The 1,153,433-nt window shown below is 44.7% G+C and overlaps 7 protein-coding genes, 2 long non-coding RNA genes and 3 pseudogenes across 50 annotated transcripts; 8 read left to right on the top strand and 4 right to left on the bottom strand.

Annotated features, from left to right (window-relative positions):
• Positions 1-17,361: 17,361 nt before the first annotated feature.
• SLC6A11 (solute carrier family 6 member 11) lies at positions 17,362-139,569 on the top strand. Of its 3 annotated transcripts, none has more exons than XR_014232335.1 (15): positions 17,362-17,863; positions 20,782-20,916; positions 21,033-21,173; positions 24,465-24,555; positions 40,271-40,403; positions 71,155-71,289; positions 107,305-107,408; positions 113,170-113,294; positions 125,200-125,312; positions 128,064-128,201; positions 131,920-132,022; positions 133,183-133,283; positions 134,077-134,247; positions 136,596-136,731; positions 137,180-137,294. XR_014232335.1 is itself a non-coding variant. In XM_082345570.1 (14 exons), the coding sequence occupies exons 1-14, from the start codon at positions 17,608-17,610 to the stop codon at positions 137,330-137,332; spliced, it is 1,899 nt and encodes a 632-aa protein (XP_082201696.1). In that variant the 5' UTR covers positions 17,363-17,607; the 3' UTR covers positions 137,333-139,569. The 3 variants fall into 3 exon arrangements, 1 of the variants encoding a protein (XP_082201696.1); XR_014232336.1 differs by lacking the exon at positions 136,596-136,731 and adding an exon at positions 135,251-135,397 and having other exon boundaries at positions 137,180-137,291; XM_082345570.1 differs by lacking the exon at positions 136,596-136,731 and having other exon boundaries at positions 17,363-17,863; positions 137,180-139,569.
• A 34,335-nt stretch (positions 139,570-173,904) lies between these two features.
• Positions 173,905-223,694, top strand: SLC6A1 (solute carrier family 6 member 1). 6 transcript variants are annotated; one of them, XM_082345589.1, is made up of 17 exons: positions 173,905-174,048; positions 178,423-178,653; positions 205,914-205,976; positions 207,186-207,515; positions 207,939-208,070; positions 208,538-208,638; positions 209,410-209,519; positions 209,921-210,053; positions 213,056-213,190; positions 213,431-213,534; positions 213,787-213,911; positions 215,164-215,276; positions 215,631-215,762; positions 216,611-216,713; positions 217,867-217,967; positions 218,843-219,010; positions 221,337-223,694. In XM_082345589.1, the coding sequence occupies exons 4-17, from the start codon at positions 207,278-207,280 to the stop codon at positions 221,439-221,441; spliced, it is 1,800 nt and encodes a 599-aa protein (XP_082201715.1). In that variant the 5' UTR covers positions 173,905-174,048; positions 178,423-178,653; positions 205,914-205,976; positions 207,186-207,277; the 3' UTR covers positions 221,442-223,694. The 6 variants fall into 6 exon arrangements, with proteins under 6 accessions (XP_082201715.1, XP_082201716.1, XP_082201717.1 ...); XM_082345590.1 differs by lacking the exons at positions 173,905-174,048; positions 178,423-178,653 and adding an exon at positions 184,376-184,559 and having other exon boundaries at positions 221,346-223,694; XM_082345588.1 differs by lacking the exons at positions 173,905-174,048; positions 178,423-178,653 and adding an exon at positions 184,377-184,559.
• Positions 223,695-278,563: 54,869 nt separating this feature from the next.
• On the bottom strand, positions 278,564-311,020 carry LOC309607266 (store-operated calcium entry-associated regulatory factor pseudogene; annotated as a pseudogene). Its single transcript has one exon. The product of its transcript is annotated as a store-operated calcium entry-associated regulatory factor pseudogene (transcript).
• A 23,727-nt stretch (positions 311,021-334,747) lies between these two features.
• HRH1 (histamine receptor H1) lies at positions 334,748-424,230 on the top strand. Of its 6 annotated transcripts, none has more exons than XM_082345599.1 (3): positions 334,755-334,857; positions 371,493-371,760; positions 415,057-424,230. In XM_082345599.1, the coding sequence occupies exon 3, from the start codon at positions 415,092-415,094 to the stop codon at positions 416,553-416,555; it is 1,464 nt and encodes a 487-aa protein (XP_082201725.1). In that variant the 5' UTR covers positions 334,755-334,857; positions 371,493-371,760; positions 415,057-415,091; the 3' UTR covers positions 416,556-424,230. The 6 variants fall into 6 exon arrangements, with proteins under 6 accessions (XP_082201720.1, XP_082201725.1, XP_082201721.1 ...); XM_082345595.1 differs by lacking the exon at positions 371,493-371,760 and adding an exon at positions 400,381-400,456 and having other exon boundaries at positions 334,789-334,857; XM_082345597.1 differs by lacking the exons at positions 334,755-334,857; positions 371,493-371,760 and adding exons at positions 379,976-380,043; positions 400,381-400,456.
• On the top strand, positions 398,616-401,091 carry LOC309607267 (serine/threonine/tyrosine-interacting protein pseudogene; annotated as a pseudogene). Its single transcript has one exon. The product of its transcript is annotated as a serine/threonine/tyrosine-interacting protein pseudogene (transcript).
• Positions 424,231-424,671: 441 nt separating the features above from the next.
• On the top strand, positions 424,672-662,520 carry ATG7 (autophagy related 7). Of its 10 annotated transcripts, none has more exons than XM_082345564.1 (20): positions 424,672-424,722; positions 442,609-442,781; positions 443,258-443,312; positions 449,731-449,848; positions 451,683-451,760; positions 455,135-455,251; positions 456,541-456,690; positions 462,269-462,364; positions 467,343-467,431; positions 469,105-469,226; positions 473,200-473,290; positions 474,048-474,192; positions 479,215-479,373; positions 482,969-483,163; positions 486,052-486,255; positions 487,972-488,087; positions 492,637-492,712; positions 506,611-506,691; positions 544,693-544,815; positions 662,173-662,356. In XM_082345564.1, the coding sequence occupies exons 2-20, from the start codon at positions 442,622-442,624 to the stop codon at positions 662,215-662,217; spliced, it is 2,220 nt and encodes a 739-aa protein (XP_082201690.1). In that variant the 5' UTR covers positions 424,672-424,722; positions 442,609-442,621; the 3' UTR covers positions 662,218-662,356. The 10 variants fall into 10 exon arrangements, 8 of the variants coding, with proteins under 8 accessions (XP_082201690.1, XP_082201691.1, XP_082201688.1 ...); XM_082345565.1 differs by having other exon boundaries at positions 424,673-424,722; positions 442,612-442,781; positions 662,249-662,520; XM_082345562.1 differs by having other exon boundaries at positions 424,673-424,722; positions 442,612-442,781.
• Positions 662,521-663,606: 1,086 nt separating this feature from the next.
• Positions 663,607-936,375, bottom strand: LOC309607261 (phosphatidate cytidylyltransferase, mitochondrial). Of its 17 annotated transcripts, none has more exons than XM_082345579.1 (12): positions 936,358-936,375; positions 929,754-929,936; positions 927,264-927,356; positions 919,804-919,954; positions 903,083-903,228; positions 887,536-887,701; positions 886,193-886,255; positions 805,060-805,125; positions 702,551-702,740; positions 670,137-670,359; positions 666,748-666,868; positions 663,607-666,389 (listed from the first exon to the last, which is right to left on the bottom strand). In XM_082345579.1, the coding sequence occupies exons 2-12, from the start codon at positions 929,928-929,930 to the stop codon at positions 666,118-666,120; spliced, it is 1,668 nt and encodes a 555-aa protein (XP_082201705.1). In that variant the 5' UTR covers positions 929,931-929,936; positions 936,358-936,375; the 3' UTR covers positions 663,607-666,117. The 17 variants fall into 17 exon arrangements, 15 of the variants coding, with proteins under 15 accessions (XP_082201705.1, XP_082201697.1, XP_082201706.1 ...); XM_082345571.1 differs by lacking the exon at positions 936,358-936,375 and adding an exon at positions 932,403-932,786; XM_082345580.1 differs by lacking the exons at positions 929,754-929,936; positions 936,358-936,375 and adding an exon at positions 932,403-932,785.
• On the top strand, positions 750,912-751,487 carry LOC309607268 (small ribosomal subunit protein eS24 pseudogene; annotated as a pseudogene). The gene has a single exon. The product of its transcript is annotated as a small ribosomal subunit protein eS24 pseudogene (transcript).
• On the top strand, positions 759,338-787,794 carry LOC309607269. The gene is made up of 2 exons (XR_014232339.1): positions 759,338-780,528; positions 785,774-787,794. It is a non-coding gene; the product is annotated as an uncharacterized lncRNA (long non-coding RNA).
• A 56,170-nt stretch (positions 936,376-992,545) lies between the features above and the next one.
• Positions 992,546-1,153,091, top strand: SYN2 (synapsin II). The gene is made up of 13 exons (XM_082347928.1): positions 992,546-993,147; positions 1,106,048-1,106,105; positions 1,107,372-1,107,463; positions 1,109,669-1,109,825; positions 1,114,567-1,114,656; positions 1,124,861-1,124,923; positions 1,125,332-1,125,474; positions 1,130,828-1,130,902; positions 1,131,332-1,131,434; positions 1,132,604-1,132,753; positions 1,145,490-1,145,550; positions 1,149,375-1,149,624; positions 1,152,186-1,153,091. Exons 1-13 carry the CDS (start codon positions 992,768-992,770, stop codon positions 1,152,319-1,152,321), a joined length of 1,758 nt encoding a protein of 585 aa, XP_082204054.1. The 5' UTR covers positions 992,546-992,767; the 3' UTR covers positions 1,152,322-1,153,091.
• On the bottom strand, positions 1,021,542-1,034,958 carry LOC309608297. The gene is made up of 2 exons (XR_014232786.1): positions 1,034,911-1,034,958; positions 1,021,542-1,034,598 (listed from the first exon to the last, which is right to left on the bottom strand). It is a non-coding gene; the product is annotated as an uncharacterized lncRNA (long non-coding RNA).
• TIMP4 (TIMP metallopeptidase inhibitor 4) lies at positions 1,112,090-1,122,839 on the bottom strand. 2 transcript variants are annotated; one of them, XM_082347963.1, is made up of 5 exons: positions 1,122,575-1,122,839; positions 1,121,294-1,121,391; positions 1,120,767-1,120,881; positions 1,117,716-1,117,840; positions 1,112,090-1,117,033 (listed from the first exon to the last, which is right to left on the bottom strand). In XM_082347963.1, the coding sequence occupies exons 1-5, from the start codon at positions 1,122,711-1,122,713 to the stop codon at positions 1,116,935-1,116,937; spliced, it is 576 nt and encodes a 191-aa protein (XP_082204089.1). In that variant the 5' UTR covers positions 1,122,714-1,122,839; the 3' UTR covers positions 1,112,090-1,116,934. The 2 variants fall into 2 exon arrangements, with proteins under 2 accessions (XP_082204089.1, XP_082204088.1); XM_082347962.1 differs by having other exon boundaries at positions 1,112,090-1,117,052; positions 1,122,575-1,122,813.
• Positions 1,153,092-1,153,433: the final 342 nt, after the last annotated feature.

Genomic DNA, 1,153,433 nt, shown 5'->3' with positions numbered 1-1,153,433 from the left:
GAAAGTTTTATTTGTTTACATATTGTCTACTGCTGCTTTGTGCCACAACAGGATAGTTGAGTGTTGCAACAGACTGCATAGGCTGCAAAGTCTAAAATATTTGCTATCTGGCCCTTTAAGGAAAAAAGTCTACAGACTCTGGGTATAGAGCTTCAGGGGTGCTTGGACATGGTCATCAACCCCGTTTATCCCACAGTTTCCTCTATCCATTTCAATTACCCAATGCACCACGCCTGCTAGTGCATTTCCTTCCACAGAGCCACCCTCTGATTCCCCACTTGTGAAAGTTATAACTTTATAAGTGGGCTGTCTCTGCTCTGTCAGCCACCGGTGATGGGGCCCTCTTACCACCCAGGCAGTAAGTGATCTAGCTCCAAAAGCCCATCTTATCACCTGCCTTCTCAGACCAGCCCTGGTACCAAATGTTGGAGGTTGAGTTCTCCAAAAGTAGATGCCCAGATGGAGTCTGGGGTGCAAGATGTTTACTAGGGATCAATACCTGTGAAGGAAGAAGGAGAAAGCAGGGTTGGGCAGAGGTGAAGTGGAGGTCTGACAAAAGCTTGAGGAAGTCTTGGCTGATCGGGGGAGAGCTGGTGCCTTTCTGACCACCAGAGCGTCCTGCGCCAGCAGAAATGGCTGGACCTTTATACCCCTGCCTCACTTACTTAGTAGATGAGACTGCCCAGGGAAGGGCATGACCTTGGCAAGGGGGTTCTCTCCAGCTAAAGCAGACCCTAAAAGAGGTGACAGCTGGAGGCTGCTTGCTGGTCACATTCCTTGTTTCTGGACAGCAAGACCCCCTTGAAGGGGAGATCAAGGCCCTGCAGGGTAGACTGAACTGCCCAGGGTCACGCGGCTAGGGAGAGGCAGGGCTGGTACTCAGCTTTAGTCTGCTGGCTCTAAATCCCATGTTTTCTCCACTGTTGCCCACCACCTCTGGTAAAGCAATTACTGTGTGCTATAATATTTTATTAATCAAAGACAAAAATAATGGGCTGTCAGCTCTTCTGATGAGCTTGAGCTTGCCAGAATCACTCTCACACCTACAAACTGACATGCTTAATTGTGTACTGACTGTATAGTGCTGGGCTAAGCACTCAACCTGGATAATCACCACAGCAGCCCCTGAAGTAAAGTGCTACTATTATCCCATTTCACAGACAGGGAAACCGAGGCTTAGGACAGGCAAAGTGACTTGTAGAAAGCAAACTGCCACACACAGGTCTGCTTACTGCACAGACTTCCTCCTGCTACCCTCAACAAAGGCAATTACCGTGTGAGTTTTCTGGTATCTTCCTAATGTAGGGAAGTGTGCAATCTGAAATGTTGCTGAAATGTTTAAACTAGCCCAATCTCATCACTGTCTTCACAGATTCCCAGGGGTCCAGGAACACAGAAAGGGACCCACTTGCCTACAGTAGTGATAGGGCCTGGGAAAGGTGGGCTGGAGCATGTCTGAGTATGTGAAAGGGTGTGTGGATGACACCCAAGTGATTTGGGGATCCCTTTTGCTGTCCACGTTTTTTTTTGGTCTATTGATTTACCCCTGAAGACCCTGCATTAGAAAAGGCAGCATTTACTTTGTTTTGTTTTGCTCTGTAAAACAGCATGGGCTTTGGAATCAGGCAGACAAGTATTCAAACCTGGGTTCTGCTCCTTACTAGCTGTGTGACCTCCACTAAATAGCTTTACCTCTCTGAGCCTGTTTACCCATCTGTAAGATCTGGCTTACGACATCCCTATTCCCTGGCACTCCTGTGAGTGATGCTTGTAAAGCTAAAAATGGAGCATAGCTCGCAGTGACATTCAACAAACAGTACCTGAGATCTGGTCACTACAGGACCACACAGGTAGATGCCCCCTGTTTTCAGCCCAGGATCATCCTCTCAGCACAGAAGCTCTGCCTCAGTTTACATGCAAGGTCTCTCTTCCCCTCCTTGATTACCAGAGAACACCTACTTCCCTGACTCCTGACCAAGTATGGATTCTTCCTATCACCTCTGAAGAACTACATCTTGAAGAGGTAGGAAGAAGTTGGCCCTGGAGCCAGACTGGTTTGAATTTCATCTGAGTCACTCGTTAGCTGTGTTATCCTGGACAAGTTTCATAACTTCTCTGAGCTTCCAATTTCTTATCTGCCTGATGGGGATAACAACCCTACCCACTTCCTGGGATTGTGGTGAGGGGTTAATGGGCACTGGATGTACAGGCTCCTTGCACACTGACTGGCATACTGGAGGTGCTCAATAGATGTCTGTTCTCTTTTCCTCTTGCTATTCCCATGTACTCTATGCAAACACTTTCACTAGAGACCCCTAAAAAGTCCTATCTTACCCCAGGCCTTTCTATAATCTTGGTAGCAGATTGGCATAGCTATTTAAAAGGACAAAAATCAACAATAACTTTCTCAACAGTAATAAAAGAAAATAATGGCTAACTGTATTGTATGTAAAATCAGTCCCAGTTCACGCCCCCATGCCGCTTACAGTCTAGCAGGAAAGGAGGACATTGATCCACAGACCACAGATCTGGGCATGAGAGGTGCCTGTGAAGGCTCATTTACTTCTCAAAAGGGCCCCACGAGATGGATGCTATTATTATACTGACTTTTCAGATGAAGAAATTGAGACTCAGAGAAGTTACAATTCTTGTTCAGGGTCACCTGACGAATAAGAGGCAGACTAGGATTTGAGCCTAGATCCTTCTTCCCAACCTCCAGTTGTGAAACAAATATAGGGATGGTAGATGGACCTCAACAAACTTCTAAAAGATAGAATCCCTGCTGGGCAGAGGCTGACCATTTAAAATTTTAAAATAGGAGTCAGCTTCAGTTATTAAGACTGTTGTTGAGATGTATCTGAGAAGGCAGGAGGGAGGACAGACCCCCAAAGAAGCCAGCATTGTGATACTTTGTTTCAAAAAGCAGGATCTGTCAGAATTGCAAGTTAGAGGTTGCAGAGGCTGAAGTGGCATGTGGTCTAACCCTTCTATTTCACAGATGAGTAAAATGAGGCACAGAGAAGGGAAGAGACTTGTTGAAGGTCACAAAGAAATCTCCTTAGCAACTGGTTTCTCCCCATGTCTATATATCAACCCCAGGAAAGACTCTTATTGGCTCTTTTGGGATCATATGCTCATCCTTGTACCAAGCACTGTCGCCAGAGGGCAGCTCTGGAGCCTTGAGTGACAGCCCCACCAAAACCAACCAACTGCTCTTCCTTGAGATGTCAAAGGACTGGCTCCTTCTCAGGTCCTGGGTGGGAATGTTACGTCTTCAGAGAGGCCTTCTTCTACCATTCTACCCAAAGAACACTCCTCCCTGACCCTGTTGTCACTTTGATTTTTCTCCAGAATACTTATTACTCTTTGATATTATTTATTTTTCATTCTTTATTAGAATATAAAGAAGCTCCTTGAAAAGAGGGGCTTTGTCTGATTTCTTGACCACTGTATCAAGTGTTTAGAACAGGACTTGGCATATAAAGGTGCTCAATAAATATTTTTGAATTTAAAAAAAAATAAGTAGGGGAGGAGTTTCCAAATGATCTGGAAGAAGACAAAAGGCAAAGCATGCTGGACGGACATACACCACCCACAGAGGCCACCACTGAATTCTTAGCGATTCATCTTTAGGGAAATCAATAAAGCAACTACTGTTTCAGCGAGCAGTAAATAAATAAATAAAAGTCAGTGGTAGGTCTGTGATCTCTGGTTTCTCATCTGTCTCACTAACTGGCCTGGGACCCTCTGCTTGCTTAGCACTTATGAGAGCCTGGCAGATAGTAGGTGCTGAAATAAGGGTTTTGGATGAATAAACCCAACAGTAGTATCTTAGTCCGTGTTTCTGAAACATTGATGTGCATTCAAATTACCTGGGGATTTGTTAAAATGCAGATTCTGATTCAGTAGGTCTGGGTGGAGCTCGAGAGTCTGCATTTCTAATAAGCTCCCAGGTGCTGTTGCTGCTGCTGGCATGAACCACACTGTGAGTAGCAAAGCTCAGTCTATTAGCAAAAAATCTGTGGGCATCTCACTATACAAACAGGTGAAATAAAGAGCCAAGAAGAGCTTTCCAGAAACAATAATGGTAGGGGGATCGGGAGACCCGGATTCTAGTCCCAGGTCTCCTGTCTATAAGCCCATGAACTTGGACAAGTTTCTGCACCCTCTGAACCTCAGTCCCAGCTGCCAGGTCAGGACTCCCCGACCAGCCCTGCCCTCCTCACACAAGGCGTCTGAACTGCAGCATTGGGGGCAGGGCAGGGTATCTAAGGCTGAATCAGACCCAGCGCTGTCCCCTCACCATCCATGAGCTCTATGAATATATACTTTAGCCTGCCTTGCAAGGATGCGAGAGAGAGTTAAGATCAACAGACACTGGAGAAAAGAATCCCTGAGCTCTCACCTCTGCCATCCAGCAGATTTTATACTTAACACTACTTCATAAATTCTCGCCATCCACATTCTGGTTGTTTTCAGTTTTCTAAGGCTGCTCCCTTGCTCTAGCCAGACCTCCCTCTTTAATACAGATCTTCTGAATCTCACCCCACCCTCTTCCTGGAAAAACAAACAAACAAACAAAACACAACAAAAGACCCTCTTCTGCCTTTGCCTGTGACTCACAAACAATAATAAAATGATAGCTTCACATTTATACATATACATAGACTATATTGGTATTTCCCAAAATACAGTAAACATCAATTACAGCATGCGATACACAGACAAGTGCCATTCTGATAGTTACATTATTAGCAGGTTACCAACTATTTGTGGTAAATGATACTGTCTTTCCACTTAGGGTAGCAATGTGAAGTCTCCTTTAAATATAAACAAAATGAGTCTATAATAAGGAAAAGCAAATCAAAACCACAATGAGCTACCACTTCACACCAAGTAGAATGGCTACAATAAAAAAAAATAATAGTAAGAGTTGGAGAAATTGTAACCCTTGTACAACAGTCTAACAGTTCCTCAAAAGGTTAAACATAGATTTATCATACGACCGGGTAATTCCACTCCTAGGTATACCCAAGAGAACTGAACACATATGTCCATGCAAAAACTTGTACACGAATGTTCACAGCATTAGTCATAATAGTGAAAAACTGAAAACAATCCTGATGTTCATCAACAGACAAATGGATAAATAAAATGTGGCATATCCACACAATGGATTATCCAGCTATAAAATATAAAGTGCTGATAAATGCTACAATGTGGATGAATCCTGAAAACATTATGCTAAATGAAAAAAGCCGGACAAAGAAGGCCACATATTTTTATGATTTCACTTATATGAAATATCCATAATGGGAAAATCCATAGAGATAGAAAGTAGATCAGTGGTTTCCTAGGGCTGGAGGAGGGGTGAGCTGGGGAAAAGTGGGGAGTGACTGCTAAAGTGTACAGGGTTTCTTTCTAGGGTGATGAAAATTGGGGTGTTCAAAAACTGATTATGGTAATACTTACACAGCTGTGAATATATTAAAACCACTGAATTGTATACTTTAAATGGGTGAGTTGTATTGTGTGAATTATATATCAATAAAGATGTTATAAAATATATAAAAATATTAGGTAACACTATAGGTGGCATACAAATATGAAAAAAGCATTAAGGACACAGATAAAACAAAGTTTAGGAAACACTGGATTAGATCAGCAATCCTAATAATCCTATGAGGTAAATGTTGTTTTTTCCTGTTATACAGGAAACTGGACTCTTGAGAGGTGAGTGTTCATCCAAGAACGAAGAATTTTAAGTGGATTTTGAACCCAGGCTACTGACTCCAAAACCAGTGCTCTTATCTGACATGCTCTACTGCTTCCCAGACTCCCAATCCTTGAATTTAGCCCCATGCATACTTTTCCTGGTGATGCCTCTCCCCTAATGGTGTCTCTCTGAGACTTGGGCCTGAACTACACCAGTGAGCTCTGACCTATGTAACCAGCAGAATATCACAGAAATGATGGTGTATAATTTCTGAGGCTAGTTTGGATCCCTTACTTTGGAGAATACCAGCTGACACATTCTGAAGACAATCAGCCCTGTGGAAAGATCTACATGGCAAACAACTGAGGCCTTTTGCCAACAGCCATGTGAGTGCATCATGTTGGAAGCAGGTCCTCTAGCCCCGTCAAGCCTTCTGACGACTGCGGCCCCAGCCCATCTCTTGACTGCAGCCTCATGAGAAGCCCCGAGCCAGAACTACTCAGTGAATCTGCTCCTTATTTCCTGACCCACAGAAACCATAAGGTACTGTGTATTTATTGTTTTAAGCTATTAAGTTTTGGGGTAATTTGTTATGTAGCAATAGATAACTAGTACACCCTATGACTAGTTCCTGCCAATGATATGTGAGCTGGAAAGTTACACACTACTTCGAGGTCCAAGATATGAATGTGCCTTTTCTACTTTCTCTTCCCCTTCCCACAGAGATCTTTTCCCTCCTCCCAGATATTTGCACACCCATGTTCATAGCAGCATTACTCACTATAGCCAAAAGGTGGAAGCAACCCAAGTGTCCATCAACAAATGAATGGATAAACAAAATATGATCCATCCATATAATAGAATAGTATTCAGTCTTAAAAAAGGGAAATTCTGGCTCGTGGATGAACCTTGAGGACATTGTGCTAAGTGAAATAAGCTAGTCACAAAAGGACAAAGACTACGTGATTCCAGTTACATGAGGTCCCTAGAGCAGTCAAAGTCACAGAAACAGAAAGTAGAATAGTGGTTGCCAGGGGGTTGAGGGAGGGAGAAGGGGGAGTTAGTGTTTAATGGGTACAGAGTTTTAGTTTGGAAAGATGAAAAGTGTTCTGGAGATGGATGGTGGTGATGGTTGCACAACAGTGTGAATATCCTTAATGCCTCTGAACTGTTCACTTAAAAACAGTTAGAATGGTAAATTTATGTTATACCTATTTTATCATAATAAAAAATGTCATGATATGCCCAAAAGGTTGTTACTCCCTCTGCTGACTCCCTAAGCACCTGTGGTAAGGGCTGTGGCTTGTGGGCTGACTAACCCTTTTTCCAGCCACTGTTTGTGAGAGTCCTACTGTGGACAAAAAGAGTGGGCACCCTGTATTTAGGATACAGGTTCAGCTGCATGGGACAGGAACCCAGAACAACAGTGGCTTCAATGAGACGGAAATCCCTTTCTCCTGCATACAGCCTGGAGGCGGGTAGCGCACAGCTGGCATGGTGACTCAGCTCCGTGTAGTCATGCAGGGACCCAGCCTCTGCTCTTGCGCTCTGCCATCCCTAGGGCGTTTTTCTCAACCATGTGGCTCAAGGTGGCTTACCACCACGTGTATGTCCTAAGCAGCTGGGTGAAGAAGGCAGGGAAGAAGGGGCAGGCCTCCTCTCTTTAAGACACTGTCATTTGGGGGTCTCTGTCCTAGAAGTGGAATGCCATTGCTGCCTAATGTATTTTCCTGGAAGTGGAATGCCACTGCTGCCTGATGTATTTTCCATCCCCAGCATCCCCCAACAGGATGTCAGCGGTATTCTGTCTTGTCATGGCAGCCGTGGAGGTGACCGGCAGAGATCTTGGGAGCCCCATGCTGAAATTAATAGAGCCCCAACGTGGGTGGAACCTGGGTCCCTGTATCACTGCATGGAAGGCTGCCTGTCAAACATCTGATAGAGCTTTGCATACTGAGAGTAAACCTCAAATGTGTGAAAGCACTGGGATTTCAGTGTTTATGTGTTACAGCCTCCAGCATTCTCTTAACTAACACAGAGCTTCATGACTGGAGCTTGGGAAGTCAGATAACACAACAAGGCTGAGGCCAGGTCAGGCAATGGGAAGATGACTTTGGAGCCAGGAGACCCAAATCCAAGCTCCCGCAACCCCACTTACAAGCTACGTGGGCCATTCAAACTCTTTCAGCCTGGTTTGCTCAAATATAAATTGGAGATGATGATAATACAAACCACACACTATTTGTGGTGTGAACTGAATGAGGGAATCTGCAAGAAAGACAGTTGAGAAAACTCTACTTGGGGCAGTGACAGACACCTGTCCCCTTGCCATTCTCTAAAGAGGAGAACAGATGGGCATTTAGAAATGGGCACAGCACTCCGTAACTCACAGCTTGATGAGAAGCAAATGGCCCACAGGAGGGGCCTGATCTCTAAGTCATGGCTGAATATTCAGCCTCGGGCAGGAAGCTGTCTGTCTTGGGTTTGGCAATAGCTTTGATTCAAGACCTCAGATAGGCCCCTGAGAGCTTACTTGGTTGGGACTCAGATTGGGTTTACAGCATGGACCAACTTTTTCCCCAGGCAGCCCAAGAATGAGAGTCTGGACCTCTTCTCGTTATATCTCAACAGGACAGCACTGGTGCAGAAAAGCTGGGGCATTCACGCTCTGGCTGCCACTCTGGGGGGTATGGCCCCCACGGGTGCTCACAGCGGCATCTAAAGCACAGATGCTTCAGGGACTGGGCAGAGAACGTAACAGCGTGAAGAGGCTGGCTGCCATATAACAGTGAGTGGCTGGTACTCTGAGCTATGTAGCAAATCGGGCGTGCTTACAGGCTCATTTCAGCCCACAGCTGAACTAAAGGCTCGAATCTGAATTTATGGCCTCTATGGCTCCAGATTTTCTAGCCCAGTGCTAACAGAAATATGTCACATAAATAATTTAAAATATTCCAGTAGCCACATTTAAAAACTATAAGGAGAAAGATGAGATTAACTTTAATATTATATTATACTTAACCCAATAGATGATTCTGATCACCAATTCCAATTGTGTGGCGTTTTTCCACCCCACCAAGCAATTCTCAGACACCAGCTGGGTGTCCTACCATTCAGCTCAATTCAACACTATCTGATGCGATAGCATCAGATTCCATAGGTTAAGGGCTCTGTCCCATAAGACTGCACCCTCCCCCATTTCAGACGCCCATCACAAGTCCAGGCTGTCACCTGTGTTTCTGACCAACAGGCTATAAATCGCAGGATCCCATGTCCCCCTCCTTGTGTTTGATTACTTTGCTAGAGTGGCTCACAGAACTCAGAGAAACAGTTTACTTACTAGATTATTGGTTTATTACAAAGGGATATAACTAAGGAACAGCCAGATAGAAGAGATGCACAGGGCAAGGTATGGGGAAGGATGTCTCCCTGTGTTCACTGATTCAGAAGTTCTCCCAACCCCGTCCACTTGGGTTTTTATGGAGGCTTCATTATATACACACACTTCATTGGCCATTAGTGATTAATTCAACCTCCAACCCCTCTCCCCTCCCTGGGATCAGGGAGTGGGAGTGAAAGTTCCACACCTCCGTTAGTGGTTGGTTCCCTGGCAACCAGCCATCATTTTTAGGTGTTTTCCAAAAGTCACAACCCAGTTGTGGTGGAAGGAGACTTGTTACGAATAACAAGAACCCGTATCTGATACATTATGGCTCTCAAGGATTTCAGGGACTGAGGACAAGAGGCCAAATATGACAAAAGATGTTTCTGTTGCCCTTTTCATTCAGGAAATTCCAAGGGTTTTGAGTGCTGTGAGCCAGGAACTGTGGATGAAGACCATATATATATGAGAACTATATTTTGGTCATCTGAATGATCAAATACATATTTCTTATAAATCACAATATCACACCCACAAATCCAAAAAATTATCATTTCAACATGTAATCAATATTAAAAATATTGGTGAGCTATCTTACATTCTTCTTTTTTACACTAAGTCTTCAAAATCTGGAATGTGTTTTACATCTCCAGTAGGACCAGCTACATTTAAAGTACTTGGTAACCACGTGCAGCCGGCGGCTGCTCTGTTGGACACTTCTGTTTTAGGTAGCTGGCATCCCCCAAACCCACCGAGCATCTCCACACCTCCGTGCCTTTGCCTACACTGTTCCTTCTGCTTGACACAGCCTCCTCTCCTTTGCCCACCTGAACGCCTACTCATACTTCAAGGGCTTAGTGCAAATGTCACCTCCTCCCTGAAGTCTTATGCAACCCCCTAGGATGCTCCCATAAGACCTTGTTTCCACCTCCATTCGAGTGCCCACCATGCTGGATTATGTTTAACTTGTTGAAAGGCCAAGACCACTTCTGAGCCATCACCAGCACTCAGCACCTTGCTTAGCGCATGGCAGACCATAGGGGCCACTGTGGGCTCTCTCTGGGATGAGGGTGTTAGGGCACAAGGAAAATTTCTTTAAAAGTTCCCCAGGGCTTCCCTGGTGGCGCAGTGGTTGAGAATCTGCCTGCCAATGCAGGGGACACGGGTTCGAGCCCTGGTCTGGGAAGATCCCACATGCCGCGGAGCAACTAGACCCATGAGCCACACCTACTGAGCCTGCGCGTCTGGAGCCTGTGCTCCGCAACAAGAGAGGCCGCGACAGTGAGAGGCCCGCGCACCATGATGAAGAGTGGGCCCCGCTCGCCGCAACTAGAGAAAGCCCTCGCACAGAAATGAAGACCCAACACAGCCAAAAATAATAAATAAATAAATAATTTTAAAAAAAGAACCCTCCTTTAAAAAAAAAAAAGTTCCCCAATAATTTTTTTTTTTTTTTGGTAATGGATCACAATAAAGAAAGTGGTGTAGAAAATGTTGCTTGGGATATCATCGTTACCAGAGAAACAGACCCAGAGAGCTATGATTTGGGGCTGGACATATCGTTAATAGTCATTCAGTTCTTAGTTTATGGTCGTCACAGGAAATATTTGAGGAACCTTGATATACAGCTATAAGGCATGTATATCTGGGGCCCATGGGGAGCGTAGCAGTCTCCCAGCTGGGTAACCCAGGGTCAGGGTTGACATGTGTCATAACAGGATCAGGGCCACCATGTTGCACAATTCTCGAGTGACAATGTGAATGGTGCCGCTGGAGCTGAGCACACACAGCCTGTTGCCGGACGCAGTGGTTCTGGAAGCCCCACCTGTAGGTAAATGTAAACATCTTGATATGCCACTGGCTTTAGACATCTGAGGCAGGATAACGGGGAGATTAGGTACAAGTACAGGGAAACTCAGAAGTGAGGAACTACTTGCGTTCACAACACAGATGCTGCCCAATTCCAGAAGGGCTGCAGCTCAGAGTCCAAGTGTAAAATCAGGGTTTGGAAACTTAGAAAGAGTCTCCTCCAGAAATGGCCCAGATGGGGGCTCCTCTTCCCAGGCTGGCATCCAGGATATAATGACTAAGTTTTGAACTAATGTTCTCAGGCTTAGGTGAGGAAGAGGACGTGGACTTCCTCCTCTGTCCCCTCCTTTTTCTCTTAGATCAAACAGGGAAAGACAAAGTTCATATGGGTGAAATCACTGGCTAGAAGAGGACCGCAATCACACCTGGCAGGTCAAAGAGTATAATCAAAAAACTGAAATCGAATTCTGGCTCCACTGTGTGAGTTTGGACAAGGTGCTCAACGTCTCTGAGCTTCAGTTTTGTTATCTGTAGAACAAAGATATTACCATCCCTACCCCACAGTGGTGTCACGCAGCATGACAGAGAAGGGGTGCGTGAGGGCCCAAGCACAGCCTGTGATAAGCATATCGGTCAGCTTTGGCTGTGGAACAAGCCCCACTGTCTCCTTCTGGGGCTGAGGCTGGGGGGGCAGCAGCCACGTGGGCTGTGTTCTCACAGCAGTGTCAGCAGGTAAGAGGGCAAACCCAACTGTGCAAGCACGTGTCAAACCGCCAGCGTGAATCACGTGGCCCCGGCCAAAACCAAGGCAAGGAGCAGGACAGTGTGTCCATCAGGGGGCCACGGCAAGAATGAGGACGTAAACACAGTTACGGGGTCATGACCAATCATTCAGTGAAGAGTGAAGAGTCATGACCAATCATTCAATCTACTACAGTATACAGACAGAGTCATCACCTACTCATGCTCAGTCATCCAAACATTTCAGTTCTTTCAGCATTTCCTTCCGATAAAAGAGACATCGTGGCAGAAGATACGCAGACGGAGCTAAGACTTAGAGATTGCTAGAAGTCAAGGGGAGGGCAGCATTACCAGCAGGCCTCCCCCATCCTTCCATCTGAATTCTGGCCTTACCAGTAACGACCTTGCCCGAAGCCAGCCCTGAGGGCATTTAGGGAAGAATGTTTCTACAGGGACCTTCCCCGGGGGCATGTCCTAGATCTGGTGTGGAAGGGTGGCGAAACGATGCCTCATGCTGGAAGGTTCAGTCATCAAGGAGCCCTGAGAGTTTAGAGGTGGAGAAAGCACTTTAGAATTCATGAAGAAGGTGAGCATTAATCTGGGCTTGAGGGAATGAGCTCTGTCAGATGAGCAAACGGGGCTGTTCAAGAAAGGGAAGGACTTGAACAAAAGTGTGTAAGCGTCCCCCATACTCAGTGGCTCAAAACAATAGGCACTGACTATTACAGCTTTTAAGTCAGGAGGCAGAAGATGGGCTGGCCTGGGCTGGGTTTGCTTATCCCTCTGTGGGGTGCTGCAGGCTCTGCTTCAGTCTGGGTTTGTCTGGGGGCACCTCAGCTGGGGCAGTTCTGCTCTGTGTGTACCTTGTTTTCCTCCTGGACCAGCACACTGACCAGAAACATCCTTTCGAAGAAGCAGGTGAACAGAAACACTGTCTCTCGAGGCTTGGAACTCACACGTCATCTCTTCTTCCTCGCTCTAGTGGCCAAAGCAAGTCAGATGGCCAAACTCCAGTGCTGGGAGGGTCCTGCAGAAGTGTGTGGCTAATGGCACGGTCCAACAAAAGGTGAAGAATTGAGATTCTTGAGGCAGACTTATTAAAAAAAGGATGGTGGTAATAATGAGGCAAGGTTTTTCTGGGAACCTGTGCTGTCTCTGACTCTCATGATTGGGAAATCCCATTCCTAAGTCCCCCCCACGGTGTCTCTGCCGTGTGCTGCATCCAGCTTCCACTTTGACATCTCCAGCTCTGAGGAGCTCACCGCCTCCTGGAGCAGACTATTCAGAATGGACAATCTGCAGGAAGTTCTTTCTGGTACCGAACGCCTTTTTTGCTTCCTCTCTTTGATCCTGGTTCTGCCATGTAGGTTTTTGGTCCAGCAGCCGTTCACATGATTGAGGACAGTGCTCTGGTCCCCAAACGAGCCAGCAGTGGGCACACCTGCACAGAGTGGAGCAGGACCATCACCCCACGGTGGGGTGCTAGAGCTCCACCAACCAGGAGACGTACCTGACAGCTTCCCTTCCCTTGCCCTCCACATCCAGTCCCAGGCTGAGTCCTCTGGATTTCACCCCTCCCCAGCCCCCCGCCCCCCCCCCCATATCACTCTACTCCACTTTCTTCTGTCGCTCTCCACTGTCCCCTCCCTCCTCTAAGCTGCCATCATCTCTGGCTGGGACCACTGCAGTAGCTTCTTCACTGCCCCCACCCTGCCCCATAATCCACTGTTCACACTGCAGTCACAGTAATCTCATTATAATGCAAATCTGCTCATGTTGCCCACTGCTAAAAACTCTTCCTTTTTAGGCACATCCTGTTGCACACTCTGTGCTCCAGCCCCAGCCCTCGAGATCACTACTCAGGACCCCCAAACCCCTCCTCATCCAGGTCACTGCTCCTGTCCCTTCAGGCTGCGGCTCACCTGTCACTTGCTCAGGGAGCTCTCCCTGACCTCCTGGACAAGGTCCAACCTCTCGGTTACAAGGTCTCTCAACACCGCAGACCTCTCCTCCGTGATACATAGCACCAACTTCCCAGTCATTGCTGTGACTACTCGACTAGCAGCTGTCTCCTCCCATAACAGTGGGTGGTACACTGGCTGGGTGGGGTGGAGCTGATTGGTAGTGTCTGTAGTGTCGGCAGATTCCCGTGGTGTAAATACAACCACCACGACAGAGTTCAAGCTACCAACAACTGTGGCTTGCAAAATCCCTGAAAACTTAATCATCAGCTTTCACCAGGTGGTCTGAGCTGGTTCCAGCATCCCACTGGGGCAGGCCTTGTGCCTGTCCCCTCATGACCAATACGGTATCTGAAAAACAACTGAAGAGCCATAGGTATTTGGTGAATGAATGAATGAGCAATCCTGAAGTTTAAACAGCCTTCAGGACAGCAACTGCTGTTTCTAGAAGATAAAAGACTTTGAATGCTTGGCCCAAGAAGGGAATAGGGAGTCATGACATTTCTGTTCTCTGAAGACTATTTCTATATTTATTTAACAAAATGTCTATATCAGGCACAAATCCAAGTACTTTGCAAATGCTGACCCATTCAATCCTCGTAGCAATTAAAAGGCAGATACTATTAGGACCCTCATTTTACAGACAAGGAAACTGAGGCTGAGAGTAGTTTGCCAAGGTGGTGGAGCTGGGCTTTGAACCCAGGAAGTATGACTGCAGAGCCCACGTTCCTAACCACTATGCTATGCTGCATCAGGACCAGCTCTGGAAATGAGACTTGGCTCATACCCCATCTGTGCTCCAACCTAAGCACATCTACCCCATGGACATGGTGTGTGCTCGTCAGGTCACTGAACCTAAACAAAGAAATAACCAAACAGAAAAGGTCCAGAGTTGAGGCTGTGAAATGATAAGGGAGATGTGGTCTCTTTTGGATAAAGACAGAGAAAAAGACGAAGCCTTTTCAAGAGCCATGAAATAATCATGGGGATGGACTTTAAATATTTATTTACTAAATTCTAACAGGAGGACACTGACCTGTTTAACTTTCATAAAGGGAAATGTTAAAACGTGAGAGGTGAGTTTGGGACATTAGTATTTGTACAAGGCTCTCCACATATGGTCTTGCTTCATCTTTAAGACCACCATGGGAGATGACGACAATCAGGCTCATTTTATGAATTGACACCGAAGCTCAGAGGCTAGGGGACGTACCCAAGGCCACAGAACTCGTCAGCAGAACTGAGCTGGGGTCCCCGCCCTCTTGGGCTGCTGGTTCACGTTACTTCCCAAGCAGGCCTTGTAAAATCATAGCTGCTCAGAGGAAGTCAATTCCTGTAGCTAATTTTGCTGACCAGCTGTACAAAGTGAAAATGTAATTAGATTCAAAGGAGGTTTACACAGATTCTGGGGTATAGCCTAATATTGCAATAATAAAATCCAGGAATATAACTCTAATTTCTGATGTAGCTGTTCATTTAACAAATGAACTCCTAGGTGCCTATTATGCGCAGGGACCACCAAGATCGAAGATGATCTTGATTGCCCATTCTATATGCAGCACTGAGGATCACTACAAAGAAAATGAAAATACTGATGTGGACTTTTAGCATGGGAGAAGATGGAATTAATTTAGAAGGAAAGTCTGGGACAATCAGATTGTGGTGGTAATTCAAAATGCCAGGGTCCGCAATTTGATATCATCCTGTAGGAAAAGAAGGCCCAATGAAGACTTCTAAGCAAGGGAATGACATCATCATCACCAACATCACCATCATCACCATCATCATCATCATGATCACAATAAGAATAATAAATACTATTCACAGGGCACCTACTGTGCTCAAGGCTTCTATCCCTCACACCCACCCCATGAGGTCAGAATTAATATTAACCCCACTTTACAGAGGAGGAGCCTGAGGCAGAGGTAACACAGCTAATAAGGGGCAGAGCCTGCATCTACCTGAGTTCAGTTCACTCTCACCCTAACACTCTGCAGGATCTCTGCTTTTGAGTATATGCTGGACAGCACCTGGGAGTGGAGGTTTGGGAGCTGTCAGCATTTAGTTGGATGGCTAACGGCGTGAGAAAGATCCAATTTAAGTGGAAAGAGAGGAAGACTAGAGAAGCAGAGAGAGAAACAGTAACAGAGGCAGGCAGTACCAAGGAAACCAAGCAGGTGTGAATTTTAAGAGGGAAAGATGGGAATAATGTTGCAGAAAATTACCTAGAGGTCAGGCAGGATGGCGATGGACAAGGAACTGTAGGATTTGCCACTTTAAGAGTGCTTCCAGGACTTCACAGACAGCATTTTCAGGGGAGTGGCGGGGGTGGGCGCCAGATTGCTGTGGGCTGAGGAATGAGTGGGAGGTGAAGATAGGGCAGGCAGCATGTAAACTCACTCTTTCAAGAAATATGATAGTGAGGGGGAGGGGAGGAAGGCAGCTTGAAAGGGGAAGATGGTGGCTGGAAGGGTTTTCTGGGGGGCATGGAGGTGGGGAGAGATTTGAGCAGTTGTTAGTTAGAATGAAGGAGAAGCTGAGGCCACAAGACAAGGAGGCTCTTCCTCAGAGCTTCGGGGGAGCTCCAAGGGATGGATGGAGAGCTCAGTGGGTGGTGTTAGCGACAGTTCATGTGGCTGGGCTTCTTCAGGGCTGTGAAATGAGAGGTGGGTCTGATTATCTCTGTGGCCCCTTGCAGACCTAATCTTCTTTTGCTTTTCTTCTTCTTTCCTCCCTTCCTTCCTCTGGCCTTTCCTTCTTCTCTCCACAAATATTTAGTAAGCATCTACTATGTGCTAGGTCTTGTGCTAGCTTCTGTGCCTGTTATAATAAACAAGACAGTGTACATCATCCTTTCAATTGAGTGGAAAGACAGATATTAAACAAGAATATGCACAAATATATTTGTGAGTGACTACACATTGTATAGAGCACTTCGAATACACTAAATACTTTATAAGCATTTTCTTATTAACTCACACACACACACACACACACACACACACACACACACACACACACAAACTCATAAGAAAAGCACTGTTGGGATTCCTTTTTGCCAATCAGTAAACTGAGGCACAGAGAGGTCAGATGACTTCTTCACAAGACTAAGAAGACTAAGATAGGTGGAGCATAAGATTCAAATTAGATTTGCCCGTCTGGACAGGAGCGCTTAACTGCCACACTGTCCTGAGTCACTGTGTTTAGAGCAGTGGGCGCCAGGATGGACAAGATCTGGAGGTGTCCCTTCCCTAGGGGAGCTCACATTCTGAGCACTGGGAAGAAACCCAGAGTTCATTTACTCCGTTCTTCCTCCAGGTGTGGTCCCTGTCAACAACATTAGCATCACCTGGGCACATGTTCCAAACGCCAAAGCTCCAGCCCAGCCCCACCCACTAGATCAGGATCTGCAGTTTAACAAGATCCGCAGGTGCTTGGTGTTCACGTTAAAGTCGGAGAAGCCTGTTGTACAGCCACTTCTCTTATTAGAGTTGAGAAACTGAGGCGCAGGAGGTTGGAGGTTACAGAGCAGGGGAACTTCAGGGCTTGGTGCCTGGAGCCCAGCCTAGGCCTGAATGGACCCTTCCACTCTTAAGAGGCCATGTGGGTAGGACATGAGGAGGAAGGGGTGGCGCGCGCAAGGTGCTCGGCGCGCGCAAGGTGCTCGGCGCGCGCAAGGTGCTCGGCGCGCGCAAGGTGCTCGGCGCGCGCAAGGTGCTCGGCGCGCGCAAGGTGCTCGGCGCGCGCAAGGTGCTCGGCGCGCGCAAGGTGCTCGCGAGGCTCCCGGGCCGGGCCTAGCCGGGCTGAGGCGACGCGGGCGCCGGGCGGGCCGGGCCGCCGGGCCGCCGCGCAGCGTCCCCGTCCCTGCGCTGGCCCGGCCCGGCCCCTCAGCTCCACCCCCTGCCTCCCCCTCCCTCCTGCTCGCGCCTCCTGAAAAGCCAGCCCGCCCGGGGCGGCGGCGCAGAGCCGGCCCGGCGCACGAGGCAGCCAGCGCGGCCATGACGGCGGAGAAGGCGCTGCCTCTGGGCAACGGGAAGGCTGCCGAGGAGGCGAGGGAGTCCGAGGTGCTGGGTGGCGGCAGCGGCAGCGGGGGCGCGGCGTCCGCCCGCGACCCGCGCGACAAGCGCGACAAGGCAGTCCACGAGCGCGGCCACTGGAATAACAAGGTGGAGTTCGTGCTGAGCGTGGCAGGGGAAATCATCGGGCTGGGCAACGTGTGGCGCTTCCCTTACCTGTGCTACAAGAACGGCGGAGGTGAGGCGGCGCGCGGCCCTGAGGAGAATGGGTTGGGGGAAGCCAGCCCTGTGGGGGCGGGGAGCTCGGGGTGAGCGCGAGACCCCTCCCGCGCCTGCGTGTAGCGGGACCCTCGCGGAGAACGGCGGCCCGGGCCACCTGACGAGCGAGCTTACCCCCGGGTAAGGCGCGCCGTCCCAGTGCGCATGCGCGCTTCGCACCTGCGTGTACCACCTGCTAGCACGCGGGGACTTGTCCGCCAGGTGTGTTCTGACCCAGCGTGAGGTGCAGACCGAGACCAGGAGCCCTTCACGTTTGGGGCAGGAGACAGCGCCTTTGAGCCTCAGCTTTCCTGACTGGAAACCTGCATGAAGGAAAGGGACTCAATCTGAGTAGGCTCGGGTTTTGAGCGCTTGTTGAAATGCCAGCCTCCGTACTAAACTTTACTTACATCATCTCGTTTCATCCTACAGTCATCTTTGTAGGTAGTGGTATACCCGTTTTGCAGATGAGGAAACTAAGGGCCAGAGAAGTCACTCACTTAATAAGGGGTAAAGATGGGATTCTGACACCAAAGGCCTGGTTTTAAAGTGGGATTGGATGACAACAGGGAGAACTTTTAGGTGAGACATTGCTGTTTGATTCCCTGCCTTTCATTTGCCCGTAAGGCCTTTTCTAGGGCCTCTTTTCAGGACTGTCTGGTGGGAAAGTGGGCACCAGTTTCTTTTACTGGTCTCAGAGTCACTCATGACAAATAGCAACAATAATAATTGGATGTTTAGAAGTTGCTTAAAGCTTGCAGGGGTCAGGGAAAGGAAGGTGATGAGAGAGTCGTTTCTAGAGACAACGTGTCCGAGTCAGTTTGGTGGAGATGCAGCAGTGAGTCCTCAAATCTCCCAGCCCAAGGAAGGGGCTCCAGACTTTAGGAGCCCCCGACCTGTCATATCAGCAGGACAGCTGGCAGTTCCATGGCAAAGGACTTTGTGAAACCTTGAGTGACACAGTTTCTGCAAGGAGAAGCCTGTGTCTATGTATTCCTCCCTCTCTTTGCTGTGTCCCTCCAGCAGATCCCCAGACCCCAATGAAGGTGGCTCAGAGGTTGGCAGGGACCACACTGTTAGGCTTCGTGGAGCAGGACTTCCTGTGAGGGCAGCTGCAGGGAGAGTGAAAAGGGTACTGCTTGGCCAGGGCCCTTTCTTTGGAGACATTCATCCTGAAGGCACAGGCTGCTCCAAGCCTGCCCTGCACTGGTAATGAAGTGGCCGCCGGTGTTGGTGGCTTGGCAAGGGGGAGAGAGGGAGCCGACTCAGAGACCCCGAACGTGCCCTGCGCCCTCAGCTGGGACTCCGCCTCTCTTTGCACATTCAGCCTGTGTAAGCTGCCATGTCCACTTAGATGCCTGTGGAAACCCTTTAGGATAGTCCCAGGCAAGAGCTGTTTTAACATCTTTTTTCTTTTTTTTTTTTTAAATACGGGAAATTCTTATGCCAAAACAACAACAAAAAATGCATTCCTAAAATCAGAAAATAGTGTAAGTTGCATTAATTACAAACTCTGCCTCAGATGAAAAAAAGGTTGTAGTGAGTCAAGATTAAAAATGAGTCATTTTCTTTTTACTCTAATGAGACAAGAGTCTCCGTTGGGTGCACAGATATCCTGGTTTAATTGAGCTAGTTATCTTAAGGATTACTAGCTTTGTGAACAGAGAGGCCACAAGGCTTTCAGAAAGTGTCATCTGTTAGGTTCTAGAGGATTCACAGGTAAATTACAGCATATTCGGGAAACTTCTGTGGCTTGTTTTAATCACTTAGATTTATATTCAGCAAACAGACCCTCTTATCTTCTTTTACACACTTTTTGCCTTCTAATATAGTTGGGGTATCTGCTTATCAACTGTTTACCTTTTTTAAAAAATCTACACAGCTCTACTCATAAGTTGCAACAATAGTTTAGTATTTCTTTCCCAATGTGAAACTTTGTAAAAATAGAAAACTAAGACCTTTTCAAAACCTGGTAAATATTGTCCTATTATCAGGATTGATCAAAATCGTTGCTATTAATCCTGTGGTTAAAGGGACTTCATTTAGCCAAAAGCAATTTGAGTGAAAGCCTTCATTTGTGAGCTCAGATGGTGGGGAATAGTGTGTGTTTTCATGCTTTGTTATTAGATGAGAGAGAGAGAGAATGAGGGATTTGGAAAAATCCCTTTCTTCTTGTAATGGCTCATGTTCACCTCAGTTATTTAATTTGTTTCACAGAAAGGCCCAGGCAGTGGGTATTGTGTTTCAAGATGGGAGCACTAAAGCTTACGGTGGTCTTTTCTCAGATTGACTCAAAGCCAGCCTCTCTGGACAGATTCTTGCTACGAACTGCTCATAACTCAGCTTCATACCTAGGGCTCATGTACAAGGGCCTGTTACTGCTCATTGTATATCTCCTTGAGAATGCCTTTCTTTATGAAGACTTTTTGCAGGTCACTTCCCAAGTAAGAAGAAGAGGTCCCCCTCCCCTGGCCTGTTGAGGTTACTTTAGAATAAAAAAGAAGGATGTAGCGTTCAGGGAGGGAATGAATTTGACCTGCGCTGGAGGGTAGAATGCATAAATAAAAGAATCAAGCATATAACACAATTTCTTTTACATTATCATCTTAGCTGCACAACAATTCTGTGAGATAAGTGGTGCAGATATTAAGTATTAAAGCCCTACTTTACAGTTGAGGAAGTTGAGGCTGGGAGATGTGACATAAACTTACTCAAGGGAGTAGGTGGCAGAGAGCACAAACCCAGGCTCACATTTTCTGACTCTGGTCCTCATAGGAAGAACTTGAACTCAAGCTCAGAGCACATGATGTCTTGCCTCTAGTAGGTGCTTATTAAAGGGCTGAACGTGAAGTGGTAGAGGCAATTTTAACCTCATTCACTTACTTTGCATCCTTGCAGGGGCATTCCTGATTCCCTATGTGGTGTTTTTTATATGCTGTGGGATTCCTGTTTTTTTCCTGGAAACAGCTCTGGGACAATTTACTAGTGAAGGTGGCATTACGTGTTGGAGGAAAGTGTGCCCTTTATTTGAAGGTAAGTGCGAAGTTAATAAGAAAGTATAAAGGGTTCCTGGGTGATGTCAGGTTGTGAAGGGCAGCTTTTAACAAGGCGGAGAGAGACAAATCACTGCCTTTCCTTTGTTCTTTCAGGCATTGGCTATGCAACACAGGTGATTGAGGCCCATCTAAACGTGTACTACATCATCATCCTGGCGTGGGCCATTTTCTACCTGAGCAACTGCTTCACCACCGAGCTCCCCTGGGCCACCTGTGGGCACGAATGGAACACAGGTATGGCCTCCAGGGAGGGTCTCTCTGATGGTCCTGCTGGGGACCTGGGATTGGTGGTATGTCATGTCTCTTGCCATGAGTCCAGATTCCACTGCAAGTGTACCTGGTCTGTACACTCTTCAGCTCTGAACCTGAGCTGAGCACTGGCCCAGGGATTGGCACAGGGAGAAGAATTGTGATGCTCTTTCCTCGCTATGCCAAATACAGAGACTGAACCCTTCCTGCACAGAGTAGGGATGCAAGGAAGAAGTACTAAACTGAGATTCAGGGGTTTGGGCTGCAATTCCAGCCCTGCCTCTGAGTGTCAGGTTCTCCTCTGTAAAATGAAGGGGTTAGACTAGATCAAGGGTTGCAGACAGGGGGTCTGTCAGCCAGTTAGGCTTTAGATCAGTGACCAGCAAATTTCAAAAATGTATTTGGTTGTCAAAATTGAAAAATCAGAAGGCTTGACATGAAAATCCAGATTTTCAGCTTCTCTTGAAAAATTTAAAAGATCTGGCAAAACCAGAGCCACATTCCCACATTCTTACTTGGCAGCAATGGCTGCAGCTGAGAACCGTCTGTTGCCTTTGCTTGAAGCTTCTGTCCTCAAGCTGGCCACAGTCCCCACCCAGCTCACATTGCTCATTTACTCTACCTGTCCTACCCAGGTAGATACTTGAATTCACCACCCTCCTCCTGCCTTGAATGGGTAACTTTTTACATTACTTTGGATTCTAATATACTGTTTACTTATCAATTTGTCATCCTGTCAGGATTGAATCTTACAATCTAGGGAAGGCAAATACTTCTCAACCCCTGTCTTTGGAGGCTGTGCTCAGTGCAGACATCACTAGTCGATTGTAGAATGCTTTCCTTTTGAGTCTAGTCTTGGCCTCAGAACTCTGCTCAGAAGTCTAGGCAGCCACCACCTTTTGACTGGAATCAACACGCATGCTTTAACCTATTCGCCATCTGTGTTGTAACCTGTGGTTAGGTTGTCTCTGGAAGTGGCCAGTCATCCTGAAAGCTGAGACACAGTAAGACTGGGTAGGATGTTGGTCACCAGCAGAAGGAACAGTGGGCATTAGACCAAGAAAATGCTGTGAACTAGCTTCTATCCCTGCATGACTTTGCCTTGCTTCCCCCCATCCACCACATTTTGTGGGGTCTTGTTTATCAAACTAAAATTCAAGGACATATTCTTGGAGGGCTGTGAGTCCTCCATGATAATTTAATTGTGCATATTTATTTTGAGGATACTCTAAAAAATTGTGCATGTTCTGGATCATCTGCCCAGCCACCTCATAAATGAGGATGGTTGGGGGATCTCAGTGCCTGACTTTGTCCATGTTTACCATTTAAGATGCATTCTTGGTGAACAGGATGATGGTGGCCAAGGGAAAAAGAGCAGAGAGATTTAATTCATAAATGGTCATTGATACTAAGTCCAGCCAAGAATGCAACAAACTGTAGGAACAAAGGTTTTGCAAATGTGTGACCGGAGAAAAATGGTGGTAGAATTGAATCTCAAATAGTGCATGGAAAAATACGCAAGCTTAATTCCATAGACCCTGCCTCCTACCTGTCAGTTCTGTTTTTCTGTTGGGAAATCGATTTAGTTTCACAAGATGGCATTATCATACACATCCATTTTATGCTATCAATTTGAATTGTGTTGGTTCCATAGTATAGTTGGTATTTAACTTGTAAATTCTGGTTTTATAGGTGTTTGAATACTATAATCACAAAGACTTTATAATTCATTATTTATTTGTAAAAGATTAAATGTCATTTTAATAAAAAATACCATGTCAACCTTGGGTGTCTGAGACATTTTTTTACTCTAGAAAAAAAATTTGAGAAACACTGTTTTAGAGAATCTGATCAAAGCTAAGGGCTCCTCTCCAGAAAAAGGCACAAGTGTACATTCAGGCATTTTGCCTATAATATTAGGTTCCCAGACCTCTCTTAGGACTGTCTGTGGACCCCACAGACCATCTCCTTTCCTAATATGGTTAGCACTTGCCCAGAGAAGTGGGAAGGGCGCAGACACTTGGGGAACTTTTCCCCAGTGGGCTGCAAAGCTTTCTTCCACTGATTGCATTCCCTTTTCTCTGAAGGCGTGTGAACACTTGTGTGAAACATCACATATAGGAAGGCTTCCTGTTCTGGAGATTATAGATGGAGTTGGAGGGCTCGTGCACACATGAGGAGAGCGAAGGGCCAGAGTGAGGCTGAACACGGGCTCCGTGCTGGCCACTGTGCTGGGTGCACGGGCTTTGAAGCGCATGGGTGCAGGAGGCCCTGTCCTCTGGGAACTCACAGTCTGGTGACTGAGGTGGCTCTGTGAACAGGGAGGTGCAGGAAGGAGACCCAGATCCCATGGTGGCAGACAGAACCAGGCGATAACCATGGCAAAGGAGGTGGAGCCTTGGCTGGAGTTGATTCCGTTTTCTTCCCCTAACTGGCTGGTGACTTGTGAGGGAGGAACGGGTGTGGTTGAGGTCCCTTGACTTCTTCTGAACCCTGATTCCTCCTCTTCAAAATAAAGGGCGTGGAGAAGGAGGTTCCTTGGAGGACCTTTAAATTCTAACTTTCTTAGAATTCAGGAGACGGAGATCAAGGAAGGCTTCTTGGAGGAGAGGTTAATGGGCTGATCTGGGCCTTAAAGGATGAACACTCAGATGTTTTAAACTTGAGATTCAAATCTCTCTTGGTCATCAAGTTTCATGAAATGAGAAGACATATTCAATAAATCCTTTCCTGGATTGAGGGAATGATGAAGGAATTAGGGATTCTTTACACATTTGGATGTTATTTCATCCAGTCATCAGGTCTTTATGAGGCAGCTGTGCCATTAGCCTCTTCTTCCATGAAGAAAAACTGAGTCTCACCTGCATTACTGGCCCGGGGACACCATGGCTGACGCCCCCCTTTAGCCCCCTTGTTCCTGCTGGGGCCACTGAGCAGAACAGGTAAATGCTATGGACAGGCCTTAGGTAGGGAAGTGGAAAAGGTGAAAGATTCAAGAACAAGGCCAGAGGAAAGAATTGGAAAGGCCGTGTTCATGGGAATAGGGGAGAGGAGGTACCCTGCCCCCAAAACTTCTCCTCCTGTTTGAATCAAGCCAAGCCTCCCTCTTAAACTGTTTGTAAGTGATTGATTTTCCCCACAGTGCTCTCTGAGGCATGTTTACCTGGGGTGGCTGGGTGAAACCACCTGGTTGCACCATCGGCCCTGAAGGTTTTCCAAGATCCAGCCCTCGCGGAGGGTAATTTTCCTGTGTTTCTTGTCTTGTTTCTGCTATAGAGAACTGCGTGGAGTTCCAGAAACTGAACGCAACCAACCACAGCCACGTGTCCCTACAGAATGCCACCTCTCCCGTCATGGAGTTTTGGGAGTAAGTGGAAATACCTTGTCTCCTTTGGCCCGGGGGGGCTCTGTCCTGGTGCTGCTCAGTTAACGTAGCCCCCACCCTTGGAAAAAGCCTGACCCTGCCTCCAGCCTTGTACTTCCTGGCTTCTGTGGGCATCTGGCTGCTTTGGAAGCCAGAATGGAGATCTTGAGAGGTTTCCCAAAGGGGCAGCTGAGAGAAATGCTTTCTTGTTCTTTGACGACATGTCAGCATGCCTGTTTACTTACTGGGGCAAGAAGTGCTTGGTAAAATGATGGGCAGTTTAAAAATTCATTTTTAACAAAAGAGAAGATTTGGCGTGTTTGCAATAAACTAAGTCAAGAATATATTTAGCCTGGAAAGCGGAAGTCTCCGGGGGGACAGGTTAGCTTTCTTTCAGTAGCAGCAATGTCATGTCGAAAGGAAGTACATCAACATTAACGGGTAGAGGTTGTAAAGAGGCAGGTTTTCAACGTACTTAGGAAGAGCTTTAGTCTCACAGAGTTGTCTGCAAGTACTTCCGAAGGTTGTGAGCCCTTGTTCCTGGAAGAGTTTGACCAATGTAGGGCTGCTGATGGTTGCTGGGAAGGTGCCCGAATTCACAGACATTATAGGCAGTAGTTGTGTGGGTGGGCATTTTCCCAGAGACGGGCATTTTTCATCAGTGTTCCAAAGGGGTCTGTGGCCCTGGAGTTACAAGAGCTGCCACGTACGGTTGTATAAGTTGTTCACTGCACAACCCTAGAGGACATCATTTACATTGTGAATGTGCAGAATTGTGCAGTGCCCAGGAATTGAAGAGAAGTTTCCTCTGTGGGTTGAAGGATGGCTAAAGGCTTTCTGAGGCTTTTTAATCTGGAAAGGTCTGGCTTCATTGAAGACCCTCCCCTACTTTAATGATAGTGTAGAGGGACAGTGGTTTTATGAGTGATTTTTATTCTATTCCCAGATACCATTCTTCTCCTTCCCTCTCTAGAGGTCATTATGCTGAATTTAGATTTATCATTCTATAAAATGAATGTAAAGGACATGAGTTTATAATTATAAATATAACTTATTTATATAAATATTAATGTAAATAAAATACTGCCCTCTATACATACACACATATTATGTGTATATATACATATATATACATATTATGTATATCTCCCAAATAATAGCTAAGTCTTTCTTGCATGTTTTAAAATTTTATATTAATGGTATCCATTACTCACTTTTTTCTTATAGCTTTGTTTCTTTGCTCAGTATTGGTTTTGAGATGGTCTCCATACTGATACATGTAGCTTCGGTTCATTCATTCTGTTCCTGCTGTATAGTATTTCCATATATAAAGAGACTACATTGTGTTTACCTGGCTCCTCTTGATGGGCATTTAGACTGTCTCCCATTTCCCACTATGATTAAGCACGCTGAGTGAATGTCTTGTTTGTGTTTCTCTGCACAAATGAAGTTTTCTAGACAATATACCTAAGAGTGGAATTACTGGGAGGTAGGGTCCATGCATTGTCAGTTTTATCAGATTATGTCAAATTGCTTTTTAAAGGAATTGTTCTAATTTACTCTCCAAATAAGAGTAGAATGAGAATTTCTACTACTCCCCATTCTAGACCTAGGCACTTGTTCTGTTTTTAAGTTCTGCCGGTGTAATGGATATGAAATTGTATCCCACTGTTTTAAATTTGCATTTCTCTAATTACTTTATGAGGTTGAGCATCTTTTCATGTTTTTTTTTTGCTCCATTTGGGTTTCCTCATCCATTAACTTCCTGCTCATATCCTTTTCTCTTTTCTCATAGGTAGGAGTTCTTGATACATTGTAGGTATTTGTACCCATGCTACAAATAACTTTTCTTAGTGTGTGGCTTTTCTTTCTTGTTTATGTATGGCATAAATTGTATTGAATTTAAATTTGCCAATATTTTTCTTTTTGGTTTGCACAGTTGGTGTGTTATTTAAGATATAGTTCCGTACCCCAAAGTTGTAAAAAAAAATTTTTTTTCTGGGTTTTCTTTTTTTTGGGGGGGGGTTCTTTTAAGAGTTTTAAAGTTTTGTTTTTTCACATTCAGGAATATAATCTACCTGGAATTTTCTTTTTGCATATGGTACAAGGTAGGAATCCAGCCATATATATATATGTATTTGCTGAATTGTTCATCCTTTCCTTACTGATTTGTAATGCCATCTTCCATATAAAGTTTTCCTACAAGCACATGTCTGTTTAGGGGCTCTCTGTTCTGCTCATCTCTTTTGCTAACTGTGCGTCAATACTATACCTATAGTTTAATTTTAAGCCTTGACCTCGTAAGGCAAGTCCCTCACTTTGCTCTTTTCCAAACTTGTTTTAGTCTTCCAAATGAATTTTAGAATCAGCTTGTCAAGTTAAAAAACAATAATAAAGAACAGAACAACTCTGGGGGGATTTTGGTTGGGAGAATATTGAACTTATAGGTTAATTTGAGGAAAACTGACATCTTTGTGATTCAGCCTCTCTGTCCATGAACATGGTATAGCCCGCCATTTATTTAGGTCTTTTAAAATGCCTGATGAAGTAGTGCTGCCTGATGTGGTTGTCAGAGAAGAAGCATTAGAATCACCTGGTTAGAAATGCAAACTCTCTAGCTCTCTCCAGGCCTACTGAGTCATAGTCCCAAATAGAGCATCCATATGACATTATGCTAGAGCAGAGGCTGCTCTTGCGGGGTGGGAGGTGGTGCTGTGTGACCTTTTCCAGCCTCACTGGGCTATGGTTTTCCAGTGGAATGTTTAGGACCTGCACATTTGAGTGTCTGCAAAACCTGGTCTCTGTGCTCCCTTAGGGAATGCAACCTCAAATCCTACACTGGATAAGTTCTCTGTGTAACTTACGTTGCTTTGTACCATTCATTTCCTTTGTAACATGTATGGAAAACCTCGATTAAATTATTATTTGTGCAATATGTTTGTTTATTGTCTGAATTCCCCAGGAGGCAGTCATGAAGCAGTACCTTTTCTGGTTTTGCTCACTACTGCCGGTCAATGGAAGGCCCCCAGTGAATATTTACAGAATGTACAGGTACATGGGAGGAAGGTGGCAGGCAATATTTTCTAGAAAATACTACGTGAGGAGAGTCAAAGTGGGCTCTGGCAAGAATTCATCTTGTCCCTAAGCTCCCCAGAACAGCACTGATGGCTTTGAGGATCCCTTTGTCATATCCATGTCACCCACTCATTTGGACACCAAGTGGTAGGAGGGGATGGTGAGTCTGTGTCCTCACTTGTAACTGGGCCTTTTTGTCTGCTACTTGGTCATTCAAAATGAAAGTCACTGTGAGAATGAACCCATGATTCTAGTTTTCTACTCTGATTGCATTTGTATCATCTATGCAATGTTGAATTCTGCATCCTAAAACTACTCAAATGCTGGTGTGACACTCCTTCCTTAATAAGGTATTTTTATCAGACAGCTCTAATTCATCTTCTCCTCAGGGGTGAACTTGGAATGTAGAGACTCTGTGAGATGTTTGTAGCATCCTATGCAAAGCTATTTGGGGCCACATAAATTTGAGAAGGGCTGAAAACCATGCCCTTCAGTAAGAATATCCATTACCTTTGATTAACTCAAACTCAACATATTTTCCTGTGCAATCATTTGGACTCTTTCCCCTCATCCCCCACCCATCCCCCACCCCCGAATGCTAGCATTCCACTAAACACAGCCTGGCAAACGCTCTGCTAGGAGAAAGTTCTTCCTTGAATTCAGTCATAGTTTGGCTTCTGGGGCTTTGGATAGAAAGTGCCTAATTCCTTTCCCATGTGACAGTCCTTCAAGTATTGGATCAAGTGTCCTTAAAAATGTTTCTTTCCTAGTTCTCTTTGCTGTTTCCTTGTGTGGCTGGTTCCCATCTATAGTGTGCTCTTTTTGTCTTCTCACTGCCTCTAACTCCAGGGACCTTATTCAGGGCCACGTTGCTTGGTCAGAATGGACTGCCTCAGTTGTGTGCTTGTTCATTCATTCAACAAATGTCTGAGCTCCTTGTGTGCATAAGAAGGACACTTGGCGTAATTGGGAGTGGTGGGAATGTAAGACGCGGTTCTAGCCCTCTAGAAGCGGAGGAGAGACAAGCCCGTAGATTCCCATAAAGTCAGTTACAAGGTGCTGTTTCCCTGCGCAGGGCTGCCGATGGCTTTATCCTGACCTTGGGCATCTGGCATCTTGAAAGTTCATTTTCCTTTTCAGGGAATAATTAATGTTACTGGCTTAGCCAGTGAGAACAGCTCAGGCTCTGGGTCAGTCCTGGGTTCTGGCTCAGGCAGGGGGCCTGTGGGGCAGGGGCGGCTTGTCTTCCTCATGTCAGATTTCAAAATCAGGCCACCCTGGTTTCCCTTAGTATCTCATTATGCATCTGGCACCCGTGAGTTTATCTCAATATGTTTGCGGTTCTCCATTTTGAGCCTGTGTCCTCTGGAGGGATTGAGTGCTATAAGAGTGTAACCGGCATTGTAGCATCAGATGGGCTGTGGTCTATTTTCACTTCCCTTTCTCGGTCCTCTCATCCCTCTCGTCCAGGGTTTTGCAAGCAACCGCATGCTTGCCATGTATACGGTTGAAATTGCTTTTGCGTGGTATCCATTCAGCACACATTTGTTGAGAGCATATTGTGTGCTGAGCCTGCATTAAGCTCTAAGGGTATTCAGTTCTCTGTCTTTATTCAGAAGGATGTAGTCTTGTCTTTCTGGTTTATCTTTCCTGGAGGAGGTTTTAAAAAATTGTTTATTTCTAAATCATGTGGCCACTTGAATTGATTTTAATTTGGACACAAAATTTGGGCTCCAAGTTGCTGAAGTGAAACTCTAATTCTTGCTGTGGGCCCAGGGCCGCCCCTGCTTTCTTCGTCTTCCCCTCTGCCCTCCTCCGCACCGGCCTTCTTTCTGTCTTTCGTATGTCCTGGGCTTGTCCTAGGCTCAGTGTCCAGCTTTTGTATAGAAGAGTCCCTTTGCTTAGAAGTTTCCTCACCAAGTCCTTGTGTGTCTGGCTCTTTCTTATCATTGAGTCTTAATTCACGTGTCATTTGGGAAGCCCTCTCTACCCATCCTGTTGCTTCCACTTATCAGCTGAATCAGCACCCCAGTCCCTCTCAACCCCATCTGTCTGTTTTATTGCCTGCATAGGACTTAATCCTTGTGTCTTTTTTACTAGTTTATTCTGTCTCTCCCTCCATTAGACTATAAGCCCTATGCCAGCAAGGACTGTCCTGTTTTGTTCCCTGTTGTCTTGCCAGCACATTCTAAGTGCCCAAAAAATATTTATTCAAACACATGGATGGAAGATTGAATGAATGAATGAATGAATGTTTTTTAACCTCGTGGAGTTGCGTCCTCTTACTTTGCTTTTGCCCTGTCTGTTGAAGAGTGTAAGTTCCCAGGCTCAGAAACGTAATTCATCTCTTAGATCAGCTCCCTTTTATAGAACTCCTATTATTATCCAATCTTGATCATTAGAGTAAAGATACTTGTATATAAAATCAGCTACGAGGGCATTTGTTTTCATAAATAGTGGATGTCTTACACCGAGTAATGGGAAGCAGTGACTTACTGAACCACAAGAGTTCTGCCTGAGGTTCCTTTTACATCCTGATGGATGAAGTAAAGGAAGGGAAGTCGCAGTTAGTTGCTAAGCAGCTACTGTGTACCCTGGCCCTGAGCATGGCCCTCCAGGCCTGTTGCTTCATTTAATCCACCCACCCAGGGGATACATGGTACAGCATCACTGAACAGATTCCCATCTCACTCAGGGGATTCTGCGGCAGGGAGAGGTTAAGGGACTTATCCAAAGTGCCCCTCTTGGCTAGCAAGAGCTGGAGCTGGGCTGAGAGCCGGCGCCCTCTGATCCCACCTGCATCCCTCCACCCTTCCGTACATGCTCCTCCCGCCCGTGTCTGAAATACCATCAGCTCCCTGTTTTATCACGGGGCAGCATCCGACTGGTGTATCCCTTCTATCTGCAGCCCTGTGGCCCTAGGTTCTTGAAGAGAGAGTTTTGCTGTAGATGGAGATGTATAATTGATGGAGGGAGGGAGGAACGAATGAGGAATGACTTGTCTCCAGCGCCCAGCACAAACAAAACACAAAAAACCTGTTGGCTTTTGTCTTGTTGGATTTCAAGAGGTACCTTTAGGAAATGACCTGAACCTTGCTTTTAACAGAATACTGTGGTTTCCAGCTGAGCCAGGCGTTGAGTGTGAGGCAAGCAGACTCTGATCTGCTGTGATGACAGCTGGAAATTGATGCTGGCCTCCTGGAGTATGTTGTGGCCCTGCAGCTGGTGGCACAAGAGGTTAATGAATGCCTTGAATTCAGGCTCAGGCAGAGAGTAACTCAGAAGGGGCTGTTCCCAAATTTTAGCGTGTTATCTTGATTCCTTATTACTTCTAATCAAACCAGGAGAACATGTTTGAAACTCTCCAGATTTACACACACACACACACACACTCTGCTCCGTGCTTTCCCTGGAAGACCTCTAGGATGAGGAAGAAGCACCAGAGCTGGGACCTGACTCTCCCACCCACTCATGGGGGCCCTGGGCAGGTGATTCTGAGCCTCAGTTTCCTCCCTGGCAAATGGGTGCACCTCACCACCCTTCCAGGTGCAGTCAGCATAAAGTGACGGAAGCAGGGGGGCAGTGACCAGTCGATGGTGGCTCTTCTCACCCCTGCATCTTGCCCTTTCTCAGCCTGTCCCCACCTCCCGCCCCACAGCTCAGGTGGATGAGGTGTCATTCAAAAACCAGAGGCCTCCTGGTGGGATACCCTGGACCTGGGGGCAGATGCCCGTTCCCGCTCTGGATCTCTCGTCCAGGGCTTTTCCTGATGTCATGTGTGCCTCTCCTGCCCGCAGTCCCTCTGTAGCAGACAGTGGCTCTCTGCCAGGCTTAACACAGAGTGTCTTGGAGGGGCCGACCCCGCCAGGTGTCAGACCCTCCCCGAGCTTTCAGCCACTCCTAACGCAGAGCTACTGTACCAGGGGAACCCGGGGGTCTGGGAAGGCTGTGCTGAGTCCTGGTAAGGAGGAGAAGGGCAGGAACCCGAGGGCGCTGGGATTCCAGCCACGGGGCAGTGAGGCCCTTTCTGTGGCGTGGGATCCCTACTTATAGACACCTCTCCTTACTGCTTCCTATCTTGCTGGATCTTACCCTCCAGCCATGCAGGACCAGAACAGGCATTGAACTTGGGGTCAGGAGACTGATGTGCAAGGCCAGGCTCTGCCACTTTCCAGTTTGTGATCTATGGCAAGGTCCATATCTACTTGGAGCCTCAGTCTGCTCTGGGCAGTGGGTGTAAAACAAGTTAACATATGTGAGACTGCCCGGTGCTCTGTGCCAAAGTGTGTTCTGCACAAAGTTAGGAGGTATCGCTTTGGAAAGGCAGAAACGTGGTGGGGCACTTCCTTCTTAACAACTTTTTAATAGCTTTGTGGTATAATTTACATGCCATAAACTGCACGCTGTTTAGGTGTACAAGTAGGTGATTTTCGAGCAAACTTGCCACGTGTGAAATTGTCACCGCAAGATAGGTTTGGACTATTTCCATTGCCCTAGCAAGATCTCTCATGCCATTTATAGTTAATCTCACTCTCACCGCCAGGCAACCATTCACCTTCTGTCTGTTGCTGTGGATTTGTGTAGTCTGGACATTGCATATTCAGTGGAATCATACAATGTGTGGTCTTTGTCACTTCCTCATTAAACTTAGCGTAATGTTTCCAGGGTTCATCCATATTCTAGCATGTATCACTGCTTTATTCCTTTTTGTGGCTGAATAATATTCCATTGTATGGATAGACCACAATTGGTCTATTGGTTGATGGACATTTGGGTGGTTTTCAGTCTTTGGCTATTTTTGAATAACCTAGGAGTGGAATGGCTGAGTTTTATGTTTAAATTTTTAACAAACTGCCAGACTTTTCCAGTGTGACTAGAACATTTTATATTCCTACCAGAAATATGTGAGGGTTCCATTTCTCTGTATTCTTGAGGACACTTATTATTGTCTTTTTGATTACAGCCGTCCTCTTGCGTGCACCCTAGTGGGCGTGAAGTGGTATCTCATAGTGGTTTTAATTTGCACTTTAATGGGCAATAGTTCTAAATAAGATTGGGAAACATTGGGTTAGACAGAGCTATAGAAGTGTCTTTATTGCAGGACTTCTCAGAGGCTTTAATAGTCTAATGAGCATTGGGACTCTCTAAGGAGGGCTATAATGTGCAGCCATTTCTCAGTGAGGTCCCAGTGTGACCTCAGGGTGTCTTAAAGGATTAGTGTTCTTTGGGAAGCATTAGCCTAGGACAGAGGTCAGGAAACTATGGGCCAAATCCCATCTGCTGCCTGTTTTTGTAAATAAAGTTTTATTGGAAGACAGCCATAGTGTTCATTTACATATTGTCTCTGGCTGCTTTCACACTGCAAGGATAGAGTTGAATAGTTGGGACAGAGACCATATGCCTTGCGAAACCTAAATCTGTACTATCTGGCCTTTTACAAAAACAGTTTGTTGACCCCTGACCTAGGAGGGCCTGGTGCGTGTAGATGCTCACTGCACCTTCATGGGGAAGGAGGGACCGGTCCTCAGGGTACAGGTGGGGACCAAGGAAGCACTTGGTGAGGCTTTGTATTATTTGAGCTGGTGCTTGAAGGACAGGCAGAATTTTTAAGGCATGTGAGAATTTGGAGGGACATTCTTGGCAGAGAGAACCGTGGAATGAATCCTGGAAAGCGGAGGGGACTGGAGGGGACTTCCACGCGACCGGGGAGGAGGATTTCTGCAGTGACAGAAGAAGTTGGCATGGGAGCTCCAGACCCCACAGACCAGCTTCGTTGCCTAGTTGTCTTCCCTGGGTGACACATTTCTAGTCCATCTTCCCCAAGATGGGGCCGTGGGTCTGAGCACTGTCTCTGAAGTTGGATAGATGTGGCTTCAGGTTCTGCCTCTGCCTTTCTGGGCATGTTGCTGCCCTAAGATACAGTTTTCCCATCAGTAAAGTAGGAATCGTGGTTGCACTGGCTTCAGTAAGCATGAAGGAAGTGCAAGCTGTCACTGACCTTGCCATCACCTTTCTCCTCCCTGAGGGCAGGACTCACCTGCCGTCCTCATCCCTGCAGGCCCTGCTCTTAGGGCCCTCAGCAACACACAGGTGGCATCCAGTCACTCTCCTGAGCGAATGCATGATGCAGAGGCCTAGGAGGGCCCTTGCCCTGAGTCCTCAGCTCGGTTTAGGGCCTCGGCCGAGGGCTCTGCAGGAGCAGACCCCATACACGGGGAGAGTTGGGGGCCTGCACTGGGCCGGGGAAGTGAGAGCAGGACCCCGAAGGTGGAGGGATTATGGAGGGGGCAAGGAAGGCACATTTGTTTGGGTGATGGGCTGTCTTTTGTTTGTTTGTTGCTTTGGGAGACCAGAAAGGAGGCCTGAGCAAGGCTATTTATAGCGCAGGCCCTCAGCGCCAGCTTTTAGGGCGGTCTCTGCATCCCTGGGAGTGCTTTCCTCCACGGCAGGTTAAAGAAAGGTGATGCGTTTGCCGGCTCCATGCTGGACATTAAGATGAGGCCTCCCCGGTCGGCTTGGGACCTGTATCCACACCGCCTCTCCTGGGCCCTCTGCGGTGGTGGGAGAGAGGGGTCTACTCCATCTCTGCTTTCTCCGGTCAAACCACTCTCGGCTCTGGAAGCTAGTGTTTGGAAGGGAAGCGCCAGGTATGAGGCTGTTTCCTTCCCTCTGGACTCAGCCCCTCTGTGTATGTGAGACACAGAGAGGACAGTGAGGGTGTTACAGGATCGGATTCCAGCCACTTCCCTCAGACTGCGGAGGACATAGCAGAAGCCTTGAGCAGGAGGCATCCTCTCTCTGGGGTCAGCGTCTGCCGAGACAGAAGGATGTGTGGGCATCAGAAGAACCTGGTTTCAGGTCCCAATCTGGGCCAGTTGCTTCACCATTCTGGACCTCAGTTTCCCCACCTGTAAAATGGGTATAAGAATGCCCTCACGGTAGTTATGTTGCTGTGAGGACTGAATGCAGTGAGATGTGAGGGCTCTTGGGTGGCACCTGCCAAAGTCCCCTCTGCTACCAGCGCCTTCTTGTTCCTTACTCTGAGAGTCTCCTAATGAGGATAGTTTGCTTTTCAACTCACCTCTTGGATTCCCCAATTCCTTCCCTCTTCTTCCTGTAGAAATGACGTCTCTACCCATGGATTCTTTCCCTGCTGCCCGTCTCAGAGACTTCTACCTGCTTCTTTCCTCCCTCGCCCCCCATTCCCTCCTGCATTTGAAACTTCCCCTCCCTCCTGGCTCTTTCCCATTAAGTATCCCAGTCATGCCAACCTGAAAATAAAACAAATGTAGGTAAGACAGCTCTGGTGCCCTGTGGCCAAGAACTCCTAGCTCCCATCCTCATCAGAGCAACTTCCCCAAAGAGCCGCCTCACCAAGTCTCACCTCCCCTCTGCTCCCTGCGTGCCGCTGTCTGAAGTCTGCCCCGCCAGAGCTGAGCAGCTCTCCTTGCTACACCTGCCACTCTGGTCCCGAATCCCGCAACACTCTCCCTCTCACCAGGCTGCTTGGAGGCAGTTGGCAGATGGGTTGCTTCCCCTGCAGGAACGCCCTCTCCCTCTGCCTCTGGGGATGCCACCTTCTTCAGGGATGCCTAACCCTCCTCTGTCTCCTCAAAGGGCTCCTCCCATCCTCCATCTGCCCTGTAAATGATGGGGTTCCGGGGGCTCTGTGGCCAGCCCTCTCCCTCCCGTTTCTCCAGCTCTCCCCAGGCGGCCTCATGCTCTCCCAAGACACTTGATGGCCAAGGGCTCAGGTCTGAATCTCCTCCCTGCATCTCTGTTGTGAGCTTTGTACCCAGACACCCAGCTGCCTCTGGGCCTTGCAGCCACCTGGGTGCTCCACAAGCATCTCAAAATCACCTTATCTAAAAGATTGACTCTCCACCTCCTCCTCTTCTACCCCGACTGACAATTCACTCCTGCTCAGCTAATGCCCCCCCATCCATGAAGGTACAAACCTGGCGTCAGTCTGGACCTCCAACTTCCCTGCCACCCCCAGGCAGCCACCTTGCACCCCAGCCCATCTGTTCCCCTCCAGGGCCATTTCCCTACCTCAGTCCAGCCCCTCCCTCTTGATTGTCCAAATTAAGGCAAAAGTCTCCACACTGGGCACCTTGCTCCATTCCACCCTTACCGTCCAGTCTTTCCAGTGCAGCCAAAGAGAGCTTTCGGAAACATGCACCTGATGGAGTCTTCCTCTTTTTTAAGATTCTTCTCGGCTTCCATCACCCTCAGGATGAAGCCCCAGCTCCTCAGCAAGGCTCAGAGTCCGGCTCTTGCCCATCACTGCAGCCTCATCCTCGCCCCCACTTCTCACCCCGCTTCCTGCTGCACATCGAGCCCTTGTCTGGCCTTCCCGAGCCCTTGTTCCAGCCTCCTGGCTTTTGCCTTTGGTGGACTTACTGCCCCAAATGCCTCCCTCTTCTTTGTTAACCCTCCAGGGCCTCCCCAGCCCCACTCCCACGTCCGGATACCGGCCAGATCTGTAGTGAGGGTCCCCTGCTTTTCCCTGTCCTGGCCCTCTCCACACTCTGCTCTGTTCACTTGTCTGTCTTCCCCCGTGGACCACGAGCTCTTGAAGGACCCCAAGTGTAGCACAGTACCTGACACACTGAAAACACCTTAATAAGTATCACTTGAATAAATTAATAAATGCGTGAAGGATGTGTGCTGTGTACTCCTTTTGCCCAGCGCACAAAGTCACGTGAGGTAGCTTTGGGGGTTGCATTCACCATGGTTTTAATTTGTAAAGAAGGAAGGAAGGGGTGCTTTTAGTGTCATGGGGGAGTCTAGGAGCTAGCACTGCAGCTGAAAGTCTGGGCCCTGGAGCCAGGATCCCTGGGTTCAGATCCCGCCCGTCACTTGCTCTCGGCATGACTCTGGGCAAGTTACCTAACCGCCTGGCACCTCGGTTTCCCCATCTTTGAAATGATGATAACAATTGCATCTACATTGAGGATTGTTGGGAGGCTGAGATGAGTTCCTGCTTGAAAACCTATGGAAAGGAGGTGATGTCCCTTCCCCAAGGTCACACAGCTTGTCAGGAGCAGAGCTGGCTTTTGAGCCCAGCCATCTCTGTGTGTGCCCAGGGCTGGAGAAGCAGAGGCATTACACCTCCAAGTGCTGGGTGGAAATCTCCAGAAATAGTCCTATGGCCTGAAAAAAATGCTTCATGAAGAACCTGCTTTCATGCCTGGCTCGTAGTAGGTGCACAATATTACTCGGGTAAATGAATCCCTCCGAAGGGCCCCATCCAGTCTTCAACATTTCCCGCCCCCTGAACGGTGTCGAGAGGTCTGTTCCTGGGTCCTTTTTTGCCAGGGTGTTGGCAGCAAACTCTTCCTTATTCAGACCTTTCTTCTGTCCCAGCACTTCACGGGGGAGGGTCATTAAGAAAGTTTTTTCCCAGGAAGAGCTGTGCTTTCTCCAAGTCTCCAGAGTTGAGTGTCCCAGCCCCCATGCTCTCAAAGGTTGCCCTTGTAGATTTGAAAACAACCCCGCAGTCCTGCAGGCTGAGAACCTGGTCCCCGAGCCTCTTTTCTTCAGAAACTCTATGTCCCTTGCTAGTTAGAGTCAGTGCTGGTAAAACCTAAAGAAAATAGTTTGAGGATGTTTTCAAATAATGTCTGGTGGAACAAAAGAGCAATTCATCCTGCATAGCTTTTAGTAATCTGCTTCCCATTTTGGGAATTAGATTGTTCAATTAAGCAAGAGGGTGCCGAAGCCAGCTGCATGACTCAAAAGTTTGCAGCATCCAAAAATGTGGAAGAGGGGGGCCTGCACCAGCTCTCTCCTGGCGGGTCTGCCCCCTTCTTTCTCCCTCTGTCCCTGTGCTGTTTCCAGTTTTCAGATTGTCTGTTCAGGAAACAACAACATCAGCAAGAGGGCACGGGTATGCATGCAGCCCTGCTAGACCTGTCTCAGTGTTTCTTAAATGGAGATTTCGAGGCTGCAGTGACAGGCACAGAGAGTACCTGGGCATTTCCGTCTGCCAAAGCCGCTTTCTTTCCTGCTCCGGGTTGTCCTTTCCCATTCGCCACCCGATGGGTGTTTGGGAAGCCTCGGGGGGCGGTTTGTAAGGTGGTACTTATGCGTCCTCGGCTACGAGGCTCTAAGTCTGGAGACAGGGGAGTTGGTGAGCACCCTGAAGTTCCTGCAGAATTTGGGGAGTGAATGGGCACATCAGGGTATTTCTCTGGGGAGAAAGTACATCCCTTCCGTACCCTCTCAGAGGATCCCTAAGTCCCTCTCCACGTCCTCTCAGAAACAAACAAACAAAACAAAACCCTTGGAGTCTGTACATCATTCCTCCAACACCAGGAAATTCTCCTTCTGCGGTGTTGCTCAAGCCTTGCTGTGCATGAGCAATCCTCCGGGAAACAAAGGAAAATGCAGCTTCCCGGGAACCATTTTGTAAGGATTCAGACTCAGTGGGTCCAGGATGGGCCCACAGGAATTTTTGTATTTTTGGCAAGCACCCCACAAGGACCATGCTCTGGGTCCTGCTGCTCTGTTTTAATGATAGATACTCTTAAAGGTTTCATTTAATACAGCCTGTTGTTTTAAAACGAATTAAAGCCGAAGACCGCTAAGACATAAGAAGCAAATAAAGTAACCGTTATAGCTAAGCAGCTGTCTCCTTTCTTTCTCAGATAACTTGGACTTCTTTTTTGCCCAACTTATCCTAGTACAGGGCAAGGACCATACCATGCGTGCCTTTTTATCCTCAGTATTAATATAGTGCCTGGTACCTAGTACATGCTCAATAAATGTATATTTAGTAGATGTTCCCCCTTCTGCCTATAGGTGTGAGAGCTGCCTTCCTTTCGAGTAAACCCCCGGCTGCACACAGCCCAATTTTATTTGGGGGCCTGCCTGATTTCTCCGGCAGGGGCTGGGGCTGGAGGGAGCCTGCAGACCAGCGCTAATTGGTGTCATTGAGTAATTAATGCAAAATCAGGCCCCAAGTGGATTCCCAGGGAGACAGACACTGAGGGAGGCTTTCATGCTTGGTGGGATGGGAGCTGCTTTCTCAAAGGACGTTCCCAGAGCGCCCAGGCGACTGGCGTGGTCCGGTGGGGGTGGCTTGGCAGCCGGCACGGGGTTCGTGGAGCGAGTGTGGAGGGGGTTTGTGTTGGTGCCATGGTTCTGCACAATATGGAGCGTGGCGAGTCTGACTTTAGAGAAACACAAACCCCAGGCTGGGCTGTAGGAGCCAGGCCTGTGTCAGCCCTGAAGGACTGGGGGATTCTGAGGGAGGGCCATGGCTGGTCACGTTGGCTCAGCGCACCCAGGGTCCCCCTCTCCTGTGGCCTGGGCCCTCTGGGACACCCCTGCCCCTTGGCACACTATTCAAGGCTCCCGAGGATGCCTCCTCTGTTTATCTGTCCTGTTTTTCGCCTGGTCTCTGGGCTTCCTCGTTCCCCAAGTATCCCATGCTCCGTTTTCTGGCCTTTGCTCGTGTGAGTCCCTGGGCCTAAAACAATCTTTACCCCCTCCTTCTCCTGGCTATACTCTATCATCCTTCAAAATCTGGCTCAAATATCATTTCTTCCAGAAAGCTTTCTCTGACGCCTGTGGCAGTCAGGAGAGTTTGGGTTATGCTGCAGTAACAAAGATCTTAGTAGCTTGAAGCAACAGAATTGGGTTTTTTTTGTTTTTGTGGCTTTTTTTTTTTGAATGAAAGGTTATTTAAATTCTACAGTACTTTGCAATTTTCAAAATTTTCACACCCATGACTTTATATAATCCCATAATAAGCCCTTTAAAAAAAAAAAAAAAACCCTACCCCTGTCTTGCCCCTCCCCCTTCCCTCTCCCCACTGGTAGCCACTAGTTTGTTCTCTGTATCTGTAAGCCGGCTTCTTTTCTGTTTTATTCACTAGTTGGTTGCATTTTTTAGATTCCACATACGAGTGATATCATCCAGCATTTGTCTTTTAGCAGAGTTTGCTTCTTGCTCACACAGCAGCTCTCACGTGGGGTGGCAGCAGAGAGTGACGTGGTCAGGGTGACACAGGCATTTAAAACAAGCCACCCCGCTCATGTGGGGTGGCAGGAGGGCTCATGTACTCACTTAGGAACTTGGGCTTCTAGAGGTCCACCTTGACACATGCTTCTGTTATGAGAGCAGCACTAGGGCACAGAGCCCATGGCAGACCATACCGCCTGCCTCTGAACGCCTCCGTCTGAGGGAAGTGTGTGCCACTGGCCAAAGCAAGTCTCCTCTGGCCACCGTTGAGTTCAGCAGGGTTGTGTAGTCTCCCCTGAGGGAGGGACCTGGAATGTCTATGGACCGTCCTGCCGTCTTCCAGCACCCCTGAGGTGGGCTAGGTGCTTCTCGGTCTTCCCAAAGTCCCTGTGCTTCTTCCCACTGCAGCTCTTACCATACTGTTTCCGTAAACCATCCGCTAACCCGCATCCTATCCCCCATGCAGTGAATCCATGAAGGCTGCGGGTGCGTCTTGCTCCTTTCTGAGGCTCCCACACCCAGTCCTGAGTCTGGCTCAGAGAAGACGCTTGGTGAATGGTGGGCGAATGAGTGCGTGGGCCGTCCTTGCCCCTCTGCAGCACTAGCTTGGCCTATGGTGGGGTCATTGTGGGCCATCTCCAACCCCCGTGACTCTCTGCCCTCCCTTCTGCAGGCGCCGGGTCCTGGCCATCTCAGATGGGATCGAGCACATCGGGAACCTTCGCTGGGAGCTGGCCTTGTGCCTGCTGGCAGCCTGGACCATCTGTTACTTCTGCATCTGGAAGGGGACCAAGTCCACAGGAAAAGTAAGAGGTGGATCTTTAGCTAGCCGCGGGCAGGGGAGGGGCGAGTTGTCCTTGTACAAGCCACAGGTGACGCAGAGAATGCCAGGGGGCTCACGTTGCAAAGGCCAGCTCCTGAGTTGGGGGCTAGGAGGAGCGCTAGACAAGGAGTTCAGAGCTGGAATCCCAGTCCCCCATCTGTTTGCCACACACCTCGGGGCTGTTGGGTTCTACCTTCTGAGCCTCAGTTTGCTCACCTGTGAAGTAATAAAACCTTGTCCTGTTTTCCAACTGGGTTGAGAGTCATATAAGGAAAGTAGAGTTAAGGTGCTTTGGAAACCAGGAAATGCTAAACTACTACCATGGGGTTTTTGTAATGAAGACCTGCACTCCAGGTGTGCGCTAGGGCAGGTGTTGCTGGGTGCCTACGCTGACGGACCCCGAGATCTCACCCGCCTCCATCTTGTAGCCTTGCGGTGCTGGCGGCAGCAGGTGGCCTCCAGGGCCAGTGCCTCACAGGGGAGGAGAAATGGGGGGAGACAGCCAGCTCTGAACTGCCTTAGCCTGGAAGTTACTGTGGCTCTTCTACTCACAGGCCACTGGCCTGAGCCTAAGGCACAGGCTTACCAACCGCCAGGGAGGCTTAGAAGTGAGGGGAGCAAAGGGCCGTCTGATGAGTACAGCCATCTGTGCCACAGGGCTCACTAGAGGTTATAAATGTGTAGCTCATGGCCAAGTCCAGCCCACTCATGTATCATATTAAAAAGAAAAGAGGTGGGGGAGAATTAGTTACCAACATTCAGAAATAAGAAAGTTTCATGTGAAATATGTGAAAAAAGAAATAGGACTCTGTCGTCCCTCGGAAAGTTGGAAGATTGGGTCATGCTGGGATTGATTACCTCCCCGGTGGCATTGGGCTGAGTTGGAAGATTGGGCCACGCTGGGCTTGCACGCCTACCTGGTGGCATTGGGCCGAGTTGGAAGATTGGGCCACGCTGGGCTTGCACGCCTACCCGGTGGCATTGGGCCGAGTCGGAAGATTGGGCCACGCTGGGCTTGCACGCCTACCCGGTGGCATTGGGCCGAGTTGGAAGATTGGGCCACGCTGGGCTTGCACGCCTACCCGGTGGCATTGGGCCGAGTTGGAAGATTGGGCCACGCTGGGCTTGCACGCCTACCTGGTGGCATTGGGCCGAGTTGGAAGATTGGGCCACGCTGGGCTTGCACGCCTACCCGGTGGCATTGGGCCGAGTCGGAAGATTGGGCCACGCTGGGCTTGCACGCCTACCCGGTGGCATTGGGCCGAGTCGGAAGATTGGGCCACGCTGGGCTTGCACGCCTACCCGGTGGCATTGGGCCGAGTCGGAAGATTGGGCCACGCTGGGCTTGCACGCCTACCCGGTGGCATTGGGCCGAGTTGAGCAGCAGCCACCTGCTTCTAGGGATACTACGTTGACCACAGTCCCCACCATTTCCATCACCCCTGGTCCTGTGGCTGAGTGTCAGTGCCATTAGTTTCCTCATTTGTGGAAAAGAGGAAAATCAGGCTTTTTTTAAATGCCTGCGTCACCCTGACCATGTCACTCCCCGCCTGCCTGCTTCTGGTAAGCAGTTGCTCATAAACTTTATTCTAAGTTATTGGCTGGGGCAGTGGGTGAAGACAAAACGTCCAAGGAAATAGGAACTTAATAACTCCGGGACCTTTTGCAAAAGATGGTCCCCTTGGCTCCCACAGTGGTAGGTGAGATGAAGAGGAAACTGCTAGAATGTGGGAGGTGGGCAGACCTGCAGGACGGGGCTTAGGAGAACACAGAAGAGATACCAACAAGCCCCGTGCTGTGGGCTATAAGGAGGCCAAGGATGGACTAGAAAGTCATCATAAACGTGCCTCAGGGACCAGAGAGTAGAACAGAGACTCTCATGTCCCCTCAGCCAAGATGATTTTGCTGATCTTTGCTTTCTCTGGTTTGTATCTTAAAGACAATAGGGTTTTTTTTGTTTTTCCAAACATAAAATTCACTGCATTATCGATCTAGTACTTCAGACTACATGCATCCTGCCCCCATGCCCCCCTTGCTGCCTCTTCTGGCTAAAGAAAAGGAGAAAGACTGGAGGGGGTGAGAACCAGGGTCTGGAACCAGGGTCCACATCTCAGGTCTCTCTCTCACTGGCTGAGACCTTGGGTGCATCATTTAACTTCTCTGAGCCTGTTTCCTCTTCTGCAAAACAGGGATTGATGAGTGAGCTCGTCTCAGGGATGGTTGTAGGAATGAAATGCAAGGCTGCACATTTCAGCACTCAGCAGAATGGGGAACTGATCCTACGTGCTGAGTAGATGGTGATTTAAAAACATCTTGTTATAAAACTTATTCATTCAAGAAGTAGTTTCTGAGTGTCTGCTTCATACCTAGCATTATTCAGTGGGTATGTAAAGATGAATAGAACACAGCCTCTACCCTACCCAGGTGACATATGTGAAAGTGCTTTGTGAACCATAGAAAAAAGGGAGGCGGTATCATGGGTGGTGCTCTTATTACTGTGATGACCACCTTTCCGGGAGTCCACGCTGGGCCAGTGAGGGCTGCAGGGCTGAGGTCTTGGTGCGTGCGCACGCATGGGCTGTCCACGTGCACGTGTGGCTTTGAGCTCTTGGGCGTGGACCTGGACCATGGCAGAATTTCATTCCACTCAGCCCTCAGGAGGAAGCTCAGTCCCCAAGTGGGGCCACTTGCCATTGGCTGGGACATCGAGCCTGTGTGTCAGGGAATCCTAAGGCAGGGACCAGGTACCAAGGAAGAACTGGCAGACTACATTCCGAGAGATTTCAGAAGAGATTTAGGGAAGGCAAGATGACGGTTATTGAGTGCTTCACATGCCCCTTCCATTCAGACCTTGAAACAACCCCATGAGACACAGGGGCTAGCATTATCTCCATTTTACAGATGAGGAAACTGAGGCTTCGTGGGGTTACGTAACTTGCTCAAGGACACTCAGGTAGGGAGGGGAGGGCTGGGATTAACCCTAAGCCTTAGTGACCACATAGCCCATGCCTCTGGGTGAGTGTACCATCATTCCTGTCATCTGTGACCTGAGGACAATGACAATTTCCTTACAGATTGGTTATGAAGAGGCCGTTAATGAGACTGTCTAGAACATCGTAGGTGCTCCATGATTGTTGGTTGCAGCTGGATCTAAATGGTGCTATTAAGGGAAATGCTGAAGTCACATGAACAATTAAGTATTTTCCTCCAGACTGGGTTTCATGGGCTCTTCCCCATGTTTCATGCCCAAGACCAGGGTAAACGTCCAGGATGAGATGTGGTTTGCTGGACCTGCGAGGTTCCTTAGAGATTATCTGGTCCATCTGCACCCGTATTTTATGCATGAGGAAACTGAGGCTCAGAGAGCAGAAGGGACTTGTCCACGGTCTCACAGTGAGTAAGTGTCAGGTTAGGACCTGGTCTGGTGGCCCAGCTCCCTGGCTGTTTATAAATGACAAGGTTCTGGAGGTCACATCTGACAGTTTGGGGAGACCAGGAGAGCCCGGATCAGCATGTGGGCTCCTCAGGGCAGGGTCTGATGCTTTTGTTGCTGTTTATCATTCATCTCACCTTGAACATGAGCCCAGTGTCCAAAGGCTTTTCGGATTTTGTACAAAAACAGCTAAAAATAAACACAGGGTCATCTGAGTCTTCCTGAGTGGGCAGGGGTTGCCCCTGCCACCTGCCTGCGGGACCCTGGCCAGAGCCGCTGTCAAGGGTCAGTTAAAGGAAGCAGCAAGGACTCCGTCCTCCTGCTATTGTCCAGCCCATGCCCGAGTTGCCTCTTCCTCTTCATCCCAAGTACCAGCGTGCTGTCCATACCTGGGCTTCACCAGAAATTTCTGAAATTTCATTAACTTGAGAAGAAGTTCCCGGCCCCATCCTGTCTCCAAGGCAAAAACTATAACCCCAACCTTAACTCAATTGAGAGCCCATCCCCTGCTCAGGAGTTCACGCAGACGCTGCAGGCTCAGCCTCTTGGCAGGTGGCTCTGTGAGCGGGGATTTCGGATCACGTCACAGATAAGTAGATCACAGATGAGGCCGTGGCAAGGCGACAGGTGACGGTGTAGCAGTGCTCTCCAGCGGCCCGAGGGGCGGTGTGTGGGCCCCGACGCTGTGCTGGCATCATTACTCCCACCGAGGACAATCGCTGTATGTGACCTTCACTCCATCTCCTCCTGCGCCTTCCTCAGTGCTTTTCATCCTTCTGACATCACAGAGGCCCACATGCAGGGTCTCCCGGTGTCAGGGCGAGCAGCATGAACTCTCAGAAAAAGCTGCTCTGGCTGGAGAGAGAGTAGCTGGGTTCCAGCTTCAGTACATAGCAAGTGGCACGTGACTGTTGCTTAGTAAACAGTTGAGGAACGGATGAATCCTGCCTGTGCAGGGGCTCCCTGCGAGGTGCTGGGACACACTGGGGAACAGTTAGAGAATCAGGTCCTGTGAACTTGGGGGTTCTAATGGCGGAGAACTGGCTCTGGAATGTTAGAATATAGCTTGTCCGAGCTGGGAGGGTTTAAGTTCAAACCCTATTATACAAATAAGGAAGTGGAGGCCCAGAGAGGCCACAAGATTTGCCTAAGACCACCCCGCTTGGAAAGAGCAGAGCTGAGATCCAAATCCAGATCTGTCTGCCTTCCCTAGGCCTGGTCCTCATCTGTTCTAATACCTCCAGCTGTGGGTTCATGTCCAGGTTCAAAGAGAACACATGGATCCGATTTCTGAGCGCGTGGCAGGGGCTTAGTAAGCCATTTATTTTCTTGCCCTGGTTTTAGTTCTACAAGGTTATTTTTCTTCTCTCTCTGGACAATATTGGAAATTCTCAGAAGTGTGGATTAACAAAATAAATAAGAACGTTTCTCAATTGTATCTTAAGTCCTGAGAAAATATAGGATTCTGAAACACTTGCTTTCTTCAGGAGGAAACTTCCAGGCTATGTATAACTGGTCATCTTCTGGATGATAATCACTTTCAATTGACAATTGAAATCAAGTGGCTAAGACATGGAGACATCTTTGTGATTCTCTTGTGTCCTTGTTTTTTTGTTTTTAAAGATTTTATTTTTTAGAGTAGTTTTAGGTTCACAGCAAAATGAAGCAGAAAGTACAGGGATTTCTCATACACTCCCTGCCCCCAACACTGTCTAACCTCCCCCATAATCAATATCCCCCGCCAGAGTGGTACATTTGTTACAACTCATGAACCTACTTAAACACATCATAATCTCCCAAAGTCCATAATTTACATTAGGGTTCACTTTTGGTGTTGTACATTCCATGGGTTTGGACAAACGTATAATGACATGGATCTACCATTATAGTATCATATAGAATAGTCCCATTGCCCTAAAAACCCTCTGGGCACTACCTGTTCATCTCCCCCCTTCCCCATCCCTGGCAACCACAAAAAAAAACAGTCTTTTGCTGTCTCCATAGTTTTGACTTTTCCAGAATGCCATATCATTGGAATTATACTGTATGTAGCTTTTTTAGGTTGACTTCTTTCACTTAGTAATGTGCATTTAAGTTTCCTCCATGTCTTTTCATGGCTTTATAGCTCATTTCTTTTTTTTTTTTTTTTTTAATTATTAGCACCTTTAATTATTATTTATTTATTTATTTTTGGCTGTGTTGGGTCTTCGTTTCTGTGCGAGGGCTTCCTCTAGCTGCGGCAAGCGGGGGCCACTCCTCATCGCGGTGCGCGGGCCTCTCACTATCGTGGCCTCTCTTGTTGCGGAGCACAGGCTCCAGATGCGCAGGCTCAGTAGTTGTGGCTCACGGGCCTAGTTGCTCCGCGGCATGTGGGATCTTCCTAGACCAGGGCTCGAACCCGTGTCCCCTGCATTGGCAGGCAGATTCTCAACCACTGCGCCACCAGGGAAGCCCTGCTCATTTCTTTTTACCACTGAGTAATGTTCCATTGTCTGAATGTACCACAGTTTGTTGATCCATTCACCTATGGATGGACGTCTTGGGTACTTCCAAGTTTGACAATTAGGAGTAAAGCTGCTATGAACATTCGCGTACAAGCATTTGTATGGGCATATGTTTTCAACTCCTTTGTATTAATACCAAGGAGCATGACCGCTGGTTCTTATGGTAAGAGCATGTTTAGTTTTGTATGAAACCACTGAACTATCTTCCAAACTGGCTGTACCATCTTGCATTCCCACCAGCAGTATGAGAGAACGCCTGTTGTCTGCATCCTTGCCAGCATTTGGCATCGTTGGTGTTTTGGATTTGGGCCATCCTAATAGATATGTAGTGGTATCTCTTTATTGTTTTAATTTGCATTTCCCTGATGACAGGTGATGTGGAGTATCTTTTCATAAGCTTATTTACTGTCTATATCTCTTTGGTGAGGTGTCTGTTAAGTTCTTTGACCCATTTTGTAATCGGTTGTTTGTTTTCTTATTGTTGAGTTTTAAGAGCTCTTTGTGTACTTTGGATAACAGTCCTTTATCAGATGGATCTTTTGAAAATATTTTCTCCTGGTCTGTGGCTTGTTTTCACATTTTTTTGGCATTGTCTTTTGCAGAACAGAAGTTTTTAATTCAATGAAGTCCAGCCTATCAACTAGCTCTTTCATAGATTGTGCTTTTGGTGTTGTATCTAAAAGTCTTTGCCATACCCAAAGTCATCTAGGTTTTCCCTTATGTTATCTTCTAGGAGTTTTATAGTTGTGCATTTAGATCTATGACCCGTTTTGAGTTAATTTTTGTGAAGGGTGTAAGGTGTGTGTCTCGATTCATTTTTGCATGTGGATGTCCATTTGTTGAAAAGACTGTCTTTGCTCTTTCCTTGTTTTTTTTATTTGTCCACGAAATCCATCTTGCCCATCGCCGCCACCAGGTCCTCCCTCTGGTCTCATAGGCCTCAAACCACTAACTTGTTTTGACAACTTCTCACCTAACCTCTCCAGTTGTTGACCAAGTCTACTTTGTAATCACCCTAGAAAATATCCTGTCTTCTCCATTTTTATTGTCCATCCATCCACTCACCCACCCACCCACCTAGACATTCAACAATAGCTCCCCAGGACCTCCAGAGTGAAAATTGCTCTTAGAATTTCCCATTTGCACAAACATATTGCTGACATGCAGAATGACACAACTGAGATCCTTTATATTCTATGAAACAATAATTTCAAATAAATTCAAGGTGCTCCTGTCTTTATTCTATGTTGTCATACTACAGCGTGGAAGCAACGTTAGGGAATGGTGATCTCCTAGTACCTGCTATGCATATTCATTGAAGACTGAAAAAACCGGTCCTTACTATGTGTCCTTCTCTTGTGGCTTTGCTAGGCCTTAGTCTGACCCAGGGATCGGTCAGCATTGGCCTTTGGCCAGATTTCACTTATGGCCTGCTTTTGTAAATAAAGTTTTGTTGGAACACAGCCACATCCATATCTTTCTGTGTTGCCTTCAGCTGCTTTTGTGCTACTACAATGGCAGAGCTGAGTAGTTGCAACAGAGTTGGTGTGACCCACAAAGGCTAAAATATTCACTATCTGGCCCTTCACAGAAAATGTTCATGGATCTCTCATCTATTAAATTAATTAATGCAAACTATTTGCCATGTAACAAGAAACTAACACCTAAATTGCTGTCACCCAAAACGTGGACCACTTCAGATACTGAAAAGCTACAGTGATGGTTTGCAATGGAGAGCTTTTCTGAAGGATTCTTAAAATCTCACCCCGGCCTTTCCAGCTCCTAAATGTTCTGGTTCTTGTATCCAAATGCTCACTTGCTATGGATGTTACTCATTGATTCTTCTATTCATTCATTAAATGTTTATTGCTCACCTACTGTGTGCCAGGTACCAGGCTGGGGGCTCTTTTCGGTGGTGAGCGAGTCAGACTGTGAAGCTGACCGTTGGTGGGGGAGATGGAGAACGAGCAGCTATAGAAACGCTGTGGGCGGAGGACGGGGGCCTTGAGGGGGAAAAATTAGGGCAGGAGACCCTCTCAGGGGGGGTCAGGAAAGCCTCCCTGAGAGAGGCCCCCATCTGTGATGGGAAGGATGGGAAGGGATTGGCCTGGTGAGCAACACAGATGATATTCTCAAGTGGGAAGGACTTGGTGAATTTGAGAGGCAAAGTAAAGGTGGGGGCCAGATGGAGTCGATGTTAGCATGTGATGGGGCAGGGGACAGACTAACAGCCACGGTGAAGTGTCGGGGATTTTATTCTAAGGGCAGTGGAGAGCCACTGAAAATTTTTAAGCAGGGGTAGCATGATCTGACTTTCATCCTTAAAAGCTGGCTCTGGCTACTCGTTGACGATGGACGGGTGGGAGTGGAGAGGCTGGGGAGCTCTGGTAGCGGGTGACCAGGGGGAAGGTGCAGCAGGATGGAGAGAAGTGTCCGATCAGAGACACCTTTTGGTGTGGCATCCTCCTTCTGTGGGACCTGATGCTGCACAGGAGTTTAAGACCTTTCTCTTTTTTGAGTTTTGAATGGGGTGACTTGCCCAGCTCTTGCCTAGATGCTCTGCCCTCTGCAGGCAGCCCTCCCTGCCCACCAGATAGTCAGGTGCCCCCTCATGCCGCCCGCACTCCCTGCCCAGCTGGCTCCTGTTCTTTGCTCTGTCCCCCTGCCGGTTCCTTCTTCTGTCCTCCTCTCAGAGGATGATTTATGGATTTTTCCCCCTCGTTTCCTGGTCTCCAGGAGCAGTGGTTGGGAGGGGAGGGTGCTACAAAAAGTTCTGGCCCCTTCCCTGCCTCCTCCTAGTGCCACTTTAAAGGAAGCTGCAGGATTAGCTGGGATTTTAAGAAGAATCCTGCCTTTTCACTGCTTTAGGCCACTGTTTTTATTCTTTTCAGAGCTCCAGGACACCAAGGCAGGAAAAAAGAAAACACACACAGACAGACACACTCACACAGAAACAGCTGCAAATAGCCTTGAATTGATTTTTTTTTTCTTTTCCTTCCTTCATTCACCAACAAGTAGAGGAGTTGGAGGTAGTACAAGGACTCTTTCTTTTATTAAAGTGTAGTTGACTTACAATATTAGTTTCAGGTGTACAACATAGTGATTCAATATTTTTATAGATTATACTCCATATAAAGTTATTGGGAAATATTGGCTATATTCCCTGTGCTGTACTTACATCCTTGTAACTTATTTATTTTATACCTAGTAGTTTGTACCTCTTAATCCCCTTCACCTGTCTTCCCACTGATAACCACAGTCTGTTTCTGTTATATTTGTGCAAGGGCTCTTAAACAGCTCGCGTCCTCTGCATGATGGTAATGGTAAAGCAGATGTTTCAGTGGCTCTTTGATCCAGGCCCTGTTCTAAGGCGCTTGCTACATTAACCCACTGAGCCCTTACAACAACCCTATGAGAAAGGTACGATTGCTATCCCCATTTTACAGATGAGAAGACAAAGGCTCACAGGGCTTAAGCTGCTTGCCCTAAGACCATGAGGGATCACACCCCTTCGGGAGCAGGGAGGAGCAGGGTGGGGCCTCTTGGCAGGTGAGGGTGCCTGCTCCAGCCAGCTTATCCTGCCAGATGGAGATGCAGCCTGGAGGGGCCATCAGTGGCTCCTCCCTCGAGTGTGTGCCTTTTTCTCCCTCCCTCCCACTACCACCAAGGGGATTTGGAGCTGCCAGCAGGGAAACCATCAGGAGCCCCCCACAGAAAATTTATTCTTCAGGAGCACCCTGTAAAGTGGCTAATGGATTCAATGAGCCATAAAGCAGGAGTAAAGGGGGCAGGGGGGAATAAAAGGGAAAGATGTGTGAAAGGGGAGAGAACAGGCCCAGGAAAGGAACTGGGCAGTGCTGTCTCTCGGCCCTCAAGTGGCCTTTGTTGCAGCCCGAAGCAAGCGGGGACGGCGTTGGTGGTGGGGCTCTTCCAGCGCCCGGCTGCTGTCTGCATTCAGAGAGGAAACTAGAGCGTTCATGAGATGCATGCAGAGAGCCCCACAGGGAGATCCCCTGCCCTCCGCCCCCAGAGCCCGAGGACACCCCAAGCCACTGCTGAGGGGCCTTTGTGCAAAGTTGGGAGCACTTCTCACACAACTGGTCCGGGGAGAGCCGTAGATTGTAACATTAAGTCAAAAGAGTTTAGCGTCTTGATTCAGCCCTTTCTTTGGCCTTGAATGACAGCGCTTCACCTTTAGCGGGAACCCTGGCAGCGAGGAGGGTTGGAAAGGAGGGAAGCTTTGCGACTCAGTAATACCGTCTTTATTAAAGCACAAAGGCCCCCCAAAGTCTGAGTGGTTTCTGGGTGGGAGGGGTCCCGCGGGGCTGGCCGCCTCCTGAGAAAACCCTCGGAGCACAGAGGGGGGCCCAAGGGGAGTGGGTGCTGTTAACCCTTCCGGAGCACCCCGGGGAGCCCGGGCCTGCCCGCAGCCCATCCACGTGCGCCCGTCTCCCTGGGAAACGAGCCGCCCTCCCGCATGGCAGCGTCACGGAGTCAAGCCGGCTTTGCATTCCACATGAGACCAAGTGAGGTGTCATGGACTGAACCAGAAACGGGCAGAAGTATTTATGTTGTGCCTCCTGAATATCAGCACCAGGCTGAGCACTGCAAGGGGGCGTTTAAAAGAATTGCTAGCTGTGTACCCTGCCCTCCAGAATTGGGCAAAGAAGCTGAAGACAGAGCTAGTGATGAAGAATGGAATGAGCCGATGTTTGGTGTCCAGAGTCCTGCCCCGCAACTCGCCAGCTGCGTGAGTTAGTGCGGCCACCACCGCCCTCTCTGGCTGTTCACGTTACTCCATTTCCCTGGGCCTCAGTTTCCCCTTCTTTCAACGGTAGCGTGACAGGTGCAGTGACAGTTGGGGGCTGCGCTGGTGTCACTAGGGAGAGAACCTTTGAGTCCTGGGGGCCTGGCAGCTAGAGCATGCCGGGGGTTGGGTGGGAGGGGTCAGCATGTCCAGGAGGCTCCGGGCAGGTGACGTGTGGGCTGGCTCTGACAGATGTGGTGGGAACAGTGACAGGCAAAGGCCCAAAGAGGCATCTGGGGGAGCAGTGAGGGATGGTGTGAGCCTGTGCAGAATGCAGGCCGGGGGCTAAGCAGGGGACTGGTGTGTTGTGGAGGCGTCCGTCACTCCACTGCGCTTGTCTCCCACCAGGGTGTCTGCAGATCCCCCCTACTCCCCACCGCTGTGGCCATCTTTGTCTGTCAGCATTCAACCAGAGCAGCAGAACCAGGAGATACGTATTCAGAGATTCCGTTGAGGAACTGGTGGTTGTGAGGGCTGCCTGGGCAAGTCTGGTGTCCAGAGGGTGGGCTGCAGCTCTCTGCAGGAAACGATGGCGCTGCCCACAGGCGGGAGTTCTCCATTAGGGAAACCTTGGTTCTGCTCTTAAGGCCTTTGAACCGATTGAATCAGCCTACCCAGATCATCTAGAATAATCTCCCTTACTTAAAGTCAACTGATTATGGACTTTAATCACATCTATAAAACACCTTCACAGCAACACCCAGATGAGTGTTTGCTTGAATAACTGGGACTGTAGCCTAGCCACCTAGCAGAGCCTTCCCAGCACCTTCATCCACGTGCCCCCCACCTCACCCCTGGATGTTGGCACAGCAGGCCACCCAGACCCAGGCCGCGTGTTGACCACTGCCAGACTCTGCTTTCTTAACCATGGCTTTTGTTGTGCACCTGTTCCCTCAGAACTCTACCATAGCTTCCCAGCATCTATAGCACCTACTCTGAGTCTTAAAAATTGCTCAAACAATATTGTAACAATAGCTATTTCAAAGTGAAAAACGGTCCCCCCAAATCGCTTCCCTGCTGCCCTCCAATCCTTATACACGTTTCGTATAACCATAGTTTGTACCTCATTTAATCATAACATGATAGAATTGAATGTTTTGCCTTTTTCGTCACAAAGTATTCCCGCTGCCCCCATTTTGCCAAAAGACGATTTTTAAATTCCATTGAATAAATCTTTCATGACCTCGTAAACTCTTCCATGACTTATTGGATTCAAGATATTTAGTTATTCCAGTCATTGAAAATGCTAATGGAAGCGCTTGATTCATGGGGCTTTCCTTCCCTATGGGAGATCATTTTGTTAGGAAGGTGACAGGGTGTGAAACCTCTGCCAGAATCACCAGTCTTATCTGCCCCAAAAATCTTTGTCTACTTTCCCTTCCCACTCCCTGCTTCCAGCCAAGCTGGGCCCCCCACCGTCTCTCTCCTCAGGCCCAGATGCTCATGGTTGAAGGTCCAGCTCAAGTCTGGTCCTGGCATTTGGGAAGTGTTAGGATTGGATGAAAGAGGTAAGTCTCCTTCACCCCAAACACCCGTTCCCTCAGACCCTCCTCCCTGTCCCCACTTTCCACCAGCGCTCCCTCCTCCATGTTCACTCGCCAGATGAGCAGGGTGACCGGGGGCACTTTGCCCCCTTCAAGCTCTTGCTTCGTCACCCTCCTGCTGTCTCTTCTCCTCCAGGAAGCCTTCAGGGGCCCCTCCCACCCTCATCCTTCTCGGCCTTCTCTTCACTCCCCTGACGGCTCTCGCCTTGGCAGCGTCCAGCTGTCCTGAGTTTACCTCTCGTTGTCTCATGACTGCTGGGCTTGTGGGCCCAGAGTGATTTCTTACCCTGTAGGGCAAATATTTATTAAACATGTCCTGTGTACCATGTCCTGTGCCCAGGACCACAGATATCAACTCTAAACAAGTTTAGAGGCTAGAGTTTAGAAGACAAGTAAACAGGCAGTTACAAAATATCCCTGTGCTGGGGATAAATGCGGCCCCAGGAAGCAGTGGGATCCACGCTGGCTGGGGAGGTGCAGATGGTTATTAATTACCCAAAGGCAGAGGAGAAAGGAGATTCCAGGTAAAAGGAACCATGTACAAAGGCCAGAAAGCTAGCTTACATCCTTTTTCCTCCCTCCTCTCTTTTTCCTTCCCTCTTTCTTCCTCTTTGTATATGTTGACAGAGCATCCATGGCTTGTCGGGGGCCCTTGTGCATTTCTCTGTCCCCAGGGTAACCCACGTGGTAGGTGCTGGGAACTATCGCTTGTTGATTCAATCAGCCAACAAGTGTGTGATGCCTGTCACATGCTAGGACCTGTTTGATTGATTGAGGTGAAAGTTCTAAAGCATTTCCTGGCAGTCACACAACCAAGCTCTCTTCGCCCCCCCCCCCCCCGCCCTCCCTGTGGCTAAAGAAACAGCAGAGGGAAAACCCTTCTCGGGGGAGAGAAGTGGAAAACGAGGCAGGGTGGATGGCAATTGAGTGTGATCTGTGTGCAGCTGTAGGTGCACGACCCTCTCTGGGGATGAGGAGCAAATGGAGGGTGACTGCAGGTCGAGGGGGTGCAGGGAGATGAGCAGGGGGCACAGAAGCTAAGGAGTCGGGCTGCCCAGGTTCAAAGCTCGGGTCCTCCCCCAGGCGAAGGAAATGCCTTTTACAGAGCACCTACTGTGTGCCTGACATTGGGCTCGGCCCTCTCTGTTCATTGTCTAATTTAACTTTACACAGACGGTCAGGTGGGGGTCAGCACGCCCACTTTATAAGTGAAGTCCCGGAGGCGTAGGTGATGGGCATGGGTCACGTGGCTAGCAGAGGCAGGATTCGAACCCAGGTCCGCCAGGGTGGATCCCGATCCCCAACCACTGTTCTTCCCACTGGTGAATGCAGAGCCCTCAGTAAGGGAACCGTCAGCCGCCCACCGGCCCGAGTGCTCACCACGGGCCCGCCGGTGGTGCTGGGAGGGTGGGAGAGAGCAGAGCCCGGCGGACAGGGGTTTGCATCACAGCTCTGCCTCCAGCATGACCCTGGGAGTGGGCCTTTCTTTGCCTCTGAGCTGTTTCCTCGGCCTTCCCTGGGGGCAGTAAGAGCACCCATCTCGTCGGGTGGCTGTGAAGCTTAAGTGAGGTGATGCCTTTAAATTATCTGCTTATCACACAGTAAACACACAAATCGCTATTGTTTTTATGGCTTGTAATTTCTATAAACCCATTCTCCAGCTTAAAAGAGTTTTCAGCCTAGTGGGGCAGTAAGACTGGATTCACTCACTTGAAGATAATTAATAGCATTTTGTAGTATAGATGAACCATCAAATGATGGCTCGGTCAGTGCTGGTACAGAGTTTGGATAAAGAAGTTGCTGTGGCCCAGAGCGGTCTGGAAAGTCCTCCTGGGAGAGGTGGGATGTGAGCTTCACGCTGAAGGATGGCCATGTGGAGGAGGAGGGGTAAGGAAAGGGACCACCAAGCGTGGCTGTGGAGGTTGGAAGCGATAGGCTGGGCCAGACTCCAGGGTCGGGCTAGACTAGGTCCCGTGGGCAGGTGGGCAATCGGGAGCCATTGAGAGTTCTTGAGCAGGGGTGTATCTGAGGAGAGTGGAGGGGTCCCCGACAGGCCTCACATTGCACTCTGTGCTGGGCAGCAGCTGCCTTCCTTCCTGTTTGACAGCCCCCCGTGGGTAATAAACGAGACCCCTCCAGTGAGAACATTGGAGCAGATGGTAACTCACTCTGCAGAAGCCAGACACTGCTGTGGTCCTGAATCACAAGTATGTTGTGTCACAGTTATGACTGGCCCGGTGCTCTGACAGTTACCGTATTGACACCAGGAAACCGGTGCTGACTGTGTGCCAGCACTGGCACCACAGCCTTTACGAGCCTCGTTTATAGACCCAGCACCCCTGTTGATGATGAGGATTGTAAAACTGCCTTTACCACCTGGAAATGCAAGTCATAAATAATCTAGCAGCACAGGTAAGTCTGAGAAAATCTATATAATACCCCAGCTGTATTTTAAAGGAAAAGCAGAAAGGAAGCAACTTTAAATAAAACAACATGTGTTTCAACATGTAAAGGCTCAGACACAAACATAGTCGAGTCGACGGGTACCAGCACCACCCTGGAGTGATTGCATTTGGCTGCGAGATGGGAGAGCCAAATGTTGTCCGTACTTTTCCTCTACGTTTTACATCTTGAAATAAGAGCTAGCACCTACATTATTATAGAATCTCCGTGAATGCCATGGCTACGAACATGGACTGATAGAAGGGAATGGCACTGGCTACTCAGGTTCCACTGGTGGCATTGCCGGTAGTGACATGATTTTCTGAAATGATGGATACCATTTGGTAAAGCACTGAATAAAAGATAGTACCATCCACCTTCAATTTATATGGTAATTGCATTTCTGGAAAATTCAGTTTATATTAAAATGAGGTGAAATATACTTTGAGGTTATATGTAAAGCAGAATCAGATTCTAGGCTTAAGAATTATAAGCAACCCACACACACGAGTGTCTGGTGGCACGTTTAGAAATCATGAAAAACAGGGCAGTATTGTTGTGCGGGACTGTCCCCGTGCATGCAGGATTGCCAGCTTTCCTAGGCCTCAGTCATTAAATGCTGACCTTCCGTCTTTGTGGTCACCTAAAATAGCCCTGTGTGTCTCCAGGTTGCCCTTTAGATGACAATACTCCTTTTGCAGCAACTGCCAACTTACATTAAATTGTTTAACCTTTGCAACAACCCTTTGAAGTAGATGTTTTCATTCCCATTTTCTGGATGTGCACACTGAGGCTTGGAGAGGTGCCGTAACCTGCTCAAGGCCCCAGAGCTGGGACCAGAACCCTCTCTGTTTTTCTGCCTCACCAGAGCATTTAGTACTGCATTAGTGTTTTATGGAACCATGTGCCTTAAGGTTACTTCAACATGCATTTATTAAACACCTACTGGATTACAGACACCCTGGTAAGTCCTGGAGACACAAAGGCAAATATCTAAGATGTGGTCCCTGTGCAACGTGTGGGCTGGTACACAGAGAGGGTGGAGTGGGGGGTCATGGCTCAGGAAAGGAACAGAAAGAAGTTCAGGGTGGCCAGTGCACAGTCCTTGAGAGGGAAGAGAGGGAGATGGGTTGGACTGGCAGGCAGTGGTGGCTTAGGAAGGCATCCTAGTGAGATGAAAGTGGTGGAGAGCCACAAAGGGCTTAAAGCAGAGGGGTGTCGTGACCGGGCTTTCTTTAGAGAAAGGCCACTGTGCTTGTGGCATGGGGAATGGGTACATGGGACCCGAGGCTGCATTCCACATAGTAGTCGTTCGGTAGGAGGTGGTGGCAGCTTTCGGAGAGAAGAGGACGGTTTGAGAAATACGCAAGGGTGAGAATCCACCATCGGTGACTGAACGCAGAGGGTGTCGGGGGCAGAGAAGTCCAAGCAGCTTCCTGGTTTGAGTGCCCATGCTTGGTGGAGCTGTTGGGTGAGACGGGGTGGTGTCAGGGGAGGGAGAGGTTGGGCCGGAACTGAGGGAGATATGCCTCTCTTTGGGGACCCGTTACGTGTGCAGTGCCTCTGAGACTGCAAGTGGAGATGTCCGGGTGGTGGACGGGAAGCCTGGAGCTCGGACAGAGGGATGTGGAGTAGAGTCATCAGTTTGTGTGTTAGGGTTTCTTTACCTGGGGCCCAGGGATGCTTCAGGGGGGCCCCTGAAACCCCTTGGAAGTGTATAAAAATGATGGGATCAGGGGACTTCCCTGGCAGTCCAGTGGTTAAGACTTCGCCTTTCAATGCAGGGGGTGCGGGTTCGATCCCTGGTTGGGGAGCTAAGATCCCATGTGCCTCGCGGCCAGAAAACCAAAACATAAAAAAACAGAAGCAATATTGTAACAAATTCAATAAAGACTTTAAAATTGGTCCACATCAAAAAAAAAAAAAAAAGAAATCTTAAAAAAAAATGATGGGATCATGTGAATAAGTACATTTTTCTAGGGTATGAGTCCATAGCTATCATCTGATTTTCAAAAGGACCTGTGTCCCCCAAAAGATGAGAAACCTCTGACATGCCATATTTTACCTGTTCTAAGTTACACTGTTATTTTATATACCAGAAGGTACATAATACGTCCAATTAAGAAGGATGTACATTAGAAGCAGAAATACTACTAGTTAATCTGCTCTACATTACCTTAACAGTGGTTATTCCTTTGTGACACGTGAAATAACCACACCGGACTCTTGTTGCTTTGAAGATTATTTATCTCTCCCAAAGGAATTGGCAGGTTCTCCTGTCTGCAGGTGTATTGTTTGAGGTACGACAGCAATCAGTTTGCACGTACTGCGGTAACAGCAGAATCCAGCTTCGTCTACTGGTGTGTATCTTCTCAGATCCATAAAGTACTTGGTCGTTTCTTTGCAAGAAAATACAGGATCGTGATCATTTCTCTAATGATTTATATTTGCTTTACAGTATCAACTTTAACCCTCTGTCTGTGAAACACAGTGTAATCTTCTAAAAAGACGTTCTAAACATCAAACAGCAATTGATTTAAAAATATTTTAACCAGCAGAGCCCGTAACTCAGCCGAAGTGATGATAAAAGGATCAGCTCTGAGCCAGGTCCCTTACACTCAGAGAGTGGTAACTACATGCCAGCTGGGGGGGCATCCTGATTTCGGAGATAACAAGATAAATAGTGCTAAAAGCATGCATTTTAGAGTTGATGGAATTAAAGCTCTGGGAACGGGTGGGATACCCAGGGAGGGAATTCAAGAGAAGGACGGAGGGGTAAAGGCAGGGGACTTGGGGAGATGAGCGGTGGAGGAAGCTGAGTTCTCTGGGAAGTAGAGAAAGGCTGGTGGGGGGGGGACCTGGAGGAGAGCAGGAGAGGGCGGGCCCCCTGCAGCTGGCCACGCCCGGGGAGGGCAGCATTGGGGCTGCAGGGCAATGGATCCCGACTGTGCGTCTCTCCCTTTCAAAGGCTTTATTCATTTGAGTTCAGAAGTTGAACTCAAAGAGGACACAGTGAGGTTGTCGTGTAGGTGACACTATTATCCAAGAAAGAGACACAGAAGGAGGAACAGATTGGGGGACAAAGTAACCGTTTTTTGTTTTGAGCATGCGGTTGTAGGTGGGAAATCCAGGTGGATGTACACAAAAGGGTGTTGAAAGTATGGGTCTTAAACTCAAGAGATACCACTGGGCTGGTGAGAGACATTGAAGATCATTGGCACATCAGTGGCCCCAAGAACCGTAGGAGTAGGTAAGAAAAGCCACGGGAGTGTGTGGAGAAAGAACAGATGTGGGAGGAGGCCGGACTTCGGGGAAACAGCTTAGAAATCTGCAGACCCGGCAAGTAGCCACCACGACAGCCAGAGGGCAGGGCTCGCTCCTGATCTACCTTTGCATCCTCTATGCCTACTGCAGTATCTGGCACATAACAGATGCTAATCAGAGTTGGCTGACTGGTTGATTAATTGATGGAAAGAATGTGTGAAAAAATGAATTGGTAAAAGACTTAAAAAAAAACATGAGGAAAGGAAGCAGGAAAGCAGAAGCATCTAACGGGGGAAAGTTTTTAAGCTGGGAACTGGGAGAAAGACAAGGTGTCCCTTAATGAGGTGCCCTGGTGTCCTTGGGGAGTGGCCCTTGCGTGGAGAGTTGGGAAACAAAACAGATGGCCATCCCCTGAGGCAAGAACAGGAGGCAAGCATGGATTCTTCTTTCAACCAATGAAGCTGTTTTGGAAGGAGCGTGTTGCAGCTAGCACAGGTAGTCTGGGAGGGACCCGTGTTGCTCAGGACGCCTGAGAAAGGGCCCAGGAGAGCCCCCCAGTCGTTGCCCTGTGGGACGGATGGGAGGCAGTCTGTCTTAGGGAACAGGTGATGCTTACAGGATCCAGGCAGCACCTTGCCCTTTCTGGCTGCAGACACAGCCCCTGAGCATGGACGCTCTCCTCTCCCCTCCATCACTAAGAGTGTGTTGAAGACTAAAGTAAGAGGACATGGAGTGGTGTTTCTTGTTCGACAGCCTCCCTGCGCCAGTAAACCCCTGCCCGGGATTTAAAGGTGTGCTTTCATGGTGCCCTTGGTTGCTATGGTGACGGCAGCCTTCTAGTCCAAGAGAGATGGATGGTGTTTAAATCACTATAAGCCAAGGTACCAGTGTGTTTTCCAGGCAGTAAATAATAACTCCTAATGCTGGTGGAAGCTTGGCTGGGCACTGCATGGAATATTTATGTTGCTTGGGCTATTCTGGGGATTCGTTTTCATTTTTGTGGTCTTCGTGGTGGAGCTGTGTAAAAATCAGTAACATTGACTCTCTCACTAATCTTAATTCACCATGAAATAGGCTTAAACACCAGACTCCCCCTTCCAGTGACTTTTTTTTTAGGTATCCTGTGGACCAGGACTTGAATTGGGCTCAGCAATCTTTGTGCATGTGGTGGTTCTTTAAGTCTCTTGTCCCCTCCGGACACAGCTGTCCTGCCACCATGCAGATCTTGTTTCTTTACTAGAGGTGAGGTTCCTAGGCTGAAGCGCCCTGTGTGCTGACCCTTCTTGTTCTAAAGAATTTATTCACACAGCACATTCTAGATCAGGACTCCTTGGAGCAACAGGACAGCCTGTTCCCCTTCAAAGCCCAGCTCCAGGAGGACCTCTCTAGTGACAGATTGCCACCTGAGCTGCCTCTGTGTCCCTGAGCTCCCACTGCTGCTGTCCCCCGAATGGTCCTTCGTCATGACTGTCACTGTCTGGGTCTGGCTCATTCATCAGCATGATCTCTAAGACCAGCACAGGACCTGGCACCCAGTGGGCTTAGTAAATGGCTGGTGAATTGAATTGGACAGAAAGTCCTTTACTTTCAGATGGAGAGGCTCGAGTGAGAGCAGAGACTGTTTGCACCAAAAGCCCATTGTAGACACATGGGTTTATGTCCTGTTTTGTCCCATTCATTCTCACTGGGTTATTGGGGTCAGAATGAGCTCATTCACCAAGTGTTTACAGCCTTCATAGGCCTCAGCGAGAAGCACGCAGAGCACGCAAAGATAAGGCCCTTACCCTCAGTAAGGGAGAGGCAGGTGCACGAGAGTGTAGAATGCAAAAGGGCTCAGGAGGAAGGAGAGCTGTTGAGTAAGGGCTGCTGTGCCTGGTGCTGTGTATACACTGGCTCGTGTAATTCACCCCTGCCTTGAGAGGTGGGAACTGTTATCCACATTCCATGGACTTAAGAACCCACAGCTCAGGGACTTCCCTGTTGGTGCAGTGGTTAAGAATCCGCCTGCCAATGCAGGGGACACGGGTTCGAGCCATGGCCTGGGAAGATCCCACATGCCGCGGAGCAACTAAGCCCGTGCGCCAGAACTACTGAGCCTGCACTCTAGAGCCCGCAAGCCACAACTACTGAAGCCTGAGCACCTAGAGCCTGTGCTCCGCAACAAGAGAAGCCACTGCAATGAGAAGCCCACGCACCACAACGAAGAGTAGCCCATGCTCGTCGCAACTAGAGAAAGCCCGCGTGTAGCAACGAAGACCCAACGCAGCCAAAAATAAATTAATTAATTAATTGAAAAACAAAACAAAACCCACGGCTCAGAGGGATTGAGTCAATCTGCTGCATTATTGTCCCCACTTTACAGAAAAGAATATCAAGACCTAGGAAGACAACTTGCCAAAAATCAGCCACATACATAGAAAGCACCAGAGGCTGGGTTTTGAACTTGGATTTTCTGGAGTCAAGGCCTATCCCGTATCTGTGTGCTGTATTGCCCAGTGTGCTGTAGGCTATGGAAGGAGCATTCTGTCCTTCCTGGATGGCCTCATGCTGAGACCTGGAAGACATAGTAACTGAACTGGTCTTGAAGATTGGCAAGATTGTGGTAAGTAGAGAAGGTGGAAAGGAGCTTCTGGGTGAATGGGATGACAGAAGCAAAGGCTTGCACGTGGGGAAGTGCAGGGTTTGTTCAGGGAACGCAGGGAGCTGTGGTGTGAGATGAAGCTGCACTTGAATTCCCTGTGGGGCTGGGTAGTAGTTGAGTGTCGGCTTTGGAGTTGGATGGATCTGAGCTTGAATCCTACCTTTTTCTAGCTGGGCAACCGTGGGCCAAATACTCTAATTCTGGGTGCCTCCATTTCCACCTCTGTGCAATGGTAATGATAATACTAGTTTCTATCTTTTAGAATTGGATAGCATGAGAGTAAAGCATGTAGAGCCAACAATAAATATTAATCCCATCATTATATCATTACTGAGTATCTCCTGATCTTCCATTTCTCCCAAACTGAGCACTTTCCCTCTTGAGCCCTCTGCTTTCAACCAGGAGGTCCCTGACTACTAAATAATAAAGCCATGGGATCTCAAGTTTGGAATAGGCCATGGGTGTGGATGATCTTTTTGGTGCCAACCATCAGCAAGAAGAAAGAGTAACACCATTCCCTGGCCTCCTAAGATGTTGGGTTTCTTGCCCACAATGCCCCAACCCGGATGATGAGATTAGGTGCTGAGTGACTCCTTCCCTCCTGACTTACCAGGGCTGGGAGTGGCATTTGGGGGTCAATGTCTGAGAAGTCTCTGCAAGTTCCTCTCCATGAGCTGCACCTGAGCCCCCAGCAACCACGTACCCCTCAGTGGGGAGCCCCTGAGCCCTTTCCTCGCTGGGTTCCTGGAGCCCCACAGAGGCTGGTGATGCTCATTGACCTCAGCTTCTCCAGAAGTCTGGCTTCCCCCTTTGCAGGGCAGGCTTCATCCCTGATATAAATATGTCTGTGATGACACATCTGGGACCCATCCTTCCCTTCAGCTCAGCTTTTGAATCCCTTCTATTCTTTTAAATTGGAATTCTGTCTTAACTGGTCCAGCCTGATAGAATGTCTTCCATTCCATCTAAGCACGCTCTGCACCCTGGCCCCTCAGCTGCTGCTGGAGCTAGGACTCCAGAGGATTCCGTCCATAATGGCCACTGTGGCTCACTCCCACTGCCTTCCATCCTTTATCCCGGAGTCTGGCTGCTACACAACTCCTCAGGATGGCTGTGTACAATTCTCTCTGTCCTGATGATTTTTTTTTAAAATCTCTGAGTCCTGTTCACCCAGTTCACCCAGATTTTCCAGCCAATGAATAAGCACCTCTTAACACCAGCCTTCCACTGCCACCACATTGCCAGTCACTCCCTTTGTCAGTAAGGGGATCCCATAGGGATTTTCGGGAGACACCACTCTGTCCCTCCCCATATAGCTAAAGACAGCCTCTCTGTTTGCATTTTTGAGCCCCCAGATATGTTGTTCTTTGCCAGCCAAGGCCACTGGGCTGGAGGGCATTGCGTCTTGCCCCAGTGATACCAGCAAAGGCAGTCAGAATCCTTTCAGTTATTGAGCGGTCGGTGTCTGTGTCATGTGCTTGGCGTGGTGATCTCTAATCTTCACATCGACCTTGGAAACAGGTGTTATCCTCATTTTACATTGAGGAAGATGGAGGCCCTGGAAGGCTACAGAGACCTTCTAACCCAGGCACTCACCTTTGTACTTGGTGATGGGGTCCACACTGTCAGGTCAGTCTAAACTGTGACAGAGAAGGTTGGAACTGTGGATTACCAAGAAATGGTGATCTCTGGCAGGTCTGTTCTAACTTCTCTTTTAATATGATGGACTGGACCTTTCTGCAGGCTTCCTGACTCTATTTATTCCTATTCCTGGTTGACCCCAGGTGTAGGATGGTTGCTCTCAAGAGTCCACGTTCAGATCCTCAGGTTGTCCTCAGCATCTTCGCTTCATTCTGAGTAGAAAGGAATAGTGTGGATCATCTGGGCGGGTGCATTCACTTAAGGAAAGATGGCATAGACTAAGATTGGGAGCAGGCCCTACCCACAGTCACAGAGGTAGTCCGGGGTTAGATTCAAGGGCTAGATATTTAGGTTACGTGTTTGACTCCTTGTCATGAAGACCTCAAAGAGCAATAGCAGGAAGAAGATGGTTCACTTCTCTCTCCTGTAACAGTCCAGGCATAAGCTGCCTGCTTGTGGGGACCCAGGCTCCTTCTGTTTTGTCCCTCTGCCTTCCCATGGGTGTTGTCCCTATTTCCATGGTCTAAGATGACTCACTATCTGGTCTTCATTCCAGCCCCTGGGAAGGGCAAGAAGGAAAGGAAAGGGTACAGCCCTTCCCTTTAAGGATACAACCTGGAAGTCGTACGTGGCACCTTTGTTTGTATCTGATTGGCCAGAACGTAGTCACATGGTCACACCTAGCTGCAAGAGAGGCTGGGAAATGTCTGTATTCTAGGCAGCCATGGATCCGGTCGAAACTTAGGGGTTTTGTTACTGCTGAAGAAGGGAGAGTGGATCTTTGGTGGGGGACAGCTCAGTGTCTCTACCGTTGTGGTGGGATGGGGACTTAGAACCCAGGTATCCCTCCCTACCTTGTTGCCTCTCAGTTCTAATCCTGTCCCTTGTCACTTTCCCTCACTTACTCCTCAGCCCAGCTCAGGGCTGATGCCATGTTACCTGGATCCCAAGGCAAGCCAATGTTTTGGCATATTCTTTTAGGCTCCACACATGTGCTAATGACAAACCACTGTCATTGCACAAAAATTAAAACTTTAGCTCCTCATGGAAATATTGCTGCATTGCTAAAGTACTGTTACCTCCTTGAATAGTGAATACCTTAACTATTTTCTTTTGAAAACATGATTTCCTCCACCTATTTAGAATTTGGTTACTTGAAACAGACAGAATGTTTTTTCTTCGTTTACTGTTTCTGCTACAGTGGTCTAAGAACACCTCTAAAAATGATGAAGAGGCCAGATGTGTCCATGGTGACTTCACTTTTCAGATTCTCATTCTCCTGGCAACTTGTTCCTAGAGATCAATAACATCTTAATGGAAGCTATGCCAGACTATTTGGTGCCTGCTGTAGCGTTCTTTCCTAGGAGTCCAGGTAGTGCTCTCTCAAAATCCAAAGCTGGGAAAAATCTGTTGGTGTTCAAAACAATGATTCTCTAAGGATTGGATGTTCAGTACCCTGCTTTCCAGCCATATGGGATGAGCAGATGTACCCCAGACACAGAGGCAAACATGGCTGGGGTAGCAGGCAATGATGAGTTGCTGCCAAAAGTCAGGCAAGCTGGGCCCCTGAGGTTAAGGACAGACAGAGGAGCGAACAGGAGTTGAAAACAGGAAGGTATTGTGTCGCCAAGGTTTGCAGCAGAGAGCCCAGCACATGTGGTGGAGAGGGCAAACCCCTGATCACTGACAGCTCTGTGACCTGGAACATGCCACTTCTCTCTCAAGCCTCAGTTTCTTCTTTGTCTGCAGAGTGGGGATAGAACTTATTCAAGTGGTATTAAGATCAGTTAGAGATACTCTGTGACACATCTCAGGCACCCAGTAGGTGCTCAGTTAACCTCAGTGTCTTCCAAGCTCCAGGTAGCTGGCTCGCGGAAGGTTCAGCTGAGGTCAGGATCAGGACCCGGGAGAGCTCCAGGGAGTCCTGGACCTTTGAAAAGGGTTGTGCTCTAGACAGGGGTCCCCAAACCCGGGGCCACGAACCACGACCGGTCCGCGGCCTGTTAGGAACCGGTCTGCACAGCAGGAGGTGAGCAGTGGGCGAGCGAGTGAGCTAAGCTTCATCTGCCGCTCCTCATCGCTTGCATTTACCACCTGAACCACCTCCACGCACCCCCCCCGCCCCCCAACCCCCCCCCCCCACAACCCCCACCTCGGCCATCTGTGAAAAAATTGTCTTCCATGAAACCGGTCCCTGGTGCCAAAAAGGTTGGGGACCGTTGCTCTAGGAAACACTGCAGTTGCTGGGATGGACCTCAGCTTCATCCATCCTGTCTTTCTCACAAATAGGGGAAGTGTTCTTTCTCCTGGCGGTCCACAGGGTAATTTTAGTGATATATGAACCCAGATTAAAGAACATCCTGTCACATAATGAGACAGTATTCCCTTTTCATGTGTCTTAAGGCAAAAGGTGCAGTAAGCTGGCTTATTTTTTAGCACCTCTCTGACACTTGCTACTCTTGATTTTGAACTAAGAGAGAACACAGCTCAGACTCAGAACCTTTGGCTAGAATTTAATCACATTTTATCTTAATTGCATTTATTTTTGCATTTATCTTCTATTTGTGGTAAGAGATAATGGTTTTCAGTTTATCGTGGCAATTTACAGTTTTCTTATTACATAATATTTAATGTAAAAGAGCATATTGATTTATAGAAAATATTAAGTAAATAATGCAAAGATGATACATGTATATGGCAAAAAAAATTGGGAAGATGGTAAGAGTGATTACAGTTTGGATTAGTTTACCCCGCCTCATTGTTGATGGTAAAATGCCAGCCAGGGAGAGTACGGAACTTGCCCAAACTGCTCAGCAAACTGTACCTTCTGACCCTGCAGTCTTGGGTTCTTGCCCCAACACCACCCTGCTAGCTCATTGCCTTTTGAACAATGCTCAGCTTTCCAATTGACTCCATTATCCTAGAAAACTTGGGGAGGGGCAGCCCTTCTGCAACTTTCGTGGCATTCTCAGTGATCCGACCGTCCCCTCCCCTCCCCGTGAAATAAATAGCTTTGTCCTGGAAGTAGGGAGAAAACACCCCACAATTCCAGTATTGGAATGCAAATGAGCAATTAGAGTCAATTAAAACAGGATACAGTATAATTACCACCAATTGTGCTAACCTTTATATTCAGTAGGACTTGACCTGCTAAAAGGAAATTAAACAATAGTAAAAAAACAAAAAAAAACAAAAACCAACACAACCTCTTTCTGAACCAAAGGGTGTGCTTTGGTCAGGAGTCTCCTTTCAGAGGCCTGAGAGGTCTGACAGCTGAGACCCTCCTTCCCCCACACCCACCTCTCTGGGTCCAAACCACCACTGGCAGTGGCCAGGAACAGCCAGGCTTGATGGTACCTTGTCAGTGACCTTATTATGCCCGTAACCAGACCCTGCATAATTTAGCATAATGCCTGAGCCCTGCTTGGCTCTCTTCCAGACAGATCCTAGGGCCTCAGACATCTTGAAACTGAACTTTGCACCTGAACTTCCTTGCCCTCCATCATTGGACTGGTCTGTCTTTTAAAGCCACATCTCCTGTGGTTTCCTTATTTATGAACACTCCCTAACATCTGATGCAATTTTCTGAACCCCATTTTATGTGGTTCTAGCATTTCAAATGGACAAAGCACAAGAGCTATTCTGAAGACCTGCATTCTAACCTCGGGGTCCAGATGTCAGACTACTGATTTGTTTCTCTAACAAATATTTATTGAGCACATTATATGTACCTTATGCCAGTCTGGGCACTGTGGATACAGCAGGGAATGTAAAAGGCCCAACTCCCTTTTTCTGTGGAACTTACATTTTAGAAATCATAAACTTGCAAGACAATAAAAGAGCTGACAGAGAACAGCTACAGTGCTGGGCAGATGCTGGTGTGACTGGGGGATGGATGTGGGGTGAGGGTCAGGGAGGACGTGGCAGACAGGAGTGGTTTATAGTGAAGAGGTCAGCTCCTGACATAAGACTGAGGTACTTCAAACCCACCACCGGGGGCCTCCCTGCCTGACGTGGACAGTAGATTGGACGATATCGCAGCTGGAAGGCAGGGCCCCTGACTTTGAGGAGTCCTCAGCCCTGTGAGGATTCAGGCGTACCCAGGACTAACGCCTTGGGTGGCCCAGGAGCTGGGGATGGACGTTCGGACAAAGGGAGGCATGAAAAGGCAGGGAGGCCTGAAGGAGGCCTGGCATGCGCCCCAGCGGCGAGGAACCTGGCACAGCCGAGTGCGGAGTGGTTGGGGGAGGGGTGGAGACTGATGGAGTTGCACAGCAAGTGGGGGCAGCGCCAGGGTTGGAGCACAGGGTCCCTGACGTGAAGCCCAGCCCTTCGCTCTGTATCCCACAACCCTGAGTGAGAGACTGGGAGGTGGGCTCAGAGGAGCAGGAAGACACAGGCCAGATTCTTATTTTTAAAACCTGGGCTCCGGAATGGGGCTGTCACATGACTCAGAAGAAAGGTGATGAAGGGCCCTGACGATGAGGATGAAGGCAGGGTGTAATTTCAGCATATAGTTGGAGATCAAGTTGGCAGGACTTGACGCTACTGCTGGGATGTGAGGGCAGCCTCGGTGAGGCTGACTGCAGCCTGAGCACCCGCAGGACAACCTGGAGGTGCCTAGACATCCCAGGGGGCCAGATCTGTGCTCATTTCCACATCTTTGGCTGGTTCCATACCTTCCCCGCCTGACTCACCTCTCCTGTTCCTGCTTAGCCTTGGAGACCCAGCTCCAACCCCGCTGTCACGGCCAGGAGAAGGCCAGAGCCCTCTTGGAGACCCTCCAACCTGTCTCTCTAGACTCCTTTCCTGGTTTCATGCTACTGTGGTGGGTTCATGACCCTAGGCACCTCATCCGTGTGCACACATCCAGCAGTTCTTTCCTTGAGCACAACACCTGGTCTCACCCTTCTGAGGGCCGGGACTAAGGACCTGCAGCGGATGGTGAAGGCATGAGTGAAAAATGGACTAGAGCAAGGGGAGCAGATAGCGGGTTCTTCCCAGCTGATGATGGGGCTGCCTGGAGTCCCATGCGGAGGGTTCTGGGGCCACATCCAGGCTTCGCTGCAGGGTATCATGATCAATTAGTGATGTCTGGCATGGGCACAGGAGGGATGTGGCAGCAGGTGTACCATTTACGTGCAAGTTCTCGATAACAAGATCTGTATTGTTTGGACAGTCTACAGCTGCCCTCGGGAAAAATCAAAGGTGATATGCACGTGTCTGGGATGGCTGAGGGTAGAGACAGATTGCAAGGGGCTTTTAGGAGAGCTTGGGCCAGCAATGCATCTCAATTTTCATACTGCTGTCCACTTGCGTGCATTACATAATGATCCTCCTGAACCACCTTTTGTACCCTGGCTCCAGGCTCTCAAACATCAGCTTACAAAGGGATTGTTCTAGCTAACGCCTGACAGCCAGTGGTTTCATTTTGGCAGCCTGACTCGTTGTCCGCACTGTGGCCTTTGGGCAATTTACCTGAATATTTTATTTCCCTTAGGGTTTTACAAAACGAGTGTAAAAAAGAGGGTGTGGGTGCCAGTGGAGAGAGTGGAGTTCTCCTAAATGTCAGATAGAAGCAGAGCATCCATTTAGAACTCTGAACATTGGAATTGCTTCAGAATAATCATCAGCCACTTAATAAATCCTGCCCATGTGCTGACTGAGGAGCAGTCTGCTTTATGTACTGCCAGGGGCACGGCAGGGTGCGTGTGGCCAGGTTATAAATGACCCCTAATGACACACCGGTGGCCCAGTCCACTCACCACAGACCAGACAGAGCACAGCCAGCACGTTTAGTCACATCAAGATGGTCCCACAGATGAAGGCCAAATGTCTGTGATTTTCGTTTGTTCTTATGTTTTACAGGATAACATCCTTTTCCCTAAATTTTGTGAGCATTGGGGGTTAAGCTCCAGAAATATCATTAATCAGGTCCTGGGCATTTTGGATAATTAATCTCCTGCCGTACAACAGAGACAAAAGTGGAAATTATACGATGAAAGCAATAGATTTTAGCCTTCCCAGCTTCATAGACATAAGCTGGTTGATTAGGGGGGTTCATTTTGAAGGAGGAGAATCAAGCATTTGTGTGAAATGCTGAAGATGTATGATAGATTGTGCCTACAAAGCTAAGGGAAGTGGAGATTTTATAGCACTCTTAATTAGCTCTCTGGGCAGGAACCATCGACATTTACTGCTTACTGGTCTCTAATTTATTATTATTATTATTATTATTATTATTACTAGTATCCTCTACTGGTCTGTCGTTATATATTTGACTTGCTTTCAACTTCTTTGGATTACAATATATGTGACAGCAAGAAATTGTTTGTATTGATTATATGCCTTGTCGATTGAGCCAGTGGTTGATCTGGGAACATGGACATCGAAATTTGTGGGGCAGAGTTGTGGGTGGCCTGAGGTGGGTGCCATCATGGTAGGTGAGGGACAGTGTCTGGATGAGATCATCCAGCTTTCCAGGTTGTGTTGGCAGGACCCATGGACACCACCCCCTGCTTGTTCTTATTTCCTGTTGTTCAGGACTGAGTTTAAATTCCTGCTTTGTCACTTACCAACCAAATGACTTAACTTCTCTGAGAGTCACATCTCTAAAAATGGGGAAAATAACACTGAATTTGCATTGCTGTCGTGGGAGTCACATATACAGCGTCATGGTTGATTGCATGACCTTGAAGTCAGACAGTCCTCCTTGTGAATCCCACATCTGCCATTCCTGAGCTGGGCCATCTTAGGTGAGTTAGCAGTGACCTCTCTGACATTCCTCATATCTAAAAAGACGATAATCATAACTATCTGAAGAATGAATGCCTGGTGTGTGGAAGTGATGAATAAAACATAGCAATTTCTATTGTCATGTGTAAAGTACGCAGCATATAGTAGGATTTTATTTGTTCCTTCTTCCTTCTGTCTCCATTTCCCATGTCCTGAACTCCTGTTCATCCTTTATGGGACAACACCTGGATCACCTCCTTGGAGAAGCCCTCTCTGACTACCCCTGAGATCAGCTACTCCCTTCTCTGTGCTCCACCATCCTTTGCGTTCCCCCGATTACACAGTGCATTAGTTATCTACCTACATACACGCCTGTCTTTTCTGTCAGTGGGGAAGCCTCTTGAAACAGAAACTGTCATCCTGTGACTCCCATTCATTCAGGAGTCTAGCTCAGTGCTCGGTACATAGGAGTGCTTAGGGTGTGTGAGTGAATGAGTGAGTAAATAAATAAATGAGTGGAGTGAAGGCCTGAGCCACCAGTGAAAGAAACGGTGCATTGCAAAGGGGTGAGAGGCTCCAGAGTGATGGAGGGATTAAGATCTTAGGTCCTAGAGCACAGGTTCTTTACTTGAGGAATCTGAGCCTCTGGACCATCCAAAAGCTGGTGCACATATCTGTGAAAGTGCACATTTGGGGGAAAGGGGGAGAGGGTCCATAACTGTCATCAGATCCTCAGAAGTTGTCTGTGGCCCCCAAATATTAACAAGTTGCTGCTCTAAATAGATGGAGGAATGAAGTGATTGGAGGAGAGGATGTGACGAGGGAGAAAAAATAAGACCAGGAGGGGACACTGAGTCCTGAGGGCACCTCAGGTAGAACAGGAACTCCTGTGGTCTGTCAAGGTGTTGCTGTTTCCTTCTATGCAGCTCTTGTTCAAGGAAGCTTAGGGAAGATTTCGTTTCTTTCACTGCCTTGATTCTTGCACAGAATCCATGGGCTGCAAGGGTCTCTCAGGTTCATTGGGTCCAATCGCTTGCTTCCAAGCAGACCAAGCCGAAATGATTCCAGGAAAACACTGGGTCTTTCCCACCCTAAACAGCTCCCCACCCTCCTCTCCCCCTCCCATCCCCTTTTCTGTTTTATCCTCTCCTCTCCTCTCCTCTCCTCTCCTCTCCCCTCCCCTCCCCTCCCCTCCTCTCCTCTCCTCTCCTCTCCCCTCCCCTCCCCTCCCCTCCTCTCCTCTCCTCTCCATCTTTGGCTATGAAAACTTGATTTTCATTAAGAGCAGTGATGTTCAAAAATGTGGGTCTTGACCCATTAGTGAATTGTGACATGAATTTAAAGGGTCATGACCAGTTTTTAAAAAATGACACAGTATGATAGAAAATATTAGAGTGCATCACACATGTGAGATGAACATGAGTTTGTGAGACTTCCTGTTTCAGCTCTATGTGTGTATGAGTTGTGATATCGTATGTATTTCTTTCTTCCGTTCTGGTCAAAAAGAGATTGGAAAGCACTGATACAGCACCGCTGTGGGCTCTCAGTAGATGCTCACTGCAAGACCCAGCCTCGAGGGGGTGGGTGCGAGAACAGGCTGTGTCAGGGCTCACTTCTTACCGCTGCGCTGGGTGGCCCTTTGCTGCCAGCCAGAAGCTAGGGGCCTGCCACGTTGCCTGCCACCGTCACTCCTTCTTGATTCTCTCCTCTCCTCTCCTGGCAGGTGGTGTATGTCACCGCGACGTTCCCCTACGTCATGCTTCTGATCCTGCTAATCCGGGGGGTCACGCTGCCCGGGGCCTCCGAAGGCATCAAGTTCTACCTATACCCCGACCTCTCCCGGCTCTCCGACCCACAGGTAAGAGTCGCTGGCTCCGTGCACAGCCGCCCTCCACCTCCGGGAAGCCTTCTACACCGAGACTACACAGACGACCCATTGAGGGAAGTCTGTGGCCCCTTCTCAGAATAATACTTTTCAATGCATAAATTACATGCACAGGGAATCAAGTACATTGAAATACAATCACCAAAACATGAAAAAAAAAAGGAAGATTTATGACATGGTAATGTAGCAAGATCCAGCATGAGGTGAATAATTTCCATGATTTCAAAGCAGTGGTGAGCATACGTGATATTTGGAGAACTCTGTACCGTGATATGAAAATATCTGGGATTTCTACCCATTACAGTACTGTGGTCTGTTGCCTGCCTTTGTAATTGAAGGAAATGCTAAATTTCAGTTAGAGGTCATTTAAAATAAAAATACACAATTTTCTCCACCTAAGAACACAGATCTCTGCAGGCGTGCTTCTCTGAGAGAAACTGGGTCTTTGTTGCTGATTTTCTTTGCGGGGGTAGGTCACAGAAACAAAATAACTGGTGACCTGGCTAAGCTGTTAGTTGTCTTTGGAAAGGCGTCAGCCGTTCTGAATTCGGGGTAGAACTGTTTATGCCGAAGCCTCTCCAGGTGGGTAGGGGTGGTGTGCCTGGGGGGCGTGTTAGACAAGAGATGAACGCATCATCTTAGGGGCCCATGTCTTCTCAACCTCCACTACTTGTTAGAAACTCCTGGGGAGCTTTTGAAAATCCTGATTCCCACCCAGAGCACAACCCAAACCATTTAAAACAAACTCTCTGGGGGTGGGTCTGAGGTCTCAGTATCTTTTAAAGGCCCCCTGGCATTTCCAATGTGTGAAATAACATACTCAACAGATATCTTAGTGGGTGAAGAGGCGCTCGTTTTTCTATGAAAACAAACACAGATCGTGCAGTAGAGCGTGGAATCTGCCTTCAGCTGATCACGAGGCTTGCAAGAGATGTCAAGTCTTCCGTCTCTGGCTTGTGGCTGACCCCTGTTAGGAGAATGGGGGTGTGAGGAGTGCTGGTTCGCGCAGCTCAGGTGTAGCTCATTACGGTGGGTTAAAGTGGACGGTGGCTGGGCCCGTGTGCTCGTTTCTGTCTCAGTTTGCCCCGCCGTGAGGGCCCCGAGGCTTAGGCCCCAACAGCAGCAGCCTGAGTTGCAAGCAGAATTCCTAGGAAGAAGGAAATTAGCTCCTGATGGTTGGCTTCACTGACTCCAACCTCTGATGCCAAAGGCTCAGTTGAAGAAGCAGTTTTGGAAAACAGATTTCCAAAATCACCAGTCTGTACATTTTTTTTTTTTTTCCTGGACCAGGGCTTGAACCCGTGTCCCCTGCATTGAAAGGTGGATTCTTTTAAAATTTTATTTATTTATTTATTTATTTATGGCTGTGTTGGGTCTTCGTTTCTGTGCGAGGGCTTTCTCCAGTTGCGGCAAGCGGGGGCCACTTTTCATCGCGGTGCGCGGGCCTCTCACTATCGCAGCCTCTCTTGTTGCGGAGCACAGGCTCCAGACGCGCAGGCTCAGTAATTGTGGCTCACGGGCCTAGTTGCTCTGCGGCATGTGGGATCTTCCCAGACCAGGGCTCGAACCCGTGTCCCCTGCACTGGCAGGCAGATTCTCAACCACTGCGCCACCAGGGAAGCCCACCGGTCTGTACATTTTTGTTAGGTCCACAAATTCTGCCTTGATCCAGGATGGCCATCCTGTTCTCTGCTCTGCCCACCGGCTTCCTTCTCCTGGTCCTCAGGGCTGGCCAGTCCGAGCATCTCCCAGAGTTTCCAAATCTGGCTGATCCTCAGAACACCTTGGCACATGCTGAAATGCATTTTCTCAGGGGGCTGAGATGGCACCTGGGCATCTGTATTATTAAGAAGCTTCAGAGGCCATTCTGATGATCAGAAAGGTTTGCAAAAACCCAACTGATACCTACAACGTTGGAGCCCTACACATAGACACGTGTGCACACACAGACACACCTACCTCCACACGCAGAACAGAAGTGAGGCCAGGCGGTTCACCATTCAGACCACCTGCCCTAATCATCCCAGTTTTCCTACCGGATCTTTCCTTTAGGCCTCTGGGTCCCAGGCCAGGACGTATCTGCAAGGCTGTTCTAGGGAGCGGCTGCTTGGAGGGGTGGAAAGCACACAGGGCTGGGAGTCAGGACATGGATTCTTCCTCTGGTTCTGCCACTGGTCCTGAGTGACCTTCGACAAGTTCCTTCTCTCTTTCTCCTTCTGGGCCTCAGTTCCCCGCTGATGACATGAAAGGGTGAATTCAGTCAATGGTTTTCAAAGTAGATATGGAGAGCCCTGAGTTTTCCATGAGCATGAGTCGGCAAACTATGACCTGCACGCCAAACTCAGCCCTCTGCCCATTTTTTTTTTTAATTAATTAATTTATTTATGGCTGTGTTGGGTCTTCGTTTCCGTACGAGGGCTTTTTCTAGTTGCGGCAAGCGGGGGCCACTCACTGTCGTGGCCTCTCTTGTTGCGGAGCACAGGCTCCAGACACGCAGGCTCAGCAATTGTGACTCATGGGCCTAGTCGCTCTGCGGCATGTGGGATCTTCCCAGACCAGGGCTCGAACCCGTGTCCCCTGCATTGGCAGGCAAATTCTCAACCACTGCGCCACCAGGGAAGCCCTCTCTGCTCATTTTTATAAATAAGGTCCTATTGGAACATGGCCATGGTATTTTTTTTTTTTTAACATATTGTCTGTGGCTCTTCAAAGGCATAACTCAAAGGCAGAACTGGGTAGTTGAGGCAGAAACCATATGACCCCCTGTATCAAGGGTTCCAAGACCTCCCCCCATCACCACCCCACATTCGGTGATTTATTAGAAGGGCTTGCAAGACGTAGAAGAAGTTATTCTCTTGGATTTGGTTTATTTCCATCATCAGTGGGAGAAAAAGACACATCAGGCAGAGCCTGGAGGAACCCACACCAGGCGTAGAGCGGTCTCTCCCCTTCCTGCCGGGGGAGGCTGCACAGGGCGTCCTCCTTCTTCCGGTATCGAAATGGGGCAGCACGTGCGCAGCACTTCTGCCCAGAGGAGACTGCTCCGGACTTGGAGTCCGGGTTTTTAATGGGGGCATTTTATTAAGTGCATGATCGATCACAGTCCTCTGGATTCCAGACCCCCAGCAGGAAAGCAGGCATTCACTGCAAATGGCATTGCTTGTATGGACAGTCCAGGCAGGCTGGTCCAGCAGAATCGAGTGCCCCAGGCATATGGACAACCGCATCACTTGGCATCATAGGGAATGTCGTAGCGGAGCTCCCCGACACCAGGGCAAGCCATGCCTCCTGGAGAGCAGCATCAGGCCTGCTATGGTAACGCTTTCCTGCACACCTGCAAAACATTAAATATTTACTGTTTGGCCTTTTCTAGAGAAAGTCTGCTGACCACTGAGTTGAAGAACCTTCAGATACCTGTGAGGGGAGGGTTGATGGGCTCCGACCCCGACCTGATCCCCTCACTCCATCCTTGTTGCCCTCTGCCTCTACTGCCACCAGCCTCATTCAGGCCACCACCATCTCCCATTTGACAACTACAGAAGCCTCCTAACTGGTCTTCCAGAAGTGGCTCTTAACCCCTCTAGGCTACTCCCTACCCAGCAGCAGAGTGATCTTTTTGAAATATAAATCTGATGGGCACCTCTCTGTTTAAATCCATTCTGAGGTTCCCTGTGGTCTTTGGAATAAGATCCAAGTGGAGGGGCCTCTAAGGTCCTCTGTGAGCTGCCTCCTTGCTGCATCCCCCATCACTCTCCTCCTCTATCATTCCAGACCTTAGAATTCCAGATTTTGGGCTCCTTTCTGCCCCAGGACCTTCGCACATGCTGTTTCTCCACTGGGAACACTCTTTCTCCCCGAGACCCTCCTTCCCCACCTTGCCTGAACAATATGCAGTCACCCTTTAGGATTCAGTTTAAACATTATTTGGTCAGGCAAGTCTGTCCCAACTGCCAACCATGCACCCCTGGACTGACTTTCCAAAGCACTTATCATGTTTGCAGTGAAATAATCACATATATATGTCATATATATGTATGACCTGTATGATTTATTTATTTTCCATTTATTTGCAACAGATATTTACTGAGTGCCTACTTTGTGTCAGAGATTATTATAGGTATTAGGCATATGGAATTAGACAGTGGACAAAACAGTGATCCCCGCCCCATGGAATTTATATTCTGGTTGGGGAAGAAAGCAGTAAACAAAATCAAGTAAAAGATGCCATCCATTAGATGGTGGCAAGAACCATGGAGACAAAGTATGGACGTGGGGAAAGAGTGCTGGGGAAAAGGGCTGTGATTCCCAACAGGTGGCCAGGAAGGGCGTCTCTAAGAAGGCACCTTGGAAGCTGGGTCTGTATCTGCCTTGCCCACCACTGTGTCCCTAGGCCCTGGATAGCTCAGTGCCTGGTACATAATAGCTCAGTAAATGTTTGCTGAATGAATATAAGAGCCAGAGCTATTTTGGTTTTTAAAGAAAGATTTTGTTGCTTTAGCAAGAAGTCTAAAAACCTCCAGCTCACCAGATCTGTGAGCTGTAATGTTTTTTGTTTCTCTCTCAGTAATGGCCAGAAAATGGATACGTTTGTGTGTGTCTCCACCAAAAAGCAATAGTCATAGCTGATTGTCTGGGACAGAGATGCGAATAGTGACCCCAAAGGGAAAGGAAAACAAAACTCCAGGTAGCTAGTGTTTTTTGGAAGCTGGGGTGTGTTGCAGGAAGGGCTCAGCGTGGCTGGAAGGGGAGGTGGGAGCAGCCCTGAATCTGCTCTTGATCTGCTCTTGGGGCTGAAAGGCAGGCAGAGGAGTGTACAGTCATGATGAGTCTGCATAAGGGTTTTGATGGCTCCTCAAACTTTGGAGGCTGGTGCATCGCGCAAAGCTTGTCTCCTTGTGGGGAGGGAGGGCAGCATGTGAGCAGGTCAGTAGAATCGCAATGCCCCAGCTGGAATGTCTACTCGACAGATAGAGAGATCCAAGTCAGAGAGGCTGAGCCACTTGCCTGTGGCCACACAGCAGCTTAGCAACCCAGTGAAGACTTAGAGCCCAGGGTTCCTGGGTTCTGGGAAGGACAACTCCTAAATGAAGGGAGGTGACGTCTTAAGAAGAAAACAGGTCCACACCACCCAGTTACAACTGTTCCCATTTGTACATATTCCAGACCATGAAGAAGCAGAGGCCACTGGTTTTGATTCCTACTCTCCCGTTATTGGAGATGTGGCCTCAAGCAAGGTTCCTCCCCTCTCTGGGTGAGTCCCCTCTTCTCTAGAATGAGGATCCCAGGCTGTACTTGCCTGCCCCATCAGATGACCATGAAGGTCTAGGATGATGACCCAGCCGTGGAGGAATATTCTTTTCCTTTTATAGTTATGTACTTATTTTAATGTGCATTAGAAAAAAATCTGGGATATCAACCAAATCAAAATACACACACACACACACAGAGTTGACCCTTGAACAACACGGGTTTGAACTGTGTGGGTCCACTTATACATGGATTTTTTTTTTTTTTTTTTTCAGTAAATGCTACAGTACAATGTGTGGTTGGTTGAATCCCCGGATGCAGAGCCCCCGATACAGAGGGCCGACTACAGGACTTGAGCATCTGCAGATTTTGGTTTCTGTGTCAAGTCCTAGAGCCAGTCTTCTGAAGATACTAAAATCCAAAAATCCTCAAGTCCCTTACTGTTGGCCCTCCATATCCACAGGTTCTGCATCTGCAGATTGAACCAACCACAGACCATGTAGTATTTTCCATCTGCAGTTGGTTGAATCCGAGGATGTGGAACCCGTGAATACAGAGGCCCGACAGTGTACACACTCACATGTATATATGTGACACCCCTCCCCACAACCTCACACACATACTCTGAAGGGTAATTTGGCAAGAACTTTGAAAACCAGAAGTGAGCATAGGTTGCCGCCCAGAACATCCCTTATGCGTGTGCATAAGGAGGCATGCACATAGAGGTTTGCTTAAAAAAAAAAAAAAAAGAGTTTATCATAGGAAACATTGGAAATAAATATCCATCAAATAATGACTGGTAAAAATATATATATATATATATGTGTGTGTGTGTGTATATATATGCATGATAAAATAAACAAGGTTAATTTTTTTTATTTTGCAAATTATGTTTATTATCTTATATTCTTTTTTTTTAACATCTTTATTGGAGCATAATTGCTTTACAGTGTTGTGTTAGTAAGGCAGTATTAAATAAATATTAGAACAAACATGGACATGGCAAAAATAGTGCAAATGAAAGATGGTTGGCTGAAGTCTGGGCCACAACCGGGGCTGGAGGGACATCTGGGTAGCATTAGGACTTTAGGTGGCCACATGCTCCCACTCAACACAAGAGGCCAGCTCTCACAGTTAGAGAAAGTTGGTCGGAGAGCTGCTGGCTGGAAATATTTTATCAGGAGGTCAGTAAAAGCCTCGGTCTTGTGTCTCTTGGTAGTGCTCGCCTTTTAGCAAGTCCTGATTTTTTTTTTTCTGAATAATCATCTTAAGTTAGTTTCCCATTTGTACTTCAAATTGCACCAAGAAGGAAAGTTCCTGGAAAGTGTCACTCGGTCTAGTTGTTTGGCTGCTCTCGGAGTGTGAACACACTTGTTTCGTGGGGATGATCTAGAAGTTGCAGTGTTCAGGCTGTGAGGGACTCAAGGGTTGATTCTGGAGCCACCTGGGTGGAGAGCAGGGAAGGAGAGGTGATGGGGGCAGGTGAGCCACAGGGAGGTCATTGGTCCCCTGGGCTGCTCCATCCGGTCCCTGGGGAGTGGGGGGTGGTCAGTGACCTCAGGTGCACTGAGGGGTCAGCAGGGGGTGAAGTGAGCGCTTGGTTGGGGGTCCTTCCTGATCTGCAGACCCCACGAGGACAGGCATCCCGATAGTCCTGTGTACCACTCATCTGTCACCAGAGCCTGGCAAAGCTGCACCTTACGTTATTCCAGGTGCTCGTTGCATGAATCTATGTGCCGGACATCAGTGTGTAGAATGAGTAAGACCCCCCCTTCCCCGCAGGGGGCCCACAGTCTGGCGTAAGAGGGCAGAGTCACCCCTCCTCGCCTGAGTTCCTCTCCCTGTAAGAAGAGGGGAGAGGGACTGGGCGAGATCACAGCTTCCCGTCCTTCCTTCCAGTCAGTTGAGAAGAATGTGGCAGCGTGTTACTGACAACCATCCTTGCGCCAAAGCCAGCGAATGATTCAGCCTTTTATACATACATCCAAGGGGGTGGGAAGCGGCTGCACTCTTGCCATGGCTTTCCCTCTCATGCCTTCCAGAGGCTTACTTGGTGGGGGCCTCGGGGGCGGGGGGTGCTGATGGCTGAGGCTGCACGCGTTAGAACCCCCAAGTCTCCTGGTCTCTCCTGCAGCCTGAGGCACCGGCCCTGTCCTGGGGCTCCAGTGATAACTGGGGGGGCTGCACATTACCATCAGAGCTTCACTTCTCTGCAGACATGTTGGGGGTTCCCTGAAGTCTGGGGCCTGAGGTGGGAGGGGTGGTGCCCATGCAGGTCATCATGGGGAGGGGAGGCAGTGACCCACAGGAGAAAGATGGTCCCCAGGGTGCCTTCCCGCCCCGTAGGATGCTCTTCTCCCGGCATCCCGACCAGAATGATGAGGAGCTCAGATACAGCCCTGCAACCTCCCCAGGATCCAGCATCTCCATTAATTCCAGGTCCGGGCCCAGCTCCCCTTCCCTCCTGCTTACAAGGGGCTCAGACACGCCTATTTGCTGTGTCATTTACATTTACAAAGGGACACAGGGGGCCTGACCGGTGCAAAGCTCTGGACCCCTGCTCCGCGGGGCCTTGGACAAGGGAAAATTCCCTTTGAGGGACGCTTCTGGCCCCTCTGGGCTCGTGTGGCAGGGATTCTCCATCAAAACTGATTGTCGGGCCGGGTCAGGGAGCGTTCACAACAGCCGCCTCTTCCTGTCTCCCAGTTAGTGAAGCAGGAGAGAGAACTCCAGAAAGCGAAAGTAGGTAAAGAGCTAAGTGGTGGGAGCCTGGGAGCTGGGAGAACACCTTCCTCACAGGAAAACGCAGGGTCGAGAGAGCCATGGAAGTTGTTTCCAGGTCTAAAAGGCAGTAGTGTCCATGAGGGCTTCCCGACCACCTGGTTTAAAACCGCAGCCCCCTGCCACCCTCCACGCATTCTGCCCACCTTCCCGGCTTTGGTTTCTCCTTGACACTCACCAGCATTCAGACGTCGTTCATTGTGTATCACTGTCCTCTACACGCTACAGTGTAGGCTCTGTGAGCGAGCACAGGTGACTGATCTGTTTCGTTCGCTGTAGAACTCCAGCCCCCAGAACTGTGCCTGCCCCACAGTACGCACTCAATAAATAGTTTTTGAATGAGTGAAGGAAGGACGATTCCTGCCAGAGCCTGTGTGACTTTGCATTACGGTGACATAGCATACATTGTGGTTGGGGGTCTGCTTTCCAGAGAGAGGGGTTTTCAGTGCAGTGGAATCTGGTGTCGAGGGAAGGAAATTTGAGACACTACTGCCCTTGAGCTGCTGGGCGGCCTTCAGCCCATCCCTTTACTTCTCTGGGCTCAAGGCGCTCACCTGTCCGTCCAGGTATGAATATCTACTGCATAGAGTAGCCGTGAAGCCAGTGTGCCTGGGAATGCAAACACACTTCTAGTTTTCAGTTTGGGTGCCCGGCACATAGGAGGGCGCCGGGAAGTCGGCGGTGTTCCTCGTTCTGTGGCCACGCCACTGGCGCTGGCCAGGGCAAGCCTAGGCCTCACAGCCCAAAGGGGAGGCCTTGAACTCAGAACCGAGAGCTTTTATCATGGGTCCAGTAAATTAAGTTTCTCGTCAAGCCCTTGAAGCTACACAGCAACTCGCCGCCTTTGTCCCCTGGCAATTTGCATTCCGTGGTCTGTTATAACTTTCTAAACATCTATTTGTCTTCTCTGTGAGTTCTGTGTTCTCTCTGAAGTGTGAAGTGCTTCCACTCCATTTTTTTTTCCCTCAAATTTTTATTTTCTGCCTTTTCAGTCTTTGAGGAGCGGAGGGGCTCCTGCAGGAAATCACATTTTCCCTGCCCCAGATTCCTGCCACTCTCACTCTTCATTGTGTTTCAAGTGTGTGTTTTCAGGGCAAGAATAGAAAAGCCTGTCACAGATCCAAGTCGTGGGGTCTACTTTCCCAGGGCGTGTACAAGTTCCCCAAGTCAGCCTCCTCTCTGGAGGGAACTGGAGCCTGCAGCTAAGGTGTCAGATCCTGGGGATGGGGTCCAAGGATGCCCACACAGTGAGAGCTCGTAGAACACCAAATCTATCCCCCTCCCCACCACAAAGGAGGACAAATCAGGGGAAACAAGACCCCGGTTTAAAACCCTACCTGCTTACCCAGCTGGGACGAAGTGAGAGAGTGGCATGGACTTATATATACTCCCAAATGTAAAATAGATAACTAGTGGGAAGCAGCCGCATAGCATAGGGAGATCAGCTTGGTGCTTTGTGACCACCTAGAGGGGTGGGATAGGGAGGGTGGGAGGAAGACGCAAGAGGGAGGGGATATGGGGATATATGTAAATGTATAGCTGATTCACTATGTTATAAAGCAGAAACTAACACACCATTGTAAAGCAATTATACTCCAATAAAGATGATAAAAATAAATAAATAAATAAATAAATAAAAGAAAACCCTACCTGATGAACCTCAGGGATGGGACCATGGAATTGCTGCCACCTGTTGGCAGTGTACTCTGATTCCAGGCAGGGACCCAAGGGAAAATGGGCCTCTTGGCTGTTGGACGTTCAAACCAATATTTACAAAATTGATATAGACTTAGAGACATTGGATGTGTTTTGGAAAAGATTACAAACCTCACTGACATGGGGGTTGCAAACCTCACGCCATGGGACTGAAAATCCCCCAAGGTCTCCTTTCGGTACATTTGATTCTGGGTTAGGGTCACTGCTCCACCATGCTGGTTTGTTTTCCTCTCAGTACCAAGCAGGGGGATGCAGAATCAGATCACACGTTGTTCTTAGCTTCAAGGAGATGGCAGTCTCTTAGGAAAGACACACAATAACAATAAAGTCAGTGGTGAAGGGCTGTGCAGTGGTCGGAATTCACCTGACACAGGTGTGCTCCTCCAGTCATCAGGGAAACGCCTCTGGAATTAGAGATGTGTTATTGATCTAACATCATGTACACTTAAAGACAGTGAATGTTTCTTTCTTTACTGCTTGAAATTCCTTAAGAATTGCCTGCTGTTAGAATCAGAATTCCTGTACACGCCAGTGAGATTCTGTACATCGCTGGGCGCCCACTAAATTCTTCCAGCCACAGGTTTGCTCAAGGTGAAGGTTTGTGCTTTTTAGTTTTCAGCAGTTTTAGCGGCACCTTATTAATCTGCAGTCGTGGTGGTTGAAGAGCTGCTCAGGTATCCATAAGAGTAGTGATACTGGTTACTGCTTATCATTTCTTGATGGCTGACTCTATGTCAGTTACTGTGCTTTACAAACTTGTCATTTAATTTATCCGATTCACTCAATCAGCAAATAGTCAGATGTTGAAAATTATTCTGTTCCAGACTCAGGAGCTAAGTGCTATATATAAGTACCTTAAATTCTGATGACCAATAAGATAAGTCCTTAGATTCTGTGCCTGAGGAATAGTCCTATCTTACAGGAACTGAGAATTTTAAAACCCATGACCTAAAGGTTTTCAGATGAGGAGTCAGGGCTCCAAGAGGTTAAAGCACTAGCGTCTTGCTTACACAGCTAGCACTTGAACCCAGGTGAGTCTGACTCAGCCATGTAAAGGATTCAATGCTGAAACTTTCTGTCATATCTGATTTTCCTGGGCTCACTCTCTCTCTGCCCAGCACTGGGCTGACAGTCCTGCCCAGTCCTGGTTGTGGGGTCTTTGAGCATCCCAGACCTATGTGACTATTTTGCAGGAATCCTAGAATCTCAGCATTGGGTGAGATTCCCACCCGAGGTACCCAGTGCAGGAATCCCCTCTGTAGTAACCTGGTCAGCCACTGATTGGCCCCTCCTGTGACATGGAAGCCCCTCACCTCTACTTTGGGACAGTTTTCTACTCACCTGGGTCCCAGTGTTGAGATATTCATTTATTCTTTCACTTGCTTATTCTTTCTTGACTCATCTGCTCTAAGTTGTCAGTCCCCCACCTTGAGAGTACCCACCAGGGTTGAACACACTAATTTAAATGGAGCCGAAACTACTGAGGCACAAGCCAGCCTCCTCTGGGCTAATAGAATAGCCTCCAAGATGGGCCCCATCCTCCAAGGTGGGCCTCTTACTCACTTACTCACTCTCTTCCTCACACAGCAGACCCAGGGAGCTCTGAAAAAGGAATCCTGGATCATGCAACTTCCTGATGTTGTTCTTCAAATGTATTTTCCTTTAATGCTTTGAATATATCTATAGTAACTACTTTACAGTCTTTGCTAAATCTGACATTTTTTAGGATATAGATCATGTTTTTCTGGTTTTTTGTTTTGTTTTGTTTTTTTGCATGTCTGGTAGTTTTTGACTGAATATTGTGAATAATATGTTGTACACACTCTGGATTTTGTTATCTTCCTCTGCAGAGTGTTGTTTTTTTTATTTTAATAAGTAGTTCCGTTACTGGCTGATCACCTTAAACTTATATAGGTTCAACTTTGTTTTTTAGTGTGGATCTGTGGACATCCCAAGCTGTTTCCCAGGCTCCTCTAATTTAATAGGACTGGATAGGACTTAATGGGATTCTGAACTCTGTCTCCCCTATAGATCTTGCCAGGGCTTGGCTTTAGGCTTTATTAGGATGGAGCTAGAGTAGTGATTACTCTAGAGTGATGGTTCTCAACCAGGGAAATTTTGCCTCCCAGGAGACACTTGGAAATGTCTGCAAATAGTATTGATTGTTACAACTTGGGGGGTTACTGGCATCTAGTGAGTAGAGGCCAGGGAGGCTGTTAAACATTCTACAATGCACAGGACAGCCCCTGCAACAAAGAATTACGGGTCCCAAATGTCCATAGTGCCACAGTGTAGAAACCCTGCTTTAGGACATGGTTCTTCCCACTAATGGAAGGTCTTCCTGTGTCTCAGCCAGGTACCAAGGGTGAGTACTTGGTGTTGACCAGATCTGTCTCCTCGGGCAGGGAGGGAGCCCCGATCCCCTGGCGCTGCTCTTTTCCCCGGCAGCGTCTGGCCTCTAGTGTCTCTGTTGCATTTTCACCCCCAAGCGGTGCTATCTGGGAAGTCTTGTTGGTCTCACCCTGGATGTTTACATCAGCCACGGCCTCGTGGGAACCTCCACATGGACACCTGGGGCATCCGCTCTGCGCGGTTCCCCCTTTCCTGTGCCCCACACTGTAGATTCCAGCTATCTCAGCTGCCCTGCTCTCTGGCCCTGCCTGTTCAGCTTGACGGGACTGTGTGTTCTGCTTGGCTCTAGTTCTTGTCCCCAGGCAGAGGGCTCAGCACACCGCTCTTGGATCTTCCCATCTCTCAGGGGTAGCAGTCTTGCCCTGCATGTTATCTACTGCCTGAAAATGGTTATATTTTTGTCTGCTCTGATAGTTGCTTATGGCAGGAGGGCCATTCCTTACCAGTCACTCAGTCAGGACCAGAAGCAGAAGTCTGACTCTCCTGCTTACAAGCCCTAGCAGCTTCCCCTTGCACTAGGATTAAAATCCGGACTACTCACCATGGCCGAGGCTGAGGAGCCCTCCGTGGCCTGGTCCCGTGTCCCACATGGTCCTGGGCATCCCAGGCTCTTTGCTACCACAGACCCTGTCTGTCTGGACCACTGCCCCATCAGATATTCCCACGTCCAGCTCCCTCTCACCCTACAGGTCTCCGCTCCAAAGTCATCTCTGATCAGCTGAGCTCAAACATCCCCACTAAACCCCGTGACTTTAACCAAGCCCCTGTTTTATTTTATTCATGGGGCTGATGGCTCTCTGAAGCAATCGCGTGTTCATTTGTTGAAGCCTCACTGTTAGCCTTCCTCAATTAGAATGTGGACTCCCAGGCACCTGGCACAGAGTCTAGCATATGTTAGGCTCCCAGTCGATACTGGATGAGTAGGTGGGTGGATGGGTGAGTGGGTGGGTGGATGTCATATGGTGGTTTAGATGAAGGACTGCTAACAGAGGAGAACAAAATTATTTCCGATTATATGTCCCAGAGAAGATTTTATGAAAAAGGTAGCCTTTCATTTCATCCTTGAAGGATGGGGAAGGGAAGGCTATCTGGAGATAAGCAAAGACCAGAAAGTCTACATATATGAAGGAAATGGTAAGTAGTTCAGTGTGGCTACAGGATAGGTTTTGTGACAGGGAATCACAGGAAATAAGGTTGAGACAGTAGACTGAGACCCCTCCATTTGGGAACATCATGTGTCAAGCCCAGAGAGCTGAAGATTTCATCCAGTGGTCGGTAGGGAGCTGTTGAGCATTTCGGGGCAAGAGGTTGACTGGCATGAACAAAGCTGTAACGTCAGAAGATTATGCAGACAAGAGAGGCTCAGCAGAGCTTGCCATCAGAGAGCTTTAGAGTCAAACGGAGCTGCATTTGAGTGTCTGCCTCTCCCTCACCCACTGTGTGACCTTGAGCAAGTGACTCACTCTCTCTGAGACTCAGTTTCCTCTCTTGTAAGCCTCTAGCAGGCAGGGTCCCATCTTTTACTCGCCTCCTGCCCCCTCGTAGATGTGGTAAGATTAGATGAAACAGCACAGGGGAGCTTCTTCAGGTGCATAGAAAGAGCGAGAAAATAGAGTATGTTTGGAGGTGAAGAAGGAAGAAGCAGAGATACGTACCAGATGACCTTGATCTGGGGGAGAGGGGAAGCTTTGCCATGTCCTAGAGGATATGAGAAGCAGCCCTCCAGCTGTGATGTCACAGGTGTATGGGCAGGTGTGGCTGGAGTTAGTGCCATTGTGTGATTTTGTCTAGCTACTTGCAGAAGCCCGAGAGGCACTATAGAGAAAAGAGACCGATGTCAGCAAACATTCAGGATGCACCTACTGTGTGCAAGTCCTGCCCATGGGGTGGAAGTATGAGGGATGAATCAGGCACTGGTTTTACCCTTGAGATGTCACCGGGAGTGGCCACAGCTGGGGCTGGTGAGAGCCACAGAGAGTGAGGACTCCAGCTCTACAGCACAGGAGAGGAACAGCTGCAAGCCCGTCTCCAGGGGTTCTTAGGCCAATGTTTTAGAATTCCAGTCTTATGTTTATTCATCCGGCAAGTATCACTGAACACATACTGTATGCCAGGTGTTGCGCCTGGTCTTTGCTTTGAAAATGAATCAACAGAAATGTACAAAGTGTCCACTCTTGCCAGACATTTGCTGGGCTCTGTGGGAGTGGGGTGGAGGGGGTGGATGAGCGATATATTCTAGGACAGGAGTTTTTTCATTGGGGGAGGGTCTTTGGCCACCCCTCCCCAAAGTTAGACATAAAATATTGTATATTAAGCATGTTCTTTTTCAATTAATAAACTTTTTTAAAGCAGGTTTAGCTTTACAGAAAAATTAAGCAGAAAATACAGAGTTCCCATATATCTCCTCTCCTCTGGTCCCACTTTTCCCTATTATTAACATCCTATATTTCTGTGGTACATTTGTTAAAATTGTTGAGGCAGTATTGACACATTATTATTGCAGTATTTACTAAATAAGTCCATTGTTTACATTAGGGCGCACTGTTTGTGTTGCGCAGGCTGTGGGTTTTGACAAATGCATCATGTCATGTATCCAGCATTAGGGTATCAAACAGGAAGGACAGTTTCATTGCCTTAAACTTGCTCTACCTAGTCAGCCCTCCTCCTTCCTCACCAAACCCCTGCCAACCACTGATCTTTACTGTCTCCATAGTTTTACCTTTTCCAGAATGCCGTACATTATGTAACCTTTTCAGATTGGCTTCTTTCACTTAATAATATGCATTGAAGGTTCCTGCAGGTCTTTTTGTGTCGTGATAGCTCTTTTCTTTTTATCCCTGAATAATATTCTGTTGTCTGGATGAAGCACAATTTGTTTATCCTTTCACCTATTGATGGACATCTTGGGTACTTCCAAGTTTGATCATTGTGAATAAAGCTGCTATGAATATCTGTGGGCAGGTATTTCGTTAGCATCTTTTTCTTAAAAAGAGTCCATTCACCCCCAACAGAGATCCCTGTTCTTGAGCTTTCAACCAAAGCTGCAGGTACAGTATGGGGGTCCCATCAGACTGCTTGGATTTCATGGCTCACCTGCTTACTAACTGTAACCGTGAGCACATTACTTAGTCTCTCTGTGCCTTGATTTCCTCATCTGTAAAAAGGGTTGTTGTGAGGATTAAATGAGATAATGCTCATTCATTGTGTGCATAGCATTGTGTCCACATAGTAAATGCTCAATAAACGTTAGCTGTTATTTTCTTTAAGAGATGAATGTGCCTTTAATTTTATTTTCTTGACCAAAACTTCAGGCATTTTTGTGGTGCTGCATCGTATGAACTTGTTAACCCATCTTGTTCTCACAGAATATGCTTTTAAACGCCTTTAGAGAACAGATACAGATGTTAATGTAAGCTATTATGCTAGCTGTCATCGTACATGTAGGCAGAGCTAACTGACATTTCAAGAAGTCTAAAACCTTATGACTCCAAGTGTGGTCCCAATATCAGACAGTTGAAGTCTGACATTCAACTGTCTAAAACCTTATGACACCAAGTGTGGTCCCCAGACCAGCAGTAGCATCAGCCTTATTTGGGAGGTTTTTAGAAATGCAGATTCTCAGGCCCCATCCCCAACCTGCCCCATCAGAGTCTGCATCTCAGCAGCATCTTCACTGGTTTTACGATGTGGGAGTTTGAGGAGCACTGGTCTAAGAGCATTCAGGGCTGGCTGAGACGTATCAGACACATCAGTGAAAGCTGTGGTCGGGGAGGAAGAGGTCCTGGGGCCAAGTAAGGTGAGCAAGGTTTTCCTGGGTGTTGGGGCCACCTACCTGCTCTCGCTCATGTTCCAGGGCAGAGGGTTGGGAGAGATCACTCTGGGAATTCCTGTACCCATCTCTCTCAGGATCATTTGAGAATGGAATGGATCCCTTCAGGGATCGCCCACCCTCTAAAACTACAGTGTCCAGCACAGGAGCCACAAGCCATATCTAACCATTTAAATATAAAGTCATTGAAATTAAAGTCAATGTTCTGTTCCTCAGGTTCAAGAGTCAGATTTCAGATGCTCAATAGCCACATGTGGCTGGTTCCTCCCATATCGGACAGAGCAGATATAGAATGTTTCTATCATTGCAGACCATTCTATTGTACTTTCGTGCTCTAGAGGGATAAAGCCTCAAGAGGCAGAAGAGTCTGTGGAAACTCAGACTCCAATTGCACCGGGTGCCAAGTGAGCCCTGGCTCTCTGAAGGCATGCTGTTGGCGTTGTGGGTTTCTTTCCTCTACCCCTTAGGGGCCTGGTTATTTCCAGAAGAGTTCGAAGAATGCACATTGAAGAATCAGGACCAGAACTGTGGCCACAGCTGTCTTGGGCAGAGTGGACTGCAGTGGAGTTCCACCCAGTGACATGCCAAGGAGGCTGTGCTAGCTGCATTTGCAGTGGCCCCAGGATGGGAGGAAAGGGTCTCCCCCCAGAGCAGTGGGAAGACAGAAGACGCGGGTGCCCAGTTAGTCAGAGTGGCTCTTAACTAGCTTCTTCCTCTTTCTGAGCAAGAAATACCATAGGACACAAATTTCCCTCCAGCTTCCACGCTCTCCCCATCCTTGTTACTGTTTTCCACCCCTTTTTAAATTCTGCTTTCTTACTGTATAGAGTTGATACTTATTTGGATTTTACAATGTGTTTACTGATTTCTTTGCTTCCTGTTATTTTTACTCTTTTCTAATGGATTAAACTTCCTTCTTGTTGGAGTACATCCTTTAGTAGTTCTTTCAGCATTGGCCTTTGGGAACTGAGCTCTCTTAGTTCATATCTGAAAAGGTATTTATTTCACTGTCACCCTGGAATGGGAGTTTAGCTGGGTATGCAACTCTAGGACAGTAGTTTTAAAGTGTCAGTTTAAACTTGGATGCCCACTTTGCAGGAGCACAGTGTGATCATACCCATACCTGATATTTCCATATTGAGTCCTGGGCTGAGGGGCAGAGTTTTCTGACACCTCATTCACTATAAGACAATCCCTTTCTGGCTCCTTGGTTTTTGCAGTAATCCCACTCAGTTTCTGGTCATGCCCAGGGCCTGGAATCTTTTTTTTTAAATAATTTGTTTTATTGAAGTATAGTTGACGTACGGTATTATGTAAGTTACAGGTGTACAATATAGTGATTCACAATATAGTGATTTTTAAAGTTTATACTCCACTTATAAAATACTGGCTACATTCCCTGTGATGTATAATATATCCTTGTAGTTTATTTTATATATGATAGTTTGTACCTCTTAATCTCCTACCCCTATGTTGCCTCCCTTCCCTCTCCCCACTGGTAACCACTAGTTGGTTCTCTATATCTGTTAGTCTGTTTCTTTTTTGCTATATTCATTAGTTTGTTATATTTTTTAGATTCCACATATAAGTGCTATCATACAATATTTGTCTCTGTATCATATTTTAGATTCCACATATAAGTGATATCATGGAATTGTCTTTCTCTGTCTGACTTACTTCACTTCGTATGATCATCTCTAGGTCCGTCCATGTTGCTGCAAATGGCATTATTTCATTCTCTTTATGGCTGAGTAGTATTCCATTGTATAAACGTACCACATCCTCTTTATCCATTCATCTGTTGATGGACACAGGTTGCTTCCATATCTTGGCAATTGTAAATAATGCTGGTATGAACATTGGGGTGCATGTATCTCTTCGAATTAGTGTTTTTGTCTTTTTCAGATATATACTCAGGAGTGGAATTGCTGGGTCATATGGTAGTTCTATTTTTAGTTTTTTGAGAAACCTCCATACCGTTTTCCACACTGGCTGCATCAATTTACATTCCCGCCAACAGTGTACAAGGGTTCTCTTTTCTCCGCATCCTCGCCAACATTTGTTATTTGTGTTTCTTTTGGTGGTAGCCATTCCAACCGGTGTGAAGTTATATCTCATCGTGGTTTTGATTTGCGTTTCCCTGATGATTAGTGGTGTTGAGCATCTTTTCATGTGCATGTTGGCCAGCTGCATGTCCTCTTTGGAAAAATGTCTATTCTGCCCATTTTTTAATTGGGTTGTTTGGTTTTTTTGATGTTGAGTTGTATGAGCTGTTTGTGTATGTTGAATACGAAGCCCTTCTTGGTCATATAATTTGCAAATATTTTCTCCCATTCAGTAGGTTGTCTTTTCATTTTGTCGATGGTTTCCTTTGCTTTAAAGCTTTTACGTTTAATTAGGTCCCATTTATTTATTTTTGCTTTTATTTCCTTTACTTTAGGAGACAAATCCAAAAAAAATATTGCTGTGATTCATGTCGAGCAATGATCTACCTATGTTTTCCTCTAGGAATTTTATGGTTTCCAGTCTTAAATTTAGATCCTTAATCCATTTTGAGTTTATTTTTGTACATGGTATTAGAGAATATACTAATTTCATTCTTTTATGTGTAGCTGTCCAGTTTTCCCAGCACAAGTTATTCAGGAGACTGTCTTTTCTCCATTGTGTATTCTTGCCAGGGCCTGAAATCTTAATTCTGTCCTTGGGAAGGAATTTAAATTCTAGATCCTCAGGTGTCTCTCTACTTGGATATCCCCATGGGTTGCTGGGTCTATTCCTAGTCCTCATCTTTTAGCTTTGACTCTCATTTCTGGCATCTGGAAGAATTTTCTATCTCCCTTTCCAGACAGGTTATGAATTTTCAATATCTATTATATTTCATAATTATTTGTTTTCTGTATCTCTCATAAAAATATGTTGGACCCTTGGTATTTGCTTTTCTTCATCTGCTGGTCTTGAACATGACATACTGAATGTTTAAGCAGGAAATTAATATTGAAGGAAGTAGCCCTGAGTGCTTAATTCAACAGTTCAGTTTTGTTCATAAAGTCATATGTTTGTGGTGATGATTTCATATTTCATACTATCCATGATTATGTTTTCTGACAGTGAATTTGTCTCTAGCACATGGAGTAAAATCATATTCGTCAAGGTTTTTGACAAAAAGCCCCATGGGCTCCATTTATTTGCTGTTTTAACAAATTTGAGAGTCAGTTTCTAGATTCACCTTCTTCGATTGTGGACAAGTTGCTGAGTCCCAGAGAGAGGACGTGATTTACCCATGGCCACAGCTGGGGGAGAACAGGACGAGGACATAGAACCTCGAGTTTGAAACATCTATTATCTTTCCACCCTTTGAGCCTGTTTCCCCAACTATGAAATCAAGAGGTTAGAGCAGACATGGAATAAGGTCCTGACTCACTAGCTTTGTAACCTTGAGCATGTCACTTAACTTCTCTGGGCTTCTATCTTTATAAGCCCGACCCTGTCCACCTCACGTGTCTGCTGAGACAATGGGGCTGACCTGTACGACAGAGCTCTGAGGAACACAGGGCTGCCAAGAGGTGTACGCCGTTCTCTTCTGGAAGATGCTAAGACTGCCTCCCGAGATACCTCCTTAGTGAGGAAGGCGCATGCTTTGCAAACACAACATACTCTGATGATTTCTGACCCAGCACAAATGGGAGCAAGGAGAGCAAGGCTTTCCTCTGTCTGCGAGCAGCAAGGTGACAGGGCTTTGATACATCTGAGTTTGCTGGGGATTGGGACTTTTGATGCTGAAAACTCACTGGTGTGTGAATCTCATGTTCTGCCTGCCTCACTTCCCGTGTGCAAGCGAGAGCTGAAAAGACCCGCAGGGCCAGTACTGAGTCCTGCATGACATTCACAAAGAGGGTGGAAGCTGTTCCGCCTCCTTGATTAGCGCCGAGAGACAACCCACTTGGCTCAGCTGCTCCCTCCGCGCCATTCCCACCCTCTCCTGCCTGCAGGAGGTACTGTTGCCCAGCGGGAAACTCCTAGGCTCAGGATCAGGGGACCCAGCTCCATCACTGACCTTAAAGGGTCATTGTCCCTCCTTCTGCTGTGTTCCCTCAGCCATAATGAGGGCATCAAGTAAAATCACTGGTTTTCAGTCTTTTCACGATCAATGACCCTTGACTTTTCTTTCTCCCCTTATGACCCATTCTGGGCTATTTCATGCTGACAGGAAGTTCCTGTTAGCGGTTGTATGTGTATGATTAATAAAAGTGCCAGAGCCCAGGAATTAGTCTTTAAAATGTCCTTCTATGAAAGTTAGACCCAGAGATTGGAGATGATTTATCTGTGAGCATGTGAATGTTTTTATGTTATAAATCACCCACTTGTCTCCAAGGTTACAGATGATAGCACATTAAGAGTTCTCAAGGCCATGTGAGTAAGTGGGGGAAGAGGGTTGGATGAACGCGATTCTAAGCAAATGTGTGATTAACATCCTTGGGGGCTTAATCCAAACTACACGGGCTCACCACCCAAGACTACCCTTCCAGAGCATAGACAGCATCTCTTTCAGCCATGCCTCCCCCATGGGGGCTTCCATGCTGCCCAGCACCCAGTACGTGCTCACTAAACACCTGTTGTAGAATGCCATCATCTCAGCACTAGGCTCCTGCCCGGAAAGGGGCTGCCATGATCATTGTTTATACCTCGAAATAGGTGACAGAGTAGAGAAGACACAAAGGGAGGAAGAAAGTAAAGGTTCTCTAAGAGAGACAGATGAGGAAAACACGTTACAGACATGGGCATCTTAGTGAATGCCTCAGAGACAGAGCATCAGATAGATCCGTGAAACCGTGCAGAGGGCGACGGTGGGGGGGTGTGCCCTTGTGCCTTCTTGGTCACCACTCCTGCTCCTCTTTTGAACCCTGGAAGGTTGTTCCACCTCAGCCTGAAAGGAAATGTGGCTGACAGTGAGGTTTAAGCCCTGCTCAGATAAATCCACAAATCGCAGTTGGAGCATTTAAAGAATTCAGATGTGTTTTTAATCTTTGAGGTGAGGTCAAGGAGACTTGTGAATCCCAGAAGACTCCTAGATTTCTGGTCGCTGACTGAACACTGGGTTTGGCTCCTGACTGTCACCTGGGCAGAGCTAGGATTTCCTCAGTTTAGTCCCCACCGACGTGCTCGTGAGGTACTGGCCACAAAATACACGTCTTCTCCCGGACGTGTCCCTGGGAAGCGTGTCCCTCCCTCTTGGCAGTTATGGACCCATCTCCCCAGTGAGTCCACCGTTCCCACTGCTGGATGGGAGCACTCTCTCCGGCCTCCTGTTGGCTCTACCTGCCCAGGGAACACTCACATATGACCCGCCACCTAGATTCTGCCATCGACATTTTGCTGTGTTGGCTTCATCACAGACCTTCCCAAGACTTGTATCCATCCATCCATTTTATTCCTTTGGATACATTTCAGAGTAAGTTGCAGACATTGGCACGCTTCACTCCCCAAAGACTTCAACATTCATGTCTTGATTTATTTTTAAACTGGTCATTCTGTCATTCTTGGTTTTGTTGCTCAAGCAGATGCCCGGGGACGTCACTGAGAGAGGCGTGAGGAGTGAGGACAGTCCCTCTGTCAGGTGGCTTTGCCCAGAGCTGAGGCCACCCTCCTGTAGCATCACTTGGGAGGGAGTGTTGTGGCGGCCTGCCTTGTCTCCTGTGAGTCCTCACGCGAGGTTAGCCGTCCCTCCTGTTTTCTCACCCTCCACGACCTTGACTTGCGCGGTCAGGAAGACGGGCTCGCAGCTTATGGGTGGGGGTCGGCCTGCCATATCGTGACGGTCGTGCACTCACACAGTCTCTGGACCTGCTTCTGCCCTCTTCCTGGGCGCTCTGGGCTTGCTGCTCTGTTAGTCAGCCTCCCGAGCATCTGGTGTCGTTTAAGGCTGTCACCTCTCCGTTCAGATGAGCAGAGGAGAGGCGGTGTGGAGCAGATGGCTATGTGACCGTGAAGGCTGGCAAGGACGTGGGGTGGGGGTGGGCGGTGGAGGGGGAATTTGTGAGCGGACACAGGCAGGTCCGCGGATGTCAAGCACCACATCCACTGGGACGTGGGCCTGGGAGGAGCAGAGACTCGGGTGATAGGCTGGTCGCCCGGGGCTCTCTCCTCTTGGTTGAGATGGCGGAAGTCTATTGGGGAGATTAAAGGGAGGGCTTTGGGGTCAACAAGTCTGGGTTTGGGTCTTCCCCCTACTGGCTGGCTGATCCAGGACCACTTCTGTAGCCTCTCTGGGCCTCTGTTTCCTGGTCTGTAAGTGGAGATAATAACAGCACCTGACTTGAGGTGTGGCGAGGACCACATGAGATGAACAGTCAGCTTCATAAACCCCCAGCAGAGAGGGAGTCTGCAAGGGCTTGGGATCCTGGATTTCTGTGGCTGAGATGATCAAGAGACCCCACCCGCCTTCTTTTTTCAGGAGCAAAGGGTGTCTTTGCATCCCCAGGCGATGCTCACACAGGCAGCCATGAAGGCCCACACAGCCTCAGTGGGTCTCCCCTTTGTTCTCACTCCTAATGCCACCTGGAGGCGATGGCCCCAAGGAGACAGAGAGGCGCCCTGAGGCCTTCAGAGCCCCGCTCCCTGGGGTTTGTCTGTGGACCTGGGGGAGGAAGGAGGTGTGACTAAGAAGGAGGCTTGTTGGGCAGCTGTCGGGGCAGTTCTGAGCCTCTGCAAGGGGGCCAGGGTCCTGCCCCTGGTGGAGCTTTCATACCAGGTGGGGAGGTGGCGGGGCTCTGGGACCAGCCCCTGACTGTGCCGAGAAGAGCTGACTTTTCTTCTGCTTACCCTCCTGGGACAGATCTACTCAGGCCCCAGACCCTTCAGAGATGCTTCTCAAGCCAGAAGTCATGAGCCATCTGTGGCCACTCAGCCCCTCCCACTGGATGAGCATTTACTGTGAGCCAGGTGCCAGCACGTGCTCTACACACGCTGACTTATGTCTCCAGAGCCCCCTGGAGCTGTTGTTGTTCCCATTGTGCCCACAAGAAACTGAGGCTCGAGGAGTGACCTCCTTGAAGTTGCCCAGTGGAGCTGGCACTCAGCCAGATCTGCCTGAATCTGTGTGACCAGGGAAGGCACTTGGCTGACTTCCTTTTCCCACATACACTTGCTAGATTGCTAGCCTCTGAGCAGGGGATCGGCGTTCCGAATTATCTCCGTATTGGCCATGCCTGGCAGATATATATGGTGCTCAGAAAACGTTGTTGAGGGGAATTGACCCACTGACCATCAAGTTTCTTACCAGCAGAAAACCTCAGAGATCTTCTGCCCTAACTTCCAAGGCAATGCAAGAATTGCATCCCCAACTCTGCTTGGTTACCTCTACTAACAGGGAACTCATCCCAGGGCTGGGGATCTCAGCCAGGGAGGAAGCTCTTCCACTGTTGACTGTGACTGACCTCCCCACCCCTCCCCTGCCACCATGGATCCCCTCTGGGAGGCTGCTCAGGGCAGAAATTTGAGCACTTTCCCTTGCCCCGTCAGAATTCTTTTCAGTAGAATTGAGTAGCATCTTCTGCATCCACCCTGTGGCTACCGTAGGCGTTTTCCCACTTCAGCCAAAGACAAAGTGATGAATGAAATACCAGCTCTATGAATCCATGGGATTCAGGAAGGGGCATTCCATCCCCTCTCTCAGTCCTTAGCATTCCCACTAGGAAACTCCAGACAGTCCTTTCTTTTCCCTACCTCCAGGCCTTTGCTTATGCCACTTACCTCCAGCCTTCCAGGCCAGGACAAGTACCAAAAATCCATTGAAAATGTGAATCTCCATGAGCATGGTGTTGTTCTCCTTCTTGCTTTTATAAAGACTCTCTGCCCTGTGCATTTGACTTGAAGTTTGTTCCTAATGTGGGGTAGGAGCTTAAACCCCGTGGTGTTACAGTGTCTTCCTAGGCTTTCAAGACTGTAGGATTGAAACACCCCAAGGAAAATGAGTCACAGCTGACCCCCAAACATATCCTTGCTATGTAGGTCTGCGGTGTACATCACTGTCAGGTTTTAACTCGCTTACCAGCTCTGACTGGTGGTGGACTTTTTCCACCATAGCTGGGGGCAAAAGAACTGTGTGATTGATTAGCAATGTCTGCCATGGGCAGGAATGATAGGTGGGATTGATCAGTAATGTCTGCCATGGACAGGAATAGGGATGGGATGTGCATGCCATATATTTGTCATCTCACTGCATTCCAGTTTCCTTATTTTGAAGACTAGAAAACTGAGGCCAGGAGGAAAGAAAGAACTTTAGGGAAAACACATAGGAACTTTCAGGACAACCTGGAATTGGAACCAGGTGTCCTGACCCTCTCAGTCTAACACACTCTCCACTTGGCCTGGTAGCTAGGATTCTGCATAAGCCTTGAATTCCCCATTCCTATGTACTTGAGACTCTAAGCAGCTGTGGCATTCAATACATATTTTTTGAGTGCTGACAATGTGCAAAGTGCTGGGGAATGCATCAGTGAAAAAACAGAACTTCCTGCTCTCCTGGCACTTCTGTTCTAGTTGGGGGGAGACAGACAAAAATCAACAAATATAATGATGTCATTAAATGTATTGACTTCTCTGTCTCTGGGCAGACGCAGAGGCGGCTGCCTTCACCAACCGTGGCTGCTTGCTGTTTTGTTTTCCTCTTGAGGAAGTCCCTTCTCTAGACTGGAGTATACACCACTGCTTGGCTCTCCCAGGGCCTGGAGCCTCCTTGTGTGCCCTTTCTTTCCCTGGCTCTCTGCCTCTGTACCAGCTCCATGGTTCTTAGGAGAGAAGTGGTTAAGGCGGGAGATGACAAGGTTTCATTTCCATCTCAGTGCTTGCTCGGATGACACAGGAGAACGCACCTGCCTGGGGCTCGGTTTGGCCCAGAAGACCCTGGCCTTGTGTTCCCAGAAATGCCAGCTGGGTTCTGCAGTCCCACCGCTGATGCCAGCTCAGACTCCCCTGCCTCACTGGTTCTCCCAGGGGGAGAGGTGGGACCACTGCCCAGGGGTCATTTAGTAAAACGTCGGGGAGTAATTCTGGTTTCCTCTATGACGGGGGCACCTCTGGCATTTAGAGAGTGGGACTGGGTGATGCTAAACGTCCTACAACGAACAGGACCGTCCTGCACAATGAATGTCCTGTCCAGAAGGCCAGGAGCACCCTCTTAGAGGAACACTTTAGGGGGAAGACCTTGCCCTAAAACGTAGCCCCCAAGGCCGTGTGGACAGTCCTGGGAACAGCGCAGCACCAAGAACGTTCTGCCTTCGGGCCTTGCTCATGCTCTCCATTGCTCCAAACCTCCTCTCTTTAGCCCTTTAGTAAAATGGGGCTCCACCGTCTCATGCGATGGCCTAAGGGGTAGACGTGCATGGCCCCAGGATTCTACCACATAAGGCACGGAGGTCATTGCCATCAGCCCAGTGCCAGCAACTGCTCGTCCACTCCCTCCACACTCTGTGACCAGGACACAGCCGTCCAGCCTCCGGGCAAAGGCCCAGCACAGTGACCCCGCTCCCTGCTCCACACAAAGGGGCCACCAGGGTCAGCCGACACACCCAGGCTCCCCTCACCGCCCACGGTGCCACCCTTCAGCCCAGTGACACTTTGCTGGCAGGGCCTCTGGGCAAGGCTGGCTGCCCGGGGAAGGGCTGGCACCAGAGCCAGAGGCTGCAGAACATATTTCCAGTGGAGCTTCCAGGCCAAGAGCTTCTGCCCCTTCCCACCACTGTTCCTGCTGGCCCTGCCCGGCGGCCCAGCACATTAGCATTTAAATATATCCAGAGTCATCTCCCCCGAAGCCCTGTCCCCTCCCTGAATCCACCAGGGAGGGAGCACTTGAATCCTCCTGCCTCGACTCCCTTCCTCATAATGGCCATACTGTATTCATCAGCGTCTGTATGTGGCATTAGCTGAGCGGAGAAGAGAGGGCGCCTAGCAACCCAGAGGGGGCTGCGAAAGAGGTGGGAAGGAAGTGATATTCACGTAATTATTCACTTCTACAAAAGCCGTTGTCAGGTACACACTGGAAACACAGCTGTTGTATTATTCTCCTAACCTACTTTTAATCTTCTGAGACTATTTGCCAATATAAATGGCCAAAAGAAAGAGCTTAATTCAGCTATTTTCTGCCGGGCCATATACGTTATGTTTTCACCTCAGTGGAAGGCTCTGCTTACAAAAGTGGTGTTGTGTGTGTGTTTGTGTGTCTGTGTGTGGCTGTCTGTCTGAAAAGAAAATGTTAAAGAAAGAAAAGGCTGTGGGTCATGAGCCCAGGACGGCCACCAAGCCCTGTCCTGGCTACTTGGATCCGAGAGCCAGATGCCGCATGTGCTGTTGGGTCTGGAGGTTTTAGCATCTTCTTGGCAGGGCAAGGAGCACGGGAGCAGTGGGCTGCTGGCTCCTTCCGCCCCTCCCTGTTGTACCCTAGCTCACGGCCCTAAGGGCAGGTGACTCTGCTTTAGTGATGGACGGTGGCAGCATTTGGTACTGCTCGGAAATCTGATTAGTTCACCTGGTAGAGAGGGGGCTGGGATGGTGGGAAAGACCTGGGAGCCTGTTTTCATAACATGTACAGTGGAGAAGCTACTATACATGCTGTGTATAGCATTAGCCACATTAGAAGTGGAAAACCATTAGCCACCAAATAAGGGAGCTGTACCAGGTACCCCATTACGTACTTTACGTTCATTGTATCTTTCTTTTGTGAACAAGGAAGTTGGGGCTCAGAGAAGTAAAGTAACTTGACCAGAGTTGCACAGCAGGTAAATGGCAGTGTGGGGCTTCAGCCTGGGTCTACCTGACCCCGAAGCTCATGCCCTTTCCATTAAGCCCCAGTGAGGTGCGGAACCAGGCACCGGGGAAAAGCCCAGGTTTGAATTAGTCCCCTTCACATGATGTTCCAGTGCCTTCTCCCCAAGGCGGGCCAGGTTCCGGAGGTTTTGTCCCTAAGCCCAAGGGGACTCCTCACACAGTGGCCAGTGTGTACATCTCTCCAAAGCTAAATAGACGACAAACTCCCCCTCTCTGGGTGTTAGTTTTTTATCCATAAAAGGGAGATAATAATTGCACTGCCCTCAACAGTGAGTCAAGTACTTGTGAAGTGTGTAGAACAGCCCCTGGTGTGTCATCGGTGCTTCCAAAGGTGAGCAGGAGCTCTGATGACTGGCTTCTCTCACTGGTGCTTTCCGGGCAGGATGGGTTAACGCTGCGTTTGTCAGGGACCTCAGAGCATCAGTGCAGCGAACACCATCTCCTCCAGGGCACAGGGACAGATGGACCAGGCCCACCTGCTGGCGCCAGCTTCGATCCCTGGCAGAGGTACTGCCCTTCTGCTCTGACTGGCGGCTGTTTGTAGACATGAAAGCACATTTCTGGGGGATCTTCTTTCTGTAGCCCGTGCTGCCTTAGACACTGCAGCAGGTCACATCTGCAGCTGCCCCTTCACAGAGCAGGGCCCTGGCCCCGCCGCCCCACGCCCCTGCCTCTCACCGTCCGCCCACGTGCTCGTCTCCACCAGATGCCGTGTTCCAGCGTATCTGCCTGTGTTTGTGGTCTGTCTCTCCTGCTAGAAGGTAAGCTCCCTGAGGGCAGGAGCTCCTGGAACTTCGCCTGGCACATAGTGGACACTCGGTGCTTGTGCATTGTGGGGAGAAAAGGGAAAAGAGGCTTTTTTCTTCTTCTCCAGATCTGTGAAGACCGGTAGATCCTGAGAAGGGATTAACATTGACTAAGTGCCTACTGTTGGAGCTTACGGCTGGGTTTCTGAGCACTTCCTCAGTGCTCTCCAAGAGCTGGGCTCTGTGCTGAGTATTTGTTTCACACACATCATCTTATTTAATCTTCTGTGCGCAAGAGGAGGGAGGGACTCACCACTACGCACACTGACCCTCTCCCAGGTCTCCCCAATCAGGGTAGTCTCTTCTCTCTAAGGGGTGAGAAAAAGACGTGATGCTTTTGCCCTCAAGCTTCTAGGAGATAGACATTCTACATATAAGGTCAAAGTGGGAAGAGGGAGAGAGGGCAGGCGTTTTCCGCGTGCCCCCCCGCCCCCGCCAACAGCTGTCTCTAACCTGGGCGTGATGACGCCCACCCCAGGGCAGTGGGCAGGTCACAGGATGTAGGACGATGCCTTGTACACTGTAAAGTGCTGTCCGTGTGGACAGGGGCAGCGGGTACTAAGCATCCCTCTTGACAGTGTAGCTCCTGAGCTTGGTAGGGAAGAGTGAGTCCTTGTCCGTCCATCCTTCCTTGCTTCTCCCAGCTGGGCCCCACTGATCCAGTTGGGAAGGAGGGTTACACCCTGATCCATTGCTTTCTGCACCTACTGTGCACCAGGGCTCATCGGAACAAGTTGCTCTGAAAGAGGTGAAGTTGCCCCAGAGCTAGGAGGGCGGGACCACTTCTCTTCCAAAGGGGCTCTGCTCCCTGGTTCCCATGCAAATCTGTCCTCCAAACCTCTGAATGTGGACCGCCCCTGCCGCGCGGCCAGAACGCCCCCCATTCATTGCTGCAGAACATGGGGAGCGATCCGTTTCTCAGCTACTGACCCAGCTTCCTTAGGGTTTGTTCTGTGGAGACTATTTTCTCTTCAAATTGTGTTGAGAACTAGGAAGCCCTTTCTCCACTGAGCTGCCCCCTTTGTGGCGTCCTGGGAGATGCTGGTCAGTGGGGCTCAGTTGCCTGGTCTTCCTTTCACGGAGGTGGGGTTGCCTTTGTCCTGTTGACCTCGCAGCCACAGAGCTGCTTAAACCCCTGCCGAGAGTCCGGGCCTGCTCAGTGCACCAGGAGGCCCCAGCTTTTCTCTTTAAAATGTGGAGCCAGAACGCCTGGGCTTCAAACCTGACTCTGTCCCTTATTAGCTGTTTGACCATCTATGGATCCGTTTCCTCTTCTCTAAAGATGGAGGTGACAGTACTGCCTAGTGAGATGGTTATGTAAATTATGAGATTGTTCCGTGAGAGCCTTGCGTACACAGTAGGTTTTCAACAAATGGTGACTCAAGATTCCCACTTCCTAAGGCATCACCAAACTGGTAGAAGGTTCATGAATGTCCTGTTGGCCTGTTTTATTAGCCTCTCTTTGCAAATCATTCTGTCAGATCATTCCAGTGGCCACCATGATCTAGTTTGATCTCTGGGTGTTTGTGGAATTCCTAGTTGAAGAAAGAAATCACCTTAGATGAAAAAGACTTGGGATAATGCCTGTAGCAGAGACAATGCTTTGTGTTCACTAACCATCTATTTTTTCTCTTCCTGAGTGAAATGGGAAGAGACTTTCCCAGACTTCCTTGTCTTTAAGTTGGGATCACGGGACTTGGTTCTGGTCAGTGGTGTGTGGGCAGAGTAGTATTAGTAATTCCCAAGTCTGGTTCTAAAAACTTCCCAAGCATGGGACTTCCCTGGTGGTGCAGTAGTTAAGAATCCGCCTGCCAATGGAGGGGACATGGGTTCGAGCCCTGGTCCGGGAAGATCCCACATGCCGTGGAGCAACTAAGCCCGTGCGCCAAAACTACTGAGCCTGTGCTCTAGAGCCTGCGAGCCACAACTACTGAAGCCCACGTGCCTAGAGCTGGTGCTCCACAACAAGAGAAACCACTGCAATGAGAAGCCCACGCATCGCAATGAAGAGTAGCCCCCACTCGCCACAACTAGAGAAAGCCCGCGCGCAGCAGCAAAGACCCAACGCAGCAAAAAATAAATTAATTAATTTAAAAAAAAAAAAAAAAAACACCTTCCCAAGCAAAGCTCCAGTAGTCTGTTCCTCTGCGTCAGAGGCTGTGCTGACCTGGGGGTATCATGATAAGGTAGGAGGGCTTGCTCGCTGTCATTGGGTGGAAGAGAGCCAGCCCCTCCACAATCTGCCATGTGCTTTGTGTAGGCGGGAAATAAACTTCCGTTGTGCTAAGCCATTGAGACTCGGGGTGTTATTGTTTATTTCAGCGTAGCCTTAACAAATACAGCTCCCCCAGTGAGTTCATTCGTTTCTTCCTAAACAAAGGTTGTAGGGAGGCTAACAGTTGGAACCCTGTGGCATTTTTGCAGCCACAGGTGTGTTTAAGAATACAGACGTGCATCAGGTATGCCTGTCTGCTAAGGAGTCCTATGGTGTAGAGTCCACATGAAGACATATCATGCTTCTTTGTGAGACTTTTTCAAGAAATCTAATCCTGAAGGTTCTCGGGCTCTGCAGGCCCAATAAGCATGTATCTCAGCAGAAAAGTTGAATCAACACTGTTTTATCAAATGTGGAAAATAGAAAAGGCCAGTGGAGAAAGCTTTGGATCTGGAGTCAAGGAGATGTTAAGTTAGTACTAAAATCCTGATGACTTGCAAATCTGTGTCTCAAGCCCAGACTGCAATATTTAGCCCTAGACGTTCTGCCTATCTCCTGAACAGCTCATTTGGTGCCTTGTCTAGACTATACTCGTACCCATGTCCCCCACATTGTACCTCAAACCTCCCTTTAAAAAACTGGCTCATGCTCTATTGTTACACCGCCATCCACCACATCCCTCAGTTCTGGGGCTCCGTCTCTCACCTCCAGTCAAGACCAGTCTTCTTTAATCTGCCCTTTGAAAATGTCTTGAGAACCAAGGAGACAAGACGGCAACAAAAAAAAATTTTTTTAATTTTCCAGAATCTCCACACCTAAACAGAGAAACTAGGATAGTAAACAAAAAAGCCTATGGATGGTATCTTCAGCATAACTAGGGGGCTCCATGAACCACAAAAGGTGAACAGGTAGGGTCAAACACCAACAGCAATAACATCTGCATGGTATCCACTCTATGGGATGAGATGAAGAGGAAGAGGAAGAGGAAGGCAAAGGGATACAGAAGGCTGAGAGACAGGAAACCCATAAATCTCTAACGTATTCACCCATAGAAGGAGAGGGATCTGGGAGTAGAAGGTTGGTGCACCCATCTGAGAATGTCAGCTGAAACTTAGGAGGGATGTATTCAGGCTGCAAGTCACAGGTGAGTGTGAGAGGACTGTGGGAAGTTCAGGCAGGGGTCTGGGACCTGGGAACGCTACAGACTGACCAGCTGAGGCTCTGTGGTCAGAGAGGAACCCCACATTGAGGAGAAACCACTGGAAGCAGAATCCAAATTGAGCAGGACAAAGACAGTAGAGGAAACAAAAAGAAATTCTGCATAAGAGTGGAGAACAGTAATTTCAGAAAGTACTCTCTGCGTGGCTGTAGTTTTAAAGACTTTTTGGTACTGTCGGAAGAGGCAACCCTAGACCTGTGAGGCCAGAAAATCTCCCTGGATCCTCTACACAAGAAAACCTCCTACTAAGAGTACCAAAAAAAAAAAAAAAAAAGCATGTCACCTACATGTGAGCACCAGAAAAGGATTGCGATCAAGTCTCATACAAAGCTATTATAAGAAAAAGAATTAGGAGCCGAATAGTGTTCCTACAGATAATGAACACATTCCACAAAGACCCAGCAACTTAATATTTCACAACAAGCTAAAAGAAATGAAGAAACAAGAGATGCTATGAAACGCTAGCATAAATGAAATTGTTAGGCAAAAAGAAAATTTGAAAGGAGAGCTGACAGGAAGGACAGCTTATGAAAGCAAAAAAAAAAAAAAAAAAGAAAGTTGTTAAAGAATGTAAGAAAAAGTGATAGGTATAGAAATAAAGAAGATCCAACATACAAACAAGTCCCCAAAGGAGAAATCCAAGGTAATGGAAGAGAACACATACTAAAAACAATTATTCAGGAAATTTTTCCCCTCAAATAAAAGAGGAGACTTGAATTTGTATCTTGAAGAAGTATATCACAAGCCCGGGAAAAATAACCCAGAATAACCAACATTAAGACATGTTTTTATTAGAATAATATTAGAATTATTGGACTTCCAAGAGAAAGCAACAAACCTGTTGATAATTCAGACAAAAGGAGTAAATGCTTTTATAAGGGGAAACAAATTAGAGTGGCGTCAGACTTTTCTACAGCATCACTTTGTGCCAGGAGACAACTAAGCAACATCAAAGTCCTCAGGAAGAGAAAAAGAGAACCAAGGATTTTATATACAGCCAAACCGACTTTCAGGTACAAAAGCCACAGATCGACTGTTAGGAACATGAAGGAACCCAGGAAATATATTTCCCACAAGCCTTTCCAGAGGAATTTACTAGAGAACAAGCTACAACAAAACTGACTGGAGAGGTATTAACATAATGGCTGGGGGTGAGCATTAAATTTATAATCACCTGTAGAACTCACACTAAATAATGGCAAAAGGGGGACAATATAATATGAAATGTTATCAGAACATTATCATATGTTCTGATAATGCAGATACAGTACAAGTATTAAAAATTGGGATAGAAGGGAGTGTGTATATGAAAAGTAAAGTAAATTCACATAATGCCTTTAGGTATTAACTGGAAACAAATGAATATTTCTTCAAATTAGATTCTAGAGGAAAGGGAAGAAAGAAAAGATGTGGCTAATTTCAATATTCCTCATAGTAGCGAACCAGCAGGAGGAGGGCTAAGGGTATTATATGAGGGTGTTGATTTAATGGTAAGCATCAGAATAAAAATGACAGCCTTTTTCCTACAGAGGTAGGGGAGCAAGAAAAAAAAAAATCATTGAAAACACATTCCTCTCTCACGTGAACCTCCATATCCAATGTGTCCTCTTTCATCACTTCTCTAGTCTTTAAAGGTGTACCTCCTCCAGACAGCCTTCTCTGATTGCCCTAGCACATGTTAATCTTTCCCCTCCTCTACCACTCCCAGGTACTGGGTATCTTGTTCTCTGAATGTTTCATTTTATCTCACCTGCAGACAGAGATGGAGTGCTATAAATAATTGTGCAGTACCTCTTTCAGAGCCTGGCACAGGGTTCTGCATACAGAAGGCACTCAATAAGTGCTGGGTCATTGGTAATTCAGGATTGATTGAAGAATTTGGGCTTAGAGCCCCTGGGTTTTTCTAAGATCTTAATGTTGCTATTAGTCAGAATTCTTTCTGCTTGAAGTGACAGCAGTCCCATTCAAACTGACTTAAGAAAAAGAGGAATTACAGGCCTCTGAAACGGAAATACTCTCAGGTAGGCCTGATTTCAGGTGTGGCTGGATCCAGGAACTTGAGTCATATCTCCAATATTAGTCTTTCTTTGCTCTAAACTCTGCTTTCCTCTGCATTGGCTTTATTCTCAGGCAGGCTCTTCACTCATGGTCAGCGATGACCCCCAGCAGTTAGAAGCTTAATATCTCTAAGAGAAAAGAATGTGTCCCATTTGCAGTAGCTCCACTAAAAGTCCCAGGGTTGAGATTCATTGGCTTGGTTTGCATCATATGCTCATCCCCGAACCAGTCACTGTGGCCAAGAGAAATGCTTTGATTGGCCTGGGTGGGGAAGAGGTGGTTTCTCAAAGTAAAATTGGGGTGCTGTTACCTGAAAAGGGGAGATGGATGCCGGGTGAGCAAAAACAGCAGATGCCTGTTTTAGTGCTGGGTGCAATGAGCAAACTGCAAGAAAAATCCCCTGCAGGTGGAAAGCATGGTTTGAGGCCCCATCTTTGGGACGTGTGGATGGAAAGCTCTCTTGGGTGTTTTTGAGCTCACGGAGGGTTTATTTACCATGTGGGGAGGGTGGGACCATGAGCCATGGGGCCCAGTTGTGATGAAGCCCCCAGGTTTCCCACAGGTCTGGAGGCTTCTCTCACTCTGGTCTGTGCACTCAGTGAAGGTTCTGGGGAGAGGGACACCCCGTTTGCAGAGGCTTTAGAAACCACACGTGTTCAACTGCTGAGCATTCCAGCACCTTGCTCCTGGGATCTGGCTTTGCTTTCCGGGTTAGGAGCTGACCTGTGTTTTGCTTCTCCATATGGTTTACTGGCCTTACCGAGGAGAAAAGGGAGTGCACTGAGGTGGCAAATGGTGAGACTGAGGCAGAGCAGGAGCACATTAAGATACATCCATTTCTCTCCCAAATCTTCAACATTTTTTTTTTTTTTTTGCATTGGGCCCTTCCTGTCAACATTTAAGCATCTTCAAGTTTCTCTGCTATTTTTTAAAAATCCTCCCTAAATTATTTTCTCTCTCACGACCACCCTGTCTCCCAATTCCCCTTTCTTTTTTTTTTTTTTATTAATTTATTTATTTTTGGCTGTGTTGGGTCTTCGTTTCTGTGCGAGGGCTTTCTCTAGTTACGGCGAGCGGGTGCCGCTCTTCATCGCGGTGTGCGGGCCTCTCACTATCGCGGCCTCTCTTGTTGCGGAGCACAAGCTCCAGACGCGCAGGCTCAGTAGTTGTGGCTCACGGGCCTAGTTGCTCCGCGGCATGTGGGATCTTCCCAGACCAGGGCTCGAACCCGTGTGCCCTGCATTGGCAGGCAGATTCTCAACCACTGCGCCACCAGGGAAGCCCCAACTCCCCTTTCTTGAAAAAGTTTTTTAATATTCCCTCTTCCCATTTCCTTCTCACCGTGTCTCAGCCCGCTCTGATCTGCTGGCACCCCCTCCACACACGCACATACACACACTTCATTGAAAGAGCTTTCCCTATGTTCCTCATTTAGCGCTGAGACACTAAACCCGAAGGCTCTTTGTTAGAGGAAGACAATGTACCACTTTTCAGGTTGAGAAGCAGCATTGAGATCTTCACTTTTAATAAGTATTTCTTGAATGATTTAACAAGCAAGCAAATCCAAGGTAGAGTGACTGGTACTGTGTAATCAAATCCCCAAGAGAGAGGAAGTTAAGATAATTTGCCTGGAAAAGGCTGTGTTCTAGAGGGTTCTTGAAATCTGTAAAGTGCTGCCACATGGGAGAGGGAGATGTGGCCTGGGTGGCCCCAGATCTAGGAAAACAGGAAGGGAGATTTTCTCTCATTTTAAGAAATGCTCTAATAGAGTTCTCTAAAGAAAAAGAAAGGGGTTGTGTCAAAAGGTAGTGAGCTCCCCATCACTGGTGGTAGTCAAGCAGAGACTATTCTGTCAGAAGTACTCAGAAAACAGTCCTGTGTTGGGTGGGGGGTTACACCAGAGGTTTTTTGAAATTCTGGGGTTGGTTACACATGTTTCTCTAGAGGTGTGTCTCCTTGGACTTGCATCTGCCACTCCCAGCTGTGTGGTCTTGAGCAAGTTGCCCCGTTCTCTAGATGGCACTCGCTTCTCAAGCTTCAGTCTCATCAGCTGCATTTGGGTTTTAGCTGTGGTTTTTCCTTGGTAGCTTCTAGGAGCAGGGCTCAAAGAGAGCCCAGGGGAGTGTTAGAGAAACCACCATAATTCCTGTTGTGCGTGTCAGGCCTTCCACGGCAGGTTTTGTTGGAGGGAAGCTTGGAGACTAAGAAAGTAGTCTCCACATGTATCACACAGGAAGCCCAAATGCACCTCTTTGGAAAGGTGGTAAAGATTTGGTGGGAGGGCCTCCCCCATCTCACTTCCCTGTCCTCTGGCCGAGCGCATGGGGCAGAGTGAGAGAAGCCTCCAGACCTGTAGGAAAAATGAGGTTTCATTGTAACTGGGCCCCATGGTGAATGGTCCCCTGGTATACATGGTAAATAAGCTCTGTGAGTTCAAAAACACCGGAGAGAGCTTTTCTCGTGGTGGTCTTAATCACAAAGCAGAAAAATCACTTGTTTTGGCTTCAGCAATCCTGAGAGGGAAGTTTATTCCCCACTTTGCAGTTCAGGAGACTAAGCCTCAGAGAGGTTAAGTAACTTTTCCAAGGTCACACAGCTGGAGCAGAGTCCTAAAACCCAAATTCTTGCTATTTGGTGAACTACTGTCAATAAAGTCCAGAAAATTCTGGTTTTAACTAAGGCCGTTTATATTTAATCACCCCAAGAATAGAACTTCTAAAAAAACACATTCCTGAGATGAGGACATTTGATTGTCCCTTTGTGGAGTCTTTTTGGAGGTTGGGTGTGGGTGGGGGCTTTCAGAGAACAGGGCCATCCCACACACCCACCCCCTTGCCGCACATCTGATTTCTCTTTCTGCCAACTTCTTTGTGCCTTCCTACAGGTCTGGGTAGATGCTGGGACGCAGATCTTTTTCTCCTATGCCATCTGCCTGGGTTGTCTGACTGCTCTGGGAAGTTATAACAATTATAACAACAACTGCTACAGGTGAGCATTTCCCCAGGCCCTGCCAGCTCTCCACCAAACCCGAGAGCCCTCCATGCTGCCCGGCTAGTTCACGGTCATCTTCCCACCTTGCAGGTCTGGGTGAGGGAAAGAGGCCTGTCAAGAGAGGGGCGGCAGGGCACCAGCCATTCCAGGTGGAACTGGAGAGGACCCTGGGCTATTTGTCAGCCTCTCCCCACCCCAGGGTCAAAGAATGGTCCAACAGAGGAGCTAGGAGAATAACTAGCTCTGAATGATCAGAGTGCGTTCCAGGCTGCAAAGTGAGTCTACTCCGGGAATGGTATTCAGGCCTCCATCCTACCCTATACAACAGAGCTTTATCCCAGGGTAAATGATCGGCCCAAGGTTACACGGCTAGTAAGTGGCAATGCTGGGACTTGAACCCAGATCTTCTGACACCAAGGGCCTTGTTCTTCTGCCTTCTCTTCAGGAATTTCTTTCCTGCTTCTTCTCACTTGACTGTAGGGTCCTGTCCAGTCCCACTTGCCCTGCTGCCCCTCTCTTGACAGGCCTCCCTCCCTCCCTGGCCGCCTGCAGCTGGCCGCACCCAGCGTGGGGAAGGGGCCCACGTGAGGAGGTGAGCCTGAGGCTGTGTGACCCTGGCTGCCTGGTCCTCATGCCTGCAGCCTGGTTTCTACCCTGAGGCTGAGTCCACAGAGGCCCAGGGACTTGGCCAAGGTCACCCAGCAGTGCCTGGCGGAAGTGAACTTTGCACCCTGGTCTCTAACTCTAGGCCAGTGGCCTGTTTGCTGAGGTCGCTGCACCCATGAATCAGTGCCTGGTCACAGATGGTGAATACGCAGAGATGGCTGGACAGCACATCTCTGCCCCCGAGTTCCAGAGCTCCTTATTCTAATGTAGAAACTCGTGGGCTAATGGCAATGAAGCCGTCCCTGAACACAGATTCATTGGAAAAGGAAGGGTTTTTCAGCAAATGATTCTGAGATAGGATAAGTATTTTGGTGGAAGTAATTAGGGTAGATCCTCACCTTGCCCCACATATGCACCATAATAAGTGTCAGACTGATTCAACAGTTAAATATTTTTTAAAAGAAAACCATCCTAAAATGAGGAGTAAAATATTGTTTTCATAATGGGAAAGATATGGAAACATCAAAATAATTAAATCAGGAAGGAAGTGACAGATTGATTCACATAAATATCTAGAACTTCTAAATTTCTGGAAAGGTACACAGGAAACTGTTAAAAAGAACCACCTCTGAAGAGAGACACTGAGAAGTTAGAGATAGGGAGACAGGCTTTTTCTACCTATACCTTCCTGTACAATTTAAATGTTTTGTTTTGCCTTGTCTTTACTCTTGAGTACATATTGCTTTTATAATTTTAAAAAAGTCACATTAATACAAATGTTATCTATATACCTTCTGCATTACATCTCCAAACAAAACATTATGAAAATCATCTACAAAATTAAAGGGCATACTAACGACATATAATATGATACTCAAAGGGTTGGCACCCCTAATATGTAAAGATTACAAACAGGCCCGTATGAAAAACCCTAAAACACCAAGAGAAGAATCAGCAACACACTCTTAAAATAATGAGCTTATTTTCCTTAACTAGCAAATGAGCTGTGGTCTAAAAATGACCCCTGTTTGATGCAGGTGAGGGTACAGTGAGAGGGGCCATGTCACAGTCTGTTGGTGGGATGGGAACTTGGACGTGACAGCTACATCACTTGGTTGTTGTGTGGCTCAAGTGGGAGCATCATTTCAGAGAACTTTCGTCAGTGATGAAGTCCCTCCCATGTTATCCCCATCTTCGAGGGAGGGAAATTGAGGCTCATGGATGTCATCCCCCCAGCTAGGTGTGGTAGACCTGGACTCTGGCCACGGTCTTCTAATCTCCATCCTACCACCCCGCTGCATCCTCCCTGAAAGCTGGCTTTGTGATCGCTTTACCAACCCATTTGTTAAGTCAGCCGTATGCTGTATGTGTCACTAAGTGTGAGGTGCCCAAATCGCTACCTTGGGAGATAACACACAGCTCCAGTCTGTAGAGACTGCCACTTGGGGAAACCAAGGCAATGAAAGGGGGCAGATCCAACATGCTGGAGGAAAGGCCACAGGGGAAGCCAGCGAGCTCTGCTGTCCCTGGGCCGTTAGGCAGAGAAGTCATTGGGTACTGTTGGACAGAGGGATGTTAGAGAGGTGGGAGGTCAGACCAGGTTGTCCAGAAGAGCCTCTCATCCTTCAAGGCATTCACGGGAGGTGGGTCTGGGGGATGAGGTGTAGCACACTGTCAGCCATGATACAAAATAGAACCACGGGTAAGAAGAGAAGGGCGCAGGCACAGGGAGGGCAGCGGGCAGACCTCTGGTCCGGGTCGAGTGTGACACCCTCCGGATGCTGGAGGGGGGTGCTGTCTGCATACAGCTGTCAGCACATCAGCAGCCAGCGTCCAGTGCGGGCCCTCTGTGCTGGGCGTTGCGGAAATTTCTAGGTCACTGTCCATCACCCCCAGCTCGGCCGTCAGCTCCATGAGGACACAGTCTGGGTCCTCTTGTTCACCACCATTCCTCAAGCCTAGGAGAGCGCTGGCTGAAGTGTAAGGAAGCAAGGAAGGAGCCACACCATTATACAGATGAGGAAACTGAGGCCGGGGTAGGCCACTTGCTCGATGGAACGTGGCTTTGAACCTGGGCCTTTCTGGCTCCTGCACCCCTATCCCTCACTCCCAGGCCTGGCCAGTTCTTCCCCAACTACTACAGTCAACAAGGATTTGGCCGAGAATGCCTCGTTATCAGGCTGTGTCTCAGGGCAGTGGCAATAGCAACTTTCTTCCTCGCCAAGCACGTGGGTGAAATATGCTGACTGCCCCAGATCCCTTCTGCTTTCCCCTCCAACAGGCAGGTTTTTTCCCCTCCTGTCAGCAGCAGGAAGCAAATCCCCTAGGTGACATTACAAAATCTGAGGGCTCCTTTTATTTCTGTTTCCAAATTGTTCTGTGAGCACATCTTCCCAACTCAGAGGGAGTAAATTAATACCCTCTCTTCCGACAGCATAATAGCTTCTGGAGGTCTTCAAAGCCCAGCTCAGCTCCTGCCAACTTCAAAGCGCTTCTTACGTAGCTTTTCACCTAGAAGGTGCCCCGTGGGGAAGGAATTAGAGGGATGGAGATGGAGCAAACCAGGCGGGGAAAATCCTCACTTGAGAACACAGGCCGCTAAGCTCTCTCTGCTTGGAGGTTGGGGTGCTCCAAGGAAGGGGGTGCAGGGCACAGGACTGGAAGCACCTCGGGTCTGCTCAGAGCTTCTGTTCCTCTGTGATATGAGGACATCACTCAGGGTGGGGGGGGGGGCAGGGAACCTTGCAATAAGGGACATTTGTTTTCAACAGCCACATGGACGCCCAAAGATTGTTTTCCAAAAGTCAGGATTTAGAAGTCTGAATTCTTAGGGAGCATTGTTACTATGTAGCTCCTAGAAAAAGAGTGGGCTTTGGTGTTTGAGACAGCTAGATTCACATTCCAGCTTCCCCGGCAGATGACAAAAAAGTTTGAGTGTGTGACTCTCCTCCCTGGGCCTCGGGATTCAGTGACAATGTTCAACACTGCAGGTCCAAAAAACACAGGAGAATTCCAGAATGGAGAGGCTATGGAGAAAACACTTTGCTCACCAGTGCTGCACTGGTGAGATAAGTCAGGGGCCAGAAACAGGCATGCAGGGCAGATTTACCCCAGCCTTAGGAATAACTTTGCCCTCCTGGGCTGAGCTGAATTTCCCTTAGAGAGGAGGTGATCAGTCTTGCAGATAAAGTCTCCAGGCCTGCCAGCCCAGCCTCTGTCCACAGTGCCTGAAGAGTTCTGTAAAGGGACCTGTATCAGTCACTCACTGCCACAAAAATGCTGTGTAACAAGCAGCCCCAGAACTCAGTAGCTCACCACAACAAGCATTCGCTTTTATTGCTCACCAGTCTGCTGGTCAGTTGGGGACTCTCTCCTTCAGGCTGTGGGTTGGGCAGGTTTAGCTCCAGGGTCCAGGCCAGCTCCATGTGTACATTCTGGGGTCCAGGCTGCAGGGACAGCAGCTCCCCTGGAAAAGTCCTTCTCATGGCAGCTCACAGAAGGGATAAAGGACAAGACCAATTGCACAAGCACATCTCAAGCCTCCGCTTGTGTCACACTTGCTGATAGCTCATTGGCCAAAGCAAGTCACGTGGCTAAGCCCAAAGTCATTGGGGCAGGGAAATATACTCTACCCCAAGGAAGAAGGTATGGAAGTGACCACTTGCTGAAAAATGACTTAATCAATCACAAGGCCCAAGAGACCCTCTTATCCAAGCCACCTTGTCATATAGCTGGTCAGGTCAGGCCCAGAGAGAAGGTATTACAAGGGGAGTTGGAACCCAAGGCTCCTGACCCCCAGTCTAATGCTCTTTCCACCATGCCCTTGATTCCCAGGGTCAGTGCAATGCAACTGGGGGTCACAGTCACCAACATCAGTGTAACCTTTGGTTGCATTACACAAAGTATGGTGTCAGGAGAAGAGGAGGTGAGAGTCCTGCTCTGTTCTTGAGTCGAGTGCTCAGTCCTGGATGTGACATTGGAAGAGGGTCTGGACAAGCTGGAGTGAATTTCAGATCGCGAGCAGGATGAGGAACACTGATAAGGGAACTGGGAGGTCTAAATGAGAGAGCTAAAACCTCAAGGGCATCTGAAGGGGATATCTTCAGATCTTTAGACTGTTAGGGAGGGTAGAACTAAAACTCCCCAGAGGAGGTGGATTTGGGTCGAACACAGCATGGGGAAGTTCTTACACTGTGAGCGGCAAGAGCGGTCGGGGAAGCAAAGCGCCACGGAGCAAGGTGACTGGTCCTGCTTGCGAGGGCGGGAGCCGAGGCCAGCTCGCCACCATTGCAGGGATGCTCCAGGCTGGTCATGCTTCAGGGAGGAGATTGGACAGAACACCCAGAGCCCCTCCCTTTGAAGTGGAGCATCTCGGGTGTTGTAAGCCCGATTCCTACGTGCACGCTCTGTGGCGTCTGAGATCCTGAGAGGCTGATTCCCTGACCCATCTGCATGAGGATGCACAGCCCGAGGTTGAAGGGACCCGGATGTGAGGGTTCCATCTTCTGCATCTTGGCAAAGCCCTGTCATTTGTAGTCTGAAATCTCCTGGGTCACGGCTTTATGCTGCTGCTTCTTTGCTGTGAGCCCTTCCCAAGAGCAGGGAACAGTCACTGCTCTGGTGAAGCCCCCATGAGGAGTCTGGCCTGGGAGGGGCTGCCCCTCGCAGCAGAAGAGCAGAGGCTTGCAGTGAGGTCTGGGAGATGCCACTCCGGTAAAGAGCTGGGCCAGGAGGGGTGTCTCTCCCAAGGCTGCTCCACTGTCGGGGAAGCAGTCCTTTCTCTCAGAGGCTTATATCCTCATGTTTTGAGCTCCTAGAAAATCAATCCTCTCTTGCTTCCCTTGGTTTTCTCTCCTACCAGGAATTTGGAGGAGCGATGGTTTGTCTCCAAGTCTTTCCTCACCGGTTGTGCATTTTCCCACTTGCCAGCTTCCCTTCCTTCCCACCCCCTCTCCATGCTTCTGGTCTGTGACCTACCTTACCTTCTAGAAATGCAGGAGAAGCTGTGTGATCATGGGCCAGCCACCTACCCTCTCTGAACCACGAGGGCTTCCTCAGGCAGCAGGACAGCCATGGTGCTCAGACAGAATGTTCCAGTACTGCACCGGTTCCACCCGCCATGACCCGAGCTTCTCTCGCTGCTTCCCCACAGGGACTGCATCATGCTCTGTTGCCTGAACAGCGGCACCAGCTTCATGGCCGGGTTTGCCATCTTCTCGGTCCTGGGCTTCATGGCATATGAGCAAGGGGTGCCCATCGCCGAGGTAGCAGAGTCAGGTAAGTTTGCCAGAGAGAAACTATGATCTTCCTCCTCAACTTGGTCTTCTCCTGGGCTCAGGTCGGGCTCAGGTCTCAGGAGGGGGCCCACTGTCCATCCACAAACCAGGCTCCTGGGAGGGAGCCACCAGCCCAGAGAACCGTCACCTGGTCGACCACAGGAGCTTTCACTGGCCTCCCTGCCTCCCCTATTGTCCCCTCTGTTCCATGCACCTCTGACCCTGCAGAATGATTTCTTTTTTCAAAATGCAAACCTGGACATGTCCTTCCCTGACGAAGAGCCTGTTTTGGCTTCTCCTAGGGCTGACCTCTCAGTGTGGCCCCCAAGGCCCTGCACTGCCCAGCTCCTGCGGTCTCACCCTCCACCTCACTCCCCTGTGCTCACTCTGCCCCACCACACTGTGGTCTGCTTTCACTTCTGCAACATCGCTCTCTCCCTCCCTGCCACTCCAGGACCTTTGCACACGCTGTTCCCTCTGCTTGGAGGACTTCTTTCCCTTTCCTTGTTCTAGATGTAGAATCACCATGAGTGCGACATTCCTAGTGTAAGATGACATGTGTTTGTATCAAACACACCACAGGTAGGGTTATTGCTGCTAAGGTAATTGTGCAAAATGGTGAATAACTCTCCCCTTGATTTACATTTTTTTGAATTCTGGGAAAATTCAGTGTATAGTTAAAAGTACAAAAATAGTTTGCATTTACATAACAGAGTTAGCCTCTCACTTCCAATACATCTAAATAGGTTTTTCACCTGCAAGAATGTGTGGTAGGACAGTTAGTCAGGAGCGTCACAGGGGGCCCAGCCTCCCTGGCCTCCATCTACTCAATGCCGGTCATGCCGTCCATTTGTTACGACACACCCCTGGGGCTGCGTTCCCTACACTGAGTACCCTAGTCTGGGGTGTGGCTGCTTTTGCCTGACGCGCACAGAGAGGGAAGCACCCCTCTGACCCACCAAACTGGGCAGGGTGGTAGATGTGGACACTGGAGCAGGAAGCTGGTTGCCAAGCTCTGCTTCATGACCACTCGGGCTCCACCTTCCTCTGCATGGACAGACAGTCCCTGCTGAAATCAGGGGGCCAGAGCTGGACCAGAGGATATTAATATGATCGAAGCTCTCAATCATCGAGCGCCTGCTCTGGGCAGGAACCGTCTCATATGATCCTCGACTCAGCCCTCCAAGGTGGCAGTTTTGCTACCGCCATTTTACAGATGAGAAAGGTGAGGCTCAGAGACGTGCCATCACTTATCCAAGGTCACACAGACTGGAAAGAACAGGGCTAGATTTAATCCAGGCCATGCTCTCACCACTCCATCCCGTCGCCCACTGGGGGCAGGCACCTGGCACTTCACGAAACATTCATGTTCCTCCCTCGCTTTAAACCATGGGGCAGCCCTGTGAGGAGGCAGCATTACCTTCTCTGTGGGACTTTTGCCCTCTCTGAGGGACCTTTGCCCTCTCTGAGAATCTGCTTCCTCCTCTGTAAAATGAGCAAACTAATTCCCACCTCAGGTGTTGAGTGCTATAGGATATCTACAGCACTGTGTCACTCCTGGTGCCAAGCAGGTAAGCCTGCTCTATGGTTAGGGGTGTGAATCAGACCAAGATCCCCTTTAGGAGTTCCGGCCATTTGGATAAATTGCATGTTGCAAGTTTGTAGCCCAGTCACCCTTCTCAGCATGTTCTTGCAGGGAAATTTACAACTTTAAATACCTAATTAGAAGGAAGGTGTTTTTTTTTTTTAACATCTTTATTGCAGTATAATTGCTTTACAATGGTGTGTTAGTTTCTGCTGTATAACAAAGTGAATCAGCTATACATATACATATATCCCCATATCCCCTCCCTGTTGCCTCTCCCTCCCACCTTCCCTATCCCACCCCTCTAGGTGGTCACAAAGCACTGAGCTGATCTCCCTGTGCTATGCGGCTGCTTCCCACTAGCTATCTATTTTACATTTGGTAGTGTGTATATGTCAATGCTACTCTCTCACTAGAAAGAAGGGTTTAAAGTAAAAAATTAAAGTTTTTATCGGAAGAAGCTGAAAAAAAAGTACAAATTAAACCCAGAGTAAGTAGAAGCAAAGAGATAATAAAGGTGTGCTCGCTTTGGCAGCACATATACTAAAATTGAAGCAATACAGAGAAGATTAGAATGGCCCCTGTGCAAGGATGACACGCAAATTCGTGAAGCGTTCCATATTTTAAAAATAAATAAATAATAAAGTTAAGACATATAAACAATAGAGAAAATTTTCAAAGCCAAAATTTGGTATTAGAAAAGATAGCAAAATTTATAACACCCTGGCAAGGCTAATCATGGAAAAAAACGGGAGAAAACACAAATTACTGATATCAGGAATGAAAGAGGAGATATGGCTACAGATACTCTAGACATTAAAAATGAGAATAAGGAAATATCATGAACAACTTCAAGCAAATATACTTGATAATGTAAATTAAATGGACAGATTCCTAAAAATACATAATTTACTTAAACTGACCCAAGAAGAAATAGAAAAACTAAATGGCTCTATATTTTGAAAAGAAACTGAATTCATTGTCAAAAATCTTTCTACCAAGAAGACTCCAAGCCCTGCTGGTTTCACTGGCAAGTTCTACCAACTGTTTAAAGAATAAATAATATCACTCTTACACAAACTCTTTTAAAAATTAGAGGAAGTAAGAGTATCTGAGGACGACAGCTATATAGCTACATATTTCCCCATTTTCCCCAAAAAAAAGAAAAAAACAAGAAGGGAAAAGTATGTTCTGTAGAAAACTATGCCCCCTGCATAACCTGAAGTAGAAAATGTTGAAGCTGCAGATAACTGTAGCAGAAAGAAAAATCACCAATCCCAGTTCACAGTCTCCACCGCAAAGGCAAACCGAGAAAAACTGTGGACAGACAGAAGATAGAGGCTAGTGAAAGGACCTAAGAGTGATTTGGAGCAACCACCAGAAAGATTAAATCTACTCTAAACCTGAATGTACTGGAAAGGATCCAGACAGATCCCTTAGCAGGGACTACAGAGAAGGGATTCAAGGTAGGTGTGATTTCAAGGGGCATGGGCCATTTAAAGGGACAGGCACATTTTAAAGGAGGTACCATTTGAAACACAAGGCTTCTTGGGGAGAAAAAAGGCAAAAAGAAAGGGAAAACACCCTTTTACAATGAGATGGTGAAGGGAAACCAAGAAAAGGGGATTAAATGTAAATACCTGCAAAACAAAAGAGAACCATAAAGTCAGGGTGTGAAAATTGGAGCTCACCCTTCCCCCATCACCAGAACAAAAGGCTGCTAATGTGCCTGGACTTTGCAGTACTGGCAGAAGAGGGCACTGTTAAGCTGGGACTATTGTAAAATACCCAAGAACACGAACAAGAGAAAAGTCAAGTCCCTGCAGAACTACTATAGCGAATCAGGAGTAGAAAGTTCCCACGTATCTATGAAGAACCACACTGTGCCTCTGAAAACCAACCATGAAATAGAAGAAAATTGTAAGTCAACACTCCAAACAGAATTAAATATACTCAAACAAGCATCTGAGGATGTGAAAAAACTCTTTGAACCAGAAATTTTAACAAATGCATGAGGAAGAGAACAGGAATGAATGAAAAGGGAGTTGATTGAAATCAGGGAAAAAATGAGAAAAAAGGAAAGATATTGTTATCTCAGAAATGAAGAATAAATTGCAAAGTATCAAATGGAGAATAGTCTCAATAAAAGGCATTTTTAAAAGGAAGGAAAACAACCAAGTGAATGAAAATGACATAAAGAAGTAAAAATGATCCCTCCAAAAAAGTAGAGGGAAGACCAGCAAAGAAGAAAATATTCATATTATCAGAGCCCCTAAAGAAAAATAAATAAATAAAACAATGGAACAGAGGTAATATTTAAAACTATAATCCAAGAAAACTTTTTAGAAACAGGAAAAGAGCTGAATATACACATTGAAAGGACTCCTTGGGTACTAGGGAAAATTAACCCAGAGTGATCAACTCCAAGACATCTTAGTAAAGATACTAGATTTCAAAGATAAAGATAAAATCCTCAAGCCTTCCAGGCAAAAAAACACCAAATAACTTATAACAGCAAAAGTATTAAACTGGCATCATACTTTTCAAAACTAACATACAAGACAACTATGGGGCAGCGTTTTTTTTAAATTCACACAAATAAGTGTGAACCAAAGATTTGATATCCGACCATGTCTTCAAATGTTAAAGCCATAGAAAAAACATTTTCAATATACAAGAACTCAGAGACTTATACAATCTTCAGCCCTTTGGAAGAATCTGCCAGAGGGTGAACTTCATCCAACCCATTAACGACTGGGAAAACTTCAGAAAAAGGACTGATGGTAAGCACTTAAAATATATATAAGTATACATATAAGACCAAAACAAAGGTGGGGAAAAAGATGGAGGACTAATGTAGAAATATGCTATATACTATGCTATATACTACTGTTACAAAGTAGAAATCATTAACCAAAAAATAGAGGAGGCAAGAGAAAATATCAATAGAAAAAGCTCACTGATGTACGAGCAATAGGTGATAGTAAAGGATACATACTGAGGGTGAAACCTGGAAAGCCAGATAGTAAAGATTTACATAAGAGAACAAGGGCCTAAGAGCATTTAAAAAGGTACAAGTATAAAAGTAACCACTAGAATAAAAACATAAACCTTCCTAAATACCAAAATAATAATAATAGTAAAATTATAAAAAAAGAACAAAGAAGACACAACTCATAGAGATACATATAAAAATATACATAATTATAAAATATATTGTCAGTTAAGACCAAATATATCAATCATATCAATAAATGTGAATGACCTTAATTATTAAAAGAAAAAGATTTTCAATTTGGCTCACAAAATAAGACCTATGCACAGGCATACTTTGTTTTATTGTGCTTCACTTTGTTGTGCTTCGCAGATACTGCATTTTTTACAAATTAATGCTTTGTGGCAACCCTGCATACCCCGTTTACTGCGGATAAAATGCTATCAAATAGCACGGAATGCTACAGAGAAATCGCTCTGGAAAAGAAGAGTCAACCGATGCCGCAGACTTCACTGTCATCTTATTTTAAGACATTGCCACGGCGACCCCAACCTTCAGCATCAACCACCTGATCGGTCAGCAGCCATCCACATTGCGGCAAGACCCTTCACCAGCCAAAAAATTATGACTCACTGAAGGCTCGGATGATGGTTAGCATTTTTAGTAATAACGTATTTTTTAATTAAGGTATTGTTTTTTTAGACATAATGGTATTGTACACTTAGACTACAGTATAATGTAAACATAACTTTTATATTTGCTGGGAAACCAAAAAAATTCATGTGACTCACTCTGTTGTGATATTCACTTTGTTGTGGTGGTCTGGAACTGAGCCTGCAGCATCTCTTGAGGTGTGCCTGTGTGTGCAGTATAGAAGAGACACATCTAAAACAAAATGATTCACAAAGCCTAAAAATAAAGGGATAGATGATGATAACAATTCTGATATCAGACAAAGTAGCATTCAAGCCCAAATGCATTAAGCATGACAAAGGATGCTTTTTAATGTTAAAAGCCACAATTCACAATGAAGATATAACACACACAAAAATGTATGTACTAAATAACACAGCAATAATCTTTATGAAGCAAAAACTGCAGGAGATGGAAGGAGACAAAGATAGAAATAAACTAACAATAAAAGAAAACTTTACTAAACACATTTATCAATAAAAGTGAAAGAATGAAAATAAATTAATTACATCCCCTGTTTAGAAAAATAAGAAAAACAACAACAAAATGAACTAACAGAAAACACAAGGAAGGAAATAATAAAGATAAAAGCAGAAAGTAATGAAGTAGAAAATAGAAAAATAGTAGATCTGGTTTTTTAAAAATAATAAATTAAGCAACCTAAATGTCCACCAACAGAGGAATGGATAAAGAAGATGTGGTACATATATACAATGGAATATTACTAAGCCATAAAAAAGAATGAAATAATGCCATTTGCAGCTACATGGATGGACCTAGAGATTGTCATACTGAGTGAAGTAAGTCAGACCGAGAAAGACAAATATATGATATTGCTTATATGTGAAATCTGAAAAAAGGGTACAAGTGAACTTGCCTACAAAAGAGAAATTGAGTTACAGGTATAGAAAACAAACTTATGGTTACCAGGGAATCAGGGGGTAGGGATAAATTGGGATATTGAGATTGACATATACACACTATTATATATAAAATAGATACCTAATAAGGACCAACTGTATAGCACGGGGAACTCTACTCAATACTCTGTAATGGCCTATTTGGGAGAAGAATCAAAAAAGAGTGGATTTATGTATCAATATATGTATAACTGATTCACTTTGTTGTACACCTGAAACTAACACAACATTGTAAATCAACTATGCTCTAATAAAAGTTAAAATAATAATAATAATAATAAATTAAAATTCTAGGTTTTTAGAAATAAAAATAGGCAAATCACCAGATGATCAAGAAAAAAAAAGGGGGGGAGAACATGCAAATAGCAAAATTAGAAATGACAAAGGGGAAATAAGCATTGAAGCAGAAGACATTTTTAAAAATCATAAGAGATTATTTTGCAATCCTCTTTGCATATAAATTTGAAGACCTATATGAAATGAATATTTTCCTAGGGAAATAGAGATTGCTAAAATTGACCCCATTTGATTTAGAAAGCTTAAACAGGCCAATTTCCATAGAAAAAAATAGAGAAAGTTATTGAGGAACTACCCCACAAAAAAACAACAGGCCCAGATGGTTTCTCAGAAGAATTCTACCAAACCTTTGGAACCAGCTAGGCCCAGTGCTCTATAAATTATTCCAGAGCATTGAAAGGGGAGGAAACTTTCCTAACTCATTATATGAAAAGTATGATATTGATACCTAAACCAAATAGAAAATGCAAAGATAGAAAACTACAGATTAATATCACTCATGCGTATTGATGCAGAAATACTAGATAAAATATTAGCAAACTCAAATCCAAACTATTAGAATCCAAAATCACATTAAGAAGGTAATATACCATGTCCAAGTAGGATTTATTATAGGAGTAATGTAGGGTTGATTTAACACTAAGAAAGCCATTAATATCACACACTATATTAATAGCCCAAATAAAATAAATCATAAAATTATCTCCATAGATACTGAAAAAGTCTTTGAAAAAGTCAACATTTATTCACTATTAAAAAAATCAAGTAAATGGAAATTGAAGCATATTTTTTTAAATAGGTATGCATATCAAAGTTTAAAAAGCAAGTATCTATTATAGTCCACCCATCATGTAAGAAAGAAGGAGATAAAAGAAAATATGTCTGCGTGTTTGTGTAAAAATAAATAAATAGAAAACTTATTAAGTTTTATTAATAATTAATTTTTTCTTATTTATTAATAATTATTAAATATTATTAATAAATAATAATATTAAGTATCGATATTTAAATATTAATAATTAATATTTTAATCATTGATGGTTAATTAATTATTAAATATTAGTAATTACTAAATAATATTAAATATTAATTATTAATAATAAACTTATTGTTTATTTATTTAAAAATAAATAGGAGAAACTAGAAAAGAAAGAGCATGGTTACTTGAAGGGGTGGGTAGAAAAGGGATAGAAAAGCGGGAAGAATAAGAAGTAAGGACAAGAAGGAAGCACCCCTTCTCTGAGTATATATCTTTATTAGTTCTGACTCTTAGAGTCACAGTATTATTTCACATACCACCCAAAATTAATAGTTGCCTTTTGTGGGTGGAACCAAAATGTAACGAAAATAGTAACAAACGAACTTAACTATATTACAAACAAACAATGCAACCATACTTAAGAGAATGGGGAAGAAGAGAGCTAACATAAGTGAATTTCAGGAAGCAGTATGTTGTCTGGAAACTGTAAGGCTAAAAAAAATTACTGTACCCTTGTTGGTAAAAGGAAATGGGTTAGCAATTCTAAACTATTACATGGGTATGTTAGGATTGAACAAACAAGTCAATATAGATAATTCGAGGAAGATTTTTCACTGCCTGAAAAAGAAGTTACAAATAAGGAAAGTAAAGAAGCTAGAATGAACTGTATTAGAATTGGAGGTATAAGTATGGACTTATGGTTTTAATATTTATACAGGTAGATATAGGCACATAAGCATGTATGTTTGTGTGGGTAAATACACATATACGTGTTTCCTAGCTTTGTGTGCTGAGAGGGTCTGTGAACAAAGATACTCCAGTAGCAATGAGCATACCTAGTGGTCAGATCTTGGTTTCTAAATGCTATTTAGAAAGGAACCAGAGCCCCTTGGAGAAGCAATTGATTTGAGTGCTGGGGAAGGACAAGATGAAGTCGGAACATATTATGGTGCCCCTAAAATAAGAAAGTACTCAGAAAAATGTTGGAGGTATGTCAGAAAGACACAGGAATCAATCTGAAGAAGTTCCCAATGGCCAAACCAGGGATAATTTGAATAGCAAAATAAATAATGAATAATGGATTATGACCCCTAGAATAAACTAAGTACCCAGGAGTCCATACCTGAAATTAATAAAAATTGAATAAATAAGCGGATGTGACAGGGCAGCTCTTTCTTACAGAAAAATTCTAATTAGTAAATATAGAAGGAATGAAGAAAATATAAACCCATTAGGCAAACACCATAGAGATAATTGTTGCAGGCAAGGTCCACCAATGGATGATAAAATCAATGGGTAAAGGTTTGACTTGAAAGAGGATATTTTCATGATCTCAAAGTATCCTCCCCAAAATGGTTACCAATTACAAAGGGAAACATGGTAACTTTATAGTGGAGAAAACTGGCATTCACCAACTTACCCAAATGATCAAGGTAAACATCTCCTGTACTAAGTTTTATTGACATCCTGTGTCCCCTTATATGATAAACTGAGAAAGACACAATATCACTTCTATAGTTTTCTTGCCAAAAATATGCATAATCTCAGTTTAGTAATGAGAACATCAGACAAACTCACATTGAGGAGCATTCTGCAAAATAATGACCAGTACTCATCAAAAGGTCATGAAAGACAGGAAAGGGCTGAGGAACTGTCACAGGATGGAGGAGACTAAAGACAGACAGCCGTGAAGTGCAAACTGGAATCCTGAATTGGATACTGGGACAGAATAAAGGACATAAGGAGAAAAACTGATGGAATATGAGTAAAGTCTGTAGCTTAATTAATAGTATTATACCAGTTTCCTAGCTATTAAATATTAAATGCTTTACCCTAAAATCTGAAACAAAGCAAAGATGTATGCTGTCTCCACTTCTATTCCATATAATACTGGAATTCCTAGAGAGTGTGATAAGGCAAGAAAAATAAATAAAAAAGATTAAGATTGGAAAGGAAGAATAAAAACTGTCTTCATTCATAAACATCATGATTGACCCCATAGAGAAGGCCTAAGAAACCTACAGAAAAAAATTACTAAGTAATTTAGTAAGGTCACAGGATAAAAAGATAATAAACAAAAATCTATTGTATTGTGTATATGCTAACAACAAACAATTGGAAAATTTTAAACCTCTGATTTTCACAAGACACAACTAAAAAAATGAAAAGGCAAGCCACAGACTTGGAGAAAATATTTATAATACTTCTCTCTCATAAAGGATTTATATCCCAGGGACTTCCCTGGTGGTCCAGTGGATAAAACTCCGAGCTCCCAATGCAGGGGGCCCAGGTTCGATTCCTGGTCAGGGAACTAGATCCTGCATGCATGCCACAACTAAGAGCCTGCATGCTGCAACTAAAGATCCCGCATGCCACACTAAGACCCAGTGCAGACTAAATAAATAAATACCAAAAAAAAAATGTTTAGAAAGGATTTATATCCCAAATATGTTATAAAGAAGCCTCACAACTCAATAAAAAGGAGACAACCCAACCAAAATTGGCAAAGGCTCAAGAGGCATTTCACAAAAGGCGATATATGAATGGGCAATAAAGATATGTGAAGATACTCCACATCGTTAGTCATCAGGGAAATAGAAATTAAAAACAGAATGATAAAATAATACTTCAGGCCTGCTATGTTTAAATTTAAAAGACTGACAACATCAGGGACTTTCCTGGTGGTCCAGTGGGTAAGACTCCGCATTCCCAATGCAGGGGGCCCGGTTTGATCCCTGGTCGGGGAACTAGATCCTGTGTGCATGCCACAACTAAGAGTTCGCACGCCACAACTAAGAAGCCTGTATGCCACAACTAAGAAGTCCACATGCCGCAACTAAGAAGTCTGCATGCTGCAACTAAAAGATCCCGCATGCCGCAATGTAAATCCTGCGTGCCACAACTAAGACCCAGCGCAGCCTAAATAAATAAATAAATAAATAAATAAATGACAACATCAAGTGTTGACAAGGATGTGGAGCCACTGGAACTCTCAAACATTGCTGGTAGGAATGTAAAATGGCACAGTTAACTTCGGAAGTCAGTTGGACATTTCTTAGAAAGTTAAACGTATAATTACCATATGACCTGGTAACTCCAGGTAGGATGGATAAAGCTAATCTAAGGTGAAAAAATATCAGATCAGTGGTTGACCAGGGCAAAGACAGAGAATGAGGGTGGAGAGACTGCAGAGGGGCCCCAGGGGATGATGGAAGTATTCTATATCTTTTTTTTTTTTTTTTTTTTTGGCTGTGTTGAGTCTTCGTTTCTGTGCGAGGGCTTTCTCTAGTTGTGGCGAGCGGGGGCCACTCTTCATCACGGTGCACAGGCCTCTCACTGTCGCAGCCTCTCTTGTAGCAGAGCACAGGCTCCAGATGCACAGGCTCAGTAGTTGTGGCTTACGGGCCTAGTTGCTCCACGGCATGTGGGATCTTCCCAGACCAGGGCTCGAACCCATATCCCCTGCATTGGCAGACAGATTCTCAACTAGTGCGCCACCAGGGAAGCCCCAATGTTCTATATCTTGATTGCAGTGGTGGTTATCTGGGTGTATCCACTTTTCAAAACTCATTGAACTGTACACTTAAAATGAATGCTTATTATAGGTAAATTAGACTTTAACAAGGCTGTTTTTAAGGTAGAAAACAATCAGAATGAATGTTTTTTGAACATTTACCTTTTTAAGTGCTTTCCATATTCTGTATCATCCCACTGAATTCCCCAAACCACCCTATTAGGTAGGACTACATTGTTCCCATTTTCTAGCTGAGGAGACAGAGGTACATCTCACAGTAAAGAATGAGGATCTGAACCCTTGACCACTGTGCTACAGGGCTAGAACGTCACAATCTCGCCCTTGACATTAATAAAGCTCATCCTGAGGATGTGCTAACAAGCCCTCCACTGGGAGCAGCCAAGAGAAGTGAGTGTGGATCTGGGAAATGAGAGGAGACACCCAAAGGAAGAGGTGGCCTGGGGGGACCAGCATTTGTCCAAGCCTGGACTTCTAACTACTTACATAGGAATCATCGGGTGCCTGGTCCTTGCCTCACCCTAGACCGACTGAATTAGAATCCCTGGGATGGGCCTGAGAGCCTGCATTTTAATAAGAATGTCCCCCTCCTACCCCCACCTACCCCAGTAGGAAGAGTAGAGACAGGTCTGTGCAGAGGAAGGTCTGGGTGTCAGACCAACCTGGGCTTGAATCTGACCCTTCCAGACCCTTGCTTCCCTCTCTCTGCCTCAGCTTGCTCATCTGTACAATGGGCATCATAATAGTACCAATAGCATGAGGTGGCTGGGAGATTTACGTGATTTGAGTGAGAATTAGTCACAGCGCCTGGCACAAAGGAAGCACTCAATACATGTTGGATTAAAATAACAATTGAATGCGGCATTGAACTCCACTCAGCATCTTTCTCTCTCCTTCCTCTCCAGGCCCCGGCCTGGCCTTTATCGCCTACCCCAAGGCCGTCACCATGATTCCCCTCTCCCCACTGTGGGCCACCTTGTTCTTCATGATGCTCATCTTCCTGGGCCTGGACAGCCAGGTAAGAGGGGAGCCCAGGCTGGAAGGGCAGGGAGCCAGGTATATTGCTCTCCAGAACAGCTCTGAGACCTACACACCACGTCCTGGTCCTTGTCGTCAGAACCACCCAGACCCTAAAGGACACGGGGATGTGGAAGAGCATCTTCTTCTTCCTTTCTTTATCTCTGGATTGGGGCCCCGGTGTCATGCCGCTGGCAGCCACATAGGTCCTTGGTACCACCACCAGCTACCGCTGCCCCGACATTCCACCTACCTGCCTCTCTTCTTACTGTGGGCTTCTCCCAACCCACCCTCCACTTGGCAGCCCGCCTTCCTCCGTGAAGGCTGTAGAGTTAGAACTAGCAATTTATCTGTGCACATTTTCCTTTCTCTCCACACGAACACGTGCACTTACACCTTCTCACACTGTAAAACCCACCCAGCCCGCCCTCCCACCCTCCTCCAATCCTCTCCTTGGTTTTCCTGCCGGAAACCTGTGGCCTCCAGTCTCTCTTCTGTCCCGGATATCTGCCCCTTGCCCTGCTGCTCCATCGTGGCTGGGTTTCCTAAGAGCCCCAGAGAAGGTTTTCCAGCCAAAGCCAGGTGCTCTGCTCTCAGACAGGGCTCTCTTGGCGAGGTGCTTCCCACCCCCCTACCTGTGACCTTGTGCGAGTCACTTAGCACCCAAGCCCGGTGGCTGGTGTGTCTGTCTATTCAGCCAAGTCCTATTTCTTCCCCTGGATGGTTTCTCAGAAACTGCTAAGCCGAGCTGCGGAAGCACCGGGTGTTTTTGCTGATAATCATCCCATCCATTGTTGGGGGCAGAGGCCTCAGGAGGGATTGGCAGCTTGTGTGACAGTGACAGGCCTGCCTCCGCAAGGGGTGTGGGGTCTGGGCCTCGGCTCTGTGAGTCCCTGGGCTGAGCCAGGCCAGCATTAGGACAGAGACACTTGGTTTGCAAAGGGGAACTGGGGGCCCAGAGGTCTGGCCTGGATGGCTGCTCTGCCCACCCCCAGGTGTATATGGCATGGGCTTTGTGCCTGGGCTGTGTCCTCAGTTCTCAATCATGATAAAGACATGGGCTGGGGGTCCCCTTTTGTTATCCTCATTTTGCAGAGGAAGAAACTGAGGCTCAGAAATGCTGAGTGACTTGCTGGGACATGCACCCAGGTCTGTGTGCTTCTTAGCCCACCTGCTCTGATGTCACTTCAGTTTAGGTGCTGGATCAACAGGCTCCCTGGCATCTCCTTCCTTCCCTGGGGACCCTGGAGAAAGGATGAGCACGGCCAGCCTTGCTGCAGAGGCAGGGCAGCCTGGAGGCTAAGAGTCCAAGTGTTGAAGCCAGACAGGGCTGGGTTTGAGTCCCAGCTGCACGACTCTGGCCAGCTGTGTGACTCTGGGCTAGTCACTTCACCTCTCTGTGCTACAGTCCCTTTGCACAATAAGGATAGAAATCCGTACCCTAAGGAGGTGGACATGAACCAGAAAGGATTTGGAGCCAAAGAATGGCTCCAGGGAAGGGGGGTAGTGCCCCACAGTGGTGACAGCCAGCCTCTGGAACAAGATTGCCTGGTTAAATTCTGGCCCTAATATGTTATACCTCTGATCTCAGGGAAAGTTGCTTACACCCCTGTGCTTCCGTGTCTTCATTTACAAAACGGGTAATAATAGGACCTAACACCTAGAGATTAAATAAATTAATATCTGTTAACTGCTTAGAACTGAGCCTGACACATGACAAGCACCATGTGTTTGCCATTGTTGTTATTATTCATTTATTAAACATTTTCTGAGCATCTCCTCTGTGCCACTGGAAATAGACGAAAACAATGTGGCCTCTGCCCTCCAGGGTCTCACCTTCTTGCTAGGAGACAGATCAAGGGCAATCACGGGCCCCACGAGATGAGGGATATGGACTAGGCAGGGAAGAGAGGGGAGGTCTGTTCTGCCCAAGTAGGAGGCAAGGAGGAGCAGTCAGGAAAAGGCTCATGCAGGAGGTCTGCCCACAGCGCTGGGAGAACCCAGGCAAGGGGGGTAGGGGTGTGCTGGGATATTTGGGCTGGGTGTTGATGGGTGAGTAGGAGTGTAACTTATCCCGTACCCAGCCCTGTCTCAGCATGGCGGGACACAGATGCTTAGTGGCTCAGGCTCTGCCGTTGAAGCCTGCCCAGCCCAAACACAAGAGCTGGGTGTTAGCTCACCTGACTGCCCTCCCCCCAGCAGAGGGTCACTTGCCCACCAGAAGCAAAGGGCAGGGGAAATGTCACAGGCCTGGAGGACAAAGCAAGTCAAGTCCCACCCACAGACCAGAGCCTGCCAGCAGCAGAGCCCTCAGCTCTCAGGACAGTTACAGGGACTCCCATCTTGCTTCCCAGGCAGAGGCTGAGTCTCATTTAAGTCATTGACCCCAGAACAGGGCCCAGCACATAGGCACGTGACAGGCAGCATGGGGGGAGAAGGAATTCTAGAGTCAGGAGACCTCATTTCAAGTCCTGACCCTGCCACTTCCTTGCTGAGAGACTTTGGGCAGGTCACTTTCCCTCTCTGAGCCTCAGGGTCCTCATGTGTTAAATGGGCCTGCCGGAGTTCTGTAAACGCCGGGATTATTGTTTTTATTCCTGGGTCCTCCATCAGGGTGAGTAAGTGTGGGAATGAAGGTGAGACCCAGTGGAAAGGAAGCCCAGGGTTTAAGGCTGCTGTGCTTGCCTGGAGCCAGGGCCACTAAGAACGGCCTTTCTCTTGGGTTTCACACCATCATTTCTACCCTGTCCAGTTTGTGTGTGTGGAAAGCCTGGTGACCGCTGTGGTGGACATGTACCCCAAGGTCTTCCGGAGGGGCTATCGGCGGGAGCTGCTCATCCTGGCCCTGTCGGTCACCTCCTATTTTCTGGGCCTCGTGATGTTAACGGAGGTGAGTGATAAGGATACAGGTAAGTGATGTGAACAGGGTAGCACAGGGGTTAAGTGCCTGGGCTTTGGGTTAGCGGGTCTGACATTGACTAGCTGTGTGACCCTGGCTCCAGGTCCAGCACTTCTCGGGGACTCCGTGTTCTTACGTTTGTAATGGGTTGCTGTGAGACTCCATGGAAGTTCTCATTAAGGCCTTAGCTCAGTGTCCTGCGTGTGTAAGTGCTCAGCGCAAGGTCTCCACTTCACCGCCAGAGGGAATAAAACTCCCAGAGGGAAAGGCTGGGTTTACCTGGTCATCATGAACGTCTGGATGCCGGGGCCACCCCTTTTAGTAACTTCTGGGTGAAGGGGACAGTGTCAGCTACGGAACCCTCAACTAGTTACTATTATCGACCTCAAGTTCAGAGGAGGCTCTTCTGGGGCATCACTGAGATTAGGCGTGAGGAATTGGGCACCTTCAGGCGCTGTGTGTTCCCGCCCCAGCCCTTCATGTGTACCCTCTTGTCTCTGCCTGGGGTCAGGAGGGGCTCATCATGACCCTAAATTAAGACTGTCTCAGAAAGCCATGATTCTCTTCCCTCCTGCAGCCATCCTGTCTAATAAATACTTTCTTAAGTACCTTGGGAAGGTGAGATTAGATATCTTTTTATCCACACTCACAAAATTAATTAATTTTAAAAGCCAAACCACCCCCCACCAAAAAGCCTAAAAACTGTTGTCTAGAGACAAGAAGAGGTTTTGTAAGAAACGTGGAAAGAAATGAGGGAATTCAGAATCTGTCAAAGCAGCTGATATGGTACTGAAGTCCGTCTGTTGATCGTCGTGCTCCACTTCTCAGTTCAAATGCCACCTCCTCCTGGAAGCCTCCTCTGCTTTCCTTCCCACTCAGGACTTCATTCTAAGCTCAGCTCAGCCTCCCTCTGGCCATTACAATGAACTGTCTGTTCACCTGCTGCCCCCACCAGGCCCCGAGGTCCTCAAGAACAAGAGCTGGCTTTGACCTGCTCTGCACCCTTGGGGCCTGGCACGGGGTGGGCTCTGGGGCGTGGTGGCTGGTGTTATTATTGCTCCTAGTCATTGTCACATTAATGGGAGTGATAATCAGCATTTGAGCAAATGAATGGTGCAGCACTTCTCGTTTCCTCCTCTGCTCTCCCCACACGGAGAACCAGCGAGGCAGTGAGCAGGGCCTCATTAAGTGCTGATTAATTATGCAAAGTAGAGTCTTTTGTCACGCACAAATTGGGGGGTTAACCTGATGCCTTAAAAAGGCTGGTGGCTCTACAAGAAGAGCAGGCATTGGAGGGCATCCCCGGCTTGCAGCAGGCAGGTGGAGGGCCCTCCTGGACACCGGCCCTGGTGTCACAGAGCCTTCCAGCCCACCCTCCTCCAGGCCTCGGGTCTGTCCCGGGGCACCTGGGGCCCCAGCCCATCAGGGAGCCAGTGCTGCGTGCGTCTGCCCAGGACCAGCGTGTCCTTGAGTGATCACACCGGGAAGTTCAAACTGCCAAATGGGCCCTGTCGGCCTCAGTAATTGCTGGCAGGATCTTCTCCCTCATTTAAACACATTTAAAGCTCTGCTCTAGGGAAAAAATAGTCCGCAAATATCTGATCTTCCACTGAGGCAGTGTGGTGGGTGGTGAAGGGCACGGGCTCTGCAGCCGGACACTTGGGCTCAGTCCTCAGCCCCACGGCTGGGCAGCTGGTGGCCTGTGGTGCGTATTCTCACTGGCCCGACCCACGTGAGCACTGAGGATAACTGTAGCACCTGCCCTGTGGTCACACTGTGCAGGATCAGCTAGACTGAGACCTGGGGACCAGTTACAACAGAGCTGGCACTTGGAGAGCACTGCATTAAGGCTTCCTTCTGGGTTTTTTTAATGTATGATGTTTGTGGAAGGAGACCCTCAGGAGAGCAATTAGGAGGGCAGTCCTGGGTTTAACTCAGAAAGCTCCTTACCCTCAGAGACTTGAACGCCTACCATATCTGTCACAGACAGGAGGCCCCAGACCAGATACGGCCCAGCCATCCATGTTGTTTCCCCCTCACTGTGATTTTTTAAGACTAAGAGGTTACCAAAATTAAAGAGAAAGATTTCTCAAGAAAATTTGGATTTTTGGCATCTTCCAGAAAATCTGTAGACGTGGCTGCCCAGGCCTACGTCCCCCAGCAGCAATCGACCGGAGTTGTGTGGCCACGTGGGGCCTTTGCTCTCCAGTTAGCCACAGTCCCCACCACTCCCTGCTGTCACACACTAGGACCACTTGGACTCAGCACTGAGATGTTGCCCCTGATCTAGTTGAGGAGATGAATGAGGAAACAAATAGTCCCAGGGTGTGTGGTCTTTCACATGACAGAAGGAGGCCCGGGGGCTTTGGGAACACAGAGAAGAAGCTTAGTCCCAAGAGGTCCCCGTGGCAGACACATAAGGAGGCTGTCCAGGCTTCATCCTGGCCTCTTAACCCCCGTCCTGGCATTTGGAACACCTCCCCCAACCCGACCCTCCCTCCCTTTTGTACTTTTATTTCTGCTGCTTTTGATTGTCCCGCTAAGGACTCTCATTGTGTTGTAGGATTTTCTTTACGGATCCCAAGCCTTCCCACACCTGCATCTGGCCTCCCCTCCTCTGCCCACCCAGACACCTCCCCTGCCTCCCAGAGATCCTCCCAGATCACCTTGGCCAGCCAAGCTTGCACCTCCCTGGCCTTCCACTGAACTTAATCATCAGAGATTTGCATATCACAGAGCTGGCCCACTTTGTTCCTGCATCCCACAAAGATTGCGCACCTACTGTGTGCCGAGTCTTTGTCCAGAAGCAGGGACACAGCTGTGGACAAGCCATTCAGAGTCCCTCCCCAATGGGGCACTCACTCCATATGATTCAACTTGCACTTACGGGGACATACTGCAAGCTGGGCCCTGCGCTGAGGGTGGGAGACACACAGAGGACCAGTGGGGCGGCCTTCCCAGCGGGAGCTCAGAGCTAACAGAGTAGCCAATGGCGGAACACTTTTTTTTTTAAACTATGAATCCTTAAAATGTGCTATGGAGGCCCAAAGAAAGAATGAGGCTGTCAGGGAGGGCTTCTTGGAGGAGGTGACATTTGAGATGAGCTTTGAAGGAACTTACCCAGTGAAAGGGAATAGCATGTGCAAAGGCACAGAAGTGAGACAGTCCCTTGGTGTGTCCAGGAGGGAGCACGTTGAGGGGGACTGTGGGAAGGGGAGCTGAGGCCCAGTGAGGAGGGCGGCCCTGGCTGGCAGGCTGAAGGAAGCCAAGGGGTAATTGTAAACTGTAGGGTGACATGGTTGGATTTGCAGGTTGGAAAGGTCCCTGTGAAAGCTGGTGTGTGGAAGGGTAGGAGAGGGAGGCTGGAGGCAGGGAGGCCAGTGGGGAGGCTGTCACAGCCACCTGGAGAGAGGTGCTGAGCCTGTCCAACCTCCAGTCTCTGGTCTTCTGTGTTGTCTCTGACGTTTGGGGAGCAGGGACAAGACAAACCATCGCAATCCCAGCAACCCCCAGAGGGTGGTCTTAGGGGGCGCCCAGGTGTGGTGGGCGCAGTGTTCCAGGACCCTGGGGAGACCAGTCTGTCCGGGTGGAAGTGAGTCCCGGCTGGTGGTAGCCGCAGGGCAGAGGGCCCTTCCCAAGGCCAGCTGGCTGACCCTGCTCTCCAGTGTGTCTGTCACTCTGTCCATATTTCTGTCCTCTCACTTCCCAGGGCGGCATGTACATCTTCCAGCTCTTTGACTCCTACGCCGCCAGTGGGATGTGCCTTCTCTTTGTGGCCATCTTTGAGTGCATCTGCATCGGCTGGGTGTACGGTGAGTAGAGGCCGAGGCCTCCCACACCCCAGAGGCCACCATGGTGCCCAGCACACAGGCACCCGGGACCCGGCTGGGCCTGGTTTCCCTGTGGCTGGTCTCCATCTGCATCAACCTCTTCGTCCTCCCCTCAGGGACTTCTTGTCCTTTCCCACTTGTCGGGAGACCCTCCTGCTTTTATATCCCTGCAGCAGAGGGAGGGGTTCCCGGCTCAGACACTGTGACCTTGATTCTGTCCTTCTGCTCAGTTTTCCCATCTGCAAAATGGAGTAGTATAAAAAGTCACCATGGGGCTTCCCTGGTGGCGCAGTGGTTGAGAATCCGCCTGCCAGTGCAGGGGACACGGGTTCGAGCCCTGGTCTGGGAAGATCCCACATGCCGCGGAGCAACTAGGCCCGTGAGCCACAATTGCTGAGCCTGCGCGTCTGGAGCCTGTGCTCCGCAACAAGAGAGGCCGCGACAGTGAGAGGCCCGCGCACCGCGATGAAGAGTGGCCCCTGCTTGCCGCAACTAGAGAAAGCCCTCACACAGAAACGAAGACCCAACACAGCCAAAAATAAAATAAATAAAATTAAAAAAAAAAAAAACCAAACTGCTAAAAAAATAAAAAATAAAAAAATAAAAGTCACCATGTCTCCGAGCAGGAGGTAATGTAGGCAAAGCAGCCAGCCCAGTGCCTGGCCCTCAGTCAGCACATGCCTTCTGGTCCTCCAGTTCCCCAAACCGTATGATGAGTGCGTCAGGGTTGCTGGGCTGGTTGATGCACACTCCCAAGTGTGGTTCGGGAACAGACACCCCACAGGCCACCCCTCCGGCCCTCACCTTCAGAGCCCTGACCCCACCCCCGTGCAGGTCAGCCAGCCCCTGGCCCTGCCTCAGAGGGACCACCTTCCTCCTTTCCCCCAGAAACTCCTGCCCGTTTCCTGGACCTCACTGCCCAAGGTCAGAAGGGGTCTTCCCAGTATTGAACCAGAGTCCCTTCTACTGCAGTTTATCCTGACACCTCACATATGTAACACCTTGGTAGTTTTTAAGCGGTAAATAGGGTTCCTGCCGCAATTTGTCTTGGGCTGGGGAAACCAGACACTCGTAGCCTTCCCTCTGAGTGTTGTACAGAAATCTTCTGGGGTGTGTGTGCCCATCTTCTTTATTCTGGACAGGAAGCAACCGCTTCTATGATAACATCGAAGACATGATTGGCTACCGGCCGTTGTCGCTCATCAAATGGTGCTGGAAAGTCGTGACCCCCGGGATCTGTGCGGTAAGGGCCCTGCCAGGAGCCGCCTGCAGCCCACCCACCCACCCACGTACTTCTCCACCCCAGAGCCCAGACCTGGTTGAGGCCGAGACTGAGGAGGTGATGTCCCCCTGGGGACCCTCTGTGCCCTCAGAAAGTCCTAGGCACCTGACACCTTTCAAAGCTGGCATTGTGGGGACAGTCTCTGGGCTTGGCCAGGGGGCCTCACTAGGACCCCAGCCCTGCAACCAGCTTGCTGTGTGATTGTGAGCAAATCACCTCCCTTCTTGGGACCTCAGGTTCTATGCCTGCATATGTATAGAAGGCGACTGGGACCTGCTTCTGTGGGGCCGAGGGTCCCATGAAAGGCATTTGTCTCTGCTGTTCACAGTGAAGCAACAGCGTGAGGGTAAAGAGGGCTCACGCTCTGCCCCTCAGATCAGACCGGGAGAGGCCTTTGTGAGAAGATGTTTAATTAAAAAAACAAAACCCCCTGCTCTTCACCCGTTCTTGGCACTGGAAGTATCTCAGAGCATCTTCACAAACCATCTTAGTTCTGAAAGGCAGCTTTGAAACCAGCCCTGAGAAGTAGCTAGGAAAAATAAAAATTCCTGACTGGGCAGAGGCTGGAGATGAGGCTCCTGGGGGTCGGGGAGGGTCTCCTGGGATCTGTGGGGGTCAGTTCCCCGTGTTTCTCGCTGTGGACCCAGCAGGGCCTCACCTCTCCGAGGCCACCACATGGGGTTGACTCTCCCCTGCTGGCTGCCTGCACGCAGGCTGAGGGCCGCCCCAGGGACCTTTCCCCGTCTCCCCGCAGGGCATCTTCATCTTCTTCCTGGTCAAGTACAAGCCCCTCAAGTACAACAACATCTACACCTACCCCGCCTGGGGCTATGGCATTGGCTGGCTCATGGCCCTGTCCTCCATGCTCTGCATCCCACTCTGGGTCTTCATCAAGGTGTGGAAGACGGAGGGGACGCTGCCGGAGGTGAGCAGCCTGGGAGTAGGGGTCAGCAAGGGCGGGTCAGAGGTGGGGGGTATGGCCAGGGTGGGGCTGGCTGTGCTGGGAGGGCTGGTGAGTGTGGGCACGGCCATGGGCACGTCTGGGTCCCCGCTTCCTCATCTGAGCAATGGGTGTGATGAGAACATGCCCGTGTGTGTCTCCCGGGGAAGCCTGGCCAGCTCCTCCCTGGCGGGTATTCGTCAGTACTGCTGTGCTGAGGCCTCGGGGTTGAGACGTTTTCCCTGAGCTCAGCCTCAGTTTCCTCATCTGTAGAATGGGTCAACAGCAGTCCCTCACTTACAGAGGTTGTTTGAGGACTCAGTGAGTATGCAGAGGGAAAGCACTTAGACCAGGACCTGGGAGAGAGAGAGAGACCAAGTGTTAGCTCTTACTGCTCTGTTGATTCTGTTCATTAAGGACCCCATTCCCAGGGCACAGGGAGAGGGTCTGACATTTGCAGAACACCTATCCTGTGTCGTCACTGTGCCAAGCTCTCTCCGTGCTGCATCTCCTCTAGTCCTCAGAGAAATTAAGTCATTCGCCTAGGATCACACAGCCAAAAATTGGCAAACCAAAATGTTTTAACAATTTTATTGAGGTATGTTTTCTATATCATATCATAAAATTCACCCATTTCAGGTACACAATTCAGTGGGGTTTTTTTAGTAACTTTCTGTGTAGTGCAGTCATCACCATAAATCAGTTTGCAAATATTTTTATTTATTTATTTATTTATTTATTTATTTATTTATTTATTTATTTATTTATTTATTTATTTTTAAGATCCCTGGTGCCCATTCCCAGTAAGCCCTGTTCCCAACCCCAGAAACACACAAATCTGTCTCTGTGTGTGTGCCTCTTATGGGCGTTTCCTGCCAGTGGAATCCTGCAGTATGTGGTCTCTTGGTAGCAGAGTGAATTCGGACCCCAACCCGTCATACCCCCCGCACCCACTCTCTCTTCACTCTCCTTTCCCACCCGCTGGCAGATCAGAAGGTCTGAGTCAGCTTCTCGCCCATTTTGCAAACTGTCTGCTGTGTGCCTGACGCTGCTCTAAGCCATCTACAAGCACTAGGCCACTGAATCCTCACAGCAGTCCTGTGAGGTGGAGGAGCTTCCTGTCCCCATGTCACAGGTGAGGAAGCTGAGCACAGAGAAGTGAAGCAAGTTACCCAAGGGCACACAGCCTCTGAGTGATGGAGCAGGTACCCTGTGCCCCCCCCGCCGCCTCATTCCTGCCCCAACTCTCGGGGCTCTCGGGGCTGACCTGTGCCTCACAAGCATGGGGCATGTGTGCAGACACCCACGGGTGAGAGCCAGCTCAGAGTCGGCTCCAGCCAGCCCTCCTGCCCACCCAGGGGCCTGAGCTCCAGAAAAGCCAACATCCAGCCAGGAGGGGCAAGCTGAGAGGGAAGGTCCATTTCTCCAGCCTGCTCGTGCCCTCGGAGCAAGTCAGGGTCCTCCGCTTCTGCAGGGAATGTAGGTCAAGGGCAGTTGTTAATTCTGGTTTGGGACCAGACGTGTCCAGAGGAGAGCAGCCCTGGAGCTAGGCCTAACACCTTGGCCATGGCAGGACCCTGCCAGTTAGTTCACCTCCCTCCATTTCCAGAAGGTTCTGCCCGCTGATGGGAAGGATCTGGAAGGAAAAATGGGGTCAGAGAATTGCTGTGAGGGTGGGTAGTCTGTGCTAAGAGCTGTGGATGGGTCAACAAATCTGAGGCCGCCTCATGACAACGCTAGAGGCAGGTGCCACTGTGACCCCCTTTGACAGATGAGGGAATGAGACACAGAGGGTTAAGTTCTTGCCCCAGTTAAGTGGTGGGACTGGGAGTCAAGGCCAGGTGTCTGGTTCCAGAACCCGTGCTCCCAGCTCCTGTCCTGTGTCAGGAGCCTAGCACCGTGCCTGGCACCCAGGAGGTGCTCGGCATTGCCGAGGGGTGGGCAGGGGTGCGGGATCTGCCTGTTAATCCCACCCGGGCAGGATAGGTCCAGCCTCTCTCAGGCACGGCAGGATCTGAAAGAGAAAACAGAACCTTGATCATAAGAAACCAGCCACCCCAAAGTCTTCCCAGCCTTCCTGGGGAGAAGGTTTATGCCCAGGAAAGGCCTCCCAAATCCTGGCCTGATGTCTTCTGGAGGTGCACATGAGGCTGAGGTGTGGGACCCGAGGCCGGGCCGAGGGGGCAGGAGCGTGTGTCCAGGGTCTGCCCGTGGCCTCCACTCCCTCATTGGTAGAGTAGACGATGGCCACCCTGTCTGCGCCCAGCCCAGAGCCGGCCACTCTGCCAGGCGGCGTGAGGCTGTGGCCTTAGGGATAACGTTTCCGTCTTCAGACACACGCCGCCTGTTCCCCTGGATGGGGAGCGTGATGACAGCCTTTTGTGGGAAACGTACCTGTTTATCCAGCGATCATTATATGAACGGCTCTGGAGGTGCCGTAGCTCATCCTCACAGCAGCCCTTCGGGCAGGTACTCCTATCCCATTTCACAGATGGGAAAACACAGCTCAGAGATGTTAGGTGACTTGCCCCACACGTAGTGAGGCTGAGCAGCGGCTCACACCCCAGCTTCCCTGTCTCCACGGGAGGAGGGATGCAGCAAGCAGCCCTGGGTACAGCTCTCACGTCCTGGCCACCTGCAGCGGGCCAGGTACAGGGTGGGCACTTCCGCTCGCTGTCTCCTTACTCCTCATCCAGTGATAGCAGTGGGTACCCTGGTGTCCCCATGTCCGGGGGTGGGGGCGGGAAACTGAGACCCGGAGGTCCACACGTCGTCCAGGACAGAGCTCTGCGTGGCAGGGCTGGGGCTGGTGGCTCCACTGCCCCGAGGTGTCCACCGTGCCGTTGGGAGGCGCCAAGGCAGGCCCAGGACCCTGGCAGCCACTCTCAGACAGCTCTTTTCCTCTCCAACCATGTAGAAATTCCGGAAGTTGACGACCCCCAGCGCCGATCTGAACACGCGGGGCAAGCTTGGGGCAGCCCCACGGACGGTGACGGTAAATGACTGTGACGCCAAACTCAAGGGTGACGGGACCATTGCAGCTATCACAGAGAAGGAGACGCACTTCTGAGCGCCCCTGCCACCTTGATGCCTCTCCTCCTCCTCGTCCCCGCCGTCCCCGCCGTCCCCGCCCTGTGTACAAATGAATACCTGAACCACGTACTTCACCTTATGGTAGAGGCTTGCTCGTTTTGCACAGGATTTATTAACAAGTTAATTTTAAGGTGGCCGCACCCACTCTGGTTTCAAGTCACATCCCCTCCTCGCCCCCCAGTTGCCATGTGAGTAACAACACGAAGAGATAATCCTGTACAGGGACTAGTATCATCCTCTTGTGCTAGGACGGTTTTAACCAGCATTTTCTAGGGGTTAAGAAGTTGTATCATAGGGTCAGACTTTTATACTCGGGCTGTGGGGCAGGTGGGCGGGAGCAATGCCTGTCCCCCTCCATCAGCCTTTGAACCGACCGGTTCGTGTCCCACCTTTGACCCTGACCGCGCGCGTGCAGCTGCCCTTCCTCCGCGCTGCCATACTTCCCCTTCAGCCCCTCCCTTTCCCATCCCCAGCTTCCTAGAGGTGGGTTTGCAGACAGCAAGGCTGTGTCCGAGAAGAAGTCCCAGCAGACTCAGGACTCCTGGGTGGCAGGCCCTCCTCTTCCCTGGCCCCACCGAGTGATCTGGGGCACTTCCCTCCCCTCTCGGGCCTCAGCTTCTGCGTGTCCCCAGTGGGGAGGGCTGGATCAGGTGACCTCTGAGGCTCTGCCCACCCGGCTACATCTCTTGGGGATATTCTGCGGGCCTCCTTGGCTTGCAGACCTGCTGTTGATCTTGGGTTCTTCTGAAGACTCGCAGGTGGGCAGTCCCTTGCCCCTCACCCCCTTATTTAAAATCAAGTTTATCATGGAAACTATGTGGTTTGATTTCATCCATGAGCATTCCCATCCTCAAGACCAGCCAGGTCCTCGGCCCTGTGGCGGGGCTCCTCCTGGCCGTCTGCTCGCACCCTCGGCTCTGCCTCTCTGTCCTCCTCAGCAGGGCTGGCTGGAGTTGCCTGCGCGCTGGTTCTCGGGCCCAGGCAGCAGCCTGTATTCTGCTTGCGGCTGTCTGTCCTGCCACTGCCCCCGCCGGGATCTGCATTGTAGGACCTTCCACCAGCCTCCCGGGAGGGAGCTATGGTTGGGCCTGGAGCCTGGTTTCCTCCGCCAGCCCCTTCTTTGTCCCCCTGCCTCGTTTCCTCCCTCTCGCTGTCACCGCTGCCCTCCTCCCTCTCCTGCCATCCTGTGACCTCCAATCCCCACCCCCATCCTTCCTGTCACCAGCAGAACCCTGGAATTTTCACAAGGCTTCTTCCCTACCTTTTTCCCAGGAGCCAACCCACCTGCCTCTCTGGCCAGGGAGCTGAGAAGCCTCAGCCTCACTGCTGGGGAGATGGGGGCTCCCACCCCTCCCTCGGTACAGCCCTGGCATCTGGGGGTGGTGTTTGGTGCTGCTGCAGGCCTCCCTGGCTGACCCCTCTCTTCTTTGAATGGATTTGACGTCAAGCCTCTGCCTTGGATCCTGAGTTATTTGGGGACAGGGAGGAAGGTGCATTCTTTATCCTTTTCCTTTATGTTCCCCATCTTATTCGGTGGAAATGCGAGTTTTCTCCAAACAGGGGATTTAGTTTCCTGTAATAAACCTGCGTGTTTGGTTGGCCCAAATGCCCAGCTTCTCTGCCCCGGCCAGCCCCCATCTGAAGCCCGCGTTTGCTAAGGGGGATGCCAAGTGCCCCCCAGGGAAGTCGGATGAGCTGTCTGCTCCGGTGGACCCAGGAAATGGATGCAGGAAGAGCGGGGCTCCGCCTGAGCCCCCACCTGTGTCCATCCTCGTCTGCTCTTCTCCCAACAGGTCGGGGAGGGGGTCTCCCCACTGCTCCTGCTACCGGTTCTCCACCAGCCACTGTCACCAGCGCACAGCCCCACGGCCTAGCTGGGGACGTGCCGCATTGTACTTGTGGCACTTAGCACTTCACTTACTTCACGGGACTCATGGTGCAGGGCGGAGGGGGGGGTTTTGTTCTTTGCTTTTTGTAATTTCCTACTAGTATTTGGGTAACTTTGGGGAGGGAAATGCGGGGGCAGGCGAAACGTCGTTGCAGTGACTTTTTTGATATTCATTAGAAACAATACATCCTTTCTGAAATATTTACAGTATTATTAAAAAATGAAAAAGGTTGTACTGTTTTGCATAATGAACGTTTTTATTGGGTATTCAAAGGGTACACGATTGTCAGCTTACTCATTTTTAAAAATTAAAGAAGTGAACAAACTCTCTGTGGCTGTTCCTGGCAGAGTGGTATTCATCGGGTGCTTCTTCCTGTTTTATTACTTCCGTGATATTGCTGCCAAACCATCTTGGCATTTGGAGGTTGCTGTTTCAACTGGGGATTACAAGTTAGAAACACCCAGGGCTGTTTCAGGAGCCCACACTGCCTTTCATGTGATCCCCATGCACTGAATGTCTACTGTGTGCTAAGTGCTTTACAAAATTTCTCTCTTTAATCCTACCACAGTACCACTTTATTTGTCTATTACTTCCCCTACTTTACAGACAGGGGAAATTGAGGCACAGAGAAGTCAAGCCATTTGCCCAGAGCCTCACAGCTAGTAAATAGCTGGACCAGAAAGAGAAGTCAGCTCTGTCTGAACCCAAAGCCCAGTCCCCTTATCACTACGCCTTACTCTCCTTCAGGCTGCAAGACCCAGAGAAGGCGAGAGCCACCTCGTGATGGCAGCAATGATTGCCACAAAGCTCATGCACCTGTCCTAGGGGGCAGCCCTGCGTGTCTGAGGCAGGCAACAGGGGGTGGAAGGAGACAAGGATTTGGAGCATGCAGCTCTGCTTTGGGCTCTGGGATCCACCTTTGGCAGCCTCAATTTTCTCATCTCTAAAATGGGGATAATACCTCCTGCTTCAAACTTGGGTTGACTGTGAGATCCTATGAACTCTGGGTGTGAATGGTAAAAGCTTTGTATTCACACTGGTTATCATTATCCTGGAAGAATTGTGCCTAAGCTCTCAAAGTGTGTTGTTGCTCAGAACTTAGACAAAAATCTCTAAATCTGTGTCTGAGATTTCCAAACAGTGGCTCAGGACCATGGAGTGTGCTTTGTCCTGCTAGCACATGGCACAGCAAGGTCGTCTACACATAGGGTCTGCTCATTCCTGTCTGGTTGGCTCTTTTGCTTAAAATCCAGGTCCACCTGAACCTGTCTTGGTCTCTTGCCATCTGTGAGGTGGTAACATCTGCTCACAGGGAAAGCATCCCACAAAGATCCAGAATTCAGAAAATCCCTGTGACTCCCCAGAGGGTCCCTGAGTACCTTATAACTTCACAGAGCCACGGGGATCGGTTCAGTCACCTGTCCCCTGCCCACGTGCCCTCCTCGTGTCTGAAAGTATATTGTGTTAGGCAGTGATCAGCAGCAAGACACAAAGAGGCTGCGTCATGGAAATGTGGGTCTCCCTCATTCCCAGAAAGTCTGATTTGCAGACTCTCGAGCTTACCGAATTGGTAACTTGTGGCATTAATTCACCCAGTAGACCTTGCAGGCTGCAGTGTGTCTAGCAACCCCTGCTGGCCAAGTGTGACTCTGCAGCCTAGCTCTATTAGGTGCTGCAATTAACCAGAGGAGAGGGGAGGCCTAAGATATTTTTCTCTGGGGTGAGGGAGGGGATCAGGCAGCAAATAGCTGGCACTTTTGGCTGAGAACTGCAAATTCTGGAAAATAGGGTCATGTATTCGGTAGGTTTTACTGAGCATGCACCGTGTTCCTTGCCTGGACCCAGGACTAGGGGTATTGAGAAAAGTGGAACAGCCCCTTGTCTTGAGTGTTCCTGCCCTTCCTAGTCAATAGGAGAGGTGCCCACACTCCTCTGGACAGGGGCAAGTGCATGGGGAGAAGCTGCTGTGTCTTCCCTAGTTTTCTCCAGCCAGTTTGAGCTCTGCAGTGTGGCCCCGGGCAAGTGTGCCCACTTCTCTGGGCCTTGGATTGGCCATTAGTAGAATGATGAAGAAAATGTGACCCAGAGAGGAAATATAGCTGGCTCAAGATGCCCCTAGAAGTCCTCTGCCCTCCCGTCTCATACTCAGCCCCCTGCACCCTCTCAGGCTGTGAAAAATCAAATGAGCCCTTGGCCTGGGCACCTCATGACCGGCTAGGGAGCAGAGTCAGTCTTTGTTGCCAACTCTTGGCCTTCTCTGTCTCTCACTTTTGAATAAGGTCCACTTCGCGAAGGATACTGAGAGGAGCCACACAGGCACTGCCCTCAGAGCTTCAGGCTAGCTGGACTGTCAGAACCACCCCACGAGAAACTCCAGGGCAGAATGTGCCAGGGACAAGTGCTCAGGGAGTGCCAAGGGCAGGATCAGAGCAGTTTATTGAGCACCTACTATGTTCCAGGTGTCATGCCTACATTACCTCATCAGAGCCTGACGACAAACCGAACAGGTAAGTGTTATTCATCCCATTTTTTTATATAAAAGACTAATGTTTAGAGACCATAAATAATTTGCCAAAAAATGATACCGGATACACCTCCTGGAAAGTGGAGGAGCTGAGTAGGATTGAGGTTTGCAGGGTCTGCCTAGAGCCCACATACCAAAGCACTTAACCAAGGACTGGAGACTTGAGTTGCACCTTGAGGGATGGGAAGACTTTGCCAGGCAGGGAAGCGCATTTGAGATGGGGGAACAGCCTGAGCAAAGGCAGAGGCAGAAAAATGTCTTTGGGGAAATATGGTGAAAACCAGAGTCCCCCCCCACCCAGCCCTGGTTTACTCTTATAACACATCGTGCAACTTCACCTGCTGTGTGGCTGTGGTGAGCCCTCCCCAGTTTCTCAGAGTAAGGGGTTTGGGTAACACCAGCATCAGTGCAGGTCCTGGCACAGAGCAGATGCTTCCTGGGGCAGGGGCTTCGATGAATAAACACCCAGCTTGCCTGAGAGTGGGGAGCTATGGGAAAGGGAATGAATAGGCACTGAAGACCTACCTGGTGCTGGAAACCATGCTGGCCCCCCCAACGGTAGGACCTTGCCCTCATTCCCTGTGCGGGTTGGCATGGTGGTCACATTCTACCAATGAGCAAATGGGCCCAGAGAAGTCGATTTGGCTGCCCCAGGTCCCAGAACTGGATAGCTGCAGAGCTATGATAACAGGCCTGGGGTCTCTGGCTCCAAGGCCCATGCACTTTCCATAGACCACCTTTGGAAGGCACTGAGTGCCACCATGAGCACTGATGGATCATTCAAGGCCATGGGGAACCGGATGGTGGTGGAGGCCATGTGGGAAAGATCTGAGGGTCTTCAGGAGCCTTGAAACACCTCTGGTGACACTAGGGACCTCTAGAAGTCTCCATAGTTTCCCAGAAATGATATCCTGCCACTGGGGTTCCCTGAGAGGGACAAGGGAACGTTTGGGGCGAGTGAGGTGTTGATAGTGGAAGGGACCACTGGGACCCCTGGAGACCTAAAAGACAAGTTAGGGGGTACTAGGAATCCAGTAGAATTATGTGGAGCCATCAGCAAGTGATGGAGCCCTTTGGGAGTTAGGAGGGGTTGAGGGTACTGGATGGTACCCATACTCCCGTATATAGGGGACCACTGGGGAACATGGAGGATCATCGGAGAGTATGTCAGATTTACTGAGGGCCATCAAGAGTTGTAAAAATATCAGGGCCCCTGATCATTACTGCAGGGCTACGGAGCCATCCAGAGTTCTAGGGGGCACTTGGGGTCACCTTGTGGTAAGCATGTTTCTGGAGAGCACCCTGCAGGATGCAGCCTTGAGGAAAGGGGAGGAGGGGAGCTCAGAAATGCTTTCCGGGGGGCGGGGGAAGGCAGTGAATCTGACATGAATGTGAATGAAGGCAGGGGGCAGCCCGGCAGTGATGGGGAGGCCCAGCCTGAACTGCAAACCACGGGAGGCGGTGGGCCAGGTGGGCCTGGGCTAAGGACTCCACGACCTTGACCTTGAGAGAGTGGCGCAGGCTTTGCTCTTCCAGAGAGACTCCCCCACCCCCCACCTAGGTGTGTCAGACTAATTCTAGCCAACCCTTGGCTTTTCTTGTTCTCCCAGGAATCTTCTCTGCCTTCCTTTTGAGTATCTTCCCAAAGCGAACCATTTCTAGAGTGAAAAGACACTCGTAGCCTGGTCTGAACAGGAGCGTGGGCCCAACCAAAGAAGGGTGACTTAGGAGAAGCCCAGCAGAGGGTCTGGGGCTCATCTGTGGGTCCCCGTGAACAGACAGTGGGGAGAGGGGTCAGAGGAAACAGCAGAGCAAAGGCAAGTGTCATTTACTGATCGCTGAGAGTATCATTTATTCAGCACCTCCCATGCACCTGGGATAGGGTCAGTATTTTCCATTAGCCTCAAAACTACCCTGCAACTGCGATTCATTCCAACTTTACAGATGTGGAAACAAACTCAAGAGAAGTAAGTGGGGGAACTTGCCCAGCATCACACAGACTGAGCTGGAATTCAAAGCCAAGTCTATCAAACCCAGAGTCCTTGGTTTTTTTTCTCTATACCAGGCGGCTATTGGGTGACCTGTGGCTCCTACAAGGAAGAACGAGCTGGGGGACCTCCCTCCCCTGATCACTGCCCTACCACCCGGAATCCTGGGGTCAGATGGGCTCTGGTGGCAGCAAATCAGCCACCAGGTGGCGCTGCTGCTAAACCCAATCCCCGTCCCTGGGATCCAGGCTCTGACCAGTGAGGTCAGAACTGGAGCAGAGACTGGAACTTGAGACTAGGGGTTCCAGAGGCTCCAGATGAGGGACCAAGAGGCTGCCCTTGACAGAAGGGCACGATTCACCCTTCTCACCCCGCCCCATCCTGAGCTGTGTCTGCAGTGCTACCGCAACACCCAGATGCCCCTGCCTTCAATTCTCAACAGCCTCACTCACTGGCTGTGTGGCCTTAGGCAAATGACTTCACCTCTCTGATGTCAGTTTCCTCATCTGTGCAACTGGACAGAATAAGCCCCTCTGTCAGGGACATTGAGGGGCTTAAAGGAGACAATGGTGTGCGCCTAAAGTGTCTGGCACATGGAGAGAATGAGCTTCTTGTTACATGTAACTCTACTCAGGATGCTGGAGTCAGGAGACCTGCATCCTGGTTCTGAACTTGCTCTGTGCCTTGGACAAAGTCATTTTGCCTCCCTGGGCCTCAGTTTCCTCATCTGTAAAATGGGGCTAATCACAGGAATGTTCTCTTTTGGTTATTCTAAGGATTAAATGAGATAGCGGCTATATGGCATTTGTTTTATAGAGCTCCCAATAAACAGGAAAGGTGTTAAAAATAGGAAAATTTCCAGGGGAGTGTGGATAGGTGAATATGCAAATGATGATAAAATATGAGTAGCACAGGGAAGCTTCTCAGGGATGGACCTGACGTGGGACAGACTGTGAGTTTGCTCTGACCATGTACTAGCAATTACAGAGGCCCCGTCACTAGGCCCTGCCTTCGTACCTGCCCGGCCTCCCCCTAGTCCCTACCTTGCTCCATCTGCCCTGGTGTCCTGCCCCAAACCCATTTGGACACAAAAATATAGCACACAGACGAGAAGGCCAGACAGTGAGATGTAGCTGATGATTATCTCTGGGTGATACGGTTTGGGCTGATTTTAATTTTCTCCTTTTTTTCTATACCATCTAATTTTTTCTTTAACAAAGAACATCTATTGCTTTTATATTCCAAAAAATAAAATCAATAAAGCTATTTTTAAAAATCCTCTCCTCACCACTGGGAGGTTGGCTACAAACGCAGGCCCGCAGGGAATGGAAAATGATTCTCATATGGTTGGAAGAAATGGCAAGAGAGAGAAGGGGAGGATGTTGCCACTGCATACGTTCCTCAACCTCGGCTCCAGCCTCTGCTGAGGTCTCTGGGCAACCAGTGAGCTAAGCCTCAGGAGGAGGGAGAAGCAAACGGGGCAAGACCCCTCCTCTGGGCCACATAATTCTCCAAACATTTATGGACATGCCAGCGGCTTCAAGCTTGTCACAGGGAACTTGTCTATAGCGAGCTTCTCACAGCTGTTTGAGCGGAGAAGGAAACACACAAGCAAGGAAGCCACTCTTTGTTGAGGGCTGACTGTGTGCTAATTACTGCCGCCCTTTTATCTCAGCAGACCTGCCCTCCCCACACACACCCACTGAGGGAGCTGGGATTATTAGCCCAATTTACAGATGAAGAAACCAAGGTCCGTGCTTGTATATTTGCTTTCTGAACAGCTCCTTTTGGGAGTCCACTGGGGCATCTCAAACTCAAGTTTCCCAGTTGAATTCATCTCCCCTAACCCCACACCCACCAGTCTGTTCCTCCTGTCTCAATAAATGACACCACCATCCAACCACTTCCTTCATTCAGCAAATATTGGTTGAGGACCCACAATGACTCTGCCCTCACGGAGCTTACATTCTAGTGGGAGGACAAGACAATGAATATTTTTTAATTGAAGTGTGGTTGATTTACAATGTTTCAAGTGTATAGCAAAGAGATTCAATTTTATATATATTTATAAAACTGAATCATATATATATGATTCATATATACATTTTTTTCAGATTCTTTTCCATTATAGGTTATTACAAGATGACTGAATATTTTAAAGAGTAAAAATATACAGTATAGAAGATGATAAATAATGGGGCTAGAAATAAAGTGGGGAAGAGGTATAGGGAGGGCCAGGGAGTACGGAGTTGTGTTGGAATTTTAAATAGGATGGTCAGGGAATGGGGGAGGGAGAAGGGCAGGGGAGCCTGTGGCTGTCTGGGGAAGAGCATTCCAGGCAGAGGAAACAGCATGTGCAACGGCCCTGGGGTGAGGGCTTATCTGCACTGTTCCCAGAGCAGCTAGGAGGCCAGGATGGCTGAAGCAAGGGGAACAAGGGGAGCATGTAGAAGGGAGGTGAGAGAGGTGGTGGGCAGATCACCAGCTGGGAGGCTGGTGTAGATGTGAGATAAGGAGCTACAGGAGGGTTTTGAGCAGAAGAGGCACATAACCTGATTTCTGCTTTAATAGGCTGCTGTGGGGGGCTTGGGTGGAGGCAGGGAGACCAGTGAGAAGCTGTTGTCATCCAGGCAAGAGATCTTGGGGCTTGGACTGGAGAGGGAGGGCAGATGTTGTCAGATTGTGGCCATATTTTGAAGGTAGGATTTCCTGGGGGGTTAGAAGTGGGTGTGAGGGGAGTCAAGGATGCCCGGCGTGTGGGTCCAGCTGGTCACCCGAGAATCCTCCTCACTCCCCACATTCCACCAGTCAGCCAGCCTCCCCGTTCCTCCTCCTCGGTACCTCTCAAACTCACTCACTCCTCCACTCCAGCCACTGCTGGACTAACCGCCATCACCTGGGCCGCTGCTGTGGCTTCCTGCCTGGCCTGCACCGCCCCTCCCCGGTGCATTCCCTCCTTGTCATCAGGCCCTTCACACCTGTTAGTGCCCCTGACTGACTGGAGCACTTCCCACCTCACTCAGCACCGGCTGTCAGGGAGCTTTCCTTCTGCCTGAGAGTTACTACCCCAAAGGGAAATCAGGGGGTGCCAGCACCAACAGAGGGGGGGGATGATGCTGGGTCCCCAAAAGCCCCAAAAGTGCATCCCCCAGCTACACCTAACCACCAGGCCAGTTCCATAACCAAGCGTCATTCAGAGGGGTAGAGAATGGCAGCCCCAGAGCTGTAGGGAAGGCTTCCTGGAGGCGGTGGTGGGGACTGGGCCCTTGAAGAAGTCCAGAGCTTAGTGATTTCAACTGGGGGCTCTGGCATCTCACAGATGTGGTTTGAATGCTGGCTCCACCACTTACACCATCTGGTGACCTCAAGCAAGTCTCTTTGCCTCTCTGAGCCTCAATTTGCCTCATCTGCAAATTGGAACCAATAATCCCCAGGCTTTGTGATTTTTGCAAGACCTGAGAGTTCCATTAGGGTGTTCGCTTAACTTAGGATAAGGTCTCCTAGGGTCTGATGGTCCCCCATAAAAGGAATAGGCTCAAGCTCTGGAGTCAGACAGACTGGATTCCCATCCCAGCTCAGCCACTTACTAGCCCAGTGACCCACAGTGAAGCTACCACCTCTCTGAGCCTCCACCCCCTCTCCTGCAAAAGGGAGCCCACCTCTCACCAAAAAAGCAGCTGTCCGTGCACCCAGCACATAGTAGGTGCCCAGCCACAGTGCTAGAGAGTTTGGACTTCACCCTGGAGGCAGCTGGACCCACTGCCTGAACGCCCCCCCCTTCCTGGGCGGGGGCAGCTGCAGCCCCCACTGGAGTGTTTTTATCCCCAAACCGCAGTGGGCTCCGCAGAGCTCGGCAGAGTCCCTGCGCACGGACAAAGAGCTGTTGTTCCCGCAGATCTAAAATTGCCTCCCTCTGATTGCCGCTATACAAACCCAGGCGGCTGCTCGCTTCCCCCATCCAGTTGGGTCTATTTCAAGAACACGCTGATTAGCGTTGATTGCGCCTTGATTATGGCGAATGCATAGCCCAACCTCCTCCCCAGGCTCCGCGGGGAGTCCGTGCTCCTGCTCCGACCGTGGCCCCGCGGCACCCAGGGGCCCTGGACCCATGAGGGGTGCAGCATAGCCAGGCTGGGGTCCTCACTCTGCCTCCACCGCCTGTGGGACTTGCGGAGGTCACCTCCCCCCTCTCCAGCCTCTATTCCCTCCACTGCAAAATTCTGTGCTCAAGAAGGCAAGGAAAAAAATAGTGCCTAGGGAAGTGTGGCTTTAACGGTGGGCTTTCAGACATGGCGATTGTGATTGTCATGAGGAGAAGGAACATAGTTTTGGCCAGGGGAAGACTTCAAAACACCCCATCTCTCTCTGTCTCTGTCTCTGTCTGTCTCTCTCTCTTTCTGTCTCACACACACACACACACACACACACACACACACACACACACACAAACTCACTCCCACCTGTACTTGAGGCTGCCCTTGGTGCAGTGGGATGAACTTTAATAACCAGAGCTTCCCTGAACTGAGCACGTGCTAGGCACCTAGGGCACACTATCTCGTGTGCAAACGCCTCAGTCATCTTTTGAGGCACCTATTTCATGTCCTGTGCAGATGAGGTTCCTGAGGCTCCCAGAGGTGATGTGACTTGCTCACACCACCCAACCAGGGAATGGTGAAATCTGGATTTGAACCCAAGGTCGTTGTGAGGGCGAAGCCTGTGCTTCCCAGCACCCCAGAGCCTGCCCAGGGCTCTTGGCCAGGGTTAAGGGAAACCATGAAGAAGAATAATAGATCAGACATCTAATGCTAGTTGTTTCTGCTATACTAGTCCTGTGTGATCCTGGAAAAGCATTTTTCCCCTTCAGGGGCCTGTTTCTTCCTCCTTAAAATGGGGAATCAACTCAGGGCATCCCAAATTCTAGCCATTGCCCATGATGAATGGACTGATTCTTGGAATAATCTGAAAGTACCTTTTAAAAATGTAGATTCTGGACCCAGTCATTAGAGATCTGAAATCAATAGGCCTGGATGGGCCCAGGAAGCAGTGTTTTAAGACACTACAGGTGTGGGTTAGTTGTTCTGTCTGACAGCAGTCAGCTCTGCCCCAGACTCCTCATGCCCCCGCCCCAGCCCCATCCATCCACAGGACCTATCTGTTCTCCCAAATGGGCCTCCAATCCATCTGGTTCTCTGCGCCCCCAGTACTCCCTGCCCCCACCCAAGCTCCCATCACCATGTGCACAAAGCACTGCAGCAGCCTCTTCCCTGGACTCCCTGCTGCCACTCTGGCCCCTCTCACCCATCTTCTACACTGCAGGTTGAAGGATCTTCTTAAAATGCAAATCCAAACACCAGCACCTCCTCCTAGCCTAAACCATCAATGGCTCCTCATTGCTCCAGGCGCAAAGACTGAAGCCCACGCTTTGGTCTACACGTCCCTCCAGGGACTGGCACCTGCTCCCTCTCCAGCCTCATTTTATACCACCCCCCAGCCCCTCCCTGCAGTGCCCAGGTCTTCTTTCAGATTTCAGACTTTGACCCACTGTGTGAGTCAAAGGTCCACCAGAGGGCCTTTGCATCGCTGTTTCTTCTTCTTAGAGCACCTCCTCTCCCTTGTTTTTCCAGTTAACTCCTGCCCATTCATTAGATGGAACTAAGCCTCACTTCCTGGGACTATCCTGGGAGAGACTGGGCTGCCCCGGGGATAGTAAACTCCCCGTGCAGGGAAGAGTGCAAGAAGATTCTGAGTATCCACTTGGAAGGAGGTCATAGAGGGGATGTCTGCTTTGGGTCTGAGCCCTAGATCCCTCTCCCTACCTGGGAGAGCCTGTGGGCCTCTAGGACAAGGCAGCCCTGCCCTCCTGGGGTGTGGGGAGCGAGGGGGCAGTGGAGACCTGGCCCTGGTCCTCAGAATCCCAGGCAACCTAAGCAAAGGCCTGTTGGCAGTAGCGGGGGCTCCAGAGCTCTGGCAAAGAGACTGGAATTATCATTCTATTTCCCACTTGGTCACTGGGTCCTGGGCAGCTCTGGGGAGTGGAACACTCGGACTCCTGGTTGGCAGCCCTTCCAGCCCCGAGAGGTTTCCGAGGAGTGTGCAGATCAGCTCGCCCCTCTCCTCTCTACTACCCTGAGGCCCCTTCTCTCTCCAGCATCCCCCAGCCTTTCACCTACCCCCTTCTTCTTCTTCTCTTCGGTATCTCTGCTCCCTCCCCCTCTCCCATAGGCTTTTGCCTCTCCTGCTGCCTCCTCTCCCCTCCCCATCATTTTACACCCCTCTTTGTCTGAAGACCTCGTCCCCGGTTATCTCTCTGCAGATCCCCTCCCCCGACCCTGCTCCCATCTGTGTATGAAACCAAGGACCTCTGTCCATCCTGCCTAGGGTCCTAGGGAGTGCTGCAAGTGCCAGGCCAGGCCAGGCTGGACCCCAATGTCACAAACCTGAGGAGGGAGACACGAGTCCCAAGTCTTCCCCTGATGTCCTAAGCACCCGCCTGACACACAGTGGTGCTTGTGAACTGTAATAGATGGCTAGAGACTGACCTTGGTCCCAGGCATGACCTCTGGGCAGGGGAATGAACATCTGAGCCACTCTCTGAGTTTCTAGATAGGTCCTCAGAGGGAGAAGGGTCTGGAGGGTTAAGAATCATAAAGCACCTTCACATCCATCATCTTTGTAACCCTCCCTGTGCCTCGGCCAGGTTGGGATGAGTCACCCCAATGTTATACATGAAGAAACCCATCTCAGGAAGGTGAGGCCACAAGCCCCAGATCTACAGTTGGTCTAGCAAGGCCAGGGCTTGAGCTCAGCTGCATGGCCCCTGGAGAACTGTCTCCCTCCATTACCTGGTCCTGGGCCCCAGCTCTGGGGACCATCACGGGGCTACTTTGGGGTCTCCAAGGCCCATGCCTGGGATGTGGGAGATAGGCAGAATGTTTGCCCAGATTCCAGGATTCTGCAAACCCCTCCAAGTTTCCCACCCCCTGTTGCTAGGCAACAGCTGCTCAAGGCTGAGGGTACAAGCAGAGGTTGGGTAGAGGGAGGCTGAGCAGCTGGCTCTGTCCTTCACAAAGGGGCTGGTGGAAGCCGTTCCCAGGCCAGACCCAGTGAGAACCCGAGCCCCAGACGTGTGCAGGGACTTACCCGAGACCACTAGAGATGAGGGTTAGCTCATCCTAGCACCAAAACGCCAGAGCTGGCAGGACCCTTAGAAAGTCGGCTCTTAAAGAACATGCTTGCTATAACCCTCAATTCCTGAGCCAGGGCAGACATTGCTAGTGGATGACCGTACTCCTTCCCACCGAGCCCAGCCTTAGCTCAGAATTCTCAGAACAGTGGTCAGGCAGTTCTAACAGTGGACCAGAGTTGGCATGAAAGATAAACCAATTTATTACCTCTTACCTGCTCCGACCCTCTCATTTACAGATGGATAAACTGAGGCCCAGAGAAATGTGGCAGAATGAAACATGCATGGGGCCTGGGAGTCAGATAAGCTCAGGTGTAAGCTGTGTGCTGTCTTGCTGTGTGACCGTAGGCAAGCCCCTTTACCTCTCTGAACCTCAGGCTCTCGGTTGTAGAATGGGTTTGATGATAGCAAGTCCCCGCCTGTGAAAATTAAACCAAGGAGTGGGTGCAAGCACTCCCCAGGCCCTGGGCACAGAGATGGTGTTTGAGAAATTTTTGACCCCTTCTTTCCTTTCTTGTTTGTCTCCTCCAGGGCTTGGCAGGAGCCGGGCTGAAACCCAGGCATCCCCTTCCCCGGGACACACGTCCCTCAGTCCCAGCTCTGCCAGCTGCTCCGTCCCTGGGGCAGATGTTTGCCCAGCAAGTGGGGTTAAGTGTGAGGAGAGAGGGAGGGGCCAGAACTGAGCGCCTGGGTCTTGGTGTCCCTGGAGGAGGAAAGAAAAGATGGGACTGGGGGACAGGTATCGGCTGGGGAGGGGGAAGGTTGCCTGGCCGCTGGGGTCCTTGAGTGTCTGGCTGGTTGCTCAGGTTTGGAGTCAGCAACTTCCCTCCCTCAACTTCTTTTTCTCTCCGTCCCCCAGACTCAGACTCCACCGCTGCTCTGCCTCGTCATGGCTGCTGGGGGAGAAACCAGCAAGGACTCCCCCTTCAAACACACACACACACACACACACACACACATACACAACACATACACACACACATGCATATATACACACACCACAACACACACACACACACACACAACACACATACCATATACACATACCGCACACACACACACACCCCCCACGTGCATACATCTCAAATGAGCTTATTCAACCCTATGACACAGGAAGAGTCACTGGCCCCAGAACCAGGAACTTTCCACTGGACCGCCCCATCTTGGCTCCTCTAATCCATGCAGGACACACTAGGCGCCAGCACACCACCAATCCCACCCGCCTGCGAGCCCCTCCCCCATCTGCCCTCAGCGTGGAAGGTGAGGGTGCTCAACAAACCCACCGTTGGTCCTGTCTCCACAGCCAGGCAGGGCCCCCTGAAGGCAGCTCTCGGCTTAGCCAGCGCGATACACCCAGAGCACACAGTCGGTGCTTTTGCACACAGTAAGCTCACGTAGCGGTCCTCTGTGAGGATGGGCTGAATGTGCACACGCGTGCATGAATGAATGAATCGATGCACGAATGAACGCACGCATGGATGAATGAACGAACACAGCTCCGTGCCTGCTGGATTGTAACCTTCCTGAAAGCAGGGCTGTGTGTTGGCTCAGGCACTAAGCTGAGAGTCAGGGGACTGGGTTCTGCCCCTGGGTGTGCCCGTCGCTGTCTGTATGACCTTGGGCAAGTGCCTCCCCTCCCTGATCCCAGTTTCTCATCTGTCAAATAAGGATCCAGAATAGATGCTTGGGTTCTGCAGTTCAGAGCATCCTTGAACGTGATTTATAACTCCCGAGACCTGCCCTCTGCGTGCAGCTGGATTAGGAAGCAGCTGCTGTGGGAAAGGGGAGGGAGAGAGTCACCCCACCCCAGTGCTGTGGTGTGTGGGTCCACCTGGTCCATCCTTTGCTAGGGACAGGCCCTCTGCCTGAGTGAGGAAGGACGTCGTGGCATTGTTTGCCCCGTGGACCAGGAGGTGAGCGTTGAGAGAGGTGTTCAGAGGAGAATCATGCTGGAAGGAGATTCTTGTAAAGATTTTCTAAGCAGGAGCGGGGGGACTTGAAATGAGAAGGTCTGGGAGAAATGTGCCTGCATGTGAGCATGTACACACAAACCACACACCAAACCACACACACAGACACACACCACACCACACACACATACCACATCATGCACACACACACATGCTGACTTTTCCTGCAGAGCTGTTCGGGTTTTTTCTCCCCCTGAGATGTTTCCATTGTCTTCTTGATCGTCTCATCTCGAATATGATCATTCTGACTCGGCCAAGGAACACAGGGGCTCGGCTCCCACATTGGGCAGCAACCACCAGGGCCTCCAGCAGTGGGCTGAGGCTGGCAGCACAGGTCCTGTGGATGTGGGGGTGCTGAGAGCAGGTGAGTGACCACAGGGAGCAGGCACTAGGGCCCCTGGTGGTCAGCTCTGCTGGGACCCAGGGCTTGGTGAGCTTGGCCTATTTGCAGGGAGGGACCCAAGTCCTTCCTGGGGGACGGAGGGGCTCCCCTGAGTGTGGTCTGGCTGGTCTGGTCTCTGCCCAGCCTCTTGCTCCAACTGCACTGGTTCCCATCGCTCCTAATTTAGAGGGAGGGGACTTTGTCACAGCCTTGGTGTGTCTGTTCTGCTGGGCTTGGGGACTCTCACCAGCACCACCCTTGCCCAGATTTCTCTTTACATTTTGTTTAAGTCATCTTTTCACTATGATTTTGTCAGTGCCTTTCATCTTCCATTTTCAAAAGATCCAGAAGTGACAGGGAGCCAGGAACAGGAGTGAAGACATTCAGCTAGAAGCACGGGTTGGAGACCATTCATTAATTATTCATTAACTCACTAAATAAAACCTTCTTGAGCACCTACTATGAGCCAACCACCACTCTAGATGCATGTTCTTGCTGCGTGGAGTATATGCCTTAATATATCGATCTGTAAGTAAACAAAACAATGACAATGATGTGCGCTAGGAAGGGGTCAATGGCCTGAGACAGTGAGTCTTAAGGCTGGGGTTGGGTTGCTCCTGACGGTGGTCAGGAAATACTGCTCTGAAGGAGACACCAGCGGGAGAAGGAGCTGGCCAGGCAGAGTGGAGAGAACAGCATGATCGATCGGGAAAGGAAAGAGCAAAATGCCCAGGTGTGTGTGAATTACAGAGAGGAGGCTGGTGGTGCGTGAGGTGAGGAGGCATGACGTAGGCGGGACAGGTGGGCAGGCCCTGGTGAGGGTACAGGTGTGGCGGCCAGGAGCCAGGGGTGTTGGGGAGAAAATGGAATCAGGGACCAGTCGATTTCTGCCTTGGGCAAGTGGAGACCACTGCTGTGTTTTTTTGAGGGTCTACTGTGCCCCAGACCCAGATGCCTCGTCAAGTTGGTGGTGGTCAGGGGTGGTCCATGGCTGCCCCCCAGCCGGGAGACTGTGTCCACAGGCCCGATGGGGCCCCAGGCGGCTGTTCAGGGCAGCAGCTGCAAAAATATCCCCTCCTTGCTGCCTTCACCTGACCCTCAGCCGCTCCAGGCATGCAGGCCCCAGGCAGAGACGCTCCTCTGAGGCCCACCTGCTGGGGTTGAAACAAGAGCTTTTAAGAGGTCTGGTGCTCAGACAACAAAGTCCCTCACATTCCAGGAGTTCCGCCATTTGATCCCCTGGACTCCCAATCCAGTTGAATCAAACAAGGTGAAGGCAGCCGGAAACCCAGTCCCCAGTTACTGGGACCACCCCCTAGAACTCAACTTCCACATCCAGATCAATGCCTCCTTAAAATGGGGCTCCCAACCCCACCAGAAACTTCTAAGAAATCCAGCTTCCCAGGGCCCATCCCTGACTTGCCAGTTCAGAATTTTCTAGGGAATCCTGTATTTTTAACAAGTTTCTTTGTGACTGGGAACCACTGCTCTGGAGTAGAGACCTGGCAAGTCTCAGGACAGAGGGGAAAGCTGGGGGCCCTGGAGGCAGAAAGGCCGGGGAAACGTCCTAGCAGACCTATTGTGGGATCCTGGGCACATTGCTGAACCTCTCTGAGCCTTGCTTTCCTCATCTATAACGGGAAAATTGAATATAACTCTGGTCCCTCCACCCACTGCAGTTTCTTTATGAGGTACGTCATGTTCCCGGCACATAGCGGTGCTTAATCAAGGGGAGGAGTTTTCACCGTTTTCTTTGAGGTATGTCCTTCTTGTGGATGTTCAGAGAGAAACCACTAGCTTGTAATGGCTGCCCGAATGATTCCCAGGGCCCGCCGAGCCAGCCCCTTGTTCCTGCTCAGATGGGCGTGCTGAAATCTCTCAGGCAGGTCTCCTTGGCACTGAGGGTACCAGGCACATGATTTCCCCAACAGAGGCAAAGAGGGAAGGATCTTCCCAATGTCGCTGGCTCCCCTGTGGGTAGGGCCAGCCCACTCACCCAGTCCCAATGGGCAGGGGAGGAGGGGCCTGAGCAAGGCTTAGAGAGAGGAAATGAGCCCCAAAGTGGGTCAGTGCTGCCCTGGACACTGACCCGTTTCCACTCCCTCCTGCCCGCAGGCCCGCCGGCCACGGGGCTGTCATCTTGCATTTGCTCCTCTTCTGCCAGAGACTTTGACCCCGTTTTCTACTTCTTGCCAGTGGAGGGGGACGCAGGCTTGAACAACTCGAGCATAGCCCATGGGGGTTGCAGGGATGGCCTTATGGTTTATGCTGGGTATTCTAGAAGGGCTTGTCACCCACGTGTCCCAACTTTATTTGGAGTGGGGGTTACGGGGGGCAGTATGGTAGTCAAAATAATACAGGATTTAGGGCAGCCAGATGTGGGCTCTAAACCCAATTCCCCCACTTCCAGGCCCTCTGTGCTCCTGTGCAATTGGCTTTGTTTCTTCCGAGCCTCTGTTTCCTCATCCATAAAATGGGCTGTTGCAAAGGTTAAATGAGATGGTATCTATACACATCCTTACTTGGGGACTTGCTGAGAAGCCTGATCCACAAACAGCAGCTGTGATTCTTACTCTAGTATAACAGAGGCTGGGGACCAGGCTTGGGAGCTGGCCAGACCTAGGCTGGACTCATGGCTCTGGCCCTTGGAGCAGTGTGAGACTTGAGACAAGTGACTTCAACTTCTCTCACCCTCCATTTCTTTATCTGTAAAATGGAGACCCTCCCCTCCCAGATCTGTGAGGATCACATGCAGCGATGTTGTAACGGAGCCTCGTGCAGAGTAAACTCTCAGCCAGCGATAGCTATTAGTAATGATAATCAGGAACTGCATGTGAATCTATTCACTGCACATTTATGGAGCACTTACCTGCGTGCACGGCACTGGGATCTAGGAGGGAAGAAGACATCTGGCTCTGGGTCCAGAGGCAGAGCTTGCTGACAAGTGGATGAACAATCCCAGCGCAAGTTATTACCTTGCTCCATTCTCTGGGACCCCGAGCGGGGAGACCTGTAGCAGCCCAATCTCTTTTCTCTCCAGAGAGGTCCAAGGGAGGATGATGGACCCCAAGTCAGTCAGCCAGCCGGGGTGGGGGGCCAGGTAACCCAGGATACCACACTGCCTCCCACACCACCCCTGCTCCCCTTGATAAGCTGTGGCCCCTCCTCGGGTGGGCAGAGGGGAGCTGGCCTCGAGCGGTGCATTCAGAAGCGATCAGTAGGCACTTGTGGCTTGGAGAGATTCCCAGCTGTCAATGACCCAGCAGCTGTCCTGCCACAGCTGCTGGGAGTCAAGCTGTGGAGGCCACTGGATCTGGGTGGCTATTGATTGGCAGCTCTGTGCCCACACCTCCAGGATGTGAGATGAGGTTCTGTTGAGACCCAGGCCCAGGTTAATGGCTAGAGACAGAGGAAAGGGCTGGGCAAGGTCTGCAAAAGCAGTCCCAGGGGAGGCCTGCAGGGGTTAAAAAAAATACCCTTCCCCAGGCTTTGAGCCCCATTCTCCCCAGCACCCCTGGGAACTTGCTCTGCCCAAAAGCCCTCCCCAGGAGGTGACCTGAGCCAGTGGATAGCCACGTGCTGCTGAGGTAGAAATATCCCAGATATCCTCCTGGTGGGTCAGGCAACTTGGAATTTGGGGTATCATTGGAGAATACTTAGAGACAGATTTCAGGGCCAAATTTATATCCAACTTACACCACTTACTACCTGGACCTCAGTTTTCTCATCTGTAAAATGGAAACAACAACAATAACAGTACTGAGCTTGCAGGATGGTCGGGAAGTTTAAAAGAGTTCACAGATGTAAAGCAATGAGAACAGGGCTTGCACATAGCAACGCTTAGTGAGTGTTATCTGGTATATTGTCAGAGTGACCAGTCCTGCTAGGGAAGGGAGCACAGACAGGGAATTATCAAGGACCTACCTAAAGGAAGCCAATGTAAATGGCAGATGCATTTTGGTGCCTGGAATGATTCTGACTCACACGCTCTCCACCCCTCACTGCCCCCCCAACCCCGGCCCCGATCTCAGCCATGGCTGTCTGTGCAGGCTCCTTTTCACTTTGCTCAAGGACATGCCAGAGTCTTTGCCTAAATGAGGGGGTGCCCATGGAGCTCACGGGGACCTCATGCACACGCAGCTCAGAGATTCTGGGGAATCAGCACCCCATCCCAGGCAACCCTTGACACATGGGGGACCAGAGTCAATGGGCAATTCTGGGAAGACACAGTTCTTTTATTTTTTTTCTGGCCGTGCCGTGCAGCTTGCGGGGTCTCAGTTCTCCGACCAGGGATTGAACCTGGGCCACAGCAGTAAAAAGTCCAGAATCCTAACCACTAGGCCACCAGGGAACTCCAGTGGGAGGACACAGTTCTGACGGACAACTGCTTGGAAGATGCTGGCAGATTTGACTCCTATTTTCTGCTGAAGGCCTCCTTCTCCCTCATTCCTGTCCCTTTGGTGGCACTGGTCAGACTTTTGCCCTCGGATCCCTAAGTCGGAAGTCAGCGTTCCTCGAGGCCTCATCCTCGCCCTCCCCCAGGTGCACCCACTGCTCAAAAGCAGAACCTCAGGGAAGGCAGCTAAGGTCACACGAGCTCCCCTCCCAGCCTCTCAGGGACAAAAATAAAGTGTGTAACTGTCAGAAGCATTATGGAACTGTCAAAGGTATATGAAATCACTCCCGTGAATTATTAATAAGTCACGGGCCTAACTAATCGGTGACAGTATAAAAAAAAGACAAAAAAATGTTTATCAAGAGGTAAAGAGTTTTAAAAAGAAAAGAAAATATATGAGCTGTGGGAATAGTAGTCCATGAGTTTCCAGAATCAGGAGCGAAGAGTTAGGAGAAACCAGGAACCCCAGTGCAGAGTGTTTCAGGACCATGGAAAGCGACGTTGCTGAGGGAAAGTGGATCTCCTGTCACCATGGCTCCTCTGATCCTAGAGCAGCCACCACAGCTGTCTGGACCACCACTCTAGTGGCCTCCTGCTCCAAACTCATTGCCTTTGCCTAAACCGCGATTAGAGCTGGTGACCATGCCGGCTGTGGCCTCATCTCCCTAGACTGTTGAAATCATTGAGCCCGGCGCCCCCATAATGCAGGAGACGCTGGGGGTGCACCCTGTTGAGAATTGTCTGTCTCCAAGCAATTCAAGGTAACTAATCAGCACCATGATGTTGGCAGCTGTGACTGCTAATGCAGTTAGAAGCTGTCAAACTGAAAGTAATAACTGTCTCCTTTATTAAAAAAAAAAAACAGTTAATTAGCATAATCAGGGCATAAATGGCCAATATTCCTAACCCAACATGGGAGATGAATATGAATTATGGTGCCTTCAGGGTCTCTGGTAGAGTTATCAAAACCAGCTAGGGGTTGGGGTCACCAGTTCAGAAGGTAGAGGAGAAGAGGGCAAGTGTGTGGTTAGGAGAGATGCTGTGTGACTGTCCCCAGGAGATGTTGTTTTATGTAAAACGCACCCCTGTCTTCAAGGCAGTGATGTTCATCTTAGCATTTTTCCAATTCATCCTTTCATGTGTATTTACTGAGAACCTGCTGGGAAGGCAGCCAGGATTCATTCTTGGCAAAAAAAAAAAATTTTGAAGTTCACAGGGTGTGCTCCCCATCCCCCAAGCCCCTCATCTCCCCTCCCACTCCCAAAGAGCTTTGTTCTCTGTGTTGTCAGGGTAAGGTGAGAGCTCATTCTAAGTTATACATGTCTGGTAAGGGTCCCCAAGGGGCTCTGGGAATTGAAAGAAATCAGCTCTCATGTCTCTCAAAGTCATTTCCCAAATCAATTGCTGCCTGAGTTGTGTGCCCTTCAGGTGAGAGAGTGGGGACAGGCATGAAATGATCCTAGTTACACAAACGCTTATACAACACTTCCCAAGTGCTTGGCATTGACCAATACTATATACACATTTATTTAGGTATGTACTGTCCTATCAGTGAGTTAGGTACCGTTATCACCCCATTTTATAGAGGAAGAAACTGAGGCTCAAAATGATTAAATAACCTGCCCAAAGTTACCCTGCTAGTGAGTTCCAGAGTCAGAATTTGAACACAGACGGCCTAAATCCAGGGTTCAGGTACTTAAATATCAGTCTAAACTGGAAAGTTATGTTCTGAAGTCAAACATCCATAATAAAGGGCAACGCAGGGAGCAGAAGGGAAGTAACATATACTGAGCACTTAGTATGTGGAAGGCTCTGAGCTGGGTATGGAGACCACCAAGGGAGCCAAGACCTGGTCTCTATAACCAAGGTGCTTGCAGGCTGCAGCCAAGGGTGACCGACACATATAGCACTGAACTCTTGAGCAGCCGCTTCATATACTGTGGGTTTGAATCCTGGCTCCTCCACTTACCAGGCAGATGCCCTTGGGTAAAGGTCTGAGTTTGGGTTCCTCTTGAAGCTGAGCCTGAAATGAAGATTCAAGTTTAAATAGTTCATTTGGGAGGTGAACCCAGGAAATCTTGATAGTGGAGTAAGAAAGTGTATCAATTAACTATCACCGTAACAAATTACCCCAAAACTTAGCTGCATAAAACAACAAGTTTCTATTATCTAATAGTTTCTGAGGGTCAGGAATCTGAAAGTTGCTCAGCTGAATGGTTCAGGCTCAGAGTCTCTTATGAGGTTTCAGTCAAGCTGTCAGCCAGGGCTGACGATTTGAAGGATTGACTGAGGCTGAAGGATTCACTCCAGAGCTGCCTCTCATCGTTGTTGACAGCCCAGATTCCTTGCTGGCTGCTGGCTGGGGACCTCAGTGCCTCACAGTGTGGGCCTCTCCATACTGCTTCCCATGACATGGAAGCAGGCTCTCCCCAGAGTGAGTGATGGGGGAGAGAGACAGAGACAGAGACAGAGATCTCCAGACAGGAGCCACAGTGTCTTTCATAACCTAATATCAGAAGTGACATTCCATCACTTTTGTCATATTTTATTGGTCACACAGACCAACCCTGATACAGCGTGGGAGGGGCTACAAGGGTGTGAATACCAGGAGGTGAGGATCATATGGGTCATCTTAGAGGTTGACTGTGACAGAAAGTGAAACAGGGAAAGCAAAGGAAGCCAGTAGAGGGTGTGTTATCAAGCCAGATCCCACTGTGGGCAGCTAGAGCTTAACCCCACAGGGGACTCTGGAAGACAGTGTAGAACATGCCTCAGTGTCATCCCAACCTTGAGGTGAAGATGCAAGGGTATTTCTCCATCCAACCCTTGCCCATCATTGGTTGAGAGATGTTTCCATGGGCATCAACTCCAGTGTTTTCAGCTTACCCTGTGCACAGGGCAAGCACAATGGGTGATGCCCTAATGGAATCTACTGCAGTGGTGACTCTCTCTTGCCCTAAGATTCCTGATCTGTAAGTGAGGCTGACGACACTTACATGACAGAGTAATTGTGCAGTGGTTGTGCCTGGCAAATAGTAGGTGTTCAGTAAAGCCTGTGATGTGGCTACAGTGGTCATGCTGAGGGGTGGTCGTGAGGATGAAATGAGATGGTGTCAACACTGCCCTTGTTAAATCCCCATTTCCTGACTCCGATTCCTATGCTGTTTCCAGCTCACCACATCACAAACTCCAGACAATAACATTTCAGATCTCTGTGCTCTGACACTTAGAGGAGCCCAGAGACAGATTGAGAGTAGAAATGGGTTATTTCAAAAGCTGTTGCTGACCTAAGCATCCAAGGGCCGTGCGGGGCCCAGGGAGCCCAATGCCGTATCAGCACCTCGGACAGCTCCCAAAGGCTTGGCCTGCCTCGCCTGGTTTCATCCCCCTCCTTGTTAGCAACACTGCCACAGCAGTTAGATAGATGTCTTGAGACCCTCCTGTAGGTCAGTAAAGTGGTTTGTCTGAAGCGCTGCAGCTAGAAGGGCAGAGCCAGACTCAAAGCCCGGGTATAACTGCCTTAGATAAGGTGCTTATCTCTGCGCCTCAGTTTCCTCATGTGTAACAAGGGGCCAAGGTTGGTTTCATGGGCATGTCATGTGGTTTAATTTTCTTCTGTCACTGTCGTGAAATTCTTAATAATTGTTTAACAGGGGGATCGGCATTTTCATTTTGCACTGAGCCCTGAAACTCACTTAGCTCCTTAGTCCTGCATGGGAATGATAATCATAGCACCTCCCTCTACTGGACAAGTTCTGTTTTCCACTCTGGGCCTACTCTCCAGCCTTCTCCCCCTGCCCTGTGGCCCAGAAGGTTGGCTTATAAGGACTAACCCTTAGACTCCCTTGTCCTCTGATGAACAGTTGGGTTAAGCCAATGGGACACCCTGGCAGGAGATGAGAGGGCAGGAGGAGAATGGGTGCTCAGGTTCAAGGGCATGCTACCCATCCCTCAGTGGGGTGTTTCTCCTGGCTCCCTCCCTGTTGGGTCACTGCAGTTTGCCTACGTTCCTCTATCGAAGGCACATCCCCTGGCAGGCAGCCTGCTCCTGAAGCCATGGCCACTCTCTCTGTGTTCCAGTAACACCTCCTTCCCTTGGTCCACTTAGGCCCCTAGTTGCTGACGTCAGATGCACCATCATCCTTTGTTGGTTTTCCTGAACCTTTTGTTAAACTCTCCTGAATTTCTCCCTATGTATGTACCTTCTCTTTCCTGTCAGGACCCCACCTGATACACTCTCCCATGGAGTTACTGGGAAAGCTAAGAAAAACCCCACATGTAACACATCCAGCATGGTCCAGGTACACAGTACACACTGAACGAAGATTCACTATTACTATTGGTTATCTAGCTCCAAAGGCCTAAAGCTCTTAGCCATTATCCTACCCAGCCACAACCCTCCCAACACACACACACACACACACATGCACATGCACAAGCCACTCTACTGAAAACAGTTCATTTGGTGGAGTGTAGACAACCAGAGAGAGCTGTGTCTAGAGGTTTCCGGCTTTGGGAGTGAAGTTTGGAATGTAAATTGCTCCCAAGGACCTCTCGTTTCCAGCTCATGGGCTCTAGGCTACTCTTTGATTCTCATCTTGGAAGGCAGCTATGCTCACCACTATACCACCAACACACATTAATTCTCATTTTGGGAATCTCTCTCTCTCTCTTTCTCTCTCTGTCTCTGTCTCTGTCTCTCTCCCTTTCTCTTCCCTCCTCCCTCTAAGAAGATCCAGCCAGCTAGCTGGCCTGTGGAGGCCTCACTACCATTCAAGACTTGGGTGTCTGCAGCCTTGATCCTCCTCTGGGACACATGGGCTCTACGTCAAAAGAAGCCAGGGCTTGGTTTGTCTCTCTATTTGGGTGAGCAGACCACCTCACAGCTCTACTGCCCCTTCCCAGGCGTAATCAGGAGACCATAGAAGACCAGGGAGTGTAAAAAGACCAGCGTGGCCAGGATGGAGCCAGCACCATCAGCAAGGATGCCAACTGAGCGCTGCACAGAAGTGCAGGGACCCTCAAAGGGCAGGTTCCGCTCCCTTCACTGGGGCCCAAATCCACTTGATTCCCAACTGCATAGACACCCCCCCCCCCAAGCCGTGGAGCCATCACAGACTTGGGATGGCCTCGTTGGGTTAGGGTTCAGTTAGGGTTGGGGTTGGGGCCATATCTGTCTTGTTCTCCACTGCATCCTTGGGTCCTGACAGATGGAGCAGGGACTCCTTAAATGTGTGTTGAGTGAATAAATGGGTGAACAGATGAATGAACACTTGAGTCCATAAGCTAGTACAAGAGCCAGCTGAGCTCTTCCTGTATTTTAGACCCAATTTATTTCAGACAAAGTCCCCCCTCCACGTTTGGCCTGAGGATGTTGTGGAAGAATCTCCCACACGTACAAGGCATCTTCCTCCCAGTCACCTTCTGACTCAGCTGAATACACACTCCCCTGACCTGTGACAACACTAGTTGGAGGGAAGATTTCTTCTTCCACCACTCTGATTAGTTCTTCCTCTCCCATGCAGCCCAGGTCCTGACCAGGAGCCCCTTTGCAGGGGCAGGTGGAATTTCAAAGGAAAACACCAAGGACACTTTTTTGTTTTTTTGTCTGTGCCAGATCTTAGTTGCAGCATGTGGGACCTTCATTTCTACGTGCAAGATCTTCGTTGCAGCATGCGGGATCTTTTTTTTTTTTTTTTTACTTGCAGCATGTGGAATCGTTAGTTGTAGCACGCAGGCTCTTAGTTGTGGCATGAGGGATCTAATTCCCTGAACAGGGATCAAACCCAGACCCCCTGCATTGGGAGCACGGAGTCTTAACCACTGGACCACCGGGGAAGTCCCCAAGGACACTCTGAGGAAAACCACAGAGACAACTGTTGGGATGGAAAGGCTTGGCTGGGCTGGTAAAGGAGGGATATGGAGGTGCCCCATGAAGACCTCTCCAAGAATCCACCTGTCTCAGGATGGACTCCCCAAAAAGAGACCTTGAGACAAGGATCTGAATGGAAGCAGCTTATTAGGTGGTGACCCCAGGGAGCCCTAGTCAAGGAAGCTGGGAAGGGAAGGGAGAAAAGAAACAGCTCACTGCTGAGTAGGTTCCCACTGTGGGCAGCTGGGGCTTAGTGTTCACCCCGAGCCATCCCTGGAGGGGCAACAAGCTGGGGTCCATCCTCCCACTCTTGTCCGTCTTTGGCCAGGGCTGCTTCCAGGAGCACACCTGGCCCGCCCTGCACAGCCAAGAGAAAGCAGTCGGGTGGAGAGTGACAGGACCCACAGTGGGAATTACCTGCACCCCCTCCACCTGAAATGCACCCTCGGTTACCCCCATGAGAGGGCGGAGCCCCCTGTGATGTGGGTCCTGGTCATGACTGTGTCCATGGGTTTGCAAGGCCACCATCTGGGCCAGGATCTGTCCCTTACATATCCTGTCTCGGAGTCCTCACACAGCCCTGTGAGGTTGTGCGGTTGTGCAAACAGTCGCCTGCACTTGACAGACGAGGAAACCTAGGCATAGAGATTACATGGCTTTTGTAAGGTTGGACAGCTAGAAAGTGAACAAAATCAATGAGAATTCCTGCCCTGATGTCCCGTAAATTCTCAGAGATGTAGATAGACAAGCAAATGTATAGGGCTTTGAAAGGCAACAAGTGCTGTGGAGAAAACTTGAGAGAGATATATATACATGTAGAATAAAGAGGATTGGGCGTGCTGGGGGAGGGGTATGAAATGAAATAAAGTGATGAGAGAAAGATTCCAGAGACAGCAGCATTTAAGGACTTACAGGAGGTGAGGGCAGGAAGGATTCGCGTGACGGAACAACGTTCCAGGCAGAGGTAATGGTAGATATAAACTGCTGAGGCAAGAGCCTGCCAGTGTGTGAACAGAAGCAGCCAGGAGGCCAGTGTGGCTGAGACGAGGGGTGGGCTTCCCAGAGGAGGGGACCCCTTTGAGATCATGCCTCAAAGGCCATTGCAGGGACTTTGATTTCTACTCTGAGAGAGGTGGCTTCCGAGCAGAGGAGGGGTCTGGTCTCTTAACAGAATCCCTCTGGCTACTAGGTTGAGAAGAGAATTTAGTAATGAGTGAATGAATGAATGAGTGAATGAGTGAGCATCCTTGTACCTCTTCACAGATTAACCGCTTACTTTATGGAGAGACAGGAGGCAGGAGAGGATGAGGAGCTGGTGGAGACCACAGCGCACACAGAGTCTGGAATTCAGGCCCGGCAGACAGGCAGCTGGGCCTGGCAGGAGGCTGATGGTCTTTGCTGTGGTCCAGCTGCCCCACCATCCCTGTGTTCCCACCGCCAGCAGAGCCTCAGGGGACTGGTGTGATCATAGACATTAAAGGGAGCCCCACGCAGGGGGTATGATCAGAAGCCTTGCGACAACTGTTTTCCCTCAGAACACCGCTTTTGAGAGGCCCCAGGCCATCTGGGCAGCCCTTTTCATCCTCCTCAAGCCCCCTGGGCTGCCTACTGGCCCCCTAAGCAGCAGGCTGAGGCCGTGACCCTTCTACCCAACAGGAGAAACAGTCCGCAGTTGCTGAAATACTAACACTGTGATGAAGGGAGCCCTGCTCTGAAGGGAGGAGGCCCATAGCTGCAGGAGAGGCTGGTCAGAGTGTGGCCGCAGACGCCTGACCCCCACAGGGCATCCATCCTTTGAACCATCACTGTGTCCTCTCTCTCTCGTTCTCTCTCTCTCTCTCTCTTTCTCTCTCTCTCTCTCTTTCTCTTTCGACCTTTGGACCGTAAATTGGGAAAGTTGACAGAGAGGAGGGAAGAGATGGAGCTGAAAGGGGAGGAACAAGAAGGAAGGCAGAGAGGAAGAACAGGAAAGAAGAAAAGGAATGGCAGACCCTGTGTGAACATCAACCCTGGGCTTTCTAGTCACTATTTCACTTAATCAACACAACAGCCCTATGAAGCAGATCCTATTAATATGCCCATTCTGCAGAGGTGCAAATGTGGCTCAGAGAGGTTAAATCACCTGCCCAAGGACACAGAGTGGGGAAGTGGCAGAGCTGGGGTTCTGTATCCTAATGCTGACGCTACCTGCGTACGACAATCTGATGAGTGGCCCATTCTGTGCCTGGTCCTTGTGTAGGGTCGGGACTGGGCAGCCTGAGATCCCTGGAGCCCGGGCTCCAGGCCCAGGTGAGTCATGGAGCCAGGGACAGGGAAGGAGGCGGGGTAGAGGAGTAGGGTCCAGCCGCCAGGCCTCATTCAGCTCCAAGCACCCTTGTTTTTCCACTCGGCCACCACCCATGGACAAGGCCATGCTGGGGAATCCGAGAGGAATCAGACTTCAGCCCTGCCCTCATGAGGCTACCAATCCAGGGGGCACACATGACCAAAAACCAAGGTAGAAGCTTTCAACTCCTCCCAAAGGGCCTTCTTCCATCAATGGGGATTTGACTAATTCTATCCGTTCCCTATCATGGCCTGAGCTCCTCCCTATGACAGGCTCCGTGCCTGCCCCTGGGGCTACAGTGATGAATAAGACAAGGTCCCTGCCCTCAAGGAGCTCTCAGCCAGGCTACCAGCGGTGGCAGATGGGTACACACATACATCCAGAGCAGGCTTATAAATGCCTCTGAGGCAATCTTTTTAAAAAAATTTTATTAGAGTATAGTTGATTTACAAAGTTGTGTTAGTTTCAGGTGTACAGCAAAGTGATTCAGTTATACATATACATATATTCATTCTTTTTTAGATTCTTTACCCATATAGATTATTACAGAATACTGAGTAGAGTTCCCTGTGCTATACAGTAGGTCCTTGTTGGTTATCTATTTTGTATATAGTAGTGTGTGTATGTTAATTCCAAGCTCCTAATTTATCCCTCCCCTCACCCTTTCCCCTTTGGTAACCATAAGTTTGTTTTCGAAATCTGTGAGTCTGCTTCTGTTTTATAAATAAGTTCATTTGTACCATTTTTAAATTAGATTCCACATATGAGTGATATCATATGGTATTTGTCTTTCTCTGTCTGACTTACTTCGCTTAGTATGATAATCTCTAGGCCCAACCATGTTGCTGCAAATGGCATTATTTTGTTCTTTTTTTATGGCTGAGTAATATTCCGTTGTATATATGTACCACAACTTCTTTATCCATTCCTCTGTCGATGGACATTTAGGTTGCTTCCATGTCTTGGCTATTGTAAATAGTGCTGCAATGAACATTGGAGTCATGTATATTTTTGGATTTTGTTTTCTACAGATGTATACCCGGGAGTGTGATCGCTGAATCATATGGTAGTTCTGTTTTTAGTTTTTTAAGGAACCTCCATGCTGTTCTCCATAATGGTTATACCAATTTCCATTCTTACCAACAGTGTAGGAAGTTTTCCTTTTCTCCACACCCTCGCCAGCATTTATTGTTTGTAGACTTTTTGATGATGGCCATTCTGACCCATGTGAGGTGATACCTCATTGTAGTTTTAACTTGCATTTCTCTGATAATTAGTGATTTTGAGTAACTTTTCATGTGCTTTTTGGCCATTTGTATGTCTTCTTTGGAGACATACCTATTTAGATATTCTGCCTATTTTTTGATTTGATTGTTTGGTTTTTTGACATAGAGCTGTGTGAGCTATTTGTATATTTGGGGGATTAATCCCTTGTCGGTCACTTTGTTTGCAAATATTTTCTTCCATTCTATGGGTTGTCTTTTCATCTTGTTTATGGTTTCCTTTGCTGTGAAAATGCTTTTAAGTTTAATTAGGTTCCATTTGTTTATTTTTGGTTTTATTTTCATTACTCTAGGAGGTGGATCAAAAAAGATATTGCTACAATTTATGTCAAAGAGTGTTCTGCCTATGTTTTCCTCTAAGAGTTTTATAGTGTCCAGCCTTACATTTAGGTCTTTGGTCCATTTTGAGTTTATTTTTGTGTATGGTGTTAGATAATGTCCTAATTTCATTCTTTTACATGTAGCTGTCCAGTTTTCCCAGCACCACTTATTGAAGAGACTGTCTTTTCTCCATTGTATATTCTTGCCTCCTTTGTCATAGATTAGTTGACCATAGGTGCGTGGGTTTATGTCTGGGCTTTCTATCCTGTTCCATTGATCTATATTTCTGTTTTTGCACCAGTACCATACTGTTTTGATTACTGTAGCTTTGTAGTATAGTCTGAAGTCAGGGAGCCTGATTCCTCCAGCTCTGTTTTTCTTTCTCAGGATTGCTTTTGCTATTCAGTGTCTTTTGTGTTTCCATACAAATTTTTAAAATTTTCATTCTAGTTCTGTGAAAAATGCCATTGGTAATTTGATAGGGATTGCATTAAATCTGTAGATTGCCTTGGGTAGTATAGTCACCTTGACAATATTGACTCTTCATCCAAGAACACGGTATGTCTTTCCATCTGTTTGTGTCACCTTCAATTTCTTTCATCAGTGTTTTGTAGTTTTCAGAGTATAGGTCTTTTGCCTCCATAGGTAGGTTTATTCCTAGGTGTTTTATTCTTTTTGATGCAATGGTAAGTGGGATTGTTTCCTTAATTTCACCTGTGAGGCAATCTTTTCAGAGTTGAGTGGAAACCCAGAAAGGGTTGATTGAAGAAGGTAGAGAGGGCTTTGAAGCATGATTAGGAGTTGTGTCGAACCAAGAAGAGAGACCTGGGCATTCCAAGTGGAGGGAACAGCTCAAGCAAAGGCCAAGGGGTATGAAAGGTCATGGAGTGGCCAGGAAATTGCCAAAAGGTCAAGGCAGAAGGAGCAACCAAAGCGTGTCTGCATCTCTTCCTTTCTCTTCTCCCCACATAGTCTCTAAAAATCCCCTTTACTGCTGGAGCAATTCTGCTCTGCCCTCAATTTGCATTCCTGTTGGAGACCTCACCCCCAACCCCCCAAAAGTATACAAGTATTCATCCAAATAAAACACCTCTCTTCCTAGGGAGAAAATGAGCTTCTGAGAGCATATGATTTTCAGCACATTGTTACCCAAGAGATGAGAGTGTTTTTTCATGCAGTGGGAGGACAGGAGTCAAAGAGGCCACCCACTGTTCTAGCTGGGGAGGCTGAATGATTTGGCCTGGATGGGACTGGATTAGGAATCAGGGAAAAGTGATGGATAGAAAGGAAAGAGGCTGGATTCAGATTAAGAAGCCAAGACCCCAAGCTGAACTATTGAAATGCTGCTGGGGGCAGGGGGTGGCAAGGGCAGCTCAGCCAACCTGGGCCCTGGGTGGCTCAGCCAGTGGCCACCCCAGGCTTGCTGGGGGTAAGCACGGAGTTGGCGTTCGGAGCTGTCAGAAGTGATTAATTCATCAACAACACGGTGCACTGGAGAACTGCCTCTGACTCAATGGCTCATTAATACCCGGACTCTGATAGGCCTGCAGATGCTAATTCAAGCCACTCCAAATAAAGGGCGGCCTCCTGAGAGCTCGGCCTTAACCCTCCCTTGCTTCCCCTGCAGGATGCACTTGGGGCCTGGAGGGGGTGAGCCTGGGGTTGGCTCTGGGCCACCCACCATACTCCCATGCGAGGACAAGCTCATGCTCAGTAACTCTGCAGGGCCAGCGCCCAGGGGCACTTAGAGACAATCAGGCCCAGTCGCTACCATTTCACAGACGGAGACACTAAGCCTCAGGGAGGTGCAGGGACTTGCCCACGGTCACAGAGCAAGAAAGAAACAGAGCTTGGACTTGACTCCAGGCCTGAGCCCTTCCCACCCCACTCTTCTGTCTTCTGTCTCCCGGCCCCTGATGCAGACCTGTGTGCCAGTCACTGAGCTCCACAAGCAGTGGGAAACGACACAGCAGGGCCACGGCCCTAAGCCTGACTACAGGCACATGGGTGGGGCATTTGGGGAGGGCAGCATCTCTTATTCAACTCCACACCCTAGCCCCCAGCCCTAGTCCTGATACAGGGAGACGTGCTTGATAAAATGTGGAACAAATTCATGACTCAGTGAACTCTAATTCATGTCCAGTGGGAACAGGTGTTTTAATCAGGTACAAACTGCTCCATGAGCTCGGAGGAAAAAGAGATCGAGGAAGGCTTCCTGGAGGAAGGAACATCAGAAATGGGCCTTTATGCAAAGAGGCACAGACTGGTCCTGCCTGGGGCTGCTCTGAGCATCTTCTCATTTCATCCTCATGATAGCAACCCAGCGATGATTATAGCAATGATTGTATCTACTTCACAGATGAGGAAACTGAGGCCCAGTCAGGCTAAGTCCTTTACCCAAGGTTCCACGGCCAGGAAGCAAAGGAGTTGAGACTTGAATACAGGTCTTTCTGTCACCAAAACTCATGTTCTCACCAGCATCTGAAGGCCCTGCTCAATTAGCCCTGCCAGAGCTCCCCAAGATGTGGCCACTCGCCCCTGGGGACCCCCACATCACTCCATCCCAACATCATGCCTGACTCTCCTGCCGTGGGCTGCGATCAGCTGTGTCTATGGGCAGGGGGTCATCATGGCATCACCCACACCCACACCCAGCACTGGGCTTTGCAGGCTGGGAGCCACCCACAGATGTTTGTCAAGGGGACTTTAATCCATGGAACCTGAGATCTCAGAGGGCTGCTGTGAGGATTCCAAGAGTGGACAGTCAGGAAGAGTCTGGCTTAGTGCCGGGGGAAGGCTGCTGTTGGGCTGTTTATTATTATTTGGATTCAACCAGCCTCCCTTCCTGGATTCAAAGCAATTCCTGTCCCCAGGGAGGTGCAGACCAGAGAAGGTCACATGGCCACATGAGGCCCAAAGCCAAGTTTCCTGACTCCGGACTCCCCAGGAAGTGCTCCCTGACCCTCAGAAACTTGCCCACTCAGCCTCACTTGAGTTCTGCATCTTTTGACAACAGAAAATCCCCTAAGGAAATAATTCAACCCCAGCTCCATCACCGAACCACACATCTGTTCCCACCTCACCCTGTTCCCGCTGCTTTCCCTGTTACTGACCAGAGGTTGGACGCCCTGCTTGTCAGACTAGCCTGGAGTGTGCTGTGGAGAGTGTGTGAGCTCAGGGAGTGTGGTGTGTGTGTGTGTGTGTGTGTGTGTGTGTGTGTGTGTGTGTGAACCCTGCAGGAATGTGAGTGTGTGCGTACATAAGAAAAGATGCTGCCCCTTGTGTTTCTCCTTTGCTCTCACACTACGACCACACGCACACTTTTGACACCAGACATGTGGGTTTTCCACACATCAAGCAATTCTGTGACCCCAGCTGGGTGTCCTACAATTCAACTTAGTTCTGACGCTGTCTCCCTGGAGTTAGCGTCAGATTCCACATGCTGAGGGCTCAGTCCCACAAGATTTCCCCCACTTCAGACATCAGTCACATGTCCGGAGTTATCGCCTGCACTTCTGACCAACCAGATATAAGTCAGGGTCCCCATAACCCCCTCGTTGGTTTTGATAATTTGCTAGAATGGCTCATAGAACTCAGGGAAACACTTGCTTAGGTTACCAGTTTATTGCATAACAACGGATGCGGGTGAACAGCCAGATGAAGAAGTATGTACGGAATGGTCCAGAAGTGTCTCAAGTAGAGGAGCTTCTATCTCTGTGGAGTTGGAGTGCACCATCAACATGTGGATACGTTCACCAACCAGAAGCTCTAGGAACCCCATACTTTGAGGTTTTTATGGAGCCTTCATCATAGAGGCACGGCCAATCATTAACTCAATCTCCAGCCCCTCTTCTCTTCCAGGAGGATGAGGGGCGAGGCTGAAAGTTCCAAGCTTCTAATCATGGCTGGGTCTTTCTGGGGACCAGCCCCCATCCTGAAGCCATCCAGGAGCCCACCAAGTGTCACGTCATTAGAAAAAATCACTCCTATTATTCAGGAAATTCTAAGGGTTTCAGGAGCACTGTGCCAGGAACTGGGGGCAGAGATCAGTATATATATTTTTTATATGATCTCACAGTGGGTGTGTATGTATGTGTGTGTGTTGTCTCTCTCAGCCAAGGCTGTGCCATGCTGCAGTAACAAGTGGTCCCCAGAGCACAATAGCTCACAGCAATGTAGATTTACTTCTCAGCATCTACATTACTTCGAGGGTCACCTATGGCTCTGCTCCCTGTCAGCAACACCCTGGGACCCAGAGTAAATGGGCAGCCTCTACCCGGAGTGCCACAGGTCACCACAGCAGAGGGAAAAGAGAGCCTGGAGGACCTGGAAGCTGGCTCTGGAGGCTCCCACCCAGAGGGACACACAGCTCTTCCCCTCCAATTTCAGGGGCTGGAGCTGGTCATGTGACTGAGTCTGTCCTCATGGGAAGTGGCCCCTCCCTCAGGGAGAGCCAGGAGGCACCCCTGAACTGGAGCCAGCGTACCCCACTCTGATTCAGCAGTGTGAGAAACTGTGCGTCTCAGTGGGTCTTGGTTAGTGTGAGAAAGTGCAGCTGCACAAATCTACCTTTTGGGATACCTTGTGCTCTGGGTGTGGACAGGTGTAGGTAGGTGTTTCTGGATGTAAAACAAGTGTGTAAGTGGTGTGCACAGGAGCCTGTAGGTGAATGGACAAATGGGAGTGCACATGTGATGGGAAGAATGTGAGTCGGGGGTGTGAGCATGTGTGTGCAAATTATGCATGTGCATATGTGTGTGTGTGCAAGCATGTGTGCAAGCATGTGTACACATGTGTGCACGTGTATGCCACACGCCCTAGCCATGGCACTGAGTCCATCTGTATGGACAGCAAACGCCCCCCACACTCACACCCGAACATACGCTCCCTTCTACAGGGAAGAAGCTCTCACAGATGGGAGGTGAGATGCTCAATTTCCCAGCTGATGATTTAGCAGGTTCATTCACCCCTCATTTGTGGCCATCTGTCACCCTCCACACGGCAGCTGGGCTATCTCCACCTGGCCTGCGCACTGTGGCTGCAGAGGAATGATGACAGGACAGCAGGCAGGGATTCTGTCCTCAGCTACCAGCTCCAGAGACTGAGGTCCCCTTCCAGTCCCAGGACTGACTCTCTCAGAGCTGCCCTGGGGGATGGGGGCCCAGGTGGGACAGACCCAGCCCTGAGCGATCCCCAAAGATAAGGCTCTTCCAGAAGGGATTTGGGGGTCTCCAAAATGCCTTAGACACCCCCAAACCTCCAGCAACCCTCCCGTACTCCCAGCTCGCCCCTCCTCCCGCTACGGGAACCTCCAGCCAGAACAAGCCAGCCCCTAATAGTCACCTTCTCCGGGTGCTGATCCTGTGTGAGGCTCTGTGCTAAGCGCTTGACATGCGCTATCTCATTTAGACCCAAAATGTTGGGGCTGCTCTTCTCCCTGATCGACAGATAAGGAAACTGAGGCACAGAGAGGTGCACACGTTCACACAGCCCACTGGTAGTAAAACCAAGTCTTGAGCTAAAGTCTCCCTGTTCGAATGGGCCCAGGGCTGCTCCAGGTTACCTCTTCCAGGAAGCTGCCCAACTAGCAGCCTGGAGGGGCCAGGCCTGGGCTGTGGCAGGACAGCAGCCCTGGATGTGGATGCTGGGGGAGGCGGTGGAACAGAGGGTCCAGGTCACCCCATCTTCTTCTCTGGTGACCACCCTACCCCTTCCCAGGAGAGAGACCTTCCCCCCTTGATCCTGCCTTCTGATTCCAACACTTCCTTGAAATGAGCCTCTCAAGCCAGGGCTGCTTTTGTCATGTCCCTGCTCAACCACCGTCCTGGCTTGGAATGAAGTCCAGCCTCCCTAACGCGCCGCACCTGGCCCTGGCCTTGGGCCTCGCCCCCCTGTCCGGCCTCACAGCCCCACCTCCCCTCCGCTCTTGCGTTGAGTTCCTCACCCACGCTCCTTCACCTCTGATGCTTTGCTTTCCCTCCACCAGTCTCCTTCACACTTTCCCAGCTCACTTCTGCCCACCCTGCCCTCCTCGCGGAAGTCTTCCCTGCCCCGCAAGGCCACGGCAGATCCCGTCTCCAAGCTGCCCTCCCCTCCCCTTCCCTTCGTGGAGCCTCTCACACCACAGGGGATTTGTGTCTCCCCCACTGAACTGTAAGTACCCGGGGCACATGGTGCTTCCCTGGTCACTCACTTAACAGACGTTATTGATCTCCCCCTGCCCTGGCTTACACTAAACATTGTCTAGGGGAGGGGGCTTATTGGGTCATATAAAAAAAAAGTCCCAATGGGGCTTCAGGCGTTGCTGGATCCAGGGGCTCAGATGATATCAATAGGACTCATTATGACTGAGTTTCACTCTCACTACTCCTTGACTACATTTGCCTCTATTTTGGCCTTGATTTTAGGCAGGCACTCTTCATCAACAGAGGTCTGGGATTCATTCTGATTGGGCCAGCTTTGGTCATGTGCTCCTCCCTGAACCAATCACTCAAGTGAGGATGATGAATTTACCCTGATTGGCCAGGCCTGGGTCACGTGCCCATCTCTAGAGCCAAAGGTGAGTCCAACTCCACGATATGACATGCACCATAGTATATGGAGTGGCCTTGGGAGTGGACACCAAGAGACGTCCATGTGGCCCTCCCAGTGGACAGTTGGGGGTTCTTTGTGCAGGGATTGTCCTTAGGCTTTCTCCTCATGGTGTCATCATTCCTCCCTGGATAACTGCAGCCACCTCCTAAATGCCTCTTGGTCCCCCCGACTCTCCATCCAACCCACACCACACACCATCACCAGATTAATCTTCCCAAGGCTTCCCAGTAAGTCCCCTGCTCAAGAACTTTCCTTGGCTCCCCAATGCCATCAGGACAAGGTCCTCGTGCCTCAGTCTGGTGCTCAAGGCCCCCTGTGATCTCACTTTAGTTGTTTTTCTCAGCCTTGTCTCCTCCACTCTTCTATGCTGGACTAGGAGTCCAAGACTTGAGTTGCCATCACTGTTCACTAGCTGTATGACCTTGAACACAATTCAGTATTGAAGAAGAGCAAAGTTGGAGGACAGACACTACTTGACTTCAAGACTTCCTGTAAAGTTAGAGTAATCAAGACAGTGTGCTATTGGTGAAAGAACAGACAGATAGGTCAATGGAACAGAATGGAGAGCCCAGAAATAGATCCTGATAAATAGAATCAACTGATCCTTGATAAAGGAGCAAAGGAAATGAAATGGAGCAATGATAGTCTCTTCAACAAATGGTGCTGGGACAGCTATACGTCCACATGCGAAAACATGAATCCAGACACAGACATTATACCCGTCACAAAAATTAACTCACAATGGATCATAGATCCTAAATATACCTAAATATAAAATGCAAAATGAGAAAACTTGTAGAAGATAACGTAGGAGAAAATCTATATAACTTTAGGTATGGTGATGACTTTTTAAATAACACCAAAGGAACAATTCAAGAAAGAAATAATTGATAGGCTGGACTTCATTAAAATTAAAAACTTCTGCAGAAGACGATGTCAAAAGAATGAGAAGGCAAGCCACAGACTGGGAGAAAATATTTGCAAAAGACATATCCAAAATACACAAAGAACTCTTAAAACTCAACAATAAGAAAACAAACAACCCAATTTGAAACTCAAAAGATCTTACCAGACACCTCACCTAAGAAGATATGCAGATCAAAACTAAGCATATGAAAAGATGTCCCACATCATATGTCATCAGGGAAATGCAAATTAAAACAACAATGTGATACCACTACACAAATACACACTACCACAAATCTGGAACACTGACAACTTCAAATGCTGGTAAGGATTTAGAGCAATGGGAGCTTTCATTCATTGCTGGTGGGATTGCAAAATGGTGCAGCCACTTTGGAAGACATTTTGTTGGTTTCTTACAAAACCATACTCTTACAATGCTATGCAGCAACACCACTCATTGTTATTTATCTAAAGGAATTGAAAACTTACCTCCACAAAAAAACCAAACATAGATATTTACAGCAGCTTTATTCATAACTGCCAAAACTTGGAAGCAACCAAGATGTCCATTCAGTAGGTGAATGGAAACATAAATTGTGGTACATCCAGACAATGGAACATTATTCAGCACTGAAAAGAAATAAGCTATCAAGCCATAAAAAGACATATTAAATGCGTATTACTAAGTGAAAGAAGACAATCTGAAAAGGCTACATATTGTGTGATTTTGACTATATGACATTGTGGAAAAGGCAAAACTATGGAGACAGTAAAAAATTACTGGTTGCCCAAGAGTGGGGCTAGGGGAGGGCTGAATAGGTGGAGGACTGAGAATTTTTAGGGCAGTGGGTACCATAATAATGGTACATGTCATTATACGTTTGTCCAAACCCACGGAACATATATAATAACACCAAGAGTGAACCCTAAGGTAAACTGTGGACTTAGGGTGATAATGTTGTGTCAATGTAAGTTAGTTCATCGGTCGTAACAAATGTACCAATTTGCGGGGTGGTGTTGATCATGGGGGAAGCTGTGCATGTGCGGGGGCAGGAGGTATATGAGAAATGTCTGTCCCTTCCTCTTAATTTTGCATGAACTGAAAACATTTTTAAAAAAGGTTTTGTTGTCGTTGTTGTTGTTTTAAAGCAAGTGGCAGAATGACAACCAGAGTACAATGCTATTTTTATAATATAAACACACAAACAAACAAAAAGATGTTTACTAGGTATATATAGATGTACCCAAATGGGAAGAAAAAAATGTCTGGAAGGACATGCAGCAAACTGTTCCTATTATATCTGCAAAGTGGAGGAGGAGTAAATGAGGATTAAATGGGAAGATCAAAGGGAACTTTTGTCTTAAATATTGTGATCGTTTATAGGGTGGAAATACCAGAAGTACTCGGCTAATTAATAGTATTTTTTAAAGAGGAAAAAAGAAGGAAAACAAAATAAGGAAAGAAAGAAGAGAGGGAGGGAGAGAAAAGGAAGGTAAAAAGAGAAGTAAGAGAGGGTCAGAGAGAAAGGGAGGGAGGGGGAGGGCAACGGGGGAAGCAGAAGAGAGCAGAAAGGCCCTGTGACCCCCACTTTACCCACCTGCCAAGATGTCTCCGGCCCACATCAGCCTGGGCAGGCAAGCTGCAATCCCAGGCCTCTGCCATATTCTCTCCCATTAAGATGTCAGCCCTCTCCTGGCTGCTGCCCGCCCCTAGCCCTGGCCTCCGGTGGAGTGCTTTATTCTCCTTATCAGTCAGTGAGAACCAGCAAGGACCACATCTCTGGACCCATGCCTGGGCCACTGATTGCAAATTGTTTCTGAAGGAGCATTTTGCAATGGGCTTTCCCTCTCCCGGGACTATTCTAGGAATGTCAATAGCTTCTGTTTGGAATAAAAATGCTGAATCCATTTCTCTCATAAATAACAATATTGTGATTAGCTGCCATTTGGATGGCAGATAATGAAAGTGGAGCAGGCATTTGCTGCTTCTGGATTTCCTAAGATAGAGATAGATGTATGGATGCCAAAGCCCTGATGGGGCATCCACTCCATGCCAGGGTTTGAGTGCCATGAACTCCTTCTGCCTCTCAACAGCTCTCCTAGGTAATCACGGCTGCGCCTGTGTAATGGAGGAAGAAACTGTGGCCCAGGTATGTCACTCAGCTATGAGGTCCTAGAACGAGCCAGGAACTCCTGAGTCTAAGATCAGGATTCACACGTCTACCCCAGCTGCCCCTCACTCTTGGAAGGCGAAAGTTCCAGAAAGTGAATAAGGTTGAGCAGACTCTGGATAATGCTCCATGCCTCAGCCCCATCAGGCAACAGCTACCTTTGCAGTGTCCACCCCTTCCCCACTGGAGGATACACAGTGTGTCACCCATAACCCTGGACCTGACCTTTCCCAGGGGCTCTGGCCAACCTCCCACTCTCTTTCCTGTAATGCTGTGCCTGGGGGCTTCCCCGCACCCCCAGAAGGCTGCTCGGCCAAGTGCCTCCTAGTGCAGAAGTGCCAGGAAATTAGTACCCTTGGAGCAGTCTTCAACCAAAGGCTGGCAAGAACTGGTGTATCAATACCCCAGCTCCCTTTCCCCTCAGGTAGGGTAACTCTGAGATGCATGTGCTACCGTGTTTCCTAGAGTTTCGTCCCTGGAATTAAGTGCCAGCTTCCCACCTGGTAGCTGGCTGGATCAAACACCCTATGCCGGCTGCCTGCCCTTCTCACATCCCTCTTCCCTACTGTGTTAGCTCTGCCTCCCAAATAACCCACTTGCACTCAAGTCCTTGTCCTCAGCTTGGCCTCTGGGGAACCCAGAAAATATACAGACACCCTCTGTATCTTAGTTTAAGCTGTAAAATTGGTATAACACCTCCCATCCTGTGGGGTCACTGGGAGGGTGATTGCAATGATTTGTGCGAAGGGCTCTGGCACTAAGTAGAAGCTCAATAAATACGTAGTTACAGTACTTAGAATTATAAAGGCATGAACTTGCCCATGGTAATGCAGCTCCTGGGATGTGAATTAGTCTCCCCACCCTGAGGCCCATGTTCTTTCCGCAGCACCAATTGCCTCTTGGTGCCTTTCTCCCAGGCCTCTGGTTTCCCTCCAGCACAGTCACCACACTCCCCCCATCTCCTCTTGGAGGTCCTCAGTGCCCTACACATGGGAACCAGCCTGGGCTGGTTGTCAGATGCCCGCAGGTGACAGTGACATTCAGTTCCGTCCTGAGAGTGACTGAGATGCTGGCCAGCAGGCAGGGTTTTCACTTCCAGGAGGCTGGCAGTGCTCAGGGGAGAAAAAGTCAGAATTCTCAGAACTCCGAGCCCTTCTCACACCCTGTCTATCCGAGGGGCCAATGGGCAGGTCCTCAAGAACCTGCCACATGAGTGAGACGTGAGCCCATGGTTTTCAAGTGTGCATTTCTCTCTTCAACAGATATTTAGTGAGCACTTCCTGTGTGCCAAGCACTGGGCTGTGTACCCATTCCTGACCTCGCAGAGCTTACAGTCCAGAGAGAGAGAGAGGATGAAACCAGGAGTTAAACAACTCAGTGTGTGCATTTCTATGATGGGGAAACGTGCAGATGAATCCAACCAGGGAACGGGGCCGGGCCATGAGGGCAGGAGTCATCCCACTGGCATCCAAGCCAAAACCTGCAGAGTAAAGGTAAGTCCACTAGAGAAGAGGATAAGGGAACAGTGTTCCTGGCAGAGGGAACAGCATATGTAAAGGCCCAGAGGTTGGGACCCTTGAGGAGCACTGAAAGTAGCCTCATATATCTGGATGTTGGCAATGAGTGTGGAAGGAACCCAATAGCCCTGGGCTCTCTGCCCTGGGAGCAGATACAAAGTGTCAATGAATATTGAGCCCCTATTGTGTGCAGGGCTCCAAGGAACAGCAGTCTGTGCCCCCATTGAAGGGAGAGTGGTGAGTACCTTTAAAGGGAAGCAGGAACGAGATCTGTGTGGGAATTGGAGGCATGAAGAAATCATATGCAGTTGGGCAAAAGCCAGACAAGATTCTTGGAGGTGGTGGCATTTGAGATTGCCTTCAATCCTCAATTAGAATCTTATTGACTCGGGGGTAGAGCAGATTGCAAATGGCCCCTGAATAATAAGAGTATTTGAGCATTTACCACGCACCAGAACATGAGCTGGCTTTCTCCCAGCAATGCTGTCAGGTAGAAGCTATAACTATTATTATTATTCCCATCCTATAGATGAGGAAACTGAGGCCCAGGAAGGTGAGGTCACTTGGCTAAGGTCTGTCTAGCTCCAAAGCCTACACATTACCCACAAACTGTACGCTGTGGAGAAATGTTTATCGGGCTATCTCCTTGGGACAGGCCCTGTCTGCACTGAGAACAGCCTGCTCCCCATCTTGTGGGGGGTTGCCTCTTTGGAAGTGGCAGTCTATCAGGGTGTTGCAGTATTGAGCCCAGCATGGTATGACATGCACAAATATTTGAACATTCAGCAACAAGGCCGCTGCCAAGGATCTGCCCCAGCGTGACTCATGGACAGGATAACAAAATGATATTATGTCCTATTATCCCCCGCGAGGTTTATTGTAGTTTTTCAAGTGGTTACACACATTAATGTGGTGGCTCTTTTGCTAATGGGGGAATTTCTGGTATGGAGGGGGTGCGGTTAAGGTAATAGCATCCCTTCTGAAAACAAAACACCAAGTCCTGTTTCCCTACAGGGGATATTTTCTTAGGTGGAAGGGAGGCTTGTCAGTGTTACTAGAATTTTGGACAAGCTGGATGATGGAATTGTGTTGTCTGTGGAAACAGAGTCTGCTAGGAGCAGCTGAAGGGTTCAGCACAGGAGGCCTGGGCAAGGTGTGGGGAGCAGACTCAGGTGTGGCCTTCCCCCTGAGCCCCTCACCCAGCAGCCTGAGGACTTGGGATGTCAGAAGGGAAGTGAAATCTCTTTAATTTGAAAGTGAGGAAACTGGGCCTCAGAGAGGGAAAGGGACTTGCCCAAGGACACACAGAGGACTGATGACAGATCTGGACATCCCGAACCCCCCCTGCCCCTCGCAAAATCAGGTCTCTTCCCACAGCATCACCTGTGGCCTGATGAGAGGTTGCCTGGGGGTGCAGGGACGAGATTAATGAACTTCATGGCCCAGGGTGCCACCTTTGGAGATGGCCAGGCTTCATTTGGGATCCCAGCTCTGCTCCTCTTCTACTGTGTGACTTTGGGCCAGTGACTCTCTGTTTCCCCATGGGTCAGTGATTAGCACGCAGCAGTGCTCCAAAATACAGCTGGCAGTCATCACCTTCCTGGCTCTGCTATCAGGTAGCCAGGTGCTTGCAGGCAACTCACTGTGTCTCTCCAGGCCTCAGTTTACGCATTTCTAAAATAAAGGTACTCGACTAGGTAATATCTCAGGGCCATCTCCAGTCTGATGCCCTGTAAGTCTATGACTCATTGAACTACCCCAAGTCAAGGGAAGGGAGGGGACTACAGCAATAATATTAACAATAATAGTTTCAACCATTTATTGAGTGCCCACTGTTAGGTGCCAGTCCCCCTCCTGTCACGCCTCCAATATTACAGCAGCCCCCTACTGGTCTCCCGGCTTCCAATCTTCTCCCCTTCAATCCACCTTGCATACCTGGCCAGTCTCAACAATCTTAAATCCTGTCTTACTGTTTCTGCTCCAGCACATTCAATGGCTCCCCAGTGCCCCACAAGGTCAAATCCAGTTCTTCCATGTGGTGATTAAACCTTCCATGGTCAGGCCTTGCCCTCTTTAATGGAATCTCCTATCAGCTGTGTTGTCTCTTTGTCGAGTCCTCCCCCGTATCTCGTCTCAGAGGTGCTCAATGAACATTTGTTGAGTGAACGAACACATGGGTGAAATGTTTCTCTAAATTAGGCTACGCAAACTTTAGTCACTTGCAAACCAGCTACGAGAGTTTTGCAAAAATCTGTGCATTGTGTCTATTTTTATTTACTTAAGTATTTTCCTTTTTTAGATTAAATAAATGTATCTGAAAAGGAAACTGTACATCACACTGTAACTAGAAGATCAGTATCTCTTGCCAGAAATAGGTCTCCACTAAAATAGATACAAGGACAGATGAGCAATGTGTTCAATTCTAACTAGATATTGGTGTCTACCAGGGCTACAGTCCTAGGGCTTATCGCTCTTAGTTAAAATGGGATGGCTCAGTACTGTGAGAGGTGTTAAAGACAAATTACCCCAACCTGAGACTTGCCCATGGGCAGAAATCACAAGGATGTTACAGGGAGATGAATATGGAAGAGCTTTTGTGCACCAAGTTATTCCACCTCACTGAAAATTATCCTAGCTACCACCAATGGTTGCCAGCCCGCATTTTGGGAACTCTGCTAACAGAACCCATCTCTCTAGCCCACGAGGGATGCATGTGAGTTCTCTGGAAGACTTTAACCGGGCTTTTAGGAAGGGCATGGGGACGGTGCATCAGACATCTCAACTTTATAGTATAGGGTCCCTTATCTGAAGTTCCCCCGCTTCACAGGAGACAGTCCTTGGAACACCAGTGAGATAAGAGTTTGTTGTTTGAAACCATCCGCGTGGTGGAATAATGAGTTTCCCATCACTGGAGATGTGCAGACAGATGCTAGACAGTCATGGGCAGGCGGGGAGGGGAGCGGGGAGCAGGGGATGTTATGGAGATAATTCAAGCAGTAGATGGTCGGTCTATGAAACTGACCTGACAGCCAGACTTTGCTTTCGTATGTAGGCAAAACACATTTTTTAAAAAATTTATTTATTTAATTTATTTTTAGGTGCGTTGGGTCTTCGTTGCTGCACGCGGGCTTTCTCTGGTTGCGGCGAGCGGGGGCTACTCTTTGTTGCCATGCGCGGGCTTCCAATTGCAGTGGCCTCTCTTGTTGCAGAGCATGGGCTCTAGGCGCACGGGCTTCAGTAGTTGTGGCTTGCAGGCTCTAGAGCGCAGGCTCAGTAGTTGCGGCGCACGGGCTTAGTTGCTCTGCAGCATGTGGGATCTTCCCAGACCAGGGCTTGAACCCGTGTCCCCTGCGTTGGCAGGCAGATTCTTAACCACTGCGCCACCAGGGAAGCTCCTGCAAAACACATTTAGAGCAATGAAAATAGAGGGGAATTAACTTCTGAATAGGAATACAGAAAAAAGAGAGATGATTGTAAGTGAGATTATCGAGGAGACTTGAAGGAAGAAAGGGGAGTTGAAATGGTTACTATAATTTGTTTACATCAGTAATGCTTCCTATTTCTCAATCCAAAACTGGATTCATTGCACTATTTTGGTTTTAATCAACATAAACTGAACTCAAACTTGCGTAAGTGACAAAAAAGGAACTTAATGAGATTGAAATAATGAAACTGCCTTCAGGCACGGCTGAGTCCAGGGACTCAAACAATACTCATCAGGACTCTGTCCATTCTCCGTCTCTCAGTTCCGCCTTCCTCTGTGTCGGCTTCATTTTCAGATATGATCTGTTCATGGAGTGACAAAGCCGGCTGCCAGCAGTTCCAGGCTTAGGAACCGTGGTGGAGATCAAACTTGTGTTTGACAGTAGTTTTAGCAAAAGTCCCAGGAAGAGTTCTCATCAATGCAGTATATGTCACACGTTCTTTCCATTGAGATCAGGGTGATGTGCTCTGGCTGTGCCTGGGTCACATGTCCACCCCTGAAAGGAGGGAACTCCACCCAACCATATGAATGTGAGTGGAGAAGGGGAAGTTCCCCAAATCAAAACTGAGGTGCTATCGCCTGAACAAGCTGAAATGAATGTCAGGCAAGAAAAAATAGCTTCCATATTTGCTACCCTCATACCCTTGCTCAAATCTGTGCCCCGCATCTCCATCCAGATAGCATCTATTCATCCTTTGGCCATCAGCTCAAATGGCACTTCCTTGAGGAAACCTTTCCCAACCATCCCAAGCTAGACTGGATCGCCTGAAATGTGTGCTCCTGGCAGAGCTTGTCACTCTGGGCCTGTGTGGTTATTTGACAGAAGCCTGTCTCCCACACCGGACCAGGACCACCTTGGGGTCTGTGGCCTGTCTTGTTCACCATGGTGTCTCCAGGTGGTGACCAGTAGAGGGGAGGAATAGATGGGTCAAGGAAGATATCAAGATTCCATGCTTGTGGGTGAGAGTGTGGGAAAGAGACAGGAGCAGTCAGGGTCACCTTGGGGAGCACTGTGTGTTGTGGGACCCAGGATGGATGATGGGCGGGCAATGTGGGGTGGGGGATGGCAAGTCTATCGGCAAATGCCAGCCCTGGGGACAGAGAGAGGAGGCAAAGAGTAGGTCAAGGGTAGAGAGAAGGGATCCTTTCTGTGAGTCCTTGGGGAACCCAGATGGAAGGGCAGTCATGGCCCCATTACCAGGAGTCTTTGTGAAAGGAGTCAGGGGTCAGGACTTGGCAAGGGATAGGGAGGGAGTCCTCTGGTACTGGGTGAGCATTGGCTGGGAGAGAGCCTTCTCTGGGACAATCCCTCAAATCTCAAGAACTGGAAGGAGGAGGGTACCTGGGGGATGGGGCGGGGGGGGGGAGGGGGAGGGGGTGTTCTGCTGCCATCCCTAGGGGTTGTTGCAGGCTGTGTTTCTCTTTTTAATCATCTGTTTATCCATCTGTCCATCCACACGCATAGCCACTTGTGTCTCCACCACCACCCCCTGGCAGCAGACAGGGAGTCCTCACCAACCCGCCCCTCCCCGCCATATGCACACATCCTGCCTGGGATCAAAAGCCTTGTTGCTTCAGCTCAGAAACTGTTCCCTGTGTAACAGGCAGGGGAGCAGAGAGGGGGCAGGAGCCCACACCCCACCCACACTGAGGGGGCCTTGTGACCTACAGAGAGAGAAGAGGGTGAAACAGAGAAAGAGAAACAAAAAAGACCAACAGAAGCAGACCGGCAAGGCTGGAGAGAGAAAAGCCAAGAGGGAAATCCATGTTGAAAAGGACTGAGACGCAGAGACCCAGACAGACGGGCCAAGGCAGGGAAGAGGCCACCAGACGAAAGGCGAAGGAAGGAGAGAGTGAGAGGAGAAAGGGGAGAGGGGAGCGGGCGAGGCGGATGGGGCGGGGAAGAGAAGAGAGAGAAGAAAAGGAGAGAAAAGGGGGGAGGGAGGGGAGATGGAGAGCGAAGAACTGGAAGCGGGAAACGGGAGAGACAAGGAGAGAAGACGAGGAGTGGAAGGAAGGGAGTGGGGTGAAGGGACGCCGAAGAAGCCGCGGGAACGGGGCGCGCGGCTGGCGGGGGCTCGCGGCAGCCCCCCTCCCCGGGCTGGGCGGGCTCCGGAGCCCCGGCCCCGCCCCCGCCCCCGCCGCGCGCCCTCCGCCCCGCCCCCCGCCGCGCCCCGCCCCCCGCACTCCCCGCCCCTCTCTTCCCCGTGTCTCTCCGCCCGCCCTTGGAAGACTGAACGAGCGGCGAGATAGCGGGCGAGAAACGCGGAGCTGAGGCACCGAGGAGCCGGGGAGCGCAGCGCGGCCGGAGGCGGGAGCGGCCCTGCGTCCGGAGCGCGCCGGAGCGGCCGAGCTGCCCGCGCAGCGCCCGCCGCGGGCAGCGCAGCCCCGGCCGCAGGTAGGAAGGGGCTGCCGGCTTCGGGACGCGGGGCGCAGAGTCCGGGACGGCTGGACAGAGCGGACGGTCGCCCAGAGCCGCCGCCGCGGGCCGGGCGGGATGGGGTCGGCCACGCCGAGTTTCCAGCCCCGGCGCCTCGTCCGGCCTCGGGCCACAGGAAGGAGCGTGAGGTGCCGCTCCGACAGTCGAGGCGCACCCCGGCCATCCCCATGGGACGCGTAGGGGACCGGGGGAACTCGCACGAGGGTCGCTAGAATCTCCTGCTTTTTCCTGGTCGCGGGCCCCTTGGACCCCCAGCTGGTGTTGAATTCTGCTGGAGCCGTCGAAGCGCCGCGTTCATCCCCAGGGGATGGCGGGGGACCCGGGAAAGAATGATAACGTTTGGCTAGTCGTGCGCCACTTCTCCGTCTGGGGTCAGCTGCGCCGAGGTCGAGCTGTGCCCCTCTTCTGTTCTCTTCGGGCTCTGGGGACCAGGCGACTTGAGAATGGGACACCTCCTTTCTGTCCTAGGGCAGCTTAAGCTGTCAAGAAATGTTGGCTAGAAAGCACACCACAGCTTGGGCTTGAGCTTTCGCACTGAAGCCCACGACGCGCTCTCCCCACTCCTTTCCCCGAGGAATGTGGGGTGAGGGGGGTCCCTCCGAGGGTTTGAGGACTGTGTCCCCTTGCTACCGCAGGGACCATTCTCAGCTTCTTGCCTTACATCCTGGCATTTACTTTCCGAGGATTGGAAGAAGGGACGACCCTGCTCCCCGAGGTTGCCCGGGGGCAGTGACCAGTGGGTCTTCATGCGTGGTCCCTTTGTACCCACACGTCCCCACGGCTGGCACCCACAGATGCCGTGTTCTAGCGTAGCCTGCTTTTTGGACAAGGAACTTAGACTTGGCTGCCTGGCCCTGAGGCTCTGAGCTAATCTACTCCCCAAATAGATGTGAACCCCAAGGAGAAGATGGGGTGTTTAAAGGCCCAGTGATGATGCTTAGTGTCTTCCCGATGTGGGGCTTGAGCTATCTCTCCCTCTCCCAGGAAGCTCAGCCTCATCTTCGTGAAGAACTGGGGGCTCTGAATAAAATGGCTCCTGAGCTTCGGTGACACCCCCAAATCAGAGACTGTGTCAGACTAAGTGAGTGGACTTTGGGGTCAACCTTTATCTGTGACAGGCAAGGTGGGTGTTTGGCAAGAGAGGGGGTGTTGGGTGCTGGGTATTGCTTAGATTCTCTCTTTGGGAACTTTGGGGGAAATGCATTCATAAGGGAGTGTGAAAAGGTACCCCAACTCCCAAATTCTAGAACAAAGGAGGCCAGTGGGAACAACAGGCATCTGTACTCTCTCTTTCTCCTTGGAATGCTCTCTCTGGGAAGCGTTGACCCAGCCCCTGCTCTGGTCCTGGTCAGAGCAGCCTCAGACCCTCCCGCCCCCCCTCCCCGCACACAGAGGATGATACAAGTCCCTGGAGAAGTGAGAGGGACCCCCCCCACCCCAGCAATGGGGCAAAATGGCTGAGCCTCCCTTGAGCCTCAGAAAGAAATTGTCAGGCAGGCGGCAAACAAAGAAAGCGCTCTCTCTCTAGCCAAGCGCTGGCTCAGTGGCCAGTCCTCAGAGGACAAACAGTGAGTCCCAGGCAGTGGGACGCAGCCCGGCTTGTCTGCCAGAGCATCCAGAGAGTGGGGCGATCCCTAAGAATTACAGTAGAGAGGCGGCCGCTGTGGGAGAGAAGAGGGAACCATCTCTGCTGATGTTCTACCCTTTAGTCCAGGCTGGAGACTCAGTGAGAACTGGGTCCCCTAGGAACTCAGGATGGGGCTGGGAGGGGCGTCTAGAGGCCAAGGAGGAGGCAACTCAGAGGGTAAAGGAAAGAGCAAGTCCCTCAAAGCTGAAAGAAGCACAATAGATCTGTCTCTCCCTGGATTTCATATGCATGGCAACCAGGAGCTCCAAGTGCTATGAATGTGTTTGCGCGTGGCCCAGCACCCAGCAGGCACTCAGTAAATGTCTTGCAATAAAGCCTACATAGATGGAAGGTGAGGACAGCCTAGCATGGACCTCCCTGTGTCATCGAGCAGGAAGGCTACAAAATACAGCCTCTGAGACCTTGGCCAGGAATGAGCCCTAGAAGGATTGGCTTGGAGCTGGGCTGCTGCCATTTTCTGCAGGTGACCTTGGGCAAGTTCTCATCCGCATGGGAAGGTAGGAATGCAGTATTGAAAGCTGCCAATGTATCCAGCTTATAATTCCTACAGTAACCTTGTGCAGCAGGTACTATTCTAATCCCCCCCTTCAGAGGTGCGGAAACTGCAATACAGAGAGGCAAAGTGACTTGCCCAAGGTCACACAGCCAGGAGGAGGCAGGGCTTGAGATTTGAACCCCACTCTTCTGACTTCCAGGCCAACGCTTTGCCCCCTTGATGGGTCTCTGGGCCTTGGTTTTCACCTCCATAAAGTGAGGTGGTGGGGCGATGGTCAGGATTTGATGACTGACAGTGAGACCCCTCCGGACTGCCGTCTGAGCAGTGGCTGCTCCCTTGCCTTCCCAGCATATGCTAAGAGCAACCTTAAATAAAGCACAGTGTCAGGCGGCTTCTTGCCTTCACATAAAGATGCTGTTCCTACGCTTGGCTGTGAGCTCAGTAGCTGAGGTAGAGACATCCCAAGCCGCTTGGAATTTGGAGATGTCGTTTTGTCCCTCTCATGTGGGGTGTGGATCACAGGCTGAGCATCACCCCCGGTTGATTAAGCCTTGCTGTCGCCTCCAGGCCCCTGCATCCTAAAGTCCATCCCCTTTGTCCTTGGGAGCAGGTGGGGTGCCTGAGTCACCTGGCCTGAGGCGTGCCTAGCACCTCCTTCCCTTTGATCACCTAAGCCCTCTCCAGCTCAGCCACACCTCAAAGCCAAACCCACTTAGAGACTCTTAATCCCCCTGCTCCCCAGATGGAAACAGAGATGTATCAACCGGCCTGACTTTGCCCGTGTCAGAACCGCCCCTTCCACTCAGCCGGGCCAAGTTGCCTGGACGGCGGGCAGAGCACACCTGCCACGATAAAAACAACCTTGAATCGACAACAATTGCAAAGAGCTGCAGCCACAACCTACCGCCGCCCCCCCCACCCCCCACCCCCGCCCTCAGCGAGGAGATCATCAGCTGTTCATCCACTGCTCTGTGGCATTCCTCGGCACCAGCTCCCCCAATGGCCCCAGCACCGAGGGGCCTTTCTGCCACCTTTACCCCATTCTCTGCAGGTCGCTGGAAGGTGGTGGGAAACAGGGTGGTACTTGAGACGGTGAAAGGCTGGGAGGCCCGATGTGGACCCCAAAATAGGGCTTCCCAGAAAACGTGCCTCTGTGAGCTTTACGAATGTCCAGCATCTTCACTCCGAGCTCACCTGAGCGCCTCCAGAGCAGGGGAAGGGGGTGAGAGTCAGCGGCAAGCTGGCTAATAGCGGAGATAGGGTTGCCTGGCGTAGACCGTAGCTGTGAATGCAAGCTGTGATATTTCAGCACAGACTTGGATTCAGTCATAAACAGGAAAGAAAAACCCACTAAATGTTGTTCCAATGATAATATCATCAATAACAGTTATAACTAAGAGTTATTGCAAGTTGGTGATCTGCCAGGGAGTGTGCTGTGTGCCTTCCTGCTAGTATTGCATTTAATTTTCACAAAACCCCGTGAGCTACGTAGTGGAGTTGTCCCTGTACAGATGAGGAAACTGAGGAAGAGAGAGGTTTAGGCACCTGCTGCAAGATCGCTGGCCTAGGAAATGGCCCTGGAGCCCAGCGGCGGTCACATCGTGCTGACACCCCTGCCACGGAAAAGGCCCTGGCCTTGCTCACTTGGCAAGGACCACGATGCCCTGTTTAAGGAGCTGTGCAATAGAAAGCACTTCCCAGTTCGTTCCATCAATTGAACTTTGCCACAGCTCAGGAGGCCAGTAGCGTGATAGCTGCTGTTTGCTAGCTGGGGAGGTTGAGGCAGAGAGATGAATTTGTACCCAGTGTCCCTCAGTTGCTAATCCCTCTGCTGGATTTGCACTCAGGTGCCCCCCTGTACAGCACATTCATGACCTATGCTTTAGATTCATTTAAAGCGGGTGTTGATGTTGTGCACCCAGCCACCTTGCCCTAACTCTCGGTGCCCTCCAGTTTGTCACCACCCTCTTGCTGCTCTGGAAGCCATTGAGAGCAGCCGAGGAAGCCATCAGCTCTGTGTACCATGATCTGACATGACACGAAAGTGGCATCCGATTTGATGAGAGCTGCCTGCAGCGAATGGCCTTCTATTTTTACATTTTTCACAAATTGGAAATTACAAGGAGGCCAGGCCTTGCGGAGCGATTGGCTGGAGCCCTGTGCAAGCAGGGGGTGTGCAGCTAGGTGGAACGGGCCACATTAGGGTGCCAGGGGCCCTCTTGGCTACAAAAGGGGCTCCCAGCTTCCGGGGCTGGATGGGATCTTGGCATGCAGGTCAGCCTGGAGGATGCAGGATTTAGTGGCTGCTTCGGACAGTGACCTGCAGCTCTGCCCACCTGTCAGCTGCCCAGTGTCTGCAAGATTGGTGTCGCATGCCAACTCTGGAGATAACTGAGTTCTGACCAGAGGGACATTCAAGGTCAAAGATGCCCCGAAAGACATTGACAGCAGGTTGCTTTCATGGCCTTATTGTTTGGTAAGGAGGTTCTGTGCAGGAAGAAGGCAGCAGTCACAAGAAGGTGAGAAATGACATTTGGTATCAGTATTGCAGTTTTCTGGAACTTAGTGCTGATAACAATTCTCCCAGTCATCAGAACAACACAGTTTACAAAAAAAAAAAAAAAAAAAAAAAGCTCTTGTGGCTGTTCTTTCTTTTGCTCCTGTATGAAGTATGCCAGGGGAAGAAAATATGGTCCCTGATATCCTGGAGAAGAGTCCTCTGTCAAACAAAAAGAGACATCTTCTGTAAGTGACTTTTCTCAAAAAGCCCAAATCAGAATGACCTTGACTCAAATGAGGCCTCTTTGCACACACGTGAAATACACACACACTTAACACTTAAGGAGAATTTCACAAAATGCTTTCCATTGAAGTTTGCATTAGCCCTGGGAGCTCCAGGTGAAAGCAATATTATTATTATTATTACTACTATTATTATCTCCACCTTTTGGGTGGGGAAACAGGGGCTCTGCAAGCCCTGAACACCCTCACCCCTGACCTCTGGTTTCCCAGTTGAGGGGAATCACCTTTCCTAAGCCCGAATCCGAATTCACCAGGTAGCCCCTTGGAAGGAACCCAGAGGAACCTCGATTTGTAGGAGGCAGAACACAGCACCGGGGTCAAGACTGCCAGATAGTGTGGAAAGGCACAGCGTGAGGTTTGAAGGACAGGGTCCCTGATCTTAGTCTAGCCTCCCCTGAGCTCTGGCCAGCAGCTCACATGTCCTCCGTCGCATCCAGTTTGGGGTCTGAAGTGTGCTCATCTGGCCAGGGCACCCTAGCGGTCGCAGCGCCAGGGGAAAGGAAGGATGGTTGCTTTCAGATGCTCGGGCACACGCACACGTGTGCGTATCTAGATGGATTTAGATGAAAATGAACACCAGGGGTCCTGTGAGATCATCTAGAAAGATCAAGGGCCTTGGTAACCAGGAAAGGTGTGGGCAAGTGTTTGTATGTGAGCCTTGGGTGGTTTGGGACCCGCTTTGTGGCTTGGAGTCTTGCCCACCCAAGAGGGAGGGGAAGGGATGGGGGCATGGGATGCAAACCACTCACCCTGGCCCATGCCCCCTTCCCGTCTGCCCGTGGACTGCTGCCCATGCTGAGGACTGTGGAATATCACGAGGTCTGGGGGCTTCCTTCTGGGGGTGGCAGGGACACTTGAGGGTCTGACATGTCCCCTGGCTGCGTGGCCAGCCCAGCCCTGACCACTGGGGCAGGAGCACCTCCCAGGCATCAGTCGTGGGCCGCCCGAGGCTGGTGAGGACAGTGCTAGGGGATCAGTGTTGCTGTCCCCATAGGCCGGAGGAGGACCCTGAGGCTGAGGGAGGTGGAATCACTCTCCCCGGGTTACACAGCAGAGTTCAAACCCAGGACTTGCTGATGCCAGCCCCCTGTGCCTTCTCACGCCACCCGCTGCCTCTGGAGAGTACCTGAGTGAGAGCGTAGTCAAAAGTGACCACAGCCAGAGGCCGCCGCTTCCCGTGTGCTGTGTGCTCTCCAACCTGCGTCCAGCCCTCGCCGCCGCCCGAGCCTCTCAGCGCTCATGTTGGCTGTTTCCAGAGCTTGAGGTCAAGGACCCACCTATGATTTTTTTTTTTTTTTAAAGTGGGCTTGGGGATGGAGAAGAAGCAGTCTTACCGAAGGAATTTATTTATTTATTTATTTATTTATTACTGAAGGAATTTAAATGCACTCATTGTATTGCATGTACGCTCCTAACAGGTCGTTTCAGCACTGTGATACCAAGTCATCAGATGCGTACAAGCCCCAGTTTTGAGTTCTGACTTTGATGCAGGCACTGAGCCCAGCACTTTACAAGCCATGTCCCAGGATCCTCAGTAGGACACTGAGCCCAGGGCACTCTTGTGGTTGCCTGGGTTGCCCCCCCTGACTGACAGGTGCTGGGAGACCTGAGGCCTGGGCTTGCAGACCCCAGGAAGTGGTGGGATAGCTGCCTCCTATGCGGGCTGCCCATTAGCCTGGGGGACAGTGGGCCGGGTCCTTCCCTAATCTGGGCGTCACTTTCTCAGTCCATAAAGCCAAGGGGTTTGGACTGGACACGTCGATTGGCTGCTCCCTGCGCCCGGCGCCAGCTCTCCAAGCGGGTAAAGGGGGTGCATGCCCCACTTCCTCCTCCATTTCCCCATAATAGCGTCCCTGAGACTAATGACTGGGAAACTAAGAGCCCTTTCTCCAAATGGCAGTGAATGCCACTAATGACAGAGCAGATGCAGCACTGTTAATTATGCTGCGGGTATTAAACGAAAACGCCAGCCCGAGAGGAGTTAAATAGTGCCACTGGGCTGGCCACGGCTGTGCCTAAAAGCGGTGCCATCAGCCTGCGCCAAGGCAGAACCGCCCCCTCCCCAACCCGGGAGCCAGCCAGGAGTCACAAAGCCTCGTTCGCACTGGCCCCCTCCCCAGCATGGGGTCCGCAGCCGCTCCTTGGAGCTGGGACATCGGTAGCTGCTCTGGGAGATTTTCTTAGAGGCCTCTGGGGGGTCAGAGGCAGATGTGGGCCAACAACTGGACCAAATAAAACTTTGAGCACCTACTGTGTGCTGGGCCCTACTGTGGGTCATGGAGATAGACCAGGAGCAGGAATGCCGTGTCTTCTGGTGTCTCTGGTGCCCAGAATAGTTGGGGACGCATAGCAGGTGCTTAGCTCTTGCTTGTGATTGTCTACGTGGCTCCTGAAGTGGCCTCCTTAAGAGGCCACACAAGTGGGGGCCAGAGCAAAACCAGCCGTGGGCTGAATGGAGCAGAGGGACAGGCAGGGGACTGTCTCACTTCCCTAGGCACCACCCTTCTTGCCTTTCCGGGAGCTGGACTTTTTAGTTGCTGGTGCCTGTGGACCCCTTTGCCCTCCCTGAGCCTCAGTTTGCACATCTGCAAGTTGGGTGCAGCGAGGGCTGTGATGGCTGTAGTCAAAACTTCGTCGCTGAACCAACCCTAGCTCTGATCGTGGCAGGTCACAGAGATCGCAGGAATGTCTGAAAAGTGACATTTTAGAGGCAACTCAGCAGGAGAGAGCGTGGTCACCAAAGGCAGCTTCTGGTTCTTCTTGTGGATTTAAAATGTCACTCAAACCTTCAATCCTCTTCAGTAACTCTGGTTCCCTGCCTCCTGCTTCCTGGACCTCGAAATCTGTTTCTCAGGTTTTTCTAGGCCAGAGAAAGTCACAAAAGCCACCCATTTCAGACACCTCTGTTACAGATGGGTAAACTGAGGCCTAGAGAGGAGGGGATCTAAGGCCTGCAGGTGCTGGGACCCAGAGCTCCTAACCCCTAACCCCGTACTCTTTCCCCTGCCCCAAGCCAGCCCAGCTCTGCTGCTGAGAAATCATTAAATAGAGTTGTTGGAAGGACTCTGGTTGCCATGGCAACGGAGCCTGTGTCCTCAGGAGATAATGGCGTTGCACAAGGCAGAGTGATGTGTGTTGAATGCTGATTCAGGAGCTGCTAGAGCGAGCGAGTGAGTGGAGGGGACTGTGTCTAGGGCTTGAGCTTCCCCAAGAAAGAGGCTGGTAGTGAGGGCAGCTGCGGGGAAACTTGCTTTGTCTGGAAGCATCCTTGCTACAACCTCGCAGAAAGGGATAATTTCCTTCACTTCATAGAGGTGCACAGTGAGGTGCAGAGGGGGGAAGTGACTTCACCCAGGTCACATACCCGGGCAAGAGATAGAGCTGGGGTTCAAACCTCCAATGGCTGCAGGGAGTCTAGGCTACGGAGGGCCCGTAAGGGGGCACAGCGAGGAGGAGGGCAGTTGGGGACACAGTGTACTCGGAGCACGTGGACCTCTCGAAAGACTGTTGAGAAGAGTCTCAAACATGAAGATTCTGGTGGGCCAGGAGCAACAATTCCAGCCCAAGAGGAATGGGAAACAGTAAGTCCAAAGTCGAAGCCCGCCCTCCCGTATCCTAGCTGTGTGACCCAGGGCAAGTCACTTCACTTCTCTGGGCCTCAGTGTCCTCATCTGTAAAATGGGTAATAACAGACCTACTTCTTATGATTGTTATGAGAACAAATAAGGTAAGGTAGGAAGAGCATCAAGCCCCACTGCTGAGCACCAACAGTCACTGTTATTAACCAAAGAGAAGAGGCTTGGAGAAGGGTCTGCTCCCAACCATGTATCAGCTTGTAAGATGTGGTGTTGGAAGAGTAAAATTGGCTAAAACAAGTGCAAGAGCAATAAATAACAGGGATCCTCATTCCAGGCTAGTGAATATCAGCAGAACAAATGAACAGTCCCCATCACCAAAAATATAAATAAATATTTTGTCTTTGTAAGGCATGATTGGTGTACCTCACTTTAAATGTACTGTCCCTAAAAGCCTATTTGCAAACCACATCGGGGGAAACCGTGTTTGCTCTATGCCAGCTATCCAAATGACCCTGCGCTGCAGCCCTGTGGAAAATAAATACTCTCACCCACACTCTTCATTTCTCTATCCCAAACTGCTGGTGCAATATATTCGCTTCCCTAGTTGGGGGTTGGGGATCATGGGGTTAACACCCCAAGAAACCCCAAAGTACATCATTTGCATGCTGGCAAAGATGGGATGCAAGCTGGCAGACAACCCCACTCCATTTTGGAAGCAGAAAGGGGGTGCTGGACTCAGGCGTTTGGCTGTTTCAAAAGCAGTGGTGAGAGCTGGGATCCTGCTTACTTAGAGGCAAGCAACCATTTTGTTTGTTACCACAAACCTGTCTGAGCAGATCCACCCCCAGAGTAGCAACCTGTTCCTGGATTCCTGGAGAGGGAACGTCACAAACCTGTCTGAGCAAATCCACCCCCAGAGTAGCAACCTGTTCCTGGATTCCTGGAGAGGGAGCGTCGTTTGTTCGCTGCTGCTCCTGAGGCTGGATGGCAGGGTGCATGGAAAGGAGTGAGCCCAAGCCCCCCAGATTCTGACCCCTCCACCGTCGGCCGGCGGGAGAGAGTCGGGGAGATTCATTCTGTGGACAGATGAAGACGGTTGACATTTAACGAGGTTTGAGCAAACGTGCTAATTACAGGGATAGGTACCCATGACCACTTCAGGGACCGTGTTTAATGAGCAGTTTGCTCTGAGAATTTGATGTGATTGGCATCTGCCAGTGGCTCAACCATTCCCTTTTATCGGTTGCCTGTGCGTTAAGATAAGTGTGGCATTCTGCCCAGGACTTTTTTCCCATAGCTATCTTAAAAAATAATAATACTAGCCCTAATCAGGTGATTTATTACAATTTCTGCCAGGTAACAAGCAATTACTATGTACCAGGCTCTGTATGAACCACTTTACACAGTCTCCCATGTAATTCTCACAGTGGCCGTGAAAGTAGATATCATCACCTCTGTCTTAGAGAGGTTTTGTAGTCACGCAGCATCCGAACTGAGACTCAAAACCACGTTTTCTTGACCTCAGGGCCAGTGCCGTTAACCACTGCCCTATTCTGTCTTGGCTCATGACAAATAAGCCTCTGAGTACCCTTGACTTCTCAAGTGGAAGTTACTCATGAATTTCTTCATTGTTCGTGGGACTTAAGAACATTTACTTAATAAAAATCTCACTTTCCCAAATGGATTGGTGCTTCTCACTACATGGGATTTTTCGCTTGACAAAGAAGTGGGGATTCATGCTATAAAGATTCCTTTAGAAAGCTTGGTGAATGAATCAAGAACAGATGTGTTGGCTAAAGTGAGCATTCACTTGAGTCTTTTAAAAACAAAATTAGCTTTCTCTTGTAGGAAGTGTTTGAGACCCAGGAATCTGACCCTTATTCGACTCTGAAAATACACACCCTCCTTATTCTTGCAAAATATTCTGAAGCAATGTCTCTCAACATTTTTTTAAATCTAACTGAGCTGTATTAAAAGAACAATAGGATTTGTTGTTTCCCAAATATAAACTCATATTGCTGACCTCGCTTTTTTAACCACCCCCCAAATGTTGCATATTTCCTAGGGAAGGGGCAACAGTAACCCCTTCTTCTACCACTTTGAGAAAAGAGCTCTCTGGAGTGACTGGACTGCTCGCTATATATTAGGATTGCAAACTCAAAGGCCATGGAGGGCCATGCAGGTCAAAGAAATGAGTAAAGAGGTCAGGAACAAGGTGACAGTCATGGTGGGACTTGTAGTACACTGGAAAACACATACCTACTCCCCCTCCCCAAAGCACGCCACCACACACACGTGTGGGACCCATTCAGCCCGCAGGCCATCAGTCTGACATCCCTGGTGGTTCTTATTGTGACTTTGTGTGATCTTAGTCCGGACAGTTTGTCTTTGGGGCTTCAGTGTGTGCACCTCCAGAATGCGGCCGATAAAGGCTGCGGAGCTGTCGAGAGGAGAAAAGGGAGTCCCGGGTGTGGACGCTTGGTAAGGGACCGTGGAGCTGCCCAGGGCCACCGTCACCAAAGTACCGTTCCGTGACACGGACTCAGCTCTCCATTCCAGCTGCGCGTCTGCCCATGGCTTGTTACGGATCACCATTTAGTTCAGCCAGTCCCTGCAGTATTATGTTTTTCTTTTTCCCAAATCTGAGTTCTTAAAGGGCCTTAATCCTAATGCCCTTCAGAGTCCTTGAAGAACATCTTGAACAGGAGAGAATGGTTATTTAACCCCCTGGTTTTCTTACAAGTGTGTCTTAAAAGGCAAAGAGCAATGTGAAAGAATGCTGGGTGGGTATCCTGTCACTCTTATTTCCTGATCTGAATTAATCCTTTCTGGCTGGTGGAGCAGGGTCTTTTCAGAGGCGTCCCCTGGAGCAGAATTCTCCAGAATTCCCCACACCGGGCAGAGGAAGGGAGGAAGAGAGACTCCCTCGCAGACCGCCGGCAAGCCGGCAGCCTTGGCTCTTCCACTGCAGGTCCCCTTGTGCCCCTGGGTGGTTCTCAGGGGTGCTGGAGCCTGCCCTGGCACAGCCAGTTAGGAAGGCTGGAGGGAGCTGGGGGGAGGGGAGGCCTTGGGCTCTGCCGGGGGTTTCTGAGACATAGGCTCCCTCTGTCCTTGGGGTCTTGGGCAGGTTCTGTGAGATCACAGAGCAGAGCCTAGTGCAGCACAGAGGAAATCAACAGCACACCTGCGTCTCCTTCCTTCTCTCCTTCCTCCCTCCCTCCCTTCCTTCCTTCTTTTCTTCCTTTCTTCCTTTTTCTCTTTCCTCCCCTCTACCTCCTGCCCCTTCTCACCATCACTCTGCTGCTCCCCGCCAGTCTCCCTCTCTCCTTCTGTCTCTCATTTTTGATGTCCAGGGCTTTCCTTACAGGAAGCAGTCAAGAGCCTGGGAGGCTTGCTGAGTTTGCTCATCTCTTTCTGACCCTGTGACCTCATGGTGGACCCTGACCAGGCTTTGGTGGGAACAGGAATCAGTAGACGCCCCCAATCGGGCCTGTCGCTTGCTTTCTGGAGAGACCTTTGTTAAAGCTTACCGGCACACCACTGCTTTGGAGGTGCCACCTCCTCCGAAGGAGACATTTCTCGAGGACTTGTAATAACAACGTCCCCTGCCACCATGGTAGGACTCGGGAGAGCACATGTGAGTCTGGCACCGTGTGAGCTGCCGTGGGGGAAGCAGAGCAAGTTGAAGACCCAGGTCCCATTGGTACAGAGGGGACAGGGGAGCTGGGGAGATAGGACAGAAGAATTAGTTACGCGTCAGGATAGGAGCCAAGTTGTGTAGAGGGACTGGGCCTTCCCCATGCCCCCCACCCCCGCCCACAGTCCCAGCTCAGGCACTGTCCTTCCATCCCTGTCCCCGCCACATACACAGCTGACGGGTTCTTGCCAAATCACCATCAGATCAAATCTCTCCACCTTCAAAGGCTCCAAGGTCCCCAAACTCCCCCCTTCCCAGTGCTCACCGTGGGGAGGGGCAATTAAAAGTATCGGCTTCGGAGTTGAGCTGTTATCTCCAGATCTGAGACCGTGGGCAAGGTGCTGTCTTCCTCTGAGCCTCATTCTCCGTATCTGTGAGAATTAAATACGAGCATCTGTGAGATGCACTGAACAGAGTAAGCACTGAATAAACCTTTGGCATGATCACTCTTCTTATTACAGGACACAGTGCACCCCCTTTTCCTGCATTCGGAGCCCTTTGCTGCTACTGCCACCTCCCCAGCCATGCTCCCTAAATGACCCCAGATTCTATCCAACCAAGCCAGCCTCCTCACTGTCTCTAAAATCATTATGCTTTTCCCCCGTCCTCTCTGCCTGAGATGGACCAGAAGCAGTTAGGCTTGTGGTTAGGAGCAAGGATTCTAGTCCTGCTTCTCTAGCTGTGATTATGAAGAGAATGTCCCCATTTCTGTCCCCTTTCCACCAGCCCAAATGCCATCATCTCCCAGCGTCTTGCCTGAACCCAGGCCCCCTTTATCTGGGCCATGGAAGAACTTGCCGCGTGGATGTTGGTTATCCACGCGGCCCATCACCCAGCTGTCCCCAGCGCTCAGTGGCGGCAGACTCAGACGATCCCTCTGCACCCAGCGTGGGACCTGGCTCCCTGGAGGTGCGAGGCGGATGCAGGTCGGGTCGGATTGAAAATCACCTCGACAAAGCGAGGCGCTCGGTCGGGCACTGTGGACAATTAGGGGCCAGGCAGATGTTAGCAAACCGCTGATTGTGTGAGCGAGGCAGCGGGGCTGAGATGAGAATGAGGATGGGAGTCAGGAGGATGCTGCCGGCCGGAGTCTGACTCCTCTCCTCTCACACGGAAGGGAACCCAGGCACAGAGAGGGAAAGGGCCTGGCTCAAGATCACACAGCTGGTAGTGTGTGGAGTGAGGATTCAGACCGGGGTCTGCAGACTCCAGAGTCTCAAGCTAACTGTGCTTCCTCCTCTCCTGGGTCCTAGAAAGGCCCTCTCCCTGCTGCAAGCACAGGCCGTGTCTGCAGGTGGAGGACAGCTGGGGACTCCCGGAGGGGATCGCCACCCCTGGGGCTGGCTGTCTCCTGGGGGACTCTCATTAGGGCCCCAGCCCCAGGGGCCTGGTGAGAGCTGCTCAGCCTGGATCCCACATGACGTCTTGTTGGCTCCCAGGACCCCTGCAGGGTTTGCCCAGTATGACCATGGGGACCAGTTAGCCTTTCACGAAGCCAGACCTCAGACGATGTAGTGTCAGCAGCCTCTCTTGGGTTTCCTATAAAGAACAGCAGGCCTTGTCCTTGGGGGTTTGCCCTGGAGGGAATTACCATTCTCCCACGCCCTAAAGATGGGGCTCAGGGGTTCCGCAGGCACCCCTCTAGAGACAGTGGTTGAGTGTGGACACAGGAGCCCAGCTGCCTGGGTTCCAGTCCTGGCCCCGCATGTTCCTAGCTGGGAGACCTTTGGCAATTCCCTTTCCCTCCCTCTGCCTTGGTTTACCCATCAGTAAAATGTGGGAGAGGGGTGAGAATGGCCGTTTACTATCCATAAAGCATTTAGAGCAGGCCCTGGCATTGTTAGTTAAGCACTCAGCTGACTTCTTTCTCGTACTCTGAGCTCTCCTTTCTCTTTCCTTTTTCTTAATGAAAAGTTGGGCACTTTTTCCTGTGTGCAGCCGCAGAGGAAAGAGCAGCATGACTTATTTCACCTTTGAATGAGTCCAGGAAGCCTCCAGCTGTTATAAAGCTGATTTTTTTCTCACTCTGGTTGTTGGTGTGGGGTGCCCTCTAACCTTCTCGTACATTCTGGTTTGGGGGGCACCGTAGAAAACCAGACTTCCAGGCTCTCCAAGGCTGCAGGCCGAGGGGAAGGGCTTGCATCTTGGTTTCATTGTCTGTCGAGGGCTGTGGGACCAGGCAAACCCCTTTCCATGCTGTCACTTCTCTTCCTCCCCAGAACCCAGCAGGCAGACGCTTCAGAGAGTTTCACCCAGGCCAGTGTCTGGGAGGCAGGTGGTAGGTGAGCAGAGGGCCTGGGCTAAATCCTGTGTGACCTTGGGCAGGTTATTTGACCTCTCTGAGCCCCAGTACCATTATCTGCAAAATGGGATGAACAATCATTTTAGCTTCACTGTATTTAGCACTTGCTGGGCCAGGCCAAGGGCTAGAAAATCTAAATCTAGCCCTGGGCCTGTGTAAAGTGGTGACCATTGGCCACATTTCCTGTTAAAACAAACAGTTGGAGAAAATATGTAATTGACATGAAAGTCACACTGGGATGTTGTAGAGAAGAGGCATTCAACACTTAATACTGGGAAATGCGCCTGGGGCTGCAGATGACCTCTCAGGTTTGTTGAAGCAGCGGAGGGGTTTGCACCTAGATGTGAAGCTTCTTTCCTTCATATCTTAAGTAAGAGTGTGCAGGGGGCTGAGATTTGGGGTGGTGGGGGTCTGTAAGGGTCATATGACTCATGTGCTATGTGACCTTGGACCAGCCACCAGCCCTTTCTGGGCCTTTTTTTCCATCTGTAGACTGTTGCTATAGGCCAGGTGTACCCATGTGGCATGGAACAGACTTGAACCAGGAACGAGGCTGCCTTGGTCCTGGCCCCAAGCCCCACTGGTCCAAGGATGAGAGCCTAACTCCTGGACCTGCAGCCATCCGTTTTGCCTGCAGCTTGCACCCTGGCAAAGGTTGACTCCTCACCCCAAGACTGGGCTCAGGCCTCTGAGGCCTAAGCCCTGAGGCCTTGGAGATCCTCTCCAGCTGCCCCTTCTCCATCAGAGCACCTTCTCCAGGGAGCCGTCGCTGACCTCCAGGGCAATCCGTGGCAAGGGCTGCCCACAGCACCTGCCCTCCACCTGCACAATCCACCCTCCCTCTACCCTTCTGCACCGGATCATCAGCTATTAATTGGTCCTCACATTTGTATGGCGTTTTTCGATTACAAAGCACTTCCGTGGCCATTCATCTCTTTGAATGGCAATCTGAGCTGCTATTTATTGAGTGCTTCCTGTGTGCCAGGCCCTCTGCTTTCCCTGGCCTCATTCCATGCATTATCTCACTTCAGAGTTTCACAACAATCCTATGAAGTATAAGGGTCCATATTTGCAGGCAAGAAAACTGAGGCTCAAGCGAGCTAAATATCTAGCCCCTGGTCACGCAGGGATTTGAATCAAGCTCCATGAAATAATCAGGGTCACCCATAACCTACAGCCTCTGAAGCTGCCGTGTGCGCCTGAATCCCTGGGACCTTGTTAAAGTGCAGCTTCTGATTCTGTGGGTCTGGAGTGGGGCCTAGGACTCTGCATTTCTAACAGGCTGCCAGTGATGCTGTTGCTGCCCACGGAGAACCACACTTTGAGTAGCAAGGCTCTGAATCACTGAGCCGCGTGAGACTCCTTTACAGCAGCCTCAGGCTGGCAAGCCTTAGTTTCCTCATCTGTCAGATGGGTGAAATAGCCCTTGGCTTCTAGAGGTGGGAGGAGGACTGGATGACGTAGCACCTGTGAAGTGCCTGGCACACAACAGGCGCTCAATAAATGCTGCCTCTTCTCCCTTGGCGGGAGCTGGCGTGGGTCTGGGTGCACAACAGACGCTCAATAAAGCCTTGTCCAATGGACTGAGCCTAGCGTTTCTCCCTAAAGGAGAGAATAAACTGTATTATGTTTCCGCTTGGCATGCTGCCAAACCCAATATTAATTTTTTTTCTTGAACCGCAGAGTTTCAAAAAGAAATAAAAGGGAGTAGAGTGATTGCAGTCTGAAGCAAGGCTCTGTAATTTCTGTAATTACAGAACGGGAGCCAAACAAAGCAGGAGTGTGCACAGCGTCACGGGAGGGAGCGGCCCCCTCCCGGCCCGCAGCTCCCCCTCCCCGCCTCTGGCTCTTCCCGGTGCCCCACTCGCTCCCAGTGGGTTCTGGGCCCAGCCCTGGCCCTAGACAATGACAGCCTGAGACTTGGCCTTGGCCTTTCCGCCTCTGCCCAGGTCCCTACCCCACGCAGCCACCCATCCCTCTGATGCAGTAGGACAGAGGGGGATTGTCCAAGGCAGCTGCCACATGCTCCCCTCCCCCAGCCTGCCATCTGGCCTAGGGCTGGGCTGCTGACAGCCAATCCTCCAGCAAGGCTTGCGGGGCCCCACCTCCAAAATAGATCCCCGTCCACTCCTCACCATCTCTGGCCTAGCTGCCACCGTTCAAGCCACCATCATCCCTCGCGTGGACTCTCAGCTCTTAAGGAGCCTCCCTGCTCCCACCCTTGCTCTTGGGCAGCCTCTCCTGGGCAGCCAGGGTGAGACTCATAAATGTAAGTCAGGCCACCACCACCACTTAAACCCTCCACTTTCTCCCTTCCCCTTTAGAATAAAATCTGAGCTCCTTGCCGTGGTCTCTGAGACTTTGCACGATCTAGCCCCTGCCTGCCTCTAACTAGATCTGTCCCCTCCTGCCCTGGGACTCCCGCGACCCTGGCCTCCATGCCGTCTCTCAAACATGCCAAACTTATTCCTGTCTCAGGGCCTTTGCACTTGCTGCTATTCCCTCTCGTTAAAATGCTGTATCCTAGAGCATCACATTTCAAACTGAAAAAAAATTTTGTTCAGGCCAAATAAAACAAGCCCAAGGGCCAATTTTGACCCATTTTGCCACTCCTGATCTAGAGCTTCCAGACTCCACATGTTTTCTTTTCCTTACAAAGCATTTCCTCATTCAGGGATTGGCAGACATATTCTTCCTGCTTGGTTTGGCCCCATTTTTATCGATGGTGCTCATTGAGGAAGGATGGGGCATCATGGGAACATCTTTAGCACCTTCCTGTCTCAAATCTCTTTCTCTAACTCCAATCTCCCCAGAGCCTCCCTGAGTGAGTCTTCTTCTATAATATGAACTTGATCACATTGTCACCCCTGTCCCATCCCTGCAGTTGGTCCCTGAGTTCCCTAGCCTGGCTTTTGAGTCCCTTCACAAACTAAACTTCCTAGCTTCAAACCTCCCTACCTTTGTTCATGTGTTTCCCTCTACTTGGGATGCCCTTTCCCTCTTTTTGAGCCTGTGAACACCTATACAACCTTCAAAACCCAGCTCAAATGTCCCTTCATCTGGAATACCTTCTTTGGCTGAATTAAATCATTCCTTCTAGGCCTGTCTGGTTCATACAGTCTTGCAGCACTTATCACAGAGTATTATGAATAACTGTAGCAGAGTTATTTCTTTTTAAAGGCTGTGACCTTGTCAAGGTCAGGAACCTTGTCTTATTAATCCTTGCCACCTGACCATCCAGCCCAGCTCCGTGCACACATTAGGCTCTCAGTATGTAGTTACAAAATAGAATCTTTCTGCTGGCACCTGTTAGATCACTGGTTCAAACTCTGGTGACCAGTGTGTAGTTCAGGATGCAAAACGCTTGGAACAACTGTCCCATCGCCAGTTCAGCTCTTGGAACGAGCTCAGTAAATGCTTGTTGAATGAATGAAGGTGTGAAGGTGAGTGAATACAGAGGACTTGTCACTTGTGGTCTCACGTTAACTGTACCATTCAGAACGTTGCTTTGGTGGAGTTCAGTGAATGGTGGCACGTGAACGACTGGATTCTTGGTCTGCAGAATATTGCCATCTCACGAGGAAGAATGGGGAGACTCTAGAAGAAGTCCTTGGAAACATGCTTCAAATCATGAGGTGGTGAGGCCTCTCCTTCCACCAGCTCCGCCAGCAGTTAAAGGAGGAAGAGGAAAGAGAGGTGGGGCCTCCCTGCCTCCGACCCGCAGAACCATCCTCCGACCCCAAGCCGTACCAGCACTGCAGAGCACGGGTGCCAGTTTCAGGAAAGAGAGAGTAACACCGGTGAAAAGGTTGCTTCTGCTTCAGAGATCATTAATTGTCTAGGAAGACAGTGGGTTCCCTTGCCATGAACATGCATGTGCCTGTGCTTTCTGTGTGCTGTTCTTCATGGGGGAGGGGGCGACAGGTGAACCAGCCGGGTCAGGAATTAAAGTTCCCTGAGCAGTGCGTGAATGAGGCCGCTTCCTGGAGCCGCTCTGGGTTAGCACTGGGTCCCAGGCTTTTTCACTAATGGGGGCCCTTTATCATTTTCCTCCCATCGCTGAGATGTTTTGGAATTTCTTTTCTTACCAGATTTTATTTACTACAGAATAATACTTTTTCTTATTAACCAAACACACAAAGGTACCACTGCTGGCTTCTGACTGGCCCAAGGTGATCAGCTAGACCACTCTGAGCTGGTATAAAGACAGCCCAAAGCAAAGGGCTTGACATTTTTATTAGCTAGTATTCCCCATGACGACTAAAAGATTGATTTATATCTGGCTTCTGAAAATGCTGAAAGTCTCTCCAGGGCCTGAATAATAAGCCCTCAATAAATGTTAGCTGCTATTCTTATTACGGTTATTGTTGTTACATCATCATCATCTCTGTGGCCTTCTGGGAAACTGAGAACACGAGATTAAGAGCCACGATCCGTACACAGATGGCAGCAATCACAATGATGATAATGGCTGAGATTCCCTGCACCCTCGCTGTGAGCCGGGTGTTCTTTCCCATGCTTTACGGGCATGTCTCATTTAATCTTCCCACAACCCTTGGAGGGAGGCATTATTTTCCCCCCACTTTACAGATGAGGATCAAAGAGGTGACATAACTCGCCCAATGTTAAGTGTCGGAGGGAGCGAAGGTCTGTCTGATTTAGGCCTGGGCTGGTCCTTGCAAGAAGGGCCTTCTCAGTCTGATTCCTCAAAGAAGCATCAGTTATATTAACTCCTGGCTTTACATTCTTGATCCTGGAAAACTCCACATATGGTTGTGTGGCTCCTCATAGGGAAGTTACAGACATTTGGCTGAATCTGAATACTTTCCCTAGTTCTGGAAATTGCACATATGTCTTCCTCGTGGTGAGTTCTTTGGAGCAGCTACCCTCTTTGATCTCTCCGGAGGGCTTCAATATACTCATGGAGAAGACGACGGAATAAACTTCCTGGTGAGCCGGAGCTCTCCTCCCTCAGCCTTGAATGGTTCCCTCAAAGGATATACACAGCCCGTTCCACCTGGCTCAACACGCCCTGCCATCTTTCTACCTCTCTCTCTGAATGGTGTCAGATGATCCTGTGGCCCAGTGCACACACCAGTTTCCAAAGCCCAGTAGATTTTAGAGTTTGGTTTGATTTGAGTCTCCCTGAGAATCAACAAGTAAACCCAGAATGAAGGCCAGAAGTTGCTGTTGCTGCAGAACACAGGGGTGTGTGCAGAGATTCAGGATTGTAGCAGGAACCCTGGACCCAACCTGCAAAAATGGGGAATTTGTTTTACAACCATGGGGATGCTTTGTAAACTCTGAGAGCAGGAACGTAGCCAGTCTTAAGAAAGCCTGGAACCGCAGAGTAGAATGCCTTGAAGACCCTCTCTTTGTCATTTGATCTCTGCTTTCCTACATCCTCAGCAGACCAACTCTCTCTGCTGCTCTGCGGACAAGGTGGGCAAAAGGTGGCTGCCTCAGAGTTTCCAAGTCGCTGGAGAGACTGCCTTCTTTCTCGGCCCTGCACCAGATTCCCAGGGAAGGAGGCTTGATTGACTTGCCGGGGTCAGGTGACCAGCCCTGGTGCAAAGTGGTTGGATCATTTTGAACAGATATGAAGGCTGGTACCCATAAGGTTAAATCGTGGAGACAGTTAAGGGCATCATTGTCTTAACAGTTGATGGTTGACCCTTCCTCCCCAAAAGAGGGTCTGCTTTAGCCTCTCCCCGCTTTCCTGAGGCTGCTCTGTCCCCAAGATTCCCTGGTGGACATAGAATCGGCTGCCTCCTGCCATTCCTGATGTCAGGAGGCAGTCACCCTACCCGGGTCTGGAGTTCCCTGTGATGTTCCCCTGCTCAGGCCAGGATCTAGATGGGCATCTGAGACCATCCTTGAGAACAAGAAGCAGGGTTGGCGGTAAAGTTTGGATTATTCGAAGGTGGTCTGGTCCTCTGTGAACTCTAGGAAGAGACAGTGGAGTTTGGTAACGGGGACTGCATGTGGTGGGGGGATGAGTGCACAGCAAACAGGGTGCCCCCAGGTGGGGCAGAGCTGAGGGGAGGGGCCACTGGGACAGGGCCAGGCCCACGCCACACGTTGCTTTGCCTCAGCTCCTACACCTGAGAGCCCACTGAACAGTGCTCACGTGCTCCGTTTGTTCTGAGGGTTCCATAAGTTTATTCTGGTATTTTAATTTTTTTTTTAATGTGGAACATTATAGAAATCCAGAAAAGCACAAAGAAGAAAATACAACTCACTTAGAAACTATTCACTGTGAACGTCTTAGGGTATATCCTTCTGGTATTTTAGGTTTTGATTTTTTTTTTTAATGAACAGTTTTGGGGGGATGGAGCAAAAATGGGGTCACACTAAATGAACTGTTTTGAAACCTACTTTCTTCACTCTCTCCCATATTCGTACATGGTCTTTGACAACACTTCTGCAAGTTTGCATGGAGGATGGAGAAAAATATCTGCTGCATTCATTGGCTCCCCACAGGGCCCTGAGGAGCTGCAGCCCCTCTCTTGATTTCTCTTTTCCTTCTGGTAAAATTATGGAACGTCTTCCTCACGTCACCCTCATGCCCACCCCCACTACTGTCCCGAGGGCAGCAAGCCCACTCCTGCATGTTCCCAGCGCCGGGCACTGGCACCTTGCTGTGTGCACTTGCTGTGGTCACCCCTGCTGGGTGGCCCATCCACAGCTCAGATGCTGGCAGGCTTCCTGCACCCCTGCTGCTCTCAGCCCAGGGCTGCCATCAGCCCGTCTGTCCGTTCAACGTCCCTCCTGTCCTCTGTTTTGCAGGCTCTCACCCAGGGGTTGCAGAGGGAGCTGCTCTGGAGCTGACCCAGCACAGAAAACCATCAGGTAACATCAACAACCAAAATCAAAATAACCATCTATGGAGTTCCTTTCTGAACCATTTGGGTGAAAAGCACCCTCACAGCCATTAAAGTTTATTTTGGCCATAATTCTACAAGCCAGATAGGATTCCCCCCATTTTATAGGTGGAAAAACTGAGGCCAGAGAAATCAAGAGTAGTACTTAGGGTCACTCTGCTGGTAAAAGGTGGACTGGAGATTTGAATCCAGGACAGGTCTGATCCAATGTCATATGCTGTCTTCTACCCCATGCTGCCTCTGCAACTAAAGAGTTAAGAAGGGTGCAGAATGTAGGTAGAACATCTCGGGGAGACCGAGGGTCAGAGAGGTCATCCAAGCTGGTAGTCCTTCCTTGCCTGAGGGCTGGGCTGGGCTCCCGGCCTAAGAATCTCCTTTATCGGGATTTGTTAAAAGTATAGATCCGGGGCTGTCTCCTAGAGATTCTGATGTGGCACATCTGGGGAGGGACCTGGGAACCTGTGTCTTTGTAGAGCTTCCTAAATGACTTGGAAACACAGCCAGGCTTGGGGACTGCTGGTGAAATAGTAGCAGATCCTCACTGTTTGCAGCCACTGGGTGCTCACTGAGTGAAGAACAACAGCCCGATAAGGGGTCTACTACGATCATCCTCAAATTAGAAGATAGGGAGAGTGAGGCCCAGAGAGGTTAAGAAGCTTACTCAAAGTCACACAGCTCCAAAGTGGCAAAGAGGACTTTGATCACGATCAGAGTCTGTGCTCACATACCGCCTTCACCTACCCCTGCAGCCAGGACACCTCCCTATTCAGCCTCACAGGAAAATCCTGCATTGCTTACCCTGCCTCGGCTATTATGGCCTCAGGGAATGGAAAATCTCCCAATTGCATCCTGGGAGGCAAAGATGAAGTGCACATAATATTTCTGTTTGGAATTTTGGTTGCCTGGGGCTACTCTCTGACCTGGACACATAACGGAGGGCACGTGACACAGATGGCCAGCGTTGATGCTAGCCCAGGAGACGTCAAGACCACATTCTCACACGCTCACCTCGGAAACAACAGGCATCTTCCTTCCTCCTGGAGCAGGAGCTGGCAGGAAAAAGAGGGAGAGCCCTCTTTGTCCCTTGGTTTGTGGGTTATTTTGTTTTGTTATTTTGGGGTGATTCCAGGATCTTAACACCTTCAGTGCCTGTCACACTATCCCTCTGTTCTCCTAGGGTGACCTTGAGCCGCAAAACTGCTGTCCACGTGGACCAGGGCTGACATCGCACGTCCGTCTGCCAGGACCCCTGCGTCCAAACTCCGAGACATGGCGACCAATGGCAGCAAGGTGGCCGATGGGCAGATCTCCACGGAGGTCAGCGAGGTCCCCGTGGCCAATGACAAGCCCAAAACCCTGGTGGTCAAGGTGCAGAAAAAGACGGCGGACCTTCCAGACCGGGACACATGGAAGGGCCGCTTCGACTTCCTCATGTCCTGCGTGGGCTACGCCATCGGGCTGGGCAACGTCTGGAGGTTCCCATATCTCTGCGGGAAGAACGGTGGCGGTAGGTGCTGGCCTGGCGACCTCCTGCTGGGTCTGCAACCCCCCCTCCCGACACACACACACGGAGAGTGTCCTGCTTAGGCATTTTCTGGGGTGACCTTGGGGAAATGGGTCCCCTAAAGACTCCAATGGGAGTGCCAGGCCCCACGTCCTGCTGCTTGTCCTTTTCCAAAGGATTCCCAAAGGGCAGTAGTCCTCTGTTAATGATGCCAAAACGTTCCCGTCTTCATTCTGCAAAGTGCAGGGCATGGGTCTTGAGCAAAGGACGTCCTCGGGCCTCACTTTGGCTTTGGGTGCTGCTTTTCAGGCAGAATATAATGAAATCGTGGCAGGGGCCCCAGAACGCCCCGCTGTGATGCTCTCTCTGACCGACCGGGTTTCTCAAAGCCCAAGGCCACGAGCATCTCTCTTCTCGACCCCGCAGGGGCCTTCCTGATCCCCTACTTCCTGACGCTCATCTTTGCGGGGGTCCCGCTCTTCCTGCTGGAGTGCTCCCTGGGCCAGTACACGTCCATCGGGGGCCTGGGGGTGTGGAAGCTGGCCCCCATGTTCAAGGGTGAGTGTGCAGAGTGGAGCTGTTGGGTCCCGTCTGAGCAGCGGGGAGCCCTTGCAGGGGCCAGGTGACCCATGGCAATGCTGGTCAGAGGAGGACCCGGTCCAGAGGCCCCGCACGCACGTCAGCCCGCCCTGTCCTGTGAGCTCACTTCCCCAGCAGGGGCTGGGCGCGACTTTCTTTGCTTCCTTGCTCAGTGCCTGACGGACACTCGGGTGGACACGTGGAGGGCCGTGCTTGCCTGGCAAGCCAAGGCCCCAGCCCGCCCTGCAACCAGCCTGTGCTGGGCCCCAGACCAAGTCCTGGCTCCCTCACTTGCCATGTGTGTGTGACCTTAGCCAAGTCCCTGCTTCTCTCCAAGGTCCAGTGACACTGTAGATGTCCTGGAAAATGACAACAATGACAGGAGCTGGGATGGTTATTATTATCACTGTATTAAATGAAGGTCATGATGATGTGTCTGGTCCCAGGTGTGGGCCTGGCCGCTGCTGTGCTGTCGTTCTGGCTGAACATCTACTACATTGTCATCATCTCTTGGGCCATCTACTACCTGTACAATTCCTTCACCACAGTGAGTGGCCCCTTGGACCGCCCGCCCCCCCAGAAGGAGCCAGACCCAGACCCCACCCTCCCTCCACTGGGACCACCGTTCTGCCGACAGGGCCATTCCTCCGGGTGGCGGGCGTGGTTTGTCTTCAGCAGCCCTTGTGTCCTCGTCATAGCACCATTCGCCCATATTACATGGACCCAGACAGCCTGGGTTCAAATCCTGACCCTAGTCTATACCAACTGTGCCGCTTCAGGAAAGAGACTTAACCTCTCTGAGCCACAGTGCCCTCATTTATAAGATGAGGCTTAAGGTAAAACTCACCTCACCTCATACGGTTGTGTGAGGATTAAGGAGTAATATGTGTAAAGTGCTTAGAACCATACCCAGAAAAGAACAAGCACTGTAAGTGTTTGCTGTTAACTTCATCGTGCACGGGCTCAGACGGGCACGGTCACTTAGCCAAGGTCACGTAGCTGGGAAGTGGCCCCAGGGTGGACACAGGAGACCTTATGGTACAGCTCGGAGAGCTGGCTTTCAGAGTGAGAAGGCTGAGGTTCAAATTTCAGCCCTGACACGTAGGAGCTGTGTGATCTTGAGCAAGTTGCTGCCCCTCTCTGATCTCTAAAATGGGGATCACAACATGACCTGCATCTGGAGCTGTTGGGAATGGGAGGTGAGATAATGGCTGTGAGGAGGCTCAGAGGACCGTGAGGATGCACGGGATGTGCTGGGACCACTGTTGCCAGCTCTTGGGGGCTTATGTGGTTTATCTGTGCCGCTGTGTCTTTGCAGACGCTGCCGTGGAAACAGTGTGACAACCCCTGGAACACAGACCGCTGCTTCTCCAACTACAGCATCGTCAACACCACCACCATGACCAGCGCCGTGGTGGAGTTCTGGGAGTGAGTGCAGGGCCATCCCCAGGGGTGGTGGTGTATCACTCAGGGCCAGTGAGAACAACAGCGAGCTATTCACTGCAAGATTTTAAGCAGGAAAGTGACATGATCAGACATTAGAAGGGGCTGGAGTGGGGACAGAGCAGAAGTGAAGGGGGGTGGGGGTCCTGCTGGGAGGCCACTGCAGACATCCAGGTGAGCAGCCATGGTGGCAGAACTAAGTCACTGGCAGGTCCCTTGAGCAAACAGCACTTTCTCCCGATTAGTGTAACAGGCCCATGGTCCCCACCCAGCTCTTGGAGCCCCGTGATCACAGCTATCAGCACCATCACGCCCTGGGCACCCCCGGGTCACTCCAGCCCCCGCCAGCCCCACGTAACTTTGTCCTCCCTCCGATGTTCCACCAGGCGCAACATGCATCAGATGACAGACGGGCTGGATAAGCCAGGTCAGATCCGCTGGCCTCTGGCCATCACCCTGGCCATCGCGTGGATCCTTGTGTATTTCTGTATCTGGAAGGGTGTTGGCTGGACTGGAAAGGTAAGAGGTGTGCACAGTGGGGACCCAAGGGGGACGGGTCTACAAAGGGATCTCTGCTCTGGGTGAGGAGTCCATAGCTCCCAGGAACCCCATCCAACTTTGACTTAAGCAGGTGCCTTCATCTCTCTGTGCCTCGGTTTCCTTTCCTGTAAAATAGGAATAATATCATTACCTACCTTCTGGGCAGTTTTAAGGATTAAAGGAAACACTGCAAGTCATGCTCTTAGTGCAGTGCCAGGCTCATGGTGAGTCCCTTGAGAGCGAGATTCCCCTGGGCCGGGCAGAGCCATCGCAAAGCGGAGGGCAAATGTGGCTCCTGGACCATTTGACAAACCATCCCTGAGATCTACTCTGTTCCAAGCTTTGTTCTAGGTGCAGGTGATCCAGAGGTGAGCACAGTTACATCCCGGCCTTTGAGGAGGTAATAGAGATGGATTGGTTAATGGTTAAATACTCAGGCCCTGTGTTCAAACAGTTCTGGCCCATCTTGGCCATTTATGTGGCTGTGTGACCTGGAACAAATCACTTTGCCTCTCTGAAGCTCAGTTTCCTCTCCTGTTAATTGGGATCAATAACTGCTTATCCATTGGTTTGTTATGTGAATCAAATGAGCTGGTGATTTTGTAAAGAAATCAGAAGCTAGCAAAAGGAGTTGTTATTGTTTTTGTTTTTGTTTTTGGCAAAGGCAGAGCTGTGCCAAGCTGGGATGTCCAGCCTGGGGACACCTGGGGATCAAATTGCCAATCAGATCGGGGGTGAGGTGGGGACTGGCCTCACCCCCACCTCTTTCTGTCTTCAAGCCCCACCCCAGGAGTCTGGGGACAGAAGATGGCCAAGTCTCTCACTGGCCTGGACCGGAAGGAAACTCAGAGGGCAAGGGTATTGTCTGAGGTCTTAGAGCAAGTAAGGGAAAGAAAGGAATTGAACTGAGTCAGGATCAGACAGGGAGGTCTAGACTGCCCAAGAAGCTGAAATGAGCAAAACAGAACCTTAGTGAATTACACACTTGGGCACGGACCCAGCTAATGAAAAGCTGCCCAGTTGCAGTCAGGTGGGACCTTTGGACCCACCGGGTTCTCAGAACCAAGGCCGCTGTCAAATATCTCTGTTTTGTCCCTAGGCTAGGTGAGCAGGAGGAGGGCACAGGTGTCTCCCAGCCCAACTTCAGGTAGCAGAAGAATGTAGGGCCCAAGGGCTTTGGAGGAGACAGAGCTGAACTTGAATGTCAGTCCCCTGGGCCCTAGCTGTGTGCACTTGGGCAAGTCACTTCACTTTTCCGAGCCTCAGTTTCCTCATCTGCTAAATGGTCACAATAATAGTGCCTTACAGGGTTGTCTCAAAGACTAAGTGAGATAATCAGTCTGTATAGAATGTAGAGCGTATGCCTACCACACAGTCGGCACTCAATACATTGTGTCTATTATAATTATTTGAGGGTGGTACCTAAAGTTCCTGCTACCTTAGGAGACTGACTACTTCTTGGGGACAGAGAGTAGAGCCCCTCTCACTGCATCTTTTGAGTGAGTCAACCAGTCTATCAATGAGCATTTACTGAGCTCCTACTGTATACCTGGCTCCATGCCAAAGACCCAGTGAAGAGCAAGACATAGATGACATGGATTAAGCATGTTGTATGTCCTCATACACCCAACCTTTCTGAGCAAAAAGGTTGATTGTACCCAGACAAGAAAAAGCTAGGTTCAGAGAGGATAAGAAATTGACCCAGTGTCACACAGCTTGTAGGTGACACAGGTGGTTTTAAATCCCCTTTTCCTAATTCCAAGTACAGTGGTTTTTCTGCTGGATCGTGGCTGCCTTTCCTAAGCCTGAAGAGTCTCAGAGTTGTCAGGGAGATGAGACTAACCCAGAGAACAATTCACGCTGACCGGGAAGTAGGGGCACATCAGACTTGGAGGTACAGAGGTCATTGAACTTGAAAGTTGCTCTTTCACACTGGTGAGCAAAGAAATGCCATTTCAGACAGTGACGTCAGTCTCTTGCTTATCAATTTAAAATAATTTGTAAGGTGATTATCCTCAGTGCTGGCCCCTTTGTGGGAAAGGCACTCTCTGTAGTACTGGACGAAGTTCAGTTTCTGGGAGGTAATTAGGCAATGTGGATCAAAAAGCCTTGAGAAGTTTATTCCTTTTTACTCAGTAGTTCCACTTCTAAGAATTTTTCTCGAGAATAGTATAATAATTTTGTAGGCAAAGTTTTATCTACAGGGTGTCCGGTGTAGTAATATTGAGACTCACATAAAATTGGAAATAACCTGAATGGATAACAGTAGGGGAAATTTTTAAAAGGGTGGTGGGACCTCCTGAGGGACTGTTTTGTATAATTAAAAATCACAGTGTTATGAGACAGTAAAACAGCATTCCGTAAACTAAACAAGAAACAAGCTGTATGTACTGTGTTTTTTAACTTTAAACATGTTAAATGAAAAGGCAAGTATATAATTTGCACCTCATTTGTAAGAAAATGTAATCATATATGCAAAGGAAAGTCTCAAAAGAGAACATTAAAATATTAACATCCATTCACTTATGTATTTGTCAGGCAGTTACTGAGTGTCTACTATATACCATGGACTGTTCTAGGCACTGGGAAAACAGAGAAGTGAACATGACAAGCCCTGTCCCTCATGTAACTTGTATTCTACGGGCTGTTGAAAGGAACTTTAATTTGTGTGTGTATTCATGTGTTATTTAAAAATTTCCTTGTCACCACATATATTATTTGAATACTTTAAATAAAAATTAAAAAATAGGAAGGGTAGGGAAAGGGGAAAAAATGGGTGCTGAGCTGGTTGATTCAGACACCAAGGAGCAGCTTCAGAAAAGTGGCAAAGAGGAGCAGGTTAGGAATCCAGGAAGGCTTCCTGGAGGAAGATGAATTGGAACCAAGCCCAGAGCCACAACAGGTAGGGATGTAGGTAAAGTGGTTAAGGAAAGCATGGGTGCGCTGGAAGGGGCGTAACCCTTCGCCCCCTTTTCTCCCAGGTGGTCTACTTCTCTGCCACGTATCCCTACATCATGCTGATCATCCTGTTCTTCCGCGGAGTGACGCTCCCCGGGGCCAAGGAGGGCATCCTCTTCTACATCACGCCCAACTTCCGCAAGCTGTCGGACTCTGAGGTGAGCGACCTCCCGACCTGGTCCTGGAGCGCCCCGCGCTGGGTTAAGAGCACATCTGAGTCCTGAGGCATCGTTTACCACTTTTAGGATAAGTTATCACACCTCTCGGACCCCGTTATGTAAACTGGGGTTGCTGCCTGGTAGAGCTGGTTAGCACGTGTAAAAGGCCCTGGGGCGTTCCGGGCTATGATTATGATTTTGACTTTTTTTTTTTTTTTTTTTTAATCATTCTGCCTATAGGTGTGGCTGGATGCGGCTACCCAGATCTTTTTCTCCTATGGGCTGGGCCTGGGATCCCTGATCGCTCTCGGCAGCTACAACTCTTTCCACAACAACGTCTACAGGTGCTTCCCCGCGGCCACGCCCCTCCGAGACCACGCCCCTCCCCTGGCCAGTCAACTCCACCCATCTCTGAGCCAAAACCTTCTGGCCACTTCTTCCGGTTCCGCCCCTTCCCTGGGGGGGGGCGGGGGGGGGCACACCAGTAGCTCGGCTCACAGGTACCCTCTTCCGCCTGGCCCCTTGATAACCACAGCCCACTAGCTCACCTTCCCGCCAGCCCCACCCTTCCTGACCCCACCCCTCCCTCTCTGCAGGGACTCCATCATCGTCTGCTGCATCAATTCCTGCACCAGCATGTTTGCAGGATTTGTTATCTTCTCCATCGTGGGCTTCATGGCCCATGTCACCAAGAGGTCCATTGCTGATGTGGCGGCCTCAGGTCAGCATCACACTGGGGAGGGCTGGGGGGAGGGGTTAACCCCGCGCGGGCTTTGCGATCTTCATCGCTGTCACCGTCATCACCACCGTGGCTCGCTGGCGTTGAGTGTCCCTACCTGCCAGCAGTGCCCTGAGCATTTACATGGACAGTGTCCCTGAATCTTCCCAACACTATGGGGTCAGTGCTCTTGTTATCCTCATCTCATAGGTGAGGAAACCGAGACTCACCAAGGTCACCTACCCAAATTAACAGAGCTGGCACCTCCAGCACGAACCTGGACATCTGCGGGGAGCAGACCTACTCTTGCCCCCTGGGATATCAACTTCGGTCCAACCCAGACACCTTCACCATCGTGACTCAAAGCACCCCCATCAGTGCTTTTGTCCCATTTCCAAAAAGTTTCTCACCGAGTGGGCTGTGCCCACTCTGCTCTCCACAGTTATCCATGCCACAGGGTCCAAGGACAGCCCCGGGCACACCCACTTCCCTGCTCAAACGCGGGGGACCCACTGTGTGCTCAGCAGAGGCTCAGGGAGGCAATGTGACCTGTCCCTTCTCTGTCGTGGGGAGCTGGGCGTGTCGTGCAGAAAGGAACATTCCCCTCCAAGGGCTTGCTCTCCCCTGCACGGGCAGCGTACCATCTCATTTCTCTGGAACTTCCCAGCCAACCCCCTTTCCAGAGCCAGACCCCAGAGAGGTTACAGTCTCTTTCCTACTTCCACGGTTTTCCCTGATCTCCTGAATACCCGCCCCCAGACACTCAAACACAGTGTCCCAAACTCCTCAAGCCTTCTCGTACCCTGTTCTCCCATCGTAGCAGAGGGTTCCAGTGTCTAGTGCCCAGGCCAGACCCCCAGCATCATCCTGGACCCTTCCTTCGTCTTCCCTCACCTTCCCTCGCAAACCAGCCAAAACCAGGGCCTGCCCACTCTGCCTTCTGAGTATCTCTCCATCCGGCCCCCTGTCTGCGCCTGCACTGTCCCCAGTCCCCACCGCTGGCCAGGCCACTGCAATCCCTCCTCTTATCTCACTGGTCCCCTTGCCTCTGAACCCAACTCTGTAGCCTCCTGCTTCCCCCTTCCTCAGCCCCTCCCCCCAGCTGTTTCCTTGTCTGGAAAAGGAGGCTGATAACACTCACCGAAACGTTTACTCTGAAGATGAGATGAAATAAAGCTTAGGAAGTGGGTGCGCTGGGGATGCCGCAGGTGCTCGGCGCCTTGTATTTTTTCCTCTTCTGCCCTTCCTGCCACAGGCCCTGGGCTGGCGTTCCTGGCATATCCGGAGGCGGTGACACAGCTGCCCATCTCTCCCCTCTGGGCCATCCTCTTCTTCTCCATGCTGCTCATGCTGGGCATTGACAGCCAGGTGAGGATGCCCTCCCTGGCACCTTGAGGAGCCCCCACCCAGCCTCACTGGTCCAGGACCAAGCAGGGAGAGGAACCCATTGTCTTAGGCCCCCTAGAAACTGGCCAAGAGTTTCAAACCCCTAGGATGTTCTACCACATGAGACTTCAGGGATCAGCTCAGCTACCTTCCCCATTTTCCAGATGGGGAAATGGATGCCCAGGGGGAAGGGATTCTCCCGAGGTCACAGAGGGAGGCAGAGGGAGAGTCAGGCCTGGAACCCAGGTTTCCCCTGGCCCTGCCGTCCCCACAGGGTGAGGCTTTGGGTGGGTGGGGCTGGGGCTGCCTGGGGTGGCTGACCTCCACCCCCCACAGTTCTGCACAGTGGAAGGCTTCATCACTGCCCTGGTGGACGAGTACCCCAGGCTGCTCCGCAACCGCAGGGAGCTCTTCATCGCCGCCGTCTGCATCGTCTCCTACCTGATCGGCCTGTCTAACATCACCCAGGTGAGCGCGTCAGCACCTGGCACATCTCTGCTGCTGCCTGCCCGGGGCCACTCCCAGGCCCTCTGTGCCCCAGCCTTGTCCCATCCCACCTTTCATTTTGGTGGACAAGACTGACATGCAAATTAGATCATTAAATGTCACAAAGAACAGAGGATAGTGGGATAGAGCATGACTAGCAGGGGTGGGAAGGACAGTGCCTTGGACAGAGTAGTCAGGGCAGTCCCTCTGAGGAAGTGACATTTGAGCTGGAACTCACATGGCGAGGAAGAGCCAGCCAGGGGAAGATCTAGCTAGGGGAGGAAAGCACAGCAGGTGCAAAGGCCCTGGGGTGGGAATGGGCTTGGCAAGCTTGAGGGACAGAAACAAGGCCAGCGTGGTAGCAACAGAGGGAGTGGGAGAGTAAGTAGTGGATGCAGAACCAGATCATGCAGGACCTTCCAGGGCGGGCATTTGGATTTTATTTTATTTTATTTTACTTTATATCTCTTTACATTTTATATATTACATTACAGTCTTATTTAAGCTATGGAAGAGCTTATGGAGAGAGACATGACTGGTTTAACATTGTGAACAGATGGCTCGGATGACCAGCTCCTCTTTCTACCCTCCAGCCCTCCCAGAAATGGGGCATTTCCCTCCGCCACCTGGGCATTTTCTTCCCAGTCCCCAGAGTCCATGCCCACATCCTTGCAGGGTCACAAAGACCTCTGTGCTTCCTCTAATCTACCCTCAAGCCTTCTTGCTGCAGTGTAGCCTAATCCCAACCTACACAGCCTGTGTTGACCGTGAACTGAATGCCCTGGTCCCCAGGGGAAGTGGACCCTCTCTCACCTCTTTTGCTTTCGCAGGGGGGCATTTATGTCTTCAAACTCTTTGATTACTACTCCGCCAGCGGCATGAGCCTGCTGTTCCTCGTGTTCTTTGAATGTGTCTCCATTTCCTGGTTTTATGGTAAGCACCAACCCCTCCTCCCTCCCTCCCTCGTTCATTTGTTCATTCATTCATTCATCCCTTTCTTCAGTCATCATTCAGCAAATATGACTTGAACACCAGGCCCTCTCCATACATTAATTTATTTGGTCCTCACTGCAGTTCGATGAAGTCAGCACAGGACGTCCCGTGTTTAGAAGATACCGTAAGAAGAAGAGTTAAATAAACTCATTTAAAATGGGAGTCAAAACTTCTTCATAAATTTTGCCATAAAAGAGTTGTTTGAGATTTTATCTAGAAAAAGGAAACTGAAACTATAAAAAAGTTCTAAAGTTAAATATTTTTTAAAAGCTAGGCTATAATTAAAAGTATGCACTATCTTAGAATGTAGGACATGATGATTTTTATTTGTTGATTTTGTGGCCTAAGTTTCCAGACCCAACTGCGTGATAGTGAAAAGGCTGTCCTTCCGGGCACTTTGGTTGTCACAGCAAGATGGTGTTTTTGGAAGAAGTGTTCTCCAGGGTCCCTCTGGGTCCTTGGTATTCTGTGTATGTTGTTTGCAGTCCTGCCACCTCACCCTCCTCATCATTTTCTTCTTGCTTTCTAACTGGTCTAGTGCTGTCAGGTCCTCACTGTCAGTGACTTTGCTGATAATCTGAGCAGTGCCCAGTGCCCAGTGTCACTCTCATGAACTTTAGGACATCTGCAGTGTTGTTTTTTTTTTTTTTTTTTTGCAAGATTGGCAGTTCTTCTTTGCAATTTGCAATCTATCACCAGTTGCTTATGCATCAGATCAGCAGGGAAAACCGCCCCTGCCCAGCAAAGCTTTGAAGGAATGGCTGGGAGAGATGTTGGGTGGGAGGGACACTGAGAGTGACGGGGGTGCTTTTTGTAAGTACATCTTTTTGTTGGTGGATGTTTTCACATTCAGGTGACTTGCTTTCCCATACGACTCGTTTGCTGGGGGATTTGGTTATTGAATACTTAGCTAATAAGGACCCCCACCCCCACCCCAGAGCATTAGCCCCATGTTACAGATGAGGAAACTGAGGCTCAGAGAGGTTAGGTGACTCGCCCGTGGTCACACTGTGAGAAAACAGCAGGTCGGGGCCTTGAGCCTGCAGCCCCCACAGCTCGCTCATCCCTCCTGCTCTTGCTCCAATTGTCACAGGTGTCAACCGATTCTATGACAACATCCAAGAGATGGTTGGCTCCAGGCCCTGTATCTGGTGGAAGCTCTGCTGGTCCTTCTTCACCCCCATCATTGTGGCGGTAAGGGCAGGGCCAGACCGGGCCCTGGGGTGACTCAGGTCCAGAGAGAAACTTCTGGAGCCAAAGGCAGGTGGAAGAAGCCCACAGACCTCTGTTCCCTAGTAATACTATTCTCTCATTTGTGCTGAGCATCTACTCTGTGCCCTGCATGGTACCAGACATGCTGCAGCATCCTCAAACATCAGCACAATAGGCATTATTGCCCCACTTTACTGCTGTCGGACCGGGGCTCACCAGCCAGCATCACCCAGTGGGCTGGTGCTGCGCTCAAACCTGATTCTGAAGCCAAACCAGTCACACGGAGAGGCCTCTTATCCTCAGCATCCCCCATTCCCTCCTGCAAGGGGAAGCCGAGGCACGAGCAGGCCTGGGAGGGGCTGCCCAGGTCTTTGCAGTGGGGCTGGGCCACTGCATATGTTGTGTCCTGCACAGGGACACTCAGCCAATGGCCGACTGGGGGCGACCTCCCACCCTTGTTCTGCTTGACAAACTGGTTAACCTGGAGGAGGGGATGCCTTTTTCTATTGGTCCTCCCGGAGAAGCTACCTTTTGCTATTGGTCCTTCCAGAGAGGGCACCTTCTTCATATTGGCTCTCCCAGAAGGGATGCCCTTTTCTATTGGTTGCCACAGAGAAGGCACCTTTTTCTGTTGGTCCTCCCAGAAACAGTGGCTTCTTCTGTTATACACAAAGGCGCCTTATGTCCTAGCAGTGGCCTTGGGTGCAGGATTCCCAAGATGCTGGGCCCCTGTGAGGGTCAGCCCCAGGGCAGGGGTGGAGGGCAGTGGACCTATCAGCTGCAGGGTCTAGGGAGGGGCCTTGGGAGTCCAGTCTGGGTGACTGCCTGCCCCGCTCCTCTCTCCTGTCCCTCCCCAGGGTGTGTTCATTTTCAGTGCTGTGCAGATGACCCCTCTCACCATGGGAAGCTACGTTTTTCCCAAGTGGGGCCAGGGTGTGGGCTGGCTCATGGCCCTGTCTTCCATGGTCCTCATCCCCGGGTACATGGCCTACATGTTCCTCACCTTAAAGGGCTCCCTGAAGCAGGTAAGTCCCTTCTTCACCCTTCTTGTCGCTGGGCCCCTTCCCCGCTGTGTTGGGCACCACGCCTACCCTCGTGGAGCACAGTCTATTTGGGGAGACAGACAAGTTGATAGCCAGTGAAAGTAGAGTGTCAGAGGTCACGGTTGGGGTGGACCAGGGAGACATTCTCCTGCATTGTGGAGGGTTAGAGAAGGCTTCCTAAAGAGGGGACAGCAAAGAAGAGGACTAAGGACCAGCCAGACTTAAAAGTAGAAGCAGGGGAAAAAAAAAGATACAAATGAAGTTATTTACAAGACAGAAGTAGACTTACAGACATAGAAAACAAACTTATGGTTACCAAAGGGAGGTAAATTAAGAGGTTGAGATTAACATATACACACTACTATATATAAAATAGATAAACAACAAGGACATACTATAACACAGGGAACTATACTCAATATTTTGTAATAACCTATACGGGAAAAGAATTTGAAAAAGAATGTGTGTATATATATATATATAAGAATATATATATACACACATATATATAAATAAAACCGAATCACTGTGCTGTACACATAAAATCAACTCTACTTCAATTAAAAAATAAATAAATAAATAATAAAAGTAGAAGCAGAGAGAATGTTCCTGGAAGGGGATGGGAAGCATGTGCAAAGTCCCAGGGGTATAAAATGATCAGTGTGGCTGGAGGGTAGAGTGGGGAAGGGTGCAGGGAGGTGATAAGACATGAGGCTGGGAATGTAAGAAGGCTGGACCAGATCATGAAGGGCTTTGAAAATCAGGACAAGAACTTTGGACTTTATCCTGAGTTTATCCAACGGCAAATGGGGAGCCGTTGTGGCTTCAGAGCAGATGAAGGGTGGGATCAGATGTGTTAAGAGCTTAACTCTAGACCTCATGTAAGGCACGCTGCCCCCAGCAGGGACCCACTGGCACAGAGGTCCACGTCAGCTCTTGGTTAAATTATATTGAATTCTTGAGTGAAACAAGGCAGTGCTGGAGGTCCAGGTGGTGAGATTTTGATGAAGTAAGTGTAGCCTGGGGAGATTTCACTGAGGAGGGGTGGAAGGCCACAGCTGGGAGGACCTAGATCTGTGCCTCTCAGCCTTATTCCCCACCAAGATGTCCCTGCCAGACACACTCCGAGCCAGAAGGAGGGTCTGTAAGGTCTGCATCATAGGGGTGGTGTGTTGTGCGCAGGCCCCGACTTGCTGGGCCAGCCTCCTCCCTTCACAGAAAGAGCACGTGAGGCGCCGGCTGGGGAAGCTGCTTCCCCATCCCTTGCAGTCAGGTGTTAGCAGAGCTGGGGCCTTACAGCCCTTTCTTCCAACTCCAGGTCCAACACTTTTGTTTACCATGATTCGCTGCTGTGTCTCAAAAGGTAGTCAGGTCTTAGAGTGGCAGAGAGGCAGAAAGGGTGCATTTGTGGAAGGGAGCAGAGCCTGTGCAAAGGCCCAGAGGTGGGAAAGGGAAGACTCGTCTGAGGACAGTGCGCTGATGGGGCAGGATGGCAGGGGGTGTGTGCAGAGAAGGTGGGGGGGTTGCACCCCTTCAGCAAACATGCATTGAACACCTGCTATGTGCCAGACACTATTGTCAGTGCTGGGGACACAGCCATGAGCAAAAGTCCCACCCTCATGGACCTTACATTCTGAGAGGGGAAGACCAGCAATTAACAAAATAAAGTCACATTTGATGGGGATGAGGACTATGGAGAAAGAGGGTGTAGGGGGTGCTGGGCAAGCCCTCGCTGAGGAGATAACGCTGAGCCAAGACCTAAGGAGATAGAGACCGAGCTGTGTCACTGTCTGGAAGGAGGGATGTCCCTGGAGGAGGGTACGGCAAGTGCAAAGGCCCTGGGACAGGTGCTTGCTTGGTGCTTGTGAGGGGCAGTGAGGAGGGCAGTGTGGCTGCAGGGTAGTGAGCAAGGGGGTGAGGGGAGAACACTGAGGTCTGCGGTGATGGGCGCCGGATCCTGTGGGGCCTTGTAGGACTTTGGTGAAATGGGAGCCATTGTGGGGTCCTGAGGAACAGAGGGATGTGATCTGACTTCTGTTTTCACATAACCCCTCTGGCTGGGGTGTTGAGAATAGAATGAAGGGGATGAGGGGCTAGAATGGAAGTGGAGGGCCGGGGGCAGTTACTGCAATGACCCAAGTGAGAGGGAGTGGGTGTGGCCCAGGGGAGCTTTGGAAGGTGTGCAGGAGGGGGCTGGCACCTGGGAGCACCTCGCAGGCAGAACAAACAGGGGAGACTTGAGAAGAGGGTGGGCCAACGAGAGGCCAGCCTCCTTCCATCCCAGCCTGAATCCTCCCGCTGTCCACAGCGCATCCAGGTCATGATCCAGCCCAGCGAAGACATCGTCCGCCCCGAGAATGGTCCAGAGCAGCCCCAGGCCAGCAGCTCAGCCAGCAAAGAGGCCTACATCTAGGGGTGCAGGGCGGCTCGCCCACCCACACTCTCACCCCACCCTGGCTGCACACGACCACCACTTGATGTCTGAAGATACCGTTTATCTCAACCTACCTCGAGTGGCGAGTCCAGACACCATCACCATGCAAAGAGAGGGAGGTGGGGACAGTCACACCCCCGTGGGCCCCGCCGTGGGCAAAGAAGATGCCCGATGGCTCCAGCACCTGTGGGCTGGTGACCTTTTTAATCTGGGCCCCATCAGCATCAAGCAGTCGGCCTGTGTGACCGCTGTGATAGATCATTTTTATCCCGCCAGCGAGTGTGATGCGGAGAGGCCGCACACTCCTGGCTTTTAGTTGTATTCCTGACTGTTCTCTTACTGCCGAAACCCATGACTGTTATCTCGGACTTGGCAGGAGTTCGGTTCCGTCGGAACACTGCTCTGTGCACATGAAAAGGGCATTTTGTATAACGGACATTTCCAGGGAGAGCTCACTCTTAAGAGCAGAGAGCCAGCAGAGCTCTTTCATTTTTTGGTTTTCTCCTTCCCGAGGCAGCTTGACAACCCCCAGCCCCTTCGGTATTCCCAGAACTGCTTTCTCAAGCACTCCGCCCCGTGTCCTGTTTCCCTGCCGCCCGGCGGAATGAGCATCTCTGCACTAAGCTTCCCTGCCCCACCCCCCGCTCCGCACCAGGCCATTCTGATTGCGCCTGGCCCAACAGCGATCATTCCCGATGGGCGCTGCTCCTCGGAAAACTGCCACAAGCACAATTGATTTTTTTATCACCATTCCGGGGACCTCAGATCCCGCTGGGGAAATTCCCTAATCAGGAGCCCCAGTTTCTCTTAGGCCGCCCGGCTTTGCAGAGCACAGAACAGTTGCAGAGGAAATCAAAGTGAGGCTCTGTCCTTGAGGCAAAGTGGATCCAGTGATCTTTCTGTCTCCTTCTTAAAATGTCTCCCTCACTGCAACCCCAGTCAAGGCTGCTGCTCTCTCCCCTTCTCTGAAGTTCCCCAGTGAGAACCTCCTCACTGCCGCTAAAATCTACCAGCCCAGTAACTGAGGAGCTAGTGTTAATCCAGACCTGCCCCGCCAAGTGCTTCCGAGATGAAAGCTGCTTCGTCGGGAAGTAGTATTTGTTCCGTTCCAGAACTGGGCTCCACAGTGGTGGCAGCAAATCGGGTGAAGACAGTTTCTTGCAACTCAGCGCTTCTCATTTGCCAGGAACATGGGTTCCCATGTAGCAAATCGTATGTTGTGCCCTGTACTCCTTAGCTAGTTAACTCACGAGTTGTGTTTTACGACTAATCCTTAATAACTATGGTAAATAACTGTGACTGTGGGTTTTTTAATCTGTCATCCGCGTCCAAAAGTCATCCGCGACCAGCATACGAGTTCTTGCAATAAGGTATTACCCTCAGAATATTAAGCACATTCTTGTAGAGAAAAAACAAAAAGTCTGCGTACACATATAAATGCACACATATGTACATTCATCCTCATGCGTGGTACATAGGGTCTCATTTGATATTGTGTAGGAAATCTAAAAGCTTTTCCTGAAGTCATCTGTAAAATAGTCTCATTACTAAGGCATCCCAAATGCCAACTGGTGAATCCAGGATCAAAATGCATATGTATTGTTAAATTATAGGGTTTAGAACAAAAGGAACCCTTCACTGTGTCTCATGGTCCCACCCCGCATCCTTTGTGTGAATTCCTTTAGAATAAGGGCAGGAAGACTTTGAACTTTCTCTTTGTTCTTCATTCTGAAACTAAGAACAAGTCTTTCGAAGACAAATGCAGCGTATTTAATGTTTGTAATCAAATCTAAGTGAGATGTTTGGCAAGAAATCCCTTAACTGATTTCCATCCAAACCTACTTACATAGCACAATATTATGTGTCGTACAGTTACTGTGAGAACTGTGAATATGTGTAACTTTTTTTAGTATTTGCCCTGGGGAGGGAAAGATATTGTATTATCATATATGCTTTTTTTTGCAATAAGGATTTATTCTCAGAACACCAAGTAAATCTATCTCTATATTAAAAAAATATATGTAATATATACATATTCAAACTATATACAGAGCCTGTTTTAAAAAAAAATTACAGTATTATTTAGTAAAATTATCTGTTCTATGGACCAAATGTAAAATATTTATACATGAAGATGCATTTTAAATGTCTATAAATGGTGTTATAACTAGAGCACGGGCGTTATGTACGTTTCTAAGAATATAGAGGAAAAATAATAAAGGTTCTATGATATACAGTGGCAGACCTTCAATTCTTTGGGGTGGGGGTCACAATAGCCTCTTTCATCAAAACAACGATAGATACACACAAAACATTTTTCCCCAACAGAGAGAGATTTGGGCTCAAAATCCAGGGACATGGAACTGGACTTCCCCAGAAGTCTTGGAATGAGTGGATAGAAAATGATTCTGAGCCACAGAAGAGAGGTGCTTTCACTGTTGTAAGAAACTTAAATGTGGTCAACTAAATGGAGGTCTAAAACTAGGATAACAGAAGCACATTGAGTTAACAACATTTGCTCCCTCGTGACTCATTCCTCAAAATATTTAATTTTAAAATCTTATTTAAAATTTGAATTCTACAGAGAAGTTGTAAGAAAAGTTCAACAGTCACCCAGGTTCACCAGTTTTTGACATGTTGCCACCTTAAGTCTGTCCGTCAAGGTTCAGTCTGGGAAGCAGAACCACTATGAGTATTATGGAATAAGGGGTTTATTAGAGGAACAAGCCTTATACAGTTGTGGGAGAAGGTAGGAAGTAAGGGTCTGAAAGAGAGAGTCGGGAGATCAGGGGAAAGTCACTAACCAGGTGGGCAGAAGAGGTAGGAGCGGGCCTGGTACACATCAATGCTCAGATGGGGCCGTTCTGATGACCGGCTTTGTGAGCGCCCACGATAGTGCCAGCAGATTACTCCCCTCTCGGTCCTGGCAAACCATCCCTTTTGTGGTCCTCATAGACCCTCCCCCGGGACGCGCCTCAGGCTCACTGAGCTGTTGTGGGGCTGCTTGGGAGAGCTGCCCTGTGGGCGGTTGGCCGTGGGGATGGTCACAACAGTGATGATGATAACAGATCCATTGTGGTTTCACTAAGCAGCAGGCCCTGCACCAACTCCTCCCAAGCATTTTCTCATCTGACCGTCAAGACACCCGCATGACGTGTCGACGCCCTCACGCTCATGCCCTGGCCTCACCCCTGCTCTGGCTCCCTTCCCGTTTCCGTTTTTTGTGTGCACCGGCTCCAATATCCACCACCTCCTGTCTGTGCCACAAATGTGGCTATTACCTTTCATAATGGGAAATACATAACAAACGGTATTTTTAAAAAAACCACAAAGCCACGTGGGCTTGCCAGTGTGGAGGAGGACAATTTACTGACAACATCTCATCATGATGCACATACAGTTAAGGACTGTGAACATTTTGCTCTTGAAGGAAAGTCTTCTTGTGCTAAACAAAATGCTAATGGGGACACGGAGTGGGGAGCCCAGCCACGATGAAGACAATAACATCATAACACAGACTAAGGAGAGATCAGGGGCTCCGGAGACCTGCTTGCTGGAGGTGTCGCCTGATGTTTTCAAGGGGATTTGTTGGTGTTTTCCTTGAGGTTTGGGTCCGCTCAGGTCTGAAAGAAGAAGACACCAAAGACGGAGCTAGAAGTGCAAGAGATCTGAGGGGGGAGGTAAATGTCTTTAAATGGTACAGAGGAGAAAGGGCAGGAGCCAGCAGGGAAACACTCGGGCACCTGTGCCAGGAGAGAGGAACGGAAGGAGGCTTGAGTAGGAAGAGCCTCAGGCTATGGGGCAGGGCTGGGATGGTGTCAGCCAGACCAAAGGACAGCCCCAGTGCCACGGCTGTCATGAAAGGAGCCCCACATGGAGAAGTGCCCAGGCCACAGCACCTCCACCATGCTGGGTCCTGACCGGGCTGCCAGGGGAAGGTGGACTTGTGCAAATGCTACAGCTGCAGCTGGAGACCGCTAGCCAGCTGCACTCCCCTCAGCGGTTCTCCAGCAGTGCAGGGACAAGGAAAGGATGTCTACATTTCTGAAGGCCTTCTACCTGCCCAGCACTTTCTCCTGGAATGCTGTTAACTCCCCACCACCAACCTGCAAAAAGGTGCAGGCTATTATTTCCATTTATAGATGAGTATGCTAAGGCTCAGAGAGGGACAGCAACTCCCCCAAGGCCACACAGCTCTAAGTCACAGGACTGGACACCACAGCAGTCTACCTGGGCAGAGAAATGCACAAGGCACCAGCCCCATCTCAAACATTCTGATGCAGGAAGTCTGGGCCGGGGCTCAGGAATTGCCTTCTAAAAAGCACTCCAAGCCTTTCTGATGGAGAAAGTTGGTAGCTAATCACATCAAGAAACACTGTTGAAAAGAATCCAGGAACCCAAATTGAGGGACATTTTACAAAACAACCGACCTATGCTCTTAAAAAATGTCAAGGTCATAAAAGACAAAGTGGAAGAGTTTCAGATGAAGGAGATATGACAACTGAATGCAATGCCTGATCCTGAATTAGACACTGGGCCAGAGGAAAAAAAATTTTTTTCTTTTGTTATAAAGGGCATTAGTGGGACACTAGGTGAGATTTGAATAAGATATGTAGATTAGATAATAATATTTTATCAGTGTTAATTTCCTGATTTTGATCAATGCATTGTGGATACGTAAGAGAATGTCCTTGCTTTTAGGAAATATTCAGGGGTGAAGGAATATCTTGTCTACAATTTATTCTGAAATGATTGAGGAAAAATAACTTACTCATATGTGGTATGCGTATGTGTGTGCTGTATGTGTCGAGTGGGAGAGTGATGAAACAGGCAAATGTGGAGAAATAACACCTGAGGAATCTGCGTGAAGGTTGTGCAGAAACTCTTTAGACTAGTTTTGCAACTTCTAAGTGTGAAATTATTCAAACAACCAATCTAGGAAGGGCCTGGGTGTCACCTTCATTTGATTAGCGCTGTACAGGGCTGTGGGGATGGGGTTTCCTGCCGGGGTGAGGGGGGCGGAGAAAAGGACACAGTCTTTGGTTTGGACCAGGACCACTCCTCACGCATGCACTCCCACGGCTGTAATTGCCCCTCTTCTTCTGGAAAGCCTTCAGGTCTCAGCCCAGAAGTCACCTCCTTGGATCCTACCAGGCTCACCACCTCCTAGGCTGCGTGGGGGGCCCCTCGCTTCTGTCAGAGCTGCGGGGCAGGGTCCTCCCCTCGCTGCTCACGCACTGTCTCCCCACCGGCCCACGAACCTCTGGGGGCCGGAGGGGGATGGCTGTGTCTCATGGGTCTTTGGGGTCCCTAGTCCTGGCATGAAGTTTATCACACGCCAGTGCTCAAACGAGATCCACTTTTGGTTGCTGATTCCTGAAATCCAGCATTTCACAATACACACTAGCTAAGCCCTGCCTAGCCTCTATCTCATTAATACCCACAAAACCTATAAGGTGCCGACCCTTTCGAGTCGGGCCCCAACAAGGGTCCTCCTGCCTGGTGTTGTTCAAGCCAATAGAACAAGACCCAGTTCAGCTCATAAGCAGAAGAAAGCTTTCTTCTTTGACCAAAGCGTGGCGAGGTGCGAACTCGCTCTAGTGAGAGTGCTCTTCCCGACAGACCGTGGGCGGGGCTGCTTCACAGGGATCTCCTGGGCGGGGGAGGGGAGGAGGCGGAGTTCTCGCGGGCTCTCGGCTCCAGGTCGCAGTGCGGGGCGCAGCGCCTCTGCACACAGCCCGCAAGCGGAGGTGTCGGCGTCGCCATTTTGTACCAGTAACTCTGCTCTGACGAGCCGGGTGTGAAGCGTCTGCATGCGGCGCCCTCTGAGCAGGTGAAGCTAGACAAAGCGCAAAGGAAAAAAAAAAGAAAAACGGTTAGACTTGATTTTATTACCCAGATTCTATTTTTATTTCCCGGGAATTGTTAATGGGCTTTGCTGGTGACAAATCCCTCCTGTGTCTTGTGTCCTGCTCCTCACTGTCGAGGGGCGCCGAGGGGCCCTGGTTCATCTTCTGTGGCTGCTTCCTGCTGGTTTGGGGCATCACCATCGCCCCGGTGGAGGCGCGGAACTGCTTGGTACGTTTGGTTGCCCGCAGGCCTCAGCCCTGACTGTTCGCATCCCTGAGCGACCCCCATTTGTCTAACCTTTTGGAGACAAAGGACACCAGACAATTTAAGATCCGTGGCCCAAATATTAGCAAGAGAATAATGGTCACATGTCAAGTTTTTCCTGAAAATGCGGGTCTCTCAGTCTTCGGCCCGTGGGCGAGCGTGCCCTGACGTCGAGGCTCTGCTGGCGCTGAATCTCCCTGGTCACACTTTGGTCGTTTTTCGGAAGAGAAGCTTCAGGTCAGAGAGAGGTTCCCCCAGGTAGTCGAGGGGCCGTTGCTCCAGGTCGTCTCTGTGGAGGTTGGGGGGTCTCTTCCCTCGAGTGTGAGGCACCCATGGAGTGATCCCTGTGACTTCCGGTGTGACGGGTTGTTAGGGTCACCGAGTGGGGTCCATCTGCTCAGGGGCGAGCTGGGCCGGCGGGCCGCCGGTTTTCCAGGGCTTTAGGTGCACTTGGTCTCCTGGCCGGGTGGGCTGGGGGCCTGGTGGGTGGGTGCGGGCAGCACCTGGTCACCATATGCCGTGAGAGCTTCCTGGTTTCTCCTACCTGGAGGGCACACTTGGGTTGTTCGATTGCAAGGAGGTTAAGATGCCCCATCTCTCGGGCTTGGGGAATGGGTCTACCGTACATGAGTTCAAATGCACTTAACTTTAACTCATCCCTTGGGGCTGATTGCACAAGGCGCAGGGCAATCAGAAGCAACTTAATCCAGTTTTCTTGAGTTTCCTGACATAGCTTGGCTAAGGCCCATTTCAGGGTCTGATGGGATCTCTCGCCGTTCCCCAGTGACTGAATGAAAGGTCCATCCTTTGCCCAGGGCACTCATTATCCCCTTTGTCACTTCAGACACAAATGCTGGGCCATTATCACTTTGTAGGGATCCTGGGAGCCCAGACCTGGGGATTATTTCTTTTAATAATGCCTTAACCACTTCAGTTGCCGTTTCAGTTCTAACGGGGAATGCTTCTATCCACCCAGAAAATGTGTCTACTAGCACCGAGAGATACCTGAAATTGCCCAGTGCCCTCGGCCTGACGGTGCAGTCAATCTGCCAGTCTTCTCCAGGATATGTTCCTCTGGTCTGAATGGGCCTTATCTGGGGGCCTCTTGGGGGTCTTGTGTTGGGGGTGTTACCTTTCATGCCAGGAGTTACCATGACCTCAACTAAGCAATTATAACGGGCTTTCCTCCCATAGTGCGTTCCTTGATGAGCCTCCCTGATGGCTTGACAAGCTGCAGTTTGGGGAAAGAAGGATTGCCCATGTTCTTTAACTAGCCACCCCTAGATCTCTATTGAAGTCCCATTTGGGGGCTGTGTCTAATTCTTCCTTTGTGTAGCCTGGGGAATAATTGGATGGATCTGGCTTTCGGGGTATGAGGAGCGGTCGCCAAGTTACTGGTTCTAGGGCCACACTTTTGGCAGTTCCGTCCACCTTGTTGTTTCCCTTTATTAATTCTGCATCCCCCTGTGACCCCTGCAATGAATCACTGCCACGTGATTTTTGGAAGCTGTACTAGTGCTAAGAGCTTCAATATGCTTAAGCCAGGTTTCACTGTTTCTTCTCTGTAGTAAGCATACCTCTTTCCTTACAAATAGCCCCGTGTGTATGTAGGTTGGCATACGCGTACCGGGAATCTGTGTAAACATTTAAGATCACCGAGCTCTAAAGCTCGGGTGAGGGCTATCAGCGCAGTTTTTGGGCAAAATCCCTGGAGGTAAGCTTCTTGCTTCTATGACTTGGGTCTGGGAGGTCACTGCGTGTCCCACCAGCCTTTTTCCCTGCTCGTAAAGCTTCTCCCATCTGTGAATCATTCCTCTTTGGGGTTTGGGAGAGGCTCACTTCCTAGGTTGGGGTGGCTGGAATAGGTCGTGTCTATGGTTTCCATACTTTCATGCTCCAGGGGCTGCGTTTCTGTGGGTAGCAGGGTGGCAGGATTTAGCTTGTGACAAGTTTTTGTGGTCGCTATTGGGTTGTCTAAAAGCATAGCCTGTATCTGAACTGGCCTTCTGGGGGATAGCCATTCTGTTCTCTTGGAACTAACTAAAGCCTGAACTTGGTGTGTGGTCCATATAGTGATTGGCTGGCCAAACATTAATTTTTAACTAAAGCCTCCTTGAGCAGGGTTGTAGTAACTGCTACTGCCCATAGGCAAGGAGGCCACCCCTTAGTGGTTTTTTTGGTTTTGTTTTGTTTTTTAAATTAATTAATTAATTTATTTATTTATTTTTGGCTGTGTTGGGTCCTCGTTTCTGTGTGAGGGCTTTCTCTAGTTGCGGCAAGCGGGGGCCACTCTTCATTGCGGTGCGCGGGCCTCTTACTGTCGCGGCCTCTCTTGTTGCAGAGCACAGGCTACAGACGCGCAGACTCAGTAGTTGTGGCTCACGGGCCTAGTTGCTCCGCAGCATGTGGGATCTTCCCAGACCAGGGCTCGAACCCATGTGCCCTGCATTGGCAGGCAGATTCTCAACCACTGCGCCACCAGGGAAGCCCCCCCCCCCCCCGCCCCTAGTGGTTTGATCTGATTGTTTAGAGAAAAAAGCAACCACCTGAGTAAGGGATCCCAGTTTTTGAGCTAACACTCCAAGGGGTTTCCCCTTCTCTCTTGAACGTAAAGGTTAAAGGGTTTAGTTAAATCTGGGAGGGCCAGGGCCAGGGCCTGATGTAATTGCTTTTTCAATTCTTAAAAGGTCCCTTTGCATTCTGAATTCCATTCAAAAGAGTCATCATCCTCTCCTTTAAACTTTTCATATACAGGCCTAGCTATTAGATCGTAGTTAGGGATCCAGATGCGGCAAAACCCAGCCATCCCCAGGAAACCTGTAAGCTGTCTTCTAGTTTTAGGAGGGGTGACGCTGCAAATGGCTTCTTTTTGTTCCTGGGGTGGCTCCTCTGACCTGTGAGAATGAAGCCCAGGTAGGTCACCCTAGTTTGTGACATTTGAGCCTTTTTCTTGGACACATTATATCCTTTATCAGCTAGGTGGTTCAGGGTGGTTACAGTATTTTTGTTGGAGTGTATCTTTTAGGTCTTTAGCTAAAGTCTCCCCAAAGATGGTGGGGGAGTTTTCGAACGCTTGGGGCAGGACTGTCCAGCAGTATTGTTGTTTTTGTTGCGTTTTTGGGTCCTGCCACGCAAAAATTTCTCATGACTCTGGTGCTAATGGGTAACAGAAGGCAGCATCTTTTAAATCTAATAAAGAATATCAGGTCCTGGTGGACCGTAGAGTGACCAGCAGTGTGTAGGGATTAAGGACTACTGGATGTGTATTCTCAGTGGTTTCATTGACTACCCGGAGGTCCTCTACCATCAGATATTCCACCCTGGGTTTCTTTATGGGGAGATTGAGGGTATTACAGGCTGATTGGCCTGGCCTAAAAAGGCCCTGGTTGATTAGGCCCTGTATCACAGGGGCGATGCCCAACAAGGCCTCCCAACAGAGGGTACTGTTTTCTACTGGGTTTTAGATGGACTATCATGGGACTGGCTCCTACAGTTCATCCCACCCATCCCTGGGCCCAGACCTCAGGATTTACTCCAGGGAGGTTGACTTGCTCTGTCCGGGATGGTTTGTCCTCAGTCATTAACATTATCATCCTGTGCCCCTTGTCTAAGGGGACAACAGTCTCCAGTTTGTCTCCCGTTAGGTGGATAGTAGCCCCCAATTTATGTAAGATATCGCTTCCTAGCAGGGGGTATAGGGCATTTGGGGACATATAGGAAGAAATGGTTGAGAGTGTGTTCATCCATTTTACATTCTAATGGCTCTGTGCACGCCTGTTCTTGGGCCTTTTCTGCTACCCAATAATTTTACAACTCTTGTGACCGAGTTTGCCTGATCTGGTGTTCAGAACCGAGTAAGTGGCGCCAGCGTTGACTCTTTGTGAGACAGTGGGCAAGGCTGCCGTGGCGCCCTCTCATCCACAGGCCCCGCCTTCCCGGGGCGTTTGGTGCCACTGGAAGGCCATCCAGAGGCAGGAGGCAGACACGCCTGAGTTTCACTCTGATCCCAGTGATGCCACAGTGTGATCCTCAAGGGGGCACAGTCCAGATGACGCTGGGGCTATACTGTGTGCGCGCCACACCTGGGTATTGGGTTGCTGGGCAGAGTTGCTCTGTATTCAGCAGAAGGCTACTGCCATCCGACCCCATCAGTGTCCTCAAGTCAGAGGCGATCATTCCCATGTGAACCTCCCAAAGCCTCTGCTGTCCTTCTGCTGGAGTCGGGGCAAGCCCGGAGCCTAGTGGATAGGTGCAGGCAAAAGGCCATGGTCCAGCCCATCTGGGTCACCAAAACTTATTACCAGCCCTTCTGAGTCAGGCCCCAACAAGGGTCCTCCTGCCCAGAGTCACTTGCGTCAATAGAACGAGACTGAGTTTGGTTCAGGACCAAAGGAAAGTTTTATTCTTTGATCAAAGAATGGAGAGGTGTGAGCTCGGGATCTAGAGCACACGCTCTCCCCAAAAGGCCATCTGTGGGGCTGCTTTATAGGGTTCTCCCCAGCAGAGAGGGGGCGGAGTTCTTACTGGTTGGGCGCAGTTGTGCTGCTCACGGCTTCAGATCCAGGTGCCAGGCGTAGCATCTCTGCACACAGCCTGACATCACCATCTTGAATGCAGTGTCGTGTGCAGAAGTGTCAGGTGCAGCCTTGTCGCAGTAGGAGCTCTGGTCTGAGGAACTGGGTGCAAGATCTCTGCATGCAACACTCTATGAGCAAGTGAAACTAAACTAAGGGCAAAGGAAAATTTTTAAAAAGGTTAGACTTTTTCATTACCCAGATTCCATTTATATTCCCCAGGAATTGTTCACAGGTTTTGCTGGTGACAGTAGGCCTGATTACTCCCATTTGATGGATGAAAAAATAATGCTTAGAAAAATGAAGTGATTTGCTTTAAAGAAAACGTTTATTGAATAAATGAATAAGCAAATAAGGTAGAAGGTCAGAGTGTTCTGTGACCCCAGAGGGGCCAAAGGTGTGTGTATTAGGGGTGGGTGGGTGACAGACTCCAGTTCAACTGAAGGAAGCACATTCCCCTGGTCAGGACTCTCCAACAATAGAACAAGCTGCCTTGGTAGTGAGTGAGCTCCCCATTCCTGGAGGTGTGCAAGCAGAGGGCTCCACTTGATAGGGATGAAAGGAAGATGAGAGTTGGTTGCACACCTGGGCGGGGCTGATTCTATGATTCTCCCGGCAGAGATGATTTCTGAAATGGTCCAGTAGGAAAAGGAACTTGGGACACCAGATTCCTGAAGATAAGCATTTACTCTCTTTCCTCATCCCGCTACCCCCACTCGAAGAATAACACTCCCCCAAGGGCTTGTTGCCAAGTCCTGGCCCATTAAAACATTAATTTGAAAAATTGGCCCTTGCACTAAGAATATTTTCAAGCTGAAGCCTTTTAATAAAACGATGGCCTCATTAGACTTCGTTTGAAGCAAGGGAGCCAACCCCCAGTGAGACTAATAGGGTCACATGGGGCCCGCAGCTGGTCCCATCTGGGGCTTGAGAGCCAACTGGGACATTGAAAATTGCATCTTCTGAGCCTCAGGCAGGATCGGGCTCTCAACCTCCACCCCACCCAGCTCTCCCACCCCAGACCCCCACCAGCCCTTGATCTGGGAGTTCCCCTCTCCAAATATAGCTCAGCTCAGACCTCTCCTTTCCCCCATCTCACGATTCACCTGGTGGCTGCAATGGCCACCTCACTGGTCTGTGGCTTCCACTCTTGACTCTCTAACCCACTGTCCACACATTGTCAGCTCTTTCTAAAGCTTACACAAGTCATGAGACTCACCTGCTGAAAACCCTCCAACAGCCTCCTGCTGTGCTGAGAATTAAGTTCAAGCTCCTGGCTGTACCCCGCAAGGCCCTGTCTGACCTGGTCTCCCACCTTTGGCCACATCCAGCTGCTCCTGGTCCTCTGCACACTCATATGGCCTTGCACGTGCCTGTCCTTTGCCAGGTATGTCCTGTGCCTCACTGTGCTCTGCTTTGTAAACTCCTGCTTATACTTCAAGAGCCCTCTGGGGCGTCCTCTTCCCCCAGAACCCTTTTCTGAGCCACACCCCTTGCATGCATGCCCTGGGGGCCTCCAGACCTGCCTGGCTGTGCACAAATGAACTGTATTGATATGTCCCCTCCCATTCTCATTCCCCAGAGACACTGTCAGTCCCACGAGGACAGGAACTGTTCCGCTACTGTTTCCCCAGCACCAAGCACATGCCTGTCAGGTTGTAAAGTTCAGTAACCATGTGGTGATTGAAATGGGGGGATGGATGAACCAGTGAGAATACAGGAAGAGAGATTAAACAGTATTCCTGGCAGAAACAAACCAGCAAATATAAACACAAAGGAATGATTAAATAGATGAATACATAAATGAAAGTAAATAAGTGACAGAACATTCCCCCAAATCGTTTAAAGCAATGGTTCTCAACCCTGGCTACATGTTGGAATCACCTGGGGAGCTTTTAAAATATCCTGGCAGGCCCCATCTCGGATCAATTAACTCAGAATCTCTAGTGGGGAGGCTGAGGCTTCAGACTTTTTAAAGCCCCTGGCGATTCTAACATGCAGCCAGGGCTGAGTGGTTGTCAGAATGCGGTCCCTGGACCAGCAGCATCCGCTTTACCTGGGAAATCGGTGTTTCTCCAACATGAGCATGATAATCACCTGATTTCGGAAGCCTGGGGTGGGTCCCAGATGCTGCTGGTGCTAGTGGCTGGGGTGCCCTTGGAGGCCCAGGGTTCTAGAAGCCCTTTCTCTCCAGTCCTTTATAGAGAAAGAAGGATGGGAGGGGGTGACAAGTAATGCGTGCAGGCCTGGGGCAGGAAGCTACGTAAGGGGGGGACAGGGATTGCTCTATCAATTTTTCTCCTTTTTCTTTACTTTCCCATTTTCATGATGAGGAAGCTGAGGCCTGTGGAGGATTTGTAATTTGCCCAAAGCCTAGAATCAAATCTTTTTAAAAATTGATTTAATGGCATATTTATTGAGTACTTACTATGTGCCAGGCATGGTTCTGAACTGGGGGCAGGCCTCTTAACCCAGACCTGCCCTCTTCCAGGTTGACACAGGCACCCCAAGGTTGTAACTGTGGACAAAGAATGTCACCTGCCATTTCAGTAAACAAAGGATGTTGTGGCCATCAAGCTTTCAGCCACTGCAGCCACCCCGATGGTGCACCCTGATGGGATTCAGAAGGGAGAAAAACAGGATACTGGGCCTGTCTAGTTAAGGTTCATATCAAAGGAATAATTTCAGTAGGTCCAGACTCTTGCATCTTCCCATTGATAGAAAAGCGCTAAATTCATTAACTTGAGATGTCTGGTTTTTCTTTAATTAGCAGTAATCTTTTGATGTTTAACTACCTGGTTTTTTTGGGGGTTTTTTTTGTTTTTTTTTTTTAAACTTCTATATATCCTGACTTCTCACTTAACTCTTCGGAACAGTCCCCGAGAACTATCTGAGAGGCTATCTCAGGCTTAAGTCCTCAGTAATGCCCCAAATGAAACAGAATCCTCAACTTTTAGGTTGTGCTTTTTTTTTTTTTCAGTCAACAGAACCTAGGGATGGGAGGTCCCTGATGGCAGCTCAGCTCCAACTCAGCTAGACCAGTATTCCTGCTTCTCCCATACCCTGATGGAAGAAGCAGATCTATCCCCTGCTTCCAGGGCCCCCAAGGCCTGCCAACACCCAAGGGGGTCACAACTAGGAGTAAATGAGGCAAGGCGGCCAACTGGAGGCACCCAGCTCTCAGCCATATGGGATGCTCCCTTCCTTGGGGGATGCTCAGCTTCCACACAGCCCATTTTTCTGTCTGCAAAGGTGGTGTCTGGAGACAGTGAACCAACAGCCATTTCCCTGCTTCTTCCTCAGTACCAAACCCTGATCCTATTCCCCAGCTCCAGAGGGTAAATCTTGATTTGTCTGTGTCAATCATGTGATTCTCTTCTCCTGGGTAGTGATTGGTAGAGTCATAGGCATGGGAGCAGTTATGGCCAATGAGGTGTGAGGAGCCAGATGGTGAGAGGGGTAGGGGAGTTTTTTGGTTCTTGAAAATATATAGATGCTGGGAAAAAAAAAAAGGTTGGATGAATGGATGGAAGATGGATGGATTGATGGAGATATGATAAAACAAGTATAATAAAATGTTAATGATAGAATCTAGGTGGTGGTATGTAGGTGCTCACTATACTATCAGCTTTTCTGTATGTTTGAAATTTTTCACAGCAAAATGTTTTAAAAAATGAAGCCTGAGTATCAACTAAAGCTGAATATATGCATACTCTATGACCCAACCATTTTTATCCTAGGTAGAACAGAAATGCATGCTCATGTTCACCCAAAGGTGTGTATAAGAATGTTCATAGAAGCACTGTTTGTAACAGCCCAAGACTGAAATGATCAAATGTTCAGTCACAAGTCGCATTTTCAGGCTCCCATCCTCTCTCTCAACATCTGCTTCCCCCAACTCCTGAGGCTCTTCTAACCTTCGACCTTTGCACATGCTGTTTGCTCTGCCTGGAGCTCCCTCCTCCTTATGTCCAGCTGGCTGACTCCAACTTCTCTTTCAAGTCTTGGCTTTGGTGCCCTTCCTCCAGGCAGACTTCCTGGACTGTCTGCACCTCTTTTTGGAATATGAGGCCCATAAAGCAAGAAGAGAGGCCATAAACCCTCACATGTGCCCAGCCCTCTGAGAGGGAAACCCTCATTGATTTCTTCCAACAACCATCCAAGATGGACAAGGCAGGCATTCTCAGCCCCACTTGACAGATCGAGAAACTGAGGACCAGAGAGGACATGAGACCTACACAAAATCACACAGTCTTCTTTCCTTTAGCAGACAGGCCCTGAATTATGCCTGTGAAATTTGGCAGCAACAGCAACAAAGATAATGATACTTGCTGAGGTTTATTTGACATTTATCAAGAAGAACTCTAGCAGGTTTATATGTATTAACTCATTTTATCTTCACAACAACCCTATGAAATAGACATTATTATTATCCCCAGTTTACAGTTAAGGGACCAGAAGCGCAGACAGATGAGACACTTGCTCTGTTAGCTACCAAACACTCAACACCAAATACCAAGATACTCATCTTTTCCCCTAGTAACTGAAAAAGCTTCTATAGGGAATCTTCCTCATCCATTAAATCTGCAAAATTAAAAAAAAATCATAAATGGCAGTATCAGCAAGGATGCAGGGAAATGAACACATTTATAGATGTAGGACAGATACCTAAATTGATTTTTTTAAAGTTTCTGAACATAATTTGGCAATATAGTAAGAATATTCATTCTTTTTGACTCAGCAATTCCACTTCTAGGAATCTCTTAGAAAATACTCAGAAATGCTGGGCAAAATTTGCATTAAAAGTTTTTCATTACAGTATTATATATAACAACAACAAAAGAAAGGAATTCACCCATAAGTTCAGCAATAGCGTTGGTGGGTTAAATGATGGCACACCCAGCCCATGAAATATGACCCAGCCATTAAAAGTGATGTGGTAAAAGAAAAGTCAGTGTCACTTTTCTGAAAGTGTCGAAAATTCAATGATGAGTAAAAATAAATAGGATACAAAATTATATATACATAGTGTCATTCACATTGTATTCATTTGGGCTGGGTTGGGTTGTATTGTATTGTATTGTATGCCTGGAAGGAAATCTCCCCAAAGGTTAACACTGTATGCAGCAATACTGGCTAAATTTACTGAGCAGGGCAAGGCAGGATATGCATTGATCTCATTCCTCTTCATAACAACCCCTGAGATGGCCACTTTTATGATTCCTATTCCACAGATGGGACCATTGAGGCACAAGAAACTAAGTTTCTCATCAAGGCCAAGACTGTCCGACTCCAGAGCCCACATTTTCTACACTCTTCTCTATACACAGTCTCTTGGTGTGCCTTTATGGGTAGGTGGTTAAAACTTTTTGTATGCTTTTAAAACTTATTTTCTAAGCTGTTTACTATGAGCATCTATCACTTATATAATCAAGAGGGGGAAGGCAATAAAATGATTTGTTTAGACAAAGTGTCCAGAAAGTTCTGGAAGGCTGTACATACCCAGGTGTTGGCAACAATTATCTCCAGCTGGTGGGAGAACTAGAGCATTCTGGTCTCTTTATCTTGCTCTGTTTTGTCATTTTCTCTGTAGAAAGTGAGCACAGGCATTATTTAGAGTTGGGATATGTTTGGTGTCTGGGGCTTCCACAGGGTCTGCAGCAGCTGGAGGGGGCCTGCTCTGAGGGGGGGCGGGGTTGGTGCCTCCAGCCCCCTGCTCGCCTTCTGCCCCCCAGCCCGGGCTATGGCCCGCTCCTCCCTGCAGGAAAAATGCCAACACCAGCTTGTGTCTCTCCTCCTTCCCTCCCAAGAGGGCTGTGTCCTTGCTCATCTGTAACTTTCAATTAACCAGGCACCAGGCTCCGGCTCAGAGGCTGAGCCAGTGTGCCAAGGAGGAGAAGAAAAACCAGCCCAGCAACTCCGGGGAGGACATTTCCTTTTAACTAAAGTGAGGATCAGGGTGGCTCTGAAACCCCTGTCTGCTGAACGGTGAAGTTGGCCAGGGAGGGCAGGGCAGGCAGGGGTGGAGGTCGGAGGGAGCAGGGGTGTGGGGAGGGAGCCGCTTCCTATCCCTGCAGCTCCCTCCTGAGGTCCCTGCAGGACTGGGATCTTCTTTTTTTTTTAAATCGCTTTTATATTTATTTATTTATTTATTTATGGCTGTGTTGGGTCTTCGTTTCTGTGCGAGGGCTTTCTCCAGCTGCGGCAAGTGGGGGCCACTCTTCATCGCGGTGCGCGGGCCTCTCACTATCGCGGCCTCTCCTGTTATGGAGCACAGGCTCCAGACGCGCAGGCTCAGTAGTTGTGGCTCATGGGCCCAGTTGCTCCGCGGCATGTGGGATCTTCCCAGACCGGGGCACGAACCCGTGTCCCCTGCATTGGCAGGCAGATTCTCAACCGCTGTGCCACCAGGGAAGACCGTGGACTGGGATCTTCTAATTGCAGTGAGGAAGCGTGGCTGATCTCAGAACCCAGGACCCCCCGAGAGGGCCCCTCCCCAGAGATGAGATTACTGTGAATACTAGCTGTTAGTAGTGTAGGGGAGGCAGGAGAATGTGGTGTGGGCCACACCGGCGAACAGGGGCTCTGGGTCTCCAGGCCTCCTTGCTCTTTCTCCTGCTCCCTCTTGCCCCACTTGCTGGCCAGCCTGGCTTCTCGGGTTGTTTACTAAGACAAGATGAAGGGGAGGAAGGACCCTCCCTGCTCATGTTTGTCCCTTCTCTTGAGCCATCTTCCCAGAGGCCTGGCAGCAGGGCTGGAGGTTCAGGTGATGGTAGGTGATGATGGTGCTGGTGGTGGTGATGGGTGCAGTCATTGTGGCCAACAATTATTGAACATGGTTGTCCCTCAGGGTGCACCAGTGAGAGAACGCACTGAAGAGCTCAGCCTCTGCTCTCCCTAGCTGTATGACCGAGGGCAATGTGATCCACCTCTCTGAGCCTCTGTTTCCTCATCTGTAAAATAGGGTTAATAGTGAGTCCTGTCTCATAAGGCTGTTGTGAGAATTAAATTAATAAATATGTGTGAACTGTAAGAACAGTGCCTGGTACATGACCTGCACTCAATAAATGTTAACTGTTATTAGAACATTTATACAAGTTAATTCATTGGTCCATCCCAGTATCTCACCTGGTAGTCACTTTCATTATCCCGTTTGGCAAATGAATACACAGAGGCACAGGGAGGCTAGGTAACCTGCCCAAGGTCACACAGCTCTTCTAGTAAGGAGAGGAGCAGGATTCAGGGCCAGGCCCTAGGGCTCCTGGCCTGCACGCTTGGTCCTCAGTTTATTCTGCTTCTCAGTGTGGACATGTGGGTGTGGAAATGTAGGTATGGATTGTACTTTGTTGCAGTTTTTTTAAGATGACAAATATTAAGGGAGTGGCTATACGAGTTGAAAGGGCGGAGGCTCGGGTCAGGCAAGTGTGTTCAAGCCTCCATGGGGCTGCTTTCTCGGTGTGTGCCTTTGGGCAAGTCACTTGGCCTCTCTGTGCCTCCATTTCCTTGTCTGTGAAATGGGATCCCTGCCCCTTCTCAAGGAGGCAATAGAGTAAGAGGCATTGCAGGAACAGCCCCTGTGCAGGGTTGTGACATGGGGTGGGGAGGGTATGGCACCAGAAGAAGGGCCTGTCCCCTGTGGATCCTGGACCCCTGCCCCTGGAAGGGGATCCTCCTCCCTCCTCCACTCTCTGCCCCTCTCTGTGGTCCCGAGTCCACAGAACAGCCAGAGGCAAAACCCTGGACCCCGTAGCCACCACTTCATGCAAAGTGATGAAGCATGAGGCTCCCATCACTTGAGATCTCAGCAGGGGCCCAGTCAGCTGGGCTTAGAGGAGGGAAGGGGGGCCTGCTGAGGGCAGCTGGGGCTGGGAGGCAGCGAGTGAGAACCCCACCACACCGGCCACTGCAGTCCTGTCACTTCCACAGACAACTAGGCAGCCCAAGACCCCCTCGTCTGGCTCTTCCCCGCCTTCCTCCTCGAGTCCTGCTCCCTCCAACCCAGCCTCCAGCTGCAGCAGAGGGATCTGTCTAGGATGCAGATCTGATTTAATCTTGTCACTCTCTTGCCTAAAACCCTCCAAGGCTCCCCATCCCCCTCCCTCCCTCCGTATGAAGCCCAGACTCTTTGCCTTGACCCGGGAAGCCCGCATCCACCTGGTCTGGGGCTGTGGTCCCTCTTCTGTCCTTTCTGGTCACTGCCCTCCCTCACGTCAACTGTTAACTAACTCCGACCTCACTGAACGTTTCTTTGCCGTGCTGTCTCACCTCCACACTTGACTGTGCAGTTCCCTCTGCAAGAAGCTCCCTTCCTGCTCCTCCTCCACCCCACCCCACCTGAAAACTGCACTTGGAGAACCCTCCCTAACACTCCCCTAACTCCAAGCTGAGTTAGCTGCTCCTGCTCCGGGTTTCCACAACTTCTAAGCTTCCCTGCTTGAGCGTTTATCATACTCTGTTGTAATTGCTTAAAAATGTGTCTCATCCATTGGGCTTAGGGAACTCCTTGAGGATAGGGACTAAATTGGGGCTGCTTATCATTAAAATAATGGTGCCTGGAACTGAGAAGGTGCTTAAGGTCTGATGGATGGGCGAATGAGTGGATGGATGGATGGATGGATGAATAGGCGGTTGGTGAATGAGTGGGTAGATGGGTTGCTGAGTGGATGAATGGGTGGTTGGTGGATGAGTGGGGTAGATGGATTGCTGAGTGGATGAATGGGTGGATGGATGGATTGATGCGTGGATGGATGGATGGATGGATGGGTAGGTGGATGAACAGACAAGTAGCTGAGTGGCAAGAGGGAGTGATATATTGGTGGATGAATAATAAGAGTATAGATAGATTAATTGTAAATTGTGGATGAGTAGGTGACTGGGTGGATAGATGAATGATTGGAAGGCTAGTGGACACATAGACAGATGAATGGATGCTGGTCCTTCCTCAATTATTAGAGGGAGTAAAGCTCTAGTCTTGGATTTCAAGGTTTGGAAGGCCACTGCGCCTGTCCACCAGCCTTATCTCTGATAGTCACAATAACAGTAACATATTCTTAAATCAGACTTCTTTTTTTTTAAATTGAGGTGAAATTACCAAAAAATCAACCATTTTATAGAGAACAATTCAGTGTTGTTTAGTCCATTCACAACATTATACAACCACCTGTATCTTGTTCCAAAACATTTCATCACTCCAAAATAAAACCCCACTAAACAGTTTCTCCTCATCCTCCCCTCCCCCAGGCCCTGGTAACCACTAACCTACTTTCTGTCTCTATGGATGTACCATCTCTGGACATTTCATATAAATGGAATCATACCATATGTGAGTTTGTGTGTCTGGTTCTTAAATCAGGCTTCTTGTGGGCAATAAAAACTAGTTTCTGAGATTAGCAAGGAATCTGTAAAATGGGGATATGAGCACTTCTGCCTGGTAGCTCTTGCTTGGAAAGAAAAAGAGCTTTTTTCTTTCTGAGCAAGAGCGACCACGCAGGAGTGGTCATATCCCCATTTTACAGGAGTGGTCATATCCCCATTTTACAAAAGGCAGCTCTCCTGCCTGAGAAGCAGGCAGGAGAGCCTCCAGAGCCACAGGCTATAAAGTAGTTTGGAGAACTGCTGACCTCCTAGGGCGGCCAAGCACCGGGCTCAGGGGCTGGTGGGCAGTGAGAACTTAGTAAGTAGGGACCAGGGTGACCTTTAGTGAACGGCAGCAAGAGGTATAAAGATTCCCCTCACCTCCTGGCTCTGCGATGGTCACAGAGAGAAACTTTCTCTCCTCCACATCAGTAAACACAAATAAATGCCAATAAACAAGTAACACTTGCTGTGTTTTCACTTTTCCTGACCACCCTGCAGAGGGTCTATCAGGAGACCTATTTTACAGATGCTGAAGTGGAGGCTCAAAGAGGTGAAGAGACTCACCTAACACCACACAGCAGAAAAGTGGCTGAGCTGGGCTTGAGCCCACATGTGTCCCGTGCCAGCCCGTGCACTTTCCCCTACAACATGCTGCCCCTTCCTCTCTTCTCCTCCGCCTGCTCCTTGTTGGGGCCTTGCCACCTGTCTGCATTGGGTTCAAACCCTGAAGGACATAGGGCCCTGTATCCCACCCCCTGGAATCTTCTTCTTAACCACTTCCTGCTGCCCCTGGAGCCCAGACAGGCCCCCTCTTCTGCCAGCATCTCTGCTCCCCTAAAGGCAGCAACCAAAGGCCTCTTCATGGCGAGAGGCTGCCACCTGGTGTCTGTGCTGAGTATAGCAGCCACAGAGAAAAATAGAGACAGGAGTCTGAGAATTAATTCTCTGCCCAGGCTGCAGCACCTCACAGCTCCTGTGACGGGCCCTGTTCCAGGTGGTTTACCTGCATTGATCTCATCTAACCCTCACTGTAACATTACAAGAACCACTTCCTGTGTATGTAGTAGGGACTCAGAAATACATGTGACAAAAAGATAAAATGGTGATTCCTCTTGTATGAGGTCCCTAGAGTATCCAAAATCATAGAGACAGAAGGTAAAATGGTGGTTTCCAGGGCCTGGGGGTGGGCGGTGGGGAGTTAGTGTTCAGTGGGGACAGAGTTTCAGTTTGGGAAGATGAGAAAGTTCTGGAGATGATGGTGGTGCTGGCTGCACGACAGTGTGAACATACTTAATGCACTTGAACTGCACACTTAAAAAATTACAGAATAAAAACCATATGATCATCTCAGATGCACAAAAAGCTTTTGACAAAATTCAACGCCCACTCTCCAGAAAGTAGGCATAGAGGGAACCTACCTCAACATGATAAAGGCCGTATATGACAAACCGACAGCAAACATCGCTCTCAATGGTGAAAAACTGAACGTATTTCCTCTAAGGTCAGGAACAAGACAAGGATGTCCACTCTCACCACTCTTATTCAACATAGTTTTGGAAGTCCTAGCCACGGCAATCAGAGAAGAAGAAGAAATAAAAGGAATCCAAATTGGAAAAGAAGAAGTAAAACTGTAACTGTTTGCAGATGGCATGGTACTGTACATAGAAAATCCTAAAGATGCCACCAGAAAACTACTAGAGCTAATCAATGAATTTGGTAAAGTGGCAGGATACGAAATTAATGCACAGAAATCTCTTGCATTCCTATACACTAACAACGAAAGATCAGAAAGAGAAATTAAGAAAACAATCACATTTACCATTGCAACAAAAAGAATAAAATACCTAGGAATAAACCTACCTAGGGAGACAAAAGACCTGTACTCAGAAAACTATAAAACACTGATGAAAGAAATCAAAGATGACACAAACAGATGGAGAGATATACCATGTTCTTGGATTAGAAGGATCAATATTGTGAAAATGACAATACTACGCAAAGCAATCTACAGATTCAATGCAATCCCTACCAAATTACCAATGGCATTTTTCAGAGAATTAGACAAAAAATTTTACAATTTGTATGGAAACACAAAAGACCCTGAATAGCCAAAGCAATCTTGAGGGAAAAAAATGGAGCTGGAGGAATCATGCTCCCCGACTTCAGACTATACTACAAAGCTACAGCAATCAAGACAGTATGGTACTGGCACAAACAACAGAAATACAGATCAATGGAACAGGATAGAAAGCCCAGAGATAAACCCACACACTTGTGGTCAACTAATCTATGACAAAGGAGGCAAGGATATACAATGGAGAAAAGACAGTCTCTTCAGTAAGTGGTGCTGGGAAGACCGGACAGCTCCATGTAAAAGAATGAAATTAGAACACTCCCTAACACCATAGACAAAAATAAACTCAAAATGGATTAAAGACCTAAATGTAAGACCAGCCACTGTAAAACTCTTAGAGGAAAACATAGGAAAAACGCTCTCTGACATAAATCACATGAAGATCTTTTTTGACCCACCTCCTAGAGTAATGAAAATTAAAACAAAAATAAGCAAATGGGACTTAATTAAACTTCAAAGCTTTTGCACATCAAAGGAAACCATAAACAAGACGAAAAGATAACCATCATAATGGGAGAAAATATTGGGTTGGTCAAAAGATTTGTTTGTTTTTTTCCGTAATATGGCTCTAGTAATACTTAGTTGTCTTTAACTTCATTTGAAACAATTTTGTTAGATTGTGACAGCTGTCATATCAGCATGCATTTAAACAAAGACTTATCAAAATTGGTGAATTTTTGTGTAGCCATTTTAATATTGAAAATGGAAGAAAAAAAGCAATATTTCCAACATATTATGTTTGATTATTTCGGGAAAGGTAAAAACACAACCGAGATTTGTGCAGTGTATGGAGAAGGTGCTGTGACTGATCAGACGTGTCAAAAGTGGTTTGCAAAGTTTCATGCTGGAGATTTCTTGCTGGATGATGCTCCACAGTCGGGTAGACCAGTTGAAGTTGATAGCGATCAAATTGAGACATTGAGAACAATCAACGTTATACCACGTGCGAGATAGCCGACATACTCAAAATATACAAATCAAGTGTTGAAAATCGTTTGCACCAGCTTGGTTATGTTCATCGCTTTGATGTTTAGGTTAAGTGAAAAAAACCTTCTTGGCCTTATTTCTACATGCGATTCTTTATTTAAACGTAATGAAAACATTTCATTTTTAAGACAAATTGTGACAGGCGATGAAAAGTGGATACTGTACAATAATGAGGAACGAAAGAGATCGTGGGGCAAGTGAAATGAACCACCACCAACCACACCAAATGCTGGTCTTCATCCAAAGAAGGTGATGTTGTGTAAGTGGTGGGATTGGAAGGGAGTCCTCTATTATGAGCTCCTTCCAGAAAACCAAACGATTAATTCCAACAAGTACTGCTCCCAATTAGACCAAATGAAAGCAGCACTCGACGAAAAGTGTCCGGAATTTATCAACAGAAAACACATAATCTTCCATCAGGATAATGCAAGACCGTGTGTTTCTTTGATGACCAGGCAAAGTCTGTTACAGTTTGGCTGGGAAGTTCTGATTCATCCATCTTACTCACCAAACATTGCACCTTTGGATTTCCATTTATTTTGGTCTTTACCAAATTCTCTTAATGGAAAAAATTTCAATTCACTGGAAGACTATAAAAGGCACCTGGAACAGTTCTTTGCTCAAAAAGATAAAAATTTTGGGAAGATCGAATTATGAAGTTGCCTGAAAGATGACAGAAGGTAGTGGAACAAAAGGGTGAATACGTTATTCAATAAACTTCTTGGTGAAAATTAAAAATGTGTCTTTTATTTTTACTTAAAAACCAAAGGCACTTTTTGGCCACCCCAATATTTGCAAATAAAGCAATGGACAAAGGATTAATCTCCAAAATGTACAAACAACTTATGCAGTTCAATATCAAAACAACAAAAAATCCAATAAAAAAAATGGGCAGAAGACCTAAATAGACATTTCTCCAAAGAAGACATACAGATGGCCAAGAGGCACATGAAAAGATGTTAAACATCACTAATTATTAGAGAAATGCAAATCACAACTACAGTGAGGTGTCACCTCACAGGTCAGAATGGCCATCACCAAAAAATCTACAAACAATAAATGCTGGAGAGGGTGTGGAGAAAAGGGAACCCTCTTGCAATGTTGGTGGGAATGTAAATTGATAAATCCACTGTGGAGAACAGTATGGAGGTTCCTTAAAAAACTAAAAATAGAACTACCATATGACCCAGCAATCCCACTACTGGGCATATACCCTGAGAAACCATAATTCAAAAAGAGTCATGTACCACAATGTTCATTGCAGCACTATTTACAATGGCCAGGACATGGAGACAACCTAAATGTCCACTGACAGATGAATGGATAAAGAAGATGTGGTACATGTATATAATGGAATATTACTCAGCCATAAAAAGGAACGAAATTGGGTCATTTGTAGAGATGTGGATGGACCTAGAGACTGTCATACAGAGTGAAGTAAGTCAGAAAGAGAAAAACAAATATCGTATATTAACACATATATGTGGAACCTAGAAAAATGGTACAGATGAACCTATTTACAGGCGGGAATAGAGACGCAGGCGTAGAGAATGGACGTGTGGACACAGGGCGGGGAAGGGGAAGGTGGGACGAATTGGGAGATTAGGTTTGACATAAATACACTGCCATGTGTAAAATAGATAGCTAGTGGGAACTTGCTGTATAGCACAGGGAGCTCAGCTCTGTGCTCTGTGATGACCTAGATGGGTGGGATGGGGGCGTGGAGGGAGGTCCAAGAGGGAGGGGAGATATGTATACATATAGCTGATTCACTTCATTGTACAGCAGAAACTAACACAACAATGTAAAGTAATTATACTCCAATAAAAAAAATAGAAAAAAATGGTTAAAATGGTAAGTTTTGTGTTACATATGTTTTACCATGATTAAAAAAAAATATGTGTGAGTGAGTGAATCAACTAAGAGATGAGCAAACGAATAAATGCATAAATGCATAAATGAATGCATGATCACAGTAATAGTAATGTTTACTGAATACTTAGTGTTAAAATACAAAGTATGTTTCAACACATAAATATTTTTGTTTAGCTGTACGACATACCCAGCCCTGCAGGAGGCTCTTGGGATACAGCAGTGAATGAAGTCTTTACCATGACAGATGTGCCATTTTGTGGGAAAGATAGTGAACAAGGAATATTAAAATGTCAGATGGTGGTACGTGCTATATATATAGAATGAAAAAAACAAGGCAAAGTAAAAGGATAAAAATGGCTTGGAGGGAGATGGGGGAACCCTCAGGAGGGCAGAGTCTGGGAAGGCCTTTCTGAGGCGTGTTATGTGGGCATTACCAGGTTGACCCTCACCACACCCATGAGGTAGGTGTTATGATCACACTCGTTTTACACATGAGGCACCTGAGGCTCGGGGGTCGCTCAGGGTTCCACAGCTAGAAAATGGTCCAGCTAGGAACTGAACCCAGGTCTGTCAGAGCCCAGCTCTGGAGCTCTTAACCATGCTGTGAATAAATGTGGGAATGATGGGGTCTCTCCGCTCATGCCCTGTAGGCACATACTTCAAATCTTTGAGGGCCTCAGGGCTAAGTCCCAGAGCTTGCCTGGCCCCTTCCCTCCCCACCACCAGGCAGCAAGAGATGCAGAGGGATTCATATGTCCAGCAGGTGGCACTGCTGCCTGACTCAGAAGCCCCAGAAGCGACAGTCCAGAGCCCTCCACCCCGCAGATCAGTCTTTGCCAGGCTGGGAAGGGGGACCTGGGCAGTAGGACCAGTCTGAAGTGACAGCCCTCCAGACACTCCAGATAAAGATGAGAATCCTCACACAGTATTGCTATCACCTTTTGTGTGAGACAGACAGGCCAGCTTTAGAACATCAGCCCTGTGAGTCATACAGCTGAGTGACCTTGGGCAGATGCCGAGTCTCTGCTTCCCCTCTGAAGATGGAACTAAAAATCCCTTCCTCACAGATTGTTGGGAAGATGTGAGGAGCTCATGCATTCATTCATTCAAATGAAATTTCTTGAGAACCTCCTATGTGCCAGGCCTTGGGGATTCAGCAGGCATCAAAGCCAACAAAAATCCCTGCCCCAGGGAGACCCCATTCCAGTGGTGAGAGAGAGAGTAAACAAGAGAAATAAGGTACGTGTTAAATCAGGGGAAGGTGATAAGGAAAAACAATAAAGAAGAGAAAGCAGTTGCAAAGTGTGTAGTCAGTGGGTTAAGCATTTAGCCCACGAACACCTCGCTGAGAAAGTGACGTTTGGGCAAAGGAGGTGAGATGGCAAACTGTGAGGGTATGCAAAAGAACAGCATTCCAGGTGGAAGGAATAGCAAAGGCAAAGGCCTGAGGTGGGAGCGTGCTTGGCGTGCTGGAGGAATAGCAAAGAGGCTGGCAGGGCTAGGAGGAGGGGAGGGCAGAGCAGGCACCAGACGATGAAGGGCTTTCTAGGTCCTGGTGGAAAGGATCAGGCTTTCCCTCTAAATGAGATGGGAGGCCAAGAAGGCTTTCAACATGGAGTGCCAGGACTCTTAAATAGTAATAGGGTCCTTCTAACTATTTGATAAGGAAAGAGCCTGGCACATAGTAGATACTCAATAAATGGTGGCTTTTTATACCAGTCAGGACAGCCTGTGTTATGCTGGGTAACAAATAACCCCACATCTCAGCAGCTTAAAGCAACAGAGATGTATTTCTTGCTCACACTACATGTCCAGCAAAGGGTTGGCCCAGGTGGTTGGGGGGGGGCCCTTCACTTAGGGATCCAACTGACTGAGGGGCCAACCATTTATGACACTGATGTTTCAACATAGGACTTCAGGGTTACTGAGCCAGGGGAAGCGAGTAGTGCAAAGCTGAGCAGCAGCAGTAGCAACTAGATGCTTCTGGATAGAAATGACACAACACTGCCTCTCACTGCCTAAATCATTGATCAGAATGAGTCATAGGCCCATGCCCCACTTTAAGGGTGCATTGGTCAGGGTTCTCTAGACAAACAGAACCCATAGGAGATATATAGATAACTATCTGCATCTATATCTATTTATCTATCTGTCTAAAGAGGTTTATTATAATAATTGGTTCGTGCTATTATGGAAGCTGAGAAGTTCCACAATTTTCTGTCTGCAAGCTGGAGCCCCAGGAAAGCTGATGGTATATTTCTAGTCTGAGTCCAGAGTCCTAAGAACCAGGAGAGCCAATGATGTGAGCCCCAGTCTGAAGGCAGGAGAAGAACAAGGTCCCAGCTCCAGCAATCAGGCAGAGGGAGAAAATACTCTCTTTCTCTTACTTTTTGTTCTATTCAAGCCCTTCACAGGTTGGGTGAAGCCCACCAACACAAATGTGAATCTCTTCTGGAAACACCCTTACAAACATACCCAGAAATAATGTTTGGCCAGATATCTGGGCACCCCCATGGCCCAGTCAAGTTAATATATAAAATTAGCCATCCCAAGGGTGAGGGGAAGTGTAATCCTCCAGATGCTCAGAGTAGGGGAAGTAGGGTTAGCAATGGACACCACACTGCTCTTATGATTCCTATAATGAGCCTCTATTGCCAACTTAATTTTTTTAATTATGAGGCTATAAAACCTTCTCTCCCGATTGGAGGACTGAGCGACTACCTCCATTTCCCGGGGAGAGTGTCTGTGCTGAGATCACGTGGGGACACTTAAGAGGAGGAGAATCAGCGGTTTCTCCATCCACCCAGCTTCCCACAACAGGAACCCAGGCATCACTGCAGACTCTTCCGAATGCTCTCTCCACCTGGCCAGTCATCACGTCCTTCTCATCCTTACCTCCCAACCCCAAGCACAGACCACTGCCTGGCTCTTAATATCACCACCTCACACCACTTAACAGCCTCAGTTGTCCGCTGGCCTCCCTGCCCCAGCCTTGCTGGTATGGTCTCTCCAGATGGCCGCTCTGACCACGTCACTTCCTGGCTCTCTCCCCAGGGGGTCTGATGGTATCATACTAAAACCCAAGCGCTTTCCCTGGCATTCAGGTCCTTTGGGATCCAGTCTTCTCTTACTCTCCAGCCTCCACTCACTCCATTTCCACCTACACCTTCCACACTGCAGGCCCACTGGTCACCTGGCTCTTCTCTCTGCTTTTCCATGCCTCTGTGCTTTTGCACATCCTGTTCCCTCCACCTGCAACCCCCTTCCTCCTTCTTCAGTGGAAAAACTCCTGCTCATGGTTCAAGACCCAGCTCAAATGTCACCTTCTGTGTGAAGCCTCCCAGTGCCACCCTGGCAGAGAGATTGAGCTGTGCTGCCCCCCAGCACACCCCCCATAGCAACCAGCATGCAGCATTGACATTTATTTCCATGACACCAGCCCCCCCAGCGGAAAATACATTTCACACTAAAATCCAGTACCCACACCCACATGTACACTGGATGCAAAAGTTTCCCAAACACTATTTTCCCTTGCTAACTGCTATGCACACTAATATTTTGTATTATAGCCTATTCTGTTTCACTTTTTAAAATATGCTAGTGGATCCATTAAATTCATTTTGCTGCAGTCTGAAAAACACTGCCTGGAACCTCCTGCAGGGTTGCAGGGGTTGCAACCTTAATTCTCTCCTCATCTCCCAGAGCTTAAGACATTAATAAATGTCTTTAAATAAGTAAGAAAACAAGTGAGGGAATGATTATTTACATGTGAGTGGATGAATGAATAATTGAATGATTAAGCAAATAAACTGATGAGTGAATAAGTGGATGAAAGAGTGAATGAATAATGCAGTGACTGACCATGTTGTGGAGACTAGCAATATAAGCCAGTGGGTTGCCTCACTGTGCAGGGTTTTTGCAGGTATGGCTCCAGGGGAGCATAGTAAGAATGCAGGTGCCCAGTACCCTCTCACACCTGTTGAATCAGACTTTCTGGAGTGAGGCACAGGAGTCTGCATTTTTGAAAGCTGCCCAGTTGATTTTGAAGTGTGCTAAAGTTTGAAGATATTGCTCCAGCACCAAACCGAGCTGCTGTTGGAGGGGGCAGAGCAGAAGGAGCAGAGCAGACAAAGATAGATACGAGTCTCCCTGAACCTTTCCCTGACCACCTCGGAAGGGAAGGAAGGGAGGCCTTCCCGTGAGCCTGCTCCTCTGCCACGCCCAGGCCCAGCAGTGATGGGGTGACAGAACCCCATCCTGCACTGTTGACATACGAGCAGGAGGCAGTGGTTGCCATGGCTGCACATTCAGAGATGCAGAGCCACCTCCAGTTGCAGCATCTGGAAAGGGTCAAGCCTTTGGGACATGGAGGAGGGAGGGAAATCACTCCCCCAGCATCCTTGTAACTAACAAAGCCATAGCACAGTGACTGTTACAAAGCCCTTTCACAAGCATTACCTCACGGGGTACTCACAAGGAAGCTGGGAAGTGGTGTCCCCATTTTACAGATCAGAAAACTGGGGCTGGAGTCACTTGCTAAGCCAGTCAGTGAGTGGCAGGATTGGCATTTGGTTTCAAAGCCTGTGCTCTTGTTCCTCTAATAGTTGCCCATCTTGGGGAACTGACAGGCAAGGACACAGAGACTCCAGAATCCCCATGGGGATTGGGGTTGGGGGGCACATGCATTGACTTGACACTATCTGTGGCCCACTATACCTGGCACTTATCTAGGAAAGTTCACACTTGCACAGACCAACAAGCAGAAAAGCTTCCAGAATGTGTCCATACATACATGCATGTAGCACATGTATACACAGTCAAAGAAAATGTAACGTACAGAAGCAGGTTCACATGGACATATACCTGCAAATGCATAAGCAGGCACATACCTGTATATACATAGAAGCACACATAGAATTGATTGCCTTAATGGTCCTGAGTTACCATCCCTCCGTGTATCCACTTTTTCTGACCTGGGGCTTTGAGTTCCTCTCCTCTAAGAGGGGGATCTGTTTCCCTACCCATTGAATTTGGGCTCAGCCGTGGGGCTTGCTTTAGCCATTGGAATGGCAGCAGACACAATTCAAGTAGACCCTTGAAAAAGTGCTTGTGTGGTTCTTCTTGCTCTTGCTCTTTGCCTTCACTCTGAAAACATGCCTAGAATGTTAGAAGACAAGACACATGGTGCAGAACCAGGTCACCCCAGTGGTTCCAGCTGAATCCAACCTAGATCAGCCAGCCCGTGGCCAGCCATCACAAGTGGGACACTAGCTAAATAAAACCAGAAGAACCACCCAGCGGAGCACAGACGACTCATGAGCCAAATAAATATTTATTGTTAGGTGCCACTGAGGTTTTGCGGTTGTTTGTTACACAGCATTACTGTACCAGTAGATAACGGATACGTATATATACCAAAGGAGAATTTATGGTGATGTGCATTGGCCTTTTAAGAGAGCTGGGAGGGCACCCTAGCAATGTGTTCACCTGATGATATGGTTTCATAAAATTTGCAAAAGTGATCTTCTTTTTTAAATAACAGCTTGAGATTAAATTCACATACCATTAGACTCAGCTAAAGTGTACAATTCAGTATTTTTTTTAGCATATTCAGAGTTGTACAACCATCACTACTATCTTACTCCAGAACTTTTTTATCACCCCAAAAGAAACCCCATACCTATTAGCTGTCACTCTCCATTCCTCTCCTTCCAGCCCCTGGCAACCACTAATCTACCTTCTGACTCGACGGGTTTGCCTCTTCTGGACATTTCGTATCAATGGAATTATGCAATATGTGGTTTTTTGTGTTGGGCTCCTTTCACTGAGCATAATGTTTTCAAGGTTCATCCATGTTGAACATGTATCAGTACTTCATTCTTTTTTTTTTTTTCTGAGAATTTCACTTTATTGTGATTTTAAAAACATTCACGTGATGTTTAGATTACATTGTAAAGATGTGTGGGTGTTCATTTAGTTCTGTCACGTTCCTTGGTCCTATAACTTTTCCTAAATATTCTGCTCTGCCATTAAAATAACTTTTTTTTTTTTCACACACACACACTGTATTTTATTTTTACAAGAGATAAATAGACTGACACCAAGCATTGTACATGGATGACCACAACAAAAGCAACAATGATTGCAATTACCAAACATGAAACACACTCATACTGTGTCATAATATTGACATTCAGTCCAGTAATCCTCCACTGTAACAGCTCCTTTACTTTGCAGTGAAAATTGATTTGTATATTCTTTGCCTCTGAGTCCTTGTTGGATTTTTTTTTTTTAAATTCAGACAAAGTCACAAAAATTATACTCATCCTCATCAGTTCACTCAGTCCCATGTAATTAATTTTTTTTTTCATCTTGATCTTTTGTTAGCACTTTTATGAGTTCATCAGTTTTTCATTAGAGTTCTGAAAATGCTTATTCATTCAGTTCAGCAGTACAGTCAGTTACCAGAAACCTGTACTTGTCAGAGTCTTTTCCATGAATTTCTTAAAGATGAAACCCTTTTATAGGAACATATTTGCAAAAGCATCATAGTACACACAGAACTGTCTGTAAATGACAAAAGACTTAAAAATGACCACAGTTAAAAATTTGATGAAAGTTCATAATAATGCAGTTGACAAGAAAATTAGTTATTTCTGAGATATACAATTTAAGGTAATAACTAGGATTATGACTTATAACATTATACCAGAACATATAAGATTTTTAGAAATTTCAGGTAATGTCTGAAACATTTATATTAACATATTTCCATACAAATAACCCAATGAAAGTTTAGTATTAGTTGTTTTGTTTGTTTGTTTTTTTATACTGCAGGTTCTTATTAGGCATCAATTTTATACACATCAGTGTATACATGTCAATCCCAATCGCCCAGTTCAGCACAACACCATCCCCACCCCACCGCAGTTTTCCCCCCTTGGTGTCCATATGTCCGTTCTCTACATCTGTGTCTCAACCTCTGCCCTGCAAGCTGGCTCATCTGTACCATTTTTCTAGGTTCCACATATATGTGTTAATATACGATATTTGTTTTTCTCTTTCTGACTTACTTCACTCTGTATGACAGTCTCTAGATCCATCCACGTCTCAACAAATGACTCAATTTCGTTCCTTTTTATGGCTGAGTAATATTCCATTGTATATATGTACCACAACTTCTTTATCCATTCGTCTGTTGATGGGCATTTAGGTTGCTTCCATGACCTGGCTATTGTAAATAGTGCTGCAATGAACATTTGGGTGCATGTGTCTTTTTGAATTACGGTTTTCTCTGGGTATATGCCCAGTAGTGGGATTGCTGGGTCATATGGTAATTCTATTTTTAGTTTTTTAAGGAACCTCCATATTGTTCTCCATAGTGGCTGTATCCATTTACATTCCCACCAACAGTGCAAGAGGGTTCCCTTTTCTCCACACCCTCTCCAGCATTTGTTGTTTGTAGATTTTCTGATGATGCCCATTCTAACTGGTGTGAGGTGATACCTCATTGTAGTTTTGATTTGCATTTCTCTAATAATTAGTGATGTTGAGCATCTTTTCATGTGCTTCGTGGCCGTCTGTATGTCTTCTTTGGAGAAATGTCTATTTAGGTCTTCTGCCCATTTTTGGATTGGGGTGTTTGTTTCTTTAATATTGAGCTGAATGAGCTGTTTATATATTTTGGAGATTAATCCTTTGTCCGTTGATTCGTTTGCAAATATTTTCTCCCATTCTGAGGGTTGTCTTTTCGTCTTGTTTATGGTTTCCTTTGCTGTGCAAAAGCTTTGAAGTTTCATTAGGTCCCATTTGTTTATTTTTGTTTTTATTTCCATTACTCTAGGAGGTGGATCAAAAAAGATCTTGCTGTGATTTATGTCAAAGAGTGTTCTTCCTATGTTTTCCTCTAAGAGTTTTATAGTGTCCAGTCTTACATTTAGGTCTCTAATCCATTTTGAGTTTATTTTTGTGTATGGTGTTAGGGAGTATTCTAATTTCATTCTTTTACATGTAGCTGTCCAGTTTTCCCAGCACCACTTATTGAAGAGACTGTCTTTTCTCCATTGTATATCTTTGCCTCCTTTGTCATAGATTAGTTGACCATAGGTGCGTGGGTTTATCTCTGGGCTTTCTATCTTGTTCCATTGATCTATGTTTCTGTTTTTGTGCCAGTACCATATTGTCTTGATTACTGTAGCTATGTAGTATAGTCTGAAGTCAGGGAGTCTGATTCCTCCAGCTCCGTTTTTTTCCCTCAAGACTGCTTTGGCTGTTCGGGGTCTTTTGTGTCTCCATACAAATTTTAAGATGATTTGTTCTAGCTCCGTGAAAAATGCCATTGGTAATTTGATAGGGATTGCATTGAATCTGTAGATTGCTTTGGGTAGTATAGTCATTTTCACAATGTTGATTCTTCCAATCCAAGAACATGGTATATCTCTCCATCTGTTGGTATCATCTTTAATTTCTTTCATCAGTGTCTTATAGTTTTCTGCATACAGGTCTTTTGTCTCCCTAGGTAGGTTTATTCCTAGGTATTTTATTCTTTTTGTTGCAATGGTAAATGGGGGTGTTTCCATAATTTCTCTTTCAGATTTTTCGTCATTAGTGTATAGGAATGCAAGAGATTTCTGTGCATTAATTTTGTATCCTGCAACTTTACCAAATTCATTAATTAGCTCTAGCAGTTTTCTGGTGGCAGTTTTAGGATTCTCTATGTATAATATCATGTCATCCGCAAACAGTGACAGTTTTACTTCTTCTTTTCCAATTTGTATTCCTTTTATTTCTTTTTCTTCTCTGATTGCCGTGGCTAAGACTTCCAGAACTATGTTGAATAATAGTGGTGAGAGTGGACATCCTTGTCTCGTTCCTGATCTTAGAGGAAATGCTTTCAGTTTTTCACCATTGAGAATGATGTTTGCTGTGGGTTTGTCATATATGGCCTTTATTATGTTGAGGTAGGTTCCCTCTATGCCCACTTTCTGGAGAGTTTTTATCATAAATGGGTGTTGAATTTTGTCAAAAGTCTTTTCTGCATCTATTGAGATGATCATATGGTTTTTCTTCTTCAATTTGTTAATATGGTGTATCACATTGATTGATTTGCGTGTATTGAAGAATCCTCGCATCCCTGGGATAAATCCCACTTGATCATGGTGTATGATCCTTTTAATGTGTTGTTGGTTTCTGTTTGCTAGTATTTTGTTGAGGATTTTTGCATCTATATTCATCAGTGATATTGGTCTGTAATTTTCTTTCTTTGTAGTGTCTTTGTCTGGTTTTGGTATCAGGGTGATGGTGGCCTCATAGAATGAGTTTGGGAGGGTTCCTTCCTCTGCAATTTTTTGGAAGAGTTTGAGAAGGATAGGTGTTAGCTCTTCTCTAAATGTTTGATAGAATTCACCTGTGAAGCCATCTGGTCCTGGACTTTTGTTTGTTGGAAGATTTTTAATCACAGTTTCAATTTCATTACTTGTGATTGGTCTGTTCATATTTTCTGTTTCTTCCTGGTTCAGTCTTGGAAGGTTATACCTTTCTAAGAATTTGTCCATTTCTTCCAGGTTGTCCATTTTATTGGCATAAAGTTGCTTGTCGTAGTCTCTTAGGATGCTTTGTATTTCTGCAGTGTCTGTTGTAACTTCTCCTTTTTCATTTCTGATTTTGTTGATTTGAGTCCTCTCCCTCTTTTTCTTGATGAGTCTGGCTAATGGCTTATCAATTTTGTTTATCTCTCCCTCTTTTTCTTGATGAGTCTGGCTAATGGCTTATCAATTTTGTTTATCTTCTCAAAGAACCAGCTTTTAGTTTTATTGATCTTTGCTATTGTTTTCTTTGTTTCTATTTCATTTATTTCTGCTCTGATCTTTATGATTTCTTTCCTTCTGCTAACTTTGGGTTTTGTTTGTTCTTCTTTCTCTAGTTTCTTTAGGTGTAAGGTTAGATTGTTTACTTGAGATTTTTCTTGTTTCTTTAGGTAGGCTTGTATAGCTATAAACTTCCCTCTTAGAACTGCTTTTGCTGCATCCCATAGGTTTTGGGTTGTCGTGTTTTCATTGTCATTTGTCTCTAGGTATTTTTTGATTTCTTCTTTGATTTCTTCAGTGATCTCTTGGTTATTTAGTAACGTATTGTTTAGCCTCCATGTGTTTGTCTTTTTTACGTTTTTTTCCCTGTAATTCATTTCTAATCTCATAGCATTGTAGTCAGAAAAGATGCTTGATATGATTTCAATTTTCTTAAATTTACTGAGGCTTGATTTGTGACCCAAGATGTGATCTATCCTGGAGAATGTTCCGTGCGCACTTGAGAAGAACGTGTAATCTGCTGTTTTTGGATGGAATGTCCTATAAATATCAATTAAATCTATCTGGTCTATTGTGTCATTTAAAGCTTCTGTTTCCTTATTTATTTTCATTTTGGATGATCTGTCCATTGGTGTAAGTGAGGTGTTAAAGTCCTCCACTATTATTGTGTTACTGTCAATTTCCTCTTTTATGGCTGTTAGCAGTTGCCTTATGTATTGAGGTGCTCCTATGTTGGGTGCATATATATTTATAATTGTTATATCTTCTTCTTGGATTGATCCCTTGATCATTATGTAGTGTCCTTCTTTGTCTCTTGTAACATTCTTTACTTTAAAGTCTATTTTATCTGATATGAGTATAGCTACTCCAGCTTTCTTTTGATTTCCATTTGCATGGAATATCTTTTTCCATCCCCTCACTTTCAGTCTGTATGTGTCCCTAGGTCTAAAGTGGGTCTCTTGTAGACAGCATATATATGGGTTTTGTTTTTGTATCCATTCAGCAAGCCTGTGTCTTTTGGTTGGAGCATTTAATCCATTCACGTTTAAGGTAATTATCGATATGTATGTTCCTATGACCATTTTCTTAAAATTGTTTTGGGTTTGTTTTTGTAGGTCCTTTTCTTCTCTTGTGTTCCCCACTTAGATAAGTTCCTTTAACATTTGTTGTAGAGCTGGTTTGGTGGTGCTGAATTCTCTTAGCTTTTGCTTGTCTGTAAAGCTTTTGATTTCTCCATCAAATCTAAATGAGATCCTTGCCGGGTAGAGTAATCTTGGTTGTAGGTTCTTCCCTTTCATCACTTTAAGTATATCATGCCACTCCCTTCTGGCTTGTAGAGTTTCTGCTGAGAAATCAGCTGTTAACCTTATGGGAGTTCCCTTGTATGTTATTTGTCGTTTTTCCCTTGCTGCTTTCAATAATTTTTCTTTGTCTTTAATTTTTGCCAATTTGATTACTATGTGTCTCGGCGTGTTTCTCCTTGGGTTTATCCTGTATGGGACTCTCTGCGCTTCCTGGACTTGGGTGGCTATTTCCTTTCCCATGTTAGGGAAGTTTTCGACTATAATCTCTTCAAATATTTTCTCGGGCCCTTTCTCTCTCTCTTCTCCTTCTGGGACCCCTATAATGCAAATGTTGTTGCGTTTAATGTTGTCCCAGAGGTCTCTTAGGCTGTCTTCATTTCTTTTCATTCTTTTTTCTTTAGTCTGTTCCGCAGCAGTGAATTCCACCATTCTGTCTTCCAGGTCACTTATCCGTTCTTCTGCCTCAGTTATTCTGCTATTGATTCCTTCTAGTGTAGTTTTCATTTCAGTTATTGTATTGGTCATCTCTGTTTGTTTGTTCTTTAATTCTTCTAGGTCTTTGTTAATCATTTCTTGCATCTTCTCAATCTTTGCCTCCATTCTTATTCCGAGGTCCTGGATCATCTTCACTATCATTATTCTGAATTCTTTTTCTGGAAGGTTGCCTGTCTCCACTTCATTTAGTTGTTTTTCTGGGGTTTTTTCTTGTTCCTTCATCTGATATATAGCCCTCTGCCTTTTCATCTTGTCTATCTTTCTGTAACTGTGGGTTTTGGCCCACAGGCTGCAGGATTGTAGTTTTTCTTGCTTCTGCTGTCTGCCCTCTGGTGGTTGAGGCTATCTAAGAGGCTTGATGGGAGGCTCTGGTGGTGGGTAGAGCTGACTGTTGCTGTGGCGGTCAGAGCTCAGTAAAACTTTAATCCACTTGACTGTTGATGGGTGGGGCTGGGTTCCCTCCCTGTTGGTTGTTTTGCCTGAGGCAACCCAACACTGGAGCCTACCTGGGCTCTTTGATGGGGTTAATGGCAGACTCTGGGAGGGCTCACGCCAAGGAGTACTTCCCAGAACCTCCGCTGCCAGTGTCCTTGTCCCCACGGTGAAACAGAGCCACCTCCCGCCTCTGCAGGAGACCCCACAACACCAGCAGGTAGGTCTGGTTCAGTCTCCCCCAGGGTCACTGCTCCTTCCCCTGGGTCCCGATGCGCACACTACTTTGTGTGTGCCCTCCAAGAGTGGGGTCTCTGTTTCCCCCAGTCCTGTCAAAGTCCTGCAATCAATTCCCACTAGGCTTCAAAGTCTGATTCTCTAGGAATTCCTCCTCCCGTTGCCGGACCCCCAGGTTGGGAAGCCTGACGTGGGGCTCAGAAGCTTCACTCCAGTGGATGGACTTCTGTGGTATAAGTGTTCGCCAGTCTGTGAGTCACCCACCCAGCAGTTATGGGATTTGATTTTACTCTGATTGCGCCCCTCCTACCATCTCACTGTGGCTTCTCCTCTGTCCTTGGACATGGGGTATCCTCCTTGGTGAGTTCCAGTGTCTTCCTGTCGATGATTGTCCAGCAGCCAGTTGTGATTCTGGTGCTCTCGCAAGAGGGAGTGAGAGCACGTCCTTCTACTCCGCCATCTTGGTTAATCCTCAGTACTTCATTCTTTTTATGACTGAATAATATCCTGTTGTATGGATAGACCACGTTTTCTTTATGCATTCATCAGTTGATGAACATTCGGGAAAAGTAACACATCCCACAGTTGGTTAAGACTGCTCTGCCTTCCCCTCGGCTATACTTCCGTCATGACAGCAGCATTTGGGGGAAGCTGAGTTGAGGGTACATGGGACTGTGTGGTGTATGTGTGGGGTTCATTGTCTACCCTATAGACAGTTTATCATTAGCCATCCTGGCATAGCAGTGGCCTCCAGGCATAGCTCTGCTGCTCGGTGCCAACTCCCACTGCATCAGGACATGGAGGAGTGAGGCCTGAGGTTGGGCTGAGCTATCTCAGTATGTGCTCTGGTGCCTCACATGCCAGGAATACGTGGGTAAAGGAAGCAAGGTTGGAAAGGTACAGAGCCAGAAGTTAGTCTTGGAAATGGAAGTGAAAGATTCTTCTAATCATCAGACATGTAGTATTATAGTTGGATTCAGTTCTCATTGACACCTAGTCAAAAATTTTTTGGGTGTATGTTTGATAATGCAGCATATGCCCAAATATGCAACATATATCACTCCAAGTATACATCCAAGTATGTGATAGGAAACATACAAAATAAAGTTGATCAGAATCCCTGTGTCTATAGGGCCCAAATGAAAAGCCACGCTAAGCAGCAAATACCTGAACGAAGTCCTGTTTTAGGCATTCTAATTCTTTATAAAATTTTTTTTAGTTGAAGTATAGTTGATTTACAGTGTTGTGTTAGTTTCTGCTATACAGCAAAGTGATTCAGTTATACATATGTATATATTCTTTTTAAAAATTCTTTTCCATAATGGTTTATCACTGGATATTGAATATAGTTCCCTGTGTTATACAGTAGGACCTTGTTGTTCATCCATTCTATTTACAAAAACTTACATCTGCTAACACCAATCTCCCACTTCATCCCTCCCCCACCCCTCCTCCCCCTTGGCAACCACAAGTCTGTTCTCTATGTATGTGAGTCTATTAGATATGTTCATTTCTGTCATATTTTAGATTCCACATATAAGTGATATCATATGGTATTTGTCTTTTTCTTTCTGACTTACTTCACTCAGTATGATAATCTGTAGGTCCATCCATGTTGCTGCAAATGGCATGATTTCATTCTTTTTATGGCTGAGTAGTATTCCATTGTATATATGTACCACATCTTCTTTACCCATTCCTCTGTCAGTGGACATTTAGGTTGCTTCCATGTCTTGGCTATTGTGAATAGTGCTGCTGTTATGAACATAGGGGTGCATGTGTCTTTTTGAATTCTGGTTTTGTCTGGATATATGCCCAGGAGTGGGATTGCTGGATCATATGGAAACTCTATTTTAAGTTTTTTGAGGAACCTCCATACTATTTTCCATAGTGGCTGTACCAATTTACATTCTGTTAATAAAAGTAAATTGCAACCACCATGCCAGACAAAAGACTGGGTTATCTTTCTTTTCTCTCTATAGAAAATATAAAAATATAAAAATCCTGCACATATGAAGAGGCTGTCAAAGAGTTTACAGCCCCCCCAAAAAAGAGTAGAAAATGCATTTCCAATGGTATCAGGGAGTTAAGATATATGTGAATTTTCTAGCTTTTGTGATGTTTCTGGTATTTGTCAGTTTTTTTAAAATGTGATCTTTAAAAATTCTAAATACGTATGTACATGTGTACCTAAATTTGTATTGACAGTTTTGAAATCTTTGTCTTAATGAAGATCTCCCAAATTGTATAAACTTTAACCCCCCCCCCCAAAAAAAAACAGAATGTGGGCACATCCGTAGCCCACACTAGTGTACAGGTTGTATGCGTGCCTGCACGTGTGTGCAGATCTTGGCATCCACATGCCTGCAAGCACCCCAGGCAGGCTCTCTCCAAGGTCAGGGAGGGGAGGAGGAATTGCAGCTCTGCTTTTAGGAGGCAAGTGACCCCTAAGTCACAAATGCAGTCCCACCTTTCAGAAACCCCAGGGTGGCTTAGAGACGCTCCAGCACTGGCTCATCTCTGATCAACACAGTTGCTTTTGCTTACAGTGCTGCTGGCTTTCCCTCTCCCTTCTTCCAGTCTTCTGGAAACCTCTGGCAGCCTTGTCTCCACCTGCAAGATCTCGTCCGCTAACCCACAATCAGGGTGTAAGGTGAGAGTGAACGACCCTCCCCAGGGGGATATTTGAAAGCATTGCTCATCCCAAAGGAGCAGCCTCCAGATGGTGGAGTTTTGTCCTGGCAAGTGGAATATTTGGGGAACTGCTGTCCTCCCGCATCACGTCACATGGGCAGGTGTCTCCTGTTCTCTCCCAGTTTTCTGGCTGTGTGTACTTTCACTTCCCTCACTCTTCTCTCTGCTTCTCTTTATGATTGCGTGTTTGCTTGGGCTCTACACCAGGGTCTGGAAGGCTTTTTCTGTGGAGGGCCAGACTGTCAGTCTTCTGGTTTGGTGGGCCACACACAGTCCCTGCTGCAAATACTCAGTGCTGTCACTGGATGAAAGCAGTCATAAACAGTACTCGAATGAACATGGCTGTGTTTCAATAGAACTTAATCTATAAGAACAATCTGTGGGCCAGAGTTGGACCACTGGTTGGAGATTGCCAGCCTCTGCTCTAGACTCCAAGCTCTATTAAGGCAGGGCCTGATTATTTTTTACCAACAGACCTCTAGGTCCTCCCAGCATGACTGACATGGAGTGAGATCTCAGCTGGTATTAGTTGGCTCTGACTCTGTCTCTCAATCTGCCCTTGCTTTTCCTTTTCCTCTGTCTCCCTCTATCCATGAAACCTCACCAGCCCTCGGCTTTTCAGAGTCCCAGGGGAGTCAGACGAGGAAAACTGCCTCTCGCTCTGGCCATCAGCTAATTGTCATAGCTCTTCCAGGGCACTCAGTGAAGGAAGCTTCACACTTAATTCTACCTCTCTCTCAAGGCTTAACCCAACCTGGGAGAAGCATTAAGACAGAGGGGCCAAGGAAACCTCATAGAGAGGCAGGGGTGGCAGCAGCTTGCACCCACACCTCTGCTCCCCTCATCCACAGCCCTTTCTCCTATTCTGCCATTCATTCACGCTCTAGTTCGATATTTCCTGAGCGCCGGCACTGTACTAGGCACAGAGGGTGCAGCATATGGTCTAGCAGGGGAGACAGAAAATTAACACCAGCACAGTCACTGGCACATGGAAAATAACCCCCCAAATTATTAATGAACAAATGATTCGTTGAACAAGAGTGTTGGAGGTAAGGCTTGGTTCTTCCAGCAGCCATCAGGCACATTTTCCTAAGGATGAGCACTCTGGGATGGAAGCCTCTGGATGACCAACTATGACCTCTGACAAAGGGAGGCCCAACTGGCTGGCAGGACTGCTGTTCCAAAACGAAAGGTGTTAACAAAGAATCTGACTTAAAAATGGGCAGAGGGGGCTTCCCTGGTGGTGCAGTGGTTAAGAATCCGCCTGCCAATGCAGGGGACATGGGTTCAAGCCCTGGTCTGGGAAGATCCCACATGCTGCAGAGCAACTAAGCCTGTGTGCCACAGCTACTGAGTCTGAGGTCTAGAGCCCGCAAGCCATAACTACTGAGCCACGTGCCACAACTACTGAAGCATGTGCGCCTAGAGCCCGTGCTCCACAACAAGAGAAGCCACAGCAATGAGAAACCCATGCACCGCAACAAAGAGTAGCCCCCACTCACCACAACTAGAGAAAGCCCGTGCACAGCAACAAAGACCCAATGCAGCCAAAAATAAATTAATTAATTAATTTTAAAAAAAATGGGCAGAGGATCTGAATAGACAGTTTCCCAAAGAAGACCTACAGATGGCCAACAGGTACATGAAAAGGTGCTCAACATCATTGATCATCAGGAAAATGCAAATCAAAACCACAATGAGATATCACCTCACACCTGTTAGAATGGCTATCACACAAAAGACAAGAAACTACAAGTGTTTGTGAGGATGTGGAAAAAAGGGAACCCTCGTGCACTGTTGGTGGGAATATAATTTGGTGTAGCATCTATGGAAAACAGTATGGAGGCCCTCAAAAAATAAAAAAAGAACTACCAAACGACCCAGCAATTCCATGTTTGGGTATTTATCTGAAGGAAACAAAAACATTAATTCAAAAAGATATCTGCACCCCTATGTTCCTTACAGCATTACTTACAATAGCCAAGATTTAGAAACAATCTAAGTATCCATCAATGAGTGAATGGATAAAGAAAATGTGATGTTGATATGTGATATATACATATGTCACATTTTATTTTTTGACATATATAATACACGCACAATGAAATATTATTCAGCCATAAAAACGAAGGAAATCTTGCCATTCGCTACAGCATGGATGGGTCTTAAGGTCATTATGCTAAGTGAAATAAGTCAGAGAAAGACAAATACTGTATGATCTCACTTATATGTGGAATCTAAACAAACAAAACCAAGCTCACGGATACAGAGAACAAATCGATTGTTGCCAGAGGTGGGTGAGGTGAGAGGTGGGAGAAATGAGTAAAGGGAATCAAAAAGGACAGACCTCCAGTTTGTAAATTAAGTAAGTCATGGGATGTAATGTACAGCATGGTGACTATAGTTAACAATACTGTGTTGGATATTTGAAAGTTGCTAAGAGAGTGTTAAAAGTTCTCATCACAAGAAAAAAAATTCTAACTGGTGATGGATGTTAACTAGACTTACTGTGGTGATCATTTCAAAATATATACAAATATTGAATCATTATGTGGTACACTTGAAACTAATAAAATGTTATACATCAATGATATCTCAGAAAGAGAGGGAAGGAGGGAGGGAAGAAGGAAGGAAGGAAGGGAGGGAGGGAGGGAAGGAAGGGAAGAAGGAAGAAAGGTAGGTGTTGAAAAATGCCCAGGCTTGTGCACAGGGAGCCTGGAACCAGCCTTGCCCAAAGCTCTGCCTTAGAGATGGGGACTTTGAGGCCCACTGGGGGAGCTGACTGTCAGAAGTTTACCACCATGATGTCAGATGTCAAGTCTAAAACACTTCAGAGAAGATAATGTGATATGAACATGTGTTTGTGTTCAAGCTACAGCTCCAGAGGAGTTTTCAGTTGCTTATTCCGGAATTCACAGTCCAGCTGGCATCCTCTCCAGCAAAGCCTTGCTGGCTCCAGAAGCCACTCGGACAAGAGCTTTACCTTCAGTGTTGATCAACACCAGAGACTTTGCTGATTAGCATAATGACTGTTAAAAATAAATGAGTTTTCCAGATGGTGAGATATACCATGTTCTTGGATTGGAAGAATCAATATTGTGAAAATGACTACACTACCCAAAGCAATCTACAGATTCAGTGCAATCCCTATCAAATTGCCAATGGTATTTTTTACAGAACTAGAACAAAAAAATCTTAAAATTTGTATGCAGACACCAAAGACCCCAAATAGCCAAAGCAATCTTGAGGGAAGAAAATGGAGCTGGAGGAATCAGACTCCCTGACTTCAGACTATACTACACAGCTACAGTAATCAAGACAATATGGTACTGGCACAAAAACAGAAATATAGATCAATGGAACAAGATAGAAAGCCCAGAGATAAACCCACACACCTGTGGTCAACTAATCTATGACAAAGGAGGCAAGGGTATACAATGGAGAAAAGACAGTCTCTTCAATAAGTGGTGCTGGGAACACTGGACAGCTACATTAGAACACTCCCTAACACCATACACAAAAATAAATTCAAAATGGATTAAAGACCTAAATGTAAGACTAGGCACTATAAAACTCTTAGAGCAAAACATAGGAAGAACACTCTTTGACATAAACCACAGCAAGATCTTTTTTGACCCACCTCCTAGAGTAATGGAAATAAAAACAAAAATAAATAAATGGGACCTAATGACACTTCAAAGCTTTTGCACAGCAAAGGAAGCCATAAACAAGATGAAAAGACAACCCTCAGAGTGGGAGAAACTATTTGCAAATGAATCAATGGACAAAGGATTAATCTCCAAAATATATAAACAGCTCATACAGCTTAATATTAAAAAAACAAACAACCCGGAGGGTGGAGTCAAAATGGCACAGAGTTTGCATCTCCCCACAACTAGGGTGCCTGCCGGATGCTGGCGGGAGACCCCTATGACCAGGGAGATGGGAAGAACCCCCAAGCAAACCAGTAGGATGTGGGGAACTGAGGGGGGAGGAGAAATGGAAGGACCAGCACCCCTGAGGGGTGGCTGAGAGGGGGGAGGGGTTCCCACGCCTGGAGGGACCCTTGGGGGCTCAGCTCAGGGTGGAGTGGGCCCAGTGTTTCCCCTGCCCAATTGGATGGGGAAGTCTGCCCAGCTCTCGGGCTGGGTCCTACACCCTCAGAGGTCCTCTCCCGGCCGGGTTGGTCCTGGGGGCATAGGAGGGAGGCCAGGAGAGAACAGGAGAGGCAGGCAGGAGGGGGACTCCAGGACCAGAGGAGCAGGAAAGGAGCAGAGGGTGTTTGCCCCGCCCACTCAAGCCCAGGAAGCCTGCTGGGCTCCCAGGTGGGGTCTCCCGCCCTCTGAGACCAGAAGCGGGAGGCTCACCTGGGCCCCTTCTGTTCTGTTGAGTGTAAGCCCCCCACACACACACACCCACCTCTGGGCCTTTTCTCTCCCTGTGGGTCCTAAGCATAAGCCCTGCCCACTGCCCAAACCACACCCCTGCTTAGGCCCCGCCCTCCACAGCCAAGACCTTTTCCACCTTTTTTTTTCTTTTTCCTCCTCTTTTTCACTATTGTGGTTCTGTTTTACCTTCCGGTTGTTGTTTCGTATGTATTTTTATTTTTATATTTTTTCTAACATAGCTGTTAGTTTCCTAGTCTAATCTTATTTTTTACTTTGTTATTGTTCTTTTTTTTTTTTTTTCCTTTTGCCACCCCATATGGCTTGCAGGATCTTGGTTCACAAACCAGGGGTCGGGTCATAGTTCCTGCAGTGGGAGCTCCGAGTCCGAACAACTGGACTAACAGAGAACCTCAGACCCTGAGGAATATTCATTGGAGTGAGGTTTCCCAGAGGTCTTCATCTCAGCACCAAGACCCAGCTCTAACCAACAGCCTACGAACTCCACTGTTGGAAGCCTCAGGCCAAACAATCAGTAAGACAGGAACACAATCCCACTCATTAAAAAATGGGGAAAAAAAAGTGAGATGGCAAAAATATATGTCACAGATGAAGGAGCGAGGTAAAAACCTGTAAAACCAAATAAATGCAGAGGAAATAGGCAACTTACCTGAAAAAGAATTCAGAATAATGTTAGTAAAGATGAACCAGAATCTCAGAAATAGAATGCAGGGCCGGATTGAGAAAATACAAGAAATGTTTAACAGAGATGTAGAAGAACTAAAGAACAAACAAACAGAGGTGAACAACACAATAACTGAAATGGAAAATACACTAGAAGGAATCAATAACAGAATAACTTGAGGCAGAAGAATGAATAAGTGAGCTGGAAGACAAAATGGTGGAAATAACTGCCGAGGAGCAGAATAAAGAAAAAAGAATGAAGAGAATTGAAGACAATCTCAGAGACCTCTGGGACAACACTGAACGCACCAACATTTGAATTGGGGTCCCAGAAAAAGAGGAGAAAAAGAAAGGATCTAACAAAATATTTGAAGAGATTATAGTGGAAAATTTCCCTAACGTGGGAAAGGGAATAGTCACCCAAATCCAGGAAGCACAGAGAGTCCCATGCAGGGTAAACCCTAGGAGAAACACACCAAGACATATATTAATCAAACTAACAAAAATTAAATTCAAAGAAAAAATATTAAAAGCAGCAAGGGAAAAACAAAAAATAACGTACAAAGGAATCCCCATAAGGTTATCAGCTGATTTTTCAGCAGAAACTCTACAAGCCAGAAGGGAGTGGCAGGATATACTTAAAGTGATGAAAGAGAAAAACCTACAACCAAGATTACTCTACCCAATAAGGATCTCATTCAGATTCGACAGAGAAATCAGAAGCTTTTCAGACAAGCAAAAGCTAGAGAATTCAGCTCCACCACACCACCTTTACAAAAATACTAAAGAAACTGCTGTAGGCGGGAAACACAAGAGAAGAAGAAGACCCACAAAAACAAACCCAAAACAATTCAGAAAATGGTAATAGGAACATACATATCGATAATAACCTTGAATGTAAATGGATTACATGCCCCAACCAAAAGACACAGACTGGCTGAATGCATACAAAAACAAAACCCATATATATGCTGTCTACGAGAGACCCACTTCAGACCTAGGGACACATACAGACTGAAAGTGAAGGGATGGAAAAAGATATTCCACGCAAATGGAAATCAAAAGAAAGCTGGAGTAGCAATACTCATATCAGATAAAATAGACTTTAAAATAAAGACTGTTACAAGAGATAAGGAAGGACACTAGATAATGATCAAGGGATCAATCCAAGAAGAAGATGTAACAATTATAAATGTTTATGCACCCAACATAGGAGCACCTCAATACATAAGGAAAATGCTAACAACCATGAAAGGGGAAATGGACAGTAACACAATAATAGGGGACTTTAACACCCCACTTACACCAATGGACAGATCATCCAAACAGAAAATAAATAAGGAAACAAAGCTTTAAATGACACAATAGACCAGATAGATTTAATTGATATTTATAGAACATTCCACCTGAAAGCGGCAGAATACACTTTCTTCTCAAGTGCACACGGAACATTCTCCAGGATAGATCACATCTTGGGTCACAATCAAGCCTCGGAAATTTTAAGAAAATTGAAGTCATATCAAGCATCTTTTCTGACCACAACAGTATGAGATTGGAAATCAATTACAGGAAAAGAACTGTAAAAACCACAAATACATGGAGGCTAAACAGTATGCTACTAAATAACCAAGAGATCACTGAAGAAATCAAAGAAGAAATCAAAAAATACATAGAAACAAATGACAATGAAAACACAACGATCCAAAACCTATGGGACACAGCAAAAGCAGTTCTAAGAGGGAAGTTTCTAGCAATTCAGTCTCACCTCAAGAAACAAGAAAAATCTCAAATAAACAATCTAACCCTACACCTAAAGCAAATAGAGAAAGAACAAAGAAAACCCAAAGTCAGTAGAAGGAAAGAAATCATAAAGATCAGAGAAGAAGAAGATGAAATAGAAACAAAAAAAAAATCGCAAAGATCAATAAAACTAAAAGTTGGTTCTTTGAGAAGATAAACAAAATTGATAAACCCTTAGCCAGACTCATCAAGAAAAAAAGGGAGAGGACACAAATCAATAAAATTAGAAATGAAAATGGAGAAATCACAACTGACACTGCAGAAATACAAAGGATTGTAAGAGACTACTACAAACAACTATATGCCAATAAAATGGACAACCACGAAGAAATGGACAAATTCTTGGAAGGGTACAATTTTCCAAGACTGAACCAGGAAGAATTAGAAAATATAAACAGACCTATCACAAGTAATAAAATTGAAACTGTAATTAAGAATCTTCCAAAAAACAAAAGTCCAGGACCAGATGGCTTCACAGGCAAATTCTATCAAACATTTAGAGAAAAGCTAACACTGATCCTTCTCAAACTTTTCCAAAAAATTGCAGAGGGAGTAACACTCCCAAATTCATTCTACGAAGCCACCATCACCCTGATACCAAAACCAGAAAAAGATATCACAAAAAAACAAAATTATAGACCAATATCACTGATGAACATAGATGCAAAAATCCTGAACAAAATACTAGCAGACAGAATCAAACATATTAAAAGGATCATTCACCATGATCCAGTGGGATTTATCCCAGGGATGCAAGGATTCTTCAGTATATGCAAATTAATCAATGTGATACACCACATTAACAAATTAAGGGGAAAAAAACATGTGATCATCTCAATAGATGCACGAAAAGCTTTTGACAAAATTCAACACCAATTTATGATAAAAACTCTCCAGAAAATGGGCATAGAGGGAACCTACCTCAACATAATAAAGGCTTTATATGACAAACCCACAGCAAACATCATACTCAGTGGTGAAAAACTGAAAGCATTTCCTCTAAGATCAGGAACAAGACAAGGATGTCCACTCTCACCACTCTTATTCAACATAGTTTTGCAAATCCTAGCCATGGCAATCAGGGAAGAAAAAGAAGAGGAATCCAAATTGGAAAAGAAGTAAAACTGGCACTGTTTGCAGATGACATGATACTATACATAGAAAATCCTAAAGAAGCCACCAGAAAACTACTAGAACTAATCAGTGAATTTGGTAAGATTGCATGATACAAAATTAATGCACAGAAATCTCTGGCATTCCTATATACCAACAACGAAAAATCAGAAAGAGAAATTAAGGAAACAATCCCATTTACCATCACAACAAAAAGAATAAAACACCTAGGAATAAAGCTACCTAAGGAGGGAAAAGAACTGTAGTCAGAAAACTATAAAACACTGATGAAAGAAATCAAAGATCATAAACAGAGGGAGAAATATACCATTTTCTTGGATTGGAAGAATCAATATTGTGAAATGACTATACTACCCAAAGCAATCCACAGATTCAATGCAATCCCTATCAAACTATCAACGGCATTCTTCACAGAATTAGAACAAAAAATTTTACAATTCGTATGGAAACACAAAAGACCGTCAATAGCCAAAGCAATCTTGAGGGAAGAAAATGGAGCTGACGGAATCAGACTCCCTGACTTCAGACTATACTACAAAGCTACAGTAATCAAGACAATATGGTACTGGCACAAAAACAGAAATATAGATCAATGGTACAGGATAGAAAGCCCAGAGATAAACCCATGCACCTATGGTCAACTAATCTATGACAAAAGAGGCAAGGATATACAATGGAGAAAAGATAGTCTCTTCAATAAGTGGTGCTAGGAAAAATGGACAGCTACATGTAAAAGAATGACATTAGAACACTCCCTAACACCATGCACAAAAATAAAAATAAACTCCAAATGTTAAAGATCTAAATGTAAGACTGGACACTATAAAACTCTTAGAGGAAAAACACTTTGACATAAACCACAGAAAGATCTTCTTTGACTCACCTCCTAGAGTAATGGAAATAAAAACAAACAAACAAACAAAAAAATGGGACCTAAATAAACTTCAAAGCTTTTGCACAGCAAAGGAAACCATAAACAAGACGAAAAGACAGTCCTCAGAATGGGAGAAAATATTTGCAAATGAAACAATGGACAAAGGATTAATCTCCAAAATATACAAACAGTGCATGGAGCTAAATATCAAAAAAACAAACAATTCAATTAAAAAATGGGCAGAAGACCTAAATAGACATTTCACCAAAGAAGACATACAGATGGCCAAGAGGCACATGAAAAGATGCTCAACATCACTGATTATTAGAGAAATGCAAATCACAACTATAATGAGGTATCACCTCACATGGGTCAGAATGGCCATTCTCAAAAAATCTAGAAAAAATAATTGCTGGAAAGGGTGTGGTGAAAAGGGAACCCTCCTGCACTGTTGGTGGGAATGTAAGTTGATACAATCACTATGGAGAATTGTGTGGAGGTTCCTTAAAAAACTAAAAATAGAACTACCATATGACCCAGCAATCCCACTACTGGGCCTATACCCTGAGAAAAGCATAATTCAAAAAGAGACATGTACCACAGTGTTCACTGCAACACTATTTACAATAGCCAAGACATGGAACCAACCTAAATGTCCATCGACAGATGAATGGATGTGGCACATACATACAATGGAATGTTAGCCTTAAAAAGAAATAAAATTAAGTTAGTTGTAGTGAGGTGGATGGACCTAGAGTCTGTCATCAGATTGAAGTAAGTCAGAAAGAGAAAAACAAATAGCATATGCTAACACATATATATGGAATCTTAAAAAAAGAAATGGTATTGATGAATCTAGTGGCAGGGCAGGAATAAACACATAGACATATATAATGGACTTGAGGACACGGGGTGGGGAGGGGGAAGCTGGGGCAAAGTGAGAGTAGCATCGACATATATACACTACTGAATGTAAAATAGTTAACTAGTGGGAAGCAGCAACATAGCACAGGGTGATCAGCTCGGTGCTTTGCGATGAACTAGAGAGGTGAGATAGGGAGGGTGGGAGGGAGGCTCAAGAGGGAGGGGATATGGGGATATATGTATATATATGGGGATATATGTATGCATATGGCTGATTCACTTTGTTGTACAACAGAAACTAACACAGTATTGTGAAGTAGTTATACTCCAATAAAGATCTATTTAAAAAAAGAAACCAATCATAAAAAGGGCAGAAGACCTAAATAGACATTTCTCCAAAGAAGACATACAGATGGCCAAGAGGCACATGAGAAGCTGCTCAACATCACTAACTGTTAGAGAAATGCAAATCAAAACTACAGTGAGGTATCACCTCACACCGGTTAGAATGGGTATCATCAGAAGATCTACAAACAACAAATGCTGGAGAGGGTGTGGAGAAAAGGGAACCCTCTTGCACTATTGGTGGGAATGTAAATTAATACAGCCACTGTGGAGAACAGTATGGAGGTTCCTTAAAAAACTAGAAATAGAATTACCATACGACCCAGCAATCCCTCTACTGGGCATATACCCAGAGAAAACCATAATTCAAAAAGACACATGCACCCCAATGTTCACTGCAGCACTATTTACAAAATAGCCAGGTCATGGAAGCAACCTAAATGCCCATTGACAGATGAATGGATAAAGAAGATGTGGCACATATATACAATGGAATATTACTCAGCCATAAAAAGGAATGAAATTGGGTCATTTGTAGAGATGTGGATGGACCTAGAGACTGTCATACAGAGTGAAGGAAGCCAGAAAGAGAAAAACAAATATTGTATATTAACACACATATGTGGAATCTAGAAAAATGGTACAGATGAACTGGTTTGCAAGGCAGAAATAGAGACACAGATGTATAGAACAACCGTGTGGACACCAAGGGGGGAAAGGGGGGTGGGTGTTGGGATGAGTTGGGAGATTGGGATTGACATATATACACAAATATGTATAAAATAGGTAACTAATAAGAACCTGCTGTATAAAAAATAAGTAAAATTCAAAAAATAAAAATAAAAACATAAATGGGTTTTCATAGGTGAAATCAGTGGCTTGTTAGCCAGCTTAATGAATGCTAGAAACAGGCACTTGTTGATGAAATTGATGGCATTGAGAGTATGTAGCTTGGCTAAAGCATTTTAGAGACACTCCCTCCCCTGGCATGAAGAGGGTGTAAGACTCCATGAGCTCTCGGGATGGCAGTCCAGGCTGCTTCCTCTGCATCTGCATCTGGCCACCGATGCAGGGCAATTCTGGTTGCCTGAAGGGGATTCTAACTGTCACAGAATGTGGCTCTGGAATATTCTTATCTCTGTCTAAGATTTATTGAATTTAATTTGGGGACTTCCCTGGTAACGCAGTGGTTAAGAATCCGCCTGCCAATTCAGGGGACATGAGTTCGAGCCCTGGTTTGGGAAGATCCCACATCCCGCAGAGCAACAAAGCCCATGTGCCACAACTACTGAGCCGCGTGCCACAGCTACTGAAGATCCCGTGCTCCACAACAAGAGAAGCCTCCACGATGAGAAGCCCGCGCACCACAACAAAGAGTAGCCCCCGCTTGCCGCAACTAGAGAAAGCCCACGCGCAGCAACGAAGACCCAACGCAGCCAAAAATAAATAAATAAAATACATAAATTTATTTAAAAAAAACCAAAACACATCAGTCACCTACTTGGGGCCTTTCTCTTCCTTTTTTCCTGCTGCTTGACCCTCACCAGGCTCAGTGCCAGGTGAGGGCTGTACACCAAGGCTGTCTTTGCCCGGCCGTATGCCCTCCCGACAACGGGAACCTTGCCCTTTTTCCAGCCTCCCTTTCTAGATGGAACCCTGGGGAGAGCAAAGCAGATAGACAAAGCCAGGCACCAGAGGCTTGAAAGGCTTGCAGCTCTTGCCAAGGAAAATGTCAAACTTTATAGGGAGAAAATTGTGTTTCACACACTCCAGACCAAATTCCCATTTTTTTGCCATTACATGCCTAAAAGATGTGTCCATTTAGGATGTAAAAGATTGATTTTTTCACATTTGTTTAAGAGATATGGTGAGATATGGAGTTGAATAAAAAAAAGAGCCTCTATTGGCCAGAGAAGAAGACTTGGTTTGGATGTTATTTGTGCCTTGACAAAGCTGTGGGGCCTTGGGCTAGTCATCTTCCTTCACTGGGCCTCATGTGCAAAATAAGAAAGTAGAAACAGATGATCTCTGTGGTTCCCTCTACTCAGCCCTGACATTTTGTTCATTGAAATTCAACATGACCTATGTCTGTTTTGTTCAAAATAAGTTGGCCCTTGTCCATCAGCTGGAGACTGGGTAAATGCATTGAGGTCCAGTCATATAATGGTATGTTATTCAGCAATAAAAAAGAATGGCTGCCGGTAAATGCAACATCATAGATGAACCTCAAAAATATTATATCAAGTGAAAGAAGCTAGACACAAAAGACTACAGATTGTAAGAGTCCATTATACAAAGTTAAAAACAGATGAAACTTAATTGTAGTGATAATAGAGGGGTTGCTTTGTGTGTGTGGAGGGGTGGTGGTTATTGACTATGAAGGAGCATGGGGAACTTTTGAGGGGGATGAAGGTGTTCAACACCTTGATCTGGGTGGGGGTTACAGCAGTATAAACAGGTGAAAGTTCATCAAGCTGTACACCTAAGATTTATGCATTTTTCTGTACTTCAATAACAACTCAATAAAACACTATTAATATATAATTATATAAATCTTAATACACAAATATTATGTATGTGTATATATACATATATATAATCATACATGTGTGTATTTTGCTTCTAGAACTGTCCACAATAAAAACCACTAGAAGTGTCCAAATGCCAAGTTTTCACAAAACAATTAACAAAGTATACCCCTGGGTGTGCTCATGCTCTAAAAGGAAGAAAAACAATCTGATGTTTTTTGATAAGAACTTGGTCATATTCTCGGTATGACCAAGCTTTGGAAAATGCCACTTTGTCCAAGAGACGAGAGAAGAGGAAGCTTCAGGTTTGAGGAAGTCTGCTTAAGGCTCAGGGGAGCCCACTCAGCAAGTCATGGTGGGACTGGGGCTGGGAGACTTGTTTTCCAGATGTGGCCGAATCACCACCAAACTCCGCCTTTCTCAAATCCTTTAAGGGAAAGCCACGTGATTGGTCCAGGCCCTGCCCAGCTGCAGGCCTCTGAGCACCTCCAAGGACCATCTGCTCATCACCCCCAGGCCGAGCCCCACCCTGAGTCACAGTCAGTTCTCATCTGAGAAACCACAGCAGCTGCCTCGGTGGTGTCCTGGCGGCTGCTCTTGCCCCAGTGTATGAATCAGCTCAGGCTGCCGTGACAAAGGGCCACAGACCGGAGGGCTTAATCTGCGGAAATGTATCTCTTCACAGTTCTGCAGATTGGAAGTCCAAGATCAAGGTGCTGAGGCCTCTCTCCTTCCTTGTACGTGACTGTCTTCTCCATGTGTGTGTGTCCAAATTTCCTCTTCTTATAAGGACACCAGAAATCTTAGATTAGGGCCCACCCACGTGAGCTGATTTTGACTAAATCACTTCTTTAAAAGCCCTATCTCCAAATGCAGTCCCATTAAGAGGTACTGGGGTTAGGACTTCAGCCCACGGGTTTTTTTATTTTTTGGTTGCACCAGGTCTTAGTTGTGGCTTGCCAGCTCCTTAGTTGCGGCAGGCGGGCTCCTTAGTTGTAGCAGGCGGGCTCCTTAGTTGTGGCTCGCCGGCTCCTTAGTTGCGGTATGCAGGCTCCTTAGTTGTGGCATGTGAACTCTTAGTTGTGGCATGCATGTGAGATCTAGTTCCCTGACCAGGGGTTGAACCCGGGCTCCCTGCATTGGGAGCGTGGAGTCTTAACCACTGCACCACCAGGGAAGTCCCCAGCATGTGGGTTTTAAGGGGACACGATTCAGCCCATAACACCCATCAAGGACACTTTCTGTCCAGTTGCCAAAGGGAGATTTCCAAAGCACAAATGTTAATTGTGTTGCTTCCCACTCAGAAATATTCCATGTCTCCCCTCAATCCTCAGGATACATTTCAAATTTCTCACCCTGGCTCAAGGCCCAACAGTGGTCCGTCCCTGCCTCCTGCACCCTCCTCATCTCTTAACCATTCTCCCTCGTTCTCTACTCCCGCCTCCTTGCTGCCCCGCCCCTGCCCTGGGGCCTTTGCACAAGCAGTCCTTTTGTCTGATGTCCCCATGTGTCTTGAGGAACTCATCTCTGACTGATTCTCACCCCTGCACATGGCTCAAAAAATGAGAAGCCTTTATTAATTCCTCCTCTCTCCCCCAAACCCCTTTATAATTCTCAATGTGGATTCTGATACCTCCAGGAACTCTTGTGTTTCAGTGCCTCAGAACTTTCCAGGCCTATGGAAGGGCCCTCACCTGTGCCAGACTTCAAATGTGGGGGTGGGAGGGGGTCCATGGAGAGAGGTGGTGGCAGAGGCAGAGATCTGACTGGGGAGGAAGGGGCTGGAAGGGAAGGGAGGGTTTCTCAGCGTTGTTGGTTTTGCAAAGCAGGAAGACAGGGAGTGTCTTTGTGGTTCCAGAATGCTTGGGGAGGCTGGAGAGACTGCCCAGAGAGCTTGAGGCAGGTGGGTTTCCACGGCCAGGTATGTGGCTGGTGGTGAGGGAAACTTTTGGAGTCAACAGGGGCTGGTCAGTGGAGCACAGAGAAGCAGGCTAAACAGCTGCTAAGGGGAGCAGAAGAATAAATGACCACAGTAGCCTCTCAGTGGGCTGGAGAACAGGTCCCATCCCTGTTTCCCATCCCTGTTTTCCCATTGTCACAGAAAGCCCCCATCCTTGATTCTTATTTGAGCCTAAAACAGAGTAGCCCACAAAACCATGCCTGAGACTGAGTGCTTGCCAATCTGGTGAGTGTGGGCAGAGGGACACCCTTACGCGATTGAGACAAATAAGATAATGTGGTGTTTTGTGTGTCCATATGTTGTGGAGCAAATTGGTGCCTACCTGTGATGGTCAGTTTTATATGTAAGTTTGGCTGGGCTACAGATATTTGGTTGAACATTATTCTGGATGTTTGCATTTTTTTGGATGAAATCAACATTTAAATTGGTCGACTCTGGGTAAAGCAGATTGCTCTCCATAGTGGGGGTGGGCCTCATCCAATCAGTTGAAGGCCTTCATAAAATAAAGACTGACCTCCACCAAGCAAGAAGGAATTCTGCCAGCAGTTGGCCCTTGGACTCAAACTGCAGTTCTTCCCTGGGCCTCTAGCCCACAGGCCTACTTTGCAGATTGTAGAATTATCAAGCCTGCACAATTATGTGAGCCAATTCCTTAAAATAAACCTCTCTATATACATATGTACACATTCTGTTTCTCTGGAGAACCATAACTAATACACCACCATACAGCATGCCCCAGGCCACACTGCTCATATTCTGGTTGATTCTGCTCATCCTTTTAGGTCTCTGCTTAAATGGCATTTCCTACAGGAAGTCTTCCCTGACCACCATCAGCCCCACTCCCAAGCTGTGTTAGGTGCCTCCTCTGTGTTGCCATAGAAATCTGTCTGCCCTTTGTTGTAGTGCTCATCAAACTGAGCTTTAATTTTTCCATTACAGAGATTTTCAAAGTGGGTATTAATTATCTGTGTCCCCACGTAGATTATGAGCAGAAATTATGTTTTACTAATAGGGCCTGGCACATAGTTGTTGAATGATGAATGAATGAATGAATGAAAGAAAAGAATAAGAATATATGTGAATGCTTATATGAGTTCCTGTTGCTGCTGTAACAAATGTTAAAAAGCAAAATTCAACTGAGTAAATTTTAAAGATTTTACTTGCTTTATTCAATAATTCATGAATTGGGCAGCATCCCATCTAGCAGATAAAAGGGAGATCCAAGGAGCTGTATGAAATGAAAGATTTTATAGGCAGAAAGGGATTGGACAAGGAAGTTATACTAACAACAAGTGGACTGGTTATGGCAAGGTCATCTTCCTAGAGAGGATGGCAGTTGTCTGTCAAGTAGATGACCTCACTAGTGCTGACCAGGTAATTCCTGATTGACTGGTTTAAGTTTCCATTCCTGGGAAAGGCTGAAACTATAATAAAGTTAGGTATTAAGTCTCAATTTGGTTATGTGGTGCTTAGTATAAGTGACTCCATTTGGGGCCTGTTGTCTCTTTTTTAACAATATCCCCCTTTTGGTCAAGCTCTCAGTCTAACAGAGATGCTATCAAAATTTAAGCCATTAGCACTACTCCCAGCTACCTCTCTGGAGTTCTCACAGTTTTTCCTGACCCTCTGTGTGGTATTTACAGGTCATGACATCTTTTTGCTGGATCTCTGTGGTATTCACAGGTCACAACTTCAGTCATTCTCTTCATTTCTTCATTCCTTTGGGTGGTCATTCTCTTCATTCCTTTTCTGACATTCTAGTCTTAGGGAGATCATTTGCTTGGTGACTGGCAGTTGCAAACCTGAATTTAAAGCTTCTGAGAGAATACAGTACACCAGGGGAACTACTATGATTATAAGCAGGATAATTCTCAATGTCTGGCGTGCACTTTAGAGCCGTGTTCCCCGAGACCCAAACCAATCAGAATCAAATAAGTCAAAGAAAGGAGTCAATTTCTTAAGCCAAGTGCCTTGTTCAGTGATTTTATGTAGCTGAGTTTCAATTTCTCCAGAAGTATTAATCCAGTTTCAGCAAGTGGTGTTGGCCATTGCACAAGCACCTCCTTGCTCAGCTAGAAGATAATCAAGGGCTAGCCTGTTAGCAAGAACAGCTGTGGCCAGAGAATTTAAGAATTTTTGTGGGGCAGCTATTGCTTTAGCAGCAGATTCTACAATATCTTCAAAAGTTAAGGAGAGGTTTCTGATCATAGCTTCGTTTGCATTTACTCTGAGCAGGGGGAGGTGTGATCTACCAAAGGAAGCTAATTTTGAATCACGAATGCCCCCTGGTAATTCCTGTTTGAGTCTGTGGCTCAGGCCTAGAAAGCGACAGCCAGGTCAGTAAAATTTACGAGTCGGTAGACTACACAGGAGGTTTTATTCTACTTACCTTTGCCTTGGGTTCCTTTCCTTATACACAGCCTGGATGCGAGGTTCTCTGGGTTTGGGGTTGTTGACCAGAGACAAGGAAATGGACTCCCAAGGTCAGAGAGTCTGACACAATAGAGACGGGGATGAGTTTTGCTTTTTGTTTTTTGTGTGTTTTTTTTTTTTTTTTTTTGAGAAACTGAGGTGTTGGAAATCAGGAAGACATTTGTGACAGGCAGAAAGAACTACAGGATCACCAGCATCAAAGCAAATCCAACAGTCAGTTTATCCTCATTTACAGTGGCCTGAGATATGTGAACAGTAAACTTTTCAGGCCAGAGCAAGGAAAAAGGTGGACAAAAGAATCATAAAGCACTTCATGGTGTAAGAATTAAGAAAAGAATGGTCAGAAAAGGAAGGAGGAATGGAAGGAAACGTGCTTGATCCCCTTGATCTGACGTTTTGGGAGGAAGCAGTCTACCTCAATGTTGACTACTTCTCTTCCTAGTCAATTTGATTTTGAGGTCTCTGGCATTTACACAAGACCAGATGTCAGATGGGGTCTTCTTCAGCTGTGAAATATGTCCCAAAGTTTCAAAACCTCGTAATTTGGCTGTAGTGTCAGTGGTCAAGAATACTTGGTAGGGTCCTTTCCATGAATCTCACTTTTACAAAAGCATCAGAGTAGAGCAATAACTGCCTGTAAATGACAGAAGATTTTAATAATGGCGATAGTTAAAGATCTGATTAGAGTTCATTATAATGCAATTGATATAGAAATTTGGTTATTTCTGAGACATATAATATTTTAAAATAATAACTAGAATTATGACTGATAACATTATTCCAGGACACATCAGAATTTTAGGAATTTCATATAATTTCTGGAACACTTATAACTTATACCTTTATGAGTACAACATAAAGAAGGCTTGGTATTACTTTTTATTTAACAATGCTTCCCATATAATTTAACATATTAAATAAGCCTAATTAGCTCAACATCTTCTTTTTTATCAATATAAGGAGAGAGAACACATCTTCTGAGATGTTCCAGGGATCCTCTGGAAAAATCCCAAAGTTACTTCTAAGTCAAAAAGACTTCATTTGGAATTTGGCGAAGTTTGTAAATAAATATAGAAAGTTTTTGACCCTTGACTAAATAAAGATCACAGATCGTCATGAAACAATGCTTAGATATTTAACCAAAGTGACAGTAAAAGATTTCCAAGGCATATACAAAAGGTTACACAGTTGTAAGCAAAACTAAGCTCTTTTACAATTGAGAAAACTCAGTTTTCTTAAATATTCAAAGAGCTAAGACAACGTGAAGCACAGGAAATTATTTTGGTAAGACATAAAATCTTTGCTTTCTAGGCAGATTACTCAAAAGGTAAAGAAAAACCTTTCACAATATCATTCTTATCAAAAGCAGACCAAAAGTCAAAAAAAAAAAAAAACACAACTTTGAAAGAGAAAACCAAATTCTGATTTTGTACCAGTATACTTTTGATATAAAAACTCCCTTTTTAAATTAATTCATTCCAGTCTTAGCTTGACCATGCATAAAATTCCTAAGATTCCTTTTCCACAAAACTTCCACAAGTGTTTTTTTTAATATCCCTTCAGATTTTGTCCTATGTTTTTCCTCTTTCTCATCCTGGATCAATTATTTTTCTTTCTTTACCTAATTTTTAATATCCCTTCAGATTTTGTCCTATGTTTTTCCTCTTTCTCATCCTGGATCAATCATTTTGCTTTCTTTACCTAATTTTGCTTTCTTACCTAACCATAAACACTTGTTTCCTTTCATCCTTATTATTTCTAAGTAGTTTTAAGTACATATATTGATTACAATTCTTAACTCTAAGAACCTTTAATTTCTAGGGAAAACTAAGAAGTAAGCAATTGTAGATTGTCTCTTACACTAGCGTTCTTTAGATTGGCAAATTGATGAATACATGAATAACCTCTAGAAGCATATGCTTTCTCACAGTACAATTTTTTAAATGTGGAAGAAGACATGTTTACTGGTAGACCCAAATATCTTTAGTTCCTCTGATAAAAAGCTAAAAGTGGATAAATCTGTATTCAGTAATGAATGTTTCTGTATTTGGAAATGATCTAGATTTTCAATGAATTTCCATCATTTAAGTTAACTTATCAAAACTTAAAGTTTCAGTTTATAAAACTATTTGGCAAACTATTTTTTAGTAGACATACTTTTACACATAGTTACTGCTGAAAGTTCACCTAAAAACTTTTATCTCATTTATATCTGTCTACATCAGTTGTTCTTAAGAATCATGTTTTAACTATCCACGAAAACTTCTCGGGACATTGGACAAGGTCTGCTGTCATCCCAAGCTATTTTTCTTGCTGACAAATTCTGTAACAAAGATAACATGAGCTTATTTGACTTTAGTAAACTTAAGTAGAATAAAAGCTTTATATTTAATGCTGATAAGTCTAAAGACAGGCCTCTTTTAATTAAACCAAAAAATTTAAACTAGCTTTTATTTACTAAAGATTTATCCTAAATCATGTTAAGTTGAAAAACATTTGGGTTAATTTCTATATTTTTGAGAGTCTAGAAGCATTTATTTTCCTTTAAGTGAATTAAATAAAGTTCTTTTACAAATTGCTCTTAGCAATGCCACCCAAAGGTAGAAAAATATCACACAGCTACAACATACATTCATAGACATACATAAACATTTAGACAAATGCAAGCAGAGATCTTATAGCTTTAACTTAACATTTTTAGCTGTGAAATGGGTATGATAATGCAAAACTCGCTAGCTTATAAAAGAACAGTTGGATTCAAACTTTTTTTTCTTTTTGGGCGGTAGGAATAAGTTAAGTGTACCTGCTAGGATGGCTAAAGTTTTTTTTATTAATATTTTTAGAGAAGACACTTAAGATTTGTATTCATCCTTGGCAAGTAATCTTATGGAAGCTGTGGACTAGATTTTGGGCAAGGGAGCTTCTCTGGCAGTTTGTATTTGTATTTTTATTTTTTTAAAAAAAGATTTATTTATTCATTTATTTTTGGCTGCATTGGGTTTTAGTTGTGGCATGCGGGATCTTTATTGAGGCATGTGGGATCTTTTGTTGTGGTGCGTGGGCTCTTTGTTGCGGCGCACAGGCTGCTCTCTAGTTGTGGCGTGTGGGTTTTCTCTTCTCTAGTTGTGGTGCACAGACTCCAGGGCACGTGGGCTCTGTAGTTTGCAGCCCACAGGCTCTAGTTGAGGTGCGCGAACTCAGTAGCTGTGGTGTGCAGGCTCAGTAGTTGTGGCACGTGAGCTTAGTTGCCCTGCGGCATGTGGGATGTTAGTTCCTTGACCAGGGATCGAACCTGCATTCCCTGCATTGGTAGGTGGATTCTTTACCACTGGACCACCAGGGAAGTCCCTGGCAGTTTGTATTTTTAAAAAGTCTCTTTCTCTCTTTTTTTCAATCTTAGGAATTGGAGATGGTAAGGATAAGTGGACTTTGAATTGTTTCTAGAGCTGGGTTTCTGGTTTTGCAAAAATTTGAAAGCCAAGGACTTTTAATTCTTCAAAGAATGGGCTGTAACCTAAATGATATCTAGGGGCTGATCTGCCCTTCCAACTACATTATCTTCAATTTGCTTCTTTATATCAGGGAGAACTAAGATGGAAATTAAATGAGTTCTATGTTCTGGGTATAGGGCTGTTTGTCTTTGGAATGTTTTAGTAAATTTTTCCATAAGGGCTTCAGAAGGTTTTACTTTCTCTCTAGATACATTTAGCTTAAGGGAAGAGGCCTAAAAAAAGTTCCTGTCAGGCTCTGAATATTAGCTTCCAATTTGGCCAACTTCTGACAATAGAGCTACATTAAAAATCTTTTCAAATATCTTGCCAGGTTTCAGCTGGGACAAACAGTAAATATTTCTGGCAGTATTGAACAATCCCATGGATACAAGAGGCATCCTCAAAGAGGGTGCAAAATATAATACTCTCCCAAGATCTAGAGCCACTCCCAAAGATAGCCAAAAGAAAGAAGGACCTAGACAATTCCCTGGAGGGCTGGCAATGGACCCTAGCCACAAATGTTCAACCCACATTTCTGTCTGGCCATATTTTTGAGGCCCCCAGCCTGGCAGTTACCAAGCCAAGCTGACAGGACACAAAAGAAGACAAACAAGGTTACAGCTGTCCCTGGGAGAGAAAGGACCAATAACCAATGGGTCTGGATTTGGAAAGGGACAGTGTGAAATTGTATTTTCCTCTTTCCACCAGGCACTACAGGCAGAGATTCAGGAGAGCTGTTTTTGGTAAGAATTCTCACCCTTCACTGGTTTCTGCGAGTTTTCCCTGGATCCCATCTGCAGGCTCCAGTATCTACCAGAATTTGGCATGGTTTTCCATTAATTTTAATTATAGTTTCCCTAGGCTATTTAAGGGAATAGCATAGCAGTTTATCAGAAAATCCTTCAGAGACCCATCAACCCTGGGAGTGACCCATTTGGGAGTCCTCCTTCAATGGTAGGTATGTGGGGGCATTCAACGTGATGTGGAAGGATTTGCATAAAACCTTTGAGGAAAATATTTTCCCACTGTCCCAGGTGTTTACAAATGAGACATTGACCCATGGGCCAGCATTTTGATGATGGACCCCTAGCAGATTACAATGGAGGAGGCCTGGGTATTATTTTAGGTTTCTGGCCTTGGGGTGATTGCAGCTTGATGGACTTTTGTTTACAATCCTTTCAAAGTGCTCAGCTATAGTCACAAGTCCAGTCAGGCCAAGGGCCTCCCATCCTTCTTTCTGCCTTTTATCAAACCACTAACCTCAAGAGATAATCCATTTACAAATAAGGCAGCTAGAGCAGGTTGGTTGACATCATTTATTGTATGGAACCCAGAACGCCATAGGAAGAGATCTTCCAGATGGGCTTTAAAGTCCGCTACAGATTTATCTTCCTTTTGTTTGCATGTTTGACCAATCAGTGCAGGCAGGGAAGACTCTAGAAATAGCTTTTAAAAGATCAGTTGCTATTTTGCAAGCTTTTCCTGGTCCATAAGGAGACCGTGTTGAAGACTGAGGATCTCAAATGTCATCCTTGGGTCGTGCCGTTCTGCTTCCCGCATCCATTTTTGGGCTTCATCAGGTCCTACCAGCATGTGCACAAGCTGATAAAGACCTGGCAGCCTGGGGTCATAGGCCTCAATAAGGGCTCTAAATTTTTCAGAAAACTTTTGGGAATCCTCCCTTGGTTTAGAAAATTCTTTAATCCTTAGTTCGGTCCTTGACCAAGAAGTGAAGAGGATCACCTGCAGCCACAGGTGGTCTTATTTTATTTTATTTTTCTGTCATTTTAATGTAAGATTGAACAGACTGCTACAACAACACTTGAGATTCCACAGAGAACTGCATGATTTTGCTATTAGAAGACATTTGTTGAAGTATTTGAACTTTACCTCTTTAAAAAAATGAATATGGTCCATCAACAACAGATGAATGAATAAAGAAGATGTGGTGTGTGTGTGTGTGTGTGTGTGTGTGTGTGTATATATATATATATATATATACATATATATATATACATATATAAATAAAATGTCTACAACAGAGTAGCCATAAAAAAGAATGAAATTCTCCCATTTGCAACAATGTGGATGGACCTAGAGAGTATTATACTTAGTGAAATAAGTCAGACAGAGAAAGACAAATACTGTATGTTACCACGTATATGTGGAATCTAAAAAATAAAACAAATGAATGAATATAACAAAAAACTCACAGGTATAGAGAACAAGCTAGTGGTTACCAGTGGGGAGAGGGAAGGTGAGAGGGACAAAACAGGGTTAGGAGATTAAGAGGCACAAAATCCTATCTATAAAATAAATAAGCTAGGGAATTCATTGGCAGTCCAGAGGTTAGGACTCTGTGCTCTCACTGCCGAGGGCCTGGGTTCAGTCCCTGATCAGGGAGTTAAGATCCCACAAGCCATGCTGCGTGGCCATAAATTAATTAATTAATTAATTAAGCTAAAAGGATATATTGTACAGCACTGGGAATATAGCCAATAATTTATAATAACTTGAAATGGAGTATAATATATAAAAATATTGAATCACTATGTTGTATATCTGGAACTAATATAATATTGTAAATCAATATTGTAAAAATTGAAATATTTCGATTTTTAAAATGAAATGGAAGTTTCAGGTGTTTTTTTCAGCACACAAACATTCACAACAACCTTCTAGATACTTGTTTTCTACTTTTCCAAAAAAGGTAATTCTCATTTACTAGAATCTCACCCACCACTGAAGAATTCAAAGCTCCTGAGCTCAAAAGTGATCAAAACACACAGATAGGTATAATTAGTAGTCCAAAGCTTGGTTTAAATATTTGAAGAACAGGAAACATCCAGTAATAAATACCAAGTATATTATCATTGTTTCTATGAGGTAATGACTCATAAACTAAAACCACCTAAGTCTGAAATTTTCTGTACTCAGTGTCTATTAGTATAAAGACTTCATTCTTAATGCTTCTTATGGCATCACAGGTTTTATAAATTAAACAATACATTTTTAGCATTCCACAGTAATCATCACTTTCAAAAACTGTAATATACATCTGCATGTTACACAAACATATAATTCTCTACATAAGCATTTTGTCATATATCACTTCTTAGCCTCAAATAATACAAAAATCTATACAGAACAAAACACCACAGAACTTTTGTATATTCCCTTTCCCCAGTTGTTAGCAGGTAGCACTGCTTTAAAAAGAATGTGATGAAAAATCAGAAATTTTGCAACCAGTGTTTGACTTCAACTTTTTACTTTATCATCTTCTAGTACCACCATATCCTGCTGCTGTTCTGGGTCTGGTCTCTGAGCTTGAACATGCCAAAGAGCTACCTGTGCCTCCAAGAAGTGGTAAGCAGGGCTCTTCCACGTGCTGGAGTATGAGGGAGGGTGAGATGGGTGGTACCATGAGTCTGAGAAGGGTGTTGCTGCTCTATTGCTGCCAAATATTCTAATATTCCTCCAGTTCCCAAGCCAGTCCAGAACCCTGGTCCTGAATGTTCATTTCCTTGCTGTCCATGCAAGCACTGCCAAAACCAGAGGTTGCACCATGTTGACCTGTGAACTCAGCCTTAAAGCCCACAGGAGGGGCTCCTGCTGAGTTGGTGAATCTCTGATAATGATGGGAATGTGGAGTATACTCAGAATATGGTAGAGGAGAATCTTGGCCATCACTAAGGAACAATATATAAACTCCAAAGTCAATAGCAAGTAGCACCACGATGGAAATCACTCCACTGATGCCACATGAATCTGGGGAGTACAACTTATTATAATAATCAGAGAAAGAGTTAAAGCCATGGTTTTCCCTAGACTCTCTCAATTTCTTCAGGCCAAGTTCCATGTGATCTAAGTTATACTCCAAGCTATAGGAGCCTCTTAGTATATACCTTCAGAGGATTCATAGCTTTTACAGCCTGGCAGTTTTTCCAAATTTGTACTTGATATCTAAATCAGTCTTACATTCCCACTGTACATCATAACCATCCCACCCTTTGTTCTGACACTGTATGAATTTGGGGGTATAAGCATCCCATCCAGCTATGCCTCCAATACATTTCACTGTGGGATTGGAGCCAACCCACGAGAAGTGGTATAGCGGTCCTAGTGGAGGGTAAGAGCTTTTACATCCCACAACAATATTCTGTCTAAGTCGTTCCAGCCCTGGGCAGGGCCCATGGTCAGCAGAAGTGAAAGGAAGCTGAGGAGAGGGCAGCGTCTGGCCACTTCCAGCCCGCCAGCCTTGGCCAGGGTGCTTGGTGAAGACGGCAAATAAAGAGGGATGGAGGGGAGTGGCATGAGTTATGTCATAGTCTCTTATTTTATGTGCATCTTATATCTTTAATTTTTCATTAGCTTTTGGCAATGACTCTTTTAATGAAACTATTTTGTGGTTTTGAAGCCCTCTGGAGGCTTCTGCATGACAAGTAAATTAGGTAACCTATTCTGCTTGTTTGATTTGGGAGCCCTTGTTTTAAAGTGCATTTCTTAATTGATCTTGTCTTGGAACATTCCTCATAAAGACTATTATAATTCTAGGTTGTCTTGGTAAGATTCTGCCATTTTTGTGGATATCCACAGCTCCTGGGACCACAGTTCTTAGACATAAACAAGCGGGTGTGCCAGAAGGTGTGCTCGGTTCTTGGGAATTTCAGGATCCTATTTCTTCAGCTAAGCCTTGGGTCTCTTGGAGCCAAATTAATACCTAAGAAGCATGTGCCACTGGGTTGGGGATTGTGTGGTGTTTTACAGTGTATCTCGCTGCACGGAAATTTTCTTGAGGATGTTGAGTGACCTAGTGTTAATCTAACCTATTCTGTGATCAACGTATTTTAACACAGGAGTCTTGGAGTTAGGTGGTGAGTCTTGGAGTTAGGTGGTGAGTGCTCTAACAGCTTTGAAGTACTCAATCCATGTCCACCAGTGTTGCAGCTTTTGGCTTCTGAGGTTCCCATTAGAAATAGCCTTTCCCTCCTGTGCGTGTTAACACACCAGCAGTAACCAAAGAGCTGTTACTGTGGACTGGCCAACAGAAGGCCTTGTGTGCACCACCAGCAATTCCGGTATAGAACTTGGGAAAGGACTGAACCAGCACATCCCCAACAAATGGGGACTGTGGACTGGGATTCCAGTCAAATGGGGCACTGCGGACTAAACCACCAGCATGTCCCAAAGTGGAACCAGGGACTGGGCCAAGAGCTTGGGACTTGGATTCTAGTAGAACTGTCTGCTAACTCAAGCTGACCTGCCCTGGGCTAGAAGGCCAATTACATCAGTGGCTCAATGCAAAGGGAACATAGCTGTGAACCAAGGAGAACCCTTGGAAATGGCAAGAAAGACAGAGAACTAAAAGCATTTGTGGGTACCACTGCCTGTGTTTCTTGTTGCCCCCAAAGTTGTTGGGAGTTTCCTCCAGATCCCATTGCTGCTACAAAATTAAAAAACAAAATTCGCCTGAGTAAACTTTAAAGATCTTATTGCCTTTATTCAGTGATTCATGAACCAGGTAGTATCCCATCCAGCAGACAGAAAGGGGCTCTGAGGAGCTGCACAAAATGAAAGGCTTTTATGAAGGGAGCAGGACAAGGAAGTATACTAGCACAAAACAATTGGATATGCAAGGTCACCTTCCTTTAGCGGGGGCACAGGCTTCTATCAGGCAGGTTCAGTAGTGCTGACCGGGTCATTCCTGACTGGTTTAAGATTCTATTCCTGGGAGAGTCTGAAATTATAATTAAATTAGGTAGTAAGTCTCAGTTTGGTGACATGGAACTTAGTATAAGTGACTCCATTTTGGGCCTGTTATCTCTTTTTTAACACAAATTACCATAAACTCAGTGGCTAAAAACAACACAAATGGATTATCTGACAGTTCTGGAGGTTAGGAGTCTGACGCCATTCTCCCTGGACTAAAATCAGTGTGTTGGCAGGGCTGCATGTTTTCCTGGAGGATGTAGTGGGAGTTCATCCCCTTACATTTTCCAGCTTCTAGAGGCTGCCCACATTCGTTGCTTCAAGGCCCCTTTCCTCTATCTTCAAGGTCAGCAATGTTGCATCTCTCTGACCTAATTCTTACGTTCTTTTAAGAACTCATGTGATTAGGTTGGACCCACCCAGATAATCTAGAAGAATCTCTTCATCTCAAAATCCTTAATTAAGTCACATCTACAAAAGCCCTTTTGCCACATAACATAACTTACTCTCAGGTACAGGGTTTAGGATGTGGACATTGTGTGGGACCATTGCTCTTCCTACCACAGTGCTTCATTGTTACTTTAAAAGAACTGCCCAGACTTCTCCTTCAGGGTCTCCACCTCCACTGACAAGTGATAGGATATAGTTTAATGCACCCATCTGACAGATGAGAAAACTGAAGCCCTGGGAGAAAGGGGCATTTATTAAGTGCCTGCTGCATGCCAGGCCCTGTGCTAAGAGCCTCACATGGCTTGTCTCCCTTAATTCTCCAAACAACCAGAGAGGGATGTACAATACTATTGTATATACAATACGGCTGAAGGACTCTGCAGTTGCAAGGGACAGAAAACCCAGCATAAACTGGCTTTAGCAAAAAACAGTGATTAAAAACCCTGAGGTTGATCTTCAGGCCCAGCTGGATCCAGGCGTTCAATGGATGTTATCAAGAACCTTTGTCTCAGGACTTCCCTGATGGCGCGGTGGTTAAGAATCCACCTGCCAATGCAAGGGACATGGGTTCGAGCCCTGGTCTGGGAAGATCTCATATGCCGCAGAGCAGCTGAGCCCGTGCACCACAACTACTGAGCCTGTGCTCTAGAGCCCGCAAGCCACAACTACTGAGCCCATGTACCACAACTACGGAAGCCCGCGTGCCTAAAGCCCGTGCTCCGCAACAAGGGAAGCACCACAATGAGAAGCCTGTGCACCACAATGAAGAGTAGCCCCCGCTCACCGCAGCAAGAGAAAGCCCGTGTGCAGCAATGAAGACCCAACACAGCCAAAAATAAATAAATAAATAAATTAATTAATTAATTTTTTAAAATGCCTTAAAAAAAAGAAGAACCTTTGTCTCTTCATCTCCTGGCTTTGTGTTGGCTTCTTTCTCAATCATGTTCTCCTTTTGTGGAGGCAAAATGACCATGAGCAGCTCCGAGCAGAAACCCTGATCTCTCTGAAATCCCTGGGGAAAGAGACCTTCCGTTTTTCAACTTCCAACAGAAGCCCTGGAGTCTCATTGAGCCCCCAGGGGTCTAGCATCCATATCTGAACTATCAAGGAGGGTGTGAGGGTGGAATGTACTCATAGGCTAGGGCTGAAATACATGCCCAACTTGAAGCCTGGAGGTTAAGGCCAATCTTTCCCAACACAGGGCCTGGGTGTGCAGGGGCTTTTCCCCAGGGAGAGCAGGTGCTATTGTAGAGGTGATGATGCACATGTGTAAAGGAGTTAAAAACCCAGTGTTGGGGGAAAATGCTCACTGTCATTATCATACCCATTTTATAGGATTAGAAACTGAGGCACAAAGTGGTTCAATAAAATGCCCTACATCACATAGCTGGTAAGTGGCCATGTCAGAACTTGAACCCAGATCCCCTCCCCCTGCATGTGATAGTCCCAGAACTCAGGGCAGGGCCCCTCCATGCTTGGGCCTCTCTCCCACTTTCTCTGAACCCCCAGACTGTGTCAAAAGACACATTTTAGTTGTTAGCTACCCCAAGGTCAGGCTGGGATATTGCTGTCTGTGCCCTGACATTTTAGACCTAGAAGTCCCTCCTCGCCTGCAGAGGCACCTCTAATACAGGGAGGAAACAGGTGCTCAGGCACCCGACCACTGGCGCCTTTCAAGTCCTCATCTGTGATGGCAAATTCCACTAGGGCTCCATACCATCTTACCAGGATTCCAAACAAAAGACACAGCTTACTGGCAAAGGCACCACCTTGGCCAAACGATCTTTACAAGGAAAGGGCGGCTGGATGAGGGAACAAAGAGGATGCTTGTAAAAGAGATAGTCTTCTGGGAGATGCAAGAAACAGCTGAGAGGAAATAATTGAGGCTTTGTGGGGCAGTTCCTGGAACTGGGGCCAGAAACCGACAGGATGAGGGCCTCTTCCCAGAGGGTAAAGAAGTTCATTAGGCTAAACAAGCCAGACCCCCTAGTGCAGGTGATTAACCTAGGAAAGCTGCTCCCCCAGGGGTGACAGGACCGAACACATAACATCATTCCAGAGGAGACAAGGGGCAAAGAGTCAGTATTTATCAAGGGCTTACTATGTGCTGAGCACCTCACGTGATGAGGCTCTTAATCTTCCTAATCACCGTTCTGAGCAAGAACATTAATTTATACATTTTTACAGAGGGAGAATCCGAGGCTCAGAGAGGTAAAGCAACTTGATCAAGAGCACACAGCCATCAAATGGCAGAGCTGGATTGAAACCCACGTGTGTCTGACTCTAAAGTGAGTGTTCTTTCCTCCCATGACGTACATTATTAGAGGAAATGTGGACATCCCAGGAACATTTCCAACTCACTGTTTCTGGAAAGCCCCGTCAAAAGCAGAGTCTTGGGTTGGATGGACCAGGTGATGGTACCTAGTGGTCAATTCGCAAGTTCTTAGAAGCACAAAATAGAGAAATGTTAAGGGGAGGAGTTGATACAGATGACCAGAGGCTCAGGTAGGTGTGCATGAAGATCTTCCAGGTATGTGGAAGGAAGGCAGAATTATGTGGCAAGGCAGTAAGACCAGATGGTAGGCAGCCACTGCCCCAGGTCCCTAAATGGTCCCCCGCACTGCTCCAGCTACCTTCCTTGGGAACCCCAAACTTTCCTGTGATCCAGGAATAAAAGGGGGTCTTCAGGACACAGCTGCTCTGCCAACTTCTGGCTGTTGTGTTTCTTTTTTTTTTTTTTTTAATTTATTGTACTGAAGTGTAGTTGATATACAATGTTGTGTTAATTTCTGCTGTACAGCAAAGTAATTCGTGTATATATATATATATATATATATATATATATATATATATACACACACACACGCACACACACACACACACACACATTCTTTTTCATATTCTTTTCCATTATGGTTTATCAGAGGATACTGAATATAGTTCCCTGTGCTATACAGTATGACCTTGTTGTTTATCCATTCTATATACAATAGTTCGCATCTGCTTAGTGTTTCTTTATATTGCTCATGCTTAGATACATAGATATTGGGTTCTCACTCTGCCCTGATCCCTAAAAAATGTTGAATCTGCAGTAGGCAGAGCATACACATTTATGCTACTAGGTACACTTTCTCACGCAGCTAAGAAATAGTTACTGTTTCTTCACTGCCTATTGTGTGAACTCACAAAAGCCCTGGGCGACGGGTATTTTACCCCTAGAGTAGTTGCTGTTGGGGTCCCAGCACCAGTAGGTCTCCGTCGCCAGGCCAGCATGCCCACTCTCCAGCACGTTGGCTGCCAAGAGCTCACAGCCACCCCCCTTCTCCAGAGAATTGCCGTCTGTTGACAGGAACCTCACCAGGTGGTTGTGTCCTTTCAAGAGCACCCCACAGTCAATGCTGACATGGGGATGCATCTGGAGTGGGTAACAACTTTGTGACATGATCAGTCCCACAGCCCACAGTGGATCAGGCTAAGGCTGGACCTTATCTGTGGCCACTTCCCCGCTTGGCTCCCCGCTTCCCTATCCTGTTTCCCTCACCCCTTAAAGGTTTTTCTTAAGTGCTCTTCCTCAATAAATCACCCGATTTCCTAAGATATCCCCACCCTATTTTACAGAACAGGAAACTGAGGCTTAAATAGGATGCCCCCCCCAGCTTAGTCTGTCCCCAAAGTTCAAGCCCTTTCTGTTCCTTCATCCTGCCTGGACAGAATGGACAGCAGACAGATCAGGAGGGGAAACCACAAGTCCTGGCAGGGATGGGCAGCTTCTCCTCCCCCAGCTGCAGCCCAGGCTTCCTCGGGCAGAGCGCGGGTCCTGTTTCCCTCCCCCGCACTGAGTCATCACCCATGCAGGGCGGTGAGAAATCATGGAGCAGGACTGGGCGGGCAGCAGGCACTTGAAATGAGATTTCTCAGAAGCCTCCATCCAGCTCTGCTCAGGAAAGCAGGGGCTGTGCAGGATGCTCCTCCCACGCTTGGTTGCTTCAGGATCGGAGGCAGGGAGACCCAGAGGCTGCTCTGCCTCCACCTGAGCCTCTCCTCAGAGACAGACTATCCAAGGTGTTTCAGGGAGGATGGGGCAAATGGCAAAGCCCAGATACCAGGAGCTCGGTTGACTCAGCCACCAAAGCTGCACAGCAGGGTGACAGGAGACAATGTCCCCAGAACATGCAGCAAAGGCTGAGCCACACACCCCTGCATGTCCCCAGGGCCCAGAACATCAGAGGCAAACTCTTGAGCCCTGAATCCCTGCTTCATCCGATTTGGCTCCAGACACCCTCCCTCCAGTCACAACTTCTGGCTCTCAACTTTTTCATTCTTTTAATTGAAGTCAAATTTACATACACTGAAATGTACCAGTCGTGGGTGTGCCAGTAAGTGAATTTGGATAAATGTGTGCCTGTGTAATGAACACACTTCTCAGCATATAGAACATTTCCATCACTCCAGAAGGTTTTTCGTGTTCCTTTCTGATTAACCCCTGTAGGCAATCACTGTTCTGATTTCTATCACCATGAATTCGACGTACCTGTTCTTGAACATCTTATAAATGGAACCACACAGTATGTACTTTTGGGGGTCTGGCATCTTTCACTCAACATCTTTTCTGTGAAATTCGTCCATGCTGGGCAGGCAGCAGTCGTGACTCCTGTCTTTTACTGAGTGGTATTCCATTGTGTGAATACACTGCAATTATTCCTCCATTGTCCTGTTGAGGGACGTTTGGGTTGTTTCTACTTTTTGGCTATTAAGAATAAAACTGCTATGAACATTCTTGAATAACTCTGTGGACATATGTTTTCATTTCCCATGGATTAATAACTAGGAGAAGAATTGGTGGGTCATGGAAGTGGTATTGCTAACTTTACAGGAAACTAACAAACTGTTCTCTAAAGTGGACATATCATTCTACACTCCCACCAGCAATGTTTGACATTTTTGAGCTGCTTTATAGCCTCACAAACATTTGGCTTTTCAGTGCTTTTAATTTTAGAAATGGCGTTTCCCTGTTGACGTATGAAGTCAAGCACTTCTGCACATGCTCATTGGCCATTGGTATATATTATTCTGTGAAGCGTCTATTCAAGTCTTTTGCCTATTTTTATTTATTTATTTATTTATTTTAAAAATAAATTTATTTATTTATTTTTGGCTGTGTTGGGTCGTTGGGTCTTCGTTGCTGCACGCGGGCTTTCTCTAGTTGCAGTGAGCAGGGGCTACTCTTCGTTGCGGTGCGCAGGCTTCTCATTGTGGTGGCTTCTCTTGTTGCGGAGCATGGGCTCTAGGTACATGGGCTTCAGTAGTTGTGGCACGTGGGCTCAGTAATTGTGGCTCACGGGCTCTAGAGCACAGGCTCAGTAGTTGTGGCTCATGGGCTTAGTTGCTCTGCAGCATGTGGGATCTTCCTGGACCAGGACTTGAACCTGTGTCCCCTGCGTTGGCAGGCGGATTCTTAACCACTGCACCACCAGGGAAGTCCCTTGCCTACTTTTAAAAAATGTGTTTATTTTTATTTTTGTTAACTATTTTTCCATTTATAAATAGGAGAGAAATATTCTGCAAATCACCCTTTCTTAGAGAGGAATGATTAGAAATTAACTCATCTGTGCTGTTGAGACACACGTAGGTAGTTCCAAAGGGTTCCTCTTATTCTGTAGCTAAGGTCTCTTGCTAGGGGATTTCCAGCTATTGGGAGATGGAACCTCTCAGGAGATTCTCTGGCAGTGAGGATGGAGGTCATGATGCATCCTTGGTTGGTACTATTACATCTTAAATCTCTGTAGAGAATACTGGATTCCACATTGTCCATGCACTTCTTTCTAGCTCATTGATTGAATATATTAATATTAGGTTAATCAAGTTTATAAAAATTGAATCAATCATATTCTGTTGAGATAACTTAATTAAGCTCTTGGCTTCCTATCAAGCATCCATTTTCCCCTTCCTTCCTAATTCTTACTATGTTCGGTATCCACTCCTTCCCCACCCAGCCAACTGCTGCACCCCAAGATCCAGAGTGAACCTCAGTGGTCTGAAAGTAATCCTCTTCCTGTTTGCAGTGATTGCCTTAGGATGAGCACACGAGCCAATTCTGACTGTGAGCCGTGAGGGCCTGTCTGCTGGGGGCTTTGGGGGAAGTTTCCTCTTTCTTAAGAGAAAACTTTTAAGAAGATGAGCTCTCTTTTTTGCCTTGGATGGTGCTTTGTGAGGTGCTGCCCGGAGTAACTTGAGATATCTTCCTACCAGCCTGAAGGAAATCTGACACTGATGACTACGAGCAGAGAGATTTAAGAAGTCAGGACTCATGAAACCAACATGCAGTTACTGGATCAGTGAATCCGGAAGGCTCCTTCTGCCTCTGGACTCCAAGTTTCACGAGCCAGTGAACTTTCTGATTAGATTAGTGGAGGTTGTATTTCTGTTATCCGCAGCTAAAAGGGTCCTAATACAAGTGCTGGGTATGCATGCTATTCTTTTAATTGTTTTTATTAAACTATATAACATTTAAAGTACACAATCAATGTTTTCAGTATATTCACAAGGTTGTACAACTATCCCCAATATTTAATTCCGGAACATTTTCATCCTCCAAAAGGAAACCTGTACCCATTAGCAGTCATTCCAAATTCCCCTCTCCCCACAGCTCCTGGCAACTGTTAATCTACTTTTGGAATCTGAATTTGTGTATTCTGACATATATATGTATGTGTATATATATATATATAAAATCATACAATAAGTGACATTTTCTATCTGGCTTCTTTTACTTGGCATAATATTTTCAAGGTTCATCCATGTTGAGCATGTGTAAGTACTTCATTCCTTTTTATGACTGAATAATATTCTTTTGTATGGATATACCACATTTTGTTTATCAGTTCATCAGTTGCTGAACATTTGGGTTGTTTCTACTCTTTGGCTTTTTTGAATAATGCTGTTATGAACATTTGTGTAAAGGTTTTCTTGTGAACATATGTCTTCAGTTGTCTTGGGCATATACCTAGGAGTGAAATCTTTGGGTTTTGTGGTAATTCTGTGTTTAACTTTTGGAGGAATTGCCACTCTGTTTTCTACAGCAGCTGCACCATTTCCATTCCAACTAGAAACGTATAAGAGTTCCAGGTTCCCCACATCCTTGCCAACACTTGCTGTTGCTGGTTTTTCCTCTTTTATTATAGTCGTCATAATTGATGTGGAATGGTATCTCATTGTAGTTTTGATTTGCATTTCCCAAATGTTGAGCATTGTTTCATGTGCTTATTGATCGTTTTTATATTTTCTTTGGAGAAATGTCTATTCAATCCTTTGTCCATTTTTAAATTGGATTATTTGTCTTTTATTGTTGAGTTCTAAGAGTTTTTATGTATTTTGAACATTAGACCCTTTATTAGATATACGATTTGCAAATATTTTGTCCCTTTCTGTGCATTGTCTCTTCACTTCCTTGATGGTGTCCTTTGAAGCACAAAAGGGTTTAATTTTGATAAAGTCCAATTTTTTTTTTCTTTTTTTGCTTGTGCTTTTTGTATCATATCTAAGAAACTGTTGTCTAATCCAAGGTCACTAAAATTAACACCTATGTTCCCTCTAAGAGTTTTCCAGTTTTAGCTCTTACACGTGGGTCTATGATTCATTTTGCATGTGGATATCCAGTTCTCTTAGTACCTTTTGTTGAAAAGACTGTTCTTTTCCTGTTGAATTGTCTTGGCACCCTGTCAGAAATCAATTGATCATAAAGACAGAGGTTTATTTTTGGACTGTCAATTCTATTCCAAATGTATGTCTACCCTTATGCCAGCATCACAGTCTTGATTGCTTGATAGGTTTGAATTAAGTTTTGAAGTTAGGAAGTTTGATTCTTCCCAACTTTGTTATTCTTTTTCAAGATTGTTTTGACTATTCTGGGTCTCTTGCATTTCCATATGAATTTTAGGACCAGCTTGTTATTTTCTGCAAAAAAAAAAAAAAAAAAAAAGGCAACTATAATTTTGATAGGGAATGCAATGAATCTATAGATAAATTTGGGCAGTATTGCCATCATAAGAGTATTAAATCTTCCAGTCCATGAACACAAATGTCTTTCCATTTATTTACATCTTTGGTCACTTTCAAAGGTGCTTTGTAGTTTTCAGTGTAAAAGAAGTCTTTCACCTCTTTTGTTAAATTTATTTCTAAGTATTTTAATCTTTTGGTTGTAAATGGAATTGTTTTCTTAATTTCACTTCTGGACCATTCATTGCTAGTCCATAGAAATACAGCTGATTTTCAGATACAGATCTTGTGTCCTGCAACCTTCCTGAATTTAATTATTAGCTCTAATAATTCCTTCCTTCTTTCCTTCCCTCCTCTTTCCTTCTGCTTGCTTTTGGTTCAGTTGGCTCTTCTTTTTCTAGTTTCTTAAGGTGTAAAGTTAGGTTATTGATTTGAGATCTTTCTCCTTTTTTGTAGGCATTTACAGCTATGATGATTTCTAATATTATTCCACTGTGGTCAGAGGACATGTTTTATATGATTTTCAATCTTTTAAAAGTGTATAAAGACTTGTTTTAAGGCCTACTATGGTCCAACTTTGTGCTGTTTTTTGAGATTCAAAGAAAAAAAATATGTTGAAAATAAAAAGATGGGAAAGGCTCTATCATGCAAACCATAATCAAAACAGAGCTTGAGTGGCTATACTAATATGAGAAAAAAATAGACTTTAAGAAAAAACCTGTTAGTAGAGGCAAAGAAGGACATTTTATAATAATAAAAGGGTCAATGCATCAAGAAGATGTAATGATTATAAACATATATGTACCTAACAAGAGAGTCCTAAAATACATGAAGCAAAAACTGACGGGATTGAAGGAAGAAACAGAAAACTCAATAATGTCAGAGACTTCAATACCACACTTTGAATAACTTATATTTACCTAACAACAAATGATGTGGAGCATCTTTTCACATGCTGGTTTAACATCTGTCTTGGAGCTTTGAGCTGGCTCTTGCCTCTCCTTGGGGAACTCTTCCTAGGTATCTTCATAGCTCACTCCATCACTTCCTCAGGACTTCATTTCGATGGATCTTCTCTGTAAGGCCTCCTCTAGAAACAGTCTAAATTTCAACACCCTTTCCAAATCATTCCTGTTTCCTTCCTTTTTTTTCTTAAATCCCTATCACCTCTCACAAACATACAATGCCCTGGAATTGCATTATTCCTCTTGAGTTTCTGTTATCTCACTAGCCAGCTCTGAAAACAATCCCAATACAGTGTGTTATTATTACCATCATCGTCATCACCACCCGCTGTTCAGACCTGGTTTATAACCTGGGCACGTGGTGCTGTCGTTATTCCCATGTCTGTCTCCTTCATGAGACTGGGTGCTCTTCAAGGGCTGGGTGTGCCCAGGGCTGTCCGAGCTAAGTGCCCCCCAGTGCCCAGGACAGGGTGTGACACGGCCAAGGACCCTCTGAGTGTTTGCTTCGTGAAGCCAGGAGGCCCTGTTCTGGCCCCAGATAGGGACCGTGAATCAGACAGCCAGACCAAAATGAAACTGGGAGGTGAAAGCTTTCTGTGAACCTCTGGACTTGACATGGCTGCACTCAGGGCAGAGAGAGGAAGTCTCTGATGGTTCCCCAGGCTCACTGCTCAGGCCCCGAACAGAGAGGTCAGGACTGCCGGGAAGTGCAGGAGAAAGACACAGGGTCTGGGACCCAAGCAGAGCTGGATTTGAGTCCAGCTCTGACACCATTTATGTGACTTTCGACAAGTCCCTTCATCTCCATGAGCCTTGTTGCCTCATCTGTAAAGTGAGCACAACAGCACTTACCTCAGAGAGTGGTCGTGTGCATTGGGGTACCTCTAAGGCACCTGACACAAAATAGATGCTGAACACATGACTATAATAATAGGTAAAGTTTACTGAGCACTTCCTGCGTGCTAGGCATTACACACAGCTGTGTACAAGCACAATCTCATTTAACCGTCACAATGTACTCCATCAGGGAGTATCATCCCCATTTTATAGATGAGGAAACTAAGGCTTAGGGAAGCAACGAGATTTTGCCCAAAGTGACCCAGCTAATTAGTTACAGAGCAGACTTGAAACACAAACCTGTCCGGCTCAGAATTTGTGCTCTTAGCTGATGCTACATTGTTCACCTGGGCTCTCCTCACTCTCCCCCTTTCCCCTTTCTCAGGGATCCCTTCTCCCCTCCTTCCCCTCAAGGAGTAGGAGGCAGCATTACGTAGAGGTCAGGAACCTGGGAACTGAAGATAAGCAACTCTGTGTCCACGTCCCAGCTCTGTCATTTATTGGCTGTGTGGCGTCGAGCAAGTCACTGGCGCATTTCGAGCCTTAGTTTCTGTGCTAGTTTCCTAGGGCTGCTGTAACAAATTCCTACAAACTCGGTGGCTTAAAACAACATAAATTTGTTATCTCGCAGTCTGTAGGTCAGAAGTCCAGGGGGCTCAGCTGGCTATTCTGCTTAGAGTCTCACAGGCTGAAATAGAGGTGTCGGCCAGCCCAGGCCCTTACCTGGAGGCTCTGGGAAAGAACACGCTTCCAAGTAGAGTCAGGTTGTAGGCAGAATCCAGATCCTGTGACTGTAGGACTGAGGCCCTGTTTCCTTGCCAGTGGTCACCTGGGAGCTAGTCTCTGCTCCTGGGGCCACCCACATTCCTTCTCATGCAGGTCAAGTCTTTCTCATGCTTTGAAACTCTCCAGCTTCTCCTGTGGTTCCTTTCCTACTCCAACCAGGGAAAGTCTGCTTTTAACGGTTCATGTAATCAGATTGAGTCCACCAGGATAATCTCCCTATTTTAGGATCTGTAAATTTAATTACATCTACAAAGTCCCTTTGCCATGTAACATAACATATTCACATATTCATGATGGGATTAGACCACTGACATCTTTGGATGGGGCTGGGGTGGTACATTCTGGCGACCGACCGACTGCAGTTTCCTTTCCTTTGTTCATTCATTCGACAAGTGTTTATTAGCTTTGTAGCAGACACCATTGGTGCCTTCAGTACATGCCCACCCCAGCTTCCTGCTGCCACCACCTGCATCACCTGGTTGGAGGCTTTCTCCAGCTGTCAGAGTAACTTTGCAGAGCCCATAGAGAAGGACAGAAGTGCTGGGGAATTCATACCCACCCAGGAGCAATCCTCAACCTATAGCTGACGGGAGCTGGTGGATAAATATCCCAAGTCCATCACTCTTGAGATGCTGCAACTCCATGTGTGTCTTCGCTTGCTCCCAGCAGGCTTCATCTCCAGTTGTCCACAGCGGTCACTTAATTAATAAAGCACACTTTCTGGGCTGCTTTCCTTTCCCTGCCTCATTCCCTACTCCCGGTCTCAGATCTCTCCCAAACTATACTTCTGCTGGTATCCTTGTCTCAGGAAATGCTTCTGGGATAACCAAGACAAGCCCTTGCTATATGACAGGCACTACTCCAGGCACCATTATTATCTCTATTTTACAGAAGGGTTAACTGAGGCAGGGAGCAGATATGTAATTTGCCCTCACAGCTAGCATCTAGCAGAGTTAGGATTTGAACCTGGGCAGTCAGGTACAGGGCCCCTGCTGTTATAAACTAGACCATACCGACTTTCTCCTTAGCCATAAATTGGGAGCAGTATTCCCTGACTCATAGTGTCACTGTGCAGATTAAATGAGCTAGTGCTTGTGAAGGCTTAGTTATCATCCTGAGCTCGTCATAGTGAGCTTATGCTGAGTCATCATAGTGAGCTCTCAGTAAATGGCAGCTCCAAACCAACAATAACAATAACACGACTGACAGTAATAATAATAATTGCTCAAACCCAGCTCTGAGGCCAAAGGGAGACTGGTCACTGCAGGCAGATCCATTATCTGAGAGGGAATAAACAGCCTGGCTAAGTGCAGAGGAAGTTGGTGGGTGTTGTTATAGCAACTGATGAGCCTTCTTGTGTCCTCACAGCCAAGTGGGCAGCCAAGCAGGGGAGGAAGAAGCTCCTCAAAGGAAGCCAGCAGGAAGCAAATGGGGGCAGACCAAGGGAAGACCCCCTCCCTGCCCCATCCTGGCCCAGCCGCTGTGACTTCCATTCCTTGGGCTGAGACTGGTGGGGGCCAGGTAGGCTGCTTCCCTCCTGGGGCTGGGGGCAGAGAGATACTCAGAGGCCAGGCAAAGCGGGAAAGCACAGGAAGCCATAGCCCTCGGGCCCTCAGACCTGAGTAACCAGACAGTAAGCTTTGTGGACCAAGGAATGCAGTCCCTCACCGAGGGCGGAGTGAGTGCTCAGAAGCACTATTCCAAGAACAGAATCTGGCAGCTCCGCATAGGGGTGGGTGTGACTCTCGTGGACCCCAACACAAGAGTCTGCTAATGGCTAATGGCATGAGTTTGGTTTCCTAAGGTGCAAGCAACAGAAACAGACTCAGGCTAACGTTAAGGCAGAGGGAATTTGGTGAATTCATATCAGAGGCTCAGAACTTCGTGAAGGCTGGAGGACCTGCCTGGGACCCATGCAGGATCCAAAGCAATGTCAGAGGGCTGGATGCCGGGACCTTGGGAGTGAGACCAGAGCAAGGGCATTCTGGTCAGTACACCATCCCCGATGAGTAAAATCCAACCACTTTCATCTCTTTGTCCCTCTGTTAGAGTCTCAAATTCCAAAGGGGTGTGACCAGTGGGCTAGTTGATGGGCCATGGGTCAACCCCCTTTAGCTAGGAGTCCGTGACTTCACTCCCATTAGCTGTAGCCAAAGAGTAGAGATAAATCCTCGAAAGGAAATTGTCAGGATTGAAGTTGAGCTCCTTTGTGCCTTCCTTTGTAGATTTGACTTGGGAAACATTCAAATATTTTACGCAATTATGAAACAAAGTTAAAAAAAATCACTAAGTAAAAAATAAAATGTAACAAATAAACCTTTGCAAAAGTTGGTGATATAACTGCATAGAGAAGAATTATTTCTTAAAAACAGAGTAATTTGTACATCTCTGGTGGGATATACCCAAAGAGGCCTAAGGACAAAAATAACTGCAAAAAAGAAAAATAATGTGCTAAGTATCTACCATGTGTCATGTCTGTGTGAGTTGCTATGAAACACTGATGGATAAGGCAGACATCCCTGCCCTCATGGAATTGGTTGTTTTGTGGCCTCCACTATCCTTATTCCTTTCCAATATCATCCCAGTTTCCTTAAAATTTTTTCACTATGGAAAATTTTAAACATACACAAAAGTAGACAGGATAGTACAATAAAATCCATGTATCCATCACCTAGCATCACCCATTATCAAGCTTGTTTCATTTTACCCCCACCTCCGTTCTTCTCCCTCGTCCTGTATTATTCTGAAGCAAATTCCAGACTTCATATTATTTTCAGTATGCCTTCATAAATATTTCAGTATATCTCTCTAAAAGACAATGACTCTCTCAAAAAAATAAATAACCACAATATCATTATCACACCTACAACAAATAACTACCGTTTAATAGCATCAAACATTCAGTGTTCAGATATCCAATTATTTCATAAACACTATAAAATGTTTTATGTATTGTTTGGAATTGGTTACACATTGTGACTGGTTGATATGTATGTCTCTGAAGACTGTTAATTTATGGATTATCTCTCCGTTATTTTTCCCACTTACAATGCATTTCTTCTTTTTTTTAAATTTTTTTTTTATTTTTGGCTGTGTTGGGTCTTCGTTTCTGTGCGAGGGCTTTCTCCAGTTGCGGCAAGCGGGGACCATTCCTCGTCGCGGTGCGTGGGCCTCTCACTATCACGGCCTCTCTCGTTGCGGAGCACAGGCTCCAGACGCGCAGGCTCAGCAGTTGTGGCACACGGGCCCAGCCGCTCCGTGGCATGTGGGATCCTCCCAGACCAGGGCTCGAACCCGTGTCCCCCGCACCGGCAGGCAGACTCTCAACCACTGCGCCACCAGGGAAGCCCCTGCATTTCTTTAAAGAAAAAAAAAAAAGCTGGGTTGCTTTTTCTGTAGTTTTCCAGAAATCCGGAGTATCTGGATTTTGCTGATTGCATCAGCATGGTGTTGTTTCACATATTCCTTTGTCCTCTGAATTTCCTGGAAACTGATAGCTGACTTAGAGCTGTGCTGTCCGGGACAGCTGTCACCAGCCACTTGTGGCTACTGAGCACTTGAAATGTGGCCCGTCCAAACTGAGACGTGCTGTGTCAAATACACACCATATTTCAAAAATTAACCCTGAAAAAAGCATGGAAACTATTTCACTGATCATTTTTCATATTGATTATATATTGAAATGATAATATTTTGGATAGATTGGGTTAAATAAGGCATACTATTAAAATTAAGTCCACCGGTTTCTTTTTACTTTTTTTTCAATGGGCTTCCTAGAAAATTTTAACTTACATATGTGATAAGTTGATTCGTCTCCGTGTGTATTTCACTGGATAGTGCTGGGCTAGGGACTTGATCAGATTCCGTTTAATTTTATGGCAATTTCAGAGCCCTGTGGTGTTCTTCCATCACGAGGCACTTAGTGTCTGCTGGCCTCCCTTCTTGTGATGTTTGCAACCACTGGTGCCCAAAGCCTGGATCCACTAATAGGGGTTGCAAAATTATGATTTTCTTGTTCTATTGTTTCATCTGTGTATTCACTGCCATTCTATGACGAAAATTCTTAAGTGAATAGTCAGCCCCTCAGAGAGGTCTTCCCCGATGTCCCTGTGTAAGGCGATCCATGGTAGATTCTTTCACTGTGCTGTTGTCTCCTCCACGGCCTTTTCGCCATTTGTCATTATCAATGTATTAGCTTGCTTGCCTGTTGATTGGCGGGGGCTTCCACTGCTGTGTAAGCCTGGGACGGGAGGGCTACTCTGGCTTAGTCAGCCATGAAATCCCAGCGTCCCAGCCTGCGGAGGTTCTGCGGAAGAATTTGGGGAAGGGATGGAGGGATTCAGAAGTGCACAAGACCCCAGACCATAACACAGGAAGCCTGAGCTCTCATCTGGCTCTGCTCTGTGCTGAGGGTCACTCCCACCTCCGGAGGCCTCCATTTCCTCAAGTGGGGTGAGCAGGTGGGCATGGCTTCAGCTCTGAGGGGCTCTCCCTCCGCAAGAATGGCCTCCCATCAGCTCATGCTTCTAGAGGCCTCTCTCCCGCGGGGGCTGAGCTGGGGCCAGGTGGCAGATGATTAAAGAGACACCCCACAGCTAAGAAATCCAAAAACTAATTAACCTCAGCCCGGCAGACTCAAGGGAAGCCAGTCTGGCCGGCGCACTGATGGCAGGTGGCATTAATACCTAATGGTACATTCTAATTGCTGTCTTTCCCCGAGTCCCTCCTGGTTCCCGAAGCACTTTCAATCAGGCAGAGAGCATCCACATAGAGCTTCTGAGCCCTAGCCCCTGGGGGGAAGAGGCCATGAGACAAAGCCACCCTACCAGGAGCTAACAAGTAAGTTGCCCAGACGAGATTTACCATTCAGAGAGGAGGGAAGAGCGGAGCAGGCCAGGGTGATGGAGTCTGCTGCACCCGCCTCCCAAAGTTGTCGGAGAAATTCGGGGATGTGACTTTCTCGGCACTCTGCTGGTGTGTCTAAATGCTCCCAACAAGCGTTGGTCCCTCACAGTTCTGTAGGGTCATCTCGGTGAATAGGATTATCTCCACCAGGCCTTTTGGGAAACTGAGGCTCAGGATCAAGAATGACTCAGGAAGGTTATAGAGCTGGAAAGCCAACCCATACTGCTTTATTCATTCACTCAGAAATGTTTACCAGTCCTGCTGTGCACTGCACAGTGTGCCAGGCATGGAGGGTGCACAGGTGTCCTAGGGCAGGTTCCCGGGAAGGGGAGCCCGAGTCAGGGTGCTTATGCCTGTGGGGTGGGTACTAAGTGAGGATGCCTGGCCCTGTAGGGCGGCACCACCGAGTCGGTCTCACCTTGAGGCAAGCAGGCAGGATTTTGTACCTGTGTCCGTCATTGGCCATGGGCTATCCTAGGTGTGGAAGGCAAGGGGGCTCCTCCTTGGCCAAGGGCAGCTCTCGGGAGAACTGAGAAGGGCAGTAAGAGCACACATTACAGCAGGTATACAGTAGGTGAGGAAAACAGTCAGGGCCTTACAGTCCAGGGGTAAATAGCAAGGGAAACCCTCCCAAAACTCACTAAGACCTCCTGACACCACCCTATAAGGATACTTACACTTCTCATGGGAAGTAAGAAAGGATGAATTGTCATTAAAGACAATGTTGTGGGAACTGCTATGTGCTAAGCACTGTTCTAAGCACTTGAGATACAGTAGTGGAAAAAAGAAAAAGGCAGAGCTTATATTCCAGTGGGTAGCAGGGCCACCCAGTTGTGCATCTCCAGGAGGTGACGTTGCCCTATCACACTGTAGTCTGTGTAAATGGTGACCTCAGGAACCGTGTAGTGCACAGCCTGTGCAACAGGACACAGCTGACCCAGTTGGGGGAGACAGACAATAAACATAGGTGAGTAGAGTGTGTACCACGTTAGATGGTGAGAAATGCCGAGGAACACAAGGCAGAGAATACAGGGAGGGTGTGGTCCTGGAGGCTGGCATAGCCAGGGACAGGCTCACTGAGAAAATGACTACATCAGTCAGCATCCCGGCAGGGAACAGCTGGCACGACAAGGGGGTCACAGGAGGAGAGTTAGCAGAGGGACTACTTACAACAATATGGGCAGGATGGAGGAAAACCACGGGGATAGTGGCGTGGGGCTACCGTCCCCCTGAGGGTGGGAGAAGAGGAGACAGGACAGAGGACAAAGAGGAGGAAGGCTGTGTGCACACGGCCTGCAACAGTCATCTGGGAAGGGAGCCTGGGGAATAAATACCCGACCTCACTCTATTCTCCCCTCATCAACCTTCTCACGGTCCCCGCCACGGGCCAAACCCAGTGGGAGCCAGAGGACGAAGGAGTCTGTGGGTTTAGTCCCTATAGTCAGCACCTGGGGGACAGAGCAGGGTAGAAATAGGTGTTGAGCAGATCCAGGTGTGCAAATAGAAGATACTCGCACAGTGATATTTGAGCAGAGACCTGAAGGAAGCAAGGTCAAATGGATATCTGGAGTAGAGTATTCCAGGTAGAGGACAGAGCGTGGGCAAAGACCCTGTGGTGGGAGAGTGGTTGGCATGTCTACGCGGCAGCAAAGAGAGAGAGAGGAGTGCGTGAAATCCCAAGATGGCAGGGGTGCTGGGAAGAGACTGATTGTCTAGGCTCTTGATGTGATGAGCAGCCCTGGAGGGTGCGGAGCAGAGGAGGGCGTGCTCTGGCTTCGGTTTTGACAGCATCCCTGTGGCTCAGTGCAGAGACCAGGCGGAGTGGAGCAGAGGTGGCGGCAGGGAGAGCAGGGAGGAGGCTGGGCAGCAGCCCAGGTGAGAGACATGGTTGCTGGGACGGGGGTGATGGGAGCAGAGGTGGTGACACAGCATTGGATGCTGATTCTGTTTTGCAGGTGGTGGAATGGAGTTTTCTGATGGATTGGCTGTGGGAGGTGGGAGAAAAAGAACTTGTTACTCTTGTCTATTATCCTTCAGCAACTTATTTACAGCCCACGAGCGCCCTTTCTAGGAAGTCGCTTGGGGAAGGAGAACCTAGGATATCTGCAAATTCTCTGTGAAGCCTCTGGGGATTACTGTTGGCTGTGGGGAGGGGATAGAGCATAATGATAGTGTTATGGTTCTGCTTAAAAGTGATGAGTCTCTTAGAGTTGCAGTCTGAAATGCTTAGTTACAATGAAATGATAAGAAGGCTGAGATTTACTGCGTAGTAACATGGGAGTGGGTGAGGCTATAGAGGAAACGAAATCGGCCATAAATTGAGAGCTGCTGGAGTTGGGCAATGGTACATGGGTGTTCGTTACACTCCACTCTCTACTCCGGTGTAGCTTTAGTTTTTCCAAAATAAAAGATTTTTAAAATCCTTTTTGTGGATCCTTGTGGTGGAACTGTTCTGTGTCTTGACTGTGGCAGTGGTCACATGAATCCATGCATGGGATACATTTGCAAAAAACTGATTCTACACACACACACGCACACAAACGAGTACATGTAAAAGTGGTGACATCTGAATAAGGTCAGTGGGTTGTGTCACTGTTGATATCCTAGTCATGATATTATGCTAAAGTTATGAAGGATGTCACCACTGGGGGGAAATGGTGAAGAGTACGTGGGACCTCCCCACAGTACTTCTTACAATTGCATGTGAATCAACAGTTATCTCAAAATTTAAAAAAATTCAAATCCCTGTAAAAGATTAGAGGAGAAAATAAGTGTTGGTAAGGATGTGGAGAAATCGGAACCCTGTTGCATTGTTGGTGGGAATGTGAAATGGTGAGGACACTGTTAAAAACAGTAAGGCAATTCCTCAACAGCTTAAACACAGCATTACCGTATGATCCAACATTTCCACTTCTGCGTATATCCAGGTGTACTGAAAGTGGGAACTCGAAGAGGTGTTTGTACACCCATACTCATAGCAGCATTATTCACAATAACCAAAGGGTGGAAATGATCCAAATGTCCACAGACAGGTGAACGGATAAATAAAATGTGGTAAATATGCTAAGTGAAATAAGCCAGACATGATAGGACAAATATCATATGATTCCACTTATGTGAGGTCCCTAGTGTGGTTAAATTCATAGAGACAGAGAGTAGAGTGGTGGGTGCTGGGGGCTGGGAGAGGGTATAATGGGGACTCAGTCTTTAATGGGTACCGAGTTTCAGGTTGGGGAAGATGAAAATGTTCTGGAGGTGGATGGTGGTGATGGTTGCACAACAGTGTGAATGCATTTAGTGTCACTTAACTGTACACTTAAAAATGACTAAGGTGGTAAATTTTATGTTATGTGTTTTACAACAGTAAAAGACATTAGGGAGAAGCAGGTCCACCCATGTCTCGAAAAAGGTAAAAGTGGGTAATAATCCATGTTATCAGGTTTCCATATTCTCTGTCCAGAATGACATCATCCAAGGCAGAGGGAAAGCCATGGACAGACTCTCTCTCAGTGCCTGCATTTCCTTTTTGGTGCCATCAGAAGAATCCCAGGCAGGGCTTTTTCAGACAACAGTGATATCCCCAATATGGGAGTCCCTGAGACAGTGAGAAATTAACCATCAAATGGTCAATGAACACCTGTGGTGACAGCCATCTAGGAGCGATCAACAGGTTCTGATAACATATAATGGGATCTGAGCAACTAGTTAACTCCTACACACCCTTCAGATCCGAGCTCCAACATCCCTTTCTCAAGGAAGTCTTCCCTGATTTCCTGGACTAGATCATGTTTCTCTATTTCAGAATCACCATATATCCCAGTTTGCCCAGGATAGTCCCAGTTTATGCCATTTGTCCAGGCATAGTTATTAGTAGCACTCACTTTCATCTCAAAGGGTTCCAGGTTTCAAAGTTAAACCATATGTTCATCCCACCTATTACAGATTCTCTGAGCGTCTCTTAATTGTGACTAAGATATCATATAATGTCTGTCTCCCAGCTGTGGTGTGAAAGCTCCCGAGGGCAGGGACATGCCTGTCAAGTGCACTGTTATATCCACAGTGCCTAGCACAGTGCTTTATGTTTAATGTGAGCTCAACAAATATTGGTTAGATAATGAATATTTTCATTACTTTGTAAGTGTCTATGGTGGCAGTGGAGCTGCCCCTTGAAGATTCCCTCCTGGGAAGAGTGTATTTGGCCAATAGCCTCCAGCTGCTGCCCCAGCTGCTCCCAGACCATGACTGCGTATGGGGGGCGGGTACCAGAGCTGGGCCTTCCCCTCCCAGTGAGGGCTCCTCTAACAGCCAGTCTTTTCTTCGGGGCCCCCACCCCCGATGGCCCAGCCAGTGTTTTCTCAATGCCACACGGCAGCCTGAGGCTCCTTCTCCCCAAGCCTCTTCTTCCCTCTCTCCTTTCACAGGTGTCCAACCACCACTGCAACCTGAGGCTCTCCTGTCTACTTTGTGCTCTCTTTCTGCTTTATTCCTCACGAGGAGCTCCCCAATAAATCCCTTGCATGCCTCTTGTCTTGAGGTCTGCTTCTTGGAGGACCTGAACAGGTGTTCCATCAAAGTAAGACTGTGAAGTGGGAACCAGGGTCCACTGTTCTGTCCCCACCAAGACACACCCCTTCCCTTGGAAGGAGGTGAGCCCCAGCCCAGCCTGCTCTCCCATTGCTCATAGTCAGCAGCTGGAGAACATGACCTCGGGCCAGTTCTCTTGTGCTTTCACAGATTTTTCTTTGCCCTTTCTCTACTTACTCTTGCCCAATTAGCTCAGGAAAATTTCTTCCTCAACTTCTCTCCTCTCTCTCTGTGTCTCTGTCTCTGTTTCTCTCACTTTATCTTCTTCCCCATGGGCTCAACCACTGATAGTTTCCAACTCTTTCTGTAACTGCTCCCTCCAAAAATTAGCCTTATGAACATGAGATTTTCCCGTGACGTAACCTAAATCTGAAACAACTAAGAGTAAAATAACAAGCAACATACAACTTGGGAAGCCCTTGAAAATGTCCAGACATTGTCATCAGCATCTTCACAAATGTCGCGCCTCCTCTAATTAAATCTGCTTTTCTCCAGCTGCAATATTCAAGATCAATTAAATAGATAAAGGGCATTGATTAAACAGCTCTAGCTCTGGTGGTACAGAAGCCTGGCTGCACATTAGAATCCCCTGGAAACTTCCTAAAAACAGCAATCAATGCCCAGGCCCCACAGCTGAACAATTAAAACGCTGATGCCCAGGCCCCATTCCAAGATTTTTAGATTTCATTGTTTGGAAAGGGGGCCTGGGCATCTGCTTCCTGTGGGATTAGAATGTGCAACCAGGGTTAAGATCCAGTGATACAAGAAGTTTCACACATGCTTTGGTTAATTTGGTCAGATGAGCAATACTATTTCATTTTGCAAATGAGGAACCTGGGGCTCAGGGACCTGGAGAAAGTAGAACCCAGATGTCCCAGGTCTGTGTCTGGTACTGGGCAGGGGCAGCCTGGAGCAGAGACAGAGGAGGAGGCAAACTTCCTCTCCCTCCCCCAGTCCACCTCCACCCAAGCAATTCACAGCTGGCACTTATGGTGCCATTCTTTACATTAAGGCTGGAGGGCCTGTTTTGTTCCATTTTGTTTAACATATGCAGACATCCTGGAGCAGTTATTTACAGCAGCCATCTCAGGGGTCAGAATGTTATTGTCATGGATTTGAGTGCAGAGCCCAGCACAGGGCTGGCCGAAATTCGATGCTTTAGAAATGTTTGTTGAAGGATTGTTTAGATACATACCAGACAGGACGAATGATTAGATGGATACACAGAGAGACAGACATAAATGGATGATGATAAGCGGATAAATGGATACAAATGAATGGATGGGCAGTCGATTGAATGGTTGGATGGATGGGTGGATGGATGGATGGGTGGATGGATAGATGAGTGAATGCAAGAATAAATGTGTCTACACCCTGCCTTGTGTCACAAAGGATTTGACATACTTAAAAGGACTTGAGATACTTATAGTAAAATTAAAAAATAAAATTTTAGCACCCTCTCGGTACTTGGCTCTGCTCTAGGCATTAGAACACATCCATGAACAAGAGGCAAAGGTGTGTCCCCTTGTGAACCTTACATATGAGCAGTATGAGACAGACAATAAGCAATAAAGATAAAAATGAGTAAATTATAGAGTATGTTAGAAGGCTAAGAGCTATTGGTGAGAGAAGAGGACAGGGAAAGGGAGACTGGAAAAGCCAGAGAGGCAGGGTTGGGATGCAGTTCTAAATGGAGAGATCAAGGAAGGCCTCATGGAGGAGGTGACCTCTGAGCAAAGACTTGAAGGAGGCGAAGGAGGGAGCCCTGCAGAGGTCTAGGGGGAGAGCATCCCAGCTGGGGGAAGGGCCTGTGCAAAGGCTCTGGGTGACGGTGTGCCAGCTGAGTTTGAAGGATAGTATCAGAGGCTAAGCAGCTGGAGCAGAGGGAGTGAAGGGGAGAGTAGAAGGGGGTCAGAGGTCACGGGGTGGCCACAAAGGGTCTTGTAAGTGATGGTGAGGACTGCGGCATTTTTGCTGAGTAACAAGGGAGTCCTAGTAGGGTGTAGGGCAGGGGAGGGCTGTGATCTGGCTTAGATTTTAAAAGGTTCCCTCTGGCCACTCTGTTATAAATCAGCAGGCTTTAGGAGGTTAGGGTGGAAATAGAAAGAGCAATGAGAAGTCATCCAGCTAAGCGGGGATGCGAGCTCACACCGGGGTGGTGGCAGCCAAAGAGATGGGAAGTGGTTGGAGTCTGGATATATTCTGAAGGTAGATCCAATAGGATTTCATGGCACTGAGGAGATAATAAAATGGTGATTGTTTGAAAGCCATTAAGTTTAGGTTGGATCATTACACAGCAATAACTAACCCAAACAGGGAGACGTAAAGGGGTAGCCAGAAGGGAAAGAGGAGTCAAGAAGATTGTTATGTTGTTGTTGTTATTGTTTTATTTTATTTATTTATTTTTTTTTTAAACATCTTTATTGAAGTATAATTGCCTTACAATAGTGTGTTAGCTTCTGCTTTATAACAAAGTGAATCAGTTATACATATACAATATGTTCCCATTTCTCTTCCCTCTTGCATCTCCCTCCCTCCCACCCTCCCCATCCCACCCCTCTAGGTGGTCACAAAGCACCGAGCTGATCTCCCTGTGCTATGCGGCTGCTTCCCACTAGCTATCTATTTTACATTTGGTAGTGTATATATGTCCATGACACTCTCTTACCCTGTCACATCTCACCCCACCCCCTCCCCATATCCTCAAGTCCATTCTCTAGTAGGTCTGTGTCTTTATTCCCGTCTTGCCACTAGGTTCTTCATGGCCTTTTTTTTTTTTTTTTTTTTTTTTTCCTTAGATTCCGTATATATGTGTTAGCATACTGTATTTTAAAGATGGGAAAAATAATGGTGTGTTTGTATGCTGATGAGAATGATCCACAGGAGGTTAAAAATGATGCTGGGGAAGAAGAGAGAGGGTTGCTGGAGAGATGTCCTTGAGCAGAGGAAGGGGGATGGGGTCCAGTGCACAGAACAGATGCATAAGAGAGTGACCAGCTCACCCGTGGCAACAGGTAGGAAGCCTGAGTAGTGGGTGGAGATGCTGGTGGGAGGGTCGGTGTATGGTCTGTGGATGTTCCGATGGGTTTGGGTTTTTTTGTTTGTTTTTAATTAATTTTTATTGGAGTATAATTGCTTTACAGTGTTGTGTTAGTTTCTGCTGTACAGCAAAGGGAATCAGCTATACATATACACATATCCCCCTCTTTTTTGGATTTCCTTCCCATTTAGGTCACCACAGAGCAGTGAGTAGAGTTTCCTGTGCTATACAGTAAGTTCTCATTAGTTAGCTATTTTATACATAGTAGTGTATATATGTCAATCCCAATCTCCCAATTCATCCCACCCCTCCTTCCCCCTTGGTACCCATGTTTGTTCTCTATGTCTGTGTCACTATTTCTGCTTTGCAAATAAGATCATCTATACTATTTTTCTAGATTCTACATATATGCGTTAATATACGATATTTGTTTTTCTCTTTCTGACTTACTTCACTCTGTATGACAGTCTCTAAGTCCATCCACATCTCTGCAAATGACACAATTTCGTTCCTTTTTCTGGCTGAGTAATATTCCATTGTATATATGTACCATATCTTCTTTATCCATTCCTCTGTTGTTGGACACTTAGGTTGCTTCCACGTCCTGGCTATCGTAAATAGTGCTGCAATGAACATTGGGGTGCATATATCTTTTTGAATTATGGTTTTCTCTGGGTATATGCCCAGTAGTGGGATTGCTGGGACATATGATAGCTCTATTTTTAGTTTTTTAAGGAACCTCCATACTGCTCTCCATAGTGGCTGTATCCATTTACATTCCCACCAACAGTGCAGGAGGGTTTCCTTTTCTCCACACCCTCTCCAGCATTTGTTGTTTGTAGATTTTTTGATGATGGCCATTCTGATAGGTGTGAGGTGATACCTCATTATAGTTTTGATTTGCATTTCTCTAATAATTAGCGATGTTGAGCATCTTTTCACGTGTTTGTTGGCCATCTGTATGTCTTCTTTGGAGAAATGTCTATTTCCGTCTTCTGTTCTGATTGCTTTGATTTTCTCAGTGGACAGGAAGCCAAGAGTGAGGACGGGGGAGGAGGCCCTGAGGGTTCAGGGAGCGGAGGAGTGAGAACAGCCGTGGAGCAGAGCTGCAGAGTGAATGAATAGGGAGGTAGAGTCCAATTGCCAGACGGCACGGAGGGCTCTCTTAACACTCGAGGTCACAAATTTAAAGCGAGCGCAGCCAGGGTGGTTGTGAGCTCTTCTCCAGCCTCACCCAGCAGTAGCTGTGCGGGGGTGGGGCAGGGGTGGCTGAGAGTGCACGTGACCAGAGTTGTGGTTTTGCCAAGTGAGTGTGGAAAACACAAATAATGAAGAAATAAAGACCTGAGGAAATGCAACTCAGATTAAAAGCTCAAGACCAGGGACAAAATGCGAAAGCAGCTCGTGGAGGGGGAGGGAGGGAAGAAGGGAAGAGAGAGAAGAAAAGAAAGAGGGGAATATGGTCATGTTTTGGATTAGCGTTATTAGGCAATTGCACTGAAGTGTGGATGTGTTTCAGCTCCTGCGCAGGGAACACGTTGTGATGGGAAGGGCGGGCAGGGAGCAAGGAGGGTGCTGGGAGCCTGGGGCAGGAGTGGAGCTGGCAGCTGACTCACCTGCCTGCACCACCTCCTCTCACGTCCCCACCCCGCCAGGTGACAAACAGGCTCCTTTTTAATTTCGGTTCAGTACTACTTGCCCTGGGGTGGAGTTTCTGTTTCTCTCTCACTTATCCCTCAGGCCCCCAAATCTCCCCTTCTCAGGTTTCCGAGGAGAAAGCTCCTCAGAGGAGCCGGGCTTCCTCCCAGGAGACTTCTCTCCACAGAACATCCGTAACAAAAGTCCAGAGCACAGAGGCGAGAAGCATTCCCAGCAAATTCGGTCCAGCCATGCACACCCCAGGCTTAGTGACCCCTCACCAGAAGCACACCTCGGCGTTCTGGGAAGAGAGCCAGATGCCGTCAGGAGATGGGGCCCCCCCCCAAGATCCCACAGTTTTCTGTGTGTCCGCCACTCAGCTGCTCCCGCGTTCCCAGCAGAATCACCTGTTAAAAAATGCAGATGACAGGGCCCCTACCCCAAGCTGGCAGTAGGATCTAGGGAAGCTTATTTCCCTCAAATTCCCCTGGTGATCCTAAGACACAGCCAAGGTTGGAAACTGCCTATTCCTCTCTTTGAGCCTCGGTTTCCCCATTTGATATCAAAGTTAGTGCAAGAGGCTAGATGGAGGTTTATGGAGGCAAAGCGATGAAGAGGTGGCCTGACAGCTTCTCCAGTCCTTGGTCTGAGGAGTCTAAGAGGACCCAAGTGGGCCAGAGGACTCTGCCTCCTGATGCTTGGGGCTGACTTAGGCTCTCACACCCCCAGGAGCCTCTCAGGTGACTGGATTGAGTCCCCGGCGGGCCGGGTGTCCAAGGGTGTCACTGCACACACTCAGGGAGGTTCCCTCCCCTCACGGGCACGCTTCCCCTTCCCCACACAAACCCCCGCTTCTCCCTGACCAGTTGTTGCCCATCCTGTGATTTCTTTTGGAAATCTCCACTGCCATCTCTTTACTGTCCCCTATTTCAGAGGGGATGGTTTCTGTACAGCATGGTGGTGGGGTGAATTGGCAAACTGGGAGAAGACTCGACCTGGCTAAGTCACTTCAAGAGGGGGGTGGGGAGAGCAGTCCCAGCCAAAGGTTGCTTCCTGTGCGTCTTTTGTCCTGACAATAGCCGTGGCGAAGTTGTCGGCCAGGGGAACCCCAGGACGGATTTTTACTTAAGAAAAGTCACTCTGCTCCTGCGTCGATGGAGGGGGGATGGACTGGAAGAAGCCAGCCTTGAGGTCTGCACACGACTGTGAAGCCTGAGACCATTCAGGTAACCGCGGCGTAGGCTGGGGTGTGGGGAGGAGGAGGAAGAAGAGGTGACAGCTGCGGTAGCTGATTGGCTGGTGACGCGAGGGGGCGGAATCAAGGGCGTCCGAGTATCTGGCTTGAGAGCCTGGGTGATTGATTGTAGATTCTGTTTGAGGAGATGGGAAAGCGGAGGAAAGGGACCATGTTATCTCCATATTTAAGCCCCTAGTGCCAAGCACGTGGCAGACCGGTTGTAAAGGTGCTGAGGTGCTTCCATGTCCTCTTGGTGAGACCTCGGAGAGACTGTTTCTGTTTTCATGGCAGGAGAGTGACCAGGGCTGTGGCACCAGGGTTAAGGTCCCCATCAGACCCACAGGAACCCTGGTATGAATTAGAAAAAGGTGACCCCCAGAGAATGTGAGAAAATATTTGCAAATCAAATGTCTGATATGGGTCTAGTATCTAGAATATGTTAAAAATTCTTAAAATTAATGCTAAAAAGCAAACAACCCAACTTTAAAAAAAAAGATGGACAAAAGATCTGAGTAGACATTTCTCCAAAGAAGATATACAAACGGCCAATAAGCACTTGCAAAGATGCTCAGCATCATTAGTCATTAGGGAAATGCAAATCAAAACCAATGAGATATCACTTCACACCCACTAGGATGGATATGTAAAAGGAAAAACAAAACAAAACAAAACAAAAAACAGATAAGTTGGCAAAGATGTGGAGACTTTGGAACCCTTGAACATTGCTGATGGAAATGTAGAATGGTGCAGCTGCCCTGGAAAGCAGTTTGGTGATTCCTCGAAAAATTAAGCCTAGAATCACCATATGATCCAGCAATTCCATTCCCAGGTATACATCTAAGAGAATAAAAAACATAGGTTCATATAGAAACTCATACAAGCATACAAGAACATTCATAGCAGCATTTTGCATGACAGCCAAAAAGAGGTAACAACTTGTGTGTCCCTCAACTGATGAATGAATACACAAAATGTGGAATATCCACACAATGGAATATTATACAGCCATAAAAAGGAATGAGGTGCCTATATATGCTGCAACATAGATAAACCTCGAAAACGTTATGCTAAATAAAAGAAGACCGTCACATCAGACAACATTGTGGAGTTGATTCCATTTATATGAAAGTGCAGAATAGGGAAATCTGTAGAGACAGAAAGTAGATTAGTGGTTGTGAAGGAATGGGGGAAGAGGGGAATTGGGAGATACGGAGTTATTTGGGGGGGGTGATGGAAATGTTCTGGAAATGGATAGTGGAGATGGTTGCACAAAATTGTGAATGTACTAAAGCCACCCAAGGAGCAAAAGAAGCCCTTCTTCCCCTTTAGGCACATGGTTGACTTTGGCGCCAGCTCCAAGATCTCTCTGCACAGTCCTCCAGCTGAAATTCCACCAACACAAATTCCCTAACCAAGCCTCTTCCACACACCCAGACTTGCTCATTCTTGTCACTCCAGCTATGCTCCTTTTTTGACTTCACATACCCTGGGAACCTCCCGGGGACTCACTCTGCCCCTTCAGACCCTCCCATGCCCCCACCCTTTCCACTAAACCACCTCCCCATTTTAAAACCCTGCTGCCTGCTCACCTCTTCCTGGAACCTCTCTTACAGGAAACCCACTGACCTCCCATCAACCGTTTGCACTTGTAAAAACACCCAATTGCCAGGTTTTACCCTGGGCTCTGCCACTTAAAGCCTGTGTGACTTTGTGAGAATCATATAACTTCTCTGGGTCTCAGTGTCCTCATCTATAAAACGCACATTGCCATGTGTCTTAGTCTGCTCGTGCTGCCACAAAATACCAAAGCCTGGGTGGCTTAAACAACATATACTTACCTTTTCTCAGTTCTGGAGGCTGGAATCTGAGATCAGGGTGCAAGCATGGTTGGGTTCTGGTGAGAACTCTCTTCCTGGCTTGTGGCAGATAGCTGTCTTCCCACTGTGTCCTCACATGGCCTTCTCTCTGTGTATGTGCATGGAGAGAGAGAAAACAAGCTCTCTGCTGTCTCTTATAAGGCCGCTAATCCCATGATGAGGCCCCACCCTCATGACCTCATCTAACCCTAATTACCTCCCAAAAGCCCCACATCCATATACCATCATATTGGGGGTTAGGACTTCGACATATAAAACTGGGGGGGGGGGGGAGGCACAAACATTCAGTCCATAATGCTATGCTTATCTGCCAGATGGGATTCCATGGAATTATGGATGTGTAAAGCTTTGTAAGTGCAAAGTGCCAGACCCCTATGAAGGCTTATTATTTTTCATCATTAATGTATAGACATGCACGTGTTTCCCTTCAGGGAATTACCGAACACTCTTTGCAAGCATCTGACGTCTACTAGTCTGGTGCTCAAGGGCAGGGGATGTGTCTGCTGCTTTTGGAGTGTTCTCTCAACCTATGAGGCTTGACTACCAGAAGACAGAATCCAAAATTCTCTCCCTCCTGGGATCCTAGAGCCGTGTTTTGCCTTGGATCATAGGTATTTGAGTTTCTGACTCTCAGGCCTGAGCATAAAGTCCTTAAGGTCAGGGGTTCTGCAGGGAGAGACTTCACAGTTCTAAACCTCAGTTTTCTTGTCTATAAATGGGGATAATAAGAGTACCTATCTCATAGCATTATTGGAGGGAGGGGTTAAATGAAAAACCACATGGTAAGCTCGCAATAAATGTTGGTGATGAAGATAAAGATGAAAAAAGAAAAAGATACAGTTGATGAATTAGTTGTCTCTTGCTACCTAACAAATCACTCTGACATGTAGTAACTCAAAACATTAATAATCACTTTTTCTCTCTCATGGTTTTCATGGGTGAAGAATTCAGGAGCACCTGGGCTGGGCAGTTCTATCCCACGTTCTCTCACGAGGCTGAGTGTTAGTCATCTGAAGGCTTTTTTTTTTTTTTTTTTTAATGGTACAGCCACTTTTTAAAAAAAATTAATTTATTAATTTATTTATTTTTTGGCTGCATTGGGTCTTCGTTGCTGTGCACGGGCTTTCTCTAGTTGCGGTGAGCGGGGGCTACTCTTCATTGCGGTGCGTGGGCTTCTCATTGTGGTGGCTTCTCTTGATGCGCAGCATGGGCTCTAGGCGCATAGGCTTCAGTAGTTGTGGCACGCGGGCTCAGTAGTTGTGGTACGCGGGCTTTAGAGCGCAGGCTTAGTAGTTGTGGCACACAGGCTTCGTTGCTCCACGGCATGTGGGATCTTCCCAGACCAGGGTTCAAACCTGTGTCCCCGGCATTGGCAGGTGGATTCTTAACCACTGCGCCACCAGGGAAGTCCAATCTGAAGGTTTGACTTGGTGGAAGGATTCATTTCCAAGTGGCTCACTCATATGTCCCCAGATTCGTGCTGGAGGCTTGGTTCCTCTCCAGGTGGGCTTCTCCACGGAGCTGTTTGAGTGTCCTTACAACATGGCTTCTGGCTTACCCAGCGAACGATCTGAGTCCAAGGGGGAAGCTGCAATACTTTTTATGATCTAGATTCAGAAGTCGCACACTGTCACTTCTGCAGTATTCTGTTGGTCACACAGGTCAGCCCTAATTTAATGTGGGCTATACATGAACGTAAATACCAGCAGGTGAGGGTCATTGAGGCCCATCTTGGGACTAGCTACCACAGTATATTCTTCACGGGAGACCAAGTGTCCAGCCACTAGAAAGTGGCACATCCAGGATTTGAATTCAAGTGTGTCTAGCTCAGACTCCAAGATCTTAACCATTACCCTATGCTCACACCCATGATCTCCATGTAAGCAATCACTTACTCATTCAACAACCCTTGTCTAAGCACCTGCTGTACTATGAGTGTGCTAGATGCTGGTGATGCCTTTGCCCTCAAGGAGACTCACAGTCTGGAAGGTGTGTGGGTGGCAGAGCTAGATCTAGCTCCAAAGCATCCTGGCTTCTAGTTCACTACCTTTTCTGTTCTGGGATGCTTGCATCACAGGGGGAAATCACTGAAGCTTGGCAACTCTTTTAACAAAAGGAGGTGGAGGGGAATTACAGAAAATGAACTGAACTTGCAGCCAGAAATCCTGGGTCAAGATCTATCTCTGACACTGATTTGCAGAATGCCTTTGATAAGTCCCTCTTCCTCTCTGGGCTCAACTTCCCCATTTGCAGAATTGCCTGTAAGGACCTTGACTGTGTGAATAGTTCATTCATTCAGTTATCATTTATTGAGTACCTACTATGGGCCCGGCACTGTGCTAAGTGCTGGAGACAGAGCTAGAACATGACAGAATCCCTACCTTCCAGCTGTTCACGTCCAAATGGAGGCTGAGAGACAATAAACGAACCAGGAAAAAGATCACTACAGACAGCCTGTGAACTATGAAGGGTGAAGCGATTTGTGGAGCATGACTTTATCCAGGGAAGCCTTCTCCAAAGAGCAACAACTGAGCACAGACTGAATGATGATGAGGTGTCTCTCTGGGGAGATGGGAGTACAAGCATCCCAGGCAGAGGGAACAGAAGGCAAAGGCCCCAAGTCAGGACAAAAGTTTGCTGTGTTTGCTTACAACAGGGATGCCAGGTTGGTTGGAGGGAGTAAGTCCAGGCACAAGGGTGAGAGATGAGGACAGAGGGGTGTAGGAGGTATGTGGGCTGAATTCTAAGTGGGTTGGGAATCCTTTGGAGGGTTTTCAATAAGAGCGGCTTGCTGTGTGTCAAAAGGGCCCTCTTCCTGTTGTGTGGGGAGTGGGTTGCAGAGGGCAAGGGTCTGGGTAATTTTTGGCCAAGACCTCCAGACAACCCAGAGTGGGACGTGGAAGGCAGGGACACCCTGTATCACCAGTCCCTGAGCTCACCAGCCATCTATCTTGCAGGGCCAGTGGGACATGGAAGTTGGCTCCAGGGGAGCCGGTTGCCAGGAAAGGCAACCTGGAGCTTGGGCCCCAGAAGCCATTCCTTAAATTCTCCATGAAGTTTTCCCAAACAGCCTTGGAACTTCCAATGCCTTTTCTAGACAATGGGAATTGACCTCTGGTTGGGTTAACATAAACTCCCTCACCCTGGCATTCAAGGCCCTCCCAATCTGGGCCCCAGTCTACCTTCCAGACCCATCTCCCAAGATCTCCAGCTTGCTCAGGACATCTCAGCTTCTCACCATCCCTGAATGTTCTCTTTACTTTCCTCCCTCCAAGGGTTTGTTCACCCTGTTCCTTCACCTGAAATACTTTGCCTCTCTGAACCAAATCTTGTTCAGTTATCTTTCAAGCTCCATCTCAAAATGCATAGCTTTCATAATGACATTGCCTGTCTCTCTATTTGCATATTTTTAAAGGTTTTTATTACCATTTTTTATTATGGTAAAATATACATAACATTAAATTTATCATTTATCCATTTTTAAGTGTACAATTCACTGGCATTAAGTACATTCACAATTCATATCCCCACTATCCATTTCCATAAATTTAAATCATCCCAAATAGATGCTCTGTATCCATATAAAAGCTTTTTAGTGAAGCCTGTATTCATTAGAACTCTTTCAGTTACAAGTGGCAAAAAGCCAACTCAAACAATTATTCTAGGAATAGAATCCACTGGCTCACATAGATGAAAAGTCCAGGTTAGTCTTCAGGCGTGGCTGGATCTAGGAACCCAAGCAATATCATCAGGCACACACATCTCTTTCTTTTTGTGTGGTTACTGCCTCTCCTGGGCTTTCAAAGAGTGCTGTGGGCTTACCTCTTTGTGGCACCAGCGTAGCATATTATTTTTGAAATGTTAGCCTCTGTGTTTTAAAGGAAAATTTGATTTCTTAAAACTGAGGTATAATTTACATATGGTAAAATGCACAAATATTAAAAATTTTACCTATCTATATACCTGTGTTACCATCCCAAAGATCAAAGTTTAGAACTTTTCCAGCACTCACTTCCAGTGCCCCTCCTAGGTCAATAACAGTCACCCTCCTTCTCCCCAAGAGGTAACCACTTCTAAAACTATAGACTAGTTCTGCCAGTTACTGGACTTCATATAAGTATTGATAGAATTATATAATATTTACTATTTTGTGTTTGGTTTCTTTTATTCAGAATGATGATTTTGACTTTTGTGTTTTGTGGACAGCAATAGTTCATCTACTTTTATGGTTGTGTGGTATCCCATAGTATGAACTTACCAAAACTTGGTTTTTCAAACTCCTGTTGATGGATATTTGGGTGGTTTCTAGTTTGGGCTATTATGAATAAAGTTGTTATGATTTATGCACTGTCTTTTGTAGACATATGTTTTCATTTCTCTTGGAGATATACCTAGGAGTGGAATTTCTGGATCATAAGGTAGATCTATGTTTATTAAAGTTGCCAAGTGGTGTTCCAAAGTGCCTATACCGTTTCGCATTCCCAGAGTTCCAGTGGCTCCACATCCTGGCCAACACTTGATGTTGTCAGTCTTCTTACTTCCAGCTATTCTGGGGGCAGGGGGAAATGGAGGGAGCTCATTGGGTTGTTTTTCATTCTTGCTAATTTCTGTTACCCAGAAGCCTTACATGTAACCCCCTGCTGCCACCATTACAACAAAAAAATAGTAAGCTATTGTTTCAAGGCTACTGTCCTTTTCTGGCCCTGCAGAAAAAGAGAAACCGGAATCTTTTCCTGGTTTTTGAGTTTCAAAAATCTAGGGTCTCAGGGCAACAGGAAAAGGCTTTTGTGCATTGATGACATGATTGATATGGGAAAATGCAGGGGGTTTAAGATGAGGTTCTGCCGCCCTGAAACTAGACAAAAGTTTCTAGAGAAGAGTGAGGAGAGGGCTGGAGCATCAGCAAAGGGGGATATGGATGGTGTAACCCCTGAGGAAAGTAAGAGTAGAATCTGCCTCTTCTAGGGGCACAGCCCTAAACTTGGAGAGACCACAGAATCCCCAGATAAGTTCAAGGAAATTAAATGTGGAAAGGACCTGTGCTCTTCTCCTAGGCAGACTCTTTAGTAGAAAAATGGCTGTGTGTGGCTGGGCAGAAGAATCTTCGTATGTCTAACAGAGTTCCCTGTGCCCTGGGGGCCATGGGAGCTGAGCAATGGTTCCCATGCACTTGGAAGGGCCCTGGAAGCAGCTGAGAGAGGGGATGAGACTTCAGAACAAGGGACAACTTAGCAGTGGCCTGCGTGGGTGGGTGACCCCTTCTCAGATAGGAATAAAGATGTCTCAACAGATGTCAGCGTGGATAAGTGACGATGCACCCCAGATGCTCCCCACAAGATCCCTAGAACAGAGACACCACCCCCAGAGAAATAGGAAAATCTCAACTCTCCTGAGATTAAGGTTTCCCACCCAGTATGGGAGATCATAGCAGAGACTGAGCTCGTTTAACCAAAATAAAGTTAACTTTCTTGCTCACCTGAGCTCATGGACTGAACTTGGACCACTGTTGCACTTTCCACATGGTATTATGCTTGTCTCTTTATATTCCTTTCCTCTCCTTGAGACTGTGAGTAACTGGAGGTCAGGGATAAGGTCTGATTCATCCTGGAATCAGCGACCTCCTGGCCCAGAGTAGGGGCTTGGTGAAAATTTGTTAAATATTGATTGTAAGCTCCCTGAGGGCAAGGAAAGAAAGAGGGCTACGCGGCTGAGCACCTACTATGGGTAAAGCCCTGTGCTATGTTATCCACGTTGGCTGCCATAAGAGGTCAGACTATGATTATCCCATTTTGCAGATAAGCGCATTAACAGCCAGAATTTACTGAGCACTCACCAGGCACCAGGCACCAGGCACTTTACAGATATTAACTCATGTAATCCTCACTACAAGCCGATGAGGCTGACACTATTATTACCCCCATTTTACAGATGGGGAAACTGAGGCATAGAGCACTGACGTGATTGTGATGGGATTTGAATCCAGGCTGCATGATTCCAACACCCCTGTGCCCATTCCCAGCCCTGTGCCCGTGCTCCCTGCATGGTCCACTCTTCCTCTTTAATCCCTGCCCATCTCACTGGTGAACTCTTCACAACCTCCACACCTACCCTGACTTCCTTGATGCTCAAGAATGGAAATATTCATTCTTCCCTCCTTCACTCCTTTGCTCCCATAACACTTTATTTTTAGGATTTGTATAAGTAAGGATTTTGTTTATCTGCATGTAAGAGAAAATCCTAAATGATAGTGGCATAAGAAATAAGAAGTTTGTTTCTTTCTTATGTAAAATAAGCATAAAGATATATTATCCAGGGCTGATAGAGCAGCTCCATTGTGTTGGTGACTAAGGCTATTTTATCTGTTCCATCATCCTAGTATTGGGATCCCTTCACAAGGTGACAGTGTAGGTCAAAAGGGTTACTAAAGCTCCAGCCATTGCATCTACATTCCAAGTAGCAGAGAAAAGAAAAGGAGATTGGCTGTTACCTTTAAAAAGACTTCCCAGAAACCCCCACAACATTTCCCCTTACATCTCATGGACCAAAATTTTGTCACATGACCACAACTCACTACAAGGGAGGCTGGGAAATACAGTGTTTTAGTTGGATGTTGAGAGAATGGCTATTAAGAAGAAAATCAGTCTTTGCCATATCATCAGTTTAGCATTTATCACATCATATCTGGGATGGTTTATTTGAATATCTATCTCCACAGCTAGAATTTCTTGAGGGCAGATTCTTGTCATCTGCATCCTCATATCCCAAAGTCTAGCACACATTGGAGACACTTCTAATGGAGGAATAGGTAACTAGGTATTACATTTTTTTGGAAGTCCTGATTCCCCTTGTATGGTTCTCTGCCCACAACAAGCCTCCAGTAATTGTTAAAATGAAATAAATTTAAATGTTCTTGTCCTCAATTTCCTCATTTTCAAAATGGGTATAAATGACCTCAAAAGTCAATCCCAGTTTGGACATACTCAGTGTTCGTTATATAAAATTGGAAATATTTATGTTAAAAAATGAAAACCTTGCCAGTTAGGTACTGTGTATAGCTTTTGTTCTTTCTCTGATTCTTCTGTATAAACACATATATATACTTTGCATATAAATAGAACCCACTGTACATACCATTCTATAAACAGCTGTTTCACTTACTAACATATGAAGTGATTTGTGCTTCCGTCCATGACATACTAGCTTGTAGAGATCAATCCTCTCAATAAACAACTAGAAAACCTAGATAAAATTGTTGAAAAGAAAAATAAAATCTGTTAGAAGGCTTCAAAGAGCTATCCAGGAAGCCAGGACTTGAGGGATCAAGATCCTAGAGTAAGAGAAACACGTGGAGGTGAACCCGATATTCTAGGTGCTTTTCCATGAATTTGCCAATTTCAAAGTAGCTGGATGGAGAGACTGAGCAGAAAGCAGATGCTAAGCCACAGAGAGGCCAAGCAGAGTTTTCCACAGTCTCACAGGGCTGGAGAGACAAAAATAATTTATGCTGAACACATTTCTGGGCCATTACATGTTCCCCTGGAGCATATATGAACGTTCACTGGAGGTCACAGAACTTATCCATACTAGAATTTCCGCATTGGAAAGCACTCCAGAGATAATGTAACCAAACACTTCATTTTGTGGAGGTAGCAACTGAGGCCCAGAGATGTTGAGTGACTTGCCCAGGGTCATACAGCAAATGGGTACAGCCTCCTGGTGCAACCCCTTCTTGCACTGTATCGCTCCGTAGCTGTTGCTGCTCTTCCAGCCTTCAGTTCCCCATTCCTCTCCACACGTCTTAGCCAGAGATAGAGAAACAGAGGGGGGGGGGGAGAGATATCAATCTAACCTCACTTCTGATTGTGATCTTTTAATAAGTGAAAGTGCTTTTTAAAAAGGAAACCAACACAAACCCTTTTATAAAAATTACTGGGCATTTTTCCTAATTAACAAAGTAATACAAATTTATTAATGAAATGTTAGAAAATATACAGATAAGTGAAAACCGAAAGCACCCACAAATTTTTCTCTCCTTCCCATCTATCCCTGATACGGCACTTTAAGCTCTTTAATACATAAATATGTATATTTTTTCACAAAATGAGTTTATGCATACCTAGTCACTTATAACTTGCTCCTTTAACATTCATATTATAATCAGTTTTCACATAATTCTGTATTCTCTAATATGATCTTATCTGTGTAATAGCTCACTCTATCGATGTACCATAATTTATTTGACCAATCCCCTATGGTTAGACATCTGGATTCTTTTCAGTCTTTTACTATTATATGCAATCCTGCGATGAACATCTTTATGCATATCTTGGTGATAGCCATGATTATTTTCTCAGGAAACATGCTTAGACTATGGAATAATAGTCTGAACATTTTTAAAGCTCTCAACATCTGGCTCCAAATTACCCTCCAGGAAGCCTGTAGCAAGGTACACTCCCGCAGCAGTGTGTACACAAAACCGATGTGCTTTACTTGAGGGGGGATGGAGGGAGCGGTCTTGTCATTCCAGCTTGATGTGTGCCATTCTTGCTCACATTCCTTGACACAGAGAGCTTCACAGCATGCCAGTCTAATTAATTTAGAGTGGAGACGTTAGACTACCTGCCCAAGGCCAGAAACTCTAGAACTGAGTCAAGGGTCAAGTTGAAAGGATCAATTTTGACAACTCTAAATCACATGCTTGCTACTTGGTCCACTTTAGCCCTGAAGGAGGCACAGCTGCTCTCACAAACTAACCAGGAAAGTAAACAAGGGAAGGGCCATCTTGCCTACTTTGGGCAGGTGTATGAAAAATGCCCACTTGGGTCTCTCAGCCTCCAGAGCGCAGTCTCCTGAGGAAGTGGCCAGATTCCTAATGTGATGGGTGGGGAGCTGGACTGGCACTCTGCCAGATCTGCCAGTCCACAGCGTGGTGCACAGTTGGAGCCCAGTGTGAGTGGCATCATTTCCTCTGGGCCTTAAGCGCTTTGCAGTTTTCCAGTCTCCCCTGTGCAAATGAGAAGACAGCTCCCTTGGTTAGTAGGGGTTCTCAGTGTTCTCAGCTAAGACTTTAACTGAGATTTGTTTCAGGTCAAAAGACACAGATTCTATGACTGATCAGCTGGGTTCTGTGGCTGGTTGCTGGGTCACCTTGGGCAAGTCCCCTCCCTTCTCTGGACCTTCTTAGTTTCCCCACGTGAACAAGGAAGCAGTTGGCCTAGATTTGGTGGGATGTGTATACTGTTTCTTAGAGGAGAGGAAAGAATGGAGGGACTCAGTTCCTGAGCACCCACCAGAGCCAAATACTTTGCACACATAAGAGAATTTAACACACAATGGCTCTGTGAGGAAGTAGACATCTGTGCCTGTCCAGCACCGATGCCCTGTTGTTTTGCTAATAGCACCCTGATTTTCTTTTACAAAACCATCCCTTACCCACTTCTAGTCCTTGTGACTTGGGAGGGGCTGACCCCCCCCCCTCCAGTTGTAAGCATGTGACTCAGGTTTGGCCAATCAGAGCAACCATGACGGTTTCAGGGCTGGGCATGTGACCCAAGCCAGGCCAATGGGAGTCAACCCTAGGATTTTTGCTGGAGGTTTGGGGAAGGAAGTGATCTCTTGGCTTGCGATTGCTTAACTGGCCATTTCTGCGTCCCTGTGGAGAGACCCAGCCTGCTAATAAAACTGATACAAAAGCAAACAGTCAAGAGATAGAGGGATACAGATTTATGACAACTTCCCTTAAGCTTCTGACATGGACTGTGTCTGAATCCAGAATGACTTCCTGCAGTTTTCAGTTTAAAGCCCCTTTTGGCTAAAGCTAGTTATAAGTGGGTTTAATGTACCCTGCAACCAAAAGATCATCACTAAAATCCTGGACGTGGCATAGGCGTTATTATTCTCATTTACAGGTGAGGAAACTGAGGCTCAGAGAAGCAAAGTAAGCAGAGAACTAACAAGTAGCGGAGTAGATATTTTTAATCTACTTCTTTTTTAAATTAAAGTATAATTAACTTACAATGTTGTGTTAGTTTCAAGTGTAGAGCAAAGTGATTCATTATACATATATTCTTTTTCAGATTCTTTTCCATTAGAAGTTATTACAGGATATTGCGTATAGTTCCCTGTGCTATACAGTAGGTCCTTGTTTTTTACCTATTTTATATATAATGGTGTGTATATGTTAATCCCAAACTTGTAATTTATCTCTACTTCTTTTTAATCCATACCTCTAGTCTCTACGCAGGGGCTCAAGTGGTTCCCCCTTTTTAGTTTTCTTTCACAAACCACAGAAGTAGGAATAGGCTTATGGAGCCAGACTGATCCAGGTTCCAGACCCGGTTCAGCTGCTTCCTACCTGTCTGATCTTGAAGTGACTCACTGGCTGTATTCTCTGAACAAGTCTCCTCATCTCTTTGTGCCTCAGTTTTCTCATCTGCAAAATAGGATGATAATAATACCTACCTCATGGGATTGTTGTGAGCAGATAAATTAGATTATGTAACACTCTTAGAATAGCCTGACACAGAGTAAGTCTGACAAAAGGGCTAACCATTCTTCTTCTGCTGTCTGTATATTCTTAGTAAGTTGGCTACACCCTCTCCACCCCACACACCCAGGATATGGCCTGAGTTATCTCATGATACATCAGTTTCAAATGGCACAAGAAAACAACACATACCCTGGTCACCAGGGGCTTCAAATAATGTCTGACATACTGTTTCTCAAATGCTGATGTTTCTAAAAATGCTGATCACTATGGACTTAGCGGGCCTAAAACCAGCCCAGGAAGTGAAACTCTGGAGAGGAATTCCAAATAATCAAGCCTTTGCTGAGTCGCAGAAAGGAGAGAGGGGATGGATATAGACCCAGCCATTTCCGAGGTATTTTTCCCCCTTCACTCCTATCAGATGTAGAGAGCAGAAATGCATTTCCTCAAGAGTTTATAGAACAGTTGTGATTGGTTCAAGATGGCGGAGTAGAAGGATGTGCTCTCACTCCTTCTTGCAAGAGCACTGGAATCGCAACTACCTGCTGAACAATCATTGACAGGAAGACACTGGAACTCACCAAAAAAGATGCCCCACATCCAAAGACAAAGGAGAAGCCACAGTGAGACAGTAGGAGGGGTGCAATCACAATACAATCAAATCCCGTAACTGCTGGGTGGGTGACACAAACTGGAGAACACTTATACCACAGAAGTCCACCCACTGGAGTGAAGGTTCTGAGCCCCACGTCAGGCTTCCCAACCTGAGGGTCCGGCAACAGGCGGAGGAATTCCTAGAGAATCAGACTTTGAAGGCTAGCGGGATTTGATTGCAGGACTTTATGATAGGACTGGGGGAAACAGAGATTCCACTCTTAGAGGGCACACACAAAGGAGTGTGTGCATCAGGACCCAGGGGAAGGAGCAGTGATACCACAGGAGACTGAACCAGACCTACCTGCTAGTGTTGGAGGGTCTCCTGCAGAGGCAGGGGGTGGCTTTGTCTCACCGTGAGGATAAGGACACTGGCAGCAGAAGTCTGGGAAGTACTCCTTGGTGTGAGCCTTCCCAGAGTCCACCATTAGCCCCACCAAAGAGCCTGGGTAGGCTCCAGTGTTGGGTCGCCTCAGGCCAAACAACCAACAGGGAGGGAACCCAGCCCCACCCATCAGCAGACAAACGGATTAAAGTTTTATTGAGCTCTGCCTACCAGAGCAACACCCCTCTCTACCCACCACCAGTCCCTCCCATCAGGAAACTTGCACAAACCTCTTAGATAGCCTCATCCACCAGAGGGCAGACAGCAGAAGCAAGAAGAACTACAATCCTGCAGCCTGTGGAACAAAAACCACATTCACAGAAAGACAAGATGAAAAGGCAGAGGGCTATGTACCAGATGAAGGAACAAGATAAAACCCCAGAAAAACAACTAAATGAAGTGGAGATAGGCAACCTTCCAGAAAAAGAATTCAGAATAATGATAGTGAAGATGATCCAGGACCTCGGAAAAAGAATGGAGGCAAAGATCAAGAAGATGCAAGAAATGTTTAACAAAGACCTAGAAGAACTAAAGAACAAACAAACAGAGATGAACAATACAATAACTGAAATGAAAAATCCACTAGAAGGAATCAATAGCAGAATAACTGAGGCAGAAGAACGAATAAGTGACCTGGAAGACAGAATGGTGGAATTCACTGCTGTGGAACGGAATAAAGAAAAAAGAATGAAAAGAAGTGAAGACAGCCTAAGGGACCTCTGGGACAACATTAAATGCAACAACATTCACATTGTAGGGGTCCCAGAAGGAGAAGAGAGAGAGAAAGGACCCGAGAAAATATTTGAAGAGATTATAGTCGAAAACTTCCCTAACATGGGAAAGGAGATAGCCACTCAAGTCCAGGAAGCGCAGAGAGTCCCATACAGGATAAACCCAAGGAGAAACACGCCGAGACACATAGTAATCAAATTGGCAGAAATTAAAGACAAAGAAAAATTATTGAAAGCAGCAAGGGAAAAACAACAAATAACATACAAGCGAACTCCCATAAGGTTAACAGCTGATTTCTCAGCAGAAACTCTACAAGCCAGAAGGGAGTGGCATGACATATTTAAAGTGATGAAAGGGAAGAACCTACAACCAAGATTACTCTACTGGGCAAGGATCTCATTCAGATTCGATGGAGAAATCAAAAGCTTTACAGACAAGCAAAAGCTAAGAGAATTCAGCACCACCAAACCAGCTCTACAACAAATGCTAAAGGAATTTCTCAAAGTGGGAAACACAAGAGAAGAAAAGGACCTACAAAAACAAACCGGAAACAATTAAGAAAATGGTCATAGGAACATACATATCAATAATTACCTTAAACGTGAATGGATTAAATGCTCCAACCAAAAGACACAGGCTCGGTGAATGGATACAAAAACAAGACCCATATATATGCTGTCTACATACAAGAGACCCAATTCAGACCTAGGGACACATACAGACTGAAAGTGAGGGGATGGAAAAAGATATTCCATGCAAATGGAAATCAAAAGAAAGCTGGAGTAGCAATACTCATATCAGATAAAATAGACTTTAAAATAAAGAATGTTACAAGAGACAAGGAAGGACACTATGTAATGATCAAGGGATCGATCCAAGAAGAAGATACAACAATTATAAATATATATGCACCCAAAATAGGAGCACCTCAATACATAAGGCAACTGCTAACAGCTATAAAAGAGGAAATCGACAATAACACAATAATAGTGGGGGACTTTGACTCCTCACTTACGCCAATGGACAGATCATCCAAACAGAAAATTAATAAGGAAACACAAGCTTTAAATGACATAGATAGACCAGATAGATTTAATTGATATTTATAGGACATTCCATCCAAAAACAGCAGATTACACTTTCTTCTCAAGTGCGCACAGAACATTCTCCAGGATAGATCACATCTTGGGTCACAAATCAAGCCTCAGTAAATTTAAGAAAATTGAAATCATATCAAGCATCTTTTCTGACCATAACACTATGAGATTAGAAATCAGTTACAGGGAAAAAAACGTAAAAAACACAAATACATGGAAGCTAAACAATATGTTACTAAATAACCAAGAGATCGCTGAAGAAATCAAAGAGGAAATCAGAAAATACCTAGAGACAAATGACAATGAAAATATGATGATCCAAAACCTATGGGATGCAGCAAAAACTGTTCTAAGAGGGACGTTTGTAGCAATACAAGCCTACCTCAATAAACAAGAAAAATCTCAAATAAACAATCTCACCTTACACCTAAAGGAACTAGAGAAAGAAGAAGATACAAAACCCAAAGATAGTAGAAGGAAAGAAATCGTAAAGATCAGAGCAGAAATAAATGAAATAGAAACAAAGAAAACAATAGCAAAGATCAATAAAACTAAAAGCTGGTTCTTTGAGAAGATAAACAAAATTGATAAATGATTAGACTCATCAAGAAAAAGAGGGAGAGGACTCAAATCAATAAAATTAGAAATGAAAAAGGAGAAGTTACGACAGACACTGCAGAAATACAAAGCATCCTAAGAGACTACTGCAAGCAACTCTTATGCCAATAAAATGGACAACCTGGAAGAAATGGACAAATTCTTAGAAAGGTATAATGTTCCAAGACTGAACCAGGAATAAATAGAAAATGTGAACAGACCAGTCACAAGTAATGAAATTGAAACTGTGATTAACAATCTTCCAACAAAAAAAAGTCCAGGACCAGATGGCTGCACAGGTGAATTCCATCAAACATTTAGAGAAGGGCTAACTAACACCCATCCTTCTCAAACTCTTCCAAAAAATTGCAGAGGAAGGAACACTCCCAAACTCATTCTATGAGGCCACCATCACCCTGATACCAAAACCAGACAAAGATACTACAAAAAAAGAAAATTACAGACCAATATCACTGATGAATATAGATGCAAAAATCCTCAACAAAATACTAGCAAACAGAATCCAACAACACATTAAAAGGATCATACACCATGAGCAAGTGGGATTTATCCCAGGGATGCAAGGATTCTTCAATATACGCAAATCAATCAATGTGATACACCATATTAACAAATTGAAGAATAAAAACCATATGATCATCTCAATAGATGCAGAAAAAGCTTTTGACAAAATTCAACACCCATTTATGATAAAAACTCTCCAGAAGGTGGGCACAGAGGGAACCTACATCAACATAATAAAGGCCATATATGACAAAGCCACAGCAAACATCATTCTCAATGGTGAAAAACTGAAAGCATTTCTTCTAAGATCTGGAACCAGACAAGGATGTCCACTCTCACCCACTGTTATTCAACATAGTTTTGGAAGTCCTAGCCACGGCAATCAGAGAAGAAAAAGAAATAAAAGGAATACAAATTGGAAAAGAAGAAGTAAAACTGTCACTGTTTGCGGATGACATGATGCTATACATAGAGAATCCTAAAGATGCCACCAGAAAACTACTAGAGCTAATCAATGAATTTGGTAAAGTTGCAGGATACAAAATGAATGCACAGAAATCTCTTGCATTCCTATACACTAATGATGAAGAATCTGAAAGAGCAATTAAGGAAACACTCCCATTTACCATTGCAACAAAAAGAATAAAATACCTAGGAATAAACCTACCTAGGGAAACAAAAGACCTGTATGCAGAAAACTATGACACTGATGAAAGAAATTAAAGATGATACGAACAGATGGAGAGACATACCATGTTCTTGGATTGGAAGAATCAATATTGTGAAAATGACTACACCACCCAAAGCAATCTACAGATTCAATGCAATTCCTATCAAATTACCAATGGCAGTTTTTACAGAACTAGAACAAAAACTCTTAAAATTTGTATGGAGACACAAAATACCTCGAATAGCTAAAGCAGTCTTCAGGGGAAAAAATGGAGCTGGAGGAATCAGACTCCCTGACTTCAGACTATACTACAAAGCTACAGTAATCAAGACAATATGCCACTGGTACAAAAACCGAAATATAGATCAATGGAACAGGATAGAAAGCCCAGAGATAAACCCACACACTTATGGTCAACTAATCTATGACAAAGGAGGCAAAAATATCCAATGGAGAAAAGACAGTCTCTTCAATAAGTGGTGCTGGGAAAACTGGACAGCTCCATGTAAAAGAATGAACTTAGAACACTCCCTAACACCATACACAAAAATAAACTCAAAATGGATTAGAGACCTAAATGCAAGATCAGACACTGTAGAACTCTTAGAGGAAAACATAGGAAGAACACTCTTTGACATAAATCACAGCAAGATCTTTTTTGATCCACCTCCTAGAGTAATGGAAATAAAAACAAAAATAAACAAATGGGACCTAATGAAACTTCAAAGCTTTTGCACAGCAAAGGAAACCATAAACAAGACGAAAAGACAACCCTCAGAATGGGAGAAAATATTTGCAAACGAATCAACAAAGGATTAATCTCCAAAATATATAAATAGCTCATGCAACTCAATATTAAAAAAACCAAGCAACCCAATCCAAAAATGGGCAGAAGACCTAAATAGACATTTCTCCAAAGAGGACATACAGATGGCCAAGAAACACATGAAAAGCTGCTCAACATCACTAATTATTAGAGAAATGCAAATCAAAACTACAGTGCGGTATCATCTCACACCACTTAGAATGGGCATCATCATAAAATCTACAAACAACAAATGCTGGAGAGGGTGTGGAGAAAAGGGAACCCTCTTGCACTGTTGGTGGGAATGTAAATGGATACAGCCACTATGGAGAACAGTATGGAGGTTCCTTAAGAAACTAAAAGTAGAATTACCACATGACTCAGCAATCCCACTACTGGGCATATACCCAGAGAAAACCATAATTCAAAAAGACACATGCACCCCAATGTTCATTGCAGCACTATTTACAATAGCCAGGTCATGGAAGCAACCTAAATGCCCATCAACAGACGAATGGATAAAGAAGTTGTGGTACATATATACAATGGAATATTACTCAACCATAAAAAGGAACGAAATTGGGTCATTTGTTGAGACGTGGATGAATCTAGAGACTGTGTCATGCAAAGTGAAGTAAGTCAGAAAGAGAAAAACAAATATCGTATATTAACGCATATATGTGGAACCTAGAAAAATCATACAGATGAACTGGTTTGCAGGGCAGAAATTGAGACATAGATATAGAGAACAAACGTATGGTCACCAAGGGGGGAAAGCGGCGGGGCGGGGGGGAGGGGGTGTGTGTATGTGATGAATTTGGAGATTGGGATTGACATGTATACACTAATATGTATAAAATGGATAACTAATAACCTGCTGTATAAAAAAATAAATAAAATTTTAAGAAATTTAAAAAGCTCATAACAGTTGCTACCACAAGTGCTAACTCAGTTCCAAAGGGTGTATCAGTCTGGTAAAGTGTAAAATATGGGGGCCCTGGAGACTCACCAGGGAATGGGAGGGGGCTTACTGTGGATTCAGGGTGAGTCCTGGTTGTGGGGTTATGCTCATGCACAGGGGGCTGGTCAGAGGAACAAATGGGGAATCCTTTGCCTCTCAGATTCATGAAAGTCAGAGCTGGGGCCCAGGATAGTAACATGGTCTGTCAGTTATCCAGAATCCAAAGTCTCCTGTTTCTGGGCATTACCATCAGCCCTTTAATCCCCACCTTGTAGACAGGCTTAGTGGTCTGTCAGCTACCATTTATGGAGCACTTGCTAAGTCCTTTACATAAATGACCTCATGGAACTTACCAGCAGCCCCATCAAGTTGAAGATTACAGTACACTAATTACGACTTTGGATCTTGTAGCCAGGCTGCATAGGTTGGATTCCCAGTTCTCCTGTGTGACCTTGAGTAAGTTACTTAACCTCTCTGTACCCCAGTTTTCTTCTCTGCAAAATAGTGATAATAATAGTTCCTGCCTTTTCAGGGTGTTGTGAGGATTAAATGAGTAAGCACCTGCAGCATTTAGAAAAGTGCATGGCACGGTGGCAGCTGTTTTAATTAACCCTCATTTTACAGATGTGGATACTGAGGCGGGAAAGAGAGATCACTCATGTACCATACACAGCTCATGAAGCTGGGCCTCAAACTGGCTCTACACCATTTCACCACCACTGAGTGGAATTTCCCTCTACTCAGAAGAGGCTAAGATACCCCCATGAAATGAAATATCTCCAAACCCACACACAGCCACCCCTCCCAGTTCCCTCCTTCTTCTTTTTGTTTTGTTTTTGTTTTTTTTTGGACGCGAGGCGGGCCATGTGGGATCTCAGTTCCCAGACCAGGGATCAAACCCGTGCCCCCTGCAGTAAAAGCAGGGAGTCCTAACCGCTGGACCGCCAGGGAATTCCCTCCCTCCTTCTCAAACACCCACCTCCCCCACTCAGTTTGAGTGTCTCTTTTGGAGTGTTGAGATAAGATAACAGTTGAGCGGTTCCAGTGGAGTTTTCCTGGCGCTGAGGAGAGAGGGGAAAATCTACTTCTCTTCCCCAGCTCTGGAAATGAAGGCAGCCAGTAAGAATTCTCAGGCTTCTAGAGTCAGGGGCAGAGGAGACCTGCAGAAGAACCACACCCCCATCCTTAGGCTTCAGGATGCTAATTGGAACACACTGAATTTTGAAACGAGCTCATTTGAGCGGCTGGGGAGAAACAGGGGAGGGGTGTGGGGTTCTAGACCTTGGGGGTCTCTCTAGTTCCCCGTGGAAGCTCTAGGGGGAGGGTTCCTATCTGTCAATCCCAGTCTTTGCCTGGCTTTGTCTGTCTTTTCCTAGTTTGGCCTCTCTGGCAGGGACACGGAGAAGTGGGGTGTCACTAGATGTCTTTGTCAGTCGGGCTGTGGTTCATCGCATCTGTGACTCTCTCTCTCTCTCTCTCTCTGCTTCTTTAGTTTGACTCATCTATTTCTGTCTGCCCTCAGGTGTGTGTGTGTGGCGGGGAGAACGTTCTCGCCAGGGTTCTGACCCTGCTTTCAACCTCTCCCTCCAGACCCGAGGAACCTCCGCACCGTGCAGAGCCGGAGGCCGGGGCGCTCTGCGGGAGCAGCTTTGACCCTGGGGCAGGTGTGGGAGAAGGTGTCCGAGCCTGTGGCGCCCCCTCGCTCCCCTTCCAGCGTGCGCGGAGAGGGGGCGGCCTAGGAGCACAGAGCGGGAGGCGGGGGCACTGCGGCCCCGGGGGCCCAGGTCTCCGCCTCCCTCCCGCCTTCCGGGCTGGCGCCCCTCGGCGCGACTCCTCCTACCGCGCCCCGCCTCCGGGTCCGCTCCCTCGGCGCCCCCGCCGCCGTCGCCAAGCACCGAGTAGCCTGGCTGCCGCGGCCGCCTCGCCGCCAAACTTTCCCGGGAGCCGGCGCCGGTGAGTCGGAGCGGAGCGCGGGCAGGGCGCGGGCAGGGGCTGGAGTGCGGCCGCGGCTGCGGGGCGAGGCTGTGCGTGGCCGGGCTTGGGTCTGGGCATCCCCACGGAGCCGCAGAGCTCCTGGAGCCGCCGGCGTGGGGTGGGCGCGCTCCGGGGCCTTGGCGACCGTGGGCGGCGCGGGTAGGGTCCCGGAGCGCGGCTGGCTCCGCGGCACCCTGTCTGATACCCAGCTCTGGCCCCCGCCCCGACGCGCACACACCAGTGGCTTTGCCTGGGTTCACCACCGTGCGCGCCCCAGGCGTCTGCCTCCGGCTCCGACAGGGGAGGGCGAGTCTCCATTTTTCCCAGAGCTGCCCTAGGCTCTGAGTTCGATGTTCCCCACAGTCCGAGCCCATCTCTTGAGTGCGTTGAATGTGCCAGGCACTGGGTATCCGTGATCTCTTTCGGTTCTCCCTTTAACTTGATGAACCGGCATTATTATACCCATTTTACAGAGAAGGAAAGAGGCTCAGAGAGGGAAAGTTGTGACCAGGAGCACCACCGAGTTAAGGAGAGAGCCAGGATTTTGAACCCGAGTCAGCCTGACCCAAACCACTTAATCACATGCGGGCAAGCCCCAGGTTCAGCGTCACCAGGGGTCTGGTGTGGGAAGTGTGGAGACCACTGCCCACGCTCCTACAGCATGGCTGCAAACCCAGGGCGGACCACCACCTCCTCATTGTGCCTCACGGAGGATCCTTTGGAAAGATGAGTGGCCCTTACTTTCAGGGAGTGGACTCTGATGGCAGAAGCCCGTTGGGCTGCCCTTTCAGGTGAGAGCCAAATTTCAGAAGTTACTCTCGATTTTTCTGGAAGGAGCCAAGGAAGTCAGGAGCTGGAGCGCAGCAGTTCTTCACGGAAACCTCTTTCCTTCTCTGGGTGACTCTCCCCTCCCCGCCCCCCGCCCCCCAAAGAGACCCCACCCCAATCCCTTAATCTCTCTGAGGTGTCCGCTCCGCCTGGGAGCTGGTAATGCAGAGATGCTCCAGTCAGGGTCGCTGTCCTCCGGCAGGGGGCTCCCACCTCAGGCCGGGAACCCGATGATGAAGGAATGGTGCTGGGGGTAAGTACTATGTGAACCAGGTCCCCCGGCCGGAAGGTACTTGGGGCACTCATTCCATGATGGGGGCTAAGTTGCTGTGACGGGAGCACAGATGGAGTGTGTCTGCAGAGCATGAAGGAGAGCAGAGCTGGGGATCTGATAGGGAGGTCTTGAATGCCCCAATCTTAGCTTTAATCTTGGAGTCAGGCAGGGACCAACAGAGACTGGGAGAGAGAGAGAGAATGGACCCGTCAGAGTATCATTATGCATTATCCCACTTAGTTTTCACAGCAGCCTTGCAAAGTGGGCACTATTATTACTAGACTCATTGAACAGATTGTCTTTTGAGGCTCAGAGAGGTTAAATAGCTTGCCTGGGGTTGCCCACCTGGTCCGTGGAGGAGTTGGGATTTGAACACAGGTCTTCCTTGACTCCTTCCAGATTGTCAGTGACACTCAGGCTGTAGATGGGACCTTAGGTCCCTCCTGCTTGTGACTGGCAGCAGCAAAGGTGAAAAGAGAGAGATGCCAGGCAACAGGGTCCCTGATGCCCCTGCACCGCTCTCCTTTCTCTGTGATAGGTGTCGTGTAGGAGGCCTGCTGCTGAGTGGTTATCACTCACAGGAATCCCTGACAGCCCCACGTAAATTCCCTAATCTGACCCAGGGCTGGTTGGACCCTCACATGGAAGCCTGAGGCTGCCTGAGGCTACCCTGCTGTCTCAAGAGGTATTTCCCCTGATGGAGGGAAAGTCTGTAGGGAAGCCTGATACCATTTTCATGTGTCAGAGAGAATCCCTCCAGGATAGATGGTGGAGATGGCTCAGCACTGCCTGAACAGGGTTTCAGAGCTGGGTGGAGGCGGGAGCTGCCTCCAAGCCCCTGCAGCCCAGAGGAGTTTGGACAGCGCTGGGCTGGGAGTGCTCCCCCCTTGGCTGACTGTCCGAGGTAGGAAGAACTTGTATCTGAATTTCCTTTCCTCGGACTCTCTCAGAATTCCATGTTCCTGTTTGTGCTTTCCTTTTTACAATCCAGGAGTGCCTGGTGGAAAGGGTGTGGCCTTTCTATAACAAAGAGGAGACATGGCAAAGAGATCAAAAGTGTGGATTCTGGAGCTGGCTCAGATCCCAGCACTGTCACTTATGGGCCCTGTGGCCTTGAGCAGGTTGCTACACCTCTCTGTTCCATTTTTAGGATGGGAGTATTCCTAGCACATTCCTCACTGGGTTGGTGAGAGAACTAATTGTGTTCATGCACATAAAGCACCTAGATACAATACACTTTTATGAGGCAGTATATAAAAATGCTATTTAAATGTTAGTTGTCACTGTTGTTACTGTTAAGGTCAGACAGGCCCAGCTTGGTAACCTGGCTCTGCCACCTGCGAGCTGCCTGCCTGCCTTCCTTAAGACTCTTGCTTTTTCGTCTATAAAGTGCGAGTAGTCTAGTGTTAGATGTAATGTAAGAAGCCTTAGTGTAGGCTCAAGCTTTAAATAGCCTAAAACCTCAAGTCCCAGTGCAAACTTATTTAAAACTTCTGGTGCTCTATGAGGTACTCAGCAAATGCTGGGCATTACCATGATTACCACTGTTGCGGCAAACCTCACTCCTTCACACTGCAGCTTGAACTTGATGCTCTGGCATGTTTCTGAGGGGCATGGATTTGGGACAGTTTTCTGGCTTGTGGGGCACGAGAAGGATTCTTCTTATCTTTCTGCTCAGGTTCGTGGTCATTTCTCAGGGACAAGCGTGGGCCTCTTGGTGGTCATTTCTCAGGGACAAGTGTGGGCCTCTTGATGGTTGTGGGAGGGCAGAAGGTAGGTGTGAAGTTCATTTCATAAGGTCTGCCCTGTCCTCACCAAGGCAAACACGTCAGCAGAACACGCCACCCCAGCTGCCTTTCAGATTGATATTTTGTGCACCTTCCTGGTGGAGAAGACATATCCAGAGTTCTGGGGTTTTTTCCCCCTTAAAGACAGAATGGTGTAGTAAAAAAAGTTCAGGATTAGAACCCCAGCCCTGGCCCTTTGAGCTGAGTGACCTTGAGCATCAATTTCCTCATCTGCAAAATGGCCATTAATCATATCTTCTAGTGTCTGTTTCTCAGGGTTAATGCCAGGGTGGAAAAGAAAAGGAAAAAAGCAGGTAGTATAAATGGCAAAGAATTACAAGCAATTGTAAGTATTTCTCATTAGCATTCAGGCTGGGCATTAGCTGTAATTGCTCCTGATCCAAGACGTTTTATCTGAAAGACGTACCTGGCAGAGGATCATTCAAGCCCAGTCACCTGCTGCCCTCCCTTTCACAGTGACGCTGAGCATTTCTGAATCTCGGGATGTAATTACAATAAAGCTCCTGTATCTTACTTATGAGTGACTCACTTCTGCCGTTATTGGTGGCAGAGGACTCAGGCGCACACTCATTGGGAACAATGCTGTTGATGCTGGGGGCGGGGGCGGGTACAGGATGCCTCTCCTCTCTATGCGTTCATCTTCCCTGCTGTAGTTCTGCAGTGATAGTGCATGAGAGTCACATGGGCCAGGATCGAAGCTGACAGCTCTCAATTTGTGCAGCACCTTGGATGGCAAGACCCACTGAAACTTGTTGCTGCCAGCAGAGTGGACGTTAGAAACCATTGCATCACAACAGAGAGGATGGAACAGAGGAAGTTGAGGAAGGCACCTCGGGGGTGGTTAAAAGCATGGATTCTCATGTCCAGCAGACCTGAGTTTGAATCTTAGTTCTGCCAGCTTGTTAGTTGTGGTATGATTTTTGTCTATCTTCCCACCTCGACTGTCAGTTCTAAAAGAGCAGGGACCATGTCCATCTTACTCACCAGGGTATTCACAGCTCTTGGTACATAGAAGGGGCTCATGAATGTCTAATGAATGAATGAATATATGAATGACAAGTTGCTTGTTTGAGCCTCAGCTTTCTCATCTGTAAAATGGGGCTAACATAGCACTCGCCTTATAGGTTGCTGTGAGCACTGAATGAAAAAATGTTGTATACAGAATAAGCACTCAACAGTACCTTTAGATGACAAGTTGATGAGCGAAAGCAAAGACACAGCTGGCCTAATCTGGGAGAGAGAGCTTTTTCCCTACCCTTAGACCAACAAGGGGCAAAAATGCTAGTCATAAGAATCCCTGTTTTTATACAACACTCTGCAAAGTGCTTTCTTTCCTTTTTTTTTTTTAAGTATAGTTGATTTACAATGTTTCAGGTGTACAGCATAGTGATTCAGTCATATATATATATATAAAACAGGTATTGAATATAGTTTCCTATTAAGTCCTTGTTCTTTATTTATTTTATATATAGTAGTGTGTTTCTGTTAATCCCAAATTCCAAATTTATCCCTCTCCTCCCCCCACAAAGTGCTTTATTATCTATTGACTCCTCACAACTAGACAGGAATGGCTATCCATGTTTTACAGGTGAGGAAACTGGGGTTCAGAGGGCTTGGTCGAACACAACAGAGTCACACATTTTAGAAGCAACAGGAGGTAGAATATAAGCCCAGGTTACTCTGATCTGCCAGATGTTCCTGCTGAGCTCTCTATTGCCCCTTGGGGGTGGAGGGTGCAGTATTTAGACTTCCATGAACATGGTATCTCTCTTCATTATTTAGGATACAGTTTAGATCCAGTGTCCTAATGTCCCTTGGTGGTCTTGCACATTTTTTGTTAGATATATTCCTAGTTATTTGATATTTTATATGCTATTTTAAATGGTATATCTATATCTATCTACACATATATATTTTTTAAAATTATGCTATGTTGGTTGCTTTTTGGAGAAATGTTTTTGCATTTTGCACATTGATTTTGTATCCAGAAATCTTGCTAAACTCTCTAATTCAAAAAAAATGTATTTGTAGATTATTTTGGAGATACTGTGTATACAATTATAGGAGGTGCAAATAAGTTTTGTTTCTTCCTTTCCAATCCTTTCTTCCCTTTGGGGTTTCTCTCTCTCTCTCTCTCTCTCTCTCTCTCTCATGGAAGAGCTGTCTACATTTGACAGTTAGGTATAATGTTTATCTAGGGTTTTGGCAGATAATCTTGTGAGATCTTAGTTCCCCGACCAGGGATTGAATCCAGGTCCCGGCAGTGAAAGCGCCGAGCCCTAGCCACTGGACGGCCAGGGAATTTCCTTGGCAGGTAATCTTTACCAGAGTAAAGAAGCTCCTTTCTATTGCCAGTTTGCCGAGTTTCTTTTCTTTTTAGTCATAAATGGAAGTAGATGTTTTTCCTGCTTCTGCTCAGATGGTCGTGATTTTTCTTTTTCAATCTGTTAACATGGTGAACTACATTGATTTTTGCATTTCTGGAATAAACCCAACTTGGGTTGTCCTGTTGCATCTTTTTTGCTGGGCTATTTCTCATCACCTTTTTGCTGAGGACTTTAACATCATGAGTTCATCAGTGAGATTCACTGGCCATTTTCCTTTTTGGTGTTTACTTGTCAGACTTTGGTATCACTGTTATGCTGGCCTCATAAAACAAGGTGAGCTGTGTTCCCATTTCCTTGGTTCTCTAGAAGAGATTATGTAAGCTGGGTGTTGTTCTTGTTGAGAGTTTGGTAGAATGGACCAGTAGGACCCCCACTGGGTGGAAGGTAAGTGCAGGGTGGGGAGGACAGCTGGTTTCAGCTCAGTCCAATGCAGAACTTTCCAACAGGGAGATGCTCGGGCTGCCTCAGGGGGAAGTGGGCAGAGTCTGTGAACCCAGCTGTCCTGAGTGCTGTGGGGAGAGCCCGCCTTGGGCTCTGGGTAGGGTTCTTCCAGCCAAGGATCCCAGATGAAGGAAGTTCAGCCCAGGGTGAAAGTCTGGTACCTGTCTCCTCCTGCTTCTAAAATTGCTGCGTCTGCAGACAGTGTACGCTGTGAATTACTACTCTCCGGTGCCCGCGATGAAGGGACTTGACTCCATCCATGCACACGTCCTCTTTCCCCCTCTGTGATATCAGTTTGCCTGAAATCCCCAGATTATGACCTGGGGCCACACCCCTCCAGCCATTTCCCTCTGACCCCCGGGGTGGCTAGATTTGGGCAAGTTTCTCAGCTGAATCATCCCTCAGTCCTCTTTGACTGAAATGCAAGGCCCTGTGCTAATTTGGATCATCTCTTAATCTCCATAACAAGGCCATGAGGTAGCTACTCTTACCCCCATTATTCAGACTAGGAAGACAAGGTTTCTAGTTGTGAATTGTTTTAATAGTTTCATCTTTCACAGTAAGTTATCGATGTCTAACCTGTCTGGGTTTGGGTGTAAGGTGAAGGTCTCACTCAGTTCTCTTTTCACATATTTCTCTAGTTGTCCCCATCCCATCTACTGGCTCGCTCTTCGTTTTCTCGCCTCTGCCACCTGCATCGGATCCTCAATTGCTCTGCATCTTCAGAGGCAGAGCTGCAGCCCCGTACAACTCCAGGGAGCACCATTCATGTGGTTTTCTATTTCAGGGTTTGCAACCTGGACACCCACTCCTCAGCAACGGGTCTCCTTCCAAGCTGTTCAGGTGTTGAAGTTTCTGCTGATTCGGGCGGCCGAGCATCAGACAGGGTCATGGCAGGACCAGGGCAGACGCTGGCTGGGCGGCATGCAGGTGGAGGAGAGTAATTATAATAAAGTAATTATAATAAAGGTCTGTGCCATGCTGCTCGGGGGATTCTCTGCGGAGCATAAATGTTAACAGCTCCCAAACGCATCTGCTTTCCCCTTCTATTTCTCTCTTTTTTTTCTTTCTTTCAAACTTCCTAGGCAGTTCTCACTCGGTTTATTCTTTTAGGAGAACTTCATTTATTTACTAGATGGCTTTTCTCTGTTGTTGGAGAGAATCATCACTAAATAAATCCATCCCGCTGGCCCTCTCCCGCAGTGCAAGTGAAGCCCAGTTCCATCGCCATCGCACACATGTGATCCCGAGTGTCTGCCGGTGTGACTGTTGATGCTGGCCCCCAGTGGAAGCCTGTTTTCTTTCCTTTGTCCGAAGCATCTAACTGTTCGTATGGCACGTCCACCCTGCGGAGCCTAATGGGCCCCTGATAGAGCTAGTTTCCGCCTCCCTGGAGGATGACGGTCTAACTTTTCCAAGAGCCTCTCAAGGGCTCCCCACAGAAAATTTGGGGGAAACCATGAATTTTGCATTTAAGTCAGACCTTCTGAAAGCAAGTTCATGTCAGGTAGAAAGAGACAAAGAGACAAAATGTAATTGTACATATCAATTCAATTGTGTAAATGATACGTGTAAATTCAGTTTACGGCAAAGAGCAAAGGTTCCAGGGCCAGACGACGTAGGTTTGGATCTTGGCTCCACCACTTTGCAGTGTGTCTCAGGCAGGCCATCCACCCTGTCTTTGCCTTGATTAGAAAGTGGGGTTAGTGACTGTATTAACTTACAGGATTGTTATGAGTATTAAATGAGTCATGAGGTTTGAAAGAATTAATATTTGAAAAGCATTGACAGCAGAGCCTGGCAACTCATAAGTGTTTATTAAACAAACCGATGAATAGATAACTATCTTACATGGATTTCTTTTTCCCCAAGAAATTGGGGGTCATTTTGTCAGGTTTCAAAGTAAATCCCACTGGATTTAAAATTTTTGAAACTGTATTAATCCTATACATTAATTTGTGACCCACCTTGTGTGATGAGTGTTTTTGTGTAAAGATGTTCTCTCAAATTAAACTGGAGGCTCCTTGAGGGTGTGCTGCATGCTACTTTGTTGAAGATCTCCGAGGTTAAGATTCTTTTTAAAAGTTCTAGAACCTACAGGCAAGTGGGTTTGGTGGCAATAGTTGGGGTTTCAGAGTTTTGACCTGGTGCCATAAATAGTTACCTTTTTGGCCTCGGAGGAAGCGTTTTAACCTCCCTGGCCTCAGTTTCCACATCTGTAAAAGGGGAATCCTAATATTAATAGTAATAATAGTACCACCACTCACAGCGTTATTGAGAGCCTCTTCCCCCAGGTCTTGCAACGTCTGGCACCTTCCCATCACTGAGGACTCAGATGTTCCCTCCTTGGAGAGCCCTTCCCCGACTACCCTGTTTTGACCCCCTGCCCAATCCAGTCCCTGTCTGTTGATTTTCTTCATCACTGCTACCAGATCACCAGTACAGGAGTGTAGGGGTGTCATCTGCCTGGTTGACAGCTATACCTGCAGTGCCTTCGTTAATAGCACCTGGCACCTAGTAGGTGTGCAATGAAAACTTACTGGATGAAGGAAGTGAGTTCACAGCTAGATCCTAAAAGACAAGCGCATGCCCTGATTATGCAAATTGCAGTAAAGACCACCAAGTTGGTGAAGAAAGCAGCACTTCGTAGCGTTCGAGTACCTGAAAATGCTTTTTAGGCATCTCAAAAGTAGTAAGTAACACTGAGCAAAGATGAGTTATTTTCACGGTTGTATCAGGAGCTCAGTAAGTATTTGTCAGTCATTTATTGATTGGTTCTCACAGTACCCAGCACCGAGCTTGATGAGGGAGGCCCTGAGAATCTCCATTAACAAGGTAGGGATAGAGGACAGGGTGTTCTCCCACTGCTCAGTCCTGTTGGGGGGCGGGAGGGGCCAGTAAATAGAACTCCTCTGCCCGGCCTGAGTTCTGGACCAACTGAGTATTAAGACAAAAAGCAAAGTAGCCGGAGAACAAAATGTCACCGTTATTACTGATCTGAGTGGCATTGGAGCGTGTGGGCCGGCTAATGCTGAAGACTAGAATCGGATGGGTTTCCCACCTGCCCCAGGGGCGGGCAGGGCTGGGTCCCTGCAGAGCCTAGGTCTTTCTCCTAGGCTCGGTTGGCTGACTGAGAGCCCAGTCAGATGCAGGCTCCCAGCAGGCAGGCTGGCTCCTAAGAGCAGTCCAGAAGAGCCTGAGTATGACTTGCCTATTTCATCTCTCAAACTCTATTATAAATACGTGGCACCGTGCACAGGCCCCGGAGAGTGAATGAGGAGTGGGAGAGAGGCCAGGGTCTGAAGCTAGAGGAGCTCCCACTATATGGAAGGAAACAAGAGGCAGGAAACAGGCAAGAAGCCCTGTAGCTGGGGGAGTGAGGTCAAGAGAGGCCGGGAGGTGCAGAGGCCACTGGTGCCTGCTTCGTATGTGCACCAGCAGAGTATGAAAGCAGAAGAGTCCCTCACCTTTCTCATCCCTCCCAGCCAGCTGATGGAGGAAAGGAACTGTCATCTATTGAGAAGGCACTCCCGGCCAGGGCTTTTGGTTCATTATGTCACCCTGTCCTCTTCACAGCCCTGTGAGAGAAGTGTCAGTGTGCCCATTTTAGAGATAAGAAAACTGAGGCTAGAGATGTGGACTAACTTATGCTAGAGTGGAGCTGGGAGACCAAGAACGAGGCTATTGCAGTCGTCCAGATGAGAGAGGAAGGTCACTCAGACCAGCGGTGGTGGCCCTGGAGAGAAGTGGACAGACTAAGACTGTTTGGGGCAGGTGCAATAGGACTGACAGGTAGCTGAATGTGGTGGGGCTGGATGGGGTGGTACTAGAGGACGGTGTTAAAGCAGTGCTTCTGGGTAACTTGTGGTGTTTTTGTTTTGTTTTTTGCACTTTGGATAGAATAGATGTGACCCTCCTGGGCAAAGAATATTCAGTGAATTAAGAATTCCATAGACACCACATCTGCACATGTCAGCTGAACTGAAACTGATGATCATTCACTCTTTTTTAAACATTTTATTTATTTATTTTATTTATTTATTTTTGGCTGCTTTGGGTCTCCATTGCTGCGTGCGGGCTTTCTCTAGTTGCGGTGAGCGGGTGCTACTCTTCATTGTGGTGCACGGGCTTCTCCTTGCGGTGTCTTCTCTTGTTGTGGAGCATGGGCTCTTGGTGCGCGGGCTTCAGTAGTTGTGGCACGTGGGCTCAGTAGTTGTCGCTCGCGGGCTCTAGAGCGCAGTCTCAGTAGTTGTGGTGCATGGGCTTAGTTGCTCCATGGCATGTGGGATCTTCCCGGACCAGGGCTCGAACCTGTGTCCCCTGCAATGGCAGGTGGATTCTCAACCACTGCGCCACCAGGGAAGCCCCGATGGTCGATAACTCTTAATTGGAAGTGCCAGCTGGGGTGTGCTCAGGGAGAATCAGACACGCCGGGCTAGGGTGGGGTGAGAGGGAAAGATGCTGGGTCTGTAAGAGGCTTGTAAGCAGAAGGTGGCGGGGTGGGGGGGGTCTCAGGACCCCTTCTTCCACTTCCGCAATCCCCTGAGAGGTGCAGTGCTGCACCCTGCTGCCCGGTCATGTTCCCGGAGCCCAGCTCCCCTCAGCGTCCTCCCTATCCCAGCCTGAGCTTAGGATAGGTCCTAAGCTTAGGTCCTCCCTCCCCAGGACCCCAAGAGAGCTCCCCTGCCCCTAGGTGGCCCCCTGCCTGTTTCCCAGGGAAGAATCTGATCAAATCACTTCCCTGCTCAAATTCCAGTGACATCCTCCCTCTGCAGCCATTAAGTAGAATGGGGCCTGGGTTGCACCATTTAGAAGGATGTCTGTGATAAGTTCATGGTTAAATGAAAGGAGGAAATGTCAGAATAACACTGACAGCCTGAGACAACAGAATGCAGTGGTCAGAAGCCTGGGCTCTGGGCTGCACTGAGTTTGAACCCCAGCTCTGCCACTTAGTAGCTGTGTGACCAGGAGCAAGTTCTTAACTTCTCTGTGCCTCAGATTCCTCATCTGGCAATGGGAATGATAACAGTACTCACTCCCATAGGGTTGTAAGGACTGAAAAGGAGTTAATATGTGCGCAGTGCTTAGCCCAATGCTTGGCTCCTAGTAGCATCCATAAATGTCAGCTATTATTATAACTGTATAGGTTCACGTACATTAATAGGCACCCCTCTCCATTTTAACCTCATTTGTAAGGGCTCAGAAGTCTCTTCCAGGAAGGCTTCCCTGAACACACCCCACCAGGGCTGGGCTAGGACCCTTCTCTGGACTCACATCTACCACACACGTATTACTCCTTATTGTGACTCTCTGTCTCCCCACGGCTTTAAGTAGCTTGAGGACATGGCCTGCGGCTTCCCCATTATATCCGTAGTGCCCATCACAGTGTCGGGGACATGGTAAGCCCTCAGAAATACTTGTTGAATGAAGGAATGAATGAGCGTGAGCAGGGCTTTGAAACATAAGGTTTTGAGGGGTAGACATGTGAAGGAAGGATATTCCGGGCAGAGGTGGGAAGGCCTGTGGTCATCCAGCAGGTGACCTGGTCAGGCCACATCATAGCGTGTGATTAGGGAGGGTAACAGGAAGCAATTAAGGCGGGCAAGGTGGGCAGGGGGCAGGAGAGATGTTCTGTGTAGGGGAAGCAGATGTAGTAGGGGTGGGCATGGGCAAGGAAGGGATCTATAGGGCCGCCATCCCCTTCTCTCATTTCTGCCTGCTCCCCCAGACTGGCCAGGTGCTTCTGTGACACCATGCACTCATCATAATGTAAAATAAGTACCTGCTTTACCTGTCTCTTTCCATCAGCAGATTGTAAACTCCTCGAGAGATGGAAATGTATGGTGTTTTCCCCCTCTTTTTTCTAAAACTCTTCTTGCCCATAAAGACAGGCCGTTTCCTCGTCCACCCCTGCTTCTTCTCTGCCACGTAGGGGTACAGACATAGATAGTGTTGTGTGTTCTGATATCGGGATCCTAGTAGAAGTCACTCCAGTTCTTCTGGGAGTAGATGATTTATAGCTTCTCCACTTAATCGAACCATTCACCTGACTCTGCTTCCTTTATGGAGTTCTTAAATCAAGCCAGAAACAAGAACAGCCTTGCAGTTCATTACTGGGTCAGACAATGACATTGGCCTTTGACCAGTGGCCTGCAGAAGACAAAGTCCTCACTTAAGTTCTTGGGGCTGAATGAAATCTTTGCCAAACCCAAAGAGGCAACGTCCGGGCCAGCAGCAGAGGAGTGGGAAGGCAGAGCTGTATTTGCAGAGTTCGTAGGGATCGTGTCCCTGCTGTGCACAGGTGACACTACAGTGGACAGGCAGACACAGCTTTGCAGGGTGATGAAGACAGATGCTGGAAGAATAACAAAGTGGGATGTGATGTTCTCAGATGGGGAAGCACAGGGCTGACAGAGGCTCGGAGAGGCTAAGTGGCTGGCCCAAGGTCACACAGCTAGCTTAGCTGAGCTGGGGTTTGAACTGAGATACTCGGATCCCTTTCTTCTGTGCTAGGAAGCCCCTCACGGTGAGATGCTAATTGCCTGAAGTGTTTTTGGAAATTGCTCAGCGTTAGGTAACCCAGTTTTTCGCTTGGTAGCTTACGTTGCATTTGTCCATTCAGTCCGTCCTATAAATATAAAAAGGGGGTGTTTCTAGATGCTAGACCCTGTCCGTACCCTTTTTCCTGAGTTCCAGGCTACATAGTAGGAATAAGTCACAAAACTAAGCCTTGGGTTTCCAATGTTGAATGCTCACTGATACCCAGAGATGTTGTTGTTTTCTCTCTGTTACAAGCAGAAAAAACACACACAGGTGAACAGGGAAGAAAAATCAAGTGAGCATTTGGCTCTGTGGATTGAAGGGAAAGGTTGAGTGAGTTACAGGATGGACACCCCAGGTTCGTTCAGGCTGATGCGGGGCCTGGTTGCCCCATTGGTGCTGGGCTCCATAACAGCAAGGACATGTGCCGGTTCTGAACACCCAGGGCTTTCTCTGCGTCCTTGGTCACTAAGGGAAACCAAGCATTTTTCTAACGAATGCCTTTTACTCCCTTTCATCCCAGGCACCAAGCTGTGTGTCTATCCATGCACTAAGTGTTAACTTTGAAAACACTGCAGCTGGGAGCAGGTCTCCGCTTCTGTGCTTGCTGGTTTACAGGATTGCCCTCAAGCATCTCATCAGCATCGGCTAACACGAGGCGGTGATACTGATGGCGCTAGCATTGTGAGGGCCTCGTGCCAAGCCCTCTCTATTTGTTGCCCCATTTGGCCCTCTAAGCAGCCGTGTGCGGTCGGAACTGTTGTCCCCGTCCTAGGGATGAGGAACCCAGGGTCATGCAGCTAGAAAGTGAAGGACCCGGGCTTCTAAGCCAGGTCTGGCTGCCAGCCCCGTGCTCCTTACCACGTTTGTTTAGGGGAAATTAGAGCCGCAAGGGACTTTGAGAGATGCCAGAGGGAGGAGCAAGGGGCCAGGAGAGGGAGGGTGACCTGCCCGGGGCCACACCTGCTGTAACAGCAGAGCCGACTCTAGAACCCAGCTCTGCTGACCTCTGCGGGCAACACCACTGGCTTTGGGCAGACCGTTCTCCTTCCGAGGCTCATCACAGCCGATCCAGACCCTGAGCCAGGGTTTTATACATAGGCTCTTGGCAGGCTGGCCCTGGCTGCCTTTCACCCCCCACCCCCGTACTCTCCATCTGCCCGTCCATGTGGGACACCTCGCCCTTCCCCAGGCACACCTCGTGCTTCCTCATCACCGTGACTTTGCTGCCAGCATACCCTCCTGCCTCCTCTGCCCACTGAAACCCTAAGTCCCCAAGAGTTTTATTCTGAGGTTTTTTTAATTGTGATAAAATATACATAGCAAAATAAGTAAATCTCATGGTATGTAAATTATATCTCAGTACAGCTGTTTAAAAAAAAGAAAGGAAGAAGAGGGGTCTGGGGATGCCTGTTCCAAGTTCCCCCTTCCGTGGTGCCTCTTCCAGGGAGACCTCCCTGTTAGCAGGTTGTTTGGGGTTGCAGGGACTAGAGACATGTCCAAGTTAGCCTCAGTTAATGGGGCTTTATTGCCTGGATATAGGGGGATGTAGTAAAGACGGAAAGCAGTGTCGCCATCACACTGCCAAGCCACACAGAGACTGGAGGCTTGTCCGGATCCACTGGAGCCTGTTACCCTGTCTTCCCTGCAGCCGTGTCCGCGGCGTCTCCACTCCTTTCCCCACTTTGCCTGTTCCTGCTTATGCCAACTAACTCTTCTCTTTTCTCCGCTCCACCTTTCATTTATTCAGCAAACATTTATTGAGCGCCTGTGTGCACCAGGCCCTCCTCCAGGCCCTTGAGATTTTCTGCAGAAGAAAGCAGACAAAGATGCCTGCCCAGGTGGAGCCTATTTCTATCTCCTGGCCCATGACATCTGCTGTCTCGTGGTTTCTGTGGCTCCTGGCTTCTGCAGCCTCATGGCTTTTGATTTCTGCCCCTGATTCCTAGCAACTGCTACTGCTTTGTGCGTTTCACACTCAGCCTTTCTAGAGGGAATCTTACTAGTTCAGTAGCCAGCACCTGGTTGCTCAAAAATTTTGCCCCAGGCCACTCCACAGATAACCCATGAATGGGGGTCAAGGACTCTTGTAGGTGGTGAGGGACAAGGATGAACAAGATGGACAGTCCTGCCTTCCTAGAGCTTTCACTCTCGTGGGAGCCAGGCAAGAAGTATGTCGACAAATGAATGTAAACTGTTGAGCAGTTGTTGATGATGAGCAGTGTGGGAGAATGGGAGGGATCGTTTACATTGGATGGGAGGCATGGCCTCTGCATCACGTGAGGAATTGAATCATGTTTGTGTCGAGGGAGAAGCATTCTGGGCAGAGGGAACAGCAAGGTCCTGGGCTGCAGGTGGTTTGGAATGTTCTAGAAAGAGTGAGGAAACCTCAGTGGCTGCAGCAGAGTGAACCAGGGTGAGTGTAGGGGATAGGGTCAGAGAGGTCACGGGCCGATGTCCCCTTGTCGGCCATCGTGAGGACCTGGCTTTTGTTCGGAAGACATTGTGAGCCACCGGAGGGTTTGGGACCTCCGATGACAGGATCAACTGTGTGATGAGAAGCATCGCCCAGCCCTCTGTGTGGACGAAACACGAAGGGGAACAGTGGCCGAGTGACTCCGAGGGAGGCTTGCCGTCCTTTGAGCAGGGGCCGAGGTAGTCAGGCCAGGGTATAACTTGGACATGAAGGGAAGGGATCAGCTTGCAGGTCCATTTTGAAGGTAGAACTGAACGTAGCGGGTGTCTCTCTGAGGCACTTTCCTCCAGTCACCCAGGTCGGTGCAAGTACCACCCCCTTTCTGCTCCTGGGGTGCTCCGTGTGGGTGCCACCACTGGGTTTCCTGATCTATAACAAGAGGATAGTAAGCGTGTCTCCCTCCCAGGGTCACTGGGAGTGTGCAGGGCCCTAGTGGGGCTCCTGGCACAAAGTGGATGTCCAGCGGACCAGAGCTGTTATTGTCAGGAGCACTGGGTCGGGGGCGGCACGCCAGGGGGGCTTCTGGGCCGACTTCTCCCAGTGGATCCGGGCAGCTGTGGCTCTGCTTGTCCAGGAATCCTGGGATGGGAGGCTCTCCAGTTGGAGATGGAGGAGCAGACCCCTTTACCGAACCCCAGCCAGGAGCTCGGGGCTTCCCCCAACTTGCTTCAGTCCTCCCAGCCCCTCAGAGCAATGGGACTCACCACCCCATTTTACAGAGTCTCAGAGAGGCGAAGGGATTCACCCAAGGGCCTGCGGCACGAGGCAGAGCTCCAGCCTGAACAGCTTGAGCCCTGGCCAAGAGGCAGGAAGTGATTAAAGGCCTGGGCTTGAACCACAGAAATCTGAGTTTGAATCCTGGCTCTGCCACTGACTGGCTGTATGACCCTGGGCATGGCCTTTACCCTTCTGTGTCTCAGTCTCCTTATCTGTAAAATGAGATAATAGTAGGTTCCTCGCCTAGCTGGGATGAGGAGTAAGGGAGGCGATGGATGTGAAGCCTTGGACAGGACCCGCTCGGAGTAGGCACTCAACAGATGAGAGCTCCCTCCCCTCACCCCCAGGCCTGTGTCTCTGTGGCTCCTGCCTGGCATCCCTGCCAGCATTTTGAAGTAGACACCTCGTTGCCAGACGCTGCCATGGAAACCAAGGGATGGGGGAATAGGAGAGGCCCAGAGGAGGTGTGGGGGAGGGGACGTCCTTCCCGCGCTCACCCTCTGGCCCACCTCGGCTGCCTCGTTACAGCAGTGATGGCTCAGAGGAACAGAGTGCGGACGGGCATCGAGGCGGTGATGGAGACAGAGGCCGCTGGGCTCCCCTGGAGGCTTGGTTCCTGTAGAGAGTGTGGAATACAGGGTCCCAGCTGTAGGGCCACGTGCGGCCACCTCCCAGGCCCCCGAGGCTTGGGCCGGCTGGAGTGGGATGTGACTCATTCTAGAATCCCTGTCCCTCTGCCCGTCCCTCTTCAAGAGGAGATGCATTCACTGTCTTTCCCTTTGAAACAGCCTCCCCGCCCCGTCTCCATCAGGTCATAGCCATGACACTTCTGGCTGCTTCTCTGAATAGATGTCCAAGTGAGGTGCTCACTGCCTTGCAGGCAGGAACAGCTCTGTTTGAGGACCTGGTCCCCCATCCCAGTGTCCTTCTACTCTCACCACCTTCTCTTCTGCAGCATGTAACCATTGTCAGGCCTGCACCTCCCCCATTTCAAATGCAGACCTCAAGCTTTGCAGCTTTGGGAACTCAGCAGAAGGGCCCCTTCGCTTGGTGTCACACAGAGCTATGTTGGAATCCCCATGTGCTCGGCCACTTAGGTGCTATTGACAGCTCACTGGTCCCTGTGAGTCTCAGTTTTCTTATCTGTTCCAGGGGGTTGATAGCAGGACCCCCATCACAGGATTCGATGGGTTAACCCAGGTTAGGCACCTGCAAACTGCATTACTGTTATTATCACTTCACACCTTTCTTTAAACTCAGGAACAAAGAAGGAAGCAGAAAACACACACATACACACACACACATTTTGTTTATAAAATTAAATCGTTTTTCTTTGAGATGGAGAGAATCTACTAAACTCTTCCCTTAGCGATGTTGCCAGCTTTGGATCAGTTCGGCAAACATTTATTGTGCACCTGCTGTGTGCCAAGCTGTGTGCTAGGCACCGAGGAGACAGAGGGGACAAGGCATGATCCGTGCTTTTGAACTTAAAGCCTGTGGGGGGAGGGAAACCCAGACTCAGGCAGTCTCCATATAGTAAGATACGCATTATGGTCTAGATGTTCACAAGGGTTATGTGTGTGCAGAAACTGGGGTAGGGGTGGAGGGGTGGGGCACTGATCTCAGCCTGAGGATGTGCCAGCAGGGTTTTCAAAGATGAGTAGGTCTTAATTCAGCAAAGTAAGGTGACAAGAGCTTTACAGGCAGAAGGTACAGCCTGAGCCGAGCAACGTAGCATCCACAATAGTGTGATGTGCGCAGGAAATCGTAAGGGATTAGGTTTTGCCAGGGCATAAAGTAAAGCCTAAGGGTAGGGGTTGGGGGGAAATGGACCCTCCTAGAGAGGTAAGCAGGGTCATCAGGGATCGCCTCCCTCCCTGTCTTGGTCTAACCTGGAATATTTTAATTTAATTTAATTTAATTAGTTTTTTAATTTGCCTGCGCTGCACAGCCTGTGGGATCTTAGTTCCCCGACCAGGGATTGAACCCACGCCCCCTTCACTCGAAGCGTGGAGTCTTAACCACTGGACCGCCAGGGAAGTCCCCAGACCTGGAATATGTTAATGGCAATGAGTGATAGTTTCAGGGTCACCATGGGACCAAGGGTTGTGGGAGGAACCTTGCTCTTTGTGGGGTTGTCCTAGGACCAGCAGCACTGACATCACTTGGGAGATTGTTGGAAATGCAGACTCTCAGGCCTCACTCAGACCTGCAAAATCAGAACCTGCATTTTAACAAGGTGACACGGATGCACCTTACAGACTGAGGTGCACGTGATGCCAAGAGGCATGCGGACATCGCCCAGTCTGCTTCCAGCCGGCTGGTAAGGTGGGCTTTTTGCTCCTCAAGCCATCCAGGACCACTGAATAGGCATGTGCCATTGGCCTTAGGGGAGGACTCGAAGGATTGCCCCAACTCTGGGACTGCTCTGAAAGGGAAGATTTTGAACCCTTTTTATTACCTCCCTGGGGTCTCTTGCCTCATCTAAAGCAGGGTCAAGTGGGACATCTAAACACAACTTTCTTACTTATTCAGTTAAGGGAAATCTTTTCTCTGCTCCTTGATAAAAACAGTCTCCAGATAAAAGATATTTGGGCAAGAGAGTCGGCAAGTGCTACTTGGCTCCTTCCATGAGATGGCTTATCTTCAAGGACAGGGCATCCAGACCTTGTGAGTGTCACTTGCTTGACGGCCCCCATTTGTTCATCTACGTGTTCTCTTGAGAAATGGAAAATGACTGCAAAGTCTCCCCCATTTCCAAAGACCTTGAAAATCAGGCGCAGTGATCTAGACTTCTGCTGGGGGCGCTAGGGAGCCATAGAAGAGTTCTGAGGAGTGACAAGTTGAATGTTGCCTGTTGAAAGATCACTCTGCCAGCAGTGAGGAGGTGGTGAGAAGGGTCTGGAGACATGAGTGCAGAGGCCACATAGGGGCCCAAGTGTGAAAGACAAGGCCTGGGTTCAGCCAGTGGCCTTCTTTGGTCAACTGCATTAGGCCTCAGAGGGCCCATCCTTTTTCTTGCTAAGTGGGCAGTGGTTCAATGATTCTGAGTTCATAACCTATCTAGTTTGCTGGCAATCAAGCAGCAGCTAAGTTTGAAGCAGCAACTCAGAACTGGCTGGGAATAAAATTTGGAACCCTCTGTGGGTCATATGTGGCCAGTGATGTCAGCTGTTTAGATCTGGACAGATTAGGAGCTGTCGGCTGGAATCCCAGCCTCTCCTGGGAACCCCTCCTAATTCTCACACCAGCCCCTGGAGTGAACACAGAGGGCCTGTTGAGGGACTTTGACCCGGGGCCCAGCTGTGGAGTGTGGAGGAAGAGGAGAAGCAGAGCCTCAGAAGTCCTTTTGTTGCTTTTGGTGAATCTTCTGGGAACAAACTAGAGCAGTGTTTCCCAAAGTTGCTCTGTGGAACCCTAGGTATAAGGAGGGTCCATGGCTGAAGATGTTTGGAAATGCTGTATATCGCATCCCCTTCTTAGGGATTCACAATACCCAGGAAAGGGTGGAGACTTTGGGTCGGACAGAACTTGACTGAATCTCAGCTCCACCATTTACTGTGTGATCTTGGGCAGTGAACTTCACTTCTTGGGTTGATTCAGCCTCTCTGAATGGGGATAATGGGGATAATGACAGTACTGATGACATAAAGTTTTATGGGGATTCATGAGATAATGCACAGCACATGTCTTGCACATTAGGAAACACCAAATAAAAGGTAGCTGTAAAATTATATTTTTAATATTTATTAAATTATTAGTTATCAAAATTTATTTTAAACATGTAAATTATTATCTTATTTTACCTTTAAAGGCTCTGAGAAGCCCTGTAGTAAAATCTGCTTGGCTTTGCTTGCTCAGTGTTTCTGAAATGTATTTGATCTTGGAGTCTCCTTTTTCACATTACATATAGGACTTTCCTAAGGAATTCATGCTCTTTGGGACTCTGGGAAATACTGATTTTTGTGTTTTAGGAGTAGTCTGTTTTAGGAGTAGTAGGAAGCCAATGTCTCTGAACCAGGATCCAGTCCAAACATGGATCCTTCGGGGTGTAAAGAGCTGTGTTCCATCCTCAGTTTCTCCTCTATCTCCTCTTCCCCCAAGATTGTCATTCAGGAAGAAAGGCATGGGCTAACCATGCCAGGATTGTAGGGCTTAGAAATAGGCAGTGAGGCTTGAGAGTAGCCCAGACCTTGGAAAACTCCTGCTCATCCTTCAGTACCCCATTCCAATGTTAACTTTGCTCAGAAGCCTTCCCACCTTGCCCAGGCAGACTTAGTTGGCCATTCCCACATAAGAAGGCCAATGGCCTCTAGTGCATACCTCACACTCAACACGGACCATGTGAAAACCGCAGTTATCTGTTACATGACTGTCTCTCCCAGCTGGACTGTGAACTTCTTCAGGGTGGGCATCGTGTGTGTCATCTCAGTACTCTCAGGCAGCGCTAGATCAAGACCAGATTTCATCCATCACCTTCTAGGGATTCCTAACGACTCCGCCAAAGACAGGAGGAATGAAGAGGTAGCTCTGGGTCTTATGAGGCTGGGGAATGCCATCTCAGCTCTGACAACTCTGCTGGTTCCCATTGCCTTGGGGGAAAGAATCAGTTCCCTCTGACTGCCAAATGCACGGTTCAAGACCTTCCTGGGGTCCCTGAGTGCAGAGGCCCAGGGAGCAGAGATGAACACTGGGATTCCTGCTGTGGAAGGGCAGAGAGAACCACAGAGGAATGATGATAAGAAAAGGGAGCTCCCTGGGACTTCCCTGGTGGTGCAGTGGGTAAGACTCTGCGCTCCCAATGCAGGCGCCCTGAGTTCGATTCCTGGTCGGGGAACTAGATCCCGCATGCATGCTGCAACTAAGAGTCCGCATGCCACAACTAAGAAGCCCGCATGTTGTAACTGAAAAAAGATCCCTCATGCCGCAACTAAGACCCGGTGCAGCCTAAATAAATAAATAAGTGGTTTTTTTTTAAAAAAAGGGCAGCTCCCAGCGCCCACTCCAGAGTTCATACACCATGACCTGTCATGTTGGTGGTTTGTTGAGAGCTAGGTGAGGGCCCTGTGGATGCTTAACCTTGGAAGGAGACAGCTCTGCAGGCCAGGGGCGGGCCTAGTGCAGAGGGGCTGATCCGGAGGCTCAGCGGAGGCTCAGAGGCCAAAGCTGGAACCAGGGGGTGGACCCTGCTGCCCCCACAGCCGAGGGGCTCAGCGCAGGGCACACCAGGGCCCCAGCAGCGGTGGGAAAAGCAGGGAAGGTGAGCTGGAAGCCAGCGTGGAGACTCAGGGAGCTGTTGGGCAGTAGTCTGCTCCCCCGTCACCACCCAGGGCAACGTTCAGTAGAGGGTGAGGCCTGATTCAGGCCTGGGTCGAATAGGGTCCCGATGGGGGAGGCTTAGTTTCATGGTTCATGCGGATCAGGACCCATCCCCCCATCAGTGTCTGGAGATCAGGGTGCTGAGCCAGACTGGATGTGGGCGGTGAGGGTGGGGGATGCCAGGGCCCGGTCACACTTCATGGTCCCAGCTGGGGAGGATTCCCTGGAGAAATGATAATAACAGCAACAATAAGGGTGACAGCAGCTTCTATTATCACTGAGCACTTAATTGGTGTCTTTCTACAGTCGACCTCATATAACCCCCACTACAACCCTCTGAGGTGGGTGTTTTATCCCCATTTTGCAGATGAGGATGCTAAGAATTAGCAAGATTATACATATTCCCCCAGGTCATATAGCTAGTAAGCAACAGCAGTGGGTTTCAGATTTCAGTCTTTCTGGCTCCCAGACCCTGGCTCTGATCCTTAGGCTGTACTGTCTGTCATCCCAAGGGAAACTGGATAGATTCCCAGTTGTCTAGACCAGGCCAGTGGGTCTGAATCCTTCAGTCTCAATGTTACCTTTATAACAAATAGTTTGTGATGCCCTCTTTACAATCCTGAAACGCAGTTCATGCATAGATCATATAATCTATCTACAAATACTAAAAATAGTAATAATAATAATACGCTAATCACATGGTAAAGGAGAAATAAAAGGAAAGCCATTTTTTTGTTTGTGTTTTTTTTTGGCTGCATTGGGTCTTCGTTGCTGCGCGCGGGCTTTATCTAGTTGTGGCGAGCGGGGGCTACTCTTCCTTGCGGTGCGCGGGCTTCTCATTGCGGTGGCTTCTCTTGTTGCGGAGCACGGGCTCTAGGCGCTCGGGCTTCAATAGTTGTGGCTCGTGGGCTGTAGAGCGCAGGCTCAGTAGTTGTGGCGCACGGGCTTAGTTGCTCCGCGGCATGTGGGATCCTCCTGGACCAGGGCTCAAACCCGTGTCCCCCTGCATTGGCAGACGGATTCTTAACCACTGCGCCACCAAGGAAGCCCAGAAAGCCATTTGTAATAAAATAATAATATATATTCCACTACATAAATGCTTGGGCACGCCCACACTTGAAGATTTTCTGAAGCAGTCATTGCCTGTAGTCACATCTAGAATCGAGTAAATACACAGCTACCAATGCAGATGGGTACAGATGTGTTGAAGTGGCAAACACCATCAAGTGATTCAACTGATGGGAAAGCTCCAAACAGAAGAGTACATCACCTTCCCTCAGTTTACATCATTGGAGCAATCTTAGACAATTTAGAGCAGATTAGAGCTGTGCAGTGAGCTTCTGTGTTCATATGTAAATGGACTGGGGGTTGGATTTAGATAGTTATAAACAGGTTTTTCCACCTACGTGTCTTCCAGGGGACGTTTAGAAGGTGGCAGGACAGAGGACAATGCTCCGTTGTGTGGAACTCCACTGGCCACTGCCCACTAATGCCAGTTATGTCTTCCACATCATTGTGATAACTCAGAACGCCCCCTCTGTTTCCAGATGCACTATAGAAGGTGGTACCCCCCCTGCCCCCCCGCTTGAAACTACTCTCCTAGGCTTGCATGGTGGGGCTAGGTGGGGGTCTGAGGTTTAGAGAGGCACAGTGGCACCCACAGTTCCCACCCCTCCAACAAACAGTGACTTCCAGGCCCTCTGGCCACAGCTTCAGGTGCCACCTCCTGGTGAACCTGAAAGTGGCCAAGGAGTGGGCAGGCTAAGCCTATAGCCAAGTAAGAAAGGGGGGGAAAACTAATGAACACTGTTTACTCTCAGCTGGGCCCAAGGTCATATGATTAATGAGTGGTGAAGCCAGGATTCAAACAGGACTGACTCGAAAGGGGATGATTTCTATCATGCTTTAAAAAGTTAAGGTTGTAACTTGGGGGATTAATGGAATGGGAGTCTCAAGATAGACAGTATTGTATAGTGTTCAGAGCACAACTTGGATTCAAGCACAACCCCAATCCTACTCTTTGTCAGCCAAGTAACTTTGAAATGGCATTTCTCTCATTCTTTCTGGTAAACTCCTATTCATCCCTCAAAACCCAACTCAAACTTCACCTTGTTTGTGAGTTATCCCCAACTCCTCCAGGACGAGGGAGTATTGCCTCTTCTGGGCTCCTAAGCTCCCATCCATAACTCTCACCATGGCACTTAGCACCCTATGTTGTGATTCCTGCTCTGTCTCCCTTACTTGATGATGAGCTCCTTGAGAGTAGAGACCTTATCTGATTCATTTTTAAGACCCCCAGCGCCTTCCCTTCACCCCCAGTGTCCAACATAATGCCAGCCGGGTGCATCACAGGCATGAGTAAGTGCAGAATGAAGGAGTGTTTGATTGAATCAACTCACTTTGCCTGCTGAGCTGCTCTCAGAGCAGACCCTTCGTACTGGGTGACTAAGTGGAACAGGTCACAGTCACCTGGGATTTACCAGCTGTTGATGGCCTCTCTTTAAACACTGCAGCTTCTCTACCGGTGCAGATGGAGACCGGAGTCAGCGTGTCCCTGCCTCAATCCAGCCTCCCTCTGAAGAAGTTTGTTTGCATGGGGAGACCCCATGGTTTCCCTCCACGGGGTTTCTTTCAAACACGTCTGCATCCTGCAGTTGTCTCTGTTATCTGGGTCCCTCCACCCCCTAACCAGAGCTCTCAGCAGCCAAGAAGAGGGGGTTGGACTGCATTTAGCTCCAGGCCACGGAGGGAGGAGGTGCTGCTCACCTGACCCTGTCGTCACCCTTAGCACCCAACTCCCACCTCATGCCTGCTTTTTCCTCTTCTGTCTTCCTTGGGATCCAGGCTCATAACCCTCTCCAGCCCAGGAGAGGCACCGTCCTCCTTTTCCTCTAGCTCTGCTTGTCATCCTCACCCCTGTGGGCCATGCACTTCCCCAGCTCAGTCTATGGACGCATCCCTCTTGAAGAGGGTGAGGAGGTCATGGGCTTTGTGGGCAGACCTGGGTACAAATCCCAGATCCCTAATTTCCTAGTTAGGTGCCTGGGCAGATGGTGTTGGTGCTTCACCCACAGCCCCTTGGGTCCTTTGCAGTTTCTGGGGAACCCTCCTCCAACTCAGCTGTGCTTTTGCCACCAAAGGCTTGCACCTGCAACCCTCCTCTGGAGGCTGCTGATGGGCTGTGAGCCATTTGTCCACAAATGCAGAAGTCTAGACATGCCCAGGAATTTACACCTCCCACCCCCATCCCCGATGCCCATTACCAAAGGCTGTGGAGTACGGGAGTCGGAGAGCCCCTCTCCCTTGCCTGGCTGGGGCCAAGCCTGGGGGTGACTCACACTGTAGGGTGGGCAGGACTCTGCCTGAGATGCCCGCATGCTCCGCTCCCTCCCCACCCACCCCTTTTCTGCCTTTTCCTCGGAGCACGTCCTTCATGCATCTCTTGTCTCTGGGTCTGCTTCTCGGGAACCTGAATTAAGACAGTGACTTGGGCAGGTCGCTGTACATTTTGGAGCCTCGGTTTTCTCATCTGTAACTTGGGGTTAGTCGTGTATACTTCTTAGGCTTGTTGGCAGGATTAGATAAAATAGTATGCAAAGTGCCTGGCATGGGGCAAGTAGTGAGTGCACAGTTCCTCTTAGTGATCCCTCTTTTCAGAAAGTCAGCCAGAGGGGCGTTGGCCTGGGAATGGGAGGCCTGACTCTTGTTCTAAAATCGCTGATCATCCTTTAGTAAATATCTTTGCCTCCCTAAGCCTCAGTTTCTTTCTTTCTTTCTCTCTTTCTTTTTTTCTTTCTTTTTCTTTCTTTCTTTTTCTTTCTTTCTCTTCCTTCCTTCCTTCCTTCCTTTCTTCCTTCCTTCCTTCCTTCCTTCTTTCAACAGCTTTATTAAGATGTAATTTACACAGTGTGCAATTCACCCATTTAAAGTAAACAATTCAGGGGTTTCCAGTATGTTCACAGAGATGTACTACCATCACTACAATCTAATTTTAGAACATTTTCATCACCCCAGAAAGAAAGCCCCTCCCCATTACAGTTACTCCCCATTTCCTCCCACCCCACCCCAAACCCATGACAACCACTGATCTACTTTCTGTGTCTACAGATTTCCCTATTCGGGACATTTCATATAAGTATGGTCATGTAATATGTGGTCTTTGATGATGGCTGGCTTCTTTCACTCAGCATGATGTTTTCAAGGTTCATCCATGTTGTATCATGTGTCAGTACTCCATTCCTTTTCATGGTTGAATAATATTCCACTGTATGGATATACCACATTTTGTTTATGCATTCATCTGTTGATGGACATTTGGGTTGTTTCCATTTTTTGGCTATTGTTAATAGTGCTGCTGTGAACAGGTTTTTGTATGGACAAACGTTTTTATTTCTCTCAGACATATATGTATATATTTAGGAGTAGAATTTCTGTGTTATACGGTAACTGCATTTTTAACTTTTTGAGGGATTGCCTGTTTTCCAAAGAGGCTGCACCATTTTACAATCTCATCAGCATGTTTGAAGTTTCCAATTTCTCCACATCTTCGACAGCATCGACAGCACCTGTTATTGTCTTTTTGATTGTCGCCATCCTGGTGGGTGTGAAGTGGTATCTCACTGTGGTTTTAATTTGCATTTCACTGATAGCTAATGATGTTGAGCATCTTTTCATGTGCTTATTGGCCATTTATATATCTTTTTTGGAGAAATGTCCATTCAGAGTCTTTGCTCATTTTATAATTGGGTTAAATGTATTTTTATTGTTGATTTGTATGAGTCCTTTATATTTTCTGGATATTTTTCCCTCATCAGCTACATGAGGCCTCAGTTCCTTTGTTTGTGACTTGCTGTGTTCCCCAAATTAGGCGCAGAGTATGTAAGGTGCCTGACACATCCTGGGTAGCTGTTCGCTGTTATCATTACTAGAACATTCTTTTAATTCACAGGGCCAGATAAGCCTCTAGGTATTATCTGATCTGACCCTCCCTTCTATCTACCCATTTCACAGATGAAGCAACTCAGGCCAGAGAGAGGTTACTTCCTTCTCTTGGCTTCAGTAATGGCTTAAATCAGATCTGGGATGGAGCCCAGACCATGTGGGCAGGTCACCTCCTCTCCTTGCACCTCAGTGGTTTCATTTGCAAAATGGAGGTGAGGGAGGGGGTTACAGCTAGCTGGCACTGAGCATCTCATGTGTGCAAGGACTGTCTGAAAAATGTAATCTTGCTCAGTCCTCCCAACTTCACTAAGTTGTAGGTGTTCCCACCTGCCCATTTTACAGATGTGGAAACCGATACTCAGAGAAGTGAAAGTCCCTTGCCCAGGGGCTCATGTCTAGGAAGTGACTGCATCAGGATTCAGTCCCAGGATTTTCCAACACCAACACCTGTCCTCTCTTCTGCTGTGCCTCCTGGGAAGCACTTTTCCCTTTTTCTTCCTTTTCTGATATTTATTGTGGTTATATCATAAACTTTCTAATAACCACAGAGGAAACCTAAGGGAAGAGAAATGCTTTTATCACTTCTTAGATCTCCTGACCTGATACTTTCAAATGCAATACAGGCCTAGCTGAGTCCCACCTTTTTAAAGTGATGACCTGGGGAGGCCAGAAGTTTAACCATCTCCAAGGCCAACCCCAGCCTAGATTGTGCTGAGTTTGGGGGCAAAGATCCATTGGGCCTTTCCTTCTAGAAGTCAGGCAAATCTGCTTCCTCACTGGGGGTGGAGGTGGAGTCTCTTGGGGCAGGTGCTCTGCTTCCTTCTCTTCTGTATCACCAGTGCCCAGCACTGTAAACCATCATAGCTGGTTCTCAGGCAGCACTTGGTGAATGATAAGAGTTGGTCAGAGAAGTTGCCTTCTGCTGATTAAGTCTTAACTGTGGTCAGCCCCTGACTTTCCACCTCCAACTGGCATGTTAATATAATGAAAGCAAATAGTTATATAAAATTGACTATATCTGATTGGCACTATTCATAAGTCCTTTACATATATTAACTCAGTTAGTCTTCACACAACCTATAAGATAGATATTACTGTTATCCCCATTTTACAGATGAAGAAACTGAAACAGAGAGGTTAAGTCACTTTCCTGAAATTGCACAGCTCAGAAGTAATAGAGGCAGAATCTGAACACAAGCGGTCTGGCTCCATGCTCTTTACCACTGAATGTTTTGCTCCCTTTCTTAAAAACTGCCAGTGAAACACAACCTGCCCTCCCTCCCTCGTGTCTTGAAAGGAGGCCCCCTTTCTCCCAGGCAGGCATGGGAGAAAGAGCCTCTCTCACAATGTCAGGCATTAACAGTAGGAGGGGAGGAAGCAGTTTCCTAAGGTGCTCAGATAATGATTTCTAAGCACAAGGGAGAGAGAGAATCAGACTCATTATGACAGGCTAACTGGGTGCGGGCTTTGTCCCTGGGGCTTCTGGCTTTATTTTTCCATTGCGTTTAGAGTTTTTCTTAAAATGAACAACATTCATAAAAGAAAAAAAAAACTCCTGCCAATAGCTGCCCATTGGATGGCAGGTCCCAAATACACATCCTTCAATAAAAAACGAGGGGGCTCTAGGTCTATCCACATCTCTACAAATGACCCAATTTCATTCCTTTTTATGGCTGAGTAATATTCCATTGAATGTATGTACCACATCTTCTTTATCCATTCATCTGTCGATGGGCATTTAGGTTGCTTCCATGACCTGGCTATTGTAAATAGTGCTGCAATGAACATTGGGGTGCATGTGTCTTTTTGAATTATGTTTTTTTCTGGGTATATGCCCAGTAGTGGGATTGCTGTGTCATATGGTAATTCTGTTTTTAGTTTTTCTGTTTGTTTGTTTTTAACATTTTTATTGGAGTATAATTGCTTTACAGTGGTGTGCTAGTTTCTGCTTTATAACAAAGTGAATCAGCTATACAAATGAACCGGTTTGCAAGGCAGAAATAGAGACACAGATGTAGAGAGCGAACGTATGGACACCAAGGGGAGAAAGCGGTGGGGTGGTGGTGGTGGTGGTGGTGGTGGGATGAATTGGGAGATTGGGATTGACATATATACACTAATATGTATAAGATAGATAACTAATAAGAACCTGTTGTATAAAAAATAAATTAATTAAATTAAAAAAAAAAAACTAGGGGGCTGTGAAAAAATGCAAGTGCTTGGATGCTAGGGCTGCAATTCGGATTCAGAAGGTCTGAGGAGAGGCCTAGAAATGGGTATTTCTAACAAGCTTCCCTGGAAATTCTAAAGTCCACCAGAGAGGGCAGGAGCCTGGAACATAGCACTGGAGCCCAGGAACCTCCATTTTCAGCCACTGAGGAATAAAACTCCTGCTCACCCTTGACAATGGAAACATGATTCAAGTTCCATCCTACAGGTTGCCTCCTCTGGGAAGCCTGCCCTGATTCAAAGTAGCTAATCACTTATTCCCTGACCTCCCACAGCCCTTTGTATACCCATCAGACTTGACATCATAGAATAGCTATTGTATTTGGTCCTTTTGAACAAGAATTGTGTCTTATGTGCCTCTGTACACCCAGCACCTATTCTGCTGCCAAATATAAAGTTGGTGCTCAATGAATGTTTGTTGAACAAACAGATGACTCAACAGTCCACTGCAGCCCCTGTTTGGAGCGCATCGTGGTCAGGCTTTCAGGCTGAAAAGACCTGATTTCTGACTTTGCCACTTGCTGTCGTTTTGACTTTGGGCTGCTCATGTGCTCCATCTGAGTCTCAGTTTGCTCATCTGGAAAATGGGGATAATATTAATCCCTCCCTCTTGGAGGAGCTCAGCTGATACAGGCAAACAGTGCAATGGTGCTTAAACCCGAGGTGTGGTGCTGGTATGTGTGGGAGCGGGTGGCCTGGGGGCTGTGTTGTTCCTGTTCTGGAATGTGGGTGCTCCGAGAGATGTTGTTCACACGACTTCTGGGCTCTGGGCCTGGTTTTCCCTGGGCTCACAGCACTTGGTGAGGGCGGGTGGAAGTTCCAAAAAGAAGCAGGTGACGGTTCTGGGGAACAGCACCGCTGGGTCTTGGGTGTTGTGTGGAAGACTCAACCTCCAACCACCTTCCCAGCATTCCTACTCTGCCCAGCTTCCCTGCCTTTCCTGCCCACCTTGAAGGGCTCCTCAAGGGTTCCTGGGCCCCTGCCGAGCAGGATGGGGCCCTACACTGAGCCCTTTACACCTCAGTGGCTCTGAGGTCAGAGTTGATTCGCCCTCCTCTCTTTGGAGGACCTGGCCTTGCAAGTCCTGTGTCCTTGGGGTGTGGACAGCCAGACCTTTAGACTGACTGACTGGCTCTCAGCAAGCTGCATAGCTCAGTCCCTGCTAAATCATAGCCCAAGTGATGGGCGTTATTTGCCTCAGAAGGAGGGAGAGTGGCTCTGCCATGGTGCAGTGTCCTCTGTCATCGTAACTGGGGCTTTTTACTATGGCATCTTTGTCCAGCATCAGATGATTGCATCCTCGAAACATGATATAAGTGTTACTATTACTATTACCGTTTTGCAGTTGGGAAACTGAGGCTCTAAGAGAGGAGCTGACTTACCCAAGGGCAAGCCACTTCACTCTCGAGAAAGCTGGAGTCCAGCTTGGAGCTGGCAGAGGCCACTCACTGCCTCTGAGTGAGTGAAGGGGAGGGAAATGCTGTGTGTTATGCTTGTTTATCTCCCTGCTTTGGAGGATCAGGATCTGGGACCTCTCTGACTTTCCCCAACCCACCCTAGAGTTAGGAGACCACCTAGTTATGGGAGGTAAAGTAGCACAGGCTGGGAGACCTGGTTCTGGCCTCACCTACACCACTAGGGTGCTTTGGTTTAATGTGATCATGTATAAAAGTGGCTCTAGAATAAATAGGCAGACAGTTACACAGAACAGAAGAGAGTCCAGAAATAGTAAGGTGACATGGAAAATCACTGGAGAAAAGATAGATTACTCAATAAATGGTGTTGGAACAATTGGAGAACCACCTGGATGCAACTCAGTCCTTTCACCAGAATTAACTCCAGATGGATCAACATGTACATTTTTTTAAAAGCTTAAATACAACTATTTGAAGAAATAAGAGATTTTGAAAATAATCTCAAAGTGGGGAAGACCTTCCTAAGTATAATGTATAATCAAAAATATACCAAATTTTTGGTAAATTCTAATACCTAAATATTTTAAATGTCTTCATCACAATACTATAAGCAAAGTCAAAAGACAAATGAGTTACTTGGAAAAAATAGTGATAAACAGATATCCCAGACATGAGCTAATTTTCTTAATATATAAAGAGTTCCTACTAATCAATAAAAAAAAAAGATCTAACCTCACAGGAAAAAATGGTCAAAGAAAGTGAACAGAAAAGGAAATACAAATGGCATTTAAGCATGTGAAATGATATTCAACTTCCCTTATTATAAGTGTAAATTAAACTACAATGAGGTATAATTATAACATATCAGATTGGCAGAAATTTTAAAGTTAGACAAGACATCCTGTTGTCAAGGTTGTGCAGAAACAGACACCCTCATAAATTTCAAATGCTGCACAAATACTACAGACTCTGTGGAGATTACTTTGGATCTTACAAATTTTTAAATGCACAAATCCTTTGACCCAGCAATTCCACTTCTAGAAGTCCATTCTGCAGACAAACTTGCACATGTGTGAAGCGATGATTGTATGAGGAGAGTCTGAAGTGACAAAAGCTTGGAAACAACCATAAATAGCCACCTCTAGGGCACTGGCTAAATAAATGGTCATCTATCCATATATGGCTTACTGTGCATCTATGGAAAAGAATGAGGCCAGCCCATATAAACTGATATAGAATGCTTCCCCAGGACCATTTCTTTAAAAGAAAGAAAGGAAGGCATGAGTAAGAGAGGAGAAAAGAAAGAAAGGGAGGAAGGAGGAAGCGAAGAGCATACGATGCATATGCGTGTGTGCACTTAGCCTGGCCCTGGAAGGGCACACAGGATACTAGTGATAGATGCTCTGGGAATAAGATCTGAGTGGGTGGGGGATAGGGCTTGGTTTTTTTTTTTTGTTTTGAAATGGATGGCTAAATGGGTTTTTATTTATTTATTTATTTATTTATTTTTTGGCTGTGCTGGGTCTTCGTTTCTGTGCGAGGGCTTTCTCTAGTTGTGGCGAGTGGGGGCCACTGTTCATCACGGTGCGCGGGCCTCTCACTATCGCGGCCTCTCTTGTTGCAGAGCACAGGCTCCAGACGCGCAGGCTCAGTAGTTGTGGCTCACGGGCCCAGTTGCTCTGTGGCATGTGGGATCTTCCCAGACCAGGGCTCGAACCCGTGTCCCCTGCATTGGCAGGTGGATTCTCAACCACTGCGCCACCAGGGAAGCCCCCAGGGCTTGGTTTTTACTCGGTTTTCTTTAGTATCATTTTTTTCTAACCCTGTTCATAAATTTATTTATCACATGTCCAAATAAATAAATAAAAGAACAAAACAACACACAAACACCTGACACATAAGAGGTGTTTAATATATCTGTTCCCCTCCCCCTCACTGAGCCTGAGTTTCCCCTTCTGCTAAAGTGGAATGCTGAATCCCAGTGCTGCCATCCTCACTGAGCCGTTGCGAATAACAGGTGCAACCATCAAAAGAGAACATGGTTCATCTGTACCATTTTTCTAGTTTCCACATATATGTGTTAATACACGGTATTTGTTTTTCTCTTTCTGACTTACCTCACTCTGTATGACAGACTCTATGTCCATCCACGTCTCTACAAATGACCCAATTTCGTTCCTTTTTATGGCTGAGTAATATTCCATTGTGTGTGTGTGTGTGTGTGTGTGTGTGTGTGTGTGTATGTATATATATATATATATATATATATATACATACACACACCACATCTTCTTTATTCATTCATCTGTCCATGGACATTTATGTTGCTTCCATGTCTTGGCTCTTGTAAATAGTGCTGCAGTGAACATGGGGGTGCATGTGTCTTTTTGAATTATGGTTTTCTCAGGGTATGTGCCCAGTAGTGGTAGTTCTATTTTTAGTTTTTTAAGGAACCTCCATACTGTTCTCCATAGTGGCTGTATCAATTTACATTCCCATCAACAGTGCAAGAGGGTTCCCTTTTCTCCACACCCTCTCCAGCATTTACTGTTTGTAGATTATTTGATGATGACCATTCTGACCGGTATGAGGTGTGATACCTCATTGTAGTTTTGATTTGCATTTCTCTAATAATTAGCAGGGCAGGAATAGAGACACAGACGTAGAGAACAGACGTGTGGACACAGAGGAGGAAGGGGAGGGTGGGCTGAATTGGGAGATTAGGTTTGACATAAATACACTACCATGTGTTAAATAGATAGCTAGTGGGAACCTGAGGTATAGCACAGGGAGCTCAGCTAGATGCTCTGTGATGGCCTAGATGGGTGGGAGGGGGGTATGTGGCAGGGAGGTCCAAGAGGGAGGGGATATATATATATACATATAGCTGATTCACGTTGTTGTACAGCAGAAACTAACACAACATTGTAAAGCAATTATACTCCAATAAGAAAAAAAAAAAAAGAACATGGCTTGAAAGGTTTCTGATGCTGGAACATTAGTAGTAATAATGATGATGTTGTTGTGGTTTAAGGTTTTTCTGGGCATCCCGCAGGCTTGGTCTGCTTGTCCTGAAATTCTTCCTCTATGGGCTTCAATTTTATCATCTGTAAAGTGGGCCCATCTGGGTCTAATGTGGGTGATTCCTGACCCTGCAGGTCTGGAAGGCTTCCTCGTTTTCAACAGGAGCTGCCCAACTCCTCTCCCCCCGCCCCCTATTTACTGGAGGCCCCTCAGGTCTATGCAATTTCAGAACTGCCTTCTTCCCAAACCTCAGAGTAAGGTGAGGATGGAGGGGACCCAAAGGCCTGGAATAACCCAACCTCAAGGTCATTACTGTGAGCCCTGCTTGCTACTGATAACAAAGCTATCTTGTTCTCTGCTGATTAAAATGCCAACAGATTTAAGTAAATGAAAAGTTTTTAATCTTCTGTGACACAAACATAGATGTTTTTAAATGGATACAGGGGACTCCTAAGAAACTAGGAAGGCGCATTTGGAAAGTCAACTGAAAATTTGTCTTTCAAATATTTTTTCTCTTAACTACAAAGGTTATATAACAGAATCGCAAAACATTTTGAAACATAAAAGGAAAAAAAGAATGTCTTCAGAAATCCCAACCCTTAAATACAGCTCCTACCATAACTGTTATTTTTATGTGGTTGTTAACATGGGACATGGTACACATTTAGTTTTATAGCTGCTCTTTTTCATTTAACATATGTCATGAGTGTTTTCCCACAATGCTTCTGTATCCTCAAATTGTAATAACTACATAATATTCCATCAACTACTTGTGCCTTTACTGATTTAATATTTCCCTGTTGCTGGACATTTAGATTTCATCTCAGTTTTCCTATTATAAAAATATGTGATACAAAGATTTCCTGCATATAATACAGAAAATGGTTTTTTCAAGGGGCCTTAGAACAAGTCAGAAAAGAGATATAAATGGCCAGAAAGCATTTGGAGGGAAAATATCCAACTTCACTGATAAAATTAGGATACCTATGAAATATCACTTGTTTAATTTCATCAAATTAACATTCAGTTTTGAAAATGACAGTACCCAGTGTCAGTAAGAATATAGTGAAAGCATAAAGTACTATAGGGTTTATGAAGAGCAATTGAGTATATATATATCAACAACCTTACAAGCGTTCATACCTTTAGACCCTGTAATTCCACTTGTGGAAATTTACCTAAAGAAATAATCAGATACCTCCACAAATATTTATATATAAGAATGTGCATTGCAATTCTATTTATATAGTAAAAAATTAGAAACACCTTCAAATGTTTAGGTGTAAGTTTTAGGTATAAATTACGGTAAATCTGTATTATGGAATTTTTATGTAGCTGTTAAAAATCATGTTTTTGAAGAATCCATAATGACACAATGTCATGAGGATGCAAAGCCAAACAGTCAAAATACTGTTGTCCTAATTTTAGAAGAGATTCATGTTATACATTTTACTTATGTAACGTTATATATACATATATACACACACGCATAAACATATACACACATATAATGTTATTTATATAATTTATGCACAGAGAAAAGGCTGGCAGGAAACGTACCAAAATATACATCAAAATGTTAACTTTGGGGGAATGGGATTAGGAATAATTAAGAGTATTTTAATTTTCTTTTTATACCTTTTTTCAATTTTCCGTAGTAATTCTTTTCCTTTTAGAGTAAAACAATGCATATTTTTTAGAAGCCTGATCATATGAAAACTAATCAGATTATCAGATCAAATAGGATTATATAATCTTATAATCTCATAAAGTCCTCTGATTGACATCCATTAGGAGTTGCAAATGCGAGGGCCATGGGCTTCAGCCAGACAACAGATGAAGCTGATTTGGTTGGTCTGCTCACATTTCATATATAATTTTGTCTTTCCTGCTTCTTTTGAAAAAAATCAAGAGATTTGCCAATACTGGGCCCACATTCCCACTTGGCGAGTGTGGCCGGAGCTGAGAGGCAGCTGGCCCATTTGATTGCAGCATGCACGCAAACTGTCCACAGCCCTCCCCCGTTCACTGGCCTCCACCATCCCTGTTGTCCACGCCTAGCCTGCTGGCATAGGAAGTCCTCATGACCCCTGGTCGCCCTGCTCCTCTGCTTGGAGGTCAGGTTCACGGCTTAGTTACCTGCATGTTCCTAGCCCTCCTCTTAGGCTGCACTGCATGCTTGTTAAATGAGTTTACAGGTGAGAAAAGGGATGCCCAGAAAAGAGCGGTGTGTTGTCCAAGGTGACCCAGTGACGTGGTGGCAGAGCCAGGACCAGAGTACATCTCTGAGCCCAGAAGAGAACATGGTGGCAGGCCATTCCTTCCGTGGAAGAGGATCTTTCCTGAGCTCCACTTTCTCCACCCAGGGTAATGGGGGGGATCAGCAGCAACTCTCAGGAGTTCTCTTGGGTAGATGTATCCATGTGTCGTGACCCACAGTAGTTTCAGTGAGTGTAGGGCAGGAAGGAGGACTTTGCAGAATGCAAGGGTTTGGGAAGAAGGGGGAAGTATGGAAGGAACACTGGTCTACGCTTGACTCATTTGGGACTCATGGGCAAGCCATACTGCCTCCTTGCACTAATTTCCGTGCCATGAACCACCCACCTACCCTCATGTCACTCAAGGGTCCTGAGAAGGGCTGGAAGTATTGTTAAGAAATGCAAACTTCTTGTCATCTTATCCTTGGCAGTCCAATCTGCTCCTCTCTTTTTCCTCTTCCAAGTGTAAACTCATGGCCTAGACATGACCTGGAGTTTTGCCTTAATTCGAAGCGCATTGGACTTCCTCAAAATGAACATTATTTATAAAACTTCTGAAATACTTGTTTCAGTGATAAACTGCAGGATGAGAATAAGCATCTGATTAAAGGGGAAAAAAAAGAGAGAAAATTCTTTTGGCTAGAGAATTATTACATCATCAGAGAAGGCTTCTTTTTGACTTGTGCCTTAATTTCTCTAATAAGCCTGGCATTGTGCTAAGCACTGTGGGAGAACCAAAGGTGAACAGAATTTGGCTCCATATCACATAGAGAGTAATGATCATCTAATATTCCACGCACTCCCCAACATTTCCCAGCCCCTGGCAGCCAATCAGGGCCAGTAACTAGTTCAAACCAGTCAAGTCCATAACACTTAATTGGCTTTTGGAGACCCTCCAGCACTCACTTCCCCTGTGGTGTTGATCAGCAATGTTTCAGATGATGAAGCCTCTTCATCCTGGCTTCCTGAGTCACCACGTGGAGCAGAATGCCCTGCTGACCAGGACTGGCCATTTGCTTTGTTATACCTCTGAGATTTGGGTGTGAATTTGTTTCTGCAGCATAACCTAGCCTAGGCTGACTAATACAGTCCCTACTCTCAGTAATAAGAGCTACCATTTACTGAATGCCTACTGTATGCCCAAGAACTTAACTTGTTTCATTTCATTTAATCCTCACTGCAGCCCTGTGAGAGCTATTAACATCTCCATTTCTCAGACGAGGAGCAGTTCAGAGAGTCTTGCCCAGTGTCACGCAGCTAGTAAGTTGCAGAATCAGGATTCAACCTCAGGTCTGTCTGACTTCGAGGTTGCTGTTTCCTCCTAAACTAGTTTCAAGTTCAAGAGACCTTAGACAAGAAAATGTATTCTGCAGGCGAAGGTTGGAGGCTAGGGGAGTGGGACGAAGGGGAGGTCCTTAGTTTCCGATGAGGAGGAACATCGAGGTTCAAGATCCTCAATCAGAACGCTGGTGTTTTAGAGACAGAAATGCCATTTTAAACATTGCTTATGTGTTGCATGTGTAGATGACGTTAATATCTGTCAGACACATCCCTGCTGTTTGCTCCCACCAGCAGGAAGAATTCCTAATATAAGCTGTTTGCTGTTTCACAAGTATTTTAACCCAGAAACAAGGCCAAAGTTGTAAAAACATTAGAACAGGAAGGGACCTCCTGTGAGAGGCCCTCACTTTTTGGGTGGAGGAGGGTGAAGCCCAGAGATGGGAAGTCTCCCGTTTCAGATCACACGGTGCGTTCCCAGCAGCCCTCTCAGCTGTGCCTCAAACACTGAGCGTTGGCAGGAGCCCACGGAAGAAAATGCTTGTCTGCTCTGTAAGATCCTAATGCTTCCTGAAGGCAGGAGTGGCATAGGACTTATCCACTTGTCCCTGTCCCTTCATGCACACATTTGCCAAAATCTAAGTATTCTCACATCAGTTATCTCTTCTGACCTTCACAGGAACCCTCTGAGTGAGCGAAGCAGGTCTTGTCCGCGTTGTACCGATGAGGAAGTCTCAGCGAGATGGAGTGAATTGTCCAAGGTCACACAGCTCTGTGTAACTGCAACCCAGATCTCTTTACTCTCAGATAAACCTGTGATCCTTCCAAATCCAGGGGACAAGTTCCTGTCATAGACCAGCCCAGTGGTGACGGGCATGGCTCTGCATTCATAACCCAGCCATTTGATCCTTCTGTGACTCAGTTTCTTCATCTGTAAAATTAGGAAGGTAATAGTACCTCAAGAAGAATTAAGTAAGCTAATACGTACGATGGTCTTAGAATAGTTCTAGGGACACAGTGCTCGGTCAGCATCAGCCAGGACCCTAATGAGATTCCGGGCAGAGGTGGATGGATCGTTTGGCACTTCTCAGGGACCTTAGTGGTCCATGATGTGTAACAGTTTGTTGTTTTGCTGAGACAGAAGTTAATGACTCACATGGAATGGTATTATGATGATAATTTAAACACACACCACTTTGTGAAAAATGGCCACTAAAGGAGTGAGAATGGTGCAAATCCAGGTAGCTGGATGAGAGTCGGGCAGGAAGCCTGTGCCTCTAGAATGTGTGTAGGGAGAAAGGAGTCTCTCTGGTGCCTTATGGGGAGACTTTGGGAAACTCTTATGGATGTTGGTGGAAGGGTATCATCCAGGTGGTATTTAGCCAGGGGCCCAGGAACACCCACTTGTGCCCTGCAAGTCCCAAGAGGGAATATAAGTGCCCAGAGGACACTGAGCAGAGGGTCTTTCTGCAACGGTGGCTCCAGCAACCCACCAGGACCCCAAATGAGCATGACTGGACCAGACTGGAAGGCCTCTGCCCACTTCCCTGGTCCTCACTTGGACCTGAACTCTTCCCACCCCAATACTGAGAAGAGACCCGGCCATCACATGCTGCGCCAAGGCCAAGCTGACCCAGGCTGGTTACCTCAGGCCTCCTGAGGGCAGGGCAGTGGGCCAACCACATGGAAGAAAGAGCTAGTCTTGAAATTTGTTGGTTTGGTAGGAGTTGTCCAAGCACAAATGCAAATAGATACATAGTGTACCCGTATGGGTTGGGATAAAATGGGCCAGGCCCCAAATCTGGGGTCTTTATGGGGTCTTTTATGAAAGACACTTGTGTTTTCTAGAGGAGAGAGAGAATGATGTATTGTTAAGGGTGATGTGGTGCAGTTAGGGAATCTGGAACCTGAAGGCAAGCAGACCTATGTTCAAATCGCAACCTTGGCGTTTTCTAGTTGTATGCATTTGGACAAGTGTTCTCATTTCTCCAAGCCTCCATGTATCAACTCTAAAATAGGAATGATAAGTCCTACCTGCTTGTTATAAGGATTAGAGATGACGTAGGTACTTGTGAAATGGTGGCTGTCATGTTGGGGCTCCTGGTCTGTACCAGGCTGTATGCCAGAGGCTTGCCTACTCTTCATCTCAGTGTTCTGCAAATTTCACAACCTTGGCCTTCCTCGTACACTAACCGCACTATTGTTTACTTACTTTCTAAGTCAATTCACTTTTTTTGCCAGTATATAACATTTTTTATTTTAGAAAATTAGGTGGCAAACATTTTGTACTCATAAGCTGCATGATGGAATTCTCCAGTAATATATTTTTTAATTTTGTTGAAGTATAGTTGATTTACAATGTTGTGTTAATTTCTGCTGTACAGCAAAGTGACTCAGTTATACATATATGCATTCTTTTTCATATTCTTTTCCATTATGGTGTATCACAGGATATTGAATGTAGTTCCCGGTGCTATAATAGTAAGAGCTTGCTGTTCATCCTCAACTCACTTTTTAATTTAAGCCTCATCCTGAGCAATAGTAGCCATGAAATTATGGGCTTGATGTGCTTTTTTTTCTCATATGCCTTAAAATATATACATAACCATTAAAACAATAATTTTCTTTGTGTGAGACAAAAAAGAAAAGAATCACTGTGCCTTCCAACATTTATCTGCACAGCACACTTTGGGACACCCCAGATGTCCATGTGTAATCCTCAAGATGTCCTGTCAAGAGAAGTACCCCCTGTTTGAGATAAAGAAATGGATTTCCCGATTAACCAGACATCAACTTGGTAGCTTTCAGAGGTCAGTTTGACATTTCTTCAAGACATTTTCTTCTTAAGAGGATCTTTCAGATCCTGAATCTCCTTGCCTGTCACCAAAAAGAGCAAAACACTGTAGCGAGTGGTTCCTGGACCCTGCAGATTCCTGCAAGGTGGTTGTTCTTTTTGAAAAGATTCACATTCATCTCCGTCCCTTGTAAATCAAACCCAAACCTCCAGTGTGAGGGGAAACCATAAACAGCTTTGAACGGAGCTGGCTGGACAGGCCTGGAGGTGACCTTCGAAGCTGGGGACATATTTAGGCATATCTGCCATGTGGTCCCTCGACAACCTGCCCCACACCCTCCCACTCCTGGGTTGGCTGGAAATCCTGTCCACCTCAGTGCAGTGGGTGGGAATGACCTCTTGTGTCTCTGCCGGAGCTCAGGAATCTGCATGTATTCTTCAGAACCTAGTGACTTTACCATGGCATTACCTCAAATTATGGGGTGTCTGGAGACTAATCCTGGGGCGCTGCTACAGCGTGTGTGGTGCTCTCGCACTTTTGAAATCCTCAGTGCAAGTGTGCTGCTGAGTTCGCTAGGACTCTCTGGGTGGCAAGGAACAGAAACCGCCTCAATCAAGGAACTCCTCATAAGGATACAGAGGCATCCCAAGGAAATCAGGGCAGGGTGGCAGAGGAGCCTCAGGAAGGGCTGGAACCATGAGCCGAAATGCAGCAGAAGCCCCCTCTCCTTCCCTGCAAGCCCTCTCTCTCCCAGTTACTTCCTGGGTGTCTGATTCACTCCTGTGTGTCTGAACAGACGGACTGTCCTGCTTCCAGCATCCATGGGGCAGAAAGTGGCCATCCATAGCTTTAGAGTGTTGTGCCACCCAGAGAGAGACTGAAATGCTGTCTCCGTCAGGCCTGATCCCTCCCGTACTCCCAGGGAAGGAACTACACCCTCTGGCCCCTCCAGCCCATCCTCCTCCGTACAGCCAGAGGGATGTTTTCAAAATGCAAATCTGATTATATTCTTCCTTCCCAGTAAGACACTTCAGGGGCCCCTCGCACTCTTAGGATGAACGCGAAACTCTTCATGGAGTCCTGCGTGACTCTCCAGCCTCATCCTTCACTCCCTCTGCCCAGCCTCACTGGGATCCCCTCGATCCTCAGCCAGGCCTTTGCTGTGCTGTTCTCTCCTCTCCCTGCCTCCAGCCTCCCCGACCAGGTCATGCTCCCTATTACAGACACTCATGACCTTTGTCACAGATGCACGTTTACATTTCACAGATGCACGTATTATGAGTCTTTGATTTTTACGTGTCTACCCCCATTCAGCTGCTCACTCCTCCGGGATGGAGACGTGTCTGTTGACTCCCCTAGTGTGCAGGCAGTGCACCTCAGAAACGGCAGCGCTGATGCTTCAGCCTAATCGCCTCGTCTCCCCGAGCCTTTCAGAGTATCTGAACTTCAAACCCGTGTAGTGCGTTTGAGATGCTGCCCTTTTGGAAACTGCATGTGATGCTGGCATAGGGAATTATATTCCAAATGACAAGGAGCCATTCAGCTACTCAAAGTGTGGTCCACGGACCAGCGGCATCGGCATCACTGGGGAGCTGGTTAAAAACGCAGAATCTCAGGCTCGACCCCAGCCCTACTCATTGGGAATCTGTATTTTCACAAGTAGTGATTCATGTGCAATTAAAGTTTGAGAAGCACTGGGTTAGGACACACTTTTATACGTTCCTATAACCTCCCTTGATTTCTTTCCATTTCTCACTGCTGCTTTAGTGTTGGGCTTCTCTTGTACACTGTGAGCTTCCTGAAGGCTGGGACCCTGGAAGACCTCAGGGCCAGGTACATGGTCTGGTGTATATAGGCAAAGATATTTTTCCCTAAAATTATCCCCCAGGAAAGGTCCACACAAGGCCTTTCATATTATAGGATGCTCTATAAATTATTTTGTTTTGAACAAAAACTATTGTCTGGGAAAGGCACATTATCTGAAAATGACCTCAGTGCTAGTTTGGATGTTTCTAGCGGTCATGCAGTGGTTGCCATAAAAAATAGGTAAAGAAATGCGACCCGATTTAGTTGTCATTTCTGTTCCGTGTGACTTCACAGCTGTAACTGCTGTGTATCGCTGTACGCGTGCCCTTTGAAGATCATCTTTAGAAGTGTGTGCTTATGCTGTGGGGTCACAACCTGGATCCACAGAATTAATTTAGAAAAACAAGACTGCTCACTGAAGGCTGCCCTCCTATCTGCACAGTCTCTAACACCACAGCGTTAGCTCTTAGGGACAGAGCTAGGAGGACCACGTTTGGAGGTTGTGACTGGGAAGCCCTTGCTCTGCCTTTACAAACTGGTGATTGCAGGCGAGTTTTCAAATTCAGCCTTCGTTCTGTGCCTGGAAAATGGGGATGCTGCTCTCTGAGTCCACTTGTCTTTCGACATCATTTATTCCAGCGTGTAGCTGAAGCGTCAGTCGTCCAGCTACACCCCAGGACCCTCGGTCACTACCCTCCTTCACTACCTGTAGCCTCTTATATCTAAAGCACGGGAGCAAAGCTGTAGGTCATAAGAGCTGCAGTTGGTCCTCTGTGCCCTCACGCCTCCTGTTCCTGCACACCCTCCACCTTGCACACCCTCCACCTTGCACGCCCACAGTGCTTGCTCACTGCTCTCTCCACAAAGTCCGCCCCAAACCAGCTTCCATTCCCCACCCTCACTTTCCGATTCCCCACGCTCCAGACATTTCTCTCTCCGATCTCATTCCCGTTTTGTCAGGGCCCTGCTGCCAGAATTTTATTTAATGAAGGAACTGGATGACAAAAGTATATGAATGACTTGAAGGCCCATCTCTTATTATAATAGCAGTTGCCGCTCTGTACTGGACACCTGGTTTTGCCTGGCTTCTGGGTTGGATGTGCAGGTGGCTGGCAGTGCTGTTCTCTGGGGTGGAGAAGAGGAAAGTGGGGCTTCCTACCAAGATGGCTGATTGAGCTTTCAAGGGAGATGCCACCCCTGGGCCCACCCCTAATGGGTATGGAGCCCAAGGCAGGAAAGAGTACAAATGGTCTAGGAGTGGCTGCAGTCATGGGTTTTGGGGGCGTGGGGTGGGAATTGAGGTTGTGTGGAGCCAAATTGTAAGGGGTCTTTCATGTCAAAGACAGAGTTTGTCCCGTGGGACATGGCGAGCCAGTGAGGAGTGAAACAGGATGCTGGAATGATCTGATGGCATCTTAGGACAGTCCCTCTCATAACAACATCGAGAAAGGATCAGAAAGGGCAAGACTGGAGGAGGGCAGCCCAGTTAGGAGGGGGTCATAGCATTCCTGCCACCGGAACCAAGGCAGTGACGTGAAATGAAGGGGGATTAACGTGTAAGAACTTTCCAAGGCAGAAGCGGGATGGTGAGGAAAGAGGATGACTGAGGATGACTTCCTGCTTTACAGGTGTGTGGCTGGTATGGTCATAGGTGCCCCAGGAGGAGGCTGGGAAATGCCAGGCGTGAGGTGCCACTCCAAGAGGAGTAGTCCAGGAGGTGTTTGGGTATGTGGGCCTGGGCTTGGCAGATCTGGGCAGGTTTGGGGGGTTGAGGCAGGGTTACAGAAGGCTAGAGCTGCTGTCCAGATGAGAGATGATGGTGGCCCGGCCCAGAAGCAGTGGCAAAATGATCTAGAAGAGTGGATAGAATTGAGAAGCATTTAGGAGGTAAAATGGGCAGCACTTAGAGGTGGTTGGGATGTGGAAGATGAGATGGGGGTAAAAATCAAAGTTGACTCCCTGTGTTCCAGATGCCACAGCATCTGAGAGGAGGGCAGTGCAGTCCATGGGATAAGAAGCAGTTTTGGGGGAGAGATGATGGCTTAGTTTGCAATGTCCCCAAAGCAGACCTCGAAGCAAGGATTTGGATGTAAGGAGTTTATTAGGGAGGGGAGTGGGAAAGGAGGATACTGATGAAAAGTGTTAATGCACAGATTACTGCTGTGGGCAACGGAGCCTCCGCCCTCCTGGGGACCTGCTGAGACCCTGTGGGCCACACCTGAAGCTGGTTGAGCATCACTCCTGGGGGGCTGGTTAACTCTCCAGCACTTGCAGCCTGCTGCGCAGCGGGGGGTGGGTAGAAAACGTCCTCAGGAGGAGAGCCCCTGTCAGAATACACAGCTGTCTCAGAGGAGACCAAGGAGTCTGCTAGGTTTGCGACAGGTGATGAGACAGCTCGGGTGGGTTGAGTCCCAGGCATCTGAGACTTCCAGCTCGAGATGTCCCCAGGCAGATGGTGGTGACACTGTAGTAGCCACCAAGGAGCCCTGGATGCTGTGCCCTGGAAGGATGGGTGTTCATGCTTGTTGAGGGCCCTTGAATGTCCATGGTCTGGTCAGACCCGCCATGCACACTCATCTCCCCTCCCTGGGCTGGCTGCAGAGCCCATGCTTCAGCCTTCAGTTCCCTTCCCGAAGAATAGGCCTCGGCTGTTTCTGCACCTCTGCTCTCCCTCCTTCTGTATCGAGAGCACCACTTGTCAACAGTTCCAAGAAATGGGGCTCATTTAGCAAAGAGGAAGCTGGGGGCCTGGGAGAAGATAGGTCCATTCGAGGACAATCTGCAGATCGAAAGACAAGAGTGCCGGGTTGGGGTGGGGAGCGCATGACATTGGCAACGCTAAGTGGGTTTCCAGGAGTCGGAGGAGAGGCTTGTGCAGAGAGGAGCGCGAGTGAATGAGCGAAGGACGAGGAGTTGGTGCCAGGCCCCTGTCCCCGATGCATCCTCAGCCACAGACCAGGCAGGCTGTTGAATGGGTCTGCATTTCTGTTTCTTTATATTTGCGGTGGGATAACATGCCTAGGCCAGCACAACCTTACAGAAATATACGCGAGCCACAAATGTAATTGTAAATATCTAGTAGCCACATTTTAAAAAGTAAAGAGAAGCAAGTGCCATTCATTTCCCTAATATATTTTATCTTCAGTATATCCCAAATATTATCATTTCAGCATGTAATCAACATAAACAACTTTGAATGAGATATTTTTCATGGAGGTGGTTGGAGGGACTCATTCTTCAGACTGTAGTGTGTACTTTACACTTACAGCAGATCTCAGTTCAGACCCACCACATTCAAGAACTCACCAGTCACATGTGGCTGGTGGCGCAAGCCCAGGCTGCCTGCCCTGGAGAGCCACAGGGGGGAGTTCAGCCCCCACCCACCTCTACTGGTCAGATCTTCATTGTAGGGTCCAAGCCTCAGAGTAAGATAATTACAATACTGGAGAATTTACACTGTGGTGTGAGCTTTATAGGCAAGGTCTTATTTGAGCCTCACACCCACCCTGTGAGATATGCACTGTTATCCCTATTCTACAGGTGAAACAGTTCAGGCACTGAAAGTTTCAGCAGCTCGCCTATAGTCCTGTTCCCTATTAGTGGTGACTCCAGGATTCCAGTGCAGATCTCTTTGACTCAGGTCTTGTGTTCATCCATGAAACATACTGCCAGCCCCAGGAGACACACATTCTCATTCACCTCAGGGCGTTTGCACGTGCTTTTCCCTCTGCCTTCAGTGCCCCCGCCCTGCCTGGCTAACTCCCACTTTTCCTTCAGGTCATGGTTTGGACTATGCCTCCTCCAGGAAGCCTTCCCCACATACATCCTCCCCATCTTGGGCAGGGTGAGCCACCTTCCCAGCATCCCTGGTATCCCTGTTCCCCTGCCATAGCACTCATCATGCCATGCTGTAATTGCCTGTTTACCTGTCTCTTCCCCTCCTAGGGAGAGGACTGTGTCTGTCTGGCCCATCACAGTCCTCCAAGCGTAGCACAGAGCCTGGCACATGGGAGGGACCCGGGCATATTTGTCACATGCTGTTATGGATCCAAGATGCTGCCTGGCTGAAGACATCCACAATTGACCACCACTGTGGGTTCTGTTACAGATGTTCCCCAGATAAGGAACCTTAGAAACAGTCACTGTGGTTGATATGTGTAATAGTCACAATTGGCAGCCATTCCCCTGTTTCCTGGCAAATAGAACCCTCATTTTGTTTGGGTAACTACCCCTCAGGGAATGTGATCCTGTTTTTAGCTCAGCCAATACTGGGAAATCTACCCCCATTGCTGGTGATTCACTCAGTAGTGGACTTAAGAAGTGAGGAAAGTTAGTGGGGCTGGGATCTGGGTGTTTCTAGAAAAGATCTCCTTGATCTTAGGGAAGAAACTCAAAGAGCAGGATGTTGTCATGTCTGGGTGTGACCTCCAGGCCTGGGCAGCCATCTTGTGACCAAGAGGTGATCTGCTCTAAGGACATTCCTGACAGACACGGAGGATGGCAGAGCCAAAAGGTGGAAAAGGAGTCCTTGATGACGTCCTTGAGGAGCTGAATTAACCAACCCTGGAGCTGCCCTAACTTGGGATTTCTCGTTAGAGGGAGGATACATTTCCTTATTACTACAGCCAAGTGAGTTGGGGTTTTCTATTCCTTTTAGCCTAAATCATCCTAACAATTACACTGTGGTGGAGAGATAGTACAGTCTGAGACCTGGTGGAGAACAGAGCAGGGATGTGGGCTCCAGCTCTGGCATTGATGGCCTGGGACCTCTTTGTGCAAAGCTCGGATGCCACTTCTTCACAAAGCCTTCCCAGAGGCCCACCAGGAGGTGGGTCCTCCCTCCTCTGGGTTCATCTGTCTGTGTGTCTCCATGACCCCTGCTTGCGTCTTCTCTCCCTGCGGCTCATGGGCTCTCCGAGAGCGGGGCTTGTGCGTTTGTCATTTCTGTATCCCCATGGTTGTACCTTGCACATAGTAGGTGCTTGAAAAATCATTGGGCATTAAGTGGAAGGATGAGTAAATTAATATTAACATTGCTACTTCCTAATTCATAAGAGAGAAGATATTTCCCCTAAGCATTCCGTCTGGCTGACAGAAGAGTAATCGTTTCCTGGCTCTGAGGCTCAGCTGCTTCATCTGTAAAATGGGAAAGTTGGACTAGATCTTCAGCTCAAAGAGACCCCATGACTTGATAGCATTATACAGTAAATGACTGCTATGTGCCAGGCTGTGCGATACAGGGAATTAGACACATTTTCGTCTGTTGAGATGCTCAGGGTCTAGGGTGGAGGTTCTTTACCTTTAAGGGGGGGAACAGACCCCCTTTGGTGGCCTCTTCCCAGAAAACTGCTGCTGCCCTCAAAATTCTGTGGATAGTTGTAGGGGATCCATTCAACTAGAAAAAGGCATGCCGAGGCCCACCCTTGCCTTCCAGCCCTGTCTGAGCTGGAACAGGGGAAACAAAGGAAGAATACGATCCTTCCAGAGAGGCCCTCTGGGCAGAAGGGGAGGCAGCGTCTCCACTTCCAGAGGTGCTGACAGAGGCAAGCCCTGGTGACTCCAGGAGAGGGACTGGAGCTGCCTGGGAATTCAGGGGAAGGCCCTGCTGCTGGTGTAGGAGTTCGACAGGTGCCCAGAGGGAGGAAGGCACACACCCCAAGGTGGGGAAGGCACCGTGTATTATGGAATGTGAGTAATTGTGCCCCAGAACAAAGCGGGACAGGAGACTGGAGAGGTGGGCAGGGGAGGTGGTGGAGGGCAGGGAAGGGGCGGAATTCCACATGGGAGAGGAGCCCAAAGGAGGGGGCTGGATACAGGGTGCTTTGGGATGTGCCAAGGGTGGAAAGCAGGGTGGGAAATCTCTACAGATGTTTGTAAGGACCTAACATAAGACGCGGGCTTCCGGAAACCAGACTGAAAAATCAACGCGACCTCGGGCTCTGTCGGTCAAGGGTCGTTGAGAGGGAACTGCCCCACTGAGAGGGAACCACCCGGGGAAGAAAGCTCTCCTATCCAGGCTTTGTCCTGAGCCCGCTGAGCTGCCCACAGGTAGCTTGCCCAGCTTGGAAAAATAAAAGCAGAAACCTTCTCGCTTTGTGTGGTCACGTGGTGGCTCTTAACACGGGCCCCCCGTACCCAGCTTCCAGGGGCTGTTGTTAACATTTCAGGAAGTTAAAGGAAATCATTTACCTGCTGCCGAGGCCTCCAATTTTGCTGGAATTGCCTCGGCATGGCGTCTCCGCACGGCGCCCTCACACTGGGTCGGTGCTGGGCGGATGGAACAGGATGCCTTTGAGTAATTCAAAGCTGGGAAAGTGGAGTCTCCCTTAATACATTTAGTTTTGTGGTGGATGAAATTATTTCATACAGGAAAGATTAAAAGAAGCCTTTGTTTGGCAACCAATTAACTAGATCATTTCTAGGGTTCCTTCCAGTTTTTAGCATCCCGACCCTTTGCGGTGTTGGACCCCGGGCTCCCCGCCCACCTCCATCCAGGGCCAGGCTGGTCTTTGAGCTAGTTACACTCCTGCTTCTGCCTCTTCCTTAATCAAACGGAATGGGGAGATGGGGAGGTGGTCTGTCGAGGACCTATTGACCTCGATGTGCCAAAAATCATTTAATCATTTCACTATACCATGGGGGGGGGGTGGGATCATGATTCCCATTTGACAGATGCATTCACTGAGGCTCAGTGAGATGTGCACATTCATCCATTAGACAAATATGAATTAAGGACCTGGTATATGATGAGTCCTGAGCTGGAAGCTGGAGATAACAACGGAGAACAGAATAAAAGTGTTCCGTACACTCCTGGAGCTTACTGTCTAGGAGGGGAGAGAGGGCCCTGATGAAATCACCCCACAGATAAATGGTGTTAGGAGAAGTTAGTTTGGGCTAGGGAGAGCTTCCTGAAGGAGGTGATGTTTGAGCCAAGATTGGAAGCATGAGTAGGTATTAACCAGGCAGAGGGATGGGCCAGGTGATCCAAGCAGAGGGAACAGCACTTACAGAGCCCTTGAGACAAGAAGGAGCTTAGAGTTTCCCAAGGACTAAGAGGTGTGTGTGGCGAGGGGGTGATGTAAGGTGCCGCTCAGTGAGTCATTGAAGAGGTAGGCGGGGATCAGCTCCAGTCAACCTCGTGGGCCTTGAGTGCATAGAGAGGACACAGAGAAAGAGAACCCACTGTGTGCCAGGCTGTCATATGTGTGATCTCATCTGCTCCCCCAAGCCACCCATCCCATTTCCACATGGGGGAATTGAGGCTCAGAGAGGGCAGGTGACTGCGGGTCACGCCGCTAGTCAGAGGCAGAGCCAGCCTTCCCTGACCCACAGCCCGGGCCCTCCTCAGCTCCCCAGCTCAGGCCTGGACCCACCAGCAGCCAGCCCTCCCTCGCAGTACCTCAACCCTCCTTTTCCAGGTGTGAGATTTCCTGCAGGGAGAGCCCAGCCGAGCTCTGCTCGGCCCCGGCTTTTGGCTTCTGGTCTGTCTCTGTGGCATCCTTGCTTGGAATAAGAGAAAGAAACTTGGTGTCTGGTAATTGTATTCCATTAAGCCTAATTAAGATGCAAATTTGTACAGTTAATGAAGAAGGCAATTTGGAGGCAATTTCACCGGTGACACGGGACTCTTGTCGGTGCCTCTCTGCTTGGTAGGTAGGTCTGAGGATAGGGGAAGTGTATGCGCTACCACCCACCAAGCTGCATCTGGCTGGGCTCCGGGGGTAAATTTTTCCTGCTGGAGCAAGATAACCCACCTCAGGAAGAACACATTGTGCAGAAACTGCTCGGATCACGTGACCCCTGATGTAGGGAGCACAAAGTTCCGGGCTCCTGCCACCTTCCTCTCCTCTGGGCCCCATGACCCCCACCTGCAGGCTCTGCCCTGCCCTGGCCTCTTGATGTGGGCAAGGAGCGGTTGAGGCAGTTCTCTGGAACCAGACCACCTGGGTTCAAATCCCAGCTCTACCACTCATTGGCTGTGTGTCTTTGGGCAAGTTTCTTAACCTCTCTGGGCTTCAGTTTCCTCCTCCATGAAATGAGACACTGATAGCATCACCTGATAAGGCTGCTGTGAAGATGAAATGAGATAGTGCATGGAAAGCACTTGGCAAGCACCTGGCCCATGAATGTTGGACGTTTTCATTAGCTCTGCCAGTTCCGCAGATTCCGTATGGGCAGTTCTACCCCCAAACCCTAGGCTAATAGAGTTCTTTTTTGCTGCTGTCAGAGGCCCACTGTCTTAGAGTTAGACTTTCTTCAGGTCCTGGATGCCCCGTCCTTGTGGTCCATCTGGCTGTAAAGCTGGGGTACACCCAGTACCTGCCCTTTTGCATGGATGGCCACCTGTTGGTTGGCTGTTTTCCCATTTTAGATGTCAGAATTGGCCTGTTAACCTGGACTTACCCCTGGCACCCGACCCCACTCCCTCCCACCACCACCTCTATGGTCCCTCTACCTGTGGCCAGATGTATTTATTTATAAATAAATTATTCAACTGACATCATCATTATTAGAGCTGATATTTTTGGAGTGTTCCCTGTGTCGAGCTCTTTACCTTTAATTATGTTATTGCACCATCACCACAATTTACAGGGTGTAGAAACTGAGGCTCAGGGAGTGACTTGCCCAAGGTCACACAGCTGGTATAGGGTAGAACTGGAGCTCAAACCATTTCTGTCTGACTCCTAACCTCATTTGTAAGCCCTCTAGTCAAGCTGCTCTTCAATTCCCAAGTGCCTGCTGTGTGCCAGGCCCTGTGCCCTGCGCCCGAGGCGGAGAGACAGCTGTGTTTATCCTCAAGGAGCACAAAGACTTGAAGGAGGGGACAGACAGTGACAGAGCAGGGTGGAAGTGTGGTGGTGGAGGGAACTCGGGAGTGGCGTGTGCGGGAGCCTGGAGAGGACCTTAGTCTTCCTAGGGAGGAGTCAAGGAAAGAAGGGATCTCAGAGGAGAGAACAGTTGGCCTGAGAGTTGAAGAAGAGTGGAAGTCTCTGGAGGTTTGCAGTGGAAAGGGCGTGACTGGAGGAAGGCGCGGCAGGCGCAGTGGCACTGAGGCGTGAGGTACTGGGGTGCGTTGAAGTTTAGGGGCCGGGGATCGCCAGTGGGCAGGGAGCAGCAGCGGGAGGGTGAGGCAGGAAGGGTGGGTAGAGGCCACGTCATGCTGAGCGTCAAAGGCCAGGCTAAGTCAGAACTGACTAGAGGTAGGGAGTGGTGGCCTGGAGTCTGAGCTTCTCCACTTGCCTGCTGTGTGACCTTGGACAAGACCCTTTACCTCTCTGAGCCTTGGTTTCTTCATCTATAAAATGGAGGAGGAATAATCAAAAGGCCTCTCTCCTAGGGTAGTTGTGAGGAGATGCACAAAAACAGAGCACAGTTTCTACAGAGTGAACTGTTAAGCAGCGCAAACTGCTTCCTCTTGCTGGCCAGGGTGAGGGGTCGGGGGAGTGCATCAGGAGCCCCTGCATGAGAGCTGGGGGCTATGAAGAAAAATCAAGCAGGCTAAGAGATTAGATATGACAAGAGAGAGGGCTTAGGGAGGAGAATTATTTAGACCAAACGGACAAGGAATGTGGCATCCGAGCAGAGATCTGAACGAGGTGGAGTGCACCGTGGGAAGGTTTTAATTAGCAATTTTGCGCCCAAAGCAGGCAGCTAACAGGGCCCTCAAGCCAGCGTTGTCAAGTTATGAGGAAAGAGTGCAGCCAGGCACTATATGTGGGCTCCTACTCCAGTGAATTATAACTGTAGATGCCCAGCTCTTTTATTTCCAACTCTTACGGGAGTACCTACTGTCAACATGTAAATTTGACAAATTGAGAAATGAAACAGTATTTCATAATCACAAGTAGGCCTCTTTTTGTTATCTTTCATGATCACAGCTGGGTCTGGCACCCTCTCCAGTTATGGCTACATCCAGGGCAGCTGCAAACCGCAGGGCTTGGGCTTTCCCAGGTAGGACCAGAGAGCAAACCCTGGGCAGCTCAAGTTAGGATGAAACACGCAGAGGATTTAGATGAACACTGACAGAGACTAGGATTTCAAGATCCTCTTCTGTTCTCATTTGCCCGGGAGGGTTCACAACCCCACCTGGAGCCTAAGTGTGCTTCTCATGGTCTGAGAAAGGACTGGGGGCCTCTTTGTCCTGTAGGCTTAGATGCAGAAAGGTTGGGCTCTTGGCCAATCTCTGTTGTTTGGGACAGTGTTTCTTTGACCACCGACAACAGAATTATCTGGGACTCCTTATTAAAAATGCAGCTTCCAGGCCTTGTCCCCGACCTCCTGAGTGCAGGTCCCTGGAATCTGCGTTTAACAAGCTCCCCAGTGGTTCTCATGCACTGCAAAGTTGGGGGACGGTGGACGGGTCAGGGCACCCATCAGAAGAATATTTGTAATTGGGACTGTCCTGGGACTGCCAGGGCACGCGCTTGCTGTCCTGCTGGCAGGTGGCACTTCCCAGCCAGGTTGGTGGCGGGGTGGGGCGGGGGGAGGGAGGCTGGCCACATCCCACGGTATATATTTTACATGTTTTTGCCTCGGAGAGAACTGCGGCAGGAATAAAGGCAGGAATTTCAGAAGTTGGTGTCTGTCATGCTGTGAGGCAGTGTGTGTGAGAAGGCTCTACCATACTTCGAATGAGAAGAAAAAAAGAACTTGATATATATATTCTGGAGGCAAATGTGTCACTTTCAAATGGACTCTTTCCAGCCTGGACACAATTTTTATTTCTCTCTGGTGAGTCATTGTAGAAGTTGCCTTTTTCTCGCTGCCTCTTAGGAACAAAGGACACATTTCAGGGAGAGGCTGAAACCTCCCAGGGACAGGACTGGGAAATTTACCCTTCACCAAGTCCAGTTAGAGGATCCAGTGAGGCCATCAGAGAGCCTCACCCAGTCCTGTGCTGTGGAGGAGCCACAGAGACTCCTGACAACCGAGGGGATGGTCGTGCTCCCCTTAATAATCAGCCATCCTTTTTAGCTCAGATCTTGCCCTCTCTTGTCTTGTTTTCAGACTGTCTGGCTGCCATCCTGCTGGTTTTAATGAGAAAACATTCCCAAGTACCTTCTGACATTCATTCATGCATCCATCAGTTGTGTAGCATAGTAATTAGAGCACGGGTTCTGGGAGCCATCCTCCAGTGGCTTTCCATCTCACTCGAAGTCAGAGCTAAAGTCCCTCCCACATCTGCAAGGCCCTCTGTGATCTAATCCCTGTCACCTCTCTAACTTCATCTCCCTCTCACTCAGCCCTAGCCATACTACTAACTTCCTTGCTGTTTATTGAACACATCAAGGATGTATCCACCCCAGGACCTTTGCACAGGCTGTTTCCTCCTCCTGTGATGCTCTTTACCCCAGATCTCTGCAAGACTCATTCCCTCACTTCCTTTAGGTCTCTGCTTAGAAGTCACCACATTACCCTGACCATCCTAAATAAAATAGCACTCACCCCAAATGTCACTAACCCCCTGTTTTCCTCAGAGCATTTATCAACACCTCACATAGTATTTATTTACTTGTTTTTTTTTTTTTTTTTTTTTAATGATCTGTCTCTCCCCATCAGAATGATAGCTCCTTGTGGATGGGAACTCTGACTTGGTTACTGCTGTTTTCCCAACATCTGGAATATGTCAAGTGCATTTTAAGCCCTTAATAAGTAATGATCAGTTGATTGAATGAATGAATGCCTGGCTCTCTTCCTTGCTAGCTGTGTGACCTGGAGCTCCTTAGCATCTCTGAGCCTCAGTTTCCAAGTCTATAAAATGAGCAAGGTTATGGGGGTTTGCATTGTAAGTGAGACAGTGCATACGAGCTTAGCATGGAGACCAGCACACTCAAAGTCCTCAGTAAATGATGACTGACCTTAGACTATCCTTACTTAGACCAACAAAGTGAGACAGAATGTGCTAAAGAAAATGAAAGAGATTTGCAGAAGGGCTGTTGTGTTGAGAGGCGACAGCAGTTCCGCCCAGATGGCTGGAATCAAGAAAGGCTTCTCAGCGGGGATGGCATTTGAGCCGGGCCTCTGGGTTGGACAGGCTCTCAGCAGGTCATACTCAGATTGCGAAGTGATAGTACAGGAAGAAGGAGCAGTGTGAGCGAAGAGGCAAAAGTGGTCAGGCATGCCTCCTGAACCTCAGGGACTGCAAAACACGGGGAGGGTGGGGGAAGCAGAATAAGGAGGTGGAAGCATTTTTTTTTTTTTTGTCCCTGGAAGAAGAGAAACCAGCGAGTGCAACAATAGAACTAAGACAAAGTCTGATCTTCAGTCTCCTTTTTAGGGTAGAGGGCTTTGCAGTCAGTAAAGCAATCCCTGGGCATCATTTTGTTGGCTCCCCACAATTCCTTCTCCAGGGAGGCAGGATTTATTAGGTGTTTGTATTTCTACTCTGGAGGTCACCTGCAAATAAGCGTGAATGGAGTAGTATCACATCCCTAAGATACCTATTGGTTATGGTGGAATTTCTGGGCACGGTGGTATCCTTCTGTCTTGTAGACTAGGAAGAAATTCAAAGCACAGGTGTAAGGGGAAACCAAGAAGGAAGGTGTGAGGCAGAAAGACTAAATGGTTAACTTAAGAAAACAGGAGGACTAGCATTTTTCATTCATTCATTCATTCATTCAATGAACACTGAGCACTTACATGCACGAGACAGTATATTCAGGCCAAGGGCCCAGTGGCCAAGACTTCAGACACTTTGTATGTGTTTAATTTTCTACCTGATGGAAAAAGAAGTTTCTGTAACTTAAGGGAAGTTGGGGAAGCAGCACAGGTTTCATCTCAAATGTCAACTCCAGTTGATTTATTATGGCTACCCAGAGAGGGTTTCTGAGACAACAGTGTGGACTCGGCAGAAAGGAATCTGGTGATTGATTAGTAATGTCTGCCATGGGTCTAAGTGGGAGAATAGTAGGTCAAATACCACTCATTTGCAGGAACGAGATGTGTATACACCTATAATATGCTGACCTGAGGGTCTGCAACAGAAGAAAATAATTTCTTGAGTCTGCACAGTTGGTGAGGGTGATGTGGCTGATAACTCACCATGGAGAGCTGTGGGCACTCAGGACAACAAAGGGGGAGGAATTGGTGCCCCAGGATGGTAACTCAGAAAGGTAGGTCCCCTCAAAGGGGTGGTGTCCCCAGACTTTTACAGTTGTCTCATCCACCTCTCAGTGGACACTGATGCTTAATGCATCTTCCCCAAGCATTAAACTTTGTTCTCATAGAAGCATTCTTTTTGCACTCATATTTCACCTTCCTGTGTCATATGTAATTTGCTAATTGGTATACAGTAAATGCAATCAGAACACGCAAATTTGGAAACAGAGCTAACTCTTAGTTTTTGTACAACACAGTGGTTGGGAACGGAAGGTGTAAAACTAGATGTGTTGGGTCACTGTGTTTACTTGAGGGTGGAGGGTGGCGAATTTTGGTTAATCCAGTGAATCAGTTAAGTGGAGGTTAGTGAAGAGAGCTTCTCCTGTAAACAAATAGTTGTCTTTAAAAAAAAAGGATTCACTCTTCATATTCTGTTTTGTAACCATTATTTTCCGCTTAAGCAAAGAGTAGAGGCATCTTTTTATGTCATCAAATACTCTCTCACAACAGTATTATAGATGGCTACCTGGGATTCAGTGATAGGGATCTACCATTAAATTGATCCCTTTTTGTTGGACCTTTATGTAGTCTCCAGTTTGGGACTGTTACAGGGAACGTTGCCTTTCAGCTCCTCCAGTGGGTAGTGGAGAGCTGTGTACAGTGAGGGTGGTGAGGAGCAGAGATGGACAGGAAAAGGGAATGGGAGACGGGAATGTAAAATGGTGCAGCCTCTGTGGAAAACAGTATGGCAGTTGCTCAAAAAACTAAATATAGACTCACCATATGACCAGCAACTCCACTTCTGGGTATTTGTCTGAAAGGACTGAAAGCAGTGTCTTGAAGACATACTTGTACACCTGTGTTCATAGCAACATTATTCACGATGGCAAAAGGGTGAAAGCAACCCAGTGTCCAGTGACAGATGAATGGATAAACAAAGTGTGGTCTATACATACAGTGGAATATTATTCAGCCTTAAAAAGGAGGGAAATTCTGACACGTGACATAACATGGATGAACCTTGAGGACATTATGTGAAGTGAAATAAGCCAGTCACAAAGGACAAATACTGCATAAGATTTTACTTATCTGAGGTTCCTAGAACAGTCAAATTCCTAGAGACAGAAAGTAGAAGGGTGGTTGCCAGAGGCTGGGGAGGGGGGGTGGGGAGATGTCATTTAATGGGGACAGAGTTTCAGTTTTGCAAGATGAAAAGAGTTCTGGAGATTGGTTGTGGAACAGTATGAATATACTTAACACTACTGAACTTTACACTTAAAAATGGTTAAGATGGTAAATTCTATGTTACGTATATTTTACCACAATTTAGAAAAAGTTTTTTTAAAGGAAACATGTGAGTAGATGTAGACATTAAGTATCCACAGCTGCTAAGATTATCCAAAAATGAGGCAAGCAGACATTGTGTACCACCTAAAGAAGCACCTGAGTCTGATCCAGTCTCTGGAACCAGCTGCCAGTTTGCAGAGGGACAGAGGAGCCATTAAACTGGACCCTGGGTGTGCATTTGGCAACGTCAGACTGGGAGGTGCTGCAAACTCCCAGGCTCTTCCAGTGAACACGTGAAAGGAAATGAAAAGGATGGATGAGGAACCCATAAATTAAAAGAGACCTAAGAGACAGATCAGATTTTTCAGATGGGCCAGAATGTAGTGTCCAGAGATGCACATTTGGGTAATAAAATAATTTAAACCAAAAAAAGACATAGGAAGTGATTCCTTAAAAGTCAGGATAGTGGTTACCGTGCGGGCTGTGAGTGGGATGGGACATGTGCACTGGGCTTCCAGGGTTGGGGGCAAAGTGCTGTTTCTTTTCTGTGTGGTGTTTGCCTTATGATAATCCACTAATTCATATGCTAGATGTGTGGTTTTCTGTGTTTATGTTTTATTTTACAACAACAACAACCAAAAAAAAAAACCCAAAAAACCCTTTTTAAAAGGAAGGGAGGACAGGGGCTTCCCTGGTGGCGCAGTGGTTAAGAATCTGCCTGCCAATGCAGGGGACACGGGTTCAAGCCCTGGTCTGGGAAGATCCCACATGCCGCGGAGCAACTAAGCCCGTGCGCCACAACTACTGAGCCTGTGCTCTAGAGCCCGCGAGCCACAACTACTGAGCCCGCGTGCCACAACACTGAAGCCCACATACCTAGAGCCCGTGCTCCGCAACATGAGAAGCCACCGCAATGAGAAGCCCGCGCACCGCAACGAAGAGTAGCCCCCGCTCACTGCAGCTAGAGAAAGCCCGCGTGCAGCAACGAAGACCCAACGCAGCCAAAAATAAATGTTTTTTAAAAGAAAAAAAAAAAAAAAAGGGAAAGGAGGAGATTTTGGATACAGACAGAGAGAAGAGTCACTGATCTGGGTAAAACCCAGGTTCTGCCTCCTGTCAGCTCCGTGACCTGTGGGGAGTCACTTAACCTCACAGTGCCCTCATCTGGAAAAGAAGTTATAATAGTACTTAGCTCCTAGCACTGTGCTGCCCTTTTAATAAGACAATGCATGCAATTCCTAGCACCATGTCTGGCCCAGAGCAAGTGCTGTGAATGTGAGTGGTTGCGCTCCTGGAGATAAGAAGCCCCAAATGCCATTCTCATCCCCACTCCGACCTGCTGCGTCATCCTGGTAAAGTCGCTTCTCTGCGGTTGGATGCCTCCTTTCCCTGATAATCCCCTGTCGTGTGTAACATTGTAGGTTGCTTGCTGGGACCTGTGGAGCTCAAGGCTGAGCCTGCCCAAGCTTGCGTTTCCTCCAACAAAGCCTCGGTCATCCCAGGAAGCAGCAGGCGAGGAGAGGTGTGGAATTGTCAACGCTTCCCATGTCACCAGCAGGTGAAAATGCACCCCCAGACACAGGACCGAGACAGTAAATTGCTTTCTGTCGTTCTCTGCAGGGAGAATCATGCTGTTTTTACCCTAGTAGGCTTGGGCTGTCTCCCATAAGCATCGGTTGCCCTCTACTGCCTTTATCAGGCTGGGTGAACATGAAGAACAGCCGAGTGGAGGACAATGACAACAACCTCGGGGGAGGGTTACCTGCCCATCAGAGCCGCTTTGGACAGAATCCTGCTTCCCCGGTAGCGTGAAAGGGACGGCCAGTCCTTGATTGCTTAACTGAGCTAATGGGGGAAATCAAGTCACACGGAGAGCCTGGAGTCGCCACTCCCTGAAGTATCTGGACAAAGGAATATGTTTGCAAGAAAATTTAATTTTACGTCTAACAGTTCAGTCCATGTACTGGCAGCTACTAGACACCTCCACTCACCCTATCCTGGATTCCCAGGAAGATTCCCTCTAAAGATCCCTTTCAACTGGCAAATCCTTTCATGTTAGGAAACCCCTCCCACCCCCACTCCATCTCGAATGCTGTAAGGAGCTGCCTGGTTTCTTATTTATTTATTTACTTATTTATTAATTATTGTGGTAAAATATACATAGCATAAAATTTACTATTTTCACCATTTTTAAAGTGTCCAGTTCAGTGGCATTAGGAGCATTCACATTGCTGTACAACTGTCACCACCATCCATCTCTAGAAATTTTTTCATCTTGCAAAACTGAAACTCTGTACCCATTAAACATTGACTCCCCATTCCCCCACCTCCAGCCCCTGGCAACCACCATTCTACTTTCTGTCTCTATGAATTTGACTCTTCTACGTATGAATAGAATCATAGTGTTTGTCTTTTTGTGACTGGCTATGTCACTTAGCATAATGTCCTCAAAGTTCATCCATGTCGTAGCAGGTGTCAGAATTCCATTCCTTTTTCAGGCTGAATAATATTCCATTGTATGGATACCCATGTTTTGTTTATCCATTTATCCATTGATGGATACTTGCATCGGTTCCACCCTTTGGCTATTGTGAATAATGCTGCTGTGAACATGGGTATATAAGTTTTTCCTTAAAATTGTTCATCAATCCCTTATTCCAGTTATTGGGTAGTTGTTGTGATTCTGTGGGGTATGAATAGGTACTCACAGTTTGCTAACACGTCTCTTTAACGCTTACACCCTGGGCTTAGGAACTGGAGAAATAGCAAAGTAGCAGGAGGCAGGGGCCAGGTTGGGGTGAGGGACAAAGGAACCAGAGCATGGGGTACATTCCCATCTGGAATTTCCCTGGATTGGGAAGTTTCTCTTGACAGCCATTTATGAAAACTGTGATTATTTTCCTTTTCATGGTGTCCGTGATTGTTTTCATAAGAAGCCAAGTGGTTTACGTGTGATTACAAATCCCAGGTGTCGTGTGGAATTTTAACTAAAATACCAAAATCTAAGGCTCTTTGCCTGTCACTTATCTCTTTGTTCAGCTTCCTCCGAGTTCACGGCACTATTTAAATTGCTTATAACCTGTGGAGGTTCTAGTGAGTTCTAGAAAACAAGGAGAGGGAAAAATTGGTGGAGAACAGCAGGACTGAAGCAGATGCACATTTAGGAAAAAGACAGCAGGCTGGCAGAAAGCAACGGTGGTCCAAGTTGCCGACTGCTCAAGTGCGGTGTGGCAGGCGACTTACATGCGTGTCAAGGCTGAGCAAGTGGTCCCCTATATCCAGGGCGGTTTCTAGGCACTGGGGAGCCTCCACCCGCCACCCTGAAACAACCCTCTCTCCTTCTCCCAGTCAAGGTGCCTCGCCTTCCACCCTTTGAGCAGTAATAGTTGTTCAAATGCGTCAGAAAGAATTTTCCCTTTTCGGAGCTACTTTCTTAAAATGCAGATGCTCCATAAAGAGCAAACTGAATTTTCAAGCAATAAGGACTTTCTGGGTTCACCTAGCTTGGTGGTTATCAAACTGTGCTCTGAGGGACTTCTGGGGAGTTTGGGGCAAAGAGAAAGGGAGAGGCTGTGGCAGATGGGGCTGCGGGTCCACTGCTTCTTCACTCCAACCAGAGCGGTCAGCTTTTATCTGTTTGACAAATTTTTACGAGAACCAGTAGTTGCACTCCCAAGGAAGGGGGTGTGGGGGGAGCTTGACAGCCTCTGATCTAGCGCAAACCCCTTGTTTGACAGAGGAGAGGCAGAGAAGTTGAGAGAAGGGTTCAAAGTCTCACAGCAAATTCATTGAACAGATACTCACCGAGCACCTGCTTTGGGCCAAATACACAGTAGACAAAGGTGTGCGCACACATCCCGTGCCATGAAGAGCGGGCTCTTCCGTCCAGGGTGACTCCGCAGCAGCCTTCCCCAGCCACGGCGTGCGACCCTCACGCCCCACAGCAGTGACACCGTCTCTCCCGGACACGCCAGAGGGAACAGACACGCCTTCTCTTTACTGTGTTGTCGTTCCCCTCCCCCCGTACTGTTTCGTGTGCTATGTGTACCTACTGTGTGCCAAGCTGTGCCAGCATGGGAGGCTCCAGGCTGATCCAGACACGGCTCTGCTTCCGAGTAACTTCCCGCTTAAAGAGATAAAAGCTCTACTTAAATGACCGCATTACGGAGTCAGCACTAAACGTCCTAAGGAGGCACTGATACCTTTGCAGCCTTGGTGTTTGGCTGGGGGAGAGAAGAGACCTGTGTAGCCAGGGGAGGTGGCATTGGAGCTGGGCCTGTCTTGTCTTCCCAACTTCTAGGTTCGGAATTCGGATGTCAGAGTCAGGCAGCCCAGCAGGGCCATATAATAGTGTGGGCTTGGGCAAGGGATGGCGACAGAGTCTCAGCTGAAAAAATGTGGGTGATAATAATAGTTCCTCCCTCAGGGGGATGCTGTGAGGATTAAATGAGATGATGCATGTCCAACTCAGCCTCAGTAAACGTGGCTCTTATTTCTAGGCTTTAGAGATAAGGTGATGGTGGGAGAGAAGCACTGCAGACAAAGGCACCAGCCAGGCACAGAGCAGAGAGGGGGGAGCGAGCAGTGTCGAACGGGATGCTCCATCCACTTGTGCTGAGAGCAGAGGAAAGGGAGTGCGTGGGAGATGGCTGGGCAAAGTGGATCCAGGCGACAGAGGGGCCCCTCGCATCCCAAACTGAGCACCTGGGCCTCCTGAAGTCACTTGTTAGCTCTAATAGCTGTCTTGGAGAGTCCTTAGGATTTTCTATGTGCAAGATGGTGTTATCTGCAAATAGAGACAGTTTTATATCTTCCTTCAAGTTTAAATGCCTTTATTTTGTCTCCATGCCTTGTTTCTGCATTGCTTTTAACTCCTTTTGGTTTTGACTGGGTGAGAACCAGGTGTGGCTATAGAGTCGGGCATCCCTAGCAGGAAGAACAGCATTTGCAGAGGTATAGGGGGTGAAGGAGCCAGGCCTACTCAGGGAAAGTGGAGTGTCAAAAGATGAGGCTACCCAGTAAGTTGGGTCCAGATGAAAAAGGTCCTTGTATGGTAGGGTCAAAGGCTTTAACATATAACCAGTCACTGCCTGGCCCTCTGCCTCAGTTTCCAGAGTAGGATCTGTTTCTGAATGTTTGTCTCTTGGGCTTTTGTTGTGCTTATTGCAGGAATGAATAAAGAAGAGAAGGCACTGGGACAGCTAAGTGGATTTATGGTGCCCTTCAACAGGTCAGAGAGATTGAGAGTGGGTAAGAGTAGAGCAGAGCCAATGCAAGCTCAAGTTTTTTGCTGGGGGGAAGGGAGATTTGAGGGCAAGCAGCTGACACAGGAAGTGGCACTATGGCATGACAGATGGGAGAAGAGATTCCTTAGAATTTTTTTATTTTTTGCCCCTTTGAGAGTCTTCAGTAAAGGTTTAAGTTATTTTCCATCTTTCTTTTTTTTTTTTCCTGGATGTTGGACTTGAGTTTCTTCTGAATGTAATACCATGGTTGGACTGGACACAAGGCAGCCCAGTTTTATTTGGGTTACACGTGAATGATACCTAGGGGGCTTACCCTATGTATCCTGTTACATCCTGACAGCAGTGGCAAGTCACTGAAAGAGTTTCAAATAGGAGGAAGAAGTGGTTGAACTAGTGGTTTTAGAAAGATTATCTGGCTTTAGTGTGTAGGATGGGCTGAAGGGGCCAAGACCAGAATCGGGATGGCCAATCCTGGCCATCCCGATAGGGTGTTATCAAAGTCTACACCACAGAAGGTAGTACTAATGGTCATTACCTCCACCCTTCAGTAATCTGTGGTGCAAAATCTTAAAGCAGTGAGGGGGCAGCAGCTGGGAGGGAAAGTCCCTTTACCCTGGGGTAATTAAGATCTTAATCATATCCTAAGGCCCTGGATTGTCTTTGTGTAAATACACACCCAGAAAGAAATTTATTTGAGCAGCACAGGACTTTGGTCTGCCCCTTGAGACTTGCCTTTGTCTTCTGAAGGGTTTGGAGAAGTCTAGAGAGAAACACTTTTTTTTTTGGTCTCTTGACTCACACACACCCTCCAGGAACTCTCCCACTGGGAGTGAATAGAGTCTGTGCTTACATTTGCCGAAGGAAACAGCCCGAAGTAAGGTTTGCTGTCAGTCACTCGGGAGGTGACGGCTGTGGACTGGCCAGTTAATCAGGAAGACAGAAAGTTCCTGGATGGACTCGGACCCAGCCCAGCATTCCCTAAAGCACTTTGGAACGAGGGGGAGAAGTGGGCGCCTTAGTCATGTTTGCATCTCCAGCAGCTTGGCCTTGCGTAACACCTGGTACCGCGTTATTGCTTAATTAATAGTTCCTGAATATATTAATGAATTAGCATCACATGAAACCCTGAAAACGGTCATGTTGAGCCAGGACTCTTATGTGCTAAAGGCAGGATTCCTCCATTTACTCATTCATCATTTACTGAGCTCCTCCTACCACTCTGCTTTGGGTTAGGACAATGGTTCGAAATCTTGGCTGCACCGGGAGAGTTTTTGAAAATCCTAAGACCCAGACCACACTCCAGACCAATTAAATCAGAATCGTGTCCAAGGGTGGGACCTAGGCATTAGTATTTTTTTAAAGCTCCCCGTGTGAGTCCAACGTGTAGCCAAGGTTGAAAACCATTGGGCTAAGTGCTGAATAATAAGTGAATATCATATTGCCTCTGCCCTTGTAAGGATCAGTCTAATGAAGGAGACCTGATTTCATTCATTCATTCATTTATTCCTTCAGTAGAAGACAGAGATTTAAATGCCTTGATAGAGATATGGAAACAATACTGTGGGATCCCAGAGGAAGGAATGCTTAGAGGTGGCTAAATGATATGGGAAAGCTTCAAAGAGGAAGGAACTTTTAAGATGGGTTTTGTACAATAAATAGAAGTTCATCAATAACTCCCTTCCTCCCTCTCTGTGTCCCTCCCTCCCTCCATCCTTCCCTCCCTTTGTTCCCACCTTCCTCCCTTCCTTTCTCTTTTCTTCCTATCTTCTTTATCAGCCTTTCCACACACACCCCCTCCCTTTTCACCCTTCTCACCTACTTTGTTCCAGGCAGGCTCTGAAGTAGGCCCAGAAGGAGACAATAGTAAACAATGATGTGGTCCCAACTCTCAAGGCACATTCTCTTCCAGGAGGAGGGAGTAACATGTACAGAGCCCAAAGGCTGAAAGAACCTGAGCGTTTGGGGATAGTGAACTCATTTTTACTGGAGTTGAGTGGGTCAGACACAAAGGAAATGTCATGCCAGCGGCCTGAAGAGTTTGCACGTTTCCTTAGAGGCATTTAGGAGCAAAACAATTGTATGATGAGATTTAAAACAGTATTTACTGCTTTTTAGGTGGTACTTTATGACTCTAAATGGTACTCAGATGTGGCCTTAATTAACACTGACTCACATGGGCTTGCAGTCCTTCTGATTACATCCAGGAGAGTCTCCATTTGGTGCTGGTAGGTCTTTAACACCTGTCTTACACCTGCTCATCTTTTTTTTAACAAAGCAGAGCCTTCCTCGAAATGTCTGGCCAGAATTCAGTCACACTGTTTTTTTGCCACTCTATTTATTCTTATGGAAAGTTTCTATAGATGACAAAAAACAGATGACTAGTTTTTCATATATAGTAAAATGAATTTAAGCTAAAAAAAAAAAAGGTGGATCCATTAGAAAATATACAAAGGAAATGATGGTATAAGAGACACATAGATCCAGTGAAGATTATGATGGGGGTAGGTAAATAACTGAAGGAGAGAGCAAATTCATCAGTTTTTCTTTTTATGGTTCATGCTTTCGGTGTCAGATCTAAGAACTCTTTGCCTTGGCCTGGACCCTGAAGATGTTCTCTAATGTGCTTTTCTAAAAGTTTTATGTTTTACCTTTATGTCTGTGAACCATTTTGAGTGCATTTTTTTAATGAAGTATGAGATTTCAGTTTTTTCCTATGGATGTCCAATTGCTCCAGCACCGTTTGTTGAAAATACCCTTTCCTCAGTTAAACTGATTTTGCATCTTTGTCAAAAATCTCTTGGGCATATTTGTGTGAGTCTTTCTTGGTTCTCTATTCTGTTCCATTATTCTCCACTGATACCACAGTCTTGATTACTGTAGCTATATAATAAGTCTTGAAATCACATAGACTGATTTCTTCCATTTTATTTTTCTTGTTTAAGATTATTTTAGCTATTTCTAGTTCCTTTGCCTTTCCATAAAGATTTTAGAATAGTCTTGTCCTTCTCTGTAAGACATCTTGCTGAGATCTGGATAGAAATTGCATTAGGAGACTCGGCGTGGCGGGGGAGGCGGCAGCAGCATGGCGGCCGGGCACGAGCCGCCCAGCCCTCCTCTTCCCGGCTGTCGTCGCCGCCACCGCCGCCGCCGGAGTCGCTGGGACCCTTTAGTCTGCATGTGTTAGTTGTAAGCCCGCTGCCTCCCCGTCACTCCTCCGGTCTACCCTCCCTCCTTCCTTTCACCGCCACTGCCAGCCCGAGTGTCGGGCCGGTGGGTAACTCCCACTCCCACCCCACCCCACCCACAAGCCCGCGGGCCGGGACCGTGGAGGACGTGAAGCTGGAGTTCCCCTCGCTCCCACAGTGCAAAGAAGACGCCGAGGTTTAGGGTATGTTCCTCCAGAGAGAAAATGCATTTGCTTCTCCCAGGAACCCATGGACACTATTTACCCAGGACCACTTGACATTAAATTTTCACTTGGCCTCACAAAGATAATTGCATTCTAATGCCAAACCTGAGTGAAGACCAGATTGGTTAGGAAGACCCCACCCCACTACTACCACCACCACCACCTACTCAGAACCAAAGCTAGGAAAGGCAAGAGTACTCATTTTTATGGGGATGAAGTGAGGCCCCACTCCCTCCACTTTATCTTTCACTGAGGGTGTTGCCCTTTGGGGGGTCCCAGCTTTTTGGTCATGATCTGACTTTGAGCAGGTCCTAGGCTTTGTCTCATGTGCCGTGCCATTTAAAATTAAGGCCATCATGAGGATGTGGAACAATTAGAACTCCCATATATTCCTGGTGGGAGTGTAAGTTGCTCTTCTAAAACTTTTGACAGTGTCTAGTAAAGCCAAATATAGGCCTACTCTGTGATTTAGTCATTCCATTGCCACTTATATATCCAAGAGCAATGAATGCATATGTCCACCAAAGAGCATAGAAAAGAGTTTTCATTGCACCTTTATTCATAATTGCCAAAACCTGGAAGCTATTTATATCTCCACCAAAAGGAGATGAGTAAATTGTGGAATATTTATACAATAGTGTACTGCACAGCAGTGAAAAGGAACAAACTACTGACATACACAACAACATGGATGGATCTCACGGACATTGGGCTGAGTGAGATAAACCAGACATAAAATAGTACTGCTGTATGATTCCATTTACATGAAGTTCCAGAACAGACAAAACTAAAATCTGTAGTGATGGAAGTCAGTGGTCACCTCTGAAAACAGGAGATATTGACTGAGAAGAAGAATGAGGGAACTTTCTGGGATGATGGAAATCTTCATCTGAGTGGTGATCATATGGGAGTGGACCTACCCTATGAGACGAGAGATGCAGGAAATTTTGCCTGGATTATTTTTAGGCCCATATTCTTCTGCCATGAAAAGCAAGCTACCTATACTACAGAAACATGGAATAACTCATATAATATGTATAAGACAAAATATTGAAGCAAACTTTATTAAACCCAACTTTCAACAATTATTCAGATATTTAGTCTTGGATTTTGCAGATAATCCAGTTGAAAATATAATACGTTTTTTCCCCATGACTAAAGAATTTATTGATGGGAGCTTACAAAGTGGAGGAAAAGTTCTTGTCCATGGGAATGCAGGGATCTCCAGGAGAGATGCATTTGCTTACATTCAAGAAAGAAGATTTTGTATTAATCCTAATGCTGGATTTGTCCATCAGCTTCAGGAATATGAAGCCATCTACCTAGCGAAATTAACAATACAGATGATGTCACCACTTCAGACAGAAAGGTCGTTATCTGTTCATTCTGGCACCACAGGCAGTTTGAAGAGTACACATAAAAAAGAAGATGATTTTGGAAACATGCAAGTGGCGACTGTGCAGAATGGCTGATTCAAGAGCAACAGTATAGAGGATGTGAATTTCTATTTGGGAAGGAGAAAATACTACAGACAGTAATAATGTAAAATGGTAAAAACACAAGTAGTTTCTTTTCAATTATATGTTGCTTCCAGACATGTTTCTCTGCAACTTGTTGAGCAACATTTTAAGATGTCGGACTTCTGCAATAGAAAAAAAAAAAAGAAATTGCATTAAATCTGTACATCAATTTGAGGAGAACTGACTTATTTACTGTGCTTACTTATTTACTATGAATCTTCTAAGCTGTGGACATGTGTATCTCTCCATTTGTTTAGATCTTTTATTTCTTTCATTAGCGTTTTGTAGTTTTCAGCATAAAACTCCTGTACAGGTTCTTCATATGAGAATGTATTGACTTTCCTTTATTCCTTAAGGATATTTTCATTGAGTGTAAGATTCTGGGTTGACAGTTCTTTTCTTTCAGCATCTGAGAAGCATTGTGTCACTTCCTGCCCATCTCCGTATTTTCTGAGGAGAAATCTGCTGTCATTCTTATTATGGTAAGATGTTTTTTCACTGGCAGCTTTCAAGATTTCTTTCTTTGTCTTTAATTTTCAGAGGTTTAATTATTATGTGTTTTGGTGTGGGTGTTTTTTTGGGGGGGGGGGTGGGAGGTTATCCTGTTTGAGGTTCATTTACCTTCTTGATTCTGTAGGTTTATGTCTCTTGTCAAATTTCAGCCATTATGTCTTCAAGTATCTTTTCATCCCCACCCTATTTTTCATCAACTTCCAAGACTATGATTACAGGAATGTTAGCTCTTTTGTTACTGTCCCGCAGGTCCCTGGGACTATGGGTTTTTTGTTTTGTTTTGGTTTTTGGTTTTTGGTTTTTTTCAGTCTCTTTTTCTTCTGATGTTCAGATTTGGTAATTTCTATTGTTCTGTCTTCTAGTTCATTGATTCTTTCCTCAGCTTCCTCCATCCTGATGTTGAACCCTTCCATTGAGGGTTTGTTTTTTTTTCAGTTATTAGATTTTTCAGTTCAAAAATTTCCATGTGGTTCTTCTTTTTATCTTCTGTTTCTTTGCTGGGACTTGTTACTTTTTCATTTGTTTCAAACATGTTCCTATTTGGACATTGAGTATTTTTATGTTGATTACTTTAAAATATTTGTCAGATAATCCGAACGTCTCTGTCATCACTGGCTCATTACTTCCAGGTGGGAATAGAAGTCCAGGTTCCCCACTTGGCTTCTGTGACAGTTGAAGGGGGAGGGGGTCTTCATTACTGTTAAGTGGGGTGGGCGGGGAGGAGTTCTGGCTCCCCACCAGGCCCCCAGGGATAACTCCCTGGCTGGGAGGGGTTGATGTGCTTCCACTTGCACTGTGGAGGTGGATGCAGGGCTTGTCTCCACCTGATGGGGATGAAAGTCCCTACTAGGGATTGTAGGGACACCACCCCAGTGGGGGGGGTCACCTTGTCAGAGCCTGACAAGGGTAGAAATCTTGGCTCCCCACTCAGCCTTTGCTGGTGAGGATGGGAACAGGGCTCCAGTGTTTTCTGTGGTGTTTGGCTGCAGTAGAGCAGTTATTGTCTAGAAGTTTTCTATTTTCCTGGCCTGCACCTTTCCTGTGTTTTTGTCTAGACACAGCAGGCTTTTATTGTGGCTTTTTTTTTGGTCTGTGCCCTTTGGTGTTTTGAGTTGCCAACTGTTTTAGCTCAAAGTCTCAGATATATTTGGCCAAATGAAAACCCATGGGACTCATTGCTGTGTCATTCTTTGGGTCCTGGATTCCAAAGAAGTCCAAAGAATAACTAGTGTGCCTTTGCCTGTCCATTTTTCAGAGTCATCGTATGTTTATTTTAAATGTGATGTCCAGGGTTTTCTAATTGTACTTAGCGGAAGAAAAGGGGGAAGTACCTGTACCCCGTCTTCCTTGAAGCAGATGTCTTTGTATGTTGTAAAAGCTTCCCAGGATCTTGGTATGTTTTAAAAGCTCTCCAGGCCAAGGTTGAGAACCACTGGTATAGGCTGTAAGCTCCATGAGGACAGGGATTGTGTTTATCCTTCACCTGTCATAACATTTGTACCTGATCCCTTGATACATAGACTTTTTGGACAGACGGATGGATGGATGGATGGAAGGAAGGGAGAATGGGTGGGTAGATAGATGGATGGATGGATGAGTGAATGAATGAATGGCAGAATGGAACCAGCAGCCAGACTGTTTCACACACACACCTGTACCCCAGTACATACTTGTCACTGACAAGTCTGGCCCTCGAACCAGTGGGAGGGCTTGACCAGCTGGTGGCGCTGAAGAGCCCTGGTGTGGGGTTGGGGTGGCCCCTGCACAGCCAGGCACCCGGTCACCTGATTGAAGGAGAAAGAGACATTAAAGAAAGTCCTGATCACCTGGGAGCTCTCGCTTGTAAACACCACGTCTGCCTCTCCTTTCTCTTCTGCTAGCTCTTTTATTTACATTGTAAATTTTTTTTCTTAAGAAGAGGACAGTCTGGATAACTTTGATCTTTGAAAAGCCTTTCTCACAGCTTAACCTCCAGGGATTTGGAACAGAAAGAAAACATTTTTCATGTCCTGAAATGATACGTGTGCATGTGCTGGGCCTGATACCATGTTTGCCGCGTCCTTGACTCATGTCAGCATGGATGTTCATATTTCCAGTTCCATGAAATCATTATTTAAAGCATTTATTCGCTTTCCTCTCTTTCTCACTGTAGTGAAAAGGAGGGTTAGTGAGGGTGGGGAGGGGGGTGTCTGCAGCTTATTCAAATGTCTTAGCAGGTGGGTATCACTTGGGCCTTTAAATGAAACTTGCTCTTCAGTCACCCTTGGAGCTTAGTGCAGGGCAACCAATAAACTGTAGAAGTCTCTGTTTGCACATCTCTAAAATGGGGGCAAGACTGATTCCTTTCTTAGGAGGTTACAAGCACTGTGAGGATTACCTGAGGAAAACCTCCCAGCCCAGTGCAGGTATGTAGAAAGTCTTTGAAATATTACTTTTCTGTTTCTCCATTGCTTTTCTAGGCCAGAGGATAACGGATAATGGAGCTGGACTTTTTATACTTCTTTTCTTGGCCATTTAGTGATGATTAACCTTCAGCTTCCCTTTCCTGTACCTAATTAAAAAAATCCCAGCCTGTCACACCAGGGGTAGGGGATGGAAGGGGCAGACAAACAATCAAGCAAGTCCAACCTTCCAAAACTCTTAAACCAAATTATACAAGGAGAGAAAACCGTAGAGGTACACCAAGAAAGGGATGATGTAGCTAAACCATTTCTGTATTTCCACTTCTGATGATTAACTACGAAGTTATGTGTAGCATTCCACTCTGCTTCCTTTATAAGAAACCATGAGATACATTTTGTCTAGAACTTAGTACCAGCTAAAGTTGTCCTTCTGCTAAGCAACTAGTTTGCTTTCATTTAAATGACACTAGAATCTTGTAATTGATCCCGTTTTCCTCTTTGCTGTGGCTCCTGGGAAACTCAGAGTCAAAACTGTGGCCCAACTATGGTGGTTCTTTAGGACCCACCTTTAGTTTCATCCTTCTTTGTCTAACAAGTCTTTATTTCCTTAAAAAAAAAAATCCTGTGGTAGGTATTTTGGGGTGCAACACTAGTGCACCAAAATAGATTTTTAAAACAGACAGACAGATCTGGAAACCCAGGCAGCTTCTTTCCTGGACCACTGAATTTCTTTTTAAACAACTTTATTGAGGTATAATTTACATGCCATGAAGTTCACCCATTCTAAGTGAATCGTACAATTCAATTATTTTTTGCAAATGTACAGAGTTATACAGTCATCATCAGAATCCAATTTTAGAACGTTGTCAACACTTCCAAAGACTCCTTCCGTTCCCATCCCTAGTCAACCACTAATAAAAAACCCTAGGCAACCACTAATCCACTTTTTATCTCTATGGATTTGCTTATTCTGGACATTTCATATAAATGGAATCCTACAATATGTGACCTTTTGTGTCTGGATTCTTTCATTTAGCATGATGTTTTGGCAGTTCATCTGTATTATAGAATGGATTAGTACTTTGTTCCTTTTATTGACAAATAATATATGGATATATCATATTTTGATTATCCACTCACCAGTTGATAGACATTTGGGTTGTTTTCACTTTTTGGCTGTTATGAATAGAGCTAGAAATATTCACACACAAATACATGGACATATATCTTCAGTTCTCTTGGGCATATGTCTAGATATGGAATCGCAGAACCATCTGGTAACCATGTTTAACTGTTAAGGAACTGCCAGACTTTCCACAGTGGCTGTTCCATTTTACATTCCCAGCAATAGTATCTGAGGCTTCTAGTTTCTCTACATCCTCATCAGTATTTATTACTGTCTGTCTTTTAAAATTATAGTCATCCTGGTGGGTGTGCTGTGGTATCTCATCGTGGTTTCGATTTGCATTTCCCTAATGACTAACGATGTTGAACATCTTTTCATGCGCTTGTGAGCCATTTCTATATCTTCTTTGGTGAAATATCTATTCAAATCCTTTTCCCATTTTTACATTGGGTTATTTGTCTTCTTATTATCGAGTTATAAGAGTTCTTTATATACTCTGGATATGTCAGATATATGATCATCAAATATATTATATACAAACATTTTCTCCCATTCTGTAGCTTTGCAGTTTCTTAGGGAATTTTTTTAGTTGTGATGAAGTCCAGTTTAGCAATTTTTTTCCTTTATTGGTTGTGCCTTTGGTGTTGTGTCTAAGAAATCTTTGGCTAACTCAAGGTCATAAAGATTTTCTTTTCTTCTAAAATTTTTAAGAGGTTTGGCTCTTACATTTAGGACATTGGTCTGTATTGGGTTAATCTTTGTGTATGGTGTGAGGGAAAGGTCTAAGTTCATCTTTGTGCACGGAGATATCAGCTATTCTAGCACGTGCATTATTGCATTTGTCTGCTGCCTTCTGTCACCTCCTCTCCTTCTGCCTGGAGGTGAGCAACACTGCCCCCCAGCGGCAGCCTCAGCCCTCACTTCCCTGTCACTTCAGTTCACGAGACCAACAGACTATCTTGACTGCACAACTCTGATTCCAGTTTTCTGGAAGAAGAATTGGACTGATTGGCCCATTTGGGATCAGAAGACAACCTTTGGTCCAGTCACGTGTGCCTAGGCGTCGAGTTTACATGATGTGACTTTGGCTGCCAGGGCCCATCCCTATGTGGGTGGGGGTTCTCAGAGAGGAGGCTTGGTGTGAGCTGGGCAAATACCCTAAAGGTGTCTCTCCAGGGTCATTATCTCATATTCAGCACCCTGGATCCCCTGTGAACTAGATTCACACTTCCAGTTCAGGCTCACAGGTCAGATCCCCCAAATGTGTTTTTGCTTGACCTGTGTTTAAGTGTCCAAGAAAACAAATGAAACAACTGACTAATTGACAACGTTTAAAAACTAAAAGATTTCATGCAAAAATCCAGTTTTTAGGCTTCATTTTAAAATTAGGCAGATCTGGGCCTGCTGCAGTTGGTGGCATCTGAGTGGCAGCTGTCCTCTTTAGACAAAGGATATCCTCTCCTGGTTGCCCCAGTCCCCATCACTCTGTCGTGCTCCACACACAGTCCTCTGTTCTTACTAACTTTTCCTGCCTGACTCTGTAGACATTTGAATATGTACCTCCACCCACCCCTGAAAAATCTTCAGGGCCACTGCCTGCCCACAAGGTCATCTGCCTCTTGTGTCTTACCCAGAAGCAAACTGCGGGCCCAGCATTGCCCTAGATTCCGAGTCAGCCACATTCCCGCAGCACTGGGCTCCTAACGGAATTTTGCTATTTGCATTCAGCTCTCTGCACTACTGGCAGTGGCATTGATAAACCTGGGTGTTTTATGGAAATGATACCCGGGACAGACTCGATGAGAATAGGCAGTCCTTGGGGCCCCCTCGTGCATGGCATCTCTTTCTTAGAATTAGAGCAAAGAATTTAATGTTCTGGCTTACTTGACCACAATAACCGTCCAATGCAAATGGGGCAGAGGGCAGAGAAGTTTGGAATGGGGAGTGATGGGTGAGGCAGTTTAGAATGTATCAAGAAAGGAATCCCAAACTCTCACTTTTTACTAAAGAAAATAAAAGATGTTCTAAGGATGTGGAAGACATTAAAAACATTTTTTTCCAGTGGAATAAATCTATTTTATTTTGTTTTCTAAAAGGAGTGCAGTTAGTTCTTATTCTCCCTATTATAAAACTAAGATGTCTTCGTTGTTGAAATCTTGGAAAATACCAAAGATGATAAACATCATTTACTACCCCGAGGAAACCACTGTTAACATAACATAGCAGAGACTCACTGTCTCTCTAAGCCTGTTAATAGAGTTGACATCATTGTACAAACAATGTCTGTTGTAAATTTAATTTCATCATAAGCATTTTCCCATATCATTACTGGTGCCCCATAAATGTGATTATCGATGACTGTAGCTATCCCATAATATGTGTAGTTCCCAAATGTTAGATTATTTCCTTTTATTTCCTACCATGAATAATGTTGCAGTAAGCATTTTTGTGCATAGATCTGTATTCATGTTTTGGATTAACATGAAAGGAATTTCCAGAGGTTTCCGAGAAAACGTAAGAAAGTTTGCTGGAAGGTATTAATACTCATCAATAGGACAAATCTTATCTCAAATTTTTGTTGGTTTAAAGATCCCTGTGAAAAATATGCCCACACCTTCTGCATTTAGGTCCTACTTCCTGTGTCTTCTGCTGTGCTTTATCCGTGTGTGTCTTTTTTTCAGAGCTCATCCAGTAAACTTCTTTTGAGCATCCATCATGTGCTAGCACAGGAGAATGGCAGCGAGGAAAAGGTGTGGCCCCTACCGTCAAGGAGGGTGTGTCCCCTTTATGGCCCTGGGTGTTGACCTTCAGAAACAGTGGGCACACTCCATGTCCTAGAGGTACCCCCTTGTAGTTGGAGAGAACCAAGTAAAGAAAGAATGATAAGATAGCTGATGTAAAGGGGAGTGTTAGAACTGTTGTGGAACACAGAAAGAGGAGCAGCTAAGAGCTTCAAGGCAAGAGGGTGCTCCAGGCAGGGGAAACAGCACAGGCAAAGGCATAGAGGGTAAAAGTGAATCCTTATACCTAGGCCCCAACCTGCGTCTCCAGACTCCTCATTCTGTGATCCAGTCACTTCCAGCAATTCCCTCCCAGCTCCTCGAACTCAGCTCTGTACATTTATTCTTTCTTTTACTCATCCTTAAACTCCTCTTTCCTCCCTGCAAACTTCTACTCATCCTTCAAAGCCCAGTCACACATCACCCATTCTGTGATGTCCTTCTTGACATTCCCACTGTACCTTGGGAGAGGTTGTTCCTCCCTCCCCTGTCCTGCCACCTGCTTTGATCTTACCTCAGTTATCACACTTGTCCCAGTTGCATTGTAGAATTTTTAATTTAATTTTTCTGATGCTGTTTGTTTATCTTTTGCCTTTATTCTCATCCTAATTGACAAATTCCTTGAAGTCAGGGGCAGTGTATCAGTTAGGATTCGGTTTGGGTGTGCATGATAGAAAAGCCGAGCTAATCCAGATGTGGTTCTGGCTGGTATGGCAGCTCCATGATCATCAGGGACCTCAACTCCTTCCAAATTACTGCTTCACCTTCCTCATTTTGAGCCTCTTCCTCATGGTCCCAAGATGGCTGCTTAAGCTCTATTCATCCTGTCAACATTCCAGCCAGCTGGAAGAAAGAAGAGCCAAAGAAAAGAACACATCCTCCCTTTAGGGTTGCTTTCTGGAAGTTGCAAACTACATTTCCATTTCCATTTCTTTGGAACTTAGTCACACGGTCATACCCAGCCACAATGGAGCCTGGGAAAGGTAGTCTTTATTCCAGGCAGCCATGTTTTCAGTTAAATAACAGAAGTCTATTTCTAAATAGAAGAGAACTGATACTGGGAAACTATTAGCAGTTTCTGCCATAGTGAAAAACAGGGAGAGGTCAAGGATGATTCTTCTGAGCTCAACGGGGCTGGCTGTGGGGTCGGTGTGTCACTCACCGAGAAATGGAAGAAAACACAACAGCCGCTTTTAAATGAGCACTTCTTATATGGCAGGCTCTGTACTAGGTGTTTATCCCCATTTTAGAGGTGAGGAGTACTGAAGCTTCTTGAAGTGAAATATCTTGCCCAGCTAATTAGGGCAGAAGCAGGATGAGAGCAGAGGTTTGCTGATTTACAAAGCCTGGCTTCTTAACTGCTGCACTATTCTACTACCCAAATGAGCTCCAAGCCTTCCGTGGACGAGCACTGCTGAAATGAGAAGGAAAGTGGAGAGGGTGAGGCCACCGGGAGCCTCATTTCCTAGTAGTATCTCTCCAAATCCTCCAGTTCCTCTTGCCTTCCCTTCCTGGCTGTCAACAGAAATTCCTGCCCATCAACTCCTTTTATCTAAAACCAACAGTTGCCACTGAGAAAGCAGGAGTATTTCTAATTTGGAGCCAGAGCCACCTCTTCTTGGATACCTCCCGTGATGGGGCGCTTAGTATCTCTCGAGGCAATTCATTGCACTGTTAGATAACATCTATTTTTAGAAACTCCTTCCTTACTTTGAGCTGAAAGCTGTTTTCTTTGGCATATTCTTCAGTTAGATCAGTGATTCTCAACTACGGATCATTTTGCTTCCCAGTGGATATCTGGAAATGTCTAGAGATATTTTTGGTTGTCATGTCTGGGAATGGAGGGAGGGTGCTACTGGCATCTACTGAGTAGAAGCCAGGGATGCTGCTAAACATCCAACCATGCACAGGACACCCCTTCACAACAAAGAATTATCCAGCTCAAAATGTCAGTAGAACGAAGGTTGAAAAATTCTGAGTTAGACCTAGTTTTGAATCTTGGCTTCACCAACCACTTCTAGCTGTGTGACCTTGAGTAAGTTGCTTCACCCCTCTGAGCCTGAGCTCACCGTTTCCTCCTCTGTACCTTGGGATCATCAGAAGACCTCGGTATGGGCTTCAGATAACCGATATCTGAAAAGCCCAGAGCTTGACTTACCATCTTAGCTGCCACAGGCGTCGCTCCCAGGCTGTGGATGGACTGTTGGCTACCTTTGTTTATTTGCTGGCACATGGACCAGATTGGATTAGACTTGTAATCACTCTAGTAAAAATTCCACTGCAGCAAATTTTTTTTTTTTTGAATAAGCATGGTCTTTCCCCTCCCCGCCCCCCCGGCTGCACCGGGTCTTAGTTGCGGCATGCAGGATCTTCGTTGCAGCATGTGCGATCTTTAGTTGCGGCGCGTGCAGTCTCTTAGTTGCGGCATGCGGGATCTAGTTCCCTGACCAGGGCTCGAACCCGGGCCACCTGTATTGGGAGCTCGGAGTCTTAACCACTGGACCACCAGGGAAGTTCCCTGGTTTTGGAATGGAGCCACTGCCTTAACTCAAAAATGATGGCTTGCTTGTGTACGTGAGCCTCTTAGAGAGAAAGGATCCATTTCTGCTTGTCACCAAGTTGTCATCACGGGGGGTTAGCAGAGCTCTCCCACCCCATTGTCTCAACTGAGGCTCCCAACAGCCCCGGGAGGGAGGTGATACTATTTTCCCTACTTTACAGGTGAGGAAATTGGAGATCTGGCTGTTTTCCCAGGCTCCACACAACCCATCGAGCGGCAGAGCCGGCTGAGAACTCTCTCTTCCAGGACCCGCTCCTTGAGGGACATGGTACTATAAAGACCCCTTGGTGCCCTGGTTCTTTCTTCTCAAAATGCCCTGTCCCAAGTTCCTCCTTAGGTTCAGTTCTCTCTCCCCGGGGCACATCCTCTCTGTAGGCTCGACCTTGACCCCAGAGAGGACACCTCAGAGCCCCATGGGCTCTGGGCAGCCCGAGGGGAGTGTGGCATCCTATGCAGCATGGGGTGAAATGAGAATCTGTGTCCTCAGATACCTTCCACCCTCTGCTGGAGTGCCTGGCATCCCTCTGGCATTTAGAGAAGGAAAACTGTTCATGGATCGTTCCAAGGAACGCAGATCCCCAAGGGAGAGGAAAGCGCCTTACGTTAGCTGTGTCACTGAGTGGAGCCTTTTCAGTGTCTGGGTGAGAGAAGAGAGATCAGAATGGCAGTCACACAGGTCCTGCACTCAGGAGGGCCCCACGCTTGGTTCAATGTTCTGCTGCCTCCGTCTTGAAATGATTAATAATTTTTTAGTTTGTCATTTTGCACTGGGCCCCGCAAATTATGCAGCAGGTCCTGAGTGGGACATGAAGGAGATGCAGATGTGGCCGCCCCTGCTGCCCTCTTGGCCTCACTCCCAGTGGGACCCGCCAGGCCCCCAGCAGCAGTTCCACATGCTGCTCTAGCAACGTGGGTGCTGCACTTGTCTTTCCAGGAATCTTTCTTCTGAATTGCGTGGTTTCAGAGAACAAAAGTGGGTTTTCTTGCTCCTAAAACAGATCACTGAGCTGAAAAGGAACCTTTCACCAGTAAATATCTGTTGAATGAATAAGTTCTGAGCTGAGATATTTCAGAGCACTCTGCCTCTCGCTCACTTATTTATTCACTTAACAAATATTTCTTGATCTTTTTTCTGCTTTTAGCTTTATGCAAAATAACATGCCGAAGCTATGAAGGAGAAAATGTGATAAAGAATGGGAGCTTATAGTGATAGTTAAGTGAGGAAGATAAACTTATGCTGTATTAATTTTCTCCAACATATTACCTTTTTTTAAATTGAAGTATAGTTGATTTATAATGTTGTGTTAGTTTCTAGTTTATGGCAAAGTGATCCAGTTATACATATAAATACATATTCTTTTTCATATTCTTTTCCATTATCGTTTATTACAGGATAGTGAATATCATTCCCTGTGCTATACAGTAGGACCTTGTTGTTTATCTGTTATATATTCTCCCACATTTTATTATGAAAAGTATCAATGAAATAGAAAAGTTAGAAGCATTGTACAGTGAACACCCATATATCTACCACCCAGGTCATAAATTAACATTTTGCTCTTTTTGCTTTATCATATATCTATTCATTTATCCATTCTAACCAATCATCCATCCAACTTACTTTTTGATTAATTTCAAGTAAGTTGCAGACAGCAGTAGACTTCACCACTAAACAATTTCACACTAATTTTCATTTCAGTGATCTCATTTCAATCAAGAAAACTTGTTTTTAATCAAAAAGGAAAAAAAATACATAGATTTTTATATAAAAACAAATCATTTTCTGTCAAATAGAATTGTGGGATGATAAATAGTATATATGCACAATGAAAAAAATTATTTGTTTTCCTCTGTGTGTATGAGGCAAAGAGAAAAAAGAGAAATAAGAAAAGAGAGGAATTTCCTCAAGGCGATGAGGAAAGAGAGAAATGAGACACTCCTGTGGAAGTGGGAGGTGAGAGCTACCTGGGGAATGCCAAGCTGGGAGTATTTTAGGGAAGTGCTTCCTGCTTCCTCCCAACCAAAATAAAAAATAGAAATCCCTGAGACGATACGGCCCTAGCCTTCTTTCCTTCTTCCCGAGGTGACTGTGGACAGTTCCAAGCAATTGGACTTGGGCAGGGCTGAAGGGGAAGCTGTAAGGTATTGGGTGTTGGCTTTAGGAGTGGAGAAAGGTACAGGCTGAAGCTACAGATTCAGGGGTTGTCCTGACAGAGGTAATGGCTGGAGTGGAGTGGGGCGAGTGGGTGAGACCCCTGAGGCTGACAGCAGGAAGTGACGGGAGCAGAGGGCAGGACCGCGTCACAGAAAGAGAAGGTGATGCTGTTGAAGCAGTCAGAGGAGGCACACTAGGAGGAGTCGGACGGCTACCCTGGCTGTGGCAGTGCAGAGCTGGAGGAGAACTTGGAAAAACACCTAAAGCGAGCTTCTAAAAAGGAGACCTGGGGCTTCCCTGGTGGCGCAGTGGTTGAGAATCTGCCTGTTAATGCAGGGGACACGGGTTCGAGCCCGGGTCTGGGAAGATCCCACATGCCACGGAGCGGCTGGGCCCGTGAGCCACAACTGCTGAGCCTGCGCGTCTGGAGCCTGTGCCCCGCAAGGGGAGGGGCCGCGATAGTGAAAGGCCCGCGCACCGCGATGAAGAGCGGTCCCCGCACCGCGATGAAGAGTGGCCCCCGCTTGCCGCAACTAGAGAAGGCCCTCGCATGAACCGAAGACCCAACACAGCCAAAAATAAATAATAAATAAATAAATAAAGTAGCTATAAAATTAAAAAAAAAAAAAAAAAAAAGGAGACCTGAAAGTCTTTAAGCGATCACCTCCCCACCTCTCACATATGCCACGGGAGAAGATGCAGGCTGAGAGATCACTCAGAAAATTAGTGATAGAGCTGGAGCAAAATCCGTACTATCCAAGTGGTGCTTTTCCAACAAAGTAACTCAAAGGGTTCCTTCCACAAGGATCAAATGCCTTGGGGTCTTGCTTTTTCTTTTTTAGTTGAAGTATATTATATTTGTTATGGGTAAAAGTCACAGGCATACAACATAGTGATTCAATATTTTTATAGGTTATTTATAGTTATAATAAAATATTGGCTATATTCCCTGTGTTGTACAATATATCCTTGTAGCTTATTTATTTTATACACAGTAGTTTGTACCTCTTAATCCCCTACCCCTATTTTGTCTCTTCCCCCTTCCCTCTCCTCACTGGTAACCACTATTTCTCTCTATCTGTGAATCCGCATTTTTTCTATTATATTCACTAGTTTGTTTTATTTTCTGGATTCCACATATAAGTGATATCATACAGTATTTGTCTTTCTCTGTCTGACTTACTTCACTAAGCATAATGCCCTCTAAGTCCATCCATGTTGTTGCAAATGGCAAAATTTCATTCTTTTATATGGCTGAGTAATATTCCATTATATATATATATATATATATATATATATATATATATACCACAATCTTCTTTATCCATTCATCTGTTGATGGACACTTAGGTTGCTTCCATATCTTGGCAATTGTAAATAATGCTGCTGTGAACATTGGGGTACATTTATCTTTTTGAATCAGTGTTTTTGTTTTTTTTCAGATATATACCCAGGTGTGGAATTGCTGGGTCATATGGTAGTTCTATTTTTAGTTTTTTAAGGAACCTCCATACTGTTCTCCATAATGGTTGCACCAATTTACATTCCCACCAACAGTGTACAAGGGTTCCCGTTTCTCCACATCCTCACCAACATTTGTTATTTGTGGTTTTTTTTTTTTTTTTGATGGTAACCATTCTGATAGGTGTGAGGTGATATCTCATTGTGGTTTTGATTTGCGTTTCCCTGATGATTAGTGATGTTGAGCATCTTTTCATGTGCTTGTTGGCCAGCTGCATGTCCTCTTTGGAAAAATGTCTATTCAGGTCTTCTACCCATTTTTTAATCAGATTCTTTGTTTTTGTTTTTTCTTTTTTAAATTTATTTATTTATTTATTTTTGACTGCATTGGGTCTTCATTGCTGCACATGGGCTTTCTCTAGTTGTGGCAAGCGGGGGCTACTCTTCGTTGCAGTGCGCGGGCTTCTCATTGCAGTGGCTTCTTTTGTTGCGGAGCACGGGCTTTAGGCGCGTGGGCTCAGTAGTTGTGGCTTGCGGGCTCTAGAGCGCAGGCTCAGTAGTTGTGGCGCACAGGCTTAGCTGCTCCGCAGCATGTGGGATCTTCCTGGACCTGGGCTCGAACCCGTGTCCCCTGCATTGGCAGGTGGATTCTTAACCACTGAGCCACCAGGGAAGCCCTCGTTGTTTTTTTGATGTTGAGTTGTATGAGCTAATTATATATATTGGCTATTAACCCCTTATCAGTCATATCATTTGCAAATATTTTCTCCCATTCAGTAGGTTGTCTTTTCATTTTGTTGATGGTTCCCTTTGCTGTGCAAAAGCTTTTAAGTTTAATTAGGTCCATTTGCTTATTTGGGGTCTTGCTTTTTACCTTTAAAAAATCATAAGAATTTGGCCTTCTACTCAAGAATTTATCTGGCTTTGTCTTAATGTAAAAATAATGTTTTTGCTAAAGAGACATTTACACTCTGTTAGTATTTCTCAGTTTTCTTTAAACTCCTACCACTTTTTGATTAATATAAAAATCTAACAATGCCTTCTGGAAGTTTTAATACCTACTTTGACCTCCCTCCCCAATTGAGGATCACCTATAGCAGGATCCAATCTGTTTTCAGTATAGTCCTACTAGCAAAGGTTTTGTTACATATGACTTTGCATATTTTATGTAACGAAAAAAGATTTCAAACACAAAAGTGAAATAATGAATATGCTTTCTCAATTAACATAATCCTCTTCCCATTTGAGAACCATTCATCTAAGGAGATTTTCTAGATTTATTTCATGCTTTGTGTGTCCTGGTAACCTCTTCTGTATTGGTTAGGAGTGCTTTTAGATGCAAGTAAAAACTCCCACAACAGTGACTTAAGCAAAAAAGATATTTAATTATTTCCCATAATAACCAGCCTTGAGGAAGATGATTCCAGGGTCAGTTCAGCAGCTCAGTAATAACAGGTCTCTGGGCTGGCGTCTCAGTGGTGCTTCCCTGATGGCCCTAAGATGATTGCCATAGCCCCGTGCATCACTTCCTGTCACAAAGAAGAGGGCAAGTGGGAAACACACTTTTACTTGTTTTGCTCATTTGTCAGAGAGGAAGAACTTTCCAGAACCGCATCTCTGCCATGAGACTTCCCCATCTACTTCCTTGGCCTCTAGGAGTTGTGTTTCAAACCCACTCCTAGACCAGCCACTGGCAAAGAGGAACAAGGGGGCATATGCAGCTGAGACCAATCATGATGCAGCCCATCTCCCAGGACATGTGCAACATGGGACTTGTACAAACCTCCCCTTGTTTTTGCTCACCCCTCCCCTCACTAGAATGTGAGCTCCTTGAGGACAGAGGTTTTTGTTTTGTTCACTGCTCTGTTCCCAATACCTAGAACAATGCCCAGGAATGCAGTAAATAGTCATCAAGTGAAGGAAGGGAGGAAGGAATGGCTAAAGAAGCAGGGGATATAGGCTGTAGGTAACCAGCAGTGTCTGTCAGCCCCTACAGTATACAACCCTAGCTTGATCACTGTGATAGCACCGAGTGACTACTGATCACCGGGGCTCTGACCTGAATCCTTGTGTCTTTCCTCCCAGGGAGTGAGCCATAGCTGGAGGCTACTCTTGTGCCAATGACCCTTCCCAATTCCTCCAGCGTCTTGGAAGACAAGATGTGTGAGAGGAACAAGACCACCACGCCCAACCCCCAAATGATGCCCCTGGTGGTGGTCCTGAGCGCCATCTCCTTGGTCACAGTGGGACTCAACCTGCTGGTCCTGTATGCTGTGCGCAGCGAGCGGAAGCTACACACGGTGGGGAATCTGTACATCATCAGCCTCTCGGTGGCCGATCTGATCGTGGGGGCCGTCGTCATGCCCATGAACATCCTCTACCTCCTCATGTCCAGGTGGTCCCTGGGGCGCCCTCTCTGCCTCTTTTGGCTTTCCATGGACTATGTGGCCAGCACAGCATCCATTTTCAGCATCTTCATCTTGTGCGTTGATCGCTACCGCTCTGTGCAGCAGCCCCTCAGATACCTGAGGTATCGTACCAAGACCCGAGCATCGGCCACCATCTTGGTGGCCTGGTTTCTCTCCTTCCTGTGGGTTATTCCCATTCTGGGCTGGCATCGCTTCATGTCGAAGACGTCAGGGCACCGGGAGGACAAGTGCGAGACGGACTTCTACGATGTCACCTGGTTCAAGGTCGTGACTGCCATCATCAACTTCTACCTGCCCACCTTGCTCATGCTCTGGTTCTATGCTAAGATCTACAAGGCTGTACAGGAGCACTGTCAGCACCGGGAGCTCATCCGTGGATCCCTCCCGTCCTTCTCTGAAGATAAGCTGAAGCCAGAGGACCTCAGCGTGGGTGCTAAGAAACCAGGGAAGCAGTCTCCCTGGGAGGTTCTGAAAAGGAAGCCGAAAGATGCCGGTGGTGGACCTGTCTTGAAGCCAGCATCCCAAGACCCGAAGGAGATAAAGTCTCCAGGTGTCTTCAGCCAAGAGAAGGATGGAGAACTGGACAAATTCCATTGCTCCCCACTTAACATTGTGCAGATGCAGATGGAGGCAGACGGGAGTGGCAGGGAATACGTAGCCATCAACCAGAGCCAGAGCCAGCTTGAGATGGGTGAGCAGGGCCTGAACATGCATGGGGCCAAGGAGGTATTAGAGGATCAGATCCTAGGTGACAGCCAGTCCTTCTCCCGGACAGACTCAGACACCCCCCGAGAGGTGGCACCCGGGAAAGCTAAATCGAAAAGTGAGTCTAGCACAGGCCTGGATTATATCAAGTTCACCTGGAAGAGGCTTTGCTCACATTCAAGACAGTACGTGTCTGGGTTGCACATGAACCGAGAACGGAAGGCCGCCAAACAATTGGGTTTTATCATGGTGGCCTTCATCATTTGCTGGATTCCTTACTTCATCTTCTTCATGGTCATTGCCTTCTGCGAGAGCTGCTGTAACCAATATGTGCACATGTTCACCATCTGGCTGGGCTACATCAACTCCACGCTGAACCCCCTCATCTACCCCCTGTGCAACGAGAACTTCAAGAAGACGTTCAAGAAAATTCTGCACATTCGCTCCTAAGGGAGGCTACAAGGGGATGTAACTAAGTGATGCTTATGATGTTCCTGAAGGAAACAGAGGAGGAAGCCTGTGCATTGCCAGACACCTGGGCTTTCTGGAGCCAAAAGAATAGCCTTAGGGGCTGGGTAGTTTGGAAAGTTCATAGGCACCATTGGAAGAACAGCAGATGGCGGTGGTCAGCAGAGAGACTATACCCTGAGAGCAGAATATTTCCAAGAGAATCGGATCTGGTTGAGCTCTCCTGCTCCTAGGGAAATGTGGGCGCCTCAGACTCACATTGTAATTCAAGCTTTCAGACTCGAATTAATGGGCAACTGAAGGGATACGTGGGTAGAGTTCCAGTAGAGAAGTAGACAGAACTCTGGAGCCTTCCTGGAATGGAACTATACGACTGTGCAGAGACCTTATATTGATACACACAGACAGATGCTGTCCCCTGCCAGGGGTCACCTTGAGAGGCAGGACAGCTATTCCACTGTGACTGCCACTTCTCAGAACACCTCTCCTCTGAGCCTCTTTTACAGCTTTCTCCAGACCCAGTGTTTGAACCACCTTGGAAATTCTGCCTTATTATTTCTCACTCACGCACATCTTAGAGTTGATAGGAAATTATGCAGTCCGCATATCCATCATTTTCAAACCCAAATTCCTTTTTTGCTATTAAAAAAAAAAGCTAAATGCTGCCCTCAAAGAGAAAAGAATATTTTTTAAATGGTTGTTCATTAAAAACCAAAAAGGGGAGTGGAGAGAAGAAAGCCATATTTCTTGAGGGCTGTGCCAGGTTGATGTCATTTAAGCCCCATGACACCCCACAACAGGAGGGTGGTAGTACAAGAGAAGCAAATTGAAGTGCAGCAAGGTGAAATAAGGTGCCTGAGATCACACAGCTAGTTATAGGAGAGCTAGAGTGAACATCCTGTGGTTTCAGCTCATTGTAACACATTTTCTACTAAAGGCAAAAATTTGTTCTATTCAGCACACACACACACACACAAATTCCTGAGAGTGGTGGCAATTCTCAGGAGTATATTGAGGGCTTCCCTGGTGGCGCAGTGGTTAAGAATCCGCCTGCCAACACAGGCGACATGGGTTCGAGCCCTGGTCAGGGAAGATCCCACATTCCGCGGAGCAGCTAAGCCCGTGCGCCACGGCTACTGAGCCTGCACTCTAGAGCCTGCGAGCCACAACTACTGAGCCCACGCACCTAGAGCCCGTGCTCCACAACAAGAGAAGCCACTGCAATGAGAAGTCCGCGCACCGCAACGAAGAGTAGTCCCCGCTCACCGCAACGAGAGAAAGCCTGCGTGCAGCAATGAGGACCCAACACAGCCAAAAATAAATAAATAAATAAATTTATTTTTTAAAAAAAGCGTATATTGAGAGCAGGAAGAGCTGACATAGATGTTTGTGGCCACAGAGGTGATACTTTTGAAGGGACAGTGTGCATTTTCATCTGTGAGTTTTGCTGTTTATCCAAGAAGAGTCATCATGTTCTTTTATAGGCAAACCTCTTAAGTCAAAACTAGCAAAGGCATGGGAACACGCAGTTTTACTTGGTGTTTATATTGCAATCTGGTTATGATTTATATTTTAAAACTTCATGCTAAACTGTAATCTATGTAGCTAGTGGGAGTGCCTGTACAAGCTGGTATTTTATGTCGTATGTTCCTGTTTGCATGATCTGTTAAAATGAGAGATTTTTTACCTACCTAAAATATGATCTTTGAAACTATACTGTTACAAGTTTGATTGATTTAATACTACCTTTCTGAGTCTCTTGGACTGAGAAGATGTATTGAAATGTAATGTCAAATGTTACAAGATCTGATACAAGGTTTCTCTTTGGTTTTGTAAGGACATATACATTCACATTTGTAAACATCTTTAGGAAAGGACTTACTTTTTATAACAAGCTTCACTCTCTACTTTGCATCTCCCAAAGCTCTTCTCCCTCAAAACCGGGGGAGTTAAGGAGACTTTTATCCTGGTTTAGGTTATCCTGCAGCTGGTCTGTTTCCAGGTCAGAAACCAGGAAGAGTTACTTCCCGGGACCCCTCAGGACCCAGGAGCACTTTTAAGGACTACCCCACGCAGACAAATGGCTAAGTGCCTGTTATTGATGTTGATGAACAGTTGAGGCAACTAGTGGTTACGAGCCCTGACTTTGGGTCAACGAGACTTGGATTTGAATCTGACAAGAACAAAAAATGGTCAATATAAATTGCCAGAGCATAATAAACAAGGTCCATGGATTATTGTGTACAGTGTTTATGGTGCTTGCAGAGTGAATGGTACCCAGTGGGGACTCAAGTAGTTTTAAAATATACTGAGCGTATACTTTTGTGCTCTACCACTGTTATCTAATCTAATCTCTACAACACCTCGTGAGGCAGATTTCTGTATTTTTACAAACAGGCAAACCAAAGCGCAGAGGGATTAATAAGGACCAGGTCCAAGATCTGATTGTGGAATGGGCTTCCTTTCCACGGTATCAGCCTGCTCTTCCTACGCCTGTCTGTATGCTTGAATTAATTCTTAAATTCATGAAAGACAAGGGACTATGGTGCAGACGTAACTCAGCCCTAGCCCACTCAGGAAAGAATCAGTGGCTGATGGCTTACACAAAATCCAGTTGAAACCAGGCTCTCTGCCCAAAATATGAAAATAAATACCTTCTTGGAAAAGGCTGTCAGAGACCTTGATTATAGATTAAAACTTGCAGACTCAGAAGCCCCTTTGGGTTTCTTTTTATGGACTTAAAGCTGATGAGCTTAAAGCCAATTCCTCCACTGACCAATTTGCCAAATTGACCAAATGTTGGCTTCTTTTTAACTATTTACAAGGTTTACAGCAATGCATGTTGGGTGAGGTTTTTAAGAGACGTTTTCTGCAATTGTTGTGAAGTTAGAGTAACAGATTTTTGTTTTTCTTCACAGCCACATATTGAAGAAGGTTCAATATGCTTTGTTCCCAGATCACTGCTGTTGCAGGGAGAGACCAAGTTGCAGAGAGGGGAGAAATAGAGGTGAAGAGACTTCAGGTGACAGAGGGGAAAACAAGGCGTAGAAATAAGAGGAAACTAGGGGAGGCAGGGGTGTTACCGAGCCCAAGCTCCTATTGCTCCTGCAGGACAGGCCAGTAAATCAAGAGACGAGCTGTGGGAGCTGGGAATGGTGACTTCATCTGGGAAGCCAGCGGACCAAAAAGAAGGTGGACTAGTGTCCCAAAGAGCCATCTTCCCGAGTTAGAATTCAGGCTTATTTTATACTAAAAGGAGAGGGGATAAGGTCCTAGTTCCGGCCAGACTTCAGAGGGGATGTGTTCATTTCTTCCTTCCTGCAGCCATTCGCAGGTGGGCCTGGTCAGGATGCTTCCTGTGAGCTAAACAAAAGTATTTTCACTTAATGCTCATTACGTGGGAGGCAGGGTTCCCAGAGGTGGGCCATTATGTATAATTTAAGCCTATAGGCAACATCCCTTTAGTGATTAATTTGTAATAGAATACAAAGGTTCTTCCCTGTTACGGGGTTGGGGGGGTCAGAGAGGAGGGATCTAGGGGAAGAGATGGGGGACACCAAGGAACAGAAGAGGGAGGAAGGGGGAAATGAAGTGTAGAGGGACAGAGATGGGGAGAGATTAAGAGGCAGAGAGATGGAGACATTTAGGGGAAGACAAAGTGAGAAACTGAGGAATGGGAAAGGAGACAGAAGGAGAAGTGAAAAGCAGGAGACAGAGCATAAACTGAGTGGCATGATATTAATACACTCAAGAAAAACCTACATTCAAGAATATATTCTTCATTAATGTGTTCATAAGTTAAATATAGTCAAAGGAAGAATAAAGCCATCCTTAATTTTTGGTAAAGAGAAAATTCTTTCAAATGCCTCTCTGAAGGCAACATGAAAACCATCAACTACAACATCATATAAATCTATAAAAGCTTGCAAAGCCATTCCATCCAGTAGAAATCGCCATAAACTTTAGACATTGGTAAGTTAGTGTTACGCGAAAAACTGAGTTTGCCTCTTGGTGCATATCAATCTGAAAGATACAGCCAAGCCCAAGAGCAGGAGAAGGAAGTATTTATTCCTTGCAGCAAGTAAGGAGAACCCCGGGGATCTTTCCCAAAGCAGTGCCTCCCCAACAGCAAAACTGGGAAGTTTTAAGCTAGGGGTACACGTATATTCATGGAGGAGCGTGGGCGTTGAATGAAGTCACAAGGGTCCTAAAAGGTCCACATCATCAGCCGTTAGGTTCCAGTTGATCTGGTGGTTGAGCATCTGAGGGTGGGGGCGAATTAAATTCTGCAAAACAGCTCAAGAAAGTGCTTCAGGGCTAGTCTCTACCATTGGAACAGAAGTGGGAGTCTTTACAAATGATATGTTATTTTTGCTGTTGTTGCTTCTCTTGCCTGATAACAGTCATTTGTTCCTGCATTTTTTGTTGTTGTTGTTCCTTTAAGATCATTAATTACAGAGACCTGTTCAAAGATAAGCATTGTGGCCAGGCTCAGATCACAAAATGGCTTAGGCCAAAAATGGCTTCTCTTATGTCAGGAAAGCCAGGCCTAGTTCTCTTTCTCTGGGGACCCCCTACCCTATCTGCTTACATTAGCAAAATGTCCATTTAGAAAATCCATGAGTCTGTAGATTAGCCATTTGATAACTTTGTCATTTGGTTACTTGGCTGGCAGAAAATCGCTTGTCTCTCTTTTGAAGATGGGTCTTCTGGAAGGTAGATTCAAGTCTTAACAGCAAGGCGAAGAAGATGCAGGGCTCTCCTGGCTGTGACGCATTCTAAGTGCTGTAAAGAAACAATGCTGTTAAGACCTAATTTGCCAGCATATCATGCCACAATTTCTTGGGCTTTCAAAGTCTAGGTTGTGCAGTGGTTCCCACTGGGGGGGGGATGGGTCTTCAACTGAGCTGCAAGACAAGTGATGAAAGTACATTGACCTGGATCTCTGTGGTCTTGAATAAGTGTCATGGGCCTCGTTGCCCTACTGTGTCTGAGAACATTCTCTGCCTTTTTATGGTTCCTGGTCTTGCATCTTTTTTGATGCTCCATCATCTTGGTTCCCCAGTTGTCTGTCTCCCCCATGCTGGGCAGCAGGGGCAGATCTTCTGCTCTGAGCCTCACCCTAATTCCATGCTAACATGGAGGCCACATCTGTGACCTAAGTGACCATCTACTTTGGATGCCCAGACCGCATCTAATAATATAACACACACTTTTGAGCACTTCTTGGGCCAGTCCTTGGGGCCAGGCCTTAGGAGACAGTGGATGACATACAGACATGGCTTCCACCTCATGGACCTACTGCAGGGTTGCAAGCGACAGAAACCAGCTTTGTGAATGGCTACTGGGGTGTTTTGTGGAATCCAGTAACACTTTTTTTTTTTTTAACTGGTGGTGCAGTGCACACTTGGGTGAATATGTCTTTTCTGGTTTTTAAATTATTTATTTTTGGCTGCGTTGGGTCTTCGTTGCTGCGCACGGGCTTTCTCTAGTTGCGGTGAGCGGGAGCTACTCTTCGTTGTGGTGCATGGGTTTCTCATGGCGGTGGCTTCCCTTGTTGTGGAGCACGGGTTCTAGGAGCACAGGCTCAGTAGTTGTGGCACAAGGGCTCAGTAGCTGTGGCTCACGGGGTCTAGAGCGCAGGCTCAGTAGTTGTGGCACATGGGCTTGGTTGCTCTGCAGCATGTGGGATCTTCCCGGACCAGGGCTCGAACCCATGTCCCCTGCACTGGCGGATTCTTAACCGAATCCAGTAACACTTTGGATGACCTCACCCCTGAAAGGCTTGAGCCAAGGCAGCCACAGGAACCTCAACAACCAGAGTCCAAGGAAGTTCCTGCTAGACTGCTGCTGTTGACCTATGTGAATTATTCCTGTTCCTACTCGCTGTGAGTATCAGTTCAAAAGTCCAAAGCTGAGGGTGAAGAATCATCTTATATCCACCTCTGATGCAATCAACTGTAAAGGGAGGTGGGGGCCAGTTGGCACATGTGGTCCAAACATGGCTGGAGGAACAGTTCCCAGAGAAGCAGGAATCATTGTGAGCTGGGTGGAAACTCCAAAAAATGTATTCATTACAAGGATCTCAAAGTCCAGCAGAGGAAACCTTATAAAGAACTAACTTCAACTCAGCCTCACAGGTGCTTTATCAAGTGAAACACAGGGGTAGGTGGATGTCAGGCATGCCTTCACCTAGGAGGTGACATCCCCACTGTTTTTTTTTTTTTTTAAACCAAGTTTATTACATTCAATATATACAGTAAAATGCACCCATTTTAAATGTGCAGTTCAATGAGTTTTCAGAAATGTGAACGCCCATGTCATCCTGATCTCAGTCAAGATATAGAACATTTCTATCACCTCAGAAAGTTTCTCATGGCACTTTGCAGACAGTGCTCCCCTTTATACCCTAGGCAACCCCTGATCTGACTTCTATCACTATAGATTAGTTTTGCTGATTCTAGAACTTTCCATATGTGGAATCATATTGTATGGACTCTTTTTCCTTCAACATTTTGTCTAAGATTCACCGACATTTCAAAACTGTGTTTTGAAGACTAAGAGGAAGAACGAGGATACTGCAGGGATGGAGACGTAAAAGAGCAGAATGAGTAGAGTGTGCTTTAAACAGCAGAATTAGTTTTGTGTGACCCGAGCATGCGGTCCGAGGGGGCAGTGGCAGGAGAGGAGCCTGATAAAATGGAAAGAGTTGACAAAGTTGAATTCTCCCTGAGCCCTGCACTCTTGAGAAACAGTGATGGTGAAGAAATCCCCCCACTCTTTTGTGCTCCGGAAATGGTTTACTGCCAAGAGACATCCATTCCCATAGGACCTACGTAAGATTTGGAGATGCTTCCCTTGTTTACCTGTGGCAAGGCTAGACACAGTCCTTCTGAATTCCTGTTCTTTACCTTATAAATGATTTGCTGAACTACTGCTCTCCACTGATCAATCAGAACAAAATGCTGATCAACCAAAGTTTAAACTTCTCTCATTTCCCCAGGCTCTTTTGACCCACCCTCAGCCTGAGCCAGCATATAACTGGCCTCAAGGTAAAACATTCTCCGATTTACTACTATGGGATCAAGCCACCCTTTCTTCCCACTTTTCCACATCCAGTTCTCTCTAGCTTTCTTCAGTCTTCCTGAGAAGGAAGAACTCTTTTTGCATAACCCTTGAGACACCTGCAGAGCTTTCGGCTGGAGTGGTCTCCCCACGGCTATAGTCTTGCCCCTTCCCCTCCCCCACCCTTTGCAATAATCCTTCTGAATAAAGTACTTAATAAGTCTGGATTTGTTTTCTTATTTAGCAAACAGGCTTCCGTTAGAATCCTAGCCCAAAAGCTCTTTAACCTTCAACAAGCCACAACTTCTCCTAGCCTCTGTTCTTTCATGTGTAAAATGGGGATAATATAACCTTTACCTTGTAGGACCTTTGTGACCACTAAAGATGGGAAACCATGAAAATATGATAGTCAATAAATAGGAGTCAATAGAGTTACATCAGAGTCACGGCCTTACATGTCAGATTAGGTTTACACTCACTATTGTCTCTTCCACACCTGTCCAATGCTTGGCACTTGGCTCAGTAAAGAATTTAGAATGAATACCTTTATCCCACTGATAGCGGGCGGGGGTGGGGTTTGAAAATAATACCTGGTTTAGAAAGAGCAGGTTGGTCACTGTTGACTTTCATCCAGCCTTTACGTATTAAAAAGGGCCGTCTCTCCACACCTGCCTCCCTAACGGTCCCTGTGATACATTTGATGCTGCCTCTCCTGGAAAACGGAAATGATAATTCCTGTCATCCTCTGAAATCACTGGCGAGAAGGATGAGCACTTTTTTAACAGCCTGAGGGGCATACACACATTCCCACATCTGATAAGAGAAAGTCTCCCCATCAGCTCTCACAAGGGGTCCTAGCCCACCTCCTGAGGCCCCGCCTTGCCCACGGCTCAAGTTCCTCCCACTCAGCTGGGTGCTAGGGGCTCCTTTACCTGGCGGGCTCGTGGCTCCGGGTGCGCATGTGCGCACTTCCTCCAAACCCACCCACACACCCCTCCCTTCCCGGCTGGCGGGGGCGGGGCCACATTGCGTCATCGGGGCGCGCGCGGCGGACAGCGCCGTGGTTGCCGGAAGTTGGGCGGCGGTAAGTGAGCCGCGTTGGTGAGGGAGGAGTGGGGTCCTGCGCGGTCGGTTTTGGAGCCCCGGGGAGAAGGGGCGAGCTCGGCGGTGAGGGCGAGGGTCACGGCGGGTCTGAGGATCCTGGTCCTCCCTCCTCGAGGGAGTCACTGACTCCGGCTCTCGCCTTCTGTCTCCGGTCACGTCCCCTCAGACTGGTTCAGCGCGGGGTCTTCTGACTAGGAAGCTCCTGCTGATTAACGAAGTCATTCCCGCCTGTCCCCTGGCAGCAAGTGCTCCGAATCTCCAGTGTTGGAACACGGGAGACAGGCCGCCTGGGCTCTCCTCCTGGCTTTGCCGGTTCTGCTGTGTGACTGGCGCGTCTTTTCTGGCCAACTCCTCTCTTCTCCTTATGTGACATGATTTTGAAACCCTTTAAGGAGTTGAATACAGGGCTCTCATTCAACCACAGGGTCCTTTTTCTGTTCTCAGCCAGCTTCTCATAATAGAGAATAAGCGTAAACACTAATTGAGCTTCTGCTGCATGCCTGCCACTGCTCTGCAAGCTGGGAATACCAAAGTAAGTAAGGTACACATCCCTGTCTTCAAGGAGTTAATTTTTTTTTTTTTTTAAGTCAAGGAGATAGCAGCACTATAGAATGAAGCTGTTGTAGAAGTTTGCTGGAGGAGGACTTAGGGTGCTTGTAAGTCAGGCCGAGGCATCAGTAGGCTTCTGTGAGGAGGTGTTGCTTTATCCAGGTCCTGAAGGTTGAGCAGGTTTAGTCAGGTGAAGAGGGCTGGTAGCTGGGACCATATCGCAGACACTGGGAGTGGCATAAACAGAAGCCTGTACAATGAATGACCTGCAAGTAGTTCACCCAAGTTGGAGTGTCCAGTTGTAAAAGAGGTGATTCTGGAAAGCCAGATCATGAAGGATCTTGTGGGTGATAGCATGTGAGGAACAGACTTTGGAAGTTGTGATACTTGTATGCCATTTCTGGCTTTGCCCCTGAGCTAGTTTCATGACCTTGGGCAAGTCACTTCCTTTCTTAGCTTCAGTTTCCTCATCTATAAAAAGGACAAACAGGGAGCTCCCTGATGGCCTAGTGGTTAGGATTATGGGCTTTCACTGCCGTGGCCCGGGTTCAATCCCTGGTCGGGAAACGGAGAGCCCACAAGCCGTGTGGTGTTGCAAAAAACAAAACACAACAAAACAAAACCCCAAAACAAAACAACAGCAACAAAGAATAAAAAACAACAACAAAAAAAGGGCAAACATTAACCTACCTCCTAGGGTTGCTGTGAGAAGCAAATGAGATGATGTGTTACTCACTTGGCACTAGTAGATGGTAAACAATAAGCTGTAGCAGTTACAATTGCCATGTTAAGAAGCTTTATTTGAAAGTGTGGCTGTGAAGAGTGGAGTCCTGTGGAATTTTACACAGGGGTCTGACATGGTCTCATCTGTTTCAAATTACCCAGGCAATGATGTGCTGATTACACTGGGTGGGGAAGGACCCACAGGGAAACCAGTCAGGGCACTTTTGCCATGGTCCAGGTGACAGAGGAGGGAGGCCAGAACCAAGGCAGCGGCTATGTGGATGGAGAGGGCTGGGTGGATTTGAGAGACCAAGGAAGTGGGATTTGCTGGACTGGTAACTGATTGGATGATACCTCGAGTCAGGAGTCAGGATATTGGGGGTGGAGTGGGGAATGAATCCTCTTTGTGGAAATAAATAATAAGTTCTTTGATCAGTGGTCCCTGATTGGTTATCCCTGACCTCAGAGATTTTATTTGGAAGTCAGAATGGCCTCTGTCCTCCACTTTTACCCAGGGAAGTAAGATTCACTAATGCCTTCCTGCTGTCTATCTCCAGATAAAGCCTCCTGGCTTTCTCCAGTGTAAGTAAAGCCCCACTGTGTGTTCAAGGGAGAATGAATAGGTGCTGCTTTGTTGCCAGGCCGACGGCATGCATCTCCATGGTCTCGTTAGGCTGGGTGACATCCTGTCTGCCTGGTCTCAGTCCAGCCACAGAATGATCGCCTCTGGGACTTTCACACCTTCTTCTTTCTGGTTACCGTCCTTTGAACTTGTTCCTGTGTGTTGGTCTCTTTGTGACTGTGTGGCATAGAAAGCAAGTCCTCTTTTCTCCGGGAGTCTGGCCATGCACAGCAGGACTGTACTCTTCTTTCCATAACCTAAGGCCCTGCGCGGCTCTGCTGGGCCTCGTTGTAGACGCTTCACGCTCTTGACACTGTCACACTATCTGAGAGCCAGCCGGGCTCTCAGCACTGCCCACACGTCCCTCCTTGTCTCTCACGTCTTCATCCCTCTCCCGGCTTCCTACCCTGCCTTTGACTTCACTGAGTTGCAGCCATCAGTCAAGGCTCCTCAACTTCTGGCATTACAAACTTATCTCCAGCTGACCCTATTGCTTTGCCTTTTATTCTAATTCTGTGAAAAAATGGTGTTTGTTCTAAGGTTAGTTCCTTTGCGTATGCTGAGATCCTGTCTCCTCCTTTTCCTCAGGACCTGGTTCCATCATTTGTCCCATTTCTTTCCTGTTTAACTTATCCCTCTAATTTAAGTATCCTCTGTTTACTCTAATTTTCAAAAAAACAAAGCACCCTCCCATTAACCTCTGCTGTACCCTGTCACACCTCCTTTTCCCAGCCACTTTTCTTGGACAAGGTGCCACCTCTACTTCCTGAAGTCATCATTCACTGAAATTCTACTTCTGCATCACCCCTCCCCCAAAACTGCTCTCCTCAAAGTCATCAGGCCTTGGTGTTGCCAGAACCCCTGGCAACAGAAGGAACTCTTTTCCTTCCTTATCTTTTGCGTTCTCAGCACGTCTGACACTGCTCATACTCCTTCACTTATAAAATCCACTCCTGCTTTGAGCTCTCTCTCTGGCCATTTCCCCTCAGTTTCCATTGTGGGCTCTTTTCCTCCTTTTGTCCTTTAAATGCTAGTTTTCCTCAAGGCCCTGCCTTCTACTCATTGCTCTTCTCAACCACAGTGTGAACTCTCATTTCTGTGCCAGTGACCGCTGCTCTGGATCTTGAGTCCAGAGCTCTCCTGAGTGCCAGCCCTAAAACTCTGCGAGTCCAAAACTAAGCTCATCATCTTCTCTCCAAACCTGTGATTCTCTCTCCATTCTTTACGCTCGCTCATTCACTTTCTGCATTTATTCATTCCAATGAGTAAACGTTATGAACCCTGGGAGTCATCTTGGACTTTTCCCTCTCATCCCATCCCTCCCTTCCTCCTTCCCAGCCTGGGCAGTCATCAGAGTTCTACAGGTTCTTCTTCCTTGATATCTCCTGATACGTTTTTGCTTCCATTTCCTCTCCCACTGCCTTAGTTCAGGCCCTTCTCACTTCCTGCCTATATTCCTGCCCAACCTCTGAGCTGGTTGCCCTGCCTCAGCAGTCTGGCCCTAGCTGGTGCTGGAGTGCCCTTTCTAAAATGCAGACCTTTGCTAAAATACAAATCAGTAGCTTTTCATGGAAGACCTTTCATGATTTGGCATTCACCTACTTTTCTGGTGTGGTTTCCAGCTACTCTGCCACATGAACCTTTTCTTCTCGCCATACAGAACTCTTTGTGTTTTCTGAAACATACCATGCTATTTCCTTTGTTCATAGATTCAGTCATCAGCAGGTATTTTTTGGGCACCTGTGAGGTGCTAGGACTGAGTCAGGTGCTGGGAAAACAATGACTGATGGAGGACAATGAGAAACTGACACAGTTCCTTTCTCAAAGAGCTTTTCTCCTAGTAAGGAAGACTGACATTCATCAGTATGTATAAAATAACTGTGCATGTGCTGTGAAGTGGGAGGTAATGGTGCTTTTTGTCGGTAGTATACAGGAGAACTGACCTAAGCAGGAGACGAGGGAGTCAGGGAAGCCTTCCCTCTACTGATGGTTGAGCTCAGATTTGATGGGAGAAGAGGAATTAAGTAGACGCTGGGCATGTGGATGGACAAGAACATTCTAAGCTTGTGCAGAGGCCATGGGGGTGTTTCTAGAATTGGAGACGTGGAACTGAGAGAGCTTCCTCCTTTTGCCTGGAGTGTCCCTACTCCCCACTGTAGCCTTCCTCATCCAGTGGGACTGGCTTGGGCTGGTGCTGCTGACCACCCCCTCTCCCAACCATCCAAAGGACATTTGGAAGTGTGTGGAGCTGTTGTATTTTGTGACATGACCACGGGGCATTACTGCATTTAAGAGGGTACCAGGGGTGCTAGACATTCTGCAATGTGTGGGGCTAGCAGCAAATGAAAAAGAATTGTCCCACCCAACATGTCAAGTGGTGTCCCTGTTGAGAATCCACTGCCAGTTCTTCTTTTTTTTTTTTTTTTTTTTTTTTAAGAGGCTTGGCTTTTTTTTTTTTAATTTATATTTTTATTTATTTATTTATTTATGGCTGTGTTGGGTCTTCGCTGCTGTGCGAGGGCCCTCTCCAGCTGCAGCAAGCGAGGGCCACTCCTCATCGCGGTGCGCGGGCCTCTCACCATCGCGGCTCTCTCCGCGGAGCACAGGCTCCAGAAGCGCAGGCTCAGCAGCTGTGGCTCACGGGCCCAGTTGCTCCGCGGCATGTGGGATCCTCCCAGACCAGGGCTCGAACCCCTGTGCCCCGCATTAGCAGGCAGACTCTCAACCACTGTGCCAACAGGGAAGCCCCACTGCCAGTTCTTTTTGAAATCTGGGCTCGAGGGTTTCCTCCTCCTCCCACAACACCCTGCCGAAACGCTTTCACCACACTTACTGTGCTCGTGTTACCCACAGCTTGCTCTGTTGTCATTCCTCGTTTGTCTTACCCTCAAAACTGTTAGCTCCTTAAAGGCGGGGACCATGGCTTTTTGCCATTGAGTCCTGAGATACAGCTTAGGGACTAGTAGGTCATATAAATGTTTACTGAAGTAATAACGAAATGGAAACCCCAGTGTTTTTGGCATGTGCTTTGTTGATGGTATTAATTTTCCTTTTGAGTGCCTCCTGTGTGCCAGATACATGCATTTTCTAGTTGAATCCTGTCAATAATTCTGCACCACAGGTGGTGTCCCATCTTACAGATGAGGAAACAGGCTCAGAGAAGGAAAATGACTTGCCCAAGGTTGTGTGGCTTGAAGTAGCAGAGGTGGGCTTTGAACCCAGGTCTCTCTGGCCCATGAAGCTACACCCTTCTGTCTACCATACCAACTCCAGCGTATCAGACTACATTGTTGTCCAGTTGTTTTTTTGGACTGAGATTTAAGACCCTAGATTTCCCTCTGTGAAAATTTTAATCTTGTTAAATAGACCTGTCATTCCAGGTGGTCAGAATCTTTTACTCTGAATTATGTTATCTGTTATAGTGCTTGTTCCTTCTTGCTTCATGTCATATGTAGAGTTGATAAGCAAACCTGTATCGTTATCCAAGTCACTGGTAATATGTGGTTATAAGAATAACTTACTGAATGTATTTGTTTATGTGTCAGCTTCCCTGCTGTAACAAGGTTCAGCATGCATAAAATACTTGGTAAATATTGATGAATATTCATTCACATAGATAAGTAAAATAAAAATAAATTGGCTAGGCCCGAGACTGAGCCAAAGACATCCGTTAGCTCCTTTCTTATTAACATCAGTTCATTCCTTAAGCAACACCGTTTGAATAAGATTATTTTTACCAGTTTTAAATCCTTCTAATTATGTCAGTGTCCAATTCCTACATCTTCATCTTGTCTACTAGGCTATCTGAAGAAGACTTGTCAGAGACCTTGCTGAGGTCCACATAGTCTATCTTCTTTGTCTATGGTTCTTCCATAATCAAGGCAGAAATGCAGTAACTCTGTCATGACTTGTTCTTGGAGAAACCATAGTGGTCTTTTGTGAATACTCAGGGTTGCTACATACAGTTGTGCAGGTGGTACACTGCACAAGAGGCCAGATCTAAGAGGGTTCCATTTAGATCATAGGCGTCATGGGTGTGTTTTGTAGTGACAGTTTTCTGGCAGGCAAGGGTAAAGATATCTTGAGCTAACTTAATTAATATATTAAACAACAGTTTTCTCAGAAGATGAGGTAAAATGTCTTGAGGAAGGTGTGCAATTTTCTTATTGTACAAAGATGCCATGTGAACCAGAATGGACTATATGACACCTTTCCTGGGAGCAGATTCTCTGTCCAGTGGGCTGTAGAATCCATCTATGTTCTCATATTTGGAAATCAAATATTTTAAAAATCTGAAATCAAGTGTTTGCTTGGCCCAGTTTTTCAGCACCTCTCATTTTCCAGGACTCCTTAAAGATCCCCAGAAATGAAAACCATAAAGACTGTTAATCAGAAGCAAGCTTTCATACTTCAGCCAGCTTTTAGGAAACCATCATGGATTTTAGTTGTTGGTTGACCTAAAGGCTCCTTAGTGATTCAAGTGAATCCAGGTGGCTGTCCCTCATGTACAGAATGGACCAAGGTGACACTGTTGGTTGGTGAACGTAACACAGAGGACTCAGAAATGGGCACAGTGTTCTCCATCTTCCTTGTATGATCTCCTCTCTCCTCCTGCCCATATTTTCTCAGCTTTCACTCTCACTCTCTCATAGGCTTGCCACACCCCACAATACTGGTATCCAGGGTATCCATGCTCAAAAACTGAGGCTGAACGAGACAGCAGATTGTATGTGAAGGTTGAAGTTATTATCGCAGAGGGAAAACAAAATAAAACAAAAGAAGAACAACTCCCAGAAGTAACTATTGAGAATGAAGGTTACAGTTTGAGCTTATGGAGGCGATTGCCAGCTCCCTGGCTGACCTCCTGAAGAAGCAAATAACGTGGATCCTGTTGGGGCAGAGGTGGCCCACGGGGGTGGGGGAGACAACCCGTCCATAAGAGCAGTTATCCTGCCTGCTCATATCAGTTGTTACCACCTAAGAGCACAGTCACCAAAAAAGCCATCTTGGGTGACTTGGTGTCTTGCAGAGGCATCAGTCTGGCTCAGGGGCATCTTGACTCTAATGCAATTTTTAAAAAGAATTGAGGCTTCTGTACCCAGCTGGTTCCCCTGTAGGAGTCCTGGGTTTTCATCTTCTGGTAAAGCCTACTCTTTCTTCTATGTTTGGAACTTTTCCCCCCTCCTTTTGGAAGGGAAGGCTTTTTAAACCTCCTTCTTCAGCAGCCTTGCAAATTATTTCCAAAACTCCTGAAGTTGCAAAAACGTCATTGCCCTACAAAACGGGCACCGGCTCTGCATGCCAGCGGAGCCCTCTTCCCACTCCTGGCGATGTCCACTGCCTTTATACCCATCAGCAGCTAAGAACATATTCTCTTTGTCAGTGGGACTTGGTCATGTGGTTTGGTGCTTATCTTAATGGCTGCCAGAGCTCGCAGCCCTGCAGCTGGGAAAATGAGAACAGAAGTCTGCTCTACGTGCTCCGTTTTGGCCCAAAGATGGTACTTCAGGGCCAAATCGTGGTTATTCTGGCACTTCTGCTAAGTGAATGGCCCCATGCAGCCTCGGAGAAGTTGAACACAGAGCGCTCCTAACCCCTTAGCACTTGCTCCTCTGGACTTCCCCTGGATGACCTAGAGCAGGAGGTCATCCTGCAGGTTTTAATTAAACCTCTGCTGTGTCTGCAGTGCTCCTGTGAGGGAGGGAAGACTTATATGAGGCCTGCTTGAGGCAGAGGAAGTTTTCGTGATGAGCGTGGGGAAGGGCGACCACATTCTCAGGCACTGTTGGCTGATGGGGGGGTGAGGGAGGGCGAGGTGACAGAGACTAAGAGCAACTGCCATGTATTGACTACTGACTGTAAGCCAGGCACCGGCACAGGTATGTCACACACTTTCTCATTTAGCCCTCCCAACAACCTTGTGGGTTCGGTATGATTATCCTCATCTTACAGAAGAGGAAATGGAGGCACAGGGGATGAAGTTACCTGCCCAAGGCTACTCAGCCAGGGAGAGGTGGAGTCGGAACTCAAAGGTGGGTTTATCTGACTGAAGACCAGGCTCCCAACTACCTTAGCTTTTAGCATCTTAGAGTTCTCTGAACCGTTCAAAGCTCCTCTGCCCTCCCAAAGCAGACAAACAAAACCCCAAGAATGCACGCATGAAAAATTATAGTGAGAGATGTTTTGGATAGTCGGGCTGGTCTGTTTCTCTCTTCTCCCCGCCAAGGGTCTAGTGTCCCTAAAGACAGGTTTGTTTGTTTTTTAATCTCTATGATTGTTGCTTGTTTTCTACCAATTTTACTTCTTCCTTTCCAGAAGTCCTATACTGGCTTGATATTTGCTGTGTCCAATCCTATCGGTGCCCCGCAGAGGGAAAACGGTTGGGCAGACTCACTCTAGGAAGCACTTATGCTCCAATTAATTTTATAAGCAGCAAAACAAAAATACTTTCATCTTCAGCATCTTTAATAACAAAATGCCAGAAAATTTATGGAAGTGATATTTCATTTCCACTCCTTATTTAGAGCAATGAATTTCTTTTCCACAAAGCTAGATTTAAATAGGTCATCTATTAACTGTTGAATGAGAAAGGTTCTTTGTGGGATTGGTATAGCTTGAATATGGGATCTTCTGGGGTTTTTTGTTCAGGTATAGCATACATATAGTAAAGTACACTGATCGTATATATGTAGCCCATGGATTTTTATATATGCACATGGTTTGTAACCACTGCCCAGCTTGAGGTATATAGAATATTTCCAGGGGCTTCCCTGGTGGCGCAGTGGTTGAGAATCTGCCTGCCAATGCAGGGCACACGGGTTCGAGCCCTGGTCTGGGAAGATCCCACATGCCGCGGAGCAACTAAGCCCGTGAGCCACAACTACTGAGCCTGCGCGTCTGGAGCCTGTGCTCCGCAACAAGAGAGGCCACGATGAGGCCCGCGCACCGCGATGAAGAGTGACCCCCGCTCGCCGCAACTAGAGAAAGCCCTCGCACAGAAACGAAGACCCAACACAGCCATAAATAAATAAATAAATAAATTAAATTTATAAGAAAAAAAAAAAAAAAAGAATATTTCCAGCTCCCCTGGAGGCTTCCTCATGCCCCTTCCCGGTCAATAGCCCCACGCCATCCTGTCATTACTATTCTAACTTCTATCACATTGATTGGTTTTGCCTGTTGAATATAGAATAAGCTGTGTCTGTGCAGGCGCATCTTCATATTTTATTTTATTACCTTTTCAAACTTACAGAAACCTTACAAGAATAAGTCAAAGACCTTCCATATACCCTTCTCCCAGGGACTGCATTCCAATTTTATCCTGGTAACATCTTTCATAGCAGAGAGTCAAAGCAGGATCACGAATTGCCCCCAGTTGTCAAGTGTTTCTAATCCCTGGGACAGTTCCTTAGTCTTCCCCTGACTTTTAAGACCTTGACACTTTTGAAGATTATAAGCCAGTCCCAGTCATTCTGTAGAATGTTTTTCAGTTTGGGTTTATCTTGTGTTTCCTCCTGACTAGACCCAGGTCCACTGTTTTCAGCCGAATACCATAGATGCTATGTTCTTTTCGTTGCCTTCTATCAGCACACAGTGTCTGTTGGTCCCATCACTGCTGGTTAACTTTGATCCCCCTTCATTAAGATGGTGTCTGCCACATTTTGTCACTTTAGAGTCACTTCTTTTTTGTAGTTAATTGTGTGTTTGCGTGTGTGTGTGTGTGTGTGTGTGTGTGTGTGTGAAGAGATACTTTGAGACTGTGAGTGTAGCTTTTAACTTACATAACCATGGGAAACCTTTCAGGGAGACTTATTCTTTACTACTTTTATTTATTTTTATTTTTATTTTTGGCCACACTGCACGGCATGCAGGATCTTAGTTCCCCAACCAGGGATTGAACCCGTGCCCCCTGCAGTGGAAGCATGGCGTCTTAACCACTGGACTGCCAGGGAATTCCCTTCTTTACTACTTTTGTATTTGGTTAAGTAAAGTTTCATTTAAATTGATTTGTATGGAACTAGAACAAAAAAATTTACAATTTGTATGGAAACACAAAAGACCCCAAATAGCCAAAGCAATCTTGAGAAAGAAAAACGGAGCTGGAGGAACCAGACTCCCTGACTTCAGACTATACTACAAAGCTACAGTAATCAAGACAGTATGGTACTGGCACAAAAACAGAAATATAGATCAGTGGAACAGGATAGAAAGCCCAGAGGTAAACCCACGCACCTATGGTCACCTAATCTATGACAAAGGAGGCAAAAATATACAGTGGAGAAAAGACAGCCTCTTTAATAAGTGGTGCTGGGAAAACTGGACAGCTACATGTAAAAGAATGAAATTAGAACACTTCCTAACAGCATACACAAAAATAAATGCAAAATGGATTAAAGACCTAAATGTAAGGCCAGACACTATCCAACTCTTAGAGGAAAACATAGGCAGAACACTCTATGACATACATCACAGCAAGATCCTTTTTGACCCAGCTCCTAGAGAAATGGAAATAAAAACACAAATAAACAAATGGGACCTAATGAAACTTAAAAGCTTTTGCACAGCAAAGGAAACCATAAACAAGACCAAAAGACAACCCTCAGAATGGGAGAAAATATTTGCAAATGAAGCAACTGACAGAGGATTAATCTCCAAGATTTACAAGCAGCTGATGCAGCTGAATAACAAAAAAAAAAAAAAAAAACCCAATCCAAAAATGGGGAGAAGACCTAAATAGACATTTCTCCAAAGAAGATATACAGATTGCCAACAAACACATGAAAGAATGCTCAACATCATTAATCATTAGAGAAATGCAAATCAAAACTACAATGAGATATCATCTCACACCGGTCAGAATGGCCATCATCAAAAAATCTAGAAACAATAAATGCTGGGGAGGGTGTGGAGAAAAGGGAACCCTCTTGCGCTGTTGGTGGGAATGTAAACTGATACAGCCACTATGGAGAACAGTATGGAGGTTCCTTAAAAAACTAAAAATAGAATTACCATATGACCCAGCAATCCCACTACTGGGCATATACCCTGAGAAAACCATAATTCAAAAAGAGTCATGTACCAAAATGTTCATTGCAGCTCTATTCACAATAGCCAGGACATGGAAGCAACCTAAGTGTCCATCATCGGATGAATGGATAAAGAAGATGTGGCACATATATACAGTGGAATATTACTCAGCCATAAAAAGAAACAAAATTGAGTTATTTGTAGTGATGTGGATGGACCTAGAGTCTGTCACACAGAGTGAAGTAAGTCAGAAAGAGAAAAACAAATACAGTATGCTAACACATGTATATGGAATCTAAGGGGAAAAAAAAAAAGTCATGAAGAACCTAGTGGCAAGATGGGAATAAAGACACAGACCTACTAGAAAATGGACTTGAGGATATGGGGAGGGGGAAGGGTAAGCTGTGACAAAGTGAGAGAGTGGCATGGACATATATACACTACCAAATGTAAAATAGATAGCTAGTGGGAAGCAACCGCATAGCACAGGGAGATCAGCTCGGTGCTTTGTGACCACCTAGAGGGATGGGATAGGGAGGGTGGGAGGGAGGGAGACGCAAGAGGGAAGAGACATGGGAACATATGTATATGTATAACAGATTCACTTTGTTATAAAGCAGAAACTAACACACCATTGTAAAGCAATTATACTCCAATAAAGATGTTAAAAAAAAATGCTGGAGAGGGTGTGGAGAAAAGGGAACCCTCATACACTGTTGGTGTGAATGTAAATTGATACAGCCACTATGGAAAACTGTATGCAGGTTCCTTGAAAAACTAAAAATAGAACTACCATATGACCCAACGATCCCACTCCTGGGCATATACCCAGAGAAAACCATAATTCAAAAAACCACATGCACCCCAATGTTCATAGCAGCACTGTTTACAATAGCCAGGTTCTGGAAGCAACCTAAATGTCCATTGACAGATGAATGGATAAAGATGTGGTACATAATACAATGGAATATTACTCAGCCATAAAAAGGAATCAAATCGGGTCATTTGCAGAGACGTGGATATACCTAGAGAGTGTCATACAGAGTGAAGTAAGTCAGAAAGAGAAAAGCAAATATCGTATAATAACACATCTGTGCAGAATCTAGAAAAATGATATAGATGATCTTATTTGCAAAGCAGAAATAGAGACATAGACGTAGAGAACAAATGTATGGCTACCAAGGGGGAAAGGGGTGGGGAGGGAGGAATTGGGAGACTGGGATTGACATATATACATTATTGATACTATGTATAAAATAGACAACTGATGGGAACATACTGTATAGCACAGGGAACTCTACCTAATGCACTGTGGTAACCTAAATGGGAGGGAAGTCCAAAAGGGTAGGGATATCTGTATGTGTATGGCTGATTCATTTTGTTGTGCAGTGGAGGCTAACACAACATTGTAAAGCAACCATACTCCAATAAAAATTAATTTAAAAAATTGATTTGTATGTCCATATTTCCTGTCGTCTAAGATCTTAGTCCTGAAAAAGTCATAGGTTTAGAGACACTTTCTGTCACATGGCGTATCTCCATATGTTCTTCATGACTTTTTTACTCCAGTCTCCATCTTACATGGTAATAAGCCTGGAGTTTGTCCTCCCAATCACGAAGCCTGGGTTCTTTCTTTCTCTTGTTTCTCTTGTTTCTCTTGGGGAAGGTACCCATAAAAAGTTTCCAGAATTCATCTTAGTAACATTTGAGAACCACTCTGAAAGGGACTAGGATATATCGAGAGGAATGTGAACCAGGATCTGTGTTTGTGGAATTTACAGTCAGGTTGATGGAGGCAGGCAGGTACGCAGAGTTGAACGATACTCACTGTTCAGGTGGCCGGGGGGTGGAAGCGGTTAACTGTGGCTGCCGGGAGGCGCAGGACAGGAGTGAAGAGTGAGCGGCAGCTCTGGGAAGGCTTTCTAGAGCAGGTCACCTCTGTGCTGGGATTTGGAGAGGGCCAGGCAGTCACGGGGGGCGGGGGCGCCTTTCAGACAGGGCTGCAGAGGCAAGACAGCAGGTGAGTTAGTGGAGCACAAAGCAGCTCGATGTTTCTGCAGCATCAGGTCAGAGGTGAGGAGGGGCAGGTCCCCCAGGGCGGCACTAGAGAAGTTGGGAGGCAGTAGCAGGGGTCCAGGAGAAAGTGTGAAGGAAACCGCCAGGGGTGTGGTCATGCGCCTGCCTGGGCGGTGGAGTGCTGCGGCTGCGAGCTTTCGCACGTGTGATGAGCTTCGGGAAATGCCGAATGAGCTTCGTCTTGGCTTAGTGATGCTCACATCTGTGTGAGAGTTCTGTGGAGACCACATTTGCCGGTCCATCAAGACGGGTTTGTGTCATGGATGGCAGACGTGGCCTCGGAATCTGGTCTTAAAATCTGCTTCACCCTCAGCAGCCCTTGCAGATCTCTACTGCCCTCTGAAAAGATTCTGCCGAAGAGGTCAGTCTCCCTAGAAACAAAATACATTATTGACACTTTCTAAGAATCATAAAAACAGCAGGCTTCAAAGATCTTCTAGTCCAAGGTTGGCAAATATGGCCCTGCCCAAGGCCTTTTTTTTGTGCAGTCCATGAGCTAAGAATGTCTTTTTTATTTTTTTGAAGAGTGGAAGAAGAAAATTTGACAAACTGTTTTGGCCTGCAGTGCCTAAAATATTTACTAGTTGGCCCTTTTCAGAAAAAGCTTGCCAACCACTGTTCTCATCTGACTGCCTGATACAGTAATCCTCTCTGCAGTATTACTTGGCAAATGATTGCCTAATATATGCTTGAACACTTCCACTAATGGAAAATTCATCATCTCTTTGGTCAGTTTACTTCCTATTTGGACAGGCCATTAGTAGTTTTTAAACTCTGCTGAAATCTTGTCTCACTGTAGCATCCATTCTTTGGCCATTTTTGGGAGAAGAAAGCTGTTTCATGTCTACATTTACTGAACTCCTAATCTATTCTAGGCACTGTGCTAAGTGCTGAACAGAGATGAATAAGACAAGGTTCTTGCATCAGGGTTTCCCAGGTGTTATTTCTTGAAACCAAAGCAGTTGAGCTGGTCATCTTACATCTGTCATTCCCTCTCTTCTTGCCATTGGGTTAGGGCTTTTTTTTTTTTCCCATTATTTTACTTATTTCTGTATTATTATTTCACACAGACAGTATAAAATTCAAAAGGCAAAAAGGTTATGCAATGAAAGTAAGTCTCTCCACACCCCGGTCTCCTGACCCCAGAGCTTCTTTCCTGGGAGGCAACCACTGTTACACATTTCCTGTAGGGATTTGATGGTGAAGAACAGCACTAACAACAAGGGTTAGGTCCATTTCGACAGGAACTTCTGATAAGTAACATACAGTGGCGTTTTTTTTTGAGCTCTTGCTTGTTTAAGTTGCCGAGCGTGACTTAGTTTTATTTCCATAAAAGCCTGAAATTTATAAGTTTGGGTGGTAGACGCAGCCCCAGCAGGTTTGTATTGCTTTACTTCCACCTGCTATTTCAGTTAAATCCTAACTGGATATTTTGGTTACTGCTGGGTTTCTTCTACTGCTGCGGTTCTTGTTCATTACAATTTCAAATCCTCAGAGCCTTTCCTCTTTCATCAGAAGTGACACAATCCCGTCTTGTGTAACACTTGGGTTTCACATCCTGAATACAATGTTGAAGTGTGATAGAAATAATCTTTTAGTTTTCTAAGCTAAGCAGAGGCCTCAAGTCTCATCTGCACTGTTCAGGGTTATATGGGCAAGCCTTACTTTTCAGGACACAGGTAATGTTTGGATCTAGGTTAGTTACACATGGATGACTTTGCACCTGAGACTCACTTCCTCTTCCACCAGAATTCCCTACTGATCATTACTTCTTAAGTCTTCCCTTCTAATTTGAGGAAGATGGCAATGTGACATAGATGTATAGGTTCCTAAGTGATACCTTTATATTGAGTATCCTATTTAGTTAGATGTTGCCAGCAGATTCCTAACCACTTGTTGCTGCTGTTGCTTAAGACCTTTCCGTTGCCTTAACCAGTCAGGCAACACTTTAGCAGCTGGACACAACCACATCCTCTTGTGAAATAGGCTCTTGGCTTCTGTTCAGAATTTCTCAAAGACCAAATATGTCAGAAAATGAAGGATATGCCTCTTATGCAAATTTCTTTCTTGGCATGCCCGTCCATTCTCTTCTGTGGTACTCCTGAGTCACTTTTTCCTAGCTGCTGAATAGAAAAATGGAATAGAATTTTCTCTTTTGTCGCTGGCAGTGGTAAAATTCCATCGTGGTGACCTCAGCAGGTCATCAAAATAATGACGAGTTACTGTTGACTTTTAAGACTAAGTTGTGAATGATTGAAGTGTGTAGGAGCCTGATGACCTGTCCCACGGAGGATTTCAGATGAGATCCACTTGTACCACTGCCTGCTGCTCTGTTGATTCTTATCTCTCTGAACCTCAGTTTCTTCTTCTGTGAAATTGGAACTGTCTCCTCTTAGGGCTTCGGGGAGGAGAAAATTCAGGCACACACCCCTGCTGCAGTGCCTGCTCCTGGCCAATACTCAATAGCTGCCACCTTCATCTCAGTGCCAGAGGACTGTTTACAGTTGAGCCTCTAACATTTAGTGATTTATTGGATGTGAGAGAGAGAAAAATTGAAGATGACTTTGAGGTTTCTTCGTGGCTGGATGGTGGTACTATCTAGTAAACTAGGACATATAGGAAAATGGGCCGAATTTTAATGAAAGGTGCGTTCAGTTTTGGATTTGTCAAACTCGAGGTATCTGTGAGAAATTCACGTCCTGGCTTTGGAAGACACTTAAATATATGGTTGGAGGTTAGCACTAGAAATACAGTCCTGGGATTCATTGGCATATAGATGGAAATGGATGTAGAAAATGAATAATTTTGCTTTGGGGAAAGTTTATAGACTAAGGAGAGGGCTGAGCATGGGAACTTTCAAAAACCAACAGTAGAAGGAAAATGCTAGCTGTGTTGTGGAGGAAGAGAGGAGAAAGCAGCAATGGAGGCCCGCTAAACCAAGCAGGAGGCTGTTAGGGTGTTCTAGACCGGCGTTTCTCAAAGTGTGGGCCCTGGGCCATCTGCATGAGGGTCTGTTTCTCCACTGGGCTCTGAAGCCACAGTACATAGGATTCACAAACTTTTCTGGGACCTCTGAACCCAGGAGTGACCCAAAAAGATGAACATTTTGAGAGTGCAAAATTATAAAGATTCTTTCGAATAAAAGCCAGAAATTACTTAATGTGGGACGAGGGTTCGTTTAAATATGTTTGAAATGATTTAGAGGTGGAGACTCCAAAAGTAAGAGTGACAATGGCCTGAAGGCTTCAAGACAGCGTCAAACTCGAATCAGAATCACCCTGGGGCCCTAGTCCCGGCCACCCTCACCGTCCTTTCTCCCCCGCCCCCCAGCAGGTGGAGCCCAGACATCTTTTTTTTTTTAATTTATTTATTTAATTAATTTATTTTTTGCTGTGTTGGGTCTTCATCGTTGCGCATGGGCTTTCTCTAGTTGCAGCGAGCGGGGGCTACTCTTCGTTGCGGTGCACGGGCTTCTCATGGCGGTGGCTTCTCTTGTTGTGGAACACGGGCTCTAGGCACGTGGGCTTCAGTAGCTGTGGCACAGGGGCTCAGTAGTTGTGGCTCGCGGGCCCTAGAGCGCAGGCTCAGTAGTTGCGGCACATGGGCTTAGTTGCTCCGTGGCATGTGGGATCTTCCCAGACCAGGGCTCGAACCCATATCCCCTGTGTTGGCAGGCGGATTCTTAACCACTGCCCCACCAGGGAAGTCCCGCATCTTCATTTTTTAATAAGCCCTCAAGGTGGTGAGAGTTTGAAAACAGTCGGGCATTGTCTGGTGCGTGATGCCACAAATCCGTACTGAGGCAGCAGAGGGTTTAAGGACAGCCATGTGCCCAGCCCCTTCACAGAGGCTTTCGCCCTGCTCTGACCCACGCTTGGCTCCTCTTTCTTGATTTTTAGCGTGTTTATGTAGTGCTCACTTTGCATTTTACCATATAGTCACCATTGGACCAAAGCTCCTTGTCTCTAATTCCAATATCTAACAAGTTTAGAAAACTGAAAGGTGTTTAATAACCTCGGCACAAAACTCATACAAAACCTCTCTGAGTATATGTGAACTGTCTTTTTTTTTTTGGATTTATCCGTCTGTTGTGAATTTTCATACATTCTACTGCAGAAATATTCATCTGTCTTGGGGCAGTTGGACAGGATGGAAAGTGACCTCATCAACTTGTGCTTTTGGAACTGCGAAGTTCCTCTAGTGTTGTGCTTCTCCCCCTGGGGTCTGTGTACCCCTGAGAGTGTGCAGGGTATGTAGGGAGTTAACAGTGTACACATGCCTGATTGCCAGGACAGTCAAATTTATTTGATGATTTGAGGGGGAGAATGAAATATTAAAATATATATGGTAGAGTAAAATGCAAGTTTTCTGCATTTGAAAGACAAAACATGAAATTTCGAAGAAATTCTGGTACTGTGGTTAGGGTGGGGGAAACTTCTTCATCCTCCTCAGCTGCGGTGCCCAAGCACTGCCTCACTCAGAATCCAGACAGTTTGCATGGCTGTGATGCCAACCGGCTGGACTTCGGGTTTTGTGCTTGTAAAGTCCCCTAGGACAACACAGGTTGGCAGAAACTTCTGAGACTATGACCGTGTCGAAGAAGGAATAACACTAGTGCATCAGTCAGACTGACTTTAATGAGAAAGAGAGATGCACCAAAGTGAAGGCCAGGAAGTTCAGTTGTGTCATAAGGAGACTAAACTTGGCAACATAGCCAGATTCCTCAGGTTGATTTCCAAAGTTGTGTCTTCAGGCAGCCCGTCTACCTCTTTTTACTTTCTGTTTGTTTGTTTTGATTAAGCCCATGATTACAAATGTCGTTTCTCACCATGTTTTGTGCATTGTTGCTGTGTTCTGTTTTGGTTTTAGCAGGCAGTAAATAATGGCGGCAGTTATGGGGGATCCCGGACTCTCCAAATTGCAGTTTGCCCCCTTCAGCAGTGCCTTGGATGTTGGATTCTGGCATGAGTTGACCCAGAAGAAGCTGAATGAGTATCGGTTGGACGAAGCTCCCAAGGACATTAAGGGTTATTACTACAATGGTAGGCGATGGGGAACTCCATCTTCTGCCCTCTTCTTTTACCTTCTCTGCCCAGTATAGGGTCAGCTTTCCTTCAGGAAGGGATGTCCTTGACTTTTATAATTAATACTATTCACTGGTTTCTGTTTTACTTCCTGACTTTTGACCCAAGTTCACTTTCACTTCTTTTCTCCTGTGGGGAAAAGAAAGGGAGAACCTAATTTATTAATCCAGAGAATTAATACCGATTACTTAGTATTGCTGGGAGATGGGATTGGAAATATTTTTCCCAGTGAGTCTTTTTTTGTATTCTTGGCAAATTCCTTGAATTCATGAAATCTGTCTTCTTCTGCTATGTCCCTGTTTAGTTTGGATGACCAGGTATTGGATGGGGCACTTTGGGCTCAACCAAAAGAGCAAAATTACTCACAAACGTTTTTGTTACAAATGCCCCTGTGACCGACTCATGATTGACTGTTTGATAATGCTTCCGTCCAGGTGATTCTGCTGGGCTGCCAGCTCGCTTAACCTTGGAGTTCAGTGCTTTCGACATGTGAGTATATTTTGCTCAAAATCTAAAATAAAGAACACTGTTTTTTGCAAGGAATGAGCGTTCTTAACCTTCATCGTAGGTGGGCCACGTGGGGCACTACAGAAGCTTCCAGTGAGCAGGGCCAGCTTCTCATGATTCTCTTGTACCTCCCATGGCACAGAGACAAGTGCTAGAGGCTTAGGACTATCTGATTCATTTTTTCAGCAGATATTTATTGCAGCCTGTTAGGTACATCAATGAATATTTATTAGGCTACTTTTGTATACAAGTCACTGTGCAAGGCATTGTAGGGATATACAAAGAAACATGACATATGCCCTCAAAGAGATTTTTTTGACTAATTGGGAGCCGTGGGGAGTTGCTGGAGAGAAGAGAGACATTTATTGACTTAATTATTGACTTATTTTCCATACATAATCCTTTCAGACCTGCCAGGTGTGGTTCTTCTCTCTTTTACAGATGAGGAAACCATGGGTTCAAAGGTAAAATGGCTTGCCCAAGGTTACACGTGGCTAAATTTAGGAAGCAAGGGTAAGAGAGAAATAAACTGTATTTCTGAAGTTGCAGTCTGAGTAGCTGGGGGCATTTTGCTGTCTTCTGTAGAAACTGAGAAGCCAGGAGGGAGATACAGTTTGGGCAGGAGGTAAGCTTGTTTTGGAACATGTTGAGTTTGAGATGACAGCGTCCAGTAGAAATGTCCAGGGAGCACTGGCGTCCAGGAGGGAGGGTCATTCACGTAGAGGTCCTGAGGCTGTAAGAGGGGAAGAGACTATAGCGTAAGAAGAGCGAAGGGCTGGAATAGTGAATGGACCTGATTAGGGTTGGCAAGGGGACACAGAACTCACCAAAGAGATGGGACTTGTCAGAGAAGTAGAACCGGAGAAGGTGTTTTCAGGAAGGGAAGAGAGGGTCAACAGCATCAGAAGCAGAAGCATCAGAGTTCAGTGCTAGGGTTGCTGGAATTGTTGATTGGGTTGTTTGAGAAAGTAAATTCTGCAGAAACCATGCTGAGAGGCTTTAGGATAACTGAGAGTTGAAGGGTTAAAGGCTTCAGGGAGGGAGGGCCGCTTTTTCCTGCTCCTGCATGTGTCGCTGTGTCAGGGTGGGGGGTCTGGGGAAAGGGAAGAGGTGTTTGCTAAGGACCGCCTGAACATGGCAGTAGTCAAAGGTTAGGGCGTCTCAAATAAAGTCTCCCTAGAATTAGAAAACAAAAATCTCTTCAGAAGTCAATACATTTTATTCCTCTATCACAATCAAATTGTGAAATTGAATTGTACAACATGAATCGAAAATGATGTTAGTCTTTATATCTTTAAAAGGTATGTGTTGATGCTTCTCGTTCCCTTCAGAGCTTTCTTGCTCCATAATAAGTCCTTGTGATTGCTTCTGAAAACAAATTAAATCTTAGTTATCTCTCTCCTGTGTTGGCAAAGACTAACTTACTTTTGGAGCAATTACCAGATAATGAGGAAAGTATATTCATTGTACAGGCTTGAATTATCTGGAGCTGGTAGAGGGGGAATAGCAGCAGTGTAGTCTGCTACATTAATCTGGAGAGTCCAACGTTTATTGCAAGCTACCCTCGCTCCCGTCTATTCTGATACTAGACTGAAAGTTGTTATTTTTTGAGTTGCAATAATTTTATTCTTTGGCACAATTAATTATAGAAAAATGCAGTTCACAGAAGTTAGGTTTGATCTTGTTTCAAAGTCCAAGCATCTTAAACTTTAGCAATCCAGAAATTTTAGTTGAAGGAGGTAAGAAAATCTGTGATCCTGCAGCTATGGCTTTCACACAGATTGCTCTATTTTCCTGGTCATAATTTGTGATCTGGCTTTTGAATACTCGTGTGAGGCTCCGTGGTAGGCACTGGGGGAGATGAGCAAGAATAAGACATAGGAGCCCTGGATTGGAAGCCTGAAGGCCTGGTATCTGCAGCTGATTAACTGTGTTACCTGGAATAAGTCCTTTTCATTTTCTCAGCTTCAGTTTCCTCATCTGTAACTCCCAGCTTCTAATATTCCTTCCAGTTTTAAAAGTTTGTGATTTCCTGGGTCCCCTTTTCTTAGGATGGTTGGTGCTGCGGTTCGAATGTTTGTGTTCTTCAAAAATGCATATGTTGAAAAGCCAGTGCCCAGGGTTATCGTCTGAGGAAGTAGGGCTTTGGGAGGTGGTGAGGGCATGAGGGCAGGGCTCTCGTGAATGGGATTAGCGTCCTTCTAACAGAGGCCCCGGAGAGCTAGCTCGCCCCCTCCACCCTGCAAGGCCATAACTGGAAGCAGGCAGTCTGCAACAGGAAGAGGATCTTCACCAGAACCTGACTGTGCAGACCCCTTGATCTTGGACTTTCAGCTTCAGAACTGTGAGGGATAAATGTCTAATGCTTAGTAGCCACCCAGTCTGCGGTGTCGTGTTAACAGCCACTCAGGCAGACCAAGACAGTTAGGAAGTTTAATAGAGACACTTGGGGCTCCTCAGGAGAAATGAGGTCTTTGTATCCAAATTATTTTCATTATTATTGTTCTGTCTTTGCTTTTATTGCTGAACATCTGCATGGGTTTGTAGGGAAAATCTTTGTGAACTTATTCATCCAACACCGAATGCTTCTTGTATGCAGGATGTGTAGGTGTTAGGAATAAAAAGCCTTAAGAAATGGGGAACTCTAGAGGAGCTCTGGATGGAGGTAGAAGACAGGTATTGGCATTACAGTGAAAGCAGTGCTGGAATAAACGTGGAGAGCTAATAGTCATTTCAGAAATACTTATTGATTGCTTCCTCTGTGTCTTGATAACAGACTGTGATGGGCCCTGGACATACAGAGAAGAATAAGATACAGTCGAAGAGCTAACAGTCCTAGTACTCTTTTATAGATGCCAAGTATACCTCAGCTTTGCGCAGGACCAGATAAATCTCTTTTACTCTGAGACCCTGGAAGCCTGACGGATCTCTGCCAGCAGTTAGCAGTACAGGATCCTGTCCTCTACATTGTTTTAGGTGAATTGTCAGTCAAGTGGTATTTCATCAGGCGCCAACCGTCTTGCACTGGAGGGCGCTGTCTCAGGGCAGGGCGTGCTGATGAGCCAGGCCCCAGCACGTAGCGGCCCGGACACAGAGGAAGTCCGTTTCGTACCCCTTCAGTAGTCCAGGGTGGGGGTCCGGTCTTCTTCCCTCTTACGGCTCCATCGTCCTGGAGGGCTTGCCTTTGTGTGCTGCTGAAAACTGAAGTGTCGCCTTCTGGTAGCAACAGATAGAGGTGGAGGAGATCCAGAGTGAAAATCAGAAGAGACACACCCACCCTCTTAAAGGCCCTCGCGGGGTGGGGCCGTGCATCACCCCCTCAGATTCCATCAGGGAGAGCTCGAGGCCTCACCTTTCTCGCAGGGAAGACTGGGAGAGATGGCGCTGAGCTACAAGCATCAGAGAATTATTTCTGCTGAAGGAAGGGAAAATAGATTTTGGTGGACAATCTCTATACAGATTTGAAGCTGGTAAAAAAAAAAAAAGTCCATTGAGGAACATTTATCTATGTAGTCATAAGAAAGATTTTTCTTTTCTAAGCCTCAAGTTGGACTTAATAAGAGAAATAGAAGGCATAACGCTTGCCGTCAAAGAACTTAAGCAGTAGCTGAGGAAATAAGACTCAGATGCGAAATCATCTGTGCAGGGCACAGGCTCCCTTATTCTCCGCTGTCTCGCTAGCACCTAACTCAGGTCAGACGTGTACTGGTTGCTCAGGTGGTTGCTAGAGTCAGTTGCACAAGCAGTCTGAGGCCCTGGCTGTCCAAACGGGATGTGGTGTGGTTGGTGGAAAGGCACCAATGGACTCTGTTACAAGATGTGACGGACAGAAACTCAGACACTATTACAGAAAGCAGTAAGTAATGCAGTCGTGCCCCCAGGCCGGGTGTGACTTAGGTTCCCAAAGCTCCCCACGGACATGCGAAGCTGTGCACACGTAGCAAAGCTTTCTCCGGGTGTGAAAAGCGACCTCTGTGCTTCTTTTGGGGGAATCTATTCCATCCCGGCCGCCCCCACTGCCTGTCTGTCCTGGAGGCTCTGGCCGCATGCCTGCCTTTGTCCAAGAGATTCCAGAACAGCCGAGGTGCTTTCCTGAGTTATCACTGTGAGACTGAGAGACATGAAGGTCAAATGTCCAGATGGAACATCCCCAGGCAGGCCCAGGCTTCAGGCCTTTGTAGGATCCATTCTTTACCTGGTTAGTGTGTACATTTTTGAGAGTTCACTGTTGGCTTTAAGAGCTGGGGAAGATTTCTAATTCTGGTTTTTTAAAATAGCTTTATTGAGATACACTTCACATACCATAAAATTAACCCTTTTAAAATGTACAATTCAGCACTTTTTCGTATACTCATGAGGTTGTGCAGCCACCACCACTGTCTAATTCCAGAACATTTTCATCAGCCCAGAGAGGAGCCCTGTGCCCCTTAGCAGTCACTCTCCATTCCTCCCTTCTCCCTTTCCTCAGCACTAGGCAACCATGAATCTACTTTCTCGCTTTATGGATTTGGCTGTTCTGGATATTTCATAGAAATGGAATCATAGGAAACTAAACTCATAAATATCCAGGATCAGGATTTGGACTAAATTCTGTAGTTTCCAAGTCTAGGGCTCTTTCCAGTCCTTATCTGAACCACCTCTTTGTAGAACAAGTGGAACTTGAACCTGGAGAAACTGCTAGAATGGCTTTCCCTCCCATTATCACTTCTTAAATTCTTTCTCTTGGCCACCTCCCCTGGTGGAACTTTAGTCATGAAAAATGCTTCTCCTTTGAAGCTCAGCTTGTCCTCAGTAATTAACTCGCACGAGGGCTGTTGTCCTAGGAGTGTCGCCGTCCTGGCAGCTGCTTGCATTCTTCTGCTTTAGTTTCCTCCGCTCTCAGAGCAAGGCTTTGGCCTGGCATTTGCACACCCAGGACATCTGGACTCTAAGAGGAAGGGAACCAGATTCGATCAGAGCATCCTTCCCTCTGTTTCAGCAGTCATTTCATAAAGCCACGTCCGAATGTGGAAGGCCTAGTTTACCAACTACTCTGCTTCCTTCTTCTTCCCTCTAGGCTTAATCTTGTCCCTTTGTGATTTCTTTTTCTCCTCAAGACTATCCTTGATGTCCTTATCTCACCTGGATGAAGAATATTCTTCTATTGGAGTAGAGTGGTTACAAACAGCCTGTGATCCGCTGACTCATCAGCTCCCAAAGGAAGGCTCTGGCCTTTGGAAGTTACTTCTCTCCCAGGACCTAGCATTTGGTGGAACCTCCACACCTGTTCTAGGTTTAGATCTCTCCTTGCAGCGCTCCCCCCCTCCCAACCCAATTTTACTCAGACTCCAAAGGAAGAAACGCTGGGTCTTTTAAACCGTACAGCTACCATCAGTGTAATCAGTAAAAATGCATCCTCTCTGCAGTAGTTGTGACCACAGTATTCAACTACTAATGAAACGAGCACTGTTTTCATTTAGCATCTGTAACCTCTGAAACACAAGTTAATCATGTTAGAGATGAGACCAGGTTTTTCCACATCTGAGTTTGTGTTCAGAATCATCTCATCCTTCTCCTCCCCTGACCTTGATTACTCTGAGGCCTTCGGCGACAGTGCAGAATGTGACACACATGTGGCAAGACATGGCCACACAGGTGGCCCGGGTGCAGCGTGTCTCATTGCACTGTTTGGCTCCGACGCCCACGGGGCCGTGCCCCGCAGCAGCTCCATGCACAGCCTGTTTTCGGCAGGAGAGGGCATGGGGCAGGCAGAGGAGGGAGGAGTGCCCCTGCCCTCAAGGAGCTTACGGTCCTCAGGGTGGGTGTGTGAATGTTGGTCTTGAAAACACTCTAAAATAAATTATGCTTGTTACCAGAGAAAGGGAGGACGGATGGCTTCCTGGAAGAGGAGGGTTTGCAGCAGGGCGTTGATGCCTGGGAGTGCTTGAGTGGGAAGTGGGCAACACAGTACCTTAGAGTCAACCAGTTCTGATTTGAGAGCAGTTCAGTTATGTGACCTTAAGCAAGTTACTTAAACCTGAAGTCAGAGAACAACTCTTCTGAGAACTGAAACCTTGTATAGTTCTTGGCACAGTAGAAGCTCCATAAATCATGTTTCCCTTTCAGGTGAGAGATGGGAAAGAATTTTTTAAAATGGGAAAATAACTTATATTTGGGGGCAGTGGAAGAAGAGCATGCCAAGGGATTAGGGGAAGGGGAATACAGAGGCTTTGGGGTGGGTATAGTGCCTGTTTTTACCTCTGAAGCAATGATATTCATCTTTTTCCAGGGAAATATGAATCAGTCTTCCCTTTGCCCTGCAGAGCGCTGTCCTTGTCTCCCGCTGTAGTCTGGTTTGTTTGTCAGTCCCTGGCTCTCTGAGTCCCAGCTGTGCGTGTTAACCGTGTTTCTCCGTATCCAGGAATGCTCCCACACCAGCCCGCTGCTGCCCCGCGGTTGGAATGCTGTATAACACCAACACACTCGAGGCTTTCAAGGCTGCAGATAAGAAGCTACTTCTGGAACAGGCAGCAAACGAGGTTAGCTGGGAAACATGAGGTACCTGTCGTATTTTCCATGGTCCCGCAGGCATGATGCCTCTGATCATGAGGTGCATGAGTGTGTCATAGAAGCTGGTATATAGCCAGTATATAACTGTGGGCTTCTGTGTTGACGGGAGGAGACAGCCAGGCCCTCGCCTGGGGATAGGCTGGAGGGTCAGGGCAGGGCAGGGTGTGAAAGCTCTGCTGCTGACCTCCAGTTAGCATTCTGCAGCAGCCTGAGCTCTCTCTGTGAGAGAGTTCTGTTCCTGTGTCTGAATGCATTTGGGTTCTCTGTTCTTTGTGCCCCTTGAAGAGGCTTTCTAGTCCTAAGCACTGTAATGCTGTCATAGCTGATCATGTAGTCTCTCCAGTATCCTCAGGGCTGAATCTAAATGGCTCCATCTCATTTACAAGGCTCCCTGTGGCCTGGCCTCTGTGGCCCTGTGGCCTTTCTGTCCTGTCACTCTTGCCCTCGCTGTCTTTGACCCAGTCATAGCAAATCACTTAGAATTCCTTCCTTCACCACTCTTTGTTCTCTCCTCTCTCCTTGGGACATGATGTTCTCTCTGCCTGGAATGTCTTTCTTTTACTTCTTCACGTCTGAGTTAGTGTGAGGAATAAATGAGGGGCAGTTTATCCCAGCCCCTCTAACACCCACTTAGTCGATGGTCTTCACACTAGTCTTAGAAAAGAGTCTGATTTATGTGAGGGTCGTGGTCAGAGAGGGAAGTCTCCTGCCTTTGGCCTGAGGAGGAAGTCCTTCCCGTCCCTTGGGATGGGTGACCATGGTTGATTAACTTGGCCTGCGGCTCGACTGCTCCTGGGCTCCTGCTTTGGCTGCACATGTCAAAGGCTGACTCCAAAGAGGTGGGTCAGGTCTTAGGCCCTCATCGAAAAAAGCACGTTGCGCCCCACAGGAATCCTACCCCCATCCCTCGTCCGGGGCTCAGCCTCCCCCACCCCCAGCAGTTCCCGCCCCACCCTGGTTTTTCAGAAGGGGGGCCTGCTCTCCTGCAGTCCAGCTCCTCCAAGGTTATTATTTCAATAGCAGGAACTTCTCTTTCCCTGTTTCCCTCTTCCACTCACATGTGGGCAGTGGCTCTTATTGACACAACTGTTTGTCTTGCTTAGTGCCACGAAGTTTAGCAACTAATCTTAGCCACTAAAGCGTCTTGCAGTCGCAGCCGCTGACCAGGACCGGCTTCTGCTTCCAGTCACAGCCCTTGCTGAGTGTCCATAAACTGGATTGTTTTCTTCTTCAGGGAAAGATAATCCCAAAGAAGACTTTTAAGAAATCCCTGTACCTAGCTCAGATCACTGCCTCCGGAGCGCCTCCCTGGCTCCTTTCCCTCCCGTGTCCTTAGCCGAGGTCAGGGCTCCTCCCAGGAACTGTCCGCCCTCCTGTGAGGGCACCTGCTGCCTAGTGGTGTACAGACATGGACGCCTGGCTCTCCCACAGCCTGTTAGCTTCTTGAGGGTGGGGGCTGTGTCTCCTCTTTCTGTGGCCCCGATGTGCTTGCTCTGTAGTTGAGAATAAGTAGATACTTGTTGGAGGAAGTAACGAAGCTGTAAACAGGCTGGTTGCCTCCTCTGATGCTGAGCCCCACTGAGAGGAGGCTTCTGGGTTCTCTGACTTTCCTCAGTCTCTGCAGGGAGTGGGGCTGGGGGAGAGGCAGTGGGAAGGGGGCAGAGTGAGCGGTGACGCACGTCGCGCCCGTGGTGAGTGGGGCTGGGCCTGCGGGCAGGAGGGCTTGCTGCCGGGCAGCTCCACGTGTGCCTGGGAGGGAGGAGGCCCTGGAGCCTGCCGTGATGCTTCCCCTTCTTCTGGCAGATCTGGGACTCCATCAGATCGGGGGCTGCTCTCGACCGCCCTGTCCTCCTCAACAAGTTCCTCCTCTTGACGTTTGCGGTAAGTCCACGGCCTCGGCGGCAGCTAGACTGCTGACTGCCCTGGCCAGGCCCAGTGCGCCAGGGGGGCAGTCTGCTCTCTTCTCCCCGAAGCTTTTCCCTTGTGTTAGTCAAGTCATGGCTGTTAAAGAAGTGCTCTGTTAGTGGCCGGATGGTGCTGGCGCTTTCCACTGGTGCAGAAGTAATTCATTCTTACTGATCGTATTGGTGGTTGTTGCCCGACTCTCATCATTTAGGATGTGACAGAGGCGGGTTCCAGAGCAACAGTTCATCGTTGCTAACGTCTTTGTTAAGTTCAGCGCCACAGAGCTCAGTTGCTGGGTCCATCGACACGAGGAACAGGTGACGACTCGGGGATCTTAGCCATCCCCAGGTGGCTTCTAGATGAGAGGGGATCACCCTACATAGATTGTCCACACAACTGTTTTTTTAAGAAAGAAAAATATTTTATGCAAGTGAGACCTAATTAAAGTGAACCTTAAGGGCAGCCTTGAAGAGGAGAAAAAAATCACATTAGGGTAACATCTATCTGCTGCCTAGGGAAGCAGGGAAAGGATCTGGTCGTGGTGATGGGGAAAGTGGGAGGAAGGTAAGGGCTGATTGTAGAAGTACCAGCTACATGCACATGTGCACACACGCGTATGTGTGTATATACATATATATGCATATGTGTGTGTATCCATGTATCTACATATAAAACTAATTTATCCTTTATGATTATGTTGACAGTATAATATTCTGTCAAGTGTATGTTCTTCAGACTCGGGGACGTCTAGGTTGTTTTCAGTCTTCACTATTATAAAAAAATGTTACAGTGAACGATGTCGGCCACGCTGATTTTCTTTTCCTCTTTATTTCTTTATAATACATTCTTTGGGGTGGGCATGTAAGCATACTGATGTTGACACGTATTAAGTGTGTTGGCTGTTTCACCCCAACTTCATCCGCTTCAGATATTAACCCTCTTCCCTACATTTTTCTTCTTTTTTTTTGTTTGCCAAGTTATAGGTCTTGCCTTCTTCGTCCCCCACGAACTAGTCCTCCATTTCTTCCTCATGCTGCCTCTCTGATGTACTGCCCAAGGCAAAGGAGAGAGAGACAGGGTCCAAACTGGAGGCGATACCACGGGGGGCCATCTACAAGGAGCACATTTTCCAACAAGTTAAAATGCTTTCTGTGTGATAGTGGGGAGATAGAAAAAGGTTCAAATTCTTCAAGGGATTACAATGCCCAATTTGGCACTGATAATTTGTAAATTTGAGTAATTTCGTAAGGTCACTACTAGGATAAATATAAGCAGTGCTAATTAAAGACTTTTGGTTTTTTTACTTTAACATCAATACATTTTCTGTACCAAGAATTCTAGTTAGTATAATCTAATTGACAATTTGCATTTAACTGAGAAAATAGTATTAGCTCCCACTTAAAGTTTTAAGGCATTTCCCAGAGTCATTATGTGCATTGGCCCTGTTGCCCTTTCTACTGAGCATTCTTAGCCTGACTTTAAAACAATTAAAAGTCTCTGTCTTAAAAAATCATCAGACACAAAGGGCTTTATGTTTAATGTAATCGAGATCCTTTGTATCCCAAAAAAATTCTAAGAAATTCAAGCCTTTTGACTTTTGAAGATGACTCGATGAAGCTTCTTAGAAACTGTGAAGTCCTTCATCTTGAATTGTTTAACCTTTTACTAAAGATCAATTATGACAAATCATTTAAATACAAAGAAGAGAGAATAATCTCTGGAGGTGTTTTCTGCCTTCCTTTCTACTCTTTTTAGGACTCAAAGGTACAGACACTTTATTAATTTCAGTTTTGCAGTTTGCTTTGCTGTTGTCAAAGGGAATTTGTTCTTAGTTGATCAATTAGTGGGCAGAATAAAAGACTGTGGAAACTATAATTACTAGACTTTTTCATCTGGACACACGTTTATGTGTAAGTTTATATTTAAAAAGTCATCTAGTATGACTCCATTTACTTGAAAAGCCCAGAACAGGCAAATCCATAGAGACAGAAAACAGACTAGGAGTTTCCAGGGGACGAGAGTGAGGTGAATGAAGAGTTTCTGTGAATGGTATTTCTAACTAATAAACCAATGGGGAGCTTCTGCTGTTGGGGTTTCTTTTTGGGGTGATGTGTATGTTCTGAAATTGGTGGGGATAGTGACACAACCTTGTCACTATAGTAGAAAACCACTCGTACGCTTTAACATGGCGACTTTCATGGTACATGAATTATATCTCAATGAAAAGTCATCAACCAGCCATCCCCTCTTTATTCTTAGCAAGATTCGAGAGGAAATATTAAGTAGCCAAATAAACTGCATAGTGGTCAGTGGTAACGGACTGGCGGGGAAGCTGTCAGATACCCACATAACCACGGGGTCCTCCCATGTGAGTGACTCAGGCCACACCTGGTGCAGGAATTCAGAGGCGAGAGCCTTTGACCTGAGTGGGAATGGCATCTAGAACAGCCTCACAGGTCACTGCCCCTGCATCGCCTCCCCTGGTCAGGGGACAGCCACATACACCCCTGAAGATGTGACCTCTTCTATCATCTATGCTCCTTAGCTCGGAGAACCTCTTCTGTGACTCATACAGCTAATCATGTACTTACTTTATCTCTGCTCCCTGCAGAGACTGAGCTGCCCGAGGGCTGGACTGGGTTTTATTCATCTTCTTATTGTCAGAGTGTCTAACATTTTGCCTTGTACACAGCAAGTGCTTAGTCGTTGACTTGAATTTCACCAACATGGCATTTCTGAAAACAGCATTATATTATCTCAGGCATATATAGGTTATGAATAGCACATTTTAATAACTTTAATAGCATGCTTAGTTCATTCAGTTGTGAAAAGAGTGGTAACTGTTTGGAGGTCGTTACCTCCACAGATGGCACACTATGTATGTGTGGAACCGTGGACAGGAGCCTAAGCGTTGGAAGGAGAATTCTGCTCTCCTCTCTGCCACTTAGTATCTTTGTTTTGTTCAGGCTTTTTCACCCCTCTCTAAGCTTCAGTTTCCTGTCTATAAAATGGGATGATAACAGTTACCTCCCAGGATGATTTTGTGTATTAAACAATGATGCCGACAATGTCAGTTACTTACTGAATACTTCCTGTTAGCAAGTGGCCGATAAAATATATTATGTCTATCATGATATATTAGTGTGTGGTGTGTGGGAATATTTTGGATGAACACAGAGTTTCCATATCCTATCATGAGTTCTGCTGGAGATGAGAATTTCTGACAAGCTGGTTGTATCTTGCGTGCATTAAATTTTTCTGTCTTATGTAGCTACTGGGAAGTTAAATTAATAGGTGCATTTCAGTTTAACCATGGGCGCTGTTCTGACATGTTATATTGCTTCTTCTAGGATCTAAAGAAGTACCACTTCTACTATTGGTTTTGCTCCCCCGCTCTCTGCCTTCCAGAGAGTATACCCCTCATTCGGGGGCCAGTGGACTTGGATCAAAGGTTCTCACCACAACAGGTATCAACAAATAAAACAAAACGCAGGTAAAACTGGGTTTAACGTGCATGAATAGTTTATCTAGCTCATTCTAAAGACACACTGGCACTTGTCTGGATGAAGAGGTGGTTCCTGTGGAATCCTCCAGAGCTGGTACTGGAAGCAGACTTACTTGCACAATGTCTGTAAGCACGTTTTGAAGAGTAGCGAGCAATACTCCTCCAGGTTCTCAGCAACATTTGTTGAAATGCTAAAAGCCAGTAGGGAGGAATTACAGAAACATTTTGAAAGACTGCAGGAGTTTGCCAAAGTGTGGGCTCCACTCTCAGTGTGGGGATCATGAGGCAATATACTTTGGGGAGGGAGTCTTTGAAACCAAATAGGAGATATCCTCCTTCCTTTGTGCCAAGTTGCAGAGCTTCTACATTAGGAACAGTACATGCAGAGCTAGTCTTTGCAGTTGAAGAAAGATGATAAGGTCATTAGAGATGGTTCCCAGGAGAGCAATGGAAATAATCAGGTTGGTAGGACACAGACCCTCAAGCCCCAAATTCTGATTGTTGTTGAGGCAAAGATTGAGTGGCAAGATGACTTGAGTTCATGAAGTGCATCATTCGCTAAAACCCTGAATTCCGAAGCCAGGGAGAAGCCCTTATTAATTAAAAACAATAATAAGCTCAGTTACTAAGACAAGTCAAAGGTTGTGGTTTTGTGGAATTAATTTTCTAAGGAGAAATGTAAATGGGAGAAAAAGAGTATACCTGGGGATTGACTGGTGATGGGTTTGAGGTTTCTTTTAATGGGGACAAAAATGTTCTCAAGTTACTGGGGTGATGGTTGCAAATTCCTGTGAACATGCTAAAAACAACATTGAATTGTACACTGTGAATGAGTCAACTGTATTGTAAGTGAAGTAAGCATGTGTCAATAAAGCTGTTAAAAATTATAGAAAGGGTCAGGAAAAAATTCATCTGTGGTAGATTCATGCTTGGCTATCACAGGAGAGATAATATTTGGCTACCTGTCTAAACCTTTGTGGTGACATCTTAGGGAACCGGGAGCCATCATGCTGTTCCATACAATGTCCCTTTGTGCCCCTGTCTGAGACCCTTCACCATGCACATGGAAAGCATTATATAAAAGTGAGGTGGTATGATTTGGGGCGCTCTTACGTTTGTTTGCTGCAAAAGTGTGATTAGTCATTTACAGTCTTCTGGCTTGAAAGTAATACCTTTTATTTTATGTTAATTTTTAGCTCAGAACTAGGTATATAATTGTCTAGAGAATAACTCAGTGTTTCCTGTTTTCAGATTCAAGCCCTTGAACGAGCATATGATGATCTTTGTCAAACAGAAGGAGTCCCAGCACTGCCTTACTTCTTAATCAAGTATGATGAGAACATGGTGCTGGTTTCCTTGCTTAAACACTACAGTGATTTCTTCCAAGGTCAAAGGACCAAGGTCAGAGAAACTTTGAGTACCATTTTATTATCCAGTAAGAAAATCTGATGTTCATGTTATGATAGACCACTGCAAGATTTGTACTCGTTTATTAGGTTTCTTAAGCCCTCCAAAGAACATTTCAGAACATTTCTTTATCTTTACCCTCTTCCACCCCTGCAGTTCCCAAATCAGCTCCTCCGCCAGATTTTCTTAGCTCTGTGGCACCTCAGAGTAATTTTGGATTCCTCACTTCCTCTTGGTGGTAAAGTTATTTCAGTTTTTCTTCCTGATACATTTTGTATCTATATTTTCGTTTATTGCCAGAGCTCCCATGGTAGTTCAGGTCCTGGTCCTCTCACTCCTGGACAGTGAGAGTCTCTCGCTTCCCCATGGGAAGGATCTCCCTCAGACCCCTCACGTTCCCTGTGTCGCTCACGGATCAAGAGTTCACGGTGTCTTCCTTCTGCCTCCAGACCACCTTGCCTGCCTCATCTTCCACTATTTTCCTCACAAACTGTTGCTCCAGCTAAGCTTCTCTGTTTTCCACCAGACATTCCCCCTAAGCAAATACACCTAGAACTTTTCCTACATCTCTCTTTGTCCTTGTGTTGTATCATCTTCCTGAAATAGGTCCTGCCTGTGGGGATTCTAAGAAACTCTCTCCCCTTGTTGAAACCCCGCCTCCACGGTGAGGCCTTCTCATGGTGTGGCAGGTGTGACTGTCCCCTCTGAACTCACTGCCCTTGCCCCCTGACCCCCCCCTTGCCTGCTCCACTCACTCGCTTGCATACACTGCCTTTTGTGCTGTTAGACTGTAAGCTCTCAGAGGGCAGGGACCAAGTCTGATGTATCTGTGTCATCGTAGTGGCCAGCCCTTGTCCCAGGCCCTGAATACAATTCTTCTGAATGAGGGAAAGAGTACTGTGTCATTTAGATGTGATGAGATACATAGTAAGCCGTCTTAGCCATATCGGACCCTGAAAGTTCAAAATAAAAAAATTGATGATGAGTATTATGCAGTTTTGAAATTAAGTGGGAGAATTTCAGTTGCTGTGTAGATATATCAGAGCTGAAAAGAGACAGGCCTCTCACTGGTGCCCTGACTCTTCCTTAGCCTGAACTTCAGATACCTTTTTTTAAGTACACTTTTTTTCTCAAACACATTAGCATTTTGTTTTTCAGAGGGAGCCCTGTTTAAATTGATGACTGAGGACTGGATTTTTATTAAAATTCTCCCCGCCACCACCACCCCAGGCATGTTCACGGAACTGTAGCTAAATTAGTAGCCGTGAGACCAACCACTGATGATGTGAAGCCCAGTCAAGGGCGAGGCCGTGTTGTGACGGCAGGCGGGGCGGAACGGCCCGGGTGTCAAAGCAGCTGGGTTTCATGTTGTGTGTGGTGAACACCTGGTCCTCCCCAGAGGGCAGCTCTACTGAAATAACAATTTGCAGAGCACGTGACAGTTTAAAAGGGGCTTTCATGTACTGGGTCATGTAATAACTTGGTGAAATAGGTATTCTCAGTATCTGCATTTTCTGTTTGACAAAAATGAGACTCAGTCACATGGCCAAATTGTCTCATTCCAAAGCCTTTGCACTTTCTTCCATCCCATTCTCATGTCACTGGGGGAGAGGCGGTCCCTGCTTGACATTTGGAATCAAATAAGTCTGGCTTTGATACCCAGCATTGCCACCTCGTAGCTCTGTGACCTTGGGGAATTCGCACACCCTTTCTTCACCCGGGTCTACCTGTTCTGTGGTGCTAATCCTGCCTCCTACACGGCTGCTGAAGGTGAAACATGATGATGTGGATAAAATGCCCAGCATACAGCAGGTGCTCACTTTCTTTCTTTCTCAGCAGCAGCCAGTTTTTAAAGACCGGACGACTCTCTGGAGTCTCCTTTGAGGCGGTCTTGGCGAGTTTGCCAGGGCCCTGACCTGGAGGCCAGCCACTGGCCAAGTCAGACACAGATCCTTCGCTTGGTTAAGGTCGATCTCAGGAAAGCCTGGCATGGCTCAGCCCATATACCGAGCACCTCCTGTGATCCAGAAAGTATGAAATATGATTATACCTGTTCTTGCCTTCTAGGGGAGATGAGACATTGACTTGTGGAAAGTTAACTAGAAACTCAAGTCACGGAAGAGAAGTGCCAACGAAATAATATGGATGATACTTTTGGTTGTTTATCTGTGCACCTGTGCCAGTCTTCTTGTAGACAGGATCACCAGAAGCTGTGCAGATTGGTGGGCTCTTAGGAGTTTCATGGCCTCCTGGCAGACCTCCCTTCTGTGGTCCTGAATGTCCCATCCATTCCCCACACTGCTGCCCAAATACGTTTTCTAACACAGAAATTGCATTGTGTCACTCTTGTACTTAAAACCTTTCTGTGGTTCCTGTTGACTTCAAGATAAAGTCAGAAATAATTAGCATTCGGCGCCTCCTCAAACCTGGCGCCTGCCTATCCCTCTAGCCTCACCTTCTGATGCTCCCCAAGATGCATCCTGTGCTGCGGCTGCAACTGTGACCTCCAGACGCCCCTGATCCCCCCATCTTCCCCCATCTTCCCACCTTCAGTCACGCCTGTCCGTTGTCCTTCCTGCACCTGGCTAATGCCTCACCCAACCCCCTTTCCGGTTCATCACCCCTGGGAAGCGCTGGCAGATTCCTTGTACTGTTTGATATCCCTCTCCTGTGTCCTGGTAGCAGCCTGTCTCCTGGCAGTGACTGGGCTCGCGTGTAATCCTGGTTTGCTGCTTGTCTGCCTTGCCCGTATCACCGACCAGCCCGTGAGCAGCGTTAGCACAGAGACCGTGTCGTACCCCACAGCGCATCCTCTGCATTTAGCGTAATGCCAGACACTTAATGGGCACGTGGTGTGTGCATGTAGAGAGGAGAGAGTTCCTGTGGACAGGCAGAGTCACTTGTGGACTTGAGCAGAGCACTGAAGAAATGATTTCTGTGAAACCTACGTATCACTTCACTTGAGGTCACTCTGGCCTTTATGGCGTGGATCTTGTTCACTTGCTTTCACATAATTCCAGTTGCTCTTTCGTGTTCCTTGAGTCATGAAGTTTCTTTGAATTTTTTTATCCTCTTCTTCCAGAAATAGGCATTGTTTTCAGTGTGAGCTCCCGCAGTTGTGGTCTGGCTTCACATTTTATTTCCTGCCTCCTCTTACCAGGACTTTGACTCCTGAGAAGCCACTCTTCCTCTGTGAGCCCTGGTGCCCTCACGGATAAGATGGAGAACTGTTGGAATCCCTCCAGGTTTCTCTCTTTTCAGTTTGTTTTCTCTTCTGGGGGAGTCTGGTGCCCACGACCCTAGTGACCACATTCTCCAGCCTGAACCTCCTCTGGACCCTGGACTGCGTTATCCAACCCCCTGCTGCCTTCTCCAGCTCCTCGAATTCATTATCTCCAAGCTGAACTCATGATCTTCGCCCAGGTCTGGCCCTCTTCTGGGCATCGCTGTCTCGATGACACCGTCATCCATCCAGTCACGAGAGCCAGAAATCTGGGCAGCCTGCTAGACACCTCTCCGTCCTTTCCCACCCCCGTGTCCCATAGATTTCGCGTCCTAAACTTCTGTCGGTCTGCCGCCTTTGCGTTTCTTCTGCCACCACCCCAATCTGAGCTTCATGGTCTTTCCTCTGCTTTCCTGCAGTGCCTCCTAACGGGGCTCCTTGTGCTGCTCAGGCCTCCCCCGAGTCCATCCCCATATCACCCCAGGCAGTCCTCTGAGAAGCAAATCTGATCATGTCACTCTCAGAATGAAGCATAGCAATGCTTTCTCTCCCGTGCTCTAAGGATAGACACCGAATTCCTTCACGTGGTGTACAGGACTCTGCATGGCCTGGCCCCTGTGTGTAGCCAGCCCCAAGTCCTTCTGTGCTCCCCTCAGGAGTGCTGCGTGCCCTCCTGCTGCAGGGCTTTTGCACGTGCCTTTTGCCCGGAACGCCTGTCTCCTTTCTCTTCTTCTGCCTCTTCTCTCCCCACCTCCACACCTCCCCTTTGCCCAGTGAAGTGTTCACTCTTTCTTCAGATTGAAACTTACTCATGATTCCTTGGGGAAGCCCTCCCTGACCTCTGTAAAGAGGTTTATTCTGCCCATAACGGGTTCTCATAGCACTGTATGGCTCCTCTTTGTAATATTTAGCACAATTGTATTGTACATTTTCTTGAGTGACCTTTGATCTTCATCTCCCATGTCAGCGTAAGCTCCATGAGGGCAGGTATCCTGTCTCATTTTTCACCATTGCATCTACATCCCGTAGTATTATGTCTGGTGTGTAAATACAGAGGGGGACTGAGGGCATGAGTGCATGAGTTGTGAGGATTGGAGCTCACATATGTGAAGTACCTGGGTCAGTGCCCCTTACATAGGAGGCCTTCAGCAAGCGGTAGGTTATGCCTAGTAGGGCTCATTATAAGTGTCTCTTTATATGGTCTTTTGCTCTCTGATTAAGGCTATGTTGCTTATAAAGTCTTTCCCAAATTGTCTGTGCACCTGAAGTCAATATGTAGTATGAGTCGTAGACGTGCTTGGTGGTCTGACAGGAGACAGATTATGGGAGAGGTGTGTGATCTGTTGTGGGTAATTTAGAGCAGTAGTTCTTAATTTGAGGAAGGGATGATGGTCAAATGTATAACCTCTGAGAATTTGGTGGAAGCAGTCAATCCTTGCCCACCAAAAAATAAGCGTCTAATATCTAACTTCAGGGGATCCACAGAACACTGAAACGCATTCCTGGATCCTCTTTGGGTCCCTGATTTAGAGGAACATGAAGGGAAGGACAGGAGTTAGCCTGCCCCGGTGGGGAGAGAAGGCTGTGGGATTGCTGCGATCTGGAGGTGGGTGGCCCATCTCTGTTCCCGGCCAGAGCTGGGACCTTTGCATCTGGAGGTACTGCCTGTTCAGGTCTGGAGCCCCAGCTCGCTGGGAGGGAGTGGGTGCCTGTCCCTGAAGAGGGCGCACTGTCCACTCAGTCAGCAGCGGCGGCGGTTACCACGTTCTGAGCTCTGACTGTGTGTCCAGCACAGAGCTGGTCACTCACACGTGGTATCAGTAATCCTTCCAACACCCTGCAGAGTGAGTAGTATCGTTCTCATTTTATAGGTAAGGAGAATGGAAATGAGGCTGGGGAATGGCGGCCCCTTCACATGTGAATTATCTTACCTCCTATAGTCAGAATGCCTCCCACAGTGGGAAAAAGAACATCCACGTTTTTATCGGTAGCTCACAGCACGACATGACAGAGTAGCAAGGCCAGACGTTGGGTCCACCTGCGACCTCGTGGGCTGTAACCTCTGAGTCTCAGTGTCCTCCCCCTCTTCCTCGTAGATGGTTGTGAGAATTAAGAGGTGATGGATATAAACAGGCTTTGTTAGGTGTTAATCACATGTTATAACTGTTCTCATTGTATTTTCTTAGAATACATTTGTCAGCTTTCATTTTCAAAGGAAAATGATTTTCTGTGGACTGACCTCCATCTCCTGCTATTCTATATAGATGAAATTTTGAGGTCCTGAGTCAGGCAGCCAACTTTGCCTTTACCAAAGAAAGGCACACTTTCTTGCCTTTTTGGTTTTAACAGAAACCTGGAGAAATTAGGCATGGCCTGCCTGCAAGAGAAGCCCTTCCGGAAATTTGCAGGGTAACCGGTTCAGAAGGCCCCGGAGCATCCAGGAAGGTTTGACCAGTTCACTAATGATGCTTTCTCTAAAGTAAAGCTGAGTAGCAAGTGCATCTTTGGTTGGTTTCTTCTCGTTTCTTGGATGACTTACGGTTGTTAAAGGTGATCACTAGGGGATCACTTAATGCCAAACTCCTTTGACTGTTACTTGTAGTTAAAAATACCTGTTGCTTTATGATTCAATAATCATATTTATGTGTGTCTTTAGATGTATATACACACGCATAGAAAACTGAAGCAAAACTTTCACAAAATAATACTTTGCTAGGGGCCATGCACTCTGTTTTCTATCCTATTCTATCTTTTTGAAAAATGCTAGTTGAGACCCAGTGAATGATTTAGGACTCACGAATAGCTCATCGCGTAGAGTTTGGACAGTGCTGTGTGCCCACTTCGAGAATACTGGCAGATAAATGAGCTGCACTTGGTGTGGTTCCATTCATTATTTTTATGTCCAGCTATATCTTTCTGTTTTTAAAATCTCACAAAGCTCTTCAATTAAGTTTTTGGAATTTTTTTTAAGTAAACATTTTGTGTATTTCCTTCTAATCTTATGTGCATTTTTCTAAAGGCTAAGATTCTACTATATTCTGTTTTATTTTAGTATTTTAGCATAATATGAAACTCTGCATTAACATCCTTTTTAATAAATTTGTATGATAATGTATTTACCAAGTTTTTGACTTTTAGGTTTCTCATAATTCTTCACTTTTAGGAGCTTCTTTGTGCATGAAATCCCATACTCCCCTCCCCTTGTATTTTGAATTATTTATTTCCTTAGGAAAAATTTCTAGATGTGGAATTACTGGGTTAAGAGTTTGAACATTTTAAGGTTTGTAATCGGTTGTGTGCTGGTAAATGTTTGACAGCGGGCTCTTGGCGATGGGGGTACCCTGATTTTGTAGTGTCTGCTTACTTCCGTGGTCTCAGCTCTCCCACCGTGGCCCATTTCGGGCTCCCAGTGTGAAGTCACAGGCTGCGGAGCTGGGGAGAGATTGGACCGGTCGGCTCTCCCAAGCCTTGGGGCCCCTCTAGCACCACTGCTTGCAGTAACTGTGGCCACAAGCCGCCGACTTTTTCTCCTGCCGCATTGAACGTTCTGTACATTGCCACACATTTGGTTGGCTGAAAATGGGCCTTGTTTAAGTTCTCCTTTCCCTCAAAGAAATGACTCCACTATGGGTCACGGGGCCACTGCACTATTGGAGCAGTTCTGGTGGTTACACTGAAACAGCCCCTGTCACTATCCCGTTGCCAGTCCTTAAGGAAAGCTTGCTTGATTGAGTTTTACTTCTTTCTTCAGAGCAATTATTGAAGATTAAATGTTTGGGAAATATTTTGTAATTTTGACAGCATTAGCCTTTAATTCTAGGGCTGTAAAATCTTTGGACAAGAGCAATAAATAGCGAAGGAGCAATAATTGGTCTGCTGTTAGCGGGGCTCTTTCTTCTCTTAGTGATCTCGGCATCTTGGCAGCCATCTGTGACATCGCCGTGCATTAGATATCTGAACTTTTTCCCTATACTTTTAAGACACATAATCTCCCTCGTGCATTTCCCGTTATATTGAGTGTTTGGGTAATAGACAGCCATTTGTCAGATAAGCATGTTTTTTGGCATCAGTGTGGAAATTTCTCCACACACTCAAGTTGACAATTTTGCCCTCATTTCTTTCTCACTTTGTACTTTTTCAGCAAATTGCTGGGTGGATTGTAGCCAGATCATTACTGAACAACTTCAATGAATTGTATGCCCTCAGCCAAGGAGAAAAGAGTGTTTATTTCATAAACCTTCTAAACAAAGGGTTTTTTTGCAATGACATTTTGTTTCTTTCTGCTGATGTATTGTAAAAGGAAGAGATTTGCCCAAGTTCACACAATGAATTTGTGGCAAAGCCAGTTCTAGAATCCAGATCTCCAAGCCAATGGTTATTTCTGACTGCCATTTATAAAATCTGTTTACCCATATAGTTAAACTGGCTTACCCAGCCTTGTGTGGACTAATTCCTACAATGATTGAGGTTCCGGATTTGGTTCCTAAAGCACTTGAAGATCTTGGAGTCACTTTTGAATCATCAAAGGAAAATTAAATGGTATTCAGCCTAGTGTCGAATGGATTCTGTCATTTTCCAGTCCGGGTGCTCGCTCTTTGTACCCAAGCGTGCCTCATGTGGGTAGGAGAGTTACTTTAAGGCATTTTCAAGCCGACCTCCCTTTACGAGTAAGTGATAAATTTCTCTTTAGTGGTTCATTCCTTCTCTGTAGCTCATTTTAGGTCAGGTTGCTCTAAGAAATTTATTCCTGGTCTTCTCGAAAAAGATTTTCTTTTTCTCATTACCTTCCTGCCTCATTGCCTTTGTATTTAGTGGCAGAAATATGCTCATTCTTTGAAATTAGGCGTCCACTTGTGGTATCTAAAGTAACGTTCTAATTTATATAATTTAAACATCATTTGGTCCCAACTCTACAATTGCAGATGGTAAAACCTAGATCCAGAGAATATTTGATAAACTAGAACTTAGCCTCCTTTTTCTCTGCTGGTTAAGAAAAGATAACCTTGAAACTGAAGGTAGGTAACTGTGTAAGGGTGATAGACTGAACTGAACAAAGACGTCAGTCAATCTACCACAATAGAGTTTATTTCTATTGTTGTTACAGTTACCATTTGTTGAGCCGCTTGTCTTGCTCCCAGTCTCTGTGCTAAGTGCAGGTGAGAGTTACCCTCTAGATGAGAAAATTAAGGCATAGAGAGGTGAAGTAAATTGCTGAAGGCCAAATGAGAGTAAGTGACAGGACATTAGATAAGAGCCTAGGTTTATGGAGTCATACTTGAAAACTGAAACTCAGCATCTCTATATGAATGGCATTTCCTGGATTGATACTATCTGGGTTCTTCCCAAATAAAAATTGAAGAGCCTTTAGACACCTGGTAAGATTGAGCCTTAATAGAGACTGTGTTGTTTTGTAAGCTATATAGGATTTTTTTTCTCTTTAATGGTCTATAAAGCTCTATAATTCTGGAGCTAGAAGGAATCCTTTGAGATGAAATTATTTTACTGCTTCATTTTACAGGTGAGGGAAGACCTTCCCCAAGGTCTTAAAATCAGTTAGCTGCAGGATTAGAACGTATGCCCGCTGGCGCCCCAGCCAGTGCTTTTTTCACTGCGTCAGGCCATTCTCTTCTCTTCTCTTCTCTGCTGGATAACAGAGAGGTAAATGCCTTTGGTGAATTTTTTAAAATGTGAAGTTGAAGCAGTGATTACTTAATCATATAGTATGCCTGGCAGATGCCCTCTGTCACAATCGATAGAGGGGAACAAAATAAAAAGGTGCCCCACGTGGTGGCGGTGGCCAGCTGGACCAGAAGAGCTCCAGGGAGACAGTGTCTCCATTCAGAGGGAGCGCTAGGCTAGAGGCCTCATTCTCAGGGCTCTCTTGCTTCTCATAGGAACCTGTCTCTTAGACCATGCTCTCACCTTCTCACCCAGGAGAATCCCAGATGCATTCTGTTGTCATGTCTCCTTCATCAGCTCTGGTCTGTAGCAGTTCCTCAGACTTTTGTTGTTTTTAGTGTCCTTGACCTTGACAGTTTTGAAGAGTACTGGTTCAGTTATTTTGGTCTAATGCCTCTTAATTTGGGTTCGTCTGATGTTTACTTATGATTAGCTGGGTTATATTAGATGGGGTTATTTTTGGAAAGAATACCACTAAGGTGAAGTGCCCTTGTCATCATTATATCCAAGCTACCTGATACTTACATGGCATCCCTGATGGTCTTGAACTTGATCACTTGTTTAAGGTAGAATTTGCCAGCTTTCTCCACTGCAAAACTACTATTTTTTTCTTTTGGGAGCGAGTCACTAAGTCGAGCCCACACTCAAGGAGGAGAACGATTCAGCTCTACTCCTGGAGGGGGAGGTATCTACATATGTTGTTTGGAAATCTTCTGTAAGAAAGATTTGTCCCTTCACCTTCGTATTTATTTATCTCATCATTTATATCAGTATGGACTCATAGATACTTGTTTTATACTTTAGGTTATAATCCAATACCACGTTATTTATTTTGTTGATCAGATTGTCCCCGCCTTGGCCATTGAGAGCTCTTTCAGGTGTCTCGGGTGCCCACTTGACATGCCCACCGTCCTTCTGTTTATTGAGCACTTCCTTACTTTCTGGTGTAGAAGGTGCTTCAGGCTCATCTTGTATTTTCCTTGCTGCAGCCCTAGAATTAGCCACGTAGCCGTGGAGCCCTGATTTCCTTTTGCAGGAGAATGGTATTTAGAAATCAAGATCTCATTGTCTTTTGAGAGGAAGGAGACAGAAAAAGTGAAAGATGTTATGTATATCGTACAGAGGGATATGGAAGCAGAGAGGACAGGGTGATAACCTCCACCAGGGGCAGTCTTCACTGAAGACATGGTGTTTGAAGTTCAGTTGAGTTTTCCAGTTGGAGATCAGGGTTGGGGGAGCTGGAAGAGGGAGGAATGGGAGGAAATATATGTTAGCAATATCAAAGACATCCGGCTTTTTAATTTGGTCTCACTGGATTTACAATGGTAGTGACCCTTCCTTGATTTTCTCATTACATGAAAATTAGCAATTTTCGCAGATGATGTCTCTTTGTGAGAGGATTTTCTCTGTGTGAGCCCTGACAGTTGACTGCCCTTCCTCCCTCCCAGTTTTCCTTTCAGTCTTTCTTCCTTCTGAATGTATCTAGTTCCTACTCTCTGCCAGGCCCAATGCGAGGCACAGGGGACGTGCAGAGAAGAATCTGACAGCCCCTGCCATCAAGAAGTTCTCTTGTCTGGTGTGAGGTCCTTTGGCTTTCTTCTCTTGCCTCTAGCCCTTCACCAAGTGTCTAATTGTTGATGCTTTTGCAAAAGAGCATAAATAGGAAAGAGGAGGGATTAGCAGTGTTTGTGTTGTGAATGTGACATGATACTTGCCTCACTCAGAAAATCTTTTCTGTTCACAGATAACTATTGGTGTATATGATCCCTGTAACTTAGCCCAGTACCCTGGATGGCCTTTGAGGAATTTTTTGGTCCTAGCAGCCCACAGATGGTATTTACGTGTGTGTGTGTGTGTGTGTGTGTGTGTGTGTGTGTGTGTGTGTGTGTGTGTCTGTCTGTCTGTCTGTCTGTGTCTGTGTCTGTCTTTGTCTATATGTTTTTGACATTGTGCCTAACTATATCTATATTTCTGTTTTCCCAAATGGATTTTTTTCACTGCTGGCGTAGAAACCAGATAATAAATCAATAAATCAGTCATGATCCAGTTTCCATCAGTGGTGAGCCTCTAAGCAGGTCTGTTATGGAGCTTCAGACTCCGACCATACAGCCCTAAAGATATTTTAGAGTAGGGCAGGGCCAACAGCTGGAGGTCCCCATCCTGAAATTCTCTAGCCCTCCCTTCAGCTATCTGAGTCAGGTTCAGATAGGATTTTCCTGTTGCTACCATCTGCCCTTTTTCTCAACCTTGGACTAAATAAAACAGAGGGTAATATACATTTGAAAAGATGCTCAACATCATTAGTCATCAAGGAAATGAAGTATAACTAGATACTACTCATTAATAAAGATAATAAGATACCATTATGAAATACTACTACATACTCACCAGATAATGAGATACTCGCCAGAATGAGTTTAAAAAGATGAGAATACCAAGTGTTGTCGAAGATGTGGATGAATTGGAACCCTCAAACACTGCTGGAAAACTGTTTGTCAGTATCCACCAAAGTTAAAAATATCTATAGCTCAGCAGTTTCCCTCTCGGGTATATACAGCACAGAAATGAATACTCAGATGCAAGCAAAACATATACAGGAATGTTTATAGCAGCATTATTCTTAATAACCAAACACTGGGAATAACCCAGCTGTCCTTGAACAATGAAATGGACAATCAATAGTGGTGTATTCACTGCAATGGAATGCGATGCTGTAGTGAATCTGAATGAACTACTGATACACATATCAACATGGATGAATTTTAAAAAACATAATGTTGAGTGAAGGAGTCTGGACCTGAGATAGTACGTGCTCCCTGGTTCCATGTATGTAAAGGTCAAAACAGGCAAAACCCATGTCTGGACTTAGAAGTTGGAGTAAGAGTTACTTTTGAAGGGGCTGGTTATTGACTGGGAGGAGGCATGAGACAAGCTCCTTTATATTTAGGGTTTGGGTATTTACCTTTGTGTCTGCTTTACTTGAATAACAATGTTCACTAAAGATAGCTAGATTATAGATCATCCCCAGAGGGAGAGTGTTGTACTTGCTTGTCCTGGTGGGGAGTCTGTAGAGCTGTGGGCTTCCTCACCACTGCCCGAGCTGCCGTGTCGTAGACTGTACATTCAGGTGGGAGAAGGGGGACCAGAGGAACCCATGCTTGTCTTGGAGTTTCTTTTTAATATCTTGTGAGCTTTTTTTTCTTTTTCTGCATTTAAGATTCATTTGTCAGAAATATTCATGTGCAATGTGAAATTGTTACATAAAACTCACCTAAAAAGAAATCATAGCCAGTTCAGCGCTCAGCCTCTAAACGCTTGGACAAAGGAAGCCTGCGTGGATATGTTCAGAATCTCTCAGAGGTTAAGATCATCCCCCAAGGGTGTCAGGGAGGCATAAGTACAATGAATTGAATCCTCTCCACCTGGGTTTGCCGAAGCTCTTACGTGAGCTCTTTCTTTTCCTTCCTTAAAAAAAATAAAAAATAAAAATCTGGGCCCGACATCAGGAGTAGCAGTTTCCAGTCTGTTGAAGTCCTCTGCTTCCGGGACCGCACTCTGCAGGGGGTGAGAGACGTCACCCACAGCATCATCTTCGAAGTGAAGCTTCCAGAAATGGCATTTAGCCCAGGTAACTTGCTGGTCTTTGAGAATGCATATACTTACCATGTACCAGAAACCAAATTAGGTTTAATTTTTCTTTCATCCCTTCGCAATGGCAATGGAGATAGAGAAAAGTACAGCTCCTACCTCTTTGCCACTAGGAGCTCTTCCCTGGAACAGAGGGCATGCTCTGCTATTCAGACAGGAACAAAGGCAGAGATTGTCCTCAGGAAATTTCCTAGAGGCAGTTTTTTCAGTCCTGAGAATTTTTTTCCCCTCTATTTTTTGTTTTTGCTTAACATAAAATCTTTATTCCTTACCCTTCTTACAGGAAGAATGAAGTATTAATGCACCTACATATTTATTTGTTACAAAAAGTTGTGTGTGATCTTAATCTCCGTATAGTAAGCCAGTCAGCAAAAGTGCCATTTCTCCTTCCACGTTTAATATTCTTCATCTGATCCTGTGTGGTAGGCATCAGCTGTTCTCCGTGTTTCATAAGTTAGGAAACTTGGGCTCACAGATAATGTTATATATATAGATAGATGTGTGTGTGTGTGTGTGTGTGTGTGTGTGTAGATATAGATACCCACATTTATTTATATATTTATATTTATGTACACATCACAAAGACAGAATAACATACCCAAATTTGAGTAAAATAAAGGTAATAATACCCACCTCATGGAGTACCCCTTATGAGGAATCTGACTCCTATGTAAAAGACAGACGCAATGGTGGCATATTATAGTTGCTTAATAAATGCTAATTTATGGTAATTTCCTATCTTACCCATAGCCAAGAACCCTTTCCAAGATGATCCCTCAGATTTCTATGTCTTACTTGCTGTCCAGAGTACTTTTATATACCTACATGGTTTAATTTGCGCCTTACAGCACCTGCATTGTTCCAAGGAACATTGCTTTCTTTAATCCGTGGATCATGTGCCTTAATGTGAGTGTGTGTTTTGGGGGTGAGGGGTGTTAAAATCTCTGCTTCGTCAGGCAAAAGAAGAAGCTGTTTACTTGTTAGTTTAGAGCCTTAAAATATCTGTCGCCTCTCTGCCGTCTTTAGATATTTAATACATTTGATTTAGCACCCTCTTCTGGCACATTCTAAAATAGCTCCCATGTGATGTTTCATTAAGCCGCCACTGGAAGGTAGCTCCAGGGGAATGAGGTGAGCGTGAACTAACCAGTAATGCGGCCTGGTCTCCACCTGGCAGGCCACCAACTATTTCCACATGTCACTCACTTAATCCTGCCAACCACCTTTGGGGGGAGGCACTTTTCTTTCCATTTTTAAAGATAAAGTCACTGAATTACTCTTACTCCCTGCTCCCAGTGATATATCACTGATGCTTGGTGAAGCTGGCAAACCCAGGAAACACCGTGCAATTCCATTTGAAAAAGAGGTTTTCTGTAGCGCAGTAGTGCTGTCAAGTCTTTACGCTTGATATTGAGTGTAGATTATTTAGTTTAAGAAAGGTAGATGTTCCTCTTTTTTCATGTAAATTAATGTTTTCCCTCTTAGCTGTAAATAAAACCTTATAAAAAATAAAACTTTGTAAAGTTATTCTGTATCGTAATGTGAACTGAAGGTATTCGTATGGTAGTGTCTTTTAATATTTCTGAGGCATCCCATAGTTGCAATGACAGTGTTATAAGAAATGCAATTTTGAATATCCTGTGTCTTCTTCTGCTCTTGGTGGTGCAGCCAAGCTCACTCCCCTTTGCTGATACAGAGTGTTGGAGCAGCTGGCTGAGGGAAGCAGCAGACACTGCTGAGGTGGGAGCCCTCACCCGAGAGCCCTGCTGAGAGCCCTGCTTTCAGTTTCTGTCCTTGACGTGCTCCTCCTCTTTGTCCAGCTAGGGGAAGACAGGGCCTAACTTTCCCCTAAAAAATATTTTCTCGTTAACTTGGGGTATGTCTAATGGATGTAGATTATGTGGAAGCAGATATGATAGACTAAATATTATGGTCACCTATAGTATTTTAAAAAATTATCAGTAAGTTTAAAGTACATCTAATTTTCTTAAAATGGCTGTAACATCTTGAGTACAGAGATGTTTTAATTTGCAATGACATTTTGTGTTTGCCTTATAATTTCTTATCTGTAACAGGAGAAAGCTGAGGCTGGAGTTATTAATTATAGTACTAGACTGTGTTTCTGAATTTCTTGTCAAATTTCTGTACATGTGTTAGAGAAGCATTTTTAAATTTAACATGAGAATAGTAAGAAAATCCAACAAAATATGAGTTAGTAACTGGTTTGAACTCTTTTTTTCCCCCAGAAAAATGATTTTGGAGTTCTTATCCTCTTTAAGAACTCAAATCTATTATTTCAGTTTTAATTTTTTGTGATGTGAAAAAGGACCACACCAGAGCACCTGAGTTAAAACAGGAAGGGTCATTTGTTTTTCGGCTCCTTGCTGTGAAAGATACCCCCAGCCAAGTAGCTTTTGAAGATAACTGACCCCCTCGTTTCCCATTGGTCGTCCTGTCCCAGAAATAAAAAATAGTGTAAAGCAAATCAATACCTCTAGGTCCCATAATTATATTGAGCACTATTATTTTAAGAAACAAAGGTTGAAAGCTAAAAAGTTCCCAAGGAAAGGAAAATAGAGGTGTTGATAGAAATAAAAGTAGGAGAATGTCCAAAGAAAACCAGTGTACAATTAGAGACCAATGTAAAATTCCTACCATAGCCCTGTATCTCTTAACCTTAAGTCAAGGAGCTTCTGTTCCTTCAGGGACTGTTATTTCAAGCAGATATTGGAGGTGATGCTGGAAGAGTAGGTAGCTAAGTGAATTCCCTGCTAAGGAGTTGAGGCTTTATTGTGAATTTTGGGAATTCAGTGAGGAAGGGAGAGCGACTGAGGTCCCATGGTGTGGGGAGTGTAAGACTGGGTGGCCCCCATTAGCAGGATTTACAAGGCCGGGTTTCCACCAAGGAAGCCAGGTTTCCACCAAGGAAGCCAGGTTTCCATTAAGGTGAGGAGGTAGCAGAAGTATTCTGCAAAGCAATTGAGATTTTTAAGAGGATTTTGCAACAGTGGAATAGAGCAGCATTACCCTGAATGTGTCCTGTGAGATTTTAATTGGTGTTACTGGTTGAGGGAGATAATGGAGAGCCAGGTAAGATTGGGAAGCTCAAAGCCAAATCAGACAAAGTGGCTCCTTTACTGCAGGTTTCTCAGAGCTTTATCTCCCTCATGTGCGATGTGACGCTCCAGGTTTGGGTGGTGGTGGGGCAGGTGGAGAACACAGGTAGGTGTACAGAAGCATTTCCCAGGCCCGTCAGCCATGGGATCTTTATCCTCTCAGAGCTTTGCATGGAGCACATTTTGAGAACAGCTGGAATTGGAGTTACAGAGGCACCCATTGCAGAGGTTAAAAGAGGTCCGCGGAAAAGGGAAAAGTCAGAGGAGAGGAAAGTCTGAATGGATAAGGATGTGCCTAAAGGAGAGGGCAGCTTAACAGAAGAGCATTCCCTTGCACTGAGGTCTGGAGACAGGTAGGCGCAGTGATGGAACTGAGAGGCTGGGTGGAAGCGTAACGTAAGGATGAGGAACGGAAGGGGCGCGCTCAACGGAGAGGTACAGGTCCGGGTGGGAGCTCAGCAGAAGGTGTGCTGCAGTCACACTGGCTTGTCTTCCTAAGGTAGAAAGCCCTTCACAGGCTTAGACCCGCTCCAGATACATTCTTTTTTTGGAGCAACTTCCAGTAACTACAGAAGTTAAGGCAACTCGGGCCAGAGACCAGGGCTATTTCAGAAGCTCTTCTGCGGGAAGACAGTGCTTGGGTCTGAGGGTCTCTAAACAAGATTCCTAGTGGCTCAGGAAAATGAGGCAACTGAGGCAAGTAGATGCAAATTCTGGCCTGCAAACCTTGAAAAAGAAGTGAACTAAAAGCTTATCAATGCGTGAGCCATCTTGCTGCTTTGACTTATTTTTTAGTTTTCCCTCCTTCCCTAAACTTACTGTTTGATTTGCCTTAAGATTGTCCCAAGGCAGTTGGATGGGAAAAGAACCAGAAAGGAGGCATGGGACCAAGGATGGTGAACCTCAGCGAATGTATGGACCCTAAAAGGTATACTTTGGAAGCCGTTTTCTCCAGGGTGCACACCAGGTTCTGTCAGGCCAAGAGCATTGCCCAGTTCAGTCAGGGGGTGCCTTCACACTGACGACGAGTGTTAATCCACTCTTGGCTGCCTCTTGATTTACGTTTGGTTGTGAGAATTAATATTAATGATGGATATCCTGAAGGACACACAATTCATGTTTCTCTAGACATTCTAAATTTCGTTCTTGCTTCAAGCTCAGACTCTCAGACCTGTGTACCTACACCACCTTTTAGTTCTTTATTCATTGCCCTTTGATTTTGTCCATTAGCCTACACTGAAGGACATTATAAGAAATTTCACAGAAACCAGTACTGTATTGAAGGCATGATGTAAGTACCCCCTTTATTGAGGAGACGGAAATTTCTCTGTTTTCAGTATTAGGAAAATCTTTCCTCAGAAGCGGCTGGTGTGTTTTTATTCCTGGACACAGTAACTCCTACACCTGGTCATGCTTCCCATTTCACCTTGGCTGCTGGGAGCTCAGGATCAGATTGGTGGGCCCATCACTGTGCAATTGCAGAGGATAATGGTGGCATGCGTTCTGTGTGGTCACCTTTCTCCTCCTCGCTCACCCTCAAGCTTTGTTTTACTTTTCCTTCGATACTAATTTCCATAGTATTTGTTTCTTATTTTCTCATACAGCTACTTTCTATCTAAAAAGGACAAGATTGGGGCATAAATGAGTGACTGACTAAATAAATAAGTAATTCTCTCATTTTCTAGGTTAGCTGAGTCATCAGTGGATCTAAATCTCAAATTGATGTGTTGGAGATTGGTCCCTACTTTGGACTTAGACAAGGTTGTGTCTGTCAAGTGTCTGCTGCTCGGAGCTGGCACCTTGGGTTGTAATGTAGCCAGGACATTGATGGTAAGTTTGTCAGATGTTACCTCTAAAGCTGTGGCTTCTCTTCTTATTTCACTATACAGTCCACCTTCCATACCTGTGGGTTTCACATCCGAAGACTTGGAGGGCCTTGTATTTTATGTAAGGGACTTGAGCATCTGTGGATTTTGGTATCCCCAGGGGCTCCTGGAACCAGTCCCCCACGGATACCAAGCGACGACTACACCTGAGTGCCTTCTCTCTCCCAGACTCCCCCTATTCTCTCTCCCTCCCTCCCTTCTCTTTTTCCTCCCTGTCTCCCTCCCTTTTTTTTCTCAGTATCTCTTTAAGTATAAAAGGAATACATGCTTTTATTATAAGGTAGAAACAGGAACTCTCCCTCCACTCCCATCCCAAGTCACTTACCAGAATTAAGCAGACTTCACAGATTATTACACAGCGTCTTTCCCTGAAGTTTTCATAGGTATGTGCAAATGCAGCGAGAGAGATTTGTCATCTTTGCTCTTACTTATTTATTTATTTATATTTACAAAAATTGGATCATAGCATACTGTCTATAGCACGCTTTTATTTTTAACTTAATATAACAATAATTGTGGTTCTCTTTCTATGTATTCCATATTATGTATATGTAGGATTTTATTATATGTCTTGTCCTCAATTTATTTAATCAATTTCAGCATATTTTTCTTTTAGAGATGCTGTTGAAATGAACATTCTTATATCTTTACATGTCCATGGGATTATTTCTTTAGGAAAAAAGCCCTAGAAGTAGAATTACTGTTAGAGAGAATGTAAAACAGAGCTTTTAAATTTGCATTTCTTTAATTAGTGAGGGTTAGTATTTAATTTTATTTCTTTTGTGAATTTTATTTCTTCTATTCATGTCCTTTGGGCTTTGTTTCTTATATATTGACTAGGAGTTCTTTTTTTAATGGATATTAACCTTTTTTCTGTAATATAATGCAAATATTTTTCTCAATTTAAGTTACCTTTAGCCACATAAAGGTTTTTAAAAATTTGATGTTATTAAATATGTCAATCTTTTTCTTTATGGTTTACAGAACTCTTGTTTTTATGTTTAGATCTTCATCAATGTGGAATTTATTTTTGTTTTATGATGAGAGTTAAATATCTAACTTTTTTTCCACAAAGTGGATAGTCATTTGATTGAATGGCATTCGTTCAATAATACAAATCATCATTTTTCCACCTTTATCAAATACTAAATCTCCTTATGTACCTGAGTCTCTTTTTGGATTCTGTTTTGTTCCATCATTCCATTTGTTTGTTCCTGCATTATTACTCACAGCTTTAACTCAAATTACAATGAATTTATAGATAAATTGGGAAGGATTGACATCTTTACAATATTGATCCTTAGTTCCAGAAGCATTGTATATCTCTTAAATTATTTAGATCATCTTTGTAGCATTTTCTTTATTTAGGTCTCACACATGCCTTATTTAGTTTATGTTCACATGTTTAATTGTTTTTTTTCTTTTAAAGATATGTTCCTCCCACTAAATTTTCCAGTTGACTATTATTGGGATATATAGGAAAGATATTCTATCTGGCTATCTTTCTAAACTTTCTTAGTTATATTAGTTGTTTGGTTGATTCTTCAGAATTTTCTAGGTTGATAAGTATTCCTCACCAACGTTTATACCTATTTCTAGGATTGGCTAGGACTCCATGGTTTTGCTGAGGAATAGTGGGGAGAGTTGGCATCCTCATTTTGTTACTGACTTTAATGAGAAACTTCTTGTTTTTCCCTTTAATTTTGATATGTGATATTGGTTTCTGCTAATGCTCTTTTATAAATTAAGGAGGCAGATTTTTATTTCTAGTTTACTATGAGTTTACATCAGAAATGATGGTTGAGCTTTATCAAATACATCTATCAAGATAATAGTATTCTAATGTTGAGCATTCCTGGAAAAAACCCTATTTGTTCATGGTATGTTATTCTTCTAATATACTATGGGATTCAACTGATAATGTTTTATTGCTAGGTTTTACATATGCATTCATAAGTCAAGTTGGTTTATAGTAATGTTTTTTCCTTTTCTTTGTGGTGTCGTGTATCTTAGAGCTGAGTTATGCTACTTTTATAAAATAAAACTTTCTGCCTTTTTCTATGCTCCAGGACAGTTTAAGTGTATGACTTATCAGTTCCTTGATAGTTTGGTAAAATTCAGTTATAAATCCATCTGGGCCTGGTGCCTTTTGGAATTTTGTTGGCAGTGAGGGCAGGGAATCTTTGGGAACTTTTACAAATGTTTCTATAGTCATTGACCTTTTTAGATTTTATACCTCTTTTGAGTCAGTTTAGTCATGTGTTGTTTTCCTAGAAAATCATCCATTTCATCTAAATTTGAAAATTAATTGATATAAAATACATGTGGTATTCTCTTACCATCTTTTATTTTATTTCATTTTTTTAAAATAAATTTATTTCTCTATTTCTTTTTTGGCTGTGTTGGGTCTTCGTTGCTGCGCGCAGGCTTTCTCTAGTTGCAGAGAGCAGGGGCTACTCTTCGTTGTGGTGCGCAGGCTTCTTATTGCAGTGGCTTCCCTTGTTGCGGAGAACGGGCTTTAGGCACGCGGGCTTCAGTAGTTGTGGCTCATGGGCTCTAGAGTGCAGGCTCAGTAGTTGTGGCACACGGGCTTAGTTGCTCCACGGCATGAGGGATCTTCCTGGACCAGGGCTTGAACCCATGTCCCCTGCATTGGCAGGCGGATTCTTAAACCACTGCGCCACCAGGGAAGTCCTTCTTACCAACTTTTAAATCTTCTCTTTATCCTCTTTTTTATCTCTCCTTATTCCTAATGTTGAATATTTGTGTTTTCTCTTTTTTTCTCTTTTTCAGACTTGCCAGAGAGGCTTGTCTATTTTATCAGTCTTTCCAGAGAACTAAATCCTTGATCTCTTTATTCCATAATTTTTGTTTTTGTTTTGTTTTGCTTCCAGATTCATTAATATTTACTTTTATCTTTATTCATTTCCTCCTCCTTTTTTGTGGAATTTATTTCATTCTTTTCCTAACTTCCAGAATGAGGTACTTAAGTTTTCTTAGCATTTTTAAAATTATAAAGTCATTATAGACCCATTGTAGAAAATTTGTAGAGTATAAGAGTTGTAAAGCAAGAAAAGAAGACCCATTTTTTGACTACATTTTCACTTATTTCTTTTCAGTGTTTGTTTAATGTATATTTAAAAATCTTATTTGATATATAAAAATGCCCGTTGCTTTTACCAATTAACATTGTAAACACTTTCTCGTGTCATTAAAAAGGATACCTAAAAAGCTTTCTTAATGGTTGTAGAATATGCCTTCTTGTATGATGAAACATGATTTACTGTGACATTCCCCTAATGTTAGACATTAACATTGTTTCTAGTTTTTTACAACTCTAAATTATGTTACAGAGAACATCTTTGTGATTGCATTTTTGTCAGTATTTCAGATTATTTCCTAAAATAGATTGCTGGAAGTAGGTCAAAGGATATGAACATTTAAAAAGTTCTAGAAACCTATTACCAAATTGCTTTCCAGAAGAATTATACCAGTTTACATTCTCAATCAGTAAAATAGTTTTTTCATCACCCCATCCTCACCAGCATTGAGTATTGTAATTTTCTTTAATCTTTACAGATTAGCCATTTAAACTGTGTAGCATTCCAGGAAACTGAAAGTTAAGTGTGAGAGTCCACATGCATGTGACTAACCTGTGGTATGTTTGTAATTTACGTAGCTTTCTTCCCACCGCCAAGCATGTTCCCAGACTGCCTTCCTTGCTCTCCACTCAGCATTGCTTTAAGGAATGCAAAAATACTCCCAAAATAAATATCCCCAAGCCAAGCACCAGTGACTTTTGGATTTTCCATACCTTTATTCCCCCTCCATGGTAGTTTGCTTACCTGGTGAAAGTCACTTATAAAACTGGGTGGGTAGACCAAAGTTACCAGTGGGCTTCAAAACAAACAGCCGACTTAAACTATGCTTTCAAAAGAGTGGATTCTGGCCCATCATCCTCCACCCCGACAGTGAGTCTTGGGTTGTTGTTGACTGTGCCCCTGGAATCATCAGACTAACTGAATTTCAAAGTCCCTAATGGAATGATATTGAAATAAGACAGAGATCAGACTCTTAACTCTGCAGCCAATCCTGGCAGGGCTTCTCTTACATCACTGTGCTTGTTTATGATTTACCGAAATACACATACCCCATCTCACCCCAGAAAGTAGGCATCTTCATTTGGTTGCCACTCTGGGGATCTCATTTCCTCCCCACCATTAACCAGATCTATGACCTAAGATAAGTCGCTTATCTTTTCTGGGCTTCAGTTTCTGTATCTGTAAAATAAAGTAATTGAACTAAAGATTTTAAAGAGCCTATCTAATTTTAAAATCATGTGGTTCTATAAGACTTCATAGGAGATGGAATTGAAGTGTATGAAATCATGAAAACTATTTCTGAGAATGTAGAATTGTCCCCTACATTCCAGAATATTAATAAGGGCTTTGCCTCTTGGAGAAAAAGTACAAAATCTTCTATGGTGTTATACAATTGGAAATAACTTATAAGTCACTTTTACGAGGAGCTAATTCAGGCTTTAAGTGAATTTTAGGATGAGCCGTTACTTATGCTTACTTAGTCATTCAAGGAAACAAGGACGTTGGGTGGCTCTTGCTAATCCTTTTAAGACAGTAACAGGAACAGTTCTTATGGGACTCACCCCCAAAGCTTCCTCTGGTGCCACTGTCAAAAATAATGAATTATTAGTCAGACCCACAATGACATTTCTTAGTCCCGTTACTGTAGGAAGCCAGTGTAATTATACACTGTGTGTATAATTATTTTGTCTTTTAAAGGAAGTTGACACTGTCAAAAACTGAATTTGCACAATTCAATTTCTGGAGTTTCCTGTATTTCGAGGTTCCCAAGCTGCTCCAAAATAAAACCCCTTTTAGGGATTTCAAGGGAGACACCCTGTGAAATGTTCATCAGAAACACACGATGATCTCCTGTTTCCATGCAGGGTTGGGGCGTCAGACACATCACATTTGTGGACAATGCCAAGATCTCCTATTCCAACCCTGTGAGGCAGCCTCTGTATGAATTTGAAGATTGCCTGGCGGGTGGTAAGCCCAAGGCCCTGGCTGCAGCAGACCGGCTCCAGAAAATATTCCCCGGAGTGGTACGTCGATGCTGTTTGAGAATGTCTGAGGTTTTCTCCTGGATCTTTCAGTGTTTAAGTCTTGGGGAATGAGGCCCTGTGGTATTGGTGAAAGGGAGTCAGACATCTGTCACTTACTACCAGGCCCTCATCATGTGGCCGAACCTCTGTTTCCTCATCTCAGAGGTGCAGATTACAATAACAAAACAAAACTCTCATATATTATTATGAAAATAAAATGAAGAGTACATGAAAAGAATGTTTTATAAGTTGCAAAGCATTATCTGAGTTGAGGAATTTGGGGTACGAATATTTTTAGATACTGCCTTGTTCCAAAGGGATTTATGGTGACTCAGATGTAGGATATTATTTTCCTCATCACCAGAATACTTGATAGTTAGTACAGGTTTATGAAATTAAATTGAATGTAAGTCTGCAGAAGAAAGATCTGGCTAATGTTTAGCTTTTTATTCCAGCTGCTTCTTATTTTTGACTTTCATCGTTTACTTTAAAAACAGTGAGGCAAGTCATTCAGCTCATTTGATTCAAAATCTTGCCAATGTTTTTGAGGTCATCCAGCAAAAGACATTCTGCATCTTGCATGCTTAATCAATTTATGTGACAGAGGTTAGATTAGGTGTCTCCGAAGTATCTGTTTGTACTTAAAGTGCCACAAGAGACTCTTGGCCCTGGCTAAAAATAAAAAACCTGCTTTCTGAAAATTTCTCTGTTTAGTCACTCAGCATTAGATTCATTCATTTTAACAGTCTTTGCTTTAAAAGCAACTTTGACTGTTTTGCCCATTTCATCAGTGTACCAGAGGAATGTCATTTATTGGGTTTAATTGAACAGTATTGATTGAACACCCACTGTACCCAGTGAGGTGCTGGATGCCAGAAGAGATAAGAGTAAGTTACACCCCATCACTGAGGAGGCATCTTAGTTAGGTTTCTGCCGTGACAATATTGCATATCACATACTCCCAACATCTAAATGGCTTACGATCATAAACATTATTTCATGCTCATGGGTCTGCAGGTTAGCCATAGCTTAGCTGTAGGCTAGGCTGGACTCAGGCTTCGAGTCAGGTTCCAATCTGCCCTATATGTCATTATTTCAAAATCTACGCTCCAGGAGCAACAGTCAGCTGGTCCTACTCTTCTCATGGTGGAAGGTAGAAGTGTAAAGGAGTTGGTGAGGCTTACCATACCTATACCTGTTAAAGTCTCAGCTCAGAAATGGCACTGTGCAGTGTCCTCCGTCTCCATTGCCAGAGCTAGTCACAGGGCCAGGCCCTAAGTCAATGGGGTTGGTCAGTATACCCTGCCTTCCTAGTGGGAGGTCCTGCAAAGTCGTATGGCAAAGGGCATGGACATATAATTCTATTAGAGGGAGGCAGTGCACAGTCAGGAAGAATAATTCATTCTATCACCAGAGAGTATCGTGAACTGCCCTCTGGGCCCAGACAGACCTGGCTTTGAATCTGAGCTCTGCCTGAAAGTTTTGCTTGCCCAAATCCTAGCCATGGTCTATGACCCAATGCAGTTCCCCCTATTTATTTGTTCAGTTATTCTATGACTTGCTCACTTGTCACATATTTATTTAAGGCCTACTGTGTGCTAGGGACTGGGGAACAAGGCAGACGAAGTTCCCCCTCCCTTGCATAGAACTTCAAGTCTAGATGGGGTCATGGTCAATAAACTAATTTCCTAAACGGTTACACTTGTAATAAGTGCACGAGGCAGGAGCTCAGTTGCTGTGAGAATGTTTAACAGGTAGGCCTGACCTAAACCAGGCTTCCTTGAGGAAGCTAAATAAGTCCTGAAGCATGGGTGGGAGTTAGCTAGACCAAGGGGGGGCAGAGCTGTTTGTGCAGAGGCCTGAGGTAGGAAGCAGCATGCTGCCTTTGTGGACTGAAAGAAAACCAGGCTAGCTGAAGCATGGAGGTCAAGAAAGACACAGAGCTAGGGCGTCAGCAAAGGCCAGGTCGTGCTGGGCCTTAGAGATCAAGTTCACCTTTTCCTGAAAACATCAGCCTACCAGGATCAAGCCTCTTCCTCAGCACTTACATCATGTTACTCCGTCTTACCTATTGGATTATGCATTCCTTACCACTGGGAGCCAGGTCTCTTATACTTTTATCCTTCATGCCTTATAAGTAATAATAGATAACACAGAATGCATCTAAGTACTAGTGTAGTTCATCAAGTTCGTGAAAAGTACTTGTGAAACTGTTTCACTTATTGGTTAGCCAGGCTTATGTAATTTTCTTTGTATGTTCAACTTAGTGTTCAACAATCAATATTGTTGATATTTTCATTCAACAAATATTTACTCATCACCCTCCTTACACCAGGCCATGGACAGAAGGCTAGTCCTAAGTGAAGAAGACATGAAAAGAACTGCTCGGCTACAAATACCATGCCTAATCCTGGGGTTGAATTAATTGAATAGGAAAAAACCTGACTTTAATAAATCAAATAACTATTTGAAGTCACCATTTTTTTTCCCCCAAAGGTAAGGCAATAAAATGTAGGATTGTGGAGCCACACTAGGGGTTTTAAAACCCAGCTCTGGACATCTGCTTCCAACCCTGAAGAGTAACTGATAGACTAGCTCTCCTACCATTATGCACCTAAACGTTCTGCACCTGGATAGACTATATAAAATGACTCTTCAGACACTGAACAATATGTAGTGAAAGACTGTGGTCTCAGAAAGAAGTGTTTGTCCCAATTTATTGCATGCAGACACTTTTTAGCCCATTGGCACTCCTTTGTGACTCACAATTCATCTGCCAAGACATTGTGGAGCCAGCAGGGGACAAAAGGTAAATTATAGAGCTGTTCTAAAGCCCCCATGAGAAATCCTGAGTCCCCACACTCAAAGAGAACCCAGGTTGCTGGGCAGCTTCTGCTTTTGGACAGGAAATGAAGCTTCACTACCACACATAGCTGTCACCCACCCCCCAAACAAATATCTAAACACTCCTAAGTCACTTTTCTAGTTCAAGGCAGCAAGTAGAGTTTTTTGGTTTTGAGGGTTTTGTTTGTTTTTAGTGCGTATACCCCTAAGAAGATTCAGGCAAGACTAGCAGTCATTCTAATCTTACATGAATTTATTAAATTATTTTTGTTCTAACATCCCATTTGGAGGTATTCTACCATAAGGAAGGGGAGGGGAGGGCAGCTTGGGAACAAGTGGGGAGAGACAGCCTGGCTGGATGGAGGGACTTAGGCAGGCAGAGGGCATTTTGATGAAGTTTCTTGGCCTCAGATTGTAGGAAAGAGCCAAAGGTACACAGTTTTCTCCAGTGTTCACCTTTTCTTACATGGGAAGTGCCCCCCACCCACTTTGGAACTAGGATCCGTGTGTCTCTGTTTGCTGCTCTGTCCAGCTTCAGGGACCCTGGGTGACAGGAAAGAGTGGTCTAGGTTGAAGAGGTGAAGAGGGTTGGAGGCACAGGCAGCAGAAGGCTAAGGCAGAGTGGTCATGACGGAGAGACTTCAGGCTGTACGCGACCGTGCGTGCACGCCTGCGGCGACCGGGAGATGCGGGCTCTGAGATCCCGCCTGTCCCTTTGCTTCAGACCCCCCTCTCTCTGGTGTGTCCCCAGAACGCCAGAGGGTTCAACATGAGCATCCCCATGCCGGGACACCCAGTGAACTTCTCCAGCGTCACCCTGGAGCAGGCCCGCAGGGATGTAGAGCGGCTGGAGCAGCTCGTTGAAGGCCATGATGTCGTGTTCCTGCTGATGGACACCCGGGAGAGCCGATGGCTGCCCGCCGTCATCGCCGCGAGCAAGAGAAAGGTAGAGTGTGGGTCCTCTGGTGGTGACTTAATGCATCATCTCCCCAGGGGGACGTGTACCCAGTCCTCCAGAGCAGAGGGTGCTTTGTGTGGCCTAGTGACCTGGTACAAGAGGGCTTTCTCCAGAGACTGTCTCTGCCTTATGCACCATCATCCAGCATAATTGTTACCCTTTACTGTTTAATTTTCATAACCACCCTGTGAGGTCCTTTACTGGAAGGGACACTCTACTTACAATAGAATGTAAGCTCCAAGAGGGCAAAGATTTTGCCTCATTCACTACTGTTGGGTCAGTGACAGCTTCAAGGGCCAAAAGAACTGAAGGGTTAAACACTGGGTTGGCCAAAAAGTGCCTTCAGTTTTAAGTAAAAATAAAAGACACATTTTTCATTTTCACCAAGAACTTTATTGAACAACGTATTCACCCTTTTGTTCCACTACCTTCTGCCATTTTTCAGGCAACTTCGTAATTCCATCTTCCTAAAACTTTTTATCTTTTTGAGCAAAGAACTGTTCCAGGTGCCTTTTATAGTCTTCCACAGAATTGAAATTTTCCATTAAGAGAATTTTGTAAAGACCTAAATAAATGGAAATCCGAAGGTCAATGTCTGGTGAATATGGCAGATGAATCAGAACTTCCCAGCCAAGCTGTAACCGTTTTCACCTGGTCATCAAAGAAACATGCAGTCTTGAGTTATCCTGATGGAAGATTATGCGTTTTCTGTTGACTAATTCCAGATGCTTTTCGTTGAGTGCTGCTTTCAGTTGGTCTAACTGGGAGCAGTACTTGTTGGAATTAATTGTTTGGTTTTCCAGAAGGAGCTCATAATAGAGGACTCCCTTCCAATCCCACCATATACACAACATCACCTTCTTTGGATGAAGACCGGCCTTTGGTGTGGTTGGTGGTGGTTCATTTTGCTTGCCCACGATCTCTTCCATTCCACATTATTGTACAGTATCTACTTTTCATCGCCTGTCACAATTTGTTTTAAAAACGGAACGTTTTCATTACGTTTAAGTAGAGAATCACATGCGGAAATACAGTCAAGAAGGTTTTTTTCGCTTAACTTACGTGGAACCCAAACATCAGAGCGATTCACATAACCAAGCTGGTGCAAATGACTTTCAACACTTGATTTGGATATTTTGAGTATGTTGGCTATCTCCCGCGTGGTATAACGTTGACTGTTCTCAATTAATGTCTTAATTTGATCGCTATCAACTTCAACTGGTTTACCAGACCGTGGAGCGTCGTCCAGCAAGAAATCTCCAGCACAAAACTTCTCAAACCACTTTTGACACATTTGATCAGTCACAGCACCTTCTCCATACCCTGCATAGATCTTTTTTTTTGCGTTTCGGTTGTGTTTTTACCTTTCTTGAAATGACAAAGCATAATATGCTGAAAATGTTCCTTTTTTATTCCATCTTCAATATTAAAATGGCTACACAAAAATTCACCAATTTTGATAAGTCTATTTTTAAACGCATGCTGATATGACAGCTGTCACATACAGTCTAACAAAATTGTTTCGAATGACGTTAAAGACAACTAAGTGCTCCTAGAGCCATCTTAAGGAAAAAACGGAACGAACCTTTTGGTCAACCCCATAAATCATGGTACATATGTGTGACGGAATAGTATGCAGCCGTTCACGGTTATGTCTTCAAAGAATTTTAATAACACGGAAAATACCACATTATGTTAAATAAGCAAGATATAATATTATATATATTTTTTATCAACTATGTTTATATATGTAAAGATATCTATGTTTATCAAAGGATGGCAAGAAGAAGGGAGAAAGGGAGGAAGGGAATGGGAGGGAAAGAGAGAAAATAACAGGGAAATACCTCAAACTATTAATAGTAATTGAGCTGTGAGATTGTGAGTGATTTTTGTTTTCTTTTCTGGTATGGTTTTCCTTGATTTTTTTCCAGCTTTCTCTCTAACCATAAATTTGGGAGAATAAGTTAAATTACAACTAAGAGAATTTCTTACAGTATAAATGAAAAAAATTGTCCTCAAAAACCTATGTGGGCGGCTTCCCTGGTGGCCCAGTGGTTGGGAATCCGCCTGCCAATGCAGGGAACATGGGTTCGTGCCCTGGTCTGGGAGGATCCCACACGCCACGGAGCAACGAAGCCCATGTGCCACAACTACTGAGCCTGCGCTCTAGAGCCCGCGAGCCACAACTACTGAAGCCCGCACGCCTGGAGCCCATGCTCCGCAACGGGGGAGGCCGCCGCAATGAGAGGCCCGTGCACCGCAGCGAGGAGTGGCCCCCGCTTGCCGCAACTAGAGAAAACCTGCACGCAGCAACCAGGACCCAATGCAGCCAAAAATAAATTAATTAATTAATTAATAAAAAAAAAGAAAGAAAGAAAATATTCAAAAGAAAAATCCTATGTGGAGGGTGAATTATATGGTATGTGAATTATATCTCAATAAAGCTATTATGAAAAAAAATCTCTGTAGAAATGACAGAGGACAGCATAATGCTGGAAAGAATGGGTTTGAGAACTATCGAGACAGTTTTATACACCTACCTTTTACCAGCTAAGCGACCTTGGGCAAGTTATGGAAGTAACCTCTCTGACTTTCAGTATCCTCATCTGTCAATAGGAAATGTTTGCTGGGAATTTTAAATGAAACCAAATGAGATAATTTATGTTAATAACTTGTTAAGTCTTTTGCACTTAATAAGCCCTCAGTCTTGGGTAACTTTTACCAACATTAGCTTCTAGAATCTAATTATAGTCATATGCAAACATTTATTGCAAACACTTATAAAACACATTTTTTAAGTGGACCAAATATGAAGTTAACCATGGCTTAAAATATGTGTCTCTTAACTCTAGCATTTTATTCCTTGAAACTCACAGCTGGTCATCAATGCTGCCTTGGGATTTGACACATTTGTTGTCATGAGACATGGCCTGAAGAAACCTAAGCAGCAGGGAGCCGGGGACTTGTGTCCCAGCCACCCTGTGGCACCTGCCGACCTCCTGGGCCCATCACTTTTTGCCAACATCCCTGGCTACAAACTTGGCTGCTATTTCTGCAATGATGTGGTGGCCCCGGGAGATGTAAGTGGATTTCTTTGTTATTACAAATATTTCCTACAACCATCTTGCCCACTAGAGTGGAGAGACCCAGTTCTTTCCTTTACAACTATTCAGATATTGTCTTTTAACAAAGAGAAAAATTCTCCATTTGGGAGGGGGCGGGGCATGGCCTTATCCCTCTATGAGCCTTGTTTGACATCATCGACTGTGTACAGCTCTTCCCTGTTCACCAATGTAAACGCAGCAACAAACCATTTTTATGGAAAGCTCAGCAAGGAAACTGCAGGCTAGATTGGTTCCTGGCAGCGCTTAGCGCTGTATCCTGTGTGTATCTTAGTGAAGAGGGCGTTAAATGAGGAGTCTGAAGACCCAGACTGCAGTCCAGGCTTGGACACTGCCTCACGGGATAATTCCAAATAAGTCTGTTAGGCTCCCTGTGCTTCTGCGGGATGGGACTGAGGCCCAGAAGGTTGTCAGACTCAGCATGTCAAAATACAGGATTTCCAGTTAACTCTGAATTTCAGGTAAATAGCGAATAATATTTTAGTATAAGTATGTCCCATGCAATATTCGAGATCTGTTTATACTAAAAGATTATTTGTTGTTTATTTAAAGTTCAAATTTAACCGGGCATCTTGTATTTTATCTGCCAACCCCAGTAGGGGGGGGGGACGAATACTTTCCCTGACTATTAACAGTGCACGGTGGTTCAAACATGGAAGTGCTCTGAGCAGCAAGCGCTACACTGTTCCAACGTAAGGTTCTGTGTTCTTAATGCTGCCATGGAAGCAGGGTGAGCAGGAATGGTCTTTCATCTGAAAAGGTGATCACTTCCAGTAAAACAAAGCAGAGGTGTTGTCTGTACCCTCCCCTCCATTTTCACCTTCTATTAAAACTTGTTCCTTACTAATTTACACCTCTTTTGGATGACTGGCTTTTGTGTCTTCCCAGTATAAAGAAAAAAATATCCTCTTATGTGAAGAAGGGTGGCTTTATTTCCATCATGGGTTATAATATACAGCTGACCCTGTTATTTCGTTATTACCAACAAGTAGGATTAAGGATCAGCTGCAGTAAAGTTACATCTGTTCACAAGGCAAAAATTTCAGAGTCAAAGTTATCCCTAACAACCCCTTAAATTTGCCCAGAGTTGGAAAATTAGAATTTCTTAGGTTGAACTAACGAAGGCTTGTGTTTGGAGCCACATTGTAGCAAAAATACTTGTTCTTAAGCCCTGAGATCACGCTCAGGGTGACAAGATGCCTCCACTGTGAGGGGCACATGGAAACAGAGGATGGCGGGGACAGCAGAGCAGTGCTCCTGCCTCCCGGGCACTCCGAGGGTTAGCGCAGTCACGGTGGCAGAGCAGGACCATTTGCTCTGTTCAAACGTTCTTCCTCTCTGTGCCTCTGGCTCTCAACTCACAAGCACAGTAGAGTTGAGTCGGTTAAGAGTGCATGATGCCACTCCGTGTATGAGGCAGCTAGGCCCCCCATCTTTAATTGTTTATAACTGCTAATCCTCTTTAGCGTATTACCTTATTTAGTTACCTAACTTGTATATTTTGTTTTTCTTGGTACTTGCAAGAAATGGTATTATGTGAGGCTGACTGATCTTTGCCAACAGTGAGCGTCTGGTATGTGATAGAGCTTTATTGTGGAGGAGTTTGATGCTTCACTCAGCTGGCATTGGGCGGAACAGAACTTTGCATTCACGTCAGTGACTGTTTCTCTGTAGTCAACCAGAGACCGGACCTTGGACCAGCAGTGCACTGTGAGTCGTCCGGGACTGGCCATGATTGCAGGAGCCCTGGCGGTGGAATTGATGGTTTCCGTTTTGCAGCATCCAGAAGGGTGAGTTTGCCTTTTAGAGATGGGTGTTTAAACAAAGAAAGCTTTTGTATCTCCCTTGGCCTTTTCTCAGTCTGAATTTTCTGAGAATTCTATTGCTCTTTCCATCCTCAAAAAAACAAGATTTTAAAAAAACCAGTCTGATTCTTTGGCCTGGAGAACTTGTCATTGTGATCTTTGGAGCTGTATCTCTGCATCCTTCTGGAACTGAACTCTCCTAGAGTTAATTGGTAATTGATAATAAGGAAGGATAAAAATTTTGGTAGTGGCCTTAGGACCTTCATGCATCTATTCTCTTAATATGTTTTGATCTCCTTAGCCCTGAGCATTTGTAAGGCAATACGTGAATCACGTATGATAGAAATTGCATTTAGCTGTATGTAACAGATCCATCTAAAGTGACTTAGCCAAAAGGGTACAGCTTGATTTTTCTCATGCGGCAAGAAGCTCAGAGGCAGCTTCCAGGGCTGGTACAAAGGCTCCGATATGCCATTAGGGACTGTTTCCTTAGCATTCACTCGGCCACTCTTAGCTCCCTTCCTTATGCTTGTCACCTGTAGTCACAAGATGACTGCTCTGCCAACAGTGTTGCTTCTGTGTTACACTTAAGAGGAAAGGAATGACCAAAGGATGAAAGTTGTGCTCAGCTGAGCCTGCCCCCTTTTAAAAGGCTCTCCGGGAAGACTTACTTATTGATTCTAAAACTCCTATATCACATGACCTTGCACTCGTAACTGCAAGGAAGACGGACAAATGTAGTCCTTTGGCTGGGCATGTTGCCTCTCTCAATGAAACTGTGATGAGATAGAAGTGGAGAATAGATTGGGCAGGCGCCCAGTACTGTCTGCACATTCATTTAAAAAAATTCTGTATGTATTTTAAACCCTAGAAGATATTATTATTGTTATATAGTTGGTATTCATTTCATTTTGCTAGTATTTTCCTTTTTGTTACTTTTCATTTCTTTCTGTGACCTTGAGCTTCCATCCAAGGGCATTTCCTTCTGCCTGAAGAATACCCTTTATTATTGCCTTTAGAAATGCTAGTGACCAAGATATTTCAGTTTTTGTTTGTCCAAAAATGTCTTTATCTTTATGCTTGAAAGCTATTTTTGCTGCGTACAGAATTCCAGACTGGTGGTAATTTCCCTTTAGCAAGTTGAGAGTGTACTCCTGTGGTCTCTGGCTGCCCTTATCCTGGTTGAGGAGTAAGGTGTGTATCTCGTTGCTACTCCTTTGATACAATTTGTTTTTCTCCCTCTTCCCCTACCCTCAGTTGCTTTTAAGATTTTCTCATTGTTTTTGGTTTTCAGAAGTTGGGAATACATACCTAATTCTGTTATTTATTATTGTATACCTATTTCTGTATTTATTCTGATTGTGCTTTTTAGTGCCCCTTGAATCCGTGGCTTGATGTTTTTCGCCCACTGTGGACAACTTTCAGCCATTATCTCCTAAAACATTGCTTCTGCCCCTTTCTTGATTCTTTCCTTTTGAGTCCCCAGTTGCATGTTAGAATCAGCCTATGCTCTTTTCTGTACTTTCCATAATTTTGTCTTTCCTTACTTCAGTCTGGCTACTTGGTTTTGGCTTATCTTCCAGTTTACTAATTCTTCCTTCTTCTGTGTCTATGTTTTAAACCATCCATTGAGTTTTAAATTTCATAATTATATGTTTCACTCTTAGAGTTTCCATCTGATCTTATTTTATACATTCCCCCCTTCTCTGCTAAAATTGTGATTTTTGGTCTTTTTCATTCTTTGAACACATTTGATCGTGTTTTTCTTTTAAGTCCTTATCAGTTATGTCCATTGATGGGATCTCCTATGAGCCTGTTCCTATTGTCTATTGTTTTTATTGGCTTTTGGTTATGTATTGTCTCCTCATATACCTGGTTTTGGTTTTTTTTTTAAAAAACAAAACCTTTTCATTATGGAAATTTCAAATATATATGAAAAGATATATAGATAGATAGATATAGATAGATAGATATAGATATCTTCTTTCTCACACACACACACACACACACACACACACACAATTTGTGTATATATGTAGAAACCACCTTGTATGCACCATCCAGCTTCAACAATTACCAGTCATCATTTATCTGTACTACTGTCCACAGTTTTTCTCCTTCCACTGACTTATTTTAAAGCAAATCCAAGACATAGCTTTTCATTCATAAAAATATATCTTTTTAGTATGTATCTTTACTATTTTTACATATAAATACAAATAAAAGGCAATTCCCTAATATTACCACATATCCAATCAATATTTAAATTTCCTCAATTCCTTGTATCTTCTTGGTTATATTTGATTGAGTACTGGACATTATATTTGAAAAATTACAGAGATGTGATTTACATTTCTTTCTGGCAAACTGCTAGGCCAAGGGGACTACCATCCTAGAACATTTTATCCAATTAGGGCTTATCTATTTCCGGTTCACCGTTAGTCTGAGGATGCACCCCTGTATGATCCCAACCCAAAGCCTGGGATATTTTCCATGGTTCCTCCTTATTGGCAGACCTCAACTCTGGATTTTCCCATCAGCCTCATGAGTCAGTGAGTATCACTGTTCAGCTTCTGATCTTGTGGCCACTGCTTTTGGACATTGGCAATCATTTTATGGGGGAAAACTCCCCTTGCAAATGCCTGGTTTACCTCTGTGGGCTTCCCTCCTCTTATAAACCTTAGCTCTGTAATTCTCCCCTGCTGTGGTAGCTCTCTGATGCTTTCAAACAGAGGTTTGTATACTTTGTCTGGCTTTCCCATTTGTTCTCAATGGGGGGACTGGTCCTGACCACTTAGTCCACCAATGCCACACCAGTTATAAAAATATTTTTTAATTTATTAAGCACTCATAGGGTTAGGCTTGCATGTGAGAGGAAGGCAGGGAGTAGGCTGGTGTGTTTTGTTTCAACTTGACCTTGGGCCTTTCGGTAGTCTCTATGTGTAACGCATTGTATATATGTTATATTACAGATATAAAAATTAGCACAATTGTGGTCTAGACACCCTCTCTTCTCCAAGCAAGGAGAAGATCTTACTTTATGACTTATAAACAACAGAAGTAATTCATCTTATAATAAATAAAAGTGAGACAAAAATTAAATTAATTGTAAAAAATAGAGTCAGTAATTTAGAAAAAGAAAGAAGGAAGGAAAAGAAGAGAAAAGGAAAGGAAAGAAAATGAAGAAAAGAGAGAAGCAAAAGAAAACTTAATAAACAACTTAAGACTCTCTCAATATCCGCTGGAGACTGTGCTGTCGAGTGTGATATAGTGAAGGCAGAGTGGAGCCAAACAGGTATTTACACCTGACTGTGTGACAAACGCATTGTGATTTATCTTATTTTCAACCCTTACATAGTGCTTACGTTGTGCTAGGCATTATTCTAAGCACTTTACAAATAGTAATTCATTTAATCCTCATAGCAAACAGATTAGGAAAGAACTCTTATCTGTCCCATTTTTGATGGGGAAATTGAGGCATAGCGAAGATAACTAAGTTGCTGAAATTCACGTAGCTGATAAGTAGTAAAGCTGGGATTAAGCACAGCCCAGTTTGGCTCCAAACTCTGTTTTTAATCACTCTGCTATGCTGTTTGTAATACAGGCAGGAAAGAATTGAATTTTTGAAAGATTTGCTTTTCCAGTTCTCAGAAATCAACATGAATATTCTATTTACTGTATAACTCAGAGTTCTTCTCCGAAGTTGAAAAGACAGCCTCTGTACAATGTTGGTAGCATACGTAACAGTATAGATGCTTCAGAGCTAAATGAAAATAAGCAGCTTTTTTTGTCTTCCTCTCATCTTTGTCATCCCCCTGGCACCTATGTTTATTGTGGCCCCCTGACAGGAAGCATTTGGGTTAAAATCTTTCAGAGCTGGCTCTGAGTCCTTGACACTGACCACTCTGTCTTCCACATTTGCCTTGGTCATAGGCTAAAACCAGGGTCTGTGTCACGTCTCTTCTGTTACATAAGTAAACATCAGACTGTTATTCCGGAGGGAGTATTCGTTCTGCCCAATTAGTCCCTCGCTTTTCTTTCTGCTTCCTCCATCGTGGTAGCATTTACATCACCTCAGCAAGTTAAGGTTGGAACGTTTTCTGTTTCAAAATTTCAATTCAATTCAACAATGTGCTGCGGTGTTTTACAAGACTATTTCAGAGTAAGGGAATTAACATTAGCCAGACGTTGCACTTGGCAATTTATCTAACTTATTCCTAATTCATTTCTCACAACTGTCTTATTCCTATTTTATAGGTGATGGACCTGAAGCACAGAGAGATTAAGCAACTTGCCTGTGCTCACAAGCTCTGGTCTTTCTGACTCTAAAACACAAGCTTTTTTTTTTTTTTTAAACTATTCTTCTGCCTTCCTCCCAGGGAAATTAGGGGTTTTTTTCCTAGCTTATGCTGCCTAGCAAGGGGCATTTCGGTTATCCTTATAAATCTCATGTGGACCTCCTCCAGATCGTCCTCACAGGAATTAAGCATAGATTTTTATGAAATGAGCAGCTCTGATGGTTTCCTTTCCTCAGGGGCTACGCCATTGCCAGCAGCAGTGATGACCGCATGAATGAGCCTCCAACCTCTCTCGGGCTCGTGCCTCACCAGGTTAGTGACTGGGAGTGAAACCACAACTCTGGACCCGATCCCAGTGGTGCAGTGGGAAAGTATTTGGGGTCATCCCTGCCCACCTCTTCTCCACCCTCTCTACCCTCCAGCTTCCCTGGAATTTCAGTGGGAGTTCCTTATGAGCACCTGGAGGAGATCCCATTCTGCAGGATGGTGTCGAGATGAAATCCTGAACAAGCAGCATTACCCAGAGTCTTGATTTAGCATTTAGCATGTTGACTAGGGGCCTAGCGATGGAGTAGAACAAGAGAGAACGGGCTTTGGAACCAACCAGACAGCGGCTTAAATCCCAGCCCTGCAGCTATTAAGATGGCCTTCCTTGGCCAAGTCATTAAACTTATCTGAGCCTTAGTTTTCTTATCTAGAAAATGGAGGCAAGAATACCGACCTCAGCTGGTAGCAGTAGAGATGAGAGATGTTATATAGAAAAGGCTCAGCGACAGTGCCTGGTACGTCACAGCCCTCAGTAAATGGTGCTGCTAGTTTTGTTGCTGTTGTTTATTATTACTGACTCCTTAATAATAATTAAGAAATAATAAATAGTAGAAGCCTTTCTGGGCATGCATGGGAAGGCCATTAGAAGTGCACAGTGTCACCAGACAGTGGGGTGTCTTTTCAGAAAAAGAATCTGAAGCATCATAGGGAAGGTCCACCCATAGAGAGTGAGAGAGAAAAAAAGCAGTGGAATGAAAATGTTAAATTCGTGTTGCCTCTTCACCAGTTTTTGTCACTATGCTTTTGGAGGTTTTCTGGTCTTACTTTTCGGAAATCATTTCTCTGGGTTCCGTGTGCGTATCTCAGTCTGTAGCAGGAAGGCTGTCTAGTTAGCGGAGCAGTGAGAGCACCCGACAGTCCCATCTGGGGGCTTGTGAAGACAGACTCACAGACGCGTGCAGAGAGCGGGGTAACTCACGCAGGTCGCGTTCGTCTCTCTCTCTCTGCCTCCGCACACCTGCCCTGTCATTTTCTGGTTGAGGGTCTGAATCAGAAGAGGGGAAATTACTTGTCCACGGTCATAGAGGTAGTGGATATGCCGAAATCCATACCTAAACTCGGCACTCTGACCAGGGCTGCGTATGAGGTTTTGTGAGTGGAAATAGCCCCGGCCTGCATTTTGGGAGAGTTTGCTTTGAATCCCTGCTCTGGGCCACTTGTACTACGTCACCTGTCATGGATTTGTGTTAGGTCACTTACCTCCCTGGGCCTCAGTTTCTGTATCAGTAAAAGCAGGTGCTTTACCTTGTGTCCAGAATTGTCTATGACGAGGCTTGGTAAAGCACACAACACCATGCAAATGTGACTTTTCCAGCCTGCCTCACTCAAGGTGGCATTTATTTGACATGAATGGGTTAACCTTTTCTGCAGAAACACTTCAAGTAGGACCCACTAGGCCCTGTAATAAGCCCCCATCATGAGGAAGCTGTCCCCCAGAGCCAGCCTCTTCTGTGGACGCGCTCATTTGAATCCGCACCCTCGTCCCTTCTCACATGTCTCCTTCCCTTTCTTCTGACCTTGAGATGTGCCCTCATCTCCTTTACAGATTTCATGCTGAGAAGGGCCTTAATTAAATTTTCAGTCATGCCCCTGCACTGGTTTCCTTCTTTAAGTCCTTTATGTTAAATTACCGCAGTTGTAGTTTTCTCAGTGCTGAGGCCAGAGGGCAAAGCAGTCTCTTTATAGAAGGGGTCCGGTGTCAAAATGCATGTGCCCATGTTTTTAAAGTACTATGGCAACTAATCCCTCTCAGTGTTATTTACCCCCATGGAGCCTCGCAATTGTTTGTCATTCACCCACTCTTCTAGTTCTTTCTCCTCGTTTTCAAATGTCTGAAGGATTATTTTGGTTGTTGGCCATCTCTTCATTTGGCCTTTTCAAAGTCTGAAGAATAATGCAGCCATATATGGGAAAAGCCCAGTGCGTGCGTGTGTGTGTGTGCGTGTGTGTGTGTGATTACTTGCTTACATTATTTCAAGTTTCAAGCCTTTATTTTTAGCTACTTTCTAAAAAAGACAGCAGAGAAAGAGCTTTAAAATTAGTCAGGGTTGTGTGGTCCCTATTTTATAAGGCTTTAAATTTCTTCTTTTTTTTTTCTTTTTGAAGTGGAGTGAGTGCATTTATGCAACTGTGTTTTGATTAGGGGACCACCGTTTCCACAAAAACACTGGGCTGTGTTGCAATGCAGACTCAGCACTTACCCCCTCCTTTTCCTGGCTCTCTGAGACAAATGACTTCCTGTCGGAGAGGAACTCGGTAAACCCCTTTGTGTGCTTTGTATACAGAGAATAGCCAGTGACGTTCCCTGGGCTCGTTTTTTCTCCATTCCCCAAAGGACAGTGTTTATTAATTGGCCCCTGTGGAATGAGATGTAGTAGAAAAGTGATAGTCCTTGGACGGAGAATCACAAGGCCCCCCACCAGCAACTCATTGTTTAATCTGGGGAAAGTTGCTTAACTTCGCCCATGCTCTCTGCTTCTCAGCTCTCCCCGGTGTCAGACCTGGGAGGCTTGAGGATTACTTAGTCCATCTCTCCGTGGGACCACAGGCAGAATTTGGCTTATCCAGAGATTGGCCAAGTGCAGAAAAAGCCTTGATTAGTCCCTGAAATTCAGTGATATTCAGCCTGAAACAACCTCTTATTGCATTTGAAAACCGTGAAAAAAACCATTTGAAGGTGAGAAAATCGGCTTATGGGTTTGTTCTTTTTAAAAAGTCTCTGGCCCACTGTGTGTGGATGGGATTCTGCAAGCAGGCAGCAATGAGTATAAGCCACTTTCTGTCTATAAAGGGAATGGTTTTTTAATTTGTCATTTTTATCTATATATAAAATATACACAATCACACAAATCATTAAGTATACAACTTGGATTCTCACAAAATGAACACCACTCATGTACCCAGCACACAGATCAAAATGAAGTGTTATCAAGTACCCCGACATCCCCCCATGCTTCCTCAATTATCGCTGCCTCCTTCCCACACAGAGACACGCAGCTCTTGGCTCTGAACACCTTGGGAGACTTTTGTCTAATTTTGAACTTTCTGTAAATGAAATAATATAATACATGGTCTTTGGAGTCTGGCTTCTTTGATAGAGAGAACTTTTTCACTGTAGATCTTAGCGCATACTATTATTCCCTCTGCTTCCCAGCAAGTGAGCTCTTTTATTTAAAAAAAAAAAAAAAAAAGGTGGTGGGGTTGTCTTTTCCTGGCTCCTGGGGTGGTGACTGTTCGGTGAGGCCAGACCCCTTTTTCTGGTTCTGTGGTGGGAGGCACAGTTCAGGAGTTATCAAATGTAGAGGCCACTCCTGATGTCTCCAGGAAGTTGGTGTGCAGGCTGGTGAGACAGAAATGTGACAAATGAACAGCCGATGTAGCTGCTGATCATTTGACTGGACATCCCTCAGAGAACGGAAAGCATCGTGGCAATTCAGTAGTTGTCTGAAAACCACGGTCATGAATATAGCAGTCCTGCATTGATCCCACCATGGACCAGGCAGTTCACGTTTTTTGTCTTTGGGCAAATGGACTCTTGGTCCTCAAGTACTACTGAATGAAGACCCTGGATGGGTACGCCCCTCCTAGGGATTTGGACTTGCCAACCCCATAGTTCTCTTGGGCTTTCAAGTTCTTTGTTTTAGTTACTTTCAGAAGAGTAGAACAAAGCCCAAACTAGGACAGGACCTGGGCAGGGACCAGCCTGGGAAATCTCCCAGTGAGACGAAAGCTGAGCTAGAGCTGTGGTCTCTAGCCAAGCCTCGGCCTGCTCTTGACTTGGCCTGTCTGCACAGGCTGTGCCCCACAAATCCTCAGGCCATTTGCTTTCAGTAAGGTCTCTTTACCGTGCTCCGAAATGCTGATCTCAGTGTGCCTCTAGGGTGTGGACGGACTGACTGCTGAGGAAGGAGGTTAAGAAGATAAGCACTAAGCTGACGCTGTGCCAAAGCGCCGTTAGGTTCAGAGAAGTTCTGTGATCGGCACACAGCACAAGCGTTTGGTTCCACTTGCCTTTGGCGTTTCTAAGGTGGTGGATGTACCCCAAGCCACTCAGATGTGGTGAAGTCTCATTCCAATGGGGAGGCCCCTGAATACAGGAGGGATTTGGGTACAAGATCCGACAAGGTGTGGGCTTCCCTGTGTGCAAGGCCCCAGAAGAAGAGAGGGGCATTCCCCTCTCGTGGCACACAAAGTGGGGATAAATTACACACAGTGCCAGAGTTCCAGAGCATCTCAGGCAGCATCTGTTGGCCCAAGAGGACTTGGGCATAATTTTATCAGTTGAAGGACGTCACTTGTGCCCCACGAGTTTTGCTCACCCGATGGGGCTGTCCTGTTTGGGAGGCCCGCGTGGGAGGGAACCAGAAGGCTCTGTGATCATACAGATCCGATTAGAATCCCAGCTTTGCCTCTTAATTTCATTTTCATCCATTTGACAAAAGGGTTCAAGGCAGTTCTTGCCACTTGTCACTGTGTGACCTTGGGCAGGTTACTGATCCTTTCTGAACTTCATATTTTAAATTACTAAAACGGGCATAATAATATACTAAACAACTGGGATTCATGTGCAGATTAAATTACATTATAGATTACATTAGCACAGTTCTGGGCACCTAAGGGACACTTGTAAATGTTGTTTTTATCTTTCTCTTTCACTTTTAATTAAAATGGTAAAGTGGGCGCCTATCTAGCTTCCTAAAAAGAAAGTTACAAGGAGTCTCGTAAAATTCTGGAAGCAGTGAGTGTGCAGGGGAGGGTTGGAAGGATTAGTTCCATCCTGCACTGTTTCTCTAAGGATGGCGCTGGCTCATTTCCAGCTTGCTTCTTCTGCCCCTTGGTGGCCCCTGTTTGACAGTGAGAGGTGGTTCAGTGATGGTAGCTGAAGCTGTTGTCTGAAACAAAGACCTCTGTGGTGCGCCTGAGGTTTTGCAATTGCTAAACTTTATTTTGGCGTTGAATTTGGTTAAGACTCTCTTCAACATCCAAGAGCAATGCGGAGTTTGGAGTTAGCTCTTATTTATGCAAACTCCAAGCTCTAGAAATACTGCCAGGCCTGCTGGAAACCGGTGTGAAGTCAAAGCAGCAGGTTTCTGCTGTGGCTGCAACTGTGCCTTCTCAGAATGGCTGTTTATTTCTGGGCATTGGATCTTCACTTCCCATCCAGGGGAGGTTGATTTTGGATGCACGCAGCAGTAAGCGGCAACTTGCAGCAAGCAGCAGTGAGCGGTAGCTGGAAGCAATATCTTAGTCCCCGGACCGGGAGTCCTAACTGCTAGACCACAGAGGCCAGTGGCTAGGGCCCAAACCCACAGTTCTTGCCTGCCTTGTCAAGAAAGAATTCAGGCAAGGAGGCAGAAAGTAAAGAGAAAAGTAGAAAGTTTATTGGAAAAGCAAAGTACGTGCGGAAAGACGCACGGGAGAACTCAGAGAGAGAGTAGCGCCTTTAGGAAGTTTAAATCCTTTAGAAGGGGGTAGTTTTCCAGGTTTTTGTCTCCATTCTGGCCAGTCATCTTGCAATGTCCCCCCCTGGCCAATTTGTCTCCGGACCCTCCCCTTAGGTGCGCACGCACCCCACAGCCAAGATGGACCCCGACATGAAGGCATCTGGGAGAAGCAAGAGTCACCATGGCCTGGAGTTGTCCCGACTTTTGACCCCCAAGGAGCCTTTCTACACGTGTAGTGTCTCCCTTGCCCCAAGGAGGGGCAAAGCAGAGATCCCTTGATCCTTTACTCAAACAAGGTTTTGCCCCTCTTCGTTTTTGCCATGACTGTTATCTTAAGGCATCCAGAAGAGACAAAGCTTGGCTTTTTACCCTGTCTCTGTCATTGCTTCCATTTCGGAGAGCAAACAGGAGGCTGATTTTAAATGTCTAACCTGAAGCCCACCTATCTCCTGTCTCAGGAAATGCAAACAGGAGGCTAGTTGTAAGTGTCCGGCCTGAAGCCCATTTTTTCCTGCCCCATGAAATGTTAGTTAACAGAAGGCCAGTTGTAAATGTCTAACCTGGAGCCCATCTATCTCCCGCCTCATGGTGGGCTTGGGGCTCAAGCCGCTTTCACTCAGCTTAGATGTAAACACCATGAGGGGCTGCCCAGAATGGAAGAGACCCCTTTCTATTCCTGATCTATTTATTTTGTAGCTGACTGGGCATAAATGACTGAAGATAATTTAATCCACTCAGACCCTGATGGCAGCCATCTTGATATTGAGTTTTTGGTTTTGAGGGGGTGTTTATTTGTTTTTTAATTCCTCTGGTTTTCTCTTTCTTTCTTCCTTTCTTTTTACCTTCTCCTTGATTTTCAGCCTTTTCCCCTAGATTTTGGAGAGAAGGAACAGAACTCAGATGCCTGGCTTTACCACTTGGTAGTTGTGGAATCTTGGGCGAGCCAAGCCACTTCCCTGAGCCTCGATTTCTTTATCTAGAATACAGGGGAAAGTCACAGGATGGTAGTGAGGCCAACATGAGATGAGTATGTGAAGACACTCCAGAGAGCCAGACACAGGGATGGCACGTAGCAGATGTTGGTCCTCTGCTTAGTCCCCTAGGCCACCATTTCCACAGGATGCCAGGACATGCCCTCCTGCACAGCTTCCAAGGTTAGGAGGGAGCAGTTGTTTCTATGGAGGGAGAAGGGAGAGGGGTAAGCACTTTAGGGGAGGCACAGGAGAGGCGGAGAAGATGGGTGAGTTTGAGAATCTGAAAGGCGACCAGTGTCCCTGTAACGCAGAGAATTGGGAGAGCACAATGGAAGAGGAGGAGAGGCAGGACCTCACAGGCCATCTTAAACCCAGGGGCAGCGGAGAGCCGTTGAAAAGTCATAAGCGGAGCTGTGACGTGATCAGGTTTGGCTGCTGTACAGAGAATAGACCGGAGGAGATATCAGAGGATCTGGGCATAGAATTGGAGTCCTTGAGCCTTTAAGTGGAAGACAGCCTAATCCAGGGATGGTGCATCAGAATCACCTCGGGAGCCGTTCCAGAATACACATTTCCCAGCCCTGTTCCAGATCCACTGAATGACAACCTCCAGGGACGTTAGGTGTTTGAGAACAACGACTTCATTCTATAAAGATGGTTTCTTGATGGCATCCTATGGGACAAAGTACATAACTCGTCAAGTTAACACAGACCAAATCCTGCTCGTTGATCATGGCTTTTGAGTTTTGTGCTCCCACCGGCCCTAGTTCTCTTTCCAAAAGGGCCCTGGACTCCTAGTCCCTAGCACACAGCCCCCAAACAGGTGTTCCTGCCTTCCAACCTTTGGACGCTAATTAGATGCGCACAGGTGCGCCTAATGAATCCGGCCGGGACCGCCCACTGTCCGCCTGGGAACCGCCCCGAGGGAGGAGGGAGGCCGGGAGCCTATATAGGCCCTGCTCTGAGGCTTTTTGCGTCATCTCTGCGCTCATCTTTACTCCTTCCGGTGGGTGAGCGGGCGTGAGGCCTTGTTAGCCAAGCGCAAGTACAACCAGGGGCCTCGCTGGTATTTGAAGACGGGGATTCAACTCAAGCTCCTTCTGCCCTTTGTGGGGCCTGGGGGTGAAGAGAGGGAAGGGAGCCAGGAAACCGCAGGTAATTGTCCTTCTCCCAGCTTCCCAGGTGGGGTTTTTAAATATTCAGGGGGTAGCAAAGAGACGCATGTTGTAGAGCTGGTCTATTCATAAAACGCTTTTTCTTTCCCTGGAAGGCTACATTGGAAACTGATGCTGGAGGGGCTTTTTTTGTTTTTTTGTTTTTTTTGAGTTAGAGGGATTGGGGGCAATAGGGAATTTATGCTTTCATTTTGTACCTTTCTGTATTGTTTGGAAAATGTTAATGAGGTTATGAACTTTTTTTAGTCACCTTTTTTGAGGCATAACTTATGTACAGTCAAATGTACCCGTTTAAACGTGCATTTTAATGAGCTTAGACGAGTGTGTACACTTGCATATGACCACCACCACCGCAAATGAGGTCCAGAGCATTTCCATCCACCCCCAAAACTGACTTTGCCTTTTCTATGGTAATATCCCTACCCTCAGCCCCAGGCAACCACTGATTGGATATTCATGCAGGCCATTTTAATATCTTCTTTATTCTTTTCAGCATTAAGAGGAAAAAAAACTTCATCAATGTAATTTAGAAAATAAAATATGCAGCGAGGCAGGCAAAGTTTGGCCCCTCTAGTAGAGGCACATGTGTGTGTGTTTGTGGAATTGGCAGTTTTTCCCCCTCTAGGGAGGGGAGAAATTGAGAAGCCAATAGTATTCGGGAGGCTGTTTAAAAGGAAGTTAAGTATTTAAATATATTTTAAAAAATAGGAAAACAGGAGTAAATATGCTATGGGAGTACAGGTTATTTTTTTGTTTGCTCTTTTGTTTTCTGTCATGCTTATTATTTTTATAATACGTCGAATTAAATTTTTTAAAAATAGCCATTTAATACTTACCCTCCTGTAAGGAAGGATTGACAGCAAATACTAGTAATCAAATAAGGGTTTAGAGTAAGCTGTGTGTAGTCCCTGAAGTTGGAAGACTGTACCTTGAGCAGTGTCAAGAGGCCTTAGAGTGGATGGAGAAATCACTTTATAAAATCTTGTCATTTAGATGTTAGTTTAGATGTGGCTAAATTAGCCAGGTGTGGTGGTGCTATGCATAAAAAACGTGGAAAGGAGGGAGAGGCTTGCTAAGTGTTTCCATCTGCTTTCTGACATCCAACAGGTGATGCTGAGTGTATAGATTAAACCATGGGAAGGGGTAAATGAGGTTGGTAACTGAAAGCATCTTCTTCCAAAGGCTCTGAATCACCTGGGCTCTTGTTAAACATGCAGATGCTCTGGCCTTACTTCAGATCTTTTCAGTCAAGTTCCAGGGGATTCTTCTGATCAGGCAGGCTTCGAAAAACGCCACATGAACATATTGCTTCATATACTTTGCACACTTCTAAGTAGGAAGGTGATGGTGAATTTTTCTCCACCCAAGCAGGGGACAAATCCTTATAACTTCTTTGATTGTGAATTGGTGCCTGGCCTCTCTAAATCGGTAGAATATATTTATTAGGATTTTGCATCAGGTGCCTGGATTTTAGATTTGCTCTGGGATTTCTATGCATGTCTAAGGAAGGTGCTGAAATTTTAAGTAGCAACTTCTGCTCTTCAAATTTTATGCATCTCTTGTAAGATTTTAGGGAATACAGAGCATATTGTGGAAGCTCAGTGCATTTGTAATACAGGGGATTTAAAGAGTTGTTGATGGGGAAGGGCTTCATATTGCCTGGAATATGTGAATGGTGGTAAGATGGAGTTTTTCTTGTGGTTTATTTGGGGTGTGTTTTCTCTGAATACTTCAGGTATGAATAATTTGGTTTGCTTTGGGATGTTTGTGTTCTTCTCATCCACTCATTTCATAATAATTAGTATTTGTTATGAGCAAATCACTGTGCTATGGACAGATGCAAATAGTTCAACCTATATCTTGCCCTCTAAAAGCAAGAGAGATTTAAAAATAATTTTTAAGTAATTATATTACACAAGCTGATTCTAAAACTCATTTGGTAAGGCAAAGGACCCAGAATAGTTAAAATAATCTTGAAAAAGAAGAACAAAGTTGGAAGACTCATACTTCCCAGTTTCCAAACTTACTACAAAGCTACTATAATCAAGACAGTGTAGTACTGTCATAAAGGTAGACATATAGATCAACAGAATAGAATTGAGAGTCCAGAAATGAACCCTGACATTTACGGTCATTTCTTGCCAATGAAAATGGGGGGAGAAGAGCCTTTTCAACAAAGTATTGGAACAACTGGATTTCCACATACCAAACAGTGAATTTGGACCCTTATGTCACACCATATAAAAAAAAAACACCTCAAAATGGATCGCAGACCTAAATGTAAGAGCTAAAACTATTAAATAAGAAAACATACCAACTCTTCTTAACCTTGGGTGAGAATTGGTTTGTTATCTATGATACCAAAAGGCCAAGCAACCAAAGGAAAAATAAATAGGACACCAAGAAAGTAAAGTTCTGTGCTTCAAAGGACACCCATCAAGAAAGTGAAAAGACACCCCACAGAATGGGAGAAAATATTTGCAAAATCATATCTGAAAGAAACTCCTATCTAGAATATATAAAGAACTCTTAACATTCAACAATAAAAAGAAAACCCAATTTAAAATTTGGCCAAGAATTTGAATCTACACTTCTCTGAAGAAAGATAATATGAATGGTCAAGAAGCACATGAAAAAATGCTCAACACTATTAGTCATTAGAGAAATGCAAATCAAAACCACAGTGAGCTACCACTTCACATTCATTAGGATGGCTACCTCAAAGAGACAAGAAGGTGGAGAAACTGGAACCCTTGTATGTTGCTGGCAGGAAAGTATTATGGTGCAGTTACTTTGGTCCTCAAAATGTTAAACATATAGTTACCATGAGATCCATTAATTCCACTCTATATACCCAAAAGTTATTCAACTTATGAATAAACAAAATATGGTATATCCATATAATTGAATAGTATTTAGCAATAAAAAGCAATGAAATACAGACACATGATACAATATGGTAAGTGAAGCCAGTCATGTATGATTCCATTTATAGTAAATAAGGCAAATCAATAGAAATAGAAAGTAGATTAGTAGTTGCCAGGGTCTGGGAAAAGTGGAGAATGGGGACTAATTTCTTAGGGGCTCTGAGTTTCTTTTGGGGGTGATGAAAATGTTCTGAAATTAGATATTGGTGATGTTTACAAAATTCCATGAATATACTAAAAGCCACTGAATTGTATACTCTAAAATAAGTTTATGGTACATGAATTTTATCTCAGTAAACCTGTTATTTTTTTTTTTTTAAACCTTTCTTACAACACTTCTTAAATTTATTTATTTATTTATTTTTGCTGTGTTGGGTCTTCGTTTCTGTGCGAGGGCTTTCTCTAGTTGTGGCAAGCGGGGGCCTCTCCTCATCGCGGTGCGTGGGCCTCTCACTATCGCGGCCTCTCTTGCTGTGGAGCACAGGCTCCAGACGCGCAGGCTCAGTAATTGTGGCTCAGGGACCCAGTTGCTCCGTGGCATGTGTGATCTTCCCAGACCAGGGCTCGAACCCGTGTCCCCTGCATTGGCAGGCAGATTCTCAACCGCTGCGCCACCAGGGAAGCCCCAAACCTGTTATTTTTTAAAGAAATAACTATTACATAAGTTATTTTGGTGATAAATACCAAAAAAGGATTTCACATAATGAAGGCGTTATCTCTAAGTCAAGTGGTGGGTGGATTGAGTATTTATGAAAGAGGTGTGTTTGAGCTTGAGTGACTATTATGGAAGATGTAGATTTGGTTATATAGCTGGTTGCAAAAGGAAGAGCTCTGAGTCGCAGAATTCGGCATGAGACAAAGTTAGCAACGCAAGAATGTCTTTGGGAGGGACATTGTACTTGAGCTTAGTAGTTGTATGAAGCCTGTGAAAAGATCAGAGAGGCAAAATGGGCCCAGATGAGGGGGGACCTTGAGTGCCAGCATGAGGAATGCTCTGCTATTTTGGTCAGCTCTAGGAAGCTGATAAAAAGTGACACACCTCAGAGCTGTGTCTTAGGAAAATTAATCCATAGCAGAGTGTTGGATTCAGTGGGAGGGAGAGAGCTCACCTGTGGAGGTGCCTGTTAGGAGTCTGTCGCAGTTGGTGTGAGAACAGGCCTTCCTCTTTTAAATTTCCTAAAACTGGAATTAGTTTGGTGGAGTTCTGAGCCTTCTGATACCAACTTGGGGAATTTGAAAGGCCTCACACACAGATGTTATTCTACTTCATTTCCTAGGAAAATGAGTCAGTTTCCTGGTAAAGAGCTGTCTGGGGTGCTAAACAATGGTGTGGGTGCCCCTGCTTGGCCACCCCATTCACTTCGGCTCCTTTCTGTTGCTCACCACCTGTGTTTTTGGTTTATATTTTCTCTTTCCTTCCTTCCTTCCTCTCCTTTTTCTCCCTTCCTTTCTGCTCCTAACTGGGTCTACTGTCTCCCTTCCCTTTGCCTTTAACTCCGCACCTCTGATCGTGAAACAGTTTAGCAGAGAAAAATACCAGTATTTCTTTGCACAACACAAAGAAAGTTTATTACCTGTATGAGAGAAAAGAGAATCAGGAGACCTTTTCATGAAGCCTATATGGAGACATTAACCTGTAGGCCATATCAGTGAACATTTTAATGCAAAGTATGCTACATATGATAAATATTTTTCTAGGTAAATTTAATATTAAAGCCATTGAGATAGAAGGAGACTCACTATGAAAATTCTTTGGGCCTGTAACTTCCACATCTCATGAGGATCTCAACATATCCATTTGTGACCTGCCATTATAGTCTTTTCTGCTGGTTTGCCGTCTCTTGTTTTGGTGACCTGGAGAGCAAACTTAGGACCCTGCTTGTGCCTCAAGCACTGTATTAGGAAATGGTCACCACCTTCCTGAGATACAGAGAACTAAATATTGTCACATTTTCAGAGATTCACCGTGAGGCCAGCTAACTTATCCCAACTATCTAGCTTATCTTTTCTACCAAACACTCTTTTGATCTTGGATTACATTGAAATCTCATAACATATAGATAACGACATTTAAAAGATTGCTCTAGGCGTTTCCTTTAAGGTTAGATCTTCCAGCAATAAGTATGCCGATGTAACTAGACTAGTTGCAGTGTGGGTTTAAAGGTGGAGTTACCCACACTCAGAAGGAAGCCTGTCTCTTTAAAGAGTCTGCCAGGTTTCCTTGGTTTTGTTTTGGGGGAGTGTTGGTAGGGTGGCTAAAGGCAACAAGGACTTGGGGGGGAGAGTAGGTGGGGGGTTCGGTTCTTTTGCTGTATTCAAGTGAGGCTGTTAAATGTGTGGTGAGCCCTCACATTGAAGACAAAAGCTGTGCAGTCCTGAGAGGAAGGGAAGGGAAAGGAAGGAGAGAGGGAGCCCAGGCCAGGGCCTGGCCAGGTTTGGCATCAGGGACCCGCTTCTGAATCTTAGCGTTGTCACTTTCTGTTTACCTGAGCCAAGATGCTTCACCCTTCCCAGCCGGAGTTTCATCAGTGGGGTAGTTGTCAAGATCAAATAAATTAACTCATGAGAAGATTGGTGTTGTTTGGCTTATTATAAATGTTGAGTCCTATGGAGACTTTAGAGATTTCACCATACATATTTTTAGTAATAATGTTTAAATGATATATGCAACAGTTTAAAGTCCCCTTTTGGTGTCAGTGTAGTTCTGGAAGTGTAGTGTCTGAATTACTTAAATCATAGTTTGCAAAACCTGGTTATAACTGATACCCCGTAAATGGAAATGAGTTGTAATTCAGAAATTATAACTGAGGTGCTCAAGGTGGCGCTGTTTCCCCATAAACTTGGTAATGCGCTGCATCTTATCCGTATCTGTTCCAACTCAGGCAAGTAACTGGATCTATATTTAGGACCATTTCTGCCTTCTATAGTCCCCAGCCCTTCTTACCTAGTGAGGCCCCACCCAATACCACATCCTAAAAATGCACACTTGTCCTATATTCACTGTAACATACATGAGAATTGTCAGTAATAAACTAGTTGACTGGTTATGTATTTGAAGACATTTATGAAAACAATACTTCAGATTTTACAGCTTTCTTTTTATATTTTGGAGTCAATTTGTGTTTAGGTCTCAAATATGTGCAAAGCTTGTAGACCAGTTCTTAACGGAATAAAGGGCCTAATATAGTTCTTCCTCAAACTGATTATATAGTACGAGGGAAAATATCCGCATTGAACTTCATTTTTGTTAATCTGTACCAAGAGCACCCTATTAGTTGTTTCCCACTTCTTGTCAGAAGCTACACACGTACTTCACAGGTGTGTCATTCTGGGCTTGATGTGCATTGTTGTGTTTGTTTTTAGATACGAGGATTTCTGTCACGATTTGATAATGTCCTTCCGGTCAGCCTGGCGTTTGACAAATGTACAGCTTGTTCTTCCAAAGTAAGTCGTTCTACACTCATGGGACTTGTTGTTTAAAAGGAGCTCTTCAGCCTTACTAGCCAGAGGCACTGAAACCAACTGAGGGCTTCCTGTGGGGGAGGGGAGGGCCTAAAAAACCAAACCAGAAAGGATTGTGTTTTCATTTATCTGTTTTCATTCTCACAGAGAAACCAGCCTGCGAAAGTGTGGTTTATAGTGTAGAGAGAGAGACTGAATTAGATTACTGTAGTTCTGTATCAGTACTTGCATCACGATGGTAATTTTGACTCGAATTTGAACTTTGCTCGTCTTTGTTCCTCCCCAGAGGGCTCCTGGCTGGTACCAGCCGTCACAGAGCAATTTTTAAGTGTTACTCTGAGGATGAGGGGTAGCAGGCGGTCCTGGTGGTGTGTCTTTCGGAGATCTACATAATGACAAAGAAAGAGTAAACAGAGATTAGGGCCCTGGATGGGGAGCCAATAAAAGGGCACATTCAGCTTTGATCTTTCCAGAGGCTCTAAAAATAGAGCTGGTATGTCCTCCATTGTAATGGGAAACGGCTGATGTATCTCAAAACTACAGTGATGGCATCTCATTTTTTAATAGGCTTTGAGATAGTCTGAGTTATTTTTACATATACACCGTGTGTTATAGCTGATTTCCTTTTAGATACCTCTTTAAGCCTTCTAATGCCCAGTGATTTAACCTGGACTTTTAAAACTCATGATTCTTGATAAGACTTTCACGTTCAAGTGTTATGCAAAATAGCGTTGGGGTCATTAATCCCAAACTCTGGCCTCTTAGTTATAATTTGAAACTTTGCTGTGTAGCCTACATCTGGCACTCTGAAAGGGATTGAATTCTAGGGATAGTCTCTCCACTCTGAGATGACAAGCTTTCTTTGAAAACTTTACCTGAGTCTTGTCTTATGAGAAGCACAATCCTGACCAGTCTCTCTAAAAAGTTAACTCAGGGGGCTTCCCTGGTGGTTCAGTGGTTAAGACTCTGAGTTACCAATGCAGGGGGCACGGGTTCAATCCCTGGTCAGGAAACTAAGATCCCACATGCCGGGCGGCACAGCCAAAAAAAAAGTTAACTCAGATTTGACAGACAATGTTGATAAATTTGGTTAATTTTAAGTGCTCAAAAACTTAGAGTAACTCTTTCTCTCTTTTCTTCAAAAGTAAACTAAGCTCCTGTTCTATCGTTATGCATCCCAAGTATCTATGTTGAGATTTAAAGCTGTTTGTTAGTAGTTATCTGTGAGCTCCTTTTTTCTGTAGGTTCTTTAAGGCATCTTATATCTGCTCGAGTCAAGGCTTCAAGGACGTCTGTGTGCACGTCTGTCTTCAGAAATGCAGGTTTTAGGATTATATGCTCTTCAGTGGAGCACATTTTTTTCTTTGAATGGCTAAGCTAATTGGTCTCAAAATAACTCGGCAGTATTAATTTTCATGTTGAAATTGTTTGGCACCGGTGCCAGAGGTTTTTCTGTGGCTTTATGTAAATCTGGTTAGTCAATGAAATAACGATAATTGGGTTCTCTAAGTGAAATGCAAACACTCATTTTTTTCTTGTTCTATTTCTAATTAAATTAGCCCTTGAGATACTGTTTACAAAAGGATCACAAGCATACCAGCTAGCTGAGGTCCCTTATGTTCTTTGAAAGAGAATAGCTTTGCATTTTTCTTTCACACTTATTGTAAGCATTAAATTAATTATAGGTATTACTTTTTTGTTAGCAAAATTATTTCCCCTTGGTGGTCATTCTGAGAGTCCTGCTTTACATAAACATGCTGGACGATTTAATACAAACTGACTTGGATTTTAACAGCTGTGCTATTCCCATAGCGATCACTTTTCATGTGGTCTGGGTATTAAATTTCTTTTGTGCTGAAAAGGTTGCTTCATTGGTGCATGTATTTCCTTACAGTAGAAACACAGCATTTACTTACTTGGCTAACTTATTTATTCGCTTAGGAGAATGTCATTCTCTATTATCTGCAAACCCAGCATTAATACTTTGAAATGACAAATCCAATTACATTTTCATCTCTGTGCATGTGAATTTTTCTTAATGCATACTTAGCATAATATTTTTTAAACTGAGTCATATCATAGTTGTTATTGTTTCAAAAAAATTCTTTGAGGCTAAAAATGACTTTTAAAAATTTCTCCTTTGACATCCATGAAGTAATTTTTTCCTTTGGTAATTTTCAGTATTTTTGCTTTTTTTTCCCCCTAGCACTAAGGCCATACTCGTGTCTTGATTTAAGCACAAGTACAGAAAGATGGGGGAGGTAGAATAAACTATGCTGAGTAAAAATGCCTTCATTACCTTATTTATATAAATAAAATATTGACCTTTTATAAGGAAGGCCTGAGGTGGGGAAGAGTACAGTTCTCTGCTTCTGTGGCAGGGAAGGCTAAATCATCAACACGCAAATTGTTCCTTATCCTATTTGATTTTAGCTTGGCATACAGCCAGGTGAATTGTTCCATCTTCCAGAAAAAATATTGAAGAATCTGGAGGGAGGAGGGTGGTGAGGAGTCGCTTTCATTCCGATTTCTATTTATTGCCTTGTAAGACTTTCCAAAATGATAGTATCTGTCACTAGAATTTCAAAAAACCCTATTTGAAGGTATATGAGTCCTTTTTTAGTTTTAAAAAGGAATTCAGAGCCAAATAGTTTTGTGGAATTGCTACCAAAGGGAAAAGTATAAATTTGAAACCGATATTCTTGAAAGAATTTCTTATAATACATTGAGTTAATTTGTTGTTTTCAGATTTTCACCTAAGTAATTTGGGGGAAGTTAGGGTATTTGGAGGGGTACCTTTCTATTTTGATATAATTTTAAACTTACAAGTTGCAGAAATAGTACAAGGAACTCCTTTACCCAGATCCCCCGTGTGTTTACATTTTTCCCCATTTGTGTGTATGTGTTCTTCTCCCTCCCTGCCTCTCCTGTTTTTCTTGAAACTTTGAGAGTGAATTGGAGACATTGTGATTGTTTATAGCTAAATACTTCCACATATGTTTCCTAAGAAAAAGGTTCTTATCTTACCTAAGCACAATGCACTTATCAAATTCAGGCAGTTTAATGTTTGTGTAATACTGTTATCTAATACACGGTCTATATTTCAGATGTTGTTATTTGTACCAGGAATGTTCTTTATAAGTTTTTTCTCCAGACAAGAATCCAGTTCAGGATCGGGCATTTAGTTGTCATGTCTCTTTGGCTTCCCTCAATACGGAAAAGTTCCTTAGCCTTTCTTTGTCTTTCTTAACTTCACCACTTTGACATTTTGCCAGTTATTTTGTAGAATTTCCCTCGATTTGGATTTGTCTAATGTTTCCTTATGATTAGATTCAGGTTATGAATTTTTGGCAGGAATACCAAAGAAATGATGATGTATCCTCATGTCAGGAGGCACATGATGTATTTTATCCCCTTTGGTAACGTTAACTTTCCCCTTTCCATATTTGTAACTACCTTGCCCAACAGTGAGAAACCTGGCTCCCAGTATCCTGCATATATTCACTTACTTGCTCAAGCCTAGAATACACAGAAAGTAGTTCCAAAGTTGCTAGTCCACACTACTGCAGATAGTAAACCTATTACCTAGAGTTTGATCGTTGTGCATGGTTCTTTTTTTTCTAGGCAAAATTTATATACGGTGAAATGCGTGAATCTTAAGAGGACAATACTATAATTTTGACAAACACATACACCCATGTAACCTCCATTTCAATCAAGACATAGAATGTTTCCATTACCCCAGAAAGTCCCCTTGTACCCCTTCCCAGTCAGTCTTGGGGGAGGGGAGCAGTATGTTGAGTATTGTGACCGTTCTCTTTCCCTAGAAGGAGTAAAACTAGGCCCCTTCTGGTGTTTTATGTAACAGTAGCCTTGTTCCTGGGACCCAGAAGTTGACTGGAAACTTCTTTCCGATGTGCAGAGTCAGGAGGAGGGCTGTGCCTGAGGAGACTGCAGGCAGAGGATTGTTGCTCTTGTTGCACAATTCTGTCACAACCTTGACAATATTGCAGGAACAGCCTATTATGAAGAAGCAGGCCCCAAACTTGGTTTTCATACCATCTGGGACTGCCTAGTGCACAAATGTAGCAAGATGTGCCCAGAAACCTGATCTTCAGATTTTAATTAGCCATTAGCAACCCTAATAATATACTCATTCTGGTGTTTACTATACGATGGGGTCTTCTGTTGATAGTTATGACTAAACTTCCCAGAGTGACTTGTTATTAGCTTTTTATGTGCACCTGTGTATGTGTGTCTTGGAGTGATAGGGAGAGGGTGGTGTAGGATATATGTCAGCTGGTATCATCATATGGTAAACTGTGCTTTCTTTTTGCCTTTGTCGTAGTCAGCCTGTCCATTTATCTTTTGATATTATTATAATCCTACCTTTCTTCTCTCATTTCTCTTCTCTTTGTTAAGAAAAGAGAAGCATGAAATGCCAAAAATTAAACTCAAGTATTTAAACTTTCTTTAGAGAAAAACCTCTATCCCAAAGCAACCTCTTACCTAAAAGTTATGCAGATGCACCGTTGAGGAGAGTAAGACAAATGATAGATTTGGAAGGAGAGGTTAAACTCTTACTGTATGTCTGTTAGCAGACATACGTTTATTCAACTGACATTTGAGTCCCTGCTGTGTACCAGAGATATGGAGGTGATTAAAATAGCCACTCCTTCAAAGAACACTATCAAGAGAGTGAGGGAGACCTATAAACCAATGCTGATCTCCCTAACATTGTTATATGCTCTACAGTCAAGGTATATCCTCTTCTTAAGGTGTCCTGGTACCAATTAGCTTTGTAAATGGGGAAGACCAGGGAAGGTCTTGCAAGGGACTTCTAAGTTGATGTTAAAGAATGAGTAGGAATTTGTAGAAATACATGGGAGAGAGGACAAGAGGAAGGTATTCCAGGCGTGGGGGGATCACATGTGTGACAGCCAGAGGCAAGAAAACATGGCACATTTATGAAGTTCTGTGTAGTTGTGACAGAGCCTGGGACACCTAGTTCCCTTCAGATTGTCCTCTTGTCTTGGTGAGTGCCATTTTCATTTCTGCTCTTCTTGAGTTGGAATCTGGCTGTACTTCGCCTAACACTTGAGGCTGTTTCTCACCTTGCATCAGGCTTAGGGGTTTCCTAGCCTGAGGAATCCAGCAGCTGCAGCCCGTTGGGGGGGAGGCGGGGGGCGGGGAGCAGAGGACAGGAAGGCAGGCGGGGATTTCCAGGTCCTGGCTCTCCATCCCTTGCTGGCCAGCTGAGGGACCACAGCAAGGCGCTCCCCCCTCTGCCCACCTCCCTTTCTTTTGTTAAATGAGTCAGTCGGATGAGATAAGCTCTGACTGTCTATTGACACTTGAAGTTGCTAGCTTTTATATTTCCTTTACTTACTTTTATTTAATTCTTTATTCCCCAAGCAGTGCATTTTCGTTGCAGAAAAATCAGAAAATATATTTAAGGAAGTAATCGACTGTATTCCAGCCACGCAGATCATTGTTAGGCATTGATGTCTACCCTTCTTGGCTTAAAAAAAAAAACCTATCTCTTATGGGTATGTGCAGATAATTTTTCTCTCTGAACATTGCTATTGTAAGTTTGAAATTAGCTTTAGAGAGAGGGATTTATGGTGCTGCATCAAGCATACTCTCTGCTTCTCTGATTTGATAGGGTTTTAAATCTCAATCATTTACAAGGACTGGCCAGAGCCCCATCGGAAGAGCTCTCCAAAGTGGTGCCAGGAATTTTTGCATACAGCTTCTCAGTGGCAGATATTACTCAAAACTGGGCTGCAGCCAGGTGTTCCTTCTTCTTTCCAAAAGGGACATAAATCTCCGATTTGGAAAATGATGAGTAACGCCCAGGTTCCCTTTTTCTATCTCATCTACCTAGTGAGGCCTCAAGTCTCCTGCTTTAACGTGCGATGGATTCCATATGGATAGTCGTGTGGTGTAAACTGTATCTCACATCTTGCCCTTAGCAACTAGAGTTCCACCAACTTCCAGAACTGCTTGGTTCCCAAAAGGAGATGGAATATCCAGCCAGAGCCAGTGTGGAGTATTTAGCTACAAGCCCTAACCTCAGAGCTCTTGGCTCTTCACCTCCTTGAAAAACCTTGGACGTTTCTCCCTTTGCTTCAATTTCCTCATCCATAGAGTGGGGAAAATATTTTCTGTTTCCCAGGGAAATTGCAATGGCTGACGTGTATCCAGTTCCCTGTGACCAAGTACCAAGGCCTTTGCCCACTCCTGGGACTGATGTTGACATCAGAAATAAGAGGAAAACAAAGACCCCTGTGATTGCGTTAGGTCTTCCGGGGTGTGTGGCACCCTTTCTGGGGTCACTGTTCACAAGCAGGTACAGTGAAAGGCCTGATTGAAAGTCAAGTCTGCCTTGGCTTTGAAAGGCTGCAGAAACCTTCCATCATGGTTCATGATGACTGTTACTGCCAAAACCTTTTCTGTGATTCCAGAGAACCCAGTCTTGCCTGAGAACCTGAGACCACCTAATCGGTAGTTAAAGTTCGTGCTGCTTACTCCTTTCTGTGTCACCTGAGGTCACAAAGACATGCCTCACCTGTCCAAACACATTTTTTTTTTTTTCCCTTAGAGGGTCTCTAACATCCAGACCAGAAAATTTAGGGCTGTGTTCTCCTTGGATGGTTCCACTGGCTGCCTGGCCCAAGCATAGTCTGAAGATAACCTGAAGGTTATTGAAAATCTGAGTTCCTTTTAGTTTGGAATTTAGTTTGGAATTAATCTCATTCGCTTTTAGCCTTTCCCCCAAGCCCAACCCTTGACATAGTGGTTCTTAAATTTTTTGAGTCATTGACCTCGTTCAGACTGATAAAAGCAGTAAACCTGCTCCCCTGAAAAATGGAAGCCACACAGTTTTGCAGACAATTTCATTGGCTTCGTGAAGTCCCTGAAACATGCCTGTGGATCCTAGGAAGGCATCCTTGCTCTGAGTTTTTCTTTGGTACCATTCCCACGCTCTCCCAGACAAGACCCTGGGGGATGTGGGTGCAGCCAGCCACAGCCCCACCGTGACCTCTCTGTGTGGCTTGGGAAAGTAGCCCTCTCTCTTTGGGGACTCATTTTCCTCAGCTGTAGTAAAGGGAGATGCCTGTGCTGATCTACCACTGGGTTTTGTTACGTGACTCTGACATTGTTGTAGTCTCTTGATCAGCTGCTTTGTTTCTTTAGGCCAAGCGGCATCCAGGTGGGGGAGGGGAGAGACAGCGAAGCTGCTCAGAGTTCTAAGGGCTATTTGTCCTTTCTCTAGTGGTGCGTTGATTTGACTCCTGATGGGCAAAGAGCCCCAGCTGTCATCTGTTCATGTTCCTTCTTTTCTTCTTATTTATGTAATACATTTGTCTTCTTCCCTCCTCCCTCCACCCTTAGTACCTTTGTAAGGTAGGGAGGGAAGAACATGGTAGTAACTGCTGGTTTTTTGAAATAAGGGTGCCATCAGCTTGAATTGGGAAACATTTTATGGATGTACATGCTTATACATACACAGGTTGCATATAATATATATATATATATAACTGTTTAAATTGAGTACTTAAACTCATGTAAATATATGTTTGGTTGTTTATTTTAATGACTTTTGTCATAGCAATTCAACAAACATTGGAGCTTCTGTTTCATGATATATTTTTGGATGATACAGAGGTCAGTAGGACATTCTCTGAAGTTTCTGATGATATCCTTCTGGACAATATAGGAAAATTATACTACACGATTATATACCTCAAGCACATCAACTTATTTAAACATCTTGACCCAAGAAATGTTCCTAAGCTTAGAAGGGATAATTAGTTCCTAGCAAAAGGTAGGAACTGGTTAAATATGTTTTGAATGGTGAGAAAAACTAGTGAGTGTTTTTGTATGTGAATAAATGAACAGCACAACAGGGAGAATGGGAAGATAGGCTGTGCCCTCCAGGAACTCAGTCGGGTAGGAAGCTAAGGCTTGGTAGCAGACGCTCTTTGCCTACTCGTGCAGAGGCGTGATTTATCATGAAGCCATACGTGGTAGCTATAATTGAATGTTACATTTCAGTGCTCTGAATATTTGTTCAGCTGAGCTTCTTTCCAGCTTTTACTATCTCATTTGCTGTAGTTGATGCTTTCGATGATTTGTTATTGTGTAGGAAGATCATTTCCAAAGTATATTAGAATAAGGAGCCTTTGGGATTCATCAGAGATGACAACATTTTATGAAAGGACACATTCTGGCAGTGAGCTTTTTGCAGGGTTTTGGTTGCTCTCCTGCAGGATTTTTAAAAGTCCATTTTATTTTTTCTAAAAGGTCTTCCAATATCCTGTCCAGGTATTTCTAAAAGTACTTATCACTACAGCCTTTCTTGCCATAGAAGATTGAAAGAACTGTTTGAGAACATCCTATTCCCAAAGTTACTGTTGTTATAACTTGTTTATATAACATCTTATGTGGTGATAGTGATAAATTCTAAAGTATCCGGCCTTCCCTGGTTTTAAGTAATTTTTCCAGCATAAAAGTTTTATTAAACTTTTTTTCTTAACAAGGAAGAAAAGACTACATATTTCTGTTTTCTGGAGTATCTAAGGGCTGGCTAAAGCACACACCAAAGATAGATACCTTAAATTTATAACTATCAGACTGAAACTGGGAAAATAGCTGCTCTGTGGTCCTGACAGGGCTGCAAGCGTGCCAAAGGTGAACAGTCAATGGGAGAACAGACATAGCAAATCTTGTAAATTAGAAGAACTATCTTGACACTAAGTAAGTGCGCATCCAACAGAGTTGTAAGGAACGGCGGCATCACTGGGGTGATTGCCCCGTCCCCGTGAGGACTGCTTTGAAGGGTGTGTTGAATGGTCACACGGCCCACAGTCAGAACTCCAGACAACCTAGGTGTCTTGGCAGTTGACTCGAGTTACTGAAGCATTTGGATATTTTTAAGACCTTTATCAGTACTCCAACTTGGAACAGAAATCTGTGCAAAAGTATATTTTTGTGTTGTTTGTAAAGGCGGGAGAGAAAACTTGGGTTTTTCCCAGTTCTCAGTTGAACTTCACATTTCCCTTTCCTTTTATGTCAACTTTTTCACGAAGGACCCTAAAGGGAGATGATAACAAAAGTGGGATTGAAGGAAGTGGCAATGTTTCTCTGTTGCATTAAAACCCCTCACACATCCCCAGCATGGAACGTGAGCTCCACGTCGCTCTTTCTTAAAGAAGAAAGCCTGACTAGAAACCGTCCGTGGGATTGCTACTGTACCCATATCTAGATTTTCTATTAGTTCAGTCTGACCTGACAAACTTGACTTCAGTCACAATGCAAGTGGATTTAAAAATAATAATAATAATTGAGAGCAAAATGACTTCCTGGTAGAATAACATGCATAAGTAAGAAAGCAAAAACACATACGCAGCACTTGGCCCTACTGGAGGAGTAAGAGTTTTATTTCACAACATCTGCTTTTCTTTGCCTAATCACTCACTGCTTCCTATTATTGAGAATGTTCCAGTGGGCACTTAATACCTGAAAAATGAGTCCTGCATCACAATATCATGCTCTCTGCAAAAGGACTGCAAGTCCCAAGAAATGGGCCCTTTCAGTGACCCCTGGGGGCGGGGTGTGGTTGGCGGGGCATTGTACTTGTTTCAGTTCTGCTGTGGTAGCTCAAAACAGTTGACAAGTTCTTCTTGGGAAATTGCTTCAGATCTCACAATATTTTCCTCTTAGTAGCCTCAGCAGTGGTGAATTCTTGACCTTTGAGAGTGGGTTTGATTTTTTTTGGAAAAGGCCAAGAGTAATTTGAAGCTGTGTGTTGAATAAAGGGAACGAGCCATTTGCAAGAAAAAGTTTAAAAATTTTTTAAAGAACTGCAGAGGCTTCAAATGGCTTGCAGGTCTGAACAAGTGAGAGCCCCAGTACCAGGGAACTCCAAGTATACCAGCCTTTGACTACAAGCTGGCAGAAAGGTAACAGGACACTTGGACATGGTTTGTACGCTAGAAATGAGCACTGGCTTTTGAGACGATGCCACCTACTAACTACGTGACCTATGACAAGTTTCTTGAAGTTCCTGAGCTTCAGTTTCCTCAGGTAGAAAATAGTTAAAAATTCTTTTTTGGTGGCGGTGAAGATTAAACAAGAGCCGGTATGCCGAGTGTCATGGGCGCGGCACTCTGTAAATGTTTTCGATCGCTCCTTCATACGAGCAGAAGTCCAGTGCCATTCCCGTGTCCTTTATAAATGCACTCATTTTGTAATTTACAGCCATAAAAAACTTGCCATCTTTAGAAGTTGACAAAAAAGGAGGGGAATAAAAAAGGATGAGCAATTCTTTTAAAAGGGGCATGGCCTCAAGAGGTCAGCAAATATTAAATGTGCAGGCTATTAGATTCTTTGTCTTTTTCTTTCCTTTTCAAGTAAGCTCTTAATCTAGGGGTTTAATTATTAACCAAAATGAAATGAGATTTAATGTTCCCAGGAGTGTGCGCTCTGGGCAGGGGTGAATCCTCTTATTTCCTGAAGATCTGTGCAGGTAATCTGTGGCCAGTGTTGGGCCTATAACTTGAGAGGAGCTGAGGTGAACCTAGGGTAAAGACTTCTTGCCTGTGTTCCCTCTGAATTCTGAGTTTCTCTGTGCTCTTTGAGGCCAGGACGTGAGAGTGTGGATGGCACTTCTGTGACAGCACCAGGTTGCTGCCTGTTCGTGCGGTTGTTCTGGTCCCTGCCCCACACTGCTGCTCACAGGCCTGTCTCCAGCCTCATTCATCTTGCCGCCTCTTGCTGGAGCCGTACCGTGAGTGGGCCAGTGCAACACGAGCAGAGAGGATCAGCTGCCTTGGCTGCGGCATTTCTGCCTTCCTTTGGCATCACTTGATGGGTGTTTTCCCAATCTCTCTTTCAAGCTTCCTGTGAAGGTGCTAGCAAGGGGGCTTACCAGTCTATCAGGTAGAGAGATCACTAGATTCAGAGAAATTGCATGAGAGTCCAGGATTCCCAACTCCCACTTCACTTACCTGCCGTATTAAACACCTCTCAGACAATGAGGTGGTAGGATTAATTCACACTCAGAGAATTCCAGTGTGTTCATTTGGGGTTGGAGGAAGATCCCACTTTAGATTTTTTATTTTTTTATTTTTTACGTCCTTATCGGAGTATAATTGCTTTACAATGTTGTGTTAGTTTCTGCTGTATAACAAAGTGAATCGGCTATATATATACATATACCACCATATCCCCTCCCTCTTGAGTCACCCTCCCTATCCCACCCCTCTAGGTGGTCACAGATCATGCTACCATATGACCCAGCAATCCCACTACTGGGCGTATACCCTGAGAAAACCATAATTCAAAAAGAGTCATGTACCCCAATGTTCATTGCAGCTCTACTTACAATAGCCAGGACATGGAAGCAACCTAAGTGTCCATCGACAGATGAATGGATAAAGAAGATGTGGCACATATATACAATGGAATATTACTCAGCCACTTCACATTTTCAGCAGTTTCAAGGACAGATTGGTTAAGCTCCTTGGTGAAACAGTTGGTTGACTACCCTTGGGGGACTTGTCTTTTTAAAGGGGAATCCTGATACCAAGAGGAATGTGTTTCCGAGGGTTGTGTCTTCAGACTGTACCATCAGGAACATTGTGTGGGCTAGAGCAACGTCTAGTGCCCCACCGCCCAGATGCAGGGTGGATGGTGAAAGTTTCCAAGGTTTTCCTCAAAAAACTGTTTATGACAAACATAGTTCACTTTCCCATTTTGGTAAATTTTTAGCTTAAATTTTTAAAAATATTTGGAGTGTAGGGACGTACAGCTGTTAAGAATCCAAGACAAGTGCTGTTTTGAAAGTACAAATGCTTCTGTTTTGCCTTTACTTCAGCAAGTAGGATAGTTGCCTCTAATATATTCCTTTGAATACAGATACTGTTTAAGTGACATCATTTTGTGTAGAGTACTGAGTCCAGGTGGTTTGGGGGAAATCATTGGAGGCAAAAAAAAAAAGAAAACGAAAAAGCTTGGGTATCATTGCATTCTAGGGGCCAAGAAACAGAATGATGGTATTTTTGGCAGGCTCCCAGCAAAACCCACACCCCGAGGCTGTCTTCGTGGCTTCCTGTGGTTTTCCCACTGAAGAGAAACAGCCTTTCTCTTAGAGGGTCCAGGCTGGCAAGTTAGTACATCACCTCGATCAGCGTGATGTTCCTGCTGTGAGGTTCTGTCCCAGCAGTATTCATCTGGGAAATTGGATGCACCACAATTGTTGCAAACTGAACTGAGCCAGTCTCACTGCTCCCGACAGTCCAAATCTTTTTGGTAGAAATCGGTAGCTTCCAATAATTAGAGGTTGTTATGCTACCATGTGGTCTGCAACAATAAAATCAAGACTCAGACCACATTTTGCCACACATATGAATATTTATTAGCAAGCAGGCACAAAAGTTAGTCATTCAACCTGTTCTTACAGACAAAAGCCCCAACCTTTTTGCTTTGGCTGTGTAGCCCGCATCAGAAGTTCAGTAGAGACAGGTGCAGACATATTCTCATTACAGGATATATCTAACCTTTCCATTGGATCAGGTGATGGAATTCTCTGTTAAGTGTCCAGACCCAGGACCAGAGCCCTAGGCCCAGAGGGCCACTGAAAAGAGTGTTAGGTTGCCTGCTTTGCCAGATTCTTACAACCCACATGTACACACAAGGTTCAGTGCCCCTGTACAATCGTTCCAGCAAACCCATATATATATTGAACACTATTAGTTTAATCAGAAAAATTATTTCTACCCTCCTTTTCTCATTAGGGAACCCTCTAATATAGATTTAGATAGCTGTAGTTGATACACTTAAGATAGCCTGACTCTGAAGGTTGGACTTCTAGTCTTTCAAATGTGAACCAACCACACCTGGAGTATGCATTTTTTTTTTTATTAAGGTACCTGAAATACTGCCTACCTACCCCTAGTGGTTAAGAGTGTGTGTGTACATCATCTGTGAGCACACTATGTATACTGAAGTATTTAAAAACATAGATAGTATAGTAATAGGTAGCTCTTGATTGGCTCCTGGAATACTGTGTCTTGTGTAATGTTGCCAGCCAGTGACGAGTGACCTGAGTTACCAGTTGAGCACTAGCCTGCCATGGTAAATTACCCAGAGCCATGGATGAGTGGTTCACCCATGGAGCAGAGAAAGGAGGGAAGAGATTTATAATTTTAGTTGGTTTTATAGGCTTTTTCAAGTTCTTTTGTGTTCCTTCACTTGATATTCTGGTAAGTGTGGAAGTATTATTTCCCTACCCAATTTTGCAGACAAATCTTTGTCCAGGGTCATAGAGTGAATAAATTACAGGAACTATAACTTTGTTTTTAAAAGTATAGTTGATTTATAATATTATGTTAGGTTCAGGTGTATGTATTTCTATTATAGGTTATTATAAGATATTGAATATAGTTCCCTGGGCTATACAGTAAATCGTTGTTGTTTATCTATTTTATATATGGTACCGTGCATCTGTTAATCCCCTACTCCCAATTTATCCCTCCCCGCTTCCCCTTTGGTAATGAGGTTTGTTTTCTATATCTGGGAGTCTGTTTTGTAAGTAAGTTCATTTGTACTATTTTTTAGATTCCACATATAAGTGATATCATATGATATTTGTCTTTCTTTGTCTGACTTTACTTAGTATGATAATCTCTAGGTCCAACCATGTTGCTAAAAATGGCATGATTTCATTTTTTTTTTATGGCTGAGTAATATTCCATTGTATACACAGACACATACCACATCTTCTTTATCCATTCATCTGTTGATGGAAGGGAACTATAACTTGAAATCTCATCCTTTATAGTTGCACTGCACTATAGGGGTGAGTTGCTACCAAGAAGAACTGTCAGTATTCTTCAAAGAATATCATAGGACTTTTTACTTTTCACCTTGAGGTAGGTGTTGTCAAGCTAAGGCCATGTACCAACGTTATATAACAGAATGCTGGGAGGTTTCTACTTTAGCTAGTGGTAAGTCATGTAATTCAAACAGCTCTCTTACTGAAGTCACTTAAAGAAGCTAGATAAAAATTTGTTTAATCTTAAACATTTAAGAACTAATAAATTGTGAGGAGATGAGTTAAGATTTGGGAGAGAATGTAAACACAGAGGAGTGAGCCTAGCACTGGCATCACTTTTGTCTTGTGGTCATTTGCTGACCAGGAAAAGGAAGTTGAAAGTCTGAGCTCACCTTTGGTGTCCTTTCAAAGTTAGGGAGATAAAAATTGTAGTCTGAGTCTTTGAAACCTGGGAAACCTGGTTTGAACTATTCCTTAGTTTGGATTGGGACTCCCTGAAGAGATATGTCTAGGAGTAAGGGTGAACTAGTAGTAAACCAACTCTCACATTGGCTGCAGCTGAGTTTCACATTATCTGAGTGGCCCAGAAACCATAAGGCTTACTTGGAATAAGATGATTCCATTTAGCTAATGCCCATAGGTAACAGGTAAAAGCAACGAAATATTCTCAGAGAAAGGTGTAATGATTCTATTCTCAAATGATTTCTACAAATAAATATCCAGTTACAGCATCTGGCCACAATTATAGATAACCAGGCACACAAAAAGAGAAGACACCATATGTGAGAACCAGCAAAAGCAACAGACAACAGAAATAGACTCACAGAGATTGTAGATATTGGACTTATCAGATGCAGAGTATAAAATACTATGCTTACAGTATTAAAGGAAATAAAAACCAAATTTTATTTTCAGCAAGGACTGAAAACTCTAAATTGTGGCTTTGCAGATTAAGAAACAAATTCCAGAACTGAAAATGTAAGAACAAAATGAACAAGTTTATAGGCAGTTGGACACAGCTGAAAAGCAAATAGTGAACTGAAGAATTGGTTAGAAGAAACTATTCAAAGTGAAGCACAGAGAGAGGGGGGAAAAGTGAAATATGTAAAAGAGAAGGTAAGAGAAGATAGAGTGAGGCCTATCATGTAGTTGGAATCTTAGAAATGGGAGGAGAAAAAGAGTGCAATATTGGAAGGATCATTGCTAAACATTTTGGAACAGATGAATGACCTCAAACTTAAGATCCAAGAAGCCCCACAAAGCCCAAACAGTATAGATAAAATGAAATCCACACCTAGACTCATCACAGTGAAACTTCTGCAAACAGAATACAAAGGGAAACCTTAAAGCAGTGAGTGGGGGAAATGTCATTAACTTTAGAAGAGTGATGGTCAGACTGACAGTTGACTTTTCTGTCACAGAGTATATAGCAAAGGGCAGTGGAATAATGTTTTCAGTGTGCTGAAAGAAAGAACTGCCAGCCCCAAATTTTAGACCCAGCAAAAAATAGTGTTCAAGAATGAAAAGAAAGAGGTAAAAGTGAAGGTTAAAGGTATTTTATATAAAAAAAACAGAGCCTACCACCAGTTGTTTGCACAAAAGGAATTCCTAATGGGTATTCTTCAAGTAGGAGAAAAGTAATCCAAATGGGAGGTCAAAAGTGTAGAAAAAAATGAAAACAAAGTGGTGAATATGTGGGTAACTCAAAGTGAACATTGACTGTGTAAGATAATACAGTGGTAGATTTTTTATAATACAGAGAGATTTAAAATACAGGGCAAACATAGCATAAAAGTTGGGAGGCGGTAAGTGGAATTAGTCTGTTCTAAGATTTGTGCATTGTTTTGGAGGAGGGTAAAGGTGTCAATTAACTTTTCACCTTGATAAATGAAGGATATATGTTGTAATACAGTAAACATTAAACAAATAGAAAAATTTTATAACTTCTAACAAAGGGAACACCCTAATGAGAAAGCAATTTAAAGGAAGAAAAAAGGAACAGAGAACAAGTGAAATATATAAAACACATGAAGAGGTGGTAGACTTAAACTCATACATCAGTAATTACATTAAACATAAATTGGTTAACTATTGTGGTTGAAAGACAAAGATTTTTTCAGACTAGATTTTGTCAGTTTTATGCATTATACCAGCAGTATATCTTAAATCTATGGATACAGAATGATTGGAGATAAAAAGATGTAAAAATGTGTACAATATAAACACTAATCACAAGAAAGCTGGTGTAGCTATGTTAGTAGCAGACAAAATAGACTTCAAGCCAAAAAGCATCACTATGTATTACTATTACTTTTCAATGATCAGTTTTAATTCACCAGGAAGATAGAATTCTATATTTGTATGTACCTAATAACATGGCTGCAAAATATATAAAGCAAAATTTTACAGAACTATAGGAGGAATAGACAATATGTAATCACAGTGGAAAATTTTAACAGATCTTTCTCAATAACTGATGATAGAAGCATATGAAAAAAATCTGTAAAGGTTATTGAAAATTTGATCAACATGATTTATAAACATATTCTAGTGAACACACTACACCAAACTGAAGTACATATTCTTTTTAAGCAGGCACATAATATCTTACAAGAATTTATGATAGGCTGGATTGTTAATCCTCAACAAATTTCAAAGATTGATATTATACCCAATATGTACTCTGATTCCAGTGTAATTATGCTGGAAATCAGTAATAGATAAATAGAATATTATCTCCATATGTTTGGAAACTGAAATATATAACCCTAAATAACTAATGAGTTAAAGAAGTTGCAATGGAAATTAAGAAGTATTTTAAATAAATGATAAAAATATTTCATATAAAATTTATAGCATATAGATAAACAGTACTTAATAGAAAAATGTATAGCCTTAAAAGAAAAAAGACCCCAAAGTAACTAGCAAATATTATCTCAAGAAGTCAAAAAAGCAGCACAATAAAAAAAAAAGTAGAAGGTAGAAACTACTAAAGACAAGAGCAGAAAGAAGATCAACAAAGCTAGGAGTTGGCTCTTTGGAAGGACCTATAAAGTTGATAAATCTCTGGTGAGGCTGATCGAGAGGAAAAAGAAGGCACATTAACATGTATCTTAAAAACATAGAATTGAACTTTTAAATTCATTTACAAGAGACAAAATTTATAAACTTGGCTTTTAGAAACAGGCAGAATTAAGTGATATTGTTGGGGAAGCAGGTTTAGGTGGAAAAATTATACAAGTCAGTGTTTACCTCAGAAAGGCAGGTAGGGTGTCGTGATTGGGAGGTGGCTTTGTAGGGACTCCTGATGTGCTGATGTTCTTGACTGGGTGGTAGAGGTATACTGTAGAGTACTCTACAGTATTTTAAGCTATGTATTCCATTTTACTTTTCTGTGTTATTTCACAAGAAAAAAGGTTAAAATAATAAATAGGCATTCTGCATGCAGGTTTTTGCAGGCACAGCCATCATTTACACTGTTCTTTTTGCCACATACAAAGGGTCTCAACCTGATAACACTGCTTTTCAGAGAATGGTCATTCACCTCAAAGTTTCTAATGTAAGAATTTCCAGAGAGCAGAGGTGGCCTACTGGTAGATCACACAACTCAACAACCTTAGGCCATAAGAGATGGTGTCCAAAGGAACTACCTACACCACACTGAGTTTAAGCCAGTTTATATCTACTTTTTGAAATGGAGACTACTGTTTCCTCCTAGGCCCAGCACTCAAATACACATGCCTACAGAGGCTAGACCGATAAATAGAGTGGTGAAGACTAGGTTGAAGATGACAGGAAATGAATGGGGACTGTGGCCAGCTAGAGCTCGAATTCTCTATGAAGGGCAGCTGTGGCCCAACTCTGGCTGATTGTTTACGTGCAAAATTGGGAATGACGTTGCCAGATTTTCTGATTTTTTTTTTTTTTTTAATTTTAAGGGTACGTGGAAATCTGAATTTTAATGTGAAAGCACCTGACTTTTAAGTGTTGGATCAAGCATAACTTCCCCCTCCCACAAGTATTCCATGTATCAAACCAAATCTGTGTCTGGGCTATTTCCATCCAGTGGCTGTTAGTTTATGGCAGTAACCTCAAGGGCCATGCAGATAGAGATAGAGAATAATGTATAAAATAATTCAATATAATCAAGTACCTAATTTTTCTCAATGGAGCTTGCTTGCCAAATATGTGCTAGTATAATTATCAGCCCCCAAATTAAAAGAAATTCGCTGAACCAAAATTCACACATTACAAGACTCACTTGGGGTAATAAGTTTCTTTAATGAGACCTGGCTCTCTCTGCAGGGGTACTAAAAACTTTTTATCATAAAGAATTTATTAAAGGGATTGACTAAAACTGCTAAATAAACAGTAATATCACACAAAGTAATTTCTTTTAGGAGGAGTAGCTAAAAATGAGTTTTTAACGTTAATTTAAAGGGAACATACATGCTTCTTCAAGGGTTGAGTCTCAAGAGAATGTGCTCCTGTTTGGATACAGCAGGTGTTTTCAAACGGACCCACGGCATCTGTGTCATCTGAGAACTCACTAGCAGTGCAAATTCTTAGATCCCACCCTAGACCTAATTAATCACAGACTCTGGGGGTGGAACCCATCTCTGTTTTAACAAGCTCTCCAGGGGATTCTGATGCGTGCTCCAGTTTGAGAATCACTGCTCTGTAGTTTTTGTGCTTTGTGACTTATTTTGAAGAATGAATTTAGAAAGTTTTACTTTGTTATATTAAGGTTGCAAGTGTATTTTTTTAAATTAACTTTTATTACAGCTTTTTTTTGCATATTTACATACCATACAATTCACCCATTTATTTTTTTATAAATTTATTTATATTTTATTTATTTATTTTTGGCTGCGTTGGGTCTTCGTTGCTGTGTGTGGGCTTTCTCTAGTTGCGGTGAGCGGGGGGGCTACTCTTCGTTGTGGTGCGCGGGCTTCTCACTGCGGTGGCTTCTCTTGTTGCGGAGCATGGGCTCTAGGCATGTGCGCTTCAGTAGTTGTGGCACGCTGGCTCAGTAGTTGTGGCTCATGGGCTCTAGAGCGCAGGCTCGGTAGCTGTGGCACACAGGCTTAGCCGCTCCGCAGCATGTGGGATCTTCCCAGACCATGGATCAAACCCGTGTCCCCTGCATTGGCAGGTGGATTCTTAACCACTGTGCCACCAGGGAAGTCCCTCAAGTGTATTTTTTTTTTTTTTAAGTCTTGGAATCCTCCAAATGATCCTTCAAAGAATATCTCCAGGATGTTAGAGTCATTTAAAAAGATGACTAAGAAAAGTTGCATCCCTAAAAATTCCATTTTAAAGTGAGATTTGTATGACAATAGATGCAATTATATCCTCTTTCTGCCTTTCTTGTCCGCTACTCATATGCTTAAGTAGAGAGATGTATTTTTCAAGGGTATTTTTTTATTGTTAAGGGCATTAGGGGGAAGGAAGTAAGAGAGTTTTTTGGTTTTTGTTTTTTTAATGGTAGGCATTTCAGCTTGTTTGTGTTCAGATGAAAATGTTAAGAAGGGATACTTCTTGTCTGATTCCTTCTGTTTAGATAATGAAGGATGAAAAGAAGTCATTTAGGAAATACAACTTGTACCTAATGTAAACTTTTAACTTAGGTATTTTTAAATATTTTTTTCCACCTGTGAGTTACTTGCATTTAATTGGGGGAAAAAATCTTCCTTTAATATGTTACTGTTAATTAATACTTAAGTACGTAAGGTAGCCTGGTTCCTTTTCCTTGACTTGATTTTAGAAATTCGTGAGAGTGTTAATGAAATAGCAAAGAAAATAAAAAATAAAAACAAACCAACAAAACGTTAGTGTATAAGCAAACCTGAGACCTAACAATAAATATTACAAATGCAGAAATAGTTCTGCTTGCACTGTGTGTTACAGTGGATGTTTGGCCATCTCCTTGACAAGAGATGGCACCCCTGAACACCCCTGTTCATAGCAGCATCACTCACTATAGCTAAAACATGGAAGCAAACCAAGTGTCCATCAACAGATAAATGGATAAACAAAATGTGGTCTATACATACAACAGAATATTATTCAGCCTTAAAAAGGAAGGAAATTCTGACATGCTACAACATGGATAAAACTTGAGGACATTAGGCTAAGTGAAATAACTCAGTCACAAAAAGACAAATATTGTATGACTCCACTTAAATAAGGTACTTAAAGTAGTAGTCCAACTCGTAGAGTGGTGGTTGCCTGGTGGGTGGGGGTAGGGGGAAATGGGAGTTTAATGAGTGTAGAATTTCAGTTTTGCAAGATGAAAAGAGTTCTGGAGATGGATGGTGGTGATGACTGCACAACAGTGTGAAGGTACTTAATACTAAACTGTATACTTAAAAATGGTTAAGATGGTAAATTTATGTTATATACATTTTACCCCAATAAACACTGGGGAAAAAAAGATGGTACCCCTTATACAGAAACACTGAATTTCCAGAAGAAAGCTGTAACCTAGAGCAGGCTCTTTGTAAATACTTGAATAAATGTATTGAGTGATTTGGGCTGTAATTATTCTTGGAGTGGCTTCTTTTGCATTTTTCCAATTTGCCTTCTTGTCGATTTCTATCAGTATTTAAAATAAGCCCTCCTCAAATTTACGACCTACAATAAGTTTTAGAAGAGTAGATTAATTGGTCAGAGCATCCTTTTGTAAATATTTTGGTCATTATAATATCCTGTTCATTAACCAACTCAATTTTTTAATCAGTTCAATTTTGTAATGTCAGATTATTTGAGAAAATCTTATTTTGAGAATTAAAAAGAGTTATTTTTATAGATTTGGATAAAGTTGCTCTTGGCATATTTTCTATTTTTTCCTTTTTTTCTTTTGTCGGGGGCGTAGGGTGCAGGTTAGATTTTCTACAAAGGATCTCCACTAGTTCTTTGATCCTCTTCTACTAACCAAAACTTGAAGGTTATGAAACCTCCTCAAGAGAACTTACTCTTTCTTCTCTCCCTTTCTCATCACCATATGCATTTCTTTATTTTCCCAAGAATCTTCAGAAGTATTGTTACTCTTTTAAAATGATAAACTAGACTTGGTGCTTATTTAGCTCCAAAAAACTCTCATTGGAAATGACCCATTGTTGAGTAAGCATTCCCTTGCAGTCCACAGATTGATGGGGGCAGGGTTAAGTTCATCTCTCTGACCCTCCCTCCCTGCAGCCATCCAAATAGTGTTTTTAATTACTCAGGCTGCTTTATAGACACCCTACGTTGAATCCTCATACTAACAGCTGATTGTATGTCTTTCTTTTTTTAAGTTAAGGTAAAATTCATATACCATAAAATTCACCATTTTAAAGTGTAAAATTCATTGGTTTTTTAGTATATTCACGAGTTTGTGCAGCCATGAAGCTATCTAATTCCAGAATAATTTCACCCCCAAAACAAAACTGTATCCCCATTCACAACCTTCCCCTAGACCCTGGCAAGGATATTCTATCTCTATGGATTTTCCTATTCTGGACATTTCGTATAAAGGAAATTATAACATGGTCTTTTGTGAATGGCTTCTTTCACTTAGCATAATGCTTTCAAGGTTTGTTTATGTTGTAGCATGTGTCAGCACTTCATTCCTTTTCATGGGTGAATAATACTCCATTGTACAGATATACCATATGTTTATCCATTCAACAATTGATGGATATTTGACTATTATGAAGTTTTTGGCTACTATGGATAATGCTGCTATAAACATTTGTGTACAAGTTTTTGTGTGAACAAATCTTCTCAATTGTTCTGGCTATGTACCTAGGAGTATAATTATTGGGTCACATGGTAACTCTATGCTTAACATTTTGTGAAACTGCCAAAACTGTTTTCCACAACCGGTACCATTTTAAATTCCCATCAGCAGTGTAGGAGGGTTTCGATACTCCTCTTCCTCATTGACACTTGTTATCGTCTCCTTTTTATTATAACTATCCTACTGAGTATGAAGTGGTATCTCATAGTGGTTTTGATTTGCATTTCCCTAAAGACAAATGATGTTGAACATCTTTTCATGTACTTGTTGGCTATTTGTATAGCTTTTTTTTTTTTTTTTGAGAAGTGTCTATTAAATTCCTTTGCCTATTTTTAAATTGAGTTGTTTGTCTTTTTATTGATAAGTTGTAAGGGGTTTTGATCTATTCTGGATACTGGACTCTTGTCAGGTACATAATTTATAAATATTTTCTCAGGTAGCTTGTCTTTTCACTTTGTTAACGTATCCTTTGAGGCACAGTAGTTTTTAATTTTGATGAAGTCTTAATTTTTGTTTCCTTTGGTTGGCTATGGTTTTGTTGTCATAGCTAAGAAACTTTGTCCCACCCAAGGTCATAAAGATTTACTATGATTTCTTCTAAGAGTGTAATTGTTTTAGCTCTTATGTTTAGATCTATAATCCATTTTCAGTTAATTTTTGTATAACGGTCTATGGTATGGGTCCAACCTCATTCTTCTGCATGTAGATACTCAGTTGTTTCAGCACTATTTGTTAAAGAGACTATTCTTTCCTCCATTAAATTATCTTGTCACTCTTGTTAAAAAAAAAAAAAGGGTTTATTTTTGGACTCTCAGTTCTATTCCATTGATCTGTATGTCTGTCCTTATGCTAATGCCACGTAGTACTGATTATTGTATCTTTCTAGTAAGTTTTGAAATCATGAAGTGTGAGATCTCCAACTTTGTTCTTTTTCAAGATTATTTTGGCTATTCTAGGTCCCTTACATTTCCATATGAATTTGAGGATCAGTTTTTCAATATCCACCATCCCTACTAAAAGCCAGCTGGGATTGCATTGAATAGTAGACCAGTTTGGGCAGTGTTACCATTTTACTAGTATTAAGTTTTGCAATCCATTGAACTTGGGATGTCTTTGTATTTATTTTGTTCTTTAATTTTTTTCAATGGAGTTTTGTAGTTTTAAGTGTACATGTATTACAATTATTTTGTTAAAGTTATTCTTAGATATTTTATTGTTTTTTGATGCTATTGAAAGTGGAGTTGTTTTCTTAATTTCTTTTTTTTTTTAAGTTTTTGTTTTTTAATTAATTTTTTTTTGGCTGTGTTGGGTCTTCGTTTCTGTGCGAGGGCTTTCTCTAGTTGTGGCAAGCAGGGGCCACTCTTCATCGTGGTGTGCAGACCTCTCACTATCACGGCCTCTCTTGTTGTGGAGCACAGGCTCCAGACGCGCAGGCTCAGTAGTTGTGGCTCACGGGCCTAGTTGCTCTGCAGCATGTGGGATCTTCCCAGACCAGGGCTCGAACCCGTGTCCCCTGCATTGGCAGGCAGGTTCTCAACCACTGCGCCACCAGGGATGCCCTTAATTTCTTCTTTGAATTGTTCATTGCTAGTGTGTAGAAATACAATTGATTTTTGTATATGGCTCTTGTATCCTGCAACCCAGCTGTACTTATTTTGTTCTAAGGGGTTTTGTGTGTGTGGTTTCCTTTGGCTTTTCTATATACAAGATCATGTCATCTGCCAATAGAGGTAGTTTTACTTCTCCCTTTAGAATCCAGATTGTTTTGTTTTTGTTTTTTGTTTTTTTGGCTGTGCTGTGTGTGGCTTGTGAGATCTTAGTTCCCCAACCAGGGGTTGAACATGGGTCATGGCAGTGAAAGTGCTGAGTCATAACCACTGGACCGCCAGGGAATTCCCCAGGTTCAATCTAGATAGATGCCTTTTATTTCTTTTTCTTGCCTGTTACCCAGAGTCAAACCTCCAATACAACGTTGAATAGCAGTGGTGAAAGTAGACATCCTTGTCTTGTTCCTGATATTAATAGGAAAACTTTGAGTCTTTCACCATTAAGTATAATGTTGATGATTATTGATGCTCTTCAACAGGTTGAGGAAATTCTCTTCTGTTTCTAGCTTTTTGAGTGTTTATTGTCATGAAAAGGTGTTGGAATTTGTTGAATTCTTTTTCTGTCTCTGTTGAGACGATCATGTGGTTTTTGTTCTTTATTCTTTTTTTTTTTAATTTTTAAAAATTTATTTATTTATTTATTTACTTTTGGCTGTGTTGGGTCTTCATTTCTGTGTGAGGGCTTTCTCTAGTTGCGGCGAGCGGGGGCCACTCTTCATCGCGGTGCACGGGCCTCTCACTGTCGCGGCATCTCTTGTTGCGGAGCACAAGCTCCAGACGTGCAGGCTCAGTAGTTGTGGCTCACAGGCCTAGTTGCTCCGCGGCATGTGGGATCTTCCCAGACCAGGGCTCGAACCCGTGTCCCCTGCATTGGCAGGCAGATTCTCAACCACTGCGCCACCAGGGAAGCCCTCTTTATTCTATTAATATGGTGCATTACATTGATTTATTTTCGTATATTGAACTAACCTTGCTTTCCAGGGATAAATCCCACTTTCTCATGGTGTATAATTCTTTTTATATGTTGCTGGATTCAGTTTGCTAGTACTGTACTGAAGATTTTTGCATTTATATTCATAAGGGACATTTCTTTGTGATGTCTTTCCTGGTTTTAGTATCAGGATACTACTGGCCTCAGAGAGTGAGTTAAGACATGTTTCCTCCTTTTTTGTTTTCTGGGAGTTTGTGAAAGTTTGGTTAATTCTTCTTTAAATGTTTAGTAGAATTCACCAACAAAGCCACTTGATCCTAGTTTTTTTTTTGTGGGAAGTTTTATGATTGCTCATTCGCTCTTTTTACTTTTCATAAGTCTATTCAGATTTTCTATTTCTTTTTTTAAAATTTTTAAAAATTTTTTTAAAATTTATTTTTGGCTGCTTTGGGTCTTCGTTGCTGCGCGCGGGCTTTCTCTAGTTGTGGCGAGCAGGGGCTACTCTTTGTTGTGGTGTGCGGGCTTCTCATTGCAGTGGCTTTTCTTGTTGTGGAGCATGGGCTCTAGGCGCCCAGGCTTCAGTAGTTGTGGCTTAGAGGCTCTAGAGCACAGGCTCAGTAGTTGTGGCACCCGGGCTTAGCTGCTCCGCAGCATGTGGGATCTTCCCCAACCAGGGCTCAAACCCATGTCCCCTGCATTGGCAGGTGGATTCTTAACCACTGTGCCACCGGGGAAGTCCCTCTGTTTCTTTTTAAGTCAGTTTCAATACTTCGTGTCTTTCTAGAAGTGTGTCCATTTCATCTGGGTTTTCTAGTTTATTGGCATATGGTCGTTTATGGTATTATAATCAATTTTATTTCTCTAAGATTGATAGTATTGTCCCCTCTGTCACTCTTGATATTAGTGATTTGAGTCTTCTTTTATTTTTGGTTAGTCTAGATAAAGACTTGTCAGTTTTGTTGATATTTTCAAGAAACCAGCATTTTATTTATGCTCAATTCTTTATATTTCCTTCCTTCTGCTTGCTTTGTATTTAGTTTGCTTTTTGCTTTGTTTTGTTGTTAGCATGAAAGGTTAAGTTGTTGATTTAAAATTGTTCTTTTTTTTTTTTTTTTTTAGAGATTTTTAAAAATTATTTATGTATTTTTGGCTGCCTAGTTGCGGTGAGCGGGGGCTACTCTTCGTTGCGGTACTCAGGCTTCTCATTGCTGTGGCTTCTCTTGTTGTGGAGTATGGGCTCTAGGCATGCGGGCTTCAGTAGTTGTGGCTCACGGGCTCTAGCGCACAGGCTCAGTAGTTGTGTCTCGCAGGCTCTAGGGTGCAGGGTCAGTAGTTGTGGCGCGTGGGCTTAGTTGCTCCGCGGCATGTGGGACCTTCCTGGACCAGGGCTCAAACCTGTGTCCCCTGCATTTGCAGGTGGATTCTTAACCACTGTGCCATCAGGGAAGTACCTAAAATTGTTCTTTATTATAGACATTTATAGTTATAAATTGTTCTCTAAGCAGTGCGTTCATTGCATCTCATACATTTTGGTATGTTGTGTTTATTATTTTCATCTCAAAGTGTTTTCTAATTTCCCTTGATTTTTTCTTTGATTCACTGCTTTTAGGAGTGTGTTTTTTAATATCCACATATTTGTGAGTTTCCCAGATTTCTTTCTGTTATTGATATCTACTTTCATTCCATTGTAGTTAGAGAACATATAATGTATGACTTCATTTTTTTATGGTCTAACACATGGTGTATCCTGAAGAATGCTTCATGTGCATTTGAGGAGAATATGTGTTCTACTATCACTGGATATAGTGTTCTATATATTTCTGTTAGATCTAGTTCATATATAGTTTTGTTCAAGTCTTCTGTTTCCTTGCTGATCTTCTGTCTTGTTATATCCACTATTGAACATGCAGTATTGACGTCTCCAACTATTATTGTTTACTTATATTTTTCCCTTCAGTTCTGTCAGTTTTTGCTTCATGTGTTTTGAGGCTGTTTGATAGGTACATGTATGATTATAATTATACATTTTTGATAGACTGACCCTTTTATCATTAGATAATGCCCTTCTTTGTCTCTTAACAATGTTGAAGTCTATTTTGTCTGATATTAGTATAGTCTCTTCAGCTCTCTTTTGGCTCCTATTTGCATGGAATATCTTTTTTTTTTTTTATAAATTTATTTATTCATTTATTTTTTAAGCTGTGTTGGGTCTTTGTTTCTGTGCAAGGGCTTTCTCTAGTTGCGGCGAGTGGGGGCCACTCTTCATCGCGGTGCACAGGCGTCTCACTGTCGCGGCCTCTCCCGCTGCGGAGCACAGGCTCCAGACGCGCAGGCTCAGTAGTTGTGGCTCACGGGCCCAGTTGCTCTGTGGCATGTGGGATCTTCCCAGACCAGGGCTCGAACCCATGTCCCCTGCATTGGCAGGCAGATTCTCAACCACTGCGCCACCAGGGAAGCCCATATCTTTTTTTAAAAAGCAACTTTAGGGAATTCCCTGCCGGTCCAGTAGTTAGGACTTGGTGCTTTCACTGCTGGGGCTGGGTTCCATCCCTGGCTGGGGAACTACAATCCTGGAAGCCATGCTGCTCGGCCAAAAAAAAGAAAAAAAGACTTCATTGAGATATCATTGATATATAAAAATTATATATATTTAAGGTATACAAATTAATGTTTTGATATATATATATATGTATATATATAGTGAAATAATCACCACAGTCAAGCTAATCAACATATCCATCACCTCCAGCACCAGTAGTTACCATTACGTGTGTGTGTGTGTTGAGAAGTTTAATTTAAGATCTATCCTATTAGCACATCTCAAGTATACAATATAGTATTGTTTTTTTTTTTTTTTTTAAATTTGGACTTTAAATTTATTTATTTATTTATTTATGGCTGTGTTGGGTCTTCGTTTCTGTACGAGGGCTTTCTCTAGTTGGGGCAAGTGGGGGCCACTCTTCATCGCGGTGCGCGGGCCTCTCACTATCGGGGCCTCTCTCGCTGCGGAGCACAGGCTCCAGACGCGCAGGCTCAGTAGTTGTGGCTCACGGGCCTAGTTGCTCCCCGGCATGTGGGATCTTCCCAGACCAGGGCTCGAACCCGTGTCCCCTGCATTGGCAGGCAGATTCTCAACCACTGCGCCACCAGGGAAGCCCTACAATATAGTATTGTTAACTGTCATCACTGTGCCATACATTAGATCTCTAGAGCTTACTCATCTTGCATAATTGAAAGTGCATGGAATATCTTTTTCTCTTCTTTTACTTTCAACTTATTTGTGTCTTTGAATCCAAAATGAATCTCAAGTAGACAGCATACGGTTGGATCACGCTTTTTTAATGCATTTTGCTGTGTCTGCCTTTTAGTTGGAGTCTAATTCATTTACATTTAATGTAATTACTGATAAAATTTACATTTGCAATGTTGCTATTTGTTTTCTATGTGTCTCATGTCTTTTTTCTTTCTGTATTTCTCAATTACCACCTTCTTTTGTGTTAATAGATATTTTCTAATATACCATTTTAATTCCCTTGTATTTTCTTTTTTTTTTTAGTTAATTTCTCAGTGGCTGCCCTGGGAATCACAGTTAACATCTTAATTTATAACAGTGTAATTTGGTTTAACATCAACTTAATTTCATTAGTATAGAAAAACTTTGCTGCTGTATACATCTGTTTCTCTTTCCTTCCTTTGTGTAATTTCCTTCCAAATTACATCTTTATACATTATATGACAACACAGATTTATAATTATTGCTTTATGCATTTGTATTTTAAATCACATAGGAGAAAAAAATTACAACAGAAATATATTTAGTCTTTTATATTTATCTATACAGTTACCTTTACCTGTGTTCTTTTCTAAATGTGGATTTGAGTTACTGTCTAGTATCCTTTCATTTCAGCCTGAAGGAATCCCTTTAGTGTTTCTGACAGGGCAGGTTTGCTAGTGATGAATTCTTTGTTTTCTGTTTATCTTGGAATGTGTTAATTTCTCCTTCATTTTTGAATGTTAGTTTTGCTGGACATGGAATCCTTGGTTGAGAGTTTCTTTTTCTTTCAGCACTTTGAGTATTTAATTACACTACTTTTGACCCCTGTGGTTTCTGATGAGAAATTGGCTGTTAATGATTCCTTTTACATGATAGGCTCTTTCTTGTGTTTACAAGAGTCTCCCTTTGTCTTTTTACAGTTTGGTTATGTGGTATGTAGGTGTGGATCTCGTTGAGTTTATTCTACTTGGAGTTGAGCTTCTTGGATGTATAGATTAATGTTTTTCATCAAATTTGGGACGTTTTCTCCCATTATTTCCTCAAGTATTCTTTCTGCCCTTTTCTGTCTCTCCTGTCTTCTGAAACTCCCCTTATGCATATGTTGGTATGCTTGATGGATATTTGAGGCTGTATTCATTTTTCTTCATTCTTTTTTCTTTCTGTTCTCAGACTGGATAGTCTCAACTGACCTATCTTCATGTTCAATGATTCTTTCTTCAACTTGCCCAAATCTACTGTTGAGTGTCTCTCATGAATTTTTCAGTTGTACTTTTTAACTCCAGAATGTCTCTTGGGTTCTTTTTTATAATTTCTCTATTGGTATTCTGTATTTTAGTGAGGTATTTTCTCATACTTTCTTTTAGTTACTTGTACATGTTTTTTTTAGTTCTTTGAACATACTTAAAATAACTGTTTTAAAGTCTTTGTCTAGTAGGTTCCTCGGGGACAGTTTTTATAGACTGATTTTGTTTTTGTTTTGTGAGGGACATACTTTCTTGTTTCTTTGTAATTTTTTGTTGAGAACTGGACATTTTCAATAATATAATGCCATAATTCTGGGAATCAGATTCTCCCCCTTCTCTGTGGTTTACTGTCATTCCTTGCTGCTCTTGTTGATTTTGATTTAGTGACTTCTCTAAACTAATTTCATTAAGTTTGTATTCTTTGTCCTGTGTGGCCATCAAGTTTCTGCTCAGTTAGCTTAGTGGTCATCTAATGATTGGATAGAGATTTTCTTAAATGCCTGGAACCAGTAAGTCCCCCAGTGTTTGCTGGGGGGCTCTGTGTGCATATTGGGGCATGCCTTCTGTGCTCAGATGGGCAATTAAGAACTCTGCCTTACCCTTCATGTCCTACTTGCACACATCCTCACGATCAGCTGGAGGTGAGAGCCGAAGGCCTTCTCAGATCTTTCTTGAGCATGTGCATGACTTTGAGCATGCTCCTAGCTCTGTGCCTGTGCACAGTCTTCTAGATTCCTAAGATTATGGAATTCCCCCAGATTTTCCTTTTAAGCTTTTTAGTCAGCTTATTGTTGCTTCAACTGTTATTTACCATCTCAGGAGATCACAGTGTTAAACAGTTGCTCCTGATACTTTTCAACAACTGGTCCCAGGAAAAAGGCTTTCTTTCACACAGGGTGAGTTCTGAGTTTGGTTGAATAAAGACAACAAGCAACAAGCAAGTAGGGTCTTCCTTCCAAACAGGTGACAGTTTTCCAAATGTGGGGTCAGAGCTCCTTTGGAACTCCAAATTGCCTCCTCCAGTGGCTGCCAGCCTGGTTTTCACTGTGGTAGTGTGTTGGTTTTCAAGGCTACAGTCAAGCTAGAAGGGGAAAAGGAATGGAAATGGGGCAAGTTAAAATACCACAAACCTTATTGTTTTTACTGTGAATCAGCTGCTTTTCTTAATTACTCCTCAGATCTTGTTAGTATTCTCTTTTCTTTTATGGAAGAGAGCATTTTCAGAGGTCCTTACTCCACTATTTTCACTGACGTCACTGTGTGTCATCTTTTCTGTACTTGTCAAGCCCTATTTAGTGATAATAATTGTATTCTGAGTAATAAATGCAAAAAATGGTAATAAATGAATAGCATTTCTGTTGCTCTTTGTAAACCATTCTTAGTCAGTGATTGAAGTCATAATCTTTTTTTTAATCTAAGTGGGGAGATAGGCATGGAGTTGGATCCCCATTATAGAAATGAGCAGACTCAGAAAGATGAAGTGTTTTGCCTAGTGTTGCCAAATTACTGCCCATTGCATTTTGACTCCCAGTTTTCAGTTTCTTTCCTTCTACTCAGTTGACCTCAGTGAATTTGTGATTTTGGTATGTGAAGGTACCAAGATGTAATATTATTTGGCTTTTTTTAGTACAGTTGTATGTTGCACCATAAGAAGTTTAGTTAAAATACTAAAGTGTTGGAACTTTCATACCATTGTCAATTATCTCAATTTGAAAGCTATTCAGTGTTTTGATTTAAAATCTCCTGTATCCTTTAAATTACCATTGTGCCCATTTTACATTTGGATGCCTAAGAAAAATGTACACTATACAGTGACTTTAGGGAAAGGACAAGAGACTTATCTGTTTTATATTTTTGACATGCCAATAATTATCCTGATTAATGCTATACTTTTTGACATGCTATTATATGTTTCTTTAACTTTGCTTTTATTTTTATTTATATTATGAAATTAGATCAATTTATAGGAAAGAAGAACTAATTAACCTTAAAAATCTCATTTATGTCTTTTCAGACTCACTTTTTAAACATTTTTATACAATTCTTAAAGGTTACACTCCATTTACAGTTATTGCAAAATATTGGCTATATTCCCCGTGTTGTACAATACGTCCTTATAACCTGTCTTACACCCAATACTTTGTACCTCCCACTTCACCCCTGTATTGCCCCTGCTATTAAATGTCTTGAACTCAGAGCTGCCCTCCTTTTTTAAAGTTTGACCTTATAAATCCTACCTGTGTCTAAATAGAGTAAGTTAATAGCAGCTGGTTTAGTTAGGATGATAGCTACATGTTTCCATATGAAGCCGTTTTCTCATCCATTATCTGCTTTATATCACTGACGTATATAGAAATAGGAACAAAGTTACTGAACATCTGGTTGATATTTGAAAATGCCATCAACTGCTGATTACCAGGGACAGTGAGGCAGAGTATTTCTTTCAATCCCTTTGGCAACTCAGTGTGCCATGGAGAGTGGGGTCACAGAATACAAAAGGGAAAAAAGATCATCGGGAGTGGAATTAATCAAGGAAGACTTCTTGCAGTTGATAGTTGAGCTGAACTTTGAAGTGCAAGACCTCATTTGATAGGAAAGACAAGAGATCATTCTAGGTAGGCCAGCACCAAGAGGTAATGAGAAGGAAGCTGAAGCTTTTCCAAGGTGATGGTCCCAGGGAGGAGCTGGGAGTAGTGAAGGTGGAACAGTCGTGTTGTAAGGGCTGCTGAAATCAGGGCTTTTTCCCTCTTCTTTGATTCTTTTTTATGATGATGAGAGAAATCCCAGGGCACCAAGAGACAGAAACTGATCAAGGGGCTTCCTCGTGTTACTAGCAGTGCTTCCAGCTCATTATCCAACGTGGGGGCTTCTCTACCCTGGCATGGCTCCCTCAGCAAAAGGACTGGAAAACAGAGTTTTGCCCTCAACTTGAAGTAAAGTCTCTGCAGACGACTGGGTGACTGTCCCTCAGAAGGGAGTGTTTTGACTCTTCTTTCATGGATTCTCATAGGATGGGAACTAAGGGTCCTGGTGGCTTCTAGCGATACACTTTTATTACCCTATCTGGGATATTGGGCAAGCTTTTCCTAAGTTTTTTTTAGAAATCATGACCCATGTATATTTTTAAATCATCAAGAGCAAATAAGTACAATTTCTAAACAACAAAGACTTTATTTTTTTTTTTAAATAAATAAAATTAATTTATTTATTTATTTTTTTTTTCACACACACACACTGTATTTTATTTTTACAAGAGATAAATCGACTGACACCAAGCATTGTACATGGATGACCACAACAAAAGCAACAATGATTGCAATTACCAAACATGAAACACACTCATACTATGTCATAGTATTGACATTCAGTCCAGTAATCCTCCACTGTAACAGCTCCTTTACTTTGCAGTGAAAATTGATTTGTATATTCTTTGCCTCTGAGTCCTTGTGGAATTTTTTTTTTTTTTTTAAATTCAGACAGAAAGTCACAAAAATTATACCCAGAGAAAACCGTAATTCAAAAAGACACATGCACCCGAATGTTCATTGCAGCACTATTTACAATAGCCAGGTCATGGAAGCAACCTAAATGCCCATCAACAGACGAATGGATAAAGAAATGTGGTACATATATACAATGGAATATTACTCAGCCATAAAAAGGAACGAAATTGAGTCATTTGTTGAGACGTGGATGGATCTAGAGACTGTCATACAGAGTGAAGTAAGTCAGAAAGAGAAAAACAAATATCGTATATTAATGCATGTATGCGGAACCTAGAAAAATGGTACAGATGAGCCAGTTTGCAGGGCAGAAGTTGAGACACAGATGTAGAGAATGGACATATGGACACCAAGGGGGGAAAACTGCGGTGGGGTGGGGATGGTGGTGTGCTGAATTGGGCGATTGGGATTGACATGTATACACTGATGTGTATAAAACTGATGCCTAATAAGAACCTGCAGTATAAAAAAACAAACAAAACAACTAATACTAAACTTTCATTGGGTTATTTGTATGGAAACATGTTAATATAAATGTTTCAGACATAACAAAGACTTTAAATAAGAGTTTTGCAGACACTGTGTGTTCCCATCCCCTTTTGAAAATATATTAGCTTTTTTTTTTAGGTAGGGCACACAGTTCCTCGTGTCCTTGTTTAAGAATAACAGACAAGAGTTGCAAACTGTGAATCCATTCTGCTTCTCATGAAGTGAAAGTCACTGCATGGTGTAGTCAGGAGATCTTAGACTCTATGAAAGGCATTCTGCAGAGAGCCGTCCAACAATTGGAGGATTCTGGAGGGACTTAAATGCCTAGCTGGAGAGTATAGTTTTGATCTAGTAGCCACCGAAGAGTCTCAGCAAGAGAAGTGATATTCCTAAAATCATGTTTTAAGAAGAGATTCTACCGTCTTTGTCCAGGGATATGTGCTCGTGTACATCATGAATAAAGAACCTAGCCTTACAGAATAGTTAAGTAAGGAAAATTGTGTCCATTAGGAAAGGATCTGTATCTTTATACTGAAAGAGTCATTATTATTTCTCTACTTAGCAAAGTACCTTTAGAATACTTACAACCTTCCAAAATGTAATGTGTACAAGACCACATATTATATAATTTACTTAAGAGGTGTTATATGTTTTATGACAGGTTGTTGCAGTGCTCAAATTCATTGTGATAGTATCTTTTTTTTTTTTTTTGATAATTTAAAACACATTTTTCCCCTTTAAGAAGGTTGAGATGTTTGTAGAGGAAAAAAAACTCCTACGTTTTATAAGCTGCTTATACTTGTAACACAGATTAACTTCCCTGCACATAAAGGGAATACTGGAAAACTCTTGCATGATTAAATATGCCCCTAGGGGATTAAGTTTTTCCACATATTTTTCAAGCCAGAGCTATTAATAATGTTTCAGCCTTAAACTTGCTGTACATCCTGATTATGGGGGAGGCCTTCACTCATTCTGCCCTTGCTGTTAGTTTTTTCACTGTCCAGGTTTGTAGCTCTACAAAATTAGCTGTGGAAACGTAGTCTTGAAATCTCAGAGAATAATTAAGGTCTGACAAAGTGCCATCTCTGGAGTTACTCCAAATTTTTTTTCAAAGTTTTTGCCCGTTTTTCACTCCCACGTCGTCTTCTTTTTTTAACTTACTGGAAACCTAGCACAAAGTAGCTGTTTAATTAGTTTAGTAGTTCACTCAGGAATAAGTGATCACTGGATTGACCTAGGATTATCATACTAAATGAATTAAGACAGAAAGAGAAAGACAAATACCATATGATATCACTTATGTGGGGTCTAAAAAAAAATACAAATGAACTTACTTACAAAATGGAAATAGACCCACAGGCAGAGAAAACTAACATATAGTTACCAAGGGGGAAAAGAGAGGAGGGATAAATTAGGAGTTTGACATCAACATATACATACTACTATATATAAAATAGATAACCAACAAGGACCAACTCTATAGCACAGGGAATTATACTCAATATTCTGTAATAACCTGTATGGGGAAAGAATCTAAAAAAGAATATATATATATATATATATATATATATATATATATATATATATATATATATATATATATATATATGAATCACTTTGCTGAATACCTGAAAGTAACACATCGTAAATGAACTATATGTCAATTAAAAAATAAATTAAAAAAATAAAAACAGCACTATTAATATCATGCCTCTTAAAAAAAAAAAGTAAGTTCACTAAACACACAGCATTTAGCATTTCAAAAAAGATCACTTACTTTCTATGCACATTTTTCCTGAGATAACATTCTGGTTTGTAAGGACTCCCATAATTACTGAGGAATTCAATTATTAAGTGCCTTTTTATCCAGGCATTGGATTGTCAAATTAATTTACTGTGGCTAATCAGCCAAAGACTGTACTTCGTTAATGCCTTGGGGCGTAACAGTCATCCCCTGTTCCTCCAGCTCTCCACGGTTCCCTCTCTGTCCCTCCAGCCTGCAGGTCTTTCCTCACGAGCCTGAGGTCCCTTCATCGCTACTAACTAGCCCCTCAAATTCTTTGACCCTTTCTGGCCAGTCCTCAAGCTTATTAGATCGGTCCTTAACTACCTTTCTCCCCAAACTTATATTTTCTGTCCTGAGCAGGGGCTTTAGATTGTTTAGCGCTCTTCATGCGCTGCTGATCAGCTGCCCTTCTCACATTCCCCACCCAGCTGCCCCAGACTGTCATCACCCCCCTCAAGCTCCATGTCCCACTCCATCCCCTTTTCTGGCAGCAGATGACCTTGCTGCCTGCTGTTCAGACCCTAGAGTTCCTCGGCCCCCAGTTCCCTACTCTCCTAACTTAACACTTCAACTGCTTTGCTCGTCCCTACCTACACATTTCTGTGTCCGGGGCAGAGCCACCCCTCGCTTCTAGCTCCAACTTCTTCATTAGGACTTTAGAGTTCTTCTTCCTCTTCTTCTGGGAACTTTCTCCAGCACTGAAGAAAAAAATAAAAATTAAATTGAGATTTTAATATTATTTGACTAAGTAATATGTGCACATGGTTTTAAAAATTCAAGTAGTGTAGAAGAATGTACAGAGGCAACTACTTGATGTCAGGGGTGTGTGAGTGTGTGTGTGTGTGTGTGTGTGTGTGTATTCTTCCAGAGATGATATATGCAAAAACAAGCCTATGCGTATGTGCATTGCCCTTTCTTCCTCTCTCCTCCTCCACCTTTATTTTAAAAATATTAACACTAGACACATGGTCTGGACATTGCTCTTTAATATATCTCTGTCTTGGAAATCAGTTTATGTTAGTACTATAGAACTACCTCATTCTTTTTTTTTTTTAATCTTTATTGGAGTATAATTACTTCACAATACTGTGTTAGTTTCTGTTGTACAGAAGGTGAATCAGCCATATGCATACATATATCCCCATATCTCCTCCCTCTTGCATCTCCCTCCCACCCTGTGGTCACAAAGCACCTAGTTGATCTGCCTGTGCTCTGCTGCTGCTTCCCGCTAGCTAACTATTTTACATTCGGTAGTGTATATATGTTGATGCTGCTGTCACTTCACCCCAGCTTCCTGCCCCCCCCCCCCCACCGTGTCCTCAGTCCATTCTCTACGTCTGCGTCTTTATTCCGCCCTGCCACTAGGTTCATCAGTACCATTTTTTTTTTCTTTTTTAGATTCCATATATATGTGTTAGCACTACAATGAGGTATCACCTCACACCGGTCAGAATGGCCACCATCAAAAAATCTAGAAACAGTAAATGCTGGAAAGGGTGTGGTGAAAAGGGAACCCTCCTGCACTGTTGGTGGGAATGTAAATTGATACAACCACTATGGAGAACAGTATGGAGGCTCCTTAAAAAACTAAAAACAGAACTGCCTCATTCTTTTAATGGATCCTGATTATGTCCTTGATTGTAAATATACCACAATTTAGTTAATCAGTCCCCTTTAAAAGGGTAGTTATTCTTAATCTTTTGTTGCTGCAAACGGTGTTGCAGTGAGTGTCCTTACACATCAGTCTTTGTGCCCATGCAAGCAGGGTAAAAGCAGGAATGATGTGGGCATGCTGCTTAAGAGTCAACATTCTCATCATCAGGTTTTCTTTAAAATATTCACTGTGTAAACAAAAAGATAATTGAATATTGAAGAATATTGAAAAAAAGGGAATCACAGTTCCCCAACCCTCAACAACAACAAAAAGTCTTTGAAAAGTCTTTGAAGTGGAATTGCTGGATTGAAGGGCTTATACGTGTTCATTTCTGAATGGAGAAAAAAATTTTCTAATTCTTTTTTCTATATCGTGTGTTATTGCTTCTCCAACCTTTCTGTTCATGTGTTGATTTCTTAGATTTATCTTCAATGTCTGCTATCTTTTTGAAACTTTCATCTCTTTATTTATTCTGAGTTTTGAGAGAATTTCCAAGGCATTATGGTTCAGTGTTTGCTTTCTGCAGTTCACAGTTCTTATGATAGTTGAATTTCTAAACGTGATAGTCATTTTTTTTTTTTTGTGGTTTGCTTTTAAGTAGTCATATGTTCTTACATTGTTCTCAGAAGCCTAGTGGTCTCCTATCTTTTGATCTTTTTGTTGAAGGACAACATGTATATGAAAACATGCTTGATAGTTTTTCACAAAGTATACCTTTGTAACCAGAACCCAGATAAAGGAACAAATATTACCAACATCTCAGGACCTCTCCTGTGCACCATTCCAATTACAGTCCTTCAATGGATAACCACTCTCCTGACTTTTACACCACAGATTCATTTTTTTAAAAAAACTTTATGTAATTGTAATCCTGTAGCACATACTGCTTCTCCCTTCTATTTTTTAACATTATGTTTGTGAGAATTATGTATATTGTTGCATGTAGTTGTCTGTGTTTTTATTTCTGTATGTTATTCCATTGCATGAATAAACCGCAGTTTGTTAACTCATTCTGCTGTTGATGGACACTTGAGTAGTTCCTAGTTTGAGGCTATCATGAATAGTGCTGCTATGGATACTTTTGTTCAGGTCTTCTGATGCACATATGTATATATTTTTTGTTGGATGTATATATCTAGGAGTAGAATTTCATGATCACAGGGCATATACATGTTAAACCTCTAAAACAGTTATCTCATTTTGCCTTCCCATGAGAATACTGGTTGTTCCACATCTTTGCCAGTACTTGGTATTTTTTGTCTTTCTCATTTTAGCCATTCTGGTAGGTATGAAGTAGTAGTTCATTGTGGTTTTAGTTGTCATTTCCCTGATAACTTGTAATGTTGAGCAACTTTTCATATGTTTATTGACTATTTGGGCAACTTCTTTTGTGATATGCCTGGTGAAATTCATTTTTACATTAAAAAAAATTTTTTAAATGCATTTGACTAGCTGGTAGGCCACATTTTCCACCCTTTTGTCCCCCCCGCTTTCCCTTTATCCTTAAAAAAATTTTTTCTTGGCTCTTCTCTTGACTGTTATTTTTCTCCTAAAAAGTGAACTTTAGAATCAGCAACCTCAACTCTTCTAGAAGTTTTAGTGAATTTGCATGTAACTTACTTTGTTTGAGAAATACCATCATCTAAATTGGAAGATGATATTGTCATTCTTTCTAAGAAAGAGAAAATAATAAATCCTAAGCCCTCACAGTTTTTTGCCTACCATGTTGATTTTTCCCATATTTAATTTTTAATTCTAGCTTTAGTTCCATTTTTGACAAGTGATTATTAGAAGTGAAACTCTCTTAATATGCATTTAAAGCCTACAGCCCCCTTAAATACATCTATATGTATAATTATCTTACAGGTTCTTGATCAGTATGAACGAGAAGGATTTAATTTCCTGGTGAAGGTGTTTAATTCTTCACATTCCTTCTTAGAGGATTTGACTGGTCTTACGTTGCTGCATCAAGAGACCCAGGCTGCTGAGGTAAGACTAAAACCAGCATTTTGTTCAGAAGACTGATGTATTTCAAACCTGTTTGATAATCGGATTTATGGAAAAGGAAGGAAGCGGTTTATGACAATTTTTTCCTTAGAACAAAATCGCTAAGTAAGTCTGCTAGTTGTCAGAAAATGAACCTTCTGCAGTTGCTGGATGATGCATTGTGCAGGTTATTGTGTGGTAGGTTCCAGATGTACGAAATTGCTGATAAAGGAAGTACAGGTTATTGATTTCCAAGCACCTCTGGTCCTTACTGAACAACAGCATGCCTGTGGCCCTTGGACAGTTGGCTGTGATGTCCATACATCAAAATGCAAGTCAGGGAAGACATTGGACTCTGGCCATGTCTTTGATTTCACAACTGAGCCCATCTTTGTAGGCCACGGAACCTCGCCACGAAATGGCTTCCTCAGTGACAACCTAAGAGAGTTTGGTTTTGCTTGTCATTTAGAATATTTTGCAAATCGTAATTTCCTGGGTTGCTACCATTGTGTGGGTGTGTGTGTGTTTTTTAAGACTGGAATTACAAAATAGATTATCATTTTGCTTTTCCAAATGCTCACTGTTCTTAGAAAAAGGTATGCTGTGTATGTGTGGCACCGTTGGGTCACTTGGCCAAACAGACAGTTCCTCAAAATGGATGAATGAGATTAAATGAGATTAAACCAACATCTCCCCCCGCCATTCCCTTCCCACCTCCACCCCCGACTCCACCCCACCCCCACCCAGTAGCCTAGGTAAAGAAGCTCTTAGGAAAAATGTGGCCTGTCATAGCGTTTCCGTAAGCTGTATAAGGAAAACCTTGAGTACCTGTATCCTATCGGAATGGAACACTTGCAAAGTTACCATCAGTTCCGTAGTAACTGATGTTGAGAGTAACAGTTCCTCTGTTGAGTAACAGATGTTGAGTAACGTAGTTCATTGATTTCTGCCTGGGGTTTTGTATGCTCAACATTGGGGGAAGCCCCAGTGGTCAGTGAGTGATGGTCAAGCCCAATACTGCGCTAGCTGGTGGTGAAAAGGCTGGTGTTTGGAAGACTGGAACTAGCACTGAGTATAGGAAAACCATGTAGAAGTAGCAGAATGAAATCTTGTGAAGCTTTCAGCAGACCGGAGCAAGAGTTTCAGCCACCCCAGAGAATCATGAGAGTGCTCCTGTAGTGCTAGACTTAGAGCTGAAACTGATTCTTCTTTGACTTGCTTTGGTGTCCTCTGGGCATTCAGCAGATGCAATCTTCCACTTATGACCAATAGTTAGACCCACATAGGGTGTCTTAGCTTCATTTTCAGGAGATGAATGGCATCTCTACAGGACTTTAAGAGACGTTGAGATTTTCCTTAGAGCTGTGATTGGCTTCCCAGACACGGTTCAGAGTATCATGTTGATCATGGCTGCCATTTTTTTCTTTCTTTCTTTCTTTCTTTCTTTCTTTCTTTCTTTCTTTCTTTCTTTCTTTCTTTCTTTCTTTCTTTCTTTCTTTATTTTTGGCTGTGTTGGGTCTTCGTTTCTGTGCGAGGGCTTTCTCTAGTTGCGGCGAGCAGGGGCCACTCTTCATCGCGGTGCGCGGGCCTCTTACTGTCGCGGCCTCTCTTGTTGCGGAGCACAAGCTCCAGATGCGCAGGCTCAGTAGTTGTGGCTCATGGGCCTAGTTGCTCTGCGGCATGTGGGATCCTCCCAGACCAGGGCTCGAACCCGTGTCCCCTGCATTGGCAGGCGGATTCTCCACCACTGCGCCACCAGGGAAGCCCCCATTTTTTTCTTTTGAGCAGCGCTGATGGCAAGGGAAAAATAACCTATGGGTCTTTTCAACCATGCAGTCATTTGACTAGTTGGCTGGGAGAATTTTTCCACCCAGCTAGAAATAATTCACATACTTCTCTTTAACTGCCTAGAAGAATTGCAACTTGAAATTGATCCCACGCTTCACTCTTTAAAAACAGAGCAGATGCTAGGATAATGGGCAGATTCCTTCATTAAACCTGGCTTGTTTTGCGTTTTGGTTGGTCAAACATTTGTAGTCTTTTCAAAGACCCAGAAGGAGAAGGGGAAGCTTGAGAGCAGTAGCAGCTAGGTGGTAGGGCGGAAGGGGGTGTGATGTCATCCGCAAGCCTTAGCTTTCTTTCTGAAGTTCTCCTCTGTTAAATTACATTTATAGTTTTGGAATGATAAGTTACACATCACAGATTAGAGATGGTAAACTGGTTGGCCTATGAGCCAGATATGGCTTACAGGTGTGTTTTGTTTGGCCTACCCTATGTGTTAAATTCTGAATAAAGCCAACATTTAAAAATTATGCGTTTTACCTAAAAATATGAATGTTCCCATTTCCAGCTTCTTTGAAAAATCAGATCTGGCAACCCCAGGCCTGCATTCCTTAATAGTGATGTTAGCTGGTGCCAAGAAGAAAATTTTATAGATAAATAATGCACTTCATACAAAGTTTTAAAGGCATAAAAATATCCTGTGTGGAAAGGAAACCTTCCTTCTGCACCTGTCCCTTAACACCCAGTTCTCTTCCTGGAGACAAACACTGCTGTTAGTTTCTTGCCCAAAGGTATTCTTTAGGTGAGGATGCTCTGTTTAGAAGATGTTCTTCACAGTATGGAGGTTCCTTAAGAAACTAAAAATAGAACTACCACACGACCCAGCAATCCCACTACTGGGCAGATACCCTGAGAAAACCATCATTCAAAAAGAGTCATGTACCTCAGTGTTCACTGAAGCTCTATTTACAATAGCCAGGACATGGAAGCAACCTAAGTGTCCATCAACAGGTGAATGGATAAAGAAGATGTGGCACATATATACAATGGAATATTACTCAGCCATAAAAAGAAATGAAATTGAGTTATTTGTAGTGAGGTGGATGGACCTAGAGTCTGTCATACAGAGTGAAGTAAGTCAGAAAGAGAAAAAGAAATACCGTATGCTAACACATACATAAGGAATTAAAAAAAAAAAAGGTTATGAAGAACCTAGGGGCAGGACGGGAGTAAAGACGCAGACCTACTAGAGAATGGACTTGAGGACACGGGGAGGGGGAAGGGTAAGCTGGGACAAAGTGAGGAGTGACATGGACATATATACACTACCAAATATAAAATAGATAGCTAGTGAGAAGCAGCCGCATAGCACAGAGAGGTCAGCTCTGTGCTTTGCGACCACCTAGAGGGGTGGGATAGGGAGGGTGGGAGGCAGACGCAAGAGGGAGGGGATATGGGGATATATGTATACGTATAGCTGATTCACTTTGTTATAAAGCAGAAACTAACACACCATTGTAAAGCAATTATACTCCAATAAAGATGTTAAAAAAAAAAAAAAGATGTTCTTCAGTTGATGACCCTTATTGGTATTGGAATTTGCAACTCCTGTCTTAGGAAAGGATTATTCTTTTTTCTTAAAAAGCTCTAAATAGGACTGTGTTTTAAAAAGATAATTCTCACCAGCAGACCTCAGAGCAACAAAAATCATTGTCTTGCCTATTTTACTTTACTGTGAAAAATGTGTGTGTAAATAAATAAATATGAATATCAAAAAATATACCCATATACACTGTGTAAAGGTAGTGTTTTGATTTGCATAGTTGATTCCCAGTGCATTTACAGATGTTCAGTAATAAAAATACAAACGTCTGCGTCCGATATAGAAAGGTCCCAACTTATTTTAGCAGTGCAATCAGGAATGCCCAATTAATTCTCATCTTGGGCTAACTGTTTTCACCCATCAACACTGGAATTGCAAAAGATATGTGACAGTATCATTTGATACATTGTTTACAAAATATGTATTTGTACAAATACTAGCTTAAAAAAAAAACCTTTACTGAACATCTTTTGAAAACTTGGTAGCAAGGTGCTATGCTAGTGACTGAATACAGAAGTTAATGAAATGAGCTCACAGTCTAGTGTGCGAAGCAGAGACGTAAATAGTGAACTCTAGTATCATCAGAAATGTTTTAGTCATTTATATATTAGGTGCTGAGGGAGCAGTGGAAGTTACTTTACTGTGGGGAAGTTACTCCCTGGGGGAGTAGGGATGTCAAGGAAAACTTCCCAGGGACCAAATATTCCATTTAGTTTTAAAGGATGAGTAGGCGCTCTCTAAAAATAAGAGTTGGATTTGGGCAGGGAAAGTGTACGGAAGGAGTCGGACAGGAGAGGAGGGCCAGGGCATCCTAGGGATAAAGGACTCAGAGGCCAGGAGTCTTTAGTGTGTTACTCAGGTTGTGAGCATTTAGTTGGAGTTACCTGAAATCAGATAATGTACTTTTTAGTAACAGTTTTATTGACCTATAATTCACATACCATGAAATTTACCCTTTAAGAGTATACAATCCAGTAGTTTTTAGTGCATTCACAGAGTTGTTATGCTACTGTTATTCCTAAGTTTAGTACATTCTCACGCCCACAAAAAGGAACTCTGTACCCATTGAGCTGTCACTCCTTATTCCCACCTGCTCCTTCCAGCCCTGCTAACCACTCATCTCCCTTCTGTCTCGATGGATTTGCCTATTCTGGACATGTCACATAAATGAAACCAAACAATGCATGGCCTTTGTGTCTGATGTCTGTAACTTAGCATGATGTTTTCTAGGTTCATCCATATTGTAGCAAGGTAATTCTTCTCAGTTTAAAGAAAAAAAATGTTTGGATGCTATTAAACTTTTTCCTATCCCTTAACACCTGTGGTCTATCTCCCTAAATATATCCCCTTTATGAAGGATGAATACAAAGGTGATCCCGCTAGAGACTACAAATCCCTTTATTTTCATAGAAAGGGGCACAGAGAGAATGGATTGAGAGAGATATTCAAGACAGAATCATCCAGATTTAGTGAGATTGACCAGTGCAACCCAGTTTTTTGCACCCATCTCCCTTCCATCATCAAGTATACAAAAATGATTGCCATTATTTTAGTCCAGGTTACTAGTTTAATGATAGTGCTGTTGAGATTAACAAATTGCCAGGTTGGTTTCTGTTGGAGGAGGGGTCGAGGAGCAAGGTGCAGAGTGGGGACTGGCAGTGGGGTGGAGGGGGTGCCAGACTCACAAAGGTAAGTTTGTCTTGGGGTGTGATGATTTTGAGGTAGTGGAATAAATGAGTGAAAACGACTAGATGGTATTAGAGATAGGATGGAGATAGAGTTTGGAGAAAAAGAACAGAACCGGTAGATTGATTTTGCAGATAAAATTATTCTGTTTCATTTAGCGCAATGAGGAGAAGCTATAGAGCTAGGATGCAAGAAAAATACTTAAATGAGAATTATATTAATTTTATCTTGAGCTGTAGGTTAAAAAATTTTAAATACTCCCATCAGAAATGTTTTTGGTAATGCTAACATTTCATAAGGAAAGGGTATTGGACAGAGATTCGTGTTCTTTGTAGCCCATCTAGCTGCCAAACTGTAGGTGCATCTGCCCATGAGGTATTAAAAGACCCCACTCAGCTTTTTACCCTCGTAAAATGTTGCTGTCTGAGTAGGGAATTTTGCATGGAGTTCTGACCTTTCCTTTCAAGATCCTTATTGAGAATGGGTTTGGATATTTGGAGATTGACCCCAGGTCCATATGGCTCCTAGATGGCTGTTTATCCCAGTTGGAACCAAAGGAAGTGGCCTTAAAGTTGATGAAACACAAGATATCCAAGTCACGAAGCTGTTGAAGTGCTCACCAAATACTGTTTAAATTGCTGAATTTGTTGAAGAAAGGCTTAGTCTAAACCAAACATGTGAAGGACTTAGCCATCTTTTCATAAAATGTGCTGTGACTTATCTTCTTAGGGTTATTTTTCATCAAGTATCAGTTCACATGTACTGATTTAGTTCCAACTGTGAGTTCAACATTGTGCTGTGGGAAACCCGAAATAATTTTCAAATTCTATCTAACTAGAGAGAAAACACTGATTATAAGAGTCAATGAAACAAGCTATATTGGTATATCCTTGAGATACTCAAATTCTAAAATTCCATGACCCAACTTTCCTGAAATATTTCATTCTCATTCTTGAAAGTTTGCAAGTTTCATGACTCCAAGATTAATTTTAGGCTATGTTTTCTCCCCTTGACTGATGCTGTATCATACAGTTATGTTTTTAGGATTACAGTTACAGCATTCTTTCAAAAGAATTGCATTTTTGCTAAGCAGAACTTGCTTTCTGCAGAATTGGGGATTAATGAATGATCATTTGTAAAGTAAGTTTAGCACACCAGCTATAACATAGGATGTAAAATCATAAACAGACTAGAAATGAACAGGGCTGGGCCGATGGGTTGATTTTTGAATTAAAACTCAGATTTTGACTCATCCACTACAGAATACAGAATTCTAGAAAATAAAATGCCCATTTCTCTCATAGCAGGAAAGTCATATGAAAAACATTATAGTCATGTGATACAACTTCATTGGCATGACAGTTTACTATTTAGCAAAGTAAATAGCACAATTAACAAGTGTTTCTGCTGGGACTTTTGCACTTACACTGAGTTTTTGGCCTCTCCCCCTTACAGCTGGTTTTGATTTGGTTCCCGTGGAATATTTTTGTTTTGTTTTGTTTTGTATTTAACAACAGTCAGATATTTATGTACAGCTTCATCAAGAGCCTCCGATGACAAATATGCCTTTGGAGGCCAGTAGAAGCTGTGGGAAACCCCCGTGTCAGCACTTAAACCTGTTTCCAGTGCAGAGAAATCACTCTGGGGACTGACCTAGCCTGCTCGTGAATCCACTTCTCTTTTCCCAAGCCTTCTGCTAGCCCACTTCCAACCTGCACTGGCCCATCCTGAGACTGTATCCTGCCTTGATTTTTCCTTATGGAGCAATCCCTCAAGACACAGCTTTGGCTTTCTTTCCTTAAGTGAGGGGGGAAAGGCAGAAACAGCAGGCAGAAAGCCATTTAATTCTTACATTGGAAACTAGAGCCTGGTTTTTGAAATAAGGCTTGGCAGTATCCCTTCAGAACTCACTTTATAAAATGAGTCACTTCTATTTGCTGTCAGAGCTATCTACATGGATTTGAGATGTTTAGTTAAGTTGGTATTAGGGAAAGATCCAGTTGGAGGATGGACAGTGAAGCCTGGGCAGAGTTCCCCACCCTTTAGAAGAGGAATCTTGGATGGTACAGTCCTCTTGGAGGTCTGTGGGAGAGAGAGGGGAAGAACCATAAATGCTGAGTTCTAACAGCTAATATTAAGAAATAGAACATGGGAACTGCATCCTCCTTACATTTTAGTCCCTCTTCTGCTAGTGTTCTCACGAGTACTTGAGTCATGAGAACATTTTGTGCATCGGTTTACCAAATTAAAGTAAGGAGATTGAACCAAATGTGAAATCCTTTTTAGCTGTAGTAATTCAGTGATTGTGATTCAGTATACCTGGTATGACCAAGAAGTAAAAAGAGGGCCAATTTTTATATCAAAATGTTTTCAAATGCATCAGACTGATTCCTTTTTATACATTATACAAATATTCTCTAGTATCTTTCATATCTGGCTGTCATTGCTAGAAACAGTTCTGGTTGCATTCTTCTGAGACTTAGATCTACCTGTACTTTGAACCTTTTAATCACTTCTCATACTTGGTATTGGTTGGTTTGTGTAGCAGTATATAAATCCAAAATGGTGCAATCTGGCCAAATAACTTATTCTCCAGACTTCGGTACTGAGGACTTTTGGCTTCTTCATAAACTCAAGTCTCCCCTCACTTTAATTAAATATGTTTATAAAACATGCCACTCACTACCTTTTCATACAGCTTCCAAAGACAGACTCCAGAATCCTGTAGTTTTAAGTAATGGCAGCATCCTTAGAATGTTAAATGTATAATATGTGAGGAGCTTGTCTAAAAATCGGCCATATTACACCATAACATTCATAGAGTGTATGAGTGCCTGAACCCTGGCTTGGTCAGAGGCCTGAGTTCATAGCCCAGCTCCAACAAATGACCAGGACTGCTCTGTTCACCCTTACGGGCTGTGCAGGGCAGAACCATGTGCAGTGGCCCTATGTGAGACCTTGGGTCATTTACTTCAGTGAGCTTCATTTTCCTTATTTGTAGGATGGGATCAGTAATTTCTACTCCTCACAGTTACTGTGAGCATTAAATAAGAAAGCACCTAACAAAAAAGACATTAATTGGGCTCCATCAAAATTTAAAACTTTGTGCTTCAAAGGATGCTATCAAGAAAGTGAAAAGACAGCCTACAGAATTAGAGAAAAAAGTTTTTTGCAGTTCATTTATCTGATGAGGAACCGGTATCCAGAATATATAGGCAACTCTTACAACTCAGTAATATAAAGACATCTAGCTCAATTTAAAAATGGGCAGTGGATTTAAATAGCCGTTTCTTGGGACTTGCCTGGTGGCGCAGTGGTTAAGAATCCGCCTGCCAGTGCAGGGGACACGGGTTCGAGCCCTGGTCCGGGAAGATCCCACATGCCGTGGGGCAGCTAAGCCCGTGCGCCACAACTACTGAGCCTGTGCTCTAGAGCCATGAGCCACAACTCTTGAGCCCACGTGCCACAACTACTGAACCCTATGCACCTAGAGCCCCTGCTCCGCAACAAGAGAAGCCACCGCAATGAGAAGCCCATGCACCACAACGAAGAGTAGCCCCTGCTCGCTGCAACTAGAGGAAGCCCGTGTGCAGCAACGAAGACCCAACACAGCCAAAATAAATAAATAAATAAATATATGTATATTATTTAAAAAAATAAATAGCTGTTTCTTCAAAGATGTACAGATGTCCAGTAAGTCCATGAAAAGATGCTCAGCATCATTAGCCATCAGAGAAATACAGATCAAAACCACTGTGAGATACCACTGCACACCCACTAAGATGGCTATAATCAAAAAGATGACAGTAATAAGTGTTGGCGAAATGTGGAGAAATTGGAACCCTCACTCACTGTTAGTAGAAATGTAAAACGGTGCAGTCACTTTGGAAAACAGTCTGGCAGTTCCTCACAAAGTTAAATAGAGTTACCATATGGTTGTGCTCTTCCACTTCTAGGTATGTAAGCAAGAGAAATGAAAACATACGTTCACACAGAAACTTGTATGCAAATGTTTATAACAGCATTATTTATCATAATAGCTAAAAGGTAGAGACAACCCACAGGCCCATCAACTGGTAAATGGATCAATATAATGTGGATATTACATTTGGAATCATAATGGAACGTTATTTGGTAATAAAAAGGAAAGACAGCTACAACGCGGATGAAGGTTGAAATTATGCTAAGTGAAGGAAGCCAGTCATAAAAGGCCACATATTATAGTATTTCATTTATATGAAACGTCCAGAATTTAAAAATCCGTAGAGTCAGAGAGCAGATTAGTGGTTGCCGAGGAGTGGGCATGGGGATTTGGGGGGAAAATGAGGAGTGACCACTTATGGGTAAGGGTTTCTTTCTGAGGTGACGAAGTGTTCTAATCTTGGGTTGTGATAATGGTTGCACCCTGTGAATGTACTAAAACCAATGAATTATACACTTTAATGGGTGAATTGTGTGGTAATGTGAATTACTTCTCCATAAAGATGTTTTAAAAAGAAAAGAAGGCAAGCGCACAGCCCCAAGGCACATAGCTGGGGCTCTCTGGGCTTCTGCCTCCTCTCCTTTCTCTGTCCAGTTCCTGGTGGTAGTGGTGATTTTCTCTTGGTGACAGTGTGCTCGCTGTTTGTAGGAATGAACTTGGTGTAGATGCAACAGTGATTTCTCATGTTCTTATTGCGTCTTAGTTTTCAAAGCCTTAGTCTCTGTGCACCTCATTTAACCCTTTCCTGCAACACGGATAGCCAGTGAATACTCTGTTGAGGGTGGGATGCTAAAGGGGCCCACTGGCCAAGTGCCTCCCTTGTGGGCTTTCTGGGAGAAGATTGTCAAAATGTCAGCCCCTCATGGAGGGGTGAGAGGAAGGGGAGAGCACTCTGTTGTTGTGAGTTGAAGCACGTGTTCGACAGATCCACATCCCAACCTGGCTCTGAATGTTTTTAACTTCCCTCTTTACCACAGGATTTTATTTTTTCCCAAGACTTTTTATTTTGAAAATTCTCAAGCATACAGAAAAGTTTAAAGAAAAGTAAGATGAGTACCGCAATACCTTCCCCTTGGATTCCTCTATTAGCGTCTTGCCACACCTAGTTTCTCTCTTGCGCTCTCTTTCCACACACACACCACATACATATTCACACAATTTCTCTTTTCCTGAACCATTTGAAAGCAAGTTCCATATACAGTGACACCTCCCCCCTAAGTTTTTATCATGAATCTGCTAGTCATACAGACACTCTTCTGTGTAAGTAGAATACTGTTATCGTCACAGAACAGTGAATGATAATTCCATAACACCACCCAAAATCCAGCACATATTCAAAATTTCCCAATAGTCCACAGGATTTTAAAGGCACCCTTTAAGCCACTGTTTGCTTTCTCCTTGAGTTTGTAACTTTATACATAAACAGTTTTTAAAGAATAATTAAGCATCAGTCACTTGGTATATAAACTTGAGCACATCTATTAAGCTCTCTTGGCGCCCTCATCTCTACATGAGGAGACACAGTTCTTCTGTTAGGCAGGTGCCCCAGCCGTCCTGCTGCCCCAGGCAGGCCTCTTCCAGGTGAGGTTATCTCCAGCTATTACCTGAGCATCCTGGTCTGATTGAAGCAGCCCTGATAGCCAATCCACCCTCCAGTGCTTGAGGCTTTGAGGAGGTAGGAATGGGACTGTGGAGCTTATTTTTGATGTTTGGAAAAGCCAAACAGAAATAAAACATTTAAACCATGAGATTACATCGACCAGCTAAACCATCAGGTTGTTGCCGCACCACCATCTCTGCCCCCTGAATTCTGTCGTCTCTGAGTAGAATAGAATACTGAACAGCTTGACCCATTCCGAAGCTCTGCTTGGCAGTTATGTGTGACTTTGAATTAAAAAAAAAAAAAAAAAAAAAAGATAGTGCATTTTGTTGGGTAGGAGGGGTTTTTCAGTCTGTGAAAGAGAAAGTGGGGATTAGGAAGTAGAGAGCTGCTGGCCCAGGGCGCGCCTGCGCGGACTTCCTGATGCGTCTGCAGTGGAGGGTCCTGGGGAGGTGTTCTTGCAGTCTGCCCTGTGACCATGATTCTAGGGGCTATGTTTTTACAGCTGACCCTTCTCACTTGCAAACATAACAGCTGCTATGTGTTGAATTTGGGGGATTTCCATGTTTTGATACTGTAAAATTAAATTGATTCTTGGTTCTGAAATCTTAGTTTTGCTCCGTCTTGCTTCTCACTTAGCTGTGGGAGAGCAGGGAGGGAAGGGAATATGAAATATTCTAAGGTGTATATTGTTAAAAATACTGTTCATATTTAATCATGGCTTCTGTTGGTCAACAAATATTTATTGGCCCCTTTCCAATTTCATGGTCGGGTGGGGATTCAAAGAGGTACAAGCCCGGCCTTCACGAGACGGATAGTGGGTAGCCCGCGGTGTGTGTGCAGGATGACTGCGGGGCGCTGGGCATGCCCAGGAGCTGAGCACGTGATACAGCAAGACCTGCAGGATTTCAGGGCATCAGCTACAGCGAGAGGGCTCTGGGCGAGAGGTGGGTTTGGAGCCGGGCCTCACAGATGGGACTCCGAGTGCAGGAAAGGAGAATGAGAGAAGCCACTCCAGAATGGCCCACGGCCCAGGGTGCAGCCTGGATCTCTGACAGAAAGTACCATGAGAAGCATAGCAACCACCATTGATTACATCAGCCGGCATTTTCATGGCACTTTGGTACCTAGCCTTTTGACGCTCAAAACAATCTTATGAGGTGGCTCTGACCCCATTTTGTGGATGTGGTGGTCAAGGCTCGGAGAAGTGAACTGATTTGCTAACTTGACTAGTTAAACATAGCTGTGCTCAGTGTTTGCATCTTGAGGCTTACAGGACACTCACAAGCCTGGGAGCAGAGAGGGAGGTGGACGAGGAGAGACATGGATGTGCTCTGCTTTGTAGAGAGTACCACTACATCAGCGCTGAGCAGTTTTAAGAAAGCAGTTTTGCTTTTTTGTCTGCTTCCTTAACAACCGTGTCCTTGGGTAGCATGGTTTCTTGCACTGTACCATCCATCCCAGGGCCTAGGAAACCAGCATCACTGTTACTTCTTACTTCTGAACAGTTTTTAAGAATAGACTGGCTTTTAATAAACTCTGTGGGAATGAGGTTTATACTCATTCATGTTTCCATCTCCAGACATACCAATGGGAAAAGGGCAGGTAAGAGAGAACTTCTTTCTTCCTGGCCTTTTTTCCTAAATTGTAAAGGGAAATTAAGAGCTTGCCCCCACTTGCGGTTATTTAGCTATCTGATTTAAAAAGTAAGTGATAAACTAGAAATATTTATATCTTGTTGCAGAACAAAAGCATTGAGTTCCCCATTACAAATACAGTGAATTGCTGTGGGATAGCAATCGTTTTCAATGAAAAGTCTTCTGTAGCCATCCAGACCCTGGTTATGGTGGCAGAAACCAAAAGCTCAAACTGGCTTTAACATAAACGAGGAATTTGTAACGAGGCCATGGAACCCTGGCCCCAAGGATTCTAGATTGGGGCTTTTCGTGTTGCAGCCACCTTTGTAGTTACTGCTCATCTCTGTTCTCTGTTGGCTTCATTCTCTCTGATTGCAAACCGGTTTTGGTTTTTTTTTCCCTCCCATTTAGCAAAAACCATGGCCTCAGGAAGTTCCAAAATCTCATTTTTCCTTTGAGAGCATCTTCCCCAGTGACTCTAAAAGGAAAACCCCAGACCCAGACTGTGATTGACCAAGCCCTAGTCACATGCCTTCTCTGGACCACTTGCAGCCGGCAGGCATGGGCTGCCGTGATTGGCCACCTTGGGTCACAGGCAGGGGCGGTGATTAGAACCACACCATTAGGGTAAGAGGGGCACAGTCCCCCCGCCCCCAGAGGAGGGGCTGGTGTGGGTGGATGGGTGTTGGGCGTATGTACAAAAGTCCATTCTAAGTCCACCCTACTCTTAATTCTATTCCTGTGTCTGTTCTCATCCCTCCTAAACAGTTCTGCTTTTCTCTGAAGACTTTATTGTAAAGCTGGAAATTCCAGTCACCAGATTTGCCCCCCAAGCTTGAGTTACTCTGCTTTCTAGATTTATGCCATCTTCTCACCTAACCACAGGTTCCATAAAAGAACTCTTTATTCATTGAGTCCTTTAGCAGACCCCCTGCTCAGTCTCCCTCACCACCAGCCCCCGCTCCAAAGGAGGAAAGAATTTTCTCCGAGAATGGAGTATAGGGCTTCTCCCTTTCTCTACAGCGTACAGATCTCTCATTGTAGGTTAAGGCTCAGCTATTGCAAGCTTCCACACACCGTTGTCAGGCCATACCTCATAGGGTGGGGATGGGGAGTGCTCTGGCCGTCTGTGCCGACCAAGTGTGGGCCCAGAGGCCAGCATGAGGCTTCGTCTTTCAGCCCAGATGGTGATGGTCCGTACGTGTCACTGCCTCAGGACATGTGCCTTCAGTCTCCACCGCAGTCTAAAAAATTACTTACCATGCTGAAACTTGTTGATAAACCCAGATCTGTAATTAGGAACATAAATGACACAATACAGGTCTTGCACAGATGAACAGTTGTGGAGTATTATGGGCCCCTGTGGATTATTTGACTCAAGAAAAGGAGGAGGGAAAGCTGGTTGCTGTTGGACAAATTGCTACCAGATGGAGATTTCAATAAACACCACACTGCTGTTCCCTTGCCCGAAGGTGCTGTGAATTTCTTGAGGCACCAGAGCAATCAGTTAACTGGCAGCTGTCCCACTGTGAGTAGTTTCCTGGTGTCCCTGGCCCTGGATGCTTGTCCACAAAGTGCAAGGCAGACCCCAGGGGCCTCTCTCCCCTAGCTGATATTTTAAAGGAGAGTAATATACTTAAAATGCAGCAACCAGATCCCATGGAACCTAAAAGAAGTCTGGAACTGTGGTTCGAATGTCACAAAAAGAAAGTGTCACTGGGGGTGGGGGGCGGGGAGGTTGCTTTAAGAGAACGAGAATCAGGGGTTTTTCCTACACATGCTAACTGTAAAAGCCACAGGATGAACCTGCTTCAGTCAATGAATATTTGAGAGCCTCCTGTGCCACATGAGGAAAGCCCACTTTCCTTCTCCCATTGAACTTACAGATGAGAGGAAGAGGGGCATTAGAGCAGTAGTTACAAATAAATAATGGACAGCCTTTAGTGTCCCATGGACTTGCAGCATGGAAGCTGCTTGTCTACCTTCACCAACTGCTGCCGTGGGGCGTCCAGCACGGCCTGAGAATCTGAGACTGAAAGGTCCCAGAGCCATCGTGCCACTTTGTTGTACCTTGACGGGAATGGAAAGGAGAGACTGAGATTGAGAGAGGGAGGGAGAGGGAATGTGGCTGATTTCAGTTTAAGTTACTAACAAGCTTCTCATGTTCCTTAGAATAGAGTGATTCTAGATATAGAGGTTTCCCCTGACCCTTCTCTTGGTTATGCCACTCTAATAAAAAGGCAAGCACCGAATGGATGGTTGGCCTAAATCCAGCACACGTTTGCATCACTGTCTGCTTCTCTAATCTGCTTTTCTCAGTTAGATGTTCGGCTTCTTGAAGGAAAGGACTACCTTTCCCATTCTCATCGACTAACAGGTGCTTTGCACATAAGTAATCAGAAAAGTATGCATTGGTTGAACAGCAAAAAAAAAAAAAAAAAGTTTTACATGAAAACACATCAACTACTGAGACCACATTTTTGTTTTGAATTGTGTGTAAGTGTTGTAGGGGCATGGAGCTAATTGGAAGTCCTGGAGTTGAAGTAAATTCAACATTTGGCCCTCAGTTGACAAATCTCTGCCAGCTGAGCTCTGGGGGGCTCCCCGTCTCAAAGGGTGGTCTGTTCCTCCTTTGGATAATGATGATGTGTTGGCTAACTTCTGAGAACTTTCTGTGTTCCAGATGTCATACTAAGCATTTATTTGGGTTATCTCGTTTAGTCTTCACAACCATTTTATTTCACAGATGAGGAAATTGAGGTGCCTGGAGGCTAAGTTGCCCAAGTTTATGTAGCTAGTAAGTGTTGGAGCCAAGTAGTTTGGCTCCAGAGCCTGTGTTTTTAACTACTACCTTGCAGTATTTCTGTTTGTTGGACCTGCCTAGAGTTAGTTAAATTCCTCTTCTACATGGCAGGCCTTTGTATGTTTGGCCATGGTTTTCACATTCCCCAAACATCTGTTCTCCAGATTTGTGCTTCGGTAGACCATCATGGTGTATGGATCCTACCCCTTTGGGTCAGAAACTCAATTTTGCCAGAGCATGAGGGCTAACTCCCAATAGCCAAACTCATAAGAGATTGATGTATAAACTAGCTTGTTAAGTTTGTTCTGCCTGCCACTCCCCATACATACATGGGGAGACAGTTGGTAGTTGGAAGGCTTCATGATCACCTCATGGAACTGTGACAACCTGAAGAACTGAAGGGATTTGCTTTCCAGTGAGATCATCTTGCTAATTTCTGGACAAAGGTAGAGACATTAACAAATTGTTGCAGAAATTCTGGGTTCCCTTTTCAAACTCCATGTGGAACCTGATACCATCTATGAACAATCTTCTAGAGTTATGTAGATTTTAGATTTCTTAGGTAAAATATGTCTTCTGAGATCACTCCTTTGTCACTTTGGAAATTCCCCATCTCCCCAACTGCTTTTCTACAGTCTCTTCAGATGACTAACTTCCACACATGGCCAATATCCTTCAGTGCGTGTCAGTTCTACTAATTCCATTCTCTAAAGCTAACCTTATTTTCAAGATCTTCAGAGAGACCTCAGTATATCTCCTCATATGTGCTAAGTATAGTCATTATCACAGGGGAACATCACAAATACCTTGTTGGAAACCCGGCAGAAACATTCCTTTGATCTTTTTTTTTTTTCTTTAACATCTTTTTGGAGTATAATTGCTTTACAATGGTGTGTTAGTTTCTGCTTTATAACAAAGTGAATCAGTTATACATATACATATGTCCCCATATCTCTTCCCTCTTGCGTCTCCCTCCCTCCCACCCTCCCCATCCCACCCCTCTAGGTGGTCACAAAGCACCGAGCTGATCTCCCTGTGCTATGTGGCTGCTTCCCACTAGCTATCTCTTTTACTTTTGGTAGTGTAATATATGTCCATGCCACTCTCTCACTTTGTCACAGCTTACCCTTCCCCCTCCCCATATCCTCAAGTCCATTCTCTAGTGGGTCTGTGTCTTTATTCCCGTCTTACCCCTAGGTTCTTCATGACCTTTTTTTTTTTCTTAGATTCCATGTATATGTGTTAGCATATGCTGTTTGTTTTTCTCTTTCTGACTTACTTCACTCTGTATGACAGACTCTAGGTCCATCCACCTCACTACAAATAACTCAATTTCGTTTCTTTTTATGGCTGAGTAATATTCCATCATATATATATGTGCCACATCTTCTTTATCCATTCATCCGATGATGGACACTTAGGTTGCTTCCACGTCCTGGCTATTGTAAATAGAGCTGCAATGAACATTTTGGTACATGACTCTTTTTGAATTATGGTTTTCTCAGGGTATATGCCCAGTAGTGGGATTGCTGGGTCATATGGTAGTTCTATTTTTAGTTTTTTAAGGAACCTCCATACTGTTCTCCATAGTGGCTGTATCAGTTTACATTCCCACCAACAGTGCAAGAGTGTTCCCTTTTCTCCACACCCTCCCCAGCATTTATTGTTTCTAGATTTTTTGAGGATGGCCATTCTGACTGGTGTGAGATGATATCTCATTGTAGTTTTGATTTGCATTTCTCTAATGATTAATGATGTTGAGCATTCTTTCATGTGTTTGTAGGCAATCTGTATATCTTCTTTGGAGAAATGTCTATTTAGGTCTTCTGCCCATTTTTGGATTGGGTTGCTTGTTTTTTTGTTATTCAGCTGCATGAGCTGCTTGTAAATCTTGGAGATTAACCCTTTGTCAGTTGCTTCATTTGCAAATATTTTCTCCCATTCTGAGGGTTGTCTTTTGGTCTTGTTTATGGTTTCCTTTGCTGTGCAAAAGCTTTTAAGTTTCATTAGGTCCCATTTATTTATTTTTGTTTTTATTTCCATTTCTCTAGGAGGTGGGTCAAAAAGGATCTTGCTGTGATTTATGTCAGAGTGTTCTGCCTATGTTTTCCTCTAAGTGTTTTATAGTGTCTTTGGCCTTACACTTAGGTCTTTAATCCATTTTGAGTTTATTTTTGTGTATGGTGTTAGGGAGTGTTCTAATTTCATACTTTTACATGTACCTGTCCAATTTTCCCAGCACCACTTATTGAAGAGGCTGTCTTTTCTCCACTGTATATTCTTGCCTCCTTTATCAAAGATAAGGTGATCATATGTGTGTGGATTTACCTCTGGGCTTTCTGTCCTGTTCCATTGATCTATATTTCTGTTTTTGTGCCAGTACCATACTGTCTTGATTACTGTAGCTTTGTAGTATAGTCTGAAGTCAGGGAGCCTGATTCCTCCAGCTCCATTTTTCGTTCTCAAGATTGCTTTGGCTATTCAGGGTCTTTTGTGTTTCCATACAAATTGTGAAATTTTTTTTCTAGTTCTGTGAAAAATGCCAGTGGTAGTTTGATAGGGATTGCATTGAATCTGTAGATTGCTTTGGGTAGTAGAGTCATTTTCACAATGTTGATTCTTCCAATCCAAGAACATGGTATATCTCTCCATCTATTTGTGTCATCTTTAATTTCTTTCATCAGTGTCATAATTTTCTGCATACAGGTCTTTTCCCTCCTTAGGTAGGTTTATTCCTAGATATTTTATTCTTTTTGTTGCATTGGTAAATGGGAGTGTTTTCTTAGTTTCACTTTCAGATTTTTCATCATTAGTGTATAGGAATGCCAGAGATGTCTGTGCATTAATTTTGTATCCTGCTACTTTACCAAATTCATTGATTAGCTCTAGTAGTTTTCTGGTAGCATCTTTAGGATTCTCTATGTAGAGTATCATGTCATCTGCAAACAGTGACAGCTTTACTTCTTCTTTTCCGATTTGGATTCCTTTTGTTTCTTTTTCTTCTCTGATTGCTGTGGCTAACACTTCCAAAACTATGTTGCATAATAGTGGTGAGAGTGGGCAACCTTGTCTTGTTCCTGATCTTAGTGGAAATGGTTTCAATTTTTCACCATTGAGGACGATGTTGGCTGTGGGTTTGTCATATATGGCCTTTATTATGTTGAGGAAAGTTCCCTCTATGCCTACTTTCTGCAGGGTTTTTATCATAAATGGGTGTTGAATTTTGTCGAAAGCTTTCTCTGCATCTATTGAGATGATCATATGGTTTTTCTCCTTCAATTTGTTAATATGGTGTATCACGTTGATTGATTTGCATATATTGAAGAATCCTTGCATTCCTGGAATAAACCCCACTTGATCATGGTGTATGATCCTTTTAATGTGCTGTTGGATTCTGTTAGCTAGTATTTTGTTGAGGATTTTTGCATCTGTGTTCATCAGTGATATTGGCCTGTAGTTTTCTTTCTTTGTGACATCTTTATCTGGCTTTGGTATCAGGGTGATGGTGGCCTCGTAGAATGAGTTTGGGAGTGTTCCTCCCTCTGCTATATTTTGGAAGAGTTTGAGAAGGATAGGTGTTAGTTCTTCTCTAAATGTTTGATAGAATTCGCCTGTGAAGCCATCTGGTCCTGGGTTTTTTTTGTTGGAAGATTTTTAATCACAGTTTCCATTTCAGTGCTTGTGATTGGTCTGTTCATATTTTCTATTTCTTCCTGGTTCAGTCTCGGAAGGTTGTGCATTTCTAAGAATTTGTCCATTTCTTCCAGGTTGTCCATTTTATTGGCATAGAGTTGCTTGTAGTAATCTCTCATGATCGTCTGTATTTCTGCAGTGTCAGTGGTTACTTCTCCTTTTTCATTTCTAATTCTACTGATTTGAGTCTTCTCTCTTTTTTTCTTGATGAGTCTGGCTAATGGTTTATCAATTTTGTTTATCTTCTCAGAGAACCAGCTTTTAGTTTTATTGATCTTTGCTATCGTTTCCTTCATTTCTTTTTCATTTATTTCTGATCTGATCTTTATGATTTCTTTCCTTCTGCTAACTTTGGGGTTTTTTTGTTCTTCTTTCTCTAATTGCTTTAGGTGCAAGGTTAGGTTGTTTATTTGAGATGTTTCCTGTTTCTTAAGGTAGGATTGTATTGCTATAAACTTCCCTCTTAGAACTGCTTTTGCTGCATCCGATAGGTTTTGGGTTGTCGTGTCTCCATTGTCATTTGTTTCTAGGTATTTTTTGATTTCCCCTTTGATTTCTTCAGTGATCACTTCGTTATTAAGTAGTGTATTGTTTAGCCTCCATGTGTTTGTATTTTTTACAGATCTTTTCCTGTAATTGCTATCTAGTCTCATAGCGTTGTGGTCGGAAAAGATACTTGATACGATTTCAGTTTTCTTAAATTTACCAAGGCTTGATTTGTGACCCAAGATATGATCTATCCTGGAGAATGTTCCATGAGCACTTGAGAAAAATGTGTATTCTGTTGTTTTTGGATGGAATGTCCTATAAATATCAGTTAAGTCCATCTTGTTTAATGTATCATTTAAAGCTTGTGTTTCCTTATTTATTTTCATTTTGGATGATCTGTCCATTGGTGAAAGTGACGTGTTAAAGTCCCCTACTATGATTGTGTTACTGTCTATTTCCCCTTTTATGGCTGTTAGTATTTGCCTTATGTATTGAGGTGCTCCTATGTTGGGTGCATAAATATTTACAATTGTTATATCTTCTTCTTGGATCGATCCCTTTATCATGATGTAGTGTCCTTCTTTGTCTCTTGTAATAGTCTTTGTTTTAAAGTCTATTTTGTCTGATATGAGAATTGCTACTCCAGCTTTCTTTTGATTTCCATTTGCATGGAATATCTTTTTCCATCCTCTCACTTTCAGTCTGTATGTGTCCCTAGGTCTGAAGTGGGTCTCTTGTAGACAGCATATATATGGGTCTTGTTTTTGTATGCATTCAGCCAGTCTGTGTCTTTTGGTGGGAGCATTTAATCCATTTACATTTAAGGTAATTATCGATATGTATGTTCCTATTACCATTTTCTTAATTATTTTGGATTTGTTATTGTAGGTCTTTTCCTTCTCTTATGTTTCTTGCCTAGAGAGTTCCTTTAGCATTTGTTGTAGAGCTGGTTTGGTGGTGCTGAACTCTCTCAGCTTTTGCTTGTCTGTAAAGGTTTTAATTTCTCCATCAAATCTGAATGAGATCCTTGCTGGGTAGAGTAATCTTGGTTGTAGGTTTTTCTCCTTCATCACTTTAAATATGTCCTGCCCCTCCCTTCTGGCTTGCAGAGTTTCTGCTGAAAGATCAGCTGTTAACCTTATGGGGATTCCCTTATGTGTTATTTGTTGTTTTTCCCTTGCTGCTTTTAATATGTTTTCTTTGTATTTAATTTTTGATAGTTTGATTAATATGTGTCTTGGTGTGTTTCTCCTTGGATTTATCCTGTATGGGACTCTCTGTGCTTCCTGGACTTGATTGACTATTTCCTTTCCCATATTAGGGAAGTTTTCAACTATAATCTCTTCAAATATTTTCTCAGTCCCTTTCTTTTTCTCTTCTTCTTCTGGGACCCCTATAATTCGAATGTTGGTGCGTTTAATGTTGTCCCAGAGGTCTCTGAGACTGTCCTCAGTTCTTTTCATTCTTTTTTCTTTATTCTGCTCTGCAGTAGTTATTTCCACTGTTTTATCTTCCATGTCACTTATCCATTCTTCTGCCTCAGTTTTTCTGCTATTGATCCCTTGTAGAGTATTTTTAATTTCATTTATTGTTGTTCATCGTTGCTTGTTTCCTCTTTAGTTCTTCTAGGTCCTTGTTAAATGTTTCTTGCATTTTCTCCATTCTGTTTCCAAGATTTTGGATCATCTTTACTATCATTATTCTGAATTCTTTTTCAGGTATACTGCCTATTTCTTCTTCATTTGTTAGGTCTGGTGGGTGTTTACCTTGCTCCTTCATCTGCTGTGTGTTTTTCTGTCTTCTCATTTTGCTTATCTTACTGTGTTTGGGGTCTCCTTTTTGCAGGCTGCAGGTTCGTAGTTCCCGTTGTTTTTGGTGTCTGTCCCCAGTGGCTAAGGTTGGTTCAGTGGGTTGTGTAGGCTTCCTGGTGGAGGGGACTAGTGCCTGTGTTCTGGTGGATGAGGCTGGATCTTGTCTTTCTGGTGGGCAGGTCCACGTCTGGTAGTGTGTTTTGGGGTGTCTGTGGCCTTATTATGATTTTAGGCAGCCTCTCTGCTAATGGATGGGGTTGTGTTCCTGTCTTGCTAGTTGTTTGGCATAGGGTGTCCAGCACTGTAGCTTGCTGGTCATTGAGTGAAGCTGCGTCTTGATGTTGAGATGCAGATCTCTGAGAGATTTTCGCCGTTTGATATTACGTGGAGCTGGGAGGTCTCCTGTGGACCAGTGTCCTGAAGAGTTGGCTCTCCCACCTCGGAGGCACAGCACTGACTCCTGGCTGGAGCACCAAGAGCCTTTCATCCACACGGCTCAGAATAAAAGGGAGAAAAAATAGAAAGAAAGAAAGAGGATAAAATAAAGTAAGTTAAAATGAAATAAAGTTATTAAAATAAAAAATAATTATTAAGAAAAAAATTTTTTAAAAAGTAAAAAAAAACAAAACAACCGACAGACAGAACTCTAGGACAAATGGTTCCTTTGATCTTAATGGAAAGAAGATGACAAACTGGGTGCATTTAAAAACAGACTAAAACTTCTCAATCGTTACCAAGAAGGGTGTCTTTTGAAGAGGACAGGTCAAGTACAGGTACTTGATGAGTAGGACTAAAGGTAAACATCTGTAGGCCTGATCAGCACATGAGATGGAGCACTGGGTAGCATCTACCCAGTAGAGCTGAAACCAAAGGGAAATGATGGGCCTCTTGGCCTGAGCGTCCCACTGGTACAAAGGGCCTCCGCCAGCTAATGTGTGTGTGGCTGTCATGCCCAAGAGAAAAGCCTGGGATGTCTGCACTCAGCAAATGTTTATTATTGGACCGTGAGCAACTAGAAGGCAGACACTAGATTTTACTCCAGTCTGTGATTCCGGTATCTGGCATGAGAGCTGGCATGCCACAGAAAACACAATAATTCTTTTTTTTTTTTAATGAATGAGATTCCATTTAAATGAAATATCCACGGTAAGCAAATCTATAGTGACATATAGTAGATTAGTGGCCGCCAGGAGCTGGTGGGGTGGGGCTTAGAGGTGGAGGGAGAGTTAGGGAAAAATCGGGAGTGACTCCTAATGGGTTTCTTTGGAGGATGATGCAAATGTCCTGGAATTGGATAGTGATGGTGGTTGCACACTTCTGTGAATATACTGAAACCACAAAATTTTACACTTTAAATGGGTGAATTGTATGGTCTGTGAATTATATAGCATGTGAATTATATCTCAGTAAATTTAATTTTAAAATGAATGAGAATTTCTTGCTGGTGGGAATGTAAAATAGTACAACCATTTTGGAAGACAGTTGGGCACCTTTCTTACAAAACTAGTCATAGTCTTACTATGTGATTCAGGATTGTGTTCCTAGGTATTTACTCAGATGAGCTGGGAACTAATGTCCACGCAAAAATCTGCACATGAGTGCTTAGGGGAGTTGTATAATATAATCTTCCAAACTGGAAGCAACCAAGGTGTCCTTCAATAGGTGAATGGATTTAAAAAAAAAAAAAAAAGCAGTGTTGCAGTCATACAGTGGGATATTATTTGGCAGTAAAAAGAGATGAACTATTAAATGACAAAAAGATAGGGAGGAAATCTAAATGCATATTGCTAAGAGAAAGGATTCAGTCTGAGAAGGCTGCATATTGTATAATTCCAATTATATGACATTCTGGAAAAGGCAAAACTACAGAAATAGTAAAAAGATCAGTGGTTGCCAGGGGCTCAGGAGGAGGAAGGAAGGGATGAATAGGTGGAGCTAAGGAAGTTTCTGCGGCATATCCTGTGTGACACGGTAACGAAGGGTACATGTCAACCCCCAGAGAACTGTAAAACCCAAAGAGTGAACCCTAATGTAAATTATGGACTTTAGTTAACAATAATAACGTATCACGATGGTTTCATCAGTTGTAACAAATATACTGCCCTAATGCAAGATGTTACTTAGGAAACTGAGGGTCGAGGAGAGAAAACTAATTTCTCTAATTGGAACTCTAATTTCTGCTCAATTTTTTGTAAATCTAAAACTTCTCTAAATTAATAGTCTATTAATTAAAAAAAAATAAAGTACAAACAATATGGCAAACACTCATGTTCCTACCGTGCAGTACTGACATTTGTATTATTTGCTTCAACTTTTTCTAAGTAAAAGAAAGAAAGTATTACAGGTGAAACCCCCCCTTGACATCCCTCACCCTCCCCAGAGGAAACCACTATTACTAGTACATGTCCTCGCTTTAATATTTTTATATTGAATAAATTGCATTATTTTTCAGGTGTTTAAAAACAATACATAAGTTGCATAAACTATAACAGTGTTTTGCAACTTGCATTTTTCATTCAACCTGATGCTTTAAAGATCTGTCCATGTTGCTAAATATAGATTTAATGCTTTTATCTTTTATAAAAATCTTTTTTAACTGTAATATCATATTCTGTTGTATATATGTTACTTTATGTTATTTTTCCATTTCTCTATTGATGGATGTTTAGATTATTTCTGATGTTATGTTATTACTGCCAATGCTGCAATAATTTTTTTGACATAAAGAAAATGAATGAGAAGGTGAAACCCATAAGAAGTCCCACTAGACATCAAGCAAATGATATGATAGGGATAAGACAAGGGGCATTTTGAAAAGCAGATTCATTCATGCTAATCTGATCTACTGGAGTCCTGGGGTGTTAACCCTTGAGGAATAGAGAACCAGTTAACTAGCTTATGTGTACATAATCAGTTAACTAGTTACATAGGCTTGAGATCCATAATAAGGACCATTTTAAAAGTTGAGTCACCTTAGGGTTGAAAATTTGTTAGGACTGGGGGACTGAGGTTTATAGAGTCGAGTAGAAGAGATAAACATTTTTCTAGAACACAAATACTGCAGATATTAGTGTTCAGACCCATTCTCTTTAGTATTTTTTATGCACAGTAACATCTCCAAGTTACCAACAATATTCCACAATTCACCAGCATTCACTAAGCATCTACTATGTGCCAGTTGCCAACCCGAGGGAGAACCAGTTCTTGTCTGCCAGGAGCGTCTGATCCCCTGGGCTCCAGTGCCAGTCCAGCGGGGGCAGGTCCACTTACTGCTGAACTGAACACTCTGTTAAAACCCAGAAAGCATATTGAAAACAAACAACTCTTCATTCTTTTTTGTTTGTTTGTTTTTTTGTTTTACAACTCTCAATTCTTACCAAGCATGACTATCTACAGCTCTGTAGATAGTCTAAAAGAGAGCCGCACTCAAATTGGAAGGTTCGTTGTACAGTTAAAGGGAGGGGTGGTCAGTTTGATGTTGAGCAGGCTGAGGGTTCTCTCAATTCCCAGGAGAAGAGAACGGACGGAGTCGTGGGCCTTCTTGCCATGTGGCCTGAGCACTGAATGTCCTTGAAGTGTGAAAAGTCCTGTCCACAACCTTTATTAACTTCTTTTCCACCTAGAAAGAAGCCAAGAAGTTTCTGAGTAATTCTCAGAATAATCCAGAATCATCTTCACAAAAGATAATACCAGAAAGCTCAGAGGGATAAAAAGATACGCTTGCTAAAAAGAGTATTTCCCAGCCTCTGCTGGCCCTTTGAGCCAACAAAAGCAAGACCTCAGTCACTGTTTAATGAGTGAGAGAGAACAGCTAGAAATGGGTGGAGAAGTAGGCAGAAGGAGGCTATTTAAAAGACCCTAAAGTGCTGCAGCTGTTTTGGCTAATTTTTCTCATCTCAGCGATGTTCCAAGCTCTTTGTCTTCTATGTGGGGCGAATTCATTTGGCTCTCTCATGAGTCATCCTGCCCACAAATAATCTCTCTTGGAGTAGCCCTTATGAAAATAGACAGTTCACATTGCATTGTGTGAATTGGCGATTGTGTGTCCCTTCCCTGGGTGGGCTGTGCTGCGTCTGCTCTGCCTGCATCCACACATGTCAGGGCTTCTAAGGTCTGAGCACACCCTCAGTGTGCCTGCTGGCTGACAGGGGAGTACAGAGGGAGACGTCCGGACTCTGAAGCTGAGTCAGGCTGCAGAGAGTGGGCCCCCGCCCACTGACGGCTTCCTCCTAAAGGTTTCTAGATTTCATAGATGTAACCTTTGCCACAGGGTTTTGTAAGAATTATCTATGAAAAAGTAGACAACATCAGAGGAAATTCTGGGTCAATAAATGTTACTAACATTTCAGCCTGGATCTTGCCAAATTTAGCTTTTCCTTCTTAGTATTTTCTTCACTATCTGGCCAGCAGATCTGACCAACCAGCATTCTTATTTAAAATTTCCCTAGAGAGACACTGAGCTCTTTAAAGTAGAGACTAGAATGGATATATGTTGTTTCTGCTGCCTAGCAAAATTTCCTCTTCCCTAATGATTACCTTGATTTTACTCTAAGAGACCATCCTGGACCATGCTCTCATCCCATGTGCTTTTCTGGTGCAGTTGGCTCCACCCTTGGCTCAGGGTTGGAGCATGTAATTGTGGCCCAAGACATTCAACGCGTCTTATTTCCCTGGTCATAATGATTACCCAGTCATAGCCAGTGGGATCCAATGAGACTTTGGCTAGGAGGCTGGGATAGGACTCGGGGCTTTGCCACCGTGAGGTCTGGCCTGGCGCGGCCTTCTAGCACTTATGAGTGGAGAGACAGTTTGCGCAGGGACACTATGCATGGAAGAGAGCTGAGTCTAGCTGAGGAGGGAGAGGGTGAGGACAGTCATGGCCTTATCCTCTAAGCCCTGAACCAAGCTACCCTGAAGGCACCATTATCCTGGTCTTTCTTGACCTGTGAGCCGAGTCCCCTTTTGGCTTGAGTAAAGCTCAGATGAGTTTCCTATCGCTTGCAACCAGGAGTTCTAACTCATTCACTCAGCCCCCGCATCCAGCAGAGTGCCTGGCATGCAGAGGAAGTCCAGTATGTGTTTATTGCATAAGTTCTCATTCAGTTGAACAGCTGTTTATTGAACACTTATGAGGGACAAAGTCTTGTTCTGGATCTTATAGGGCTGCACTGTCCGATACAGCAGCCGCTAGCCGCATGTGGCTCTTTAACTGTACATTTAAATTGGTGAAAAATAATTTTTAAAAAACTTCAGTTTCTAAGTCACACCACCCACATCTCAAGCGCTCAATAGCCACAGGTGGCTGGTGGCCGCCGTATTGGACAATACAGATATAGAACATTTCCATCATTGCAGAAAGTTCTGGAAGACAGCGCTACTGCAGAAAATACAAACATGCGCAGGACTCAGAACATGCCTCCAAGAAGCTACAGTTTTTGCAGTTGTTTGCTTTCAAATTATAACCATAGAAAGCGTCACATACAGAATGGTAGTCTGACTTAGTGAAAAGACTCATTTATAAAAGGCCAGCTCTATTTTTCCCATGTATAGCTGTTTACATATAAATTCTGACGAAGTAGTTTAATGAAAAAAGTTGCTACGTAGAGCCACACATTATACAAAGTGTGGTTCGCTTAAATGTTCTTTCATGCAAGAGGAACTAGCATTTACTGGGCCTGGAAACGGAAGATATGTAGAATAGAATGCCGTGTTGATTTTTGGAGCCTTTTCAGGAAATAAGTCATAGGTTTAACTTTAAGTCATTGGACTTTCACTCAGGTAGCAAAGTCCTAAACTTCCTCGGAGAGCTTGTTCCTTCTCTCTCGTGATGGCGACGATGCCGAAGCGGTGAGAGCAGAGGGGTCTGTCTCTGGCAGGTGCTCCCGGGCAACCTAGCGCTCCTCTTCTGCTCTGTTGTGTCCCACGTCCGGCCCTCTGCTGTCCCCCTCCTCCACTGCAGGGTGTCTGAAGCATACTCAGACCTGTGATGTGCTCATTCTCGAGAGGATGAAAGCCTCCCCACAGTGCCCTCCTCCAGGGGCGTCTAGTTCTCCTAACAGCCCTGAGAGAAGCTGACCGTGAGGCTGTCGGCGTGAGAGATTCTGCCCTCGCCAGGGACATCATCAGCATCTCAGGTTTAGCCCACGCTGGCCAGACTGCATTTTCAGCCTTGTCCCCTCCGTTCCCCACTGAAGGCTCTCAGCCTAACCACACTGGTTACTCACAGTCCCAGAGCACCTCTGTCCTTTGGCTTACACTGAGTCCCTACCCATCTCCCCCGCCTCCAGGTACTAATTTCTCCTCAAAACTTGGCTCAGATACCTGTTGTTATGATGGTCTTTCAAACCATCCAAGCCAGAAATTCTGATCCCTCCTTTAAGCCTTAACATCATGGTCTGTGCTACTGGTTTTTTGGTAACAGTTTTATTGAGATATAATTCACATATCCTACAGTTCACCCTTTTTAAATGTACAAGTCAATGTGTTTTTGTTTTTTTTTTAATGTATTCACAGGGTAGCAACCATCACTATCATCTGTTTAGAACATTTTCATCACCCCAGGAAGAAACCTTCAGCCCTCATTCTCCAAGCCCTACCTCTCTCCCCAAGCCCTAAGCAATGACTAATCTACTTTCTGTCTCTGTAGATTCGCCTATTCTGGACATTTCATATAAATGAAATCCTATAATATGTGATCTTTGGTGACTGACTGCTTCTCCTTAGCATAGTATTTTTAAGGTTCATCCATGTTGTAGCATAAATGAGTACTTCATTCCTTATTAAGGCCAAGTAACGTTCCATTGTATAGCTACACCACATTTTGTTGATCCATTCATTAGTCATTGGGCATTTGGATGGTTTCTGCTTTTTGGCTATTATGAACAATGACGCTATGAACATTGGTGCACAAGTTGTTGTGTAAATATACGTTTTCTGTTCTTTTGGGTATATACTTAGGAGTGGAATTGCTGAGTCATATGGTAACTGTGTTTTGTACCATTCTTTTGGCAACATCAAATATTCCAGTGTTTAAATCCCATGGTACTTAGTTTTTCACTACTACATCTTGGCTTCCTTAGGAGACCTAAACCCTTGGGAGTAGGAAAAAAAAGCCCACTTTTCTTTTTACTCCACCCAGTACCCACCACCATGTCTGCTCAACAAGAAACACAACCGCTATTTGGATGTGAAAATGTAATGCAAAGAGGTAGAGACTTGTAAAGTTCTCTTCCTTGTTTAACCCTGATTTTTGTCACCTTTTTCTGTTTGTGCTGCATCTGCTCTCTTTTCTAAACGTGTCTGGCCTGTCCAAGGCCTAGGTAGCGGAGGGGGACCAATGTGCAAATGCAGGTAATTAGTGTACAGCTCCCGCAGGTCTGAGCGTCCCGAGGGGGATGTACTCTGGGAGCACGAAGGAGGGTCAGCTTCCACCGTGTCTCCTCCCGGACGACACCGCGCAGTGCTCTGTGCTGTGGAGACGGGTCAGCTGTGGGGCATTAGCGGACCTCGACCGGCAGGGCTTCACGGGGTCATTGCTCATTCATCACCAATAATTAAAATGTTTAAAGACACAGTAAAAGCCATTAGGAGGAAAAGACGTCTTCCTGCTTTCTCTCCCTTGATCAGACCCTAAGAAGACAGCTTAAACAAAGGAGAGGAATGATGCCAGGTTTATAAAATGGAGGCCCTGCAGCTGTCTTTGGGTCCACCTTGAGGTGAGATCAGAAGTATTTTTTTCCCAAACTCCTGCTGGCAGGAAGAACTGTACTCAGCAGCATTGTCAGTAACCGGTTCTTTTCTCAGTTGGTAAATCACTGGGCATGATAAGCAGCTGCTTTGAAGTGAGTGGTGTAGCACCTCTGTTTGATTCTCCAGCAGCAGATGGCAGCTGTGGGTGATGACGGACAGGAGATAGAGGGCTGTGCTTCCCAGGATGAAAGGGAAATTTCAAGTGAGAGAGAACCGGGGTCTCTTGTTGGGGTATAATTGGTCTTTCATGAGCTGTTATCAAGGGTTCTCCCAGTACCTAAAAGAATTGTTCTTCCCAGTTTAATCAATGCTAAATGAATGAAAGGATTTACATTCTTCTCTTCTGAATGGGGGGAAATCAGCATTCTAGTAGATACAATAAGAACTTCACATTGTGTAGCGTTTAATAGGCACGGAGTAATAACTATACTAGTTCAGGGGTGACGGGTAGATTTCATTTCACGCCCCTCTTATCAGTTGCTCTCGGCCACTTAGAGGGTTGTGTTGGGAAGGATTTTTGAGGCCAGTTTCAGGGTCAGCAAGAAACATGGTCATATAAGCGAGGAAAGACAGTCTCTTGTCATGACGCCTAAGATACTAAGGATGGCATATTGTGTTGAATATTTGTCCTAGACCTTGAGCTCTGTGAAGACAACGACAGTGTCTTAATAGCATATCCTCAGGACCCAGCACATTGCCTGTATGTAGTAATTAACCATTAAGTATACATTGGTTGAATGAGTGACTTGATTTCCTAGTTTTAGAATGGGCGCATGATTCTAAGTAAATGACACACACTAAAGGCCATAACAGTAAATGAATTTTTGCAGCAGAGTGTTTCCCAGAGAACTTTGATTTTTTTGGAGCTATTGCCTTGATGTTTTCAAAAAAGCCCTCTGTTTTGCTACAACAAGATAATGTATTTCGAGAATTTCAACTTACACTGGCTACTCTAAGTAAATTTCTTCATTTTCTATTTCAGTGGTCTAGAGAAGAATCTTGGCATCTTAGAACACAGGCCTGGAAGTCAGTTTTGGGTTTTACTTACAGCTCAACCATTAACCTACTGTGTGACCTTAAGATAGTAACTTCTCCTCTCTGGGTCTCAGTGTTCTCTATAAAATGAGACAGTTGAAGTCAATGAGCTCTTTGATTCTGTGAATCAGGATGGAGGATGAAAAAGGGAACTGGTTTCAACTATATAATCTGCCTTCAGCCTAGCTGATAGCTTCTCTGATTCGAGATTCACTTTCTGTCCAAGGAGCAGTGATCCTGGGACAAGGTAGGAGAGTGACATTTTTAATGATGACCACAGCAGTAGAACATCAACATAATGAAAGCCTTTTTTGTTTTCTCTGCAGAATGTTCCATGAGATTTGCCCTATATTCCAAGATGATTGTGGTACATGTAATGTATGAAAACATAATGTATCACCTCAAACACATGTCTTGGCTGACATTCAGCATCAAGAATCTGACAACTATGTTTTAATATTTATGTACATTCTGCCTGATTCCAAAAAAAGATTTAAGATAGTTACAGTCAAAACCATAGACATAATTAAATCTAAAAACCTTTAGAATAAGACTAAAAGGACAAGAGCGAAGTTTTGTGTTGTTTTTATTTATTTATTTATTTATTTTATTCTATTTATTTTATTTTTGGCTGCGTTGGGTCTTCGTTGCGGTGAGCGGGGGCTACTCTTGGTTGTGGTACATAGGCTTCTCATTGCGGTGGCTTCTCGTTGTGGAGCACGGGCTCTAGAGCGCAGGCTCAGTAGTTGTGGTGCATGGGCTTAGTTGCTCCGCACCATGTGGGATCTTCCTGGACCAGGGCTCGGACCTGTGTCCCCTGCATTGGTAGGCGGATTCTTAACTACTGTGCCACCAGGGAAGCCCAGTTTTGTGTTTTTAAAGTCATTATTTTAGGAAACTTAAACTAAGGAAAGCTTCCAAAGTTGAATGTGAAGTGTAACTCCATGGCTCCTGGGCTACCTAGTTTTAGTTGTCTGGTAACAGCCAGGGTGATTGGCTTTGGGGGAAGAAAAGAAAATGCAGGCAAAATTTGTCAGCCTGCCAGGCCTGTTCTAATAGCCTGTTACCAAGGCAAGAGCCATCAGTTAATAATGAAACATTGAATTGCAAACAAGAGTGACAACATAGGCCAAGCCTTATTTAATCAATAATGGCTATTATACTAGTTGTGTGGTAGACTTTAACCAGGCCACACATAATAATAGTAGCTGATGCTTACTTTTTTAGTGCTTATGTGCTAGACACTGTTCTAAGCACTTCATCTACATTAATATATCAAATCCTTACAACAGCTCTGTGAGTTAGGAGCTCTGAGGCTTGTGGTCTTAACCACTGCACCATGCTGCCTCTCACATGTCTGAAGTCACGCAGAGATTTAACTTACCACCAGTTATACAGCTCAGCTCCCCGGCTCCGAGCCATCGCAGGACAGAATGTCTCACTTAAAGCAGCAATTACTAGTTAAAAATGAGGCAGCTGCAGTGCTACCAAACTGAGTGGATCAGTTGTTTGCTCACTGAGTTAAGCAGTTCTTTTTGCATTGCTTTAAGGTGGCATGCTGAATTTTAAAGGAACAGTGTAAGCTCTATCTAAGCATTCTTTCACACATCTCACTGTTGGTGTGGCTGCATCATACATCAGCCACCCACCCTCTTCTCCTCGGGTATCGTTCATTTATATACATCACAGGTGCTAATCAGCCAGCTCATTCAGGGAAGGTTGCTGCCTGGGAAACCGTGTTGAGAAGGGGTCTCAGGTCTGGTTCAGACGTGATGAGAGAGGTTCATGGCTTAGCAGTAACATCTGCCATGGGCAAGCACGAGTGCGTGTCTTTGCCAGCCATGGTCTAGTTCAAGATCAGGGCTTCCCTCTACCCTGAATGGCTTCACGTAATTCATTAATTCATTCTACAAAAATCTAATGAATTCTCTCTTTGTACAAGACAAACAATAGAAAGATGAATAAGTCAAAGTCTCTCCAAAAATATTATTCTAGCTACAAACATAAATTTTAACAAATCATTTCCATACAGTGAGGTAATAATTATTCTTATAAAGTGCTGTAATAAGGGCAGACAGGCATCACAGAGATGGTGCCAGTGAGTCCAAACCCTGGTTCAGTCCCTGTGTATGGAGCCTGTGAGGGAGGATGTTTTGATAGCCACCTGGCATGACCAGCGTCCCCAGTTTTTTTGGCAACTGTCATATTCACAGTACGTACAGCGCCACCATTAGTAAGCTGTCTCTTTGGGTCTTGATGCAGTTACACACCCAGGAAGAGAGGATGAAAGGAATTTATCATGATTAGTCAGTATTTTTCAAGTTTGGCTATGAGTAAGGTCTTCAGGGATCTAGGGAGTCAGTCCCGGTCAGGTGGAGTCAGATGCTAAAAGGGAAAGTCAGAAATGCCAGAGGTGAGCCAGCCCTGGTGTTTCCACCAACGCCTGTTCTGTGTCCGTTAGGAAATATGTTCTCTCCAGACACGTGAGAACCACAGGGGGCAGTGATTGGGGTCGGAAATGGCGTCCCTGGGGCCGAAAAACCCCAAATAAAGTCATTTTGGAGCTAACCTTTGATTTCAGAGAGAGCTTTGCCCTAATCCTGTGTAGGATTTCCACAGAATATTTTCTGAAGAGAAGTCAAAGGCTTTCACTTTTCCCTTCTCCCTGCCTTGTGAAGACAGGCATCCAAAATCCCCGTCTTCAGGTGAGGAAATCAAACCTGTGGTCTGAGATCCCACAGTGAATTGAACAAAGACTCACAAGAAAGTGTTTAATCTCTCTTACCCCACATTTGCTCTTCAATTTAATGCTTAGAATGAGGAGAATTCTCCTCAGTGGTTTTAAGAAAATAATAAAGCTTTATACTATATTTAATCACCAAGAAACAAAACATTTCTACCAAGGGGACACTTTGGAAATCATCTCATCTGGTGCTCATGTTCTAAGATGTGGAATCTGAATCCAAGGGACAGCTCCAAATAACTCGAGGGGTCCAGGTGATAAACCTACTCAGCCCTCATGGTTTCCTTTTCTAACTAGAAATGCCTCCAGGAACGGTGCAAGAGTCTCTGCTCATCCTTCTGGGAACTCACTTTAAGACATCTGCTGGGGCCCTGGAAGGTCCCCCTGCCCTCAGTCTGCATCTGAGACTAGGGCCTTCCCTTTGCCATTGCTAAGGGCCCTCCTGGCTCCCTGTCCCCCGCCCATTTATGAGACTCTCGCCATCTCCCTAACAACCACTGACTTCAGTTTGCAGCAGAAAATTCAGACTTTGCAGTTCAAAAGTACTCAGATTGCTGACCAAAAGCAGAAGAGGCCTCCTTTTAAGGTGTTATATACCAGTTCAGCTGGCAAGAAACAGACAGTGTCTCCAATAACTGGATGCTTCCCTAAGTCCCCTAAACCTTCAGCCTTGTTAAACCAATTGTTTTACCACCTTGTAACAGCAATTGTGGGTAAATTTTTCCACCCCGGGTGGAGTATTTCTCATCCTTTTCTGCATTTAGACTTGGTCGCCTTCAACTCTCCATTGCTGGTACCATTTCTAAATTATTCAGAGCGCTGTTGGTTTCAAGTGACACGCACCCAACTTGTTGAATTATCAGAGGCAAATGGAAATAATGGAGCCTTGAACACAATTAAAAGAAAGGTAGATCAAGCAAACCTTGGGAAAAGCTGCAGTTTAGGAGGAACAGGTGTTCTCCCCTGGAGATAGGCTTCTTCCACAAGGCAGGAAGCATGGCTGCTGGCAGCTCCTCCTAATTCATGGCTTCATTCACCTGACGTGGACTGGCCCACGACCCAGATTCAAAACTCAGGGCCCAGCTTGCGTCTCTTGCTTATTTTGGAGTCAGTCGAGTTGGGCCAGAGAGGCAGGGTCTGTAAAGGAACATGGTTGGCATGAGGGGAAGGAGCAGTTCCCATTAGAAGGTATTTGCCGTTACCAGGAGACAGGAGGTGCTGGGCAAACAGAGCTAAAGGTGTCTGGTGCAAACCTGAGTCCCTCAGGAGAGGGATGATTAAGTGATTTGAGTAGCAAGAGGCATAATATGCTTTTGAAAAATAAAACATATTCAATAAAGCTTCCCTACCCAGCTTTCCCTTCATTGACCCTCCTGATTGATTAACTCTGCACTCCCTTGTTACAGCAGGATCTGGTGCCCATGGGAGGCTGGATGCTCCCAGCCAGCAGGCTGGTTTCTAGGACACCTGCACATTTCTGCTCCCACCAGTTGAGGCATACGCTTTCCAAGAGTCATTCGTGTTTCTTGCCAGACCTGGGAATGCCAGAGGGACTTACTGTTGTAATTATACCATTTAAGTAAATATCCCCCCAAGTGAAAAAATGCAAAAAGAAAGTTATTTCTATGAAAATCAAGTTTAGTTCAGGAAGATTCGATGACAGTAGCTAGAAGCAGTGGCTCTTCTGCAGTGGGGAGAGGGCTTTTACCTTTCATTCCAGAATAGGTTCTGCAGTCTGATCCCCTATATACACATTCTAGCTCACCACTAACTAGCTTTGTAACCCTGGGCAAGGGGTGGAATCTTCCTGAGACATAGCCCCTTTACTGTAAAAAGGAAATAATAACAACTTTGTTGGGGAATTCTGAGCATTAAATAAGATGATGTATTTACAGCACTTAACACAGTTCCTGGCACATAGTAGGCACTCAAAACTGGGACGCCTGCCATCATCATCATCATTATAATTAACAATCGCAATTTGAAGTGAGACATACATATTTATACTGTTTCACACTGCTCATGTTAAATGGTATAATAAGAGGGTGTCATTTCCGTTAAAGAATTTAATAAATGTATTTCTTTTTTAAAATTAATTAATTAACTTATTTATTTAGTTATTTATGGCTGCGTTGGGTCTTTGTTGCTGCGCGCGGGCTTTCTCTAGTTGTGGCGAGCGGGGGGCCGCTCTTTGTCGTGGTGCGCGGGCTTCTCGTTGCGGTGGCTTCTCTTGTTGTGGCTCACGGGGTCTAGGCGCGCGGGCTTCAGAAGTTGTGGCACTCAGGCTTAGTTGCTCCGTGGCATGTGGGATCTTCCGGAACCAGGGATTGAACCCCGTCCCTTGCACTGGAAGGTGGATTCTCAACCACTGGACCACCAGGGAAGTCCCAAATGTATTTCTTTTAATAACAGAGAGAGGTAATTGTCTGACCATAGAGATAAATCATTTTTTATCAAATCAGTTTCTGAAAACCTAAATAATTTTTTTAATGTAAAAGCCTACCTCTGATTCACTTTGCTGTACAGCAGAAACTAACACAACATTGTAAATCAACTATACTCCAACAAAAAGTTTTAAAAGATAAAAAATAAATTAAAAAAAAAAAAAGTAAAAGGCTACCCCCATGAAAACATGGTTTATTAGGATGAGTCTGTAGTACATCCTTCATCCCTAGTACGTTTGGCTTTTGTAAAAGTTAGAAAGCCAAGGATATGAAGCAGGGGAGATTTGGAAAGTCTCCAGGTAGTTTTAAGGAGCCTCTAAGTGCATGAGAACCCGTGTTGGCTCTATTCATAGCTTTGCTTTCTGGACCAGTATTCTAGAAGTTGCTACATTCTTTTCATTTGTGTCTTTCACAGAAGGCAGTAAAATTTAGTTCTAATTACATTTAGGGCATCTGGATTCTAGTCAGCATTTCTGGCTCCGTTTTAGAACCTAAAGTCTGCGGCTTATTCCTAATGTGGAAAATGGAATAATCCCCCAGGCCTGAGAAGAAGAACTCCAGCATTTAGGCTGCCGTTACTATAGTGAGACGCTGCTTCAGACATCACAAGACTTGTTATACAAGGAAACATGATTACAGTGGATTAGAGAAACTTGCCAGGGCCTTGAAGGATTTATTACTTTTTGAATTCTGAATGAGACATAAATGTGCTTTTCCCCTTTTAATTTTGGACCCCATACGGAGAAGGTGAAAAAATTCTTCAGCAAATTTTAGAATGTTTAGCTCCTAGAGCTCGGTTGGGTGTTGTGTCCAAGTCATATTGCAAAGGGCATGAATACTTGCTTGGCGGAGACGCAGAACAGTCACTCCTTTCTGTCTGCACTGCCAAGATAGTTACTGCCCTGTCTCCCAGTGGGAGAAAAATGTAGCTCCCTGGGGAGTCTTCTGGAAGGCAGCATGGTGTAATGGAAAAAGCAATGTACTCGGAGGCATGCGGCCTGGATTGCAGCTTCCACACTTACAAGCTCTATGATTTTTCAACAGGTTACACTCTCTGAGCCTTTGTGTCCTTTTATGAAATATAGGAATGGTAATTCCCATCTCAGAGGGTGGCTCTAAGGTTTAAAGTATGTTAAATATCACGTATAGAAACTCAAATGTTAGTTGCAATACCATCAAAATGGTACCTGTAGCACACTCATATGAGTTCATAGATCTCAGAATTTTGCTAATGTCCCAAAAGAAGGGACTTTTAAAAAATAAAGGTGGCCTCTCACCTTATCTATTCTGCAGATTCTTCGGTTTCTCTGGATGCTACAGAGATAGCATAGGGTAGTAGTTACGAACAACTGAGGAATCAGAAAGACCTGAGTTTAAATTCACTACTTACTAGCTATGAAGCCTTGAACAATTTACCTAACTTCTGTTATCCCCATTTCCTCATCTGTGTATTTTTATTTGTATATAAAAATAGTCCCTCAAGCATTCTTTATCCCTTTACGCTGTTTTATTTTCTAAATGACATTTATCACTATCTGAAATTTCTGTTTATTTTCTGTCTCCCACTCCAGCCCTCACTCAGATACAATCCCCATAAGGGCAAAGACTTTATAATGTCTTGTTTACCATTTTATATATCTTGCCAAAGATAGTGACTGGTACATTACTGTTATTTATTCTTTTCGCCTTTGACTTCTGTGTTTAAAAAGTTCCCCTCCCAGTGTCATGGCTAAATTTATATACAGTAGCTGAGTTAGAAACTGGGAAGAGTTGTTTTCTGTTTGGAAATACCTGTGTTCTTACAGTCGAGTTTCTATTTCCTGAAGGTGCTTACTCAGCCTTGGATGGCACAGTTTGACTTGTGACATCAGAAGATTGACAGGCAGGAGTCTGACTCAGGGATTCAGCTAGAAAAGAACATGACTTTCAGCCCAGCTCGCCCTTTGAGGGATGGCTGGACAGGACTCAAAAAGGTCTTGGATTTCAATTTATCTAGGAAGGTATTTAGCGAATTATTTTTAACCATCTGGATTTGGTACAGATCACCCGAGGAATCTGCAGCCTCTGCATAAGTGAGGAATGAGAGTGGAAGCACAGAGGGGAGCTGAGGGGAGAACAGGCTTCCCTGCCGCTTCCCGGGGAACCTGGCATCTTTCTCCAGGGCCTGGACCACACTTGCCCCGCTCTCCACCCCAGACCCCCCAGAGCGTCCACTTTGACTTTTATCCACTCAACACCTTGGAAACCACTAAGATTCCAAGGTTTTCCACAGTCACTCAGAGGTCGGCACTGCAGACAGATAAATGTTCAGGCTCTGAGTGTCACATCATTAGCCCTCTCCCTATGAAGAGGTGGCATTCACGGCAACGAACTGTGTCATGGAGAAAACTGAGCCCCGAGAAGAGGAACTCTTGACTCTCCTACCTCATTCTTTCAAGACCTATGAACTGGTTCTTCTAAATTCCTGTTGGGCTAAGATGGACTTAGGGGGTGGGGTGGGGATGGTTCCTGAACCCCCAGGGGTCGTATACAAAAGGTCGCATGTGTGTGTTTTATGGGGGAAGGATTTGTGTCATTAAATTCTCAAGAGATATCTTTGGTCTAAAATAGGTTTGGAACCCCTGCCTTAAGTGGACCTAATATATTTTTATAGTGTTTGCAAACTCTGCAGCTTTGCCCCCTGGCACTCAAAGCTCTATGTGGGTGGGTTGAGGATGGAAATGCAGAAGCAGTGCACAGCTGCCCAATCTTGTTGGGCTTTTGCATTATGGCTCGCTCATCTCTTACTGAGTCTGCTGTTTGCACGAACGATGAAGTCAGGCGCGTTGGAAACCAAGTCCTGACTTGTCGGCAGAGGGCCCAGTTGAAGAAGGTAGTAGGCGATTCTATGAACAAGGTATCTCTGGATTCAGCTTCAAGGATAAGACAGAGCCACACCACCAACAACCCTATCTTTTAGTCTGGAGTTTCTCCCTTCAGTCACAAAACACTCCCTGGCCGTTCCCACACTCTTGGACGAGGAACCGTGATACATTTGACCGTCTTGCCCGTGGAGGTGCTGGTTCACTGTGCACTTGTGTTAGTCCACATGCTTTAACTACCACGAAAGGGCTTCTGCCTTGTTCTTAGAGCGACATTCTGTTAACTGTACGATCTGGAAATCCCTGGCAAGTGAGAAACCGCTGCTTGGCGTGAGGATGTCTTTGAGTCTTCGTAGTGCGCAGCGCAGCCTACTTCTTCTTCTGCAGGTGTGTGGCAGCTTCTGTGTACGGGGTGTTTATCACATGCCAGGTTCTGTGCAGAGCGCTCTATGAAATTTTTCCTATTTTGATCCTTATCCTGAGATAAATGACAGTCTTCCCATTTTCAAGATGAGGAAGCTGTGGTTCGGAGAAATGTTGTGAGTGATCAGGTCTAAAATACAAGTGTAGGGTCCGTGGCAAGGGGGCACCCAACAGGCTACCAGCAGATATGGAGCAGTGGCATTCCCTGAAGCAGAGCTCTGTGGGTGGATGGGATTTAGGGTGGGCAGAGAACTTAGGATGGAGGAGCTGAGACCCAGAGTCTGAGAAGGCACAGGCATTTATTACCCTCTCCCCATATTAGTCTGACTCAGTCTTTGTCGTTTTAGATGCAGATAATCCCCTGGACCAGAGTTCTTCTCAAGTCATCGGCATGGGATTGGTTTTCAGTGCTTTGTGAGTCAGGATTGTAGACTCTTGCCTTCTACTCCAGTCTGGCTTTTCTCCACCAGAGTCGCCGTGGCCGTTTCCCATTGATGACCACGGGCCCCAGTAAGACCTGCCTTCAGTCTCTGTCCCCTCCAGTCCGCCCTCCACAAAGGTCTCCAGGCCTTTGGTGGCACACACAGTTACTCAGGGACTTCCAGAGGCTCAGTTTGGCTTCAGGATCAGGTCAGCCCCTCACAGGGCAGTCGCAGACGCCCTTACAGCCCGGCTCCAGCCTACCTCCCACCCTGGACCTCCCACGCTTCCCACTGCCCCTTTGCTCTTGTTTTCCCCACCTGGCAAACACATACTCAACCCTTTCTGAAGGGTCCCTTCTCACATTTGTCACCCTGGATCATAATTATTCATTAGCTACCTAAGAATGAGAACTATGTCTTAATCATCTCTCTATCCTCAGTACCTAGCATAATACCTGACACATGTTTGGTGCTTACTAAGAACATTTTTGAAACAATGAGTGAATGTGTTTGATGGGAGGTGAAGATGAAGGATCAGGGACGTAGTGAATAGAAGTTCTCCTTCTGTCCACAGTGACCTCACAGTGCACTTGTCTCATTTATATCCCGTTTGTATTTGGTTAAATGGAATTGTTGGCTCAAGAAATGCTGGTGGGGACTTCCCTGGTGGTGCAGTGGTTAAGAATCCGCCTGCCAATGCAGGGGACACGGGTTCGAGCCCTGGTCCGGGAAGATCCCACATGCCATGGAGCAGCTAAACCTGTGCGCCACAGCTACTGAGCCTGCGAGCCAGAACTACTGAAGCCGGCGCGCCTAGAGGCCATGCTCTGCAACAAGAGAAGCCACCGCAATGAGAAGCCCACGCACCTCAACTAAGAGTAGCCCCCACTCGCCGCAACTAGAGAAAGCCCACGTGCAGCAACGAAGACCCAATGCAGCCAAAAATAAATACATTTTAAAAATAAATTAAAAAAGAAAGAAATGCTGATGGTTCTCCAGCATCTCACATGTTCTACTCTTTTTTTTTTAAGAGAACTCAGAAAAGTGCTTCACAGGCTGCGTTTTTAGATAAGTCCTTTAGGATTAAACTCTACAAGATTATTTCCTGTATCAGTCACACTCTCTTGGTTGAAAGTTAGACACTAATTCAAAGAGATTTAAGCAAACATGGGGATTTATTTGTTCAAGTAACTGAAAAATTCATAGATAGTTCTAGCCTTAGGCACTACTAGATCCAAGTTTTCAAAAAATGTCAATAGTGACCTTTCTGCCCTCTTTCCTTTGCCTGGCTGTTTTCTGCATTGCTTTGTTCTGAGGCAGGCTGTCTCCTCATGAGAGCAAGTTGGCACTGGGAGCCCCGGGCTTAGCGACTCCCATGGAAAGGGAGCCTTGTTCCCAGTGGCGCTGGCTCATGTCCTGCTTTACTGGTCACTGATGGCTCAGTCACAGTGGTGGGGCAGGGGGTAACTCTCCCTGGTCAGCTCTGGGATATGTTCCCATCACCAGTGGTACATGGGGTGAATGACCCACCTAAATCACATGCCCTGAGGGTCAGGGAGAAATCGGTAAGAAATTAGAAAAGTGGTGTGATTTTCACAGGGATAAAGATGCTGCAGCCTGAGTAGGCAGAGTGATAGCTGTCCACTACGGTTACTTTTCCTTTTTTTTTTTTGTTGCTAATATTTCTCTTATTTCCAAGAGCTAAATGGTATGATGGACCCCAAGCAGGTGGCCTTGTCTTCTTTTTTTTTTTGTAAATATCTGTCCCCCAGGATTATTAAAAATAGCCAGTTTACTGCTTTCTTTGACTGACTTTTCACCCTAGACTTTGTGATGGGTCCAGCAGCTCCAGTGTTTGTGTCGGAGCCTTGGAATGCCAAATGGAGTGATGTGAACACAAGAGTTTTTCATGATGACTTGCGTTTCTTGATAAGATCAAGGAATCCCAGTGTTTTTTAAATTGGAATCCTGCCATGAGTTCTCTGATACTATATAGATCTAAAGTAAATACTGTTTGGGAGTTCCCTTGGCAGTCCAGTGGTGAGGACTTGGCACTTTTACTGCCATGGCCCTGGGTTCAAATCCTGGTCAGGGAGCTAAGATCCCACAAGCTGCAGCACAGCAAAAATAATAATAATAATAATAATAATAATAATAAATTAAATAAATAAATAAATACTGTTCTCAGGAACATACTTTCCTATTACTTTCTTTTGACCGTTAACCAATGATTTCTCATATTCAGTGACTTTCTGATTGATACTCAGCTCTGACTGCCACATGTCACTGTGATCAAGCCATAAAGTACGAATATTTGCAGATCCTGCTTATGTGGGGAATAATAACAAAACACCATAGCAGTTTGGGCCATGTTTTGTGTCTTCCAATTGATAACTTGTTTTTTTTCCTGCCACTCTTCATATACTTGTTTCCTGGCATGCTTTCCACCCCAATTTGGTTGCCACCTATTTAGTGTATTTTGAGCTCCTGCCATCTACCCATATGGAAATTTTAATTTTTTGAGTACCTACTTTCTGTTAAGTATATCAGTAGGACTTCTTTTTTGCAAATAATCCCATTTATTTCTCATAGCAACCCTTTGTGGGATAGGTATCATTATCACTATTTAAAAGATGTGGAAATTAAGGTTAAGAGAGGATAAATAATTTGCCAAATGTCTTAGAACTGGTAGAAGACCTTGGAATTCAGTTCTGAGTCTGGTAACCTTCAAAGTTAATTCTCCACAAATTAGGCTAGGAGTGCTAACATACTGGAAAAATATAAGATCCAATTTCTTACCTGAAGTGGAAGGAATAAGACTAACACATTTGAAACAATGAGAGTAAATTTAAGATAGGATCATTGCTAAGTGCTGTGTGATACAGTGTAGTTTATGGTGCCATTCAAGTTCAGAAAATGGTGAATTCTGCCTCCAGTTCCCACTCTCCTTCTATCTGAACTTGACTGGCGTATATATATATAAATTTAAATCAAGACTTTGTTTTAAATGTAACCTTGGCCCCGGTTTCACAGTGTGCTAATCAGCTGTTTTGTGCTGTGAATTTAGACATTTGTGTCTCCTCGCACTTCTTTTGAACCCAGAAATATTGGTGGGCCCTAAATATCTTTACATATGTTCACCCTCATGTCCACTGCCTTTTCGGTCCTATGAACTCCTTGATAAGCACAAGTCCCAGTTATGAGCCCTTCGTTATACATCTGATACGGCGAGACAGTGGCCAAAGCTAGATTTTTATCTGTGCCCTAGTTATCTGCCCCTTGGTTGAATTCAGTGCAGTTCAGTTCAGCTGCAGCTGGCTGAGTGCCTGGGAAGTGGTAGCCTGTGTGCAAGGCTGTGGAGGAGACAGCATGTTCATTTAAGTGCTGGGCCCCTTCCAAGCTCTGGGGATACAGTGGTAGTCAAGGCACACAAGGCTCCATGTTTTGCAGGAGCTCACATCCTAGTTCCACAAACAAGCGGAAAAAGAAACCTTCAGCTAGTGGTGAGCACAAAGATGAAAACAAAACAGGGTGTTGGGTTAGAATGAATTGGGGTGGGGAGGGAAGTGGAGAGAATAGAGGTCAGGAGTTAGACAACTTAGACTGGTGGGTTGGTGGCGGTCCCTGTGAGAAGGCGGCTTCCGAACTGAGACCTGAATGTAGAGGAGGCAGCCAGACCTGTGAGCATCTGGGGGAGGAGCCGGGCGGCTGAGGGAGCACCTCTAACGCAGACTAAAAATCGGGGACTTCTTTCTCTTCAATTTTATTTATTTATTTTTTAAATTGAAGTGTAGTTAATTTACAGTGTGGTGTTAACTTTCTGCTCTACAGCAAAGTGATTCAGTTATATGTATATATACATTCTTTTTCATATTCTTTTCCATTGTGGTTTATCACAGGATATTGACTATAGTTCCCTGTGCTATACAGTAGGACCTTGTTGTTTATTCATTTTATATATAATAGTTTGCATCTGCTCACCCCATCCTCCCCCTCCATCCCTCCCACACCACCCCTCCCCCTTGGCAACTACAAGTCTGTTCTCTGTCTGTGAGTCTCTTTCATAGATAAGTTTATTTGTGGCATATTTTAGATTCCATGTATACGTGATATCATATGGTATTTGTCTTTCTCTTTCTGACTTATTTCACTTAGTATGATAATCTCTAGATCCATCCATGTTGCTGCAGATGGCATCATTTTGGTTTTTTTTTATGGCTGAGTAGTATCCATTGTATCTGTGTACCACATCATCTTTATCCATTCATCTGTCGATGGACATTTAGGTTGTTTCCATGTCCTGGTTATTGTAAATAGTGCTGCAGTGAACGTTGGGGTGCATGTGTCTTTTTGAATTATAGTTTTGTCCAGATATGTGCCCAGGAATGCGATTGCTGGGTCATATGGCAACTCTATTTTTAGTTTTTTGAGGAATCTCCATACTGTTTTCCATAGTGGCTGCATCAACTTACATTCCCACCAACAGTGTAAGAAGGTCCAAAATCGGGGACTTCTTGAAGGAGAAGTTGTTAATACCCTTAACTTAGAATATCAGGAAAAGTTCTGATGTCATAATTGAAATCCTACACCTTCTCCTAGGTCAGTTTTAAGCTGAAATGGTCTTAGGAAATCTGTCCTGACCTGTGTCCTCTACCCCAGACAGGCAGGCCGGTGGGGATATTTTCCTAACCCTGGTTCATCTGTCTCTGTCACACACACCCCAGAACCCGGACAGGCTGGGGCACCTCAAGAGCTCCAGAGCCGTTTTCTTCCATTCTGCATGTTCACCTTGGGACAAGAATGATGCCAGGTGTGGTTTGTTTCCCTCAGACTCTCAGGGTCTTTCCATAGCCCCAAGCCATCATCAGGATTTCCTAAGGGCTGGGGTGTTCTGTGTGCACCTAACTAGGGTCAGGTCCTGTTCCTTTATGCTGGGGTATTAGGAAAGCTGTTGGAGCCCAAATCTGGTCTATATCTATTTATATCTCTAGGAACGATTTTGGTTTGGTTTTGCTTTTTCCCTCTTATTCTTCCTTGAGAGGACTTATGTTGCTTTTAGTTTTCTCCCAGCAATCACTCTAGCAAAATCTGGAGGCTCTGGTGTTTATCATTGGCCAGGCTACGTAGCAGTTTGTAGAAAATGGCTGCAATTCCAGGAATTGCAGTCTTAATTTGTTAGCCAAATATTCCATGCATCAGCAGTGGCGGTAGCTGCCAGTTGATCTGAGTTTTATGTGGTGAGATTTTTGTTTTGTTTTGTTTTGTTTTGTTTTTTTCCCCTCAGATGAGAACTACTGTTTGCTAGAGCTGAGATCATCAAAACCATTTCAGTTAGGACTTTGTGTGAGAATGTAATTACACCTCCCAAAGATTCAGGCCTGGCCTAGGAAAGTGAGGGTAAAAAATAGAGTCAGTAGGAGAATGATTACTGGTATAAGGTAGCTTGAATGGCAGCTCCCTTGTTTTCAGTGATATTATACAAATCAAATAAAATCCTGTTCCTTTTTATTTTATTTTAGCTAAGTATTGTTGTCCAAAATGAAAATCATATGTTCTTCCTTTTCATTTTTTTCCAAAGCAAATGGTTAAGAACACTTCCTTTATATAATTTACTGGAGGCTTTTTTTTTTAATTCCTAAAAGAACATTTACATTACTTCTTTTATGCATGCAGTAACTTTTGATCAAAACATGACTCCACTCCCTTGTTTAATGTCGAGCATCTGGATTAAAGGCTTCTTTTAATCTTAAATACAGATTATGGCTGTCTTTCCCTTTAAGCAATCCGCCATAAAACCCTGGCCCCTTTCCAGATTTCTTCATTAAAGCTCTCTTTATTATAGTGTTTTGGGATGGCAGTCATTAAATGATTGTTATGCACAATGGCCACTTGATTATAATTATTTAACTGGCAATCAGTTATTGCAGCAATTTGGTGGTATAATTAAAAGGGAGCATGTTAGTACCTGCCAGCATCTCTATGGTGTTCAGCTCTGGAGGGGAAGAAGCAGAACCTAAACATAGGGACAGGAAGAATCAAGCACTCTTGTGAATGGAAGCTTCTCTTTTATTCTTCCCCAGTGTGGTTCTCGGCCTCTTTTGTTTCACAAGGTAGATGAACAATGGTGATAAAATAAGATGTGGATTAGAATTTTCATGCTACAACCTCCTGAATCAGTAAATATACTCAGTAATGAATGTTTCCCCATGTGCTGAGAAATGCTAAATGTGCAGAAGTATATTAATATAATTCTGCTTTTTTTTTTTTAACACAAGCATTTTTTCCCACTCTAAAGTTTCAGCATTTCTTTCTTGACATATACATTGACATGAGATGCCGCTAACAAAAAGTTGGTATAAAAGATAAGTGGCTTTCATTAACAGACAGCTGGGAAGCCATTAATCACTGAAGAACTTAGTGACGGTGTGATTCCCAGGTTAAGAAGGGCCCCTGCGTTATTCAGAACTCTTTTAGTTGTAAGTGTCAAAGACCTAATCCTAACCAACCTTAACAAAGAGGAACTTTCCCGGCTTATGTAGCTGGAATGTCACTGGAACTGCTTATAGGATTAAAGGAAGAGCTGCAGGAACCAGGCCTCAGGGTTAGGAACTAGGATTCAGTCCCTCTGAGACTTTCTGTCCATTTCTCAGCTGAGCCTGCCTGTGCTTGGCTTCATTCTGAGGATGGGCTTCCAGCTTCTCTCTGTGTCAGGAACCATGGCCCTTAGTCGCCCCAGATTCCCACCTTCTTAGCTGAACAACTCCAGTGGAAAGCAACACTGTGTCTTCCATCGTTCATAAATCAGTCTCAGGGAAGGACTCTGATTGGTTCTACGTGGGTCATACACCCACCCCCTGGACTAATTACTGTTGCCAAGGAAATGGCACCATGTGATGGGCCAAACTTGGATCACATGTTACCCTGGGTGTAAGGTAGAGAAGATAAAGTCCTGTGGTTAACAATCCTGTCAGAGACATTGATATGTCCCTATAGGTGGTACCCCAATGACTAAGAAAACCAACGATTATTTGAGAAAATGAGGGACTTCCGTGGTGGCGCAGTGGTTAAGAATCCACCTGCCAATGTAGGGGACACAGGTTTGAGCCCTGGTCCGGGAAGATCCCACATGCCACAGAGCAACTAAGCCCATGCGCCACAAATAGTGAGCCTGCACTCTAGAGCCTGCGAGCTACAATTGCTCAGCACATGTGCCACAACTACTGAAGCCTGTGTGCCAAGAGCCTGTGCTCTGCAACAAGAGAAGCCACCACAATGAGAAGCCCGCGCGCAGCAACAAAGACCTAATGCAGCCAAAAATAAATAAATATTTTTTAAAAAAGAAAATGAGGGCTTCCCTGGTGGCGCAGTGGTTGAGAATCTGCCTGCCAATGCAGGGGACACGGGTTCGAGCCCTGGTCTGGGAAGATCCCACATGCCGCGGAGCAACTGGGCCCGTGAGCCACAACTACTGAGCCTGCGCGTCTGGAGCCTGTGCTCCGCAACAAGAGAGGCCGCGATAGTGAGAGGCCCGCGCACTGTGATGAAGAGTGGCCCCCGCTTGCCACAACTAGAGAAAGCCCTCGCACAGGAACGAAGACCCAACACAGCCATAAATAAATAAATTAATTAATAAATTAATTAATTAATTTTTTTAAAAAAAGAAAATGAATGTGAAAATCTGAAGGAGCCAAACTTAAACAACATTCTCTACGTTTCCCCAAAGTGTGGATCTCCATGTTTCTTTTAGAAATATTCCACCTTTGTGAGACTGAGTTGAAAAAGTGTCTGTCTGAGTTTCAACTGATTGCCTAACCTTACTTGTAGTCATTCTTGTGCACCAGAGACCCCTTAATAGTGTGATCTAAGGGCAGGGCGCTGAAGAGATGGGAAAGGCACAAATAAAAGATGCCTGCTCTGGTGGCATGGCCACTACGGCTGCGTTATCACAAGCAACTCAGGATCCAGGGTTCCAGGGAGCACAGTTTTCAACTACCTTGAAGTATTCAACCATTTATTTACCACAGTTCTGGATAATAAAATTTTCCATTTCCCTCCTGGTTTAGCTCCATATTTGAATCTGTGAGTGCAAAGGCAAAGCAGTCTGCAAAGTAGCAGACTTCAAGAGAAAAAAGCCTTTAAAGTAAAGGAAAACATTAATTGAAAATTCAAAAGAAAAGTGTCCCTCCTACCTTCACCCCCCACCCTAACCTGATCTTATTTACGGGGAAAGTGTGAATCATCCTGTTTATTAAGCAAATAAGAAAGATGACTGAAATGGGCACGCTCACACCTGAATAAAAATAAATTCTCAATTTCCTATTTATCTTATTAATCAATGCACATTTTTTCAATGTATTTATTTGTACAACTGCGATATTGAAGCTCAGGGTAAATTAAACCACTGATAGGATACTACCTGAACTCGGAGGCGGGGAGGCAGCTTCTTGCAGTTGAATGAGTGTGTGTGTATTTACACGCACACTTTTCAGTTTGTGGATATTGGATGCTGCTAGAGGAGTTTCTTGGGAATGTAATCTTCTCAATGGCAAGCTCCAGCATCGCCTTTGCCAGTAGTTTAGTTCATGTGGACTTGACGCCAATTTTCTTTTCACATATGTGAAATAACAGTTTGGCACGTAGCAAACAAAACAGTGAAACATAGAGAAGACTGGTGCTTTTTAAGACGTGAAATGGGCAGATTCAGAACTAATTTTTTTATTTAGGTGAACCGAGTTTAAATTAAATTAAATGTTGCAAGAGATTACAGTATTTGTGTGACTCTCAAGAAGTCAAAGGCCGTGGCAATAAAGTATTTTCATTTTATAGAGTTTTTCTTGGAAAGGCTGCACACCGTATGACAGCAAAGTGCTTAAAACCCAGAGGCTGGTGCCAGCACAAAATCCAAACATCATAAAGTTACTTCCAAAGCCCAGATATTTATCGGTCCCGTCTCTTGGAACAGAGCATCTCTGAACCAGTCCAAGTCCGCCAGCTCAGAATCACCTTCCCAGCCTAGGGTTTTGAGTATGAAGCATCGGGTAAGGCGTGTTCTCCAGGAAGCAAAGGAAAAGCTGTTGAAGAGCAATTGTCAGATGAGTCACAGACCACAGAGAGCACCACAGATCCAAATGGATAATTTTTTTTCCAGTAAAATTTGTTTCTTTAATTATTCTTTAGCCAAAGAAAGTCAAGGGAGGCCAACCAGTGGCACAGTGGCCATTTGCTGTATGTGTGCCTGCCTGGTCCCTTGGTCAGTTTTTGAAAACCTAGCTAACCTCCCTCCAACAAATTGTCTGCCTCCAACTCTTTTCAGTTAGGGCCGTGTGCCTTTACCAGATTAGGAGATTCGGAAGTGAAGGGGCCATGTGTTCAGGCTTCCCATGCTTCTGCCGTGCCAGAGTCAGTAAGAAGCCTTGCAATCCGTGTTTCTTTGCTTCTCTGACTTCACCCAAAGGGGATTGGGAAGCCTTGCCTCCTCACTAGGCTGCTCCTGTACAGAAGACCTCTGAAAGCTCTGCTCACCAGGACTTGAAATCCAGGCATCTCGGTGAATTTCCATCACAGGGTCACTGCCAAGTCACACAAATCTGTCAAAGGAGGCTTGCCTAGGAGAGAACCGTGTCCCTGTCCACTAGGTGACAGTTCAACAACTAGCCCCGAGTGCCGGCTGGCCAGGTGTCTCTTCTCTCCCACCCCCGTCATTAGATGTCCCCGTCACCTGCTGGTGCATCTAAAGAGAGCAGGAGGCCTTGGTCACAATAGATGAGTAGAGTTGATGCCAGAAGTGTAAACAAGTTGTAAATTACTCTTAATGCTTCTTGGCTACGATGCTGTTAGTCTTTAGTTATGGAAAAATATATTCCCTTTAATCTCTTTTATTTATAAGATAGTTGGTCTTCTTGTACGCCTATAAATCTCACTCCTCTTCAACAAGCATTTCCTAAGCATGTGCTCTGGGCAAAGTGCTGTGGAAGCCACTACTTGAGAACAGATAACGGGAGTTTGCGTTTAAAGGGGGCAGAGTGTCAGTTTGAGATGATGAAAAAGTTCTGGAGCTGGAGAGTGGTGATGGTTGCACAGCGGTGTCAGAGTATACTTACCACTGAACTGTGCACTTAAAAATGGCCAAAATGATAGATTTTGTTACATATAGTTTACCAGTATAAAAAAATTAGGGTTCTTGCATTTTTCTTTTAGTCAAGATTAATTATTTGCTATAAGTTATAAGCTTCTCATATATTCTATATCAAAATATGTGTGTGTGATTCACCACAAAAACCTAGAATTCCACATTTCTTGTATTTCACATAGCAAGTTCTGAGGTCATGATTCCACTGATATCTCCTATTATCAGAATACTTTATAAGATCGTAATTAACAAATAATTATCCTCTACAACAGAAGTAAAAACAGAGTCTCAACTAATGAACTGTGAGCTAATGAACTGAACTCCTGAGTTAGGCCTCAGACTTCATGTCCATACCGCAGTGCCCAAAAATGACTGGAGCTTCGTTGAGCCTGGAGAACAGAGATTCAGATCCTGTTTTGAGGCTTGCTAAAGTGGAGAAAACCCTGGCCTGCAGGCCCTGGTTCCTGCTTCTGCCTTCGGCCAGTAGTATGACAGGGTCAATCATCTCATCTTCGTGGACTGCCATGTCTTTATCCACAAAATGGCAGTGAAGATGCCCACCTTGGAGGGTTGTCAGGCCAAACGTACAAACATTTGTGAGACTTTCGTGACAGTCCAAGGACCATACCGCAATGGATGTCTGAGCCAGGCTCCAGAGAGCCCTTGCTCCTGCATATGTGGACCACGCGACCACCTCCTGAGATCCTTTCTCCCTCTCCTGGTACCAAGTCCCCTCTCTGGTCCCTCTCTAGACTGTGCTCCCGCTCTGCCTGCCTTTGCACTGGGCTGGGAAGTTCATGCTATGAATATATTGATGCTGTGTGAGAGGGGAAGCGGCCCACCCCTCAGCCCCCGGCCCGGCGCTAGCGACAGCTGTGGAATCACAGTGGTGCTCAGTGTCTGACGTCTGGGCCTCTTGCTCTCTTAGGAACCAAGGCCTCACTGTCTCGCTTCCCACCAGACCCACCACCTTTCCCTGGGATTAGAATCTCTTCCCCTTGGTACCCTTTGATTTGACCTCTTTGTCCCTCAGTCTAAAGCCAGCAGCAAAGAAAGATATGGTTAGCTCAGACCTGTCTTTGTGGCAGGTAGCTTGGCCCCAGTGGGCCCCTCGTCCCCAAGGTGTGAAAAGCTGTGTCTGGCGACTGTCACCCTTCCTTCCTTGTGGGTCCACACTGCTCCTCCCAGCCCCAGGGGACAGTCTGGCCTTGCATCAGGCCTCACCAAGAGCTACTATTCGGTTTGTTGGAAGATGACTTTGATTGGTGGTACAATTTACCAGCCTCCCAAGTTAATAATATCCTTTTCCATCTTGTAAACACCCTTCCATGAGTTAAAGGGGACAGCTAGTGCCGGGCTACTAAGCCAGTGCTTCTCAATCCTTCTATTATTTTTTTTAACCTTTTTATTGAGGATTCTATAATGTATATACAATTAAATCTCAATTATGTATAAATCTTAGGTGTACACCTCAATGAATTTTTATTAGCTATACACTTGTGTAAATACCATCCAAGTTGAGATTCAGCACATTTCTAGTTACTCCAGAGCTTCCCGTGAACCCTCTGCACTCAGTCCCCCAAGGATCACTAATCTGACTAATCACCTTAGTTTGGGTTCTCAACTTTTTTCCACCTATGCCCACCCCTAAGTCCTACTCACCTTCCTACTTAATATCATTTAAGAATTCAAGATTAATTATTGCCTATTGTGACCAAAAAGAAAGTAGTGATCATTTTAGAAATGCTTTTCCTGCCCTCTCCTCCGCCACATGTTCTAGTACACCCTCTCGCCCCCATCCAGCACCCGTCTTCCTCCTTTCTGGTCAGTCATGCTTAATCCCAGAATCTGGAAGAGAAGAGAAACAGGCCCCCGGGACCTTAGTCCTGTTTTCCTGGTGCTCAAACCTCACAGTAGAGTGTTTTCTAAGCTAAATAAGAGTATGGTTCTTAGAATCATCCAGTATCGACTGAGCTCCCAATGTGCATAGATTCCTGCTTTCCATTTTCTGTCAGAGGAGGGTTCTTCTTTCCCCTGCTTACGTTTTGCGTTTTCTTGGGGATGGGAAATGCATTTGAAGAGTGCCAGCGACGTTACACTCCCCTTTTAACATGTTACTGTTGACCATCTTGAGGAATACGATGGGAGGATTATTTTACAGGAGGCACACAGAAGCCCCCATTTCGGCGTGTACTGCCACACTCAAATCCTTATATTTAAAAGTGGAGCTTAGTCTGTTTATCCTACAGTAAAAATATCTACAAGAAGCTATTATTATATTGACACTGGAGCCAAACAGGAAACCAGAGGATTCACAGATGTTATCTGCTTTAATGCAATGGGTTTCCTACAGACTGACTTTGCAGCCAGTCAGGATAGACTCTACAAAAGGATTGAAGGAACATGTTATTGACATAATGTTTATTCCTTGGGCTTTGCAGGCTACATCGTGTTCCCAGAGTTCTGAGGGCTAAAGAGAGAGGGAGGCTTAGAGAGAGAAAGAGAAGATGAAACCAGCAAGAAAGAATCAAGATTGATTCCATCATTACCATAAAGATATATTATAATATTCTTTGATGTGGAGTAGAATTTGGTGTAATTCAACAGTTATATTTAATCATTTATTATATGCACAGTATTGCACAAAGCACAGTTCACAACCTAAAGGGAAGGTGATATGCCAAAAAGGTTCAGTCCTCAAAAACTGTCTTTTTCAGCGTTTTCATCCATGATTTAGATTAGGACAAAATTGGTACATCTACCAAATTCATGGGTGATGCTAAGCCAGGAAAGAACACTAAAATCACGATCTAAAGATATCATGACAGACATGAGGCTGAACCTAAAAAGTTGAAGTACAACAGGCAGATGTGTAAGTCCTTAGATCTTTTTTTTAAAAAAAGTTTCCATGAGCATAGGATGGGGAGATGCAATAAACAGAACCAGTGAAAAGAGGTTTTCAACACTCGTGAGCACAGTACGAGTGAAGCAGTGTGAAGGGGCGTCACAGATCGCTTCTGCACCGTGAAGCTCCGTCTCTAGGAACCGAGTGGCCAGAACCCACACCTCGCGGGTTGACTTCAGATCACCACACCTGCAGAAGCGAGGGACGTGGAGGACCGGGATCGGGAACCATGTTACCAGGAACATCCTCAGATAAAAGAATGAGCAGTTAGGTGGAGGAAGAGGAAGCCAGAGGGGTGCCCTTGTCCCATCCTCAGATACCAGACGGCTGTCCCACCTGCAGGGCAAGTGCGGCTTGTGCCCCAGGGGCCGAGCAGGGAGTAGGGGGCGCTCCCAGAGAAGACTCTGTGGTTCTGTTACCCGCCCTTGAAGTTGTCGGGCAGAATGGAGGAGGAGGGCTCGTGGCCCTGCGGGTGTGGAGGACGTGCCGCACGCCAGTCGTAGAGCACCGGCAGCCGCTCGCCAGAGGGACCGTGGGGGCAGTGCGTGCCCTCCGTGGAGGTGTGGAACAGATGCTCTGCAAGGCCTCATCCACGCCTGCTCTTCCACGGTAGCGCACAATCCAGGCTCTGGTACGCCGACCCTGGGCTGGAAGGGGGCAGGGATTCTCATGGATCTTGACATGTGGACAGAATTAAGGAGCACAAAGTGATTGAAGGCTCGGAGATAGACATGCATGGGGGTGCGGTGAGGGGTGGGAGATGATGAGAGAGAAGTTCGGATTGATAAGGTGGGGCGACAGAGAAGGCCCAGGCTGGAGATGCAGACGGGTTTGCTGCTGCAGGCCATCGTGCGCTGCTCAGGGTTTTTACTGGGGGTGAGGTAAGGTGCATAATCCTGCGGGGAGACAGGCACTGAAGTCCTTGGACCCCCGTGCTCTCACGTGGTCTCATGCAGGGAGACAGGTGGCAGAGACCCTGATCCCACAGCCTTGGAGATGTCAGCTCCCTTTTGTGTTGGTCGATAGAGAGTAAGGTGCCCAGACCAAACCGCAGGCAAGTTCCTAAAGACTCTGGGAGAAAGGCGCCTTCTTAGGACACGAGGAACTGGGCTTCCTTTTCCACCTGCAGCCACATGGGGGGTCTGGGGTTTCTACTATCGCTAACTCTCTAAACTCTCTGCCGTCTTTCTAGCAGCCGCAGGTACCGAGTGTCAGTTTTGCTCTTGTTCGTAAGCATGGCTCTCGAGAACTCTTCCGTAGTTCAGGCCACCAGCACACTTTATCTAGTTTAGTTTTACTTCCCCCATTCACCCATCATTTCCCCTTCACTGAACGGGCAACAGCGAGATGCAAAGTGCATGTAGTGGACGTTGCACCGTAAGGACCCAGGCTGCCTGTCAGTCTGAGCTTGTGCGTGTGCATCGCACGTGTGCTTCCAGCGACTTGCACAAGGCGGCCCTGAGATGCGAGTCAGTCAGGGCCTCCTCCCCGTCTGGCGGTGGCTGTAGGAGCGGCTGAGTGATGGTGAGTGTTTTCACGAGAATGGAGAATAGCCCGTTTTGTGAGAGCAGAGGCCACTGGAAGGAGGATGTTATCGCTCTTTAACTAAAGAAACATTCACAGAGAAAGGGTTTGGCGTTGGCAAGGCCAAGTTAAACAGGATACAGCATTCTCTCCGAGCGTTTCCCCCGCCGCGCCCCTCTCCTCACACTGGTGCTTGCGGGTCACTTCCTAATCCATGAATGGGTTCACTGACCTGGGAGCAGGGGCGGGAGGTAGAGAGTTTCCTTGCACAAACTCCTGGAGGGAAGTCATTTTGCAAGTTTCCCAAGGATGAGAGAATGTTTTCTCTTCCCCCTCCTCCTCCTCTGTAAAGCAACCACGGCCTCCCTACTGCAGCAAAGGCTGACTGTGGCCATGTTTACCCTGGTCTTCTCTGGGGGCTGCTGAGGCTGGGGCTTCGTGCTGCCACTAGACCAGTGACTCTAAAAAGACATGTCAGGGCTATCAAAGAGACTGGAATATCCGGTGGCTATTGAAAAAGCCAGAGGCCGCTTCTATGACTCATCACCAAGTCCTGACATTTAAGGATCCTATCACCGTAGGGGGTCCCAAATACCGTCTCATTTGACCTTATATGCAGTTTGAGTAAAGAATCAGGAGTGCTTTATGGGCAAATTCTCTAAGACACAGTGCCATTCCTCCTGAAGCTAGAAAGGAAAAATAAAGTTACTCCTTGAATTAAACAAAACTCCATAGGACTTTCTTCATGTCCTTTCTGACGCAGCCTTTATTTCTTGTGTTCATAATTATTTCAAGTTCTAAGTTTTTCTGCCCCCACTGAGTTTCCACCGTCTTCACCCCGCCATACCTGGACATTCCTACCCTGTCTTAATGTAGGTTGTACAGATCATGTTTGTTCCCTCAAGATACAAAGCAGATCAGTGGCTTAATTTTTATTTTAAATGTCTGTGAGTCATCATCGTGGGGCAACTTTGGTACATGAGGCTGATATTTGTTCCCCAGAAGTCTCTGCCAATATTCCTGTCTGTTGTATAGATTCACTGCTATTACAGTAATAATAGTTTACAGGAGCCCAGGTTATGATATTTCAATAATATAGAGTCCTTTGTTGGTATAAATGCTTCATGCAAATCTAAATGAAATATTAAAACCACAATTTTGGCTCTCCTTATCAGTACACAAAGAAATTGAACCTCAGCCATCAGGTGGATCGGAGCCCTCTTTGCCAATTTTGTATTTCTTTGCATCTCAAATCATAGAACCCTCATTTTAAGAATAAAGAAGCCAGGGCCTCGGCCCACTCTTTGTAGTCAAATCGAGATTCAACTCCAAGTCTCTATCCAGTATTTTTTTCTCTATTCCATATTTAGTCCCTCATTTTACCTGCTTTCCTAGAAGGAAGGCTATGGTCTCCAAGCAGGGTTTCTAAACAGTTGATTCCAGCATGCCCCAGTTAGAGAGAATCCTTAAACAGCAATTTTCCAAGCACACAATCAAGGAATGCAATTCTAGCAGTCAAGAACTACAGTTTGGGGAGCTCTGCAGTGTGGTCCCCTATGTCATGCTGCGTTGAAGGAAGGGACCACCACCTGCTCTGAATTATATCAGGCTTGGACTATGCAGGAGAATTGCTGTTTCAGGTGATAGAATGTCCTACCTCTCATCTCTCCAGTCCATCTACTACCCCCACTAGGATTAATCTTCCTAAAACACTGGTTTCTACTGCATCGTTCCTGTGACCAAACGCCACCCCAACATGTCCTCAGCTGCTCTTCCAAGGCCCCCGGCCAGACCAGTGTCTTCACTGTCACCAGAACAGGCCATATTCATTCCCAACCCTCTTTGGTCTTGTAAAGGCCCTTCTCTTGTCTGTGTTCAGCCCTTCCCACTTCTCAGCCGGCAGGCCAGTCCCACCTGTGAGACTCTGTCCTAAGCTGCGCTTCCTCCAGTGTAACTCCTGAAATGTCTGCTGTTTCAGTGAATGTGTAAGGCTACCTGTTCACATCCCGCTGACATCACTGGCGTGACTTCTGGTCTCTGAAACTCAGGTGTGAGCCACCGGAGTTCTCCAGCTCTCTCGGTTCACGGTGCTCTTGGAGTCTCAGGAGTTACTTCATGGAATCCCTAGGCCAAAAGAAAAACATAACAGTTCCATTCATTAAGTAGTTAGGACCAAACAACTTAACAAGCAGCTATGTCCTAACAATTGAGTAACTACTCGAAAAAATACTGCACATAAATCGGAAGAAAATATCATTTTATTCTGAAATAACCAGTTATTTACTAATAGGATGTTTGCTCGTGTTGGGCACTGCACAGCTTCCCAAACCTTGGAATCAGATGGGACACTGCCAAACTCCTTTGCTGTTCTGTGTTGATTTTCACATAATACTTGCTTTTATAAAATGACTGCCAAAACCCTAATTTTGCAAAGATATGAGATCATCAGAATGATTGTTAGCACAAACTAATGTGGAAGCTGTAAACTACTTTGATCTAGTAGTTTGTGTGGGGCCTGACAGATGTTGTATATCATGTTTCAAAAATCTTAAATACCTCATGGTGGAAATTCACTGCAGTGCCTGAAGGCACACAGTTTGGGGACCACAGCTCTAGAGCACACATGTAATATCATCCTTCTCTTGTGTGTCCCCAAAGTGTGTTGGGTAGTGCAGTCCTCATGGTGGTAGCCAGTTAATACAATCTTAATCCTTGAGTGCCTGATAGAGGCCACACATGCCACAACTTCAGCAATGTGCTGAGTTCTCTGGCATGGTAATAATTCAAGTTAAATCCACTTGAACATCTTTTGAGGATGCTGTGAAGGAAATTCCTGAGTGGAGGTTAGCTTAGATGCCTTTTAAATTCCCTTTCATTGCTAAGCCTCTTTAATTCATTGACAGTGACATGCCATATAAGACCAATATGAGCACAATTGCATGACAGTGGTGAGGATGAAATGTCCTAAACCCCCATGCCAAAAATATAAAAATATTTGAGTTTTAACATGAATTTGGTGTGGAGGAAAGAGGTAGAGACATAAAACTGCTGTTCCACTTAATTCATAAGGTAGATTAATTGAAAAACTTTCTTCTTTTCAGTTGTCACAGAAATTGACCATATAGTAGGACACTGAGAAAACGACAGTACATACCAAAAAAGTAGAAATAGCACAAAAACCGTATCTGATCAATCACTATGTAATATAACTGAAAAATACAAATTTTAAAAATTTAAAACAAAACATCACTGGAAAATTTAAAAACTCCCCTTGGGGTCAGTAACGAAACCAAAATCAAAACTGTAGACTCTCTAGAAAATAATGTGAAAATTCTACACATAAATACTTTTTTGATACAGCTAATACAGCTTAGGAAAATTCATCAACATAAGTTCTTATATGAATAACAAAAATGAATGAAAATAAAAGAAATTATGCACTAAACTTACAAAGTTATAAAAAGAACAAGAAAATTAACCCAGGGATGGCACAAGAAAAATCTTTTAAAAGTGCCTGACACACATTAAGCACTTAATAGATGTTAGTCTTTATTATTATTTAGTTATCAAAAATAGTGAGGAGTCTCTATTTGAATGGTACAGGAAAATCTCCAGGATCGAGTGCTAATTTTAAAAAGCAAGTTTCATTTTTGAGACAGCTGGGACCGTTTGAATACAGACTCCGTGTTAGGCGATGTTATTGAATTAATGTTAATTTTCATAGGTGTGATCATGTTGTTGTGGGTGCACAGGAGGATGCCCTTATTCTTAGAGGTTATATCCTGATGTATTCAGAAGATGAGTGTCATGATACCTGCAGTACTGTATACTTTTCAGAGGTTCAGGGGGGAGAAATAAACATATATTAAGAGAAAAATGTGGGAAAATATTAATCAGTATATTTAGGTAAATAGCATAGAGGTGATCATTCAAGTTTTCTCTAAGTTTGAAACTTCTCAAAAGTGAAAGAACAAATATTATTACCAAAAAACCAAGGTATAGAACATATATAGTATGCTTTTAAAATCACGTGTATGTATATGTGTGTGGTTGTGTGTTCACAGGCTTGTACATGCATGAACTGTCTCTAAAGGATGTACTAGAAATTGAGAACAGTGGTTGCTGCTGGGGAAGAGGAGTGGAAGGAGACTTAGCTTTTGAAACTTGTACTATGTGGTTACATTTTCTGTCTTAAAAAAAAAAAGAGCTAATAATACATTTAAAAGAAATATATAACTCTATGTCCTGTGCTCAGTTTCACTGTTGTGCCATAAATGAAGAATGCCTGGGGGCTGGGGCTGCCGAGAACTACTTAGGAAATGCCTTCCCCCAAGGCAGATGGTTTGTCTTTGGAGTCAGGGGTCTGCTGCTCTGAGCAGCCTGTGTGCTTCCCGCCCCTACCCACAAGGAGCAGCCCCCTGGCCTTGGCCCTGTGGGGTTTTCATGAAGGCATTTTTACAGCTGGTGGAAGGCGGTGGGCACATGGGACGGTCCTTAGAAGAAAAAGGTGTGGTCTTCCTGTTTTCACTGTGACTCAGGCATGTGGGAGAGCGTTTCTGCAGAATACTCTTAATAAATAACTTGTTTACCCTGACACCAAGGAGACTCCCTAGTGTCAGAGTTAGAATTCAGGGCGAGAGGCACTGATCCTTGAGGTTCCGCTGTGGAGAGAACCACGTCTTTTGGATGTGGCTTGTGGTGCCAGCGATTTCAGAGCTGGAAGGGACTATCCTGAGGGGTCCGAACCGGTTGCTTTACAGATGAAGACACCTAGGTCAGGAGAGGTCCACTGACTTGGCTGAGTGACACAGCTAGTACCCACATGTCCCCTGAGCCATGTCCGGTGCTTCCATGACACTGCAGCGCCTGAGAAGCCCTCAGGGAGTCCGGGCTCCGAGACCTCCTACAGACCTTAGACAGGTTGACCCTGGACAGTTGGTGCTGCAGCTGATGTGCTTGTTTGCTTCCAGAAGAAAAGGGCGGAGTGAGGCATACAGCTGAGGAGGCAGGGAGGGAGGGGGGATGAGAAGGGAGGCAAGGTTCATGAAAACTGAGTTTTGCCCATGCAAGGCCTGGCCAGGAACCTGAATCACCTCCTACCAGGAAAAGACTGATAAATTTGTGGGGGATTTTGTCCTTTGCCCTCAGTGCATTAAAATACCTAACGCTGGAGATTTTTACATAAAACACTTGAGAGCTTTTTCTTAACCACTGTCTTTGTTATGGAATACTTCAGACGTGCAAAAGGACTTAGGGAAGATCCTGAATGCCTGCATACTACCGCTGAGCCACAGACTGAAGGGAGATACTGAGTGGAAGCCCCACCACCATCGCCCATCTGTGCTGGCTTCATACTCTGACCGCATGTGTGCTGTCTCCTTAGACAGTGTATCACCTTGTTTTCCATATTTTAAAATTTTATATATCGATAGATGGTGTCAGGTTGTACATATCCTTCCACGACTTAACGTTTTTTCATTCAAGAGCGTAGTTTTTGAAACATCTCCATGTTGCTGCATGCAGCTCCAGTTCAGCCACTTCTACCGCGTGTATACTAGTTTGAAAAGCCATCCATTCTTCTGTTGAAAAACATGGAGTTTGTTTCCAAGCTTTGGATAAAAATCATGCCCCAACAAAGGGTTTGAGCCTTTTCTCACTATCACTGTATCCTTCATTTATCAACACCCGGAATGAATGGGTTAGGTCTCTTTCTACTCCAGAAACTCATGATTCATAAAGGTGGGAGTTTATCTGAGAGGTGGCATGTTGGTTTACCTCAGGAGTTTTAACTTAGAGAGTGGTACATTAAAGTCACCTGGGAGTTTGTTTTTGTTTTTGTTTTTTTTTCCTTGAAAATAAACTCAGGACTTTACCTCAGACCTAGAGAACTTGACATTTCTTGGGGGGAAGAAGAGGTCCTGTTGGAGAAGTTCCTAGTGACAGGGGCCGTCCATTGATTTACCACCCCAGCTGGACTCAGGCAGGCTATTCTCTGCACAGCTGAGGAGGTAAGTCACGTCCGTCCCTGACTACGTCTCAGTAGACTCTGGTCGTAGCCCTCTAGAAAGTGGGACCACCCCATGAGAGGAAGTGGCCTTTCATCAGAGTAACCACTGTGAAGGTGGACGCCACTGTGGTGCGGTCCTGCCCTGCCGGTTTTGCCGTTTGACTTCCATCTCTAACATCCCTTTCAGGCGCCTGAATTCATGGCAGGTTGGATGATGTTTGTATTTCTTCCTTCTGTGTTGGAAAAGGCTTAACCTCGTTGACCCCAAATACTAGGGCAGTCACTTTATCCCAGTATCATGCTGAATATAGGGGTTATAGCCTGCCTTCAGTGAGACTGTGTTTTGGTGCTAAAGGCTGCACATATATACATTTATAACTGTAACCCAAGAAATAATATAAAGATCACTGGACACATATAAAGGAGAGATACAGAGTGTCAAAGAGGGAATGATTCTAGTTTGGGGGATGGGGAAGACTTCACAGAAGAGGGGCCATAGTAGGATTTTAACAGAGCAGATGAACATGAGAACAGTAGGTTCAAAGGCACAGATTTGCCTTTTTCAGGTAACTGGAGAATAGGGTGCATGTCGGGATGATGCAGAGAGATGAACTTGAAAGATAGGAAGGTAGGCGGGTTGAGGCTAGGCTGAGGAGCATTTTGAATGGAATTTATCCTGAAGATGGGGGGGACTCATGAGAGGCGTGGTAGGGACTGTTAGAAAAATGCCTTTGGCAGCCGGGAAAGGCACTAATTGCAAAGGGAGAGCGGGAAGCCTGATCAGGAGACAGGAAGAGGCACAGCAATAGAAAAAAGCAAAGGAAAGGGTGAATTTGAAGGCAGCTACTCTGTCAGGGGTAAGCAAAATGCAGGTTGATAGACAGAGGGCAGCTTTGCTTACTTATTCCTTTTCTGTTTCTACTCATTTTGTCAAACTGGGGTCAGATGAAAGGTAAATAGCAGCAATATTTGTGTCAATACTCAAGGCTATGAAAATAAGGGAAAACAAAATGGAGTATAATGTGGAAATAATTGCCAAGACATCTAAATAAGGACAAGAGTTTGAGGCATATGAAAGAAATGAGTGTCAATTAAAAATATTAAACAGCCATCCCGTATGTCTTAACTTTTTGTGTGTTGATTTCTGCACGTGCTGAAGTCAGGAAACGAGAGAAGTCCTCCGCATTCCGACTCAGGGAGCCAGCATTTAGTGTCCCTGCTGTGCCTATTGACTGTGAGACCTTGTACAAGCCACTGGACCTTTCTACCCTGCGGTCCCTTCCATCTTAAAACAGGGTTTCTCTGTTGCCCCGGGATCCCTTCCAGACCTAATGTTCTACAGACGCTGCTGACAGCACTTTAGGCCTCCCGCCTTGGGCATGTCTTTCTGGATACCACTCACCTTTACTTCTCCAAAAAGAGGAACTGCTTCCTGAATTTCTGTAAACTACTTCCATGAGTCATATGATTCAGTTCTCAATCTGACCCACATTGGTTTAGGAGCAAGAAAGCTTCTAAAGGATTCACGAAACAGATGGTGGTATACTTGGCCTTATCTTTTGGCTAAGGAGCTAATATAAAAAGCTAGTGAACTCTGAAGAGGGATTATGCTTTAACTGGCATTTAACGATGAAAGTGGGACAGAAAGAACATGACAAGACACCCTTAGGTGTGCCTGCTTCAGAATGCTGCCCTGTCCTTGAAGACTACAGTTGTGTTACAGATGTGATGAGATAGAGGTTTCTCAGGCTGCCAGCTGACTGCTCAGCTTGGTTCCATCTCCATGTGTCGAGGTCTGACTCTGCTTTAGGTGTAAGGATAGGTTGTTTATTTGAGATTTTTCTTGTTTCTTTAGGTAGGCTTGTATAGCTGTAAACTTCCCTCTTAGAACTGCTTTTGCTGCATCCCATAGGTTTTGGGTTGTCGTGTTTTCATTGTCATTTGTCTCTAGGTATTTTTTGATTTCTTCTTTGATTTCTTCAGTGATCTCTTGGTTATTTAGTAACGTATTGTTTAGCCTCCATGTATTTGTGTTTTTTACATTTTTTTCCCCTGTAATTGATTTCTAATCTTATAGCGTTGTGGTCGGAAAAGATGCTTGATATGATTTCAGTTTTTTTTAATTTACTGAGGCTTGATTTGTGACCCAAGATGTGATCTATCCTGGAGAATGTTACGTGCGCACTTGAGAAGGAAGTGTAATCTGCTGTTTTTGGATGGAGTGTCCTATAAATATCAATTAAATCTGTCTGGTCTATTGTGTCATTTAAAGCTTGTGTTTCCTTACTAATTTTCTGTTTGGATGATCTGTCCATTGATGTAAGTGAGGTGTTAAAGTCCCCCACTATTATTGTGTTACTGTCGATTTCCTCTTTTATAGCTGTTAGCAGTTGCCTTATGTATCGAGGTTCTCCTGTGTTGGGTACATATATATTTATAATTGTCATATCTTCTTCTTGGATCGATCCCTTCATCATTATGTAGTGTCCTTCCTTGTCTCTTGTAACATTCATTATTTTAAAGTCTATTTTATCTGATATGAGTATTGCTACTCCAGCTTTCTTTTGATTTCCATTTGCATGGAATATCTTTTTCCATCCCCTCACTTTCAGTCTGTATGTGTCCCTAGGTCTGAAGTGGGTCTCTTGTAGACAGTATATATATGGGTCTTGTTTTTGTGTCCATTCAGCGAGCCTGTGTCTTTTGGTTGGAGCATTTAATCCATTCATGTTTAAGGTAATTATCGATATGTATGTTCCTATTACCATTTTCTTAATTGTTTTGGGTTTGCTTTGTAGGTCCTTTTCTTCTCTTGTGTTTCCCACTTTGAGAAGTTCCTTTAGCATTTGTTGTAGAGCTGGTTTGGTGGTGCTGAATTCTCTTAGCTTTTGCTTGTCTGTAAAGCTTTTGATTTCTCCATCAAATCTGAATGAGATCCTTGCCGGGTAGAGTAATCTTGGTTGTAGGTTCTTCCCTTTCATCACTTTAAATATGTCATGCCACTCCCTTCTGGCTTGTAGAATTTCTGCTGAGAAATCAGCTGTTAACCTTATCAGAGTTCCCTTGTATGTTATTTGTCGTTTTTCCCTTGCTGCTTTCAATAATTTTTCTTTGTCTTTAATTTTTGCCAATTTGATTACTATGTGTCTCGGCGTGTTTCTCCTTGGGTTTATCCTGTATGGGACTCTCTGCGCTTCCTGGACTTGGGCGGCTATTTCCTTTCCCATGTTAGGGAAGTTTTCGACTATAATCTCTTCAGTTATTTTCTTGGGTCCTTTCTCTCTCTCTTCTCCTTCTGGGACCCCTACAATGCGAATGTTGTTGCATTTAATGTTGTCCCAGAGGTCTCTTAGGCTGTCTTCATTTCTTTTCAGTCTTTTTTCTTTATTCTGTTCCGCAGCAGTGAATTCCACCATTCTGTCTTCCAGGTCACTTATCCGTTCTTCTGCCTCAGTGATTTGGCTATTGATTCCTTCTAGTGTGTTTTTCATTTCAGTTATTGTATTGTTCATCTCTGTTTGTTCTTCAGTTCTTCTAGGTCTTTGTTAAACATTTCTTGCATCTTCTCGAGCTTTGCCTCCATTCTTATTCCGAGGTCCTGGATCATCTTCACTATCATTATTCTGAATTCTTTTTCTGGAAGGTTGCCTATCTCCACTTCATTTAGTTGTTTTTCTGGGGTTTTATCTTGTTCCTTCATCTGGTACAAAGACCTCTGCCTTTTCATCTTGTCTGTCTTTCTATGAATGTGGTTTTTGTTCCATAAGCTGCAGGATTGTAGTTCTTCTTGCTTCTGCTGTCTGCCCTCTGGTGGATGAGGCTGTCTAAGATGCTCGTGCAGGCTTCCTGATGGGAGGGAGTGGTGGCGGGTAGAGCTGGGTGTTGCTCTGGTGGGCAGAGCTCAGTAAAACTTTAATCCGCTTGTCTGCTGATGGGTGGGGCTGGGTTCCCTCCCTGTTGGTTGTTTGGCCTGAGGTGACCCAACACTGGAGCCTACCTGGTCTTTGGTGGGGCTAATGGCAGACTCTGGCAGGGCTCACGCCAAGGAGTACTTACCAGAATTTCTGCTGCCAGTGTCCTTGTCCTCACAGTGAGAGACAGCTACCCACCACCTTTGCAGGAGACCCTCCAACACTAGCAGGTAGGTCTGGTTCAGTCTCCTGTGGGGTCACTGCTCCTTCCCCTGGGTCCCCATGCGCACACTAGTTAGTGTGTGCCCTCCAAGAGTCGAGTCTCTGTTTCCCCCAGTCCTGTCAAAGTCCTGCAATCAAATCCCACTAGCCTTCAAAGTCCGATTCTCTAGGAATTCCTCCTCCCATTGCCAGAACCCCAGGTTGGGAAGCCTGACATGGGGCTCAGAACCTTCACTCCAGTGGGTGGACTTCTGTGGTATAAGTGTTCTCCAGTTTGTGAGTCACCCACCCAGCAGTTACGGGATTTGATTTTATTGTGATTGCGCCCCTCCTATAGTCTCATTGTGGCTTCTCCTTTGTCTTTGGATGTGGGGTATCTTTTTTGGTGAGTTCCAGTGTCTTCCTGTCGATGATTGTTCAGCAGTTAGTTTTGATTCTGGTGCTCTCATGAGAGGGAGTGAGAGCACGTCCTTCTACTCTGCCATTTGATGATATTTTAAATGAAGTTGTTTTCTTAATTTTCTTTTTGGATTATTCATTGTTAATGTATAGAAATGCAACTGGTTTTTGAGTGTTGATTTTGTGTCCTGCAACTTTGTTGAATTATTAATCTTTTAGAATAACCTATTTTGGGCCCTCTTGATTTTCTGTTATTTCTGTTTTCTCTTTCATTGATTTCTGCTCTTATGTTTATTATTATCTTCCTTCTATTTTTTTTTTTTAATTTAATTCTTTTTCTAGCTTCTTTTGTTAGAAGTTTTTTGTGTGTTTATTCTGTCAGTTAGAGAGGTGTGTTAAAATCTCCAGCTATGACTGTAGATTTGTCTATACCTTGTTTTTTCTTCTCAACATTGTTTTATTTCTTTTAAAGCTATATTATTTGATGGATACATGTTCCAGGTAGTGATATCTTTCTGTTGCATTGACCCTTTTATCATTGTGAAACGCCTCATTACCTGTCATAATATTTCTTACTTTAACATGTATTTATCTAATATTAATATAATGACAAAACTTTTGTTGTTATTATTTGCATGATATAAATCATTTACTTTCAACCTTTGTATTTAAAGTGTATTTCTTGTAAAAAACATTTGACTGTATTTCTTGTAAACTGCCAGCTGCTGGCGGTTTTTTTTAGTTGCAGTTGTATGTTTTTTTTAAACCAACCAGTGTTTGTCTTTTCATGAGATTGTTTATTTCATTTACATTTAATGTAATTACTGGTATAGTTAGGTTTAATTTTCTTGTCATTTCTTTTATATTTGTTCGTTTTGTATTTTCCTTTATTCCTTTTTCTCTGGCTTTATTTTAACTAGTCAAGAATTTTTTAATTCTATTTTATCTTTTCTACTGACATTTTTGTTATACCTTTATATATCAATCTATTAGTGGTTACTGTAGAAATTTCCAAATCAATCTTTTACAGCTTACCTTATCATTTTTTAAACAATGCAAGATACTTAAAGTAGTGCATTCTGTTTACTTTTTACCATTTTTTTGCTATAATTGCCGTATACTTTATTTCTACATAAGTAACAAACCCCACAAGACTTTATTATCATTGTTGCTTTTAATAGTCATTAATCTTTATATTTATCCATATATTTACCATTTTAGAGCTGTTGATTCCTTCTTATGACTGTATACTTCCATATCAGATCACTTGCCTTTGAACCTGAAAAACAGCCTATAACATATTCATCATATTAAATATCCTGTAGTATTACTTGTAGAGCAGTTCTCTGCAAGAAATGATGAGTGCTCTCAGTTTTTGTTTTTCTGAGAGCGTCTTTACTTTGCATTCCTTTTTAAAGGTCATTCTCCTTGGGTATAGAATTTTTGGCTGACTTTTTTTTCTTTCAGAACTTTTCAAATCTTTTGCCTTATGTCATTTCTCTTAAGAAATCAATATTTTTTTGTATTATTGTTTCCCAAAAGGTACTGTCTTTTTTTTCCATTGGCTACTTTTAAGACTTTATCTTTACTTTTTATCATTAAGTAGTGTACCTGGGTTTGGTTTTCTTTATATTTATCTTGCCTGAGAATCACTGAGCTTGAATCTGTGGGGTAGATATGTTTCCTCAGGCTTGGAATATTATTTGCCATTATTTTTTCAAATTTGGTTTCTTTCCCCTTTTCTCTTTTTCCTGTATAAGAGTCTAATTACATGCATGTTAGATCATTTGACCATGTCTCAAATCTGTATTACTTTCTTTTTTTAATGGTTGACATTTTATTGTGGCTTATTCAAATATAATATGTTCAGAAACCATTACGATATTATATCAGTACAGTATTAAAACAAGTCAGTTTGAAAAATTCTTAGCAAAACATAATTCATTTTTTGTATCACTTAATTTGTTATTTCATGTGTTATCCAATGAAAAGTAGATGCCACTAATTGAATTTATTATCACTGTTGCATTTTGATCAGTTTCATATTCTTCTGGCTTGAAGAGTGTATAATTTCCATATTATAGCATAAGTAGCTATTTGCTTGAAAGATAATAATGAATAGACAGAGATATTTTTCTTTTCTTTTAAACAGATTATAACATACAATGAATATTATAGAATTCAAAAATATATAAACAGTTTTCTAATTGAAGTGTAGCTGACTTACAATATTATATTAATTTCAGGTATACAACATAGTGATTGCACACCACACAAAGTTATTACAATATTATTGACTATTTTCCCTGTGCTGTACTTTACATCCTCATGACTTATTTATTTTATAACTGATAGTTTGTACCTCTTAATCCCCTTCACTTATTTTTTTCTGTCTTCCCACCCCCTCACTTCTGGCAACCACTAGGTGGTTCTCTGTATCTATGAGTCTATTTTTGTTTTATTTTATTTTTTTCAGATTCCACACATAAGTCAAAACATACAGTATTTGTCATCCTTTCTGACTTGTTTCACTTAGCCTAATATCCTCTAAGTCCATCCATGTTGTCACAAATGGCAAGATTTCATTCTTTTTTATCCCTGAGAAATACTCCATTTGTGTGTGTGTGTGTGTGTGTGTATGTATGTATACGCAAACACATACATACATACCACATCTTCTTTATCCATTCATCTGTTGATGGACACTTAGGTTGCTTCCATATCTTGGCTGTTGTAATTAATGCTGCAATGAACATAGGGATTACATATATTTTTGTAAATTAGTGTTTTTGTTTCCTTTGGATAAATATCCAGAAGTGGGATTTCTGGATTGGATGGTAGTTCTATTTTTAATTTTTTGAGGAACCTCCATACTGTTTTCCATAGTGGCTCTATCAATTTACATTCCCAGTAACAGTGCACAAGGGTTTCCTCTTCTCTACTTTCTCACCAACACTTGTTATTTCTTGTCTTTTTGATAGCCATTCTAACTGGCGTGAGGTGATACCTCATTGTGGTTTTGATTTGCATTTCCCTGATGATTAGTGATGTTGAGAATCTTTTCATGTGCCTGTTGGCCAACTGTATGTCTTCTTTGGAAAACGGTCTATTCAGATCCTCTTCCCATTTTTTAATCAGGTAATTTGTGTTCTTTTTATTGTGTTGTATGAGTTATTTATATATTTTGGATATTAACCCCTTATCGGACATCTGATTTGCAAATATTTTCTCCTATTCAGTAGGTTACCTTTTTGTTTTGTTGATGGTTTCTTTTGCTATGAAAAAGCTTTTTAGTTTTATGTGGTCCTATTTCTTTATTTTTTATTCTGTTTCCCTTGTCTGAGGAGATAGATTCAGAAATATATTGCTAAGGCCAGTGTCAAAGAGCATACTGCCTGTTTTGTTCTAGGAGTTTTATCATTTCAGGTTTTACATTTAAATCTTTAATCCATTTTGACTTTATTTTTTGTGTGGTATAAGCAAATGGTGTAGTTTTATTCTTTTTCATGTACCTGTTCCGTTTTCCCAGCACCATTTATTGAAGAAACTTTCCTTTCCCTATTGTCTATTCTTGCCTCCTTTGTTGTAGATTAATTGACCGTATGTGTGTGGGTTTATTTCTGGGCTCTTTATTCTGTTCCATTGATCTTTGTGTCTGTTTTCGTGCCAGTACCATACTGTTTTGATTACTGTAGCTTTGTAGTATAGTTTGAAGTCAGGGCATGTGAAACTTCCAGCTTTGTTCTTCTTTCTCAAGATTGCTTTAGCTATTTGGGGTCTTTTGTAGTTCCATACAAATTTTTGGATTATTCTAGTTCTGTGAAGAATGCCATAGGTATTTTGATACGGGCTACATTGAATCTGTAGATTTCTTTAGGTAGTATGTTCATTTTTACAATATTAATTCTTCCAATCCATGAGCATGGTGTTTCTTTCCATTTATTTGTGATATCTTCAGTTTCGTTCATCAGTGTCTTATAGTTTTCAGAGTATAGGTTTTTCTTTTAGATGTAATTGTAATTCTGGGTTTTTTCCCTCTGTGCTTTATTTTTGATATTTAATATTGAGTTATCTACTGGCTCACTAATCCTGTTTACTGCTGTATCCAGTCCACTGTTAATGCAGCCAATGAGTTCTCAATTTCAGTTATTGTCTTTGGAAATTCTGGAAAGTTTTTTTGGACTTTTTTTTTTTTTTTTTTTGGTAAATTTTAAGTTCAAATATTCTGTCTTTTCATCCAGCTTTTCTATCTTTTTAAAATATATTAATTGTGTTATTCTGAACTCCTTGTCTGCTAAATCTAATATCTGGATTATCTCTGATCTGTTTCTAGTCACCATTTTCTCTCTTGATAATTGGGTCATTTTTTATAATTTTTTTGCAGGGGGCTATATTTAATAATTTTTTATTATACGCCATACACTGTGAATGATAGATTTGCCCTACATTATGTTATAGTATTCTAGGGTGTTTAAATTTGTTCAGACAGTCAGCTAAGTTACTAGAAGTTCACTTTGGTTCTGCTAAGGTCTGCTTTGGGCTTCTTAGGGAAGATCTATTTTAGTGTTCCCCTTAAATCCTAAGTATGGTTGATAATCTTGGAGGAGGTCTTTCTGAGTTCTAAATAAATGTTTGGTGTATTCACCTATGTCTTCCACTCTGACTTGGGCCAAAATCCAACATCTCTCCAGTACGTTTAACATCTGGCATTTTCACTCTGTCTCGGCTTCAGCATCCCAGCTTTCTTCCAGACTTTTAGGAGTCTCACTCTTCACCCTGCAGCCCAAGAGTTAGCCAGGGATCCAAGGGCAATTTCCATGTAGGTTTCGGGTTCCCTTTCTAAGTTTTACGCATCCCTGCTACCTGCTCCCCAAATCCCAGCTGCCTCAGCAGCATCAAACTTTGATTTTTGCCTTGTCCCTCTATCAAAACCATTGCTCTCTGCTGGAGTTCCTGTATTGGTTGCTCTCTGAGACTGGTAACAGTTATTTTATGTAGTTGTTGTTTTTATTATTGTTTATGGCAAGAAAGTAAGTCTGATACCATCTACTTTATTATAGTCAGAGCTGGAAGTCAGCATTTTGCTATCTTGGTTTCAGGTACATTTCTTTATACTCATTTTAAAAGGCATAATTTGTGGATTATTTTTATTTTGATTTAAATTTACTTCATGGTAATTTTGTTATTCAGTAATGTTTCCCATTATCATTTAGATGGAAAATGATTATTTTTTATAATGTATGAAGGTTTAAATTGGCCTATTCAGCTTTGTTGCTCATTATATTAAGAGATAGCTTCTTTGGTGTTTGCTTGGTTTGAAATTGTCTAGTGTTGAGAGTCCACTCTGGCTTGACCTAATTTTCCTGGTAAGCATAGTCCTAGTAACAGCACGTCTTGGCAGAACTGACCTGTTGTCTTGGGCAGCTCTCGAAATGGCAGCTGCTAGAGTTTGATTCCTTTGGCCTTAAGTTTTATCTCCTCTGAAAGTTCAGCCACTTTGGGGAAGATTGACAGAGTAGGCTGTATTAGTCATTCACATGAGAAGAGTTTATCAGATCCTTTCTTGCGGAGCTAGTTTAATAATAGGTGGGGAGAAGCTTTTGTGGTCACTTCTTAGTGTCTGAGGCAGTGAAAAGGGCCATAAAAAGTGGGAAAATGTACATAAAGTGGAAGGAACTATAAAGATAAACTTTGTCATTGTTCTAATCCTCCCCAAGGAGCTAGGTTTCTTTTATCTATTTCCTCAAGAAGTTCTTAGTGCATTGTGAAAAGTACTTTTGTAATAAAGCAAAGTCTAAAATGATACAAATAGGCTGATAATATAGAGTAGGATCTAAAATGATAAAGGTAGGCTGGAAGGACACCAGAAATCAATAACATTGTTTTCTTCCTGAGAGGGATCTTGGGCGGCTGGTCATTAAGGATGGGAGGGAGACATAATTATATATGCTTTTTTTCCTTCTGAAACTTGAACCATGTGAATACTCAAAAAAAGTTGATTAAGCATATTTATTTATTTATTATTTCTCCTGTAATGTCCTAAAATCACAGTAAAGAGAATATTTTTTAAAACTTTCAAAGAGAGTAAGAATGGGAGAGCAAATAACAACAAAAAATTTGGAATCTGGAAAGGTGGTGCTATAGACTGAACGTTCCCCCAGAATTGATATGTTGTAACCCAGTCCCCAGTGTGATAGTATTTGGAGGTGGGGCCTTTGGGAGGCGATTAGATCATGAGGGTGGGGCTTTCATGAATGGGATTAGTCCCTTCTAAAAGAGACCCTAGAGGACTCCCTTGCCCCTTCTACCTTGTGAGGACAAAGTGAGAAGAGGGCCATCAGTAAACTAGGAAGTAGGCTATCACCAGACACCAAATCTGCTGGTACCTTGATCTTGGATTTTCTCAGCCTCCAGGTCTATGAGAAATAAAAATTTGTTGGTTAAGCCACCGAATCTATAGTATCTTTGCTATAGCAGCCTGAACTGACCAAGACAAATGGACAACAAGAAGGTTAAATTCTAAGCCAGCCAGTAGGGAAAGCCAATATTTTCCTCAGAACCACCTGAAGACTTGGGAATTGGGGACAGTAGATACATCTGAAAATGGGAAGTAAATATGAGACTTAAAACAGGAGGGTTAATTGAAAGTCTGTCATAAGAAGCAATTAGATCCCCACCCTAGCTTTGCACAACTTTGGTTAAGAAGCTGAAATTTTACTTTCTGGTCAGAGTAAAACAGGGTTTCTAGACTAGGACACATCAGCCAAAGTTGAAAATAGGATGGATGTATCACTGAAAACGTGGGATTAAATGAATGTTTACATATCAAATACAGAGAGGTCAGACCTTCTCCTCATCCTGGGCTCCCACCACACAGGTCCTCCAGCTTCAGTACCTTCCAGGTGGGAGAGTGGATGATCCTCCTCCTGGGAATCTGACCAACACTAAAGAGAAAATGTCAGGAGCTCTGACATGAGAGCTCAGCGAGACAGCCCCACAGTGAGGTCCACGGGGGACTTAAAATCAAAATCAAGTACCTCCTTGAACAGAAGCAGAAACCAAGTATTACTTGACATCTGAGGTGAAAGACAGAGACTAAACTAAATTTGAAGGAAATAGATTATGCCAGGAGATGAAAATTTCATGGATTCCTAAAAATTCCACCATCATTTAGGTCCTCAGTGAGATAAAAGAGATATTATATTCATGAAACAAGAGTAAAAGGCTATAAAAATGGATATTCAGATAATTAAAAAGAGCTCTCAGCAATTAAAAATATAAGTTTAAAATTCAGTAGAAGAATTTGACAATGAAATTCAGAATATCTTCTAGAAATTAAAACAAAAGGACAAAGAAATGAAAGATAGGGGAGAAAAGATAAGCAAATTAGTGGGTCAGGCTAGGAGTGCCAACATCCAAATAATATAGGTTCCAGAAAGAAAGAGGAAACAGACCAGAAAAAATAAAAAAGCAATTAAATAAAATTTCTGAAAATTGAGAAATACAGTTTCTAGATTGGAAGAGTCTACTGACTGCCCAGAACAGAGAATAACAATAGGCTAACACCAAGGCCCATCACAGTGAAATTTCCGAACAGTGGGGTCAAAAAATACCTATGGTTTAAAGAAAGAAAAGGTCATATATAAAGAATTTTTAAAATCTGAATAGCTTTTTCCTTCTCAGTAACTACATTGGAAACCAGAGGTCAATGAAACAGTGCTTTCAAACCGTGAAGGAAAATTATTTCTAATCTACAATTCTATATCCAGCCAAACTGTTAATTGAGTGTGAAGGTAAAGATATTTTCAAATATGTAAGATCTCAAAAAATTTACCTTCTGTTCACCCTTTCTGAGGAAACCACTGAAGGACGAACTCCAGAAAAACAAGAGTGAACCAAGGAAGAGGACGACATGGAATGTAGGAAGTGGGGAATGGTATACAGGAGAGAGTCACAGGAATCCTCAGAATAATGGTGAAGGGAAAGCTCAGGATTACAGTTGTGCCTGAAGCACTAAGGGCAACTAGAACAGATTGGATCAGGCCGTAAGTCTCTAGCACAGATTTTGTTAAGGAAATGAAATTGCTTGAATACCTAATGTGTCTGAGCATATAGTTAGGAGATTTAGATAATTGCAGAAAGTTTAGGATTAAATTACGGAAAAGTACTTAGGAAGGAAGTAAAACAAACAAAAAAAGGCAATTGTTAACTCCAGAGAAAGCAGTGTTGTAGAAGGGAAAAAAAAGTAATCCTAGCATATTACACAGTTCACCTAGATATAGTGATTAGACATTGATCTAATTGGAATTCTAATTATGTTGTAAGGATGAGAAGATAGGAAGGTAAGAATTTGTGATCACAGGGGTAAGGGCGTGCTTAACAGTAGAAGAGAGCTAAATCCTCATTTACCAAAAAGAGAAATAGACATATAATGCTTAAACCTGAAAAAAAAAAAAAAAACAAGAAGTCAAGAAGTAACAATACAGACATTAAAGATTTTGTACCCAATTCCAATGCGGGGTGATGGTTTCCCCACACTAAGCAATTCTCCAACACCAGCTGGGTGTCCTACAATTCATCTCAATTCTGACACTGTTTTTACACAGGTTAAGGGTTCAGTCCCATAAGACTGCCCCCTGCTTCAGATGCCAATCACAAGTCCAGATTGTTACCTGTACTTCCGACTGACTGGCTCTACATCAGAGGTTCCCACAACCCCCTCCTTGGGTTCAGTTAATTTGCTAGAGCAGCTCACAGGACTCAAGAAACCAGCTTACTAGGTTACCAGTTTATTACAAAGGATATTAAAGGATATGAATCAACAGCCAGAAGAATAGATACATAGAATGAGGTCCTAAACAAAGGAGCTTCTGTCCTTGTGGAGTATGGGGCCTGGCATGCTGGCACATGGAAGCAATCTGGTTTACCAACCATGGAAGCTCTCTGAGCCCCCTCCTCCTGGGTTTTTATGGAGGCTTCATTACATAGGCTTGATTGATTAAATCATTAGCCATTGGTGAACGATTCAGCCTCCAGCCGCTCCTCCTCTCCCTGGAAATCAGGGGGTGGAACTGAAAATTACAGTCCTCTATTCATGGTTAGTTCCCCTGGCAACCAGTCCCCTGCCCCCATCTTTAGGAGATTTCCACAAGTCACCTTATTAACATGAACCCAGAATTCCCTGGCTGTCCAGTGGTTAAGACTCGGTGCTTTCACTGCAGTGGCCTGGGTTCAGTCCCCGGTGGGGGAGCTAAGATCTCCCAGGCTGCGCAGCGTGGCCAAAAAATAAATTAAAACAAAACAAAACATGAACCCAGTTACGGTGGAAAGGGACTTGATACCCATTTCACCTTTACGGTTCTGAAGAGTTTTCAGGAACTGAGGACAAGAGACCAAATATTATAAGAAAAGGTGCTCCCATTGCTCTTATCACTCAGGAAATTCCAAGGTTTTTGGGAGCTGTGAGCCAAGAACCATGGATGAAGACCAAATATGTATGAGAAATATATTTCAGTCATTGGAGTGACCAAATATATATTTCTTATGTCACAATATTATAGACGTATTATTTTAACATAGAGGTAAATACTTGAATAGCATCAGGTAACTCACCATGGGGAGTAGAAGGTGGAGGCCTGCTATTTTTCATAACAAGTCTTGGAATTATTTGGCTTTTTAAACTTTGCTCATATATAACTTAGAATCAAATGAAAACTTTTTTAAAAGAACAAAACAAAATGGAAGAAGTGATAACGAGAATGGACAGACTGGGTTTTTGAAGGATAAGTAGGAGTTCTGTGGGCCTAGGGAACAGAGGGGTGTGCTGGCAGATAGAGAGAACCAAGACTGGCAGCAAGCAGGGTGGCTGTTGCCTGGCCTCCACATGGAAGCTTGAGATGTGGGGTGTAGTCACACCTCAGTATTGGCTTTTCTCCTTTTGGTGTCTAGGTTGTTGAGAATTTAAGACATGGCCCTTTTGTTAACTGATAAAATTATAGCGTATTACTATGTTTGGTTGTTGTTCTAAAATAATAGTGTTCTTTGAACTAATTTCAAAGGGAAGAAAATGAGCTGTCATTGAAATGACTTGCAGTTAAGGTTTGCTGAAAAGGCCGTGTCATTTCCAAGTCCTTACCTGGACTTGAGAAAGAGTGTTTTAGCCACCATTCCCAGAACTCAGAAGTCCTTGTAAGACAATAGACTCCAAGGGAAATGGGCACTTTGCCAGGAATTTGGGAAATTCAGATGCCTGCAGCATCCCACAGCCCACAGGGCCAGAAAAAGGACTTGGCAGCTGTGTGTGCCCTAGAGGCAAACGGACATCTAGGAGAGGGGTGGGGTGGCGAAGTGCTGGCTGTAGGTCTTTTGCAGCTGCTGGGTCACTGCTGACTGCTGACTGCCAACCGCCATCCAGAGGCCTTTGAAGTGCTAGAAAGCACAAGGTGTGGTGGTAAGATCTGGAGTTGACTTCTGGCTCTACCATCTTTGTAACTTCAACAAAGTTCCTAACCTCTTTGAGAGTAAGACAGGTGCAATAATAAGCGCAGGGTGATTAGAGGTAGCAGGTAAAATAATGTGCACGGGAATGCTTTGTAAATAGAAATTTCCTGTTCTAAATCTTGGTTTCAGTTATGAGTTTCTTTACCTGTTGTATCTACAAATGTGCCTTCTATCCCTAGTATATTTATTATTATTGACTCCAGGTAAGCTTCTGTATTAGTTAAGGTATAGGTTAAAGTACTGTAACAGAGAGACCCCAAAATATGGCAATTCAAACCAGACAGAAATGTGCTTCTCTCTCATATAACAGTCTAGAGCTGTGTTATCCCGCATGGTAGCCCCTAGGTACATGTGGCTGTTTGCATTTAAATGGATTAAAATTAAATAAAATTTAAAATTTAGGTCCTCAGTTGTACTGGCCTCATTTCACCTCTGCAGTCCTCCGCTCTACCAGCTGAGGTATCGAAGGGCGCATTGTAGTGGCCTCATTTCGAATGCTCAGTAGCCACTTGACTGAGGCCGTTGTATTGAAACGCACATATAGAACATTTCTGTCATCACAGAAAGTTCTGTTGGGCAGCCCTGCTCTAGAGGAGTGGTCCAGAACTTGAAGGGTGGCTCTGCTGTACCAGGTCATCCATGGACCTGAGTCCCTTAAATATTACTGCTCTGCCACTCCCTAGGTAAGGCTTCATAATATTTTGTGTGTGTGCGATGGATCCCTTTGGCAGTGTGACAAAGCCTACAGACCACTTCACAGAATAATATTTTTTTTTGAGTAATATTTTTAAATGTGTAAGATAAAATACATAGAACTACAAAGGAAAGTAATTATGTTGAAATACAATTGTCAAGGTAATAAAAAAATGAAACAAGCTCATAATATAGTAATATATGCTTTATTAATACATCAAATAATGATCTAGGGGCAAGTATAATGACTACTATAATTTCAAAATATTGATGAGTGGACTTCCCTGGTGCTGCAGTGATTAAGAATCCGCCTGCCAATGCAGGGGACACGGGTTCCAGCCCTGGTCCAGGAAGATCCCACATGCCGCAGAGCAACTAAGCCCGTGCGCCACAACTACTGAGCCTGCACTCTAGAGCCCGCGAGCCACAACTACTGAAGCCCACGGGCCTAGAGCCCGTGCTCCGCAAGAAGAGAAGCCACAGCAATGAGAAACCCGCGCACTGCAATGAAGAGTAGCCCCCGCTAGCCGCAACTAGAGAAAGCCCGTGTGCAGCAATGAAGACCCAACGTAGCCAATAATAAATAAATAAATTTATTTAAAAAAATTTAAAAATACTGATGAGTTCATATAATATTTCAAGATAATCCATAACAAGTATCATGTGGTATGAGAATATCTGTAAATGTCTGTTGCTGGCAGAGTCTTGGATACTGCTAATATACTATGTTTTTTTCCCTACCTGATAACTGAAGGAAATGCTAAATTTCAAATAGAAGTTAGTGAAAATAAAGTTGTATAGCTTTTTTCCCCATCCAAGTTTATAGGCCAGCAATTCTATTTATGGACCCCTCTGCAGTCTGTGGACTCCAGGATTAAGAAACCCTGCTGGGTGTTGTCAAAGCTGGCTTGGCTATGCCAAGTCTACACTCTGGAAAGGGGGAAAGAGAGGAAGTTGAGGGCAAATGATTTCCCTTTTAAAGGGCATGACCTGAAAGTTGCTTGCCTCCCATTGGCCGACAGTTAGTCACATGACCATCAGTAGTGTAAGGCAGGCTGGGAAATGTAGTCTCCAGGGCAGCCCTGTATCTTGCTAGTAAAAAACTGGGAGGAATTCTATCAGTTAAAGGAAGAAGGAAAGAATGGATATTAGGATAACCAGCAGTCTCTGCCATAGCTTTGTTCATAATTATGAAACAGAAAGTATTTTTTCAAAAATTGCACTGCTTATTTCGTACACTTTCAGGGCTAAGTCAAAAATGCCAGGAAAAGTTTCACTTTTACTAGCTGTTGACAGGCCCCCAGTGTGGTACCAGTTCCTGGGGCATGCAGTGTCTAAGGGATATAGCACATTTTGAGCTAATGTCCCCCAATTCTGTGCACATGCCTGTAGTTGCTGGCAACATTGTCATTAGCACAGAGATACCATTTTTATCAGTGCCAGAAGTGTGTCGTCCCTTGTTTAAACTCAGTATGCCCTGATCTGCACTTATGGAACTAATAACAAATTAGGTGTCTGTTCCTGTCACCAATGACCAGTATTCTGTGTGCAAGAGAACATCAAGTAGAAGGAGGCAGGCCTTTTCCAAACAAACAGATCCTTGAGCAAATACCCTTTAAAGTTTAAAATAACAGCCCCTTGGGTTGTACGGCCTTTAACTTCTCAGAGAGCTTTAAGTACCTTAACTCTTCTTATTTATAAAGTGCCCAGATCATGGTTTTTTTTCCTTTTCTTTTTTTTCAAGCTAGTTAAATAAATAGCAGTTATGACGCAGTACCACATGGCCAGCAGCTTTTAACTTATAAACGGAGCGTTTGAAAAGGCGTATTTAGAGGCCAGCTTGGTCTGGCTTCTCCTGTCAGGAAGGAGGCAGAGCTGTTCCAAGGCCAGATAGCACTTAAAGGGCCAACCGACCCCTTGCACACCACTCGTCTCCATCCAGGGGGATGTTTTTCTGATGGAACATGACTGTTTAGTGTCACTTTCTGTAAAGTCCCAGATTGTGAGCTCCCAAGGGGCAGGCACTGGAGCCTTCGGAGCCCTCACAAAGCCTGGTGCAAACTCTTGTGTGTGACCGGCGCTAGGCGTATGTTTGCTGACAAATCGTTCGTATTTTATGAGCATTTATAATGGCCTTTTAAGTAAGTGCCATTTTAAAGTTTGGTGAATGAAGGGTGGTTTTTATTTAGTCTTAAGGTCATCGTTGTTTTGTTGTGTTTGTTCGGCCACCCCTACCCTAATCCATCTCTGGTTTTAAAATGTGATTCACTAGGAAAATATGACTCCGTTAATTGAATTCATTTTAGAGCCAACTTTTCAGGAACCTATCTATTTATGTAAAGTGAGATCCACTTGCAAGTGTACCTTTTGGTGCCAGCGCTCAAATTTTCCCTGACTTAGTTGCTCCCGTGGTGTTTCAAATAGCTTCCCATAAATCAGGCAGCCAGCACCCCATACTTGTGAGGATTATTTACTGGGTCTTGTGATTCAGCCCAGGATCCTGATAGTGATCTTGGACGGGTGATATAAATAGACTAGGATTTGCCAATGGCTATTTTTATAAAGGAAGCTTTCTAAGTTGATCTCTTTGAACCCAGAATGACTTCCTCCCTCTGGCTTCCCCTGTTTTCCTCCACGGCTGGGGAGATCCTCTCTTCATTCTTCCTGCCTATCTTTCCCCTCCCCCAGCCAGCTGGTGTCTGCAGAAATCAGAAGGAAGGTACGTGCCTGACACAGAGTTGCCTGAAATTGAATATCTTCACCCCCTTTCAGGATCATCTTTCTTTTATCCGGTCCAAGAATGGCACCTGCCCCGCCCATCAGGCCACAGGATCTCTGGGACTGGATGCCTTGTCTGAAATAGATATCCACCGGCTCTCAAGCAGAACAATTCCCTACTTCATATCTGAACATATATTTTACAATATTACCTCTTGTTTGTCTTTGCAGGTTTGCCCCTGCCCCAAGTTTTTAAAAAAGATCCTAAGTAGAGCTACTGCTAATGAACCAAACTGCCTCCCTTGAGGTCCCCTACTTTTTCCCTACCCCAGCCTCCCTGTGCCCAGCCTTGCATGCCCACCCCAAGTGATGCAGAGGCAGTGGTGCCTGGTCAGGCCTTCCCAGAGGACATCTTTGCCCCACTGGGCCTCCACAGCTCTCTTCCCTCCTGTGGGCGCCTCCCCCCTGCCCACATCCACCACAGTAAGCGCGCTGTCAGCTGGGAGAAGCTTGCCGTTCTTTGCTTCCTTTTCCCAGGTTTTCATGCTGAAAACAGCACATTCTCAACATGAAACAAAAATTGATTCTGCTCTCTTTTTCACCTTGTGTTTCTGACCATGCTGTTCTTGGCAGTCAAACTTCCAGGCTTGGGGGTAGAATTGATAGCTTAAAGTGTAAATGTTGAATTGGTTGGCAAAATGCCGTTTGGAGTCTTAGCTCCCTTGGATAATTTACCAGCATCTGTGGCTTCACCCACCCAGTGGCCTTGAGTGTCTTCTTAACTTTACAACTGGCTTGGCTCTTGGAGCTCCCCCACCCTTGCACCCGCCAGCCAGCCCTGAGTGTTGGACCCCTTCTCCCTTCCTGGGCCAAGTGCTGGAAGTAGAGAGACTGTTTTCGATTTCTGAGTTCCACCAGAAGCTCAGAGTCTGGTGCTGTGGTCTGGCCAGAGGGACCACAAAACCAGGTCACCAATGATGCTCTGAGCTTTGGTTCTGCCTTGGCATAGGATTAATGTTCCATCTCAGAATAACTATGAAGATCAAATGAAATAATGTATTAATGCTTGAAATGCCTTATGAAAGGTAGAGAGCATAACAACAGCAAGAATAAATATAGTAGCTACTGTTTTATAAGTATCTATTGTGTCCCAAGTACTGTGTTTAGTGCTCCACAGGATCCATCTCATTTAATTTAATCTTGACAACTATTTTTTAAAAGTATTAGTATGCCAGGTTTTTTTTGTTGTGGTTTTGGTTTTTTTATTTGGTTGTGCTGGGTGTTAGTAAGGCAGGCTCCTTAGTTGCAGCACATGGGCTCCTTAGTTGCGGCAGGCGGGCTCCTTAGTTGTGGCATGCAAACTGTTAGTAACAGCATGCAAGTGGGATCTAGTTCCCTGACCAGGGATCGAACCTGGGCCCCCTGCATTGGTAGTGCGGAGTCTTATCCATTGCAACACCAGGGAAGTCCCAGTATGCCTGTTTTATAGAAAGGAAAGTGAGGTTCAAAAAGATGAAGTTATTGGTCAGGATCCCATACCTCGGGAAAGTGATAGAATCAAAATTTGAGTCTGGCCAATTGACTTTACGGCCCGTGCTTTCAGCTATTAAGTAGAATTTTCCCCTCCCCATTTCAGGATTGGTAAGAGAAGCATAATTAACTTTCAAGATGGGCATTTATAGTTCTTTTCCTTGGGATACCTATTTTACCTTCCATTTTCAGATCAACAAGCAGTTTCTTGTGCTCAACCCCTAATCCCTTCAGCAGAAGGAACTCGGTGATTTTCCCACTGGGAGAGGGAGGCTTGAGACGTGGCTGCTTGTTCCAGGAGACGCTGCCCGCTCGTCGCCCACACTGCACCTCCCAGTGCACTGACTGTACCTCAGCCAACGCAACGACGGCTCTTGTGTAAGCCGCTAGCTGTCAAAATGACTAAGGCTCAGAAAGTGCCACTGCATTTCTGTGCCCGGGGCGGGGGATGGGCAATGGACCGTGTAGGGCATTTAGAACCACTCTCCTTTTAAGAGCCTTGGGGCAGGTGTGAGTTCATCAAGCTCCTGGCAGAGCTCGTGGCCAGCCACACGGAGAGTCAGACACAAAGCCCCCATCCTACAGAAAAGACGGAACAGGCCCTGTGACTCATCAGTGTGTGTGTATATTCGGCAGTGAAGGACAAGGTGCATCAACGGAGAATTCCGAGAGGGGAGAGATGGATACAGGCTCTGGGGAAGCCCCCAGGAAAGAGCGTTTGATCTGGCGCTGGCGTATATGGGTAGAATTGTGAGGAGAGAAGGATATTCCCAGTGAGAGAAACACCCAAGTGTCTCTGGTCAATGTTCCTGAGAGGACTTGATAGAATTTGCATTTTAATCTTAATTCAAGAAAAGGCGCATGATAAAACTTGCCACTTTGTAGAGCGTTCATGTCTTAGGTGAGCCATGGTGCAATTTTCTTCAGTGTCTTAACTGAATAGTTGTAGGAGGGAAGTGAAAGTGAGCAAGGTTGTGGTGGTGTGTGTTAGACACGTGTGTGTTAAAGCTCATAGAGTTATTCACCAGAAAATCAGGGGTTTTACCATATGTAAGTTTTAAAAATAATTATTTCTTTAAAGTGTGAAAGATGGATCCTTCCCCTCAAAGAGCTTACAGCTTCACGCGAGATCAGGTAGTCAACTGTCTTGCGTAGTTAAGTACGGTCTCTGCCACGAGAGAGGTTGAACAAAAGAATGTTGGGGGGTGTTGAAGCCAGTGTGGAGCGCTGCTGGCTGTGGGAAGCCTCACCTGTCCTGACGGCTGGGTGGCCTGTGCGGTGTGATCTTAGAGTGGAGGGTGGTCAGAATAGAGGCGCGGGAGCAGGGGCGTGTCTTGGGACAGCTCACGTTTCCTCACCAAGTAAGATATACAGGTGGCAGATAAGCACATGAAAAGATGTTCCGCATCATCTGTCATCGGAGAATTGTAATTTATAGCAATAATGAGATACTATCACACACCCATTAGAATGGCCCAAATCCAAAACACTGACAACTCCAAATGTTGGCAAGGATGTGGAATAACAGGAACGTTCATCGCTGGTGGGAATGCAAAATGGTGCAGCCAGTTTGGAAGACAGTTTGGTGGCTTCTTACAAAACTAACAGGCTCTTACCATCCATCCAGCAATCACACTCCTTGGTGTCTCCCCACATGAACTGAAAACTTATGTCCATACAAAAGCCTGCACACAGGTATTTATAGCAGCTTTATTCATAATTGCCAGAACTTGGAGGCACCAAGATGTCCTTCAGTAGGTGAATGGGTAAGCAAACTGTGATACATCCAGATAATGGAATATTATTCAGTGCTAGAAAGGAATGAGCTATCAAGCCATGAAGGAAAACTTAAGTGCATGTTACTGAGTGAAAGAAGCCAGTCTGAAAAGGCTATGCACTGTATGATTCCAATGATATTACAGTCTGGAAGAGGCAAAACTATGGAGGCATTAAAAGCTCATTGGTTGCCAAGGGCCAGGGGACAGAGAGGATAAATAAGTTGGCAGAGCACAGAGGATTTTTAGGGCAGTGGAGGAAAAAAAGACTCCATCCCTGTCCTTAAGGACGTCTGTCCAGCTGGGGAGACAGAGACAGTGCAGAGGGAGCGGAGGAACTATGGATTCTTCCTCTGTTCCTAGAAGAAGTCAAAGGAGGAAACTGACCGGCCTTGGGGGCTCCCAGCGAATTCTAGAGGAAGAGACACATCTAAGATGTGACTAGAAAGAGCGGCAAACAGAAAGAAAGCAAGAAGACCATTCTACGCCACAGAAACTGCACGTGGAAAGGCCTAGACTAGGTGAGAGAAAGGAGGACAAACCGTATGTGACTCAGATGGCTCAGCAGAGCTAGGAGCCTGGGCGGGGAGGCTGAGACCGGACGGCTGAGCCACGCAGGGCTTGGTCGGCTACACGAGGACATGGGGACTTCACGTGGAGAGCTGTGGGGACTGGAGGGCTTTGAGCAGGGCGACATGATCAGATCGCTGCTTCAGAACGATGGCCCTGGAGTGCAGGACAGACTGGAGATGATGCGCTGGCCCAAGAGGGACAGTGGTTTGGCTAAGAGCAGGCCGGAGGGAAGTGGAGGAAGTGAGAGGGTAGAATCTCCAGGCCCCGATGACCGGGTGGGTGGGTGGTGAGGTGGTGGGACCTCCCTGGGTTCTGGGTCTCGCTCAGATAGTTGGTGGGGGTGGCACAAAGAGGAGGATGAGCATCTGGGAGAGGAAGGTGAGGGACTAAAGCTAGCGAGGTTGGTTAGGGCTGTGCTGTGACGGAGCTGAACGCCAGCACAGAGAATTTGTATTAAGACCCACGGAAGGCACGGTCTTGCTGCAAATCACTGTTCTGTTGTTAGCACTCTTCTCTTTGACACATCAGACTTCAGCCAGAACCTGGAACATAGATGGACATCTGGGAATTGTTAGATTCCAGAATAAACATTTGACAGCCTTTGCAGTCCTAAAGTGGCCTGCACCCAAACTGACAATCGGGGGCTTGCTGAAGTGTGGAGAGAAACTTGACGTGAGCCTCAGAGCCAATGCAGGTGGTTAAAAGAGAATACCTTTTGTTGAATTCTAACAATTATTTCTTAAAATATTGAATTTAAACAGTAAGGCAAACAATAGAAACAATCTTAATCTCTCTTGACCCCCGTTTTCTCATCTGGTAAATGAAGGAAGACCTGTTGATCTCAGAGTTCCCTTCCAGCTCTGAAATTCTAGCCTAATAAAAATTTTCACCAGGATTTTAAAAAAAAAGACTCATGTGAATAAGCGCACAGAGTACATTGCTATCGCTTACTGAGCTTCAAACATTTTTTAATCCAAAATTTTAATCTTGAAACTCCAACTTGCCAGATTTCCCGGAGTATAAATCCCCTGACCAGTAAAGTGTTATTATTTGAAAATACTGTAGCCTCTGAAGCTCTGAGTTTACAAGGCAAGGAGAGAGGAAGGAAGGGAGGAAGGCAATAAAGTTCCACATTTTCAGCAATGAATTTCCTGATACTAATACAATGCAAAGCTAACAGCTATCTTGTGTCATATAAGGAACCCGGATACAATTATAATCTCCATTTTATTAGTGAAGAAATATATAGGTGCAGGTGATTATTTCAGACCCTGTGCTTCCTTGGCGGAATATGTCTGGATAGTGAATCTTACTCAGATTCTGTTCTGATGCTACTCTTGGAATTGGCTTGAGAAGCAGTCGCCCCCAGCTCCCTTTCTCAGAGCAGACGGAGGTCTGGGGACGAGCTATCTTACACTCATGCTCAGAGTATCGTCTGTTGTCACCACTGAAGTCAGTCGGTGAGAGGAGTTTTCCTACTACCTGAAACATTTTTTGTTTCAACACAATTATCTTCACTTTCTCCTTCCCATCCCCACTTTCAGATAATGACACTTTTGGGGGGCATTTTAAAAGGGAAATAGTTTGGGGGCCACATTCATACAGCTTGAGGCTGTGCTGGTCTTGCAGTGAGTAAGGGAAGGAGGGAGCCTGCCAGATGCCTAAATGGCAGCTCTGTGCTTGAGACTTCTGCACATAAATTCATCTGATTTTCATAAGAATGTTGTGAGATCAGGAAGCTGAGGCTCAGCGAAATTCAATAAACTTACCCAGGATCACACAGCTGAAAGGGGGCAGAGCTGGGACTTGAACCCACTTTGGGCAGACCCCACCACTCAGCGTGCTGCTCTACCGTGATTAGGGGACCCTGGTTAGAATCCCTCCTCCAGCAGTGTTCCGGTAGAGAACCAGCATGTCTGAAATGCCACTGTCTTCCTAGCGTTCGTTCATTGAACGAACAAGTGGAGATGACGCATCCACCTCCCTCATGAGGACATTTTAAGGATTGAAGAGAGGTAATTCCTGTAAGAGTTTTCGTTTATAACTGGGCAGTAAATGCCTGCTCAACGGTAGTTTTTATGGCTACTAACGGTGGCTTCTGTGCCAGGCTCTGGACCAGACAGGCTGGGGGAATCAGACTGAGGTGGCCGCGTCCTCCCCCTGCCCTGGAGGAGCTAGCAGAGGAGGAAATGGCTCCAAAACAAATAACAAGCGAAAGCGGAACCTCAGCTCACAGCCTCTGCATCTCTGACGTCGCCCACTTCCCTCGCAGCAGAGGTGACGTGGACCTGACAAGCTCAGTCACGGAAATCACCCTGTGGATCTGGGCCTTGGCGTGTCAGCGACCAACAGTGTGTTTAAAAAGTCCTTAAACAGCATTTAGTGGGAGCCCTCCCCCTCCTCTGCCTCCCGTCTTCCCTGCATCTCCCACCCCACCCCACCCCCAAGAATTAGGCACAGTTGTTGTGAGTCCTCGGGGGTCAACATTCTGCAGGCAGGTGAGCATTTTCTAGCACTTGTGGCTGCCTTGTTGGCATCAGGGGAGGGAACTGTTGCTCCAGGCCACACCGGGGATGGGAGAGGGAGGAGAGCCAAGTGGACAGCCGCATGGCGGCCTCTTCTGTCACATGGGGATGATGGTAGAAATGCTTGCCTAACAGAGGTGTTGGGGGGATAGCCGATCATGGGATGGCAGGCGTAGCGCGTGTGAGATCTGTAGAGCACTCAGCAGAGCTTGGTTGCCATTACTGATAACGAGTGGGGAGGGCCTGCGGCACAGGAAACAGCTAGATGCATGAGAGCGCTGGCTGTGCAGGCCACAGGCTGACAGTGCTAACAGAAATCCCACGGGGGCTGGGCCCAGCCTGGGAAAGGCTGGCTGAGAGGAGCGGTGGCGGAGTGGTGACTCGTCAGCCGAGCGTGGGTGTGCGTTGGGGTGGGACGGGCAGACAGTCTGGGCTCTGGGCGGGGAAGGCACACTGGTGGCAGGGGAGCGGGAGGGAGCACGCTGAGTGGGGGGCGTTCAAGACCCTCAGATGCCAGACTTGGCACCCAAATGGTCTCTTTCTAATGCCCCCAGGGCCTGCCATGGGATGAACTTTGATGCTCGTCCGAGGAAGCTTTGTGGGCATTTTCCAGGCATCTAGTGGCTCTAGATGGCGGCTGTACCAACAGTGACAAAGTCGGTGACCGTCTGAGTGCCTCCTGGTGTTGTGCTAACTCTTTATGTCACTGGTGTCACCGCTAACCCACGAGGGGCTACCGTCGTTATCCTCGTTTTATAGAAAGCGACACCGAGGGACAAAGAGCTTGCCTGACTTGCCCCCGGGTCATCAGCTAGTAAGTGGCCAAGCTAGGGTTCCATTTAGATCTGTCTCTCCCCAGAATGCAAGCCCTTAACCCAGCAGTATAAGGTGGTTCTTGGGAGGAGAAGATTTTCGTGCCTCCCCAGCCTGTTCGCCTGCTTCCATCTGGGTCTCCTCTGTGTGGGAACTTCCCTGTGGAGGGTTCAGCCAGTGGAGACAGCACATGTCCTTGGTGTAGCATCAGGGAGCCCTGACATCCTGAAGCCAGGAGTCATGTCTTTTGGGAACTTCCCACCTTCCCCTTTTGTGTCCTCACTCCTTTTTCCTAACTAGAGGTGGTTTTACAGAAATGTGGAAGATGATTCTGTGCTAGGAGACCCTGGGGAATTCCTGAATAAGCTCGGGACTTACTAATCAATCAGAGAAGCCCATGAGCATCACAGCGGAGTCCACAGCTCTACCTGGCCAAGGGAGTCGGCAGGGGGTGGGCAAGGCCTCCTGAGTGGCTGCACGGGGCTGGGGTGGCTGGGGACAGAAGCAGTCATGCCCCAAGGTGACAGACATCATTCTTCATGGAATTGAGACTAGACTCTAGTGCTCTTTTATATCAAAATGCTGCAATCAATTTTACCAGTGTTTACTGGGCAGTTCCCTGTGACTGTGAACAATGGATTCAAACAAGGCACAATATTCACACTAGCCTGTGAACGTCCACTGTGTATCCTCCACACCAAGCCTGACATGCCTGCACTTAAGCGTGGCCGCATCGTGGCGGGGCTGCTGGGAGACGTAGGCAGGCTGTGAATCCCCGCACTGTTTTGATTTGGTGTTTGAAGGCGCCTTTTCACAAATTAATAGACGTCCCTGGATCTGCAGTCACATAGAGCAGAGATCCAGTCTCAGGCAGTCACCTACCAGCCCTGTGGCCTCTAGCCACTCGCTTTTCCTCTCTCAGCTTTGTTTCCTCACCTGTAAAATGGACACACATTTAGGGTTCTTCAGAGGGGTTAATGAAATTGTGTGGCCACACTTTGTGAAGCACCTTGTTGTAAATGTTGCCAGCAATTTTGTGTCATATAGGAAATGCTTCCTTGGTGTTTGTAACACCCAACTCAAGTCCTTCCCGAGAGCATCCCTAAGTTGTAAGGATCAACCAAAAGTTGTGATGGTAGTTTTTTTTGGTTTGTTTTGTTTTTTTATTTTATTTATTTTTGTCCACGTTGGGTCTTCATTGCTGCACGGGCTTTCTCTAGCTGCGGCGAGCGGGAGCTACTGTTTGTTGCGGTGCACGGGCTTCTCGTTGCAGTGGCTTCTCTTGTTATGGAGCATGGGCTCTAGGCGCACGGGCTTCAGTAGTTGTGGCACACGGGCTCAGTAGTTGTGGCTCGCGGGCCCTAGAACGCGGGCTCAGGAGTTATGGCTCGCGGGCCCTAGAACGCAGGCTCAGTAGTTGTGGTGCACAGGCTTAGTTGCTCCACGGCATGTGGGATCCTCCCAGACCAGGGCTCGAACCCATGTCCCCTGCATTGGCAGGTGGATTCTTAACCACTGTTTCACGAGGGAAGCTCTGTGATGGTGGTTTTGTACATGTTTGACCTATAAAATAAAATCAGCATCTTTCCCTTCTCATTTTTGGATGATGGTGGGTGTTCACTTCTGTTAAGATGATCTTCAGAAAATTCTTACCCGAAGATTATTTTACCCTCTATCCTGGTAACCCATCTCATATGAGGCATATCCATTTAGCCTATCTCTAGGCCTAGAGGGAGGAAGGGGGAGGATGCTTTTTAATTTTTACCATGTGTGTGACCCGTTTCCAGTCCACGTTTAGGCAGAGGTGAGGGCTCCGGTGTTTGATTTCGAGTCATCGGGAAATCCACCCCGCTGTTCCTCGGGGAGCCCTAAACGTTGATTTGCCTTTGGGAGGGCGGGGGTTTCGGTGAAACCTGATTTACAGCATCACCCTGGTACTGATTTCCTTTCACATACTCTAAAGGAAGTGCTCTGGTGATATTGGCACTGAGCAAGTAACAAAGGGTTTAAAACGTCAGCTCTGGAAACAAAACTGCACCTTGTGATGTTAGGATGATTGAACCACACTTGATCTCCGATTACAGCTAAAACAACAGTTGCTAAATCCAGCTAACATGGAAAAACTAGAAAAGAAGAGGGAAAATCAGCCAAACCCATGGCCAGGGACGGAGAGAGGGGGCAGTGGTGGGACACAGTCTTGTGTTTCCACTTGCCGGGTGTGGCCCCAGGCAGCCGCCGCGTGTGGACACTGGCTGTGGGAACTCGGTGACTTAAAGTCAAGTTGAAAGAACTGCTTTTATCATGTCGAGTTTGCAGCCCCAGGCCGAAACAGACAAAACAATTTTTAAAAGTCTCAGTTCAAAAGCAGTTTGAAACATTCTCTCTTTTTCTCATGTGAATGTCTCCACCAAAAGGAACCCCAAATCTCTCCACTGTCCTGTGTGCCCCTCCTCTGATTGCCTACCTGGCAGGCTCCCCCAGGTTCACTGACTAACCCAGTTAACTGGCTCCCCTGGGTGAACCGTGGCTCAGTTAAGCTGAATTTGAAGCACGTAAAATGAAGGAAGGCATTTCCTGCCAGCCATGGGCAGCGCAGCCTGTTCTGCTGCTGTCACCAGAGGGAAACCCGAGCCGGAGCGCTGCGAACGGGGGTGCAGGGGTTCCCTGCAACTGTGGCGGGTTACAAAGTAGAAAAGCACCGCGTAAAGTGGCAGCTGCTCCACGTCTCAGAAAAGCCGAAGAATTCTAATAAAGAATGTACGGTCTATTTTTAATGCTCCTAATAAATACCGTGCATTCTGAGTCTATAGCAGACCCCCTATTATCCTGTCATCTTCCAGGTGAGGGTCTGTACTTTGCAGATCATTAAGAACATGACTCTCTGTCAGTGAACAGATACTTCAAACGACAACACAGAAACAAACTCCATGTATTCTGAGTTTCCCCTCGCTGCTTCAGGATTGGGGTGGAATTTGCAGGGGCATTTATCCCTCTGTCTGCTCAAATCTCACGTGAGTTATTTCCTGAGGAGGAGACAGACTGCTCTCCTCTCCAGCCTGAGTGACTGACTTACTCATAGAGGGTCACAGGAAATCACTGGTGGGTTTTTTTACTCCCTGTCCTTGTATTCGATAGATACTTACTTGGTTGTTGTTGGATTGAGCACCTTTTATTCAGCTGGTATGAATATTTAGGTATAGTCATTTTTTGAATCAGATGACCAGGTACTGAGAAATTTTGTAGCGTACTTTGTGTATAAAATAGAGATTCTACCTCTCTCACAAGACTATTTCAAAGATCAGAAGTGCTATTATGATAGCTGACTAGACCCAGGGAAAGGAAAAATTCCGTTTCTCCCTACTGACAGAAAACTTCGGTATTCCAAATGTGTAGGTCTTTTTCCCACACCAAGAAATTCTCTAATTCTCTGCAGACACCAGCTGGGTGTCCTACAATTCCATTCCATTCTGACACCATCTACCTGGAGGTAGCATCAGATGCCACAGGTTAAGGGCTCAGGCCTGCAAGACTCTCCCCCTCCAACAAGACTCTCCTCAGGTGACCCACGACTTCTGTCCGACTTGGCTACAAATCGAGAGTTCCCACGACCCCCTCCTCAGGTTCATAATTTGCTAGAATGGCTCTCAGAACTCAGGATACAAGGACACAACTCAAGAACAACAAAGTGGAAGAGACGCGTAGAGCAAGGTATGGGAGAGCGGGCACGGAGCCTCATGCCCTCTCCCACCCTCTCAGCACCTCCCAGGTGTTCACCAACTCAAAGATTTCCAAACCCTGTACTTTAGGGACTTTTATGGAGGCTTCATCTTGTAGACATGATCAGTTATTAACTCAATCTCCAGCCCCTCTCCCTTCCCCAGAGGATGGGGGCGAGGCTGAAAGTTACCAGCTTATAATCCTGGCATGGTCTTTCTGGGGACCAGCCCCCATCCTGAAGCCGTCCAGGAGAACACCAAGAGTCACCTCATTAGGACAAAAAGTACTCCTGTCGCCCAGGAAATTCCGAGGGATTTAGGAGCTCTGTGTCAGGAACCTGAGTCAAGGACCAAATATTAGAACAAAAGATGCTCCTAGCGCCTGTATCACATAGGAAATTATGAAGGTTTTAAGAGCTTGGCCAGGAGCCAAGGACAAAGACCAAAAAATATATTTCTTTTTTGTTTGTTTATTCACCCACTTGTTCATTTATGCATTAAACAAATATTTACTGAACCTTTCTTTAGGCTAGACTCTGACTAGGTACTGTGGCCACAGATGAAAGAGAATTCTTGCCTTCGGGGAGTTTGAAGCCTAACCATCTCATTCACTTTTTTCCTTCCTTAATAAAGCTGTCAACTTTTATCCTCCAATACTGTTTCCTTCTTTAGATTCCTCACTTTCTAGAGCAAGCAAGAGTCAACCCGAGTTTCCCTTTCTTCATGGGGTTTTTCCAGGCCAACCTGGGCTGTGTGTTTCTCTTTCTCCAATTGTAAAATAAAGCCCAAAGGGAGCTAACAGTATTTCCAAAGATTGTTGTGAGGTTAAAGCAGAAAAGAAAAAAAGACTGTATACCTTTAGGAAAAAGGTATTAAGCAGGTGACATTTTACTGTCAGTTCTAAGATGTGTTTGCCTAGAGAAATTCTTTTTTGTTTTATTTTTTGTTGTTTGTTTTCTAATAACAGCTTTATTAAAATATAATTCACATACCATACAATTTACCCACTTACGGTGTACAATTCAGTGGTTTTTAGTATTTTCACAGAGTTGTGCAACCATTACCACAATCAATTTTGGAACATTTTTATCACCCCCAAAAGAAATCCCATACCTATTAACGGTCACTCAACTCTTCCTTCTTTCACTCAATATATTTCTTGTTATATCACAGTATCACACTCAGTATACTGTAAAGCACTATGCTGATACAAACGTGATTACTGCTGCTGTTTCCTAGATTCACAGGCAGAGTATGAGATTCTTGGACCATAACCTGCACTCAGGAACCCCTGCCATGGTAGAGTTTTGACTATATTTTAAGTTGCTAAACAATAATAATCCTTATAAACAGTAGGATTGTTAATCATGTCCCTGACTCTTTCTATTACATTTTTTCACATTGCTAATTATTATTGGTATACAGCAAAATTGATTTTTGTATGTTGATTGTATATCTAACAACATTGTTGACCTTTCTTATTAGTTTTAATAGTTTGAGAATTCTTTCAGATTTTCTATGTAGATCATCGTATCTTTTGCAAGTAGAAATAGTTTGGGCTCTTCTCTTCCAATTTGTATACCTCATTTCTTTTTCTTGGTTTTTTTTTCCCCCTTTGGCTAAGGCTGCCAAAATAATGTTGAATTAAAGCCCTAATAGTAGATTCCTTGAATTGTTCCTAACTTTACTGAGAATGCTTCTAAAGTTTTACCATTTATTGTGATACTCACCATAGGTTTTATTAGGTTAAGGAAGCTCCTTTTGGTTTTAGATTTGCAGTTGTATTAAAATTATGACTCAATGTTAGAAACACTTCTTGCGTCTATTGAGATGTTTATTTTTTTGTCCTTTTGTAAAAAGTAGTAGTGTGGTATATTAAATTACTAGATTTTTAGAAAAAATGTTGAACCATCTTTGCACTTCTGAGATAATATTCTCTTCCCTTTTTCCCAGAGTGACTATTTCCTGTAGTTAAGAATTTGCATTCCTAAGAACTAACTCCCAGGATATTAGTGACACCGGACTATTTTTCATGTTACACCAGTGCCTTACAACATTCAGCTGGGTGTGTTAGGATTGTGTGGGAAGGAACACTGGGATTTGTGTTCACGAGCATGATTGTTACCATGTACACCCCACAGAGTTTACTCAGGAAGCAAACATATCAAAGTTTAAGAAACTTCTATCCTACAAAGGACTTTAACTGCGTAGGAAGCAGTACACTACCTTCCTGCTTTAGGATTTATCACCCTTATCTACACAGAAATGCATCAGTGAACTGATTTGGGGTAACTCCTCTTTCCCTGCCTATTGGTTTGAATCATAAAATCTTTCCTACTTTGCCTGTTGGTTGAAGATCACCCACGCAATAATTTCTGCTTCAGCTGTGGGCTTTCTGTTGTCTTCTCATTCGGGGGACCATGGGAATATGCATGGCAAAGAAAACAAACACATTAGTGAAGCAAGGTCCTGCTTACTTGTAGTTTGAAAGGTAATCATTTCACAAGGCAAGGTTTTCTGTACTGATTCTTGTTTTCAGCCCATGAGAATGTTGACTTCATTCAACAAATATTTCTTGAGCTGCTGTTATTAAGTCAGCAAGTATCAGGCCCTGTTAATATGTCCAGGTATATCGAGTTATAATGGCACATACCTTACAAAAAACACCCATCATCTGTCCTGCCTTCAGAAAGCTTACAGTCGGCCATTTGTTAGCACTAATATCCAGTAAGTCGGACGGATGTGCACTTCCTGTGTGGCGGCCACCGCCAGAGACCGTGAGACCACAGCAAAAAAAGCTCATCTCTGACACCATGGCCCAGCGTCCAGTCCAGTAGGGGAGACAATACAAAGCACACATGGAGACTTAAAAACAACATTACAAGAATAAACTCACACTTCGAGGACACAGTAGCAGAGGAGGCATATGTAAAATGTTGTCAGACTCACAACCACATAACCCGTCAGACTGTTGGTGGGGATGAGAGAGGTAGGGAGGAGGGTTTCTGCAAAATGGATAGGCATTTCAAAGGTGGGCCTGGGGGGCATTTCAGGTAAGCAAAATACTGCATCGCAAGCACGGTTGATAACAGGGAATGGTACAGCCAGGTGACAGTGGTGACCAGCCAGTGTAGCTGGATAAGAAGGCACCTGAAGAGGGATGGAAGGAAGGACAAGGAATGGAGAGCTGGCCTGGGTGCGGGTGCGTTTCCACCCGAGGGTGCTGGGGCCGGGGCAGCTCTGTGCTGGTCAGTCAGCCACAGGCCGGGTCTCTCTCATTTTCTTCCCTTGCACTGACTGTCCTTCACCATCCCCTCCTGCCGACTTCCCTCATGCTTACTCCTTTTTCACTGGGAGGTGCTGGCCTGTGGGGGACCCTCTGGCCCTGGCTGGAGGGAGTGGGGCAGAGGCAGGCCTGAGGCCTGGATGACCCGCGCAGAAAGAGCTGCCACAGGTGTGCTGTAATATCCTTCCCACGTCTGCAGACATGACGAAACACACTCTGTCTGCTGTGAACAGTTCATTCATTTGTCAGAGCCGCTCACAGGGTGAGTGAGCAAACGGCATGTTCTCAGCTGGAAAAGTCCTGGCTGTGCGTCCACAGGCTTCCTTCTGCTGTACGGGTTGGCAGTCAATGTGTTGAACGTCCTAAGATAAACTTTTTCTTTTTTAACATCTTTATTGGAGTATAATTGCTTTACAGTGTTGTGTTAGTTTCTGCTGTATAACAAAGTGAATCAGCTATATGCATACGTATATCCCCATATCCCCTCCCTCTTGCGTCTCCCTCCCACCCTCCCTACCCCACCGCTCTAGGTGGTCACAAAGCGCTGAGCTGATCTCCCTGTGCTATGCAGCTGCTTCCCACTAGCTATCTGTTCTACATTTGACAGTGTATATGTGTCCATGCTACTCTCTCACTTCATCCCAACTTACCCTTCCCCCTCCCCGTGTCCTCAAGTCCATTCTCTACGTCTGTGTCTTTATTCCTGTCCTGCCCTTAGGTTCATCAGAACCTTTTTTTTTTTTTTTTTTTTAAGATTCCATATATATGTGTTACCATATGCTATTTATTTTTCTCTTTCTGACTTACTTCACTCTGTATGACAGACTCTAGGTCCATCACTACAAATAACTCAATTTCGTTTCTTTTTATGGCTGAGTGATATTCCATTGTATATATGTGCCACATCTTCTTTATCCCTTCACTAAGATAAACTTTTGAATTTAAAGAGTCATAATGACCTGAGCTGCATCTTGGTCCAGGAGTCACTTCCGTCCCTCCTTTCATGGTTTTCTGAGAAACTTGGATGCTGAACTGTGAAGTAAAGGTTTGCTTTAGTTGTAAACGGAAATGTAAGAAGAATGCAAATTCTTCCCACTGGCACCCAACCTGGACCTCCTCATGAAATGTGCCCCCCACCCCTGAGATAGATCGTCGCCCTCCTGATCACCACCTCCATCTGTGACCCCGTCTAGCTGTGATCTTTGTCTCTCTGGCTCTTGAGTAATGAATAGTAACCCTTCACGTTTGTTTTACTCTTGAAAATGAGGAGTGCCTTCCTCCCGTGGTCCCAGGTGAGAGCCCCCTCACCGCAGGGCAGGGCAGGGCAGGGCAGGGCAGTGCTCTCAGCTAGTAGGTTGCAGCGCGTGGAGAACCTAGTCATCCCGGCCCCCTGGGAGAGGGAGGCTGTGCGAGGGGCCCAGCCAGTGGAGCGGGGTGAGGGGCCGGGGGAGCGTGAGGGCGGGGAGCTGGGACTCCTGTCGCATCAGCCTGAGGGGGGGGGGGGAGCGTGCAGCAGGAGCGGCCTCACTCTCGCTTGACGCTTGGCGGTTCCTCTCAGCCTGAGGTGAGCAGCTGGGTGCAGCCGCCTGGGGAGGCCGAGCCACTCCTCACAGGACTCCCCACCTCCTGGCCCCAGTCCTTTGCTGGATGCCCCCAGGGGTGCTCATTCATTTGTAAACGTCCCCAAGCCCGTGCATTGGCTTTCAGTAAGCTCCACCCTGACAACAAAGCATTTTGAAGTTTATTAAATGGTTAAAAATGGTCTAGTAATAATAATAACAGCAGCTAACATTTATCCGGTGCTGTGTGCCAAACACACATATACTTTGTTGGCATCATTTAATTTAATCATCAAATTTATTTAATCTTCCCCAGAATCATCACTTTAGAAAGGGATCACTTAAGACATAGTGAAACGGGGAATTCCCTGGCAGTCCAGTAGTTAGAACTTACTGCTTCCACTGCTGAGGGCCCAGCTTCAATCCCTGGTCAGAGAACTAAGATCCCACAAGCTGTGTGGTGCGGCCAAAAAAAAAAAAAAAAAAAAAAGTGAAACGAAAAGATTGCATTTTATACCAACACACTGATCAATCCATCACTAAGCTAGGCTCTGTGAGGGACGCAGAGACTGCAGGGGGCATCTGGTCCCTGCCCTCCAGGTGCTTGAGATTCAAAATGGTGAGAGAATTCACATAGCTGATTTGGTGCTAAGAATAGGCTTGTTCTTTTATTCCCTCATTCAGCGGGCATTTATTGAGCCTGATTGTTGATTTATGCCTGGTTTATGATTTATTGGTGCTGAGCGCTGTGTGAGACGCCGCAGACACTGGTCTTAAGGAGCGCATCATCTGCAACGAAGAAACCAGAAGTGCGGTGTGCTGGGCCCCGAAAGAGAGGGCTAGTCTGGAAGGACGAGTGGGAGGTACAAGGAGGGATGTGAGCTGGTAGTTAAGAACAGGCTTCTCTCCCAAGGTTAATGATAATCTCCCCACGGGGTGAGGAACCATCTAGATAACATATGGCATGTTTACCAACAGTGCCTGACAGGCAGTCAGCAGGCAGCAAGATGTGTCTACTTTGTTAATGGAGTGAAAGGGCTTTGGAGGAGCCCTGAGTCCGTTGCTTTGCCTGCACGCTGGCCCCCGGCCCCCGGCCCCCGGTGTCGGCGTTGCCTCGCACACCCGGCTTGGTACCTGGATGCCCACCTGGAGGCTTTCCCGGAGGGGTGGGGAGGGGAGCAGGCCCCAGGCTGGGGGAGGACTGGAAGAAGGGGCCCGAGACAGGCACAGCCTGGAGGCAGAGCAGAGAGTGGGCTTTTCACCTGGAGTCCCGGACCCGGAATCGCCGCCCACCCCCCCGCCCCGACCCCCGCACAGACTCAGCGCGGTGCCGCCTGCGGGGCCGGTTGGTCTGGGCTGGCCCGGGCTGAGCTGTTTAGCCCCCTGCCCTCATCCCCAGCGCCTCTCAGCATGGCTCTGCGTGTTCATTTAGACCCAGCAAGACCCTTGCCAAGAAAAACAAAGAAAATGATCTCTTAGCGGTTATTTATATTGTAAACCTCCTCTGGAGCGATTTTTTCCCCAGTCCAGCTTGCAGTAATTTATTAAGCAAGATAAAGTGATTTTTAAGTGTGATTTTAAAGGAGTTAGGCCCATACATAGCTTGCTTTCTGTGGTTGTTCTGCTTGGGTTTGATGTTGTTCCCAGAATGAACTTAGATTTACCTTCTTCTCCTGATGGTTTGGGACTACTGAGAAAAATCCCCATTCTGTAAAAAATAGCCATTACATAAACACACTGAGGCAGAAACTTTTCTGAGATGACTGAAAACTATCACTACAGACTACTTTCTGAGAAGAGAGAAGAGATGGGAGGGAATACATGGAGCTGATTCTTTGAAGATGTTATTTTTTTGTAGCCACAGTTCTTGCTTCTCTGTTAACCAAAATTTCTGAACGTAGTGCCTGCTGTTTATCATCAGACCAAGAGAGAGAAAAGAGAAAAATGAAAGAGGCTTGAAGCGGAAAACTCTGAACGGTTTATGAAGTGGGTTTTTAAAAAATATTAAGAGAATGAACCGTTGTTTCTTTTTCACCCTTAAACATTTAAACTCTTTCAAGTTATGGCCAATTAGAAAAAACCTGGAGCGCATCTCGAGGCCCAGATTTCTCACCATCAGAAATGTGTAGCCACAAAGGAGAGGTCAAGAATTGCACTTCTGAGCTGTCTGGGCTGGAAAAGTACTGACCAGAGGAAAGCCTAGAGCTGGGGCCGTGGGCCTCCGGGCTTCTCCAGCCCATTGGCGTGGCTGTGCCCCTCGGCCAGGCGGGCTGTCAGTTTCACCTGCCTCTGAGGATGGTCAAGCCAAACAAGAAAGGAACTTGAGATTCCAGCGACCCAGAGTGAAAAGCTTCTAGAGTCTTAACACTGAGCCTTTCTGCTCTGAGTCGGGCCGTACCGATGCTGTGGCAGCAGGCAGATGCGCGTTCTGCACAGGCGTCTATATTTAGGTGTGGGCAGGACGTTGCCAAGGTAAAGAAAGGCATGGTCCGTGTCGCCTCAGCACGCTGTTTGTCTTGGAACAGAGGCCCACACCGCCTGTCCCCACATCTTCTGCTCACAGCCAGGCCCTGTGTTGCCCCCAGGGTTAGACATTCTCACCGAGGAGAAGGCATCTCCCCAGAGCCCAGCAGTTTGGAAGGTGGCAGCGCCCTTCCTGAACGGTCCTTCATGCTGGTGGTACGTGCCGCCCGGCAGGGACTGGACACTGAGGTTGCCGCACTGTTTGTTAGCAGGCCGTGTGGTGGAGCCCCAGATGACCCGGGGTGTCCAGTGGCCCATCGCCTGCCTCTCTGAAGCAGTAGTCCTTTAACCCGCAGCGGGCAGCTGCTCTCTCCCAGCTCCGTCTGCCGGGCCTGCTGGCCACGTGGAGACAGAGCCCCAGTCACTGCCTGCCATCACGTACCTGGCCACCTCGGGACCACCTAAGAACCTCCCACCTGCCGAAGGGTGGCCCAGCTCAGCGGGCCTTAGCCAACCAGCAGCCCGGAGGCTTCTCCCGGCCTCGAGCCCCCATCCCGGAAGCCCTCCCTGCCCTCGCTGCAGGAGCCTCACTCCTGGCCTGCAGTCCTCGCCCCAGCGCCTTGGCTGCCTGGTGTCACCCCGGCTGCACGTCCAGTTCACACCCCCATTTGCTTCTGAATCACCTCTCCCAGGAAGGCTTTTGTAAAAGGGCTGATTGATTTCTTCCTGGGATTCCCTACATGGGGGCCTCCCTCGAGGCCAGGCTGGCATTCCTTCTGGAATGTTCCATCCTTCAGGGCTTAGATCCAGACCATCCTGTGCAGAGCCTTAGCGGAGTGCCTGGCCATTTGCCCCTCGCTCAGGCCGTTCCCCTGGGACGTCTGTCAGACACCTGCCTGCTGTGCCTTACCCTCCTGGCCAGACTGAAGACTGCCGAGGGGAGGGGAGGGGAGGGGCGGGGAGGGGAGGGGCGGGGAGGTGCGGGGCCCTCCCATCTTAGTCGTCGTTCTATCCCCAGAGGCACCTAGCACAGCTCCCAGGTCCCTAAGGTGGAGTCCCAACTTATGTCACCCTAAGACTGTCCTGCATCGGTCCCTCGCAGAGCTGGACAGGCTGTGGGAGGTGGTGATGGAACAGCCGCCCTGATAGGGGCTCTCAGGCCCGCGGACTGAGGGGGCAGCTGTACGCCCAGCGGGAGGACCCAGCTCTGCAGGTGGATTTGGCATTTGAGGCACGCAGGCTTCCTCTGAGGAGGGCTCGGCCCTCTCAGTTTTCAGATTCACAGCGTCCTTGGCACAGACGTGGGGGAGCCCAGAATGAGGCACGGTTCGTTCTGTCTCTGGAGGAGCCGTGCGGCCGTTCTCGAGCCTGCCTTCCCAGGGCCTTCAGAGCACCTCGGAACCCCCGGGACCAGGCCTCCCGCTAGCCTCGTACCCTTGCTCTCAGGGTGAAACGCATCTGTCCCTTGTAAAGAATTTCTGCTGATCCCACCAAAAAATGAGCCCGAAGCTTGTCACCCTCAGCAGAGAAAAAGCGGTTCCATGTGGGAGGGGCAGAGCCCCCAAACCACCCCCCCCCCAAGCCTGCTGCCCAGACTGGCCGGCTGGGAATGAGACCCCTCCACTGAGCAGGTCAGCCAGGCCCTGGCTTCTCTGGGCCTCTCAGGGCTGGTGCCTGGGTAGTGGGGGTTTGGAAGGACTGTCCCCAGGACCCAGGTGAGCAGGACTGGAGGGGAACTGAGGGCCTTCTGGTGAGCTGGGAAGTAGCTCATTAGAGGCAAGGTAGGTAGCAAGAGGAATGCCTTGGTGGACTGCCATTAGTGAGCACAGCCAGCTTCTCATAAACCCTCTGGGAAATGTGCAGCCGGTGGCCTGCAGACAGCAGGGCCGGGCGCGGGCCCCACCCTGCCCGCACCCTGCTCCAGCAAAGTGACCATCGCCGCTGACGCTTGGAGTTTTGTCCTGGCCACGGAGCCTGCACTTCAGGATGGGTCTGTGCCTTCCCAGGACCTTCACCGGGACTGCAGAGGAAGAAAGCCAAAACCTCCATTTCGCAAGAGAGGTGCAGAGTTTCACACGCACCTAGGGAGGATGTCTGTGTTCCGCGGAGGTCACTGCCCTTGTTTTCAGAGGAAACGTTTGTGTGAGCGCACCCGGTGGGGGGCCTCCGGGGAGAGCGGCCCCTCTCACCTCTCCTTCCACGGGCGTGGACCGAGCCTGTGGCTCTGACCCGGAACAGGGCAGCCGAGGACCACCCTGGTGTCTAGGGTTCCACACCCAGCTCCGCCTATGACCTTGCTTAGGCTGTGTCCCCTCTCTGGGCCTCGGTTTCCCCTTCTGTAACAGCGGGCGGGGGGACCTGACGTGTGTAAGATGATTTCCAGCTCTGACATTTAAGGACTCTGATCCTAGCTATTTATGCTCAGCCTGCTGGTTCTCCTTCCAAGATAGACTTCAGATATGCACACTGCTCTCTGTTTCTCCTGGCACCGTCGGTGATCATGTTGCTTCCTGCTTAAGTTCAGTGGCTTAGAATAAACCCGGACTCCTCACCATGGACCCTCTCGTCACAGACCCTCTGCCCTGAGCTTTCCCACCCCAGCCACATCCTCTGCCGTCAGTCCCTGGAGCACACGCGCCCGTTCCTGTCTTCAGATCTCTGCGCCTGCCGGTCCCTCCACCAAGAGCCACCCTCCCTCTGCTCTTTGATGGGCTGGCTCCTTCCCATTTTCGGATCTCAGCTTAAATGTTGCCTCCAAGAGGCCTTACAGAAAATCCCTGTCTAAAGCAAGTGCTCCTCTGTTACTCCATCTCACACTCCGTGTTTACTCTCCTTCATGGTACTTAGATGTCTTGGAGCTATTTTCTTAGTTCTGGTTGTGTGTTAGTCTCTTGTCGCCTCCACTAGAATGTGAGCTTCACACAATCAGAGGCCTCCTGAGAGTGGGAGCCGTATCTGTCCCGATCACTGCTGCACACCCAGAGCCTAGCATCGGGCCTGGGATGCAGTGGGTGTTCCCTGTTTGTTGAATGGATGAGTGTCTGGCTGGATGGATACTCCATAAAGAGTATCGTTTTTCTTCCTGATCTCTCAGTCTCAGGCACCATTCTCCCTCAAGGGTCTGAATGTAGCAATGAGGGAGATGTTATGTAAAACAAGTGTCCATTATGAAGTCCTCAGCCAGTAGCCAAGATGGTTTGTGTTCCTGTGGCTTCAGCGCAGTTGGACTCAGATTCATTTAACATTTCTTAGGGGCCTGCCTGATGCCAGGTTCTGGGTGAGCGCTTTCCGTTCGTATTTTATTTACCCGTGACAACCTTTGTGAGGGTGGTGGTGGAAACTAAGTCTCAGACAGATTAAGTAACCTCGCCTGAGATCACAGAGCGGTTCAGTGGGAGAGCCCAGATCTGAACTTGGGAGCACCTCACTCCCTTCCTACCCAATGCCGCCGAGCCGAGCTGTAGCCGTAACAGAGCAGCAGCCTGGGAAGGGTGTGTGTGACCTCAGATGGCCTCTATTATCCACCCCACTAGGAGGAACCTGGAGCCCAGGGTTGACTGACCATGCGGAGCATCACAGGAACCTGACAGAAGGTCTGTGGCATATCTAGCCCCGGTGTCATACAGAGCATGGGGGCTCTGTTGGGATGAGTGATAGCTGAGAGCCCAGAGGACAGGCCCAGTGATCCTGCCCTCTCTGCGTGACCTGTTAGCTACTTCAGGAAGGCCTTTCTTTTCTTTCTTTCTATTTTTTTAAAAATTTTTGGCTGCATTGGGTCTTCGTTGCTGCGCGCGGGCTTTCTCTAGTTGCGGCGAGCAGGGGCTACTCTGTTGCGGCGTGTGGGCTTCTCACTGTTGTGGCTTCTCTTGTTGCAGAGCACGGGCTCTAGGTGCGGGCTTCAGTAGTTGCAGCACATGGGCTCAGTAGTTGTGGCTCATGGGCTCTAGAACACAGGCTCAGTAGTTGTTGCACACGGGCTTAGTTGCTCTGCGGCATGGGGGATCTTCCCGGACCAGGGCTCAAACCCATGTCCCCTGCATTGGCAGATGGATTCTTAACCACCGTGCCACCAGGGAAGTCCCAAGAAGGCCTTTCTGAGGCGAGCACAGACTCTGTCATACAGTTACCCTTCAGAGGATAGTTCTCCCGGCAAGATACTCCCTAGGAGCCTCACAGTGACTTATTGCCAGAAGCCACAGTGGCGAGACAGCGTGGGGCATGGAAGCAGAGAGACCTGGGTTTGAATCTTGGCTCTGCTGTTGTCTAGCTGTGTGACCCTGGCTGAGTCATCTGCCCTCTGAGCCATCAGCTTTTTGTCTGTAAAGACACCGTGGTGTGGTAGAGATTAAAGAGGGTCATATTTGAATATGACACAGAATTGGCCCTGGATAATTCTTGTGACTGAGCAGGTGAAGGAATGACATCACAGACGGGAGGAAACAGGTTTGTTTTCAGCATGAAAAGTATTTTCAGCATGAAAAGCTTTAATTAGGCTCTTCTATGAGATCAGTTACCCACAGCTTATAAGAGCTACCAAAAAATGTTCATGATGTCAACAGGGATTTTTTTTTTTTTTCCAGGTTGTTAAGTTGTGTTCTTAATAATTTCAAACAAATAACAGCAACTACTGTGTACCCAATGTCGGGTACTATTCTGAGCACTTTAAATCCTTTGTCACAACAACCTTATGAGGGAGATGCTGTTTTTGTCTTCGTTTTTCAGATGAGAAAACAGAGGAACAGAGAGATTAGGTAAATAGCCCAAGGTCACCCAGCTAGTAAGTGGCAGAGCAGGGATGCAGTCGGAGAAGTCTGGCTTCAGAGGCAGAGCTTGTTACCCCTCGGCTAAACCATGGCGTGTTGATTGGTGACTAAAGGGGAAATCCTACCCAGGGTAAGAGAAGGCCTGCCATCTAGCTGAGGAAGCAAGGATGCTAGACCGTAATGATTCTATTCCGCTCAAAGTGGTTGGAAAATTACACTCGGAGTAAAGCAGTTGGGAAACAGTCTGCGTGCTGCAAGGGTGGGAGGGGGCCCCACTTGGGGACTGCCCACCCTCTCTGCCTTCTTGCCCATTTTGGAAAAGTCACAGTATTCCTCTTATTATATATTTTGGCAATTATTATAAATATGTATTTATATTCTGTGAACCCACACACATACCTTTTAGCTTTTTTTTTTTGCTGAATTTTTAAAAATCACATTTATTGAGGTGTAATTTACATACAGTAAAATATATGTAAAAGGGTACCTTTCTATGATTTTTGACAAATTTACACACCTGTGTAACTACTGCCACAATCAAAATATGGACAATGTCTATCACCCCAAAAGGTAAAGATTTCCTTGGGGCCCTTCACACTCAGATCCTCCACCACCCAGCCCCAGGCAATCAAGGGTCTGTTTTCTGCCATTACAGATTCCATCTGTATTTTCTAGGGTTTCATATAAATGCAACATATTTTTTGTTTTATTTTTATTTTTTAAATTTATTTTTATTGAGATGTAATTGACATAAAACATTGTGTAAGTTTAAGGTATACAGCCTGTTGATTTGATACATTTATTTTTGCAATGTCAGTGTTAGCTAACCGCCCCCCATCATGTCCCATAATTATCATTTCTTTGTGTTGAGACCAATTATGATCTATTCTCTTAGCAGCTTTGAAGTTTATGATACAGTATCATTTTGTATAACACTGTGCTGTGAGCTAGCTCTTCAGGACTTATTTATCTACTAGTTCCAAGCTTGTACCCTTAAACAACATCTCTCCAATTCTCCAGCCCCTCGGCCTCTGGTAACCATCATTCCATTCTCTGTTTTAACAAGTTCGGCTTTTTTAGATGCCACATATGTGATATCATCCAGTATTTGTCTTTCTCTGTGTGTCTTATCTCACTTAGCATAATGCCCTCAAGGTTCATCCTTGTTGTTGAAGATGGCAGTATTTCCTTCTTTCTCATGGCTGAATAGTATATATACAGCATATCTTCTTTACATGTTCATCAGTTGACAGACACGTTGTTTTCATATCTTGGCTATTGTGAATAATGCTGCAGTAAACACAGGAGTGCATGTATCTTTTTGATGTCCTGTTTTCATTTCCTTTGGATAGATACCCAGGAGTGGAATTGCTGGATCATAAAGTAGTTCTCTTCTTAAATTTTTTGAGGAACCACTATACTGTTTTCCATAGTGACTGAACCAATTTGCATTCCCATCAACAGTGCACAAGGGTTCTCTTTTTTTCCACATCCTTGCCAACATTTGTTATTTCTTGTCTTTTTGATGATAGCCATTCTAACAGGTGTGAGGTGATATCTCATTGTGGTTTTGATTTGCATTTTCCTGATGATTAGTGATGTTAAGCATCTTTTCATATACCTGTTGGACATCTGGATGTCTTTGGACAAATGTCTGTTTAGTTCCTCTGCCCATTTTTTAATCAGATTGTTTGGTTTATTGTTTGGTTTTGTTGTGGTGGTGGTCATTACTGAGTTGTATGAATTCTTTATATATTTTGGACATTAACCCCTTATCTCATATATGATTTGCAAATATTTTCTTCCATTCTGTAGATTGCCTTTTTATTGTATGTTTTTTTAGCTGGGCAGAAACTTTTTAGTTTGATGTAGTCCTACTTGTTGAATTTTGCTTTTGTTGCTTGCCCTTTTGGTGTCATATAAAAAGAATCATTGCCAAGACCAATGTCAAGGAGCTTCTTCCATGTCAGGTTTTTAGTATCAGATCTTATGTTTAAGTTTTTAATCCGTTTTGAGTTAATTTTTGTGAGCGATGTAAGGTAGGGATCTAATCTCATTCTTCTGCATGTGGTTATCCAGTTTTCCTAACACCATTTATTGAAGAGACTCTCCTTTTCCCATAGAGTGTTCTTGGCTCCCTTGTCAAATAATAGCTCTCTATTCTGTTCCGTTGGTCTGTGTGTCTGTTTTTATGCCAGTACCATACTGGTTTGATTACTGTAGTTTGTAGTATAGTTTGAAATCAGGAAGTATGAGGACTCCAACTTTGCTCTTCTTTCTCAAGATTGCTGTGGCTATTTGGGGCCTTCTGTGGTTCCATACAAATTTTAGGATTGTTTTTTGGAATCATATATTGAATACTCTTTTGTCTGGCTTCTTTTGTTCAGTAAATTTTTGAGATTTATCCATTTTGTTGCATGGTTCAGCAGTTTGTCCTTTCATATTGCTGAATAGTATCCCATTTTATATCATAATTGTTTATTCACTCATCTATTGATGAGTATTTGTTTCCAGTTTGGGACTATTGAAAATAAAGCTCCAATGTGTGCTTGTTAAACAAGTCTTCATGTGGACATTTGTTTCCATTTCTCTGAGTGATTACCTAGGACTGGAATTGCTGGGTTATCATATAAGTGTATATTTAATTTTTAAGAAGTTGTCGAACTGTTTATCAAAGTGTCTGTACCATCTCTTCCCATCATCAGTGTGTGAGAGTTCTGGTTGTTCTGCATCTTGGCCAACACTTAGAGCTGGCAGTCTTTTTAATTTTGGCCATTTGAGTGGGTATATGGTTTTTATTTCAGTATTCTAGTGATAGTGGATGTTGAACATCTTTTCATGTACTTATTTGCTGTCCATATATCTTCTTTTGTGACATTTCTTTCAGATCTTTTGCCCATGTTTCCAATTGGTTATTTATCTTCTTATTGAACTGTAAGAGTTCTTTATATTTTCTGGACATAGGTCCTTTGTCAGATATATGCATTGCATGTGTTTTCTCAATATCTTTGGCTTGCCTTTTCATTTTCTTAATGTTGTCTTTCAAAAAGCATTGAATTTTGATGAAACCCATTTTATTAATTTTTTATTTTATGGTCCATACTTTTGGTATTCTAAGAATTCTTTGCCTACCTCTAAGTCTCATTAATTTTTTTAATGTTCTTTTCTAGAAGTAGTTTTATGCTTTTTGCTTTTACATATATGTCCATGATTCATTTCAAATTAATTTCTACATATGATTTGAGATAAAGGTCAAGGTTCGTTTCTCTCCATGTGGATATCTAATCGTTCAAGCACCATGTGTTGAAACAACTCTCCTTTCCCCTTAAGTTACCTCGGCACCTTTGTTGAAAGTCATTCGACCCATATATGTGTGGGTCTGTTTCTCACTCTCTACTTTTTTCCACCCTTATGTCAGTACTGCACTCTCGGGTTCCTGTAGCTTGGTACAAAATCCAGGGGACAGCTTCTGCCTCATCTCGAGGTCTCTGGTGGTCAGGCCCAGAGGCTGGGCCCTCAGGAGAAAGCCTGCGGGGGGCGGGGGGGGGGTTTGAATCTTGGCCCTCTGCGGATAGCCCAGGGCACCTGTATTTGCATATTTAAAGTTTCAAAGTTCTCTCTTGGTACCAAGTCAAGTCTGGTCTGAGTCTGTTTAGATGCTGCATTCACTTCATGCTGGAGCTCTGAGCTCTCACGCTTTCCTCCCTTCCATCTCCCCCTCTCCAGTGTTGACCCCAAAAGCACTTTGAGGTAGAGAACAAAAATGCCAAAGTGTCCGCCTTTTTATGGGGCCCTTATCAGAAAGTTTTCTAAGGAACTGAAAAGAAGAACTACATAATGGAAAACATTTTGCAGCCTCCAGCACGGCCATTTATCTCAATAACTGTTTCATTTAAAATGTGGGCCAAACGTATAAATCGTATCTTGAAAGAAAGTATGTTGGTGCCACAGAAATTGCCCTGTATTCTTACCACCTAATTTGAAAAATGTGTTTTGAATCCAGGAAGAAAGCAAGCAGGCCTGGGGCCTGGCCACCCTTCTCCCACACGTCCCCTTCCTTCACGCCCCATGTCGTCTCCAAAGTGAATCCCCGCTACTCCCCAGTCTGAGTGGAGAATCCACACCCTGTTGTCAGTCGCTGCTGCTGCTGCTGTTTGAGAGCCTTAGAGATGAGGGGTTGAGAGCCCAAACCCGCTGCTACCCGTCCTTGGCCCTCCCCACAGCAGAGCTCAGTCACACCTCCGTCTTTCGGCCGTAAACCCTCCTTAGAGCTCTTAGATGTTGGTCCTCATTTAAGGACATGCCTGGAGGGAGGGGGCTAAATATTATAGCAGGGCCCTGAGCCCCGTTTTCCAGACTAATCACAGGGGGAGGTGGTGGGCAGCCTGCACTGTGGGCTGGGAATTCCGGCCGGGGTCTTCCACTTAAATCTCACTGGGGGTCCACGGTTAAATGGCAGCATTCCCCCCCCACCCCCACCGTTAGCGGGAGGTTTCTTATTTTGCTTCTCAGCACTTCCTGGGAGGGAAAAACACAAGAAACCAACAGGCACTGAGTCCCTGTGCACAGAGCCACAGCCTCACCTCCGCACTCCCTGGGGAGTGTCAGGATTCCCCCCTCTTTACACAACCTTTTTTTCTGATCATGGAAGTCGTGAGGATTATAAAAAAAATTTGAAAATAAAGAACAAAACTCACTCCCATGATTCCACCACTCAGAGGCTATTGTTCTGATTTGCTTTTTACTCCTAGCACTTTTTTTTCACCAAGCATGTATGTCAGTGGGGTCAGACTGAGCATACAGTTTTATTTTCTCTTTTCAGAGATTTCTGATCATTTTCTCACATCATTAAAACTTGCTTGAAAACATGTTTAACGCCTGCCTAAGTACTCCCTCCGGTGCCTGGCCACGCTCTCCCGCCCAGTCCCCCCCATGGTGTGGGGAGGCCACCAGTTTCTCTTTTCTGGCCCAGGGGGCAACTTGAGCCCCCTGCCCCCCATGGGCTATACCTTCTCCCCCTGCCACCCATGTCCCTCTGCCCTAGCTTTGAGGCCCAAGGAGCCCCAGAAGGTGGAAACAAGCCTGGGTGCACTGTCACCGGGTGGTGTCACCTGAGGTCTGCATCTCCAGTCTGGTCGCTGCTCGCAGCAGCCTCTTTTCCTCGGCTTCCCTCCTGTGCCTCCTTTAAGGTGATGGCCCCCTGGCACCCCTTCCAGGGCATCCTATCCCTGTATCCCATGTCAGCTGAGTTCTTGGTGCCTGGAGCAGTGAAGTGAGGACTGGCCAGGCGCCACCCAGCATTCCTGAGTGCTGGCCTGGCATGTTGGCCTTTTTCTCCGGATCCAGGTTCTGAGGCACGAGGCTGTCTTCTTCAGATCATCTCCTCTTGTCACTTGGAGCCCAGAGCATCTCTGTGGGTGGGAGGAGCAGGGAGGACGGGGGCAGAGGCCCTGAAGGTGGCATGCAGGCCGCCTGTGTGCACGGGCCCTGCCTGCTCCCTCCGTGTGCCTCTGATCAGCTGCGGGGGCTGCAGCCACACGGAGGGGGGACAGACCCCACTCCTGCCACTGCTGCAGCCCCCAGAAAGCATTGCCTTTCGCCTTTCCTCCCTCCCCATCGGCTGCCCAGTGTACTTGCTATAAATCATTATTTGCATCCTGTCAGCTCCCTTGGCCACCACAGTTTCTTTCTAGTGAAACCTTAACCTTGTTCCTGGAACCGTGAGGCAGTGCACGCAGGGCCCCTGATTTGGCGCCGGTGGGGGGCCGCCGGGGGAAATGGGAAAGGCTGGTGAGTTCTCCACCAGAAGCCTCGAGAGCTCCATGCTGCCACACAAGTTCTAGCTGTGTCTCCATCCCCCTCCCCTCCACTAGCCTTCCACTGCCTGGTCTCTGGAAGGCTGAGTTTGGGGCTGGGGTTCCCCAAGAAGAGGAGCTGGGCCTTAATTCCTCTCCCAGATCTGGCGTCCAGCAGAGTCCAGGCTAGAGGAGGTCGAGAGTGTTTGGGACACAAGGATGGAGTGGCAGGTGAGTGTCTTTCAAAAGGGAGGCACCAAAGTGGTGGTGCATCAGAGGGGCCTGCAGACCCCTGAGGATGGCACATGGGGGGATTGCTTCATCTCCACTGAAGGAGGGTGAAAGGCAGGTGGATGGAGTGTGAGCCAGGGGCCGTGACAGCCGGCGACAGACAGCAGGGGCCCCTGGCAGTCCCCTGGGAGCCCTCATCATCTGCCCCGGCTTCCTCGCACAGATGCCGTGCCCTCTCTCTTCCCTCTCGTTCGCCCCACAGCTGTCCTCTGCTCACACCAGGCAGCCTAGGCCGTTCCCTTCAGTCACCTTGTCGGAGGGGCAGAAGGACCTTGACGCTCTCAGATCACATGGTGCCTCCACGGACGCTGGGGCATGTGCTCTGTGCTCTTAGGTTCTGGACTTACGGTGAAAGGGCAGGGTTATTCCCGTGGTGTGACCGGAGCTCCAGGTGGAAATCTGGGAGTGGGCTCAGAACCTGGGCCCTTACCCAGGGGCCCCTCCTGCTACCCTCCCCAGATGTGACACGAACAGCCCCGGGGCAGTCAGGTTAGCCCGAGAGGCGCCCTTGGACAGCCCCACGGCTGCTGCACACCGGGCACAGTCACCAGCCAGCACCAGTCCCGCCCCCAGGCTTCTGGGAGTCCAGAAGCAAGAACTGCCCACCACTCTGCACTCCCGGAGCCTGGCGTGTGGCTCGATGCGGGGCGGGGCCCAGGGAGGAGAATAGGGCGTCAGTGGTCTGGAGTCAAGGCCTCCCTGGAAAGTTGGCTCTACCGCCCGCCTGCCCGGCAGGAGATGCCCACAGCCCTGCCCCATCGTTCTGTGGGCGTGGAGGCCAAAGGCTTGGCCTGCCAGGATCCCCAGCGAGCAGGTGGACTGAGGGACCCCTTCTTTACTGCTTGATTCTTGGATATTATGTTCACACCCAGAATCCCCCTTTCTTTTTTCCACCGTGGAATCGCACCCAGGGCAGATGGTGCTGAATCACTGTTCGTTCAAAAGCCACGTATCGGGCCAGACTCTGCACCAGGGCTGGGGGCCCACCCTCAGGCGGCTCGCTGCCCTCTGGGGGGTCGGGCAGATGCACAAACTAAAACGCGGTGACGGGAGGAGTCGGGAGGAACCGAACAGGCTGTTTGTCTGAGATGAGTGATTAGGGAAGACGCCCGGAGCAGGAGCCAGCCCGGCAGCGCAGAATCGAGGGGAGGGGTCTCCCTTGCCCAGAGGACGGGAAGAGCTCGAGAGCTGGGGCCGCTAGAATCTGGTGAGCTGGAGGGAGGGTCGTGGGAGGTGAGCTTGGAGAGGTGTGGAGCCCAGTGGCCCGGAGACGAGCACGGATTGCACTCTTCCTGTGTAGACAGCACCATTGGGTCTGTGGAGACCCAGAAGAGCCCCCAGGGGCCAATGATGCCTGTGGACAGGAGGCCCTGTTCTCTGGTGGGCACCTAGGGTGGAAGAGTGACCCTGGAAGCAGCCCTGCCTTCCTCCTTGGGATCCCAGCCCAGTGTCTCCACCCAGGGGGACAAAGTGGAGGCCTGTGGGGCTGCCCGGGGTCAGGGAGGGGTATTGCCTGGGGTCTGGCCTGCAGCCTGCCCTCCGTTCCGCCCCACTCTTCCCTCCTCCTGCCCGGTCACCTCCTCCCCTACCTTCCTTGTCCGTGACTCTGACCTAGAATGTTGGGGACCAAGCACAGGCCCACAGTCCACTGGCCGGGGGAGCCCGGCAAGCCCTGCTCTCTCCCTGGGCCTCGGCCATGATCGGGTCCTCTGTCCCAAGCAGCCCTGCCTGGCCCGGCCCTCCTGTGGGCATGTGTCTCTCTGGCTGAACCTGTTTGGAGCCTTTTTCTGGGTGCCTCCTGTCCCCTTCCTCCTCTGGCCCCAGCGGTCCCCTGGAAGTGCTCAGTCAGGGCTCACTGACCACCAGACCCCGGCCCACCGTTGTTTCCCGTAAGTTGAAGGCAAGTACTGACCACCTGGAAAGGCAGGGAATGAAGGAACCCCCTCCCCTCCTCTCACCTAATGCCGCACTACCCAGTAAACGTTTCTGAATGAGTGAACATACGGAGTGAATGAATGGATGGCTATAGTGTTACCCGCTTGGAAACATGATGGGACCTTCATGCTTCCCCCCAAGTGGACGGAGCCCTGGCTGGGAAGTCTGCCGGGGAAGCCCAATCCAGTGTCCTTACCTGGTGCCCAGCATATGCCACCCCCAGACCCCTCTGTTCTCAGTCCTTCCCAGTAGAACGAATCGTACCTGTGAGGATCCCACTGAGGAGGTATGGGGAGCAGGGCTGCTCAGAGGCCCAGAGAGATTGGATATTTTAATTTTTATCTTAAAAATAGAGAAATGCTAAAACTAGGTTTCAAAAACGGTGGTAGATTTTAAATGTTTACATTTAACAAATGAACACTTTTAACACACACACACACACACAAATATAACCGTGCCATTTACGGGATAATTACAGTGTTTATAAAAGAAAACCCTTGGTCCATGGCAGGCTCCAGGCAGTGTGCTCCAGAAATGGGACACAAGTTCGAAATTGAAAGACAGATGGCTCCTCTGAAATGCATCCGTCTCGTTGGGAGAGTGGAAAGGGAAACCTTGAGGCCCTCTGGGTGTGTGAGGTCCAGCGCTCGTGCTCCCTGACCCCGTGTGGCGGGCCCCAGCGGTTGGAAGGCCCCCCTTCCCCGCATGCACAGTGGTGGCCCCAGCCCTGCCAACTACACCCCTACACTGGCCTGAGGGCCGCAGCGCCTCCTCTGGGTGCCCTGTCACTGCTGCAGGACGGGGGCTGGGGGAGAGGATGAGGGGCCCGGGTCGGAGACTGCCCAGGCCCCCCAGCCAGCACAGGCTACCGCCAGTCCTCTCCTCGGGGGGCCCAAAGGCCGAGCCAAGGGGCAGGAGCTTAGGCTCCGCCTTCTGAACAGTGTTGGAGGACAGAGGTGAGGGCCCCTGGGAGCCAGCGCCAGCTGCTCTGGCCTTTACTGCCCTGGGTTAGCTGTGGGTACTGTGTGTGCGTTGGCCGTGGGGCCACTCACTGGGTGCCAGGCTAACAGAATGTCAGCTTCTGCCCTTCACTGTTTTTTGGAAGGAATTATGCTCAACAGTAAGGAAATGGAGAAAGAAAGTGGAAGAAGCCTCTGCTCTACCCCTTACTAGCTTGGCCTCCTTGACAGGTTACATAACTTCCTCTGCACTTGAGTTGCCTACTTGGTAAAAGGGGACAGTCACCCCCGCGCCCTCAGGCTCTTGAGAAGACGGAGTGTAGGCAGGTGTTTGGCCAAATAATATTCCACTGTAGGGAGAGACCACATTTTCCATTCATCGCTTGGTGGGCAATTGGGTTGTTTCCACTTTTTGACTGTTACGAATAGTGCTACGAACATTCGTGTACAAGTTTTTATGTGGACATGGGTTTTCATTTCTCTTGGGTATACACCCAGGAGTGGAATTTCTGGGCCATTTGGCAACTCTATGTTTAACTGATGAACTGCCAGACTGCTTTCCAAAGTGGCTGCACCATTTTACACTTCCAGTAGCAATGTATGAGGGTTCCAGTGTCTCCAAATCTTCACCAACACTTGTTACTATCTGACTTTTTGATTAAAGCCATCCTAATGGGTGCAAAGTGTTATCTCTTTGTGCTTTTGACTTGCATTCTCCTGATGCCTAATGATGATCAAGTGTCTTTTATGTGCTTCTCAACCAGTTATCTTTTTTGAGAAATGTCTATTCAGCTCCTTTGCCCATTTTAAAAAACTGGGTTGTCTTTTTATTATTGAGTTGTCAATGGTCTAGATACAGGTTCCTTACCAGATATGTTTCTCTCACTCTGAGTTCTTTCCCCTTTCTTTATAGTGTCCTTTGATGCACAAAAATTTTTTATTTTGATTAATCCCAATTTATCTATTATGGTTTTGTTGCTGTGCTTTAGGTTGTTTTTTTTTTTTTTTTCAAATACACAGAACAGTTACTTGATTCTAAAGTGAAAAGGTATGCTCAGAGTAGCCTCACGCCCATTCCACCCACCCCATAGGTAGCCATTTACTTTAATTTCTGGCTTATCATTCCTGTTTATTTTTGCAAATTTTATGAAGAGTGAGCTTGTTGGGTCAAGAGTTGAGACCTAAACAGTTCTGTTGGATATTGCCACATTTTCATCTGTGGGTCATACCACTTCTGTCCTAGCAGTGTTACAGGAGAGTGCTGTTTTCCCAAGCGCTTGTATTTCCCACAGCACTTGTATTGGGGTTTTGCCAATCTGAGAGGTGAAAAATGTTCTGTGTAGCTTTTTAAAAAATGTCAACTTTATTAAAGTACAATTTACATATAATAAAACACACGCGTGTAAAGTGTATAGTTTGGTGAGTGTGGCAAGTGATCTACTTTCTGTCACCATAGGTTAGTCTTGCCCTTTCCAGAATTTCATATAAATGGATTTATGTAGACTTGTGTCAGACTCCTGTGACTCAGCATAGAGATTCTGAGATGTATACACATTGCTGTGTGCCTTGGTGGCTGGTTCCTTTGATGGGGAGCAGTGTCCACTAGATGGGTGTCACTGTTTACCTGTTGATGGACGTTCGGATTGAGCCTAGTCCGTGCCTATTAGGACTAAAGCTGCCACGAGCATTCTTGCACAGTCTTTTTGCAGACCCGTGTTTGCATTCCTTGGGGTGAATGGGAGTGGAGTCGCTGGGGCACATGTGATGTGTATGTGGACTCTGTGAGTTGCCAGGCCTTTCTCCTTGGGCTGTGCCATTTCCATTCCCACTAGCAGCAGCCGGTGCGTTCCTGCTGCTCCACATTCTCGCAGACCTTTGGTGTTGCCAGCCACAATTTTTCATTTTGGCCATTCTAGAAGGTAAGGTATGCTGTCTCTTTGTGGTTTGTTTATTTTTTAAAATTTAAAATTTTTATTGCAGTATAGTTGATTTACAATGTTGTGTTAGTTTCAGGTATACAGCTAAGTGAATCAGCTATACATATATCCAATCTTTTTTAGATTCTTTTCCCATATAGGTCATTACAGAGTATTGAGTAGAGTTCCCTGTGTTATACAGTAGGTCCTTATTAGTTATCTGTTTTATATATAGTAATGTGTATATGTCAATCCCAGTCTCCCAATTTATCCCTCCCCCCCATCCTCTGGTAACCATAAGTTTGTTTTCTACATCCGTGACTCTACATCTGTTTTGTAAATAAGTTCATTTGTACCCTTTTTTTTAGATTCCACATATAAGTGATATATTTATTTTTCTCTGTCTGACTGATTTCACTCAGTATGACAATCTCTAGGTCCATCCATGTTGCTGCAGATGGCATTATTTCGTTCTTTTTTATGGCTGAGTAATATTCCATTGTATATATGTACCACATCTTTATCCACTCCTCTGTTGATGGACATGTTGGTTGCTTCCATGTCTTGGCTCCTATAAACAGTGCTGCAATGAACATTGGGGTGCATGTATCTTTTCGAATTATGCTTTTCTACGGATATATGCCCAGGAGTGAGATTGCTGGATGATATGGTAGTTCTATATTTAGTTTTTTAAGGAATCTCCGTACTCTTCTCCTTAGTGGCACTACCAATTTACATTCCTACCAACAGTGTAGGAGGGTTCCCTTTTCTCCACGCCCTCTCCAGCATTTATTGTTTGTAGATTTAAATTTTATTTATTTATTTATTTAATTTATTTACTTATGGCTGAGTTGGGTCTTCGTTGCTGCGTGCGGGCTTTCTCTAGTTGCGGTGAGCAGGGGCTACTGTTCCTTGCGGTGCGCGGGTTTCTTATTGCGGTGGCTTCTCGTGGAGCATGGGCTCTAAGCTTGTGGGCTTCAGTAGTTGTGGTGCGCAGGCTCTAGAGCGCAGGCTCAGTAGTTGTGGCACACGGGCTTAGTTGCTCCGCGGCATGTGGGATCTTCCCGGGCCAGGGCTTGAACCCGTCTCCCCTGCATTGGCAGGCGGATTCTTAACGACCATGCCACCAGGAAGCCCTGTTTGTAGATTTTTTTTTTTTTTAAACTTTGGGTTATTTATTTATTTATTTATTTTATTTATGGCTGTGTGGGGTCTTCGTTTCTGTGCGAGGGCTTTCTCCAGTTGCGGCAAGTGGGGGCCACTCCTCATTGTGGTGCGCGGGCCTCTCACCATCGTGGCCTCTCCCGTTGCGGAGCACAAGCTCCAGACACGCAGGCTCAGTAGCTGTGGCTCACGGGCCCAGCCGCTCCACGGCATGTGGGATCCTCCCAGACCAGGGCCCAAACCCGTGTCCCCTGCATTGGCAGGCAGACTCTCAACCACTGCGCCACCAGGGAAGCCCCTGTAGATTTTTTGATGATGGCCATTCTGACCAGTGTGAGGTGGTATGTCATTGTAGTTTTGATTTGCATTTCTATAATAGTGATATTGAGCATCTTTTCATGTGCTCTTTGGCCATCTCTTTGTGGTTTGGATTTGCATTTCCCTGAAGACTAAGGATGCTGAGCATCTTTTCAGGTTCTTATTAGCATTGTATTTCCTCTTCTGTGAAATATCTGTTCAAACCTTTTGCTCACTTTAAAAAAATCAGGTTATTTGTCTCTTTATTATTGAGCTGGAAGAGTTCTTTGTATATTCTGGATGTGAGTCCTCTTTATGTACAGTGTGGATATTTTCTCCTAGTCTGTCGTTTGCCTTTTCATTTTCATAGTGGTGGCTTTCAGAGACCAGAAATTTTGAATTTTGTGTCCTAAGAAATTTTAGCATTTCTTTTCTTTTAAGTAAGGTTGAACACCTTTTCTTATGTATAAAAGCTATTTGCTTGTCTTTTTCTGTAAACTGCCCATGTCTTTGGCCTGTTTTGTTTTGTTTTTTTTTAAAATCAGTTTATTGGTCTTTTTCTTCTTGATTTTAAGAGCTATTTATATGTTAGGGGGATGAGCCCTTCATGGTGTGTTGTGATGTTTTCACCCAGTGTGTCATTTGTCCTTTCAACGTTGCTTACAGTGTTTTTTCCATGCAAAATTCCTCACGTGTGTCTTTACATCATCCACTGTATCTGTTTTTATTGTTTATAGATTTTGGATCATTGGCTTCCCACTCCCAAGTTATAAAGAAATTCACCCATGTTTGCGTCCAGTATTTGAATGGTTTCATTTTTTTACACTTACATCTCTGCTCCATTTGGCGTTGATTCTGATATACAGTGAGGCATGGAATCAATTTTATCTTTTTGCAAATGACTCTCCAGTTGTCCCTATGTCGTTTATTTAAAAGCTCATATTTTTCTAATGATTTGAGATCGCATTCCTCAGACCTTTATTATTAAAATACTAAATGTCCATGTGTATTTGGACATTTTATTCTGTTCTGTTTCTCGACTCATTTGGTTCCACTGGCCCATCTGTGCTCCTGCTGACACAATCCTCTAAATTACAGGCTTTATGACATGTTTAAACACAGAGTAGGGGAACTGCCTCACTGCTCTTTTCATACTCCAAGGTTTTCTTAGATAGTCTTGCTTACTTCCTTTTCCACATAAACTTTAAAACCAGCTTGCCTAGCTCCAGGAAAGATACTTGATTTTTTAAAAACTGAGATTGTGTTAAATTTATATGTTTACTTGGGAAAGTTGACATCTTTACTGATGTTGAATTGTCCCGTGCAAAAAACACAGGCTGTATCCCCATTTATCCCAGTTTACTTTTCATACAGTGCTTGTGAGGACTGTTACAGGACTGTTTTGAAGGATTTTCTCCCTAAAGATGTTGTACATTTCATGTTAGGTTTATTCCCTAGTAATTTATCTTTTTCATTGCTCTTACAATGGGTTCTTCTCTTTCATTATGTTTTCTAACTGGATGTTGTTTGTATACAGGAAGGCTATAATTTTGTGTCGTTAATTTCATATCTTGCTATCTTACTGAATACTCGTTATTGTCTGTATTCATCTTAGCATTTATTTTCTTGGGTTTTCTAGGTATACTTGCATATCATCTGCAAAAAAGATCATTTATCTCTTCCTTAGGGTACGAACATTTTTAAAGCTTTGGGTTACACATTGCCAAATCTCTTCTTTTAAAAAAATACGGTACCAATTTATACTCCTCCTGGAAGTGTTTCACCATACCCTTGCCAGCCCTGAGTGTTAACATTTTAAAAATCTTTGCCAGTTTATTACAACCTTTATTCATTAAGGGGACATGGCCTCATCTTCCCCAGGTGGTGGGCGGAAGGCTGAGGGCCTAGCCAGGGAACAGACTAACCTGGGAGTCCACAGTCTAAGAGGAGCTGAGGCTTAAGCTTCTCCCCTGCACCCAACTTTATTGAGGAATGGCTAACAAATGAAAACTGTATATATTTAGGTTGTACCTGTGATTTTTTAAAGGTATACAGTGTGATCAGTTAATATGCGTATACTTTTGAAATGATGACCACAGTCAAGTTAATTAACACATCCTTCACCTCACAACCCTTTTTTTATTTGTGGTAAGAACACTTAAGATCTACCCTCTTAGCAAATTTTAAAAGTATACAGTATTATAAACTATAGTCAGTAGGCTATACACTAGATCCTCAGAATTTATGCTTCCTATAACTGAAAGCTTGTACCCTGTGACCATCTCCCCATCCCCTCCAGGACCTGGCAACCATCCATCATCTACTCTCTGGTTCTATGAGTTTGGCTTTTTTAGATTCTACACGTTAAGTGATATCATACAGTATTTGTTGGGGCTGAAGTTTCTGGAGGTTTACAATTAAGACTGCTGCTGCCCTCCTGAGCCCAGCCAATGGCAAAAGGACTGGCTGCCCTAGCAGAGAAACCCCATGTCCGGCCCAGAGAACGCGTTCTGGAAAATCCCTGAGCAGTTCTGTAAAATCCATTGCCTCCCCCCAACCCCCCTTTTGCAGAGTCCCGTCATGATCAGCCCTTTCGGTGCCTTACTTGATCCCCTACGCAGCCTGGGCAGTGCCAGGAACAAGGGGAAGAGCCAGGATCCCTCCCCGCTGCCCATGCTCAAGCCAGCTCTCTGCCTGCCCTGCTGTGTGCAGAGGTAGGGCCAGGTGCTGAGGATTCTTCCCCAGACCTGAGAGCCAGTAAGATGGATGACAGAATGGATTGAGGCTCCTGCTTTCCCATTAAAGCCCTTCCCAGGGCCTGGCCCCCCAGGGTCCTGTGAACAGCCCTGGCTACCCACCTGCAGGAGGGCGTTGCTCACTGACTGCCCGGCCCTGGCTGGCGGCCCCCCTCCCCGGAGGCTGGGCGGGAGGATGGAGAGGGCCGTGGCCCACCGGGCTCACCCCCCTCGTCTTGGCCTGGCCCCCTCCTCCAAGCCCAGGCAGCCTTTTTACTCCCATAACCCTTTCCCTCTCACCTGTGTTCCCAGCTCTGTACCTTACTGGCTGTGTGATCCTGGGCTAGTTGACTCCCCTCTTCTGAGCCTGTTTCCATCTACTCCTCCTCACAGGCTGTTGTGAGGAGTGAAGGAGGGAGCATCTGCACCAGGTCGGCACAGCCCGCGGCACTGGGACGGGCTCCATAAGCGTGTGTTTATTGAGTGAGAGTGAAAAAAGAAATGAGTGTGTCAGCGAGCCCTCTGGGGGCTCCTTCCCCCACTCAGATGGTTAGAACTGGAGGAGCGTCTGATGCAGCCTTCGTCGGGAAGGCGCCCACTCCTCCACCACCAGCCCCCATCCCACCCGAGGGGGCAGGCCCGCCAGGCCACCCGCAGGCTGCTGGGCCCCAGCCCCAGTCCCTCCACACCATCCCCGCTGCTTCGGGCGTCTGGACCTTGGTGGTCTCATCCCACTGTCCTTGGACAGCAGGGTGCATGTAAAAGTGAGGGTGTGTGTGAGAGGCACACCCACCGCCGGCCCTCGGCCCCAGGCGGTCGGTCCTCAGGAGAGGGGAAATTTCCTTCTCTGTATTTATTTTCCACATCCCCGACACTGAAAGCCAAGCTGGTGTTGATATTTACCTTGGCCGGGACTCCCCATCTCTCTGGGCCAGCCTCGCGTAAACACGATGTTCCTTTTCTCGGCTCTGCCAGCATTGAGGTGGCCTTTTGCAACCAATTCTAGGAATTTTGAAAGCCTGTAGGCATAAGTTCAGGGACCAGGCGCCCAGGGTGCGAGGAGCGCCTGGGGGTTCCATGCTGGCCTTGGGCCTTCTCCCGGGGGTTCGCGCTGAGGGTGCAGAGACAAAGCCGGGCCTGTGGGGGCCAGCGGGCAGGGCCCCCCCCTATTCCTCTTGTTCCTCAAAGCCGGTGGTGGCCAGAGGGCTTACTCTGGAGGGGCGGCAGTGGTCAGCGCCACAGAAATGGGAGTGAGTGGGGGACTGGGCAGGGCAGGGACGCTGCGGCAGTGGGAGGGTCCGCACGGCCCGGTCCAAATCCCAGCTCCCCCAGCTCGGCCACCGGGGGCTCCCTGACCAGGAGGCCTTGCGCAAGTGACCGCAGGGCTCGGAGACGTGGTTTCATTACACAGGAAATGGGGTGTCAGTCCCTTGGTGACAAGGGGGCTGTGAGGCACTGCAGGTGGCAGCCGTGTTCCTTTTGCTGTTGCCACAGCTGCACGGCTTTGAGACAGCATCATGGGCGGCGCCGGGTGAATGAACGCTCTGAACGTCTCCTGTTCTCCACGCAGATCTGGGACATGAGCGACGACGAGACCGTCTGACACGCCCCCCGCCCTGGCTGCCGGCCCACTGAGGGGCTCTCAGTCTCCGGAGCAGGACGCCACCCTCAGGACCGGTGATTCTGGGCCCCTCCAACCTTTGTGGTCCCCTCATCTCCATACCTTAAGGACTGGGGCCCTCCCTCGGCTGCCCGGGAGCTTCTCCGTTTCTTATGATTCATGGTCCCACCAGTTCTCAGCTAAATAATAACCTTGGCTTCGGCCTTGCCAGTGATCTGGGACTTGGTTCCCTCCACGAGCAGTTCTTTCTTGTTGTTGTCACGGGTGTTTGGTAGTCAGGCTCCCGGGATTCTCCTGGCCATGACCCCCATGGGGTGGAATGAGGACAGGGAGGAGTTGGCCCAACACAGAGCAGGTAGGCAAGTGAGAAGTCAGCTCCTTCCAGCAGCCATCGCGGGGGCAGCGCCACAAAGCCCCCAGAGCGGCCCTGGGCACGTGTGAGGGCTGGGGTCCTCGTCAGCGCTGTCAGCTTGGCCTGCGGGCGTGGGAGGCAGGAGAGCTGAGCCACGTGCGGGACAGAAGGGACCACACTTGTCCCAGTGAACCCAGACCCCCGCTGAGGACGGAGTCTGTTGCCCAGACAGCCCCTCCACCTGCGGGCCTGTCCTCAGCCGCGGGCTCAGGGGAGGACACAAGTGTCTGCTGCTTCGGGCTGGTGGCAGGGCCCAGGGACAGATCCTCGAAGCTGCCTGCGTGGGGCCCCTCCTGCCTCTGTACAGGACACCCGAGGCCCAGAGAAGGCTTCAGACCCCACGTGAGAGCCTGCCCTCCGGCCGCAAGCAGGGGCGGCCGCGCCTCCTGCCCCAGGCTCCTCCCTGGTGGTGGCCTGGAAGCCCCAACGCCGTGTGGGGTGGAGCCCGTGGTGTGTCTGCCTCAGCCTGTGGCCAGGTGCCCATCGGGGTGGTGGGAGGGCTCTGCCATGGGCCCCTCAGGCTGATTTTCCTCCTCCTCCTGGGTGAGCACGTCCGTGCCAGCCTCAGAGCTGGGCATGGAACCCAGCAGAGGGGCCCTTTCCACACTTTTATTTCTGTGGTGTCATCTTTTGTCTTGGGCCTGGAACCAAAGTCAGAATTGAGTCTGAGTCGTACCAGAGTTGGATTTCTGTAAGTTAGTTAGTTAGGTTTTAAATGACGTTTCTCCTAGAGAGTTAAAATTACAGCTTTCCAGCCTGTGCAGGGCTTAAATCGGAGGCCACTGTACAACAGGGCAGGGCTGCTGAGCCTGCCCCGCCCTCTCCAGGGCTTCAGGCAGAGGCCCCGCCCAGCCTGGCTCTGTCACTGCAGGACCCAAGGATCACACAGACAGTCTGTGGTTTAAGAGCACTTTATTATTGTTCTTAAGGCTACTTTTAAGTACAAAAAAAAGATGGCCTGCCAAACCTTTTTTTTTCTTCTTCTTCCAGGAAAAACAGGCCACAGAGAATGGTATATTACAGATTTACAAACATGGAGAGAATGGTCAGAACGCACTGCAGATGGCGTGGCTCTGTGAAGAACCTCTCTGTGCCTCCTGAGGCCTGGGAGTGTCCCTTCCTGGTGACCGTTTGGTTTCCTGCCCGAGGCCCCTCCCAGGTGCTGCCTATCCCAGATAGGTCAGCGCACCAGGGACCTGGCCCTCAGTGCCACCGTCCCTCCCAAAGCGATGGCCTCGCTGGTGGACGCGGGCGTGTGAGGAGCCCGGTCTGCACAGAGCCGCCGGCAGTGGGGTTGTTTTCCTGGGGCGACGCTCAGTAGCCTGTAGCAATAACAAACTAGTGGCTATTAAGGCAGATGCAGTGTTCTCATAGAATAACTGTGTTCCTGCACTTTTACAGACAAATCTACGACAAAAAAAAAGATCAACTTTTTTTTCCGAACAACAAAAAAAATATGAATGATTACAATAGGAAAGGGAAAAATTAAATAGCTACATATCATTAACAAATTAATTGTTCTTCAAAAAATACCTACAAATTTCTCTGTACATTCTTTACGCACAGCGTAATGATGGTCTTAAAGTTACCTATATAAAAAAAGTGTTCTCAACGATTTTTCCTACAGAAAATATAGGGGCCTGAATGCAGAAGCCTGGAAGCCCAGTTAAGTGGGAGGGAAACGTGTGCGGGGGCCAAAGGGGAGGCTTTCCTCCCGCCTTTTCAAATAACTACAGCCACCCTGTGGCCACAAGAGCCCATCCTCCTGCCTGTTCACCCAATGCCAACCAGCGAACCTGTACTTTTCTCATACTGACAACCAGCCTCGAGAGCTCCGGTGAGTCCACGGTGCCTCGCGGGTGAGGTGGTCGTGCCCGAGTCACCTGGCCAGGTGACTGCTCAAGCCCTGTGGTGGGCAAGGCTGGAGGGTGGTAGCACAGGGGAGGGGCAGGGGCATAGAAACGTTTACCAGAAAGAAGAGCAGCTGTCGAACATCCACAGCTGGGTCTGTCATGCTTTCTTCTTCACCTAATTTCTAGTTAGTAGCTATTACTATAGCAAACGATAATAAATGCAGTAATAACTGTATAAAGTCAGAGGAATGTATACTGCCTTGGCCCCAGCGTACGAGGAAGCATACAAAACACCATCTCACAGATTGTCAGGAATCTGCTGTTCAGCCAAGAGTTCAGAGGGAGCAGTTTCTGCATCGAGGGAAGTTGGAAGACACGAGTCCCAACTCCCCTGGGAGCGAGTTAAGAAGCAGACAGGGATGCAAAAAATAACTGATGCTGTCAGCCTGCAGCCACAAGTCCAGCATCCGACTCTGCAGCTGACCAGCCACTCGCCCGCCCGTGTCCAGGGCCTGCCAGGGACCGACTGGCCCCACGCTACTTGGGAGTAACGTGAATATCAAACACAAATCTTAGAGTACAACTGTACCAGCAGTAAGTATATCTAGGACTGTAACTGACAAAAATAAACGAATTCTGAAAAGAAGCTAGTAAGTATTAAGCTTTTTGTTTACTGTCTATACAATTAATAGAAACCAGCTATTTTTATCCATTAAAACATGCATCACGTTTAAAGCACTACAGAATCCTCCAACTTCAGCTCTAGTCTAACAAACTGCAGTGTTTAGAAAAGGTAAAATGCCCGTGATTGGTAGAATCTGCAGTCCAGTTGCAAGCACCTGAAAATCTAGACAGACAGAGAAAGACCTATAAACCTGCATGAGACTTCCCCTTCCAAAGCAGTTTTGTCTAAATTAATTAATACAACAACAAACAAAAAAACACACCCATGGTCAGAAATGTCATCCTTAAACCCTCCGTTTTTCAGCAGTTTGCCCTCAGAGTACTATCATCTCGCACAAAGTTGTCAGGCAGGCAACTTGAGTCCTCCTCCCATAGTGCAAATCAGACACGACAGTTCTGTTCTCTTCAAGTAGACGCACACACACAAGCGCGCACACACACACGTGGGCTGGAAGCTGAGCCGCACACGCCCCGGTCTCGAGAAGCAAATGAAAAAGCACAAAGCGTCTGGGTCACCGGTGGCCTGGCCTGTGACTGAGAAAGCGCAAGCCGTGGAGTCCAGGCCCTGTCGGGCAGCTGACCTGCATTGAGGCTTCTTTGGTAACCAAGGCAGGGACTGGGGGGGCGACAGCGGACAGAGGTTCCACGCGCAGGTGCTGCTATCACGTCTGAGGGCCCCGGATACGGATACCAAGCAAGTACAAAACAGAACAAAAATCCCGACGACGTGGTTTTTGCGAATAAACCATCCCTCCCTCCCCCCACCCCCACGATTTTTTTTTTTCATTTTTCCATTTTTTTAAGCACTGACTGTTCGAAGCTCAGGCAAACCATGCAGATGGACGTGGCGTTAGAGGGCGGTGCTCCCTTCAGGAGGCCACAGACGGGGAGTGGCTGTGGCTGACCATGTGGGCAGAGGGGCTGGCGGGCTGGCCCCTGCGAGAGGCCGACTCGGGGCTGCTCGACGCGCCGTCCTTGGCCGCCTTGATCTGGAGCCACGTGTCGCCCAGGGCTTTGGCGAAGTGGTCGTCCACGGAGCCCGTGATGGACACGGAGTTGGGCGCCGGCTCGGGCTCCTTGTAGTTCTTGCCCAGGCTCCTGCGGAAATGCTCCTCCACCACGGGGTCGCAGGTGGTGGCGGCTGTGGGGGGGGAGGACAGCGGTCAGGGCTGGGACCTGGGGACACCAGGGGGCCCCCGCGTGGGTCACCTCTCTGAGCCTGCCACGGGGCGGCACGCCTGCTGCGCCGGGCCGTGGACGCGTTCAGACCCCCCGTGCGGCAGCCGGTGGGCCCCGCTAGAGGGGGGCCTGGAGGGCGGGGCCAACGTGCTGCTCCCCCGCCCCCCCCCCCACGCCAAGCACAAGGCCGCTGCACCGGGGCTCAAAGAACGGGGTGTCGACCTCCTTCAGAAATGGGCCCAGAGGCCAGCCACTCCTGGGACCAAGAGGACACAGAAGGAGCCCTCAGTTCCCTGCAGTGGTCTGAGCGGGGCACTTACAGCTCGGGGCCCTCCGGTAGCTGGCCAGGCCGGCCGCGCAGCCGCTGTGCGCGATGGGGCAGTGGGAGAGGTTGCAGTTCCGGGCGCTGGCGGAGGCACACGTGATCACTGAGGGCCGGTTCTGCGGGAGGAGGGGGCTGGCGTCAGTGCGAGCACACAGGCGGCAGCAGCGGTTCGGCTCCCCTGCCCCAACTGGCGACCCCATCCTCATATCCCCGCCCAGCTCCGAGGCCGGCTGGGCGGCCACCCCGGCGCCCCTCAGCCCCCGGCCGGGCACCGGTCCCGCCTGGAGAACCAAGTGCCAGCGGCCTCGGCGTTGGAGTGGTGCCTCGGCGCGGGGCCTCACCAGTACCCACGCTCTGTGGGAGCCCCTCCTGGAGCCCTGCCGGCCCAATGGCAATTCCAGTCAAGCCCAGGCGCCGCCTGCTGCTTCACGTTGCGGGCCACACCGCTCAACGACCTGGAACCCACTGTGAACGAGAGTCTTGGGGGTGTGCGCTCGGCCCCCTCCCAAGCTCTCCGTTCTCTGAGCAGTGACCCTCAGTGTGAGGCAGTGGCAGTGTGGATCGGTGAGGGACGTGGCACAGAGGCTCGGCCGTTGGGAGCTGGCCTGTCCCAACTCTCGGATCTGAAATGAGACCATCGCCGAGTCGGGAGACCAGCGTGTAGATGGCAGAGGGCTGTAAAGAGACCACGGCTCCTACCGTCACGGTCCTGAGAGCGCCTGGCCCTGCCCTTCTCAGAGTGTATCCTCGGATCCCCCCCCCCCCCCGCACCGGGTTCTCTGGGCCATCCCAGGACCCTTCTAATATACTCCTGGTTTTTCTCAAGCCAAGCCAGCTCAAGTCGGCTTCTGTTACGACCATGCAAGTCACGATGGAGACAGAAACACAGGAATCTATCCAAGTGCCTGAATTACACACAAAGCACCCTCACCCCATGCGCCTGCCCACACTCGCCCTCCTTCCCCGAAACCACCGCACAGTCTGCCTGGCAAACTCCACTCGTCCTTTAAAACCCCGTTCAAATATCATCTCTGTGAAGCATGACCCGCCCCCTGCCCGCCCCACATTCGGCCAGTAAACCAGCCCTTCCGGAGGCACCTGTCTCCTCGACCACACACACTTCAGAGCAGGGACCAGCGAGTGTCTGGATCCCCAGACCCGGACAGAAAACATCTGTGAACCAACTGAGCTCCCTTAGGTTCCAGCCAGGAAACTTAACTCCTGAAAACCCGGACGACGAGACAGCTAGCAGGAGCTGGCTCAAGGGTCACCCCAAAGGCAGTGTCAACAGGGAACCGGGCCTTGTCCACCCCCCGCCTTTCCCGTAAACAGTCTGATCAGTAGCCACTGTGAAGTCTGCACATCAAACCTTCCTGTGATGGGAAGTGAACAGGAATGATAAGAACACGTCTGTGATGAAGATCTGTACCCACACAGGTGAGCGGGGATGTGCTTGGGTCTAACAAGAAATTCCACACATCCAGGATGGGGGAAGATGCAGCTTAGCAGCAGCACGTGAACAAAGAATCTGGGGCTTTATTAATTCCACACATGAGCAATGGGACGGAGCCACCAAGAGAGTCGGTGTGACACCCCCCCGTGTGGACGACAATGGCAGAGAGGAGAGAACATGGCTTTGAGGCCGGGTGGACCTGGGTGAACCAGCTCTGGTCAGCAGGCAGGACCTTCAGCCCTCTAAGCTTCCATTTCTTTGAGTATGAAACAGGAAGACTCGTACCTGAGGGGCGTGGAGCATCGCCTGAGATGGGTGTGGGGGCCTGGCCCGTGGTCACGTCCAGGAGTCCCGCCCTGCAGGTGCTGGTCATGCCGCACCTGAAGGACAGCCTGCAGTGTGCAGCCCACCTTTTGAAGGGTCTGTTTCAACCCCCAAGCCCGTGATCTCCCCGCCAGCCCTCTTGTAGTGACGTGCCCTCCACCCTCGAGATGGGGCTGTGCAGCCATGTTCATAAGTGACCTCGCCCCGTGGCCAGGTTGGAGATCTGCCTCAGGCTGCGGCTCAACTACCGAGGCCGACTCAGGAGGAGATTCAAGTTGAGCTCAGGAGCTGGGGGACGGCCACGCCGAGCTGGCCATGTGATCCAGAAGCAGAGAGAGAAAAGGATGCAGAGACAGGCACGGGGCCAGGGGAGGAAGGAGGGTCCTGCCTCCTATCTGCTCGCCCAGGCAAGAGCCGGCCCTTGCTTCCTGAGCCTGGCTGTACCCACGACCCTGGGTCCGGGAGACGCCCCGGGCCCTCCCAGTATAACTCCCTTCCTTCCTGTAGCTCCAGGGCCTCCCAGCGCCGGGGCGCAGCAGCACTGGGGAGTGTTCACTGCGTGATAACTCACCCTGGTTCTCACCAATTCATACATTAAGAGTTCAGTTATTTGACTCCCTGCCTCCTCCAGACTCAAACTGTGAGCGCCCGCATCCAGCTTGACCAGTTTCTAACACACTCCCTACACAAAGCAAGTGTCCACGCAGTTTTGTTAAAAGAACAAAGGAAACAAACAGGGTTGTGATTTTGGGCTCCAGGGTAGGAAGCGCAACCGCTCCTCAGCCTCACTGGGAACCACAGGCACCAGCGCAACCTCGCCCGACGCCCGGGGCCCCTCCCAAGCAGGGGCCACAGACTGGGTCAGCACCAGGGGCGGGCAGGGGACACAGCGGCTGCCCCAGCACCTCCTCTGCTCGCTGTCTGCGTCCCAGAGTCTCAAGCAAACACTGAGTGAGGACCTACGGGGTCACAGGCCCCCAAGGTTCAGAGAGGAAAGCCGTGGGTTCATGCAGTGTTTCTGAACCTCAAGGTTAATGCCTCCTTTTATTAGCTCTTCCCCCAGGAACCCCATTTTTTAAAGTCTTTTTTCCTACCAAGCAATCTGTGTTTATTAAGTAACAACTTAATTTCCTTAAAAAAAAAAAAAAATCCTTGTCTGCCAATCACAGGTTTCTGACCAGCAGAAGCTAAGAGCCACTGTGACCACTGACTTTATAGGATTTCAGCCCAAAGCAAAGCAACCTGGCATTGAACTCCATCCATGCGGCCTTGTAACGGGTTAACGTAGGATTCCTATTAGGATTATTACATTGACCCCTAAACACGGCTGCCGAGGAAGACTGCTAGAAACACAGCTAGTCTGGACCAACCCCGCCTCGTGCAAAGAAACTAAGCCCCAAAGACATTAAGTCTCGCCTGAGGCCATTAGTCCCAAGGGGCGAGGCCTAGGCAGGCCCAGGTCAGAAATAAAACCACCCTCAGTACAGAACCGAGGGTGGGGTTACTCCCCACGTCTCTCACTGCCCTCCTTCCACGCCGCCCTCCGTCCCCCAAGCCCCCGCACCCACTGCCGGCCGCCGGCCGAGCCCCGCTGGACAAGGGCGTACCTGCTGCCGCTCCACCGGGGTCAGGGTGGGCGAGAGGCCGGCCGGCCTGCCGGCGTCCAGGCTGTTCTTGGTCAGCGCGAGGGGCTGCTCCATGCCGAGGCTGGGGAGGGACGCGTACAGCTGGCTGCCGTGCAGGCTCGCAGCGGGGGCCACGGCTCGCTCAATGGGGCTGCGGCTCCGTTCCCGGGGGTCTTTCCGGCAGTCCCCGTTGGCCGTCTTGTTCCTGAGAGAGAGGAGTGAGCGCTCAGACAGGAAAACCTGGCCGCTTCTGGGAGGCAAGGGGGCTGGCGACCGTGGTGAGACACTCACACTGATCATCTCATCCCTCACTTTGGTGTGGGTAAATATTTCACAGTCATCACCCCGCCGCCTGAGGCTCTGATCGAATAGCCTACCGGTAACTGAGGGCCCAGGATGCTAACCCAGGTGGGTGCTGAGGAGAAGCACCTTCCCAGGGTCCAGAGTCAGCTCCACAGCTCCACCCAGACGAGACGGCAGCCCCCGCTCGGCGGTCTGGCTGAGCGCTTCTCCAACAAACTCCACTCACCTGTGTGCTCCAGGCTGGCTTGGTTTGACCAGGATCTGCCTTCAGAAGGATGAAGGTGGTGATGATGCCACAGTAACCCAATGCCTCCTACCTGCCGGGTCCTGTTCTAAGGCTCCACTGGCCTCAGCTCATTCAGTCTTCCCAACAGCACTGAGAAGGGGAGGCTGTAAACACCCCCGCCCCAGACGAGGGGACCGAGACCCAGTGCAGTCTTGTCACTGGCCGAGGCTACTGGCCCGCGAGCCGTGGTGTTTGGCTCACGGTGTGGCGATCAGGCTGGTGTGGAGCGTAGAGAGCCTGGCGCGCCAGCGGGAGGGCCCTGCCGTAGGAAAGTCCAACCACGGGCAGGTACCGAGTGGGACCCAGATGAGGCGGTAGCACGGGCCCTGCCTGCAACCTGATGGATCTCGTCTAGGGGCAACGTCACACGCTGCGTCTCCTTGAGAACGAGAATGACTCCGCCCGGTAGCGGTGGGCCTCGCGGTAGAAGCCCAGGAACTCGCGGCCCAGGTCTCACCCCCCGCCCAGGGGTTCTTTGTGCCTCAGGTCTCAGCCCTCAAATCCGCCGTGTTCTCTGCTGCCAGAGCAGTCTTTCTTTCATAACAAAGGAGCAAGTATTTTAACTAAAAATGTGGCAATGACTTCTGTGACAGTGGAGGGATCAATGGACATTAGTGGAACCAAATCAGCTGTAAGTTCAGTTCATCAACTACAGGGCAACGACCCGCATAAGGCACAGCATGTAATTTATGGGTGTGCCCCCGCCCCGCCCCCGCCGGCCCCGCACTATTCTCTGGTCGACTATACAAAATGACTTAGAAGCAATCAGAGAATAAACTTCCAACCCATGAAGACAATCAAAGAAGTATGTTCTGGTCACAGTCTAGATGAGATGTCCCACACACACCACACGGATCCTGGCGATTCCCAAAGAATTACAATAGCAAAAACAGAAAAAGAAAAGAAAAAAAGCACTTAATTCTGAAACCAGCCTGTCCATAATTTCATCTTCCTGTGACGATTCAGATGACATTACAGGCCTTTGCGGTGAAGGGCTGCGCGGTCGTGACCGCAAACACCGAACGCCCCTGCAGAACGTCACAGAGCAGGGACGTCTGGCTCGACGGGCTTCAGGCCCCTCAAACCCAAGATAAGCTGGCTTTTCCCTGAACGGGTATTTATTACTGAATATACAGGTGACCAGTGTCTGAAAAGACTACGTTGTCACACAGAGTTATCTCCAGCATCAGGTTGCCATCTAAATTTGAATAAAATTCAGTGTTTGATGAGCTATGTGAATTGCTTCCCTGACACAGTGAGGTCTGTCATTGTGTCAGGGAACCTCCCCCCCAAAATGAGGTTTCTAGAGGTCACGTCACGAACTCTGCAAACTCAGGGGCTGGACAGGTCACTCGGAACACGCCTCCGTCCAGTTCAGGCCCCACGATATTCAACCAATGTTAACTGAGCCCCTATTTTCTGACGGTTACAGAGAGGAAGACTCAGCCCTTCTCATGGGCTCACGACCATGGGCAGGGGCGACAAGCTCCCCCGTGACAACCGCAGCACCGGGAGGGGAGGAGCGGGCAGAAGGCTGGGAGTCGCCCGGGCGGCGCCGGTGCTCACACCCGGCACCACGCAGCGCTGCGACACTGCACGGCGCAGCCGGGTGCCCGAGGAGCGGAGGGGACTGTCCCAGGTCAACCCGCGGGGAGCGAACGGGAGAATGGGCCCCTGCAGGCAGGACGCAGCAGGCATCAAGGACCGGAAAAGACAATGAAACACCCAGAAACCATCTGAAGACCTCGCTGGTTAATTTTAGTAAAATTATACATTACTCAGATTTCCAGCTCATTTTCCCGGTTCCCGGAGCTTGAAGACAGACGTTGTTTTCCTTCCCCCAGTGACTCATACCCCGGGCTCCGCTGCTTCCCGGGGCGTCATGTGCTCCCGGACCCAAACCACACGCTTCCTGCCTGCGAGCCCCGCGGCGCCTCCGTTCTCGTTAAAGACGACGTTTGCTCGGGAAAGAGTCCAGAGGGCTCGCACGGGGGGCCGGACGCGGAGGAGCAGCCGATGACAGGAGGCTTGGGGTCCACGGCCCCTCCCGGGACCCATCCTCACCCTGGGGAGGGCGTTTCCACAGAGAAAATGGGAAGGGGCTCAAAAGCAAAAAGGTGTCCGGGAAATGGGTGCCACATGCTGCCGCTCTGCCCTGAGGCGAGAAGCCAGCAATGTCCCCAGTGTCCAGGGAAAAGTAGACTCAACTCCAGGCACTGAAACTGAGGAAAGTGCATCCACTTGCACACTCATCAACGTGAGGTTTTCCCGCCCTTCAACCAAGCGGGGCTCAGAGCTGAAGGAAACCCTTGGGAAGGTCTTACTTGACAATCTCGGGCCTCAACTAAATTCCTTACCTCCTGCCAGCAATTAACTAAACCAAAGGGAGTCTGAATTCTTAGCACAGGGGAGGGATGTGGGGATGAGGCATTTTACTTAGTGCTTTGGAGGAAATGTTCTGGGGCCCCGGGGGTCCCCATGCTGTAGGCCCCTCGGCCCAGCCCGGCCCCCGTGTCCCCCGCGCGGGCCCAGGCTCCCGTAAAACAGGAACATCCCTGAGGTGACAGGGTGTCCCGGCCAATGGGACGCAGAACACCCCCGGCAGGAGTGGACTGAAGGTCTGTGGCAACACCCACTGTGCACGAGGGTGAGGTGTTGGCAACACCCACTGTGCACGAGGGTGAGGTGTATATGGAGGTTCAAGGAAGGAGGGAGCAGGGCCCATGAGGGTCACGGCAAAGACCGAGCCCCGACTCCGACTCACCCACCTTCCCTCTCCTCTGCATCCCTCACACAAGCGTCGCCCTCTGGGAACCGACAGGATGGTAACAAACCTTCACCCTCACGGCCCAACACGAATCACAATAAAGTTGTTAAAGCATCTTTAAGTTTAGAAAGCTTCCTCAGAGAAGATACTTAATGCCATTGAACTGTACACTTAAAAATGGCTAAAATGGTACACTGTATGCACTACAATTAAAAACAATAATAATTTTAAAAAATTAAAACCAGAAAATGTCTCTCCCCCGCCATCACTTGCTGAGTTGCTGGGTCTGTGACGTGGATCAAGTAGATGGCCCCGTCCCTGTCTCACAGAAAAGAGGCCCGAGGTGAGGACGATAAACGCTTACCATCCTCACCCCAGGCCCTGCATCACCCACCCCTCCATCCCCAGCTTCCAGGAGGCCCTCCCTGACCCCCCAAACCGCAGCGCCGGAGGGCATGGTGGGGGCCTGCGCGTGCGTGAGGGGACAGCCCTGCAAGGCCCCCTACCCCGCACACTCTGCGCGGTCCCCAGTGCAAGGCACGGGGCTGAGCACAGAGAGGGTGTTTTAACCACCATTCACTAAGTGAACTTTTTTTTTTTTTAATTAATTAATTTATTTAATTTTTGGCTGCATTGGGTCTTCGTCGCTGTGCGCGGGTTTTCTCTAGTTGCAGTGAGCGGGGGCTGCTCTTCATTGCGGTGCGCGGGCTTCTCTTGTTGCAGAGCACGGGCTCTAGGCGCACAGGCTTCAGTAGTTGTGGCACGCGGGCTCAGCAGTTGTGGCGCGCAGGCTCTACAGCGCAGGCTCCGTAGTTGTGGCGCACAGGCTTAGATGCTCCGTGGCATGTGGGGTCTTCTGGGACCAGGGATCGAACCCGTGTCCCCTGCATTGGCAGGCGGATTCTTAACCACTGCGCCACCAGGGAAGCCCCTAAGTGAACTATTAAAGTACACATATCATGTGTGAGTACAGTTAGGATCTTCGGTGAACGAAAGGGAATTAAGGCAATTTCAGAGGAAATTCCCAACAGGAAAGACTTTTTTCTGAAAAATGCAGAATTTAGGGAGCATTTAAACATCAGCCATAAATAGCTGTGAAATAGTTTCTCCCTTTCACTACCTTCCCCATCTTTTGTTTCCCCTCCCCCCGCATCTAAATGTCCCCCAGGTCATCCAAACCTCCCGCATCACTCCCTCTTTCTCCTTGTGAGCAGAATTCACTGCTTTCCAACCAGGCGGGAGGGCGCGTGGGTGTGTCCAGGACATCCTGGTTCAGTGTCGTCACTCCAAGGTACCAATTTCAGACGGGAAGCGGCGGGGCAAGACAGCGCCGCCAGGGTGTGTGGTGTGGAGGGAAGGCGTTGGCATGGCGAGGGGGTGGGGGGCGAGGCAGAAGTGCCCTCCTGGTACAGAATGGTGAGCTGTGTGTCATGGGCCGGAAAAAGCTGAGAAATACTGGCATTCAGAGAGAGCATCCTGAAGACACAGAGGGACTGGGGTCTGTCTGCTGCAGTGCCCAGCACGTCCGGCTCGGCAGTGACACGGGGGCACCTGTCTCTACCTTTGACTGGGGGGAAGACTGTGTCATACATGACACCTGCCACCACTTAACTTCACTTAATAATCAAGAAAAAAGCCACAGCCCTACTGCATCCAAGGTTCAAGGGAACCCGACCTGAGCACGGAAGGCCGTGCAGTTGGCTGATTACATCCCTGCCCCATCTTTCCACCCGAGTGACACGCCACCCCCCCCCACTAACTCTCACAAAGGTAGCACCCCCCTTTCTGCTAGTTCATATTTCAAAACGCACTACCTGGAACTAAGCGGCACACTCCTCACTGGCTCTGCCCCATGACATGTGTGGCCTGCAGTGCCAGGGAGAAGCACATCCATTGCATCGCTGCCCTCAGAAAGACCTGCCCAGGAAGAGAGAGCGTTACGAGCTGGCGAATCCCTCCGAGTAAACTGCTTACCTGGATTATCTTTATTATCATCAGCTACGCTTTACTGACGGTGGTTACCGTTATCACCGCATTAAATCCACTGCAAAGCACGCATCGGCATCTCCATGGTATAGACGTGTACACTGAGATTCAGAGCGGTTAAGTCACTTGTCTAAGGTTGCAAAACTAGCACAGTACAAGGGTTCTATTTATATTTGGCTCCAAAGCCTCTCCTTTTCACCTCCCCGTCTCGAGAGAGGGATGCAGAGAAAACTACAAAGACCCCTGTACCCACCACCCAGAACTGACAGATGAAACCGCACCATCCCATTTGCTTCAGATCTTTCCTTCCCTCTCTAAGGATCAAAGCCGCAGAGCATGGTCCTCCTTCACGCCCCCCAGGCCCCTGCCCCTTCTTCATCCCTAGATACACCCGCTGGCCTGTATTTGGAGATTCTTCCCATCTGAGCCTTTGTCCTCTGACCACCTGTGAACGTTTCTGTAAATCTGAGCAGCACATTTTACACTCCCATCACTGTATGTACTTAACAGCCGGGCTTTTTCCCCTCACGTGTTTCTGGCCTAGAGATCCGGTTCATTCATGTTCGTCACCTGCCATACAGGATTCCTTCACAGGAATCCACCAGTTTGTTGATCCACTGCTGCCCGAGAGGCGGTTTGGCCGTGTCGGGTTTTCCTAGTTATCAACAATCCCACGGCGTTTACATTCCTGCGTCTGGGTGCCGCCAGGTGCATCTTCGGAGGGAAGGCTTCTGGCTGCAGGGCGCCCCGCCTTCAGGGCCAGCAGGTGCTGCCGGAGCCCCTTAGGACCCGGCATCCACTGCCCTCCTGCCACCACTGCGTCCTTGGTCACGTCTGGCACCAGCGCAACTGAGGGCCTCTTCATACATTTGTTAGCCATTCCACTTTCTTCTTTCAATTACCTTTTATCAGTTATGGGTTGAATTGTGTCCCCTGCCCCCAAAAGATGCTGAAGACCCAACCCTAGTGCCTGTGCTTTTATTTGGAAACAAGGTCTTTGCAGAGAATCACGTTAAGATGAGGGCATTAAGGTGGGCCCTCAGCCAATGACTGGTGTCCTTCTAAAAAGGGGAAATTGGACAAAGTGACAGACATGCACCAAGAAAAGATGACGTGAGATGTGAAGACGTAGGGAGAATGCAATCTATAAGCCAAGGAATGCCCGAGGCCACCGGAAGCTGAGAGAGAGGCCTGGGACAAGCCGTCCTCACAGCGCTCGGAAGGGGCAACCCTGCCCTCAGCGCCATCTCAGACTTCAGCCTCCATAACCGGGAGGAAATACATTCCTCTTGTTGAAGACACCCAGTCTGTGGTACTTGGTCACGGCAGCCCCAGAAACTAATACAGTTTCCATGGCTTTTACCCCCAATGCTTTTACTTCTTTAGATATTCTCCACATCCATGTTTTTTCTGCTTCATCTGTAATTAATCTCTTCCTCCACGCCCCCCCCAGTTTTTTTGAAGCTTGCTCTGGACATTTTCAGAGGCCCCTAAGATCCACCAGACCTGAGGTGTCCTAGTCACACATGCCTGTCATCACAAGGACATTTAATCAGCACTGAGCGGTGACAAAGTGGGTGAGGCCAGGCCTGCCGGTGAGAAGCTGGAGGGCCAGCTGCCCCCCCGACTGCTCCTCCAAGTGCAATTCAGGAAGCCAGGAAAAGGCATCCGCCCGCCCCGATGTACAGGACCGCAGACCCTCATCAGCCACGCCATCCTCCCAGTCGTGCAGCTCAGGACCACTGCAGGCAGAGAGAGAACGAACCAGCACACCTTCTCCTCAGTCCTGCGCGGATGGGCCCGTCGATAACCAACCCCAAGGCCCGGGCCAGCTGCGTTCGACGCCCGCCTTCTCTCCCCACCGCCCGCGCCAGCCTCAGGGGTGCCCGAACCCTTCCCAGGGCAGGAGGAGGGAGACGGAGCCGAGAAGCGGCGCACCCAGGGCACAGGCTGGCGGGGGCGGGACGGGGGCTCCCATCAGGCCAGCCCTCCCCCTCCTGCCTCAATTGCTGCCCGCTGTTCGGTGCTGGAGGGAGCATGACCAGCTCTGGGTAAGGGAGAGGACAGGCGTGTCTGAGGAAGGCTTCGGCCGTCCTCACTGGACCCTGTCTCTGTAGCTGAGTCAAGGGTCTCCAATCGCCGCCCTCAAGACCGAGCGGCACTGAGAGAGCACCACCGACGGCCCCACAGTGTCCGGCCCCGAGACGCCGTGGCCGCCCTGGCCTCCAGTGGGCGTTTTGTGGTTGCTCCTCCCGCTCCTCCTGCCCTGCTCTGTCCCCCAGACAGTGGCTCTCTCTCCCCTCGGGCACAGTCACTGCGCAGACCCGCGTGGGGACCCAGGGCGCCCAGGACACCCGACAGCCATCACCTGGGCCCACGGCGGCCACTTCCGTGAAGCTTCTAAATAACCGACACGTAAGTCTTAAGACACAAGATATTTTAAAACTGTTGTAGTTAGAAACCCGTCTGAAACATCCTACAGTTGACTTCTTTTCTTTCTTGGTGCCTTGGGATCTTTATTATAAACGTTATTTCGGGATGTGACGCCCGCGGCAGGCCCGTCTGTCCTGTGCTGGGGCTCCTCAGCTGGCCAGCGGCTGCCGGTGCTGGGTCCGCTCCCCTCGTGTTTCGGTTTCCTCCCTGGTCGTCTGCTCGGCCTCTGCTTTCCCTTCTCCTCGCGGTGGGCCCCGAGGCCAGGCAGCCAGATGCTGCGCTCCGGCCCCGAGAACAGGGCCAGCACTCGCGCCTGCTTCGCCTGGGGGGTCAGGGCTCCCCAACCTGCCGCGCAGAGAGGGCGAGACCCGGGATGTCGGCCCACCACCCGGAGCCCCTCTGCCAGCAGCTCAACTCTATGAAGATAAGGGACTAGTTTTCTTCGACTAGGACAGTCTGTGCATGTTTTCCACTGTTAGCTGAGACAAGAGGAGAAGCCGAAGTTTTAGAAAAGAGGTCAACCCTGAGAAGGCGACGGGGAAAGCCCCCCGCCCCTCCTCCCCCAACCTGGGTGGGCCGCGGCTGCCACGAGCGCGGCGGGCGCCCACCCGCGGGCGGCGGGAGCAGCACGGGACCACGTGCAGCCTGAGCTCTGCTTACGGACTCAACGGATCATGCGGGCCACACGTGTACACTCATTCATTTCAGATGAATGGAGATGTTGCTGAGACGAATAAAATACAAATTAATTTAAAACTCCTACTGCTACTAAATGTGTAAGTCATTTTTGTCATTATGTATACTCTCGATGAATGATATAAAAAAAAAATACAACCACTCTCCTGTTTTTGGCATCGAAGTCCTTGCACCAGAGACGGGATAGAAACATCGTGTCTCTCCTTCCGCACAACAGCTACAGTGTCTGCAACCACACAGACCTGGGGCAGCGCGTCTGTCCCGCCGCACAGCAGCAGGGGTGTCACTGCGGCGCTGCTCTGCTCGGCTATCCAACCACTTGGGACGGCTGGGTGAGGGAGAAAGGGGTGACGCTGAGGCATCTGCCCACAGAGACGGTCCAGAGTGGCTTTTTCTTTTTTTAATAAATTTATTTATTTATTTATATTTTAATTTTTTTGGGCTGCGTTGGGTCTTTGTTGGTGCGCGCGGGCTTTCTCTAGTTGTGGCGAGCGGGGGCTACTCTTCGTTGCGGTGCGTGGGCTTCCCACTGCGGTGGCTTCTCTTGTTGCAGAGCACAGGCTCTAGGCGCGCGGGCTTCAGTAGTTGTGGTGCTCAGGCTCAGTAGTTGTGGCTCGCGGGCTCTAGAGCACAGGCTCAGTAGTTGTGGCGCACGGGCTTAGTTGCTCCACGGCATGTGGGATCTTCCCGGACCAGGACTCAAACCCATGTCCCCTGAATTGGCAGGCGGATTCTTAACCACTGCGCCACCAGGGAAGTCCCAGAGCGGCTTTTAAATGGACGGTGTCTGCAGCAGCTTTGCTGGGGTCAAGGCAGCAGCTCCCCGCACCCACACGCAGCTCCCTGCACCCACACACAGCCCTCAGCCCGATTCTAAGATCCCCTGACAAAGCCTTCCTTATGCTGGAAATGTGGAGCGTGGAACCAACTGCTCAGGCAGGAGGAAGGCAGGTGCACTCGCCTTCCGAGCCGTCCACCAGCCCGGGACTCAGAGCGGAGACACGGTGGCCCTTCCAGACATGCCTGCCCAGCGCCCTGCTCCGAAGCCCCCACGAGTCAGCGTGGAGAACAGTGCCGGACACACAGTATCTGACTCATGAATGAACCGACCAAAAAGCAAACGGATTCTTAGGAAAAAGCAGCACCAACTGGTCTGAATAAGACAGGAACCTATGAAGCTTCAGGGCGGCATCTGGCCCAAGGGTCACTGGAGAACCAATCCCAGCCCCCGCAAGGCCACCAGGAAGGAGTGGTCTGCAAACACCTCCAGTGTCATTTCCGCTCCCTTCTTCTGGGTGGGGACCGGGCCCGCTTTCTGATTCCATTCAAATTCTCCCGAAGGCTCACTCTTAGCTTTTACTCCACATTCTGTGACAAATCGCTGGAAGCCATTACACACTGTTTAGTGAAGAGAGTGGATGCTTTGTCCTACTCAGAGGAAGACAGCTTCGTGCTGGGTCGTCTGTGAACCCCAGAGCGGGCTGCGAACATCGGCGTCCTCACATGGCGCCCTGCGGCTGCTTCTCACACACCCCCAGGGTAGGGCACTCGCTTACTCCCCCTCCGCGCAATTCACTCAACTCCTGGAAGGGTTCGATGAAAGGCCCTCCCCTACTATCGACGTTCCAGTACGATTCTTTGACTGACGGTCTGCTCTTTGGAAAAATTCAACGAAGTCTATTTCTTCTTCCAACTACTGGAAAACTGCTTCTGTGTCAGCCCTGCCATGCCTAGAATTCTCTTCACCCAACAAGAATCCCTCCCAATGACCCTAATACCATCCTAACACCTTACCATCCTGTCACCCACCTCCACGCCCTCTCCAAAGTAACACCCATCTTTAAGTGTGGTACCCAGAACTAGGTATAATACTCCAGAGGAAATCTAAAGAACAGAGCGCACAAGAAAAGATAACTCCCTTCAATTTACGTAGCACATTTTAAACCAAAAGTCAGTGCAGAAGGTCTAATAAGAAACAAGGTCAACAGAATAGAATATCGAAATCAGGATGATTCTGAGACCTGTAGTCAACTAGGACTCCACCCGGAACAGCACGACCCAAGACACAACAGTTCTGCCAGCAGCCTGGTCCCATAGTAATGTGTAGTCTCCTAAAATCCTCCTACTCGTTTTTTTTTTTTTTAATTAAATTCAGCTATACCTGTGACCCTGTATTGGCTAAAGAGAGAGATAAATGAGTTACTGCACACGTCTGCATCACATGCGAATGCCTGCCAAAGACAGAGCAGCACATTTCATCCATGTGCTATTTGGTTTGCTGCAATTCCCTCCTGCCCTTCACATACCCACACAGTCGCATTCCTACACCTGAATGCAAGTACCTTCCCAGCGTCCAGCCCCGACGGTGGCGGTAACCAGTTCCAAATTATTCTGTGGACTTCTTTATTGTTTTAATTTTAATTTTATTGCAGTATAGTTGATTTACAATGTTGTGTTAGTTTCAGGTATACAGCAAAGTGATTCAGTTAAACATATATATAGGTTATCACAGAATACTGAGTAGCATTCCCTGTGCTGTACAGTAGGTCCTTGTTGGTTATCTATCTCATATATATTAGTGTGTCTGTGTTCATCCTAAGCTCCTGATTTATCCCTCCCCCCCACCCATGTTCCCCCTTTGGTAACCATAAGTTTGTTTTCGATATCTGTAAGTCTGTTTCTGTTTTGTAAATAAGTTAATTGGTACCAATTTTTAAAAAATTAGATTCCACATACGAGTGATATCATATATTTGTCTTTCTCTGACTTACTTCACTTAGTATGATCATCCCTAGGTCCATCCATGTTGCTGCAAATGGCATTATTTTGTTCTTTTTTATGGCTGAGTAATATTCCATTGTATATATGTACCACATCTCCTTTATCCATTCATCCGTCGAAGGATATTTTGGTTGCTTCCATATCTTGGCGATTGTAAACAGTGCTGCAATCAACGTTGGGGTGCATGTGTCTTTTTGAATTATGGTTTTCTCCAGATACATGCCCAGGAGTGGGATTGCTGGATCATATGGTAGTTCTATTTTTAGTTTTTTAAGGAATCTCCATATTGTTTTCCACAGTGGCTGTTACCAAACTGCATTCCCACCAACAGTGTAGGAGAGTTCCCTTTTCTCCACACCCTCTCCAGCATTCGGTTTTAGACTTTTTGATGATGGCCATTCTGAATGATGCAAGGTGATACCTCACTGTACTTTTGATTTACATTTCTCTGATATTAGTGATGTTGAGCATCTTTTCATGTGCTTTTTGGCCATCTATCTGTATGTCTTCTTTGGAGAAATGTCTATTCAGATCTTCTGCCCATTTTTTGATTGGGTTGTTTGTTTTTTTTTGATACAGAGCTGCATGAGCTATTTGTATATTTTGGAGCCGTGGACTTCTTGACAATAGAGGATAAGCTCTAATTCAACATATTCATTCTACACTGAGCAAAAATTAGAAAGCGAGTTTTTCTTTTAAAACCACCCACCTACCCTGACTGACATCAGAAACTTTGCAGGCAAAATTAAATTACTTACTGAATTAAATTACTACAAAACTATATTAAAAAGTTTGAGAATTTAAGTATTGAGTATATAAAGTAATTAAATATTCATTTAATAGAAGATACTGAGGCATCTACCAAATATTCTTTAAAATAGTTACTACTGTTACTATTAAATTATTAGTTATTATGATTATTAATAATAAAATTATCATTAGTAAAGGGCCTTCGGGACCTTCCATCTGAGAGCACATTATGTACTGCATTAATCCCCTCTGAGCATCCGTGTGGTCTGGGCTGAACTCCATCTTTTCGAAAACTAGAGGAAAAGGTTAGCTAAGCCATTGTTTCTCTTTACTTAGATTACAGGATAAGAACATGATTTGAATTTCTTAAAGGTTATTTCGAGGACTCTCTGGTGCTTAGAAAGGCTACTAATGTATTGGCAACTGATAGGCAAATTACCAACCAATCTCTATTCTTGAAGCAAAGTTCCCAAGGGATCTAAAAAAAACCAATACTGATGGCTTACTTCATTTTCCAAGTTACAAAAATGCATTTCTTGACAAATATTCTTATTTTCAAACTCTTCAGAGGATTCAGAACTGACTTTCCCTATAGTGTCTGCTTAGTTTTACTGTAACGTCCCCAACACCTGGCTATTAAAATCATATTTAATCCCAAACCTGGGACCTGGAAAAGGAACCCAGGGGAACCTCATGACTGGTCAACACTGAAATAGCATCTCCCCCGCAAACTCCTGAGTGGATGATTCTAAAAATGTCTTCGGAGAATCCAGGACTGCCATCCCCAAATACCTCAAGTGACGCACCCCTTTCCTTTTCACAAGCACCTCCCACACCAAATGGCAATGGTGACTCCCAACCACCCTTTAAATTAAAATGACCACGCCCCAGAGTCCTCACATTGCCACTCCCCACCATGAGGCCCCAAAGGTCACATCCTGACAGCTGAACGTCTGTCCTTCAAGTTCTTACCCCCTCTTGACACAATGTTCATCCCAGCCGAGCACGGAATACGAAGGCTGAACACATAATAGATGCGTTATTGTTTATTCAATTGAACCAAAGTTAATCATTAGTCTTTGGAAGGTTTTTAAATCTTTTTTAAAAACTGTGGCAAAACACACATAAAATTTACCATTTTAGTCATTTGAAAATATACAGTTCAGTGGCATTAAACACATTCACACTGAATGTGCAACCATCTCCACCACCCATATCATATCGAGAAATTTTTCATCTTTCCGAAGTGAAACCCTGTACCCATTAAACACGAACTCCCCGTTCTCCCTCCCTCATCACCTGGCAACCACATTCTCTTCACTGCTTCTACGAATGTGACACTCACTCAAGAAGAATCACACGCTCTTTGTGCTTTTGTGACTGGCACATTTCACTCTGCATAATGTCTTCAAGGTTCATCCATGCGGTGGCAAGTGCCAGAACCGCATGTTCCTTTTTTAAGGCTGAATAATAATCCATGGTATGGATCTATTAATTCCTTGACGGGCACTGGGTTGCTCCCACCTTCCAGCTGCCATGAATCATGCTTCTGTGAACACGGGCAGGTGTACAGATACCGGTTTCAGGTCCCTGCCTTCACTTCTTGTGGGTCTACACCCACGTGTGGACTTGCTGGATCACATGGTAATTCTGTGTTTAATTCTCAGTCCTTAGGCGTTTTGACAAATCATTGGTAGTAAATGTCCCTCTCTACTCGAGAAAAATGATAGGTTTCCGAAAGGATAGGTCTGGCTCACAGCAACAACACAAACACAAGTCTGTGTAAACACAGTCCAAGTGGCTCATGAGAGAAATGCTCAAGAATAATGTAAGCATTTGACGTGAAAAGGTAAATAAACAAACACCATCCATCACCAGCTCACCCAACCCTGCAGCTCCAGGCACACACTCGGGGGACTGCAGTCAGGGGTGTGGTCAGCGCCAGGGAGCATTTGGAGACTCACAAGCTACACAGTTGCGGTTCTCATTTCTCACTATGGGCCTCTGAAAATGACTTCAAGCCATCTAAGGATGGCTAGTGTTAAGAACAGTAATAGCTACCATTTGTGTGACATCAGCGTACAGTTCTACAGAGTGTCCCGCACACATGTCATTGTTAACAGATCTGCCTCAATCTGCAGCCCCTCCTCGCTGCCCCGCAAGTGTGGCCCTCAAATGGCCTGCCGTGCGGACAGGTGAGGGCGCCTGGACACCGGCTCCCGGGCCGGCGGGCGACCTCTCGGTCTGCATCTGAACCTCAGCTTCCTTTCAGGGCCAGGAGGGACGAGGCTGCTCGCTGCCGAGTTACGTGGCAAGTTCCCGAGAGATGGGACAAGAGCCCCGTGTCCTGAGGCCTGTGGAGGGGCCTCCTCTCCAGTGGGTCCCATGCCCTAAAGCAACTCACAGAGGAGGGCCTCCAGCACCCTCTCCACGGAGGGCAGTGGTCACACAGCTGAGGTCGGAACCTCCAGACTTCAATTGTGCCCAAGTGCTTTCATTTGCCTTGTCATTTTCTTTAAGAATAAATGTTAAACATAAAACATACCCCCTTTTGGAGGCGATCCTGGCGGCTGAACTGAGTGGGAAGAAAAAGCACTCTGTCCTCCCCGAAGCTGCAGCCTCACCAACCATGCATCATTGTCTGCAGTCGGTCAAGTGATGGCCCGGCCCGGCAACACCAGGTCAGCGGTCACCTGGAACCTGGCTGCTTCCACCCCATTAAGGCAACAATTACCCATGTGCGTTAGCCCCTCGGCTCGCAGTGGCGAGGCTGCGGCCCCTTTAAGAGCCCTCTCTCTCCAGGCCCCTCGCAGAAGAAACCGGATACGACGGGGATCTGATTGGGACAAGGGGCCGCCTGGTGAGGGGAGAGAGATGAGCAGGAAAGTCACTGCTGCCCTTCTGAGCACAGGCAGTGCCGCCTCTCCCAGCCTTGCTGCCGCAGAGTTTAAATTAATTACAGCTGAAAATACAGGGTTGCCATCTGGTTTGCAAAAGCAAGGATAAGGGAATAAAATGAAAGGGTTTTTGGTACTAACCTCACTTTAATCATTGCCAAAGAGCATGAAGACAGCCCAGCGTCCTCCCACAAGAAAGCCTTGGGCCTCCCAAACTTGGCAGGCGGTCCAGGCGCAAAACTGGATGGGCGGGAGGCTCGTCAGAATAAAAGTCCCCGCCGGGGGAGGCGGCAAGGTGAGGGCCGCCGCCCGCGCGCGAGGGCCAGGCTCGGGGGCCGGGCCGGGCCGAGGTTCGTTCACAGAGGCTTTCCTGCCAGAAGGCGACACGCATCGTTACGGTCCCAGTCCGTGAGAAAAGAGATCCGCTGTCAGGAGGACAGCATGCCATTTCCTCTTTCTTTGTCTCCCCGTCTGCCAGAACATCAGGCTTTTATAAAACTCTCTAAATCGAGGCCCAGCAGAACCCAGAGAGGCCGGCGGGCTGCTGCGGGGGGAGGGGGCGAGGAGCAGCGCCGCCCCGCACGGTCCCCCTCCCCCGCCCCCCCCCCCCCACGGCAGGAGGGTCGAAATGCCCCAGGTTCCCTCGTGCCTGGTCGGGAGCGACTTCCTTCTGCTTTCCTCCCGCCGGCAGAAGCCTGGCTGAGAGGCTCCGCTCTGCGGGGGCTCAGGCCGCAGAGAGCCGGGGACGGTAAAGGTGCCACCGCGGTCCCGGGTCTGTCTCCGCAGGCCTGGGGTGGGTGCAAAAGATGCCACGTCTGCAGCTTTCTCACCCCGCCCAGCATCAGGGAGCCCTCAGGAGACAGCCTCAGTCCCATTTCTGGCCAATTCGAACTTTCGCCTGCCCGCTACCTGAGTTCTTTTCGACCCAGGTGAGTTTTACAGACAAAACCTAGATGTACCCGGGTCCAGCTGCTTTCAGAAAGTACTACCCGCGGCGGCACAGTGGTGTTTAGGGGAATAAATTCCGAGCAACCGGTTACAGTCTCTTATAAACTAGAGATCAGAACGGTAACAGAGAAGATAAAAGCTGATGATGAAGATGGCATTACTGTTCTGGGGAAAAACACATCTTCAACCCCAAAATGATGCGAAAGTTGTCTCCCAGATCCTGCCCTGACCGAATCATTGTCTATAGCAACGGTGTCCATAACATTCAAACTCTCAGGAGTGTAACTTTCAAGTAAATGGTACATCTATCAAACCACAGGAAACATCTGGTAAAATGGTTAAATAAAACCAGAATTGAAACGTTTGATTTCACAGCTTGCTGATGGTACCCAACAAGAGACCATTAAAACAAACACCAAAAGCCCTCTGCCCACTCAGGATGCTCAGTGCAACTGTGGAAAATGTCCTCGAAGGGGGAGGGGAGAATAAGCAGACAATCCAGAAACGCTGGCGGGGGTGGGGGGTGGCAGGGCCCCCGTTCCTGGGGCTCTGCCCTGCACATCGACGCCCCCAAAATTTCCTCAGGCCCGGGAGGGCTCCTCCAAGCCCACCCTCATTCCCCCCACCGAATGCCGCCAGAGAAGCAGGCACCCAGGAAGTGCTGGGTAAGTGAAGGAATGAAGCAACGTACACACAATATACATCTCTTCGTTGCACAACTAACATGTATTAAGCACATACAATCATCCCACCGTCAACACACACAGCCTAGGCGTGTGTCCCAAGGTACTAGGCAGCACATTTCGCTCCCTTCTAGTACACTTTAGAAGCCTTTTCCATTAAAGAAAAGGTTTAATGATTCGACCACTTCCAAATTTTAAAGACTCTGTATTCCAAAAACACAGAAAAGGTGAAAAGCAAATAACAAATTAGGAGTGGTTATTTTCCTAACTCATCTGATGGAGGGTCCTTAATAAGCAGAGTTATAACACAGCAATAGAAACAAGATGAATGCCCTAAATTTTTTTAAAAAGAAGATAGAAACAGTCACAAAAGAAGAAATCCAAATGGTCAATGAAAGTATGAAAAGACCATTCAAGTTTCCTAGTAGCAGAAAGAAAAAAAAAAAAAAGACAAGTTACCACAATGATTCTCCTATGAAACCTGCAAAAATTAAATACACATTAACAGTCACCTTTGTGACGCTGTGGGTGACAGGCACATGCACAGAGTTGCCAGTGGAATGTCAGTCAGCTAACCTACTAGAGACGAGCTGGCAGGGTGCACGGAAGCAGAAATGGGCGCCGTCCGACCCAGAAATTCCACTTCTAGAAACAGGGGGAATACGAGATGTGAACAAGGATGGATGTACAGAGACAGCCCCAGAAGTATCACAAATAATAGCGAAACATTGTAAACAGCCCCACTATCTGTATTTGTTAACAAGTTCTTTTGGTCACAAGCAACATAAAACAAGGCCGGCTAGCTTAGGCTAAGTGGGGGAATTTACTGGAAGGATACTCTGCTACATTTCTTGGAAATGAAAGAAGAGTCAAACAACCAATCCTCAAAAAGGAAAAAATAAGGTGTCCCGGGACCTGGGCAACAGGAGGAGGAAGGCACCCCCTGCCCCCAGCCCCACACCGGGGCGAGGTGCCCGCCTGGGAGACCCTGCCACTCACCCAGCCCAATAGGCGCTCCAAGTTCGGGTGAGAAACCCCACAGCCACTGTCTAGGTCTCCATCATGGCACCCCCAAGGAGTTAACGTCGAGTCTCAGAAATTCTTAGGTCGGTTTTATTAGACATCAAATTCGCTACTGAAAATCAGAAGAACCCTCTCTCCACTCCCCCAAATGCTACCAGTTTTCACAGTTAAGAGACTTCACCTGAGCTTCGAATCAATTATATCTAAGAAACCGAGGGTCTCACAGGAAAGCGGTCTATTAGAGTTTTGCAGGTTTAGGGAGGAGGAGAGTAGGGCAACGCCCCACCTTTGCCGCGAATGAGGGAAGGTGCTGGGTTGTTGCTTTTTTTTTTTTTTTTTGTAAGTAAAACCACTGGGATTGTTGGCTAGAAACAGAAATAAGCCTGTGGGGCAGCGATAAAAATATATGAAAAGCTGCTGAGTTATCTCGGAGCAGGCAGGGACATTTACATCTGTTCCTTACAGCTCAGCCACATCCTGTTCCAGTCGCTTCGTCTCCTCCTTCAACTTGACTTCTCTCCCTCTGCCTTGTCCATTTCTGAACTCACCCTTGCCCCCACGTAACAACCACACGCACATCCTGAATACGTGCTTTATTTATCACGTACAACGTCATCCCTCCCAGTGTGGACAGAGAGGCCCCTGCTGTCGGTCTGGCTGGTTCCAAAGGGCGACTTTCCCAAGGAGTGACATCAGGGCCGCCCCTGCCTGGGACCCCGCCTCCCTCGTCCCCCAACGCCACCACCATCCATCCCGCAGCATGGGGAAAGCTCTCCTAGATCAAAGATCACTGGGAGGCACAACAACAAAATGCAACGTGTGGCGCCCAACTGCACCCTGAATGTGAAGGAAAACATCCATAGAGGGCATTCTCGAATGTGAACACATGTACTACGTTAGATCGCACCACTGTCTACGACACGTACAAAAGAGAAAGCAAATGTGGCAGAATATTCACAACTAGTGAAGCTAGTGAACGATACGTGGGTGCTCATGGTACCAGTTGTTTAATGTTTCTGTAGATCTGAACTTTTTCCAAAATGAAATGTTGGGGAGGATGGCAGGTCAGACGCTCACCAAATTTGGTGGCACGTTTAGAAAGATTTAAAGTACAGGCAACCAGGGAGGCTGGGAACCCTGACACAGGGGGTGTGAAGAGGAACCTGGGACATGGCGAGGGCCACACGGCACACATTAAGATGCCCCGGGCAGTGAAAATGCTGGTTTCAAATATTAGCCTCAGAATGGAAGTTCCAAAGCAGGTGAACAACCCAGACTGCCCACCGTGAGTTGGGGGAGAATCGCTTCTCACACCATGTGGAGCTTGCTCAAAGGTGTATAATGGCGGGGATTCAGATAACTTCTTTTTAACATAATGATGGTAAAGGAGGCTTTTGACAATGGATAGTCCAAGAGGGCCATCTACTGAGAATAATTCTGGGAAAGGGAGTTTAGGACAGGTCACCAAAGTGCCTGAAGGTCACCCTACATAACGTGGACTTTATCTTACTGTCAAAAATGAGCCAGAGCCATTGCCCATCAGCGAGCGTTGCCGTGCCCTCCACGGAGGCTCTCAAGAAATACATGCCGATCACAGAGCCACAGGGCATCAGCACCATGTACCCGTGTTACACGGTTAGAACACGGGGCCTCTGCACTGCGCTCACTTGACATAACTTGCCCTAGAGCTAGCACCCAAAGTGGTCGCACACAAATAAAATACACACCACTGCTCTATTATGAGATGGCTGGAAAACGCTTTGGCTTTGAGAACTTTTTAGGTAGATTTGAAAAACTCCAGAAGTAATAAACACCCGAGCAGAGATCTGCTGGCTTTTCTAGCATGGACAGAACTATTCTTTACACCCACAAGTGTCTGGCCATCCCTCTGACCTGCGAGGTGCACCCACCTGAACTGGATTTCTCATTTCTATACACCTTACCTGATGCTCACCCTGGGATCAGAGCAAGACGCACAGGAAGAAATATAAACAGAGGGGGGAGCGGGGGAAAATTCATTCATACAGTAAACTCTGAAGGCTTATTACTCAGGGTCAGCACTGGGATAAGAGCATTTGACCCAAAGCCAGCATCTCAGGCAGAGCCAGTGATTCAGATTATTAAGCGTGCACGTGCCCAGGGACTAGGGATTTGCATGTTTCTGTTTGGGGGGAACAGGGGTCCGGGGAGGAAGGCAGGACAAGTGGTGGCGGTGCGATTCTCTGTTCCAGGGGTTCCCTGAATGAAACATCAGGCCTACACAGAAAAAACAGACGTACAGGACGTGGTGCCACTCAGGGCTTACTGCATATTTGAAAGCAATTCTTGGGATTTCCCTGGTGGTCCAGTGGTTAGGAGTCCGCCTTCAAATGCAGGAGACGCGGGTTCGATCCCTGGTCGGGGAACTAAGATCCCACATGCCGTGGGGCAACTAAGCCCCGTCACAGCCATAAATAAATAAATAAATTTTTTTTTTTAAAAAAAGAAAGCAATTCTTACCATCCTTTCCAAAGGGAAGAGCATTGACAGTGCCCTCAGAGTGGCACATTTTTCATGGAAACATTTACTTGGCACCTAGAAGGCACAGGGCACTATGCTGGGTGCCCTGGTGGGACAGACACGATAAGGGACAGCAAAGTGTGATCATTCTATGCATAGAACTGTTCGCCTTGAAGCAGAAGGAACCGCCCTTTGCCAAGAGAAGGAGGCAAGAAAAGTGAGGAAGGACAGCAGTGGGCGGCACCTCAGCAGGCAGCGCAGAAGCTCCTGCAGGCGGGGGTCTGCTCAGCGCTCCCAGGAGCTGACTGGGAGCCGCGGGAGAATTCCACGCAGAGAGGAAGACTTCGGGAACCTTCTTCTGCACTAAAGTGCCAAGACCAGTAGGGAGGGCACTGCCATGGGAACGGGGGTCTAAGCCATGGCCGAGGCCAGGAGCTTCGTGGAAAAGATTCAGCAGACTGATTTAACAGGGGGCAGAGATAGAGTACACATGGGAGACCAGATCGAAGAAGAGAGAGGTGACTTCAGGGCAAGTGGAAAGATGGACGGCTGCCCTGCCATGAAGATGGGGGACAGACCTGGGCAAGCGCTGGAGGAGAAAGAGCCTATAAAGTCACGTCTGGTGGAGCAGCTCTGAGCCTGAGGGGCACATACACTATCCGGAAGGCAGACGGCTCTGTGGGTGTGGAGGTTTGGCCTCAGCCAGACATAAAGATCTAGGAACCCTCCACCTCTAGTGGTAATTCAAGCCATGAGCTGGCATGTGACTTCTTTCCAGGGTCTGTGCAGTGAGAAGGACGGAGCCCTGGAGGATGGATTAATGATGAGCCTTTGAGAGATCCTGAATGGAGGAGCCAGAGAACTAGGAGGGGAACCAATGAAAGCAAGAAGGGGGCCAAGGAAACCAAGGGAGAAGAGGCTTCCATGGAACAGGAAGTCAAATAAGATAACCTGGGTCAGGTTCCCCCCGCATCTGGCGATCGGCAGGGCACCAGTGAGGGAGGGAGAGACGTTTCATTAACGCTGAGGGTCCGGATCACGGCACTGGACTGAGGAATGGATACGGAAGTGGAGACAATCCACTCCCTAGAAACAGCTCGGAGGGAAGGAGGTGGGTAAGGAAGGAAGGTGAGGGGCACACGGTCAAGGGAGAACGGGGCCCCGGGCTTCCTCAACCTCTCTGGCCTCACTGAACTTCGCTGAAAGCCCTGAGCATGAAAGCTGGCACCCTACAGCCCCAGATCAAGGGATCACACAATCCTGCCATCACATACCTAGGCTGTGCGGCACCAGAGCCCTGGGAGTCTGCACATTCAGAATAGAATTTTGAAACCAAATAAAACGCTCATTTTGTTAGGCAAGTATGCCCCCCGGAATACTGCTAACAGGGCTCGTGAGAAAGGAACCGAGGATCCCCTGGCGAGTTACCTTTGAGAAACCCTGGGCTAAACCACGTCTCTGTACCTCAGACTCTCAGAGCCTGAATGGCGCCAACCACACAGGCAGACTCAGGAGATCGGGTTGGGTGCTTCCCAAACTCTGGCCGGGGAACACTCTCTGTCCTTCGAGCATCTTGAGGTAAGAGGGCCCTGAGGCACTCGACAGGCAGCAGTGCCCTGCACCCCTGAGGGGTCACCTTGGTGGTCACAAGGAAACGGCTTCCGATGAGTTAGAAAAGCCCACGACCCTCCCTCGACGGGTTCAACGACAGGGACAGGTTTGGGGGAGCAAAGAGGGTTCAGCCTCAGACGTGCTTCTAAAGCGACCTGACCAACTAGGAGTTGGTTTGTTGCTTCCACTTGACCCTGATCCGGTTTCTCTGTGGATCTGTTAGTTGTATTCTTAGGTCTCTTCAAGGAAAGCAAGGCAGGAGGCAGAGAAATCAGAGGAGAGCACGGTAGCGAAATCCATCCCCCTCTCGTCTGCGGTGCACGGGGCCTCTGCTGGGGCCATGGAGGCTCGGATCCAGAATCCAGATCCCTTGTTTGCCAAGGTTTCTAGCTCCTGCCAGACCCAAACCCTTACTGCAACACTGAGCTCTTTAATTATGCTTTGGAGACAATCTGTGGAGAAATTTCGAGAGAGAGAGAGAGAGAGAGAGAGAGAGAGAGAGAGAGGCGGAGGGAGAGAGAGGGAGAGGGAGGGAGAGAGGGAGAGAGAATGTGTGCTGCATGAGTGCGTGCGTGCGTGCGTGCGTGCGTGCGTGCGTGTGTGTGTGTGTGTGTGTGTGTGTACCCAAAGATTTAGCAAAGAAGATAAGGGACCAAAGCACTGGCAGTCATGAAACAAAAATTACACCAAACACAGCACGCGGGACTTGGACGCCACCTCACCGTGTGCCAGCCGCTGGTAGCACAGGAGACGGTGGGTTTACAAGCAAGACCTGAGAGGAAAATCAAAGAACCACTGACACTCACACGAAGCACACTTCTGAGCAGTCCTCCTTCTGGTCCTCAGTCGGATCTACTGAAGTGACAGCACTTGATATGCTCTCAGAACAGGCCGGCTCCATGCTGCAACAAGACGAGGTCTGTGTGGCCACAAAGCAACAAGACTGATCCTCTGTGTGTAAATATAGCTGCCGTTTGTGTCCCCGGCACAGATGCACCTTCATGGAGACAGCGCTCTAAAAAGGGCTGAGGCGCCTGGAGAATCAGGGCAGGAGGGGGAACCGGCCAAACCCTATGTTGTGTTGTTTCCTCAACTTCTGAACAAACGCCTTTGACTTAATCCATCAACCTAAAAACACTCTTTTTCTTTTTTTCCATCTTAGTGTGTCCTCTTAAAAAGTGTCTTTACACATGCTAATGAAAGTTCTCTGATGGATCCCAAAGGTTCTTTAATGCCTCTCTAGTAAAGAAGTCCCCCTTTTTCAAGGTTCTCGTCCCACTTCTATAAGCTCTGTGATACGGAAGAGCCCAGAGGTCCCCAGAGCAGATGAGAACAGACACGCGATGACGGTCCTTTATTCTGCTGCCTTGACTGTTGGCACGCTTGGCATTTCTTCACCCCGTGTGTCATCTGGTCAGAACAACGCCAGTAGCAGGACGGTTCTCTGCCTTCCGAGCTCTCTGCAAAGACTCTTAAGGCAGAAATGATGCCTGCTGGGAAAAGGCTGATGTCAGCTCTTAAGAGCATAGCGCCCTGCTCGGATAAGGAGGTCTTTGTTTTCGGCTGAACTGTGAAAATGAGAAAATGCCTCTAGCCTGACAAACAAGAAACCCACACAACAGAGGTCAGGCCCGTGACCTTTATTTAAAGGTACCACACTTCATTAGCAAAACACTCACATGCAACACACAGATGCGCCTTTAACGTCACACGGAGTGGCTGTAAAAACCAGCTTCATTTCCACCCCCGTTAGGGCTGACCCGCAGCCCTAGCTCCAGTGCAGGGCAAAGTCAGCCTCACACGAAGCCCTTCTGACACTCTACGTCCCCACAGAAGTGCTCATTAAGGACCCAGGCTCCCTTCTCATTTGCTTTTCAAAATAAATACACGTACTTGCTGTACGTTGGGGGGATTTAAAAAAAAAATTAACAATATCTCAGTTTCTGAGTTAGTTATTTAGGATAACTAAAATTAAGGCTATAAAATATCCTCTTAAATCCCAGAACGCTTGTGGGAAGACTTACACGATTGTGTGTGAAAGCGCAGAAGAGGAGAGAATTTCGGGGCTAAAACTTCCCAAGCTCAGACGATGCCAAAAAGGATGTGGGAGAAAAAGAGAGAAAGCACATAGTCTGAGGGATTCTATTTCAAAAGTCCTTGATTTATGAAATCTGTAGAGGGGGGTGGGGTGGAAATGTCTTCATATATTTAAAGCAAATTTTAAAATGCCCCAGTCTGTGTCTTTAGACTAACGTTACTATTGGCCTGTGCCACTAACTTAATATTGGGTCAGAGATTTTAAACCAGAACACAATTTCTTTTTTTTTTTTCCTTGGCTGCCTTGGGTCTTAGTTGCAGCACGCGGGATCTTCGTTGAGGCATGCGGGATCTTTCGTTGCGGCACGCGGGCTTCTCTCTAGTGGTGGCGTGCGGGTTGTTTCTCTCTCTAGTTGTGGCGCGCAGGCTCCAGGGTGCGTGGGCTCTGTAGTTGCGGCACGCGGGCTCTCTCACTGAGGCACGCGAGCTCAACAGTTGTGGCGCACGAGCCTAGCCACCCCACGGCATGTGGGAACCTAATTCCCCGACCAGGGATCGAACCCGCGTCCCCTGCATTGGAAGGCGGATTCTTTACCACTGGACCACCAGGGAAGTCCCCAGAACACAATTTCAAAAGCACTTTCCTGAGCATGAAGGCAACCCTCCTCTGTTCACGTGGGGCTCTCACCTGCACAGAGATGCCCTTTCAGCCTCTTCAGGGGAAGCTCAACAGCTGCTCTTCCTCCCATCATCCCTGCGGGGAAGCCTCGCCGTGCAGGGCGGATGGACCTGCCTAGCGCTCTCAGAGCCCTGCCACACTTACGCCCCTGCATCCCGTCACCGCGTGCTCCAACGACCACTCTCCAGCCGTCATCTCCAAAGCGTCATTCCGCTGTGTGGAGAATGCTCACACGGCAGATCATCCAAAACCACAAGGCGTTAAGCTCCTGTATCGAACAACTCACAGCAGCTGGATGCATGCGTTCTTCAATATCAATGCAACATGGTTCCTAACAGCGCTGGCTCCAGGAACAGCCAGCCCGGGTTTTGATTCCTGGCTCCGTTACCAACTAGCTAGCTCTGTGACCTTGAGCAAGTTACAAACCTCTCTGAGCCTCAGTTTTACCACCTGCAAAAGAGGGATAATCATAGCATCCACATCACAGGGTTGAGAGACGCAAGGAGATCACGCCCATGAAACATTCAGCACAGTGCTTGGTACGCAATCAGGCTCAACAGACAGTCGCGGTCATGAATAAGCCCTGATACAAAGGCTCTCTTGATTCTCTGGATGCTGGGAATCCTGATCTATCACCATTCTCAGTGAGGAGAATTCTGACCCCCTCTAAGGCTTATGTAGACATGGACACAGCAATAACATGCTCTGCCTATAAATACGTATTACTGTCTACCTAATAAAAACACATTTCCGTTTACCTTTTAAAGTCTCAGCTGCTGATAGGTCAAGGTACTAAAATAACCCCAACTTTTCAATTTCCTCTGGGTCTAGTTGGGTTTTTTTTTATTTAAACTATAGCTGATTTACAATATTGTGTTAGTTTCAGGTGTACAACAAGGCAACTAGGTTTTATTTATATATATATATATAACTATATATATATATAACTATATATATATATATATATATAACTATATATATATACATACACACATATATAAATAATCTTTTTCAGATTCTTTTCCATTATAGGTTATTACAAGATATTGAATATAGTTCCCTGGGCTATACAGTAAATCCTTGTTGTCTATCTATTTTGTATACAGTACTGTGTATCTGTTAATCCCATACTCCTAATTTATCCCTCTCCCCACACCTTTGCCCTTTGGTAACCATAAGTTTGTTTTCTATGTCTGTGAGTCTGTTTCTGTTTTATAAATAAGTTCATTTGTATTATTTTTAGATTCCACATGTAAGTGATATCATATAATATTTGTCTTTCTCTGTCCAACTTACTTCACTTAGTATGATAGTCTCTAGGTCCATCCATGTTGCTGCCAATGGCAATATTTCATTCTTTTTTATGGCTGAGTAATATTCAGTGGTATATATGTAGCACATCTTCTTTATCCATTCATCTGTCGATGGACACTTAGGTTGCTTCCATGTCCTGGCTATTGTAAATAGTGCTGCTATGAACATAGGGGTGCATGTGTCTTTTCGAATTAGAGATTTCATCTTTTCTGGATATATGCCCAGGAGTGGGATTGCTGCATCATATGCTAGCTCTAGCTTTAGTTTTTTAAGGAACCTCCATACCGTTTTCCATAGTGGCTGCACCAATTTACATTCCCTCTGGGTCTGGTTTTAAATTGAAATGAGGAATTGCTTCCTCTACTTTCATGAAGTCTGTGGACTAACAGTCCCCTGATAAAGCATGTTCATACACATCCTACTAAAGGTACTAAAGAGATACAGGAAATGGAGAATCACCAAACGGAGCATGATGATGTAGCCAACGATTATGCATATACCTTACAAACTAGATACTCCTGAACCCCTGAGGTACCATCTACACAATCAATCCCTATGGGGGAAAAAAATGTCCATTTTAGTCAGTAATCAATAAGGTTTTGGTTTTTTTTAAACCGAGTTTCTATTACACGCCCAGAACGTAATTTCAAAGGCTTCCTCCAACCTTCTGTCAAGCTGCAAGAATTACTAGTTTTGAGTCTGTTTTTCCCTCTTTTTCTGTTCACTCTTATGGGGTCACGAGGGAAGTGACTGAGACCAAGGGAGAAAAAAAAAAAAAAGAATAAGAATAGGAGGTTAAGGGAAGAAGAAAGCAAAGGAGAAAGAAGAAGGAAGAAGAGAAAGGGGAGGAGCAAAGGGAACAGAGGACCCGAGCCTGGAGAACATACTCAAGGATACACCAGAATCGGCTCCATCAGAAAAACTTCAAAGGCATGGCCACAGAAGCAAAGACAACATCAGGGGACATATTTCACACAAGGAAAGGATTTCAAAGGAGCAGCACCAGCGAGAGGGGTCGTGTTTTCTTTCGCCGGGCCCTGCCTCTTCCAGCTTGGACTGTTAACGCCGTCTGGGGCGAGCGTAGCCGTCACAGCACAAGGCCAGGGACCGTGGCTTTGATCTCAGTGTGAGCTTATGGGTTTTGCCCTGTTCTGAGGCCAGGGGCAGCTATTTTGCACATTTATATAGCACTGATCAAAAAGAGGATGCCGCTTCCAACTGGGAAATGAGCTCGAAGAGCACATTCTCTGGATAGTGGGGCTAATTTTCAATTCAACACAGAAATTATTTAGCACCTGCCATGTGCCAGACACTAGAATGGTCAATTGTCACCCTAAATATGTGATGTCCATCTTTAAGATGCAGATCATCCTGTCTCAGGTGAGATACAGCTGTGACATAATCACGTGATGATTGGTTTCGGTGTCACACACAGCAGGGTTAATCCAGCTCCATCACTTTGGACACGTTATGCTCTCAATTTCTGCTTCTGTAATACACACACACACACCCCATCTTAAAGGGACACATTTACTGTAAGGGTTAAATGAGATAACACACCTCAAGTGTCTGGCATAGGGCCAGTATAGAGTAAGCACTCAATATACGTTCCCTTCCTCGCACAGGTAACTGAGTGAACACTTCAGCTACAAATCCATCACTCACACACAGAGGTGAAAACTGAAAGCCATCGTAGACTGTACTCTTCAGCACAAAACTCTCACCGGGTTCTACCAGCCAAGTAGTCTCAAAAGCAGTATGAATTTAGCATGTTGTCATACTGCATCAATTGTTAGCCTTCAAGAGTTTTAAATTGTATTACAAATACACAAGATATTACAAATGCACAAGATTATCCATTGCAGCATTACTATTATAAAATATTATCTAAATGTCCAAACAAAGGGGATTAGCTGAACCCACCATGACACATGCATGCAATGGAGTACTACGCAGTTGCAAACAAGGATGAGAAACTGGCATGAAGCGATTTCCACAATACATGGTTGACTGAAAACACCTGAGCTCAAGTGAGTATACAAAGTATGGCACCTTGTGTGTAAGAAAGAAAGGGAATGAGAAAATATTCATGTATCTGCTTACATTATCAGAAAGACACACAAGAAGGGTAATTGCCTTCAGGGGTAGGGAACAAGAGCAGTGAAGGAGACAGGGAAGGGAATGATACTCCTCTAGTACTTTTAAATATAGTTTTGACTTTTTTCTTTTCTTTTTTCTTTCTTTCTTTCTTTCTTTCTTTATTTTTAATGCTATTCTTGTCTGCTTACATTCTTTTAATTTATGTATGTATGTATGTATGTATGGCTGTGTTGGGTCTTCGTTTCTGTGCGAGGGCTTTCTCTAGTTGTGGCAAGCGGGGGCCACTCTTCATCGCGGTGCGGGGGCCTCTCACTGTCGCGGCCTCTCTTGTTGCGGAGCACGGGCTCCAGACGCGCAGGCTCAGTAATTGTGGCTCACGGGCCGAGTTGCTCCGCAGCATGTGGGATCTTCCCAGACCAGGGCTCGAACCCGCGTCCCCTGCATTGGCAGGCAGACTCTCAACCACTGCGCCACCAGGGAAGCCTGACTTTTTTCTTTTCTTTCGGTCTCATTAAGAAATAATTGACAGATAGCACTGTGTAAGTTTAAGGTGCACAGCATAATGACTTCACTTACTTACACGGCAATATGATTACACAGTCTTGACTTTTAGAAGCATGTTAATAGTTTAGATATTCAAAAAATGAAATCAACAAGGATGGGAAAAAATCTCCGACTGAGTGCCAACAGAAATTAATTATAGATTGTAATTAACACAACACTGAAGTGGGGAGGGGAGGTAACTTTTGAAGCCGGTACTTCAAAAGAGGCTACTATTATACCCTCAGCACCAGGGGAAAAAAAACACCAACAAATCTTGAACTCTTTTTAGCAGGTTTGTTTTTCAGAGTGGTACAGGCATAGCAATTCTGAAACTCTTTTTTTTTTTTTTTTTTTTTTAAAGTGAATGCCGGGGTTTTTTTGTGTGTGTGTGTTGTTTTTTTTTTTTTAAATTTATTTATTTATTTACTTTTGGCTGTGTTGGGTCTTCGTTTCTGTGCGAGGGCTCTCTCCAGTTGTGGCAAGCGGGGGCCACTCTTCATTGCGGTGCGCAGGCCTCTCACCACCGCGGCCCTGAAACTCTTTTAAGTGTACTGTGGGACTGAACACTAAGTAAATGGGTTGAAGTTGTTGGAATCAGAGAGATACAAATATGGAATAGGGGAGGGTGAGGAAGAACTCCGTGGGATTGGATTACAACTGGAGTATTAAAATGAACTCATGATTCCCTGGCTCTTTCCACAGAGTCTAGAAACCATGCTGTTCAACAGAACTTTCTGTGATGGTAGAAATGTTCTATGTGTGTTCTGTCCAACGTGCTAGCCACTAGCCACATGTGGCTACTGAGCTGGAAATGTGGCTACTGCAACTGAGGAACTGATTTTTTAAACTTTATTTAATGTTAAGTGTGATCTGCCACATGCAACTGTGTCTACTGTATTAGACAACTCAAGTCTAGAGGCAATGACACCACAGTTACACTTAGCACCCAGATCTTGGCTTCTAAATACTACTCCCCACTGAAAGGAATTAGGGTCCCCAGGAGAAATGGCCGATTCCAGGGCTAAAGCAGGTAAGTTACAAGATGAACATCTGGTCTGCCAGACAATAAGAAAGTGTTCAAAAAAGGGGTGGGGGGGGAAGGCATGTAAGAAGGACACATGAGTCAGTTGAAGGGGCTCTTATCTGCCACATCAGGGACAGCTCAACTAACCAAATAAAACGGTAATCCCTGAGTCCATATGGATGATAGACAGGGGGAAGGGAGAGCTCTTCCTCACCAGATCACACTTGAATACCAAGGTCGTAGAAAAAATTACTTACTGACATTTCCACAAGACGAATCCCACTCTACCCCTTGCCTCATACCTTAATCTACTTTATTTCTATGGCAGATAGAGTACTTTTCAACTCCCAAATAAGACATTCATGTTCTTAACACTTAGGGAACAAAACAAAAAAATTTCTCAGGGTCACCCTTTCAATAAGAAAATAAAGAGTTCAAATGACCCAGGAATCCTCAATTTCCAAGTTCTGGAGAAATCACTAGGCAAACCTCTTCTCTCTCCCCCTCCTCCCCGAATCAAATCAAATGAAAGTTAGTCATACTCTGTAGCTTCCTACCCTGGCTCAATCTCTCCATCTCTCTACTGGAAAATATCTCAATATGATGGTTACAGTGAAATGCAGCCAAAGCATGCATCTCTGAGACCCTCTTCATATGTATCTGTAATTTAGGATAGAAAGTTTCTTGGATATCTTAAATAAAAAGGAGGGGACACACTATAGTGCAAATAGGAAACATTTCATCAAATCAAACAATGCACTTAAGTACCCTAAGCCATGAAGAAGTAAGAGGTGCAGCATCTTTTAAACCTGCCTGTGAAACTGGTCATTCAGCGCTTAGAAAACACACGTGGAAACATCAGTAACGTTACTGAGATGAGGAATCAACCTGCGGCGAACAAATGACACTGCCCACCTTTCCTCTCTGAGTCCAGGGAGTTGGCCCAGGGGGTGCTGCCGTTTCTGTTTTTCTAAACCTGTGCATGATGACCTCCACTGTGAGTTGCACGTGAACTCTGCAGTTCTATTCCTATTACTTGCACTTTAAATTATTTACAGTGTCATCACAGAGCTGTGCATCGAGGTCACATTTGTAACCACCCAAGGAGTTACAAAATCATTCTCTAAATGCTTTGACATTCTAATAATACTAATAATGACGAAAGCTCCGCTTACTATCTGCCGGGCACTGCACTAAGCACTTACCATCATCCTTTGAGGAAGGAACCACTATTACTCCCATTGAAAGATAAGGAAGCTGGGATGCGAACACAGACATTATGACTTCGGAACATTACATTCACTGTAACAGCGCTCTTATTCCCTATCATTACCGGTATCTGAACAATGGACTCATTAATAACAAAAGCAGTAACTGTCATCAACTGACTACTGTACGGTGCCCGACTCCTTGCGTATTTCCACTCTACTGCTCACAACAGCTCTACACATGAACTGTCAGCGCGGCCATTTTACAGAGAAGGATATCGGGCCCAGATAAATTAAGTGATTGTCCAAGGCCACAAAGATGGTACGTGGCAGAATTGGGATTTAAACTAAGGCATGTTTGATCACAAAACCTACTATCTCAGAGCCACCTCCCCCTTTCTTCATTAAAAAAAAAAAAAAAAAAAGAGCGAGAGAGAGAAAAGAAAAAGAAAAAAAAAAAAGGACCAAATGTCTCTTATTTGGGTTTGGAGAGAGGAAGAGATTCCTAGTAACAAAAGAATGAACTCCAAACAGTTGGACGCCCAGGATCTAAATTATGAGCCTCTCCCTCTTTGCGAGAGGTCATTGTTTTGCAGAGCCTTGCTGCTGGATTCCTGATCGTAGCAAATTCCAGGGCTCCAGACTGCAGGCTCAGCCTCTGACTAACACTACAGTGATTTACTGAGGATGGATAAATACCGCTGTCAGTATGTCTTATGACTACACACACGGGCCAGCGCGCTGGAATGCCGGCAATGCCGAGGGCTGCTGGCGCGCCCGGCCCCCTCGAACCGTGCTAGGTCCCCGCCTCCAGCGAGGAGCCTGGACTAGGAGCTCCACGTTCCTGCCAGAAACGGGAGCATCCTCGAAGAACTGGGGATGGCCGAGCATCCTGAGTAATCACTACACAGTAACTCACGTGTGGGGAGGAGAAAGGAGCAGGGCCTTTTACCCAGACAGACAGCGCTGCTCCTTCCGGCCGTCAGAGCGGCCTCCGCCCTCTGCCAAGAGCCCAGGCTACCCACCGGCCGCCCAACCGCCAGGCCAGCCTCCCCGCGCGGCTGCCTGGGGGGCGCCGCGTCCGCCAAACCTCCGAAGAAGCATCCGCTCCCTCCGCGAGGCGTGCGTGTGAGAAACACAACGAGGGAGCCCAGATACAGCGCGCCGGTTTCCAAACACAAACGTGGTGATGCCGCATCGGGTCACGGAACTTTCATCTCAACAGGGGAGGACACTGAGGCGCAGGGAGCTGAAGCAACTCGCGCGGAGGCCGCAGGCGCGGGAGGCGATGGAAGAGCAGGGCCGCCGCCCGGGCACCGCTCCTCTGGGCGCGGGACGAGGCTCCCCAGCCGTGCGGAGCAGCCCCGAATCCCCAGCACGAAAAGCACGCCCCCCACCGTGGGACACACAGCTGCGGCCGCACACCTACCGCTCAGGGGGCACAACTGGGGCTCCTGAGCCAACATTTCGCGGCGGTGGCCCGGCGCTCGCCCCTTCGGCCACTGCCCCGGCCCCTAAGGACACTCGGCGGGGACCGGTCCCCCGCGCAAGCAGCCGGCAGTGACCAAGCCAGAGAAGCCAAGGCTTCCAGACAACGTCCCCAAGCCGCTCTGGGGAAAAGTAGCTCCTCTGGGGAACACACTCGAACGGCCGCACACGTGCGTCGGAAGGAGATGAGAGGTCACCTCTCCTGGCGTTATTAACACCGGTTTAATGCCCGCTCCCGGCGGCGGGGGAGTAGCGGGCATCTCTCCCCTTCCGAGTCAGCGGCACAGAGTGGCAAGAGGACCGTGGCCCAGGACCCGCTTCAAGGGGGGGGGGCACTTACAGGTGGGGGGCGAAGATGCGACTCATCTTGGAAGCATGGTCACTTTCACAGTCCAGCTCGTCGTCGCCGGGCTCCACGGTGAACTTCCTCTTGCTGGGACTGATGGGCGGGGGCCCCGTGCGGTGACTAGTGAGGGCCGAGGCCACGGGCAGGGTCTGCAGCCGGGGCTCCCCCCTGAGAGCAGCTTCACCTGAGCAGAGAGAGAGAGACACGTGTCACCAAGCAGGAAACACGCCCCCACCCCGGCCCCTCGCAAACGACTCCCGGGGGAAAGTTTCTGGCAACGGGACGGGCTGCCATTCTCAAAACGCGCCCGGGCCCCAGGCAGCTGCCAAGCGTGAGCCCTTCTACATAAACATGGTTTCCCAGCACAGTCGCTCTTTTCTCCCCCAGCGTTATTGAGATATCACTGACATACATCACTGTGTCAGTTTAAGATGAACAACGTGTTGATGTGATACACTTATATATTGCAAAACGTTACCACCAGAGCTAACACCTCCATCACGTCACATACCTACCATTTCTTCAGTAACTTTTTAGGGGAGAGTTTAAAATAAAAAGTTGCAATAAAGTAACTGGGGACAGAGGGAGTATCAACCATAAACCATCTCAAAAGTTAACCGAAAACAACAGAGGTCTTTTGATTTGTGGGTATTCAACTGCATACCTATAACAGTATGATGACCTAACCGTGGGTTCATTAAACCACTTAACTCACTTTTCTTGCGTGTTACACTTTTATTATGTCTTTGGTATGTTACTTCTTTTAAGAATGAGGAAAATTTATGGGTTAATAGTTCACATGTTTGCCCCCAACGTTAAAACAAACAAAAACACATTGTTTAATGGGAAATACATATTTTTTTCTTACGATACACTAAAAATGGCATGTTAAAAATATGATTATTATCAGCACTAAGTTTCTGTGGATAATTTGTCACCAGCTTAATGCACATGTGCTGTTCTCAAAATATTTTCAAAGTCAGACACATCAGAGTTCACATTTTGATCTGATTCGACATCTTGCTGTTTTTCATTCCCGTTTTAGAAAGGCTTTGTGCGAAGAGATAACTTTGTGCCTTGTTATGAATTAAAATAAGCATAACCTTTCATTACAAGAATGGTTATATACTTTCTAAAATTTATAAGCAAGAGTAATAGTTACTTTAAGAGAAAAAAACATCAAGCTTTCTAAGTCATGGGGGGGCGGTGAGTACCTAAAATTTTCACAAATAATAACCTGTTTGTTGTGCTTTCCATATTGGTCTCTAAGGCCTGACCAATTTTGTTTCCACTTGGTCACAATCTGAGAGTCACATTAGGATAAAGTCGACTTCATCTGAGGCCTGTGGTACCTAAGAAAGGAAATCTTTGTTTGCCACCACTAATTTTCATATCGTCACAGAATGCGTGGACAGTTTTACCAGAAGTTTGCTTCACACACTTACGACAAATACGATTTTGTTAGGGAAAGGAGGGAAAAATGCCTTCTTAATGTTTACCAGGAAAAATAAAAATTTTGCCAATTTAGTCAGCAAGGTATAAACTAGCAAATATACAGTCACCCATAATACACCTCCAGTCAGGATTTCTTTTAAGGATTCTGGCCCCAAAGCAAACTGGAACTTTCCATTTTAAATGAAACACCTAAAAAACAAGCCCTATGCTGGCCTGCTACACTCAGAAACTCAGTAGGATTTTGGTTGACCTCTACTTCCTATTAAGTCATTTTTGGTTTAAACAAACAAACAAACAGCAGTGCTAATATTTGTACCTTAATAAATTAGAAAATACCCTTTCTAAATCTGCCCCTCCTTCTCATTCTCTCCTTCCCCACAGAGCATCAGTAAGCCGGTTAACTTCTGGAGGAGCCCTGGTGATACCCTGAGAAACCCAACAACTGCAAATCAAGCCTCATCCACGAGGCACAGCGCCAGCGCACCCCCCACCCAGTGTTCCTGCACATCCTTGGCAGGATCAGTGGGATGAGGGGAACTCTGTGTGGACCCCTGGGCTTTGGGAGCCATTTCATCGGATGCCAGATGTGTGGCAATGACAGTTGCCATGGAAAATTGCCACCACATCAACGGAGTCGAATCACCCCAAAAAAGGAAGAGTCACTGATTACACAAGCAATCACTGTTACGTGAAGAGCAAACCTCTTGGGATAAGGATAACATTCCTGCTTCCCTCCCCAATTTCCATCCTCGTACAAGTTCTTGGGCTTGTTTGCGTTAAAGTTCATCAAATGGAGGCACTGCTTATTTTAAGACTGAATTGCTGGTGTCTGGCAGAGAAAGTCCACAGGAATCCTTTGAAAACACTGGAGGTTGGTAACCTGGCGGGTCAAGGACCCACGAAGGAACCACAGGTGGTCCTCCTCCCCTGGGGGGAGGGGGGGCTCCTCTAGAGATGATGGGGACATGCATGCCGTGAGTGCTGGATTCCCTGGTGTGACAGATGGAGTCACCTACTCAGGGTCACACATGAACAGGTTAACGGTAGCAAGAACCATGCCCTCTGCCTATCAGGCTAACACCTCCTCCTAAACACTGTGCAAGCCCCACACATGGCTCAGCACAAAGGAACCAGGGGCATAAGGAAAAGAGCTACTGTTAGAAGGGCAGGCAGGTCTGCTCAGTTACACGCCTTCATTCATCTCCGGGCCCCCCTGGAGAGGGCCCTGGCCCAACACGGGGTATCGTAGAGCAGGATTTGCTGTTGTCAGTGTGTACGTAGCAAAACAAGGTTAAAATTATTTTAGTAAAACTGAGGAGTACATTTAAAAAAATTATTTATTTTAATTTATTTTTGGCCGCATTGAGTCTTTGTTGCTGCACGTGGGCTTTCTCTAGTTGCGGCGAGCGGGGGCTACTCTTCGTTGCGGTGCGCGGGCTTCTCATTGCGGTGGCTTCTCTTGTTGCGGAGCACAGGCTCTAGGCGCGCGGGCTTCAGTAGCTGTGGCTCACGGGCTCTAGAGCGTAGGCTCAGTAGTTGTGGCTCACAGGCTTAGTTTGCTCTGCGGCATGTGGGATCTTTCCGGACCAGGGCTCGAACCTGTGTCCCCTGCACTGGAGGGCAGATTCTTATCCACTGCGCCAACAGAGAAGCCCGAGGAGTACATTTGATCTGGGAGTCAAGGCACCTGTGGGATACCCTCCCTTTATTTAGAAACAGGCAAATATGGGCACGCACTTCCCCCCTCCGGGCCTCTATCCAACCAGGGGACGGACTAGCTAATATCTCATATTCCTTCAGACCCAATTCTATGGTCCACAATCCTGTAATCAATTAAGTAACCAACCAACCAACATTTACTATGAAATTATTACTTGTGAAATACTGAACTAAGACATCAAAACCCAAAGTACGTACCTCAGATCTTATATGTAAAAAAAAAAAAAAAAAAAGGTGAATCCATGGTCAAATAAATTTGGAAACCACAAGATTAAATAATTTTCCCAGGAGTTCCTTCTTGTCTTCAATGCATGTGTCTGTCAGTTTCCAAGAGAGAAACACAGCAGTGCTGCCTTCAATCACCCCACCCCCAATTCATCCTACACCTTCTGTAGACACAGCCTTCCAAGGCTCCGTTGTGAGCACATCACCCCATCCTTACCCAAACAGCCAGGAGCTTGCCAGTTACTGATAAAACACTATCCAGACTGCTTCAGCATTCAAAGTCAACATCTGGTCCCAGCTATGTTTCCGATCTGTGTTCCTAGTATTCCTCTTTCTAAGCTCTGAAAATTTCAGCCCTAAAAGTTAAACTAGACGAGTCACCATTCCACAGAGAACTAAAGATCTTTACTCAGGTTCTTCCCCTAATCTTCTTGTGTTGAATCCTACACATCCTGCAAAGGCCACTTAAAATGCCACCTCCGTCAGGTTGCCTTCCTTGATTCCTCAATCTGAAAGTCATCTCTTTTCCTGAATACCCACAGAAATGTATCACTATGGCCCTTCCCTTCCCACTTTGTTCTGTGCCCCTTGAAGTAAGGGACATTTTATTCATTTTCTATCCTTAGAACACAGAGCACAATATATTCCATGCAGCAGATGGTTAGTATACACTGACAATGAGTAAATGAGGCAAGGGGTGCCCAGGTTATAGAGTTTTGAGGTATGTTAAAGATAAAAGATAACGTAGAATAAGGAATTTTTAAAGATCTATTTAAGGATATATTCATATAAAGAACTCTTACAACTCAACAATAGAAAGATAACCCGATTTAAAAATAGGAAAGTATCTGACAAGAACTTGCTCCAAAGAAGAGAATGGCCAAGAAGCACAAGGAAAGATCTTCAACATCACTAGACATCAGGGAAACACAAAACAGAACCACAATGAGACACCACCTCGCAGCCACTAGGAGGGCTAGGATGAAAAGACAGAGGACAAGTGTTGATGAGGGTGTGGAGAGATTAGAACCCTTGTGTCTTCCTGGAGCAAATGTGAAATGTGCAGGTGCTGGGGAAAACCACTTGGGGCAGTTCCTCAAATGGTTAAACACAGACCCAGCAACTACTCTCCCAGGTATATATCCAAAAGAAATGAAAACATATACTCACATAAAACTTATACATGAATGTTCATAGCAACATTATTCATTATAGCCCCAAACCCAAATATCCATCAACAATGAACAGATATAAAAAATGTGGTATATCCATACGATGGAATGTTATTCAGCTACAAGAAGGAATGAAGTACTGGTTCATGCTACGACATGGATGGACCTAGAAAACAGTATGCTGAGTGAAAGAAGCCAACACAAAAGCCCACATGCCATCGGGTTCCATTTTATGGAACGTCCAGGAAAGGCAAATGCATAGAGACAGAAAGTAGATTAGTGGTTGCTGGGGGCTGGGAGAAGTGAGGGTTGAGACATGGCTGCTACTGGGGGCAGGGTTTCTCTTGGGGGTGATAAGAAAATGCTCTAAAATTTATTGTGGTGAAGGTTGCATAGCTCTGTGAATACACTAAAATCCACTGAATTGTATACTTTAAATGGGTGAATTGCACGGTAATGTGAATTATATTTCAATAAAGCTGTATTTATAAGTAGATGAAAGAAGATCCCAGTATTACAAGATCCTTTTCTCTCTCAGGTTTTTCCACAATTAACTGTTAAATAAGAACAAGCATCCATTAATTTTCCCTGAAATAAAAATAAACCTTTTGTTATTATACCTGTATCTCTCTGTCAGTCAGATAATTTTCTAAATATTTATCAAGTTAAAACAAATCAAAGCATAAGTGCTTGAGGTTACGTAGGCACTTGGATTCATCAGAGTCCTATTAAGCTCCAGCTCAGCTTTTAATCAGATTGTGTTTGAGTGTCTATTACATGCCGAAGGCTGTGCAAAGTGCTGTCAGAAAAACAAATGATGAAACTTATACAGACCCTGACCACAAGCAGGGAAGGAAAAAAAAATACACACCAAAAGGAACTTATCTTGGTGTATAAAAGACTTCTTTCTTTTGTGCTCATGTGTATTCTAAATCTCACAATGGTTTGGTAATTGAAAAAGGAGAAATGATCTTTCTTTGTCAAGAACAAACAACAGGAGGGAGTTTGAACTGAGGAACCCAGTATTTTAAGTTTCTCGAGTTGCCTTAGCTACAATTGTCAATTTAACTTTTTTTTTTTAAGTTACAATTATAACTAAAGAAGCTCAACTTTTAAAATGTATTTGGCCTTTTAAACAGAAGATAATCTAATCCAGGTATGGGATGCTGAAGAACAATGCCTAATGGATACAAAAAATTTACTTAATTGCTGTTTTTAGTCATGGTAGCTGTTCTAGTATATGGATCAAAAATATTCCTTAAATGTTTCTCCCAATTTTGAAGATGAGCAAGGATCTGGGCCCAAGATTTCACAAGAATCAGCATATATTAATTTCAATTTAAAAAAGTTTAAAAGAGAGAAAACCACTTCGCTTTATGATGTGCTATATAATGATTCTGCTGAAATATTAGAAGGAAAATCCTGCTTTCAAAGTCAGAAATGGAGTAGAAGAGAGACCAAGGCAGAGGGATGAGACCCAGGAATCTGCAGCCTCGTTTCAGAATCCCATTCTTGCCATATTTAAAAGCTTCTAAGACTCCTTATTTCCTACATTATAATACAGCTAAAACTGAAGTTTGTCTCCCATCAAATGGCATATTTTGATAGGACTGTTTTCCTTTGGCGGACATGACACAGTGGTTCATCTTAGACTGGACCCAATACCGAACCTGACTGGAGGGCCTTCAAAACAGCACCTGTCTCTTCAGCCTTGATTTCTTCATTTGTAAAATTCAGTGGTTCCATTAGCTCATCTTGAAGGCCTACCTTTGCTTCTCAAATCTACATTCTCCATAAGGTACATCTTCCAAAGGTGGTTGATAGAGAAATAGTGAACTTTTACAGGACACCCTTGACATGGTGGGAGCAAAAGCTGGTTCAACTAAGAACTCCTGACTAACAGTTCCCCTCATAATTGAAGGAGATTTAGTTAAAAACCAAGCACCCTTCTCAGCCCCAGTGTCCCAGCTTCATTTACTTCTTCCAATGCTACGAGAAAGTTGTCCTTAGTCAACTGAAGCCTGAGATAAATGCAATGTGGTCCACAGAGAGCAGACTTGACTTTTACTGAGCTGAACGGCGGAGACTAAGACCTTCACCACGGAGAGGAGACAACTGATCCGGTTTCAGAGGGACGGACGGGTCCCGGGACAAAGCAGGGGCCGCGTCAGAGCCCGGCTCAACCCCCGTCACAACGCCTCCACCAGCTCTGTGGGCCAAAGGCCAGACAGGGATTTGTGGCTGCACTTGAGGTGGGCATGACTCGGGGGAAATTAATCAAAATAAGGGCATGTATTGTCGTTTTATGGAGGTAGACAGCACAAGGCTGAAATGACAATGTCTGTGTTTATGGGAAAGGGGAAGGGACAGCTATACTAAGGGGTCTCCTGCTATAACTTCTAAGGATTTTTCACAAAAATCTCTATGCCTTGCCCAACGGAGAGTTTTCTGCCACAATTTAAATCTCTGCTGTGTCCAAGATTTTATGTTCTACTCTCCTCCTCACCCCTTTTATTGTTTCTAAACCTAAACCAAAGAAGTAAAACCACGGCTCAGTCCCCCAAGCCAGCTGCCCAGCAATGGGATCCGCCTCTTGTCTGACCACAGCCCACGGCGACAGACTGACATCACCCTGCTGGCAAGGGAGCACCTGATAAAACAAACGCACTCTACATTTCACAACCCATCTCCCATCTCACAAGCCCCGGCAGCCGGGGCCTATTCATTTTCTTTCAAAGAATACTTCTTTGTCTCACGGACCAGCAGCTGGGGAGAAGACAGAGAAGTCAACCTCTTTCAAACAGTCCAACTTGTGGCTATTCTTGACTTTTTTCAAAGGAAGGCTGTTAGGCAATACGATGAAACCCAGGAGAGCCAGCAGAGATAAAAGATGTGACGTAGCGTCTGCCAGCGGCACAAGGATTTCATGGACTCTACAACTCAGTGACAGAGCCCCCTCCCACCTCCGCTCGGGGTGCCCCACCAAGTGCCCTCCCCACTGTCACCCTAGACTCACGGCTCTAAACCTGCAGTCCGATCGTACATCTGGAGGCCAAACCTCAGCTAAAGGTCACTCTTGTCCAGTCAGCCAGGGTCAGGGGGCTCAGGGGAGGCTATGCCAGACCCCCGAACTGAGCTTGGTTTGAGCAGCTCTCACCTTTTCTTTAGAGCAATGAGATTGTTGAGAGAGAGAAAAAAAACAAAACAACCACAACCTGTATGACTCACTGCTAATAATATAATTAAGGATAACAACACCACAGTAAAATTTGTGGAATTGAAACACACACTGTTTTAATTAGAATTTCAAGTACTCCAGATAATCTTGTAGACATTACACTTTGTCAGAGCTTTCGTCTATCTTATATCAGCATATTTTATTTTAAAAGCATTTAAAAATCTGAGCTGGTATTCTGGGTTTTCCTGACTATAGTCCTATAAGGGAAGAGAGGAAGAATAACTCTCATCCTGCAACCAAGGAAATTAATGTTTCAAGAATGGGTGAAAGGGGGCTTCCCTGGTGGCGCAGTGGTTGGGAGTCTGCCTGCCAGTGCAGGGGACACGGGTTCGAGCCCTGGTCTGGGAAGATCCCACATGCCGCGGAGCAACTGGGCCCGTGAGCCACAATTACTGAGCCTGTGGATCTGGAGCCTGTGCTCCGCAACAAGAGAGGCCGCGATAGTGAGAGGCCCGCGCACCGCGATGAAGACTGGCCCCCGCTCGCCGCAACTAGAGAAAGCCCTCGCACAGAAACGAAGACCCAACACAGCCAAAAATAAATAAATAAATAAATAGCCTCAGCCTTTAAAAAAAAAAAAAGAATGGGTGAAGGGACTTCCCTGGTGGTCCAGTGGGTGAGAATCCATCTTGCAACACAGAGGATGCCAATTTGACCCCTGGTCGGGTAACTAAGATCCCACATGCCATGGGGCAACAAAGAGCCTGCGTGCCACAACTAAGACCCAACACAGCAAAATAAATAAATATTAAAAAAAATAATAATAATGGGTGAATAGCTCAAGTCACAAAACTGATTAATAGAAGGGCTGGAAGGAGAAACCTGGCATTTCAATTTCCCAGCTTTCATATCTTTCTAGCTATGCAGGATGCTTTACAGGTTAAGGAAAAGTAGTGGGAAGAAGACACTTGAAGGGAGGAAGTAGGAAAGAGAGTGGAAGGGAAGGGAGAGGACGAGGAGGGATGCAGGGTGAGGGCGGGAAGGGGGACTTATGGGCTGAACTGTGCCCCCCAAATTCATATGTTGCAATCCTAACCCCAGTACTCAGAATGTGACTGTATGTAGAGATAGGGTCCTATGGGTGGGCCCCAATCCAACAGGACCGGTGTCCTTATAAGAGGAGATTAGGACACAGACAAGTACACACACAGAGGAAAGACCATGGAAACATGAAGACGGACGTCTACGAGCCAAGAGGAGGGGCCTCAGGAGAAACCAACCCTGCCGACACCTTGATCTCAAAGTCCAGCCTCCAAAACTGTGAGAATAGATGCCTGCTGTGTAAGCCCCCAGTCTGGGGTACTTTGATCCCACAGCCCCAGCTAACTAACATAAGGAGGGAAGAAAGGGAAGAAGCAGGGAAGGCAGGGATAGGGCTGAAACTTGGGTCTGACACAAAGGATAAAGCTCTTCACTTTGGGACCAAACAACTTCCACCGCTTGGTCTATCCTGACTGACCTAATCTAGTGGGACTGGTCGAGATGGAAGTAATTTTTTTTTAATGTTTTTTTATTGTGGTAAAAGTCACATAATATAAAACATACTATTTTAACCTTACTTAACTGTAGAGTTCAGTGGCACTAAGTGCATTCACATTGTTGTGCAGCTCTCACCATCATCCATCTCCTGAATTTTTCACCTTCCTAAACTGAAACTCTGTCCCCATTAAACACTAACTCCCCATTCCCCGCCCCCAACCCCCGGCACCAGGCATCTACCAATGTACTTTCCGACTCTATGAGTTTGACTATTCTAGGTACCTCATATAAGTGGAGAAATGGAAGCAATTTAATGCCTGGAGGCCACTTCCGGATTAGAACCTGCCCAGGAGGGGAGGAGACCAATGGGCTGGCACAGAAAGCAAGGGGACTCCTGGCTCAGTACCAGGAAAAGTGCAGAGAGACTCAGGCTGTGTCTCGGCGAGAACAAACGCACAGGAGAGACCAGGGCTCCCTCTGGAAAGCACAGGTGAAGCGGAGGGTCCAGGAGACCAGGCGGGGGTCTCACCCAGGCTGCTCCCAGGCAGTGCCGAAGCTGCCGGTGTGCCAGGGGTGGACAGTGTAGACAGTTCCTAATGGTTTTAAACACCTGTAATTCTCCAGGGGCAAGAGGAGAAAGGGTAAAAAGATAATCCCAAAGAAATGGTAAGATGCCTAAAATCCCCAATATCCATTCTAAATACACACTAAGATGTTTTAATAAGGTGAAGAGAAAGGTTAACCTGATATCAAAAAGCACTAACTGAAAATATTTTAAAGTAAATTAAAAATTGTTATATTCACATCCATATGTTGCTATTCATTGAATTAGCAAGTTCTACATCATTTAAAATAACTGTGTTGTGCTAAGGGTTTAAAAAAAAATCCGTGCAATCTCATTGACCCTACTGAGTTCACTTTATACCTGAACTGTTTCTTCATAGATTATGTAATACTAACCTGGGTGAAATTATCACAAAGTAAGAGAACTCAAATTAATCTTACTATCTGTATCATCTATACATAGATACCACATATATATCATCTCAGCTTAAAGAAAATTTCAGGTACCTAACAGTGAGATAATCAGGATGAAGAGCCACAGATCTCAGTGTTAGGGTGGGTTTTGGCTTCATAAATCATAACTGGGATTTAATACGATTGAACACCCGTTCGCATCCCTGGTTTCCTGAGCCAGACCTAGTAACCACACCGGCTTCTGTTCTTGGTCCTCGAACCCCAGACTGTGGCTCTGATGGGAGCTGCAGAGGGTTCAGAGTAAATCAGAGAAGCTGAGCCTCAAAGTACAAGCCCTACTTTTACTGTATGGTGTCTGTCTGGATATTAGAACATCAGTACAGTGAGTCACACGCCCTCACATGTCCCTGTCTGAGGCCCCAGCACTGACACATGACCTGTGAACCCCAAGGAGATAAGAGCAGTCCAAGTACCTTGGATGCCAAGTGCACAGAACCCTCCTTAATGGAAAAGACTCTCTAAGCCCGCCAGAAATTCTTCACTATGTTTATTAGCAAATCTACTTTTGTAACATGTTTCTGTTAATAAAAAAGAGGAGAATTATGACAGCAAAGTGTCTGCAGGTGGTATTGGAATCAGGCACTCTGCTGGGGACTCGACTTTCTTTCGAGTAGAGCTTACAGAAGGAATCGCTGAATGACGTGAAGCAAGAAAGAGGCTGTCCTAACCTCTTCAAGAGGAGAGCCACCTGGGGAAGGTACCACCTCTTCAATGTATTGTATAAGTAGGTAAAAATACCCTAAGCAACTCCCTCTTCCAGCCCTTTGGCATGCAACAGGTTAAACATCTAAGGTAACAGGCTAGTATCAGCACTGTCAAAACACTCTTAAATTTAAGGGAATTCTAGAGGGTATGACCAGGGCCGGGGGCCCTGGGAGGGTTGAACCTAAGAATCAGTCACTGACCACTGAAGGAGGAAAAAGAGAGAGAGTTTGGGGAGTGGAAGGAGAGACTGGAAAACTAATCTTTCCTTCCTCTGACCTCCCATCACACTGACCCTCTAGAATGGACTTCTCACACCCTGGCTACTCTCAAGCTTGCCTGGGTCCCACTCCTCTTTATCCCACCTGCGTGTGGTCAGAGTGTGGCCCCGTGACTCGTTTCTGTGTCCCCGACCATGCTGGCCCAGTGCAGAGAGACGTGGTGGGCTTTGGGATCAAAGGTGTGATCTTGGCAAAGTCTCTTCGTCTCTCTTGAGCCTCTATTTCTTCATCTACCTTGAGAGCTTTTTTTGTGAGAACCAGTGAAAACTTCCAGGAAGTTCCCAGCCCTGCACGGGCCATCTGTTACTATACCATCTGTTCAATTCCATCCTTTGATACGACTCCCATCCAGAGGATGAAATGATGGGGGCAAAGGAACTTCTCCAGGGTCGCTCCCACTGTTCACGAGAGGTTAGCACATGCACAGGTTCCACCAACTAGTCGAAAATCAGACACAGTGCCGGGAGCACAGGTCAGTGACCTTCCAAACCTGCTCCACCAAGAGCCGGTGGGAGATCTCGGGGCAGCTACCTGACTGCCTGTGACTGTTTCCACGTGTGTGAAAAGGACCGCGTGAACCCCCACGGAGGCCCAGATCTATCTTAAGGGTTAAACAGGACACTTGGCACAGTGCCAGGTGCTCTAGTGCCCCTCCCCCCCCACAGGCTGCCCCTCCCCCCCCCACAGGCTGCCCCTCCCCCAACACACACAGGCTCCCCTCGTTCGCTTGTTTCCAGATGCCTTTCCCCCCACTAGAATTCCTCCTGACCAATTCAGTCATCTCCACTTTCAACATGCAATCGCAAGTCGGCCTGCCGCCCAGGAGCACCTCTTCTGACACCACCGGCTGGAGTCTGCCCGGCTCCAGCTCCCAAACTACAGATTTTTGAGCCATACCATCGTGTTTGCTGCTGTCTCTCCAGAGACAGACAGGCAGTCTTGTTCTCTGCAATATATTCTAGTCCAGACCTGGAGGAATAAGATGAGGCTCCCAGGAACCAACTCAGAATTCATACATAAACTGGCATATGAACTCCTGAAGGCCACAGATGGGCCAGCCTACCCCAAACACGGAATCTCACGTCAGCTCCAAACCCCTTCCAGCGTGGAAGCCGGCAGGTCGCTGGGACATGACAAACATCCTAAGTCCGACATCTCAGAAAGCCATTCTGCCAACCCACACAGAGGCAGCAACCCACTGTATTACTTATTGCTGCTCAGTGGGCTGGTTTCAGAAGCCAGAGTGATTTTTCCAAGGATTAAAATAGGACACAAAGTTCAAAGACTCCACAATACTGAGAGTGAAAGCAGCACTGGGCACTCAGGCACACACGTGATCCAAGGGCCTAATCACCGTGAAGACTGGTAAAAGGAGCCAGTTAAAGCAGGATTTTGTCAGCCTTATCACTCAAAGAGCCAAGTGCCCAAGTACATAAGTTTATTTTTTCCAATTCTTAAAATAATTTTAAAGCTACCGAAAAGTTTAATAAGTGAACATCCCATTCCCTTCCCCTTGATTCATTCCGTCTGTCTACACACATGCACCTTTTAAACTATAATTGCTATAATTTTTAAGGTACCTTGCAGGCATCATATCATACCCCAAATACTTCAAGTGTCTTCTACTAGTGAAGGCACTCTCCATCACAGACACAGAACCGTCATCACACCCAAGAAAGTTAAAGTTGATATATCATCATTATCTAATATCCAATCCAAGTTCAAATTTCCTCAACTGAACTATCTCTTTTGGGGGGAGGTAGTGGAGAGAATCCAGGATCCAATCAAGAATCACACATTGGTCGATGAAGTCGCTGCATCTCTTTATTTTATTTTTTTTTCATTTGTGGAATATTTTTTTAAAAACATCTTTATTGGAGTATAATTGCTTTACAATGTTGTGTTACTTTCTGCTGCGTAACAAAGTGGATCAGCTATATGTATACATATATCCCCATATCTCCTCCCTCTTGCGTCTCCCTCCCCCCCTCCCTATCCCACCCCTCTAGGTGGTCGCAAAGCACAAAGCTGGCCTCCCTGTGTTATGCAGCTGCTTCCCACTAGCTATCTATTTTACATTTGGTAGTGTATATATCCCAATGCCACTATCTCACTTCATCCCAGCTTACCCTTCCCCCTCCCCATGACCTTAAGTCCATTCTCTACGTCTGCATCTTTATTCCTGTCCTGTCCCTAGGTCCATCAGAACTTTTTTTAGATTCCACATATATGCGTTAGCATACGGTATTTGTTTTTCTCTTTCTGACTTACTTCACTCTGTATGACAGACTCTAGGTCCATCCACCTCACTACAAATAACTCAATTTCATTTCTTTTTATGGCTGAGTAATATTCCATTGTATATATCTGCCACATCTTCTTTATCCATTCATCTGTTGATGGACACTTACGTTGCTTCCATGTCCTGATTATTGTAAATAGTGTTGCAATGAACATTGTGGTACATGTCTCTTTCTGAAGTATGGTTTTCTCAGGGTTTATGCCTAGTAGTGGGATTGCTGGGTTGTATGGTAGTTCTATTTGTAGTTTTTTAAGGAACCTCCATACTGTTCTCCATAGTGGCTGTATCAATTTACATTCCCACCAACAGTGCAAGAGTGTTCCCATTTCTCCACACCCTCTCCAGCATTTACTGTTTGTAGATTTTTTGATGATGGCCATTCTGACTGGTGTGAGGTGATACCTCATTGTGGTTTTGATTTGCATTTCTCTAAAAATTAGTGATGTTGAGCAGCTTTGCATGTGCTTCTTAGCCATCTGTGTGTCTTCTTTGGAGAAATGTCTATTTAGGTCTTCTGCCCATTTTTGGATTGGGTTGTTTGTTTTTTTGGTACTGAGTTGCATGAGTTGCTTATATATTTTGGAGATTAATCCTTTGTCAGTTGCTTCGTTTGCAAATATTTTCTCCCATTCTGAGGGTTGTCTTTTCATCTTGTTTATGGTTTCCTTTGCTCTGCAAATCTTTTAAGTTTCATTAGGTCCCGTTTGTTTATTTCTGTTTTTATTTCCATTTCTCTAGGAGGTGGGTCAAAAAGGATCTTGCTGTGATGTATGTCATAGAGTGTTCTGCCTATGTTTTCCTCTAAGAGTTTTATAGTGTCTGGCCTTACATTTAGGTCTTTAATCCATTTTCAGTTTCTTTTTGTGTATGGTGTTAGTGAGTGTTCTAATTTCATTCCTTTACATGTAGCTATCCAGTTTTCCCAGCACCACTTATTGAAGAGGCTGTCTTTTCTCCATTGTATATTCTATATTCTTGCCTCCTTCATCAAAGATAAGGTGACCATATGGGCACGGGTTTATCTCTGGGTTTTCTATCTTGCTCCATTGATCTATATATCTGTTTTTGTGCCAGTACCATATTGTCTTGATTACTGTAGCTTTGTAGTATAGTCTGAACTCAGGGAGCCTGATTCCTCCAGTTCGTTTTCTTTTTCTCAAGATTGCTTCGGCTATTCAGGGTCTTTTATGTTTCCATACAAACTGAAATTTTTTGTTCTAGTTCTGTGAAAAATGCCAGTGGTAGTTTGATAGGGATTACATTGAATCTGTAGATTGCTTTGGGCAGTATAGTCATTTTTACAATGTTGATTCTTCCAATCCAAGAACATGGTATATCCCCCATCTGTTTGTATCGTCTTTAATTTCTTTCATCAGTTTCTCTTTTTTTTTTTTAAACACCTTTACTGGAGTATAATTGCTTTACAATGTTGTGTTAGTTTCTGCTGTATAACAAAGTGAATCAGCTATATGTATACATATACCACCATATCCCCTTCCTCTTGCGTCTCCCTCCCACCTTCCCTATCCCACCCCTCTAGGTGGTCACAAAGCATGCTACTGTGTGACCCAGCAATCCCACTACTGGGCATATACCCTGAGAAAGCCATAATTCAAAAAGAGACGTGTACCACAATGTTCATTGCAGCTCTATTTACAATAGCCAGGACATGGAAGCAACCTAAGTGTCCATCGACAGATGAATGGATAAAGAAGATGTGGCAGATATATACAATGGAATATTACTCAGCCATAAAAAGAAATGAAATTGAGTTATTTGTAGTGAGGTGGATGGACCTAGAGTCTGTCATACAGAGTGAAGTAAGTCAGAAAGAGAAAAATAAACAGCATATGCTAACACATATATATATATGGAATTTAAAAAAAAATGGTTCTGATGAAACTAGGGGCAGGACAGGAATAAAGACGCAGACGTAGAGAATGGACTTGAGGACATGGGGAGGGGGAAGGGTAAGCTGGGACAAAGTGAGAGAGTGGCATTGACATATATACACTACCAAATTTAAAACAGATAGCTAGTGGGAAGCAGCTGCATAGCTGCATCTCTTTAATTTCCTAAAGGAACTTTTTCTATCTTTCTTCCTCTTCCATGACATTGGTGTATTTAAATAATCCAGACCAATTAACTTCCCTACAATTTTTGGTGATCTGATCACTTCCTCATGATTCGATTCGAGGTGAACATTTTCGGCCAGAATACGAGAGGTGATGTGCACAGCACGTGGCATCACATCAAAGGCATCTGATGCCACGTGTGTCCCACTGCAGGTGCCACTAAACTTGAGTACTTGGTTACAGTGATGCCCACAGAATTTCTCTATCCTAAAAAAATAATCTTTTCCCTTTCATAGTAATATGGGGGTGAGCATCTTGTCACTCCCTCTCAATCTCTTGCTCATTTATTAAGCAACTTTTATTCTGCAAGAGACTAGAGTTAAGCTGGATAAAAAAAACATGGCACCCCCCTCCCGCTGATTACAAATCGGCACAGGTCTGACATGGGACACGCAGTATTTTTACATAAAAGACACTGAAAGAAAAATATAAGAAAACACCTGACATGATCAGGGACTGGCTTATGCACTTCCTGAAATACACTAGGCATTCAACAAACATAATGCTGTGTTAGGAGCCTGTACAGTTCGGGCAAATAAAACTACTGGCACTAACTTCATCCTCTCAATTATCCCTCTCACATCACCTCATACCTTGGCAGAAAGTCCTTCAACATGGTCACCCAGCCTTCCACCATGAGAGTTTAAAGTCCCTGATGGATTCGATTGCTAAAATAAAGTCTAACGGTTCTCAGCCTGGTGGTGGAGACCTCCACAGCCCATCCCTCTGGCCTCACCCCCCTCTTTCCCGTCAAACTAACTCCTCCCAGGCTACATCGCTCATGCTGTTCACTCAGGCTGCGAACACTCTTCCGTCTCCCCATCACCTGGCAAGTTCGAGGGGCAAACCCTAGTGCATTATCCTTTGCTCTGAAAGCTGCCACCCAAGTTCTCTTCTTGAGATAGTCCTCATCCCCAAATGATAGTTAAGTGAAACGAGCATCCCTGCCGAATCGCCCTGGAAATTGACGTAACAGCCCTTATGTTAAAGGCTAGCTGCTAATTGCTGAATCTAGTCCCCACCTAAAGAAGGTATGGAATTTAGAACTGGCAGAAGAAGAGAGGAAACGTGGATCATTCAAAGGCATTTCAGTGCCTGGTATGTTTGTAGCACTATGCCCAGTATTAAGGGGAACACAAGAATGTCTGAGATCTGGTCTTCGCCTCACGAACCACAGTTCTAGTAGGAGTGTTAAGTCACGGTGATAAATAATCATAAGGAAGAACGTAAATGCCAAAACAAAAGAGATGCTCTTTACGTGGGTGAACTGTATGGTATACGAAATCATATCTCAATAAAGCTGTTACCAAAAAAAATTACCGAGGACCACAAAGAACTTTTGCTTACGTAATTTCTATCAATAATCACCATATGAGGAATTAAAATGGAGAAAGTTTTCAAATATTAATTTCAAGACAGAAATAAACTCATTACATGTAAAAAGAAAAATAGAGAAGCTATGAACATTTTAGATGAGGAAGATACCAATTCTAGCTCTAATAATCTAGCCAGGAGTGGAATTGGAAAAACAGGTAGGATTTGGACACTTGGAAATGGTGAGAATGGGCATTCCAGGTGGGGACAGCTACACACATAAAGGCAGAAAGCAGGGACGGCGTCCTCACGTGTGTGTGAGATCAATCTAAGTGGAACAAAGGGCTCGTTTCTTCTGTTGGTTAAGAGTTAAGGCTAGGGCTTCCCTGGTGGCGCAGTGGTTGAGAGTCTGCCTGCCGGTGCAGGGGACACGGGTTCGAGCCCTGGTCTGGGAGGATCCCACGTGCCGCGGAGCGACTGGGCCCGTGAGCCGCAACTGCTGAGCCTGAGCGTCTGGAGCCTCTGCTCCGCAACAGGAGAGGCCGCGATGGTGACAGGCCCACGCACCGCGATGAAGAGTGGCCCCCGCTCGCCGCAACTGGAGAGAGCCCTCGCACAGAAACGAAGACCCAACACAGCCAAAACTAAACATAATAAATAAATAATAAATAAAAATTAAAAAAAAAAAAAAGAGTTAAGGCTAAATAGGTCGATGGGTCAGATAATAAAGGGCTCTGAGCACAGGCAGAGTTCAGACCAGATGGCGGACAACGGAACGGAGCCACTGTGAGTGCCGACACAGCTGAAGAAGAGCTTCAGAGAAGGGTGGTCTGATGACGCTGAATTGCTCGGATGGACACACCTGAGCCAGGGGACAGGGCAGCAATGCATGTGGGGCGGGGCACCATGTTCATTCCCATGAGGGGGAAGAAGAGGCCGGTCCAAGGGGCATTTTAAGGGACGGTCAGAGAACTGGACAGTGTTTCAGCCTGTACCTTCACCTGATCTTTTCAAAACAGGCCACCCCCATCTTCTTCCTAATCACTCCCCCAACACTCACGCTGATCTTTGCTTCTTTATAAGCTGAGAAACTAAAATGAATTGAAAAAGCCAGAGAGCTACATTTTTTCTGACTTATCAACATATAAGAGGGAAAATAAAGATTGAGTTAGCAGTATAACTCCATATGTTAAGTTCCACAGGTTGATCTAACAAAGTTTAATTAACCTTCTACATCCACTGTCAGTGGACACTTTTAATATTCTAATAAGATTATTTTTATTGTTGGAGGAAAAAAAAATCAGTATACCAAATTTTCTTGAAGTAAAATAATATTGATGTCCAGTGTTTTAGTGGCAGGGATTGTGCTAACATCTTCCGATTACCCATGATTAACTGACAGTCATTCAATAGATATTTTCTGGGTAACAACTGAGTTGTGAAGAACAACTATCAAACACCTCAAATAATAATGCATATTTATAAAAGAAAAATTTGTAATGGTAATTTAAAACAGACTCATATGAAACTTACCCTGTGTTAAAATAAACCAATCCTAAAAAAATTATCACATGCCATCATTCATAAATTGATGCCAAGCTAACATACAGTTACGTTGGTTTTTTCACAGTACCCAGTATATTTTGGAGTCCTTTTACGTGCAAACTTATTTCAATAGTTACAGTTTGCATAAGCTATTATTAAAAGATGTTTGCATTCCCCAACTGAAAACGAAGAGACTACTGAAACTGAAGTCTAAAAGTATACTGACCAGCTTGAGACAGCACTAAAACACTTATTGGAGATTTACTGGAGAGGCACACACGCTAATTTCATATATAGAAAAGAGTATTTAATGTCGAAACATATTTTTATTTCATATTAAGAAAAATGCATAGCCATGGTGTGCAGCACAACCAAAGAATATGGGAATGTGAGAGCTGCTTTCGAAGGGACTACTGCAGATCTGTCCCCTAGGTTTTCATATTAATTGGAAATCTTTGATTTCCTTATGAAATATTATAAGATGCTTATAAAAATTATATCCAACCAAGGAGAACTTGTTGTATCTTCACCAAGTTCCAAGAAAAGAGACTGTTAGATACTAATCTAAAAAGTCCTAAAAGTACATCTGAAAACAAATATGTCACCGGCACGTAGAATTTAATGTTTCCAAAACCCGAAACGCCCACTTGCTGCTCAGTGTGAAGGCGGGGAAGTCCCCCAAATGAAACAACTTCAAATGTTGGGGGCGTGTGCTGTTGACATTTTCCTTCTACTTCTCGCTCCCCTCCCCACCCCGACCTCTCCTTTTAAGTTTACATTATCCCCGTGAGCGGATTTTATCAATGGAAGGCCAAGGAGGGCTGACGCCCTGGGGCATGTTTGCTTAAGATATGAAGGTCAAACAACCATTGTGCTTAAGAAGTTGTGGCCTTTGGGGGCCCATACTTCAGGTCTCTCCTCACCTCCAAGTGACTCATTAAGAAGCAAAAGAAAGAGGAAAATGAAGCGGATCAAAGGCTGGGCTGTCGTTAAGTGAAAATGAAGGCAGATGAAAGGCCTGCCCTCCACTTCAAAGGGGCAGCTGAGCTCAGGTGCGCAAACAGCGAGAGGCTGGGCCCCGAGGGCAGGCGGCTTCGAGGGACACGAGGTGGCCTCCCGAGGGCCAGATACCTGGGATCGGTTATGCACAGTAGAACCACAACAACGTACACAATTTCAAATGTTTTCCTCCTGCATGTACAGGGGCGCAGGTAAACCCAAAACATCAAGTGACGTACATCAGGTCCGCACTTGCAAAGATGAAAAGTTTTAAATGTAACAAGGTTCAAGGACTGCTGAAGAAGTTGGCACGTCTAAAGCGGTGCACAATTATATTTAAACAGTTTTTCCTTATGCCCCTGAGGTGTGTCCTGAAATAAATCTTAATTTTGAGAGATCTTGGCCGTAGCAGGAAGTCTGGTTTCCCCAGGAGTTTAATGAAGGATCCTTAGTGCCTTGAGGCAGAGGGCCCCCCAGACTTGCTCGAGGACCTCGGGTGGGAGCAGAGCTGGTCTAGAGCCACGATGGGCTGTGGAGGAAGAGCAGGGACACCAGGTCCATTTCTGGCTCCACCACAGTCCCCCTCAGCTCACCCCAACCGCTCCCTCTACCCACACCAGGCACCTGGGCAGACAGAAGCTCCTGTGGGCAGGAAAGGTCTTACATTCTCAGGGGCCCTTAAGTCACTTAATCGAATCTCCTTCCTCAGACAGACTCTCTGGAGTGACTATTAAAACAGGTGACTGTGAACCCCACCACCCAACCCCTTTAACACAGGGAACAGCCTTACCTGTACAGCTGTAGCCATACTGCAGACTTTTCAGGGAATTTACAGGTTTTCCCCTGTAATTTACTGTTAGTAAAGGACTTGCATGTTAGTGCCCAGGAAGCAGAGGAGGGAGCCTGCCACCCGCTCTGCCTGAAATGAATCATCAGGAGGATGGGTAAACATTCAGGAGTATTTCCTTGGGGCCAAGAGGTATTCTAACAGCTTTATGTGGACGAATTTCATTTCATCTTCCTAATTACCTATGGAGTAGGTACTATTATTAGTCTTATCTTTCAGAAGAGAAAACGGAAGCAAAAAGTGGCTTGGCAACTTGGCCAACGTCACAGGCCTTTGGAGAGGCTTAGTGGATCCAAGTGCACTCCAGCTGGGTGTTGAAGGATGAGTAGGAGTTTGCCGGTGGGCACAGGGTGGTGGGAAACAGCATGGCACCCCTGAGCTGCTGGAGCGCACAGGGCCGGGTGAAAGCACAGGAGAGGACAAGGCAGAAAAAAGAAAGCCCCACAGACAGTGGTGTAGGGGGGGACAGCTTGGACTTGGGCCGTCCAAAGGTTTTAGCATCTCCAAGGCCCCCTCAAATCAATGACTGTGAGTAAAAACTTATTTTGCTATGCAGGCGGGCGCCAATCAAGTCCGTGAGCCCTCCCTCCGCCCGCTTTCAATCAGACTGCCCCCACAGAAGCGGCCCTGCATGGAAGTTCTGGAGCGGCCAGTTTCACTGGCCACACTCAGGAAAGAGTGTGGACTTCATCCCGCAGGCCACGTGGAGCAAACGGCTAGGCTCGAGCCGGAAAGCAGCACACTCACATGGACACGTGGCCATCTGCACACCTGTCCTTGTCAAGTGCTTCCCCTGGAATTCCATCCCCTCCTCTCCTCACCTCCAGCCTCCAAACACCCGACCCTGACAAACACACAATTTATTCTCTGTAAAGATTATCTTAATTTACAACATGCATGGCACTGATTTGTTGCTTTATAAGATAGCTAGTAGTGATTATAAAGAAAGCACGATACTTGACTGTCAGCTCCTTGAGAAAAGCTGTATCGTGTTCGGCAGGGAAGGTCTCTTAGCACCAGACACAAAGCCTAGCTCTCAGACACCCACTGCACAGACTACAGGTGCCATCAGTGAGGCTCATAATCAAGCCAACGGTACTTCGCAAAATATTTTCATGTGAGCAAATGCACACATGTAGAACTTTGCTAAGAATCAAATGAATGGAGTAAAACTAACAAACAATATTCTCCACTTCAAATCTCCAAATTTTACAAGAGCTTTACTGAAATACAATTCATATACCATAAAATTCACCCGTTTAAAGTGCCTGATTCCGGTGGGAGGGAGACGCAAGAGGGAAGAGATGTGGGGACATATGTATATGTATAACTGACTCACTTTGTTATAAAGCAGAAACTAACACGCCGTTGTAAAGCAATTATACTCCAATAAAGACGTTTAAAAATTAATTAATTAATTAAATAAAGTGCCCGATTCAATGTGTTTCAGTGTCTTCATAGGGTCGTACAACAATCACCACAGTCTGAGGGCAGAATAGTTCATCCCCCCAGAAAGAAACTCACACCCCTTAGCAGCCACTCCCCACGCTGTCCCCGACCCCTACTCTCTGGCAACCATGCACCTACTTTCTATCTCTATAGATCTGCCTATTCAGGACATATTTCATAGAAACAGAATCACACGTGTAGTCTGGTGTGTCAGACTTCTTTTACTTAGCATAGTGTTTTCAAGGTTCATCCATGATATACGTCAATACATTCGTTTTTGCTGCCAAATAATATTCCATCATATGAGATATACCACATTCTAGTTATCCATTTATCAGGTGATGGGCATTTGGATTGATTCTACTTTTTGGCTATTATAAATAATGCTGCTGTGGATGTTCGTGGACAGATTTTTGTGAGGCTATGTTTTCAGTCCTCTTGGCTATACACCTAGGAATGGAACTGCTGGGTCTAATGGCAACTCTGTGTTTAACATTTTGAGAAAAATGCCAAACTGCTTTCCAAAGGGGCTTGTACCATTTTAAATTCCTACCAGTAACACAGGAGGGTTCCAGCTTCTCCAGATCCTCACCAACACGTCACTGTCTTTTTTTATTTTAGCCATTTTAGTGCGTATGACGTTGTTATCTCACTGTAGTCTTGATTTGCAATTTCCTAATGACTAATGATGTCGAGCATCTTTTCATGTGCCTATTGGCCATCTGTATATCTTCTTAAAGTTGAGGTGTCAGAGTTTTTTTTATATCTTCTACACACAAGTCCCCTATCAGATATTTGATTTGTAAAAATGTCCTCTGATTCAGTCTTTTTATTCAAATCTATTTTTCCCCTTATCTGTGTCCTTCAGGCATAGGAACAAAAATCTGATCCGTACTCTTACCTCTTTTGTAAGGTATGCAAATTTTATTACAAATGCTCTCCTAAAAGCCACTATCTTGCCATCCCGTTTCTTGAGAGGCCGGCCTATGTAGAATGAGGCCCCATCCACTGCTAAATACCCACGGCATACACCTGGGTAGCAAACTCCTAAATAATAAATAACAGCGATATTCACCATGGACATTCTGGCATTTCAGAAATTCAATCCATCTCCCAAAGCCTTATTTTAATGGTTTAACAAAACAAAGAAATAAAATTTCACACTATTAATAGATTTAAGAACCTACATGTGTTTTGCCAACCTATTTTCTTTAAAACCATGCTGACAATAGTCATTAAAACTGTTCCCATGCTAGCCGTGCTTCTAAATTGTTTTAGCCTTGACATAAGGTCAATGGGAATTAGACTAATGAAGAAACAAAGCAATACTGAAACATTTTAATTTGGGGTCTACTAGACTATACTAACTTCCAGCAAATTACACGGATGAGCAGTTTGCAACCACTGACATTTGTATTTCGCTATTCGTTCTCCAGGCTTCTTGTTCTCCCTGTGCCATTAACCTTGAGGGTCTAGCTCTTTGTCAATCTCACTTCAACCGTGCTTTCCAGGGATTACAGAATCACTAATTCCAGAGCACATTGTGGCACAGACCCAGTCAAATCAGAGGGACAGATGTGAGCTCATGTAATTGAGAGGTTTCCATCTGTTGCCTTGAGAACTGAGGCCTGAAAGACTTGCATTTTCTTTCTTATACTCATTCAGGGATGTTCAGTCTTTGATGACCCAATTAACATAAGCACTCGGTATTTCGGCAAATAACTTAAATGGCTAATGCTTCAACCTCTCTTGCCAAAGGCGGATGGGACATTCACTGAAGATTCTCACGTTAGACCTATTATGAATCCCAAAGGTGGCTGAAAGCCCAGAGGTGATAAACCGAGATGGAGAAAGGGATGCCAACTCATTCACATCCAAATCCTTGCTTCCACATTCACCCACACATTATCAGGGTACCCCACTGAGACCACAGATCGTCTACCGGGACACTGTCAAGGCACCGGGGACTTGCTTGGGAGGAATAAGAGGAAGGATCTATGAAGCAGAAGAGGAAGGATCTATGAAGCAGAAGCAGCAAAGGATCTTATTTTAGTAAAAAGTTTAAAATAGGTGTTGTAGGGACTTCCCTGGTGGCACAGTGGTTAAGAATCCACCTGCCAATGCAGGGGACACGGGTTCGATCTCTGGTCCAGGAAGATCCCACATGCCACGGAGCAACTAAGCCCATGCGCCACAACTACTGAGCCCACGTGCCGCAACTACTGAACCCACAGGCTCTAGGGCCCGTGTGCCGCAACTACTGAGCCCACGTGCTGCAACTACTGAAGTCCGTGCGCCTAGAGCCCACGCTCCGCAAAAAGAGAAGCCACCGCAGTGAGAAGCCCATGCAATGCAACGAAGAGTAGCCCCTGCTCACCGCAACCAGAGAAAAGCCCGTGCGCAGCAACGAAGACCCAACGCAGCCAAAAATAAAAAAAGGTGTTGTATACTAAGGAAGAATTACCTTCTTTCTCTCGGGGTTTTCTGTAAGATGCTGATGCTGAATATTTATCAGGTGAAACTGACTTCATGTGACAAATGTATTCCTGAAAATTTGGGAGTAAATTAACTTTTGGTTAAGTCTGATCATGATCTATCTACACCAAGCTCCTACTTAAAGCAAAAGTGGTTCTCAGTTTACGTTCATCAGTTGGGGGAATTTTCCATATTGTCTCTCATTCAGCTGCTCCTACTCACCACTTTGTACAATGTTTTTCAAAGTGTGGTCCCCGGACCACCTATATCAGAATCCCCTGAGATGCTTGTTTAAAATGCATATTCCTAGGCCCGAACCCAGTCCCAGTGGGTCCGGGGACCCTCAAAATCTGTCATTAAGCATTTGCCCCCCAGACGTTCCCGTGCACGCTAGCGGCTATCTTCTCTTGTGCCTCTTCCACTTTCAAAACTGATCAATACTATGATCGATCAATATTCTGATCAAACATTTCCAACTGCCTAAGGGGTGTTCGTACAGTGATGCGGTTGGTGGAAAGGAGAACTGATGACTGAGTATCTCAAGGCTCAAGCGTCTGATCAGGAAATGCCCGAAGAACCAGGGGTACAGAGAGCAAGACTTAGGCCGTCCTGGTTCCTCCAGCCAACGGTAACAGGTCAAATACCTAAAAACCACCTTTAGGAGACCGTGTTTTCAAACAATGATGTATTGATACTTCTCTACCTAATTATTTTAAATGTTCACCTCTTTAGAGGTCAGAACCTTAGCGAGGGGACCCTCACCAATACCTCAATTTCCCCATAAGGAACATGGGTTCACCATCTGCTGCCCTATATTCCCTGGAATGCCTATACTGCCATATAGTTCCTACATGTCTTTTACATAATAAAACAACTCATTCCCCCAAAAGCTTTGAATTAGGACCGTGAGATGTTCGATAAAAGCTTTGCAGCCGGAGTCCACGGCTACTGATTTGTAAATTTCTCCAAGCCTAGAAAACTGAGAGGGGCAGGGAAGCAGAGGAACTTGTACTCTAACTGCAGACACCAGTCTCAGCTCGCTGAGCAGGACGGTGCCAGCGTGCGCCCAGCTGGCTCCCCAGGATTAACTCCAGGCCACGGTGCTCACTCCCGGGCAAGCTGCGGGCTGAGTTAAGAACAGCCCGGGGTAAGTGGCGTCAGAGGAGGAGATCAAAACGCCCTTTGCCAGATCTGCCTTTTAAGACATCTCATTTCATGCTGGGGATATTCATAAAATAAGAAATAAAATAATTTACAAAGAATCTCATGCTAACTTCTAAAGGTTTCTGTCTCCCAAAATTCAGAAGTGCCAGAGGCTCTTTCTGTTGTCCCAGATTGCTTTTCCAACGCTACTTCATGACAGAGGGATGGCTCCTGACCTGCGGCCACACATTTCTTTCTTTTTTTCCCATAAGTCATACTTTATTGTACAACATAGAAACCACGTGAGAGAAATCCTGTAAGTAAAATGAATGTCAGGAAATATCTGTCAGGGTAGCCATCATTTAGACATCCAAAAAGCTCACATGAGTGAGAAAGTCCTATCAGTATCCTAAGCATCCAGAAATCTTTTTTATACCAGTTGGACTCATATTAGAACACTCTAAAAGGGAATAATCACAAAGACTGCAACATTTATGGAAGGCTTTAACAAGAGGTGATGTTTCCGTGAATGTCAGAGACACAAAGTACAGAACCTTTTTAGATATTTTAAATATGTGAAAGCTTTTTAACAAAAATTCAAAGAGAATCTGTACCGAGGGAAACACTTATACTAGAAGTTATCTTGCAGAGATCTGATTACAAGGTTGTTGTTTTTCTTTTAAAGAAACCTGCAAATGTCTAGATATATGAAGTTTATTAAAAAGCACAAATAAATTGAATAACCAGGTGACATCATTAAACACAGTATGCAGGACTTAACGTGTGAATGTCAGTAGCACATTTCTTTTATCCTATGAGTGGGCCTCCTAGGTAGGACTGCTAGCATTCAGCAGTCTATCTTATCTAACCCCACGATAACTGAGAACAGAACTACCGAACACTTAGTTGATAATCCATTACGGCTTAGGCTGAATGACATTTTGGTTCTGAAGTCTTTGAAATGCCAAAGACCTTCCTTCTACCTACCTACCTATCTATCTATCTATCTGGGTACATATGTACAGATATATATATTTTTTAACTTTATATATAATAGAAATGTTCTAAATATACATACATATCTATCGATAGACATCCATGTAAAATTAGAGGTCTAACATAGAAACTCCAATTTCACTGCCATACATAAACACACACACACACTGAGATGTGTGTATATAAATCACCACATCTAAAGTGCAAATTACTTGACAGCAAAGAATTTACCATCTTCCTCTAGAGCCATCTGTGCAATGTATAAGTGAGTGACCAAAACTGAATAGAATAAAGACAAAGGCAGAGACTGTCAGTCTACCTGCGAGCAGAAATTATCACTCAGATACTGAAAATAAACCATGCTACTGCTCCAGGGGGTTATACCATAGGATTGTGACCATGACATTTTGCTGGGGTTCAAGTGCAGATGAGCAAACAAAATGGTTTGTTTTTCTTCTGCTTTTCAGGGCTGAAGAAGACATCATAGTCTGTATAACTATTCAGCCTAACCTTTATCCAGGAGCTATTACTGCTTCTTAAAAAACATTAACGTTTGGAAAAATAAAATGTGATTTATCCATACAAGGGACTATTATTCAGCCATAGAAAAGAATGAAGTAGTGACACCTGCTACAGCATGAGTGAGCCTTTCATTATGCTAAGTGCAAGAAGCCAGTCACAAAAAACCATATATTAAATGATTCCATTTATATGAAATATCCAGAATATGCAGCTCTATAGAGACAGAAAGTAAACTAGTAGTTACCAGGGCCTGGGAGGAAGAGAAGGAATGGCGAGGGACTGCCAATGGGAACAAGATTTCTTTTGACACTGATGAAAATGTTCTAATCTTAGATCGTGGTGATGGTTGCACAATTCTGTGAATATACAAAAAACCACTGAGCTGTACACTTTAAATGGGAGAATTTTATGATATGCAAATTATATCTCAGTAAAGCTGTTAAAAAACACTAGATTAAAGAAAAAACCTATCATCTTTAAAAAGCTATAGCAGAAACAGAGCCAACATGGAAGACAGTAAATATGGTGGCGCCTTATCTTTCCAAGATTCTCAAGATAAACCCTGCGCATTAGCAGAATTAGTCCATCAACCATCATGGCTGCAATGTAACCAAAGTGAGATGAATCAAACACAAAAGGGAAAGTTTCTAAACCCAAAGAAATAAACTGTGCAAAACACACATACAAACACATACACACCACAAAATCAAAACGACATGAGTCCCTGTGTGGGCGTATATGTGTCTCAGTGTCACTCATGTCACCAGAGTTTCTCTTACTCTCCCCTCTTGTTACTTAAAAGATAAGCCCTGGGAAGGGCAGGAACTTGATTTTTTTTTTTTTTTTTTTTTTTCTCATGACACATAAGACCTAGCACAGCTGAAGATTTCAAAACCTTTAAAGGCAGCAATAAGTATTTTAAGGTGCACCAACCACTCCCTGAACTGCACTCTAGACACCATTGTGGCCACTATAAGCTGTGATTATCCCCCATCAGCGATGGGAATGGGGGAGTCATTCTACAGAAAATCCCTCACAGGCAAACTAGGCAGCATTCAAATCTTCTATAAAGTGAGCTGAAGAACATGTTGCTAGAACTTCACAAACATACAAATGAGTGAGCAAAGCTGAACAGTACACAGATAAAGCCAGAGATTGTCAGTCTACCTCACGTAACAGCCAAATTATCTCAGCCCTCTACAATAAGGGCTCTGTGATCTCAAATCACCACGCATTCACTTAGTGTCTGCCACGTCACAACAAGATGTGCTACTTACTAGCAGCGGGATACACAAAAGATAGTAGACTCCTTGCCTTGCGTATGTGTACACACACACACACAAACACACACACACCAATAAAACTGAATTTTAAAAATTATTGGTAAGCATGCAAATGAGTGTTGTCATTTTCAAGGCAGTCATTCTGGAATGACTTGAACCTACTTATTCCAAAGAAAACTGTCACTGATTAAAATATATTTTCAAACTCCACTTGTGGAACTGGCTTTGGAATGACAGGAAAACCCAGCTCATCATGTCATAGGCACACTTACACAGAACTGAGCCTGGCAGAGAGTAAGTCCTCTACAAGTATCTAATGTATACATTTAATTACCGGTAACTGTTTAAAATATTCAAAAGAATGTACCTCAGACCATGAAGGCAACTTCTAAATCACCAGCAGTGTTCTGGGAATGAGATCATCACAGTGTTAAGTGTGTAATTTTCCAGGGTAACTATTTTGAAGACAAGCTTCAGCACCTTACTTATTTAGATGGGAGCTGTTACATTTGTTTGCTTTCAATGTCACGCTGTATTTACATTAAAGATAACAAAATACAAGGTGATATAACTGCTAAATGAATAATACAGACTGTAAACTCTACAGAAGCTCAAAAGAACAGGATATAAACATCATCACACATTGAAAGACAACAAGGCATCTTGCCAGGAATTGAGAATTTAACAGGTTATAGTACTATTCCTGCCTATAAAAAGTTTCAGGCAAAGTTTTATAAATGGAGGCTGAAGGATCTATAGAATTCATGTTGCTGGAACGGAGCGTGGAGGGCATTCTAAAGGCGGCGGGGGGGCGGGGGCACAGATTAAAAGAACCTAAAGAGGGAATGGTAGGCAAACCAGGAGATAAATCAAACTGGAGCTGAGAGAGCTTAATCCCTGAGCTTTGTTTTAACAGGCCAGTGGGTGGATGAATCATTACCCAACATGAACTAAAGCAAAGCAACACTATACTACAGGAAAGTGTTCCCAAAAAAAGAGTCCTCTGTGCCACGTTGGTGTTTGTTCACATCTCTCAATCTGGCTGCCTGCTGGTTTCCATGGCTTTGGATTTACCCACTTGGAAAAACAACCCCTCCTTTGAACAATACCAAAATCACTACCTCTGCCCTGCAATTAGACAACAAACATACATATTCCAGCCTCTAACTGAGGCCATCAACTCATCCAAAGCAGAGACTATGTATTTTGGCACATCATACCAATCAGCAGTGTCACAGTAGGTATTCCAATAAGTAATGGATTATAAGTTAACAGTGAAAAACACCTGGATATTGCCCAACGATAAACCCCCAGCAGGGCTAAAATTTAAGACCGGCGACACCACGTACTAGTGAGGACATAGAGTTCCCGGAGCCCTTAGGTGCTGCTGGTGGGAGTGTCAGATGGTACAACCACTTTGGAAAACAGTTAAGCAGTTTCTAAAAAAAGTTCAGCTTACCCAATGACCCAGCAATTCCACCCATGAGTATTTATCCAAGAGAAAGGAGCACATATGTCCACAAAAAGGCCTGTATAAAAATGTTCGGAGGCTGCACCACAAAGTGAATAGACTGAATACCACTGACCTGCACCCTAAAAACGGCTAAAATAACAAATGTTATGGTATACTTTTACCACAGTAAAACAACTGTTTAGAGCATCTTTATTCATAATGGTTAAAACCTGGAAACAAGACAAATGTCCATCAACCTGAGAACAGAGAAGCAAACTGTGATATACTCGTATGACAGACTATAGCAGGGCAATCCAAAAGAACAAACTACTGATCTGGGCAACAACGTGGACCAATCTCAGAAATATTATGCCAAGCACAAGAAGTGGGAATCAAATGATTCTACTGACATGAAGCCCAAGAGCAGGCAACACTAATTTATGATGACTGAGTCACATCAGTGGTCACAGTACCGCTGCGGGATGGGGACTGCTGAGCAAGGAGGCATGAAGGAACTTTCTGTGGTGATGAAAACGTGCTATGTCTTGATCTGGGTAGTGGTTACAAAAAGTAAAAACACAGGGGGAAAATTCATGAACCCATGCCCTTAATATTTCACCGTAATTAATTATGTCTCAATGCAAACAAAAGAAAAAAGAAAACCAAACAGGTGGGACACTCCAGTCCATTATCCACATTAAGTCCAAGATTGCCTTTTTGTCTAGCCCTCAGCAAATACTCTGTTATCACGAAATAAGAGCTCACAATAAAAATTCCTTTGGGTTGTTGTAGGATCTATCCCAGACAGGGCAATATCTTTTAAGGTCTGACTAGAGTAGTTTAAAAAGAACATACAACTAATCCATTGATTTCCTGGGCTTTTTTTTTTCTTAATTCACTGAATTTGTAAATTCTAAATATATATTTTATTCCTATTAGGACCCAAATGAACCATTTGACTATCTTGGGTTTTTTTAAGTTGATAAGACTGCAATAAACACTAGTTCCCAATATAACAGACAGGTACGATGGAGCAAGGCAGTCTGACTCTGATTACAGTGAATAAACCAAGTAGGAGACTCCACACTTCTAAGATTCCAAAGGAAACTTTTTTCAAGTTTCCTCAACATACGTTTAAGTCCTTCACAAGACAATAAGGGAAATCATCCACTCAAAGCTTGGAACTGAAAGCAGTCACTTTTTGAGAATGGATAAAACTACTGTAAACAGTAAGTCAGCTAAGACACAGCAACCTGTAATAATAACACTTTTCATAATCTGTAATTACCTTCTTTCTTTATTTACATCTTCATTGTTTGCCTCCCATCTTCGCTGTTAAGCTCCAGAAACTCAGGGATCCTGCTGTCTATTTTGTTGATATCTACATCCCCAGCACATACAACAGTGCCTGGCATGTAACAGGTATTAAATATTTTCCCATAAATGATCAGTTCACTTCATAGACTAAAGGCAAGTGATTAGAAAACAAGATGAGGGGCTTCCCTGGTGGCGCAGTGGTTAAGAATCCACCTGCCAATGCAGGGGACACGGGTTCAAGCCCTGGTCCGGGAAGATCCCACATGCCGCAGAGCAACTAAGCCCGTGCGCCACAACTACTGAGCCCATGTGCCACAACTACTGAGCCCATGCGCCACAACTACTGAAGCCCGCGCACCTAGAGCCCGTGCTCCACAACAAGAGAAGCCACCGCAATGAGAAGCCCGCGCACCGCAGCAATGAGAAGCCCAAGCACCGCAACAAAGAGTAGCCCCCGCTCATTGCAACTAGAGAAAGCCTGTGCACAGCAACAGAGACCCAACACAGCCAAAAACAAACAAACAAATAAATAAATATAAAAATAAAATGATGAGATTGATGTGTCTCCCCAGTGGGCTGTCCCCCTTCTATTAAAAAAAAAAAAAAACAAAAAACAGATGAGTAGGGGCAGTTATTTCTAAGCAACCAGCCCACTTCAAAATGTTTCTCTACAGACACTGAGCCTTAAAGAGTGCCCCCCCCCACCTTCACACACCTCCTTTTCCTGCCTCTCTGTCCCCCCTCTAAGAACATCCTAAGAATTAACAAACTCCCTTGTGTTCTCAACTGACTGAGCATCCCTGGGCTAGTCACACAATTCCAGTGTCTCTTTATCCTTAATGAAAAGACAGTGGAGCGGATTCACCCATAAGCAGACACCACGGTGCTTGATGCTAAGAACAGAGACGAAAGACAAAGGCCTGGCCCTCCCAGAGCTTACAGCAAGGCAGACAGGTGAGTACAAATGCTCTGACAGAAGCACACGTGGCAGGCCATGCAGACACAAACACAACACCTAACCCTGCCAAGAAGGTAGGGGTGAAGAGGGTCACTTTCCAGAAGAAGCCTCTGCCCGTGAGGGAGAGGCTAACAGGAGTCATGAAAAAGAACAGGTGGAATTTCAGGAAGAGGCCACGGCTCACCGGAAGGAAGGAGTCGGGTGTGTCTGGACCACAGGTGCGGGTGAAGGAGCGATGGGAGACATGACGTGGGCGATGGAGTACTGGAGGATGAGGTCGGAGGGGTACGTGAGGAATGACACTCCCGTGACGTTACAGACCAAGGCCCAGAGGGAACGTGATGAGAGGTGGGGTCAGTGATGCGGTTATTTTAGTGATAATGAAGAAAACCCATGGAGACCTGACTAAGAGAAGAGTTCCTAGGACCTCTTCAACTTCTTATTCTAGTCTTTGTTCCTAGGTGACCATTCTTATTCTCTATCCCAAATTACTATCTCCGGCAGCGGCCACTTCTCTGAGCTCTAGACCCATATACTCAACTTTCTAATACTTATCTCTCCTTTGAAATTTCAAAGATCCTTCAAACTCAACATACCCGAAACTAAACTCATGAAACTCACAATCTCACCACAGAAGCCAGTCTTCTCCCCGTGTTTCCCGCCTCTGCAAACGGCAGCACCGTCCCTCCACGCGGACAAGCCGGAAGCTGGGGAAGCAGCCTCACTGCCCTCTCCGTCATCCGCCTCTTCCCCTGCTCCCATCCAGAACCACGCCCTTCCGTCTTCTCTCCAAACGTCTCTAAGACCTACCCCCTTCTCCTTCTTCACTACCACCGCCGTGACTTGGGTTTCCGCCACCTCTTGCCCAAAGCACTGCACAGTCACGTCCTCTCCTATTTCTCCTCTTTCCTTCCAATCTGTTCTCAAGCTAAGAACAAATGTTTATCAGCCTGCCTCCCTCTTATATACCCTCCTACCCACCCCCAGGAGCACATAAAGCCCCTGTTGATGCGGCACACAGCACCTCGTTCACGATGGAGTGGGGATCCAATAAGCCTTTGAGCCAAGGGATGTAAGAATTTTAAGAATTTGGAAGGAGTCAGCACCACAGGCAGAGACTCAACTAAGGACTAAAAAGTGTCCACTGAACGTGCCACGAGGGTATCATTTAGTGACCTTGTCCAAAGCAATTTCAATGGAGTCGTGGAACAGAAATCAGATCACAGTGGAATGAGGAGCAAATGGACAGACGGTAAACAGAGAACACTGACCTTCTTCTGATAACCTGGATGGCAAGGGAAAGAGAGCTAATAGGTAAAAAGGGAACACAAGGTTTAGGGATGGGTTAGTTTTTGTTTTAAAGTTGGGAGAGACTTGTGCGTAGTAAGCACATGATGAAGAGAAAGACCCAAGAGAGGAAGAAAGGAAATCAGAAAAGAAACCAATCACTGCTAAGTCCCTGAGGCCACAGGGTAGGGACCTGTGAGCATAAATGGAAGAACCAGCCTTTCACTGAGCCGAGGGGAAAGGAGAGAAGGATGGAGTCAGATTCTGAACAGCCTGCAGGCAGGAAAGCCACGGAGATGTGGTGGTTCCACTATTCTCTCCTTAAATGGTACATAAGGATCCTTCCAACTCTACAAGAAGGCGCTCTCTCATTCTCTCTCTCTGTCAAACAAAATATAAAACCATGTATGGTATACACATGTGTGTATATTTTATATATTTATATATATAGAATATGTAAAAGTATATTTTTATATATATATACATTATATATATATTTTATGTGTTATATTTATTATTGGACACTAAGAGCAATATTTGATGTCTGCTGTTAGTCCTGGAATTCTACTTCACTCTACCACTTCCCTCTCTGTATTGAAATAAAGCCTCTAACAGAAAAAGGGCTCCATCATCATCTCCAGAAATTGGTGGTAATTGTTCCCAATTGGGAATTCAGTGGGGCCATGTTACAAAACTTTACATAGGTTTCACACCGAGAATGACTACTATTTTCCATCCCTTTTACCCTCCACTCAATAGAACTTCAAGCCTGGTACTATAGCTGCTATTACATATTTCTTTAAAAAGCTACCCAAATCACTCTCCTGGGTGATTTTAAGCACTGGCAAAGAGGTCAGAGCTTTTCAGCAAGGAAATAAAACACGGGTTCTCTGTGGGGTCACCAATAGTTTATCAGTTGCTCATCAAAAAAACAATAGTTGAAAAGGACACGCACAGTAAGAAAGGGAGAAAATGGGTACAGGAGGAAGCCGCCGACAATGAAATAAAATTTTAAATTAATCCCTTGTCACTTTAATAGGGCTGCCACATCATGGAAGATGTGTTTGTTTTCAAAGGGGGGAAAACATGCAGAAATCTGCACTCATCACTCCCTCGACTGTTAACAGGGAAACGGCACAGGCTCTGTCCAGCAGAAGGTGAGCGAGTGTGAACACCGTGCGAAACTGCTCAGCAGAAAGCATCTGCATCAAACCATTAAATCCGGGAATTCACTCTATTAAAATCTAATCATTAGCCAAGAAGCATTAACAGGCAACTCTTTTCACGCAAAACAGATATAAAATAAATACCAAGAGCGATACATACGGATGATCCTTCATTCATCATTTTAGATGGTGCATAAGGCCGACTATTGTTTCAGCTCTTTGTTGCTCTCTAGCAGCCACCTCTATACAATGTAGAGTATTGTTTGAGTACTGGAACAAACAACTTTAGCTTTTTCTGTATATCTAAAAGTCCCTGGATTACCCTCCAAAGAAACCTGGCGCTGAGACAAAGTTGACTTGTAACAAGCCTCAGCCTTTAAGCAAATTGCTCATTAATGCACAACTAAAGTTTCTGTTCAGACCCTAATTAACCTATGTATCTCCAGAAGCATCCCCCCACCCACCCCCAGTTCTGCGCTCTCCGAAACTGGGCAGAATTTTTTTTTTTGAATTTTATTTTATTTATTTTTTTATACAGCAGGTTGTTATTAGTTATCCATTTTATACACATCAGTGTATACATGTCAATTCCAATCTCCCAATTCATCCCACCCCCTCACCCCCCCCCCCCGCCACTTTCCCCCCTTGATGTCCATACATTTGTTCTCTACATCTGTGCTGGGCAGAATTTTTCTAACACACAATTTTCCATTACACATGGATGCTGGTGGGCTTTAACAGTGGTGAAGACTGTGACCAAAATACTGACTGAAAAAAAAGTTCAGACCAAAGCAACACCACGTCTGTTAACAGGGGAGCAGCGGGTGAGTGAAAAGGGAGGCTGGGACATCTGCGAAAGTTCCAGGGTGAAGCCGCCCCTGGCCCCGCCCCCAACCCGAGAAGGAGGCTTCATATGGAGAAGACAACCTCTTAGGATGTGGCCACTACTTTAAAAGATCTCATAAACAAGACACAGAGAAGACTTACAGGACAATTCCAATTATATAGGGCTTTAAAAAAAAAACAAAAATACAAAAAAAACCCACCAGACAAAATTAAGCTAATTTGTCTAGAATGGCACACATAGGTAGTAAACGTATAAAGAAAAGCAAGTTACAACTGCGACGCCCTCTTGGGGTCGGGAGGAATTCTGACTGGGAGAGAATACTTGAAGGAGGCGATTGAATACTTCTTCACCTGGTGATGATTACAAGGTTGATTATTTTTTAACTATAAATTACACATATGTTTTATGTACTTCTATGTCTATATGATATGTTTCATAATAAAAAATGTTAAGAGACAGAGACACACAGAGAGAGACAGACACACACAGACAGAGAAAGATCAACCCAAGACCTAACACATTCCTTAGCAGAGCAGAGGCATTCCATACATGTTTAAGAGAATGGATACTGGGTTACAAAAGCACAGTACTGAGTCTTCTCCAATCACTTACTAAATATTTTTCAGTTTGTTATGTTTACAGACTTCTTTGCAAACAGATGGGTGAAATGTTAAGAGTTCAGAAAAGATCATATAAATAGCCACAAATTAAAGACAACTTTCAGAATGGATTTTCTATTTTATTTAGCATAAATAAACATTCTTTCAACTAGCAGTGATTCACATTGTTAGGATTAAAACATATCCTGTATACAATACCATGAAATTAAAACAATCTACAGAATTCTAAGAAAGAGAATGCAGAAAAGGCAAGATAAGAAAGCAAACTGGCAATAATCCCTTAGAATTTAGTAGAACATGTAACATTCAGGAAGGTAGAGAGAAAGAAAGCAAAAGAGAGAAAATAAAAATTTCAGACTCTGCTTTTAAAATAAAGTGGTTGAAGTTTTTTTTGGGCCGGGGCGGGGGGTGGGGGGGGGGGGCGCTGATATATGAGTTCATTAAAAAATAAAAGGGAGAGGGGCTATTTTGTAAGACAAACTGACACTGCTGAGCAAGGCTGGAGCTCAGCTCCAAGGAGCCCAGTATATACATAGATACCACTAAATATAAACAGTCATGGAATAAATGTGCAGATACAGAGAGATAAAACAGATACAGTCAGAAACAATCCCTGGTAAGACTGATTTTATATCTTTGTGTACATGCAGAAGTGCTAAATCTGGATCTAATTTCTTCACGACAAAGCCCAGTTTTCTGCAACATCCTCACAACAAAGCAGAACCAAACTATTAAGGAGAGGTACTGAATCTTCTCATATGCAGAGGGGGAATTTCTTCATATCTTACGGTGTGTTTTTAAAATACTCTTCCTTCACAGCAACGAATCCAAACACCCTAGGAATTGAAGGCCCTGTGGACGATAGGGAAGTAAGGAGGAAGGAAGGAAGAGAAATCCGCCTTCCAAAACAAAGCTGGTGTAGGTTCCAAGAAACAGCCAAGTAAAATAATCCTTCCAGAAAAGGGTAGAGAAACAAGGGAGGGGAGCCGGAAGGAAGGAGAGGATAATCACACCTTCCCTCCCAAACTGTAGATAGAAGGAATACAAACTGGCCAGGTCCTCGCAGGAGAGCTCTTGGGTTCACCTGGGCTTGTTTTATTAACCAAGCTCCTCCCAACCTCTCCTCCTCTCACCCCCTCCCCCTCTCTCTCCATCTCTCCTTCCCCCCTTCCCCCTCACTCCCGACCCTCTCCTACAAATTAAAAGCTACAGTAAAATGAATTTCCACAGCAAAACAGCTACAGATATTCTACCCCACCCCTGGGTGAAGAGCTGGTCACTTGGTGCTCGGGGCTGGGGACAGAATACAGCCAGTACAAAACGGCTCTGCTCTGTGCCCTTTTCAACTCACTAGTACCGACACTCCTAAGTTTCCTGATGCCTCTGAGCTCATTAGACAAAGAACAATGAAACCAGGACTCCATTAAACTGCTGCTGGTTAAACTGGCAGAAAACAAAAGAAATCTGTCAGCCAGGCATGGGCCTTGCTCACATCCCTAGCAGGGTCTCACTCGACTCAACCACCCTTGTTGTGTACATTTTCCTTTCAATTCCAGAAAATTAATGTATATGTAGCCTGTGATGAAACAAGTGATAATTAAGTTCTGAAACAATGAACAGCTCTAAAAGTCCAGGAACCTATAACACTCTTCTCTTAAGCTTTCAGAAGATCTGAAGATACAATCTATTCTTCCTTTCTCCCAATATAAATCATACCATTAAATTAAAAGGGGAGAATTCTTCTACCAAATTACACCTTAATGGCTCTTAACCCATAATTAAAGTATCACTAACAGCAGCTTAAAGCCACAGCCAACCATGAGTACATTTATTAGGACCTAAGTTTTCAGCACTAAGTAATTATGTAAATAGAACCATCAGCCATCTTGAGAAAAGTCCATGGTCGAACCAGCTCCCTGGTCCCTTGAGGAAACTCTCTGTGACTGGCATCTACGCAGGGCCTCCTCCCCTGCAGTCAGAACAAAGTTAAGCAAAGCTACGTGCCAGAGGAGCAAGGAAGGCGAATTCCGACCATGCTCCTCGCCTAGAGCCCTGATCACCATCTTCCCTGATTATCACAACAGTTTGGGAACCTAGACCAACAACTGATTTCAGAGCAAAGAAGAATCCAGGTCAGACTCAACTGTGCATCGTGATCCAAGATGCTGTCCCTGTGCTGCGGGCTGTGAAGGTCCCCGGGACACAGCATGGCCCCTAACATCAAGGAGGTGATGATTAATTAAGGAGGCAAGACATCAAATAATTTTGGAGAGGTGGTATGGTATAGAAGAATCACAGACTAACTGAGACCACTTTGTTCCTCAATTCAATTCTGTTACAAACTTTCTGAATAAACTTGGATGGACAATTCACCTCTCTAGGTCTCAGTTTTCTTGGCAAAAACAAGGCAAATGTATTAGCTATATCTAAGGCCCTGGATAGCTCTGCAATAATTAGATAATTAGAGAACATGAGACAGTATAAAATTAACTGCTAAATTATACAGTAGCGACCACAGCTGCCGACAGAGAGATTTCATTGATTTCTCAGTCCACCACTTCCTGAGAGCCACACCAGGCACTGTGCCAGGACTCAGGGATACAGCGACCAAGACAAAGCCCCGCCTTCATGAGGCTTTCGGTCTACTAGTGGCGCATTCTCAGGAGTTCAGAGGGGAAAAAATGAAGGCTCCTTTTCAAGGAGATAGAGGCAAAACTGGGATTCAAGTGGGTATAATTTGAACATACAGTAGGAAGGGTGATGAATGATGGACTGGCTAACTGTTGAGAATTTCAGTAATAAACCAGAGATTTTTGAAAAGACATATTAATACCCAAGCAGAGTTCTGCTAATTGGCTTATCACCAATGAAGGTAATTAGTTTCCATAAGTTAGCCAAATGCAGATTCTTCCTGCCCTTTGCCAATCATCTTCTCCTATCCCAACAGGTCCCCACCCCAAATCTATTTGTGGTTCATTTTTTCCCTTAATTCTCTTTTCAATTATGCTTGTGGATTTCTATGGTGAAAGTCAGGAGCAGACACCAAGCAGAGAGTCCATATCTAAGCCATCTGGAGTCTACCTTAAATGTGGGGTTTTAGGAAGACCTTGTATGCTATGAGATAATTGGCTAAAAAAGACCTGTTTGTGTATAAGTTGCTAGAGAGGTTGAGGAAAGATGGTGCAGACACATGGTTTATTTTGTGGAGTAGAGCTCTAACACAAATAAGGAAAACAGTACAACTAACCTAGAGAATAATTAACCGTCAACATCTCACCTTCTTAAAACTAAAAATTCATACAATTATTTTGTCCCTTATTTTTAAGACACGTGAAACATGCCTGGGCCCTAAGTGAAATCAAACACTGCCCACCAACTGTACATTCCATTTTCCAAATAACTTCCCTGGAATGCTGGTGAGCTGATAGATTTAATACGAATATTCTCAAAGTGCTGGACTTAAAAGGAACAATAACTATTCCAACTTTTCTTACCCCCCCCCCCAAAAAAATCCCATCTAAGATTTATGCGCATCTTCTAAACACCCTTTTGAGTTCAGAGCAGATGTGTGCAATGTTTACACTGAGAAAACCACTAGGACATAAACAACCCACTATAAACACCACTCAGATTTTGCTGTGCTTTTCTTCATTTCCAGTGTATTTATTTTGGTGTTAAAATAATGTTAACTTTCATAATAAGGAAAATAGCAGCAGATGTTTAAACCAAACAGACACACATCATCCCACACATCTACTCAACTTTCAGAATCAAAGTTTCTTCCTCCCAATTAAGGAGGGAGCCTAGAAGACCACTCTTGTGTATGGTACCTACTAAACAACAGATCAACCTGGACAAGCTTTCCGTAAGCTTTTCCTCACCAGCTGCAGACATAAAAAATTAATGTGGTATCCATTTCCTAATAATCCCTACATTCTTCTCTCAGGCTGATTATTATGCTTTATTTTGAAAATATCTTATTACTCAATGACAAAGACAATCCAACAGAAAGTGCCTTAAAACTTTTCAGTTTCTTGTTCACTGAAAAAAAATTCTTTTAAACTAACTGCAGTGTTAATTTCACAGGAAACACGCCTGGTGGCTTGCTGCTTAGACCACTCTAAAAGGGACTTGAGGACACAGGGGGGGCGGGAAGGGGAAGCTGGGATGAAGTGAGAGAGTGGCATGGACATATACACACTACCAAATGTAAAATAGATAGCTAGTGGGAAGCAGCTGCACAGCACAGGGAGATCAGTTCGGTGCTTTATGACACTTAGAGGGGTGGGATAGGGAGGGTGGAGGGAGGCTCGAGAGGCAGGGGATATAGGAGTATATGGATACATCTAGCTGATTCACTTTGTTGTACAGCAGAAACCAACACAACATTGTAAAGCAATTATACTCCAATAAAGATGTTAAAAAAAAAAAAGTCTGCCTTTTAAATGAGTGACTTTAGAAGCAGGATGATACCTAAAGCAGCAGATTCAAAGAAAGCAATTCACCAAAATTCGCATTCCTGGAACAAGTAGGATTTAAAAAGGAAAAAAAGAAAGACTACTTTAAATATGAGATTCTTATCCACAAAGTTACATAAAAAACAATAAGAATGAGATTTTTCCTTGAAGGGGAAAGGGTAAGTTTTCGACTGCTTGGGCAACAGGGCTAAAGTTTTTACACGAAAAATACAAGTGGATCAGCTCACCCTCCCAAGTTTCTTCCATGTTTTCTTTTTCTAGAGCAATGTTCAGTTCACTATAGGCAGAGACATGGAAACTTCTCCTGCTGAATCAGAAGGGATATGTCTCCTTGATTTGTATGTGGTTACAACAAAAAACACTTCCCCTGCCAAGCTGAATTCCCCCGGAGATGTGTCTCCGGCTACTCAGACTCAGACCATTACCACTTTTTCAAATCGCACGTAGATAATGTTGGATTAAGAAATTCCCTTTTCTCTTCTTACTACTAACAGAGACAGCTTGAAATACTACAGGGCAGTGGGGAAATACCTCATGGTTTAGTAGGAGGTAATAAATGATAAGATTTCAGAGCTCTTTTTTTTTTTTTTTTTTTAATTTAGCTTTCTGGTTGGTGGGTTGTGCAATCACTTCCACAAGGGACAGGAGTGTGGAGGGAACATCCTTCAATGTCAGAACTCTCCCAGAGCTGTACAGGAAATGGGAAATCAGACAAAGAGCCAGTCTGTGCTCTGTGACATGGGTGCCCTTCCAGGCCCCCAAACTGAATAGAAAAATTCTTCATTGTTTGGGACAATCGCTCTTGAACACAAAAACGCACTGTAACTTTCTGTTCCCCTCTACATGAAAATCCAAAGCTCTTGTTGGCTGTTAGACTACAACAGGAATACCGTATGTAGATAGTGTATGTTTAAAATAAGTATCAAAGCAAAAAAAAAAAAAGAGAGTGAGAGAGAGAAAACCCGGCATGTTTAACTTTTTACTTGGGTCCAGAAGTTCCTCCACTAAAGAAAACACCAACAGAAATCAAAAAAGAAATACAATTTAAAAGACTTTAAAATGTGAGGAGTTAGTATGCTGCAAGCATAAAGCAAACTTTTAACAATGTATATTTTACCACCTCCCCGCCCCCGCCCTCTCCACTGTAACCCCTGAAGGCTAAGATACAAACAACAAACTTTGTACTGAAAACAGTACCTAAGAACCGCTTGCCTTTCAAAGCACCCTAAAGCCTCAAGAAAGAGAACAAAATGCACAGAAGGCAATCAGAACCGGAAAGGAGGAGTGGCCTTGACCAAAGCAATAGGGTAGCAGTTTCTACAAGGGAACATCTACCTTCATAGCACAGAATCCCGATATTGCTGTTCATCTTGTCCAAGTACTGGTAGTTCAACAGGTCCATCTTCATAAATAGCATTTATTGGGCTAGCACAGAAAACCAGCTCTTTGCTTTCGCCCCGAAAAAGTACGTTTCCAAAATCAACTAGTGCTGAGCAGCTCCTGGCTCTTCTCTTAAACTTCACAAAGACGGAGGCCCGGCCTCGGATCAAAACAAAGTAAAAGTAAAAAAAAAAAAAGACGCACACAAAATCGAACTTGCAGAAAACCCTTCAAGGGTTCGTGGGCAGACGGTATACGTCCTGGATCCTCGATCGAGCATTTAAAAACTCGTTTCAGAAGTCTTTACGGGTCTTTCTTCGACGTAAGAAAGGAGCAAGGAAGGAAAACCCGAAGCCCATTTCCTAGGACAAAGCCGCGCTCGCGCCGCTCACAGCCCGCTGCGAGTTCACTGCGCTGACACGCCGACTATGCCTGGAATGACTCGTATGTGGACGAGCTTCCTCTTCCCAGCGGGAGGGAGCGCGGAGCATGCTCACTGAATCCCCGGGGCTCTTCACATGTCAGGGATGTTTTCTGCACAAGATCAGGCTCTAAATGTACTAAAGGGTTTGAAAGAAAGAGGAGGAGGAGGTGGAGAGTCTGCAGGAGGGGCCGGGGCAGAGCGGCTCTTGACAGGAAGCAGCCCTGCCGCTGCAAAACCGGAGGAGGGAAGAGAAAACCCAGGAAGTCGCTTTTTCAGGAGCTGAGTACAAAGTCAAAAATCCATCATGGAAGCAAACTTCCATGGAATTTAACTCTGGTGTAGCTTCACTTCTGGGTTTCAGAAACCCAAAGTGCTTTGCTGTGGTACATATACCACATATTTCTTTTTTCTTTCCTTCCTTCTCTTTTAAAAGTCGTTTTACAAGGTCCATTTACACTTTAACTGTATATTTAAAATTTCGATGTCATGTTACATATAACTTCTCTCATAATTCTCATAACAACTCACATAAACAGGGCAGGGATGGTATCACCTTTTTACAGCAGCAGAAACTGGGGCTCAGAGGAATTAAATAATGGTATATGGCTCCCAAAATAGTTGGTAGAACTACTTTTAGAGTGTTTTATTCCCTTATAACCTTCTAAAAAATAAGGAGGGGAAGAGGGAGAGAGAAAGATAAGGAGAAACAGGAAGAGAGAGAGAGAAAGAGAAAGAGAGAGAGTTTAAGGAGGTAAGACTACATATCCAAAACACAAAGCCTACCTGACACGATGGGTGGGAGGGATAAAATTATTTTCATTTTGCACATAGGAAAGCTGTTCCATCTGTGTATTAGAGGCTAACAGAGTAGCATGCCGCCACGTCACGCCTTATTGTAAGGACTTGGGCCTTAAACTTCACATCTCCAATATCCAGCACAAGTGGTGCCCAAAAGCTATTTACTGAATCAGTAAATCACTGAAAGTTCAGAATCTTCAGCACATGAAGAACACGCTAGCAAAATAAAGGGAAAAAAATAGTTTTCTCTTTGGAGATGGCGCCTAGCTTTTGGCACCATGAATAGACTAGTAATTCACCACAGGAGGTGTTTCTATACTAATACTATTGTATGCTATTTGGAGATTTAGGAAATACCAAGGGGTGTGCTATACTGTAGACCAAGACTTGACATTGTAATACCCTAAAATAAGAACTGGATAAATAATTTCAAGGGCTTATATGTTAAAAGATTAGCAGTTGCACTTTGGGTAACAGGCATGTTCATGACAAGTTGTTCTAATTGAATCCTATTTGGAGATAAATACAACAGCCAATACTGCTGCCGTCCCTGCTGCAATAGTAGTAACTGGCATAGCAGCAGGTGAAGGAGGCAACAGAAAAATCGAGATTTCACAAGCTTTAATTTACAAGGCTATTTATTAATGCTAGATTACATATTCTAGAATCCGAATAAGCTATACTAAAAGGTATGTACACCATCACTTGTAATTAAAGTACTTGATGGTACTTGACGGGGAGGGTCAGAAGAAAACTCTTACAGCATCTAATATATATTATTGTACTTAATCTTAATATCTTTGGGTACAGATTCAAGTTCAACTGATAGTTTTGGTTCAAATTCAATTTACCCAGTTGGTTGTGGAGAACAATTACTGTGCTACATTCTTTGACGTAATTTCTCAATCAGAAAACGTTATGAGTCATTAGCACACCCCATACGGGAGAAAGCTGGCTGCACCTTCGAATCAGTGTGGAGTTTTTAAAAATCCTAAGGCTGTGGGTGCACCCCAAAATAATCTGAAGGGGTGGGGCCCAGTGTTGGGATTGATTTTAAAGAGTCCCAGGCGATTCTAACATGCGCCCAAGATTGAGAACCACTGCTTTTATCTCAGAGGGAAAAAAATCACCTGCCTTCAGATACTTCATTTTACACAACTTATTTTGAGAAGGAAAGTTTTCTTTTTAAAGTACAGTGATTTAACCAGATCCAAACAATCCAGTGGTAACGATAGGAGTAAAATATTTAGTAACTTCCCTTTAATGACTCAGTGTCACTTACAATGTAGTTTTCAGTCTCCAAGAGGCAACCACCCATGTGGACACAGGCCCACAGGTACACCTTGACCTGTGTTTGCAATGAGCTGTAGGAAAATAAAATCCCCAGCCCCCACCGTGTGTTTCCCACTGATCTGGACGCTACTGTGGTCCTGCTTAGAGCTACAGACCAGGAGAGTGAACAGGTAGAAACGTTGATAGCAATTTGACAGAGTCATCTTAGGTCCTGTAAATCTTCCAGGCAGACAGTCTGAGAAGCCCCGCCCTGAAGGGTGGCGGCCACACCCGCCGACTCCACGGGGTAGCCAGTTCCTGCGGCTGGACCTATCCCATCACAGCTCCCCACACCGTCCACCTTCCGCTTCAAGCAGTGAACTACCTACAGTTACTCTCGAAAACCAAATTATTTCACGTCTCAGTGCACACATTCCCTCTTTGTGCAAGACTCTTCCAGCCCCTCTCCCAGCAAACACTCATTCTTCCCTCAGGACTTGGCACACGTCTCCTTTGTCCTGTGGGACCCCCGTCCTTCTGAGTCCTCACTCCCAGGCCTCTGCCATCATTTGCCCACAGACATGCTTCCATCCTAGGCACGTCTAGGCTTTAGGAGCAAGGGCTGTGCCTTCTGTACCTCTGCAGGGTTGGTCTGGCAGGAGCCTGGCACATGGTAGGCCATCAATAAATTCCTGTTGAATAAAATCTCTAAGATGAAAACACCTCAAAGGTAGACTCTCCATCTCCCCCTCCCTGCTCCCAGCACATACCAGATTATCTAACTCAATGTCTCTCCTACTGGATTCTGTCAGCATCTTCTGGGGACACAAGTCCTCACATCTGAGGGAAACTCATCTAGATTCTGATCAGGCTTCAGATTATGGTCAACATATCCACTGAAAAAATCCAAGCGCTGGAAAATGTCAGTGCTTCTCAAGCTCATTCACAGACTAACATTGTCATAATTAAACTACCAACAGGATTCTTCTTAAGGAAACTGGAAGGATGGTTCTAAATTTTATCCACCAAAAAAAAAAAAAAAAAAAAATCAGGAAGAAAGTTGGGTTTTTTTGGATGAAGAAATTTGATCTATCAGATATTTAAAACATAAAGCTACTGTATAGCATAGGAAACTATACTTGATATTTTGTAATAACCTATATGGGAAAGAACCTGAAGAAGAATCATATATATACATATATATATGTACACATATAACTGAATCACTTTGCTGTACACCTGAAACTAACACAACATTGTAAATCAACTCTACTTCAATAAAATAAAATAAATAAATAAAACATAAAGCAAAGAACATTTCTGGGGTGGAACTGGGAAGAGAATAAGAAAAGTGAAACAGATATTGTCATATAGTAAAAACTTTAAAAACTGTAAGAAAATGTTCAGACTATCTAATTTGGAATAGGGAAACACTTTCTAAGCCTGAAAAAGAATTAAATCAAAGAAAGAAGTCACAGAGGAAACTACTGTAGAATTTGACTGAATATACAAATTTTATGTTTTGTACATCTGAAAACACCAAAACCAGGTAGAGAGGCAAAACACAAAATGGAAGAATATATTTGTGACATATACTATGGTGGATGAAGGATGAATGTTCTTGGTATATAAACATTAAAAAATAGAAAATAAGAAAAAACTTAATCTAAATTATTTTTAAATGAGCAAAGAACATGAGAAACAAATGGCCAATACAGTTTTAAAAAGCCTATTCGAGGGACTTCCCTGGCGGTTCAGTGGTTAAGACTCCATGCTTCCACTGCAGGGGGCACAAGTTCGAGCCCTGGTCGCGGGGAAGATCCCGCAAGCCACGCAGCACGGCCAAAAATATAAACAAATAAAAGATAAAATAAATACACTTTTAAATTTTTTTTCTTAAAAACAAGCCTATTCAACCTCATTAAAAATAGTAAAAATACAAATTTAAAAAAATTAACTGATTCTCTACCTGCCAAATTAACAAAAAGAGAAAGCATTTCAATCTTATTTAATGCTGGTGAGGTGAGCTGCCATTGGAATTTGTGTCACTGCTAGTAAAAGTGTAAGCAGTCAATGCCTTTCTACAAAGTAGTCAACATACGCATCAAGCTGTCTGTAGTGTTGAAAATGTTCACATCCTTTCCTTGCTCTGGACTCTAGTTCTAGAACTCTGTCTTAAGAAAATAATAAGATTTGGTCAAAGAATTACATAAAGATGCTTATCATGCTTCTATTTATAATAATGAAAATTTGAAAACCTAAAAGTCCAAAAATAAGGAATGCATGAAAACTGTGGTATATCAATGACAGAATAGTATGCAACCATTATAATTCCTTCTAAAAAATATAATGACAGGAGAAAATGATATACTCAAAACATATGCTAATGGAACTACATATGTTAAATGAAAACAAGCAAATAAAAAATATAAAAATAGTATGTACACTAAACACCAATTTTGCTTATGTATTTATAAGTATACACACATATGCAGAAAATAATATACACACACATGTATTTAAAAGACTGTACTAGAGAAAACAATAATTCAGAAAGATACATGCACCCCAATGTTCACTGCAGCACCATTTACAGTAGACAGGACATGGAAGCAACCTAAATGTCCATCAATAGAAGAATGGATAAAGAAGATGTGGTACATACATACAATGGAATATTACTCAGCCATAAAAAGGAACGAAACTGTGCAATTTGCAGAGACGTGGATGGACCTAGAGACTGTCATACAGAGTGAAGTAAGTCAGAAAGAGAAAAACAAATAGCGTGTAATACCTCTTATATGTGGAATCTAGAAAAATGATACCGATGAACTTATCTGCAAAGCAGAAATAGAGACACAGACTTAGAGAATGGACATATGGATACCAGGGTTGGAAGGGGAGGGTGGGATGAATTGGGAGATTGGGATTGACATATATACACCACTGTGTATAAAATAGATTACTGATGAGAACCTACTGTACAGCACAGGGAACTCTACTCAATGCTCTGTGGTGACCTAAATGGGAAGGAAATCCAAAAAAGAGGGGATATATGTATAGCTATAGTTGATTCACTTTGCTGTAGAGCAGAAACTAGCACAGCATTGTAAAGCAACTATACTCCAATAAAAATTAATTTTTAAAAAAAAAAACAAGAAAAAAAAAGGAAAAAAATAAATAAAAATAAATAAATGATTGGAAAGCATACCAAAATGTTACCAGTGCCTATCTTGGAGGGGTGGGCATTTTTTATATTTTCCTGTGTTTCTAATTTACCTGCAAAGACTATATTCCTTATATAATCAATGTGAGGGTGAAGGAAGGTCCTCACTTTTTAAAAAGCAGGGACATACGAGAAAATATGCCCTGGTGAGACATAAGCAATGGATCATTTATATCTAATTTTTGAACACCGTGATATGTCCTTTTCATTTAGATTTAACAGCTAAAGATTTAAAAATTCCAAACATTTATTTAGAACTCTGTAAGATTTAAAGATGTTTATAATGAGGTATCTGTCCTAAAGAACAGTCTACAATATGGCGGTGTATGTCAATTATATCTCAGTAAAACTGGGGGCTAAGGAAAACAGCCTACAAGGAGAAGCTCCCTGTACTTTAAACTTTCAGAGAATGTAGACATGTATGCATATGCTTTTCTCTTCTATTATTTACTAATTATTTCATGTATTAGTAACAATACCCCGAACTAGACCATAAGCTTTGGAGAAAAGGAAAACTAAGCTTCAGTTCTTGGTATAAAGCTCCCCACAGTATAAAATAAGGGCTCCATAAATGTTCATTATGGCAGCGTCTCAACATCTTTGTGGAATAATGATGGCAAAATGATGACAGTAGGAAGCCCAGGCTAATTACTAGGTTAAACGGTTCTACTTGCTAGAGAGTTGACTACCAGTTTAGAATAGAATCAGCAAAACTGTGAGCTGCTTCATAAAAGCCAAATGATCAAAATCACTCTCGAGACACTTATTAAAAGATAAAATGCTGGGACTTCCCTGGTGGTGCAGTGGTTAAGAATCCAACTGCCGCTCTTTTCCTTCCTGGCTGCTTGAAGATCAGCCGCCATTATGAACGACACGGTAACTATACGGACAAGGAAGTTCATGACCAACCGACTACTTCAGCGGAAACAAATGGTCATCGATGTCCTTCATCCTGGGAAGGCAACAGTACCTAAGACAGAAGTTCGGGAAAAACTAGCCAAAATGTACAAGACCACACCAGATGTCATCTTTGTGTTCGGATTCCGAACCCATTTTGGTGGTGGCAAGACAACTGGCTTTGGCATGATTTATGATTCCTTGGATTACGCAAAGAAGAATGAGCCCAAACACAGGCTTGCAAGACATGGCCTGTATGAGAAGAAAAAGACCTCGAGAAAACAGCGAAAGGAACGCAAGAACAGAATGAAGAAAGTCAGGGGGACTGCAAAGGCCAATGCTGGTGCTGGCAAAAAGAAGTGAGCTGGAGATTGGACAACGGAAGGAATAAAGACTCTGCAGTGACTGTGTCTGTGGTGATTGTGCAGATTTTTCATGAGAGAGTTAATAAACTAAGACTTTTTACATTAAAAAAAAAAAAAAAAAGAATCCAACTGCCAACGCAGGGGACACGGGTTCGAGCCCTGGTCCGGGAAGATCCCACATGCCGCAGAGCAACTAAGCCCGTGCACCACAACTACTGAGCCCCTGTGCCACAACTACTGAAGCCCACACGCCTAGAGCCCGTGCTCTGCAACAAGAGAAGCCACCGCAATGAGAAGCCCACGCACCGCAACGAAGAGTAGCCCCTGCTCGCCACAACTAGAGAAAGCCCGCATGTGGCAACAAAGACCCAACGCAGCCACAAATAAATACATAAATAAATAAAATTTAAATAAAGAAATAAAATAAAATGCTTTCATTAGCACACTTACCAAGCAAGGAATATTTTAATGTTAAGTCTAACAATTATTTTTTCACAGACACCAGGAAATGTAAATAACCCTACAGGGCTACTTGGTCCCCCCGCAATGGATTCAATTGCCCTCTTCTTTCCAGGATGCTAAGTAACCAATGTATTTAACTAATGCTTTCATTTTTAAGTTTATTTTTCTCCTTACCACACATTTATTTTTTCAAATCACTTTAACCTTATATGTGACTAATAATCAAAAACCCTACCAAAGGAAGAAAGTTAAGTCTGACTGTAACTTGATCTACATTATCAACTAACCAAAAAGTTGGATGTGCAAAAGTGCCATGTTTAAGAGCATCTCTAGACCCCACTGCAATCTACGGGCACATTCTTCAGTATAATATGAACAGCAACAGTAACAATGGTGATGATAATGTTTGTTAAATACTTCATTGGTCAAGGCACTCTCACTTTTTTATATTATCTTAATTACTAAGACAAGGTTGTAAGAGAAGGAAAGCATAGAAGAGGGTTTAAGTGAAAACAAACTTAGCACTGAGTGGTAAGAAAGAAGACTTAAGGAACGAAACTTTTTCTTTTAAATATTGTTTAGAATGCAAAGTTCTGTGGCTCTTCAAAAGCTCAGCTAAAATCCCACCTTTCACAAGAACCCCATTAGCTAGGATTAATCTCTTTACGAGTCCACTGTATTTTAGGTTTACACTGCACTTAATTCTAAAACAAGGCAGACTACGAGATGATTTATGCATCTCTCCCCTACCTGATTATAAAGACTGTTTTGCACACAGTAGGTCTTCAACAGTGTAGCTGTTGAATTAAAGAAGACACCAAAACAAAACAATTTTCAAATGCCTCAAGTATCAAGGATGTAAACCTGAATATCTATTAAGTTCTCTGTGTTTTTTACATTTTCTCTCAAGGAAAGAATTCCTAAATATATCACAAAACATTGCTTATTTCTCTAACTTGGAGTTGCTCACACTGAAATGACGATGAAAAATAGACAGTATTTTGTCAAATTTTTCACAAAAGCAAATGCCATTAAGCTGTATATCTTGACTTTTATTGTTTATAAAATAGTAACATTTCTAAGCTAAAACACTCTCAACTTCTATTAAGTATGACTAGATTATGTACTGTAATATAATGGGATTTTAACACAGATATATGTACTTTTTAAAAAACTTAAAATGGTTCTTCAAAGCAAAGATTTAAACTTTCAATACAACAGCACCCTCTAAGGGTGAATTTTAAATTGCAAAGACAACTTCGGGAAAGCAAATTGCCTAATTTCTCACCTGAGTTCAAACACAGTTAGCCTCTTATTTAACTTAAAAAGTCACAGTGAAGAGAATTCCCTGGTGGCGCAGTGGTTGAGAATCTGCCTGCCAATGCAGGGGACACGGGTTCGAGCCCTGGTCTGGGAAGATCCCACATACCGCGGAGCAACTGGGCCCGTGAGCCACAACTGCTGAGTCTGCGCGTCTGGAGCCTGTGCTCCGCATCCGCAACGAGAGAGGCCGCGATAATGAGAAGCCCGCGCACTGCGATGAAGAGTGGCCCCCACTTGCCGCAACTAGAGAAAGCCCTTGCCCAGAAACAAAGACCCAACAGAGCCATAAATAAATAAATAAACAAACAACAACAACAACAAAAAAAAGTCACAGCGAGTATCTTTTAACAAACAGTTCCATTCTCATTAAACTTTGCAAAAATTTAAAATATCCTAACAAAACCAATTCACTTGATATCAATGAGTGAATAGGAAATCTGCTTTACTAACATGAATTTAAGATAAAAATAGCATTTAAAAGTTCAGACTAGGATTGATGTTTTAAATAAATCAGAATAAATCAGTACTGGGGAAGGGAATATAATTAATTAGCATTCCCAAGAAAGGAGAAATCTCTTGCAAAACACTATAACTTACTAGTTTTAAACTAGTGCCTTATATGCTTGAAACAAATGTTTCCTTATTAACAAAAACGATTATTTTAGTGGTTTTCATTATTGCAGACAATTTAGTTCAGTAAATCCCATTCAAAGAACCTTCATAAATAAAATATTATTCTGATATTCACATTCTCACCAATTATAATTATCCACAGACGTATTCTTACCAGGTTGGCTAGCACTTACTGCCATGGTAAAAACAGGAGAAGTCCAATGGAGGAAAAGTCCTAAATATTTAACATCTGAAGGTCAAGGTCACTGAACTGACAGTCCCAATTTCTGATTCAATCTTCACCTAGCAGTTCAATTTGCCTTCACAGTATTTCATTCATTAGGCACCATTTTTCTACCTCCAGAATCACCCTTCCCACCAACTAGGATCCAGTCTAGAAAACAGACAACACACCTGTTTTTTAATAGAATTTTAATGCTTCCTCCCAACCTGTGCCCCCTTCCAGTAACTACCCTCATGAGGTAACTACTATCCTAACTTTTAAGAGCATTAGATTAGTTTGACCACTTAATACAAATAGAATCATATGGTATGTAACTTTATGTGACTGGATTCTTGCATTCAACATTATGTTTATGAATGTTATCCTTATTTTTAAGTGAAGGTGAAAATCATTCCTTTTCATGGCTGTATAGTATTCCATTGCTCTAATGGACCACACTTCATTCTACAGCTGATGGATATTTAGGTAGTTTCTATCTGGAGGATATTATAAATAGTGCTGCTACAAATATTCTAGTCTCTGTCTTTGGTGAGCATGGACTGCATTTCTGCTGCATACATTCAGCTTGAGTAGATACGTTAGGTCACAGAGTGAGCATACATTCAGCTTGAGTAGATACTCAAATAGTTTCCAAAGTATTTGTCATAGAGCGAGTATACATTCAGCTTGAGTGGATACTGTCAAATAGTTTTCCAAAGTATTTGTACCAATTATACTCCTGCCAGCCGTGTATGGGATTTTAGGTTGCTGCATGCCCTTGCCAGCACTTTTTCATCTTTTCATTCCTACTACATGGGTAGGTACAGAGCAGCCTCGCTGTGGTTTTACTTCACACTTCTCTGACCGAGAGTAAAAACATTTAAATGCTCATAAGAGGCAGAGGGATAGGATTCACCACACAGAACAGTGGGGTAAGGGTCTAATCCACTGGCTCTCAAACAGAACCATTTTGCTTCCCTCAACCCAGGGGACCTTTGGCAATGTCTGGTTGTCACAACTTGGCGGTACCACGGGCATCTAGTGGATGGAGGCCAGGGATGTTGCCAAAGACACTACAATGCACAGGACAGCCTCCCTGAGCGAAGAATTTTCGGGACCAAAACGGCAGTAATGCTGCTGCCAAGAAACCATGATCTAAGCGGACCGTTGTTAGACTCATCCCCCTTAGTCATGTGATCAATGTAATCGATGGCCGGTACAGCTCAAAAGGTCAATTTCCTACTGTCTTCAATTTCCTCAAGCTGAAGGAACAGAAAGACAAAGGATACTTACTACGTGCTGGGCGTGGCACATGGCAGAGCGCCAGGTTCTCTCAGGTATCTTGTTTCTTGTTAAATCCTCACAACAATGCTGGGAGGTACTCTCACCATTTTATAAATGAGGAAACATATCAGGCTGAGAAGCTTGTCCAAACTCACACAAAGAGTGTAGAACTGGGATCTGAAGCTGTGATTTTCCACTCCACCCAGGGTCTTACTTTTAACCAAAAATAAGAAGAGTTTTTAAAGTCTACAATGATTTATCTTGCAAGGGGGCGAGTTTCACTCTAGATTTGCAAAAAGCAGCTGAATAAAAACTAGGTATGAAAACGAGATCATCTGCAATGTTAAGTTAACAAGCACCTGTAAGAACTGTACCCTAAACTTTTTCAACAAATTCATCTTCTTCACCACACTGTGATCTCTTTAAAGTTAGATCTGTGCCTTACTTTTCTTTGTATATGCCCCAGTGCCTATAGGAGTAGACATTTAAAGTTTCCTGGATTAATTACTGACCTAGAAACACCAAAGAGGGAAGAAAGGGTCTTCAAAAAGCAAGCAGATGGTTCAGATTTTATTTTATTTTTTTCACCTAGTCAAGTATATTTTAGTAACATAAAACAGAATTAGATGTTTTGGTTGAAGATGTTCGATTAAATCAAATAAAGGTCAATACCATCAAATTCTTTTCACAACACAAACAATTCAATTTTTCCAAGGATGGATTTGCCAGCATGGCCTTGTCGTCATCCTCTGGATGTTATTTACTGACGCTTCTGTTAGTGAGGACATCGCAATCATAGGCTCACCAGAAATCCATTCACTGAAAGAGAGGTTTACAACCCTGGCTGTGCATTAGAATCACCCAGGAAGCCTTGAAAGCCACGGATGCCAGGCCATGGATGCCAGGCCCCGGACCTGGCAGTTGATTGAGCAAAGCTGGGGGGGGGGGCCGGGGGGGCCCGGAAAGACATATTTTGAACTTATACCCAGGAAACGACTATACTCAGACCAGTTTGGAAACAGCTCCCCAGGTAATTCTGACACACTCCCCACCCCTGAGTATCAGACCACTGCACTGGGGATTCTGAACTGAATTTCGTACCCCCTGCCTTCCAGCCCTTCCACCCCTTCCAGAGCTCAAGGGCATCCCAGTGAGCTACCCATGGGCAGTACCAGGGGGTGACATAAGCCCACCTAAGAAACAGCTCAACTTCCTCCCCACGAGGAAGTGATCCCCTCCTTCGAATTCGCACAGCTCCAATCTTGCTTTACACGGAAGGGAATGCTTTACATTCTCAGCCTCTCTTTTAACTACCAACGCTCTGTAGCCAGAATAGGACTAGAGCTTTATAAACTATCAATACTCAACTGTACTAACACCAGAAATGTACGCACCAGGATTCCTGCTTATCCCCACGTGGGTAGGGATTTGTGGTGTGAGGGGTCCTGGGAAGGAGACAGAGCACTCACTGGAGGAGCAGAGCAGGGTCGCCAGCGCGTGTCCAGTAACGGCTGATGGTGGTGAGTTTTTAGTGACTCGCGGCACCAGGAACCTCCCATCAGAGGACTTAGTGGCACATGTGCGCCTCTGATTGATGCCCACCTCCCCCCAGCTCCCGTATCACTGCTTCCCCAGCACCTGACACAATGCCTGGCACCCGGTAGGTGATGAATGAAGATTTGTTGAAAGAAAAAATGAGAAGGAAGGACTTTAGAACCTAAGCTGGGCCTGGAGGAAAGCCAGGAAGGCTGGGACGCCCCGAGTTCTGGATGGAGTCTAGGGGAGTCGGGCAGAGAGCGCGTGGACAGCTGGGGGGCTCTGCGGAACTAGGTTTCCAAGTAGGCTTAGCAGACGGGCGACATCCCAGCCTCCCAGGGAAGCGCCAACTACCAACGACTGTGGCCCCAGTAACAGGAACCACAGCCCTGGGGAGGGAGTCAGACCCTAGGGAAGGAGAGAGGAGGGCCTGGGACTAACCCGAGCAGGAAAGGGCTGCAGGTGACCATGGCCACTTACAGGTGCAGCCAGCGGTGGCTCCCCTCCCCCAAAGGAGGAAAAAGAAGCTAGAAGCTGAGGGGGTCAGGAATCCCAGTTTCCTGAGCTCTCAGCACCTCACGCTGGTTTCCCAGCACAAGAGAGCACCAGACCCAGAGTCAGAACCACCAGGGTCCTATCCTGCTCGGACCCACGATCAAGGGATGGTGATCAAGGAAATCTACCTCCTGGCCTCAGTTTCCTCATCTGCAAAAGGGGTAGATCGAACCTCCCCTGCCCAGCACAGACCCGGCTATCACAGCGGCCCATAACCACAAAGTGCGCACAAATGTAGGGAACGACGGCCACCATTCTTCCTTAAGACGAGGCTTTCTCTGTATCCCATGAGGAGAAGCGGGGCCTGTTCAGACAAGGAGACTGCCCCACCCTGCCCCACCCCAAGAACCTCAAACAGAAACAACATCCATAAAAAAGAAGCGGGAACAAAGGTCTTAGTAGCCCTTTCCTTCAGCTTAATAAGGCCATAGTACGTGGCTTTCTGAAAGGAGAGGCCAGCAGTCCTGAGGCATTTCAGTAATTCAAGCCGGCAGGGGACATGTGAAGGTATCTGCACACATCTTTTTTTTTTTTTTTTAAACTTTAAAAATATGATCATAATGCATGCTCAGTTAAATTTAGCATTCTTACCCTACAAGCTGTCAAATATTCAAAAATCACATGAACTACTCATCCATCACTTAAATGAAACAAAAGCACATCCTGAAGACAGCATTAAAAACAGGGTCTAGTACTCGACACGAGTTACTCTGCTGGTGGAACACAAGATGCACCACGGTTACCACACCCTCCCCAGGCCTCGCCTCCCCTCTCCCGTCCACCTGGCTTCACAGACACACTCTTCTCTCCTCTTCCTCTATCGTATCAGAATCAGCCCTAAAATTCTCAGGTTCTGGACAATTCCTCTCTTCCCTTTTGCCCCTCACCCCCATCCAACTGCAGGCTGCCACTTTCATTTGCAATCTCAATAGTTTCATATTTTATATAATAAATGACGGTGATTATTATTTAGAGATGGTTGTTTCTGGATGAGCTAATGAGTTTCTCTTTGGTTTTTGTTACTGAAGGGATGTGAAGAGTGAATTAGAGCTGTCCCTCCAGGGCAAAAAAGAGACAGAGAACTAGAGAGAGACATTTTTTATCACAATAGACATGAAGAATATTGTTTAGGTCATTTTCAGCAACAGTGACTGTGAGAGGCCTCCACGTGCCCGTTTTACATTTCTTTGGGGAGAACACTGAGGCTACCTAGAAGAAATCTGGCTTTTCTCTCCAAAAAAAGAATGAGAAAAACTAAAATTACCAGTTGTCTCTAGTTCTAGGTGAGGCTAGTTACGAGAGGGTTAAGTAGCCTGACCACTTCACCCACTAAAGTGTCAGGTATAATCCTATTACTTCTGAATGCCTATCGGTGTTCTGTGACAGTCCGGTTATTCAAGGATCACCGCGACAGGATATCTGTGCTACCAGCCCTGAGCTACGAGCTGCCAAGAAGAAAATTATGACCCTCGTTGCAGTAATGCCAATTTACACTGCATCTAAGTAAATGCTTCTTCCTGCTCTCTCTCTCTTCCCCATTTCCCCAGTAAAACAAGTTTTAAAAAGAGAGAGGGAAACACGAGAAAGAACCGCACTGCACCTGCACACTTAGTGGTGTCTACTCCCCAAAGCAACAACCAAATGGCCTTACTTTATTTGCAGACGTGCTAAAGGTACAAACGGCTTGGAGCACACGCTGAACCACTTCTAGTTTTTTGGGGTTCTTTTTTGTTTTTTTCACATCTTTATTAGAGTATAGTTGCTTTACAATGTTGTCTTAGTTTCTGCTGTACAACAAAGTGAATCAGCTATATGTAGACATATATCTTCATATGTCCTCCCTCTTGAGCCTCCCTCCCACCCTCCCTATCCCACCCCTCTAGGTCGTCACAAAGCATCGAGCTGATCTCCCTGTGCTATGCGGCTGCTTCCCACTAGCCATCATTTTACATTTGGTAGTGTATATATGTCCTGCTACTCTCTCACTTCGTCCCAGCTTCCCCTTCCCCTGGGTCCTCAAGTCCATTCTCTACATCTGCGTCTTTATTCCTGCCCTGTCACTAGGTTCATCAGTACTGTTTTCTTAGATTCCATATATATGTGTTAGTATACAGTATTTGTTTTTCTCCTTCTGACTTACTTCACTCTGTATGACAGACTCTAGGTCCATACACCTCACTACAAATAACTCAATTTCGTTCCTTTTTATGGCTGAGAAATATTCCATTGTATATATGTGCCACATCTTCTTTATCCATTCATCTGTTGATGGACATTTAGGTTGCTTCCATGTCCTGGCTATTGTAAATAGTGCTGCAATGAACATTGTGGTACATGTATCTTTCTTTCTTTAAAAAATAAATTAATTATTTATTTATTATTATTTATTTACTTATTTTTGGCTGCATTGGGTCTTCATTTCTGTGCGCGGGCTTTCTCTAGTTGCAGGGAGCAGGGGCTACTCTTAGTTGTGGTGCGTGGGCTTCTTATTGCAGTAGCTTCTCTTGTTGCAGAGCACGGGCTATAGAGCACAGGCTCAGTAGTTGCGGCGCACGGGCTTAGTTGCTCCGCGGCATGTGGGATCTTCCCGGACCAGGGATCAAACCCGTGTCCCCAGCATAGGCAGGTGGATTCCTAACCACTGCACCGCGAGGGAAGTACCTATCTTTCTGAATTATGGTTTTCTCAGGGTATATGCCCAGTAGTGGGATTGCTGGGTCGTATGGTAGTTCTATTTTTAGTTTTTTAAGGAACCTCTATACTGTTCTCCATAGTGGCTGTATCAATTTACATTCCCACCAACAGTGCAAGAGGGTTCCCTTCTCTCCACACCCTCTCCAGCATTTATCGTTTGTAGATTTTTTGATGATACCCATTCTGCCCAGTGTGAGGTGATACCTCATTGTGAACCACTTCTAGTTTGACCTGCAACCACCAAGGAAAGGTAACTGACACGTTTTCCTCTGGAGGGCTGACACGCAAAACAGAAGCCTCCTTCCTCTTTTTTTTTTTTTTAAGTTGTATTTATTATTTATTTGTTTATTTTATTTATTTTTGGCTGCGCTGGGTCTTAGTTGCGGCATGCAGGATGTTTCGTTGCGGCATGTGGGCTTCTCTCTAGTTGTGACGTGTGGGTTTCTCTCTCTAGTTGTGGCTCACGGGTTCCAGGGCGCGTGGGCTCTGTAGTTGTGGCTCACAGGCTCTCTCGTTGAGGTGTGCAAGCTCAGTAGTTGTGGTGGGCAGGCTCAGTTACCCTGCGGCATGTGGGATCTTAGTTCCCCTATCAGGGACCGAACCCCTGTGCCCTGCACTGGAAGGTGGATTCTTTACCACTGGACCACCAGGGAAGTCCCCTTCTTCCTCTTACCGAAGCGAACCTTCCAATCATCTTCTGACAGAGCATTGCAGTGTGTTTGCTGTCTTAATGTCATGATTAATGAAAGAATCGGCTGCCAGTTTTAATAAACTGGAAAGGCCACAGAGGAAAAAGAATACATGAACTCTCTCTGGACCTTTCCTCTTATTCATCTGGCACGTGGCCCGCTATTCTTCATGAAAGAGAAAAATCATGCCCTCAATTTTCACTCGTAAACTCACTGAATGAAAAGAGCATCTGAGTAACTTGCCCCATAGGCACTTATAAAATGTTTAAATGCCTACAGTGTGCACTTAGTACATGAATGTGGAAATATTTTCAAGACCCAGAAGGTTTGCTATTTGGCTGTTGATAGAAGGCACTACACAAAATGTACCACCCAGAGTTTATTATTATTACTACTGCTAAAAGGGTGACGCTGAGCCCCAGAGGCAGAGGCACCTAGCGATGCTCCCCATACGTACCTCTTATCGCCAAGCCTCAGACACAAATTTATCCTGTCCAGGGTCAGCAGAGAGGTAAACATCTAGAATTTAAACCCAACACAGATACAATTTTCATGCCTCCAAGAAGTATGCACTTGTCTTCAGAACCCTAGACATGTGGCATGCAAGACACCCAATAAACAGTACGGACAGGGTGCCATGTTAACCCAGGTACCACTTCACTGGCCTAGAACAGGATGGGGTCCAAAGATGAAGCCAACACGGTCCCTGTCCCTGAAGAGCTCATAATTGACGACAGACCACAGGAACCACAAACAAAAACAGAAGGCAGAGGAGGGAGAAATCCTATTTTCTGAAGGGACTTAGGGGTGAGCTTCATGAAGAAAGTGGCATTTGTCTGGGCCCTTAAAAGAACAGCATTCCAAAGCGGGGTTGAATACTTCGTTAGACACAAACAAAAGTAAATATTTGATATAACTGATCAATTATTCCAGAGGCATATGAAGTGAATTTTGATTACTGTGGACAAAGGTAAATTAAATGATAGAAATATTTGAAATGTGTAGTCCTGGAGGCCAGGAGTTAGTCAGAAGTAGGTTCCAATCTTGGTTCTGCTACGAACTAGCTCTGTGAGTCGAGGCATATAACTTAACCTCTCTGGTCTAGTTCTCCATCTTCGGAAAATGGGGATGATGCTGGCACCCCCAAAAGGCAGATCCTCTCCTTGGATGCCAGCACTCTTAGCAGGGCACTAAACACAGCCTGCTCTGGTCTCAAATGGCTTTACCTCCCCTATAGACCAAGAGCTTCCTGGGGTCCTCTGCTTAGTCTGAAACACTCAGCACAGTGCTAGTACTAGCAGACACCCCATAATTGCCAAATTCTCCTCCTTCTACTGAATTTCTATTTACTATGCAAATACTTTCCTTTGTTCTTCAAGTTGTGAAATATGCCAATTTCAAAATCTGAGTTTTACCTGGCACTCGTCAGCACACCTCTATCCCACTAGGATTTTTTGTTTGATTAATGTTACAGGTTTAAAATATATATATATTTCTTTGGGGACTTGGGTATACGAAATGCCAGTGGAAAACCATTTGAATTTAGTTCTCAGAATTAAAAATTAAGTAACTGTGGGATCCTAAGAGAAGACTTTTAAGCATTATGTTTACTGAACTTGCATTTCAGCTTTGCTCCCACAAATCAAGGAAAACGCAGAACACCAAAGGGCGACCAGACCACCGCACACTTCACTTCCTCAGGGCAGAAGTGGCACCAAACAGCAACATGATCACACACTACAGTCTTCCCAAAAATGGACACATATACCCTGCTTGTTTCTCTTCGGACACTAAGTGAGAAGGACCTGAGCACACTGATTTCACAGCCAAAATTCCTGCCATACTGGAGAGAAGGACCCTCAGGATGGAGCGCTGCTAAGCAAGTACTCTGAGGCAGCTGCCTGTAGCCCCTGCACTCCAAACACATCATGCAGCAAATTGCTACCCCAGAAAGAACAATCTCATTTAAAACTGAGAAATAATGAGAAAGGAAAGAACAATCTCATTTAAAACTGAGAAATAACGAGAAAGGAACCATCACTGAATGATGCAAGTAATGTGCAAGATAAAAGAAAGAAAGGACAGTTACAAATAACAACGAGTTAAAGAAAACACACCAGAGAAATCATGCTGCAAAGAATTTGAATTTTATGAACCAACATTTCTCTATGAGATTAAAAAAAAAAGGCGTAACCTCTTTGAAGTAAGAGCTCAAAGAGGAAACAGTAAGACAACAAGGGGAAATGAAGAGACCTAGCAAAGTTCAGGGAAGAAATAGAAAAGAAGAATTAGGCTACGATAGAAATGGATACCACATTAAAAACAATAAAAGAAACAGAGACATTGATGAAAAATCAATTCAGTCTATGAAGGACAGGCAGGCTTCAGGAAATCACCGGGATTGGTTCAAGGATGAACAGACACCTTGTCCATGTTTTCTGTAGACTTTCTGGAAAGAAGCCTAGGAGAGCTATCAGAAGAGACATTCTTCTCTGGTGAACAGGGTGCAACCATTCTGCTACTACAAAGGAGGTCAGCCAAGGACAAAGCCACATACCAAGAAAATCACAGAGAAATTAAGCCAGAACCTGAAAACACCGGATCCTTTTAATCAAACTGCACCTGAAGCCCACCCTACCTTCACACTGTCCCGCTAAGAGAATTAATAAATTCCTTTTGTCTTTAAACTCATTTTGATTGAGTTTTCCATTATCTACATCGTAAGCTTCTTCATATAAGAGATTTTTAATACTAAAATAGAAAAAGGAAAGTTTTTCATATTTTTAAAATAACATACCACAAAGACAAAAGAGAAACAGCTGAAAAGTTATTCAAAACAATAAGAGAATATAGCAAAATGACTTGTAAAATTAACTTATCAAAATCCAATATAAAATTAACATTTTATGTGTGGTAGACACAATCTGGTGGCTCATTCAAAATACACTCCCAACTCCCTTCTCTTCCTTATTACCTCCACTGGAGGGACTGAGAAAACTAAATACATACTCTGTATACCAGAGTTTCTTATAGCCAGGAATAGCCATGTAACACAGACCTGGCCAGTGAGACATAAACAGAAGTCTGCTTTGGGCTTCTAGGAAAGCTCTTGCTTTAAAAAAAAAAATTCAGATATGGGTCATGACACCATTTTTTTCTCCCTTCCCTGACTTACTGTCTTAATGCAAATGTGATGCCTAGAGATAAGGCAGCCATTTTGTGACCATGAGCAAAAAACATGAGAAGGCTACAAAGGAAACTTAACAGTGGTTACCTCAGAAGAACTAGGAATTTGAGATAGGAGGGATTTTCTTCACTGCCTGAATCTCTTTTTTTTTTTTTTTTTAACATCTTTATTGGAGTATAATTGCTTTACAGTGTTGTGTTAGTTTCTGCTGTATAACAAAGTGAATCAGCTATATGCATACGTAGATCTCCACATCCACTCCCTATTGCGTCTCCCTCCCACCCTCCTTATCCCACTCCTCTAGGTGGTCGCAAAGCTTTGAGCTGATCTCCCTGTGCCATGCAGCTGCTTCCCACTAGCTATCTATTTTACATCTGGTAGTGTGTATATGTCAGTGCCACTCTCTCACTTCATCCCAGCTTACCCTTCCCCCTCCCCGTGTCCTCAAGTCCATTCTCTATGTCTGTGTCTTTATTCCTGTCCTGCCCCTAGGTTCATCAGAACCTTTTTTTTTTTTAGATTCCACATATATGTGTTAACATACAGTATTTGTTTTTCTCTTTCCTGAATCTCTTTTTAAAAGCACATTTTATAACAAAAACTGGTAAATAAAGTTTTTTTTTTTTTTTTAAGAAATACAGAAGCAAAGGTTATTAGGGGTCACTCAGAGTACTTAGGAAGTTTTAAAGAGGGGACAAGTAAAGGTTGGGTAAGCAAAAGAGCAGAAGATAAGGTGTTCAGGCAATCAAAATGACACGAGTCATGAGTCTACTGAAGCAAAGGGCTTGGGGGAGAGGAAAGTAATAGAAAATATAACTGAAAAGATAAAGTCAGCCAGAGGTTGAGGACCAGCAATAAATCAGAGAGAAATCAAATTCGACTTTGTGCAGTAACGCACAGCAGTGAAGAGTCCCATGGGTTCGTTTTGAGGAAAGGGAGGGAGTAATACAGTAAAAACAATGTTTAAAGATCAGTCCAGGATACAAAGTAAGTTGGGAGAGAAAGAAGCAAAAGAAAAATGAAGTGAAAATCACAACCAATTCATCCAACTCAATTCTCAGGTTTCAAAATTATTTTCTGATGGGTGGTGCTGTATTCCTGCCTTGCTGGTTGTTTGGCCTGAGACGTCCAGCACTGGAGTTTGCAAACAGCTGGATAGAGCTGGGTCTTGGTGCCGAGATGAGGACCTCCGGGAGGCCTCAGTCCGACTGATATTCCCTGGGGTCTGAGGTTCTCTGTTAGTCCAGCGGTTTGGACTCTGAGCTCCCACCACAGGAGCTCAGGCCCGACCTCCGGCCTGGGAACCAAGATCCCGCAAGTTTCGTGGCGCGGTTTAAAAAAAAAAAAGGGGGGGAAGAAAGAAAGAAAAAATGGAGCAGTACAATATCAAAGAATAAAAAACAAAATAAAATTAGAAAGATAAAAAATATATAAGGAAAAATATAACTATAATTGAAACAACCAGTGGCTGGGGTTCCTCCCGTCCCGTTAGGTGTCCATGGTCCCCCGCCGGTGCCTGGTAGGTGCCCTAGTTGTGAGGAGACGCGAATTCCGCGTCCTCCTAGTACCCCATCTTGACTCCGCCCCCTCCATTTATGAGTCCTTTAGTGAGAAGCTGAAATCTTTAAAGAATTAAATGTGCTCCTTCTCTGACTGAGACCTTCCTATGGCTTCCTACTGTGTTTAGAATAAAAACCCAAACTTCTTCCAAGGCCTTCATGGTCTCTTCTGATCTGGCCCCTGCCCTCCTCTCTAGCTGTTATTCTCCCACCTCTCTCCTCAGGTTTCAAAATTAAATTAGCAGAACTTGATAAAAGGAATTCTGTTGTTGCATATGATAAAGAATTTGGACAGTTCTAATATTACACACTATTTCTTTACATATTATTTCTGAGACCAGCAAAATGATGGATTTAATGTCTCAATGTTGAACTGTAATGTAAGAGAATACATTTGCCATTTCTTTTTCCATTTCATTTCAGGTATAAATTCCACCCAAACAGCTCCAAAAAGAACAGTAGTTGGACATAGACCATCCCCTAGAAGGAAGGCAGCCAGAGTCCAATTTACCACGTCTGCACAGTGAAGTAATGAAGAGCACACAGTGAGGAGTCTGCAGACCTGGCTTCTGGTCTCAAGTCTGCGGTCCTAGGCGGTCACCTCCTCTTTCCGAAGCTCAGCACTCCCATCGACTAAATAAAGGAACTGGACCAAAAGTGTCCTTTTTAAGTCTACAGCTCTGTGCCTACTTTAACCTCGGAGCTGGCATCAATGGCAGCTAAGAGAATCTGGGACCAGAGCTGGAGACCTGGAAGTGAGTAACTGAGACTATCTGGTAACAGGTTACCCATGACACCCGAGCACACAGCAATCTAATCATGCTGTTTCAAACTTCCTGAATAGTTCAAAAGTCCTACACTTAGGAACCTGTACTACCCAACTTCATATTTGCCTTGGTGGGGTGGGGTGGGGGGAATCCTTAATAATCCTTAAATCCTTAATCCTAGAGTAACTATAAAATACATTATATACTATATATATAACTTTTGAAACATTGTATAATTAGCAACTTGATACACAAAAAGTAAAAATTCACCCAGAATACCATCATCTTAATGCATAAATGGTTTCCAGTTTTCATCCTAGACGGTTCCCTTCTATTTCTTTGCACAATAAGAAAATGTGGTATATACCTGCAAATGGAATACTATTCAGCCTTTTAAAAGCAGGAAATCCTGCCATATGCGACACCATGGCTGAACCTGGAGGACATTATGCTCAGTGAAGTCAGCCAGTCACAGGACAAAAACTGCACGATTCCACTGAGACGAGGACTCTAAAACAGGCAAACTCATGGAAACCCAGAGTAGAATGGTGGTTGCCAGGGGCCGGGGGAGATCGGAAGTTGCTGTCTGAAGGTATAAAGTCTGAGCTACCTAAAGTGAGCAAGTTCTACAGATCTGCTGTTCAACACTGTACCTATAGTGAATAATACTATAGCGTGCATTTAAAAATCTGTTAAGAGAGTAGATTTCATGTTAATTGTTCTTTCCAAAATTTAAAAGCACCAATAATACATATTGAGGAATATTATTCACTATAATATTTTTTGTTTCTATACACATTGCTGTGATGAATCACCTAGTAAATACGTCTTTATGCCTTTAGGTGAATATACCATTTGAATAAATTACAGAAATTATCTTTTTATATTCAGCTTTTCAGTCAGCACTATCTTTACATCATCAACTTCTTAGAAATTAACTGTGAATTTTCATTGTTACTTAAATTAATGCAATGATAGAATTCTTACACTGAGATATTCTCTTTTGTAATGTACATCCTCAGGTACCTTAATAAAGGTATTAAAAATTTTTTTTAAAAAAGAAATTTTTGGATTGGAGAAGAATGTTTATAGCACCAGGACACAACCCAGGCTCAAGTAAGTAATTGTGTCATTGCAGAAAGCAGCTGCAGAGCCACCAGAAGTTTCAATAGAAAAGCATTTAAATTTTTTTAACTAAATGACAGGAAATAGACTTTTATGACTAAGCATTTGGTTTGGGCATTTCACTAGCCAATGTATAAAATCCTAACATTTCAGAATTAGAAGGGACCTATGGGCTGTCTAAATTTCACCTCCTCACCAGAGTTCAAGAAATCATTGTACAAAAGGCAGATGTGAATTAGTATGGTTTCATCATTCTTTTTCTTTTGATATTACTATGTCTTTCCTTATATCTTCTCTGACGATATCAAATAAAATCCTTTTGATTAAAAAATTATACAAAACACTTGGCTAGCCATTATATCTTGTTTTATAGAAAAGGATAGAAGTGGAAGAGTATTTACAAGTCAGCTATCTTGAGGACACTAAGGGTAAGCCAGGCTGAAGTGAAGATGGTTTACTGATTTATACTTATTTGATATCTGTCATCATAAAATTGAGACTGCCTGACTTGAACAAAGCAATCTTATGAGATTCTACTTTAAATATGATGGTCTACTTATTTGTTTGTCTAGGGAGATTATATTTCTCTTTATATGTTTAGAATCTGAATTTCCCCATCAACATGTAACATTAAGTGTGCTATCGCTTTTCTGATCTTATCAAAATCAGCTTGGTTGTTTGAATTAAAAAAAAAAAATCACTGTACAGAAGACCTGTAGATGGTGGTCCCTTTCAGCTCCAGCTCTGGGCTCACTCTCACCTGGGAGCCTGTTATTTCATTGCTGGACCGCTCTTCATGTTAGACAGTTCTTATTTTCAGGGAACTAAAATCAACTCCTAGAATTTCTGCCCACAGATCCTAGTGGAGTCCACTGGAGCAACACTGATAAGCCTAATCCTTCATCTAAAATGAGGATAATTGTCATTTAGCAGCTGGCTCTTCTCTCAATTCTGGAGAAGAAAAAGGATTTCATAGCCTTAACCCTACATCATTCCATTTAATTTCCTTCCTCATGCGAGTTTAGATTGTTACTGACATTCTTTTAAAAATAGTGCACAGGGCTTCCCTGGTGGCGCAGTGGTTGAGAATCTGCCTGCCAATGCAGGGGACATGGGTTCGAGCCCTGGTCTGGGAAGGTCCCACATGCCACGGAGCAACTAGGCCCGTGAGCCGCAACTACTGAGCCTGCGCGTCTGGAGCCTGTGCTTCGCAACAAGAGAGGCCGCGACAGTGAGGCCCGCGCACGGCGATGAAGAGTGGCCCCCACTCACTGCAACTAGAGAAAGCCCTCACACAGAAAAGGGAGACCCAACACAGCCAAAATAAATTAATTAATCAATTTTAAAAAATTCCTCCATAAAAATACCACTAAACTTTAAAAAAAAAAAAAAAAAAGCAAAGAAAAAAAAATAGTGCACAACTGAACACAATATTTCAGAAGAGAACTGGCCGGTAGAATGGGATTATTGCTTCCTGTGATCTGACACTTCTTTACTAGTGATTCTTTAGTTTTTTATTACATCCCCTTAATTCTCTCCTTTAGATTCCTTTGTCCCTTGCTCCCAGGAGCAACTGAAATAAATCAAAACAAAGCAAAATCAAAACAAACAAAAAACCCACATGGCATTGATATTATTTACTAGGTAAGTTTTTAAAGTGTGTTTGAGAAAAATCAGAACTGGTAGGACCTGTCTGAACAGAGAACTCATATGCATCAGAATCCAGAGACTAAGTTACCTCATAATTGAAATTCTGTTTGCTTGTGGAATTCTGCCAAGTAAATCTATGGTGTAATGTTTAGAAATAGATTCCTTAAAAATTAGTGTTATCTCATCAAGATAAACATTTTAACTTCTTGTCAATTTAAATTACCTAAACATCTAGACTCAATAACACAGACATACACAGACTTACCTATACTGTGTAGTTTTAATATAAGAAGAAATTTCAGTAAACTCCTATTTATTTGAAGTTTGGGAGAAACAAGAGTATTAAGTAAATGCTCTGGCTAACTGAAAGCTACCAAGTGTAAATAATTAATTTTCAATTACTTGTAAGACAATCACAGAACAAATACCTTAATAAACACTCAGATCAAAGCACCTGTAGAACCATAACTATACAAGATAACTCAGCCTCCCTTTGACATACTGGAATGCTTGAAGCAGGTCATCACTGGGAAGATCAATTACCTTAGCCCAGGGCTGCATATAAAGCAGGTACTGGGCTTAAGCCAACACATACTAATAACTAGTAACCATCTCTCCCAAGTTTCTACGACAATTCCAACTTCATGTATTTTTTTCCAGTATTCGCAATTCTTTTAAAGTACAGCTAAATATAACTAGATTTCTCTATCTTACTGTTAATACTTAGGTAACATCTTCACAAATCAGAGAAAAAAAGTGTGTGACCACATGTCTTAGTATTTTATTTAAAGAAAAACGATTATACCTATCAGATATCTAGCAAACTGCCATTAAAAAACACATATATAATAAACACAGAAATGTCTATACACAAAAATATTCATAATAGCATTGTTATAATTGAAAAAAACTGAAAATGACCTGAACTTATAAACTAATGAATACATCTATATAATGTAGTCATTTAAAATGATAACGTAGATCTATATTTAGTGATATGGAAAAATGTTCACAATAACTCTAAGTGAAAAAAAGCAGGCAATATCTATGGTGTAACCCCAGTTTTGTTTATATACGTATGATTCCATTTTTGTTTCATAAACAGTGTATATAATTGTATACCTAGCTAACAACATATAAATATTATTACATTAGATATTATTCTATTTTTGTGATATATTATACACTTGTATAGGAAAATGTTTGAAGCCTGCACACCAAAACTAATAGCAAGTTATCTTGTGAGCAGGAGGGAGGACTTCAGGTGGTTTCTTTGATTGTTTTTTATATATCTTCTAATTTTCAGTGAATGAGCAAGAAGCAAATGACAATAAACTTGTAATCGTATTTTTAAATCCCTAATATTGGTTTCTTTTCTGTCATTTGTCTCTTACCTAGAAGATACAGAAGTGTATTGTATTAAAATCTCTGAAGACATACATGTATACACACACACACACACACACACACAGTGTCGTTGGTAAAAAACTCCTGCAGGGGTTTCTGATACGCCCAGAGGTGAAACGCTTCCCACATAAAAGAGACACTGGTCTAGACTTAGGAGATAGAGACAGGTTTGTCAAGGGTTATGACAGGAGCAATTTCCTCAAAAACAACACAGGTCTCACCAGAAATAAGTGGAAGAGAATAAACATCAATCCTTGAGATCTTTCCAAAGTGTGCTTCTTCCATGTTCAATCTATACAGCCGCAGATCCCCGCAATCCATACAATTCTCGCTCAGAAAACAAAACTGACCCCAAACAACAAAATAGCCACAGCCCCAATTAGCCAAAGTACGTTCCCATTCTGTTATCCTCAAAGCCGGGCAGCCTCTTCCTGCATTTCTTTCAGGATGCAGGTCCTTTGTGGCCACTATTGGAGGTTTTCTTGAATGTCTCCCCTTACCTTTTTTAATACGTATGATTAATTCCAAAATAAAGTTCCAAACACTGCTTACCAAAATGAAAGACATCTGAATGTCCTCATCTACTCTAAAATTCCACCGTATTCAAATCCCAACATGCCTTCATCTACCTGTAACTTTGCCAAAGCCAATTTACAGCACGCTGCCAGCCTGCAGCCTGGAGGATGAGTAACTTCTATGCGGGCAGGAAGCGCTGGTTGAGCAGCTGCAGAGGGGGGAGGAACTCAGGATGCTGCCCCAGGAAAGCAGCCCCGTCCTGCCCATGCACATCCCGCCCACCCAACCCACCCAGGCACCAGCAGTGAGGGGAGGAAGAGACGGCATTCCTGCAGTCCGCACGTGTCACTGATTGCCTACCCCGGGCCAGGCACTGTCCCAGGCACTGGAGATTCTACAGTGAACAGAACAAGATGGAAATCCCTGCTCTCACTATTGACAACAGCCAGGACACGGAAGCACCTCAAGTGCCTATCAACAGACGACTGGCTTAAGATGTGGTATATATATACAATGGAATATTAGCCACCAAAAAGAATGAAATGATGTCATTCGCAGCAACATGGATGTACCTGGAGAATATTATGCTTAGTGAAATAAGTTAGACAGAGAAAGACAAACACTATATGATATCACTTATATGTGAAATCTAAAAAATAATACAAATGAATCTATATTCAAAAGAGAAACAGACTCACAGACATAGAAAACAAACTTATGGTTACCTAAGGGGAGAGGAAGGGATGGAGGAACAAATTAGGAGTATGGGATTAACAGATACAAACTACTATACACAAAACAGATAAGCAACGAGGATTTACTGTATAGCACAGGGAGCTATACCTAATGTCTTGCACTAACCTACAATGGAATATAACCTGCAAAAACAAACCAAAACAAAATGAATCACTATGCTATACACCCGAAACTAACACAATATTGTAAATCAACTATACTTCAATGAAAATAATAATTAAAAAAATAAAATATGAAGGACATTCCTCAAACTGTTAAAAAAAAAATCCCTGCTCTCATGGATCATACATTGTAATGAAGTGAGAGAGAAACAAGATAAATAAAGCATAAAAGTGCAGTCAAGTCACAGATAATGGCAGGGGGGAGGCAGGGGACAAGAAAGGCTGTTCTGGGAAGGTGCATCTGAGTGAGGGAAGGGAGGATGCAGTCCAGGAGGATATCTGAGGGACCAGCAAGTGCAAAGGCCCTGAGGCCGGAGAGGGGGCAAGCTTTCCAGGAACCGTAAGGAGGTCAGCTTAGCTTAGAGGTTGTATAAGAACATCAGCTCTTATCTCTGCATGAGATGGAAAGCCACTGGAAGGTTTCTGAACAGAGGAGTGACATAATCAGATTTACATTTTTAGTCTATGGCCATACCACCCTGAACAGCCCAATGTCATCTGATTTACATTTTTAAAGGATCACTATTCTAGTTAAGAATAGGCTGAAAGGGAAAAAGCTTAGAAGTAGTGATAGCAGCTGGGAAGCTTCTGCAATAATCCAAGCAAGAAATGAGTGTCTCTCAGGACTTCCCTGGTGGTCCAGTGACTAAGACTCCACACTTCCAAGGCAGGGGGCCTGGGTTCAATCCCTGGTCAGGGACCTAGATCCCACATGCTGCAACTAAGAGTTCTCATGCCACAGCGAAGATCCCTTGTGCCGCAACTAAGACCCAATGCAGCCAAATAAATAAATAAATAAATATTAAAAAAAAAAAAAAAAGAAAGAAATGAGTGTTTCTCAAAAAACTAAAAACAGAACTACCATATGACCCAGCAATTCCACTCCTGGGTATTTATCTGGAAAAAAAACAAAAAATAAAAACTAATTCAAAAAGATACATGTACCCCAATGTTCACAGCAGCATTATTTACAAATGCCAGAATATGGAAGCAACCTAAGTATCCATCAATAGACAAATGGATAAAGAAGCTGTGAGACACACACACACACACACACACACACACACACACACACACACACACACACACACACACACACAGAGGAATACTACTCGGCCATGAAAAAGAACGATATGTTGCTATTTGCAACAACATGGATGGACCTGGAGGGTATAATGCTAAGTGAAATAAGCTAGAAAGAGAAAGACAAATACTGTATAATATCACATATATGTGGAATCTAAAAAAATACAACAATCTAGTGAATATAACCAAAAAGAAGCAGACTCACAGATACAGAGAATAAACTAGTGGTTACCAGTGGGAAGGGGGAGGGGTGAAATAGGGGTAGGGGAATAAGGGGTACAAACAATTAGGTATAAAATATGCTACATGGGCTTCCCTGGTGGCGCAACGGTTGAGAATCTGCCTGCCAATGCAGGGGACGCGGGTTCGAGCCCTGGTCTGGGAAGATCCCACATGCCACGGAGCAACTAGGCCCGTGAGCCACAACTGCTGAGCCTGCGCATCTGGAGCCTGTGCTCCGCAACAAGAGAGGCCGCGATAGTGAGAGGCCCGCGCACCGCGATGAAGAGTGGCCCCCACTTGCCGCAACTAGAGAAAGCCCTCGCACAGAAACGAAGACCCAACACAGCCATAAATAAATAAATTAATTAATTTTAAAAAATGCTACAGGGATATATTGTACAACACAGGGAATACAGCCAATATTTATAACAACTACAAATGGACTATGACCTTTAAAAAGTGTGAATCACTATGTTGTACACCTGTAACTTACATAATGCTGTACATCAACTACAGCTCAGTTAAAGAAAAAAGATCTGAGTGTCTGCGGACTAGGCTGGCAGCAACAGTGGCAGTGGAATGAGGTCAGATGTGGAATTTATCAGAAGGCAGGCCCAACAGAATTTGTGGGCAGACAGTTTGTGAGAGAAACAGAGTCAAGAGTGACTCTAAGCTTTTTGGCCTCCATATAAGATTTTCAAAAACATATATTTGGGTATGACTACTACTCACACTGAGAACAGGTTTGGAATCCAGAGCCAAGGAGACCCGGCAAGCTATAAAAGGTCATCAACAGGGAACTATAAACCTACAGTTTCTAAGGCTCCGTAACACCAAACCTACAAAAGAAATTCACTGCAATACTAGTCACTTACAAAACGTTAAGCTACTATACTTCTACTTATTCCCACTCTATTGTTTGTAGAGATTCATATACATTTATGAGAAATTTATTTATTCTCATAAATCACTAACAACATATTCTTTAATTCTCACTGTCTTCTTAACGTCTCTGTGCAGTAAAGACTGCTGACCCCCTCCTTGATGAAATTCCCCTCGCAGCCTCTGCGATGCTCTCCTGCGGTACCCGTGCCTTCCCGGTACCCGTGCCTTCCCGAGTCCTTCCCTGATCCCACTTCCTCACTTGACACACCAGAAGCTGATCTCTTCCAAAGATCTATCCTCGTCTGTTTCTTCCTGTCTCCACAGTCTTTCACTCAGCAATTGTAATCACTTCGCGCAACAATCCCTTCAAAGTGGAGGGCACACAAATTGTGCAACTCCAGCCTGACTCTCTTTGGGCCACAGTTTCCTACTTCACGCTGCATCCTTGACACGTCTTAGTACCCTGCAGCCTCTCAAATTCACAAAGTCCTAAACTGAGCATCTAATCTTCACTGTTCTCTTTGGCTAAAGCCAGGGGAGTGAGATTTTGAGTGACAGGCACCACATCTTGGGCTTCATTCAATGACTAACAAGGAGCAAAATGAGATCAGTGAGTCTCCTGATAATCGTTCCTTATCTTTCCTCTGAATTTACATAACATGTTATCTGTCTTCTTTTTATGGTTCATGTTACTTTTGACCTGACATAAAAGTTAAAAGTGACAGATCTATTTATATATCTATATAACACACACATACACACACACAGGTTTTCATTAATCTGATTGCTTTATATTCCCTGCTACACTACACAATCATTCAGGACCTACTGATTCACTTTCTGTAACTTCTGCCTAGTACCGGTATACAGACTTTGCACATAGAAGGGCCACAAATATTTAATTCGTTGTATCACAAACAAATGTATAGAAGACAATGGAAAGTGACCAAACATCAAAGCCAACTCAAAAAACTTTCTTAAAGTCACTTCCTTTAGAACTCTCTAAATATCGTTATCACTTTGGTTGTGTTTTCTTCATTCTGCAATTAGCAAAGGTTCCTTACAACTAGGGAACCTGCCTGACACATTTCGTGAGAGCCTCAACTTCCTATCTTTAAGCCACAGGAAACAATCCATTTCTTCCACATGTAGACAGACAGACAGACAAACAAACCAAACTCAAGAGTAGTATTTTGAAGGCAGACAGAATTTTAAACATCAAAACAGCTGCACTCTCCTCCTCTAAATCCCAAAGACAGTCTTTTAGAGTAACCACTATTTCTAAATGGGTCGTGCTCACTGTGGCTCCTGGAAACTTCCTTACTGCAACGATCCCATCCGTTCTCCCCTTGCTACTAAAAGTGAGGCTACCAGCAGGATCAGCGCCACCTGGCAACTTGTCAGGAATGCAAATTAATGGGGCCTCCCCAGACCCGCTGCATCAGACCCGCTCTTTAGGTAAAACACTGGAGAAGGACAATTCTACCCCATCTATCCCGCTGGCAGAGTTACATTTTGAAAACACACCTCAACATGTCATATGCCTCACAAAAAACCTTCAAATGGCCACAGGATAAAGTCCAAACACCTTAGCAAAAAGTGAAGTATCTTCATAATTTAATTGCAACAACCTTCCCATTAAATCAATAGACACATGTTGACGCGCTGCTACACACCAGGCACGTTGGCAGGTAGCAAGGAGGCAACCGAGGTCCCTGCTCCCACACAGCTTACCTTCCAGTGGGGGGATCTGCTCTCAGGACTCAATTCCCATCAACCCCATCACCTGCGTGTTCTAGTCAGACGACCTTACCCAGCCTTCTCCAAACACACCCATGCATTGTATCGACTTGATGCCAGGTTCACGCGGTTTCCGCTACCTAGAATTTCTTCCCCACTTGGTCATTAACAAAGTCGCTTCCACCGACCCTACGCCCTGTCCTTGACTCAATACCAATCAGGCTGAAACAATCCCTCCTTTCTCTGGGCTTCCAATTATCCTCCAACACAGCAAGGGCGTCATCCCTAAATTGTGATTTGTATTTAAACATCTCTTTCTCCTTCACGAGGCAGCGTGCACCTCAAGGGCAGGATCAAATATGATTCATCTTTGTAGCCATGGCACCTAGCACATGGCTTGGAATAAATAGGCATTTAATTAAATGTTTTCTAAAAAGCAAATCAGAGACAGAATTTTCTTTGTTCAAAATGCTTTGGAAATCCTTACCTATGACCTTCCTTTTTAATGGCATTCATTTAACTGATGGAAAATGTCCTTTGAAGGCACAATTAGAATTTTAAGAAATACCTAATCATTTAAATATAAGTGGTGTAAAAATTTCTTTAATCAATATAACTATACATATATATAAGTGGTGTGAATGAAAGGGGTGGCTAAGACAGGTAATACAACTGCAATTACAAAACAGAGCTCACATATTAATAAAATCGATTATTTTGGTGCATTTTATAAACTCTTTCCCAAGGCAACTCAAAAAATGTCTTAAACAGTGACAGTATCACTGTAATATTTTTTATTCTAGAGTAATGTTTAGAATAACATTCTTTTGAATATATCAATTCTGGCATGCATCTTTAAAACTAAATAGGAAAACAGAATCCCTCTTCCAGCAGGTAAGTCTGTTAAGACGAGTTTTCAGGAATGAACTATGTGCAAAAGCGAGAGCCTGTTTCTAAAGCAGATAAAGTAAAAGTGTTCAGATTAGAGAAAGGCTACCTGACACCCCTCCTATCGCCCTTCCTCCTTCCGTCCACAACTGGGCATCTGAGGCACCGGCACGTAACCCCTAGGTTCCCTCGGAGACATTCAGGAGCCAAAGGAACAATGGAAAGAAAACTGAAGTATAGGCTGGAAAACTTCTGTCCCAGTCCCCAGTATTATAACCTTAGGAAAGTACTTCTACTGTTTGGGTCTCAGTTTCTTTATATGAAAATAAGGAAAGCCTGGGTTCCTTCCCATTTAAAATGCTATCATTTTCAAATATCCTCATCTCTGTTAACAGAGAACATGTTAATTTACCTGAATCCCATGGTCCCTTTCAGGATGCAGACTCATGGTTAGTACCTGGATTTGATTTCATCAAGTGACCCATCATTAAAAATGTCCAACATTCACACCCCAAATACGTATATTCATTTAAAAAGTACATATAAGTAATGTCATCAATATCTATATTTCATATTAGTAAAGCTCACTTTCTTTTTTAGACAAAAATAAATATAAATAAAACTTACTGTCCCTGGAGCCCCCTGACGGAGAGACCGTCATGGATATTAATGAGCCCCTGCCCTGTGCGGAGGAGAGATAATAATCGTGGCAAGAGCCCCTGTCCTTAAGATTACAATCTGGCCTCAAGCACAAATAGTGTTTCTATGAAGTAATGAGACATTCACATGAACATATCAAACTTTTTTTTTTAAGAAAACCATTGCAATACCATTTTGCCAGGTCAATAAGAATATGTAAAAAAAAAAAAATTTTAAGTGGTAACTAAGTGAGGTGATGGATGTATTAATTAACTTAATTGTGGTCATCATTTCACAAAGTATACAGATATCAAATCATCACGCTGTACACTTTAAATATACACACTTTGGCCAATTATACCTCATGCTGGGAAAAAAAAAATGGTTGAGTTTCCTCTCCTGCTCCCCCCAAAAAGAAAGAAAAGGTGGAAGTAAAGAGAACATTTTACCCTGGTGTAAAGCTGTGCTTCTCAAATTTGAGCGTGCACAGGACTCACTCAGGGAAGTGGTCATGATGCAGTCTCTCCATCAGTAGCCCTGTTATGAAGGCCGTGATGCTGCGTTTCTAATAAGCTCCCAGGTGACACCATGGACCACGCCGGAGGTGTAAAGAGATAGAGAACATATTCTACACAGTAACAAGCTTCCTAAACAGATGCATTCTGAAAATATGTAATCTAAAAATGCATTTTTTTTTTTTTTTAAACTTCAACTGGGAAAATTCTACGCAGCCAGACCCTGGCTCAGAGCCCAGGATCCCAGCCACATGCCTCTTAAAAATAGGTTTGCAAAATGCCTAGCATTTTTTTAAAAAAGAATAGGATATTTGCCTAAAATTCTGGCAAAGTTCTTGATACTCACCAATCCGATTACTTTTTTAAAATTTTTTTTAAAATATTTATTTATTTATTTGGCTATGCCGGGTCTTAGTTGCAGCATGCATGTGTGATCTAGTTCCCTGACCAGGGATTGAACCTGGGCCCCCTGCATTGCGAATGTGGAGTCTTAACCACTGGACCACCAGGGAAGTCCCTATTATTTTTTTTATTAACTTCATCCTTCTTTCAATTTTCACTTCCTGCTCTACCATGGCATTAAACTGTGTCGCAAAATTGCCAAATCCCTGTTCTTGTTTGCCACGTATATGAAACCCCTTTTGCCATTTGCTTATCTCCCGCAAAACAGAGAAAGATTTCTTTCCTGGCAAGTTTTCTAAATTCTTTCATTTATTTATTTCTATTTCAACTTTACTGAGGTATAACTGACATATAAAATAGATATTTAAAGTGTACACAGTGGTGATTTGATATACATGTACATGGTGAAAGGATCCTCCCCATGCAGCTAATTAACACATCCATCACCTCACATATCTTTTTTTTTTAATGAGGACATTTAAGTTCTACTCTCTTAGCAAATTTCGATTATACAATACAGAGTTATCAACTATAGTCACCACGCTTCACATCACATGTTCAGACCTTATTCATCTCATAGCTGAAAGCTGGAACCTTTTTACCAACCTCTCCCTATTGCTCTAAATTCTTTAAGATTCCCAGTGGCACACAGTATCATGCAGCAGAGTTACGGAATCAGGAAACCAACAAGAACTTTTGTACTTTCTCAAAGTTTGTAATTGCTTCAAATCATCATCCCATGGAAAGGTCCTCTTTGCTGAGCAAAGATGCTACACAACTAGAATTTAAGTTAGAAGGTCAACTTCAAAGGAATTTAGGATGCAAAGATCTTTCAGGCATCCAGGCAGTAACTTGATTTTCTAAAACTGTATTCTCAGCATTAAAATAGCTCAAGAAGGGACTGCCCTGGTGGCGCAGTGGTTGAGAATCCACCTGCCAATGCTGGGGACATGGGTTCGAGCCCTGGTCCGGGAAGATCCCACATGCCACGGAGCAACTAAGCCCGTGTGCCACAGCTACTGAGCCTGTGCTCTAGAGCCCTTGAGTCACAACTACTGAGCCCTCAGGCCACAAATAATGAAGCCCGCACACCTAGAGCCCATGCTCAGCAGCAGAGAAGCCACCGCAATGAGAAGCCCGCGCACCGCAACGAAGAGTAGCCCCCGCTCACCGCAACTAGAGAAAGCCCGCGTGCAACAGTGAAGACACAGCACAGACGAAAAAAAAAAAAAGAGAGAGAGAGAAGGGGATTTCAAAAAAAAAATAAAATAGCTCAATAAGAAAACATATGCTTCTACTTAGTGTTTTTTTCTTCCTGTTGTAAATTTTACTGTCCTGTTATTTTCTTATTTTTAAAAACATCTTCATTCTCATTCAATATCCTGGCAAATTTTTCATATTTCCCCATGAATTTTCCAGCACAGCTGTGGGTTTCCAAGTCAAAGTTTGTACAAACATCACCTGTCAAACTTTTGCAAGGAAGTGTCATCTGCATCCTGACCTCTATCATCGCTCCCTTGCTGAGGCTGTGCTAAATTTCTTAGCAGAGCAAGACCCTTGCAAACAGCCTCCTGCAGCCCCTTCCTTTTACCGGTGAGACCACAGAGAAGCAAACAGGTTCAAAGCCACACTGCTATGGAAACCAAGTCCCCTAGCATCTTCATTTGTGCACTTTCTAATAATCTACAGACCTGCAGAGACAGCCAATTATGAGAAATAAAAGCTCTCTATTTATAAACATTTACTTAAGAAGTTACCGATAAAAAATTCTATAAAATGAATAAAAAGAGAATGCAGAGCGCTTTACCTTAATGGGAAAAGAAAGGGCAAACATCATGGTGAATTCTCAGGCCACTACTCCTACAACTGAATTTACAACAGCAAGTACTCTCTCATCTATTCTACCAGGCCAGGTTTCACAGCAAATCTCCACTATTCAGAAGAGGGAGGAAATCTTTCTTTCTTTCTTTCTTTATTTACCATGAAAACTGTTTTATTATTCCTGAATGATTTACAAAAAGTAACAGTTTCTTATTCATTTTGTGTGGCAAACATAACATCAATTCTAAATGTTGAAAAAAAGTTAAGTGAACGACAGCAAACAACGACAAAATTGTAGACCAATCTTAATTATGCCAACAATCTTGAAGATTCTTAATAAAATAATAGTATTGATAAATGCAAATAAATAATGCACAGAAAGAATAGTACAGGCATGCCTTGGAGATAATGCAGGTTTGGTTACAGACCGCCACAATAAATGGAATGTTGCGATAAAGTGAGTCACACAATTTTTTCGGCGTCCCAGTGCACATAAAAGTTATATTTACACTATATTGTAGTGTACTAAGTGTGCAATAGCATTATGCCTAAAAAATCAGTGTACAGACCTCAATTAAAAATACTTTATTGCTAAAAGTACTAAGCATCATCAGAGCCTTCAGCAAATCATAATTTTTTTTTCCGGTGGAGGCTCTTGCCTCAAAGTTGATTCTGCTGACTGATCAGGGTGGAGGTTGTGACAATGCTGTTTGATAGCATATTACCCAGAGTAGAGAAATCCTTCCTTATTGAGTACCGTTGACCCAAGCAGGACAAAAAAAAAAAAAGTCAACAAAGGATCATTCGTAAGTCAAAGAATTAAAGCTTAATTTTTCAGAAAAATTTATCACATGCAATTAACTTTTTAAAATATGAACAAAGACCAATAAACTTTATTCATGGATTGTTTCATTACATACTTTTACTTTACACTGGAGGCAATTAAAAGAGGCATCCCAGATGGAAGACAGTCCATGTAACTCCACGAGGACAGGGTTTGGGGGTGTTTGCTGCTGGGTCCCGGTACCCAAAAGAGTGCCAAGCACAGGACGGATGCTCAACACATATTTGTTGAATTAATGACTCAAAAGAGAAAAGGGAAAAAAGAGAAGAAAGTTGCAGCACATGGACACAAACACTGAGCAAACTAGGATGGCTGTTTATGGGGAATGGATGGAAAATGAGGATGAAGTGTGATAAATAGATTAATCAGAGCTGAGCTGTGTGTGGATCAATGACAGATAATAAGCCACGAGTTGAGGTTCAGCCAAGGGAAAGAGAAAAGCCCTGGGCGGGGACAGGAAAAGGTTGGGATGGAGAAGAATGACCAGTTTCAAGCATTAGCAACCGACCCCTCCATCTCCCAGGCCTGAAAAAACCAAGCTGAGGACCAACACCTGCCTTTAGGCTCCCGGTTCCTGCTTACTGACCAATATGTATTAGTAAGTGTCACTCAACAGGGAGTTCAATTCCAAATAATAATTATTAGTTTGGAAAGAAGGAATCTTGGAATCCCATTCACCTATATCCCATTTTAAAAAAAGAAAAAAAAAGTGCACATTTTCAAGTTCACGTGAATTAACCTCAGGTTGAAAACAAACAGCACTGCGGCTGGCTCTCAGGAGCAACACAGCACTGTCTCCTTAGCCAGCTGTCACTAAGTTAACTACACAAATTTGGCCACTTAAGAGTTTTTTTTTAAATACCCAGAACATAAACATCATATTCTCTACCCATATTGTATTATCACCTTCCTAATATTGTATTATCACAATATTCCCTCCATCGCCTGCCCTAATCCCCAAAGAGACTCCACTATTATTCATGAACTCAGCTTGTACATTACTTGTTCTAATTGCCTTCAAGGCTATTCTATTACCATTAACAATGGTAATAGACAATGGTAACAATGGCCAACTTTCCAAAGTTAAGGGCTTGAAAATTAGTCAACAAATTTGTTCCTAATTTTTAAATGCCCTGAGTTACAACAGCACTGTATACTTTTTAAAAGCACTTTCACAAGATCAACTCATGGGAAGCAGGCAGAGCAGGTATTAGTCCCATTAAGAAAAAGGGAATACAAAAAAGATAAAATAAATAACACAGTTATTGCCAGAGCAAGAAGTGAAACAGGTCTCTGAAACATATTTAGTCCAAAACACCATCATTAGTTCAATGTTTTTCTACTTCAACAAGCAGTCTCGCAATCATTGACAAAAGCTGAGAGTACAGAGGGGTTTGGAAAGGGAAGGAAGCCCATACAAGCCTTCCAAGCAGAACTCCACGCGATAACATACACTGTTGAGAGCCTCCACAGACCAGGTGCTGTTCTAGATGCCGGGCCTTGGCAGTGAACAAAGTCCCAGCCCTTGAGGAGCTAGCATTCCAGTGAGGGACACAGACAGTGCACAAGTACATAAGATAATATCAGGAAGAAATAAGTGCTCTAAAAAGAAATGCAGGATTCACTTACTTGTGGAATCTAAAAAAGGCAAACTCATAAAAACAGAAAGTAAAATAGTGGTTACCAGGGGTTGGGATGGGGGGATAGGAGAGATGGTGTTTCGGGGTGCAAACTTGCAACGAGTAGATAGTAAGTCCTAGAGATCTAGTGCACAGTATGGTGAATACAGACAATACTGTATCATAATACAATATTGCTAAGAGTCTAGATCTTAATTATTCCCATCACGAAAAAAGAAATGGTATTTATGTGATGTGATAGAGGTGCCGTCACTACAATGGCCATCATATCACAATATATAAATGTATTAAACGTGTTGTATACTTTAAATTTACACAATGTTATATGTCAAATATGTTTCAACTTAAAAAAAGAAAAAAGCATATTTACACAAAGCTACAAATATACTACCTGGGAACATTCTAACACCATCGAACTGTACACTTTAAATTGGTCGACTGTATGGTACATCAATCTAAGTATCTCAATAAAGCTGTCTTTAAAAATGCAGAGTAAAGGGATAGCGAACAAGGGGTCGGGTATAAAACGACACAGTTTTGTGCTAGCTGAGCACCTAGCCAAGTTCACTTGGCAGGCTGATTACACATCCCCCTCTTGGCTTCCACAATGCCAGCAGCCAGACTTCTAAACTCTGGGAAGCTCTGAGACATGACCAGCCCAAGATGAAAGACCCACTATATTGAGGCCGCAGGTTCTCCTAACAGACAGGTGGCCCCCAGAGGTCCCTCTACAGTGGGGCTCAGAGTACAAGCCGCCACCCCTCACCTTTTATTCAACTCTGTGATTTCTTCTCTGACCTTAACCATGAGTAGACATGCAGGTATTTATCTTAGGAAAGCCACTAAGATGGAAGATAGAGGCCAAATCAAACCCCAAAAGCGTCCCAAGGACACGAAGACTATGCAAGAAGGAAAACTTTTAAAAATACTCTATCAATTGCCTCAGAGATATAGCAGCCCTGAAAGAGGGTGTGATTTTTCAAAAGAGCTCTAGCAACTAAAAACATGATAGCAGAAGTTTTAAAAGTAATAGAAGAATTGGAAAATAAAGTTGAGAAACGTCTTCCAGAAAGTAAAATAAAAAGTTAAGAAGGAAAAAAGGGAGAACGGGGTGGAAAAATGAGAAGACCAGTCCAGGAAGCCCAACATCTGAAAAATAAAACTGCCAGAAGGAGAAAAGAAGAAAAAAAAAAAAAAAACAGAGATAAGAAGAATTACCAATGAAATTATGTAAGAAATTTCCCCAGGAATGAGTTTCCAGATACAAGGGGCTTACTGCATCTCCAATATTATGGATCAAAAGATAACTACAGCTAAAACTGACACGAGTTTTTACCTACGTGAGACACATTTCTGGCAGAATTAGTGTCATACCGCATGTATAGTTTTACTGTTAAATATTTAGGTTGTTTTCTATATCATGTGATACCACCATAAGCATCATTGTGTAAGCCTCAGATTATTTTCTTAGGATAAATTCCTAGAAGCAGAACTACTGAATTAATAAGTATGAACAGTCTGCTAATCTGTACTCCCATCAGTGACTATGCATATGATTTGCTAGAATCCAAAAAAAAAAATAGACTGCAAATTTTTTTAGTGCTATAATGAGTAGAATATATGCGAACACAAAGGAGAGAATACACAGGCAGTCATTTTTTAAAATTTCGCTTAACGTTGAAGTCATATTGTTTACAATTTAAATCAACAATTCTATGGGCTTGCTTCAATGAAAGCCACTGTTCTCAGATGGTAGTTCTCAAGAATAGAGGCTCCTTAAAGACTCACATCAGGGGCTTCCCTGGTGGCGCAGTGGTTGAGAATCTGCCTGCCAATGCACGGGACACGGGTTCGATCCCTGGTCTGGGAGGATGCCACATGCCGCGGAGCGGCTGGGCCCGTGAGCCACAACTACTGAGCCTGCGCGTCTGGAGCCTGTGCTCCGCAACAAGAGAGGCCGTGATAGTGAGAGGCCTGCGCACCGCGATGAAGAGCGGCCCCCGCTCGCCGCAACTAGAGAAAGTCCTCGCACAGAAACGAAGACCCAACACAGCCAAAAATTAATTAATTAATTTTTAAAAAAAAGTATACACATGTTTATTATAAAAAAAAAAAAAAACTTGCATGGTGAACTCCTAATAGTCAATTTAATAATCTCCATCTACACTGAAACAGCCCAGTGGAAAGGATATGCACTGTGGAGTCAGTCAACTCTGGTTTCTCACCCCATATCTCCCAATCTTTGCCAGGCGGAGACAATACTCTCCATCTCACTACTTTGCACGACATCGGACACTTCATAAGCTTTCAATAAGTATTTGTTGGACGAATGGATGGATGGGTGGGAATTAAACGCGGAAATGCTCACACCATTACAGCAGGTGTTCAGTAGAGGGCAGCAGCCCTCCTCCCCTCCCCAGGGCTCGGTCCCCTGCCTTGTTCTCAGCTGCTGTGGTTTCCTCTCCTTCAGAGATGATCCAGTCCCATGGAGTCGATTATTACTATTATTCTTATTACTAGAATAAATTCCAAATTCATATGTCTAGAACTGACAATCTGATCTGACAGCAATAAAACTGTGTCATCTTTCCCCAGCATTAGGTCCCCTTTTAAAATTCTCTTTTTCTCAACCAATCAACCGAAACTAAGGACCCACTATGAATTCTATACTGTGCTGGACACAATGAAATATTGAGAATATAAAATCCTACCTTCAAAATTATATACCTACTTGGAAATAATAAGCTAAAACGTGTGAAACAATAAACTATAAATAGCAAAGTATTAATTCCACCCATTAAAAATTCATTTAACTGAAAATTCAGCTCTATGTGTTAAAGATAGGAGCCAGGGAAAAGTTAAAAAAAAAAAAGAAAGAAAACAAGAAAAAGAAAAGACCCCAGGACAGCCAGGATAGAAGTAGTGATAACAGCATACATGCATTCTTGGACCCAGTAATTCATGTTTGGGAACTCACCATAAAGAAATAACCCTAAAAAGGGGGGAAAAGGGAAGAAGAAGCTGCCTGAATAAATGACATTCACTGCAGTATTATGTATAAAAGGGAAAAATTAGAAATAACTTTAAACTCCAACAATAAAGGAGCATCTGTTTTGGCCTATGCACTGGATGGCATATTATACAACCGTTAAAGCATTTGGGAACATTTCCTCACGTTAAAAAATGATTACATTATGTTAAGTGGAAAGGGATATTAAAGAGTGCATCCAGGGCTTCCCTGGTGGCGCAGTGGTTGAGAATCTGCCTGCTAATGCAGGGGACACGGGTTCGAGCCCTGGTCTGGGAAGATCCCACATGCCGCGGAGCGGCTGGGCCCGTGAGCCACAACTACTGAGCCTGCGCGTCTGGAGCCTGTGCTCTGCAACAAGAGAGGCCGCGATAATGAGAGGCCCGCGCACCGCGATGAAGAGTGGCCCCCACTTGCCACAACTAGAGAAAGCCCTCGCGCAGAAACGAAGACCCAACACAGCCATAAATAATAAATAAATAAATAAATAAATAAATAAATAAATAAAAAATATCATGTCTTTAGGGAGACCTCTTTAACCATCTAAGCTTCCCATTTCACCTTTGTTAGTCAAGTCCCATCTTATAAATACCCATAGATTGTACGCATTATGCAATAAACCTCTTTAAAAAAAAAAAAAAAAAAGAGTGCATCCAGCATCTAACAGTGATCGTATGAAACAAGAAAGCAGGCACAGAAAACTGATGAGAAGAAACAAAGCAGAAGAGACACGTGATGTTCTGGATGGTGGGATTATGAGTTTTTTCTTCCTACTTTTCTGAATTTATCAGACTTTCCACAATGAGCAGGTATTAGGTAGATAATAAAAACTTAATACGGGTTGAAACATTTTAAAAATATACAATTCTCATGTACTCTGGTCAGAGAATTCTTTACTTGGAGCCCAGGGTATCTTTCTTCATTCATTCATGAGCTTGGCTCTGCTCTACACACTGAGGTTACAGAGGTAAATACGTTACGCACCGTAGCATCATGTGGCAGAGCAGGGGTCGCCCATGAGAATGGTTTAATTGTTTTCAAAATCAGAAGGAAAAAATGAACCATTAGGTTGAAGAGTATGTTTTAATGTATAATATCAATATATTCATCTTTATACCAAAGCAGTTGTAAAATATAATTTTTAAAACATTTTTGATGAAGGCAGGCGCCTACAAGAGCAAACGTGCCTCAGGCTCATGAAAGTCAAACTGCGGCCCTGGGGACGTTCAAGGTGAAGACTGACGGTGAAGGAGGAGCCAGCAACTCAGATGGGGGAGGAGAGTATTTCAAGCAGAGACAGCAGGTTGTGCAAAGGTTCTCAAATGGGGTAACAGCATATATGGAAAATGTAATACCATGACAAGGCCTGGTCTGAACCACATTTTAAAATAAAGACAAGCTGGAATATAATTAAGAATGATAAGGGGTTTAGAAATTTAACCAAGGAGGTAAAAGATCTGTACACTGAAAACTGTAAGACATGGATAAAAGAAATTGACAACACAAATGAATGGAAAGATGTCTCATATTCATGGATTGGAAGAATTAACATTATTAAAATGTCCATACTATCCAGAACAATCCATAGATTCAAAGCAATCTCTATTAAAATTCCATTGGCGTTTTTCACAGAAATAAAACAAACAATCCTAAATTTTATATGGAACCCTGAAGAGCCAAAGCAATCTTGAGAAAGAAGAACAAAGTTGGAGGCATCACACTTCCTCATTTCAAACTATATTACAAACTAGAATAATAAAGACAGTATAGTATTGGCATAAAAACAGACACAAGGACCAGTGGAACAGAATCGAGAACCCAGAAATAAACCCATGCAAATACAGTTCAACTAATCTATCACAAGACTGCCAAGGATACACAATGCGGAAGGGACAGTCTCTTCAATAACAATGCTGGGAAAACTGGATATCCACATTCAAAAGAATGAAACTGGACCCTTATACCATATACAAAAATCAACTCCAAATGGATTAAAGACTTAAGTTAAGACCTAAAACCACAAAATTCCTAGAAGAAAACATAAAGGATAAGCTCCTTGACGGTGGTCTTGGCAATGAGTTTTTTGGATATGACATGCAAAGGACACACAACAAAAGCAAAAATAAACAACTGAGTCTACATCAAACTAAAAAGCTTCTGCAGAACAAAGGAAACAATCAACAAAATAAAAAGGCAACCCATGGAATAGAAAAAAAATGTCAAACTATGTATCTAGTAAGGGGTTAATATTATGAGTTAATATCGGGGGTTAATATTATATAATTCCCTTTATATAAAGGGGTTAATATTTAGTATTGTAATACTCAATACGCAACAGCAAAAAAAAAAAAAACCACCAACAACAACGAAATTTAAAAATGGGCAAAGGAGGTGAATAGACATTTTTCCAAAGAAGACATATGAATGGTCAACAGGTATATAAAAAGGTGCTCAACTACACCTTTGTATCATCAGGGAAATGCAAATCAAAACCACAGAGAGATGTCACCCGTTAGGATGACTATTATCAAAAAGGTGAGATAACAAGTGTTGGCAAGGGTGTGGAGAAAAGGGAACACTTGCGAACTGTTGATAGGAATGTAAATTGGTGCAGCTACTACGGAAAACAGTATGCAAGTTCCCCCCAAAATTAAAAATAGAACTACCATATGAGCCAGCAATTCCGCTGCTGGGTATATACCCAAATGAAATGATCAGTATCTCAAAGAGATAGCTACACTGCCATGTTCAATGCAGCATTATCCACAATAGCCAAGATACGGAAACAACCTAAATGTCGCTAAACAGATGCATGGATAAAGAAAATGTGATATATATGTGCGTGTATATATAATATATATGATATCAATGTGAAAAATGTAAGACATTTATATGTTAATATACATTATATTTGTAGATATTACTGTGAGAAATATAGTGAGAATATATGAATATATATTAATGTAAGAAAATGAGATATTATATATTTATATAAATATATATATGAATATTATTCAGTCACAAGAAAGACGGAAATCCTGCCATTCGCAACAACATGATGAAGCTGGAGGACCTTATGCTAACTGAAATAAGCCAGACAGGGAAAGACAAATACCATATGATCTCACTTACATGTGGAATCTGAAAAACAGAACAAATGAACAAACATAACAAGAGAAACAGAGTCATAGATACAGAGAACAAACAGGTGATTGCCGGCAAGGGTGGGGTAGGGAATGAGAGAAATAGGTGAGGGAGATTAAGAGGCACAAACTATGTATAAAATAAATAAGCATTAAGGATATATTGTACAATGCAGGGAATATAGCCAATATTTTATAATAATTAAAAATGGAATATAACCTTAAAAAATTGTGAATCATTATGTTGTACACCTGAACTTTACATAATATTATACATCAACTATATCTCAATCAAAAAAAAAGAGGTACAAACTTTCAATTACAAAATAAATGAGAAACAGGTATGAAATGTACAGTGTGGGGAGCAGAGTCAATAAAAATGTGATATCTTTGTACGGTGACAGATGGTAACTAGACTTACCGTGGTGATCATTTTGTAATGTATAGAAATATCAAACCACTATGTTGTGCACCAGGAACTAACACGGTGTTATAGGTCAACTATACTTCAAAAACAAATAAATAAACTCACAGAAAAAGAGAGCAGATTTGTGATTACCAGAGGCGGGGGTGGGGTCGGGGTCGGAGGAATTGGATGAAGCTGGTCAAAAGGTACAAACTTCCAATTATAAGACAAATAAGTACTAGGGATGTAATGTACAACATGAGGAATATAATTAACACTGCTGCATGTTACGTATGCAAGTTGTTAAAAGACTAAATCCTAAGAGTTCTCATCACAAGGAAAAAAAATTTTTCTTCTTTCCTTTTGTATCTACATGAGGTGATGGATGTTTACGAAACCTATGTGATCATCATTTCGTGACGTATGTGAGTCAAATCCTCATGCTGTACACCTTAAACTTATACAGTGCTACATGTCAATTATATCTCAATAAAACCAGAAGAAAAATAAATAAGTAAATAATAGAAAATAAAAATAAAAAAGTTGAACACACAGAAACAAAAAACAGAAAAAGTAGATGCCAGGGGTTGGGGGTTAGGGAATGGGGAAATGTTGGTCAAAGGGTACAAATTTCAGTTATAAAGATGAATAAGTTCTGAGGATCTAATGCACAACATGGTGGCTAAAGTTAATAATACTGTATTATATACCTGAAATTTGCTAACAGTAGATCTTGAGTGTTCACTCCACCAAAAAAAAAAACCAAACAAACCCAAAACTGGTAACAATGTGAGGTGATGGATGTGTTAATTAACTTGATCGTGGTCATCATTTCACAATGTATACGTATATCAAACCATGATGCTGTACACCTCAAGTAAATAAACAACTTTTAAAAAAACTTTTCTGGCCGCGCAGCATGTGGGATCTTAGTTCCCTGACCAGGGATCAAACCCACGCCCCCTGCATTAGAAGTGTGGCGTCTTAACCGCTGGACTGCCAGGGAAGTCCCGATACAACTTTTGTCAATCATACCTCAATAAAGCTGGGGAAAAAAGAAAGGAAGCACATCATATACGAAATAAGTGAGAAACGAGGCATCTCAGGATTAGAAAGAAAACTTAAAGGGAATGTGATAATTTTCTTCAAATACTGCAAGGATGGAAACAAACAATTCCAAGGATTAAATGTTCTAAGTAGCTGGGAGTAGAAATGTGTCCAAGGAGTGAAAGTTATAGCAATGTAGATTTCCACTCAATAATAAAACTGCCCTAGCTCCTCAAAGTGTTTAACAACTGACAATGCAGTGAAGTAATAAACTCTTACATCCAAGCAGAGGATAGAGAGGCAAACGTCAGGAACATTGCTAGGGTATCTCTGCATTAGAGGATATAAGAACAAGAGGATATAATCAAAGTCCTATCTATATAGAAAAGTCCTAAATTAGCATCTGTTAATGGTCCTAAATTAGCATCTGTTTGCACAGAAGTCCTCAAAGGGAAGTAGAGGTCTGCTGCAAGGTGAGTTCCCCAGAAAGCAGACTGAGAGGAGAGAGTGTGCAGGAAGTTTGCTGGGGGGTTCTCTCAGGATCATCCCCGTGGGGTAAGGGAAGAAGTCAGAGAGGGAGAAGTTGGCCTTCAATGCAGTCACAAGGGCCACAGCGACCTTCGGAGTCAGGGCAAGAGGGCTGGCTGGACCTTTACACCCCTTACCCACCAGTCACTGCCTGCAGGCTGCACCGGGGAAGGGGCATGACCTTGGGAGGGAGGCTCCCATTGGCTGAGAGCTGCCAGGGGGCACACAACCAGCAGCATTGGCATCTATTACAAAGCATTACGTAAAATTTTTGTGTATCAATTATTTCAGTAGGATAACATACATCAAATGCCAAAACCAAATGCTGGCACTTCACAACATTGCGCTGTAAAATATTTAGTAGTAGCTCACTGGTCTCGCTTGAAAACATCACAGCACATAAATATCATTATATTTACAAACAAGTTATCTAATAAAAGAAAAACCAAGTTTCATTCTTATTATAGAAATATCCCATCCCAATCTCCACAGGCAAAATTTAGGGGGTTGAGAATCCTCAACTAGGACACTATGGTTTTGAGGTTTGACAGCCAAAATTAACCAGTAATATTCAAATTAAATGTAAAACTAAACGTTTTTAAACCCTTTCCTCTCCTCCAAGATGTAAACAATTCCTTTACTCATTGGTTATCTTCTAACTGATAACCTTTCACCATGCTATTCCTTCATGCTATTAATACTAGGATATTAATTTATAAAATTATCTGCGCCACACATATGAAATGGGAATATCAAATAATGAGACTTCCATACATCTCAACTGAAATTCAGGTTCAATACCATGAAAAATACCCAATCCCACAGAAGAAAACAAAATTTGACTCACTCTCTAAATATGCTCTATGCATATACTTCAAGTACAATTAACAATTATTTTATATTTTAATTCATTACTCTTGAAAAATAGGTGAATAATATCTAGTCTTCTACAATTAGTGCAGCTGGGTTTTCAACAAGTCTCAAGAATAATTTACTCTGGTTAAAATGCTGCTGATGGAGCATATGCTCAGTTATGATACAAATATTAACAAGGCTTTCCTTTTGCTCATGAAGTGTATATTTACACAACACACAAAAAAGTGATGTGGACAAAGGCAAGCAGGGCCTGCCCTCACACTGAATTATCTAAAAGGCCACCTCCTTGGTAACCAGACTGACCCATTTTTAGAGGAAAAAAAGTTTAAAATTTAATACAGAAAGATTTTTTTAATGGTCTAGTCACACAAAGGTAAAGTAGCTTCTTGCGATTTATCTCTGAAATTCTTCTGAAAGCTCAGAGAGAAGGAAAATAACAAGGAAAAGTAGACCTACAGTACTACAGTCAAAACAAAAATTGCTTAATTCAGGAAGATTTAGAGAAACCAAATTAAGATCAAGGGAACAATAAAATAAACAGGTGGGACTTTGAGCTGCTAAGTTTGCAGTGATTATCACAGTAGCAAGTGAAAACTAACACAATTGTTTATTAACATCTATCCTTTGCTAGCTTTCAAGCAAATGTTGAGTCTTACACATTTTAATGTGTTCTGTTCAAATCTAGCATGGTTCTCTGCACAAACTTGGCCCTCAATAATATTTTTTGAATGAATGAAATCCTGTAAATCCCCTCACTGCTTTCACCAGAGGAAGAATTATATTAGAACCGTCTAGATCAAATTTCTTTAGTTGGACTCTTTATCACAGAGCCCAGGAGCTTACAGACTCTACATTTTTTGAATTTTATTGTTCACTGGTCTTAGTTTGACTTCTCTAAATGTTTCCGAAATACATAAACCTCTACAAGGCTGTTTCTTTTAAAGGATGGCTAGTTTTCTAATAACGAACATATTCAGTATATAACTGAATCACTTGCAGTATATACCTTTGAAACTGACACAACATTGTAAATAAACTATACTTAAAAAAACACAGTTTGGGGTTTTACCGTTTGGGTTTGCTGGTTTATTTTCATTTTCATTTATAAAGATAAAAGCAGATATAAATTTTTCTTTCTACTTTTGTTATTATTATTGTTGTTGTTATTGTTTTGGTTGTCCATTTGACTCACTTATTTCCTATTTTCCTAATAAATGCATCCTCTTCTCAGTACTGCTTTGGCCTCATCCCACCAGAACTTCAATCTGGCAGATGTATAAGATCCTAATATCTCTGTAAAATTCTGCAACATTTTGTTGCCTATCTTCCAAACCCCTAATTTTGTCTTCAATCATATCCATTCAATTCTCAAGCTGATCTTCCTTAATCTTTTAAATTCAATAATCATAGCTTTAATCTCCATAAACTTTGTTGTTCTAAATGATCTTTTTCTTCATAGCAGGGTACTTTTATTTAATATATTCATACTGTCAAATCTCTTTGAAGATCTAACATGTTTTTACTTCTCCTATATTCCCCAGAGTCTTCTGACTCAGGTTCTTTTCTTTCATCCTATTTGTTTTCCTCAAATGTCTGATGATCCCTTGATATTCATTCATACTTAAGAATAAAAGACTGGGTTGATCCACAAGGGCAACTAATGCCTGTTTCCTCTCTAGTATGAGGTCTCTCCTTGGGGAGGCTCAACTGTAGGGCTCTACGTAAAGAGTACAGGAAGCGTCTGATGATGGGCTTTGCCTTAGGGTATAGGAGTGAGGAACAAGCAGCAGGCAGGTTGGGAGACAAGTACACAGACCCGCCAAAATAAGAAAGTCTTGCCTCTAGTGTGAAGGATTTTAGTACATACTGCCTATTAGAAGGCTCAGACTTCCTTCCCCAGCACCCTTTTTGCTGTGGGTGCCCATGGTGATCTTAAACTCTACTCTGCTTCTCTCTCAGGTCCCTAAACCCACTTGAGGAACCCTCCCAAACAGGATGTTGACTTTTTGTGAACACAGTCAGTTCTTAGCCAGGGGATCACTGTTATAAATGGAATACTTTATTTTCCTGAATTTTGCTCCGGGGCCCCTTCCCATTGGCAGGTGTTAGTCACTGTAAGTTCTGCTTTTAATTCAGCTTTGCACCTGTGTTTGGGGTTATGATTTTTTACTTTTGTTTTTGTTTTCTTTTGTCAATCTAATCCCATCTGTTTTCAGTTTTCCAGGAATTCTTTATAACTTTTAGTGTAACAAAGGTAGGCACCCTTGCTAGTTTTCCGCAGTGTTACAGATTTTTTTTTTTTTAAATGTATAGTGTACTTTCTTATTTTAAAGGATTTTCGTTAAGAGGGGAGCCTGATGCGTGTGTTCAGGCTGTCATTTTACTCCAAACATCCAGTATGTCCTCCTGAATTCCTGAATGAAACATTCCTTTGTAATTTAAAATGTTTTATTCAAAGCACCCTAAGCTAGCACTTTGCTGGGGAACTGAAAAAAATCATTCTTCTCAACCCCTGCTTACCGGTGAACAAAACGGATTTCTGCCTTGTCTGGTTCATTTAAGAAGTGACTACAGCCCAGTTAAACGAGGTAAGTTCCATGAGAGAAGGGACTTTTAAGCAGTATTTTTCAGAGGGAGAAAAAAAACACATGTATGTAAAGTCTGAGGAAAAAGGCAGTCCTAGAGAAAGAAATGGTAACTTCCCCCGATTTCAAATGGAAAGAAGATGTACTCATTTCATTTACAAGGAATCAAGAGTTTGATCCAATAAAAAGCAGTTACAATAAATCAAAAAGCCACTGAGGAAGTAACAGTTTGATTTTTCAAACTGAATTTGATTTCTCTAAAAGTGTAAATCCCACACTTATTCCTTCTACAAATTATATCCACATACAATGCCAAGTCAACAAGCATTTCATAACTGTGTAACATAAATCTTTAAGAAAACAAAAGAAGATGAAGAAAAGATGTGGCCTTTTGTCTTTTAAAAATAAACAATCTGAATGGAAGGAGAAATACACACATACCCAGATTCATGTCCACACTGAGATCATGATAGATACTTGGCGATGTTTCAATATTAAATATCACCTTTTCCAGCTCTTAAAGAATTGCTATAGGAATTCACAACTACAAAGGGGGAGGGGAGAGAAGCTGACGGAAGTTGCTTTTTTTTTTTTTCCACACACACAGACTGTATTTTATTTTTACAAGAGATAAACAGACTGACACCAAGCATTGTACATGGATGACCACAACAAAAGCAACAATGATTGCAATTACCAAACATGAAACACACTCATACTATGTCATAATATTGACATTCAGTCCAGTAATCCTCCACTGTAACAGCTCCTTTACTTTGCAGTGAAAATCGATTTGTATATTCTTTGCCTCTGAGTCCTTGTGGGATTTTTTTTTTTTTAATTCAAACAGAAAGTCACAAAAATTATACTCATCCTCATCAGTTCACTCAGTCCCATGTAATTAATTTTTTTTTTCATCTTGATCTTTTGTTAGCACTTTTATGAGTTCGTCAGTTTTTCATTAGAGTTCTGAAAATGCTTATTCATTCAGTTCAGCAGTACAGTTACCAGAAACCTGTACTTGTCAGAGTCTTTTCCATGAATTTCTTTAAGATGAAACCCTTTTATAGGAACATATTTGCAAAAGCATCAGAGTACACCCAGAACTGTCTGTAAATGACAAAAGACTTAAAAATTACCACGGTTAAAGATTTGATGAAAGTTCATAATAATGCAGTTGACAAGAAAATTAGTTATTTCTGAGATTTTTTTAAAAATCTGTTCTTTTAGGTTGTATTAATAGAAGTATTGGGACTAGACTAGAAAGCACATACTAGATAGATACTTATAGGTTCCATCTTGGCCAAGGAACTACTGTTGGCCTCACATGGAACTTTAAGTATCTAGAAATTTTATATAAAAATCCAGCCTTCATCATGTCTTGAACAATCAGAGCTCCACATTCACATGTAAAAGTAGTCAGCTGGAGCCAGTGGTAACAACTGGCTCTGTAAGGAGGGAAAACAAAAAAGCCAGGATCTGGTGTAAATACTCCCACCAGGGTTGATTTCAAGCTCCCAACGTGATTCGAGGTTGGGAGGAGACCCGCACAAGCGGCTCCCGTGAGCCAGCTCTGGCACAGCAGTGGCTGGAGCTGGGTGGGGGCCGCCCCCTGAAAAGGAGGAAGAGTTTCTGTTCTCCAGGGGTCCCTGCACCCTGCAATCTCACACATGGCCGCTTCAGGCACCTGTCACCAACCCACCCGGCTCCCTCTGTCCCTTCACCCCCAAGGACTCATGACTAAGACAAGGTTGGTGGTGGTCCTCAGTTCACTGTACCCAGATCACACACACAGATCACTGTTCAGGTGTGAATGTTCCATCTTACAGGAGGGAGACTGATGAGCCAGGGTGGGTGAAGACAGCAACTTCAAATGATGGTTTGGAAGACATCCAACAAAGAACGGTCCTTGTGCTGAGGGTGTCTGGACAAGATACTGATTAGGGAGGGCAAGGATTTTCTCAAGATTCAGGGAGGGGAGGAGAGGATGGGGAGGGAGGAATGTGGAGAAAGGTATGTATCAAATGAAAAAAGGTAAGTACTTCAGCCAAAGATTCTTTTCTTTTTTTTTTAACATCTTTATTGGAGTATAATTGCTTTACAATGGTGTGTTAGTTTGCTTTATAACAAAGTGAATCAGCTATACGTATACATATATCCCCATATCCCCTCCCTCTTGCGTCTCCCTCCCACCCTCCTTATCCCACCCCTCTAGGTGGTCACAAAGCACGGAGCTGATCTCCCTGTGCTATGCGGCTGCTTCCCACTAGCTATTTTACGTTTGGTAGTGTATATATATCCATGCCACTCCTCACTTGGTCCCAGCTTACCCTTCCCCCTCCCCGTGTCCTCAAGTCCATTCTCTACATCTGCGTCTTTATTCTTGTCCTGCCCCTAGGTTCTTCATAACCTTTTTTTTTTTTTTAGATTCCATATATATGTGTTAGCATACGGTATTTGTTTTTCTCTTTCTGACTTACTTCACTCTGTAGGACAGACTCTAGGTCCATCCACCTCACTACAAATAACTCAATTTTGTTTCTTTTTATGGCTGAGTAATATTCCATTGTATATACGTGCCACACTTTCTTTATCCATTCATCTGTCGATGGACACTTAAGTTGCTTCCATGTCCTGCCTACTGTAAATAGAGCTGCAATGAACATTGTGGTACATGACTCTTTTTGAATTATGGTTTTCTCAGGGCATAGGCCCAGGAGTGGGATTGCTGGGTCATATGGTAGTTCTATTTTTAGTTTTTTACGGAACCTCCATACTGTTCTCCATAGTGGCTGTATCAATTTACATTCCCACCAACAGAGCAAGAGGGTTCCCTTTTCTCTATACCCTCTCCAGCATTTACTGTTTGTAGATTTTTTGATGATGGCCATTCTGACTGGTGTGAGGTGATACCTCATTGTAGTTTTGGTTTGCATTTCTCTAATGATTCGTGATGTTGAGCATCCTTTCATGTGTTTGTTGGCAATCTGTATATCTTCCTTGGAGAAATGTCTATTTAGGTCTTCTGCCCATTTTTGGATTGGGTTGTTTGTTTTTGATATTGAGCTGCATGAGCTGCTTGTAAATTCTGGAGATTAATCCTTGGTCAGTTGCTTCGCTTGCAAATATTTTCTCCCATTCTGAGGGTTGTCTTTTCATCTTGTTTATGGTTTCCTTTGCTGTGCAGAAGCTTTTAAGTTTCATTAGGTCCCATTTGTTTATTTTTGTTTTTATTTCCCTTTCTCTAGGAGGTGGGTCAAAAAGGATCTTGCTGTGATTTATGTCATAGAGTGTTCTGCCTATGTTTCTAGTGTCTGGTCTTACATTTAGGTCTTTAATCCATTTTGAGTTTCTTTTTGTGTATGGTGTTAGGGAGTGTTCTAATTTCATTCTTTTACATGGAGCTGTCCAGTTTTCCCAGCACCACTTATTGAAGAGGCTGTCTTTTCTCCATTGTCTATTCTTTCCTCCTGTGTCAAAAATAAGGTGACCATATGTGCGTGGGTTTATCAGCCAAGGATTTTTGACTGATATTTTTAATTGAATTGCGAATGACGTTAAAACAGTTCAAAACATTTTTATGTGTATTAAAGGAAAGCAGGGATTTCTAAAGACTGAAAAATATTCATTTAAAGGAAATAATAAACCATCCTCAAGTGTCTAAAGAGCTATTCAGTGGAAGAATCTAGTTCCAACATCCATTATGCTAATTAACAAGCCATTATTTTCACCAGTGAGATCCATTTCTAACATTTAATATGCTAATTTGATCTGATATAAAACTACAAAAATAGCAGAGACATTTGTAGTAGCTGTCTCTGGGGGGTAGCCCTTCTGATTAGATGCCAGGTGCCTACCCTGGGAAGCAAACGGTGATGAAAGCATCTGACCACACCTAGAGAGTGTCTTAAATAAGCACATAATACTATCCCGCCTTATGTTTTCTGAAGCTTTTTAAAGTAAAATGGGCTACTGGGCAATGATCTTTTCAATGCCATTGTTCATGAAAGGTAAATAACTGAATGCAGAAAACAAATTATTAGTGACTCCAACCTTTAGAAAAGGCAGTAAATTCAGTCTCCTTATTTTGAAAATCAAAAGGAGTCTTGGGAACATTAAGCCAGAGAAGAAGACAGCTCCCCAGGACCTGTGAGTTCCTCGCCTGGAGGACTCTGCACTACCCAGCAACAGCTGACACTCAGTTATTAATTGCTATTCTGATGATCGTAGCATGCGATGGCACATCAAGATACTGGGGCGGGTGGGGGAAGCACCTCAAGTTTTTTTTTAAACTTTAATCTTGACTTAGGCATCCAAAGTCTTAAAGCTTCATTTTTTCTCTGACGCCTCCCACTCAGCCTACTGCAAAGGTTCTTGTTATAAGAATCAAATGAAAATGTTTTGCAAACTATGAAGTATTATCAAGAGGGAATCAGTACTCCTTTGAATTTGTATGTTATTAGTAGTAACAGTGATAATTAGAGTGGGTCATTTTTGCTAGTGTTCAATAAATTAATTCCTTAGAGATGAGCCTTTCACTCCAGCAGTTACTTTATTACCTACAGATGTTGATTAAAGGCTGATCATATGCACCAAATGGTCCACGCGTGGAATACGAAGCAGAATAGTGCAGAACCCTTGCCGTGAACAGGTCTGGGGTCTAACACCGACCCACAGAACCTTAGGTCCTCAAGCCCAGCCACTCACCCAATGCCTATTCCCTTCCTCACCGCCTCTGAACAGCTGTCACCTCATCTCTGCCTGGGCACTCTGGCAATGAGGGATCTTGTTACTCTGTAAGCAGCCCGTGTCGTCAGAGCCGAGAGCCTCTCCTTGTGTCCACTGAGGTGCTTACAGGACAAGAAAGCTCAGGGTGAAGAGAGGTTCTGGGGCGGCAGGCAGCTGAGCCACCGGCACGCGTGAGGAGAGTCCGGGCAGCCCCTGCACACGTGCTGACACCCGTCCTCCACATGTGGCTGATGACGGCTACTTCATACCTAGGAAATGCTGTTTCACTGGTTGGGAAACCTTTTCCAAATGAAAACCTCCTTGCTGACTTATTAGTGGAGGGGGCATATACAGTTTTGCTTGTTTTTAATCTGCAACCATGTCTTCAATGGCCTCCCACCTGAGGACGCACAGAGCAGATGAATGAGGGCTTAGGCTTCAGAGTCAGGCTGCTGAGTTCAAACCTCAGCACCGCCATGACCAGCTAAGCATCCTTAGGCAAATTATTTCAGTGCTGTACATCTCTGTTTCCTTGGTCATAAAATGGGACTAATTATAGTGCCTCCTGTGTCGGGTTGTTGTGAGAACTGAATGAGATAACATAGTAACCCTTAAACTGAGGTCCACAGGCAAATGCTGAGGGATCTGGAAGGAGTTTTCACTTGTGCTGTTATTTCACTGAGAATCTTTTTTAAAAAATCTAATGTAAGTATATCCTGTATCAGACACCTACTATAAATATAACCAAGTGTTGGCACATGATTTTGGTGACTGTGTTTGCATTTTTTTTTCTGGTCTAATGAGAAAAATACAGAAACAGACCTAGTATGAGATTGAGGTATTTGCACTAAGAGAAAACCAGTTTATGTCACCATAACGCATGCAATGACATATTTTACAAGAGTCTGCACAGATAAAAATGGTGGGGAAATTGTGTCAAAGGACACATGGCAGTACAGGCACGGTGACGTTAAAAGAATCAAGCGCAGCGCAGCAGGAGTGGCACCATACGCCAGGGGGACAGAATTCAGCCGTAGCAGATCATCATCTATTGGATTATGGTTAACTTTTACGGGCTACATTTAAATGATAAGTTCATATCCTGGCTATGCAGCTGTAAAAGAACTGTAAGCATAAACATTTTATGCCCAGTGTTCTGCTTACACATTTTTAAGTAACACTGTAATAAAGAACCGAACTGTGGTTATGCAACAGAACGTTCTTATTCATAGGAAATACATACTTAAGTATTTAGGAGTAAAGAGGCATGATATCTCCCATTTACTCTCAAATGTTTCAGTAAAAATAATCCATATATATATGTGTGTGTATACGTGTATACATACACATACACTACATACATATATACATACATACATATATATTATACATATATATATATATTTAGAGAGAGAGGGAGAGAGAGAGAGAAGGAAATGGAACAAAATATAAACAACCTGGTTAAAGGATTATGATAGCCAAAGAATTACAGCGTCTCATACCTAGAAAATCTAGCCCCTCCTTCTTAAAGACGCAGATCCAGAACTCCCGAAGGAGTATTATTAGATCAGGGACTCAGTAACTCACATCTGGGGGAAGGGACCGAACATCAGAATCACCTGGGTAGGCGTTTGCAAAATGCTTACAAATACTCCTTCCTCCTCTCTCTGGGAATCACTGCCACGGTGAGCCCCTGTCTTGGATACATGATCTCTCTACAGGTGTTAGGATATAAAGGATAAAAATCATAAATGCAGTGACCGGAGCCATCAAATTAGGCTGCAAAGGATCCGATCGGTAGGCTCTCCATCAGTGTCTGTTAGGCAGTCTCAATGGAACACCCTTTTGGAAGCAAGAGGGACCTAAGTAGGTTTAACCAAAGGGGAGTGACCATTTTCTTGAGCACTGACTCTAAAAATCAGGAACAATACAGGCTTAGGACGGAGAGGAACTGCCTCTAACGGGGCAGTCCTGTTTGCTCCCAGTGGGTATGCCAAGTCCTCCACTGCTCTTGGCCGAGAACAATGTGAGGACGTCACCCCTGTCCAGCCACCGATGGATTCCAGCTCATCTGAATACCCTGGCTCACTGTACCTTCATGCCCCACGGGTTAGTCAAATCTCCCCAGTACATACATGCAGGAGCCAGAAGCAAGTTTACCCAATGAAAGAGATACATAAACCAAATCATGTTTTTTTCACCTGCAGGTCCCAATTCATTTGTGGATCCTAAAGTCAACTTAATGAGTCATGACCCAACTTTTATTTGGACAAAGTAAAACGCAAAGAAATACAGGCAAATCAAGCTACACTGTACAAAGCCAGGGTAGGAATTGTTTCATGAAGCTTTTGTATCAATTATGTCAATATGAGTACAAAGGTCACAAGGTAAATGCTTTTTTACGCTGGGCCATGCCAAAATGTTTGAAAGCCACTGTGTCAGGTGCTGAGAGGAAAGGCAAGAGAATAAGAGGGAAGGAGAGAATGGGAAAAAAAAATCAGGAGCAGCCCTGGTCACAGGAAAGTGGCTAAAGCACCGTAACCTATACACACAGTGACCTGATTGATGAGGAGGCTGGCATGAAGTGATGGTGATCTAGGAGGACAGAAGTCCATCTGAGAAGACAGTATGTGAGCGCAGCTCATCTTTATGTTATAATGAAGCATATAGGTTTCTTTTTTCCCTTTTTAAGGCAAAACAGAACACAACCTATACACATGAAAATGTTCCACACATCTGAGGCATTGGCCCCCATAATAACTAGAGCTTATGCTCCTAGGAATGCTTTCCCTGGAGAATGATGGTTAATTTATGCTTCATCAGTTACTCAACATTCAGTGACCTTCACCAAACAAGGAGTTTGTGAATTTCTAGGAGCAGATGCAACAGCAACACTGCAAAAGCCGCCTTCTTCCCCTGCTGCTCTGTGTCACTCACGCCGACCTTACCCAGCTTGTTCTGATCACGCACATAATCGTTAGACCAGATCAAAAGCACTACCCCCTCCACCAAAATCCTCAAAAACAAAGCTACATGCTTCTTAAAACTATTTCAGCCTAAGTAAGGAAGTCAGCAGATACAGGAACTTAGAAGATATAAGAACAAAATTACCAAAAAGAAAACATTCTGTACATATCATGATGAAGTGCAGTATCACGTTAAAGACACACCCAGGTGACGTTATAAACGTAGGTGCCTACGTGTCCTGTCCACAAATTCTGTTCCATTTTGACTCCTAAAAAATAGACTTGGACAAAGGTTAAGGTCTTCCCAGCACCAGTATTAATGATCCCTGAAAGGAGAGATTCCTCAAGCACATGGAAAATCGGCCATCTCATGTTGTATTTTCATTAAGTACCTTCCAGGATTACCCGGGATGCTGATTAAATCAATGTCTCATGAGCAGTGGAATGATTATTTTAAGTAAGTGTATTCCTTCTAGGCCATCCAGATAAGTGGCTATTGTGTTACTACAAAACCACCATTTCACTATTGACTTCAGCTCTGCAGCGTACTATTGAGATATTTCTTTGATTCTTTGCTGGTAGACATAATGAAGCCTTAAGGCTATCAGGTATTAAATACTCAGTTCCTAACAGACACTGTTCTCCTCCAAATGCTAAAACAATAGCATCTTCAAAAATGCCTCAGTTACTGGTTCTCCAGGAGCAAAAGGAAAGAGAACCATTTAGGTCACCAACACAAGTTGGAAAACTGATCTCAAGTCGTAGAACATTTTTCTGTTTGTAATAAGACACCCAAATCAGATTACATACACAAGACTTTTTTAAAGTTGAGGAGAACGTGAAGTATAAGAGCAATTTTCAACAAAAGCTAAAATAGAATTAATCTAGGGCAGAGAAAGCTGAATCAGGCTGAACAAGCACAAGTAGGTCTGAAAAATCTACCGAAAGGCTGTGAACTTAATGTTCAACTTTGTCTATAAACTGCCTGAATTTTCACATTCTTACATTGTTAGGTAATAGAAAATATGGTGAATCCCTGGTTCTTGGGTTCTGTTCTTTGGGTGGTACACAGAGCACCACAGTGAAACAGTTTCTCAAAAATGTTGCCTCCGTGTTAATGATTACAGACATCTTTGGGCTTTATTTTTTTTTTACTTTTCTTTAAATGTAAAAAATGATCCTGAGATGCTGAAACCATTATAGAGGGATTCCAGAATCATGCCAGCCCATTCCTAAATGAATTGGAGTTCAGAATAAAGTCTACCCTGTGATCACTTTGACCTTACATATGTATATATCCTTCCTCTGTAAAACGCTAATACTGTGTTCAACGCAGGAGGAAAGTAAGAATTCCTCTCTCCCTTGGCAGTATCGTTCTGTTTCTATGAAAAACAGCTCTCTCAAACTGTAGGCTCCACGGAGGCCCTGCATCTATGTCACAAGTACACCCAGTCTCCCGACATACATTTTACAGCTGCAAGAGTCAATGCATACATCAGTTCATAAGCTCCATGAAGGCATGACTGCCACTTGCCCCCCCAGAAAGACCCCTTTTTCCATAAGCCTTCAATCACTGCTCACTGAATTGGTAACTATTCAGGCTTCCAACCTGAGCAGACTGATCCTGAAGCTGGGCTCCAGGAGAGAACCTGAGAAGGCAGCAGAAAAAGAGGAGAAACTTTTACTCTCTTCACTCAGGACACAAAAAGCTACCCTGAGGTCATTACTTATTTTTCATTTATACAAACACGATTTTGTTTTACTGATCCTAACTAAATGTGGGCATTATAAAACAGAGAAATTCAAAATACTGTCTTACATAAAAAACTTCTAAATTAGCTATATTAATGTTTAACGAAATCTGTAACTAGCTACTCAAGTCAGTAACGCTTATTGCAATCTTAGAGGTATAAAGGAGTTTCTTGTTGTTTCAATAAAAGCCTACAACCTGAGCTGCCTCTCCCGAGCTCAATGTCCCTGGGAATGACACTTCACATCCCTGAGCTTCAGTTTCCTTAGGAAAGGATAATTATACTTCCCAACAATCATAAGCTAAATAAATGTAAATTACAAAAGAGGTTGAGGAAAAAAAAACTTCAATGGCTATTTCATTCAGTCAGTCATCTAAAGATGATATTGTGTGAGTGGTGGTAGTGGGGGAAGGGAGGAAGCCGCAGGCACAGGGATGACATAAGGGACTGGAGAAAGTCCTACCAGAGGGCCAACAAGGTGCCTAGAGAGAACAGGGCAAGGCAGTCGCCCCAGGAGTTGACAGTTAAGGTAAGTACTGTACACACAAAGTCCAGTTAATCTTCACATATGTTTTGTAAGTAGCAACTATTATTTCCGGGTTACTAATGAGGAAACTGAGCCTTAGACAAATAGAAGTCCTACCAGCTAGTAGAAAGGCAGACCTTACATCTTAAGGAACAGGCACTTCAGCTGCCAATTTATTAAGAACTAAACTGGAAAGTTGCTCATCTTCAAGAACTTACCATGTATAAAAGCTCAATCTCACCAAATCTTCTGTCAGTAGCATTTTAGTGCTTACAAAAGAACACTCAACCTTGCTTCCACAGAAAACAGTCATTCTTGCAAATATCAACTGTGAACAGTAACATTTAAAAACAAATATACCTTAGGACGAGCAGGAAAATCACTTTCACACAGTGGCAAATGACCTTCCAATGTCAGTGTTCTCTCTTCTTGTGCCCCTTCCCCACCACACTAGCGCGCGCTCTCCCCCCAGTATTTGTTCTCTTTTAGCTATGCAAATGGAATTTGCACGACTATTTCCCGTTATATGCACACTTCCAATGACATGAATGATCTTGGATGATTTTTCGCATCTCTAGTTCTCTGCTGCTCAATTAGTCTATCAACAAACACCTATTTATCTAAACTTCTAGAGACACATAAGGAGTATCTCCACTCCAGATCCCGCTAGAGTAAGCTGCGGAGGAAAAGAACTTGCTGAGTTTACAGCTCAAGCCCTAGCATCCAAAGATAACAGAAGACTTACATGTTCTGGCACTCGAAAACCAAAATTAGGATGCCAAGCTGTTACCTCTGAAGAAAACAACCAAAATTAACAGCCTATAGCCACAAAACCATGTGGAAAAACACGTGATTTTCTTATACTCCAGGAGACAAGGGGGTATAGGTGAAAAAAACCCCACTTAAAATGGATTCCTGACTTACGTTTTTCATCGTCAGCATGCACCAGGGATGCTGCCCTTGACAAGACATCCAATGGCGTCTCCATTCCTGGTTGGAGCCCAGAAGGAAAAAAAAGAGAGAAAAAAAGAATTTAAATGGAATTCCAAAGACTTTTTTTAGAATTTTGGCAGTTAACCATTAGAATGACGCCTCCACCAAATGCAAATCACAATGCTGAAGATGAAAGTCTTCCCAGCCTGTGACGAGATCCAACGGACGTGGTTCAGGAACAGATAGAGAAAGGGGTTAAATTCCATTCTGTCTACTCAGCCAAACCTTGCCAATTCCAGGAAGCAGCTCAAGTCAGAACTGAAAGAAGGGATATTGTGAATATTCATGCCCATGTTATTCGTGCTTATAAATGTTTATGTGCGTACGTAACAACATGCCTGTCCAGACATACCCAGTAAAAAACAGTTCTCAGAACAAAGGCTACTCTATGAACACAGCATTATACCAGTCTGAGATTGTGGTGGTAGTCGTCGTTGTTGCTGGTTTATTAGTTTTAACAAAAATTACTAAGATTGAACCATTCTGTCCTTTTGCCTCCTTAGCTGAGACTCTGCAAAACTGTGTAGCTTAAAATAGGCAATGTACTCATGAAAAGTGTGTGAATTCCACTGGTGAGTTAAATGGTATTTTGAGTCCAATAGGAATCTTTATTTCTAAATGTCATGTTTTATCGCTGTCACCACCACCTAACACCGACATTTTTTTTTTTTTTATAAAACCTGGATTTTTATTTTTAATTCTGTTTTCTTAAATTACAGCACACCTATAAAAGCAAACACTGAAAAAGAGTTAAAGATGGTGGAAAACCTAGAGAATCAGGCTACTTTTACCCAGTTTTCCTTTTTTGGATTATTTAAATATATACACGCACACATGCGTGCACGCACACACAGTTATTAGGAAAAGAGACACACCCTATTAGTTCAACAACTGAGAGAAAACACTTTAAGTGCACCCTTTAGAGATGCTCAGCATTTACTCAGCATTCTTCAGCCTTTACTGAGTACCTACTATGCATGTGCCAGTTACAAGACATAGCAGACCAGCTTTACTTTACAATATTCATACCTCAGGCCTCCAAAGAAACATCAGCTCTTGATCTTGCAATGTGATTTCATTCAACAAACATTATCTACTATGTACTAAGGCAGGAAAAATAAACAGAGCCCAACAGTTGCCTTCAAAGAGCTTTCAATTTATACAGTAGACATGCCTGCAAGAAATCTAGTTTAAGGCAGTGTTTTCCCCAAGTGTTGCACTGGATGTTCATATTTTGTAAGAAAAAATTTTTTCTATGATAAATAAGTTGGGAAAACACTGGAATAAACCAAATTAAGCAGTTTCTCTTCCTTCCTGTGCTTTTGATAGGCTGCTGTGCCTTCTGCAGGGGCAGAGGCAGTAGGGAGGGCAGCTCTATATACTTGAAGTCTCTCAAACTTCATTGGCCTTTCTTTTAACCTGAAACACCTCTTAGGGGACACTTGGAAATCATGCATTAAGGCAAAATGTGCTCAGTGCCAAAAGAGTGCTATAAACAAAATCCTATAGAAATATCAATGAATTCTGAAAGGCTCTGTGGAGAAAACAGAAGACGAGCTGAGCCTCTGAAGAATAAATGCAAAAGCACACAAGGGAAGAACAGAAGCAGAATCCATTCAAGAACAAGCTGCACAAATCAGCCAGAAGACAAGCAATGTGGGGACAGGAAGTGACGAGGATGGAAACTTGGACCGGCGCCACAGCATGGGAGGACCGAGGGCCTCAACGGGATTTGGGCTGGATTTTGTCCGCATTAAGGAGCCACTGAAATCTCTGAGGCGAGCAATACCTTGGCCATTGATGTGTTCCAGGGAAGTTATCCTGGTAGGGCCCTGTAGTCGCAGCCTACAGAATAGCAAGCCAAAGGCAGGGGACAACCTGAAAGATACAGGGATACAGCGGGCAGGAAGTAATGAGGGGCGTGTGTCGGGGGCAGCGGGGATAAGAGAAAACACAGACAGAAGTGATGGAGCTTGGGAGGTCTCAAGGTGTCAGAGGAGAGTCCAAGAGGACGCCGAGTGACAGGGAGGACAGTGAGGTTGTAAAGCAAACAGTAAATTTCTTCTTTTTCAGAGACAAGGAGGAGGTGAGTAAAATCAGAGGCATAGGAGAGAAAAATGAACGACATTCATGATCCTTGTCTTCCTTGTAAGCTAGAAAAGATCACCTCCCGACAGTAAGGATTTGGGAACTTGTTCAAAGGCATAGAAAACAAAAGTTTGGGACAGACTGACAGGAAAAGGTTTGCTGAACTCACAAGAACTCAGTTACATTCTCGTCACACAAGCCAGTTTCCTATTCAGGCAAGATTTGAGATTAAAGTCTTTTTTTTTGGCTGCATCGGGTCTTCATTGCTACGCGCGGGCTTTCTCTAGCTGTGGCGAGCTGGGGCTACTCTTCAATACGGTGCTCAGGCTTCTCACTGCAGTGGCTTCTCTTGTGTGGAGCATGGGCTCTAGGCGTGCGAGCTTCAGTAGTTACAGCACGCGGGCCCTAGAGCACATAGGCTTCAGCAGTTGCAGCACGTGGGCTCAGTAGTTGCGGCTCACGGGCTCTCGAACACAGGGCTCAGTAGTTGTGGCGCACGGGCTTACCTGCTCCGTGGCATGTGGGATCTTCCCAGACCAGGGCTTGAACCCGTGTCCTCTGCATTGGCAGGCGGATTCTTTACCACTGTGCCACCAGGGAAGTCCCTGACTTTAAAGTCTTTTATTTTAAGTAAATGCCTGCTTTAGCAGTATTTGGACTCACAATTCCTTAAATTAATTGCCTCATTAAGTTGAAGGACAATGCTTTCAAAATTCTAAACCCAAAAAGATACATGTTAACATGTGCCTCTTATGCAAAGTATGTGCATAGAAGCAAAAGATCAAAGCATAAAAATACCAAATGACACAAAAGTAGACCCAGAATTCTAGCATGTGGAAGATTATTTAAGTTCACTCACTCCAAGCAACTTAGATTCAAAGTAGGTAGATAAGAGATTAGGTGTTTAAGGTTCCTCTACGAGGCAACTGCCATCTGCTGCAACCTTATTAATGTGACCAATTTTTATTACACAATTATTGAGTTCAGCAAAGTATTCGGGAGAGGTCACAGAGGAATAGAAGACATGATCCCTGCTTTTAAGGAACTACGACCTTGTTCGTGAACCTAAAGTATATGGCATGGGATAACAATAGACAAATTTAAGAGCACAGTAAAAGACAAAATATAATTTAACACTGAAATGAGTAGTGTGTTATAAAAGAGAGATCAGTGTCAGCTAAAGTGTTCACCTCATGAACATGCATTTTTTTCTCAGTTTGGTGTGTGTGTGTGTGTGTGTGTTTTAAAAAGCCACTTCAAAGGTTTCCTCCCCATTCCTCTCCCCTGGGCAGTCTCTACTCTCTGACCTCTCCTACTCACCTGGATCACACGGTCTGAGTATTTCCTGGGTGCAAGTACCCTGTCTGACCCTTACATGTACAGTCCTGTTGGGTCCACAGCCTGAGGGAAGGCACAGCGGCAGGTATGAGAGCCCGGGAGGGAGACTGAGACCCACCCAGGCAGGATCGAGGACGCTTGCAGCTGCTAAGTGCGGGGAGCACGATGTGGGTGAACTCAGGGGACAGCGCAAGGCTGGCCGGACCGGTGTCCACTTACTGGAGCAGGCAACGGGCAGTGGTGAGTCCCTGAGCAGGCTGGGGAGGTGATGTCAAGGATGTTTTAGTTTAACAGGTGTGGGGAGGATGGTTTGACCTGCAGGGATGAAGTCAGGAGTCACGCGGATCAGCTAGGAGGCTTCTGTAGGAACCAGGTGTGAGATTAGGACCACAAGAGCGGGTACAGTGATACAGGTGGGAGAGGAGGACCAGGGACCAGGCATTACTTAGCCACAAAAGGCCTAAGCAAATAAAGGTGGAAGATGACAGTAAAAAAGAAAAAAAAAAAAACCTCTGAATTTTACATCTTGTACAATATCCGCAGTCCAAGAAACCCAATAAAACATGTGAGACATGTGAGTAACATGGGGGAAAAAACTACGGTCATAGTATTTGATGGAGGGTCACAGTCTGCTGAGAGGGAAATGAGCATCACGGTGGTTTAAGAGGGGGGTCTCTGGACACTAACCGTGTGAGCTTGAATGAGCACAGCCACTTCCTACCTGTGTGACCTGGGAACTGACTTTGTCTGTGTGTCTGCTTCCTCATCTGTAAAATGGGGATGTTGATGTTACCTCCCTCATAGGGTGTCAGAAGTGAATGGGCTTTATATGTATTAAAATAATTACATGTCTGGGACTTCCCTGGTGGCGCAGTGGTTAGGCATCCGCCTGCCAATGCGGGGGACACAGGTTCGCTCCCTGGTCTGGGAAGATCCCACATGCCGCGGAGCAACTAAGCCACAACATAGTTGTGCGCCACAACTACTGAGCCTGCGCTCTAGAGCCCATGAGCCACAACTACTGAGCCCACGTGCCACAACTACTGAAGCCCGCGCACCTAGAGCCGTGCTCCGCAACAAGAGAAGCCACCACAATGAGAAGCCCGCATACTACAACGCAGAGTAGCCCCCGCTTGCCGCAACTAGGGAAAATCCATGCACAGCAACAAAGACCCGACACAGCCAAAAATAAATAAAATAAATAAATTTATTTAAAAAAATAATAATAATTATGTGTCCAAACAAAGGCAAACATATTAAATAAACTGCAAATGCTGGTAAACATACTAGAAAAATGGCACTGGCCACTACTTGAGACAGAGAAGATTCCTCTGAGATGAGAGACCTAAAGGATGAGAGGAACTGGGCTTGTAAAGGGGGACGTGGGGGGGAGACCAAGCTGGCCCTGTGGACGCGGGGAGCTCCCATGACCACAGGGAGAGGACTGGGCGAGGCGGGGAAGTGGGCACGGGCCGGATCATGCGTTCTCTGCAGGGTGTGACAAAGCTGAGATCTTATTCTTTAGTCAGTGAAAAGTCCTTGAATGGTCTGAGTGGTTTTAAACAGGGGAGCGACATGTCTGGTTTATTTTATATCCTTTATGAACCATAAATCATCTATGAGCTTTTGCAAAAGATTACACGGCATCTGGAAAATCAATCTAAGTACAAGCCGGTGATGTGTTCCCATCAGCGTGACAGTTTTTACAATATCGTGATCACCGAAAACATAATCACTTAAAACGCTGACACCTGGAACATAATAACCCCATAAAAGGGAGAGGAACGTGCTTCTGGAAAAAGACATCAAGTTCATCTGCAAGGGTTCTACTGCACTGCAAGCCGTCTCTGGTCTATCCATTCATCTTTTTTTCGTGGTTGCTGTCAATCATGAACATAACTCATGGTGAAGAGAACACATATTTTGTTTTTTGGGTTTTTTTTTTTTTTCCAGGCAATGGTCGGTATTTTCTCTGCCAGCCCATATTCCTTTCCTGAAGCTCCCTTATCCCCGATAATACATTCTTCCAAACAGCTTAAGAGTGAGAATTAGGGAATAATAGGTATCGGTGATAAAGCTACTACATTTTAGGGATATTCGGTGCTAATGAAAAGCTCAGCTCTAAATTTGAACACCATTATTCTGGACTTCCACAAAGGACCGTCTTTTTTTTTTTTTTTTGATCAACAAGAGGACATGAACTTCTATCTTGGGAATAGAATTATGGGGTGTATTAGTCTTGTTTTGTTTTTTTCAGGCCAGGGAACAGAATTTTAAGATACGTCATAGAAGTGTTCCAAGGAGATTTCCAAGGTGAAAACTACAGCACCAAGCTTCGCTCACTGCACACAGCTCCTCCAGTAATGCTGACCCAACTACAGTGTAATTTAGGAAAGAGTGCGAGTCTTGGCCAGAGGTGGAAACCAGTGGAGGCTGGGAGAGGCCCATTCAAACCTCCTGATGTCCCTGCCACACTGTCACTTGACCAAAAACCTGAAACAGGAAGATATCACTATCCTGGGATCCTGATGGCACATCCAACTCCCAGAGGCACACTCTTCAGTATCCCTAATTCCTGCTGGCCCTGTCCCATCACTCTATCAGGACCACTTCCTGAGCTAATCTAACTTGGCCTCAGCTAAGAAATACAACTGTAGGACAAGCCTACAGTATGAAGTATCTCACTATGGCAGGGGGTGTGTGGCCCTTGGGGCCATCAGGAATTCAGAGGCTTTCACTAGGTATCTCCTACGTCTGGCAAACACTACATAGAGACTTTGCAGAAAAGAAAACATGAACCCCCTGCCCTGAGCAACTTACACCAAATGCGGATCGCTCTGTGGCCGATGCGGCTAGCTGTGAGTCTCAATGAGGTTAACTGAAATGAAATTTCATACCGAATCGTCACCAGATTCTGGTGGCCACGCGCAAGCATAGTTTCAGGCACATCAAGTAGACGTGAATTAACCTCCTGGCTGTTCCTTCTCCATAGCGTGTCCAACTGATGCCCCACGAACTTCCCGCAACACACACAGATTGTCTCTGTTAACATCCATCCAATTCTCAGGTCATCCCTCTGTTCTTCTTGCTCAAAACCTCTCTCATTGGTGTAACCCTTTTTTCTTCTCGCACTTTACCATCTGTTAAATCAGCAGAGCCGGGACTTGAGCATCAGAAAACCTAAGTCTGAGCCCTATTTTAATACGTTGAACTCATTCAATCAATCATCGCGGACAGCCGATGATGCTCTAGACTTTGCTCTAAATGCCTGACACCAATCGCGGGGCCCATTTAACCCCTCTGGGCACAAGTTCGCACCTAAAGAAAATGGTAACAACGGTGCCTGCTTCCCAAGGTCACAAGCTTGGCATGTGGATTAAATGATACAGCGTAACTGACAATGCCCAATCAACTCAAGTGAGAAATACATTCACATTCTGCCACCTTACAGCTGTGCAGCCTATGCTTCTAGTAACACACTCACATACATTACCTTACTGATCCTCACAGATAGGATTATTTTTCTACAGATGAAAAAGCAAGGTGCCAAGAATATAAGTGACTTCCTGAAGAAGCTAACTCTAGAATCCAAGTCGCCTGACTCACCATCCAACACTATTTTAACTATTTTTCAGCTGATTTTCATACAGACCTTTTGGAGGAAAGCAATTTTTTAGCTTATCTAAGAAAAAACCCCCAAAATAAAGAATACCTTCCAGCTAGACTTCTAGCCCTGTGCTCTTTCCCCTACACCTTGAGATACAGATGAAGCAATAATCTGATAATTTCTAAAGAAAGCAAAGGAAGACAAACCCTCCTCTCCTAGGAACACAAAAACCAGGACATGTTTCACTTTCTTTGAAAACAGCGCGGCACAGAGTCACAGGAACAGTAACCAAGGCAGGTAAGAAGATTCTCACACCAAGTTGGTTGGTGAGACTGGGGCAGACAACACAGGCAGCAACGCCATAGGATCCCCGGGGCCCCGGGCACACAGGAATTAAGATCAGCCCTGAGGACTTCAAGCTCCAAGAGCCAGTTCAGCATTCAGGAAGGATGGTTCCTACTTAGTCATGTTCAAGACAACCTGCTATTACACTCCAGGGGATAACTCCGAAGGTTCAATGAATGGTATTTGAAAACCTTCACCGTGTTGTTTGTATTTCTCACAACCTTAAATTGTATGTCACACTCCTAAATAGAAACCAGTTCTTATTCAAAATACTCCTTCAATGGTCTGGACCCTTTGCTTGTCTAGCTTTCCTTATCGAGGCATGTGCCAGACATGAATTATAGACCTGTCTTGCTGTAATTTGAAGCATCCTACCAGGTACAGGGTCAGAAGGACTTGCCTGACTTCCCCTTATATCCAATTCCTTATTTCTACACATAATCATTTCTGAAAATTCATTTGAAGGCCAAATGTCTGAAATCTGAACAACACATCTACGTGTTCTATGCTTATTTCCAGAGAATTAAAAATATATCTGTGTAAAACGCCTTGTTAGGCTTCTTTCAGGTGCTTGTCAACCTCAAGCATAAGTCCCAGGATGAGAGCCAGCTGTGTTGGCAATTCCTCCCCCACCCCACCCCCCAGCCCCGTCCTAGAAAACTAAAGAATTCAGTAAGTTAGTACAGGGTGTGTACCCTTCCCGTAAGGGTTTAACGCCCCTCGCCCCTCCGTGAACCCTCAATAGGGCAGGTCTATAGGCTAGGCAGCCATCCGTCTCTTTCCCCACCGGTGGGACACATCAGGTATCAGGAACAAGGTAACCTCAGGTGCCTGCCATCAACTTAGCTCTGTCTCGTGCTCATCTCCACCTCCCATCACATCAACACAGAGTTAGCTGGGCGGAAAAACGAGTACCAGTCTGGATGAAATCCTTGCACAAATGCTCAACTCAACCACCTTAGGTTTTCTGAGGCTAAAATGGCCCAAGGCTCTATGGGCCTCCTCAGCAACCCCCTCCCCCCGAGGTGGGGACTGCAGGGATGTGATATTTAGTCATCTTGATGACCCTGGCAACAGAAGCTGCCCAACGGTGCTACCACACAGTAAGTACAATCCTTAATTACTGTAACACAGTCTGGCATCAGTGTCAGCTGTGCAAACACACGGACTGTACGAAAGCAATCGTGTGCCTGTCGGGGTCACCTGTATAGACTTAAAGCTGCAAAACCAAACTCAGGTTATAGCGTATTTCATGTCCTTTATGTGAGGCTGCCCAACGCTGGTGTAACATTCTTACTGCTGGCTGAAGTTCATCCATCTCCCTGAAGTGCCCCCTGGAAAGTGCCTGTATGTGGGCCCACACTGACACCACCACTCTGTCCAAAGAGGGAAAATAAAATTCAAATCTGGACTTTTTGAGCAGACCACCAATTGCCACGATTTTTCAACACGGTTGTCAAACAAACAATGAACTATCCTTTTCTTTCTCATATTTAGGCTATTGTGAACCTGTCTCTTCATTTTCAATACCTCGGCCTCCTACAGCACCTCATAGGAAATAAAAGAAACTCTCTGGCATTTCTAGTTTACTCTGGATATGCTTGTTCTTGCCATTTATTTTACTTGGATACTTAGAATCTCCTATTCAGAAGTACTGAGGCGCCAGGTCCTCTTAGGGACCTGTTACACCCAAGAATGACACACAGGGACCTGCATCACAGCCCAAGTTGGCAAACTTCCCATAATACCCAGGTCGAGCTCCCCACTGTACCAAAATCTCAACTCCCAGCCTATCAGTAGCCTAGAAAAGTCTTCTAACCCATGACACGTTGCATCACTAGGAAGCTCTTTCATTATCGGCATCATTAAATATGGTAAATTCTCATCATTCGCAGTCATTATATTCTATAAAGCCTCTGAGACCTCTAAATTAGTGAGTACTGAACCACTGTGCCTAGGAAGAAACTGCCCCAAGTACTGATTTGGAGATACAAATAAATTTTAGTGAGGAGACAAATTCACAAATACAGGAATCCACAAACAATGAGGATTGACGTATCTGGTTATAAGACCTGAGGCCTGAGATACTGAAAGCACATTCTACAAGGGTTTTTTCTTTTGCAAAAGAGCTACTACGGTGTAGCCCAGGTTGAAAGAATTTTTCTGATTTCAGCACTTCATGCATACACTCCTTCCTTCCCTACCTTGGCAGTTTATAGTATCAAGATTTGGCAGTCTGATTTCTAAGTTGTTGGGTTTTTTGTTTGTTGTTTTAACGTGGACAGATCCTAAATGGCTAGAGACTGATTGATATCATCCCCTTGTCTCTTCTCTTAAGCTCCCACATATAGACTTGATTAACTTCAGAGAGGCTCCCTAAAAGAATCACAAACGAGCCTCAGTCAACATACCTTACAGAAACTTCTTAACCAAAAAAAAAAAAAAAAAAAAAAAAAACCCTTTCACCAGGTTCCCATAACTGCAACAGCTTGTCTAACACAAGCAATGAAGAGACAACTTGATATGTTAAAATTGCCACATAGTGTCATCATTTTAGTTATATTAGAATTTTCCCAATGTATTTGACTATTACCTCCTAAACTTATGACAACTCATTATTTTATTAAGTCATACTCAAAGTTGCAAAGCAAAGCAACTTTGAGTATGGTTATATGACTTATTATTTTATTAAGGCCAACTAAAAGTTGCACAACAAAACTATCCAGGAGAGATACCTGGAAGAAACACAAAGTAAAATCTTCCTTTGGATTTGTTTGGGCAACCACAAGAGGTTGATGACAAGGCTGACTCCCTAAGGAGTTAAAAGGAATTTCACACTGCAGAACTCTTGTCAAACAGACCATTTGAAAGGGAAAGTTTTCATCTCATAATTATCGTTTTGTAAGAAGTGTTAAAATCTTAAGGTAAAGTCATAGTTCTAAATCGGGTGGGAAAAGTGGTGACAACTGTGTTTTATGAAGCTCTTTCAAGTCTTCAAAGACTTTTATAAATAACATAACACAAAATACTTTTCAAAGCACACTATTCCCTGTAATTAACTCTGTGATGTATCAGAACAGATTTTATCACCCTCTTACAGAGGAAAATAAAGCACAAATGTTAACTAGAAGTAACTTTTTCTGGTCACAAACTTAGTAGGTGACAGGGATAGGACTTGAACTCGTGTCTCCAGAAATAAGCCAGAGCTGTTTTTACTACAACATTCACAGTTTTGGAATGTAGTTCATGGTTATTTATAGCAGAATTATCTTCTTAATTGTATTGTGTTTTGGTCAACATAAAAATTAGTTTGCATTCCCTTCCAAATGGAAAGCAAAGGCAGGCTGCCCAGAAGTGTGAAAAAACCGTGGCGGGGGAAATTAGCCTGGGATTAAAATGTTGCCAAAGTCAAACAACAAATTGAGGGGTTTACCTCATTTCTACCAGGACGGAGATGACTTTTCAGCCAGATGCATCAGGAAACACACAGAAAACACACACACACACACAAAACTGTCTTGAGTACAAGACAACAAACTTCTGAGTATTCCTAAACCCATTATTTAAATGAGAGCACGGAGATTTAGAGATAGATGATAAATAACTTGTTCCAAGATCGCGCCCCCAGTACAGCCTTGAGGCGCTGACCCCTAAGCGCTCTTTAAACGACCCACGCTACTCCCCTCACGCTCATGCGCAGACTTCATCAGCTGCAAGCAGGAAACAATGAACATTGCAAGTCTGCGGACTGGGAGGCTAGTGCATAGAGTTAAAAGTTTGGTATGCTAAAATGGAACGCAAAACTGACCTTCAAATACTAATAGGAAAATTAACATTTGTTGCCTTTGTCTTCGAGAAAGTTCAGAGGAAACAAATGAGAGCCTTCATTTTCGTCAAAGTAGGCTTGGGTTTGTAAAAGAAAGATAAACTCTACAGGAGACAGTACCTTTCAAATAGAGGGGGCAACCAACCGCTGGTAAAAACTAGAAGAGCCGCCTCCACCCCCGCCCCCCAGGCTGCTGGTTCTTATTAACCGCAGAGAAGGAAATAACGACTAGCAAACACACAGCACCAATGATCAAAGTGAAACCGATTTTTTTAAGTCAGCTGGCTTGAACAGACGAACACATGCCAACTAAAGCGCATAAAGACCAGCGGCCCCAACAGTGCTGTCATCCTAACCTAAGAGATTTAAAGGTCTAGGGCGATGAATTAAAGGAGACTTTAAGCAAAACCCAAAAGGACAAGACCTTTGCTTTGCGGCGAGGCCTGCACTCACTGCAGGAAGAGTGTGCCGTTTTGTTTTGGAAAGGGGGCAGGAAGTATACAGAGTGGAAAGAGCCGATCCCAGCTGCCCATCCTCTGCCATGTCCCGCGGTCCCGCACCACAGCCGTCCTTTGCCGCTGGCCACGACCAAGGGGCTACAGGCCGCGGGCCCCCCCGCCCGGCCCCTCGCCGCCGACTCCCAGGACAGCTTCCACTCCAGACGCTAGACCTCTCCCTCCGGGAGTCCTGGCGCTTTGGTTCCCACCAGGAGCCTCAAGTTGCCCCGCAAGAACAAGCCGCCTCGTCCGTCCTTCCAGAAGGACGCCCCCGTCCCGCTCCGAGCCAGTCCACCCCTGAGCTCCCCGCAAGCCAGCCCTCGCCCTGCCCCCTTCTCCCGCACTCACCGCCGGGCGGCTCTGGGCGCGCCCGCCTCGGGCCGGCCGGCCCCGCTGGGGACAGGGGCGGGACAACGGGGCGCGCGGGACCGGGCGCACTCCGGGGCGCGCCGACGCGCAGGCGCCCTCGCGCCCGCACCGACCCCCGCCGCTCCGCACACCCACACGCACACACGGGCGGCGCGCGCCGAGCCGGCTCCGCGGCGGACGCGAGCGCGGGAGCGCGAGGAATCCCTGGAATGAGGCGCCGCCCGCCCTCTCCCGGGCTCCGCCGGGTTCCGCCGGGCCACGCCCCCTGGCCCGCCCCTCCGGCCCAGCAGGTGGGGGCCGGGCCCAGGTGAGCCAGCGGGGAGGCGGGGGCGGGGCCTCGCGCGCCCGGGGGAGGCTCATTTCCCCTCCCCCACCCGCCCCGCGCCTGGCGGCAGCTCGCACCCACCGAACGGATGCAGACGCGCTCGGGCGGCCAACGTCCGCAGGGGGCCCGGGCTGCGCTCGACCCGGGGGAGCGCGTGGACCCGGCGCACGCGGTGTGTACCAGCCTCTGACACACACCGGACCGGACCCCAGAGGCCCAGGCAGCGGGAACACAGCTTTGGTGCACAAGCACGAACATAAACGAACCTCTCGTGCGCGCCCAGGGGCTCGCAGCTGCGGGCCAGCACGCCTCCCCGCCCCCCCCCCCGCACGCACACAGTAGGCTCTCGCATCCGGTGGACACAGCACACGTGACCACGACGACCACAGTCGACCCAATCCCTTACCCGCTGTCCCTTAACCTCCCTGCCCCTAAACCGCCACGCAGCCGGCCAAGTGCCCGCGCATTCGCGCCGGACTTGCGGCACCTCCGCCGCCCTCGGCTCCAGACCCGCACGCGTCCCCGCCTATCACGCAGACCGGCTCGCTCAGCTGCCCAGGGAAGGCGCCCGGGGGTCGGCGTCCACGCCCGCTCAGCCGCCGGAGCGCCGCGCACGCCGGCGCTTCCCGCTTCCCGGGCTCCACGCTCCACGGGCCGCCGACCTGGGGCACTGGTTCGCCCTCTCGTGACCCGCACACCCCCAGCCGCTCTGCCCGACAGGCCGGCGACCACACACGCACCTGAAGGGACAGGTCGCACTTGCTTGGGGAGGTAAGCGCTCAGGTGCCACCGCGATCAGAACGGCTGCTGCAGTCCAGGGCTCTCAGACGCCGCTCGGCTGCCTCTCATTACAGCATTTTACACCCCGCACTCCACACACACCCCACAGGCGCACGGCAGCGTCTTTCCTCCCCCTCCCTCGCCCGGAGGAGGAAGTCCTAGTAAATGAAGTCAGTGTGGAAGGGAGGGAACCGAGGAGGAAGGCAGAGAGTTCGGGGTGGAAAGAGCCCCCTCCAGCCGCTCACACACCGGTGTTTGCTGTGTCTGGCACACTCCCGGAGTCCACAGCCCGGTCTGCTCCGGAACGTGCCCGGGAAGGGGCGGAGAGGAGGGGGCGAAACATTTCTAATCGGTGCAGGTTCTTATTACAGCAGCAGCGTAGACATGTGACCACGAAAAGAAAAGCCCTGTCTTTAATTTTTTCCTGTCATTCTCTGGAGATTTCGGGGTGTGGGTAGGAGGGGTGGAGGCCTGATTCTCCCTGGTCCCCGGCAGCCCTTGCCCCATTGTTCTCCCATACTGCCACAATTAAGAAAACATTTGCTTAACGTATCCAGCCGCTAACTTCATAAAATAAATAGTCAGGGACTGGACTTCCTCTGGTTTGCTTGAAATGGCTTCATGTTGCTTGCCTTCTGGCTGTTCTCAAACCTCAGTCATTATTAGGGGCTCCTGCTATAGGGCTTTCCCTGGGAGATGGCTCTGCTGAGATGGAAGGATAACAGAAACAAATACCGGCTTACATTAATGCTGGGGGGAAATGCTTTGCAGTTTTCAAACTGTTTTCCTATCTATTACCTCATCCAATTATATCGGGTCACAGCCTGCTATCTCATTTGATCTTAGCCCCGGGTTGGGGAGCAGGACAGGTATAGATAGTTCCATTTTACAGCGAGATTAGGTTTACCTAAACCGCGGAGAGGCATTGCCTGAACCCGAGGCACCGTCTTGCGGCCCCCTGTGAAATACACTCTCCTGCTGTCCACACAGGGCCAATGGAGATAGGATGACCCAGGTGACAAGTTGACCCAAGCATAACCACGCCTGCTTTCCTGGTTCCCAGATTAAAGTGCACAGATTAAAGCTCGGGAAGGCTCCCAGTCTTCCCAAAGAGATTTTTACTTAGACTCCATTTTAGTTCATCAATAGTCTCAGACTAGGGGAAAAAAATCCTGAGAAAGATCATAGAGAGGAGGTTTCATCCTGCCAGATTAGGACGTGGAATGAGGAAAGGGTGAGGACTGCTGGGGCAGATTTCGGGAAGTGTGACAATAGAGGAAGGGCTTGGGATTTGAATAAACCTGAATTTGAATCAAACCCCACCTCTGTCAGTTATGAAGTTATAACATGCCCAAAGTTATAACTTTGGGCATGTTATCAAGCCCAGTTTTCTCATCTGTAAAACAGAGACAGTTCTTAACTTGAAGAGCCGTTGCAGGGACTAAAGACCAGACAGAATATCTGGTGAACATTCACCTCTCTCCCCTTCTCTCTACCTCCCTTAAACCCAGTCTTGCTGGGGCACCGTATAAGCAGACAGCCACCGTAATCATGGAGGGACAGGAAAACGACTTGTCCAGATAATGCAAATGACTAATGATAACAATCACCATGCAACTGCACATTTATAAAACGGCTCTGGGGTTTACAAAGTGTCCCCACATATCATTATCTCATTTGATCTGTATGACAGCTCTGCCATTTGTGTACTGCAAAATGATTTCCATTTGGGGTCAGGGTGGAGGTCCTAAAGCTGCCTCTTTAATTTCCATCACTGCTTAGAGTGAGCCTTACTCTGCAGATAAATCATGGGGACAGAGGGCCTTTTCTCATGGATGTGACCAGTCTTCAACCTTTCCAAGGATTAATCTCGCTGCTTCCCTTACATCAGCATTAGTGTGACTTCTCCCTGGCCACATCTAACCAGGGTGGTTTCAGTCTGAATGTCTTGATCAAGCAGATGAGAGACACGCTCAAGCTACCGTAAGAAAAGGAAGGTATGCTGTCAAGACAGAAGTGTGCTGGAGGTGGAATGTGTCAGACACGGACTGTCCACACAAGGGAATGTAGACAGCAGCCTAAACGAGTGACTTACACAGAGGCCTGCAGCAATAGAGAGGAATCTTGACAATAGTGAGTGAAAAAAGCAAGTCCGCAAAGATTACACGCAGCATAGTATCCTATTTGTAATGTTACAAATAGCATGAAAAATAATTGTGGTAGTACATGCACCTGCAATAAAACTATGTAAAAAAGAAGTAAGGGAAGGATGATGAGAGAATTCAGAATGATGGTTACCTGGAGAGGGGAACTGCACGGGGTGGATGGGAGGGAACCATTGGTTAGATGTAGGTCATTGTCAAAGTCTTAGTTTTTGGTTGACGGGTTCACGGGTTCACTATTAAAATTAACTACTTAAGTGATAGTTGCACAACAGTGTGAATGCCACTGAACTACACACTTAAAATGGTTAAAATAGTAAATTTTATGTTATGTATATTTTACCATAATAAAAAATATATTTAAGGAGGTAAAAGAAAAAATCGGGCAAACTTCTAAATTGAAAAACAAACAAACAAAAAAACTAAGTAAGTAACTAAAAAAGATAATAAGGCAGGCTGTGCATGGACCACTGATAAGAATGTGTTTCAAAGCAAGGATTTTATAAGTGCACCAGAAGTTTATTTAAAATAAATAAAAATAATCGAGAAGGTGAGTGAGTGGAGATAGAGAAGAAAAAAGATGGGCCCTGAGTTGATCACGATTGAAGCAGAGGGATGGGTATGGGGGCGGGGGGGTTATACTATTCTGTCTACTCGTTTCTTTTTTTTAAGCCCGGCAGCATGCAGGATCCTAGTTCCCCGACCGACGCACCGGGGATGGAACCCGCGCCCCCTGCAGTGGAAGCCTGGACCGCCAGGGAAGTCCCTGTTCTGTCTAATCTTGCATAGACTTGAAATTTTCCGTATTAATTAGAAGGAGAAGAAAGTGCAGGAAAAGGCTGCTCTGGGAACCACGGTTCTGCCTCCCCCACGGGCCACAAAGTCGTTACCCAGACTCCCTCTCCGTTTCCCTGGGCCTCCTCGCAGTTCAATTCTTCCTCATTTACCTACCAAGGAGCCTCCTCATCACTTTGGCTCCCTTATTACTGCCCCTACTCCCCCTTTTGGCTTTTGCCCCCACCAGTAACTCACTCCTTTCATACCTTCATCATTCAAACTGCTCAAAGAGAAGATCTGATTCATGTCTTTCTACCAATCTACAAAAATGGCCACAATCTGATCTACCTTGAAGTCCTGGGTCCACGACGGTCTGTGAAGTCAAGCGCGGTCCAGTGATGAAAACTGAGAGCGGGGAGAGGCAGAATTACAGGGTGGAGCGCACGGCTGCCCCATCAAGACAGATATAACTCACACATGGAAAAGCCCTCAGGAGTTCAGTTAAGTGGGAATAAGGTCTTTGCCTTTCCATTTGCTCCTTTTGGTTTTTTAAGGCCCCCCCCCCCAGTTAGTAGTGTAAAGACAGTTTTCTTTTCCACACCACATTCCCGATAAGTAGTTCATTTTTCAGGGTGTCCTCCCATGTCATACTCCATGGGGGTCATAAGGGAAACCCCAATGGCTGCCAATCTGAAATGGTCGCAGTGCACAGGGACTCTTATTGTTCTTCTAGATGCACTAACCTGTCTATGAAGAAAGTCTTTCTCTACCTGTATCCCTTTGCTTCTAACGTGCTCTTGTGAATCTCTCCTGGTCTTCCTTTCTCGCTTTCTTCACTCCAACTCGTTCCGCAGAGAGCACAGATGTGGGTTCTAGTTCACACTCAGTCTCCGGGTAACAGTGTGAGCCTTGGACGTCAGTTTGCAGCCCTGGGGCTAAGCCTCCACTTCTGGGAGGAGCTTAGACCAGATCACTTTCGGCACACAGGTTTCATCTTGAGCACCAGCTGTGCCTGGAGCCATCCCTTAAGAAGGCCTCTGAAGCTATTGTTGAGGTTCAATGAAAAAAGAATGTCAAGATTGATTAGTAATGTCTGCTGTGCGTGGGGAATAGGAACTGGTGAATCAGATGTTTGCCATTTTTGATCTAGAAGAGCTCTACAAATACCTTCTAGCAATAACTTCTCTCTTTTCTCATAGAGAACAGGTGAATTTCTACTTTTCTGGGGGCCAAAGTAACTAGTGGAAAAACCCAAGTGGTCTTATTTCAGTGAGAGAGTACAGAATAAGAAATAATCTAAGATAATAATGATACCTAACACTTAATGAGCACTTACTAAGGCCCAGGCACTAAGTGCTTTAAGACAATTAAGCCTCACAACAGCCCTGTGAGGTAGGGACTGTAAATACCCCTATGAAGCAAATAAAGAAACTGAAGCATTGAGAGGTTAAATAACTTGTCCGAGGTCTTAAAGATAACAAGGGCACAATTAGAATTGAGCCCTGGCAGTCTGATTCTGGAGTCCACGTGTTTAGCCTGTCAGCCACAGCAGACACCCCCTGGGAACTTGCTAGTAATGCACACTCTCAGGCCCACTCAGGCCTACTGAATTAGAATCTGCACGTCAACAAGCCCCCCAGATGATTCATATTCACGTTATGTTTTGAGCAGCACTGGTCTACATCATATTGTCTCCTAGAAGGATATTAGCTGCCTTTGTTAAATGTTTACAGTACTCGTGCACTTTGCTAAACATTATGCCTGCATAATTGCAATGAATCCACATAAAAGTCCTAGAAGGGAAATCCTACAAAATCAATGGATTGATCAATGTCAACATCCTGGTTGTGACATAGTGCTGTCGTTTTGCAAGATGTTACTGGTGGGGTAAAGGATATATGGGATCTCTCTGTATTATTTCTGACAATCGCATATGAATCTACAACAACCTCACAATTTAAAGCATAATTTAAAAATCCTATGATCTAGGTTTTATTTTTCCTACTTTTATTGTCGAGGAAACAGAAGCTTTAGAGAGGCTAAGTAAGCAGGCCCAGGGTAATTCAACTTAACAAATAAGTATGGAGGCCCTCCTATGTGCTAGGAGGCTGGCTACAGCAGTGAACACATTGCCCTCATTGAGCTATCATTCCTGGGTGGGCAGTCAGAATTCAAACCCAGAGCTGCTTGCCAAGTCCTCTAGTGCCCAGATTTCAGAGATATGGTCACAGGATCACAACGTGGTAAATAACAGAGCTGTGAATGGTTAAAACATTTGCAAAATTTCTAGGCAGATGTATATGAAGGCCTCTAACAGTGCCAGACAGGAAATAAGCACTCAGTCCCCTTTCTTCTTTTCCATCTCAGAGCGCAGAAGTGAGCCTCACCTCCACCATGACCCAACAGGGATTTTACCCCCCACACACCTGGATGGAATCCCATGGTGGGGCCGCTGGAGTGGTAGTAACCTGAGCCTCCAGCCCCATGTCGAATTCCATGGAGAGCCTTGCTCGAGGGCTCTGTTCCAGCGGAACGTACCATCTGAAACCTGTCAAGGAGTCAGTGGTGAGCTTTTTTCTGAATGTCAGCTCTTTTCACAGCATGGATCTGAATGAGTCCCCTTAAGCAAGACCAGATTTATGGCCAGAACAATTGCTCAGACCTCGGATCTCTAAGTGATGTTCAACACTGGTCCAAAGATTGGCTTTGTCCTCGCACAAGGAATTTTCCTTCGAATACTGTAAGGATGATTGCGCCTGGCAATCTATTCTTGTTGTCTTTCTTAGACACAGACTTCGGTGGGCTGGGGCGGGAGGTAAGAAGAGCCATTTTCCATAGAAAAGAATGTTGCAGATGCTGGATTCAAGGCCGGCTAGAGTTTGGCCACAGTTAACTACCTACCTCTCAGATGGAGAATGGTTTGAGCTGGGGAACTTCACCAAAAATAAGCATGGGTTTTTCTTCTGAGGGTGGACACACACACCTCAGAAAGAAATTCTTCAAACCAAGATTGCCATGTCTCTCGTGGCTCCAATTGCTGCTTTGGCATCAACTCTTACAAGCATATGCTGTACACAGGCAAGAAGAAAGTAAACAGGGAAGGAAGGAGCTCAGCATATTGGGTGCCAACCACGTGCAAGGCACTGTGCTGTGCTGCGCATTCCTGTTTAATGCAGTGTGATCCTGTGAGGGAGCACTGATGACCCCAACTGGCGGATGAGGAAATGGGGGCTCAGAGCAGGTAGAACATTTGCCTTAGTGCAACTACTTGAGCAGTGCCAAACCAGGATTCAAACCATCTGGCCTGACTCCTCATTCAATAATCTTTCAACAATATCATTCAGTTCACCCAGAAGAGACCCCTTTGATAATCCCTAAATAAATCACTGAATCTACACTCCTAGACCAACACTTCAATTCTGAAGGGAAGTATCTCCTCCCGGTTTCCCATTCCCTGTGGGCTACCATGTGGAAATGGAATTTAGTAGGGTCTTAACATCATTTCTGACATTGTTTGTCAAAGGATGGAGAAGCCCTTGGCACATGAGAATGGCTGAGACTTCAGCATCAGACAGACCAGAGTTCAAACCTTGGTTCCACCATTTTCTAGCTGCATGACACCGGGCACAAACGTGGACCCTGCTCAAACTTTCATTTTCTCAACTATATAACAGGGATGATTCCCACTTAGAAAGGTGCTTATAAGACGAATACTGACAGACAGATACAGAGAGAGAAAGACAAATATTGTATGATCTCCCTTATATGTGGAATCTTAAAAAAAAAAGAAAAGAAAAGAAAGGAACCAAACTCATAAAAAAGAGATCAGATGTGTGGTTACCAGAGGTGGGTGGGGGGGAGGGGGAATGGGGTGAAGGGGGTCAAAAGGTCCAGACTTCCAGTTGTAAGGTACATGAGTACTAGGGATGTAACGCACACAGCGTGATCCATATAATTAACACTGCTGTATAGTGTATTTGAAAGCTGTCAGGAGAGTAAATCCTAAGACTTCTCATCCTGAGTCAAAAAAACACATTTTTTTTCCTTTTTAAAAATCTATTTGAGATGATGGATATTAACTAAACTTGTGGAAATCGTTTCACAATATACGTAAGTCTAGTCCTTCTGCTGTACACCTGAAACTTATTCAGTGCTGTATGTTAATTACATCTCAGTAAAACTGGGGAAAAAAAGAAAAAGAAAAAGCCCTAAGTGACAAAAAAGACAGGGTTTTTAAAATTATTAAGTACTTTAAAAAGTATTAAAATTCTTTAATGGCTTCTTTTTCTTCCACTTCATCATTCGTCTGATTGACCCTACAGCTGATTACTTAGGACAGCTTTAAAATCCAGGTCAACCTTGCTTAGACTGATGAATTTGTATTAGCTCGTATTTTTTTTAAAAAGTGTTTGTATACATTGGAACAGTCGCATAATCAATAGAAGTGGGTCCCATTTCAAAGTCCAATGTGACCCCACTGCAGGCAGCCCTGGAATACCCAGTAAGCAGACTGTGTTAGTATTTAGGGCATCATAACGTACAAAACTTTTTGAAGAATTTGAGATATATTGATAAATAATTAGTTACCTTGGACAAACCACGTCTTCTTTATACTACAGTTACAGCTTCATATCCTTCTGAATCACACAGACAAGGAGGCACTATAACCTTTCCAGTGCTTACTGGCAGCAGGGAAAGTGGGTTTGGGTCCAAAATAGATAAGGTTTCTGTACAGAGAGAAAAAAGAAGGGCAAAGGTATGTGGGGTTTTTTTTCCTTCCAAAGGGGGAGAGAGCTTCCCAAAGAATGGGAAGCTGATGGCCTGGGATGGTAGGTGATGCCGTTTCTGTACCTTGGAGGCTGCTTCAGAAGGGCTGCCCAGCCGCCTTCCCTCTGCCTCTCCCCAGCTCACTCCTCCTCTCCAGCAACTTTGTGTGGACCCTGGGGTTGTGCTGTGAGGGTCCTTGATCTGATTAGGGCAATTCTTCCTCTCTCCCTTCCACGCCCCGCCCCCGCCCCGCTTTTTCCCTCCTTCCCTCCCTTTCTTCCTTCGATCTAGAGCACCTTCTGTCTTACTGTTCTAGATATTGAAGATTCAACTGCCAATAACTCAGACAAGGTCCTGCTCCCGCGGAGCTAATGCTCTAATGGAGGGGTGCTGGGGAGGAGGTGGGAGAGACATGATTAGCCAGGAAACATGGTTTAAGTCATGTAAGTTAACTTAAAAGAGATCATTTAAAATAGTGATAAGATCAATGAAGAAAATACAACAGGGAATGAAATAGAGAATGACCCGTTGTGGCAGCAGAGTGGCATCAATCTGACAGTGTGATCAGGGAGGACTCCTATGAGGAGGTAGTGTTTGAGTTGAGACCTGAATGATGACAAGGAACCAGTCATGCCACGATCTGGGGGAAAGATTTCCAAGCAGAAGGATTAGCAAGTGCAAAGGCTCTGGGGCAGGAGCAAGTCTGCTGTGTTTGAAGAACTGAGTGAAGGCCAGGGTGGCTGGACCATAATAAACGGGGGAGAAGAGAGGTTTGAGATAAAGCTGGGGCAGTGGACTGGCTATGGGAAGGAGTTCAGACTTTATTCTACATGCAAAGGGAAGCTATTTGAGGGGGTGACATGATTTGGGTTCTTAAAAGGTCTCTCTGATGGCTGTGTAGAGAATAGACTATCGGGGGTGGGGGGGTGGTCTTAGTCCTTCCGGGCTGCTATAACACAAATACCATAGACTGGGTGGCTTAAATGACAAACGTTTATTTCTCACAGTTCTGGAGCCTGGCAAGTCCAAGGTCAAGGCACTGGCATATTTGGTGTCTGGCGAGGCCTGGCTTCTCTGTTCTTAGATGGGCATCTTTTTGGTGTACCCTCACATGGCAGAAGGGGCAGGGGAGCTATCTGGAGTCTCATATAAGAGCACTAATCCCATTAATGAAGGCTCCGCTCTCATGACCTGATCACCTCCCTAAGGCCCTACCTCCAAATGCCATCACACTGGGGAGTAGGTCTCCACATATGAACTGGGGGAGAGGGCATAAGCATTCAGTCTATAGCTGGCAGGGATAGAGGAAGGAGATAAGTTAGGGGACTTCTGCAATCTTTCTCATGAGAGAGGATGGAGGTTCCAAATAAAATAAGAGACTAATGAAGATAAGTGGACAGATCTGAGGTATAGTTTGGAGATAGATGTACTAGTTAAGGTAATGCCAGCTCCTGAACCGAATGACCCCAAAAACTTGGTGGTTTTTGACATAAAGTCCAAACAGTGAGCAGTTCTAGAAGAGCAAGTGGCTCTCCTCCAAGTGGTGACTCAGGGACCCAGGATCCTCATCTTGTGACTCTGCCAACCCCTGGGGCCCCAGAATCCTTTGAGGATCCTCTTCATCCAGCAGACAGATGGAGAAGGACACGTGGGCCTGCTGTGGCACAGATCGTTCCACTTATATCTCTTGATGAGAGCTAGTCACGTGACCTCACCCAAATGACAGGAGCTAGGAAATGTAGTCCCTGTTTGGGCAACTACTTCCCATCAATGGTCCTACACTGTGGAAAGGGGACACAGATTTGCGTCCAGCTGGCCATTTCTGTCATGGCAGAGTTGGCAGACTTTTTGGTGGATTGCACGTAGGGGTTGGAGGAAAGCAAGGTACCCAAGATGACTCCTTGGCTTTTGGCATGAGCAAGGTGAAAGGTGGGCATTAAGTGAAATGGGAACTTCGGGAAGGAGGAGATTTATACTGGGAGCAGGAGGAATTAAGACTTCCACTTTGGACGTATGTAGTGTGAGCTGCCTCTGAGATATCCAAAAGGGACTGTTGGAAAGGCAGTTGGGTATATGAGTCAGGACAGCAAAGGAGGTGTCAAGAGTGAAGATTTAAATATTGCATTTCCCCTTTTCCTGGTGGCTTCTGATACTGGTATGGGTCCCCCATTGCCCTTGATCCTCAATGCACTAACTACATCAGCATAAATTCACTCCTCCTTAGAGATAATGTTTATAATTCCACTACGCATGAAATGATAGCTTTTACTATTACATGCATTCACTCATCCAACACTTTATTGAGTGTCTATTATGTGCTGACCACTAGTGATTAGCAAGGAAGAAGACATAGTCTCTGCCTCATGAAGATTGATTCTAGTAGGAGAAGATAGATAATAAACAAATAAAGAAGTAAGTATAGGGCGTCAGGTACACTGAAGAGAAACAGGGCAGGGTGAGTAAGAAAATACTAGAAGCAGGAGGACTTCTATAGTAAGAAATACGTGAGTAGAAACTGGAAGGAAGTTGAGGGAGCAAATCGTGTGTCTCTAAGGGGGGAGGATGTGCCAAAGCAAGGACCAAGCAGGTGCAAAGACCCAGAGGCAGAAGAGGGCCTGGCATGTTTTGAAACCAGCCAGGAGGCCAGTGTAGCTGGAGAGGGGTGGGAGGGGAAGACTGGTAGCGATGAGGTCAGAGAGGTGGGCAGGAGGCAGGTCATGCAGTAGCCAAAACAGGCTTTTTCCCCCCCAACACCTTCATGTAACTGGAGAAGGAGGGAGAAAAACACTATTTCCGGGTGCAGAAATCTTTGCAAAAAAAGTAACACACAATCAAGGACTTCCTGTGCAGTTCCCCAAATGAAACACCTTCAAAGTGGAGGATTTGCGACCAAAATGAGAAAGGGTCACAGTTTCCTACTGCGAAGTATAAGACACACAATCTCTCCTCCTGCAGCAGGTTTGCTGCACAGTTAATTGCAGCCACATGTGAAGCGCTGCAGGGGAGTGTTTGAAGCCAGCGCCATCAGAGACCCGGACAAACACCCCCCAGCGCTCCTGCTCCCAGCAAAACCAGTTGTGTGATCAGCCCAGGAGGATGGGAACAGAAAAGTGCTGCGATGATAAATACTATGTTTTCTGAATTTCAGCTCCAAAATCTGAGCTAGAGGCCTTTTGTTGGCTTGTTTTTATAAACATCAGAAGAAGCTGATTTAAATGAGAAAAAATTTTTTTCCAGGAAGAAAAAAATTTTCTGTTTTCTCTGTTCAATTACTGTGCATGGTTCCCTCCTGATCTGCCCACTGCAGTGAGGCCGTGAAACCAAAATAGCCACGGTGGAGGCTGGGCGTTTTATCTGTGCTCTTGATCTTGGTGGGACCTGGCAGGACACTGCCGCTGCAGGCAGTAACTGCAAACATGTGGGCAGGGCTTTCTAGCGGATGCTCCTGAGGTTGTCTTATTTAACGCTGACATCCCTAGAACTGGGCCCGTTTTCTCTGACCCACAGTGGAGTGTGTACACTGGACTGGGTTTTGGTTCCCCAGCGTCTAGAGTTTTATCCTATTTGGGGGAAACTCTCCATTGGCTGGGTCTACAGAAACCAAAGGGGGCCACGTGGTCCCTCCCTGGCAGCCAGGAGGTAGGGGAATGAGCAAGGCTCAGCCAACTGGATGTTCCCGCCAGGGTTCTTCATGCTTGAGACAGTGATTTGAAGGCTTGGTGGTGGCAGCCGTGTCAAGAGTCCTGGGACACCAGTGCCCGGGCTGAAGTGGTGAACACAGTGCCGGGACAGCCAGGGCTTCTTCCCTTCCCGAGCTCCTGACCACATTCTGAGTCTGCATCTCTAGACTCCCATCTATTCTTTGGTCACCCAATACCCATCTTATAACCTCTCTCTCTGCTTATGTTAACCAGAGACCTTTTCTGTTGACTACAACCCAGAACCCTGGCCTACTCTTAAGTCATCTGCAGACCCCCATTCATGAACAAAAATTCCCTGGACTCCCAGAGTTCACTTTTATTGTTTTTGTTCTCATGTCACTCGAATATGGACACCATAAAACTCAACGTAAGTCCCTTAGAGGCTTGCAGCTTCTTTTTTCTTCCAGTCTCACTGAGATATCATTGACCTATATGTATAAGTTCAAGGTGTACAGCACAGATTTGAGTTACATACATCATGAAATGATGACCACAGTACATGTTGAACATCCGTCATCTCATACAGAAGCAACGTTAAAGAAACAGGAAAAAAAAAAAACTTTTTCCTTGTGACGAGAACTCTTAGGATTTGTACCTTTTTAAAAGGCTTGTAGTTTTTTTTTTTTTTTTTTTTTTTTTTTTTGGCCACACTGTGCTGCTTGTGGGATCTTAGTTCCCTGATCAGGGTTTGAACCCGGACCCTCGGCAGTGAAAGTGCTAAATCCTAACGACTGGACCGCCAGGGAATTCCCTGGCTTGTAGCTTTTAAGCAATTATAAAACACAAACATATTTGCAAGCTAAATATAGGCAATGCCACTAAATCAGCAATGTTGAAATTAACAGCATTAACTTAATACGACAGATGATGTTGTTCTGTGAAACTAAATATGTTAGCAGTGTGAATGTGGAACTCACCTCTGGGCTCATGTGTTTGTATTTTCTTACTACCGTGGGCCCCTTGGTGACTTAACTCTCCTGACTTTTCTCCATTCAAACCACCATGAACGCCTCATTCATCCAGCTTGTCTTGGGGTCCTTGGCTCTTTATTTTGCATGGGCACATCATTCACTACTGAGGACCACTGATGTTCCTTTGGCTTTGGCTGGGACAATTACAATGATTCTACTCCGCTTAAATAACACTGTAAACACATGCAAATGCAGGGCCTGAAACCAGCTAGAAAGGTCATCCAGATGACCCAGTATTTGTTTATATCAAATTTTTAAAGATTAACATAAAAAATACTAGAGTTTAAAAATTCTCATAGAAAACTCATAACTTCCTAAGACTACATTTGTAAACCTCAGTTTCAGAAATCATGACAAAGTAGTTAGGAGCACAAGCTTTAGAGTTTAAAAAAAATCCTAGTTTTGAATCCTAACCCCGCCCTTTAATAGTCTTGGAATCCTGGGCAAGTTAACTCCTTTGAGTCTTAATTTTCTCACCTGTAAAACAGAACAATAATACCTATCTCTTAGAACAGCTGTAGTTCACAAGATGATTACGTAACTATTCAATAAATGTTAGTAATTATTGTTATTGGCATCGTAATTGACATTCAGATTGGTTAACATATTTGCCCCAGTTCAGACAGCCAGCTAGTCACAGAGACAGAACTGGAACCCGAATTTTCTCAACACCTAGCCCATTGCTTTTAATACCATCTGTGTGGATCACCTGAGGGATTTACACTGCAGGAAGTCACTCAGTCCCCAGGTTAATTCCATTGAAGACCTTTCTAAAAAGACTGATCTCATTATTCCCCTGCTTGAAAACATCTATCTCCTATTCGTTACACCTGTGGTTCTCCAAATGGGGTCCCCTCATCAGCAGGGACAAACACAAATTCTCAGGCCCCATCCCAGACAGACTCAGTCAGAAACTCTGGCAGTGGGGCCCAGCAATCTGCATTTTAACAAGCCCCCCGGATGATCCTGAAGCATGCTATGGTCTGAGAATTGCTGCTTTATAGAAACAAGTCCAGACTTAGCATGGCATTCAAGGCTCTTCCTGTTCTGGTCCCAGCCCATTTTTCTAGCCTTTTCTTCTAACACTCCTAAAACACTTTTATGCTCCAACACCATTAGACATTCCTCTCTGTCTTAAACTTGACAGGCCCTTTTAGGCCTTGGTACCTGCAGTGCAGTTCCCTCTACGAGCATTTCTTCAAAAGATCTCTTTCTTGGTGGAGCCTTCCCTGATTGCCTCAAGGCTGGATTTGCAGCTTTGCAGCCTATTTGTCATACTTCCATCACACACAGCATGCAACCCTTGGGGACTGGCTTCTTGCACTCAGCATGATTCCCTGGAGAACCATCCAAGCTGCTGTGTGTATTAATAGCCCATTCCTTTTACTGCTGAGGAATACTCCACGGTGTGGACGGACCAGAGTTTGTTTAACCATTCACATGTTGAAGGACATCTGGACTCTCTCCAGTTATTGGCTGCTACAAACAAAGTTGCTGTGAACGTTCCTGCACAAGTGTTTGTGTGAACCTGCCCGCTGTTGGTGAACCCTTTCTGTGACTGGGGAATTCTCTCCTTTAGAGTCCTGCGCACTGAAGACACAGCCAGAAAAACTCATTTTCCCAACTTGCATCTGGGGAGCAAGTTCTGTCCACCAGACACAGCCATGCAAGGTTTTGTTCACAAGTGAGCAGTGCGAGGAAGCAGGCACTCCAGGGAATCACGTTAAGACGAGGATGAGAGCAGAGGCAACCGGCTTTGGGGGCAGCGCGGGTGGGGCTGGGTGTCCACGTCACTGCAGCTGGTGAGCTTCAGTGACTGTACCAGCTGGGCTGTGGCAGTGAGGTCTTTGCTGAAAGTCCCGTGGGGTGGTTTGGGCATTGTTTCTGGTCCTGTAGCCTCCAAGCCCCACCCTCTGGGCCTCTTGCAAATTTCTAATATTCTTTTACAAATTTATTTTCGGCTTAAATAAGCTTGAGTGGATTCTGTTATTTGCAATTAAGAGCTGTAACCAATCCCCCTCCCTAGCCTCACTGCTAGCCACTCCTAAACTTAGTGCTCCAGCTCTACTAAACTCCCTCCAGGTTCCCAAATATTCAGAGTGGCACGTACTTCCCCTATTACGGTGCTTGTCACACTGTACTAACATTGCCTGTTTACTTATCTGTCTCCCTCCAGGAACTGTAAACTGGTATCTCCAGCCTGTGTCACACTTCTATTGCCCTTAGTATATGTTCAATCAATCTTCAAATGATTATTCAAATGATTGCTCATCTTTATCTTTGATGAGATAAGAACAATGCCTGTGACTAGTACTATTATGGTCACTTTGCCCCTCTGAACTAAAGTTTCCTCATCTATAAAATGGAATAACACCACTAAGAGAAGGACAGTTGAAAAGTCAGTGGCGACAACAACAGAAAACCAACATCCCAATTTTAAAAACTAGTCAAGGGGAACTTGCCTGGTGGCACAGTGGTTAAGAATCCGCCTGCCAATTCAGGGGACACGGGTTCGAGCCCCGGTCCGGGAAGATCACACACGCTGCAGAGCAACTAAGCCCGTGCGCCACAACTACTGAGCCTGTGCTCTAGAGCCCGCGTGCCACAACTACTGAAGCCCGCACGCCTAGAGCCCGTGCTCCGCAACAAGAGAAGCCACCGCAATGAGAAGCCCGCGCACCGTGACAAAGAGTAGCCTCCGCTCACCGCAACTAGAGAAAGCCCGCGTGCAGCAACGAAGGCCCAACGCAGCCAAAGATAAAAACAAAATAAATAAATTTATTAAAAAAAAAATTGGCCAAGGACTTGAATAGACATTTCTCCAAAGAAGACATACAAGTGGTGAATAAGCACATGAAAAGATGCTCAACACTACTAATCACTGAGGAAATCAAAATCAAAATCACAGCGAGCTACACCTCACACCCATTAGGATAGCTGTTTTTTTAAAAAAGAAGAAGAAAAAAAAAAAACCCAGAAGACAGAAAACAAGTGTTGGTGAGGATGTGGAGGAATTGGAACCCTTGTACACTGACACTGGGAATGTAAAATGGTGCAGCCTCTATGGAAAACAGTATGGTGATTACTCAAAATTTTAAAATATAACTATCATATGATCCTGCAATCCCACTTTTGGATATTTACCCTAAAGAACTGAAAGGAAGGCAATTCTGACACATGCTACAACATGGAGAAACCTTGAGGACATTATGCGAAGTGAAATAAGTCAGTCACAAAAGGACAAACACTGTACAACCCCACTATACGAGGTACCTAGAGTACTAGTCAAATTCATAAAGACAGAAAGTAAACTGGTGATTGCCAAGGGCTGGGGGGAGGGGGAATGAGGAGATAGTATTTAATGGGGGCAGAGTTTCAGTTTTGCAAGACGAAAAGAGTTCTAGAGATGGATGGTGGTGACGGTTGCACAATAATGTGAATGTACTTAATGTCACTGAACTGTACACTTAAAAATGGTTAAGATGGTAAACTTTACGCTATATGTATTTTTCCACAAATTTTTTAAAAGGTTAGTAACAAACCACAATGTTACCACTTCATTTCCACTAGAATGGCTAAAAGAGTATCAAGTGCTGGCAAAGACTGTGAAGCAACTGGAACTCTCATACACTGTTGGGCACATTTTATAAACATTTAAAAATTTAAACATATACTTATCACATGACTCTGCGATTCTACTGCTAGACAGATACCCAAGAGAAATGAAATGTTACAAAAAGACTTGCACACAAACGTCAGAGCAGCTTTACTTATAATAGTAAAAAACTGCAAAAAACTATTAAAACTTTTTAATAATAAAAATTAAATGTCCCTCAATAGGTAAAAAGATAAACAAATTGAGATAGATTGACACAATGGATTACTTCTTAGCAATAAAAGGAATAACCTACTGATACATGCAACAGCAGGGATGAATCTCAAAAACATTATGGTGAAAAAAAGAAACCAGATACAAAGGACTACATGTGTGACTTCATCTCTATGAAATTCTAGAAAAGACACATCTAATCTATGGTGATGGAGATGCAGTCAGTGGTTGCCTGCGATAGGGCTGAGGAGGGATTGACTGCAAAGAGGCATGACGGAACTTTCTGGAGTGGTAGAAATCATTTATACTTTATTGGTGGTTACATATGTGCATACATTTGTCAAAAGTCCTTGAGGCGTGCACCTAAAACAGATCTAAATTTTACATCGATAAAGTTGAAAGAATGTTAGGAGGACGCAGATGAGAAAGTGTACTCAGTATCTATGTTTCAAACATTAGATCTCACTTTTCAGCCTCAAAGTAATTAGAATGTCTCACATTAATGTTATAAATGTTTTGGGTACTCTTATAATGCAGCAGTAAAACGATAGAGAAAGAAAAGAAGCAAAACCTGACACTTTCCAGAGTTTTCTCTTTGAAGGGGGAGAAGAGGATCCAGAGGGGTCATCTGGATGGTATGGTGGAGAGCCTGACATTTGAAACTGTGGCCACTATTTTGTTACCATGAGAAGTCTGAGAGCCCAGAGGGGGCCTGCAAGGCACCTTCAAATGATATCTATTATCATTTGATCCTCAATACCCAAGAAGTAGATTTGACTGCACTCATGTTTCCAGTTGTTAAATAACTTACTTGTGGTGGAACTAGGGTTTGAACTTAAATCTGTCTCCAAAGTCCATACTCTTTTGACCACAAACCCCAAAACTGGAATCCTATGGTCATATGCTGTGGGTCCTGCCACCAAAGCCCATTTCCTTTGCTTTACAATGATGAGGGTCCCCAGGAGAGCCCCTGAATTCTGTGCAACTCCAACCTACATAGGACAAACAGTCCAGTGTTACTACTGTTGGTCAGGTCTGCTGGCAGGTTGCTTTCTTTTTCAGACACGTATTTCTTTTTATTTACAGTGGTGTTCAATGCAAATCAATTCCATAACATGAGAAGTTACTGTGGATCAAAGCACAAACACAATGTACAATCCAAGACAGATGTACAGCTTTCCGGCCATGAAGCAAAAGGGAATGTTCATTCACACCCACAGTAGCTTGAGACCTGTTGGTTCTGCTTGTTCCCATGTTGGTTTCTAAAGATGGCAAGACTTGACTTTGGTTGTGAAGACTACTGGGGCCGTCCTGGATCTTGGAACATCTTGGCGTTGCTGTGTGACCACAAGATAAAAGTCTTCACAGAGTGTCTATTTCTAAATAGCTTTCCCTGTATCGGATGTAAAAGATCTACTTCCCAGAATCAGGCTATGTTAGGCTTCCAACCCTTTAGACCCATGTTCTAACCCTCTAAAAATATGGACAGATTGTGATGGGTGTTGTGATTGCTCATGTCACTCTGCTGACTGAAGCCCATGGCTTAGATTCCTATCCTGCTTCAGGAAAGTCTGTTGAAGGGTCTGCGCATCAACAAAGGCCTGGTTGGGCTTCCCTGGTGGCAAAGTGGTTAAGAATCCGCCTGCCAACGCAGGGGACACGGGTTCAAGCCCTGGTCCGGGAAGATCCCACATGCCACGGAGCAACTAAGCCCCTGAGCCACAACTACTGAGCCTGCGCTCTAGAGCCCTCGAGCCACAACTACTGAAGCCCGCGTGCCTAGAGCCCATGCTCTGCAACAAGAGAAGCCACCGCAATAAGAAGCCTGCACACCGCAATGAAGAGTAGCCCCCACTCGCCGCAACTAGAGAAAGCCCATGCACAGCAACGAAGACCCAAAGCAGCCAAAAATAAATAAAATAAATAAATTTATAAAACAACAACAACAAAGGCCTGGTTCACTGTCAACTCAGCACACGTGCAGGCTGACATCCTGGTTGGCTCGGTCAGGCTCTCTCTCGTGTACTGAGTCGTGGAACCGAAGCTTCGGAGGGGACGGGCTTCAGACAGGGCCCGGTTTCTCCCTCCCTCAGCTCTCCCTTCCCGGGGGACCTAGTCTATCTGCAGGCTCCGAGCTTCTCTGCTTCTGTGGCAGTGAAATGGCTACTGCAGGTCCAGGTCCCACACTCTCACACCACAACATCCAGAGGAAGAGGAAGAGTCTTTTCCAGGAGTTTCCAGAACAGACTTACTCAGGAGCCCGAGCAAGCATCCTCTTGGAAGTCCTTGGCTGTGTCCAGCCCTGAGCTGTACACTGCAGAAGCCAAGCCCATCGCTGTGACCAGTAAGTGCCTGCTCTGGAGGAGGAGGGGGTCAGACCCTCTAAACCACATGGGTGGTAGGAGAAGATGGGGGTACATTCCCTCCTGAGTAGCTTCCTCCATACTTTGAACTGACTGGCTTAACCCTAAAACATGTCAAGTCTGGACATTGTTCAGTTCTTAGATCCATGAAACTCCCTGCTGCATTTGGCACTGCTGATCCTTGAAATTCTCTACTCTACAGGTTCCCCGACCTGGCTGTCAGCAGAGTACATCAAAGTGGAGAATTTTACATTACCCATGCCCAGGGGATCCAGATTTCACGGGTATGAGGTTGGGGCAGGGGACAGACATCTGCATGTTTACAAACCCTCATGGGTGACTTTGATGCAAGCAGCCCTGATGGAGAACCACCGCCCTAGGCTGCTGTGACATCACCCCTGCCGGTCCGTTCATTCTCTCTGCAGGTATGTACTGAGTGTGCACTAGGTGCCAGGCACTCAGGTAGGTGCCGAGCATCTGGAGACGAACAAGGCAGACAAGCTCACGTCTTTATGGAGCTTATGTCTTAATGGGGGATGGGAAAAGAGACAAATAATTACTTCGGTTCCAGAGATTTCAGATGGTGCTACGAGCTAGAAAGGAAGTAACTCAGGATGAAGTGAGTAGGAATAAAAAGAGCTACCTGAGACAGGATGGTCGAGAGTGTCTGCCCTGCATGATTCACACCAGCCAAGGCATGGAAGCAAACTAAGGGTCCATCGATGGACAAATGGATATATGCACATATATACAATGGAATATTGTTCAGCCTTAAAAAAAGAAGGAAATCCTGCCTTTTGTGCCAAGATGCATGAACCTAGAGGACACTACGCTAAGTGAAATAAGCCAGACAAAGACAAATAATGTAGGATTCCAGTGACATGAGGAATCTGAAATAGTCAAACTCATGGAAGGAAAGAGTAGAGTGGTGGTTACCAGGGGCTGGTGAGGGAGAAAATGAGGTGATGATCAAAGGGTACAGACTGCAGTTAGGCAGGATAAATAATTTCTGGTGATCTGTTATACAGCATAGTGCCTGGAGCTAACAGTATCATATTGCATACCTAAAATTTGCTGAGAGGATAGATCTTATGTTCAGTGTGCTTACCACACACACACACACACACACACACGCAAAATACTACTAATTAAGGGGGGCGGAGGAACCCAATGATAATAATGGGGAGGTGATGGATACGTTTATAGCCTTGATGGGGGATGGTTTCACAGGTGTATACTTATCCCCAAACCCACTGAGTTGTGTACATTAAATCCGCACAGCTTTTTTGCATGTCAATCATACCTCAATAAAGTGGTTTAATAAATGGCTGCCCCGGAAGGTGGGGAAGGTCAGAAGGACAGACCCAAGACAGGAATGAGCTTGGTGCACCGGAGGAAAGAGGAAGGTCGGGTGTTCATCCAGGCAGGAGGGGCAGGAGGCAGGAGATCAAGGAGGCAGGGCCCTGTGGGCAGCAGTAAGGAGTTCAGACTTACTCTCAAAGCAGCGGGAAGCCTCATATACTCCCCGTATTCTTGTGCATCTCTGGGTTTTCTGAGAGCTGCTTTCTCTCCACCTGCCTCTTAAGCTTTGCTGTTCTCCCAGCTTCTCTCCCTGCCCCTTGTTTTTCTCATTCTACCCAGGGAGGTGGGGGGATCTTGATTGCTCTCAGTTGGCCATCAAGACCTCTCCTGGGTCTCGTGCTCATGTATCAGATGCAGCTGGACCCCCCATCCAGCCCAGAGGCCCCTCAAACTTGTGCAAGGTCCTCGGTAGCCTCCCCTTCAATCGGCTCCACCCCCGTATCCCCAGCAGGTAACAACGCTCCCTGCTACCCAGACAACCACCTAGAAACCAGAGGGTCCTCCTGAGTCCCTCCCTCTCTCTCACCTCCACAGCCAATTACCGATTTATTCTAACCTCGTGACTATGTCTCAGATCTCTCTTTTCCTCACTATCCTGCCCAATGGCAGTCCTAAACCAGAGGGCCACAGCTCTCCCTGGGCAGCTGCAGTCGCCCCGCATCGTCCCCCTCCCCCAGTCCTGTCCCCTCAACTACGTTCTTCTCTCTGAACTTGCTAAAGTGTAAGTCTGCTGGGGATGAACCTGGAAAAGTCCGAATTCCTCCCAGTGTATGGTGGGATCTACTTTTTCTCCCTCCCCCCACCCCCCAGCCCTGTTCTTCTTGACCTTGGCAGATGCCTAAGCCAGGATAACAAAAGGAAGCCTTGAGGATGGGATTCAGGGTAGAGGGAGAGACCCAGCATAACATCACAGAGACTCGAGATATGCAAAGAGGGTCGCTATCTAGGTTTTGAGGACACAGGCGGGTCAAGGAGATGGGAAAAGGCATCTGGACAGGACAAGCATGGGAGGCCCCTGAGCGCTCTGGGTACCGTCGGGTGGGAACATTCAGCTTGAACCTGAAGAGAAGGACCACTTTGCGTGGCCCTGTGACCGATGTGCCCTCGCTGGCCAGCACTACAGCTGCTGGATCCTGTGTCCTCCTCTCACCGTGAAGGGGTCGCCGCCGCGCAGGATGCTCCGCGGCCGCCCTCCTCCCACACACCTCTCCCACCTCCTCTGTTACCTTCCTGGAAAGGACTCGGACCCTCCTGTGAGCCTCTGCGGCTCTTGCTTCTCCTGTGCGCTGTTCTCATACCTGCAACGACTTCACCCCTGCCCATCTCCTGGCTATGCTCTGCTCATCCTTACGACTGCCATTGCATGTCTGAGTATTACGTAAGGGGGAGGAAAGCCATGTTTGCGCATCACACAGTCCCGGATTAGAGCTCCAGCTACACTGTTTACTCAGTGTGAGACCTTAGCAAGCATTTTGTCTGTCTTATTACCAGGAAACTAGACAAACCCTTCCTTGTGGGTCTTTCTGAGGCTCAAATGCACTTATTTAAAGTGCCTGGCACATTGTAGGTGTTCAGTAAATGTTAGCTCTCTTTCTTGCCCTCGAGGCACTCAATAAAATGTTGGTCCTAATTCTAGAGTCACCGAACAGCTAGTCTGTGGGATGCTACCTACAGTGTCTCAGAGCACTGCCTTTCCCTTCTTCCTTGACCTCCCTTTACAGGTTAACGTGTGCAATTTTCATTTATTATGTATTGGAAATGATGTATTTTCCATGCAGAGTAACATGCAGGAGCTATCACTTACTAGGTGTCTACTCTGTGTCTGACCTTCACCAGGTGTTTTCTAGACAGTCCCTCAGTTAATATTCACAATGACTGTTGGGGGTCAGTAGTATTAATCTCTATCCTACTCTGACCAAGTTGAGGCTCTAAGTTAAATAACTTCCCTGAAGTCACACAGCCAGTAATTGAGAGAGTCAAGATAGAAAGCCAGTCTTCTGGATTCCAAAGCCCGTATCCTTATAAATAGACCACATTTCCTCTCATGAAAATTACAATATAACAATAATAGTAATAGAAATAGTTAGCTCTTAGTGATTACTTATTTCCTGGGAATTGTTATAACTCTGAACATGTATTAATTTAATTAACTTCTGCAAACACCCTATGAACTATTATTATCCAGTTTTTCAGAGAAGAACTGAAGCATAGGAGATGAGATGACTTGTCCAGACCGTGAGCAGAATCTGTTTGTAGATATAACATGCGGAACCCCACACTCTTCAGTTTATCTTTTTTCTTCAAGGAGCATAAGACCCACAATCAAATGAGAGAGGGAATAAGTGGGTAAGATTTACACACCTTGATGTTAGCTGTTATGCTGAAATTCAGGGGAGGGGCAATACCGAGTGTGCTTAGGGTTTGAAAGCCTGTGTACAGAGGCACTGTTTTCCTGGAACTCTGCATGTGCAGTGGAGGCCACCACCACAGAAGGGCGGGCTAGATCCTGAGGGTCACGAGGAGGGCAAAGGAACCGGGAGATGAAGTTTGTCACCCATCCCTGGAGACCTACAGAGTCAGAAGCCATACAAAGATGATGAGCAGCCCAAGAGAGCAGGCACAGACTCTTGCAACCAGCAAACAGCGCGGACAACTTGCACAGTCCCTCGGGAGTGTGTCACCATGATGTCACCTTGTTTATTCCCCTCGTGGGAATCGGGGCCCACTGGGGCTTGATTAACCGCCAGCTGCAGAGAGCAAAACGACAATGCTTTTAAACTTATTCTTCAGACCATCAGTAGCTCCCCAGCTAAAAGTCACTCAGAAGTAAATCACAGGGTTGTTTAATCTTTGCTCTGATTCTGCGATTTAGCAGCAATTCTGTGTCACTTCCCTTCAATCACTTGGCGTGTCACCACTTCTTCAGCGCGGTGTGAAAATCATCCATGCAGACAAACATGTATTCATGGAGAGTTTCATGCCCATTCACCGAGAAGGTGCTCAGGAGATGATGGTGAATAAGGATGGGACAGTCCCCGTGGGCTAGGAACTGAGTCAAGGTGGGAAGGGGGACATTTAAGAAACAGAGTTGTATTAGGAGTTTCTAAAGGAGGTGAACAGAGAGCCCTGGGCGTGCACAACACAGGTCCCCACTCAGTCCTGGGAGGACAGAGGATGCTGCCCCGCAGAGTCGATGTCTAACTGAGGCTGGGGGCAGAGTAGGAGCGAGGCAGGTAAAGTGAGGGAAGAACAGCACGTACAAAGGCAGGAGACAGCACGTCCAAGGAACGGAGACGATTCCAGTTGCCTGAAGGGTAGAGAGCCAGAGGGAGGGCGCTGTAAGGCGAAGAGAACACCGGGTCACAGCAGATTGTACAGGACTCCGTAGGCCAGGTTAAGGCATGAACGGTTTCAGGGCTTTTCGTTTTTTAAGGGTGATGAAGACATTCAAGGGTTTTAAGCATCCCACCGTCTCGGCAGTGTGGGATGGACGGAAGGGAGAAGAGGGCAGGCAGGTGAGAGGCCACTGCGGCCGTGGAGGTGGGAAACCGGGGTGTCTCGGGCTGGGATGGAGGTGGTGGGCATGAAGAGGAGTGAATGGTTTGAGAGAGATTTAAGAGTGAGGATTAGCAAGATTTGGTGAGATTACAGAGTGTAATGATGGAACAGCAACTACTTTTCGTCTTTCTCATAAAAGATATCCATCAGGGATTCACCAGCCTGTGCTTGGTATTATCTATTTTTTTTTAAATTTTATTATTTATTAATTAATTAATTTTATTTTTGGCTGCTTTGGGTCTTCGTTGCTGCGCGCGATCTTTCTCTAGTTGTGGCGAGCAGGGGCTACTCTTCGTTGCGGTGCACGGGCTTCTCATTGCGGTGGCTTCTCTTGTTGCAGAGCACGGGCTCTAGGTGCGCGGGCTTCAGTAGTTGTGACTCACGGGCTCAGTAGTTGTGGCTTGTGGGTTCTAGAGCGCAGGCTCAGTAGTTGTGGTGCACGGGCTTAGTTGCTCTGCAGCATGTGGGATCTTCCCGGACCAGGGCTCGAACCCGTGTCCCCTGCATTGGCAGGCGGATTCTTAACCACTGCGCCACCAGGGAAGTCCCTGTGCTTGGTATTAATCAGCTCCTGTCTGTACTACTCAGGAGAAGGACTGATTGCCCGTTTAGAAACCTATGGGTTGATCAACGGGGCTTCCATTCTTTGGGCCAACACTTATTAGGCATGTTTCATGTGCCAACCACTGTGCTAGGCACCAGAAATACAAACAAAATGTGACACAGTATTTTGAAGTGGAAAGAGCATTGGAACAGGCAGACATGGGTTCAAATTCCCGCCTCACCACCTCCTGGGCTCCAGGGAAAATTTGAAGTCCTTTAACCTTTTGGAGCCTCAGTTCGTAACACGGGGATCAAAACACTCAACATCCAGAGTTGGTGTGGAGATTAATGAGAAGTGTATGGAAAACAAGGGCAGTGTGTGACTCAATAAATGTTCACTCCCACCACTCCAGCCCAGCTCTTCCTCTCTCCAGGGTTAAGTAGCTAGACTAAAACCAAATTCTATAAATCAGGTTTAAGAAAACATTCCTCAGTAGAAAACCCACAAGTTGATGGACCTAATAATATTTCCATAACACACAACTGCAGTCATTCTGGATGGGCGAGTTGCTGCCCTCCCAGGAAGCTTCCCGAAGTAAAGAAATATATTTTCTTTGGCTCTGTGTCTTAGCATTGATTTTCCTTACAGACTTTGGGATTCTGGTTTGCATGCTCATCCTGAGGCCGCATTTCCCCTCCTGACCCCCCGCCCCCGGCCCAGTCTCTCTGCTTTTCTCCTTCCTTCTTCCCTGTCCAGGTTTCTGGTGGCCTCCATCCAGCCCCTCGGGCTCCTAGTCCAGAATCAAGTGTCATGTTGGTGCCTTGGGTGTCCACATTGGGCTCTCCACCCACACAGGGGAAATGCCAATCCAAGCACAAGTCCCTGGAAAGGCCGCCCAGGTCTTGGCCTCTCCGTCTCCCAGGGAGCACACCTTCACAAGCCACACGTCCAGAGAGCTGCGGATTTCTTAGCCTCCCTTCCTGGGTGTATGTGTGTGTGCACGTGTGTGTGTGCACGTGCGTGAACAAAGAGGACACCCTTCCCCAGGGAGCTTGAGCCCGGCCCTTCCCCTTGCTTGGTGCCCCTGCCTCTCCTGTCACTACACAAAAGGCCGATTCCTGGTCACCTCTGCCCGCTTTCCCACCCAGAGCCCTGCTGGCCCATTTGTCACTCGCTGTGTTCCATTTATGCTCCACAGAGATATTTATTATGTCTTTTAATGTGGCTATGTTTTTTCTCTCTCTTTTCATACTTTTTCTGTCATTTCATATATTTGGAGCAGCGGAAAGCCTCAAAGCATGACCTGACGACACCACCTCAAGCAGAAGCCTCCCAGGTCCTCTGCACACATTTCTGTTAGCCCGCTAGCTACCTGGTATTAAAAGCATTTACACGGCTGACTCCGCAGCTTGCCCAAAGCCATAGGTCAAGTAGCAGAGCCAGGATTTGAACTTCAGTCTACTGACTCCAAGGCCTCTTGTCTAGAACACTGAGGAATAAACAACTGGCACAAAACAGGTGCTCAGTTGATGTTTGTTGAGTGACTTAATGTTAGACTCCCATTGCTATCTTGTAGATTTATCATAATCCTCCTTTGTTTTTTCTTCCCTAAGCTAACACTGTATCCCTCTCCTTAGAAATGCAAGGTCAGTGAACACCTAATTCTTACCTATCCTGCCCTTCCCATGCGCAGAGCAAACATTACAATTGGTCAGACTCTCTCTTATAGCCCAGACCTTGATGCATGACCCCTCCTTTCCCAGCACTTCAGACACTCACTATTAGTTGATGAGCATTTGGCCTCCCAGAGGAGACACAAATTTTTCTTTTATCAACTGAAGGTCCTAAATCTCTTGAAAAACAAAACAGGAAAATTTTATAAATTAGTTTCATGCAGTGGTCTCCTTCTATTGCCCTGGAATTTTTACTTCGTACTCTAATTTTGGCCTAAAACCTGAAAAACAAACACATTTAGAAATAATACAATTCTGTGGTCCTGGTTATCTGTAAACAGCCCACAACTGAGAACATTTGCTATAACTTCCCATAATGTTGCTTATATTTGAGTAAGGTTCAATTTCTCTTACTTAGTTTCACACCAAACCAGTGAGGTGAGTATTGTTCATTTTTTACCGATGAGGAAAATGAAGCTCAGAGAGGTTAAGTGACTTGGCTAAAGTTGCACAGTAGGTAAGTGGCAGAACCTGTAACACAGCCCAGATCTTTTCATATCTAATCTTTGTATTGCCTACTATATCAGTGCATTTCTACTGTTCTTTTGTTTTTCTAGAACAATACTTTTCAAGTGCCAGAAACATGAATATGACCTTCATAATCATTTTTGTTTCAACATTATCTTTGACTAATAGGATAAAACATTCACAGAATCACTGATTTTTATTTGTTAAAGATCTCTTTTTGTATTTTGTATTGTTTTGTTTTGCTTTATCATTGTTTGCCTTTTACATTTTATACGTATGGTACTGTGAGTGCCAGAGTTGCTGTTCTGCGTCCTCAGTGCTCAGTGAGGTGCCAGCCCCTGACACATGTTTTCAGAGCTGTCCCAAACTGTGATCCCAAAGGTGACACAACCTTAAAGCTCAGGCTTGGCAAGGAGGTCCCACGGCACATAATCTTACTTTTTTAATGAAGATGACTGAGTAAATGTATAACCACATTTGATTTAAGTTCTACGCAAGCCTTTTCATAGGTCAGACACCACAAATCACACAGATTTCTAAAAATAACTTTAAAAAAATAGGTATCCTGTGTTTTAGCAAGGAAAATACAGTCATTGTCAGATCATGATTTGTATGAAATGCTTTGTGACTCGATCAACTACCAGCTGACCTCAGGATGCAAACCTTAGCTGGCTCTACCCCTCCTGTGGGTTTTCCACACTGTTTTTGTAGCTTTCATTTAAAATAATGTTAGCTGGAGCCTCCACTATAACCAGGTCATTGTTCTCCTGCTTCAACTGTTCCTCCAGCAGAGCTGACAATAGAAGCCGTCACTCTGGCTCTGCTTAAGTACAAAGCCATTGTCAAGTGGACCCAAGGACCTCCTGGGCTCAGGGCTTTTATCATCAGCCCCAGTGACCTACAAATATCCATCAGGGTCAACAGTGAGTAAATCACTGTCCTGTGTAACATCATCATCATAATAACTTCCTTACTATGGGGCATGTAATCTACTGAGTCTTTTACATGAATTAGTTATTCATGTAATTTTAACTTTCACAACACCTCTATGGAGCAGATACTGCAATTTTCTTTACACAGATAATGAAATCATTAAGCTAAGTGAAAGAAGCCAATCACAAAAGGCCACATAGCGTATGATTGCATTTTTAAATTATTTGTTCTAGTTTGTACTATAGTTTTGCAAGGTGTTACCACTGGGAGAAACTGGATAAAAGGCACATGGATCTCTCTCTTTTATTTATTACAACTGCATGGAATTTACAGTGATCTAAAAATACAAAATATAATTTAAAAACATACTCAATCTCTTTCCTGTTCCTTTCCTCCCCAAATAAGAATTTTTCCAGGAGCAGCATGTCCCTGTTCTTTAAATGATGTTGCTATTTCGTGGCATCTTTTACTTTTGGAAACCACAGGCCCAGTTCATTGACACTATGAATTTTTCAAGAGCTGACCAAAGTGTTGGATGCACCAAAAATGTTTATTGACTCCAAAAGGTGAAAAGAAAACCACAAAATCATTGACAAATGTTTACATATCTACAAACTATGATCCTACATCGAACAGTCAGCTGTAACTCAACTCAGCTCATATACTTCTGTGTGTGTGTGTGCATGAATGTGTGTGTGTGTGTGTGTGTGTATCATACATACTTAATATTTAATGTGGGGTTTCATGAGAATCTGAAACCCAGAGGTGACCTGGTTTGGAATCCTGTCTTTACCTCTTGTAGCTCTGTGGCTTTGGATACGTTTCTTAACTTCTTTGAGTCTCGATTTCAAAAGACCTTGAATAGCCAAAACAATCTTGAGAAAGAACAACATAGCTGGAGGAATAATGCTCCCTGACTTCAGACTACATTACAAAGCTACAGTGATCAAAACAGTATGGCACTGGCACAGAAACAGACATATAGATCAATAGAACAGGATAAGAAACCCATAAATGAACCCACACACATATGATCAATTAATCTATGACAAAGGAGGCAAGAATATTCAATGGAGAAAAGACAATCTCTTCAGTAAGTGATGCTGGAAAAACTGGACAGCTACATATAAAAGAATGAAATTAGAACATGCTCTAACACCATATACAAAAATAAACTCAAAGTGGATTAAAGACCGAAAAGTAAGACCAGAAACCATAAAACTCCTAAAGGAAAACACAGGCAGAACACTCTTTGACACAAATCATAGCAATATTTTTTTTGGATCCGTCTCCTAAAGCAAAGGAAACAAAAGCAAAAATAAGCAAATGGTACCTAATTAAACTTAAAAGCCTTTGTACAGCAAAGGAAACCATCCACAAAATGAAAAGACACTCTACAGAATGGGAGAAAATATTTGCAAATGATATGACTGATAAGAGGTTAACATCCAAAACATATACACAGCTCATACAACTCAACATCAAAAAAACAAACAACCTGATTAAAAAATGGGCAGAAGATCTGAATAGACATTTTTCCAAAGAGGAGATGCACATGGCCAACAGACACATAAAAAGATGCTCAACATCACTAATCACCAGGAAAATGCAAATCCAAACCACAGTGAGAGATCACCACACATCAGCCAGAATAGTTATCATCAAAAAGAACACAAACAACAAATGTTGATGAGGATGTGGAGAAAAGGGAACCCTCATACACCATTGGAGGGACAGTAAATCAGTGCAGTCACTGTGGAAACAGTATGAATGTTACTCAGAAAACTAAAAATAGAACTACCCAGTAATTCCACTCCTGGGCATATATCTGAAGGAAACAAGAATGCTAAATCGAAAAGATACATGTACCTGAAAACGGAAAATAGAGCTACCGTGTGACCCAGCAATCCCACTCCTGGGCAGATATCTGAAGAAAAACTTGGTTCAAAAGGATACATGCACCCCAATGTTCACTGCAGCATTATTTACAGTTGCCAAGATATGGAAGCAACCTAAGTGTCCATCAACAGATGAATGCATAAAGAAGATGTGACACACACACACACACACACACACACACACACACACACACACACAATGGAATATTACTCAGCCATAAGAAAGAATGAAATCTTGCCACTTGCAAGAGCATGGATGGACTTGGAGGGTATTATGCTAAGTGAAATAAGTCAGACAGAGAAAGACAAATACTGTATGATATCCCTTAATCTAAAAAATACAAATGAATATAATAAAAAAGAAACAGACTCACAGATATAGAGAACAAATTAGCAGTTACTAGTGAGGAGAGGGAAGTAGGGAGGGGCAACATGGGTGTAGGGGATTCAGAGGTACAAACTACTATGTATAAAATTAGGGACTTCCCTGGTGGTCCACTGGTTAGGACTCCACGCTCGCACTGCAGGGGGCGCAGGTTCGATCCCTGGTCGGGGAACTACGATCCTACATGTTATGCGGCATGGCCAAAAGATAAAAATTAAATAAAATTAGCTACAATGACATATTGTACAATAGAGGGAATACAGCCAATATTTTATAATAACTATAAATGGAGCATAACTTTAAAAATTGTGAATCACTATATTGTACACTTGAAATTATATAATATTGTACATCAACTATAGTACAATGAAAAAAATTATAGTACAATTTGGATATTGATAGAATTCACCAATTTTAGCTCTATTCAATGTAGAGTACTTAAAACACACACACACACACACACACACACACATTATATAATCCAGTTATATAATGGATTATAACTCACAGTGCAGTTATAATCCATTACCATGAAATAAGCCCATTTAAAGTGTACAGTTCAATTATTTTAGTATATTCACAAACTGGTACAACTATCACCACTATCTAATTCCAGAACATTTTTATCAACCCAAAAAGAAATTCCCAGCCCATTAGCAGTTACTGCTCATCTCTTCCCCCACCTCCATCCCCACTAAACCTAGGCCACTACTAATCAACTTTCTGTCTCTGTGGATTTGCCTTTTCTGGACATTTCATATAAATGCAATCATATGCTATGTGGCCTTTTGTGATTGGCTTCTTTCACTTAGCTTAATGTTTCAAGGGTCATCCATCTCATAGAACATATTAGAATTTCATTCCTTTTTAAGGCTGAATAATATTTCATTGCATGGGATACAAATTTTATTTATCCATTTATCAGTCGATGGACATTTATGTCATTTCTAGTTCTTTGTTATTATGAATAATGCTGCTGTGAATACTGTTGTGTGTGTTTTTGTGTGGAGGCACATTTACTGGGTCATTTGGTAACTCGATGGAACTGCCAGACTGTTTTCTACAGCATCTGTACCATGTTTCACTCCCACCAGCAGTGTACGAGGCTTCTAATTACTCCACATTCTCACCAACACTTATCTGTCTTTTTGATTATGGCCATGCGAGTGGGTGTGAAGTATCTCATTGTAGTTTTGATTTGCATTTTCTTAATGACTAATAATACCGAGCATCTTTTAATGTGCTTATTGCCCATTTGTATATCTTTGGGTGGAGATAGGCTACTTTTAAAAGTCCTGAAGGTACTTGATGATAAAGGGAATGTAACAATGTGTTTACTGCATTTTGATGTTGCAATAGAAGAAAAAAAATATATGTACTTACACACTCACTATTGAGACATTTTCTGAGCACCTATGATATTCCAGCTACCAGGAGGTACAGAGATAAGAAAAAACCCTACCGTCAATCATGAGAGGTGGCATGGATAAGATGTTGCAGTCAGGTTCCTGGCACTTTTATAAAGGTCTGCTTCTGACTTAACATATCATCCAGATGATTCATCTTCGTCCCTGGCAGGGGCAGAAAGCCAATGAGACAAGATCCCTGATCGCTAGTAGCTCACTGTCTAGTGGGGGAGACAAGCACAGAAAGACACCACTGCCATCCCATATGGTCAAGACAATGGCGGTTGTCTGTCCAAAGAGGCATGGGAGCACAGAGCAGGGAGCAATTAATTCTGCTAAGCATCTAGGAAGGGTGCATAGGGGAGATGACATTTGAATTTGGTGTTAAAGGATGTCTAGAGGCTTGGCAGATGGAGAAAGCGGAAGGGTGTTCTAGGCTGGACAAAGGCATGACATCAGGGCTGATCATGAGCAGAGGCGGAGGGTGCAAAGTCAAGATGGAAGGGAGTGAGGGCCGGGCTGTGTAGAGCCGCACAAAGGAGCTTCTGTCTACACAGTGTAAATTTGGAGATTTTTTTAAAGCAGAAGAATGGTGTGATTGAATCTGAGGCTTAAGTGATCAGTGTGGGGCAGTCAGGTAGATGATTTAAGAGGCTGGCAAACTCTCTAAAGGGTCAAATAGTAAACATTTTTTGCCTTGACAAAATATGATCTTCATCCCAGCTTCTCAGCTCCACTATTGTAGCGTGAAAGCAGCCATAGACAATACTTACATGTATAAGCCTGGCTGTGTCCAAATACAGCTCATTTACAAAACAAGGCAGAGTCTATTTGCACGGTTTACTGACTGCTAGATTAGGCCAAGGGAAGAATGAAAGTAAGTAGGCCCCTGACTATCCAGAAGTTCTCTTATTGGTGGTGAAAATCAAAACCAAACTAGGGAAGTTTTTGTTTTTGTTTTAATAGATCTTTATTGGAGTATAATTGCTCACAATACTGTGTTAGCTTCTGTGGCACAACAAAGAGAATCAGCATATGCATACACATGTCCCCAAATCCCCTCCCTCTTGAGCCTCCCTCCCATCCTCCCTATCCCACTCCTCTAGGTCATCGCAAAGCACAAAGCTGATCTCCCTGTGCTATGCTGCTGCTTCCCACCAGCCAACTATTTTACATTCGGTAGTGTATATATGTCGATGCTACTCTCACTTCGCCCCAGCTTTGCTCTCCCACCCTATATCCTCAAGTCCATTCTCTACGTCTACCTCTTTATTCCTGCCCTCTAACTAGGTTCATCAGTACCATTTTTTTTTTTTTTTAGATTCCATATATATGCGTTAGCATACGGAATTTGTTTTTCTCTTTATGACTTACTTCACTAGGTATGACAGTCTCTAGGTCCATCCACCTCACTACAAATAACTCAATTTCGTTTCTTTTTATGGCTGAGTAATATTCCATTGTATATATGTGCCACATCTTCTTTATCCATTCATCTGTCGATGGACATTTAGGTTGGTTCCTTGTCCTGGCTATTGTAAATACTGTTGCAATGAACACTGGGGTGCATGTCTCTTTTTGAATTATGGTTTTCTCAGGGTATATGCCCAGTAGTGGGATTGCTGGGTCATATGGTAGTTCTAGTTTTAGTTTTTTACAGAACCTCCATACTGTTTTCCATAGTGGTTGTATCAATTTACATTCCCACCAACAGTGTAGGAGGGTTCCCTTTTCACCACACCCTTTCCAGCATTTATTGTTTCTAGCTTTTTTGATAATAGCCATTCTGACTGGTGTGAGGTGATACCTCACTGTAGTTTTGATGTCCATTTCTCTAATAATTACTGATGTTGAGCATCTTTTCATGTTCCTCTTGGCCATCTATATGTCTTCCTCGGTGAAATGTCTATTTAGGTCTTCCGCCCATTTTTTAACAGGATTGTTTGTTTTTTTGATATTGAGCTCCATGAGCTGTTTGTATATTTTGGAGATTAATCCTTTGTCTGTTGTTTCATTTGCAAATATTGTATCCAACTCTGAGTGTTGTCTTTTTGTCTTGTTGATGGTTTCCTTTGCTGTGCAAAAGCTTTTAAGTTTAATTAAGTCCCATTTGTTTATTTTTGTTTTTATTTCTGTTACCTAGGAGGTGGGTCAAAAAAGATCTTGCTGTGGTTTATGTCAAACAGTGTTCTTCCTATGTTTTCCTCTAAAAGTTTTATAGTGTCTGGTCTTACATTTAAGTCTTTAATCCATTTTGAGTTTATTTTTGGTTATAGTGTTAGGTGTTCTACTTTTATTCTTTTACATGTAGCTGTCCAGTTTTCCCAGCACCACTTATTGAACAGACTGTCTTTTCTCCATTGTATATCCTTACCTCCTTTGTCGTAAATTAGTTGACCATAGATGCGTGGGTTTATCTCTGGGCATTCTATCCTGTACCATTGATCTATATTTCTGTTTTTGTGCCAGTACCATACTGTCTTGATTACTGTAGCTTTGTGGTATAGTTTGAAGTCAGGGAGCCTGATTCCTCCAACTCCATTTTTCTTTCTCAAGATTGCTTTGGCTATTCAGGTCTTTTGTGTTTCCATACGAATTGTAAGATTTTTTGTTCTAATTCTGTGAAGAATGCCATTGGTAGTTTGATAGGAATTGCAGTGAATCTGTAGATTGCTTTGGGTAGTATAGTCATTTTCACAATATTGATTCTTCCAATCCAAGAACATGGTATATATCTCCAACTGTTTATGTCATCTTTGATTTCTTTCATCAGCATTTTACAGTTTTCTGAGTACAAGTCTTTCGCCTCCTTAGGCAGGTTTATTCCTAGGTATTTTATTCTTCTTGTTGCAGTAGTAAATGGGAGTGTTTCCTTAATTTCTCTGATTTTTCGTTGTTGGTGTATAGGAATGCCAGAGATTTCTGTGCATTAATTTTGTATCCTGTAATCTTACCAAATTCATTGATTAGTTCTAGTAGTTTTCTAGTGGCATCTTTAGGATTCTCTATGTATAGTATCATGTCATTGGCAAACAGTGACAATTTTACTTCTTCTTTTCCAATTTGTATCCTTTTATTTCTTTTTCTTCTCTGATTGCTGTGGCTAAGACTTCCAAAACTATGTTGAATAAGAGTGGTGAGAGTGGACATCCTTGTCTTGTTCCTGATCCTAGTGGAAATGCTTTCAGTTTTTCACCATTGAGTATGATGCTTGCTGTGGGTTTGTCATATATGGCCTTTATATGTTGAGGTACGTTCCCTCTATGCCCATTTTCTGGAGAGTTTTTATCATAAATGGGTGTTGAATTTTGTCAAAAGTTTTCCTGCATCTATTGAGATGATCATATGGTTTTTATTCCTTAATTTGTTAATGTGGTGTATCTCATTGATTGATTTGCGTATATTGAAGAATCCTTGCATCCTTGGGATAAATCCCACTTGATCATCGTGTACGATCCTTTTAATGTGCTGTTGGATTCTGTTTGCCAGTATTTTGTTCAGCATTTTTGCATCTATGTTCATCAGCGATATTGATCTATAATTTTCTTTTTTTGTGATATCTTTTTCTGGTTTTGGTATCAGGGTGATGGTGGCTTCATAGAATGAATTTGGGAGTGTTTCTCCCTCTGCAATTTTTTGGAAGAGTTTGAGAAGGATGGTTGTTAGGTCTTCTCTAAATGTTTGATAGAATTTGCCTGTGAAGCCATCTGGTCCTGGACTTTTGTTTGTTGGAAGATTTTTAATTACGGTTTCAATTTCATTACCTGTGATAGGTCTGCTTATATTTTCTAATTCTTCCTGGTTCGGTCTTGGAAAATTGTGCCTTTCCAAGAATTTGTCCATTTCTTCGTGGTTGTCCATTTTATTGGCATATAGTTGTTTGTAGTAGTCTCTTCTAATCCTTTGGATTTCTGCAGTGTCAGATGTGATTTCTCCTTCTTCATTTCTAATTTTATTGATTTGCATCCTCTCCCTTTTTTTCTTGATGAGTCTGGCTAAGGGTTTATCAATTTGGTTTATCTTCTCAAAGAACCAGCTTTTAGTTTTATTGATCTTTGCTATTGTTTTCTTCATTTCTATTTCATTTATTTCTGCTCTGATCTTTGATTTCTTTCCTTCTACTGACTTTGGGTTTTCTTTGTTCTTCTTTCTCTACCTGTTTTAACTGTAGGGTTAGATTGAGATTTTTCTTGTTTCTTGAGGTGAGATTGAATTGCTGTAAACTTCCCTCTTAGAACTGCTTTTGCTGCAACCCATAGGTTTTGGGTCTTCGTGTATTCGTTGTCATTTGTTTCTATGTATTCTTTTATTTCTTCTTTGATTTCTTCAGTGACCTCTTGGTTAGTTAGTAGCGCACTGTTTAGCCTCCAGGTATTTGTGTTTTTTACAGTTTTTTCCTGTAATTGATTTCCAATCTCATAGCGTTGTGGTCAGAAAAGATGCTTGATACGATTTCAATTTTCTTAAATTTTCCGAGGCTTGATTGTGACCCAAGATGTGATCTATCCTGGAGAATGTTCCATGTGCACTTGAGAAGAAAGTGTATTCTGCCACTTTTGGGTGGAATGTTCTATAAATATTAATTAGATCTATCTGGTCTATTGTGTCATGTAAAGCTTGTGTTTCCTTACTTATTTTCTGTTTGGATGATCTGTCCATTGGTGTAAGTGGGGTGTTAAAGTTGCCTACTATTATTGTGTTACTGTCGATTTCTCCTTTCATGGCTGTTAGCATTTGCCTTATGTATTGAGGTGCTCCTATGTTGGGTGTTTATTTATAATTGTTATATCTTCTTCTTGGATTGACCCTTTGATCATTATGTAGTGTCCCTCCTTATCTCTTGTAACAGTCTTTATTTTAAAGTCTATTTTACCTGATATGAGTATTGCTACTCCAGCTTTCTTTTGATTTCATTTGCATGGAATATCTTTTTCCATCCCTTCACTTTCAGTCTGTATGTGTCCCTAGGTCTTAAGTGGGTCTCTTGTAGACAGCATATATATGGGTTTTGTTTTTGTATCCATTCAGCCAATCTGTGTCTTTTGGTTGGGGCATTTAATCCATTTACATTCAAGGTTAATATCGATATGTATGTTCCTATTACCATTTTCTTAATTGTTTTGGGTTTGTTTTTGTGGGTCTTTTTCTTCTCTTGTGTTTCCTGCTTAGAGAAGTTTCTTTAGCATTTGTTGTAAAGCTGGTTTGGTGGTGCTGAATTCTCTCAGGTTTTGTTTGTCTGAAAAGCTTTTGACTTCTCTGTCGAATCTGAATGAGATCCTTGCTGGGTAGAGTAATCTTGGTTGTAGGTTTTTCTCTTTCATCACTTTAAGTGTATCCTGCCACTACCTTCTGGCCTGCAGAGTTTCCACTGAAAAATCAGCTGATAACGTTATGGGGATTCCTCTGCATGTTATTTTTTGTTCTTCCACAAGGGAAGTTTTAGGTGAGGCAGATGCTACCTTCAGAGTGCCAGAAGAGTCAGGTCCTCAACATGGGCTGGGATGGAGAGTGGAACTCTGCCTCCCAGCCCCATCCAACCCTCAGCCAGCATTTGGTACGAGGCAAGGCAGAACTCCGAGGCTCTGCCAAAGCACACCATTCCTTCAGGCCACTGGAGTTCTCTGCCGGCCCCTGTGTTAGCCACGTGGGAGATATGGAGCCTAAATCAGGGACCATCCTGCCAAGGAACCACAGTCTGGGAAGAAGGAGCCTGGATAACAAGGTAGAAAGTCCTGGTGAAGCATAACTTGGTCTGGGACAGGAAGGCTTGATTCCAGGTAATTTAGAGAAGAATTTGTTCAGGGCACCCCCTGGAACCCAGAGGTGGGACGCACAGGTGGTCCTGGACCAGAGCCGGGAGCTGCATAGTTGGAAGCAGGTGCCTGTTTATTTCAGTGTCTGCTGCAGGCTTTGTAAGCCGGCTTTCTACCTCGGTGTGTGGAGGGCTCATCCATAAGCCTGGGGTGGAGACACAGAGAAAGTTTGTAAGTGGCCCTAAAAAAATAGGCAGGCTTTTCAAAAATCCGTTTAAAAGGCTCGGCCTGCTGATGAAAACTGTCAAGCTTCTTTGCTCTTGGCCGGGATTAAGTCAACCTAGGCAGTAACACTGGAATCGCACACTCACCAGTCTCTCTGATTGGCTGCTGGTGACATAATAGAAGTTCAGGAAGGTGACTGGTGGGCCAGGCACGGCTGCTGAGCCGTGAACCTAAAAAAGGAACGGGGGTGGGGTGGGGGGGGGAGCGGGTGGGAAGCCACCAACCAACACATTTTAAAGCATCGGGTTCCTGTTTTAAATAATAAAGATGGTGTTCAAGATAGTGATATCTCTGCATGGTCCCTAAGGTGTACCTGGGTTCCTTTGTGTTGCTTCTGCCTCCCCCGTCCCAGGTGTCTCACCCTCTCTCTCCCTGGAGACTTGCAGGCAAGTGCCGACAGGTCCCCCTCCACTCCCAGTCCCCCTCTCCCTGCCCAAACCTGCTCTCTGCAGCCCCGAGGCGGGCAGCCCAGGCCGGCTGAGCCCCCGGGGCTTTCCCTGCTCCAGCAGCCATGCCTGCAGCGTCTCCAGCTGTGCCCTGGTGCTGGGGCAGGCAGCTTCCTTGACAAATTCTCCAACAGAGCAAAGCCACAGCGGGAGCAATGAACAGGACGAGAAGCACGAACGTGTCGGCCCAGCTGGGAGAGGACTGTTTGCTTTAACACAACAGGGGCTGGGGCCGGGCTCACCAGGGGAGTCACTGCACATCCTCTGCCCTTGGCAGGCGGCGACCAGAGGAGAAGAGAACACAGGCAAAACAGCCGGTGGCCTCAAGGGACAGTGTGTGGGGCATTTTAGAAAGGCTCTGGGTTTGCAGAAGGGAACAGCACAACGTGGCAGGGAAGCCGTTGAGGTTGGGATTCTACCCCTGATGTGCTGCAAACTTGCTGTGTGATTTTTGGGCTCCTCTCTGAGTCTCTGTTGCCTCCCCTGTGGGATGCGGGATACAATCCAATCATCTCCAGGCCTTTTCCATCTCAGGCTTACGGAACACTGGTGTTCCAGGGGCAAAATGAGGTGTTCCCACACCAATAGTATTAACAATGCCTGGTGTTTATTAAGCTTCCTACTATGGGGCAGGTGCTGTGCCGGGGGCTTTACAGACACTAATGCTAATCTTGAGAATAATCCTGCCAAGTAGGTATCGTCTCCATTTTAGAAGAGGAAGCAGGTTCCAAGAGATTGACTAACCTGTCCACCGTCCCACAGCTAATACTCTTAATTTGAACCCGGGTCTTTCTGACTGCAAAGTCCCCCAAATATAATTATTTTTTTCCTTTTTGATTTGCTAAAAAAAAAAAAAAAAAGCTAATGACTAGTACTTGGTCAATTTTAAGTTTTTCTCCCAGTATTTTTCTTTGATGACTACTATCAGATAGTAGCAGAACATCCAAACCTCTTGGAAAATGAATACTGGAAATGAAATGAATGTACTGGAGACTCTTGGAAACTGGATCCTGAGGAAACCCGTCTGGAGCCTCAGCAGCTTGTCTCCTTCATGAACCAGTCTGCTTGAGGCACATCAGTGTGCAAGTTTAATCAAGCAGAACATTTCTGACCCAACTAGATGCTAAGTACATCAACGTATTCTCAGCTAAATCATGGTTCGTATGAGACATAGAAATGCAGGTGTTTCATCATCTTCTGCAAAGGAAGCTGACTTCCAGGTGCTCTGCGACTGAAAACAGGTTTGAGCACCCTGGTTCTGACTCCATGAAGGTGCAATTTACGGGCAGGAAAACTTCCTGGACGAACAGAGTGAGGGAGAGCTCTCTCAGCACCTTAGAAAACCCAGCCCTGCGAGGTGTCTGCTTCTCTTCCCTGGGAGTCAGAAGATGTCCTTTCCCTTTAAATGTGCACCTGGAAAGTTCTCTATCAAAGCAGACTGACACAGGCAGGCCCTCCACCCTGCCAACAAGAGCAGTCACTGAGATCCAGGGTGGCTGTTGACTAGCTGGCGGGGTTAGCACGGATGGAGTAGCGGGACCACGGACAGAAGGGGGGCACTTGCCATGAAGGGACCACACGCCACAGGCCCAGGCGGTGGAGCCCGCCATCTCCTGACTCCCACAGCTGCCCTCGGACCTCACCTCTCTCCCTTTGAGGCTCAGGCCACGAGCCAGAACACTTTTCCTCTTGCTGACCTCCGACATTCGCTGCAGGCCTTGGAGCCCTGCTCACCAGCGCCCCCAGGATCACATTCCCTGCTGCTGTCCTGGCGATTTCTGACATCTACGTGCACAACTCACCCTTCAACTATGTTTCTCAGGACAGCATTGCTGTTTCAGGAAGGTGGCCAGGGTCTAATCGTTCTGCAGTCCCATCTCCACTATGTAAACTGCTACAAATTTTAAGAGACGTGTGTGCTGAGAAGTCTTAAAATAAAGTCAAGCCAGCGTGCTGGTGCAGGAATCTTAGTACAGATCCAGACTTTTACTGAACTCCTACTGAAAGCGAGGTGTTACGATGCATATTATCCCACTGGATCCTAAAGGTAAGCATTTGAACATTTACTTTTGTATTTATAGTTAATCTAGCTCTAAAAAGGGTTTGGGCATCTCTAAAAAAGCAGTTGCGGTACTACTATGTGATGTCAGGATTAATATCACTACAGTTTTACAGATGAAAAAAAAAAAACCCTGACGGGACTTCCCTGGTGGTCCAGTGGGTAGGACTCTGCACTCCCAAGGCAGGGGGCCCAGGTTCGATCCTTGGTAGGGGAACTAGATCCCGCATGCCACAACTAAGAGTCCGCATGCCGCAACTAAGAATCCGAATGCCACAACTAAATATCCCGCATGCAGCAATTAAGTCCCGACACAGCCAAATTAATTAATGAATTAAGCAATCAATTAATTAAAAAAAAAACAAACCCTGAGACTTAGAATAAATGTTGTCCCCAAGGCTACATAGTAATTGGTATAATGGAAACTTGAACTTAAATCTAAGAGGTATAGTGAGAAGAACAGAGTGCAAAATGGGAATATTAACATCCACCTGGCAGGGTTATTGTAGGAAAATGATACAATTTATGTGAAGGGGAGGAGAGCAGCAGCAATGTTGCCTTCCTTCCCCTCCATCTTCAGGTTCTGAGCTCTGTCCGTTATACCACTCTGCCTCCTCATCACCGCAGGCCATCAGAGAGGATATTATACATCAGCTTTACAGTGGATAAAATACTACCACAGTCATTTAATTTGAGCTTCATGCCAACCCTTGCCAAGTAGGCATTATCCCCATTTTCCAGACGAGGAAACCCAACTTTTTAGAGGATGAATGACCTCTTGGGGCCTCTCAGCTGACAAGCAGCAGGGTTGGGATTTGAACCCCAGTCTAACGACCCCCAGAGGTCACACCTTTCCCGTTAAACCACGCACTTTCTGAGTCGATAATTAAGCTTCTAACAGCAATAAGCATAGAAGGAATATGTATTTCCTTTAGATAAATTAATACTATGTGGAAATATCATTTGGGAATTGGAAAGTAGAAACGCTTTCTCTTCTGTTCTGTGAGTAAAAAGGAAAGAGAAACTGAGAAGTGTTCCCTACATAATCGTATGTACGTACGTAATCGAGTAAAATAATCATGTAGTTTATGGTTCACACGCAAACCTGATGGAAACATAAAAATATATATAAAAATAAAGCGTAAAAATATTCTGATAGAAACATCATAAAATATGCTTATTGCATATTTTAAAAATAAATGTATTTTACATTTATAAATGAGTTAAACATTTCTAAAACTTTCATTCTTTTGTTGGAAGAAAATCTGTTTCTTTTGTCTTGAATAAAGATATCTGGGAAACATATGTTTGTTGTTCTAGTTAAATAAAACCACTGACAGCTCTACATTTGTGGTGGCTGTGGCTGTACTCTTAATAAAAATAATGAAAATATTACCCAAGCCCCTCCCTGACCTGCTGACTTGGAAATAGGTCACCTCCCAGTGAATTCACAGTTATGTGCTTCGATTAGCATTGGATTCTGGAAGAGCTCCAAAATTTGAAAAACAAACTGCTTTCAGCATCTGGTCCTCCCAAAAAGGAAACCTTAAAATTATCTTTGAGTTATGAAGGATGCATAATAAGGTTATGTTAAACAACTAGAGTATAGTTACAAAAGAAAAACTGAAATGGAATCTCCTATACCAGGGATGGAATCAAGTCTAAATAAATATTTAAATCACAATGTAAATGCATTTGATTAAAATTTTCAATCAAGGTTTTTGGACTAAAGCATACATTGGAACCTTACTCATTTGGTTTCAATTAAGTTTTCAATATAAAAATATGTAATTGGCCAAGGAACAGGGTGTCAAAACCTCAGATCCCACAGGGCCAGGCAGGTAATATAAACCAGAGTTTGGAGAGATGAGTTCCCTCACCTGCAAAATGAGAATAATAAAAATATATGTCTCACAGCACTGTTATGAGGCTTAAGTTAGATAATGCCCGTGAAAAAGGATTCAGAGACATGTATATAGCTGTTAAGACTCTGCACAAAGAGTGGCCATTGTGTTTGTATAATCTGCTTTCTGTGAATGACATCACGATGTCCTAATAAGCTACTCTTTCTTTTACACACCCTCGACACACCCACAATCTTTCTTCTTTCCCATCTGTGATGAAGCTGATAAAATGGCACAGGAACATCTAAAAGAGGGAAGTCAAACAAAGTGGGATGTTTCTGCTTCATCATTTTCCTCAACAAACTTTTGTGAGAGCTTCCATGGGCAAGGCATGCGTGACTAGAAGAAAGGAATAGAGTTCTTACCGGGCATCCCATGAAGAGAGAACAGTCTTCATCGCACTTCAGAAAGAAACCAAGGTACAGACTGTCCGAAAAGGTCCAGGGGAGCACTGCCCAGGGGAGACATCGTGGAAGCCACAATTTTAAACTGTTCAGTGGCACATGAAAACAAAAAAAGGAGGGACTTCCCTGGCGGTCCAGTGGTTAACACTTCACCTTCCAATGTAGGGGGTGTGGGTTCAATCCCTGGTCGGGGAGCTAAGATCCCACATGCCTCATGGCCAAAAAACCAAAACAGAAAACAGAAGCAATATTGTAACAAATTCAATAAAGACTTTTAAAATGGTCCATATCAAAAAAAAAAAAAACTTAAAAAAGTAAAAAGGAACAGGTGAAATTAGTATTAATACTAGCATTAATGATATATTTAGCCAAGGTATCCAAAATATTATCATCTCAATATACAATCAATATTAAAAATTATTCATGAGCCATCCTACATTCTTTTTTTCATGCTAAGTCTTCGAAATCTGGCATAAATTCTACACTCACATCACATCTCACTTTGGAGCGGTCATATGTCAAGGGCTCTATGGCCACATGTCTAGTGGCCACCATGCTGGACTGCACAGGTCTGTGAGATCTTTGGAGAAAACGGCTAAAAAAAGTGTTAACATATAAACAGCCAATATTTGAATGTTTGTTCTATATTACAGGGGCTCTGAGGTGTTATAGCTGAAAAGATCTGGAAGAGAGTTGTTCCAGACAACTGAAAAGGAAAGAAACTGTTCTGAAAAGCGTTGTTGCCTTGGAACACAGACCCGGCTGCCGTGCTCCAATCTGGGAGTACTCTGCAAGGCCACGCGGCCCCAGAGCTTCCCTGGAGGACCAGCGGAGGCCGCTATCAAAGCTGCATCCCAGCCCAGCTTCTCCCTCTGCCTGCCCTCGCTGCCCTCGCTTTCTTCCAGGGGCTGTTCCTCCTCCACTCTCTGATAAACCTCCTGCAGGCCAATCCCCTTCTCAGAGTCTGTTTCCCAGGGAACCCGCCTACGACTTACATCCTCAGTGCTACATCGTCCTTCTCGAGGGAAACGACTCTATCAACAGACTGAGACTTTTGCCTGCCATAGTTGCCCAAGGACATGGAGGTCTGTGGGCCTCTTGCAGGATGATTAGCTACATCTCTGCAGCAAATGAGGAAAATACGTCATCACTGCAAATCCCCTCTTAGAAGTCCCTCCAGTCTCAGGAATCGTACTTACTTCTCTAATTTCTATAAGACATTGAGAAACTTGCCACTCAGTATGCGACTGTGGTAAGACTGGATGTCATCGGACATCACGATGGGCCCCCCGTTTCGGCACTGCTGCCTCACATGTGAGGCGTGTAGATACTCAAGTCGAAGGTCCCAGCAGCTCTTCTGAGAGCACCACCGGCTCTGGGGCAGGCTGAGGAGTCCTACTCTCCAGCAGAGGGCTGGAAGCAACGTACCCAGGCATTTCTCGGCATTGCACTGGAGGGCAGCCAAACGGAGTAGGACCTCCTCTGAGTTGTCCCTGCATCCTAAGGTCTAGCTTGGCTTAGAGATGAGAGGCAGCCCTGGTTTGAGACCCTAAAACTAAACTCTAAATTCTCAGGCAAAAAAATTAAAGCCCTACTTGCTGTTCCCTGTCAACTCCTTAACTCCCACCATTCCTCTAAGGCCATCTCAAGGGACTTCTCCATAAGACCTTTCTTCTATTTTTAAAAGTTTTATTGAGATATAATTCACATACCATACAATTCACTGTTTAATGCACTTAAACCACTGAACTTAAGTACAATTCAATGGTTTTTGGTGTATTCACAGAGTTGTGCAACCATAACCACGATCAGTTTTAGAACATTTTCAATAACCCAAAAAGAAACCCCTCATCTCTTAGCTGTCATTCCCAAGCCCCCTCGATGACCCACCTCCGGCCTCAGGTAACCACTCACCTACTTTCTCTATACATTTGTCTATTCTGGGTATTCAACAGACACTGAGTCACACAATATGGGGTCTTTTGTGTGTGGCTTCTTCCCCTGAGCATAATGTGCTCAAGGTGCACGCACGTTGCAGCATGTGTCAGCACTTCATTCTTTCCTATTGCTGAGTAATATTCCATTGTAAGGGATATACCACATTTTCTTTATCCACTCATCATGATGGACACTGGGATGTTTCCACTTCTTGGCTATTGTGGATCACGGTGCTGTTGAGTATTTACATACACGTTTTTGTTTGGGCATCTGTTTTCATTTCTCTTGGGTGCATAGCTTAAAGTGGGGTTGTTGGATGATGTGGTAACTGTTTCACCATTTGAGGAAGTGCCAGATGGTTTTCCACAGCAGCTGCACCCTCAATTCCCACAATCAGTGGCTGAGGGTTCTGATTCTCCACATCTTCACCAATGCTTGCCATTTTCTTTTTTTTTGATTTGGGCCACCCTAGTGGGTGTAAAGTGGTAGCTCATTGTGGTTTGATTTGCATTTTCCTGATGACTAATGATGTCGAGCATCTTTTCATGTGCTTATTGGCTGTTTATCTTCTTTGGGAAAATGTCTATTCAGATCCTTTGCCCATTTTAAAATATAGCTGTCTTCTTATTATTGAATTAAATAGTTCTTTATATATCCTAGGTACAAGGACCTTCTCCAATATATGATTTGCAAATATTTTCTCCCATTCTGTGGGTTGTCTTTTCACTTTCTTGATGGTGTCCGTTGAAGCACAAAAGTTTAAAATTTTGATGATGTCTAGTATATTTTTTTCTTTTGTTGCTTGTGCTTTTGGTGTTATGTCTAAGAAACCGTTGACTAATTCAAGGTTATGCTTTACTCATGTTTTCTTCTAAGAGTTATATATTTTTTGCTGTTACACTTAGGCTTTGATCCATTTGAGTTAATTTTGGTATGGTGTGAGGTAAGGGTTCAGCTTTTTTGACCCTCCCAATTGAGTGTGACCTTTCCCACTTTGTCAGTCAGGATAGGCTAGGTTATATTGCAGTAACAAGTATTTCCCAAATCTCAGAGGCTACAACCACAAATGTTTGTTTTCCACTCATGCTAAGAGTGCATCGTGGGTCAGCTGTGGCTCTGCTCCACGTTTTCTTCACTCTGTGACCAAGACTGTTGGTGCTGCCTCTCCCTGGAACACTGCCAGTCCTATGGCAGGGGGAAACAAGACAGGATAGACTCTGGGCTGACTCCTTTTCTGTCCAGAAGTGACATGTGTCTCTTCCATTCTCACTTCATTGGCCAAAACAAGTCATAAGGCTAAATCTGATGACTATGGGGGAAGAAAATTAATCCTCCCATAGGGCAGGCACTCCAGGGAGGAAACACTGATCATTCATGGGAACAGGAATACCATTGAACACTTCCTCACTATCCCCTGTATGACTTGATGCCTTGTTCTCCTCCTGGTTTTCCTTCCGAACTCAGCATGCCAGGACCTGAATTTATCACCGTCCTCATGCCACCCCAAAATCTGCTCCTCCTCCTCCTGAACCCCCGACTTGGGAAACAGCACCCCATTCTCCTGGTTGCCCCAGCCAGAACCTTGACACCACCTTCTCCATATTCAACCATCAAGCTGTACTGAGTCTGCTTCCTAAACATCAGTTGAAGTTGTCTCTCTGGGTCCATTCTTGGTGACTGTGCCCTAGACCACCATTGTCTCTCCACTGGACGATCGGAGTCCTGTCCCTTCAGATCCATTCTCCATGCTGAGGCCATAATCATTTCCATAAAATGAAAATCGCTTTCCACTCTCCAGCTCAAAATCCCTGCTGGCTCTTCATTGCTCTGGGGATAATGATTAATACACTAACAGGCCTTGTAAGACCTTTCATGATCTGGCTTCAGTCATCTCTCCAGCCTCACTTCTGTACGGAATCAGCCTGACATTTTATTGCTCTTGAGCTAACTTTAGTTCCCTAAATGCATGGTGATGACTTCACTCAGGGCTTTTATCCGAATAAACACAGAGAGAATGCTGAGAATAGCGCCTGACACACTGGGAGGACTCGAACAATACTTGCCTTTACTTTTATGTATCTTCATAGCAGCCTATAGTGACCCCTATAATTCAGCATTTATCAGACAAACATAATTCACAATTTACTGACCTGACTACTTTTCTGCATTGTAAGGTCCTTAGAGTTGGGTTGACATGTACTTAGCATTTATTAAACATTTGTTAAGTACTAAGTCAATTAATTCATGAACTTCTCTTCATGGCATTGATCCCTTCTCATCTTGTATTATGATATGAGGATGAACTCTGTCCTCCCTACTTGCTAATCTTACGGAGGGCGGGATTCCATCTCCCCCCAGCCCCACATCGCTAAGCAACATTGAATTACTATCAGTTGAATTCAATTCTCTTGAGAGCCTTTAGCCTTTTCCTGCTTTTCCACCTGCTACAGTCCCTGATGTATAATACTTCCATGTAACCCATGGTAACCTGGAATTCCAGGGAAAGACTTTCTTTTATCTGTAGCCCAAACATTATAGTTGGTCAGTCATATAGGAAGGGGTTGAGGATAATGAAACTCAAGTTAGAGTTAGGAGTTACATTTAGGTGGGGTGTCCTGTAATTTTTGAAAAGAATATGAGCCTAGAGATTTTGTTCTTCTTGATCTCCTAAAAGCTACTAAAACCCCAGGTGCTGTTATAATTGACCTACCTGCTGGGTGGGTAGAAGAGCAGGCTGAAGTGAAAGGGGGATTAAGTGGGATGTAAAAGCTGCAGGTTTTAGCCCAGGCTGTCAACAAATACATGTGGCCTTGGAAGCTGCAACCTGTCTGGGACCTCCTCATCCCACCTGGACAGTGAGGGAGGGTAAACGGTCTCTAGGCTCCCCAGCGACTCTGACATTTCATGCATCGTCTCTCCAGAAGGAGCTCATTCTAGGAAGGAATGTTTTTATCATTCCACTTGGTCTCAGAAGAAATAGAAATAGTGTAGGAGAAACTAAACCAGACGACTTTAGTCCCATGGCTAGTGATGCCTGAAAATAATCACAGGAGAGATCATCTGGATGAACTTGGAGAGAATTACCCACCTCTTGCAGGCAAGGCCCAAAGTGGGGTGTGATGCCGAACCGCAAGTGGACTTCTGAGTCGGACAGACCCGAATGCAAACCCCAGCCTTGCCACGTACTAGCTGCGGGGTGGTGGGCCCGCTATGAAACCTCTTTAACCCTGAGTTTCCTTGGTTGTAAAAAAAAAAAAACAGGAATCACATGGATGCTGTTGAAGCAGGGTAAGGATTAAAGGAAGCGGTTTATGTATGACCCCTGGTGTTCACAGGCCTTTGGTAAATGTTGGGTCATTTCCCTGTTCCGTTCCATCCTCCATTAATTTAAAGGACTTGCACACTCACTGGTACCTGTGCCACTGGACCCACTTGCTCCTCAGCACAGGTTGGCAGTGGGCATTTCCGTGGGTTAGATGAACTCGGGAACTTTTTGGTCAGGACCAGACAGAGTGCCTGGGTCGACGAGCATCTTCTCTTAGTCAGATACAGTGAGTCTGATCAAATTCATACTCCCGCTTCTTTCTGTTCACTGAGGGTGTTCTGGTAGTTAGGGGACCACCAGCTCCAGGGGTCCTGGAGGGCAGGGCTCAGGGGGGGAGACACAGGGCCACACAGTACCTCAGTGGAGCAGGAATCCACGATTCAGCTGGAGCCGCAACCCAGGACTGTGGCCATGGAGACACCTTAGGAACGACAGGACTACCTCTTACTTGTAAGGAGTTCTGCTCACGTGACAGAGTACAGAAGGCTTCTCAGCACGCGGCTCTCCCGACGCTCGCCTGGGGATCATGTGGGCACACGCAGTGTGCAGAGGCAGCCCTCCAGTGCCGCACTGCCCTGTACTTGTACCCTTGCCATTTTTTCTCCCATCCCCCAAAGACTGCTCCTCCTGCAACCACATGAGCAAGCTCAGCCATTGCCTCCCTCAGGTAGGCCCAATGTCTCCCGGCTGGTCTGGGGCAGAGCTCACCTGGGATTTGCTCATGAGTCTTGGGTCACCAAGTCCCAAACTTTTTCTGAGGTTGCCCGGCTGAGAAAGAGACATGTTATGACCGGAAGCCATGACTCAATTCTAGGGGACGCTGCTTTGGGAATCAGGCTTTGCATTAGACAGTTGTGAATTCTCAAAGAGTGTTTCAAGGAATTCTAGCCAGATATCAGGGAGGTTTCTTTATTTAGGCTTTATTTAGTCAACTAGTCATTTTTATAGGGCAGAGAGTAAAAGCTTCCCCACAAGTCAAGTATTAGTCAAATGGAAGCAACGTGAATGATAACAGCTACCGTTGACCGTGTACCTTCTGTGTGCCCAGCTCTGGATAAGCACAGTGGTTACGGGCACTGAGACTGGATTCAGACTATTCAAACGTGTGTGTGGATCTTGGCTCTACCGCTTAACTAGCTGTGTGACTTTGGGTAAATTATTTAACCTCTCTGAGCCTCAGTTTCCTCATTTGTAGGATAGTAATAGTACCGACCTTATAGGGTTGCCGTGAGGGTAAATGAGTTAATGCAAGAAACAGTCCTTAGCACAGTAAGCATTATCAAATTCTCACTACTCAACATACAAAACTTGGAACCATGTTCAACAGTGAAAGTTAATAAAAGACTAGAACGACCCAATAAAGACAGGACCACTAAGGATGCAGGTCCTGCAGGAAGGAAGATTGGGTCACCCCCGTAGGACAGCAGAAACACGGAACGGGTGATGAAAGATGCTGGACGTGTCTGCTGTGACACCCTGGCCAGTTCGGGAAAATGAGGTGGGTGTGTTTTCTTCCTTGCTTGATAATGTGTAGTACACACACTCACTCACTGACCGGCTCGTACGTATTTTTAACCCCCTTTATTCTCCTCTGTTATTTTCTGTAAGAAGCGGTGGTGAACTTCACAGGTTAGTTCCTAGGTTACACGACAGTCAGGTGACACTGTGATTGCAAGAGGAATTAGCATCCCCCAGAGATGGATATAATGTTCTTTTCCGCCAGAGAGCAAGAGCATTTTCTTTTGTACCAAGGATAGTGCCTGGTGTCGGTGGAGCTGGGGGTGCTGCTGTTACCGTGGGAAGGTCACATATGGATTAAATGGTGTGCACGGATGCCGTCACTGGAGCGGACGTGGCAGTTTTTATCTGGTAGGACCCAGACACACGCCTATTCTTTGCACTCCACTCTGGAATGTAAACTACCTTTCTCAGGCTTTCTTACCTGGTGACTTTCTATCAGGTTTTGCCAGTTGGAGACGGTGGCAGGAGGTTGGAGGGTGAGGGAAGAGCGAAGTTCCCGGGTTTGCCTCCAACATTCGTGGTCCCCTGTGGCCTCTGGGCAGTGGTGGGACCGCTTTAGCAGCTCCCGCAGTGGCAGGGGCATTGGGCCAATTATCTAATGCTGCATAACAAGCCTCCCCCAAACTTAGTAACTTTTAACAATAATCATTTTGTGATTCCCCCTCAGAGTTCTGGGAGTTTGACTGGTGGTCCCGGCTTGGGGTCTCATGCTTGGTCGCGGTCACACACTCACTTGTCTGGCAGCTGGTGCTGTTGGCCAGAGCAGTTATACGTCCTCTCCGTGTGGCCTGGGCTTCCTCACAACATGGCGGCTGGGTTCTAAGAGCGAGTGTCCTGAGAGGCAAGGGGAAGGTGTGCCACATTTTAGGACCTCATCTTGTAAGTCAGGGTATCTCATCTGCTGCATTCTATCTGTTAGAAACAAGTCACTGAGGCCAGCCCATATTCAGGGAAGGAGAATTAAGAGTCCACCTACTGATGGGAAGACGGCCAAAGAATTTGCAAACATATTTTGAAACCACCACAGGCAGCATCTCTGGTTCACAGCAAGCAGGTCAGCTTGGAGATTGCAGCCCTGGGATGTTAGCCGCTTGCTGATCCTTGGGAGTCATCCCTTCCTCCTTCTCTCTTTTGTAACTAATTCCCTTGATAAAATCCCCTCTGTTTGATATACCCAGGACTGTTTCTCTTTTCCTGACGGATATATGCAGGCTATCCCTAGCTATCCAAACTCACTATCTGAATTGAATAGTAGAGTGACTTGTAGAAACATGAACTATTATCATGTGCCAAGAACCATGCTAGGTGCTGAACATATGTTTCCTCATTTAATTCTAATACCAGCCCTGCCAGAGAGGTATGAGTGTACCTACCTCACAGCACAGAAACTGAAGCGCAGAAAGGTTAAATAACTTGCCCAAGAACATGGCTGGAAGGAAGTCTGACTCTCAAGTACATTTATTTTTTGGGTCTTCTGGAGTTCGAGAAGAGCTACTTCCTGCCATAGAATTCCTTTTTCCTCAGAGGAAGTCTCAGCCCTCATCCTTATATACCTGTTTGATGACTCCCAACTTAGATATCTATACTTCAAAATGCATTGAGGAAAAGGAAGATAAGAATACATCTAGGAGAAGTGGAACACAAAGACTCAAGCATTCATCAATTATGAAAGCTACGGGGTGTGTAGGAAAAGGCACCAGACCAGGGAGTCTGCAGGCCTGCGTCAAGCCTCAGCCACGATGCTCATGTGCATTCTGACCCTCAGCTGTCATTTTCTCTCTTGGGGCCTCAGGTATTCCCACACTGGAAAATGACCCTGATATTCTGTGCTCTTCTGAGTATTTACTGTCTAAACTAGTTGGGGACATAAAAGGCTATATTAGATACAGGGGGAACAAGTTAAAGTTAAAATAAAGCCAGCTTATAGGGCTTTTAAAAATTTTTTTATTTTATTATTTTTTAATACAGGAGGTTCTTATTAGTTATCTATTTTATACATATTACTGTATATATGTCAATCCCAAGCTCCCAATTCATCCCACCCCCCCCAGGCCCCCACCCCTGCTTTCCCCCCCTTAGTGTCCATACGTTTGTTCTCTACATCTGTACCTCTATTACTGCCTTGCGAACCAGTTCATCTGTATCATTTTTCTAGATTCTACATATATGCATTAATATACGATATTTGTTTTTCTATTTCTGACTTACTTCACTCTGTATGACAGTCTCTAGGTCCAGCCACGTCTCTACAAATGATCCAATTTCATTCCTTTTTATGGCTGGTAATATTCCACTGTATATATGTACCACATCTTCTTTATCCATTCATCTGTTGATGGGTATTTAGGTTGCTTCCATGACCTGGCTATTGTAAATAGTGCTGCAATGAACATTGGGGCGCATGTGTCTTTTTGACTTATGGTATTCTCTGGGTATATGCCCAGTAGTGGGATTGCTGGGTCATACAGTAATTTTATTTTTAGTTTTTTAAGGAAGCTCCATACTGTTCTCCATAGTGGTTATATCGATTTACATTCCCACCAACAGTGCAAGAGGGTTCCCTTTTCTCCACACCCTCTCCAGCATTTGTTGTTTGTAGATTTTCTGATGATGGCCATCCTAACTGGTGTGAGGTGATACCTCGTAGTTTTGATTTGCATTTCTCTAATAATTAGTGATGTTGAGCAGTTTTCATGTGCCTCTTGGCCATCTGTATGTCTTCTTTGGAGAAATGTCTATTTAGGTCAGCTGACCATTTTTTAATTGGGTTGTTTTTTTAATATTGAGTTGCATGAGCTGTTTATATATTTTGGAGATTAACCCTTTGTCTGTTGATTCATTTGCAAATATTTTCTCCCATTCTGAGGGTTGTCTTTTTGTCTGGTTTATAGTTTCCTTTGCTGTGCAGAAGCTTTTAAGTTTCATTAGGTCCCAATTGTTTATTTTTGTTTTTATTTCCATTACTCTAGGAGGTGGGTCAAAAAAGATCTTGCTGTGATTTATGTCAAACAGTGCTCTTCCTATGCTTTCCTCTAAGAGTTTTATAGTGTCCGGTCTTACATTTAGGTCTTTAATCCATTTTGAGTTTATTTTTGTGTATGGTGTTAGGGAGTGTTCTAAGTTCATTCTTTTACATGGAGCTGTCCAGTTTTCCCAGCACCACTTATTAAACACACTGTCTTTTCTCCATTGTATATCCTTGCCTCCTTTGTCATAGATTAGTTGACCATAGGTGTGTGGGTTCATCTCTGGGCTTTCTATCCTGTTCCATTGATCTATATTTCTGTTTTTGTGCCAGTACCATATTGTCTTGATTACTGTAGCTTTGTAGTGTAGTCTGAAGTCAGGGAGTCTGATTCCTCCAGCTTCATTTTTTTCCCTCAAGACTGCTTTGGCTATTCGGGGTCTTTTGTGTCTCCATACAAATTTTAAGATTTTTTGTTCTAGTTCTGTAAAAAATGCCATTGGTAATTTGATAGGGATTGCATTGAATCTGTAGATTGCTTTGGGGAGTATAGTCATTTTCACAATATTGATTCTTCCAATCCAAGAACATGGTATATCTCTCCATCTGTTTGTGCCATCTTTGATTTCTTTCATAAGTGTCTTACAGTTTTCTGAGTACAGGTCTTTTACCTCCTTAGGTAAATTTATTCCTGGATATTTTATTCTTTTTGTTGCAATGGTGAATGGGATTGTTTCCTTAATTTCTCTTTCTGATCTTTCATTGTTAGTGTATAGGAATGCAAGAGATTTATTTTATTTATTTATTTATTTTAAATACATTTATTTATTTAGTTTTGGCTGTGTTGGGTCTTCGTTGCTGTGCGCAGTCTTTCTCTAGTTGTGGCGAGTGCGGGCTACTCTGTGTTGTGGTGCGCGTGCTTCTCATGGCGTTGGCTTCTCTTGTTGCGGAGCACGGGCTCTAGGCACGTGGGCTCAGTAGTTGTGGCTCGCGGGCTCTAGAGTGCAGGCTCAGTAGTTGTGGCACACAGGCTTAATTGCTCTGTGGCATGTGGGATCTTCCCAGACCAGGGATCGAACCCGTGTCCCCTGCATTGGCAGGCGGATTCTTAACCACTGCACCACCAGGGAAGTCCCTAGGAATGCAAGACATTTCTGTGCATTAATTTTGTACCCTGCAACTTCACCAAATTCACTGATGAGCTCTAGTAGTTTTCTGGTGGCATCTTTAGGATTCTGTATGTATAGTATCATGTCATCTGCAAACAGTGACAGTTTTACTTCTTCTTTTCCAATTTGTATTCCTTTTATTTCTTTTTCTTCTCTGATTGCCGTGGCTAGGACTTCCAAAACTATGTTGAATAAGAGTGGTGAGAGTGGACATCCTTCTCTTGTTCCTGATCTTAGAGGAAATGCTTTCAGTTTTTCACCATTGAGAATGATGTTTGCTGTGGGTTTGTCATATATGGCCTTTATTATGTTGAGGTAGGTTCCCTCTATGCCCACTTTCTGGAGAGTTTTTATCATAAATGGGTGTTCAATTTTCTCAAAAGCTTTTTCCGCATCTATTGAGATGATCATATGGTTTTTATTCTTCAGTTTGTTAATACGGTGTATCACACTTATTGATTTGCGTATATTGAAGAATCCTTGCATCCCTGGGATAAATCCCACTTGATCATGGTGTATGATCCTTTTAATGTGTTGTTGGATTCTGTTTGCTAGTATTTTGTTGAGGATTTTTGCATCTATATTCATCAGTAATATTGGTCTGTAATTTTCTTTTTTTGTAGTATCTTTGTCTGGTTTTGGTATCAGGGTGATGGTGGCCTTGTAGAATGAGTTTGGGAGTGTTCCTTCCTCTGCAATTTGTTGGAAGAGTTTGAGAAGGATGGGTGTTAGTTAGCCCTTCTCTAAATGTTTGATGGAATTCACCTGTGCAGCCATCTGGTCCTGGACTTTTGTTTGTTGGAAGATTTTTAATCACAGTTTCAATTTCATTACTTGTGATTGGTCTGTTCAGATTTTCTATTTCTTTCTGGTTCAGTCTTGCAAGGTTATACCTTTCTAAGAATTTGTCCATTTCTTCCAGGTTGTCCATTTTATTTGCATAGAGTTGCTTGTAGTAGAATCTTAGGATGCTTTGTATTTCTGCGGTGTCCATTGTAACATCTCCTTTTTCATTTCTAATTTTATTGATTTCAGTCCTCTCTTTTTCTTGATGAGTCTGGCTAAAGGTTTATCAATTTTGTATATCTTCTCAAAGAACCGGCTTTTAGTTTTATTGATCTTTGCTATTTTTTTCTTTGTTTCTATTTCATTGATTTCTGCTCTGATCTTTATGATTTCTTACCTTCTACTATCTTTGGGTTTTGTTTGTTCTTCTTTCTCTAGATTTTTAGGTGTAAGGTTAGATTGTTTATTTGAGATTTTTCTTTTTCTTGAGGTAGCACTGTAATGCTATAAACTTCCCTCTTAGAACTGCTTTTGCTGCATCCCACAGGTTTTGGATCATCATGTTTTCATTGTCATTTGTCTTGAGGTATTTTTTGATTTCCTCTTAGATTTCTTCAGTGATCTCTTGGTTATTTAGTAGCGTATTGTTTAGCCTCCATATATTTGTGTTTTTTACATTTTTTTCCCCTGTAATTTATTTCTAATCTCATAGCATTGTGGTCAGAAAAGATGCTTGATATGATTTCAATTTCCTTAAATTTACTGAGGCTTGATTTGTGACCCAAGATGTGATCTATCCTGGAGAATGTTCCGTGTGTACTTGAGAAGTGTAATCTGCTGTTTTTGGATGGAATGTCCTATAAATATCAATTAAATCTATCTGGTCTATTGTGTCATTTAAAGCTTGTGTTTCCTTATTTATTTTCTGTCTGGATGACCTGTCCATTGGTGTAAGTGAGGTGTTAAAGTCCCCCACTATTATTGTGTCACTGTCGATTTCCTCTTTTATAGCTGTTAGCAGTTGCCTTATGTATTGAGGTGCTCCTATGTTGGGTGCATATATATTTATAATTGTTATATCTTCTTCTTGGATCGATCCCTTGATAATTATGTAGTGTCTTTTCTTGTCTTTTGTAACATTCTTTATTTTAACATCTATTTTATCTGATATGAGTATTGCTACTCCAGCTTTCTTTTGATTTCCATTTGCATGGAATATCTTTTTCCATCCCCTCACTTTCAGTCTGTATGTATCCCTAGGTCTGAAGTGGGTCTCTTGTAGACAGCATATATATGGGTCTTGTTTTTATATCCATTCAGTGAGCCTGTGTCTTTTAGTTGGAGCATTTAATCCATTCACGTTTAAGGTAATTATTGATATGTATGTTCTTATTACCATTTTCTAATTGTTTTGAGTTTGTTTGTGTAGGTCCTTTTCTTCTCTTGTGTTTCCCACTTAGAGAGATTCCTTTAGCATTTGTTGTAGAGCTGGTTTGGTGGTGCTGAATTCTCTTAGCTTTTGTTTATCTGTAAAGCTTTTGAATTTTCCGTCAAATCTGAATGAGATTCTTGCCGGGTAGAGTAATCCTGGTTGTAAGTTGTTCCCTTTCATCACTTTAAGTATATCATGCCACTCCCTTCTGGCTTGTAGAGTTTCTGCTGAGAAATCAGCTGTTAGCCTTATGGGAGTTCCCATGTATGTTGTCTGTCATTTTTCCCTTGTTGCTTTTAATAATTTTTCTTTGTCAGTTTGATTACTATGTGTCTTGGTGTGTTTCTCCTTGGGTTTATCCTGCCTGGGACTCTCTGAATTTCCTGGACTTGGGTGGCTATTTCCTTTCCCATGTTAGGGAAGTTTTCGACTATAATCTCTTCAAATATTTTCTCAGGTCCTTTCTCTCTCTCTCTTCTCCTTCTGGGACCCCAATAATGAGACTGTTGGTGCGTTCAATGCTGTCCCCGAGGTCTCTTAGGCTGTCTTCATTTCTTTTCATTCTTTTTTCTTTATACTGTTCCATGGCAGTGAATTCCACCATTCTGTCTTCCAAGTCACTTACCTGTTCTTCTGCCTCAGTTATTCTATTGATCCCTTCTAGTGTATTTTTCATTTCAGTTATTGTATTGTTTATCTCTGTTTGTTTGTTCTTTAATTCTTCTAGGTGTTTGTTCTGTAATTCTTCCAGGTCTTTGTTAAACATTTCTTGCATCGTCTCAATCTTTGCCTCCATTCTTTTTCCGAGGTCCTGGATCATCTTCACTATCATTATTCTGAATTCTTTTTCTGGAAGGTTTCCTATCTCCACTTCAGTTGTTTTTCTGGGGTTTTATCTTGTTGCTTCATCTGGTACATAGTCCTCCACCTTTTCATTTTGTCTGTCTCTCTGTGAATGTGGTTTTCATTCACAGGCTGCAGGATTCTAGTTCTTCTTGCTTTTGTGGTCTGCCCTCTGGTGGATAAGGCTATCTAAGAGGCTTGTGCAAGCTTCCTGATGGGAGGGACTGGTGGTGGCCAGAGCTCAGTAAAACTTTAATCCACTTGTCTGCTGATGGGTGGGGCTGCATTCCCTCCCTGTTGGTTGTTTGGCCTGAGGTGACTCAGCACTGGAGGCTACAGGCTCTTTGGTGGGGCTAATGGCAGACTCGAGTCCGGGAGGGCTCATGCCAAGGAGTACTTCCCAGAGCTTCTGCTGCCAGTGTCCTTGTCCCCACGGTGAGACACAGCCACCCCCCGCCTCTGCAGGAGACCCTCCAACACTAGCTGGTAGGTTGGTTCAGACTCCTATGGTGTCACTGCTCCCTCCCCTGGGTCCCGATGCACACACTACTTTGTGTGTGCCCTCCAAGAGGGGAGTCTCTGTTTCCCCCAGTCCTGTCGAAGTCCTGCAATCAAATCCCGCTAGCCTTCAAAGTCTGATTCTCTAGGAATTCCTCCTCCCGTTGCTGGAACCCCAGGTTGCGAAGCCTGATGTGGGGCTCAGAACCTTCACTCCAGTGGGTGGACTTCTGTGGTATAAGTGTTCTCCAGTATGTGAGTCACCACCCAGCGGTTATGGGATTTGATTTTATTGTGATTGCGCCCCTCCTACCATCTCACTGCGGTTCTCCTTTGTCTTTGGATGTGGGGTATCTTTTTTGGTGAGTTCCAGTGTCTTCCTGTAGATGACTGTTCAGCAGTTAGTTGTGATTCTGGTGCTCTCGCGAGAGGGAGTGAGCACACGTTCTTCTACTCCACCATCTTGAACCAATTTTGCAGCTTACAGGTCTTGAATAGGCTTGTTATGGATTGAATGATTGTGTCCCCTCAGAATTCTCTCACCGCCCCCACCCCCAATGTGATGATGCTCAGAGGTGGGGCCTTTGGCAGGTAACATGGTCATGAGGGTGGAACCCTCATGAATGGGATTAGTATCCTTAAAAGAAGAAACATGAGACCTTGCTTTTGGTCTGCTGGCTCCACTGTGAGAGGAGACACTGGGAAAACAGGCCTCTGCAACTAGGAAGAAGCTCTCACCAGAAACCGGCCATATCAGCAACCCTGGTCTCAGACTTCTAGGCCCCAGAACTGTGAAATATCAATTTCTGCTCTTTATAAGCCAACCAATGTGTGGTATCTGTTATGGCAGCCCGAACTGACCAAGGCTGATGAGAAATACTTATTTTATCCCATAAGCAGTGGGGAATCATTTTAGCTTCTTGAGGAAGAACCTGACCCAACAAAACAAAAACACTTGCAGAAGAAAACAGTAACAAAAACAATAATAGAAAGTAATGACAGAAGTGACATTTACTGAATGCTACCAGGCAGTGTCCTAGTACATAGGACACTTGGCTTGCAGGACCTTCACTACAGCCCAAGGAGGTCTGTAGTGTTATTCCCTTTTCAGAGATGGTAAAACTGTTCAGAGACACTAAATAACTTGCCCAAAGTCACACAGCTAGTCAGTAGTGGAGTGAAGATTCAACCCAGTTTGGTCATATCTTAAGCCTGAGCTCTTTTGGGTTGGAATGAGCTGAACCCAAAGGTAGAAAAAATTGGTAGAAAACTATTGTTCAAATTTTCAAAAGAACCTAAGGGTGTGCACTAGAGCACTGGGCAATGGAAACAGGGTGAGGTAGAGACAATCTGAGAAAAGAAAGACAAAGCCTGAGATTGAACTGAAGAGACGATGCGCCGGGCGAGGGGACAGATGCTGCCTCCCCCCTATACCCCCATTTCCATCCGTCTGTCGGCTCCTCCTGCAGCCCATGAGCTGGAGGGGAGGCAGGCTCAGGTCCAAGCTCCTTGGCCTGGTTTCCCCTGGCCATTCCTGGTGCAGGGATGGGCAAGTTACCCATGAGGGCCCAGGAATCCAGACAGAGGCTTGCTGGGAACTTCTGGAGTTCCCTTGCTTTTCTAAGAGGGCTTCTGAAAGGAACTCCCTCTGTCTCCCCAGATGCAGATGGGGGTGCACACAGCCCTTGAGGCTGTTGTCAGGGGTCTCAGAGTTAAGAGGAGAGCTGGCCTTAGTGTGACGTCAACGTGGCAAAGGATGGAGAAAGGAGGGAAATTGGTCTGTTAACCCCCTGAATCAAACCAACTCTGAAGCCCACCAACCTCTGACTTCCCAGTTCTTTGAGCTAATGAGTGCTTTGTCATTTCCTGCTCCCCAAACACTCCTGTTACATGGGAAAGCTCTGCACCGGTCTGTTGCAGGTTCCTCACTTGAGTCACCGCCACACACCCTCATGGAGAACAAGGAGAAATGTTAAACACCCAGATCCAGGAAGATGCTGACTGGAGCTCTCACTGCAGAAAACCGAGTGAGCGGATGGAGCCGAGGCAGACAGAGCCAAACCTCCTGCCCTAGCACGGGGCTGCCGGTCCGCAGCACAGGCACCACCTCTCAGACCTCCGACCCTCGTGTGCCAAACAGACCACAGCCGAAGCTCTCAGGAAAGCAGGGCCCAGATGGCGCTGTGTGTAAAGAGGACTCTTCTCACGCTGAGTCCTCAAAGGTATTGGTTCCCCCCGGATAAATGTCTGATGCATACATTTCCAAAATCCAGTACAGTATCATGCACACCAAGATATCTTCAAATTCAACCAAATAGGTCAGAGTAACAGACGGTGTTCTGTCAAAAAGGATCATTTTATTCAGCTACACATAACACAGATAAAAGCAAGCAAAATCAGGATGTTTTTCTCAGCCATCCTTTCCACATTTTATGCAGTTTTAGAGAACTATACATCACTGATTTCTTCAGGCCTAAAAGAGAAAAGAAGAGCGAGTAAGAACACTGAGGCTTACTGAGTGGATGCTCAGTGGAGGTCCTGTGGTATTCGGATCAGACTCATCCTTGCAGTAGAACAGCGATGGGCTGACTGGGGGTCCAGGAGACCCTGGGGGCCATCGTGATCAACGGGAGGGAAAAGACTGATTTCTGCATCTGCTGAAGCAGTGATACAGATGCCAAAGGCACCCAAGCTTCTGCGGTAAGGGAGTCCTTTCAGATAGGAGCATGCTGCAACCTTTGAATTTAGCAGCTCTTTGAAAAAGGAGGAGAAAGGAAGGCAAAGACAAGACGTCGTATGTAAGTGAGCGTCCTTGGCCCCCTTTCTAGCCCCCGATGCCTCCCAACCACCCCCAGCGCACTGCTGCCACGTCCCTGCGTGTGACGCCGGTCTGCCCGCGGTGAAGGGCGTTCCCATCACGCCCTGCCTGGTAGACGCCGAGATCCCGTTCAGATTTTTCCTCTGGAAGCACCGGGCTCCCCAGCCAATTCAGACACTGTTCCTCCTGGTCCCACGGCACCTGTGCTGACGCCCAGCTCAGCACTCACCACACTGCACAGTGCTCTCCTGTCCCTCCGCCTACCCCGGGAGCTCCTTGAGGACAGGGACCTTGTCCTATTCATCCCGGGTTCCCCATCACCTAGTGCAGCACCCGGCACACAGCAGGTGCTCAGTAAACACCTGCAGTGACGGAACAGATGCACCTTGTTCAGACACCTGCCCTTCCAGCACCCCATCTACTGAGTCACAAGTGCCTGATGAAACGAGAGGAGAGGTTCTCGGGGGGTTTACGGGAAAGAAGTCCGACGGCATGGACTAAGCGGGGTGCTGCTGTCTGTCAGATCTCACAGGATCCTATTTGCAGATGGTGTTACGGGCTTGACCTCCTTTGTGTTGAGGATGAGATCATTCAGTCTGTGTTTCAGGGTGTGGCCCAAAGATCCGAACAGTCTTTTTCACCCTGGGATCCAGACCGTGGTCTGCGCTGCAGGTGTGACATGTAGTGTGGGCACCGCTCACGAGGTATAACAGGACCGGTTCCGGAGGTTCTGAGCACTGGCGCGTAAGCGCTCTCAAAAATACCTGATCATGTTACCTGTAGGCCGCCTCATGCACTTAGGACCTTTTACAAGGCCACTGCAGGCAGCGGCAGGTAAAAAGGCAGGGTACCGATAAAGTCATTAGTGAATGCTTCTAGAAGCTGTGGCCTCGCTTGTCCACTGACTGACTCCTGCAAACCGAGACTCGTCAAGAAACTCAGAGCTCCTTTTCCTGCCTCCACCCCTTTTAATTTTCTCCCTGGAGCAACCACTCTGGTAAACCTCACCCACTCGAGCACTGGGACTGGAATCTTATTACGTAAGGTGCTTTTTAAAATTCCAGGCAGAACCGATCAAGATACCAAGGTAGCTGCACACAGTAAGGCTCAACACGGCAACCCCAGGGCACTGAGTCACAGCGAGAGGAAGAGGCATCGACCGTAATGAGTCCCAGCTCAGCTTCACAAACCTTCCTCACAGACTCCGGGGAGCTTAACGTTTAAGGTAAATACACCACAGTCCACGAGCGGCATCGTGGAGCCATTTTTTGCTGCTAGTGGATAGAAACCTCCCTTAATTAAAAAGTCTCTCCCTTCGACAGCTTTGCCATAGACATATTCTCAGGATGGCTGCAGCAGGGGACTGATATGGGGAGGGCACTGGAATGGGAGTCAGGAGAGCGGGATGTTAGTCCCCGCTGGGGACAGGGAGACTCTCCGTCTCTGGGCATCGACTTCCTCATCTGCAAGCTGACAGGCTGGACTAGGTTACGGGTTCTCCAACGAGGGGCCCACAGACAGGCCTCAGTCTGAGAACTTCCTGAAGCTGCAGGGAGGTTTGCTGAGTGTGCGCACGTGTGCACGTCTGTGCAGAGGGCCCAGAGTTTTAGTCAGAGTCTCACTGGGAGCCAGGATTTTCAAAAGGTTAAGAACCAAGAGATTAGAAGGAAGGATCCTGCCTTAATATTCTAGTTGCAACAAAGGTGGAGGACTAAACTTCACGAACTTGGAGTAGGCAATATTTCCTAAACAGGACACAAAAAGCTGCTAACCTTACAGGACAAAACTGATAAACTGGAGTAAGTAAGATTAAGAACTTTTCATCAAAAGACACCATTAAGAGAGTGAGACGACAAGCCCCAGAGTGGGGGACTTTTGCATTCCACTTGTCCAACGAAGCACCCGTATCCACACATACAGAGATTTCAGTGTAAAAAAAACAAAAAAAAGGCAGACAATTCAAAAGAAAAATGAGCAAAAGTAGAATAGGCACTTCACAAAAGAGGATATCCATGTAAGCATGTGAACAAATGCTCAACTTTATTGGTCATCAGGAAAGTAAGTGTAAGTTAAAACTCCAATATGATACGTCTACTCACCTATGAGAGAGCCTAAAAACAAAAAGACCTACTATCAAGCACTGGTCACGGAGGTACTGCAGCAGGAACTCTGCTGCTTGGAGTGTAACCTAGACACTTGTTAGGTAGTATCTACCACAGCTGGACATTCACACACTTTATGATACAGTAATTCCACCCGTAACTAAAAACCTAACAGAAATGCATACCTACGCTCACTCGAAGACAGGTACCAAAACATGCAGAGCAGGACTCTTTGAAATAGCCCCAAACTGGAAACAACCCGGGAAATCATCAACAGTAGAATTGATGAACCGTGCTCTAGTCAGACGATGGATGAGTTGCAATGAGAATAAAGGGACTACTCCCAACACCACGAGGAATCTCACTGCTGTTACAAGGAGTGAAAGACATGAGAAAGTACGTATTTACACAAAGTTCAAAAATGGGCAAAACAGAAGCGTGGCATTAGAGGTCAGGACAGTAGGTACCCTCAGAGGAGCAGTGACTGGATGGGGGCACAGTGGGGTTCTGGAGGAACTGGCCCTATTCTAGTCCTTCATCTGGGCACTGGGTTCACGAGTCTGTTCACTTTGTGAAAATTCACCAAATTTAGGATTTGTGTACTTTTCTGTATATATGGAGACTTTCCCTACTACCAGAAAATTCAGAATCTTCCATTTATTCAGTCACTGAAATACATTGAACAGGCATTTCTCGGGCACCAACACATACGGGACATGGAGCTAGTTGCTGGGGGCACCGGTATGAACAACAGTCCTGGTCTCTGCCCTCAGAGAGTTTATAATCCACAGACTTCTACTTGGCTGACACTGAGCTTTTGTTCGGTTTCTGCTTCCTTTCTAAAGAAGAGGATGGTGATTTAGGAAGTCTGCATTTAGAATGCATCTTGAAGGAAGACAGCCTGCTAAGAGAGAAACTGTACTCTAAGAACCATCATTGTTGACTTTGCTCCTTCCCCAGTGGATAAAGGTGCAAACATCTCCTCAGTGACATCCTGTTTAGGCAGATCCTTATTTACCTAAAGCTGGTCGTTATGAACACTGATTAGTATCCAAAGTCAGGATTTTGTTTTGGAAGCAAACGGAAATCTACTCTAATATACTGGCTCCTAAGGTTTTTCTTCTGTTGATTTCTAGCATGTTTCATGTTACCTACAGCAAAATCACTACATATGTAAGACTATGAATTCCCTGTGTGACCTTAAACTGATAGGTCCAGTGACAGACAAAATTCTCCAGGAAACAATGTGAGGCAGAGATGAGACCAGGTTGTGAGAGGTCTCTACCTTCCCATAATCCTATATTTCAGATTTTTAGGAGAGAAAATCAGCAAGCCCCAAACATTCTTCGAATTAATTTCCAACCACACTTAGCTACATCTACAAAGAAAATCTCTTCTGAGGCAGTTTTACTTTCAAAACTTTCAGGTTTAAATGATAAATACATCACCAGAAAAATCTTTATTATCATGTGTTCTTCTTATTGAAACATGTAGGTACCAAAAAATGGGGATAAAATGTTTCAGTTATAAGAGATGAGAAGGAGAGGATAATCAATGATCCATTCTATCACTTTCAAGAAAGGGCTGGTAAGGACCAACCGAGGCATGCCGGAATCTTTTTAGAAAGAAGAGTAAACCTGTCTTGTTAAAGTTGAATCTTTTGAAGCTACAAAGGTAAATAGGTATTTGACCCCAAAGTTAATTCTGATTGACCAGAAAGTCAGGTGGGGAAAAATAAAGCAAGATTTCAAAGATTAAACTTGTCATCCTCCCCCACGTTCCCTCACCTCCAGGAAGGGCACCTCCGTCTCTGCTCCCCAAGCCAGAAACCTGGGAGCTCCTATGGCTCCTCTCTGCTTCACTGCCCGAATCCCTCCCATCACCAAGACCTGGGGATGCACCTTCCAAGTACTGCCTGCATCTCTCCTCTGCCTCTCCTGCAAAACCCCGAGTCAGGGAGGCCAGGCCTCCTCGGCTGGCGGGCTGCAGCCATAGCTGATCAGTTTCCCAAGCAACTGCGTCATCTTCCTCCAAGCTGCTCTCTATCCTCTCGCTACAGCAGTCTGCGACAATCCTTCAGCGGCTTCCCTCTCCCCTCAGTGAAACTCTGGATTCCCCTTCAGGCTTTTACAGGCCTTCCCCTGTCTGGCTCCTGCTTGCTTCTCAGTCTAACTGCAGAGCCCCTGACCCATTTCTCCCCAAGCTCCCCGCCGCCGTCCCCCAAAGATGCAAATAGTTCCACTCCTCTCTACTCATTCAGGTTAGACACATAAACAGCTGTGGCTGATCCGAACATGCTGCTCGCTTGGCCGGGCTGAGCCGTGACGCCGTGTGCTGCTGCCCTGCAGGGCGGCGCAGGCAGGGGCCCGGAGGCTGAACGGTCTCCTGCTCCCCCGAGCTGCCTGGCTGCAGCTGCTGCCCCGAGACCCTGATAAAAACCGGCTGCTCCAGTGACAGCACAGTCGAAGCAGTCAGTACTGTCTTCCCAAGAACCAACTCCCAGGCTAAAGGGAAAGCAGTGCTTGGTTTTGGAAGTAGTTCTGTACTCACCTTGGAACATGGGTATACCTGATGGTAGGGGAGTTTCGGGAAACTAACACAGACGGAGCGTCAGACCACATGAGGACACCTGCCGTGTCACCCAGCACAGTTCATTAGAAAGGGCAACCCTTCGGGCTGACACAGAGCCTGGCTTCCGTCTCTTCCAGGAAGAGACTGATACTTAGATCTAGACTCACTCAAGTTTATAAAGCACCTACTAGGTACCGGGTACATACTGGACACTCTCACAACATGACACGAGTTGGGTATTAGTATCCCCTCCACTTCAAGGAAGAAGGGCTGTTAACATACCAAGGTTACAGAGCAAAGACATGAACTACGACCTTGAGCCAAGGCCTTCTTATCACAATCTTAGCTTCGCTCTCTCTGAATTTAACAATATTTGCATATAAAAGTTATTCACTAGCTAAGGAGACCCCTCCTTTTTACCCCCACTACGAGTAGCTGGTTGCAGAGGGGAGGAATGATAAGGGCTACAAAGGAGGAAAAGTGCAACCAAATAACCTGGGGTTTTCTCACCCTGCAGGTGATAGATACATCAGCTGGCTGAAAACCTGACCAGAGGCAGAACTTGGGAGATTTCAGGAAGATGCACCCAGCACAAGCCAGGCACAACAACAGCAATTATGACCACATCCAGAGGACTTCTAAGGAGCAGCGCACAGGAGGAGAGAGGTTCTGAAGCTTGCTATGAAGTCAGAGGACAGAGAAAGAGTAAACCAGCCACTCAGGGCCTACGGTTGCTAGTTTACTCCAGCTGGAGACCTAGTGACGGGGCTACTGCTCGTTGAATAGGAAAATGCAAGGAGGCATGTTCTAAAGAGACATCAGGAAGCTTTTAGGTAATGATACCAAAGAGGAAAGACCAGGCACAGCGCTGGTGCTCTTACATGTCTTAAGATATAATTTTCACAACCCAGTGAGGCAGGCATAATTATCCCTATGAAATTAAAACTAAGAAAAATCAGGTAACTTACCCAAGTCATAGTAGTTAAGCTGGAGTTCAAACCCTAATCTCTGAGGCTCACAAACCCCTGCCCTTGGCCTGGGCCACCTTCATCATAGCCCTCAACCACCATAAACCAGAGAAGCCAGAGCACAGGGTGAGCAAACCCAGCGAATCTGAAGGAATGCATATCACCTTCCACAATTCCTGCAACCTCAGGGCAGGCTGCTGACATTCTGTCACTCTGGTTCCACAATCCAATGAGGCATCTTTAGAGGGGAAGGGAGAAAAGCAGTGAGCACTCAGAGGAGGCAGCACTGGGCACTCCTCCGCCACAAGGAAATCTGGGCTGAGGGTTCCATGAGATGATACCCACTGCCCTCTGCTGGCAACCAGGAAGAACAAGAGGAAAGAGGACCAAAGATCCATTTCACGTTGACGTGTCAAGAGATGATGAGGGTGGATGGAACTTCCCTGGTGGCGCAGTGGTTAAGAATCCGCCTGCCAATGCAGGGGACATGGGTTTGAGCCCTGGTCCAGGAAGATCCCACATGTCGTGGAGCAACTAAGCCCATGCACCACAACTACTGAGCCCGCGTGCCACAACTACTGAAGCCCGCACACCTAGAGCCCGTGCTCCGCAAAAGGAGAAGCCACCACATTGAGAAGCCCGTGCACCGTAACAGAAGAGTAGCCCCTGCTCGCCGCAACTAGAGAAAGCCCACATGCAGCAACGAAGACCCAACGCAGCCAAAAATAGATTAAAAAAAAAAAAAAAAAGAGATGATGAGGATGGATTTTTAAAAACCTTTTATTAGAGATGAATTCAAGCTTATGAAAGAACAGCATAATATGTTCCCATGTATCTTCACCAGCGTCAACAACGTATCAACTCACAGCCAATCTTGAGTCATCCCCCCCTTACCCACTTCCCTCCAACATGTTTTCTTTTGAAGCAATTCTTAGACATCCTGTCATTTCATCTGTAAATATTTTAGTATGTATTTCTACAAGAAAATGATTTTTTAACCCCATAACACCACCATTATCACAACTAAAAAAAAAAAATCAATAAATCTAGTAGTTGCTTATAGTACAGGAAGGCAAAAATTAAAAAAGCCAAAGCATCCAGCCTCACCCAAGGAGGATTATGGTAAGGGAGCTGCAATCATGCAGAACACAGATTAATAGCCTGAGCCACCCAAGCAAACAAAAGCACCTCATCTTCAGCCTTGCCAGGATAAATCAGCAAGAGAACAGATTAAATAAATATCTTAATTGGAAATGCAAAGCTATGCACCCCTGAGTGGTAGGACAATCTTCAGCTGAGTAGATTTGGCACACGTGCTACTAAACCTTTGTTGACGGGCTGAATCTTTCCAAAGATTCAGGAGGGCAACACTTGGCTGTATCCCCAGGTAGCCGGAGCGAGGCGTTAAGAGGTGTGATCGTGCAGCTCCCTGGCAATCTCAACCCAGGCATCAGAATCAGGCTGAAAGACCACTCCCTTCTTCAGGTTCCCTCTATGCCATTTATCCCTAGCGCTGCAAACTTCTATTTATGTGTCTGTCTCCCCTTCTAGATGATGAAGCCCCTGAAGGCAGGATGGTACAGGGTTCATCCTGTATCCTGCGTGGCGAGCACAGAAGGGATGCTCAGTAGACAGCTGCATAAAGAGAGACTGAACTGGAAAAGTCCGTCATCAGACAATACCAAGCATTGGAAAGAATGGGGAGAAACAAGAACTTTCGTTTACTCCTAGTGGGATGATAAAATGATAAACCACTTTGGCAACTTGGCAATATCCAAAGATATGTTCAAATGTTTAAGCCCATAACACAAGAACAGGATGTTTTAAATTAAAAAAAAAAAAAGGAATATTCAGAGAACAAAAAAGGAAAAGAGCTCCTAGAAATTAAAATAACAAAAATAAAACAACTCAATGGAAACTAAAGTGGAGAAAGCAAAGCAAAAGGACAAAGAGATCAAAAAAAGGATACGAAAGAAAGAAAACCAAAGGACCAGTCTAGGAGGTCCAATGTTTGAATAAAAGGAGTTCCAGAAAGAGAAGAGAGAAAACAGATGGGAAGAACGAATACAATAAATTTTTCCTATATTCTTATACTCTGAGTTTCCAAACTGAAGGGCAATGAGTATTCAGTGTAACAGATAAAAACAGACTCACGTCGAAACACACCACTGAGAAACTTCAGAGCCCTGGGGTTAAAAGAAGGCCTAAAAGGCTTCCAGAAAGAACATACACAAAGGATTAAGAATCAGAACGGCTTTGGACTTCGACAGCAATCCTAGAAGTAAGAAGATAATCGGAGCAACGGTATCAAAATTCTAAAGGACAACTATTTCTAATCATCTCCAGCCTAAGTCTCAGTCAGGCATGAGGGTGGACTAAAGATACACTTGGCCACACATGGGCTCCAAATCTGCCTCCCCTGCACCCTTTCCCACGAAGTTCCTGGATGGTGTACCTCACCAAAATGAGGCTGTGCGCCACAAAAATCAAAGACACCAGATACAGGAAACAGGGTTCCTAACATGAGACAGGTGACGACAGCCTCTGTGGGAAAAGAAAGCTGTGCAGGCAAGGAAAAGTGTATCACGTGGCTCAGCTATGAATCACAGTAATACAGTCAGACAATGGAAATTCAAGATTGGCTTCGCTAAAGCTACGGCACAACCATATTTGGAACACAGAGGGATGGGGTTGGGGGTGTGTGTGTGTGTGTGTGTGTGTATGTGTGCGTGCGCGTGTGTGCGCGCGCGCGATGGGAGGGGGCAGTTGAATTCTAATCTGCTAGAGTGAGAAGTCCACAGATGATGCCTATAATTAAAAGGAGAGAAGCAGCAATATAAGCTCCAGAGAAACAGCAGTGAAAACAAAAATAACCCACCAGGAGAGTCAGCAGTGGTTGTCTCTGGAGAGGAACATTGGGCGGGGGGAGGGCAAGGTACTGCTGTTTTTGCAACAATATCATGTGTAACTCCTATAGATATAAAAACGCAAGGGGAAACCTGCACATAAGGAGTAAGTGGGAAAACGCAGAGTGGCTGCAAATCCTCCCAGCAGCACCTCAGACTCCGGATTACAGCACTGTCTGCCTGTCTATATGTTACTGCTGTGTCCTAGGTTATGACCATCAAAATTAAGCATTTTACAAGTACTTGCAGGATACAGATAAAGCTTTACATTTTAACCAGGAGCACTGAGGCTGCTCAATCCAGCAGGTACGTTAAGTGTGGATTTTTAACAATTCTTACCAGCAGTGAAAATGCCTTTGGTGCTCTGTCTCATACTGGAAGGTCTCACGATTGCTGAGAGCCCTGTGAGAAAAAAACAATAACGATGCCAAAAAAGCCAGATGTGAGTCATCCTAACACTTTTAAAACTTGAAACTAAATATTCTTTCCAGCTATCCAATAAAACCAGCAAATCTATCTCTGGTGTCAGAGTGACAGTGAAAAGAGTATCAGGATCGAGGTCCAGGAGACTGGAGCTGCCAGCTGTGTCAACGACCAGCTGTGTCGCTGACCAGCTGTGTGAACACAAGCAAATGACCGCCCCACTCTGGGCCTTGGATGCCTCATCTTACAACCAGTGGGTTAGGGGACGCTCGAAGGTCATTTTTTTCACTTTAAAATCTGCTTAAGTCTGCTGGTTCTCAATTCCAAGATGTGAAAAGATTGGGGGAAAAAAACACCAAACGTTTCTGCCTAGGAGGAAAACTTATTCTGAAATCACTCAGAGGACTCCTCGGTGAGGACAGCGGGACAATCCTTCAGGCCCTCAGAAAGGCAGAAGAACTCACACCACGACCAGAAAAGACACGCCTCCACATGTATCTTCAGAAGAGGTACCCGGCGCCCTAGGCACATGCTCCGCTCTGCCCGCCGGGCAGGTCTCTTCACGCGACACCGTCACTGTGACTCGCATCCTGCCAGGTGGCCGGGCTGCTCCCTGGGGAAGCTCAGCAAACACCTACTCAACGGTAAACGGTGTGCTCATCTGAGGGAGGGCATCATTTCCAATTTCATGATTTCCTTACTTACTGACTGACCTTGTAAATTACCTATAACACCTCAAAAGGCAGCAAGTCTCTGAAGATCAGGCTCAGATTTTTGGCCCACATTGGGGATGATGTGAGGAACAGGGGCCGTGTTGGAGCAGACCTACTGTGCGCACAGGAGCCACATGGAGGGGGCGTCGGCCGAGGAGAGTGGTGTTCTTGATGTTATAAAAGCATTAAAAATGTCACCAGTCTCCATCCTCCTCAGACCACCATGAAGAACAAACACATGTCTTTGAAATAACTTCTAAAAGTTATGCCCTTGGGACCAAAAGAATCATTGTTTCCCTCTCTGTCAGTGATTTAGGACCCAGGGATCTGAAAATAGAAGTACTTTCAGCACCCTACTTCAAACAAACAAGAATTTAGGTTGGGAAAACCCCCAGACTGTTAGTGCTTTCTTATTCTGAGAGGAAATCTCTCTCTCTATCTCACTAGGCAAGAAAGAAGAGAGAACCCGTCTCAGCCACAAACGAAGTTTGCTCCCCCCGACCCCCTCCGGCCAACACTTCCTCCCCGTCAGATTCATGCACGTACCTAGACGCACCACGTCTCCACAGTCGGGGTCATGAGCCACTTGTAATAAAGTTTCTTCCACATCTCTGTTTTTTCCAGGAGGGTCCATAATATGATTTATTTGCTGCTGTAAGGTTTTGGGCAATGTCATTAGCTGAGTGAACTGTCCTTCTGGGCTTTTATCGATCTAAGGAAAAAAAAAAGATGATGTCTATGGAAAGTGCTTTGAATTCTATAAATATTCAAAGCACATGGCTTCTCCTTAAAACCACACTAACATATATGAACTCACGCCTAGTAGACTAGGCAGCGTGCTAAAGACACTTTCTCCTTTCTGAAACTGAGTGCCTAGGTGTTAAGGATTCTAAGTTCCTTCGAACAAGTGAATTCTTTTCCTATGATATTCTATTTGTACTTAAGAATAGAAATCTCTTTCAATAATCAATTTTTGACTCTCAGTTTTAAAATTTCTATTTGTTCTAAATCCAGTAGTTAAAGAAAGTAAAGCTTCAGCTAAGATTCATTGACACACCGGCACATCCAAGTACTCATTTTCTTTTATTTATTTATTTAAATTTTACTTATTTATTTATTTATTTTTGGCTGCATTGGGTCTTCGTTGCTGCGCGCGGGAGCTCTCTAGTTGCGGCGAGCGGAGGCTACTCTTTGTTGTGGTGTGCGGGCTTCTCATTGCGGTGCCTTCTCTTGTTGTGGAGCACGGGCTCTAGGAGCCCAGGCTTCAGTAGTTGTGATATGTGGGCTCTGCAGTTGTGGCTCACGGGGTCTAGAGTGCAGGCTCAGTAGTTGTGGCGCCCAGGCTTAGATGCTCCACGGCATGTGGGATCTTCCCAGACCGGGGCTCGAACCCGTGTCCCCTGCATTGGCAGGCGGATTCTTAACCTCTGCGCCACCAGGGAAGTTCCCCAAGTACTCATTTTAAACACAGGGGCACAAAGTAACATAGCCAGTAACATGCAGCCAATCAGAGTGGGATCTAAATTTGTGTCTCCTGTCTGTAGGGCCTTTTATGTACCATGCTGTATTTCATAAACTGTAGGAATAAACTGATGACAGAGACTAATCTTTATTCACTTTTAATCCCCTGGCACATAGTAGGTACTCAAAAAACATCGGTTGAATAAGAGGATGAATAACTGCACCAATAAAACTTAGTTGTCATTATTTCTTAAATAGCAGTAAGTTATACCAAGGGTTTCTGTTCCCAGTGTATTCTAAAATACATCAAATTTAAAGAAAAATACAGAAATAAAACATATATAAAACTATGCATTAGACTTTACTTGGAAACCTGTGAATCAAAAGTTATCCATAGAGCTAAGCCCACACCCAGCTTCCCTAACTCCTAGTCTAATATATTTTACGTCGTGGAACTAAATTTTTCCAAAATCATGTAAACATCGACTGCCTGCCAAGGTTAAAACCAGTACCACTGCCCTCGGCAGCTCATCACATTATTCTCCCAGTAAGAATCTGTCTTGTATTCTTTTAACAAATGTTTAGGTTGTAACTTTAAGAGAACAGTAAGAAAAAAAATTAGATAAATGAATGTATTAAATTTTAGATTTGGATTTTCCAGATATGACCAACTTCCTTAATAATTAGAATTCTTTCATTCTACCATTTTTTTCATTCAACAAATATTTACTGAGTATATGCCAATGTCTAGATTTTCTAGTTTTATCTATAAAATCTATGCAAAAAAGAAGAAAATGCTATTATTTAGTGGCTCCAATAAGGTGAAGGTTTTTTTAACCTAAATATTTCATATTTATCATTGAGATGGTCCTAAATTCACAGGATTCAACCTCTACTTAGCTTTGGCTAGATAAATGACAAAAAATGTGAATATTTCTGTAAAATATGCTAGAAATGACATTTATAGACTCATATTTTGGGGCCAAGTATTGAGATTAGGTCACTAGGATCTTATATTTCAAGGCTTTACCTATGAAACTTCCAGGAATTTTAGAGATGCCAAAATGGCTGAGTAATACGAGGAATTAGAAAACAGTATTTGCCACTGCTTTCTCTTGAGGAAAAGAATGCACTGGAGTTTTTGTTTGAAAGCATGTGTTTAAAGACAAAATATTAGGTGACATGTTCAAATAAATTGCAAAATTCTAATTATCCTTACTCTTTAATTCTCATTAAAACACAAAAGTGAAAGCATTCAGTTAAATTATGAGTCAAATTGCATTTTAAAAGCAGACATGGAAAAGACCACATGTTCTATGATTCCATTTACAGGAAGTGTCTAGAAAAGGCAAATCCACGGAGTCAGAAAGTAGATCAGTGGCTGCCTGGCGGGAGGGGAAGCTAGGTACTGCTACTGGGAATGGGGTTTCTTTTTGTGATGAAAATGTTGTAAAACTAGATTGTGCTGATGGTTGCACAACTCTGTAAATAGACTAAAAACCACCGAATTGTATGCTATGTAAATTATATCTCAATAAGGCTGATGTTTTAAAAAAGCAGGTATGGTCATATGATAGTGGATGCTGTGTTGTATCGACCAGATCCTGGCTTTGGGGGCAAGGTTCTCATTCTGCTAGCTGCTGGGAAAGTTGGCTGACGCCCTCTCTCAGAGTCCCTCCCAGAACTGTCCTCAGGCAAAGGGAGCTGCCTGTATCCAAAGACTGGAAAATGCAGGAGTACAAAGACCTGGCCTCTCTGCCCCAAGTGCGGAGAGCTAGGAAGGGCCATCGAGCTCCATTGTGGCATCACAGGATCAGATGAAGTTTTTGTTTCTAATCTCCCCAATCCTGATCCTACACAATTGGTACCAAGAGTGGTCCTAGAAAGCACATTCTCAGACAGCATTTTGGAGCTATCACAGTGTAGAAGGCCAAATGGAAGCCTCTGAAGCTGCCGTTCTCACCCCCTGGCCAAAAGAGCAATGAAAAAACAAAACCACATCACAGGAGGAATGGCAGAGATTAATCCCACCTATAGACCTGAAGGATGCAGGGGTGTGATGTTTAATTTTGTATGTCAACTTGGCTAGGCTACAGGGCCCAGTTGCTTGGTTAAACGTTAGTCCAGATGTTACTGTAAAGGTATCTTTTTAAGTCAGTAGACTCTGAGTAGCAGATGACCCCCGTTAATATGGATGGGCCTCATCCAGTCAGTTGAAGGCCTTGTGAAAAAAGACTAAAGTTTCCTGAGGAAGTCGGAAGTCTGCCTCCAGCTTGCCCTCGGACTCAAGAGTACAACACGCTCTTCCCTGGGTCTCTGGCCTGCTGGCTTGCCCTGCAAATTTCAAACTTGCCAACCCTCACAACTCTGCAAGTTAATTCCCTAAAATAAATCTTTCTCTATATATCCTATGGGTCCTGTTTCTCTGGAGAACCCTGACTAATACTAGAGCTGATGGTCCCATCATATCTCCATTGAGTCTGGTCTTCACAAAATCCAAATGGATTCTGGCAGATTGTAGCAGACCACCACAAACTCAACCAAGTAGAAGCCCCGTTGTATCGGCTGTGCCAGATGTGGTAAGTCTGCTGAAGCGCATCAACAGAACCTCAGGTGCCTGGACGGGGCCACAGGCCTGGCGAATGTACTCTCCGCCATCCATAGCGGAAGCAGGATCAGAAACAGCTCACATTCACACAGGACAGACAAGAGTACACCTTGTGACCTGCCTCAGGGCTACGTGAACTCCCCCACCCTCTGTCATAAGATATTCAAAGAAAACCAGACTATTTGGATATTCTGTATAATCTCACTGGTCCACTACATCAATGACATGTTGCTACTATCACCTGGTGACCACTAAAGGGCAAGTACACTGGAGGCCTTGGTAGATACACGCACCCCAGAGGGTAAAAGAGAAACCTCATGAATTTTGAGGAGCCCACCGCATCAGGGAGGTTTTTAGGGGTCAAGTGGTCTGGAGCACTCTGGGACATCCTCTCCAAAGTAAAGATCAACTTACGGCATCTCGTACCTCTCACCACTAAGAAAGAAGCACACTGCCTGATAGGCCTCTTCAGGTTCTAGAGGCAGCATATTCCACACTTGGGAATAATGCTCAGAGCCATTTACCCAGTGATATAAAAGGATGCCAGGTCTGTGAGGGGCCAGAGCAAAAACGAGCTCTGCAACAGATACAGGCAGCAGGGGAAGCAGCCCTCCACCACGTGGGCCACACCTCCCAGAAAACTATGGTACTAAAGGTATCCTCGGTGTGCACAGAAGCCGTGGGAAGTTATGGTGGGCTCCCAGTAGGAGATCACAATGTAGACTGCTACGGTTCTGGAGCAAGGCCACGCCATCTGTAGTGAAGAACCACACACCATTTGAAATCAGCTCCTAGATGCTACACCCTGGCAGAGATGGAGCTTCTAACCATGGGACATCAAATGACCATGTATCAAGAACTGCCCATTATGAACTGGGATCTGCCAGATTCACCAAGTCATAATGTCAGGAAGCTCAAGAGAAATCCACTGTAGGATATAAGAGATACACCAGCATTGGACATGAGCAAAGCCAGAGGGCACAAGTCAGCTGCACAAACGGGAAACCCAGAACCCCATAATTTCCACTGTTGCACCAGCACATAATGTTCTACTTCTCCACTGGCTCATGCACATCGCTACAAGGAGGAGGATAAAGGCTGAGCTTGCTTCATGGATGATTTGGCTTGTAGTATGTACGGGGTAAGAATGATGCATTACAGCCGCACCCAGGGATAGCCCTGGAAGACACTGATGAGGGGCTATCGTCCCAATGAGTAAGCTGCAGGTGGCACACCTGGTTACCCACTTTACATGGAAAAAGTGGCCCAAGATAAGAATATATAAAGACTCAAAGAGTGGACAATGGTTCATTGGTTGGTTAGGGACCTAAAAGGAAATACATTAGAAGGTGGAAGACAGGATTTGGGGGAAGAGGTATGTGGATGGACCTATGGGAGGGGACACAAAGTATGAAGATCTTTGTATTGTACATTAATGCTTCCTTCAGAGAGCATCCAACACAGAAGAAGCAACAACAACCAAAAGAACAATTTAGCCAGTTGATTCAACAGCCACTGTCATCTCAGTGATGGCATAATGGCTTGTAGCAGGAGTAGTGGGCGGTGGGGAGAGAGGCTCTGCCTAGATCCAATATCAGGGGCTTCTACTCACCAAGGCTGACTGAGCCACTGCTGCGGTTGAAAGTCTATCCTGACAGCAACAGAGGCCAACACTGAGATCCTCAAAACACGACCATCTCCTGAGACTAACCAGCCACTTGGTGATAAGTTGACTACACTGGATCCCTTCCACCTGGGAACGGGCAGCAACTCATCTTGCCTGGAAGTGACTCATATTCTGAGCATGGGTGTGCCTTTCCTGCCCACAGGATCCAGCCAATACAGGGCTACTGTACAGGGCTCATAGAATGTGTGATTCACTGGCATGGCTGTACCATGCAACATAATTATGGGACCCACGTTAGAGCAAAGGAGGTGCAGTGGTGCAGGACGGGCACAGGATCACGGCTCCACTGTTCCTACCACCCAGTGAGCCAGAGCTGCCAGCCTGGGAGAGCAATAGTTCTCAAAAAGGGGACATTTTTGGCCCCCACAACAAAGAATTATTCAGCCTAAAATGTCAATAGTGTCACTGTTGAAAAACCCAATGAAAGAGCTTTGAAGAAGAGCTGAGCAATAGCTTAGAGATGATACCCTGTGACAGTGGGGCACAGTATATGCCCTAAATTAATGGCCGTTATAGAGTACTATGTTCCCAACTGCTAGACTACATGAGTCTGGGAACCACAGGGTAAAAGGAGAAACAGCCTTGCTTACTGTCATTCCCAGGGACCACCTGGGCAATCTGTGCTTCCCATCTCAAAAACTTTAGGACTGTGGGTCTAGAGATCCTAGTTTCCAAAGAAGAAATGCTTCTCCCAGAGGACACAGTAAGCATCCTATTAAACTTAAAGCTATGAGAGGGCAGACAGCAGAAGCAACAAGAACTACATTCCTGCAGCCTGTAGAACAAAAACCACATTCAGAGAAAGATAGACAAGATGAAAAGGCAGAGGGCTATGTACCAGATGAAGCAACAAGATAAAACCCCAGAAAAACAACTAAATGAAGTGGAGATAGGAAACCTTCCAGAAAAAGAATTCAGAATAACGATAGTGAAGATGATCCAGGACCTCAGAAAAAGAATGAAGGCAAAGATCGAGAAGACGCAAGAAATGTTTAACAAAGACCTAGAAGAATTAAAGAACAAACACCTAAAAGAATTAAAGAACAAACAAACAGAAATGAACAATACAATAACTGAAATGAAAAATACACTAGAAGGAATCAATAGCAGAATAACTGAGGCAGAAGAATGGATAAGTGACCTGGAAGACAGAATGGTGGAGTTCACTGCCGCAGAACAGAATAAAGAAAAAAGAATGAAAAGAACTGGAGACAGCCTAAGAGACCACTGGGACAACATTAAACGCAACAACATTTGCATTATAGGGGTCTCAGAAGGAGAAGAGAGAGAGAAAAGACCTGAGAAAATATTTTAAGAGATTATAGTTGAAAACTTCCCTAACATGGGAAAGGAAATAGCCATCCAAGTCCAAGAAGTGCAGAGAGTCCCAGGAAGGATAAACCCAAGGAGAAACACACTGAGACACACAGTAATCAAACTGACAAAAATTAAAGACAAAGAAAAATTACTGAAATCAATAAGGGAAAAATGACAAATAACATACAAGGGAACTCTAAGGTTAACAGCTGATTTCTCAGCAGAAACTCTACATGCCAGAGGGAGTGGCATGATATATTTAAAGTGATGAAAGGGAAGAACTTACAACCACGGTTACTCTACCTGGCAAGGATCTCATTCAGATTTGACGGAAAAATCAAAAGCTTTACAGATAAGCAAAAGCTAAGAGAATTCAACACCACCAATCCAGCTCTACAACAAATGCTAAAGGAACTTCTCTAAGTGGAAACACAAGAGAAGAAAAGGACCTACACAAACAAACTCAAAACAATTAAGAAAATGGTAACAGGAACATACATATCGATAATTACCTTAAACGTGAATGGATTAAATGGTCCAACCAAAAGACACAGGCTCGCTGAAGGGATACAAAAACAAGACCAATATATATGCTGTCTACAAGAGACCCACTTCAGACCTAGGGACACATACAGACTGAAAGTGAGGGGATGGAAAAAGATATCCATGCAAATGGAAATCAAAAGAAAGCTGGAGTAGCAATACTTGTATCAGATAAACTAGATGTTAAAATAAAGACTGTTACAAGACACAAGGAAGGACATTACATAATGATCAAGGGATCAATCCAAGAGGAGAATATAACAACTATAAACATATATACACCCAACATAAGAGCACCTCAACATAAGGCAACTGCTAACAGCTATAAAAGAGGAAATCGACAGTAACACAATAATAGTGGGGGACTTTAACACCTCACTTACACCAATGGACAGATCATCCAAACAGAAAATTAGTAAGGAAACACAAGCTTTAAATGACACAATAGACCAGACAGATTTAATTGATATTTATAGGACACTCCATCCAAAAACAGCAGATTACACTTCCTTCTCAAGTGCACATGGAACATTCTCCAGGATAGATCACATCTTGGGTCACAAATCAAGCCTCAGTAAATTTAAGAAATTTGAAATCATATGAAGCATGTTTTCTGACCACAACGCTATGAGATTAGAAATCAATTACAGGGAAAAAAACGTAAAAAACACAAACACATGGAGGCTAAACAATACATTATTAAATAACCAAGAGATCACTGAAGAAATAAAAAAGGAAATAAAAAAAAACCTAGAGACAAATGACAACGAAAACACGACGATCCAAAATCTATGGGATGCAGCAAAAGCAGTTCTAAGAGGGACGTTTATAGCAATACAAGCCTACCTCAAGAAACAAGAAAAATCTCAAATAAACAATCTAACCTTACACCTAAAGGAACTAGAGAAAGAAGAACGAACAAAACCCAAAGTTAGTAGAAGGAAGAAATCATAAAGATCAGAGCAGAAATAAATGAAATAGAAACAAAGAAAACAACAGCAAAGATCAATAAAACTAAAAGCTGGTTCTTTGAGAAGATAAACAAAATTGATAAACCATTGGCTAGACTCATCAAGAAAAAGAGGAAGAGGACTCAAGTCAATAAAATTAGAAATGAAAAAGGAGAAGTTACAATGGACACCGCAGAAATACAAAGCATCCTAAGAGACTACTACAAACAACTCTATGCGAATAAAACGGACAATCTGGAAGAAACGGACAAATTCTTTGAAAGGTATAACCTTGCAAGACTGAACCAGAAAGAAATAGAAAATATGAACAGACCAATCACAAGTAATGAAATTGAAACTGTGATTAAAAATCTTCCAAGAGGGCTTCCCTGGTGGTGCAGTGGTTGAGAATCTGCCTGCCAATGCAGGGGACACGGGTTCGAGCCCTGGTCTGGGAAGATCCCACATGCCGTGGAGCAACTGGGCCCGTGAGCCACAATTACTGAGCCTGCGCGTCTGGAGCCTGTGCTCCGCAACAACAGAGGCCACGATAGTGAGAGGCCTGCGCACCGCGATGAAGAGTGGCCCCCGCTTGCCACAACTAGAGAAAGCCCTCGCACAGAAACGAAGACCCAACACAGCCATAAATAAAAAAAAAAAAAAAAAAAAAATCTTCCAAGAAACAAAAGTCCAGGACCAGATGGCTTCACAGGTGAATTCCATCAAACATGTAGAGAAGAGCTAACACCCATCCTTCTTAAACTCTTCCAAAAAATTGCAGAGTAAGGAACACTCCCAAACTCATTCTATGAGGTCACCATCACCCTGATACCAAAACCAGAGAAAGATACTACAAAAAAAGAAAACTACCAACCAATATCACTGATGAATATAGATGCAAAAATCCTCAACAAAATACTACCAAACAGAATCCAACAACACATTAAAAGGATCATACACCATGATCAAGTGGGATTTATCCCAGGGATGCAAAGATTCTTCAATATACGCAAATCAATCAATGTGATACACCATATTAACAAATTGAAGAATAAAAACTATATGATCATCTCAATAGATGCAGAAAAAGCTTTTGAGAAAATTCAACACCCATTTTTGATAAAAACCCTCCAGAAACTGTGCACAGAGGGAACCTACCTCAACATAGTAAAGGCCATATATGACAAACCCACAGCAAACATCATTCTCAATGGTGAAAAACTGAAAGCATTTCCTCTAAGATCAGGAACAAGCCAAGGATATCCACTCTCGCCACTCTTATTCACCATAGTTTTGGAAGTCCTAGCCACGGCAATCAGAGAAGAAAAAAGAAATAAAAGGAATACAAATTGGAAAAGAAGAAGTAAAACTGTCACTGTTTGCAGATGACATGATACTACACATAGAGAATCCTAAAGATGCCACCAGGAAACTACCAGAGCTCATCAGTGAATTTGGTAAAGTTGCAGGATACAAAATTAATGCACAGAAATCTCTTGCATTCCTATATACTAATGATGAAAAATCTGAAAGAGAAATTAAGGACACACTCCCATTTACCACTGCAACAAAAAGAATAAAATACCTAGGAATAAACCTACCTAGGGAGACAAAAGACCTGTATGCAGAAATCTATAAGACACTGATGAAAGAAATTAAAGATGATACAAACAGTTGAATAGATATACCATGTTCTTGGATTGGAAGAATCAATACTGTGAAAATGACTATACTACCCAAAGCAATCTACAGATTCAGTGTAATCCCTATCAAATTACCAATGGCATTTCTTACAGAACTAGAACAAAAAAATCTTAAAATTCCTATGGAGACACAGAAGATCCTGAATAGCCAAAGCAGTCTTGAGGGAAAAAAACAGAGCTGGAGGAATCAGACTCCCTGACTTCAGATTATAAGACAAAGCTACAGTAATCAAGACAATATGGTACTGGAACAAAAACAGAAATATAGATCAATGGAACAGGATAGAAAGCCCAGAGATGAACCCATGCACCTATGGTCAACTAATCTATGACAAAGGAGGTAAGGATATACAATGGAGAAAAGACAGTCTCTTCAATAAGTGGTGCTGGGAAAACTGGACAGCTACATGTAAAAGAATGAAATTAGAACACTCCCTAACACCATACACAAAAATAAACTCAAAATGGATTAGAGACCTAAATGTAAGACCAGACACTATAAAACTCTTAGAGGAAAACATAGGAAGAACACTGTTTGACATAAATCAGTGCAAGATCTTTTTTGACCCACCTCCTAGAGTAATGGAAATAAAACCAAAAATAAACAAATGGGACCTAATTAAACTTCAAAGCTTTTGCACAGCAAAGGAAAACATAAACAAGACAAAAAGACAACCCTCAGAATGGGAGAAAATATTTGCAAACGAATCAACAGACAAAGCATTAATCTTCAAAATACATAAACAGCTCATGCAGTTCAATATTAAAAAAACAAACAACCCAATAAAAAATGGGTAGAAGACCTAAATAGACATTTCTCCAAAGAAGACATACAGATGGCCAAGAAGCACATGCAAAGCTGCTCAACATCACTAATTATTAGAGAAATGCAAATCAAAACTACAATGAGGTATCACCTCACACCAGTTAGAATGGGCATCATCAGAAAATCTACAAACAACAAATGCTGGAGAGGGTGTGGAGAAAAGGGAACCCTCTTGCACTGTTGGTGGGAATGTAAATTGATACAGCCACTATGGAGAACAGTATGGAGGTTACTTAAAAAACTAAAAATAAAATTACCGTATGAACCAGCCATCCCACTCCTGGGCATATCCCCAGAGAAAACCATAATTCAAAAAGACACATGCACCTCAATGTTCACTACAGCACTATTTACAATAGCCAGGTCATGGAAGCAACCTAAATGCCCATCAACAGACGAATGGATAAAGAAGATGTGGTACATATATACAATGGAATGTTACTCAGCCATAAAAAGGAACAAACTTGGGTCATTTGTAGAGACGTGGATGGACCTAGAGACTGTCATACAGAGTGAAGTAAGTCAGAAAGAGAAAACCAAATATCGTATATTAACGCATATATATGGAACCTAGAAAAATGGCACAGATGAACCGGTTTGCAGGGCAGAAATAGAGACACAGATGTAGAGAACAAAAGTATGGATACCAAGGGGGAAAGTCACAGGGGGGTGATGGTGGTGTGATGAATTGGGACATTGGGATTGACATATATACACTAATATGTATAAAATGGATAACTAATTAAAAAAAAAAACAACTTAAAGCTATAACTGCAGTCCAATCACTTTAGAATCCCAGGCAGACAAGAAGTCCAGAAGACAAAGAAATGAATCACCATACTGGCAGAAATAATTAAACCTGACCATCAGGAGGTAGGGCTGCTGGTACACATCTCTTACTACCTCTTGCCCAACTTTGATGGTAAATGGAAAGTGCAGTAGCTACAGTCCGAGATGAGCATGGTGACCCAGGTCTCAGACTCCTCAGGGATGAGGGTCTGAGCCACCTCACCTAGACCAGCCGAAATGCTAGAAAGGGTGAGGGGAATTTGGAATGGGCAGCAGAGGAGGGAGAAGTTGGGTATCAGTGGCAGCTTTAAGATTAGATGCAGCTCTGGGAACTGAAGCTCAGCTCACTAATCTTATTCTTGTGCATTTCCCCACAACAAGAAGCCAGTAGAACCTAGATAGACCATCCAGGATTTCAGAGGCCATACTGAGGGATTTGGAAGTTTATTTTCACAGTTAAAGGAAATTCCCAGCTCTTTTCCCTTGCTCAGTTCTAAAAGTTGGCAGCTAGACACATTATCTTTCCCTAGCCTCTAACCAGAGAGTAGATGATGTCTCTCTGGAGAAATTCTACAGATACTGAAAGTTGGGGTCCTCCAATGAAACAGCCAGGTCCTTGTCCCAAATCCTACAGTGAAGCTCACCAGCTGACAAGCTCTATCCATCACAAAGAACTCCCAGTCTGCATTTTTTAAACTGCCTTGCTCTTTAAAAAACAGGCCACAAAGGATGTGCAAACATTTGAGAAAAGCTTCTAACACAACAGATGAGAGTGAATCCATAGAAAAAAAGGAACTAAGACAAACAGAGACAATATAGAGAGCAAGAAAAAACTTCAAAAATTATAATAAGGATCATTAAAGAGATGAGGAAAGATAATGCATTCATACAACAGAACAGAATGCTATAAAAAAGAACATTCGGAGGAAATTAAAAATTCAACAGAAGTGTTAGAAGATCGATTCAAAAAATTCTTCTGGAAAACAGAACAAAAACCCGAAGAAACAGGAATGAGGGAAAGAAACAATCGAACAAGGAGGTCCAACAACCAACTAACAGGAATTCTAGAAAGAACAAACTAAGAAAATGGATATGAAGAAATTATAAAAGAAAATTTCATTACAGAAATGATAAAAGAAAATTTCCTAGAATTGAAGCTCGTGAATTTCCAAAAGAGGCTCATGAAATGCCAGAGTAATAAATGAAAAACATGTGAATTCCCTGGCATTCCAGCAGTTAGGACTCCACACTTCCACTGCAGGGGGCAAGGGTTTGATCCCTGGTTGGGGAACTAAGATCCCATAAGCTGCGTGGTGCAGCCAAAAAAATAATAATAATTAAAAAATAAATGAAAAACATATACACAAAGACAAAGGCAAATCATCATGAAATTTAAGGATACTGGAAAAAAGGAAAAGATCCTAAATACTGTCAGAGAGATAAAAAAGGTCACATCCAAAGGATAGGGAATCTGAATAGTGTTGGACTTTTTTTTTTTTTTTAATTCAAACAGAAAGTCACAAAAATTATAATCATCCTCATCAGTTCACTCAGTCCCATGTAATTAATTTCTTTTTTCAATCTTGATCTTTTGTTAGCACTTTTATGAATTCATCAGTTTTCCATTAGAGCTCTGAAAATGCTTATTCATTCAGTTCAGCAGTATAGTCAGTTACCAGAAACCTGTACTTGTCAGAGTCTTTTCCACGAATTCCTTGAAGATGAAACCCTTTTATAGGAACATTTTTGCAAAAGCATCAGAGTACACCCAGAACTGTCTGTAAATGACAAAAGACTTAAAAATGACCACGGTTAAAGATTTGATGAAAGTTCATAATAATGCACTTGAGAAGGAAATTTATTTATTTCTGAGATATACATTTTAAAGTAATAAGTAGAATTATGACTTATAACATTATACCAGAACATATAAGATTTTTAGAAATTTCATGTAATGTCTGAAACATTTATACTAACATATTTCCATACAAATAACCCAAAGAAAGTTTAGTATTAGTTGTTTTTTTGTTTGTTTGTTTGTTTGTTTTTTTATACTGCAGGTTCTTATTAGTCATCAGTTTTATACACATCAGTGTATACAAGTCAATCCCAATCGCCCAATTCAGCACACCACCATCCCCACCCCACTGCGGTTTTCCCCCCTTGGTGTCCATACGTTTGTTCTCTACATCTGTGTCTCAACTTTTGCCCTGAAAACCGGTTCATCTGTACCATTTTTCTAGGTTCCACATACATGCGTTAATATACGATATTTGGTTTTCTCTTTCTGACTTACTTCACTCTGTACGACAGTCTCTAGTGTTGGACTTTTGACTGCAACACTAGAAGCTAGAATAAATGAAGCTATGAATTAAAACTTCTGAGGGAAAATTACTTACAGCCTAGAATTTGATATCTAGCTCAAACTATCAATCAGTGTGAGGGTACAATTTTCAGATGTACATGGTCTCAAAAAATTTACCTCCTTCACAACCTATGTTAGGAAGTACTAAAAGGTATACTTCATCAAAATTAAAGTGTAAACTGTGAAAGAGGAAAAGATCCAGAAAACCGAAAACTAGCAAAGGAGAGGGGAAGAAATTCTCTGGTATTAATGAAAGAAAGTTTCAGGAGAAGAGCTGTGCATCAAGCCTAGAACACAACCAGCCCCGAAAGGAACAGGGGACACAGGGCTACAGGAAGAACGTCCCCGAGAAAAGCAAGAAACAGAGAACACACCTGATGTGTCTGTCTACAGTGGGAGATATTTTACAGATTTGTAGCAGAATTTGAGGGTGAATTAGTTACAGGTACGTAGAAACTAAGCAAGTGAAAGAAATGAGACAGTGATTAACTCCAAGAAAAACAAAGTTGTACAGGAAAGGAAATTTCATAGTAGTATAACTTAGCAATGAAGAAAGTCAGTTGTCATAATAAAGTAAATATCGACTATTACCCTAACCCAAAATTATGTAATAACTATACAAGGAGCATAAGCGGTGGAGGGGCGGGGGGGGAGAAGGAGAGAGAGAAAGAGAGAGAGAGAATGTATGTGGGTTGATTGCAGTGCATAAGAGAGTAAAAAATCCTCATTTTCCATAGAAAGATGACAAAAATAAAGTACAAATTGAAAAAAATCAATAATAACAATCAAATCATATTACTTAGAAATATGGAGGTAAACATAAGAAGAATCAGTGAAGGAGACAAAAGCAGTTGCTCTGGGAAGTAGCACAGACAAGTAGGAAAGTGTACAGCAGGGAACTGCTGCTTTTTGTTACAAACCTTGGGGTGCCACTTGGTTTTTAAACAATATGCATGCATTACTTTGAGAAAAGTAAAAATTAGAAACAAAAAACCTCAATCTAAAGCAAACATGGCAAAATCTGTTAACCTGAGTGGTGGGTATTCTGGGCATTCATGTTATTCTCCAATATTACATTTAAAATAATTCCTACTTTTTAAAAGTTCCCTTTCAGTTCTAGAAATGCCATTAATTTGTCATTCAACATAATATTAATTGCCCCTATTATGTGGAAGAGGAAGAGCATTTAAAAAGTAAAATAGTGTTCCTTATCTTAAAGATAAAAAACTATGAATTCTATAGTTTAAAAAATCTTAAATGCAAATTATTTTTCTCAAAGGAAAGGCTCTTTGATTTTTCTTTTCAAAAAATTTAATAATTTGAAGAATGCCTTGAAAGAAAGTTTTGTTTGATGTATCAAAAGAAAAGTTCCAAGACATGATACATATAACAAGTGGAGAAAAAACAAGCTTCAGAATAACTGGTATGAATACATTTATGTAAAATAAAACCAAACAAAAAAGACCAAACTGCTTCATACATGTGTATATGTACAAATACATACAAAAGTACATGCAACAAGATCTGGAAGAAAACATGCCAAACTGTTAATAAGGCTACCTCTGGGGAGGCAGATGGGCTTGGGGATGGAAAGAAGGTAATTTCAGAGTTGATTTTCACTCATTTTTGATTAATAATTAACATACATAGTAAGAACTTCAAATGGCAAAAAAGACACATGGTGAAGACCAGTCCCCACCCCCTGCCTCATGTCAGCCCTTGGTCCCCTTCTCCAAAGGCAGCCTCTTATTACTAGTCACTTACTAGTCATTTGTGTACCTTTTAGCCTTATTTCAAATATATGGAAGAACATAAATCCACAGGATTTCCCACAGATAGTTTACCTCCAGGCTGCCTTGCTGGATTTTATACACCACTTGGGGATTCTCCTGTAAAATGCTGCCATAGAGCTCACGAAAGTGGGCTATGTTGGGCTTCACAATATTCAACACTTTTGCCTTATCCTCTCCGACCACCATCCGAAAGTCACCTGGTTAAAACAAACAGAAAAACAAATTTTCCACTGCGAATTCACATTCTGACCTGTGAACTACAGTCCCCCAGCTGACACTGCACTAGTTCAACCTGGCAGGATCTCTCATTCAAAACACTTGCTTTTCCACCTTAAAACCGTGAACACAGTACCCCAGAAACACAGGCACATGTTTGGGGGGAAAGAGAGCCTCTCAAATCACAAAGCCCTTTAGCCAGTTAAAATATAGTTACCTAAGTACAAAAGGTAGTCACCACTGAGAGGTTAATATGTGTTTGCTTTTCCAATGCAGAAGCTTCTGTATTTATAAACTTTCATCTTGTGAACAAAACTCTGTCTGTGACCAGTCACAGAGATGGGGTCGTGTGCCTCACCATAGCTGTGTCCTTGGTACTGCTTACTCAGCTTGGCCCTGCTTGCTGTTTGCATGAGGGCTTTTGAGGCGCTTTATGAATATAAATAACCTTATTATATTTGATAAGGGCAAGGTTTACATTTAAGATAAACTTTAAAGCAGATATAATTTAAAAAATTGCAAGTGGTGAACTTGCTGATCTTCTAGAGAAGCCAAGAGGCAACTGGGACTCCTGGGGACACAGACACTGATGGCGGCCATTCTGAGGAGCTAATTCTTCCATGAGGACACTGGTGCTGGCAAGTGACATCTTGGAGTCCTCCCTCTAGCCTATTAGCACCAGGCCTGCTCACTACTGGGTCAGAACCAGCCCCAGGCCCTACATCCAATCACCCTTGGACAAGCCCCAACCACCAGCAGGCCAGTGGCCACCACACAGGCAGGGCCTGGCAGCTAACTGGCAGGGACCAGCCCTGCCTATGAGCATGCCCAAAGAAGTCAGCCCCACCACAAGAGAAGGGCCTATGTGGCCCATAAAGGGGGCACCCCTATATAGTCCTGGTGACCAGAAGGGAGAGTGCTGCTGGGACCCATAGGACATCTCCTACATAAGGCCACTCCTCCAAGATTGGGAAACATCCAGCATCACCCTGATGCCAAACCACACAAGCAGGAAGCATCACCCTGATACCAAAACCAGACAAACATGCCACACAAAAAAGAAAAGAAAAGAAAAGAAAAATACAGGCCAATATCAATGATAAACTTAGATGTAAAAATCCTCAACAAAATATCACCAAATCGAATTTAACAATATACTAAAAGGATCACACACCATGATCAAGTGGGATTTATCCTAGGGATGCAACAATGGTTCAATATCTGCAAATTAATCAATGTGATATACCAGATTAACAAACTGAAAAATAAAAATCATATGATCATCTCAATTGATGCAGAAAAAGTTTTTGACAAAATTCAACATCCATTTATGATCAAAACTCTCAACAAAGTAGGTATAGAGGAAATACACTCAACATAATAAAGGACATATATGATAAACATACAGCCAACATCATACTCAATGGTGAAAAGCTGAAAGCATTTCCTCTAAGATCAGGAATAAGACAAGGATGCCCACAGTCGCCACTTTGATTCAACCTGGCATTGGAAGTCCTAGCCACAGCAATCAGACAAGAAAAAGAGGTAAAGGGAATCCAAATTAGAAAGGAAGAAGTAAAACTTCTTTTACGGTCAGTGTTTGCAGATGACATGATACTACACATAGAAAATCCTAAAGATGCCACCAAAAAAAACTATTAGAACAAATGAATTGACTAAAGTTGAAGGATACAAAATTAATATACAGAAATCTGTTGCATTTCTATATACTAACAATGAAATATCAGAAAGATAAATTAAGAAAACAATCCCATTTACACTGCCATCAAAAAGAATAAAATACCTAGGAATAAATCTAACCAAGGAGGTAAAGGACTTGTACTCAGAAAACTATAAGACATTGATGAAATAAACTGAAGACTACACAAACAAACGGAAAGATAAACCATGCTCATTGATTGGAAGAGTTAATATTGTTAAAATGACCATACTACCCAAGGCAACCTACAGATTCAGTGCAATCCCTATCAAAGTACCAGTGGCATTTTTCACAGAACTAGAATGAATAATTCTAAAATTTATATGGAAACACAAAAGACCCCAAAAAGCCAAAGCAATCTTGAGAAAGAAGAACAAAGCTGGAGGTATCATGCTTCCTGATTTCCAATTACACTACAAAGCTACAGAAATTAAAACAGTATGGCACTGGCACAAAAACAGACACATAGATCAAAGGAACAGAACAGAGAGTGCAGAAATAGACCCGCACTTATATGTTCAATTAATCTATGACAAAGAAGGCAAGAATATACCATGGGGAAAAGACAGTCTCTTCAATAAATGGTATTGGAGGGCTTCCCTCGTGGCGCAGTGGTTAAGAATCCACCTGCCAACGCAGGGGACACGGGTTCGAGCCCTGGTCTGGGAAGATCCCACATGCTGCGGAGCAACTAAGCCCGTGCACCACAGCTACTGAGCCCATACACCACAACTACTGAGACAGTGCTCTAGAGCCCGCAAGCCACAACTACTGAGCCCAAGTGCCACAACTACTGAAGCCCGCATGCCTAGAGCCTGTGCTCCACAACAAGAGAAGCCACCACAGTGAGAAGCCCGCGCACTGCAATGAAGAGTAGTCCCCGCCCACTGCAACTAGAGAAAGCCCATGCCCAGCAACAAAGACCCAACACAGCCAAAAATAAATAAATAAATAAATAAATAAATAAAATTAAAATAAATAAATAAATAAATGGTATTGGAAAACTGGATAGCTACATGCAAAAGAATGAAACTGGACTTCTTTCTCACACCACATACAAAAATAAACTCAAAATGGATTAAAGACTTAAAAGTAAGACCTGAAACCATAAAACTCTGTCAGTATGAGCTTTAATACCAGTCTTAGCAATATTTTGGGGGGCTTTGTCTCCTCAGGCAAGGGACATAAAAGCAAAAATAAACAAATGGGACTACATCGAACTAAAAAGCTTTTGCACAGCGAAGGAAACGATCAACAAAATAGCAGTCTATTTAATGGGAGAAGATACTTGCAAATGATATGTGCAACTTATACAACTCAACAACAAAAAAAACCCAAACAACCTGATTAAAAAATGGGCAGCAGGGGCTTCCCTGGTGGCGCAGTGGTTGGGAGTCTGCCTGCCAGTGCAGGGGACACGGGTTCGAGCCCTGGTCTGGGAGGATCCCACATGCTGCGGAGCAGCTGGGCCCGTGAGCCACAATTACTGAGCCTGCACGTCTGGAGCCTGTGCTCCGCAACAAGAGAGGCCGCGATAGTGAGAGGCCCACGCACCGCGATGAGGAGTGGCCCCCGCTTGCCGCAACTGGAGAAAGCCCTCGCACAGAAACGAGGACCCAGCACAAGCCATAAATAAATAAACAAATAAATAAAAATTAAAAAAAAAAATGGGCAGCAGATCTGAATAGACATTTTTCCAAAGAAGTTTTATACAGATGGCCAATAGACACATGAAGAGATGCTCAAATCACTAATCATTAGGCAAATGCAAAATAAAGCCACAATGAGATACCACCTTACACCTGTCAGAATGGCTATCATCAAAAAGACTACAAGTAACAAGTGTTGGCAAGGATGTGGAAAAAAGGGAACCCTCATTCAGGAATGTAAATTAGTACAGCCACTACAGAAAACAGTATGAAGGTTCCTCAAAAAATTAAAAATAGAACTACTGTATGATCCAGGAATCCCGCTTCTGGGTATTTTCCCAAAGAAAACAAAACACTAATTTGAAAAGATATATGCACTTCTATGTTCACTGCAGAATTATTTACAACTGCCAAGATATGGAAGCAACCTAAGTGCCCACTGATGGATGGATGGATAAAGAAGATGGGATATATATATATATATATATATATATATATATATACACATACACACATACACACACACACACACACACACACACACAATGGAATATTAGCCATAAAAAAAGAAGGAAATCTTGCCATTTGCGACAACATGGATTGACCTATAGGGTATTATGCTAAGCAAAATAAGTCAGAGAAAGACAAATACTGTATGATTTCACTTATATGTGGAAACTAAAAAACAAAACAAACAACAAAACTGAAACAGACTCACAGATACAGAGAACAAACGTATGGTTGCCAAAGGGGATGGGGGTAGAGAGATGAGTGAGATAGGTGAGAGAGATTAAGAAGTATAAACTTCCAGTTATAAAAGAAATGTCACAGGGATGTAATATACAGCATAGGGAATATAGTCAGTAACGTTGTAATAACTACGTATGGTGACAGACGATAACTAGACTTACCATGGTGATCATTTTGTAATTTATAAAAATATAAAATCACTGTGTTGTACACTGAAACTAATATAATACTGTAAGTCAATTATACTTCAATTAAAAAATAAAGCACCAAAGGCTGCCTCTATATGATGCCAAAGCATCTGGAAAAAAAGTATGAAATTTAGTTTAAAAAAAAAAAAGACTACGCTCAGTTTAAAGTTAAAAAAAATTGCAAGTGGTGAGAAATGAGGAACCTTACATTTGCCTGTGGGATGAACTGAGCTGCAAAATACTAATTCCAAAGGACAAAGAACAACTTTTGAAGCAAACTTAAAGTGCCCTACCCTGCCCATGCCACTGGCGACCATCAGCAAGATATGGGGGCAAAAGAGTGAGGAAATGGGAAAACTTGTGTGAACGCCTATTGGGCTAATGTTAACTCAGAAGAGGCTGGGCACACGTGAGGACCCTCTGGGGAAGCTTGGAGAAAGCCATGTGGCTGAACCCTTTGCTGGGCAGATAGAAAGTCGTCTGGTGGAGGAGTGAGGTGGAAAGAGCAGGCAGATACCTCAGCTGCTGAGGAATCCCCTGGGGGGAGGGTGACAATGTAACTTATCATCCAAACTAGGTCACTTTTGAGGGTGAAGTGGGAAATGCAAAGTCATCAGGACAAGTATAAACTGGGCAAACCAGGACATGTGGTTACCCTCACCGATTTCTTTTCTTGGGAGCAGGGAAGGGAATCATCAAAATTATGACCAGCCACAGCAGATCTTCTGGAGCAAACTACTGGTCTGTTTGGAAAAATAAAAAGACATCCAATAGTAAGTATATACTTCAGTAAGGAATAAAATACACTGGATTTTTAAGCTTCAAAGGACCAACTTACACTACAATTTGGTAGAAAGCATGTGAGGACTATAAGCTTTGGAAAAAGCCTTACAAACAGCCTCTGGAACCCGACCTTTGTGAGATGAGGTCGGGACTGGTTAGGGCAGTGAGCTCAAGTGAGTCCTGTCCTAACAAGCTGCTCAAATACAGACGAGACTGTTTTTTCACTATTATTTTAAAGGGAAGAGAGTTACATAGTTAAACCCTGGGACGACTGCTAGTGAGGGTGTAGAGAAATTGGTTCTTTCACATAATGCTTTTGACTTTATAAACTGCTAACATACTTCTGGAAGCGGTGAATGATGAAACCTCATCTCTGGAGAGGAAGCCCCAAGCAACAAACCCAAACAGAGGTTAGGAGGCAAAGTTCACTGAGCGTCTGCTTTGTCATATTACCTCATTTGTCCACGCACCTGTCCTCTCAGGTGGATGCTGCCCTATCCCGATCTAGCACGAAGGCAACAGAGACACAGGGATGATGGAACCCGCCTGAGGTTTCCCAAGAAGCAACTGAATACATTCCACACACACAACTGTTCACTGAAGCACTATTTATAACACTGAAATCCTCGCAGCAACCAAATGCCCCAAGACAGGGGAACGGTGCACCCACACCTACCACGGAGCAGGGTGCAACCACTAAAAATTACAGGAACAACACACTGTGAGATGGAAAATGACCATGTAATAATGTGCAGCTAAGAAACCAGGATACAAAAGTACAAGAAGGAAACAACTGTAGAAAAACAGGAAAAAGAAGACAAAAGGACTATTTTAAAATGGTTACGTTTGCTCTAATAAGATACACATTTATTGTGGGCTTTTTAATGGCCTGTGCTTCACACTGGCTGTCTCGCTCAGGGCTGGCAAAGCCTCGTAAAGAAGGTACTGATTGGGACTTCCCTGGTGGCACAGTGGTTAAGAATCTGCCTATCAGAGCCGGGGACACGTATTCAAGCCCTGGTCTGGGAAGAACCCACATGCCTCGGAGCAGCTAAGCCCGTGCGCCACAACTACTGAGCCTGCGCTCTAGAGCCTGTGAGCCACAACTACTGAGCCCACGTGCTGCAACTACTGAAGCCCACGAGCCTAGAGCCCAGGCTCCGCAACGAGAGACGCCACAGCGATGAGAAGCCTGTGCACCGCAATGAAGAGTAGCCCCCGCTCGCTGCAACCAGAGAAAGCCTGTGCACGGCAATGAAGACCCAACACAGCCAAAAATAAATACATAAATAAATTTTTTAAAAAAAGAGGGTACTAATTATTCTCAATTTCAATGATGAGGAGATGGAGTTGCAAAGACAGCTTGCCCAAGGCCCAGCCACCTCTTAGTATCAGGGCAGTGATGTCTTAGGTACTAGTTTTACTTCACTTTGTAATTTTCCTCCATTTCCCTCACTTCTGTAATGTTGGCACACTACTTCTAGCATTTTAAAATAAATTCACAGAAGCACAGACATGATGTCTCAGCAAATGTGAATGGAGAGGCAGCTGGGTTAACTTTCAATTGTGTAAATCCTTACGCTTTTATTCAGAGCCTATAAATGTTTTCTATTAATCTCTGAAGGGATGAAATGTCATCAAACTCTGAATCTAACAGGCTGGCTCAGAAGTGAAAGATCAAATTGCATCACTGTTGAGTTCTAAATATTTGTGCCATTTCTTCTCCCCTGTACGTTCCACAAACAAGAAGTTCTTATATTTTAGATAGTAACTTTCTCAGAGAGGGACTGTACGTTACCAAAATGTATGGGTATACAAATCCAAATCCTCCCCAAAGAACAACTGCATGCCATGATGAAAGGAGCTGGAAAATACTATGGACTTTCTGAGAACGAGGACTGAAGCTTATTCGTCCCTGAACCCCCAGCTCCTCACGCGCTGCCTGGCACATGAAGGCACATCAATAAATGTCTGCTGAACTGAATTTCTCCAACTGCTGTGCAGCAGAACCGGCTCAGCCATGGGGAACAGCAAGCAAATGGGCTTATTACCCGCTGCTTCAGAACAAAATGAATAAAATCGTGAGCACAGCATGAACCAGCATCTGATCATAAGAATCAATTTTTCTTACCTGCAGATACATGTTTACAACAAAATACAGGGACTGAGAAAAACTGACTGCTGACTTTTATTTTATGCCTCTACTGGTGGGTTTAACTCTTAACTGCTCAAGCCAGAGAACTGCCAGTCTAATTCAATGGGTAACCAAAAGGGTAACCTCTCCTTGATCTGAAATAAGACAAACTCAGAGGCTTATAACCCATCTGTAGCTGGCCTGCTCTATGATTCCAGCATGTCCGCAGCGGTCAGGGACGTTATTACAAAGGTAGGGATGTGAGTGGAAAGGCCCCGGCTCTCAAGTCTGGCAATGTCCCAGGGTGGCTGCGGTTGAGTTACTTAACCTTTCTGAATCAGTTTCCTCCTCTGCAAAATGTCTGTAATAGTCATACTAACCTCACAAAATTGCTTTTAGGTTCAAATGATTAAGGTATTAGAAAATGCTTTGTAAATAGTGAAGCAGATATTGTTGTGACGACGTGTATATGGGAAGGGCAAGGATAGAGGGTGCAGGAAGCCCTGAGTTTTTAAGATACTGACTGGGTAACTTACCCCTCTTAGACTAACTGCATTACTGCTGTCATCTCAGTTCAATAAATATCTGGGTGGTTTCTAAGTGCCAGGAGCCATGCTGGACTCTGGTGATACAAAGATACAGGCTCTGCCCAGGCGGCAAGTGACATGAAAACAGAGCATTTCAGTGCAGGTTACAACGTGGGACTCCCAACGTGAAAGTGTTCAGGAATAGGAGACCAAACTGGAAGTCGACACGGCAAAGTAATACTCACTTTAAACAGTTTTTTTTTTTTTTTTTGAGATGTAATTCACATACCATACAATTCATCTATGTCAAGTACATAATTCCATGCTTTTTAGTATATTTACAGGGCTATGCAACCATCTAATTTTAGACCATTTCAGCCTCCCTAAAAGAAACCCTGTACCAACAGTCACTCTCCCTCCACCCATCCACCCCCAGCCCCAGGCAAAGACTAATCTGCTTTCTGTCTCTATAGATTTGCCTATCCTGGACATTTTATATAAGTGGAATTGCACAACTTATGGTCTCTTATGATTAGCATAATGTTTTCAAAGTTCATCATGTTGTAGCACTTATCAGTACTTATTCCTGTTTATGACTAAATAATATTCCACTGGATGGATGTACCACATTTTATTTATCCATCTCTCAGTTGATGGGTATTTGGGTTGTTTTTACTTTTTGGCCATTTTTTATGAATAACGCTGCTATGACCATTTGTGTATGACTTTTTGTCTGGATATATGTTTTCATCTCTCTTGCGTAGATACCCAGGAGTAGAACTGTTGGGTCATATAGTTACTCTAAGTTTAATATTTTGAGGGACTGCCAAACTGTTTTTCCAAAGCGGCTGTGCCATTTTACATGCTACCAGCAATGTATGAGGGTTTCAGCTTCTCCACATCCTCGTAAACACCCGTTCTCATCTGTCGTTTTGATTGTAGCCATTGTAGTGGGTATGAAACAGGGTCTCTATGGTTTGTTTGACATTTCCCTAATGATGCTGAGCATCTTTTCATGTGCTTATTTGCTATTTGTATACTTTCTTTGAAAAAATGTCCTTTGCCCATTTCTATATTAGGTTATTTGTCTTTTTACTGCATTCTAAGAATTCTTCATACATTCTGGATACTTAGTCCCTTATCAGATACATGATTTGTAAGTATTTTCTCCCATTTTGTTGGTTGCCTTTTCACTTTCTTGACAGTTTCGTTTGCAGCACAGAAGTTTAATTTTTATATAGTCCTATTTATCTATTTCTTCTTTTGTTGCTTGTGCTTTTGGTGTATACCTAAGAAACCACTGCATAACCCAAAGTGACTCTTCTAAAAGTCTTACAGTTTTAGCTCTTATATCCATGATTCATTTTGAGTTCATTTTGTGTAGGGTGTATGTTAGGGGGTCCAACTTCATTCTTTTGCATGTGGACAAAATAATTCTTATTTTAAAAAAGATGACTAAGGCAGTATTTCTAGGAGGTAGCCTAACACATCATTCGAAATACATCCCCAAAATACCTCCATGGCTGCAGAAAACATACCATCACTGCACGTGGAAGAGAATGAGATAAGAATAAATAGCTGATGTACTCAGTGATATAAATTTGAATCATATATAAATTTTTTGGGACTTCCCTGGTGGCACAATGGTTAAGAATCCACCTGCCAATGCAGGGGACACGGGTTCGAGCCCTGGTCCGGGAAGATCCCACGTGCCACGGAGCAACTAAGTCCATGCATCACAACTATTGAGCCTGCACTCTACAGCCTGTGAGTCACAACTACTGAAGCCTGCGTGCCACAGCTAGTGAAGCCCGTGCACCTAGAGCCTGTGCTCCACAACAAGAGAAGCCACCGCAATGAGAAGCCCGCGCACCGCAATGAAGAGTAGCCCCCGCTCACCGCAACTAGAGAAAGCCTGCACACAGCAACGAAGACCCAACAACGAAGACCCAACACAGCCAATAATAAATAAATAAATTTATTTAAAATAAATAAATCAATAAATCAATCAATAAATTAAATTTTCTCTTCCTTTAGAGAACACATAACAGAGAGGTGCAGGGAGGGACGGGGAGGAATCAGATTTATGATACTGGTTCGGGAAGGAACCAATGTCACAACCATCCACGCATTCATTCATCAAGTATTTACTGAGCACCTAGTACACGTCAGGTACCACTGTAAGCCCTGGAGGACAGTAAGCAAAGCAGGCAAGAACATCTGCCCTCAGCATCCTAGTGGTAGAACAAGGACCAGAGACAAGAATCCCAACAAATGAACAGTACTTCAGATGATGGAAAGTGCACCGAAGAAAACACAAGCTGAAAAAGCTCACCGGAAATGGGGAGCGAGACACAAGGGGCCCTGGGGAAGAGTGTCCCAGGTGTAAACCAGGAATGACACATGCCTCACAGACACTTTGTAGAGCAGTGAAGGGCTAAGAGCAATGGTTCTGGAACCAGAGTGGCTGTGTTCTAATCCAAGCTCAGGACTAGAAGCTACATGACCCAGGACAAGCTACTTACTTCTCTGGGTTTCGGTATCCTCAAATGTAAAATGGAAGCAGCAGTAGTTGTTAGTTTACAAGTTTCCAGGATTAAATGAGTTAATACATGCAAAGCACTTACAACAATACCTGACACACAGTAAGTAATCCAGAAACATTAGATATGACTGGTGATTAATATCCCTTCAGGAGTGTTGCATGCTCAGAAATTAGCAAGTGACTGAGTAAAAAGAGTTCCAAGTGAGGCTTCAGCAAAAGCTCAAGCTTGCCAAGCCTGGAGAAGTATGCTTCCAAATTATTCAAAGAGTCAATCCCTAACATGCAAGTCATTCAATGACACTGCTTGCAAGGTCACAGATGGTGTGACTGTCATGGAATAAATCTTAACACTCTCACCCCAGAGAAAATGTTTCTTTACTGGCTTTGACCAGGATCCAGAAATGGGGATGTTTACTCACACTTTAGAGTTCGGGCACCCATTTCTAATTTTTTTCTCCAAGAATCACTCAACTGGCACTTCCTCACTGCTTTGTCTTATTCCTAGAAGCAGCTGAGACTGCGTTCAGACAATCTGGCATCAAAACAAACCCATTATCTCTCTTACTGACAGTGCTTGAAGGTGTTTTTTGTTTCCTAAGAACTGTAAAGGGCCAAGTGAATCCACCTGATTTAAGTACTCTGCTCACTTAAACAGGCATTATTTGTCAACATGCAACAAGTTCTATGATTATTATAACTGACAACATAATTCCAATTTGGAGAATGTGTCCAAGGAAGTTAGACAACTTCCAACTCTGCCCCCTTCCATACCAAAGTAATTTGGCCAAAGTGATTCGCAGCAGTGTCATTAATAAAACAATGATGGACGGAGGCAGGCTGAGCGCCCACCAATCACTGAATGATCGAGCAAATAAAGGTGTCTCAGCCTGAGGAAAACCTCTGTAGCCAGCAATAGTACACAATAATAGTAATAAATAATAATAGCAGTCACTTTCTGAGCCCCAACCATCAATGAGGTATGAAGCTGGGGGCTTTTATAAATATTATCTCATTGAAAACCTTTTTATGAGATAGTTATTTCTGTTTTACAAAGAAGAAAACAGGCTCAGAAAGGTTCCAGCACCTCCACGAGGCTGGTGTTCAAACTCAGGTCTGACTGTAGTCTTGCCCTTTCTAAGTGGCTGTGTTAATACAAGCAAACATGTATCCAGAATAAAAAGGGCTAACATTTACTGAGCATTTACTATGTGCCAGGCACTGGGCTAAGCACTTTACATGTATGATTTAATTTAATCCCTATAAAAACCTTTTTTAGAGAGAACTTTTTTAGAGAGAACTTTTTTTTTTTTAAAAGAAACTGAGTCACAAGGAGGCAGAAAGTTAATTAAGGCTACAGCTAAGATGTGAACCCAGGAGTCTGACTGGGTCTTTAACACTTTACTAATGCTCCCTTCCATGAAGTAATATTATGATTTAGGAAAAAAAAAAAAAGCAAAGTACTAAATATCAATAGAATACTTAATTGAAGCAGTTAATGGTTTGACCTTGATTATTTTCACGTGAAACTGTTCACATCTCTGAGGCACTGCCCTAGTTCGAGCCCTCATCACCATCCAGACTTGCTGGGCTCTGTCCATCCACCCAACACACATGCACAGATGCCTGCCATGAGCCACGGCAGAGTTCCGGAGGCCAAGGATACAGGGCAACCGACACAGACTCGGTCCTAACTATCCTTCCCACAGACTCCTCTCTGCCTGGTCAGCTCTCACCCGGGCTCTGCTCACAGGTCCTCAGAGGCTGGTGCTCAGTTCCAGCGTCACCTTGGGAGAGGCCTTCCCTGGTTACGCTAAAGTAACGTTCTCCTTCCTCCCCTAGTCTGTGCTGCCACGTGTTTGCTGTTTTTTTAACTACAAAGAAAGCCCCACGAGGGCAGGGACCGTGCCTGCCTTGTTTATTTCCTTCATCCCCAGAGCTTACAAGGGCGCCGGGCAGAGAAGACTCCCCTAATTATATGCTGAATGAAAAAACTTTCCTGTTTTTAGTCTCTTTCCCTCCTGCACACTGCTGGCAAAATTATCTTTCCACAACAACAAATCTTGGACCAACTTTCAATGCTTGAAAACTTCTGTGGCTCTTAGTTGTGTATTGCTTGTCAAATTCCCACCTCTTCACTTTGTATTCAATGCCCTGCCCAACCCCGGCCTAACCTCTTCTCCAAAATACCAGAGAGGCAGTGAATTTAAATGGTTAAGAGTGTGGGCTAAGATTCCAGCTCCACCACCTACTGATCTACCAGACAAGTGACCTGAGACAGACTTGGGCCTTGGTTTTCTCACCTATTAAATGGCGACAATAGTAGAACACCCAGTCAAAGGGTTGTGGTGAGGATTAAGCTAGTTATTAGATCAAAAGTATTGAGAGTCATTCCTGGTACACAATAAAAAATGTGACTTTCTCCTGCCGTAAGCCATGGACCTGAGTCACGTCAATCTGCTCCTTCTTCCCTAAACAAGCCATGCTTTTCACACTCCCCTGCCTTTTCCACATGGGCTGTTTTTTAAATCTACCATTGACTCACCATGACTGTATATGTTTATTAATGTGCAGTTCTTTACAGCAGAAACTGTAGCTTTAGTTCTTCATAAGTTATGCGACGCTGATTCACTCGATAAATGTTAAACCAGGATCATTACCTAAAATTAGTCATTTTAATAGTTTGTACTTCCATAAGAATGTTCAAGGTGGCCCTTTAAAGTTCATTTGGTTTTCCTTTTCTGATACTTAAATGCTGACTTCTAAGAATAACTGAAGGATGAGCAAGCTTCCTCCTCCCCAATTTTACAGGCTCTCATCATCCACCTACTCCTTTCTCACCATCATTTATAACAATAATGCCATAAATACTGACCCCAGGGCAGTTAAAGTGATCCTTAAATACTGCATAAAATATAGGGGTTATTATTACTACTAGCAATACTGACAGATCTTGCCTCTGCCAGTAGTTACTGGCAGGAACGTGTCCAATAACACGGAGACACTGTTTTTTCTGTGTCCCTCCCGACCCCGCCTGGGAGAAATGTTGAATTTCACAGGTTAGGGACAACATATTCTCTCTCTCAACTGGAACCAGGTGGAAAATAAATGTCTAAGTTGGAAATAAAAATAGATTGGTGGGTAATTTGAAGTCTGGAATATTCTGAGGGCTTGGGAGGTTTAGGTAGTTTGCCCAAGGGATAGAATCTGATCAATTCAAGGATACTGGGTTCTCAGAAGCCTAAGAAAGGCAGGTAGAAAAGCTTGCCTTTCAACACATCGCCTGGGGCAACTCTCATACCTATGAAGGACACCTGCCTGCAGGGCCTAGATCCTTCCCCATCTGCACTCTCCTAGTATAGTTCCATCATATTATGGGCTAGGTAAGCATTAATTATACTGTGTCCTGGCTTAGGAACAACCATCATATACAATGTTGTTTCAATGGGAAAATATATCCCCAGTCTAAACAACTGGCTTACAGAAGACTTTTTGGAAAATGTCTCATTCACAAGGTAGGGACTACACAGTTGTGGAATTAGTCCCTCTGGAGAGAATTTGCCAAGTATTGTGTCCTAAGTTTTGCGGGAAAAAGAAGCCAACCTCTTTGAAATGAGTAATGTAGGCTACTTGGCCAAATTCTCAGATCCAAATCTGGGTTAAGCAATTACAAATAACAGGAGGCGGCGAGATGAGAAATGGAAGTGACCGGAGGCTGAGGGGCTGGAGTCAGACACAGTGAGGCGTGAGACCCGGCTGTGGGGAGCAGCCCGCTTCCTCCGCCAGCTCTTCCCCCAACAGCCCAGGGCCGGCTCCTTGTCACTATTTCCACCTACGCTCCATGTCATCACCTCAGAGTGCCTTCCCGGACTACCCACTCCGAGACAGCCTTACCCTCAGCCTGATATACTTTCTTCTCTTCATGGCACTTAGCGTGATCTGAAACTGCCTTATTGCTTCTTTACTGTCTGCCTCTCCCTAAAAGACCGGAAACTCCACGAGGAGTTTCAGTCGCGTCACGCTTGCTAGTGTGCACCCAGGCCTAGCACAGTGTGTGCCACAGGGAAGACACACAACACAACACACATTTGTTGAACAAACAGGGCTGTAGTACGAGGATTCAGTAATGGAATATAGGAACAAATGATCCATCCACCTACCTACTATCTATCTACCTACTTTGACCTCCTTATCTGTGTCTGGAACAGCGTCTCTATACAGCAGCCCTTAATAAATATTATAGAAGAAGCGAAACAGAGGAGGATACTGCTATGAATCAGCAAGTGTTTACTGAACAACAGGAGAAACCAGGAGCATGAGACACAGTCCTTCCAGGAGGCAGAGCAACACTCAGCTCAAGACTGAGAGCAGCTTGAATGCTGACTTGAAGTCTGCAAATAGGTGGGAGCAGTTACAAGATTCGATAAACGTCTTTAGTCAGTGTTCTGAATTTACAGAGAACTGGAATCCACCTAACACTATGCTGATCCTGACAACGTGGGCAGAGCAGAGAACGGCTCCGCATCTTCTCCCACAAAGTCGACAAAAGGCTTCTGGTCCCCCTTGTCTCACAGGGGAGCGTGGGGAGGGAGGTACCCAGAGGCCCTCCCCACATGTTCATCCTGGAGGCAGCCACGCCACGCTTGCTCCCCTGCCTTTGCCATGAGAAGCTGGAAGCAACCAAGACCAAGGTTATGTCACCTCCTTTCTCGGCCGTGCTGCAATGACAGCTGTGGTCACAGCACACACATTTTGGGAAAAAGACTGAAGAACAAGACCTTTCAGGTCTCTTTCAGCATTGCGTTTCCATGAAATCTTATCTGTACAGGGATTCAGAAAATGAGTCAACTGCCTTTGCAATTTTTTGGGTATAGAGTTCTTTGACTCATACTTAAAAGTTGGGAAAGTGGATATTTATTTAAGATAGTGGTTTTCAAACTATTTTTTAAGTAGCAGGCTACTTTTTTGTAAACGGAGTTTTACATGGACCCTTAACACATTAAAAAGATCAGTGGGCTGCGGTGAGGGGTCGGGCTCCGCCCTCTTGGCCTCCCCTGCGCCCTGACATCTCTGAGGAGCACAACTGGTTTAAGGGGAAAGGAAGTTAATAGTGAGATAAATAAAGAGATGAATGGGGAAGGAGGGCAAGCTCTCCTTAATGCGAGGCAAGACGGAGTGGGCAAGTCTCCACTTTGTGCCCATCATAGTGAAGACTGGCTCAAGCACGGACCATCAGTGGAAACTCACACCAGGAGGGCAAGTTTGGTAAGAAGCAGCGTATTTGCCTCACCTTCAAAAGTCTCCCCAGAGTTCGCTTAGAAAGGAGAAAAGGCTGCTTGTCAGGGCACCAACATCACTGGTCTGCAGACTTCAAATATGTGAATGTCATGCAAGACAAAGAAAGGCTGAGGAAACATTACAAATTAAAAGATAAAAGAGACATGGCATCTAAGTACAATATACGATCCTTGACTGGATCATGTACTTGAAGGAAAAAAATAGTATAAAGGACATTATTGGGACAACTGACAACATTTGGAATAAGGATCATCAATTTGACGGAAGTACTGTACTGATGTTAAATTTCCTGAATGTGGTGACTGTACTGTGGTTATGTAAGAGAATGTCCTTGTTCTTAGGAAACACGTACTGAAGTATCTGGCCTAAAGGGGACGTGATATCTGTGACCTACTCTCTAATAGTTCAGAAAAAAATATATAATATGGCGTATTTACACATACAGAGGGAGCAGTGGTTCTCAAAGTGGGATCCCTTTGGGAGGGGCATCAGCATCACCAGCAACTTGCCAGAAATACAGATTCTTGGGCCCCATCCCAGACCTCCCAGATCAGCTGTCTTGTCTGTTCTAACAAGCCCTCCAGAGGATTCTGCTCACTAGCTTTTGAAAACCACGGATACAAAATGATAAAACAAGTGTGGCGAAACATTTCTGGGGAAAGGGCATATGGCAGTTTTCTGGATCATTACTGAAACTTCTCTGTACCTTTGAAATTGTTTCAAAATAAAATTGAACAATAACAACAACAAAAAGGTTACCCTATGTAGAGATGTGGAAAGGAAGAGACCCTGGGGGCAAGGAGGCAAATCAAAGAACTCCTGCAGCGACCTTCAAAGAGGTGGTGGGATTCAAGCCTCGGCTGCTGCAGCTCCAGGGCAGGGCGAGGGGCGGGGTGTCTGGCCTGCACAGTCTTCCGACAGCGAATCTCCTTCCTGTAGAAAGTACGGGCATGAAGCCTACTGACCTGAATATGAGAGTCTGGCAATCTCTATAAACAGGTCTTCCTCAGAAAAGCTTTCGGGGAGCATGAGGAAAGCAGCAGTCACAGCACTCTTCAGATTTTTATCCAGGGCTGACCTGAGAGTGACATTCTCATTCATTGCTACGATTTTCACCTGGAAAAAGCAAAACATTCAGAAGAAAAATTCCAGAAGTGGAGTATTGCCCAATCTATGTGTTTATACATACACTGAAACTGTCCTAAACACTTAGCCCTGAAGATCTTTGAGTATTAGGCCAGTTGACATGAAATATTATTCTAATAAGCAATTCCGGAGTCTCCTGTTTTAAGTCCAAATCAGAGAACTTGTGACATAGGAAAGAAAAACAAATATTGTTCTTAAATGAGGAAACTCAACATGAGTTTTGAAAAAGAAGTCAGCACAAAATGGAATAAATGACCTTTGGGAAATTTAGTATTTTTTTATTTTTTAATCTCATTGTTCTTCACTTAATTTTATGGTGGACAAAGGCATTTTACTTCTTTATTTAGAACTCACCTCTGTTCTTAACCATACATAACCTAAGCAGGTCATGCTCTATTTTGAGCTGATTTTGAATGTGACTAAGGAAAGGGAAAGAAAATTAGCTATAGTAGAATCTGCTGTCTTTGACTTCTCTCATCAAGATACAAATTGCTCCAGTGTGTTCTGATTCGTTTTAAAGACTGCAGACTTCTCCCAATCCATCAAGATACAAATTGCTCCAGTGTGTTCTGATTGGTTTTAAAGACTGCACTGCAGGTAAGAGAATGTGTTCAAGTCCTAGCTCCATCTCTTACTAGCTCTGTGACTATGGGCATCATTCCTTATAAGGAATCCTTATAAGGTTGCTGGGAAGATTAAACGAGATGTTTCATCTGAAGCCGCAGCTGAAGTGAGATTCCTTGTGTGTTTCTTGGTGCACAACGCAAGCGTTTCTCTGAGCCAGGGGTTCTCACCTTTAGTAAGCATCAGAATCTCCTGCAGGGCTTGTTAAACCACATATTATGGGACTTCCCTGGTGGCGCAGTAGTTAAGAATCTGCCTGCCAATGCAAGGGACATGGGTTTGATCCCTGGTCCGGGAAGATCCCACATGCCATGGAGCAATTAAGCCTGTGTGCCACAAATACTGAGCCTGCGCTCCAGAGCCCACATGCCGCAACAACTGAAGCCCGCGCGCCTAGAGCCCGTGCTCCAAAACGAGAAGCCACCGCAATGGGAGGCCCGTGCACCGCAACTAGAGAAAGCCCGTGCACAGCAACAAAGACCCAACGCAGCCAAAAAAAAAAAACAACCACATATTATCAGGCCCATCCTCCAGTGTTTCTGACTCAGTAGGCCTGGATGAGGCCTGAAAATGTACATTTCTAACAGGTTCCCAGGTAATGTTGATGCTGCTGGTTCAGGGTCCACATTTTGAGAACCACTGCTCTAAGGTGTATATTTACTTTGAACTAGAATTGCCAAATCGCTCTTTGTAGCGATTGTGCCAATTTGCACTCCTGACATAATCTTAAACTATCATGTTGCTTCTGATTGATTTTTCTCAACAAGCAAAGGGTCTAGAAATCCCTAATAAGGACACGCATGTATCTGAAATGTAACCACCATCTCTAAATCATTTAGTGCTGTCACATTTTTCTCGTGTTCTAGAAAGTAGGGCTTAAATTGCCTTTTATTTATCAAATATAGATAATTTCTGACAAAATTCAGATGGCACATAAAAGACACATACAGTATGAGAAACTCCAAACTAAAATTTTATTAGATAGCAAGGAAAGACAGGAATGATGTATATCCCCAAGTACAGTTTCTTCTCTAATTTTTTTTTTTATTAATTGTGAAAAGCAATATTAGAAAACATGCCTATTTTATAAATCTGGCTTAAGAACCTAAAATCTGTCTTTTACCTTTTGTCCCTACTTTTTTTTAAGGGAATATTTATAACGTACTAACCTCTCATGTGATAGGTAAGCTACTTAATTCCATACTACTGCCTCCTCCCTCTTAATTACAAGGACTTAATGGCCCTGAATTAAGCCTTGCAGCACTTGCGTGAGTTCAGTACTATTGCGAACATCGGCAGATAGTCAAAGCAAGGAGCAGTCCAGAAGCATGATCTGCCCAAGGTTGCATAATGAGTTGATGGCAAACATCAGGGTAACACCCTTGTACTTGGCAAATCCAGCTCTAAATATTTTGAGTTATCCTCATGCACTCTGTTCTTGTTAACTTTTAATTTTGAAAGATGATTAAAACAAAATTTAAGGTCCTATAAGAATTCCTATGTCTATTCCTTGAATAACGTTCCCAAGCCTTATACTCTATACAGAATCAAGGATCTAGGAGGGCAACCTCCTCATCTCACTAACGGGGAAACTGAGGCCCAGAAGGTTAAAAGATCTCCCCACGAGGAACAGTGGCACACCGTACCGGGACCCAGGATTCGTGAAGTGAGCCTGTGAAGCCTGTTTACTTCCAAATTCCTATTCTTCATCCTCATTCACCAGGTCCTGCTCAATAATTCTTCACCCTCTTTTGTGTGTGTGTGTGTGGGGGGGAACTTTTTACAGAAACTCAATGAAAATAGAAGTTATTTTGAGATACTAACAAAGATGCAAAGGAAAGAGTAAGTTTGGGGAAATTTTCCTTTTCAATGAAATACCCTCGTTCTCCAAGAAAGTGTCTACGTAAGGTTGTTAAAAAAAAAAAAAAAAAAAAAAAAAAAAGGCAGTCTGTTTGCTACTTAAGGTTAAGAGAGTGAAAATAAAAGCATCCTTACTCAAAGGAAAAATGTCAATTCATAAGACTCTGCTACTGTGCTGATCTGGTTCTCCAGTGTAAGGTGAACTAGGAACTTGTCTCAGAAGCACTGTTATTTGTTGTTCAGAGTGAAAAGCCAGTGAACTCTTGGGACACTGCCAGAGAGGCCTGGGAAAAAAAGAAAGTCCTCAGATTTGTGAATAGCTGTTTGTATCTTACTGGGAATGCCCCGAACTGAACCACAGATATAGCATTAGCACTACTGCCAAGGGGAAAATCTTTACTGGAGAGAGGAAGGGGCAACACTTGAAGGGACTTTCAAAAGCCCAACTTGAGAGATTTGTGAGTACCTTTCAAGATAGAAAAAAAGAGAAAGTCACATGTGGTCTCCTCTATAATAGTCACATGGAGACAGAGCTTGAATTGCAAAGAGTGAAGTTATAGTCACAAAGAACACAGTCCTACCTCGTGTTCAAATACTCGACCATTAACCAAATGACACTTCCTGAAGTAGTTTTCCATTCCAAATGAACAGAAAGGCTAATTTTTGCTTAAGGACCAAAAAGAAACAGTGAACATTTGAGCTGGATTAAAAAAAACCTTATCATCTACCTGTTGGACTATGGGCTCTTGAGGCTAGCAATGTGGTGGTTTTTTAAAAAAATTCTTTTGGCATGCACAGAGAAAAAAACTTAGTTGTCTGTTGAATAAGTAAATGAATGGCTTAATCTTTTCATTTCCAAGGCTAGAAGTCCAAAGATTTGCTCTCAGCCGGGCAGAGCCAAGACTAGTAAGCCAGGCTTTCCAAGTCCCATTCAGGGACCTTTTATACCACTGGGATTTTACTATCTACAAAAAAGTAAATCAACAAAGTTACAACATGGTGATGCTTGCAAACTGTGAATATACTAACAACCACTGAATTGTACACTTTAAAGCGCTGAATTATATGGTATGTGATTATATCTCAGTAAACCTGTTATAAAAAGCTATATGACTAGCAAGTAAAAGAGAAAGTATATTGGAATGAATACATTAAAATAAATTAAAATCCTCTTAACAAGGTGGCAAAATACCATTGTTTGCCAATGTGAATGCTTTAAAAATTCAAGCCATATTATCTATACATGAAATACAAAACAACATGAAATACAAAAATCCAACCTACATTAAATAAATTAGAGAAGTGAAAATACTACTTTAGACTTCTTCTGACTTAAAAAAAGATTGGCCACAACAAGGCTCTATTAAATACTTTTCATGTTTCTTGACTTGGGAAACTGCTTGGTAAATAACTCAAACTTAAAGCTGCACTAGAAGTAAAAATGGGTTATCGCCTCAATTATGAGGTAAGGTAATGGTAAAGTATGGTAGAAATTTAATTTGCCCTCAACTTTTTCCAGAAATGTCCATCTTTTTAATCAAAGTACTCCTTTATATATTTTTTTGATAGTAAACTTTATGTTTTAGAGCAGGTTAAGGTTCACAGCAAAACCAAATGGAAAGTACAGAGAGTCCCCATATATCCTCTGCATATTCCTTTTAAAGACTTAAATTGCTAGTGACTGAGAAATTCTACTCTATTTGCAATATGGAAGATAATTTTAGAGCTTTAGACAATATAATTTAATGTAACTCGTTTTAAAACACATAAAAACAAAAAATTCACACTCATTCTCACAATTCTTTCTTAAGATAGTCGCCCATTATTTTTGTCCAAAATGCTACCAACCCTTTCTTTTCATCGGATTTGTTTCATAGAGTTTGATTAATATTTGCTGCCACCTAGAGGTAAAAATAGTTAGTTTAAAGATAGTTATCCTAAGAATTCTCCAGTTAACAGTGATTTCTGCGGGAAAGGGAAACTGGAGGCAGGTGTGGGTGGAAGAGTTAATTCACCCATTTATGATTTTTGATTTTTCAAAATCGTGTCATGTTCAACACCTCAAACGGTTTTTAAGATTGTTTAATTTTCTTGTGCTAGAAGCTTCTTAAAAGTCTGAGGGGCAGTCACTGTTATAAAGAACATTTTCTTCTCCAAGTTAGCTGAGAAATGCAGTTTTGTATGATCTGAGTGCAGCTGTCACTACTTGCCTTGAATTGATGTTTTTATTTTTGTAGGATACATGACATTTAGATGAAATGTGAAGTCATTTCCAGTGCTTACATTCTGAGATTTCATGGCATTATAGTTTTCTACAGCCTATTTCTAAAAAAACTTGAACTATTCCAAGCACAAAACATAGTACAGAGAATAATATAACATTTTCACATTCAATATCTCATTTTATCTCAAAATAACTCTGAGACAGGTGAGGACAGAGAGAAGAGAAGGATTGTTTCCTGAGTGTCTACTAGATGCCGGACATTTTAGATCTAGGCATTTCTCAAACACCTTTTGAGGTCGGTGTCACTGGCCTTGTCCCCAGGTGAGGGTGTCACAAGGCCCACGGAGATTAAGTCACTGGTGCAGGGTCACACAGCTGGGGAGTGTCAGAGCTGGGACCCAAACCCCAGTTCTGTCTGATTCTAAAACACCTGTGTCCTTTCCAGCATTACCATTCTGCTTCCAATTTTCAACACCTTTGTGAAGTAGGCAGGGCAAGGATTGCTATTCCCATTCTACAGAGAAACTACCTGAGGTTCAGAAAGGTAAAACAACTTGCCTAAGATCACATAAACAGCTAATAAGTAGCAGGAATGAATAAGGCCCAAGGCTTCTAATTCCACGTTCATTAATCTTCCCATCAAACTACATATTTTGTATATTTAAAAAGAAACTTGGAAAGAAAAGGAGTATCTACAAATTTCCAATTACATTTATTTGCTTAATTATGAGGCTTACTAGTTATCCAGCCTAGAAATGAGAAATTCATCTACATAAATATGAAATTAAATCAGTAAGCCTATTGTTTCCAGACTTAAAACGTGTTTTTACTGAAGTAAAAATTATATACTGTACAGTAAAGCAAACAAATCTAATCAGCACGGCTTGACAAATTTTTACACATGGATGTACCCATGTAACTATCACCCTGATCAAATGCTTCTGTATGTCTTAATGACCTACGCTGTTAAACTTTAAGCCCAGATACAAGGCAAGAGAATCTGAACCTCCCACATATATCAACAGATTTTATGACACAACCAAGTAAGCTAGGACTGTGTAAACTTCTCTAATTTCTTGCCATAGCTGACAAAAAAGAAGCAGCATAGTCACCCATGAGAGGCATTTGGGAATAATTCCTGAACGCTCTTTGGGACCTAAGACCCTCTGACAGCACAGAGAAAATTCTTCCTTGCTGGGAGATTAGCAACTGTGACAACTGCGAATAGTTCTTTTTTTTTTTTAATTTTATTTTTTTAATTTTTTTGGCTGCACTGGGTCTTAGTTGTGGCACGTGGGATCCTCACTGCGGCATGCAGGATCTTTCATTGCAGCGTGCAGGCTTCTCTCTAGTTGTGGCATGCGGGTTTTCTCTCTCTAGTTGTGGAGCGCGGGCTCCAGAGCGTGTGGACTCTGTAGTTTGCAGCACGCGGGCTCTCTTGTTGAGGCGTGCGAGCTCAACAGTTGTGGCACGCGGGCTTAGTTGCCCTGCAGCATGTGGGATCTTAGTTCCCCGATCAGGGATCAAACCTGAGTCCCCTTCATTGGAAAGTGAATTCTTTACCACTGGACCACCAGGGAAATCCTCAAATAGTTCTTAAACTACGAAAATACCCCTTCTCAGAAAACAGACTCTATAACTGCAAAAAAGAAGAAACCTGATATTTGCGAATGCGAGTCAAAAGTTCAAGTCCGGGCTTCCCTGGTGGCGCAGTGGTTGAGAATCTGCCTGCTAATGCAGGGGACACGTGTTCGAGCCCTGGTCTGGGAAGATCCCACATGCCGCGGAGCAACTAGGCCCATGAGCCACAACTACTGAGCCTGCGCGTCTGGAGCCTGTGCTCCGCAACAAGAGAGGCCGCGATAGTGAGAGGCCCGCGCACCGCGATGAAGAGTGGCCCCCACTTGCCGCAACTAGAGAAAGCCCTCGCACAGAAACGAAGACCCAACATAGCAATCAATCAATCAATCAATCAATCTTTAAAAAAAAAAAAAAAAGTTCAAGTCCACTCAACTTTTTTCCTGTTTTCTGTTTGTTTCCATTTCTAGTAAAGCCGGAGGAGAAGCCTGCCCCTACAGCCTCCTCCAGCAATGCCCCAAACGAGGGTAGGGCCTGAGGAGGAGAATAAAGGGGATCAGAGTCCACTCGCCTCAGAATGATGACCTGTCTCATTCATTTATTCAACAAATATTTGCTGAATGCATACTACATGCCAGGCATCGTCCCAGGCACTGTTGGGACAAATCACTGGACAAACAGTGCCCCATGGCCCTTGCATTCCAGAAGAGGCGGCGATCTAGGGAGGCTGACAGAGGCTCCACCAAGGCACTGGACACCTCTTCTGCCATCCTCCCCGGCCAAACGGACTGACCCTGAACCTGATCCATTCAGACAACTGGAGAATCTTAAGAGGGAGGGAGGGAGCAGGGTAGGTAATACCTGGATACTGTTTGGCAACAAATTCTGTAGGGAGGGAAAGGAGTGTGAAACTCATTTCTATGTCATCGCAGTCACAAAGATCAAAGGAAGGTGAGGTTCAGAGAGGACAGGCATCCCTAATAAAACACTCACCGGTTTTTGGAGTCGTCCAGCAATGTATAAGTTATTCCAGTTGAGGAGATCTTCAATCAAAACACTAGTGCTAATGATGCCATATTTGATAAGCTGGAAAAGAAAAGAAATGGGCATGAAAAATAGCAAAATACCACACTGATCCTTATGCAAGTACAAAACATAAAGAAATAAAATAAATTTCTGACCAGAGCAGAAGCTTGATTTCCAAAGCCACTCAAACTGCCTACCTTGTAAAAATACACATCTCCACAAAATCTTTTGCAAAGGATTAGTTTCCAAGACTGTGTGTTTCCTCAGGTATTCAAGGTGAAGTGACCACTGTTTTAACTCAGGCTCTTGTGACGTTAGAGGCAGAGTGGCTCTTAGAGGCTGTCTGGTACTGGTTCTCAGTGGACTGGAAATAAAAAAACTGGTCCTTCACCACAGACACTTTGAGAAGTGATAATATAGTTCACGTTTCTCATTTGAGAAATAAGAAACCTGAAGCTCAGAGAGAATAAATGATGTGCCCAAGATGGCACCACAGATAGCAGAGTTAAACTAGGTCCCTGAATTTCAGTCTGGGCTTCCAATGTTTGTTTCATTACAAAGCACAAGAAATTTTCTTTAACGTTTTCACTGACATCCTTTACATGGTGAATTTCCCTTTCACTATAGACTATTTCAAACACTTTTATAATCACAAAGCAACATTCAAAAATAAAACCTCTTTATCAGTGCTGAACACATGGAATTATGGTCAAGCTCATTTCAATAGTAATTCACACAAACCCTGAATGCAGTTGTTCCAGGTTATGAAATCCCATTTGCTTCAACAAATATCTTCAGACTCACTTCATTGAACTTCAGTACCCAAACAGCCTTCTCAGGCTGCAAATATCTAAAAAGTAGCTAAAGAATTTCAATTAAAAAGTACAGTCCCTTTGGCACATAATTATGCCCAAACATTGGGTTACTGGAGCTTGTAATATGATTTGAAACTACTAATTAGAGATCGGCTCAGCATAATATTAATACGGAGAAAGAACGAAGCTACGCGTCCGGCAGGACTAGAGTGGATGTGCAAGGTTGGGCTGAATAACCTTCTTCCCTCCACTCTGGCCATAGTATTGCAGACAGCCCTTCTTGCTGCAGGCGCGTAACAGCTGAGAGGTAATGGGTCTGTCACTAAATAACTAGGGAGGTCATTTCCTCTCTCTGAACCTTGGTTTCCTCAGCTGCAAACCACAGGTGGTGTCGGATGGGACCTTAACCAGAAAAGTAAATGTATGGCCCAAAGATGTCACCAATCAATCACAGCACTCATTCCTGCCACGTTCAGATAGGTCTTCAAAATCCTTCTCAAGTCAGTACTCCAACCTCCTGCCCTTCAAAGTGTGGTCCATTGACCAGTAGCACCAGCATCACCAGATGCAGAATATCAGGCTCCAGTCCAGACCAACTGAATCAGAATCTGCATTTCAAAAAGAGCCTCAGGTGACTCGTCTGTACATCAAAGGATGACTGCTCTAAGCCATCAGCAGCAGGGAGCAAAGCTGGCACAGCAAGTCATCCTCAGCCCAGCTGACCTCTAGGAGGCGTCTGACTCAGTTCCCCATTGGTCCTCTCAGACTGGGGTCCTGCCTAGTTCCTGGAAGCCCTTTTAGAGCCTGGGCCCTCCATATGAAAGACGGCTGGGCAGGGTTCCTGCTGTCACACAACCCTCTGCTGGGATCTGGGTTCTCACCTGCTCTCCAATACCCCTCATCAAATTCCACCCACCCGATGGCAACAAGAGGCACCACATGCTCCCATCTACCTATGAAACCCTCTCCTAGGATACCCTCTTCACTTCCAACTTCTTTCTGGGAGTGTCTGCCCCTCTGTATGTAGATAAGATTAATTTCCACCCTGATCCACAGTGGGCCTGCCTATTCCTCCCACTGCCCAGACCAGTGGTTCTCAAAGTTTGTTTCAGGCCAGTAGCATCAGCAACACTTGAAAGCTTGTTAGAAATGCAAATCTTTGTTGCTAAGAGAGTAAACCTTAAAAGTTCTCATCACCAGAAAAAAAAAAAATTGTAAATACATGTGGTGATGGATGTGACCTAGACTTATTGTGGTGATCACCTCACTATATATATATAAATATCAAATCATTACGTTGCACACCTAAAACTACTACAATGTTATATGACAATTACCGCTCAGTTTTTAAAAAATGCAAATCCTCAAACCCTACCCCAGACCTACTGAATCAGGAACTCTGGGGGTGGGACCCAGCCATCTGTGTGTCCTAAAGGCACTCCAGGTGATTTTGATGCACACTAAAATTTGAGAACCAGAAAAAATTTGGCCAAAGGCAAAAAATAAAAACAGTCACATTCACCACCTTCATCCAGCAAAAGTGTGAACATTTCCTAACTGTAAGAACACATTTATTTAGCTGGTATTCTATTAACAAAGATTAATAACCACCCAAGTAAGACAAAGGCCCGCTGTCACTTACCCTCCCATCACACATGATCAATGGGTTGTAGTAAACCCCGGCGCCGTAGTTATTCTGGACAGTGGTGATAAACCTGGGCCCCAAAACTTTTAGGAAAGAGTAATGGTTCCAATTTTTCTTCAGGTTTTTTGAATGCCATGAAACAGGGTCATCAACAGTGAACACGAAGTCCAGCATGGCATTCTGGGAGGAGAAGGAAAGAGAATAATTTTAGTTTTAATTCCTAGAAAAGCACCTAGGCAGACCGGAAAGCTCCAAGACTCTATGCTGCTGTGATTAACAGCAGACCCAGGGTTGTCATCAGAAACTTAAGCAAGTCTCTGGAACCAATCTGAGCTTCGTTTTTGTCAACGCACATAATAACAGTAACACTTATTGAAGTGATGTTCCAGACCTCTTTTAAACACTTTATATATTATACATATAGTAACTCTTTTTAGCCTCATAACAATCCTACAAGGTAGGTACTGTCATTATCCCATTTTCATAGGAAAGGAAACCAAGGCACAGAGTAAGTTCCTTGCCCAAGGACACATGGCTAATGAGTGACAGACATAATCTGGTTCCAAATTCTGTGCTGGACCACTATGCTACACTGTCTTTCACCTAAATCTAGTTAAACATGCTCTACTTTTCTCCTAGATCAAATAACACCATATGGACAAGCTCTATAAAGCGTTATGTAAAGGGAAATGTTATTTTAACTCTCACCCATTCGCCAACCACTCACTGAGCACCTACGATGAGCTCTGATAGGTCCTGGGATAGAGGTAAAGGCCTCAAAGTCTACTGGGGAGAATAGACAGGTTGCTAGCAAAAGGACTTGGTAGGAGAACACAAAATGCACTAATTTCACACAGAATGGGGTCAGAGAAGGAGGAATTTTCCTACAGGTTCATATTCTTCCAGACTCTGATAAGTCTGAGTCTTAAAAGAATGTGCAAGAGTTAAGTGGGCTTGGTGAAGTACTAGGAGGCCTGAGGAAGGGAGGGAGTACTGTTAGAGGAAAACACTCTTGTGGAGATGAGAGCTGGCAGGACTGGAATGGGACGTAGGCAGGGGAGTGGCGGGAGATGGGACCAGAGAGGGAGGCTGGTTGCCACGCTAAGAAATGTTCCTGCAGTAGAAAGGGAGGAGGAGAGACTAAAGGATGGAACACCACATGAGGCTAACTGTCACTAAGGCACTGAGGGCAGGGGCCCATCTGGGAGAGACTTAGGTGCTGGAGTTTACTTGTTAACTTGTAGGGAATGAGGGTGAGGGAAAAAGAAGGACCTTTTCTTGGAGGGAATTCCAGGTCTGCTCAAAGGAAAATCTACACAGGAAAATGAAGAGGCGGCTATAGAATCAGGAGGCCAAGGCCTGTTCTGAGTTTCCCACAGTGTGATCCACAAATCAGTGGTGATACTTAAGAGCTGGGGTGGACATGTTTTTTAAAAATTTATGTTAACGTATGTTACAAGAAAATAACTAGCCTATTGCAAACTACAATTAGGTTGCCCAAACTATATGCCCCAAATCTGTAATTTCTCATATGCTGTCAATTTAGGGAAAACTATTACTTAAATACTAGTATAGGTGGGAAACAGGAAATCCAAGCAACAGTACAGATGGCCTCACCAGGAAGCGAACAGACGAAGGTTAACTGAAAGACATATTACAGCCAGGTGTCCAAATCCACGAGGCCCTACTGCAAACTGCACACTACCATTTCCTTCATTTATTAAAGAAACCCAGTCCACAACACGAGTTGCACAGACAGAAAACATCTCTATCTAGACTCCTGCTCCTTTTACATTAATTCAGCAAGAGTTCAAAAGCTGTATCAAAGTCAATTAAAAGCCTCATTTAAATGAAAAATATCTGCCTGCCACTTGTCTGCTATGTCTTGAATCTTGTCGCCACCTTGGAAGCAGTTTTTTTTCCATTTGCAGAAGAAAAAAAAAAAAAACCTGCAATCACAAGGAAAACTGTACCCTCACTACTGTTGTGCTCAGCCAACTCCGAAGAGAACAATGCCTAGCCCTAAACAGACTCTTGTTAAATGTCCTGAGCAGGGGCAAATATACTGGTCATCACTAACTTCTGCTGTTAGTTAACGTCACTGCACATCCCCTGACCCTACAATCAGTCCGTCAGCTTCCCGAAGTCAGGAGAATCATTTTGTATTTTCTCCTACAGCCAGAGACGTGATTCTCAAGCTTGGCTGCGTAGTAGAATCACCTGGGAAGTTTTAAAAATTCCTGAAGCCCAGGCTCATCTCAGACCAATTAAATCTCAATCTCCGCAGCTGGAACCCAGATATCAGTATTTTTTTAAACTTCCCAGAAAACTCCAATGTTCAGCCAAGGCTGGGAACACTGAACTAGCTCCTGGCAAATATTTCTTTTCCTTTCTTCCATCTTGTCCCCGCATTAGCTCTTCCCTCCGCATGATTGCACCTCCCGCTCTAGACCTAAGCTGACTCCTACGTATCTTCAAAACCCAGCTCACGCTGTCGTTCTACTAGGAGCACTTCTGTACGGTTTGTACTTTGCCAGTTGATACGTGGAGTGCGCAGAGCAGACAGGCAGCTCTAGGGCTCTGGAGGGACCGAAGGCAAAGGGAACTCGTGAGAACATTCCCAGCGTGGGGCCGGCCCGGGCTCACCTTCTGGTCTGAGCTGGGCCCCGCCTGGCGGTACACCCCCGAGCCGTAGGCGAAAGCCAGGCTCAGCTCCTCGGGGAAGTGAGACAGGATCTTGCGAAAGGCCACCCCCGAGCTCTGCAAAGCCTGAAGAGCCATGGGGCCGGGGCTCAGACAGGGACCCTTGGAGGACAGCAGGCGGGGAACGAGTACCCGCTCAGGGTGGGAGATGGAAGCCGGAGACCGGCCCAGACGGGAGAAGGCTGGAGCCGGGGGCGGGGAGTGGAGAAGCCGGCAAGGACTCGGGGCTGCAGACCAGTCAGACACGAGGCCGGTAGGCACCCGGCAGGGAACCGGGTGGGCGTCGGTCAGGCTGGTCTAGCGCCCACCCCGGGCCACGCCTCCTACACGCACACGTGCTCCGAAGGCGCAAGAGTAAGAGCAGGCGCTCGCGCGCGAGCGGGGACGCGAGGCCTTCGCAGAGACCCCTGGTGGTCGGAGGAGCGCACTGCAGGCTGGCAGCCTGGGACGGTGACCTGGACATGAGTGGGGGAAAGTAACAGCTGATTGAACTGCTTTTGAACCTTAATAATTCTTTTTTGTTCTCGCCTCAAACCACATTTTAATAAGTGACTAGGAAATCATGCGTGTAGTATTGCAGACGATCTTTTTGATGAGGTGAAATTCATATAACCTAAAATTGTACGCTTTACTATTCAGTGGCATTTACTGCATTCGCAACGTGTGTAACCATGTCTCTATGCAGCTCCAAAACTGCAGAAGATTTTGAAGGTTTAGGAAAACACAAATAAGATTAAAATCACCCCCAATCCCACCATCCAGAGATTATTACTGTTAAGAGTTTGCTGTGTCTTCTTCCCATTAAACCCCTTTTCAAATCCGATAATGGGTATGAAAGTGTTCCATAAATGGTAAAAACAAAAACAACAACAACAATAACAAAAAGCCTGCACCAAGGTTCTCTGATATTTGTATTTAATTTTAAGGATGGGGAGGAGTATTTGCCCCTTCGTTTGGGGGACTGGGCTCACAAAAGGGCACCTTAAATTCAGTTTCTGGTGGAAACGGGACCCCAGGTGAAGAGCTCACCTCTTTGTGTATAACTAGAGAAACTTGCTCCAGGTCACAGGGCCATTCAGGATGTAGTCTGAGTCCCCAGACAGAGACTTTTCAGATACTCTTCCCTTCTTCCCTGATGATCATGTCCTCTCAACAATAACAGAAGTAGTAATAGCTAAACTTGGGTAACGGTGATGCACTCACATGCATTTTTCATTGAGTTCCCTCTACTGCCTTGTGGGAGGAAGTGATTGCCTTCATTTTACAGATGAAGCAGCTAAGCGTTAGAGAAAGCAATGTGCTTGGGATCACATCAGCCTGTGGCAAAACTGGAATGAAGAATCTGGCTCCATGTCCTACAATTCCACTCGATCCTTGAAAGGTTTTGAGCAGGGACCTGTCAGGCTCAAATGTTAGCCTGGATCAGAGTGGGGAAAGAGAGGCAGGGAGACCAGTTAGGAAGCTGTTACCATAGTTTCATTGTGAATTAAGTTGCCTGGCCTGGGGTGATAGAGGCAGGGATGGGATTAATTCAATTTGAAAAATGATTATTGGAATTCAAACTCTGAGGTTAGTGCTGAGGATCAAGATGACTAGGAATGCTGCTTTGCAGGCACTCAGGGTCTATGGAGGAGACAGACAAGCAAACCCAGAATATAACGTGCGGTGGTGAAGCTGGGTACCCAGTGCCCTGCAGGACCTATGATGAGGGAGCGTCAATCAGTTCTGGATGTGCAGGGAGAGACCAGAGGAGATTTTGCAGTGATGGCATTTGAGCCAGGCCTTAAAGGATGGGTAGGAGATTATCAAGCAGAAGACAGATGGGAGATTCTACCAAGGAAGGATCGATCAATAGGACAATAATAATAAGTGACAATTGTTTATTTTCTATTCCAAGCATTCTCTATACTTATCTATTCTTTTCATTCCAAAGACCCCTGAGGCAGGTTCTCTTAGACTATCATTTTTCACAAGAGGAAACAGACCACCTAAGAGGAGAAGCAGATTTCCCCAATCCCACAGTTAGGAGTGTGGCAAAGTCAGGGTTTGAACCCAGGGCTCCTGAGCTCCAAAGGCCAAGCTCTTTACCACCTTGTTTCAGAGCCTTCTAAAGTGGGCAGCTTGTGAGGCAAGGGAAGGGCATGGGAAACCAGCTGGTTTTACTCCATCAACCAAGGTTGAGGAGCAGCTGCCATGGCCACCACAAGGCCAGAAAGAGGACGGCAGAAGGGAGACACAGTGCGGCTCAGTCTCCCTCTGGGAACACAGGCATTTTGGTTCATTCTGACGAAACACTACCCTTGCCCCGATGGCCAGAATCTGAGATGCACTCACCGTGGAATTACACTGAAACCTTTCACCTAAAGGTAGTGAATAAATCTCTGCCGGCATATTTCTTTTCTTTTTTATCTTTCTTCCCTTGAGGAAATAATTCAGCTTTTTTTTTCCCCCCTCTCTTTGCAAAAGTAATCCATACTCATAAAAATGTAAACATTACAAAAATATGGATACCATCCCCCAGAGATCACCACTGGTAATCTTTGGTACATATTCCTCCACATATTTTTCTATGAATATATGAACATTAAAAACATTTTAAAATGGAAGCATATGATAGATACTCTTTTGCAATTTGCTTTTTTTCATTTAAAATATCAGGGACACCTTTCCATATCAGAATATATAGATCTATCTCATTCCATTTATTAGCAAAATTTTCTAAAATATGGATATGCCATCATTTGTTTAAACATTTTCATGTTGATGGATATAGATTATTGCCATTTTTTTGTACATGCAAACAATGCTACAGTGAACATCCTTTTACATAGAGCTTTGGAATATATGCAAGTATTGCTAAAAAGGAGATTCCTAGAAGGGGACTTGCTGGGTCAAAGTGTCAGGACGTGGCTAAAGTCTCCTCCAAAAAATTGTACCAATTTCCACTCCCACCAATGGAGTTCAGCCCTGAATATAAATAAAGATTCTGCAACGTTTCTCCATTTTTTTCCCTTGCAGGCTTTCACACGTAATTATCAGTAATTTTCATTTTCATAAACACTTTCTTTCCTGATAATGCAAAAGCACCAACTGGAAAGTTCCATCACGTTCCTGTGTGCATTTTGCCTCTCCCCAGAAAGAGGCAGAAGCAATGTAGCAAGAACACATTTGTATTCTTCATCAGAATTCTCCCTGCTCCTAGCAGCTCATCCACTTCCTTTTAAATTACCGTAGCTTGCTAAGTTAGAAGCTATTAAAAAGCTCTAGTGTTCTATATAATCACTTTAGGGTTCTATTGGAACTCTCATACCAATGAAATAAAAACATTAGAGAGCCATTTTAAAATATAGATAAATACCACTTGATTTGACTGCATGTTGGATCTCATTTTCCTGATTTATCCCGCTGTTGGCTCTGTGCTCCTTAACAATGACCTTGTCAGGCTAGGTTTCACCAGGAGAATGTTCACCTATTCCATTTTCTGAAAAATCCTGTGAAATCTCTAAAACTTTTATGCCTTAGTTTTTCTTCTAATCAGTGTTTAAGTAAAAGGCATAAAGTGTTTGGGAAAAGAAACTTCAGGTTCTGTGATCCTTACAATTAACCATATTTTCAGTTGACCTGCTGATGGACGTAAAGGAGAAAGGTCTGGATCTGTCTCATCAGAGGTGGGTCACCTGCCACATCTGTCCATTCTCAGCTGAAGGACGTGTCAAAACTGGGCCAGATTGAGAGCATCTTTAATACATTTTTAGTCTCTCATCGGGGCGCTGAGAGACCACCTGAGTTTGAATCAGGGCCCCAGGAGTTAATAGCTGTGTGACCTTGAGTAAGACAGCTGAAGATCTCTGTGCCTTCTTTTCCTCATTTGTAGGATGGGCATACGAATAATACCTACCTTTTAGCATCGTTGGGACAGCCAATGAAATAGTATCCAGAAAGTGTCTGCCACAGAGCAAGCTCTCAGAAAATGTTCTCTGTCGTATTGGATTCTGAAGAGACAATGTACAAGAGGGATTAAGAAGCATAAGTATACCTAATATCTTTATGGTACTTAGCATTTCACACAAAGAACTTTTCCAGACATGGTTTTATTTAATTCTTAAAACAAATCCTGGGAAATTAGTGGTTACTAGTCCAATTTTACAGATGGATAAATTGAAGTGTAGAAAAATGAAGTCATTTGCTTGAAGTCCCAATACGGTGCCAAATCTAATTCTTTTCCTCTTGTACCATAAAAATAACACAAACCGTTTATTTTCCCAAGGGATTCATTCATTCATTCATTCTCCCATTGAAATCTTCCTCTTCCTTTACCCTCAGTTCAAATATCACCCCCTTCTAATCAGAAGTAACTGTTCTGTCCTCCATGCCCACATGTAACTCTTTGCTTATAGCTCTCCAGCTCTGGTCTTAAATACGAAATGTGTCCATCAAGAAGAGTTATAGGGCTTCCCTGGTGGCGCAGTGGTTGAGAATCTGCCTGCTAATGCAGGGGACACGGGTTCGAGCCCTGGTCTGGGAAGATCCCACATGCCACGGAGCAACTAGGCCCATGAGCCACAACTACTGAGCCTGCACGTCTGGAGCCTGTGCTCCACAAAAAGAGAGGCCGCGATAGTGAGAGGCCCGCGCGCCGCGATGAAGAGTGGCCCCCACTTGCCACGGCTAGAGAAAGCCCTCACACAGAAACGAAGACCCAACACAGCCAAAAACAATATAAAAAATAAATTAATTAATTAAAAAAAAAAAAAGAAGAGTTATAAAAGGCTTGGGGACTCTCCAAGGTCAGGGGCCATATCTTATTCATATTTCTATCCTTTAGTACCTAGCACAGTGCCTGAAACAAAATTTCTGCAATTGAGAACGTCATAGACATGTATACAAACCAAGTACAGTAAAATACAGAGATGGTCTGTACCATACCTGTGGTAAGACAGCTCTTCAAGTTTTCTGGGAAAGCTTCTTGGCACTGTGTTTTCCAATGAAGTTCTGGAAGATCACACTCTTAAAGTACTAAAGAAATGAATGAATAATAGTAGAATTTCAGGGAACAGAACAGGTGTCTCATCTGAGAGGTAGTATAATACAGTGGTCAAGAGTATGGACCCTGGATCCAGACTGCCTGGTTTGAATCCTAGCTCAGCCACATATTATCTGTGTGACCTTGGGCAAGTAGCTCTGTGCCTCAGTTTTCACATGTATAAAATGGGGATAATAGTCGTGCTTACTTCACTGGGTTGTCACAATGACTAAACTCGTTAACATACATAAAGTGCTTAGAAAAATACTTGACATGTAGTGACTACTATGTATGCATTTGCCATTATTATTATTATCATCATCATCATCATCATATACTGTCCCTGAATTTCAAGCAAGTCAGCAACTGTCTACTTTATCTCTTTGTAAAACTGGCCCTGAATTTTGGGAGAAATTGAATTGGCAAAGAACCCAGTTAGAGAAGAAAGAATTCATTACTATATACCTAGTCTATCTCTAGCCAGCAAAGTCTGCAATCTGGATTTGGTGTAGAGCAGCATGTCTCAAAGTGGGTTTCATTGAATTATTATTTGGAGTTATTGGAAAAAAAATTCCATAGTCACCTAAGTTTGGGAAATCAGATTAAGTAGAGGTAAATAGATTTCTTTGCTGTGGGATTTCTCAGAGCATTAATATATTAATATGCACGGTGTAGTCAAGACATGGAAGCAACCTAAATGTCCACTGACAGATGAATGAATAAAGAAGATGTGGTATATATATACAATGGAATACTACTCAGCCATAAAAAATAATGAAATAATGCCATGTGCAGCAACATGGATGGACCTAGAGATTATCATAATAAGTGAAGCAAGTCAGAAAGAGAAATACAAATACCATATGATATCGCTTATATGTGGAATCTTAAAAAATGATACAAATGAACTTATTTACAAAACAGAAATAGACTCACTGACATAGAAAACAAACTTAATGGTTACCAAAGGGGAAAGGGGGAGGGATAAATTAGGAATTTGGGATTAAAAGATACACACTGCTATATATAAGATAGATAAACAGCAAGAACCTACTGTATAGCGCAGGGAACTATATTCAATATCTTGTAATAACCTATAATGAAAAAGAATCTGAAAAAGATGGATATATAATTTACCCAGCACCGATTGTTGAAAAGATTGTCATTTCTCCACTGAGTTGCCTTTGCACTTTTGTGAAAAATCAATTGGTTATATTTTATGTGTATCTCTGGACACTCTTTTTTGTTCCATTGATCTATATGTCTGTTCCTTCTCTAGTACCACTAAAAAGTTGTCTTGATTAATGGAGATTTACAATATTTTAAAACTGGGGACTTCGCTGGAGGTGCTTTCACTGCAGGGGGCATCGGTTTGATCCCTGGTCGGGGAACTAAGATCCTGAATGCCGCACAGCACGGCCAAAATAATAAAATAAAATAAATAAAATAATAATTAAAAAATTGGATAGTGTGTTTTCTTCAATTTTATTCTTCTCTTTCAAAATTGGTTTGTAGTCTAGTTCTTTTGCCTTTCCCTATATTTTAGAATCAGCTTGTCTTTTTTTTTTTTTCTTCAAAAATCCCAGTGGGATTTTTACTGGGATTATGTTAAATCCATAGAACAGTATGGGAAGAATTGACTTCTTTATTATGTTGGATCTTCTGATCCATTAACATGGTATGTCAGTCTCTCCGTTTATTCAGTTTTCTTTTGTAGTTTCTTTCTTTTAACACTTTAAATATTTTCCGGCCCTTAGTCAGAAAGCTGGGGATTTATTTATCCTGTTCTACTGCCCATATCTGGGATCAAGAAAGAGAAAAATAAACAAGTTTGCCCAGCTCTTTGGGACCACTTCTGCTATAATCAGAGAGGAATTTTCCCCTCTCAGAATTTTAAGCACCTGTGAGTCCCTTTTGCCAATGACATCACTGCCACTGCCATGCAATTGCTTGGGGATGAATACACAGGAGCTGAGAAAAAGGAAAAAAAAAGGAAGTTAAAACCCCCAGGAGATTTCCCTCACTTTCTCTGAACACCAGGACACCCTTATCCTGCTCCCAGAACCATAACTAGAGGACTTCTCCCTGTCCACGTGGATGTCCACTTGCAGGCTGAGGCTATACTGAGACCAGTCTGGGAGATATTGGAGTTAAAAAAAAAGTTGGGGCTTCCCTGGTGGCGCAGTGGTTGAGAATCTGCCTGCCAGTGCAGGGGACACGGGTTCGAGCTCTGGTCTGGGAAGATCCCACATGCCGCGGAGCAACTAGGTCCGTGAGCCACAACTACTGAGCCTGCGCGTCTGGAGCCTGTGCTCTGCAACAAGAGAGGCCGCGATAGTGAGAGACCCGCGCACCGCGATGAGGAGTGGCCCCCGCTCGCCACAACTAGAGAAAGCCCTCGCACAGCAACGAAGACCCAACACAGCCATAAATAAATAAATAAATTTAAAAAAAAAGTTATATTTCAGTGTAGTGGTACTTCGAATTCTAGTCTTCTTTCCTAATTTGACTGCTAGTATTTACTTTTCAGAGACCTCAAATATCTGTGCCAATCATCATGCCTAAGTTTTACAGCTGTATTCAGTGAGTGAGAGAGGGTAGAATGTGTCTACTCCATCTTACCCAGAACAAAATCTCCTCTGATATTATTTAGGTGGTGAACTTAGGCCCCAAGAGATTAAGGAAACATCTTTGAAGTTACACAGAAAGTGATGAAGCCAGGATATGAAACCAAGTCTGTGTGAATTCAGTCTGAACAAACAGTCTGCATGTTACTTTTTTTTTAAAGCCAGGTTTATTGAGGTATGATACAATTATAGTAAAAGTCACTTTTTTTGGGTGTACTGTTCAGTGAGTTGTGATAAATATATGATTGTTTAACCACCACTGCAAATAATATATAGAATATTTCCATCACTCCAAAAAGCTCCACCATACTCCTTTCTAGTTAATTTCCTACTCATATCCCCAGCTCTTGGCAATGTCTGATATGGTTTCTGTCTCTATAGTTTTGTCTTTTTGAGAATGTTACGTAATGCTAAAAAACAGAATCACATGGAATGTAGTTTTTTGTCTCTTGCTTCTTTCACTTAACATTAATACTTTTGAGATTCATTCATGTTGTGTATGTATGAGTATCTTGTTCCTTTTTATTGCTGAGTAGTATCCTGTTATATGGCTATACCACAATTTGTTTATCCATTCCCCTGCTGATGGAATTTGGATTAGATTGTTTCTGGTTTTAGAAAATTATGAATGAAGGCTACATTCTTAGTCACTATACTGTATGTCCTAGAACAACAACATAATTAAATTTAAAAGGAACCTTCAAGATGGACTGGCTTAGTTGACTCCAATAATCTTAATGTCAGTTCTCATTTATTTACTAGGTGCCAGATCCTGTGCTAGGCATTTTAGGTACACTGTCTTATTTAACCTAAAGCATACAATGTTTCTGTGTTTACAATGGTTAAATAACTTCCCAACCCTCTCACCACTAAGGACCCATTTTTATGAGTTTCTTGTGATGTATTCATTCAACACATATTTTATGAGTGTGTGTGTGTGCCAAGCACTGGCTGGACCCTGGGTCTTATAACAGCGAAAAAAATTAGAATTAAAATGTACTATAGGGCTTCCCTGGTGGTGCAGTGGTTGAGAATCTGCCTGCCAATGCAGGGGACACGGGTTCGAGCCCTGGTCTGGGAAGATCCCACATGCCGCGGAGCGACTAAGCCCGTGAGCCACAACTACTGAGCCTGCGCGTCTGAAGCCTGTGCTCCGCAACAAGGGAGGCCGCGATAGTGAGAGGCCCGCGCACCGCGATGAAGAGTGGCCCCCACTTGCCGCAACTAGAGAAAGCCCTCGCACAGAAACAAAGACCCAACACAGCCAAAAATAAATAAATAAATTAATAAAAAAAAAGAGAGAGAGAGAAAAAAAGCACAAGCTATTAAAAAAAAAAAGTACTATAAAATACAAAATATAAAATGTAAAAATTAAAATTTATAATGTACTACAGCCACACCCTGTGGAAACTTGAAATAACTTCTATCACAAACTGCATTTATTAAGTGTAACTCTATTTCTTTATCTGTAGAACCCTTGGGGTAAGAGGGTGGCCACAGGATTAGCAAACAAACAATTTCTGCTCCCACCCTTATGCTTTGAGAGGTGTAACCATTTGGCTTCTTTCTCTACACATAACAGGTCTGGATACAAAGTAGCTTAAAATAAATTCAGGGGTTAAGTAGGCTTCAGGTACAGAACAGGGCTCTCGTTCTATTTTTCTCTTCTCCTCTAGGTTCTAGCCTCCTCTAGCTTGGCTTCTTGGTTTCAAGATGGTTGCTGGTATCAACTGGACCAGCATGCTTCCTCACTCCACCTCTGGTGGGACAGATCAAAACTCTCTCCACCCTCCTTATTCCTTTCAGCCTGACTGGGTCACATGCCCACCCCTGGACCAATAACAGTTGATGAGAGAACAGCATGCACTGATTGGCTTGAGCCTGGGTACCTGAGCCAATCACCGGCAAGGTGGATTGTCTCATCTCCTACATGGTCTCCTAGAGCTGAGGGTGGTATCAGCTTCCCCCTTCCCTGGGGGAGAAGTAAATCCCCTGGACAGAAACAAGATCTGCTAGTAAGGATCCAGCCGTTCCACTTCTGGATATACACCAAAGAAAATTAGAACAGGATATTGAAGATACAGATGCACCTCCATGTTTATTGCAGCTTTATTCACAATAGCCAGGATATGAAAACAGCTTAAGTGCCTGTCAACAGATGAATGGATAAAGATGATGCTGTTTATATATATTACACACAATGGAAAAAGGAAAATCCTGCCATTTGCAATGACACAGATGGACTTTGAGGACATTACACTAAGTGAGATAAGTCAAACAGAGAAAGACAAATACTGTATGATATCACTTGTATGTGGAATCTAAAAAAGCCAAGCTCATAAAAACAGAGAGTGGGGCTTCCCTGGTGGCACTGTGGTTAAGAATCCACCTGCTAATGCAGGGGGCACGGATTCAAGCCCTGGTCCGGGAAGATCCCACATGCCACGGAGCAACTAAGCCTGTGCGCCACAACTACTGAGCCCACGTGCCACAACTACTGAAGCCCGCGTGCCTAGAGCCCGTGCTCCACAGCAAGAGAAGCCACCGCAATGAGAAGCCCATGCACCGCAACGAAGAGTAGCCCCTGCTCGCCGCAGCTAGAGAAAGCCCATGGGCAGCAATGAAGACCCAAAGCGCCAAAAAAAAAAAAAAAAAAAAAAGCCTTTTGACTTTTTAAGATATTTTTCTTTCCAATTACAAAAGTAATTTATGTTTATTATACGAGAATACTGAGCAGCAAATAGAAGAAAATTACAATCATTTAGATGCCTACCACACAGAGATAATCACTGCTGACATTTTATGCGAGCCTTCTAGTCTTTTATGAATAAATAACTATCAATATATCTATTTATGTAAATATATATGTGCATTTATATATAATTATATGTCTTATGGGTTTTCTTTTACCAATAAGGGACCATAGGGTACAAATTGTTTTTTTTTGTTTTTAAAGAGCAACGCTTTTTCTGATTAAAAAGCAACACATGTTCATGGAGAGATGTGGAAAATACAGAAAATTAGAAAGAAGAAAATAAAAGTCATCTGTAATGCTACTTTCCATACTAGTGACTGTTTTGTAATCTGATATTTTTAAGTTAGGGCTCAAATGGAGCTCTTGAATATTTACATGATCCTCATCTTTTTTATTGCAATCTAATTGATATATAACATCACATTAGTTTTAGGTGTATGACATAATCATTTCATATATGTATGTATTGCAAAATGATTACCCGAAGAAGTTTAGTTGATATCCATCACCACACAAAGTTACACAGTTTTGTTCCTTGTGATGAGGACCATTAAGATCTACTCTCTTAGCAGCTTTCAAATATAATACACAGTATTGTGAACTCTAGTCACCAGTATTATGAACTCTAGTCTAGTTGTACATTACAGCTCAGGACTCATTCATCTTATATCTGGAAGTTTGTACCTTTTGATCTCCTTCATTCATTTTGTTCACCCACACACACAAGATCCCAATGTTGACCCCACTACTTCCTATATAACCAAAGGCAAAGTCCTAATCGTCTCTCTAAGCCTCAGTTTCCTTATCTGGAAAATGGGAATTACGAGCGTGCCTACCTCACAAGGATGTTGTGAGCAACGCAGGTCAGGCGCTTGCTTTAGTGCTTGGTACACAGTAAGCAGTCAAGTGCCTTAGTCGTTACAAATACAATTATTAGCCATTATTATAAGAGAAGAACATATTTAAAATAATAACTGCTTTGGTTCCTCTTAGTATTTTTATTTCCTCCTCGACTCCTTCCCAACCCACTTCACCTCGGCTCTGAGCCATCAGCTAAGCAATACTTTTCAAACTGTATCTTGTGTCAGCAAAGCCTAGAGGGATGTTCCAGCAGATTACTGAGCGGTACCCTCCCCCCCACCCTGAGATTCCCACTTGTACGTCAGGGGTGAGGCCCCAGAACTTGTACCTGCAACAAATTTCCTAGTGATGCATTTACTGCTAATCACTTTGAGGGGTGGGTTAGATTATTCTGGGACAGATTATCCCAGGGAGGGGATACGTTGGCAGAGGAAAGAGCGTTTTGAGCTCCTGGGTTTTGAGTCCCCAAAGCCTAGACTTTCAAGAGAATGAAAAGAACTCAGGGCATATTCAATACATTTGAGAGAAAAATTTAAGGCCTCTTGACCAAGGCCTCTTGTCCTCAGAACTACAGAATGACTCTCTGTGCTAGAGAGGAGGAGAGAGACAGACAGGGCATGAGGAGGTGGGGAGTCTGTGGGTGTGGGCCTGAAAGGACCCCATGGAGAGGCGCTGAGCCAGGCTCTGCCCACCATCCAGCTTCTACCTGCGTGAATGCTGGCCCTCAGCTGCCAGCAGGAGCCCTGGGGCTCCCCAGCCTCTGTTTTAAGGGCTCTGCTGTCTTGCTGGTGAGGAGTGAAGACCTCCTTCAACAGCACCCAGCAGGGTCCTGCGTGAGTAATGCCCACCTGGGCCCCAAGACTTGGCTGGGTCCCATCCAGCTGCGTTGTCCAGGGCACATGGTAACTACGGCAACTACTCCCCTTTCCACATCTAAAGGACACTCCTGATCCTTCACACATGGAGGGTAGAGGCCTTGATCTGAATGCCCAACATCCATGTGTAACCCCATAAACTTGTCTCCTTAGATTTCTTCTTCCAAGCCTGTGACCTGAATGGGGGCAGGAGCTAAGATGATTCCATTCCATTCTAATCATATTAACAGGTGCTGCTGATTTGAGTTCCCCTCCACCATTGCACATAAACGAGCCATAAATATCATCACTACTTGCTCACAGGTGGATTAAGCTTTGGGAGGGCAGGGACTGCGAAAAGGAAGGGAGAGAAATGCTACATTTTATTGAGCAGCTACTATGGACCATCTCCGTGCCAGGTGATTTCACATACGTATCTCATTAAATCCCCATCACACTCTGACAGGTATGCATGATATAATCGCATTTAACAGAGGAGGCCATGGGGATTCCAAAGGTGGAAGTAATAGGTACAGGGTCACACCCTGAATAATGGAAAAGCCCGCATACTATGAAGACTCTTTACCTGTCAGGGTGGTTTTAACTCCCAAGTGTCTCCCACCCCTCAGGGCAGTGATAGCCTCTCCTCCTATGTGCCCTGACCGTGCACTGCATCACACACAGCCCAGGTGTTCGCCTGGCAAAAGAGGGTGGCTGCCATGCTTGGCAACATGACCAGGACCAGTTAGCAGTGACAAGAGCTGGACTGGAGCTGTAGAAGAAAGTCACTCACTAGCCTCATGTGTTCTTGGGCAAGGGACAGACAATGCCTCAGTTTCCACAGCTATAAGATGGAATGAGATTGGGTGCCCTGTAGGGTTGTTGTGAGGGCCAAAGGAGATGACATTTGAAAAACAGAATTTCTGACAGCTGGGGAAGGAGTGGGTGGACTCAGAAAAATTTGCATCCTTTTGACTCCTTTTCCTGGGGATGCAGCCTGATATTCTGAATCTGAGATTCATCATGAGATTGGGAGGATTAAATGAGAAATTTTAAATGAAAGTGTTTGGTCTACAGTACCAGTAGACCCTTAACAAAGTGAATTCACTGGTCCTTTTTCTCCTTAATCCCTAAGTGATCAGTAGAGGATGGATGGATGGATGGATGAATGGGTGGATGGATGGATGGATGGATGGATGAATGGGTGGATGGATGGGTGGATGGAATGGCACTTCACCTATCCTACGGGTTATCCCAGGACACTGTACCTGCCTGAATTTACATCATCTTTTTTTTTGCACTCACAGAAACCCTCTCAAAGATGGATACGGTTTTTCCTGGTCTAAAGATAAGGAAACCCCGAAATGAGACTCAGTGGGGCTGAGTGATTTGTCCAGGATTCATGTACTGGGAAGTAGCAAAGTGAGTTTCAAACCTAAGTCTGTTTTTGTTTGAGAAAAGGGGGGGAGTAAAGGGTGAGAAAAAATGACGTTCTCAGTGGATTTCCAGAAGTAGAAACTGAATAGAAATGAACAGAATTGAATTTACCATACATTGCCTTCTGCATTCTTCACATTTACATGGTGTTAATGGTCTCTGGATGTTACAACCTTTTTCATTTTTAAAACTTAAAGTATAATTTACTTACAGTAAAATTCATCCTGTCTAGTGTACAGTTCTGCAAGTTTTGACAAATGTATACAGTTGTATAATCACCAACACAATCAAGATATGGAACAGTTCTATCCCTGCCCCGCCCCCAAATTCCCCAGCCCCTCAACTCCCGGCAACTACTAATCTGTTTTCTGAACTTACAGTTTTGCCATTGCAAGAATGTCATATAAATGGAATTATATAATATTTGGCCTTTTGAGTCTGGCTTATTTCAGTTGGTATATCTGCATAGTATACCTTCACATATTTCCTAGGCACAGTCCTTTGGTTATAATTCTTATAAAGTTTTTTTTTTCCTTCCTTAGGATGCAGGGGAAAAAAAACAACTCTGTAATTTTCCAAAGGAAATTTCTCTTTAAACAGTGGGAAAAGGGGTGGGGGAGGAAGGAGCATTTGAGTTGTTTTCTCTTTAAATCTTCTATGCCTTAGGAAACACAGCAGACAGGCTAGTTAATTTTCATAATGTCAAAGACAAAAACCCACATAACCCTAGGTCATCAGTCACTCCTGATTAAACCTTCAGGAGACTCAGGAGTTGGGGTGGCAACTAAAGAGCAATGAGTCTTGATTTTAAGCAATATAAGGACTAAACCCCATAAATAAGGTTTTGCTTGGAAGCTAGGTGAGAAGGTGAATTGGTTAGAGGTGAGCAGAGCAGATGGGAGACGACAAGGATAAAGATGTGGACTTTCATTGGCCAGCAGACATGGAGACCAAGGAGGAAGCTCTGTATCTACCTATCCGTCCATCAACCCATTCATCATCCATCTCTCCATCCATCAATTCAACAATTATTTTCCGAGCACATGTGTTATACGAGAGTGAACAGAGAGAGTCCTCCTCAAGGGGTCACAGGTAGGACTGCCAGATGCTGCATAACTTCAGGGGCCGCTCTCTACATCATTGTCTCTTGTGAGTTGTGCAATGTATAACCCATGCAGCTATGCCACAGTCTAGAGAGGAAGGCAAACCAGTAAACAGGCCATTGTGGTACTGTATTTAAGGTAAGTAGGGAGGGAGACTGTGAGAGCAGAGAGGAGGGGTATGTAAGTCATTGGACATGGAGGTGGATTTCACATAAGGCTTCTCGGAGAAAGTGATATCTAAACTGAGCCCTGTGGAAAAATGGGAGTTAGCCAGGTGGAGATGCGGGAGGAAAAGGTCCAAGCAGAGGGAACAGCATGTGAAGAGCGCTAGAGGCAACAAAAAGTTTGGTACATTCAGGGATCTGTGAGTAGTTTACGTAGTCGGAATGAGGAAGGGCGGAGGGCAAGGAATACGGCAGATGAGTTTAGAGAGGTCAGGCAGGGGCCACATCACAGGGGGTTTTGTAGGGCCAGCTAAGGAGCATGGACTTTATCCTGAGGCCAGGGAGAACCAACTGAAGGAGGGACGTGTTGTGGTCAGAGCTGCTCTTTAGAATAATCATTCTGGTTGCCATGTGGAAGGTGGGCTGGAAGGGGACCAGACGGGACGCATGGAGTTTAGTTAGGAGGCTGGGACATCATGCAGGTGCAAGATGAGAGGGCCCAGCGTAAGGTCATGGTAGTGGGTTTGGAAAGAAGGGGGTGGAGATGAAATATGACAGGAGGTAGAATTGTCAGGATTTGGTGATTGGTTAGAAAACAGAGGCTAGGAATGAAGGGTGAGCCCAGGTTGCTGGCTTGAACTTTGAGTAGACAGCGGGGCTATTACTGAGCTGAACAGGCGAGTGAGGATTGTGGGTAAGATGATGAGTTGAGTTTGAGGTGCCTGTGGGACCCACGGGTGTTGATGAAGGTAACATATATCCTGATGTTCAGGAGGGTGACCCCACAGTCATTGGAGGTGATCATATAGGGACCTTGTAAGGAGTGAGAGGAAAAGAAGACCTAGACTAGAACTCCAAGAAGCACTGAATCTAAGGGACATACTGAGGTCAAGGACAGGAGACTGAGGAGAGCGATCCTGCTTTTTTCTTCCTGTGCCTCATGGGTTGCCAAGTTTGGCTTCAGCCAAAGTAGAGTGAGGTCAGGTGATCCGTGAAAATATTTTCATGATCTGTGAAAATATATGACCCAACTATAGGCATAGAGCCTGGAAAATAGAGGTATTCATCTGATGTTGGTTGAAAAACATGATTGAATGAATACATTAAGAAGTGTGACTATAAAGCACCAAGACTTTAAAAACAATATACCGGTGTTTATACATCCAAAACCATATTGTTCCCTGCAAAGCAATCTCCTTAATGAATATTTACCTCCATTTAGGAAAAGGCTTTTAAAGTATACTAGCAAAGACAGATAACACATAGAAAAAGATCTATCAATATGTATTTGACTACATGAAAGTAAAAACCAGGATGCTAAAAAATCATTAAAGATTGAAAAGCAAGTGACAAATTAGGGAAAGCAACAAGAGACACAAAGGGTTGGCTCCTCACCGGATAAGCATTCCTTCCAAAAAAGAAAAAAGGAAAAGCTAAATACTTCAATAAGAAAATAAGCCAAAGTTATAAATGGGCAACACATAAAAGAACAAATACAAATGAACCTATTAAAAATTCCATCTTATTAATAATTAAAACATTCATCTTAAAATAAGATAACATTTTCACTTACCAACTTGGCAATGAATTTCGAAAGTTTCAAAAATATACATCCTCTTTGATCCAGAGATTCTACGTCTAAAAATTTGTATGAAGGAAATAATCAGAGATGTGCAAAAAGTAGATGAATAGGAGAATATTACTGCATCATAATTTTAATAGCAACAAAATTGGAAACAACAAAACAATAACAGGACATTACAAATAATTTATGTTTTTGTTTTTAATCTTTTCTATTTTCTACTTTCTACAGTAAAGATAAATGGCCTTTGCAATTCAGAAAACAAATAAACGTTGCTTTTTTTGAAAAGGGAAAAAGAAGTCACCTTGACTACAAATATTTTTTTGGAAGGCTGCCACTACTCAAAATCTTCCAGAGCCCCGTCTCTAGCAGTCTTAAGAGCTAGTTTCTGAGACCCACAGGAAATTGATTATATTACTCTATAGTCATCATTTCATTTTGGATCCAAAAAAAGCCGTTATTTGGTTCCATCACCCACCTAATTCAACTGCATCTATATCAAATGACTTTAGAGTCTGGTGAAAAATCACTCTCCCAAAGTATGAAAATTTTTCCTTCATGAAGAAATGGCAAAGGAATGTTGTTTGAAGTTTTGGAATATATGTATTTTGGAATACATATATGCTTATCACGGAGCTCAGCATATGGAGCTCAATAAATTGTAGCAGTTGTTATCCCCATTTTCTTATTTGGTTTTATTTATTTCCGCAGTTGTCTAGGAGGCCAGATGGGTGAATTCTCCAGCCAATGCTTTTTTTTTTTTTTTTAACATATTTATTGGAGTATAATTGCTTTACAATAGTGTGTTAGTTTCTGCTGTATAACAAAGTGAATCAGCTATACGTATACATATATCCCCATATCCCCTCCCTCTTGCGTCTCCCTCCCACCCTCCCTATCCCACCCCTCTAGGTGGTCACAAAGCACCGAGCTGATCTCCCACTAGCTATCTATTTTACATACTGACTCATTCCATCAGTTTTTTTTTGGGTGGACATTCTGTAGCCTCCCACCTTAAAATGTCAAGATTCCAGGACCCAGAGAAGCAAATGAACAATGTCCAATTAACTGCCTTAGCAACGCCCATGGACTGTGAGAGTGGACACTGCAGTTCCTCAATACACGTTCATACATGGTCTTTTTTTTTTTTTTTTTTTAACATCTTTATTGAAGTATAATTGCCCCACAATAGTGTGTTAGCTTCTGCTCCATAACAAAGTGAATCAGCTATACATATACAATATGTTCCCATTTCTCTTCCCTCTTGCATCTCCCTCCCTCCCACCCTCCCCATCCCACCCCTCTAGGTGGTCACAAAGCACCGAGCTGATCTCCCTGTGCTATGCGGCTGCTTCCCACTAGCTATCTATTTCACATTTGGTAGTGTATATATGTCCATGACACTCTCTTACCCCGTCACATCTCACCCCACCCCCTCCCCCTATCCTCAAGCCCATTCTCTAGTAGGTCTGTGTCTTTATTCCCGTCTTGCCACTAGGTTCTTCATGGCCTTTTTTTTTTTTCCTTAGATTCCGTATATATGTGTTAGCATACTGTATTTGTTTTTCTCTTTCTGACTTACTTCACTCTGTATGACAGACTCTAACTCCATCCACCTCATTACAAATACCTCCATTTCATTTCTTTTTATGGCTGAGTAATATTCCATTCATACATGGTCTTTAAGATAAAACGCTGGGTTTGGGGCTGCGCCTCGGTCTGCCCTCCACTGCCGCCTAGGGGTGGGGAGGGGAAGTGCTGCCTCTCCTGCCTGGTGGTAGCTTCTGGAGAAGACGGTGGATTGCATAGTGTCACCTCTAGAGGGAGCTCAAGCTCGTCTTCCCCGACTCCGAAACTGGGTCTGGATGGAGATGAGAAGGTAAAGTGAATCAAAACACAGACCTTGGAATGAGACAGACCTCCTTGAACTCCAAGCTCTATCACTCACAGCTCCGTGACTTTGAGCAGTCACTCTCTCTCTGAGTTTCATCCTCTGTTAAAATGGGGATAAAATAATGGCTATTTCATACGGGTGTTTTGAATTGAGACAGCAAAAGTAACCACCTAAAATAAGGTCTGATCCATTGCAGGTGCTCCACAGATGGCATCTCTAGATTCAGAGCATGTGATTAGTACATACTGCTGGGGGGTGTAAAGAGATCATTAAAAGCACTGGTTGCGGGGAAAACATCCTTAGATTTTTCTTTCCTTGAAATTTCAGGATTGCACTTCTCTCTCTCCTTTCCAGTGAATCCAGTGCTGGGCTGTCTCCTCTGCAGGCAAGCTCTGGCCTCTTGGAAGACCTATCCGTGTTGGAGAGAGTGGCAAAGAGGGGTGGAGTGGATGACTCAGGACAGCAGCTCTGCACAGAGTCAGATGATCCAGGATCAGAACGTGGGGCTGGAAAAAGAGAACCAGGGATAGCAAATAGTTTTCCTTTTGCACCCTCAGTCTGATTTTGGGAGTAGGTGAAAGAGAAGGAGTCTGGGATTGCATTCAAGAACGAATGTTGTGATCAGTTAGCAGTGTCTGCTGTAGTTGTGGGATAGGAGACTGAGGGCACTTATGCCACCTATTTGCCCCTCAGTGGTCTGACAAGTGCTATTCAATTATGGTCCACGGACCAGGGCTGATCTGTGGGCTGTCTGAAACTGGTCTGCAACAAGGTAAGAAATGAAATTGAGAGTAAGTGTTCAAAAAAAATTTGTAGCAATTTGACACAGTAATTTTATCAAATCTATTGAATCTAATAATAAAACATTTAGGCTTTTATTTGCATGTTTTTTCCTTACTTTTTTTCTAGTAGTTCACTTTTATTGTATTTTATAAAATTATCTGTCCATGACAGATTGGAGGAAGTGGTCCTTCACCAAGGAGACTTTGAGAAGCACTTGCTGAGAGCTTCAGGCAAAAAGGGGGAAAAGGGGTCCTTTCTGTTCCACGCTTATTAGAATAGGAGACAAGAAGGTAACGAGGAGCGGGTACTGCTGAGATTTCCACAGCCATCCCTCAGGAACCTGTAGTGGTAAGCAGCTGGTGGAGAGTTCAGAAGTTTGCAGTCTTGGCTGCCTTTGCCTCAGAGAATGATCCAGAAACCAAAAACTCCCATTTGCTTTTTTGCCTTTCATCCTCCCAAAGGTTGATTGCTTTGGGGAAAACTGAGGCAGCTCAACAAATATGACATAAGTTCTCACAAAAACTTTTCAAGGTGGAATTGTTGGAGTGCATACGGGCTCCCGTGGAGACTCTGGGAAGAGCATGCACACATGCGAGGGTCTTTGCAGCCCGCCTGCGTGGCTGGTCCAGGGATGCATGTATGGAGGGCGAATGACATGGTGCACGTGCGGAGGCTGCCTACTGGCTCAGTCCTGCATCCTTAGAGCTAAGGGTACGTTTACCTCCTCTGTTCAACCTAACTGTAGATTTGGGCAATCTGATTTCTGTAGCAGCTGAGCACTGTAGGGAATGACAATTCCCAGGAAATCATTTATATGGAAATCATGAAATAAGAAGCCTATGGTAGGGGAAAGCAGAGAAAAGCCGAAGGCTTAGCGGAGAATTGTAATCATGTAGGCAGCTGATGCACAGGAAGGATGGGTGGGCAGATGACAGCCCTGCCCCTCACCTGGGAGCTCTTTCAACTCACCCAGAAGCAAGAGAATCTTCCCTGCAGCCGAGGCTTTGCACAGTGGCTCCAGAGGCCCCATTCCCAGGGGGTGTGGGACCAGTATCGTAGAAGCCACCTGCTGTGATCCGGAGCCTGGAAGGGAGTCAGATAGATCTGGGTTCAAACCCTGATCACTGCTTACTAACTGTGCCATCTTGACAGTTTGCCTCACCTTTGAGCCGCACAGTTTCCCCATCTTTAACGTGGGATGGTATTGGAATCCTCTTAGGGTACTCGTGGTCTAAGCCGACAAACACTGAGGGACAAATACTGAGGGCTCACGGGGCATTCCCCTAGCACAGGGGTCCCTAACCCTCAGGCTTCTTAGGAACCTGGCCGCTCGGCAGGAAGTGAGTGGCGGGCCAGTGAGCAAAGCTTCATCTGCCACTCCCCATCACTCCCCATCACTCCCCATCACTCCCCATCGCTTGTATTACCACCTGAACCTTCCCCCTTACCCCGTGGAAAAATTGTCTTCCATGAAACTGGTCCCTGGTGCCAGGGACCGGCACCAGGGACCAGTTGGGGACTACTGCCCTAGCACATTCTCATCAGGTGGGCTTGAAGAGCTGAGGTGGGTCGAATATGAGAGGCCGTTTGGTCCAGCTAGCTCTCTTATGTTTTCAGGGGGGCACCGAGGCCCAGAGAGGGGCTTGGAATTGCCTGAGACTAATTTGCCAATTACTACCAGGATTGGGTCCAGACCCAGGTTTTTTGACTAGCCAGCTTGCTAAAAAAAATGCAAAACTGCTTTGTCATCCACGCTCAAAAGTGCTCCAAAGCCAAAAGGGTTTCCTAGTTTTTAGCTCACTTATGTGAGTAGCCCGGGTTCCAGCTCAAGCCTGAGAGGGGATTCAGATCAGAATCCTGGCTCACTTGAAGGCCAGTGCCTCCTGGGAAAGAGCTCATCCTAAGGGGAGAGGGCGCCTAGCATAAGGAGCTTGGCTGGCCAGCAAATTCCGATCTTCACATGGGGCCATGTGCACGCATGGTGGTTCCCACTCAGCTTTGGCTCAGCCCCAGACACCTGTGTCGAGGTCCTTGCAAAGGAGAGGATTGTAAGCAATCTGTTTTACTCACAATTCTATAACGTTTTGAGCATGACCAGCACTACTCTGTGACAATTCAAACAGAGGGTAGCGGGAAAGGAGGCGAGAAGCATTCGCTCCACTTGGCTGCTACACACAGGGCAGCTTGACCACCTGGAGGCTTCAGTTGTGGGAGGAGATGGTGTCGTGCAGAAGAGGGGAGATAGGGAGAGAGGGCACGTGGAAGCCGGTTATGGTGGAGGTGAGTCTATTCAAGTTGTAGTGGACGTGGCTAGTTGTCTATCCAAAACCATTTCCTCTTTGCCAGCTGAACTAACATCTTGTTCAAAGAGGCAGTGAATCTGGCCCAGATGATGGATTTCTAATAAGTCCATACCCCACCTTCCCAGGTTCCCTTGAAGTTAAGGAATGACCATGTGCCCTAGTTCTGGTCAATGCAACCTAAGGGGCAATCCGCTCTGGATACTTCTGAGAAAGTATTCAGGATATAAACACGAGGTGCCCTGGTCCCTTTCCTTTTACTTCCTGCCGGGAATGTGATTTGATGGCTGGAGCTGCAGCAGCCATTTATTTAGAATCTCCATAAATGGTTCAGGCAAAACAAAAGAAAACAAAACACTCTCCTATTTGCTTATGCCACAAAGATCAGGTTTTCTGTCCTTTGGGGCACAAAGCATTCTTAACTTGGTAAGTGAACCCAAGAAAAGAATACCTGCTGTGGGTTCCCAGGAATGTTTAACTTGAGAGGAAAGCAGGTTCTACAGAGAGCTCTGTTGTTCTGCATGGCGATTTGGGTTCTAGCATAGTACTTAGGTAATGAGCTCTGAAGGAAGAAAGATTAATACGAGCCATAGTTACTGGAAAGGAAGCAGCAAAAATGTGAACATTTGTAGATATTATAATTGTGTATGTGAAAAATTCTAAAGAATCTACACAAAATGATTAAATTAATAAGTGAATTTAGCAAGGTCACTGGATACAAGGTCAATGTACAAAAATCATTTTATTTCTAAATGCTAACAACAAACAAATCAAAAAGGAAAAATTTTTAAAATCTATATATAATGACATAAAAGACATCAAATACCTAGGAATAAATTGAATGAAAGATGTATAATACCTTAAACCCTACAAAACATTACTGAGAAAAAGAACATCTTAAAAAAAATGAAAGGATATTTCATTCAAAAGACTCTCTGTTGTGAAGATGACAATTCTCACCACATTTATTCATAATTTTAATGCAATCCCGACGACAAAAAAAAAAAAAAAATCCCAACAAGTATTTTGGTGGAGATTGACAAGCTTGGCAAAGAGCTAAGAATAGCCAAAACAATTCTGAAGAAGAATAAAGCTGTCTTAATTATTATAGCTTTTTGTTACTATCAGATGTGAAGATGCACCGAAAAACTATAGTAATTAGGACAGTGTGGTATTGGCCCAAGGACAGACAGACTGACAGAATGGGATAGAGAGGCAATTGTGAATCTCACAATTATGAGGAATGAAAGAAGATAAACATGAAAAGTTACATATTGTATACTTAGATTTATATAAAGTTCAAAACGGGCAAAGTGATTCATGGTATTAAATCAGGATAGTAGTTACCTTGGGGTGGCAGGAAGGGATTGGAACTGAGCAGGAAGTCACTTGGGTCTGATCATATTCTGTTTCTTGATCTCTGTCTGTTATCCTTCTATAAAATGTTCACAATTTAAAATATTAAAGAGTGTGGGCTCAGAAATCAGACTAGTTGGCCTCTTATTGTCTGTGTCCTTGGAGAAGATACTAGTGTCTGTGTCTCAGTTTCTTCACATGTAAATTGGAATGAAAAGAGGCAAATCAGTTAAGACCTATAAACCCTTCAAAACCGTCTCTGGCAAATGGTAAGTCCTCTATCAATACTGGGTACTTTATTCCAATAATAATGATAGTGGAACCTAAGCCTGCTGATAGCTAGGGAAAGAACTGGTGAAGGATCTGTGTTTGGGTTTTGTAGCCAAAATGATAAAAAATCAAGATGGTCCCTCAAATTATTTGCTTGCATGCTTGCTAGCTAAATAGTTTCCAAACCAAGTTGAATCCGAGCCAACAAAAGAGCTTGAAATCCACCATGGAGTCCATTTATTCCCTAGCTTGTTAGCTAGCTCTGAACTTTGAAGGAAGAGGTTTCCTCATTAGCGTGCAAATTAAAAAAAAAAAAGAAAAAGAAAAAGAAAAAGAAAAAAAGAATTCAGATTCTTTGTTCACTAATTTGTTAGCTAGCTAAAAGCCTACGATTGAAGACTGCTCCCAGCTTTTTGCCTACAGTTGCCCTCCCAAGGCATTCCTGGTTGTGAATTGCCAAAGGGCCTGATTCCTGGTGATTCTAGGTCTTTGCTTGCAGATAGGCTGGAAAGCCCTCACCTTGCCTTTCTCCTGGCCATCTGCCTGTCACCCTGGTCTCTAATGGAAGAAAAGCTTTTGTCCCCCTGTGAAAGGGTTTTCAGGCTTCAGAGATCAGATAGGGGGGTAGATAACGCTGTATCCCGGAATCACCTTGATAGAGGACAGAGGACCATGGTATGCCCTGCGGTGCAGAGCATAAAATAAGAACTAGCAACGATCCTGCTCTTCAGAACAAAATTCTGCCAGCTGGTTCAAAATGTCACTGGATCCTTTTTTCTTTTTTTTAAAGACAGGAAATTAAATGACCACACCTGTAGTTGTTTCTGCATGAAGCCTTTAGAACAGAGGGCTTGTCTTTCCAGATCCCTGGGGCAAATTAAAACAGCAGAAAGCTCTGATGAAAAACTAAAGACAAGGACTCAGAACAACCTCACTTGCTCTGTTACTGGCGCCCTGCAAAGCCGAGTATATTCGTCCCTCCTTTGGGGCCCTGCAGGATCGCAGAGCCAGTCCCTCTCCTCGCTGGAGAGCAGGCACTTGGAGAGATGGATATGGGTACAAGGAACAGCTGGGCTCTGTGTCGCCACGGCTTAGTGGAGGTGAATAATTATTACGATGCAGAATCAGAGAAAGAATATTTCTTTCTTTGTTTAAAGGCCAAAGTAGACAGTGATCTATGAGGCCCAGCTACACAGAGTGAGAAGGAAAATATAAAGTGGGTAAGAGCTAGGGTGGGGTTTAAACCTTCAAACCACAGCTCTGTCACTTACTAGCTGTGTGAACTTGGGGCTTGTGAACTTGAATCTCCTTGCCTATTCAGAGGGTCCAAGAGTACCTATTTGATAGCGCGGTGGTGAGGATTAAATGAGATAATGCATGGAGAGTACCTAGCCTGGAGTCTGGCGCACGGCGGGCCCTCGATAAATGGTAGCTTTTATTTGTTATTATTCATGTCAAGTGGTACCACTCACGGCTTCTGAAATTACAGTCAGTCTCTTTTGACATCCCTTCTCTATTTGAGTCTTCCAAATGAATTTTGTGGTTGGAATATTTGTCTGTCTCCGGTGGTCTGGCGTTATAGTTAATCAGGCCATGGACATCTGTCCCTTGGAGACGTTTTGCTGGGATAATTGGTAAGAAATTGAGTTAGGGGCTGCTGCCCTTTTCTCAAGGCTGATGGATCGTGCCTCTCATTTCGGGGCCAGGGCAGCCTGGCTTTTGTCTCCATCTTCAAAAAGCTGTCAGTGTGGGTGTGAGGTGAGCTCAGGCCTCAGCAGCTGCTCATGCCATTTGGAGGGTTGCCAGCAAGAGAGGGGGTGGCCCACGCCCACGTTTGTCTGCCTGCAGCTGGGAGAGTCAAGGCAGGGAGCTCGTGCCTAGACTGTAGGCTGCTCGCACCGCTGGCCTGGCCCACTTGGTGCTGGCCAATTACAGATTCTGACCCCAGCCTTATGCTACCTTTTTGTGCCGTATTTCTAGGGTCCCCCCCATAATAATAATATTAGTAATAATATCAGTTACCATTTTGTATACTCTTCTCACAAGATACTTAGCTTGCGTTTGCAGCAACGTGGATGGATATCATTTGACATCACTTATATGCGGAATCTAAAATAGGACACGAACTTATCTACGAAACAGAAACAGACTCACAGACGTAGAGAACAGACCTGTGGTTGCCAAGGGGGAGGGGGGTGGGGGACAGAAGTACTGGGATACAAACTAGCATATATAGGGTGGGATTAGCAGATACAAACTAGTATGTATAGGATGGATAAACAACAAGGTCCTGCTGTAGAGCACAGGGAACTATATTCAATATCCTGTGATAAACCATAATGGAAAAGAAAATAAAAAAGAATGCATATATGTATAACTGAATCACTTTGCTCTATAGCAGAAATTAACACAACATTGTAAATTAACAATACTTCAATTTTAAAAAAAGAAAAAAAATGGCTTGGCCATTTATTAGCTCTGTGAACTCAAACTATATGACTTACCTAAACCGATGGTTCTCCAACTTTGCTGTAGAGTAGAATCATCTGGGGAGGTTTTAAAAATTCCAGGGGCTTCCCTGGTGGCACAGTGGTTGAGAATCCGCCTGCCAACGCAGGGGCCACGGGTTCGAGCCCTGGTCTGGGAAGATCCACATGCCGCGGAGCAACTGGGCCCGTGAGCCACAACTACTGAGCCTGCGCGTCTGGAGCCTGTGCTCCGCAACAAGACAGGCCGCGACAGTGAGAGGCCCGCGCACTGAGATGAAGAGTGGCCCCCGCTCACCGCAACTAGAGAAAGCCCTCGCACAGAAACGAAGACCCAACACAGTCAAATAAATAAATAGGGTTCCCTTTAAAAAAAAAAAAAAAAAAATTCCAATGTCCAGGCCACACCCCTACTAATTACATCGGAATCTGTGGGGGCAGGACTCGGGCATCAGCATTTTTAGTTGACACCAAAGATCAGCTGCCTGAGGACCAGTGAGTTCACCCTCCAGGCTCGCCCTTCCGCTAGGTGTGGTCCTCAGGCTGCGGTGCGGACATCCCCTGGGAACTTGCTAGCACTCCTGGACCCCAGGCCCCAACCCAGGCCTACTGAATCAGAATCCCCAGGTGATTCTCCTGCCCATTACAATGCTCAGAAGATGCACTCATCCAAAACTCGCTTTTCTTATCAGTAAAGTAATAGTAACACCCGCTGTGTTTCTCGAACTTACCTGCTCACAAGAGTCCTCGGAACACCTGATGAAAATACAGAATCATTAGGCCTTACCTCAGTCCCACTGGATCAGAATGTCCAGGGCGAGAGTTTGTGAATCTATAATTATACCATGTTCCCTCCTGGTGGTTCTTATAACCAGGCACGTTTGGGAAACACTGAGTTGTTTTTTTTTTTAATTTATTTTTGGCTGCGTCGGGTCTCAATTGTGGCACGCAGGCTCTTCATCATGGCATGCGAGCTTCACTCTAGTTGAGGCGCGCGGGCTTAGTTGCTCCGCAGCATGTGGGATCTTAGTTCCCCAACCAGGGATCGAACCGCATCCCCTGTATTGGAAGGCGGACTCTTAACCGCTGGACCACCAGGGAAGTCCCAAGGGAAACACGGAGTTCTAATCCTCAAGGGATTATCGTCACGATTAAGTGAGAAAATAAAGCTCTTTTTGTTTTTGTCATACATTGAGGGTAACTATTATGTGACATGATACTAGCTGTTTTGTGCACGCTCTGAATGAGTGTCTACATCTTACACAGAAAGAAACAGTTATACTTTTCAGCTATTATGAAAAATTTGTTTCTTGGTTGGTCAGAGTTCACTGGGACCCCCCTACAAACCCCTAGGGCAGCGTCCTCCACGTGCCCTAGGCTGCTTCAGTTTTGTGGCTCCACCATCTCAACCCAAGACCTCTGCACTGACCAGGATGTGGGGTGAGAGAAGCAAAGAGAACTCACATCAGCTCTTGGGTGCTTAGCCCTGGAAGTGACATATGTCACCTCTGCTGAAGCCTGCCGGCCAGAACTAGCCACATGGCCCTGTAGAGTTGCAAGAGTGTAGTCTCCCTGTGCACTCAGAAAGAGGAAAAGGAAAACCAGAACCCGGTGAGCACAAGTAATGTCTATCCCAGGCAGGTTAATAATTTGGTATCCCTCAAACCATTAGTCTTCAAATATTTGCTAAAAAGATATTTAGAGAAGAGGCTGAATGTTGTTGTGTGTTAAGAATGAAAACAAATGAGTCCTCTTGGCATTATTTAGTCTCTCTGTTGTCCAAGCAAAACGGCTCTCGATTCAAACTCACATCTCCATTCAGCAGAACAAAGGCCAGAATTAATCTGAACCTCTTTCCTGAAAGATGAGTTAGGGACCCATAATTTTTGGACCATGCTTCCTGGGTGTCTTATCATGTGTCTAAGTGGTTCATCAGAGAATCGTTCCCAACCACGCACAGTACTCTCCTTGGAAGGAATTCTAAGGATGGAGCAGTAGAGATGGTTAACTGTCTACCCAACATCCAGTCTCCTTTTCTTCTTTCTGAAGATAGGATATCAGTGAGAGCTAGCTACTTACCCAGTTACAATTTTCCTTCTTTTCCTTAATAACAGTTCTCTGTTGGGAGTAACAATGTGCCCACATGAAAAACTGTATTTCTAAGTCTCCCCTGAAGATAAGAATGGCCAGATGACAGTACTTAAGTGGGACTTCAAGGAAAGCTCTTTCCAGGATGTTGACTGTGCTGAGTCAACAAGGTTACCTCTTATAATCTTACCCCTTCCTACTACTTGGAGTATAGATGTGATGGCTAGAAATGCAGCATCACTCTTGTCACCATGAGGTGAGTTTGATGATGGAAGCCATTAGATAAGCAACACAGCTTGATGACTGAGCTATCACAACTGCCCTGAACTACCCATTTCCAGACTTCTTTTATGTAAGAGAAAGAGAAGAGAAAATAAAAATGTGTTTAAGGCAGTGGAGTTGGGTCTCTGATATAGCTGGTGTTATAGTCTGTCCTCAGCTCCAGGCTTGTCACAGGGGGAAAGAGGTGGAGAAGGAGAAGTAGAGATAAAAGGTGGCAAGAATGGATAAAGAGGAGACAAGGACCTGTATCCTAGGAACACAAGGGAAGGGTTGGATTGTGAAGGGAAGGGGAAGCAATGGGGGAGGGGAGGAAATTAGAGATGATGGATGAAGGCTGGTTAGGGGTTAAAAGTGCTGATTCAGGCTCAGAGAGTGCTGAGGTTAAATCCTGTCTTCACTCATGACCTTGGGCTCATAGCAGGTGTTCAATATGATATAATAATAGCATTAATAGTAGAGTTATGTAACACATTTGATCTGATATGTCAGGCACTCTTCTAGGTGCTTTACATATTTTAACTCCTTGAATCCTCACAACAACCCTTAAAGGTAAATACTATTATTATCCCCACTTTCTAAATGAGCAAACTGTGGCACAGAGACTGTAGGTCACTTGACCCAGGTCACAGCTGATAAGTGTGAGAGCCATGATTTCAACCATCTCTGCTCAAAACTATGTGCTACTAAGAATTCCTCCACTCAGCAAACTGAGTGGGTCCTCAAAGTCGGCTCCTAAATCCACTTGCTTTAATCCTAAGTGACACGTACAAGTGACTGCTTTGTTGACAGACAGCACAGTTGATGACCTTCTGCTCTGGCATATGTTTGCCCTAGTTCATAATAATGCAGGATTATAGGCTGAGATTTCAAATGTCGTTGAGCTTCCATATTATGACAATAATTACTAATGTTGGCATTAATTGAGCATGTACTAAGCGTCTGATACCACCCAAGAAGCTTTCACTTATGTTGTTACGTAAAATTAACAAATTAGTCCTATGAGACAAGTAATACTATTTCATTTAGCAGATGAAGAATTGGGGACCCAGAGAGTTAAGCAACTTGCTCAAGTTGGGTAGTTAATTGGTGGAACGGGGACTCAGACTCAGGAGTACCTGAAGGCACAGCTGGCACACTTCCACTGGGTGACACTCTGCTGGGGGTGGCAGGTGGGAAAGGCTGGGCGGAGAGTGTGAGGAGGGAGGGCTGAGGACAGAGGAGGCAGGAGGAGGTGGAGAGGCTTGGACGGTCAGGAGGGGCCTTACGGGACATTGCTTGAAACGTGGGGAATAGGCCTTTTGTGCTGTGCTTCACTAATCTCTACTCGCCTCTCTCTCAGTGTAACTGTAACTGTGAAGTTTCATTTATAAGCTTCCTGATCTTTAGCAGCAAGTTGGTGTAGAGAAAAATCAGAGGATTTGGAGTCTGGATACCTGCTTTCTTTCTTCAGTGTTATCAATCATTTGCTGTGTGACTTTGGAAGTCATTTTACTTCTGATCTTCACTTTTTCCTGAAACAAGGGTAAGATTATCCAGGGCAAGGTGTTGGGAGGATCAAATGAGGCAATGTATTTGGTTTCTAAGCATTGTCTATTTGTTTAATTAAATATTGCACGTATTGGGACTTCCCTGGTGGCACAGTGGTTAAGAATCCACCTGCCAATGCAGGAGACACAGGTTCGGTTCGATACCTGGTCCAGGAAGATCCTGCACACCGCGGAGCAACTAAGCCCACAAGCCACAACTACTGAGCCTGCATGCCTAGAGCCCGTGCTCTGTGACAAGAAGCCACCGCAATGAGAAGCCCGCGTACTGCAGCGAAGAATAGCCCCCGTCCGCCGCAACTAGAGAAAACCCATGTGCAGCAACGAAGACCCAGCACAGCCAAAAATAAAATAAAAATTAAAAAAATTCTCATTCTTTTAAAAAATAATAATAAATAAATAAATATTGCACTTACTATAAATGTAATATTTGTCAATAGTGGAAAAATTAGGAGACACAGAGAAGCAAGAAGAAAAAAGACTGTAGCTATCCCTTGTGGTAGGCACCATCAGCTGGCTAAACCCATGCCAACTGGTCCCTGGGGTCTTCCCAGCTTCCCTTGCAGCTGGGGTGGCCATGTGACCCATTTCTGGCCAATGAGATGAAAGTGTAAGGCTTTGGCTTTTCTGGCTCAGAGGAACAGATGGGGCTCATGCCATCCCTTCTCCCTTTTGAATGTGGGATGTAACGTGTGGTGTTGCAACCATCTTGAGACCACGGAGAAAGGCCGAGGGAACACTACAGATGCTGGCCCTGACAGTGTTGGGCTGCCGAGCCAATGCCAGCAGATGCCCACCTCCAGACTTCTTATCTTGTGAGAAGAATAAACCCTTGTTATTTTAAGCCACTGTTAGTTGGGTTTTCTGTAACTTCCATCATAACTATTACATTAATATACTCTCATCATCCAGGGATCATAAATGATGACATCTCAGTTTGCATCTTTTCAGGTCTTTTCCGATGCATATGCAGCAGGAAAATAATTTGAGACATTAAGATGTTTCCTCCTAACACATGCTACCTTGTACCTTGTGTTCTACACCCACCATCTGGGCATTTTTCAGGCACTACCCATGAGGGACAATGAAGAGTTACAAAAACGAAAAGCCAAATTCTTGGCTACCCCTAGGGTGACTTGAAAACTTACAGCAGGGACAAAAGTTTGGAAGCCAGAGAGTACTTTTGCTTCACAAGAGCCAGGATTTTGAGGGAAAACAAAAAGTTTATCTTCGGATTTGCAATAGCCTGGCTTTGTATATAAAAGAGCAAACCTGGGAGCCTCAGAGCACTGTGTTTGGAAGATAAACCCCAGAGTGAAGAAGAATGCAGGTCTGAAGAAAGAGATAAGAGTTGGAATATCTGGGGAGAAAAGGGAACATTGGAAGGATGAGATCAGAGCTGACACATTACCTCGGTTCTGAGAAGGGGCTCAGAGTTCTGCCCCACACCTGAGACTGGGAGTGGGCCTTAGGAATCCTAAATAAGTTTAGGGAGAACCGGCAAACAGGAGGCACTTGAGTCTCTCTTCCCAGGATGTGAGTCCATTAAAGTCCATGTCAAACCTGGTACCTTGAGGGGCAAAGCAGCCATTGCTTGGGTGGGGGTGGTGAGGCTGAGGGCATCATTTCGGATGTGGGAAAGCATCTAAGAACGGTCCCCATGGACCCCTGTGAAGGGTACTAAACGGGCTGAGAATAAATTGGGACCAGGTAGATCAGGAGTGCATAGATTTCTCAACTAACAGTGAGGACAAGACCACAGACATTAGTAGCAGATGCCAGAGCTTCATGATGGGGACCAGAAAAGATGAACTGCAGAGGCCAAGGGAAGAACAGAGGGTAATATAGGACCAGATGCCACTCCTCTGGATTCCAGGACAATGCATCTGTCCATGGAAGAACTAGAGAAGCAGGGGAGGAGGAAGAAATGGGAAGGATCTTGAACTGACCATCTTAAATCAGGAAGTGTCTGAGTTACTTTGAATTGCAAGATTAAGTTTTCTGTAATCAGCAAGAATGTGGGATAGTAGGCTAAGCTAAGTTTACAGAAATAAAGTTTGTGGGTTTTTTTGGGGGGGGCTCACAAGTATGTATTCTGTAAATTTCAGCTCACCACCATGCATACTGCATTTATAATATATATGTAATTTTTTCCAGTATGGAAGAATATTGAACATGCTGTTTTGTCAATTTCTGTCCCCCCAATATATTGTGAACATTTTTCCATGTCTACAAATATTAATTTGAAATAGTGATACTTAAACTTTTTTTTGAAAGCTTTGAGAATCTGAAAATAATTATGTACCTAGAAAAATGCATATCTGCATCCACACAAAATGTCTGTATGTATTTAATGTCTGTATGTATTTAGGGTTACTTGTTTAAGAACACAAGTTTAAGAATCTCTTGCCTGCAATATAATTTTCAATAACTGAATAGTATACATTATATAGCCACCCTGTGTTATGTTTCATCAACTTCCTATTGTTGCACATTGAGACTCCAGTTTGCCTCTATTATAGATGATCTTTATGATAAATTCCTAGAAGTAGAATTTCTAGTTATATTAGGAATGTTTCCACTGTAGGTAGCAGAATAGTCAAATGACAATGGTTTGTTTTTCTCCCATTATAAAAGATTCAGAGGAAGCAGCCTGGTGCAGACTGCCATCAAGGACCCATACTTTTGCTCTATTTCTGCTCTGCTTGGCTTTTTGTCTTGTCACCTCATGGTTACAAAATGGCTGCTGCAGTACCATTATCATGTCCTTGTTTGAGACAGGATGAAGAGGGGCAAAGGCAATACTTTTTAATCAGGAAAGACGACTTTTGCTTAAGTCTCAATAGCCAGAACTAGATCACATGTCTGTAGGTCTCTAAGGGAGGCTGAAAAAGTAAATATTCCTTTTTTCCAGATGTTTTAGTGGAGGCAGTTAAGGGAGAAGAGTGTTGATGGTTAGTTTTACGTTAATCAGTATGCCACGCAGGGCCTAAGTTTCTGAATATTTTAAAGGAGTTGATCTACAGAGGCAACATACTTGAAAGGGTTTTATAAACCAACCAAATATTCTGTACAAATGTGAGCTATATAATTTATTAGAAGTGATGCTGTGTTTTCTTAGAAGATTGAATATGTAGTATTATTGCTAATCTCCGGGCAACTGCCTTGCTAATTGGTCACCTCTGTTCAGAAATACATTGTTAAAAAGCTCTTTTTTTTGGAAACAGCCTTTCCATACCCAGTGACAAAATTACTTGTTTAGACCCTGTTTTGATGCTTCAGTCACCTCCTACTGGGATGTCAGGGAAACAACATTAGGCATGGGGTCCAAAGACCTGAGTTTATTTCTTAGCTGTGCCATCTGACCACAAGGAAGACATTTCTCCAGGCCTTGGATTCCTTACTTGTAGGATGTGAATAATAATTTCTACTTTACAGCATTGCTAGAGGGGCAACATGAGGTTTTGGGTGAGAAAGTGCTGTGAAGTGGAATATAAATTTTGGTTATCTTTGCTGTTTAGCCCTCATTCTTATGGGCCATTTTCAGACCTGTTGAATCAAGGCCAAAGCCTGTGGTTTGTTGATAAACAAACTCTCCAAGGGGAAAAAATTAACTTAATTTTTAGTGTTTGGTGATATCCATGGTATAAATACTCTCACCATGGCCAATTTCAAACTACCAGTGGTTTAAAACCAGCTGCAAAATTCCCAGTTATTTAATAAATCCTCTTGTTAGCGGGTACAAGCCAGCTTCAGCACGCGGCTGGCTCAGAGCACAGAATCAGCCACCTTGTAGCCAAGTGTGCTGGTTGGGCCAGAGTCAGCAATCTGGATCCAGCTGGCAGGTGTAGTTACCAGTCAGCTCTCATTTTATCTCCTCCCCATCTCCAATATCTCTTTTCACACATACCCCTTGATTTGTGAAAGGTGTCTGTAAACTCCAGAGGGAGTTTACATGCAAGTTGTTTGATGAATTGATTTCTAGTAATGAATAGTTCTAAGCCCGCAAAGAGAGGATCAAAGTTACACATGGAAAGATGTTACCGAGAACTAATCCTGTACGTGCCATTTTTTTGGTTGATAAGTGACAGAACCCCGAGTCAAACTGATTTAAGAAATGAGGAAAGTTTATTGGCTCACATCAACATGAGGTTCAGGGTTGTGCTGGATTCCGGCAAGGCTAAATCCAGGAGCTCAAACAATGTCACCAGGATCTCAGGCAGACTTTCCCCAGGTGGTGGCAAAATGGTCATTAGAAGTTTTAGTTTAGCAACCCTAGTGAAAAGAGCACTTCTTTCCTGACAGAGCCTGTCAAACTCCCAGGAATTGCTGATTTGCCCAGTTGGGGTCACGTGCTAGTTGCCGAGTCAGCCACGGTTAACCAGAGAACGTAGAACTCTCGATGGCAGGCCTGAGTCATGTGCTCCTTCCTGGAGCTGGAGATGTGGTCTGCTGGTCTAAACCACATGGACTGGGAATGTTGGAGGGTGGTTCCCCAAAAGAACAGTGGAATTCTGTTACCAGAGGAAGAAGGATCTGTGCTTGGCAGATCAAAATAGCAAATGTCCACTACAAATCTTATGTGCTTCCTGTTATCCTGGGGAGATCTGTGTGGCATGAAAGACAGAAGTTCCAAATATAGCTCAAATCTTCCTGGGCTTCATCAGCCTGTGATTCCTAAGGAGGTCGTATTAACATTAATACTCAAATTTTTTCATTTTGAAAAACTGCTTTTAAAGGCAGCCTCTATGATATTTCTGAAAGTCCCTCTGGGGTATATTCACATGGCCTCACATATCCATCTGGGCTGCTGCTCCGGCAAAGCCGTCCAGCCAGCGCCCCGCTGTTCACTGCTCCACTCCAGGGCCATAAGGATGAAAGGGTGTGGACCCTGCTCCCCGAGCCTCAACCCAGGGAGGAGCTGAGGTGAACAAGCACTGTACCTGGAACAAGTACTATAGACAAGGTATTTTACCTGTCTTTTCTCCTTTAATCCTCTCCCCAACCCTTTGAGGTATGTATTACAACCTGCCCTTGTTGATAAAAATGGTGGCTAAAAGCCGTGTCCAGACTAACTCAGCTCGTAAGAGGGGGAGCTGGGATTGGATGATCAGGTCTTCTGATTTTTAGTCTTGCACTTTCTCATTTTCCTATTTATTTCTGGCCAGAGTCAAATCTAACTCAGTTGGATATCACCTCCAACCCTAAAACATTGCTTCCCTCTCAAGAGATGCTCAATTAAAGTTGGATGAATATAAGAACCTGTACTCGTTCCTCAGAGGCCACTGGTCTGAAGGGGTGAGTTCATTGGTGTAGGGCAGGGTTATGGGCTGAGTTGCAGCCTCCAAAATTCATGTGTTGAAGTCCTGACTCCCAGCCCTCAGAAACTGACTGTATTTGGAGATACGATCTTTGAAGAGGTAATTAAATTAAAATCAGGTTGTATGGGTGGGCCCTAATCCAACATGACTGGTGTCCTTATAAGACGAGATTAGGATCCAGACATGCACAGAGGGAAGACCAGGTGAGGACAAAGGGAGAAGACAGCCATCTACAAGCCAAGTGGAGAGGCTTCAGGAGAAACCAACCCTTCAGACACCTTGATCTTGCACTTCTAGCCTCTAGAATGTATCGGAAAATACATTTCCATTGTTTAAGGCACCCAGTCTACTGTACTTTGTTATGGCAGCCTAGCAAACTAATACAGCCAGGAATATCTTTGAAGAAGAGAAGTCAGAACTAAACACTGTTGAGATGGGAAATTGTCTAGGTAATAATACATCCACGTGTAAAAGGCATAAAGTCTCCTTCCTACCTCCGCCCCTCCCCCAACCCACCTGGTTTCCCTCCTGGGAGGTGAATGGTTACCAATCTCTCTTGTTTCCTCCCAGAGTTATTCATTCTTTCTCCCTTCACAAACAGACACAACTGTATATCTAAACAATTTTTCTCACCTTATACACACTGTTCTGCACCTTGGTTTTTTGTTTAATAAAACATTCTAAAGATCCTGCTAGAATGACTTTAACAAAGCATGTTTGGAAAGTCAGAGAAATACCCTGGTGAATCACCAGCATGATTAAAAACTAAAAGCAATGCATTAAAACAGCTTTGCCACCCTGTCAGATATTTTAAGCCTGCTGCCTTCTGCGGAGCAGGGAGAGAGGCCCCAGAAGCCTCTGAGGGGGCCCTGACTGAATCATTAGCAGCTGGAGAGGAGCCTGGCTGCTCAGGAGGGCAAACCTTTGGTTTTTCGCCCCTGCCTTAGGCCTCCTCTCTGCCCTTCTCTCCCCCATACACAAAGTAGGTCAGCTTGAGAGATGCTTCCCTGAGCAGGTGGGAGAATGGCTGTGCTGAGTGGGAGGCCACGGCTCTGGGCCCATATTGGGATGCCATCTGTAATTGCAGACACTCAGAGCTGCAAGAGATCTCAAAGATCTAATTCCTTCAGTTTACACATGGGGAAGCTGAGCCCAGAGCAAGAAAAAAAAAAAAAAAAAAAAAGGAACTTTGCTAAGTTGCTAAGGTCACTAGCTAGGTGGGGACAGAGCAAGGGACAGAATGTCAACGTCCTCCCTCTCACACCAGTGCTCTCTTCATGTTGCCACAATGTCCTGTTGGATCTGTAATCTTTGTCTAGATGTCCAGATTTTACTGTATCTTCTTTGTCATGCCCTACCTTCCCTCTGCGATTAAAAATAAGAGACCAGGGAATTCCCTGGCGGTCCAGTGGTTGGGACTCCGTGCTTTCACTGCCTAGGGCCCAGGTTCGATCCCTGGTCGGGGAACTAAGATCCCACAAGCCTCATAGCCAAAAAGAAAAAGAGACCAGATCCTGAAGCCAGACTGCCTGAGTTTCAATACCGGTTCCACTCACTAGCTGGGTGATATGGGGCAAGTTAATTAGCATTTTTTTGTGCCTCAATTTCTTCTTGTATCAGATGGAGATGATCAGAGTACCTACCCCTGAGGGTTGTTGACAGGGTGGCCTTGTCGCATGGCTCCCAGAAGCACCATTCACAGCTCAGTCCATAATGTAGATGATATATGAGTGGTCTCCCCGGAGTTGTGCAGTGCTCAGACTGGGAGGCCGTACACAGGAAGTGGCAGTGATGAGTTAAATGAAATTGTGCTTGTCATTCCTTTAGCATACTAAAAGAAAATTAAATGTTGGCTATTATTATCATCATTGTCATTTTTATTGTCATCATGAAGAACCAATTGTCTTGTCTTTAGAAGCAGAAAGGAATGGGAGAACTGAGGAGAAAAGTCATATTTTCATGTTTCATTTCTATTATGAAGGTAATAGGCATTCGGAACAGAAAACCTGGAAAACACACATAAAAACAAACCAAACAGAATTCCCTGGTGGCGCAGTGGTTAAGATTCCACCTGCCAATGCAGGGGACACGGGTTCAATCCCTGGTCCTGGAAGATCCCACATGCCGCCGAGCAACTAAGCCCGTGCGCCACAACTACTGAGCCTGCGCTCTAGAGCCCGTGAGCCACAACTACTGGAGCCCGCGTGCCTAGAGCCCGCGCTCTGCAACAAGAGTAGCCACCGCAGTAAGCCCGTGAGCCGAAACGAAGAGTAGCCTCCACTCGCCGCAACTAGAGAAAGCCCACATGCAGCAACGAAGACCCAACATAGCCAAACATAAATAAATAAAATAAATAAATTAAAAAAACAAACAAACCAAACAACAAAAATAAAATAATTCCACCAACCAGAAATAACCTCTTTTGACATATGGTGTATGTTCCAGATTGTTTTTTTCCCATCTGTTTTTCTCTTACCGATACATTGAGGGAACAATTTCCCATGGCAATAAATGTTCGTCTACAATGTCAGCTTCAATGACAGGACTACAACCTAGCGGTTAAGAACATGGACTCTGGATCTAGGTGGCCTGTGTTCAAATGTCAGCTCTACCACTTACTAGCTCTGTGACCTTGGGCAAGATAATTAACCTCTCTGTGCTTGAGTTTTTCCATCTGTAAAGTGGAGTTAATAATAATAACATCTACCTTGTGCAGAGTGTTTGTCATATTACTATTTTTAGATCAGTCCATTTTGTGAAAATACTGTAATTTGCAAAGCCAGTCCCCTATTGTTGGCCTTTTAGATGATTTCCAATTTTTCCCTGTCATAGATAATGTGACCACAAATATTCGCAACCATGTATCTTTGGGCATATCTCTGGTTATTTTATTAAATTCCTAACAACGGATTTGCCGATGTATAGAGGATACACTTGCCAAATTATCCAGAGTTTGTACCAATTTACATTCTGGCAGCATTTGGAAGGACTGGAGAGCAGCGTGAGTCTCTGGGGTCCTGGAAACAAAACTGGGGTGTCTGGGGACGCAACTTAGGACTAGGACATGTACTTTAGCTGTCAGTAGATCCATGTAGCTCCCTGCAGATGCCATGTCTGCCCATGCAGCCTGATACCACGTTTCCCACCTGCATGATTATTTTCCATATCGAAGAACCATATATACCATAATGTTTAATATCAAAAAAGACTTACTTAGGGGCTTCCCTGGTGGCGCAGTGGTTGAGAATCTGCCTGCCAATGCAGGGGACACGGGTTCGAGCCCTGGTCTGGGAAGATCCCACATGCCGCGGAGCAACTAGGCCCGTGAGCCACAGCTACTGAGCCTGCGCGTCTGGAGCCTGTGCTCTGCAACAAGAGAGGCCACGATAGTGAGAGGCCCGCGCACCGCGATGAAGAGTGGTCCCCGCTTGCCGCAACTAGAGAAAGCCCTCGCACAGGAACGAAGACCCAACACAGCCATAAATAAATAAATAAATAAATAAAAATTAAACTTAAAAAAAAAAAAAGACTTACTTAAAAAATACGTTTACTTTAAAAGAGAACTTTAAATCATGACTATAAGTGTAAAACCAGAATCACTCAAGTAAAAAGAAATTAACTGTAAAAATAAATATGACAGAAGCAAAATATTATTGAATTGTAGCTAGACACTGTTGCCTGGGAAGGCTCTGAGCTACAGGCCCTGCACTTTACTTTGTTGGAGGGGGATTAGCAAATTAGTAGGAGCCAGAGAGGTGTTAAGATTTACTAGCACCAAGCTGACACTTTCTCTTTGGTATAGTCAGAAGGATCAAGAGAGCATTGAAAAGTGATTTTAGTGGGAGTGGAGGGGGACGTGTTATCTTATGTTGAAGGACCTGTGAATTTACCTCCTAAGATTGCCCTATAACCATTTTCTTCAGTTTAGGAAACATGAGCCAGAATTGCCTCACTGAGGGCCAGCTTCCCAGGTGTGAAAGAACTCTTACTGCACGTGTCCATGTAATCTTCTCAATAACCCCATCAACAGGGTGCTGTAAGTAATTATCACCTCCATTTTACAGTGGATGAAACTGAGGCATAGAATGGTTAATAACACGCCCACGATCGCTATAGTTAATCGACAGTAAGGCTGGAATTTGGAACTCAGGTGTGCTGGCTGCAGAGTTTAAGCTCCTAAATAACATTTTATACTGGCGGTGGATGGTCCTGTGACTAGTTATCAGCTGCGTCCCTGGTTGCATCTCATTCTCAGGGCTGGAAAGGTGTCTTTCGACAATGGGACTCACTTTGGACCCCTTTAACCCTGTTTGTAACTGGCTTCTCACTCTGCTAGATTGACCCTGCTTTGACCTTGATTTAACCTTGACCTTTCCTTGTTACCTGGACTGGTGACTGAGACTCTGCAACTTTCTGCTGGCACTGATGGCTGTAGGCTTTCTTGCACCAGGGGTGCTTGGGTCTACAGGTGAGTATTACATTGGCATGAGCTTTGTGGGGACTACAGTGCAGAGGGGAGTGAGTTTGCCAAGGCTTGCAGAGTGGGTTACTGGCAAAGCCTGGACTAGAGCCCAGATCTGCTGAGTCCTGCTTGGTCCACCACATCCTGCAACTTTCTCAATTACATAAACAAGTTGTCTTCATAACAACTGTCTTAGTTGCTTTTCCCAGCAATCTTGAGAGACAGGTAGGTATTGCTGTGAATGATTTACAAATGAGAAAGCTGAGGCTGTGCCCAAGTCACATAGCTAAAAAGTGGCAGAGCCCGTTCCGTACCTCAGAGGAAATTCTGTCAGGAAGGGGCGTGATTAGGACTAGAACACAGTCCTGTCTGGCTTTAAGTCCAGATCTCTTTCTACAAAATAACCCATATCCATTTCTGCCTCTTCAGTTTCCCAGGTCCTCTCTCTCATTTCCTAAGACTTTTAATTCTGTCTCTTTTCTCGTTGGGATGGTGGTGCCAAGTATGGGTGATTCATACTGAAGTGTGAATGACTATACCTAGGGCTAGATGTTTCTCCGTCTGGGTGTGTCTGCACTTAGAGTGCTCTCTACTGCAACTGAGGGATCATTCCTATATTTGTAATCTATTGCTATATAAAAAATTACCCTAAGACCTGGTGGCTTGATGCAACAACAATCATTTATCATCTCTCATAAGCTCTGTGAGTCAGGAACCCAGCCAGGGCAGAAAGGTGAAGTCTTGACTGTTCCACGATGTCTTGGTCCTCTGCTGCAGGACTCAAAGGCTGAGGGCAGAATGAGGACTTATTCACTCACAAGTCTGGTGGCTGGGGCTGGCTATTAGCTGGAACCCCCCCCTCATGGCCTCTCCATGTGGCCTGAACTTCCTCTCAACACGGTAACTGAGTTCCCGGGGCACGTAACCCAAAAGAGAGTCAGACAGAACTCATTGCCTTTTATGATCTAGTCTTGGAGTTCGTGCAGTGTCACTTCTGCCTCATCCCACTGGCTGAGGCAGTACCAAAGGTCCACCCACTTCTCAATGCAGGAATGTCAATGTCACATTATAAGGAGAACACGTGGGATGGACATGTACTGGTGTAGCTGTCTTTGGAAAATACCATCTGGCACAACTTTCTAACAGTGGGATCTCACACACAGGTCAGGTAGGTTTGTGGGAACAGACCTTGGGTGGTGGGCTTGGGAGAGGGTCCTTTCCTTGTGGCTCCCGTCAGATTGCATTGATCCCTGGGGTCTCTTTGCTCTAGCTTCCTGCATTTGTAATTCTGCTTTCCTCTGCTCTGCACTTACACTGCAGTTAGTTTATGATCCATTTTTCTCAAAAGGTTCAGACAGCCCTCATGACTGATAGGCAGGGGCATGATCTTGCCTGCCAAGAGGACCTGACATTGAAAATAAATAGGAATAAAAAATGTTGGTCTGCTTCTGTGCCATTGGATGGAGCCCGGGCCAACAATGACTAGAAAGTTTCCTGCTTTGGAGCAGGCCTTCCCTGGTCCCCAAGGAGGAATTTAAAGGCTGAAGGTGGGCTGAGCTCCAGGTAAGGGATTGTGTGTATTGCAGGGCGGGGGTTATCAAGATCTGTCCCGCAAAGTGGCGGCAGTTCCAGAATTCCTATATTAGGGGGGGTGCTTTATGGGCAGCAAATCTGGTTAGCAGAAGGGACTGGAATTTCCACTGGCATAACACTTTATGTATGTTTGAGAAAGCGTTAGTTGTCTATTTCAAAGATTTGGGAAGGGGAGCTGTCTTAGTCTGGATTTGACCACAAGCAGACCCTGAGATAAAGATTCAAGAATGGAGAAATGTGGGCTTCCTTGGTGGCGCAGTGGTTAAGAATCCGCCTGCCAATGCAGGGGACACGGGTTTGAGCCCTGGTCCAGGAAGATCTTACGTGCCGCGGAGCAACTAAGCCCATGCACCACAACTACTGAGCCTGTGCTGTAGAGCCCGGGAGCCACAACTACTGAGCCTGCGAGCCACAACTACTGAAGCCCACGTGCCTAGAGCCTGTGCTCTGCAACAAGAGAAGCCACCGCAATGAGAAGCCTGCGCACCACAACGAAGAGTAGCCCCCACTCACCGCAACTAGAGAAAGCCCGCGTACAGTGACAAAGACCCAACGCAGCCAAAAATAAAATAAATAAATACATAAATAAATATATCAAAAAAAAAAAAAAGAATGGAGAAGTGAAACAAACAAGGGGAGACAGTCAATAAGGGCACGTTATCCAGCCAGCTACCGTTGTGGGTGAACGGAGCTGATCTTGCTGGGGAAACTATGGGAGCAAGTGTAAAACTCTCACCTTCTGAGGTACCCCACCCAAGAGGTGACAGAGCTGGGGTACTGATATTCCAGTTGCCATCAGGGCCACTCTTGTATGGCAGGGTTTAATTCCGTCCTGCGGTTGTGAGCAGAGCAGACTTCCAAGGCTTTGGAGAAAGCCATTAGACAAAGAGATGCAGGAACTGGCAGTGGAAAGGCAGCTGGTACACACCCAGTGGTAAGGGTTACAGGCATGACATTGACAATGTATCCTACAGGTAAGGTGAACACCCAGCATTAAGGGGGTTCCTGGGATGTGGGGCTTTCAGTATTAAGCTAGCAAGGTCCCAGACAAATCAGGATGAGGGGGGTCACCCTAGCTACAGGGGCAAAGCAAAACGAGGAACTAAAGCCCACCCGTCACCCAAAACTACTGTCTGGAGAGAAAGGATCAGAAAAGGGTTTACAGATGATAAAAATGTTCTGGAATTAGATAGTAGTGATGGTTGCACGATTTTGTGAATATACTAAAACCCACTGAATTGTACACTTACGGTATGGCCAAGCTACGAAACCCCTTTGAGCCTCTGTGTTCTCATTTATGAGAAAGGAATGACAGTGATACCTATCTCGGGGGTTGTTGTGAGGATTCAATGAGATAGTGCTTCAAACGCTACCGTTGCGAGTCTGTGTGAATTCTTTAATCTGCTTGTTAGTGTAGACAAGCCCAAGGGAAAACCAGGTGATAGGGCTGAGCTGATTGAGAATGTCTCAAAAGGCAGCAGCATCAGTTTGGGGAGAAGAGCTTATTTCAATGAGCTTCTCTAGGCTGGAGAGAGGAGAGTTTTGGCCGAATTTCAAGAATTCTCTCTCACTCAGCATACTCAGAGGCTGCCTCCTGGGTGGAATGCTGTACCACTGTAATCGCCTGTCTGGCTTCCTGCCTCAAATCCTTCTCATATCCACAGCTGAGATCTCCATCACCCCCTGCAGCCTCAGCACCACCACGACTTCAGGCAGTATCTAAGGAGACCAAGGACAGAGCAGCAACAGCATTACCAATGAAACAGCATTTTCATGGCTTACATTTATTACACACCAGGTACTATGCTTAGAACTTCAAGTGTGATCTCATTTAGTCCCCCCAGTAAACTTACAAGGAGGTACTACTATTATCCTCATTTTACTGATGAAGAAACTGAGGTCCCAGAAAGTTACGTAAATTGCCATAGCCCCCTAAGCCTTAGCTGTCTGGATCAGGATTGGACAGCTGATCCTAGCTGGGTGACTCAGATTCTCTCTCCCAGAAATTTGGGGATTGGATTTGGATGCTTGATAGTCTCCGTTGGTCACTCAAAATGAAGACATGTAAACTAGGGAGAGAGCGGGTGGTCCTTAATGGTCATATACACACAAAGGCAGAAAAGAATGAGGCAGACACAGGGAAAGAAACAGAGATGAATGGGCCTTTGGAGAAAGAGAAAGTAAGAAAGAGAATGACTTCCTGGATTCCCCAGCTATGCTTCTTGCCTGTGTCAGTCTAGGAAGTCAGTGATAAGAGATGGGCCTCTAGCTGACTTAAATGAAATCCATTGGCTCGAGGAATAACACTGGCTTCAGGCATGGCTGGATTGGGGGATTTTCTTTTCTTTTTGCTGATCTTTATTTCTTATAAAGAAACTGCATTTACTTGTGCCTTAAAGGGAAGAGATGGAAAAGAAATCAATGATAGTGTAAGGAGCTCAGGTAAGTAAGGAGGTATTTTAAACGTTTTAAATTTTGATGAATAAAATATATGTATACTTTTCTGTTGAATAGTTTCTTGGGTGTGGGCCGTGCTGAATTATTGCAAAGTTTTGAGCTGCTAGAATCCAACTTTATTCCCAAGAAGACTTAATAAAATGTGATATTTTCCTGCCCCCTTGTTAATTAAAGTACTAATCATGTTATAACGCTGACCAGGTGTGACATAATGATTTCTCTTTAAAAATACTTTCCAGGCAGCTGATTATGGAAATATAAGGAGGATAATGTGCTTCTTTCAATACTGAACCCAATTAATTTGAGTGACATAAATGCTAGGGTGAAAAATTAGAATATTAGAGCTCCATTTGTTTAAGAAAGGAACTATTTTCCTTCTTCTCCATAGACTTCCGGTTGTTTTGGACATAAATTTCTCTCTGAAGTTAGGTTAGAGAATTCACTAAAACTAAAGGAAAGTTCATCCTCAAGCTTTATTGAAAGAATATCCAATATCAAGTGACAGACTGCTGACTGAGGAAGAGTTGATCACCCTTTAAGGAGAGGCAATGATTATAATAACTAATATTTATTGAGCCCTCTCATGTATCACACGATTTGTTGAATTCTTCACAATACTCTGAGGTAGGTACTTTTAATTCCCATTATATAGATGGGGAAAATAAGGCTTAGCGAGGTTTAGTGACTTGCCAAGTTCTCCCAGATGGTAAGTGACAGACATGACACCCTAATCCAGGTCTGACTGTTTACAGAGCCATGATCCTTAAAAATCCACCACTGAATTCTAGCATGTCAAGCAGAGGTTGTAAGATACAACCTCCAGTGCTTACATATGAGGAAAGCAAAGTTCGGATGATTCTTTGTCCAGTGTGGTTTCTAATGTACCAACTGCCTTTTAATGAAATGGACCCAAATCTATAAAGTTGGTGAAATTGATCTGTTTATAATGGATAGGTGGTTCCCTATTGGTGTGACTTTAAGAGCCCTGGGAAGACTTTGTTTTCCCCAAGATATGATTCCCCTCCCCATTAGATGGTATCTGAGGTTCTACCATGAAGTATTAATTCCTCTCACTTAAGCCATTCTCATATTTTTGTTAAAATGCAGTTGCTCAAGCATTCCGATGTGGATGTGTGCACCCTTTCCTGAGAGCAGATTTTAATTGGAGAGAGGGAACCAGGAGAGAGAATAGGAACAGACTGACATGAGTCTTGGGGCAAGCGAAAGAGAAATAAGGAAAAACATGAAAAAAAGGCGGTTGGGGTGGTGCAGCTCTGAGGGTCTGGATGACAAATCTAAGTATTTTGCGGAAGAACTGATTTAGACGAAAGGGGACACGCGGGGTTCATGAGAAATTTTTGTTTTGAATGGGGATAAAGATGACACTGAGCAGATCTGATTTCTCTCACTAAGATCACTTACAGATCCAACGCAGATGTGGAGCTTAGCTACAAAGGGCCGGAATCAGACGCTTCCTTGTTCTTGTGACCCTGAGCAAGTTGCCTCACCCCTACTCCCACCCGGCTTTACTTTTAAGAGTTGCTGTCAGGTGGGGCAAGCGAGGAAGGGTCAGAACTGAGAACTGATTTGGCTGTGGCATAGACGTGTTTTTGCAACACTCTGAATCTCTCCTAGCATTAAATCCTCCTACAGCTTCTCCATGCTGGATGGGCTTCAAAGAAGGTTGACATTAAACATCCTTCTAGAGACTTCTCAATCCCCAGTGGCTCCTCTGGTTCATATCCCTCTCCTGCTTGTGATCATTAGTGGAGCAGCCTCAGTTCTCCTTCTTCAAATTCTTGTTTGACCACAGAAATCTCTGCCAAGGTCCTTTTCCTGGAAGGGTCCTTTCTCACCTCTGGGTGAAGCAGAAGGAGAAAGAAACAGTTTACGTAATGGTGTGATTGCACCGATGCCTCAAACTCATTTTTTCTCCAATTACCACATTTTCTGACAGCTAGCTGGGAAGTTGTTACCAATTTTTTTTTTTTCCAGCCAGAGAGCTTTCAGTTATAGATCCGAGCTTATCAGAGCATAACTTTAAAGAACACATTGAAAGAGAACTTCAGGTTTTAAAGCAGAGATAATGAGTGCTTTTTCACCGATGACACAGATTGGGAAGAGGGTGACTCTGAGGAACCTAGTAAAAGATGTTAATGTTTAGGAATTTCCCCCAATTAATCCCACGGTGAAATCCTTCTTAACACAGTTACCTTAGGATGTGACTCAGCTTGGGAAGCAGTGACAGACCTTTTCATGAGCTGCTCCAAGCCAGGGAGAGAGTGTGTTAGGGATACTAAGGCAGGCGCATTCCTGGAAAACCAGAATCCCTTGATGACTGATATGGCTTGAGGACTTTCCTACAGCTTAGCACATCTTCCCTGGACTGCATGGCGGTCTAGGATGCTACCTTCCTCTGTCCTTCCCCTGGAGTCAGACTTGCAAGGCAGTCTGATGATCCTCCCAGCCTTCCCTGGCTCCTTTCCCCTATTCTCTCAGAGATGACTTGCCTAATAAACTCCTTGAACATTTAATCCTGTTCTAGTGTCTGCCCCTCGGAGGACTGGAGGAACAGATGCCTTCAAGAGAGCCTGCCGTGGGGAGCAGGGGTGACTGAGAGGCCTTGCTGTGTACCTCTGGACCCACAATAGCATTTTGCTGAGGCCACATTTCCCCCAGACAGTTTCCAGGCAGTAACTGAGCAGGTGGGTGTCTAATGCTGGTCCGTTCCTCTACTGGGCAATGTTGGCTTGGTGACTCCCCATAGGCCTGGCCCAAACTTTCTTAGAACTGTGCTGTAGTCTGAGACTTTCCTAATCAGTCCTCTTTCCCTCTCTCTCCTTTCACAGGTGTCAGACCTGCATTGCAATCCAGGCTCTCCCTCTCCTACTCCTGCTTGCTCCCCTTTATCCTTCACAGGTGTTTCCCTAAGAAATCTCTTCTATGTCGAATCCCACTTGGTACAAGCTTTTCAGAAGACTTGAACTGACATAAGTAATAAAAAGAGTTTGGGTAAGTCTTGCATTTCACCTTAGACTTCCTACCACCATAAAGACTAGTTATTATTCTTTAATCCAGTTTTTTTTTTTTTTTTTTTAATCTCCCAGAGAAAGACCAATTGGCTTGGCCTGAGTCAGGTAAACCAATTAACTATAGTCAAGAGAGTGAGTCATGTGAAAACATGGCAGCCATGTGGATGGATTATGGGGGAAAATTTCCCAAGAAAAGGTTGGGGAAGAGGATGCCAGATGATAATACAATAAAAAATTTCGGACTTCCCTGGTGGCGCAGTGGTTGAGAATCTGCCTGCCAATGCAGGGCACACGGGTTCGAGCCCTGGTCTGGGAGGATCTCACATGCCGCGGAACAACTAGGCCCGTGAGCCACAATTACTGAGCCTGCACGTCTGGAGACTGTGCTCTGCAACAAGAGAGGCCGCGATAATGAGAGGCCTGCACACTGCGATGAAGTGTGGCCCCCGCTTGCCACAACTAGAGAAAGCCCTCGCACAGCAACGAAGACCCAGCACAACCATAAAAAAAAAAAAAAAATTTCCACAGGGTCTTGGAGGCATTGCAGGTTTTCAGAACTCTTTGGAAATTCCATGGCAAAAGGGGTTGGGAAGAATCATTCTTAAACCTTATTGGCTGGTGTCGTAAGGGTACTGATGAATCAACTCAAAGAGAAGCTTTATGGAAAGTGCCCAGAAGAGAATAGCATCATTAAGTCTGGGCCAAGGTCCCTGAAATAGGAGTAGGAAGGAATTAGAAGCAAACTTGTATCTTCTTCCCAATTCTGCCAGCTGTATCTGGATTCCCCTTAATGGGGGAACAAAGGTACAGGCCTTAACTACTATAATGGCTATGCAAATAATGAACAGTTTAGGAGCCCAGAGGTCTAAATGCCAGGGGAGGCACAAGATACAAAAATCTAGAAGGGGCCAGAGGCAGGGACCGAAATCTGGAAATGGAGCCAGGGGTTCAGATCTGGGAGGCAGATCGATTGGGGAGGGTTGGGATCAGATAGCAGTAGGGATCGACTGGCATTGTGGGATTGCCTGACGTACCAGCCACCATTTATACCTTGCTTTTAAGGTCTGGCAGGAATATGATGAGTGCGTGGGATGGTCTTATTGAAAAGTCCCAGGGTGGAATGGTCGAGGCACAGTGTAAAATGCACACATTGAAATCTTACCACGAGCTGAATTGAGCCACAATTATAGATTAGTACATCTGGAGCCTTAATGGAATTTTCCAGGAGAACTCAGGGCTGGAGAGCCCTGTGTATGTCAACAGAAATCTGTAATTCTTGGGTATCAGAGGCTTTGGGAAATAACTACAGAAGAGGATATGGGGTATTTGTTTCTCATGGATCTTCTGAGATAAAAGGAGGTGACTTTGTGACTGTTGGCAGAGTACAGACATAGCCTGACAGGGGACAAGTTGAGGGAGTCAGAGATCTAGGACTCTGTACCTATCCCGCTCAGCCACTAAGCTGTGACACGCACTCTCTTCTAGCACACGCAAGGTGCCCTTCATGCATTTACTGTATATCAGACATTGCCCTAAGCATTTTTTGTGCATATCCTCTTTGAACCTCAGAAAATCTACGATTGTTCCCATTTCACAGATGAGAAAATTGATGGTCATAGAATGAAGTTAATTGCCAAAGTCACACAGCTAGGACAAAACAGATCTGGAACTTGAACACCAAAGCTTGTGTGATTGATCATCCCACTATACTCCCCCACCCTTGCTTCTAATTTTAAAGTCCTCAGTTATCAACTTTATTACTTGTTTTCCCACGTATGACTTTGATGTCCACAGTGGTCCTTTCAGCTAGTACCCAGAATGTTATTATTATTTTAAAATAATTTTTGTTTGTTCTTTTCTTTTTTTTTTTTGAGCTTGGGTGCTTTAAAAAAAAAACAAAACTGGGTAATATAGCCAAATGGTACAAAATTTAGAGATACAAAAGAGCATCCAGGTATTCCCCTGTTACCCAGTCTCTTATTATGATGAAGTTTAGAAGTCATTTGTATTTTCTTTCTTTCATGTCTATTATCTATTTTGCTATAGAATTATTGGATTTTTTTTCCTTATTGATACATAGAAGTTTTTAATATATTAAGGGAATTAGTCCTATGCCTGTGGTATGAATTGCCAATATTTTTCCCAGTTTGTCTTTTGCCTTTTGAAAATGCAAAGGTTTTTTCTATGGAGAAACATGGCAGTCGAATTTGTCAATTTTTATATTTTATGAGTGGGGTATGTCATTCTTAGACAGCTATTAATTACCACAAGTTTATAAAACAAAGTTGCCTACTTTTTCTTCTATTACTGTTATGGGATTTTGCTGTAAATTTTTTGCTGTAATGAGTGAGATATGGATCCAATTTAAGTTTTTCCCATAATAGCAAACCAGTCATTCCAACAATATTTATTGAATAATCTTGTTCTTCACTGATTTGAAATGCCACATTTATTCTATACTAGATCTCTCGACATATTTAGGTTTATTTCTGAGCTTTATGCTATTGATCTATTTGTCTCTCCATGCCCAAGTACCACACTGTTTAAATTACTGCAGCTTAATACCATGTTTTAATATCTGGGAGAGTCAGTCCCTCTATTTCTGCTCTTCCTTTTCAGAATTCACCTAGCTATTCCTGATTGTTTATTTTTCCATGTGAATTTCAGAATCCATTTGTCTAGTTCCCTCCCCACCCCTGCCACCCCAAAATCTGTTGGTATTTTTTTCTATTGGAATTGCATTAGATTTACAGATTAATTTAGGGAGAAATGACATCTTTAGGAGTTGAGTCTTCCTACCCAAGAAAAAGATATACCTTTCATTTTTTAAGTGTTCTTTGATGTCCCTCAGTAATGTTAATTTTTTTTCAAATAGAATTTGCATACATCTTGTTAGGTTTACTGATGGATAATGTATCTTTTTTATTGCTAATATAAATATTTTTTCCCTTCCCTCATATTTCCTAACTGGATATTGTTTTGGCAACAATTGTAACAACAATACTTCCAACAATATTCCAACATTGTTGGAATAACTGACAACAGTACTCCACTCTGGCAGTATTGCCTCAAGTTGTCTTGGGAAAGTTCACATCTGACTTGACTTGTATTCCAGTTCCTGCCATCAGCCTGCAGGCAAGACCCAGGCCCCTTGGGATAAAGATGGAGTCTGAGGGTTCTGGCAGGAGGAATGCTGTATCCATACAGCTAAGTGCCTCTAGGATGGGTGCCATGTATACTAAAATAGGTTGATGATGTTATGCATGTCATAAACAACTACAAATCTGTATGAATCCAATGCCTTTTTATCCTCTGTGAGGTGTCCGTCTACACCAGGGCGGAAGATGGCAAAGCTTATGTTGCTTCAGTCTGAGACTCTTTGGATAGACTTATCTTTGGTGTCCTGACAGTTGATCAACTTGAGGAAACTGAGGCAGCATTCAGTTATTATACTTTTTAAGATGAGACTCTATTTTTTTCTCAAATCACAAAAGGTGATAGGGTGTCAGGCGTCCTCCCAGAGAAACTGAATCTTGTGCTGGTATTGGAACTCGTCAATATTCGTTAGCATTCTTGACCATCACTAATATTTAATGAGCACCTATTATCTATGTGCCATCTTGTGCTGGGCGTTGAGGACACAGAAATGAATAAAGTCACAAATCCTGCCCTAGAGGAGCCTGCCATCCAGTGGGGAAGATAGGCAGAAAATCACTATAATGAATAAGGACAAATATTCAATAGACTTGTGTTCAACATGCCATGGGAATGCAGAGGAGGGGGCTGTGGAATTTATTTGGGATTAGAGGTATTGGCTTTTGAGCTAGGCCTTAAAAGATAAGGAGTACTTAGCTAGTTTGGCAAGAGTAGCAGACGGTACTAGTGCCCTGTAAGGCTCTACTTGAGAGCTAGCACTGTTGGTGGGATGGGCCTGGCTCTTGCACAGGGCAGGATGCCAGGGCGTGGGGGAGGGGTGGTGGTGGTAGTTAATGCTCCCAGGAGCAGTACTCAACCAATCTGGAATGGAATTTGGTGGATAAATGCCCTAGTTTCTCACCCATTGAGTGGGACAGCTCTGAGATGTGTTCTACACTATCTACCAGCGTTGCTCTGTGGGATTGGGCCCCAGCTGCTCAAAGGGATAACTTGCTCCCTAATGCACATTTTCCTGGCTTCCTTCCCTTCCTGGTCCCGCTCGTCCATGTCCCCAATGGTGCTTCCTAGGTCACCTCTTAAGCAAACTATTTGTGCTCAAATCCTAGTCTCAGGGTCTGCCTCTGGGAAACTGACCCCACACAGCGAAGCATGGGCAGAGGGCATTCCTGGAAGAGGAAACAGCATCAGAAAGGCCCAGAGGTATGACAGAGCATGCCTTGTTTGGGGACCAGAAAGAAGTTGAATATGGCTGCAGAGCCATTCAAGGAAGACCAGGAGATGAGCTAGTCAGGTGGTGTGGAGAATCACGGATACCAAGTGGCTTGACCCTTTGCGGAGAAAGGGGGGTGGGATTAGAATGGAATTTTTTAGAAGTCCCCCCTGCCCATCTGGTGGTGGGCAGGGAAACTGTCTGGGGAGCAGGGAGAAGAGGACCCTCCACTCTTCTCCTCTCCTCTCCCCTCCCTGATGCTTTTGCCCAAAGGTTGGGGCTCCCAGCTCCCGCTCTGGGGCTCAGCACACTCCACTCGCGCCAGCCGACACGGGCGAGCCTCCAGCCTTCCGGCTGAGACGGTAGATGCCTCCCCCGCCCGCCGGGCTGAGCGGGCGCCAGGGCTGCAGCTGCCGGGGCCGGAGGTGGGCGGGGCGCGGGGCGCGGCTCGCAGCCCGCACGCGCCGTTACCAGGCCTGGGATGGCAGTCTGTCCCCAGCGGCGGCACAGACGGAATTTTCCTTTCTGCAGCTGCACCTTCCCACCGGCTCCACTCTCAATGCGAGGCTCATTGGAGGCCTCCTACTCTGGCGGTCCTTGATATTCTCATCTAGTTGTTGGCTCCTGTCAATGGAGGAATCGGGATGCGTTCTCAGAGGAGGCTGGGGGGGACCAGGTGCCTTTCCTGTCTGCCTGGATACGGAGACGAGGCGTTTTGGGGTAGCAGGTTGTCATAAGCAGTCCTGTGCCTTGTTTCCTTTTCCTTCTGTCTTTCCTTTTATTCTTTCCTTTTTCTTTCTTTTCCCCTTCCTTTCTCCTGCCAGGCCCTGGCCTAGGCATTCAGGATTCAGAAATGACTCAGTTGAAATCCTTGCCCTCAGAAAGATCCCAGTCTAATGAGGGAAACAGAGCATGATGACCCGATAATTACAGTATGGTGTGCTGAGTACTATGATTGAGTTATTTATGTATTTCAAATATTTGTTGAATGAAGAAAGAAGAAAAAAATGAATGAATGTTAGGGCATGGAGACAGGAGTTGCAGTCAGGGAGGGCTTCACAGAGATGGAGGTGCCTGAGCTCATTGGGAAGGGCTGGTTATAGTCACTAGCACCTGCTAACTGCCAGGTACCATGCTAGGCAGGCCCTTTCTGCGAGAATCCTCATGACAATACTATGAGGTAGACAGCCCTGCTTTACAGAGGAAGAAAACCTCAGAGAGATTGGATAAATTGTCTGAGATCATAAAGCTGCAAGTGGTACAGACAGGATTCCAAAAGAGCTCTGTCTATTGCAAAGCCTGTGGTTGCTCCACCATGCCACGCTACAAGGCATGGGGAAGGGTATCCCAAGCAGAGAGAAAAGCTTGAGCAAAGGCTTGGGGGCACACTAGGGATGACACGGGGGCTGATTTTCTGGAACCCTCAGCTGCCACTCTCTCTAAACTCTAGGACTTTCCAAAGCATTCACTATGGCTTGTAAGAAAAGCAAGTGGCAAGTGAGTGTTCAACACTTCCTCCTAGAGCTGGAAATTAGAGTTTGCATCTCAGCTCTTCTGTGACAGGCTGTATGACCTTGGGGAAGTCCCTTCCCCTCTCTGAGCCTCTGTTTCCTCATTTGTTTAAATGAGCATGTGATTCCTACCTTGTAGAGTTGCTGTAAGAATTCAAAGCAACGTGTGAAGCATTGAATTACAATCAATCTGTTCAAGGTGACTTTAGGACACCCAGGGCTGGCTCTTGTTGGAGGGGTTGGCTGAATCACCAGGCAAGGGGACTTTTAGATAATTGGATGGGGGATGCCTTCCATCTTCCAAGAAATGAGGGTGCTGGCAGAGAGCCTACTGCTAGTCTGCTTCAAATGGACCAGATGCTCTTTTGGAGATGAGAAAAGACATTCTCTTGACAGTGGCAGTGTAGGGAGAAGATAAAAACAAAGAAATAGGAATACTGACCCACTCCTGATCAGGAACAGGAGACAGGCAAGCCAGCCAGGTGTCTTCAGCCCTCGAGAGGGCCTCTAGTGCTGGCAGAGTCCTGCAGATGTGCAGGGTGAAGGGGAGGGGATGGAGAGAGAGTACTGATGGATTTTCAGGCTGAATCACACTCATTAAAACGACAGTCAAGTGTTTGACCTTGAACTATGACTCTCTTTTTCTCCAGTCCCTGGAGCTGGCTGTTTTCAAGAGAAGAAGAAATGGGGCCATCTGCTCCGAGCTGGCCCTGCCACCGAGAAACCTTTCCCTGGGGGACAGCCATGCAGGAACTCATACAATGTGTTGGAGGTGGGAAAGGTTCTTCTCAGTGTATGGATATTTACGTTAAGGAGTAATGCCATCAATGCCTCATGCCATTTCACCAAAAGAGAAGATGTCTTTTTCTTTTTAGCCCAGATCCTCAGGTTCTCAGCAGAGATATTATAACCATACCTTCTAAATAAAATCTTCACATAGAGTCTGAGTCTATGAATCTCATCCTGACCTCTTCAGGAAATGGGAGACTCAAAAAAAAATTGACTGCAGAGTATTACATAGCTCTTGAGCTATTAAGTGGTGAGCCAGGGATTCAAATATTAGTCTGTCTCCAAATCAGAACATAAGTTTCATTACATTTCTTTTGAAAAAATAACTGCTATCATGAATATGCACTTACCATGTGCCAGACACTGTACTGGGCAGTATTTTTACATGATCTTGATATTCTTCAATGACTCTGCAGAGAATGATTAACCCCACTTTACAGATAAATAAACTGAGTCTCATTAAAGAAATTGTATGAGGCTGCCTTGCTAATAGGTGGCTGAGGCAGAGGATAAACCTGCATGGGTCTGACACTAAAGATCTAATTGATCCACAGTCTGGGCGTGGTCGAGCAGGATGGGGAGTCAAGGGCTGCCCACTGTTTCTGTAAACAGCTCATTTACTGGCATCTTGTAAATATCTCTTCCTACCACCTGGAAGGCACCTCCCTGAAGAGGAACTGTACCAGAGGTAGAAGGAAGGGGTTGCCTTCTGCACCGACTTGGTACAGAAAGCTCAGCTCCTTCCCTGCGGTGGGATTAAACGCTAAGTGGAAGGGATGCTCTTTTACTTATCTGGGAAGTGGTGTGCAAACGCTGCTAAAAAGCAACCTCTGATGAATCCTCTGAGCTTCCCAGGCAGGGAAACCCACTCTGTGCTGCTCCTGCGTGCATGACAGAAATGTTCCTCTATCACCATGGCAACAGCCAATACACCAGCATCCCACAAGAGGCCAGAGCTGATCTGTGGGGAGCTGTAGTCCAAGCTTGGTGGGAGTAGGAGTGGGGTGCCTGGGGGGAGGAGTGTCTCATCAGCTAGATTCTTCTTGCTTGAGGCTAGCTTGTTGCTGGGGCAGGAAATGTTTATACAGGATTCCAAGCCTCCTGTGTCTGCAGGAATCTGGGCAAAGGGAGATGGCAGGGAAGCTGAGGAGGGTCCAGGGGGCATATTATATTTTCCATGGCTTCCAATAAATGTGTTTATTAGGCAAGCTGCTGATGGATGGCACCTTTCTAAAGGGGCTGTCAGTATACCCTAATGCAGAATTTCATGGGCTTTGCAGACAACGAGACCTGACTTCTAGCTCTGTAACTTTTTAGTTCGAAGATCTCATGTTAGTTGGTGTACCCTCTCTGAAGTCTAATTGCTTCATTGGGAAAAGGGGGATATTTAACACCTCCCTTGTGGGAGATTAAATGAGATGACACGTGGGCAGTTTCTGGCATCTGGTCAGCAACTAATCAGTTGTAGTTATTATGATGTCCCCAGTACTGTCAGAGAAATGGAGACTTGGCAAGGGCACCATCTCTGACTCCCTTAAGTCAGGGGTATTGGAATTAGAATTCATGCCACCTGTGTTTCTTCTGGGTGCCCCGGCTTCTCTCTCTTCCTAAAGCCATCTGCCAGCATTCAGTGTTTTCCCCTGTGTTCCCTGGCTCAGCCTGGTGACGTCAGGTGCTTATTTCTCCCTGAGGGGCCCCACCCAGAGAATCCCACAACACCAGACCTTGAGGATCGCCCAGCTTAGCTCCCTCTCCCTCATCTTCCAGGACAGGAAATGGAAGCCTGGAGACAGAAGTGAAGTGCCTTCTCAAGGTTATCCAGAAAGGTAGAAGCCAATAGTTGAAGTGGTTGTTGCATTTATTTTGGGCAGGTATGACTAAGCCTGGGAGTAGCGGCAGAGGTCGACCACGTGCCTTCTATGAATTCTCTTGGGTGTGTAACGTGGGGATACGTATGTATGAGGAGAGTCCTTTTTTTATTTAGTTGTGCTACTGGCAAGTTCTGTGATTCCCGTGGCATCAGAAATATTAATAGCTAACATTTGCACAGTGTTTTATGGCTGATAAAATACACTCATATACTTGATCTTATTTAGCCCTTGAAATAGTCCTTCCAGGTCGTTATGATAATTATCGCCATTCTTTTACAGCTCAGGAAACTGAGGCTGAATGTGACTTGTTCAGAGTGACGCAGTTACCACTAGGCAGATTTAGGAGTTGAACTTATATTTGTGTGACTCGTAAGTATAGCAAAGTGGCCCAGCTGATGTGCCACATTCAGAGAATTCAAAGTTCGGGACGTAGCCGTCTTCTGTGCAGAGGTGGAGGAGGAGGGCATCCCCAGGGCTGATGGTCACCGAGGCCCACCTGAATAGAGATGGCAAACCCTCAATTCATCTGGGTTCTCCAAACGGCAGGTAACAAGATAGTATGGGAGCAATAATGATGCCTCTTCCAGTAAAGCTTTGTCACCTTCAAAGTGGTCTCATATTATCTCATGAGAGGCCCGAGGAAGATCTAACCCTGCCGGTTTACATAAGAGGCCTAGGGAGCCGAGCAACTTGTTGAAAATCTGCAAAGCCAATGAGTGATGGAGCCAGGACGAGAACCCACAGTTCCTCAATCCCAAAGTCTTTCTACTTCTTTTTAGGGCAGCTGGGTCTGAATGGGGTCCCTGATCCTGAGGCATGAGCAAGGGCCAAGGGTGGCATGTTCCAGCAAACTTCCTTGTTTGGGAGGAACCAAGACAGTGTGCCGAGGTTTCTCTTTAAACTCTGTTTTTGAGCTCTGCCTGCAGAAGGCACTTCAATTGCTCCTCCGACCTGTACCCAGTCTGGCTCCCTGTGAGCCTTCTCTGCCGCACTGTTGCTCAAGGGGAAGAGAGAAATCAGAGGGGCGGTAAAGCATTTAAATTGGTTCCTGAGTTTAGCAGGGTTCTTTCATCTGCAGTCGCCAGATGTTTACTTGTGTTTACAATTCAGTGGGAAGATAAAGATTACACAAGGAAGGACCTCAAAGAGTGCCAGGCTTCCAGAACTGGAAGAGACTTCCGAAATTCTGATAGTCAGAATCAGAATAGTCAGTCAGGGCTTAGTCAGTCACTGAATGATTAGCACAGGGAGATCAGCTCGGTGCTTTGCGACCACCTAGACGGGTGGGATAGGGAGGGTGGGAGGGAGATGTGAGAGGGAGGGGATATGGGGATATATGTATATGTATAGCTGATTCATTTTGTTATACAGCAGAAACTAAGACACCATTGTAAAGCAATTATACTCCAATAAAGATGTTAAAAAAAAAAAGAAAGATGGGAGAGATCCCCCATCCCCCCTTCTTCACTGATTGTTCTGGGAGAAATGCCTTCTACCTGGAGATGGGGAACGGCTGGTTGATCTCAGAGGGAGATAGGTAGAAAAGGCCCTAACTGCACCAGAATTTTATATTTTATAGCATTTCCCAATCCTGCTCCCTCTTCAATTCCAGAGAAAAGGCAGGATATAAGATAGATGAAGAGGGCTATATTCTCCCTGCATCTGGAACCTAGATCCACAGGTAAGGATACGGGAAAGATTTTCATTACAGCTTATTAAAAACCCAAGCCCATTTATAATACAGTGTCTTTGCACGCTGCAGACACTTATTGGCAAGGACTCAGTGGAACACGGAGGATATTGTTTTAATCGGATGTGATTTACATTTGTGCCAACTAATGAAAATCTTCTGATTATATTCAAGTGATTAATAACCACCCATGCCCAATCATAAGAAAATATTCTGTTCTTCCATAAGAGTAATATTCTTATTAAAACCTACCAGAAAATACTTATAAATTAGTGGAATATTTGATAAATATTTTTAATGGTCTTGTGGGCCTCCATTGTATCAGTGAAGGAATCTATAGGTAAGCAGTTCTCTGGGAACGTTCTGATCTAGCACCCAAGACTGGGATACTTCCTGTGTGTTGAATGTTACATCAGGCTTTGCAGATCATTCTGAGAGAAGCAGCAGACAGAATTCCTCACTGTGAGGTGCTTGCCGTCTAAAAATATAGCTGGATAGACACCAACAAAATAAACACACACACAAGTACAGCCTCTCGGAGCCCCTCTTACAAATATTTGAGTGCATTCTACATGCCAGGTGCTATGCTAAGGCTTAAGGAGTATAGTGATAATACAGGGAAGGTCTTTGCCTTCAAGGACTAGATCTATACATTCTTATGACTTATCCAATCCCACTTCCCTGACTTTGCTCTTGCCATCTCCTCTGTCTTGACTGTCTCCCCTATGCTGTCCTGGTTATCTGAATTCCACCCATTTTACATGGCCTGGGCTCTACCGCTCCTGTGAAATCTCCTCCTACCCCAGAAATCTCTTCTTCCTCTGGCTCCTTTAACCCTCACTGCCTGCTCCACTTTCTGGTCACACACAGATGCTCTGCTATTGCTAATTATGTGTTCACGTGTTTCTGAGTCATCTTCTTATGGGCAGAACTTGGATTTTCTTCATCCTTGAATCTCCTTTACCCTCCAGTGCCTAGCATGATGCCCTGTGTGTATTAGGTACTCAAAACATGTTTGTTATTTGGTTGATTTTTAAATATTATACGTGCACTACAAGCTTAATGGTTAGGGGGAATTAGTGAAATATATGTAAAAAAAGACAACCCACTCATTCAAAAAACTTAAAGTGATACAGTGTCTGAAATCTCATCAGTAGAGATTCATGCCTTTGGAAAAGATTCCTCTCATTTTCTAAAAAATACTCAGTTTAATACATTAAACTGAGTTTATTTACTTAAATTATTAGTGACATCAGTTTTATTCTCCAATAGACACAAGAACTGAGTTGGGTAAGAGTAGAGCTGGATTCTCAAACAGCAGAGTCCTTGCTATGTATCAGGCACTGTGCTTGGTGTTGGGGTCCAAAGATGACTGAGACACAATCCCATCCTTGAAAAGCTTATATTCTAGTCACCAGAATATTTTATTATCATTTCTTCAGGGGCTATGACGAAACCAAGCACAGGTGTTGAAACAGCCCATCCTGGAGGATTGAGGGGAGGCTTCCTGGAGGAGTCATCAAGGAACATTCCCTGCAGGCCTTCTCTGTCTGAGTGCTTTCCCTCTTCTCTGCTTGTAAACCCTTTCAGGTGCCTCAAGACCCATCTCAAATATCACGTCTTCTGAGAAGCCATCCCTAAGCCTCACAGGCAGAATGAATCCCTCGCTCTCTGGTGCTCCTAAAACACCTCGCCCACCTTATTGTGGTGATTGTTTCTTTGTCTGTCCTCCCTACTCTCCCCCTCTAGCCCACATAGATGGTGAACTCGCAAACACAGGATACTTTCCATTCATGTCAGTCTATCCAGCTCTAACCATGCCTGGGACATGGGAGATGGGAGGACCACTGCATTACTATAGTTGACCGAAGACCTCTCGGACATCACTGGGTCTCTGGCTCAGGGCTGGACTGTGCATCTCCAGCTCCCAAGCTGAGTGCCAGCTGGGATGTAGGAAGCAAGAACTGCCTGCCACCATTAGTGACAAGCTGCTCATTGATTCCATTCAGCCCAATAAATACTTACTGAGAACTAGTTCCAATACGAATAAGAATCTTGCCACCACTACTAGAATACCTACTGTGTGCCAGGTGCTTTACATACATGATCTCACTTACTCTGTGTAACAACTTTGAAAAGTATTATCTCCTTTTACTAGCCCAGAAAAGAAGCTCAGAGGGCTGATTTGCCCAAGGTCACATATCACGCAGAGTGGTCTGAATGTAAGGTATATCTGCTGCGTCCTGCTCCAATTCAACATAGGGATTAAAAGCATATCTCCTGAGAGGTGAAAACAAAGGTTCAGGAGGCATACAAGATTCAGGGAGTGCCCATGGGAAGGTGGTAATCAGAAAGCCTTCATGGAGGTCGAGGCAGATCTGGCCAATGAATGAACTGGAAAAAACAAACAGAAAGATCTTGAAGACGTGACCTTCTTGATACTACGTAGGATGCACCAATGCCTGTAAGCAAGGATGCAGAAGGGGTGGGGGAGCCTTAGATATCCCACTCAGGGGTCCTGCAGGGGGGGATCTCCAGACTTGCACATGTTTCCTCTCTCTTGTGCAAGAGATGGGGGAGAGGAGTAGGTGCTCTGAGGTGAGCCATCCCTGAGGTGCAGGTGCTGAATGTGCATCCCACACATCCTTCCAAGGCAGGTGGAGAAAGTCTGTCTCCCACCCCCTTTCTCCCCAAAGTAGAGGAGTTGACCCTTTGCTTCCCCACTAGGTCTTGTCTTGTCACCTTAGGGTAGGGGGATGTCTTTCTCTCCCAGCACTGAGGAAGGGATAGTTCTTTTTCATCTCACCATAGTGTGTGTGTGTGTGTGTGTGTGTGTGTGTGTGTGTGTGTGTGTTAGTGGGGGCGGATTATCCCTTCCTCCCTCACCTGGGGGTTGGGAGGATGGCACCTTTCATTCAGCTTTGGGAAAGGAAGTGGTTCTTTTATTTCTCACTACAGCGTGTGTGTGTGTGTGTGTGTGTGTGTGTGTGTGTTAGTGGGGGCGGATTATCCCTTCCTCCCTCACCTGGGGGTTGGGAGGATGGCACCTTTCATTCAGCTTTGGGAAAGGAAGTGGTTCTTTTATTTCTCACTACAGCGTGTGTGTGTGTGTGTGTGTGTGTGTGTGTGTGTGTGTGTGTGCATGTCTGCGCGCGCGAGGGGAATGGCTTCTTTCTCACCTCAGGGTGGGGAGGTTGACACCTTTCTTTCCTCCAAAGGGAGTGGGGACAGTTTCCCTCTCCTCCATCTCGGGTGGGACACGGTTCTTTTCTCCCCCAATCAAAAAGGTGGTAGGGGCTCTGGGCTCCCTTGTCCCTATTCTTGGGGAGCAGGACTAGCTTCCACGCCCTCCCCAGAGAGCCACGCTTAGGTCGCAGGAGGCCTGGTCCTCCCCAGACCGCGCGCCCTCAGCCCCCTTAGGCCCGCTGCTCACAGCTGGCGGCACCCACTGCGAGTCTGGGGCGGCGCCGGCTCTGCGGCGCGGGGCGGGACAACCGTGGCCCCGCCCCCGGCTCCGCCCTCTCCCTGGCTCTGAGCCTCGCACCTCCCCGCCCGCCCAGCCCAGTCGGCCGTGGCTGTCTGCTTGGCTCGCGCGCCGCGCACCAAGCCTCAGCCGCCTCAGCCGCCTCAGCCGCCTCAGCCGCCTCAGCCGCCTCAGCCGCCTCAGCCGCCTCAGCCGCCTCAGCCGCCTCAGCCGCCTCAGCCGCCTCAGCCGCCTCAGCCGCCTCAGCCCCCGCCGCCGCTTCCGTCTCGCCCTCAGCGCCTCCCGGCTCCGCCGCCCCGCGCGCCCTCAGCCCCTCAAGCCAGATGATGAACTTCCTGCGGCGCCGGCTGTCCGACAGCAGCTTCATCGCCAACCTGCCCAATGGCTACATGACTGACCTGCAGCGGCCGGAGCCCCAGCAGCCGCCGCCCCCCGGCCCGGGCGCGGCCTCGGCCTCGTCTGCGCCCCCGGTCGCCTCGCCGGGCCCCGAGCGGAGGCCGCCGCCCGCCCCGGCGCCCGCGCCGCAGCCCGCGCCGCAGCCGGCCCCGGCGCCGTCGGTGGGCAGCAGCTTCTTCAGCTCGCTCTCCCAGGCGGTGAAGCAAACGGCAGCCTCGGCCGGGCTGGTGGACGCGCCCGCGCCCGCGCCCGCCGCCGCCAGGAAGGCCAAGGTGCTGCTGGTCGTCGACGAGCCGCACACCGACTGGTAGGTGCCCGGCCGCCGCCGCCCGGGGCTCGGGGCCGCTCCGAGGATGCTCCGGCTCCCAGGGAGGTGTCAGAGCAACGAAAAGGAGGGTCTGGGGTCCCGCCGCGAGGAGAGGGGGTCCAGCGAGCGTGTGTGTGTCGAGGGCGGGGGGAGGCACTGGTCAGCCTGGAAAGGTGAAGCCTGCGGTAAAATAGCCCCTCAGTTGACTCAAATCCCCCAACACATAAATGCTGGAGCTACTATCCAACAGGGAAGAGTCTTAAGAAATAGTCTTTTTTTTTTTTTTTTTTTGAGGGAGGGGTGGAGGGAACAGACTTTTCTGCCTCGATACATCAAAGCTGAGGTGAAAAGGGTCCCAGATCCTCCGAGGGACATTAAGGCCAATAAGAAAGGTTCTGCTTTATGGGCCCCGGGGCGAATCAGGAATGGAGATGGGTATTTGGGGGCGGGGAAGGGAGAGGGCGAGGGGGTATTTTTTCACCTGGTCCGATTAAGGCTGGTGTCAGTACTGACATCAAAGTTGATCATATCACAGGTGTGGGAGCCCAGGTGTACATGGACTTGTTCCCGTGCAGCGTGGTGAACTCGTTTAAGAATAATACAATTCTTGTATTTTCTGCAGCCCCAAATATTCTTGTGGTTTTCCAAATCCCCAATTTGTGGATTAAAAAAAATTTTGGGGGGTGGGGGAGTATGTGTTTTGGGGTGGAAGTGATGGTGGCTTTTTCCAGCTGGAAGAATGATGACCGAGGTATTCTGCATCATTCAATATTCTGGATCATTAAAGGGACACAAATAAAAAGAGATGTGCCTTAATGCAGAAGATGGGAAACTTAAAAAATTCTTCTTTTTTTTTTTTAAGGGATATTCCAACTTGGAATGGTGAAGGCTGAGGGAATATGTGACCTCTAGTCGATAAAAGCATGAATGAGGTCTATTTAAGACAAATTAGTTAAAAGAGGCTTTGTTTTATGGAGGAGGAAGTTGACCCAGGGGATGGTTAGGGTGGGAGGTGATAGTGGAATTGACTGGTGAAGGGCTTGAAGAAGTGAAGAGGTGAGGAAAAGGGGTTGCTTTTTCTTCTGGAACATGGCAAGGGTTTTTTTTTTTTTTTCCTCACAAGAGTTGGGGTTGGAGACTAGACCTAAGTCTTTCCTCCCAAGAGGGAGGCACAGAGGGACCACAGAGCTGTTTATCTCCATTTCCTCTTCTGGCTGCTTCCCTGGTTTTCTCTCTCTATCATTTTCTCACTGGGAGACCCGGACGGAGAGAGTGCTGGCGTGGCTGTGATAAAAGTGAGATGTAGATGTGGAGATGCCCTCCTGCTGACTTGTGTAGTTGGCTTTTTCTTAGGACAGCAGAGTAGAAAACCTGAAGGGACCTTTGTAAGGAAATGACACAGGCACACGCAAGAGTGTAATGGGGAAAGTAAGAGAGTATATGATGGTGCCATTGGCAGTCCCCTAGGAGAATTACTCTAACTCAGTTCAAATCAACAAGTGCTTATTAAGTGGGAAGTGAAGGTAGCTAAGCTTTATTGAGCATCTGTTATATGCCAAACCCTGTACTAGGTGCACTAATATATATCTTGTCGAATTTTCACCACCAAACTGAGGCTTAGAGAAAATAAGTAATGTGTTCACAGTCAAATGGTAGAACCAGAATTTGAACTTAGGCCTATTTGACTCCACTTTTGCCACTCCCTTATGTTATATTGCCTCATTATTATTATTATATTATTAGCAATATTAATAATTGGCCCCCTCTAGGGGCTAGGCAGTGTACTGGCCTTACAGAGAACTCACTCAAATTTGGGAGACAAAATGAAAACTTGAAACAGTTAACAAAAAGGAATCTAGAATAATTAGTTGAGACTGGTGTTTCAGGCTTTCAATAAATGAAGTGATTAGAGTTATTGAGAGTGAGGGTCAGAGTTATTGGAGAAAGCGTCACAAAGGATGAGTCTTGAAGAAAGACCAGGAAAAGGAGGGGAGAAATGAGAATGAAATTGGTGCTTCATTTTTTATGCAAGAATCTGACCCTCCTATACCTGGTCCTGATCTCCTTTCCTGCTGAAGGCGTTTGTTTTGGGTGTAATTACTAGTTAGGTACCCGCAGGTAGGAAGACACTCATTTGTATGGGTATGTGTTTATAACTGCTTCAGTGTCTTGGGATTTGAAACTCTCCTTGGATAGTATTATTCTCGAGGAAGACTGCCTGCCTGGCATGAACCACAGAACTTGCCTTGCCCAGGAGACTAGACTTCTGATGGAAGAAATAGAAGCCACTTTCCTGTAGGCTGACTCCCAGCTGTTTTCTGATTTTCTCTAAAGTAATAACATGGATTTATTGAAACTCATAAACCCAGTTTGAGTCTAGTGCTTGACAGCAGTTCTGTGCTTCTGTGTTTCTGTGCTTAATGGCAGTTCTCAGAATTTTGCAGAGTCTGTCTTAAGGTGTCTGTATTTGTTAAAAATATCTCAGTTAAATATTGGTGAGTGGTTTTATTGAAAGGTCTCTATGAGTTAAGGCGCAGATGCCTGTTTATGACAAGCTCAGTGACTTAAAAAGGTGCTTTTTGCTCTAAAGACTGATTTTAATAGATTTGTCTCACAGTTTAAGCTACCTAGATAGTATTCTGTGAGCAGGTGTCATACATGCCCGATATTATTTTCCTGGTACTTGAATAGGAAGTCAGAGTATAGCCTCCCAGTAAAATTTAAGAATATTGGTCCCATTTGAATTATGGAATGCTAAAATACGGAGGGTTTTAACAACTATTTAAATAATTGGAGATTTAAAGGAGGGCTTAAAATAGGCAGCCTCTCAGAGCAGCCTTGATACACAGCAGATTCTTTTGAATTTCTGTAGTGTAACTGTGGGCAATGGAATCTGGGGATCTTATCACTGGCCAGGTTGATGGGAAAATCGGAGGGTGTTTCTCTCTTTCTTTTGCTTGAAATGTGTTTTCATTGGTTGCCTGAGATCTTTAGGTTAATTGCACATTAACGGATCACTGAAAAATATTTCTGTTCCACTAAAACGTGATATCAAGTTCATTATATACCTTTTTAGTTAATTATTACTAGTTTTAAAATATATATATATATACATATATATGTATGCCTGAAAATGCATGTCTTCTTTCAAGGTTCGTACCTAAATTAGAAGTGCAGTGAAGATTGCATTTTAACGATCTTTGTGCTTAAACAAGGAACAAGCGTCCATTTGTATATGTTGTTTTTTCTGTGTTTTACCTTCTCACTGGTTATAAGGTAAGTTTTCTCTCAGATTCTCCCCTTTCTCTGTTCCAGTGATTCCAATTCCAGTGACCAAGTGAGCTTTTTCAACCTCGAATGTCTCAATGTTTGAATTTGAAAATCAGTATTACAGGCATTCTAGAGATTATCTAGAGTATCTAGAGATTGCAGATTTGATAAGTCCACAGATGTTTATTGAACACCTCTGTATAGAGTATATATGCTAAGAAAAATGAGACATAGTATCTCTCTTCTAAGATCTTTCCATCTGGCTGGATAGACAAGATAAATACGTTAAAAAAAAAGTTTACTAAAAACTTCCCCTTGTATTTGAACTGTGGTCCTTGGATCAGCAGAATAGGCATCAACCAGGAGCTTTTTGAAATGCAGATTATCGGGTCCCACCTGACGCCTACTGAATCACACTTTGCATTTGAATAAGATCTCCAGGTGATTCACATGCACGTTAAATTTAAGATGCACTGAACTAAAGGGTATGTGATTAGTGCTAGAGATGTAGCAACAACACCAAGTACTATCACTTTTTGAGTAACTGCTATATGTCACATGTGGTACCGAGTTCTTTACAAATATCATTTAATCCCTACCACAACAGTGTATTGTACTGTAGACGTTTAAAAGAGGGAGAGATGGATGTGGGCTAGAATGGGAAGGGAATGCTTCATGGAAGTAGTGAGATTTGAACTGAGCCTTGAAGAATTTAAATCAAAAGGGATAGGTTGGCTCAGTCCAGACAGTGGATGGTATAAGGAAAGTGCACTGGTAGGAAAGAGGGAGACAACCAAGAGACTCGATTGATGCATTATCTGGGAAGCGCCGGTTCCCATTCTTTTCTGGTCAGTCTTTGGGCATTTCATTAAGAATAGGGGAAGTACAGAAGTCTGGACCAGTGCTTGTGTGTAGTTCTAGAAAAATATTTGAATTGAAACTTGGGGGAAAAGCTCCAGTGAGGTTTGAGGCTTCTCTCTGCCAAATATTTTATCTACATGTCCTGTTTCTAACACAAACATACTGATTACATTGAATTTCATTGTTCATAGCAACAGTAGCTTATAGCTTAGAATTCTAGGTTATTAGAGCTGGAAGATAATCCGGGTTACTTTATAAATGGGGGAAATTTTTAAAATAAATTTATTTATTTATTTTTTTGGCTGCGATGGGTCTTTGTTGCTGCACACGGGCTTTCTCTAGTTGCGGCGAGCGGGGGCTACTCTTCGTTTTGGTGTGCAGACTTCTCATTGCGGTGGCTTCTCTTGTTGTGGAGCACAGGCTCTAGGTGTGCGGGCTTCAGTAGTTTTGGCACACAGGCTCAGTAGTTGTGGTGCAGGAGCTTAGTTGCTCCGCGGCATGTGGGATCTTCCAGGACCAGGGCTCGAACCCGTGTCCCCTGCATTGGCAGGTGGATTCTTAACGACTGCGCCAGCAGGGAAGTCCCATAAATGGGGGAAATCTTGTTCTGAAGAAGCAGAGTGGCTTGTTCAAATTTACTCAGAACTAGGATCTAGAACTTCAGTCTTTCTTCTAAGCCCAGAGAAATGGAACAATGTGCCCAAAGTCAAATAAGAAGTTAGTGAGAGAATGGAAACCAGAATTTGCATCTTCTGACTCTTAAGTTACTCTATGAGTAGATTCTTTAAATTTAACCTTTTTTCTCTTTGAAAATTCTGTTTGTGTCTGCTGCTTTTAAAGAGTCACTGTGGAGTTGTAAGTGCTTAAAAAAGAACCACATGAGCATATTGCACTATATCCCCACTAGCAGTTTCACTGTCTTATTTGTGTTATTGTTGTTTCAACAAAGGTCATTGTAAAATGGTTGAAGGAGACTCTTAATTAGAGACCTAGTCATCAAACTCCAACAATATATAATAAAGTTAGTAGGACTGCGCTACTATGATGACCTTGCTTTCAGGGACCCATTTTTACCTTAGTGTCCCTGTCTGCCTAAGATTGCTTACTGTCTTTCTGTACCCAAGTTCAGGTCTATGGTAACATTAGCCTTTTCAATATCTTGCTAAGCAAAATGTAATGGAGGCCTAATTAGCAAGTTTTCCAGAATTGCCTACCTTCCCCTCAAATTTACAAAACAGTTTTAACTGGAATATGTTCAGTGCAGTGGAGCATCTAAACACAAGCCAGGTGCTGGGGATATAAGGTTAAGTTGGGCATAGGCCTTGTCCCCTGGGATCTTCCAGTCCAGCAGGGGAGAGGACAGACATTTAAATAGGATTTTAGTACAGTATGGTAATTAGTATGCATAGGATGCTGTGGGAGCAGAGAGGAATGAAGATGTTGCGGTTAGAAATGTTTGTACCATTAAAAATGTGCCACTGTGTATTCTTTGATAAACCACTTTGCCTCTTTGGAGTTTGATTTTCTAAACTCTGTCAAATGAGAGGATTGAAACATTCTCTAAGATCCTTTACAGCTCTACATTATTTCCATGTTACAGTTTTTGTGCCATTTTCTTTCAAAAGCTTTAGCTCTATGATTTATTCTATGTGGTAATGTTTGTAAATCTTTGGAAGGGGAGGCATAGGTCAGTACATGGCTAAACATGTCCTTGGATGAAAAGCTCATCTTCGAGTACTCTCCATTCAGTACCCCTTTCTTACAGTGTTGCTACCATGTGGTATCCTGAAAAAAAGGGGCTAATCCTGTAATACCCACTGTGTATGTTTCCTACTCAGTAATGGGAATTGTGGACTTGTGGTTGAATTCCTCTCTCCCTGATAGCTCTAAGAACTTTTGTATACATATGTTGAAGTGTTGGCTAACAGCATTTATTTCCTGATCCCTGGCATGTGCACTGTGTTGTACAGTTTGCACAACATATTCACACCCAATGTCTCATTTTATCTTCAAATGATGAAAAAGCAGACTCATAAAAGTAGTCGCTTTCCAAATATTAAATAGCTATTAAGCTCTCCAGCTTGCCCTTTTCTGATGTGCATGAACACCCCACGCTTGCACTTCCTTCCTTTCTGGAGAACAGCTATTGTGCTCTCTGCTTCTTCCCCTCTCTCAGCCTAGGCACTAAGATGTCTTTGTTTACTGGAGCCTTTCTCAGATTTTAGAGTCTGTTCTTTCTTTTTTCTTTCTGCCTAGGACCATTCTTCCATTCCACTCCTCCCAAACACAGCTTTAATCCCTTTCCAGGATATATACCTCTCATCTATTTCTCCACTCAAGGGGTCTAACAACTTTATGCAGTAACTTTAGCCCGACTTAATCCTACAAAAAGAGGCTTGGGCTTTGCGGGGGGGAAATTGAAGTCCCTTTTCGCTATTGTGGACTTGAATCCTTAGAGGGCCCTAATATTAATAGTAGCACAGCTGAAAACTGTTTTCTTTTATACTTCCAGGTTTCAGTGATATAGAATGAGTTTTTTGTTGTTCTTGTTGGACCCTGTGATGTGACTCAGGGACACATATGGATATAATATTCTCTGCAGTCCTTATTACCCCCTGAGGAATAGCTGATGATGAGAATTTAAGTTCTATAGAGTCCTATGTTTACTAACATTTTAACTGCGGGGCAACTGCTGATGATGAGAATTTAAGTTCTATAGAGTCCTATGTTTACTAACATTTTAACTGCGGGGCAAAAGGGCAGCAGTGAAAGATTGATCTCTAATCAGTTAGCAAAGAGCTACTAACTCCAGTGTGTTAGTTTCCATGAAGGCTACAAAGTAAGTGAAATACTTGGAATCAGACAATTATATAATACATGCTTTCACTTTTGAGAACTTGTAGGGAATCTCAAGGCAGGCAAAATTAGCATTGTCTAGTGGTAAGAGCATCGCAAACATTTAAAATATCTGGGTCAAGCCTCTACTCTGCCGTGTAACTTTTTGTGTCACCGTAGGCAGTTTAACTCTTTAAGCCTCTTTTTCTATTTCAAAAATTAGGGATTTGAGCTAAATCATTTATCTTCAGAGTCCTTTAGAAACCACTTTAGAAATCAAGTGATTTCTAAAGGTTAGATAGTTTGACAGTATAAAGAGTTGTTCAGAGAAGGAAGAAATCACTGTGGGCTGGTGAAGTCAGAAAATATTTCACAGAAGGGGCTAGGTCTGAGCTAGGCTTTCAAGGCCGAGGGAGATTTAGATTGGTGAGAAAGGAGAGAGGCATTTCAGTTAAAAGGAAGAGAAAGAGCAAAATCATAAACAACAGTGAGTAAAATGTGTGTAAGGGAGCTTTAGGCTAGTCAGCACACAGGTTTCAGGGCAGGGAAAAGAGGGAGTGAGGTTTGGATAAGCGGGGTGGGAGAAATGATGGCAATAATATCTAATGTGTCGAGTATACAGTGTGATAGGTAGGTGTTCCAAGTAGATGTATTAACTGATTTACTGAGTTATGAAATAGATTACTATTATTAACCTAATTTTGCAAATGAGGAAACGCATAGTGAATTCAGGATTTGAATCCAGGTAGTGCAGCTCCGAGACCACGCGCTTATCCACCATGCTCTATAATCACTAGGTAACAGTGTTCCAAATTTCTCCTTGCCACTAAACACCTTGGTGTTTCTTTTCCTCAGTGACACGGACACCTGTTTTACCTCGAGCAATTTCTTGTTCTTTGTGAACTTCAGTTTCTTCATCTATAAAGAGGAGATAAAGTATTTCTCATTCTTATGAGAATCAATTGACATAAACTCTCAAAATGCCTAATGTGACTGGGACCTGGGAAATGTTCAATAAAAGTTCCACCATGACAAGCAGATTTTCATAGCAACTTTGAGGCAACAGCTTACCATATGAGTCTTTATAGGAGCCTTCAAGTCAAGTAAAGTCATTTGTAGACAGGTTTCTATGACACTAAAAGTAAATTTGAAAAATAGGACAAGCCTAAATGAATATTCCTTCATTTTGGCTGGAGTAGTTTGTTGCACATAGTTTAGAAAACATTGATTACTAATGTTTTGAAACAGTCTTGGGGGAAGATGTTTTTGAGATGGCTTGTTTGTAGAAACTTTATACTTTGAGCACTGTCACATCCATTGTCTCATTTAATCCTCCATACAACAGTATTTGTGGGGCAGTAATTAATGTTATTTTCATTTACATATGAAGGAATTAAGATGGGGAGGTTACCCAAGGTCACATAGTCAGGAAGTGACAGAGTCAGGACTCCCACCCAGGTCTCTGCCTTTGGATCTTCTGTGTTTTGCTGTGGGCTTCCTAGACTGAGTTGCAGGTGCCATAGAGCTAGATGGTGAGCTAATTTAGTTGGAAGCTTGTATTAAGTGAACAATAATATTAGCTCTTCCAGCCATTTATTAAACTTTGTTTTCCATGGGTGTTTAGCTTAATGATTTCCCTTTAGTGCTACCTTGGGATTCTCTTGCAGAAACTGCTAGATTTGACACAAAAAGCCAGTGAACAGAGCCATGGAAGGTGGTCACAGGAAGGATGGGACTGGTATTTATCTTCTCTGGCAAGACTGGAGCCAAAAGACCTCAAGAAACATCGTGGTGTTTTGGACAGCATAGGAGATTGGGAGTCAGAAGGTCTGGGTTTAATTCAGCCATAGCAAGCTTCTATTCTTCTCTGAATCTCAGTTTCCTCATCCTTAAAATTGGAGTAATAAAAGCTGCCCTACTTTCTTCATAGGATTGTTGTGAGGTCAGATTGCAAACTGTAACATACACAACAGATTTAAATATATATGGACTGAAACTGTAGCAACAGGTGGGACTGAGTGTAGATATGAGGAGGAATTCCCCACTTAATTTCCTCTTAAGTATTGTCATGGGAAGTTTTTCTAGTTAATTAGGAGTAAAAATTTAGGGGAGAAAATAGGTTTTTCCCTAGTATCAGGGCTGCTGATTCTAGTCAGAGCTGTGGAAATGGTGAATTTTGTTTTTTCACTTTTCTGTGTCTTCTCCCCCCACTGATGCCTTTCACTTTGTGTCCATGGACTCCTGTGACCTGGGACCCATTCCAGAGGTGAACATATTTTCTAAAACAAAATTGGGACATGAGGTCTTGTTTTTCAGTGTAAGAAATAGTCTGAGAGATTTTTAGATGCTGCAATATGGGAATTGGGGGGAAATTTTGGTGGTTGGTGGTTGGAACCTTCTTGAAATCCAGAGGTTCCTGGGAATTGGCCAAATTGTTGTTGGCATCCTTATTTCCTAGCTTTTTGTTTTCAGCAGGCTGAGTTAATCTTTGCTCAGTGTGAGTTGTTAATGGCTGTTGGCAATCCCTTTTCACAAGTTTTTGCATTTTCATAGAAGAAGCTGGAAAATAAAAAATCTTCTCTGACCCTAAGTAATGAATAGTGCAGTTTTAGCATTAAGATTGGGGGACAAAGAGAATCATTCTTTATTGCCCTGCACCCACATGAAAAGTCTACTCTTTAAAAGAAAAAACTTGGCAAAGGGGGATGAGATTGATTTTCCTGTAGCCACCAGATGACTTATACAGTCAGATCAGGTTGAAAAATGCACTGAACTGAACTTTCATCCTGGAAGGAAACTGTAGCATATGTAATTCTGTAGTTAGGTCACATGTTTAAGTAAAACTTTATAATTTATTATATACTTCGACTTGCATGTGTCATCTCATTTAATTTTCACCTTAACCTTGTGAGGTAAGTTGGTATAGTTGCCTGTTTTGATTAGGAAACCAAGGCTCAAAGAGAGTGTGGTTTGCTTAGAGTTACAACATGAAATAGGTAGAGCTGTATGTAAAATCTAGATTCTTCTTTCTCTGTACCCGTTTCTCCTTACTGAGTGCCCCTTTTCTCTGTGCAGCTAAACTTTCTGAGCTCTGCATTAATCAGTTATGATCCCTTTGCCTCAAAGCACCAAGAACAGATAAGAAATTGCTTAAGTTGGAAAGTGCCTGTGTGGTCTGTGACAGGTGCTGCGTAGGTTGGTTGAAAAATAACTTAAAGATTGTCTCCTTTCCCTATGTGTTTTTTGTTAATGCTTATAATACTCTGATGACTTAGAGTCCTTCTGGTGCCTCTGGTGTATTTCAGACTGATTTTAAGTTGTCAGGAGAGGGGATTTTCACTCCAGAGCTCAATTCCTTTAAAGCTTCTTATTTTCCTTTTGTACCTGGAAATTTATTTCTTAGCCAGAGCTCTGGGTGGCATCAGACTTAAGTTCCTACTAAAAAGACTGTTCCCCGCCGATCAATTTTTTTCTGCCCTTATTTTTTTTCCCACATAGCCGGTCCCTCTCGCTACATCCCCCTCCCTCTTCCCGTTAATTCTAGCTATAGTTATTTGCAAGATTATGGGAGTCAAAGGGCAGTGAGTTTGGGGTAGAGAAAGAACCTGAAGCTCCTGTCCCTTCTGACTCCACATGTTCCCTGAATATCGTGGAAGCACCCTGCTACTGCGTCTACTTAGCAGAACCCTGTGCCTTTCTCCAGACCCTTCAAGAGCAAAGGTCTGGGCGGTGGCCTTGAGGGAAGAAAGACTTCCCAGAGATTCTTCAATGAGTTGATTTGGTTTTTCCCATAGTTAGAGCTTAAAAACAGGCATAGAGATCAGCCTTTTGTTTTGTTTTGGTTTTTTTGGCCTCGAGCATGTGGGATCTTAGTTCCCCGACCAGGGATGGAACTTCGGGCCCTCGGCAGTGAAAGCGCAAAGTCCTAACCACTGGACTGCCAGGGAATTCCCACCTTTTGTTTGTTTTTACTGGTCTACTTCCTTTCTCCTTCTTGGGGATTATTTTGAGGTTTCCCATTTATCTCATTAATTCTTTCATGAAGTATTCCATGGGAACTAGTGCTATAATGCTGAACACAAGAGACGTTGTTCTGTCTTCACAAAGCTTATGGTTTATTTGGGAAGATAGTCAATTAAACAAGCAGTGTAATGAAGGATGATTTATTATTATATCAACATGATTAAACGAAGTTTTAAATAGAACATGTTTGTCTCATAATTTCACCATAGCAATAGAGCAGCTGCTGTCACATTTTTATGTTCTCTTCCAATATTTGTCCAAAGGCAGGCATATTTTTACATAATTGTGATTGTTATCTAGCTATAATTTCATATTTTGTTTTTTCTACTTGTAAATAATGTTTACATATTGTCATATAGTCTTAATAATTATTATGTATTTTAATAACTGTTGTACCATGATTTATTCAATTATGTTTCTATTAGAGAACTGTTGACTTCCAATTTTTCAACATTATTACGTAGTAATACCATAGGCGTTCTCAGTTTTCAGGAAATGAACTATTTGATCAAAGATTATGATAATACGACTCTTAACGTTGGATCTCTTGGCGCAAACCTCAATGAAGAACGCAATTAGTTTCCAGAATTAATGAGAATTGCAGGACACATTGATCACTGACACTTCGAATGCCTTTGGGACACTGGGGCTATGCCTTTCTGAGGGTTGCTTAAAAAAAAAATTATGATGATATATGTAGCTTTTGATAGATACTGCTATATTGCTTCCTGTAAAAGGTTTTTTCAGTTTGCAGTCCATCAACTATATTCACTTCACTTTTCAGCATACAATATTATCTTTTTAAGTGTTAATACAATAGGTATAAAAGCAGTATTTGGCTATTTTACCATATATTTCTACGAGTACAGATGAGTTGAATGTTTTCCCTAATGTTTGTTTATAAATATATTATGTGAAATGATTGCTCTGGTTTTTTGGCATTTTACTGGTTGATTTGCTAACTTGACAGCTTGATTTTGAATGGGATATTCATTGTCAATGAAGAGGAATGGATAACAGTGCGTAGACTGTCTTCTTGGGGATTTGCTCTAATTTGACAAAAAACTTCTGTGATTGTGGCGTTAAGGGTCAGATTCTTTGAGCTAGAGTCAGTACTCTGTGTAGGACTGACACCTGTGGGGTCTGTACTGGGCTGTGAATTCCTTCAGGGCAAGGGCCATGTTTTACTCTTTGACTCAGCATTTATCAGCCTGGCCAATAATAGGCCTCAAAAAATTGTTGAAGGAATATGACTTTCTTGGGACAGTCTCCTTCTCTAAATATCATTCTCACATCTTCACCATTTAAAATTCATTCTTTGGTTCTCAATGACTTTCTAATCTTGGAGGCCTCTAGGAATTTATAAATACCTGTAAAGGATACCTCCTGGAATTTATAAATACTTCTAGGATTTATAAATACCATCAATGCCGTGGTGGTCTCAGGCAACATATCGGAGATTATAAATAACCACAATACGAGAGCAATACTCTATAGGGGTGGAATAAAAAATAGATACCTGGTGATGGAGGAGTGGAGAGGGGGTGAGAGAGATACTCAGAAGAGTAGTAGGAAGTTGTCAAGAATAAACCTCATCTATTGCAGAGAATCCCAGGAATATGAGAACAGGAATGTAATCTTAGTGGTCACCTGAGCTTTGGTGTCCTTATGTGTAAATGTGGATGAGAATGCATACTTTCCAGGGTTGTTGTGAGACTTTATTTAAATAAAGTAGGTTATAAAAGTGCTTTGTAAACTGTAAAGTGCTATGTGAATAAAAAAATCATTGTTATCATCACCATCATGTAGGTAACCAAGGAGCAGAGGGATAAAGTTACTTTTATTTTTTGCCAGGAGCTAGATTTAGTCTTCATATTTTGCAGTCAATCTTTATCATTTGAAGATGAAATAGAAGTTTCTAAAGTATTATTTTCCCCCCAAGGAAACAGTGAGGAAGGATGGAGGATGTGGTTGGGTAGCTTTAGGGATTGAATAGACTTTGTTAAGCTTTTTATCACTTTACCAAATGATTAGTTTCTTTCTGCCCAAGTCCTTTTCCTAGAGAATGAAGCACAGCAAAAAGAAGAGTAAAAACAACATGAACATGGCAAAAGCATGGGCCGTGTTCAGAGGCAGTAAGTGATTTGATTGAGGCAGTGGGTTAAGATATGGAGGAATCATGAGCTGATCCTGGAATAGTAGATTAGGATCCAATAAGGACAACCTTGAATGCAAAACTCAGAGGTAGTCAGTGGGGAATAGTGAAGGTTTTGGAACAGGGGAGTGATTTGATCAATGCCGTGCTTAGTAAGGTTTATCTGGGGACACTGTAGAAAATGGGGAGGAGGAAGAACTTGGGCAGGGCTGGAGACCAATTTAGAGGCATGTTTTGGTTTTCCATCTGTGAGAGACTGGAGGCTTCTAATAGGACCATGGCCTTGGAAAAGAAGGAGTGGATACAAGGATGTCAGAGAGTATAGTCCCAGGCTGAAGGAGCTCTGGGACCTTATGACCTTCAGTCTGTTATATCTCCCAGAGGTTTGTTTTCCCTGTAAACTTTTTAAAAGTTGAAGTATAAAAGTGCACAAATACTAATAGTTCAATGAGTTTTTACAAAGTATAAAGTATGACCCAAGTCGAGATATACAACATATCCAGCACCTGCTAAGCTTATAACCCGCTTCGGTCATTACTTCTCCTTCCTCAACAGGTAACCACTATTTTGGCTTCCTTCAATGTATGTTAATTTTGCCTGGTTTTGAGCTTTCTATAAATAGAATCATGCAGTACAAACTTTTTTATGTCTGGCTTCTTTTGTTTGACATCATGTTTATGAGATTTTTCTGTTTTCTGGTACGGAGCATTAGTTCATTCTTTTTCAGTGCTCATTTGTATTTCATTGTATGAATATATCACAATTTATTTATGCATTCTGCTGTTGATGGATGCTTAAGTTGTTCCCAGTTTGGGAACAACTATGAATAATGCTGCTATGAACAGTTCCTTTACATGTCTTCCGGTGAATATAAGCTCTTGTTTCCTACCCAGGAGTAGAATCTGCTGGGTTATAGGGCATATGCAAGTTCAGCTTTAGTAGATACTACCAAATACTTTATAGAGTTTTACAGAGTTTACCAGCTTACACTGCTGTTAGCAGAGTTTAAGAGTTCCTCACCAATACTTGTGTCTTAGTTAGGTTGGGCTGCTATAATAAATACCATAGGCTGGGTGGCTTAATGAACAATTACTTATTTCTAACAGTTCTGGAGGCTAAAACTCCCAGATCAGGATGCCAGCATGATCAAGTTCTGTTGAAAGTCCTCTGCCTGGCTTGTAGATGCCGTCTTTCTTTATCCTCACATGGTAGAGAGAGAGAGAGCTCTGGTCTCTTCAACTCCTTATGAGGGCACCAATTCCATCATAGGGGCTCCATCCTTACAAGCTTATCTAAATCTGATTACCTCCCAAACTCCCCACCTCCAAATACTATCACATTAAGGATTAGGGCTTCAACATATGGATTTTGGCAAGGGACAAAAAGATTCAGTCCATAATAACTCAGTATTGTAGTATTTTAAATGTCAAAGGCTTTTATGTTATAAGAAACTTGAACAGAGAGGGCTATATCTAGCATAAAGGAAGAAAAGAACTACATTCTTCCCTCTGTATCCACAGGGGATTGGTTCCAGCCCCCTCTGCCCCCCAGCAAAATCCATGGATGCTCAACTCCCTTGTATAAAAAGGTGAAGTATTTACATGTAACCTATGCACATCCTTCTGTATACCTTAAATCATCTCTAGATTACATATAATACCTAGCACAATATAAATGCTATGTAAATAGCTGCTGCATGGCAAATTCAAGTTTTGCTTTTTGGAAATTTCTGGAATTTTTTTCCAAAATATTTTTGATCCCCCGTTGGTTGAATCTGCAGATGCAGAATCTCAGATACAGAGGGCCGACTGTACTGGTTATTGAAGGCCTGACACATACCAGATACTGCCTAGGTGCTTTTACTTACATTGTCTCATTTAATCAAGATAATACTCATGTAAACTGTGTGATCAGTGTTATCATATTGATTTTACAGGCCAGAAAACTGAGACTCACAGGTTCGGCAGCTCATATTTGCTGTCTAGAATCCAATCTAGATCTGCTTGAATCCAAACAATGACATCACATAAAACTGCAGTTTGTCAGTGAGGTGTTTTCGGTTTTTTGGTGGATAGAGGAGGCTCTTCTTGGGGACCCTGAAGTCCCATCATATAGGTAGTCCCCTTCTGAGACTTAGTACTTAGCTGACCCTGTAAACAGCAGCCTCCCAACCAGGCACCTCCCCCGCCTTGTGCCCTCTCTGCTTCCCCACTGAATCACTTAGCAGCCGATCATTAAGACTGTCTCAAGGTAGATATTATACTGGCACACCCTCTGCTCCAGCTGGCAGGATGATGGAAGAAGCTCCCATGGAATTTTTAACCCTAGCCAAGCCTCTTATTTCTCTCTCTTACCAGCTTTCTTCCTGTAGCTTTTTTCCCCCTCAAGACTAGGAAGACAGGAATGACATATCATAGAAAGAGCTAGAAGGCAGGAGACCTAGGTCCTGACCCTAATACTAAATTGTATGCTTTTGAATATCACATCTACCTGCTCTTGACCCGGGGTTTTTTTTGCTTTTTTTTTTTTTTTTTTTTTTATAATTTGTCAATTTGTCAAGGTTGTTTTCCTCTATTATTTATTTTTAAAATTTATTTTATATTTTTGGCTGCATTGGGTCTACGTTGCTGTGTGCAGGCTTTCTCTGGTTGCGACAGGTGGGGGCTTCTCATTGAAGTGGCTTCTCTTGTTGCGGAGCACGGGCTCTAGGCGCGCGGGCTTCAGTAGTTGTGGCCCGTGGGCTCTAGAGCTCAGGCTCAGTAGTTGTGGCGCATGGGCTTACTTGCTCCTCGGCATATGGGATCTCCCCGGACCAGGGCTCGAACCCATGTCCCCTGCATTGGCAGGTGGATTCTTAACCACTGCACCACCAGGGAAGTCACGGGTTTTCTAATTTGTAGAAAGAGGGCATTGGACTGGGGTTAGTGGTTATGTGGGCCGTCCTTAAGGTTTACTGTGGGAAGACTCAAGCAGAAGATACTTTGAATCCTCTGTATATTATTATAAACAGAGCAGCTCTGGTTTTATTTGTTGTGTATGTATTGAGCTTCCTCCTGAGATTTTAAAGTGAAAGATTATATGACAAGTACATGCTTGAAATACACTAGACTAGGTGATATCTACTAAGTCAGTGTATCACTTTGTGAAAACCTTATGAAAGATAATGAGTGACAAAACTGAAACGAGCAAAATTTTCACCCTTTACATTTTTAAAAAATATGTATACAAGGTTTCCTCTTTCCTCTGTGGTCATGCTTTCCTCTGACCACTGTGAGGGAATGGAGGGGGTATAATGAATTTTGCCTAGGGTAGGAGGTTGGGGAAGGATTCACCAAAGAGGAGGCATCTAAGCTGGACTTAAAGGAAGAGTAGAGTTTCACTAGGTGGATTAGGAGATTGGGGAGATAAGGCATTTCAGGTAGAGAAATAAGGCAGGAAGACATGAAAAAACATTGCTATTTTGGAAATATTGTGTTCTTGGTATAGATATTGTATATGATGGAAAGGGAAAGAAGGAGGAAAGCTAGGCGACGAGGCCTCTTTGTAAAGGGACTTGAACATTTGAGGGCTAATGAAGAAGTGTAAGTATCATTTGAATTAGCCCTGCTTCATTCATTTGGGGCTCCTTTAGACTCAGGATCCCTGATCCACACAGCAGTGTTTCTGCATAGGAGCTCTGGCAGCAGTGATGCTCACATACTCAGAAGTGACTTTGAATAGAGGGAACCTTGGTGGCCTGGGTCTACATTAATTTCTTCTTCTTAATTGGCTCAGAGTGCTGGATATATATGTGTAATACTTGTGTGAAACGAAAGGGTAGGGGGTGGGGGAGGCTCTGCTGCTGGGCAGTGACTTTCCACACTGTGATAAACTCAGTGGTGTCCTTTCCATTTAAACTCATCATCAGGGGTGGAAGTGGAAGATTGTAATTTTACCTCCTGTGTGAAAAATTAGAGTCAGGCTTGTGGCTCCAACTTCCCAGCTCTTCTCCATAATGGATCTCCTCATTCTGTCCCTGGAAACGTATGTTTATTTGTAATGTATTACATTCGTGGTAATTGGAGCAGCGTGGCTTTTCATTCTCCTGTCAAACACTCGTCTCCCTGCCTAGAGAGCCTCAGAGCCTGATAATAATGAGCCTATGAATTGCATTAGGTTAGGAATCAGGTTCCCAGTTAAACATGTATGAAGGGTGTCTCACCCATTTGCCCTCTTTTTCTCGTTTGTGCCCTTGAGATGTCCCTATATCCCATGAGTCCTATCCTGGTTGAGGACAGGTTTCAGATTGGGGCACAGTATCTGCCCAGTTGGCGCCATTGTCAGCTTCATCCATTTTACAAAATAGCGAGAAGGAGTGAGCTGACATTGACTGAAAAGTCACTATGAGCAGGCACTTCACATACATTACCTCATTGACTCCTTACACCTTAAAAGAGCTGTTATCACCATTTTACATATGAAAAGATAGTTAAGTAACTTCCCCAAAGTTGCATATAGCTGGAAAGTGGTAAGTGAGGATTTGAATCTTTGTCTGAATTCAAAACTCATGTTTTGTCCATTTCATGACTCTGAAAGCAGAATAATTCTGCTAATAGAGTCATAGCAGTTTTGTAGCTCAATGGAAAAATTATAGGTGGGGGACCTTTAGGCATTAGAGCCAGAAAAGAGACTTTGGAGAATCAACACTAAAGGCTAATCAGAAGAGTAGCCTTATAAAGTATAGAGTGTAAAGAGTTAAAGCAATTCTAGTACTTTCCTCACTTTGGGAATGAAACACATTATGCTGTGGCCAGTGGTAAGTTTAGATAATATCCAGGTGTGAGGCAGAGTAGGAAGCAAGAGAGTGATATGATACATAGCTGGGGCTTTTTTTAAACACTGAGATATAATTTGCATGCCATAAAATTCACCGTTCTGAAGTGTACAATTCATTGGTTTTAGTATACTTATGAGATTGCATAACCATCACCACTATCTAATTCCATACTGTCTTCATCACTCCAAAAAGAAACCCCATACCCATTAGCAGTCATTCCCCAAACCCCCTTCCCCCAGCCCCAGGCAACTGATTATCTACTTTTTGTCTCTATGGATTTGCCTATTCTAGACATTGGATATAAATGGAATTATATAACATGTGACTTTTTCTTCTTCTGTGTCCAGCTTCTTTCTCTTAACATAATGTTTTCAAGGTTTATCCGCATTGTAGCATGGACATAAGAAAGAACTAAGTAAATAGCACTTAGTAGTACTTAGTTCTTTTTTATGGAATTTTATTCCTCTATTCCTTTTTGTAATATTCCATTGTATGGATGTACCGTATTTTATTTATCCATTCATCAGTTGATGGATATTTGGGTTTTTTCCACTTCTGTGCTATTATGAATAATGCTGCTATGAACATTTGTGTACAAGTTGTTATGTGAACATGTTTTCAGTTTTCTTTTTTTTTTTTTTAACATCTTTATTGGAGTGTAATTGCTTTACAATGGTGTGTTAGTTTCTGCTTTATAACAAAGTGAATCAGTTATACATATACATATGTTCCCATATCTCTTCCCTCTTGCATCTCCCTCACTCCCGCCCTCCCTATCCCGCACCTCTAGGTGGTCACGAAGCACCAAGCTGATCTCCCTGTGCTATGCAGTTGCTTCCCACTAGCTATCTATTTTACATTTGGTAGTGTATATATGTCCATGCCACTCTCTCTCTTTGTCACATCTTACCCTTCCCCCTTCAGTTTTCTTATGTATATACCCAGGAGTGGAATAGGAGTAACTCTATGTTTAACTTTTTGAGGGACTGCCAAACAGTTTTCCAAAGCTGCTGTGCCATTTTATTTTTTATTTTTATTTATTTATTTATTTTTTGCTGTGCCATTTTACATTCCCACCAGTAATGTATGATGGTTCCACTTTTTAAAAAAAATAAATTTATTTATTTATTTATTTATGGCTGTGTTGGGTCTTTGTTGCTGCACGCAGGCTTTCTCTAGTTGCGGTGAGGGGGGGCTACTCTTCACTGCGGTGCGCAGGTGTCTTATTGCAGTGCGCTGGCGTCTCATTGCCGTGGCTTCTCTTGTTGCAGCATGGGCTCCAGGCGTGTGGGCTTCAGTAGTTGTGGCACACCGGCTCAGTAGTTGTGGCTCGCGGGCTCTAGAGCGCAGGCTCAGTAGCTGCGGCACACGGGTTTAGTTGCTCCGTGGCATGTGGGATCTTCCTGGACCAGAGCTTGAACCTGTGTCCCTGGCATTGGCAGGCGGATTCTTAACCACTGCGCCACCAGGGACGTCCCGTGATGGTTCCATTTTTTTTTCCACATCCTCGAAAACATTGTTATTGTACTTTAAAAAATTATTATTCTAGCCATCTTAGTGTGTATAAAGTGGTATCTCATTATGTTATTTATTTGCATTTCCCTAATGATTAATGATGCTGAGCATCTTTTCATGTGATTATTGACTATTTGTATATCTTATATGGAGAAATGCCTATTGAAATACTTTCTTATTTTTAATTGGGTTAATTGGGTTGGTTTGAGTCTTTTTGTTGGTGAGTTGTAAGAGTTTTCTTTATATGTTCTAGTTATAAGTACCTTACCAGAATATGATTTGCAAATATTTTCTCCCACTCAGTGGGTTATCTTTTTACTTTTGATAGTGTTTTTTGAAGCACAAGCAAAATTTTAAAACTTTGATAAAGTCCAGTTTATCTATTTTTTCTGTTGCTTGTGCTTTTGGTTTATGTCTAGGAAATCATTGCCTAATTCAAAGTCATCTGTTTTCTTCTAAGAGTTTTATAGTTTTATCTCTTACAGTTAGGTCTTTGATCCATTCTGCATTAATTTTTATAAGTATAAATTTTATGGTATAAGGTAGGAGTCCCACTTCATTCTTATACATGTGGATATCTATATTTCCTGGCACATTCATTGAAAAAGACTCTTCTCTCCCCATTGAATTGTTTTGGCACCCTTGTTGAAAAATCAACTCATTATAGAATTATGGATTCATTTTTGGATTTTCAGTTCTATTCTGTTGATGAGATGGATTCCAGTGATCTACTGTCTATCCTTATACCACTACCACAGTCTTCATTACTGTAGCTTTGTAGTAAGCTTTGAAATTGGCAAGCGTGAGTCCTCCAACTTTGTTCTTTTTGTTCTTTTCTAAGATTTTTGGCTATTCTTGGTTCATTGAATTTTCTTATGGATTTTAGGGTCAGTTTGTCTTTTATTTATTTTTATTTTTATTTTTTTTGACTGTGCCATGTGGCTTGTGGGAGCTCAGTTCCCTGACCAGGGATTGAACCTGGGCCCTGGCAGTGAAAGCGCTGAGTCCTAACCACTGCGCCGCCAGGGAATTCCCTGTTAATTTCTTTTAAAAAGGCAATGGGGAATTTGATAGGGATTGCATTGAATCTGCAGATTAATTTGAAGAATATTGGCATCTATTAAGTCTTCCAGTCCATGAACACTGCTGTCTTTCCATTTGTTTTGATCTTCTTTAGCTTCTTTCAATAATGTTTTGTAGTTTTCAGTAGTCTTCCTTTAAACGTTTGTTACCAATAATTTTATTCTTTTTGATGCTGTTATAAATGGAGTTGTTTTCTTAATTTTTTAATTAGTCATTACTAGTATATGGAAATACGACTGATTTTTTTATATTTGTGTATCGTGCAACCTTGCCGAACTCGTTTATTAGCTCTAATAGAATGTGTGTGTATATGTGTATTCCTTAGAATTTTTTATATGCAAGATCATGTCATCTACAGATAGCAGTAGTTTTACCTCTTCCTTTCCAATCTGGAAGCCTTTTATTTCTTTTTCTTGCCTAATTGTCCTGGCTAAAATCTCTAGTACAATGCTTAGTAAAAGTGGAGAGAGCAGACATCTTTGTCTTATTCCTGGTCTTTGGGGGAAAACTTTCAGTCCTTCACCATTAGTATAATGTTAACTGTGGTTTTTTTCATAGATGCCTTTTATCAAGTTGAGGAATTTCCTTTTGATTCCTAGGTTGCTGAGAGTTTTTTATGATGAAAATGTATTGGGTTTTGTTAAATGCTTTGTCTGTGTCTATGATCATGTGGTTTTTGTCCTTTATTAATATTGTGTATTATATTGATATTTATGTGTTGAACCAACCTTGCGTTGCTGGCATGAATCTCACTTAGTCATCATATATAATCCGTTTTTCCCCCTGAGGTGTTTTTTTTTTTAATTGAGGTCTAGTTGATGTACAATATTATGTAAATTTCAGATATACAACAAAGTGATTCAAAATTTTTAAAACTGTATTCCATTTATAATTATTATAAAATATTGGCTATATATAATTCTTTTTATATATTGCTAGATTTGGTTTGTTAGCATACTGTTTGTAGCTGGAGCTTTTTGCAAAGTGTTTTTAGTAGATCTGACATTATACAGAGAGAAATAGAAGGTGCCTCACATTTTACCAACTGCTGTGTGCTGCTACCATGCTAAAGGCCTTACATATGCGCTCTTATTTAAACTTCTAGGTAGTGGTGTCCCTGTCTTGCAGATGAGAAAACAAAGAGGCAAAAAAATTTTTGTTTTGGTTTAGCACTTATCTTCTCTTAAATGGGGATTGATACTGCAAGGAAAAGAAGTAAGGCAGAGCCAAATAGCCAGATGAAGCAGCCGGTTTTTTGAAGGTGTGTTATAAGTTATAAAGCTACTTTTATGTATGTAATAACAGAACTGGACCCATCGTGGGTATAATCATAGGCTAGAGATCTTATATAAGGTGAAGGGCTGGGCATAGAAAGAAATACAAGTTTTTCTTGGTTGTATGGCCACCCTTTTTTGATATCAGATAGAATCAGGCCTTAACCCTTAAATGAAAACCATCTTTAAGCCTCAGGGTTAAAGAAGACACTTTTCCTGCCTGTAAGTAGTTAGTGTTGTAGTGTGGATGACATGTAAGCTGTACAGTGATGTTCTGGGCCTCTAGCAATGCCCACATTAACCAGGTGGGCATTGGTGTTGGGGGAGCCTGGAATCCTTATTGTATACTTGGTTAATAATAATAAAGGATGGAATGATTAAGTATAAAGTATGCCGATTTGGGACACCAGTTGATGATTTGGGAGATATGTGCCCGTGTTTGGGGAGCAGAGATTCCCTGGGTGTTCAACAGCTGGATTACCATGAATTAGTATTTCATGGGGATTCAGCTTCCAAAGATGATTGGAATTTAATGAGAGATTGCCTGGCAAGTGTGTAGTTGCAGACAGAAAAGGCAGTGAAAGTAGACTTTAGAGTGGAAAAGTTGGCGGTAGGAGGTCTTCGTATTAGCAAATTAATCTAGTTCTGATGAATATGAGAGAAAAATGGTTAACACAAAATTCTGCATAGTGATTACTTCCGATGGAAGCCAAGGTGAGGCAGGAGGGTATGGTAAAGAGCTTTAATGGTATTGGTAGGTTCTATTTCTTAAAATGAGTGGTAGATCCATGAGTGTTCTTTTTATTAGTAGGCTTTATAACTTCTCTGTATATCACATTTTAAAATATATCCAATATCTCTTCAAAAAAGGGGGACATGAAAGAAAAACAGGTGGAAAAATAAAGGAAGAGAATCAAGTCCCAGCAAGGAACTAATGCCAGGCAGCCTTTGCTTAATATATGTCGTGTTATAGTGATCTTGCCCATTTAGAGTTATTAGGGGAATATATGTTTCTCTCTTCGCTTCCATGACTTATAAGTAAAAGGTAATTTCCTAGAGCTAAGCTTTGGGAAGAGGAGAAGAAAATGAAGCTTTGAAACAGATTTTGTTTCTGTTTCTCAGGGGAGAAAGTGGTAGGTGTGGGAGTGGGAGCTCATGTGTCCAGGCACCAAACTTGGCAGACAGCTCCCTCGGAGCAGATGGAGTGAGGATTTCATAGCCTGACAGACTGACTCAGACCTGCCTCCCTGCAGGCAGCCACTATTGGGGATGGCTTGAATCTCTGTCAAAAGCTGCAGGATCATGTTATTTCTCCTTCGACTCTAGCAGTGGCAAACTCTAACCTTCCTGGACGAAGAGCTGCCCAGGACTCAGGCAGACCAAGTGTTTGGGCAAGGAGCTGAGTATTGATATCTGACCTCTGTTGTTTGCAGGGACAGTGGCTTTGGTGGAATGGACATTTCTTAGATTGAAGTGTTTAAACAGAGGCTGTTAACTCCCGGTGGATGACTCCCTCAATCCATGTTGCTTTAGGGAGGATATTTACATTGAATTGGATTGCCTGTGTGTTCTCCAAGCTTCTTTTCTGCCTGGAGATTATGAGAAATGTGAATTGGAAGCTTCTATATAGTCCATGATTGGTTTAGTGAGGTCAGCATAGGAAAAAACCCTGGGAAAGACTTAGAATTATTGCCTAAGATGTAAACAGCTTTCCGGAAATGACAGATCTTGCTGCCAGTCACGATTTTAGCAACCGGTGAAGATGAACATGTGCTGGATTAGGGCCACAGCCTTTTAGTTGGTGTTCTTGCCTTTAGTCTCTCCCCTGCCAATTTAGACTACAAATGCTGCCAGGCTTTTTTCCCTGAAAGCCTACTTTCATCATGGCACTCTCCATTCAGGTATCTCCAGTAGCTGCCGCTCTGCATCAAGTCTAGGCATGCTGTCTGGCTTTGAAATGTGTTATATATGGCCTTCTGCTCTAGCTAAAACCTACCTACCTGTCCTGTAAGTCTTAGCTCAATTTCTTCCTCCTTCAAGCTAGCATCGATCACCGTCTTTTGTGCTCTATCAACCATATATAGTAATTTCTAAATAATGTAGTGATAAATTGTTTCATAATGGTTATTTGTATGTTAGTGTTGGACTATGAGCCCTTTGAAGTTATGGACCATGTTTCCTCCTCTTCCCCATGGTATTTAAGGTGGCGCTGGGCACATGTCAGTACATTTTGTTAAATTATTAAACACTGAAAGTTTTGTAAGTAATAACTAGTGTTTGTATATTATTTTAGAGTTTACAAATGCTTTTACATTTATCATCTCACTTAATTCTTCCAGAAATTTTGTGATAGTCCCATTTAAAGATGAAGAAATTGACTCTTAAAGAGATGAAGCTCAGCTCGGTGCTCTGTGACAACCTAGATGGGTGGGATGGGGGTGGGGAGGGAGGTCCAGGAGGGAGGGGAGATATGTATACATATAGCTGATTCACTTCATTGTACAGCAGAAACTAACACAGCACTGTAAAGCAATTATACTCCGAAAAAACAAAAACAAAAAACAAACAAACAAAAAAATCACACATTTAGTATTATTGCATTGGTAAAAATACAATCATACTTAGAAAAAAAATAAGAAAAATACATTAAAAGACTGTTAAAATAAGCTTTGTTTAGGGATTACAGGTGATTTATTTTCAGCTTTTTAATTTTCATAAATTCTTTAATTGTGTATTACTTTTAGAGGGTAAGAAGGTGAACTAAAAGGAATAAAAATAACTTACTACTAAAAAAAAAAAAAAAAAAAAGACTTGATATAATTTGTCCAAGGTCTCACAGTTGCTAACTGGTAGACAGAACTGGAGTCCAAGTTTTTAGTTCTGTTGAAAATGCCGACTTACCTCAGGTTTTCTTAAAATCCCAGTTTTCTTTAAGGGATTTGTAGACATTGTTATTCAATACCATGGAAATATGCTGGGAGTGCAATGAAAAAGTACTGTCTTCCTGTGAACTAGACAGTTATAAAAGATGTTATGAATGTTTCAGACTCAAGTGGACCTGAAGAAGGAAGGTGTAGTGGGTTGAATAGTGTCCCTCATATCTACCCATCACCTCAGAATGTGACCTTTTTTGGAAGTAAGATCTTTGCAGAAGTGATTAGTTAAGGATTTTGAGATGAAATCATCCTAGATTTAGGGTGGGCTCTAAATTCAATGACTGGTGTCCTTATAAGGAGAAGAGAGGACACAGAGAGGAACAGGGACGTAAAGCCCATGTGAAGTTAGAGGCAGAGATTGGCGCTAGGTAGCTACACGCCAGGGAACAGCAAGGATTGCTGATAGCCACTAGAAGCTGGAAGGAGCAAGGAACCGATGGTCCCCTGCAGCTTTCAGAGGGAACATAGCCCTGCCAACACCTTGATTTCAGATTTCTAGCCTCCAAAACTGTGAGAGAATAAATTTTGACTGTTTTAAGCAATGATGTTTGTGCTGATTTGTTACAGCAGCCTTAGGAAACTAATACAGAAGGGAAGAAAAAATGATTACCAAAAGTCTCTTATATACCAGCCTTGTTCTAGGTACTATAATATGTTATTTTACTTTATCTCTCAACAGCTTTATGCAGGTAGGGGTTATTTATCCATATTTTATGATCAGAAAAATAAGATTCAGAAAGGTAAAATAGAAAACTCATGTTTCAAAAATATTCTATCATTCTGTTTTCAGCTATATATCAATACTTTCTTCTTCTGTTGGTTGCCTGAGGAACTTACTTTGTGGTCCTCACAGTGACTGGGCACTGAATTGTGATGGTCTGTCCCTACTAGATTAGTTAAAGATGTGAATGGTGGATTAGTCAAAAGAGGGCCGGAAGTCTCATATGACCTTTCTTCTGGGCCTGACTTTTAGCCTCTCTCCCCCAGCATCTTTACCTACATATTCACTCAGCCTTCATGAAACTTTCCTAGATTCCTCTTTACCTAATAATTTTCTCTCTCTCTTTCTCTTTCTCTCTCTTTCATCTGAAACTCCATAACCGTTTATCTCCTGAATTTTATTACGCTTATCATAGTCTATATTTTATTATGTGATTTCTGCCTGTGTCTTACTCTCCCAGGTACATTGTCAGCTTCTTGAGGATGAGGATCTTGTCTTGTTCATTTTTATATCTTCCGTATTACCTACTGGGAATCCTTACTCATAACATCTACTAATTAATTGTTAGTTGGATTTCTGTTTTCCTCTTCTCCCTCTTCCCCAGTTTTCAGGTTCCAGTGCCAACTTTTGGAAGGCAAAGTTCATCTTTGGTTTCTTCCTATCTTCCTTTTCAGTGACGTTATTATCCTTGTGTACGTCATACCCTCTCTGGGCCTTGTTGTCTGCTGACTCTGATTTAATTCTGTTCTGAAGTGTTGCTATGCTGTATTCTAAATAAGTTTATAAGAGGTCTATCATAACATTTTCACAATGTTATAATCATGTTAGATGCCTGCCTCCCAAACTACAAATTTCTCTAAAAGAAGGGTTTTTCTTGCCCATTCTAATACCCAAAATGCCTAGTTTTTTGCTTCACATTCATTAAATGTTGGTTGAGTGAGTAGATTAATGGTGTTTTACTTCCTAGGATGTCTGTATTTTTCTAGGAAAACTGGTAGCCTGATAGGCCTTCCAAATCCAGTTGAATTTGGTGGTAGAATTTTAAAAAATATTAACAAGTATTGATGTAGAGGTCTGGGTTGGGAGCCTTTTGATTCCCCTAATATTCAACCTTATAGGTTATCCTCTATTTTAGATGGCTGGTCCTGCCAGGTATAGATGTGAAGTAGATCATAAGGCCAAGATCACCTTGAAAACTGATGCTGAAACTCTCCATATGGAGCAGACTTATTTCCTGGAGAGTTTTGTGAAGCTGTCTTTTCATGAAAATAGCTTTTAAGAAGCAAAGCACAACATTTTAAGCTTCAGATAATTCAAGGCTTAGAGGTGGTTGAGATCCTCTTTTTTTTTTTTTTAATTAATTAATTATTTATTTATTTTTGGCTGTGTTGGGTCTTCGTTTCTGTGCGAGGGCTTTCTCTAGTTGTGGCAAGCGGGGTCCACTCTTCATCGCGGTGCGCGGGCCTCTCACTATCGCGGCCTCTCTTGTTGCGGAGCACAGGCTCCAGACGCGCAGGCTCAGTAGTTGTGGCTCACGGGCCTAGTTGCTCCGTGGCATGTGGGATCTTCCCAGACCAGGGCTCGAACCCATGTCCCCTGCATTGGCAGGCATACTCTCAACCACTGTGCCACCAGGGAAGCCGAGATCCTCTTTTATAGTTTCTTCTTCTAGGGGAGTAACGTAGCATGAGAGAAAGAACACTGACATGGGGGTCACAGTGCAAGTTCTGGTCCCAGATATGAGTGTAATTAGTTATATGATTATAGTGGACTTCTGTTGTTTTTGCCTTCCAGTGTCCATTTCCCCTTCTTTTAATACCAATGCCCAGATTTTCCTCTGGAGAGCCATCTTCTCCCTAGAACTCAGGTCTTGTGCTTTGGGCAGAGCCCACTTCATCCCTGGCTTCAAGGATGGACATGTGATTCATGCCTTGCTAATTAGAGCATTATATTTTTCTCATCATGGAGATTGATTTAGGAATGAGCAGCAATCTCAATTTGGATCTATGACTGACTTTTGATCAATTTTTTTTAGAGAAAGTATGTATTCTTTTTATATTGGATATGAACCTGGGAAGATGTAAGACTGGGGTCCTCCGGAGAAGTTCTGCCTGGGAATGAAGCCAAACAGAGATGAAAAGCAACCAGATCCTCTGAACTCCTAAAATCTGTTGAACTCAAAACCTGGACTTTTCATATATGTAAATTAGTAATTTTGTTTTTGCCTAGTTTACTTTTGCAAGTCACCTGAAAAGGTGACTTTAAACAAGCTTTTCAGGACTTCCCTGGTGACGCAGTGGTTAAGGATCCACCTGCCAATGCAGGGGACACGGGTTCGAGCCCTGGTCCGGGAAGATCCCACATGGCACGGAGCAACTACGCCTGTGCACCACAACTACTGAGCCTGTGCTCTGGAGCCCAGGAGCCACAACTACTGAAGCCTACGTGACACAACTACTGAAGCCCACGCGCCTAGAGCCTGTGCTCCACAATAGGAGAAGCCACCGCAGTGAGAAGCCCGCACACCACAACGAAGAGTAGCCGCCGCTTGCTGCAACTAGAGAAAGCCCACACGCAGCAACGAAGACCCAACACAGCCAAAAATAAATAAATAAATAAATTTATTAAAAAACAAACAAGCTTTTCTGAGCCTTTATTTTAGTATTTTTAAAATGAGTACACTGGGCTCATTAAGAGGTAGATTTACTTCTATGTTGATACCTGTTTGAAATAAACTAGATTTTTTTCCATTGGAATAACCCAGGTTGGTGGTCTGGATGTTCTTGGTGCTACTAAGTTGTGTTTCCCTGTTGTTAAATCTGACTACTGATATTTCAGTGGATTTATAAAATGATAGCATTGTCACTTATGTCTGTAAACTTGACCACATATTTTAGCCTCTGAGTTTTAGTTTCCCCTTTTAGGGTGCTGATGCTGATAGCTGTCTTGTTCAACTCACAAAGTCAAATGGTGGAATGAAATCAGAGGGTCAGAAGAGAAGTATAATTTTGACTGTAGAGGATAGGTAGGATTCAGATGAGAAGAGAGGTAAGGCATGAACATGAATGATGTGAGCAAAGGCAAAAAATAATGAGAATTCTTCTGTAAGTCAAACTTGTTCACATTCCTGGTGGAACATTGTATTTCATTCTGTCTTTCCCACTACATGAATAATTAGGGTACTGAAAGATTTGAAATGAGATCTTTGTGGAAAAGTAAAGTGTTCCAGAAATATGACTGAAAACTTAGTAACTGTCTATAATTATCTTGCTCTGTCGAAACAATTCGGAGCAATGGTTTTTCCATTCTTTCAGAGGAGAGAACTAGGCGAATTGGTATGAGATATTTGGAGTCTAATGAAGACATTTGGTTAAACATTAGAGCCCCTCAAAATAGGAGGACTCTCTTTATCTTGAGTCATGATCATCTAGTTTTATGGAAATACTTGGAGGCACTGAGGTTTCTAGATGAGCATTTGGCATCCCTTTTAACTATAAGTCTACCTGGTTGTGGTTCTTGTCATGAACTACAGATATTTCTGCTATTGGGGAATAAGAACAATACCTATAAACAAGTTTTCTATATTTTATTGTACTTTATGGCATTAGGCATATGGAATTCATGGGACTTTAGAGCTGAAAGAGATAGTAAGAATAATAGAGCAAATGTTTATTGAGTACTAGTTGTGTGCTATCCACTGTGCTAATTTCTTTACATATATTAAAGATCTTCCTCAACTTATGATGGGGTTACATCTCGATAAACTTGTGGTAAGTTGAAAATATTGTAAGCTGAAAATGCATTTAATACACCTAACCTACTAAACATCACAGCCTAGCCTGCCATAAATGTCCTTAGAACACTTACGTTAGCCTACAGTTGAGCAAAATCATGTCACACAAAGCCTATTTTATAATAAAGTGTTGAATATCTTATGTAATTGAATACTATACTGAAAGTGAAAAACAGAATGGTCTCTAGGTACAGAATGGTTGTAAGTGCATCATTTGTTTACTCTCGTGTTCCTGTCGCTGACTGGTTTTGGGAGCTGTGGCTCGTTACTGCTGCCCAGCATCGTGGGAGAGCATCCTACCTGTCGCTAGCCTGGGAAAAGATCAAAATTCAGAATTCGATGTATGGTTTCTACTGAATGTGTATTGTTCTTGCACCATCGTAAAATCAAAAAATTGTGAAACCATCATAATTTGGGGACCATCTGTGACTAATTCTCACAGTTACCCTATAAAATAGGTACAATTATCATTCCTATTTTTTAAAATTGAAGTATAGTTGATTTACAGTGTTTCAGGTGTATATATCATTCCTATTTTATGAGTGAGGAGATTGAAGATTAACAGGTTAAGAAATGTACCCCCAGGTCATGCAGCTAAGAAGTGGCAGAGCCAGAATAATTAAAAATCTGTAATTGTATGCCTTAAAGGTTATGTGGTCTGGGGGCTCCCAGCCTGGGCTCCTCGTAATCTAGAGTCACAGTCCCCTTTCCAGCCGGTGTCATTCCACTGTACCACTACCAGGGGGCGGTACTTGTGGTGTAACAAAATCTGTGCTAAAAATGAAATTTAGAGGGCGTTTACTACATTTAGTATTTTAGTGTTTTTTCTTTTTAATTTTAACTTCAGTGACTGCTTAATGACTGAGATATGATTATAATAAATTAGGACTTTCAGCATTTTAAGATTTTTCTGATGCAATAAAAGAGAGTAAATAAAAAGCAAAATGCATAAATTAATTTTCCCTTTACTGCAAATAAGAGTTTTGTATTTTAAGTGATTTAAAATGAGATGCTAAGAATGAATGAGGAGAAATATATTTCACGTTTTTTTCCTGGGTTAAGTGGCTATGCTATTTTTCTATTTGAGTGGGTGGGGTTTTGTTTTTTTTTTTGTCCTTGGAGGATTACATTACTTAGGGAGACCACCAGCACTAATAACAATCATTTGAGTAATGTTTTACATTTTACAGAGTACTTTCACTTAGGTTATTGCCCAAACAACATTAGTCTTTCCATCTTTGTGTTCCCATAGTCCTCTGCACAGAGCCCTGCACTGTATTGTAACATTTTTTGTGTGTTATTTACTCCCCACCCAACTATAGTCTCCAGAACAGTGTTCCTGGGGAACTGATTTGTGGGCCCTGTGGAGTTAGTACTGCCATGTTGAGTGGAGGGGAGCTCAGAGCTGCCTCCCAGAACGATATAAACTTTGAATCTGTTGGAGTTAAGAAAAAAGTTAAAATCAGTTTGCTTAGAAATAAAAATGAAGCTTCTATTTATAGCATAGCATAGCAGGGAAAAAGCATAGAATTTGGACTCAAAAGATCTGGATTTGAATTCCTTCCCCTATTTACCAGACATTCATTCTCAAAGCACCCTTGTACTTCTCCTCAGTAGTATTTATTGCGGTTGTAATTAAATAATTATTTGTTTAATGATTATATTTTCCACTAGTATACAAATTTAATCAGGAGAGAGACTGTCAGTATTCGTCACAATTATAGTCTCTACACCTAGCACAGCAACTGATACAGTTTAGGTGCTTAATAAATATTTATTGAATGAATAAATCTGGTAAATTGGGACAAGGGGGATTAAAATTGGCTTGACTGAATCTGAGGAGTTGGAAAATTTTTCATTGAGGATGTTACATTTAAATTGAGACTTGAAGGGTGAATGGGAGTTGGCTAGGGAAATAATGAGGAAAATGTTCTGAGGGGAAAAAACATCTGGGAAAGGGAAAGAGCCTAGTTAGTTTGAAGAAACACATCCCTGTGCGACTGGAATGCAGGGAGGGGGAAGGTGGTGTGAAATGAAACTGGAGTAAGCAGAGGCTAGATCATGCAGAGGCTTATAGGCTTTGTTAAGGCGTTTGCACTTGATTCTAATAGAAATGGGATGCTGTAAGAGTTTTCACAGAGGAGAGCCATGATAGATGTTCCTTTTGAAATGACTGTCCTAGCTGCTATCTAGTGGGGACTGGATTGGAGGAGGGGAAATGTGGATGCTGGGAAACCATTAAAATGCTTTGAGAAGCCCAGGTGAGAGATGATGGTGGCTTGGACAAAGATAGTGGCAGTGGAGATGGAAGGAGGTGGAGTAATATAAGAAATACTTGCTAGATAAGATTATCAGGTCTTGATGATTAATTGGATGTGAGATGAAGGAGAGGGAGGTAGCAAAGTATGTCTGATAGGTGTCTGATTGGGCACCTGCGTAGATCCTGGGCCATTTACTGAGATGAGGAACACTGGAGGAGCCTGAAGAAACAGATTTTAGAGCGAGAAGATGAGTGTTATTTTAGACATGTGTTTGACTGTGTTTCAAGTGCTTATGAGACGTCCAAGTAGGGGATGACTATGGGCAGTTAGGTATATGGGTTTGAACTTCAGGAAAGCATATTGTATTCTGTGACTATGAGGACAGAAAGAACTACCTTATTCTTTTTTTCATGACTGCATGTGTAAATACTAAGGTACCAATTATGTGGCATAATTAACCTAAGGAAAAGGTAAATAATATGGAGAGAGAAGAGTAATTTTTTTTTTTTTTGCCCAGACCTTTTTTTTTTTTAGTTGAAGTATAGTTGATATACAATGTTGTGTTAGTTTTAGGTGTACAGCAAAGTGATTGTTATACATATATATATTCTTTTTCAGATTATTTTCCAATATAGGTTATAACAAGATACTGAATATAGTTCCACCATGAAGGCGCCCTGCCCGATCTTGTCCAATCTTGGAAGCTCAGCAGGGTTGGGCCTGGTTAGTACTTGGATGGGAGAGAAGAGTAATTTATAAATGTGAGTTTCCTTTAAGAGAAAGGGGAAATGAGGTCCAGCTAACAGGTGGTTTTGGTCTTCGATTAGAGGAGGGCCACCTGACTTATTATTTTAACAGAAGGGATAGAGGAGACTATACAGAGGGATGGAGGGAAGATACAGAAAGTTGTGTAGATTGAATGGTGGGAAGTTGAGGATGTATCCATCTGGTGGATTCTATTTTCTTTGTTAAGTAGGAGGCTAGGTCATCTACTGAGAAGGAAGAAGGAAGGGGTGCTATTTGAAGGGAATGAATAAGATTTGAAATCACCATTGTCTTTTGACCATACAAACGCATGATTTATCGACAGTCAAAGGCCTTGTTGAGGTGCCTTTCTGCACTGTTGGGTGTTTTGGCATTCCTCAGCAACTTGGGGACATATTTGGAGAAGGTGTGCAATTGAGCTTATCAGGGGTTTTTGAGGTTTTACCAAGTAGAAACGATGAAAGGCAAAGGAAATATAGGTTATTGAAATACTAGGTCATGGAATCAAGAGGCAGAAGAAGATAGGAAAGGAGCAATGGACTGAGGTAGTGGTTCTCAAACTTTAGTCTGCATCAGAATCATTTGGAGGATTTGTGAAGACATAGATTGCTTTCATTTGTAAAATAGGAGGGTAAGTTCTGATGCCTTTCTCATTTGATTGTGGTAGGGTGTTACGGAGGCAGCATGTGAATGTTCTCTTTAATTTGAAGAGAGCTATTAACATGCTTTTTGCGGTAAGGCATTCAGATTTAAGGAGGTTCAATAAATTAGCAAGTAACTCTTGGTATAAGAATACTTTAGTTTCCTAGGTACCTTATTACATACAGTTTACACACTTTGTGTATTGCAGCCTTTTGCTCCTGACTTACAGGCAAAATGCCCATTATTTGTCTCTAGTGGATTGAGCATTTTCTGTGATCCCAAGTGAAAGATTTAGCCTCTCTGTGCCTTTTTAAAATGAGGCAATCAATATTTGCATTGTTTTTACTTTCCCATGAGGATAGTATGAGATTTCATTATTTTTTTTCATTATTTTTTAACTACAATTTTTTTGCATTGTTTTGAGACTGTTTTTCCCATATAACGAAAAGTCTTCATTTTAGTTATAGAATCTGGTGATTTATTATAAAGATGATGATGATAGCTAACATTTATTGAGCATTAATTGTGTGCCAGGCATTGTGCCATTTACACAGTAAATAGGGCAGTCTAAGGAAGTGCCTACTTAGTGTTTTAATACAGTATTTCATTTAATCCTTTCAGCAGTCTTATGAGGGTATAAACTATATTTCCCCTATTTTACAGATAAGTAAGGCTTAGGTAAGTGATATGCCCAAGTCATGCAGCTTCTAAGTGATAGCTGGGGTTCAAAGCCAAGGTTGTCCAATTCCATACCCCTGTTCATAATCACTATACTAGAATTGCAGCAATCAACATAGTAGTGTCTACTTTTGGTCATTAAGTCAGCTGGTTTACTAATTTTGCTATTACATGCAGACTTAAGCTCTGGGAGCTTGTGTGCCCATCTTTTTGAGTTCTATATAAGAAGGTATTGTCAGGGTTTATGAATATGCAGATGAGACTGGAGGCACTTGAAGTTTAGAAATGTTCATGGCCCCATCTTTATCATTCATTTAACAAAAACTTATTGAAGACTTAGGGTATGTCAGGACATTGTGCTAGGTGTATGGTATATAAGATAGTCTGAATTCTTACTGGTTTAGCATAACTTTGGGAAATTTAACATTGGGGCTCAAAAGAGAAGCAGAGAGGAATTGTGAGAAGAACATTAGATTGAAGCTTGAGAGATCTGGGTTCAAGTCTAGTACCAGAGTGCTATAGACGGCTTGGGTGATGTATAGGAAATGGTACAGTACTTCGTGTAAAGTGGCTAGAACGTGTTGAATGAAAACCATGGTTTGGAACTAATTTTGTTTTGCGTCCTGTGATGTTTTCTGTTACGAAATTCTTCTCTTTTGTTTATTTATATATCCATTGGGCAGCGCATATGTTTGTGCCACACCTCTGCCTGGGTGGTTGATGGATTTGGAAACATGCTTGTATCCAGAGGATTGGGAGAGCAGATACCAGCCAGAGATGGAATCAGTACCCTGGAGAGCTCCAAGCAGGCAGGAGATCCAAGCAACAAACCAGTCCTTAGGCTGTCAATGATTATAATTCTCTGCAAGAATCTTAGAATGTGAGCAGATCCTGAAGTTATTCCCTTCATTTAGTGTAGATTCCTTGACAATGATGGCTCCAGTTTGGACTGATTTTGTAGGTTTGTAGACTTGGAAAGATCTTTGGGGTCACCTCATCTAACTTCTTCATTTTAAATATAGAGAAAACAGAGACCCAGAACGAGAATAGCAAAAGGACAAGTGCCTTGTCAAAGAGAGCACAGCAAGTCATTAGAAAAGACTGGACAAGAATCCAAGTCTTTTGAGTGACAGACCAGTGCTTCGTGTGTGATGATGGATCTACCTGTCTTTAAGTGTCTTCTTAATAAAAGCAGTTCAGATTATAAGAATAAAAGAAGTAATAAATCCTACACAATATTTTTAGCAAAAAAATATAGTTTTCTGGATGGACAGGGATTTAAGATGGCCTCGTAGGACGGAGGCAAAGGGATATATAGTGTCAGTTTCTTTAGATTCTCTTGGTGGCTTTTAATGGATATATATATATTTTTAATTGGAACATAAGCAGAGGGTATTGTGCTGAGAGATGAGTTGCTACATTGTTCTACATCTCTGCAAGAGGCACAAGCTCTGATAATTTCTTCTCCAGAGCTGCTGCTGGGCTTCTAGTTCTGGGTGGTGGTGGTCTGTTCTTCACACTGCTGCAGCCCCAGTAAGTTTTCTTGGTACAAATAAATACCCAAATGGCAGAGCTGAAGGGTCTTACCTTTGGTCTGCCTCCTTTATTTTACGGATTACTTTTAGTTCTGAGCTATTCTTCAACATTAAGTATGTCTCAGAGCTCTGAAACTGTACATTGAGGCTTGTTCTTGCATTAGCCCACTTGGAAATGCTTTACCAGAGATCTTCTCTGGACCAGAGGGAATCTACCTTAAATGGATCAATTGCAGAGAACATCCTTTGAAGCACACTCTGGAACAGCATCTGGCCTTATGTGTTAGGATCTCACTTCTTCAGGCAAAAACTTTCTCAGGTATTCATTCAGCTTCTCCCAGAGAGAAGTTTTTTGGAGGCCAGAAATCTTATTAAATCCACTATATATTTCCCATGTGGGTTACTGCCTCTGGGCTGGCTTTCTGCTAGTTTCCTCTTCCATTCTGTTTCTTTATGTTGTTCTTTTTAATGACGATAATTCTTTGCCTTTGACAGGTGTTTTGGTTTTAAAATTGTTGACACATCCTTATTTAATCCTCCCACCAATCATATAAGATAGGTATTATACACATTTTAGTATTTAGATTTAGCAAACATTTGTGAATGCTAGATACATGCTAGACATTGTGCTAGTCTTTCACATATATCATTTTTAAACATCTCTGTAAAGTGTTATCTACATTTTAGAGAAGAGAAATAGAATCTTAAAGAGATTAAGCAACTTCTATTCCATTCATTTTTGGTTTTTTTATACCTACCACCGATTAGAACTGTCCTTAGCACTTAAGAGAAGTAAAAGACATGTTTGCTGTTCTCCAGAACTCATGTGGGAGTGTCTGAGGGAGTCAAGATTTGTAAAGACAGTGTAGAACTTAATCAAGTGTTAAGAGTTAATTGTTGGTTATACGTTCAAGAAAAAAAATTAAGTTGAACTGTTAGAAGAGGGCAAGAAAAATCAGAGTGGACCAAAGAAACGAATACAATTTTATGAAGAGAAGATAGAACCTAAATTGAGGGATCTGGAGCCATTATAGGTCCCTGATCCGTGGATAAGGTGGTAAAGAGTTAGGTTGGGAATGTGAAGCTAGCTAGAGAGATTAGTGGGAAGAGAGATTAGAGGCCAGAAAACAAACTAGGAGATTGTTTTAATCTAGATTACCCATAGGAGCCAGGCCTGGTCATGTCTTTCTACTTCTAAGGGAATTTTTTTTAATGCAAAGGATCATAGCATTCTTGAAATTCTTAGCTTTGCCCCTGCAGTTTAGCCTTCAAAGAAGTGGTAGGTTAGGGAATTTGGACTCATATCCCTCTTCTCTTCCTTTGACCCCAAAATGCTGCTTTGAACTTGCTGCTGGTTCCCATGCCTCTTCTGAAAGATGACCTTTCTGTTTCTCAACACCTTCCATACACATTGTTTCATTTTACTTTTACAGTAGTTGTGCTGCAAAAGGCCTGGCAGATGTTATTCCCATTTGATAAATGAAGAGACCAAGACCAACGTAAATTAGACAATTTGTACAAGATCACACATTAAAGTACCTTAGAGCTGGGAATAGGATTCTGATGAGTGATAGTTTTTTCTCATTACCTGGTAGAGGTAAACTTAGCTCTCACACTCCCCGTCTACTCTCCATCCATCAAATTTAATTATTCCACAATTTGTACTTATATCAGTGATCAGTGTTTACATTATTATAATTACGTAAATACTGTTTTCTGCAGAGCTAGATGATATATCGTACTCTGATTGTAATGCTTCCCGTACACCTTTTTTTCTAGAGTTAACAGTATTCTGATGTTTTTTTCCTTGAATAAATTTTATAAATCTAAGTTTTAAATTTTAATACTGTTTCATCAGAATTCATCATACACCTGTAACTTGGTCCATGTTCTCTAGTAAACAGAGCTTGAGGTGAGCATTAAATGCTGACTGAGAGGTGCAATACCAGGGCAGCAAGAGTGAGGGTAAGGGGAAATGAGGCAGCAAGAATGGGAAGCAAATGCAAGGTGATGCATTACTGCACTGGCTACTGCTTAACAACAAGCCGTAAAGAGATAACAGCTGGTCATTTGACAGGTTCACCTACTCACCCACTCAGGACATTTCCATATGGGCTGTACTGAAAATTGTTAGAATAGTCTGTTAGAAAGAGGGAAAGAGATTTTGTCTATTGACTTCCCTCTGTTTTCTGTTTCCCATTGGTTATAATTTTCCACATGAAGAATAACCTCCCCTTTCCTGGTTGCATCATCAGATGTGTCTTTGGCAATTTAGAGGGAAGCAAGATCCTACCTTCTGTAGTGTGACACCTTGTCTGAATCTGGAAGTTGTGGGAGGAGTCAGAGACTCAGGGAATGTAGCTAGTTGGCCTCAGATATGTGTCTAATACAATCAGTTGCTAACAATATCTGAAAAATCTACTGATACTCTCCTCTCCCATCCCCTGTCTGGAGATCTCCCTCCCAGAACCCTCTATTCTGTTTCAATCTGTACTATTTGCTACCTAGGCCTATTGCATCTTGGGAGTTTTTTTTTTTTAACTGCTCTCCTGGGGAGTAGCTACTGTTTCATGGATCCCACTTTTTTCTTTTTTGCTTTACTTTTATTCCCTCATTCTACAGGAACACATCTTCCAGGAGGTTTTTAAGAAAGAGTGCCTAAGAGATGAATCTTCTGAGAATTGCATGTTCAAAAATGTTATTCTACTCATACATTTGGTTTACAGTTTACTAGAATACAGAATTCTAGATTGAAAATAGTAATTTTTCCCCCAAATTTAGAAAATTATCGCTCTGTCTTCTGCCATCTCGTATTACTTTGAGAAGTTTAATGTTGATAGGTTAAGAAGGCAGAATTAAAAAATAAAAAGCTTGATGCTTGAACTTTAGATTATATAGATTTTTATATCAAACAATTTAAGGATATATTTACATGGAACATTTATAAAAATTAATATGAACAAGTCCTAGAGAACACATTAACAGATTTCAAAAATAGAAATTATAAAGAATGATCTTCGACTACAACACAATGAAATTAGAAGTTAATACAAAATGATAAATTTTTTAAATTCCCCATGTATTTTGAAAATTTAAAAGCATACTGTTAGCCTACTGTAGAGCACAGAGTACTCCGCTCAGTATTCTGTAATAACCTAAATGGGAAAAGAATTTGAAAAAGAATAGATACATGTATATGTATAACCGAATCACTTTGCTGTATACCTGAAACTAACACAACATTGTTAATCAACTATAATCCAATATAAAATAAAAATTTTAAAAATAATTTAAAAATTAAAAAAAGAAAAAGAATAGATAGATGTATATCTATAGCTGAATCACTTTGCTGTACACCTGAAACTAACACAATGTTGTTAATCAACTATACTCCAATATAAAATAAAAAATTTTTTAATAATTAAAAAATTTTAAAAAGAAAAGGAATAGATACATGTATACGTATAGCTGAATCACTTTGCTGTACACCTGAAACTAACACAACATTGTTAATCAACTATAGTCCAATATAAAATAAAAAATTTTTAAAAAGCATACTGCTAAATAAGTAACACAAATTTAAAATACCTAGAACTGAATGACAGTGAAAACATTACATAGCAGTATTTGAGGGATAAAGCAAAGGTAGAGTTTTGAAGAAAATTTAAATCTTAAATACATAAATTAGGTAAGAAAACTTTAAAGTGAATGCCCTAAGTGTCCATTTTATGAAGTTAGGAAATGAAAAGAATAAACTGAAAGGAAAAAAGAAATACAGAAAAAAGCATGGATTACCATACACACACAAAAGACCTTCTGGGATTTTGTGATTGTGTTGGCTCTGCAGACCAATTTTGGGAGAAATGACATCTTTGCAATTATGAATCTTCTAGTTCATAAACGTGATGTATCCCACCATTTATTTGTTGCTTCTCTAACTTCTCTAAATTTCATTATGTGGTTTTTCAGTGTGGAAGCCTTTCACTTATTTCATTGCCTTTATCCCTGGGTGTTTGGTGGTTCTTTTGATGCTATTGTAAACGGCATTATTCTTTGAATTTCATTTTTTATTTATTGGTTGCTGGCACCTAGAGACAAGTAAGTTTTTACAAAAAAAAAAAAAAAGACAATTAGAATATTTCTATTCTGCAACTCCTAGTGAATAAATGTAACTAGGCATTGACCACCAACAGCTGTTAACATCACAAAAAGAGAGACTGCAGACATTATGAGCTCCTGATAAAAGAACATAAAGGGACCTAACATGAGTCTGATCAAGCCTCTGGATCCAGCTGCCAATTTGCAGGGAACACAGAGGCCCAAAGAACACGTTTATCTTCCTCTCGGAAAATTCTGCCTTTATGTCCAGGGCTCCAAGTTCTTCAACATAGCAGCCATAAGGGGAAAAAAAAACAGATGAAGGGGGAAACCTGTGGATTAAAAGGGATTTAGAAGACACATAAAGTTTTTGTTTTTGTTTTTGTTTTTTTCAAATGGGCAACTGTAAACTATAGTGTCTAAGAATGTATACTTGGTTGCAAACATAATGGAGCGATCATTATAAAAGTCAGGATAGAGATTACTTTTAGGGGAAGGGAGGAGTCTAAGTTTGGGACAGGGGACTGTGGGAGCTGCTGGGATAGCAGGCAAAATTCTGTTTCTTAACCTGGATGGTGAATACATGAGTGTTTACCTTTAACAACTCATTAAACTCATTAAGCAATACATTTTTTGGTGTGACTTTCTGTCCCTTTGTTTTATTTTACAATATAAAGTTTAAAGAAAAGAATGTTTTCTGTGGTCTGAGCTAATGAACAAGAGGATTAGTGGGCACAGAGGAGAAAAGAAGGGAGCTTTATAAAAACGTTTTTTTTTTTTTTTTACTATATGCTGAGCTCTGTGCTAGGGCGTTTCACAGATAATATCTTTTTTTTTTTTATAAATTTATTTATTTATTGGCTGCGTTGGGCCTTCGTTGCCGCGCATGGGCTCTCTCCAGTTGCGGCGAGGGGGGGGCCACTCTTCGTGGCGGCGCGCGCGGCCTCTCACTGCGGTGGCCTCTCCTTGCTGCGGGACACAGGCTCCAGGCACGTGGGCTTCAGTAGTTGTGGCTCGCGAGCTCCAGAGCGCAGGCTCAGCAGCCGTGGCGCACAGGCCTAGTTGCTTCGCGGCATGTGGGATCCCCCCGGCCCAGGGCTCGAACCCGCGTCCCCCACGCTGGCAGGCGGAATCCCAACCACTGCGCCACCAGGGAAGTCCTCACAGATAATATCTTAATATTCAAAACCGACTATCCCTGTTTTACCGAGTGTTATAGAGGTTAAATAACTTACTCATGGTAGTGAGTAGCAGAGTAGAAATTAAAGCCCAAACTTGACCTGGTTCCAAAGTACATATTACTTCTACTTTTCTCATTGACTGCTATTGGCAAGCAGAAGTGTGGGTGGTACACTGATTTCTCTCTAAATTCAGTGTCTACAGTATCTATCCTTAAATTAGTCACCCTTCTGAAAAGTTGTGTGTTTCATGTATATGAAAAATTTTATGGAAACATGTATGTTAAATTCTCTTTCTCCAGATGATCTATGATACAGAAAGACCAGTTATATTATTCATTCTAACAGAAAAAAAAAGATATTTCTAAGAAGATAACATAAGTATCATACAGTGTTACCTTTAAATCTCCTGTTTTTAGGGGAATTTTCTAGTGAAACATGAAAAAAAAGATATTTGAAATTTGGAATGAGTTTCAAATTTAGTCCGGTAGCTGAACAGTACCAGAACAGTCTTAAACATATAGAAATATATGTATCAGGAGAGATTTTATTTTTAATATTTTGTGTTGATTTTAGCCCTGAACACTGTATAAAGTTGGATTAGACTTGCCTGTAGATTGACCAGGAATCAAACTGTTATTTTTCTGGCTGCAGCTTGATTTTAGAAAGTTTGTTTTATATTTAATTTTGACTTAGATTTATTTCTCTTAGCATTTTATCTGTTGATAACTTTATTTGTACTCTTAGCTTACAGGGAACTGATCTCTTCTACTCTCTCTGTTGTTCTGCTTTTCCATTCCCTTGGCATGCCTTTATTGTTACTATAAGACAATCAGGTAAGAGTTTATGAAAATACTTAAAATAAGCATGTAAATTGAGTTGGTTTTTTAATTTTAAAAGCGTGTTAAAATTTAAAAACTAAAAATAATTATATAAATATATTGTTAGTTTTGATCATTTCAGAGCGTGGTTTCTCAAAGTGTGGTAGTCTGACTACCTACATCAAAAACACCTAGGGTGGGGGCTTCCCTGGTGGCACAGTGGTTGAGCGTCTGCCTGCCAATGCAGGGAACATGGGTTCGAGCCCTGGTCTGGGAAGATCCCACATGCCGCGGAGCAACTGGGCCCGTGAGCCACAATTACTGAGCCTGCGCGTCTGGAGCCTGTGCCGCAACAAGAGAGGCCGCGATAGTGAGAGGCCCGCGCACCGCGATGAGGAGTGGCCCCCGCTTGCCACAACTAGAGAAAGCCCTCGCACAGAAACGAAGACCCAACACAGCCATAAATAAATAAATAAATTAATTAATTAAAAAACAAAAAACACCTAGGGTGGGCTTCCCTGGTGGCACAGTGGTTAAGAATCCACCTGCCATAGATTTCCAACTAACAGATTTGTTTTCATTTAATGATGCTACAAGTCATTGGTTTTTGCTCATTGCTTTATTTTACAGAAACAGAGTGCCAAGTTTATTGTCCATCACTCGCAACTGTATGTAGGATCTTAGGGCATGCATCTGAACTGTTCTTCCTCCTGGCTTCATTATTTTCTGCTGCTGCAATTTTCCTTGCTTAACACCATCAATAATTTATTTTTCATTCTCCTCTATTGTATGTATGTTAGGAAGCACTCTTAAATCCTTTGTAAAAGGATTTAAACATTAAAATTACTTGTGGGTGTATGGTTATAGCTGGTATGATAAGAACAGTAATTAGAAAGTCAGTAGACTTGGGTTCTCATGTGATCTGGGACATTAACTTGTCATTTGCATTTCCTAGCTTCCATTTCCCCACTTGCAATATGAAAGAACTGTCTCATACGATTTCTAAGGTCATTTCCTGATATAAAATAATCATGTATGTCAGTCTCATCCCACTTTGTGAAAGTCTCTGACGGCAGAAATTGTCTTTCGTCTCATATCTTGCAGAGCATTTTACACAGGGCTGAATACCTGTTAGGATATTAATAATTTTTTTTTCTTTTTTGGGGGGGTTTATTTATTTATTTATTTATTTATTTATTTATTTTTGGCTGTGTTGGGTCTTCGTTTCTGTGCGAGGGCTTTCTCTAGTTGCAGCAAGTGGGGACCACTCTTCATCGCGGTGCGCGGGCCTCTCATTATCGTGGCCTCTCTTGTTGCGGAGCACAGGCTCCAGACGCGCAGGCTCAGTAGTTGTGGCTCACGGGCCTGGTTGCTCCGCGGCATGTGGGATCTTCCCAGACCAGGGCTCGAACGCGTGTCCCCTGCATTGGCAGGCAGATTCTCAACCACTGCGCCACCAGGGAAGCCCTAATTTTTTTTTTAATTAAACATTTTTCCAGGCACTGTTTCTGTGTGCAGAGTCATTGTTATTTATATTTTCAAGTTGATATCACAGTCATTCTTAGTAAAAGATGAGAAGGTACATTTATTTCACATAACACTAAAGAGTGCAGACTTTTCTATGCTGCAGGCATTGTAAACTGTTTGCACATATCCTGGGGCCTTCTGTAGGGCCTTGGCAAGTAAGTGGCTGCACTTGTGCCAGTATCATTGATGTTCTGTTTGGCCCATTTATCAGCTGAGTTACTGTAACCTCTGTAGTATACATTGATGTAGTAATATAGGATTGTCAGGCATTCAGGGAGGAGATAGCAAGTATACGAAGGTGTTATCATTGATGAAAGGCAGATAGGAGAACATGTAAGAGAATCAAACTTAAGAGTTCTAAGTTCTGGTTCTGGCTCTGCCTCTGATTTTTATTTTTGAAACAATAAAGTTGTTTTTTAATCTAATCCCAACATTATTGGTCCCAAATCATTTTACACAGAATTCTTTTTTTTAACCTTCTTTTAACCTTAGGAAAATCACTATACCTCTCAGGTCTTTAGATTCTTCATCTTCACACTGAGGAGCTGGACAAGATGATTCTTGCAGTCCTTTGCAGAGCTAACATTCCAGGGCTTGTATGGCTTAAGTATTTGGTTGAAGATGATAGGCTTTGCTTGGAGCTCCTGATGGGTGATAAAAGTTTCAAGAATCACAGTCACATTCATAGCTTGAGCCCAGAGCACTGAGAGAATCAAGATTTTCTCCCAGATTATTTGTAATGATTGCCTCTAGTGCTTTAGGCACTATGAGCAGTATTACCTCCCAGATAGATTCACTTCAGAGCCTTTGCAGCTGTACACAGGAAGGTTTATATGAAGTCACACAGGTCCAGCCTAAGGATCTGATTGCAGTTGGTGCTGATATATTCAGAGGATTGTCAGAGATTTAGAGGGTATCTACCTAGCTCCTTTGGAAGCTTTATGCTGCTATAAAAGAGACCTCATATAGCTGATGGAAGGGGCATTCCAAGTAGCATCATTTTTTTCCTCTCTACTGAATCATTTCCATCAGTATATAAAGGCTCTAGACTCAACTTATCTTAAAACAAACAAACAAACAAAAACTTCCTTGACTCCCATACTGCATATAGCTACCACCCAATTTCCTTGTTCCTTTCCTAGAAGAAAATCCTTGAACTTATTCTGTCTTCATGTCTTCACCTTTCAAGCATTCTATAAATATTTTTTTTTAGAATTTAACAATATCACGATTTTATTTTATTTTTAAAAAAATTGTTAACATCTTTATTGGAGTATAATTGCTTTATAATGTTGTGTTAGTTTCTGCTGTATAAGAAAGTGAATCAGCTATATGTGTACATATATCCCCGTATCCCCTCCCTCTTGCACCTCCCTCCCACCCTCCCTATCCCACCCCTCTAGGTGGTCACAAAGCACTGAGCTGATCTCCCTGTGCTATGCAGCTGCCTCCCACTAGCTATGTGTTTTACATTTGGTAGTGTATATATGTCTGTGCTATTCTCTCACTTCATCCCAGCTTACGCTTCCCCCTCCCCGTGTCCTCAAGTCCATTCTCTATGTCTGCATCTTTATTCATGTCCTGCCCCTAGGTTCATAAGAACCTTTTTTTTTTTTTTTAGATTCCATATATATTTGTTAGCATACAGTATTTGTTTTTCTCTTTCTGACTTACTTCACCCTGTATGACAGACTCTAGGTCCATCCACCTCACTACAAATAACTCAATTTCGTTTCTTTTTATGGCTGAGTAATATTCCATTGTACATATATATATGCCACATCTTCTTTATCCATTCATCTGTCGATGGACACTTAGGTTGCTTCCATGTCCTGGCTATAGTAAATAGTGCTGCAATGAACACTGTGGTACATGTGTCTTTTTGAATTATGGTTTTCTCTGGGTATATATACCCATTAGTGGGATTGCTGGGTCATATGGTAGTTCTATTTTTAGTTTTTTAAGAAACCTCCATACTGTTCTCCATCGTGGCTGTATTAATTTACATTCCCGCCAACAGTGAAGAAGGGTTCCCTTTTCTCCACACCCTCTCCAGCATTTATTGTTTGTAGATTTTTGATGATGGCCATTCTGACCAGTGTGAGGTGATACCTCATTGTGGTTTTGATTTGCATTTCTCTAATGATTAGTGATGTTGAGCATCCTTTCATGTGTTTGTTGGCAATCTGTATATCTTCTTTGGAGAAATGTCTGTTTAGGCCTTCAGCCCATTTTTTATTGGGTTGTTTGTTTTTTTGATATTGAGCTGCATGAGTTGCTTGTATATTTTGGAGATTAATCCTTTGTCAGTTGCTTCATTTGCAAATATTTTCTCCCATTCAGAGGGTTGTCTTTTCACCTTGTTTATGGTTTCCTTTGCTGTGCAAAAGCTTTTAAGTTTCATTAGGTCCCATTTGTTTATTTTTGTTTGTATTTCCATTTCTCTAGGAGGTGGGTCAAAAAGGATCTTGCTGTGATTTATGTCATAGAGTGTTCTGCCTATGTTTTCCTCTAAGAGTTTTATAGTGTCTGGCCTTACATTTAGGTCTTTAATCCATTTTGAGTTTCTTTTTGTGTATGGTGTTAGGGAGTGTTCTAATTTCATTCTTTTACATGTAGCTGTCCAGCTTTACCAGCACCACTTATTGAAGAGGCTGTCTTTTCTCCACTGTATATGCTTGCCTCCTTTATCAAACATAAGGTGACCATATGTGCATGGGTTTATCTCTGGGCTTTCTATCGTGTTCCATTGATCTGTATTTCTGTTTTTGTGCCAGTACCATACTGTCTTGATTACTGTAGCTTTGTAGTATAGTCTGAAGTCAGGGAGCCTGATTCCTCCAGCTCTGTTTTTCTTTCTCAAGATTGCTTTGGCTATTCAGGGTCTTTTGTGTTTCTATACAAATTTTGAAATTTTTTGTTCTAGTTCTGTTAAAAATGCCATTGGTAGTTTGATGGTAGGGATTGCATTGAATCTGTAGACTGCTTTGGATAGTATAGTCATTTTCACAATGTTGATATTACCAATCCAAGAACATGGTATATCTCTCCATTTGTTTGTATCATCTTTAATTTCTTTCATCAGTGTCTTATAGTTTTCTGCATACAGGTCTTTTGTCTCCCTAGGTAGGTTTATTCCTAGGTATTTTATTCTTTTTCTTGCAGTGGTAAATGGAAGTGTTTCCTTAATTTCTCTTTCAGATTTTTCATCATTCGTGTATAGCAATGCAAGAGATTTCTGTGCATTAATTTTTGTATCCTGCTACTTTACCAAATTCATTGATTAGCTGTAGTAGTCTTCTGGTAGCATATTTAGGATTCTCTATGTATAGTATTATGTCATCTGCCAACAGTGACAGTTTTACTTCTTCTTTTCCGGTTTGGATTCCTTTTATTTCTTTTTCGTCTGACTGCTGTGACTAAAACTTTCAGGACTATGTTGAATAAGAATGGTGAGAGTGGACAACCTTGTCTTGTTCCTGATCTTAGAGGAAATGGCTTCGGTTTTTCACCATTGAGAATGATGTTGGCTGTGGGTTTGTCATATATGGCCTTTATTATATTGAGGTAGGTTCCCTCTATGCCCACTTTCTGGGGAGTTTTTATCATAAATGGGTGTTGAATTTTGTCAAAAGCTTTTTCTGCATCTCTTGAGATTATCATACGGTTTTTATCCTTCAATTTGTTAATATGGTGTATCACATTGATTGATTCACGTACACTGAAGAATCCTTGCATTCCTGGGATAAACCCCATTCGATCATGGTGTATGATCCTTTTAATGTGTTGTTGGATTCTGTTTGCTAGTATTTTGTTGAGGATTTTTGCATCTATATTCATCAGTGATATTGGTCTGCAGTTTTCTTTTTTTGTTACATCCTTGTCTGGTTTTGGTATCAGGGTGAGGGTGGCCTCATAGAATGAGTTTGGGAGTGTTCCTTCCTCTGCTATATTTTGGAAGAGTTTGAGAAGGATAGGTGTTAGCTCTTCTCTAAATGTTTGATAGAATTCACCTGTGAAGCCATCTGGTCCTGGACTTTTGTTTGTTGGAAGATTTTTTAATCACAGTTTCCATTTCAGTGCTTGTGATTGGTCTGTTCATATTTTCTGTTTCTTCCTGGTTCAGTCTTGGAAGGTTGTACTTTTCTAAGAATTTTTCCATTTCTTCCAGGTTGTCCATATTATTGGCATAGAGTTGCTTGTAGTAATCTCTCATGATCCTTTGTATTTCTGCAGTGTCAGTTGTTACTTCTCCTTTTTCATTTCTAATTCTCTTGATTTGAATCTTCTCCCTTTTTTTCGTGATGAGTCTGGCTAACGGTTTATCAATTTTGTTTATCTTCTCAAACAACCAGCTTTTAGTTTTATTGATCTTTGCTATTGTTTCTTCATTTCTTTTTCATTTATTTCTGATCTGATCTTTATGATTTCTTTCCTTCTGCTTATTTTGGGGTTTCTTTGTTCTTCTTTCTCTAATTGCTTTAGGTGTAAGGTTAGGTTGTTTATTTGAGATGTTTCTTGTTTCTTGCGGTAGGATTGTATTGCTATAAACTTCCCTCTTAGAACTGCTTTTGCTGCATCCCATAGGTGTTGGGTCGTGTTTTCATTGTCATTTGTTTCTAGATATTTTTTTATTTCCTCTTTGATTTCTTCACTGATCTCTTGGTTGTTAAGTAGTGTATTGTTTAGCCTCCACGTGTTTGTATTTTTTACAGTTATTTTCCTGTAATTGATATCTAATCTCATAACGTTGTGGTCGGAAAAGATACTTGATACAATTTCAACTTTCTTGAATTTACTGAGTCTTGATTTGTGAACCAAGATATGATCTGTCCTGGAGAATGTTCCATGAGCACCTGAGAAGAAAGTGTATTCTGTTGTTTTTGGTTGGAGTGTCCTGTAAATATCAATTAAGTCTATCTGGTCTAATGTGTCTCTTAAAGCTTGTGTTTCCTTATTTATTTTCATTTTGGATGATCTGTCCATTGGTGAAAATGGGGTGTTAAAGTCCCCTACTATTATTGTGTTACTGTCAATTTCCCCTTTTATGGCTGTTAGCATTTGCCTTATGTATTGAGGTGCTCCTATGTTGTGTGCATAAATATTTACAGTTGTTATATCTTCTTCTTGGATTGATCCCTTGATCATTATGTAGTGTCCTTCTTTGTCTCCTGTAATAGTCTTTATTTTAAAGTCTATTTTGTCTGATATGAGAATTGGTACTCCAGCTTTCTTTTGATTTCCATTTGCATGGAATATCTTTTTCCATCCCCTCACTTTCAATCTGTATGTGTCCCTAGGTCTGAAGTGGGTCTCTTGTAGACAGCATATATATGGGTCCTGTTTTTGTGTCCATTCAGCGAGCCTGTGTCTTTTGGTTGGAGCATTTAATCCATTTACATTTAAGGTAATTATTGATATGTATGTTCCTATTACCATTTTCTGAATTGTTTTGGATTTGTTTTTGTAGGTCTTTTCTTTCTCTTGTGTTTCCTGCCTAGAGAAGTTCCTTTAGCATTTGTTGTAAAGCTGGTTTTGGTGGTGCTGAACTCTCTTAACTTTTGCTTGTCTGTAAATGTTTTAATTTCTCCATCAAATCTGAATGAGATCCTTGCTGGGTAGAGTAATGTTGGTTGTAGGTTTCTCCCTTTCATCACTTTAAATATATCATGCCACTCCCTTCTGGCTTGCAGAGTTTCTGCTGAAAGTTCAGCTGTTAACTTCATGGGGTTTCCCTTGTATATTATTTGTTGCTCTTCCCTTGCTGTTTTTAATATTTTTTCTTTGAATTTAATTTTTGCTAGTTTGATTAATATCTGTCCTGGTGTGTTTCTTCTTGGATTTATCCTGTATGGGACTCTCTGGGCTTCCTGGACTTGGATGACTCTTTACTTTCCCATGTTAGGGAAGTTTTCAACTATAATCTCTTCAAATATTTTCTCAGACCCTTTCTTTTTCTCTTCTCCTTCTGAGACCCCTGTAATTTGAATGTTGGTACGTTTAATGTTGTCCCAGAGGTCTCTGAGACTGTCCTCAATTCTTTTCATTCTTTTTTCTTTATTCTGCTCTGTGGCAGTTATTTCCCCTGTTTTATCTTCCAGGTCACTTATCTGTTCTTCTGCCTCAGTTATTCTGCTATTGATTCCTTCTAGCATATTTTTAATTTCATTTATTGTGTTGTTCATCATTGTTTGTTCTTTAGTTCTTCTCGGTCCTTGTTATATGTTTCTTGTATTTTCTCCATTCTATTTCCAACATTTTGGGTCGTCTTTACTATCATTACTCTGAATTCTTTTTCAGGTAGACTGCCTGTTTCCTCTTCATTTGTTTGGTCTGGTGGGTTTTTACCTTGGTCTTTCATCTGCTGCATATTTCCCTGTTTTCTCATTTTATTTAACTTACTGTGTTTGAGGTCTCCTTTTCTCAGGCTGCACGTTCGTAGTTACCGTTATTTTTGGTGTCTTCCCCCAGTGGGTCAGATTGGTTCAGTAGCTTGTGTAGGCTTCCTGGTGGAGGGGACTGGTGCCTCTGTTCTGCTGGGTGGGGCTGTATCTTGTCCTCCTGGTGGGCAGGGCCACGTCCAGTGGTGTGTTTTGGAGTGTCTGTGAAGTTAGTATTACTTTAGGCAGCCTCTCTGCTAATTGGTGGTGTTGTGTTCCTGTCTTGCTAGTTGTTTGGCATGGTGCATCCAGCCCTGGAGCTTGCTGGCCATTGGGTGGAGCTGGGTCTTAGTGTTGAGACGAAGATCTCCGGGAGAGCTCTCACTGATTGATATTACATGGGGCCAGGAGGTTTCTGGAGGTCCAATGTCCTGGACTCGGCCCTCCCACCTTGGAGGCTCGACCTGACACCCGGCCGGAGCACCAAGACCCTGCCAGCCACACGGCTCAGAAGAAAAGGGAGAAAGAAGAAACAAAAACAAAAACAAAAAAATGAACAGACAGAACCCTAGGAGAAATGGTAAAAGCAAACCTCTACAGACAAAATCACACAAAGAAGCATACACATACATACTCAGAAAAAGAAAAAAGGAGAAAAAATATATATATATATATAAAAAAGTAAGAGAGCAACCAAACCAATAAACAAATCCACCAATTATAATAAACACTAAATACTAAACTGAGATAAACATAAAACCAGAAACAACTTAGACACAGAAAGCAAACCCCAAGTCCACAGTTGCTCCCAAAGTCCACCACCGCAATTTTGGGAATATTTGTTGTCTATTCAGGTATTCTTTGGATGCAGAGTTTATCAAGTTGATTGTGGGGATTTAATCTGCTGCTCCTGAGGCTGCACGGAGAAATTTCCCTTTCTCTTCTTTGTTCACACAGCTCCTGGGGTTCAGCTTTGGTTTTGGCCCCGTCTCTGCATGTAGGCCACCCTCAGGAGTCTGTTACCCGCCCAGACAGGAGGGAGTTAAAGCAGCAGCTGATTAGAGCTCTGTTGCTCACTCAGGCTGGGGGGAGGGAGGGGTACGGTAGTCATAATTGCAATGTGAGGGGAACCTGCGGCGGCAGAGGCTGGACTGATGTTGCACCAGCCTGAGGCACGCCGTGTGTTCTCCCGGGGTAGTTGGCCCTCGATCACGGGACCCTGGCAGTGGCGGGCTGCACAGGCTCCCCGGGGGGGTGTGGATAGTGACCTGTGCTTGCACACAGGATTCTTGGTGGCAGCGGCCGCAGAGTTAGCGGTTCATGCCTGTCTCTGGGGTCTGAGCTGATAGCCGCGGCTTGCACCCGTCTCTGAAGCTCGTTTAGGCAGTGCTCTGCCTTCTGTGGGCACACTGGGAAGGAATCCCCTCTCCTCGTGCACCCCGAAACAAAGGTCTCTTGCCTCTCTGGCAGGTCCAGACTTTTTCCTGGACTCCCTCCTGGCTAGCTGTGGCGCACTAGCCCCCTTCAGGCTGTCTTCACACAGGCAACCCCAGTCCTCTCCCTGGGGTCTGACCTCCGAAGCCCGAGCCTCAGCTCCCAGCCCCCACCTGCCCTGGCAGGTGAGCAGACAAGCCTCTCAGGTTGGTGAGTGCTGGTCTGCACTGATCCTCTGTGCGGAAATCTCTCGGCTTTGCCCTCTGCACCCCTGTTGCTGCACTCTCCTCTGTGGCTCCAAGGCTTCCCCCAACCAACCTCCCGTCTCTGCCAGTGAAGGGTCTCTCTAGTGTGTGGAAACTTTTCCTCCTTCACAGCTCCCTCCCAGAGGTGCAGATCCCGTCCCTATTCTTTTGTTGCTGTTTTTTCTTTTTTCTTTTGCCCTACCCAGGTAAGTGGGGATTTTCTTGCCTTTTGGGAAGTCTGAGGTCTTCTGCCAGCATTCAGTAGGTGTTCTGTAGGAGTTGTTCCACATATAGATGTATTTTTGCTGTATTTATGGGGAGGAAGGCAATCCCCATGTCTTACTCCTCTGCCATGTTGAAGGTCTCCCCTAAATTTTTTAAATTAAAGTTTGAATGAACTGAAGTGTAATAAGCTTTTTTGGCATGTACTTGATCTCTCTCTCTCTTTATAGAAACATTTAAATTTCCACTTTTCATGTCTGAAAATATCTTTATACTACCCTTGTACTTAATTGATAGTTAGCTGACTTTAGAATTTTAGATTGGAAGTCATTTTCCCTTAGAATGTTGAAGGCATTGCTCAGTTATTTTCTGGATTCCAGTATTGTTCCTGGAAAGTTCAAAGTCACTTTGATTCCTGATCTTTTGTATGTGATCTGTTCCCACCTTCTTCCCTGAATGTTTTAAGAATTTTCTCTTCGGCTTGCTCTTCTGAAATTTATAATGCTGAACCTTCATGTAAGAATCTATCTTCATTCGTTGTGCTGGGCTCTCTGGAGCCCTTTCAATCTGGAAAACAAGTCCTTCGATTCTGTGACATTTTCTTGAATTATTTCATTGTTCATTTCCAACCCATATTTTTCTGGTCTCTCTGGAACTACTGTTATTTGGATGTTGAACCTTGTGAACCAATCAGCTAATTTCTTAATTTTTTTCTCTTCTCGTTTCCATCTCTGAGGTTTTTTTAAATGTATTTTTAGGAAGATTTCCTCGACTTTTCTTCTAACCTTCCTATTTTTTTTTTCAGTGATACTATTTTTTTTTCTCTTAAAAAAAAACACCCTATTTAAACTGTACATTTCAGTGGTTTCTAGTATGTCCACAGAGTTGTGCAGCCATCACCATAATCAATTTTAGAATATTTTCATTACCCCTAAAAGAAACTGTGTACCCATTAGCAGCCATCCTGTCACCCCTCACCTTCTCAGCTATAGACAGCCACTAAAGTAGTAACAAGCTCAAGTCACATAACTGGGTAGAGCCAGGACTAGAATACGTATCTGACATTCTGAAGTTCATGCTTTTCTCATTATGCTATGCTGCCTTCCATGGTGAGAAAAAGCAGGCTCGTAAGGAGGCAAATGAAGGAATCCCAGTGTGAGTTGATAAGTGCCTGTGTTACCATAGCTCTCAAATTTTCTCAGTACTGATTTCAAATAGTCTCCTTATCCCATGAGCCATGAAAATGTTAGGCAAAATCCAGTGTTTGGGCATGTAAAATACATTTCTCAGGTTGCTTTTTGAACCTAGAAATAGCATTTTTAAAAAATCAGACCATGTGTACCAATTTTTTAGTCTGATAACATGATCACCATGAGGAGTGAGACTGAAGAAAAAAATAATTTCAAGGGAATATTGCTAATAGTGATTACTAGGTGCCAGGCACTCTGCCAAGTGTTTTACCTGTATTGATTAATCCTCACAACAATCCTATTGGGTAAGTATTATTTCCTGCCAAGGCTAAGAAAGGTTTAGTAACTTGTCTAGTGTCACATGGTTCCTTAGTAGTAGAGCTGTATTTTGAACCTATATCTGTGTCATTACAAAGTCCTCGAACCTCCCTTTACACTGCTCTGGAAACAAACTGGCATCATCCTTATAGCCCAGGGAGAGATGAATTCACTCCCAGGAAAATTCATGTAAGAATAACCTCCAAACCTGGCTACAGATTTCAAACAAAATTGGAATAAGGTGTTTTAGGGTTTTTGCTGTCCTAACTGTGGTGGAAGAAAATTGTTCAACTATAAGAATTTGAAGACGGATAGTTTAGAGGAAAGAATTAAATTGTAAATAGTATGAAGAAAGTAAATAGCATCACCTGTTAGTGTATGTTCACTGATGAGAGGATTTATCATATCTGGATTTTAGAGCATTTTTAGACAACAAACAACGAAGTTTAGTCAAAGGTTAATCTGTACTGTTAGCCTGGTAGTACTTGGCATGTAGATGCTTGATGAATGCTCATTGAATAAACAAGTGAAAAGCTGCCTTTTATTTAAGCACACACAATTGTCTTTTCTAATGCAATGCCATAAGTATGTCCATAATATCAAATCACAAAAAGAACTACTTGAAAGGAAAATGGAATATGTAATATAACCTTCTGTTGGTTTCTGAAGGAATGAGCTATTGTTCCAGATATTTTGCATTTCTACAATAAAAATGTAACTGAAAGATGATTTGCTTTTTTAGCATACCTTATTTTAGTGCACATTATCTAATTGTTCATTTTAGACATTTGAGCTTTTAGCTTCTTCCCTTAATTTACCTTTGTTACCTATGCAAATCGCAAGTGTACTGAAAGAATACTTGAGAAGAAAATTTAGTAGTGATCCATCCTTTGTAATAGACCCAAAGAATATGTTCTGTACATTTCTGGGTTAGGAAATGTTCTGCAATTGAATTGATGATTTCTAACAGTGCTCAAAAATTAGAGGGTGAGAATCTGATATGTATTTTTTCAGCAGCCATTTCACCCATCCTTCTGCCACCAAATATGCCCCTCCCCCACCAATCCCCAGCCTTATACTATGTCAGAGTGCTTGCCCGACTGTCTAAATGGATTGATTTGTAATTTATTTTCCACCTAACTGTATGCCACTCTTTCTTCAAGGCCCGACACAAGTATTATTTCCTCTAGCAAGCTTTCCTATAGCTCATGCTGTTCTTTCTTGATATGCTTCCTGGTTTGTCATTAACTTTAGCATTTGTTCTAAGGTGTAGAACTGAAGAACCAATGGACAGAAACTAAGGAAGGGAGAATTACGCTCCATCTATGTGTCAGGTGTCCCCAAGACCACCCCCAGTTTTGGTGATTTGCTAGGAGGGAAGATTCCCAGGCCTCAGCGTATAGTCATACTCACAGCGAAGATGTATTATAGCAAAAGGATACAAAGCAGTTATCAGCTAAGGGAGAAGGTGCACAGATGAAGACTGGAGGAAAGTATGTGCAAGCTTCCCAGAGTCCTCCTTGGTGGAGTCACCCAGGATATACTTAATTCCTACAGCACACGTTGTGCCAAATGTGAAATGTTGTCTTCCAAGAGAGCTCGTTAGAGACTCAGTGCCCAAAGGTTTTACTGGGCCTGGTCACATGGGCACCCTCTGCTTAGCACATACATAATCCTAGGCCCCTAGAAGGAAAGCAAGTGTTCAGCATAAACCACATTGTTTGTACTAACAGTTTAGGCACAGTGATCCATTCTTATAAATTCTGAGAATGTTGATATCCTCCTGAAATCCAGGTTCCTAGATGCCAGCCAAGGGCCAACCTTGCAAGCAGGCATTTCTCAGTATAGCAGTCTCAGACCTGCTATGTTAACTCTTTTCTGTATGATATTAGGAAGACTTTAAAAAAGTGCTGTCAGAAGGTGAAATAGGCTAACTTAGGAGATAAATATTAACTTGTTAATGAAAGGTATTTACAAGTAAATTGGATAGAAACCTCCATGAGACATTCTGTAGGAGATATATCCTACAGCAGATATATATTGCTGCTCTACAATTCTGGGACTTTTATAGTCCCATAATATATGTTATTTTGTAGGTTCTTCGTTCCATGTGTTAGTCCCTTATTATACTGGAGAATGGCACTGGATTAGAAACCAAAAGACCTGAATTTTGACTGACTTAGTGCTTGACTTACGCTTGACTTGTCTCCCTAATTTTTCTTATCTGTTTAGAAAGGACTTGAAGTTTTTGATCTCGAAGGTTCTGCCTAGCTCTCTTATCTCTGCCACCTTGAGGGAGTCTGTTGGATTACTTTGATGGTTACAAAGTTCTTGATGATATTGAGGTAAATATCTACTTACGTATAATGTCTAACCATTCCTGTTCTTAATTATGTCTTTTGGACACATCTCCATTTTTCACCTAGAATCCTTGTGACTAAGAGTCTCACCACCTGTGCCGTTGGTGCTAACAAATCTTGCAGACTAAAGTTTGAGTTTAGCATCTTACACCTGGTTGGTGGAACTGGGGCATTGAGGAATGGGAAAATTCAAGGGGAGAGCTAAGGACAATAGAAATGTTTATTTTTTCCCCCAACAATTCCCCCTTAGATTTGGAAAGTCTTCAGGTTTAGGAAAACACTCAGAAAATACTAGAAGTGCTGTATTTTTCTGGAACTCTTTATGTCCCTATAACTTCTGTTTCTGTGAACTGTCATGACTCTCCCTGAGCATAAAGAGCCTATAGGTGGGCTGCTGCTCCCAGTGAAGATGACCCTTCATCATCTGTTCCACCAGTGGTCTCTGGTTAGGATGGTGCAGAGCCCAGCCATCTGCTAGTTTTAATCTGTCTGGAAACAGGAGCCCATTGGGGGCGAGGAAAACCTAACCCCTCCATCTACTTAGCAGAATTACTACAACATCTGAATTTTACCCCCATGTGTTGCCAATACTCAACCAAGTAGAAAATGACCAAAGCTAGGGAGCAAGAAATCCGTAGAGGCTGTGTAATGTTTTTCATGGGTTGGAGTGGGGCAAAGGAGAGCACTGGGATCGTCCTTTGTCGAGATGTCTCTCCTCACTGATGTAATTCAGAAATCCTATTTATGGCATCCCTATTAGGTAATCATCAGGTTTTAATTAAAACTATTCCTTGAGTTTATTTCTGCCCCTTGAGATAATCCGTTGGGTCACCTTGGTTTTTTGTTTGGGGGTTTTGTTTATTTGTTTTTGTTTTGTTTTTTTGATCGTGCTGCGAGTCTTGTGGGATCTTAGTTCCCCCACCAGGGACTGAACCCGGGGCCTTGGTAGTGAAAGGGCAGAGTCCTAACCACTGGGCCCCCACGGAATTCCCCCCTGGGTCACTTTGAATATTATCTATAATGTTAAGGTGAATGCTGCTTCCCTATAATATCTTCTCATTTCTAATTTTCTTAATTATGTCTGTTGATGTCATTCAGACTACTCCATTATTTTGTGAAGAGCCTTTCAAAATTTTAAAGAGTTTTATTCTCTTTTTGTTAATTGCTATTCTCTTGTACTCTGCAGATGCCTCTGGGAAGTGTAATCCATTAAATCCATATGCAAATTAATCAGGTTCTTTCCTCCTAGACAGTGAATCGGATGAGAATCTAGAAGGGATCATAGATTTTAGAGCAATCCTGGGTGAATTGTGTTACAACACAGCTGCAGCCTATAGGAAGCCTAAGGGCATGAGGTGTCCAGGGGAATTAGGTGGAAATAGTTGGAGAGTGGTAGAGGGTGTAGAGAGGTAGACAAGGTGTCCTAGCAGTTGCTTGTTACGTGAAGATCAGTGGGGGACAGGAGGAAATCCTGGGCTGGATTCAAGAGTCCTGGATCTTGCCTTGGTTCCAGACAAGTTCTGTAGTTCTGGGCAGTCACTTCTGGTGTTTAGTTTTCTTATCTATAGAGTGAGGTAGTTAGATTAGAGAATTTAATAAGCGCTAGGTAGCCTGAACGCACTCTAGGCTGTGATTACCAGGAAATAGACTAACTGCATTTAAAGAAAACTTCTGCCTAGACTTGGCCTCCAGGGGACACATATCTTTGACACTAGCGAATGTATTCCCGAACTTTTTTTTGTCCTTTTGACGGGCCCCTTGGTCCTTATGGGTTATAAAATCAACAGCTCCTTAAGAGATCTTTACCCAGAACTGATGAAGAAAGGAAGTCTCTGGCTGTGGCCTTCAGAAAGCTTAAGCCATTTTATTGCAAATGTGTTGTTATTTATAAAGGACCATGAGGAAACTCTAGCTTGTCTCTGAATAGCTAGGCAGCACTTGCCAGGTTTGGGGTAGACTTTATGACCACGTAACTGAAACAGGACATACCCAAGGTCACATGGAAGCGTTAAATACAAACAGTGAGTTCATGTGAGTTAGAGGACTCAAAAAGAAAGATGACACAATGGGGCAGAACGAATATTGAATTGAGAGTCTGAGGACTTAAGTCCTGGCTCTGCCACATACTTATCAATAAGTCCTTGAGCTACTGAGTTTACTTCTCTGTGCCTCAGGATCTTCAGCTGTAAAATAAGATAGTTGGACTATGTTTCAAGTTTTATTAACTGCAACTTAGCAACTCAGAAATAAGGGACTAGAGCTGGAAGCCTCTGGACAGAAGGTCATGTGGGGTGACAGCAGGGATAGCAGGATGTTCCTGGCCAAGATCCTGAAAATGGAGCTTTACTTACAATTGTACTTTGGCCTAGTTGAAGTCAAGGTGCTGTATCTGATTGCACCCCTGACCGACTGGCCAGGTAGTGCTTTTCTAACTTTTCCTCCACCGATACCCCAAATGACAGAGGAAGATGAACCGCAAGGTTTTGTGGGAGAGGGGAACAGTATAGCACTAAACAGTTTACTTCAAGTTGAGTGATAGATATATATTTTAAATGTTATATTAAGACAAGGTCAAGTAAAATTTTAAAAATCTATTCCATAATATATATATTTTTTAAATATCAACATTGTGTTTTAAATTATTTTTAGGGAAAAGAAAATTAAAAACTTATTTCCTCTGTCTCTTCCCCTCATAATCTTGGTAGATAGAAAGGTTAAGTTTGGAATAACGATAAACATTAAACTGTCTTTAGTAGTTTATCTTCAGAGGAGACATTGATGAGGACTTTCATTTAAGTTTATATTTTTATATTGAATTTATTACCAGTATATACTCAAAAAAAGTAGGATTTTAAAAAATAACCACCTTTCTGCCCAAAAATCATTGTGTAAAATTGGTACTGCAGGAAGAATCTCTGTGCACATTCTGTGGAGATATGTACTTTGGACACATTATTCCAATTTAAGGGGCGTGGGACTAAGAGGAGATGACAACTTTGGCCTAACCTTCTTTCAGAAATATTTTGACAGTTTAGGCTGAGTGATAACTTTTAATGTTAATGTTTCCCAAACTGTTTACTGTGATATGTATGGGCAAGTTTGATTATTTCAGCTGGGTGGGTATGGAGAGGAGGTATGATGGTTACAGTATTTTTGAGAGGCAGCATGATGTAACAGGACAAGGACTGGGTTTTGGATTTAAAAAAAAAATCTATCTCTATGCAAAAACCAAAAGCAAAGAAACTTGAGTTCTACTTATGTGTTATGAGGCCTTGGCAAGATATCTAACTTCTGTGAACTTCCATGGCTTTATTCAGAGATGATCCCTACCCCCTCTTTAAGGTTGTTGTGAAAATTAAGTAAGATATGTGTAAGTATCCAGCATAGCACTTAGCACTTAGCGCTTGGCATTTAAACACTTAAATGTTTTTTTCCTTGCTTCCTTCTTCTTATTGAGGAAACACTTTATTCCTTTCAAAGAGCTTTCATATTCAAGGTCTGTTTTGTGATCCTCACAGCTCAGCTGATCTCGTCCTTATTTTATAAGGGAGACCCTACACAGGGAAGGTGACTTATCTGAGATCACTTCCTATGTAAGCAGAAGAACTAGGACTTGTAGCCATGCCTTTTGATTTGTCACAGGGCTCTTATTTTGTACTTAATTTGGGGGGATTTTTTAAAAACTTAAATTGGATTATGGGTATTATTTATGCTATGTATTTACTTCTGTCAAAATAATGAAACATCAAGATTTAGTGGGAACTTAACAGTGGTCTAGCCTCTATATTTTGCCCATGACTCAACATCTCTGCTTGCTGATTACTGGAACAGAGGGCTTGACCATCAAATATAAGGCAGCAGCTTATGGGGAGTTAGGGAAAGGGATTGTTGGGCCAGAATCTGAGGTGACTTCAGAATAATCTTTTACGTTTCTTCATCAGTACCAAAGAACCACTGGAGCTCTGCGAGTAGCTCTATAATATTTTTACTTTTCCCCCATTTTCATTACTATTCTCACCAGGGGCCCTATGTGACTCTCCTTCTCCAAGGTCTGTTGGCCATCCTGATGACCTTCTCTCCTGCAGGGTCCCTTTGACCTTGAACTTATCACTTATCCCCTTTGAGCCTCTGTGTCTTCATTAGTAAAATAAGACCAAAGTAATCGTTAAGTTTCTTTCCAGCTCTAATATTCTATGATGCCATTGTCCAGAAGCTCTGCTGAATGGTGGAACAAATTATGTATCACATTTCATTGTCATAGAAGCCAAATTGGTTTATTGAACAGGCTCTGGAGAATTAAAACTTCTTAATCCAAACCCCAGATGTAGCAGGTATATTAGTATTGGTGGTCTCTCTGGGTTTTTATCCAAGGATACTTTGGACATAGGAATGGTGATGTTTGTTGGTGTCAATTGAGAGATGAAAGCTAGGAAAAGGTGATTGACTTCATTAGACCCATTTTGACAGTGTGATTTTATTCTCAAAGCATACCCCAGCATGTGAGTTATTTTTATCTCATGTGGGTTAGAGTCTAGGGCTTGTTCCTATTCCCTGGGAAGGCGGGTAGACAGTTTAATGATGGCTCTGCCTGCCAGGACATTTGGTCTTAATAATAGGCTCAAATTTTCCTTTGTTCCATTGGGAACTTAAATCGTTTCAAGGAAACTTGGTAGTAAAAATACTTCGATGTGGGGAAAAATAAGTACCTTTTGCTGAAATCCGTTTGCTCTCATCATTGACCCTGAGCGTATTGTTCTCATTTCCACATCAGTATCTTTTTTTTCTGAGTGTCCTGCCCCTCTTTGTTGATATCCTTACTATATATCCTAACTGTTCTAATAGACCTTTCCAAAAGCCCACTCCCATCCCCTTCCCCCAACTGCCCTTTCTCCTTTCTCTGAAATTTTATAAGAAGCCTCTGCAATGCAATGTAATGATTAGTTATCTACTGTCTTATATTATTATCTCATTGTTTTATTCATGTTCATTTTGTCTCCTTAAATTATTTGCTTCTTGAAGTCAGGAGCAATCTTTGTTCATCTCTGTAATCCTAACATTGCTGAATTGGCCCCAGGGGAAAAAAACGTATAGAGGAAGGAGTAAAAGACTGTAAAGGAACTTAACATTTATTGAATGGATACCCAGTACTAGGTATATGTACCTTATAGTTCATTTGAAAAATTTTATAATAGCCTAAAGATTGGAAATATTAGGTCCATTTTACTCCTGAAGAGACTTGGCCTCAGAGAGGTTGAGTAGTGGGAGTCAGAGGTAGTGTGGAGTCAGAGTATTTAGTATTAAATCACTCTTCTCTGCCATTTACTTTTTGTGTTATCACAGTAAGTTACTTAACCTTTCTGAGCTTCAGTTTCAAGATGGGGATGATACCTACCCTACTGGGTATTTGTGAACCTTAAGGAGAAAGATAATGTAATAAAGAGCCTTTGGATGTTTGGCCTGTAGACAGTCTATAAAGGAGACATATTTGAAGGTAGAATGAACAGGACTTCCTATTGGATTAGTGTGGTACACAGGGAGAGAAAAAATGAAGCATGACTCCCAGGTGTCTATCTTGAACTACTGAGAAGATAATGATATAATTTACAGAGAATCTGGCACACTGGAAGAAAAACAGGTGTGGAAGGGGAATATTGAGTTTAATTTTGAGATCTTGAATAGGCAATTGAATATGCAATTCTAGAGCTCAGAGAGGTCTGAGACAAAGATACAGAATAGAATCTGGGAGTTACTAGCATACATGTGATAACTGAAGCCCTTAGGTGGAAGAGAGAGAACAGAATTAGATGACCTAAATTCTGAACAACTTCAACATTTAAATTTATTTCTTTATTTATTTTTGGGTGTGTTGGGTCTTCATTTCTGTGCGAGGGCTTTCTCCAGTTGCGGCAAGCGGGGGCCACTCTTCATCGCGGTGCGTGGGCCTCTCACTATCGCGGCCTCTCTTGTTGCGGAGCACATGCTCCAAACGCGCAGGCTCAGCAGTTGTGGCTCACGGGCCCAGTTGCTCCGCGGCATGTGGGATCTTCCCAGACCAGGGCTTGAACCAGTGTCCCCTGCCTTGGCAGGCGGACTCTCAACCAGTGCGCCACCAGGGAAGCCCCAACTTCAACATTTAAAGGTAAGTAGAGGATAACCCAGCAAAGATGACTGAAAAAAAAGGCAGCCAGATCGGTTGGAGAATCAGGAAAGTACAGTGTCACTGAAGCCAAGGGGAAAAAACATTTCAAGCAATTTGTCTGTACATGATGTCTTCTCTTTCTCACCTTCCATTTACTCTTCAACTCAGTACAGTCTGGCTTCTGCACCATCCCCTTCCACTGCACTAAAATGACTGTTTTATAAGGACCAGCACTCCTAACTGGACAAATTTAGTGGGCATTTCGCTCTCCTCATTGAACTTGCCCTGTCAGCAGCATTCAGCACAGCTGGCCATTCCCTCTTTCCTTCCCCTACCCCAGTGGCTGTTCTTTTGGAGTACCTTTCCTAGTTATTCCCACTCTACCTGATCCCTAAATGTTGGCATTCCTCAGGCTCTGTAAATTATTTTCTTAGGTTATCTCAACCAATGCTGTAGATTTTATACTATCTTGATCTTATAACTTCCAAATTTTTATCTCTGTTAAGACCTGTCCTTTGAGTTTCAATTATCTTCATGGCATCTCCATTTACATGTCTTATATTCATGTCCAAAACAGAGCCCTTAAATATTTTCCCCTTGAAACCTGTCTCTTCCTCAACACTTTTTTTCCCATCTTAATAAATAATACCACCATCTAATCATTCAAGCTAAAACTTTGGGATGAGCTTTGACTCTTTCTCCCTCATTCTTGACATCTAATCTAACACCAGATCAAATATGTTCTGTCTCCAGAATTTCTCACATCACCTCATTTCACTTTGGTCCAGGTCACTATCAGTTTTCAACTAGACTTTTGAAGTAGCCTCCTATCTACTCTTCCTACTTCCTACTTGTCTTCTTGTAATGCTTTCTCCATACAGCAGGGACAGAGAACCCTTAAAAATATAAATATGATTGAGCATGTACGAGTTAAAGATGAAATTAATCACTTTCACATTAAAGGGCAGATTCTTTTTGGCTTCTTCAGAATCCTACAGCAGGTCAGGGGGTGGCTTGGAAGAGAACCCAGGTGTCCAGAGCACCAGAAGGACATTCTCACTAATCTGATTCCAAGTGACATTTTCTCAAAGTTAAATAAAAAGAAGGTACACGGCTTTTCTGTTTATTCTGTTAATTATAAGACTTCTGCTATTAGATTTGTGTTATAAAATTCAGTTGTGATCATCAGCTTCAGCTTAGGTCTGAGGGCTCAGTGCCTTTGATGAAGTTGGTTCTTACTACCAGTGGAGTGATGACTTCTTTACTGAGAATCAGTTCAAAACATATTTTCTCAATACCTTCTCTGTATTAGATTTTAAGTGTACAAAGATGAATAAGGTATAGTATCTGTTCTAAAAGATTTGCAGTCTAGTAAAGGAGATAGGATACATTAAACATTAGCTATAATAGATGCATGTAAAGAGGGCTATAGGAGAAGGGGCAGGAATGAATGATTTGGTTCATGGCTAAATGGAGTGAGGAGGACCTAACAGAGGAGTTGATATTTGAACTAGATCATAAAGAATGAATCTGAGTGTGCCGTAACAGGAAGAGGGTATTTAGGAAGAGAAAATGCCCATAGGTGTAAGAATACATCAGAGAATGACTTGGAAATGTCTCATAAAAGTGCACAGTGACTCTAGATCCAAGAGGAAAGAAATTGTGCACTAGAAGATGGAGACTCTGACGAAACAGGAATAAAGAAAGGTGAAGAGTGGGTCAAGTTAAGAAGAAGTGCCCAAGTCAGGAAGGAAGTTAAGAGTTGCCTCAGTGAGAATGATGGAGTGAAGACCTCTGACAATCCTCTCCATGAAAGCAGTGAGAGTAGTGGCAAAAATTGTCAGAATCAACTTTGTCAAAACTATGGAAATTAACTAAAGGCCTGCAGCAATCCAGAGAGCATTTAAGAAATGGCTAAATCTCAATAAGAACAGAAAGCCTTGTGGTGTTGTAACTTGCCCTATTCCAATCCTCACTCCCCAGCTCCACTGTAGCCTTAAAAACCAGTAGCCTACAATCACCATTAAAACCAGCAGACTGTCAGCCACTGGATGGACAGAATGAGGATGGAGTTCCTTCAAAGCCCTATTCCCAGAGAATTGTCATTATTTGACTTGTCTTATGGTTCCCTGTAAGACTTCACTTGCAAGGCTTGCCTGATTGGAAAATTGCCTAGTGAGAAAAGCCTTCTCCCTGGGGGCATTTGTTAAAAGCAATCAGTGGCAGTTTAACATCATGGCTGCTTGAGGTGAAACAAACTTAAAAGGGAAAGTTCAGGAATGAGATGTCCATAAAGGACCTTGAAAAGCTCTGACACATTTCTGGGAATTTAGAAGGCCATGCACATATGCAGGGCTGCGTTCATGTACCAGAAATACCTGAGAAGGCCCTAATCTCTCACCTCTAGCTGACATGAGGCTTAGTACAAACAGGATGTATAGGCTAGATCAGAGTTGTAAACAGACTGGCTGAGTTTTGAAGTCCTTCCCCAAAACACACAGACCCTCAGCAAAGACTAGGAGACTTATTGGTTCCAGGCATTTAAGGAAATCTCCAATCATTAGGAGACCACTAAGCTAACCAAACAGTGACTTCACTGGCCACACAAAACAAAGAGTACAGATATCGTTCATCAAAATCACTAAACAAACAAACAGAAAAAAACAGCAGCAGCAACAACAACTAACCCTGGAGACATGAGAGATTCTGATTTCTAGAGTTGCCACATTATATTATTTAAAATGTCTGCTTTTCAAAAAAAACTTGCAAGACATGCAAATAAGCAGAAAAGTATGGGCCATACGCAGGGGGAGAAAAAAAGCACTCAATAGAAACTATCCTTGAAGAACCCCGGTTGTGGGACATTTAACAGACAAACACTTTAGTCAGCTATTTTAAATATTTTTTTAATTAATTTTTGTTTTATTTATCTATTTATTTTTGGCTGTGTTGGGTCTTCGTTGCTGCGCACAGGCTTTTCTCTGGTTGCGGCTAGTGGGGGCTACTCTTCATTGCAGGGTGCGGGCTTCTCATTGCAGTGGCTTCTCTTATTGTGGAGCATGGGCTCTAGGTGCACGGGCTTCAGTAGTTGTGGCACACAGCCTCAGTAGTTGTGGTGCACACGGCATGTGGGATCTTCCCGGACCAGGGCTTGAACCCGTGACCCCTGCATTGGCAGGCAGATTCTTAACCACTGCGCCATCAGGGAAGCCCTAAATATGGTTAAATAACTAAAGCTAATTATGTATAAAGAATTAAAGGAAAATATGAGGATGATGTCTCCCCAAATAGGGAATAATAAAAAGATAGAAAATGTGTGTGCACGCCATGTGTCTGTGTATACACATATAAAGAAATTCTGCAGCTTAAAAGTACAGTAACTGAAATGAAAAATTCACTAGAGAGGTTCGATGGCAGATTTAAGCAAGCATAAATCAGTGAACTTGAAGATTGGTCAATTGAAATTACACAGTCTAGGGAACTGAACTTGAAGATTGGTCAGTTGAAGTTATACAGTCTGGGGAACAGAAATAAAAAAGAAAGAAGAAAAATGAACAGAGCCTCAGAGTCTTGTGGAGCATCAACAAGTGTACCAACGTAAACATAATGGGCATTCTTAAAGGTGAGAGAAAAAGGAACAGAAAGAATGTTTGAAGAAATAAAGCCAGAAAACTCAAATTTGAAGAAATACAGGAATTTATACATTCAAGAAGCTCAAAAAATTCCAAGTAGGGTAAACTGTTAAAAGAGATCTACACCTTGACACATCATAATCCAATTGTTGAAAGCCAAACCCAAAGACAATCTTGAAAGTGGCAAAAGAGAAGTGACTCATCAGTTTATAAGGGGTCATTAAAAAGATTAACAGCTTATTTTTCATCAGAAATGATGAAGGTCAGAAGGCAGTGGGATGACACATTCAAAATATTAAAAGAAAGAATGTGAATCAAGAACTCAATATCCAACATTATTCTTCAAAAATGGAGAAAATAAGGTATTCCCAGATAAACAAAAATGACAGAATTTATTGCTAGCAATACTTATAAATTTGTGTTGATGAGCATATAATGTATAAAGATATACTTTGTATGATAATAACAGCACAAAGGATTGGGGGAAAAGAATGGAGCTATATAGGAGCAAAGTTTCTATATACTATTGCAATAAGTTGATATTAATCCAAACAAGATTTACAAATTAAGATGTTAATTGTAAACCCCTGGGCAATGACTAAGAAAATATTTTTTTTAAAGTAAAAGAAATGACAAGGGTATTAAAATGGTACAGTAGACAGTACGTATTTTGCATAAAAGAAGATAATAATGAAGGAATAAAGGGACAAAAAATACATAAGGTATAGAGAAAACAAGTAAGAAAATGGCAGATGCAAATCCTATTTTAACAGTAATTACATTAAGCATTAATAGATTAAACACTCCAATCAAGAGGCAGATAATTTCAGAATGAATTAAAAAAAAAACCGTGATTCAACTATACGTGGTCTACAAGAGATAGACTTTAGATTCAAAGTCACATATAGGTTAAAAGTTAAAACCATGAAAAATACATACCATGCAAATAGTAACCAAATGAGAGCTGGAGTGGCTATACTAATAGATGAAATAGACTTTAGACAAAAATTGTTACTAGATCTCTAGTAAGACAAAGAACGACATTATATATAGATTAAAGGTTTTTCTGTCAATAAAATGTAATTATAAATATATATGCACCTACATATACAGAGACTGAAAAAAAAATGAAACAGACAGAATTGAAGGGAGAAATTGACAAGTCAACAGTAATACTTGAGGACTTCAGTACTTCACTTTCAAAAATGAATAAATCATTATAAAGCAGAAACTAACACACCATTGTAAAGCTATTATACTCTAATAAAGATGTTAAAAAAAATGAATATATCATCTGAACAGATCAATAAGGAAACACAGGACTTGAATGATTCCAGAAACCAGAAACCTAACAGAAACCTGTAGAACACTTTGCCCAAGGATAGCTGAATGTCTGTTTTTCTCAAATACACATTAACCATTAATGAAGATAGACCATAAGTTAGTTCATAAAGCAAGTCTCGGTAAATTTTAAAGGTTTAAATCATACATGTATGATTTTCAACATGTTCTTCAACTGCAGTGAAATGAAATTAGAAATCAATAACAGAAGGAAATCTAAGAAATTCACAAATATGTGGAAATTAAACAACACATTTTAAAATAACCAATGAGTTAAAGCAGAAATCACAATGGAAATTAGAAATTACTTTAAGATTAATGAAAACAAAAAACACAGTGTACCAGAATTTATGGGATGTAGTTAAAACAGTGCTTAGAGGGAAATTTATGGCTATGCACACCTATATTTAAAAAGGATGATTTTAAATCAGTAACCTAACCTCTGACTTTAAAAAACTAGAAAAGAAGAGCAAACTAAATCCAAAGCAAGCAGAAGGAAGAAAATGAAGATTAGAGTGGAAAGAAATGAAATAGAGAATAGAAAAACAATAGAGAAAAATTATTGAAACCACAAGTTGGTTCTTCAGAAAGATCAATAAAATTGACAAATCTTTAGCTAGACTGACCAAGGAAAACAAAAGATAGAAGACTCATGACTAAAATCAAGAATGAAAAAGGGGACATTACTGTTGATCTGAGAGAAATAAAAAGGGTTATGGGGGAATTATATGCCAATATAATAGATAACCTAGTTAGAAATGGACAAATTCTGGGAAAGACAGAGTGCTGAAACTGACTCAAGAAGAAATGAAATATCTAAAGAGACCCGTAAAATTAGAGATTGAATTAACAATAATAATTTCAAATCCAACAAAGTGAAGCCAGGACCAGATAGCTTCACTGGTGATTTCTAGCAGACATTTAAAAAAGAATTAACACTGATTCTTCACAAACTCTTTCAAAAAATATGAGAAGGGAACATTTTCTAACTCAATTCATGAGGCCAATATTACCCTGATACCAAACCCAGATAACACATTACAAGAAAAGAAAACTACAGACCAATATTCCTAATGAATGTATATATACACACAAACATGCTCAGCAAAATAATAGCAAATTGAATTTAGCACTATATAAAAAGGATTATACATCATGACCAAACGGGATATATCCCAGGAATGTAAGGTTGGTTCAACATTGAAAAAAATCAGCCAATGTAATATATCATATTAATAGAATAAAAGAAAAAACCCCACATGATTATCTCAGTAGACACAGAAAAAGCATTTGACAAAATCCAACACCTTTTCAAGATAAAAACACTCAACAATGTAGGAATCAAAGGGAATTTCTACAACCTGATAAAGGGAATCTATTAAAAAAAAACCACACACACAGCTAACCTCATACTAATGGTGAAAGAATGAAAGCTTTCCTAAGATCAGGAACACAATAAGGATGTCCACTCTCACCATTTTCTACTCAACTTTTTACTGGAATTTCTAGCTGGGGCAATTAGGCAAGAAAAAGAAAGAAAAGGCATCCAGGTTGGAGAGGAAAAATTCAGTTGTGTTTTTATATGCTAGCAATGAATAATCTGAAAATGAAATTTAGAGAACAGTTTCATTTATAACAGCATCAAAAGTGATAAAGTACTCCAGAATAAATTTAACAAAAGTGCAAGACTTGAACACTGAAAACTACAAAACACTGTTGAAAGAAATTAAAGATCTAAATAAATGGAAATTCATTACATGCTCATGGATTGGAAGACATTGTTAAGATGGCATTACTCTTCATATCAGTCTTTGGATTCAATGCAATCCATATCCAAATTCCATCTGGCTTTTTTAAAGGAATTAAGAAGCTGATTTTAATATCATATGGAAATTTGAGGGACCCAGAATAGCCAAAACAATTTTAAAAAGGACAGTTGGAGGAATCACAATTCCTGATTTCAAAAGTTGCTTCAAAGCTTGATTACAAAGCTACTGAGATCAAAACAGTGTGGAACTGACATTAGACAGACATATGGATCAATGAAATAGAATTGATTGTCCAGAAACTAAACCCATACATCTATGGTCAGTTGATTTTCAACAAGGATGCAAAGACAATTCAATGGGGGAAAGAAGAGTATGGTCAATAAATGATGCTAGCACAACTAAATATCCACATGCAAAAGAACTAGATTGGACCTCTGCCTCACACTATATGAAAAACTAACTCAGAATGGTCAGGGACTCAAGTATAAAAGCTAAAAACTATAAGACTCTTAGAAGAAACTATACATGTTAGTCTTTGTGACCTTGGATTAGACAGTCTGTTTTTTTTAGATACAATGCTAAAAGCACAAGCAATAAAGGAAAAAATTTGATAAACTTTCATCAAGATTAAAAATGTTTGTGCTTCACAGGACCCTATCAATAAAGTGAAAAGACAACCCACCGAATGAGAGAAAATATTTACAAATTATTTATCTGATAAGCATCTAATAAATAGAATACGAAAAGAACTCTTAAAATTTGAAAATGAAAAGTCAATGCAATGAAAAAAATGTTCAAAGGATTTGAATAGACGTTTCTCTAAAGAACATAAACACATGACCAACAAGTAGATGAAAAGTCTTATGAGGACATTGTTCTGATGGAGTAAAGAGCATTGAGGAAACAGGTGAGATTTTAGATGGCCCATAAAATGGGATAAAATGAAGCCATAAAGAAGATGAAGAAGCTCTTTATGTACTGATATGGAACAATTTCTAAGATATCTTTTTAAATTTAAAAAGAGATGAAGTACAAAGAGTATATACAGTCTGTTACCATTTGCATAAAAAGAGGAAAAATTATAAATTCAATTACTTACATAAGCATAGAATATCTCTGGAAAGAGGCAAAGAAGCTGAAAACATTTGTTGCCTTTGGGGATGGGACCCAGATAGATGGGACAGTGGTGGGGGATGTGGAAGACTTTTTACTGTAATAACTTCCAGCATGTTACAGGAGATTTTAAAGATTCTTCCCATTATATAACTAGGTCCTTGATAATCTACAGTTAAAATATCATTTTTAATCATTGCTAGGCCCTCAAAAACATAATGGAAGTCTCTAAACTCCCCTTCTTCATATCCCTCCATGAATTTTTTTTTTTAAAGGAAAAAATAAAGTGAGTGCAAACTGAATTGGGAAAAAGAAAAAGAGCTGTGGAATGAAATTAGAAATCAACCACAAGAAGAAAACTGGAAAAATCACATATCTGTGGAGACTGAAAAACATGCCAATGAATAACTCCTGGGTCAACAAAGAAATCAAAGGAGAAGTTTAAAAATTACCTGAAGACAAATGAAAATATGACATAGCAAAATCAATGGGATACAGAAGAAACGGTACTAAGAGGGCAGTTTATAGCAATACAGATCCACCTCAAGAAACTAGAAAAATCTCAAATAAACAATCTAATCTTACACCTAAAGGGACTAGAAATGAAAGAACAAAGACCAAATTGTAGAAGGAAGGAAATAATAAAGATCAGAGCAGAAATAAATGAAATAGAGATTAAAAGAACAGTAGAAAAGATCAATGAAACTAAAATCTGGTTCTTTGAAAAGATCAACAAAACTGACAAACCATTGGCAAGATTCACCAAGAAAAAAGAAACGATCAAACAAACAAGACCACTGTCTCACACCATACACAACAATTAACTCAAAATGGATAAAAGACTTGAATATAAGACCTGAATATAAGGGACTTCCCTGGTGGTGCAGTGGTTAAGAATCCGCCTGCCAATGCAGAGGATACAGGTTCAATCCCTAGTCCAGGAAGATCCCACATGCCGTGGAGCAACTAAGCTTGTGTGCCACAACTACTGAGCCTGTGCTCTAGAGCCTGTGAGCCACAACTAATGAGCCCACATGCCACAACTACTGAAGCCCACACGCCTAGAGCCCGTGCTCCGCAACAAGAGAAGCCACCACAGTGAGAAGCCTGTGCACTGCAGCGAAGAGTAGCTCCTGCTCACCACAACTAGAGAAAGCCCATGCCCAACAACGAAGACCCAACGCAGCCAAAAAAAAAAAAAAAAAAGATTCAGGAAAAAACAAAGACCTGAATATAAGACCAACGGCTATTCACTAAGAAAAAAAGAGAAAAATCAGAAATGAAAGAGAAGAAATAACAACATATACCACAGAAATAGAAAGGATTATAGGAGAATATTATGAACAGCTATACACCAACAAATTGGACAACCTACAAGAAATGAACAAATTTTTAGAATCATACAACCTTCCAAGACCCAATCAGGAAGGAATAGAAAATCCAAAAAGACCAATCACTAGCACAGAGATTGAAACAGTAATCAAAAAGCTCCCTAAAGGACTTCCCTGGTGGCGCAGTGGTTAAGAATCTTCCTGCCAATGCAGGGGACACGGGTTCAATCCCTGGTCCAGCAAGATTCCACATGCCACAGAGCAACTAAGCCCACGAGCCACAACTAAGCCCGTGAGCTACAATGACTGAGCCTGTGTGCCACAACTACTGAAGCCCGTGCGCCTAGAGCCCGTGTTCAGCAATGAGAATTGCCACTGCAATGAGAAGCCCATGCACCGCAGCGAAGAGTAGCCCCCGCTTGCCGCAACTAGAGAAAGCCTGTGCGCAGCAACAGAGACCCAACACAGCCAAAAATAAATTAAAAAAAAAAAAAACTCCCCAAAAAACAAAAGTCCAGGACCAGACTGCTTCCCAGGTGAATTCTACCAAACATTCAAAGAATATTTAATACCTAGCCTTCTCAAACTATTCCAAAAAATTAAAGAGAATGGAACAATTCCTAACTCATTTCATGAGGCAAACATCACCCTGATACCAAAACCAGACAAAGTCAACACAAATAAGAAAATTACAGGCCACTATCTCTGATGAACATAGATATAAAAATGCTTAACAAAATATTAGCAAACTGAATTCAACAAAACATCCAAAAGATCATACACCATGGGTAAGTGGGATTTATTCCAGGGACACAAGAATGATTCAGCATCTGCAAATCAATCAACGTGATACCCCACGTTAACAAGATGAAGGATAAAAACTTTCATCTTGTTATTGATCATGTCAGTAGATGCAGAAAAAGAATTTGACAAGATTCAATACCCATTTATGATAAAAACTCTCATAAAGTGAGTATAGAAGGGATGTACCTCAACATAATAAAAGCCATGTATGACAAACCCACAGCAAACATCATACTCAATGGTGAAATATTGAAAGCTATCCCTCTAAGATCAGGAACAAGACAAGGATGTTCACTCTCACTACTCCTGTTCAACATAGGAAGCCCTAGACAGAGTAATTGTGCAACAAAAAGAAAGGAAAGGAATCCAAGTTGGAAAGGAAGAGGTAAAATTGTCACTATTTGCGGATGACATGATTTTATATATAGAAAACCCTCAAGATTCTACCTAAAAAACTATTAGAAATAATAAATGAATAATATTGATGAATACAAAACCAATATACAGAAATCTGTTACATTCCTATATGTTAACAGTGAGCTAGCAGAAAGAAAAATTAAGAAATCAATCCTACTTAACAACTGCAATGAAAAGAATAAAATACCTAGGAATAAATTTATGAAGGAAGTGAAAGAACATTACACTGAAAACTATAAGACATTGTTCAAAAATATTGAAGAAGACACAAATAAATGTAAAGATATTCCATGCTCATGGATTGGAAGAGTTAACATTGTCAAAATGTCCTTATTACCTAAAGCAATCTACAGATTCAATGCAATCCCTATCAGAATCCCAAAGACATTGTCACAGAAATAGAACAAAAAATTCTAAAATTTATATGGAACCACAAAGACCCTGAATATCCAAAGCAGTCCTGAGAAAAAAAAATAACAAAGCTGGAGGTATTATACTCCCTGATTTCAAACTATACTACAAAGCCATAGTAATCAAAACAGCATGGTACCAGCAGAAACAGATACATATCAATGGAACAGAATTGAGAGCCCAGAAATAAACTCATGCATCTATGGGCAAATAATTTACTACAAAGGAGCAAAGAACAGACAATCAAGAAAGTATAGGCTCTTCAATAAATGGCATTGGGAAAACTGGACAGTCACATGCAAAAAAATAAAAAAGAAACAAACAAAAAAACAAGACCACTGTCTCACACCATACACAACAGTTAGCTCAAAATGGATCAAAGACTTGAATATAAGACCTGAAACCATAAAACTCATAAAAGAAAACATAGGCAGTATGCTCTTTAACATTAGTCTTAGCAATATCTTTCTAGATATGTCTCCTCAGGCAAGGGAAACAAAAGCAAAAATAAACAAATGGGATTATTTCAAACTGAAAAGCTTCTGCACAGCAAAGAAAACCATCAATAAAAGACAGCCTATGAAACTGGAGAAGATATCAGATGATATATCTGATAAGAGATTAATACCTCAAAAATATAAAGAATTCTTACAACTCAACAACAAAAACCACCCAATTTTAAAATGGGTAGAAGAGCTGAATAGACATTTTTCCAAAGAAGATATACAGATCACCAACAGGTACATGAAAAGACATAAAATATCACTAATTATTAGGAAAGTGCAAATCAAAACAACAATGAGATATCACCTCCCACCTGTCAGAATGGCTATTATCAAAAACGGCAATAAATAACAAGTGTTGGTAAGGATGTGGAAAAAAAGGAACCCTCATACGCTGTTGGTGGGAATGTAAATCAGTGCAGCTACAATGGAAGACAATGTGGAGATTCCTCAAAAAATAAAGAATCTGACTACCATATGATCCAGCTATCCCACTTCTGGGTATTCATGCAAAGACTATGAAAACACTAATCCAAAAAGATATCTGCACCCACATGTTCATCAGTGGCATTATTCATGATATCCAAGATATGAAAACAATCTAAGTGCCCATTGACAGATGACAAAGAAGATGTCACACACATGCACACACGCGCACACACACACACACACACACACACACACACAGTTGAATACTGTTCAGCCATAAGAACGATGAACTCTTGCCATTTGTGACAACATGGATGGACCTTAAAGTATTATGCTAAGTGAAAAAAGTCGAATGGAGAAAGACAAAAACTGCATGATTTCACTCACATATAGAATATAAAAAACTAATAAAACAAACAAAAGAAAACAAATGAACAAACCGACAAAAACACATAGATACAGAGAACAGAGTAGTGGTTACCATAGTGGAAGGGTGGGGGGAAAGGCATAATGGGTAAAGAGGAGCAACTGTATGGTGACAAGATGGAAAATAAATTTTTGATGGTGAGCGTGTAGTAGGTATACAGAAATAGAAATATAATGCTATACACATGAAACATATAATGTTATAAATCAGTGTTATGTCAATTAAAAAATAATTTTTTTTTTAATATGAAAATTTCACTTTTTATTCTATTTTTTTTCTTTTTTTTTTTTTTCACACACACACACTGTATTTTATTTTTACAAGAGATAAATCGACTGACACCAAGCATTGTACATGGATGACCACAACAAAAGCAACAATGATTGCAATTACCAAACATGAAACACACTCATACTATGTCATAGTATTGACATTCAGTCCAGTAATCCTCCACTGTAACAGCTCCTTTACTTTGCAGTGAAAATTGATTTGTATATTCTTTGCCTCTGAGTCCTTGTGGAATTTTTTTTTTTTTTAAATTCAGACAGAAAGTCACAAAAATTATACTCATCCTCATCAGTTCACTCAGTCCCATGTAATTAATTTTTTTTTTCGTCTTGATCTTTTGTTAGCACTTTTATGAGTTCATCAGTTTTTCATTAGAGTTCTGAAAATGCTTATTCATTCAGTTCAGCAGTACAGTCCGTTACCAGAAACCTGTACTTGTCAGAGTCTTTTCCATGTATTTCTTGAAGATGAAACCCTTTTATAGGAACATATTTGCAAAATCATCAGAGTACACCCAGAACTGTCTGTAAATGACAAAAGACTTAAAAATGACCACGGTTAAAGATTTGATGACAGTTCATAATAATGCAGTTGACAAGAAAATTAGTTATTTCTGAGATATACATTTTAAAGTAATAACTAGGATTATTACTTATAACATTATACCAGAACATATAAGATTTTTAGAAATTTCATGTAATGTCTGAAACATTTATATTAACATATTTCCATACATATTTCCATACAAGTACAAATATAAGATTTTTAGAAATTTCATGTAATGTCTGAAACATTTATATTAACATATTTCCATACATATTTCCATACAAATACAAATATGATTTTTAGAAATTTCATGTAATGTCTGAAACATTTATATTAACATATTTCCATACATATTTCCATACAAATACAAATATAAGATTTTTAGAAATTTCATGTAATGTCTGAAACATTTATATTAACATATTTCCATACAAATAACCCAATGAAAGTTTAGTATTAGTTGTTTTGTTTGTTTTTTTATACTGCAGGTTCTTATTAGGCATCAGTTTTATACACATCAGTGTATACATGTCAATCCCAATCGCCCAATTCAGCACACCACCATCCCCACCCCACCGCAGTTTTCCCCCCTTGGTGTCCATATGTCCATTCTCTACATCTGTGTCTCAACTTCTGCCCTGCAAACTGGCTCATCTGTACCATTTTTCTAGGTTCCGCATACATGCATTAATATACGATATTTGTTTTTCTCTTTCTGACTTACTTCACTCTGTATGACAGTCTCTAGATCCATCCACGTCTCAACAAATGACTCAATTTCGTTCCTTTTTATGGCTGAGTAATATTCCATTGTATATATGTACCACATCTTCTTTATCCATTCGTCTGTTGATGGGCATTTAGGTTGCTTCCATGACCTGGCTATTGTAAATAGTGCTGCAATGAACATTCGGGTGCATGTGTCTTTTTGAATTACGGTTTTCTCTGGGTATATGCCCAGTAGTGGGATTGCTGGGTCATATGGTAATTCTATTTTTAGTTTTTTAAGGAACCTCCATATTGTTCTCCATAGTGGCTGTATCAATTTACATTCCCACCAACAGTGCAAGAGGGCCATTTGTGACAACATGGATGGACCTTAAAGTATTATGCTAAGTGAAAAAAGTCGAATGGAGAAAGACAAAAACTGCGTGATTTCACTCACATATAGAATATAAAAAACTAATAAAACAAACAAAAGAAAACAAATGAACAAACCGACAAAAACACATAGATACAGAGAACAGAGTAGTGGTTACCATAGTGGAAGGGTGGGGGGAAAGGCATAATGGGTAAAGAGGAGCAACTGTATGGTGACAAGATGGAAAATAAATTTTTGATGGTGAGCGTGTAGTAGGTATACAGAAATAGAAATATAATGCTATACACATGAAACATATAATGTTATAAATCAGTGTTATGTCAATTAAAAAATAATTTTTAAAAATTGAAAGAAAAAATTTAAAAATGATTGCAAGCTGAATTTGAGTGCAAGCAATAAATGAACCTGAAAGTTGGATTACCCTTGGGAAGAATGCTAATATCAACACTGGGATGCACAGACTAAACCTTCTGTCCTCTGAAAGGTGGATGCTGACCCTGAAACTTTACTGCTGACTCACATTAAGATAGTATCTCAAAGGAAGCTAAAATGGTAAGTTTGGTCACACACTCCCCTCCTCCTCCCCAACTCCTGAAAGCTATAAATGTAAAGCCTCTTTTGGAGGAAAACATCCTTAATTTAGGTTTTCAGGATTTCCACAGATTAAGTTCAACCAAATATGAGCTCACAATCAAAGATTACTAAACATACGAGGAAGCAAGGCACCATGAGTGAGACAATCATAAATAACAAACATCCAATTCAGACTCCCAAGGATTTCAGATATTAGAACTTTCAAGTAAAGAAAGTAAAATCTTTATGAAAGACATGTTTAAGGAAATATAATAAGACATTACCAGAAAGATTTGGAAAAAAATCCAAATAGAACTTTTAGAAATAAAAATTCTTATCATTGAAAAAAAACTCAATATATTGGATTGATCCATTGACAGATGAATGGATAAAGAAGGTGTGGTACATACATAGAATGGAATATTACTCAGCCATAAAAAAGAATGAAATAATGCCATTTGCAGCAACATGGGTGGATCTAGAGATTATCATACTAAGTGAAGTAAGTCAGACAGAGAAAGACAAATACCATATGATATCACTCCTATGTGGAATCTAAAAAAATGATACAAGTGAACTTATTTACAAAACAGAAACAGACTCACAGACTTAGAAAACAAACTTAGGGTTACCAAAGGGGAGGGAAGGGGGTTGCGATTAACATATACACACTACTATATATAAAATAGATAATCAACAAGGACCTACTGTATAGCACAGGGAACTCTACTCGATACTCTGTAATAATCTATATTGGAAAAGAATCTGAAAAAGAATAGATATATGTATATGTATAACTAAATCAATTTGCTGTACACCTGAAACTAACATGACATTGTAAATCAAATATACTCCAATATAAAATTTTTGTAAAAAGAAAAATAATAAGGCTTCAAGGTTCTGTGTTTGTGTTTTAGATACTTCACAAGAGTGGTAGGGAGAGAGCAGATGTCAGTCTGGCCCATAGTAGACTCTTAGTAAACACATGCTGAACTCAACTGAGACATGCAATAGTGATTTGAAAAGTTAAATAATGCAGTATGAGAGTTAAACAGAATAGACAAACCGTCAGTGGAAAAAAAAATGGATTGGATTGAATAGCTGATTAAATACAGCTGTGAAGAAAATTAATGATTTAGAATGTTGATCTAAAGAAATTGCCTAAAATAAAGGACACAGACAAGGAGATGGAAAATATGAAAGAGAAGCTGTGTGATATGGAGAATAGAATTAAAGATCTAAAATACATCTAAATTGATGTCCCAGACATGAAGAGATAAAAGAGAGGCATTATCCAAAAAGATAATAGTAAGAATTTGAGCTGATAAAAAAAATCTGCAGAGGAATCACAAAACAGGATTTTTTTTAAATACTAAAAAACAAACAAACAAAAAACCCAAAATCTTACACCTATACACATTGTAGTGAAAGTAGAATATTAAAGAAAAAGAGAATATCTTTGAAACAACCAGAATTTAAGTGATAAAAGAACTACAGTTAGACTTGTAGGCAGCAACGTCTTTACAAATACTTCATTTCTTTCTTTGGGCCATATAGTAGGATTGCAGTTCTCTATTCCTTGAAGTTAAGTGTAGCATGTGACTTTCTTTGATGAATGAAATATGAATAAAAATGATGTCACTCCCTGAAGGACCTGTATGTGAGTCAGCACTTTCATTTTTCCTGTCTAAGCTATTACAGAAGCACGTGCCAAGACAGAACCTTTAAAAGCCTGAGTCCCTGGGTGACTGTGAGGGACAGGACCTTCTGTAACTTGTGTAGAAAACATAGTGTGAGCACGAAATAAACTTTTGTTGTGTTAAGCCACAGAGCTTGGGGGATTGTTTATTACTGAAGCAAAACCTAGCCTATCCTAGTTGATACAGATAATAGACTTCTCAAAAGTGATAATAAGAGCCAGAAGAACTGAAATGGTATTTCCAAAGTGATGAGAGAATATAACTGACAATTTAGAATTATGTACCAATAATGACTAATACTTATTTAGAATTTACAACGTGTGAAATACAGTTATAAGAGCTTTATATTAATTCATTGACTCCTCACGACAACTCTCTGAAGTAAATGCTATTATTATCCTCATTTTACAGATGAGGAAACTGAGAACCAGAGAAGTGAGGTCAATTTCCTTAAGTCTACAATTAGTAACTAACAGAACAGGGATCCAAACTCAGGTAGTCTGCCTTTCAAGAATGAGAGTGAACCATCTAGCAGAGCTTTGTTTAAGGAACTTCAGGAATAAAGAAAGCAAAAATCCCATAAGGAAAGTCTGAGATGTAAGAAAGAGAGGTGAGCAAAGAAATGAATAAACTTTTCTCTGTAAGTCTAACTGAACATTGTAAAAAAATAATGTATAATCATGGAATTTAAAAAAGACAATTAAAGGGACTTCCCTGGTGGCACAGTGGTTAAGACTCTACGCTCCCAATGCAGGGGGCCTGGGTTTGATCCTTGGTCAGGGAACTAGATCCCACATGCATGCCACAACTAAGAGTTCACATGCCACAACTAAGGAGCCAGCAAGCCACAACTAAGGACCCCACTTGCCGCAACCAAGACCCAGCGCAAACAAATAAATAAATAAATATTAAAAAAAAAAAAAGACAAAATCCCAGACAACAATAGCATGTCAGACTAAAGGGGGATAATTGAAGTATTCTAAGGTTGTGTTTCTCCGTGGTATTGCATCACTTGGGAGCTTAGAAATGCAGAATGCAAGGCTTACCTCACACTTAATTGGAATCTGCATTTTAACACTCCCCAAATGATTCATATGTACACTAAAAATTGAGAAGCACTCTTCCAACGTCCATGAATTGTTGGGATGGAGATTATGATATCAATTAACTTCAAATGTACTTAAAGTCAACAAAATAATTTCAAGAATAATCACTAAAAAAAGAATTAGCATGTATATAACTTCCAAATCAGCACAGGACTCAGAAAACTTGACTCAGAAAATTAACAAATTAAGAAAGAAGGAGGCAGGAAAAGAGAAAAAAAAGACGTACAAGGCAAATAAAAAACACAGTTGAAAAAAAAAAACAAAACAAAACACAGTTGAGTTGAAACATAACAGTAATTCCAATAAATGTCAGTGGCCAAAATTAACCAGTTAAGAGAGAGAGTTTATCAAATAGGATTTTAAGATAATTCAACTATATCCTTTTTACAAGAAACACCCAAAACATAAGGTCATGAAAATAAAAATATCAAAAAGATATACCAGACAAACACTAAAGACAAGAATGCTAGGGGAAATAAAAAATTTTTTAAATTTTTTTTTAAATTAAAAAAAATTTTTTTGTTAAAAACTGCAATGAGGTATCACCTCACATCCATTAGAGGGCTACTATCAAAACAAAAACAAAAACAAAAGAATGTTAGGGGAGCAATAGTACCTCAATAAAACTGTTTAGAAAGTAAAAAAAAGAATGTTAGTATATTCATATTAATATCAGATAAAACATATTTTAAGGCAAAAAGGTTCAACTAAGAAGATTTAATAATACTAAAATGACCTCAAAATATATAAAGCAAAATTGATAGGACCACAGGGAGAAATGTATAATGCAGTATATTTGCTAAGAGGTTTTAATACATCTTTCTTAATTATTTGAAGGTCAAGCATCAAAAAAGCAGTAAAGATATAGAATACTTGAACAACATATTTGCATGATCTAATAGGCACATATACAGATCCTGCACCCAACAATTAGAGAATATATAGTTGACCCTTGAACAACACGAGTTTGAACTGTGCAGGTCCACTTACACACAGATTTTTTTCGATAAGTACTTACTACAGTACTACACAAGTACTACCGTGGTTGGTTGAATCCTCAGATGTGGAACCTCGGATTCGGTTAGGAGGGCTGACTGTTATTCGCAGTTTCCACTGAGCTGGGGAGTGGAAGGATTGGTGCCCGTAACCCCCCACATGGTTCCAGGGTCACTATACATCCTTCTTAAGCACGTATGAAACAGTTTTCAAAACAAAACAAAACTTAAAATAACTAAGAAGGAAGAGATTGGTGGTACAGATAGGTGTATTATAGATAAGATGGGCTTCAAAAGATTTTCCTTCTAAATCTTTGATTTATTTTGAGCACTGCTAGCACTAAGTGAGCACAATACATGTAATCACTGTTTCTGAAGCCTTGATCATCCCTGTGAAACTCATCTATATTTTAAATTTTCAAGCCCTGCCATGAATTGAGAGGGAACTGCTTGTGTCTTTGACAACAAAATTGAATTGTATGAGCAATCTGATTTCATCTGTTCATCAGGTTTAAATTAGGAGAATGCCAACTCATGCAGCAGCTGCAGTGTTAGGCAAGGGCTTTGCATCCAGTCACTAGAATGAGAGGAATAGAGATTTTGGAATTCTGGGGCAGAACCCTTCTTTCAGCATTCTTGACTCCTGAATTTCGACTTCTTTGCGTATGCAAAAGCCTGGTAAAGTAATTTTTGGCCTTTCCAATATACCCCACCCCCTTATAGCCAGAAGTAACCTCCACCTCCTCTGAGTCACTGCAGTCTTTTATCTATGCACAGTGTTTGGCATGAAGTGGTCATCTAAAAAGCATTTGAATGAGAAAATAGAAGGGAAAGAGGGAGAAAGAAGATCCATGCTTTCCAGGGGGTTTGGTCCTGGGTAGCCCAGGAGAGGAAAGAGAACTGACTTAGGAGAAAACAGCCTTGCTCTAAGGCAAATCTGGTGCTCCATGAAGAAGGAAAGCATCAGAAGCCTCCTAATGAAACAATCCATAATATTCTCAAAGTCCTTTAGCTGTAGAATTCATATAGTGACACTTGAAAATTTTCTCTCAAGATTTTTGGAGAACACATGGACTCTGTTATAGTACAGGGAAATTTTTCTAGCCTAGCTTGAAGGGAAGCTATGTATTATTCCAGACCAACCTTGCCACCTTAGCAGACACTCTGAACTCATACAATTCCTATGGTAATAGTTTGTTGTGTTAGTTTTCTGTTGCTGCATAACAACATCCATTTATTAGCTCACAGTTCTGTAGGTCAGTAGTCTGACAGGGTAGCTAGATTCTCGCCATAGCGTACTATGAAGTCAAAATAAAGGCGCTGGCTGGGCTGGGTTCTCGTCTAGAGAAATCTGCTTCCAGTCTCACTCTTGTTGGCAGAATTCATTTCCTTGCAGTTATAGGACTGAGAGATCCCTGTTTCCTTGCTAGCTGTCAGCCAGGGGCCACTCTCAGTTCCTAGTGTCCACTTGCATTCCTTAACATGTGGCCTTCTCAATCTTCAACCCAGCAGTGGCACATCAAATCTTAATTGTGCTTCAAACCTCTGACTTCTTCTACTGCCACAAGCTGGGGAAAACTGTGCTTTTAAAGAGCTCGTGTGATTAGGTTAGGCCCACCTGAATAAACTCCCTCTGTTAAAGTCAGCTGTTCATGGGAATAAAATCCATCATATTCAACAATCCTGGGATTAGGGCGGGAATGGGGCCATCTTAGAATTATGCCTACCGCATTTGTATGTATATTTTATCTCATTTACTAGGTCCTAAGAGTCTTGAGAACTCTTAGGAGTCCTTGCACATAATAACAGTTAGTAAATACTGATATTTACATCATCAGTGACTAAAAATTAATGTTAGAGGTTATGTATGAGATGTATAATCTTATTCATGTTTAAATCCCTAGTGTCTGACATAGTGTATGATTTATACTATAGTTTTAGCAAATATTTAGATGAATTAATGAAAGAATGAATAACTAATTGTATAATTCAGGGCTATGAACACTATTCTGATTATTATGTAGCATGGTATATTTTTCTAAAATCATGTGTAGTTCAGTTTGTAGTTTTTTTGTAGTTTTAATAAAATGATAGAGTACAGATAGAGTCTCCTAGTTATTTTTTAATTGCTGCTTTAAAAGCAAAATTTTGCAAACTGCTTTTTCACATAAATATCTTCTATATTTTTCAAACATACTATTTCACATAACTCTGTGCTTTATCCTTTTTTTTTAATTAATTAATTTATTTTGGCTGCCTTGGGTCTTCGTTGCTGCAGGCAGGCTTTCTCTAGTTGTGGCGAGCGGGGGCTACTCTTCGTTGCGGTGCACGGGCTTCTCACTGCGGTGGCTTCTCTTGTTGCGGAGCACGGGCTCTAAGCACGCGGGCTTCAGTAGTTGTGGCTCGCAGGCTCTAGAGCGCAGGCTCAGTAGTTGTGGCACCCCGGCTTAGCTGCTCCACGGCATGTGGGATCTTCCTGGACCAGGGCTCGAACCCGTGTCCCCTGCATTGGCAGGCGGATTCTTAACCACTGTGCCACCAGGGAAGCCCTGTGCCTTATACATTTTGATTCCAGATACCCAGCAGAAGTATTCCAAGTGAAGAAAGAAATACTTGAAGTTAGGTATCAGAGAGATTAACCATTTCCTCCTGGTATCCAGATGGATGCCAACAGTAGGTTCCAGGACAAGTTTATCTTTGGATTTGAAAGTCTATTACCCTGGGACTATCTAATGTTAATGTTTTCCTTCCTGCTTGAGTAGCTTTTTAACCTGTAGTTTTGAGTGATGGGTATTATTGTTGCAATTTAATGACATTTGCTCAGCCCTTATTGATAATCTGTTCAAAAAATAGATTAGTGGATACTTATCCCATCAGAGAGCTTGTCTGTGTAATGATGTCACTGTAATCAGACTGGGTAATGTAATTTTCTGCTTAGCTCAGCTGCTAATGGTCATCCAGAGAGGTCATTCCTATTTGAGATGACTCATGTGGAGGCTTCTGGAATACAATACTGTATTTCAAAGAATACCATGTAAGGAGGAACAATATGACTTATTCATCATCTCTGACTTTTCAGTGCAGGATGGATTTTAACCCAACATTTTCTAAAATCATTTGACTACAGAAGCCCTGCCACTGAACACCCAATAAATTTCATAGAAAACAGTTTGGGAAAGGCTGATTTTTTTATAATCTAAGAAACTAAGACCAACTCTAAGGAGCATTATAGAGTACTTTTATTACAAGTAGCTTTAGACGTCATTTGGTTGAACTACCATATTACAGCTGGAGAATCTGAGGCTCTGGAGGGTTGAAGAGACTTACCTAGGATAGTGAGTTGGTGGCAAAGCTTGGAGGAAAACTATTCAGATGTCTTGTCTCCCACTTCTGTGCTTTTCTTACTATAATGCAGTTCTTAGCAAACTGATAAGCTCACCTAGCAACTGTGAGCCATAAGACCTTTTTTGCTAAAGATGACCATAACTTTAACATTGACTGGGCTTCAGTTTGGGGGTAGGAGTGAGAAGAGGGCTTTGACTTAAAGAATACACTGGAGTTTGTTTGTTTGTTTTTTAAAGAATGTCATAAAATAGCTCTTTTCAACTCTAGTTCCATTCTTTTTGTGTGCAGAGTCCCTGTTTTAAGTAAAGGCTTCTTATCTTCCCTTCTCCCTTCAGGAGTAAAAACTCTTACTAATGGGACTTCCCTGGTGGTGCGGTGGTTGGGAGTCCGCCTGCCAATGCAGGGGACACGGGTTCGAGCCCTGGTCTGGGAGGATCCCACATGCCACAGAGCAGCTGGGCCCATGCGCCACAAGTACTGAGCCCGCGTGCCACAACTGCTGAGGCCCACGTGCCTAGAGCCCATGCTCCACGGCAGTAGAGGCCACTGCAGTGAGAGGCCTGCGCACCACAACGAAGAGTGGCCCCCGCTCGCCGCAGTTGGAGGGGGCCTGTGCGCGGCAACGAAGACCCAACGCAGCCAAAATTAAATAAATTAATAAATTTATTAAAAAAAAAAAAAAACTCTTACTAAGTTATAAGGCTCCAGCCATGTTCTTTTCTTTTCTTTTCTTTTTAAATTTTATTTATTTATTTATTTATTTATGGCTGTGTTGGGTCTTCGTTTCTGTGCGAGGGCGTTCTCTAGGTGTGGCAAGCGGGGGCCACTCTTCATCGCGGTACGCGCGCCTCTCACTATCGCGGCCTCTCTTGTTGCGGAGCACAGGCTCCAGACGCGCAGACTCAGCAATTGTGGCTCACAGGCCTAGTAGCTCTGCGGCATGTGGGATCTTCCCAGACTAGGGCTTGAACCTCTGTCCCCTGCATTGGCAGGCAGATTCTCAACCACTGAGCCACCAGGGAAGCCCCGCCATGTTCTTTTCTAACGTCTGCACTATAGGAATGCATGTCACAAGTGGGGACTTGCATTCTTCACACATTAGTCGGGTTTTTTTTTTTTAGTTTTTTGTTTGTTTGATTGGGTGTTTTTTAAGATACAATCCATTTAGGAGCCAATTCTCCCAGAGCTTTTCCTGACCATCTACTTAAAAGAGAAAGAGGGAGGAAATACATGGAAAGTAGGGGGGAAAGAGTTCATATGGAGAAAACTCAAATACCTATTCTGAATATTGGGCTGTTCAATTGAAAAAAGCCATAAAGACTCAATGAGGTTTGCAGGTTGCTCCTGCTTGTAGCCTGTAATTCCATCCCTAAATACCTATTTCTTATACATGCTGAAGATTTTTTATCCTTGCTTTGTCTTATCAGAAAGTGCCATTATCAGAAATTAAGGGAGTATTTTATAGGAAATGGAATAGAGTGGAAGCAGTATTGGAACACGATTGGAGGTCTGGGGACTTGGAGAAGTGTAAGGCAGGAAACAGGCACAGAAGATACAGCTGCCAGAGGCACAGCAGTGAAAAGGACCTGGACTTTGAAGTTACCACACTTCCTGGTTTTGAGCTATGTCATCTTGGATAAGGTATTTAATCTCTCTAGGCTTGTTATCTGATCTCTAAAATGAAGACAATGCTACCTATCTTCAGGATTATGAAGATTACGTAAATCAAAGTACAAGTGTTTATTATATTATGTTGTATTATGTTCATCACAGCAATTCGAGTTTGCCTTTGGGAAATGAGATTGAGAAATTTTTTTACTTTCTCTTTTTTATTTGAACTTTTTATGATAATTATGTGGTATCAGAAAACCAGTAAAGATATTTTTGCTTTAATGTATTGATAAAAGGAAATACATAAGTACCTGACATTTGCTAAGTGGTCAGTTAGTTATCTTTTCATGTCTCCTTTCCTTCCTTCCCCACTGCCAAACTTCTTGATTTTTTTCCCTGATACCAGCTCTTTTCTCTGTAGGGAAGAGAATAAGACCCATCTTTACAGATGACTCCCCTCAAGGGTTTGAGGTAAATGTAGGATGAGAGGAGGGAACTCTGCCTATCTGGGCTTTCTGTAAGAGGCCACAGAGTATATAGATTAAGGACTCAAGCCTGGGAGAAATTCAGGTATGAATTTGTATCCTGGCTCCTATCATTTACTAGCTGAGTAAGCTAAGGCAAGTTAATTTGATGAAACTTCTGGTTTTTTCCTTTTTAAAATGGCAATATTTATAACACTTACCTAATAAGTTGTGGTGTGTATATACTTAGCATGGTACCTGGTACATTATGATGCTCAGTCAATGTTAGTTGCCATTGTTGTTATTATCATCGTCCCGTACAGATCCTCTTCAGGTCCTTAGACAACCCTAAATGAACTTTTAAAGAACTGGCAATTCCTAAGCAGTCCTGTAGAACAGCTCAGAGAAAGTGGTCTTCATCTTTTAGGCCGTCTTCCTTTTTAGATCTTCCTCTTCTTTATCTTAAATGGGAATTCTGACTCAAAAGCTTTGAATTTGCTTTTGTTGTCAATATATTGCCCACTCTACCAGCCTACCAAATGGTCCTAGTTAGTGGGCTTTTTTTTTTTAAGGAAGGGAAATCTGGAACTCTTTACCCATCAGTTCACTGCATTGAACCATTCATCTCTGAGGATATTGACTACTGTTCCCTGCTGAAGAATCAGAGAATCCTTGACATTCACAATGTTGTGCAATCATCGCCACCATCTAGCTCCAGAACATTTTCATCACCCCAAAAGGAAACCCTGTACCCATTGAGCATTTGCTCTCCATTTCCTAACCCTGACAACCATTAATCTGCTTTCTGTTTCTGTGGATTTGCTTATTCTGTATATTTAATGTAAATGAAATCCTCCAGTGTGGTCTTTTGTGTCTGATTTCTTTCACTTAGCATGTTTTCAAGGTTCATTTGTGTTGTAGTATGTATCAGTACTTCATTCCTTTTAATGGCTGAATAATATTCCATTGTATGGGTATACCACATTTTGTTTATTCATTCATTGGTTGATGAACTTTGGAGCTGTTTCCATCTTCTTCCTATGGAAAATAGTGTTGCTATGAACATTCATGTAAAAGATTTTTTTGAACACCTGTTTTCAGTTCTTTTGGGTGTATACCAAGGAGTGGAATTACTGAGTCATATGGTAACTCTATGTTTAATTTTGTGAGGAACTGCCAAAATGTTTTCCAAAGTGGCAGCACCATTTTACCTTCCCATCAGCAATATACGAGAGTTTCCATTTCTCCACATGCTTGCCAACACTTGCTATTGTCTCTCTTTTTTTATTACAGCCATCCTAGTGGGTATGAAGAAATAGTTCATTGTGGTTTTGATTTGCATTCCTCTAATGACTAATGATGTCGAACATCTTTTCATATGCTTGTTGGCCATTTATACGTGTTCTTTGGAGAAATGTCTATTCAAGTCCTTTGCCCATTTAAAAGAATGGGTTGTCTTTCTGTTGTTTTGTTGTAAAAGTTCTTTATGTAATCTGGTACTTAGCAGGTATATGTTTGCAAATATTCTCTTTCATTCCGTGGGTTGTCTTTCACTTCCTTGATGGTGTCCTTTGATGCACAAAAGTTCTTCATGAAGTCAAATTTATTTTTTCTTTGGTTACTTATGCTTTTGGTACATATCTAAAAAAATATTGCCTAATCCAACATCATGAATATTTATCCCTATGTTTTCTTTTAACAGTTTTATAATTTTATATCTTACACTTAAGGCTATGATCCATTTTGAGTTAATTTTGTATACAGTGTGAGGTAAAGGTCCAACTTTACTCTTTTACATGTGGATATCCAGCTGTCTCAGCACCATTTATTGAAAAGGCTATTCTTTCCCCCATTGACTAGTCTTGGCACCATTGTCTAAAATCAATTAGCCATAAATATTTGGGTTTATTTCTGGACTATCCATTTTACTGCATTGATATGTATGTCTGTCCTTATGTCAGTACCACACTATCTTGATTACTGTGACTTTGTAGTAAGTTGGAGTGTGAGTCCTCCAATTTTGTTCTTGTTTTGCAATATTGTTTTAGCTATTTGTGGTACCTTGAAATTCCATCTGACAATTTGGATCAGCTTTTGCATTTCTGACAAAAGGCCGTTAGGTTTTCAGTAGGGATTGTGTTGAATCTGTAGAACATTTAGGAGAGTATCGCCATCTTAATATTATGTCTTTCCATTTATTTAGGTCATCTTTAATTTCTTTTAGCAATGTTTTATAGTTTTCAGAGGTACAAGTCATGCACCTCCTTGGTTAAATTCATTCCTAAGTATTTTATTTTTCTTGATGGTTTTATAAATGGACTTTCCTTAATTTCCTTTTCAGATTGTTCATTGCTAGTGTATAGAAATACAACTGATCTTGCATGCTTATCTTATATTCTTTGACTTTGCTGAATTCATTTATTATGTCTAATTTTTTGGTGGATTCTTTAAAGTTTCTTAAATATAAGATCATATCTGTGAATTACTTCCCTCCCTGCTTTTAAAAAAATATTACCCATTGCATTATATGATTTCACTTCACTGGGAGTACACATTATCCCAGTGTGAGAAACAGTGTAACATATTTCTTTTGTTTTTACAAAAGAAATTTGCAAAGTGCTTTTACATCTAATTTTATTCTTTTAGTAACAAAGTGGCTCATTTTTCTTTTAATAACAAGGTGGTTCATTATTCTTTTAATAACAAGGTGGCTCAAAATAATATCTCATTTTACAGATAAGGACACTGAGTCTCTCAGCAAGTTTAATGGTTTATTGAAGGCTCACATAAACTTAATTAGAGCTGAGGTCTTCTCCCTAGAGATCCAACACTCTTTTGATTGAACTCTAATTCCTTCATATTTTTCCTGTAGTCGTTAGAACTTTTGGGACACAGTAGTTTTCTTATGAACTTGAGAGACCTTTCTTATGACCTTGACAATTCTGTGGTTAGGGTCAGTATGCAGTAAAACAAAAAATGAAACCAATGTATGTTCACAAAAAAGACTCATACAAGAATGTTCATAGCATCTTTATTCATAAAGCTCCAAACTGGAAATATCCCATTTAAGGAGACTAAACAAACAAACTCTTATATTCATATACTGGAATATTACTCAGCAACAAAAAGGAAAACATTATTGATGCATAGAGCAACACAAATAATCTTTAAGAGATTATGCTGAGTAAAAAGAAGGCTTACTATCTTATTTCATTTATATGAAGTTCTAGAAGAGACAAACTAATCTATTATGGAAAAAATCATATCACTGATAGCCTCCAGGAGTGTTGGGATGGGAATTGACAGGAAGAGGGTATGAAGAGGTTTTCTGAGGTGACAGTAATATTCTATATGTTTATAGGGGTTTGGGTTACAGAAACATGTGTTCTTATAAAAACTCAGCAAATGCACTTAATACTTAGGCATTTCATTGTGTGTAAATTTTATACCAAAAAAAGAAAAGAATCAAGTATTAAACTTAGTTAATGATATGCATGCTGAAGTATTTAGGAGGAAGTGTACAGATGTTTGAATTTACTTTGACACTGATCAAAAAAATAAGATGGGTTAATGGATAGGCAGAGATATAGACAGCTAGGCAGATACGTCATAAAGCAAGTATGGTATAATGTTAATGGTAGAGTCTAGGTGGTAAGTTCTCTGTAAAATTCTTTCAACTCTCAATTTTGCTGTATGTTTGAAATTCTTCATAATAAAAAGTTTAGGGAGGGAAGGAAACCAAATTTGGAAATCTGTTAGTTCCTCTTTGAGCCCCCTCTCCTACCCACCTTCTCTTCAGCTTCATAAGACGGACATAATGAGATAAAGGCAAATGAAAGATAAGATGAATGTAGCAGGAATTCACTTACGAGGCTCCAAGCTAGCAAACCAACTTTCTATTAACCCTAACTCCTGTGTCAGCCTGTGACTCCTTCTATGTTGTCACCCAGAGTCTCTCCTCTACATATGCCCCCCAAGAAACTTGCCCTTCCAGAGGGCAGACAGCAGAAACAAGAACTACAATTCTGCAGCCTGTGGAAGGAAAACCACATTCACAAAAAGACAGACAAAATGAAAAGGCAGAGGACTTTGTACCAGATGAAGGAACAAGATAAAACCCCACAAAAACAACTAAATGAAGTGGAGATAGGCAAGGTTCCAGAAAAAGAATTCAGAATAATGATAGTGAAGATGATCCAGGACCTCAGAAAAAGATGGAGGCAAAGATCGAGAAGTTGCAAGAAATGTTTAACAAAGACCTAGAAGAATTAAAGAAAAAGCACCTAGAACAATTAAAGAACAAACAAACAGAGATATGAACAATACAATAACTGAAATGAAAAATACAGTAGAAGGAATCAATAGCAGAGTAACTGAGGCAGAAGAACGGATAAGTGACCTGCAAGACAGAATGGTGGAATTCAGTGCCGTGGAACATAATAAAGAAAAAAGAATGAAAAGAAATGAAGACAGCCTAAGAGACCTCTGGGACAACATTAAACACAACAACATTCTCATTATAGGGGTCCCAGAAGGAGAAGAGAGAGAGAAAGGACCTGAGAAAATATTTGAAGAGATTATAGTCGAAAACTTCCCTAACACGGGAAAGGAAATAGCCACCCAAGTCCAGGAAGCACAGAGAGTCCCAGGCAGGATAAACCCAAGGAGAAACATGCCGAACACATAGCAATCAAATTGACAAAAATTAAAGACAAAGAAAAATTATTGAAAGCAACAAGGGAAAAACGACAAATAACATACAAGGGAACTCCCTCCCATAAGGTTAACAGCTGATTTCTCAGCAGAAACTCTACAAGCCAGAAGGGAGTGGCACGATATATTTAAAGTGATGAAAGGGAAGAACCTACAACCAAGATTACTCTACCCAGCAAGGATCTCATTCAGATTTGATGGAGAAATCAAAAGCTTTACAGACAAGCAAAAGCTAAGAGAATTCAGCACCACCAAACCAGCTCTACAACAAATGCTAAAGGAACTTCTCTAAGTGAGAAACACAAGAGAAGAAAAAGACCTACAAAAACAAATCCATAACAATTAAGAAAATGGTAATAGGGCTTCCCTGGTGGTGCAGTGGTTGAGAATCTGCCTGCCAATGCAGGGGACACGGGTTCGAGCCCTGGTCTGGGAAGATCCCACATGCCGCGGAGCAACTAGGCCCGTGAGCCACAATTACTGAGCCTGCGCGTCTGGAGCCTGTGCTCCGCAACAAGAGAGGCCGCGATAGTGAGAGGCCTGCGCACTGCGATGAAGAGTGGCCCCCACTTGCCGCAACTAGAGAAAGCCCTCGTACAGAAACGAAGACCCAACACAGCCATAAATAAATAAATAAATAAGAAAATGGTAATAGGAACATACATATTGATAATTACCTTAAATGTAAATGGATTAAATGCTCCAACCAAAAGACACAAGCTCGCTGAATGGACACAAAAACAAGACCCATATATTTGCTGTCTACAAGAGACCCGCTTCAGACCTAGGGACACATACAGACTGAAAGTGAGGGGATGGAAAAAGATATTCCATGCAAATGGAAATCAAAAGAAAGCTGGAGTAGCAATACTCATATCAGATAAAATAGACGTTAAGGTGGGAGCTCCCTAACAACAGCTTATCATGAAACCACAAATTCATAGACCACTGAAGTCAGAGAGGGTCTTAAAGATTCAAATCCAAGGGTCTTATATTTTGTTAAGTAGTTGAATTTTCTTTTTCAAACAAAGCTTTAGGCAGAACTCATTATATATAAAACTGGTTAAAGTGCATCTGCTTTAGTTGAAATGGGGTTAGGGTTCCCAGAGATAGTCTGGGGTCCGCATAACTCCACTAGTCTAGTTCAACTCCCTCACAATACAAATGGAGAAACAGAGACCCAGAGAAGTAAAACAACTTGCCTAATCCACACAGCAAGCTAGTGACAGGATCTGGACTAGCACCCGGGTTTCCTTTCCAGGTCAGTGCTCGTTCCGCCACAATTTACTGTTTAGAGAGTCATTTCACAGGGGGAGAAAACAATAACAATGGGTCTTTTATTATATTCTCCTTGATGAGACCTGACAGGGTCCACCTCTTCTTCTCTGCTAGTAAATCAGGTTGGCCCTCCTCTTGTTATTGTTTTTCTCTAGAACCCAGGCTGGGGCTTGCCTTAGCCTTTGTTCTGTTCCCAGTTTTTATAGTGCCAAGGTTAGGGGAGAGAGCAGATTCAGACAGGTCAGGGTGGCACAGATGTTTCCTGTCCCTTGGCTAGTCTGGCTGTGTCTTTCAGAGGCAGCTGAATGCCATGGCCAGGTGTGTCTTTCAGGGTCTTCCAGGCCCTTGGAGGTGGTGGGTGTTTATAACCACAATTTCCTGATTAGCTTCTGTTTTCCACAGGCCTCTAGCCACTACCTGAGGGAATACATCTAAGCGTCTACTCTGGGAGTCATCAGTCATTCAAAGCTCTCCGTAGTCTAGCCATAATCTACCTCTGTATTCTTATTTCCCAGAGTCCCCTTCACGCATCCTGCGTTTTCTCCCAGAGTACTATGTTTTCTACCCTTCCTCCTCATCTTCACCTATTAAAATATTACTCATTTCTCCAGAGTAAGCTTAAACACCACTTCAAGAAGTCTTTTTCAAAAACTTCCACGCTTATTCTCTCTCCCTCTGTTGCAGTGTTATAACTTTTTAGCCCCGTCTCCCATCATTCCCTGCCTCATATTTTATATACTGCAACTTTGCACCATGTTATTTCTCACTTCCTTACCTTTGCTAATGCTGTCCGGTTGCCCAGAATCCCTGCTTTAATTTTTTTTTTTTTTTTTTTAATTAGAGTGTTTCTTGGTGATCTATTTGCTCCAATATCCTCATTTTGAAGTTTGTTCATTCCATAACATCCATTGAGACGATCTTAGAACATGTATTACTTTTTTTTTTTTAATTAATTAATTTATTTTTGGCTGTGTTGGGTCTTCGTTTCTGTGCAAGGGCTTTTTCCAGTTGCGGCGAGCGGGGGCCACTCTTCATCGCGGTGCACGGGCCTCTCACTGTCACGGCCTCTCCCGTTGCGAAGCACAGGCTCCAGACGCGCAGGCTCAGTAATTGTGGCTCACGGGCCTAGTTGCTCCGCGGCATGTGGGATCTTCCCAGACCAGGGCTCGAACCCGTGTCCCCTGCATTGGCAGGCGGATTCCTAACCACTGCGCCACCAGGGAAGCCCCCCTGCTTTAATTTTTATTTCACTTTGCCTAGCTAAGTCCGATTTAAATTTAGGATGGGCTCAGGCATCACTTCTTCCAAGATGACTTCCCTGACGCCTCCAAGCTAAGTCAGGCTAGTCACATAATAGAATACACCTATCTGTATCTGGGTACTTACATGCTATATTTTATCTATTTGTACCTGACTTCTAAAGTAGTGTTTAACCAAACAGCAGGGCACCATAGCCTAGCCAAGTTGACACGTAAAAATTTAATCATCACAATAAGTGACCAGTAAATGTTTGCTGAATTGAAGTATGCTTTTGAGCTTCTTATCTGAAGCTCAGAAAAAGAGAACAGTCTTACTTCTTTTTCCAGCAGTAATTTGGACTCAATAACCTGAAAATCTTCTACCACTAAACTCCTAACAGCTCTGAATAAAAAGTAACAACATTCTAATGCATAACTGAACTTGCAAGAAAGTAAGGGACTCTCCAGAGGCTGAAAATAAAGACAGACTGAGTAGTAAGTCTGTAAGATGATGTTGTATCAGGCCTCTTGGGATTATCTGTCTTGGTAATCTTGGGACTTGGATTTAAATACCCACACAGGAAGAGAAAATGAAGACTTGAGTCTTCACAAGACAGGCATTAAAGCTGAAACCCACAAGTGAGATGGGACTTTCAGTAACATGGTAGTTAGAAAAAAAAATCTTCTCATTAATACATGGACACAAGAAAGTTGTCTTAGCCTAGTCTCTGGAAAGAAAAAAGTCTCTCTCTCAGAATTCAGAATGATAGGTCTATCTTCAGGTGGGTTCGGAGTTTAGATTTCTACTCCCTGTGTGGTCTGAGGTCCTGCAAACTGATTAATTAACATAAAAAGTATACCCAGCCAGTGATACCCACCTGAGGTGCCTCGCAGAAGAAACCGCAAAACCCTCTTAAGATGATAAAAGATCTAAAACTATGAGATGATTTTTAAAAATCTGTAAAATTAATAATTTTAAATGATTAAGAACAAATAAAGAGCTAAAAACATGAGTTTAGAACTGGATACTATGAATAATACAAGGTAGATATGACAAATAGAGCTTTCAGAAATAAAAAAACATAGTCATCGAAATTAAAAAACATAATGGGCTGTTTAAACAGGAGATGAGACACTGCTGAAGAGAAAAATGGATGAACTGGAAGATAAGGCAGAAATGACCCATGATGCCTCTCAAGGAGACAAAAGAAAACTATGAAAGCAAAGTTAAGAGACATGGAGGATAGAATGAGAATACTATCCTCAATACATGTTTAGTAATAGTTCTAGAAGGAGAGAACAGAAAGAATGGAAAAAGACAATACTCAGAGGTAATGGTTGAAATTTTTCCAAAATTGATGAAAGACCTCAATTAGGAAGCACACTGAGTTCCAAAGGATAAATTAAAAGAAGGCCACTTCTAGACATACTGTAGTGAAACTGCATAGCAGCAAAGATTAAAAGTAGGTCTTAACATGTATACACTACCAAATGTAAAATGGATGGCTAGTGGGAAGCTGCTGCATAGCACAGGGAGATCAGCTCGGTGCTTTGTGACAACCTAGAGGGGTGGGAAAGGGAGGGTGGGAGGGAGGCTCAAGAGAGGGGGATATGGGGATATATGTATACATATAGCTGATTCACTTTGTTATACAGCAGAAACTAACAGAACATTGTAAAGCAATTATACTCCAATAAAGATATTACATGAATAAATAAATAAATTAATTAATTAATTAAAATTACACAATTAAAAAAAAAAAGTAGGTCTTAAGAGCATCCAAAGATAAAAGAGATACCCTACAAGAAATCACAATTAAAGCAAGAACAGTGGCAAAATAAACAAAAGAATAATGCCCTCAAAAGCTGAGAGAAAAAAAGAAATCGCACCCAATCTAGAATTTTCCACCTAGGTAAACCTTTATTCAAGAGCAAGGGTCAAATAGAGACAATTTTAGACAGATAGAGGCATCAAATTTACATCTCAGAGATCATTTCTGAAAGGACTGCTAAAAACAGATATTCTTCAAGAAGCAAGAAATTGAATCCAAAAGGAAATAGTGACATGAAAAAAGCAATAGAGACTAGAGAAATTGGTAAACATGTGAGTAAATCTAAAACAAACAAAAACAGAAAAAACTTGACTTTACAGAATAACAACAAAAATAATGATTAATTTAGGGAGTATAAAAACAAGGTGAAATTAAGATACTGGGCAGTAATATGTGACATGGCAAGGGAGTAAAGAGAAAAGAGGAGTGATCAGTCTTAAAACATACTAAAACTTGGGAGGACAGTAGAGCTACTGATTAAATTTATACTTGGTAATTAAAGTGTGCATGTTTAAAAAAAAAAAGTTAATGGTAACCACACCAAGGATAGAAATAAAATGTGTAATAAAGCCCTCAAACAAATTTTGTCCCATCAGCTGTCTGAAAATGAAAAAAACAAAAAACAGAAAAACCTGAAAAATAGTAATTTTTCTGATGACCCCTTGTTATGAACATTATAGTGTAGATTCTTGCATTGGGATGGGAGTTGGGATTTGATGACCTAGTTTTAAGTTTCCTACACGTGAATGTTAGAGAGACAGACTATTAAGTCTCTAAGCCATTCAAATGAACATCGCCACATATCAGAATTGTTGACGCAAAGGGGGAAGCTACTTTTGGCCTCAGGATTTCAGCTTTATCTTAGAAAAAAATCCCCAAAGTACAAAATCAAGAACCCGGGAAATAAACAACATTCAAGTAGAAATCTGTCTTCAAGAGAGTACTTGTTAAGGTTTCTGTTTCATCATTCTCAAGATTCCAAATTATTGGCTTCACAGGTCTTCAGAGGCCCCTCTCCTAGTTATTGGCAAACCAGGAAGCAAGGAACTGGCTCCGTCCTACCTTTCAACCTTATCCTCACTCCCCCTCTGCCATATGCATATCCTATGTTATACCATAACTGCACCACCACTTAGCAGGGCTTTGTGAATTATACTTTCATGCTGCGATACTTCTGTTTAAGCCACTTTTCTTTTTGAAGTGTCCTTTCCACATCACATATTGAAATCCTACTAACTGTTTAACTCCCAGACTGTCAGTATCTAAAAATGCCTTTAGAAACCATGTGGTTAAGGCAGGGGCAAGGTAGGGGAAGGGGATTAAAAGGTACAAACTACTAGGTGTAAAATAAATAAGATACAAAGGTGTAATGTACAGCACAGGGAATATAACCAATGTCTTATAACTTTAAACAGAGTATAACCTATAAAAATATTGAATCACTATGTTGTACACCTGAAACTAATATAACATTGTAAATCAACTATACTTCAATTTAAAAAAGAAAGAAACCATGTGGTTAAATTTTATCAATTGCATATGAAGAAAATGCAATTCAGATGAATTCCTAAGCTACACAAAATTTCTATTATTTACCCTATAATCAAAATTTATCACTCCTTTCTCTGTACTGTAACACAAACAGAAAATCATATATGTAGAATGTCTGGGACCTTATCTGTTCTAAGTTAACAATATCTTTGAAGTTTACATATTCTAACTCTAAAAGAGCACAAGAAATTTTTATTTTTAATTGTGGTAAAACACACATAACGTAAAATTTACCATCTTAACCATTTTTAATGTTCAGTAGTGTTAAGTACATTCACATTGTTGTGCAGCCAATCTCCAGAACTCCCTTCATCTTGCAAAACTGAATCTCTATGTCCATCAAACAACAAATCCCCACAGAGCACAAGGAATTGTGAAGAGATGTTTTATCATGTAAGGTGTGATAAAAGAAATAAAGAAATTTTAAAAGTCTGTATGTCTTAATTAAAAAGAAACTGAAAACTTTAATTTCAAAAGTTGGAGAGTTATTTAGGAGCCTGATGAAGAAAAGATTTTTCTTCTGAAAGCCACTATGGGAGAAAAGAAGAGGATTAATATTTATAGTGGTTGATTATTAGTGAGAAATCTACCAAACTGTATCTAAAGGTATTGGTCGTCTTTACTGTCCTGTGTGAGTATTAAAATATGAATCCCCTTTTAAAATTTTTTGAATAATTCCATATTTCAGAAGTAGTGTGAAGTGATGAATAAGATCTGCTCTGGAGTCAGTTTGCATGGTCTCAGATCCTGAATCCACCACTCAGTAGTTGTATGACCTTGAACAAGTTAATTAGTCTCTCTGTGCCTTAGTTATCTTATCTGTAAGATTAGGAGATAATGCTAACTGGCTTGTATGACTGATGTGAGGATTAATTGAATAAGGTGTTTAAAGTCAGCACAGTAACTAGTGCTTACTAAATACTTAATAAATATTAGCTGTTATCAATTTTACTGTAGTTGATATAATTTTGATACCTGAACTCTGGGATAAATAATCTCCTGTACTTCTGTTAACACTATTTTTATTCTTTGTGGCAGAGCTGGGTGAGGTCTATAGTCTTTCCTTCTCCTACCCTCCACCCAGTGCTTTGCATACTGCTGGGAAAATAGTAGGTACCTACTCTAATGAATCTTTGTTGAATGAATAAATGATGAGAATATTTTTATAGGTTGATAGAATATATTTCATTATAAAAACACTGGATAGTAAACTCTATTTCAAAGGAATATATGGAGACACTAAGGATAAAATTAACCAGGTTTTCAGGCAAATCAGTTTGGGTTGGTTTTTAAAATTATTCTTTGGGCTTGTTGAATGTGAGGACCATGTATCCTCAATGGCTCATTAGAGGTGGTTGAGAGGATAGACAAATTCACTGAGGAGAATAGAACCAGGTCAGTACCATATATCTTTGTGCTTCGATTTTCTAAGGCATGAGCTTCAATCCAGATCCACTGTGAGCTCAACTTGGTGTAACGAAAAGAGCACTGTTGAGAAGAGATGAGGGTTACCACCTCATGACCTTGGGCCACTTTTCCCCTTAAGCCTCAGTTTTTTCACCTATAAAAATGAGAGTATAGCATCTAAGGTCCATTTTTCCATTCAGAACACATTTGGTACCATGTTGCTAAACCTGGGTGTATCTGGGAGCCTGTGGCATGTGTTCGTCTCCCAACCTGCCAAAATTCAGTTGTTAGTGCCTATTCTGGTGAATAATATCTCCCTCTGAATTGGTGCCAGTTGGAAAATTATAGAATGGAATGTGCCACTTGGGTTTGGATTTGGAAATCCAGAGTGTTGTTGCCTTGAGGTACGAGGATGTTTCTGCCCAGCCATGGTGGTGAGTAGGCTGATAATACCAGTCATGGCAGTTTGCACTTGGACTGGGAAAAGACGGTCAAGTCTCCTTTGCTAATGAGAGCAGAATGAGGGGAGAGCTCTTTTCTTATTTCCTTCCAGCAATTTGCTGTATGAACCATGCCCTGGTGATGCAGTATCACAAACAGAATCAATGCATCAGCAAAGTAATAAAAATAAAAAATTTCTTATGCTTCTGTAATGCTTAGCTGTTTATCTACTTTATCATACTTGATCTCACAAGCACTCCAAATGGAAATCAAATCCTCAATTTCCACATCCTATAATATCATTTAGGGATCTCTGTCTTTGAATTCCACTGTTCTTCAATTTTTGGAAGACTTGCAGTTCTTGCTGTAAGGAGGCAGCATGGTAGAATGCACCTGCCTCTGACTAGGTGTTTGACCTTGAACTATCAAGTGTTTCCTCTCTCTGGGCCTCTGTTTCCTTATAAATAAAAGACCTCTAAGCAAAATCTTCCCTCTCAGAAGGCTGAGGGAATATTATGTTATTAACGTCTCATATGAGAGTAAAATCTGTAAACACTTCAATAACTGGTATGTTGATTTGTACCTAAAATAGAACATTAAGATGGGGGATAGTCTCATTGCACATGGAAATAAATGACCGTATTTCTGTCTACATTTATAAATGCCTGATCAGCATTCAGTGAATTCATTTTGTTGAAGTGCTCTCCATTTCAAAGGACTCACACAGGCACATTGTTTAACCCAGTGATTTTTACATAAAAAGGGGGAAGAAAAGAATCTGAAATGTGTGAATGGGTGCTGTGCTAGATACACATTTATATACCAGATACACATTTATATACTCATTAATTCTTTCAACAAATATTATTGGGCACCTAATATGTACCAGGCATTATAATAGAGCTGGACACGGGATTGACACAGCAGTTATCACAACAGCAAGGTCTCTCCTCTCAGAGAACTTACATTTTGGTTGGGGAAATGAATAATACATAGTCAAGGTAATTTTGAAATAAAGATGATATCTATGAAGATTATATAAAGAGAATGATTGGGAGGGGTGGGGACTACCTAGCTCAGGTAGTCAGAAAAAAACTGAGGAAGTAATGTTTGAGCTGAGACTCAATTAGTGAGAAGGAGCAGGACATGCAAAGATCCAGGGGAAGGAAGTATCTGACAGCAAGTGCAAAAGCCCAGAAGAGATGGTGCGTTTAGCATGTTTGAGGAGTATGGTAAAGGCAGCGTCATTTGAATCTAACAAACTTTAGAAATGGGTATTATCCTTATCTTACAGATGCAAATACAGAGAGGTAAAGAGCCCAAGTTTAGGTAGTAAGTTGGTGACCTGAGATTTAAACCCAGGTTAGTCTGACCCTAAAATCCATGTTCTTTCCACTGTGCCATGCCACTCAGCAATTGATTAAAATGCAAAGTTTCTGAGTTGGCTTGAATAACTGACTCGTTTCTATGTGACATGGTGGAGAAGGTTCTCTTTCTTCCTTGTGATTCAGGGAGTGTATATCCCACCTGAAAGGAGGTAAATGGCTATTTGTTTTTGGCATTTGTGGAACATATACTATTGTGTATTCTTGTGATACTCTTTTATGTATTGTGGTTCCTCATTCCCTCAAGTCCCAGGTTGAGTGGGTGTCCTCTGCCAGGAATCAAGCAATAGGTCTTTATTAATGGTGCTGTTATGGGGTGAATGTTTGTGTGTCTCCACCCCCCGCCCCCCTACCAATTCATATGTTGAAACTCTAACTCCCAGTGTGATGGTATTTGGAGGTGGGGCCTTTGGGAGGTAATTAGGTTTCGATGAGGTCATGAGGGTAGTGACCCAGTGATGGAATTAGTGTCCTTATAAGAAGAGGAAGAGAGACCAGAGCTCTTTCTCTTTCTCGACCATGTGAAAACACAGCAAGAAGGTGGCAGTCCGCAAGCCAGGAAGAGTCTTACCAGGCCAGCACCTTGATCTGGACTGGTCAGCCTCTAGAACTGTTAGAAATAAATGTCTGCTGTTTAAGCATCCAGTCTGTGGTATTTTGTTATAGCAGTCGAGGAGCTCTATATCTATATCCATCCATCTATTATCTATATATAGATAACACATAGATAACATATAGATAATAGATAATAGATTATATATATTCTTTCTGTATGTATCTATTTATATAGATATAGAGAGAGAGAGCAAGAGAGAGAGATAAGATTATAGATATATATAGAAAGAGAGAGAAAGAGATTTATCATGAGGAATTGGCTCACGCATTTATAGAGGCTGAGAAGTTCTAAGATCTCTTGGCAAACTGGAGACCCAAGAGAGCCGAAGGTATAGTTCCAGTCCAATTCTGAAGGCCTGAGGACCAGGAATGCTATATCTTTCAGTCTGAGACTAAAGGCAGAAGACTGATGTCTCAGTTCAAAGACAGAGAGAGTAAATTCTCCCTTACTCCACCTTTTTGTTCTAGTCAGGCCTTCGGTGGATTGGATGAGGCCCGCTCACATTGAGGAGGGCGATCTGCTTTACTCAGTCCTGATTCAAATGTTAATCTCATCCAGAAACACCTTCACAGACACACCCAGAATAATGTTTAGGCAAATATCTGGACACCTGTGGCCCTCTCAAGTTTACACATAAAATGAACTATCCCAGGTATGCTCTGTATAAGGCAGTGGTGAGCGTGAGGGTGAGTAGTGGGGGACTCGGAAGGAAGTATAAGACAGTGTGCACCCTCAGAGGGTGATACGGTAGGGAGGAAGAGGCACAAATAAAGAAAATCAGCAGATGATACTAAGCTGAGTCTATTTAAAATGACAAGTGAATAGGTTTCAGACTAAGCTTTCAGAGGAAGGAGAAACCACCACAGAGGGGAGGACAGGGAAGATTTCAAAAGGGAGGCAGAACTTGTTTGGGACCTTTAAAAATGAGGAGAGAGGTGATTTCTTTTTTAAATGTTACTTTAATAAGCTTGAGGATACTTGCTAAAATAATTCATAAAATTTGTACCAGAAAAGAAAATGGAAGACTCTCCATCCAATTTTCTTGAGGCTAGAATAACCTTGACAATGATTTGGATAAGAGCAATAAGAAAACAATATATGTCCCAGTGCACTTAAAAATCTAGATGCATTCATTCTTTGTCACATATTAACTAATAGAATCTAATTAAGTATTAGAAAGCACATTATATGATAAAGTAAGATTAATTCCTGGACCCAAAGTAGAAAACCTATGATCGCTTCACAGATGAACTCTCTCAAACATTTATAGTAGAGATAATACAAGTTCCACAAAATTTCTTACTTCCCAACTCCTTCCGTGAAGCCAAAATTATTACTTTTGACACCAAACCGAAGACACCATGAGAATAGAAAACCACAAACCAAAATCCCCAATAAACATAGTTGCAACAGTTCTTAACAGCATTTTAGCAAATTGGATCCCATGATATATAAAAAGGATCATGCATCATGGCCCAGTGGAGTTCATCCCAGGAACTCACGTTTCATGTAACATTTGAATATCAATCAGTGTGATTTACCACACAAGCAAATGTAATAAGAAAAACAAAGCCTTTGAGATTACCTTATTCTTCTCCTTCTTCTGCTTTTCCTTCTTCTTCTCCTTCCCCTTCTCTTTCCCCGTCCCCTTCCCCTCCCTCTTCCCCTCCCCCTCCCTCTTCCCCTTCCTCTTCTTCCTCCTCTTCCCCTCCTTCCTCTTCTTCTTCTCCTTCTCCTTCTTCTGTGAGAACTCAGCACATTTCAAGTTTACCATACAGTATTGTTAACTATCATGCCATATACATCAGATCTCCAAAACTCATTCAGCTTGCATAACTGAAACTTTGGATTCTTTGATCAACATCTCTTCATTTCCCCCTCCTCCAGCCCCTGACAACTACCATTCTATTCTCTGCTTCTGAGTTTGACTATTTTAGATTCCACATATGAGGTCATGCAGTATTTATCATTCTGTGTCTGACTTATTTCACTTAGCATAATGTCCTCCAGGTTGATCCGTGTTGCTACAAATGGCAGTATTTCCCTTTTTTTTATGGCTGAACAATATTCCATCGTATGTATATATCACATTTTCTTTATCCATTTGTTCGTCAATGGACATTTAGGTTGTTTCCATAGAAAAGGGTGATTTCTAAATGGACCAACACACAGAAGCAGTAGTTTGACAAGAGATAGTTGGGAAACAGTGTCTGAATGGCAGTTTGACCTAGTAGTACCATTCAGTGTCTGAATGCTAGTAGGACAGGGTGCCTGCGTATGCTTGTTCAGGTTGTTCACCGCACAAGGGCATTTGACTGAGGAGACAAGTCGGGGTGAAATGCAGACCCACACTCTGCTTGCCAAGCCAAGAACCCTGGTGTAGGAGTGTCCACCTGGAGGAAGGAATGCCTTTTTCTAATTCACACAGACTCTGCAGCAGTCTTGCAGGAGGGAAACAGTGAGAGATTAGAATAGAAGGATGGGGTCAGATCATAGAGGACATTTCTGTGTATCTAGAGATGGATGGCTTTGATGGTAGTGGTGATTATGGGTATGATTTGTGACCTGGCAGTGGAATTAAACCTAGACATTTGTCAATGCTAGGATCCCTGTTTTTCTGGTATAAAAGAAATCCATATCTTTCAAAAATTATACTTGCTTGATATTTCTCCAAAGCAAACTTTAATACTGACCTACTTTACTCTAATATCAAATCAGCCTGATTTAATTTTATAAGCCAGTCATGGAAAGTGAATCTGTCCCATGACTCCAAAGCATTCTGTTCTGTAGCTCCACTATAATTACAGACAAATGCATCTAATCTTCCCATCATGTGTTCTCCTGAGTTACAGGATTCTTTTTTTTTTTTCTGTGTTTGATAATCTTGTTATCTTGTGATACTGCATCATTTAATTATTCCCCAAAATAGAGATCTTCAGAAAATCTGCTCAGAAAAAGTGATTTGCTGTTCCCAACTGAAGTCACAGCTGGTGTGTTTACTCAGTAATTAGTCATTTTCAGAACTTTGAGATTGCTGTTTTTCTTAAGGGGTCTCATCTGCCATCTAAGTCTGTTGAAGCCCTTCTGCAGATCACTTGAGGGAATTTTATAAACTCCAGAGAAGGACTAAGTAGGTATCCTCAGAGATCTACAAGCCCAGGACTCTATCAGATTGAGCATGGTTACTCTCTCTGATATTAACCTCCAAATGTCTAGCTGTATTCATTTTAATAACTCCATAAACATTTTCTTAGCATCTACTGTGTGTTGAAGAGTAAGACAGGCATTGAGGCTGCAAAAATGAGTAGAGACAGTTCCCATCTAAAATATACGATTTCTAAACTTGATCATCAGAAGTGCTGAAATTTAATTTTACTAGCTCTGCCACCTACTCACTGCTACTTTTAAGCAAGTCACTTAATTTATCTGAGCTTCCTTTTCCTATAAAACCAGTAACATTGAAATGACGTTCCTGTAAGGCATGAAATATTGTGAGATTAATTTGGTTATCTGGGATGAATAATGTGTGTAGTATGTAGTCTCTCAAGTTCTCTTTCCCTCCTTTACACCCTTCTGTCCCCGTTGGATCTTTACCTTTACAGACTGAAGAAGACTCATTATATCAGCCTCTCCTAAAATCAGAACCTTTTTATTTTGTTCTGTTTTTCTCTGGGCCATTTCTACTTTCATCATGTCATTTGTGTTTAGACAAGTGGACATGATAATGCTGTATCACAAATATGAAAGTACTATGACTTGTACAAGATGAGTTCAGAGTATAAGAAACCCTTTATGTTGAGTTTCCAATAAACTTTCTGATGCTAATCAACATTATTTTTCACCTTTCACTCTCTCAGTCTTTTTGTGTTTTTCTGTTACATCTCACAGGACTAATGTCTCAAGGAAACAATTTTCTGTTATTTCAGGTTCTTTTTTGGATTGTAGTTGAACACTCATGATCCCCTGGTAAAGTCATTTCCCATTGAATATAATATGTTTTCTTACACTTAGTCACATTAAAACTCCTCTGCCACTTTTCTGCCCACGTCCACATCTTCTTTCACTTTATATCTAATCAACTTGGCATTTTAATCCCTGGAAGTGCTGAATGCCATCTGCAAACTTGGCAATTTCCCCATGCACTCTTTTCCAGATCATTTATATGAATGTTAACTAAGACGCCATGCAGCTTGCTTTCTATCTAAGAAGTAGCAGAGAATTTGATTTAACTACTTAATCACTGAATTAATAATATCAAGGACCAGCCACAGAACGTTGCCTTTATCCAGAAAACTGTTCCCTTCTTCCTATGCTTTGTATCTTATTCCTAAACCAGTTATCTATAACAAGCATTTCTCCATGTACTAAAAGAAAGTTTTTGTTTTGTTTTGTTTTAATTTTGTTTATTTATTTATTTATTTATGGCTGTGTTGGGTCTTCGTTTCTGTGCGAGGGCTTTTTCTAGTTGCGCCAAGCGGGGGCCACTCTTCATCGTGGTGCGCGGGCCTCTCACTATCGCGGCCTCTCTTGTTGCGGAGCACAGGCTCCAGACGCGCAGGCTCAGTAATTGTGGCTCACGGGCCCAGTTGCTCCGCGGCATGTGGGATCTTCCCAGACCAGGGCTTGAACCCGTGTCCCCTGCATTGGCAGGCGTACTCTCAACCACTGTGCCACCAGAGAAGCCCTAAAGGAAAGTTTTATGGTTTATGAATTAGATTACAAATCCAAATTTGAGTTAAGAGCCCCTTTACCAATGTAAGGCCTGCCTATTTTACGTCTCATTTATGGCTTTGTTCCAGAACATCTATATGAGGTGTCTGTCCTATGCCACTTTCTATCACTGTCGTTTCCCAGCTAGCTTCTAAATTCCGAGCCCTAATCAATCAAATGATCAATTGAGTTGCCTGATGAGTGTTGGACAGTAGCTGTTGGTTTGCCATATACCGGGAAAACAGCAAGTCCTGAAGTCTAATTACTGCACCAGCTTCCCAAATGATCTCAAGCCCTGGTTGGCTCCCTGCCATCTCTTCTGTGTCCCAGACAACGTGGCCTATCAGATCTTAGGCACATCTGATCATGTCACCTCTTTGCTTAAAATCTTTGACAGTGTTTTGGGAGACAGTTGGGAAAACTTGAATATAGACTCAGTAAAGATGTTTTAAGTTATTATTAATTATTAAATAATAATTATTATTAAAAAGTCATTACCCTGGGATAGGCAAATCCATAAAGAGAAAGTAAATTAGAGGTTACCAGGGACTGGGGGGTGGACGTGGTGGGGAATGGGCAGTTACTGCCTAATGGCCACAGAGTTTCTGTTTTGGATGATGAAAAAGTTTTGGAAGTAGCGATGTTGGTTGCACAACATTGTGAATGCACTAAATGCCACTGAATTGTACACTTGAAAATGGTTAAAATGGCAAATTTTGTTATATATATTTTGCCACAGTAAAGAAAAATTTTAAGGCATTACCAGTTAGAGATATTACTTAAAATTCTACACGAGAAATAACATGATATCTGGGATTTGCTTTAAAACAATCAAACAATAGTCCTAACAACAACAGTGAGGGTGATAAATGAAAAAGACTGGCAAAATGTTGATTACTGAGGATAGAATTTTTCATAATAAAAAGTTTTAAAAAAATCTTTTGGAAGCTAGCCATAACGTCCCAACTACTCAGCCTGACATGTGAAGTTGACAGTCCATCACTTCCCTTTCTCAGGAGCCTCGGCTCTTGCTGCTCAGCCTGCGTGCCCTTCCCCCAGTCAGCTGGGCCGCTGCAGCGCTCTGTGCTCAGGCAGCCTCTGTGCCTTTCAATTCTGCTCTCTGCTTCTTGTGTGGCAAATTCCTCCTCATTCTTTAAGACTCAGCTGCGTCCCTGGAGCCTTCCCAGACTCCTCCAGGCAGAGAACTCCCTCCTTTGGGTTCCCACAGTGCCTTGTCCACACCCCTGCTACAGCTTATACCCTGTATTATGACCTTTTATTTATGCTTCTGCCCACCACTAACCTGTGAGCTTCATGAAGGTAGAGGAAACTTACTTTTCACTGAACATCTTTCTGAGCTAGATGAAACTTTTGTTGCTGTTGTTTTAGTCGTGTGCATTAAATTCTTTTTTTAAAGGAAAAGATTGAAAGGTGGGAATGTGAATATTAGCTATAAATCTTAAGAGTTGAAAGGGTCCTTAGCAATTACCGACATGTATATTGGTCTCCCTTTCTAGACTGTGCTTTCTCTACTTGGCACCTACTAATGCATTTTTACATTTCCAGCACCTACCACTGGGTGTTCAGGAAATTGTTGCTGAATTTATTGATAAATCACATCCTTTCTTTCTACAGATGGCAAAAAGCCAACTGTCTAGCTTGGGGTATGTGGACACACACTTTTTAGGAGAAATAGTGAATTTTCAGGCATGGTTTGTCAGAGCAGCAAATAAGCACCTGGAGGGCTGTCACTCAGCCAGTGGAGTCAGCTCAGTGGGTGAGTGAGCTAGGACTACGGTGTGTCTGCAGTACACATCCTGCCAGGGGGTGGCAGCAGGCGCTCACAAACTCTCTCCAAGACCGGCAGGCCTGATTTACCCTTTGAGTGTAGGGTAGGGAATAGATTCCTCTACTATTTCTAGTTTATTTTCTAATTTCTTGATGCCTTGAGATGCTTGACCAAAAGAATAGGGCCTGAGTTATAGACAATAAGACCCAGAAACTAAGCACCTTGTCTGGACATTTATCTCTAACCAGTGCTAGGCATTTACTAGGTGCATTGTTAGTGCTTTCATCTTCTAGCTTGAGGTTTTGATCCCTGTGCGAGCCTCAGGCACCCAGGGAGGATTTACACTCTAGGCTGTTTTTAGGTCCTTTAGTTCCGGTGTGGATGGAGATTGAGAACAGATTTTCATGTGGGGAAGAAGAGAGAAGAAAGAACATGACACCCTGGGACGTGCACCTGCAAGAAGAAAGGAGAAGACGGCTGGGCCTGCAGAGACACACTCAGTCCACTCAGTCTTGAGGGTGGCCTCTTCTGGTTTTCTACATCTGTCCAGCCAGCACCATCACTCCTAACATCTCCAGTCAATAAGCAAGCCCTGATTGTGAATAAGTACACAGTTTAGGGAATTAGTTGGAAATTTATAGATATGTTGATTATATTTGTACAAGCCTTAGCTCAGAGCATGTAATATGACAGTAGGACATAATCAATATTTTAAATCCAAAATGATGGAAAATCCAGGGCTCATATGGATACTCCTTGCTCTTAAGTATTCTTACATAATCCAGTGATCTGAGGCTGGTGTGGGGGAGGGGTATCACAGATTATTAGACAACTGAGTTTGAAAGGTGGTATCAGATGATGATGCTATAAGCCAAATATCATGAGTAGACAATAAATGGGATGCAAGTTCAGAAGAGGAAGAAGGCATGTTGGCTCTGGTCATAGTAAAACAGCAATAATACCTGGTACATGAATGTTTGTTGCATTTTGCTAATAGTACTTTATATTTGCATAATATTTAAGAGTTTCCAAAACACTTTCATGTCATTTATTCTTATCTGGCTTCATTAAGTCTTCACAGCAACCTGTGAGTCAGGTATTATTAAATGAGGTAAGATACATAGAATACTTAAGATAGTGGTTAGTACGTAGTGAATGTTAGCTATTATTATTAAAATCATTATTAGCCCTATTTTATACATGATGAAACTGAGGCTCAGAGAGGCTGTTACTTGCCCAAAGTCACACAGCTGAGAAGTGGTAGAACTAGGCCTGAACTCAGTTCCCCTGGTTCCTAATTCTAGACCTTTCTCCATTTCCCCATGCATAAAGAGGGAGTATTTAAGCTGGGCTTAGCAAGGTTGGGCCAAGTTTTGAGGCAGCCTTAGCAGAGAAGTCTCTGATGATGTCTCCTCATCCTCATGAGCCCTAGTTTGCAAGAGGATGGGAATTCCTGAGGGTATTCTGTGCCTTGAGTAAGACGAGTTAAACCTAGAAGCCTCTACTCATTTTAGCAGTAAGGGGAGGTGGTTCATTGCCTGGGCAAGCCATTAAACTCACAAAGATCCTCAGCTGGTAGGCTTGTTAAGAAAATGTTACAATAGGGGGAAATTGACAACACACGCACCATGGATATTTTTAGTCTGTGCTTCAAGGATGTACATGTTGGTTTCTGTTTAGACTGAGCACCAGGGGGTGAATTTGGATTGATTTGGCAAGACTGGCAGTCGGAAAGTCCTTACTGAGCACCTTCTCTGTGCCCAACTTAAGCAAGGGATTGTGGGGGGGGGGAGTAACTAAGGGAAGTGAAGTAACTTTCCCAAACTTTCAAACACTGGGGAGAGTGATATAATGATCTTTTTCTTGGGTGGGGGGGCAGTGTGCTGATATCAGTAAAAACTCTTCCTTACACCAGCAATTCTGCAATAAATTATTTATCCTTCTAATGTACAATGTGGTGACTGTAGTGGATGATACTGTATTGTATGCTTGAAATTTGCTAATAAGAGAGTAGATCTGAAGTGTTCTCGCCACACACACGCACACAACACACACACACACACACAAAAGTTAGTAATGTGAGGTGATGGGTGTGGTAATTAATCTGTGCTTATCCCATTTCACAAAGTATACATGTATGAAATCATCATGGTGTACACTTAAAATATTACAATTTTGTTTGTCAGTTATAATATAATAAAGCTGGAAAAAATAATTTATCTTATGAATATATTCTTAAATGTAAGCCATTGTAGCTCTGTTTGTAATAGCAAAAACAATGCAAACACTGGAAATCTAAACACTCACCAGTAAATTTTTTTTTTTTCAAGATTTATTTATTTATTATTTATTTATGGCTGTGTCGGGTCTTAGCTGTGGCACACGCGATCTTTGTTGAGGCGTGCAGGATCTTTTGTTGCAGCATGCGGGCTCTTCATTGTGGTGCTCGGGCTTCTCTCTAGTTATGGCGTGCAGGCTCCAGGGGGCGTGGGCTCTGTAGTTTGCGGCACGCAGGCTCTCTAGTTCAGGTGCCCGGGTTCAGTTGCCCCGTGGCATGTGGGATCTTAGTTCCCCGGCCAGGGTCGATCCCGTGTCCCCTGCGTTGGAAGGTGGATTCTTAACCACTGGACCACCGGGGAAGTCCCTATACTTTTTTTGTTTGTTTTTTTTTAACATCTTTATTGGAGTATAACTGCTTTACAATGATGTGTTAGTTTCTGCTTTATAACAAAGTGAATCAGTTATACATATACATATATCCCCATATCTCTTCCCTCTTGCGGCTCCCTCCCCCCCACCCTCCCTATCCCACCCCTCTAGGTGGTCAAAAAGCACCGAGCTGATCTCCCTGTGCTATGCGGCTGCTTCCCACTAGCTATCTATTTTACATTTGGTGGTGTATATATGTCCTGCTACTCTCTCACTTCGTCCCAGCTTACCCTCCCCCTCCCTGTATCCTCAAGTCCATTCTCTAGTAGGTCTGCGTCTTTATTCCCGTCTTGCCCCTAGGTTCTTCATGACCTTTTTTTGTTTGTTTTTTAGAGTCCATATATATGTGTTAGCATATGGTATTTGTTTTTCTCTTTCTGACTTACTTCACCCTGTATGACAGACTCTAGGTCCATCCACCTCACTACAAATAACTCAATTTTGTTTCTTTTTATGGCTGAGTAATATTCCATTGTATATATGTGCCACACCTTCTTTATCCATTCATCTCTTGATGAACACTTAGGTTGCTTCCATGTCCTGGCTATTGTAAATAGAGCTGTAGTGAACATTGTGGTACATGACTGTTTTTGAATTATGGTTTTCTCAGGTATATGCCCAGTAGTGGGATTGCTGGGTCATATGGTAGTTCTATTTTTAGTTTTTTAAGGAACCTCCATATCACCAGTAAATATTGGTTAAATTACTGTATGACCTTCAAATGGAATTTCATGCAACTATTACAAAGAAAGACGTCTATCAGTATGTGCTGAAAGCATATCACTAAGATGTATTTTTTAAATTGCAGTAGAGCTGACTTACAATATTAGTTTCATGCACACAACATAGTAATTCAATATTTTTATAGGTTATATTCTATACAAAGTTATTATAAAGTAGTAAATGGAAAGATATCCCGTGTTCATGGATTGGGAAGAATTAATATTTTAAAATGTCTACCCTACCCAAAGGACTGGTATATTTTTAAGTGCAACAAAAAATTAAGGTTCAAAAAAGAAGAGTTTATATAGCATGATGCCATATGTATGTTTGAAACATATATGTATGCAGATATATGCACACAATTTCCCCACACTGGAAGGATATGCTTGCAACTGATAATGGGGAGTGTGTGTGATGAAAGAGAAATGGGAAAGGAAAAATGTATTTTTCATCTTATCCATCTTATTCTTTTGAAGATAGTTAGATTTATTGGTTTAACCATGTGACATACTTTTTTTTTTAAGCCACTTGCCTGCGGTCACACAACCAAGAAAGTGTACAGCTAGGATTCCCGTGCAGACTGTGATTCCAGAGCCCTGTGATCCAGAACCCCTCTGAATTCTAGCACACTGCTTCCTAACAGTGCTCTCTTAGGATCAGGAAGTAATTCTGTCACTTGCTTGTAAGTTACAAAATTTTTCATGAAAATACCTGGGAGAATGTTCTCATTCTCCAGAAGAAGACTCTGTGCTCTATCACCTGCCATCTTGGCTCCTTTTCTGTAAGACTGTGGCTCAGCCAAGAGAGGTCCGTCACCCAGAGCCAGGAAACACAAACTAAGATTTCCAAGAGGACAGATTACCTTAAGGAAAAGGCATTAAGATAATTAGAGAGTTGGGGGTGGGCAGAAGGCCTGAAAACAGTATCATTAGCCAACTTGGTCAATGGGCAGGTGCAGAAAGTGACAGATAAATGCAGACAGAATCTATATTTATACTTCAATATCAGTGTTCAAAACCCACAAAATAAATGAGTGAATTAAAAACCTTGGCAGCATCTAAGTACCTAGACATAAGCTCTTAGTTCTAAGCTTAGCTCCTATGAACTTCTCTGTGATTTGAGCATATTGTTTAGCTGCTCTGGGTTTCTTTCCCCATTGGTTAAATGGACAGCACTGTCTGTCCTGGCTGCTTCACAGAGTCGTAAGGAACAAATAAGGTAAGAATGTGCTTTGAAAACGCAAGGCATCATACAGAATGAGAGGTTATCGTTAATGCTGCTGAGACTTACCTCACAGAAGGAGAGCTATTTTGAGACAGGAAGATGGGAGGAAGCATCAGAAAAGCATTGCTGGTAACAAGGTAGGCACACCTCACCAACACAGGGAAGGAACCTCTTGGATCATTTACTCCAGTTCCTTCTGTTTATAGTCGTGGACGAAGACCTACGGAGTCCTCAAGATCTGCAGAGCAGTGATAGTGCCATGCATAGACTATTACTTAAACCCATGAGTAAGGTGGAACCCTAAAAGGGATGGGATGTGCTACAGGCCCCTTGCCCAAGGGGCTTGCTGAGCTGTGTGTTGAACAGGGCTCCGGAAGCAGGCTGATGAAGCTTAGTAAGGAACTGGGGCAGAGGTAGGGGGATGGACTTCAGCGATCCAGCTCCAGGACGGCTGAATGCCTCTGAGGAGCAATTTGAGGGGAGCCAGAGACTTGGATAGGACAAATGACAACTTCCTAGAACAGACTGTTCCAGAACCAGATCGGAAAGGAAATAGCCTGGCCTCGTCCTGGGTAGTTCACAGGAACTCGTGTAGGAAGTATTTGTAGTGGAACTAGTGCTCACAACATCAAGTCCCTTTTGCACAGAAGAAAGAAAATGGGAAAAGACACATGCAACGCAGCATACATGACAAGTCAGTTTTTGTAATGGTGGGAATAAGGATGGCGAGAATGAATGAGCAGAGGGAGACAGTGCTGTGCAGCGCCAAAGACTCTGGACTCAGACTTGGGTGTGAATATTGGTTCCGTCACTAACTTGCCATATGACCTTGAATGTTCCATTTTCATCCCGAGTCTTTGTTTCCTCATCTCGAAAATGAATGCCTTTCTCCCTATCTCATAAGTTGTTATGAGGACTAAATGAGACGTTCTTGAAAGCAACTAGCACATAATTCCTAGAACATGATGCCCAATAAATGTTAGTTTATCCCTTTGTTTTGGAGAGGGACTTTTAGAAAACCTCCAGTGAAACATAACTAATTTGAAATTTCAAGCACTGGGAAAGCAAGCCCAACCTAGGTAGCATGTGGACAGGTCCTTTTTACAGATAGAGAAGCAGCCTATAAAGGCAGATAAGAAACTCTTATGAGAGGAAGGGGAGGTGAAGAGCAACGTAGCAATGGCTATAAATATAAGCATAAACAGTCCCCTTACCAGCAGCTGTAATGTGAGGTTCCTCCAGCTCCGTGACAAAACGGGAAGATAATAAGTACAGTGTATCTAGGCTTGACTCATTCTCTTGACTGCTCAGAAACACAGGATAGGTTTTGTGTTCAATTATAGAAGCTTTCCTCAGCCTCTCCCCCTGCCCCCTGCTTTTTTTCTGGTATAATTAACTCTCCTTCATTCATTGATTGTCCTTTAATCCTTGTTTTGTTGGATATATTTGCTTTTTAAATTATTGTCTCAAATCCTTTTTGGAAGTATGGGTATGAAGAGGTAAAATAATAACAGTTTCCTTAGAAACTAAAATTCCAAGGGTGGAAACCAACTAGAAAATCAGAGTGAAACGCAAGATGGGGGAAGATAAGGAAACTATAGGGATGTATAAAGTTGACCTAGTCTTTACCAGGAGTAACATTAGGGAAATTGCTAGTTCTAGACTCCTTTTGTAGCAGAAAGACCAAGGATGTTATCATAAAATCACAATGCCTGGGCTTCCCTGGTGGCGCAGTGGTTGAGAATCTGCCTGCCAATGCAGGGCACACGGGTTCGAGCCCTGGTCTGGGAAGATCCCACATGCCGCGGAGCAACTAGGCCCGTGAGCCACAATTACTGAGCCTGCGCATCTGGAGCCGGTGCTCTGCAACAAGAGAGGCCACGATAATGAGAGGCCCGCGCACCGCGATGAAGAGCAGCCCCCACTTGCCGCAACTAGAGAAAGCCCTCGCACAGAAACGAAGACCCAACACAGCCATAAATAAATAAATAAATAAATAAAACCCAAAAAGTTTAAAAAAAAAAAAAGCAATGGCTGCACATTCCCCAATTTAAAAAAAAAAATCACAATGCCTGAGAGTGAAAGGCCTTTCGGTTTATTTTATAGAGGGGAGGCCGTGGTTTGCCTGAGGCTGTCTCATGGTGATCCAATAGCAGACTTAGGGTCTAACCCTGACCCAGGTCTCTTGACTCTCATTTTGGGATTCTGTCTGCCATGGTCCTCGTCTTTGTGAGAGTGAATTTCTGACCGCAAACACCTGTACAGAACTAATTTGTGTGGGTTTTTTTTCCCTTTTTTCCAGGGCCAAGTGCTTTCGGGGCAAAAAAGTCCTTGGAGATTATGATATCAAAGTGGAACAGGTAACTAGCCTGGAGCCCAGGGTTACATCTGCATCATTGTTGGCCCCTCTTGACATTCCAGAATGAACCATTTAGTTCTGCCAAGTGGAGATAAGTGTCCATCACTAGCTTCTAGGCTCTCCATCTCCTCCCCCAGCCCTTTCCAGGACTTTTCTATGAGACATGGTCCTGAAGGCTGCATCTTTCAACTTCGCTGATTTCTCTTCATGGCTCTGGTGTCCGTAGAGAGGCAAGCAGCGTGGCTCTTGGGGCCCTCTGGGGGTGCAGGGTTCTCAGGCTGAGGAACACTTTAGAGGAATGTCTTCCTAGGACATGGCCACACCTACATATTGCTGGTGGCATGGTCTTGCTGGGTAGGCACACATCTGCCATTCAGGTGTGTGGCCTCCAGTGGTGCCTCCTCTGCGCCTGAGGCTACACTTCAAAGAGAACTTAGAAAAGAACACCTCCTGGTCTTAATGCAGTGAAGTCCTGAAAGACTCATTTTTTATCTTCCTGTACCCTTTGCTTCATGATAAATAGAGATTAGGTCTATTCGAGTGGATAGGGGGATGTCCAGTTTAAACAATGCATGTATTTTCTATGTAATGATAGAAGTTACTCATCATTCCTTACATGGTGTGCTGTGATTTACAGAGTACCTTTCCTATCCATTGTTGCATTCAGTTCTTAAAATAACTTATTAGATAGGCAAGGTTGATAAAAAAATTATTCCCATTTTATAGATGGGAGAAACTGTCCACCCAGAGAGAACAAGTAACTTGCCTGAACATCTTATGCAGCTAGTTGGGCCGGAGCAGAACTAAAAACCCAGTTGCCTAAACTAAAACTTAATGCATTTATGTTGAAATTGATAAAGGGCATGTTTGCCCCAGTTTGCATTCCCGCTCTGTAGAGGCAGCACAAAGTATGCTGGGTGGGGAGTCTGAAGGCCTGAGTTTTGCTCCTGTCTCTGCCAACAATAAGTTTTGTTTGTCCAGAAAAGTCACTTAACTGCTCCTTTGGTAAATAAGGATAATTATCTCTGCCCCTCCTGCCTCGTAGAGTAGCTGTGAGAGTTAGTTGAGATCAGTTTGGGAAAATGCTTTGCAAACGGTAAATAAATGTTTGGTGGAAGGGATGCTGTTGCTGCTCTGCGGAGGGCCTCGCAGAATCAGGACTGTGGGCTTATTCCCCCACGGTTATTTTTATTTATTCATTTTTTATCATAGTAAAAAACACATAGCATGAAATTTACGCTCTTAATCTCCTCCTGTTATTTTCCAGGCAGAATTTTCAGAGCTCAACCTGGTGGCCCATGCAGATGGGACCTATGCTGTGGATATGCAGGTGCTCCGGAATGGCACGAAGGTTGTCCGGTAAGGTCCTTTCTGTCCTCTGGGTCACTGTCACTGTCACCACAGTTACCATCTCTGGCCTGCAGTGGGATAGCATTGCTATGTATAGTGTACAGAAGTTGATGATGTGTGCTGTGCGGCAGTGGTAGAGGAAGGCAGAGGAAGCCAGCTCCTGCCTTTAGGGAGGTCGTAGGCCAATGGTAGAGAAAGCTCCATGGGCTCAGAGCTCTCTGAGCGGTAACTGTAAGAGGTGTTCCAAGACTCCGGCCCTACCTCAGCCAGTGCAGCTCTGGGCTTTTATCTCTGAATATATTTCCCCTGGAAAACAGGGTTCCATTGCTTTTTAAAAAAAGTTTGGAAACCTCTGCTCTGGTTCAGCCTCCTTTTTTACATTGATTTGCTTAGATTCCCTCAGTAAGTTGGTAGCAGAGCCCTGTGTTCTATGTGAATTCTCTTAACTCCCAGCCCTGTGTTCTTTCTGTATTCCAAATTCCTGGGAACTCATAAGTCTGATAGGAAAGCCTGGGGTGGGAAGGGACATTGTGGGTGGAAGAAAATTTGCAATTACAAAGCACTTACATGCCAGGTGGGGTGCTGGGTGACTTACAGACATCATCAATTGTAACACAACAGTTCTGTGCGGGAAGTGATGAGGATTCCAGATGAGGGAGAAAGGTTCCCACAGTTTTCTTCTTCCCTGGGGCACAGTGTGGCTTCAGGTTTTCAGACATCAGGGTATTGCTCCAGGAAGAGTGTTCACTTCACCCTTTTCCCTAACTCAGTCTATGCTACCCTGACACTGAGGCCGCCAGTGTCCAACAGGACCTGGGTCCGTGACAGGGAAGGCAGAACTCAGGTGTCTGGAGCCTCAAGTCAGGAAATGTGAGCTCATCCATCCTGGAGACTGAGGAGGACAGAAAAAGAGACGTCTGTCCACGTGGGGGTGAGCTCAGGAAGCTCCTTCTAGAGAGAATGGTGGGCTCCTCCAACTGCAAATGGACTGAATCACAGGGATGCATGACGCAAGCGGGTGGTGACAGGAAGGCCCATGTCAGGGTGCTGGGAGGGATCTGGCAAAAATAAGGCAGGCCCTTCCAGTTGCAGTGTGGGGACTCAGGAGCTGACCGCAAGCCTAGAGCTCAGTGCGTGTAACTGGGATATAAGGTTTGGTCTCAGGCATACAGCCGGAGCCAGTTTCCCAGAACTAGGGCACAAGGAGGTCAGAGCACATGCCACCTGACTTGATGCTAGCTCCCCCGAGTGACTGAGGAGAGGTCCTTCCACCCCCACTTTAAAAGACTGATCTCTGAGCCCAGGTGGGGCTGGAGCTGTAGGTGGGGATTGGTTGGGTGCCTGGGAAGGGAACCGGGTAGGTCATTACACATGTGTGAAATGGCCAAGGCCTAGAGCCTTGAGAGCAGATGCTGCCACAGAACTGACTCTCCAGGAAGGTGGGGTTCCTCTGGAATCAGGGCATGAAGATGGAGGCCCTGGTCCTGTGGAGCAGCTGGGGCTGGCAGCTCTGCTGGCTAGAGGTGAAACGCAAGGAGCCTTCCCATGCATGGGAACACTGTGTACTCTCAGTGCTTCCTGTAGCCAGTTGCTCAACCTCAGTTCTGCAAAAAGTATTTGCACCCCTCCCTAGCATCCTCTTTGGAAAAATAAGATGGGGACGTCTGGTATCTGTCCTCAGCCAGCCTGGACCCTTGCTCACCAGGGGACCTGATGAGGGCACTGCCTATTTTAAGGAGCAGCTTTAAAGAGTCAGAGCAGGATGCTGAGATCAGGGATCTACACGGCAGGGCAGTGAAGTCAGCCAAGTGTGTTGTCTTCGGAGTCTGCTGGGACCCCCTTGGGGTACCAACTCTGGAGCCACAGGAGCTTCAGCTCTTGTCGTGCCCCATAGGGACAGGGAAAATTCTTGTTGACCTGAGGTGTGAGGGTCTAAAGTGTTTCTTCCCTCCTGAGGGCTTTTGCACCTTAGAAAAAGACAATGCTTAACCCGGAAGAATAAGAGAATTTCAGAAATCTGTTCAAATCTCCTTTGAGAAGTGCCAAACATAATACCTCATTTCCTAGTCCATAAAAGAATAGTAATGATAAAATGAGGGGCTTGGCTCAGGTAACCCCTAAGACTCCTTCCCTGTCTTGGTCTTTGGAGATGGGAGACAAGAGGATGTATGACCTGAGGTTCTGGTTGATGGCAGACTTCTACGTTCTTACCAGGTCCTTTCGACCAGACTTTGTGCTCATCCGGCAGCATGCGTTTGGCATGGCAGAGAATGAGGACTTCCGCCACCTGATCATTGGCATGCAGTATGCAGGCCTCCCCAGCATCAACTCCCTGGAATCCATTTACAACTTCTGTGACAAGCCGTGGGTGGTGAGTTACCCTTCCGCCAGGTAAAAGGGTAGGACCCTGGTCCTCTTATCTCCCAGTCCCTAGGAGGACCACTGGTGATCCAGGTGCAGTAGGTGCCAGCTGAGAAGATGTGGGAGGAGCTTCAGCTGGGACACAGGGTAGGGTAGGCTCTCACAGTAGGACTTTGTCATCACGGGCTGGGCCGCCTTTGCTGCAGAGTGGACCTTTGGCCTCACAGCGAAGTCACACCAAAGATTCTGTGAAGACGCCCTTACAGGTCTGTAGGCTCTGCCCTTAGCCATAGGATACAGCAATAAAAATACCAGTTTCTTGTCTGTGAAAGGTCTACCCATTGGAAAGGCCTGAGGCCAGTGGGGACCAAGGGGATGGTCCAGCTCAGAGGGATGTTCGTGTCAGAGTCCTACCAAGTGTGTGAACAACCTTAAAATGAGATTCATCCACACATATATCAATCAGACACTTATATGTGCGGGAACTGCCCTTAGAGATCATCAGCTCTCCCCCCTTCACGTAGAGATGTGAAAATTAAAGAAGGAAGGTAAAGAGTATAAAACCACTTACTATGTGATGCCATCATCTGAGATTTTCCTACATTAACTTCATTTAATCCTCACAATAACCTTACAAGGAAGTTATTATCATTATTATCACTTATTACAGAGAAATGAGACCCAGAAAGGATTAAGTAACTTACCAAAGTTTCAGGGCAAGGATTTCTCTAGATGACACTCTCTCTCGCATAAATTGGGTTATCATGTGAGGAAGAAGCTGGTCTGGTGTTCTCCTCCTTGGCTAGTCTGGAAGTCTTGGAGGCAGTAGAAACGTTTGAGCAGAGAGAAGAGTGACGCTAGGAGGGAAAGTGGCCTGTGATGGTCCTGGGCTTCTCTGGCCTCCCCTCTGACAGCTGGGGGATCCAGTTCCTATAACTTTGCTGCTCCAGGCTGGTCCTCTTGGAAGGAAACACCTGCCCTTAATCACATCCTCCTCTTCTTGTTTTTCAAAAATCATTTCAGGTCTCACATACTGGCTTGCCAAGGGTCATGGCACTGGTGGCTGATTGTGAAGTTCCCAGACCCCAAGCTCCCAGACTCAGGGGGCTGGAGGGGGTGTTTTTTAACTAAATGGATCCATCATCTCTACTTTTACACCTGAACTCAGTTTTCCTGTTCCATTGGAAGCTAGGGAGACCTGACAGTGTGAGAGAAAGACCAATGAGCAAGGAGTAGAAAGATCTGGGAGCTGCTGTAGTTGCCACTTGTTCAGCCTTTCCCTCTGTCTGGCCTGAGGATCCGGAGTCCTAAAGTTGTGCAGAAACAGGCTACAGGAATTGTATGATTTGAATGAGTTGCTAATCACAGAAGAGCACATATGAGGCCTTCACCAGGTTTCCCCTTAGTCACATGACCTTTCCTACTGCACTCATGTCCTAGCCCTTTCCGCCCTCGCCCCTTCAATACCTGTTAGAATTTGGCTCCCTCATAGCCACACAGGGCGATTCTGCTATTATCAGCTTTTTTCTGGGCGCCCTCACTAATCAGCCTTCTGACTGAACCTCTCTGTGCTCTGGTTTCTTTGTCTGTAAACTAGGAATAATCATAGTACCTTCCACCAGCTTGCCAGCCTGGTGTTACAGTCCCCTAGTATTGGGGATCTGAAAGAAACTAATTCCCTGCTTTACTTCCAAAACTGTGCCAGAGGCCAGGGAGGGGCAGATCAGAAAGCCTGTGCCTGGGGCTTTGCCCCTCCTGGGATTTGGGATCTGGTGAGGGTTCACATTCTCACCCGTTCACAATCCAGCACATTGCCGTTGGCATCGCGTGAGAACAGCGGGGGGCCCCCTGGCAAGACACCAAGTTCTCCCTTCGTTTTCACTAAGCAGCCACCACACTGCTGGCATTTTATATATCGTTCTCTGTCTGTTAATGCGAATGAACAAATTTGGTGACTGTGAGGGGAGGGTCCCTCTGAGATGATGACTTTGGTGCGTATTTTCTAAATTTCTTTATTGTGGCTGCTCTTGGTGTGAGGAGAGGCCTCGGCTGGATTGGGAAAGGCTCTACCTTGTCTCTATCACAGTGTCTCTGAGCATATCCACTATCTCATAAATTGATCAGGGCAGGCACACTGGGATTTTGGAAGCAGAAGTAGACCTACCAATGAAAGTAGCATTCCAGAGAGTGCAAGAATGCCACCATCCCATATTGCTGCAAATTTATCTGAAAATCCTGTCACTCTGGGTGTTTTTAGAGACAGATGCACATGAGTTGAATTAAAGCATTTTATTTCCGGGAGGGATAAGGATAACATATTAAATTCAGACTGATCTTGAAATCCCATTTCATCCAAGAAGTCTTTCCTGATACACTGGATAAGTGGTTATATTGAACATTATCTTCCTATTCATTGCCAATACCACCCCCAGCTCCCAAATCCATTCTTTTGTCTAGGCATAGTGGAAATAACCCTTATCGGATATTCCTTTTGTTTACTTGGTGACTGTGTGCTTGTGACTGAGTCTAAGTTTCCAAGGAGGCAGGGGTTAGATGCCAAGCCCAGTACTTTGAGCAGAAGGGACTGCAGGAGGTGGAGGAGGGTAGCATGAGCTCCCAGAGACCCAGCTAGTGCCCGGGAACTGGCTGCCATTTTAGTCTTGGCTGTGCTGGGACTCTGAGAACCTGCCGTGGGCCTTCTTGGCATCGGTGTGGTGTCTGTTTAACAATCCCACGTGCTGGGAAGATAGGGCCCCACATGCCTTGGTGCCATGCCAGGACGTGGGCTGCAGCAGGACAGAGGTTGTGAGGCAGGGCTGGTATCAGCTCTCCCGGGAGGCTGGAGAGCCTTGGGAGCTCAGGCAGGTATCCAGACACAGAGCAGGAGTCCAGCCAGGCCAAGGTGGGCAGGCAGGACTTAAAGGTCAGATGAGGTGGTGGAGAGAATCAGAGAAGGCAGGAAAGGTCTGAGGGGTGGTCTTGACAGTCAGAGAAGGTTGAAGAACCAGAGAATGGCGAGGACAGCAGGGTACAGTGGAGAATGCACTGGGCAGGAGGAGATCTGGGCGCTGTCCCAGTGCAGCCCCAAGTCCAGGCATGATGTGGGAGCCTGCGCTTCCCTTTGCTTCTGTAGCCTCAGTCTCCTCATTTGTAAAATGAGATGTCTGGCCTAGAGACTCTCTCAAGTCTCTGACAATAATAAAATCTTTGGGCCTTGAGAGTCCATCGATCATACTTGCAGCCCTGGAGGAGGCCTTAGAGATCTAGAGTCACCAACTGCGTGTCACTAAGGGAAGTGACCCAGAAATTCCAATGTTTTTCAGCATTTCAAGAATAACAGATTCTATCTCTACTCACAAAAGGACCACAGCAGATGATCACTTAAACAACAGTTTGATCATGGAGTTTGGGAGGAAATGTAATAAAAAAGATGTTCTTTTGTGGTAAAAAGTTTGAGGAACTGATCAAATTCAGTTCTCTCTTTTTATATATGAAGAAAAGGAGGCCTGGAGAGGAGAAATCATTTGCCTAAGGACACCTAGCAAGTTCGAGCAGAACAAGAAGAATCAGAAGACTGTAGTTGTCTAACAACCCAGTTCTGGCTTTTATCGTCTCCCCGCACTGACTCATGCGCTAACATCCGTGATCAAAAACAGGACCCGAGCTTTTGAAAAATGTTCTAGCTTTCCTTTCTCTAATAAATAGAAGGTAGATTTGATCTGGCAACTTTTCCTACTAGCAGTTCCAGATATCAGTGGCTTAGAGCGTGAACCCAGTAGCACTAGAGAGAAGCAGCTGGATTACCCCTGCTGCCAGCAGACTGGGGTGGATGTGGGGAGCTTGTGTGTGAGTGGGCGGAACTGGAAAGTTTCCTGTGGGAAGAGCGTGATCTCTTTAGAGCCTGAAAGGCTGCTATGTCAAGGAGTAGGGAGAGTTATGGGTTAGGAATAAAGGAGCCTGGCTATGAATCTGGCTCAACTACTGTGTGACCTTGGGCAAGTGACCTCTCTGGGCCTCAGTTTCTTCACTTATAAAGTGTGGGGGGCAGGGGGCACCAAGGGGTGCTACATGTTTGCCAAAGGCAAACCCTGACACTTAAGTATGTGTACTTCATCTCTTCCCCATGGAGCTGTTCTGGCTTCTCATAGGTGAAGGTCCAGTGAGTTCAGTTCGTAGATGAGTAGTACGTCCTAGAAGACTGGATCTGTCTCTCCTGCATTCCATGACTCCATTCTCCCTACAGGAAAAAGCTACCATTCCTTTGCTTGGCATTTGAACTTCCGAGACTGGGCCCCACGTTAGCTATCCAGCTTCATCACTTGCCATCTCTAGAGACGAAGGTGTTTAGAGTTAGAGACCCAAATTTCAATCCCAGCTTTACAAGCTCTTTGCAGCTCTGTGACTTTAGGCAAGTTTCCTACCCTCCCTGAGCTTCATATGTAAAATGAAGATGATAAAGAACCTAGTTCATCAATTTGATATGAGGATTAAATGAAATATCATTAAAATTGAGTAGGCACTGAATGAATGTTAGCTCACTCTCTCCCTTCCCCAACTAAAGCATACGTTCCTGGAGAATAGGAATGGGACACCTCTTTTATATCCTCAGAGCTCTTTGCACAAAGTCGTCAGTGAGCAAATACTCAATAAATAATTGTTTGATTGACAGACAAATATTTGTTGGATTGACATTTTGTCTGTCTGTTCCAGAGCTGTTTAGGTAAACCGAAACCTTTGCTTCTCTTTTGCAGTTTGCCCAGCTGGTGGCCGTCTACAAGACACTGGGAGGAGAAAAGTTCCCACTCATTGAGCAGACATACTACCCCAACCACAAAGAAATGGTAGGTGACTGAGTGCGGGCTTCAGTCTCTCTGCTTTTCGCACTCTGAGCTTAGCCACGTGGTGACTATGGGGCTCTGAAGAGGGCCTTAGCCTCCCAACCCCAGAGACTCTGTTGAGGTTGAACTGCAGACCTGCTTTGTGAAGTCAGGGTGGCTGGGTTTTAGCTGACAGCCCTTTGTCTCCAAACCCTGGAGACAGCGTAGGAAAGAGCAGAAACAAGGGCATTTTATCAAGCAACAAACCCATGGATCAACAATCAGAAGATCCAGCTGCTTGGGGTCCTAGCCCAGCCGCACCACAAGTCAGGGATGGTTGCATTCCCTCACTGCATGTCAGTCTCCCAATGCGAAAGGCAAGTGGGCATAATTATTCCTGGCCAGGACATTTAATATGGTACTTGCATAATTTAAGTGAGAATTCTTTACATAATAGTCTGTGAAGAGTGTGAAGTGCCCTTCAGATGTAAGGTGTTGTTCCTGTTATTATTCATCAGACCCTTCCATTCCCTTGGCTTCCTCCAAATTTCGATAAGACTAGGGTTGCACTGTGCCTTCTCTGAGGCCATCTTAGGGTGGCAGAAGGAGCAGATAAATGGGATGGATGGTTGGTACAGAGGCTGTTACTAATGTTTTTCCCTCGTGGTGACCTGGGGCTTAACCTCCTTCTTCTTCTCTGGCCCCACGTACTCTGCCCCAGGCCTGCATGGTCAGTTGGTGGTCCTCCTTAACCCACCAGTGGAGACTGTCTCTGCCATAGCTTTCCAAGTCTGGTGCTCTGGGACAGAGACCTCCAGAAGGAATCTCCGTTTGCACCATTTCTGTGAATGAGGAGCCTGGTCCTGGCATTTTGTGCGTGGCCCAGCTTATTAGCAAGCCACGCACGGAAGATGAATAACAGCCCTGGGCCTCGAAAAGAACTGCCTCCTTCATTTTTGTCAGAGCTTCCCCAGGAGAGGCCCTGGAACCTTAAGCCCTTGTGTTTAATAAATCCTTGAGACCCTCATCAGGGCTTTCTCTTTTAGGACAAGTCAGGAAGCCTTGTAGAGGCTGAGGAACCCTAGGGGTCTGTGCTTGGCGATTTCAGGGAGTCCAAGAGGGGACTGAGCTGAAGACTGAAGGGGCTCTCAAAGCTGGCTTTTTCCTGCTGCAGCATCTAGCAGGCTGACCACTGAAAAAAACTGCAACACGTGCAAAGTGTATTCCTCATCTACCATCCTTTTGCCCCAAGGGCCCTTGTGTTACTTTTCTCCCGTCCTCTATCCTGATATTTGCCTTCAAGAGAGGACCCCTAAGATCTCTCTGAGGTGTCAAAAGCTAAGTGGGAATTTCAACTCTATAAGAGAAAGGCTTTTTTTAGCTTAAAAAAAAGTTTTGAAGTAGGAATGAAAACATTAGTAATCTAGTAGAGAAGGACTTTCTAAAAGAGACAGAGGAGAAGCCTTTTGGACATCAGTTGAGGGCATTAAGTATAGTTAACCTAGAGAGACAATACCCAAGTCTGTTCTTATCTTGCTAATTGGGCCAGGCCTTCTGGCCCAATTAGCAAGATAAGAGGGGATTACAGCACATGGAGGGAGGTTAGGCCATTGTAGGCTTCACACTGGATGATTCCGTGTCCCCAAGTCACTCCCCCAAACAGATGAAAGTGTATCAGAGGATCAGAATGAGTTGAGACAGGAGGAGTAGAGGATACACAGCCAAAGGATGTTGTTCTTTTCATTTCTCCAAATCAGCCTGTTTATCATACTGTCAACCCACCTTCTGTTCTTGTACATCACAAGGCTGCCACACCATCTCATATGTATAATAGTCACCATCTCTCCCCTGTCAGATCAGTTAAGACAAAAAGAAAGCACATTTATCTGGGGAGAAAAAGGAATAGTCCTAGCTTTGGAAAAGAAACTAAGCCAGAATCAATAACAAATACCAGCTCAGCTAAAAGGGTTTGGGAGGCAGGGATGAAGGGCTGAGGACAGGAGAGAAAAGTCATGCTACTTTCCCTAGCCCTTGACAGGTTCTGGACTGGGGTGTTGGACACAAGCTGCAATATGCCCCATCCCTGCCCTAATGCTGGCCAGACCATCCACTTGTTATTTCCCATTGTCTGGCAGTGATGAGGCAGGTGGTGACAGCCAGAGCTCTGAGGGAAGGAAAATGACTTGGTTTTCAGGATTCTTGAAGGTATGTGGTGGTCCCTCCTAGGGCTCGATGATATCAACAAACTCCTTCCTGAGGGGCAGGCGTCCCTGGTACCAGCTGCAGGCGCCATCAACATGCTTCACGCAGACATAATGCCGGGCCTGGTACCCATAGAGCTTCCGTTCCAATAGCCAGTCTGTCCAGAGGCACTCGTTGGGAGCCGAGATGGTACAGGGCACCGTATAGCAGGTGGTGATCTAGAGCCATAGCCACACAACGTCAAAGTGAGTAGGATGTCCTTTTTCCATTATTGCCTTTCAGACTCCTACATGTTCTCCTACAGCCTAACTCAAACGCCCCCTCCCTTATGAAGCCTTTCCTAGTCTCCAAATTTCTCCCTTAGTTCTCCTTCCCCCTGTGCTCTGCATGTATATATATAGTATTGCCTCCTTAATGGCATCTCTGGAGTCAGAAAGACCTGAAGGTCCTTACTCTACCACTGACCTTAAGCAAGTCACTTCACTTCCCACAGCATTAATTTCTTCACCTTAATATGGAAATCTTAAGTCTTCAAAGATTTGTTTTAAAGACTAAATTAAATATTTTAAATAAATTAACGATTACAGGTCCTGGCAAAAAGAGTAGACTCTCTTTAAATGGTAGTGTGTTATCCCAGTCTGCCTAATATGATGGCTGCCTTCCCAGCTAAAATGTAAGTACTCTGAGATCAGGGACTATGGGCCATCTCGCTTTCCCATCCCCAGCTTCATACGATGCCTGGTCCATCGCAGATCTCAAGTATAGTACAGCAAGGGAATAGATCATGCATGCATGAAGGAAGGAATACATGAAAGGTGAGGCTGCACGGCTCAAGACCCTTCCCCCACCCCCAAAAGACCTTGGAAATGGACATTCCTTACTTGGCAGCCACAGTTCAGATGGTAGTGGTGATTCAGACTTTCTCTCTGCAAAAAGGACAGGTTCTCCCAGGGCTCGATGTAGTTGCACAGATGGATGAAGACTTTCCCATCACTGAGGATCTGACCTTCAAAGGGAGATAGAGGAGAGCTTAGCATAAGGAATCTGCTCATGGAGCTCCAGGAGCCCGGATTCTTGAAGGAGCCCCAAATCACAGCCTCTTCAATATCTTTTGGTGGCAGTGGTGATATGGGGCTCAATGAAGGAACCAGAAATACCTCTATTGTCTTTATATCAAAGCTGTTACCAGATGATGTTTGTATGAGGGAGAATTGTGGGGTGAAGGCCTTTACGTTAGCATGGTGTAGACAGAGGGATGTGGGCTTTAAGTCAGAATCTTGGTGGAACCCCCTTCTTTTCTATCATTTACTAGTATGTGACCTTAAGAAAGCCACGTAACTTCTCTGCTGAAAGATGAGAATAATGAGGTGATTGGCAGGATTAAATGAGAGAATGTCTGTGAAGTTCCCAGCACAGTTGTGGGCCCACAGAAGATGTTCAATAGATAGTAGGTCTTTCTTCCTTTTCAACCCTTTCCAACCCTTCCCAGTATCTACACAGGCCAGTCTCTTGCCCCAGTGATACCTATCTTGGTGAGTCTTTCCCCTTCCCCTTCTTTACTTATCAAACTCTTTCCTATCTCCAAAGACCCTTTTTAGTACTATCTCGTCCGCAAAGCCATCCCTGACCCCGCTAGCCCACACCTCTCTTAGAACTTCAGTCGCTCAGTCATTTACTGACTGAGCAACTACTATGACCTGGTACCAGGAATACAGAAATAAATATGACAGGATCTCTGCCCCCAAGGAGCTTAAAAACTAGTAAGGAAGACAGATAAGTAGGCAAAAATGACACTGTTGTGTGATTATATACAAGATGCAGTATAAGAACAAAGGAAAGAACAACTATCTCTGTCTGTGGAAGGGCTGGGGGCAAGAAGGGTGTCTAAGAGCAGATGATGCTTGCGTTGGGCCTTGAAGGGATGGGTAGGAGTTCACCTGCCAGACAAGTGGGGAAGAACTTCTGGATGTTGGGACAGAGGGGCGTAGCTCAGCAGTATACCTACTGCAACCACAAGTAGTTTCATTCAGCTCTAGGGGAAGCGAGGGGCTGGGAACGGTCACTGAAGTGGCAGGAGGCAAGGCTGGAGAGGTCAGCAGGGTCTGGTCACAGAGGGCATTCAGTGTTAGGCAGAAGAGCTTGTGCCTTCTCCTGCAGGCGCCACTGATGACTTTTCAGTGCGCCTGTGCTTCGTCACCTAACCCCACCTTCCTTTAGACTTGACCTCTGTGAGGGCAGCCAGCACATTTCCTGCTTCCCCTGATGCACCACCGTACCTAGGAGAGGGCTAGGCAGGCAGAGGGCAGGTGCTCCGGAAGGAGGTGGCCTCGTTGGCTAGTCCTGGGACCTGGAGGGCTCAGGGGCATGCCCTGCCTCTGCCTTTGCCTCTCCCACCCAGAGGCGCCCCGATCCGCACATGCTCAGAGCTGGGGGCCCCTACCAGTGTGGCCTCCAATGCCTGTGACTTCTCAGAAGTTTGAACTGTGAGCTCTTTGAGGACTGCGACTTGTTACTGAGTCTCCACTCTCCTGCCCCAGGCCAGGCAGTGAGTAGGTGGTCATTCATTGCTAAGGGGATGGACAGATAGTGGAATTCCTCCTCCTGTCCTCCCCACCTGCTATGTTTTTCTCTTCCTGGCCTTCTTTCTAAATATTTTTCATCCTTTAGGGCCAATTCAGATCCCTCTTACACAATGAAGCTTCCCTAACTGTTTACAACCACACAAATACCTTTCCCTGAACTGCAAAATAATTCAGTGTTGCATTCATTCACTTATGGATTATATTCTTGTGAGGTTCTTTAACTGTTCTATCCCAGCCAGTTCAGTATGAGGGATCTGCCTGGGCCCAAGGTCATGGAGACAGAATCACGTTAGAGTCAAGGCTCCTGTTAGTGCCTGTGCTTTACTGCACCCCCAGAATAGGGCCTTGGATGTGAGTCAGCCACGAGCCAAGAGTATGACCTGTCGTGGCTGTCTAAAGCTAATACAATTGTAGGCTACAGTGACTATTATGTGTGTATTGCAGGGGGAGTTTGCAAACGCACAATCCTCCTTTACTCTGTGTAACTAAGACCTCCCCTGCAGTGTGGTGTCCAGTTCGGGGTCCTGTGCTGGGGAGGGACAGGGACAGGCTATATCCCATTGAAGGTGGCCAGGGCAGGAAGGGGTCTGGGAACCACAGCCAGTAGACCTGGAGCTAGAGTGCATGTATCTATCGTCCTCAGCCCTCTGAAGGGTCATTGTAGAATAGAGGGCAGAGCTGAACCCATAAGGGAGAGTTTCAGAATAGCAGAATTTGGCTCAAGATACCAAAAATCTTATACCAATTAAAGCTGTTTGGAAATGGAACCAGTTGCCCTAGGCTGGGAGAGCAACCTGTGAACTAGCAAGGCAATGGCAGCGAGGACTCTTGCACTGAAAGGGACGTTACCAAGGCTCCTCCCGACCTAGGCTGCCTCTTCGTAACACAGCTCTGTTTTATGCCAAGAAAATGCCACCTGGCTCAGCTCACTACCCAGGGTCAGCCCTGGCTCCTCCTTGACTGCCTTCCTTAGGGCAGAGACTCTTTTTTTTTTTTTTTTTTAATAAATTTATTTATTTATTTATTTATCTTTTAATTTTTGTCTGCGTTGGGTCTTCGTTGCTACGCACGGGCTTTCTCTATTTGCAGCGAGTGGGGGCTACTCTTCGTTGCGGTGCACGGGCTTCTCATTGCGGAGCACAGGCTCTCAGCACACAGGCTTCAGTAGTTGCAGCATACGGGCTCAGTAGTTGTGGCGCACAGGCTTAGTTGCTCTGCAGCACGTGGGATCTTCCCGGACCAGGGCTCGAACCCGTGTCCCCTGCACTGGCAGGCGGATTCTTAACCACTGCGCCACCAGGGAAGTCCAGGGCAGAGACTCTTAGGGCCGCTTGCTGGTCTTTAACTTACCAGTCAGGAGATACTGCTTCTGGCTGTTAGCTTCTAGTTTCACCCCACAGAGGGAGGAATCAAAAGGTGTATAGATATACTGAATATTGTTGACTTTCTCAAACCCTTTGAACATCTGAAAGCATTTACAAAAGAGCAGTACTGGGTCAGTGAGTGTACTTTATATCTTAACAGGAAAAACTTTTTCTTAATCTAAAAAAATTAAGCGAAAGTCTAGTTCAGGATTTGTTGCACACAGATGGCCCAACTGGGTCTTTCCTCTCTAAAACAATCTAAACCTTGGTTGATTCCAGTGGGAAGGGAGGTGCCTCTAGCAGCCCTATGCACAAGCGCTGAGGGCCTGTCCTGCACTGTCCCTTGGCTCCTGTGGTCCTGTTGCCTACATGTCATCCCCTGCACTTGAGCATCTGTACCCCAACACCGCTGAGCCAGGCCGCCTCACCTACCAGCCCCACCCCTCCCAGATCACAGACCCCACTCCTTCTAACAGCCCAAGGGGGTAAATGCCCTGGCCTGTCCCCATGTACCTTTATCTGTTTGATTTCATACCGGATCATTTTTTGAGTGTCAGCAGGGTTTGCACTGGCAGGAACTACCTTCTCACTGGAGATTTTGGCCCGGATCGCTGCATAGGAAGAGAAAAGAGGGAACTTGCAGCAACACGTGGGAGCAGTCCATCTGGGATCTGGATGACGTGGCGCCCCTGGAGAATTTTGCAGGGGAATTCTGGGTTTAGGTCTTGGTGGGTTATGGGGAGAATGCTGCATGTGAGGGAATCTCCTCTGCAGTTACTGGAAGTTCCAAAACCCTCGGGCCTGTTGGGTCCTGCACTTTACCTGCTGGTTTGGGAAGTCTGGTTCTCCACAGCCCAGGGTGCAGTGGGGTGGAGGTGTGCGGCAGGTAGAGGAGGAAGGAGGAGCCACTTGAGGGCAGTTGGTGTGTGGTCATCTACTGCTGTAGCCCAAGGCCTCAGAGAGAGACTGACCGAGTTGATATTGGTAAATGTTTAGTGAATTAATAAATGTCCTGACCCTGCACAGAGGTAGTTCATCTCTTGCCACTTGGGTATTAATCAAAACCTGTTTATGAGTTCCTCCTCTGTGCCTGGCCTAACGCTGGATACTAGACCCACAGACATGATTAAGACAGGGTCCGCATCCTGCAGAACTCTTGGTGTGGTGGAGAACACCCTTAGAAAGACCAACAGCACAGCATGGTAGGAGCACAGAGGTGCTGTGGTAGCACCAAGGAGTCAGGAAGCCTTCAGAGAAGAGGAGACACCTGAGTAAGATCTTGAAGGATGAATAGGAGTTTGCCAGGAATTTAAGGGTTTCAAGGAAGGGCATTCCAGGCAGAGGGAGAGAGAGGGCAAAAGGTGTGTGTTGAGGTCAGGGCGTGGTGACAACCTCAGTTATAAGCTTGGACACCCAAGGATGTTTATAATGAAAGCGCAAGTCCCTGGCCCCTGGCTTTCCCTCCCCCCATCCAGTAGATCAGAATAATCCCCGGAGAGTTCCGGAGACTTGTTGTTCAGTGACCACCCCCCCCGTAACGGCAGTAGGCAGGGGAGAGGGGGTCGCTGCGGAGGCCCTTTACGCAGCCTGTTTCCTCGCAAGTCTGCGGGTCGCAGCGCTTGCAAGGTGGCTGTGGCGCCGGCCCTGCCCGACCCACGGGGCCCCAGCAGGAGGCAACTGGTGCGGGATTGGAGCCCCTCCCCTTCCCTCCAGACTCCGGGTCTGCCGCTGGGCCCGCCTCGACCCCACACAGCCACCCCCTGCCTTGGACCTCGAGGGCTCCCCCGGACTCACCTAGCGCCGAGTGGCAGACGTGCCGCTGGGGGTGTGCGGGGGCGCAGCTGCACGCCTCGCCCAGCCCCGGCGGCCGTAGCAGCGCCAGCAACCGCAGCAGCAGCGCCCAGCTCGGCGCGGTCCGGGGGCTCCAAGGCATGTCACGGCAGCGCCCTGACTCAGCCTCTGCGGACTGTCGGACCAAGCAGCCCCTCCAGGGCTTCTCCAGAACTCGTCGCGCCCCTCGCCCCTGGCTTTATGAGGTGGACCTAGGGCCAGTCCCGCCCCGATGGGCTCCGCCCTCCTTTGGCTGTAGGCCATCCGCGGCTGCGGGACCAGCGGCCCTCCTGGCCGGCGGGCTCAGTGGCAGGCTCAGCAAGATGAAGAGGGAAGCCAGGAGAGTCTCCTAGTCTCTATTTCCTTGCCTGAGCCTTCTGGAAGTAGAGGGAGGGCTGGGAAAGGGGATGATGTAAGGACTGAAAGACAGGGCAACAAAGACAAATGCACCGGTACACAGAGACCAAGCGACTGTGATTCAGGCAGAAAGGACAAGAGTGTAGAGAGGCACAAACAGGAAGAGACAGGCGGAGTCAGAGAGAGGCAGACGGAATTACAACAGGCAAAAGAGACAGTGACAGAGAAGGACGGATCTCTTGCTGAGCTGCACGCTGGGAATGAGACGAGCTACTCAGGGCTTCTTCTTTCAGCTGCAGGAAGTGTTTTCAATGCCCTATTTATGAGGCTCCAAAGCAACAGCAAACAGTAATGGAATAGGACAGAGAAAGTTGGGGTGTGTGTGTGTGTCTTGGCTCTGTCGGCTGGGGGGTGGGGAGAGATGTCCGAGAAAGCAGCCAGTGCTTTAGAAACGCTTTCCCGTGCCCAGAGCTCAGACTCTGCAGATGGCTGAGGACCGTGCTCTTGCTGGGGGCTCAAAGCACGGGGTAGCCCATCACTTAGGGCAAACCTGGGTTCTCAAAGCTCTCTCCAGACCCTAGGCCACCCTGGTTCCTGTCTCAGGCCCCTACTCAGCTGAGAGACTACATCTTGTTATAGAGGGTGGGGCAGCTTAGAAAACAAAGAAGCAAAGCACTTGGGGCCAGGGACTGGAGTCCTGTCCACTGTTCGACAGAAGGCATAGTGCTCCGAGCCTCCAAACAGAAAGAAACCCATGGGATTATTGTCGTAGGATGTTTCCACACAGTGTTCCACCAGAAGGTAGCAGGCTGGGTACTGATTCTGTCACTAGGTAGCTTGGCAACCTTTGCCTCTCTGGGCCTCACTTCCTGCTCCGTAAAGTAGGATTGAACTACATGATTTTGCCCCAGTCTCAACTGGCCTCAGCCAGAAACACTGAAATCCTCCGGTCAGGTACTCCCAGTATCTGGTCACACATTCAGGATTCCCATGGGAATCTGACTTTTCTTCAGAGTCAACATTATTCCCTTTGAAAGACATGTTTTCATCTTGATGTGGTGGTGATGTTTGAAAAGAAGGAAACTGAAAGAGAGCTGAGCCTGACTGAGAAGGATGAGATCTGGTGTCCAGGTTGGTTCTTCATGCAACACCCGACCAAGATAGAGTCTGAGGTGTTATTGCACGGGATCTCAAAAGCATCCAGTCCAGGCTCTTCACTCGGCAGACGTGAAGGCTGAGGCCCAGGGAGGTAAAGAGACTTGCAGAGAGACTGGGATGCCAGTCTCCTGACGTCTGGTCCAGCGCTCTTTCCCCTCCACCATGTTATTTCTTCCATCGCCATTTTGTAACAGCTTGAAATCCTGCCTTTGGAGGGTAGTTCTTCTTCTTTTAAGTTTTCATAGTTCCTCTGTTAAAATACGGCTACCTCAAGGTAATGTTTACTCTCTTAAGGATCTCTTTTGAGTGATAAACATGTTGAATTCTTATGTCAGCTCTCTTCCAAACCCCAAGCTGGGCAGAAATGGGCCTTCGCATACTAAGCTGTGTTTGGTGGTGAGTTTGGGGTGTTGGTGAGCAAGGAAGAGAGTGTGAAAGAGGGGAGAAAAGCCAGGTTCAGTACAGGAAAGCTGGACACATGAAGGATGAAGCAATAAGTTTTAAAGATGTAGAGAGTACCAAGTCGGAGAGCAGGGTCCTTATAGTTCTGCTACTAATATGCTGTGACCTTAAGCAAGTCACTGTCACCCTATGGGCCTCAGTTTTTTAATTTGTGAGGCAAGTAGGTTGCACTAGTTCTTTAAAGACCCCTTCCAAGGGTGTTCCCAGGAAAAATATTTGTAAGATTCCACATGTACACTCTGACCAATTCATTCCTTTCTCCTCTGCTTTCAGCTGACTCTGCCCACGTTCCCTGTGGTGGTAAAGATCGGCCATGCTCACTCGGGCATGGGCAAGGTAAGGCTGGGGCTGCTGTGCTCTGGGGTTGAGGCCAAAAAGGGCACTTTTCAGAGAGCCTGGTTGTGGACTATTCTTCTGCCTCTGTTGCTGATGACTTCTTTTCAAGGAGAAGACCATTTGGCCCCTCTGAAGCCATGAGTGTTACCCAAACGGTCCTCTTGCAGCAAGCAGAGTGCAGGCCACCTGACTGGTCCCTGTGTTCTTTGCAGCAAATGTGGCTCCTGAGCCCTGGGAAGGGAAGCTCAAGAGTAGGGACTTCCTAGGGAGATGTGGCACTCAGGTCTGCATCTGGATGGAAACATCTTGATGGGTTTGGGGGCTCAGGGCTCTTGTGACTCTCAGTGTGTGTGTGTGTGTGTGTGTGTATGTGTCCCTTTCTCCCTCTCTGCCTTCCTCCAACATTAGGTCAAAGTGGAAAACCACTACGATTTCCAGGACATTGCTAGCGTGGTGGCCCTCACCCAGACCTACGCCACAGCAGAGCCTTTCATTGACGCCAAGTATGACATCCGGGTCCAGAAGATAGGCAACAACTACAAGGCTTACATGTGAGTGGGGGTGGGGTCCCCAAAGATGCTCTTCGCTGTCTCCTCAGCTCTGGGGAGACTCTCGGCCTCCAGGTAGTAGCCACCTCTCAGTTTAGCCTCCTCTGGCCCACAAGGCAGAGAACAGAGAGAGGGCGCCATTCAAGTCAAGGGAGTCTTAGCCTGGCTTCCTTTCAAGGCAGAGAAGGGGTTCCTGAACTAAGATGAGAAATAAAATGAGTATTTATTTTCATTTTAGCCTCTAAGTGGAATCTGACGTTCTCCTCAGTTATGAGCAGACTGGAGTATCAGCAGCAGCACGTGTGATTTGTCACTAATGGTCATCACAGAGGTTTTTGTTTCACATACACTTGTGACAGATCTCTCTAAATTCCAGTTACTTTTATCACTATTTAAGAATCATGGTAGTTAGACTTGCCACTGCATTCACACCTGTGAATACATTTGTTATTTATGAAGAAACATATTTTTTACTAATCTGAGATTTGTTTGTTATTTTTGATAACTCTTCTGGTAAATTCTTTTAAATAATTGAGTTCCTTTGTTGTCCTGTGTAGTTTATTTTACATTCACACGTCTTATATATTTTACACATTGAAAGGAATCCATAGGCTTCACTAGGCGGCCAGAGCACAGAAAAAGTTAAAAACTCCTGACGTAGCGATATAGCCTTGCAAACACTACAGAACATTAAAAGCCTAGTGGTTATGAGAATAGATGATTTCTCCATGTAACTGTGTCCATTTGCCAGAATGGAAAGGTAAAGGTTTCCTCCAATACAATTTAGAAAAAGAAAAGATTTCAAGACTACCTGATCTTCCATAAAATACATAAGAATAAAAATGGCTTACAAGTCCAATTTTGGAAATATTAACTTCACACTGTAAAAAATGTTAAGGTAGTGTTCTTCTTTACAAAGAGAGAACATTACAATATATGAATTTGATCTTTGCCACTCAGGACTTGAGCAGACGTCAGGGTTGAGCAGCTTCCCTCTCTCACCATCTATTTTCATTTTTCTTCCTTCATCTTTCCTTTTAGTGTGTATACTCCCCACCCCTGGAGTTAGTTAGGAGTCCCTTCCCTGCACTCCCTTCTTGTAACCCTTCGCACACTTCTAGTTGAGGGCTTTTCACACGTTGGGTATTTGTACCATGCTCCTCTGAGCTCTCTGGGCGGAACCGGAGTCATCTCTGTGGCCCTGCTTCCTTGTACAGTAGCAGGCGTGTAGTAGGCCCCCAATAAGTATGCAGGGAAGAGCCCTTGTGAAGAACTGAAGCACAGAATCTTTTTTACCTTTATTCACCCGATTCCTACTTTTTTAGGTTTATAATTTTTTTTTTAGTAAACCTTTATTGGAGTATAATTGCTTCACAATACTGTGTTAGTTTCTGTTGCACAACAAAGCGAATCAGTCATATGCATACACTTCCCCATATCCTCCTCCTCTTGAGCCTCCCTCCCACCCTCCCTATCCCACCCCTCTAGGTCATCACAAAGCACTGAGCTGATCTCCCTGTGCTATGCTGCTGCTTCCCACCAGCCAACTATTTTACATTCGGTAGGGTATATGTCTTGCTTCGCCCTCCCACCCCATGTCCTCAAGTCCATTCTCTATGTCTACCTCTTTATTCCGGCCCTGCAACTAGGTTCATCAGTACCATTTTTTTTTTTTTTTGATTCCATATATATGCGTTAGCATACAGTTATAATTTTTTATTTAAAGCCTTTCTGCTTCAGAAAGGAATTTAAGGTTGCTTTAAAATTATGCACAATGTAAGACAGGATAATTTAAAAGACCATTATAAAAACTAGCTAAAAGAAGCAGAAAAATTGATGACTTCGGCACCTAGGAAAGCAGGTATCCTATCCTTTAATTTTAAAATCCCCTAAATAAATTCAAAACAGTTATGACAGTGGAGCAAGAATGTCTTCATCCTTAAAAAGAGACACCACATTTTTAAAGGTTGGGGTTTCTGAAAACAATTTAAATGAAGCATAAGATAAGAGAGTCAGGGACTTCCCTGGCAGTCCAGTGGTTAAGACTCCGTGCTTCCACTGCACGGGGCACAGGCTCTATCCTTGGTGAGGGAATTAAGATCCTGCATGCCGCAAAGCGCAGCCAAAAAAAATAGGGGACTTCCCTGGTGGTCCAGTGGTTAAGAATCTGCCTTCCAATGCAGGGAGGGACACGGGTTTGATCCCTGGTCAGGGAACTAAGATCCCACATGCCGCGGGGCAACTAAGCCCACGCACCACAACTACTGAGCCCACACGCCACAGCAGGAGAGAAGCCCACATGCTGCAAAGAAAGATGCCGCATGCTGCAACAAACATCCCTCGTGCCTGACACACCCAAATAAATAAATAAATATTTTTAAAGTAAATAAATAAATTAATTAAATGGCCAGAATCAACATTTTAAAAAAAAAGAATCCCCAACCATTGATGAGGGGTGGGTGACTGGAGCAGCTTTAGAAAACATTTACTTACCTTTTTTTTTTTTAACATCTTTATTGAAGTATAATTGCTTTACAATGGTGTGCTAGTTTCTGCTTTATAACAAAGTGAATCAACTATACATATACATATATCCCCATATCTCTTCCCTCTTGCGTCTCCCTCCCCCCCCTCCCTATCCCACCTCTCTTGGTGGTCACAAAGCACTGAGCTGATCTTCCTGTGCTATGCAGCTGCTTCCCACTAGCTATCTATTTTACATTTGGTAATATATATAAGTCCATGCCACTCTCTCACTTCGTCCCAGCTTACCCTTCCCCCTCCCCGTGTCCTCAAGTCCTTCTCTATGTCTGCATCTTTATTCCTGTCCTGCCCCTAGGTTCTTCAGAACCTTTTTTTTTTTTTAGATTCCATATATATGTTAGCATACAGTATTTGTTTTTCTCTTTCTGACTTACTTCACTCTGTATGACAGACTGTAGGTCCATCCACCTCACTACAAAGAACTCAATTTCATTTCTTTTTATGACTGAGTAATATTCCATTATGTATATGTGCCACATCTTCTTTATCCATTCATCTGTCGATGGACATTTAGGTTGCTTTCATGACCTGGCTATTGTAAATAGTGCTGCCATGAACATTGTGGTACATGACTCTTTGAATGATGGTTTTCTCAGGGTATATGCCCAGGAGTGGGATTGCTGGGTCGTCTGGTAGTTCTATTTTTAGTTTTTAAAAGAACCTCCATACTGTTCTCCATAGTGGCTGTATCAATTTACATTCCCACCAACAGTGCAGGAGGGTTCCCTTTTCTCCACACCCTCTCCAGCATTTATTGTTGGTAGATTTTTTGATGATGACCATTTACTTACTTTTTTATTTGCAAGGGACCGTCAGTTATTTGAGGGAATGTTTAGGCCCTCTCAGCTCCTCTTCCCCAAAGTTTTGGCCATTCTCTTGCTCTCAGAAGAAGGAATTGACTTGGCAGTAGTCAAGATAAGGTTTGAGATTCTTCCCTTCTCCCCCAGCCCTCACCCTAGAGACCTAGAGACCTAGAGACAGCCACGGTTGGTGGGAAGAATGCGCTGCTCCTGCTGCGCTGTCAGCAGGCAATAATGTGGGTCCCTCTGTGGAGGTCGGATGACCTGTGAGCCTCCCTAAACGGCTTCTCAGTTTCCCCTCTGCTCCCACATGCTCCAGGTAGCCTGCACGGATCTGCGCCCTGCATCCCGTTGTTAGAGAAAGGTGTAAAGTATAAGGGACATTATTATTACTCAAAGTTTCTGAGACCCTATTATGTACCGTGGCCTTGTGCTGGGGACATGGAAGTGAGGGACTCTCTGCCCCTGTCCTTGAGGAGTCCAGCGTCACCACAGGAACACACCTGTGAACCACCAGTGTTAGGAAGACAGCATTATTTTTACTATGATCTGCCTTTGTGTTTCTATTCATATTTTGCAAGCCACTCAGCTGTCAGTTGTTTGTCTTTTCTGAACTAGGTAGTGGGGTGTAGGGAAAAGCGCAGCACAATGAAGGAACCAAGAGTCCTGAGTTTTTATCTTGTATCCACTTTGACTAGATATACAATCCTGGACAAGTCATCTAACCTTTCTGCGTCTTAATCTCCTTGTCTGTAAAATGGGGGCAAGAATCGCAGCGTACTCAAAACAGGGTGGTTGCAGTGAGGCTCTGGCGAGGGATTTGGGAAAGGAAGAACCTTGGAAGGTAGTCAGTACTATACAAATGTGAGGGGTTGTTTCTACCATATTGGTCGGCTCACTGGGCTGGCTCGGGCTCTGAAGTACCAGCCGTGTGTCTCGGCTTCTCAGTGTCTGAAATCAGATCTCTGAGAGAATACTCCTGAGAACTGCTGAGCAGAGAAGCACATCATCCAGTCTTCAGTCATAGTGAGTGATAAAGACAGCAGGTGAAGGGCTCTGTCAGTAGTTGAGCAGGGCTTTTCTGTCCCCTAGGCCATCCCCTTCCTCTTGACTGTGTCTGAGCGAAGACTAATAATTTAAAAGCCATATTTTTGGTATTTTACAGTTTATTTAAAACTGTATCAGTTGGTCCTCATGACAACCCTGTGTTTACATAGGGATAAGGGAGGCGCAGAGAGGTGAAGTGATTCACCCAAGGTCATCCAGCCAGTCAAGAGCAAATCCAGAACCAGAAACCAGGTCACCTGCCTCCTATTTAGTCCAAGACTAGTTGACTCTAACACATGCTCTTGGAGGGAGGGCGCAGAGGGCACGGAAGAGAAGGGGTTGGGGACTTGATTCCATCAGCTCCATGTGATGGATGAGGCAGCCTAAGCCTGAAGAGGTTAACTGACTTGTCGAGAGTCATGTTGCTGATACTGTAGGCCCTCAAAATTAACTACTGAATGAATAAGTGAGCTAGTAAGGAAGCCACGGGGAGATATTCACAGGAACCCTGAGGGTATTTCCAGGATCAATAGAATTCAGTTTGTATATACCAACTCAGCCCAGATACCAAGTGGGTAGGCTGCTGGGAATACAAGACAAAATATATACCCTCAAGTGATTAATAGACTTGTGGACAGAAGACTAAGCTCAAATAACTAAAGTAAAAAGTAGACGCAGGATTTTAAGTGAGGTGCAGGCCGAGTCCCCTAGGTGTTCTAAAGAGAGCAAGCGCTCATCCGGTTGAAAGGATCAGTGAAGGCCCCGTGGAGCCAGAGCAGTCTGGGCGGGACTCGTGTAGAAAGGAGGGCATTGCAGGCGGGGGTTGGCAGACGCAGCCAGGCTCCAGGCTCAGCAGACAGGCCCCCGGCTATTTGCGGGAGAAGCAGGTGGGGAAAGTGGCGGTGAGCCCTCCTCTTGCTGGCCCGGCTCACTGTCTGTCCTGTCCTGGCGGGACCTTGTTGTAGGAGGACGTCGATCTCAGGGAACTGGAAGACAAACACTGGCTCTGCAATGCTGGAACAGATCGCCATGTCAGACAGGTAAGTAAGGGGAGGCCTCTGTAGATGAGGAGGTGTAAGAAATGAGCCCTGCCCAAAGGGAGCCTCTGATCAGGCCGGACAGATGGAACACAAAGGCCCAAGCACCCAGTTAACAAGATCAGGCAGGAATGGGTTATGTGCTGAATTGTGGAGATAAAGACTGGACATGCCATAGAAGGTCCAGGAAAGGAGGAGTTACTGTGGGCTGGCATGGCCAAGGAAGGCCACCTGGAGTAGGTGAGACCTGCTCTGAGCTTGGGAAGGTAGGTAGGATCTGGAAAGCAAAGCAGGAGGGCCCTGTAGACAAGGCAGTGTATTTGATGGTGGTGGAGGGCGGGAAGGATGGGGCGGGGGCTGGGAGAGGTAGAGACAGCAAGGAGAGCATGGGACTAATGCCCCAGCCTCGGGACACCTTCCCCTCCCCTCCAGGTACAAGCTGTGGGTAGACACCTGCTCTGAGATGTTTGGTGGCCTGGACATCTGTGCTGTCAAAGCTGTACATGGCAAAGATGGGAAAGACTACATTTTTGAGGTGAGTCTGGCCCACACAGTATCTCAGTACGAGACAACCCCCGAGGCTGGAGGCCGGGCTTTTGGCTTGAGACCTACATGGGCAGCACGGACTGCATTTATGTTAGAGTCTCCTGAGCCCTGGGAAGGTTTCCAGATGACACAGCCAGGGGGTATGCATAGCAAAAACACACCTGCCAGTGGGAGATGTTATTTCTAACCAGCTAGGCTGACCCACACCATTGGTAAGAGATGCCAGACTTGGGTTCCTGGGTCCTAGCCTGCCACTCCTCTGGGAAGACTTTAGTGGTTTTGCCATTCTTGGTCTCAGGAAGCTGGTCTTGGGAATCATTTGGTCCAGTCTGCTCATTTTGCCAGTGAAGCAACTGAGGCCTAATGCCATGAACATGTGCCCAAGGCTACGCAGTGAATCGATGTCTCGGCCTGGACTAGAACTCAGGTCTCCCGGGTGCAGGAGGTTCTCCGTAGCCCTTCTCGGAGCCTGGAGACACTTGACTCAGCCTGAGCCTCTGGCACAATTTTGCTGACACTTTTCCTGTATTAAAGGGAGAGTCAGTGGCCATATGGTCTTTCACACACATTCCCATACAGTCTTCCCAGGAGCAGGAGAGGCTCCTTGCCAAGAATTGGTGGTATTTGCAGAGGATTCATGTCAGGAGCCCAAAGTGGGCTTCGGCATCTACTACATAGTCTGCTTGGCATATAACTTCTGGATGGTCATACCTTCTGCCTCTCGGTGGGCCTCAGTTTTCTTATCCATGAATGAGAGAGTTGGACTACAGAGTCTATGATCCTGGGCAAGCAGACACTCCCTAAAAGAGGAAAATACTGATCTGGACCTTGAGGTACGGGAAAAATTGGATGGGTGGTGAAAAGAGAAGGCATCCTCTCTCCTTGCTCTCTCTTTCTCCCCACCACCTTCAGCCACCAGACTGAAGTCTCACTGAGCCCTGGCATGGGTGAAGTCTGGGGGAGGCCCAAGGCAAAGGCTTGCAGGAGAAGGGGATAAAGGCCAATATATGCAAAGGAACATGCTTCCAGCCGAAGACAAAAGCACCAACTTCACCCCAACCTCTCTCTGCTGGCTTAAATCCTGCTCATTCTGAAAGACTGTACCAGGCCTTGGATGTTTCCAGTCCCTTTCCTAACCTGGGCCACTTCCTCCACCAGGTCATGGACTGTAGTATGCCGCTGATGGGGGAACACCAAGTGGAGGACAGGCAGCTCATCACCGACCTGGCCATCAGCAAGATGAACCAGCTGCTGTCCAGGACCCCTGTCCTGTCTCCTCAGAGACCCTTAACCACTCAGCAGCCACAGGTAAGCAGGGAAGAGACAGAGGAGAGCCAAGAACCATTGCCAAGCCCACTGCTCTAGACTGGTGGCTCTAGGATGGAGCAGAGGTCAGATACCTACAGGCCTGCATGGGCTTTATGTAGTCTTTTCCTTCTCCCTCTCTTTCCCTTCCCTCCCCTTTGGACACCTGATTATCTTCTACCACTCCTTATAGAAACCTTCTCATTAGCAAGCTGCAGGATCAGCTATAGAACTGTCCAGAGATGGAGTACTGGATCCCTTCCCTCTGAACTTGAAGACTCCAGGGAACCAGAACCTGTTTCCCCTGGGACTTTTAAACTGGGAGGTATCTGAGGAAGGGCTGGATCAGATCTCTCATTAGCTGTTCACTGCCTGAGAGGTCTGCCGCATTTGTAGAGAAACAAGGGTGATTCTGAGAAATCTCCTAGTCTGGAGAGAGGGGAGAGTCAGGTCCCTCATTCTGAGCGGGAGTGACAAGGTAAAACTCATATTCGAGTTTTGCTTTCCTTCCTAAGGGAGACGAGGCAGCTTTCTCCAGTTGACTGTGGTGTGTGACTCCGGGCAGTCACATTCACAGTGACAGTATTCCAGCTGCAGGTCTAGTGGGAAATCCACACTGAGGTTTTTGTGAAACCTCAGGCCCTGTGGCACTATAGTGGGCTAAAGACAGTCATCTAGGAGGTAGCTCATTTTTCAAAAATGTCGCCAAACTCTTCTCTCCACCATATAATAGAGTAGTAAGAACTTGGGACAATGAATCCAAGAACTGAGTCCTAGACTAGCTCTTCCCCTAAACAGCTGTGTGACTCTGGGGGGAAGTTACTACCCTTTCCAGGGCTCAGGTTTTATCCCTTATAATGAAAATCTCTCAGCAATCTTGCTTTCGAGATCCTACTTCAGTTAGGGAGGTGGAATAGGATAGTGATTCAGAATGTGGGCTTTGAAGCAGGAACTATCCAAATTTGAATCCTGGACCCTCCATTTACTGGCTTTGTGACCTTGAACGATGACCGTATCTGTGGCTCAGGAGAGATCTAAACAACAGCCCTTATTTTCTAGGGTTGTTACAAGGATCAGATGAAGTAAAGAACCTAACACATGGCATAGCACGTGGTAAATGCTCAGTAAAGGCTACCTGTCTTGTTACGTAAGCAGCCTCTGGGTGTGGGTTCCCTACAGCCTTAGGCTTTGAGATCATCACTCCCTTTTCTAAAGATCAGTGCTGGGATTATACTGCAATCAGAAGCCAAGTAATTGGATTCTTGAAATCTTTCAGTAAGAAAGAAGAAAAGGAGGGGGAGAGGGCAAAAAAAAAAAAAAAAAAAAAAAAACAAGATAAAATAGTCTGGATTATTTAGTATAGAAGCAAAATAGCCCACATTTATCTTCTCATCATTTGAACATCACAGAATCATAGCATAGAAACATAGAAACATCTGTGCTGTCTTTGGGTATCTAAGTTGGGAGTGGCCCCATGTGGCGGGATGTTACCATAGATTAGCTCTTGTGTTTGTTTCACACCTTCTATAGGTGGCTCACGGCTCTGGGGGCCTCTGACCAAGTGCAAGAATCTGTTCCTGTGCTTCAGGAATGTAGTCACTAGATAATTAGGTAGGGTAATTAGGAGAACACACCTTAGTTGCTTGTTAGAGATACAAGCCCATTATTTAAATATTGTACTTAACTAGAGGTGATAAAAAGATTTTCCCGGTTAAAATAATATGAGGCCCGCAGTAGATTTTATGATTTTGTAAATCTGATGGAATCAAGGTGTTTGAGTCCTAGTCTTGCCTTTTAGTCCACACTGTCTCAGTGATGGGATTGGCAGATTGATGTTCATTCCTGCTCTAGAGGAAAAGTGACAAGAGCTCCCTTCCCCCCTTACCCACTGAGAAATACAGAGAATATCTGGTAGCTGCTTAAAGAATTTATGACAGAGTAAGAGAGCCTGATGCTGCCCAGGCAAGATAAACAAAAATGGGCTTCTCTGGGATTCTGTGAGGGTTGCTTAAGTACTTTTATAAATGTGTGCAACACTGTCTTGGCCTCCTAAAGGGAAATCATCCTGACTTGAATGAAGGCTATGCTGAAAGTCAGGAGACCTGAGTTCAGCCTGTCCTTGCCACTGACTCACCAGGTCACCTTGGTAGATTTCTTTCTATTTCTCTGCCCCAGCATCTTTGCATGTATAATGAAGGGTTGAACAAAAAAAATCGCTAAGATCTCTTCTAACAATAAAATTTAGATAATATGAAAATGATAGAAGTTCAATAACAAAGAAAGAATTTACCAAAAAAAGTGTTTTCACCCAATGAAAGCATTGATTCTTCTTTCATATAACCCCCTTACTTTGTAAACATTAAATATTTCAACTCAAATATTTTAAAGAGAAATATGTCAGAGTCAAGGCAGGAAACCTGGTAGGGAATGAGCTTCCCTAAATATAGGCACACCTGCAAAACTTCCTTGTAGCAAAGCCAGTGTGGCTTCAGGGTAAGTTTTTCTCTGCTGAGCTTCACATTTGAAGTTACAACAGAAACTATAAAACTGTGGAAAGCACACCACGCTGGGAGTCAAGACACTCAGGGGCTAGTCTCACTCTGCCATGACATCACGTGACCGTGGGTAAGTCAGTTCCCATCTCTAGACCTGTTTCCTCACCTATAAAATGGAATTGGATTAGATGATCTTTAGATCCCTTTCAATTCTAAGGTCACATGATACCTGGAGTCAGCCCAGCTGCAAAGTCTAAAGGCCCTTAAGTCCTCCACAAGACTACCCTCACTCCTGACAGCAGCAGGAAGTTCAGATAGTTCCCCAAACCACCCTCGGGTTCAATAATTCTCTGGAAGAACTCACAGAACTCCTTGAAAGCTATTATACTCACAGGTGTATTATGGGAAAGGATACAGGTCAAAAATAAGTGAAAGAAGGATGCATAAGGCAGAGTCTGGGAGGGTCCCAAACACAAAGCTTCTTTTGTCCTTAAGATGCATTATCCTCTGGCATCCATATGTGATAAGGCACATGGAGTGTTGCCAACCAGGGAAGCTCACCTGAATTTCAGTGTTAAGAGTTTTTGTTGGGGTTTCATCTTGTAGGCTTGCTTGATTGATTGATCACCTCCTTGAACTCAGTCTCCAACTTTCCCCTCCCTGGAGGTCAGTCTAATACCAAGGGGCCTGAGGGGCCCACCATGAGTCACCTCATTATCATGCACCATCAGGTGGGCTAAGGGGCCCCCACCTTGAATAACAGAGACACTCCTGTCACTCAGGAAATTCCAAGAGTTTAGAGGCTACTTTCCAAGGGGGGAGGGGGTTGTGAGTAAAGGCCAGATCTCTCTTTGGGCAAGGCCAAATTCTTTACTACATACATAATTAAATTAATTTAGCAAATGTCTCTCAGATACTTTCAAGCCTTATTTGTCTGTGTTTTCACTGACTAGCACAGGCCTACCCCAAAGTATGTGCTTAAAATTAGTTAATAAACTTAGGGCCACAGTGATAAATGCAGTGCCCTCATACCATCCTAGCTCACTGTGCCCTCGCCATGCTGGTGAGGCCTTTGCATTAGCTGTGTCCTCTCTCTGAAGTGCGCTTCCCATATTTTTGCATGGCTGGCTCTTTCATGATTGTATAACATATTTCCTAAACCCTCCAATCCAAAGTTGCCACCTAGTCACTGGCTACCACCCCTCCCTTCTTTAATTTTCTGCACATCACTTGCTATCAGCCACGATCATTCTCATCTGTGTTTCTTTGTCTCTTCCACTAGAATGTCGGCGCCTCAAGAGTAGGGCTTGTTCACTGCTGTGTCCCTCAGGTCTGGCAGAGTAGCCAGCCCCTGGCAGCCACTGGATGTACCCTGGGTACACTAAGGAGGGGTGGGGGCATGGTCTGCCCAGGTACAGTCAATTGTGGGTAGAAAAGTCGAACAACAATAACAAAACTAATCTGTCTGCTTTTTATTGTCACCATGTGACAGCAATTCTATATAAACAACAGTGATAAACCACTCCCACCTACCCCTCTCTTGATTTGCCATCGCAATACATATTTGTTGGACGAGTTCCCAGTTGGAATAAGTGTCTTTAACAGCCCTAGCAGCATATTGGAGTTGGTGTCGGGATTCTATGAACAATTTTAGTAGAGTGCGAATGGAAGAGATGTAAACCAAAGCCCGTTACCTAGGTCCCAGCCAGGACTTTGAATGGCGAACTGAGCCCTCAGGTGCTGCCACTAACTCACATTCCACTCCTCACAGTCAGGCCCCTCTTGCTGGCCTCTGTCTTCTGTGGCTCTGGCAGCTCAGGCTGCGAGAGCTTCTGGCCTGAGTCACAAGCCCTAGATGCTGCTTCTTGCCCAGTATTCTAGGTCAAGACCAGGACAGACTTATGACTAGACATTTGTCTACCTTTCTCTCTTTCTCCCTCTCTATCCTTGCCTACAGCTCCCCCATTAAAGCTTTCATTTCTTTGACTCTAAAAGAGAGCCTAAAGGAGGTTAGGGACAGGGGAGGTGAGCAGAGGGCCTCCCTTACCTTGTTGTCAGCCAACCGCCTAGACCAAAGTGGCTTGATTATAGAAAACAGAGAGCAAAGTTATGGGGCTGGGCCCAGGCCACCTGCTGTGCCCAGTTCTGAGGGTGTAAGAGGCGCTAAGTCTCTGAGAGCAGGGAGGGGGTGAGTGGCAAAGCCTTATCTGGCTGATGACAGCTTGGCCTCAGCCTGGCTGGCCTGCCGGCTTTAGGGCTGCCCTGAGAGTTGGCCACGGCAAAGGACCCTCTACTCTGGAGTGCCTTAGGATACTGTTCTCAAGGTGGCAGTGACACCTGGTGGCCAGTGGTGGCCAAAGCCTCTAGGCTATTTACCTACAGAACCTCCTCCCTGTAGGCCTGCTCTCCCCTCTCCATCACACTCACTGATCCTGGCTCTGTCGTCTGGAATCTGAGCTGGGCCTTACATCCTGGGGCTCTGGAGAGGTGCTACTCCTGAGACTCCCGGGAACCAGGGAGAGAACTGCAGGTGGACAGAGCTTTCAGGTCATGCCTGCAGAGGTGGTGTCCTAGGGCTCTTCATGTGGCTAGTCTGTTTTCATTTCCCATTACATGGTTCCCTTTTTATTTTCCTGTAAAATCTTCCAGAGCCAAAGGGCTGAATTGCTAATGAAGGGATTTCGGACACCATGGGCTTTCTCTTTGGCTATGGGTTAGACCCATGAGGAGTGATTCTAAGATTCAGCCTTTGGAGACATTAATACACATACTGTGTCCAGGAGGAAGATGAGGCTCCTCCCCGATCTTGAGCGGATCAGAGCACACCTCCCATGTTGCTTCCAGTCTGAGGGTCACAGCACAACAAGGACGAACTCTAACTGGACGGTGCTCGGAGGAGAGAGACCTAGAGGTTGGGGCATTTGGCAGATCTGTTCTATGAGTAAAAGTTAAAGGGACTGCCGTGAAGCAGCAGTAGTCTCAAGGAGCCCATGACTCAGTATCTTCAGCTCTCCAACAGCTGTCATGGGGCAGAACTGGTGCCAAAGGCAAACCTACTGGAAGACGTGAGCAAAGTCTCTGATGCTAAGAGAGGAAATGGCTGCTCGGGAAAGCAGTATGTGGCTGCCACGTCACTGCTGATTTCCAAGCCACTTGTCAGGCACATTGTGAAAGGCTGGGCTGGGGGCTAGGGCTGTTGGAACAGGCAACTTTTAAAAATCTCCTTCCAGATCTAAGATGCTGTGATCCAGGCCGTGTGCTAGCCACAGAACTGGGAAAGGCAGTGATGAGTGTTCCGAATTGAAGGACTGAGGCCTGATAACCTCTGGCCTCTGCCGGGGCATTATGCAAGTCCTTTTTCACTGGCTCTCTGGTCTAAAGAGATACTCAAAAACCTTTCCAGCCAGGTCTTTCTAGCTACAGAGGGCTCATAAAGATGAAGTCTCTTGAGTACAAGGAGACCAAGATTGAGAAGGGGTTTCAATGGAGTCTAAAGGGCCATGCAGTTAAGGAGGAAGCACAACTCAGATCCCAAACACGGGACTATAAGAGGGCTTCATTCAGTTTAGAAGAAGTAAATTTCAAAGAAAGGCCTTCCTGCTTCCCACAGCTGGACTGCGTTAGGGAATTTGTTCCCCTGTGAGTATAAGCTGAAAATGTGAGATTTGAGGCAGGTTCAGATAAAGTCAGTAGTGACCAGGTCCCTTAACAGACTATTCAGGGAAACTGACTATTTTGGGGCTGTCATAACTTTTAAGGGACATCTTTAATCACTTGTAGCTGACATTCTGACCTCGGGTGACCTGGCCCTCTGGGTCCCCACAGGTCTCATGGACCGCCCCACAGGACATTTCTTGTGTCGTTAGGAAATCACTGATTATGGGAGGGCTCCAATCCGATGAGCTCTGCCCTTGGAGCAGCAATTCCCCTCACAAAAGGAGGAGGAGCTCATCCTTGGGTGCCTTTTATACCCTTTCAGAAGAAGGCAGTTGGGCACTGGGGACTGCAGGAGTGATCCCAGAAAGGTCCCAAGGTGCCTGAAAACATACTGTCCCCTTTGCTCTGGCTGAACCTACAGCCTCCCGACCACATTCCTTCCCGCTGCCTCATTCCCCCTGGGGTCCTGGACCGGGGGAGTGGGGCCTGGGGAGCTGATCAGAATAGCTCTGTGGCGTGTCCGGCGAGGCGCTTGGCCTGGCCTCTTTCCTGGGGCCAGACCCTGAGACCCTTTCTCAATTTCCTGTCTCAGATATGCTGAGCAAGCACAGGCTTTCCTCCATGGTGGGGCAGCTGGACTCAGGCCAGCAACTCTCAAGAGTTGAGTCAATGTCTTTCCTTCCTCAGCTTTCCAGCCTGCTGGGACCTCAGATAGGAGCTCCTCTTTCCCAGCTTGTCTGCTGAAAGCCACAGGATGGCAAATTAAAGGTGTCTTTGGCAAAACCCCGCAAACTCTCAACCATGGACTTGGTTTCTCGCCCAGACCCGTGATTTCCTTTCCAGTCAGCTCAAGAGCTGACATTTACTGCTTTTGAAGTGACTTTTCTGCATCTTCAGGGACCTCGCTGGAACAAGTCAGTGATATACAGAGGGCATGGCATAGCTTAGCCCAGAGTCCACACCCTACCCCGCCCACCCTAAACTACTGTGCACCAGGTGACAGGAAACCACCCAACAATATCTTCTCCACTGATGCATGAAATCCTACCATTAAAGCGTCATTCCTTTGGATTGATATTTATTATTATTCAAATAATAGTAATGATGCTCATATCATTACTTTACCTGGCACTTTATGACTTACAAAGCACAGCCATTATTTTGAGCCTCACAACCTTTACGTGAGACGGTTTGAGCTGGTATTTCTGACTCTGTTTTACATATCAGCAAAGAGAATGTCAATGATTTGTCCAAGGTCACACAGCTTATACGCAGGAAAGCTGGATCTTCTGGTCCCCAGTTCCAAGAACGCTCTGCAGCAACCTGCACTGTGCCCTTTTGATGCTCCACCAGAGCATACGGATGGTAAGAATGGAGAGAGCTGGCCCTTGTGCTGCGTGGGGGGGAACCCTCGCCCTCCTCCTCATACAGCCCCGCGCTGAACCTCCCAACCTGGAGGCACCCGTGCTTCACCAGCTCTCTCCTGCTCCCCTCTCCCTGGCTTCCCTGGTCACTAAGGCCAGTGGCCTCAGCACAGCGGGACCCGAGCCCAGTCGGCTTGGATGGGGAGCCCCAGCACACTCTCCTGAAAGCCTGTGCCTGCAGGACACCTCCGGGGGTTCTTGCTGGGCTCCAGACTCCACAGCTAAGGAGGGCTTGTCTCATACCTCAGACACCTAAAGAACCGAAAAATGTAGGAAGGACTTAATGGAAGCCCAGAGCCAGAAGAGCCTGTAGAAGTCGCCTGCCTGCGACTGCACGAGCCCATCCACAGCATCTCTGACAGTTTGTCCAGGCCCTGCTTGAACACTAATGCCAGGAGGCTCACTACTACCCACACCAGCCCTTGACCTTGATCAGATTTACATTTGACTAACTTTGATCTTCTATTCAATCCTGGAGGCTTCCCCAGTTACCGCATTTAATCCTTAGACTTGGCTCATTTGGGAAACTGAGACTCAGAGATTAAGTAACTTGCCCAAAGTCCCATGAGGAAAGATGCCATTTCACACTTTTCACCATCCTCTCCGCTCCATGTACCCGTTTTATTCCACTGGTGTCCACCTTAAAAAAGGTACCCAGCACTGATGATCGCAGTGCTCTCTTGTGAGGCTTCTCAGCCACAAGAGCAGCGGACCTGTGACCTCCCCTCGCTGGGACACTGATGCACCTCCAGCTGCATCACATTTTTGGCAGCAGCATTACAAGCTGACACCCTCTGAGCCTGTCGTCTTTCTCTAAGCCCAGGGTTGTTTGGGGGTTTTCCTTATGCCGCTCTAAGGCCATTTATTCTCCTTTTTTGTGTGCAGCTGGGCACAAGCATTGGACCTCACATTCTTACCTGTTTGAGTCAACTCAGCTTCCTGAGGGAAATGCTGCAGCTCAGTGTGGCCCTGAGTTCCTGCTGTGGGCTGGCTACAGGCCAGACTTTGGCAGTGACGCCAGAGTGGCCAGACTTCTGTGGAATGCGACATCCCAGGCGGCTCTTGGTGACTGGAGACAGATTCCATGGTAGCCAAACCCCATAGGGAATAGGCCCCCAGCCCCAGCAGACAGAAGGCTTGTAGGCAGGGCCAGAGAGTCTCAGCCTGGCAAGGGACAGTCCTGGGGGACTCTCCTGGCTCCCATAACCCCTGGGAAGTCTTCAGTCCACAAGCTCCAGGGGGCGGGAGCAGGAGAAGCTCCCTAGGCGCCAGACAAGGGTGGCCAAGGCACATTCCCAGGCTCCAGTGCAAAGGAAGTTTCTGGGAGCTCTCCCCATGAAGCTTTTGGAAGGGAACTTTTGGGCTCGGTTCATCCTTGGGTGTCTCGTTTGTGTATTTCTGAGGCTGAGGAGAGCCAGGACCAGGCTTCATGGTATGACTACCCCTATCAGCTCATGCTGTGAGTTTCCCCATCAGCGCTTAATCTGTGGGATTTTTAAAGTTTTCCCTGGACTCATAGGTTCTCAGAGTTGGAAGATAAACTGTAGTGTTCATCTAATCTATCTCATATTCAATAAAGGTACATTCCCTACTGTATCTTTGTCAGGCAATTCTCTAGCCCCTGCACGAGCATAGGCATCTCCCAAGACAGCCTCTCCCACTGTTTTTACTATAGGAAGTTCTTCCTGTAAGTGAAAGTCTACCTTTTGGAGCTTTTGCCCACTGGCCCTTCTTCTGCCCTTGTGCCCTATGGTCTTCCATAACCGTCTCTGAAAATAACAGTTCTCTGGGAGGAGAGCATCTTAAGCTGCTCTTGATCAATGTCTGAGGTGAATCATTGGCAGCTGTCAGTGGTACAAGGTGAGGCCCTGGGGGAGGGGACTGGCAAGTGCCCCTAGTGGCTCCACAAACTGTATAAGGGGTTATTCCATTATGAGAGTGACACCTAAGAAGCAACAAAGCTTCAGAGGAAAAGGCCCCGTCAGCATCACCATTACCATCATCTGTCGTATCTTTTGTAGCACCTGCCAGGAACGGGTACTTATAGATATCTCAATAGATGTCTCGATAGATAGGTAGGCAGGTAGGTAGGTAGATAAATAGGCAACCTCACTTTATATCATTGAAACCATTTGAAGAAAGGCAGGTACAGGGGGGAAAATGACTTGCCCGATGTCACAAAGCTAGTAAGTGGGAGATTTAGATTTAACCCACCGTCTTCCTAACCCCAAAGCCCAAATTCCTCAGTCACTCTGCTGCCCAATCTTAAAGACTTACTATTGGAGACCCAACAGCAGTGTGTGTGTGTGTGTGTGTGTGTGTGTGTGTGTGTGTGTGTTGGGTGGGGTTGACACCCAGCTTGGGTAAAAAGGCAGCCCTGGTATCCTGTGCGCCCATTACCAAACACCATCCTGCAGACTTCTCTTCCAGTTGGCAGCCAGGCCAAGAGAAAGAAGAGCTCACAATGGGAAAGAACTCTTGGAACTGAAGTATCCCTACCATGACTGGATTACTCAGGCTTGATGTAAGAAAAGGAAACAATTTCTGCTTCTTCGAGACTTGTTTTGACTTTCCCTTCTGCACCTAATATGCAGGCACATGTAGCAGGCCTCATGTTTAAATCGCTAACCTGAGCATTTTCAGAGCTGCTAATCAGAGTCGATATCAGATACAGTGTGGTTTAACATCTATGGTTTAACAACGTTTTTCTCATAAAAGACTTATTTATACTCTACTCCGTTTTGGACTTCACTGTTGTTGCACGGTCATTTATCTAATAAGCATTTATTAAAGACCTCTTATGTGCTCAGTCCTGTGCTTGATGACATTGGTAAAATGGCGATAGTCTTAAATTTTTCCAAAATACTCCCAATTTTAAGTATTTTTACCTTTTTAATAAATAGTTACCATATCAGACCATATATCCCAACTTTTCTTTGGAAAAAAATGGGCACTGTAATTGTTAGGAATTCATGAGAAGATGAAGACTCACAGCGCATGCCCTCAAGGATCTGGCAGCCGCCCTAGAAGCATCATCTGGAGTCTTCAGGAAAACGAGACAGTCTATTAAGTGCTATTATAGGATTTCAGAGAGGAGATCAGAATTGAAAGGGGCAATTAGAGGAGAGATTTCATGGATGAGGTAGAATTTGACTTAGACCTCCAGGATATGTTGGGTTGGATTGGTAGAAAAGGAGAAAAGGTATTTCTGGAGGGTACTTAGCATAAACATTGGAGTGGCCTAGACTAGAGAATAAACAGTAAAGGGTCAGGTAAGTTTAGAACATGAGGGGGAGAGGCTAGAAGGGCCAGTCCAGCCATGCTGAAGCAAGTTTCTGGTGTCAGCCTGAAGAATGTGGACGTCATCCAGTGGGCAATGGGAAGAGAAGGTCAAACTGCCTGGGCTCACATGCCAGTTGCCTCTGTATGACCCTGGGCAAATTACCTGCTTAGTTGGCCCTCAGTTTCCTTATCTAAAAATTAGGGATGTTGATACCCCGTAGAGCTGTTGTGAGGTTTAAGGGAAATACTGCATAAAGTTGTCCATCATGTTACCCAGCACTATATAGTGTTAGCTATAAATTATTTAGAGCAGTAAACTGATACAGTTAGAGAAGGGGTTTCAGAGGATAATAGGTATCCAGAACATCGATTGGAGAAGAGACTAAAGATTTGAGAGACTATTCTAGTAGTCTAAACAGGAAATGATACAGGCCTGACCAGAGCTGGTCAAGAAGAGGTGGCGAATCTTAGATGCCAAGAAGGAAAAACTGATGGGTCTTGATTGCTGACTGGATGGTGTGGGCTCTAGCTGGCTTATTGGGTGTGAGTGTTTCATTGCTGGGGTTCAGACCCACCTCGTGGATCCCATGAAAGTCCTTGGAAGAAAGGAAAGGAAGTGTGGGTGTTCTTGCTGTGATCTGTGAGAGGTCGGGATTGTAGACGGAATGGGCACCCTCTGATGCAGTGGCACCAAGGACATTTCAAAGGCCCCCTGCCTCCTCCTATCTGAAATCCTCTTGGTAGAACAATTTTAGGCAGTGCTGTCATTAACAGACCATAATACTGGAGAGGGTAGCACTTCTGCTCTCCCGGTAGTGGAGCTGAAAAAGGGCCTGAAGGCCAGATCGGAGGCCCATGGGAATGGGGAACAGTTTTAATGTGGGAGTAGGGCTGGGGGGCCTGTCACAAGGGAGAGGAGCAGTGAAAGAGGAAGTGGGGTGTGCTGAAGACACGCTGAGCCTCTCACAGCCTTGCCTCCGAATCTCCCTCTTTGACATCACCATCTGCACACTCGGCAGCCCCCAGGCTTCATAGAGCGTTTCCCCCTTGCCAAATTCAAGCTCCAAATGCTCACTGCCTTTGGTACAAATGTTAGACAAACTGAAGTCACGTGCATCTTTGATCCTGTCGGGGCATAATCAGAATCACAGCTGGGAGGAGAGGAAGCCTGGGAGTAGAGCCATGTTGTTGGGTAAAATGCAATTATGCTGTTTGAGAGGGAAAAACAGCTTGGCCTTGAGCACTTTTACAAACATTAACATCTTACTCCTTCCCTCTGCTTAAGGAGGGTCCTGGGAAACAAAAGACTGCCCCCTCCTTCAAGTCCCTCCCTGTGGGAGTTCCAGCCCAGCCCAAAGAGTGGCTCTGACCCCTGAGTCAGCCCCAGAGCTGATCCCACCCCAGGGTTAACTCCACAGGAGAAGTGAGCCAAGTCTAGGCTAGTCACCTGGTGCAGCCCCCGCTGGCACTCCAGCCACTCTCTCGGGAGTTAGGTGTTGATCCTTCCTCAGGAAGCTGGGCCTGTGAGTACCAGGGGAGCTGGACCTTGGGCAGCCCCCAGAGAAGAAACCAGATGCTGTTGGAAGTCTCAAAGCTTCTAGAAAGAGTGTCTACAAGGGAGTGAAATGAAAAGAGGGTAAGGAGGTGTCAGACACTCCTGTCAGAGTGGCTCTGAGCCCCAGACTGCGTACACTTCGGCCCCGGCAATGACCCAGAGGCTGAGAATCCCTTTAAGGCGTTTCCGGAACAGCAGAAACCCCTGGGCCAGATCCTGCTGGATCCCACCGGATCCCTCTGCAGCCATGCCACAGAGCCACAGGGTTTCTCTTTGGAATCTGCTTGGAGTTTTGTTTTTATCTCTTTTGCATTTTTGTCTTCCAGAGTGGAACACTTAAGGATCCGGACTCGAGCAAGACCCCACCTCAGCGGCCAGCCCCCCAAGGTTGTTTACAGTATATTCTCGACTGTAATGGCATTGCAGTAGGGCCAAAACAAGTCCAAGCTTCTTAAAGCGATTGGTAGTTAATTTTTCAAAGCAGAAATTTTAAGCCAAAAACAAACAAGGAAAGAAAGGAAAGCGGGGAGGGGAGCAACAGACCCTCCCATTGGTGCCATTTCTGCGTTTTTTCAAGGCTGACTGGACTGTGTTTTTCCTATGCAGTGTCAGCGCCTCTGTCTGGTTGTTTACCTGTTCCTGTTCGTGCTTGTAACGCTCACTTATGTTTCTCTGTATACCTTGTGACTCCAGGGCTGTTTGTCAACAGTGTACAAAAGAATTGTGCCTCTCCCAAGTTCAGTGTGACTAGCTTCTGGGTGGTTTGATAGTATATTTTAATTACATAATGTGGGGTGAAATAGGACTGGGGGGGGTGGACAGGGGAGAAACAAAGACCACAAAAATAAAACCCAACTCCCCTCCTTCTCCCCCCAGACTCAGATAAACCGCCCCCCACCCCCTGCTTACCTCCATGAGTGTGCTTGGGATCTTCAATGAACTGTGCTTTTTGCTTCCTTTCTGCATGACTAGGGTAAATAGATAGAAGTTTAAGAGATTTTCGAGGTCTGATTTCCGTAGCTTCATCCGTTGAATCTGAAGGCATCCATCTTTTTCTCCATTTGCTAAAATTTGGTGCATTTGAGTTTATGTGAATAGGCTGGCCGTGCCTGTAGAGCTCTTGTGTTTTTAGTGATGACATGAAATATAAAGAATAAGCTATTTCCAGGAATGTGTTCTGTATTTGACATTCCAGTGTACCCTTCGTTTTATTATTAACTAATTAGCTATGAGATTAGACAAAAAAAAAAAAAAAATGGGGCCGCTGATGTGCAATATCAAAGTGAACTTGTGAGTACTTTCCCTGTGTTCATCTTAGTCCCTCTAAGTTGTTTCTACTTTGCCGTTTCTGCATTGGCCATCTGTGCGCTTCTGTGGAACTGAGGCTGCTTCGTTTTCCCCAAAGCTTACTGTATACAGAGATGATTCTTTAGCAACTTGGGACATAGAATGCAGGGAGCTACTGAAAGTCTGGGAAGGATTCAACCATTCTTCTCTTGGCCTCTCCTGAGGCATCACGACACGGGAGCGAATCGAAACTGTCCCGTTTCCCTCGAGTGGGTACACTGCCTCCAGAACTCTGAGGTGGGCACCTGCTTTAGTTGTCAGCTGTTCCAAAAGCCCTCCAGAGTCCAGAGAATGAAGAGCTTTATCTTTCCTGAGAGGGACTGTCTCAGATTTTAGCTTGTGTGTTTGGGGCTGTGGTTCCACAGCGGTGGCTCTTAAAGAGCCCTCACCCGTTTGTCCTCTTTCCTCCGACATGCAGCTCCTGGGCAGGGATGAGGCAGTTACCAGACCAGGCCTCGGGTCAGTGCCTCATCTTGCCGTGTCCTGGCCAGGCCAGGATCGGGCACCAAGTGGCCTCCTCTAGCACCATGGGCTGTGGGAGTTCACGCCAGCAGTTTGCCTTTTAGAAGAAGTGCTTCTAGCTCTACTTTTGCATTCCCTCTCACTTCTGTACTGACATGTCACCTCTGTGGATTGCCAGGTTTGAGGAATAACTGGTGTTAGTGGTGTGTTACATGATTTCTGTGTCAAGGGGCACGTGCCCTGGTTTCTGTCTTGATTGCTGGCAAATTCTGAGCTACAGGGAAATGCACTGAGTGTGAATGTTCTTGTCCGCGATTCCTCCCTTAGACGATGTAGATGCCGATGGTAGTCGGTCTGTTGTAAATATATACATATATATGCAGTTAAGCACTTCCAGGTGGGTTGCATAAGAATCAGGTCCTTAAATACCTCCCAATCTGATGAAATGATAGAAAGGAATAAAGAAACATTTCCCAGAATGGAGGAATACATTTTATTTTTTTAATTTATTTTTGTCCAAGCAGTGAGCTGACGGTGGTGTTGCTTCTTTGCATGTGATCAGTGTGAACATTCAGGTGCTTTTCATGTGACATTTGTGAGCCACAAATACGAAGTTGCCGTTTGAATTTAGTCAGGCTCCAGGGTGGTGTCAGCCACGGTCTGTCAGGTGAGGGAGAAAGGGACTAGGGCTCCCTCCCAGTGCCAAACACAAGCAGACAGCACACCCTGACTGTCCTCTGCCCTCAGGCAGCATGCTAAGGACAACTCTGTGGCCTGGGGCATCCGTGTCACAGTATAGGATTGCCGTTCAGGTGTTTTGTACCCATTTCTTTTCTGATGTTGTCGCCTTTTTTTGTACCAATCCAGCTGGGAGAACCTCAGCCAATGCTGGAAGTGTGATTGAAGTACCTCTCTTTTGTGACTCTTGTACAGCTTAATGTGCAATAAAGGAAAAGTTATATCTGTCTTCAGTGTTAAGTTGTAAAGTTTCTGGCTATTCAAGCATCTCTGTACAGTTGGGAAAGCACTCAGGTTTCTGGTACAAGAAGCTGAGCTATCAACCTGCAGTACTTTACAAGAAAATGCAGATACAAATGATGTCAAACTTTGGAAAAGGCAAAAACTGGTTAATATGAAATGCTCTGCTAATCTATCATCTTCACTAGTTATCTGATTTGAACTTAGAACTTCTTCAACATGCAAAATTCCATTAATTTACTTATTTCCTTATTTATGTGTAACTCACCCTGGTATTAATTGGTCATTGATGATAAAGTGGAGTCCACGCCGTGTAGAGGGGAAACTGGCTTACAATCATGGATGTACTATGGTATAGACATACAGTTCTGCCTCTCCAGAGGGTACAGGTGTCCTGGCGTTTCTGTAAGCCCACGCCTCCCAGTGGGCACGTGAACGTGGATTCTGGGATTGAGACTGAGAAATGAGATCTCCAGGTCACCAGATGGTTTTCTGTCTCATGCTGGGAGAAGGGGATCCTGGTCCTTTTGGGGGGGCCTCTTCTTTGCCAAATGGTGCTCACAACATCTCCAGGGAGAGAATGGGACTTGGATTTCTGGAGGATTTCACCACATACACCTGGGAGGGACTGGAGCCCCTGAGGATGGTACTAAGAGGCAACTGGACATGAAAGGTCCTAGTCATGGGCATGAGTTAATGCTGAAAGGAAGCCCTGCTGGGGGTACGGCAATCAGACATGCAGGCGTGGAGCGGGACAGACTAAGGCCAACTCCAAAAAAACAATGTAAGTCAGTGATCATCGATGATCATGAGGCACAGAATACTTTTTGAAGAACTTTCTTGTCCATTGTCATCTTTGAAACACTACTATCTTGAAAGATAACTAAGACTAGGTCTTAATTTTTAACAGTTTTATGGTTGTAAACACCGAGGTCCAGAGAAGTTTGCTGACTTGCTCAGGGAGTTGCTGATAGACTATGTCTTGGGTTTTCTGACCCCCAGACCAGGGCTCTTTCCAGTGCCCTGTACCGTGTCTGCCGTGTGGAACTTGAGACCTCCTAGTACACCGTGGGCCAGGTTGGCCTGTACCTGAGGAACCTCTGGGGGAGAGGGGTGGTCCCTGTGGTCTGGGGGCCTTCCGTAAGAGAGCTCACCTCTGATGGGGGCCGCTCATCCCATGGTTTCTCCCCCGTGCTCTGCCCTCTGTTGTGACTGAGTCGCTGTGAGTCTGAGGAGGAGCTCGTAGTGGCAATGTCTGAGGGTAGCCAGGGACCCGCTCTGGAGCCCTTCAGAGCCTCGGGTGGCTTCTTGCCATAGAGCTTATCCTTTGGTAATTAAATAACCACACCCTTTGAGACGTAGATTCTAATAAGGAAACCCTCTGATATGGTTAAATTATGAAGTTTTTCTTGTACTGAACCTAGGGGGCCCTGGGCAACCCCAAGGAATGCAACCCCCAGGCAAGGTGCTGCGTCCACGCCGGCTCCCCCCTGGACCATCACTGCCACCTTCCTCTTCTTCCTCCTCCTCCTCCTCTTCCTCCTTCTCGGCTCCTCAGCGGCCGGGCGGCCCCACCACCCACGGAGATGCACCCTCCAGCAGCAGCTCCCTGGCAGAGGTCCAGCCACCCCCGGCTGCTCCACCACAGAAGCCCCAGCCTCACCCACAGCTCAAGTAAGAGACGACTCAGCAGCGCCTTCCCCTCCCCTCTTCCTGCCCCTCCTCTCAGGCCTTGGGCTCCAGAGCTGCTAGGAAGCACCTTCAATCAGACCTCCTCCTAAAGATATTTTTGTGGGGTTTTTTGGGGGTTTGGGTTTTGGTGGGTTTTTTTGTGGGGGGCATGGTTGGGTTGATTGGGGAGGGCAAGAAAGAGGGAAGTGAAAGTCTTAAGGTCTAGCTAGAAGCTCAAACCCTCCCCTTTCTTCCTGGGGAGTGGCAGTAAGGCAGTTACTACCCCCCTCCCATTCTTGTACGAGCTTAGGGTTTGCGTTGTTTTTTTTTTTTTTAATCCTCTCTCCCACTCTTTTTTCCATTCCTTTTCTCTGTGTGTATATGTGTCTTTCTCTTTCTTAAAAAAAAAAAAAAAAAAATTTAATTCTCTTTTCTGCCTCTGACTCACAGTTTAGGGTGTGCCAATCAGCAAGTCTGCCCAGAAGGAAAAGGGGGAAGTAGTTACATCCATTTCAACTTTCTACCTTCAACTTTGTCAGAAGGAGGTTGGGTTCTGGTGTGGTCATCAGAGCAGAGGCCCATATAGAGACCCTGAGGAACTCCATCCTCCTGGGTTCCCTCATTCCCAACAGTAACCCTAGAGACCCCTGTCACACTATCCTGCTTCAGAGGGCAGAACTGAGGGCCCCTAGGAAACAGTATAGCTGCACTTGGTAGGGACAGCACCTGGGTGCTCAGCTCCACCCTCCCCCAGAACCAGAGACGGCTCTCTTCAAGGTCCCCAACCACAGACCTCTGTCATGACTGTCAGCACGGACAGCTGCAGCCTGGGGGATTGGAAGCGTTCCGTGAGTGCATCTCAGTAAAGAGATGAAACTCTCAGGGACAGAGAACAGGGAGCTGTGGAGTTTGGGGCTCAAATGAGCCACTCAGAGATCATCTCTAGTCACTGCACAGATGAGAAAACGCTGCTGAGAGAGATCTGATTTTGTCAAAGCCCTTCTGCTAGTTAGCGGCAGAGCCGGGATGAGGGCTCGGGTGGTCCGGATGACCACCTTCTCTGGGTCTTCCAGTCCTGTATGATGGGAGGGCCGTCCCCCGGCCTTGCTCCGCAGCTCTGGCCAAGGGTACATTTCATGTCTCGCCTGCCTCACAACCTCCCCTCAACCCAGTCGTTTTCTTCAGCTGACTTTTTAATCTCGCCTACCTTCTCTTGAGCCAACTCTGGCCCCAGTCTGAGGACAGATCTGTGGGCTGTCACTGCCTTTGGGCTGAAGCTGTTGAATCGAGCCAGCCTCTGATGACAAGCGGGAGGCTTGTACCTGTGCCCTCGGCCTGTGCATGCCGAGGAGTCCCCACTCCCAGAGGCCAGCATGTTGGGGCTCATCCCAGGCCCAGTGAAAGGCAGGGCACCTGTTCAGCCACTGCGGGAGAAGAGACAGGCTCATGCCCATGCAGAAGGGAGTTTCTGGGGCTGTGTCCAAGTTCAGGGGAGGGCTGGGAGAGCTGAGATACCAGGAGAGGAGTTCTGGAGCCAGGAACCAGCAGGAAGGAGACAAGCAGAAGTCAAGAAGGAGAGAAGACGGCCATGGAGACGCCAGACCACGTGTCCTCTCCTGCAGTGTTGGGCCTGGCCTCCCCTCCACCTTCTTGCCTTCATGGTTTTTCTCTCTGACTCACTAGTGTCTCAAGGGAAAAATTGGTCCCTAAAATGTGTGCAGTTTGGGGTTTTTCATTAGAAAACTACCCAGTAACCTTGTGTAGGCCTGATGTGTATCTCTGTTGCCCCTGGACACCCTGAAACTCACAGACCTCACATTAGGCTCCTCTGAGGAAGGCTGCCAGGGCGATTACGCCCATTGTAAGGATGGTAAATAGAGTTGTTAGAGTTCGTGCCAAGACAAAAGGCTCTTTTGGAATCAGAGAAAAAAGCAAAAAAGAAAGAGCTGAAAAGGCCTAGAGATCATTTTACCAGACATCTACATAACACAATTAAGAAACGAAACAAGAAACCGAGTCTCAGAGAGGCACATGGCTTCCTAAGGTCAAGAGTGAGTGAGAGGCGGGACCAAGACTTTGACCCAGGTCTTCCGATGCTGGCTCCACTACTGGACAGTTGATGAGAAAGAGAGCACAAGAGTCCACCGGCCCCTGGTTGCTACATTTCATCCAAGGGGAAGGGTGTGAGATTCCTGGATTAGTTCTCACCAAGTTGGGGCTCTGAAATTTAGCCTGTGGGCCCTTTCGCATTAAGTAAAAGAAAGAGCCTTGAGCCACCCCTTCTTCCTCTTTCCCTTCTCCTTCCTTCTCTTCTCTCTTTCCCCCTTCTCCCTCTCTCCCACGCTGCCTCCATCCTTTCCTGTTTGAGCAGCACTGCAGGTGAAGAAAAGAGCACAGGGACCTCCCAGGGGCCGCTAGCATGCCCCACGCTGGCTTTCTCCTCTGTCACCCAGTCTCCCTGGGGTGGGAGTGGGCGTTCCGGTCGTGTATCCTCGTGTCACCGTCCTTCCCTGCCTCACTGGGAACACCACCCTCTCACGTTCTCTCTGGTTTTTATCTTCAAGCAAGTCGCAGTCCCTGACAAATGCCTTCAGCTTCTCTGAGTCCTCCTTCTTCCGGTCTTCAGCCAGTGAGGATGAAGCCAAGGCAGAGACCATCCGGAGCTTGAGGAAGTCCTTTGCCAGCCTCTTTTCAGATTAGCTCTCCAGACACACAGGGGCACCCGGCCCAACCGGGAAAGGCATCCAAGGCGTTTGCCAACAACAGTCAGCCACACTTGGTGGTGATGTCCCATGACCTTGACGTGTGTGGCCCCCTCCTCTGCTTTGTTGTGCTCAGTGATGTGGTGCAGCTCAGAAAGGACCAGGTGAAGGTCTCAGAGCAGCCGCCTACCCAGTGAGGGGCACCTGATGTCAGAGAGGATAGAGCTGCTTTCCTGTAGTCGTGAGAGCTTCCTCTGAGATCCTCGTTCGCTGTGACTTTAGTGGCCTTATTGTGATAGTGCCATCATGTCTTATTCTTTCTTTGAAACCAGGATTCCCTTCACTGAGGACACCTGGTTGCTTAACCGAGCTCAGATGCAGTGCTAAGCATGCCCCCCTGTAGTCAGTGCTACCTGTTTGGGGAGAATATACTTACCCCAAAATAACTCTCGGCTCTAAGTGTTAGGGACTCACCCACACCTGGATCCCTTGCCACACCTGTTTAGCTGTTGAAAACACACCTGCCCAGCACAGACGATTCCTCAGTTGCTGTGGTAGTGAAGCACCTGTAGTCTGCTGACCGGAGAGATCAAGGACCTACAGTCCCCCTGCCACCTCCGGCGCCGTTCTCCTGTGTGGGGCGCAGTGATCTTGAGCTCCTCCGAAACTGTGCTGTAGAGAATGCATGCCAGTATGCCAAGTTTTGTGTTCCTCTCCAAATAAATGTTAAGACCTTTGGTGTAATAAAAGCAGCAGCATTAACCAGCATTTGATTCAGCCATGAGGTCTCCCCTAGGCCACCCTTTTGACTGAGAGAGTGTACGTGAGGCATGCGTGTGTGTGTGCGCGTGAGTATAGGGAAGGGAAAAACCCAGGAGGGTGAAGCTGTTTGTGTTGGTGTGTGTGTGACTGTCTTTGCAAGTGGTTGAGAATACGGCTGTCCTGTAGATGCCCCCCAGGCTGCGCTTCCTGACACCGCCCTGGTAACTCAGCAGTTCTACCAGTTGTACTGAACGTGGAGCCTTTCGAATAAGCATAGCATCCTTGCTTCTGTAGTGGCCCAGTTGGAGATACTTGTCTGGCCCATCAGTCTCCTAACCTAAAACCCAC

Source organism: Balaenoptera borealis (assembly GCF_965194805.1).
Source record: "Balaenoptera borealis genome assembly, chromosome: 12".
NCBI classification, from domain to species: domain Eukaryota; kingdom Metazoa; phylum Chordata; class Mammalia; order Artiodactyla; family Balaenopteridae; genus Balaenoptera; species Balaenoptera borealis.
Note: the sequence above shows the minus strand (reverse complement) of the source record. Positions and strands in the feature narration are given on the sequence as shown.

What these genes read in the sequence shown, in the direction of transcription:
- SLC6A11 (XM_082345570.1), top strand. Translation starts at nt 17,608, where the DNA reads ATGACGGCGGAGAAGGCGCTGCCTCTGGGCAACGGGAAGGCTGCCGAG. An exon ending in GGACCAAGTCCACAGGAAAA is followed by an intron (nt 40,404 to 71,154) that starts GTAAGAGGTGGA and finishes CTCTCCTGGCAG; the next exon opens with GTGGTGTATGTCACCGCGAC. An exon ending in CCCGGCTCTCCGACCCACAG is followed by an intron (nt 71,290 to 107,304) that starts GTAAGAGTCGCT and finishes GCCTTCCTACAG; the next exon opens with GTCTGGGTAGATGCTGGGAC.
- SYN2 (XM_082347928.1), top strand. Translation starts at nt 992,768, where the DNA reads ATGATGAACTTCCTGCGGCGCCGGCTGTCCGACAGCAGCTTCATCGCC. An exon ending in AACAACTACAAGGCTTACAT is followed by an intron (nt 1,125,475 to 1,130,827) that starts GTGAGTGGGGGT and finishes ACCTTGTTGTAG; the next exon opens with GAGGACGTCGATCTCAGGGA. An exon ending in TAACCACTCAGCAGCCACAG is followed by an intron (nt 1,132,754 to 1,145,489) that starts GTAAGCAGGGAA and finishes TTTGTCTTCCAG; the next exon opens with AGTGGAACACTTAAGGATCC.
- TIMP4 (XM_082347962.1), bottom strand. Translation starts at nt 1,122,713, where the DNA reads ATGCCTTGGAGCCCCCGGACCGCGCCGAGCTGGGCGCTGCTGCTGCGG. An exon ending in CGTCTGCCACTCGGCGCTAG is followed by an intron (nt 1,121,392 to 1,122,574) that starts GTGAGTCCGGGG and finishes CTTCCTATGCAG; the next exon opens with CGATCCGGGCCAAAATCTCC. An exon ending in ATGAAATCAAACAGATAAAG is followed by an intron (nt 1,120,882 to 1,121,293) that starts GTACATGGGGAC and finishes AAATGCTTTCAG; the next exon opens with ATGTTCAAAGGGTTTGAGAA.
- ATG7 (XM_082345564.1), top strand. Translation starts at nt 442,622, where the DNA reads ATGGCGGCAGTTATGGGGGATCCCGGACTCTCCAAATTGCAGTTTGCC. An exon ending in GAGTTCAGTGCTTTCGACAT is followed by an intron (nt 443,313 to 449,730) that starts GTGAGTATATTT and finishes CTCCGTATCCAG; the next exon opens with GAATGCTCCCACACCAGCCC. An exon ending in AGAAAATATTCCCCGGAGTG is followed by an intron (nt 479,374 to 482,968) that starts GTACGTCGATGC and finishes GTGTGTCCCCAG; the next exon opens with AACGCCAGAGGGTTCAACAT.
- LOC309607261 (XM_082345571.1), bottom strand. Translation starts at nt 932,537, where the DNA reads ATGGCTCTTCAGGCTTTGCAGAGCTCGGGGGTGGCCTTTCGCAAGATC. An exon ending in CTGGACGACTCCAAAAACCG is followed by an intron (nt 919,955 to 927,263) that starts GTGAGTGTTTTA and finishes TGCTTTTTCCAG; the next exon opens with GTGAAAATCGTAGCAATGAA. An exon ending in CCCCGGTGGAGCGGCAGCAG is followed by an intron (nt 666,869 to 670,136) that starts GTACGCCCTTGT and finishes CTCCTCCCGCAG; the next exon opens with AACCGGCCCTCAGTGATCAC.
- SLC6A1 (XM_082345589.1), top strand. Translation starts at nt 207,278, where the DNA reads ATGGCGACCAATGGCAGCAAGGTGGCCGATGGGCAGATCTCCACGGAG. An exon ending in GCCGTGGTGGAGTTCTGGGA is followed by an intron (nt 209,520 to 209,920) that starts GTGAGTGCAGGG and finishes ATGTTCCACCAG; the next exon opens with GCGCAACATGCATCAGATGA. An exon ending in TCACCCCCATCATTGTGGCG is followed by an intron (nt 217,968 to 218,842) that starts GTAAGGGCAGGG and finishes GTCCCTCCCCAG; the next exon opens with GGTGTGTTCATTTTCAGTGC.
- HRH1 (XM_082345594.1), top strand. Translation starts at nt 415,092, where the DNA reads ATGACCCTTCCCAATTCCTCCAGCGTCTTGGAAGACAAGATGTGTGAG.